Genomic DNA, 948,904 nt, shown 5'->3' on the forward strand with positions numbered 1-948,904 from the left:
CGGTACGCGGGGAGCGCACAGTGCTGACGTATTTGCACTGCGTTCGGGAGCTTCCTAAACAGAATCAGAGATAGCAAAATCTTTAATTATTTAATTTATTAACTTCAACCTCCGACTCACCGGCACATCTCATAACAAATTCGGAACTTAATTCAAGAAAAAATCAGGATGATAAAATACTGAAACAAAAATTTCCAAAATTAAAATACCAAAGAGAAAACAGCTAAATTAATATTAATCAATTCACTATGGAGACAATATCTGCTTTATCGGCAGCTTCTCACATCCTATTTTCCAGTCAACTGTGCCTAGTAAAAGATCAACCTAAACTTCTTTCACTTCCATGACTAACAGTACATATTCTTCCAGTCAGTTGTTGTTTCCCCTCCTGCTTCTTTTGTGGCTACCACCCCACTCCAACTATCTCGTTTCTTTCTTGTCATGCGATCACAGCATTTCAGCCTCAGCCGCTCTATTTCTACAAGCATATCTTTTCCTGCATCCTATTCACCCATTTATTTCTGCATTAATCGTCCATTTGTCTCGACATTCGAAAATTATTACGTACGAGGGCTATTCGAAAAGTAAGGTACGATCGGTCGCGAAATGGAAATAGCAGTGAAAATAGAAACTTATTTACTTGCAACAGTAAGCTACATCTTCCAGTTACCGGTCAACATAGTTGCCGCTCCGACTTAGAAATCTGTCGCAGCGTCGTAGCTACTTTCCAATACCATCGACGTAGAACGCAGTCTCCTTGCTTTTCGATCGTGTTCTACACTGGACTGCCGCTCGTTGTCTGTGCCAAAACGTTATCCACATAGCCAGCAATTCATGTGAGCAGAGATGAAACTCACAGCGAGACAAGTATGGTCGGTGATCAAAGGCTTCCCACAGAAAACGGTGCAAGAGCGTTCTCGTTGCCCTTGCAGTGTGTCCCAGAGGAAAGTCGTGCAGAATAAACTGCACGACAGTTACACTATTTGAGCTTACATGAAATCAGGAGAAATCTCTCGGCAGACATCCATACTTGGAGGGCGACAAGTAGGCACTCTCAACAATCTGCACCTCAAAAAAATTCGAAATAGAGTTAGAAAATAATAAAACAATAAATTACCTGAATTTATCCACAAAAACATCAATTATGGACACAAATTCGAGATTTATTGGAAACAGTCCGTAACAGAGTATTAACGCACATTTCTGTCATCTAAAATCTCAAAAATACGTATATTTTAATGCTGTAATCAGTGGATTAATAAATGTGGCTTTGGAGCTCGACACCACATAAAAACAGATACAGATCCTAAACTACGTTGCAGAACGAAATGATTTTCATCCTAAAATTGTCACATACCTATAAGATAAACGAACTGACCAATACAATCCACCATACGTAAGGAAATAACTCTGTCAAAAGAATTATCAACAAAACAAAAATGTATACATATTCCCACTACATATCTAGAAACGATATCGCTCACAATCAACACATTAGTAAAACACACTAACATAAAATTTGCGTACCAGGCACAACACCATTTTCGAACACTACCACACTCTGGACAAACAAAACCAACCATATATTCAAATGCAGAAATACGTAAAAATCAATATCAAAAAGTAATAAATTCTATATACGACTAGGTAAATCTGTCTGGGATTTCAATATTAAATACCGATAACACGTTAGAGGTAGCGACAGTAACCCAACAACTCTCTTCCACCGATTGAAAACAGAGCGACATATATGGTACGACATACGACGTGCTGATGAAGTTTTACGTATTGAACAAAAAGTACCATATGTGAGTATTCTTGAAGAAATCGCGGTATATTCACACACATAAAATTACAGTCGAGAAATTCTAAATAAACAGATCAATTTTAAACGTAAACATTATATAGAAAAATTTATTGATATTATCCTTTCAAAGAAGGGATGAGTAGAAAAAATCTACACGCATATCGGAGATCATGTTACCACGAAGTTCATAGCAACCACTGGAAAGCATGCATTTGGAATTGTTACAGACCTCCCATATCACAACACTATGTGGAATAACCAATTCTACAAACAATAGGATTAAATTACATACGATCGTAGAACTACATAAGTACGTATCGTACAAGCAACATAATATAGCTGTTAAGAACAAAGGTATTACCTAAACAGTACCAAAGAAGCAAACTGCATGTAACCACCTAACATCGCTGATTCAACTGTCAATATAACTGCCACGAAACATCTTTAAGAAATAAACTTTCGTAATTTGACAATAACATAAACAAAAACTCCAACAAAAATTTGACATCTATTACAGTTTTAAGAGCATCAAAGGAGCACAATTATAAAACAGTGTGACAAAAATTGAGAGAGCGATGTCGTATGGATATCAAAACCACCTGATGTAAATAGCAAACCATAAATCTATAATCGGTTAAATCATCTACTTAAAAATTTGAATTATTGTACCAAACTATCTACTCTTCGCACATAACCTGCAGATTGCAATCATGGCGAAGTAGGCCTGTTGTAATAAACAATATAATCAAACACAGCAGCGTCTTTGATCTCACAACATGTTATAATAATTTCCTTGTAATAGTAAGGAATTCGCAACAGGAAGTTCACCGCTCTGCTTTGCGCTCACTGGGTTGTTGTTACTGTTTCTGATAAACAGTTTCATATCGTCAGCCACGAGTATTTAGCGGGCGCAGTAGTAAGACAGTGGACTTGCATTCGGAAGAACAACGGTTCAGATCCCCGCTCGGTCAACCATATCTACGTTTTCTGTGATTTCACTGAGTCGCTTAATTAAAATACCACTAAGAATCCTTAAAAAAGAATACGCCGATTTCTTTCAGCAACGAGCTTCTGCTCCCTTTCTGTTGACCTCCTCGGCGATGGTCCGTGAAACCCTACTCCTCCTCCGTCTTCAGCTACGTCTCCCAAATGAGCAGATTTCCTGCGATGTCAGCGGAAGAACTTCCAGATCGTTAAATATGAACCTGCTACAGGTTTCATGACTCGCCTGATTTAATAACATTTGCGACCCGGAGGGTTCGCTGCCGCACTATTGAATTCATTCACACCTTTGCCTAAAGCGAGATCGAGGACCAATATTGTAAAGGCACAGATGGCCGTGAATATGTGCCGCTCATGAGAATAGGCAGTCTACTTTCCGTCTCAAAAAGGGGGAGTAAGTTTATGGACATTTCCCTCCTTATGCGCACCAACTGTCAAAACATCAAGAACAGTTAATAAATTAAGAAAAACCGTCTGGATCGGTTTCGATTTGTCCTGAAGATCATATTCCGGTTCAAGTTGGAGAAGGATAAAAGAGGGGACAAAAATAAAACTACGAAAGTGTTTCGATCGGAAAAGATAGTCGTTAGCAAAGGACATTGTGATCCACACTGCGTTTATTCATTTATTATAAGAACTGACATCACGGTTATGAAATGGCGTCAACAGTTAAATTTTGTAAACCAAAACTAGTGGAAACACAAAATGTGAACTCGCTGCCTGATGTATGATAACTTCTTTACATAATCAACGGACAATGACTTAAAAAGCGGAAACCGGTTCTGAAACGAAGGAAATGTTTAAATATGTGACGATTGGAGTGAAAAACGAAATGCCACATTCATCCAATAGCTATAATTATTTCACATACGTCTCTCCGCTTATCCATAGTGTTTCATATTCATTTTAGAGGCTTGTAGGTATTGCAGATGGGAGTTGCTAGACAAATTTTTGATAAGGAGCTCATGTCCGGAAATGCATCGTTAGGATTTAAAATAGGTTTGAAGAGAGGATTGCTTTCAAATCTCTTTCTTCACAGTATGCACACAGGTGAGTCAAAAAGGTCTGACCTGTGTGCTCCACATGAGCTGCTCCCCGACCTTCCAGTTTATTTTCTGTATGCCCATCTTCAAACAGATGGTTGTGGGACCTCGGTCGTTCAGCATAGAATTTCGAATGATGACGCCTTTCAGCGTCTAAATTTCCAAATGTTATGTTATTTAGGTAACCAGTTTCGGCTCTATATTACGCCATATTCAGGCCCTCTGGCCGGCGTGGAGGGAGATTCCCACCTCTGGTCCAGTCAAAATACGGGCCAGCATTCAGTGACCGGTATCTGTAGATTTTTGACACAGAGATCCCGTCGATCGTGACCGAAGGGATTGTTAAGCCAAATATCTACGAATACCAGTCACTAATTGCTTGCCCCTATTCCGACTGGACCAGAGGTGAGAATCTTCCTAAATGTCGGTCACGGGGCCCGAAGATGGCGTAATGTAGAGCACGTGAACAATTCACAAACTTATTCGTCTCGGTAACGCTTCCGCCCTTGGCCGGAAGCCAATGATCATGACCTCTTGGACACTGTTTATGGCGTCGTCCCGCCACGCTTTATATGCTCTCCAGTACTAGTGCTGCCATCTGCCGTCTATGAGTGGTTATCGTGCGACGACGTCAAACATACGCAGGGATCGCATTAATGAGACTGGAGGGTGTATATCAAAAATGTATATTTCCAGAGATGGTTTACTTATTAAAGCTTCACCTAGGAAGTCCCCTCAAGAACTCCTCGAAATCTTTGATAGGAGTTGTGAAACACATTGTATACTTTCCTTACCGCCTCAGGAGCCGGCATCGGCATCAGACCACATTCAGTTTAGCGGTGGGCAGTGTTCATAATGTTCTGCCTCATCGATGTAGTTCGTGTGATCTTAACTTGGTTCCGCCTTTTCCTGTCACACACGGCTATTTTCAGCGCAAGACATTCTCGGTATATATGAGTTTCAAACAGGACAGCGTTTCATTAATTATTATATAATTTATTTTTAAGTCATCAGTCTCTTGGCTGGTGGCATAGCGTAGTCCGCCTTTTCCTATCTTCTGCTAATGTTTTCTCTTCTATATAACTACTTCACCCAACACCCTTTACAATGTGTTAAGCGCGTTTCATTTCATGTTTTCTCATGCTGATTTTCCTGTACTGCTCCTTCCAGAGCAAAGTTTATCAGCAAAGTTTATTTCTGGATGCCATAGAACATGTGTAAATATCATGTTCCTTCTTCTGCTAAGACCACTCCCTACACATCTTTCAAAAAAATTGTTCAAATGGCTCTGAGCACTATGGGACTTAACTGGTGAGGTCATCAGTCCCCTAGAACCTAGAACTACTTAAACCTAACTAACCTAGGGACATCACACGCATCCATGCCCGAGGTAGGATTCGAACCTGCGACCATAGCGGTCGCGCGGTTCCAGACTGTAGCTCCTAGAACCGCTCGACCACTCCGGCCGGCCTAAACATCTTCCTCACTTTTTCTAGTACTTCCTCATTACTTAATTTACCTATGAATTTATTTTTGTAATGTTGTTGAACAGCACTACATGCCGAACACTTCTAATTTCATTTTCTCTGGATTTCCAATGACAAACGTCTCACGTACACACTTTCAAGAATATCTGATTTCGTGTCAACATCTGCAGCCAGGAAAGGAGTTTCCTGAAGAAAGCTTTCTTCGTGTGCGCCTGACTGTGTTGTTGCTTCGACCATACCGTGTAATCTTGCTTCACAAGAAGAAGAATTCTGTTAGTCCTCCGTTATAGTATCAATCCTAGTTTTGATGTTTAGCATGTCGTTGTTCTTCTGCCGTTCTTTAGTACGTTTATCAATAGTTTGGTTATCGTTATCTAGGCTTATTACCCATTCTCTTCAATATGTCTAAGTCTTCCCCATACAAAGCAACGAAGGGCGCCGTTTTCACGCTATATATTTTGTATATGCTTCCCTTGCACTTTCATTCCTATTCCAAAAGTATCCTTCCGTTTCGCAGAAGCTGATCAACAATTGTGACATGCCGAAACTTTGCCTTGCTCGCTTCTTAACACAAACTAGTTTTTCTAAGCTTCCCAGATAACTCTTCCTTGGGTTTTCTAGTTGACGCAGACAATTCGTACGTCTCCGTACTTTTGCACCAAACCCCCAAGGATTGTGAACATCTTATTCTATCTTACATTTCTGAAGGCTTTCTCTATGATCACAACCAGCAGAAATGTAGCCTGATTTAACCTGCAGGTCCAGGTGTAGTATGGGAAGTCGTAAATGTTGCGTGAGGGTACTGGCCACCAACTTTTTGGACACGGTACACTCACTAGTCAAAATTACTATGACACTGTACTCCGACCCCATGTGCACATTTCCAGTGCTATATTCGGCCATGACTTCATTTTCATGAATGACCGCACGCGATGCATTCGGTCCTGACCTCGTTTTTACGAAAGACAATGCGCGACTATCGAACAGCACAAGTGGGCCGCGCGGGGTAGCCGTGCGGTCTCAGGCGTCTTGCCGCGGTTCGCGCGGCTCCCTCCGTGGGAGGTTCGAGTCCTCGCTTGGGCATGGGTGTGCTTGCGTTGTCATGGGCGTAAGTTAGTTTAAGTTGTGGGTAAGCATAGAGACCGATGACCTCAGAAGTTTGGTCCCATAGGAACTTACACAAATTTCCATTTTTCCAACACAGGTGGAGGAAGTCTTTGCACGAGAGGATATTCGGATAATAGATTGGTCTGCTCGTTCCTCTTACTTAAATTCCATTGAGCAGAGGTGGGATGCGATGGTAGATGAGTTGCAGTACGTACCCAGCACCAAGGACCATCCTGCACTTGTCAACCGCGATGATGGAGGAATGGAGCGACCTACCACAGGAAATCTTTACCAGCCTTGTAGCCAGTGATGGAGGGCGTTGCAGAGCACGCATTGCCGTCTGTTGTGATCACGAACCCAAGTTACGTACCTTGTCCCGCCTTTTGTAATATCCAGGGGCTATCATGAAACGCGGTGACTTTAGTGTATTACTGTACTCGAATAAAAGTTTCATTTCTGTTCTTCTCATTGCCTTTCTCTTTCAATTAAGTTTTTTACTATACTGTAGTATTCGTTTCTAAGTACTATCCACGTTTCATCAAACTTTGTTACTTTCCAGTGAGAGATCATGCGGAAGGTACTTTATTCCTTAAAGTTTCAATACCATTGTGTTATCCACTAAGAGATTTTTTCTTATTCTTACATCCTGTTTACAGCACGTAATATAATAATTAATCTAGTAAACTACCAGAATAAAAAAAAAATCCCAATGGCTTTTCATACAACATATGCGAATATTTCACTACTTTATTTTATATGTTGTTTCGTGTCACTGTTGTTAATGAATTAAAAACTAAACTCCAGCCGAACAGGCCACGAAGGCCTAATGGTACCGACCGACCGCCTTGTCATCCTCAGCCAACAGGTGTCACTAGATGCGGATATGGAGGGGCACGTGATCACTGCACCGTTCTCCCGGCCGTACGTCAGTTTACGACACCGTGTTAATGAAATAGTATTCCAGATATCACCTGCGTCTCATTGCAGCTTTGCCAATTCTACAACGGAGATTTATCATGAAACTTGGACATTCCTAATCTTTAATTCATGTTTGTAGAGTTTTTTTACAGAATTTTCGACTTATAATAGTTAATGCAGAGGCAGTTATATTCCTGTGTGGTTTTCTCTCGTCACGCCCAACATCACAACAACTTGTATTAATTGTGCAACACTTTTTACACAGCATTCGAGAACTTTCACACAGATAATATACTATTATTATGTCGTTCATGTTACCAATTAAGTTTACCGGTAAAGCAGGCAGGAAATATGCCCTATCATATGAAGATGAAGTGCCCGGTTTGTTATGATGATTTTACATGAATATGCCCTCTCTAAACAACCTGCACGTTCACTTTAAGTACTCGGCTTCTTTCTTAAGCAGCGATTCTCTCCAAGATGTTACGTTCTGTCAGCGGAAAGCATAGATTCCAATTAGTGTATTGTCTTTACAGGTGAAACAGGGCGTCACAAGAACCGAAGTAATAGCAATAAAATATGTCCATATGCGAAATCAGCAGCAGTTAAGAGTTGCGTGACAATTTATAGCAGATGTCACTGCCGTTTGCAAATTTCTGCTTAAGTCTCGACTCTTCATCATTGTGATAACACGAACCAGACTGTATTTTTTTCAAATTTTTCTCTAAATATTGTAATTATTCGCATTCTTGCACTGTTTCAAACTCTTCAATACTTTACAATGATTGCCCGGATTTCGCATAGTCACTGAGACGGTCAGTGCGTAACAGAATTGTTTTGAAAGGGGCATCGAAGGGAATAAACAGAGCACTGTGACCATCGGATATTCAAGATCTTACACATATTGAGATTAGAGGCAGTTCTCGAAAGATATAAACTGCGCTATTGTCCTAGGGAAAATTTAACGCAGAATTCGTGTGTGCGAGATAAAGCAAATATAACGTCATTCACAGAGACTAGGCAAAACATTTACGTATAAACTGGCCAGTAGACGACAAATAGTGAAACAATGCTTTAGTCTCGACTCTTCATCATTGTGATAACACGAACCAGACTGTATTTTTTTTTTTTCAAATTTTCCGAAGCCAGAATTGATATAAGCTTCTATCTATTGAAGTCGTATGAAATTAAAACTGAAACCCAAGCCTTGATGCAAAATTAATACTTTTCTTGTCAGTAGATATAATTCTGACTGTTATTTATTCTACAGTAAACGTCGCTACTTTTATCAGATCAATAGTTTGTTCATGAAGAAGAAAGAAATAATAGTATGTCTGTACTAGACCTGTACTTGGGCCTTTTCGATTTGTAACTTTTCTGCTTCCTTTATCCCATTACCAAATATGTGCAGAAGGTATCCTCACGTTCCGTGCAGAGTATCGCTACGTACACTGTTGTGAGTTTTATTTGTGACGGTCTATAACACCGCCAACGACCAATAGTAAGGTCCTCAAGATGCATCTTGTTTTCGACTGTCCAGTTCATATATTGATTGAGCGACTACATTTAATTACAATGATATTCTTATCTCTATTTTTATTGGTCTGGTCTGCTGAGGACAACATGAGATAACGTATTTCTTCTTTGCATATTACCACTTCTTTTATTCTTTCCCTATGTTGTTCTCTTCTTTTTGCTTTGTATATTGCGGACAAAATTTCCTTTTTTCCTCTTGGAAGGCCTTGAAAATTTTTACGTTTGCTCTGAAGTTTCCTTTTTTCCTGTTTCCTCCTCGGTTATTTCAATTTCCCTCATATCTGCTCTGACTTGTTAGAACCACATCCAATGAAGGTTTTGAGTTTCTGTCAAAAAGTTTAAAAATTCTTTTTGTTATTTGTTTCTCATTTAGCCTTTTGATGTGACTGTAGGTTACAACTCTTCCTCATTGCACCTCCTCATTCATCTACATCTACATCCACACTCCGAAAGCCACCTGACGGTGTGTGGCGAAGGGTACCTTTAGTACCTCTATCGTTTCTCCCTTCTATTCCAGTCTCGTGGATTGTCGGTATGCCTCTATATGGGCTCAAATCTCTATGATTTTATCCTCATGGTCTCTTCGCGAGATATACGTAGGAGGGAGCAATATACTGCTTGACTCCTCGGTGAAGGTATGTTCTCGAAACTTCAACATAAGCCCGTACCGAGTTACTGAGCGTCTCACCTGCAGAGTCTTCCACTGGAGTTTATCATCTCCGTAACGCTTCCGCGATTACTAAATGATCCTGTAACGAACGCGCTGCTCTCCGTTGGGTCTTCTCTATCTTTTCTATCAACTCTATCTCATTGCGTCTAATATGCGTTCTATTCATTTACAAACTTATATATACTTTCCCGAATTCCATTCCCACTTCATATTTTGGCACCAAGTTTTTCCTGAATATTTTCTTTTCCTGCGTGTCCATCTGTTTGGCTGTATTTACCGAAAGGTATTCTGAAACATACAGGAACTTTTGGTCTAATGAGAGTATTGTCGTGTGGTAATTTTGAATTTATGTATAAAGATTTATTTATATACAAGTTTTTTACTAACTGAAAAGCTAATTCCATTTCCCGAGTCCTTGAAGTTGGTTACTTTGTGCAAAACAGTCGTTTGTATCATTTAACGTAGGTATCTAAATTTTTTAACGTTTTGTATTCAGTTTCTATGTATTTCGATTTCTCCTTTTCGCCTGTTATACACGCTGTTATCTTTTTTCAAACATACATATAATGTAGGAAACGCCTATCACAAATCCATCGCCCATGTGCATAACACAAATCTTTGTTTGTAGTGATTAGGCCTGCATTTCATATACTTATTGTCTACAGAATTGTTCTGGTTGATTTAAATTATGTACCTTGGAATTCTTAATATGCGCGAAATGTAATGTTGGTTTTATAACTGCATATTTGACTTAAGTATCTTTTTATGAATGTTGTTATCGTAATTTTTGTCCTTGCAGGTCATATTGGTCACAGCATTTTAAGGCGATTTTTGTTTCGTTTTTGTACAGTACCGTGAATATGGTCCTGGACTGAAACCGATAGGTAAATAAATCGAATTAAAGTCATCATTTATATTATGCATTTCTTACATTAAATTTACCTCCAATTCAGCTAAGATTTGTAAGATCGTCTGCAAAAGCCAATCAATCAACTCCCATGTGTGAATGCAGACTCTCCCAACATACAACTGATGAAAAGTCCTCGGGTCTCCAGCCGGGTCGCAGTGTTAAAAATACCGCGACATTTCGAGGTGTCATACTGATCATCTGCCTACTAATTGTCGAGATATTGCGAACGTTGTAGCATTCACACGCGTGGTGTGTCCCCTCTCACTCGACTACAGATAGGTTGATGGGTGCTGTCCGACAGGCAGGTAGGGAGGGGGTGAGAGTACACTGCGGGACAGTTGTTAGCATCTCTATCTGGGCATTCTGGATGCATCTCAAGAACTGTACATAGTGCCGCTAACGTGGACTGCATGCCGCACTCGACTGGCATTCTTCGTTCCTGTTGACCGGATTCTCGTGAATCCTTATTTCAGTGGATTCCTTTGTGATACTGTCCCAATGGCCTTTTGCTCGGATTAGCACTTTATTGTTCCGAAAGTCAAAGATGTGGTCTTCCTTGATGCTATGCACTGTTGTCACTAATTCTCTGTGTGTCACAAACGTACGTGTTTGATGTGCTCCTCGCAGCGTTCAAACATACAGCACTGCCTGTGCCAAATGTATTGGTGGCCACATACGAAGGCTTTGATACATACTCCAGGCTCGTTCAGTTTTAGTGGATATTTCGAGAGCCAAGCCGCTCTTTCGCTTTGGTCAAAACGGTTTTTATATTCAATTTTTCAAGTAGCCTTGCAGTTTTGACATAAGTTGTCAGCATTGTTCTGCCAACAGTTTTGTCAAAGAGAAAGAAACAGCGGACAAGGGTTGGGGACACCCTCTTGCCTTTGAAGTGAGAAACGACCCCTAGATGGCAGATGTATCAAAAGTTATCAATGGCAGAACATTGCAGCAGACAGAGGAAATCTTTCCAATGATGACAGTTAATACAATCCACAGGACATGTGGCCTAAAAGTGTGTCACGATCCTCTCCATTAGCAGAATATTCCGGATTACTCGAACTTTAGATTCTCTGAGAGGGAACTGCCAGTGGGGAGAGAATGACTGAATATCCAAAAGAAGGGTAACATTCTAAGAGTCAGACCGCGGAGTGTCATAAGTTTGAATGCGGCCTGAAAACCAGAAAATCTCAAAATGGAATGCAAAGGCTTGGGAGTTAGTGAAGTGAAATGGACAAAAAGGATTTCTGGTCAGACGTATACAGGGCTATATCAAAAGCAGCAGAAAATGATGCAAGGGTATCACGATTAGTTATGAACTACAGGGTAGGTGGGAGAGTGAGTTACTTTGAAGAATTTAGTAACTTTATTTTGATTTATTTACCTACCGCTTTCAGTCCCGGACCATATTCACGGTACTATACATAAAAAAAAACAGAACCGCAGTAAAATGCAGTGACCAATATGACCTGCAAGGACAAAAATTACGATAACAACATTCATAAAAAGATACTTACGTCAAATATGCAATTATAAAACCATCATTACATAGCACGCATATTTAGAATTCCAAGATATTATTCTCCTTAGAATCGACAACAAGCCAAAGCCAGTTGTTATACTTGCCAATGTCACAAGTGGAAGAGGAAGAGATACAGAGAAAGAGTATATGATGCCACTGAACGGGTAGCTCAGTAAAGGGAGATGTTAGTGCAATAATCATGAGTGACTGGAACGCTGTGGTCTCAGAAGGAGTGAAGACAGTGTGACAGGAGAATATGGGTTCGATAGTACAATTGATAATAAGAGAAGAGAAAGACTGAGTTCTGAAATCAATTTCCGCTTGTAAAAGCAAACAAAAAGTTCAAGAATCAAGGAGGAAGTATAACTGCCTGGTGATTAAATCTCGGCGAGACAGAAATTCCGAAATCAGATATTCGATAGTGAGGCGAACAGCGGGGAAAATATAGCTTGGACTACAATTTGGTAATGATGAGTAGTGGACTGAATTTGAAGATAATATTCAGATAAAATAAACGTAGAAAGAAGTGTGGTACTGAAGTACTAAAGATTGATGATGTCCATTTCAAATCTCCCGAGGTCGTTGACGCTGCCATAATGAATATAGCAATAGTTCAGTTGAAGACGAATGGACATCTCTAACAATGGCGTCCACGAAAGCTAAGCAGGCAAATGTAGTAAATTATTTGCGAAGAAACCTTAGATAACAGACTAAGTACTTCAATTTACCGACGAACGAAGGAAATATAAAAATATTCAGGAAAAGACAAAACTACAGAGGCTTAACTCATTTAGAATGAAATAAACAGGAATTGCAGGGAAGCTAAGTCGAAATGGCCACAGGAAAAATGTGAAGAACTGGGAAAAACAATGATTGCTGCAGGGACATATTCAGCCTACAGAAAATTCAAAACAACCTGTGGTGAAATTAAAAGAAAAGACATAAACTTCCAAAGTGCTGAAAAACTGTTAAACGTAGAGAAGAGAGCACACAGGCAAAAATAATGCGTTGATGCTTTCTGTCAGGGAAGAAAATGTGTGCTGGAGTGATATAAAATAAAGTATACACCGATCGGTAAGTCATAGGGGATCCAACTTTGCCAGGATAGTTTTACAGGTGTTTTAAACACTTGCGATCAAACAAAGCAGAAGGCATAGGTAACACTCCCTCAGAACGTCAAAAATATTTGGGTGAAATGACAGCCAAGCAACTATTCAAGTTGGTGGGTAGAATTAATGAGACTGGAGACATACCATCAAACTTTCGAAAAAATATCGTCTACGCAATCCGGAAGATACAAAGGGCAGATAACTGCGAGGGTTATCGCACAATCAGCCTAACAGCTCATGCATCCAAATTACTGACAAGTGTAACATACAGAAGAAAAGAAAAGAAAACTGAGGATATCTCGGGTGACGATCAGTTTGGCTTTAGAAAACCTAAAGCCGTCAGAGCAGTAGTCCTGACGCTTCGCTTGATAATGGAAGCAAAACTTCAGAATAATCAAAACACCATTGGATTTGACGACCTAGAAAAGGCTTTCGATAATATAAAATGGTGAAAAATTGTCGAAATTATGAAAAATGTAGGCGTAAGCCTATGGGAAAACGTATAAGAAACAAGAGGGACCACTAAGAATGAGAGGTCTGGAACGAAGTTCTGGGTTTACAGTTGTGTAATATTGGAATGCAGTCTGTTTCCCGTACTCTTCAATCGGCACGGTTATAAGCGACACATTCAAGCGTGAGATTAAATTTGAGGGTGATAAGATGAAAACATTCACTTCTATACTCTGTGAAACGGAGGAATAATTTCAGACATACTGAATAGTATCAACAGTTTAAAAAGAACAGAATATGGACTAGCAGTAAACCGGATAAAGACGAAGATATGACGAGTAGCAGAAGTAAGAGTAGTGGGAGGCTTACCATTAAAATTGGGGACAGCAAAACAGCCGAAGTGAAACTCTATCTTGGAAGCAAAGAAACCTAAGATGTTATCATAAAATGCGGACAATTGATGGCAAAGAAGGCATTTGTGGAGAAAATAAGTATCAAACGTTGGCCTTAATATAAGGAAGAAATATCTGAGAATGTATGTCTTGATCCAAGCATTGTGTGGAAGCGTATTGTTGTGGGAAACCGGAAAAGGCGGAAATCGAAGTGTCTCAGTTGTTTTGTAGTTTAGGATTTGGATGGAGCAGTGTTCGGGCTCAGGGTGTGCAGACATGGGACTCAATTTACAATTAATGTAGTAATCATGAAATAGTTCTGGATAACAGAATAATAATAAATAACAGTGAAATAGAATATAATTCCTTAGACCGATACAGTTTCTTAAGTAGGGCTCTGGAATAAAATACAGCTAAAGCATCTTCTATGCAACATAGAGAATTAAAACCAAACTTTCTCCACAGTAAACGAAGTTGGACAGCAAGAGTAACGATTATAATATATGCCTCTCGGCCATACATACCACCTGCAACTAACCATAAAATCAAAATTAAGATCATTTATGTAGCACATAACTACGCTACTGCCATCAACAAGTAGCTACTACAACAAGCTACCATCAGCGTTCTGCCATCCGTGTTCTACCAAATTATCTACTAATATACGGTATTTCAATAAGTCCTATGATGGGTGATCAGCTGCCCCACGTAAGAGTTTTATACAAGTCACAACACCTTCAAAAACCATGCACAAGATTTATATATTCTCACACTCATTTCACACAAACTATTAGTCGTAAACAAAAAGTTAATAGGACCTGTTTGTAGCAGATTTAATGCAATTAAATTTTGTACTGAGATAATTTTTCGTTGGAGGCCATGGTTTTCGATTTACTCAAGAAAAACGAGTTTGAAGGTCACTTTTTCATCATTCTCCTGACGAATTCGAAAACTACGGTCTCTAGCGAAAACGCATAACAGTACAAAATTTTAACTATGTTAAATTTCCTACAGAAGAGTCCTGTCCATTTATTCTGTAGCACTAACAGTCTGTGCTCGTTGAGTGAGATAATACAGAAATAAAAAAAGTCGAGTGACGAGGGCCTCCCGTCGGGTAGATAGCTCGCCTGGTGCAAGTCTTTCGATTTGACGCCACTTCGGCAACTTGCGCGTCGATGAGGATGAAATGATGATGATTAGGACAACACAACACCCAGTCCCTGAGCTGAGAACAATCTTCGACGCAGCCGGGAATCGAGCCCGGGCCCTTAGGATTGACAGTCTGTCGCGCTAACCACTCAGCTATCGGGGGCGGACATACGGAAATAATGCATGTGGTATTTGAAGCCGTTGCGGATTGCACAAAACCTATAGGTATGGGCAGCTGAACCAGCCTGTATGACAACACATACAAAATCGATCACTTTCACAAAAGAAATAAAAAGATGATTTTCTTAGCATAAATGGCGTCAGTGAATCAGTTATGATCACAGGCTAATTGAAACAAAATCATTTTCTTTACAATGCAATATTAATCATGCTCACCTCATGTAATTTAACAGATAAGATGGCTCTCATTCACAGAGGACTCATCCACGTGCATGGCGTGCCATCAATCAGCAACTCGTCGCACGATATCCTGTACTTCTGTGCATAATCTTGTTTGCTACCCAGTAAACCAAATGCACCACACGACCACAGCACAGTGCACCATATCGCCACCCTAAATCCGTAGGGTGCAACTGTCAACTAATAAAGCCCTCAGGTAGTGCTCGTCTTCACAGATACTCCTTTCTCCGGTTCCACTAGAATTGCTATACCGTCAGCCACAGAAGACACCAAAGCGAGAGGTTGTTGTGTCCAAACAGCGGTCACACCCTATACTGACCGCCAGAACAGTCGACAGCGCCGCAGGGCACCAGATTCTCAAGGTTATCAATCTTGGCTCCCCCAAAACTGGCTTCTTTCCCTCCACCCAACAACGACCTACCACTGGTCAGTCATTGCGCCCCTCCCGGCTGGAGTGCTGGTCTGCCCTAGACTTCCACTCAGCTGCCTATCTTCGAGCAGAGCCAGAGCCGTCAACCCGTCCCGCCGGCCCTAGTTCTCCGTACGCTTTGCTGACAAAGCACCGCAAGCTGTTCAGCCGCATTTAAGGCGCTGGCTTTCAGGCATGGAACGGGGCAGGTGTCTGCCACGCTCTCATCTCGCGCTATTTCACCCCAAGCCGCAAAAGTTGCCAATGGCGCCGCCTGTTGAAGTGGCAGGACAATACCAGTACCGTAACAGCTGGCTGGGCGGGGCAGGAAACGGGACTGTCACGAATAACAAATTCACTGCACAGTTGTGCTACACAGGGTGTCACAGATATGTGACAAACTCATAGGGGAGTTGGGGCCGCATATAAGGATTGTGAATTGCATAGCAACCCAACGTGAATAAAGCTCTAATTTTACAACAGATGATCGACATGCCACACATGCCCGTCACCGAATGAGCACTGACTGCTGGACACGCTCGATCGCACTGGGAATTCGTTTGATAGTATCATATAATAATGTCGTGTGACGATGTCCTCCAGTCGGGTAGACCGTTCGCCTGGTGCAAGTCTTTCGATTTGAAGCCACTTCGGCGACTTGCGCGTCGATGGGGATGAAACGATCATGATGAGGACAACAGAACACCCTGTCCTTAAGCGAAGAAAATCTCCGCTGACCACTCAGCTACCGGGGGTGGACTCGTTTGATAATGCCTGCTGTGCAGACGTTTCTTGGGACGAGATCCATTTCGATTCAACAGCGTCGCGATACATACCATTTTGGCATGGCTGATCGTAGGCATTTGAGCAGGTCGTTCCTGCAGCAATGGACTGGGCGTGGTGAATCGGATCCATGGCCCCCTCACTTACCGGATTTATCGAATCTTGATTAATTTCTGTGGGGAGCCATCAAGTCTCTCATGTAAGGCGATCCTGTGGGGTCCGAAATGGATTTCGTAGGAAGAATCGTCTGTTACGCAATTCTCAATCCTCACCATGTGCCCGACTACCCTGTATGTTTGTTACGACATTTCTGGGACCACCTGTGGAAGAATGTTGGAATTTAGGTGAACTGCCGGCCGGTGTGGCCGAGAAGTTCTACGCGCTTCAGACTGGAACCGCACGACCGCTACGGTAGTAGGTTCGAATCCTGCCTCGGGCATGGATGAGTGTGATGTCCTTAGGTTAGTTAGGTTAAAGTAGTTCTAAGTTCTAGGGGATTGATGACCTCGGATGTTAAGTCCCATAGTGCTCAGAACCATTTCAACCATTTTAGGTGAACTGAAAAGACATAACGAGATTTTCCATAAAACACATGATTCTACATCTACTTCTACATCTACATGTACATGATTACTCTGCAATTCACATTTAAGTGCTTGGCAGAGGGTTCATCGAACCACAAACATACTATCTCCCTACCATTCCACTCCCGAACAGCGCGCGGGAAAAACGAACACCTAAACCTTTCTGTTAGAGCTCTGATTTCGCTTATTTTATTTTGATGATCATTCCTAGCTATGTAGGTTGGGCTCAACAAAATATTTTCGCATTCGGAAGAGAAAGTTGGTGACTGAAATTTCGTAAATAGATCTCGACACAACGAAAAACGTCTTTGCTTTAATGACTTCCATCCCAACTCGTGTATCATATCTGCCACACTCTCTCCCCTATTACGTGATAACACAAAACGAGCTGTCCTTTTTTGCACCCTTTCGATGTCCTCCGTCAATCCCACCTGGTAAGGATCCCACACCGCGCAGCAATATTCTAACAGAGGACGAACGAGTGTAGTGTAAGCTGTCTCTTTAGTGGACTTGTTGCATCTTCTAAGTGTCCTGCCAATGAAACGCAACCTTTGGCTCGCCTTCCCCACAGTATTATCTATGTGGTCTTTCCAACTAAAGTTGTTCGTAATTTTAACACCCAGGTACTTAGTTGAATTGACAGCCTTGAGAATTGTACTATTTATCGAGTAATCGAATTCCAACGGCTTTCTTTTGGAACTCATGTGGATCACCTCACACTTTTCATTATTTAGCGTCAACTGCCACCTGCCACACCATACAGCAATCTTTTCTAAATCACTTTGCAACTGATACTGGTCTACGGATGACCTTACTAGACGGTAAATTACAGCATCATCTGCGAACAACCTGAGAGAACTGCTCAGATTGTCACCCAGGTCATTTATATAGATCAGGACGCTTTCCTGGGAACACCTGATATAACTTCAGTTTTACTCGATGATTTGCCGTCTATTACTACGAACTGCGACCTTCCTGACAGGAAATCACGAATCCAGTCGACATCTGAGACGATGCCCCATAGGACCGCAGCTTGATTAGAAGTCGCTTGTGAGGAACGGTGTCAAAGGCTTTCCGGATATCTAGAAATACGGAAACAACTTGAGATCCCCTGTCGATAGCGGCCATTACTTCGTGCGAATAAAGAGCTAGCTGCGTTGCACAAGAACGATGTTTTCTGAAACCATGCTGATTACGTATCAATAGATCGTTCCCTTCGAGGTGATTCATAATGTTTGAACACAGTATATGCTCCAAAACCCTACTGCAAACCGACGTCAATGATATGGGTCTGTAGTTCGATGGATTGTTCCTACTACCCTTCTTAAACACTGGTGCGACCTGCGCAATTTTCCAATCTGCAGGTACAGATCTATCGGTGAGCGAGCGGTTGTATATGATTGCTAAGTAGGGAGCTATTGTATCAGCGTAATGTGATAGGAACCTAATCGGTATACAATCTGGACCTGAAGACTTGCCCGTATCAAGGGATTTGAGTTGCTTCGCAACCCATAAGGTATCTACTTCGAAGAAACTCATGCTAGCTGCTGTTCGTGTTTCAAATTCTGGAATATTCCATTCGTCTTCCCTGGTGAAGGAATTTCGGAAAACTGCGTTCAATAACTCCGCTTTAGCGGCACAGTCGTCGGTAACAGTACCATCGGCCCAGGACTGAGGGTCATAAAAACATTAGAAAAAGGCTAAGTTTCGGCGTGTACTCCTATTTCATGATGTTGCATTCCCGATGATCCGCCTTATGAAGTTTCATTTATACTGCTGGCCTTTCTGTCACGCAATTTTATCCTCATTCCTTAATAAAATACGTAGAAAAGACTGAGAAGAACAAGGGGCTAGATGATATGACATGTGTTAAGATATCAGGGAATAACGTCTGTGGTATTCTGTGGTACTAGAGAGAAACGTTCAGAGTAAAAGCCTGAAGCGGAACACAGAGAAAATAATAAATAATTGAGGAGGACGTTAAGTGCTACTCACAGATGAAGAGTTTGGAGTGGGAGAGGAAGTAGTAGTGAGCCCCATCAAACCCAGGACTGAGGGTCATAAAAACATTAGAAAAAAGCTAAGTTTCGGCGTGTACTCCTATTTCATGATGTTTCATTCCCGATGTATCGGCCTCATTAAGTTTCATTTATACTGCTGGCCTTTCTCTCACGCAATTTTATCCTCATTCCTTCCGGTTAGCGAGCAAGCCCTTATTAAATTACGTGGTGTGAAGAACACATCCTTCGCCCTTACGTGAGAGTACACTGAAAAACTGGAGATTCGCTAGTACGGCCGCTATGCACAGCGATGATAAACGGCACGACGGCAGCGTTCTGGCAGATGCGGGGCCCAGGCCACAAAGCGGCCAGCGGGCTACCCGCAACCCCCACCACTGCCTCTCACCCGACCCCGCCCCACCCCCTTCTCCGCTCCCACGCATAGCGTTTCCCGCGCACGACGCGACGCGGGGCGACACGCACGGTTCCACATTTATCCGGCTACGACGCTGGCGTCGCGAACAATGCTCTTTGTGGCGCCTGGAATGACGCACGAGCCACGCCGCCTCCGCCAACTATTTGTCCCCCTAACCCCCACCCCACCTTTCCGCCACAGCTGCGGCAGTCATTCCAGTGCCTCTCTTGTTCTTTCACCGCACAGTTGGCGGTTTCTGCCTGCTGATGCTCGTGTTTATCCCTCATTACTACGCATTTCGTTCCTTTAGATATATTTAAAAATCAAACTTTTTATTTCGTACGCATAAATTTAAATATTAAGTGTCTTCTGACAGCTACACCCTCTTTAACACGGCATGAAAATTTTAAGCAAAGACAGAAACCGAATTCGAAAAAACTTGACATTTTTTGTTTTTTTAGCTAAAATCTACTTATCTTAGAAAATAGATTAAGGAAAGGTAAACCTACGTTTCTAGCAATTGTAGACTCAGAGAAAGCTTTTGACAATGTGACTGGAATCCTCTCTTTCAAATTCTGAAGGTGGCAGGGATAAAATACAGGGAGCGAAAGGCTACTTACAATTTGTACAGATGGCCGTTATAAGAGTCGAGGGGCATGAAAGGGAAGCAGTGCTTGGGAAGGGAGTGAGACAGGGTTGTAGCCTCTCCCCGGTGTTATTCAATCTGTATATTGAGCAAGCAGTAAAGGAAACAAAAGAAAAATTCGGAGTAGGAATTAAAATTCATGGAGAAGAAATAATAACTTTGAGGTTCGCCGATGACATTGTAATTCTGTCAGAGACAGCAAAGGACCTGGAAGATCAACTGAACGGAATGGACAGTGTCTTGAAAAGAGGATATAAGATGAACATCAACAGAATCAAAACGGGGATAATGGAATGTAGTCGAATTAAATCGGGTAATGCTGCGGGAATTAGATTAGGAAATGAGAGGCTTAAAGTAGTAAATGAGTTTTGCTATTTGGGGAGCAAAAGAATTGATGATGGTCGAAGTAGGGAGGATATAAAATGTAGACTGGCAATGGCAAGGAAAGCGTTTCTGAAGAAGTGAAATTTGTAAACATGGAGAATAGATTTAAGTGTCAGGAAGTTGTTTTTGAAAGTATTTGTGTGGAGTGTAGCCCTGTATGGAAGTGAAACATGGTCGATAAATAGTTTAGACAAGAAGATAATAGAAGCTTTCGAAATGTGCTGCTATAGAAGAATGCTGAAGATTAGATGGGTAGATCACATAACTAATGAGGGGGTATTGAACAGAATTGGAGAGAAGAGAAATTTTTGGCACAACTTGACTTGAAGAAGGGATCGGTTGGTAGGGCATGTTCTGAGGCATCAAGGGATCAGCAATTTAGTATTGGAGGGCAGCGTGGAGGGTAAAAATCGTAGAGGGAGACCAAGAGATTAATATACTAAACTGATTCAGAAGGATGTAGGTTGCAGTAGGTACTGGGAGAGGAAGAAGCTTGCACAGGATAGAGCAGCGTGGAGAGCTGCATCAAACCAGTCTCTGGACTGAAGACCACAACAACAACAGCTAAAGTCTATCGAACTTCCTGAACATTTTCATATATGATTTACTGTGAAGAAACAGACGGTTTTATCACTGTTTTCTTACACGCCAGGAATACCAATTTTTCTACTCATGACTTACACTGAGGTGATAAAAGTCATGGGATATGTCCCAACATCGTGTCGGGCCTCCTGGGTCCGAGTTAGCGCAGCAGCTCAATATGGTATGGACTCAACAAGTCGCTGGAATTTCCCTGCACAAATGAATATTGAGCCACCTCGCCTCTATAGCCATCCATAACTGCGAAAGCGTTGCCAGTCCAGGACTTTGTGCATGAGCTGACCTCTTGATTACGTCTCACAAATGTTCGGTGGTATTCATGTCGGACAATTTCGGTGGGCAAATCATTCTCCCGAACTGTCCGGAATGTTCTTCAAACCAATCGCTAACAACTGGGGCCTGGAGATATGGCTCACTGTCATCCAAAAAACTTCCGCCGTTATTTGGGAACAAGAAGTCCATGGAGACTGCAAATGGTTTCTAAGTAGCCGAACATATCTATTTCCACTTAATATCGGTACATTTGTACCAGAGGACCCAGTCCATTCAATGTAAACACTGCCCACGCCATTACAGAGCCACCATCAGCTTGTACAGTGGCTTCTTAACAACCTCGGGCCATGGCTTCGTGGGGTCTGCGCGATACTCGAACCCTACCATGGGCTGTTACCAACTGAAATCGGGACTCATCCGACCAGGTCACGGTTTTCCAGTAGCATAGGGTCCGACCGATTTTGTAATGAGCCCCGGCTATGTCCTGTTGTTATCAAAAACACTCGCGTTGGTCGTCTACTGTCATTGCCCATTAACATCAAATTTTGCCGCACTGTCCTAACGGATATGTTCGTCGTACGCCTAACATCGATTTCTGCGGTTATTTCGTGTAGTGTTGCTTGTCTGTTAGCTCTGACAACACTACGGTGCTCTCGATCGTTACGTGAAGCCTGTCAGCCACTGCATTGTCCGTGATGAGAAGAAATGCCTGAAGTGTGATATTCTCGGCACACTCTTGACATTGTAGATTTTGGAATACTGAATTCCCTAAAAATTTCCGAAATGGAGTGTTCTATGTGTCTAGCTCCGACTACCATTCCTCGTCCCAAGTCTGCTAAATCCCTTAATCCGTACATAATCACATCGGAAACATTTTCACATGAATCACGCGGGTACAAATGACGCCTTTGCCAATGTACTGCCCTTTTATACCTTGTGTATGCGATACTACCGCCATTGTATATGTGCATTTCCCTGTGCCATGACTTTTCGTCTCAGTATACACTGAGGGAGGGTTGGGTTATTTGGGGAAGGAGACCAGACACCGAGGTCAGTACACATTGACACATTTTATTAGGTGTATTTCTGAAACATTTTACCTTAATTTCCCTGTCTTCTAGTGGATATCATATCGAATTACCTTCAGACGTCTAAATTTGCAGTTTTATTGCATTTTGTCAAAAATAAAATAAAACTGGAAATTTATACGGCTGAAGGTGTTTTGATTTGACATTTTATGTTCAACAGCCTAGGTCCCTCAATCATCCTGTATACAGACGGAGATACAGAGGCTTCGCTCTCTGTTATTTTTACCCATGGTTGTACCGTGAGAATTCCCGTTTTAGTGATTTGTTAAAGATATGAAGAAGACGTTGTGGGGGTTTTTATAGGAGAATATTTAACGTACAAGCTAACTGACAACATATTCTGTATCCCAAATGTGTAATTGATTTTAAAACGATATATGTGAGTAGGAGATAAGGACCTGCGACAAGACACGATATTTGAACTAACTTCCACCGTCTTTCTCCTCAGACGTTTCTGTTTTTCTTAAAAAATGACTTCTGTCATTTGTGAGGATTTCCGGGATTTCCGCATATAAAATAATACAGATTCCAGGATGATTGCGACGTTCAGTAGGTTGGCGTATGTTAAAAGTCAATGAGGATTGTGTTCTCAACAAATTTGAATTTGTATTTTTATGATAAAGACACAAAAATTAGCGACGTGTGATACTGTAATTAGATTAATAGAGGAGTCAGTGTCAAACTAGGAATATCTGACGCTCTAAGAATGAGTCTGCCGAAGCCGAATTGCACAATGAAACCACTTCATGTAGTGTACATGGATGTAAATGACGAGGTTTGGGTAAAAGATATAACGTGTAACCTTCCTGAATAGAAAGTAGTAATACCTTGAAATTTGTTAACTAAAGCTATATGGAACTGAACTGGTTTCCTTTCTTTAACTTTGTGTGTGTCTGTATTGTAATCCTGAACAACGCAAGTGGTGCAATTATAGAAACGCTGTCTAGTAAAAATGAGTCACCAAAACCATCTCAAGCCGTATAACTGCATTTGAGAAAATCTTCGCCAAATCAGCAAACCTCAAACTGTACGCTAAAGAAACTGTTTTGTAAAATTCTTTATTGTCCAGTGCAAAAGCCAGTGTTACAGTCCATGGTATTACAGTACGTCACTTGCAGGTTTAACCACAAAACTAACAGAATAAAAATGCTTCACAAAATTCCAAAACTAATTTCGAAAGGATAAATAACCAAAATATTTCTGTGAAAGTGCCTTTTAATTTTACGAATGCAAACTGACTAAACAAAATTCCAAACACGAAATGATACACAAGCGAATGTAGTACTGCTCTGTAAGAATGAGGCTGTCCGCATCATAAATAAAATATGAACACTGTGGATGATCTAACTGTGTCCTGTGATGTAAAACTGGCCCTAACAAATTTTGATGGCTTACCTGTGGTAGCGAAAACGCGGTACTGCTCGAAAGTGCTGAACACAAAAAAGGGCAGTGCAGCAACGAAGTAGCTAAAACGAAAGAAAACCTTGCGCAGTCCGACGCAAGGACATGCAGCTATTCTAAGCAGAGTGCAGTGCCACGACACACATTTTCAAAACCAAATTTTCGTGAGGGGGCGGTGTAGGACATTACATTTACTAAGCGGTGTAGAAGAAATTAGCATTCAAGAACTATACTGAAATACCGATACCTTCCTCGACACTTACAACCATCTATACAAAACTGACTTTTCATGAATAATGTGACCGTGTCATGAAATTAATTGTTGAATTGTAGATGAATGGTAAATCTGTAACTTCTGAGTGCAAGCCACGTGAACAGATAAATTTTCTTGTTCGCGTCTGAACAATGAAACTAACTAAACAAAACCAATAAAGAAAAATCCCACTAAAACTTTTCGTTTTCCAAACACATCCTAAATTGCACGGGGACAAGCAGTGCAGTAACTCCATTGCCTGTAAATCTTCAGACTTCTCAAATTAATCCTTACCAAATCATAATTCCATAATACATCACTCTCAGTGTCTTTATCAGCATGCTCTGGAAGCTCCAGACCAGTCAGTAATATGACCAATGCTCGAACCACTGTCTTGCTTCTCACAGAATGCTACTCTGGCAACGGCAGTGCTACTGGCAACCAAAGAAGACAGTGTTCTACTCAGGACCTCTGTGGCGTAACATATCGGCTGTCAAAAACTACTGTTTGAAAAATGTCCTTAGTACAGATATGAAGCGACAAAGCCAATGAAAATAAAGACCTCATATGGCATTCCTCGAAGTTAAAAATAAACTAGAAACTTACAAACAATAGGGGCACAAAATAGGAGATAACTGTGATGATGATGGGCCACAACATCAAACTGAGTGTTTGTAATTAACAGCGAGTAACAATGAAGGTAATAAATTGCATGTGAAAATTTAAAGTGCTTTCACTTCTGCTCCTGTTTCCCACTACAAATGCTGAGCTTTCCCGGGAACTACTCAACTTATAGATGTGAAACTTATACAAGTTCTCCACAGTCTTCCCTAAAGCCATGAACATACTTTTCCGTATATACCGGATGATCAAAAAGTCAGTATAAATTTGAAAACTTAATAAACCACCGAATAATCTAGATAGAGAGGTAAAAATTGACACACATTATTGGAATGACATGGGGTTTTATTAGAGCAACAAAAACAAAAAAAAAAAACAAAAAAAAAACAAAGTATTGCTAGACGCGTGAAAGATCTCTTGATTGCGTCGTTTGATGATCGTGTGCTCAGCCGCCACTTTCGTCAAGCTTGGCCTCCCAGGTCCCCAGATCTCAGTCCATGCAGTTATTGGCTTTGGGGTTACCTGAAGACGCAAGTGTATCGTGATCGACCGACATCTCTAGGGATGCTGAAAGACAACACCCGACGCCAATGTCTCACCATAGCTCCGTACATGCTTTACAGTGCTGTTCACAACATTATTCCTCGACTACAGCTACTGTTGAGGAATGATGGTGGACATATTGAGCATTTCCTGGAAAGAACAGCATCTTTGCTTTGTCTTACTTTGTTATGCTAATTACTGCTATTCTGATCAGATGAAGCGCCATCTGTCGGACATTTTTTGAACGTTTGTATTTTTTTGGTTCTAATGAAATCCCATGTCATTTCAAGCGTGTGTGTCAATTTGTACCTCTCTATCTACATTATTCCTTGATTTATTCAGTTTTCAAATTTATACCGACTTTTTGATCACCCGGTACATTCAGTTGGGTTTATATTAGTGCATTTATTTATGTAGTCACAAAAGCACAGTGGTTGTTGGGATTAATGTATTTTGTAGATTTTAAAGCGCTCTCTTTAATTTTCTCGGATATAACAGATCAAGAACAACGAGATTTAGCTCCAGCAAGATAGGATCTCGCCTTAACTTGAGCGTATTCCCATTACTTTCAAAATTATATGTAAAAAAGAATTTGGCAGACTCCAGATAAATACCTACTGAAGTTCTTCACGGACTATGTGTCCACTCACTGCAAGAGCACGAAAGGTAAAAAAAAAAGTAGAGTTAATGTTGCAACAAATAAACACAAGACATCTATAGGGATGTCTCTGCCATTGTGAAACGGAAGGGGAAGACATTAAGCATGGCAGGATGAAGGTGTTATCCAGTAATGTTCACGTAATTCGCATCTGTCGTGGTGCCGTTTATTGCCGCAAGTTCCAAGCATCCCCAAGTTAACGTCCTCCAGCGTAATACTGATACCACCTACGTGTGTTCGGGGCACAATGCACGTGTCGATCAGCCATTCGCCTGCCTGACAGCGTATCCAAAGGCTACCGTCGACCTGCTGCAACAGGATACGTGATGCATCAGATCAGCTGATACGTTTCCAGCCATCCGCGGTCCAACCTCGTTGACCCCATGCACACTGAAACCGTAACTGACAATGTTGTTGGATCAACATGGGAACACGAAGGATTCGTCTGCTGCGGAGTCCCTTGCTCAACAGTGCACGCTGAACGGTGTGCTCCGAAACGCTTGTGGCTACATCATCATTGTACTCTCTCAGATCTGTCGCATCTGGCCGCCTGTCCTGCTTTACATGACGGCAAGCCTCCGAAATTCACACTCTGTGATGAGGCGGGACGTCCATCACGCTGTCGCCTAGTCGTCGTTTCACTGTCTTTCGACTACTTTTCTTAGATGTTCTTGAAAGTAATTCGCAAACAGACGACCAATTTCACCGTTTCCGAGATGTCCGTTCTCAGTCGCCAGGCGAAACAATGTACCCTTTGTCAAAGTCGCTTACGTCAATGAATTACCCAGTTGTAATTCGTATCGCAGCGAAAGTGATTCATCGTTAGATCCCATTCCGCTCATACACTATCTCAAGCGAGTCACCAGAGGCCGTTCAGTCTCTTTCCCCATTATCCTCGTCCAATCGGATACAAGATAACATGTGGCTTTCCACCTCATCGTGTTTGTCAATATTATTGCTGTAATACACACATAAAAAAGTCTTGCACCATCCCGGTTCCCAGAAATCCTTAATAGAGACGTTGACTGTGGGTATTGTATCACAGACACAGTCCCTCTGACTGTTCAGAGACGTCACTAAGCCCGCTCAAAGATGTAAACAACCATGCATGAGCAGCGCCTATTAGACGAAGGGGGTCCGACAGCCGATCAGTTCCAGTCATTTCACCAGGAAGGAGGTACACGGCTCCTGTTGTCTTTAGTTCAACCATTCCCAGACGGTCAATACCGCGTTTCGATTGCGTCCACGTAGTTACTTTGTGCCAGGAAGGTCTCTCAATAGGGTAAGTGTCCAGGCGTCTCGGAGCGAACCAAAGTGATATTGTTCAGACATGGAGGATATACAGAGAGACAGGAACTGTAGATGACATCCCTCGCTCAGGCCGTCCACGGGCTACTAGTGCATTGGATGACCGCTCCCTACGGATTATGATTCGGAGCAACCGTGACACCAACGCCACTTCGTTGAATAACGCTTTTTGTGCAGCCACAGGATGTCGTGTTACGACTCAAACTGTGCACAGTAGGCTGCATGATGCGCAACTTCACTCCCTACGTCCATAGCGAGGTCCATCTTTGCAACCACGACATCATGCAGCGCTGTACAGATGGGCCCAACAACATGCCGGATGGACCGCTCAGGATTGGCATCACGTTCTCTTTACCGATGAGTGTCGCATATTCCTTCAACCAGACAATCGTCGGAGACTTATTTGGAGGCAACCTGGTCAGACTGAACGACTTAGATGCACTGTCCAGAGAATGCAGCAACGTTGAGGTTCCTTGCTGTTTTGAGGTGGCATTATATGGGCCGCCGTACGCCGCTGGTGGCCATGGAAGGCTGTACAATACGTGAAAGCTATCCTCCGACCGATAGTGCAACCATAACGGCAGCATATTGGCGAGGCATTCGTCTTCATGGACGACAATTCGCGCCTCCGTCGTGCACGTCTTGTGAATGACTTCTTTGAGGATAACAAAAACGCTCGACTAGAGTGGTCAGCATGTTCTCCACACATTATCCCTATCGAACATGCCTGGGATGGATTGAAAAGGGCTGTTTATAGACGACGTGACCCACCAACCACTGTGAGGGATCTACGCCGAAAGGGTGGGACAATCTGGACGAACAGTACCTTGATGAACTTGTGGATAGCATGCCATCACGGAAAAAGGCATGTATGAATCCAAGAGGCCGTGCTACTGGGTATTGGAGGTACCGGTGTGTACAGCAATCTTGACAACCACCTTTGAAGGTCTCGCAGTATGTTGGTACAACATGCAATGTGTGGTTTTCATGAGCAATAAAAAGGGCGGAAGTGATGTTATGTTGATCTGTATTCCAATTTTCTGTACAGATTTTTGATGCATGTATTTAGGCAAAGTAAGGTCAAAGGACTTTGACGAGAAAACGCATGCGAAATAGTGCAGCTATTAGCTGCACTTGGTAAACAAATGAAGGATTCTGTTACTGTTGTCTTGTGGAATGCGTTCTACGATTCCCAAGGCAGACTGTGAGTAACACAAGTAGTTTACTCAAACTATTGACTCCTGTAGAGCAATGTTTCCAGTAAACCTGCATTCCAAACAATATTTTCCCCTGTCGGTTCGCTGTTGGGGAGTATTTGATCGATTCACCTACACATTGGACGCTTACAGCGCACTCTGCGTAATTTGAGTTTCTGATAAGGTGCTCTGAAGACAATAACTGAAAACTCCGACAAACAGGAAACGTGGAAAGAAAGCCTTTTGTAGCCAACATCGCGTAAATACTTCTCGATTTTCGACTACCGGTTTCGACAGATTTTGCTCTCCTCTTCTAGTATTTAAAAAAAAAAAGTTATACCAAATACTGTGTCTAAGGTGAATAATCAAGAAACAAAACATGTAAAACTAATGTAAGCATATGTGCTAACGTGTATACTGCTTTTTTTAAGACTTGAATCATTTGGGAGCGCTACATAAAGGGACATAGCCGTGTGCGCAATATGCATTTGGATTGTAAGTATTTTATTTTCGACAGACATTTCTATACTGTATTGCATTTTATCCACTAATATATCAGCATGGTGTAAGGTTCCAAATAAAGAACACGTGTTCTAACAAAAATTTCTGAAGAGAGAAGGTGACAGCAAAGTCTGTCGAAGTCGGTTGCCGAAAATATAGAAATATTACGCGATCTTGGGTAAGAAAAATGTTTTACCAAGTGACATTTCTCAACGTTTCAATCAAACAGGGAAGTGAGTGACGTTGACACTAGCTCTTTTCACCGTCAGTCATCAATTATCAGGTTTGGACTCAAACATATTGATATATTTTAAACACTGTGAGGAACATCATAAGGTTCTATGTGCACAGATAAAATCACGAAAAATGAAGCTGCTTTTGACATTTGTGAGCAATTCTCGTTAATATGAGTTTGAAGCTTACCCAAAAATTTGTTTGAACTAAATTCACGGTTAAAGGCAATGCTTGGTAACAGACCAGGTGTACATCAACAACAATACAAATGTACTGGGTGACATTGAGACTTCTTCAGTAGTTTATTTGTCACATTTTACGAGCTATGATACTTGGAAACATATTTAACAACGTCAGTGCCGCTTTTTGCTTGTAATATTTTACATTCCTAGCCAACATCAAAAGAATTTTGTTACATATTTGACGACGCTAAATGAGATTCACATTTGAAGGGCTTATTTCAATAATGGTAGAAGTCCATTTTTGTTGATTCAGAGATACAGAGTCCTAAAGTTAAATGACCGCTGAAAAATGTGCACTTTAGATACTAGAAATATTCAAGCATGCTAGAGATGAACCTTTCTTTCTGTTTGATTGGACCATTAATTTCAGAAGCTTGATAGACAGAAAAGTGGAGGTAATGGGCTTGTACCACTACTGAAATAAGCCCTTCATTTCAGAGGTGGACTTTTCACGAGGCACTCTTTATTATGCTCTTCTCAAGTTGAGAACTGTTAGACGTGTTTCCCCCCTTCTCATTCACCAGTTTCTACTTCACCGTGCATAAGCGTCAGCACAATGTCCTATTTACTCCGATATCAGGGGGAAGATGAGGGGAAGAACCAAATAAGATTGGTTTTAGAGCTCGGCTTGTGACTGTTCCCGTCTCAATGTACCATTTTTTAAAAATTTTTAGCTATTTTTAAAAATTATATGTGGGCTAAAAAGTGTACAGACACTTATGCCAAGGCGACAGCGTTTACAACAGATTGTCAGAAAGTAGAGCGTAGTGAAGTGAAGGTTGGTCATCCTCACGAAAATAGCAAGCCAGAGATAGTAACGAGATGGTGGAACACGCACGCAGCTTGAGAGCGAGAATAAACAATAAACAAACAAAAAGCGAAATAAGTAACGGCAGCATATATGGACCAAGAGATAATTGTCCTTATAATTTTTTGTATTAAATGTGTTACCAATTACCTGTAAAGCTTTATAAAAAAATTTCCGGTATGTTATCGTGAAAGAAACGGGTAATGATGGCTCGAAATTTGATGAAAGTCAGATACTTAAATTCAATGAGCTAAGATGATCTTATTATAACATTGTGATTTTGTGTGTTGCTGATTTCATCGGTATTTAAGAACGAGAATAAAAACTTTAGAATTATCGTGCGATTCCTGTGCCATATACATGGCTGAACTCATGTTTGGTATAGTGAAGGTATGAGCTCTTAAGTCATTTGAAGGGGGGAAGAAATTTTATTTTACAGTTATTTTTATCCTTTGAACTTTATCTGCAGACATGTTTCATAAACTTATATTTACATACCGGTGCTATCAGGGCAAATTTATCTTGTTATATATCCACGTGAAGTGCCATTGTATCTGTCCATAGGCGTATAATCAACTCTGTGGGGAAATATAATAAGCATTGTCGGTGAAAATGATCTACCGAAAAAATTCCACTTTTCTCTGTTTAATATATATCTGCAGGTGAGTTTCAAAAGAAAATTTTTTTAGATGTTTGGACGATGTCAGTACCCTAAAAAATGTATTATATAGTCCAGAACCAACACAGCCATACACCAAATGAAAATACATCAAGATCAGTTTTATAGAAGTTTTTGAGTTCAGAAGGACAGTACATTCACTTACCACCAATAAATGTTAATTAATGGTACACTCTTATTGTTCAAGGAGACTGCACAGTCCCAGAAGTTGGGAAACTGTATGGAAATAACTTTATTTTCAGCCATAAATGCTACATCTACAAAGGTTAAGGATTAGTTCTTACTTGTTAGTGAGGATGCAGCATGTGATCTTGGATTGAGAGTCACGGGTAAACGTAGAAGTAGCAACAGGCATGTCCAATGAAGCGTGTATTTGGACCCTTGTAGTTGTGTAGTATATTAATGACCTTACAGACAATATCAATAGCAACCCTGCATTTACGCAGCTGATGCAGTTATGCCTAAAATGCTGCTTGAAAAAAGCTATACAAATATTGACACATCTTGATAAGATAAAGACTACTGGCAAGTTGCTTTATATTTACATAAATGTAATAATTTGCACGTCAAGAAAGGGAAAAGCTGTAGTATCCTATGAATACAATGTAGATGCGACGCAGTTGTAGTTAGTGAACTCATACAAATACCACTTATAGTGATTCAAAAAATGGCTCTGAGCACTATGGGACTTAACTACTGAGGTCATCAGTCCCCTAGACAAGGACACCACACACATCCATTCCGAGGCAGGATTCGAGCCTGCGACTGTAGCGGTCGCGCGGTTCCAGACTGAAGCGCCTAGAACCGCTCGGCCACACCGGTCGGCGGAGGACAAGACTATATTAAATACAGCGCGTACAGAGGCAATTAAACAAATTTCCTTTCAGCTATCCATACGGAATCGGAACAATGAGAAACGCAAATACACTGCACCCTTTGCCATGCAGTTCGCAGTGGTTTGCGGAGTATAGAAGTTGATTGCTATCTATGAACTTCTGGTATTCCCCAGGTATTGCTGTGCGTGAAAACAGCGTTCTTCGGAGATGAGATTTCGCATAGCTCGGGCAACCACCATTTGTTTATTATTGAATTAGCATCTTTCTTGATATTACAACTAAAGAGGTCGAAAAATTTTGATTTTTTGTATGAGGTTCGCACGAAAATATGAAATCTGTCTAAATCGATTGCGCTGATCATGAATCTGAAGCTCGTTTCTCTACAGCATGTTACGCTCTTACTCCGCCATCATTATAATCGAAATATGTACTCAATGAGTTCGAAGATCAACCATAGACCTATGGCTGTGAAATGGAACAATATGTATATGGATATGGATTAATATATAATGTAATGGAATATAAGAAAGTAACGTGAGAGTCATATGAATTAAAAGAAGCAAGTATTGCTAGATGGAGGTATTACTTCCAATTCCGTTGGCCCCTGAATGAACGCTTCATGTCCTCCCTTTTGTGAGTATGATACAGTAGCAGTACTCAGACATCACAGTCATGCGAAATGGCTTTGATAACAATGTTCTAGAGTTTTAAGTGCGTGATGGGAACCGTTCACCGTGATCCTCTGATGTGTCAGCCAAACTTGAAAATTGCCTTGGTGTAACATTAAAAAATGTAGTTTTAGGGAGACGTGACACCGTAACTGTTTAATCGTCTGCAGCATATCTTCCATAATTTCCTTGTAATCAGACTGCTTGTCCTGGCCAATGAAACGATGCACAAAGGTTTTTACTCCTAGCTTTCTGTTCCATTTCCTCCAATGTACTTTCAAAGTGTTCGTCAGACATCAACTTACGTGTATCTGGTCCAACAAATACCGCTTCTTTCATCGTTGCAACCTATAGATTTTGAAATTGGCTACACAAGTACTGGAAACAGTTTCCTGTTTTGTTCGATGCTTTCACTTACTGCGGCATCGGTCCAAGTTTGACATGTAGTGGAGACATTAAAATTTATCTGTTAACCTAATGCTCATTCACAATGTTCTTCGATCTTTCTATCAGATTTTTCCTCTCTGTCCACTCTCTCCTACTTCATTGTTCATGGTTATTGTCCCATCCGCACTAATAATAAGGCTTTATATATGGTAGCAAGCCTGGACGACAGTTCTAATGTTTTAACTTCAGGAAGTTAGTTCGGGTAGCTTCTACAATATTTAAATATCATTTTATCCGTTTCATTAGAACTAATGTAGATGAAGATGTAACAATCACCAACGTGATTCTTCCATTCGCACCACACCATGGGAGTAGCGAATTCTACTTTATTCAAACATCGCATCACTTCCTAGTGAACTCCACTTTATTAAAATATCGCTTCACTTCCATAACTGATAAACGCACGCATGACGTACACTGTATGGAGCAAATGGCTGACTCTGATCGCCAAACTTCACTACGAAATAAACAAAATATGAATTGCACACAAATTATGCTATTTTTCGACGTCATTTACTTATCACATAAGTTCCACATAAGTAAAAAAACATATATGAGCCTTATCACATAAGTTCCACACAAGTAAAAAAACATATCTGAGCTATTCATATGCAACGTTCCTGACATTTTGAACACAGCTTTGATGAAATAACTCTACTCACAACAACGTGCTTAGGTGCCTCCTGTTAGCCCTCGCACACACTCAGCCGTTGATTTCAGCGGCGATAATGGAGTGTCAGTTTTGAAGTTCATTCTCTTCCTCTCATTCACCATCTAACAACAAAAACTGTTGCCGCATTAATATAAAGTACACTACATAACGTAGATTTCGCAGGCAATATTAAATGGTAAATAAAACACCCTGGGACGGCTAGCTGTGCCAAGAAAACTGAGGGTGATGGGGAAAACTTGCATATTTTCATATTCTGTGGTGCCAGGTCAATAAAGAACACCACTTACTTTCCAACCACAGTACCCATGTCGACTTGCGTTTCGTGAGTGCAGCGTAAAAACTCTCTCTCTCTCTCTTTTTTTTTCTTTTCTTCGTACGACCTACTGGTAAAAGCATGTTTTCTTCTACAATAACTTTATAGCTCAATTAACATTGAGCTTACTCTCTGAATTCTTTGTTCAGTCTTTGCTTCCATACTCAGTGAAACCCTAGGTAATGCGAAAGTAAAGATTTTCTCGGCATGCAGACTATAGGAAAGTGTGTATGCCAAATAAATGTGTTTGCATTACAGTTTCTTACTTTTAATGATTCGCCGTCATCTCAACGGAAAGAAACATATGTCGAAACAGAAACGGCTGCGTAATGGAAGAAACATCTAGTCGGCCACAGGTCAGATAGAGGCTAGCTCAAGCGCCAGGTCTTTTTGCAGACCGTGGATGAAACTTGAATTACGCGGTAATTATTTCACGTCGCGGAGCCTCTGAACGCAAATTGCCTGGTTCGTGACATTCTGATTATGCCATTATGACTAGGATGTAACTCTCCCTAGTGTACCATTCCCAGCGCTGTCACATATATGGTCATCACAACTAAGGCCTATCTGCGTATACTGTTATCGTCCCAAAACACTGATCTTCGTCAAGTTTGATGCATGGATTCTTCACAGATTATCTGAACTAATTTCCAGAAATTTGCATATAATTTGTCCTATAGTTTTCCCGGGGTACTTTTGGTCGAGCAGATAAATTGTCATTTAGAAAGTGTCTACAGGAAACATTTACAAAGTGGCTACAGAGAACAGTGTTATTTATAAATTCCAAAAACGAGAAGACGAAAACGCAACCAGTCATTCATTTTTACTTTCTTAACACAGCACAAACGTTTTGGAGTTACATGAAGAATAATCATCCTTACATCGACTATTGTAATCGGAACTGTTATTCTAAGCCTGGAACAATTGAAAACAAAACCAAATCAGCTTCCTGAGAACTTTGTAGCCATTTATCTACAGTCGTTTAATGGTCCCGTAATAAGCCACATGGTCTACATCTACAGCTACGTGGTTACCCTGCAATTCACAATAAAGTGCCACGTAGTGGGTTTGTTCATCGAACCACTTTCAAGATATTTCCCTACCATGCCACTCTCGAATACCACCAGCTCACGGGAAAAGCTACATCCACATCTGCATGGATACTCTGCAAATCACATTTAAATGCCTGGCAGAGGTTTCATCGAACCACCTTCATAGTTCTCTATTATTCCAATCTCGTATAGCGCGCTGAAAAAACGAATACCTATATCTTTCCGTACGAGCTCTGGTTTCCCTTATTTTATCGTGGTGATCGTTTCTCCCTATGTAGGTAGGTGTTAACAAAATATTTTCGCGTTCGGGGGAGAAAGTTGGTGGTTGTAATTTCGTGAGAAGATTCCGTCGCAACGAAAAACTCCTTTCTTTTAATGATGTCCAGCCCAAATCCTGTACGATTTCTGTGACACTCTCTCCCATATTTCGCGATAATAGAAAACGTGCTGCCCTTCTTTGAAATTTTTCGATGTACTCCGTCAGTCCTATCTGGTAAGGATCCCACACCGTGCAGCAGTATTCTAAAAGAGGACAGACAAACGTAGTGTAGGCAGTCTCCTTAGTAGATCGTTACATTTTCTAAATGTACTGCCAATAAAGCGCAGTCTTTGCTTTGCCTTCCCCACAACATTTTCTGTGTGTTCCTTCCAATATAAGTTGTTCGTAATTGTAACACCTAGGTATTTAGTTGAATTTACAGCTTTTAGATTAGACTGATTTATCGTGTAACCGAAGTTTAACGAATTCCTTTTCGCACCCATGTGAATGACCTCACACTTTTCGTTATTTAGGGTTATGGTTCAAATGGCTCTGAGCACTATGGGACTTAACATCTGAGGTCATCAGTCCCCTAGAACTTACAACTACTTAAATCTAACTAACCTAAGGACATCACACACATCCATGCCCAAGGCAGGATTCGAACCTGCGACCGTAGCGGTCGCGGACTGTGTGTCGATAGACCGTTTTCTTCGAGGTAATTAATAATGTTCTAACACAACATACGTTCCAAAGTCCTGCTGCATACCGACGTTAACGATATGGGCCTGTAATTTAGTGGATTACTCCTACTACTTTTCTTGAATATTGGTGTGACCTGTGTAACTTTCCAGTCTTTGGGTACGGATCTTTCGTCGAGCGAACGGTTTTATATGATTGTTAAATATGGAGCTAATGCATCAACATACTCCGAAACGAACGTAATTGGTATGCAGTCTGGACCAGAAGACTTGCTTTTATTAAGTAATTTAAGTTGCTGCACTACTCCGAGGATATTTACTTCTACGTTACTCATGTTGGCAGCTGTTCTCGATTCGAATTCTGGAATATTTACTTCGTCTTCTTTGTGAAGGCATGTCGGAAGGCTGTGTTTAGTAACTCTGCTTTGGCAGCGCTGTCTTCGATAGTATCCCCATTGTTATCGCGCAGAGAAGGCATTGATTGTTTCTTGCCGCTAACATACTTCACATAGTACCAGAATGTCTTTGGATTTTCTTCCAGGTTTCGAGACAAAGTTACGTTGTGGAAACTGTTATAAGCATCTCGCATTGAAGTGCGCGCTAAATTTCGAGCTTTCATAAAAGATCGCCAATCTTTGGTATTTTGTGTATGTTTAAATTTGGCATGTTTGTTTCGTTGTTTCTGCAACAGTGTTCTAACTCGTTTTGTGTACCAAGGAGGATCAGCTCCGTCGTTTGCGAATTTATTTGGTATAAATCTCTCAATTGCTGCCGATACTTTTTCTTTGAATTCAAGCCACATCTGGTCTACACATATATTATTAATTTGGAATGAGTGGAGATTGTCTCTCAGGGAGGCGTCAAGTAAAGTTTTATCTGCGCTTTTTTGAATAGGTATATTTTTCGCTTATTTTTGGAGGATTTGGGGATTACAATATTCAATCTCGCTACGACAACTCTGTGTTCACTAATCCCTGTATCGGTTTTATGCTCGTTCTTAACTCAGAGGTCAAGTGTGTTTTCACAAACTAACATTTAAATTTTCCGCGCGAGCTCTGATTGCTCTTATTTTACTGCAATGATCATTTTTACTTATGTATGTTGGAGCCAAGAAAATATTTTCACATTCGGAGGAGAAAGTCAGTGACTGATATTTCCTGAAAATATCTCCCTGCAACGAAAATCGCGTTTGTATTAATGACTGCCACCCTAACTGGCCTGTAATATCTGTGATACTCTCACCCCCTTTTCTACTGCTGCTCTTCTTTAGTAGTTCTGCTGCATCTTCTAAATGTTTTACGAATAAATCTCTCACTCTTTGGTTCGTTTTCCTCACAACAATATCTATGTTATCGTTCCAGTTTAAGTTCGTATTTATAATCTCTGCATATGTTGTTGAATTCCCAATCTTTAGATTTGTGTCAAATTTAACGGATTCCTTTTAGAACTCATTTAGATGACTTCATTTTTTTCTTATTTAGGGCCAGTTGCGACGTTTCACATCGTACAGATATCGTATCTAAGTCTTTCGCAATCGGTTTTCATCTTCTAATAACTTTACTACACGGTAAAATAATCTGCAATCAATCTAAAGGTGGTGCTTAAATTGTCATTAATTCGTTTATTTATATAGGAACTGCAGAGGGCCTATAACACTTCCTTGAGAACACCAGATGTCACTTCTGTTTTATTCGATGACTTTCCATCAGTTATTGCGAACTGTGACGTTTCTGACAGGAAATCACGAATACAGTCGCTCAACTGAGACGATACTCCGTAGACACGTTGCTTGGTTAAAAGTCACCTGTTAGGAACGGTTTCAAAGCCTTCTGGATACCTAAAAATATGAAGTTAAATTAACGTCTCCTATCGATAGCACTCGTTACTTCGTGTAAATAAAGAGCTTGTTGTGTTTCATAAGCAGACGTTCCATGAATCCGTGTTAACAATTTGTCAATAAATAGTTTTCTTCGTGGTAATTCGTAATGTTCGAACGCAGTATATGTTCCAAAATCATACTGCAAATCGATGTTAGTGATACGGTATGTAATTTAGGGGGTTACTTCTATTTCTTTTCTTGTGCATTGGTGTGACCTGTGCAGCATTCCAGTTCTTCGGCAATCCGTAGAATTCGCATTAATAGTCCCAAAAAGTATTGCGCAGGTGTAGAGGCTTCCAAAGCTAGTGTCAATCCCAAAACTAACTAACTAAAAAGGATTTCATTCAATTAAAAATATTGTCCATAGCCGATAATCTGATATTTTACCATCTCTGCCTCCAAATAATGTCAGACGCAGGTGCAGTTCAAAGCCCGCACAGGACGTGCCCTCAAAGAGGTTTCGGGTGGTCGTTAGTTCCCGAGCTAATGGGTGTGAAAGCAGACCCGGAAAGATGTCACTGTCATAGGTGAGGCCTCTGCACCTTTGACGGTTCAGGTAGGCCTCTCGCCTTACGTAGGAGACCACGTTAGTATTAACAGCTTGTTTTGAAACTAAACGCACTCTTTCAAACGTGTAAATAATTTAAACTGTAATTATTACGTTGAAGAAAGTCCTGTTATAGATCTATTGTCTAAGAATTAAACTGAAACCCGTCAACAGGGAGTTTCATAAAAATATCACCAGTTAACTTAAAACCGACAGTTGGAATAGAAGATCAGTACATTTCTTCTACAGCAATTAAAACGTTTTTATTATTGCAACCGATTCCGGTATACAGGGTGGTCCATTGATAGCGACGGGGCCAAATATCTCACGAAATAAGTATCAAACGAAAAAACTACAAAGAACGAAACTCGTCTAGCTTGAAGGGGGAAACCAGATGACGCTACGGTTGGCTCGCTAGATGGCGCTGCCATAGGTCAAACGATATCAACTGCGTTTTTTAAAATAGGAACCCCAATTTTTTATTACATATTCGTGTAGTACGTAAAGATATATGAATTTTTTATTTGGAAAACTTTTTCTGTGATAGATGCCGCTGTAATAGTCAAAGACATATGGCTCACAATTTTAGACGAACAGTTGGTAACAGGTAGGTTTTTTAAATTAAAATACAGAATGTTGGTACGTTTGAACATTTTATTTCGGTTGTTCCAATGTGATACATGTACCTTTGTGAACTTATCATTTCTGAGAACGCATGCTGTTACAGCGTGATTACCTGTAAATACCACATTTATGCAATAAATACTCACTATTGATGTTTAGGATTAGAACTGCAGTTCTCTGAGAGGGATAGAACGCCCGCGAGAGTGTGTTGGTGTTGTTAAAAGGCATGTAGGGGTATACAAGGGGCGTCAACAGAGTCAGATGTTCAGCAGTCACTCTCAAGGTGATGAAGATGCCACGTATTCGAGTGAGACAGTGTTATCAGCAGCTGACAGCCTGAAAGAGTGGTCTCCATTTGGCTGCCTAGTGGACTCTTTCAAAATCCATGTTTGTGGGGCATTCAGTTGTGACAGTCCCTTGATGCTGGACTAAATGGGAATAAGAGGACACGCAGGCACGTCGCGAGGGTTCCATTCGACCGCGTCTACCTCCCAGTGGAAGGATTGTTACAATGTGCACCAAGCACATGGTAACCCCTTCACACCTGCTGCTCCCATTCGAGAACAAGTAATGAGCTCCCTGCAACATTTTGCATAATCCTGCTCATTGATCAGAGACTAGTAGCAGCCGGTTTGAGGAACTACCATTCCATGGATGGGCTGCCGTTAACGCCACAACACAAACGCTTGTGTCTGGAATGGCGCCGTCCGTGATCAGGAAACATGGTGAATGGTGTCCCATTTTGTTCAGTGACGAGCGGTGGTTCCGCAATACGCCGGATGCCCGTCATCGGCGAGTATGGTGGCGATCTCAGGACAGGTCGCATCATCCAGTATTTTGAAGAGGTACGATACTATTCCTGGTGTCATTCTATGGGGCACCACCGGGAATAACTTCAGGTCAGGGCTGGCAGCGAGTGATAGAACTCTGACAGAGCATTGATATATCACGAATAACCTCCATCTTCAGGTGTTACCTCTCACGTGAGTGTATCATAGTGATAGTTTTCAACACTCGTCCACACATGACACTAGTTTCTATGAACTGTCTGCGTGGTGTGACAACAGCTTTCTAATATCCTTCCCAAACGAATCCATGTTAAAGGAAGTGCAGTGTGATATGTAGACTGTTACTGCCAAATTTTTTGTAAATTTGACCCTTATTGCAATCTAAGAGAAAGAGGCATTAAATATCTTATGGTGTTCACTAAAAGCAAATTGCGTACATGTTTAAACTTTAAATGAAATACCAAAGTGCTCTGTTCTGCGTATGGCTATAGCCAATGCTAGCCAAGCAAAGTTTGTATGCCTGTCGGAGAACTGAACATAGCACCGATGCTCATTGGTGATTAGTCACAAAGAGGTGTGAAATATTTATTTCTTTTTATTTATTTATTTATTGCGAGTTTCAAAGTCTCAACTTGAAACTACATGAAAATTTTTGCAACTGGACCGGGCTTCCTATGCTGCAGACACTATCCTTGGTAACCAACCACGAAAAGTGATAAATATGGTTCGGTTCACAAGTAACAAAGCGTGCGCATGTTTAAAATTGAAATATCTTGAAATGAAATGGTGGGGATTCGACCCCAGCACCTCATGATATTATTAACAAAGCAGAGACAAATGCTTCACAACGACATTTTTCATTAGTATCAGGATGATTGAATTTGAAATAACGAGACGAAAAGCTTTTTACTTCACTGAGATTCGGGCATGGCTCTATCACCGTTATGTTCTAGTCATGAATAGATTTGAAATTCGTATTTTTTCCGCCAGTATCGATTATCTGAACTAGAAACAACGAGACGGGAGATTCTCTGTTGCTTGGGAGTCAAACCAACCAAATATCTTTCTTGTTGACTACAGACGAAGAGACAAAACTGTCGAGTCCTTTTTCACCAGTTGCTAGGAGTGAAATATTTGGATCCGAAACAATGTAATGATTATATCTCTTCTGACTAGGACTGGGAGCATGTCCCTAACGTTATTGTCGGCAATGTTCGAAGACACTTTAAAAATCAAAATTGTTTTTTATACATATTTAGGTGCGCGCATGCCAGGATATTGAGTTGCCCTGATTCAGCGCCTGTGTATATTTTTCTCTGGGGTGAACTGAAAGATGATTCCTACAACCAAAGAGGATTTAAAACGACCATTTGTGCAACACGTGCAATTATATGGAAGGAAACACTTCAGTTGGGCGAGAAATCCTTGCCATAGAGACTACGAACGTGTACTGTAGTGGACGGTAGGAATTTCAAATACTTGATGATAGAAATGGAATTTTAAGAGTATGCTTGTGACCACATTCTTTTGTAATCTGCCTTTTGTTGTTGGTGCTGCTGTAGTTTTGTAAGTGTGAAGATAGATGTTAAACTCATGACACGTTGTTAATAATTAACAATCTTTGTACTTCGATTTTTTTGTTTTACATATGCATGCCATTTCTGACGTGCATCTTTCTTTCAAAGTTTTGGCAGAAACAAGAGTTGAACCATTATCTTAGCTAACTGGTGAATGATCCTTACATGCCGCGTCCCTTGCCCTCAAGTTGATGTATGGATCCTACTACATGTAGTTAAATGTGATTAACATCAGTATCAATTTAAACTTTTCTCCATTGTTGCCCTTAAGTAGATATTCTCAGCTGCGTCAGGCAGGAGCGCTCGATCACCTGATGCAATAATTTCATATAACAACACGATCTTCCGCGTCACACAGCCGCCTGTTTCATGTTCGAAACAGATAAATTCTAATTTCTAAATAATATAATTATTTCGATGCTACCAATCAGACTATGAAGAGCGAAACGCCGTTAAATTCTTCTCCATTACAACTAAGATGCAAAAAGTGGAAATTATTGTAATTCCATAAGGAGATTACTACGCACCAGTTGTCGAAAATGTGTACTTAACACAACATGTTTTGGGGCCATATAATTCTATTTACTCCGAAAGTCAGCTGCCAGTCGCCTACCAAAGATTGCACTATCTTGTCACATGTCAGTATTATTAAATAACTATCCGGAACCTATTGGCTGTTTTAGGTTGTCAACCTACCGGCTCCCAGGGACAACAACAATTTTATTTTCAGTATTTCGCGTAATTATTCACTGAATTTAAACATTTAAAATGCTGTCATAATTCATCCATGAAGAGGTATAATCTTATATTTAAAGTTTAACACAATAAGACAAGTTGAGACGTTTTATTTACTGGAATTAAGGGAAAAATGGAAGGGAGGAACCACCAATGTAACTATATTTTCACACAATCTGTTTATTTAACAATATATAATCATAAATTTGTTTTCTTTACAAATTAACTAATTTGTGAAATGAATAGGATTTCACAAGAGAAATCAGAACAAGAACGACACGACAATAATTACAAGGTCCCGGACCTGTAGCCCGCCCTTTATCGGATGAAACAGCGGTGTTTACTGTCGCGCTGGACACAGTCTATCTTATTAAATGCTCTTCTGTAACACATGAAAACATATAAGTAATACTGATGACAAGAGTTTTTCAATTACTCAAACAGACGACGTCAAACTTTTTTATTTTTTTAATTTCGAAAATATATGTGGAAAGGTTCGGGGTTATGCGCACCTATGCTTAAAGATTAAGCAAATTAGGAAACAATTATGTCAATGATAAGGCTTGCTTCAAAGCGAGCAACCTTTTCATTTCAATCAGCAATCAAGGTGCGACAGGATCCCAATCCGTCCCTTTTGACAATCTTATTGTGACTAAAGCCCTAGTGACAACTGCCTGTTAATATTTCCAAAGTTAAATTACTTCTCAGTTATGAATGCCGCTCTGAACGACGTTTCAAAACATTACATACGCGTATGAGCATGTATTACAAGAGAACTCACTCGGCGGAACCACAAGATCCAGTTAAAAATACACCAATAATGACCCGGTTTTTCAAAGACTGGAACGCACAGCTTAGTACAACAGGTAGTTCAGATTAACTCAAATACGATTACAATCAAGGAACTGAACCGGTTAACATCTAAACCTAACCACAAGATCCCTGTTTGTTTAACGATAACCTGTGCCTTGGTACGATTGTCCCGACTGTATTTCCGACCAGGAAATCAGAACAAATTTTCAAACGACAACTAGTATCTAGTACAATACTACGGCCCATATTTACGACCAAAGAGCCGACCGACTAAAACTCTGAGGTTCAGACAAACCAGAAAATAACAGACAAAGACAATATAGTAACGGGGGAAATTTTTAAACGACAATCAGTGTCTTAGTGTAATACTACGGCCTACATTTACGACTAAAGAGCCGACCGCGTAAATCTCTGAGGGTCTAGTAGAAAACAAATAATTAGGAGGTCAGGTAGATAACGACACCAATCACCACGAGGATTACAGAATGTTACTCCCCTTTATCAGCAAGCAGCTCCACGGATCCACCGTGCGTCGCGGCGGTTGCTGAGTGGTGCCGATGACAGCCAGATGGAAGGGGTCAGCCAGGCCACGAGCGGTCATCCGACAGAAATGTTGCCAACCAACCGAAGGGATGTCGGCCTGCTGCTTGTAGTCGACGCTGACCCCGATGAAGTACTCCGGTGTCGTTACTCTCTGAGCAGGACCTCCTCGCGTAGTTCGTGGCTTCGGCCGCTCTGACCTCGTGGCCGCCACTTGTCGCGACGCTACTGCCAATCCCCAAACTTGGTGCTCCCTTTGTCAGGCCAGCGAACCCGTATACGGGGTGAGTCACCTAACGTTACCGCTGGATATATTTCGTAAACCACATCAAATACTGACGAACCGATTCCACAGACCGAACGTGAGGAGAGGGGCTAGTGTAATTGGTTAATACAAACCATACAAAAATGCACGGAAGTATGTTTTTTAACACAAACCTACGTTTTGTTAAATGGAACCACGTTAGTTTTGTTAGCACATCTGAACATATAAACAAATACGTAATCAGTGCCGTTTGTTGCATTGTAAAATGTTAATTACATCCGGAGATATTGTAACCTAAAGTTGACGCTTGAAACCTCCGACGTTCAGTTGCGTGTTGTAACAAACAGCTGCGACATACATCGCGTTTCTACAGAATGATCTGCCAACGTTGCTCGAAAATGTCCCACTGGAAACGCGTCGACGTATGTGGTATCAGCATGATGGTGCACCTGCACATTCCGCAATTAACACTAGGCTGACCCTTGACAGGATGTTCGACGGGCGTTTCATAGGACGTGGAGGACGCATAAATTGGCCAGCCCGTTCTCCTGATCTTACACCTCTGGACTTATTTCTGTGGGGTACGTTAAAGGAGAATGTGTACCGTGATGTGGCTACAACCCCGGAGGATATGAAACAACGTATTGTGGCAGCCTGCGGCGACATTACACCAGATGTACTGCGGCGTGTACGACATTCATTACGCCAGAGATTGCAATTGTGTGCAGCAAATGATGGCCACCACATTGAACATCTATTGGCCTGACATGTCGGGAACACTCTATTCCACTCCTTAATTGAAAACGGAAACCACGTGTGTACGTGTACCTCACCCCTCATGGTAATGTACATGTGCGTCTGAGAAAAAGACCAATAAAAAGGTGTTAGCATGTCGACGTAATGTGCTGTTCCAGTCTCATCTGTACCTAAGGTCCATCACCGTTCCCTTTGGATCCCTACGTAATTCGGTGCTCTCCGATACACGCGATCGAGCAGCGGAGGAGTGGTACTCAAGCGTCAACTTTAGGTTACAATATCTCCGGATGTAATTAACATTTTACAATGCAACAAACGGCACTGATTACGTATTTGTTTATGTGTTCAGATTTGCTAACAAAACTAACGGGGTTCCATTTTAAAAAAACGTAGGTTTGTGTTAAAAAAAATACTTCCGTGCATTTTTGTATGGTTTGTATTAACCAATTACACTAGCCCCTCTCCTCACGTTCGGTCTGTGGAATCGGTTCGTCAGTATTTGATGTGGTTTACGAAATATATCCAGCGGTAATGTTAGGTGACTCATCCTGTATCTATCTATATATATATATATATATATATATCGGAAAACAAAGAGCTTGTAGCTTCTAAGGACACAACCCACAGATACCAACTCTTCCACATAGATATTGGCAAGAGGGATAGTCCATACTACCCTTATGGTAGTAGCGCCAGACAGATCTACTAACTTAATGGCGCCACGGCTTACAAGTATTAGTGCATAAATTCCCGGACTTGACTCACCCATTATTTGAGAATGAGAGCACCTATCGACTTCTGACGTAATTTTAAACATTTACCAAACTTTTTCTCTCTGCCTCCTCTATGTTCATCGAGTGTCTGATGATGAGAGTGCTTAGTGACTTCTAACACATTTTCCGCATAATTTCAAGCTTTGCATGGTTAATGTAGGATATTTAACACAGTAACTCCTTCGTAAGATAATCATACATTTGAATATGTTTTTCTACATGTGAGTTCCATTCTTGAAAGAATAGGGAGTTTACTGTATAGCAGGTTCACCAATGTTGTTGCAGGCAGTCTGTGAAAGGTTATGTGTCACGTGGGACTGGTTTGGGCCACTAAGAGATATAATACTACACAGAAATATAAACAAATTACCATGACATGTACGTTACTGTATGTAGTAATGATTTTTATTCTCCTTATTTCGTAGAACTTGATAATTAGACAGTGTAGTCACGAAGCATGTTGTGTTAAATAAATCATACCTTTTTAGATCTAGTGAGTAATACTCTCCGTACTGCTATCGTGATACAGTTGTGTCATGGGTTCACAAAAGGTTAAGGTCCATTTGATAAAGCAATGTTGATACCAGTGTCATAATAAATACAGCTACGAAAGCAGACTATACCTCTTTTGGTGAGGACTCCTATACCATTCATTTTGTTTTCGTGAAAACAGGATTTTGGTATTTTAACAGATTGTCGAATTACATTAAATGAATAGCTCAGGTGAATCACTCTTTATGGTCTTCAAAACCGACTGTAGTTCATGTATAGCAATTATACTGATAAATTCTTTTTTGTAATGTTTCCTTCAATAAATGAGACAAATCGTATTAATTTTAATTCTTCATTTGTATGGCCATAGTGTCCGTAGTTGCTTTATAATTCTCTTTATAATTCTTGTGGGTATTTTTTTCTGTCGTTGCAACTACGATTTTTGTAAATATTAATTTTGGCTAACGAAAAATGAATATATGGAAGAATTTTTTTTCTTAGTTCTTGTTTCTGTGATGCACAATAAGTGGCGGCATGTCCGCCCCTGGTAGCTGAGTGGTCAACGCGAAGGAATGTCATACCTAACGGCCCGGGTTCGATTCCCGGCTGGGTCAGAGATTTTCTCCGCTCAAGGACTGGGTGTTTTGTTGTTCTTATCATCATCATTTCATCCCCATCGACACGCAAGGCCGCTGAAGTGGCGTCAAATCGAAAGACTTGTACCAGGCGGACGGTGTACCCGACGGAAGGCCCTAGCCACACGGCATTTCCATTTCCAGTCGCAGCAGTTTAACGGATTAAGACAAAACTATATATTTTAGGTGCATACGCCAAGCACATTGAAAAACCATTTCACATTTTTATTGTCAGTTACATTCTAAGAGTTATAAGTTTAAATAAGAATACATGGATTGATTGGGTCTGAAGTGAATTATGTTCTGGCTTTATGGCATCCCTGGCTTGCCTTTTGTGAGTGAGTTCTGGAACATCTTTATACACAGACTAGCCATTCGGAAGCAATATAGATTTCAAACTGAGATTGGAGTAGCTTCCTGTCAGTTGGATCACGATTTGAATGCAAGTATGTCAACAAGCCATTAATGTAGCAGGTAATAGCAAGATTGTTTTTCTTCTAAAAAGAAATGAATCGTAATATTATAACGTGTTGTGCTGGCTGAAGAGCCAACACCGTGCTACAACTGGAGACCGAAATGCACGCATTTTAGCTCACGCAGGCTGGCGTGAGGAGGGAAGAACTATACTGACGTGTGGACTGGAACATGACAAGGAATTAGAATTCAGAAAGCGGACGTAATTAGTTTGATACTTAACTTTAATCCAATAATGATGAACGTCGCTCTTGACGGTACATAATTCACAATATTATCAGTTCAGAACACATTCATGAAGAACATGGCGCCTTGCTATGTCGTAGCAAATGACGTAGCTGAAGGCTATGCTAAACTGTCGTCTCTGCAAATGAGAGCGTATGTAGCCAGTGAACCATCGCTAGCAAAGTCGGCTGCACAACTGGGCTGAGTGCTAGGGAGTCTCTCTAGACTAGACCTGCCGTGTGGCGGCGCTCGGTCTGCAATCACTGATAGTGGCGACACGCGGGTCCGACGTATACTAACGGACCGCGGCTGATTTAAAGGCTACCACCTAGCAAGTGTGGTGACTGACGGTGACACCACATAATGCTGCCTGTGCTGTGAGAGTCTGACCTGCCATCATGGAGAACATTCGCTTGCTGTTGTTCTGGTCCTAGAAGTTCTGCCTTCTACATCGAAGAGGTTTATCACACCTTTCGTTGAAATTAGACTCATGGGGTGTGGAAGGATTGTCAGATTCTTCTTCTTCCACAGTGTCCTCATCCTCTATTTGAAGCTCAAAATATACGAGTGCAGCAGAAACTGTTAAACTATCTCGACATAGAATTGATGGAATAGCGGATGGTGAGTTGGGGTATTGAACCATTCCTCCCTCCTTCATCGACGATCCTGGTTTTATATACGACATTTTTAAGTATGGTTTGTAGCCTGCCGCAAATATCGGCACAGCAAAAGCCACAGACCTATTTGTTTTTTTATTTCTCAGCCATTCGCGTGGTATAACTGAACAAAAGCTGCAGTGCATATGCGGGGTCCATAACTTATCATGGTCCCCTTCCTCCATACCAAAATAATGCTTACAGGCAGTCTTCCCAAGTGGCATCAGACGAAAATGTTATTTCACCACAAATATAATAAAAATTTTCACTGAATTCACACATTTTCGTAGCGTCTTTATTCAGCAAATTTCAAACTAAAAAGCACTCGTAAATGGGAAATTCTGCACTAATTACTACACAAATAATTTGAAACCCACAGTGACAGCAACAATAGTAATGTTTATAACCTAGAAACAGCTGGAGAACGTTATGATCAAAAAGTCAGTATAAATTTGAAAACTTAATGCCGGCTGGAGTGGCCGTGCGGTTCTAGGCGCTACAGTCTGGAACCGAGCGACCGCTATGGTCGCAGGTTCGGATCCTGCCTCGGGCATGGATGTGTGTGATGTCCTTAGGTTAGTTAGGTTTAATTAGTTCTAAGTGCTAGGCGACTGATGACCTCAGAAGTTAAGTCGCATAGTGCTCAGAGCCATTTGAACCATTTGAAAACTTAATAAAGCACGGAATAATGTAGATAGAGAGGTAAAAATTGACACACATGCTTGGAATGACATGGGGTTTTATTAGAACCACCCCATATTACTAGAAGCGTGAAAGAACTCTTGCGCGCGTCGTTTGGTGATGATCGTGTGCTCCGCCGCCACTTTCGTCACGCTTGGCCTCCCCGGTCCCCAGACTTCAGTCCGTGCGATTATTGGCTTTGGGGTTACCTGAAGTCGCAAATGTATTGTGATCGACCGACATCTCTAGGGATGCTGAAAGACAACATCCGACGCCAATGCCTCACCATAACTCCCGACATGCTTTACAGTGCTGTTCACAACATTATTCCTCGACTACAGCTATTGTTGAGGAATGACGGTGGACATATTGAGTATTTCCTGTAAAGAACATAATCTTTGCTTTGTCTCACTTTGTTATGCTAATTATTGCTATTCTGATCAGATGAAGCGCCATCCGTCGGAAATTTTTTGAACTTTTGTATTTTTTTGGTTCTAATAAAACCCCATGTCATTCCAAGCATGTGTGTCAATTTGTACCTCTCTATCTACATTATTCCGTGATTTATTCAGTTTTCAAATTTATACTGACTTTTTGATCACCCGGTACTTTAACATGTGTGACAAGTCGGAAAACATGATTATCCCCGAACCAGAAATAACGATCAGAGAAAAAATGACACGTCATTGTATTTCCCAACAAGAGCTTATCGGTCATTTTTATGGCGATTTTTAAATTCAACAGGTAAAAATAACTTACGTAAGCATAAGCTACTTCTCTGCCGGAGATATTTTCTTTGTTGCTATGTTACCATGAAGTAAAGGAGTGAGGACTGAAAGCGGTGGACGAGGCGACTTCTAGTGGAGCCCAGCGATGCAGGGAGCTGGCCACCTGTAGCACAGCAAGCAGAGGACGGCCAGTGGAGCTCGGCCGCAGTTAGCTGTCTCGTCCCCGCGGGGCTTACAGCGGCCGGCCACCGTACACCGGAGGCGGCGTGCCTTAACCGGCCGGGTAGCGGCAGCTGCGGCCGCTGCTTTGCCATCGATTTCCGATCGGAGGACTGGGCCGGCGGCCGGGGTCGCCACCGCTTGTAAAGTTTAAACCGCCGAGTCACCGCTCAGTCCATCAACGGAGGCCGCGCCACCCCGGGTCAGGGACGACGGGGTGCGCCCGAGTCGAGTGTAGTGGCCCGGAGCGGATGGGACCCTGCGCCGCGGGACTGCCTACCCTGCCCCTGCCGGACTTCCCTACCGCAGGCCACCACCGCCATATGGCGCTGGCGGAGGGTACCTTGTAACACCGCTAGTCAGCCCTTTGCCCGGTAGACTGTACCCTGTAACGTGGTTGGCGAATGGAGGACTGGGTTTTATTGGCTGATAATCGGTTGAGATGAATGTTTATTTAAATGCTTAGTGAAAAATGAATCAGCTGTGTTTTCGGAACGTCTGTTTCCTTGTCGCTGTGGCTAGTGAAGGCGCAACTACAGATTGGCTGCAGGTGGAATACAACCAGACATGACACATCATTTACTTTAAAAATTAGAACTGCACAAAATAACGAACTTCTCACCGTGTCAGCCTCTGTCTTTCGGCATCAAGCAGATGAGGTCTGGAGGGGCGTTTGGCCAGCGCACCGCTCTCCCGGCCATTTTGCAGACTTTCCAGACAGTAGAGCCGCTACTAATCCGTCAAGTAGCTCCTCAATTGCCATCGCGAGGTTCTGTCCACCCGATACAAGTTCTACCATGAAGAAAAGATCCTTGGCAGTACCAGGAAGCGAACCCGGGTTCTACCTGTGGTGTCACCGCCAGACACCACACTTGCTAGTGGTAGCCTTTAAATCGGCAGCGGTCCGCTAGTATACGTCGGACCCGCGTGTCGCCACTATCAGTGATTGCAGACCGAGCGCCGCCATACGGCAGGTCTAGAGAGACGTCCTAGCACTCGCCCCAGTTGTACAGCCGACCTTGCTAGCGATGGTTCACTGACAAATTACGCTCTCATTTGCCGAGACGATAGTTAGCATAGCCTTCAGCTACGTCATTTGCTACGACCTAGCAAGGCGCCATTATCAATTGCTACTTATCTTGTGATGCATGTACCGTCAGACCGATGTTCACCAATTATGGATTAAAGTTAAGTATTCCAGCAGCTATGTACCTTTTTTGCTAGTCTCAATTCCTTGTCATTTTCCAGACCTCACGCCAGCCTGCGTGAGCTTAAACGCGTGCTTTTCGGCTTCCTCCTAGTGGCTTGGCTGTCTTGCCAAGCCACAACACTACCCATGGCAGCTATCTATGATGAGACCACTGAGCTATGGAGGCGGACATATAAATTATATAGCCTTTCTCATTGACAAATTCCTTATAGCCTGATTGCAAATTAGCCACATACTGTGGGACCACAAAATAAAAAGTCCATCAATAGCAACGATTTTAACAATTGATTAACATTTTCCTTAAAATTCTCTCCATCAAGGAAGAAGTAACTGACAAAGCACTCATAGCCAAATGAACGACAACAAATTTTCCTCCCCCCCCCCCCCCCCCCCCCCACATCTGCAATCACTTTCTTTAGAATTCTAACTGCAGACAAAATTAGATGAAACAAAGCAGAACCAAGAAACCAACAAACATAGAACAGAATCTAAGCAACTTCACGGTCCTCAGGCGAACGTTTTACAACGGGCCTCTCCCAGTCAACATATGGAGGCTCACTTGACCGACACAACTTGCTAGCCAATGATGACGTGACTACACTCATTGTACGGCTGCTTTTTTTAATAACAAAAAACCAGCTCAGTTACGACTTTAACCTGTATAAAGTGCTGAATATCTTTTCATCTATCCACAGCCTGCTAGGGACTCACAGCCACTGTACTGGAGGAACGGTATCAAGTTCCAATGCCAATGTGCATAATCAATAGCCATGTGAGATAAACCTTTGAGTGTCACCCATGGAGAGTGAAATGAAGCGTCAGGGCGACAGTAGATTTGTTTAATTAACCTCTTTATTCCGGTCATCGGCGATAATACACTAGCAAGGCGTCCAGTTGCCTGTCACTTGAAACACTAGACATCTGGCATTGCTGACAATGCAAAAAACATGGCCGAGAGTGGCATTACTCGAACGTCGCTGTCAGCGACGTTTCCGGCTGTGACCATGATGACAGCGTGGCAGCACAACTAACAATACTGCGGGGGTGGTCGTGACCTCCCTCCAGCGAGCCAGCGGGCGGCTCTCTACTCCGACGGCGGCTACCTCGTGACTCAGGGCAGCCTGCCCTCTCCCGTGGTCTAACAGCAGACCCTGCACTGTATTCCAGGATTAAGATGTCGCTCCAGGTTGATAACCGCTCAGTTGTGGAGGGGTATGGATAAATAATATAGCCTTTCTTAATTGCAAACCCTTATGACCTGATCGCGAACTAGCCAAATGGAAATATTTTAAAAATTCTGTGACACCATAAAATGAAAATGTCGATGAATTACAACGATTTTAACAATTAATTCATTTTTTCTTTAAAACCCTTACAGATGACAAAAGTCTCCATCAAGGACAAAATAGTTGAAATAGACTAAGCAGTCACAGCCAAATAAATGATAAAAAAAAATCCTGGCCCACGTGTGCAATTACTTTCTTGAGAATTCTCACTGCAGAATATATTGCTATACGTTTAGGGCTTAAGGCACATACTCTAAACACTTCCATGTTGGAAAGTGTGTTGCAGTGTTGGTTGTTGCTGTACCGCGCCCAGATGGCTCTGCTTTCCAACGCCTGTCAGCTGTCTTTTGCTCCACAATGTATGATACTCTGACCTGCCTGCGTCTGTCTCTGTTGCAACTCACTTCCGCTGTTGTGTCCTTTCTTATAGAAATGGTCGATACGCTACATTGCCCTCTTGTTATCAAGGCCCAGTCCCTCAGGTCGACTGAGCTACCGGAGTTCCTAGTGACCCATCCTTCTGTTTCGCCTCTTAAAAATTATTGTAACAATTGGTTTCCTTAACTCTATTTTTTAATCTTACACATTTCTACAGGATCCCTTCTCTGCTTCTCCGCCCAAACACCATTCAACTTGCATAGCTAGGCTTCTTGCTCAATAACTTCTGTCTGTTCCAACCTCAAAAGCTAAAATGAATCAATTACCCAAAATACTACCCCCTTACCCGTTCATCATCCTTCTGCTGCTTTTATGCTCGCAATATCCCATCCACTGAATTCGGATCGACAGTTAGGTCAGAACTCAGTCCTGTGCTTCGTCTTCTACCTACAAAAACACAGACGATGCTCAGCAGAACAAGTGGAGCTGCAGTGGTTGGTATTGCAACACTCGTTGTTCTCTCTTTCCAGTACTGATTTTCTCGATATATATTTACATGCTACAATAATGTTTCCAGAGACGCTCGTTCCTCCTGCTGGTTCAGAAGCGTTTCTAGATTGCATTAAGTCCGGACCTAGAGATTGATTTAATCTGGTTAGATTTTCGTCATGTAGCACTTCCATGGACTCCTTTGGCCAACAGAAACGAGGCTGCGAAATATTCAGTTGAGTTATCCCTAAAATTGCGGCCGGCAGATTGAAAATAGACCCTACTATCTCGCACCCTGTTCCATTTAACAACAAACCGCTCCCGTTTAAGTCTAGCCTCTTTACTGAGGTAACTTTCCCCTGTTCTAAACAAACAGCCACTACCACCATCTTGTAAAAGGTAGGGTGCAACCAATGCACTTCGACCTGCTTTTTTGCTATCAGCATTTTCAGTGTACAGAAATCCTGCCCCTCTCTTATTACCGTATTCGGACAGACTGCGATTTCTCCTCAGTAGCACTTTTGTAACTTTACTTCCTCCATTTCTACATATCTTCCCTTCTCTTCCGCAATTAACAATAATCGCTGCATTTTCACTCTTACAAATTTCTTCAAAATCCCCCACTTGGCAGGTTACACAAGCACTCTTAAGGTGCTTGTTTCCCTGTAACTGGTATAGAAACAGAAATGAAAACTTTCGCTCCATCAGTTCTCACTGATACGGCAGCTACCTTGAAATGAGAAGGTAAGTGCTCAGTTTCTAAAACCAGCCCCAGCTCTCGCAGTAGTCCCTCTTATACTTTCCTTAGGTCCTCTAAAAACTGGTCTGACCACAACAAGTTTACCGCTAGCTGACCTCTTACAGCCTGCTGCAGATCCTCCTGTAGTTCTGTAACCTTCTCTCGTGCTTCCCACACACTATCTTTTACGGGCTGCAACAATTTTTTCGTTACTACTTGCCTATCTAAGACTTTACTTCGCTTTGTAGTTCCCTGATATTCAGATTAACTGTCTCTTCTGCAACTCTGGCGTACTGCATTACCTCTCCAGTCAGTTTTCGTAATATCGTATGTTAATAAATACCTCGTTTTCTAAACTTGCAATCTGTACAGTGTGCCAATTATTCATGGTTTTCTTCCCTTTTGCCCACAACATAACCTCTTGTTCGGTGACGTTCACGCTTCGATTGTCTTTTGCTCATCAGCACTGCAAAATACAGTGATCATAAGCCGACCTCTCTTCCTTCACGAATGCAGAATAACCCTCAGTCTATGGGTCGTCTCACTCCTTAATTTCTTCTACGCTCCATGTCTCTCTCACATACCCCGGTACTTCCTTTGAGTACCCCTTCCTTTGCGTTCCCTGACAGAGTTTGTTGAATGCTTCTCCCAATCTTCTCACCTCTTTAAGCATCTCCCATGCGTTAAATAACACTTGTATCACCCACTACATGTTCCTGCTTAGCGTACAGCACTGCCCGTTCCAGGTGCTGGTTTCCTAATGCCTCCACCCCGACGGAGATCAGTAGTTCCACTATGAACCGAATCATTTCGCTTTCTCTGCACCTGACCTACAGGCAAGAATATCTATTACTTTCCTCCTCCATAGATTTATTACTGGTCCACAGCAGCTTATACTAATTACACTAAATCTTAGGTATAGGTAGTTAACATAAAAAAACATTAAATGACAATATCCCAGGCCTTAATCCATACGAATTCCTCATTACCGTTTCATTCACAACCTCTTGTTTATCTTTCGATACTTTACTCCTCAATCTCGCTTTCTGGTCCACATCTCTTATCCCTTGAATAACTTCCGGACTCCTCTGAAAAGGTTTCAACTGCCCTACATGCGCAATTGTCCTTCTCGTCGGCAACTGAACCTTGATACTTACTGGCGACGTAGTCTCTACAATCCGGCATAGCCCCTGATGCTTTGCAAGAAACTTCTTTATCCTTCGCTTTGGCGTATACGAAGTTAACAGCATCACCCACTCTTGTTGTTCGGCTTGCTGCTTCTTCCTGTTCCTCCAGTGCTCGTGTATTTTCGCTCTCTACTCTATTCAAAATTTCCCTAATCAGTCTGGTAAATTCCTTACCAGACTCCTCAGTTTTCCCTTTCTTCATTTTCAATATCTCGAAAGGCGATATTTTGCGACCGTATACTACTTCAAATGACGATAATCTTGTATTCGTATGCTGTTTTGAGTTTTGGGCGGAGATGACGTACTTCAAGTATACATCGCAGTTGGTGTGATGTGAGTCAACATCGTATCCAACCATCTTCCCGATTGTCCTATGCACTCTTCCAATTCTTCCATTGGCTTGTGCATGGAAACGACTCCTCCTTCACTTCTTCACATTCCATAACTTACACAACTCCTTGAAGAGATATGACATGAAGTTGTTCCCTGGCCTGTTACTATTGTTTCAGGTACTCCAAACTTCAGTATCCATTTATTCATAAGTGCTTGTGCCACTGTTGCTGATTGATGATTTAGCAACCCGACAATTTCGATGAATTTTGAAAAATGATCTGTGACTGAGTACACACTTATTCCGTGCAGGTGTTTTATTGAATGGACCTGAAACATCAATGACCAGAAATTCGAATGGTCCTAATGTTTCTGGTAACCTTTGCAATGGTACTCTTGTTGGACACAAATCCGCTATCTGTGCACACTGTATGCAATTCCGCACGCACTGGTTTTTGTCGCCTCCCTATTCGTTGACCAGTACCTTTCTGCTGCTCTTCTGTTGGTAGATCTGCAACCTCCCTGAACCGCTAATATGTGATCATGAGCTTCTTGTAGCACACTATTCCTTAGCTTCGTTGGTACCACTACCCATGGTCCCGACTTAGTTTCTCTGCATAGAAACCCATTCTTACATACGAAATTTTGACTGCTTAAAATACTGCTTCCTTTCGTCATCCTCTCTCTGTGCAATTTGCCATTCCTTATGCTCATTACCACCAATATGTAACACTTCTACTTTCCTACTTAAGCCGTCACCATTTCCGTGCTTCTTGACAGGTTTATGCGTGACTTCGAAATGAAATTCACTTAGTCTTGCTGCCCACCACATCAGCCTGCTAGGAGGATCTTTTAACTCCAACAACTATTTTAATGCTACATGATCTGTTATTACTCTCAACTTTTTACTGAACGGATAACATTTCAAGTATGTGATTCCATAAATAAGGCTTAACATCTCTTCCTCCATTGTGAAATAATTTATCTCTGCAGAATGTGGTTGCCTTGATGCATAAGGTACCAGTCAATCTATGCCTTCTACCTCTTGTGATAGCACACAGTCAAGTGCTTGGTTTGATGCATTTCATGATAAAACATTCTCTATTAAAATACGGAAATACCAATCTTTGACTCAAAGTTAAAGCTTCCTTTAACTCTTTGAAAGCATGCTCGCGCTCTTATAATCACACACATTTAGTACTCTTTGTTAACCACTGTGTCAACAGTTCGGAAATATCCACAAATCTTTTTACGAATCGGCGGTAATATTTTGCTACTTCTAAGAAAGACTAAACTCCTTTACAAATTCTGGTACAGGAAATTCACATACAGCTCTAATAAATCTTGGGTCCTTCTTAAAGCCATCTTCACTTACGATATGATCCAGGTATGACACTTCTTCCGTCACAAAATTACGCTTTATGTACTCGATGTTAACTCCACTGCTTTTAACCATATAAATTCTTCCCTTACTCGCTGCATATGCTGCTCCATATCAGTCCCATGGACGATCGTGTCATCGAGATACACTAAGCACTGCCTTGGTCTTAAACCTCTGAATATTCTGCCCTACCATCTCTGAAATGTCACAGGTGCATTTTTTTAATCGGTATGGCATTCTTCTAAACTGGCAGTATCCCCAGCATGCCGAAATCGCTGCTATGCATCGATCCTGCAATGCAGTCTCTTTTTGCTGATAACCACTCTTCAAATCCATTGTTGAAAAATATTTGCATTGCCGTAACTGGTTCAAGGTTTATGTGATGTTCGGGAAAGTAAAGGCGTCCGTTACAGTTTTCACATTTAAATGCGTGTAATCACAATAAAACCTATATTATCGTATTCCATGCGTCGATTTTTTTCACAGTGACTTTTCCTGCATCCCATGCACTATTACTTTCCTGAGTTATTCCATCTTTCAACTGTTGATTGATAAAATCCTCCAAAACTGGATGTCAGTGCCAAGGTATTCCGTATCGTTTGCGGTACAGTGGTGGTTCATTTACCATTGGTATGTGGTGCTATGTAATATGCATATCTGGTAATGGCTCATTTGGAAAAAATAAAATCCTTAAATTCCAAAAGTATTTTTTCCATCCATTTCTTCTAGGTGCTCCACTCTTTCTTACAATGCTGTTTCAATGGTGTCCAGTGTTGGTCCAAGACTGACACCCCTCGTGTCAGATTCTTCTACCTCCAGGACATCCATATAGCGATTAACAACTCCTTTGTTAATCCTATGTCGTCTACGCTAAAATTATCTATAGAAACAAGTACCTCCTTTCCACCTTTTATTTCTTGTATATGAACAGTACCCCTTTTAACCAAGCAACCCACCTGACCTAATACGTCTTTCTGTTCTAACTGTTAAACCACACCCAAATTCATAAAGGCAAGCTAGTCTCAATATTGATCCAAAGTGATTTCCCAGTACGCTTAGGTAAATAGTCCTCTAAGTTTTAGTCTGATCGTTTGTGATTTAATTGGTTCATCTTTCATAGACTCTCCTCGCGACACCGCTGCACTGGCAATGGCTTCACTTAACTGAAACATTTTTCTGTCAGTTTCCACCTATGTTGCCAAAGATCTGATCATTGCACAATTCTGATATAAGAAATCTAATCCCAGAAACTTGTCATAGGACCCACTCGTGTGCGGCACATTCTCTACACATTTTTGTAAAATTAAACCACGTTCACACAAAAGTCTTTATCCCCTTATCCTACTTTTGTGACATCTTTATCTCACATTCCACGCAGTCTGTAATGTGATGGGTCCCATTGCTTAAGTTTCACCAAATAACGACTGGCGACCAGCACATGCACCCCTGTGTCCAATAATATCCTCCAATCATTTTTTCCTACTAATCCTCTTACTGCACAATCCACCTCTCCATATAATTTCATAACATCCAGTTTTACTGAGAACGATCGTAGGTGGACCTGCGGTTCCCATTGGCGTTTAGCACCTTACTCTTTCTCAGTCCTCTACTTCCAAAACTGTTACTTTCTTTTTTACTTTATTCACATCACCCTGAATATGGCGACACCGCCTCTTTACAGGCGTCCACAACTGAAACATTTTGTACTAGCTACAAATACCGTTCGTTTAATCTGTATTCCAGTAGACAAATCCATACACTCACTCTCTACAGCTAATCGCACTGCTGTGCACAAACCCATCAGACTCCCTGTCTGTACACATCTTGACATTTCCACATGCAGCCCTCTTAAAAAAGCATCGAGCGCCTTCTTCTCAGCTTCTTGCAAAATAATGTCTTTGACTGCAGCACCCTGTCCTAAGTCGTAGGTAGATCCATCAATTTTTCTTCTCCCATTTATAAATTGCCCCACAGTTTCCGTATTTCTCTTAGTTATTACACCTAATTGTTCTCTATAATGTCTAGCTTTATTTCGTTTCTTATATCTCTGAATTAATTCTTCTTTAAATTCTTCGAACGCCGTGTCTCCCTTACGAGCTTCTGTATACCCCACATAAGTTTTAGCGTTCCCCATTAGTCTCTATTTTGTAACATTCAATAATTACTTAATAAGTTTGTTTATGTAGTGATTGTCCTCAGCAAGCACAGAAATATTTGTTTTATAAATACAAACCGTAGCAAGAAAAGGCGGTTTCTATTTACAAAACTAAGAATTTCTTATCAGCCCAACCTTCCACCTGAGACAGATTTCCATGATCTCCCACAAAGCCATGCACATCCTCTGTTGCCTCACTAGAAAGAGGAGCAACTAAATCTACACCTCATTGCGACAATCTTGATTCTGCCAACGCACGCAGTTCTGTATTATCCGCTGTTAGTTGGGCTACCTTTTCTAACAATATGCATACTGCTTTCAGTCTTGCCAGACCTTGTGTCTCTGGTTCTGTCGAAACTTTGACTTTGACAACACGCATTTTGAAAACTAACCGTCAAAAGACAAAATATCAAATACACTGACTTCATTCTTAGACTAATCATGAACCATCTCGACATCCGGCATTGCCTAGACAAATGCGCCGGCCGCTGTGGCCGAGGGGTTCTGGGCGCTTCAGTCCGGAACCGTGCTGCTGCTACGGTCGCAGGTTCGAATCCTGCTTAGGGCATGGATGTGTGTGATGTCCTTAGGTTAGTTAGGTATAAGTAGTTCTAAGTCTAGGGGACTGATGACCTCAGATCTTAAGTCTCGTAGTGCTTAGAGCCATTTGAACCTTTTTTTTAACAAATGCCCCCAACAATTACATATAACCTTTTGCTGGAACTGATTCTGTTCATGGTGCTGAGTGACCCTCAAGGTTACACTGTGCACATTTAACATTCACTGTTAAATCTTGACTTACATTACCTCTGAAACTAGACATACTCACTAGTTTTCTATTCTCGATAAAATCTACTTTAGAAAATACATGATCGTCAAACATTTCTCCATGACCAATGAAATTTTTTTGGACTCACATTACCATAGGTTGTTGCCTCAGATGCTGCTCTAAAAATACGACGTCAACGATCTGATACAAATGTTAGATAATCCTTTGTTTGTTATCCGTGGACAATGAAATGAAACGTCAGGACGACAATGGATTTGTTAAATTAACTTCTTTATTCCAACCCTCTGCCACAGTGCATCAGGAACAGCTTGGTGCAGGGGTCCAGGTTGCCTCTCATGTGAAACAATAGCTGTCGGTCACCGCTGACAGCGCAAAGAGCATGGACGACCGTAGTGTCACTCGAATGCTGCTTTCACCAACGTCTCTGATGACAATATTGGAGCACAGCTGACAGTATCACGTGGGTGGCCATGACCTCCATCCAGCGAGTGGGCGGCTCTCTGCTCTGGCGGCGGCGGCTGTGATGACTCAGGGCAGGCTTCCCTGTCCTATAGTCGAACAGCAGACCCTGTATTGTATTCCAGGACATCGCGCCAGCTGTCACAGGCTTGTGGTGTAGGCTGTGATACTGAGACGATAGTATTATAGTACACGAATGGCTGAGTCCTGATGTACTACAGACTATGTATGTTTAGGCTTTAAGGCACATACTCTAAACACTTCCAAGAAGGCTTCCATCCTTCCCCTAGTGTATTGCAGCATCAGCTGTTGCTATACCGCCCCCAGTTAGCTCCGCTTCGCAATGCCCATTGGCCGTGTTTAGCTTCACAAGGCATAACACTCTTACCTGCTAACGGCTGGCTCTGTTGCAACTCACTTCCGTTGTGGCATACTTTCTAACTGAATACGGTCGGTACGCTACAACAGAAAGCACAATAACTGACAACCGAGATTGGAGAGCCACGCGGTATAGCCGCGCGGTTTCAGGCGCGTTGAGGCGGTTCTCGTGGCTCCCCCCGTCGGAGGTTCGAGTCATCCGTCGTGCATGGGAGAGTGTGTTGTCCTTAGCGTAAGTTAGTTTAAGTTAGATTAAGTAGTGTGTAAGCCTATGGACCGATGGCCTCAGCAGTTTGGTCCCATAGGAACTTACCACAAATTTCCAAATTTTTACAATTGACGACAGAGCTTTGAGGTGATCTGCATGTGGGTCTGAGGTGTCAAGTCAGAGGGGTGTTCTGAACACAATTTCGACACAAAGCAGCTCAATAAACTGTGGAGTGGAAGGGGTAGGCTAGCAATAGAACAGTGCATCACCATTGACTAGACATTCATTTATTGAACACATAAGTCAGGGATTGCCGAAAAGGAACAGTAAGTACAAATTACAAAATAATATTCTTCTCCCTTAAGTCACTCAAACATTTGAACAGGCAAATAGCAATCATTTAACTGAAAGTCTTTTAAGAAAGCAAGACTAGATAATTTGAATGATGAGTTAAAATCATATTTAAATAGGCTCCGACCGAGCACATATTTTAAAACGAAATACTTCCTTTAAGGAACCAGCGATCAAAATTAATTACATAATCCTCAACAACCATACTACATCCAAGACATTTGAGATTAGACAGTAATATGTGACATCAGAGAGCTGCAGTCCCAAGTTTTAAGCAGCACGTTTTAGATGGACTGCACTGCAACAGTACCATACAAGTCCCTCAGAGGATCTCCCCACACAGGAAGTTATTGCCGCAATCGACAAAATATCAACATCATTCCATGTACAGACCGAAAACAAAACTCTCTTAAGTTTGGTGCAGTTAATTCCCTTTCAACATAACATACATCACAAGTCTAGCCCTACGACGGCACCGACAGCCCGCAATTTAGCACGCGAAAAACTACAGCGATGCACTCATCACGTATCCTTACAAAAACCAAGAATAGAGAGCCGGCTCCCCAATAGCGGAACTAACCACGCGCAGCGTGCGGGTTTGCGGGATGCTGATCTCGCCCTTAACCTCAACACCAGTTGAAATACTAGTCAGCCTACAATCTTGAACCACCATACACATTCCTTCAGTTACTGCATAGAAAGCCAATGTGATAGGCAAACAGACCAGCATATGATAAAAGCTTAAGCAATTTCCTTACTATACAACCCTTATGAATAGTAACCGTAATTTTTTTTAAACGTGAGCACACCCACAATCAAAAGACAAACAACGCCAATCATAAGGACAGTAGCACATAAGCAAGTAGCAATGCTAACTTCTGCTTAGATTGGCTACAAATCAGCGCGTGATTTAACACACCAGAGAACAGTCTTTACAACATAACCATCAATAAAGTAGCAAATTACTCACACGTGCACTCCCCCACGATTTCGATTCGCAAAGCCATAGACAAAACGTGGAGAACGTCTTAGACCGACATAATGGTGCTCCCTCAGTTACCCCAAATAACTGACTCCCTTAGTTGTACAGCAAAGAACCAGACATAATGAAACCACCACGGTTTTCGCCTCTAAATTGTCACAGTACAAGTGAGACTCAATCACAAATGTAGTTTTACATCACCAGTTCCGGTATAGTCAATACAAGCGCCTGATTTTCACCCGTTTATAACGGCAGGCAGCAACATCGTACGGAAAAGAGCGTAGACACAAGCTCTTACCAATTCTCTTCTCCGAAAGCAGCCACCGCAACTCTCGGGAACCACTGGGACATGCAATGCTAAAATCGTTACTCCTTCACACAAATTACAGGACGCCCTCTTCCCGCTGCTTGCTACGGCGCCTTCTGTTCAGAGCCAACTTGTATATCTCCATGCGATAGGTCCGGTCCCACACTCGCTGCGTCAACCCGACAACTGTCTTCCACCACGTCCCGGAGAACCCCCCCCCCCCCCCCCCCACAGGCCCTCGCCTCGTTACTCCTCGCGTAGGCCTCAGAGGGCGCTTCTTACCGCCCTGAGCGTGGCAGGAAAGAAACCACCAGAGTGGCACTATCGATATGAGCCGCCACGGCTCAGGGTCAACAACACCAAACTGGCGTAATAATTGTAGAAGTAACACCACCAAGGAAAACTCGATATCCTAGGATCTGATGGCAATGCGATCCAGAAAAGGCACTCACGTGCAATTTATCACCTTCACATGTAGGTCAAATAGTCAGTTCCTATTGCAGAGCCAAGCTCTAAATAAGACGGCTGACTTCGCCCCATGCAGGCGACTCACAGCAGTTTACGATTACCAAACAGTAGGATTACTGGTAGTGTTGGTAGCACTGGTAGGTAAGGACACATAAATGAATGTCTGAGAGAGAATCTGGGAGCTGACGTCTTCTCCTTGTTTTCTGTTTGTTTGTTGTTTTGCACATAACTCGTACTGCACATCATTCAGTCTTCGTCCTTTGTGTATTTTACATCCTCACAAGATATACTAAATCGCATTTTATAACAAATGAAACTTTTGCCATTTCATGTAACAAAAGCCATTGATTTTGTTGCAAGTAATTTACATGTCCAAACTAGAAACAAAATCTGTGCAATTATTGTTGTTATTTTGTACTCACCGAGAACGTTCTTCATCATGATTAAAGACAAGAGTTTGCTGTTATTATTGATGAGGGTGAAAGCTGATTATGTATAACAGAAAATGTTTTATATAACTTCAATGAAGTAGTGAAGCAATATTTGACACGTTTTTGTTTTGCCTTTTCTTTAATTTTACTCCTTTTTTAGGAAACTGTGCTATATGATGAATCTGTATTTTTATTTTTATTATTACTGCAAAATCCTCCTGTTTCACATCACAAATCACAGTTTTCGAATAAAACCTGAACAGAGACAGTTTAAATTTTGTTATAAATATTGTTTATTTTAAAGACACACAGAAAGAATAAAAATATTTCGTAGATTACGTGCCCCTTCATACGTCCTCACTCAATTTGTAGATGGTTCACAACTCTCAGAGAGGTCACTTCTGTCGTAACTATTGTAATTACTGATGGATATGAAATTAAGTTAAATTTAATTATTTACTTTCTTCCAGTGTGAGAAACGTTCTTGGAAAGGACTTGCTTACAGTCTAATCGAGCTCCATACGTTTATTGTTGTGTGTATACATGCCGTAGCCATAATGTTTTCTTGGAACTGTCAGGTGTAGTATGAGCACGCTACAAATTTAAGCTTTGAATTCACGTTAAACGTCTGGGTTTTATAAGTTGATTTCTGAACTTACAATTAACTCTCCGTAAGCTGCTCGGTGGGAAGCGTTGATAAAGAATAATCCGATTACGTCTTTAATCCGTTATGCGACTTATTTACTTATACGGCTGAGTTTTCGTGTTATTACGATGCCATACACTGCTGTCACGATCACCGCTAAAGCAGATTTTGGCAGAGCTGTGCGACAGTTCATTCCCATAAATATATGATATGGTGCGCCACTACGGTGTTGTTCTCAAAACTTAAACAAAGTTCTAGTGAACATGGTTTGCTATTATGTTGTTCAACCTGTTATAGAACTTCAAGAACTGAGATAATTCGTGATTGTATCATTATACGTAAGTACTGAATGAAATGCAACGAAAAAGTCAAACATACTCCATCATACAATCCACTTCCCCAGAACAGCAGCAAGGTCCATCCGATACAGAGATAATCTTCATCCCACAGTGGGTACACTACACAGGTCTGGGGCTTTTCCCAGGATGTGTACGTCATCGCCACCATCAATGCGCATTTATACCGTAGGTTGCAGAATCTGGTGGATGTTACACGCACTGCCCGGCAGTTAACTATAGTCTAACCACCAAAAACAGTAGATATTGGAGAAAACTGCTTACAAATGAGCAGTATGACGTAAACGGGGTACTGATTTATTGGTGCTACACACGGCAACATGTCGATGTTGCCGTGTGTAGAACCAATAAATCTCTTAGTACGGTATACATAAAATTACGGTTTAGTTGAAACACTATTTAATTTTCCTTGACATGTGCAAACGTTGTTAACAACCATATTCAGCTTTCTGTGATGTCTGACTTTTCGTTGAACTTCATGTATGTAAACGATTTTTGATCTAATACGCATCAAGCAAAATTAATTTTTTTGCGGATGACACTAGTATTGTAATCAGTCAAAGCGTACATACAGAAATGGTAAACAATGTTCTTAATAGTATGATTAGCTGGTGTTCTGGGCTAACTCACTTTTAAAAAAGAAAGTCTTTGTTGCTCAAAAACGTGCTCAAGAATGAAATTTGCTGTTCAAAAAATGGTTCAAATGGCTCTGAGCACTATGGGACCTGACTGATGTGGTCATCAGTCGCCTAGAACTTAATAATTAAACCTAACTAACCTAAGAACATCACACACATCCATGCCCGAGGCAGGATTCGAACCTGCGATCGTAGCGGTCACGCGGTTCCAGACGGTAGCGCCTAGAACCACACGACCACTCCGGCCGGCTGTGCTGTTCACCCAAATTCTTCTTGTAGAAATGTGTTTAAGGAAGTTGGTTATAAATAATCCACTGCAGTTCAAAAGGAACAATGATGTACATAATTATAACACCAGAAAGATAAATGGCATTCTTTACTCCACATTAAGGTTGTCTTTACCTCAAAAAAGGGTGCAAAATGCTGCAACAAAGATTGTTCACCAGTTACCCAGTAATAAAAAATGTCTGACAGACAGGAAAGTAAAATTTGAAAACCAGCTAATGTTTCTCCTTTACGACTCTTTTTATTTCGCAGACGAATTTCTGTTACTGTAATGTGAAAACGACGGTGGGAAAAAATAGTAACTCACATCTGTAAGTTAAGAATAAAAATTATAAAACTTAAAAATGTTCAGCATGTAGCCATATTTTCAAATTAATTATTAATTTGTGACGTGAATGTAACATGGCTCGCTCGTCAGCGTTACTATTTATCGTGGAGAATTAGACTATGTTTACTTCAAAAGCATTAAATAATAAAACTGCGCCGGTTGGTATTTTCTGTGACCTATCTAAGGCATTTTACTATGTGAATCACAAATTTATCCTAGATAAACTGAAGTTTTATGGGATTGATGATTTAGCCAGTCTTTGGATAATGTCATATCTAACCAAAAACTGCAGAATGTTGTACTCAGTAATAGAACCAATACAGTAAGGGGACTGTAATTCTGCCTGGGAAGAAACCACTTATGGGTTTCCCCAAGGCTCAAGTTCAGGCCCACAATTGTTGTTGTTGAAATATTTCTGTTCTATAGAAAACAGACGAATAAGTAATCTTTTCGCCAACATAAGATGCCGTCAAAGTAATAGTATCTAAAAAAAGCAACCGGAAAGAAAATGCTTGTATCTCATTGGCAGCAGCGTAATCGTTCGTGGCAGCGCCCTTGTTCCGCGGTGGCGTCTGTAGAAAACGCAACGACGTAACTGGCTACGCGCGTTTTTGAAAGTGCGGCCGACCGGATGACTGCCGATATCACAGATATATTTAAGATCAACAGCTTAGCATATTCATATCGTCTGGTGCAGTCCGTATACACACACAGTTTTATGTCAACAGTAGTCCAGTACAATCATAAGTAAAAGGCATAGCAAATACGCGGCATAGTAATTCGTTCGGGAATCAGAAAAGAGTCCATGTACTGAGCAGAGCAACCGGTCCCTGAAAGCGTTGACGTAAGTGTGACTTATCGATGTGTACAGGTTGTTAAACGACGTCCCACTAAAGCTGAAAGGAATCGAAAAGTTGTGTTCCATTTTTCATCGAAACCAACACTTCTGAAGCAATCGTTATTTTTTGTACAAGAAGGGCCGGTGTAAAAACCACGCTATGGTTTGTCTGTTTTTAGGCCTGTAGCACCTAAATAATCAAAATTCGAAAAATATTCAAGTGTCAGTTCTACCCGACGTGGTAAACCATAATGGTCACATATCTGTAAAGTGCTGAGTAAAGTGAGAAAATTAGTTTTAACTTTGAACAAGTGTACCTACAAAAAAATAACTTAGTTGCAGTACACGTTACGCGATGACAGTAAAAAAAATTAATTACATAATATAATCGTCGTGTTTTCGACAAGAAAATCAATATTATCACCGAGAAATATTAAAGTGATTCCAAAACTTTTAGGAGCAGTTTTCACACGAAGAGTTAGTTTCGTTCTCACCGATAGGTGCGCAATGTTCTTTCGCCAGAATGGCAGATACTGGCCTCTGATCTAAACTCCAGCGTTGAAAACCCTTTCCGAACACTAGTCGTTCAACCACACCCAGTTACCCCGGTCTCGCTGTTAAAAGAGGAAGATTATTCCTCTCGGCCAGTTCTAACACTGCGCATCGCACATCCGTAGATGCCATACCAAAAAATCTTTTCTCTGACGACAAGAGATGGACGTAAATTACTTCCCTTGTTTTGATGTAAAAACGGGCTTAAATCTTCCAAATGTCTTCCTGTTCTTAGTAGCACGTATATTTTTCAAAATTCTCTTCTTTATTGTATTCCTTGGACTCAGTAGGATGTTACAACAACGTTGAAAGCCATGTCGACCTTCACTGCCTATATTGCCTCATGTCATATGGATCCCGTGATTACCTGCCTCCTGTTTTCACCATTGCTGTAGAGAAAACATAAATTACTATTATTGTTATTAACATTATTATTCATCGTTCTTTTGAGTTTCATTTAGTATTGATTAAAATAAACAACAGTAGAAACGGAAGAAAGTAGTTTCAGTTGAGGGCCGGTATTTCGGTCTCGGAGGCGGGCATATTCTCCTTGGCTGGCCATTGTTCTCACCTAAACGCCATTCCATATGGCTGTTAGATGGCGACGGTCTTCCATGAAGCATTTGTCGACACAGAAATTTTTCACTAGGTACCGTTTCACTAGGCAACCGTTATTTCAAGACAATTATGCTCCGAGTGACGCCTGTCTGCACTTGCCATTAGACTGCAGCATTGTACGAACTTATAAATTCAAATGGCCAACATGCCCAAACGTCCGCTATTCCCCGACTTGACGAACGACATGTCACAAAAAGGAAAAAATTAATAAATACGTAAAACTATCACACTGTAAAGCTTTCATAGAGTTGATTCGACTGCACGAAGCACATTAGTCGTAAATTGTACGAAAAATTTTATTAGTAAACTAAGCGGAACGAAGCTATAGCTTGGGATATACTGCCTGCAGGCTTGGCCAGTAGCGTCTACTTCACGAATATCGTCGAGTGGATGGCATCGTTTCCCCTATACCTACGCCGACGGAAAAAAACCGCAACACCAAAAAATAATTAATTTAGTGTAATGACATTTCGGAATACATTTGTCTAGGTAAAATATTCAAGTGATTAACACTGCAAGATCACATGTTAATTTAAGCGCAAGATAAGCAGTTGCAAATGTGAAATGCTGGTACATTAATAACTGATGTCACCGACAGAATGTTGAATGCAAGCATGCAGAAGTGCAGGTATTGTGTAGTACACGTGGCGGATGACAGTTTATGGGATTGAATTCCACGCCTGGAGTTCTTGGTTGGTCGATACAGGGACGGTTAAACCTGTTTGTGGATGACGCTGGAGTCCTCGACCGATGATGTCCCTCATGTGCTCCATTGGAGACAGATCTGATGATAGAGCAGGCCAAGGCAACATGTGGACATTCTGTAGAGCGTGTTGGGTTATGACAGCCGTATGTGAGCGAGCGTAATCCCGTTGTAAAACACCCCTGGAGTGCTGTTCTAAATGGCAGCACAACAGGTCGAATGACTAGAGTGACGCAAATTTTGGCGTCAGGGTACGTGGGATAACCACGAGAGCGCTCCTACTGTCTTATGAAATCACACCATCCCAGATCATAGCTCCAGTGTAGGTCCAGTGTGTCTAACACGCAGATAGGTTAGGTGCACGCCTCCAACAGGCCTCTTCCTAATCAACACACGGATATCACTGGCACCGAGTAAGAACTACACTCCTGGAAATGGAAAAAAGAACACATTGACACCGGTGTGTCAGACCCACCATACTTGCTCCGGACACTGCGAGAGGACTGTACAAGCAATGATCACACGCACGGCACAGCGGACACACCAGGAACCGCGGTGTTGGCCGTCGAATGGCGCTAGCTGCGCAGCATTTGTGCACCGCCGCCGTCAGTGTCAGCCAGTTTGCCGTGGCATACGGAGCTCCATCGCAGTCTTTAACACTGGTAGCATGCCGCGACAGCGTGGACGTGAACCGTATGTGCAGTTGACGGACTTTGAGCGAGGGCGTATAGTGGGCATGCGGGAGGCCGGGTGGACGTACCGCCGAATTGCTCAACACATGGGGCGTGAGGTCTCCACAGTACATCGATGTTGTCGCCAGTGGTCGGCGGAAGGTGCACGTGCCCGTCGACCTGGGACCGGACCGCAGCGACGCACGGATGCACGCCAAGACCGTAGGATCCTACGCAGTGCCGTAGGGGACCGCACCGCCACTTCCCAGCAAATTAGGGACACTGTTGCTCCTGGGGTATCGGCGAGGACCATTCGCAACCGTCTCCATGAAGCTGGGCTACGGTCCCGCACACCGTTAGGCCGTCTTCCGCTCACGCCCCAACATCGTGCAGCCCGCCTCCAGTGGTGTCGCGACAGGCGTGAATGGAGGGACGAATGGAGACGTGTCGTCTTCAGCGATGAGAGTCGCTTCTGCCTTGGTGCCAATGATGGTCGTATGCGTGTTTGGCGCCGTGCAGGTGAGCGCCACAATCAGGACTGCATACGACCGAGGCACACAGGGCCAACACCCGGCCTCATGGTGTGGGGAGCGATCTCCTACACTGGCCGTACACCACTGGTGATCGTCGAGGGGACACTGAATAGTGCACGGTACATCCAAACCGTCATCGAACCCATCGTTCTACCATTCCTAGACCGGCAAGGGAACTTGCTGTTCCAACAGGACAATGCACGTCCGCATGTATCCCGTGCCACCCAACGTGCTCTAGAAGGTGTAAGTCAACTACCCTGGCCAGCAAGATCTCCGGATCTGTCCCCCATTGAGCATGTTTGGGACTGGATGAAGCGTCGTCTCACGCGGTCTGCACGTCCAGCACGAACGCTGGTCCAACTGAGGCGCCAGGTGGAAATGGCATGGCAAGCCGTTCCACAGGACTACATCCAGCATCTCTACGATCGTCTCCATGGGAGAATAGCAGCCTGCATTGCTGCGAAAGGTGGATATACACTGTACTAGTGCCGACATTGTGCATGCTCTGTTGCCTGTGTCTATGTGCCTGTGGTTCTGTCAGTGTGATCATGTGATGTATCTGACCCCAGGAATGTGTCAATAAAGTTTCCCCTTCCTGGGACAATGAATTCACGGTGTTCTTTTTTCCATTTCCAGGAGTGTAGTTTCCATCAGAAAACACAACAGACCCTCTCCCTGCTCTCCAATGAGCTCTTGCTTGGCACACTGGAGTCGCCAACGGAGATGGTGTGGGGTCGGTGAAATGCACGCTACAGGGCTCCCGGGTCGGAGGTGACCTTGAAGTAACCGATTTGTAACAGTTCGTTGTGACAGCGTAGTGGCAACTGCTGCAAATACAGTACTATGCGCTAGTGCCATAGCCCAAACACTATGGTCTTCCTTCTCGGTAGTGCCACGTGGTCTTCCAGAGCCCGGTTTTCTTGCGACCAAACATTGTCGATACCACCGCTGCCGGCAGTCACGTACAGTGGCTGCGTTCGTGCCAAGTCTATCTGCAATATCGCAGAAGGAACATCCAGCCCCTCGTAGCCCTATTACACGACCTCGTTCAAACTCAGGTGTTGATAATGGCATCTTTGTGGCCATTAAGGCATTCTTCACTAACATCAACTCACCACGTCCAATCTCAAAGACAACTAATACACACGACCGATACAATCTGTATTTAATGGAAACTTGATTTGCATCCTCGTAGTTGCGCTACTAGAGCCACTGTTACGCGACTAGCACTAAATATAAACAGGTACCATCTTCCAGGTGTAGAAACATGTCTACCAACTTTCTTTCATTCATGACGCTCAACTCCTTCTTGATGTTCCGAATTTTTTTCCGTCAGTGTATAAACAGGGAATTGCCAAAACGGTATTAAGGCTACATTCATAATTAAACACGTTACTTATTGATGCCAGAAATAACTGCACATTAAGAGGAAAGGATATTGCCAGGTTTTAGCGTCGACGTAAAGACAATGTAGGAAACCGAGAAAGAGGAAAGAATGTGTATGGAACTATGCTCCGGCTTACACCAACAAGTCAATGGCCCCTTCAGGTATATTGTCTTCCGTCTTCCTGAGGGGATGTGAGCGACTTCCCCAAATATTAAACTATGTAATGCTGGTAACAAAAGATCCTACACGCTTTTAGTCATCTGATTTGTGACTTACAATCAAGCTGTAGCGGAAATTCTGAGAAATTAGGTCACACACTACATTCTTCTTCTCTTTTTCATCACGTTCCATTTTCTAGGAACTATTTCAGTTGGTAACATACCAGCTTCCTTCCTTCTTGGTAGAACCTTTAACACTTTCATAAAGCCTCTTTACCTTTCATATTCGTTACTGACAGCCTCAAAGACTCGTTAAATTCCCTCATTTATGCAAGGTATTTCGAACGTCGATGACCTTCCTTGTATCTAATGAGACTAGTCTTGGTCTCTTTGATACGCAATTAAGTAACATAACTTCAATACAAAATTTATCACGTTTGTTAACATTTCGTGAAGGGCAAAAGTAAATGGCTGATGTCAAAGGCTTACATTAAACAGGCTATTACGACCCAGAAATAAAAGCTATGGCGCCGTGACTGGTTCTTGGAGTTGAGATGAAAGGCCACTGGCCCTCACCTTTTCTCTCTAATTTGCAGTGATGGAACAAAGCGTGAGGCTTTTCTTTTTCAAGAGGATCATCGATTTATCTTATTACTGAAGTGCACAATGAGGTGCAGAAAGAAGTTCATGTGCTTAGATCCTACATTATATTCTGCAAAACCAGCAATCCGTATAGAAGAAATTAGAGACAACATTAATAAGCAGGAGAGCAGGGGACCGCTACGTATTTCCACCCGCGATACCATTCAAATAGTACTCATTATCTGTGATCTGAATTATTCCAGACTTACGAGGATCTTGAACTGCTCTGATGATGTCAACCGGGCTGTATCGCACATGTGGTGCGATATTGATTACGTTCATGCGTTATGGATGAAACTATCATAACTAATTATTGTCAGCATTTGTATCGGTATTTTAACATGTAATCATTTGCAAAACCTTAAAGGTACTGTACTTGATGTGACAGTCTCGAAACGTGTTTGAATTTCGAGTGATCATAGGCTCCTGCAAAGCAATGTGAAAGTAAATCCAAAGCTAAAACGAACAGTTTCCTCGACCACAAAAGCGAAAATCTATATTATGAGATTTTTTAATAATTGGGAGATGTGTCAGATTAAACTGAGCAACAATTTCAAGATCTTGAACAACCAAGCTCAGACAGACTAAAAACGCAGTTATTTAACACGTATCCAAACATCAGTCTAGGATACAGGTACGAAGAAAGAAAAGAAATGGTAATATCAAATGCAATGTTGCATCTGATGATACTTTCAAAATTGAGACATGAGGATTTGTCGATTTAATTTGTAAATAGCTTCGGGAAATGCCAGTTAAAATGAGATAACAGAAACAAGTACAAGCAAGAGAAATATGAAGGAGATAAAGCATTTACATATTGGGTACACACCACAATTCTTCATTTAAGACAGTAAATGGCACTGTAACGAACAACAGAGGGAAAACTGTCCAAGTACTCTAAATTTCTTTAAATGTTTACACAGTGCAAACAAATGGACAGGGAACATATATGATTAAAAACGAAATCATGATTTTCGGAAGTAATGGCAGATGATATTTATAAACCCATTCTATTTGGGGATAAAGAAAAGGCGCCTGTAGATGATGATAATACATTATAAATGGCTATATCTGGAGAAAAATGTAACTTGAATTTTCAAAATTGCTCAAGGAATTCCTGCGGCCTAAGATAATGCCAAAAACTGAAACAAAGTAATTTTTGTGTTACACAAGAAAGAGAACGGACGAAACATAAGGAATTAGTGTCACCTGTCAGAGTCGTATCTAGACGTATCAGAAGTCCCATATCACTCCAACTGCACACTCCGCACACCATAACAGAGCCTCCACCAGCTTGAGCAGTCTCCTGCTGACATGCAGTCCTTGGATTCATCCGATTTTCGCAGTACCCGTATACGTCCATCTGTTCGATACAATTTGAAACGAGACTCGTCCAACCAGGCGACATGTTTCCAGTCATCAACAGTCCAATGTCGGAGGTGATGGTCCCAGGCGAGGCGTAAAGCTTTGTGTCGTGCTGTCATCAAGGGTACATGAGTGGGCCTTCGATTCCAAAAGCCCGAATCGAAGATATTCTGTTGAATGGTTCGCAATCTGACACATGTTGACGGCTCAGCACTGAAATCTGCAGCAATTTGTGAAATGGTTGCATTTCTGTCACATTGAACGATTCTCTTCAGTCGTCGTTGGTCCCGTTCTTACGGGATCTTTTTCCGGCCTCACCAATGTCAGAGATTTGATATTTCACCGTATTCCTGATGTTGACGGTACATTCGTGAAATGGTCGTACGGGAAAATGACCACTTCATCGCTTTTTCGGAGATGCTGTATCCCATCGCTCGTGCGCCACTTTCAATCTCACATAAATCTTGATAACCTGCCATTGTAGCAGCGGTAACCGATCAACAACTGCGCCAGACATTTGTTGTCTTATATAGACTCTGCCGATCGCAGCGCCGTATCCTGCCTGTTTACATATTTGAATACGCATGCCTATACCAGCTTCTTTGGCGCTTCAGTGTAATTACGCAAGAGAAAAAACTTAAGTAGGAAGCACAATGGATTTCTTTCTAGTCCTGAGCCAAATCATAGAACGGAGCATTGATTCTGAATTTACGTCCGTGTCGGTCACTGATGTATTTTTAGAAAGCTTCTGACCCGATTTCAACGAAATCTGAAGTGAAAACACTTAAATTCAGCATGTTTGTGAACTGACTAATATAAGCATAATTGCTGCAGGACCTCGTGTTACGACTCAAACTGTACGCGATAGGCTGAATGGTGCGCAACTTCCGTCCTTAAGGAAGAGGAGTCCCCTCTCAAATACACACAACCTGTAAAGGGTCTCAACCTTCATACCATATTATCCGCTAACCAGACTGCTTCTGATCCGCTTTAAATATGCTTATACACAAGATACATGTCAATAAATCAATTGCCAGTACGGCTTAATGCACCTCATTTCTACAGAAATTGTTAATCCATTATGTTTAACACAAACTTCTTACTAAGAGGAGATGGCAAATGACCCACATCCCATTCGAACCAAAAGAGAAAATCTCTTTACACTGCCCATAGTATGGAGATAGTGAGCTAGATTTATATTGACTCGTATCCCACAAATTAATGCTGACTACGCTGGAGATGATAGCTGTGGTCAAAGATAACTTTTGTGTTTGTTTTCATAATGTCTTCATTAATTCTGCTACAGGTGGGGGATCCCTTGAGGTGTGTTCCAACAAACCAATTAGCTCCCTCTTATAAAAACACTACTGACATTGTAGCTAACGATTTACAGATCAACGCTCTTGTCAACATTCACCTTCCAACTGGTTGCCTGCTACGATGAAAAAGCATATATCTGCCATACTTGGTCCAGGATGTAGAACATTCACTAGTGGTACTGGTCTCTCACGTACAAGGTCATTTCGAGAGAGAGTTTTGCATTTCCACTATACTGCCCTTTGTTTCCACATCAGTACCGTCAAAACAGAATGATAACACCAATTATGAGCTCTGGACTTACTAATCTTTGCGCGCTCGAAGTGAACTTACAGGTAATACTGCATGTCTGTAGACGAATGCCCCAGTTAATAATTTTATGAACTGCAAGTGTTGTAGAGTTTTGGTTCAAGTTCACAACTAAACAATATCTCAAACTGTTTTAGATAAATGCTTGCGCGAGTACTCCTTTGTTGCTTTCCCGCTTGTAGCGCCACATATAACACATAGGCAAAATGCTGATTTCGAGCTTAAAGCGTTTTGTGTTCTGCTGTTTGCTACGAGTAATTTCAGTTGAATGTGCATTTCGTTTAAGGTTTAACTGTAATACCCCACATAGCTAAAACGTTTCCCGTTGGTACAGACAGTTCAAAACGACCAGATGTGTGTGTAAAGGGACGGCCGCTGTTGCCGAGCGGTTCTGGGCTCTTCAGTCCGGAACCGCGCTGCTGCTACTGTCGCAGGCTCGAATCTTGCCTCGGGCATGGATGTGTGTGATGTCCTTAGGTTAGTTAGGTTTAAGTAGTTCTAAGTCTAGGGGACTGATGATCTCAGATGTTAAGTCCCATAGTGCTTAGAGCCATTTCAACCATTTTTTCGTGTGTAAAGGGAAACGCACGGAACGGCTAAAGTATCGGAAGAGGATGTGTGACTATGTCCGACAGTCTTACTTTCATAGCCCTATAAAGAAGGTTCGGAGAGCAAGCCTTAAACTTCAGTTGCCGTTTGTCCATACTGGTTACAGTTGGTACATGCTGTAAAGCCAGATGATTATGGTGTACGTTGTAACTTCGCAAGTGAAGTCTTGCAGCGGGAGGATGACTTTCTTGATCGTGTTGTGTTCAGTGATGAGGCAACTTTTCATCTAAGTACTAAGGTAAATACCCGTATCGTTCGCATCTGGGGGTCATAGAATTCTCATCAGCTTGTACTACAATGTCAAAGAGATTCCCCAGAATTATACATTTCCTGCCCTGTATCCTGACCGTTAATTGTACATGCCATTCAATTTTTCCTCTGAAGCTATCGCAACAGGAATGCCCAATCTGGATAACTCACACGAATGGCTCTTTTCCAATTAAATGAACCTGAAAACTTTATTTGGCAACAAGATGGAACACCATCCCATCGACATCTTTCTATATGAGAGTGGTTGAATGTTCTTGACCGTTACATTGGTCGTAATGGTCGAGGCGGCAGAGCTCTCTTCCGCTAACCCCCACATTCACCTGAAATCGCGCCATGCGATTTTTGCCTTTGGGGTGTGTCTAATTCCTGCCACTATCTGATGATCTGCCGAAACTGAGAGACACAACTGAAGAGGCTTCTGTTTCCATTTCTCGGACTTATTAACCAAAGTGTGAGAAGAATTGAGTTTTCGGCTAGTATCTCATATGACGAAGGATGCACTTATTGAACATTTGTAAGAAAAACTAAGTTACTTTGTCTTCAATTTGATGTATGATTTGTTGTAAACAGTCTAAATTAAACTTTAATAATATACCATTGGAACTGAGACATTCTTTTATGGACACCCTGTACTACAGAGAGGAAAAAAGGAAATAGACAGAGTTGGGAGATACGAAACTGCAAGAAGCATTTGACAGAGCACTGAAAGACCTAAGTGGAAACAAGATCCACGGAATAAATGCCATTCCTTCAAAATTATTTAGAACCTTGGGAGAACAAACAACAATAAAATTATGTAATAAAGACGACATAATCTCAGATATGTGATAATCCCAATTCCAAGCATTGCAGATGCTTATAGGAGTGAATACTGTCGAAAAATCATTTTAATTGGTCATACTTGCAAAATACTGACGCAAATTATTGACTTAAAAATGGAAAAACTGGTAGACGTCAACATTAAGTGAATATCAGTATGAGTTCCAGAGAAATGTAGAAACACGGGAGGCAATATTGACCCTAAAACTTATCTTAGAAGAAAGGGTAAAGACAGACAAACCTACTTTTTTCGCATTTGTAAATTTAGAGAAACTATTTTACAATGATGAGTGGAATAGACTCTGAAATTCTCAATGCAGCAGGGGTAAATAAATGACAAAAAATTATCTATAACTTGTATGGAAACTGACTGCAGGTAGAGAAGTACATTAACGAGAAGCAAAAGTTGAAAAGGGAGCGAGACAGGGCTGTAGCTTCTCCCAAATGTTATTCAGTCTGTACACTGAGCAAGCAGTAAAAGAAAGCATGAGATCTCGAGACGAAATAAAATCATCGAGGCCGACAACACAGTAATTTTGTCAGAGACAGCAAATGATTTGTTGAATGGAATGGACAGTGTCTCGAAAAGAAGTTATCAGTTGGACATAAACAAAAGGAAAACGATACTAATAGAATATAGCGGAATTAAATCAGGTGACACTGAATTAGATCAGGAAATAAGACTCTGTCTTAGTTGATGGATTTCGTTATTTGGACAGAAAAATAACTAATGATGGCTGAGGTCGAGATGATATTAAATGCGGACTTCCAACAGCAAGAAAATCTTTCTGAGAGAAAAATTTGTTAACATATAACATAAATGTAATTTTCAGAAAGTTTTTTCTGGAGGTATTTGTGTGGAGTGTAGTCTTGTACAGAAGTGGAACACGGTTGATAGGCAGTTCATACAAGAAGATAATAAAAGTCGTTAAAATGTAGTGCTAAAGAAGAATGGTGAAGATTAGATGGGTAGATCGAATAACTCATGAGGAGGTACTGAATCGGATCAGTAAAATAAGAAACTTATTGCACGTCATTATTAAAAGAAGGGACACTTCCTGATGCATGAAGGGACTGCCAATTCGGTAATGAAGGAAGTTGTGGGAGGCAACTGTAGCGGAAGACCATGGCATGAAGATAGGAAGCAGTTTACAACTAATGTAGGTTGCAATGGATATTCAAAGGTCAACAGATATGCACGGTATAGAGTGGAGTGGAGTGGAGAGCTGCATAAATGAAAACGAGTATCGGAATGAAGATCACAATAATAGTATATAATGTACTATATATATTACATAGTTGTAACAGGCAGCTGTATGGTGATGGAAATATAAAAAAATAGCAAAATACATCAAGTGTTCCTTTGCTATAATTAACAGAAGTAACAAATTAACATACTCTTCTCAGTGGTGATTTTCTTCCTCTAAGAGTAAACGACAACTCTTTATACAAGGGGAGAGCCTGAGGCTAGTTGCAGAATGCACGTATAAAAATTTTGTTTTGAGAGATTAATAACCACATCCGATACTCTTGTTATCATTAGCAATAAAAACAAATATATATGATGAAACAAAATTATTAAATGTAAACCGTGCAAACAGAATTTAACATGAAAATTACATTCATCACTTTGTAATTTTTCTCGCTCTAAATGCGTAGAGAAACAAGTAGTTTATTTTTATTTCGTTCCATATCTCGTGAAAGCTGGTCGCAATGTTTTCGTGTAAACACGACCACGTTATTGGACAACGCTATTACCTCTACACTAGTTTGCTTTCATAATTCAGGATCGCACACCGAGAAAAATATCCCTCCATGCATACTGTAATGGCTGCGTATTTGTTTTCTTTGTACACTCTTGACAATATAAAGAATATATTTTGGTAGTATTTCGATTTTTCGTTATGTGATAAATGTGTTCTTCGGCTCAACAGAAAGTAGGTCAGATGATAGATTAAAACTAGATTTCTTTCTCCTTCACATATATAATCGATGTGTATGGACTTAGTTGCCTACTCATAATTTTGTTTTGCAGTCAATACCACGAATTTTGGCCATTAGAGCAACCTGTAGGTAAATCATACATGTTCAACAGTAATTGTAGTGCAAGCGGTTCCAACGTACACTTCTTCAGGACTGAACTAGTACTCGTAAATTTAAATCAAAAAAATGCCTTCAGATTAGATTCGTGGCAAAGGAAAGCAAGGAGTGCATGAATTTGCAAAATACGCCTCACAATATTATGATGTTTTATAGCCACATCATATTTTTACATTTTCAGTGTATCACAAAGTGTGTTACCCGCGCTGTGGTTAAAGGCACCATATGTTCGATAGTTTTATCACAGACTCTCCAAATACAACGAGGCAGGTGCCAAGAGAGGTTTTCTCTCCCATCCTTACTCAGTTCACCTCTAAGCGGTTTACTGCCAACGGTTCATTATTCTGTGTCCACTTGTTCCTTTCGGTTCCATCCCAAAGACATCAAGTTTCCGTTACTCGCATGCATCCTGTTATTTTTGAGTAACAGTGTTAGACGATATTGTCCCGTTTCCGCTTCATCAGTCGCCGGAATTGTGAACAATTATAGCCAGCAACTGAAGTTCTTTATGTAGTTGTACAACAGCGGTGTTGTTCCTGGCGTTAAGCTTTGTTCATAAATTGTCGATCTCTATCTGGTAGAAATTGCGAATTTCTGTCACCTGTTTGAGACAAAATTTAATGATAGCGGCTCTACACCACCTGCCGAAAAACCTGAAGCACACGGAAGACATGTTTGATGTCAGTATAACTTCGACACTTCGACACCATCGGCAGCTATGTAAATGCTTAGAGCTGCAGTTCTCTGTGACACTCAGAACGGCCACCAGAGAGCATTTGTGCTGCTCGTGTTTGGTATCGTTACCAGGCCTGCTAGGGTCAGATATTGAGTGATCATCGTGATGGGCACAGAGACTCTCCGAACTCGTCTACTACAACGTTATCAGCATCTGGCAGAATCTGAAAGGGGCCTCATTCTTGCTCTCCTTTAGGACGGCTGGTTGAGTCGTGCAATATAGACTTGTGGGTCATTCGGTTGTGACAGTGGACCGATGTTTGACCGCGTGGGAACGTGAAGGCAGTCAAACGTTTAACCGAGGTTCCAGTCGGCCGCATCAGACCACTACAAGGACGGATCGCTATATTGTGAACCAGGCACATCGCAACCCCATACACATCTGCGGTTATATAAAAGACCGTTATAATAGCTGTGGGCCAGCTTCCCTCAGGAGAGGATACGACTGCTTTATTGCACCCTTCCCAATCGCCAATCGAATTATCTCATGCATTCATACATGTGCAACGACATGTCGAGAAACAGTCAATAGGTTCGTACTGCCAAGTTCTCGATTTTGTAATCACTGAAATAACATCACATGTCCTCTGACCACCTCTCTCTCTCTCTCTCTTTCGCAGCGTATTTTTTTAAATTAGATGATTATATTTAAACCTTAGACGACTGCGAAATGGTAATGAATTCTACGTTAATAGGTTCCACAGGTCAGTATTAAACGTAAATTAAGAGCAAACACAAACAAAATATATCACAGGCCCTTAGACCAAGAGTTAGAACAAATACCATGACAGGAAGCACAACTACAAACACGTAACTGGATTTTAATGCTGGAGTAGCACAGAAACCACAAACGACAGAGTATGACGGATTCTTAAGAGGAGTTGCAAGTGCTAAACAAGCTTTTAGACGTAAAATCAATACACTGACAAGTAACCTCTTTCAGACAGAAATGCAAAAAACATTTCTCAAGACATTTGTTTCGAGCTATTTAAACGATGGGCGAGAATCCACGACCATTAGAGGATAGGATACAGACAATTTGGAAGTGGTGGAAACAGATAAGAATACCAAAGTACCTAAGGTATAGGTAAATTTGAACTACTGTACTACAAGCAACAGGCGACGCATTATACATGGATGTTATAAAATTTTGGATTTGTCCTATGGTCTTGCGAGAACGTGCGATGTCATTATTACAAGAATCACAAACTGCTTACCTCCCGATCCTTATCTTAAAGTGTTCCAAAAGAGGTGCGCCAACAAGGCTGGGAATGCCGTTACACAGAGCAGAGAACAACAGAGTGAGTGGCTCCGGGATGGGACAAAGAAAAGGAAAATGAGCGGGTTGTAACGGTGAGAGAAAGGCCTTGGGAATAACACTGCAGAATAAGACCGACACTGTTCTCCGCATTATTTTGGAATTATTAACGGCTTGAGGAAACTGGCACTTCAGTTTCGTGACTTACAATGGGAAGAATCCACTTCAGATTCTAATCTTTGTCTCCTTATGTTGCTCCATTCACGACATGAATGGAGCGCAGCCATTGCTTTATCTTGTTAAGAATTTGGTATCTTACTCTGAGTTGAAAGTCTCTTTTCTTTTGTTGTACGTACTTCATTCATAAACTGGCACAGGAGTACAACTAGACGTTGACGAGAATCATTTTCGAAACCTGTATTCCTGTAAATCAGAAAAAATTACAGATGGTAATATTTCGGAAAATACAACGTACGGCGTCTTCTGCACACAGCCTTAGGAAAAATACTAAAAGGAAAGAAAAAAAATAAAATGTTGATGAGAGCATGGAAACGTTACTGACTCCTGAAAACAGTAAAAAAATTAGTAGTATGGAATAAGTTTTTATCTTGACAATAGAATTAGTAATTACAGGCGTAGAACTGGAGAAATCAGAAGAACACCAGAGCAGGCGGATAGCGCTTTCTTAAAAAAATAATAAAAAATAAAAATCGACTTGAGTAAGAGGAATGAAGCTTTAGGTGAATGTCTAGTGTACAGCATTCTGCAAAAGTCTACTTTTTTAACTGGAACAGGGGATATTGGAAACGTAGTGCTTAAAAAGGTAGTAAAAACTAGCAATTCGCGAAATGAGGGTGTAGTAGTACGATTACCCGAGAAAACACGACGAAGGGGAAATCTTTCTTCTAAGAAAACCCATTTGGTACGGAAATGATTAATAGAGATCAACTTGTTTGTGAACCCTGACGATTTGAAAGACCTTCTTCCCTCGGATAAAACTGAAGTAATAATTGGTAACCAATGCCGCACAACGTTCTTCCTCTCACCATTAAACATTTTCCCATGTGGTAGAGGGGTGTAAGTTGTTGTTTCAAGGCTTCTATTTGGGCAGTCATGGCCCATGAATATCACTTGGCTACAATTCGACAGGCGGATGGCTACCGCCGATGTGGTTGCCGTTGGCTTTACAGATGGCGCCTAAGACGTTTGCGTAAGCGAGCTGATCACAGGGTTTTAGTTTATGATGGATAATGTTGGTTATATTTAATTTAGTGGTACTCTTTTAGAGATTTGATAGGTTGAAAGGTTTATTTATAAGGGAACTAGCCCCCCTCCCCCCCCCCCCCTATTATTTATTTTATATTCACATACGGTTTGAGTTGCGCTTAGTGCCACTACTGGCTATAGGTATAGTATGACAACGAAAAAATTTTGAACTTTAAAAAAAAAAAAATTAAAAATCCTTTAGTGTTAACGTGTACGGAAGTACCATGACCGTTGCTAGTCGTAATTACACCCTGTTAGATGTTATATGCTGGTATATTATCATTAAATTACATGTGAACGCATGGGGCACATGACCATGCAGCGCCCCCCAACCGAGGGCGCTTCGCTGCTAGTTGAATTGTCTAGCGTCAGTATACGCTCTGCTTCAAGACTGCTTGTGTCGCAGTTATAGTCATATGTTACTGGACACTTTGAGTTGTCAAGGCTGTACGCCTGGTTGGTTAGAAAGTAGTTGAAGTTCGTGGTGCGTAACTCATATGACCCGATCTCATTTCCTGTAACGGTGAGACGTGTTTAGTGTTCTGTTCACGTATGTTTTGTACTTTTTTGTAACAGATGTCTGAAGATGGGTGTAATTCCAAAACGCGTAACATGTTCTAATAAAAGAGTCAATTGGACATCTCATGATTTTATTGCGATTGTACAGCATTGGTTGCCAATTACTAACATAAAAATTATCGCAGGTCTCAGACGGGATTTTATGTACTGTATGTCAAAACTGAAGAATCCTCGTTCACAGAAGTGATCGAAGACATTTTAAAAGAGTAATTTTATTACGAAAACGAATCTCAATTATAATGTCCACCGATGAGTATTCATACATACTGCAGGAATGTCTCCCTTATGACATTCTCTGTGAGGTGACTACACGACGAACCTGTATATCAGCGACATGAAGACCTTGGACGTTATTGGGCTGGTATTGCCGGCGTATTAGGACTGACGTACTGCTGGTGAAGGCCGGGGAGAAACTGGGCCGGGTCTGCCGGCATGGAACGCAGAGACGAAACTGTTGGTACTGCCAACTTATAGTGTTGGAAATGTACTGCTGATGCGGACACACGGAACTGCTGGTACTACCGATCTGAGGCGTAGGGCGTTATGCACAGTTCAGCGGTATCCTAAATGGTCGGGAGCTGAGCCCCGTGGTGAAGCCGTGCCGTCTGAGGAGTCTTGTCACGGTTCGCGCGGCTCTCCCCGTCGGAGATTCGAGTCTTCCCTCGGGCATGTGTGTGTTGTCCTTAGCGTAAGTTAGTTTAAGTTAGATTAAGTAATGCTTAAGTCTTGGGACCGATGACCTCATCAGTTTGGTCCCAAAGGCCTTACCACAAATTTCCAAAAATTTTGGGAGCTGATGGATGGCCACGTGGCGCTACGACGGCATGTGACCTGGTGCAGCAAAATAGTGACCTGCCGACTCCCTGCTGCGACAGGCGCGCTGTCTGTCAGCGAGGCTGACGCCAGCCAGAAGCTGAAGAGAGCACTTATAACTCCGAAGTAAGTAACCAAGTCCTAGCAAGGAAACATCTCGGTGTCGACCAAAGCTCTTTACCCACGTCCTCCTGATGGGCGACAGCCCGCAAGGCCTGTATGTTGTGCAGAGGAGACGACTACCAGGTGTACACACCAAAATCACTTGCCATCCCCGTTAAAAGAGGAGAATGGCCTCTTTAGAATATTCTACATGGTGTAGATAAGTTACCATGCCGTCATACGTACCTACACCGCTGAGGTCCGTCATGGCAGTGGTGTTGTGTGTATCTACCAGACCTTTGTACGGAATCAGCACTGTGGAGGCGTCACAGAATGACAGAAAGTAGTTGTTGTGTTTCGGGAATCCCTGTACACACCGTTAGTGAACTTTTGGTGTATCAACGCGGACTGATCAACATTTCTCCTTGGTGTGATACCACACGCAGCCAGTTAACACAGCCAACGTTCAATAACGTAAAAAAGATGTAACCCACAGGAACTCTCCCCCAATGACAATCGGTTTAATGTAGGTCCTTCTCAACCTGTTTCTGAACGAACATTACAAAGGGAACTGCATGTAATGATTATTTAATGTCAGGTACCTCCCACAAATCCAAAGCCCACAACAGTACGTCCTCAATGGGCTAAAACTCACAAAAATTGGACAGTCACTGACTGCAGGAGTGTGGTTTCGTGATTTTCCTTTTTCAGATGATGCAGGGCGTCGAGTGAACTGATGGTCTAATTAAGCGTTGAACCAGCACTGTGTAGAGAATGTATCTCAGCCTGGAGGTTCTGTTATGTTTTGTGGGTTTTCCGTAGCGTAGCTTGCGCCCACTGATTCAGGTTACCGTAAACAACGGTAAGCATGTTTATTCTGATATTGTTACCATACGCCTTTTCTTCAACATATTTGCGATAAGTGTGTTATGGTTATACAACTGTGGTACAAGACAACAGGGAAAGCGGTAGGGATCCGTTGCACAGTGGTAACGTACTGTGACGGAATAAGCTTATTAAAATTCTAACAAATCGCTTTATTTAAACAATCAAAAAATTTTTCACACAAAACAAACTCTGAGGAACGAGAATTTACCAAAAGGCAACTGGTGGTAGAACATACCGTAACTCAAAACACAACAATATTTACTCTTGCTATGTTATAAAAGCAATACGGCAGTTTAAATAAAAACAAATTAATTGCATCAGTATTAAGCATCATTACCAACAACATCATGGGAATGCAACCACACGCAACACTTTGGAGTGCAGTTTAAATGCAATTTTTGCTCCCGTATGCAGGGTGGAGCCACTAGAGACCGTTGAAAACGATTTGGTGTAATCTGAACGAGATCCGAAGCAGCAAAGCGTTCGATTGCTTTCTGATACCTCCTTTTTCGCAGCCTCTTATGACGTGGCCGGGGGGAGAGGCATGAAACACGAGGATGTGCGTGAATAAAACGGTAAACGGTCCCTTCGAAACCCTGCAGTTCGACAGCACCCTCTGTGCCACCCCTGCACCTTAGCTGAGCACGTTACATTTGTACACAGAATGAAAGATCCTTTATCAGTTAGCTATAATGTAGCAGGTCAGCAACTGGAAGCAATTAATTCCATAATTGACCTGGGAGTAGGCATTAGCAGTGATTTAAAATGGAATGATCATATAAAGTTGATCGTCGGTAAAGGAGATGCCAGACAGATTCATTGGAAGAATCTTAAGGAAATGCAATCCGAAAACAAAGGAAGTAGATTACAGTACACTTGTTCGCCCACTGCTTGAATATTGCTCACCAGTGTGGGATCCGTACCAGGTGGGGTTGATAGAGGAGATAAAGAAGATCCAACGGAGAGCAGTGCGCTTCGTTACAGGATCATTTAGTAATCACGAAAGCGTTACGGACACGATAGATAAACTCCACTGGAAGACTCTGCAGGAGAGACGCTCAGTAGCTAGGTACGGGCTTTTGTTGAAGTTTCGAGAACATACCTTCACCGAGGAGTCAAGCAGTATATTGCTCCCTCCTACGTACATCTCGCGAAGAAACCATGAGGATAAAATCAGAGAGATTAGAGCCCACACTGAGGCATACCGACAATCTTTCTTTCCACGAACAGTACGAGACTGGAATAGAAGGGAGAACCGATAGAGGTACTCAAAGTACCCTCCGCCACACACCGTCAGGTGGCTTGCGGAGTATGGATGTAGATGTAGATGTACATTATGTGATCAAAAGTATCCGGACACTTAGCTGAAAATGAATTACAAGTTCGTGGCGCCCTCCATCGGTAATGCTGGAATTCAATACGGTGCTGGCCCACCCTTAACCTTGATGACAGCTTCCGTTCTTGCAGGCATACGTTCAGTCAGATGCTGGAAAGTTTCTTGGGGAATGGCAGCCCATTCTTCACGGAGCGCTGCACTGAGGAGAGGTATCGATATCGGTCGGTGAGGCGTGACACGAAGTCGGCGTCCAAAGACATGCCAAAGGTGTTCTACAGGATTCAGGTCAAGACTCTGTGCAGGCCAGTCCATTAATTACAGGGATGTTATTGTCATGTAACCACTCGGCCATAGGCCGTGCATTATGAACAGGTGCTCGATGGTGTTGAAAGATGCAACCGCCATCCCCGAATTGCTCTTTAACAGTGGAGAGCAAGAAGGTGCTTAAAACATCAGTGTAGGCCTGTGCTATGATAGTGTTATGCAAAACTGCAAAACAACAAGGGGTGCAAGCCCCCTCCATGAAAAACACGACCACACAATAACACCACCGCCTTCGAATTTTATTGTTGGCACTACACACGCTGGCATATAACGCTTAAAAAAAAAAAATAAAGAACTGTGTTCAAATGGCTCTGAGCACTATGGGACTTAACATCTGAGGTCATCAGCCCTTGAACTTAGAACTACTTAAACCTAACTAAACTAAGGACATCACATACATCCATGCCCGAGGCAGGCTTCGAACCTGTGACCGTAGCGGTCGCGAGGTTCCAAACTGAAGCGCCTAGAACCGCTCGGTCACTTTGGCCGGCCACATGATGTTTACCGGGCACTCTCCATAACCACACCTTGCCATCGCATCGCCACATTGTGTACCGTGATTCGTCACTCCATACGTTTTTCCGCTTTTCAGTCTCCCAACGTACACGCTCCTTACACGAAGGGACTGTCGTTTGTCTTTTGCCGGCGTGATGTTGGCTCATGAGCAGCCGCTCGACCATGAAATCCAAGTTTTCTCACCTCCCACCTAGCTTTCATAGTACTTGTAGTAGATCCTGATGCAGTTTGGAATTCCTGTGTGATGGTCTGGACAGATTACATTACGACCCTCTCGAGCTGTCGGCGGTCTCTTGTCAGTTAACAGACGAGGTCGGCCTTTACGCTTTTGTACTGTTGGTGTCCCTTTACGTTTTCACTTTACTATCCCATCGGAAACTGTGAATCTAAGGAAGCTCAGGAGTGTGGAAATCTCGCGTACAGACGTATGACACAAGTGACACCCAATCACCTGACCACGTTCGAAGTCCGTGAGTTCCGCGGAGCGCCCCATTCTGCTCTTTAACGATATCTAATTACTACTGAGGTCGCTGATATGGGGTACCTGGCAGTAGGTGGCAGCACAATGCACCTAACGTGAAAAACGTATGTTTTTGGGGCTGTTTGGATGCTTTTGATCACACAGTGAATCTGTCAGGAACTGCGACATACTTTCCGCCTAGCGGCTGCTTGGCGCCTGGAGGGAGCCAAACACCACATGAGGAGTGTGGAAGGCGTTGCCTAACCCTCAAGTGCTAGAGCAACCACGAAGCTGAATGGGTGACGAAGTTCTCTTAGCATTTTTTTCATCACTACGTTAATTTTGCACCCTCTCCCTCCGTGATAGTGCTATAGGAGAGCGCGAAAAAGGAGGGAAGAAACAATATAAGAACCCTTTGCTGCTTCGAATCACGTTCACTTTCAGTTGAACAGTCAGATTCCAAGCTATACAGCAGACCAGTAATTACGGTCATGTTACACTCCAAACGTGTCAAATCACGTTCAGTCGGGTTATAGCCCCCCCCCCCCCCCCCCCCCCCAGTGTCCTTAGAGTAGCAGTGAAACGCCCAAGAGTTGCCAGCGCTGTCGAATGTTGTCACGAACATCGACCTGTTTCTCATCGCATTGCGAACTGTCGTTGTCGACAGCGAAATGTGTGGAAAACAACGCTCCAAAAGACGGCAAGATTTCATTGACGCCTTTTATGACACCGCCTGAGGCCATTTCGTGTCGATTCTTAGTGCCGGTGTTAATGAAATATTTTCTTCGATCACCCATCAGAAAATCGAGTGATTTCAACGCCAGTTGTCCCCTGTTATGACCTCCATTGCTAGGGCGTTAAAAGATGGGATGAGATATAGATAAGACTTTCCCGTCATGTGACACTTGTATGGTGACATTTGGGTGAAATAGTGATGAAATTTGGTTTCAGTGTGACAGTCAAAATTAATAAATCTAAATTACTGAAGAATAATTGTAAAGTGAATGCTACTGATTTGATCATGTCAGTCACGTTGAAGAATAGAGCACCTCATGCAAATGTACTTTTTTTTAACACTGGAGCCTTTAAAATGCAAAGAACATAACACGCAACAGTTATGTTAAAAACTGAACAGCGCTACGCTACACCTTTAATGACACACTAATTCGTGCCACTCATTTAGACTACATTTGTGAATCGCAACATAAAAATGTTCTAAAGAATGAGATCTCTGGCGACAGCTAAAGGTTAGAAACCGCAGACTTTGACGTAATGAACAGACAATCTTACTGATGTCAAAACAATATTCCCAACCAATCGATACGTGATTAAGATCAAAAGCAGTACTTTCAGAAGGTCATAACTGTGTTCTGTCAGAATTATGACCCAATTTTTAGGCTGGATCGATTTCTGGGGTTGATACCTTGCAAATGTGCTTTTTGTTCCTTAAAATATGACCTCGAGTCGATTATATTTCCTTGATAGTGCCCCTTGATTTAATTTTTTGGTTAGAAAAGTCCCATGAAAACAAGGAATCGTTCATTAAAGTATTACACTCGTCAGACTGTCACGTGGGACACGCATGTTTTGCTTTTACACCCTTAAGTGGTGTTCACATGATCAGCGTGTGACACTCAGATGGAGACACTGTGCTAAAGGGGCGTCAACGGACCAGTCGGGATTTGGCTGTGGTCGCAGAGGGACGGAACAGAAGGTTAAGCCAGAGAGGCAGGAAACAGTGAATGGCATGCGGCCACAGTCGGGAGTGTGTGCACAGAACTGACAAAATTAAGGGTTGTGAAAAGGTCATGTCGACGGTACAAGAAAGGCGCCTGTATCACGAGTGTGTTTATTACAATGTGCACAGAAGTGCTAATGCAACAGAAAAAGTACTGGTCCTGGTGGTCTAAGTAATTAATAATAATTCGTAACGTAAGAACGAGTCAACAACATTACTTTCCGTATAACATAATTATCTTCCCGTGAATATCACGATACAAATTTATGGTAGCGTTCCCATGATGGCAGCAACGCACTCAACCAAGGCTCGCCACCATGATACTGCGTAAAAAAAGTCAGACTGCAACAAAATGAAAGCATTACACGATGATGTTGAGGAGCGTAGGGGACGATGCGGGAGACCCACACCGCCGTACTAGGCAAGGTCCTAGTGGAGGTGGTTTGCCATTGCGTTAGTTCGACTGTAATGGGGAGGAATGATGATGATTATCCAGACGACACAACACCACCCAGTGATCTCGAGGCAGCAAAAGTCCCCGACCACGCCGGGAATCGAACCCGTGACCCCGTGCGCGGGAAGCGAGAAAGCTACCGCAAGACCACGAATTGCAGACAGACATCACACGGTATAGGTTAAATGACAAACGGCTATACACAGTAAAAAAAGTTTTATGCTGCAGAATTAATACTGAACAGCAGTGTACTTAATTGAAACTTCGCTTTCGGTTCCAAAATTAGACCATTAATTTTATAGCTATCAATGTAAATTCAGATTCAGTGAGTGCAGTCGAACTATAACATTATAAAATTCACCCTTAAAAATAATAGGGCTTTGACTGGAATAGACTTCTCTTCAGTGATGAGTCCCGCTTCGAACTGAGCCCCAATGACCGGCGAAGACGTGTCTGGAGACGCTCCAGCCAACGGTTGGGTACCAACATGAATGACGCCCGCCATCGGGTTCGACAACCATGAATGACTATAAGGAGCACGATTTCATCTCATAGTAGGACCAGTTTAGTTGTCATCCGAGTCACTCTTTCAGCACAGTGGTACGCCCTGTTTTGCTGCCCTTCATGGCAAGCCATATTGGACTTACATTAAGGTAGATAATGGCCGCCCGCGCACGGTGAGAGTTTCTACTGCTATCTTCTTTCGTGCCAAACCATACCTTTGCCAGCAAGTTCGCTGGATCTCTTCCTATCTGCGATCGTTTGTAGCATTACAGACAGGGACCTGCAACCAGCTCGGGAATTTGACGATCTAACATGGTAACTGGACATCCAATAGTTCTATCAGTCAATTCCAAGCCTGGATAATTACTTGCATAATGGCCAGAGGTAGACCAACGCGCTATAGAATTTCCCATCTGTGAAGCTGTTTCTCTTGAATAAATTATCCAATTTTTCTGAAATTTTAATCGTTTGTTTGTCTGTACATGTGTATCACATCTATTGATTTCCGACTCATTCGGATAATCCCTTCACGGTGCGTCTTTTGTTATTTTATTTTTCCCTTTTTCCTTCGAGTGTATCTTGGTGCAGCATGAATGTGTGACTGAAGAATGTGATACACGGGAAATCCAGCTGAGGACTTTATCCAATAGCAGATGTCGAAAAGCTGTTGCTGCTGCTGCTGCTGCCACCGCTGCCGACGATGATAATGATGATGATGCTGCTAACAAATATGACTTATTCACAAAACTTGACTTTCGGTGTGGCATTGTAGAGAAAATTTTTGGTCATAGTAATTACATTCCCAACATTGTTGGTCGCCAGGAAGCAACAGAAGGAAAAACTCAGAAATATACAGAGCGTGAAGTGATATTCCTTAGAACGTTTGAGGGAAGCGCATTACTGAAACTCAAGAGAAACGATTAAAGTAGACAACCTGGTTCACAGTGCAATGAAATAAAATAAAAAAGAGTAGTATGTGACGTGTATGAATGCAGCAAAAGCAATAATGTAATGCTGAAGTACAAATCGAAACATGGAAAGAGATTGGCTCTGTCTGTGAGTAAATCTGCCCAGATCGCTTAATACATTCCTTTATTTACATACTTTGGCTACTGTCTTGATCTGATCAAGGCTAAGACCATTTTAAGCCAATGTTCAGGGCCTGTTTCAATACAAGGTAAGCCAAGGGGGGCGTTGAGATGACACTCACTTTGGCAAAAGTTTTATTGAAATAGACTCTGAAGGTTGTTTTAGAGCTTTCATTTTTAATTGGTGATGGCAGCAGCCGAAACATAATAAATATAGAAATATATTAAGTGATCGAGACCGATTTTTTCACTAAGATTCACAATGATCGTAAACTCTCTTAATAGTATACTTCGTTTTGCAGTATGAAAAAGAATGGTTTGACGACTGAGTAAGTAATGGCTGTGTAGACGGAAAATGGCTTAAATCATTCTCGGTAGCCATCAATTTCTAAGGAACTCAGTGTTGCCTTATTGTACCTTGCAGCACCTATGTCGCGAACACCTTTCCACTTCATTTCCATATGTAGAAACAGTATGTATACGGAACGCTAAATTTCTCTCATAACTCGTTACCAGAGAGAGAGAGAGTTTTATGAATATTCAGAAGTTGGAAACTCGGCGGTACATTTGACTTTTGTTTCTGAATTGCCTCTCTGGAAAGTTAGCAGGAAAGGTTAAATGAGCTTATGAAGCCATCTGCTAGCGATTTTCACGGAATATTTCGTTTCTGTGAGATTAATTACGCCTGCCTTCGTGACACAGGTGGACAGTGCAGCATGTTAACAGTGTCTGAAATGAAGTTTTAGAACATAATGGAAAAATACGACGAAATATTTCTTCAGCAGAGCCTGCAAGAGCTTAACGAAGAATATATGTTGTGACTTAATCAAGCCTAATACATATTATTAAATCTATAAGACCAGCGGATACTGATCTCTTCGCATAAATTTAAGTATCAAATTTGTATCAAAAACCATTTTTATATGGTTTGTCATCTACCTTTTCATTGAATACATATTTAACTTTCGTGTAATTACATTAATTAAACACAAATATGCTAACTTTGTAATGTCATTTGCAGAAATATTTACTCAATTTTTTTATAATATTTAAAAATCAGTTTATGTAAAAATACTTTTAAACATTTGTGCTGAGCGTCTGTGACAGTCAATAAAGTCTCTGTGTTGCGTGTCTAATACAACCATCGTCCTTTTTGCTCGCACTCGGCAAGGAGAATTGCAGTATGGTGAAGTGTTGGAAAGACAGCTGTAAGGAGTACGTATGTCTCATTACTTGCGGAATTAAAATTTACCCATTTTATATGGATGTTGTTTGAGGTCTACGACTGTATTATAAGATTATGTGGAATAATTGATACTGCTGCAGTCACTTTTTACTAAAATTTTATTAGCACAATGTATTTCGGCAGCATGCTGCCATCATCAGATCCATTATAGAGTTACTTTTCGTCAACAGAAATGTTTATTTTTCGATTCTTAACCCCACTGGCACACACAGCTGGTGTACATAACCTATCAGCTGATGTATAAGTAACTGTATAATGCACCTGATGATGGCACCATGCTGCCGAAATGCATTGTGCTAATAAAATATTAGTAAAAAGTAACTGGCTCAAATGGCTCTGAGCACTATGGGACTATGGGACATCTATGGTCATCAGTCTCAAAAGTAACTGCAGCAGTATAAATTATTCAACATAGTCTTGCAGAACTTTTGTGTGACACATTCTATGAGCCAAACATCTACCAAATGTTGAATACAGAAAATTCAGTGAAGAAACTCTTTTATTTGGTACCATCAACTCGACACATCTAGAAAATGTACATTTCTTCGCGTCGAAAGTATCCAAGACCATTACACTCCCCAAAAGAAAGCATTGAGCCTAACTTCAAGACAATCAGCTAAGAAAAAATTTATATTTTAATAAAGTGAAATTGCATTTATGTTTTACCAGTAGTAAAGTGGACATGCCTTCCAATTACACTCCTTTCAGAAAAATGACGAAAGCCCGTTTAGTGGACACGTCATTTTCTATATATTACTAATATGTGGGAAGGAATGAAAAGTACGTTGAGTATGATTGTCATTTTAACCTCAAAGACTAACTTATTCTTAAGTAGCCGAAACGCGACTGAAGAGGAAAACCGCGGCCACGCGATGCAGAGTCGATCGCAGAGATCTTACATCATTACAGAGAAGGGACTTCATAAACGGTATAAATTCCTTGTAAATCTACGAAGAGAACTGGAATTTAAAGTCAGTCACAACGAAGACAAGTTGTGTCGGTGGAAGTAATTGTCATCAGCAAGGATCAGTCAAAAAACAAAGAAGTGAGAGTATGAACTTCTTCAACATAGACTGCGCGTCAATATTTTAGAATAATTTCAGAAACATGTCGCAGAATCTCATTGAGTGGTGACATCCATCCATCAATTGGAGGTGTTAAGCTTGCACATTCCATTCATGGGATTAAAAAGGTGTAGAGAGTGTGCCGTTACCCTGATTTAAAATTTTTTCCCCTCCCTACACTTGAATCACATTTAATAAAATAGTAAGCATGGGTTTCTGTTAAAGCTATCACTTGTCCATGCAACTGAAAAGGACACCTGATAAGAAAGTGAAAATATTTCAAACTTAACGGGTCAGCATCACCGGCGTGCGGGAAAGGATAAGTACTGACAAACGGCTTTCGCGGGTATGAATCTACGGCAGAGACTCACGAAAGTAAATAGTATGAGATATTATAAACTATGTGTAAATATTGGTCTCAACGCAAACTTGTATACATATACCGGGTGATCGAAAAAGTCAGTATAAATTTGAAAACTGAATAAATCACGGAATAATGTAGATAGAGAGGTACAAATTGACACAGATGCTTGGAATGACATGGGGTTTTATTAGAACCAAAAAAATACAAAAGTCCAAAAAAATGTCTGACAGATGGCGCTTCATCTGATCAGAATAGCAATAATTAGCATAACAAAGTAAGACAAAGCAAAGATGATGTTCATTACAGGTAATGCTCAATATGTCCACCGTCAGTCCTCAACAATAGCTGTAGTCGAGGAATAATGTTGTGAACAGCACTGTAAAGCATGTCCGGAGCTATGGTGAGGCACTGGCGTCGGATGTTGTCTTTCAGCATCCCTAGAGATGTCGGTCGATCACGATACACTTGCGACTTCAGGTAACCCCAAAGCCAATAATCGTACGGACTGAGGTCTGGAAACCTGGGAGGCCAAGCATGACGAAAGTGGCGACTGAGCACACTATCATCACCAAACGACGCGCGCAAGAGATCTTTCACGCGTCTAGCAATATGGGGTGGAGCGCCATCCTGGATAAACATCGTACGTTCCAGCAGGTGTTTATCAGCCAGGCTGGGTATGATGCGATTCTGTAACATATCGGCGTACCTCTCACCCATCACAGTAGACGTTACAAAAATCACGCATTTCCTTGGAGAAAAAAGGCCCGATAGAGGTAGATGTGGTAAATCCAACCCATACCGTGACTTTCTCGTCGTGCAGTGGAGTTTCCACGACAGTTCTAGGATTTTCGGTAGCCCAAATTCTGCAGTTGTGGGCGTTGACAGACCCTCGGAGCGTGAAATGAGTTTCGTCGGTCCACAACACGTTACTCAACCAATTGTCATCTTCCGCCATCTTTTGAAACGCCCACACTGCAAATGCCCTCCGCTTCACTAAATCGCCAGGTAACAGTTCATGATGCCGATGGATATTGTACGGATAGCATCGTAGGGTACGCCTCAGTGCCAACCAAACAGTAGTGTATGGAATGCCGGTGCGACGTGCGACTACACAAGGACTGACTTCCCCGTGCATAGACGAACCCGCTACAGTCTCCATTTCTTCCTGAACTGTCTCAGCAGCATTACGCCTTGTGCTCGGTCGGCCACTACGGGGTCTATCGTCTAAACAACCCGTGACTTCGAACTTCGAAATCATTCTCGCCATAGCTGCATTTGGCAACGGACCTTTACCCGTTCGAATCCCCTTCCTATGGCGATTGGATCACAAAGCTGAACTAGCACATTCCCCATTCTGATAATACAGCTTCACTATAAGCGCCTTTTCAGGTAACGTCAGCATGCTGCGACTGCTGGTACATCTGATTCTCTCTCTTATTACAGCTCCTTTTATACACGATTGTCATGCGCAGTCACTGACGTTTGCTGTCCAGCGCCATCTGTCGGACATTTTGTGAGCCTTGCTTTTTTTTGTTTTGTTTTTTGTTCTAATAAAACCCCATGTCATTCCAAGCATGTGTGCATGTGTGTCAATTTTTACCTCTCTACCTATAGTTCAAATCCCAAAGAAAGCAGGTGTTGACAGATGTGAAAATTACCGAACTATCAGTTTAATAAGTCACAGCTGCAAAACACTAACACGAATTCTTTAGAGACGAATGGAAAAACTGGTAGAAGCCGACCTCGGGGAAGATCAGTTTGGATTCCGTAGAAATGTTGGAACACGTGAGGCAATACTGACCCAATGAATTATCTTAGAAAATAGATTAAGGAAAGGCAAACCTACGTTTCTAGCATTTGTAGACTTAGAGAAAGCTTTCTACAATGTTGACTGGAATACTCTCTTTCAAATTCTAAAGGTGGCAGGAGTAAAATACAGGGAGCGGAAGGCTATTTACAATTTGTACAGAAACCAGATGGCAGTTATAAGAGTCGAGGGGCATGAAAGGGAAGCAGCGGTTGGGAAGGGAGTGAGACTGGGTTGTAGCCTGTCCCCGATGTTATTCAATTTGTATATTGAGCAAGCAGTAAAGAAAACAAAAGAAAAATTCGGATTAGGAATTAAAATCCATGGAGAAGAAATAAAAATGTTGAGGTTCGCCGATGACATTGTAATTCTGTCAGAGACAGCAAAGGACTTGGGAGAGCAGTTGAACGGAATGGACAGTGTCTTCAAAGGAGGGTATTAGATGAACATCAACAAAAGCAAAACGAGGATAATGGAATGTAGTCAAATTAAGTCGGGTGATGCTGAGGGAATTAGATTAGGAAATGAGACATTTAAAGTAGTAAAGGAGTTTTGCTATTTGGGGAGCAAAATAACTGATGATGGTCGAAGTAGAGAGGAAATATAATGTAGACTGGCAATGACAAGGAAAGCGTTTCTGAAGCAGAGAAATTTGTTAACATCGAGTATAGATTTCAGTGTCAGGAAGTCGTTTCTGAAAGTATTTGTGTGGAGTGTAGCCATGTATGGAAGTGAAACATGGACGATAAATAGTTTAGACAAGAAGAGAATAGAAGCTTTCGAAATGTGGTGCTGCAGAAGAATGCTGAAGATTAGATGGGTAGATCACATAACTAATGAGGAGGTATTGAATAGAATTGGGGAGGAGAGGAGTTTGTGGCACAACTTGACGAGAAGAAGGGACCGGTTGGTAGGACATGTTCTGAGACATCAAGGGGTCACAAATTTAGCGTGGAGGGTGAAAACGTAGAGGGAGACCAAGAGATGAAAACACTAAGCAGATTCAGAAGGACGTAGGTTGCAGTAAGTACTGGGAGATGAAGAATCTTGCACAGGATAGAGTAGCATGGAGAGCTGCATCAAACCAGTCTCAGGACTGAAGACGACGACGACATGTACATTATTCCGTGGTTTATTAAGTTTTTAAATTTATACTGACTTTTTGATCACCCGATATATATATTAATGGACACCCAATATTATTCCATAAGCAGTCAATAACAAGAGAAATCGCAATAATAATTGCGTTGATTGCATAGAAGTACATCAATTACATCCCGAGATACTGCAGCGCGAAGTTGACGCATGAAATGAACGAAACGCGCCGCTACTATACTTTCCGTGACGCAAGCGTGACCCGCACGTTGCTCGTAATCGCGATGTGATTGACGCACTACGATGCGACAAACGCTGTACTTACATATTGCTACGTACACTGTTATTACGTGGCCTGCGAAACATACGGATGTGCAGTCACCCACAATGAAAACGAAGACTGGGTTTACGCATACATGCCTTACTGAAATTTTCGACAGTACTACAATGGATACAACGGTAACGAAATACCGATAACCATCGGCCAGAATAATCAAAGTTAATGGCTGTCGAAGGGTCGGACAGAGGGATACATGCTATTTTTACGTAGTTGTACAACAATTACACAATGGTACACCACAATACAGGACGTGTCACTGAATATGTTCAATGACTACGATACAGTTGAACCGTTGCAGATGGTGCAACGCACACATAAACACGCAGTAGTATCAACAAAAGAAACATACATCTTCTCCGTAATAAATGTCACTTGTCTCACAGTCGAAACGCTACAACGTATGTTCGAAAAGATCGCCATTTGCTTGGCAACACCGCTTTGCGCGTTCCAGCACGGATCCACTCAGAGCTTGCAGTGTTTGTGGTATTGTTGCGGCGATAATACGCGCTTTCATGTTGACCATTGTTGTTTGGACCTGTTGGTTCGTCACATCTTTCACATGTCCCCCGAGAGAAAAGTCCACGTGCGTGAGGTCCGGCGACCCTGCTGCAGTTTCCTGTGATTTCCCGTAATCGCTCCAGGCAAATGCCGGGGTGGTTCCTTTGAAAGGGCACGGCTGACTTCCTTTCCCGTCCCTCCCTAATCCGATGAGACCGATTTCCTCGCTGTCTGGTCTCCTCCCCCAAAATAAGCCAACTCACTAACGTGTTGTAGGAGTTCAGATATTTCAACTTAAGCAATGCATTACAGCAGATTACTGTTCTGAAACCTGAACATGATCACTTTCATTCCATCAGACATATTAACAATATTCATGTACATCTTGCATGTGTGTTAACTAGATCCACGCAGTGCAGCCCACACAACAAGTGCCAGCAATTCCTGAACGGAAAAAATCATGTAAGTTGCCGGCCGATGTGGCCGAGCGGTTCTAGGCGCTACAGTCTGGAACCACGTGACTGCTATGGTCGCAGGTTCGAATCCTGCCTCGGGCATGGATGTGTGTGATACCTTTAGGTTAGTTAGGTTTAAGTAGTTCTAAGTTCTAGGGGACTGATGGCCTCAGCAGTTAAGTCCCATAGTGCTCAGAGCCATTTGAACCATTTTGAACCCTGCTGGAAATCTCTGAATGGGACTGCCCTGTCCAATCCATCGACCTGGAAATTGTTGGTTTAGAGCCTGTTGTGTCACCGTGACATTAGGCGCAGGGCGCCCATCATGTTGATGCCGCATTATTTGACGCAAATGAAGGGGTAGGTCTTCCATCAGCCCATACTGTCGCCCATTAAGAGTACCATCAATGAAATGAGGATCAATGATACAGTGTCCTACTATACCACACCACACATTGACACTCCATGACGCTGATTCTCAACCCGGTGAATCCAGTGTGGATTTTCTGGTGACCAGTAGTGCATACTGTACCGCTGACATTCCCTCGGCTTGTAAACGTGGCCTCGTTGGTAAACAGTACCCTACGCATAAAGTCGTAGCCTTTCCGCAGAACCCACTGGCAGTATTCCAGGATATAGTAATCGTCGTTGCCATGGAAGGCTCGATGTGGCGCCGCGCAAAATGGGTGGTATCCATGGCTGTCCAGAATACGCCTCACGCGTGTTCGAGGGATTCCCATCTGTCTCGCCATTTCACGAATACCTGTATGAGGGTGCATTGCAGTGGCCGCCAGAACACTACCTATGCTGCTTCATGCGTTACGCTTCTGTTCTATATCCGCATTAGTAGAGACAATCACCCTGTCACACGAAGCCTTCTAACAATGTTCATGAAAGCAGAGCAGGTCTGATGACGTCTATCTGGGTAGCTCTGGGCAAATACCTGTACCACATGTGTGCCATTTTGACGACATTCTCCCTACATGTCAACCATTTCCTCTTTTGTGAATATCATGTAGAACACATAGAACGGATAGAAAGGTAAATTGATATTGTGATTACCACAGTCACATCAATTACAGTGCACAGTACACCGGTGCCATGCACTTGTACGTACTCCCACATAGAACAACCTGCTTCGTAGTGAAGCCGCGATTGCGGCCCGTTCCTGTACTTAACTGATAACTGCAGAGGCGAAAGGTTGACCTGGGCAGTGTAACGGGGTAGCGTACACCGGCCGGTACTGGTCCGTAGCCTGTATGTAGATAAACACAACGCTCACGAGGGCACTGTTATGTACATAACAATGTTAGTAACAGAAATCTCTTATATTACTTTCGGCGCTCGTGATGACAGTGAAACTAAGAATATGTATGTCAATAACATCGTGATTATTTGCCAAGTGCGAGTCACGCTTGCGTCGTGGGAAGTGCAATAGCGGCGCATTTCGTCCATTTCACGCGTCAAATTGGCGTTCCAATTTCTCTGCATGTAACTACCGTACTGTGATGCAACCAAAGTGATTACTATTGTGTTTTCTCATGTTATGGATTGCATATAGAACAATATGGAGTTTCCGCGTGAAAAAAACCGTAACTTTTGTGTTGAAACCAATATTTACACACAGTTTAGTATGTCTCATAGTATTTATCTTTTGAGCCCCTGCTGTACGTTCATATGCGTGAAAAGCTGTCTGTCAGTATCTATTGTGGTTCCAAGGATGTTGTTGTTGTTGTTGTTGTCTTCAGTCCTGAGACTGGTGTGATGCAGCTCTCCATGCTACTCTATCCTGTGCAAGCTTCTTCATCTCCCAGTACTTACTGCAACCTACATCCTTCTGAATCTGCTTAGTGTATTCGTCTCTTGGTCTCCCTCTACGTATTTACCCTACACGCTGCCCTCCAATGCTAAATTTGTGATCCCTTGATGCTTCAGAACATGTCCTACCAACCGGTCCCTCCTTCTTGTCAAGTTGTGCCACAAACTCCTCTCCTCCCCAATTCTATTCAATACCTCCTCATTAGTTATGTGATCTACCCATCTAATCTTCAGCATTCTTCTGCAGCACATTTCGAAAGCTTCTATTCTCTTCTTGTCTAAACTATTTACCATCCATGTTTCACTTCCATACATGGCTACACTCCATACACACACTTTCAGAAACGACTTCCTGACACTTAAATCTATACTCGATGTTAACAAATTTTTCTTCTTCAGAAACGCTTTCCTTGCCATTGCCAGTCTACATTATATTTCCTCTCTACTTCGACCATCATCAGTTATTTTGCTCCCCAAATAGCAAAACTCCTTTCCTACTTTAAGTGTCTCATTTCGTAATCTAATTCCCTCAGCATCACCCGACTTAATTCGACTACATTCCATTATCCTCGTTTTGCTTTTGTTGATGTTCATCTTATATCCTCCTTTGAAGACACTGTCCATTCCGTTCAACTGCTCTTCCAAGTCCTTTGCTGTCTCTGGCAGAATTTCAATGTCATCGGCGAACCTCAACATTTTATTTCTTCTCCATGGACTATAATACCTAATCCGAATTTTTCTTTTGTTTCCCTTACTGCTTGCTCAATATACAGATTGAATAACATCGGTGACAGGCTAAAACCCTGTCTCACTCCCTTCCCAACCGCTGCTTCCCTTTCATGCCCCTCGACTCTTATAACTGCCATCTGGTTTCTGTACAAATTGTAAATGGCCTTTCGCTCCCTGTATTTTACCCATGCCACCTTTAGAATTTGAAAGAGAGTATTCCAGTCAACACTGTCAAAAGCTTTCTCTAAGTCTACAAATGCTAGAAACGTAGGTTTGCCTTTCCTTAATCTATTTTCTAAGATAATTCGTTGGGTCAGTATTGTCTCACGTGTTCCAGCATTTCTACGGAATCCAAACTGATCTTCCCCGAGGTCGGCTTCTACCAGTTTTTCCATTCGTCTGTAAAGAATTCGCGTTAGTATTTTGCAGTTGTGACTTGTCAAATTGATAGTTCGGTAATTTTTACATCTGTCAACACCTGCCTTCTTTGGGATTGGAATTATTATATTCTTCTTGAAGACTGAGGGTATTTCGCCTGTCTCATACATCTTGCTCAACAGATGGTAGAGTTTTGTCAGGACTGGCTCTCCCAAGGCCGTCAGTAATTCCAGTGGAGTGTTGTCTACTCCCGGGGCCCTATTTTGACTCAGGTCTTTCAGTGCTCTGTCAAACTCTTCACGCAGCATCATATCTCCAAGGATATGGGCACTGAAAAGTTTAGTTACTGACCGAATTAAAAATTTTAAATGGTGTCATAACCTACGCATTAATATATTTAATCTTACGTTAAGTGTTTAACACATTAAGCCAGGTATTACAGTTATAAACAGTATAAGTGTCTCGAAGCGGCATAACTTACGTCATGCAAATCATCCGGACCATATTCATTCAGTATCTAACAATAAGAGCAATTAACGATTTTGAATCAAGTAGAATTTTTTTTTTTAATTTTGTGGTAAAGCCTTCTGAAAGATTCAAGTGTTCGCTTGTCTCTAGTAATCCTCTATTATTGTAGAATCAAGGTATAACCGGTTTCGCGATAATGAATCACATCTTCGGGTTAAATCTACAACTAAATTCATAGGAATTAGAGGCCGTTAAGTGAGAGAAATATTAGTACCTACTATCAAAGAGATAGGAAAGTACTCACTTGGCTAGATTACGCTAAGCCGTTGTTGTACAATTTGTCTTCAGTTGTCAATATCATTCATGAAAACGATTCACAACCAACGAAAAATAGTGTAGTACGGTCTCATACGACCCTCATGCCCTCTACCTGCATCTACTAGCACTGCTGCAGTAGGTACGGCCCATTGGCCGTGTGACTTAGTAGCGGCTGCGGCTGCACAAAATCATATCTTCATCGCAGCTGAGATAGCTGTTTTTCTAAGAACGGAAACATGGTACAGGTAAGCTGTATTCTTTTCATTATCCGGGCAATTGACCACTTTCAACAGTGTGTCATTTTCAAGCACATATCTTAAGATTCCAGCTTCCCCCACAAAAATAAAATTTTAAAATGTTTTTCTGATTACTATTAGGAGGTAAACACTGGAATGTTGCTCCCGTACTGTACATAAGGTATCATGATGCAGTTTTGTGATCTGCTTAAAAGCCCTATATTTTACATCCAAATTAGAATGTTCCTCAGTGATGACTCGTAATTATCTAACATAAAAGATGAATCTTTCATTATCAGTTGCATCTGATGATGCCAGGATATGTGCCTTATAGAACGTTGGCGGTCGTATTGGTTTAATGGCGTAATGTAATCCCACCAAGTGAGTACTTTTCTACTTCCTTCCTCTAATTTGTATGTATGTTGTTTTAGATTAACATGAAGGTCCGATTCATTATCGTGAAACTGATAGTGTCTTGATTCTACAATACACGAGGATTAACAATTACAAGCGGACTCTACAATTTTTTCAATGATTTTATCACAACAATTGTTTAAAAAATGTTTTAACTATGCATAGGTTTATTTGCCGTTGCTCACATACAAAACATGTATGTTACACATAATTTCAATGCTTTTCAAAACTTTTCTTCTCTGACATTGGCTACAAAAAATGCAGGATAAAAATGTTGTCTCTAAATTTTGTCTGATCATGCAGTAAAACTTTAGCATCAGGCACGACATTTTAAATCATTACCTCTTTACTACCAATTCTATTCGTGACATAATTGGCAGATAGTATCCACATTTACCTCTAAATATGCCTGCAACATTACATCGTTGTATGATTTACAGATTAGGCTATACTACGTCATAAATATGAGATGAGAAACAGTTTTATACGTGGGAGTTAGATTCTTTAAAAAAGCGGGATGATGGTTGTGTTATTTACATAGGCGTCCAGGGGGAGGGGGGGGGGGGCGGTCAGAAAGACGGGGCACTTGTTTCCTCCTAGAATCTAGGGGTACAGATTTTTTTTATTCAATATAGAACTCCCACGAATTCCTGGAAATTATGATCTGTAATTGTAAAGCAGTGTAGGTTTGGGAAATAATGTGGCTATAGCACCTGACTGTATAAAATGGGTTTGTTTGGTTGTTGTGCAGATATAGGGTGATCAAGCGTTTTCCTTTGCAAGGCTGTTTTTCAACGCAGTCTTGGAGTTATGGCGAATACCAAGATTTACACAACACTGTTAAAAAATCCTTCGATACATCCTTTATCATTTCCGTATGCAACCCCTATAGAGCTGAAGATAGGGATTATTACGGGCTGTTGCTTGGATTCCGTCACCTACTGTGTTACAAAATAAGCGTAACTCAATAAATCCAAAATGTGATACGATTTAAAGTTTTATGTTATGGACGGCACCAAAGTATAACTGCTTTAAGAAATAATAATCTGTTTTTCTACTTCGAAGAGTACCAATAGTACTGCTGGTTGTGTTTGTGTAGAGAGTACAGGGTTTTCTCAAGTTTTTGTACTTCTTTTGTATTTCAGATTATTGATTTTCAGGATCAGACTAACACAGGAACAAAAATGTCTTGCTTGAATTCTTCTAGCTTTATTTTCTGTCTTGTTAGGTGACCTAGATTTAATTATTTTGGGATTGTAATTTCATATTGTTAAATCGAAAAGGTGGAACATTCATACTGATACTGCAAAAAAGATAGCATACGTTAGTGAGGAATGCTTACTCATTAAAGTAGTCTACCTTCAAAAATTTTATTAAGTCTAAAGTAACAATCGTTTGACAAACAATACGTTTTGTATACTTCTTGGGAAATTTAGTTCTTGGGGTAGTACACGTTTACAAACCACCGAATGAGTTGTGTAAAAACTGCCAAGTTTTTAGGGCTTCTTGACTCAATAGGTAAAAACGGAACTCTTATAGGATGGCTAATCTGCGAATGTTTGTTTCACATACAGTGTGAAACACCGTATCCACGTGCATTAATCACTCCTGTGTAGCTGATAATGGGTAAATTCTGAAATGCGTCATATGAGCAATAAAATCATTGCTTGCCTGATGTTTAACTTTTACCATTGCTACAAAGTCATTCTGAATGGACAACTACTGTTTCTTATAGCATGGTCCCCTGCCACCTACATGACTTTTATGTCACATTTACAACATTGAAATTAAAATATTCTCGAAAACCTTGAAATAGCTGGGACCGACTTTTTGCCAGCATCAGTGTCGATAACAGACAAAAATATTAGAGATTCTCGATTCCTGGAATGTATGACCTGTCCATAATTTAAGTTTCTATGGAATCATCAGTGGACGAGTATTGGTCGCACCTAGCCAATTTTTAATTTTCTTCCTCTTAGGAAGTTGTCTGTAGACGCCTAGGGGCTTTTATATAACCACAGATTTTTTCCAGATGGAGAACATACATCCGATATCAGTGTATGACGTCCTCAATCAGACCGACTGAAAGCGGTCATACTGTTCATGATGCTTTGTTGCTAATGTAACAGGTCGCGAGCACGTCTCAGCACTTACTACTTTACAACCGCAATTGCCGCCTTCGTAATTACATCCACACTGCCCGAGGCAGCTCGGAACCAACATCGGCAGCGAGCTGCGGTATGAGTACGTAACAGCCATCACTCGACTGCCATACTATCAGTTTCCGAAAACTACTTTTGACAGTATTGCGAAATTCTGGAATTGGTCACGAAAAATCACAAAAGTCTTCTTGAATGAACCACTGCTATACACAACCTTTTACAGAATACGGCGTACTCTGAAAAAGACGGAAAGAGATATCAGAACTAGCACCTAAAGCTGTCACGTGATCGTCGCGAGTGAAGACAGTAAAATCACAAAGTATTGCTTATGGAGCGGGCTCGCTTTTATCTTCAACACATTACATTAAAAAAAAACGCCTTCTTTCCTGTGGGCCAGCCTAGTCCGGGTGGGAGGAGCGAAGATGGAAGATTTTACAAAATTACAAAATTAGTTTTTGGCGTGGCAGCGAGCGCTTTCTCACACACACGCGCGGGGGCATATATCGCAGCAGTGCAGTCCCTCCGATACCGTCAGGTCAGAGACTTCAGAAGACAGACGGACGGGGTGTGGGGGTGGGCTGACACACGTGCACGTCAGCCGCCGTTACGCCCGGCTGGAGATAAAAATACGACGCGGCAGTTAAGGGGTGGGTGGAGGGAGGAGGGACGGTTGGGGCGCGGCAGGGTGAGCACGCAGGGCGCAAGTGTCTGCAGATATGGCTTCCAGAGCGACCTGTGCAGTACCAAACTACCCAGCGGCGCATTAAGGAGGCACGACATGCATTTCAGAGCACGTCTTACGGTCATTACACGGGAAGTCAGCGACTTTCTGCTGAACTTTTAACAACTGCTAGACCTCTAACTGTGATGGTGATCACGCACACAGAAGATCCTCGAATGCTTCACCAGATACCTTTCAAATCAAATAGCACTTATACATATCCGATACGTGCACATCACTGTTATATGGCTCCATATGTCTCTACTTCCACATCTAAATCTACAACCACACCTGCAAACCACTGTGAACTGCATGGAATGGAATGCTTCCCACTGCATCAGTTTTTAGGGCTGCTTCCATTCCATTCACGTATGGAACGCGGGAAGAATGACCGCTTAAATGACTGTATGTGAGCTGGAATTCTCCTAATCTCCTGGTGGCATCCTCAGAAACTCTCATGCAAAAGTTGGTACCTCACTACGGCATCATGAGCAAAGACAGTCGCTGCCAAAAACAGTAACGAATCGAAGACGGCTTAGGCATACCCCAAGGTGTTTCCTTACACCGCCACATCTGGAGAGTTTTATTATTACTATTTGAGCGCAGCTCAGTCCAGTCTCTACGTAATAGACAGTCTGTATGTAACACTGGTCGAGAACGGAAACGGGTGTTTCTTTTGTATTCTGACCCCCACCCACGAATATGTAAGTATGTATGTATTTATTTATTTTGCGGTAAACTCAGTTTTAAAAATATTTCACTATACACTGAAGACTGCCTAATATTTTGTAGGGCTCCCGCGAGCACGCACAAATGTCACAACACGACGTGGCATGGACTCGACTAATGTCTGAAGTAGTGCTGGAGGGAAATGGCGCCATGAATCCTGCAGGGCTGTCCATAAATCCGTAAGAGTGCGATGGGGTCGAGATTTCTTCTGAACAGCATGTTGCAAGGCATCCGACATATGCTCAATAATGTTCATGTTTGGGGAGTTTGGTAGCCAGCGGAAGTATTTAAACTCAGAATAGTGTTACTGGAGTCACGCTGAAGCAATTCTAGACGATTGCGGTGTCACATTGTCCTGCTGGAATTGCCCAAGTCCGTCGGAATACACAATTGACATGAATGGATACAGGTAACCAGACAAAATGCTTACGTACGTGTCACCTGTCAGAGTCAGATCTAACCGTATTAGAGGTCCAATATCACTCCAACTGCACACGCCCCACACCATTACAGAGCCTCCACCAGCTTGAACAGTCCCACGCTGACGTGCAGGGTCCATGGATTCATGAGGTTGTCACCATACCCGTACACGTCCGCCCGCCTGATACAATTTGAAACAAGACTCGTGTGACCAGGCAACATGTTCCAGTCATCAGCAGTCCATGTCGGTAGGCTCCGAAAGCCCATATCGATGATGTATCGTTGAATGGTTCGCACTTCGCACGCTGAACTTATTGACGGCCCAACATTGAAATCTGCAGCAATTTGCGGTAGGGTTGCACGTCTGTCACTTGAACGCTTCTCTTCAGTCGTCCTTGGTCCTGTTCATGTAGGATCTTTTTCCGGCCGCAGCGACGTCGGAGATTTGATGTCTTACCCGATGCCTGATATCCACGGTACACTTTATAAAATGGTCGCACGGGAAAATCCCCACCTCATCGCTACCTTGGAGATGCTGTGTCCAACCGCTCGTGCGTCAACTGTAACACCACGTTCGGACTCAGTTAAATCTTGACAACCTACCATTGTACCAGCAGTAGCCGATCTAAGAACTACGCCATCACTTGTCTTATGTAGATGTTGCCGTATTCTGCCTGTTTACATATCTCTGTATTTGAATACGCATGCCTATATCAGTTTCTTCGGCGCTTCAGTGTATAAGAATGGTAATAAAAAACAATAGGTAGATTTCTTACGAAATGCAACTTATTACGGTCGCCCTCGTGGCGGGACTGTCAAAAACTTTTCTTATAATTATTCTTTTACAACATGGCAACAGTGAGTGAGATTCATTGGCTGTTGTTCCTGAGCACCACGTTCTTATCAGTCACGACGAAATGCTTCCTTTGTTTCGCTGTGCATTCACGAGTGTGAGTAATACGATTTAAATATACCTTGCGCTGAGTGTTTCGTTTTGTTTCAGTGGTGCATTGGTGTTAGTGTTCGTACAATGTAACGAGTATGTTCAAATCACGTAAATAACGTTTACTGTGGGAATGCACTACTAAATTGTGCAGACGACATGTGACACCCGTAGTGACGGAATTGTATGATCTTTATTTCGGGTAAAAGTTAGGTGGTCAGTACCGAGAGCGGGCGCCACATTAAGTCAGCTATTCGAGCCATACCCCAATGATATTTCGCACTTGTTCCCGTTCCTCCAGGCACATGGTCATTGGAAGCTAACCGGGTCGAATCTAATACAGACGTGGACAGTGAAAGCTCTGATTTAGATTAGGAGGAAATGACCCCACATCTCCTGACACAAAATGATCTGAATGAACTTGCTGGGGACCTGAATCTTTCTAACGCACAAGCTGAACTTATGGGTTCGGTCTGAAACAGTAGAAAGATGCTAGGGTTTCGACATCGTCGTCAGGCTGCCTTCGCACCATTGTTTGACGTGGAAGACGCACTCTGTTACAATAATGACGTGAATGGTCTGTTTAATGCTATGGGTATGAAACATATATCAGCGGAATGGCGACTGTTCTTTGATTGCCTCAAAACTAGCCTGAACACAGTACTCCTTCACAATAGTAATGTATATCCATGTATATCCTCCTGTTCCCGTAGCTTATGCCACTATTTTGAAGGAAACATACAGCAGTATGGAACTTCCCTTGAATAAAATTGAGTATTACAGCCACAAGTGGCAAATCTGTGCTGACTTCAAAGTAAATGTGGTACTTACATGATTAAAATCTGTGTATAAAAAGCATTGCAGTTTTCTTTGCGAACAGAATAACCGAGATCGGTAGACTCATTATGATAAGCGGATCTGGCCTTCCCGTACACAAATGGAACATGATAGGAAGAACGTAGCAAACGTTCCATTGGTGAATTTGAAAGACATTTTGTTACCATCATTTCACATACAACTTACGAAGCCGTTCGTTGTTGCAGTAGACAGGGGTGGACCTGGTTTTATGTCCTTACGTCCGAAATTCCCTGCATTTAGTGAAGCCAAATGGAAAGCAGGTGTGTTTGTTTGTCCTCAGATTACACAGCTTATTCACGATCTTGATTTTGTCACAACTCTGAGCCTTCTTGAACCGGACTGCTGGAATTCTTTCAAAAAACTGTGTTCTGATTTCTTTGGTAACGACAGAGCAGACAATAGTCATGTGTTAGTCAACTAACTACTACAGTATTACCTTAATCTCGGTTGTAACATTTCGTTAAAACTGCACGTTCTTCCCTCACACATGGGTTCTTTTCTTACTGGTGCTCTTGAACAAGCCTCCGACGAACATGGGGAAAGATTTCATTAGACCATATCTACCTTGGAGCAGCTCTATCAGGGGCAATGTGCTACAAGTATGATGGATTATTGTCGGACACTACTGTGTTCAACAGGTCAAATTACAGGAGGGTAACCTACTTTGGTGCTCGAAAATTTTACAAAGTTGACTTATAATCATCGCTGACGATGACAGTATCGTCCTAGAGATCTTGGTGCGTATAAATAGAGAAATTATTTAAAATAAATCATAATTAATTAAAACCCTCAGCTTCCGAGAGGTGTTGTTGATATACCTCGATGGGGATAGCTGAAAATGTGTACCCCGACCGAGACTCGAACCTGGGATCTCCTGTTTACATGGCAGACGCTCCATCCATCTTTTTTTTTTTTTAAATCTAATGAACCGCTGCAGAAGCAGCGACGGGTAGGGCAGGGGTCGACACCCGAAGCCTGGCCACCCCGCCGCCACGCCCAAGCAACGTGTTCGAGTTCGAGGATCGAAGGATCAGGAAGAGGATGTAGTGGGTTTATCGATGTTGTTTTATTTATTTATTTATTTAATTTTTATAACATTTTTTTTGTATTATAGTTTTATTTTTGTTTCATTACAAAGAAAGATCCTACAACTGCCGTAGCCGAGCGTCCGAGTCGTCTTCTCGTCTGTTGGGAGGGGTTCCCCCCTATTTCGTCCGTAGAGGATCAATATGCTCCAGGATTCTTCTTCATTTTCAGCGTCTCATACCCGGAACGCCCCAGTGAGCAGGAGGATCCGAAAATAATGAACCTAAATAATTTGCGAAACGAGTTCTGTACTTCGGGTGGCGGCTGAAAGCTGCATGTGTTGTCATCAATAGGGACCAAAAGTCGAGTGTGCCTTTGGGAGCATCGCAAAATAGGTAGTAAACGGCCATGCCTTTTAGCCAGTTAACGGCGTTCGTTCTGGTTGATGGAAAGTATACGCCGTCGGGGCGCAATACGTCATCAGGGGAGTTGACTCCGGCAATCGCCGCAAAAGTAATGCCAGCATGCGCTGCGTCAGTAGCCAGCACTCGCTGGTCGCGGCACACGTCAGACGGTGTGCATCCGAGTCAGCGACTGATCATGTCGGACACAAGGGGTCGTCCGTCAGATGTATGGAATGTAGCCTCTGACGAGTAGCGAAATTCCCATTCACAACCACGTACCACAATGAACGCACCGTCGTAGGTAGAAAAGGCGTGTGTACCGCTCGCCACACCGCGTTCCAGGCAACTTCAGGATGTCTGTGGGTGACCGTATTTACAGGTTCCCGCTGTTCATAGAGGCGATAATAGTCTTTTGTGCCGGGCTTCCGTGTCGTCGGAAGTTCTGACCGTAAGTAGCTGAAGGCAATAAAGAACTCTCTGATGTGGGTGAGTGCCGGTGAAATGCGTCCTACAGAAACCGGGGGATGCAGAGAGTGTGGTTCCACTTCCGCTATCAGGGTGCCCGTCAGAGTGGCGTGGGCAGAGGTCCACGTGCGACGCATAGTGTTGAGATAAAGAGATATCCCACGGTTATATACGTGAATTAAACCGATACCGCCCGCCCGCTGCGGCAGTGTCAGGGTGGGGTATCGGACTTTAAAAACCAGACCGGTGCTTACGAAATGTCCATATGCTGCTTGAAATCTGTCGGCCATCGTAGCTGTCAAGGAAAGGATATGCGCAAAATAGTTCAGTTTTGAGACAAGATAGGTGTTGACATAATGTGTTCTGAGGGGCATATCCAAGCGACGCAGTTTGTTGTCCTGCAGCAGAGCACGTGTCTGGTGTAGGAGCCGGCGGTACGTAGCCGCCGCCGTGCGGCGGACATTGCTATAGAATTGCACTCCTAAACACTTGAGTACGGGCACCTTGTCAAAGGGCACCGCCGTTGTGTGGGAAATCCCTCCTCCGACATCCATGTATTTTGTCTTCGTCACGTTGATGACGCTCCCAGCGACCGCCCCGTACTGGCGTAGCCACTGTAGCGCCATATGCATTTCATCCTCTGATCTGGCCAGGAACACCACGTCATCGGCGAATGCACCACAGCAAAAGGTCACGTCCCGCAAGGAGATACCAGTTAATCGCTGCCGTAGACCATGTAAAGCTGGTTCAAGCGCTGCAGCAAATAATATGCCCGACATGGGGCACCCTTGTCGCGCTGACCGTCCAACAACAATGTGACCAGACTGATAACCGTTGACCATCATGCGGGAGCGCGCTCCGTGGACCAGTCGAAGGACCACCTGTGCAGACTCCGGAGAGAGGCCCATGTGTTGCAAAACTGCTCGTAAGAAGCCGTGGTCGACGCGGTCGAATGCGTGGTCAAAATCTACGGCGACAAGGGCGCCTCGTATTTTGCAGGCCGCCGTCAAAGCAATTACGTCGCGGTATGCTCCTAACGCCGTATGAATGTCGCTGACACCACCTAAACATGTCTGATCGGTGTGGATGGCTTTCCCGATGGCGGTGTGGAGAAGCGCGCGGAGGATACGGGCGAAGATCTTGTAGTCGTTGTTGAGGAGTGTGAGTGGTCGAAAATCCTGCCACCTACAACCACCATTCGGTTTCGGAACTGGGATCAAGATGCCTTCTGTGAATTCTGTGGGGACAGTGAAATCAGAGCGGATCAGGTCATGAAACATTTGGAGCCACTTGTCACCCATAAGGTGGTAAAAGGTACGGTAGAATTCCAGAGGTAAACCGTCCGGTCCAGGCGACTTGTTCGGTGCTCCACGTGCCAAGGCCGATGTCAGCTCATCGGGTGTAATGGGCAACAGCAGACCGTCATCGGTTGCCACGTCTCGAGGGGCGGGAAAATCGTGCAACAGCTCGTCATAATCACGTACATTTCGCAGATCTTCCATGTACAAGGTCCCATAGTGTCTGGCGAACGTGTGCGCGATGTCCGTTTGTGTCACTGCGCGCCCGCCGTCCTCCGTGTTTACCGCCGTAATGAGCTGACGTTTGCGGTGGCGCCTCTCGCGCACAATGTGATACACTGACGCTGTTTCGTTGGGGATACAGTCTTGCACTCGCGCACGGATGCGGACACCGTCTAGCTGCTCTGTCCTGATGCGAAGTAGACGAGCTTTGATGCGTTGTACGGACATCTGACGTTCGGGAGACGGCGGTTGCGTCGCCAGCTCACGTAACGCTGTATAGTAAAATTCCGATGTTGCCCTTTGCCAGTTCGCTCTGTCACGCCCGTAGGCCATCAATGTCTTTCGGAGTTCAGGTTTGACACATCCCAGCCACCACAGCAACGTGGAAGCATACATAGGCAGGCGCCTGATACATCGACGCCACGTGTCAGTGACTGCTCGCCGACACGCTTCCTCGCGAAGGAGGGAGACGTTCAGCGACCACGGGCCCCTGCTGCGTCTTGTCAGTTGTCTGGGCAAGGTGACAGTGCAGATGTACGCGAGATGGTCCGTGAAGGCCGTCGGCCAGAGTTCTGCATCACGGGTTGCTGTGCGAAGGGCACGCGAGACGTATATCCGGTCCAGACGACTGGCAGAATGGCTGGTAAAGTGCGTATATCCACTCTGGGTCCCATGATGTAAGAGCCATGTGTCGTGGAGCGCGAGGTCACGTATCAATGCTTGTAGAGCCGGGCATGGGACGTAATGCGGTATCTGGTCCTCGGGCCGCAGAGCACTGTTAAAATCGCCGCCCACTATGTAATGGTCCATATTTCCTTGTAAAAGTGGGGCTACCTCCTCCGAATAGAAGACATGCCTGTCACCACGGTGCGAATTACCGGAGGGAGCGTAGACGTTAATGAGGCGGACTGCGCCAAGTGTGAGTGCGATGCCTCGCCCGGTAAGCAAGTACGTCGCGTCCTTCGCGTCTATGCCATCTCGGAGAAGGATGGCCGTTCCTCCTGCGCCATCACCTACGGGTAGGCTGTACGTGGTGTAGCCATATAGGTCTAAACACAGCTCGGGACGGACCTCCTGGAGAAGGGCAATGTCCAAGTCTGCCGCTCTGATCATGTCGTGTAACATGCGGGTCTTGACAGTGGAGTGGACACCATTTACATTGACTGTTCCCACACGGTATGACTGAGACATATCAAGTGGCGGAGGCAGTGTGCCGGTGCAAGCCCACAGTGACCTTACACACTACACAGCCATCCATCAGCATGCTGTGCATTACTGTGCCGTAGGAGTCCCTGATTGGCAGAGCCCTCCGGGCTCAATGTCAGCCATGGGCTCTGGTGGAGATATCGATGTTTGCTGTGCATCATCTGCCTCCATATCGTTTGCCCAATCACCAAGAGACGATTGTGATGTCACTGGGGGATGGTCGCTTTCACAGGAGCCCACATTTTGGGAGTCGACGCAGTGCGCCTCGTTTTCTGGGCCACCAGATGTAGGAGAGTGTTCCTTGTCTTCAGGCACCTTCTGGTGAATGATGCCACTGGAGTCCGTTGCAATTGTGGGCGAGTCAACGAAGTCGATGTCTTCCGCCGGCTTCACATCCCTGTCCTGCTCTTCAGCTGACAATCGCCTCTTCTTGTGGCGCTTGGGTGATTTTTGCTTTCGGGTCCGAGATTCGACATCCACTGAAGGGCGGGCCTCGACACAGTCTCGGTCGCTAGGAACCCCTGTGACTGATCCCGACAGTGACGGTGGCTGGGTGCCCACGACGCTGCGGTGGGCAGAGGCTGTAGGAACCTCTGCACCGTTGGGCTGCGGCGTCGTCGACGGTGCTGACTCTCCAACGGAGCTGGCAGCAGCTTGAGGAGGTAGCAGGTTTTGATCATCCATCACATCATGTCGTGCCGCCTCCACATATGTTAGCGGGAGAGAGGTCAGAGTGGATCGTTGGGGAAGTTCATTGCGGGGCACCTGAACGAGGCGGCGCTGCAGACACTCAGTTCTAACATGGCCCTCCTGGCCGCAGCCCGAGCAGGTCCTCGGTTGTCCATCATATATGACAATTGCGCGGCAGCCACCAACGAAAACATATGATGGAACGTGCTTCTTAAGTTCTATGCGCACTTGTCGTACCCCGTTAAGGACAGGGTACGTTTCGAATGTGTTCCATTTCTCCTCTGTGTGGCTCAGAACTGTGCCGTATGGCCGCAGCGCATCAACGACTAGGTTGGCAGGAACTTCGAACGGTAGTTCAAAGATGCGCACGGTACGCACTCCCAGACCAGCATGGTCAACTCCTACCACGCTCACGTTACCGTCTGCGTGACAGAAGCGAAAGCCGTTTGCAGATCGTTGGAGTAATCTGTCGCAGGCCGCTTCGTCAATCAGTTTGAGGTACACTGTGCTGGTTACAATAGACAGACGAATTCCTATCAGTTCTTGTGGTTCGATGTGCATGATGTCTCGTAGAAACCGTTCAATTTCATGGGCCTTCGGTCTCGTGTACGATGCGTTGAACGTTAGTTTAATTGTAGCTTTTCGATATGAGAACGCCATGTCGGGTCGGTACAAGTACTATATGGCAATACAACGACGCGACCGCGCGCTAGCGGGTAAACAACAACACCTGCGGAGCACTGCCCGGCGCGCCGAGCCCGTCCGCACGGTAACACGGCTGAAAGCCGACTGTTCCCATCTGAGCCACCGAGGACACAGATCAACAGCGTGACTGCAGGGACATATCCCTTACACGCTTCCCGTGAGACCCACATTCCCAACTGTCCAAAAGTCTACATATGTAATGTACCTAATAGTACATTATCATTTATTCTAACGAAAGCTGCACGGTCATCAATAGTACTTGTTCTTTCGAGAACAGTTACTGTCTTCATATATATAATTATTCAAAACTCTGTAAAAACAGTTGTACTCTGATGTGAACAATCATTTTACAGTGATATGGTGTCAAAAGTGTCAGCGACGGCGTTAAAAGAATGTTAATCTGTGTAGACACTATTTGTTTCCAGAGTTAAGTATTTACAGTGCTCAAGTTTTAGTAAATCACTCTTAATACATACATTGACAATATGATTGAAATGATAAACAACAGACTGATCCTCGCTTGAGATTATCACTCAATGCTTTTCGTAGTCTTCCTTGCAATTGTACACGATAAATTGTACAGGATAACCAGACTTCGCCACAAAGATTCATCTGTAGACTGAACCAGATTTCTAAAGAATATAACATGAAAATATCCATTTCAAAAACAGAAGTGATGGCTTTCAAAATGGACAAGATCATAATAGGAAACAAACCCAGTGAACAAGTTAGTCAATTACCTTGGAGATATTATAAACTAGCAAAGTGTACTCGACAGTGGCAACAAACTGGAGATATATCAATTGATATGCGTAGCAGACAATAGGAAATTGATAAACAAAATGAGAAAGACAAAAAAATCAAGTTTTATAAAGCAATTTCCACATTGCTATTTGAAAGCGAAACCTGGACAACTAGTAGAAGGCAAGGAGGTAGAATCCAAAAGGCAGAAATGAGATTTGTAAGAGTTCAGGCCCGCACAAGATTAGCTAGGCTAAGAAATGAAGACATAAGAGCAGAGGTTGGGATATTTTCTGTAAATGAAAAGATCAAGTCTATTAGAAAAAGCTGACTAGAACATCTATATGGAATGTCAAATTCAAGATTACCAAATCAAGCGTTACATTTTAAATCTTCAGGTACAAGACTCGTGGGAAGGCCAAGAAAGAGATGGCTGGATACTTAGAAGAAGAAACAGGTCTATGGCCTAGACCGTGATGACAGAAGGATACTGATAATTTGTGCGTTTGTTGTAGTATCTCCTCGACCCTCTCCGGAAGTACTGTAGATTACTCCAGTACACCATAGTTTTCTTCTGGGTGAGAACCAAATACTTGATAAACATAAGGAAAATCATCATTCCGCCGGGTTGTGCTTCTAAACTGCACTTTATTCATCACTACCGGTTTCCGGCATGACCCGTTTGCAAATACACCAACAGCAGGTACGGTTATGTATGACGAGACGAGAATGACGTGGCCATGTCAGTTATAGATGCACTTGAAAATGGACTAAGCCCAAAACCATTAACGCTGAATAATGCACATTTTTAAATTAAAATCCGGTGGAGTGATGTCTTTCTTCTAGTATAATCTTGTATTCACGATCTCTATAGGGCCGATTCATTCAGGCTCTAGCGTATTTCTAGATTTCTCAATTTAAGTTGATTCTTGAAACTTTCCAAGCAAGTTTCACAATATAATTGTTGTTTTGCATCTAATTTCAAATATCTGCGACATCACTGTCTCCCGCATCTTTGTGACGCTATCCCACGTGTCAAACAAGGTTTTGACCATGTGTGAGCACTTCTTTGTGTAAGTTCAATGTCCCACGTTACTCCAATTTAGTGCGGCAACCACTCTCTTCAACATTATCCCAGTCTTTCGTAAGCGATTTCTTAGTATCTCCATAATGATATGTGGCCATGATGGTTTAGGGGATAGGAGAGTACACTCCGGATATGGGCTGAGAGTTTTCCTCGTTGAACTCCTGCCAGATGGCCGAAGAGCCACCATCCCTGCCAACAAATCAGTACCGGGGATGTACACGGAGGTAAAAATCGGCCCGGGCGATGGCCTCGCCACCCTCCCCCTCCTATTAGCGTGGCAAAGAAAGGCATACCAACAATCAGTTCAATAACCCGATAATGTGCTTGTGCCATAGATCCGAAACCTGCCACCTGTCTTACTTACGAAGGAGCCTATATTATAGTCCCGATTCATATTCTCACAAACTGTTAGACTTAGTTATTTATCTGAAGTAACTTATACCAACTGTGTCTCACTGATTATTTAGTCATACGACACTACAGGTTTTCCCTTTTACATTTCTAGACATTTAAAGCAAGTTGCCAGTCTGTGCACCACTTTGAAATTTTGTTGAGATGTAACTGAATATAAGTGCGTAGACTTCCGCGGTAAGAGTAAGTTTACATAAAAGTTTTCTGTGTATCGTAGCGCGTCATTAAGAAAGAGGCCACTGTAACCTTCGTCGACACGTTGGTTTCTCCTTTTTTTTTTTTTTTTTACATTATAACGAAGTGCGATGTTCAGGAAATGTTTGTCTTTCCTAACTAAATATTTGTACTGCTGTTATCAGACATTACATCTTTATACTCTGTCCAGTGACATTAATGTGATCACCTGTCGAAATACTGAATAACCACCTTTTGCATATCGAACTGCTGCGATATGTGTAGGAAGAGAGTCAGTGAAGTTCTGAAAGGTCCAACTGGGATGTGGAGCCAAGCTGTCTCACGTGCCGTGGCCAGTTGCGCCAGATTTCTCGGTCCAGAATCCACGGCGTGAACAGCCTGATCGAGGTAATCCCACAGATTCTGTATTGGGCTTGAATCATGAGAGTTTGGTCGCCTGTAAACTCATTCTGTTGTTGTCCAAAGCACGCACCTACACTGCGATCTGCGTGACACGCTGCATCCTCCTCCTCGGAGTTGCCGTCGTGTCGAGGAAAAACAAATTGTATGGAGAGGTGGTTATGGTCTCCAGGGATAGATGCATACTTGCGTTGGCACATTGTGTCTTCCAGAATGACGAGATCACCCAAGGAATACCCTCGCTCCCGGACCCCTCAGACGATTGTTGCAGGGTGTTCGCTTTGAGACGTTTCGTTCCGTACACGCCAACGGCCATCTATCTGAGGGAGCATAAAACGGGATTCATCTGAAAAGGCCAACTGTTGTCATTTACTGGACGTCCATTTGCGGTAATGGCGTGCAAATTGCAGCCTTCGTCACTGACGGACAGCAGTCCAGTCAGCATCGATGCATGAATCAAGTGCCTACTGTGGAAGCCCACACGCAAAAAAATTCACTGAACAATAGTTGAGGAGACACTGTTGGTAGCCCCTTGGTTCATCTGGCTTGCCAGTTTCTCAACAGTTGCACTTCCATTCGACCGTACACATCACTCATCCATCATTCACCCATGCCATTTATGGCCCGAGGTACACCTTAGCTGAGGCGGTGGTCACATCAATGTAACTGGACTGTGTAGTTCGAGCTGGTTGGAAGGAAAAGAAGAGGCACAGCAGTGCTATGAAAAGGCGTGGTGTGCCGCTGTACAGCTTGGCTAAGGACTTCATGTTACCAGTAGGCTGAATTAGATGTGGCAATACTACGATTATGACCAGACATTCGGGATGAATATTTTTACACTCATCTCATAAACTAAGGATATTTGCAGAATGTGATGCCACACAACGTGACACTACACAAAACTGGCGCTAATAGCTTAGGCACATAGGGAACATACACGACACAGATCTGTAAGTCCACGGTATTGGCGATAAGTCGAGAAAACCGTCCCGAAACACATGTACACATGTGCTACAAAACGCCACTGTTTCCTGCCCATGTACCCCGACATCTATATGGGATATCATCACCATGCACACGTATACAGGCCGCACAACGGGTTGGCATACTCTGGATCAGGTGGTCGAGCAGCTGCTGGGGTATAGCCTCCCATTCTTGCACCAGTGCCTGTCGGAGATCGTGAAGTGTTCTAGGGGTTTGAAGACGTGCAGCTATACGTCGACCGAGAGCATCCCAGACGTGCTCGATGGGGTTTAGGTCTGGAGAGCGGGCAGGCCACTCCATTCGCCTGATACCTTCTGTTTCAAGGTACTCCTCCACGATGGCAGCTCGGTGGGGCTCTGCGTTATCATCCATCCCCTGAAATGGCAGACATTGTGGCGCAAAATGACTTCTCGATACACCTGACCTGTTACAGTTCCTCTGTCAAAGACATTCAGGGGTGCACGTGCATCAATCATAATCCCACCCCACACTATCTAACCACGACCTCCATACAGGTCTCTTTGCAGGACATTAAGGGCTTGGTATCTGGTACCTGGTTCACGCCGGATGAAAACCCGACGAGAATCACTGTTCAGACTACACATGGACTCGTCCGCGAACATAACCTGGGACCACTGTTCGAATGACTATGTACTATGTTCTTGACACCAGGCTTTACGGGTTCTCCTGTGACCACGGGCCAGTGGAATGCACCTTGCAGGTCTCCGAGCGAATAAAGCATGTCTGTTCAGTCGTATGTAGGCTGTGTGTCTGGAGATAACCGTTCCAGTGGCCGCGGGAGGTCCCGAGCAGGGCCACCTGCAGTACTCCTTGGCCGTCTGCGGGCACAGATGGTGAGATATCGGTGGTGTTGTACACTATGGACGTCCCGTACTGTAGCGCCAGGACACGTTTCCTGTCTGCTGGAATCGTTGCCATAATCGTGACACCACACTTCGTGGCACACGGAGGGCCCGTGCTATGACCTGCTGTGTTTGACCAGCCTCCAGTCGTCCGAGTATTCTACCCCTCATAACGTCATCAATATGTGTTCTTTGAGCTACAGTCATCATTAGCAGGTCTGAAAACATCTGCACACTTACTCGCTGCACCGTACTCTGACATGCACCAACACACCTCTGCGTACGTGGAGTGCTGCCAGTTCCACCGTGCGACGACAGCAGGTCAAATGCACCGCATGGTCATACCCCGAGGTGATTTAAGCCCGCAAACTACCCACCAGAGCGTTGTTTCACCACGTACCAGCATTATCCTTAATTTATGAGCATGAGTGTATATTCCCCATCCAGTCTATCACGTGGGATTGCATTAGTGTTTTATATTGATGTCAGGATTCCTTCAGAATGACCACGATAGATGCTTGGAATCCCTCCTCAGTTGAGGTTTTGTTGGTTTCCTAGTATTATGCCTTGACAGTGGCGTATTGAATGAGGTGGTAGTTCGAATATCCAGCTGGACATCTAGATTTAGGTTTTCTGTGATTTGCCTAAATCGCTTAAGGTGAATGTCGGAGTGGTTCCTCTGAAGTGGCACAACCGATTTCCGAACCAGTTCTTCCTCAACCCCTAGTATTGCTGCATGCTTGGTGGTAGCAGACAGTGAGGGCCAGTGCAGAGCTGTCGCTGTTGAGTATCACTTGTTCTTCAAGTTTTACTGTGCTGTTTAATACACATCTATGAAACGAATATCGCGTCAGGATAATCTAGGACCGCTCTACCCAATAGGCACGAAAATTCCGATTTAAAAATCATTTAGTTTACAACGGGAAACAAATCTACGCTTTCCGTCGATACAGAAAGACTTGGTGAGCCTATTTGTTTGGGTTGACTCTAGTAACACAACGCAAAAAAGAAATTACAGATATCTGCTAAAACACAAAGGAAATGCGCAAGGAAACTCGTAGCAGAGACAGGCGTGAGTCACGTAAGATATAACACCCTTGTATTTCAGAAACGACTCCATATATCAAAACGAGTTTTCCGGCAAATGCTAATATCTTAATAAGGGGCACGTATTTTGGTATGTGGTAGGTATTCTTAATTATTGCATCGATCGAGATGCGAAAGAAGTCTGAGTTTTTAGAACAGAATAACATACTTTCGTTAAGAGCACAGTCACATGAGACTTACAAGGAATGTATGATAAAACAGACGAGTGTCATTCGCGCCTTGCATCGATAGAAATTCAACCCTTATCATGAAACTTCCTAGCAGATTAAAACTGTGCGCTGGAACGAGACTCGAAATCGGGACTTTGCCTTTCGCGGGCATGTGCTCTACCAAATGAGCTGCCCAAGGACGACTCACGCCCCGTCCTCACAGCTTTACTTCCGCCAGTACCTCGTGTCCTACCTTCCAAACTTTACAGATGCTCTCTGCTAGGAAGTTTAGTATCAGCGCACACTCTGCTGCAGAGTGAAAATCTCATTCTGAACCCTTATCATATTTCACAAGATGAAGCAATCGAAACACGTGTAACCTCTCCGCAAAAATTATTGAATGATAAATGTGGAATGGGAATGGAGCCAAATGTAACCTCCTCACACAAAAATTAATGAATGATAATTGACCATAAACCCACGTAATAATATTAATTAAATAATGAACCATGAACGAAATGTAACCTCCTAACAGTAATAATAATATCTGGTTAATTTTATAAGGACAGCAGCGCTGACCTTCGGCCCTGTATTCTGAATAAAGTAAAAGCAAAATTCTTTCCTCAATAAAAACTGCAACTATATCTGCTCTTAATTATACATTCTTCGACACAGCCTAGTGCAATGCTGCCCTATATATTTTTTTGGATTCTTGGAAGCAATGATAATGCATTGGAAAAATTCTTTAAATTAAAATGAATGCTTTTCTTTAAAAGAGTTATTTTATATTATAAAAATTATTATTGGGGCATTTTTTTTCTGAACAAATTAAATTACAATTAACATACATTATTAAATATGCGCAAGGCTGCTTATTTACCTTCTACAACAATACTCATCCTCCAGAGTCCTGACCAGAGTCGCGAGCAGAGCACACAGCCGACGCATGCCGACTCCCGCAGACTGCTACCGTCCACTCCCTACTAAGGCCGACCGACTACTACTGCAGACAGACTACAACTGCAGACTGACTACTACTGTCGACTCGCGCAGACTAGCACTGTCCACTCGCGCAGTCAAGCGCAGACTCGCGACAAGCAACAACTAACAATAAACTACTCTCTGGTCAGAGATTCTGTCATGCTTCGCCCATCGCCGGCGAAGCATACGCCTTACACACGTAATTTCGAATGGCGTATAGTATTCTATAGATTTGCAATGCAGCGCCTCAGAGATGACACTACGGTTTACCAACGTGTGCTCTTTACGGACGAAGCAACATTTACGAACCACGGCAGAGTAAATTAACGTAATATGCACCATTAGACAGCGAAAAATCAGCACTGGTTTCGTCAGGCACAACAACAGCCAACGTGAAGCGTAAACGTACAGCGCGGCACCATAGCAAATTCCGTTATGGACTATTGATATTAAATAATTAGAGATATTAATATATAATTAGAGTTGTTAATATATAATGAGAGATATTAAATGGAAATACGTATCCACATTAACTTACTGAAATTCTACCTGTTCTTCTAGAAGAAGTACCACTGGATAAGGGACAGTTATTGTGGTTCCAACAGGAACATGTGTACATGATAAGGCATTACATACAAAAATATCTGCACTTATATCCGTTGCACCTGTATGTGCAGGGTGAGCCAAGAGTAAAGGTACACGCGGAGATGGGTTGTAGTGATTCTGATCATAAAACTACATATCGACATATGTCCTATTGCAAACTGTTTCCGAGATAGAATACATTGAATGTACATTCTTATTTATTTTCTGTAGTATTCAAACATTGTCAGTGTTTCAAACGTATCACAATAGTCTAGAGGAAGTCGAGGTGAACAGTTTCGTAGAGGACACTTGTGATTTATCAAGTCACGAATCTACTTTGGCCTACAAAAGCTACCTAGGCTACAACACGAAATTTTCAATACTCTCGCGCTCCCGTCGCGAAAACTATAATCCTAGAGAAAATATGGACAGGAAATGTAATGCAGTTTAATTTTACACTGCGACACGTTCTCCCTGGAAGGTGTGGTTTACGGGTTATTCAAGGGAAACGTACTAAAGTCATATTAAATATGTTCTGTCTTGGAAGCCACTCAGAACAGAACGTATGTCCATACAATTTTTTTATTCAGAATCACTGATACTATCGCCGCACAAAGCATGTACCTTTCCTCCTGACTCACCCTGTATATCCCACATTCGATACGTCCCAGTGTTATTAAGCGTATTTTTTTTCCTGATAATGTGACATACCTTTACAAAACTTCTTGAGATAACAAAGTCATATTCAAGAGACCACACCGAAGCATTTTCCGTGACTTTCGCAGTCAACAGTCTTACTATCTATATCAATAAAGAGCTACCTTATCTTAGCTGACGGTTGGCTATCTAAAGGCTTCCAGCGGCAAAAAAATTGATTTTCACTATATTAACGAACTAATATAAAAATCGGAAACTGTGTTACAATCTACTCATTAAGAAGTATAGTGTTACGATGGAGGATTAGCACAATAAGTCAGCATTAAAAACTGCAAAAGTCTTGAGGTTCCGTAACTCGTGTAACCAATCAGACGTTTGAAGCTGTCTCCCATGCAAACATGTTAGATTCCTTGTGGTGGAGGGTTTACTTATATTACTTATCCGAACATTCCTTGAAAGCTGATTCATAATTTGAGTCTTCCACATCCTCTTATTTTCATAACTTCACACTGGAGTATAAAGTGAAAGACTGATTGTTGATCACTTCATGCTCATTATACAGAATTCTCATGGGGGTATCGATTCAATGCACTTAAAATGCACACTCGTCAAAGATGTTTACACCCCAGCTTTCTCAATATTGCCCAACTAATTTTGGTGGTATGGATGCAGAGTATGTAACATGCCGCTTATATACGATCTCAACAGCCTGAAACTCTAAGAAGTGAAATAATCCTATACCGATTCACGTGCGGTACGATTTGTTGATACCAAATGTTCGTCTTCACGTACATGCTAGACAGTTCCCGGGCTTTATGGCTTCGGTGACGATTTTAAATAAGCTGTCTATATCCGAGTGAAATGCTATTTAAAAATCTAGCATACCTGTCTTCAAAACAGATGGTGATGGTCTTCGCGTAAAGCGTTAGAAAAATAACGCGGGAAACCGAATGAATCATTGCATATGGAATTGAAGAAAATGTTCTCTTATGAAAGTATGTCACTATGATGAACTTTTGTCAAGAGATAAAAAGAATTTTTGACCACTACCCATTTCGCTACAGACTTCTTGCATTCTTATGTAATCCTTACACTATGCACAAATTTTGGATAAAATTACGAAATTTCGACATTTATCTTCAATCCATTCGTCAGATGCTTTTGAGAGCTCGCGCATTTATTGGAGTTTGATACATAAGTAATTCAAAATACTTTATTCACGGTATTGTTTGTCTCAGATTTCCCTGACGTATGTAAATCTATAGAATTTGTATGCTATAAAGATAGGAATGGAAGACCAAGAAAGAACTGCTCGGAAAGATGTAAGACAGGAATGCGGTCTTTCACCCCTACTGTTCCGTCTATACATTGAAGAAACGATGACACAGATTAACGGAAAGTTCAGTAGTAGGATTCAAATTCAGGGGGAAGTATACAATAATAAGATTCTATCATGACACTGCTATCCTCGGTGAAAGTGAAGAACAATAGCAGAACCTGCTGAATTGAGTGAGCACAAAGGTATAGACTGAAAGTAAACTCAAGAAATATGAAAGTAATAGGGAATAGCGCAAATGTGATTAGTGAGAAATTTACCATCAGTACTGGGAAAAATGAAGTAGACGAAGTGAAATAAATTCTGCTGCCATAATCATTAGCAGCAGCAGCACAGTCTTCAAAGATTAGGCCTTTTGGCTTGTTCCACCTCAGAATTCTTCCCGCCATCTCTGTATGGTATATCCAGCGTTTCTCTTCCATTTTGAGTTATATAGTATTGCAGCTTTAGTTTTCCAATTATTAGACATCTGGTGGACAATGACTTTCAGTTTGTATTTTTCAGTTATAGTGGTAATGGCTTCAACATTTAGTTCTTATCTAATATAAGTGTTTTTTTTTTTTTTTTTTTTTTTTTTTTTTTTTTTTGTTTTTTTGTATAGTCCCTCTACGAAGCGGAGGAACATCGTTGCTGACGATTCGATTCGTCACAATCAATCAGTTACTGGAATCCAACATTCACTACCACACGTCAGCAAAGACAAGGCATTGATTTTTGCTAAGTTTAATTAGCGTTTCTTTCCGTACTTTATATTTTAATTTACGTTGTATAGTTCCATAAAAATGTCTCAATATGATCAGTTTCTGAATATTTTTCCACCATACTGCGTATAAAACTTTTTTATTTCTTTTTCACACTACCGGTTTCGGGCACTGCCCTTTCTTAAATGTGTCTCTAGTAGCATACGTAGCTACATCGCGTTACTAGAGACACACCTGAAAATGGGCAGTGCCCGGAAATAGTAGTGTAAAAAACAAATAAAAAATTTTATACCCAGTCTAGTAGAAAAATGTAGTTCTTCGAATTTATTGAGATTATATGGGCCCACGCATAAGAAAATGATGGCCAGTTTTAGCTCAACATCATCTGACTTCAGGCTTTCAAAATTGCATCCTATATGTTTAAATTCTCTTATTTTTTTCAATTATTCATCTGTCTATTACAATTTTTGCTCTTATGAGTCCTCCCTTGAAACGCCATCACTTTTTTTCAATCTGTCGATGTTCTCATTCTGTATTTAGTAGAGTTCGCAATTTGAAACAACTTATATACTGCAATTTGAACCTTTTCTTCAGATTATTCTGTTATAAGTTCATCTTCAGCAAATAACAACGTTATGAAATTAAACTTGTCGTTTAGCACATTCATCATTTGTGAATCATATCGTCGATATAAACATTGAAAATGGTGCGTGTGAAGCCAGACATCATCCTTGATTAATATCAGTAGCTTTTGTCTCATTACTTACAGTACGGATCCTTATTTTACTATTTTTGTATAATGACTAAATTGTCGTAATCAGATATTTGGAAATCCCATTTTCTTTAGTGACTCTCATAGCATTTTCAGATTAACCCGGTCGAACGCATTTTCACAATCGATAAACACACATCTTCGTTATTACTAAACTTTTCTTTCGCTGTTTCGACTGGTATGATACTGTCTTTCATTTCTATCCTATCTTGTGCTGATCCTTTCAAGTAACGAAAGCGTACATCTTTCGTATACCGTTTTGCAAATTCTAATGTTTGCCTGCCCCCTACAATTTTTCGCTTCCACTGTTTCTTCTGGCAACAAGTTAACTATATCGTGACTTAAAAACTAAGATTCATCTATTGTCCTGGCATTAATAGCAAAATTTGATTCTGAAGATTGATTCTGAGTAGCCTCAAGTTACGTTTTGGAAACAAAACAAACTCACAGTAGAAATAACCATGTGATTTTTCAAATCTATTGTGGGCAGACTACTTGTGAAGTCCACTGCTGTGGTAACACACACCGCTTGCTTACTGAGGCCTACTTAATAGTTTGTGGGTACATTATAGAAGTTCATTAACTCAGATTAACCTCACTCTCTCCGCCTGAGTGCGCCAAAGACTAACAGAACAGTTCTCCGGCTAATATCACGAACAATGGTTTGCCCTGGCAGCAAGACTGCTTTCCTCGCGAATCAAAGTGTTCCAAATACACGTCAGTGATGGTAAACAATCTGAGGTGCTCAGTAGGTTATGTCTGTTCTTTCCGAACACATAAGCTGCACAGAAGAATAGTATTTTACGTTTATGAGTTATGAGTAACATTTTCTGAACAGGCTATCGGATACATCCACAAAAATATGACGTTGTTAGTGGTTTTTTTATGAAACATAGTGTAGGTAGAGATAAAGACCCACAATTTTCAGTTTTTCTAATATTATGTTAAATAAGGGGTAGACTTTCCCGCGATTTCCAATTGAACTCATACGATGGGTTCTTACCTGTAACCCATCCAAATTCCAGCTCTGTCTGGATGTTAATTACAGATAAATTTATAAGTTAGCTAAAACGAAAATTGCGAGGTTTTGCCTCATAAAATGGGGTAAAGCTCAGCAGTGTGAATCTTTGTCCCATTTCAGATAAACGTGGATAAAAATGGATGACCACACAATGAAAACCCTTTGTAACATTGTTAACCAGCACAAAATTGAACTGAAATGTTTCGTAAATTGGAACGCAATGCTTAAAAATACTTCTACATAAATAGTACATTCTTCTCCGCGAAAGGAGGATTAGTAGAGTAACCTAAAAGAGTTCAGTTACTGAGACAAGTTATCTAGGTACCTAGTAAGTAGTGTGCTTAGTTAGGTTCTCTGACTCTTCTTTGAAGTCTCGGGTTCTTCTTCTTCTTCTTCTTACTCTTCTTCTTCGGATACTTCTTCGCCAAATAGTAAGTTCATATCTATGTCTCTGCTACTCTCATGATGTGTCTCTGAAGAATAACCAAGTGGATATTTTCTTCCTTTTTTGTATTGATGGAGTGAAGTCTAGCTTATATCGTTTTGTTTCTACAGCATGCTCTTTTCTTTGTTTGGTATGTGTGTCTTAGTAGCAAGCTTTTCTTTTCTGATGAATTCTCCTTCTATTCGTTCTTTATTTGGTGTCGACGTTAGAAGTTGAGATTTCAATAGTTTACCAGGAAGTTCCCCCAAATATTTATTTTAGAGAGCTTAATTATATATTCAGGTGAGATATTCTTATGGAGTATGTGGTGAATGTAATCTTCTGTGGGTATTGTCTTTGTAGAACTGTCATAAAATTGTTGGAGATGCGGCGATGGTGTCAGTTTTCTGGGATGCGAAAGGGATTCTGCTGATAGATTAACTTCCACCAGTTAAATAATACCGAGATAGTACTATGTCAACCCTCTGGAACAGCTACAGCAAAAGATAACCAAAAAAGGCTAGTTTTGGAACATAAGTACACGTCTTCTTCCATCAATACAACGTGCTCTCACACAATTCGTTGCCATGGCAAAAATACATGAACTAACATACGAGTTATTGCCACACCACACTCGCCCTACTCCATGAGCTGGTTCCACCAGAAATCCATCTCTTGCCGAAACTCAAGATTTTCCTCGGTGGACAGAGATTCTCTTCGCACGAAGAACTGACAGATGAAGTTGACGGATATTTTCCAGGTCTGGAGGGACCTGATTTTCGAGACTAGGTCAAAGCATTGGAACATTGCTGGACCAAGTGCATTGATGTACATGGAGGCCACGGCGAAAACTAAAAGTATTTCGCACATGAGGGTCTTTTCTTTCTATTTCGGTCCGAGAACTTTTCAAACAACACTCGTAAACAATGTATGTCATTGGTTTGTAGTATCTCTGTAAGCTATCAGTGCGTGTAGAATACGTGAAGATAATACGAGATGAGATTGTTCAATGTAGAACTGCTAATGGTGATCAGCCTTTTACTCTGTGATTTCGAGAGTGTCTTTGTAACCCTAGGATACTTTGATCATAATAATTTTGCGTGTGCCACGGAAAACCGTTAAAATGCAAGCCTTCAAAGGAGTTACAAGGTCTTCTCTGTAAGTCTTGTGCTATACAGCTGTTATGCCATTTCCAACTTTAATCTGTCTTCATTTCGTTTGCGAATATTTAGCAGTTAAAATATTTTCACTATAGGACTCCATGGTATGCAGGACACCCGTCATCTGATTAACAGTCGAACTTGTAATACAGCCAGCTGATGATGAAGAAAAGTTCTAAAAAGGGGAACGGCAAGGAGAAATAAAACGTGTGAAACAGAAACGTCTTGTATCTGTGCTTGGTAGCCGTTTCTGTAACACATCTTGCTCTTCTTCGTCTGCACTCAAAGGCTTATGCGTTCTCTCTTCTTCCTCACAGGTTCTAATCCAGCCTCGGGCATGGATCTGTGTGACGTCCTTAGGTTAGTTAGCTTTAAGTAGTTCTAAGTTCTACGGGACTGATGACCGCAGCAGTTAAGTCCCATAGCGCTCAGAGCCATTTGAACCATTTGAGATGTTGTCATCATTCTTGTCTGTATTCTTCAATCTTCTCATTTAAATTATAAATTCCCAATCCTACACGGATGTCACCTTTATACGGTGAGCAGTCTTTCACTGATGCTGACTGAATGTTAATTTTACCTCTTTTTACCTCAGTCCAGGATTTCCTGCCAGAAAGTAGCACAGGAATCATCATTGTTTTACACGACTTTACTTTTTTTGCTTTTATAAATTTTTTAAATAAAGTTTTGTTTATATTTCCATGTAGATGTTGAATTTTGCGGCATAATGTGAAGTGTTAAGAAGCGTCGGTATGAGCTGCAGCATCCCTGTCTGACACCTTGACGTAGTATTACATTGTATGTTTTGAAGTGCTTGCGTATGATTATTTTTGCGCCTTCATATACGCTTCTGACAAGATGCGGAATTCCATATCGAGCATACATAGGAACACTGAATGTGAAAGGTCTAGGGATCCCGGAGTGGAACAAAATACGAGGGTTGGAACTTCAATAGTGGCAACTATTTATTTACAGCTGTTACAAAATAGATACGTGTTTCAAAGTTTTAGTGACCTTGAAAGTAGTCACCAACATTGTGTATAGCCCGTTGCCTGCGATGTGGAAGTCGTAGGATAGTCTTAGTAGTGCCAGTTGTGTTGACAGTTCGAGCATCCTGACGAGTTTGTAGCAGTTCTGAAGCTAATACCGTGAAATGTTTCCTTCAATTTAGAAATCGAGTTGGACTCACGAGGGCTTAAGTCAGGGGAGTGCAGTAGGTGGTATAGCACTTAGCAGCCCCATCAGTAACAGTTTGCACTGTACGTGCTTGAGCATTGTCCTGCAAAATGATGTTCTGGTCCTGCAGAATGTCATCACATCTAAGGCGGTCGTACGTTGTGTTCCAAAAATGAACAGCATGCAGGCAGGAGAAATATTTATGCTATCTTGGCTTTAGAACGTTTTTTACCACACAAAAGAAATCTCTCCTTCTCACTTCCCGACACGAGAAATATCAGTCAGAATACGGGTATTATAAGTGGTACAATCCAGTGGTCATAAAGATTCGGCTAATCAGCGTACAAAAATTACACTACTGGCCATTAAACTTGCTACACTACGCAGATGACGTACTACAGACGTGAAATTTAACCGACAGGAAGAGGATGCTGTGATATGCAAATGATTAGCTTTTCACAGCATTCACACAAGGTTGGCGCCGGTGGTGACAGCTACAACGTGCTGACATGAGAAAGCCGTGAGAAAGTTTCCAACCGATTTCTCTTACACAAACAGAAGTTGACCGGCGTTGCCTGGCGAAACGTTGTTGTGATGCCTCGTGTAAGGAGGAGAAATGCGTACCATCACGTTTCCGACTTTGATAAAGGTCGGATTGTAGCCTATAGCGATTGCGATTTATCGTATCGCGACATTGCTGCTCGCGTTGGTCTAGATCCAATGACTGTTAGCAGAATATGGAATCGGTGGATTCAGGAGGGTAATACGGAACGCCGTGATGGGTCCCAACGGCCTCTTTTTCACTAACAGTCGAGATGACAGGCATTGTATCCACATGGCTGTAACGGATCGTGCAGCCACGTCTCTATCCTTGGGTCATCAGATGGGGACGTTTGCAAGACAACAAACGTCTGCACGAACAGTTCGACGACGTTTGCGGCAGCATGGACTATCAGCTCGGAGACCATGGCTGCGGTTACCCTTGACGCTGCATCACAGACAGGAGCGCCTGCGATGGTGTACTCAACGACGAACCTGGGTGCAAGAATGACAAATAGTCATTTTTACGGATGCATCCAAGGTTCTATTTACAGCATCATGATGGTCGCATCCGTGTTTGGCGACATCGCGGTGAACGCACATTGGAAGCGTGTATTCGTCATCGCCATACTGGCGTATCACCCGGCGTGATGGTATGGGGAGCCATTGGTTACACGTCTCGGTCACCTCTTGTTCGCATTGACGGCACATTGAAGAGTGGACGTTACATTTCAGATGTGTTACGACCCGTGGCTCTACCCTTCATTCGATCCCTGCGAAACCCTACATTTCAGCAGGATAATACACGACCGCATGTTGCAGGTCCTGTACAGGCCTTTCTGGATACAGAAAATGTTCGACTGCTGCCCTGGCCAACACATTCTCCAGATCTCTCACCGACTGAAAACTTCTGGTGAATGGTGGCCGAGCAACTGGCTCGTCACAGTACGCCAGTCACTACTCTTGATGAACTTTGGTATCGTGTTGATGCTGCATGGGCAGCTGTACCTGTACACACCATCCAAGCTCTATGCCCAGGCGCATCAAGGCCGTTATTACGGCCACAGGTGGTTGTTCTGGGTACTGGTTTTTCAGGATCTATGCACCCAAATTGCGTGAAAATGTAATCACGCGTCAGTTCTAGTATAATATATTTGTTCAATGAATACCCGTTTATCATCTGCATTTCTTCTTGGTGTAGCAATTTTAAGGCCAGTAGTGTATAATCACCAATATCGTATGCCCTGCAACCAACAGCACTGCTGTGAGTGACGGTTTGCATGCATTTCAAGGGACTGTGACGAAATACGCGGCTCTCCTTCGCAGATGGACTGGGCTCTCCGCAGCAGTCGGGTTATCTGCGGCCGGCACTGCGTGGATTACGGCGGGGAGCGAGGGTGAGTAGGACGGGACGGGACGGAGCTGAACGGCCGGATGGCCACTTTAGGCCGCCGGGGACTGCCGGGCGGCCCGCGATAAGCGCAACAGCTGCAGAACAGCCGCCGCCTTCTAGGACCGCTCTGTTCTGGCACAGCGCCGGGAATTAACCCTTCTCAGTCGCTTGCGGTTTTCTTTTACATAGGGTGGACAAAAGAAAAGTGGAAACATCAGAAACACACCACGATACTATGCCTAACACGGCGTAGGGAAACCATTGGCATTCAAAACGGCTTCCAGTCGTCTAGAAACGGGTAAGTACTGGTCCGGTATGGATTTCGAGTGTATGTTACACCATGCTTCTCGTAAAATAGTGGCAAGTGCAGGTATCGATGATGGAGGTGGGTAACGATCACACATCCTTGTACCTAAACTAGACCACAAACACTAAATAGTACACTACTGGTCATTAATATTGCCACACCAAGAAGAAATGCAGATGATTAATGGGTATTCATTGGACAAATATGTTATACTAGAACTGACATGTGATTACATTTTCACGCAATTTGAGTGCACAGATCCTGAGAAATCAGTACCCAGAACAACCACATCTGGCTGTAATAACGGCCTTGACACTCCTGGACATTGAGTCAAACAGAGCTTGGATGGCGTGTACAGGTACAGCTGCCTATGCAGCTTCAACACGATACCACAGTTCATCAAGAGTAGTGACTGGCGTATTGTGACAAGGCAGTTGCTCGGCCATCATTGACCAGACGTTTTCAATTGGTGAGAGATCCGGAGACGAACATTTTCTGTATCCAGAAAGGCCCGTACAGGACCTGCAACATGCTGTCGTGCATTAACCTGCTGAAATGTAGGGTTTCGCAGGGATCGAATGAAGGGTAGAGCCACGGGTCGTAACACATCTGAAATGTAACATCCACTCTTCAATGTGCCGTCAATGCGAACAAGAAGTGACCGAGACGTGTAACCAATGGCACCCCATACCATCACGCCGGGTGATACGCCAGTATGGCGATGACGAATACACGCTTCCAATGTGCGTTCACCGCTATGTCGCCAAACACGGATGCGACCATCATGATGCTGTAAACAGAACCTTGGATGCATCCGAAAATATGACATTTTGCCATTCGTGCACCCAGTTTCGTCGATGAGTATACCATCGCAGGCGCTCCCCACTATGATGCAGCGTCATCGGTAACCCCAGCCATGGTCTCTGAGGTGATACTCCATGCTGCTGCAAACGTCGTCGAACTGTTCGTGCTGATGGTTGTTGTCTTGCAAACGTTCCCATCAGTTGACTCGGGGATCGAGATGTGGCTGCACGATCCGTTACAGCCATGCGGATAAGATGCCTGTCATCTCGACTGCTAGTGATACGAGGCCGTTGGGATCCAGCACGGCGTTCCGTATTACCCTCATGAACCCAACGAGTCCATGTTCTGCTGACAGTCATTGGATCTCGACCAACGCGAGCAGCAATGTCGCGATACGATAAACCGCAATCGCGATAGGCTATAATCCGACCCTTACCAAAGTCGGAAACCTGATGGTACGCATTTCTCCTCTTTACACGAGGCATCAGAACAACGTTTCACCAGGCAACGCCGGTCAAGTGCTGTTTGTGTATGAGAAATCGGTTGGAAACTTTCCTCATGTCATCACGTTGTAGGTGTCACCACCGGCGCCAACCTTGTGAATGCTCTGAAAAGCTGATCATTTGCGTATCACAGCATCTCCTTCCTGTCAGTTAAATTTCGCCTCTGTAGCACGTCATCTTCGTGGTGTAGCAATTTTAATGGCCAGCAGTGTATTAAGATCTGGTGAATATAGTACCCAGGGGAGATGCAACAATTCATGCTCGTGCTCCCAAAAATAGTCCTGGGCGAAGCAACCTGTTTGAACAGGTGTCCTGTCGCCATGGAGCACAGCGTCACCGTTAGGCAACAATGATTGTACTATTGGATGGACCTTATCAGCCAAAATGGTCACCTAAGTCTCGGGGGTGGTTATGACCTTAGATCGAACTGAAACCCATGGAATATCACGATATGGCTGGCCAAGCTATCACTAAACCCCCACTATGTTTCACTCTTGGAACCTAAACTCGCCCACAAGTTGGAAACAGTGTACAACAAGACTCATCCAACCAAACGAATTTCTTTCATTGCTCAATAGTCCAGGTTTTATGGCTTCGGTACCACTTCTTCCTATTACCGTCATTTGCATCACTGATATTTTGTTTTGGGACCCAGCTCACCCTGCAATTCCCAGCTTATAGAGCTCCCTTGCTTTGATACTGACGGATTTTGCGAGTGCGGCATTCAGTTCTGCAGAACGTTTGTAGCTGTCGTCCTTTTATTTGACGTCACAATCTTCTTCAATGAGCATCTGTCACGATCTGTAAATACGTACTTTCGTTATCATTGTGACTTAGCGGATAATGTGTTTCCGCTTTCTCTGTATGCTTTATACATACAAGCTTTGGTTCCACTTGAAACACTGAACACTTCGCCTACAGGTTACAGAAGCACCCAGCATAAGACCACGTTCGAACTCAGTTACCTCCGGTATAATGCACTCACGACTACACAGAACACTGTTAGGACTACGACTGGCATTACCAGCGTACTGAGGTGCCTTTAGTGGTCAAATATAACAGCGCAGCCAGCAGGCTTGGCCAGTATCTGCAGTTATGTTCGAGCATACACTTCTCGCGGTGTGTCCACATTTTTTTCCAACCCCCATATGTTTAGGGATGACAACTACACCTATATTTAAAGGTCTCACAGGTGTTACATTAAACCATGTCCCCCGAATACAGTAAACCTATCTTCTCCCATAATTGTTAAAATGCAGTATCAATCTTCAAAGCTTCCTGATTCATTTTAGCTAAACAGAGTGCGTAAGACATGTAGCTTCCATAAAAATGCCCTGAAAAGATTCTCCACTTTATACAATATTTTGAACCAAGAATGAAAATTAACGCTCTATAACATCGGTTAAATTGATACATTTATATGTAGGGAATGCTTTCATAGCACAACGGAGAATATAAGGTGAGACAGAACAAAAAAATAATGTAACATTGCGATCACACCCTCTAATTGCTTTGCACGACCTACAAGTGTAATTGTGACCTCTCTTGTAGCCAGATCATGTGCAATGAGGATGCAGGAACTTCCCTTGTGATCCTAACGCTTGTTCACATATGAATATGAAACACAGTACTCACGTCGAACACATTCAGTACCAGCATGCATAGCAGTCGAGAACCCGCGTACCTAACGTCTACCCACTGTTTTAGCAATTTATAACTCGTGTGAAAGTAAATTATTCGAAAAACGATTTTTAACGAACGGCTTTCTATCTATAAAATGGCTCAAATGGATCTCAGCATTATGGGGCTTAACATCTGAGGTCATCAGTCCCCTAGAACTTAGAACTACTTGAACCAAACTAATCCAAGGACATCACACACATCCATGCCCGAGGCAGGATTCGAACCTGCGACCCTAGCGGTCGCGCGGTTCCAGACTTCTATCTATAATTACTTTTAAACTTATCATACGTTGACTTCATTAAACTAAAGCAATTTCATTATTCTTATAACCTCCGTCCAGCAAAGTGTTAAAATCTTAACAAAACACAAGAGCTATATATGTAGCCTATATTACATCATGTTTATAATTATTGCACCAAAATTAGAGCCTACAATATACACGTTTACTAGATAACAGCAGTGAAGGCACAACAAGTAATTAGATATATACTGTTTAATAGGGTAAGAACCATAAAGGATTACATAAACCTTAGGACGAAGGCAGTAGTTCACTTGAGTTAGTAACATAAAACAGTTCAGCTGGTGTGGTGCGTAACGTTTCACTTACTGAGGCGCTGCCCTAATGCAGTATAAAACAGAATTATTAAATATAACCAAGGCAGTCAAATTATTTAGTGTTAAAATCCATCACGCATGGCAGAATTATTATACGTATTATTACAGATTACACATAGTTTTTTGTGATGTTCCACCCACTTCGCCTAAGTAAGCTAATATGCGAACTAACAACCGGTGTCAGTAATCCTGTACACATGGCATTCCATGAATGAAGAACGTCTTTATAACTGGTCGTTTAGAGTACGTCCAACTCCTTTAATGGAATTAACGTAGGATCAGTTTTAAAAGTAACTACAGAAAATTTTACGTTGCGCTTTGTATAGCTTTGATTAAGAAATGTTTACTGCGATCGGGGGCCTAAATATAGTAGAATGTACCAGCGAAATCGATTCAAAATAAAATAGGACCAGTAACTAAGCCCTTTAACTGAAAGTATAATTTCTCTGCCTCGTGATGGCTGGGTGTTGTGTGCTGTCCTTAGGTTAGTTAGGTTTAAGTAGTTCTAAGTTCTAGGGGACTGATGACCATAGATGTTAAGTCCCATAGTGCTCAGAGCCATTGAAAGTATAATTTAAATCCAAAAAGAACATCATAGGTGATATTTGGGACAGCAAAGTGTAATTCACACAGAAGATAATTTTTTTTAATTTTCTGTGAGAAGTAGAAACAATTACGGGAAATGAAAGTAACCCTCAAAATTTATTAAATGAACAGATAGTTCAATCTTACCTGCTTCTCCGCTTCTTTGGTGAGCCATTGTGCTAGTATGTGGTTTGCGGATATCGATATCTCTAATTTTCCCATTCAAATGAGATAGCTTCTACAATAAACTGTGCCTAGATCATACACCAAACCGATGACCCTATAGTAAACATCCAACGAAAACCACTTTGTATTTAACTTCTGTACGGAACGCTACTTTAACCTAGCCACCACGACAATGACTGTAAGTTACTAGGCCGTAAACTTACTTTTAGTAATTAACCTTAATTAACTGATATTATTGCCAAATATCCTAACTTTTACCTGTCAATTGTTGCTCGGATACGTTGCTGTTACCGGCTATAAAATCAAGTTGTGTGCGACTTGTGGCTGTTTTATGTGTATAATGTCATAATCGTTATGTCACACAGAGAGCAATGAATGAGAAGTACTGGAAGAGTCATTGAACTTCAGTTACAGTAATTACAACTGAGGGGCGTTCTGGAAGGCTATTCGTTGATTCAGTTTCCGTTGAGCTGCAAAACTTGCCAGAATTAACACTTCTTTTCTACGCACGTACCGCCTACAAACACACACTTCTCCCGTCTCTTTATGCACCTGTAATATCTCGCTTGCAGAAGTCGGCAGGTTGCTTCAAAACGTTGAGGAATCGGAAATCAGAGCCTAGATAATTGCTGGGAAGAGATAGAAATCTAATGGGGACTCGTTGGACGAATATTGGGGGCGGCGGGAGGATATGGTACAATTTGAAAACCACAGTAATAAGTATCCTTTATGGAAACAACTGGGCTTGTTGTGAACAAGTAGTATCTGTTACTTTTGTCGGCCTGCAACAATTTGCGATGCACTCAAGCTGACTATGCTCTAGAAATTGTGATAATCTCCTGCAGTAAAAGCTTAGCTCAAATTAGGGTATCTGACATTCCGTGCCAAAGGAGTGTCCATGGCTACGAAACGTAAGACCTCCAACGATACAATACGAAATTCGGTGGTCATTAAGTCGTTTTCATCATGAGGATGTCGAAACCTCTCAAATATTTAAGGACTGTATCATCTGTTCACGCTGAGTATCGCAGGCGAGGTAGCTCTTCTGGTCGCGTGTAAGCAATATTTTCAAGATCTGAAAACTTCTTCAGAACGTCTTACTGAGTTTCTTTTGCTAGAAGGTTTCACTCCAGTCCAAAAGCGGGTGCAACCTTTTGTAAGCCCTTATTTCTCCATTAGGTTATAATGGGTTGGTCTGTGAGCCACACAAAGCGACGTGAACATGGTAACTTGAAATTCACTGTACACTGCTTTCTTGATTGCACGGACCAAATAAAATGAGCATAGTTTTATCCCACTGCTGCCTGCAGTATTCATACCACTGCGATAATTATCCCCTGAAGTATTCACTTAACAATAAAGCAGTGAACCTTAACACCTGTGATTCATCAATTTTTTATGAATAGACTTTCGAGCTTTTTTCACGTGACAGAAGTACGACCGGAACTAAAACTCTAATGGAACCTTTGCCTTTCGCGGCCAGTGATCTTACCAGCTGAACATGCCTCATTGTCGTGCTGCATCTTCATGCAAGACATGTTTCCCACTCGTCTAAACTCCAGAAATATTTTCCTGGGCCAAAATTGTGATCCTAGTCTTTCACCCTGCAAAGGCTTCTGCTTCGATAACGTACTAGTAGACATTTTTACTTACAAGGGACACATTTGACCTTGAGTGCTCGGAACCGCACGAAACTATGCTTAGACTAACACTTAATCATAAAAATCATAAAATTCCGTGCAAAACTCCACACTTGACTGCTGAAGCCATCAGACGGTGGTAAGTTGTAGTTGCACTAAAAAGTACTCGATTTGTGTGAATGGTATAGCTGCATTACAATGTCTCTTGGAGTGTTCGCGTGCGGCATACTGTGTAAATTATGTACAGTGATATCATGAAGAGAATTAATCCTACGAATGTAGTCCAAGATTGCGACGTGTTGAAAGTGAAAGTGAAATCGGGCTCGAGGATAGAGAGTTCTCGAATATATTCAGAAATATAACTGGAATGGCACAGAGATACATCTCATTGCGATGGATAGATATACTGATTTTGAAGGACAGGAAGAACGTGGACATGAAAGTTGCTCTCAAGCAGTACACGATGTTCATCTCCAGAGCATCAGGAAAAGTCCAGTCAAACTGAGTACGAACTACCTTCACCCAAACAGTTGAGACCCGGTGTATTAGAAGATACTGATGACAACGTATTGGAGAACATTTATTAAGACTATTACAATAGTTGCTTCAATTCCTATAGTAAAGTAATTAGGTGCTATAGTGCATTAAAAGCAAATCAAATAGCAGAATAATTCTAAATTATATGTCTAGCAAAAGGCGAGTTGGAGGAAACAGACTGTGGCAATTACGAACTATAAGAGAGCATGTAATATCGGAATTTGATAGAGCAAGGTCGTATGGATCTACAATGTACTATTGGCATCTGCAAATGTGAGAACTAGAAGCGTCTGAAATGGTTGGCTTGGACAATTTCAAAGGGTCGATTTCTTTTATTGGCAATCTTAAGGCTGAATATAGCATTCAGGCATATTACTACATTTGTCATACGTAAGGAGGTAGAATATGATAACAGTATATGTCAGAAGTTACAACAGTTTGTGGAGGACGTGGACATGTTTATGACAGAGCAGGGTGTGGAGAAACCAAAGTTATGGAACATTGACCAGAGTCAGTTCCAGTATGAGATGTCTTCATTATCAACAATCTCTCACAGAGGAAACACAACTAGAGCTAGTCTGTTGCAGTCTATACACAGTTCTGCCCACAGCTACACAATTGATGTGGCTTCATCAATGACAGACAGATTAACAAAGAGGCATAAGGCACATTCGGCCCGAGATATTCATGTGAAGGCAAGCAAAAGTGCAAAAGTGACTAAAGAACACACGAAACGTTTCCTAATTTCAGTCCTTGACGAACACGAAACAAGTGAAAACAGTCTATTCCTGTGTGAATGCTGGTCAGGTCATACAGATCGTACCTTCCTAGAAGCAAGCTTTTCAAACAAAGATGTTATACTGAAGATGTTGCCTCCGAAAACAACAAAATGTTGCCGACCTCTTGATGTTTACTTCGTTCGGCAATATAAGCTCTATATCAGAAGGATTGCTTATTTTGTAAGACTACAATGTGGCAAACCACAAGTGAAGATACATGAGCGTTATTTCATCATCAAACCTCACCCTGCGATTTAAAATCAATTTTCTTCACCATAGTATACGTGTATGTTACAATGTGCTTGGCGAAAGATTGGTTATGACATTGACATACCAATATTTGACATACCCATATCATCATTTGAAAATGTAACTAGTGTGGCTTTGATACGCTTGAATGCGAAAGTGGTTCTGGATGTGAAAACGTGGCTTTGGTGAAGCGTGCACAGTATTCTCTTCCACTTTATCTTAACCAATTGATCTAAATCCCGCATCTGCACTACGAGGACTTTCAGGTGTGTAGAATACGTGTATTCTGCCCTATTATAAATACTTTAAGCAGAGAGTTTCTGGCACTGTTAAACGAAAATCTGATCACACACTTTTATTGAATTGCGTAATATTTCCCTGCTGTGGTACTGGTCTCTTGTTACTTTCTTTCACTTATGGTAGAATGCAACGTTTTTCTTAGAAATAACACACGCCACTTTCCCTTTATGATCGGGGTTATTCTAAGCAGAATTTTGTGCGGTTCCGAGCGGTCAAAGGTGTCCCTTGTCAGTAGCGGATGTTTTATTACATCATACTCCCTGCTGCAGAATGGAGAGTCTTAGATTTTCAACACATGAAATCTTCGCCAACTATCAAGAGACATGAGGTTTTAAGTAAAGCACTGCACGTGCTCGAGAGGAACGGGGAGAATGTTTTCGTTGAATGGCTCCTGCCTGTTTCTCTCTATGTCCTGTTGTTTCGTACGTCCTTCATCTAACACGGGTGTGCAATGGGAGTAGAAGTTAGGTTGAACCGCAAGTTGTGGCTGTAACCGTGCGAGCCACACGCTATTGGAAGCCAATAGTTTAACCAGGAATGCACGTCACGGGAACGCTTGACGGTCCTTGCATACTTCCCTCTCGACTTTTCAGAGGACAATGTCGTTGGAATTCGGCCAGGTTGATTGAATTTTGGACTAAAAACCGGTAGTCCATATCCCAGGAACACCGTGTTTTAATACTTATCATGATGAAACGCTTCACTATAACGAAACCCAATCATAACAAGCATTCTTTGAGATATTCGTGCCACAGTAGCGTATGAGTTGAAGGGAAAGAAACGAACGCAGTGTCCCTCACATTAGCGTCACCTCTTCATTAACGTTTATAACTTCGTAAATTTTTTGAGCTGAATTGACAGCTGACACCCTGTTTAGGCGCGTCACTGTCAACTCAGCTCTGGTTTTGTTGATACTAAACTGAATATTGTTTTACAAATTCTAGGTTTTAGTGACTGAACCTTTAAAATTTTTTTAGCTGTTTACATTTTCATCTTTTGTAGCCTGATAATGTGTAACAGGCACCTCTCTTTTCTGTACGTATCTGATTTTAATTACAGGTCTGATGATGACAGTAGCCGAAACGACTATAAAGGAACGTATTAAGTAATCCAGACGTATACACACGCACACGCACACGCACACATGCACACACACACACACACACACACACACACACACATACATACACACACACACACACACACACACACACATATATATATATATATATATATATATATATATATATATATATATATATGTGTGTGTGTGTGTGTGTGTGTGTGTGTGTGTGTATGTGTGTGTATGTGTGTGTGTGTGTGTGTGTGTGTGTGTGTGTGTGTGTGGTTGTTTGTGTTTAGTCGTCTACCAGCTTTGATAATTAGTTCTGAAACATATAGGTTTAAGTAACACGTGAATCTGGTCCTAAAATTCAGTCAGTGGAAAAATACATCTACCAGTGATACGAGAGTTCAAAAGACCATCGGAATGTTCGGAGTCAGTTGACTGTACCAGACGAGGATAAGCCTTCTCGTGTTGGCGACGCATTGGCAATGTCTATGCTATGTTCATACCTGGAACGTGCAGCGGCAATTGTGGTGTGTTTGTGAGCACGTTTGCCTTAAGGACAGAAATGCGTATATTACTCAAATTTCCTGGTTTCTTGATGGTGACATTGGCTACAGTTCTCGTAAATAAACTGTAGCGCTTGGCGCGGATTGTGTACATCACACGTTCAACCTTCATTAACCATGGAACACTTCATAAAAAAACTGCTTTGATGCAGTGGCACTCTGAAATATACTGCGCAATTAAATTATCACCTGATAAACTCATACGATTAAACGTGCGTACTCCAGTGCGTGTGCATCGAACCTAATGCAAGAGGCAGCTAGCTCGCACACGCACCGGTGGCCACTGAACGTGCGACAACAGTCACTCTCTCTCTTTGTTCCCGAATCTAATTGTTCCAACTTTTTTATTTATTGATTGATTTATATATTTATCGTTTGGCATAGCCACGTGCGCATGCATGATACATTGGACATTTAAGTTACTCCAGCTGAGGAGGTAAGACAACAAGTACATGAATTCTTACATTCATCCGTTATAAAATAGATATAAAATATACAGTAAAGCGAACAGCACGATGTGTGGTGCAGTAGACTGTAAAACGACCAGTAAAAATAGGCTGTGAGAGTAGCCAGTAAGAACAATAAATTGCACATTAAAATGAGTAGTTGAATGAACATAAAAATCTGCAATTATCGATGGATAGCTCGTTTACAGTATCTCTTGCAAATTAATTATGCCTTTAATGATTCATTACAATTATTGTGGAAACTTGCAAATGATATATGCGTATTGTTGTTTCTGTGTTTCGGTCCGAAGACTGGTTTCATGCAACTCTTTACCCTAGCCATTCTCGTTCAAACCTCTTCGTCTCTGCAGTCTATATCCATTTGTACCTGTCAAACCTATATTACAATTTCCTTCCCCCACCCTCCTCCTCACTTACCGCCGTTACCAAACCGAGAACCCTTGATGACACTGAATGTGTCCTAATATGTTTTATCCCAGATTAGATTCAGAACATTTTCTTTAATTATCCTATCTATGCATCTGATATTCTGCTTGCTCCTGTAGCAGTACATTTTAGGGCTATTGTCCTCTTCTCTCTACTGTAAAGCGAAATATACATTGTGGTGTAGCAAACGATGGGAGTCTAAGGTGGGTTCGGGTTTTGTGGGCATAAGTTCTTAAAATAATGTAAATAGAATTTTTTAAATAGTATAATATCTCAGAGCTCTCCTTTATAAATTCCAGACCCAAGAATGGGCTAGTTGAGTTCCGTAAATGTAATCTCTTGTGACTCAAGCAGTCCAGCACTGATCAGCTATTTACGTGACCCTCCAGCACTATCCACTACAACACACTCTCTTCTAACTGTCGTATCAGAACCCACTCCACAGGAAGCACTTCCTGCTTCCAGCTCCGCTGTTCACCTGGACACTCGAATCCTATTACTAGAGTGAGTCAATAAATAAATCGCATCTTGGGGCAGAGGCATCAACATTGCGTGTACGAACCTGAAATTTATTTTCCTTTTCAACATACTCCCCCACTAATCTGTTCGACAAGTCCTTGAAAGCCGACAGCATGGAATTCTTGTGGCAGCGTTCGCATCTAACGGGTGACCTTTAGGGCTGCAACAAGTTTATTAGTTCCTTAAATTGCAGCAACCCATAAGACCGTTGTGTCCTCGGGGGTAGCGAAACACACCAAGACTGGAAACAATATCATTGGATAAACAAGGCGCCCAGGACGCTACTTGTTTCTGATTTTCTTCTCATTTTTTCCTGCATCCAATGGAACACAACATTGTATGAGATACATTTATTGCTTAAACCAGACGAATTTCGCTATTAACTTTCTCTGCGGACAGTTCCTTGGCTCATGAAAATCATGCTGCTCTATTCGGTACACACTTACAGCACACTACCACCTTGGTGTGACCACACAACAGCAGCTGATTAAGCGTTGGCCGCGGAAGATCGTGTATCGGCAAAATACCACGTGACATGCTTCCATCTTCTAGATACGTATGGGCGCGAAATTTAACAGCTTGGTAAAAAAAAAAAAAGGTGAAAAGAAATTACACATTGACATTGCACATCGGACATACAACAAGGATCAGTAATAACATAGGAAGCGGGCGTCGCAAAGGCCATCTGGGGCTACTGAATGTCATTGCAGTTATTTAGCCACGTGCTACAAATGGACACCCGCGACAGGAGATGATCAATGTTTTGTCCAAATGCATCGAGACACGCCTAACAGCGACGCTGCATTGAACGGCGCACCTTCTCAAAGGTGTATCTCGAAGACATCCTGCTACCGAAACGAACCTGTCCACTAGATCCCCGCCGATGTAACAGGTGTTTCGTACACAAGGCCGTTCAGATACGTCCACAGAAAAAAAAAATCGATTGGGGACAGAATAAATGATCATGGTGACCATGCGACTAGCCCACCGTGACCAATCCAGCGGCCGGGAAATGTTACCCTCACCTGTCTCGTGAAATGCGCAAGGGTTCCGTCGTACTGAAATCGAATGCACTGACGAATAAGCATGGGAATATTATTCGGCCTGTCCTACAGAACCTCTCGCAGTGGTACGAGATATGTACGACCATCAAGTCAATCAGGAAGAATATACGTCCCAGTCACACAGCCTCAGATGATCCCAGCCCACACGCAACCGTAGTCCCCTCTCATGGCGTTTGCGACCCCGGTTCCTACGTGATTACTAATCCTTGCTGTATGCCCGATGTGACACGTCATTTTCTAAACGCTTTTTGAATCATCCTGTATACGATATGTGAAGTACTAAAGCATCGGCTGCACATAGGCCAGAATAGCACCACGAAACGGCATCAAGAAGGCGCTGATCCGCGTGCCAACGGAAAGAACGGGCACCGCCACACCTCCAGAGTTCAGCGCCACCTGTCAACCCTGATCTAACCAGCCGCCCATCACTTGTCGGCCAGGTTCGGTGGCAGTCTTCGAGAGCATCGGTTCTGAATTATAGGGTGACGTTACTTAGCCTGCGTTCTGCGAATGATAATAGACAGTAAATTGCTTGTATGTAGGAGGCACAGGAATCAAAAGAATTTAATATACATTTAGGCTTCAGCGGCCATTGTTACAGTCAATAAATTTTTTCTGGTTTTGTGACAGCATTGCCAGTATGTATAACTACCGACGTTTCGGTCACTGTCGCAAGTGATCATCTTCAGGGTGTTCAGTAAAAAAACACTCTGAAAAAGGTCACTTGCAACAGTGACCGAAACGCCGGTAGTTTTGCATATCGACAATGCGGTCACGAACCTAGAAAAATTTTATTGACTGACAGAATGTAAGTTTCTTTTCCTTTTAGATATAAAGATTTCTGTTAATTAGAAATTGTTTTGTACAGATGAATTTGTATTCCTGCCACCTGTCATCGAACTTTTCTGCTTCCCTGTTTCTTTCAGTGCTGACTCCCTCAGTAGCTGACAACAACACGATATTCTGACATCTGCGACTTATTTATTGAGTCATCCGCGTACAATCCACTGCTACAACCAAAATGGCGCCCTCCGTTGACAACGAGCCACAGTCACCTCTGCCGTCGTAATACCCCTCCACCCTCTGCAGCCCACTCACTTGCCCAAAGTTGTAAAGTGAACAATGCTCAGTGGCAGCCTGGGAATGACGTGGCAACCCCAGTTCCACAGTCACCCCGTACGCCCCACGAAGTGCAGTACACCGTACCACTTTCTGTTTTCCTATCTCAGCTCCAATACTTTACGTCTTCCTACATACACAAAAGCATTGAGAAAGCAATGTGTCCTTCACCATCTTAAAAAATGGAAATGAAGTCCCATGCTTCTTTACAGGGCGTAGGGGAACGATGCGGGAGACCCGCACCGCCTTACTAGGCAAGGTCCTAATGGAGGTGGTTTGCCGTTGCCTTCCTCCGACCGTAATGGGGATGAATGATGATGAAGACGACACAACAACACCCAGTCATCTCGAGGCAGGAAAAATCCCTGACCCCGCCGGGAATCGAACGCGGGACCCCGTGCTCGGGAAGCGAGAACGCTACCGCGAGACCACGAGGGGCGGACTTCATCTTACAGAAAGTAAATTACACAAGGTGCTGCGCTGCCAGTCACTGTGGTCCAAGAACTTTAATAAATATTTTGTTATTGCAATCGTCATCCTTCTCTAAATTACTAATCCGACATCAAAATTAAAAAATGTATGCAAATTGCGCGCACGTTTCACCTTATAACATTTTCCCTGGAGATCAGACATATCTACAAGAGAGGTTTGAAGTTAAAAAATCAGCTATTGCCAAATAATCTTAAGTACGCAAAGCTTCATTCGTGAACGAATTTATACCTAAGAATCATCAAAAGGACTTTGTTAATTACTATGTTACAAAGGTAAGCTCATCCAACAAATTATTAGTCACCACTTTGAAACAACACCTTGGTCACTTTGGAGCACTGTAGATATCAGTCGGACATGGACCCTCCATCGCTAACAGATTTCGATGTGCCCATGACCATACCGGAAATGAAGTTGCCCACTTTGTTCGTGTATCAGTGTGGTCTGTCCAACCTGTCTGCGAGCGATGGAATATCAGTTTGCAGCCACGTAACACGGTGTAGGAACAATACATGTGAGAAGATTGTGAGAAGGGCTAGAGACGAGAGTCCGGCCTTGTCAGTGACAGTCGACTTCAAACCGTCAGGAATTGCATCTGCCAGTGAACGCAGATCCCCCTCAAGCAATTTCTCATCGAACAACGGAAGGTGAACTGTTTGCAGTGGACGTTTTGAATCGGGTACCTCGCAAAAGGCCATTGCTTAGAGTGTCAAAAAAATGGCTCAAATGGCTCTGAGCGCTATGGGACTCAACATCGGGGGTCATCAGTCCCCACTCCTTCCGTTCTGATCATGTAAGCGTAGAAAAGTTGTGGAATGGTTTCAAAGAGATATTATCGACAGCAATTGAGACATATATACCACGTAAATTAATAAGTGATGGTACATAAAACGGGTCAGATCGCTGTTGCAGAAGCAACGAAAAAATCATGCCAAATTTAAAAGAACGCAAAATCCCCAGGATTGGCAAGGTTTAGCAGAAGTTCGAAATATAGCACGTACTTCAATGCGAGATCCTTTTAATAATTTCCACAACGAAACACTGTCTCGGAATCTGGCTGAAAACCCAAAGAGATTCGGGTCATACATAGAGCACACCAGTGACAAGAGGCAATCAATACCTTCACAGCGCGACCACAACGGTGTAGTCACTGATGACAGTGGCACTAAAGCAGAGTTATTAAACACGGTTTTCCGAAACGCCCTCACCATAGAAGACGAAGTAAATATTCCCGAATTCCAATCAAGAACAACTGTCAAGATGAGAAACATAGAAGCAGATATCCACGATGTAGCAAAGCAGCTTAAATCACTTAATAAAGGAAAAGCCTCCGGTCCAGATTGTATACCAACCAGGTTCCTTTCAGAATATGGTAACGCAATAGCTCCATATATAGCAAGATATACAACCGCTCGCTCATGAAATGACTGGGTTGATTTGGTGGAAGAGACCAAACAGCGAGGTCATCGGTCTCATCGGATTAGGGAAGAATAGAGAAGGAAGTCGGCAATGCCCTTTCAAAGGAACCATTCCGGCATTTGCATGAAGCGATTTAGGAAAATCACGGAAAACCTAAATCAGGATGGCCGGACGCGGGATTGAACCGTCGGCCTCCCGAGTGCGAGTCCAGTGTACTAACCACTGCGCCACCTCGTTCGGTGCTCATAGAAAGATCCGTACCTAAAGACTGTGAAATTGCTCAAGTCACACCAATACCCCAAAAGGGAAATAGGAGTAATCTGCTTAATTACAGACCCATTTCAGTAACGTCGATTTGCAGTTGGGTTTTGGAACATATACTGTGCTCGAACGTTATGAATTACCCCAAAGAAAACGATTTATTGACACATAGTCAGCACGGATTCAGAAAATATCGTTCTTGTGAAACACAACTAGCTATTTATACTCATGACGTCATGAGTGCTATCGACAGGGGTGTCAAAGTAATTTCGAATTTTTAGATTTCCAGAAGGTCTTCCTTACCGTTCCCCATAAGCGTCTTCTAAACAAACTGCGTGACAATGAAATATCGCCTCAGTTGTGCTACTGGCATCGTGATTGCCTGTCAGAAAGGTCACAGTTCGTAGTAATAGACGGAAAGTCATCGAGTAAAATAGAAGTAATATCCGGCGTTCCCCAAGGAAGTGGTGTAGGCCCTCTATTGTTCTTGATCTATTTTAAGCACGTAGGAGACAATCTGAGTAGCCCTCTTAGATTGTTTGCAGATGAAGCTGTCATTTACCGTCTTGTAAAGTCATCGGATGACCAAAACGAATTGCTAAACGATATAGATAAGGTATCTGTATTGTGCGAAAAGTGGCAATTGACCCTGAATAAAGAAAAGTGTGAAGATATTCACATGAATACTAAAAGAAATCCGTTAAATTTCGATTACGCGGTAAGTCACACAAATCTCAAAGCTGTAAATTCAACTAAATACTTAGGGATTACAATTACAAATAACCTAAATTGGAACGATCACATAGATAACGTTGTGGGTAGAGCAAACCAAAGACTGTGATTCACTGGCAAAACACTTAGAAAGTGCAACAGGTCTACCGAAGAGACTGCTTACACCACGCATGTCTACCCTATCCTGGAGTACTGCTGTGCGGTATGGGATCCGCATCAGGGGGAAAAAGTTCAATGAAGGCCAGATCGTTTTGTATTATAGCGAACTGGGCAGATAGTGACAGATACATTATACGTGAATTAGCGTGGCAATCATAAAAACAAAGACTTTTTCGCCGCGACGGTTTCTTCTCACGAAATTTCAGTCACCAATTTCCTCCTCCAACTGCGACAACAGTCTATTGGCGCCCTCCTACATAAGAAGAAATGATCTTCACGATAAAATACGAGAAATCAGGGCCCGCACAGGAAATTTTAGATGCTTATTTTCCCCGCGCGCCGTTCGATATTGGAACGGTAGAGAGACAGCTTGAAGGTGGTTCATTGAACCCTCTGCCAGGAACTTTATTGTGAATAGCAAAATGACCACGTAGATGATGTAGGTGATGTATAACCATTCCGTATTTTGGTAAAAGGGATCCACAGTCTACCGCATCTTGCTACAGTGCAACAATGTAATAACTGTTTAGTCTACTGTTTGTTAGCGCAATCACCCATCTTTCTATGAAAATATCTTCACAATATTGAAAAGCCTGTAGCATTAAATTATCAAAACGTGCAACAAACAAGCTCAGAAATGCAACAAACGTCAGATTAATGTAAGAACAACGTTATGTGATTGCTGTCGACGTGGGAACTGCTCACTATAGCGTCGCTGTGCCATCTTTCCAATGTATTTACTGAACTCGTATACAAGTTGCGTATCGGCTGATTCTTCATCAGTAAACCTATGAATACCTTCATGTACCAATTTTCTTGTATGAGTATCGCTGCCTCAGAAACAAACCCGAGGCAAAACTGAGCAGTACTGAATGCAGGCTTGAAGGGGATAAATAAAGAGGGCATTTTTATTGTCAACAACAATTGTTGTCAACAACAACAACACCGTCGGCATTTGCACTGCTGTGCACTAGTTTTAGTGCAATACAGATTAAAAATCTAACCGGGCCAAGAAACCAAACAAAATGCAATTACTCTCTGAAGAGCCGCAGGAGGTCTTGGGTTTCCCATGCTAAAAGCCTCAGAAGGTAACCCTGAACAACCTCTGAAAGTTTTTCGGTGGAGTTTTGGTTCATTCTCTTAGAATGGAATTGTGTAACTCCTTAAACAGTAAAGTTCTGAATATTTCCTAGTCAGACAATAATCCTCGCCTTTCCACTCATCTCTCCTAAGCAACTGAAGAAGCCTTCTACACTGTCTCACTCCGTAAAATTCCATTGTCACTCAAGTCCCGTTCTCAAGTAACGGGGACGCGACAATATTTTACAACCAATCGTTATATTATTCAAATGATTTCACATTAACGAGAACTTCGTACATTTTCTCAATTTGTAGTGCAATAATCATGTAGTGATTTTTGTTGTTGTGGTCTTCAGCCTGAAGACTGGTTTGATGCAGCTCTCCATGTTACTCTATCCTGTGCAAGACTCTCTTCATCTCCGAATAACTACTGCAACTCATATCCTTTTGAACTTGTTTGCTGTATTTATCTCTGGTCTTCCTCTACCATTTTTACCTCCCACCCTTCCACCCAAAACTAAATTGAAAGTTTCATGATGTCTCAGAATATGTCCTCTCAACTGATATCTTCTTTCAGTGAAGTTGTGCCACAAACGTCGTTTCTCCCCAATTCTGTTCATAAACTCCTCATTAGTTACGTGATATACCCATATAATCTTCAGCGTTCTTCTGTAGCGCCACATTACAAAAGTTCCTATTCTCTCCTTGTCTGAACTATTTATCATCCACGTTTCACTTCTATATAAGGCTACATTCCGAACAAATACGTTCGGAAAAGACTTCCTAACACCAGAAAAGCGTTCCCTCTCACTGCCAGTCTACATTTTATATCCTCTGTACTTCGTCTATCATCAGTTATTGGACTATACTAACAGTAAAACTTATCTACTTCTTCTAATGTATCGTTTCCTTATATAATCCCCTCGGCATCGCCTGATTTAATTCGATAACAATCCGTGACGCTTGTTTTGCTTTTTTTGATGTTCATCTTACATTCTCTTTGCAAAATACTGTCCATTCCTAGTTTTTTGCTGTCTCTGATGGAATTACAATGGCACTGGCAAACCTCTAAGCTTTCGTTTCTTTTCCCATAACTTCAATGCTGTCACCAGCTGTTTCTTTGCTTTACTTTGCTGCTTGTTCAGTGTGCAGATTAAATAACACTGATGATGGGGTACAGCTCTGTCTCATTCCCTTCTCAACCACTGCTTGCCTTTCATGCCCCTCGATATTTATAACTGCCACCTGGAGTAATTACAAGTTGTAAATAGCCTTTGGCTCCCTGTATCTTACCTCCAACTGCCTTCAGAAGTTTAAAGAGTGTATTCCAGTAAATAGTGTCAAAACCTCTCCCTAAGCCTACAAATGCTATAAACGTATGTTTGCGTTCGTTTAACCTATCTTCTAAGATAAGTCGTTGGGTCATTACTGCCTCGTATGTTGCAGTTCTCCAGAACCCACCGTGACCTTCCCCGAGGTCGGCTTCTACCAGTTTCTCCATTTTTTTCTAAATAATTCGTGTTAATATTTTGCAACCATGACTTATTAATCTGATAGTTCGATAATATTCACGCCTGTCAGCACTTGCTTTCTTTGAAATTGCCGTTGTTACATTCTACATAACGGAAAAGAAGAAAAAATGTGACTATATCTCTATACATAAAAGTAAATGTCCTGAGTGACTGGCATATCATCGACCAGCCCAAACTTCTAAGGACAGCAACTTTTGGCAAGGTGCTGATGTTTTATTGTAGGCCTCCCTAAGGAGGTTAAATAAGGGATTAAAAGTGGCTTTAAAGCAGTTTTGAAGCTAGAACTACGAAAACTGATGTTGGGTTTCGCGGTCAGAAAATAAAAAGTGTCTCAGCGTTTTCCTAAATTCATCCCCTGTGTGGGTAAAATCGTGAACGAAAGATTTTCTTGAAAATAAATCATTACTAAAGTACTACTAAAGCATTTTAAAGCTACATCTGTGAAAATTGGCATTGTCTTCTCGGACGGGATGAAATGTTTAATCAAATATTTCATTAAGAAAGCATTTTTGAAGATAAATCTGTGTAAATTAGTATTTGACTTCTAAATAAATATGTGCTAAGGAATGAAAGTTTTTATGGACGGGGAAATTTCACTACAAGAACTCAAAAGGCAGTATTAACATAGACAGGTTCTAGCTACCAAAATCGCGTTTTGGTCAGACGTACTACGGCTATTTGGAAAGTAAGGTCCATAGATAGTGAAATGTAAACAGTGTTAATCTGATGAAGCTTTGCACAGATGTGTTGGATAGTGTCACTAGTCGATCGCGTCACGTCGCTCATTTCAGTTCTGAGAACACAGTAATCACATAAAGATGCGTAAAAGAACAGTGTCACACATAGAGTGTGCGGCTGGTCCCGGCGCGCCGGAACAAGGGTTGTTCACTCAAGTGTCCGCAGCTCGTGGTCGTGCGGTAGCGTTCTCGCTTCCCGCGTCCGGGTTCCCGGTTTCGATTCCCGGCGGGGTCAGGGATTTTCTCTGCCTCGTGATGACTGGGTGTTGTGTGATGTCCTTAGGTTAGTTAGGTTTACGTAGTTCTAAGTTCTAGGGGACTGATGACCATAGCTGTTAAGTCCCATAGCGCTCAGAGCCATTTGAACCATTTGTTCACTCAAATACGAGTAACCCTTAGCGGCTCGCCATCTTATTTAAAGCTACTCATGACGTCGCCTTTCCGGCTTAATGTGACTTGTAAGTACTGCATTTCTTTCCAGTCAGTACAAACTTTAATTTTATTAATGTATTATATACCTAATATGTTTTAGAACAGTTAGTTTAATTCTGAAGACGACACTCATAGTAGCGTCGAAACCTGGTCAATTTTGACTTAATATTTGTGACCGAGGGCTTATTTGTTCTAATATAAATAAAAAATATCTTTGCAGACTACATAGTCTACACGAGCAACAAAGCGGGCGCTTAGCTAGTAGGAAATGAGGCAAACTGTGATCTGTTTCTCCAGTCGCACTCGGAGAAGAGACCACAACAAATTACAAAGTAAAACATTTATTTAGTGACTAAAGCAACGAGAAACTAATACTTTGTAGCGGGTATGGGTCTCCACAGTAGTGAATATGTGGGACCCAAAATTTGACCACTTTATTATTGTCCCCCTCTCCCCCCCCCCCCCCCCCCCCGATTGTCTTCCTCTTTCAACTTTTTCCTCCTATTCTCCTTATTCCCCCCTGTGATGAAGTGAATTCTAAAAGCAGCGGCCACGTGTTCCACTGTGCAGCCGATGCTGGGGCAGCTGCGGCGGGGCGCGGCTTCCGGCAGCGGGGGCGGCGGAAGCGGAAGCGGGGGCGGTGGCGGCGGCGGCGGCGCGGCAGGCGAGGAGGTGGTGTACTACCGCGTGCGCAGCTTCTCCATCACGCCCAACGGCATCTTCAACCTGGGCGACTCGTTCCGGTCGCGGCGCTCGCCGTCCGTCAACTCGGTCAGCTCGACCGGCTCCAGCCAGCACAGCCCCACCGACAGCCCGGGGCCGCGCGAGCGCCTGCCCAGGTCAGTAAGCCTGCGTCCGCTCAGCTGCCGCAACAACCACCAACACGACGGAGTGATATCGATAGCACGAGTGTGGGATTATGGTTGGAACCTAACACTGTTTTCTTTACATTAACCTGTGAGCTCATAATAGGCTGCGACACTGGAACGACATTGGAACGATAATCTTCTACTCGTACATAAAAAAAAAATCTGGATAAGTGCGAGTAGAACTTGCGCGCCGAGGGTTCCGTACAAACTAAATTAACGATTCCAGAATGAGATTTTCACTCTGCAGCGGAGTGTGCGCTGATATGAAACTTCCTGGCAGATTAAAACTGTGTGCCCGACCGAGACTCGAACTCGGGACCTTTGCCTGACGCGGGCAAGTGCTCTACCATCTGAGCTACCGAAGCACAACTCACGCCCGGTCCTCACAGCTTTACTTCTGCCAGTATCTCGGCTCCTACCTTCCAAATTTTACAGAAGCTCTCCGTTAAATTAACGATTTTTCCCTGTTATCGATACGGGCAAGATATACGATACCCATTTGAGAAAAAGCGATCTTAACAGAGGGGCAGTCACACAGATAACAAATGAGAATTACAAATTAAATATTTTAAAATTTTTCCCTTTTCTTCTACTATGAACCCTCGCATCTTGCCAAATTTCATGATTCTATCTCAACAGAAAGTACGCTGTAGGTTTTGGTGAGTGAGTTTGCGAGTACCAAAATATGTGACGTAAATGACAGTTTCTATTGATTGCACTGACTTAAAAGCTCATACATTTTACTACATATTACATCGCCAAAAGACTATAGAACTTACTACGCGATTTAAGCTTCAACGTGATACGTCTATCCGATCCTGAGAAGAAGGGGTCCTACCAGAGAGACAGTCAGGTAACAAGTGAAAAAAAAGAATTCGCATTCTTTCCTTTAGTTGTACTAACAAACATCACTTCTTGCCAAATTTCAGAACTCTAGGTCAACGGAAAATATCCTGTAGGGTTTGATGTTTGAGTTTGCAAATATCATAATATGTAACATAGCGTCTGTTATGGTTGGCGATTGTATCCAGTCTCGCTGACTCTAACGTTTTTATCCCTTCTGTGAAAGAGCTACAAGCAGTCAGATCAAACATCGATAAGGAAATCTCAAGAAAATGCTTTCGGCTCAAAGTACAATGGTGAAAAACTTACAATGCTGCACAACAGATAACGCCTCTTTCCGCTGATGACAAGCAAATTTTGGGTTTCTAGGGATACATACCTTTATGTATGGAATGGCACATTTGCATACCTCTTGAGTATGACACAGCATACCGATTAAACACAGGCCCAATCAAAATCTAAGTGAGTAGTATTTTACTAATTCGTGCCGATAGAGGCACACTTGTGTAAAGATACTCAGTTTTCTTAAAACAGACATTCGTTGTAAGGTTATCGTGGATAGATTTATTTCATTTCTTATTATACAGTGCGCAATTTTCGTAAGGTTTCCTTTGTTGTTAAAACAATAGTAAACATGAGAGAGAAATTAATCATCAATGATATAAGCGAATTCTCTGATGTTATCTATAACAGTCTGACAACGCACATACAGTTTATTGATTACATCCATGTAGGAAACTTGTTCTGAGCTAAAGCTGTCAAATAAGGTTTGAAGAAGAATAAAAGGCCACTATCACACGACAGCCAATGCAGAAAATACGATACTAGCTGAAATGCAGCTACAGCAGCTCCAAAAGTCAACAACAATTTCTCCAGAGCTTCCACATTCCACAGTGCTGGAGATAATGCGTATGGCCGGATGCAGACTTCTGAGAGACAGACAGTTACAGCTTTTGTTTTGCACTGCACGACGTTTTCAACAAACAGATAGCGCAATAGTGTAGCTCAAGTGGAAACGAACAATTCCTATTTAAATTTGTGCATCGTACACTCTTGGCAGTCCTGTGTAGGTGGCAGTTACGTGATTTTATTTCGGTGATTACAAAATAGAGTCGAATGTATGCACTGGGTAGCTGAGGCAGCTAGTCTATGGCGATTCAGTCAACCAAGTAAATGAAAGTACTGAACATGCTGCAAACCACTACAGGGAGCCTATGTGTCAGAATTCTCATCCAGTGTGGCGCAACGAAGTTATGATAGAAAAATGAGTCACAGAGAAGAGGACTTCATGGTCTGTTGGATTGATGATAGGCTCGTATGCTTAGGGTCTGAGTTCGATTCCAACTTATGCCGATGACTTTTGATAGGGAGAGTGAAGAAGGTATAATGGCACTGTGGTCTGAAATTCACATTAAACAGGATATTCCTTCTCTAACAAGTAGACGTTAGGCTGAGCCGCAATAAAGTCTGGAGTGGCGATATGTAGAAACTCTATCACCAGCAACCTTTCTTATACTAGTTATTTATTTCTAGTGACGAACCAAACGCTATGTATGGTCACAGGATACTTAAATGGTTCAAATGGCTCTGAGCACTATGGGACTTAACAGCTGTGGTCATCAGTCCCCTAGAACTTAGAACTACTTAAACGTAACTAACCTAAGGACATCACACACATCCATGCCCGAGGCAGGATTCGAACCTGCGACGGTAGCGGTCGCTCTGCTCCAGACTGCAGCGCCTAGGACCGCACGGCCGGATACTTATTCCATCTTTTATTTGAGCTTCTGTATGTCGATATAATTGGTTCTGAAATGGGAAGGCAACTCAGACCGCCCTTAACGCGTAATTTGATCACTTCGTGACAATACAGCTCGACTTGTTGTTTGCTCAAAACTGCAGATCCCTCTGCACCTCCACATACTGCGCGTGAATGAGTTCGAATCCTGTCCCGGCAGTAAATTTTTCATTATGTATTATCAAGCTCTCTAGCATGCGAACACCTATCTGCTGGTGGATAATAATTTTGACTTTTAATGTATTTTCATTCGTTGCCAACACTAACGATATCTGACGTTTTTGACTCCCAGTGACACACAGAACTATTTGCGAGATCACTGTAAGTTCAAGAATGTTATTCCGAGCTGCTGGTGGAGAAAAAGTCGGTAGCTGACGTCTCTTTGTGTGTGGTTAACAACGATATGTGTGGGGCTCGATTCCCAGTCAGCACTAAACTCTTCGTCATATTATTTCTAGTGGAGTGTCAGACTCATATTTCACCTTCATTTTCTGTAGAATATAAGTGGTTGGTGCCGGGTTGGAGTCCTGGGAAGGAAAAAATTAATGTTTCGTCTTGTCATTTCAGTTACAACATCTAGCTACTGCCGAGACAAACCGATATGTCACAGTCGATTATGCTTCGATAACAATCCGATTAGGTTCTGGGTTCGAATCCCTGTCCAACACAAAGCTTTACCTTAAGCCATTTCTAGTAAGTTACTTGTGAAGAAGCAATACTTAACATCTCTCGTAGTTCGTTAACAGAGACAGTAGTTGCTGGGTAGGAATTCGCGTCCGTTAAAAATGTTTACGTTATGTAATTTAAAGTTGATATTTGCTAACTGATACTGACTAAAATGGAGATATATCACACTCTGTATGCCTAGTCAGAAATGACTGTTAGTTTCCGTCAGTCACGAAATCTTTGCTTAGTCTGCATAACCTGGGTTGGAATCCATATGCAGAACGAGACGGTTCGTCATATCATTTGAAGTTCATACATATTCTCAACTAGCTGCTCGTGAATAACTTGATTTTTTATGTCATTTTGTTTTAAATAATAAGTACAGTATGTTACTTGAAGACGAAATCACGAATACGACGAACTTACTACGTGCATTACCAATCTGACGTAATAATGAGAGTGGTAACATTTCAGGTTTGTCATTTATTGTAATATATGTCAGCTTACAAGCCTTAAGGACAGCCTTATCTGTGATGAGGTGTTCCCTGATATTTGCAGTATCGTGGTATTACTTTACATCTTGAGTTATTGCGATACAGAGCAGTGTTTTCTAGTGGTGACTTGTTGGAACCATTTTCAATAGTCAAACGACTGTACCGAGGAGCTATTAGAGGACCTGCTAGACAGCTGCGTTATGTGGGTTGCATGCGAATCAGGCGAAATGCAATTCAGGTCGTTCGGATACTTTTGAGCACGACTGTACATCACATCTACCGATTTCCGTAATATCTGGAAGCTTCTTCGTATTGTGGAGTGGTTTTTGACTTACAGCATATAATTGGATATTCGTTCAAGTGTTGTGAAAGGCTAAATGTGCGAACAAGTCCTTACGTTTGCCACGATGAACTCGAGTGCGAAATGTATCGCAAAAACAAATCTAACACTCTATCATCTGGGAAATTGCGTAATGTATAGCCACGTAAATGGAGCGCAAGCGTGCAAGCTATCCAGCAACCATCTCACCATCATTCAGAATGAATTCCGTTACTTATGCCCAATTGACTGTCACAGGACAAAGCGTCTGTACTACGAGGTGTAATCAGCATTAGACGTCGCGGCAGCGTGCGAAAGGTAGGAGAGTATCTCTATTTGGAGTCACTGAGCATTGCGAACCATTTCTTCTGCCAAGCTTCTCTACTGACTGAATACGGTCGTAGATCTGAGGACTTGCTGAAGCCGTCGGCACACGGACCTTGCTTTCGAACGTTAACGGTGATCGTGCCTAGTTCAACGTGCTGCTGCATGCTCAGAACCCAAGCGACTTGTGCGTATGGTACGTGTGCCTTAACGTGACATAAGCGATAGCAACGCGCTCGAGCGACAGTTGTAGGCTGTATTTGGGTCGCAAATCACCTTGTTTCAATGAATGTACGAGCGTAAAATTCCTGCATAAGCTCTACTAAAACGCACATTCCCTTCCTTGTCCATATACAATGTTCGTCTGGCTTTAGTGTAAATAAATAACAGGCTTCAATATCGATTAATATGTTACGAGATGCTATCCAAAATTTTCGGGACTGGTGCTGCCATCTGTTGAAAACCTTACCTTTGGACTAATGGTAACCATCACCCCCGAAGTAGTTCCCATCCGCACGTACACTCTTTGACATAAAACTTGAGCGGCGGCCGGCCGCTTCAGAGGCTAAGTCCGCGCCGATCGCGACATGGGACAAAAAAACTGGCCAACTCGCTAATTCTCTAAGTCCGGTTATCTGCACAATCTGGCAACACTGTAGACTGCGGCACTTCCTGGAGGAAAACTTGTCCCATGATAGAGGAACTCTAGGCTGATTGCGCCTGTGGTCTAGCGGTAGCGTGCGTTGTTTTTGTTCATAATGTCAGTGGATCGAGAGCAGCTGGTATAAAATATTTTTATAGCCTCTTCTGTCTGAATGCTGAAGACGTGAATGTAATGGTAGCGCAGATTCAATCTATTTCGCTTTGTGACACACCGATATCAAAATTTTATCCAGTAACGATTTTGCGGCAGATTTCCTGCAGACTGTCCTCCTCTGGACGCCGTATGCGGCAAAGCTCCGGGATCCATTTGCTGGCTACTGGCAGCGGCCGTGGCGACAGCAGCGGCGCTGCACTCCCCCGTTCTTTATCGGAAGCGCCTGCTACCGCTCATCGCTTTTGATGATTTAAAACGCTTTATTATTAAATGTTGCTCCACAGAAAATTTCTACAATTTCCATTCACGCTCAAAAGCAACGGAGACAGACGCCCTGATTAGTAGGCGGGTATTATATTACATTAATCGGCAAGAGCTGAGTATGGCCCGAAATTAATTTTATAGACTGGGACGAAATGAAACCACCTCACTACATTCGATGAATTTATAAATGCTTCATACCTCGTTTCTTTTCCTTTCAAACTCAATTATTTGTGCTACTTTTGGTCAATGTTTGGATGTTTTCGTCAAGCCAGAGTGAGCGTCTGTGGTGTAAAGTGTATTACAGTTCTTGTTTCATTCCTTATGGTAAGTCTATGCGATAAACTGTGTGAATACCTTGCAATGCATGCTCTGTAGCAGTGCAGGAACACTGCACATTTGGAGTTCATGAAGTATTTATTGTTGATCGGAAGTGATAGTTAAGGTCATCAGATTTAAACCAGAAAAATTTGTCGTTTTCAAGGTTTCAGAGAACGGAAAGGAATTGCTAACGCCGGTGTTAGAAAACGTCTACAGTTAAATGCTATTGCAAAAATTTAGAAGAAGGGAACTATATTAATGAACATGTGCACTTCATAAACAACCTTCTGACATGTTAGACCTATATGACGAACAATGCTCAAATTTATATCGTTGACAGTCGGTTTGAATCTTTTCAGGGTCTATTTTACAGTGAAGCACCTTGGAATTTGCAAAGCAGAAATCCATGATATTAACTTAATTTACTAAGTCGAAACCGGACGAAGATTGATGTTTAAAGGCATTCTTCAGATTTCGCATAAGAAATTTTTACTAGCAGTTTGCAACTCCATTAATTAAATTGGAAAATAAAAGGTTGTAGTCAGCGGCTTCTACCGTGATTCGAACTGCTATGTCTTATAGTACAAGCACTGCAACGCACAAGGGAACCTCTGAGCTAACGACACACTGGCTGCCAGAGGCGGAATATAGTCACTGCGATGTTGCCTGAGCCTCAAAACGCAACCTTAAACACACGAACAGAGGAGGTGGAGATTACTGTTTTAACGTCCCGTCGACAACGATGTCATTAGAGACGGAGCACAAGCTCGGATTAGGGAAGGATGGGGAAGGAAATCGGCCGTGCCCTTCCTAAGGAACCATCCCGGCATTTGCCTGAAGCGATTTAGGGAAATCATTGAAAACCTAAATCAGGATGGCCGGGCGCGGGATTGCACCGTCGTCCTCCCGAATGCACACACAAACAGGTGTTACTTATGTGAAGAACGCCGTTCTTGAAGTCCAGAAATTAAATATGCTTTCTAATTGTGTCATCTTGCAGTGGATTATATCGTACGAGTCTTCGATTTGGAGAACGAATGTCAAGTGAATTTAACGAGGTAACGCCGACCTACACCCGGAAGTAAATGCACTATCAGAGTGTTGACAAATACTTGCTACGACGCTGCCATTTCTAGGCTCTCTGACGAGGCAGCTCTTCAGCGAAATGCTTGCCGTGATTCTCCGATACGGTTCTTCAGAGTGGAGACGCGCGCCCACGTTTGGTTTTTATGCGGCGTTCTCCCCTGATGGTTTCTGACGTCGCCTTGTGGGCTATGTATACATATAAGACATTCAACTATCTTCCGGCGTGGAAGAAGGCTGTTGACGCCGACATTATATCATTTCAACGTAGGGAAAGCAAAACGGATCACTCAATGTTTCTCATTCAACATAAAGCATGTGAGATAATTTTCCGTAACATTCATAATCATCTAAAAATACAAACGAAGTAAAAATACACCGGAAGCTTATTCGAATTGAATATAACGCTTTGCACCTCGATGTCGAACTTGTCCACTTGCAATCTTTTGCAGCATACACGTAGAATGTCATGATTACCACGAGAATGAAGAAATATGTTGGTAAGGATGGAAGCAAGAAGAGACGCAGTCAACAAATATTCTATTCCTCATGGCATTCATTTCATTTGACACGTAAGAAGAGGTAAAGCGGGAATTTACTTTCGTTAACACGAAAGATATGGCGCACATATTGATAACGAGGAAGTCTGCGTCTTCATACGTTTCCTCCTTGAAATCTGTATGCTCTATTATATACTAAGTAGCCCGATCATTGTTTCAGTAATGTTACCCTCTTGTTTGACCCAGTAACGATGAACAGATTCCAAATGCATGTCTCCCTTCCTGGGTTGTTTTTTGTGTTTTATTGCTTGGAATTCCTGAAGCAGACCACTGTGCCTTCCCCCCTCGTGGGTTAGGTCGCAAAACTAAACCGCTTTGTATCCAATGGCATAATTTATTCAGACAGCATCAGCATAAGACTATCAAACAAAGCCTTCCATTTACAGTTGCAGCACTCTAACCAGCACTGACCAAAGTGTAATCCACGGTCATGGTCCTAAATTACCAGCTGTCTGCTACTGTGGCAAAGTCCGTACTACACTTTCGATTCCGCAGGACCATTTTATCTGGTAACACTGCGTAGTTGCACAGTTGTGCTACCACGTCTGTCCTCACACTGTCAACTTTATGTATCTCACTTCTCCTGTAGCGTAGATCACGAGGAGCCGAAGTAAATGAGTGTATTCTGCATGACGTAACATTCAGTATTCCCTTCTTTCATAGCCACTCTTCATGTGCATCGATACCAAATAGGAATGCGAAAACTCTTGCGAGTGAGAGAATGACAATAACAATCGTAACAAGAACAATCAAATAATGAATGATGTTTATTCCAACGCAGAACGAGAATGGCTTTAAATATAAAAATCTTTATCTATATCTATATCCATATCTATTGATCTTTGAGTTGGCACAATGCAAATATATTCTTAGCATTTAGTTACTGAATTTAGTTCTGGATGTTTGCAGAGAAAAGGAAAAGTCGGTACTTCTCGCTAGTGTAATATAATGTGAACCAGCAACTACCCTTTCCTTAGAACACGACTCAAGCAGGTCCTCAAGTAGGTAGCAAGGCACTGCTGCATTCCGTTCCCTGACATTGCTCTGATGACGGTTAATGCAGATAGTTCCGATTATGAAATACAAAACGTATTGCAGGTTAGTTCCTAGGATAATAACATTAAATTTGCGTTGTAGACTGCACATGAACGTGACGACTATCCATATTACTCATCAATATAAAAAGACAATATTTTGGGAATTTAGCAGGATTACTCAAAATGAATTCTGAAATTGGGTGACTGACTGCACAGGTGCTAAACGTCGTCAAGAGTATACGATGTCCTAATCGCATTAGGAATATGAAGATCGTCTTCGACAGCTCGCAACTTTCACATTGCTATCTCCACCCTACTCCAGACAGCCCTCGGTGGAGTTGCACTACGTTGCCGATGTTATGGAAGGCCTTCAAACCGACAACAGACCGCATATTGAAAAATACAAGCGAATTCTCTTGCAGCGTAAGCTTATTGTAACTAATCTAAAAATTATTGGAGAGGAACATTGTCCTATTCAAAAAAAGTAAAATGTTACACACTGTTGACGTCAAACGGACATTATCTATGTCCTGTCTTGTGTCCTACTCATCTATAATATCAAGTGTACTATGAAAATGATTATATATAATGGATGATAGGGTAATGCATTGATACCAGATGGTGGGGGCCGGCCGGTGTGGCCGTGCGGTTCTAGGCGCTTCAGTCTGGAACCGCGTGACCGCTACGGTCGCAGGTTCGAATCCTGCCTCGGGCATGGATGTGAGTGATGTCCTTAGGTTAGTTAGGTTTAAGTAGTTCTAAGTTCTAGGGGACTGATGACCTTAGAAGTTAAGTCCCATAGTGCTCAGAGCCATTTGAACCATTTGAACTATTTAACACAAAATGACATTAAAAATTAAAGTTATTCACGAGCAGCTAGTTGAGAATATGTATGAACATTAAATGACACGACGAACTGAAATAATACGACGAAGAGTTCAGCGCTCACTGGGAATAGAGCCCCACACATATCGTTGTTGACTACACACAAAGAGACGTCAGCTACCGAATTTTTCTCCACCAGCTGCTCAGAATAGCATCTTGAACTTACAGTCATCTCGCAAATCGTTCTGTGTCTCACTGGGAGTTAAAAACGTCAGATATCGTTAGTGTTGACAACGAATGAAAATACATTAAAAATCAAAATTATTATCCACCAGCAGATAGGTGTTCTCCTGATAGAGCTTGATAATACATAATTAAATCTTTAGTGCCGGGCCAGGATTCGATCCCATTCACGCGTAATATGTGAAGGTGTTGAGGAATCTGCAGTTTTGAACAAACAACAAATTGCAGCCGAGCTGTATTGCCACGAAGGGATCAAATTCCGCGTTAAGGGCGGTCTGAGTTGCATTCCCAGTTTAGAACCAATTTTATCGACATACAGAAGCTCAAATAAAAGATGGAATAAGTGTCCTGTGACCATACATAGCGTTTGTGTCGTCACTTGAAATAAATAACTAGTATAAGAAAGGTTACTGGTGATAGAGTTTCTACGTGTCGCCACTCCAGACTTTATTGTGGTTCAACCTACCGTCTACGTGGTAAAGAAGGAATATCATCTGTAATGTGAATTTTCAGACCACGCAGCCATTATATCTCCTTCACTTGGTGTAGCCAGGAGAGAATGGAATCTGTCTCTCCCTATCTAAAATCATTGACGGAAGTGGGAATCGAACCCAGACCATAGGTATAACAACCTACCATCCGTCCAACAGACAACGAAATCCTCTTCTCTGCGAGTCATTTTTCTATCGTAACGCAGTTGCGCCACACTGGATGAGAATTCTGACACACAGGCTCCCTGTAGTAATTTGCAGCTTGTTCAGTAAATTCATTTACTTGGTTGACCGAATCACCATGAACTAGCTGTTTCGGCTACCCAGTGCATACATTCGACTATTTTGTAATCACAGAAATAAAATCACGTAACTGTCACCTACACACAACTGCCAACAGTGTAGGATGCAGAAGTTTAAATAGGAAGTGTTCCTTTCCACTTGAGCTATTCTATTGCGCTATCTGTTACTAGAAAACGTCGTTCAGACCAAAAGAAAAGCTGTAACTGTTTGTCTCTCAGAAGTCAAGACCTGGTCATATGCATAATCTCACAGTGCTGTGGAATCCAAAAGTTCTGGAGGAATAGTTGCCGAGCTCTGGAGCTTATGTAGCTACGTGTCAGCTTGTAGCATAGATAAGATGTCGCGAGTTCGAATACATTCAGTGCTACATTTTTTAAAACGCAATTCTGCTCTCTGCTGAAGGTATCAATCTAATGGAACTTTGAACATAAATCCCTTCACTTCTCAACCCAAAGTAGTCGCATGTGGAAAAAGGGCTAACTACTGTGACATTTTGTTCTATTCAGGTTTAATAGACAGCAGGCAGCAGATGCATCTCGAAGATGTGCAGGGAGAGCGCATCGTGCCATAATATGTCAGAAAAGTATTTTCTACATTAGCCGTCGTGTGGTGGTGATATTTTATTCTTCTTCAAACTTTGTTTGACAGCTTTAACTCAGAACAAGTTTTCTACATGCATGTAATTAATAAACTGCATGTGCATTGTCAGACTGTCATAGGTAACATCAGAGAATTCGCATATATCGTTGATGATTGATTTCTCTCTCATGTTTACTATTGTTTTAACAACACTAAAGGAAACCTTACGAAAATTGTGCACTGTATTATAAGAAATGAAATAAAACTAACCATGATAACCTTACGACGAAAGTATCTGTACACAAGCATGCCTCTATCGACACGAATCAGTAAAATACTACTCACTTAGATTTTGATTGGGTCTGTGTTTAATTGGTATGCTGTGTCATACTCAAGAGGTATGCAAATGTGGCAATTCATAAATATAGTTACGTATTCCTAGAAACCCAAAATTCGCTTGTCAGCAGCGGAAAGAAGCCTTACCTGTTGTGCAGCATTGTAAGGTATTCACCATTGCACTATGAGCTGAAAGCATTTTCTTGCGATTTCCTTATTGATGTTTGATCTGACTGCTTGTAGCTCTTTCACAGAAGGGATAAAAACGTTACAGTCAGTGAGACTGGAACTGCGAACCGTAACAGACGCTTTTTCACAGGTCAGCACGTTACCACAGAGCTGGCGAGGAGGTATGTGTCTGAGCTTCATATTACGACAGCAATAGGAACTCGAACTCGTAAACTGCTATTTGAAGGTCGAGATTAGTTGCGGTTTCCACCTGCAACGACTTTCCTGGGCTGAAAACCGTAAATTTTCAATCTTTTGTTACCCTTCAAGCGATAATAACTCAGATTATTCAATGGAAATGACAGGTAAAATCAAGTGAACTTTGAGGCTTAATTCCGTGCACACCAGGAAGTAACTCGTCGATCACAGAGTTGCCAAACATACGTTGCCTTGTTGCCAAATCTCAGTTACAGTACCAGCAGGAAGAAGACGAACCGATGTGATCCTACAGCGGTCTGGGAAGTGACCATAGCTGGTGTCTCCAAGTCGCGGCTGCTACGGCCTGGAATACGTAATGCGTCTGATTCGCTTTCTGTAACTAGGTTTAGGGACTGGAGCGTAGTTACTAATAATACTCAGAACTGACTGCAAACTGAGCATCATAAATCAGTAACTCTCATTGTTGTTTTTATATTTCTTTCGTAAGTGTACTCAAAACTAAGAAAGTCATTCACAGGCGTTTTCGTGCCTCGCCGATAGTCGAGCACAACATACAAATAAAAATAAAAAAGAATGTGTGTGTGTGTGTGTGTGTGTGTGTGTGTGTGTGTGTGTGTGTGTGTGTGTGTTTGTGTGTGAGAGAGAGAGAGAGATAAATAAAAAGCAATGAGAGAGTGTGTAAAAAATTGTTGTAATGAAATTAAATCATGGTATATTGATGATTAGCCATGAAGAGTCATGAATTACCGAAATTTTGGCCCATACCAGTAACCAAATCTAAACTTGAAAATAAAAGACGACAATGTTTGTAATAAACCGTGACTCCTATGAAGACCCTTTCGTCCCTGTTATCTAACCACGAAAGATGTCTGATATACCTCCATTCTGAAGTAACAAAGTGTGGATGCATTTAAAGATGAAGTGCATGATGTGAAGTTCTGTGACGGAGACACGAACCCAACACGTAATCCGGTTGTTAACTAAGAAAAATCAAATGTTACGTATCGGTTTTTCTTACGAGCCGCTAGGTGTCTGAATCTAAAATAAGGATACAAACTTTTGTGCCTAAGCGACAATCGAACTGCACACCTACCGTGCATCCACGAATATAGCTTAAGTATCAGTTGCTTACTCATGAACAGTAAGATGTGCGCGTGTTTGACCAGAAATAACGACACGTGTTGCGATTGTTGGAAACACATGAACAGACATTGAAATTGCGCGTTAATTTTCACTAGCAGGTGGGTGTGCACTTGATAAAGCTAGAAATGAAATTATGAATATTTTTGTACTGGATCAGGTTTCAGACCCACATACTTACCTTTGGAGGAGACCTAGAGAAGATTGCAGTCTTGGGAAAAGGAACGAAATGACTGAACTATACTGTTCCGAGAGATTCAGATCCTCGAAAGAGGAGATACGAATTCGAATCACAGTCCAGCACCAAATTTTTAAACGTCTCTAGTTCAATCAAGTACAAGTGAAATAAGAGCCCTGTCCCTTTAAATGGCTATCGGTTCATCAAATAAAATAAAATTTTCTAATGTAAGTAAGCTTACTGGCGACTGTATTTCTGTTTACCATGACTTCCGCTGTGTCATTTCCCAACGTAAACCGGCTCTGCCCAGTTGGTAATGAAGGAACATGATGTTTAATGCGGATTCTGGATTATAACGTCTTTCTCTTGAGGTTACCACAGGTAAAATAAATCTGTTTGTGCCTCTTAAAAGTAAATGCCTGAATCCACGCATTGCACCTGTGATAGCTCGTTCCACCATACCATTGTGGCCACATTACCCAGCCCCAAGAGTGTGCTGTAACGGATGATGTGCTTAGCTTACAAAATTAGTCACGATGGAAAAAATGCGAGTCTATTAAATGGTCAAGTAGAAGCAAGCTTCTGACGCAGAGATTATGCTATTCTCATGTCAGCAGGATGTAAAGACTCTTCTAGGCATCATAGGCTGGATGTGAAGCCATTTTGATTTTTCACAATTTCAGCAAATTTCTTAGTTCGAGAAAATCCACTGTGAAGTGTGAAGTTGCCGGATAATTCGATTATTACTGTTATTATTACTATCATTTTATTCATACCGCTGCTGGAACACGACCGTAGTCTTCAGGTAAAACTCGAGACCAGCTAATATGACGTCTGGCGACCGAAAGCACATATCGACAAAATTTTTATCGCCCCTTTCCTCTCGGTGCTGAAGTTATGAGTGTAATTCAAGCGAATCTACAATATCATATTAGCTGGTCTCGCGTTTTACCTCAAGACTACGGTCGTAGTCAAGAGTAATGTACTAAGACTGGAGTCAAGACTTCCTCTGGGAAGTGTCGCAGTCTACATGTTGCTAGATCGAGCATATTGCCAGACATAGAATTCTGAGAGGAGCACGATTGTGTTGTCCACCTTACGTGAACGACTCGGCGGTCAATGTTTTGGTCTGAGACTGTATCTACAACACATATTGCACACTGAAGACCCAGAAGAATTTTAAAAAAAAGTAGTTTATGAGAGCAACGTTAACCATAGCGTTCGAAGTATTCATAGTATTGTATACGTGTGTGTATACACCTTCCAATGACCACTCAAGAAAGACAAGGATACACAGTCTATCTCCAATATTATAAATACGCCTCAGTTTGTGGATGAACTCAGAGTTAGGTTGATAATAATTGTGAAAATTTAGTAGCACTGTACCCATTGGTGTTAAACTCGTTTTCAACCAATGATTCCCACAGCTACAGGGATACTACTTGTGATACCTCTTAGACAAAATACTTAAGCAGTGTTATCAGACGAAAAGATGAACCTGACACAAACTGTGGGAAGTTTGTTTTACAACCTTCGTACCTGGATATTCAGCTTTTTCCTATTTGAGATATCTGTGAACGTTGCTGCTTAAGACGTTTTAAGCAGAAACTAAATTCCCTCAGCTTCGACAATGTTTAAAGAAATCGTCTTATTGGCACTAAATCGTGGTTTGTGAATTGTTTACCGGCCGTACTCTGCCGTATTTTGCCGGTTGAAAGGCAAAAGCTTACTGACAAATTTCACACAGAAATTACTGTTACAGTGTACTTATGGAGCCAAATGAGTGAATTGCGTATTTTCCGGTGAGAAAGAGCGCTGGCAAACAGTCTTCGCTACATTAGGTTATTTAAACTGGTGTCACTCTGAGCTAGAATTTATGGGCAGCGACTAAGTGTAAGGTCAACGTTTCGGATGCGAGTTTTGCGACTGTGAAATACTTTCCTACATTATAGAAGCGAATATAAAATTTGAACTAATATTGCGAAAATTTTGTACTTGGACAGCTTAGAAAGAAAATACTTCTGTTTATTTCAAAGGGAAACAATAGATTTTCTAAAACACTGTCTGTCATACACAACTTGAAACAGGTCATGTCGACCAAATCATGTGGAAGAACTAACAGCAACGTATATCGGAAGGCAGTAAGATCTCTTGCCTTTTGGTTTGTCAGTACTCGATACCCATTTCTAGGCGAAAGTAAATGAAGAAAGGCAGTGCGTTTTTGTTACCAAGTAACGTCTTCGTCAATTACTTTAGTTTTAAAGTTATCTACGAGTAATTTCTGGTGTTTGATATTAACATGAAAAGGATTCCGTAGACAGGGAAAGAACCTGTTCTTGGGAAACTACATCTATAGTGACCAAAAGGCATTAAATGATGTTCAAGCACTTGTGTTACAGCAGCGGTATGAATAAAATGATATTAATAATAACAGTAATAATCGAATTATCCGGCAACTTCACACTTCACAGTGGATTTTCTCGAACTAAGAAATTTGCTGAAATTGTGAAAAATCAAAATGGCTTCACATCCAGCCTATGACGCCTAGAAGAGTCTTTACATTCTGCTGACATGAGAATAGCATAATCTCTGCGTCAGAAGCTTGCTTCTACTTGACCATTTAATAGACTCGCATTTTTTCCACCGTGACTAATTTTGTAAGCTAAGCACATCATCCGTTACAGCACACTCTTGGGGCTGGGTAATGTGGCCACAATGGTATGGTGGAACGAGCTATCACAGGTGCAATGCGTGGATTCAGGCATTTACTTTTAAGAGGCACAAACAGATTTATTTTACCTGTGGTAACCTCAAGAGAAAGACGTTATAATCCAGAATCCGCATTAAACATCATGTTCCTTCATTACCAACTGGGCAGAGCCGGTTTACGTTGGGAAATGACACAGCGGAAGTCATGGTAAACAGAAATACAGTCACCAGTAAACTTACTTACAATAGAAAATTTTATTTTATTTGATGAACCGATAGCCATTTAAAGGGACAGGGCTCTTATTTCACTTGTACTTGATTGAACTAGAGACGTTTAAAAATTTGGTGCTGGACTGTGATTCGAATTCGTATCTCCTCTTTCGAGGATCTGAATCTCTCGGAACAGTATAGTTCAGTCATTTCGTTCCTTTTCCCAAGACTGCAATCTTCTCTAGGTCTCCTCCAAAAGTAAGTATGTGGGTCTGAAACCTGATCCAGTACAAAAATATTCATAATTTCATTTCTAGCTTTATCAAGTGCACACCCACCTGCTAGTGAAAATTAACGCGCAATTTCAATGTCTGTTCATGTGTTTCCAACAATCGCAACACGTGTCGTTATTTCTGGTCAAACACGCGCACATCTTACTGTTCATGAGTAAGCAACTGATACTTAAGCTATATTCGTGGATGCACGGTAGGTGTGCAGTTCGATTGTCGCTTAGGCACAAAAGTTTGTATCCTTATTTTAGATTCGGAAACCTAGCGGCTCGTAAGAAAAACCGATACGTAACATTTGATTTTTCTTAGTTAACAACCGGATTACGTGTTGGGTTCGTATCTCCGTCACAGAACTTCACATCATGCACTTCATCTTTAAATGCATCCACACTTTGTTACTTCAGAATGGAGGTATATCAGACATCTTTCGTGGTTAGATAACAGGGACGAAAGGGTCTTCATAGGAGTCACGGTTTATTACAAAAATTGTCGTCTTTTATTTTCAAGTTTAGATTTGGTTACTGGTATGGGCCAAAATTTCGGTAATTCATGACTCTTCATGGCTAATCATCAATATGATGTGATTAGATTAGATTAGATTACATTAGATTAACTCTTGTTCCATAGATCATGAATACGACATTTCGTAATGATGTGGAACGTGTCATTTTAATGAAAGATTTCTTTATATACCATGATTAAATTTCATTACAACAATTTTTTACACTCTCTCTCATTGCTTTTTATTTATCTCTCTCTCTCTCTCTCTCTCTCTCACAAACACACACACACACACACACACACACACACACACACACACACACACACACACACATTCTTTTTTATTTTTATTTGTATGTTGTGCTCGACTATCGGCGAGGCACGAAAACGCCTGTGAATGACTTTCTTAGTTTTGAGTACACTTACGAAAGAAATATAAAAACAACATTGAGAGTTACTGATTTATGATGCTCAGTTTGCAGTCAGTTCTGAGTATTATTAGTAACTACGCTCCAGTCCCTAAACCTAGTTACAGAAAGCGAATCAGACGCATTACGTATTCCAGGCCGTAGCAGCCGCGACTTGGAGACACCAGCTATGGTCACTTCCCAGACCGCTGTAGGATCACATCGGTTCGTCTTCTTCCTGCTGGTACTGTAACTGAGATTTGGCAACAAGGCAACGTATGTTTGGCAACTCTGTGATCGACGAGTTACTTCCTGGTGTGCACGGAATTAAGCCTCAAAGTTCACTTGATTTTACCTGTCATTTCCATTGAATAATCTGAGTTATTATCGCTTGAAGGGTAACAAAAGATTGAAAATTTACGGTTTTCAGCCCAGGAAAGTCGTTGCAGGTGGAAACCGCAACTAATCTCGACCTTCAAATAGCAGTTTACGAGTTCGAGTTCCTATTGCTGTCGTAATATGAAGCTCAGACACATACCTCCTCGCCAGCTCTGTGGTAACGTGCTGACCTGTGAAAAAGCGTCTGTTACGGTTCGCAGTTCCAGTCTCACTGACTGTAACGTTTTTATCCCTTCTGTGAAAGAGCTACAAGCAGTCAGATCAAACATCAATAAGGAAATCGCAAGAAAATGCTTTCAGCTCATAGTGCAATGTTGAAAAACTTACAATGCTGCACAACAGGTAACGCTTCTTTCCGCTGCTGACAAGCGAATTTTGGGTTTCTAGGAATACGTAACTATATTTATGAATTGCCACATTTGCATACCTCTTGAGTATGACACAGCATACCAATTAAACACAGACCCAATCAAAATCTAAGTGAGTAGTATTTTACTGATTCGTGTCGATAGAGGCATGCTTGTGTACAGATACTTTCGTCGTAAGGTTATCATGGTTAGTTTTATTTCATTTCTTATAATACAGTGCACAATTTTCGTAAGGTTTCCTTTAGTGTTGTTAAAACAATAGTAAACATGAGAGAGAAATCAATCATCAACGATATATGCGAATTCTCTGATGTTACCTATGACAGTCTGACAATGCACATGCAGTTTATTGATTACATGCATGTAGAAAACTTGTTCTGAGTTAAAGCTGTCAAACAAAGTTTGAAGAAGAATAAAATATCACTACCACACGACGGCTAATGTAGAAAATACTTTTCTGACATATTATGGCACGATGCGCTCTCCCTGCACATCTTCGAGATGCATCTGCTGCCTGCTGTCTATTAAACCTGAATAGAACAAAATGTCACAGTAGTTAGCCCTTTTTCCACATGCGACTACTTTGGGTTGAGAAGTGAAGGGATTTATGTTCAAAGTTCCATTAGATTGATACCTTCAGCAGAGAGCAGAATTGCGTTTTAAAAAATGTAGCACTGAATGTATTCGAACTCGCGACATCTTATCTATGCTACAAGCTGACACGTAGCTACATAAGCTCCAGAGCTCGGCAACTATTCCTCCAGAACTTTTGGATTCCACAGCACTGTGAGATTATGCATATGACCAGGTCTTGACTTCTTAGAGACAAACAGTTACAGCTTTTCTTTTGGTCTGAACGACGTTTTCTAGTAACAGATAGCGCAATAGAATAGCTCAAGTGGAAAGGAACACTTCCTATTTAAACTTCTGCATCCTACACTGTTGGCAGTTGTGTGTAGGTGACAGTTACGTGATTTTATTTCTGTGATTACAAAATAGTCGAATGTATGCACTGGGTAGCCGAAACAGCTAGTTCATGGTGATTCGGTCAACCAAGTAAATGAATTTACTGAACAAGCTGCAAATTACTACAGGGAGCCTGTGTGTCAGAATTCTCATCCAGTGTGGCGCAACTGCGTTACGATAGAAAAATGACTCGCAGAGAAGAGGATTTCGTTGTCTGTTGGACGGATGGTAGGTTGTTATACCTATGGTCTGGGTTCGATTCCCACTTCCGTCAATGATTTTAGATAGGGAGAGACAGATTCCATTCTCTCCTGGCTACACCAAGTGAAGGAGATATAATGGCTGCGTGGTCTGAAAATTCACATTACAGATGATATTCCTTCTTTACCACGTAGACGGTAGGTTGAACCACAATAAAGTCTGGAGTGGCGACACGTAGAAACTCTATCACCAGTAACCTTTCTTATACTAGTTATTTATTTCAAGTGACGACACAAACGCTATGTATGGTCACAGGACACTTATTCCATCTTTTATTTGAGCTTCTGTATGTCGATAAAATTGGTTCTAAACTGGGAATGCAACTCAGACCGCCCTTAACGCGGAATTTGATCCCTTCGTGGCAATACAGCTCGGCTACAATTTGTTGTTTGTTCAAAACTGCAGATTCCTCAACACCTTCACATATTACGCGTGAATGGGATCGAATCCTGGCCCGGCACTAAAGATTTAATTATGTATTATCAAGCTCTATCAGGAGAACACCTATCTGCTGGTGGATAATAATTTTGATTTTTAATGTATTTTCATTCGTTGTCAACACTAACGATATCTGACGTTTTTAACTCCCAGTGAGACACAGAACGATTTGCGAGATGACTGTAAGTTCAAGATGCTATTCTGAGCAGCTGGTGGAGAAAAATTCGGTAGCTGACGTCTCTTTGTGTGTAGTCAACAACGATATGTGTGGGGCTCTATTCCCAGTGAGCGCTGAACTCTTCGTCGTATTATTTCAGTTCGTCGTGTCATTTAATGTTCATACATATTCTCAACTAGCTGCTCGTGAATAACTTTAATTTTTAATGTCATTTTGTGTTAAATAGTTCAAATGGTTCAAATGGCTCTGAGCACTATGGGACTTAACTTCTAAGGTCATCAGTCCCCTAGAACTTAGAACTACTTAAACCTAACTAACCTAAGGACATCACTCACATCCATGCCCGAGGCAGGATTCGAACCTGCGACCGTAGCGGTCACGCGGTTCCAGACTGAAGCGCCTAGAACCGCACGGCCACACCGGCCGGCCCCCACCATCTGGTATCAATGCATTACCCTATCATCCATTATATATAATCATTTTCATAGTACACTTGATATTATAGATGAGTAGGACACAAGACAGGACATAGATAATGTCCGTTTGACGTCAACAGTGTGTAACATTTTACTTTTTTTGAATAGGACAATGTTCCTCTCCAATAATTTTTAGATTAGTTGCAATAAGCTTACGCTGCAAGAGAATTCGCTTGTATTTTTCAATATGCGGTCTGTTGTCGGTTTGAAGGCCTTCCATAACATCGGCAACGTAGTGCAACTCCACCGAGGGCTGTCTGGAGTAGGGTGGAGATAGCAATGTGAAAGTTGCGAGCTGTCGAAGACGATCTTCATATTCCTAATGCGATTAGGACATCGTATACTCTTGACGACGTTTAGCACCTGTGCAGTCAGTCACCCAATTTCAGAATTCATTTTGAGTAATCCTGCTAAATTCCCAAAATATTGTCTTTTTATATTGATGAGTAATATGGATAGTCGTCACGTTCATGTGCAGTCTACAACGCAAATTTAATGTTATTATCCTAGGAACTAACCTGCAATACGTTTTGTATTTCATAATCGGAACTATCTGCATTAACCGTCATCAGAGCAATGTCAGGGAACGGAATGCAGCAGTGCCTTGCTGCCTACTTGAGGACCTGCTTGAGTCGTGTTCTAAGGAAAGGGTAGTTGCTGGTTCACATTATATTACACTAGCGAGAAGTACCGACTTTTCCTTTTCTCTGCAAACATCCAGAACTAAATTCAGTAACTAAATGCTAAGAATATATTTGCATTGTGCCAACTCAAAGATCAATAGATATGGATATAGATATAGATAAAGATTTTTATATTTAAAGCCATTCTCGTTCTGCGTTGGAATAAACATCATTCATTATTTGATTGTTCTTGTTACGATTGTTATTGTCATTCTCTCACTCGCAAGAGTTTTCGCATTCCTATTTGGTATCGATGCACATGAAGAGTGGCTATGAAAGAAGGGAATACTGAATGTTACGTCATGCAGAATACACTCATTTACTTCGGCTCCTCGTGATCTACGCTACAGGAGAAGTGAGATACATAAAGTTGACAGTGTGAGGACAGACGTGGTAGCACAACTGTGCAACTACGCAGTGTTACCAGATAAAATGGTCCTGCGGAATCGAAAGTGTAGTACGGACTTTGCCACAGTAGCAGACAGCTGGTAATTTAGGACCATGACCGTGGATTACACTTTGGTCAGTGCTGGTTAGAGTGCTGCAACTGTAAATGGAAGGCTTTGTTTGATAGTCTTATGCTGATGCTGTCTGAATAAATTATGCCATTGGATACAAAGCGGTTTAGTTTTGAGACCTAACCCACGAGGGGGGAAGGCACAGTGGTCTGCTTCAGGAATTCCAAGCAATAAAACACAAAAAACAACCCAGGAAGGGAGACATGCATTTGGAATCTGTTCATCGTTACGGGGTCAAACAAGAGGGTAACATTACTGAAACAATGATCGGGCTACTTAGTATATAATAGAGCATACAGATTTCAAGGAGGAAACGTATGAAGACGCAGACTTCCTCGTTATCAATATGTGCGCCATATCTTTCGTGTTAACGAAAGTAAATTCCCGCTTTACCTCTTCTTACGTGCCAAATGAAATGAATGCCATGAGGAATAGAATATTTGTTGACTGCGTCTCTTCTTGCTTCCATCCTTACCAACATATTTCTTCATTCTCGTGGTAATCATGACATTCTATGTGTATGCTGCAAAAGATTGCAAGTGGACAAATTCGACATCGAGGTGCAAAGCGTTATATTCAATTCGAATAAGCTTCCGGTGTATTTTTACTTCGTTTGTATTTTTAGATGATTATGAACGTTACGGAAAATTATCTCACATGCTTTATGTTGAATGAGAAACATTGAATGATCCGTTTTGCTTTCCCTACGTTGAAATGATATAATGTCAGCGTCAACAGCCTTCTTCCACGCCGGAAGCTGAAACTTGAATGATTCTGGATTAGTGATAATTGAATGTCTCATATGCATACATAGCCCACAAGGCGACGTCAGAAACCATCAGGGGAGAACGCCGCATAAAAACCAAACGTGCGCGCGCGTCTCCACTCTGAAGAACCGTATCGGAGAATCACGGCAAGCATTTCGCTGAAGAGCTGCCTCGTCAGAGAGCCTAGAAATGGCAGCGTCGTAGCAAGTATTTGTCAACACTCTGATAGTGCATTTACTTCCGGGTGTAGGTCGGCGTTACCTCGCTAAATTCACTTGACATTCGTTTTCCACATAGAAGACTCGTACGATATAATCCACTGCAAGATGACACAATTAGAAAGCATATTTAATTTCTGGACTTCAAGAACGGCGTTCTTCACATAAGTAACACCTGTTTGTGTGTGCATTCGGGAGGACGACGGTGCAATCCCGCGCCCGGCCATCCTGATTTAGGTTTTCAATGATTTCCCTAAATCGCTTCAGGCAAATGCCGGGATGGTTCCTTAGGAAGGGCACGGCCGATTTCCTTCCCCATCCTTCCCTAATCCGAGCTTGTGCTCCGTCTCTAATGACATCGTTGTCGACGGGACGTTAAAACAGTAATCTCCACCTCCTCTGTTCGTGTGTTTAAGGTTGCGTTTTGAGGCTCAGGCAACATCGCAGTGACTATATTCCGCCTCTGGCAGCCAGTGTGTCGTTAGCTCAGAGGTTCCCTTGTGCGTTGCAGTGCTTGTACTATAAGACATAGCAGTTCGAATCACGGCAGAAGCCGCTGACTACAACCTTTTATTTTCCATTTTAATTAATGGAGTTGCAAACTGCTAGTAAAAATTTCTTATGCGAAATCTGAAGAATGCCTTTAAACATCAATCTTCGTCCGGTTTCGACTTAGTAAATTAAGTTAATATCATGGATTTCTGCTTTGCAAATTCCAAGGTGCTTCACTGTAAAATAGACCCTGAAAAGATTCAAACCGACTGTCAACGATATAAATTTGAGCATTGTTCGTCATATAGGTCTAACATGTCAGAAGGTTGTTTATGAAGTGCACATGTTCATTAATATAGTTCCCTTCTTCTAAATTTTTGCAATAGCATTTAACTGTAGACGTTTTCTAACACCGGCGTTAGCAATTCCTTTCCGTTCTCTGAAACCTTGAAAACGACAAATTTTTCTGGTTTAAATCTGATGACCTTAACTATCACTTCCGATCAACAATAAATACTTCATGAACTCCAAATGTGCAGTGTTCCTGCACTGCTACAGAGCATGCATTGCAAGGTATTCACACAGTTTATCGCATAGACTTACCATAAGGAATGAAACAAGAACTGTAATACACTTTACACCACAGACGCTCACTCTGGCTTGACGAAAACATCCAAACATTGACCAAAAGTTGCACAAATAATTGAGTTTGAAAGGAAAAGAAACGAGGTATGAAGCACTTATAAATTCATCGAATGTAGTGAGGTGGTTTCATTTCGTCCCAGTCTATAAAATTAATTTCGGGCCATACTCAGCTCTTGCCGATTAATGTAATATAATACCCGCCTACTAATCAGGGCGTCTGTCTCCGTTGCTTTTGAGCGTGAATGGAAATTGTAGAAATTTTCTGTGGAGCAACATTTAATAATAAAGCGTTTTAAATCATCAAAAGCGATGAGCGGTAGCAGGCGCTTCCGATAAAGAACGGGGGAGTGCAGCGCCGCTGCTGTCGCCACGGCCGCTGCCAGTAGCCAGCAAATGGATCCCGGAGCTTTGCCGCATACGGCGTCCAGAGGAGGACAGTCTGCAGGAAATCTGCCGCAAAATCGTTACTGGATAAAATTTTGATATCGGTGTGTCACAAAGCGAAATAGATTGAATCTGCGCTACCATTACATTCACGTCTTCAGCATTCAGACAGAAGAGGCTATAAAAATATTTTATACCAGCTGCTCTCGATCCACTGACATTATGAACAAAAACAACGCACGCTACCGCTAGACCACAGGCGCAATCAGCCTAGAGTTCCTCTATCATGGGACAAGTTTTCCTCCAGGAAGTGCCGCAGTCTACAGTGTTGCCAGATTGTGCAGATAACCGGACTTAGAGAATTAGCGAGTTGGCCAGTTTTTTTGTCCCATGTCGCGATCGGCGCGGACTTAGCCTCTGAAGCGGCCGGCCGCCGGTCAAGTTTTATGTCAAAGAGTGTACATAGCAGTCACAGTGCTTCTGCCATAGGTCAAACGTTTTCTGGAAGTCCTGTTCTTTCAGGGTGTTTATCACAGCCAGCAATGCTTCTTGAATCCTCCCTAGAATGTCGAACCGACGGCTTTTCAACTTGAGTTTCAGTTTTGGGAATAGCGCGAAGTCTCAAGGTGGCAAATTTGGCGAATACGGTGAATGGGGCACATCGACATGTTGTTTTTTGCCAAAAAGGTCCTGGTGAGCACGGACGTGTGACAGGGTGCGTTGTTGTGATGCAGCAGCCAGTTCCCTAGGCGCCAAAGTTCGGGCCGTCGTCGCCGCACTTTTTCACGGACCCGTCGCAAAACGTCACAGTAGTACGTGGAATTCACTGTTTGGTTGTGTGGGATGAATTCTTTGTGCACATTTCCTCGGTATCAAAGAAAACGATGATCATGCTCTTCACTTTGCTCTTCACCTGACTAGGTTTTTTGGGTCTTGGAGAGCCCGGGCTCTTCCACTGGGACGATTGTTGCTTTGTCTCTGGGTCATAACCGTAAATCTAGCTCTCGTCGCCACTGATAACACGCGAAAAGAAGGTCAGATCATCAGATGCGGTGTGACGAAGGTCCATGCACACTTCAACACGATGTGTCTTCTGATCGGCAGTCAAGATCCTTGGCACAAATTCTGCGGCGACACGATGCATGCCCAATTCATCAGTCAACATTCGTTGACATTTCCCATAACCAATACCCACTTCATGTGCAAGGTCTTGAATGGTTCGACGTCGAACCTCTCGAACTGTTGAAGTTTGGCAACAATGTCTGGCGTTGTACGGCTAACAGGCCTTCCAGTGTGAGCATCATCTTCGACGTCTGTACAGCCGGCCCTGAACCGAGTATGCCACTCCAACACATGCGTACGGCTCGTGCTCTGTCCCCCAAACACTTGTTGAATCATTTCAAGGGTCCCCATAGCACTTTTGCCGAGATTCGCACAGAATTTTATACGCACGCGCTGTTCTGTTCGCGGATCTATTGTAAAATAGCCACACACCAAACACAGAGTATTACGGAAATCACTGTTGGCACGCAACATGGCCTCTCAGCTGAATGCCTCTCCGCACACTCATCAGACATGCAGCTCTCTCCATCTAGGGGTACAAAGATACAAAGATCTGCTACTCCTACTTTCCAGATGGCAGCAGCAGGACCGAAAATTTTGGATTCCACCTCGTACAAGGATAATATGAAAGTACGATGTATAGGCAATAAGGACATTGGCTTAGGAAAGCTCCATTACAAATAGTGTGATACAATCGACATAAAAGTTTTCTGGGTGTGGCACCGCGTCATAACGTATAAAACTACTGTTTCTGGATAAAAACCTACGTTACCGCCACAGTTGCAGCCCAGAAGAAGGCCGCTGCAACTTTGGCCGAAACGGTGGTTTTTCTCCAGCAACAGTAGTTTTATACATTACGACGCGGTATCACATCCAGTAAACGTTTTTGTCTAGTGACTCTGGCCGCGGAAGCCTACACTATTATAGTGTGGTACAAATTTACAAAAGTCTTCACATCAGATAAAAATCATCTCATCATTCTCACTCTTTAGTAAATTCCTTAGGTCATTTCGACTTTATCACTGTTCCTATTCAGTAGCGGAATCGCTACAACGAGTGAAATTCAAAACTTCGAACAAGAGAGTGTGAAATATCTTACCGCAAGCACTGCGAGGTTGTATGTCGTATATTGTATGTTAACCGGGGACCTAGAAACGACGGAGAGGCTCCGTCTCCGCCGTAGCCTCAGTGGTCCAAAACCCAACGACGACTACCGCAGTCCACTTCACCCCTGAATCGCCCCACACCGAACCCAGGGTTATTGTGCAGTTCGGCTCCCGCTGCCCCCTCCCACCCCCCCCCCCCCCCCAGGGAACGTCTCACACCAGACGAGTGTAACCCCTAAGTTTGCGTGGTAGAGTAATGGTGGTATACGCGTATGTGGAGAACTTGTTTGCGCAGCAATCGCCGACATAGTTTAGCTGAGAGGGAATAAGGGGAACCAGCCCGCATTCGCCGAGGCAGATGGAAAACCACCTAAAACCCATCCACAGACTGGCCAGCTCACCGGACCTCCACTCAAGTCGGGCAGGCGGATTCGTGCCAAGGGCCAGGCGCTCCTTCCCTCTCCGGAGGGCCGTGCATTAGATCGCTCGGCGAACCGGGCGGGCATACTGCAAGGTTACTTGTATATAAAACCAGTCGAACAAACTCTCAGAAAGAGCGCAATTATATTTACATAGCATCGAATATTATAGAATATACTTTTATTAAAGTAATTAAAGAGCAAAACAACCTACATTGACAGAAAAATCGCAGCACAAAGGAGTTGTAAGACAAAAGCTAAGTTGTTAGGCGTGTTCCTACATCTGAAAGATGACGTCTATTCAAATTTTGCTCCAGTGGCTACGAGTGGCGCAAGTAGGGCCACTATGAGAATGCAAATAAAGTTTTCTTTAAATACACGCTGTAACGATCTTGAACATTATTTACCTTTGTGATTGTGTGTGATGAGTTGACGTTAGTCAAGATGGCCTTTAAGGCGGCAAAGACGGCATTATCAGCACCTCAGTGAGTTTGAGCGAGGTCGTGTAGTAGAGCTACGAGAAGCTACATGTTTCTTCTGTGATACTGCAGAAAGACTTGGCAGGACTGTAGGCACAGTACATGATTGCTGGCAGCGGTGGTCACGAGAATGTACGGTCGCAAGAAGGCCGCGCTCCAGACGGCCACGTGGCACTATAGTTCAATTCTTTTATCTTGGCGGTTCGCGCGTGCCCGCCCAGACGCGGGAGATGGCTGCATTGCCAGTTCTACGCGCCAAGAGAAGCAGCGCCATAGTATAGTTCGCCAACTTACATTTAGGGGGGAGCGCGCAGTTTATGAAGTAAAGCCACCACGGCCACATTATCCCTTTCGCTGCTACAGAGACGTGCTCCCCGCATTCCGCGATGTGCGCGATTTTGTCATCATTGCACTGCTCGCCTGTGCAGACACATGGTGTTTCGACTGCTTTGACACACTTTATCATTCGATTTCACAAAAACTATTTGACCCAAAAATTTGATTTTTACACATCTTCTTGACTGATACTTTCCCCCCATAAATGACTTAATTTTGTTTCGATGTTCAACGCAGTTATTGTGCAGCATTAGACGTAGTAAATCACTGCACGAAATTTTGAAGAGTTTGCAGAGGTAAAAGTCCATAGTGTATACTTTCCGTATGGTCGATTTTAGTTGCCACTAGAAATTTCAAAAAATTACATTCATACTACTAAAATTCATGAAGAAACTTCGATATTGTTTTTAAATAAAGAAAATATTAAGTACTGAACAAGGTTTGAACTCCGAACCTTTCACTTAGCAGCCATACACTCTAACCATTACTCTAACGCAACTCGTCATTGAATATATTTCCCGGAGGACTTTAAAATAGCACGCAAACTACCGACAAACGCTGTTGGTATGGCTATGAATTACTCACGTTTCGTCGAAGTACAGTAGGAAATAAACAATTACCGCTGTTCTTTATTGCGAATAAGCGGTTAGTGAGAATGATACAAATACCTTTCCTTGCGATCGCTATTAGGAGGTTTATTGCTTGTTTGGTTTAATTAATTAATAGAATATGAAGCAATTGGTATAAAGAATTCTTTTTCCAAACTTTCTATAAAAGAAAGTCTGCTATCAAGACATTGCTTTTGTTCAGTTACTTTATTTATGACTGAACGTTTCTAAAACTGAAGACACTCGTCCGTGCTCTGCACTGCAGTCGAGCTCTGGCTATGTCGTTCTCTGTTCATTGGCTGACTGTGTTTTGTGACGTCAGATGCGCAGAACGAACCTAAACTCGGCCGCCATCATAAATGACGCGCACTTTAGCGAGAGGGAAGACCATCGTGTTCGGCATATGACTCTTGCGCATCTTACTGCATCTGCAGAAGCAGTTTGAGCGGCAAATGGTACCACAGTGTGTAACCACTTTTTAGAGAGTAGTTACACAGAAACGAGTATTAGATTAATTCTGTAATACCAAACGACCTAAGAGCCAAAAAACGGTAGTAGTATTTCGAAGTAATAGTTAGTTAAAATTTTACAAATAGTAGATTTTCGAAATAGAGTAATGCAAAGTAGTACAAAGGGAATCCAAGGAAGACACACCAGAGCTGCGTTTTGTTTTTAATGTGTATATAAACCAATGCGCAGCACTGTTAGATCTCTTGAGTTTTTGTTTTCAGCGGTGGCGAGTGTGTTCTCAGTTCTTCTGTGGTAGTCGGAATTTTGGGATTACAAGTCTAATTAAATTGCATTCTTAGAACTGGATTAGACATTGGAGTCGTGAAGAATAGATTATTTTGGGATAAAATCAAAGACGGAGTCAACTGGAGGTGATTGGGTGTACGTACATTGATATTCAAGTGAATGGTGATTGTACGTGTTAAACGAAACGCACGATCGTATACTTACGATATTGAAGAGATTTATTGACAATACGGAAACTTCTGTATTGAATCAGGACTTTATTCACTGTATGCGAATTATTGAAGAGTATTGGGACCGAAAATAGTTTGGAACTTACCACACTAGTATCTCTGCTGCTCGTTGTCAATGTGATTCCACTAATAAACGAGAAGTCAAAAATAGTGCCCATTAAAAGACTAAACTTTTGCTGAACAGACATTGAAAGGATTAATATCGTGTCGTGAGAACTGAGAAGCTTCGACATTTATCGGACATTAATGGCAAAGGACAGTTTCATGCGAAAGTATGTCTCTGGTGATAGGTACACAAAGGAATGTAGTACTGACAGACTGTTATAATACCGAAACAATACACACCAGGATCAACCATTCTTTCATTGATGCCCCAGTGCCATCTCTCATTAATTTAAGAACTCAATTGTGTCAATAATGCAGAAATATACAAGACATTCCCAGTGTTTACTAAATTCCATAATCAGCTAGTACATAGACAATAATATCTGTGAGCATTCGAGGGTTATTGAAGGAAGCTGTTATACCTTTTTATAACAGGATTCAACGAATGCATACAGACTGCTAAAGTAACTAAATCAAATTACTCACGGAAACAAACAGTAAAAATAGACTGGAACTCAATTGATATCTTATTCCAGAGTAATAAAAACAAAAACAAAACTGTTTTGGGATCCGTCGTGGTTGAAAGTGTATGAAATATCTCTGGAAAAACGCGATTAATTTTCAACTGCTAGTTCACACGATTAGATTCACAACGTGATTCAAAGATGTTTTATGCCCGACCCACAGGGCAGGGAATGGTTCTTAACTAGCTGGGACAATATATACACAAACTTGTGAGATCAGCACTGCTGCCGGGGGGGGGGGGGGGGGGGGCAGTGGCGACGACGGTTGGTGTGCGGGCATAAGTGAAACAACGAACAGTTAGAAATCGGCTACTTCAAGGACATCTCCAGTGCAGATGCCCTGTAGCGTGCATTCCACGGACCGCAGGCCGTCATCATCTGCGACTTCAGTAATGTCAGGTGGGAACTCATTGGAGGGGAAGGTGGAGGTCTGTTGTGTTTCTTGATGAAAACTGGTCCTCCCTTGGCGCCAGTGAAGGCTGTGTGCTGGTTAGACGGAGGCCAGATGAGGGCTTGCAAGCAATCTGTCTGTGTGCTAGACACTCTAGAGCTAATCTTAGAGTTACGGTCTGGAGTGCGATATTGTATGACATCAGGAGCGCTCTCCGTGGTTATCTCATGCACCCTAACTGCAAATTTGTACATCAATTTGGGTTCGACCTTATGTGCTGCCGTTCATGAACAACATTCTACTGGGTGTTTTCGAACAGGATTTCGCTCGCCCACATAGCGCTTTTGTAGCCCAACATGCTCTACAGAGTTTAGACATGTTGTCTTGGCCTGCTCGATTACCAGATACATCTTCACTCGAGCACATACGTGACACCAGTATAATCCCCAAACAGCGTTAACAGTTCGTGTATTGACCAACTAAGTGCAACAGCCACCCCAGAAACTGACATCCGGCATCTGTACAACACAATGCATGCATGCCTGCATGCTTGCATTCAACGTTCTGTCGTTTATATCGCTTATTAATGAACCAGCATTTCAAATCTGCAGTGGCTTATTTCGAGCTTTTATTAACCTGTGATCTTCCAATATTAATCACTTAAAAACGTCACTTAGACAAGTATATTCCCGAAGCTTCATTACTCTACATTAATTATTTTTAGGTGAATAAAAAACTACTAAATTGGTAAGAAAACCCTATAACAGCTGAGCATGCAAATTGTGCAGGTCGTCTTCTTGTATGATGATGAGTACAGCCCCATGTGTGCACAGATTTAGATCTATCATAAATCGTGGACTATCTCATCTATCTCTTCTCGCATCTGGAACACCTTAGTCCAAGAGCAACGGACTCAGATAGTTGGCAAAGCAGAACCGGTATCTCGCCCGGCATTGTACGCTCCTGTATTTGTCCTGCAGGAAAGACAAACAATTTAACACAGCGCCATTCCTTTAATCCAGTTGACTGTATTTGTCCTGGCAGTTGGGAAGCAGACGGCATCCTGGTGGAACAGACGTCAGAAACATTCGACGATGGCGGCCATCATAAGAGTAGGGCTTATATTCGTTGCGTGAGTAGGCAGTATGCAGCACACGAATACGGGACATGAAAGATGTCAAACAGCAATCGTCCTTCAGACCTTGGATCCTAACGGATTAAAACTTTGTTCAGGAACTGGACTCGAACCCATAAACTTGCCTTCCGCACTTAATGCTCACTTACAGCTATTCAGACCTTCTTTCGTACTCTCGATTGCAGTAGACACTTATTGGCGGAAATGAGGCTATGACGGCAGGTCGTGAGTCATACCCGTGTAACTCACTCTATAAAAGCTTTACCCGTAAAGGCAAGGTTACCGCTTCGATTGCCGATCCTGCACACAGTTTTAGTCTTTCAGGAAGCTTCAAACCCATCAGTTATTTATGGTATGTATTACATGGGCTATGCCTCGAATGAAGGTGCGCCGCTAGCTCATTCCTCATGTATATAAATGTCTATGTGTTTCCACAGTGAAATCAATTCCGTGTATAAGTTCGTCGTCACAGATAAATTAGAAGATCGCTCCGTGATATTGACTGTATTAAAACGTTCATTTTTACGGAGTCTACACATTCTATCGAAAATACGTACGCTCTGCATGACGTAATTGTAATCAAAGTCCTTGCCAATAAATCACTACTCCCTTCGATGCAATCTCTTAAACGGCCTTCAGAACAATTGTACTGCTTCATAGGCAAAACACACATGCGCACACTCACTCAAATCTCTTTCACAATTACAAGACAAATATGACATAATACACATAATAAAAGGTTACAATATCGTTTAACTATTTGTATTTTGCATTTGATTTCTATCTTAAATTCAAGAAAAGCAACTCGATACGTTACGATGTAACCCTTTTCAAGTAAACCAAAATACTTAGTACACGTACATCTACATGTTAAGATTCTGGCAATCTATGTGTGCATATCTCATTAACAATTAAAAGACAAATATGACGAAACACATGTTACAAACGGATACTGAATTGTTTAACTATTTGTGTTTTGCATGCGATTCGTTTCTAAGGCTCCAGAAAGGCAACTGGGCGTCGACGAAACACTTTTCAAGTACACTGCTTACATACACTTGCATCTCCACATACGATTCGCTTCTTACATTCCAGAGAGACAACTGGAATTCTAGAGTACATCTGCTTGCATACACTTGCATTTCCATATTAATAACATTCATGCAAACAAGGTGCGCATATCTAACATTATTCATACCGAAACTTTGCGGCTCCTAACTGCGAGAAACTCCCTATTGCTATTACATTATTACACATACGTCAGTTGCTGATAACATGAGTTCCTCTATACCGTTTTGAACATGCAACACAGTTTGATTTTATTAATTAGTTTTGGAATATTTAACACTGTTCTAGTCTGTTCTGAACCGTTAACTGCACTTACTGTGAAATGCTGGAAGTTGCATATTGTCAAGTTTTCGTACACACACACTGGTGTAAATATTATGAATGTGGCTCTTCCAAAGACGTGTAGTTTCTCTATTGTAACTGTGATTGTCTTAACTGCTGGAAGATGTCCTTACTGGTTCAGGAAGCTGACAATACAGCGATGTGTCGTTTCGTAAACTGAATAAATTAGTAAAATTTCACACACGTATCCAACAACTACGCCATGATCAATTCCGGGTAACAGCATCTTTGCGTTCGTTGTTAATCTTCAAACAACTGAACTGTAAGTCGTTTCGCATTCTGCTTCCACTCCACACGTCACCACCTCGCTTAAAAATGAAAAAACCTCCCACACCTACCGACAATGCACTTCCGCAAACATGTCACCATCAAAAAACCATCCTCCTCTTCTCGATGCAACTGTTCAACTGTTCTGCCTTGCCTCCCCCCCCCCCCCCCCCCCCCGCCCCCAGCCGCCATGTTAATTACAGAGATGATTTTTATCCTACTGAGCTATAACACTTCTTGTACACCAGTATTACATAAGATTCACATTTAATTTACGTAAAGCGCAACAAAACATATTCTTCAATTATAAACCTCGTGCTACTATCCGTAAAAAATAATCGGTAAAACATGTACTACATTCAATCAGCCCTAATGTTATAAGTCATAGATGGAAAGATACTGTTCGAATTTACAAGGAGAAAAAATCCCCGTTACAGTACTACTTCGATGGTAGGCAATGAAGACTCCGTTTTGTTAAATTTTAGAGGAGAAGCAAAAACTACTTCTTTAAAAGTAATATAAATAGCTACAGAAAGTTCCTGCAATTGTAGCTGTATAGTAGAAGCCTAGTTGTTGACGGATTCGAGAAACCCATGCACTTTCAAATCTCTCTTTGGTTGTGGAGTTATTGGTTACTGGAATTACGAGGTTTCCACAGACAGATGGAGTTACGAAGTTTTCATTCCCTGCCATCAATTTTTACCTTATGTATTGAGCATCATCTTCCACTTAATCTGATGATAGGCGTATGTCTCGGTATAGTAAGCAAGTGGAATTCAATATATTAAACTTGCATGTAAAAGAAAATTAGATTAAAAGTTGTATTTTACAATGCGCGAACGCATTCAGGGAAGCTATCTGCGTTTGTATTTGGCAACCACGAGCCAGAATTCGACGTCTTTTGACATTTTTCAACATTAGAAGTACTTTAAAAGTTAATACATTTATTCTGAAGTGTACAATCATCAGTACAAGCAAACTTTTCTTCCCTCTTACTCTTACCCCCTCTTCTCTTTTCTCTCTCTCTCTCTCTCTCTCTCTCTCTCTCTCTCACTCTCTCTCCTCCCAGCTCTCCTTTTCACACGTCAGTACTTCTCCAATCTGTCTCTCTTTCCCTGTTCTCATCATATAAACAGATTACGAAGATTAATCTCCGCTTTCATAAACGCTTTAGAGCACATTAATGCCAGCATCGTTCGCCAGTCGCTACGGATGGCAATAACTTTCTTTAACATGTAATGGATAAGAGATGAAACATCATCCCAACTTACTTCAGGAAAATCGTGTTCCTTGCAGATGTAGTTTGTTTTACTTTGATGTTTATCTGAGATATGTATAATCGATTTCATGACAATATTACCTCCTCTTCAGGAATTTTTTTTAGGCTGAGGACAATATTGTCTTGAAATCGATTGTAGGTAAGTGAGATAAGTATCAAATGGTTCAAATGGCTCTGAGCACTATGGGACTCAACTGCTGAGGCCATTAGTCCCCTAGAACTTAGAACTACTTAAACCTAACTAACCTAAGGACATCACACACATCCATGCTCGAGGCAGGATTCGAACCTGCGACCGTAGCGGTCTCGCGGTTCCAGACTGTAGCGCCAGAACCGCTCGGCCACCAGCGGCCGACAGATAAGTGTCAAGATAAAATAAAAAAAAGTACAGATGTCAGGAAATCGACTTTCACTGCAATAACAACTGACAGTTTGTGGATTTTAGGTACATAGGTGACTTCACCAAAATATATCATCCCAACTATTTGTAGATATAAGATATGTTTTCAAGCGAAGTCCTAGCTCTCCTCAAATTCCCGTACAAACACTTTGACAGCGAACAAACAAGTTATTCTTTTCAGTAAATTAGATTACCTTCACGCACAAAACACAGCTTCATGCTGTTGCACTGAAAGTTGTTCTCATCACGTAGGCTTAAAAGGCAATCAGAATCAAGTTCCGGAACCAGAAAGTAATCAATGATTTTCGTGAAATGGGCTCACTCATGAAAGAAAGAAAAATCGATATATATCTTTATAGTGAGGACAGATCAAATTTGAAATTGTAAATGGGGAGTATAACTTGCATGTAGTATAACTCTGGGAAGAGTTTGCATGATTATTATTCTGATGGTACGAAAGACACGTATCATTTATCTTGTGCTGAATTTACACAATAGAATTTTACAAAATATATGGAGAGAAATGTGAATCCTCCAGTAAAAAAAAATAATTTTGTGTGACTAGAGCCTCCCGTCGGGTAGACCGTTCGCCTGGTGCACGCCTCTCGATTTCACGCCACTTCGGCAACTTGCGTGTCGATATGGATGAAATGATGATGATTAGGACAACACACTACCCAGTCCCTCCGACCCAGCCGGGAATCGAACCCGGGCCCTTAGGCTTGACATTCCGTCACGCTGACCACTCAGCTACCTCTTTTTTCTCGTTTCATCTGCTCGGGGCGGACGTCGCAAGACACCCGTTTCAGTTCGTCGTTGATCCATTAACTCAGTTTTTTTATTACAGAGGGCAGCTCTAACCCTCTGACTTAACACGCTGAGCTACCGTGCCGGCCTACCGGGGGCGGACAATCCTTCAGTGTGCATATGCCAGCTATGTAACTATACTTAAAGTCAATTCATTATATCAAGAATATCTCACTAACGGGACATACAATTGTGAGTTAATGATGCAAATGTTATGAGAAACGTAGAACTGCATCATTCCAACCATACTGATCAGCAAATGATACACATTATATATAGGAGGACAATAAGATAATAAATTTGGAACAAAATGGAAGATAATGAAGAACAGGGTTGAGAATGCGAGTTACCAACATGATGTACATTCTGAATATAATAACTTTTTACATAGATCATCTAGAATGAAGTTTTATAATAAGAATTAAAACAAGAAGTTACTGTTATAGAAGGGAAACTTAAAGACGAAATACATTAAAACTGTCAAATACATGGATAAAAATTCCCTCAGGAGACGTGAAGAAAGGACGCTCGTGAAAACATATTGAACAGAGAAAATAATACTGTAGTACTCCTTAGTACTAAGCAGAATGTCAGTTTTAGAACGTCAGAGAGAAAATATTACCGAAATCTTAAGAAGTCTAAGTTATTGTGGTATTCAGCCTGAAGATTGGTTTGATGCAGCTCTCGATGCTAGTCTATCCTGTCCAATTATCTTCATCACTGCACAACTGCCTCCTACATCCACTTGAACATACTTAGTGTAACAAGCACTGGTCTTCCTCTAAGCTTTTAGTGTCTCATTTCTAATCTAATTCCTTCAACGTCGTCCTATTTAATTTGACTGCATGTCCGCCCTCGGGAGCTGAGTGGGCGCAGTCCGCCTTTCGCCGCGGAGCAGCTCGGACTTGTTTACGTCTCGGCTGCGAACGGTCGCGGAAGAAGCGGTGTTTACACCGTCGTCACTCGCGTGTGTTACTGTTTGAATCGAACGCAATGGCACACAATTTCCGAAAAACCACGATACAGTTCACGTTCTGTAACGAGTATGCAAGACCGAAGGCTTTCGAAATCGAACGTTTCTTGAGGGACGAAGTGTATCTCAATTACACGGAGATTATTGGAATTCATTTATCAATCGTGAGCAGCACTCTTTACGTAAAGATGATTGACGACGCAGCATGTGATAGGATCATTGAAGCCGCCAAACGAGGATTCCAGTTCCGACACTCCGATGGTCATATTGGCGAAGTTTTAGTCGCTCATTCGGGCCTGGGCGTGCGTACGATTCGAATCTTCGAGCTGCATTTCGAGGTACCCGAATCATTGGTCACTGAATCACTCCAGCCATATGGCAGAGTTATTAGTCATACGGCCGAACGCTGGGCAAGTTTTAGCACGTATCCAGTGCTCAATGGTGTCCGACAGGTGCGAATTGCCCTTACGAAACATGTGCCATCGTACATAAACATCGGCGGCTGTAGAGCTATTGTCATCTATGATGGACAGCCCCGGACATGCTCCGGGTGTGGTGGTGAAGGACATCTTCGATCAGCGTGTATGCAGAGGAGACTCGTGCAACTCCCCAGCGGAGACTTCCAGAATCCGACTACACCAACGTCACTGCCGATGACTTACGTGACGGCACTTCGCGGGGAGGTGACGCCGAGGTCGGAGCGCACCATCGAACCGACGCCGCAGTTGATTGAGGCGCCTTCGGACGCCACTGAAGAAGGAATGGCTCCGACCAACCTCCAATCTCAGACACTACAGGTGGCGCAGAAAGAGGATGAGAGCATCACAATAGGCATGGAAGCTGAAGTGGAACGGCCCCAGGGCATTGTGGCGGCGGCGGGAACGCAGGAGATGCAAGATGCGCCAACACCAGAGGCCGAGGTTAGGGCCCGCAAACAACGCTCGCCAAAGCGCCGCAAGAAGCGCCGACTAAACTCTGCGGAGACGCTCCCTTCTCTTCCAGGGAGCCCAGACGAGTCTAACACTATGGACCTGTCTGACATGGAACCACAAGCTTCGGATGTCGCAGATCATATGAATTCGGACAGTGAAATGATGTCATATCGTTCAGACGACGCATCCGCTCAGGGGCCTGCTACCCCTTCGGCGGTGGAGTCTACAGCTGCGAAAGAACAACAGATGTCACACATCAATGCCGCACAGGAAAATTTGGAGCACACCAATAGTATCAGCTGGTATGAGCAGGACGACGACATCACCGATGCGGACCATTCTATTGGCGGGGCCTAGCATCCGTCCGCATCTCAAGAAACTTAATGCCGCAGGGACACGTTCCTCGGGCGACCCTCGGCGGATGTGCAAAGGGACTATCGACACGGTGAAACTTTGTCATTTTAACATCATGTGGAGATGACAGCTACTCGACCCCAGGCATACAGAATAGGAACAGTGAATGTAAATACCATTAGATCGCCCGTGAAACAGCAGTTGTTTAGGGACATGATATACGCGTCGGATGTGGATATACTGATGATGCAGGAAATTTACATTCCTGAGTTCCAGGAAGTACATGGATACATCTCCTACACCTCGCCGCACTCGAACAACGACAGTGGAACGGCGATATTGGTCCGGGACGGGATTCCGGTCCGAGACCTGGCTTATCTACCTTTGGCACGAGGACTGGCGATAACTGTTAATGGAATTCGCATTCTCAATGTTTATGCCCCTTCCGGCACAGAAAACAGACGGGCGCGTGCGAGATATTATTCGGAAGAGATTGTGCCCTTGTTTACCGGCAGATTCGATCATTTCATTATAGGTGGTGACTTCAATTGTGTTTTAGCCCAGAAAGACCAGACACCACATTACAATACCTGTCGTGAATTGCATGTGCTATGCCGGGATCTGGAGTTAAGCGACACCTGGGACATGATTCATAGGAACCGTGAGGGATATACTTTTTTTACCAGTCACTCGACGAGCAGACTCGATCGAATATATGTTTCGGTTGGCCTACAGGATAAGGTGGTCGACGCGGAACGATGGCCTGCGGCATTTACTGATCATCTGGCTTACATTTGTACCATGTCACTCCCTAGGCAAAGTGTGTGGAGAAGCCGCGGGACATGGAAGCTCAATTCGTCCCTTTTGGCGGACCCCGAATGTCGTCAGAGAGTCGAGGAGGTATGGGCCACATGTCAACGCCGTCTACCAACGTATACCTCCGTGCTTCAATGGTGGCTCGAGTGCACTAAGCCGGCAATAAGAAGAGCTCTAATACAGTATGGTCGGGATAAGGCGAGATGGCAGAGAGACACTCTTGATTATTATTACACCATGCTTCGTGAGCTGTCCTTCCAGGTGCTGTCTGCAGAACATCATGCGGAAGTTCATCGTGTCAAGGCACAAATCCTATCGATCACGCGACGACGACTGGGTGGCATCCCAATACGGGCAAGATGTCTTGACACCATCACTGGGGAACGTACCTCGATGCACCATGTGTCGCGGGAACATAAGCGTTACCGCCGGGCATTGGTAACAGTGCTCCTCGGTTTAGATGGCCGTCAACTGACAACACAACAGGACATTGCAAATGAATTTTTAGAGCATTTCCGCCACCTCTATGCCGGTACACCGACGGACCGTCAAGTAGGGGAAGAGATACTGCAACATCTGCAAACGACACTGACAGAGACGGATAAGGCAGCGCTTATGGAGCCACTCACAGAAGACGATGTAAAGGTGGCACTCACAAAAGGAGCGGCCCATAAATCACCGGGGCCAGATGGGATTACGTCAGAGTTTTATCGAGAATTCGTGGACATGATGATGCCACAGTTGGTGTCGATGTACAATGAGGCGATGAGTCCGAACATGCGCCTACCGTCGGATTTTGTGACGGGCTTTCTTCTTCCCATCCCGAAGATGGCGGGGAGTCGCAGTGTTAATCAATATCGGCCTCTCACTATGCTAAACACCGATTATAAAATTTTTGCACGGCTACTAGCGTCTCGTCTCAAGCTGGCGATATCCAGGACAATATCCCCTGATCAGGCTTGCCTAGGGGTGCGAAGCAACATCTCCTCGGCGTTAAGTGAATACCGTGACGTTATCGCCCTTGCGGAAACGTAAAATGCGAGCAGCGATGATATCTGTGGACTTCGATCGTGCGTTCGACAGGATAAACCATGACTTCTTGGCGTCAGTCATGAGCCGAATGGAGATTCCACCTGTTTTCATCTCCATCATTATGAGGCTAATAAGAGGGGCTACATTGAAGGTGATAGTAAACGGTCGGGAAGCGGGCTCGGTTCCTATTAACAGCTCCGTCCGACAAGGGTGCCCACTCTCCATGATGCTGTTTGCGATAGCGCTTGAGCCGCTGATGTGTGTTATGAGGCGCTCACTTACTGGGATAGCGCTTAATGAGACCTCCTTCGTTTGTCGCGTATATGCGGACGACCTGATCCTTCTTGTCAGATCAGGTCATGAAGTGCATCAGGCTGTTGAATATCTAGACTCTTACGGGACGGCAGCAGGCAGTGTCATTAACATGACGAAATCCAAAATTATGCACATTGGACGGGGTCTGGAAGACGTACCGGGACCGTTTCAGACGGTGGAATCGCTGAGATGTCTGGGGATCACATTTCCCCTTTCACTACGGCGGTCAGCGGCGGCGAGTTCCCGGCGGCTTCTGCAAAATGTTCGTCTGGCGATACGGAACAACTCACTGAGACCCTTTGACATGATCCAGCGTGTGACATACACTAACGTTCACATAGCGTCACGACTGCCCCATTTAGCGCAGATCCTACCAATACCGAAGGGTATTGCAGACCGCCTCATGGCTGCCTTTGGTTACTATGTTAGTACTGGGATGTTATTTAAGATCACATATGACACGTTAACGCTACAATTCCGAAACGGTGGCCTCAACCTCACAAACGTGCGAAACAAAGCTCTGGCGCTTTACATGCGAGCGATGATACGAAATTGGCAACAACGAAAGCACACCATAACGTCAGCTCTGATAGAAGTACTTGTTCCGCCTTCGTACGAACCCCCTATTGCGGTGGGCAATATTTCGCCTTCTCTTGCACACATTGCCTCATTTCTTGTTGATTACAGTTATGTTCGTCTGAAAGTACCTTCGACGAGAATACCCACGACTCGGGAGATCTATAGGTGCTTGATGGATCACCATGCCCGCAACGTAATGGAATTCAAATACCTGTCGAGAACGTGGAACCACATTTGGTGTGCAGTGCATACTCCATTACTGTCAACAGCAGCGAGATCGATGTGGTACATTCTTATAAACCGTAAACTTGTGACCAGGAGTCGATTACATACAATTCATATGGTCGATTCTCCTCTTTGCACAAACTGTGGCCTGTTAGCAACGGAAGAACATGGTTTAGTGTGTGGCGCAGCGAGGGACGTCTGGATGCTGACGCGTCGAATATTGGCCTTCCTTCGGCGCACTAACTACACAGAAATCACATCGGATGTACTTTTTCTACCGGACAAGACCTTTTTTCCCAAACAAAAGACGTATGCGGTCAATTGGATCGCTGGACATGCGACGAAATATTTGTATTCGTACGATATTAAGTCCGTGATGGATTATTGGATGTATTTACAAGAACAACACGAGCTCATACGGAGTCATACGAAATACAGGACTTACTTTTCCAATTTTTTAGGAAGTGTTTTTCACAATCCGCCCGACAGCTGGGGTGTCCCAGAACTGAGAAGACTCCTGCAGCAGAACGACTAGAGACAATACTGCGCGGTTCAGTTATATTGGCATACAGCACACTGAGAGGAAAACTGGCCCCTACATGGTCGACGCAGGAGAAATACATAAATATATGCCGCCCACAAAGGCAGAAATGGTCAATATTATATGGCTGTCTGCCAGATTTATGATGCGACACCGTGTGCTGCAGGGATTGTGATGCAGATGATAACTTCATTTTCACTCCCGCCCGTGACTAGGATTGTCATTTACTTTATTCATGTTACACAAAAAAAAGGGCGGCCTTTAGAGAAGCTGGTGCTGTTGGACGCCGAGTATGGAACATCCCAAAGATGTTCCATGGGGTTCAGGTGCAGACTCTAGGTAGGTCAGTCCATTTCAGGGATGTTACTGTCCAATAAGCACTACGTCGCAGGCGCTACTTAACAGCAGGGTGCTCTGCATGTTAATACAATCATCATCTCCGAACTGTTCGTCATTGTATGTAATACACAGTGCTGTAAAATGTCTTCCTGTCTTTCCGCATTTAGCGTATTTCCAAGCGCATCGAGGGGAGCCCACTCTGACTGCGAAAAACAACCCTATAACACAACATTGGCTCCCCCGCATGTCACCGTCGGTACTGCACACGATGGCAGGTAACGTTCTACAGGCATCCGCCAAACCACATCCTTCCATCGGTTTGCCACAGAGTATGGCGTGATTTATCACTCCAAATCATTCGTTTCCAATCATCTACTGTCCAATGTCGTCGCTCCATGCACCACGCTAAGCGTCGCTTACAACCGACTATAAAAATTTGTGGCATATGAGGAACTCCTGCAACGTTGTACCCCAATTCATTTTTACTCTCCACGCACTGTTACTGCGCTGATTTCTTCCGTGGGCTTCATGCGATTTTTTGCAACCAACCTCAGCAGTGCTCGATGGTTTCTATACGGCAGTAGAGTAGTTGTGTTTGTTCTTCGCGGTTCCACTTCACAATCACATCATCAACAGTCGACTTGAGCAACCTTAGAATGATTGAATATTTATGAAGTGGGTAACATCCAATGTGTGTATGTATTGTGTAGTGAACAGGGGACCGAGAAACGACAGAGAGGCTTCGTCCAGCCGTAGCCCTCAGTGGTTCACAACCCCACAACAAGCCACAGCAGTCCAGTCCTCCCACCTCACCGCCCCCCCCCCCCCCCATCCCCTCCCCAGAACGTCTCATATCAAACGAGTGTAGCTCCAATGTTTGCGTGGTAGAGTAATTGTGGTGTACACGTACGTGGAGACAGTATTTGCGCAGCAATTACCGACATAGAGTAACTGAGGCGAAATAAGGGTAACCAGCCTTCATCCCCCGAGACAGATGGAAAACCACGTTAAAAACCATCTACAGGCTGGCCGGCACACCGGACTTGGCCACTAATCCGACCTGAGGATTCGTGCCGGGGACCGGCACGGCTTCCCGCACGGCAAGCAGCGCGTTAGACCGCTCGGCTAGCCGGGCGGGCTTAACATCCAATGAGCGCCCTAAAGCAAAACAAAGCCAGTTAACATCCAATGACTAGCCCATATTACAAACCACTGAGCTCTCCTGACCAATCCACTTTGCTGTTACTTCTTCTTTACTGTCATCACAGTGCTTCAAGTCTCCTTTTACACTGGTGAGCCCGCCTCTTGTGGTAGCTAGTAGCTGGATACTTTGCTATGATAGTGTATTGTTCTAAGACGGCTATTCACTAATAATTATTTTGTCTTTCATCTTCTACTGTAAAGAACATAGTTGGACCTGTCGTTGATGATGGAATACCATAATTGAATGAGTATCAGTTTGACATCAAAAATGGTCAAATGTGTGTGAAATCGTATGGGACTTAACTCCTAAGGTCATCAGTCCCTAAGCTTACACAATACTTAACCTAAATTATGCTAAGGACAAACACACACACCCTTGCCCGAGGGAGGACTCGAACCCCCGCCGGCTCCAGCCGCACAGTTTGACATCTTTGAGGCAATCAGAAAATAGTGTTCGGATATTTTTCGCCACGTACTGCAGTACGGCAGGACAGGAAAACGTGTCTGAACGAACTGTTTAGTTTTTCATAATTGGCAGACCGCATCTGGAAGTATGTTTGCTTAATCTGCTGATTATATTGCGCTAACCCACGAGATTTTACACGAATATTTTGCGTATACAGGTAGCTCGTCATCTGAAGCAGTTGCTATAAATGTTTGCTGTGCAGCAATTAGTAACTATGTAAATTTCCGTTGCCCGCTTTGCTTTATCACGCAGTTTATTACGCCATTTTGTGCATCGCACCAGTAGCTCAGCTTCCTCTCGCTTATTACCCCACCAGTTAAATTCATATGTTATTTTCTGATACACTCACGGTGCAATTTCGACGTACGCCCTTGTGTTAGTACTTACTAATCCATGGCCTGAGAGCTTTTACGGTCTTCCATAGCTCTGAAAGCTAGAACAGCTGTTGTTGGGACTATAGTTCATAAACCCTTCAAGATCCAAATAAACCTAAAACACTGCTTAAAGAAAACAGTGAACGGCTTACTAATATGCGAAAGTAGTTTACAGCCATGTGCTAAAGAAGGCTTTCTCGACGAATTTTGTGGAATAAATGTTCTACGTTTATCTGCCAAGTAGCAACATCGATCCTATGGAACATTTCTATTTCAGCCACGACGAAATCTTGTAAAAACTGTGAAGAATAATGACATCATGTATCAGCATATCTCACAGAAATTATTTATCTATAAATATTATAAACTAAAATCCCCTGGTCCTTTTCCCTACCTGTATGTTCAGATTCGTCTCAGGATACTACAGGGATTTAATACAGTTTTCAGTCCGTATGTTCAGATTCTTCTCATAGTGTTACAGGAATTTAATACGGTTTTCAGTAACAGACTGATTCACGAGGGAGGATTGGTTATGCAATTTATTCTTTATGGTTGTGATGAGCGTGTAATATGTGTTATGTTTTATCTGGTTCATGTCCGCAATTCGTGGTCTTGCGGTAGCATTCTCGCTTCCCGAGCGCGGGGTCCCGGGTTCGATTCCCGGCAGGGTTGGGGATTTTCACGTGCCTCGAGATGCCTGGGTGTTGTTATGTCTTCATCATCATCATTCATCCCTACTACCGTCGGAGGAAGGCAATGGCAAACCACCTCCATTAGGACCTCGCCTAGTGGGGCTGTGCGGGTCTCCCCCATCGTTCCACTACGCTCTGTCAAGAAGCACGGGACTTCATTCATTCATCGGGTTGATATTTAATTTGTGTTTGGAGTGATATCTCGTGGCGATGATAGGAGCTATGAGGTGGTCAGCTAGAGAGGAAATAGTATCTAGTTGTAAAAGCAACAGCTTGGACACAAAAGCTCGCCGGCGCGTTTTTCTACGTTGAAGGCTAATCGCAGGAACTAGTGCAGGGACTTAGAAATAGTTTTTACCAGTAGATTGGCTGGTTCTCAAGGAAGATTGTGTGGATTAATACATATTACGGGCAAGTCGTCCAGCTGTAGATATTTAGAGGTATCCCTGCGAAACCAGCCATTTATGAAACATCGATTAAAGACTTATGTGGATCATATGTCTGATAAACGTCAAAATACTTAATTCTCAGATATTTTGGATATTTTACTGCTTCACAGTGTCCTCAACGACACAAGGAACAGCATTACATCATCTGATTAAGTATTACCCACCTTAAAGCACCAGCGAAAAATCAGTTTTCTGATTCCCACTCCCTCTATTCGTTATAGTAGCGCTCTACATATAGTCACTTTTCTTATTCTCAGCGAGGCACGAGGAATAGTGCTTAAAGTCTCCTTGTCGACAGAGTCCACGTTAATGGAAATCACGTTCGGTCTGAATGGTTACTTGATTGGAGGGCAAGGGAGGTCATCAGTCTCTCGATCCAAGAGTGGTGCGTCCGGTAGTAGAGATGTTGACAGAGAACGTTTTCTGATCTAGTCGGGAGGTATAGAAAGTATAAGTAAGAAGGCTAAAAACATGAAAGATATATTTTATGCCATCAATAATAAAAGAAAGAAGATGGAGATAGGAAAGTTAGCAGGTGACCGTTCCTGGGGCTCTGCATGCGACAGTAAACGTTCAGCGCACATCTGTTCCATCCCTCATCCATTACAGCCCACTGTACAACAAAGTGCGATACTCAGAACAGAAAATTGGTCACGGCAGAGAGGAGGAAACCAAAGCTATTGAAACAGTATAAAAGAGGGATGAGAGACCAGCCTGAACAAGTAGGTAGTGTTGGGGATCCACCACAGCTAGCATGCAGCAGGAGATACCGCATGTGAATCATCATGGCCCTGCTTCGGAGGTATCTTCTTTTTGAGTCATCAGTCTTCTGACTGGTTTTATGCGGCCCTCCACGAATTTCACCCCTGTGCCAAACTCTTCGTCTCAGAGTAGTACTTTCTGCCTACGTCCTCAATTATCTGCTGGATGTATTCCAATCTCTGTCTACCTCTACACTTTTTGCCCCGTCTACAGCCCCCTCTAGTACACTGGAAGTCATTTTCTGATTATTAACAGATGTACTATCATCCTGTCCTTGCTTATCAGTGTTTTCCACGTATTCCTTTTATCTCTTATTATATTCAGAGTCTCCTCTTTTGCGCCGTCAGTCTCCTGTGTGGTTTGATGCGGCCCGCCACTAATTCCTCTCCTGTGCCAACCTCTTCATCTTAGAGTAGCACTTGCAATGTACATCCTCATTTATTTTGGTGGATGTATTCCAATCTCTGTCTTCCTCTATAGTTTTTACCCTTTACAGCTCCCTCTAGTAACATGGAAGTTATTTTCTGATTTCTTAACATATGTCCTATCACCTGACCCCTTCTCCTTGTCAGTGTTTTCCACATATTCCTTTCCTCTCAGATATGCGCAGAACCTCTTCATTCCTCACCTTATCAGTCCACCTAATTTTCAACATTCCTCTGTAGCCCAACGTCTCAAATGCTTCATTTCTCTTCTGTTCCTGTTTTCCCACAGTCTATGTTTCACTACCATTCAATGCTGAGCTCCAAACGTATATTCTCAGAAATTTCTTTCTTAAGGTCTATGTTTGATACAAGTAGACTTCTCTTGGCCACATACGTCCTTTTTGCCAGTGCTAGTCTGCTTTTTATGTCCTTGCTTCGTCATTCATAAGTTATTTTGTTGCCTATGTAGCTGAATTCCTTAACTTCGTCTACCTCGTGACCATCAACCCTGACGTTAAGTTTCTCGCTGTTCTCATTTCTACTACTTGTCATTAGTTATATCTTTCTTAGACTTACTCTTAATCCATATTCTGTACTCATTAGATTGTTCACTCCATTCACCATATCACCTTTTCACTTTCACTCAGGATAGCAATGTCATCAGCGAATCGTACCCTTTCACTTTGAATTTTAATTCCACTCCTGAACCTTTCTTTTATTTCCATCACTGCTTCTTCTATGTACAAATTTTTCTGGTTGAAAATGCGCTGCAAAGATACCTCGACGAGTTTTTCGTCAACTACGTGATTTCTACAGTCACGGAATCAGAAAATATCCGGATGATGGCAGACTGTCATAAATAAAGGAGGAGAATATTTTACTGATGACTTAAGTCTCTGTTTTGAGTATCTTTTGTGTTTATTTAACTTACAAAAAAACTTTACTAACATGTACACCAACCCAATACATTAGCGGTAATCTCTTCAGCGCTGTTTCGGCAGTCAACTAGTTAAGCCGAAAAATGTTGTTGATGATTTTTCAAATTAAATTTACTAGCGTGTTCTCCTTTTAGATAAGCGTATAAGGAATAGAACCTCCTGCAAGACGAAATTATGCCTCATTCGCAGGGATGAACGAGCAGGTGCAGTGGTCAAGGCATTTGCAAGAGAAGTGCTGTTTTCCCCTGTTTACTTTGCGCAAATGTCGTGATGTTTTATACAGCGTGTCACACTTAACTCTGCCACCCCATGTATTTCTGAAATGAAATAAAATGTGATAAATGCAATTGGCTAGGAATGCACCTATCTCAGGGGCTTACACAATGGGCAAGAGTGTATACTTCATAAAGATCAACGAACACCACTTTCGACACAAAGTGCATGTTTTTTCTACAGAAATGAAAGCTAGAGGTATAATTTAGTGATAAGAAGTGGTTCTAGTGTTCTAAATACAATTGTTAATGGCATATAGCCCACAGAATCTTCAATTTTGTGCATGATGTCACCTCCTAAAACGCGTTCACAAATAACCAGTAACGGCACGTGCGATGAACAAAAGCTGTTCATAGTGCCCGCCGTTTGCAATCCCTTTGTGGCGATGGTGAACGTCGCAGAGATTGTAGTGCTCCCACACATACAGCCACACGTACCGAGGTAATACGTCATTGCATATCCTCTGGTGTCTTTGGGGATTCGTGGTACACACACTCTATCCATTGCGACCCAGAAAAGTCTGACGACGTCGCACTGGGGCACCAGGATGACCAACTCACAGGACTTCCCTCTCCTGTCCACCAGTTTGGAAACATTGCATCCACAACATGCCTGGAAACACGTGTGTTGTTTGTGGGGCACCCGCCCTACTGGAATTACACAGATAGAAGCGTTTCCAATTCCACGTCCTCCATGATAAGGAGTAGAGTGTCTAGCATAAATGATGCATTTCGTCGTCCAATTAATGTTCCCTGGTAAGAATTGGGTACCAATGTTTTCGCACCAAACATTGACACTCCACTGTCACTGATGGGCAACGATGCGAATCCAGTGGGAATTTCGAACGGATCAGCAGAGCATCTTCGGCAGATTCGTATAACCATCATTTTTGAAATAAACTTCATCCGTAAATAACGTATCACGTAGGAAATCAGGACGACCCTGCAATCACTTAAGTGCAAAACGACAGGCTTCAATTAGGGACTCGAAGTCATTCCCGTATGGTTCTTAGTGAAATATGATATGTTCGAAACATTGTTAATTGCTGTGTTCGTACGTTGACACATTCTGGGTACCCAGCTGCCTGTTTCCCTGAGACGTGTTCGGATGTTGGAAATGTTACGACGTGAAGGACGCCATTGATATGTGTAGCGTACAGCGTATATTGCTACGGCTGTGGTTGCATTTTTGTGACATTCACCGTAAATTAAGATTATATCTTGTTTTCCTTCATTATTGAAGACTGTCGCATAGACGAGAGGGCCGTAAATATCACAAGCCACACCAAAACAGGGAAATCATTGTCCGAAACATACTTCAAATACATCACAGTGTGTTTTCTTGTTTGACATCCACAGTACAGCTGTCTAGAGCAGGAGACTCTAGTAGAGTGAGGGTGCAGGTGTAAGTCGACCAAAATATCATTGCACTTGGGGGCTAGAAAGCTTCGGTCGGTATGTTGTCATTCAGGGCGTAATTGGGGATGATAGTATATACACAGCTGACCCTAAAGCATCCTCAATACCATACTTTTTCCTTATTCACCGTTGTTTATTGTAACGTCACCGCGTGTTTCCGATATCGGCTAAGTGCAATAATATCGTGGTTGATTAGTAGAACGTGCGTAGAACATTAGTAGTCTGTTTACAGCAGACTGCAGGATAGTGGTGGCAACCCTCGCTCTGCGTATTACGGCAGAAACCGCGGTGTCGTTGCCATCCTTTAAAGTCCAATACTTCAGAACGTATGAGGTTTAGAAACCAAGTCTCCGATCACTAATTCTACCTCTAGTTTTCATTTCTGTAGAGAAAATCATACATCTACCATTATAAAAAAATTACTGTCTACCCGACGAGAGGCCCTAGTCACACGACATTTACATTTACTTTGTATTGAAAGTGGTGTACCTTGACCAATACTGATTATGCATTCCTGCTCATTGTGTGGTACATCCCAGGCCACTTGCATTTTTCACATTTTGTTTCTTTTCGGAAATATATAATGTGGTGGAGTTGGATGGGACAACACCTCGTACATAAAGGGCGTAGCGTGGAAGCGATAAATTTCCAAGCATGATCTTCTATTCAGTATGTTAAACGATCTTCACTAGAAGCCTTCAAAGTGTGTAGCGCGCATTTAACAATCGTCTGCATAAACACTCGTACGAGCGCGATTCGGAATAGAAAACAGAAATATTAAACATCGACTTTCATTTGGGGAAGAAATTTCTGAGAACGTAAGTGTGGAAATGGATCACGGACTGTGGGAAAACTGAAAGGTAGTGAATCGTAGGGTTTGCGGTCTGGCGCTATAGAAGTATGTTCTAAACCAAGTAGAATGATAAACAAATTGGGAAGTTCTCCTCAGAATCGGCGATGACAGGAACATGTGGAGGGCATTCACGATAAGGAGGAACAGGATCGTAGGACAAGTGTTAAGATATCAAGGAATGATTTCAATGGTAGTCGAGTGAGCTTTGGGCGGTAAAGACTAGAAGGGACGGCAGAGATTGGAAGATACCCAAAAAATAGTTGAAGAAATTAAGTGTAAGTGGTACTCGAAGGTGAATATGTTGATACATGAAAGGAATTCTTGGTGGGCCGGATCGAACTAGACAGAACACCGATGAACCATCCCAAAAAAGTTTTGTAATAATTAACCGCAAAGCTTGTGCTTTCTTTTGTGCACTCTGAAAAAAATCAACAAGTTCGCCAAAGTCCTACGTTGTGGGTTAAAACCGATGGTAATGTCAAGACACTGACAGCTGCTTAGATTTCAAAATCGATTTGATCTCCCATAGTGGAGCTCATATTTGTATAGATAGACTTTAAACTGTTTCTGACTGAAACCAGAAAAAGTACAGCAAAGAGACTATAGCGATTAAGTTTCACTACTTGCCATTAAAATTGCTACACCAAGAAGAAATGCAGATGATAAACGGGTATTCATTGGACAAATATATTATACTACAACTGACATGTGATTACATTTTCACGCAATTTGGGTGCATAGATCCTGAGAAATCAGTACCCAGAACAACCATTTCTGACCGTAATAATGGCCTTGATACGTCTGGGCATTGAGTCAAACAGAGCTTGGATAGCGTGTACAGGTACAACTGCCCATGCAGCTTCAACACGATACCACAGTTCATCATGAGTAGTGACTGGCGTATTGTGACGAGCCAGTTGCTCGGCCACCATTGACCAGACGTTTTCAGTTGGTGAGAGATCTGGAGAATGTGTTGGCCAGGGCAGCAGTCGAACATTTTCTGTATCCAGAAACGCCCGTACAGGACCTCCAATATGCGGTCGTGCATTATCCTGCAGAAATGTAGGGTTTCGCACGGATCGAATGAAGAGTTGAGCCACGGGTCGAAACAAATCTGAAATGTAACGTCCACTGTTCAAAGTGCCGTCAATGCGAACAAGAGGTGACCGAGACATGTAACCAGTGACACCCCATACCATCACGCCGGGTGATACGCCTGTATGGCGATGACGAATACACGCTTCCAATGTGCGTTCACCGCGATGCCGCCAAACATGGATGCCACCATCATGATGCTGTAAACAGAACCTGGATTCATCCGAAAAAATGACGTTTTGCCATTCGTGCACCCAGGTTCGTCGTTGAGTACACCATCGCAGGCGCTCCTATCTGTGATGCAGCCTTGCTACTGCAAACGTCGTCGAACTGTTCGTGCAGATGGTTGTTGTCTTGCAAACGTCCCCGTCTGTTGACTCAGGGATCGAGAGGTGGCTGCACGATCCGTTACAGCCATGCGGATAAGATGCCTGTCATCTCGACTGCTAGTGATACGAGGCCGTTGGGATCCAGCACTGCGTTCCGTATTACACTCCTGAACCCACCTATTCCATACTTGTATTCTGCTAACAGTCATTGTATCTCCACCAACGCGAGCAGCAATGTCGCGATACGATAAACCGCAATCGCGATAGACTACAATCCGACCTTTACCAAAGTCGGAAACGTGATGGTACGCATTTCTCCTCCTTACACGAGGCATCACAACAACGTTTCACCAGGCAACGCGTTTGTGTATGAGAAATCGGTAGGAAACTTTCCTCATGTCAGTTCGTTGTATGTGTCGCCACCGGCGCCAACCTTGTGTGAATGCTCTGGAAAGCTAATCATTTGCATATCACAGCATCTTCTTCCTGTCGGCTAAATTTCGCGTCTGTAGCACGTCATCTTCGTGGTGTAGCAATTTTAATGGCCAGTATTGTATTATTGTAACAGTGAGACAAGCTGTAGTACAACAGGACACCTACAAGACCTGGTTCATTCTAAGGACATCCCACATACAGAGAAAGTCTGTGACACTTTTCAACATGATTTTTGAAATGTGAATTCATACTAGCTAACAACAACTAATATTCGATGACCAGCTGTTCAATTTTTTTTGGAAGATTTCAGAAACGAAGAATATACATACTTATCTCTGACTGACCTATTTGGTCTTATTTTTTGCTAAGATAGAACGGTCTGCCAAATTCTTCTAAGTATTGATGATATATCCTATACGTCAGTTTGGTTTACTTGTATCTCAGAGCTAGGATATAGCATCATGAGCAAAAAGCCTCACACAAACGAATATCAGAGCATCCTCTTCGCGCAGTGGTTTGCTGTTTCCCTTCGATTAGTATGTAAATAAACTACTTTTCTATATTTCTAGTTTGCAATTGCATAATGTGATAAAAAATTATCTCAGAATGCCATCATGTGATCATTTGTTATCAAACCAAACCGCAAATATATTTTGTCAGTGAACTGTCCTATGTTTATAAAATTTGTTCCCTCATTTGTCGTATTCCACATCAAAACATCGCCCAGAGTCAACATCAGAATAATACAATTTCGTATATTACTGTAAACAAATAACAGCAGCGTGCATACGAAATTAAGCGTTATTGCATTAGTCAAAATGTGTTATTCTATATCTTTCTGGGTTGATAATTAAGAATTCATTATTCGCCTGTTATTCAATCGTGTTATTCTAAGCTTGTTTTCGGGCGATAATTACAACATATTTTTAATTCTAAGGTTTAGATTTTACTAAAACCGAAAATAATTCAATTTTTCACATCATTTCGGTACAGAGAGTATTTTAATATTTACAGTAGAAACCTCGTTAGAACGTTAAATAATTGTTGTATGCAATGAACCGTAGCCATATGATGGTTATGGTTGGTATCAATGTTGACAAAGGGTTTCTCTTTTGCCGCAACCTGTTTTACAGTATACCACAACCAAACAAGTGTCTACGCTATGTACACAGCATACACATCTATTGCACTGAAAACTCTAAGTTTCCTACATTCCACAGTAGCCTCACCAAATATATCTTTTACAGCTTTGTAGTGGGGAATAATGAGTTCCTCGGCATTAGATTAGGGGATGGTGCATTAGGAGAACAAATGAAATCATTCTCCTAAAAACTAAATAAGATGACGTCATGATGGCCAGATTAAGCAAAATTTTAGGCGTAGTTGGTGCTGCAGATTGCATGGGAGAAAGTTTTTTTTTTAACTGAAATTTTTCTGTACACAAGAGTTTTTCTCCAACATAACAAATATCGGGAAATTATTACATCTCTTACAAAGGATCTTAATTTATCTCCAGGTGTTTCGATCATGGATATCGACATCTTGTTTTGCGCCAAGTCTTCTCAATATTAATCGAATATTTTGGAGCCAGGTGGCCATAGGGCGTCCTCTTCTCTTCTTCCCCTCCAATTCTCATTCCAGGATCATTTTAGGAATTCTGGCTTCCTCCATTCTTCTTACATCTCCATACCATTGTACCTTCCTTCTATCCAATACGTCACGTATTCTTTCTCTTACTTCAATTCTCTTTACGATCTCATCGCTTATTACTTTCTTTTCTAGAACCGTCCGCCCCCCGTAGCTGAGTGGTCAGCGAGACAGAATGTCAATCCTAACGGGCCGGGTTCGATCCCCGGCTGGGTCGGAGATTTTCTCCACTCAGGGACTGGGTGTTGTGTTGTCCTTATCATCATTTCATCCCCATCGACGCGCAAGTCGCCGAAGTGGCGTCAAATCGAAAGACTTGCACCCGGCGAACGGTCTACCTGATGGGAGGCCCTAGTCACACGACACTTATTTTATTTTTTTCTAGAAATTCTTGCTGACTGTCTCCATAAGTCCATTTCTACTGCATGCAGTTTTTTATCTGTCACAGAGTAGTAGTCCAAGTCTCCACACCATACATAGCTATGCTCTCTAGTATCGATTTATACACGACTTTTTTTGTTCGGTTTATTACATTTCTGTTCCATAAGGTTGAGATCCCAGTAACCTTCCTTCCACTGCTAATTTTTTTGTTAATTTCTACCTATGATTTTCCTCCATTTCTAAAATGGAAGGAGAAACATTTATCAGACCAAATTTTACTTTTGGTTGGTGCCACAGCCTCTAAAGCCTTTGTAAAGGAAAACATGGTCGACAGTAGTTTGTAATATTTATTAATTGTGCGAGTTGTCGGTTTCGACGTTTATGTCATACACAAGTAAATGTTGAGAAACATCACATGATGTCTAATGTGAAGGTCGAAATCGCTCAAATATATACTTAATATCAAGTTCTCAGCCATATCTTTCATGTTCGGACCTCCAGTCATGTTTTGCAGTGGAACAAACAGGAATGTTGCAACTTTTAACCCATCACCCATAAAAAGCAAGTTTGGCAGCTCCATGTCTCGATACAGAAGTTTAGGTTGTTATAGCACTTTAATAGCTTCCTAGATCGAGGGACATATGTTTCCTTAGGTAAAATATAGCGCTTATACGTAATACCCATGTCGTTTGTGCTAGCAATCTTTTCCTAGTTTATAGGTATGTATTTAAAACTTTAATTATACAGAGAATTACCTCAACAGACATTTCACATGCGGAATGATTCCACTACCGCCAATGCACATTTAACGAAGACAGGACAGAAAATATGACCAGTACGGGAGCATACAGACAGTCGTATTGTTCTTCACTCCACTAGCGAGTGGAACAAAACAGCGAATAAGTAGCAGTAAATATTAGCATAATTTACGGGGTACTGCACTTTGACCACGTTGTATGCCACTGAATTACTATAAAATAAGGCAGTCATGATTTTTCCTGTAAGCATACCACCGTTGATCATCTTATGCTATAAGTTATACTGATTTATTTTTCTCGAAATACCCCTACGTTTGCAATCTAAGAATATGTAAACATATGATTTTAAATGTTTATCAAGTAGCACAATGTGACTTTTAACAAAACATACCGATGACACATCTAAAACAAGAAGCACTGCACGAGAATTTAGTTAAACATAAAGCCATAAGACGCACACAAACGCTCGCTGGCTGCTAGTAATACACTCGTATACAATAACACGACGCTTATGTACAATAGCCGTATAAGATAATAGTTGTCTACACAAAGATCCCACAATAGCTAGATTCTTCTCGGAAAAGTATTAAGTTGATATTAGCGAAAGTCATTGTGCGGTGGAGTATGTACAGCAGATTACCTGCCCACTCGAAACGGTATTCCGAACCTGGATGTCGAATGGTAACTTTCCTTTAATGGTAGTTAGTAAGACAATACCTCATCCTGACGTGCTGGTACATTTTGAGATTCCTGGTGGCAGTCCTTTGACACCATATACATTAATATCTTGCAGTGTAACTGTTCTTGGAATTATTAGATTAACTTTCATGGTGACAGGTAGTTACATGTTCCATTCTTTTATCGAAATTATGTGGAACGAGTTAGTTTACAGGATATGTGTCAGATGAGTACTAATATTAATGTAAACAGTATTCTTTAAGCTCTTCTCATGCAGCTACACTTGAAAAAGATTATTTAAAAAAAGGGAAAAATGGAGTTTCTTGGTAGAAATGGTTTTAAACTAGATTTAAAAATTGCTTTGCTAGCTGCCAAGACTTTTATGTTATTGAGAACATGATCAGAAATTTTTGTCTCTTCATATTGAACTGCTTTCTGTGCCATTGACAGCTTTAATAATGGGTAGTAAAGGTCATCTTTCCCTCTAGTGTTGTAGGTATGCATGTCCCTGTTCTTTTCAAATTCTGATTAATAATTTATGGCGAATTTCATTAGCATGTATTGTGATGGTGCAGTTAAAATAGCTATCTCCTAGAAGAGGTATCAACATGACACCTAAGAGTGAACACCATATATTTTATTCTTATTGCTCGCATTTTCGCAGTCGGTGCCTTCTTTCTAAGTGATGAGTTACCCAACAATTGTTCCATAAGAGACCCAAACATTTAGAGCATTTACCACACTTTCCGACTCCTCATGTGCGGCATCAACTGTTTGTATGATTCCACTTGTTGTACAGAACTGAATACAGAGTGATTTTTTCTAAATTTAGAAAAATTCAGTTTTCTGAGAACCATTTTATAATTCTTTGGAAATTATGATATGCCATATCTTCTGTTGCTTTCTTTCTAATATACTGGATATAATACTAGCACCATCTGCAAAAAGAATCGATTCTGCTTGTTGAATATTAAGTGTAAGGCTATTCACACATCTTAGGAATAGGGGTGTTCCCAAAATTCAACCCTGTGGGACTCACTTTGTGATTTCTCTTTGGTCACTAAAATTTTCTCATCTTCTGATATTGACTGAATTTTTCAGCACCTCTTGCATTCTGTTCGTTTAGTATGATTCAAACCAGCTGTGCATAAACCCATCAGTTCCATAAAACTTGAGTTCTTCTGAGAGAGTAACATGACCTACACAATCAAACGCCTTAGTTTATTATGTAAGGCATGTACTATTTGAAGAGTGAATAGGAATGCAAATTGCGATATGCTGAGTGAATTGTTTCCACTTAAGTGTGATACTGCTCTTGAATAGTTCGCTTTCTCGAATATTTAGGAGAAACATGTCAATAAGGAAACAAGACAATAAGTGTTTCAGTTTATCTCATCACTTTTCGTATGAAGAGGTTTAGCGACTGCATATTATCACCTGCTTAGAAATATTCCCTGTTACAGTGATTTGTTGCATATCAGTGATTGGTTGCATGTATCGCTAAGGACATTACTTATTAGGTTGCAAACACTTTTCAGAATTCTGTTTGAATCCCATCAACATATGAGCTTTCGTTTCTTAGAAGCTTTGTAATTCCATTAATTCCAGTAAGGGATTCGCTACTTCTAGTTGCTTAAACTTTTATGGAGTGATATTTTTAATATATTCTCTTGCCACTTCAAGTGAACCATTTAATAATATTTTTGCTGCTACATTTAGAAAGTTATAGTTAAAAGAACTCCCAAATTATGAATATCAGTCACAACAGTATCATCTAGTTTAATTGTTAAGGTATTTTCTATACTGTCCGTCTGTCCTGTTTCCGTTTGACATTATCCTCTACAGTTTAAATCTCATTATCTGAATTATTTATTTCTGTTCGAACATATGTACCTACAGGCATCTAATGACTTTCCTTGTAATATTATAATATTTAAGGAGGTAATAGTAAGCAGTGTGTGCTATTTTATAGAATTTTCTTTTCAATAACCACCAAGTAAACGCATTTTAAAGGAGCGTGTTATGCAATAAATACTTGAACAAATACATGGAGATATCAAATGGTGAATATAAACGGTATTTATAAATTATGCCAGTAACTTTATTTCCTATTGTAGCCTATTACATTTCCACTGCCTCCACATACTGCATCAAATCCTTATGTATTCTCCTTTTCCTCACCAGCTTGTGATGTATCCATTAGTTCTATAAAAAGGTGGTTGGGATTGCCATTGGATTTTTTTTCAGTTCTCAGAAGAATAAATTGTTCACTGTTTTGCTCATAATAAGTCAACCTGTTATCTATTTGTTCATTTATAATAATGACAAAAATGCTCGATATTGGCGATGATTACGGCGTTGCAAAAGTACTCTCTTTGCAACATCACTAGAATGTTTGCTATTTGTATAACATATTATTTACCAAACAATTTAATTTCTTTAAAAAAATGGAATAAACGCTTAAATATTATTAGCAACTTGAATAAACACTCTTAGACATTTGCAAGGAAACTACTACGTAATTTCTTGAAATAATCAGGAGATTAGCAACTTCTTGCTGATGATTTCAGCAAACAGAAACATAGTTGTTAAATAGGAATAGAATACTATACTACGGAACTGTAACAAGTGTCCATCAACTGCGGCTTGTTCCTTGAAGTTGTCAGAGTGAAATACTTGTAACCTTCAACGCAAAAGCATTCAGTTATTTTCTTTCGTTGTTATTTATTAGACGGAAATGGATTTTAAATACATAAGCGCTTGCGTACAACAAAACGCAGTCGTCCAGAGAAATCCACGAAGACCTACAGTCGTCCCTGGAACGAGATGCCTGAGGATGTCTGACGTAAACTTATTTTACAGTTGCTTACGGTAAGGCCGGCCGCTGTGACCGAGCGGTTCTAGGCACTTCAGTCAGGAAACGCACTTCTGCTACGGTTGCAGGTTCGAATCGTGCCTCGGGCATGGATGTGTGTGACGTCCTTAGGTCAGTCAGGTTTAAGTAGTTCTAAGTCTAGGGGACTGATGACCTCAGATGTTAAGTCCCATAGTGCTTAGAGCCATTTGCTTACGGTAAAACTCCTATACGATGTTTGACGGTTTAAGTCTTAAAAGGTAAGCAGTACTCAGTCGAAATGTTCCTCAACTTATGAATCAAATTTGAGAATGAGTAATTCACTACCGAATAAAATAGTATACTGGAAAGACAACAACGTCGATTTTGATTCGATGACGGCATGAGCCACCTGGTTTAAATGTCGTCCGCCAACAGATAGTGGACTAGTGATACAGCTGTCACAGCGTCATCTGTCTACCCTTTACTAGGGAATGCTCACAAGCAGGAGGCTCAGTCTGGTGCAGACGTGTGAAGCGAGCAGGTAACCTTGACAGGCAGACGCACTCGTGCGAATTTGAGAGGGGTTAAATTGTGGTCCTCCGAGTGGTGGAATGGTCCATTATGGTCGTTTTGGAGAACCGCCTCACGTGCTGGATATGCTACGTCAGTTGTGAAATGACGTTAACATTCTCACACCCTTGGATGAAATTCTGGACGTCCATTGTATTCTCCCTGTCCGTTTGTTCGATACGCAGTAGTGGTGTCACTGCTGGATTAACCATTCGCCACCTGTCAGATATTTTTGCTGTATTTGGCCTCCACGTGTCCTTCTTAGTGACAACGCACCTGCCTTATCTTTTCGGATGTCCACGCGGCACAGCCGTCCGCCAGGATCGTAGTATTGTAATGACAGCGGACACCATAGCACAGATAACAGGGCTTGTGAGCCCACACGTGTCAGCACCAACTGTTGCGACATTGTTATTAGCAGTGGTACCTTTAGCCCGTCGATTAATTACGCCAAGTAAAGGGACGAGAGAGGCAATTCTGACGTTACGGCTAATAATGGAGGGATGGCTAAAGAAAAATCAAGACACTTTCATAGGATTTGTCGACCTGGATAAAGCGTTCGACAATATCAAATGGTGCAAGCTGTTCGAGATTCTGAAAAAAGTAGGGGTATGGTATAGGGAGAGACGGGTCATATACAATATGTACAACAACCAAGAGGGAATAATAAGAGTGGACGACCAAGAACGAAGTGCTCGTATTAAGAAGGGTATAAGACAAGGCTGTAGCCTTTCGCCCCTACTCTTCAATCTATACCTCGAGGAAGCAATGATGGAAAATTAAGAAAGGTTCAGGAGTGGAATTAAAATACAAGGTGAAAGGATATCAATGATACGATTCGCTGATGACATTGCTATCCTGAGTGAAAGTGAAGAAGAATTAAATGATCTGCTGAACGGAATGAACAATCTAATGAGTACACAGTATGGTCTGAGAGTAAGTCGGAGAAAGACGAAGGTAATGAGAAGTAGTAGAAATGAGAACAGCGAGAAACTTAACATCAGGATTGATGGTCACGAGGTCAATTAAGTTGGAATTCTGCTACCTAGGCAGCAAAATAACCAATGACGGACGCAGGAAGGAGGACATCAAAAGCAGACTCGCTATGGCAAAAAAGGCATTTCAGGCCAAGAGATGTCTACTAATATCAAATACCGGCCTTAATTTGAGGAAGAAATTTCTGAGGGTGTACGTCTGGAGTACAGCATTGTATGGTAGTGAAACATGGACTGTGGGAAAACCGGAACAGAAGAGAATCGAAGCATTTGAGATGTGGTGCTATAGACGAATGTTGAAAATTAGGTGGACTGATAAGGTAAGGAATGAGGAGGTTCTACGCAGAATCGGAGAGGAAAGGAATATGTGGAAAACACTGATAAGGAGAAGGGGCAGGATGATAGGACATCTGCTAAGACATGAGGGAATGACTTCCATGGTACTAGAGGGACCTGTAGAGGGCAAAAACTGTAGAGGAAGACAGAGATTGGAATACGTCAAGCAAATAATTGAGGACGTAGGTTGCAATGCTACTCTGAGATGAAGGGGTTAGCACAGGAAAGGAATTCGTTTCGAGCCGCATCAAACCAGTCAGTAGACTGATGACCAAAAAAAAATCGACGTGCACGGGTCTGCTGGTGCTGTCAGAGGATTACCTGGAAGACGTAATAGCACGCCGTGGTCTTCAGCGATAAAAGCAGATTCTGTCTGCGCACAAGTTAGTGTGGTCTGTGCATACGACATAGACCTGGTGAGCACTGTTTCGTAGAGTGCATTCGTTCAAGACACAATGTTCCGACCCCTTACCTAATGGTCTCGAGAGCATAAAGATCAACTCTCGTTCATCTTTAGTGTTTCTGGAGGAGACGCTAAGCAGCGCTCGGCACGTACAGAATGTTGTTAAATCCGTTCTTTTGCCGTTCTTGCAAGAGGAAGGTGATGTGTTATTCCAACAGGATAATGTTCGCCCACACAGTGTCCGTGGCTTGCAAGACGTGAAGAAACTTCTCTGGCCAGCACAGTTTCCGGACTTGTCTCCAATCGAGCACGCGCGAGATATGATGGGACGACAAGTGACTCGTGCGACTCGTCAACCAACAATCACTACAGAACTACGTGAACAGGTCGAGCGAGCATGGCATAATGTATCACAGGACAGCGTTCACCATGTGTACTACCATCGACTGGAGTCAGCACCTGCGTCGCCGCCCGTTGATACGACACCACGTGCTAATATGGGTGTTGCAGCCTGGTGTCTCAGGACCACTTGTGTTATTGGTTTGTAAATGTAATCATTTCATGTGCTCCATATGCACTGTTGCAACCATAAATTTTGAGTTAATTGGAAACCTCTAACAGTGTGTACTACTTTTTTCCGGCAATGTGTACAAGGGTCGATAAAAAGTTTCCGATTGAGAGCGTTGCTGCAGCGTAACAGAGCGCGTCTACGATGCGGGTATATAAACACCAACGTGTTGGCAAGCGGTTACTGTCGTCTTCGAACGGAAACTTTTTGATCAGACCTGATGTAAGTTATTTTTTGAATACTGTTGCTTGTTGGTTCATTTCTTCTGCCAAAAAGATTGCGTTTACCTTGCACTGAAGCACGATGCGTAAACTACTTACAGTCTTAGGAATTCGATACCTTTAAGTTACTTTATTACGAAACCCTTATCAGTAGAGCCGGCCGCTGTGGCCGAGCGGTTCTACGCGCTTCAGTCTGGAACCGCACTGCTGCTACGGTCGCAGGTTCGAACCCTGCCTTGGGAATGGATGTGTATGATTTCAGATGTTAATTTCCATAGTGCTTAGAGCCATTTGAACCTTATAAGTAGAGCTTAATGTTTCACATTCATTTCATTGGAAGCTAATTACCAAGATAGTACCAAGTGCAATAACCAAAACAGATCTGTATAAAGGTGTAACCTTTTTCCTGTTTACTGTTGTGAACTCTCACGTAACAGAAAAACTTCATTTAGTGTCCTTTTTGTTAGTGCTAGGTTTTCTATTACAGTCTCATCCTGCCAGTTGACTTCTGAAATTTTAACAAATTTTACCGATGAAGCAGTGGTAGGAAGAGAGTTAATACCGCTTATTATCACAAAGGTCTTGTATTAGCTACGTCACCAGTGGATTAGCGTTTTTTTTTCCAGTTCAAGATCTTTTTAGATTTTACTCTACAACCACATCAGGTGCAGAATGTCTTTATCTGTAACTCGCACAGAAGTTGTATTTCATTAGAAGATAGTGCTAGTGTCATAAAAAGAACTTCTGTTGTCTCCTTAATCGTATTTATTAATTTCAGCTACAAGGGCAGTTATGAAATATTACACACATTAACTTACTTCAAGTTTAAAACGAGCGGCAATGATACGAATCTAGCAACTCGACCCTGAATTGTTTTAATGTCTTTCTTTAATCCGACCTGGTACGAATGACGAACACTCGAGCAGTACTCAAGAATAGTCACACTGGCATCCTATATACGGTCTCCTTTACAAATGAACCACACTCTCCTAGAATTCTCCGAACAAACTGAAGTACAACACTCGTCTTTCTTACCATACTCCTCACATGATCGTCACATTACATATTGCTACACCCAGACATTCAATTGACGTGAATGAGTCAAGCAGCACACTCCTAATGCTGTTTCCGAACGATAGTGATTTGTTTCTCCTACTCGTCCGCATTAACTTACATTTCTCTACATTTAGAGCTAGCTGCCATTCATCAGACCAACTATTAATTTTGTCTAAGTCACCCTGTATCCTCCAGCAGGCACCATGTTCAATATAAATATCGTTACCAAATTCCCTATTAATGGCAAATATGTCTCGTATTTGTATTTTTACAACAAAGATCACATTTTTGAAAAAAAGTGTGTCTTAAACTCATCGTATCATCTACAAATGTAACCAAGTTTATTCGCCAGCCATTGTTTTCCTTTTCTTTTGTTCTTTTCCCATGATCTCTGCAACAGTTTACGTTAACAGCTTGTTTGTGTGGTGTCACCGCCAGACACCACACTTGCTAGGTGGTAGCTTTAAATCGGCCGCGGTCCATTAGTACATGTCGGACCCGCGTGTCGCCACTGTGTGATCGCAGACCGAGCGCCACCACAAGGCAGGTCTCGAGATACGGATTAGCACTCGCCCCAGTTGTACGGACGACGTAGCTAGCGACTACACTGACGAAGCCTCGCTCCTTTGCAGAGCAGATAGTTAGAATAGCCTTCAGCTAAGTCAATGGCTACGACCTAGCAAGGCGCTATTAGTAACATTGCATGTATCTAAAGAGTCTCACTTGTATCGCCACAATCCATAGATGTACCAAAAGGATGGATTAAAGTTAAGTATTCCAGAAGCTACGTACTTTTCTTTATAGCATTCATTACGTATCCTGTTTCAGACCTCACGCCATCCTGCTTTGGCTTAGCGCGTGCCTTTCGGCTTCCTCTCATTGTGTCTAGGCTGTCTTGTCTAGACACAACAGTTTGAAAAACGGAAATAGGCTGTAGGATGTCAGTGAATTTAAAGGATGCGAAAATTAAATCGCACTGATAAGAACATATTTTATAAAACCTTATGCAATTTCTTGTTCATAAAATTCCAAAGGTACGCTATGTGATCAAAAGTATCCGGACTCCTAGCTGAAAATGACTTACAAGTTCGTGGCACCCCCCATCGACAATGCTGGAATTCAATATGGTATTGGCCCACCCTTAGCCTTGATGACAGCTTCCACTCTCGCAGCCATACGTGCTGGAAGGTTTCTTGGGGAACGGCAGCCCATTCTTCACGGAGTGCTGCACTGAGGAGAGGTATTGACGGCGGTCGGTGAAGCCTGGCATGAAATATGCAATCGCCGTCCCCGAATTGCTCTTCAACAGTGAGAAGCAAGGAGATGCTTAAAACATCAATGTAGTCCTGTGCTGTGATAGAACCACGCAAAACAGGAAGGGGTGGTAGGCCACTCCTTGAAAAACACGATCACACCATAACACCACCGCCTCCGAATTTTACTGTTTGCACTACACACGCTGGCAGATGACGTTCACCGGGCATTCGCCATACCCGCACCCTGCCATCGCATCGCCACATTGTGTACCGTGATTATTTGCTCCACACAACGTTTTTCCACTGTTCAATCGTCGCTCCTTACACGAAGAGAGACGTCGTTTTGCATTTACCGGCGTGATGTGTGGCTTACGAGCAGCCGCTCGACCGTGAAATCCAAGTTTTCTCACCTCCCGCCTAACTGTGATAGTACTTGCAGTGGATTCTGATGCAGTTTGAAATTCCTGTGTGGAGGTATGGATAGATGTCTGCTTATTACACATTACGACCCTCTTCAACTGTCGGCGGTCTGTGTCAGTCAACAGACGAGATCGGCCTGTACGCTTTTGTGTTGTAGGTGTCCCTCACGTTTCCACTTCACTATCACGTCGGAAACAGTGGACCTATGGATGTTTAGGAGTGTGGAAATTCGCGTACAGATGTATGACACAAGTGACACCTAATCACCTGACCACGTTCGAAGTCCGTGAGTTCCGCGGAGCGCCCCATTCTGCTTTCTCACGATGTCTAATGACTACTGAGGTCGCTGAGATGGAGTACCGGCCAGTAGGTGGCAGCACAATGCACGTAATGTGGAAAATGTATGTTTTTGGGGGTGTCCGGATACTTTTTATGCAGACTATATCCTAGGTTGTGCACCTGTTGCAACTAACGAGCTACCACAATGTAATGGGCCCGTAATACCGATACGTTTTCTGACTTCTAACCGATTTGCAATCCGCGTTAGGAACACGAAACTGTTTCGCCTGGGCAGTTCATATCTACCTGTGCACACCGCGAGTTCCTATCTGGCGAGTAATGCGATGCGGTGTGGGTGGCGACTGCACAAAGCCCGTAATCCGGTTATCGGCCGTGATAGTCATTATCCTAACTTTTAGGTCAATTCCAGCGTCGGCATTTCGTCACGCAAACTCAATTACGAAAGCTATTAATTGACCGCCCGGGACAGACGTCATTTCATTTTGGAATATCGGCACGTTAATTTCAAATTTCGGTCCGGCCGATGTACTTAAGCGCGTGTTAACTATTTAAGCGCGTGTTAACTGTTTACATGCTTTTTTGAGCCTCACGGTTGGATAGGTGATATTTTAATTCGAGATCGCATCTGCAAGCTCTTACATTGCAAAGTTTTCTCTTACCGATAATCGAATTCTCTGTTTGATTCAGTCCACTAAAATATTATTCGCATTTCCCTGTGCCGCAGTAAATTGGCAAGTCCTGCTCACTTCTCAGCTATCGAATGTAGCTAATGCAACATAACTATACTTACTGCGCTATGTAAATTGACCGAACCCACCGGCATTCATTTATCAAGCCCACTGAATAGTTTTACTTGTCATTTTTTCAGCAATGAAAATAAGAACAGTTTTGCTATTTTCTTTGGTGAAGCAGTTCTGGAAGAATTTGTGTCCGTACGTTTAACGATATGGTACAGTCGTGCTCAAAAGTATCCGAACGATCTGAATTGCATTTCGCCTGATTCGCATACAACCCACATGACACAGCTGTCTAGCAGGTCCTCTAATCGCTCCTTGTTACAGTCGTTTGACTATTGCAAATGGTTCCAGCAAGTCACCACTAGAAAACACTGCTCTGTATCGCAATAACTCAAGATGTAAAGTTATACCACGATACTAGAAATATCATGGAACACCTTATCACAGATAAGACTGTCCATAAGGCTTGTGAGTTCACATTTGTGCAATAAATGACATACCTGAAATGTTACCACTCTCATTGTTACATCAGATAGGTAGCGCAAGAAGTAAGTTCGTCGTATTCATGATTTCCTCTTCAAAGTAACATATCGTACTTGTTATTTAACACAAAATTACATTAAAAATTTAAGTTATTCACGAGCAGATAGTTGAGAATATGTATGCACTTCAAATGACAGGACGAACCGTCTCGTTCTGCATATGGATTCAAACCCAGATCAAGCAGACTAAGCAAATATTTCGTGACTGACGGAAACTAACAGCCATTCGTGACTAGACATACAGAGAGTGATATACCTCGATTTTAGAGAGTATCAGTTAGCAAATATCAACTTTAAATTACATAACATAAACATTTTTAACGGACGCGAATTCCTACACAGCATCTATTGTCAGTGTTAACTAACTACGAGAGATGTTAAATATTGCTAATTCACAAGTAACTTACTTGAAATGCCTTGAGTTAAAGCTTTGTATTGGATAGGGATTCGAACCCAGAACCTAATCGGATTGTTATAGAAGCACAATCAACTTTCACATATCCCATTTTCTTGACAGTAGCTAGATGTTTTAACTGAAATGATGAGACGAAACATTACTGTTTTCCTTCCCAGGACTCCAACCCGGCACCTATCGCTGTTATATCCTAGAGAAAACGAACGTTAAATATGGGTTTGTTACACGAGCAGCGACATGTGAGCATGTTTGAACTAGAAATAATATGACGAAGGGTTCAGTGCTGACTGGGAATCGAACCCACACATATTATCGTTGACTACACAAAAAGAGCCGTCAGCTACCGAATTTTTCTCCGCCAGAAGCACGGAATAACATCCTTGAACTTACAGTGATCTCTCAAATAGTTTTGTGCCTCACTGGGAGTCAAAAACGTCAGAATTCGTTAGTGTTGACAACGAATGAAAATGCATTAAATATCAGAATTATTATCCACCAGCAGATAAGTGTTCTCATGCCAGAGCTTGATAATACATAATGAAAATTTTAGTGCCGGGCCAGGATTCGAACCCATTCACGCGCAATATGTGGAGGTGTTGAGGAATCTGCAGTTTTGAACAAACAACAAATAGTACTCGAGCTGAAGGGATCAAATTCCGCGTTAAGGGCGGTCTGAGTTGCATTCCAAGTTCAGAACCAATTTCATCGACATACAGAAGCTCAAATAAAAGATGGAATAAGTGTCCTGTGACCCCGCATAGCGTTTGTTTCGTCGCTAGAAATAAATACACTCCTGGAAATGGAAAAAAGAACACATTGACACCGGTGTGTCAGACCCACCATACTTGCTCCGGACACTGCGAGAGGGCTGTACAAGCAATGATCACACGCACGGCACAGCGGACACACCAGGAACCGCGGTGTTGGCCGTCGAATGGCGCTAGCTGCGCAGCATTTGTGCACCGCCGCCATAAGTGTCAGCCAGTTTGCCGTGGCATACCGAGCTCCATCGCAGTCTTTAACACTGGTAGCATGCCGCGACAGCGTGGACGTGAACCGTATGTGCAGTTGACGGACTTTGAGCGAGGGCGTATAGTGGGCATGCGGGAGGCCGGGTGGACGTACCGCCGAATTGCTCAACACGTGGGGCGTGAGGTCTCCACAGTACATCGATGTTGTCGCCAGTGGTCGGCGGAAGGTGCATGTGCCCGTCGACCTGGGACCGGACCGCAGCGACGCACGGATGCACGCCAAGACCGTAGGATCCTACGCAGTGCCGTAGGGGACCGCACCGCCACTTCCCAGCAAATTAGGGACACTGTTGCTTCTGGGGTATCGGCGAGGACCATTCGCAACCGTCTCCATGAAGCTGGGCTACGGTCCCGCACACCGTTAGGCCGTCTTCCGCTCACGCCCCAACATCGTGCAGCCCGCCTCCAGTGGTGTCGCGACAGGCGTGAATGGAGGGACGAATGGAGACGTGTCGTCTTCAGCGATGAGAGTCGCTTCTGCCTTGGTGCCAATGATGGTCGTATGCGTGTTTGGCGCCGTGCAGGTGAGCGCCACAATCAGGACTGCATACGACCGAGGCACACAGGGCCAACACCCGGCATCATGGTGTGGGGAGCGATCTCCTACACTGGCCGTACACCACTGGTGATCGTCGAGGGGACACTGAATAGTGCACGGTACATCCAAACCGTCATCGAACCCATCGTTCTACCATTCCTAGACCGCCAAGGGAACTTGCTGTTCCAACAGGACAATGCACATCCGCATGTATCCCGTGCCACCCATCGTGCTCTAGAAGGTGTAAGTCAACTACCATGGCCAGCAAGATCTCCGGATCTGTCCCCCATTGAGCATGTTTGGGACTGGATGAAGCGTCGTCTCACGCGGTCTGCACGTCCAGCACGAACGCTGGTCCAACTGAGGCGCCAGGTGGAAATGGCATGGCAAGCCGTTCCACAGGACTACATCCAGCATCTCTACGATCGTCTCCATGGGAGAATAGCAGCCTGCATTGCTGCGAAAGGTGGATATACACTGTACTAGTGCCGACATTGTGCATGCTCTGTTGCCTGTGTCTATGTGCCTGTGGTTCTGTCAGTGTGATCATGTGATGTATCTGACCCCAGGAATGTGTCAATAAAGTTTCCCCTTCCTGGGACAATGAATTCACGGTGTTCTTATTTCAATTTCCAGAAGTGTAACTAGTATAAGAAAGGTTACTGGTGATAGAGTTCCCACATTTCGCCACTCCTGACTTTATTGTGGTTCAACCTAACGTCTACTTGTTAGAGAAGGAATACCATGTTTATGTGAATTTCAGACCTCAATGCCATTATACCTTCTTCACTTGGCGTAGCCAGAAGAGAATAGAATCTGTCTCTCCCTATAAAAAATCATCGGCAGAAGTTGGAATCGAAACCATACCATCAGTTTAGCATCCTATCATCAATCCAACAGACCACCAAATCCTCTTCAGTGCGACACATAACACCGTTGCGGCACACCCGATGAGAAATCCTGACACACAGGCTACCTGTAGTGGTTTGCAGGATGTTTAGTACATTCATTTGCTTAGTTGGCCGAATCACCATGAACTAGCTGTCTCGGCTACCCAGTGCATCCGTTCGACTCTATTTTGTAATCACCGAAATAAAATCAAGTAACTGCCACCTACACAGAACTGCCAACAGTGCAGGATGTGGAAATTTAAATAGGAACTGTTCCTTTCCATTTGAGCTACTCTATTGCGCTATCTGTTTGTTGAGAACATCGTGCAGTGCAAAAGAACAGGTGTAACTGTCTGTCTCTCAGAAGTCTAGATCCAGCCATACGCATTATCTCACAGCACTGTGGAATGCCTAAGTTCTGGAGGAACTGTTGTTGACTTCTGGAGCTGCTGTACGCATGTGATAGGTGGTAGCGTAATGTTAAGCGTCGCGCACCATAGATAAGGCGTTCCGATTTCCTTTAAATTCGCTGCTACATTTTTTAAAAGGCAATTCTGCTGTCTGCTGACGTTACCAATTTAATGGAACTTTGAACATAATTCAGTTCACTTCTTAACCCAAAATGTGGAAAAAGGGCCAGCTTCTGCGACATTTTGTTCTTTTCAGATTTAATAGACGGCCAGGCAGCAGATGCCTCTCGAAACTTTTGTACGAGGGCTGTCCAGAAAGTAAGTTACGATCGGTCGCGAAACGGAAACCATAGTGAAAACCAGAAACACTTTCCTTGCAACAGTTAGGCACACCTTCCACCTACGTCTCTACATAGTCGCCGCTCCAATTTCGAGTTTTGTCGTAGTGTTGTATCAACTTTCCAATATCCTCGTCATAGAAAGCAGCCGCCTGTGCTTTCGGCCAGGTCTGCAGCTCGTTGTCTGTCGAAAAATTTTGTCTTCATGGCCAGCGGTTTTTGTGAGCAGAAATGAGACTCAGGGGGAGCCAATTACGGACTGTGTTGTGGGTGATCAAACACTTCCCATCGGAAACGCTGCAGGAGCGTCTTCATTGCCCCTGCAGTGTGCGGCCGAGGATTTGCTCGACAGTTGTGTTATGTGGGCTGCATGACACAGGCGAAATCTCTAACCGGGCCCTCTTGCTTGGCGGGAGACGCTATTCCCTACGCATGTTTACGTGCTCACTGTTCACTCAGAACTGAAAAGAGCGTCGCGACACGAATGACGGGCATACTAGAGACACTGACCAACGTATCTGTGTGAAGCTTTACCGGATTTTCCGAGTGGTTTCCATTTCGCGACCGATCGTAACTTACTTTCTGGACAGCCCTCGTATTATCTATGGGGTGAGCGCATCGTGCCAAAATAGAAAAGTATTTTCTACATTAGCTGTCGTCTGGTAGTGGTATTCTTCTTCAAACCTTGTTTGACAGCTTTACCTCAGAACAAGTTTTCTACGTGGATGTAATCAATAAACTGCATGTGCATTGTCAGACTGTTATAGATAACATCAGAGAATTCGCATATATCGTTGATGATTAATTTCTCTCTCATGTTCAGTATTGGTTTAACAACACCAAAAGAAACCTTACGAAAATTGTGCACTGTATTATAAGAAATGAAATAAAACTACCCACGATAAACTTACGACGAAAGTCTGTTTTAATAAAACTATCTGCACACAAGCGTGCCTCTATCGGCACGAATTAGTTAAATACTACTCACTTAGATTTCGATTGGGTCTGTGTTTAATTTGTATGCTGTGTCATACTCAACAGGTGTGCAAATGTGACATTTCATAAATAAAGTTATGTATTCCTAGAAATCAGAAATATGCTAGTCAGCAGCGGAATGAGGAGTCACCTGTTGTGCAGGATTGTAAGTTTTTCACCATTGCACTATGATCTGAATGGAGGCATATCAGACATCTTTCGTGGTTAGTTAACAGGGATGAAAGGGTCTTGATAGGAGTACCGGTTTATTACAGAAACTGTCGTTTTTTATTTTGAAGTTTAGATTTGGTTACTGATAGGGCGAAAATTTCGGTAATTCATAGCGGTATTCAATTTCTTTACTACAATTTTTTACCCTCTCTCTCATTCTTTTTCACTTTTGTCTCTCTCTCTCTCTCTCTCTCTCTCTCTCTCTCTCTCCCTCTCTCTCTCTCTCTCTCTCTCTCTCTCTCTCTCTCTCTCTCTTTCACACACACACACACACACACACACACACACACAGACACACACACACACACACACACACATACACAGACTCACACACATTCTTTTTTTTATTTTTCGACTATCGGCGAGGCACGAAAACGTTCGTGAATGAGTTTCTTAGTTTTGAGTACAGCTACGAAATAAATATAAAAACAACTATGAAAGATGCTTAGATGCTTAGTTTGCAGACAGTTCTGAGTATTTTTACTAACTACGCTTGAGTCACTAAACCTAGTTACAGAAATGCGAGTCAGACGTATTACGTATTCCACGCCGTAGCAGCCGCTTCTTTGAGACGCCAGCTATGGTCACTTCCCAGAACGCAGTAGGGTCACCTCGGTTCGTCTTCTTCCTGCTGGTACTGTAACTGAGATTTAGCAACAAGGCAACGTATGCTTGGCAACTCTGTGATCGACGAGTTACTTCCTGGTGTGCACGGAATTAAGCCTCAAAGTTCACTTGATATTTCCTGTCATTTCCATTGAATAATCTGACTTATTATCGCTTGAGGTGTAACGAAAGATCGTAAATTTACGGTTTTCAGCCCGGGAAAGCCGTTGCATGTGGAAATCGCAACTAATCTCGTCCTTTAAATAGCGGTTTACGAGCTCTAGCCACTATTGCCCTCGTAAGTGGAAGGCACAACACTTACCTCTTTGCTAGCTGTGTGGTGAGGTGTTGAGCTGTGAAGAAGTGTCTGTTATAGTTCGAGGTTCCATTCTCGCAGACTGTAACGTTTTTGTCCCTTCTGTGAAAGAGCTACAAGCAGTCAGATCAAACATCGATAAGGAAATCGCAAGAAAATGCTTTCAGATCATAGTGCACTGGTGAAAAACTTACAGTCCTGCACAACAGGTGACTCCTCATATGTTCCTTTGAAGAGGAGATCATGAATACGACGAACTTACTACTTGCGTTACCTATCTGATGTAATAATGAGAGTGGTAACATTTCAGGTATGTCATTTATTGCAATAAATGTGAGCTTACAAGCCTTAAGGACAGTCTTATCTGTGATAAGGTGTTCCCAGATTTTTCTAGTATCGTGGTAGAACTTTACATCTTGAGTTATTGCGATACAGAGCAGTGTTTTCTAGTGGAAACTTGTTGGAACCATTTTCAGTAGTCAAACGACTGTACCAAGGAGCGATTAGAGGACCTGCTAGACAGCTGCGCTATGCTGGTTGCATGCGAATCAGGCGAAATGCAATTCAGGTCGTTCGGATACTTTTGAGCACGACCTTACATATGGGTCAACGCATTTCGCACAACGTGACTAAAACGTGCTCAACTTCATGACACTTCTCACTGAAAAAGAACATACTGTGGAGGACATTGCAAAAGAGTTGTATGGCTTAACTTATCCTAACAAACACAAAATTTTGCTTAAAAAAATAAGGCATTTTCAAACAATAGATAGTTATTTTTCCATATGTTCGCGAGAAAACCCCCTGTATGTTGATTCTAAAATCTTTAGTAGTTTTCTTCACAAATACAATAGTTATTCTACATATATCAATGACTATTTGGATAAATGAAGTACTGCATTCCATAGGAAACACCAAAGAAAATAATAGTTTGGCCTTAACCTCTTGTCAACGACGAATTCATTAAAAGACGAAGCATAAGCAGAGATGTGATAAGGACTTGGAAGAAAAATGATTGTATCCCAGACGTAAATCCTTAAGTAATTTACAGAACCCTCGAGAAACCTAATCATAGCATGTCGATAGGAAATTTCAGCCATACCAGTGTCACTGTTAGTGCTGGTAGCGATTTATACTAAATTTCACACTCTGTATTTACGCACAATACGTAAAATTTCATCAATTGATAATTTTCCTGGCGTCACAATTTTAATGTCCAATAATGTAGAAAGTTAACTGCTTAAAGAAATGTAGCTACAAACATAAGCACAAACCTATAGAGCTAAAATCACTCAGATGACAAATTATCCTACATTAGGTGTAGGCAAGAAACTAATGATGCGAAATGAATCTTTAAGTACCTCACTCACAAAATAGTTTACAGCTTTCACAGTTAACAGCTTTCAATAGTAACTTTAGCTCATAACAGTTGTTTAAAGGGACGACTGCCAGGAACAAGGCTTGCACAAGTTATATTCATACTGAGCGAAACGGGTTAACGCAACACACTGGCGCTTAAGCTAGCCCAACTAAGCCTAGAGCCTGTTCGCGAACCACTCAGTCCACTTCCCCAGTCGTTCAACGTTGGAAGCCCTATTCAACTCCCTTGTCATACATCCCGGTGTGACTGGAATTCGGTACTGCCTGTCGCCCCGACCCACCTGAAACTGTAGGCATTCCTGACTCTTCGGATCAGAATAGGTCCTCCTAATACTCGGTTGCAGTAAGCGCAACGTCTTTTGTTCGACGGTGATCGCAAAAGTTAGGTCCAGATTTTTTAGAGTATAAAGAAACTTTTATTTACAGTTAACTGTGCATTGTTTGAAGGTTGAAAATTTTTATATTTTTGCCATTTCGATTGAAGAGATTTTGTGAACGCTGTAGCAGTTTTTGTGTGTCCATCTCATACCAGACCGTCCTAGAAGAAGCGTCACATCTCGTCTTTTACCTCGTCGTCGTCGTCTTACAACCAAGTGTTCTTTAAATTTGGGAGACAAGAAGTAATCTCTAGGCGCTAAGTCAGGACTATAGGGTGGATGGGTGATGTCCCATCCAAACTGTTGCAGAAGATACACTGTTTGACAGTCAATGTGGAGGTGGGCATTTTCGTGGAGAAGGCTTATTGCCTTGCTTAACATTCCCCTTCTACGGTTCTCACTGGCGCGTCTCGGTTTTTAATGTCTGACAATTCGTATCCCGATTTAGTTTGTCCCAGGAACTATGAAGTCGGCCAACAACATCCCCGTTCGATCCCATAACACAGCTGCCATGACTTTACCGGAAGAATGTGTTCTTTTGAATTTTTGCGCCTCGGCTGAATCGGAATGCCACCACTCACGTGATTGTTGTTTGATCTCAGTCGTGAAGTGGAAAGCCCAGGTTTCATCATCCGTGACTACTGAATCCAAAAGATTGTCCTTTTCATCTGCATAACGTGGAAGAAATTGGTGGGAAGTTTTAGGTCGTTGACGTTTGTGCTCTTTCGTCAGCATTTTTGGGACCATATTGCGCACTTTTTGGAAATTTGTGGTACGTTCCTATGGGACAAAACTGCTAAAGTCATCGGTCCCTAGGCTTACACTCTACTTAATCCAACTTAAACAAACTTACGCTGAGGACAACTTACACACCCATGCCCGAACCTCTGACGGGGGTTGCACACTTTAGTCAAAGTGAATGGTGCTTCGAAAACCTGAGGGACTACATTACAGGGCTTATCGAGAGTGATTCGCATCTCTTGAAGCATGATTTCGTCAGCCTTTGCGATTGTCTCTTCGGAAATTGGCGATCCCCCCCTGATTTTCCCGTCAGGCATTTTAGTACGACAACCTACAAACTCTCTGCACCACTTGCGGACATTTTCGACATCCATACAAGATTCTTCATGCACTTCCGTCAGCGGTCGATGAATGTCTTTTGGTTTAAAGCCTTCTGCAGTCAACTCCCGAATAACTGCGAGAACGTCGCATGTGATGGTAGTGACTAACGGGAGCTCCATCACAACTGCTTGCCAAGCCAAGAGTGAAATCTCCAGTGGATATTCTTCATGCACTTCCGTCAGCGGTCGATGAATGTCTTTTGGTTTAAAGCCTTCTGCAGTCAACTCCCGAATAACTGCGAGAACGTCGCATGTGATGGTAGTGACTAACGGGAGCTCCATCACAACTGCTTGCCAAGCCAAGAGTGAAATCTCCAGTGGATATTCTTCATGCACTTCCGTCAGCGGTCGATGAATGTCTTTTGGTTTAAAGCCTTCTGCAGTCAACTCCCGAATAACTGCGAGAACGTCGCATCTGATGGTAGTGACTAACGGGAGCTCCATCACAACTGCTTGCCAAGCCAAGAGTGAAATCTCCAGTGGATATGTGATGGTTTCTGTAGAGTGTGGAGGGAGCAGTAAAAAAATGCCCTTTAGCCACGCAGTTTACCTGCGACCCCATCGCTTTGGAGACCTTACTTTTGGGATTACCCTTGTACAATGAGATAAGAAAATAGCACCTTGCCAATAAATTTCTCTCTTGTTTCTACTGAGCCTTTAAGCACCAAACCCTTCATGCAACTAAACGGGAAGAAATTCATAAGTCTGATCTCTGGCAGTCGCGCTCTATCCATGGAACACGACCACCTCAACCAACATAGAGCGTGATTGCTGTTTAGACGCTCACGCATATAGTTATCAAAGTGGGATGTTGTACATATGACTATAAACTTGCTGTGTATGTACAGCGCTATTCATATGTATCTCTGGGATTTCAGGAGACGACGCAAACTACAGGCCATACAGAGAAATGACGCACGGTAGAACATCTCCCCAAGTTTCAACTAGTAGTACGCGCCTTGATGTAGATGCAGGGTCTACCGCTAGGGAGCAGGCATATCAGAACACGTAGAAAATCGTGCATTCCGTACTGCCGTATCAGATTCCTTCGCACTCGCAGATAAGCTACCGAACGAACAGATTTCAAAACCAGACTGCTGACCTCGCACATACAAACGCGAGCGCAAGGCACACAGATTTGTCACATCAAAATGTTTGCAGATATTGAGAACCTGTTGGTTAAACCTTGGAGATACGTTTTACCCATTGATACTTGTCTTGTAGCTTCCTCAAACCGAGCGAGGTGGCGCAGTGGTTAGCACACTGGACTCGCATTCGGAAGGACGTCGGTTCAAACCCGCGTCCGGTCATCCTTATTTAGGTTTTCCGTGATTTCCCTAAAACGCTTCAGGCAAATGCCGGGGTGGTTCCTTTGAAAGAGCATGGCCGACGTCCTTCCCCATCCTTCCTTAATCCGATGGGACCGATGATCTCTTTGTTTGGTCCCTTCCCCCAACCAACCAACCAACCGACCTCTTCTGAAAACCCAAATAGAATTACTCTGTACACAGCAATGAAGCTGACATGTTACACTGTTTAGAACACTCTGTAGAGTACAAGCTACCAAAGTCACATATTCTGGCCTGTTAAAATATCACAGTACGGGTCTTGAACAGAAAACCTTATCAAAATCTGAAACCTTGCCAATGCTCGTACTGATTGAGCTATGAAGGTACGACACAAAGTTCACCTCAATGCACTAATTCTGCCAAAATTTGGGAGGTTGAGAGATGACAGTCACAGTGAACAAAATTGGTGAACAGTTACTTTAATGGCTCTATGTGAAGTAACATAACATATTAGGTAGTCGGTGAAAATGAATGATAATGCGGGAGCATGTTGCCAAAGGTTTCCCTTTCGTGCACGGAAAGCTGGACGCCATATGGTGTAAAATGTATGAAAACAGCAAATAATTCAGTACCTTTTCTTGCTGACACTACGCGTAATGCAACGGTTGATGATAAAAAGAAGGCCGGAATTCTATACTCAGCTTTCAAAAACTCGTTTACCATAGAAGACTGCAGCACCGTTCCCCCTTTCAATTATCGAACAAACGCAAGGTGTATCTGGGATTGTAAAACAGTTAAGATCCTTAGAGACCAGGAAGGCATCTGGCCCAGACGGTATCCCCGTAAGATTATATGTTGACTATGCTACAAATATAACACCATTCTTATCCATCATCTAACAGATATCACTGGAACAGCGGAAAGTTTCAGGGGAGTGGAAGAAGGCCCAGGTCATAGCAATCTATAAAAAGGGTACAAAATCGGATGCACATACTTATCGGCCAATTTCACTGACATCGATTTGTTGTAGAATCATGGAACATATTTTGTGTTCAGACATAATGACCTTTCTAGACTCTGAGAAGCTCATCTGTAGAAACCATCACGGTTTTAGGAAAAACCGGTCAGGCGAGACACAGCTGGCCCTCTTTGTGCATGATATACAACAGGCTCTAGATATCGGCGCCCAGGTTCGACTTTCGAAAGGCGTTCGACTCAGTTCCGCACTGTCGCTTGCTCCAAAAAGTGCCCGATTACGGTCTATCCGATGACATATGCGGCTGGATAGAAAGTAGAAAGTTTTCTAACAGACAGAGAGCAGTATGTCGTCCTGAATGGGGTGACTTCAACAGAAACAAGCGTAAATTCAGGGGTGCCCCAGGGCAGCGCAATAGGTCCACTGCTTTTTACGATTTACATAAACGATCTGGTTGATGGTATTGACAGCGGCATTAGACTGTTTGCCGATGATGCTGTAGTCTACATCAAAGTAGTATCACATGAAAGTTGTGAAAGAATCAATGAGGATTTGCAGAAAATAAATGCATGGTGTAATAACTGGCAGTTGTCTCTCAATTTTAGTAAGTTTAACCGACTCCGTATAACAAGACGAAAATCCCCATTAATGTAGTTTCGGTGCTTCAGTGCATCATCTACAGGCTTTAGCTGATTCCGAGAGGGTTAACACCATACAAGATATATCACAGGCCAACTGGTTTTTGCAGGTTACCTGTAACCGCAGTGTTGGAGAGAAATATTGAGGTTTCAGGTAATCTGCTAAAACCAGTGTATATGGATGGTGCTAACCGTCTCGGCATCAGCTAAGGCCTGGAGATAGTGCACTGAAGCACCAGAACTGGTAGCCACATAATAAATGACATCCTAAGGACGGCTGTAGGTGTTCCATTTCCTTACATCTGTACGTTGTGTTCCGTTGCTACGCCCAGATCGGCGGCAACATTTGCGACGTTGCCAAAAGCATAGGGATAGCATCAGCGAGGAGTGGAGTCGCGTGCCCTTCTCGGAAGGCAGCAGACTCCGTCTGAGCAGTGGCTCTGGGCGTACCTCAGAAACATTATCGAGTATGACCGCGTTGGTGGTCCAGGTGTTAGGTATGAGGAGGCATAATGTGACATGGGCGTACTGACCACCAGATCCTCGAATGCGGTACACGCACCGGCTTAAGTTATTGCCACGTTGTACTCCTTTCCCCAGTGCGTTTTCTCAAGGGATCATTTGGCCCTGACTTCGTTTTTATAGATGAAGAAGTGCGACTGCAATAAACAGCGCAATTGGAGGAGCTCTTGTAACGAGAGAATTTAAGGCGAATGGACTGCCCTGCCTTTTCCTCTGTCTTAAATCCCACTGTGAACGTGTGCCATGCATTGAGGAGAGGTAATGTAGCTCGTCCACAAGCACCAAGAACCATATAGCAGTTGTCAAGCGAGCTGGTGGAGGAATGGAAAACCTCTCCACATGTTTTAACCTGTTGTGACCGCGACCGGAACGGTAGCGAGGCGGGGCCAAACGAAGAGCGGCCGGCGAACAAACAAACGAACGGAAAAGACGGACACAAAACAACGACGGACGATAAAGAGAGACCTTATGACGACAACACGCAAGAAGCAACGGAGTGACAGAGACAACCAAACGAATCCAAGCCGTCCACTAGTAATGAAAACAAAGAACGATAAACGCGCTGTCTGTTGTCGAGGCGATGTGTCGAGACGCACGCAACGATTAGACTTGCTGGCTGATTTTTTTTTTTCCTTTATTGAGTTTCGATTCCCCCCGAAGGGGGCGGGCTGGCGCAGCTTAGTATGCCGCTCTTCAGCCTACAGAATTTGTTTTAAAAAGATGAAGAGAATAAATAATAAAATCAGGCGATAAAATCGGAGACTGAAATAGTAACATGGCGAAAAAATCGCTGAACTTAAAACATAGAACAAAGGGATGATGATGCTAATAAAATACATACGAAGCAGACAGGTAAAATAGACAGACAGTCTGGTTTCTGTTCGCAAAAGACATAAAATTCACACCCAGCAACAGCATGGTTTCTGTTCACAATACTAGAAAGATGAACAACACTGAACATTCACTGCAACACTGCACTAAAATGTTGGAAAATGTGTCACACCACAGTGGAGAGAGAAGTTGGGGGGGGGGGGGGGGGAGGGGAACTGCACAGATGATGGGAAAATAAAAAAGGGGTGGAAGGAGAGGAAAAGCGAAGGGGGGGGGGAGGGGTGAAAGGAGCCGATGGAGGATGAGGACCCATAAGAGGGGGCAGACGCGACAGAGAGTGGGAAAGGCAGAGGAGGGGAATACAAAAGGACTCGGGGCGGGGGGGTGAAGGGAGGTAGGGAGAGTGGTTTGGCGGGGAGAAAACAGGATGGAAGGGGGGCTGAGTGAGCCCAGGGAAAGGATGGAGGAAAGGAGGGGGGGTGAGGATCAGAGTTGATAGGATAGAGGGTGGTGGTGGTGGTTGTTGGGATGTTTAAGGGGGGCTAAACAGCTAAGGTCATCAGTCCCCCAGATAGAGGGAGGGAGGGAGGTATGGAGGACATTATCCGGGAGGGGGAGTTGATGGAAGCGACTTTGGGAAAGGAGATGAAGGGTGTAGAGATGGAGGGTGGGGGGGGGACACAATAGTGAAGGCGTAGCAGGGTGGCGGGGATGGGAGAGGACATGAGCAACCAGGGAGTGAGGGGGATCAAGGCGGCGGGAGTTGTAGAGTATGCGGATATGTTTGAGGAATAGGAGCAGATGGGTAAAAGGAATGAGGTCATAGCGGATCTGCGTGGGGGACAGGAGGCGTATACGAAAGGTGCGGAGTGCTGGCTGAGCTTTTTTTTCCCTTTATTCTTATTTGTGCACCTTATACAAAGGCGGGCTAGCAGTGGATTACATCTACTCCGCTCTTCAGCCACAAGAGCGACAATAATTGAGAAAAAGAACACAGAACAGTAACAGGTTAAAAAACAGGAGATACAATAAATAAGAAACATTTAGCCGTTCACACTTCATGAAAACACACGAAAAAACTGTTGGCACTGCACACAAACACTGATGAATGAGACGGTACAAGTGAACGAGGAGCATGGCGACAAAAACACTAAATCACAATCACGACGGTACAGACACTAAACTGATGGTGATGGTCTCCGATGCATGAATATCCACTTAGCGTGTATGAGTCCGGGGTCTTGCCAAGAGGGGGGAAGGTGGTGGAGGAGGGAGAGAGGAGAGCAGAGATGCCAATGTCAGGCGAGTTTGGGGGGAGGAATGAAGATAGGAGGGGGTGGGGAAGCCTGGGGGAGGAGGGGGGAGGAAGGGAGGATGGAGGGAAGGAGAGAGAAGGGAGAGAGGGTGCCCTAAGGAGAGGACACAGGAAGTGGGAGGGGAGGATCAAAGTTGATAGGAGGGGTAGATGGAGGGGAGGAGGGCACTGGCTGAGCGAGAGGCCGGCTCTTAAATACCCTATCGAGGGCGCCGCTATTGCCCACTGGAACCACGTGTTCCACTGTGGCGCCCTCACACTAAATGCGGGCCAGGATGCGCGTGCCGTCACAGCTTACGGCGCGATGGTGTAGAGACCTCTACAGGTCTTCAAGGCCCATGACGTCTGGCGGTGATTCGAATTCCGCGGCGCACGGCACCAGATCAGAGGAACTCCTTGGCAACCTTGTGGCCAGCATGGGAGCACGTTGCAGAGCGAGAACTGCTGCCCGTGGTGATATGAACCCTATTAAGAACCATGGACCGCATTTTCTAAAGTCCAGAGGACCATCGTAAATCGCGGCGACTTCAGTGTAATTACTGTCTTTGAATAAAAGTCATTTCTGTTCGTCTCATTGTCTTATAGTTACCTTCCGTAGTATGCCGTGGCAGTTGTTTCATCAAGCTATGTTACCTGGCAGTGCACAGCATGCGAAAAATACTTTCGTCCTAGAGTTGGGCACACCAGTATACGGCTACAAACAGAATAAAGTTCACACGATGGCGTAAACAGCTTCCTTCCCATTTGTTAATTGATGGTAGTGGTGAAAGGAAGGGCATCAGGCCACAAAATTTAAAATAAAATAAAATAAATTTGCCGGATCATGAAAACATTGGTAACCATAGGACGGGATACTATATAGGAAAAAGAGTGTTACAAAGTTAAATGAAAAAAAGTGCTTTAAATAATCAGGAAACTAAAAGTCACGTGACAAGCTCCTTGTGATAAGTCTGAAGCGGATCTTTGTGTTCGTTAGTAGTCGCTTCGTACGCCTCTGTGGTCAGTATATATCCCACATCCTGAATACGTTGCCTGACTGTGCCGCCAAGGACTGTAAATGACAAAGCAAGGTCAGTGAATAATTAGATATTGGTTTGACTTTCTTTTCGTCAACAAAGCATTCTTACGTGGTGTGAGTGTTTACGCTGTGCGTGTGTGTGTGTGTGTGTGTGTGTGTGTGTTCGGAGACTACACAGCCCTAGATTTAGGTCCTACCACTTACAATGAGAGATGCTGTGCACCGTAATTTCCTCACAATTTATCTGCTCGATCTACCGTTACCAGACGCCGTTGCAGGTACTGGGGCATCGAGGGATTCTCATTTCGCAGGAGACTTCTTTGGCGTGCAGCGCCGTCGTATATCACGCTTTCCCGATACCGCCATATTTCTGCTGTCCTCCCTCATTGCGCGCTAACGCCAACAAATGGCTCTCCTACTGGAAGACCGCGCTCCTGTGCGATGTATGGCGCCGCAAGTAGGATTGCTGTCAGACCGAGTTTTTATTAAAAGATAAAACGCCTGGAACCGCTCTTTACCTGCCGGAAAACTCTTGCCTGATACTGTATTTCTACAACATTTTCATTTTGCCTGCATAAGCGAATAAAAAAGTTAAGAAAGAAAAATGGAACATACATTTGTTGTTTCCAGAACAGTGCAATCGTCATTATGTACAATACCTAGAAGTACGCCTATTTAAACAGAGATAACACTATTTAGACCCAATCTATCTCCAGATGAGCGCGTATTAAAGGTTAAACTTAACCAGACGTACGCAAACTTCGCAGTGCCCACATCCTGCGACACCTCACTCTAGTGAAAACTAACCCTTATGCAGAGATGGCAGTAGACCTTTTGAGTTGGCCATCGTGCCAGTGTGGGCGTGGAGGGGCTCCAACTCTATTAAAAAAATATATAAATAGGAAAAAAATTCTAAATCTTGTCCATCTAGGTTCAGAAATTCGTAAGAGAAATCTGTCGAAGTTTTCAAGAACTATAGAACCTACAGATTGCAAAATACTGCCTGATAAAAAAGAGGAATGCACCAGGAGACATGGTTGGATGTCAGTGTAGCTTCATGCATACACAGACTGAAAAAAAATCACAACACCAAACAATAATTAACATGGAGTAAAGAAATTTCTGGAATACATTTGTCTATATAACATATTTAAGTGATTAACATTGCAAGATGACAGGATAATGAAAACGTGAGATAAGCCGTTGCTAATGTGTAATGCTGGTGCTCTAACAACCGGTGTAACCGCCAGAATACTGAGTGCAAGCATGCAAATGTACATGTATTGTATTGTACAGGTGCCGGATGTAAGCCTCTGGGATGGAGTTCCGTGCCTGTTGCGTTTAGTCGGTCAAAACAAACGGTTGTGGATGAAGCTGCAGTTGCCGTCAAATGATGTACCATGTGTGCTCCATTGGAGAGAGATCTGGTGATCGAGTAGGCCAAGACAACATGTCGACAACCTCTACAGTATGTTGGGTTCCTACAGCGGAATGTGGGCGAGCGTTATCCTGTTGGAAAACACGTCCTGAAATACAGGGTGTCCCAAAAGAATGACCCGATTTTAAACAGAATTACTTATTAGGAAGAAGGGCTTAGCACCAATAAATTGCATACTAAATTACTCAGAAAAAGACGGAAGTTTATAAAAATTCATCATAAATGTTCAATATGTCCTCCACTGGCTGCACGGACGACATCTAGCCGATAGCCGAATTCATCCCAAACTGAGCGTAAGTTGTCTTCTGTCACTGAAGCTACAGCAGCTGATATTCTGGTTTGTAGTTCATCAATGTCACGAGGTAAGAGAGGAACGTAGATGCATTGTTTAACATATCCCCCCAGAAGAAATCACATGGTGTTAAGTCAGGGGACCTAGGAGACCAAGAGTGTAAAGCCTGGTCTCGCGGTCCTGTACGCCCTATCCAACGTTGAAGGCACTTTGGCATTGAGGAACCTGCACTGGTAGCGACATCTAGCGGATTTTTTTCTGAAACTCTACATCATGACGATTACATCTAGCGCTGTTTCAGTTACGGAGTGACGTTTGTCTCAATATTATTACAAGTTAAATCGAGTCACTCTTTTTGGGACACCCTATATTACTCATGAATGACAGCACAACAGGTCGAATCACCAGACAGATATACAAATTTGCAGTCAGGTTGCGTGGGATAACCACGACAGTGCTTCTGCTGTCATACGAAACCGAATGCAAGACGATATCTCTAGGCGTAGCTCCAGTGTGTCTAGCACACGGACATCACTGGCACCAAGGCAGGGCTAGCTCGAGGTGTGGCGCCTTACATCGCTCCAGAGTATCGGGAGAATGACTCATGCGTGCACAGTGACAGATGGTCTGAAGGGGGTTCAGTCGAGTATGTAGTTCTAAATTTCATCTGCTATAGGACAGCAGCAGATAGGACTAAACAGAAAGAACTACGAGTACAATGTAGTTAAGAATTTTGACCATCAGAGTCCAGTAGTGCACAGCGAACTTCAAGAATTGTGAATTGTTGTGTTTATTTCTTGAAGGCTTTTTTCTTTATCTATATTTGTACAGTTTTGTGTATGTTTTAGTAATGTGAATGATGCGTGAATGTGGTCTAAAGTTAAGATGTAGATCACTGTTCAACTGATTAACACTGTACGAACTAGTGTGGGAAAGTTTTAAGACAATGTGAATGCAGACGACGGGGAATTTTGTGTCATATGTTAAGTAAGTTTATGATAAAAGGAAAGCTAATTCGAATGCGAATGAAAATAGTTAATAACGTAAAGCATAAACAAAATATCAAAATGTTAAATATTTATTTCCGGAAACAGTACAGTTCGAAAGTGTGTTATTTGTTGATTGGTTAGCGCGGACTAACGCGGGAGGACAATGTTTTTCTATTGTCCATAAAGAAAACTGGCCAATCAGAACGGAGTATTCTTCGCGCGTATTTTCTCTTGAAGGTATAGAATGCTTACAGCAGTCTAAGTGGTCGGAGACCAGCCTTTCTATGTTACGGTCGTGTGCAGTATGAGCTCAAAAGGAAGTTATAATTTGACGTTTTTAGTTGTGCTACATGTTTCAAAAGAGTTTTAAACTGAAGTCATATTTATTCCTGTGTGTATTTTAGAAAGTATGGGTTTTTCAAGCAATTTTGTGTATGAGAAAGACAGTCATTCCGCGTGGCATATTGAGCAGATCAGTGACTAAAAACTTGAGTACATAAGACACCGATAAACTTAATAGTAAGGCGAAAATTTTCATTTAAGAACAATCCGTGCTTCGTAGCTGTTCAGATTTCGGGAAATAAGTTACCATAAACTTGCTAACGTGAATGAAAGGGTTTGTGCATTACTGTGTTAAGATGTGCTAATCTTAACACAGTCATGCACAAACCCCTTCATTCACGTTAGCAAGTTTATGCTAACTTATTTCCCGTGAACGTATACATCTCAAGGTTCAGAATATACCGAAGTTTTGCCAGTATTTCCAACATTCATTCAAAATTAAGACCTTTTCTCGATTCTTAGAACAGTTACGTTGCATGCAGCTTGGTGCGAGTTGCAGTACGATAGTTTTCTGTTCAGCTTTCCTACCGGCGATGTGCTGCAACGAATTTACAGGTAGGTGCAGGTAATGATGGACAAGCATAACTGGGCCGCCGCAAGCTTTCATCAAAAAACACAGTAGACTGCCACTCGTCCCACCAATGAGCTTTCACTTGACTTTACTGAAGTCGCAAATGGTGGTGGTTTGGGGTCAGTGAAATGTACACTACAGGGCTGTCCCTAAAGTAACCGATTTGTAAAAGTTCGTTGTGTCACTGTGTGGTCATTTTCTGCTCAACTTGCTGCAGCAGATGCAGTAGCATACGTCAGCGGCATAAGCCGAACACGATGGTCTTCTCTTTAGACAGTAGCATGTGGCTGTCCAGAGCGCGGTCTTCTTGTGCCGTACATTCTCGTGTCCATCGCTGCCAGCAATCATGTACAGTGGCTACATCCCTGCCGAGTCTTTCTGCGGTATCGCAGACGGAGCATCTAGCTTCTCATAACCCTATTACATGACTTATTACAAGTTTTTTGAGGTGTTGGTGATGGCGTCTTTGCCTTTAGGCATTCTTGACAAACACCAACTCACCACGTACAATCTCAGAGGTCACTTACCCTCACGACCGCTACAGCGTGTAGATAAAGCGAACCGGATTTACACCATCTTCTTATGCCACTGGCGTGAAATTTGAATAGATATCATCTTTCATATGTACCAACTTCCGCTGACGTCGCGATTTCTATTTCGTCGGCGCATACACACCATCGGTTGGTATGCAGGTGTTTAGGGTTTCAGATCTGTGTGACAGAACGGCCTAATAGTGCATTAGTGTTGTTTGTGCTTAATGTTGTTACCAGGTGTGGTAGGGTAATAAGGGGCGTGTACAAAGACAGATATTGACTGAACACTGTGAACAATCCGTAGATGGCATATACTCTTGTGAGGCAGCAATATCAGGATCCTCACTGTTGATCCATATATGCCCAGCTGATCGAATCGTGCAGTACCCAGATTTATTGTGTATTTGGATGTGGCAGTGGCCTGGTGTTGGACTGCCTGCGAACGTGATGACACGTATACTGGTCATCAAGGTTCCTGTCGACCACATTTGACCACCACATGGGATGAACGCCGTATTGTGCACCAAACATCGTAACCCCGACACATCTACCATCCGAAAACAAGTCATGTAGTCCTAGCAACATTCTGCGTTATACTGGACCATAGATCGGAGAATAGAAGCAGCTGGACAATGGAATTACCGACCAGTTCGTATGCTGCCATTAAAACTACAGCCCACGTGACTGCATTTGGAGTAGCGCTGTTGAATGGCGTCCCACTGCATTCAGCGATGCATCATTGTTCTGCTCTAGCCAAGATTACCATTGTCGGCGGCTATGGCGGAGGACTGGGGAAAGGTATTCTTTCAATGTTTCGTTGAGGCGCAGCGGCGTTACGCCTGGTGCAAAGTTTTGTGGAGAGATCGGCTATGACCTCAGGTCACGGCTGCTAGTGAGGGCTCAACGGTAAGTCACCGACATCCTGTGCCCTCATAAGACACTGGCGTGGTGCCATTTTTAAATAGGACAGTTCTCGTCTGCACCTCGCGCTTGCCTCCAAGAGCTGTCTCCTGTGGCCATCAACATCACCAGATCTGTCCCCGATTGAACATTTGTGGGACCATCTCGGACACAAACTCCGTTTCTGCGGCAATATCGGCGTATCAAGGACCAGTTATAACAGTTGTGGGTCATCTCGCGACAGGAGAGAGTTGAATGGCGAGAAAATTGAATGGCCCTTGACAGGCTTCTCTAGCAAACTAGTGCATGCACCCAGACAACACCACACTGATAAATGGTTTCATACTGCCAGATCTGTACATCTAGGAAGCAATGATGGAAATAAAAGAAAGGTTCATGAGTGAAATTAAAATTCAAGGTGATTGGTTGACAATGATACCATTCGCTGATAACATTGCTGTCCTGAGTGAAAGTGAAGAAGAATTACATGACCTGCTGAATGGAATGAAAAGTCTAATGAGTACAGAGTATGAGAGCAAGACGAAGAAAGACGAAGGTAATGAGAAGCGGTAGAAACGAGAACAGCGAGAAACTTAACATGGTCACGAAGTAGATGATGTTAAGGAATTCTGCTACCTGTGTAGTAAAATAAACAGTGACCGGGGGGAGCAATACGGGCATCAAAAGCAGACTAGAAATGGCAAAAAGGGCATTCCTGGCCAAAGGAAGTCTACTAATATCAAATATCGGCTTTAATTGGAGGAAGATATTTCTGACAATGTACTTCTGGAGTACGGCATTGCATGGTAGTGAAACATGGATTGTGGGAAAACCGGAGCAGAAGAGAATCGAAGCATTTCAGATGTGTTATTACAGACGAATGTTGAAAATTAGATGGACTGAAAGGTAAGGAATGAGAACGTTCTGCTCAGAATCGAGGAGGAAAGGAATATGTGGGAAACACTGATGAGGAGAAGGGACAGGATGATATGACATTTGTTAAGACTTGAGGGAATGACTTCCATGGTACTAGAGGGAGCTGTAGAGTAGAAAAACTGTAGTGGAAGACAGAGATTGGAATACGTCCAACAAATAATTTAGGACGCAGGTTGGAAGTGCTACTCTGAGATGAAGAGGTTAGTTCAGGAGAGGAACTCAAAGCGGGCCGCATCAAGCCAGTCAGAAGGCTGATGACAAAACAAAAAAATGTCAAATTTCCTTTAACTCTTAAGGCATATTCTGTACTCATTAGACTGTTCATTCCACTCAACAAATCCTGTAATTCTCCTTCGCATTTGCTGAGGATAGCAATGTGGCCTACATATGGCATTAAAACTCAATTCTCTTTGATCATCTACGAGATTCGTACCGTCGTATGCAACGGCGCTCAGGGTAGTGTCGTTTGCCTTGACTTTAGTAGAGAGAGATCCGCTCTGTCCTTTCGTCGACAATATACAACCTTACTGAGTACTGGACCAAGTTTGTGACTGGATTCATGTGTACCTAGCAAACAAAACTCAACTTGTTCGCAGCGGGGCGAAATCGACAAATGTAAAAGCAGATTCATGAGTATAGAATGTGACGTGTGAATGATATGGTGGATGACGTCGGAAGCTCCATGAAGCTGTTCGCGGACGATGCTGTTCTCTGTAGGAAGGCTGTACCGCCAAACTACTATAGCGAAGTGCAGGATGATCAGTCGCTGCGCGGGATTAGCCGAGCGGTCTCAGGCGCTGTGTGGCTGGTCCCTGCGGAGGTTCGAGTCCTCCGTCTGGAATGGGTGTGTGTGTATGTGTGTGTGTGTGTGTGTGTGTGTGTGTGTGTGTGTGTGTGTGTGTGTGTGTCCTTAGGATAATTTAGGTTAAGTAGTGTGTAAGCTTTGGGACTGATGACCTTAGCAGTTAAGTCCCATAACATCTCACACACATTTGAACATTTTTTTATGCTCTGTAGATAACGACAGTTTCAGGATATCGCACGTGACTGTTAAAGTAAATAAATGTAACTTATTGCTCATAAATGGAAAAGAGGTCCATAAGTCTTCGATTACACTATTGGTGACAAGCAGCAAATGAAACAAAAGAAAAATTCGGAGTAGGCATTAAAGTTCATGGAGGAGAAATAAAAACTTTGAGGTTCGCCGATGACATTGTAATTCTGTCAGAGACAGCAAAGGACTTGGAAGAGCAGTTGAATGGAATGGACAGTGTTTTGAAAGGAGGATATAAGATGAACAGCAACAAAAGCAAAACGAGGATAATGGAATGCAGTCGAATTAAGTCGGGTGATGCTGAGGGAATTAGGTTAGGAAATGAGACACTTAAAGTAGTAAAGGAGTTTTGCTATTTGGGGAGCAAAATAACTGATGATGGTCGAAGTAGAGAGGATATAAAATTGAAAGGGTACAGTACCGCCCGACATTGAAAATAGGTACAACATACTTCATTATTTTTGTCAGAACAATATATTTTTTCTAATAATAATTCAATTTCAATTAATACAGTGAAGCCTGATACCAGTGTGGGAAAGAATGACAATTTATTTATTTAACTGATCACGTGTGCACTCCCACAAAATAAATCCCTACATCCATTTTGGTGAGATCTGTGAAATGAATGAATGTATGGTCGTCTGCTAACCGCAGATAGTGAATGTGAATATATGATCATCTTTGAGACGATTCTTTGGCCACCTTTGGTGGAACCAAAGAGATGAAACATACCGGAGCTTTGAGCGCCTGAAATGTGGCTGACCAATACGGTAGCATGGTCTTCCCCCACTTCAGCAGAGGTGCGAGAGGACCTGGAGAACGGCCATGTTTCAGCACTCTGCCGCGGGATCTTGTGCTGTTAAGACCTGTTTTAGTTATGCTCGGTAATGACAAAAGAGTGGAGACATGGTATGCATGTGGAATATTTAAGAGTAGTTTGAAATATTAATTTCTCTATTTCAGGAACTTTTGTGGGGAGAATTAAATGTCAGGCAGGTAATATTAATGGGATTGTAGTAATCTTCAGAAGTGACCAACGGTCACAATGCAACCACGTGTAGCAATAAGTTGAAATACTTCCGTGTGCTTAAGTTAAGCTGAATTACTAGCGTGTGTACAATAAGTGGAAATATTTAAGATATAGCGTGTGTACCATAAGTTGAAATATTTAAGAAATGGCGTGTGCAGGACTTGAAATTAGAGACGAGTACTTCCACGTGGTGAGTACTGTGTGAGTCTCAAACTGTGTATGAGACAAAAGATAGAGAGAAGTACTCGTCCATGGTATCAGTTGAGCACTCGCGTGTGTGATGAATACGTTCTTAATATTACTTTGCGTGATATGATTCCGTGTGACGCTAGATTCAGACTCTGAGAGAGAAGTAAGGTGAGTCGGCCGTCTATCCAGCAACGCCACTTGGCTTGCATTGCACAGGAAGACGTGCATATATCTCCAGAGTTCATAGTAGGAAAGAAGAATTACGAAGTGGGGCAGTGTCGTGTGAAACTGGGATAAATATTAATTGAAGTGGGAAAGCTGAAAGTGATAGTGTTGTGACTATTCTCTGTGTAGTATTTCATATTGTAGTGTGGTGTATGTCATGTAATTTGGGTGTGTGTGGTTTGCATGGGAGAGTAGCAAGGTAGTTTCAAAAGATTAGTGGGTTATACTTGTTCCTTCAGTACTGCTCGGTCTGGAGGACAGTTTCGTGATGATGATTGTGAGAGTCGAAGTGTGAGAAATAATAAAAGATCCACCATCCTATCCAGAAAGTGCACTGTAGCGTTAAATAATTACGAGACCATAATATAGAGATTCACCAATGTAAAGCCATGCCCACTGGACGGAATTTCTCATGTGTTATTGTTGTAGGTTATAGAATTTGTGTGTTTAGGTTAGAGAATTTATCGGAATAAATAAGATAGTGAAAAGAAAAAGATTGGTGGACTTTTCCTTCGAATTGTATGTTGTCATAATGGTCCGAATTTATGATGTGTGCGCCATTCATATTCAGTGCGGTGGCCACGTGTTGATAAAAGCCGTTAAATAAAAAGGGAAGGAAAATGTGGTATTGCCAGTGCGTAGTGTACAGTCAGAGTTCTGTAAACTACTGATAGTCAGATGCGTGTTTCCGTTGCGTATTATTCATACAGGAGGGTAATTTGTAACTTAATTGTGAGTACGAGAGTTCATATTACTCGATAAATAAGAATGAATCCACTCGCTTGGCAGACCACTCATCTTGCAGGCCTGACTGCTTGATGCCACAGTATGAGCAAGGCATGTGGGTGCCTCTCAAAATGTAGACTGGCAATGGTAAGTGATGTGTTGGTAAATGTGCCAACACCTTGTAGATAGAGGAGGCCGAAATCTAACGCAGACAGGCGTGAATTCTGGAACAGGATAAGTAGTGAATTCTCACAAGAAAAGTATGCAGCTCCTCGAATGCTTATCTTTTATTCTTTGATGTGAATTACAGCATTCTTGATGAGAGATTTCATACGATTACTCTCAAACTATGTAAGGCTAATGGCGCCTTGCTAGGTCGTAGCCATGGACTTAGCTGAAGGCTATTCTAACTGTCTCTCGGCAAATGAGAGAAGGCATCGTCAGTGTAGTCGCTAGCAAAGTCGTCGTACAACTGGGGCGAGTGCTATCCCGTATCTCGAGACCTGCCTTGTGGTGGCCCTCGGTCTGCGATCACACAGTGGCGACACGCGGGTCCGACATGTACTAATGGACCGCGGCCGATTTAAGCTACCACCTAGCAAGTGTGGTGTCTGGCGGTGACACCACAGTAAGCAAAGGGTTTCTTAAGAAGAGAAATTTGTTAACATCGAGTATAGATTTAAGTGTCAGGAAATCGTTTCTGAAAGTGTTTGTATGGAGTGTAGCCATGTATCGAAGTGAAACATAGACGATAAATAGTTTAGACAAGGAGAGAATAGAAGCTTTCGAAATGTGGTGCTACAGAAGAATGCTGAAGATTAGATGGGTAGATCACGTAACTAACTAATGAGGAGGTATTGAATAGGATTGGGGACAAGAGAAGTTTGTGGCACAACTTGACTAGAAGAAGGGATCGGTTGGTATGACATGTCCTGAGGCATCAAGGGATCACAAATTTAGCATTAGAGGGCAGCGTGGAGGGTAAAAATCGTAGAGGGAGACCAAGAGATGAATGTACTAAGCAGATTCAGAAGGATGTAGATTGCAGTAGGTACTGGGAGATGAAGGAGCTTGCTCAGGATAGATTAGCATGGAGAGCTGCATCAGACCAGTCTCAGGACTGAAGACCACAACAACAACATTGGTGACAAATCACAGGAAACAGTAACAACTTTCAAATACCTAAGGATAGATGTCCGGAGCGATCCAAAGCAGACTTACCTCATAGAGATGGTTGCAGGAAAAACACATTAAGGAAATGCAGCTCATTCAGTAAAGAGTTAATATACAAAATATTCAGTCTGGAAGCTTTACCACGTAAGATTAATGAGAGAGGTGGAGTAAATGCAACTAAGAGGGGTGAGATTCGTCCCGCGTTCGTTTCGTAAGTTTGTGACCATTACGGAGATGCTCAACAAACAGACGTTAAAGGGGAGGCCCCACAAGTCACGGAGATGTTAACCATTAATGTTCTCAGAACGTTCGTTCCAAGAAGAGTCCCGCGTACTCCTCTAGAGCAGAAAATCAGAGAAATGAGAGTTCATATGGAGATTGAAGATAATGGTCCTCTTCCCCCGCTGAAAATCTCTGGCCGTTGAACGTGCCACTACGCAAGTTGCAAAACGATCGCCAAAAAACAGAGCATGTGTAACCTCTAAACGTATAAAGTCAAAGACTCGGAACTCATTAAATATCTGTTCCATGACGAGATAGATAAAATCACTTTACATCGAATCTTTGCCCCAGGAAGTCCAACTTTTCAGTCGTCACCTGAGGCATTCTCTGACTCGTAACATTTTGTAAGTGCACCGAATATGCAGCACAGCAAAATTGATGGCTGTATCAAACTGTGTGGAAAACAGGCAACAGACTGGAATACCACATACGTTCTCTCGTTTTTGGTTCGGTGGTAAGTTCCTATGGGACCAACCTGCTGAGGTCATCGGTCCCTAGGCTTACACACTACTTAAACTGACTTACGCTAAGGACAACACAGACATCCATGCCCGAGGGAGGAGTCGAACCTCCCATGGGGGGAGCCGAGCGAACCGTGGCAGGGCGCCGAAGACCGTACGGCTACCCCGCGCGGCGTTCTCTTGCATCCGGTCAGTTACCCATTTGTTCATCTTAGTGGTAATCGTCGTCACCATTGTACAACCGTTCAAGAAAAATCAATTGCTGCAGATGTTCTGATTATATGGTTTTATGCGTTCCTTTAGTCTGAATAGATTGGTGGCTAATGGAATACTATAGAGTGCACAACATATCACAAAAATGTCTAATTAAAGTTTTTCACACTCTTATTCTCACACAAAGAAAACATTCTGAAAACTATTTAAATTAAGCGAGCGCATAATTCGACAGCGTCTTTTCTTTTTCTTATACATGATGCCTTCGGAAATATTATTTCTCGCACTAATTAAACGTAATCGGCATTATTATCTAAGTGCAAAAATTTTCTAAGCTGTATTTAACTTGTGTAAGAGATACAAGCTGCTGTTTCACAGGATGAGTATACTTGAGGACTATTGCATGACGCTGTGCTCTTACGTGCATCTAGCATTATTTCTAAAGTAATTAATTAATATGATTACATCTTTTACGCTTCTTAGGATAGGATCTTACAACTACGTATTTCATGTGATATCATTCCTATATATATTTACCATGTGGTACTTTGTTATTATCGCTCCTTGCATTATACAGTATTACTAAATTACTGACTTTTTTAATTAAGTCTTTGATTTCCAATAACTTTTATTTCAACCATCACACAAACCGTATGAGTAAGGCAAACTATTCGCGTGCGTTCGAAACCCCGTTTAAAATGATTTATATGCTATTTCAATAGCTGAAGTGGACAGTTGAGTTTCTTTGTTATTAGCAGTTACACTGACGCCCGTTTTTGTCCAGTCTTTACCGTCACATCTAGCTTGCACACACATTATGGAATATCAGTTCCCGTTATGGTGACATTTCCGATTTGTTGCTCTAATTACTGGGTTAACTCTCAAAACACAATTCCAAAGGTTGACTTGAACATTTTTCCATAGTACTTTTCACCTCAAGCTTTTTAAAAACATGCCTAAACAAACGAGATGCTTTCACTAGGTTTTATTGTCTACTTAAAAACAATGGACAGTAGAATGGAGGCCATGCTTTTCAATTCAGTAAACACATATATGTTTTAACCACGGGAACAAATAACACTTAACGCAATTGGCCTATAAGTTAGCGGAAATGCGCAAACATGAACGCCTTCCGCGCAAGAAGAAGAAAATTTTCGTAAACTGGAAAGTATTTGAAACCTAAATTCACAATAAATAATGTATTTTTATTTGGTAGGTGACAAGTTGTTCTTTTCCTTGGAATCAAGGCTACAGTATTATTTTAATAAGCACAAGACGAAAAATAGAGAAAGATATAACAAAATAGTATCCACATTAGAATGATAGCCTTAATGAGAAAATATTCTTCCCACAATTCCTTGAAATATTCAAGCCTATGAGACGAATAATTTCCGGAATCACTGGAGGTGACAACAATAGTACCGAAGAGTAATCATTAATCACTGTCATGCAAGGACGGGAAACAGACTAACATTATTAAAATACCGTCGCTGATCTTCAACGATGAAAGCCTTAAGCTTACATAAGTATAATAACGACAAATCAGTGGTGCAAAATTTATTACCTTCGACGTAACAGAAATGATGTTGTCTCGTGATTATATACCTCAGTCCAAACGTAAAGAGTTAATTGTACGCAAGCAAGAAGGTGAGAAATTATTTCTTGAAACATACCTCATTAATAGCATAAAGACAAAGTGGCTATCAGCAGTTTCTGCACATTGATAATCCTTAAATTACTATGGAACAACATTGGCGTTAATCCCACAAACCGATTTATTACTTATCGTTTTTCTATGTAATTTATGAAGTTACGGAATCTCCGTTAGTCATCTGTTTGACAAAAGTAATTTTAGGCTATCATAGGATACATAAACTGATAAATGTTTTCGTAATGCTTGTAATGAGAGCACCTAAACTGTGTTCTTCTTCCGTAAAGCGTTCGCTGCCGATTACACAGTAGCAATCCAATCCCACTACCGTAAAAAAAAGCGATGAAGCCAATGTTGGTGACAGGTGTGCCGTGCATGTTTTATCGTTACATGTTACGCAGAGGCAGTCGGTACTTCATCTACTTAGTCTGAGAGAGGCGCGTGTGGTACGTGTTTCGCTTATCACGTGTTTGATGTTGCGTGCGCAGCGCTCCGAAATTCTACCATGTCGGCGTGTTTTAAATGCAAATGGAACATGCCTGTTTGTAGGATACCCATCTCGTTCCACGACACGTTGTCGCGTGCAGAGACAGATTTACCTCCTTTTTTTTTTTTTTTTTTTTTTTTTGCTTCTGCGGCGCGCTGACGTGAATATTACAGGCATAGGGAGTGCCCACGTGCCTCCTGCGCTGTGCTATCTACATCCATAGAGATACTCGACTGAAGATAGCGACCCTGAAAAAGGAACTTACATTGGTTGAGAACGCGTGTGTCTAGCACTACAGCAGACATTTACTTAGAACTACTAACTGTTGGTGTCTTGCATACAGTTTTTGATACTGGGAATACAGTGCGACAATATCTATGAAATGCTAATTAGTTTATGGAGCTTCATTATTCGAAATTAGGGTTGAAAAACAGAGAAGGGATATTATGATTCAGCGTTCTGCCGATGACGAGGACAGTAGAGACGGCGGATTGGATAAGGATACGGCAAGAAATCGGTCATTGCCGTTGTAAGAAAGTAATATTACATCTCGAAACTTCCTGGCAGATTAAAACTGTGTGGCGGACCTAGACTCGAACTCGGGTCCCGAGTTCGAGTCTCAGTACGGCGCACAGTTTTTTCTGCAAGGAAGTTTCATATCAGCGCACACTCCGCTGCAGAGTGAAAATCTCATTCTGGAAACATCCCCCAGGCTTTGGCTAAGCCATGTCTCCGCAATATCCTTTCTATCAGGAGTGCTAGTTCTGCGAGGTTCGCAGGAGAGCTTCTGTAAAGTTTTGAAAGGTAGGAGACGAGGTACTGGCAGAAGTAAAGCTGTGAGGAGAGGGCGTGAGTCGTGCTTGGGTAGCTCAGATGGTAGAGCACTTGCCCGCGAAAGACAAAGGTCCTCAGTTCGTGTCTCGGTCAGGCACACAATCTGCCTGGAAGTCTCATATCAGCGTATACTCCACTGCAGAGTGAAAATCTCATTCTGGAATATCACATCTTCTTTAAGCAGTGTAGAGAAACAACGCAAAAAATTGGTCTTAACGTCCAGGTAGGACATGCAAACCTGTGTAATCCGAAAACGAGAACATTGTCTGTACCAGTAGGTTGTTGTTTTCTCTCGGTGTATGTAAACTGAACTACAATGGGAAATCCACGATGGAATGTAACAATATTATGAGAAGGAAAGTTGCTACCCACCATATAGCGGAGATGCTGAGTCGCAGATAGCCACAACAAAAAGACTTTTACCGTTAAAGCTTTCGGCCATTGGCCTTCGTCAACAATACACACACACACACACACACACACACACACACACACACACACATGACTGCAGTCTCAGGCAACTGTGAGCTGCGTTTGCGTGAGTGTGGGTGTGTGTGCGTATGTGTGTCTATTGTCGACGAAGGCCAATGGCCGAAAGCTCTAATTGTGAAAGTCATTTGCCTATACCTATCTGCGACTGAGCATCTCCGCTATTTAGTGAGTAGCAACTTTCCTTCTCATATTATCGTTAAATTGAACTACAGATTTATAAAGCATCACATGAAAATACAACTCCAGAAAGAAAACATTGAGCCTTTCAGTAATAAAAATCGTGTTCCAATTACAATTTCCTTGATATCTGTCACTGTTACGACAAGAACTTAATAAACAATGCGTGCGATGTTGAAATTCCAGGGAACATTAGTGGCTCCGCAAACATTTTGCATGTAAGCATTGACTCTTGTCGCATGATGATGATGAGGTCTCATACTCCGAGGAGCGTAGGGGACGATGCGGGAGACCTGTACCAACGTACTAAGCAATGTCCTAGCGGAGCTGGTTTGCCATTGCCTTCCTCCGACCGTAATGGGGATGAATGATGATGATGAAGACCCCACAACACTCGAGGCAGGAGAAAGTCCTGAACTCTACAGGAATCGAACCGGGACCCCGTGCGCGGGAAGCGAGAACGCTACTGCAAGACCACGAGCTGCGGACACAGACAATAATGTCTTAAATATTATGACGAATGCTTTTGAAATACACTCTAAGGAAAAAAATACACTCACCAGGAAGGAGTTATCCGAATGGGACGGAAATCGGTAGGCGTGCTGTAAATGCGCAGACAAACAAATTATTACTATTTCAGAAAAATTGGACGATTTATTCAAGAGAAAGAGCCTCACAAGCGTTGATCCACCCCTGACCCTTAGGCAAGCGGTTCAGCAGAGTGGCACTGACTGACAGAATTGCTTCTGTGGAATATCGTGCCAAATTCTGTCCAACTGGTGGGTTAGCTCATCAAAATCCCGAGATGATTGGACGGCTCTATCCATAATGCTCCAAACTTTCTCGATGGAGGAGAGATCCGGCAACCCTCCTGGCCTAGACACTGTTTGCAAAGGACGAAGACAAACAGTAGAAACTTTCGGCGTGTGCGGGCGGGCATTATCTCCCTGAAATTTAAGCCCAGCTTGGGTTGCCATGAAGGGCGACAAAACATGGCGTACCACATCCTTGACATACCGCTGTGCAGTGAAGGCGCCGCGAGTGACAACCAGAGGGGTCTTGTTATGAAATGAAGTGGCACCCAGACCCTCACTCTCGGTTCTCAGGCTGTACTGCGGTGAACATCACGTTGGTATCCTGAGCACCGATGACCAGCTAAGACGTGTCTAGAGACACATCGACCAGCGCTGGGACATCAGATTGTCGCCTGCCGTACGGCCCGACAACCGGGAGTGATGGTGTGGGGTGTCATTTCAGTTTACAGCAGGGACCCTCTGATTGTCATCCGCTGCTCCCACACATCACAGTGGCACTTCGACGATATTCTACGCCCCATTTCTTTGCCCTTCGTGGCAAGAATCCTGGGCTTATAGTGTCAACAGCAAGATGCGCTACCGCACACGGTGAGAGTTTCTACCATATGGCTTCGTTCTTGCCGAACCCTACCTTGGCCAGTACATCGCCGGATCTCTTCCCAATTGAGAACGTCTGCACCATTATGGGCAGTGCCCTCCAACCAGTTCGCAGTTCAGGATTTTGACAATCTAAGGTACCAATTGGACAGAATTTGGCACGAAATCCCTCAGGGGGACGTTCAGCAACACTATCTACATCTACATCTACATCTACATTTATACTCCGCAATCCACCCAAAGGTGTGTGGCGGAGGGCATTTTACGTGCCACTGTCATTACCTCCCTTTTCTGTTCCAGTCGCGTATGGTTCGCGGGAAGAACGACTGTCTGAAAGCCTCCGTGCGCGCTCTAATCTCTCTAATTTTACATTTGTGATCTCCTCGGGAGGTATAAGTAGGGGGAAGCAATATATTCGATACCTCATCCAGAAACGCACCCTCTCGAAACCTGGCGAGCAATCTACACCGCGATGCAGAGCGCCTCTCTTGCAGAGTCTGCCACTTGAGTTTATTAAACGTCTCCGTAACGCTATCACGGTTACCAAATAACCCTGTGACGAAACGCGCCGCTCTTCTTTGGATCTTCTCTATCTCCTCCGTCAAACCGATCTGGTACGGATCCCACACTGATGAACAATACTCAAGTATAGGTCGAACGAGAGTTTTGTAAGCCACCTCCTTTGTTGATGAACTACATTTTCTAAGCACTCTCCCAATGAATCTCAACCTGGTACCCGCCTTACCAACAATTAATTTTATATGATCATTCCACTTCAAATCGTTCCGCACGCATACACCCAGATATTTTACAGAAGTAACTGCTGCCAGTGTTTGTTCCGCTATCATATAATCATACAATAAAGGATGCTTCTTTCTATGTATTCGCAATACATTTGTCTATGTTAAGGGACAGTTGCCACTCCCTGCACCAAGTGCCTATCCGCTGCAGATCTTCCTGCATTTCGCTACAATTTTCTAATGCTGCAACTTCTCTGTATACTACGGCATCATCCGCGAAAAGCCGCATGGAACTTCCGACACTATCTACTAGGTCATTTATATATATTGTGAAAAGCAATGGTCCCATAACACTCCCCTGTGGCACGCCAGAGATTACTTTAACGTCTGTAGACGTCTCTCCATTGATAACAACATGCTGTGTTCTGTTTGCTAAAAACTCTTCAATCCAGCCACACAGCTGGTCTGATATTCCGTAGGCTCTTACTTTGTTTATCAGGCGACAGTGCGGAACTGTATCGAACGCCTTCCGGAAGTCAAGAAAAATAGCATCTACCTGGGAGCCTGTATCTAACATTTTCTGGGTCTCATGAACAAATAAAGCGAGTTGGGTCTCACACGATCGCTGTTTCCGGAATCCATGTTGATTCCTACGTAGTAGATTCTGGGTTTCCAGAAACGACATGATACTCGAGCAAAAAACATGTTCTAAAATTCTACAACAGATCGACGTCAGAGATATAGGTCTATAGTTTTCCGCAACTGCTCGACGACCCTTCTTGAAGACTGGGACTACCTGTGCTCTTTTCCAATCATTTGGAACCCTCCGTTCCTCTAGAGACTTGCGGTACACGGCTGTTAGAAGGGGGGCAAGTTCTTTCGCGTACTCTGTGTAGAATCGAATTGGTATCCCGTCAGGTCCAGTGGACTTTCCTCTATTGAGTGATTCCAGTTGCTTTTCTATTCCTTGGACACTTATTTCGATGTCAGCCATTTTTTCGTTTGTGCGAGGATTTAGAGAAGGAATTGCAGTGCGGTCTTCCTCTGTGAAACAGCTTTGGAAAAAGGTGTTTAGTATTTCAGCTTTACGCTTGTCATCCTCTGTTTCAATGCCATCATCATCCCGGAGTGTCTGGATATGCTGTTTCGAGCCACTTACTGATTTAACGTAAGACCAGAACTTCCTAGGATTTTCTGTCAAGTCGGTACATAGAATTTTACTTCCGAATTCACTGAACGCTTCACGCGTAGCCCTCCTTACGCTAACTTTGACATCGTTTAGCTTCTGTTTGTCTGCGAGGTTTTGGCTGCGTTTAAACTTGGAGTGAAGCTCTCTTTGCTTTCGCAGTAGTTTCCTAACTTTGTTGTTGTACCACGGTGGGTTTTTCCCGTCCCTCACAGTTTTACTCGGCACGTACCTGTCTAAAACGCATTTTACGATTGCCTTGAACTTTTTCCATAAACACTCAACATTGTCAGTGTCGGAACAGAAATTTTCGTTTTGATCTGTTAGGTAGTCTGAAATCTGCCTTCTATTACTCTTGCTAAACAGGTAAACCTTCCTCCCTTTTTTTATATTCCTATTAACTTCCATATTCAGGGATGCTGCAACGGCCTTATGATCACTGATTCCCTGTTCTGCACTTAAAGAGTCGAAAAGTTCGGGTCTGTTTGTTATCAGTAGGTCCAAGATGTTATCTCCGCGAGTCGGTTCTCTGTTTAATTGCTCGAGGTAATTTTCGGATAGTGCACTCAGTATAATGTCACTCGATGCTCTGTCCTTACCACCCGTCCTAAACATCTGAGTGTCCCAGTCTATATCTGGTAAATTGAAATCTCCACCTAAGACTATAATATGCTGAGAAAATTTATGTGAAATGTATTCCAAATTTTCTCTCAGTTGTTCTGCCACTAATGCTGCTGAGTCGGGAGGTCGGTAAAAGGAGCCAATTATTAACCTAGCTCGGTTGTTGAGTGTAGCCTCCACCCATAATAATTCACAGGAACTATCCACTTCTACTTCACTACAGGATAAACTACTACTAACAGCGACGAACACTCCACCACCGGTTGCATGCAATCTATCCTTTCTAAACACCGTCTGTACCTTTGTAAAAATTTCGGCAGAATTTATCTCTGGCTTAAGCCAGCTTTCTGTACCTATAACGATTTCAGCTTCGGTGCTTTCTATCAGCGCTTGAAGTTCTGGTACTTTACCAATGCAGCTTCGACAGTTGACAATTTCAATTCCGATTGCTGCTTGGTCCCCGCATGTCCTGACTTTGCCCCGCACCCGTTGAGGCTGTTGCCCTTTCTGTACTTGCCCAAGGCCATCTAACCTAAAAAACCGCCCAGACCACGCCACACAACCCCTGCTACCCGTGTAGCCGCTTGTTGCGTGTAGTGGACTCCTGACCTATCCAGCGGAACCCGAAACCCCACCACCCTATGGCGCAAGTCGAGGAATCTGCAGCCCACACGGTCGCAGAACCGTTTCAGCCTCTGATTCAGACCCTCCACTCGGCTCTGTACCAAAGGTCCGCAGTCAGTCCTGTCGACGATGCTGCAGATGGTGAGCTCTGCTTTCATCCCGCTAGCGAGACTGGCAGTCTTCGCCAAATCAGATAGCCGCCGGAAGCCAGAGAGGATTTCCTCCGATCGATAGCGACACACATCATTGGTGCCGACATGAGCGACCACCTGCAGATGGGTGCACCCTGTACCCTTCATGGCATCCGGAAGGACCCTTTCCACATCTGGAATGACTCCCCCCGGTATGCACACGGAGTGCACATTGGTTTTCTTCCCCTCTCTTGCTGCCATTTCCCTAAGGGGCCCCATTACGCGCCTGACGTTGGAGCTCCCAACTACCAGTAAGCCCACCCTCTGCGACCGCCCGGATCTTGCAGACTGAGGGGCAACCTCTGGAACAGGACAAGCAGCCGTGTCAGGCCGAAGATCAGTATCAGCCTGAGACAGAGCCTGAAACCGGTTCGTCAGACAAACTGGAGAGGCCTTCCGTTCAGCCCTCCGGAATGTCTTTCGCCCCCTGCCGCACCTTGAGACGACCTCCCACTCTACCACAGGTGAGGGATCAGCCTCAATGCGGGCAGTATCCCGGGCAACCACAGTCGTAGTCCGATCGGGGGATGCATGGGACGAGCTGGCCATCCCCGACAAACCCCCATCCGGACCCCCAAAGTGATGCACATTGGCAACAGCCTCAAGCTCTGTTCGAAGCCAACACTGCCTGAAGCTGGGAGCGAAGGGATGCCAACTCAGCCTGCATCCGAACACAGCAGTTGCAGTCCCTATCCATGCTAAAAACTGTTTTGCAAAGAACGTCTGAACTAATCTACAGAGAGCGCAAACAAATCGACAAAATTTAAACGGTTATTAAAATACAAGATTGCCTAGTAAATGCAGTAATGCTGCTACTTGCGCACTGCTGACACTGCTCGGCGGCGGAAGGAGACTACGCGAATTTACACTATTCAGGTACTAAAACGCGATGCTACAACTCTCAAATACTATAATACGCCCGAAATTTACGAATTAAACAATGCAAGTATCAAAAACACGCAAAGAAATTAAGAATTAAACTATGTAACAAATGAGTGAGCTAGGAGTATACGACTTGCTGCTGCAGCTGCTTATCCAACGGCGGCAGGGAGCACACTGCTAATCCAAATAACTGCTTGCATAAGGGAAAGAGGTGGACCAAACCATTATTGACTCGTTCAATTTGTGTAGTTTCATCTACAAAATAAACCACTCAGTTTTTTTCTGAAATTGTGATCATCAGAAACTTCCTGGAAGATTAAAACTGTGTGCCTGACTGAGACTCGAACCCCGGGCCTTTGTCTTTCGCGGGCAAGTGCTCTACCATCTGAGCTACCCAAGCACGACTCATGCCCCGTCCTCACAGCTTTACTACTGCCAGTACCTCGCCTCCTACCTTCCAAACTTTACAGAAGCTCTCCTGTGCAGAACTAACACTCCTAAAAGAAAGGATATTGCTGAGACATGGCTTAGCCACAGCCTGGGGGATGTTTCCAGAATGAGATTTTCACTCTGTAGCGGAGTGTGAGCTGATATTTTGTGATCGTCTGTTTGTACGTGTATTTCACATTTATATATTTGCATCCCATTCGGATAATTCCTTCGTGATGTGTTAGTGTAATAAAAATTTACTTCCTTTTTTTCATCTGTCTCCTTTTCGTTTGACTGCTGTTACATGTGGCCCACTTCATATTTTACAAAAACATACAACGTTTTTCCCAGTGAGTGAAAGAAAAATGGTTCAATGGCTAGTTTTGTCGATCTTCTATTATTGTGACGTTCTATAATAAGGTCCAGACAGTGATAAACCTAACCTCACCCTTTGGATATTTACCAACGCAACACTGTATAACGACATTAACTATTCCTACACTGACTACGCTGTGTATCAGTGTGAAGACTCATTCATAGTCACAATACCAAACATTTATTTTCAAACATAACATTCCAATACCAACGACATCCAAGAGGTACCCGTCTGCTATATTTTAAATTACGAAGGGGCTTCAAAAGGTAAAAGCGGACTTACGTTAAGGACAGCACTCACACCCATTTCCAATGACGGACTCGAACTTCCGACGAGGGGAGCTACACCAAACGTGGCAAGGGCCCTTAGACCGCACGGCTACCCCGTGCAGCGAAAATGCCATGTGATATGGTTCATAGCGTCTGTACAGAATTAGTAGAAAGAAACGAAACAACAAGTGCAGACATCATCCCATCTGGCATGATGGTATTTTTCTGTATGCATCTTGTTGTTGACATTACCAAATAATACGACAAGTGTAACCATCTGAAGAAGGTAAAGAAATCCAGATTCTTTTATGATTTCTGGTTGCTTATTATTTCGTTATATAACGGTTGGAACGTTCTATTAATCGTTAAATGCTTCGACGATAGATAGCTGCACTGACACTGTTTCACTGCACGCTGGCAGGCAAGAAAGGGATAATCTTCCTCAGGTGCGACTGCTTCACCAAGCAGCACGGAAAATGTTAAGTGAAACTCGGAAACTCTGATGATAGAGATTTCACTTCGAAATACGCACAGGATACATAAACTGTACTACAAACAGGTGACGCATTTTCTTTTATAATGTTACCATATTTGTTATTAACTACCTGCATTTCAAATTTGTCTCTTGCACTATACGAACATTTAAAAAAACTTCAAACCCTTGTGCATATTTCCCTCCCTGTTTTCAATTACTTTATGATCTGCTTCCTTAATGGAGAAAATGTAATGTCTACCCAACAATTGTTTTCAATAATTCCTATTCTCCGACTTTCGTTTTTCCTTCTCCCGAATTGTAGAAAGACATTGTAGAATAATTTTGTTTACTTCGACATTTTCTTGATGTTCCTTTTTCGTTTGCTAGAAACTCTCGCGTTCTCTGTAATAGTTTCCTCGTTCCATTTGTATCATCAACTCTTTTGCCTTCTTCACAACTGTTACATCTCTTTTCTTTGCCTAAGTATTTTTATTATACATTTACCACTTTTGTCTACGAATAATATTTATTCGTCTAAGATGCTGAGCATTCTATATGCATCGCTTCCTGTTATACCTAAATTCTAGCTAAAAGATATATAACAGTAATTTTCAGCATCAGAACCTTGCATTTACGGTGAAAGTGAAATGTTAAATAGATGTCAAGGAAATCTCTACAGAATCGCAGCAGTTCCTCAGTTGACGAACTACAAAACAACTAACTCTTGTAAGGATATAGACGTCCGCCTATATCTATAGTAGGAAACGGCCCAAAGAAAGCTGAGCGCCGTACACACTTATTCCCACACTTCATAAACTAAAAGATCACTTGGTGGCATTTACGTATGATTATTTTCAGCCACTTCTTCAGCAAAGTTTTGGACGTATTCTTCTTTCTGGGAAATATAGTTTTATTATCTTGTCTAAAGCACTGTTGTTACAATATAAGCACTAACTCAAACGCATGAGAACGTAGAAAAGATTTGGCTTCCCCTGTTGACAGAATGACCCCAGCGTTTATGTGGACGGATAACTGCATCAGTTATCTACCGCACGCAAGAAAGAGGCGAGCTGTTCAGCAATTACGCGTCTTTCTCAGTAGAAACATGGTTTCGTTGTGCAGTAACGCCAATGTCAATAAATCTGTTTCATATGAAAGATTCAACGTAAGGGGGAAAAGTATGCCAGTTTTAAATCTTGCGGGAAATACGAGACACAAACAGGTACCCGTCTGCTATATTTTAAATTACGAAGGGGCTTCAAAAGGTAAAAGCGGACTTACGTTAAGGACAGCACTCACACCCATTTCCAATGGCGGAACTGTAGAAAGACATTGTAGAATAATTTTGTTTACTTCGACATTTTCTTGATGTTCCTTTCTCGTTTGCTAGAAACTCTCGCGTTCTCTGTAATAGTTTCCTCGTTCCATTTGTATCATCAACTCTTTTGCCTTCTTCACAACTGTTACGTCTACTATTTCTACTAGATTTTCTACTATCCAGCCATTTGCTTGAAAAGGCGTGAGAAATCGTCTAAAATCCTCACCCGGGATCGCTAGTGTACCAGATCAACGGTTAGGTGACAAATAAAATGCCTCAGGCTGTAATTAGATGCGCATCATTTTACTATACCATCATCGTTTTCGCGACTTCTAGCATCGTCAGAGGTACCTGAGCCTAGAAGCGTAGAAATCTATCATGGTATAATAAAATAAGTAGTATTTAATTGTAGCACGAGTCACTTCACTTTTTTCCCAGTTAATCATACGGCTGCGTTCCCCATAGTCCTATCAACAACGGAAAGTTTAAATACAGAATTAGATTAGATTAGATTAGTTTTTCGTTCCATAGATCCGTGCTGAGGAGATCCTCGTGGATGTGGAACATATCAATATTTTTTTAAAGCTGAAATAACAATACTAATAGTATGAATATATACAATACATCATTTGTTTCTATTAAAGAATTCGTCAATGGAGTAGAAGGAGTTGGCCACTAATAAGTCTTTCAGGCTCCTTTTAAAATGATCTTTGTTTGTAACTAAATTTTTTATGTTTGCTGGCAAATTATTGAAGATGAGTGTTCCTGAGTAGTGGACCCCTTCTTGAGTTAAAGTAAGTGCTTTTAAGTCCTTGTGCAGATCATTTTTGATCCTGGTATTGTATGTATGAACTCAGCTGTTTGTTGGAAAAGGTGATACATTACTTAGGACAAATTTCATTAAGATGTAAATATATTGAGAGGCAGTAGCTAGTACACCCAGTTCTTTGAAGAGGTTTCTGCAGGGCGTCCGTGAATTTACTCCACAAATAATACGTATTACACGCTTCTGGACTCTGAAAACTTTTGTTTGACTTTAAGAGTTACGCCAAAATATTGTACCATATGACATTATGGAATGAAAGTAGGCAAAGTATCCAAGCTTTCTCATTTTTATGTCGCCTATGTCAGCTAACACTCGAATTGCAAATACAGATTTGTTAAGCGTTTCTGCAGTTCTCCAGTGTGCTCCTCCCAATTGAATTTATTATCAAATTGTAATCCCAGGAATTTAAGACTGTCAACCTCTTCTATCTGCTCTTCTTCACACTTTATGCATATACTGGGTGGAAACCTCTTACAGGTTCTGAATTGCATGTAGTGAGTCTTCTCGAAGTTTAATGTCAGTGAGTTGGCTTTAAACGATTTATTAATATCAATGAAAATATCATTAGCAGATCTTTGTAGAAGTACACTCGACATACTATTTATTGCAATACTTGTGTCATCTACAAACAAAATGAATTCTGCTTCTGGCAGTGTAACTGATGATAGGTCATTAATATACACAAGAAAAATCAATTGCCCTAAGATGGATCCCTGTGGGACACCACATATAATTTCTCCCCGTTCTGATGATGACTGATGACTTAATTCACTAGTCCCTTGCACTGACACCCTTTGTTTCCTTTTAGCGAGGTATGACTTGAACCATTTTGCAGCACTGCCCGTGACACCATAGAATTCTAATTTATTTAAAAGGATGTTGTGGTTCACACAATCAAAAGCCTTTGACAAATCACAGAAAATACCTGCTGCTTGTAATTTGTTATTTTAATGAATTAAGTACATTTTCACTGTAGGTGTAAATAGCCTTCTCGATATCAGAACCTTTCAGAAATCCAAACTGTGTTATTTATAATATGTTATTTGTGGTCAGATGGTTGAGAAGCTGCCTGTACATTACTTTTTCTAAAATTTTTGAGAATGCTGGCAAAAGTCAAATCGGTCTGTAGTTTGATGGTATCTCTTTATCCCCTTTCTTGAATAGTGGCTTAACATCTGCTTATTTTAGCCAGTCAGGAAATGTCCCAGTTATAATTGACTGGTTACACAAGTAACTTAGAATTGTACTAAACTCACAAGAACATGCCTTAATTAAGTTTGTTGATATTTCATCATAACCACTAGAATGCTTTGTTTTTAAAGATTTTATTATGGAAGTTATTTATTTTGATGAAGTGAGTGACATATTCATGTTCCTGAAGCTGTTTGTTAAGGTTAGTCTCAGATATTCAAGGGCATTATTTACTGATCCTGACAATCCCATTCTATCAGTAACGGATATAAAGTTCTTGTTAAACACTATGCCCATCGATTACTAATGTGTCATATACCCTTAATGCTGTTTGCTCCCGTTCCTTTCTGGTTCTACCAGTCTCCTCTTTCACTATATCCCTGACATCGCTATCATCTTCTAGTAGTGCATTTGTTTAGATGTCTGAATTACTATGGCTCATCTGTTATGACTGAATCAACGGAGCATCAACAGATGCTTCCTCCAGCAAGCAACAGTCACGGACTATTACTTTTTGTGTATTTTGTTTTTTCGTGCTAAATCTGAACCTATTGTCGTCACAAATTCAAATTTTTTCAAGATTTGAAGAGCGGGCATTAAACCAGAGGGATGCACAGTTATTAAGCATTTAGTAGCGCTACTCTTGGATGACAACAGTGCAGTGTCGTTATGGCATTCACGGTATGATGTGTGAACTCATGTTGTTGCTACGTTCCTTTTCAGAATCATGTTCTGAAACTCTCTCGTCCATGCTTTGATACATTTTAGAGTGGTGTTTCAGAGAGACAGAACAGACTTTTATCTGAAAGGTTCCTCACTGTACTTTCCACCGTTATGCTGTCGTTAACGAGGCGTTCAGTTAGTTGAAAAATATTAATTCTTAGCAGTGGCAGTGGCTTCCTATTTTTGAGTTACTGAATGAACCTACGCACCAGTTTTGGACTTGAACGCGGTTCGCCCTTCTAACGTGACAGTTTTTGCAATGTCCCCGACTGCATTTAGCTTTGCTGGCCCGCTAATGCTGCAGACGCTTTTAGCCGCCCACGTCATTTCGAATGGAGTTCGCCGCCGCAGAAATCCGACGTGAGTAGCCTGCTTATTCTCCCACGGAAATCTAAAGGGAAGGTTTTATACGCAGTCGCGTCTTCAGTCTAAATATGTTCTGACGAAATCTCAGTTGGCTAATTTGCTGGCATGGAACCTTTCAACTGCAGTTTACCAGTATTACGAACTTGTTTGATTGCCATTGACAACCAATGCATGATGTAATGCGCAGCCCCGGTTGAATAGTGTTCTTTCTAGGTTTCCGTAGCTCATTCAACGAAGTAAATAGGAAGTACAGGGAAACTAAGGCGAAATTGTTGCAGAAAAATGTGAAGAAATCGAGAAGGAAATGATTGTCGGAAGGACTGACTCAGCATATAGGAAAGACAAAACAACCTTCGGTGGCATTAAAAGCAAGAGTGATAACATTAAGAGTGCAATCCACTGAGAGAGCGGATAGGTGGAAAGAGTACAATGAAGGCATCAATGAGGAGGAGGAGGAGGATTTGTCTAACGTGATATAAGATGAAACAGGAGTCGATTTAAAAGAGATAGGAGATCCAGTATTAGAATCAGAATTGAAGAGAGTTTTGGAGGACTTAAGATTCAATAATGCAGGAGGGATCGATAACATGCCATCAGAATTTCTAAAATCATTAGGGGAAGTGGCAATAAAACGACTATTCACGTTGGTGTGTACAATGTATGAGTCTGGCTACATACTATCTGACTTTCGGAAAAATATCATCCACACAATTCCGAAGACTGCAAGATCCGACATTAGCGAGAATTATCGTACAACCAGCTTAACAGCTCATGCATCCAAGTTAATGACGAGAATAATAGACAGAAGAATGTAAAAGAAAATTGAGGATGTGCAAGAAAACGTAAAGGTACCAGAGAGGCAATTCTGACCTTGCAGTTGATGATGGAAGCAACTCTAAAGAAAAATCAAGACACGTTCTTAGGATTTGTCGACCTGGAAAAAGCATTGGACAGTGTAAAATGGTACAAGATGCTCGAAATTCAGAGGAAAATAGGGGCGAGCTATAGAGAGAGACGGGTCATATATAACATGTACAAGAACCAAGAGGGAGTAAGAGTGAGATTAAGTGTCGAAATAAATTCAGTTTCGTTGGCAATTTAGTTGTGTGGCACTCTGAAGACTCTTTGTAATCGCGTAAACATCTACTTGTGAAAGTTCTAAGCTGTAATGTGTTTCCCACTGTGTTCTGTGTGCCACAAAACTAAATTTTCCCAAGCGGAGGAGTCCGGGTTCCATTCCCAGCTGACTGCGAGATTTTGTCTGCTCAGGGACTGTGTACTGTTGTCCTAATGTTCGCATCATCGTAATTGACACTATATTATTGAGATGCCTGAATGGACACGACCCGAAAAGAAACGATTCCAAAAAAAAAGAGAAAAAGATTTTATTTGGACACACAAACTCTCTGGCACACACAGCAGAAGAAACTAATCATCCTTCACATAAATGTAATATACATGCAACTGGGATGCATCTGATGACGGTAGCATACTGCATAAAAAGTGTTGTACTGACATAGAAAAAGTGAAAAAAGTGACTGAAGCACTATAAATATTTCATAAAGTCACTGTTATTGTACTTCCTAGGAAGCGAAATTTATTCACTTGCATGTGTACTGCATTTTCATTACTGATACTTGTCCTTACTTGTCTATTTGATTTAGGTGTCAGCATTATTTTAGTCTTATTTTGTTTACTTTCAGCGTGTGGTTGTCCAAGGCATCATCCACAAACAGTAATTGACTAATTTTAAATTGCTTAAACACTTAAAAGAAAGTTTTAGAGAAACAGCGTAAGACGCGGTTACTTAACTGTAATGTAGAATAGTTAGAATTTGACGTTGCTTATTTTCATTATTAAATTTCTCCTTTTTCCTTTAAAGGAGGAGTATAGATCCTGGTGGGAACGACCGAGCAATAGTAGAAAATTTTTCTTGTACACAATTGTTCACTAAATACAATTTAGGGAATTTGTGTGGAGGGACATTTTGGTCATTTTGGACATTAAAAGCTTTTAAAAATTTAGCTTCATACAACTACCGATGTCCCAAATCTTCAGGGTCAAATTAAACAGAATGGGAGATACTAATCTGGGTGCATTGATATAATGGACTAACTGTGAGAAACGAATACTTAGTTTTTTATTGACATAAATAGATCACAACTTTTATAGAAATGATTTTCACTTTGCAGGAGTCTATACTGAATTGAAACATCCTGACAGATTGAAACTATGTGCCGCAGCAGGACTAAAACCTAGGCACTTTACCTTTCGGCTGGAAGCGTACCACCGAGTGAGTTATTGAAGAACGATTTACGACGTTCCCTCACAGCTATACTTATTCCGTCTACTGTTCACAGAAGCTGAAGTAGTATTTGCAGCGTCTGTGTTATTCGGCGTAACTTCCATATACTGTTGCATAGTAAACTTACAACACAGGCACTGTAAATACAACTTAATTCCAAAAAAGACCGTTACAATAGTAATGAAAACCTGTTCTTGTAAGGGAATCAGGGCAACTGTGCGTGCGCAGGACGTAGAAAAACACTGACACACGGAAGTTTATATCGGTGGTGGAGGGTGATCGGATAGCCGAAGTGGCAAGGAGCCAGGCCTTGGATTTCGACCACTACACACTCTAGCCATCGCCCCACCCCCACTGCTGAGCCGTGTTCTATTCTTGGCGTTCCTGTTTTTTTGTTTTTTTTTTTTCAAATAGATGTTTTTAGCGGTGTACTGAAACAAAGCGGGACGTTCGCGTTCCAGTGCAGGTACGGTACAAATTTTCATTGGTACTGATGAAGTGTAATTATACTCGCAACTGCGAATTCCTGTTTTTCATTTTACAGTTCTCTTTCATACCTCGAGTGATCATCGCTAGTGGAGGAACCAACCAACGTATGACAGACATTGCCGGAGTGACTAAGAGACGGTTTTCGGAGTGGTAAATTCCACGAACAGCCAAATCATAACTGTACAGGTTGACACAGAATAACGGGAATGTTTGAAATGAGTAGTGGCAGCCGTGGGCAGGTGGCGGCATTGCGGGTTCGTGACAGTTAGCGAGTAAAAAGTCCGCCATTTCAGCAATTATGGATCTGTGGAATGGACAAGAGCGTGAGTTAGCCATAAAAATGTTTTATAAAAACAATGATAGTTTGGTAGCGGCGCAGAGGGAGTTTCGACGTTTTTATGTCGGTCTCACGGTCAGCGAGAGCGCACCGCTAGTTCCTGCTACTAATAAGACGAGTAAACCGTTCGCTTGTTATATTTTTTTACGAGCTTCAAACAGAAGTGACTTATTTTCAGTTATCTATGTAGTTACTAGTTTATTTTTGTAATTTTTTGCTTGTTCGAGTGCATACTAGGTGTAACCTTTTATTGCATAACAGTGTAGTGTACAGTACCGCCGTTGCTGTCGACCGTTGTATCGACCCTCATATCGTACAGGCTTTTGTTTGTCTGGTTAGAATAGCCCAGTGTCGGTTAGACTGTCAGCGAGAGAGAACTTCGATTTCCCACTGCTAATAAGGCAAGTACACCGTTCGCTTGATACGTATTTTTACAAGCTTAAAACAGGAGCGACTGCAGTAACGGATAAGAACTGTGATTGTTGTGTACAGATGCAAGCTGAGTTGGCGACCCTTCGCTCACAGCTCCAGGCTGCGTTGGCTTCTGTCACATAGCTTGAGGCTGCTGCCAAGGGGCGTCACTGTGGGGGATTGAATGCGGGGATGTGAGGGACGTCGAGCACGTCCCAAGTTTCCTCTAATCGGTCCACTGGTGTGACTGCCCTGGGTACTGCCTGCAATGAGGTTGACCCCTCACCTATGGACGAGTGGGATATCATTACAAAGTCTGGCAGGCAGCGAAAGACTTTCAAAGAGTCCAATCGTAGATCTCCCCAATTCGTCTGAAGAACCGGTTTTGGGTGTTATCTGTGGCTGACGATGTCTCTAAGTCGGATGCAGTCGTCCATCCTGTTCCAGAGGAAGCTTCTCGGCCTGCAAGGTCTGGGCATTCACAGAGGGTGGGTTTGCTCGTACTTTGGAGCTCCAAAGTTAGGCGCATAATGGGGCCCCCATAGAAGCATGGCTGCCAAGGAGGGTAAGGAAGGCAGTGTGCACTCTGAGTGCATTCCAGGGGGAGTCATTCCGGATGTGGAAAGGATGCTTCCAGGTGCCATTAAAGAGTACAGAGTGCAGCCAACTGCAGGTGGTGGCTTATGTCGGTACCAATGATGTGTGTCGCTTTGGATTGGAGCACAATCTGTCTGGTTTTGGGCGGCTAGCGGAAATGGTAAGGACTGACAGTCTTGCTACCGAGATTAAGGCGGAGCTCACCATCTGCATCATCGTCGATAGAACCGACTGTGGTCTTTTGGTGCAGAGCCGAGTGGAGGGTCTGAATCAGAGGCTCAGGCGGTTCTGTGACCATGTAGTCTGCAGGTTCCATGACTTGCGCCATCGGGTGGTGGATTTCTGGGTTCCACTTAATAGGTCAGGAGTCTACTACACACAGGAGGCGGCTACACGGGTAGCAGAGGCTGTGCGGAAGGGAATGGGAGGTTATTTAGGTTACAGGGTCTCAGGGGACCTCAGAAGGGACGTCCGTGTAAAAGTGGGCAGGTAAAACACAGTAAGGTAGTTGCTGAAATGATTGGTATTGTAGTTGTAAATTGTTGTAGCTGTGTTGGGAAAGAACCAGAGCTCCAAGCCCTAATACAAAGCACTGAAGCTCAAATAGTTGTAGGTACAGAGAGCTGTCTAAAGCCGGAAATAAGTTCAGAAGAAATTTTTTCAAATGCTCTATCAGTGTTCAGAAAGGATAGATTAAACACAGTTGGTGGTGGAGTATTTATTGCTGTCAGAAGTAGTTTGCCTTGTAGTGAAATTGAAGCAGATAGTTACTGCGAAATAGTATAGGTAGAGGTTATACCTGACAGTCGGACTAAACTATTATTGAATCGTTTTACCGGACCCCCGACTCAGAAGATATAGTTGCTGAACATTTCAAAGAAAACTTGAGTCTCATTTCAAATAGGTACCCCACACATATAGTTATAGTCGGTGGTGACTTCAATCTACCCTCGATATGCTGAAAAATTATACCTTTAAAGCCGGCATCAGGCATAAAACGTCATCTGAAATTGTACTAAATGCTCTTTCAGAAAATTATTTTGAACAATTAGTTCATGAGCCCACTCGAAGCGTAAATGGTTGCGAAAGCATACTTGACCTCTTAGCAACAAATAATCATGGACAAATAGCGACCACAAGGCAGTTGCTGCTAGGCTTAATACCGTAACACCTAAAACCATCAAAGAGAAACGCAAAGTATATCTATATAAAAAAGCTGATAAAATGCTCTTAACGCCTTTTTACGAGACAGTCTTCACTCCTTCCGATCCGATCATGTAAGTGTACAAAAGTTGAGGAATATTTTCAAAGAGATCTTATCGACAGCAATTAGAGATATGTACCACATAAATTGATAAGTTATGGTACTGATCCCCCATGGTACACGAAACGGGTCAGATCTTTGTTGCAGAAGCAACGAAAAAAGCATGCCAAATTTAAAAGAACGCAAAATCCCCAAATTTGGCAAATTTTTACAGAAATTCGCAATATAGCTCACACTTCAATGCCAGATGCTTTTAATAACTTCCACAACGAAATTCTGTCTCAAAATCTGGCAGAAAACCCAAAGCGATTCTGGTCATACATAAAGCACACCAGTGGCAAGACGCAATCAATGCCTTCACAGCGCGATAACAACGGTAAAGTCACTGATGACAGTGCCACTAAAGCAGAGTTATTAAACACGGTTTTCCGAAACTCCTTCACCACAGAAGACGAAGTAAATATTCCTGAATTCCAATCAAGAACAACTGCTAAGAGGAGAAACATAGAAGTAGATATCCTCGGCGTAACAAAGCAGCTTAAATCACTTGATAAAGGCAAGGCATCCGGTCCAGATTGTATACCAGTCAGATTCCTCTCAGGGTCCTGATAAAATATGGAGATATTTAGATATTATATACAACCATTCACTCACAGAAAGATCCGTACCTAAAGACTGTAAACTGCTCAAGCCACACCAATACCCAAAAAGAAAAGTAGGAGTAATCCGCTGAATTACAGGCCTATATCACTAACGTCGATATGCAGCATGGTTTTGGAACATTATGAAGTACCTCGAAGAAAACGATTTATTGACACGTAGTCAGCACGGATTCAGAAAATATCGTTCCTGTGAAACACTACTAGCCCTTTATACTCTTGAAATAATAAGTGCTATCGACAGGGGATGTCAAATTGATTCCATATTTTTAGATTTTCAGAAGGCTTTCGACACTGTTCCTCACAAGCGTATTCCAACCAAATTGTGTGCCTACGGAGTATCGCCTCAGTTGTGCGATTGGATTCATGATTTCCTGTCAGAAAGGTCACAGTTCGTAGTAATAGACGGAAAGTCATCGAATAAAACAGAAGTAATATCCGGCGTTCCCCAAGGAAGTGTTATAGGCCCTCTAGTGTTCCTGATCTACATTAACGACATAGGAGACAATCTTAATAGCCGTCTTAGATTGTTTGCAGATGATGCTGTCATTTACCGTCTTGTAAAGTCATCAGATGATCAAAACGACTTACAAGATGATTTAGATGAGACACCTGTATGATGCAAAAAGTAGCAATTGACTCCGAATAAAGAAAAGTGTGAAGTTATTCACATGAGTACTAAAAGAAATCGGCTAAATTTCGATTACGCGATTAAGTCACACAAATCTGAAGGCTGTAAATTCAGCTAATAACTTAGGGGTTACAATTACATATAACCTAAATTGGAACGATCACATAGATAATATTGTGCTTTGAGCAAACCAAAGACTGCGATTCATTGGCAGAATACTTAGAAGGTGCAACAGGTCTACTACTGTTACACCACACTTGTCCACCCTACTCTGGAGTATTGCTGTGCGGTGTGGGATCTGCATCAGGTGGGACTGACGGCTGACATCGAAAAAGGACAAAGGAGGACAGCTCGTTTTGTATTATCGCGAATTAGGAAGATAGTGTCACAGACATGATACGTGATTTGAAGTGGCAATCATTAAAACAAAGGCGTTTTAGTTGCGACGGGATCTTCTCATGAAATTTCAATCACCTACATAGGGAGAAATGCTCATCACGATACAATAAGAGAAACCAGGACTCGCTCAGAAAAATTTAAGGGCTCGTTTTTCCCGCGTGCCGTTAGAGAGTGGAACGGTAGAGAGAGAGCATGAAGGGGTTCATTGAACCCTCTGCCAGGCACTTTATTGTGAATAGCAGAGTAATCACGTAGATGTAGATGTAGATGTTGATGTTTACGATTAAGGACGTCATGATGCCCTTCCGTCGAAACACGCGATAAAATGTTGGATTAATAACTCTGAAGAGACTGGATCTGTCCTCAAGAAGAAACCAACAGGACGACCAAATGCGTGCGTTCTCCAGCGAACATTGATGTTGTACGCGAGTCTGTCTTACGGAGCCCTCGGCCTTCAATTCGTAAGCAAGCAGCAGTGGCTGGAATGTCCCGAGAGAGTGTTCGCAGAATTCTTCATCTTGATTTTAAATTTCATCCGTACAAACTACAGATAGTGCAAGAATTGAAGGACAACGATTACTGGTTTCGAATAGGATTCTATCAACAAATGATAACGAAAATCAACAACGAAGATGAATTTCTAAACAAGTTTTGTATGTCACATGAGGCACATTTTCATCTCACAGGTTATGTGAATAAACAGAACTACCGTTACTGGGCAAACACAAATCCTAATGCCGTTCATGAGCGCCCTTTACACGCTAGTAAAGTGACAGTATGGTGTGGTGTTACATCACATGGGATTATCGGACCGTATTTTTTTGCAACTGAGCGGAGAAATACAATAACTATCAATGCCAATCGTTACCTGGAGATGCTACGAACATTCGTAACACCTGCATTGAACAACTTTCCAAACGTTCAAGAAGCCTGGTTTCAACAGGACGGGGAGACATCACACATTGCACGGCAATCAACGGCATATGTGCGAGATTGAAACTTACTGGAAGACTAAAACTATGTGCGGGACCGAGACGATCGTCCTTGTCCTCCCTGCAGCATGGATCTCGCACTTTCCGAAAAAATGGTTAAAATGGCTCTATGCACTATGGGAATCAACATGTGATGTCCCCAATCCCCTAGACTTAGAACTACTTAAACCTAACTAACCTAAGGACATCACACACATCCTTTGCAAGATCCCGAGTTCGAGTCTCGGTCCCGCACAAAGTTTTAATCTGCGAGGAAGTTTCACATCAGCGCAAACTCCGCTGCAAAGTGGAAATTCTCATTATGTGCGAGATTGTTTGGCAATCGTGTGATCTCACGATTCGGTAACATTCCATGGCCCCCTAGATCGCCAGATTTATCCGTTTGTGATTTTTTCTTGTGGGGCTTCCTCAAGAGCAAAGTCTACAAGACTGGACCAAGAACCCTGGATGAGTTAAAACAGAGAATTCGGGATGCAGTTCACAGACCTGAGATGTTGCAGCGGTCAAAGAGGAATCTCAACAGCAGATTTCACGAACGTATTCGTACAGGAGGACGCCATCTAAAGGACGTAATTTAAAAAAAAATGATAAATGCTATCAATGTGTCGTAAATGGCAAAGGTGAGAGATTTCTATTACTGTTGTTGTTGTGGTCTTCAGTCCTGAGACTGGTTTGATGCAGCTCTCCATGCTACTCTATCCTGTGCAAGCCTCTTCATCTCCCAGTACCTACTGCAGCCTACATCCTTCTGAATCAGCTTAGTGTATTCATCTCTTGGTCTCCCTCTACGATTTTTACCCTCCACGCTGCCCTCCAGTACCGAATTGGTGATCCCTTGATGCCTCAGAACATGTCCTACCAACCGATCCCTTCTTCTAGTCAAGTTGTGCCACAACCTCCTCATCTCCCCAATTCTATTCAATACCTCCTCATTAGTTATGTGGTCTACCCATCTAATCTTCAGCATTCTTCTGAAGTACCACATTTCGAAAGCTTCTATTCTCTTCCTGTCTAAACTATTTATTGTGCATGTTTCACTTCCATACATGGCTACACTCCATACAAATACTTTCAGAAATGACTTCCTGACACTTAAATCTATACTCGATGTTAACAAATTTCTCTTCTTCATAAACGCTTTCCTTGCCATTGCCAATCTACATTTTATATCCTCTCTACTCCCCAAATAGCAAAACTCCTTTCCCACTTTAAGTGTCTCATTTCCTAATCTGATCCCCGCAGCATCAGCCGAATAATTCGACTACATTCCATTATCCTCGTTTTGCTTTTGTTGATGTTCATCCTATACCCTCCTCTCAAGAGACTGTCCATTCCGTTCAACTGCTCTTCCAAGTCCTTTGCTGTCTCTGGCAGAATTACAATGTCATCGGCGAACCTTAAGGTTTTTATTTCTTCTCCAAGAATTTTAATACCTACTCCGAATTTTTCTTTTGTTTCCTTTACTGCTTGCTCAATATACAGATTGAATAGCATCGGGGAGAGGCTACAACCCTATCTCACTCCCTTCCCAACCACTGCTTCCCTTTCATGTCCCTCGACTCTTAAAACAACCATATGCTTTCTGTACAAATTGTAAATAGCCTTTCGCTCTCTGTATTTTACTCCTGCCACCTTCAGAATTTTAAAGAGAGTATTCCAGTCAACATTGTCAAAAGCTTTCTCTAAGTCTACAATTGCTAGAAACGTAGGTTTGCCTTTCCATAATCGTTTTTCTAAGACAAGTCGTAGGGTCAGTATTGCCTCCCGTGTTCCGACATTCGGAATCCAAACTGATCTTCCCCGAGGTCCGCTTCTACCAGTTTTTCCATTCGTCTGTAAAGAACTCGCGTTAGTATTTTGCAGCTGTGACTTATTAAACTGATAGTTATGTAATTTTCACATCTGTCAACACCTGCCGTCTTTGGGATTGGAATTATTATATTCTTCCAGAAGTCTGATGGAATTTCGCCTGTCTCATACATCTTGCTCACCAGATGGTAGAGTTTTGTCAGGACTGGCTCTCCCAAAGCTGTCAGTACTTCTAATGGAATGTTGTCTACTCCCGGGGCCTTGTTTCGACTCAGGTCTTTCAGTGCTCTGTCAAGCTCTTCACAGAGTATCATATCTCCCATTTCATCTTCATCTACATCCTCTTCCATTTCCATAATATTGTCCTCGAGTACATCGCCCTTGTATAGACCCTCTATATACTCCTTCCACCTTTCTGCTTTCCCTTCCTTGCGTAGAACTGGGTTTCCATCTGAGCTCTTGATATTCATGCAAGTGGTTCTCTTTTCTCCAAAGGTCTCTTTAATTTTCCTGTAGGCAGTATCTATCTTACCCCTCATGAGATAAGCCTCTACATCCTTACATTTGTCCTCTATCCATCCCTGCTTAGCCATTTTGCACTTCCTGTCGATCTCATTTCTGAGTCGTTTGTATTCCTTTTTGCCTGCTTCACTTGCTGCACTTTTGTATTTTCTCCTTTCATCAATTAAATTCAATATATTTTCTGTTACCCAAGGATTTCTACTAGCCCTCGTCTTTTTACCTACTTGATCCTCTGCTGCCTTCACTATTTCATTCCTGAAAGCTACACATTCTTCTTCTACTGTATTTCTTTCCCCCATTCCTGTCAATTGTTCCCTTATGCTCTCCCTGAAACTCTGTATAACCTCTGGTTCTTTCAGTTTATCTAGGTCCCATCTCCTCAAATTCCCACCTTTTTGCAGTTTCTTCAGTTTTAATCTACAGTTCATAACCAATAGATTGCGGTCAGAGTCCACATTTGTCCCTGGAAATGTCTTACAATTTAAAATCTGGTTCCTAAATCTCTGTCTTACCATTATATAATCTATCTGAAACCATTTAGTATCTATTCTATTACTATTATCTATTCTGTTACTATATATTATCTATTCTATAACTATGAATGCAGTTTCTTTCCTGCATCACTTCTAGTTTAATTGGATTGTGGAAATGTTCCCGTTTTCTGTGTCTCCCTGTACTACGAAATACTGTGTCATGGACCCACTTCTGCGAAAAATGTGTCACATTGGGTGGGGGGGGGGGGGGGTTTAGAGAAGAACGACACCAAGAATTATGCTCGCAGCTTGGCTTTTACGCGGTGGTAATGAAAAGTTTGTGGCTGCCCTTCGAAGTCCATGGTCCTTTACCTTCCGTACAATTTTGGCGCCACGTCTGCTGCCGCTCTATATAAGATATTCTTACCAAAGTGCACTGCACACCGATGAGTTGGCAGAGCAAAGAGCAGGAGCGTGGCGGGCAGACTCGGGCAGCCCTCGAAGTTTATTTTAGAGCCGTCTGTTTGCTGCGGCGGCCACTGCCCCTCCAAACGGCTGCGCATCTCTTCTCGGCCGCGCCGGACTCTCCTTCGAGTAAACTGTGCGCGGTGGCGGTAGTGCCTACGGCAGTCGCTGCGGCTGCGGCTGGCACTCGATGGAAAGCAGCTGACCCCGCGATGGACCGGCCGCAGGTCTCCCCCCACTTTGTTTGCTGCCGTGTCCGGGAATAGAAGCCGCTGGTGGCGGTTCGCCACTCTGCTTTCGGCGGTACGAAGCAACTTCGTAGATGGGGTTACGTACTGCGGCAGATCACGTATGGCGCAGACCCGACGCTAAACGTAACCTTGTCCCTTCTCTCGCAGGCCGTTGTGGCCGAGCGGTTCTAGACGCTTCAGTCTGGAACCGCACGACCGATACAGTCGCATGTTCGAATCCTGCCTCTGTCATGGATGTGTGTGATGTCCTTAGGTTAGTTAGGTTTAAGTAATTCTAAGTTCTAGGGGACTGATGACCTCAGATGCTGTCCCATAGTGCTCAGAGCCATTTTTTCTCTTTACTGCAGTTCTCTTTATGGAGTTACGTGCGGCATTCAGTAAGTAACGCAAAAAAAAATTGTCCTTGGCCAATTTCGCTTTAAAAAATTCTGAATTTGTTGTGGGACATTGTGGAATATTCCCACTTCAGCTCCGATAGTTCCATTAAGCTTAGATTCGAAATGATCTCAAATGGAATGATCAGATTAAACAAGTAACGGGCAAGGCGAACTCTAGATTGCGGTTTATTGGTAGAATCCAGAAGTGATGCAGTCCTTCAACAAAGGAAATTGCTTACAATACGTTAGTTCGTCCAGCATTAGTGTATTGTTCGTCTTTATGGGACCCTTACCAGTTGGGTCTGATTCAAGAGATTGAGAAGGTCCAAAGAAGAGCGGCAAGATTCGTGACTGGTTAAAATGGTTCAAATGGCTCTGAGCACTATGGCACTTAGCATCTGAGGTCATCAGTCCCCTAGAATATAGAACTGCTTAAACGTAACTAACCTAAGGACATCACACACATCCATGCCCGAGGCAGGATTCGAACCTGCGAAAGTAGCGGTCACGCAGTTCCAGACTGTAGCGCCTAGAACCGCACGGCCACTCCGGCCGGCTCGTGACTGGTACATTTAGCCATTGCGAGAGCGTTACAAGTCTCGTAGAAAGTTTGAAGTGGGACACACTTACAGATAGACGGCTCGCTTAGCGGAAGGGGCTGCTCACTAAATTCCGAAATCCGATCATCGCCGAGAATGTAGATTGTAGAGCATATATTATTACCACCAACTTTCAAATTGCTCAATGATCACCATTCAAAGATAAGGGAAATTAGAGCTCGTACTGAGGCGGTCAGACAGTCGTTTTTCCGTCGTACGACCCGCGAGCGGAACAGACTGTGGGGGGAATATAACTTTGGCGCGAATTGTGCCCACCTCCACACACCGCTTGGTGGCTAGCGGAGTATATATGTAGATGTAGATCTAGATTGGTGGCGTCGTTATACAAGACCTTCAAAACGGCATCTATAACGGACGTGCATTCCAAGCAGAGAGCTATCATCGAGTTTTTTTGGTGGAAAACCAGAGCATCGCAGATATTCACGGGCACTTTCACAATGTCTACGGAGAACAGGCAGTGAGCAAAAACACGCTGAGTCGTTGTGCGAAACTTCAGTCATCAACGCAACAAGGTCGCGCAAACCTGTACGATGTATCGTGTGCCAGCCTGCCGCACAGAACTGTGAATCCTGCAATGTTGGAACGTGCGGACACTCTCATTCGAGGTGATCGACGGATCACAATCAGACACGTCGTTGCTCAGCTGACCATCTCACATTTGGCGTTCTCAAAGGTGTGTGCCCACTGGCTTCCTCCCCACCTAACAGAAGACCATAACAACATCTGTGAGGATTTGCTTGTGCTTTGTGAGGCTGATCGTGACAATTTTTTGTAGTACATCGTCACAAGCGATGAAACACGAGTTCATAACTGCGAACCACCTCTCCTCCAAAGCTGCACCCTCAACCGGTAGTGATTGCGACAGTCTTCTGGGGCTGTGAAGGAGTTATTCTGTGTAATGTCCTCGCTCATGGTCCAATGATCAAGTGTTCTGTTATACCTTCAGTCAAGAAACGAACTCAGGGTGTTCCTCGCCACAAAAGTGCAAACGAATTTATACTTCCCCATGACAATGGAATGTCTCAAAAAAGTCTGCTCACCCGAGAGAAATTTACAAAACTTCATTCTACTGATCTTCCTTATCCACCCTGCAGCTTAGATGTCGATCTGTGACTCTACCTGTTCTACTGCCATTGCTCAAAAGCGTGGGGGTGTTTTCCAGAAAGGATAGAGGTCGTCCACATATCGCTGTTGCAACCCAACATGCTCTACAGAGTGTCGAAATGTTACTTTGTTCTGCTCAGTCTCCAGCTCTCTCTCCAATCAAACACGTATTGGACATCATCGAACAATAACTCCAGCGTCATCCTCAACCAGCATTAACGGTCCCTGTACTTCTGTCAGTGTAAACTAAAAAGTGAAAACATTATGACCACTGACCACTACGACGTTGGAAGCATCGTGGTGGCGATACGGGCACGTGACGCGGTATGGAAGTATGTAAGCGGAGCAGACAAGTAGGGGGGATCACTCTAGCAAAAATATGGGCTGAAAATGAGGAATTATATTGACACGAGAGACCTTGACTAACGGCAAATAATTATTACTGCATATCTCGAAAACGGCGAAGCTGGTCGAATGTTCATCTGCTACTGTCGTGAGCATCTACAGAAAGAGATAGAAGGACTAGACGTCCACGAGTCTTCACAGAACGTGGGTTTCGAAGGCTTGTCTGCTCTGTAAAGTAGGGTAAATGGTGAGCTGTGGCTTCTCTGTCGAAAAAGCAGAATCCTGGTGCACGAACAAGTGTTTCGGAGCACATCGTTCATTGTACATTGTTGAATATGGGGCTCCGTAGCAGAGCACCCCTGCGTGTTCACATGTTGATCCAACGACATCGTCAATTACGATTACAGTGGGCACGGGACCATCGGGGCTCGGCCGTCGATCGTTGGAAACATGTCGGTTCTTCGGGTGAATCACATTTTTGCTACACTAGGTCGATGGTCGTCTCCACAAACGCCGTCATGGAGGTGAACGGCGGCTCGAAACTTGCATGGACACAGGCTGGTGGGAGCAGTATTATGCTATGGGAGACATTCTCCTGCGCTTGCTGTGGCTGTAACCGAAGACCCGCTGACAGCGGCGAATTACCTGCATCCCCTTATGATTGATGTCTTCACCTACGGCAATGTCGTCTTTCAGCAATATAATTGTCCGTGCCTCGGAGCCAGAACAGCTCACCAAATTCTCCTGATGTGAACCACATGGGACCCATCTGGGTCGCTATAGGGCGCCATTACCACGTACATAAATCAGCGTTCCGTTGTTCTGCGTAGACATCTAACACAACATACTCCCACAAACCTACATGGAAACTGTAACATATCTGATACCCAGGATAAGTGATGTATTTCATTCCAAAGATGGACAAACAAGCTGTTAAGCAGAGTATACTTTGGCTTATCAATGTATATATGAATGTTAGTTCAGAAAATTCAAGTTTTAAAAAAGAAACTGTGTTCGTTATATGACACTATTTGATGGGAAGTGTACAATAATCATTTTCAGATTTGAATGTCCACCATTGATTATTGGTAAAAACATTTTTTAGTAACATTCATGATAAACGAGCAGTTCTCTCTTTCATGTTGTACTCGGGTAATGTTAGCTACCGCAAATTTTTCTTTTCAATGTACACGAAGAACGACTAATCACATGTAACTATCACCTTTACTCCTGAAATCTTTAACTCTATCAGTATTCCAGACCAAAAAATCTATGTTTACAATCCATCTTCCACAACATAAATGATTTATTGTTAGTTTCGATGATACACAGGGTGTAACAAACGGGTATGGTCAAACTTTCACGAGACATTCCATAACCGTGGAGGAAGAAAATATGTTAAATCGACTTGGGTTCGGAAAGACTTTCGTCCCATACTGGAGCTCATTTTCTACAACTCTTCAATATGTTAAACGTAGGAAACACACAGGAAAAGAACATATTATCACGGTATGATACACTTTCCTAAATGAAATTCCCAAAATGCCCTTCATTAGCAAGTGTACATGCATCAACCCACCGTCACACTGAATCTCTCATGTGCTGATGTATTCCTGGAGAATTTTGTATAGTTTCACAGCCTGCCACAACACGGGGATGAGAATTCTCTACTTCTTATACCGGCATTTTGTATACAATTGCTTTCAAATTTCTCCACAAATAAAAATCTACGGGGTTTAGTCCCACAAATCGTGGAGGCTAAGGAATGGCCTCCCTCTACCTATCCATTTGCCACGGAATCTATTATCTAGAAACCTACGAACATTAGCACTGAAATGAGGAGGAGACCCATCGTGAACGAAGTACATGTTTAACGAACTCGTGGAGGGACGTCATCTGGCAGAACAGATAGAATATTCTATAGGAAAGGACGGCAAGTTTCTTCGTTGAACCTGCATGGAGGAATATAAGGCTTTAAGAAACACCAACAATGCCCGTCCAAATGTTGAGAGAAAGCCTTTGTTGATGATGTGACTGCAGAAGTTCTTGAAGTTTCCCGATAGTTCATAATAAAGCAGAGGAGTGGACAAAAAATTAAACCTTGTGGGACTCCCCTCGCGATTTCTCCCTTATCACCAAAATTTTTTCTCATTGCGACATTCTTTGAATTATTCAGCAGAATTATTAGATCCTGTTTGTTCAGTATGATTCAAACCTGTTGTTTTTCCTGTGATTAATTGATTATAAAGAGAAGTAGAAAATGAGCACTATCATGAAAATATAGCGTTATTGGAGTCATGTCCATAAAACACATTTTTCTCCTTTAGGTGTGAGCAATGTTTCCTGAAAGTTTGCCCATATCTCTTTGTTCCATCCTGTAAAATGATCATCTTCGAGTCTGTGCGTTAATCATTGGTCATCGGTCAAAACCTAATGGTAAAAGTCGTGATAAGCACCTTCAGTACTTCCTTTATGTTCTACCTTTGTTAACGCTAAATATAGCAAAATGTTCTTCGCAATCCGCATGAAGAACGGGCAGCGAACTTCAAGTTCCGCAATTAAGATTCTCAGTAGCACTCGATAACTCATTTGAGTCATATCTTAGGTACCGCTAGCGGTATACGAAGAAGAGAATGTCTGAAAGATTATATAGTGACATAACATTCTGTGCCCACTACGGACAGTTTCTTCTGTACTCTCGCAGTGTACACTACTGGCCATTAAAATTGCTACACCAAGAAGAAATGCAGATGATAAATGGGTATTCATTGGACAAATATATTATACTAGAACTGATATGTGATTACATTTTCACGCAATTTGGGAGCATACATCCCGAGAAATCAGTATCCAGAACAACCACCTCTGGCCGTAATAACGGCTTTAATACGCCAGGGCATTGAGACAAACAGAGCTTGGATGGCGTGTACAAGTACAGCTGCCCATGCAGCTTCATCACGATACCACAGTTCATGAAGAGTAGTGACTGGCGTATTGTGACGAGCCAGTTGCTCGGCCACCATTGAGGAGACGTTTTCAATTAGTGAGAGATCTGGAGAATGTGCTTGCCAGGGCAGCAGTCGAACTTTTTCTGTATACAGTAAGGCCCGTACAGGACCTGAAACACGCGGTCGTGCATTAATTTGCTGAAATGTAGGGTTTCGCAGGGATCGAATGAAGGGTAGAGCCACACACAACTGAAATGTAACGTCCACTTTTCAAAGTGCCGTCAATGCGAACGAGAGGTGACCGAGACGTATAACCAATGGTACCCCAAACCATCACGCCAGATGATACCCCAGTATGGCGATGACGAATACACGCTTCCAATGTGTGTTCACCGCGATGTCGCCAGTCACGGATGCGACTATAATGATGCTGTAAACTGAATCTCGATTCATCCGAAAAAATGACGTTTTGCCATTCGTGCACCCAGGTTCGTCGTTGAGTACACCATCGCAGGCGCTCCTGTCTGTGATGCAGCGTCAGGGTTAACCGCAGCCAAGGCCTCCGAGCTGATAGTCCATGCTGCTGCAAACGTCGTCGAACTGTTCGTGCAGATAGTTGTTGTCTTGCAAACGTCCCCATCTGTTGACTCAGGGATCGAGACGTGGCTGCACGATCCGTTAAGGCCATGCGGATAAGATGCCTGTCATCTCGACATATGGTGATACAAGGCCGTTGGGATCCTGTACGGCGTTCCGTATTACCCTCCTGAACCCACCGATTCCATATTCTGCTAACAGTCATTGGATCTCGACCAACGCGAGCAGCAATGTCGCGATACGATAAACCGCAATCGCGATAGGCTGCAATCCGACCTTTATCAAAGTCGGAAACGTGATTGTACGCATTTCTCCTCCTTACACGAGGCATCACAACAACGTTTCACCAGGCAACGCCGGTCAACTGCTGCTCCTGTATGAGAAATCGGTTGGAGACTTTCCTCATGTCAGCACGTTGTAGGTGTCGCCACCGGCGCCAACCTTGTGTGAATGCTCTGAAAAGTTCATCATTTGCATATCACAGCATCTTCTTCCTGTCGGTTAAATTTCGCGTTTGTAGCACGTCTTCTTCGTGGTGTAGCAATTTTAATGGCCAGTAGTGTAGTTAGCGTACGCTGGCCACAAAGCCGGTAATCACGTCGGATGCAGCGCTTAGCCTGCGCTGACCTTTGCACACCTTGCCGTGTCCGCAGCTCGGCGTCGCAGGGCCAGCCGCAGCAGGCGTCGTCTGCGGGGGCGTCAGGCCTGTCCCTGGCGCAGGGCGGCGCCGGAGACGCGGCCGCCGACATCCCGCGCTTCAAGGTCGCCATGCTGGGCGCGTCCGGCGTCGGCAAGACGGCGCTCACCTGCCAGTTCACCACCTCGGAGTACATCTGCGCCTACGACACCTCGCTCGGTGAGTACCCAACTGACGAAACTTACGTGCCGGCGATTGCGCAGCTTCGCGAACGGTGAGGCGGAGAACGACTAACGCTGCAATGGGAATCACCGAGAGGAGAAGAAATGGGTTCACGTCGTCGTTTTCAACCAAACTTAGCGCACTCAACGCAGGCATGCTTTTACGAGTAGGCACCACAAAAATTTAAAATAAAAAAATTAACTGAATTTTCGTGTATCCTTGACAGAAACCGGCAATAATATAGGGAGTTTCAACAAGAATATACGTATTCCATAGTATTATATTGTCAAAACTATCGATCGCTGCGCCACGGCCCGGTCATTGGAGGAACGAATACGTTGCCTAGTTTATATTCACTGCCGCCAGATGTCGGTTGTTTCCTGTTTCTTTATCGTCATGTGTTTCAAAATGGCTAATCCGCAGCAGAAATCAGTTTTTGTTCTCGAATTTGCGGAGTATGTTTAGGTGATTACAAGGAAAAGATGTTTCAAGTTGAGATATCAAACTGATTCTCAGATGGTATCGACAATTTGTAGACACAGGATGTGTATGGAAGGGAAAGAGCCTCGACCGCCCATGTGTTTACGACTAAAATGTCGCACGAATTCAAGTCGGTTGCTTATCAAGCCTTTGATGTAAGAGCGGTTACAGGCTCTACGCCATGACGACAAACGAAAACATCTGGGGTTTTCCGACGAGCTACGGAATGCTATTGACATTGTCAAAACTTTCGGATAATGCATCATATTCAGTGTGAATGTAAACAAACACAATGTCAAATCTGGCGCCTACATAACTCACGGGCACACACTGAAAGTTTAAGAGATTTATCCAAAGTCAATTTGTCTTGCGCTTTATCCCACTCGTCTCTTTACGGCCCATTCTTCTTTGACAGAAACACGGTTAAGAATCAGCACTATCTTTCGATGTTACAAAGCTGGTTGTGTCCTAGGCTGAACGAGGACATATTTCAATAAGACGAGGCACCTCCTCTCTACCGTCGCCAAGTGTGCAATATATAAACGATTCTATCGAGCCAATGCACTGGTCGTCAAGCTGACACTGTCTTAACACTTCTCATCTGGCCTTCACGTTCTCCACGTCTGATGCCGTGTGACTTCTTCCTGTGGAGTTCCATCAAGGAAAATGTTTATGCACTACCACAGAACATAGAAGAAGTGAACAACTGGGTCCGCACTGCTTTAACATCACTGACGATGGACATGCTTACCGGAGTGTGGGAGGAATTCGAGTATCGATGTGATATTGTTCGTGTAGCTGATGGAGGACACAATAAACATCTGTAATCTAACATTCGTAAATGTGTCCCTGTTACATAGATGTATACCCTACAGTTTAATAAATATATGCGTTCAAAATACGTGTATTCTTTCTGAAACATCCTGTATTAAATAGGAAACACGTAGTAATAATCTGTAAAATTGCATTTATTTCTTCACGAACAGATTTTTGGCTTCTTAGGCCATCTTAAGGTGACAACTGAATGCTGCAAAACAGAAATAAAATGACATGCTACTTACACAGACATTATTTATACAGAAGATAACAAAAATGATAACATGAAGAGTGTCTAAATAGTAAATTAGTTTTATTCTTCTTTTTTCATACAGAAATAGTTACATTAACTAAAAAAATCCGTTAAGTGTGAGTAGGACTCGCGCATCCTGGGTTCCTTACCAGCTTTCGATGAGCGAATTTGGGAGTATCAAAATATGCAACATAAATGGCAGTACGTTTTGAATGCAGTCACTTAGAAGGTTCAATGTTTTGCAGCATCAAGGGACCATAGACCTTAGTAGCTGACATAAATTCAACTCGATACGACTACCCGTTACCGAGGAAAAGGACTCTTAACAGACGAACAGACAGACAGACAAAAAGACAGACACATGGATGAACGGGCAAGAAAGTGATCCTCTAATGGTTATGTTTTTACCAACTGACGTACGGAACCCTGAGAGAAAATAAAGTTTCCTATGTGAAGAAACGTTTAGCAACTGATGAAAAAAATAAAGTTGAATTTACAGTTTCAGTCTAGTCTTTGTAACAAATTTAATTTAACAGAGGGAAAACTGGAAACTAAGTTTAATCACTTATCACTAAGTTGGCATACAGTAATATATGTTTGTTGATTTTCAGTATATGCAAAAGGGTTATATTTCTGCTTCACATTCGACACATGTAACTGTTTTTCTGCTAAAAGATGATCGACAAAAGTTGAATTTAGCTTCCTTAATCTACAATTTCTCTCGTGTTCAGACAATCTAATTGCGACAGCTCTGCCTAACTGCTTTCTCACAGCACTTCCGTGTGATTTTATACAGACCACTCTGTGTCAGGGTTTTCATTTAGTTTTTATTGTTGAATAAAAACATGCAGGTCTGTAGTTGCTACGCTTCAACTTTTCTGCGAGGTGTTTGGGACAAAGCAGAAGTTTCTGGACACTACTGACTGCTTCCTGTTGGCCACGCATTTTCTTTTCTCGTTGTGTATTACCAGTCATGGCAGAGCTGTAATGGAAACGATATATCTGAATTATTTTCTCATCAGCTGTTAACTGTATCTTCACATAAATATTTTTTTCTCTTTTAGTTAATGCAATTATTTCTGCATAAAATGAAAGGAAAATGTAATGCTTTATATGCAAACACACTACAGATCGTTACTCTTGTTATCTTCTGTGTAAATAACATCTATGTAAATCACACGTCATTTTATCTGGGTTTATGAAGTTGAGTTGTTACCTGAAAACTGCTGAAGAAGCCAAAAGCCAGTAGGTGACGAAAGAAAAACAATTTTGCACAACTTTAACAAGTGTTTCCTATTTAATATTAACAAAAATGTGTTGGTTTCAGTACTAGAGTGCGAGCCTTTCTTTCGTTGCATATTTGCCTTGAAAATGACAGTGTGCATCAGTCGAAACATTGGCAATTGCTGAAGACGTCATCCGGCTGTATTCCCACAAGGTGTTTCTACGTTTTACGTGCCTTGGGGAACTCCAGCTAAACACTGTTTATTTCTACGGGGAGCAAATATATCGCTGCTTGCAGAAGATGGATACGCTTCACAAGGGTTGACTGAGACTGCAATGTGACTTTCGTTTTTATTGCGCAATCGAGACCATGATGTTGTTCCAATGTTTGCGAGAGTCGTACTTCATATTAATACTCCCGCAACGTGCCAGTGTACCTCATGTTCCTGAGAGGAACCATTATATTCACCATGGTTTGGATTTTATTTCAAAGGGATTATGTCTGTATCATTTAATGACTACTTCGAAAATTTCTGAATTTTCTTGGGACTCGCTGGACGACGCGTCTTTGATGGCGGTCTGACAATCTGTGATCAATCCAATGAAGAAAGCTTTGGACTACGCAGCTTTATCCGTGCTACGAGAAGGTTTAAACATCGACTGATGCCCAACCATTTACCAGTTGCTGATTTTAAAAATTCAACAGTTTGTTTTTAAATTATCTCCTGATAATCCAAAGAGGTAAGGAGAGATGCACGTCGTGTGTAGGTGGGGCACGTTCACCCTAGAGTAATATACCAGCAGCTGAGACAGCGGCTTTTCGTTCACTGAGGGTATATCCTGATATAGTTATCTTATCCGGAGACAAGTGCAATGCTACAGTTTTATTGGACAAAAAGGATTATATTCAAGAGATGCACTGTACGCTATCTGATCCAGCGAATCGCAGGTTCAGTGCTGATACGACAAAAGGAAGGAAGGCTCCTGAAGAAGAGTTCCTCGTCGCAAAAGACCATCAAGAATCTTTTATTGTGCAGTCTCTCCTAGATTATATGGTCTTCCAAAGTTCCAGAAGGAAAAAATGCCTTTTAGGGCTACCGTTAGTAACACTGGTGCTCCAATACGAAGGGTAGCAAAACACCTCGCAAATCTGTTGAGCCCACTAGTAGGTGCATCACATTAGGAACTCAGAAGTCCTCTTGCGCCGATTATAGGGATTACATCTAAATGACTCATACATTATAGTCAATTATGATATAGTATATCTCTTCATACGTGTTCCTCTAAGACTTTACGGCTAGTTGAAGTTACGTCTGGTGTCTAATCATCGATCCTATTTCGACATTTTTTTTTCACTGCCTAGTAATATTAACATACAGATGGAATTGTTATGGCGATAGCTTTGACATTGTTTCCCATGTTAATGAATGATTTCGAGGAACGTACCCTGCAGTCATCGGCATTGAAAGGTGGTTGTATTTTTTTCTAGACATGTAAACGATATTTTTGTCAGGCTTCTTGGACGTGAGAATTGGAACGACTCTTTAGAACATGTGAATTCAGCCCATCTGAATCATCGCTTTACAATAATGGAAAAGGATGGCTGCCTCCCTTTCCTTGATATGTTGATAAAAGAAAGGTCGATAGTATATTGGAACATATCAACTCACACTGATTTGTACCTCAGGCTGCTAGTTGCTATCACCTGCTCAACGTGAAAAGATACGCCCTACTTCAGTTCAGAGGGTCCACATCACCTCAGACCCTGAAAGTTTCTCTGCTGAATTGCTCCACTCACTTCGAAGCCACCATTCTCCATATGTTTACAGCGAAAGGCATATCAGATTGTTGTTGTTGTTGTGGTCTTCAATCCTGAGACTGGTGTGATGCAGCTCTCCACGCTACCCTGTCCTGTGCAAGCTTCTTCATCTGACAGTACCTACTGCAACCTACATCCTTCTGATTCTGCTTAGTGTATTCATCTCTTGGTCTCCATCTACGATTTTTACCCTCCACGCTGCCCTCCAATACTAAATTTGTGATCCCTTGATGCCTCAGAACATGTCCTACCAATCGATCCCTTCTTCTAGTCAAGTTGTGCCACAAACTCCTCTTCTCCCCAATCCTATTCAGTACCTCCTCATTAGTTATGTGATCTACCCATCTTTTCTTCAGCATTCTTCTGTAGCACCACATTTCGAAAGCTTATATTCTCTTCTTGCCCATACTAGTTATCGTCCATGTTTCACTTCCATGCATGACTACACTCCATACATATACTTTCAGAAACGACTTCCTGACACTTACATCTATACTCGATGTTAACATATTTCTCTTCTTCATAAACGCTTTCCTTGCCATTGCCAATCTACATTTTATATCCTCTCTACTCCCCAAATAGCAAAACTCCTTTACCACTTTAAGTGTCTCATTTCCTAATCTAATCCCCGCAGCATCAGCCGACTTAATTCGACTACATTCCATTATCCTCGTTTTGCTTTTGTTGATGTTCATCCTATACCCTCCTCTCAAGACACTGTCCATTCCGTTCAACTGCTCTTTCAAGTCCTTTGCTGTCTCTGACAGAATTACAATGTCATCGGCGAACCTTAAGGTTTTTATTTCTTCTCCAAGGATTTTAATACCTACTCCGAATTTTTCTTTTGTTTCCTTTACTGCTTGCTCAATATACAGATTGAATAGCATCGGGGAGAGGCTACAACCCTATCTCACTCCCTTCCCAACCACTGCTTCCCTTTCATGTCCCTCGACTCTTAAAACAACCATATGCTTTCTGTACAAATTGTAAATAGCCTTTCGCTCTCTGTATTTTACTCCTGCCACCTTCAGAATTTTAAAGAGAGTATTCCAGTCAACATTGTCAAAAGCTTTCTCTAAGTCTACAATTGCTAGAAACGTAGGTTTGCCTTTCCATAATCGTTTTTCTAAGACAAGTCGTAGGGTCAGTATTGCCTCCCGTGTTCCGACATTCGGAATCCAAACTGATCTTCCCCGAGGTCCGCTTCTACCAGTTTTTCCATTCGTCTGTAAAGAACTCGCGTTAGTATTTTGCAGCCGTGACTTATTAAACTGATAGTTATGTAATTTTCACATCTCTCAACGCCTGCTTTCTTTGGGATTGGAATTATTATATTCTTCTTGAAGTCTGAGGGTATTTCGCCTGTCTCATACATTTTGCTCACCAGATGATAGAGTTTTGTCAGGACTGGCTCTCCCAAGGTCGTCAGTACTTCTAATGGAATGTTGTCTACTCCTGGGGCCTTGTTTCGACTCAGGTCTTTCAGTGCTCTGTCAAACTCTTCACGCAGTATCATATCTCCCATTTCATCTTCATCTACATCCTCTTCCATTTCCATAATATTGTCCTCAAGAACATCGCCCTTGTATAGACCCTCTATATACTCTTTCGACCTTTCTGCTTTCCCTTCTTTGCTTAAAACTGGGTTTCCATCTGAGCTCTTGATATTCATACAAGTCGTTCTCTTTTCTCCAAATATCTCTTTAATTTTCCTGTAGGCAGTATCTATCTTACCTCTAGTGAGATAAGCCTCTACATCCTTACATTTGTCCTCTAGCCATCCCTGCTTAGCCATTTTTCACTTCCGGTCGATCTCATTTTTCAGACGTTTGTATTCCTTTTTGCCTGCTTCATTTACTGCATTTTTAGATTTTCTCCTTTCGTCAATTAAATTCAATATTTCTTCTGTCACCCAAGGATTTCTATTAGCCCTCGTCTTTTTACCTACTTGATCTTCTGCTGCCTTCACTACTTCATCCCTCAAAGCTACCCATTCTTCTTCTACTGTATTTCTGTCCCCCGTTCTTGTCAATTGTTCCCTTATGCTCTCCCTGAAACTCTGTGCAACCTCTGGTTCATTCAGTTTATCCAGGTCCCATCTCCTTAAATTCCCACCTATTTGCAGTTTCTTCAGTTTTAATCTACAGTTCATAACCAATAGATTGTGGTCAGAGTCCACATCTGCCCCTGGAAATGTCTTACAATTTAAAACTTCATATCAGATGAGAAAGCTACCTTCGTAAGCTACCTCATTGTTTTCGTCACCCACACAGCTGACTGTTGGTCGACTTCGCAACGCCATATCAGATTGGCGTTGCGAAATCGACCAACAGTCAACTATGTGGGTGACGAAAACAATGAGGTAGCTTACGAAGGTAGCTTTCCAACAGGATTGGTTGTATTCTTCGGAAACATTATGTGAAATGTGTTTCCGATCACCATCAAAGACTAGAGCTCTTTTAGGGTTATTTTGGTTTCCATAAGGCGGGTGTCTGTCGTATCCCTTGCTGCTGTTCCATGTCGTACATTGCTCAGACCATCAGTACTGTGGACTGGTTTATTCAGCTTAAGAGTCGCACACGGTTACAGCAGCCGTGCGAATCTGCTAACAGAACATAGTGTGTGTGTGTGTGTGTGTGTGTGTGTGTGTGTGTGTGTGTGTGTGTGTGTGTGTGCGTGCGTGTATACGTGTTGTTCGTGGGTGTGTTTGTGGGTTAGAGTCCCTCAAAGCGAGGTTATCAGCACCCATACAAAAATTAGTCCAAACATTTGTGATTACATGTAGAAAATGCAAGAAGCGATCTAAGACAGGTTGCACTCACTCTCCCAGTCTCATCCATTGTCACCTGCATAACCACACTAGTTCACATCCTGGAAGATATCGTTAAAAATGGCCATATGCTTTGAAATTGCAATTAAAACACAAGTAAGACAGAGGAAAACTAAAACAGATTCTTGGCAATGTGTGGTTGGCTATTTACAAAAAATATTGATGAGGCAGCCACCCCCAATAGCACATTAAAAACGTTCGCCCTAAAATTTTAGGGAACAAGCCAGACATTTCGCAAAATCTTAAAATATTAGCACATTCGCGTCATTGTCAGTTAAAATAGAAGGCAAATTGATCGGAAAGTGAGCTGCTGCCCTGTTGTAAGAATAAAACAATACTATAAAACGTGACGCACTGTGATCTGATCTGTATGCCAAAAGCACAACACTCTCAAGCGTCCTCTCATTGGCGCAAGAAGTCATTTGTTAGAGGACTGTGTCCTTTGCGACGACGAGTGAGAACGGCCTTCTGTGGTAGGGAGGAGGTACCACATGGCGGAGTTGTGGACGTTACCAGACGCAGTTTACTGTCTGTTACTTGCAGCCACTCCTCTTACCATTAACGCACTACTATGTAGCTCAGCAACGGGGTGATAGCATGCAGGAGGATGGCACACTCAACGAATTGATGATCATGGCACGCCTCCTTTTCTACTACATCCGCCGTAGCGTTGGCACTGGTCATCTTTTGGATGGCGATGGCGTGCTGAAAAGTGATGCATCCGAATTTTATATTCAGTCCTGAGTTATTACATGTCATGCACTTACTGAGCTGACATAGATCGTGGGATAACGGTATCCAAAAATACAGATGGTGGTAGCGTAGCGTACACAAGGAATAAAAGGGCAGTGGATTGATAGAGCTGTCATTTGTAGTGAGATGATTCATATGAAAAGGTTTCCGACGTCGTTATTGTGACATTACAGCCTTTATCACTGCGATTTTTAACATGTAAAAGTTTTTTTTCTGTATTCGCGTCAGTATGTGCGAACTTTTAACATATACCAATGAATGTTGTAACCAGATATCTTTGCAGCGCTCCTGAAAAGCGCAGAATATCACGATAGCTATAAACTGTTATACGCTGCTATCGCTCAGTAAAAAAAACGATGCACCTATGTTTCAAAAATAACAATTGCCAATTTTTACTTCTGCAGGGAGCCGCGCCGCTCTCTAGCTGTTCTGTGAATGTGTTGCGAGTCGGACGCAAAAGTATTGTGCTCCATACTGATATAATCATTTTATTGTAAATTTAAGAGTTTAAGTGATTAAAAATATATGTAGCCACAAACAAGCGAGAATGTGTATCATGAAAATTCGCTCCACCGCCACAATGGGTGGCCATGTTAATGTAAGTTTCCGTTTCATAATATAGTACTTGAAGCCTTGAAGTTTATTTAATTTCAAAGAAAATCTCTCAACCTTATTTTCATTAATTATACTTGTGATAATCTTTTCTGTTTAAAAGAGTTATGCAGCTTATGATCCAGCGTGTGTTCTGTCGGAACAGGAGGCTGTCGTGACGACATCGTTATAGTATTTATTCCAAGTTCTTTCAGTTCCGTTTATACGTTCGTACAAATCCAATTAGTTGGTCCCTTAGGTTTCTTTCATGTAACTTCTGTTTGTTTTCTCCGCGCGATCTTCCTCCGAAAAAAAAATTTCTGTTCATTTTTTATTAATTTTCGATATCGCGAGTGAGAAAAGACAGCCGCCTCCTGCTCCGAACGGAACACCACGACTTTTCTAACGTCGGAGAGTACCGCACGAATTTTCCGCTAAAAGGTAATAGAATTTCTTAAAGCTGCATCAATTACACATGTTGCTGCTGTTCTCCGACAAATCTGGTGTGATTAATAGTAATTTATTCTGTCACGACAAAAAGAACCAATTTTATTTTTACCAAAGCAACAAAGCTTTCAATTAAATTACTAAAAATCATACCTGATTATGGCTGCAGCACGAGAATTAACAGACTTTGAATGCGGAGTAGTAGTTGGAGCTAGTAGCATTGGACATTTGATTTTGGGGATCGTTATGCAATTCAGTACTCCAAGATCCCCACCGCCAAGAGTTTGCTGGTAATACCAGATCTCAGGGATTGCCTATCACCGCGTGCAACACAGTGGCAGACGGCCTTCTTCCTTGACGACCCAGAGCAGCGGCGTTTGCGTAGAGTTATTATTGCTAACTGACAAGCCCAACGTGAAATAACCGCAGTAATTAATGCGGGACGTACTTCGAACGTATCCGTTAGAACAGTGCTGCGAAATTTGGCGTTAACGGGCTGTGGTAGCAGACGACCGAAGCGGGAGCCTTTGCTAACAGCACGAGATCGCCTGCAGCGCCTCTCCTGCTCCTTTGGGCTCGTGACCATATCGGTTAGATCCAAGACGAAGTCGGAATCCGCTAAGGAGTGTGTAACAACTCACCTGCCGAAGCAACTAGCCTTGAAAATCGCGTGGTGACAAACAGACCCGAACTATTTGAAACAGTTAACGCAGAACAGGGAATCAGCGATCATAAAGCGGTTACTGCATCGATGATTTCAGCCGTAAATAGAAATATTAAAAAAGGTAGGATGGTTTTCTGTTCATCAAAAGTGACAAAAATCAGATTACAGAGTACCTGACGGCTCAACACAAAAGTTTTGTCTCAAGTACAGATAGTGTTGAGGATCAGTGGACAAAGTTCAAAACCATCGTACAATATGCGTTAGATGAGTATGTGCCAAGCAAGATCGTAAGAGATGGAAAAGAGCCACCGTGGTACAACAACCGAGTTAGAAAACTGCTGCAGAAGCAAAGGGAACTTCACAGCAAACATAAACATAGCCAAAGCCTTGCAGATAAAAAAAAATTACGCGAAGCGAAATGTAGTGTGAGGAGAGCTATGCGAGAGGCGTTCAATGAATTCGAAAGTAAAGTTCTATGTACTGACTTGGCAGAAAATCCTAAGAAATTTTGGTCTTATGTCAAAGCGGTAGGTGGATCAAAACAAAATGTCCAGACACTCTGAGACCAAAATGGTACTGAAACAGAGGATGACAGACTAAAGGCCGAAATACTAAATGTCTTTTTCCAAAGCTGTTTCACAGAGGAAGACTGCACTGTAGTTCCTTCTCTAGATTGTCGCACAGATGACAAAATGGTAGATATCGAAATAGACGAAAAAGGGATAGAGAAACAATTACAATCGCTGAAAAGAGGAAAGGCCGCTGGACCTGATGGGATACCAGTTCGATTTTACACAGAGTACGCGAAGGAACTTGCCCCCCTTCTTGCAGCGGTGTACCGTAGGTCTCTAGAAGAGTGTAGCGCCCCAAAGGATTGGAAAAGGGCACAGGTCATCCCCGTTTTCAAGAAGGGACGTCGAACAGATGTGCAGAACTATAGACCTATATCTCTAACGTCGATCAGTTGTAGAATATTGGAACACGTATTATGTTCGAGTATAATGACTTTCCTGGAGACTAGAAATCTACTCTGTAGGAATCAGCATGGGTTTCGAAAAAGACGGTCGTGTGAAACCCAGCTCGCGCTATTCGTCCAAGAGACTCAGAGGGCCATAGACATGGGTTCACAGGTAGATGCCGTGTTTCTTGACTTCTGCAAAGTGTTAGATACAGTTCCCCACAGTCGTTTAATGAACAAAGTAAGAGCATATGGACTATCAGACCAATTTTGTGATTGGATTGAAGAGTTCCTATATAACAGAACGCAGCATGTCATTCTCAATGGAGAGAAGTCTTCCGAAGTAAGAGTGATTTCAGGTGTGCCGCAGGGGAGTGTCATAGGATCGTTGCTATTTACAATATACATAAATGACCTTGTGGATGACATCGGAAGTTCACTGAGGCTTTTTGCCGGTGATGTTGTGGTGTATCGAGAGGTTTTAAGAATGGAAAACTGTACTGAAATGCAGGAGGATCTGCAGCGAACTGTCGCATGGTGCAGGGAATGGCAATTGAATCTCAATGTGTACAAGTGTAATGTGCTGCGAATACAAAGAAAGATAGATCCCTTATCATTTAGCTACAAAATAGCAGGTCAGCAACTGGAAGCAGTTAATTCCATAAATTATCTGGAAGTACGCATTAGGAGTGATTTAAAATGGAATGATCATATAAAGTTAATCGTCGGTAAGCAGATGCCAGACTGAGATTCATTGGAAGAATCCTAAGGAAATGCAATCCGAAAACAAAGAAAGTAGGTTACAGTACGCTTGTTCGCCCACTGCTTGAATACTGCTCAGCATTGTGGGATCCGTACCAGATAGGGTTGATAGAAGAGATAGAGAAGATCCAACTGAGAGCAGCGCGCTTAGTTACAGGATCATTTAGTAATCGCGAAAGCGTTACGGAGATGATAGATAAACTCCAGAGGAAGACTCTGCAGGAGAGACGCTCAGTAGCTCTGTACGGGCTTTTGTTAAAGTTTCGAGAACATACCTTCACCGAGGAATCAAGCAGTGTATTGCTCCCTCCTACGTATATCTCGCGAAGAGACCGTGAGGATAAAATCAGAGAGATTAGAGCCCAAACAGGAGCATACCGACTATCCTTCTTTCCACGAACAATACGAGACTGGAATAGAAGGGAGAACCGATAGAGGTACTAAGGGTACCCTCCGCCACACACCATCAGGTGGCTTGCCGAGTATGGATGTAGATGTCGATACAGAACACCGTGGCCTGGTCAGATGAGTACCGTCTCAGTTGGTAAGAGCTGATGGTAAAGTTCGAGTGAGGCGTAGATCGCCTGACACGTCCTATGGAACATTTATGGGACATAAGCGAGAAGTAGGTAAAAAGACGAGGGCTCGTAGAAATCTTTGGGTAACAGAAGATATATTGAATTTAATCGATGAAAGGATGAAATACAAAACTGCAGTAAATGAAGCAGGCAAAAAAGAAAACAAACGTATCAAAATTGAGGTCGACAGGAAGTGCAAAACGGCTAAGCAGGGACGGCAAGATGCATATCTGACTAGGGGTAAGATAGATACTACCCACAGGAAAATTAGAGAGACCTTTGGAGAAAAGAGAACCACTTGTATGAATATCAAGAGCACAGATGGAAACCCAGTTCTAAGCAAAGAAGGGAAAGAAGAAATGTGGAAGGAGTATATACAGGGTCTATACAAGGGCTATGTTCTTGAGGACTATATTATGGAAATGGAAGAGGACGTAGATGAAGATGAAAGAGGAAATATAATACTGCGTGAGGAGTTTGACAGAGCACTGAAAGACTTAAGTCGAAACAAGGCCCCGGGGAGTAGATAACATTCCACTAGAACTACTGTCAGCCTTGGAAGAGCCAACGCTGACAAAACTCTACCATCTGGTGAGTAAAATGTATTAGAAACGCGAAATACCCTCAGACTTCAAGAAGAATATAGTAATTCCAATCCCAAAGAAAGCAGGTGTTGACAGATGTGAAAATTACCGAACTATCAGTTTAGTAAGTCACGGCTGCAAAATACTAACACGAATTCTTTACAGACGAATGGGAAAACTGGTAGAAGCTGACCTCAGGAAAGGTCAGTTTCGATTCCGTAGAAATGTTGGAAAACGTGAGGCAATACTGACCCTATGACTTATGTTAGAAGCTAGATTACGGAAAAGCAAATGTACGTTTCTATCATTTGTAGACTTTGAGGAAGTTTTTGACAATGTTGACTGGGATACTCTCTTTCAAATTCTGAAGGTGGCAGGGGTAAAATACACGTAGCGAAAGACTATTTACAATTTGTACAGAAACCATATGGCAGTTATAAGAGTCGAGTGGCATGAAAGAGAAGCAGAGATTGGGAAGGGAGTGAGACAGGGTTGTAACCTATCCCCGATGTTGTTCAATTTGTATATTGAGCAAGAAGTAAAAGAAACAAAAGAAAAATTCGGAGTAGGAATTAAAATCCATTTAGAAGAGATAAAAACTTTGAGGTTCACCGATGACATAGTAATTCTGTCAGAGACAGCAAAGGATATTGGAAGAGAAGTTGAACGGAATGGACAATGTCTTGAAAGGAGGATATAAGATGAACATCAACAAAAGCAAAAAGAGAGTAATGGAATGTAGTCGAATTAAATCGGGTGATGCTGAGGGAATTAGATTAGGAAATGAGGCACTTAAGGTAGTAAAGGGGTTTTGCTATTTGGGGAGAAAAATAACTAATGATGGACGAAGTAGAGAGGATATAAAATGTAGACTGGCAATGGCACGGAAAGAGTTTCTGAAGAAGGGAAATTTGTTAACATCGAGTGGAGATTTAAGTGTCAGGAAGTCGTTTCTGAAAGTATTTGTATGGAGTGTAGCCATGTATGGAAGCGAAACGTGGACGATAAATAGGTTTGACAAGAAGAGCATAGATGGTGTCGAAATGTGGTGCTACAGAAGAATGCTAAAGATTAGAGGGGTAGATCACATAACTAATGAGGAGGTATTGAATAGAATTGGGGAGAAGAGAAATTTGTGGCACAACTTGACTAGAAGAAGGGATCGATTGGTAGGAGATGTTCTGAGGCATCAAGGGATCGCCAATTTAGTATTGGAGGGCAGTGCCGGGGGTAAAAATTGCAGAGGGAGACCAAGAGATGAATACACTACACAGATTCAGAAGGATTTAGATTGCAGTAGGTAGCTTCTACAGGATAGAGTAGCATGGAGAGCTGCATCAAACCAGTCTCGGGACTGAAGACCACAACAACAACAACAACAACAACAACAAACAACAAGCCAGAAGTCAATTCGTCTATAAAATCTTGCACTAGCAACAATTTCGCATTTATGGAGGGCTATAGATGGAGAATGCTCAATGTGTAACTTGCCACGACTTGCTGAGTCCATGCCATGTCGAATTGCTGCACCACGCCGGGCAAAAGGAAATCCGACACGGTATTAGGAGGTATCCCATGACTTTTGTCAGCTCAGAGTATTAATTGGTCGACTTCCCCGCTTCACTGATGCAAGTTGCAACCCTCTGCCACTAGAGGACTCTGGACTGTAGTTTGTAAAATGGAAGTGTGTAGCGCAACTATGTCGATGCGTGAGAAACAGCGTGCTGTAATCGAGTTTGTAACAGCAGAAAAAGTGCCTCCAGTTGAAATCCAAGAAGAAATAAAACTGTGTACAGTGATGTTTGTACCGACATTAGTAATGTGCGACGCTGGATTGTTGATCCTCGTAGTGAAGGAAACGGTGGTGCTAACCTCAACGCGTGTGACAGCGCTCAGAGTTGACGAACACAAACAGCAACTTTTGAGACTCATCGGAATCGGGTTGGTGAACACATCAGAGTATATAATCGGATAAAACAAACTCAGCTCTGAGGTCAGTGTGACATATCGTGAGAGCATGGACAGGTCAGTACTGTAGCACTGCAGAATGGAAAACTGTGATCACGGTGGGTGCCTCGAATACTCATTCCTGTCATTAAACAGGCGAGACTAGAAACCTGTCAACTTTTTTTTGTATTTTGAGCGTGAGGGTGATGAGTTCCTTAAAAACATTGTGACAAGTGATGAAGTTGGGTTCACAATTGTTACTGTTATTATTTTCTGTCATAGTGATGAGTTACTTACCGTTTTCAGTTGACAAAATACATGCATATGAAACAGTAAACTGAAAAACAAAGAAAAACATAAAGCAAGTATAACTAAAATAAATAATTAGAATAGTAATGACCGTTTAGGTATTTTGTTAGGTCTGTTGAAAATACACAATGTGTACAGCTTATTTTCCAAAAACTGTTTTTCTGAAACCAGCTGGGTATTACATAGGGATGTAAGTGCTGAAAGTGGGTTGGAAGCTTCTTTAATTTATGTTGTAACAAAATTTTTCATTTTTTAAAATAACTAATGGTGACGGGGTATTTCCCGAAATTTAAAATTATTAAAACGTTGTTTATACAGCTTTCAGGAACGTTAATTACATATCAAGTTTTACATGAAAAAATTTTTTTGTATATCATTGTTTCAATGATATTCCCTCCAAACCTAAAACGCCAAATGGCATATTACCTTTTGGAGTGTGTCTTACCACTTAAACGAGAAATTGGGCACAAATAAAGAAATACGTATAACACTAATATGCCCCCTTTACACCCCTGGCAAATTTTATCAAGGTCATTTATTGGCAGTTGGGAATGTTCCCTTGTAAGCGACAGGGTGAATATTTTTACAGATTACCTACATTGTAGGAAAAGTTTTAGTTAGTACATACGCATTTACACACATTTCTGTCACACTTCAGATGAGTAACGCATTTTCTAAATTGTAACACAACAATAAAAAAAATGAAATAATAGCAACTCATGTAATGTTTTTTTTCTTTTTCTATAAGTAAATTCCTTATTAACTTTTTACTGTATTATTCTTATTACATCTGCTTCAAATTTGACTTAGATGTGTAATTTACAGATTATCATCGAAAATATCTCTTGATATCCTGGAGAAGATGCTCCATTAATATTTTTAACTTAGGGATGGCTTGTAGGCCAAACCCATCTTTAGATAGTCCTATAATTTAAATTGTCCCTTGTACAGCGTTTGCCACTTATTGTTCCTTTTATGCAGAAGATATGATTAAGAATGATTCCTAATCAGCACCTCCTCACATACATCACACTGCTGTACCTTTCTTACCCTAGAGTCAAAATATCTCTTTCTGTGATCAACTTTATTAACCAGGGTTATCAGTGCTGGTCTTATTTTCTTTGCACACTTACTGACAACAAAGTGCTTCCACACAAATCGTATATCAATTCGCCATTTTTGTTTTTCGACAGCAGTCGTTTGATGTGAGTGGCACTTGCAACCTACATCCTTAATTATTTGCTGGATGTAATCCAGTCTCTGTCTCCCTCTATAGTTTTTGCCCTCTACAGGTCCCTCTAGTACCATGGAAATTATTACCTGATGTCTTAAAAGATGTCGCATCATCTTTTCTCTTCCCCTTCTCAGTGTTTCCACATACTCCTTTCCTCTCCGATTCTGCGCAGAACCTCCTCATTCCTTGTCTTATCAGCTCACCCACTTTTCAACATTTGTCTGTAGCAACACATCTTAAATGTTTCGATTGTCTTCTGTTCCAGTTTGCCTACAGACGATGTTTCACGACCATACAATACTGTGCTTCAAACGTACATTCTCAGAAATTTTTTTCTCAAATTAAGGCCTATGTTTGATACTAGTAGACTTCTCACGACCAACATTCCCATTCTTCAAGTTTAAATTTTATGTAACACCTTTCGGTTCCTGAATGTATGAGTAAGGAACAAGCTGTCAAAGCTATTTTTGCTATTAAATGGAAATCTGATGATGGGCAGAGCCCGAAACATGTCATATGGAATAAATGCACCAAAAAACAACTGGCACCTGTTTGTTTGTGACTAATCAGCTTTTCTAAAATCTAGTCAGTTATATTAATAATAAAGGTCACACACCTCTAACGACAGTTTCAGGCCGACATACGTAATTTTCAACAGTTCATGCTCTCGGGGCACTACCCGTTTATCCTAGGCAAAATTTTGTATGGAATTTGATGTAATTCAATTTTGTACTGGTTTTGTTATTCCTAGAGGCCATGGTAAACGAGTTATTCAGGAAACCCTAAAAAAGGGTTCTTCGAACGATCCCCCACCCCCACAATCAGCCCTCCACCTTGTCTGGATTTTTAGTACACCGTTTATAGCAGCCCCTCCTACCACAGTACACAAATAAAATTAGCGACTACAACAATTATTTTCCATATTCGACCACTTTCGTTCTTCACCGATAGGGCTATTACACTACCGGCCTATATTTCTCAAAATATTTTCCCAAACTTCCTTTTCACATATAAAATGGCTCGGTGTGAAAGGTTTCCTTTTGTAGCCCCTTCCGTACAGCTGAGGACCAATATTTGACAAGAAATGATCTTTCAAATTTATCGTATGAATACCCATACCAGCAGCTTCAGTCATCCACAGGACCGCATCACCATGGAGGTATTCATCCACAAAACCAGTTATTTCACATCTTGTCATGAGAATGGTAGTTTACCACAAAAAGACTTTATGACTACCACTGAATGAATAGTTTTTTGTCAGGTATAAATTTTCAAATTGTCAGTGTTTTAGCAGTTTTTTCTAGGTGTACCGAGGCAAAATTCGCCATAGCCCCTATGTTATGCATTCCTACACCTGTTGTACGACAATTTCATTAATCTGAGAGTGGTTGTGAATGTTCAACAGCGGTTCAGGATTTAATACTGATTTCAAACTGTGGGTTGCTGACGGATGTACTCTAGCTTATTCTTTGTTTTCGACTATTTTTCTTTCAATAGTTCGAATTTCCTCATTGACATAAATTCACCACAGCGAAAACTCTTTTCAAATACATTTTAAGTTGTTGGAGTTCTTTCTGAATTTGATTCACAGCGTTTCCATGTCCAGTGAAAAATTCATTATGACGTGCAGTAAGGCTGCCTGGAGCCTACTCACTATTGTCTCTGTTACATGCATTTCTTTTTTAGATGTCCATGTATCAAATTTCTCTGCAATACATATGCCTTGATCATCAAATTCTTCATAAATGATTTTTTCATGTTTGTCAGCCCTATTATTAACTGGATCAGATAGATATCGAATTGTTTCTGACAAATAGCACTTGGTTTATACCGCATATAAATGCCCACGTTGAATCTACAAAATTGTCTGATTATTTTTGATAAACTAAGAAAGAAATTTTAGCAAAACTTACAAGTTGAATTTCGAATTATTTTTGAAACAGTAACTTGAAATAAAGCAGAAAACAAGGGAATAAATAAGATTAATTTTTTTCCAACTTGCGTGAAAGCCCACCGGCGTGAACCGTTACTTCTCAGCGCAAACGTTGCACTTTACAATTATAATTCAAGGATTTCCTTTCTAATCTATATTAGTTTCCACAATTAACATCTCCACACAACGAGTATTTAGCACAAAGCAGGAAAACCAACAATTAGAATTACAACAATGGCAGTTAATAAAAATTATTACCTTATTTGCTTTACAGTTCTGTCACATTTGAGCCAGTCTGATACAGTCACAGACACTCAAAATAACGATTGAGAATAAAAATGATATAATATTTATTTCTGATTAGTTCATCTATGTTTCGTTGTTGGACTTCGATTTTTGTATACAGGGTGTTACAAAAAGGTACGGCCAAACTTTCAGGAAACATTCCTCACACACAAATAAAGAAAAGATGTTATGTGGACATGTGTCCGGAAACGCTTAATTTCCATGTTAGACCTCATTTTAGTTTCGTCAGTATGTACTGTACTTCCTCGATTCACCGCCAGTTGGCCCAATCGAAGGAAGGTAATGTCGACTTCGGTGCTTGTGTTGACATGCGACTCATTGCTCTACAGTACTAGCATCAAGCACATCAGTACGTAGCATCTACAGGTTAGTGTTCATCACGAACGTGGTTTTGCAGTCAGTGCAATGTTTACAAATGCGGAGTTGGCAGATGCCCATTTGATGCATGGATTAGCACGGCGCAATAGCCGTGACGCGGTACGTTTGTATCGAGACAGATTTCCAGAACGAAGGTGTCCCGACAGGAAGACGTTCGAAGCAATTGATCGGCGTCTTAGGGAGCACGGAACATTCCAGCCTATGACTCGCGACTGGGGAAGACCTAGAACGACGCGGACACCGGCAATGGACGAGGTAATTCTTCATGCAGTTGACGATAACCCTAATGTCAGCGTCAGAGAAGTTGCTGCTCTACAAGGTAACGTTGGCAACGTCACTGTATGGAGAGTGCTACGGGAGAACCAGTTGTTTCCGTACCATGTACAGCGTGTGCAGGCACTATCAGCAGCTGATTGGCCTCCATGGGTACACTTCTGCGAATGGTTCATCCAACAATTTGTCAATCCTCATTTCAGTGCAAATGTTCTATTTACGGGTGAGGCTTCATTCCAACGTGATCAAATTGTAAATTTTCACAATCAACATGTGTGGGCTGACGAGAATCCGCACGCAATTGTGCAATCACGTCATCAACACAGATTTTCTGTGAATGATTGGGCAGGCATTGTAGGTGATATCTTGATTGGGCCCCATGTTCTTCCACCTTCGCTCAATGGAGCAGTTTATCATGATTTCATACGGGATACTCGCTGCTAGAACATGTGCCTTTACAAGTACGACACAACATGTGGTTCATGCACGATTGAGCTCCTGCACATTTCAGTCGAAGTGTTCGTACGCTTTTCAACAATAGATTCGGTGACCGATGGATTGGTAGAGGCGGACAAATTCCATGGCCTCCATGCTCTTGTGACCTCAATCCTCTTGACTTTCATTTATGGGGGCATTTGAAAGCTCTTGTCTACGTAACCCCGGTACCAAATGTAGAGACTCTTCGTGCTCGTACTGTGGACGGCTGTGATACAATACGCCATTCTCCAGGGCTGCATCAGCGCATCAGGGATTCCATGCGACGGAGGGTGGATGCATGTATCCTCGCTAACGGAGGACATTTTGAACATTTCCTGTAACAAAGTGTTTGAAGTCACGCTGGTACGTTCTGTTCCTGTGTGTTTCCATTCCATGATTAATGTGATTTGAAGAGAAGTAATAAAATGAGCTCTAACATGGAAAGTAAGCGTTTCCGGACACATGTCCACATAACATATTTTCTTTCTTTGTGTGTGAGGAATGTTTCCTGAAAGTTTGGCCGTACCTTTTTGTAACACCCTGTATAGATTCTATATAAATAAGAAGATATCATTTCAAAAAGAAAAAGACTTCGAAGTACGTATTAATTTCCAAGTTGAATACAATTATAGCACGAAAGTAGTATTGGGTTAAGTCCTCAGAATTATTTATTAAATTAAGACATAAGACATACGTACATTACTTATCTTCGGCCGTCTGGTATATACAAGACGATACTGAATGCAAAAATTATGCCGAATAATAGTTTAATTTTTTCGCTAAAGCCGCAAGAAAGAAGAAGGTTAACCTCGATTTTATAATCCGAACACATAACTCTCTGGAATCCACCGACCTCTGAGATTTTTGCTGCACAAAATACCATTAAATATTTGCGAGCTACTACAGTGGGTAAATGAGGTTTCCCAGAATCCCTTTGATTGAATTACAAACAATGACCTTAATCGGTTCTTTCCCTTTAGATACTTTTACCTACCAAAATGCTCTGCCATTTTTCCTGTGTTAACGTTCCACTGCACGCGGTGTTCGTTATTTGAAAGGGACACACCACGCCTACAAAGAGGTACTTTAATTATCGGGGCTGTCATTTATTATTTATGCAAATTGTTTCAAAGTGTCACACTAAATTAGCTATGAATAAAGAAGGTAATGAAACTTTAAACGTCGTTAATGAGGCGGAAAAGCCAATAACAAGTTCGGTAACGGCCTATTACTGGAAAGCTAATAGCATGGCAGGGGACTCTGCAGGCAAGGGGTCATTTTCTGACACGTCTCCCATGTTGACACACATTAGCAACGATATTCACTGAGAAGTTGTTAGGAGACTTGCCTATATTCATAACAAAGTTTCCTTTCTTTTCTTCTCCCTTAATCTCCCAGTTACTTCCAGTAATCAAAAGTGATAGAATTTTTTGGTGTCAGTCCTCAAACTGCAAAGTGTATGCGAAAGAGATACTTAAATGAAATGGTATAAACAGGGATCCTGCTCACGTATCCATATCAAATGGAAATAGTAAAAGACCTCGTGCACATACACGGAATTGCTGTGTTAGTGGTCACAAACTTGTCTGGCTGACTTTCGGGAGGGGGGGGGGGGGGATGTAGCAACAATGCTAGAAAATTTCAACTGGTATAGTGTCGAAGAAAGAGCAAGCGAAATTAATGAAAAATATGATGTAGCTGGAGAGATTAATAAATTTTTATCAACATACACTAATGCAAGTCACAACAAGCGAACTGAAATGTCAGTGCATTAATCACTGTCTCCTGTTCCCTACTCTATATGTCCAGCGACAGAAGGCACTCGCTTGACTATGTCTATTGCAGTGGCCCACGGTGGATGTGTTACTCGATATTTACGGTTCGACAGTAATTTGGGAAAAGCCAATATGTAAAACCTTTTGTTATTTTCAGTGAGTACGAAAGTGGATGTGAGAGGTAACTGAATGTATCTACCAGAAAATTTGATTAAGCGCTGTGTAGAAATAACGAAAATGTTTCTACATATTCCCATAGAAGTACAAGCACATCTTCTGTAAAAATTTTAATTGTATCATATTCGACATATCTCTTACGTGTATTGATAGACATATGTCGTCGCTTTTTTTGTATTTTAAACTACCTGTTTTCTTTATTAATAAACTACCCTTTTTTCATCAAGTCCGACGAAGATTAATTCTATGAACTTACAGGATATCGTTATTCTGATATGAATAATCTTAATAGTGGATAGCAATGACCCAACACATGTAAACGGAGCATATGAGTTAGTTGTGCAGGAAAAAAATCTGACGACCACCTAATGTTGTCCGCACAGGGAAGAAGAGCTACATTTCATGTGAGGAACTGTTTTTCAGACCACGAAATTAACAGAATGTTCGATGATTGAAGCCAAGAGTTATTCACGTTTCAGGCTTATAAAAAGGGGTAGAAGTAAGAGGTGAAAAGCAATTCATTCTTAATATCCTGAAAATAAATGAAAACAATAGGAAGTAACAGTAAAGGTAGTTTTTAATAACATTTGTCACCTGTCATATTAACACTGGTTCTCATCCGTCACAACCGGTTTGAAAAAGTAACAGATCAGCGTAGAATACTTTCTACTGTCGTTTTATCATCTGTAAACGTGAAAACTCTGCACTTTTTTGGTTGACGTTAGACTTACATCTAATGGTAATTTTAGGTAATGGAAAATCAGGTTCTGGAATGGAGCTAAACTGTTTTGTACAAAAGGCAAAATAAAGTATGTCGGAACTAGTAACGAAATTCTTTCCATTGTGGCAGGAAACCATGTGGAGACAACACAGCTTTCAGTAAAGGCTCAAATATGACACTGACGATCATGAAAAATTAGCGATATGGATAGACAAGCACCGGGGCAGCTTGACGGCGTTTCGAGGAAATTTCAGGGCTCCCGGTGTTCCACTGTTCTGTGACGAGCAAAGCAAAGAGCGGGTACTGTTTGACAAAGAGCTTCTTCAAAAGGAGCGGCGATATTTTCTCCTAACCCGCGCGGGAGAAGTAGCTGGCGCGGAATAACGTCTGGCCGTATTTTCGGTGCCTCACGGTATCGGATTATTATAGGATCTTCAAAATAAAAACTGACATCAAACCCCGGAGCTCCTAAAGATCCCTTATCGGCTTTCAAAAGCAATATAAGTGAAAAAAGGAGCTACTTCGTTTCATTGTGTCCTGCATAAAACCAGCAGTGAAACTGTTTACTTCAGCCATTACCGGCTACCCATCTTGACGTCACACGGTTAGCACTACGTTACGTCAGGACAACTCGCCTGGTGTAGTGGTAATAAATTATACACAGATACCCTTATCCTGAATCAGTCTATCTATTACTGAAAACCGTATCAAAATTCTACAGCAGTTCCTGAGATTAGCCTTCAGTCACAGAAAAAAACACGGTACCAAACTCTAAGCTACACGGTCCAGTCACATTAATGTCACTACCGCCTGTGTTCGACGCCAACGTCTAATAACCACTAACAGATGGCACGTGGGCAGTACTAGCAGTGGAGTATATATTAAGGATGTCTCGGGGATGCGGGATACAGTGCAGTCGTTGTCCTAATGCGGAAACATAGCGACTTATCCGACGTCCAAGTCGTCCAAAAGAGCATGGTCATAACCACTAACAGATGACAGGTGGTAATACTGGCAGTGGAGTATATATAAAGCGTGTCTGGGGGATGCGGGATACAGTGCAGTCGTTGTCCTAATGCGGAAACATAGCGACCTATCCGACGTCCAAGTGGTCCAAGAGAGTGTGGTCATAACCACTGACAGATGGCAGGTGGTAGTACTGGCAGTGGAGTATATATAAAGCGTGTCTGGGGGATGCGGGATACAGTGCAGTCGTTGTCCTAATGCGGAAACATAGCGACCTATCCGACGTCCAAGTCGTCCAAAAGAGCATGGTCATAACCACTAACAGATGACAGGTGGTAATACTGGCAGTGGAGTATATATAAAGCGTGTCTGGGGGATGCGGGATACAGTGCAGTCGTTGTCCTAATGCGGAAACGTAGCGACCCATCCGACCTCCAAGTTGTCCAAGAGAGCATGGTCATAACCACTAACAGAAGACAGGTGGTAGTACCGGCAGTGGAGTATATATAAAGCGTGTCTGGGGGATGCGGGATACAGTGCACTCGTTGTCCTAATACTCAGACATAGCGACCTATCCGACGTCCAAGTGGTCCAAGAGAGCACGGTCATTCGCTTTCGCGAGAAACGTGGAAGAATTTCCGAAACCGCTAAGTTTGTAAACCTGTCGCGTGGCGCCATGGTTAAAATATATCAAGCATGGCAAGATAACACTATCCAGAACCTACGCCGTACACGATAGGGGTGAATTTCGGCTGCGAAGATGTATGTGGACAAATTGAAGTGCAACTACCGAGTAACGGATCGCCCATATGAAATAAAGGGGCTACCAACAGTGTCTCATCAAGACTGTTCATCGAACGTTGTTACGTACGGGCCTCAGCAGCAGGCGCGTGATTCATGCACCCATGCTGACCGCCGTTCATCGGCGCCGACGGCTACAATGTGCACGCCAAAAGCGCAGCTTGACTTCCACTTAGTGGAGACAGGTGGACTTCTCATATTATTCGCATTTTATGCTCTATCGGGCGTGAAACATCCGAAATCACTTTTCAACAATATTCAGAAGGGTTCAGGCCGCAGGAGGGAGCGTCATGGTCTGGAGAATGTTTTCAGGGCATTCCATAGGTGAATTAGTCATTCTGGAAGGCACAGTGGACCAATACATGCATGAACCTATCCTTCGAGACCATGTCAGCCTTTACAAAAAGTCTGTTTTGTCGGCATCCCACAGCAGCACAATGCAACATATGTCACACAGCTCACAGTGCACATGGGTGGTTCGAAGAGCACCACGTTGAGTTCACCGTACTCCCCTGGCCAACGAACTCCCCAATCAAGAATCTGTGGGACCACCTCCATCGCGGTTTTCGTAACATGGATCCTCAACGGACAAAGTTAGCGCAGATAGCCAGCACATTTGCCTGTAGTCGATATGGCTCCACATCCCTGGCGGTACCTTCCAGAACACCATTAACTCTCTTCCTGCGCTTCGCGCAGCGCTCAGCGCATCAAAAGGTGATTATTCAGGCTTTTTACTGCTTTTCAGATTAATGTGATGGACAGTGTATAGCATGTACAGTGCTGGAGATATTTATACACTACTGGCCATTAAAATTGGTACACAAAGAAGAAATGCACTAGATAAACGGGTATTCATTGGACAAATATGTTATACTAGAACTGACATGTGATTACATTTTCACGCAATTTGGGTGCATAGATCCTGAGAAATCAGTACCCACAACAACCACCTCTGGCCGTAATAACGGCATTGATACGCCTGGGCATTGAGTCGAACAGAGCTTGGATGGCGTGTACAGGTACAGCTGGCCATGCAGCTTCAACACGATACCACAGTTCATCAAGCCAGTTGCTCGGCCACCATTCACGAGACGTTTTCAATTGGTGAGAGATCTGGAGAATGTGCTGGCCAAGGCAGCAGTCGAACACTTTCTGCATCCAGAAAGGCCCGTAAAGCACCTGCTACATGCGGCCGTGCATTATCCTGCTGAAATGTAGGGTTTTGAAGCGATCGAATGAAGGGTAGAGCCACGGGTCTTAACACATCTGAAATGTAACGTCCACTGTTCAAAGTGCCGTCAATGCGAACAAGATGTGACCGAGACGTGTAACCAATGGCACCCCATACCATCACGCCGAGTGATACGCCAATATGGCGATGACGAATACACGCTTCCAATGTGCGTTCACCGCGACCATCATGATGCTGTGAACAGAACCTGGATTCATCCAAGAAAATGACGTTTTGCCATTCGTGCATCCAGGTTTGTCGTTGAGTACACTATCGCGAGGGCTCCTGTCTGTGATGCAGCTTCAAAGGTAACCGCAGCCATGGTCTCCGAGCTGATAGTCCATCCTGAAGCAAACGTAGTCGAACTGTTCGTGCAGATGGTTATCTTTCAAAAGTCCCCATCTGTTGACACAGAGATCGAGACGTGGCTGCACGATCCGTTACAGTCATGCGGATAAGATGCCTGTCATCTCGACTGCTAGTGATACGAGGCCTTTGGGATCCAGCACGGCGTTCCGTATTACCCTCCTGAACCCACCGATTCCATATTCTGCAAACAGTTATTGGATCTCGACCAACGCGAGCAGCAATGTCGCGATACGATAAACCGTAATCGCGATAGGCTACAATCCAACCTTTATCAAAGTCGGAAACGTGATGGTACGCATTCTCCTCCTTACGCGAGGCATCACAACAACGTTTCACCAGGCAACGCACGTCAACTGCTGTTTGTGTATGAGAAATCGGTTGGAAACCTTCCTCATGTGAGCACGTTGTAGGTGTAACCACCGGCGCCAACCTTGTTTGAATTCTCTGAAAAGCTAATCATTTGCATATCACAGCATCCTCTTCCTGTCGTTTAAACTTCGCATATGTAGCAAGTCATCTTCGTGGTGTAGCAATTTTAATGGCCAATAGTATACATTCTGGTTAACTTCCACTGTTCTCTCAAGTGGCGATGGCTGGTTAAATTATTCCAGCGCATAAAAGTCACCGGTTTTTCGTTAACATTTATGTGAAAATAATGTATGATTGTGTCTTTACGTCAAGATAAACGTGTCTATCTGCAGTATATAATATATGTCATCCTATTTTTTTTTCTGAGTATGTATTATCCAAATTTTTTACTCCCCGATGACATACGGTTCCATCTGGCTTGGACAAACAAATCTGCAGTGAAGCAAGAGTGGAAGCAGTGAAAGCATGTTAAAACATGCGCCAAAGAAGTCCAATAAGAAACGGCTTTATGACAAGTTCCTGGGCAAAAAGTAGACGGACGTACCAAGAGGTGGAAAACCGCTTGTGTTAACAACATACATTATGTGATCAAGTATCCGGACACCTGGCTGAAAATGACGTACAAGTTCGTGGCGCACTCCATCGGTAATGTTAGAATTCAATACGGTGTTGGCCCACCTTTAGCCTTGATGACAGCTTCCACTCTCGCAGGCATACGCTCAGTCAGGTGCTGGAAAGTTTCTTGCGGAATGGCAGCCCATTCTTCACGGAGTGCTGCACTGAGGAGAGGTATTGATGAAGGTCGGTGAGGCCTGGCACGAAGTCGGCGTTCCAAAACAGGTGTTCTATAGGATTCAGGGCAGGACTCTGTGCAGGTTACTCCATTACAGTGCTGTTATTGTCGTGTAATTATTGCGCCACATTCAGTTCATTATGAACAGGTACTCGATCATGTTGAAAGATGCAATCGGCATCCTCGAATTATTCTTCAACACTGGGAAGCAAGAAGGTGTTTAAAAGATCGATGTAGACCTGTGCTGTGATAGTGAAACGCGAAACAACAAGGGGTGTAAGCCCCATCCATGAAAAACACGACCACACCATAATACCACCGGCTCCGAATTTTACTGTTGGCACTACACAACCTGGTAGTTGACGTTCATCGGGCATTCGCCATACCCACACCCTGCCATCGCATCACCACACTGTGTACCGTCATTCGTCACTCGACACAACGTTTTTCCACAGTTCAGTCGTCCAATGTTTACGCTTCTTACACCAAGCTAGGCGTCGTTTGGCATTTACCGGCGTGATTTTTGGTTGGTTGGTTGGGGGAAAAGACCAAACTGCGAGGTTATCGGTCTCATAGGATTAGGGAAGGATGGGGAAGGAAGTCGGCCGTGCCCTTTCAAAGGAACCATCCCGGTATTTGCCTGGAGCGATTTAGGGAAATCACCGTGATGTTTGGCTTATGAGCAGCTGCTCGACCATGAAATCCAAGTTGTGTCACCTTTCGCCTAATTGTCATAGTACGTGCAGTGGATCCTGACGCAGTTTGGAATTTCTGTGTGATGGTCTGGACAGACGTTTGCCTATTATACGTTACGACCCACTTCAACTGTAGGCGGTCTCTGTCAGTCAACAGACAAGGTCGGCCTGTACGCTTTTGTGCTGTGCGTGTCTCTTCACATTTCCAATTTACTATCACATCGGAAATAGTGGACCTAGGTATGTTTAGGAGTGTGGAAATCTCGCATACAGAGGTGTGACACAAGTGACACCCAATCCCCTGACCACGTTCGAAGTCCGTGAGTTCCGCGGAGCGTCCCACTCTGCTCTGTCACGATGCCTAATGACTGCTGAGGTCGCTGATATGGAGTACCTGGCAGTAGGTAGCAGCACAATGCACCTAATACGAAAAACGTATGTTTTTGGGGGTGCCCCGATACTTTTGATCAAATATTGTATATGTTCAACAACGTGTAAGTTTTGATTCCCCTGAAGTATGTGCGACGCCTATCTGGTGTGCCTGATACCTCAATTGGTATGCCCAATCGGCACTGTGTATATATACAGAATGCTTGCTGTTCTAGAGATGTTATGAAAACAACGGAAAATATGGAGCTTTCTGTCAGTTCTACATCTCAACAATAACGCCAGATGGGCAAGTACTCGAGGACTTTTTTGGAAGACTAGGTTCGATGTTGGTGGATGTGTGAAAGCAGAAAATGCGTGGATTTGGACTTCGGAAATCAGCTACAGGAATCCCCTTTGCACGCACAAGAATGGATGTTTCTATGTAATGTTACATAGTTGTCTCGTCGTCACATTGTTTCGTGGCACAGTGAACAGTGAACGCTACATGCTTGCGGTACAATAATTTGTGCACTCGATATCTGAATCACTAGCAACATCAGACAAGCTTTTAACAACACAGTGCGACGGTTCATGTGCGTAACAATGACCTAATGTTCTTGAATCTGTGTTTTCAAGGACAAATCACTTAATTTATTCTCACCTGACCATTTGTGGTAATACTTTAAGGACACTGCTTACATAAACCAGCCCGTCGAACTGCAGAAAGATCTTTAACGATACGTTGCTGCAGTTTCTCAACAAACATTACAACATGTATCCGAAAACTCTGGATGAGAGTTGTTCAGTTTTAGTGAGTCTTCTTGTGGTTATAACCCTGCTCTGCACAATGGAAAAATATATTTTCCTATCTTGACTTCCTTTACTGCTCATATCTCCACAGCTACGCTGCTAGGCTGAGGAATATCTTACCTGCTGCTACTAAGATTAAGTACAACATGTGGGAAATGGCGAAGCGCGGTATCAGTTGGGATTTACTGAGGCGAAGGAAATGGATATCATAAGCATCCTAATGGAACTCAGTAGGTAAAAACTGAACATTTGTAAAATCGCTTTGTCGTACGTTTGTCTGTCCTATTGTTGAAACCCCTTTTTCCCAGGAATGGGTAGAAGTATAAAGTTGAAATTTATCAGTCCCATGATGGTGTAAAAAATTTGAGCTTCTAAGTCATGTAATGAAAGGATACGGCCATTTATGGGACATATTTTGGGTCTTGAGAACTCTCTCATCGAAACCTACAGATGAACTACCTATTATTCTTTTATTTAATTTAACTAACACATTTGACATTTCCTTCTCTCTGGCTAGTAATACCAAAGTGCTTCAGCTGGTCAGCTGGTACCAAAATGTTTGTTAGTGTCAATAAGTAACTGAACTCTCATGCCAATTAATAACATGGGTGATGACTTACTAGAGAAACACGTTTGAATACACTCTGGTGCGGAAACAGCCTACGTGAAATAAGCCAAGTATGTAACACTCGAGCGTATTCTAAGTTCTAAATTCTGTTGAGAGAGAGAAAATTCTGATCACAAATCTGCAGTTATTTAGAAAGCACGAATCACTTGAAGCTCAGACTGCCGTTTCTCGCACAGTATGCTATCAGCCATGGATGAAAGCAACAGGCTAATTCTTTATTTATAGATTTCTGGAAAACGGTTCACACAATGCCATACTGCAGTATGATAACAGAAGAAACACGACAACGGAATGTTCTTACGTATGTGAGTAGTTCGAAGACTTTTTAGGAAATGGGATTCAGTGTGTTGTCCTGGTAAACGAGTGCTCGTCAGAGACAACTATGTCCTCTGGAGTGCCCCGGGACGTGCTCTCTATATACGCAAATGATCTGACGGACTGGGTGACCAGCAGTCTGCCGCTGTTTGCTAACGACCGTGTATTGCACAGGGAATTATCGTCGTCCAGTGGCTGTACAATGATACAGGATCATTTAGATAGAATTTGTATTTTGTGTGGAGAGTGGGAGCTCAATCAAAAGGTGGTAAGGTGTAAATTAGGACTGCTGAGTAGAGAAAAGCAATACTGTAGTTGTCGAATGTGCTATTAATGTTGCGCTGTTTAATACAGGCACGTCGATTAACTACCGAGGCGTGAGCACGTATGATCTCTTTGAGGCTGTTGACGTTGGTTTAGTGGGGATTTATAGGAAAGTGTAGGTTATCTATAAAGGAGACCGCATAGACCCATTCTTGATTACTGGTTGAGTATTTGGGGGTCCCCCTCCAGGTCGGATTAAAGGAGGAGATCGAAGCAGTTCAAAGGCGCGTTCCTACATTTTTACCAGCAGCTTCGATCAACATACGAGTATTACAGAAATGCTCCAACTCAAGTGGGAATTCCTGGCGGGAAGAAGACTTTTTTTCTTGTTGTGACCAAATGAACTCACAGTCATTCGGTCACAAGCGTAGTTTCCTATAGTGTTCTGGGAGGTGGTTCACTTTAAACTACAACAGTTGAAATATTAGTTTACTTGAATCAATAAAAAGATTCACTTAACTTGAGACAGTTCTTTGCCACAGGAGATCATAGAATATTTACAACTGTCATTGTCTATGAAAGCATTACTTGCTGCGTGCAAACACAAATTGTTCCCTTGAGCTACAGTGTTCGGCATTTACAACAGTATAAGTTCATCTGAAACTGAATCTACTCGTTGGTCCTAGATGATGAAGCTGCTGTAGCTGAGGTCCTGAACTGGTGTGAGCTCTTGCATGCTCGACTCCATATTGACCCCAGAATGGGAGCGCAACTGTGCTGAGAGCGGAGGCGTGGTCTTCAGGAGCACCTCCGATTCGTCGTTGCGGTTTACAGCGAGCCCTCGCTAATGTCTGATTTAGCGTTGCCGACCCTGATGTGACGCCGCAATATCTGGACGATACCGTACTTTTCATGAAACATTATTGTGACAGTTTAGAGAACCGGTTTTTGCGACGGGCTACAGAACTATTCTGATGCCACCAAAGTACATCTCACATAGGGACCATAAATGCAAAAGAAATCAAGGTTCGTATGGCAGCGTATAGACAGTCATTTCTCCACGTTCCATTTCCGTGTTGAATAGGAAAGGCAATTACTATAGTGTGTGTGTGTGTAAGTGCAGGTATGCACAATCACATCTAATCGGATCTCCGGAATCAGAATGCGGATAGAAAGCACGAAAGATGGAGAGAGAGTGGCACCATCAAATATACCAAACTATAGGACACACTGATCCCAAGCACATTTAATTATAAACCTGGGCCGGCCGTAGTGGCCGAGCGGTTCTAGGCGCTACGGTCTGGAACCGCGCGACCGCTAATGTCGCAGGATCGAATCCTGCCTCGGACATCGATGTGTGTGATGTCCTTAGGTTAGTTAGGGGACTGATGACCTTAGAAATTAAGTTGGATAGTGCTCAGAGCCATTTGAACCATTTTATAAACCTCAAAACTAGTGGAAATTACACAACCACCATGAAATGCAAATTGTCACAAGTGTAATTCAACAAAATCCATGTGAAGTTATATGTTGAAGAGGAAAAGGAAAGTATATCTGTTCACATTACCCAACTACTCAGCGACCAGCCGCAAATACTGTACGGAAGTAGACGGATACTGGTCTGCCCATCGCTCAGCGATGTCGCAAGTTAACTGCACAACATATAAAAGCCTACAAGCCACAGTGACTCGGAAAAGATTCTCTTACAATAACGTGGGCCCTCTTCTGTTTCGCTGGAAATATGACGTCATATCGCTTTATAATCTAGACAAAGAGAATCATTTCCCAAAGCACGCACCGCTGGCGTCAGTCAGAAACATCACTATCAATACTGCCGCTAGTGACTGTTCTAAGCAAAAGCCAGAGGTAGCGAACTATCATAAGTAAGAGACAGCGTCTTGGAAAAGACTGAAGATAACGAATTATACATCCCCGTCGTCGTCTGATTGAACATGCACGAAGAACTTTTATTAAAAACAAAATGTTCGCTGGCACTCCCAGCGACACTAGGTGTCCTTTTGTATGGGTTATGCCCCTGAGAGGCACCAGGGTGTAGGCACACTGCGGCATGCTTATGCCTTGTGTGTTGCCTATCGTCCAGTCATTTGCTATGTGTGAAAGCTGTAGACATTCATTCCTAAGGTTTTAATGTTGAAAATTTCTCTATCAATATACTGAGGCGGTTGTATGCAGCACTTCTGCTAGCAGACACTGCTAGATCGGTTAAATCTCGTCTTGCCATGGAATAATAAAGGACGCCTAGTTCCTCCAGAATGCGCCAGCGAACATTTTGTCTCGTGTGTGTATACGTGTGTCATGAGCAGTTTGATTGTCTCACACCACATGCTCCAACTGCTCTGATTCCTCGCAACTGACACTACTGCTTCAGTACGCTTTGTATGCCGACACTGTTTCGGCTCCCGCTCTTTGAGTAATTTGTATACCCGGCAAGATATTATTCTAGGGAGAAGCTAAACGTTCGGAAGACCAATGTTTGTTCTTCCCTTCGTATGTAACTGCCAATGAGAAGTCTCTGGGCTAGCCCGATTTAGCGCGTCAAACGACACGCACGGGGTTGCCACCATGTCCTTTTTTTTTTATGGTGCTGTCCAGGTACCATCGTAATAAGCAAAAACTGCCAGACACTAACACTGTCGAAAGGGCAGCAATTCATTGACTCAGCCGCCAGGACAAGGTTGTGAGGCTGCATTCTTACGCTCGGGAATACAACCCGTTAGAAAATTTATGTCGCTAGTGTAACGTAACATCCAGCGTTCCGAAAGGCAGTGTCATAGGCCCTCTGTTGTTCCTGATTTACGTAAATGATCTAGGTGATAATCTGAGCAGCCCCCTTAGATTGTTTGTAGATGACGCTGTAATTTACCGTCTATTAAAATCATCAGACGATCAATTCCAGTTACGAAATGATCTATAGAGAATTTCCGTATGGTGCGAAAAGTGGCAATTGGCAGCAAACAAAGAAACGTACGAGGTCATCCACATGGGTACTAAAAGAAATCCAATAAATTTTGGGTATACCATAAATTGCACAAATCTAAGGGCTGTCAATTCGACTAAATACCTAGGAATTACGATTACGAGCACCTTAAATTGGGAAGACCAAATAGATAATATTGTGGGGAAGGCGAAACAAAGACTGTGCTTTGTTGGCAGAACACTTAGAAGATGCGACAAACCCACTAAAGAAACAGCCTACATTACACTTGTCCGTCCTATGCTGAAATATTGCTGCGCGGTGTGAGATCTTTACCAGGTAGGATTGACGGAAGACATCGAAAAAGTGTAAAGAAGGGCAGCTCGTTTCATGATATCGCGCAATAGGAGTGAGAGTGTCACCGATAGGATACGCGAGTTGGAATGGCAGTCACTGAAACAGAGGCGGTTTTCTTTGCGGCGAGATCTATTTACGAAATTTAAATTACAAACTTTCTCTTCCGAATGCGAAAATATTTTGCCGACACCCACCTACGTAGGGAGAAATGATCATCATAATAAAATAAGAGAAATCAGAACTCGAATGGAAAGATTTAGGTATTCCTTTTTGCCATGCGCTATTCGAGAGTGGAATGGTATCGAAATAGTATGAAAATGGTTCGATGAACCCTATGCCAGGCACTTAAGTGTGAATTGCAGAGTAACCATGTAGATGTAGATGTAGAAACTACACATTCAGAATGTGGCACGTGGAGAATCTAGTCGAGGAAGCCACTAGTTATGCCGCGCGGGGTAGCAGCATGGTCTACCGTCTACCCCCGCCTTGCGCCTTGTCACGGTCCGCTCCAACCCCCTCCCCCCCCCCCCCCCCCCCACCCGTCGGAGTTTTCGAGTCCTCCCTCGAGCATGCGTGTGTGTGTTGTCTTCTTTAGAGTAAGTTAGTTTAACTTGGATTAAGTTGTGTGTAAGTCTAGGGATCGATGACTGCAGTAGTTTGGTCCTATGAGACCTTACTACAAATTTCCAATTTTTCCACTAATTACTGTGTAATAATGGGTCAAGTGCGTACACCACACTGAAAGTAACAAATTGACTTTCTGAAGACTGGCATCCGAGAAAATTTCGTTGAAAGCATTTCCATTGCTTTAAATGGGCACGTTGCTTACCATGTGTGTAAGTCACAATAATTACAAGATACGCTGTGTTGTGCAACCTAGTTCGATAGTTTACTCACATTGACGAGGTCAACGCGGCAAACGTGCCGCGCTTGAGGCGCCATGTCTGTTTGAGGCGCTATGTCACGGATCGCGAGGCCTCTCACGCCGGAGGCTCGAATCCTCCCTCGGGCATGGGTGCGTGTGTTGTTCTTATCATAAGATAGTTCAAGTTAGTTTAAGTAGTGTGTAAGTCTAGGGAACGATGTCCTTAGCAGTTTGGTCTCTTAGGAATTCACACACACAACGCGGCAAGTGCCTTAACCAAATTTTCCAGAAACTTGGCGCAGTAGAAGATGGGTCAAAATAAGCGAATACGTGTTTTGGCTTATCCGAAGATACTCGACTGTTTCTGAGAAAACGACGGTCAGAGTTTTCGAGGTACTTAACGCTTTTCAGCGGGGACTTAGTTGATTCGATATGGTGGTGGAGTGGCTATCGTCGCGGCTGCAAACTTTCGCGCCCCGTCTTCGAGACCCGTTTTCCGTTCATCCACCCATGTCCTAAGAAGATTATTCCACTAATGTCTCGCAGTGTACGGTGAAATAACGTTGTCCGCATTCGTTCACTAATTGTGTGTCTGGCGAATGAAATAAAAGCAACAATAACTGAATGAGGCAAACGTTTTACATTTCGGTGATATACTTGTAGGGTATAATCAACCGCAAGCGCCAGTTTTCGGAGAAATTGTCCGTTATACGTGGTTTTCCAACCCGTGAAATCTTCAGCAGAGTTAACGACGTTTCTTTTTTAAGTGAGATCCGTACGAAGAAGAGTCACTGTGGCAAACATGCTTTCATGCGATGCTCATGGCGTTCGGAATTTCTGTTTTTAAAATGTTTCTACCATCGGTATCATCGAAGGGAATGCATCATACCTTCCTAAAGAATAAACATAAGAATAAAAAATGGCTCTGAGCACTATGGAACTTAATTGCTGAGGTCATCAGTCTCCTAGAACTTAGAACTACTTAAACCCAACTAACCTAAGGACATCACACACATCCATGACCGTTGCAGGATTAAAACCTGCGACCGTAGCGGTCGCGCGGTTCCAGATTGAAGCGCGTATGACCGCTCGGCCACTCAGGCCGGCTAAGAATAAAATACAAGAATTGATATGAGAATGAAATATGAGAATATGGGAATTTAAAAATATTGTAACCCTGAAAATTCCACACACAAAAATGTGTGACATATTTTGATACTAAGTTGTAAGTTTACAGTCAATATAACGCCTTTATATCTCCTCACCCGATAAGAAACATTCGCGTAGTAACCCTCTTCTAGGGTAGAAATATGAGAAAATATAAATAAATAAAAACAATTATCGGGATTCGAACACCGGGCGCGAAAGTGAGAGGCATCTAAATTCCGTTGTTTTCTTAGAAACTGTTGAGTATAAACGAATAAACAGAGAAAAATAATCGCTTATTTTGACTCCTCTTCCAATGAGCGAAGTTTCTGGGAAATCAGGTTATGGTATTTGCCGTGTTCTCCTCGTCAACGAAACTGCTGAACGCCTTGACAATCGAGTGCTGTAGGACCAAATGCTCACGGCAGTCAGATATGCTACCAGCGCATGACAAAGAAAAGTTTGCGGTACATGAAATACAGCGTTTAGATTTTCTGACAAAGACCTTCAAGAGTGTGTCCCGAAAAGAGAAAAAATGTTGCTGGAAATGAAAGCGCCAGGCTGAAAATCGTCATATCCAACAGCATAAAGCGTTGGGGCCTATAGAATAACTGCTTTTATAAATAATCCGTGAATGTCGAAGTTGAATTCCAGGAGCTTGATTTGAGACCTGCATGCTTCTGGAAATAGGGCTCGGCGCCTGTCAATGGGTCTTGCTAGCCGTCAATTTCAAACAGCTTCCCCTGATGAAAATTTCGTCCCAGAAGCAAAGAAAAACATGCGACGGACCTATTGAATTTTATTTGTCAATGTCAGCATCACTTCTTTCTACTTATACAATGTGGTCGTGACAACGTTTCAGTCTGTGATGAACAGTTTGATGAAACCGTGACTACTAATGACATTGCCTGAATTTTCATTTTGTGTTTTTCGTTTTTTCATTCGCTTAATATTTCTCGACAGTAAATGGTGGTTCTTCTTTTCGATTAGGTTGTCATCTCTTATTTAAGCTCATTTCCCTCCCAAAATCATGTTGTTAAGGCAGTTTTGAAAGATGTATTTTAAAAGCATTCAACAATGCATTTACTGGCGTGTCCTAATTTGCTCAAAATATTTGTACTTGTGCGATGCAAACTTAAAAATTTGCTCTCCTTAGAAAGTTGAATTTTTGATACAACAGCTACCAGCCAGCCCTCCCAAATGACTACACGGATAGTGAGTTTCGGGATGCACATCGTACATTTGAAAATAACAATTAAACAACGATAAACTGCATTAAATGTTATTTTCTTGTTCCTTGTTCTCCCCAAAGTTGTATACACTGTATTCAACCCCCGATCTCTTTCTTGTCGTCTTCCCCGTCCTCTCCTCAGACAAAAAATTAGCAGTACACTGTCGAACAGCCGTCAGACGTGTACTGCCTTCATAGTAGTTACTTGTGTCAACCAGAAGATCAATGATTTCTCATTTCTACCGAAGATAAAACTAACATGCAAAGCTAACGTACATGCTGAACTGTCAACCTAATCAAAACTGAAATACACTCCTGGCCATTAAAATTGCTACACCACGAAGATGATGTCCTACACACCCGAAATTTAACCGACAGGAAGAAGATGCTGTGATATGCAAATGATTAGCTTTTCAGAGCATTCACACAAGGTTGGCGACGGTGGCGAAACCTACAACGTGCTGACATGAGGATAGTTTCCAACCGATTTCTCATACAGAAACAGCAGTTGACCGTCGTTGCCTGGTGAAACGTTGTTGTGATGCTTCGTGTAAGGAGGAGGAATGCGTACCATCACGTTTCCGACTTTGATAAAGGTCGGATTGTAGCCTATCGCGATTGCAGTTCATCGTATCGCGACATTACTGCTCGCGTTGGTCGAAATCCAATGACTGCAGAACATGGAATCGGTGGGTTCAGGAGAGTAATATGGAACGCCGTGCTGAATTCCAACGGCCTCGTATCACTAGCAGTCGAGATGACAGGCATCTTATCCGCATGGCTGTAACGGATCGTGCAGCCACGTCTCGATCCCTGAGTCAACAGATGGGGACGTTTGCAACACAACAACCATCTGCGCGAACAGTTCGACGACATTTGCAGCAGCATGGACTATCAGCTCGGAGACCATGGCTGCGGTTACCCTTGACGCTGCATCACAGACAGGAGCGCCTCCGATGGTGTACTCAACGGCGGACCTGGGTGCACCAATGGCAAAACGTCATTTTTTCGTATGAATCCAGGTTCTGTTTACAGCATCATGATGGTCGCATCCGTGTTTGGCGACATCGCGGTGAACGCTCATTGGATGCGTGCATTCGTCATCGCCATACTGGCGTATCACCCGGCGTGATGGTATGGGGTGCCACTGGTTTCACGTCTCGGTCACTTATTGTTCGCATTGACGGCACTTTGAACAGTGGACGTTACATTTCAGATACGTTACGACCCGTGGCTCTACCCTTCATTCGATCCCTGCTAAACCCTATATTTCAGCAGTATAATGGACGACCGCATGTTGCAGGTCCTGTACGGGCCTTTCCGGATACAGAAAATGTTCAACTGCTGCCTTGGCCAGCACATCCTCCAGATCTCTCGCCAATTGAAAACGTCTGGTCAATGGTGGCCGAGCTACTGGCTCGTCACACTACGCCAATCACTACTCTTGATGAACTGCGGTTTCGTGTTGAAGTTGCATGGGCAGCTGTATCTGTACACGCCATCTGAGCTCTGACTCAATGTCCAGGCGTATCAATGCCGTTATTACGGCCAGAGGTGGTTGTTCTGGGTACTGATTTTTCAGGATCTATTCACCCAAATTGCGTGAAAATGTAATCACATGTCAGTTCTAGTATAATATATTTTTCCAGTGAATACCCATTTATCAACTGCATTTCCTCTTGGTATAGCAATTTTAATGGCCGGTAGTGTAGTTTCGTAATGTAGGAAATGAGTCTATTTTGCAATATCCTACTCAATTGTGGTGCTATGGCTGCTACTTCGCTACACTACTTTCAAACAATGTCTTGACTTAGGCCCCTGATTTCGCTGTTATTATCCGTTTCTGGCAATAAAACCTTACTGTAATGTGATATCTGCCGATTTCAGTTATCATGTCAGTTTCAAGTAAGCGTGTTGTAATGCGTTGTGTATACATGCCCCACAGCGCACTGTTCGATGTCACAGTTCGTCGGATTCGGCTCAACACACGTGGGCCAACGGACCACAAGCTCACGGCTACTGACGACTGAGGAGAGCAGGGAGAACATGAATAGCGAAAGGGAGCGGAAGAGGTGGATTGGTTATCTATTATACTTACCTCTCCAGTTTCCCTGCTCCGGAATCTATTCTCGACCATAATTAATATTAAAATGGCAAAATAGTCGTACCCATTCTGGCACCAATCCGAAAATCGTTAAATTTCAGCCCATATCCTGGTGCACACGCTAAAGATAAACATTACTGACTGTTGCGTGACATGATCTATTGCGACCACACATCCCCCACCCTTCGCCTTGTTACCTGCACGCTACTCGAGCCATGACGTATCTTGGCACCGTAGTATTATAGATACAATGCACGACTCACTGCTAACATTCCTTAGACCAAGCTAAGGATGGGCCTGTTGAGCTTAGAGTACAGCGCACAACACTAGTGAAAAGCTTGTTAAAACAAATTGGAGATGACATAAAGGCTTGATACTTGAGAGAGCAAAACAAGTAACCAAGGATCTTAAGATTTAAGACAAAGCATCTCCAACGACTTTCTGGCTGTGGGATCTACCCTGTGTGATCCAATCGCCACGTAAGAAACAAAGAGAAATTATAAATTCGAGAAAAATACTGTTTCTGTTGTTTCTCTTCCTATATTGACTTCCTGCCAGAATTACGTTGTTGATTCTAAAGCGACGCATGCAGTCAGAACGTTGTGTATAAGCTGTCTTTGGCATGTGAGGGGTTGAGGCGAAATGTCACCTTCGTGTGGAGCATTACATTAACTCGGCAGCAGAGGATGGCTGTAACTTGCAAGCAACATCTACATGTCAAAAGTGTCCCATATATCATGATCATCTCAAATAACATTTTTTCCAGTAGAAAAATAAAAAATGTATCAAGGAAATGTTAAACTTCCTGGCAGATTAAAACTGTGTGCCCGACCGAGACTCGAACTCGGGAACTTTGCTTTTCGCGGGCAAGTGCTCTACCAACTGAGCTACCGAAGCACGACTCACGCCCGGCACTCACAGCTTTTCTTCTGCCAGTACCTCGTCTCCTACCTTCCAAACTTTACAGAAGCTCTCCTGCGAAACTTGCAGAACTAGCACTCCTTTCTTTCAGGAGTGATAGTTCTGCAAGTTTCGCAGGAGAGTTTCTGTAAAGTTTGGAAGGTAGGAGACGAGGTACTGGCAGAAGTAAAGCTGTGGGTGCCGGGCGTGAGTCGTGCTTCGGTAGCTCAGTTGGTAGAGCACTTGCCCGCGAAAGGCAAAGGTCCCGAGTTCGAGTCTCGGTCGGGCACACAGTTTTTATCTGCCAGGAAGCTTCATATCAGCGCACACTCGGCTGCAGAGTGAAAATCTCATTCTTGCAAGGAAATGTTGTTTAGCTTCCAGGGTGAGACTGCCCAGCATGATGCACACATTAGTATGTTAACTGTTTTTCCTCAGCTTCGAACATTCTTTCAAAAACAAGTTACATAACTTACTGACTGGTGTTTTCCACAAGGTCGTAACTGTTGCACCAAGTGGATTACGCCTGTCAGTATAGACTATTTTGCGTCCATGTGTCCGCAAATGTACACGTGACCTGCTGCGCTGGGAAAAATAAGCGTTAATTCGTTGCACTTGCTACATTTACATGGAGGTACTAGCCGACATTAAAACACACAACATCTAATAGCTATAATTATAAGTCTCCAAATGAAGTAAATACTAATGTGATGTCCAGTACATTTATCTCAGTTACCAATAAAAATATTTGCACAGCCTGTATTACAGAGTCTGAAACGGACGTGTAAAATTTAAACTGTAATGAACAGTCTTAACAGACTGTGCGGTAAGAGTGTGTTCCTTGTGGGGTAAATCTACGCATTATCATCGAATCGCGAAAAACATATATGCTGCTAGTCTCTTCTTCTTTGTATCATATCAGTACTTGCTTCCGGTTGCAGTTCATTGTAGATGTCTGTGAGCCTTAGATATGGAGATTTCTAGGTTTAACAGTGGGTTATACAATGCATACCTTTACCCCACATACAACATGTAAAATTGCACTGTACTACGTGAGTACAGCTTTTATTTGCAAATGGGAGCGCTTTGTGAGAATTTGAAAGCGTCAACATATCACAAAATTGAAATTACATTGTAATACAAGAAGATGTAAAGTAAACTTGCTAAGCTCATTATTGCCTGTACTACTGCTTATCTCTGAATTACGTTTATCTGTTACTACAGCATTGTGAAGCAGTTAATTCCAGGGCGACAGTCGAACTACGGCAACAAAGAAAGAGGCCCAGAAGATGTTTCGCGTCCAGCACAGAAGTCAACTGCGTCATTATTAGAGCTGAGATAAAGGCGTTGCGAAGTCTTACCAAACACACCACGTCCTTGCACAACCAGATTACATCCTGAGTTTCTCAGTGTGTTCTCCTCCTTGGCCTTTAATTAGAAGACGTACACGGCGAGAACGAGAGTTGGCTCCGCGTGCCCAGCAGAATGGAAGAGTGGCCACAGGGCGCGCCGTCGAGAGCTTTGGCGGCTTCTCGAAGGCCTCTTCGTTCCGCAATATCTGCGAACTGGCCGGCCGTTCCAGCAAGTCTGAGTGGCGAGCGCCAACCCGTCAAAGAAGTTGGCCGCCCCGGCGAGGCTCGAGTGCCCGATACGCCCCCCCCCCCCCTTCCTCTCGACCAACCCCGTCGCTATACTCCTACGTCCAACTTCCTCCAAAGCCATCACCCATCCCCTGCGGCACACGGCAGCTCCCGATACAAGGACTGCACCAAATTACATCCCAATCTCGTAGTGCCTTCTGTGCTGGAAGTTCGAATGACTTTGCGCTTGTCTTACGTTCTCAAACTTAGAAAACGTAACATGACGCTCTAAAGTCACTGATCGCTCTGTACCCATACTTGTTAAGAATTCAAAATTAGCTAAGATATACAAAGGTGACTTCGTAGTCGCCTTCTATCAGAGTACGAATGTGGCGCCCGGAGGCTGTAGCCGGCCGGGGTGGCCGAGCGGTTCTAGGCGCTACAGTCTGGAACCGTGCGACCGCTACGGTCGCAGGTTCGAATCCTGCCTCGGGCATGGGTGTGTGTGATGTCCTTAGGTTAGTTAGGTTTAAGTAGTTCTAATTTCTAGGAACTTATGACCTGAGAAGTTGAGTCCCATAGTGCTCAGAGCAATTTGAACCATTTGAACCGGAGGCTGTAAAAAAAATACTTTAACGACCTAAGAAACTTCGAGCGTACTTACGCTCATCGGTGTAGTAAATAGAACATCAGCTGTATTTCGGCATAGCAAAATAAATACAGAGGTTGGAAAAAAAATGGAAACACAGCGAGAAATTCTACTTGAATATAAATGCAAATGCTAGCCAAACCTGCAGGTTGCCACGTTGAATTCGACCACGAACGGCACATGTGCGATGCAATCAATAAGTTGCAAGCTTGAGTTGTGATGAGAGCAACGTTCTGTTTAGTTGTGGGTGTATTATGTCGAAGCTAAGTGAATTGGAACGTGGGTAAATTGCTGGTGTTTGTATGGTTGGTGCTCCGAAACCAAGATGCCGAAGTGTTTGGTGTTACAAGAGGCTCCGTATCGAAGATTTATACCTCATACAGGGTAAGTGGAATTAGAGCATCAACCGATAATTCCCAACGCGGACGAAAATGTGTGATCGGCCGGTGCGGCCGAGCGGTTCTAGGCGCTTCGTCTGGAACTACTCGGCTCCTACGGTCGCAGGTTCAAATCCTGGCTCGGTCATGGATGTCCTTAGGTTAGTTAGGTTTACGTACTTCTAAGTTGTTGGGTTGGGTTGTTTTAGGGAAGGAGACCAGACAGTGAGGTCATCCGTCTAATCAGATTAGGGAAGGATGTCGGCCGTGCCCTTTCAAAGGAACCATCCCGGCATTTGCCTGGAGAGATTTAGGGAAATCGCGGAAAACCTAAATCAGGATGGCCAGACGCGGTATTGAACCGTCGACCTCCCGAATGCGACTCCAGTGTGCTAGCCACTGCGCCACCTCGCTCGATTAGGGGACTCATGACCTCATATGTTAAGTCCCACAGTGCTTAGAGCCATTTGAACCATTTGAAAATGTGTGCTGAGTGATCGCAACAGGTGGTCATTGAAGAGAATTGTGACGAAAAATAAGAGGACGACAACTGAAAAGGTTACCGCCAAACTGAACTTCGCACTCGCGAACCCTGTCAGCATAAAACAACACCAATGGAGCTCCATAAGTAGGAAATTGTAAAACTAGCTGGATTCAAAAGACACTCATCAACGATTCATATGTTCGTAACACGAAAACGTGGTGCCAAATCAATAAAACCCTGGACTATGGAGCAATGAAAGAAAGTTATTTTGTCGGATGCGTCTTGTCTCACACTAATTCCGAATTCTGGCCGAGTTTACGTCCCAAGGGTGAACGGTGGCGGGGGTTTGGTGATCATTTGGGCAGATATGTCTTGGTGTTCCGCGGGCCCCATGGTTCCTCTGCAGCGTGTCATTAATGTCAAAAATTATGTGACCAATATGGCTCATCAGGTCCATATCAGGGTACAATCATTGTTATCGAGTGATGATGTCATGTACCAAGACTACAGAGCCACTGGTCACAGAGTTCGCATCGTACAGTCACCGGTTCTCAAATTGTTGAGCCTTTGTGGTCTAATTTGGAGAGAATGATGCGTGATATTAACCGACCTCCTTCACTGTTGCCTAAACTTGCTACAATTTTGCAGGTAGAATGGTCTAAGATTCGCTTGAAAACAATACAGAAACCACACCCCCTTGTAGATCGGCGTGTCTTGTAACAGAGAAATCGTCACATTTTTGTTCCGGCCACCGCCGTGGATGTCGAGTTTGGGATTAGGAATGCGCGCGTTACATCGAATTAAAAACGGTTAAGTGCTTGGGCAACAATGTGCTGATGGAGGAAGTCACCGTCGACAGTCACGGATTTTAATAGTGTGTAGGAAACTGAACCACAATTTTTTTTTCGGTGGAGAGCTAGACATTTGGGACTTTTCTCATTGAGTGTCATAGGGCCAAAATCTGAACTAGCGTAGCACGGGAAACGGTCGCTTGGGCTGCTGAATAGGAGGTACACGCTGATGCATGGTGCACCCCCATAGCGGGATACGGGTACACTCTAAATCACAAGTGTTTGTATCCCACTGCCATTGTTTTCTGTTTTCCCTGTTATATTGAACTTTCTGTTTTGAAGATACACGTTCTATCGATACTTATCATCAGGACTGATGGTGACGAAAAAGATGAAGTTAAGGAATTCTGCTACCTAGGCAGCAAAATAACCCAAGACGCACGGGGCAAGGAGGACATAAAAAGCCGACTAGCACTAGCAAAAAGGCCATTTCTGAACAAGAGAAGTCTAGAACCACTGAACATAGGCTTTAATTTGAGGAATAAATTTCTGGGAATGTACGTTTGGAGTACAGCAGTGTGTGGTACTGAAACATGGACTGTGGGAAAACCGGAACGGAAGAGAATCGAAGCATTTGAGATGAGGTGCTACAGACGAATGTTGCAAATCAGATGGACTGATAAGATAAGGAATAAAGAGGTTCTGCGTAGTATTGGAGAGGAAAGAAATATGGGGAAAACAGTGACAAGTGGAAAGGGCAGGATGGTACGACATCTGTTAAGACATGAGGGAATAACTTCCATGGTACTAGAGGGAACCGCAGAGGGTAAAAACTGTAGAGGAAGACATAGACTGGAATACATCCAGCAAATAATTGAAGACGTAGGTTGCAAGTGCTACGCTGAAATTAAGAGATTGGCACAGGAAAGAAATTCGTGTGTGTGAAATGTATGTGAAATCTTATGGGACTTACCTGCTATGGTCATCAGTCCCTACGCTTACACACTACTTAACCTAGCCGGCCAGGGTGGCCGAGCGGTTCTAGGCGCTTCAGTCTGGAACCGTGCAACCGCTACGGTCGCAGGTTCGAATCCTGCCTCGGGAATGTATGTGTGTGTTATTTAGGTTTATGTAGTTCTAAGTTCTAGGGGACTGATGACGTCCGAAGTTAAGTCCCACAGAACTCAGAGCCATTTGAACCATTTTGAACTTAACCTAAATTATCCTAAGGACAAACACACACACCTATGCCCAAGCGAGGACTTGAACCTCCGCCGGGACGAGCTGCACAGTCCATGACTGCAGCGCCTAAGACCGCTCGGCTAATACCGCGTGGCTGAAAGAAATCGTGGCGGGCAGCACAGCATAAAACTAGTCGGAAGTCCTATGAGGATTCGTTTCAGCTGGTATAATTCGTTCATGATATGATGAACATCCAGATGGGGGAGGGGGGGAGGAGGGTTCCAAGGCAGCCAGAGCTATTTCATTTAACAGAGATGCTGCTGTCTTATTAGGTGAATTCCACTGTTTGTACGTTTTATCATACACATCTGTATTACATTAGTATTACATTAATTGAAAGGTAAGATAGACGGTCAGGTAACAATTCATATGACTTTCACTCAAAAGTACGTACGAGTGACTAGCGTTTATGTGCTGGAATGTCATAGCTACCTGTGGTGTGGATATAAATATGACTGTTGCTTCTTGTATTAGAAGACTATAAATTTTCACTGTTTTGATTTTATCTTTTTTTTTTGCATCAATAAACACCGTAAGAATATACTTTTAACACTGCCACAATTTGGCAAAGTGGGATTCCTAGAGGTTTTATGTAGATCCAGTATCTAGTTTAATAACTTTTTCTCCAGCTACATAATATAGTCAACATACGCTACAACACATATTCCTCAAAATAATGCTCCATGGTACATAAAATAGTCTAAACATCTTAACATTTCTTTATTTTACCCATTTATAATTATCATAAAATGTTATACCTAACAACATAACACGACTAGGGTTATCAAAGCTAAGTTTACCATGTAAAATAAATACTCCTTAATATCTTTTATTATCTTTGAATAAAATTTTTCGTGCGTAAAATGTTACACACGATAAATTAGACTTAATTGAGCATCATCAAAACGCTCGGAGAACATGTCTATCTGCAACCAACTTCTGTGCTTGGAGAATTTCTCGTCCCTCGTGCGCTAAGTTTTTAAAATATGAATTGGGACTAATTTTACACACATCAAAAAAAGTTTTGCATCACCTCGGTTCCGAGAGTTCCGAAACCTGTGCAGAAAATTGGAACACAGATCAACAAAAATATCATTTCAGCCCTTTTTATTGCTCATGAAACCCACATATTGCACGTTGTACCACCTTACAGCGACACCTTCAGAGGTGGTTGTCCAGATTGCTGTACACACCGGTACCTCCAATACCCAGTAGCATGTCATCTTTCATGGATGCATGCCTGTATACGTCATGGCATACTACCCACAAGTTCACCAAGGCACTGCTGGTCCAGATTGTCCCACTCCTCAACGGCGATTCGGAGCAGATCCCTCAGAGTCGTTGGTGTATCACGTCGTCCATAAACAGCCCTTTTCAGTCTGTGCTAGGCATGTTCAATAGGATTCATGTCTGGAGAACATGCTGGCCACTCTAGTCGAGCGGTGTCGTTATCCTGAAGGAAGTCATTCACAAGACGTGCACGACGGGGGCGCGGATTGTCGGCCTTGAAGACGAATGCCTCGCCAATATGCTGCCGATATGGTTGCACTGTCGGTCGGGGGATGGCATTCATGTATCGTACAACCGTTACCGCGCCTTCCATGACCAACAGCGGCGTATGTCGGCCCCACATTATGCCAACCCAAAACAATAGGAAACCTCTACCTTGCTGCACTGGCTGGACAGTGCGTCTAAGTTGTTCAGTCTGACTGGGTTGCCTCCAAACACGTCTCCGACGATTGTCTGGCTGAAGGCATATGCGATACTCATCGGTGAAGAGAACGTGATGCCAGTCCTGAGTGGTCCATTCGGTATGTAGTTGGGCCCATCTGTACCACGTTGCATGGTGTCGCGGTTGCAAAGATGGACCTCGCCGTGGACGTCGGGAGTGAAGTTGCGCATCATGCAGTCTGTGCTGTAACACGACGTCCTGTGGCTGCACGAAAAGCATTATTCAACATGGTGGCGCTGCTGTCAGGTTTCCTCCGAGCCATAATTCGCACGTAGCGGTCATCCACTGCAGTAGTAGCCCTTGGGCGGCCTGAGCGAGACATGTCATCGACAGTTCCTGTCTCTCTGTATCTCCTCCATGTCCGAACAACATCGCTATGTTTCACTCCGACACTCCTGGACACTCACCTTGTTGAAAGCCCTTCCTGGCACGTAGGAACAATGCGGACGCGATCGAATGGCAGTATTGACCGTCTAGGCATGGTTGAACTACAGACAACACTACCCGTTTACCTCCTTCCAGGGGGAATGACTGGAACTGATCGGCTGTCGGACCCCCTTCGTCTAATACTCGCTGCTCATGCACGGTTGTTTACATCTTTGGGTGGGTTTGGTGACATCTCTGAGCAGTCAAAGGGACTGTGTCTGTGATACAATATCCACAGTCAACATCTATGGCTCAAATGGCTCTGAGCACTATGGGACTTAACTTCTGAGGTCATCAGTCCCTAGAACTTAGAACTACTTAAACCTAACTAACCTAAGGACATCACACACATCCATGCCCGAGGCAGGATTCGAACCTGCGACCGTACCGGTCGCGCGGTTCCAGACTGTAGCGCCTAGAACCGCTCGGCCACTCCGGCATACCCATCATCTATCTTCAGGAGTTCTGGGAACCGGAGTGATGCTAAACCTTTTTTGATGTGTGTTTACTCTTACAAAAAGTGGTCTTGCTGATAGCAATTAGAGGAAGTTGACCCTGTTACTACACTTAAACTCATTTGAGTTTTAAAAATCGAATAAATATTATCTAAATACGTTATATTTCTTGTGGTTGTGTAATTGATGCATTGTAAGGTAAACAAGCTTCGTGACCTATAGAAAGATGAAACAAACTATTTCGAACAATTAATAATCCTACCGGTAGTTCAAAATTCAAGTCTTCACACAAAAAAGAAATCGTAAGTAATCTCCTGACTTGGTAATATAGTAAAATGCTGACGCAAACTGTCGTTCTACCACTTAAATTTAATTATTACAAAACTATTAAAGTAAAGTTATAAAATTTAGCAATCATACATTGAGTCTTATAATCAGTACCATGTACAGAAAAAAACATGAAAAGTTTCTTAATATGCATGCTATCTGTTATAATAGATTACTGTAATTTTCATGACGCAAAGATTCCCTCTTGCAGCAGAACATGTAATAAATCGATAAAGTATAAGCGACCAGAGAAAAACTTTGTTTTTAACCTTTGTCGATTTTTAAGGGGGATTGTGTGGTCTAATGTATTGTCTACTGCTACATGAAATATCGCTCGCGTATGTGGATACACAGATTCACCAACTTTTATTGCTTCAGAAAGCGAAATCTTGGAACACTTTACAGGTACAGGTAATCAACTTCGCTAAATCCAAAAATTCAGGTATCATAAATCGAAAACACTGACTGTGAAAACTTGCAACGTTCTGAGCAAACACTTTTACGAGGAAATCATGTCGAGAAAAGGCAAGCATTATTACTTCGTTCTTCAACATCCCTGTGATGTACCTCAACAACACCGAACCTTCTTAGAATGAAGGAACTTCATTTCGGCTGCAGTACGGTGGATCTATGGTCATACAGAATTCTGTTCAGCTCTAGGGATACACAGATCGTACGTGACGCGACTTGGCTCCTATGATGAACTATTAGTTAGCGTAGGTGCACATTTTTCTGGACAATACACGTTTTTGTGGTAGCCGACAAGAGATCGACGGTTATCGTATTCTGTGATAATCACTAACACAACCTGAAGTTCAAGAGGCTACAAAATTATAAGGTAACACTACAGTTTTCAGAAAGAGATCTTATAGATATTAAAATGTTAAGAGCATTTTATCTGTTGCATAGATACGTGACAAAAATGACTTCTGATGTGACATGAGAGGAGCGTAGGTCGCATTAACCACGTCCGTTTAGGGCATCCCCGGTATATAGTGGCACCGAGAATAATAAATTACACGCCTACGACATCTATGAGCCAGAATTGGAAATGGCTCAAAAATAATATGAAACTTTGAATTGTAAGTGAAAAATAGCGTGTATGTCAGTAACTAAAACGATCGGATACGAGCTGAAGTAATTGAAATATTTAATAGTAGGGTATGGCTTGCACTTTCAAACCTTTCCCAGACTCTTTCCCCTAGCCAGTCCTGTTCCAGAAGTATAATATATTTTGTTATTCCGTTTAAGTGATGGCATTCACTTTTCACATGCTGCAGACTTTTTATGCAATTACGAAAATTACTCTGGATGATCATGATTTTTCCGACTGTGAAAACATGTTCCAAGGAACAATATGGTCACGTACCTAGAGAAAAAAAATTTATTGACATTTAAAAGTGTTGCAAACGAGAAAATCTCTGCAAGATTATATTCAGTCGTCTGTTTGTTACATTATTACTCTGCTAGACACCAATAAACCGTAAGTGTAAACAAATTAAGAAAAAGTATTATCTAGAATGAGTTACAAGTTAAATACATTTTTAAAGTGAAGCTATTGGAAAGTAACACAAAAATCTGTTTCGAAGACAGGTAAAATTGTTAAGAATCAATAAAACTCAGTTAATTTGTAAATATCACATGATCTGTGGTGAAAGACCTCCTACTTCAAGGACGGTGCGCGATTTGAGAAAGCATGGCTTAACCCTCGACACGTTATGCAGCATATTCTACAATTCCTGTTACAAACTTCTAGGAAGTGTAGAGGGAACTGAGTAGACAATATTTTGAATCGGGACCCTTTTCCGGAAATGTACCATTTCCGTGCTACAGCCGTTTGGAACATTTGCTAGGTATGTAAACAATGGGTAGTCACTGTGGGAAGCGTCTGCGTTGATCGGCTGATGCCATTTCGCATCTATCCTACCACAGACCCGTATCGAGCCTCGTTCATGTGTTTGGGTGTTAGAGCAACATCGGTGAATACATGTTTGCAGAATGCACCGACCTGAGTCTTCTGTATAGCGAAGCTCACAATAATGGAAGAGCTGTTCGTCGTTTTTATCGAGATCGTTATCCATTACGTCCGACTCCCTGCATACCCTTTCCGCCACAGTTACGTTACATCTTCAAGAAAGGGGTATATTCATGATCAGCAGGCGTGACCATGGTGCTCTAAGGAGAGGCCCCACACCCGAACTGGAAGAAGCCGTACTGCATCACGTTGAAGAGAACCCGTCAACAAGTACTCTAGCAACTGCGCATGCAATGGAAGTTGCTTCCAGCTTGTTAGTCGAACCTTACCTGTAGTGGATCAGAATGCTAATCCTCCTTTGATAAGGATAAAAACTTTTTTAATTTAAACTACTGTATTTGTGAAAACTGGCAAAGTTTCCTTTTTGTTTCCTTAGTTATTAATGAGTGGAATTCTAAAACAAGTAATGCAGTGGGTCACGCCTAATAAATTGCTTGTGAAAGCAGTCGTGTTACCAACATGTTTTTAAATGGTTGTAGCACGGAAACGGTATGTTTCCGGACGTGGATTCCAATTCAAAATATTATCTACCTAGTCCCCCCTCCAAGTCGTAGACGTTTATAAGGTACACTGTACAGTGTAATCTAGCTGGCATAAAAATCTATAACTCAAGTACTGTATTCAAAAGAGCTTAAATAAATTGCACAACGCCTACATGCGTGGAACTCGAAATATTTAGAAACTAAAGATAAAAAGTGGTGAAACTGCTTCTGGGGGCATCTAGTGGGCATACCTTCATGTGATTTTAAAATCAGTCACTATACTGAAGTACCAACCAGTAAGCACAATTTCTTTAGAGGCACACTGTCCTCTAGGTACAACACAGTCCCATAACTGAATTTATTTGAGGTCTTTTATCTGTAAGTATTCTTGTTTGTAAACCTTGATTATACGTAATAATCTTTTACTTTGATGTTAGTGTATACTGTGTGAATTGGTTAACAATACGGGACTTCTTAAGGCTGATAGCCACCTGATTTTAGATTTTTGTTGCTGAAGTGACAATGTGTATGTCGATTTACGGAGTACTGATAAGTCGAAAAGTGTGTTCGCGAAGTAACGAACAATTCATATAAATTTGCGCGAAAATTAACGAGTGATGTTAAACTATGTAGACGGTTAAAAAGTTGTTTGCATCTGGAATCCTGTAGCAGAAAAATGATTGGTCTGTGCCGACTATTTTTAATCGCTCACGGTGTGCGTAAGGTGCCTGGTTCTGTGTTATATGATGAGACATGCGAACAGTTCGTTGTAAGAAAGTTCTTATTAACTGTAAATTACGAACAGCGGTAAGAAGCATATAAAGGAATAAGCAGTCTATGTCCTGTCAGGCCTAAAAGTTCTTTAATTGTGTAAACAACGGTGAACGTTTCAGGATTCACGGAGAACAATGTTGATTGTACTTCTCGGAAAAACAAAATTCCAAACTGTAGACCTGTGAGCTCCCATTGATATGATAAAATTATTTCTCTAGAAAGCACTTTTCAATTCCACTAGAGCCACTTGAAGTAGAGGAAACGTCGTTGTGCTTGGTGAAAATGAAGTGTTTTAGGACAGGCTTCGATATATATACTGGCGGAAATTTCATTGACTGCAAGTGAACAGAGCATTATTTGCAGAAGAGGGGTTTGTTGACACCGAAATTTTTATGTATGTATTTTCTCAAATACAAGAGGCACAACTGACTTAGTTTAAGTTCTTTGCATTCCCATAATTCAGGTAATATATCAATTGATGCACTTCTGCCAGGTCTAGCGGTTCTAGGCGCTCAGTCCGGAACCGCGGGACAGCTACGGTCGCAGGTTCGAATCCTGCCTCGGGCATGGATGTGTGTGATGTCCTTAGGTTGTTAGGTTTAATTAGTTCTAAGTTCTAGGCGACTGATGACCTCAGAAGTTAAGTCGCATAGTGCTCAGAGCCATTTGAACCATTTGAACCACTTCTGCCACTACATGCTAGTGTTCATTGGAGTTTTGTAGTGAATTGCACGATAGTGAATTGCACGATTCTACTTACAGTTTATTTACCGGAACGTAAGTATCCGCATTTTTCTCTGTATACTTAGAGACAAATTGCTCACTACTGATAAATATTCTTTTTAGACACTTGTATTTGATCTTATAAATGGAAAGGGACGAAGTCGTCATTAATAATTGAATACGGTGTGGGGCATCGAATAATATAATTCAGTTGAACACCAATTATCTCTTTCGAAATATACTACACTGAAGAGCGGAAGAAATTGGTACATCTGCCTAATATCGTGTAGAATCCCAGCTATCACGCATAAGTGCGGCAACACTACGTAGCATGGACTCGACTAATGTCTGAAATAGGGCTGGTGATAACTGACACCACGAATTCTGCAGAGCTGTCCATAAATCCATAGGAGTACGAGGGGGTGGAGATCTCTTCTGAATAGCACGTTACAAGGCCTCCCAGATATGCTCAATAATGTTCATGTATGGGGATTTTGGTGGCCAACGGAAGAGTCTAAACTCATAAGAGTTTTCCTGGAGCCAATCTTTAGCATTTCTGGACGTGTCGAGTGTCGAATTGTCCTGCTGGAATTACCCAATACCGTCGGAATTCACAATGGACATGCATGGATGCAGGTAATCGGACAGGATGCTTACGTATGTGTCACTTGTCAGAGCCGTAATTAGCCGTAGAGGGGGTCTCATATCGCCCCAATGCAAACGCCCCACATCATTAGAGATCCTCCACCAGCTTGAAGCCCCTGCTGACATGCAGGGTCTTATGCATTCATAAGGTTGTCTCCATACCCGTGCACGTCTATCAACTCGATACATTCTGAAATGAGACTCGTCCGACCAGGCAACATGTTTCCAGTTATCAATAGCACACTGTCGGTGTTGACGGGCCCAGGCGAAGCTTCGGCTTCTAAAGCCCATATCAATGATGTTTCGTTAATGGTGCGCACGCTGACACTTGTTGATGGCGCAGCACTGAAATTTGCAGCAACTTGCTGAAGGGTTGCTCTTCTGTCACGCTGAACGATTCTCTTCAGTCGTCGTTGCTCCCTTTCTTGCAGGATCTTTTTTCGGCCGCAGCGATGTCGGAAATTTGGTGTTTTACTGGATTCCTGATACTCACGGTACACTCGTGAAATGATCGTACGGGAAATTCCCCACCTCATCGCTACGTCGGAGATGCTGTGTCCCATCGCTCGCGCGCTGACTATAGCACCACGTTCAAAGTGACTTAAATCTTGATAACCTGCCATTGTAGTAGCAGTAACCGATCTAACAACTGTGCCAGACACTTGTAATCTTACATAGGCGTTGTCGATCACAGCGCCGTATTGTGCCTGTTTACATATCTCAGTTTCTTTGTCGCTTCAGTATATAATGTTGGCATATTGTTCTGGCACGTGGATAGATAGGGGTTTGGTGGAAATGTAATTATCCATTAAAAATATGAAAGTAGTAATGTGTAGCAACGTCGCAGTTACTTAAGTCATGTAAATAATTTGTATGGCAGTCAAAATACACATTTTATGAGGGATTACCGTGATATCTTATGACTTTACTCGAAGTAAACGTTTTTGATTGAATTCCACAAGAAATTCAGTTTCCTCATTGTAAACATTATTTGCTAAGTTGTTGCGAAGGACATCTGAAACGAAGACCAAAATACGAGATACTACCACCCATGGCAAACTCTACTTATAGTGGAGGACTTCTCAATTAAAAGTAAAATAATTATAGCGAAGTATAAGCCTTAACATTTTGACGATCTCAGAATACCAATATTTTAGAATTTTGTATGTTTCTCAAACTTTATGAATATGATGCGCTTTTATTGGCAGAGAAAATTTACTGCTATACCGTCGCAAGGTATTAGAGTCTATAATGTCTATACATCTGATTAGGTGACCTGTTCCGTTTTGGAGTTAGGTGGTTCGACTTCTAACTACAAGCATCTGGTCTCGTCTGCAGAGCTCTGCGTTCTGTTTCCGGAGTGATGGGAACGTGCAAACTGATCGCAGAACAGCCCTCTGGTGGATTGCCCGGAAATTGGTAGCGCCTCGCATTACTAATTTCAGACATAGCTTCAGTGCTGCTCCTCAATCTCCAGGGGACTCCAATACAAATGCATCGACAGCTTCCGTTTCTCCTGTGGGCGCAGCTACCCATTCAAATGTACCGGCTACAAGTTAGATGAAGCTCCCGTTTTTCACTGTGGCGCCTAACATAACTGAAGGCAAAAAATCTCAAAGTCTGAACTAAATTTAACTCCGTCAACTACATAGTTTTAACTCTCTGCCTCTGTCCAACATTAGCTACTCTTAACAAAATCATTTACTCAAACATTTGATAATCATTTAGTTACACTTTTTCATAATCCATTCCCAGTACATGGCGTAATGATTTGGAATGAGTCATATTACCAATTAATAACGTAATATTTACACAAGGCTACCTCCTGTCGATTTTCAGGCGGGTATGGTTTATTTAAAATTCGAGCTGGATGAAAAATATTTCTCAGCTCATTCATAAAATGGTGCTCTTATAAACATCGATTTCCTACAAATTTTCTGCTTTCTGAACTGTTGCTAGGAAAATACTCTACGTTTACACTGAATCCGTGCCACGTACCAATAACTTCCTTGACAGAAGATGACATTGAGTGTCCTATTCATACTTATTTGTACCACTTTACCATTTACAATTCTTAAGTCTACCGTATTTTCTCCTGATTCCATCAGCTTCCATACAATAAGAGGTCCATCACTCTGATCGTCTATAACAGTTTGGCTAAAATTCATGTTACCTGAAACATTTCAAATGCATCTCTTTCATTGACACAGCTGAGATGGGATGCCCTGTACAGCGTAATATTTTACACTTTTTATGATGTACCGTCTCCATTTATGATCTCCAGCAAGCTGTTCGTTCGTTTTCAGTATCTTTCTCTTTGTTTTGTTAAACTAATTTACATGTACAACAGACTACAGTAAATATGTTAGAAGTTTACTTATTTGCATATAGAAGGGCTACATCTTTTCTTAATTTCAGAACTGATATTGATCTCTCTTAAAATGTGGTTTCTGGCAGCTCTTGTATAAACAACAGATAGCGGATCAATTAAGTAGTGATCCACTCTTCTTAATATGAACTTTCTTCTTATTTAAGCTTATTTTTATACATATAAAATTATTCATACGTCTCTGTATTTCGTTTACAAAGTTTCTTGAAAATTACAGACATCGTATTCCACGTAACTCTGTTTTCCCCAGGATCTTATATGAGGTTTCGGTTGTGATAGGAGCATACCCTAGGTCGTACAAAACCAAATTCTGGTGCCCAGCAGAATGAAGAACCACCCCAAATGATAACGAAGATTAATTAAATACAAGGAAACTGTCGTGCAACAGAACATATCTTATTTAAATGAATATTAACAGGTGAGCCGTGCGTGGCTCATGTGCCCGCCATAATGTATTTTACACGCTGTTTTTAACGTACTACGTTAATTTAAATTACTACTGAGTTGCTGTCTTGCTTGATCGTGAGCGGTGCTAGCAGCACGTATAGCTGTACCCCCTCTCGTAGTATCTTCGCTCGACTACTATTAGTTCCCACTCGTTGTCTGTTGTGGTGAGTTGGTCGCAGTTCGGGAAGCGAGTTCGGATTGCCAGTTCGCGTCGCGAGTTCGGGCTGCCAGTCAGTTGGAACGAGTCTCGAGCGTAGTCTGGACCTGCCAGTCGGGGAGTTGCAATGAAGCACTGTGCAGTCGGGTTGGAGCAGCATTGAGATCTGCGTCGACATGGCTCGGCCGACCATTGCCGCCACGCATCACTTGAACCGGGCCATGGTCCTGGGGTCATGGGGGATCGTCGGTCGGTCGTCCAACTGGACGACGTGTTTTGGCTCGCCGATCGTTCATGAGTCGGCTGTGTGTGTGTGTGTGTGTGTGTGTGTGTGTGTGTGTGTGTGTGTGTGTGTGTGTGCGCATCGACTCCCGATTTGTGTTCGTGCGTGCTTAGTTACTGTTGAGTATCGTTCAGATCTTCGTGCAAGTCTTTGTCAGGTTGTGTGTGTAGTAGGTGTTATTTCCACTCACGACTATTTTAGATATGTTGTTGGTATTCTGAAAGAAGTCGGTCGGTTGTTGCGGACGAGGGAAGTTATCTCCGCGCGGTGCAGTCGGCTGGGACCTCTGGCACCCCCTGCGCAGTGTCGGAGCGTGTGTGGAGCTGAGCGATCGCTACGAGCTTCGTGGTTCACCGACCCAGGACGTCAAAGTTGAGGAAGTGGTTTCAACTACCCAAGCCACGTCTATTCATGTTGTGGTTGTTCGCTTCGGTGGTTTGCTGTTGGGGACGTTAGGTTTTCCGGTGAGCAACACCGAGTGGTTCTACTGCTGAGATTTAGTCACCATGCGGCGCAATTAACTATTTTGGTCGACAACGATTTGAGTGCACCAGTGGAATTTTCTGTCTTGTGGCCGTTAGTGTTTTGGTTACCTGCCCTGGGCACTGACGTAAATTCATGCCGTGTTCTTTTGAGCGAAGTTAACTATTACCGTGTTTCAAATTCAAGTGTACCAGCGGAATTTTCTGCCTTGTGGCCGTTAGTGTTCCGCTTACCTGCCCTGGCCACTAATGTAATTTGATGCAGCGTCCTTTCCTCGCCTGTTGTCGCTGTCCAACATGGTGTGTAATTTTGACAGCTAATAGATACTCCATTGTGGATTATCCCGTTTGTAACGTAGCGTGTTTGAGTTCTCATGTACTGACTGACGGCAAGCAAGTAATTGTGTCGGTCGGTCCGTGACTGCCCCTGGTTGGGTTCCGACGGATCAAGTATAGTTCGGCTCACCACCTGTCTCACATAAGTGAACGAGGGCAGACCGACGTCCCCGGAGGCCTTCTGTGTGCCACCGGTGTTTATCTGTTGTCAGCTACTTTAAATTTTAGGCTTACGGTTATTGGTTTGTTTTCTTAAAATTTTGCAAAATTATTTTTTAATTTATCTTTCAGGCTTAAACATTGCCGCCTTCTGCTTTTAAAAGATTATGGTAATATTTTTTAAAGTTTTGAAGTTTAATTATGGCCCTGAGCCATTGGTATTGTACTTTGCATATGTTGCTTTTTTTAAAATTATTTTGTTGCTATCTTAATTGGATTTTTATCTTGTTGATTTGTTGAGATTTCTTGTTGGAGGGCTTCAGCCGTGAAACAGTTTCATTCGGTAAAGATCCGGTTATGTGCTGCTTTGTTTGTAAAGGTTATTAAATTACGATAAATGGCAATTAGATGGAGAAACTGACCTCAACCTTGGCCCTTTCCACAACCCTATTACCTGTTCTGCCCAGCGGGTTTAGCGGGCGTTTCAATAGGGGTGATCCATATAACCATGAAACAAATGGGTGCCATACCAGCCACATTCACATATTAATGAGAGGAGGAAACTTCTAGCTATGAATGGAAACAAATGGACACTACAACGAATAAATTTACGGGCTTTGAACGTGGAAGCTACCCACTTAAATCTTAAAATGAACCATTATAATCGGATAAAGGAATGCAAAATAAATACAGCCTTGGCACACTGGGGGGGGGGGGGGGGGGGACGATAAAACACAGTTACCTTAATAATTCTCTAATCGACAAGTGACTGTGCAAATTGTTGATTAAATGTAGAAATGTCACAGTTGTGTTGAGAGCAACAAGCTGGATGTGTGGCTAAGATCGCCTACTCGCCTCCGAACGGGAGAGAGTTAAATTCTTTTCTAAACTGCTTCGGTGAACACGACGATGTGCCATCATACAAATCGGTCAGTGCGTACATAAACAGGATAGCGGCAGCAACGACTAGACGATGTGATTTCAGTCCTCCTGTAGTACTTAGTGCTTAAATACAGACATCTTTCCAGCGGTATCAAGTGTCCCACAACACGACATGATTTTTAGGTGGGCAAATAAAAACCTTTGCACGCAAACACAGCGCAAAAGCGTGGGCTCTGACGAAAATGACAGCGTGAGCTAATCAGGAGGCTGTACTCTGATATTTAAACTGGACGTTAATCCTAGGCCTCGTGACGAACATTCATACGCAAGGAGAGAATCACACCTGCCTAGATATTTTTTATCTGGGTAAAAAGGCTCCTGCGAAGAATTCAATGTTTCCTTTGATAGAGGAATGTGTTCTCCGGATCCCGTCTGTAGAGCGGGAAGATCACCAGACTCGCTACCTGACGCCAGGCATCTGCCTAAGGTGCTACAGTTTTATAGCGGCAAATTCCGCTTAACAGAGGCTCTTGCCTCACACATCCATCTTGTGAGTTTTCCAATCTTCGCAGCCACCACCAACTATTTAACAAAGGCAGAAGTGAAGAGAGATAACTTTACTTGAAAGCTAACATAGATTTAGAGTGACAGAGCAGTGTACTGGACGACTACTTGGTCGAGGGAATTTGCGTATAAACCTCCGAAATATGTTGGTGGTCAGTTTAGCGAAAATTGCCACATTATATCACTCCTCGTAGATACTAAGAAACAGGAAATTATGACCAGCTGCTTAATAGATGTTGATCCAAATTTAGAAGGTAATACAACAGCGATTCTTCAGGTCAGATTGACATGTTTCTGGAAGTTTGTACTGTATCTGCGGTAGCAAAGACAAAACGCGAACGATTTTCCTCTATCTGTTTATGTTGGGGAAAACCATGAAACAAAAACATTGCTGATGTCGACAAAGTAGTCGAAACAGAACGATTTATTAAGAAACAAAGTGTGGATTCCACTTCCCGTCTTATAAAGGGCGATTAACGAAATAAAATGTTTTCCTCGCTAATCTCTCGCTCGACAAAGTCCACCACGGAAATGACTGAATCAAAACTACTAGAGAGTGGTCGGCGCAGCATTACCACAAAGCTATCCAGCGAGGCCAGATCACTGTTGCACGACACTCTCAAGTCAGAGTACGAAGCTACTACCCCTGACGATCCAGGACTACCAGTAGACAAAGTGCGTGGATGTTGCGGCTGGAATGGCAGATCCCTACAAGTCCGGACGGCGTGTCGAACTGCCTTCTGGACGGCGGTGCACCCTCTTATAAGGCTGGTTGCAGGATGGGTCTTCTGGGACTATTTTCGATCGCGTGAATGGCGTAGGAAAATAGTCCGCAACGTCTGGCTCTGCTCTGCTCGGATAGCGGGGCCTGATGGTCGTTGGTTGAGACACGAGACTGGTTTCGTTTGCGGCAACTGTCGGTCGTATCGTAAATATCTACACTCCTGGAAATGGAAAAAAGAACACATTGACACCGGTGTGTCAGACCCACCATACTTGCTCCGGACACTGCGAGAGGGCTGTACAAGCAATGATCACACGCACGGCACAGCGGACACACCAGGAACCGCGGTGTTGGCCGTCGAATGGCGCTAGCTGCGCAGCATTTGTGCACCGCCGCCGTCAGTGTCAGCCAGTTTGCCGTGGCATACGGAGCTCCATCGCAGTCTTTAACACTGGTAGCATGCCGCGACAGCGTGGACGTGAACCGCATGTGCAGTTGACGGACTTTGAGCGAGGGCGTATAGTGGGCATGCGGGAGGCCGGGTGGACGTACCGCCGAATTGCTCAACACGAGGGGCGTGAGGTCTCCACAGTACATCGATGTTGTCGCCAGTGGTCGGCGGAAGGTGCACGTGCCCGTCGACCTGGGACCGGACCGCAGCGACGCACGGATGCACGCCAAGACCGTAGGATCCTACGCAGTGCCGTAGGGTACCACACCGCCACTTCCCAGCAAATTAGGGACACTGTTGCTCCTGGGGTATCGGCGAGGACCATTCGCAACCGTCTCCATGAAGCTGGGCTACGGTCCCGCACACCGTTAGGCCGTCTTCCGCTCACGCCCCAACATCGTGCAGCCCGCCTCCAGTGGTGTCGCGAAAGGCGTGAATGGAAGGACGAATGGAGACGTGTCGTCTTCAGCGATGAGAGTCGCTTCTGCCTTGGTGCCAATGATGGTCGTATGCGTGTTTGGCGCCATGCAGGTGAGCGCCACAATCAGGACTGCATACGACCGAGGCACACAGGGCCAACACCCGGCATCATGGTGTGGGGAGCGATCTCCTACACTGGCCGTACACCACTGGTGATCGTCGAGGGGACACTGAATAGTGCGCGGTACATCCAAACCGTCATCGAACCCATCGTTCTACCATTCCTAGACCGGCAAGGGAACTTGCTGTTCCAACAGGACAATGCACGTCCGCATGTATCCCGTGCCACCCAACGTGCTCTAGAAGGTGTAAGTCAACTACCCTGGCCAGCAAGATCTCCGGATCTGTCCCCCATTGAGCATGTTTGGGACTGGATGAAGCGTCGTCTCACGTGGTATGCACGTCCAGCACGAACGCTGGTCCAACTGAGGCGCCAGGTGGAAATGGCATGGCAAGCCGTTCCACAGGACTACATCCAGCATCTCTACGATCGTCTCCATGGGAGAATAGCAGCCTGCATCGCTGCGAAAGGTGGATATACACTGTACTAGTGCCGACATTGTGCATGCTCTGTTGCCTGTGTCTATGTGCCTGTGGTTCTGTCAGTGTGATCATGTGATATATCTGACCCCAGGAATGTGTCAATAAAGTTTCCCCTTCCTGGGACAATGAATTCACGGTGTTCTTATTTCAATTTCCAGGAGTGTATTTAGGTTTCACTCGCATTGATGAAGGCATCCCGCAACTCTGTTCTGTCATGCGGGTTGCCGACGTTGCAGGGGCCCGGATGGACATTGCAGTGTGTGGCCCTGGCTACAAACTCACAGGTCACGCTGTTCTTGTAGATCACGCGTCGGTGGTTTGTTGGTGCGAAGTTGGTGCCCGAAAGCTTCTGAGGCATATACCATCAGGCTCAGATCAGGTGACTCTGCTGAGTTCACTATTATGCTCCTCAAACCAATGTTGCACGTTTGTGACTTGGACACTACAGCTGAAAGATAGCATCTAGCAAGAGATCAAACATGAAGGGATGTACGTAGTCCACAGTAATGTCCACGTAGTCCGTAGTTATTACCACAATGTCCCAAGAGATGGAGGTAGACCGCAGTAGTGTCCCCGTCGTCCATAGCTGTCATGGTGCCCTCAATTAATGCCACAGTGTCCCATAGAAGTCAAGTGAATGTCCATCATAGCGTTATGCTGGCCCCAGAAACCTGCGGCCGTGGTGCTGTAAATGTTTCGAGCAGCCGTTCGCCTGGATGACAGCGTATCCTGATACGACAGCAACCTGCTGTAACAACAAACGTGAATCATCTTACTAGGTGACCATGTTTCACGATTCATTCAACAGCCCTGTGCCCGACGCAGTCGTAACTGACGATAACGTGTTAACAAGTGGATATCGTATTCAGCGGAGCCCCATTTTAAACAATGTACGCTGAACAGTGTGCTCCGGAATACTTGTACCTACAGCAGTATCTGCCACACGTCGCCACCTGCCCTGCTTAAGAGCGCGAGAAATCCTCCGATCTCACCGTTCCGTGACGACGCGTGGACGTCTATCTGTCGCCTACTCGTGGTAGCATCGTCTTTCAGGCACTTCCCATAGATGCTCACAACAGTAGCACACGAAAAGCCGACCATCTTCGCCGAGATGCTCGTTCCCAAATATCAAGTCATAATACCTACCATTTGCCAAAGACGTCAATGGACTTCCCCATTTTTAGTCTCTTCCCCATTATCTTCTGCTAAGCTTGTATGTTTTTCTTACTATAACCGCAACGTAATCAGTGGTCATAGTGCTTTGGGTCATCCGTATTAGTAGTATTCTCTGGTAAATGCATAGAATGTATGAGAGTTCCTTTACATTATCAAAGGAAACAACAGAAATAGTTCTTAATTACATTTTCTCCAGAGCTAATACGATTGCATACCAATTCATCTCCCTCATATAATTTAGGCAGCAATTTTAGAGCATTAGATGACTGGCTGTGTTTTGTGAATCATTCTCCTCTGAAAGTGCGATAACATATCTTTTTACCTACTAATTTGACTAACTGTAAAGGACCCTCTTCGACTCCTGTGAGTTCAGTGCTTTTTTCAGACTTCAACAGTAGTACTCCACCATCTATTCGACATCAACACCATCCTCTTTCAATATTCTTCATGACAACGATTCCAACCACACAGACGTTTCGTATGTAATAAAATGGAACACATATAGCAGTCCTTACGATGTTATATATTGCAGGGCCGCCGGTTTCGGTGGTTCAGTTCACCGTCTTCAGGCCTGTATGCATAAACAGTAATGATAGCATCATTATCGTACCAACCGTACAAGGCAAAGACACACTGAAAATAGAAAAAGAATCGAGGCCAGTTCTGTATATGTGAATTTACAGTAATAATTTGATATAACCAACTGATACATCCTTTACCACATACCTAAATAATACCATGACGAATTTCCACTCTATATATTTATTGAACATACACCCACTAAAAATGTTTTGCATCACCCCGGTTCCCAGAAATCCTGAAGACAGACGTGACTGTGGGAATTGTATCACAGACACAGTATCGTTGACTGTTCAGAGATGTCTTTAAACCCGCCCAAAGATGTAGACAACCGTGCATGAGCAGCGCCTATTGGACGGAAGGGGTCCGACAGCTGATCAGTTCTAGTCATTCCACTAGGAAGTATCAGGTGTCCCATACCACTCCAACGGAACACGTCCGACACCTTTACAGAGCCTCCACCAGCTTGAACAGTCTCCTGCTGTCATGCAGGATTCATGGATTCATGAGGTTGTCTCCATAGCCGTAGACGTCCACCCGCTCGATACAATTTGAAACGAGAATCGTCAGACCAGGCAACAAGTTTCCAATCATCAACAGTCCAACGTCGGTGTTGCCACCACAGAAATTAACAATCTATTCGGCGGTAATTATCATTCATGCCAGTCACTCCTTTCAGTAATCTTACTACCTTAAAAGAGTGCGCTGTTCGCTTTGGAGTAGTGATAACTGGTTGCAGGTGCTCGGATGACCATCCACCGCTGACGCAAGTCACGACACCGAAGTGGTGTGCATGTACCAGTCGGTTCTGTGAAATTTGTGCAGTGGGGTAGACCGATTTGGAGATGTGACAGAATGGCAGGAAGGAGTTATCGTGAAGCTTCCTGGATAGAGCTGTAAAATTACTGCAAGCTACCGTAGATTACCATAAGTAAGCGTAGACCACGATAGTTTTCCTAGTAACTTTGGTCAGTTAAGTTCATACCTACGTTACCTGCACGTCGGGTGTGTTGCATACCTATCGGGCCTTACCTCATAACGACCCCTTTCTTTACGTATACAATCAGTGTCCTACTAGATCCCCCTAAAAACCGGAAGCGGTGAACTGTTTAGAAAGTGACTCCTCCTGCCTGACACTTAAGAATAAACAGTATTTATAGCAAAATTGAAATTGTCAATGTTTAGTTCCCGTTTTATTTGAAATTTTGATTATTGAATCCTGATATACTACCAACACTATCTTTTATAGCTATGTGTAATTTTATATCATATTCAATAACAACTCTATTTAAAATTTCATTTTCTTTAATGTGAGTATTTGGACTTTTTGACAGTCAATTTTGGAATTTCTGTTGTTTCTCCATCAACATAAAGTTTATTATTTTTCAAAGTAATATTTAAAGTTTTTATAGATGTTCCTTAAATTGGCCCATTTGAATTAATTGACATAAATTTTAATTTGACTGCTGGAAATTTTGTTAGACATACTGATCATTTTCAAGGAGCAACTAATATTTTTGCTTCATTTAAACCAAATGCTTTATTTGGAAGACCAATAAGTTATGAACCACATTACCATGTAGATATTCTTATTTTTATCTTATTCAAGATTTAGAAATTACTATAACTGATGAAAATGATAAATTGATTTACTTTATGGTGCTTATGTGACAGTAATTTTAAAAATGTCTTAGTCACAAACTAAGTCACAGACTAATGTGAGCTATTTGCTGACGCAAAAGTCTGCTTTTGCTGATGCTAATAATTTTTTTTCCTTAATAAATCATGAATAATATCGAGAGTTATTAGTTTTACTCATTCTTTGTCAATGAGAAAACAAAAAATTATTTAAATGCACCCAACAAGGCTATAGAAATTGAGATAAATATTGGAGATGGATGGCTTCATTCAAATCATGCACAATTATACATGAACTTTAGAATTGTTATAGGTAATCCAGATGGATCAAAATCAGATAATCCAAGATATGATGGAAAATCCAAAAAAAAATTAGTGATAATTATGTGGCAAAACTAATTTTGTAAGTATTAACAAAGGATATACTATTTTATCTAGAATCGAATATCCTTTCATTTCATCGATAGCTATGTCATTTTTTACTTGATCTGTTACTGATAAAACAGGATTGGAATGACGTATTCTTAATAATGGAAAAACAAATATTAAGAAAATGAAGTACTTTATCTGTTATCAATACTTGAAGCACTTTTTGAAGATTATAAAGAAATAATGTGGGAAGGAGATTTAACAGTAATTTTTACTGGGTCTTCCAGTTCTGCATATAAAATTCTTACATAGCCTGAGTATAATGATGCTGGAATTGAAACTAAAGATACACTTCCTAACGAAGGTAAAATTGTCATAGAATAGATGAAAATTCGTGTATCAATTGTTAAACATGAACCTAATTGCAAGTTAGAACAACGCGAAAATATTCTTAAAAATCCAGAAATTTCATTATCTTTTTATGAACTACAAACAGCAGAAGCTGCAGAATTGAGTGACAAGAAAAATTTCGAACTAGATATCACAAATTATTATAACTCAGTGGAATTTGATATGCCATATTTTGTATTCGTTACATTTCAGACAAATCGTAAAAATAATCAGTTATTTGATGCTTTATTATTCGACCACATTAATCTACAGAATTTTTACTTGAAAAAAGAAAGAAACAATATTTTACCACAGGAATATTAATCATCCAAATAATTTTCTCAAAGAACATGATGCATTTCTAAATTTCAAACGAGTTACACTACTTAAATCAGACACTGGTATAACACCATATAATTTCCTAGCGAACTATCCTACCTATGACATTAACATGACTCATAGAAAGAATGTTGTAACTTCGCAGAAAACGACTATGAAACTCTGTGCAACTTTTAATGTCTTGTAGACATTGTAGCGTATGTAGTTATGTATAGAAAGAAAAATTTAATTTATGATGCACACCACAGGATACTTATGGAAAAAATTTTAGCTACATCAGTGAATAAAAAATTAGAAAAAGTTAAAGAAATCTTTACAGCTTGTTTACATTTGCATGCTATTTAAATTGACAATACCAAACAGCTAAAGCAGAGTGGTAACTGTCTAGAGATAAGAATATTGATGAATTATGTAGAGATGAATATTGCAAAGAGGGATTTTGTTGGATTTCTGTAGATTGTTTATTGTGATATCAGAAAATTAAAATTACATGTGATGTGGTCAAACTGTAAATAAGTCTTACCTTAAAAACATATACAGTCAATCGACAGTTCATAAAAATCTTATGACTGCTCAAGAAGAAAGAATTAGAAGGGAATAGATTTCCTACAGTCACCTTAAGTCATTTTATTTCTTTTCTTACAGTCACCTTTTGTAAGAATAAAGAATTATTTTTGGAAATTAGTGAACATGATACGAAAAATATTCATTATTATTAATGTTTTTAAGTGAGTTAGACCTGATGAGTAGAGAATAGTAGATGGATTCAGCACGTTCCAGGTAAGTTTTCATTTTCTTGTGAAAAGAACAAGTGAAACGGGTGATTTTTAGTAGAAAATGAAAAGTGAGCTAGAACCTACTGAACCCATCTACCGAGAGCGGGGCGCATATCACGAGCTATGGTTATCCGAGCCGGCAGACATTGGAAAGCAAATGATGATACTGCACTTACAGTAGCTTACTTACTCACCATCACTCATCTTAACAAAACAACTGATACGCTAACATAGCCACAGGTAACACCAAGTATTTTTATATCGTAAAATTTAATGGTTTTCACAATGTGAAAATCTTTTGTGAATTGATACTTACAAACTGCGAGTAGAGTCATTTTCCTATGTGACATGTAACACAGGGACTAATAGAGAACTTAAGTACTAAGCTATCATGTGGACGCATTCTCTGTCTAAGTAGCTACGAGTGCTACTCGCTGTATTATTGAATTTATATGTTTTGCTCTATTTAATATTTACTAACAAATTGTATGTGTTTGGTTAATAAATGTTTTGTTTTGTCATTCTGCACTTTAATTACCCAGACTCATCCTGATTTAACCTGTGCTACAACTTGGTTTTTAGAATGTTTTTGCCACTGATTATATGCAGTCCAAGTACGACATTATTTTAATACATGACATACATATTTTAATATTCGTTATTCCATATTTTTAATGTATTACAAAACCCACACACTTGCTTTAAGCGTATACGAAGGACAATCATATAATACCACTACCAACGTCACTTAGCAATGGCAGTTACTTGCTATTTAAAATAAACGTCTACTGCCTATCACAGAACACTTGGTTTGGTGTGTACATCTGACTGGATACAACTTATCCCAAGAAACAGAGGTAAAGATGGTATATTGTGCGTAGTACCCGATAAACCAAAAAGTATGTCTCGCACAAGTGACATTGCACTCACACACAACTGATAGAAGAAGTTATCTGGTAATCGTGTTTGCATGTATTTTGAAGAGATGGTTACGATCGTTTGTGTGTATTATAAAGAGTTGCTTACCCTCAATCCATTAATCTTTTACAGTTTTATAACATGTGCATGGATCGGTTGGTAGGACATGTTCTGAGGCATCAAGGGATCACCAATTTAATATTGGAGGGAAGCGTGGAGGGTAAAAATCGTAGAGGGAGACTAAGTGATGAGTACACTAAGCAGATTCAGAAGGATGTAGGTTGCAGTAGGTACTGGGAGACGAAGAATCTTGCACAGGATAGAGTAGCATGGAGAGCTGCATCAAACCAGTCTCAGGACTGAAGACCAGAAGAGAAGAAGAGAACATGTGCACGACGGGCCGTGTACCGCAAAATTGACAGCATTTATAATCATCATAAACATTTTACCACAGACATATCGTCTGATGTGGAAGTAGGAGCCTACACTCATGATGGACCGTGTACTCGATAACCATTCTGGCCGATAAATATTTTTGAAGTTCAGCTCATGGTGTAGAACGTGATGTCAATCATCGATGTGCTTTTATGAAGAATGTCAACGTTATTTGCAATTTCCGTGTCAGCATGTCCATGCTGTCAGTTTTTCAGTCTGTACGTGTTCTTTGAACATTAAATTTCTCTGTCGAATATCCATTTCTGTTCTCATTATGAATAATGTTCTATTACTTACGTTAATGCCAACGTATATGAAGAATTTATAGCCTGTACTTTCGCCGATGGAAAAATGCTTTGTGCAACGAGAAACTCATTAACTTTTCCTACCGACCTGCTCGAATTACCTAACTTTTTTTTCCTTGCACAATTACTTTTTTCCGTTAGTCCTCGTTTCCACTCGGTAATTATTTTTTCGTCACTCTTTTGTCCCGTGATTAGAATGATTGACCCTATCCTCTCAGCATTTCCTTTTTTTCGCAATTGAAACTGCGTAATCGACCATTGGCACTGCGCCTGCGCCCGCGCCGTTTTGTGCGACCTTAGCGAGCTCTACCATTTTGCGGCGGTAATTTGATCCAGCCGGCAAATTGAACACCACCCCGTCCCTTCCTCCCGCCTCGCAGGCTAACTGAAAGCTACGCCCGAGCTGCGCCGCCGCTACAGATAACAAGCCCGGCGCTGGCGAGGGGCGCAGGGAAGTCTGGGCGGCGCGGGCACTTGTTGCCAACTTGGTAATTAACTGCCGCAATCTACGCGCTGCGCGGACTCTGTGCGCCACCATTCCTCCACGGTGCGGCTGCTCCTCCTGGGCCCTCGAGCCCCAGACGAGTGCGTGCGGAGAAAGGACGCTTTCAGCAGCACGTTTCGCTCCGTTCGTTAAGCCTCATCTCAGAATAGCTGGTTCGGGGACGATCTGCGAACATTTCGTCCTGCGCTTGCTAGCAGAGCAGCAAAAACTGCCAGCAGGGGCTGAGTCAAGTTCAGCGCTGTGTCTGACAATCCACTGAAAGCAAAGGAACCCTGCAATTTTCCTCATACCGCTTCTATTCTGCCCAAGTTATGCCTATATCTAAAGAAGGTGTGAAAATGATAAGGGAATAAGTGGTATTAATACAGGATGTGACGGTACGTCACATAAATATTGACATTTTTATCGGTTGTAAACGGCAGTATTTTATGAATATAATTAGTGTAAAAGATATAGTTAATGTTCTTGAAACAACTGATATGCAGCGATAATTTAAGAGTAGCATCTTTATTTAATGTCCATGAAAATAAAAAAGGATCGAAAGGGACGCGATTGTACGGCCGAGGAGGAAGGATGTATTTTATGGGACACACAGTTTTCTTTCGCTATACAGAACGCAGCCATTGAGCGGCTACACATATTTTATGTAAGTTATTCGTATTTATTGGTAAATAAAATTGTAATTATTATCACAAAACGAATTTCCTTGTAACAGTTGTCACCTCAAATGCTCGCAGTGGCTAATTATTTTTAATAAGCATTTTTTTTAGTAATTTACGCTGCGAGAAGATCATCTTCGGATGCAGCCTCTGGTCGGCCATTACGCGCCGAAGTATTAATTTATTTTTCAAAGTGTTAACAGTAAATGTAAATGCGAGAGATTTCGTTCTAAGAACCTTTCTAAATTGCACCAGAAAATTAATTTACATTAAAGTTCATTTTTTAAATTATACAGATTCCATGAGTTCAGTAAGTTTTATCTTGGCCGCTCCACGGCAACAATCGAAATTCTCTCGAGCCTTGCTTTGAAATCAATAAACAGAAATTAACAAAATTACATTCAAGCCAGTATACGGCAACTATATTTTAGTCACCACATTCAAAATCTAAAGTTGGTACATGAAAAACAGCGGCCCTTCAAGAACCCGTTTCATATTTACTTACGCACCTAAGTAAAAGTGATAAGAAAAGATATTATCCCTGAGAGAAAACAAAGGAAAAATTCATGCTGTTAAATTAAAAATATATATATATAAAATATATATGTAATTTTTTGTATATGATGTAACAAATGGGACAGACGTCACAAATGGCGCCCAACGTGGGGCCCGAAATTTTATGTACCAATATTAAGTACACAGAAATTGACTGAGATATTGTTGTCCGTGTAGAAAACTATATTTAAAAGAAAATTTTTTTATGTATGTAATTATATCAATGTGAAATTAATGCCATATATGTAATCTATTTCCATGTACCACAAAATACAAAACAGTGTGTGTCCCATAAAATACATCCTTCCCCCTCGGCCGTACAATAGCGTCTCTTTAGATCCTTTTTTATTTTCATAGACATTAAATAAAGATGCTACTCTTAAATTATCGCTGCATACCAGTTGTTTCAAGAACATTAACTATATCTTTTACACTAATTATATTCATAAAAAATACTTTAACTGCGGTTTACAACCGTTAAAAATGTCAATATTTATGTGACGTACCGTCACAAGGAGATTAAATCTATGCAAGAAGCAAAGGATACGAGCCCCCACATACGTTTTATTACTACAAGAACAAACCGGTTTTAGGGAGGAACTATTCTGAACAGATGCCACTTCCACAGCTGAGTACGTAGCAGAAAAAGGAAGAGAATGTAACCTTAGATCTCATATAGCTTTTATTGACTACGAAAAAGCATTATGAGAAATTGTGACACAAAGACGATACCCAAGTAACCTAATTAAAGTACTGGAATGTACAGGGTGTCCAGAAATAAAGTTCCAGTTTAAAGCGCTGTAGCAATAGAACCACTGCTCACAATTACGTCTGATTTTAAGAACATATTATCGACGCAGTGGAAAGCGTTCTGGAACAAAAACATTAACGAACATTTTTACCATTAGATGGCAATGTATGTGTTTTAACGTAAATGGAATCGGCTACACATAACAGATGAACCACAAAACGATGGCTACGGTTTGTGTTGCATATTGCACCACCTGTACTGCCCATGTGTATAACCCTACAAGTTCGGCAGTCAACAGTTGTGCCACTGTTACATCGATAAGCCCATCCACTATGACACGATCGTACCACATCGGATGGAAAAAGATGGTTTTTAACTGTCCTGAGGTCAAAACCCGCATAAAAAGTAAAATAACATCTGTTTTTAATTTACTGGAACTAAAAAGACATAAAAAGCAAAATGACAACGTTTTTTGATTGTGCAGCAACCAAACTCAGCACAAAAAGAAAATTTACATCAGTTTTTAATTGTTCACGTGCCAAACAACACATAAAATCAAAATGTGCATCGGTTTTTAACTGTCCTGTTCGATATGCTGACCACTGTTTTCTGCCACAATTTGAAATTGCTCCATAAGAAATCGGTCTTGGTGGTCGCGTTCTGAATGTGTTGTGGAATGCGTGGCTTCAGTTTAGCTACGTTCGAACTGGAGCACTGAGCACACCACCTTTCAGATAACCTATAGCCAGAAGTCACACCGATTAACATCGTATGACCTAGACGGTCAGGCTATAGGGAAATGACGGCTGATAATTCTAGCTTTTCCGAAATGCCTCTGCAGCAGCCACTTCACTAGCCGTGCAACTTTCGGTGGTGCGCCGTCTTGCATACTACCCACATATCCATGCTGTTGAAGTGTTGGGATAACGTATCGTTTACCAGTGAGGTAATGGTAACAGGACACGCAGGACTCACCTCCTTCGAAAAACACGTCCTGTGATAAAAGAATGCCTCCAAACCGTACCACACAGGTTCTTTTGCAAAATGAAGCGATAAAGGTTGATGTGCGTGCGGATTTTCCGTTGCCCATATTCTGCATTTCTGCGAATTCACATGTCCTTGAATATGGGTTTCGTCTATCCACAGAATATTCCATGGCCATTCATTGTCCACTTCCATACGAGCAAGAATTTCAGAGCGTTTGTCTTGCTGGCAGGTCAGACGGAAGCATCTCCTGGACGTGGGTAATTTTTACGTATGTTTGACTGAAACTGCCGGTAGAGGTATGCCACAATTACCATCAGTATAATTGAATGGACTTTAGAAAAGCTGAGAAGTCCCAAACTAACAGGTACTATTTGGTTTTTTTGTGCATTTCTTCCAAATAAAATGTTTCGGGCTCTGCCCATCATCTGCCTTCCTGATGTAAACAATACAACAAATAAATTAGTTATACACTTTCTTAAAGCACCAAGTGTTAACAAAAAAACGCAAAATCTATTTTGCGCAAGAGAAAACGTGATGGAAGAAAAAAAATTAACGAAAATTTGAACAATAGATGGCGCTGTAAGTGTCCGAATATGCGCACCAGCAGACCCGCGACACACTTCTATTCCTCAGACGCTTAACATGACAGTCTCCATGAAGGATCGCGCACTGCTGGTAAAGCCCTTTTACAAGAACGGTGATTATGCGCCAGTAGCCCAGCAAACGTTCCGGACACTCAGGGGTATGCTACGAAAATCTGACGTCATACTGGCCAGTGATTTGCTTTCGACAGTTTTGAAACTGGAGCTTTCATTATTGACACCTTGCCAACAAACAGCATACTTGACCAAAGATACAGTAAAAAGATACGTATGAACCAAGGTATAATACAAGGTTGTAGTTTGTCTTCTCTTTTGTTTACAATTTGAATAAACTATCTGATTAGAGAATGGATATATGAAATGAATTGAGGCATTTGTCTTGCACCAAATTTTACTCCTAAGACAATGCTATTTCCTGACGATCAAATTATTCTAACTGAATACAAGCAACAAAAAGTGGTACACAGGGTGGTCCATTGATAGTGACTGGGCCAAATATCTCACGAAATAAGCGTCAAACGAAAAAACTACAAAGAACGAAACTCGTCTGGTTTGAAAGGGGAAACCAGATGGCGCTATGGTTGGCCCGCTAGATGGCGCTGCCATAGGTCAAACAGATATCAACTGCGTTTTTCTAAAAAATAGGGACCCCCATTTTTATTACATATTCGTGTAGTACCTAAAGAAATAAGAATGTTTTAGTTGGACCACTTTTTTCGCTTTCTGATAGATGGCGCTGTAATAGTAACAAACGTATAAGTACGTGGTATCACGTAACATTCCGCCAGTGTGGACGGTATTTGCTTCGTGATACATTACCCGTGTTAAAATGGACCGTTTACTAATTGCGGAAAAGGTCGATATCGTGTTGATGTATGGCTATTTTGATCAAAATGCCCAACGGGCGTGTGCTATGTATGCTGCTCAGTATCCTGGACGACAACATCCAAGTGTCCCGACCGTTCACCGGATAATTACATTATTTAAGGAAACAGGAAGTGTTCAGCATCATGTGAAACGTCAACCACGACCTGCAACAAATGATGATGCTCAAGTAGGTGTTTTAGCTGCTGTCGCGGCTAATCCGCACATCAGTAGCAGACAAATTGCGCGAGATTCGGGATAATGCTACATCAACATCGATTACACCCGTACCATATTTCTGTGCACCAGGAACTGCATGGCGACGACTTTTAACGTCGTGTGCATTTCTGCCGCGGGGTACAAGGGAAATTTCGGGACGATGACAGATTTTTTGCACGCGTTCTATTTAGCGACGAAGCGTTATTCACCAACTGCGGTAGCGTAAACCGGCGTAATGTGCACTATTGGGCAACGGAAAATCCACGATGGCTGCGACAAGTGGAACATCAGCGACCTTGGCGGGTTAATGTACGGTGCGGCATTATGGGGGGAAGGATAACTAGCTCCCATTTTATACATGGCAATCTAAATGCTGCAATATAAGCTGATTTCCTACGTAATGTTCTACCGATGTTACTACAGGATGTTTCACTGCATGACAGAATGGCAATGTACTTCCACCATGATGGATGTCCGGCACATAGCTCACGTGAGGTTCAAGCGGTATTGAATAACATATTTCATGACAGGTGGATTGGTGGTCGAAGCACCATACCATGGCCCGCATGTTCACCGGACCTGACGTCCCCGGATTTATTTCTGTGGGGAAAGTTGAAGGAAATTTGCTATCGTGATCCACCGACAACGCCTGACAACATGCGTCAGTGCATTGTCAATGCATGTGCGAACATTGCGGAAGGCGAACTACTCGCTGTTGGGAGGAATGTCGTTACACGTATTGCCAAATGCATTGACGTTGACGGACATCATTTTGAGCATTTATTGCATTAATGTGGTATTTACAGGTAATAACGCTGTAACAGCATGCGTTCTCAGAAATGATAAGTGCACAAAGGTACATGAATCACATTGGAACAACCGTAATAAAATGTTCAAACGTATCTACGTTCTGTATTTTAATTCTAAAACCTACCTGTTACCAACTGTTCGCCTAAAATTGTGAGCCACATGTTTGTGACTATTACAGCGCCATCTATCATAAAGCGAAAAAAGTGGTCCAACTGGAACATTCATATTTCTTTACGTACTACACGAATATGTAATAAAAAATGGGGGTTCCTATTTTTAAAAAATGCAGTTGATATCCGTTTGACCTGTGGCAGCGCCATCTAGGGGGCAAACCATAGCGCCATCTGGTTTCCCCCTTCCAGCTAGACAAATTTCGTTCTTTGTAGTTTTTTCGTTTGACGCTTATTTCGTGAGATATTTGTCCCGGTCACGATCAATGGACCACCCTGTATATGGTACGTAAGTTATGCGGGAATAAGTAAAATAAAAACAATGGCCTTCAAAGGTAAATATAATGATCGAACCAAAATTTTAATCACTGACAGTGTGCTCAAACAAAGATACGGAGGATCGTATATCAGTTATAAACAAGAAAAAGATTTGAAAAAACAAACTTCTATGTTACAACAAACTTGCAGCACAATGAATAGAAACCTATAAACTAAAACCAGAAAAGTAACACGAATGAATTTCTCGAAAGTAATGGCTGCACGTGTTTCTCTACGGATCTGAAACATGGGCGTTGACAAGAGTTGATTCTAAAGAATGGTAAAAGGATGTACCCGTTCTGATAAAACTGTAAATGAATAAATAAAGAAGAACTGGGAATAATTTATTTAGAAAAAGATTGTAAACCATGGAAATGATTGAAAGCGTCATGTTCGTAGAAAGGCGAAGCACAAGACCCCTTGAAGAGTGCTGGACTGTAGGAAAAAAGGAGAAAGAGATCAGGGAAAGCCAAGGAGACGATGGTTTGATCTGTTTTGAGTGGAGAGGAAGAAGAAGAAGACTGCTTCCACTAATGCTATTACGTCACACCGAATTTAATAAATAAGTAATTATCTCAACGGTGAACTTGTAGTTTCTCATTGTCAGTCAGTGGCTAAGTACATCGCGTAAGCTCTTCATTTACATCCAAATCGTTACTCTCAAGACATACTTACGTGTTTGATAGATCGTTCAGAATATTTCTAGCCAGTGCCACAGCCGAATGACGCGTGGGTAAACTGAACACGTAACTATTTCGCACAATGATAATCTCTCCTTTTCTTGATGGGAATTAACAAAATATTTTTGCATTCGGAGGCTAAATTTTGTGATCGAATTCGGAAAATAGCTAGCTGTAGTGACATACGCCACTGTTGTAATGATTGCCACCTCAACTCTCGTGTCATGTGCGTAACACTGTCTCACCTAATCCCCACTAATACAAAAAGGAGCTGCAGTTCTTTGAAATTTTTCAGTGTAAATCGTCACTTCTATCTGGTAAGGATCTCATTCCACGCCACACTACTCAAAAAGCGGACTTTCAAGCGTATTGTAGAAAGTCTCTTTAGGTTTCTTACATCTACAAAGTATTCCGCCAATAAACGCAGTCTTAGCTTCGCCTTTCTCACATCATTTACTATGTGATGGTAAGTTGTTCGTAATTGTAATCCCTAGGTATTTAGCTGAATCTAAAACCATTACATTGTGTTATTTATCGCGTAATCAAAATTTAAGTAGGTTTTTTTAGTAATCGTGTGTAGTACCTTGCAGTTTTTATTTGTTGGATCAAATGTCACTTTTGACAACATGCCTAAATCTTAGTGCAGTTCGTTTTGGTTTTCTGATGGCTTTACTAGCCGGTAAACGTCACTTAGGTTTCCTTAGATAACTTCCCGTCAATGACTACGAACTGTGAGCTTCCTGACAGTAAATCAAGAATCCAGTCGCGAAACCGAGACGATACTCCATAGAGCCAGTTGTAGGCATGGTGTGAAAAGCGCCAGGAAATCTAGAAATACGGAATCAACTTGAGATTCCAGTGCTCATAGCACTCATTATTTCGCACGAATAAAGATCCAGTTGTTTTTCACAAGAACAATGTTTTCTGAATAAATGTGGCATTACAGCATTTTCTTCCAAGTATTTTGTAAGGTTTTAACACAGTATATGCTCCAAAATCTTGCTACAAACCGATGTCAGTGGTACGGATTTATAAGTTACCTGATTACTGTATTTTGCAATGACCTTGCCGCAGTTGTAACACCGGTTCCCATCAGATTACCGAAGTTAAGCGCTGTCTCAAGTGGCTAGCACTTGGATCGGTGATCGTCCGGATCCGCCGAGCACTATTCGGGAGCGCGGTGCACTCAGAGGAGCTACTTGACTGACAAGTGGCGGCTCTCGTAACGAAAACTGACAACGGCCGGGAGAGCGGTCTGGTTACCACACGCTCCTTCGTTTCCGCATCCAGTGACGCCTGTCAGCTGAATCAGCTGAGGATGACACGACTGTTGGTCAGTACCTTTGAGCCATCCGAGGCCTGTTCGCACAGAGTGATTACGTAATTTCCATTCTTGTGTATTGATGTAAGCTGTGCAGCTTTCCATGTACAGGGTGTGCCTATTCAGAATAGCCAACGCGTGGGCGTCTTTAATTTAGGTTCAAAGAGTAGATTAACATTCTCTTGAAAGTGCCACCAGCTGTCCAGCTAGCACAATGACTGTGCTTAGGGAATTAAAAAGAGTGGAGTACAATGGTCGAGCAATTCCTTACACGTCACACATTTCTGCAGTCTATCTAAGCGACGCTTGAGGCGGCGATGAACGACTTCAGTGGACAGGGGTTGAGTGAACGCTATATCCCGAGGCAACCCGATGGAAATTTTCGCGTTTTGCGAATGCATGGAGGACGCGACGAGTACTTGCTGTCATGTGTAATGCCGACAGTGAAGTACAGAGGAGGTGGTACTTCGATATGGGAGTGTTTTCGTGGTTATAATGTGGTCCTATTATTGCGCTCAAGAGAGGGTGAGGTAATTGGATAGAGAGAGCGGATAGGAAGAGATCGACAGTAGAAGTGGGAATAGGAGACAAACAGAGAGAGGGAGGGGAGGAGGAAATGGATGGAGATGGGAAATTGATAGAGGGAAAGAAGACGACAGAGAGTGAATGAGGGGAGAGGATATGTACAGAGAGAGGGGGCAGGAGGAGATGAATAATACGAGGGTCTTTCAATAAGTAATGCCCCACCTTTTTTTCAGAACATATTTATTGTTAAGAGTCAGAATTGGGTGACGATATACACCAACATGTCTCGTCCATGTCCAATTTTTCTACGTAGTATCCCTTACGTTCTATGGCCGTACGCCAACGTTGTGGAAGAACATGTATTCCCTGTTGGTGAAAGCTCTTGTCCTTTAGGCGTAACCACGTTTTCACTGCATGACTGACACTCCCGTCATCTTCAAAGTGTGCTGCCCATAGAGAACCTTTAAGCGACCCAAAGAGATGGAAGTCCGAGGGTGTCAGTTCCAGATTGTAGGGTGGACGAGGTATTGATGTCAAACCCAATTTGGCAATGTGTTCCCGGGTTCTCAGACTTGTATATGGGCGTGCATTATCCTACTGGAGCAAGATTTCTGCTTTGTTCTTGTCCGATCGAACACGTTGGAAACGATTCTTGAGTTTATTCAGAGTTTTCACGTATGCCTCTGGATTGATGGTTGACCGACCCTCCTTGCATAACATCCACGAGAATGGCGCCATCACAATCCCAGAAGACTTTCACCATTATTTTTCCAGCAAAGAGGGTTGTCTTGAATTTTTTCTTTTGTGGTGAATGAAGATGATGCCACTCTATGGACTGCCATTTTTTTTTCCAGCGCAAAGTCGTGCACCCATCTTTTGTCCCCAGTAACGATCCGTGACAGAAAGGCCTCTATGCTGGTCTCAAAACGTTCCAACAATTCGGATGAAATGGCCTTTCTTTGAATCTTATGGTCCGTTGTGAGCATTCGTGGAACCCATCGTGAGCACCTCTTTGAATATCCAAGGGTCTCGATCACTGCAGACGCACTTATGATGACCGACAACTGCAGAGCTAATTGTCGCGTTGTGATGCCGGTCGGCACGAGTAATGGCATCTGCAAGATTCAGCATGTCTGGTGCAGTGGCTGTGACAGGACATCCCGAGCGTGGCTGATCATGGAGCTCTGTTTCTGCATTTCCTGAGGCTGCAACTTTCTATACCCATCGCCCAACTGTACTCCTATCAACTGCAGCAACGCCATACGCTGCACACAAACGTTTATGGATGTTCACCACGGTTTCCTTTTCTGTACACAAGAATTCAATAATAACATGCTTCTTCTGACGTGAGTCGTATGTAGACGCCATTTTGACGCTGTACTATGTCTCTGCCATCTGCCAGAGCGTTTTGAAACTTCACCGGCGCACGGAACGAACATCAAATTTGAAGTACCAAAAAGGACATTTGTCTATGTATATTAACGGCTTTAAAAAAAAAATGTCGGGCATTGCTTATTGAACGACCATCGTACAAGACCAGAATAAAACAATACCCAACCAACACCTGTTTTCTCAGCTAGTTAATGATAAACAAATAAGAAATACAATACCAGCACCGAGCGTTTTCTACTGCGAATGTCAGAGAAATGTGCTCATATAGAATACTGTGTACGTGTGTGTGCGTGCGCATGCGCGCGGGCGCGCATATGCACATTGTGTGTGTCTGCGTGTGTGTGTGTGTGTGTGTGTGTGTGTGTGTGTGTGTGTGTGTGTGTCGATCTACGGTGTTTAACAGTGTGATTATTAACGACCATCCTGAAAAGTCTGATACGATTGTGGTTAATTTAGCGGGAAATAGTAATTCCCTTATGCTTATAATCACTCTCTACCTTGATCATACACATTCACCTACTCACTCAAACTCAATTCCAATACCAAGAAATGGTCAACTTTATCATTGATAAAATGCGATATTAAATTTGTAACTGAAAGAATAAAGCGGAAAAATCAGTAAAGGGTTGCTGGCTCACCAGCTGATGAGGAAAACACTATAGTAATGCATCAAAACTTTTTCCCTTAATGGTCTTTGGAGAACAGACGCTACAAAAATTTTATCGTGTGAATAGAGGGCATATCAAAACTGGTAATCTAGCCTTTGCCTTCTAATCTGAACACAAAATGCATTCACTAAATTCTGACTTATTGGATTCTGTATGATACAATGAACACGCATTGGAGGGTCCTTGAGCCAGAGCAGAAATTCGTGTGTCATCGGACTGTGCCTCATCCGATGGGAAGTAAGTAGTACTTCATCACCCCTCAGAGCCAGATGGAGGTACACTACGACCGAGTACTTGTGTTTACCGACTACAGCTTACTGACTATCGTACTTCTTCCAACTGCCACATGAGCACGCACCTAAACATAGGCAAATTACTTTTAACATGTCTGGGTTAGATAGCACACAATCGAGTAAAGCATGGACCTTCCAACAGAACTCGATCAGGTCTATGTCTCCTCTACTTCTTCATCCTGTTGCTTTGCATTTCAGGCTGAAAGAAATGCACCTGAAATCGGATGCAATTGCAGGAGTGCTCAATGAGTTGGCTGGCAGTGCGTCCCGCGTTGCAGCTTATGCTACGGGAATGTGTCGGCTTCAAAGCTGCGGGACGCAGTGAAACGGGCGGCCGCAGCAGATAACGTCCAATCCGCAGCGCTGTTTTATTGGTCAGCGCTCATTGGAGCCCTCGCATTGGTGCTGCGCTCGCCGAATGTCTCCCGTTTGGACGCCCATAGCATAGTAGCCTCTCTGGCGGATGCCGCAAAGAGAGGCTTATCAGGCGCACTGCGAAACAGAAGCACTCTGCGTTCGCACCCTGGCACTGTAGATGGAAGACAAATATTTTTCACTGACAGGATTTACAAACGAAGCTATGACGGGCATTGTTCCAATGATTGTCGTCAACACACTGACAGCGTGTTTTCATTCAATGAAAGGACATCATTAGAGATGACTTTCCTATAGTCCTCACACAGGCACATTTGCAACATCACATCTACAGCTCTTAAAAAGCCCTTCTCTCCTTTACGTCTGTGGTGAGTACAAAAAAATGTGTTCAGATGTGTGTGAAATCTTATGGGACTTAACTGCTAAGGTCATCAGTCCCTAAGCTTACACACTACTTAACCTAAATTATCCTAAGGACAAACACACACACCCATGCCCGAGGGAGGACTCGAACCTCCGCCGGGATCAGCCGCACAGTCCATTACTGCAACGCCCTAGACCGCTCGGCTAATCCCGCGCGGCTGGTGAGTACAACGGACAGCTTGTTGAAGAATATCGTGGGCTTACTTCACTAATTGTGTTTGATAGGATGGACATGGTAAGAGGAGTAGTTTTATATCTTAAGTGTTCTATAAACATCATCACCATTTGTCCAAAAACAAGTCATTTGCGATAGAATTGGGAATATGTATTTACGGGTCATATACTTGTCCTTCCAATTATATGTGCTATATGCTATCTACACTCTCTCATCTAACTAACCTTTAAGAAAAGATCAATATGAATACAATACTGCTGAATGAGGCACGTTTCTGCCGTTAAAGGAAGAACTCACGCACGCAGCATTTTAAAAATAAATTACTGCCGAGTCAAAGCCGGCATTCGAGTTCTAACAAATGGTTGTGGTTAGAAATGAAAGTCTTATTAATAGCGAGAAATAAATTCTTCAATCAACAGATGACTGAATCTAATACCTTAGGTTTGTAAACATCATTCTCAAATTGTGGAAGTACAAGGTCAGACTTCACTCCAACTAGATGCTCATAAAAAGTTTTAAATGTCAATTATATGAACAATAACTCTCTACAGAATGAGGTCTAAAGTGAAATTCAGGTAGGTCCAAGTTCTAAATAATCACGTTTATATTTCACTCCTGCACACACCAGCAAAAACAAGCGCTCAAAGTAAGCTAAGTGTGCGATGTTAAAAACAAAGAGATTTTCAGTCAATATGTTTTGATACAGCCGGAAAAAAAAACATTTTCCTTAGGACAACATTGATAATATTCAGCCTCTATTAAAGCAGTGGAAACTGAAGACTAAAGATGCTGAGGCAATGCTCCCACATAATGAAGCTCTTTCACACAATATGCAGGTCTTACACGTTATATGAATATAATCATAGTATCATATACCAACACGTGAGTTCCCTTTGGAGGAAGTTCTTATAAGTATTTAGAATATTGTTTTATATAGTACACTACAGTTATGCAAGCCTGAAATCGTTCATACTCTTGATTGTAGGCGAGATGGAAGAATGATAAAAGTTTTATCTCTGAACTTTGAGAGATCCTCTACTTGTTGCTGCAAATGATAAAAAGACATTACTTGTAATGCAGCCTAGACATGAAATTGAGGCGAAAATGAAACAGTCCTAAATGTAATAAACGGAAATAGCTCAAAGAAAATTAATAAACTGATAGACAAAGTAAACAATGTTCGAAAGGACCTTTATAATGTACAAAATGTTTTTTATACGGTTATGAAACTGACGTAAATAATTTTCGTTGAAAGAGAAAAACTACCACTACAGAAAGGCTTAAAATAAAACACAGACTTCCCATAAATCAAACAATGTTAAGAAGGTAGTCTTTGAGGTTCGTTTTGAAACTAAAACCATTAAGTTACATAAAGCATAACAATATAGAATTAGTATGACAAAGTTTAGAAATATAAAATACTGAAAAATGTAGGCATTAATATGTAACAAAAAATGAAATAATTATTAAAGAGATTGATTATAAAGATTGTCAAGGCAGTAATTATATTTTAGTGGTTATTTGTGAAGGTGAATAGGTATCTGACAGCTTGGTACTTTAACGAAAATGAAATTCCCGAAATGATTGCAAAAATTAATTCTAGGTTCAAATTAGAAACAAAATCATGGACTAGGCAAAGTTTCTATTCACAGCAAAGCAAAATGATGACTTAAAAGTAATCCACAACTTCCATCATTTGGAGCACAGTTACTGTTACATAAGGTAAATACGCCAATATGTACAGTCAGTAACACTGTATAGTCAATAATACTGTACAGTCAGTAATATTAATTGTCCATTTCATAAACTAAAAAGTTAATATTTGTGTACAAATTTTTGAATTAAAACAAATTATGAGACCAATATGCAATATTACCACTCAATATTGTTATGTGACAGCTTATTCGCAAACTGCCCCATAACCTGCTGACATGCCCACTAAACCCACTGGGAAGAACAGGTGATTAGAATTGTGGGAAGCGCCAAATAAGGTTGGCGTCATTTTATATATATATATATATATATATATATATATATATATATATAAAACAAGATGCAATACCAACAGAGCAAAATATATGGGGGGAACCATACAAAATTCTGACAGAGAAGATAAAAACCCCACTAGTTCTGGGAACGCTAAGGCAGGATGACGGCACGATGACGAGGGGATGGAGGAATACAGCGGAGTTTCTGCTGTATAAACTGCTCCCTGACGACGTTATCGATACAGACACACAATATCATGCAACACTAAGAGAAAACCTACACACACCATACAACACTGCAACTGTCACCTGTCCTTTTGCGCAAGAAGAGGTTGCGCTAGCAATGTCAGAGCTCAAAAACAAAAAATCACCTGGATTAGATGGTATCCACTCGGAAACACTGAAAAAACTAGCACCGCAGATCACCCCGTTCCTAACAACGTTACCGAACGATGCCTTACGGCTGGGCAGGGTACCTACGGTATGGAAAACCTCCAAAGCAGTCATTATTAAGAAATCAGCGGACAGGGATCCTTCAGATCCAAAGACTTACAGGCCAATATGCCTAATAAACACCCTAGCAAAGATTCAGGAGAAGCTACTGTATAAGCGCCTGCAAACACACAGAGGTCTCAGGGGTATGAGCCAACACCAGTTCGGCTTCAGATCTGGCAGATCAATAGATGATGCCATAAACCAGGCCCTGCACATAGTTAACACCACAAAACAGAAATACGCCATGGCAGTAATGATTGACATTGCCGGAGCATTTGATAATCTTTGGTGGCCAGCACTGTTTCAGAGGCTAAGACATCTGGAGGTACCGCAATCACTGTACGACAGTTTTCTGGACTACTGTAAAGGCCGAGTAGTCGAATGGCAGATGGACAGCCGGAAAGTAATTAAAAGAATTACCAAAGGCTGTCCTCAAGGGTCGATCTGCGGCCCCATCTTCTGGGACATAACAATCGAACCCCTCCTACAACTTCTGGATGGGGATGACAGGTCACACGGAATTGTCGCCTACGCAGATGACCTATTATTTGTAGTCACTGCGAACAACAGAGCCCAGTTAGAAGAGAAAGCCAGTGGATTACTACAAACAATTACTCAGTGGTGTCACAACAACAAACTCAGGATACCCGAAAACAAAACAACATACACTTTACTGAAAGGATCACTCCAAAGGAATCCTTCGGTTAAAATTGGGGACACAAACATCAAACGAGCACGCATTACGCGCTATCTTGGGGTACACATAGATGAGAAATTGAATTTCCACGAACACATAAGGCTAACAACAGACAAATCAGAAAAAATACTCCACAAACTGGTGAGGCTAAATTCAAAACAGTACAGACTACCTCTACCAGTCATACGTACATACCACTGTGCGCTCTTCGAATCAGTACTCAGCTTTGCAGCTAGCACGTGGGCACATAGACTGAACGTGGTCACCAACAAAGCATCCGTCAGACGAGGGCGGAGAAGTGTCCTACTTAGGCTATCTGGAGCCTTCGGTACCACCTCAGCGGATGCACTGTGTGTGGTGCTCGGAATATGCCCCATAGATATCGCGATCAAATACAGAGCTGCAAGGTACTGGTTAAAGGTGGGGAGACTAGATAAGGTACACACAATAACCGGTGTGCCCATAGAGACGATACGTCACCTTAAAAGTTGGCGTTTGGATACATGGCAAGGTGAGTGGGATGTAAGTGATAAGGGACGTAGACTGCACGACTTTCTCCCTGACATAAGGGAGCGGTTGAGAATGAGACATATCGATCCCAGCCGCGGTATGGTACATTTCTTAACCGGGCACGGACCTTATCCCACGCACTTAAACCGCGTGAGTCTGAGGCAGACACCTACATGCACATGCGGGGAAGAAGGTTCCCCAGAACACACTGTCTTTTTCTGCGGGCAATACGCGAACAATAGACATACACTACACTTAGATTACACAGATACAGACATAGATATATACACAGCAATAAGAGACGAAGAACAATGGGCACAATTAAACGCACTGACAAACAGTATTTCAAAAACAACACATGAAGAGTATATGCGGGCACGACATCACAGATATGCCTATGTGCAGCGTAACAGAAATTTCCAGAGGATGGACAGCGATACCCACAGTGACAGCGAAAATAGTGACAATGGGGAGGAACAGGAGGAGGAAGCTGAGATGTGAATGTAAATAAGCAAATTGCTGGCAATCTAGCCAAGAAAACACCAAATGCTGTACATGGATGCGCACCTAATGTAGTTAATACATAGGATTAGTAACAAATAGGATAAGAAACATTATTGTGTGTGTCTGTGTGACTGGCGGTCAACGGCTCGATGAAACCATTCCGAGGTATTCACCGTCAGTCACACTCGGTGATGGTACTAACAAATCTCTCATCTATCCTATCTTCTTTTTATATTCTTCTTAAAAACAACAAAATTTTATTTATATTTCAACCTCAAATTATTGTTATTTTGAATCATTCTTTGTAAATGTTGTAGATAAAACAAAAGGAAAGAAAACTGAAAAAAGATGGAAAACGAAACTTGTAAGATGTACGACCTGTTTTAAACATCAGGTAACAGGTCTATAATTTGGCAATAAATGAATTAAAAAAAAAAAATATCAACAGCTGAAGGCCCACAATAAAATTTTTAAGATTTATAAATAAATTACCATAACCCTTCAAAGGCAGATGGCGGCAATGTTTTTGCTTAAAGGGTAACCTTAAGAATAAGGTTTTAAGTGGCTGAAGGCCCACAATTGATTTTCCAAAATTCAAAAATACCATAAACCTTTAAGGGAGAAGGCCACAGTATTTAAGTTGAAAGGTAATTTTTGGAATAAGGTTTCAAGCGGTTGAAGACCTACAATTAATTTTTCAAAATTAAAAAAACTATAACAATAAGTCTTAAGTTTTAGGTGGCTGAAACGCACTCAAAAAAAGGCAACACAACGACAATACCCATTCAGCAAATATCCACTTCCCGGAATTCAAACTTACTTATACACGGCTGAAGGCCTTTAATTTACGTAAAATACAGTGAACTAAGAATTTTTTAAGTCATTGGCTATGATAGATTATAAATAGACAGTTAAGCACCGGTGAGAAAGACAATAAAGACAACTGCACTCAGAACCCTCCAGGGGTCGGTCTGCCCTCGCTCGCTTATCTGCGACAGGTAATGAGCCCAACTACACTTGAACCGTCGATAACCCAAGCAAGGGACAGCCACGGACCGACCGACAAAACGACTTGCTTGGCACCAGTCGGTACATAAGAACTCAAACACAAAATGTTACGAACGTGATTATCCGCAATGAAATATGTGTTAAGCTGTCAAAACTACAGACCATGTTGGACAGTGACGACAGTTGAGGAAAGGACGTTGGCTGAAATTACGTTAATGGCCAGGGCAGGTAACCGGAACACTAACGGCCCCAAGGCAGAAAATACCGCTGGTGCGCTTGAATTGTAGTCAACCAATATAGTTAATTCCAGCACATGGCGGCTAAATTTCAGCAATACAAACACTCGGTGTTGCTCACAGGAAAACCTCCCCAACAGCGAACCACCGAAACGAACCACACAACATAAATGGACGTGGCTTGGGTACTTAAAACACCGCTCAACTTTGACGTCCTGGGTCGGTGAGCCACGAAGCTCGTAGCGATCGGACAGCTCCACGCACTCTCCGACACTGCGCAGGAACCACCAGCGGACCCAGCCGACTGCACTGCACGGAGGTATCTTCCCTGGTCCGCAGCAACCGACCGACCCCTCTCAGAATGCCGAAAACATCTAAAATAGTCGTCAGTGGAAATAACACACACAACCTGACAAACACTTGCACGAAGACCTAAACGATACCCGACAGTAACGAATCACGCACGAAGACAAATCGGGGGTCGATGCACACACACAAAGCCGACTCATGAACGACAGACGATCCACCAAGAGCGTAGCCAGGCTCAAGTAATTCGTGGCAGCAATGGTCGGGCGAGCCATGTCGACGCAGACCTCACTGCTACTCCAACCCGACTGCACTAGTGCCGCATTGCAACTCCCCGACAGGCAGGCCCAGACTGCGCTCCAGATGCGTTCCAACGGACTGGCTGACCTGAACTCACGCCCCGAACTGGCTTACGACAGACAACGACGGGGAAGTTATAGCAGTCGAGCAAAGACACTACGAGAGGTGTTATATCGACATGCGCTGCTAACGCCGGTCACAGTCAAGCAAAGCAGCAACTCAGTGACAGTAGTAATTCAAATTAACGTACTGAGGTGGAAGTGCGTTAAAACAGGGTGTACAATAGATAATGGAGGGAACACGAGCCACGCACGGATCACCTGCTTTATAATTAATTTAATATGCAGATACTTTTCTCATGTTCAAAAACAGGACACCTTGAACGACTACAGACTGTACGTTCATTTTCACAGGACATGTACATTAGTATGATTTGCAGAAATAATTAGCATTTCAGCCACGCAGTTCTGCATGTGCCCTGTTGCCTAATAGACACAAGGTACGCCATGGACCCTGACAGCTTGTTCCATGCATGATGACATTGACGCGTATTAGGTGCGAAAGGCATCCTGTGGTATAGCAATCCACGCTGCATTCACATGGTTCCAAAGTTCATCTGTGATGGTTGGTATTGGGTCAGAGCGTCGCACTTGTCTTTTCACAATATCCCACAAATTTTCAATTTGAGACAAGTCTGGTGATCTAGCGGGGCAGGGCAAAAGGCTGACATCCTGTAATACCAAGAAGGTACGTGACTGTGCAGCAACATGTGGTCATACATTGTCTTGCTGAAAAATGGCATCTGAAGTGTTGCGCAGAAAGGGTATGACTAAGGGTCGCAGAACGTCATTCAGGTAGGTCATAGTGGTCACAGTGCCCTGGACATGCACCAGCTGTGGTTTGTGGTTATACCCCGTAGCACCCTACACCATAATTCCTTAAGTTGGTGATGTATATCTTGTGTGAATGCAGTCTCTATGATGTCACTCCCACTGTATGCTGCGAACCAAAACGCAGCCATCATTTTCAAACAAACAGTATCTGGATACGTCGGAAAACACTACCTGATGCCATTCCTGCCCCAGTGACATCGTTCCACACACCATTAGCATGTTTCCGCACATACGTTAAACGTAATTGGAGAAGTAGGCGACGCACACGTCTGCATGTCTGCTCAAGTCAGACTGATCCATTGTCTTCGGTTTACGATGACAACAATAACCCGAGGCACATTTTATCGGTAGGTTGTGTTGTTCGACGATGTCGATGTTAATGATAGTGTACGATGCGTTACACTGTTCCTCTGTTGCGCCAGAGCCAAGGAAGACGCAGATGTGTCCTGCACTGATATTCGGATTAGATATCGATATCCTTGGGGGGAGTGGGGGGGAGGGTTCTTTGTGTGGTGCGACCTGACCAATCTCGCCATATATTACGGCATTTCATGAAGTATTCTGCACACACCAGTTGCACTGCCGAAACACTTCATCCCACACGAGCAGCAGTTCTCCAAATGGATCACATTCACGCCAAAAAAAGCGCCATCTTTCAAACATTCTGGTTTTGACGATATGGTTCACGCATACGATATGAGGCATCCTGCATGTCTGCTCAAGTAACACTGATCCATTGTCTTCGGTTAATGACGACAACGAGAACCCGAGGCACATTTTACCGGTAGGTTGTGTTGTACCACAATGTCGATGTTGACCTTGAACCCGCGGGCCGATATGGTTCAAATGCTAATCATTTCTGCAGAACATGACGATATGAATTGCAACATCTAGTTATTCAAAAGCACTCCGTCCTCAGGCCACGATTGGCCTACCGGGACCATCCGACCGCCGTGTCATCCTCAGTGGAGGATGCGGATAGGAGGGGCGTGGGGTCAGCACACCGCTCTCCCAGTCATTATGATGGTATTCTTGATCGAAGCTGCTACTATTCGGTAGAGTAGCACATGGCGGCCTGGATAGTCACCCGTCCAAGTGCCGACCACGCCTAATAGCGCTTAACTTCGGTGATCTCACGGGAACCGGTGTATCCACTGCGGCAAAGCCGTTGCCCTAGTCATTCAAGGCTTTCTGTTTTTTCTTAACATGAGTGTAATATTCCGTCAAGTCAAATCTGTAAAACACTGCATGAGATCTGCAAGGAATATTCACTATTGCCAAGGTCTGCATTATAATTATATATACCTCCTTTCCTCTTGATACAGTGAGGGGGTCTTGTAGTAATAACAGCCTCGGGGTTTTAGCTGGCTTGCAAAAGAGAAGTTTCACTTAGGAGAACGAATAGTCATAAAATGATCTGCTGAAAGTCATTCTACATGCAGCTACAGAGCAGAGGAGAACAGTCTGCCACCCCAGTCCCGCAGCAGCTTAGAGTGAGGATGGGCATTGTGCCGTAAAATTGGATTGTGCAAGTACCGAAAGGAATCCTTTTCAGCAGAGGTAAGAACCTGAAAGACAGAGGACATGAAGCCACATACTGTGGGAGCAGGCATTAAGCACAGTGGAGGCAGCTGCTCTGTTTCTTCAGATTTTGTAAGGAGTTGTCTGGTTGGTTCATAATAACTATTTTGTCACCAGCAATTCCTCATGCATGTGAACAAGAACGTCTTTAGGTTGTTTGATCATGACTGAAAATCTGTCATGGGAGATATCTTCTGCCTTCTCCCCCGTGTCAGATGAAGAACGTACCTCATTAGTTAACCACGAGAAAATCCGAAAGAGTAGGAAATTGTTAAGTTTGTATATTAAATTATCGTTGACCAGAACTCACAAGGTATGTTGCAGTTAGCTGACGAGCTGCCAGTGCTGGCGGAATCAGAGAAAAGTTAGAATATATTTGCTTCAGGGAGACTGAACACATTTCTTCTTAGACAGCTACAGAAGATAAGTGCTTTAGGACGATGCAGGGAGATGCTGTGAGAGGTCTCCAACTTAGAGCAGAAAAGGATGAGGCTGAGCTGAACTTCGAATTTTAAGGCACTGCTGCAGACACGTGTTCTCGTATAGCTTATGAGGGTTAAGTGTGGATCGTCATTACAGCCGCTGAGACAAGGCAAATGTAAAGTCAGTTATTTTTATTATGATTTAGTTTGACAGATTTAATTTTCACAGCCAGCTAGTTGCACCCATCATGTGCTTAGGGGAGAGTATTGGCGGTCTTCGTACTTTTAAATCACTAACCATTTTTGCAATCATTGGTTGCATTTACAACTCAGTTTTTATTGTTTTTTGTGTATTCACCCACCTATGTCAGCTTGCTAAATACTCGTATTTGCATTCTTGATTCAGTGGATAAATCTTTTTTGATGCCTTTGGCAGCAAACGTGACTGTCACAGTGACCATTCATTTCCTTTTGTATTTTGATGGATGCCCATGTGAGGTGCGATACCCATACTCTCATGCGTAATTGAGCCACTGCTAGAAATTTTCATTTAATAAACCATTATCCATTGGACAACCTTGTTTTCTTTAAATTCTCATGATCTTATGGGGAGCTTCCCATCTTTGTAGCATGTTAAGGGTATGCTAAGCAGTTCAGCCGGCAACCCCACTATGGCGTCCTTATATGAAAAATACCTTTACCCATATAAGCCAGTGAGCGCGACTATTAATACTAATGAAAGCCAACCTCCCTATAAGCCAGTAAGAGCGACTATGAATACTAATAAAATCCAACCTACTTATTCATTTAATAACAATATATAGCAACAGAAATTGATTGCCATGGAATTTACCTAATGTTAACCATCCATTATATTTTATTAAACTACAGTATATGTAACCTGAAGTTCTGCTATATGTCTAGAAAATATTATACAGGGTGGTCCATTGATCTTGACCAGGCCAAATATCTCACGAAATAAGAGTCAAACGAAAAAACTACAAAGAACGAAACTTGTCCAGCTTGAAGGGGGAAACCAGAGGGCGCCATGGTTGGCCCGCTAGATGGCGCTGCCATAGGTCAAACGGATATAAACTGCGCGTTTTTAAATAGGAACCCCCATTATTTTATTACATATTCGTTTAGTACGCAAAGAAATATGAATGTTTTAGTTGGACTACTTTTTTCGCTTTGTGATAGATGCCGCTGTAATAGTCATAAACATATGGCTCACGATTTTAGACAAACAGTTGGTAACAGGTAGGTTTTTTAAATTAAAATACAGATCGGAGGTACGTCTGAACATTTTATTTCGGTTGTTCCAACGTGATACATGTACCTTTGTGAACTTGTCATTTCTGAGAACGCATGCTGTAAACACCACATTAATGCAATAAATGCTCAAAATGATGTCCGTCGACCTCAATGCATTTGGCAATATGTGGAACGACATTCCTCTCAACAGCGAGTAGTTCGCCTTCCGTAATGTTCGCACATGCATTGACAATACGCTGACGCATGTTGTCAGGCGTTGTCGGTGGATCACGATAGCAAATATCCTTCAACTTTCCCCACAGAAAGAAATCAGGGGACATCAGATCCGGTGAACGCGCGGGCCATGATATGGTGCTTCGACGACCAATCCACCTGTCATGAAAAATGTTGTTCAGTACCGCTTGAACCGCACGCGAGCTATGTGCCGGACATCCACCATGTTGGAAGTACATCGCCAGTCTGTCATGCAGTGAAACATTTTGCAGTAAAATCGGTAGAACATTACGTAGGAAATCAGCATACATTGCACCATTTACATTGCCATCGATGAAATGGACGCTAATTATCATTCCTCCCATAATGCCGCACCGTACACTAACCCGCCAAGGTCGCTGATGTTCCACTTGTCGCAGCCATCGTGGATTTTCCGTTGCCCAATAGTGCATATTACGTCGGTTTACGTTACCGCTGTTGGTGAATGACGCTTCGTCGCTAAATAGAAGGCGTGGAAATCTGTCATCGTCCCGAAATTTCTCTTGTGCCCCGCAGCAGAAATGTACACGGCATTAAAAGTCGTCGCCATGCAATTCCTAGTGCATAGAAATATGGTACGGGTGCAATCGATGTTGATGTAGCATTCTCAGCACCGACGTTTTTGAGATTCCCGATTCTCGCGCTATTTGTCTGCTACTGATGTGCGGATTAGCCGCTACAGCAGCTAAAACACCTACTTGGGCATCATCATTTGTTGCAGGTCGTGGTTGACGTTTCACATATGGCTGAACACTTCCTGTTTCCTTAAATAACGTAACTATCCGGCGAACGGTCCGGACACTTGTATGTCGTCCAGGACACCGAGCAGCATACATAGCACGCGCCCGTTGGGCATTTTGATCACAATAGCCATACATCAACACGATATCGACCTTTTCCGCAATTGGTAAACGGTCCATTTTAAAACGGGTAATGTATCACGAAGCAAATACCGTCCGCACTGACGGAATGTTACGTGATACCGCGTACTTATGCGTTTGTGACTATTACAGCGACATCTATCACAAAGTGAAAAAAGTGGTCCAACTAAAACATTCACATTTATTTACGTACTACATAAATATGTAATAAAAATGGGGGTTCCTATTTTTAAAAAACGCAGTTGAAATCCGTTTGACCTATGGCAGCGCCATCTAGTGGGCCAACCCTAGCGCCATCTGGTTTCTCCCTTCAAGCTAGACGAGTTTCGTCCCTTGTAGTTTTCTCGTTTGATGCTTATTTCGTGAGATATTTGGCCCGGTCACTATCAATGGACCACTCTGTATATTAAAGAACGTATTATGTAGATAACATTATTTTACTTTACAAGGGGAATCAGACAAAAGCATAATCTCCATTAGACATTGAAATTCGCTGTTCAACTTAAGATAATAACTGCTTTAATTTCTTCAACTTAAAAATGTCTAAAATGAAGGCAGGCACACATCATGCCCAACTCATGCTTTAGAGAGGGCGGGTCTGGGAAGTTGACAAGGATCACATAGAGACATTAACATACGCACATGTATTGTCCCTCTGGAACAGATCATCTCCTTAAAGCTAAACATATGCATGAGTATTGTCCCTCGGAGACAGATAATTACTTTATCGTTGAAGGAGTGGCGACAAGGACTGGATAATTCTCAGCCGGCCGGAGTAGCCAAGCGGTTCTAGGCGCTACAGTTTGGAACCGCGCGACCGCTACGTCGCAGGTTCGAATCCTGCCTCGGGCAAGGATGTGTGTTATGTCCTTAGGTTAGTTAGGTTCAAGTATTTCTAAGTTCTAGGGGACAGATGACCACAGCAGTTAAGTGTCATAGTGCTCAGAGCCATTTGAACCATTTGATAATGCTCAAACGTATCATGCACTGTTCAGGATTCCGTCAAGAAACACTGTAAATGTAAATATTACTGTAGTTCGATGAACCCTCTTCCAGGCACTTAAATGTGATTTGCGTAGTATCCATGTCGTGAGTCCTGGAATCAGCCCGGTCTATTACTGTTAATATCACTGAGAGTAGCTACATCAATACTTTTCCATTGTATTTACCACAATGGAAACTCATAACTTCATCATACTCCTGATGTTACTGAATACTGTGTGGTTTCCCGTAACACTTTTATGTCAATGAACAATCGTTTTTTTATTTATTTTAGGGATTAAAACCCTTTGAGGTCAAGACTGCACTTGATAGCTTCTGTATAGGGGGATTACTAGTACGACTAACGATCTAGTCATCTTCAAATCATAAAACATACTTCATTAGTGTTGGTGCCATTACGACTTCACACTTCGTTGAAGTCTTCCTTAAAATGACAACATCCACACATGACATTATCAAAAACTGCGTTTGATCGTTCGTGACCATTGTAATTAAACGATAGTCATAAAACAAAGGCGTTATGCCGTTAAGAGTTAATAACTAGCACAATCAGTATTTACGTCATCTAATAACAGTGAATTAAAAGTGAATAAAAAGATTCCAACAGCGTCAAGTAATTAAAATTACACTCCTTGGCCATTGCCGAGTGGTAAGAGTGTCAGTGGGCTGCTGCTACGCCCCTTACACACACTAGCTGCCGGCTGTGACGTCACTGGTCTCCGCGGCATCGCCGTATACGGGCAATGTTGACTCTGCGTGAGATGCGCCCGCTTCAACCGCACTGTCGCTGGTTCAAATGGTTCAAATGGCTCTGAGCACTATGGGACTTAACGTCTGAGGTCATCAGTCCCCTAGAACTTAGAACTACCTAAACCTAACTAACCTAAGGACATCACACATATCCATGCCCGAGGCAGGATTCGAACCTGCGACCGTAGCAGTCGCGCGGTTCCAGACTGAAGCGCCTAGAACTGCTCGGCCACAGCGACTGTCGCTGGAACCCATGCCGTGCTGAGCTGTAGGTCACAGTCTTTTATTGGTGATTTTTATTTTAATGCCGTCTTTAATTACACAATACCAGAAGCCGGTTGTCCGAGTAACGACGGATATTTAGTAAAATTTTATCCGTTATCCGTTTTCTAAAGCATGCTCAACTGTAACAGATTTCTCGGAGTACCATAGGCGATAAAACCCCTCATGCACCTTCCTGCGTTGTTCCACAGTGCGTACTGTTTGTCCGACATAAGACTGGCCACATTCGCAAGGTATCTTGTAGACACCAGTTGTACTGAGACCTGCTGAGTCTTTAAGGCCAGGTTCTCATTCAAATGAGTAAAAAATAGGCAAAGTTTGGAAACTTTTTTTGAGACAATGAAAATACAGACAAAGGACCAGTTTGGAGATAATGATTGATCGTACTTTGAACTTTATTTTCTATTTTTGATTCAAAAAAGCAAAATGACGCCCTTAATTATGTATTGATAAAGGGCCTTCGAGCGGACTGTGTGCAGAGTAGCTCCTCAGGCGTTATCTGAATTAAAAAAATATATGAATATGAAGATGGTAATTGTTCTTTCGAACATGTCTTGCAGCTCTCGAAGAATGAGATCAGTCCTTTAGCTGCTTAAAAGCGTTGATAAGCATGACCGGTGACAGTTGAAAATGTGTGCACCGACCGGGACTCGAACCCGGGATCTCCTGCTTACATGGCAGACGCTCTATCCTTCGTTTTTGTTTGATCTCCTTTTGGTCTATATTGTTGGTTGAATTTGTTCGGGGCGGACGTCCGATAACCGCCGTTCAGTATCTTCGTTGATCCATTCACTTAGTTTTTTTTATTACAGAGAATAGCTAATCCTCTGACCGAACACGATGAGCTACCGTGCCGGCATCCTTCTGAGCCACCGAGGACACACAGGATAGTCAATCTACCGAGTCCAATACGAGTTTGGACAATGTGAATGCATCCGCACTGATGAGGTTCATTGGCCGGTAAGCCGTACCTGTATGAAGATGGTATCTTTTTTTTTGGACATGTCCGAAAAACAAAAGGATTGAGCGTCTGCCATGTAAGCAGGAGATCCCGGGTTCGAATCCTGGTCGGGTCACACATTTTCAACTGACCCCGTTGATATTTATCAAAGCCTGTAAGCAGTTAAAGGTCTAATTTCATTGTAATTTCATTCTTCGAGACCTGCAAGATCACCAATGGTATCTGTTCTTTCTGACTCAGTAGACTGACTGCCGCGAGTAATGAGTAAAGTGGACAGGGGCACTACAAATGTACTGTATGGACAGTAAGTTGGGAATGTGGATCTTACGGGGAGCGTGCCAGACATAAGCCCTGCAGTCACACTATCCTCTGCGTCCTCGGTGGCTCAAAAGGTTAGAGCGACTGCTATGTAAGCAGAAGATCCTAGATTCGAGTCCCAATCGGGGCACACATTTTCAACTGTCCCCATCGATATTTATCAACAACTGTAAGCAGCTAAAGGTCTGATTTCATTGGAATAAAAAATGGCTAACATTACTCGATACTACATTAAATTTATTGGATCCTATGGCTGACCACAATGAAATAACCTTAAATTTAACGAAATGGTGCTAACTCGAACTCAGAGTTCCATTTTTGAGGGTTTGTTTCTCCCTATAAGGCTTTACACAAAACAGGTAATGTTAACAAATTTCATATATTACGAGTACAAGCTCCCAAGAACAGTGTTTACTTTTCGCGGGTCAAACGTAGTTGTACCTATTTTATTTTATGCTGCACGCAGTTCTGACAAATTGTTTCTCGAGAATAACCTGTATCAAGTTTAGTTGAATATGCATAAAAACTACATATTGTTATCTGTTTTTGATGTCGCTGAATGCAAATCTGAAGTTAGATTTTCAAAATTCAAAATGGATAATCCAATATGATGGACCAAGAAAAGTGTTTTCGTTTACTCTGCTGTTCCAGGACTGTATATCAACCCTTCCGCTATCTGTTATTGTTTCTGGAGAGCAATTCCCTTGTTCTTCTTGGCGAGGAAAGCCGAGCAGGCTGAGCTGGATGTGCTGCGTTCGGCAGCCTGCAGCGTCAGCTATTTCGGCTAATAATTTTGTAAATGTTTGTCACGGTACGACACGTTTTCTACCTGAGCCGGGAGTCTCCGGCTGAAGCGTTCCATGACGGCCGTCACACTACTTCGAACAATGGGCTGTAGAAACTTTTGTAGCGCAGAGATTAAAAAAAAACTTTTCGTCACAACATTCCAGACACATATACCTTTCAAAAATATCCAATAAAAATCGAATTATTGACCATTTTGAACGAGAGCTTGGCCTGGTCGCCCAGTAGTTGACGGATTTTCGTCAGAGATCTGAAAATCGATTTCATCTCGTATCGTTTCGCCTGGAAGTTGGTGGATTTTGTATAGACGCTGTGGCCAAGGCATCCATTTCGTTTGCGGCGGACGAGAACGACGAGGAAGGGCGATGTGTCTTTTTCCACTTCGATGCTAAACTGGATGTTACTATTAATCCCGTAGAGGTCCTCCAACAACTCGTCAAGTTTTTCACGTCCGTGGGACCAAATGGCTGACGTGTCCTCAACGTATCGAAAGAAACAACTACACTTTAATGGAAATGCAATATCCTAAAATTCTCCATGGCGAGGCTTCTAAAATCTGGAGCTACTGGACTACTCATTGCGAGGCCGTCTGTCTGGTAGTAATACTGGCCGTTGTACGGAAAATAAGACAACGTAAAAGTGTACCGAAATGTCTCGACCACTTCACTTTCAAAGAACTGGGCTACTAGGTCCAAACAGTCTTTGACAGGCACATTCGTAAACAGCCTCAACGCATCAAAATGGTTCAAATTGATCTGAGTACTGTGGGACTTAACATCTGAGGTCATCAGCCCCATAGACAGAGAACTACTTAAATCTAACTAACCCCAGGACATCACACACATCCATGCCCGAGGCAAGATTCGAACCTGCGACCGTAGCAGCAGCGCGGTTCCGGACCAACGCAACAAAACTGACAATAATGTCACCCTCACTGCGCCAAAGACGGTTAATTCGGTAAACAAAATCTGCTGAATTTGTAATATGATGTTCGCAATGTCCCACTTGTGGAGCGAGAGATTGGCCAAGTACTTCGCCAGCTTGTATTCCGGTGAACCTGTGGTGGATACGATGATGCGAAATGGCGGCATATCCTTGTGGATCTTCGGTAGAGCATAAGTAGCAGGTCTAGGTTCCTGTGGGGAAAGACTTGCCCACACTGTCTTCCACCGAAGAGTGCTTCAGAAGGTCAGCTGTTATTCTTATTATTTCCTATGTTGGATCGCATGGTAATTTCCCATAAATATCTTCGTCCATTAGAGTGCAGATCTCCATATTCCATAATTAGGCGCTGCATTCTCCTCGTCAGCAGGAAGGAACACAATGCTCTCATCTTTGGGTAGTGCTCGCAGGCCATTGTCCTCAGGCCTGGTCATGTTGGGTGGTGGTAACTTGGATTTGCAACCATACGGGTCGTTTCAAGCCGTATTTGATCAGCTGTTTCACTTCGGACTGCCTGTTCGCCGCCACTTATTGTCTCTCAGATGGTCATGTCCATCGGCGAATGTGTGAAGTTAAGTCCTTTCGTAAGTGCCGACATTGCACTCGTGTCTCCATCTCTCGCCGTCAGGCTGATGACGCTGCGACCTGAGGATATGTTGTCCGCAACCTGCTGTTACGAAAGGCGCCTGAACTTTCCTTTCTGCCTCCCTGTAGTTCATTTCTGTGATGAAGTTTGTTGGAAAACCGTAGCTGCATCGACCCATTCCAAGGTTGTGAGTGTCCTTGATAGTTCAAGATGTAAGGCCATAAGATAACATCCATTCGAATATCCTTAATAGAAACGGTGGCCTGCATCTCAGCATGGTGTGGCATCGAGCGACTGCGGAGTTGAAGTGGGCGCATCGAAGGCCGAGTCAACATAGCCCGTAAATGGCAATGCTGCGGGCACTAGTGACGTTACAGCCGGCAGCTAGTGTATATAGAAAGTACAAGCAAAAAAAAATGGTTCAAATGGCTCTGAGCGCTATGGGACTATGGTCATCAGTCCCCTGGAACTTAGAACTGCTTAAACCTAACTAACCTAAGGACATCACACAACACCCAGTCATCACGAGGCAGAGAAAATCCCTGACCCCGCCGGGAATCGAAGCCGGCAACCCGGGCGCCGGGAGCGAGAACGCTACCGCACGACCACGAGCTGCGGACAAAGTACGCGCAGCCTACAGGCAGACTAATCACTTGACAATGACCAAGGTGTGCATGACCGAAAGCTCGTGTAATTTTAACTACTTGACGCGGTTGGAAACGCAGGAACTTTTTATTTAATGTTACTGCTATGATACTCTGCATTCCTACATCTAATCACGATACATATGTTGCTGTAAAGTGGTTACATATACACTAATAACAAAAAGTAACGTTTGGAATATAAGATAGAGACAAGCCCGACTGAGACAAGAAAACCAAAATTTAATGTAATCAAATTTAAAAAAGCATGAGAGGTAGTCAAATGAATATGAGACAGATGGGAAAAAGTAAGTAAATTGTTTATTATTTCAAAAGTAGTCGCCATAGCTCTAAATATGTTCTTTCCATTATGAGACAAGGCGGTCAATGCTTTTGTGGAAAAATTTCTGCTTTTACCTATGGAATCATGATTGTATTCTGGCATGCACCTGTCTGAAGCAAAGCAACGGCCACTAATGTCTTTCTTCAGGGCTCCAAAAATATGGATATGGCTTGTGGAGTGATTAGGACCGTACTGAGGATGTATAAGGGCTTCTCAGAGACACTTACGCAGCGGGTAATCTAAACTGCATCATTCTGCTGAGGGTAATGCTCGCCAACAAGTTGCCAAGGTTGTTTCGAATGTACTGCAGAAGTTTCGCTGAGCAGCCTTTCGCATCCTCCGGAAAATCCTTATCTCTCACCAAGCGATTTCCATGTCTTTGAAACCCTGAAGAAAGACATTCCCTGGCCATCGATTTGCCTCCGACGAAGAAGTTCTCGCCTGGCTACAATCATGCTTCCATAGGCACCTATAATATTTTTCCTCAAGGTACTGACTGCTTTGTCTCGGAGTAGGATAAATGTATTAACAGTTATGGCGATTGCTGTTGAAATAATAAACAGTTTACTTACTTTTTCCTAACTACCTCGTTTTCCATTTACTGTCCTTTATCTACACATACATCTGGATGATTTCTGTGAAATTCACAATTAAATGCTTGGCAGAGGATTCATAGAACCACATTCAATCTATTTGATTACAATAGTAAAAGTATACGGGTTTGGGGGGGGGGGGGGGAGGAGATGGGGGATTACCCTTGTGGTTTTCCGGCGCTTCTCGAGAAACGTGCAAAACTTGTCACCAGCCTAGGATTCTTTAAGTTCCCATGAAGACATGATAAAGTTCACTGCTAGCGGAGACTTTGTGGCTTTCACTTCAAACTGGCAGCGGTTTTCAAATTTGTTTCTGTCCGTTGAATGTAAGACAGATTTATGGTAGTCTGACAGTTGTAAGATTTTTGTGGACAGAATTACTATGAGACATATGGTAAGCCAGCAGCGTACTACACCTACTGACATTTGCAGTGCATTGCAGATATCTTGCCAAAGACGTTAGTAACGTGAATCTAATAAATTTTAATGTATCTAACAATGTGTTTTAGTAGAATGCTCGCATTCCTGGCAATCCCACCGAAACGTGTATTTTAACGAAACTGCCATACATTTAGCTAATTTCCTCTCTTTGACAGTTCCGCGCAGTTGGCAAGCTGGATTTAAGAAGATGTACTAAGTTTTTTCTCATAGTGCCGATTCAGAGGCAACCGATTCATATAGTGGAATAGTGGAATAGTGGAATAGTGGAAGCCATTTTCAACATACTTTACCCCATCGTGCAACACAAAAATGGCACCGCACTATACTCACACACACACACACACACACACACACACACACACACACATACATACATACATTCCAGGCTTCTGCACTCAAAAGACACAACTTACTTCCGCTGGGAGAGTGGCCATATTACGTCGCGGAATACATCCAGTTCCGACGAGGCGACTGAACAACCCCATGGGGTATGCCAGCCAGCAATGCCATCCGGATCTTTTCCCTTACTTAAATCCTTTTCAATCCAAATCATAACATTATGAAAAGTTGTCTTTCCACCTCTCTTCCAAGCGCTTCGTACAAATGCGGTATTTTCCAATCGTCCAGCTTCACGATTGGTTCGCTCCCCTCATTTACATTACCACGATAGAGACTTGTCAGTCCGCTGCAAGTGTGGCTCACAGTGCGCGACACACCCACAGATGAATCAGACACAGCGTTATGGCACGGCTAACAGCAGCAGTGTGCGGGCAGCAGTGTGTGGCGTGTGAGGGATGGGCTCACAAATCAGCCGCCCTGTTGCACTGCCTCCCACACACGACGAATTAGCCCACCTGCACTTCGTTTGTGGCAGGAACACCAGCTCGCCCTCTCCTAAACTTGGTGTTTCCCTGTTACCGCCGGCCGGTGTGGCCGTGCGGTTAAAGACGCTTCAGTCTGGAACCGCGTGACCGCTACGGTCGCAAGTTCGAATCCTGCCTCGGGCATGGATGTGTGTGATGTCCTTAGGTTAGTTAGGTTTAAGTAGTTCTAAGTTCTAGGGGACTGATGACCACAGATGTTAAGTCCCATAGTGCTCAGAGCCATTTGAACCATTTGAACCCCTGTTACTTCATCCATATGTACCAGCAGTATTCCAAAAGCTACTGTGTACAACGTACATGCAGTGTTCCATAAAAACATTCAGAAAAATATCATCTCACTGAGATGAAACAACACTCAAATGTCAGAGGAGACAGTCAACATTCATTATAAATAAGTATCACCGTGAAGAATGACGTTGTTAAGTAAAGAGCTTCCAACATAACTCTGTTATTAGCATAGAGTAAATATCTCTGGAGTGAGCATTCACATGCGCAGAACAGATTTTGTGTTGTCAGCATACATTGCCGGTTGGGTCACGTGTTCTCGGGACGTCGTGTGTTTGTCCGTATAGCGCCCTGTATATTTCGAATGTCACTACATGCCTAGAACAGACGGATTCTTTTCGTGCATGTCGTGGATTATTTATATATGTTGCGCAGACATTTTAACAGTATCTATTTGATACCGGGAATAAACCAGCTACGTAAATTTTAAGGGCAAGTGATATTGCATTCTGCTTCTTTGCGATTAGTGTCACAGTTCAGATGCACTCGATTTTTGGTAGTTTTCAGTATGATACGGCACTTTATAGTATTACAGAGCCTGACGTACATTTTTGCAGTGATAGTCTTGCAAAACGACTTGACAGTACGCTAGTACTTTTGCAAGTGTCCGAAAAATACCGAATTTGCCTCACATTAGTGATTATATCCCTGCTAATTCGTCCTTTTTTCTGCTATTTCTGCGTATTTATTTTCTCGTTTTTGCGACCTAAAGCTTAATTTTTCTTACTGGTGACACTTTGAAGTGTTTATTTAACGCATTTTACGTACTTGCTCCCAGTTTATTAAATAAATAGTAGACTGAGCAAGAACGGGAAAAAAAGGCGATCGGAGAATAAATGTACTGCAAAGCAAATACAGTTGGTCATGTAACAGTCAACCCATATAACACCATTAAGGGAAGTTGAAAGTGACAAAAATGAAAGAGTTTGGGGACATGTTTACCAATATTTTACGCTTCTAGACACACTTAACATGGTCTCCTACTGTAACTTTATAGTAAACAAAAGGTTTGGACACACATATTATACGAAGACAATTACAGACTCCCACTCTATTGAATTTATCTGTCTCCCGTCTTTCAAATCTATATACATAATGGAGAAGTCACTGATAAATGCATGGAGGATAGTATTTGCTGAAACAACTAACCATTCCCTTTCCTGTTCCACTAGCAAATTTACGAGAGGAAGCGATTGTTTGTAAGCTTTTGTACGAGCCGTAATATCTATTATATGGTCATAAAATCGTAGAAAAATGGGTCTAATGACGCAAGCCTTAATTATAATGCGTCTCGAAATTTTTAAACATGGTACCCATGAAAAGTTACTATCCCTCCTTTCGCATTTTTTCTTTACATCCGTAGCAACTACAGCAATTCACCATTGCTATCACACTATCAACAAACAGTGAAAACACAACAAAAACTCTTGATATTATAAACTTCATACTGTGAGGAAAGCACGCACGCACAGCGAAGTCCCGAAAACACGTGACAATCCTGGTTTAATGTTGACAACATGTGCAGAGCGCAATGCTCACTCCAGAGATATTTACTCTATGGTTATTAGCTATTCATTCTCCATCGCTCTCTCTCTCTCTCTCTCTCTCTCTCTCTCTCTCTCTCTCGCTCGCTCGCTGTTTTTCCCTCTGTCTATAGTCGCGCGCACTCATACACACACAAAAAGCGTGCTCGAGCTCATGCACAAGCTAACGCACGCACAGATCACAGATGCAGCCTAGTTAAAACATTATTTTAGCGCATAGTTCGTAGTAACTGGTATAGCAAAATAAATAAGTAATAGCACCAATAGTTTGGTCACTGTTGTCCATGCCTAATTTGGATGAACTGATCATCGTCAAGAACATAAAATTATTCACATCCACCTGTATTGTATTACGTATTTGTTAGTGTTGCGTCAAAAAATAAATTAAATTGGAATTTTGTGCCGTTGAAACTTCCGTCAGCACTAAAATTCATCAATACAGTCAACAGTAAAAATACATTAGTGTAGCTACACAATGCTAGTACATTGTATGTATTCAGGTTGCACTTTTTACAGACTTGTACATAATTAAACCGTTGTTTGTCCTCCCCAACGACGACAGCTATTTTATTTTGATGAATAACGGCAGTTATGGGCATATTACCATTGACTCATATCAGTTCTGTGTCTAATTACGTACCTGCACTTTAACGGAAATCCACTGGGTAGGTGACAATTATGTCTGGTGTGTGGTTTGGTCAGTTCTCAGTAGATTTAGGCAGCCTATATTTGTGTCCCAGACATACCAGGCTGTTCCACATCACAAATCGTTTCGGCACATTAGTGGCTTGAGTGGCTTGATTGATTTCAAAACCTCTGATACATTGCAAAAAATATCTCGATAAAACCCTCAGTTGTCTTCACAGACTCATTATGACAGAAAATAAGGCTTCTTTCTTTACTTACATTCCATCCGAAAACTTGACGTCTGACAGAACTCGTCGTTGGTCTAATACCGTAACAGAAACGTAGGGCGAACCTGATCTTCATCGACAAAGTTAAGAAGGTTTTTGTTATTTCGTAGTGTTTTGATATAAGGGATTTGTGGCCCCCGGTGGCTCGGTAGAGAATAATAGTGAATGTACGACTTCTTCGGTTTGTTACAAAAAATGGTTCAAATGGCTCTGAGCACTATGGGACTTAACTACTGAGGTCATCAGTCCCCTAGAACTTAGAACTACTTAAACCTAACTAACCTAAGGACATCACACACATCCATGCCCGAGGCAGGATTCGAACCTGCGACCGTAGCGGTCACGCGGTTCCAAACTGACGCGCTTAGAACCGCACGGCCACACCGGCCGGCTCGGTTTGTTACACAAATTACCTATCTTGCTGTGAACAAAACTGTAACATGCAAAACATACAATGCAGAATACATTGCATTCACTACACTCATACACGAGATGTATATCAGTCAATTCTTCATCGCTAAACCTGTCCATATCATTGTTAAAAAACACCTAACACTGCTGAAAGAAACAAACCAGAGAAAGAACTGCGCAGTGTGAACGTTTGTTTCCAAACGAAACACACAGCCCGTAAGGTCGAAATTTGCTGTCTTGTACATACGTGTTCCGTGCAACACAGATACGAAAATAAATAGGGTAAAATCCAAACGCAGTGAAAATACTCTGTAACAAGCCACCGGAGACCACGGGTCCCTCATAACAAAATACTCAGAAAATGTCCTGACAACAGCTTCTGAAATTTTGTCGGTGAAAGTTCGTGTTCACCCTGTGTCGTAGACACACACACACACAGACACACACATCCAAACACGAGCAATGCTACTTATACGTGTAACAAATTTCATACACACTTGGATGATACAAGCGAAGCAGAGCTTCTCGCAGCAATTGCAGTTAAAAATCCTGTCTAAAGCGCTCATATGGGGAACCACGACATTACTGATTCCTCCTCCGAAGCCACAAAAAATACATCAGGGTATACCCAATAACGTGTCCTTGTTTCTGCTGAGTGGTATCGACAGCACACTGCTTTTCATGGATTCTCTGTCTTGGTTCTTTCCTCCGTGTCCGTCAGTTGGCTTAATTTGTGATACCTCTCTATCAATCTTCATTTCAGATTTGAATGTATGACACCTTAGTCCTTCACAGCTAGAGTAAACAGACCTGATAAGTGACGTGATTTACACACGCTCCATGTTTTCGTCGCTTTCTTAATCTCTGACACCTTTTCAAGCATCTGTCATCATTCTACAACTGCAGTGCAAGGTTGGTAGTAAAACCATTATTATCATTATTATTACTTTTTTACGCCATAACTCGCCTTCTATCACAATACCCTGTAAACAGTAAATAATCAGTAAGGATGTTTGTTACATGCAGGATGAGACTGGGGTAAGATAGTCCATCTCATATACGGAGTATGTCCAGAACGAATACATGTGTCGAGACACGTTTTCCGCTAAGCTAAAGAGGACAATCTGACAAATGTTTCAAGATACGCAAGTAATTTTTAACGTTTTTAGCTGCCGAATTTTATAACATCTTTCTTAATGGAATTATATATATTTTTATGGTTTTGTAAAGAGACATAACGACATAACACGTGTCAAACTTCATCTTGTAACAAGTCACAGCCACCACTCGCTATACCACCGTCTCCAGCATTTCGATTTCTGCATGTGTCACTGCATCATTTACTCAGTGTTGCGATTAAAATGATCCACATCTAAAAGCTTTTATTTACTGTGTGCCATTATATCATTGTTAATGGAGTAACTTTCAGTGTTTGGACTGTTCTAATTCCTGAATTCTCCTTGCTTCCTCCCTCCCCACAAAATTTTGCTTTGATAAGAGAATCTTCATTTCTTCTACGTTTCTATATAGATGTTATTCTTGTTGCTTTTCATTAATTTGATTTTTTTATCATTAATACGAACTCTGTCCTTATCAACACACACACCTTACATTCGGTAGATTTCCTACGTCTTTATCATTTTGAGGAGATAAGAAGAAAACAAGCATGAACCACAAGGTTGCTGTCTTCCCTCTTTGTAATTTTATCCACTGTCAAATTTCATTTTACTCCTCCGTCGCCTCCGCATAAGATAGTACGGATGAAACATGTGACAGGAACTGGAGCAACAAACTTCCAATGCCGTGATATGTACTACATGCTTGGATATACAAATAATTAGCACTTCAGTATCAACATACAAAGTAGAAGTAACGCCATCTATTTTCTGCATGTAAAGAAAGAATACACAACAGGTTTCTCAGTTAGAAATCTTATTTGAGTGTTGGTTGTGCATGAGAAGATCCTGGTGTGCTTCGTGTACGAAGAAGGAAAGTCTACCAACACGTTTCGGAGTTAGACAGTGACAGTAGTGTGGCCGATCGAAAGTGCGTTTTGTCGCTCCACGATATTGTTATCCGCGTAAGACAGAATACCACGACCGTCATACGAATATGAAATACTAACTGAGTACTCGGCATTACCTGGGTATTTATTATTCGAACCTCTTATTAGACCATCCCCTGTTTTCCTCTCTCTCTATCTCCGCCTTCACCTATTCTCTGTCTATCTACCCCATTTCCTCTCCCTGCTCATCTCTATCACCCCCCCCCCCCATACGTCCATCTCATCACCCCTCTATCTGTCATTCAGTTCCTTTCCCCTGTCTCCTTCTCCCCCTCTCCCATGCATTTCCATCTCTCGTCCTATTCCTCTTCCTCTCTCTGTTCATCTGCCAATCATTCTTTTCTCTGTTCACTTCCTCCTCTCCCCCTGTCTGTCCGCTTTCTCCTCCCCTAATTCCGTCCAAATCTTCCACCTATCAGTGCTTATTTCCTCCATCCCCCTCATTGTCTGTCCATCTCCCCGTCCCTTCATTTCTCTCAACGTTATCACACTGGTGGTTCTTAGCCCTACAGTATTTTTCTCCAGTTTGTAACAATAGCAGACACAGGAGCGGCACCAAGCCGCCTATTCGGTCGAATCTACTTTCTGCCTTCAGCATCTCGGTGGACATGTTTGCAGGCTCCAACAAGGACGAAAGTTATCAGACTGCATTTGCTCATCGTCACACGGGCAAAGCGCCTGGTAGGATGGAACGAGGTCCCATTGGAACACAAACACCTCTAGTTGGCATAGCCAGAAATTTGGATAACAGGCATTACATTTTGAGGTGTTAAGGCCATTTCCATTGAACAAAATAACGCAAGACTCCATGTTGCTCTCTGTAATGAAATGAAATGTGGCATTGTTGGCCGGCAGACCCCGTCTGGAGGAGTTTGGCCGCCGGGTGCGTCTTATTTCAGGTGACGCCACACTGGGCGGCTTGCGCGCTGGTGATGATATGATGATGAGGACAAAACAACACCCAGTTCACGGGCAGAGAAAATCTCCAACCTGACCGGGAATCGAATTCGGGACTGCTGCATAGTAAGCAAACACGTAACCACACAGCCAAGCAGGCGGAGACCCTCTGCAATAAAACGACATCTAACGGGACCTTTTTTCCCAACTAGTGAAATATGCGATATCACGGCACCTCGTTTATGAAGTACATTATCCATTACTGTGGATGTTCACAAACGTTTCTAACCAACGAGCGTAACTTTTGCCTTAAATACATATATTTTGTATACATATGGTCACTTTATGTTGAGATGCACTTTCTAGATTGGTTTACAGAAATTCAACAGCAAATTATATTTAAACAAAACTGCATTACTTAGGAATACTTTTAGGGGACTATTTCAAATGTATATAAAACTGATATCCCATTTATAATTTTATGTTTCTTGTGGTGTCACCGCCAGACACCACACTTGCTAGGTGGTAGCCTTTAAATCGTCCGCGGTCCGTTAGTATACGTCGGACCCGAGTGTCGCCACTGTCAGTGATTGCAGACCGAGCGCCGCCACACGGCAGGTCTAGAGAGACTTCCTAGCACTCGCCCCAGTTGTACAGCAGACTTTGCCAGAGATGAATCACTGACAAATACGCTCTCATTTGCCGAGATGATAGTTAGCATAGCCTTCAGCTACGTCATTTGCCATTACCAGTTTATATTGAGATTGTAATTAATGTATCAACAAGAGCGATGTTCTCCAATTATGGATTAAAGTTAAGTATTCAAGCAACTACGTTCTTTTCTTGATAGGATAATTACTTTACCTTGTTCCAGACCTCACGCCAGTCTGCGTGAGATTAAACGCGTGGATTTCGGCCTCCTCTAGCAACACGGTGTTCGCTCTTCTGCCAACACATCATTTCTTATATCGATATGCAGTCGATGTAGTAATATAACAGGAAGTTTCCAATTGTAATATCTGTAAATGTTTTAACTTTTAATAACTTTACTTATGCCTTGCCCATACTTTTATTTTTCAACAACCTTACGCGTTTGCCGGCCGAGGTGGCCGAGTGGTTCTAGGCGCTACAGTCTGGAACCGCGCGACCGCTACGGTCTCAGGTTCGAATCCTGCTTCGGGCATGGATGTGTGTGATGTCCTTAGGTCAGTTAGGTTTAAGTAGTTCTAAGTTCTAGGGGACTGATAACCTCATTTGAACCTTACACGTTTCGACTTCCCTCATTTTGAAAGTCAGTATTATGTCAGTCATATAAAATCATTAGACTCATTGTACCACGTCAATATTATCGATCACGAGTGCACTTGTCTCATGATCGAGAATGTTGAATTTTATGGCTGACATAATACTGACTTTGAAAATGACCGAAGTCGAAATACAGAAGGTTGTTGAAAAATAAAAGTATGGTCAAGGCATAAGTTATTAAAAGTACATGCAAATGGTCACGTCGTCTCAAAGCATTTTTATGCAAACTGCAAATGTTTTAACCTTTGTGGAAGCTGCTACTGCAAAAAAATTTTGCGTAAATACACGTCTTCAAGAAACGTTCAATAAGCTAAATTTGATGAGTAATCCAACACGGAATTCACACTAACATAGTGTTGACTTATCGGAAGTTCTAGAAGCTTTAGCAAAATACATCTTGTCTTACATAATTTTTTGCAGACATTAAGTATGTCAGACTATTTTTGATGCGGACTAAGTCAACATCTATAAAGCTCTCTGCAATATCTTCGGCATATAGACAATTAAAATAGTTCTATGTTTCATGTTTTGAGATTTTCATGTGGAAAGTGTGAAACTTGGTGGAAATAAATAAACCACATTTTCCGTCAGAATAACTATAAACTCCGTGCCGTGTCATTTAATATCATATAACATATTACGCAACATTTCATCGCCTTTGCACACTGACGCCGTCTTAAAAAGCGAAGTGAGATTTTTACAGTTGTTTGATGTCACCTTTCTTGCACCTGAATATACATTGGTTGCTAACCAATGGACGTTTTCATGCAATGTCAACGTCAACTACAAACACAAGGGAGGGACATAATACCATGCTGTCTTCACTCATTTCTATATCAAAGTTTCGACTGTTGCCGTGGCCTCAATGGTCTTGAGAACTGTCCCATTGGAAACATTTGATGCTAGGATGCAAAAATCCAGTGTGATTTACGAACTTTGTCAGTATAAAATGAAATGCACGTATCCGTCATTCAAGCTCATTCCGATGCAATGCCGTGCCGTATTAGTGTCATTCTTTCTGCCGTAAATAGCAGCACTGTGTGCAGGCTGCCAGCTGTGAGCCTACACGTGTATTGTCGAATTAATGTCCGATGCCAGGTGGACTTTCTGTCAGTCTGGCAGTTCCTCATTTATTCAGTTACGTAATTTAAAGTTCGCGCAATGGATGTAGGGAAATGAGTCCTCGTAAATGAATAAAAGGGTGCTGGTCTTGCAAAATCATCAAGTCACAAGGGGCAGGGATTATCTACCTGCAGAATAGTTAAGAAAGAGAGTCCAGTAATGTCCCGTTATTTATTTATACTAACAGTCACTCACATGAGTTAATTTCCGGAGTTCCCCAAGGGAGTGTGGCAGAACCGTGAGCGTTTACGGTACACACTGGTGAGCCAAAACATTATAACCACCCACTTAATGGCTTGTTTGTCCGTCACTGCAACGAAATACATCACTGATTCTACGTATCACCGGATCCGACAGTTTGTTGGTAGGTTTCTGGAGCTATGTGGTGTTAAATGTCTACACACAGGTCATTTAACTCGCGTAAATAACAGGCTACTCATCTGCTAACACAGTGATGGCACCCGATAGCGCCCCAGATGGGTTCCACAGGACTTACAACAAGCGAGACATCAACGTGAGTTCACTATAATGCTCTCCAATCCACTGTAGCACCGTTACGGCTCCGAGACACGGACATATTGTTGAAAGATGACATTGACGTCGTGGAAGACATCAAGCAAGAGAGTGCAACAGAGGTCCACTAAAGAGACTGCTTACACCACGCTCGTCCGCCCTTTTCTGGAGTACTGCTGAGCAGTGTGGGATCCGCATCAGATGGGACTGACGGATGACATCGTAAAAGATCAAAGAACGGCGGCTCGTTTTGTATTATCGCGAAATAGGGAAGATAGTGCCACAGACTGATACGTGAATTGGAGAGGCAGTCATTAAAACAACGGCGCCGTTCGAGAGTGGAAGGTAGAGAAACAGCTTGAGGGTGTTTCACTAACCCTCTGCCAGGCACTTTACTGTGAATAGCATCACGTAGACGTAGACACAGACGTTTGCAGCTATTAGGGTGTCTTTATTACTGCCACAGGTCCCATGCAAGCGCTGTAGAATGTCTCTCATAGGATAATACTGTTCCCATCAATCTGTGTTGGTGGCGCGTTGCGAGTTTCGAGTCCCCGTTCAACTCGATGACGGCGCTCTAAAGAAAACAAAGGAAAAATGTGATTCACCCGAAGAGCCGACACGTTTCTATCACTTTATGGTCGAATCCCGATGTTTCAGTGCCCACTGCAGTCGTAACTGATGATGTCGTTGGGTCGCCATGTGAACACTTATAGGTGGTCTGCTGTGGAGTTCCATGTTCAACAGCGTACGATGAACGGTGCCCTCCGAAACACTTCTGTGTGCACCAGCTTTGTGGTCATTCGGCAGAGATGCCACAGAGCACGACCGCTCATAATTTACAGAGCAGACAAGCTTCCAAAACCCTCTTTCTGTGAAGGGTCGCAGACGTCCAACCATTTACCGCCCAGTGATAATTCCACTGTCCTTCTACCTCTCACGACAGTAGCACGTGAACGTTCGACAAGCTTCACCGTTTTCGAGACAGTCGTTCACGGGCTCTACGTAATAATAATTTGACCTTAGTCAGAGTCGCTTGTCTCTCTGGATACCGCCATTTTCAGCCCATATCTTCGCTAGGGCGATCCCCCGTCCGTGTCTGCTCAGCTTACACACTTCTGTTACCACGTCACGTGCCCGCAACGCCACCAGATGGCTCCAAAGTTGTGGTGGACAGTGGTAGTAATGGTTCATCTAGTACAAAGCTTCGGAATTTCTTTATGACTGTTAGTATATGATGCAGCTGTCTATACTAAAGTAGCAACACCAGAACGCAGTATCCTTTCAGAGAATGACCTACGGAGCACTGATGAATGGTGGAAGCTCTGGCAGCTGACTCTGAACGTCAATAAATGTAACCTGTTTCAGATACGTATGGAACGAAATCCACTGCTGTACTAGCACTCTACTGATGACAAATTGCTGGAAACAGCATCTACCGTAAGACATCTAGGAATAACTATCGAGAACAACCTTAAGCGGAGGACCACATCAAATGGGAGGAGAAGCAGATGTTAGACTGGGATTCATAGGAAGAACCTCTGCAAGTAACCCACGAAAGGAGTGGCTTACAAGGAGGTTGTTCAACCTCGTAAGAGTCTGAGATTGATGAACAATACTCAACCGATTCTTGCGTATTGTTCATTAATCTCGGACTCTTACGAGGTAGTACTGATAGAACAAATAGATAGGGTTCAACGAAGAGCGGCACGATTCGCCACTGGATCTCTTGGTCGGCACGAGAGCGTTATTGAGATGTTCAACAAATTCTAAACGCAGGCGCTACAGATAATCGTTGTGAATTACGGAGAGCGCTTTCCGTGAAGAGTCGAGCAACATATTACTTCCTCCCACATATATCTCGTGAAATGACTATGACGAGAAAATTCGGGAAGCTGGAGTTAATGCAGAGGATTACCTACAATCTTATTTCCCATGCGCCATTCGAGAGTACATGTAAATGTAGATGCGATTAATGTGTAGATGAGAAACTTTACATGGGGTAATACGCATCCGAAAGCCATCAGTATACATGGAGGCATTAAGTTACGCCGATCATACATTAGCGGGACGTTGCCCACAATCGAAAGGAAACAAAAAATATTATCTCTGGGAATTGCGTTTGAATCTGCATTAACTGACTGTATAAATGGTTGCATAGGAGATAATGTTAGCCATTTGACACTACAGTGAGCAATTTCGCACAAACATTGAAACAACCAAAAAATTACGAAAATCTTTCAAACGGCACTAATCAAATCAAACGGCGATGCCCGGTCGAACTACATCGTTCCCACTTTCATTTTAAACCAAATATCGATGCGAATCTGCGCATACTGATTATCCGAGTTGCGTCCAGCGTCCGAGTTGAAGCGTCTGGCTCTCCGCCGTTCGGCGGTGCAGCATCTACATCTCCCTCGTTGAGCGCAGAGTAGCGTCCCCGAATTTCTGCCCGACCTACCGTTGAGTGCCGAAGAACTTGTCTTAGCCTGCTGGCGTCCCCGTGAAAGAAAATGCGTGCCTAACACCAACATCGGCAAATCTAATCCTGTGTCTAGTTGTCTGTCTATCGAACCAGAGCAAATTTTCCTTCCGTAATCCCTCCTCCTCGGCTATGCTCCTGAGAAACACCTGCCAAAAATATCAGCGGCCAATGAAGGCGCATGATCCATTGTCTCCAATGAGACCAGAGAAAATCCCGATGGCGTTTTCCCTCCTTAAGACAATTTCCAAACAGGTGGCGTGACGCGACACAGCGGACGAAATCGCGCATTCCGTAACTAACACGTACAGCGTCGTCATATAGCCTGGGTAATTGCGTGTGCGGGGGGACTGTCCTTCCCAAAGTCGCTCTGTTGAGAAATTTTCGAGCCTGACTAACACAAGCGGATCACAGTCAATTCGGCCAAGTACGGAGCCTTTCAGTCGCCACCTAATCAATACGTGTGGAGATTTCCCCTTTCTAAAGTCACTGTTGTCCCCAAACTCTTGCCTGTACAAAGGGGCAGACACCGCGTCATCGTGTCCTCACAGAGTGGATGGCGACGGCAACTCGTGGTCTCCAAGGGACTTCGAAATTAACATACCAAATCCCACCTCGTTATATTGTGTAAACTTTGCTACTTAACTCAGATTAATATTTCCCCTGCGTTTCCATGTACAGAAGAGAGAGGAATGTGAATGCTATTTACTTACTATGCATTAATTATTTCTGTGATAACTGCTGCGAAGTCGTTCACCCATCCACGTCGGTAGCTGCAGGGTCAGCGCGACAGATTACTCACCCAAGGGGCCTGGGTTCGATTCCCGGCTCGATCGGAGATTTTTTTCCGCTTAGAGACTGGGTGCTGTGTTGTCTCTAAGTTCTGATCGTGGTAATTGACTAAATAAATCGTCTCCAAGACAATGCCGCATCGTTTTTCCAGCATTTATGGTTGAATAGACACGATCCGAAACCAATAAACTGAAATAAAAGCTTGGACTCCCAATGATTACTGGCGGAATTAATCTTAAGTGGTGACCAAAATTAAACGACATGATAACGAGTCAGTCAGAAAACGACAAACTAACGTCATGTGCACTAAATGCCCTGCCCTGTGCGCATCTTAAATCACCAAATTTAATGAAATATTCTTCGTACCATACTGTGCAAATCCAATAAGGGAAATTTTGTTACTTTCTCACTTTATTGGTGTTACATTTCTCTTAAGCAGCAGTGCATATTTTTTTATACGTTATGTCTCTCTCGGTTTCCATGTTTCTTATTTCTCTCCACAAGCAGAAGTAAGTGAGGAAGATATATGGCATATATCCTGTCGTACCTCATTATGTGTGGCCACAAAGAGATTTATAACGATGAATCTCCCTACAAGCTTTCAAGCTCTCATAGGGAGCTCTACACTGTGCACGGAGCGCGCACATACGTGTCTGGCGTCCAGGCAGTTTCGCACCGATCGGATGCACACCCATGTCCGCATCTTCCGGCCGCGGTGGTCTAGCGGTTCTAGGCGCTCAGTCCGGGACCGCACGACTGCTACGGTCGCAGGTTCGAATCCTGCGTCGGGCATGGATGTGTGTGATGTCCTTAGGTTGGTTAGGTTTAAATAGTTCTAAGTTCTAGGGGACTGATGACCACAGATGTTAAGTCCCATAGTGCCCAGAGCCATTTTTTTTTTTTTTTTTTTTTTTTTGGTGCGTATCTGCCTGCAAACCGTTACTGTATTAACGCCTCCTCCCCCTCCCTCCCCCTTTTCAGCCAGACAACAGAAACAATCAGAGCCACTTATGTGCATTTTGTTCTAATAACATAGTCGGGTAGAACAGTATTCTATTCGTGATTTGGTTTCTTAGGTTAGACTTTTATTTATCATTCTACTGGATGCGCCCTGTTCCAGTTTAGTAATTACAAAGCCTGTCTTACAATCAACAATTTTACAAAAGACTCGCACATACACTGAACATGTCAACTAACAATAAAATGAATGCGAATGCTCTTGACACTTTCGTAATTTTAGTAGAATAATGAATTATAGAAATATGGATCAAAAACAGGAACATGAGGAAGGTACATGTACTACATCTGTGAGAGTTTTGCAAAATAAATTAATTATGAGATAATAAATCTACTTCTTCATATAAATTCCGGAATCCACCATCCGTTGGCGGAGCTTACCTTATACCACTGATAATCATTACCTGTTGTGTTCCACTCGTAAATGCTTCCATGCGAGCTCTGAGTTATCATACCTTAGCGGACCTAATGCCAGGTAAACGTTGCTGGCAGTAGAATCGTTCTGCAGCCTGTCACAGAAGTCAGTTTACAAATCTTTTTCGACATTTTTTCGCTAACAGGGAGTCTCCTCTTCTCTAGGGAGCATTTCCATAACATTCGCATGTTGACTGAACCTACCAATAACAAATTTCGCGACACGCATATCAATTGCTTCGATGTCTTCCTATAATCTGACCTGGTGGGGACCCCAAATATTCAAAAATTGGTAATACAAATTTTCTGTACGCTCCCTCTTTTATAGATGAGCTGCACTTCCCTATATTTCTCCCAACAAACTGAAAGCGATCGTTCGCCTTCCCTAAAGCCTACGTTACAAGCTTGTACCATTTCATGGCACTTTGTAACTATATGCCTATATATTTAATCGACGTCACTGTGTCAGATGGTTGAGTGGTTCCACAAGATGTTAATGTAATGATGTAGACTCTTCTGCTGTTACGTACTTTTCCTAGGTGTCTGGAAGACTCTCAAGATAACACCTTCCACTCACACCTTAAGCGAACAGAATTATTCCTTCGTCTGTGCACATCACTAAGGACGAGCAGAAAAAATTGTAAATCGCAATTAGAGGTACACTGATAAGACTGGTAAAAACTGTAAAATAGTGAATAATTTTATTAGATCAAATAATTGTTCATAAACTAGTCCTAACGGATTTTTTCATTCTTGACTATTGATGTTGTCAAGTCGAAACTACAATCAAGTCCAGATCCGAAGACAGGATCGTCATTTAAATACAGAACTTAGAACTGATAGCACGTTTAGCATAAGATCAATGTACAGCCCGGTCAGAGCGTGCAGCTATTTACACAACCATCGAATATTCCAGTATGCTGATATTTATGCAAGCAACGAATATCCAGAACATAGGAACATTAAAAACATATGTCAAGAACCCTCCAGAAATGATAAATAAGAAATGACTACTATTTTTCGGTTGAAGAGTTGTAGACTACTGTGGAAGCTTAGTCTATAACCTTTTCAGCACCTTCAGGAATTTGTACTAGAACTATCCATATCCCAAAATCTCTAACGTCGAAATTCTGCCTCAGCATTCTCGTCATACAATGCCTGAACTTGAGAAGATGCTAGCGCCTCCTTAATAAGACTGAAACGTCTTTCTTGCTCTTCGTTACAGGAAATTTACAGGAAAATTTGGCGGCCCCCCTGAAACGTCCCCTTTTTAACAATTCTGCATGACTGTCCTTAAACTGACACACAATATTTTGTTAGCGCAACGCAATCTGACTTTCAAAATTCCCTACTAAAGAATGGCCCTGACTAACATTAAACTATACCTTTCACAAATCACTTACCTCACAAAAATCTTCGCTGCTCAAGCTACTGCAATACAGCGAGCGCCACTACTGCCAGCTAAATAAAAGATTCAAACTATGGAAGGCACTAACTACTGATAGGGATAGTTAGCAAATGAAAGATATTAATAGAGAACAAACAATATATTTACCTTGATATCATCATATATAAATATAGCAGTTCATGACAAATTACAAATCTCCGCCATCTCTCTCCCCACATCCACCACTGCTGGCGGCTCACCTCCAACTGCGCAACGCTACGCGCTGTTCACATACAGCTGCCGCTGCCCAACACTACAATGGCAGACAACAATGCAAACTAGCCACAGACTGCACACAGCACAGCCAGTGATTTTCATATTGAGCGCTACGTAACGTTGCCAATAAAAAAACCTAAACAGCCTACTTACATAGAGAAAACATGAACAGCCTACTTACACCCCCTAAGACATTGCCGCCGAAGTGGCCGTGCGGTTAAAGGCGCTGCAGTCTGGAACCGCAAGACCGCTACGTCGCAGGTTCGAATCCTGCCTCGGGCATGGATGTTTGTGATGTCCTTAGGTTAGTTAGGTTTAACTAGTTCTAAGTTCTAGGGGACTAATGACCTCAGCAGTTGAGTCCCATAGTGCTCAGAGCCATTTGAACCATTTTTGAACCTAAGACATTTCTTGAAAGAGACCTACATGGGTACAGAAGACGTTTATGAATCGCCGATAGTATGAGCACATTCTGAGAAAACGTTTTACATTACTAATGTGGTGCGGAGTCGGAAAATCTGTGATCCCTCCGTTTTCTTTGGATTTGAACGGACTCCGTCATCATTCGCTAGTTGCCCCAGGATTTTTATTTCTTCGCCGATGAAGAGGCACTTTTTAGGATTCAGGCAGAAACCTGCAGCCTGAAAATATATCAAAACCGTTGTCAGGCAGCTTCGTTGTTTTTAAATTTTCTTCGAAAAAATGATAATGCCATTCAGCCAGTAAACACAGGTTGACCATTTAAGATGTCTAAGCGGGTTGTCCATCATACGACTGAAGGTTTTATAGTCCAAATGGCACACTTTTGAACTCATAGAGGCTCTCAGGTTTTAAGAAGGCTGTCTTTCTACATGTCCATAGTTGAGAAACACTCTCTCCTTTCAAGGAATCTTGTGTGTAATCAGTGTGCGGCAATAGATAGACATCTTCCTTCGTGACATTGTTCAGTCTTTGTACTCGATACGGAAAGGCCATGTACCATCCTTCTTCGCAAGAACCACAAGAGAATGCCAGGGACTCTCTAATGGTATAATGATGTACCATCTTGCAGCATCTTCTCAACTTCTTACAGGATTATCTGTCGTTCAGCCAACAACTTTGTGAGCACTGGCTGTTGGATGAACCCCAGTGTCGATAATTTGTTTTGACATGAGTCGCTTGGTCTCTCTTCTCTCTACTCAGGATCTGAAACGATCCAAAAATTTTTGTAGAATGGCTATCCCTTGCAAATGTTTGTTTCTCAGTCAGGCCAGATATTATTGGCAGTGCAATAGTAGCTACGTCCCCTGAAATGTCTGCAGTGGTTGCGGAAGACAATTCTTTCTTGACACACTAAACTGTCTTTCCTCGATTGCCCCTACACAGGGACCTTTAGTGTTCACAATTAATTATCTGAAATTCCCCGATAATCCTTATGATCGTCACTATATGAGAGCCTGAATAGCAGTTGAAAAAAAATTCGCAGTTTAACTGGGCATCTCGACTAATGACTGGAACTCGCCTTACTTATGATGGTTGGATAACAACTCCTTCAATGTCAATCAAATGACCACTGCAGTCTTTGCACCTTGGAAGAGCTTCGTCAATCTGGAGTCTGATCTTCAACAGTCTATGACTGCTTTTGCTGCTTGCAAAACGTCCCATACGAGAATAACATTACGACTATTGTATATTGTATTAAAATTTAGAGTGCTGTATTCTGTCATTGATAGAAATTCTTGTAATACATGTCAATTTCGGCTGGACATATTATCCATTAGCGAACTTCAGTGCAAGTACTTTCGTATCATGGTACTTCTTAACCTGACGATGGTAATCAACCAACGTCGTAGAAAAGGAAGCTCCTAAGTCAGCTGCACCCAGACAGGCGTGCTATCGATGATGAAATCAATGAGATTTCCTGAAATTTTGGTGAAGTTCTTGGAGAATTTTGTTCTGTGGAGGCTTCACCTCCATAAATGGTCACCTCGCTAAGTTTTCTTTAATTCAATGGCTAGGCGATTGGCTGGTACCTCTGTACGGTGATGGAGAATGCCTAAGACGTGTTTGAAAACAACCTCACCAAGGATTTCGTCCCACAGATTGACTATAATTGTCTGCAGTCGACTGGTGTGACTGTTGCAATGGTTGTGGTCTTGCGACATAGTAGTTATTGAACACTCGTTTTCTCTCTCTGCATTGCAGGGCCCCAACAGTGAAAACATACCAGAGTATCGTTCGCTGTCCACGAAATGCGTGTTGTTCTTGGGGAGTTATATTTAATGAATGAGCAATACTGTGTCGAGGCCTTGTGCCTATTCAGCCAGCAACCAAGAACACAGATGGGCTATGTGGACATAGACCTCGCAGGGGACCTCTTCAGACGACAAATCCGGGATGACAGTGCTCTGCCGGGCCATTAGGTGGCAACCCAAACGCCCCACGAGTCACTTTCCCCTTTCCCCACAGACTTTTTCTACTCAATGGGTAATGTGACCAAAAGTAGTATCTGCAGTTTCCTGGCACCTGTGTAGTATGTAGGCCCATCCGTGGGCTGTGATCGAGCAGTTTGACCCTGCCCAGACACTGATTGTGGAAGCATTCTCACAATGAGGTTTTCACTCTGAAGCCGCCGCTATGACGACGACGCCATCCATACCGACCTTCGCCTCCAGGACCTGCCAGCTATGGACCTACACTATTCATCGCCTCTACACCAAAGAGACGTGCCCTCTGATGCTGAGAGCAGCAACTAGACTGTGTAATATGTGCCTTTTGTTTTTCGTCAGCTATATGCCAGATTTAAACTTCATGCAGGGAAGGGTAAACTGGCAGGGGGGGGGTCACCTGTACTGATGAATGTACCTCTTTTTTAGACTAAGTGTCCAATGAGAAGTTCAGGCAGGCAGGTGCTAAAGAGTTCCAAAACTCACAAAATTCTCACAACAGGAAGGTAAATAATAATGTTACCAATATTTAACCAAATATTGGTGGATTAAAGAAAAAAGTAGATTCCCGCAAAAGTAAAGTAAAAAATAATGTTATCATTCTTCACCAAAATATTACCGGATTGAAGAATAAAGTAGATGAGCTCCTGGTTTGTTTAGATGACACTGAATCTGATAATGTAATAGATATACTATGCCTGTCAGAGCATCACATTGTGTCTGATATGGAAAACGTAAATATCATTGGTTATAAACTAGCTGCACATATGAGTAGAGAGAATAAGGTGAGAGGAGGAGTTGCCTTATATGTCAAAAGTTATCACTGTGTAGAAAGCTTAGATCCAAAAAATGTTTTGTCTAGAGCAACATATAGAAGCATGTGCCTGTCAACTTAAACTGAAGGAGGGCTCTTTTATAATTGTAACAGTACATAGGTCCCTTCAGGAAACTTTCATCTATTCCTGGAAAACTTGGACGCCTTGATGTGCTATCTGTCAGATAGGGGAGAGCAAATTATTATTTGTGGGGACTTCAGTGTTGATTCACTGAAAGAGTGTAATAGGAAGAATGACCTGGAAGTCTTGTTCGGTTCTTTCAATTTGACATCTGTCATTAATTTTCCTACTTGGGTAGTAAAGGACAGCAGCACATTGATAGATAACACTTTTATAGACCAAGATAGGTTTAAAAACATAAATTCTTGTCATGTTTATAATGTCCTTTCTGATCATGATGCTCAGCTGGTTACAGTATATGACATAGCTCCATTCAGTAATTCAAAACTACCCTCCAAATTTGTGTGTTCAATTACTGAATCAACAATTAGAAATTTCAGAGAAAATCTCCAGCAGTTAGACTGGGATGAGGTGTACAAGGAACCCGATGCTAATTTAAAATATAACTTATTTCATGATACACTAGTAAGAGAATTTGAAAACTGTTTCCCCAAGAAAGTAGTTAAATATAATTATAAGAAACCATGCAGAAATCCTTGGCTTACTAAAGGAATAAACATATATTGTAACCACAAAAGGGAACTGTATCTAACAACAAGAAAGAGTAATGAGCCAGAAACAGGCAAATATTATAAAAACTACTGTTGTACACTAATAAAGGTTATTAAGAAGCCCAGAAGCATGTACATCATGTCTGAGATTAATAGCCCTGATAACAAAATAAAAACAATTTGAAATTTTATTACAAGTGAGTCAGGGCAACCAAGAGTACAGAATAACGACATCACCATCAAAGTGAATGGAAACTTGTAAACAACGAGCCAGAAGTCGAAAACATTTTGAATAATCATTTTTTAAATGTTGTAGAGAACATAGGATCTAAATGTTCATTAGAAGAAGCAAGGTAGTTAATGGAAGAGGCCTTACCCACACCATTTGATACAACTGAAATTCCACCCACCTCTCCTTCTGAAATTAGGAAGATAATAAACTCTCTCAAGAATAAAAGCCGACATGGAATTGATGGCATTTCCAGCAGGACAATAAAAGCTTGATCCCAAGAAATAATTGGGATTCTTAGCCACATATGCAATAGCTCTCTGAAGCAGGGTATTTTCCCAGAGAGACTGAAGTATGCCATTGTTAAACCACTGCATAAAAAAGGGGATACGTCTGATGTCAACAACTACCGTCCAATCTCTCTTCTGACTGCCTTATCCAAAATTCTTGAAAAAGTAATGTATTGTAGAGTAGCTTCACACCTTTGTAAAAATAAAGTTTTAACAAAATTAGAGTTTGGTTTCCAGAACGGTTTTTCAACGTAGAAGGCTATATATACTTTCAATAATGAAATATTAAATGCTCTGAGTTTTGGTTGGGATTTTTTGTGATCTATCAAAGGCTTTTGATTGTGTAAATCATGGAATACTTCTAGATAAGCTCAAGTACTGTGGTATGAATGGGATAGTGCTCAAATGGTTTAAATCATACCTAACTGGAAGAGTGTAGAATGTTAAAATAAGCAGTTCAAATAATATGCAAAAAACTGGTGATTTCTCAAACCAGGGAACAATCAAGAATGGGGTGCCACAAGGTTCGGTCCTGGGTCCTCTGCTGTTCTTAATATATATTAATGACTTGCCATTCTATATTCACGAAGATGTAAAGCTGGTACTTTCTGCCGATGATGCAACTATAGCTATCACACCCAACAGACAAGAATTAACAGGTGAAATTGTAAACGATGTTTTTCAGAAAATCATTAAGTGGTTCTCTGCAAATGGGCTCTCATTAAACTTTGACAAAACACAGTATATAAAGTTCCTCACAGTAAATGGAATGACACCATTAATAAATATCAGAAATCGGTAGCTAAGGTAGAATATTCGAAATTTCTAGGTGTATGCATTGATGAGGGGTTGAACTGGAAAAAACACACTGAGGATCTGCTGAAACGTTTGGGTTCAGCTACTTATGCTATTAGGGTCGTTGCAAATTTTGGTGATATACATCTCAGTAAATTAGCTAACCATGACTATTTTCATTTTCTGCTTCCGTATGGCATCATATTCTGTGGTAACTCATCATTGTGTAAAAGAGTGTTCATTGCACAAAAGCGTGTAATCAGAATAATTGCTGGGGCTCATCCAAGATCATCCTGCAGACACTTATTTAAAGAGCTAGAGATCTTCACTGTAGCCTCACAATATATATATATTCACTTATGAAATTTGTTATTAACAATCCGAATGAATTCAAAAGTAATAGTAGTGTACATGGCTACAACACTAGGAGAAAGGATGATCTTCACAACTCAAGGTTAAATCTAACTTTGGCTCAGAAGGTGGTAAATTATGCTGTCACAAAAGTCTTTGGTCATTTAGCTAATACCATCAAAAGTCTGACAGTTAGCCATGTAGCATTTAAAAGGAAATGAAAAGAATTTCTTAATGGAAACTCCTTCTACTCATTAGATGAATTTTTGGATATACACTCCTGGAAATGGAAAAAAGAACACATTGACACCGGTGTGTCAGACCCACCATACTTGCTCCGGACACTGCGAGAGGGCTGTACAAGCAATGATCACACGCACGGCACAGCGGACACACCAGGAACCGCGGTGTTGGCCGTCGAATGGCGCTAGCTGCGCAGCATTTGTGCACCGCCGCCGTCAGTGTCAGCCAGTTTGCCGTGGCATACGGAGCTCCATCGCAGTCTTTAACACTGGTAGCATGCCGCGACAGCGTGGACGTGAACCGTATGTGCAGTTGACGGACATTGAGCGAGGGCGTATAGTGGGCATGCGGGAGGCCGGGTGGACGTATCGCCGAATTGCTCAACACGTGGGGCGTGAGGTCTCCACAGTACATCGATGTTGTCGCCAGTGGTCGGCCGAAGGTGCACGTGCCCGTCGACCTGGGACCGGACCGCAGCGACGCACGGATGCACGCCAAGACCGTAGGATCCTACGCAGTGCCGTAGGCGACCGCACCGCCACTTCCCAGCAAATTAGGGACACTGTTGCTCCTGGGGTATCGGCGAGGACCATTCGCAACCGTCTCCATGAAGCTGGGCTACGGTCTCGCACACCGTTAGGCCGTCTTCCGCTCACGCCCCAACATCGTGCAGCCCGCCTCCAGTGGTGTCGCGACAGGCGTGAATGGAGGGACGAATGGAGACGTGTCGTCTTCAGCGATGAGAGCCGCTTCTGCCTTGGTGCCAATGATGGTCGTATGCGTGTTTGGCGCCGTGCAGGTGAGCGCCACAATCAGGACTGCATACGACCGAGGCACACAGGGCCAACACCCGGCATCATGGTGTGGGGAGCGATCTCCTACACTGGCCGTACACCACTGGTGATCGTCGAGGGGACACTGAATAGTGCACGGTACATCCAAACCGTCATCGAACCCATCGTTCTACCATTCCTAGACCGGCAAGGGAACTTGCTGTTCCAACAGGACAATGCACGTCCGCATGTATCCCGTGCCACCCAACGTGCTCTAGAAGGTGTAAGTCAACTACCCTGGCCAGCAAGATCTCCGGATCTGTCCCCCATTGAGCATGTTTGGGACTGGATGAAGCGTCGTCTCACGCGGTCTGCACGTCCAGCACGATCGCTGGTCCAACTGAGGCGCCAGGTGGAAATGGCATGGCAAGCCGTTCCACAGGACTACATCCAGCATCTCTACGATCGTCTCCATGGGAGAATAGCAGCCTGCATTGCTGCGAAAGGTGGATATACACTGTACTAGTGCCGACATTGTGCATGCTCTGTTGCCTGTGTCTATGTGCCTGTGGTTCTGTCAGTGTGATCATGTGATGTATCTGACCCCAGGAATGTGTCAATAAAGTTTCCCCTTCCTGGGACAATGAATTCACGGTGTTCTTATTTCAATTTCCAGGAGTGTAGTAAGTGGGTAATTTCCCCAACCCCCACAAATAAATTAAAATACTTTGGCAAGTAATATTTTGTGTAATTTAATATCTTGTATAGACGCCTTTTATTAACCTGACACGTTCCACATCATTACGAAGTGTCGTATTCACGATCTACGGAAGAAGAACTAATCTAATCTAATCTAATCTAATCTTTGGGACTTTTGCTCGTCGTCTGAGAGCTTCACTTTTTGCGCGTCCCTTCCAGAGTTTGACTGTGGCACACTTCGTGTATTGACATTGGATTTGGAGACTTTCAATTTACAACGATATTTTCAGGCCTTCGCCTTCAGATATTAGTGTTGCTCTTTCAGTATTCAAGAACTGACTTGTTTTCAATTTCTGAGTTACACATTAACTCTCGTAGAAGATTATGCTTGTTACAGTGATCTTCATATTAATTATATATCCGTGTATTTTTCGTGTCCCAATTTCAGCGGATACACCAAGTTTGTTGTACCAACGTTGATCAGATACTGGGTTGCTGTTTTGTAGTTTCGAGTTGACTGAGTGTATTCTTCATGGCGCGGTCGGCTACTGACAGAAATTGGTGCTAAAGATCGATATACTTCTTCAACATTCTCTATTACCTCCTGACATATGACATTCATGGCTGATACCTTTCGTTTACTCAGTCCGACATTTACGGTTGCCATACACTATTGTTTCTCTTCCCTGGGGCATGTTTTATATTGGACATACACGTTAGCAATTATCTCGCAAACAAGTCTCTTGGCGACCCATATTGACGGCTTGTATATTAATATACTTTTACTTGTGTCAGTTTCCGCTATTAATTATGATACACGCTATATAATATGTCACAATATACGTCAAAGAACTTATTGTTAACATTCTGACAATTTTCATTATGACAATCTCTTTCTTTCTCTCTCTCTCTCTCTCTCTCTCACTCACTCACACACACACACACACACACACACACACACACACACACACTGTCTCTCTGCCTCTGCCTCTCTAAATTATCTTTAATTTTATTCCTTAAATATACAGTGCACTCTTTTGCACATTTCTAAATGTATCTCTGTAAGTTAAAGGATAATATCATGAAAACTTAAGAAATTCTGGCCTCGTTATTACTGGTGCAGCGAAGTAAGCTGCCGCCACATTCACGCCTGAGGAAAGATGTGGGAGAGGAAGGAATTGCCAAGATTTATAGCCGGGGCCTGTTGTGCCCAGCGCGGGAACGTCAGCTCCGCAGCCTCCGCCTTACTCGTAACGGCACTTTGGAAACAATTAAAGTTCCTCGCCACGGTGCGTACAAACTTGCGCGGGAATGACGGGGATGTAAAGACGGCGGACCCGTTTTTATTTTCTTTTTTTTTTTATTAAAGGTGAAAACAGCGCAAGAGCAGAACATTTTATGGCACTTGGCAAGGCGGGCCTCGCATAACACCGCACATGTTTTGCATTTTATGCCCATTTTATGATGGTGGATGGAAAATTGTATACGCTGGGCGAAACCCTTTGTCCGTTTCGACGCCGCCGCCTCTCCCAGCTATACTAGGCAACAACGCATTGGCCGTGTGCCACGACTGATGACGGGTAAGCGGCTGCCTATTTCTGTAATTTAATGTGAAAGTCGACACACTGGTTGCGTTTAACGTGCGCAGCAGACAACACACATGGCCTCGTTTCACGCCTGCCATGATCACGCTGTGAACAATTTCGACACACACAAACTTTTTTCGGAAGTGGAAAATCGTCCAGCCTTCTGAAATTTGAAGGTGAACGAACACAGTGACAGAATTTTAAAATATAAATAGTAGACATATTTGGAGGAAAAGAACTGTCACAAGAGGGAAAAAAGCCGGGTAAGGTGATCGGCCGTTATTTTTTTAATAACATTTTTGACATTTGTGGAATCTGGTGCAAAAGATGTTAAGTGAATCGGTCTTGCCATTTACAGAGTAATCCACTAATACATTTCTGTTGTGAATGACTCATGGTATCCTCTCTGAGCTTTTGCTTTTTCAATATCGTCCAAGCTTTCCTTTGGAGTGTGTAAAATTTGCTTAAAATTACTACCGGGTCTTTCACACGTAAAGTTGTGAATTAGCCAAGCTGTTTTCCCGAATTTACGTTAACATTTAGAGGTCGATGTAATATCCACCACTTCTTATCAAAAATAACAAAAGCGGATTCATTGTATCTACGTGCTCTACCTAACCAATAATTAAGTGGTCTTTTGTTTTTACTTAAATTATTTTCTGCAAGTTCTGATAGACTGAATGCCTCGTCACCAAAGAAATACGAAATTTTGCCTCGAATACCTTTTATTTCCTCAACGTCAGGAATTCCTAAGTTTGCTTCCGTCAGAACGATTCTTCGAAATCCGACGACTCACCACATTCTCAATTTGCCACAACATCAACGTATATGAATTTATATTTGCTGTCACAAAGTGCCATTAAAACTATCAAGAAATATGTTTATAATTGTAATAAATATATCCTGTGTGGCCTGATTTTAGTACACGGATGCCCGGCCGGGGTGGCCGAGTGGTTCTAGGCGCTACAGTCTGGAATCGCGCGAACGCTACGGTCGCAGGTTCGAATCCTGCCTCGGGCATGGATGTGTGTGATGTCCTTAGGTTAATTAGGTTTAAGTAGTTCTAAGTTATAGGGGATTGATGACCTCAGCAGTTAAGTCCCATAGTGCTCAGAGCCATTTGAACAATTTTTTTATTACAGGTACATGTTTCCCGTCTATAGCTCCTGTAACCTGAGGAAAATTTGGTCTGGATTCAAATTTTTCAGCTACATTCAACCAAAATTGTCGTCGGTTCGGAAAGATTTTTCTCTTATCTTGACCCACACACATCAAAAAAAGTTTGCATCACCTCGAATCTGAGAGTTCCGGAACCTGTGCAGAATATTGGAATGGAGATCAACAGAAACATCATTCCCGCCCTTTTTATTGCTCATGAAAACCACACATTGCATGTTGTACCACCACACAGAGAGACCGTCAGAGGTGGTGGTCCAGATTGCTGTACACACCGGTACCTCTGATACCCAGTAGCACGTCCTCTTCCATTGATACATGCCTGCATTCGTCAAGGCACTGTTGGTCTAGATTGTGACACTCCTCAACGGCGATTTGATTGGTGGGTCACGTCTTCCATACACAGCCCTTTTCAATCTATCCCACACATGTTCAATAGGGTTCATGTCTGAAGAACACGTTGGCCACACTAGTCGAGCAATGTCGTTATCCTGAAGAAAGTCATTCACAAGATGTGCACGATGGGGGCGCAAATTATCGTCTATGAAGACGCATGCCTCGCCAATATGCTGGCGATGTGGTTGCACTATCGGCCGGAGGATGGCATTCACGTATCGTACAGCCGTTACGGCGCTTTCCCTGACCAAAGGCATCGTATGACGGCCCCACGTAATGCCACCCCAAAACAGCAGGGAACCTCCAGCTTGCTGCATTCGCTCGACATTGTGTCTAAGGCGTTCAGCCTGTCGGATTGCGTCCAAACACGTCTCCGACGATTGTCTGGTTGAAGACATATGCGACACTCATCGGTGAAGACAACGTGATGCCAATCCTGAGCGGTCCATTCGGCACGTTGTTGGGCCAATCTATACCGCGCTTCATGGTGTCGTGGTTGCAAAGATGGACCTCGCCATGGACGTCGGGATTGAAGTTGCGCATCCTGCAACCTATTGTACACACTTCGAATCGTAACACGATGTCCTGTTGTTGCACGAAAATCATTATTCAACATGGTGGTGATACTGTCAGGGTTCCTCCGAGCCATAGTCCGTACGTAGCGGCCATCCTCTACAGTAGCAGCCCTTTGGCTGCCTCAGCGAGGCATGTCATCGGCAGTTCCTGTCTCTGTATCTGTGCTTTGATTCATTCCGAGACGACTGGACACTTCCCTTGTTGAGAGCCCTTCCTGGCACAAAGTAACAATGCTGAGGTGAACGAACCGCGGTATTGACCGTCTAGGCATGGTTGAACTACAGACAACAAGAGTCGTATACCCCCTTCCATGGTGGAATGATTGGAAATGTTCGGCTGTCGGACCCCCTCCGTCTAATAGGCACTGGTCATGCATGGTTGTTTACATCTTTGGGAGGGTTTAGTGACGTCTCTGAACAGTCAAAAGACTGTGTCTGTGATACAATACCCACAGTTAACGTCTATCTTAAGGAGTTCTGGGAACTGGGGTGATGCAATACTTTTTTGTTGAGTGTATATTGCTTGAGAAACTTGTTGCGCAATTTCGCTGACTGTAGTTCTTCCCAAGCGATATATGTAGTGGATGTCAGGAAAAGAGCATCCAGAAGTCCAGTACGTGAAACATAAAATACATCCCTTTTCAGGTCCTTCACTGCAAAAGAAATGAAAAAAATCTGAGAGATAGTTTTGTGAAAGAATATCGGAAATTGAGCAATTGGGAAAGTGGGTCAGGTGCTACACGGAAATCCACATACATCTACTTCAGCCAGCTTATGTTTCTTACATACATTGTTGCAAGAAATAATAGGGATAACAGTTTGAGTTCAATTGAAGTAGGACAGAAGAGCACTGAAGTTGAGCCTAGTGAAGAACGAAATGAGACTCAGAGTGCAGATCACCGACAACAAGACGTACAGCTTGTTCAGTTACAGAAGGAAAGTCTAGCAAGAAACGGCAGTCACCACTGACCACCACTTTCTGTCGTTATTGTTGAATGATTTTAAACGAGATCCAGAGCATTTGAAGGCAATAACTAAAATCAGTATTACGAAAGTGATCATGGATGCTTCTTATCAAGAAAACCCTCCACCCCAGAGCTATTCACGGAATACCAATTTCATGAATACTGACTTGCCATCAACTAGCTACACAAATATATATGAAAATGTTACATCTCATATATCTCACCATTCACAAGCAAGTGGCCAATACGAGCAGTTGACGATGTGTCAGTACTAAGTTTCATTTGTTTGTGTTATTGATCTATGTACTCAATATGAAACCTTATGATATTAAGATATTTAAATAGAATAGTAACATGCTTACCTGATTGTTATCACCAGCTTTTCTTCAGGGTATGTAGGCCTATATGAGCGAAAGATTCCTGTCTTTCAGTTTTTGTTCGTCTCATTTTTGAAAGTATTTCGTTGAAGGAAGATGTTGACGTTCTGCTGCAATTAAAAAATTAACCTCACAGTTTCTTAACTCCTTGTAAAAGGAAGGATGCAGCCAGTAGGCCCATATGAGTTTTCTGCTTCTGCACCGCCGTTACTTCTTCAAATGATGTACCAAGAGCCAAATGGCACAGCATCTACCGCAGACACTTTCATTTTGGTTTATTATTTATAATAACTGCAAAAAAATGTCCGTCTCCCGTATTCCGATCGAAACGAATGAGAGCGCAAGTGCTACAACGGGGTCCAGAGAACAGACGGGCAGACCTAGTCTACACACCGCGGCTTTCGGCGGGCCAGTGCACTGTAGCCCTTATTTTGTTGTTGCTTGTTGCGGGTTTAATGATGCCGTCTACCGCAGTACCCTCACTTTCTCCTGCCAAGCTCACGACACACAGTTCGAACCAGTTTTTGGAACTGATTGTGGCGAATTAATCTTAGTAACTAGCTGAGCACCTCACAGTTATGGCCACCAAGTGTCACCACTCTTGTGGTTTTCATTGGTCTCTTTGTAAGTCTATGCGTTGTTCGTTCCAAGGGGGAAAAACTAGCTTCTTTACTCAAGACAATAGCCTCAGAGAAATTCTCAACAAATTCCGATGGGTGATGCGGTAAGAAAGGGGTTGTGATTTATTTATTTATTTATTTATTACCATAAATTACTGAATTAGTTTCACCTGTTATTTAAGTGCAGAACGTATCGCAGATTTTACAGACAGAATAAGTCCGAGAGAGTTAGACCACTGAGTGAGGTTGACCAGTGGCGTATTTCACCGCTGGAGAGCGCGCCCCGCTCCTTGCTAGGAAGCTCTTTTGTGAATAAACCTATGCAGAAGTGTTGCTATCATATGGTGTTAGTTCTGGAGAAAACTCAAGCAGGAGAGATGGACCAGTGTTATTTGGAAGAGATGGAACACTTGCTTTAATGTGAGAGAGATGGCCCACAGTTAAATTTAGCTGCAAGGCATGTGGAATAATCCCACTGAATATGCCAGCATTCCATTTGTCGGAAGGTATGACTGTGCCAACAAATGGAAGAGCAGAATCTCACACACAGGCCAACTAGCCACTTCAAAGCTAATGAATCCTAGCTCATCAAAAGAACAGAGTTACCCGCACAAGGCAAATTCCTTCACTGACACAACTTCGGTCTCCACTGCTATTAAACCTAGAATTTTCACGATTACAATCTCAAAACTGACCACTCCTAAGCCACGTAAAACTTTTGGAAGAAATAGCACTAGTTCCTTTTACTTTAAGAGGAAGGCAGCAACTGTATCCGAAGCGCTAAACTCTACTGTAAATATTAAAAACTGTAAAGAAAACCAACAATAAGAAATGAAAAAGTTAAAAGGGATAAAAATATCTCTAGAGAAATACTACTGAAGAGAAAATCAGACTGAAGAAACTCAGCAAGAAAAATACTGTAAATAACCTACCGTGTTTATCAGATGCAGACACTTTAGAAGATTACAGACATTGTAGAAGATTACGGAGATATGTTTGATGAATGGGATGAAGATGAATGTATTGGCTGCAGTGAAACCAATTACGAAACTAATGAAAATGTTGAGTCTATTCAATGTCTTGCCGGTTCTCGACGGCCAACACTTGTTAATAATTACTGTGGTGAGAGAAAGACAAGCTAATGCTTTGAACAAAATCACCCGCTCATTAGAAAAGCGAATGTCCAGTCAAGATTTACAATAAACTGATAAATTGTTTTGTATTAAATATTTAATAGTATAATTCTGTACTCATTACAACATATTAGAAACAAAAATGTGAAATTCTAATTGACTCTTCTCTTCATTTATAGTCATTTTTATACGGTCAATCTCACACAATAGACTGGTCCATCTCACGCATACACCTTTGGGTGAGATGGATCACTCACATATGTTTTCATTTTATCGTATCCCTGGTATTTTAAGTGCAGGTGCCTCGAAAATATATTGTACTTACATTTATGTGACGCCCTTTGTGAACATGCTGTCAGAGGTTTAAAGAACGCTGAAAGACACACAAATTTACTCTGAAGAATTAAAGTTTTCCAACACTCCCAGTCTTGGTTTTACAATTTTGTTTGCATCTTTTTATGAAAATCTTAAAACTTATCCTGTATGACAAGTATCAACGTGAGATATATTTTAAGAAGAGAGGTATAATTTTTTCAGGACTAGTCATAAGTGCGTCTGCGGTTTCAGAAGACAACTGCGTGAAAACTACAAGAAAAATGGCACCTTAAAGTGTATAGAGCACCTCTCTAAGTTTATATTCGTAGTAAGCGCCGAGGCGTAGCTACACAATGAGGCAAACGTGTCAGAATATGTAAATAAATCGTCTGCTGTGTATTGTCACATCGAATTAGTTCGCAGCTGTGCGTAGGCAACCTAATGAGCAGATTTCCACAGCGTGCTTCTGCCGCGCTTTCGCAGGTAATTTGTGTCATCGACTCGAATAACGACATTCACTGCGTCACAAACGGTACCCGTACTGAGCACCTGGCACACGAGGTAAAAACTTGGTGACATGCTCTGTCCATTGATGTGTGTCTAATTTCTGAATGTCTTATAGTTTTCACGCAGCTGTCTTCTGAAACGCCTGAGTGAGTTACGAATAACCCTGTAGATGGTCGTGCTGTACGCCATTATTGCCTAGTACTAGGTGCACCATTTTAACAACAATGGGAAAGCAGGCACAGAGTCTCCGAAATACGGAAAGTTCTGTTCTCTGCAACTCAATTAATATAGATTTACATGTTCTTTTGGTGTAAAGTAACAGGTCACGATCTTATTCTAACAGTTCTGAGGAACACATTTTAAGTTTCCTTTGCTTGCACACTGTCCGGACACAAGATTTATTTATAGCTTTGTTTTGTATATACTCCAAGTGTACTGTTACCTGTGTGGACATGCTTAACTTTGCATTTGTGTCTAGTCTATGTGTGCTCTTGTTGTCATGATACTTTACGTTAGTAGTATAGTCGTGTTGTCCGTTTTTGTTCATTGTTGATCAGTTGTTCTAACAATTGGTCGTTTTCGTCTTCTGTGCCAGCACTGTTCTCTCTTGTCGTGTCTTCACTAGTTCCCTCTGGAATTACTGGATGTTGACATGCCTGCATTATCTTCTAGGTATCTATTCTTTGTATAGTGTTCTGGACATGTCGTCAGCAACAGTATTTAGTTCCTTCTGTTTTCTAGTTTCTCATAGGAACTGTCCTATATCTTTCTGTGTCACATGCAACTGTCTTGCGTGGTCCAGCATGTGACAAAGGAAGAGTGTGTGTTCGGGAGACGCATTTTCTGGGCATAAGCATCCAGTTTCTGACCCAGTTTCGTACGGCGCAGATGCGATTGTGAAGAGCATTACTCTCAAAATTTCAAGATCCCACGTTTCGGTATGAGTCAAGTAACATATTACTTCTTTCAGCTTGTAACTAGCGTAACTGTCATGAGGGCAAAATTATAGAAATTCGGGTGGATACCGAACAGTACAGACATTCTTTTCACTCACACATTAGCCAGGAGTGGAGTAGGAAATTAGGAATATGACAAGTACGCCACGTAACTTTCAGCGTACACCAATGAGTAGTGTCCTGAGTTCACATGTCACTACAAATGTCAATGAAGCAAACTAAGCTCTTATGATTGCGCTATTCATGTCTCTTGCATGTGAAAACATACTGACGTAAAATCAAAATTATTAGCTATAAGCAACTGAAATACGAGCAGGATAAGAAAAACAATGCCATAAACTTTACGGTAGGTAGATGGAATCACTGTTTACTTTTCTTCAGAAATTTGTCTCTAGCATTTTGGGCACTCGTATCGACAAATAACAGCACCTTACAAGCATTTCATTAATTTCTTCCAGCCTTATTCGTGCTTCATTTTAATTGGTAACTCAATCTGAAATGAGTTGGTGGCGCAGTTGAGGTAACAGACTTACGTTCTGGAAGAACGAGGTTGAAATACTCATCCGAAGGTGCGGACTTACTTTCCCTGAGGTTTCTCCAAAACACTTGTGAATGCTGCGATGCAGCCTACGAAAAATCCTCAAGCGCTTACCTATTACACAGTGGTCTAATCCAAGATTGTATTCGTCCCCTAAAGACCTTGGTTCAGGAGAATAATCTTTTAGTTAAAATAACTTTAAAAAATTGAAAGAAACTATCAAGTCTTGTATGAAATAATTTGCCTAAAAGTAATAAACAAAATAAATGGGAGAAACATCCGACACATCTTTGAACAACCAAGCCTTGAAATGAACATTTATGTAGCTAACAGTAGCTGTTCTTGAAATAATTCAATTTTCCCTCAAATAACTAGTCAAGTTTTTCTTAATCACCCTGATTGCTTTTAAGCATTTCAACCTTTTTTTCCTCCGAAACTAGACCGCAGAAGGCAATTTGGCGTCCTCATTTGTCCATTTTCCAATCTTTTCTTAGCTATGAAAATTCGAATAAAAATCCACTCTGTAATTTCTAGATGGTCTTGTTTCCGCTACGCTCAAACATTTGACTAAAAAAAAAGGCAAAAAGAAACTTCGGTGTGGGATAATTTCGTTGTTGAGAATATTGTTAAAATGGCGATATTATTTACAACGAAGACTTAAACTTCAGTTCACAGAAACTGTGTTATGGAAAAACCAAGAGAGGTGGCTCATTGTAAGACACAGGGCTCGCATTCCGGGGGTCTGTGCTTCAGATCGCCATCTGGTCGCCAATAATCTAGGTTTTCCGCAGTTTCCTTAAAATGCTTAGGTAAAATACCAGGACGGTATTTCCTTCACTATACTTCTCCAATCAGAGATTTTCGCTGAACTCTAAAGACAGCGATGGGACATTGAACCGTATTGTTCCTTCATTTTTCCTCATATTAGGGAAAAATTACTTAGCGTAAAAGTCTCCAGCCATGTGACAGGCTCCCAGGTATGTGACACTCACGGTTTATGACGTACACAGCTCTTTGGTGGCTGTGATGACCAAGCTAAACTTTCGGAAAAAAATTCAGAAGGTTCCGGCAGCTGACTGGAAGAGGTAGAACGGATTCCACATGGTACACACGTTTGAATATCGAGTGCGAGTCGTTCGTGTGTTAACTTGATTAACATAATCTCTTCTGACTTCACGGCATGCATTGTGATCTCACTAATATCAGCTACTATATACGACCTTTGGCAATTTGAATTGCTTTTTTTCATTCGGGTTTTTGTGCCCTTTTTTATGGAAAATCAAAAATTATGTACCCAACAATGTGACATTAGGTTTTTTATAAGTCTAAGACATTTAAGTGACGTATTTTCATGTTCATTGTTACAGAAATGACCTCTGGTGTGGTGGAAGAAAAGTTGGTATTCGGTCGTTTAAAAATTATTGACCCTAATTGCTGGAAGAGATTGGATGAAGTGAAGAACCAAAGCATCATAGCTCTTCATGGTAATAATAGATATGGAATATACATAAGTGTGATTTATAAAAGGATGAAAAAGAAAAATGAAAATTTGATCTTCGACGCTTCGAAACCGTGGTAGACAAAACGTACTTTCAGAGCTAGAAGAGAATGCAATATATGCCAAACAACAGAGATCGTTCCAGATGCCTTCGTTCAGCACCTGAATTAGCGCATTTTCTTGTGCAATTCCCTTTCTTTTGTTTGTGCTTACTCCTATTCTTACAAGAACCATTTGTTTTATTTTTGAGATTTCTATCCAAAACTTTGTTACTTGAAGTGTTGTGGGCTAAAAGTGACCATTTGTAGATGGTACAATGTGTATATTCCAATAAAGGCACTGCTACAACAAAGTGAGGAGTGTCACACTGTTGGCCAACTTGCGCTCCTAACATTGTGACTCACAAATTAAATTCCCAGTCCTTTCCGATAAGAGATAGATTTATTTTGAAAAGACGGAATCCGAAAGAAGAGATGTGTATCTATGTTGATTAAAATCTCAGCCTTGCATGTGAAATATTAAGGAAGTGTCACGAAGTTGGGGAGTGATTACGGTACATTATCATATGGTACCAAATATATATATATATATATATATATATATATATATATATATATATATATATATATATATACGAAGTAGCAATAGAATGTAGCGATGCCGAATTTGTTCTTCCGCAAACGGATTGCTACACGTAAAAATTACAGGTAATAGCTTGCACAAACAATAAAACTAAACGTTATCCCTGGTGAATTAAGTATAGTAAATGGTACACAACCATTATTATTTCGAATAGCCTACACGTTAACATGTCCGCGATACATGGCAAATTAATCGTATCTTGATAGATGAGTACTCAATACCAATGATGAAAATAATGAACCACCTGCAATGTCACCTCGCTTTTGTAATATTTCCGAGTAATAACTATATAACTCACTAAATCAGTGTAAGCTAACACAATCAATATTTTCCGATGATACCTCTGTCATGTGTGTGACGTGTAACTACATTGAATGATTTATGGAATAATGTGTTCAGGTTGTGAAGTGTGTCACTAACAACGTGATCGGAAGTAAGGAGAGAGGATTAGGTTCCCATTAACGGCGTGGTCAGAATGGTCCGTTCACAAGTTCTGATCGGCCAAAGATGAGGCATAGAAAGTTATTAATTAGCAGCCACGGACACAGACTGACTTCCATGACAGAAAGCTGTCCCAAATGGACAGCTATAAGATGAACAATTATAAAGTATAGCAGTGGAAATCAGTTGAAAGACATGGATAATTTGAAGGAAAATTATCATTGCCGGTTGGAGTGATTGTGCACAGAACATATGCAGTAGTATCAGATCCAGTACAAGGACAAATGCAGTCAAATGTCAGTAGTACGGTATATAACACAATATCAACTACTCAAGTAACAGAGAGTGAAACTCGGTATAAAGGAAGTCGGCTTTGTGCGGTGTTAATCTGTACGTACGTGCCTTTTGCAGATAGGAAAGTCATGGTCAGTGACAGTGCGTGTTACGCACATAAACCACAATTGTAATAACAGCGCATGGAAAAGTTATGTTGTGACGGAAAAGCAAAAATCGGTGCGAATTACGAAACAGTACTCTTAATCTTCAAATTGCCAAGAATTTGAACCGTTCAAATAGACTGACTGATAATTTCATTAAACTGGTCTCACAACGTGAACAGAACCGAATTTGGACAGAGTGAAAAATAATTTGAAACTTTTAAAATGTTAATTTTTTGCAAAAAAAAACACAAACAGTTATTCTTCTCAATTTGTTGCCGATTTACAGTTGCCACAAGTGTACGACAAATTTTGTCACATGACAAGCATCTTGCACTCAAGGAACGACTGAAGAAACATGTTCCATCACGCAATCATAAATAAGTTAGATTGGAGTTTGCGGAATGGACTTCAGAATGGGATAAAGTGATTTTCAGCGATGAGAAAAAGTTTAATTTATATGGGCCGGCTGGATTTCAGTATTATTGTCGTGATGTGAGAACAGAGCAGCAGGGAAAAAAGAGCGGAAATTTTGTGTTGGAAGTGTTATGATTTGGGCAGTCCTCTGCACTAAAGGTGAGTCACACATTGCTTGGTGAACACTAGAAGGAACTCTAACGTGTACAATAAGGTGCTGGATAGAATAGATTAGAATGTATGAGGACGTAGGGGACGAAAGTCTAATGTTTCAACAAGATAATGCATGTGTCCATGTTTCTGCTACTACCAAAAAGTGATTTGAAGGTGAAGATATAGATGTATTGCCCTGGCCTGCGCGTAGCCCAGATTTGAAACTCGTGGAAAAATACTTGCAATGGGTGTTTATCGCAATGGAAGGCAAGCTGAGGTCGTATGTGAGATGAAAAGAGCAATACCAGAAGAGTGGGCGACAATTGCACTGCAAGAACTACAAACACTAACAAAATTAATTTCGAAGAGAGTTGTGAGGTAGGTAAGAAAGAAGTTTGGACAAAGTACTGGCAATGCAATAACAACCAATTTCCATCCAGGAAAAGCTGACGCTTTATTTTGTTACGAAACAAACAATGTGATTCCGTGATGACTGTTCATGTGCTAAATATCTACCACTTCCTCATAAAATTCGATACATGTATGCTTCAGACAATGTACAATTAGTTTCGTGGGAACCGTGCCTATATACCGATTTACACCACTGTGTAAACGGAACTGAGGTAGCAAGATTTGTTGTAAGCCAAATCCCTTCTAATTTGGAAAATACAGCGTGCAAACTATAGATTAGTTCCATTAGCGTCATTGTCATTGGAGTAAGTCATCTGATTTCTACCATTCCACTGCTAATCTGAACTCCTTGACTCTTTCTAAAACATTGTTATTCTTCATCATCTTAGTAAGCTTTCCTCTGGTTGATTCAGATTCATACGAGAAACAGAATACTTTAAAGTTGATTCCACGAGAAGCACATTGCAGTTCATGGTAAGACATCTAAGAAACTACGAAAACAACATCTTGCTCTCATGCGTTTTGATGGTTTACCCTGACAATACGCTGTCATTAGATCAGTAACCGCAGTGCGACGTGAAACACGGAAAATAGTTATTTTCGCCACTGTAGAACCATTTTGTGGAATGGGTGCAGGTTATTACTAAGGTCGTCTTGTGTCAGGCGCTTACCAGAACGCTTTTGAAAGAAAGTTGTTGAACATGTACTCTTACGTCGAAATTTTTCCTGGAGATACTGCCTCAGACTTTTTTATACATATCATCGTCAGCGGAGAAAAAAACTAAATGGCTCTGAGCACTATGGGACTTAACATCTGTGGTCATCAGTCCCCTAGAACTTAGAACTACTTAAACCTAACTAACCTAAGGACATCACACACATCCATGCCCGAAGCAGGATTCGAACCTGCGACCGTAGCAGTTGCGCGGTTCCGGACTGCGCGCCTAGAACCGCTAGACCACCGCGGCCGGCGACAGCGGAGAAACTAGAGAGAGACCACAAGGTAAGACTTTGTGTTTAAAGTCAGTTTGCAGTTCGTTTTGGGAACAATTTCGTACAGCATTCCTGGTAAAGGTGGTTTGCCGTCACATTCCGCCGTCATGTTTTGAAGTGGCAAATGCGTACACGTGCGAGGCTTGCTGCGTAGTGTGATGATAACAGACTTTACACCAACATCTCTTCTCTCTTGCCCAGTAAAATAAAGGAGATGTAAACTTTCCTCCACAACCGGTGTTGCAACTGAACACCTCCTGACAGAAGGCAACAGCACTGCAATGTGTTAGTGAACTCCGCTCCAGAAGTTAGTCATAGGAACTTTTTATTCATGAGAATAAAAAGAGTCTTTAAACTCAAACATATAAAGCTCAGAATGAAATGAACAATGTCAAGCTGCATTACGAAACAACTAAAACGCTCACCATCACGCATTCTCTGTTGCAGGTTGCCTGTCTAACGGCTTCCAGGGGCAAAAAAATTTGATTTTCAATGTATCATCTAACAACAACAACAATAACAATAAATGCTTTCATGATATGTTCATTAAGAGGTAAAAATCTTGCATTAAAAGTGCGGCACAAGCCATGTACGAAAATTACAAACTGTGAATATGTCTTGAGGAAGCGTAACTAAACAAGCGCGCAAATTGCCCAGAGTACAGTATATTTATCCAGTATCCGAGAATGAGAGCACTTAGTTTTGGTTTTGTCTTTTTCGTTAATCTATGGGTGGATAATCCAAGACTAAAAAAACCAATATAATTATGGCATTTCATCCTCAGTCATAAACGTTTTACATGCTTAACGTGAAATATTTAAAATAGTGACTCATTTGTAATCGGTTTTTGAAGCTGTTTTATAGGTAAGCAGTTATTGGTAAGTTATTAGCGTCGTTCATGGTCAGTCATTTGGCTATACTGTGCGTTTCAACTTAGAGCTTTAGAGCTTTGCATCATAAAATGCTATAGGCAGGCAAATTTAATAAACGAACAATAAATTTAGTTTGTTATCTAGACGGAGAGAATATTTTAATACCGATTAATAGTTTGGAGTATTGATATAAACCAGGGGTTCCCAAATGGTGTTATGTGTACCACTGTTGGTATGAGTATCACTAATGGGACGCAAGAACATATCAGGTGGTATGCGTCCAAGTGAACAAAACACCGATGTAAGCACAGTTATTCTCTTACGTTACTTTATTTCTAAAGTAAAATGATAGGGAGGAAACCGATAAAAGTAGCATATGTAAAATGCTAAAGAAAATGGATATACCGCAGAATATTTGTTTCGGACTGTAGGACACGGGATGGTTGGATTGTACCCTGCCGACCTCTCCCTTCATTAGTCGCCGCTGCATTGACCGGGAATGATATTGTTTTTATGTTTTCCAAGGACAAAAACAATGGCTTGAAGAATTTTTTCCCTGATGTTTATCGACATTGGCCTATTTAGCTAACATCTTTGAGAGGTTTCACACTTTGGGGACGCGCTTGTAAGGACGAGGCCCAGCAACTTTCTTAGCAAATAACAAAATATCCTCTTTGAAAAGAAAGTTGAATTTCTAGTTAATTAGATTGAATAATAATTTTTTCGTATTCCATACTCTCCATTTGTTCCATGCTCTACAACATTTTTGGAAGACAATGAACTAGTCCCCATGGAATATTTAGTTCGAGATGTTATAAAATATTTAGAGGCCCTTCAAAAAAGTTTTGAAAAGTACTTTCCCAAAGATTACACAAAATATGACTGGATAAGAAATCCATTTTCAGGAATAGTATCGGGAGAAGTAGTCACGAAAGAAACTTCCACCGACATGGCTAGCGACGATTCAGTGGAAGATATTTCCAAGAAGAAAACTCTCCTGTCTTTTTTTATAAGGGAGAAAAGTAATAACCTTCTCTTTTCAAACAAGCATTCCGATTTTTGGTGACTCACATACGTGAAAGTGGGTTTTCTGAGTAGTTGCATATTAAAAATAAATTTAGAAACAGATTTAGTGTTGAAGAGCACATGAGAGTAACGTTGACCTCAATCAAGCCAGATTTTGAAGCTCTGATTAAAGATAAACAGAGACATGCTTCCAACTGTAACATGGAGATGTTCTTTCATCGGATTCTAAATTTGAAAACTGGCTAGTTACTGGTTTTAAAGACTAACTTCCTCTAATTTTTTTTTTCTTTTTTGGACTCCAGTTTACTATACTTCCTGTTCGGTTTTTACCTCTCTTGCTCAACTGTTTTATATTCATTGTGATGTAAAAAATTAATAAATATTTTAAATATCATTCCTCTGTTACTCATTGAAGTTTTGTATCACAACCGTCTTCATGCAATTTCATATTATTTGCTACAATAAGTACCGCATATGAACATGAAAGACACTTTAAAAAAGTGCTTCCACGTAACATTATTACTTTTGTGTCTCACATTTCCACCACACACATTAGTTGATCAACACAATATAAAACACGTGTTGTCAGCATTGAGCAAGGTGGCTAAAATTGTGCTCCCTGCACCGTCCTCTTCACTGTGGTAGTCGTCACTCAACTCCAGCAAAACCGTTCCCCACCTCAGAGCCCGTTGAAAAGTAAAAAGCTATAGCGGTACCCCAGTTTCTAAAAATGTGGAGCCGTAAGCAGTTACAAAAATACGGGGAATCACTCGCATAGATTGTAGTTTAGAACGAAGAGTCAGAATTTGGTGGCACGGAAGAAGGAGTCGGCGTTGGCTATTCTAGCAGGCTACTTGAGAAATTATTCATGGAAGTGGGAAGTGACTTCAGATCTTGTGAACCGCTTCCATTTCTGAATGCCAGTCAATCCACTCAGCGTTGTTTATGTGGAAAAATTTATTGCAGCTCCTCGTTCTCTAACACGCCTCTCACCCCCCCCCCCCCCCCCCCTTATTCGAAGTGAAATCTTCTTCAAAGCAATCCACTATGAAATCTCGCTTTAGCAACATGCTACCATCTTACAACACTATTCAGCACTTCATCTCTAACGGGAAAACAAATTTACGTATCAGCAAGCCTTTTTTCTCCCGAGCCGAGAATAACTAATATCCAGGTCACTTTGTGTACACTGAGAACTTCTGTGTCGATGTTACTCTTCTGAGTCCTACAATAAGAAGCATCACACCAAGAAAGCCTATTTGAAAACATGGTTGAAATTAGCACGAACTAAGTGCGACGTAGAAATCACTACAAAACTCCAAATTTCATACAATTTCCTTTCGTGTGCTCCACGTCCATATACTACTTCTCGTTTCAAGTGCAGGGCGTTTGGCAACTGATTCCATCTGCAACTCTCTCATTGTTGCATGACATGATTGTCACTCTTCAAAAAACAGAAGAAAGGCAAAAGAAAACAAGAGAAAAAACTGGCGTCCTCGATTCATGCTTGAGTTTACAATTAGGCCGCTCCTTATTATTAACAATGTTCTCAATTTTTTATAATGGACAACTAACGTATATCTATAAATGCCACACAATATTAGAAGCAATGCATCGAAAACGTTTCATGGAATAATGACTCTAAAAGCTTTCGTAATACGAGAAGATAGTTTCAAACGGCTGCACCATACTGGAATTGAAGAAAATCCTCAGTCTTTAATCCAAGATAGTAAATATTTATTAAGTATAAGAGAAAAAATTACAGAGTTTGTAAAAGAGTGTTCATATGTTGCTTACGTGCTGCTCAGTACTGCAATTTTCTCCCAGTCACAAGAAAATCTTCAGATTTTCTTCTGTTGTTTGCATGGCATATGTGTTGGCGCCAAAATTACGACTACTTCAACGAAGCTACCTTACGAGCAACTGAAGACCAAGCAGTAGACACCGAGTGCGTATCACACACAAAAATACTTAGGCTACTGTGGCAGCGCCAGTTTCATTAAAAATCCTTCTGCGCTATCATAAAATATTAAAATCCTAAAATACTCGTATATCCGACGTTTTGGCCGTGTTGCACCGGTCAAAATGTTGGATATTTTACTATCTAGCAAGATGATGCGCCACTACTCGTAAATGATTTTAGCGAGCGTGTGTCGGTTTTAATAGAAACATTTAAAATACTATATCACATCTTCCGACGCTTGCTATAAAATAAGATTAGAAATTTGCCGTGACTGTTAGCTTTTACATTTATTTATTTATTCTTACATTCATAACCATGGTATCACTAACAGTGTGAAAAGGCAAACGGAACGCAAACTGCAAACACTTCCCCGGTGTGAAATCTGTTCCGTCACCACAACAACGTTAATAGTGGTCGTTCTTACCGCGCTAATTATTTGGTTCCAGATGTAGTAATTTCCAGAGTAACAATAAATTGCTATCGTACACTCATCTTGCAGACACGGGAGAGGAGAATAGGTTATTACACATATTTGTTGCCTTAGGACATGATTTCCTATTCACAAATATACCAACTCGTTCCCTGCTGCAAGTCGGAATAGGATTTTCCAAACACCATTAAATCTTCTAGTCGCATGTGTGTTTGACGGCATCGGCATCTCACGTAACGAGTCTGAAAAGGAGACCTGTCAGTAGCGCTCTGCAAGCGTCAGCTGTTCGGGATGTATCGACAGAGGACAACTAAGGTTAAACATGTGCTTACACGTTTCCGCTTACGTTCTTCTGCAACAGACTCACTGTTTTTACTACCACCCGTTCTGCGCCCAGAACTACTTACAAGTTTATGTCACAACAAGCTTTAATTTCAGTCCCGGCAGGAGTGGCCGAGCGGTTGTAGGCGCTTTAGTCTCGAACCGCGCGACCGCTAATTCGGGCATGGATGTGTGTGATGGCCTTAGGCGAGTTAGGTTTAAGTAGTTCTAAGTTCTAGGGGACTGATGACCTCAGAAGTTAAGTCCCATAGTGCTCAGACCCATTTGAACCTTTTTTTTTTTTTTTAATTTCAGTTTGTGAAAATACTGTATGCAGTAGCCATGCGTGTTAGTGGACATGTTGTAGCTTTAAAAATGGAAATTGCTACACTCTAATAGGAATTTAGCTAAAAAATATGTAGGTTTTTGTAGAGTTTCACTGTTCAACAGTTACTGCAAGCAGTGTGTCCGTACGAACTAGAGTTCAGAGTTGTAACGGAAAATTTAATATTCGAGACTGACTATCCAGTGACATGGAAACGCACATGCTTGGGCCAAAGAACCTAGATATGAGGCATATGCCATAGATTTTCATCTTCGAAGTTTGTAAAAATAATCATCTGTTACCTGATATGCTTTTGTCCAGACAGGACAATACTAAATGGAACTGAACAAATTTAGTTCCAATAAAGCTACTTGTTAATTCCATATTCCGAAGACAATGAAAACAAATGAATACCGAAGAGAAGTTAAGGGAATATTTGCGAATATTTGAGATTCATGCAAAATACAACTCTGTAATTCATTGTCGACAACTTTATAATTTGACTTTTAATTCCCTTTAAAGTAACTTGCCTTACGCTGACTGTCAACGAAATAGTCATTATCTTGGGAAGGCCATGATGTACAGCTTGTAAAAGTTATAAAAAAATCATAGTAGCACACAGCTGTATTAATCAATTATACAACCAGTTCAAGTCAAACAATTTACACGTGTACCGTGAATCGTAATCAGATGTGTGACAATCCATAACCATTATCAAGCATTATGCTATAATACAATATCTCCATTCAGCTCTACAACTGGCGAACATACAGTGTACAGTACCTCTGTGAAAGAGCATAAGACAACACTTGAGTGTTCGTAAAATCACAACATATATAGCAGAAAATTAAATAAAAAGTAATATAAGGAAAAAGCCATTCTTCAGACATAAAAGACTCCACAAAGCACATCAGTCAACTCTACTAACTGGGCCGTCACTAATTCGAAACTGAACTTAAAAAAATGGCGCAATGAAATGCTACCGTAATTCATTTACTGCAAAATACTGAACGCACCTAAACCTTCCCACTTGTAATCAATGATGAGTAATATACGTCCGAATGTTGACCACAGTCACGTAAGTCAAAGCCTGTTCCATTTGCTTGCTGAAGCCCACGTGACGAGTTGCCTTAAACTCCACTCTGTGATCACTTAAAAGTGTATTAAAGTATCGTAGAAGACAATAAAGCAATCAAGTGTTAGTACTAAATACATATTGCTACGTTTAGAAGATAGTACGAGGTTGCTTGATAAAATCAAACCTGTTTCTTCTACCCAGAGTGTTATGACGAAGTCTGGCATTGCTAAGACGACTTTTTATCAGGGTAAGAAAAATTGCAGAAAGAAAAAGAACTAGCCAGAAAATAAAAACTGGGAGCTGGACCTAAATGGACACCGCTGACGATGTTGTGTTCACCTCCTTTAAGCCATTGTTAGCGTATGTAAGGGATGAACATATTGCTATGGCAAAACCAAATTGCTTGTGTTGTTAAGAGGATTGATGCAATATTGCACCTTTCTTTTCAACAATATTGTGAAATTCAACAATATTGTGTTTATCCATCCATACCAAGCAGCGACTTTCAAATAAAATGTCTTCCCCTACATGGCAATTGCATAATGTGTGTACGAGTGCAGGTTGTGACTCAGGAATGACAACACATGGAAGTTTTGGTCAAGCCGTGAGTCGTGCACGGACAACCAAAGTGGTTAAGGAGAGCGCTCGCGTAAAGCGAGAAATCCGGGTTCGAGTTCCTGTTGGATACAAATTTTCACTGTCGACATTCCTTTATACAGCTGATGGTAACTCGTATTCCCAACTGCGAATACAATTCATGTAAAATATGAAGTAGTAGTGCCTGTTTGATTGTTGTGGACAATATTACTGTAGATACAGACGGTAGCAGCAAGTAACTAGTAGATAATATATCATTCTCCAATTGAGGCGTTGAGATCAAAAAGGGGATATGTCACTCAACTGATGTTCTGAGATATATTGAAAAAACTGTGTAACTCTGAATAGCGTTATTCCCAAACCTTACAGTTAGTCCCACAGACTCGCGAGGAAGAATGCGATGTTATACGAACAATCTGTAATCATAGGTTGAAGGCAACTAATAGAAAATGGTAATAGAAAATGATTGACATATCCCCCTTTTGATTTAAACAACAGTCATTGTGCTGAAATGTTGCATAACGAAACAAAATACGACATCTACAAGCAAAATATTATTTTCAATCATTTCAACATGGTCTTACACATGTAACATGGGAGAGTTAATTCTACATCTTTTACTTATTAAACAACCCTTTTTATATTGACAGAGATATACGTCCTTAATTTGACACTCTTGGTCACTGTCCCAAACTTCACTTCCAGAGTCATTGGGGTCCTCTCAACCAGTCAGTTTATTAATGTCGCATTGCTATAGAAGACTATCAAAATACTGACGAAACTGCAAAGGGATAACGTCAATCATGCGTGCAATATCATTTAGTTTCTCAGGTTTCATTGGAATGACGTCCATGTATGCTCTCGGCACATTATGGAAATGAGGGACTGTCCCAACCTTAACCAGACGAAAATCATATTTCACCATTCCACTGCAATTCCGTGAAACAGAGACGCATTTTGACTGGTCAGTGTACTCAAATTGTTTGTATCGTGTAACAGCCAATTTTTTTGCTTTCACAGTTACAGACTTCTTAAAAAATGAATCTAGATGTTTCTGATAGTCAAGAAATGCGTCTTGTGTGCATAGTTCAATATGCATGCGTTTCCTTGCTTTCTGTGGTACTGCGAACCATTGGTGGGGAGTATACACTGTGTCCTGTTTCCTTTTCGGTAATTCCAGACTTGTAAAGTCCCTGTCACAGGCATTGTAGGAATGCCCACGGATTGTGAACATGTGAAAAACGTTGGAAAATCTACCACTATGAACTAAAGTGTACCAAAATTTAACCATTGTGCAATTTCTATTCTGTCCTGTACAGGCATCTGAAAATACACAAGAGGCCACATGTTTAGTTATGAAATCCATAAGGGGAGAAACCACTTCATTAGGACCCTCTTAGCGATTATTTCATCAAACATATAAAAGAAAGCTTTGTTATCAGAAAATCAATGAAATACAAAATACAAATACCCATGGCTGCCGCAAATAGAACATATCAGTTATCGGTATGTGTGGAACAGGCACGTTCTGCATGAAATCGAATGTGATCATTTCTGATTTTCCCACCTCTTCTCCTTGTACAAGTTTTTCACAACGTGCCCTTGATCTTCTTTTGTTTAATCACATTCCTCTATCACAATTCAGGGCGTCTTTTCGTCCTTCTAAATTCATGTAAATCGTCTTCGGACTTGTCTGACGGTCCCATCACAGAAGCCGTTTTGAAATCTCACAGCTGATTACTGCAAACCGTTACAGTGCTGCCCCCACGCCTCACGTTCTTTCGTGGAATTAGAGACTTGTCTCTATGACGAGTCCTCTTTCTGCACGAAACGTAATTTGAATACTCGGCTTGACAGGAAAAAATACTGAGCGAGTCCCATTTTAGAATCGTGTGAAAATACCAACTACAGTAATAACTCATATACCCCTAAACTGATGACAAGTAAGTCCCGTTTCTGATCTCAACGCCTCAATTAATTTAGCCTACAAATTTCCATTACAGTGTAGACTTCAGTTTCGAATACATACACTAATGTTTACGCGCAGAAGCGTATAAATAAAGCCTATTTAATGTAGCTTTTGAATATTTATTGCAACTGTAATTGGTTTACTCACATTGTACAGTACTGTAATATACTTACATTACTTTCTTTTAAAATAAATATACAGTGCAGTGATTTACGAAATGTCAGTTTTTGTTTAACCACTATATAGAAAGTGTACAATAATTCCTAACTATAGTTTCATTTACTGTATCGTAAGTATTGTAGGAAATATTTCTGTAACTAACGCTTTCAATAATTCAGACTGGGGCTCCCCCTGTTAGTCTGATTGAGTGAGAGTTCACTATTAAGCATTTGTGTGCCATTAGTTGGAAGCAAAGTCCTGAAGCTTGTGGCATAAATGAGTTTCACAACTATCAATAATAACAGGTAAATACCGCCCTAGTGACGCAGTAACCATCTCGCCGCCATTGCAGTTAAGTGGAGGACTCCATCGCAGGCGGGTGGAAGTTACCGTTATTAAATCACAACCCAGCAATTGTCACTGTGAAACTTCGGCTACTACATTTCAAGTCAGTCCTTGAATGTGTTGTTGTCCCTTCGAGGCTAAATGGGTAGCTTACTTGCTTGCGCCAGACTCCGTCCAACTATTACGTAGTTCCCGTTGCCTAACATAATTTTAGCTGCTAAGCAAGCCCGATGCAGACGCGCAAAGCCATTAAACTCTTCAACGAGCATGTAAATGAAGTTGGGGCACTTCTGCGAACCGCCGCCAGCAGAGCGCTGCACGCAATAGGAAGGCAGATCGACGACATGCAGCCTTGGCTACGGCGCTTCCAATTCGGAGGTCCCACTTAATGCCGATGTTCGGCGATATCGAGGTAACGTCGCAGCACTTTCGTTCAAGATACTGCCTCCTGGAGGAACTTGAGGGGTCTCACCGTCTTGTAAAACGAGCATCATTTCTACTACAACAGTTTTCTGGAAAGTGGGAAACATTCTCACTGGTGAAAAGAATGCTACAGTCGCCACGGAAAATACAAGTTCTGTACCTAAAATTTACTACTTATAACAAATTCCATTTTTACGACACCCTAATACTCACTGCATACTTTCTGGAGACTAATGCTTCAAATCACAGTTGTAATAGAATGAAATTTTCACTCTACAGCGGAGTGTGCGCGGATATGAAACTTCCTGGCAGATTAAAACTGTGTGCCGGACCGAGGCTCGAGCCCGGGACCTTTGCCTTTCGCGGGCAAGTGCTCTACCACCTGATCTACCCAAGCACGATTCACCCCCCGTCCTCACAGCCTTAATTCCGCCAGTACCTCGTCTCCTACCTCCCAAACTTGACAGAAGCTCTCCTGCGAACCTTTCAGAACTAGAGCACTTGGCAGCGAAAGGTCCCGAGTTCGACTCTCGGTCCGGCACGCAGTTGTAAACTACCAGGAAGATTCACAGCTGTAATGATTTCCTCATCTTCACTCCTGGTAACTGCTGTGGCTGTTGAACAGTGAAATGTCTGACAGAAAGTATAAAGAAAATTAAAACCAAAGCGAATACGAACTATGTTAATAACCTAGTGAACAGAATCGTTCCGCGATATATCACAAATCTGACCTCATAATCAACATATCTCCATCACTGAATTTTTAAACAATTTTTTATTGCTATTTCATTCCTCTCGGCACTTGCGGACGATAAATCGGCTATCGGCATTGACGATTACATCGCTCATCAACCGAACAATTTTAAAACAAATAAAAATATTTAAAAAGTTGAAAAACACTTGATTTTTATCAAATTAAAACAGACATGAAGTAGAATGCATTTTTTTGACAGGAGAGGAACCTATGATAGGAAGCCTTTCGGAGACGCCGTTCTTTCCAGCACCTTCAGGTGTCATTTACAGCCAAATCAGTTGCCACTGTGTAGCGGAGTGGAAGTGTAATGTTGCAGCTGGACTATTACATTACTGCGAACTTCACTGGGCATGAGATTAAGCAATAAACATTTCGTTCTCTAACAGTATCTTCGAATACAATTTCTATTACTTTACTACGATGGCGTACTGTAATGTCTTCGAATATCTTATTTTGTTCTCAATATCGGTTACGGTATTACACGACATGTGTGTAATTCAGTTGATTTTCCCATTTCGCTGACGCTAGTTGCTGCCCTCCGTCGCTGTAGGGATCCAAACTGTAGCGGACAACATGGAGGTGTCTAACGTAAATATGTCGGCGTGAGAGACAGTGTGCAGTAATAACCGCTTTTCTAACCGAAGGGTTCGTCCATCCAAGGGCTACCCTCTCCTTCATCACGACAACGCTAGACCACCCACGATCGCTGCGACATCTGCAATAATCTGACGCCTTGCAAGTAGTATGTCCATGGTCGTTCTGGAAGACTTCGAAGACGTATACACGCAACGAGGACGCTTACTACACCGCGCCGTAGCCATCTAAGTCATCGCGCTCTGGCCGTTGTCCAAGGACGGGCAGCCGTCCAGATGAGTCGGTTACGTACACTCACACACACACACACACACACACACACACACACACACACACACACACACACATACACACAATGTTTACAATTACAGTTTTCTAAGAATGGTTCAAATGGCTCGGAGCACTATGCAACTTAACTGCTGAGGTCATCAGTCGCCTAGAAGTAATTAAACCTAACTAACCTAATGACATCAGATACATCCATGCCCGAGGCAGGATTCGAACATGCGACCGTAGCGGTCGCTCGGCTCCAGACTGTAGCGCCTAGAACCGCACGGCCACTCCGGCCGGCCACAGTTTTCTCTGTGTGTGTACAAGAGGTTAAAATTTGCGTAATTTAATATGGGAAGGTTCTGAACTTCCCTTTCTTACGAATTATCAGTTCAAGTATTTAAAGGGTTGGCTTAGGCGGGTTGAGGTGGAAAAAAACACCTTGCGTGTGTCGTTTTTCCAGTGTGTTGTGCAACTGTAGGTAAGTTCGATTTGTGTACCACGGAAATAGGTCGATCGGCCAACCACTAACAAAGTTCGGTATAAGTACCATGGAGATAGTTCGTTCTGTTTACGACGTCCTGTGTACCACGATTGATCAAGGCTGTCGCTATCCTTCGACTTTACCAGAAGAGTGGCGGCGGCAAGGAGAACTGTAGCGAAATGTAGCAGCCAAGATTCCTCACCCCTTGTAGTAATGGGAACTAAACCAAAAAGGTAGCAAGTAAGAGCTCGCCTGCGAGCTCGCAAATTTTGGAAATGCAAGACGTACCACCAATATCTGCATCTGAGAAACTGTACTTTACGTATTCTGAAAATTTCCGTTAACCAGTTTGCAGTGTATCCTTTGTCAAAGACTGTCTTCTGTTTGCTTATACTGACCTAATCGCCAATTTTAAGTTTCGAAGGGCGTGGATCGATCATTTTGATTTTATTATACACCTCCGCTGGCTGCATTTTAATTGTCCTGTGATATTGCTTTACAAATCCTTGTACAGTATTAATCAATTTGTAGGAGCCCTGAGCAGTAAATTTTCTGAATATAAGACTCTTGAGAGCTCTGCAGAAACGTTCAACTACGAAAGCTTTCAAATTTGAAAAAGTGGACTAATGATTAATTCTGATATGTTGCATTAACTTTTTGAAACTAGCATTGTAGAATGATTTCCCAAGATCAGCATGTAAGCGTACTGGAACCCGCCTGCTTTCTGTGTAAATTTTTTTAAGCGCGTTTGCAACTGCTACACCTCGTTTAGTCTTCAGAGCAGCAACCGGAAAGGTTCATAGGTAATTACTTACAGTGTTCTGTGATCTGCGTTTCCTCTCATCTGGTCTGGAGTTCGCACTACCCCTATATTTCCGAAATATAAGTACAATTTAGTATTCCGAACTGAGTGGCGATAGATGGCCTTTGCAGATGAACCATGTTCCATCGGACAGATAGCAGTGGGCGTGTACGGCGAGATACGTCTGAGAGCAACACTTTCAGGCTGGAGGAGAGAGCTTTATTCTCTGTGGAATGTTTTTGTAGCATACATTGTGTGATCTCGTCATTCTGGAAGGCGTAATGGATCAACAAAAGTACACATCTATCCCTGGGGGACCATGTCCTCTCCTAAAGGCAGTTTGTTTTTCCTAGGCATGATGACATCTATGAGCAGGACAATGCAACGTGTCACACCGCTCGCACTGTACGTATGTGGTTTGAAGAGCACCAGGATTTGCTTAGCGTACTCCCATGGCCACCAAACTCTCATATTTTAAACCCAATTGAGAATCTATGGAACCACGTCTATCAGGGAGTTCGAGTCGTGGATTCTGAACCGAGAAATCTAGCGCAGCTGACCACAGCACTGGAGTCGGCATGACTCCACATCCCTGTCAGTACCTTGCGAAACCTAGTTGACTCTATTGCTGAATATTTTCTCGCAATGGTCTGCACTGCAAAAGGTGGTTATGCAGGCTTTTGACAGGAGGTTACAATAATGTGACTGGAAAGTACATTGTTGCGGTCTTTGATATGAAGACGCACGTGTTCACGCTAGTATATCCTGTGCGAACCTCTTCTTCTCTGTGACTACGCAGTTTGCACCCAGCTGAATATACTTAATGTAGGCAGGTCTCGGTTTCCATCTTCAATTTTTACTCCTGAAACTTTCCATAATTACCAAATTGACATTTCTGTGATGCCTCAGGATGGGCTTACCAGCTGATATCTTCTTCCAGTGAAATTATGTCGTAATTTTCTTTTCTCAGCAATACAAGTTAAAAACTCTTCGTTGGTTATCGAATGTAACTGTACAACCGATAGCGCTCTTCTATAAAACTGTCGTTGTGTTGTTACGGTCTTCAGTCCAAAAACTGGTTGGATGCAGCTCTCCATGGTACTCTATTTTGTGCAAGCCTCTTCATCTCCGAGTAACTACTGCAGCCTACATCCTTCTAAATCTGCTTACTGTATTCATCCCTTGGTCTCCATCTACGATTTTCACTCCCCACGCTTCTCTCCAGTACTAAATTGGTGATCCCTTGATGCTTTGGAATGCGTCCCACCAACTGATCCCTTCTTTTGGTCAGGTTGTAACACAAATATCTCTTCCCCACAAACCAAACCACACAAATATCTCTTCTCCCCAATTCTGTTCAGTACCTCCTCATTAGTTACATGATCTACCCATCTAACCTTCAGCATTCTACTGTAACACCACATCTCAAAAGCATCTATTCCCTTTTTGTCTAAACTGTTTATTGTCCACGTTCCACATCCACACATGGTTACACTTCAGACTATTACTTTCAGAAAGGACTTACTGTATTCGATGTTAACAAATTTTTCTTCTTCAGAAACGCTTTTCTTGCTATTGCCAGTCTACATTTTATATCCTCCCTACTTCGACCATCGTCAATTATCTTGCTTCCCAAATAGCAAAACTCATCTGATACTTTCAGTGCTTCATTTCCTAATCTAATTCCCTCAGTATTACCTGATCTAATTCGACTACATTCCATTATCCTCGTTTTGCCTTTGTTGATGTTCATCCTATATCCTCCATTCAAGACACTGTCCGCCCCATTCAACTGCTCTTGCAAGTCCTTTGCTGACTCTGCGAAAATTGCAGTGTCACTGAAAAACCTCAAAGTTTTTATTTCTTCTCCCTGAACTTTAATTACTACTCCAAATTTTTCTTTTGTTTCGTTTACAGCTTGCTTATGATACATCTTGAATAACATTGGGGATAAGCTACAACCATGTCACACTCCCTTCTCAACCACTGCTCCCCTTTTGTGCCCCTCGTGTCTTATAACCGCCGTTTGGTTTTTGTACAAATTGTAAATACCCTCTTGCTCACTGTATTTTACCCTTGCAACCTTTAGAATTTGAAAGAGAGTATTCCAGTCAACATTGTCAAAAGCTTTCTCTAAGTCTACATATGCTATAAACGTAGGTTTTATCTTTCCTTAACAGACCTTTTATCACAACTGTCAACGCCTGCTTTCTTTGGGATTGGAATTATTATATTCTTCTTGAAGTCTGAAGGTATTTTGCCTGTCTCATACGTCTTGCCCACCAGATGGAACAGTTTTGTCATGGCTGGCTCACCCAAGGCTATCGGTAGTTCTAACGGAATGTTGTCTACTCCTGGGACCTTGTTTCGACTTAGGTCTTTTAGTGCTCTGTCAAATTCTTCACGCAGTATCATATCTCCCATTTCATATTCATCTACGTCATTTTCCATTTCCATAATATTACCTTCGAGTACATCACCGTTGTATACACTCACTATATACTCCTTCTACCTTTCTGCTTTCCCTTCCTTGCTTAGGACTGGCTTCCCATCTGAGTTCTTGATATTCATACAAGTGGTTCTCTTTCCTCCGAAGGTCTCTTTAAGATTCCTTTATGCAGCATCTATCTAACCACTAATAATATAGGCCTCTACATCCTTAAATTTGTCCTCAGTCATTCCGGCTTAGTCATTTTGCATTTCCTGTCGATCTCATTTAGACGTTTGTATTCCCTTTCACCTGCCTCATTTATTGCATTTTTTATATTTTCTCCTTTCATCGATTAAACTCAATATCTCTTGTGTTAGCCACGGACTTGTACTAGCCCTCATCTTTTTACGTACTTGGTCCTCCGTTGCCTTCACTATTTCGTCTGTCAAAGCCATCCATTCTTCTTCTATTGTATTCATTTCTTGTCAGTCGTTTCCTAATGCTCCCTCTGAAACTCTGTACAACCTCTGGTTCTTTTAATTAATCCAGGTCCTACCTCGTTAAATTCCAGCCTTTTTGCAGTTTCTTCGCTTTTAATCTGCAGTTCATAACCAATAAAATGTGGTCAGAGTCCACATCTGTCCCTGGAAATGCCTTACAACCTGATTCCGAAATCTCTGTCTTACCATTATGTAGTCAATCTGAAACCTTCCAGTGTCTCCAGGTCTCCAGGTCTCTTCCACGTATATAACTTTCTTTCTGTAACACTATTGTTCAAATATTCTCTCCTTGTCTGAACTGTGAAATGAATTCGTAGCACTTTAATTCATATTCGATGTACGCAAATTTTGTGTTTTGAGAAATGCTAATCTTGCTAACTCGAAATTTTTCATTTCTTCTCTTTGAAGTTTAATCCCCTTTTCAAATGTCTGCTTTTTTTGCCTATATTATTTGCTCAATGTACAGATACAGTATCAGAGAAGATAGATTTGTTGGTATATCAACGCGGACTGTTCAACGTGCCTACGGATCTCTAAAATTGACAGGAATTTCTGTTGTCAGTGAACGCAGATCCGTTTCAACGAGTTTTCCAGTGAACATTGCTGCAGTGTATTTTATTTCCTTTAGACATGTCTTGAACTTTACTTTAATGCATCTTCAGTGGGATAATTCTTGGAATCAGCGTTTCTTCTCATCTGGTCACATGCTGGAGGTGGCACTTTAACTTGACTTACGAAAAATAAGCACGTTTTCATATTCCGAATTTTTTCTTGACAATTTTTACATTGTTTGCCCTTATTGCTGTGGAGCACTAGTAGTCTTCTGTCGCTAGTTGTAGATATTTCAATTAAATTTGTGATTTAAAGTCGTAACTTCTGTGAGTTCTGAACTCACAGCATTAATCTCTTTACTAAATGCGACTGACCTTTCGTCACTGCCAGTTGTTATGTTACGGATTTTGTCTACTTCATTGTTCAATTCGTTGCACTAGATCCGTACGCCGTTAACCATTATACTCATCGATTTTTGACCTTCTTGCTTGTATTATTGATTTTAATGACCTCATCATTTTGCGCCTGTGTTTTCTCAAGAGCTTTACTAACCGGTTCAATTATTTCCTTGCATTTTGTTGTCAACGTGGGTCCGAAATTCTTGGGTTTCCGTTTCGATTTCTCCGCGTTTGACTTTACATCCCTATCTGAGCTGATCATGTTTTTCAACGAGCATCACAGTAAGCTCGGATCGCAAATTATTGACAGTATCTGTTAACGTGATCAATTAGTTTTGATTTTCTCCTGAATTTGTTCGTTTTCCTCTCACATTTCTTTGTTTTCCTCCCGAACAGGTTGTAATTGTCTTTCCGATTCTTTCATTTTGTTGTCCATCATTAATTCCATTTCCCCTAATACCTGAGTAGAGACGTTATTACTAACAATAGTGGTCCCCTTTTGTTGAGTAGCCAACGGCGTTCACCTAGGCTTGGGCAGATGTTTTCAATAAGCATCAAGTTAAAGAGAGATGCAAGCTGCGATTGCTGATGAGCTTCATCGTCCTGCCCGTTGAACGTATCCTATGTGGGCAGTTATCACAAAAGGATTTGGCAACCTCCATTAAGCACACTTAATGGACATGACAGCATATTCGAAATGGAATTCTGGACATAAATATTTATTAACAGTGGTTGATGTTTATTCCAAATACGCATGGGTTGCTGCTCTGAAGACTAAAGGCGATGTTGCAGTTGCAAACGCGCTTACAAAAATTTACACAAAAAGCAGGCGGGTTCCAGTACACTTACAAACTGATCTTGGGAAATAATTCTACAATATTAGTTTCAAAAAGTTAATGCAGCATCTCAGAATTTATCATTAGTCCACTTTTTCAAATATGAAAGCTTCCGTAGTTGAACGTTTCAGCAGAACTCTCAAGAGTCTTATGTTCAGAAAATGTACTGCTCAGGGCTCCTACAAATTGATTAATACTGTGCAAGGATTCGTAAAGCAATATAATCACATGAAACACAGGACAATTGAAATGCAGCCAGCGGAGGTGTATAATAAAATTAAAATGATCGATCCACACCCTTCGAAACTTAAAATAGGCGATTATGTCAGTATTAACAAACAGAAGACAGTCTTTGACAAGGGATACACTGCAAACTGGTTAACGGAAATTTTCAGAATACGTAAAGTACAGTTTCTCAGATGCAGATATTGGTGGTACGTCTTGCATATCCAAAATTTGCGAGCTCGCAGGCGAGCTCTTACTTGCTACCTTTTTGGTTTAGTTCCCATTACTGCAAGGGGTGAGGAATCTTGGGTGCTACATTTCGCTCCAGTTCTCTATGCCGCCGCCACTCTTCTGGTAAAGTCGAAAGATAGCGACAGACTGGATCAATCGTGGTACACAGGACGTCGTACACAGAACGAACTATCTCCGTGGTACTTAAACCGAACTTTGTTAGTGGTTGGCCGATCGACCTATTTCCGTGGTACACAAATAGAACTAACCTACACTAGCATAACACACTGGAAAAACGACACACGCAAGAAGTTTTTTCCACCTCAACCGGCCTAATACTTGAAATGATAATTCGTAACAAAGGGAAGTTCAGAACATTCCCGTATTAAATTGCGCAAATTTTAACCTCTTGTGCACACAAAGAGAGAAAACTGTGCCGGCCGAGATGGCCGAGCGGTTCTAGGCGCTACAGTCTGGAATCGCGCGACCGCTACGGTGGCAGGTTCGAATCCTGCCTCGGGCATGGGTGTGTGTGATGTCCTTAGGGTAGTTAGGTTTAAGTAGTTCTAAGTTCTGGGGGACTGATGACCTCAGAAGTTAAGTCCCATAGTGCTCAGAACCATTTTTTGAGAAAACTGTAATTGTAAAAAATGGTTCTGAGCACTATGGGACTTAACTTCTAAGGTCATCAGTCCCCTAGAACTTAGAACTACTTAAACCTAACTAACCTAAGGACATCACACACACCCATGTCCAAGGCAGGATTCGAACCTGCGACCGTAGCGGTCGCGCGGTTCCAGACTGAGGCGCCTAGAACCGCACGGCCACTCCGGCCGGCTGTAATTGTAAACATTGTGTGTGTGTGTGTGTGTGTGTGTGTGTGTGTGTGTGTGAGTGTACATAACTGACTCATGTGGATGGCTGCCCGACCTTGAAAAACGGCCAAAGCGCGATGACTTAGATGGGTACGGTGCGGTGTAGTAAGCGTCCTCGATGCGTATATACGTCTTCGAAGTGTTCCAGAACAAACATAGACATACTACTCTTGGATTCAACGGGCCCCGTCCAATTTTCATGTTTCCAAAACTTAAAGAACACCTTTGAGGACTTGTTTCGATAGTGATGAAGCATTGCACAAGAAGAGGTGCGGTTTTGGTTCCGTCAACAAACAATCTACACAGTAGTGGTATCAACAAATTGGTCTGCCATTGAGAGAAAAGTGTTCATCGCCAGGGTGACTATGTTGAGAAATAAATATGAAGAAATGAAGAATAAAGATGAAGAAAATAAAGTTTGCTTCATTTAAAAAGCTTTCAGAGTTTTCACATACAAAATTCGAAGGCATTACTTTTCAGCACAGCCTTGTGCATTTTCATATCACGGCCAAATCAGTGCCCCACAGTGTTGTACAATTTTTGTTGAAAGACGTTTCATGTACATTACCAACTGATTATGTCTATACACTGGCTGACAAAAAGAAGTGAAGCACACGAAGACATGTTCATGTCATTGTAACTTAGTGCATGCGCACACCATCAGTGGTTATGTAAATGATTAGAGTTGCAATTCTTTGCAACAGCTAGAAAGGCCAACAGACTTTATTAGTGTTGTTGTGTTTAGTGTCGTTACCAGACCTAGTATGGTATACAAGGGGCTTGAACAACGTCAGGTAATGCGTCATCACTGCGAAAGACAGGGCCTTGTCATGTACTTGTGCGAGGTACCCTTATCAGTACCAGACAGTCTGAAAACGGCCTCATTGTGGGTCTCCATTTTGCCAGTGATAGAATCGTCCAACATTCACAGTTTGCAGCATTCAGACATGACGGTTTTGATATCGTCCAGAGGTCACTATCGGCAACACATACTGACCACAGATGTGCATCGATGTGTGGGAGGTGCTTCTGAAGACCGTGCCTTTCCCCCAACACTGCAGCGCCCATGCACTGAGATCAATATACATTTGAGCTTGAAACAGTTCTGCCCCCCCTCCCCCCCGCCCCACCCCCTTCCCACCGTTCTAGATCTGAGCTACAGCAGTCAACATCATTATGTAGGACAGTGACAGAATTTCTGATGAAATGTCGTTTTATAAATGTTTCATTTTGTACTGCAAGAGAACAGTTTGTTAACCTGCTCATCAAGTGAAGCTTTCTTAGCCAATGACAGTTGTAAATTTTGAAGAAATACTATGACAAAGACATGTATCAAAGTTAAGTAATAAGTGAACTAATAATTCATGGGTTTTAATTTGATGAACCCTCTCCCAGAGCGATCAAAGAGCCCACAGCTATGCCTAGACAAAAGTAGTTTCGCCTGGTCACACCAACAGTTGTTCAACGCTGGATTGCATGTGAACTTGAGGGTAAGCATACTCTCCCTCAAGGTTCTCGCTGACCTTGCCGTAGCAAACACACCATAATCCCCAAACATCTTTGCCTGGCACTGGAGAAGAAGTATTGGAATCCCTGAAACGTTATGAGTCGACCCACAACAGTAATCATAGACTACCATCAACTGGGCAAAGGAATTACCATCCAACAGGACAATGCTCGTTCATGCATGACACGTATGTCTGTGAAATGTCAATGCCATGTTGAGGTACATCTGTGGCCAGCTAAATCCTCAGATCTCTGTCTGATAGACATGTGTGGGATCAGCTCAAACAACTCCAGTAACCAGGATATCAAGGACCAGTTACAACAGCTACGGGCTAGCTTATCTTGAGAGTGGTTACAATGGCTTTATGTAACGCTGTATCAAATCCAGAGGTGGAACGTCATAGCGATACATGGGCTCATACTGCCACGTTCGTTGTACGCATTTGATTCAAAGTTCTAATCACTGAAATAAAATCACGTATCCTCTGAAGCACTGAGGTATGATTTCGTTGTCTCCTCCATTTCTAGGTGCTTCACTTTTTTTGTCAGGCAAATACATTCTAAGACTAAAGAAAAGCGACGCAGCACGAAGCAATTGCCTGAATAGGACAGAAATCGGTAGGTGTGATCTACGTGTACAGACACAGAAATGATCACAATTTCTGAAAATTTGGATGACTTTTTCATGAGAAACAGCTTCACAAATTGGGCAAGTCAATGAAGTTTTGATCCACATTTGGCCCTTATACCTAGCAGTTATTCGGCTAGGCGTTGATTGATACTCGTTGCATCTCCTCCTGAAGAATATCGTGCCAAATTATGTGCAATTGGGGCAATTATATCGTCAAAACCCCGAGCTGATTTGAGATCCCTGCCCATACTGCTTCAAACGTTCTCAATTGGGGAGAAATACGTCGACCTTTCTGGCGAAGGTAGGGCTTGGCAACTATGAAGATAAGTAGTAGAAACGTCTTCACTCATCAGTGGGGCTCAGTTCGAGGCAGGACTCGTCACTGAAGACAGCTCTGATCGTCAATGAGAGTGAGTGCTGCAGTCGTGACTGGAGACGCCCCATACAACAGTGATATATCAAGCTGAACGTGCTTGCAATTCAGCCCGATAACCATTCGGCCCGATAACCAGGAGTGACGGTCTGGCGTGCCATTTCTATTCATAGTAGGGCTCCTTTGTTTGTCTTCCGCTTCGTCCTTTCAGCACAGCATTAGTCGACGATATTCTCCGCCCCATTTTGTTTCCCTTCACGGCAAGTAATCATGGACTTACAATCCAGTAAAATATGCCGCCCGCAGACGAGGAGAGTTTCTACTGCTTCTTCGTGATTGCCACATCCTACTCTGAAAACAAGGTCGCAAGATCTCTCCCCAGTTGTGATAATTCGTAGCATTATGGACCGGGCTCTCCAGCCAGATCGCGATTTTGACGATCTAATGCACCAGTTGGACAGAGTTTGGCACGATATCCCTCAGGAAGACATCCTACGACTCTATTAATCAATACCAAGCAGAATAACTGTTTGTACACTACTGGCCATTAAAATTGTTACACCACGAAGATGACGTGCTACAGACGCGATATTTAACCTACAGGAAGAAGATGCCGTGATATGCAAATGATTAGCTTTTCAGAGCATTCACACAAAGTTGGCGCCGGTGGCGACACCTATAACGTGCTGACATGAGGAAAGTTTCCTACCGATTTCTCATACACAAACAGCAGTTGACCGGTGTTGCCTGATGACACGTTGTTGTGATGCCTCTTGTAAGGAGGAAAAATGTGTACCTTCACGTTTCCGCCTTTGATAAAGGTCGGATTGTAGCCTATCGCGATTGCGGTTTATCGTATCGCGACATTGCTGCTCGCGTTGGTCGAGATCCAATGACTCTCAGCAGAACATGGACTCGTTGGTTTGAGGAGGGTAATACGGAACGCCGTGCTGGATCCCAACGGCCTCGTATCACTAGCAGTCGAGATGACAGTCATCGTATCCGCATGGCTGTAACGGATCGTGCAGCCACGTCTCGATCCACGAGTCAGCTGATGGGAACGTTTGCAAGACATCAACCATCCGCACAAACAGTTCGACGACGTTTGCAGCAGCATGGACTATCAGCTCGGAGACCATGGCTGCGATTACCCTTGACGCTGCATCACAAACAGGAGCGCCTGCGATGGTGTACTCAATGACGAACCTGGGTGCACGAATGGCAAAACGTAATTTTTTTTTTTCGGATGAATCCAGGTTCTGTTTACAGCATCGTGATGGTCGCATCCGTGTTTGGCGACATCGCGGTGAACGCACATTGGAAGCGTGTATTCGCCATCGCCGTACTGGCGTATCACCCGTCGTGATGGTATGGGGTGCCATTGGTTACAAGTCTCGGTCAGCTCTTGTTCGCATTGACGGCAGTTTTAACAGCGGATGTTACATTTCAGATGTGTTACGACCCGTGGCTCTACCCTTCATTCGATCCCTGCGAAACCCTACATTTCAGCAGGATAATGCACGACCGCATGTTGCAGGTCCTGTACGGGCTTATTTAGACGCAGAAAATGTTCGACTGCTGCCCTGGCCAGCACATTCTCCAGATCTCTCACCAACTGAAAACGTCTGATCAATGGTGGCCGAGCAGCTGGTTCGTCACAATACGCCAGTCACTACTGCTGCAAGGGCAGCTGTACCTGTACACGCCATTCAAGCTCTGTTTCACTCAATGCCCAGGCGTATCAAGGCCGTTATTACGGCCAGAGGTGGTTGTTCTGGGTACTGATTTCTCAGGATGTATGCACCCAAATTGCGTGAAAATGTAATCACATGTTAGTGCTAGTATAACATATTTGTCCATGAAAACCCTTTTATCATCTGCATTTCTTCTGGTGTAGCAATTTTAATGGCCAGTGGTGTATAAGGACCAGAAGTGTATCAATGCTGTGGCCTGTTGCTGCACTGTGAGGTGGTAGAGCACACGCTCGTGAGGAGAATCGTATAATGACGGTATAAGCCTTTGTCCTCGTGAGCCGGGCGCTGCAACACCTGCGCCCGTGAGAAGGCGGCGCGCGGCCCTGACTTGGCTGTCCCGCCACGCCACGCTCGTTACACCACGGATCCGTCGGCCACGCCGCCGCCTGTGCCCTCCATCCGCACGGCGCGGATGCGTCGCGTGAAACGCCGCAGCCCCGACCTGCCCAGGGGCTTTTACGAGCGCGTCCCTCCCCGCCGTTAAATACGGCGACACTAAAACCTCACACACCCGCTCCCGGGATTTCATTTACTGAACACTACGCTCCGGGACGGACGGCGATTTACATCCCACTGTGAAATTAACAACCGGATGCGCTCCACTGCCGATTGACGGTGGCTGGATCCCCATAGCCTGGCACCCTGTTATCTGCAGCGAAATGTGTACACAGGATAGTAAAAAAAGGAAATTGATAAGGCAGGTTCTAACAATACCACCACTTGCAAAGTCGGTTAGAAATCAGATTAATAATGTTGCTCACGCAGCATATGTTCGCTTTGTCGGGCAACAACGAAGTTATTGACTGTGGATGGTATCGTCAGAATGGAAATAATGAAGTCGCTGTAAAAAAGTCATTAATTTTGGCACTTATCTTGAATGGATTCCCACGTAGATTTCGTCGTTATGGATCATCTTGTTGATTCTAGGGTGATTCCAGTTTGACTGCTAGAAGGTCCTGATCTGTATTTTAGCAATATTTGAAGACCTAACAAATGCGTTTTTCAGGAAATTCTTAATGATCAAACAATCCCAGATCAGAACAATGGTATGGTAGAAATAATTTTTGACTTGGTGTTCACGATATACATTTTTATTAAACTTCTTGTAAATCCACATATACTTCTTAATTTTCACATCATCAAGAAAACTGTTTTGTATCAATCTTCATATATTTAATTTCCACTTCAACCAAACACAAGACTTGACTGTTCTTTTACAAAGCAAAATAACAACTTGACTTCTGCTAAGTGAAACAAAGACTGCTCTGTGCGCATTCGCACTAAAACGGTTACAAGTAAGTCAAAGATTATGACAGTCTCACAGCAATGAATACACACAAGAACCGTATCACTGTAACATATCGATACATCGGAGTACCTATACATCAATAAAACCAAATGTGAATATTGTCACAAAAATACGTCTGTTACTTCGCAGAAAAGTAGTACGAAATTACTGGTATCGAGAACTGGGGTTGGAGTGCCGTAATGGTCACGTAAATAAAGAACCATTACAAGGTCTCAAACAGATACACAACAAACACGATTATAGGACCCTCGGTGTGGCACAAACTCAGACACACACGGAGAGACTTATGTAGAAACAGTTGTGACCAGGCGAAACTACTTTCGTACGGCTACGACTTTGCGTTCCTTGATTACTCGGCACTATATTGACCTCGGCGTGAGGAAGCTGCCTTACTGACAGGAGAGGTGTGGTGTTCAGGAGCGCCTCCCATATGTCGTTGCGGATTGTTGTGAGCCTGCACTGTAGTATCGATTCATGCTGAAACTTTGCTGTGGCAATGTGATCTCTGTGCGATACCACATAATCATAAAATGACACATACTTAACAACAACGCAGATACATAGACTCAAAATATTAAGATAATAACGCCTAAAATAGGTAAATAAGATAATTGTGAGAAAAGTAGACGCAGCAAGAGATTCGTCCATGTATCTAATCTACATTTTAAATGTGATAACTATATAGTACAAAGGATAATGACTTACGTAACAATGGGCGAATCATTACATCTAATAGAATATGCCATTTAACGAGGCAAAGCTCCAATTTCTCTTCTAAGGCATTGGTTCAGGGAAACGACATCATGTAGACACACATTAACAAAGAAACACATACAAGATGTACAACGAAGTCTAGACATAGAAACACAAAAAGGGCGTCGGCCGGTGTGGCCGAGCGGTTCTTTGCGCTTCAGTCTCGAACCGCGTGACCGCTACGGTCGCAGATTCGAATCCTGCCTCGGGCATGGATGTGTGTGATGTCCTTAGGTTAGTTAGGTTTAAGTAGTTCTAAGTTCTAGGGGACTGATGACCTCAGACGTTAAGTCCCATAGTGCTCAGAGCCATTTGAACCAATTGAAAAAAAAGTGCAATTTGTGTGCCCTACACAAGCACTGAACACATGTAACAAGTGTTACTAGTTCTTAGGCAGTATAAACACACACACTCACTCACACACACACACACACGCACACACATACACACACATACACACACACACACGCGCGCGCGCGCGCGCGCAATCACTCATGATGTACAATGCGGCAAGAAAAAAAGGAATAATAGTGAGATAGTGTTAATACTTTCATCCTTCTTTACCTGAGCACATTTGTACTGTGCATGCAGTACACGTGAGGTGCCTAGTTGTTTCCACTGCCCTGTGTGGAACGCGTAAGTTCTTGTACACTTCACTAACCTGCTGTCTTCATGATGATGATGTCCCCAGCGCAGAAAACAGCACGCAGGTCGTGGAGTCTTTTTCTTGAGGCTGAAATTAACTTCGCAATGAACTGCTGCTACGAATAAACTATAACTCATTTGGGATGCCACTCGCGTTTTTATTGATATAGACACAAGAAACTATTCTTGATTACAACGTATTGAACATACATTTCCACAGTCATTATATCTGGCTAAAATAACATGAAATACATCTTGCTACAGACAACATGTCTGTCTACTGGAACCGACGGAACTAGAGAAGAAAATTACATGAATCAAATTCCACTATTACAGGCAACATGTCTGTACCTAGCGACGGTCGGAACTGTAGTAAATAAAATTGCATGACACAAATACTGCTATAACAGACAACATGTCCGTCTACTGGAACGGTCAGAACTGGAGAGCTGGACTGCTCGAGACACTTCGCGCGCCAAGCCAGCAAGGCGTGACCCGAACGCCACCGAAGTGCATCGACAGTAATATCGTCAGTTTTAGTAATCCTTTGATTTTAATAATTTTGAAATGACTGATCGATAGCTGGCTGTTGAGAGATGTTTATTTAAAAAAAATGAAGTACTTTGGATGACAGGTTTAATTAATAATAGCAACTAAAGTTTAACGTTTTGGCGTCCTACCGCCGAACACAGTGGCCAATCACAGAGCAGCAGCATCATGCAGGCGGCCTTTCTCACGGGAATGGTACCGAATCTAACATTTGTCACCGGTACCTCATCCCACATTGCGTCATTTCTATGCTTCTTGCATCTCCACTGCCCTGGGAATAGCTTCCTGGAGCCTAATATGATGGCTGAATAAGCCAGAAATATTACAACACATATCAAAAAAAGTTGTGCATCACCCTGATGCCCAGAACGCCTGAAGATAGACGTTGACTGTGGATATTGTATCATAGACACAGTCCCTTTGACTGTTCCGAGATGTAACTAAACCTACCCAAAGATGTAAATAACCATGCATGAGCAGCGCGTATTAGACGGAGGGGATCCGATATCCGATCAGTTCCAGTCATTCCACCAGGAAGGAGGTACACGGTTCGTGTTGTCTGTAGTTCAACCATACTTAGACTGTCAATATCGCGGTTCGTTCGCCTCCGCATTGTTACTTTGTGCCAGGACGGGCTCTCAACAAGGGAAGTGTCCAGGCGTCTCGGAATGAATCAAAGCAATGATGTTCGGACATGGAGGAGATACAGAGAGACAGTAATTGTCGATGACATGCCTCGCTCAAGCCGCCCAAGGGCTACTACTGCAGTGGAAGACCGCTACCTACGGATTATGGCTCGGCAGAACCCTGACAGCCACGCCACCACGGTGAATAATGCTGTTTCTCCTCTGCAAACACAGGACGTCGTGTTACGACTCAAACTGTGTGCAATCGGCTGCATGATACGCAACTTCAGTCCCGACGTCCACGACGAGGTCCATCTTTGCAACCAAGACACCATGCTGTACAAATGGGCCCAACAACATGCCAAATGGACCACTCAGGATTGGCATCACATACTCTTCAGCAATGAGTGTCGCATATGCCTTCAACCAGACAATCGTCGGAGACGTGTTTGGTGGCAACCCGGTCAGGCTGAACGCCTTAGACACACCGTCCAGCGAGAGCAGGTTCCCTGCTGTTTTAGGGTGGAATTATGTGGGCCCGACGTAGGCAGCTGTTGGTCAGTGAAGGCACCGTAACGGCTGTACGACACGGGAATACTATCCTCTGACTGATAGTGCAACCATATCGGCAGCATATTGGCGAGGCATCCGTCTTCATGGAAGACAATTCGCGCCTCCATCATGCACATCTTGTCAATGACTTTCTTCAGGATAACTACACTGCTCGACAAGAGTAGCCAGCATGTTCTCCAGACATGAACCCAATCGAACATGCGTGGGATAGATTGAAAAGGGCTGTTTGTGGACGACGTGACCCACCAACAACTCTGAGGGATCTACGCCGAATCGCCGTTGGGGAGTGGGACAATCTGGACCAACAGTGCCTTGAGGAACTTGTGGGTAGTATGCCGCGACGAATACAGGCATGTATCAATGCAAGAGGGCTCGCTGCTGGATATTAGAGGTATTGGTGTGCAAAACACACTGAACCACCACCTCTGAAGGTCTCGCTGTATGATGGTACAACATGCAATATGTGGTTTTCATGAGCAATGAAATGGGCGGAAATGACGTTTATGTTGATCTCTATTCCAATTTTCTGTACAGGTTCCGGAACTCTCGGAGCCGAGATGATGCAAAACTCTTTTTGATGTATGTATTTCATTTAGTGTTACAACAAGACATAATTCCGCAACTGCGATTACGATTCACATAATAATTTGTATTGACAATAAGATAAAATCTGCAGACCGTTCCTTTCCTGTCTTTCTATTCTTTTCTTCTAAGTTACTAACATTTATTATTTTACACCCTCCGTTTCCTTCAACTAATCTGATTTTCCTTGAACTCATTGTTATTATTCTGGCTTTCAGTACTCAAAATAACTTTTGCTAGTAATGTGGAGCAATGTATCAATAGATGTAAAACTGTTAAACCTATAACGTGATTTTAAAATATTAAGCAGCCAGCTTTTAAATGCGCAACAAATGAAACGCAGTTACAAAAATGTTGCCACGTAACTTGGAGGGTCTGCAGAAGAGGTTTTCCCCTGCAGCTTTGACGCTCTGTAGTTAACGTGAAAACGTTACTAGATAACTGCTTCACAGTTGCAGTGAATACAATCCCTCGATATACGTCAACTATGCGAGTCTAATTTTTCGTTTTATCATTCCGATTTATTATGTCTTGGGCAAGGTGTTAACGTACCTTTATAAATAACTAGCACTTCCCGGATTTTAGTGACCTGAAAAAAGCCAAATGTGGAAGCATTTATGACCAAAAAAACTAAATAAGACCTTAAAAATTAAATATGACTCTACATAAGTTTGTCAAAACATTGTCTTGTTGAATTTTTTTTTATACCGCGCAATACAAAATTCACTTCTGAACAAATTGTGATTAAAGTACATACACTGGTGTCCAAAATTAAAGCAGCGAACTAAAATTTTGCGAGGTTGCGTTTATTTGCCACAAAACAATGTAAAAAGGAGATAGTAAAGTAGAAACAATGAAAATAAAAACAGAAAGTGAACGACTGCAACCCGCATAACGTTAGAGAAAAACGTTCTTCGTTTCTTTCCAACTTAACGGATTTGCACCCACATTCCGGCAACCTGTTAATGTGCTCAGCATGGCGTGTGACCACCTCTGGCTGCAATATAGGCCTGACAACGACGGGAAATGCTGTGACTGATGTCATCAGTCTCATGTTGGGGCAATGATGCCCATTTCTCCTGTAGAGCTGCTCGCCAGTCTTCGACAGTGGTTGGAAGATGCTGACGTGATATAACCTGTCTCTCTAGTGCATCACAGACATGCCCTATGGGATTCAAACCCGGAGAGCGAGCAGGCCACGCCATGTACAGGATATCTTCCACTTCCAAGAAAACACCAACCACTCGGCCTCTGCGAGGTCGAGCATTATCGTCCCTCAGTACGAAGTCTGGGACTTCATCAACTCGCAACAACCGTGCATGAGGCCCCAAGATCTCGTCGTGATGCCTGACAACAGTCAAACCTTGTCGATTCACCTGTACAATTTCATGAAGAAATGTTCGAGTGGTCAACATAACCCCACCCACACCATTAAGGATGTTCGCCCCCGGCACGGTAACTAAGCATGTTCAGTCAGAGGGTTAGCTGCCCTCTGTAATAAAAAATAAATAAAAAAATAAAATCAAAAAAAACTGAGTTAATGGATCAACGACGAACTGAAACGGGTGTCTTGCAACGTCCGCCACGAGCAGATGCAACGAACGAAAACGAACAAAATGAGATAAAAAAAAGAGGTCAGCGTGGCAAACTGTCAATCCTAAGGGCCCGGGTTCGATTCCCGGCTGAGTTGGATATTTACTCCGCTCAGCGACTGAGTGTTATGTTGTCCTAATCATCATCATTTCATCCCCATCGACGCACATGTTGCAGAAGTGGCGTCAAATCGAATGGTCTACCCGACGGGAGGCTCTAGTCACACGACATTTACATTTACCATTAAGGATGCTCCTCGATATCGTTCTCTTTCCACAATGTTTTTTATTCCGCCTTCCCTCCAGATGCGATTGCGTCGAGAATCACTTCCAGACCAAGTCGGGACTCATCTGTGAAAAAATTGGCCCACTGTTCGGCCGTCCAGCTGGCGTGTTGACGACTCCACTCTAGACGTTCCCTTCTGTGAAGACGCATCAGAGGCACATTTGCAGAAGATCTCCAACAATAAAGACCCTGCCGAAGCCCTCTGTACACAATTTGTCTCGATACAACACTTCGAGTGGATGCTGCGAGGTCAGATGCCAGTTGCAGTGCAGTACTAAGGCGGTACCGTCGTGCCCTTACGGCCAAATAGCGGCCCTCTCTTTTGGTATCACACTTGGTAGGCCATGCACTGTTTGGTATCTATAAATTGTCGCCACATCCGAGAAACAATGGCATGTTGCAAGATACCATCATCTCACATGTCTCCTGTAATTTCCATCACTTCTCTTCGCACAACTACCGTGTTCAGTGGGATTAGTGTTGCAGCCCGTTAAAGCGCTTTTCTGCACTACCTCTAATCTTACACAGTTTAAAAATAGTATTTCTCCGTTATTGCTGAAGAACTCTAAAAAAATCAAGAACAAAATCTATCAACTTCATGCTGCTGCAGTACTTTGCTTTCGGCATGTTGAACCAGACTGAGTTTGCATTCAAACTGAATAGTGTGACGACGTGTGCGATATTACGACGGAAGCCGCCTTTGATGACCGTGCACAACAAGTTCAAAAATGGTTCAAATGGCTCTGAGCACTATGGGACTTAACTTCTGAGGTCATCAGTCTTCCAGAATTTAGAACTACTTAAACCTAACTAACCTAAGAACTTCACACACATCCATGCCCGAGACAGGATTCGAACCTGCAGCCGTAGTAGTCACGCGGTTCCAGACCGTAGCGCCTAGAACCGCTCGGCCACCCCGGCCGGCCACAACAAGTCTTACGTCAGCGAACCGAATAGTGTGTTACGCTGTTTGTCTACCACAGTCCTCATAAATAAAACTTTGCAATGATTGTTGGTTTCTTTGTGACACTATCGCGTGAAGCATTGTCATGTGAGCAAGATTTTCATGGTTTTATTCTTGTGTCAAAAGATACGACAAATACATGCATTTTTTTGGCAGAAGTTCGTCGAAATAAGACCTATTATGGCAAAAGTTGGCCGGAATATGACCTATCACTAGAAAGGTGTAAATATTACTTTGCGTGCACAATAAAAATACATTTTTTCTACATTAGAATAACTGGATTCGTGTGTTCGTTTTTGTAAGATTCACCTTAAAGTTTAGGAAAGAAATATGACTTGCCTTTAAAATTCGTGCGTTCTGCACTGTACTCCATTGTTACCAGACAGAAATGCCGCGCTTCCCGACCAACAGATCGGTAGTCAACATCGTTATTTTCCTCCATCCCCGTGAAACTTTCGCTGACGCCTTTGCCTTTATGCTGTCAAAAGCATGATGGACAGCATCGGTTGAAGTGCACTTCTATGTTCCAGCCCATTGTTCTGCTCAGCGTATCCGTAGTCGGCATCCACTACCGCTCCCACCCTCTGTCTCAATCCATCACTTTATTAGCACACAATTCGATATCCGATCCAGTATCGACCGTGCTAAATGACGGTCACTTATCTCTCATCTAAGCAGGCAAACAAAACAGCGAATGGCCGTATTTTTGCATTAAGGAAAGTCCTATTCACTGAACCGTGACGGCAGTCTAGTTGGAAACAAACTTCTCTGTGAAGCTTTAAATCATCTACCGGGTGTGCTACGTTGCTAGCAAGTCTCAAAACGGCGGGGAGTAAAAGGACGTAGTCCATAGAGGATTCCCAACAACAAACTTTATTTACCAGACATACAAGCAACCAACACCAACAGTAGCACAAACACACGATATTACAACTCACCATTTGTTCAAATAATGTAAAAAGTCAAAAATTCAGAAAACACTTGCAAAGTAATAAGCGTACCCTTTAAGGATACATATTTTAACTTCAGACAAATGACAGTGACGCTCTTCAACTTGTAACTTATGCTTCTGCTTGCGACAAAACTTAGTTGCTAAATATAGCTTCCTTTTAAAAAAATGCAGATACTGCAGACGAGATTATTTGACACGGGATAAACAAGCCTGGCGGCTCCGACAAGGTTTGAAATCTTTTCAGTAGTCTAAAACACCAGAAACATTACTTACAAGCATCAATTTTAAATCAGACAACAATTCTTAAAGGTAGAATACGTGCACCAACTACAGTACTGCTCAAACTTCGCAGCCTTCCGTGGCCATAGAGCCACTTAACTATGCCGGTCACGCAGCAACGAATGAGGCGCAGCCCAGCCGGCATAGAAAACATGACCCGTTTTGTGCCAACTATGAAGTCAGCCAACCTGTCACATGTAAGATGTTACATCAGATATTAACGTACAGCTTTGCAAACAGTCAATAAGTCCGAAGTTTTTAAAGCACATAGCAATACTTTATAGTACTTAACACCTTTTCATTGTAACTTTAACCATCAAATGATTTAAGTAGGAGGCTTATTGAAATACTCTGGCAGTGCGCAAAGCAGTAAAGGCACAGCTCATTATAGGGTTAAGATAAAATTACTCTTTAAAAACTACAATTAAAATAGCATTGCATTGAGCTGCTTGTGCTGACAGTTGAGCAGAAGTAACCAGTGCGTAATCAAGTACTGCAAGAGCGACCACTACCAGTAATTTGACTGACTCTCAATTAAGGCTACACAAGCTGCCGTTCAATACAACATACTTCAAACAATACACAGACTTTATCAGAGTCGCGCTTATCGAACTTGCATGCTTTAAATAAACAGATATTACTCCAGCAAAATTTCCAGTTTACGGTACACGGGTTGAACAACTTGCACAAAATGGTTCAAATGGCTCTGAGCACTATGGGACTTAACTGCTAAGGTCATCAGTCCCCTAGAACTTAGAACAACTTAAACCTAACTAACCTAAGGACATCACACACATCCATGCCCGAGGCGGGATTCGAACCTGCGACCGTAGCGGTCGCGCGGTTCCAGGCTGTAGCGCGTAGAACCGCTAGGCCACCCCGGCCGGCCAACTTGCACAGCTTTCGTAAGTTGGAACCAGTAAATTACGCAATTGACATACCTGTACCTGTAAGCAAAATGGCCCTTACAGAGCGAGGACTTTTCACACACAAAACACGACAGCACATTTGAGGTACCATTGCTCAGCGTGAAAACCTTAAAGAGCCACCCAACAGTTCATCGTACAAGAACGATTCAGGACGGAAAAAAGCTTACCCACCAGAATTAACACAGCTGAAGGTGGCAGCGGCAGACTTGGCACGGTGATTGGATGTAGACCGTTGTATTCAGGCCACTGTATGGCTACGCTGTCGTCCAGACATAGCAAGGCCACAGTTCCGCTATTAGCCTGAAGTCTCACGCCGCGTCACCCACTCATGGGCATTGCTTCCGGACTCGGCCAAAACAAACTCCGGGCTCGCACGGCCCACCACCGACAAAGGCACGACCAGAACTGCAGGAACAACGACTGACAGGGTGACTGACCTCTCTCCGGAACCAGCATAACTTCCACCGCGTCTCGCTGCTACGCCGACTCTACGCGCACGCCTAAATAGGCAATCGCGGCCATTGGCACCGCCACAAAAGGCGGACACAGGAATGAGCTGACACAGTAACCGCTCCAGAGATAAGTTACAGTTCAGAGTGGTTATAATTGAAGCGCAGCTGATCACAGAGGTCCAACGTGGTCTGTAGGTACTGTATGTCAGGGAGACTTCGCAGATGTTCTAATGCGTTAACGCGGAACCGATTTACGCTGTAAAAAATTTAGTTCCAATTTTGGCCACTAGGTTTACATCAGAGTCTGTGAATGCAAGAAAGACGTATAGGAATTTTTCCAAGTGTAATGGATTGGGAACGGGACGTGGGCACAAAAGGTCAAATCAGTGAGAAAGGCACAAGTTGGTTTTATTACTAACCGCCGCTTACACTATTTGTTCAACGTGAGTACCGGAGACGTCGACGCCAGATTTGCACCTGGTGGCCAATATTTGAACTAACTTTTCCCAGCGTAAATCGATTTCGCATTAAACATTAGCATATCTATCAAGTTTCCCTGCCATACCATAACTGCCCGCAGTGGACCTCCGTGGCTAGTTGCACTTTTATTATAATCATCCAGTTCGAACAGCTTTAGCGTCATGAAACGTTGTTTAAACATCGATGATTATAACTGGAATTACTTTTCCCATGCACAAAATGAAGTTGCTGCACTGTGTTTTATTTGCACTGGGATAAAAATATCATTCGACAGCGGCATATATGCCGACGTTGTCCTTTTGCGTGCAATTGGAAGCAGGGCGATTTCTGAAAAAAGCGAAGATTACTGAATCCCAGTTCAATTAAAAGTTTTAATTGCTTAGCACTTGCCCTCCTGTGTACAATTTATTTCAGACTGAATGGTTCCTGGGAAAAGCATTTCATTTGCAAAGATAGATGAAGCAAGTACTCGAATCTGTAAAATATGTAAAATAATATTATGTATTATGTTCTCACTTTATCAACTGTGAGTGTGCAATTTGGTGTAATGCTAAAATTTTCACGTGACTGAACCATTTCCTTTCTCATTGTTTCTCTTCTTTTTAAAAGAGTTTTTAAAAGAGCGTAAAGCAGTACTAGCTTTCTGACATTCGGTTCTTTCCCAGGCTTCTTTCCCAGGCTTAACTGGAATCACCTTTTTGGATTTGTATGTCTTTTGCGTTACCGCTCTTACAGCTAAATATGGCCTGTAACTTCCCCATTGTGCTATCCTTTGGCACAAGTCTCCGTCAGCATTTCTGAACGTGCTGGAGAATGATGCCTTCATTCGAAAAAGCAGTAACAGAAACGTGCTGTGTGTAAGGCAGTAGGTAGAAAAGTGCGATCCTTACTTCTTTAATCTGTGTGTCCGCCCGAAGCTCTGATTTCTTTTCTGCATCGTTCCCGCGGTTGTTGGTCGATAAAAGCTCCTTTGTTCACAATGCTACTTGCTAAGCGGAAAGCGGCAGATTGTAAAGCGGCAGATTGTTTTTTTCTTTCTTTGATCCGCTCATTGGCAGAAACGAAACGAAACTAAATGAAATAAACTTTGCTTTCGTCTGTTTGGGAGGTACTGTATAGAAGGAAAATATTTTCGTTTTACTGCCTTTGCGTCACAACCGATAATACCGCTGTGTGTACCTTTTTTTCTGATGCCAACATCGGACGGTCCCACTTGTCGTACGCCAACGCTTACGTTATAAAGGATACTGTTCTATAGCTTTACATCCTTCTTGACTTAGCTGTTCGTAAAAGAATATATCTTCAAATAGTTTTTGCAATCATAAAGACAGTACATGGACGATACGTCGATTACGTCTCAGCTTCCATTTTTAAAGTCAGTAGGCTACTTCATTCTCACGAGTCATTGCAAAGCTTTACATTTTATAGTGAGCGTTCTTCGATGAGGCTCTATGGAAGTAACATCCTTCTCCCTGTTTCCAATATCCATCATCATAAGTAACATTAACACCCACTATATTCCACACCCACTCATCTGTCACCCATACAGAACAGTCATACTGAAGACACAACATTCACATTTTACACAGGAAGTATATCAAAGTATGTGAAAGAAGGCTGCTAAACTTTTGTTACTTCTCCGACGATAGTACTATAGGACTTTATTTTACTTTTTCAACATGACTAATTCAAACAAGGACAAAATGTTCTTTTAAGCATTTGTAAAGTTGTGGTAAGATCTTATGGGACCAAACTGCTCAGGTCATCGGTCCCTAAGCTTACACACTACTTAATCTGACATAAACTAACTTACGCTATGGACAACACACACACACCTATGCCCGATGGAGGACTTGAAGCCCCGACGGGAAGGGGGGGGGGGGGGAGTTATTTTAAAAGGAATGCGGTGTTTGGCGGAGTAACATGGGAATAATGAACATCCAATCATGACCAACAACATCTTCATTTTGCACTATAGTGTCCTCGCATATTCAATGCGTATTATTCCCTAGTTTCTTCACAAAAGAATTATAAAGACTGGTCCTAAGCTCCTTCATTACTTCCTTTAGAATTCTGGTTGTTCAAAGCCGTCTTCATAGACGCCTTTGTTGGAAAGCAGCTTCGCTGCAGCATTTGAAATCCCTGTAACAGGCGTTCCTGAAGGCTCTCGCCACTGAACACAGTCTTGGCAGTAGCGCACGAATCCCACACTATTTTGGAACAGCATTATTGAACTTGGATTTCATAAACCCTACTTCACAGTACAAAATACTGTTTTTTTTTTTCTCTTACTCTCCCAAACATTTCTCGCCAAACGTGCAGCATCCTGTAAAATTTATTTCATAACACATGTATTAGAGTTTTGATGCATTTTGCATATTTTAAAGATATTTCTGTATACTTGCTATATACTTGTTGGTATAGTCAAGTATTTTCTTTCAACAGCAACAAATTTATGAAAGCTTTTTAAGTAAATCGCTAAGTTAGTTCCATAATGAGATTCTACAGACAATATGTCTTTCTCTGATGTGTTGTTACCATTTATTTTGCAACCTTGTTTGTTGCATCTTTCTCCACGTGATGTGTCCTCGACATCGTCTGTTTATTTAAATAAGCAATCGAAAACGACGCAACAAAATCAAAGATAGATGACTTTCCCTTTATCATTACAGACCACTGCAATGCCTTACCTTGCAAGTTTGTTCGTTGATGACATATTTGAGGACAAGAACAAAAAAATTTCAAAGCATGTTTAGGCCTAAAAAATATTATGTAATTAAAAAATGTGCATTATGTATAGAGTATATGACAAAGACTAGAACGAGCTATTCGGACACGTTTGTTACAGCAAAAAGAATGAAAATACATCACAAACTCATGAAACTCATTCAAATAATATTTTACTTGATGCTGCACCAAAGAGACAACCAGCTGATGAAGCATGCTACAAGTCCTACAGAATATGGTTTCAGTACATTTCAGTCATTGCGCTGAAAACACTGTATACTCATACCAAGAGAGATGCATAGGTGGGACGGACTATTGTCATGACTTGAGAGTTCACCATGGGTAGGGCCGTAACACATTCATCTATAGGGGTATTTAAAAGATAATTTATGCAACAGGCATTGCATCTGTGGAGATATTATAGTAGCAGTAGTAGTAGTAGTAGTAGTAGTAGTAGTAGCTTTATTCATCTGCAGATCTCTTTTTACAAGGATATAGGAAGCGTCAAAGTATTTACAAGTTTTGACCAATTCAAAATAAGTTAATTCGTATTCACATATATTTACAGACTTCTAGTTAGAGACAATCATTAGATTTACTCCTCGTAGACAATACTTTTTTACAGATAACTTATTAAATAATGTAAAGTCACACTGTTCACACATATCTCATTATCAGTCACTCAACTTCCCATTTGCTATCCTGAAAAACTGAGTCAGCATCCTTCCATAATGAGTGAGATGTTGAGCTCAGAAAGTGGAAGAGGTATTAGTATTGTTCTATGCATATCTTTGGGGTAAGTATTTCTAGAAAGGAAAAAAGAAGGAAACAAACGTAAAGTGAAGGTGTTATGTGGAATGCTGGATTTTTTTATAATTCAACCATTTATAATCATTATTATTATTATTCATTTTTATCAAACTCCTACTCTGTTTTATCTAAGTAATTCTTTAATATACTGCATAACAGGTGCTTTTTAGCTGCCTTTTTAAATAAGTGAATTTTCGAAATTTCTTTAATCTCTTTTGGTAATTTATTGTACAGTTTTATTCCTTGGTAGTAAATGCTGTTTTGAGTTTTATGTTTATTTTTTCTTGGTAGGTTGAGTCTATCTCTTGTTGCATGGTCATGGACATAGCTGTTTGTGCAGTAATTAAGAATGTTAATTCTGATGTGTACAACAGCCTGGTAAATGTATTCACATGGAGCAGTTAAAATCCCCAGTGTTTTGAATAGATTTTTACAATGAGCTCGACTAGTATTTTTGGTTGTTGTTCTTATGCCTATTTTCTGGAGTTTGAGAACTGTGTTCATATTTTGTGCATTTGTTCCCCAAAAAAGAATGCCATAGCTGAGAACTGAGTGTAAATATCAATAATAAGTAACTAAAAGACACTGCGTGTTACACACTGATGATAGGATCCTAAGGGCATAAAATGCTGATGACATTCTGTTTGCAAGTACCTTTGTGTGTTCACACCACTTCAACTGAGAATCAATACTCATTCCTAGAAATTTTGCATTTATTACACTGTCTATAGAGGTGCCATCTACATTTAATTATGCCTTTTCAAAATGAAATTCATGGCGTTAGTTTTCTTTATGTTCAATGTCACTTTATTGCTTATTAGCCAATCATAAACTTCCTTGAGAGTTTCATTTGCTTTCTTGGTAAGGAGTTCTCTTGTTTTCTCAGTGACTATAATGTTGCTGTCATCAGTGATGAGAATTTCTTCACCATGACTAACACTATTGGAAAAGTCATTGATGTATATCAGGAATATTACTGGTCCTAATATGCTACCATGCAGAGCCCCTATATTAATGTATTTTGGTTCTGGAAAGTGTTTTAGTAAATGTTTAGATCTACTTGAAGTATTTGTTATCTCTACTCTTTGTACCCTATCTGCTAGGTATGATCTAAACCAGTCATTAGCTCCCCCTCTTATTCCTAATGCTTCTAATTTATTTAATAGAATCTTGTGGTCAACTGTATCAAAGGCCTTAGAAAATCCAAAATTATGCCTGTGAGACACTCATCTTTATCAAGAGCGTCAAGTACCTGTGAATTCTACTATGGCTGTCTCCGAATGTTTGCCACTTTGGAAATCAAACTGTGATTTGCTTAAAAGATTGTATTTATTCAGATAATTCATTAATCTTTCATAATTGCTTTTATTATTTTTGAGAATGTTGACAGCAGAGAAATGGGCTGGTAATTTTCTACGTCTTCTGCATTACCTTTCTTTAGCAAAGGTACAACTCTTGCCTGTTTTAACTTTTCTGGAAATGTCTGTGTTGTGAAGGATTCATTTATTATATTTGTTAAGGGGACTTGTATAATCCCTATGCATTGTTTCAGTATACACATTGGTACTTTATCTAAGCCTATTGACTTCTTATTTTTTAGTTTTTGAACAGTTTTGTTGACTTCATTCTCTGTGGTTGGAAGTAACATCACTGTATTTAGTGCAACATTATTTACAGGTGCTATAGTTGTTTTGGGGAATGTTTGCTGTAACTTCTCTGCGATACTTGAAAAATGCTCGTTTTCGTAGTTTGCTAAGTGTTGTGGATAATTTATTATCTCATCCCCCCTACCTTAGCAGTATGTTATTCTGCGTTTGTTTGCCTCTCCCCGTTTCCTTTTTTATAACATCCGAGACTGCTTTACTTTTATTCTCTGCGTTATGTATTATTTTGTCATTAAATGACTTTTTTGCAGCAATCATCACCTTCGTGAAGATCTTTCTGTATCTATGATAGAAATTTAAGAATTCTAGATCATTCCGTATCTTTTTAATATAACTGAGATGTTTAAGTTTTTGGGAGGACTTCTTAATACCTGCTGTTATCCATCTGTTTTTGTGAGATGTTGATACAGACATGCATACTTTTGGAAATGCCTTTTCAAAGTTCAATTTAAACAATGTGGAGAATTTATAGAATTTCATATTCACATTGGTTTCCTTATACACTCCATTCCAGCTTTGTTCTTCTAGTTCTTTTGAAAAATCTTTTATTTTCATTTCTGATAGATGTCGTTTGAAGGCTCGTAGTTTAGGGAATGATTCGATGCATGATTTTACTGTTGTTATCTGACAGAGATGGTCTGACAGTTCGAGATCTTTTACAGCTACATCACATTTTTCCCTGTCCATATTTGTGGCCACATGGTCAATTACTGATGCAGTTCTTTTATTACCTAAGTAAAGTTACAATAGAAGGCGTTAAAAACTATACATCCGAGTGAAAGGTGGTTTAAAATGAGCCTGCACTAAAATCACACACGTTGAAAAGGAACTTTATGTCCGGTGTGTTACACTTAAGAAAGAAAGTTATTTGAAAAGTCATTTATGAAAATAGTATTTTAGAGAGAAGAACATAAACAAGTGATTGAATTTTGTAGGCATCATTTGCTGAATTCACTATGATTCGTAATAAATAAACGGAAGTTCATTTTGTTTCAATATTGAGCTACATGTGTAATCTATAAGAATGAAACTGCTGTTTGTGTGAATTTAATATGAACCCAGATTGTCATCCTGATATTAACTGCACTACATAGAATGATTTCCAGAAACTGACATGTTACAGCAACTCATCGTTCATTTACAAGCCAGCAATCATTTTAAGAGGCAATCTCGTGGTATTAAAAACGAAGAGTCGCCATATTGTATATAGCAGTGCGGAAGCAGAGATGGTGGGATCAGAAATCGCAGCATTCCTTGACTTTTACATTCGTCATCAGAAAAAGCTTCCTTGTCTGGTCACTGAAAACTTGGAAAGTCATGAGAAACGAAAAAAAACTAAATTGTAAATTCAGAGTGCAGCAAGAAAATTTGGAAATTTGCGGTAAAGTCTTATGGGATCAAACTGCTGAGGTCATCGGTCCCTAGGCTTACACACTACTTAATCTAACTTACGCTAAGGACAACACACACCCATACCCGAGGGAGGACTCGAACCTACGAGCGGGAGAGCCGCGCGGACCGTGACAAGGCGCCCTAGACCTCTCGGCTAACCTGCGCGGCAGCGCAGCAAGAATTTATATTTGAACTATCATACAGTTTAAAGACTTGTTTATCATCTGCACTGAAACATGTTTATTAAGAAGCGTTATTGCAGGCAAAATTTTCATTAAACAGCAATTTTTCTAGCACAAACTGTTTACTATTATGTAAATTATCGTGTGTCAGTGCTGAGCACGGGGATAAATTTTATTATTGAGGGATGTGGGACTTCGATACAATTATAAATTCGTCAAACCATGTAGATTGTGCATTCTAAAAGGCTCCGCACAATATCAGCAATTGTTGCAGCTTTTCATTGCGAATTTACATAAGTTTTGGCATGTACCTATTGGTCAATAGTGCTACATTTACACAAATCCAAAATTTACATGTTCCATACTATATAAATATATAGAATGGTGTCCTTTTGTTTGTTTGTAATTCATACAAATCTAGAGGTTTACTTCGATCTTGGTAAAATTTTGCACATCTTTCGTTCAAGGCAAGAGGAAGATCACTGTCTACATAAGATTATTACATACGACATATACCCTAGAAGACATTTTGGTCCGTATTTCACAGTTATCTGTATTATTAAAATCCCCAGTACCATACAAACGGTAAGGCAGGTCGTGGATTATTATTATCATTATTATCATTAGTAGTAGTAGTAGTAGTAGTATTACTACGTGAGTCACCATTCTTCTCACTAGTTTAATGCGACCCGCCACGAATCCTCTCCTGTGCCAGCCTCTTCGTCTCAGAGTAGCACTTGCAACCTACATCCTCAATTACTTGCTGGATGCATTCCAATCTCTGTCTTCCTGTGCAGTTTTTACCCTCTACACTCTTCAGCTTCCTCTAGTACGAAGGAAGTTATTCCCTGATGCCTCAACAGATGTCCTATCATCCTGTCCCTTCTTCTTCTCGGTGTTTCTCATACATTCCTTTCCTCTCCAATTCTGCGTAGAACCTCCGCATTCCTTATCTTATCAGTCCATCTCATTTTCAGCATTCATATGTAGCACCACATCTCAAAGGTTTCGATTCTCTTCTGTTCCGGTTTTCCACAGTCCATATTTTACTACCTTACACTGTACGTTCTCAGAAAATTCTTCCTCCAATAAAGGACTATGTTTGATACTAATACACTTCTCTTGGACAGGAATTCCTGTTTTGCCGGTGCTGGTCTGCTTTTTATGCCCTCCTTGCTCTATCTGTCGTGGGTTATTGTGCTGCCTAGGTAGCAGAATTCCTCAACTTCATCTATGTGATCACTTATCTTGATGTTAAGTTTCTCGTTGTTCTCTTTTCTACTATTTCACATCACTTTTGTCTTTCTTCGATTTACTCTCAGTCAACATCCTGTACTCATTAAACTGTTCAGTCCATTCATCAGGTCCTGTAATTCCTCTTCTCTTTTACTGAATGTAGCAATGTCACAGCATATCTAACCACTGACATCCTTTCACCACGAATTTTATTTCCGCTCTTGAAGGTTTCTTTTATTTCCATCATCCTTTCTTCGATATATAGATTGAACAGCAGGGACAAAAGACTGCATCCCTGTCTTACATCCTTTATAATCTGAGAATTTCGCTCGTGATCTTGCACACTTATTAATTCCCTGCTGGCTCTTGTACATCTTATACAATCTACTATCTGATATCGGAATCTCTGCCTGCCCATGATATAATCTAACTGAAAGCTTCCCGTTTCTCCCGGCCGTTTCGAAGTATACCCGCTCCTCTTGTGGTTCTTGAACAGAGTATTCGCTATTACTAGCTGAAATTTATTACAGAGACCAATTAGTCTTTCTTCTCTCATTCCTAATACCAACGCCTTATTGTACTGTAATCCCTTTTTCTACTCCTTCCCCCCACAACCACATTCTAGTCCCCTGTGTTTATTAGATTTTCATCTCCCTTTAAGTACTGAGTTTCTCTGTTCTACGTTTCTGTTCAATATGAATCCTACTCCCGTTATACCATTTTCTGTTGCTGTTGATGTTACCCTATACTCATCTAACCAGAAATCCGTGTCTTCTTTTCATTTCACTTCACTGGCCCCTACTGTATCTACAGTGAGCCTTATTTCACTTTCCAGATTTTCTAACTACCCTACAAAGTTCAAACTTTTGATATTCCACGCCCCGACTCGTAGAACGTTATGCTTTCGTTGGTTATTCGATCTTTCTCTCACGGCCACTTCCCCCTGGCAGTCGCCTACTGGCCATCCGAATGACGGACTATTCTGGAATCTTTTCTCAGTGGAGATGTTATCATGACTCTTTTTCACACTTGTCTTGTATATACACATTATGTGTCTTGAATGCAGTGGTTTCTATTGCCTTCTGCGTCCTCGTGCCGTTGATCATCGCTGATTCTTCCACCTTTATGGGCAGGTCGTTGATATAATACCATTAAAAACCATTAGACCGCAGTCCGGTCAAAATATGGAACAGAACCCAAGATTCTCGAACTGTAATGTAAACTGTTCGAACAGTTCGAATCGTGCTGAAAGACAGCCATACTTGAAACATTGATAAATAGAAGATAAATAGAAGTTCTCCAGAAACAAAATGAGATCATTGGTCGCATTCCGTTGACACCCAGTGACTCAAATATGTCCTTCTATTTACAGCGACTGCAATTTCTCATGCCGCGCGGGGTATCCGTGCGGTCTTAGGAGACTTGCCAAGGCTCGCGTGGCTCTCCCCCCCCCCCCCCCCCCCCTCGGAGATTCAGATTCGAGTCCTCCCTCGGGCGTGAGTGTGTGTGTGTGTGTGTTTTGTCCTTAGCGTAAGTTAATTTAACTTAGATTAAATAGTGTGTAAGCATAGGGACCGAAGCCTATGGACCGATGACCTCATCAGTTTGGTCCCATAGCAATTTATTTCCACCAGCACCAGTTTCTCATACGGCTTGGATTGACAATGTGTTTCAACAAGGCACAGGGCCAGTCACTTTGTGTAGCAGATATTAAATATCCTGGGTAGCGCTGAACACTGCAGCTAATACAGAATATTTATTAAATAAGAAATAAATGAATCAATAAACACTCAGGGAAATATCCTGTCTCAATGGAACACATGTGTTGGAAACAAGTTTTCGGTAGCAAATGTCAAGAAAAATTTTTGGGATTTGAGGTCGGCCAGTTTCGCGAAACACCGTTTTTCTCAGTACCCAAACATGTTTCGAAACCACTGTGCCATCATCAGTGGGTTTTCGTTTTTATTTATTCTGCAATGTGAACATTTTTGTTACATGATTATAAAATTATGTGCATTTTTAGTTCAAATAACAGATCGTTTCTTTTTGTAAATACCTTTATTATAAGATGTTCCTGTATTTGTTGTAGACCTTGCTGGGGAATGCCTGGCTGGGCAACGAAACATCCATCTTTGGGTACTGAGAAAAACGGTGTTTTGCATAACTGGCGGACCTCAAATCCCAACAGTTTTAACTGCAAATACGGCCAATACAAGGAGCTTCAAATCAAAAGATGGAAATTTCGTCGCCCAGCCAGGCATCCCCCAGCAAGCTCTACAGAAAATACAGGAACTCCTTATAATAAAGGTATTTACAAAAAGAAACGATCTGTTGTTTGAACTAAAAATGCACATAATTTTATAATCATGTAACAAAAATGTTCACATTTCAGAACAAATAAAAACGAAAACCCACTGATGATGGCACAGTGGTGCTGGAACATGTTTGGGTACTGAGAAACACGGTGTTTTGCGTAACTGGCGGACCTCAAATCCCAAAAATTTTAACTGCAAACATGGTCAATACAAGGAGCTGCAAATCAAAAGATGAATACGTCAAGAAAAATGTTTTCTGGTTTACTGAATGTCAAATTACGTAAAAAACGTATTTTATTTAGCAAATACGAAAAATAAAGGGCTGTGCCATTCGTGAAGATGATCCTGTTAGTAACGAAGTTGCTTTCTTAGCTTTCCCCGTCGCGAAAATAGTTCTTGCCAAGTTATGACGAATCGGCATTCTTCTCGTAGATGCCCGTGGGATGGATAACGTGGCACTTGAAAGACGGTCCTGGCGGGATCGTTCGGCGGGCAAGTAGACGTAACAGGGGCAGGTGGGGCCGCGGTCGATATGAACGCGCGCGCGCTCAGGTTGGGCCTGAGACGTCGCGGCGCTGGGCTGACTGATGCGCTGTCACACTCCGGGCATCCGTCTTCGTCTCCGGCGGCTGGGCTACATCCCCAGCATTCGCCGCTAGCCGCGGTCCCGCCCACTTCCGGCCGGAGGAACTGTGATGCCAGTCTTAACCGGCATTCAAGCCGTACCCTGTCTATGATGGCGTCTACAGCTGGAAAGCAAACTATTTTCATTTTTAGCTTTATTAACAGTTTCTTAGGCGTAATCAGGACGCTGTCGGACTCAAGATTTGATTTCTGCACCGTAACACATACGTATATGCCCTCGAAATTCATAACTGGCATCACCACTTACGAGATCTGTGCATATTTTGCTGAGATCAATTTAGCTGCCACTGGCTTTTGTAAACCGAGTCTCGTGTTAATAGAGTGGTTAGCTGATATGTTTATAATACACATTAGTTTAGAAATAAGTCCGGAAAATGCCCTGAATTAAAACTGATCTCACATGAATAATGTTTAGTCCCATGAATTAACTGGTAAAACGATCCAACTGCAAAATTTATAGAAAATTGGCTAGACAGAGAATACTTACCTTGAGCAACGATTTATAAAGTTCATAGCAAAATAAGTTGAATTTACATGAACCTGGGTCGCTCTAATAAACTAAGTGGTAAAATTCACGGGATAGCGATACGTACAATTACAAATGGTGATAGTATCGCGTACACGAGGTATAAAACGGTAGTGCAGTGGCGGAGCTATCGTTTCTACTCAGATGATTCATGTGAAAAGTTCCGACGTTATTATGGACACAAGACGGGAATTAAAAGACTCTTTACACTGAATGTTAGTTGGAGCCAGAAACATGGGAATTCAATATTCCGTGATCCGCAGTGTCAAGAGTGTGCCGAGAACACCAAATTTCAGGTATTACCTCTCACCACGGACAACGCAGTGGCCGACGGCCAAGGGCAGCGGTGGTTTCGTAGAATTGTCGAGGCTAACAGACAAGCAACACTGCTTGAAATAACCGCATAAACGAATGTAGGACGTCCGACGAATGTGTCCTTTAGGACAGTGCGGCAAAATTTCGCGTTAATTGGCTATGACAGCAGAAGAGCGATGCCATTGTCTTTGCTAACAGCACGTCATATGTCTCGATTTCGTATGGTACGAGCTGATGGTAGGGCTCGACTGTGTCGCAGACCCCACGAAGCCATGGACCCAAACTGTCAAGGCGCTATGTAAGCTGGTGGTGGCTCCGTAATGGTGTGGGCTGTGTCTACATGGAAGGTTCCATTGGCTCGAAATGGTTATAATCGGCTACTTGGAGAACATTTGCAGCCATTAATGTATTTCATGTTCCCACACAACGATGAAATTTTTATGGATGAAAAAGCGCCATGTCACCGAGCCACAGCTGTTCGTGATTCATTTCAAGAACATTCTGGACAGTCCGAGAAATTGATTTAGCCACTCAGATCGCCCGACATGAATCCCGTCAAACATTTCTGGGATATAATCGAGAGGTCAGTTCGTGCACGAAATTCTTCACCGGCAACACTTTTACAATTTTGGACAACTTTAGAGGCTGCATCGCTCAATACTTCTGTAGGGGTCCTCCAACGACTCGAGTCCATGCCACGTCGACCTGCCGCACTGCACCGAGCAAAAAGAGCTCCGAACCATATTAGGAGGTGCCTCATCACTTTTTCGGCCTGAGTGTTAACATCTCACTTTTCATGAAAGCGTGTAAGCAACGTGGGCTTGTAGCTGTGTGACATGCGATGGTTGTGTGGACCCAGTCTATTAAGACAGCACACATATGCAGCTCGTCAAATAATAACACTCTGTAAAAACTGAAGAAACTGTGAGTCTGCTGTCTGGTTCATACTCCGACACTTACCTTTTACGATGAAAGATTATGCTTAAGAATTCGACATATAAGTTTCCTAGTGATGTTCTAGAGTTATGATATTAATGAAATACTAACTCTATAATAATTTTACTTGGCAACTAGTATCTCTGTATCATAACTGCAAGTCTGTACAAACTCCTCTAAACAGGAAAGTTCTGACAAGGGAAATCGATTTAAAAATATGAATGAATATACATCCATGTAATTATCTTTAAAAGTAATTAAAGCACGATCCACATCCAACATTACTGTTCAGAAAACATGTGGTACACATACCCTTCAATACGTGTAAGAAAATGAAACGAAGTAAATTCTGTACAAGTAATAAAAGAATGAGAAAAGCCCATCGGTAAGGAGTGTGACAAAAGCGTAAGTTCGTTGTGGTGAAATGAGGATTTTGATTCTTTAGCGCAGCCAGACGTGTAGCTATAAGGCAATATTAGGTACTTTTAACCCAATTACTTGAGCGGTGCAAATAAGAGGAACATCATGGCGGCACTTTGTAAGGAACCCACGATCTCTTACAGGCGGAAGTGCCTACTCGTCATCACCGGTTTCGTCCAAATTTAGGTGTGTACAGGACTTGGCCAGAAATGAAAGTTACGGAAGTGGGAGCTACACAAAGCCAAGGGTTTACAAAAAGTAGCACTTTAGCCACCGGTCGGGAGAGGCATGAGTCGTGAGGTCGAGTCCGTATGCGGAAATTTGTTTTCAATTCTCACTTTACCTACACTGCAAATAAACTGAAATATGGACAGAGTAACCCAGTGGCGTAGAGAGCCAATAGCCTACGTATGCCCACAAGGGACTACTGGATTTTTGAACCGAGGATTCAAAAGATGATGAGTACAAGGCGTGTAAGAACGTCATTAATTTGACGGATGTGATGAATTCCTACGTGAAGAAGATTTCTTCTATTAAACATGTTATTGTAAAAATGTGGCGTTTATAACATATGCAAGATGCTAAAATACTTACTCCTCTTTTTAACCTTGCGTAGAAAAATCCTGCCACAATTGTTCCACTGGTTCCTTTCACTCTCAACGGCATTCTAAGCGTTGTTCTCATCAAAGCTTGACCATTGGAAGTTACTGAGAATGTGTGCAGTATTTGTCAGGATTCCTGTGTTTATAAATTGTTTTGCATGACCAGCCCATCTAATCGATTGTGTCTAAACCCATCGTGAAGATCTAGCATCGATTCCCGATCACAGTATTTTTTTCCATTTCTGCAAGTTGGATCGAAGCGATGTCCCTTGCTCCAGAGCATTTCTGTGAATACTGTCTCCACAAATGTGAGTGGTCACTCTTTCAGAGAAATATCGAGAAACATTAATCTAGGGACCGCATTTTATTCATTTATTTCAATTAGCGATAAGGGTACAGTCGGCCGAGGTAATAGATGGGCCAGGGGTAAAGAAACGGTCAGGTACTACCAAATCTTCAAAGCACAGATTTTTTTTTTAAATACTCGTAATACAAATATAAATTTCATATTCACAACCCTAATAATTATTACGGACTACTAATGTTTTCAACGTAACTTGCACTCGGTCGGACAGATCGTGTGAAATAACGAGGATTATTTACATCACCTTCCAAAGACATTCGAGCCTTCCTCGCCAGGTACAGGTAAGAGAAAGCGAAGGCCCAAAACAAGAAAAATTTGGAATTGGTTACATGCATGACAGCTATAAAAATAACAGAATTAAATCAGAATGCGTGCGGTATAATACAAGCATGCGTAAGAAACGTTGTTTCACAGACACATATTGTGTTCGAAGTCAAAGTGAGAAGCAGACGTAAGATAAATACACAAACAGCGGACACAGGCCCTGCAGCCCATGCGCTGCTTCCGCAAGTCGCCTCCGTTCCTTTCTTTCTTTATTAGGTTCCTCCAGATGTCTTCAATCCCCAGGGCTGCCGGATCCAACGTCAGGTCAGCCATCCAGCGTTGCCTTGGTCGTCTCATGGCGTCTGGTGTTTGGTTTCCCCTCAAGTGCTTTCTGCACCTGCCTTTCTTCTACCATACGGCCTACATGGCCCGTCCACTGATTTATTTGGTCTTCAACTCCCGTAGTAATTGGTAAGTTATAGGATTGGTAAGCAGGGCACGTGGGCTGCTAGAGTGAAATACGGACCCCATTTGAGGATACAAAAATTTATTTTCGCCACATTAGTTAAAATAGAGCACTGGTAACAACACAATGATTAATTAGCATTTGCAAACTGCTGTGATCTACACCGATTATTCAATTGTATCAAAGAATGAGAACAATTCAAAAAGACAACAATTCAAAAAAATTTTAAAAAGGAGAACAGACTACTGGCTCCAACCTTAATAGCCGCGCAGGATTAGCCGAGCGGTCTAGGGCGCTACAGTCATGGACTATGCGGCTGATCCCGGAGGAGGTTCGAGTCCTCCCTCGGGCAGGGGTGTGTGTGTGTTTGTCCTTAGGATAAGTAGCGTGTAAGCTTAGGGACTGATGACCTTAGCAGTTAAGTCCCATAAGATTTCACACACATTTCAAATTAGTAAAAAAAATACTTGACACAAATATAACCTTAACATAAATGCAGATCTGAGCTCACTAGTTGTGAAATTAAGCCTTGTGAATATGAAAAATAACAATTTGTAAAAGGTATTAGGTTTCAAACATACTCAAATAGCAAGATCTCATAAATACGTGAATTAACTATTATAGAAAACATTCGGCAATATGATGTTATGATAGCCTGAAAGATCTACAAAGAAATCAGCACATTCTCGGCGTTTGGCGTTCACATCGGCTGCGTGCCTGAATTCCGCGCTCGAGAGCTCAAGTGACAACGGGCAGGTGGGCCTGCGCACACCAGTAACTGCTTCTAGAACACACACACACACACACACACACACTCACACACACAATATTAATACACAGTTCACTAAAACCAACAGCCAAGCACTGGGTAGCGCCAAATGCAGGAACATATGTTAAACATCGTAGTGTCACACCGCATTTACTATTAAAGCAATAGTTCATTAAACAATCTCCAATGACGTGAAATTGTACTTATAAATTTATAAACCACAACTACCTCAAGGTGATAATGACCAGACAATCAGCCGGCCGGAGTGGCCTAGCGGTTCTAGGTGCTACAGTCTGGAACCGCGCGATCGCTACGGTCGCAGGTTCGAATCCTGCCTCGGGCATGGATGTGTGTGATGTCCTTAGGTTAGTTAGGTTTAAGTAGTTCTAAGTTCTAGGGGACTGGTGACCTCAGATGTTAAGTCCCACAGTGCTCAGAGCCATTTGAACCATTTTTGAACCAGACAATCCGCACACAACCGTGGGTACCGAAGCACCGTTTGACGGCGCAAAATTGTTAGTATTATAGTTGCCAACAAGGAAGAATTTTGCAATTTCAATTTAAATTAGCGGCTGAAGTTTTATGCAGAGAATGAACCTTGATTCATAAAATTGACCACTTAACATATTAACAATAATAATAAAAAGGGAATCACTGAATATCGACCACATTTGTAATTCAAGATAATTGCAACGGGGCCAGGGTACGACGCAGTTACATCAGAAACAAAAAAATTGACAGGAAATATAAAAAAACGGAATTGTGGTAGTAACAACTTTCTGTTATATAACTCAATGAAAAGATTACTATATGACTCACGGTATTAAGATGCTAAAAAAGTTTCAAAAACAAAATTTGTACAATAGGTCCAACATCTTTCTGTATACTTTACCGTTCATTCTTCAACATTTTGACAATGTGTTTCGCATCTCCAGATCGAAATGGCCATCAACATTGTTCTGTCATGTGTAGTCACATAAAACGATATCGGTAGGGACAATTGAGTCGCCTCTCGCATATTTCTCTTTTCATTGGATTACGTACCAGAAAGCTGTTACTCCCATGCTTCCCATGTTGATACCTCCTGTTAATTTCATTGATTTCAATGGTGAAACGCGGTTTATAACGATTCTAAACCATCTACAAAGATTAAGTACTACAAACGGAATAAACATGCAGTTGCATCCAAAATACGAATGACTGTGCAGCTGATAAGACAAAGAAAGACTGGAGACGCTTGGATAAGTATGAAGAAAGTAAGATGTATCTAGATCCAAAACTACGATGAGCTACTGCTGCTCTGGATCTTACCAATGCATTAACTCTTCATATAGATCTCGAACTTGGTGTGCGTTCCGTTTTCACAGCCCAGGATACTATTTCGATGGCCGAAAAATCTATGAGTGTTTCAAAGCTGCTAAATAAACAAACGTATCACCATACACATTACCTGAAATTCACACGTACATACGCGTAACATACCGTTTCAGCTCGGACTTTCAGCATTCGGTAACGTCCTAGTAGACAGAAGGTCAACAGAGACCTCATTTAATTACGGATGACGGAAGAACAATGTGCTAAGGGACAATTGCAGTGGAATAACGAGATTTACAAATTCGCCGCTGTGCTACAGCTCTGTACCTGCGTCTAATTACTGACAGAGAGCATTAACAAGCAATATATCGCTACAGTACAAGCATTTGCGTTGTCAGAAGCTTATCAGGGATACTCAGTCATTCTAAGATTCGTTATTCCAGGTGATTTTAGACACCTAAAATAATCACTCTGTTGAACAATATCAAAAAGTATCCAAGTTTTAATGTAATACCCTCTAAAACAAAAATAAACGAACCGCCACGAAGGAATTGCCCAAAAGAGACGGATATTGGTAGATCTGTTGTACATGTACAAACAAACTAATGATTATAATTTCATAAAAATTCGATGATCCATTCAAGAGAAGCAGTTTCACAAATTGACCAAGACAATAACACGTTGGCCATTATGCAAACGTCGGCGTACCAATGTGCCGTAAGAGTGCCACAGATGGCAACCGAAGGGGTCCTGCTGTGAAAAGAAAAGGCATCTCAGGCCATCACTCTTGGTTATTGGGACGTATGGCGGGTGACAGTCAGATTGGTATCACACCGCTGTTCAGGGCATCTCCAGACACGTCTTCAGCCTTGAATCTGATCACTGGAGTGGAATTGTCGTCAGTGATGAGGTCCGCTTTGAATTTAGCTCCGATGACCAGAGGCCTGACATTCAGGAGTGATGATCTGGAGTGCCATTTCATTTCGTAACAGGACCTCTTTGTTTGTCATCACATTCGAACAGCAGAGCGGTACGTCGATGATATCTTACGCCATCTTTAGTAGGCCTTTATGCCAAGCCGTCCTGGGCTTACATTTCCGCAAGATAATATCCGCTCCCACGCGGCGAGAGTTTCTGCTTCTTGTCTTCATACTTGCAGACCCCACCTTGACCATCAAGATCGCCGGATCTCACCCCAATTGGGTAAGTTTGGAGCATTATGGTCAGGGCCCTCCAACCAGCTAGGGTTTTGACGATCTGACCCGCCAGTTGGACACAGAATTTGGCACGATATCCGTCAGAAGGACTCAAACAAGTGTATCAAATAATGCCAAGATGAATAACTGCGTGTGTCAGTGCTGGAGACGGAACGATGCGTTATTGACTTGCTCAATTTGTGAAGCTCTTTCTCCTAAATAATTCAAATCTCTTTTTGTCTGTATGTGTACATCACACCGATCGTTTTCCCTCCCATTCGTATAATTCCTTCGTGGTGCCCTGTGTTTTTTTTCCAGGGTTAAAAAAGTGATTCTGTGTAACAGGTAATTTATTAATTATGTACTGCTAAAATTAGAACAAAGTATTTCTATTTGTTCCGAAACGAGAGAAGGTCCGAAATTAAGTAATATTGTTCGTGAGATACGGAAGTATTTTCGGGATAATTTACTGAAACTCCTCCCAACTGATAATCATTAATTTTCACGAAGATACTGATGACAGGTTCCATTGTATTAAGGATGACATGAGGGCTCTAAGCACTATGGGACTTAACATCTGAGGTCATCAGTCCCCTAGACTTACAACTACTTAAGCCTAACTAATCTAAGGACATAACACACATCCATGCCCGAGGCAGGATTCGAACCTGCGACCGTAGCAGCAGCGCGGTTTCGGACTGAAGCGCCTAGAACCGCTCGGTCACATCGGCCGGCAAGGATATCTTTCATGTGGAGATAGTTGGCAATCAAGATAAGCGAAATAATTTCAACCTGTCTCAGAACTCGCTTGTAAAAGAGTCTTGTTTTTTTTTTTTTGTTTTTTTTTCCAGGAACATCTCGACCATTTATCGCATACTAGACTTTACAGATGATTCAAAAGAAGAAATGAATAGGTCCGGAACATCTGAAAACTTTCTGTCCACCTTTGTGAGTCATGTAGCGGCTTCAGAAGTTAGCTGTTGCCGGGAAAAATACGAATATTGAAAGGGCCGCTCTAATTGAAATGCAAAATATGCTTTATGCCAGCCGTCGTAAAGACATGAATGCACAGCCACGTTCATATCGACCTGGTTAGCTATCCCGTGCCTTGAAGGTATGGGTCAAACAGGGGTCCGTCGAAACCACAGCACTACGCCGCGTGGGCAGGTGCTTCTCGGAAGCCGTAGGCGGAGGCGGCGGCTATGCCATTCTCCACGGGTAGACACGGCTCCTCTCAAGAGAGAGGCCAGATAAATACTTCAGAGACGGTCGTGAACTTTGCTGCAGTGCTTTGCCCTCTGCCAGAACGAAGTCGCCTTCTTTTCACTCCCAGCGCTTCATTTCTTCGTTTCTTGTAGATAAGACCTATTCACAGCACTTACCGCCTTGTAAAGTCATGAGAAGATCAAAACCAATTACAAAATGATTTGAACAAGGTATCTGCATAGTTTGAAAAGTGGTAACTGATACTGAACAACGGAATGTTTCGTGTCTTCCAAATGAATACAACAAACTTCTGTTAAATTTTAGCTGTACGAAAAATCACACAAATTTCAAGGTTGTCGATTCAACTAAATAGCTATGGACAACAGTTACGAACAACCTGAAGTGTAACCAGCACAAAAAATGTTGTGGGAGAAGTCCAAGCAAATACTGCGTTTTATTTACAGAATACTTAGCAGGTGCAACAAATTTACTAAGGAGAGCGCATACACTACGCTAGTATTGCTGCGCGATATCGGATCTTTACCAGATAGAAATGACGGAGGATATCGAAAAACTTCAAAGGGAAGTTCGCTTCTTATTATCACGATACAGGGAAGAGAGTGTCATGGATCGGATAAACGAGTTCAGATAGTAATCGGAGAAACAATTCTCTTCTAATGACAAACTATTTTATTGACTCCTTTCTACATAGGGGACACGATCATCGTAGTAAATTAAGAGAATTAAGATATCACACAGAAATATTTAGGTGTTCATTTCTTCCACGCGCTGTTCAAGGAAATAGCAATAAATAAATAATCTGAAAGTGGTTCTGTGGAATCCCTGCAAAACATTTTACAGTGAGCTGGAGGGCAGTCATGTAGACGTAGACTAGTGATATAGTCTAAAGCTCGTATGTGGATACGATAGAAATGTTTCTGCCTTCACATATTTATAGCCTACCAAGATAATTAGTTAAAAACCAGATAATAGAATCGATTATACCACTGCAAAGCCAGTTTATTTTCGGACCCCCAGAGGCCGAAAAATGACAGATGATGCCGTGCAGAATCAGACAGATAAATCTGAGTCTACCACAGCGTAACACTAAATATAACGACAGAATCTCAACAGCTAAACAGAGAACATCTGTCTGCTTATCTTTTTGTTTTCGAAGATTTCGAGGTTAGTATGAGTCCTAATGATAAATTGCCTGATAGTTTTTGAATGTTTCTTCGTGAATATGAAAAATAATCTAAATCATGAGCATCCTATCGCATTTAGGGCCACGGAATGCGAAATTATAAACGTTTCTGACCATAATTTGTCTTTGACTAAGAGAAGACTGACAAAATCGGATCGGGAGGAAAATCTGGTCGATTTCGCGAACTTCCTCCTGAGTGTCTCATACGAATTGTAAAGAACTGCTGCCTCTTAGCCGTGGCTGTTGGAACTCAATGTGTAAGATGGTCTGTCCATAGCTGCGTTGAAGTTTGTGCCGGAGTGCAGTGTTTTTGTCAAGTTCTGAAATTATTCTACTTCATAAAAAAGAACTGGATGCAAATTAATACGTCTCTGATAATTCGTTTATTATTCATTAAGTATTCGTTACAAAAGAAGTTTATATACCGGAGAAGAGATTATGGCGTTACCGACACGTTCGTACGCTCGGGCACGACTACCAACTTAATGACACAAATATTTTGTATTTCCTTTTAACAGTGTTAGTATAATGCGGGTGAAAAGAATAAATATTTTTTAGTTCAATTTGTTACAATTATGACTTTGTTTACGTTTTGTACTGCAGATGGAAAATGTAAAACAGAAACTTCTTTGGGGGGGGGGGGGGGGCGGGAATGGTATACAAAATACAATTAAAGTTTACCGTGAGGACAGAAGCCAGCGCCACGCAGCGAAATTGTCTGGGGCGCCGCATTTCTGCCAACAAACGAAAATGCAAAGTGGAAAAGATTCTCCAGGAAAGGTCAAATAATGTTTACTAAAGAGCAAGAGAAAACTCTTCATTTGAAGGATCCTGAAGTTATACGCATTTAATATTTCTTTTATATGTTATTCTGCAGCTACAAATTATATAAAGAAGATTGTAACACCAGTTCACCAGAGCTACATTTTTATATCTATTTTATGTGTTGCTAGCGGTTTCGAGCATGCCTCATTTTCAAACGGTACGCAGTAGTATTGCAGATGCTATTTTTCAGACATGTAAAAAAAGAATTTCCGATACTACTGCGTGCGACTTGAGAATAATCCATGCTCTAAACCGATAGAAATAAATACAAAAGATATAAAAAAGCAGCTCTGGAGGACTATCATTACAGTGCTTTTTATAAGCATTTGGCTCTCCGTTGGATTCAAGGAGTCCTACCTTCAAGTTCACAAAATTCAACAAAACAAAGCTTACCTTTACAGGCGATAACAAAATGGCACGTGAAGAATGGTTAGCATGAAAACAAATTTGTCTTCGAGAAAATTAGAAAGGCTTTCCCTACCGAGATGCAATAGCCTTAATGAAGCGTATGTGGCTGAATTCTTGTCCTTGTCGAGGAATACTACGGAGGACGTTGATTCACTGGACAAACCTCAGATGATTTATATGCTGATGAATCAGATTGTCAAATGAACAACAAGCACATAAGAAAAGTTTTACTGAAACAACAAGCAAACCTGTTTATGATCAGATTTGTGTAGGGAGAGAGAGGAACATGTCACTATCTTAACTTGTGCTAGTGCCACAACAAATTTTATCTCCCTCTAATCATACTTAAAGACAGAAATAGATTGCCTGAACTTCGTGATGGTTTACAAATGGGTCCTTGGTAACAATGACAAATCTAGGTGGATTAATTGTGCATTCCTAAAACAGCTGAAACATTTTCAATCTCTCCGGTTTCCTGAGCAGACCATCTGACTTGTGGATGGTCTTGCGTCTCGCAAAACTTTACAAGCACTCCATATTATCGGAGAAAATATGTATGACAACCAAGCCGCGTAACGCGCTGCCAGCAGCCATTATACAGATCCTTTGAAGCCACTAAAACCATACTACGATGATGTACACACTTCATTCGTAACGCAAAAGGGGCGACGAAGATTAACAAACTACCACTTAAATTTATAGGAGCTATACGTAAATGTTTGAAGGTTTGAGACTGCATTGTAAATTAATGAAATGATTTATGCTGTTGTTGTCACTTTTTTGTAACATTTAACTGTGCGTGTCAATCAGACATTGACATGATAGTGTGTAGTATACGCGAAGCCCTTAATTTAGGCCAAAGTTTAAGAACCATGTAAAAAAACACAAAGAACACATAAATGCATACCTGACAGAAACTTATACTAAATTAGCAATAGCCACCCGCACAAAGGACACTGGCCGTCCATTCCATGAAAGCGCGAATGATCAATGAACTTCATATATTATATAAAATGGAAAAACAACACCAAACGGAACTGTATGTAGAATCAGCTTTTTTTTTTAATGGCACAGTACGTGGTAACAGGTTGCTACATGATAAACCAGAAGTTAAATTATAAATTTATTCACTGTTGAACGTTTATTGTATTAAAAAGCTGTCTTAATCAAATAATCACACTATTTAATATGTGCTATTGTACACTCATGCTCATAAATTACGAATAATTGCAGAATATGTTGCCACACAACGTGGCACTACACAAAACTGGCGCTGATAGCATAGGCACATAGGGAAAACACACGACACAGATCTGTAAGTCCACGATATTGGTGATAAGTTGAGAAAACCGTCCCGAGCCACATGTACTACAAAACTGGTGCAAAATGACGTCCCGATACACCTGACCTGTTACAGTTCCTAGATCCCAGATCCCTTTCAAGGACATTAAGGGGTTGATATCTGGTTCCTGGTTCACGCCAGATGAAAACACGGGGAGAATCACTGTTCGGACTATACCTTGACTCGTCCGTGAACATAACCTGGGACCACTGTTCCAATGACCATGTACTGTGTTTTTGACACCAGGCTTTATGGGCTCTCCTTTGACCAGGGGTCAGTGAAATGAACCTTGCAGGTCTCCGGCCGAATGAACCATGTCTGTTCAGTCGTCGGTAGTGTGTGTCTGGAGTCAATTGTTCCAGTGGCTACGGTAAGGTCCCGAGCAAGGCTACCTGCAGTACTCCGTGGCCGTCTGATGATGAGATATTGGTCTTCTTGTGGTGTTGTGCATTGTGGACGTCCGTTACTGTAGCGCTTGGACACGTTTCCTGTCTGCTGTAATCGTTACCACAATCTTTAGATCACATCTTGCGACACACGGAGGGCCCGTGCTACGACCTGCTATGTTTGACCAGCCTCCAGTCGCCCTAGTATTCTACCCTTCATCATGTCATCAATATGTGTTCTTTGAGCCATTTTCAATACACAGTCACCATTAGCACGTCTGAAAACGTCTGCACACTTACTAGCTGCACCGTGCTCTGACGTGCACCCACACACCTCTGCGTATGTGGACTGCTACCAGCGCCACCGTGCTACGACCTCAGGTCAAATGCACCGCACTGTCATACTCCGAGGTGATTTAAACCCGCAAACTGCCCACTATTGTTTCACCATGTATCATCATTATCATATATATATATATATATATATATATATATATATATATATATATATATATATAAAAACTGAACAAGTCAGTAATGCGTTGGTACTCCTCTGATCCTTATTCCAGCAGTCATTCGGCTTGACAGTGATTGACAGAGTTGTCCTCCTGAGGGATATCGTACCAAATTCTGTCGAAAGGGAGCGTTAGATCGTCAAAATCCCTACGCTGGTTGGAGGACCCTCCCCCAATGCTCCAAACGTTCTCATTTGAGGAGAGATCCGGCGACCTAGCTGGCTAAGGTAGGGTTTGGCAAACACGAAGACAAGCAGTAGAAACTCTCACCGTGTGCGGACTGGTATTATCTTGCTGAAATGTAATCGCAGGATGGCTTGCCATGCAGGGCAACAAAACAAGGCGTAGAATATCGTTGACGCATCGCTGTGCTGTAAAGATTCAGCAGATGACAACCAAAGGGATTCTGCTATGAAATAAAATGTTTCGCCACACCATTGTTCTTGGTTGTCGGGCAGTGTGGAGGGCGACAGCCAAGTTGGGATCCCACCATTATCCGTGACTTTTCCAGGCACGTCTTTACTGGTCATCGAGTCTCATTTCGAAGTGGAACTCGTCACTGAAGACAATTCTACTCCAGACAGTGAGATTCCAGGCTGAATTTGCCCGACACCACTGCAAATGGGCTTGTTGGTGTACAGAAGTCAACGATAGCTGGCGCTAGGGGCGCCGCGAACTCAGATCCCTTTCTGTGAGCCGCCTATTAATAGTCCTTGTGGTCACTGAAGCACCAGTTGCACATTGTATCGATGATAACGATGAATCCGGGACTCTGAGTGGCTCTCTGACGATTGCTCGGTCCTCACGTTCTGTCGTCTACCAAGGTCGCCCGCTTCCTTCTTGCTGTGTTCGCCATGGTTCACCCATTCCTGCCAACCTCGTCGAATAGTGGGATCGCTCCTATTCAAATGTGAAGCGATTCACCAGTTACTCCCACCGTCTTCTTTGAGCCCAGCCCAACTACATGTCTTCTCTGTAATGCTGACATCTGCGTATATTGTTCACGCACATATAAGCGAGGTATAGTTACTGTCCAACTAAATGCACAAATGAAGTTCGGGAAGACTGTATGCCCTGGTCTCGACATGTCCCCTTTTCACTATCCTTGCCAACAGCGTGGTGAAATTGTGAAGAGCGTCACATTAATCTTATCTATCGACTGTCAAAGTTTAGACTTTTGCATTTTTGTCGATACCTGTTTGAATATCGATTTGTAACCAATTTTCATAGCTCCTTTATAATGCGTCGTTTTTTTCTTTTTTCCCTTTTTTTCCTTCCCTTAACACTTGAACTCAGTTCATCTTCGCAGTTAAGAATTTTTGTAATGATGCAGATATCCCAATATGCAAGTGTTGTAATGTATGGCTCGTTCCCCCAGCTAATGAAATTTATTCCATAAATTCAGATTTGGAAAAGTTTTCAAGTTTGTGTGCATGAAAGTGACAACACCAGCAATTGCAGAAAATGAATTTCATCCAACACGCTTTCTTCCACTAAATGAAAATGCAGTGACTGAACATGAACTGTCGCTGGCTATTATATGGTCGAGCCAAATGAAATACACCAAAGGAAATTGAACTTCGGCCTTCGTCACATCACGATGGCACTGTTCATGACAATAATGGCACGCCATAATCTTCCGTATCATTCCACGACATTTATTGTCTCCAAGGACGTCTACACTGTTATCTTCAGGCAGGAAACTCGATCGCGTTAGTTTTTACAACCCAAGAAAACATATCGAAATCCGCAAAAGACTGGAAAAAGGAAAGAAAATGTCTCCGTAGCCACACATTGAGAAGAAATGCCACGTTAAGAAGAGACTACCTACAAGATAAATCATCAGAGTCAGGTTCATTAGATTCCTCCAAAAAAGAAAGGAAGATACTGATACTTCTTGTGAACTCTGCAATATTGAATAAGGTGATCCAATATCAGCGAAATTTGGTGACTAGATTCAGTGTGAACGAAAGGCGGGGTATGGTGTAATGAAAAATGTGTTGGTGCATCTGTATACACATCATCACGTCTACTCGGCAACCCACAATTAGGTGCCTTGCAGAGGGTTCATTGAACCACTTTCACACCAGTTTTCTACCTTTCTACTATCGAACAATGCGCAGGAAAAACGAACACTTACACCTTTCCGAACGAGCTCTGATTTCTCTTATTTTATTAGGATGATTATTACCCCTGTATAGGTGGGTAGCAAAAGAACACGATATTTTCGCATTCGGAGGGGAAAGTTGCTGTCTGAAATTTCATGAAATATCTTGCCGCAATGAAAAACGTCTTTCTTGTAATGACTACTACCCCAACTCCCGCATCATATCCGTGACGCTGTCTCCTCTATTTCGTGATAATACAAAAAGAGCTGCCCTTCATTGAACTTTTTCAGTGTCCTCTTTCAATCCCATCCGGTAAGGATCCCATACAGCACAGCAATACACTAGCAGAAGACGGACAATAGTATTGTGGGCACTCTCTTTGAATGTATTAGTTACAATCTCTAAATGAAACACAGTCTTTGGTTCGCCTTCCCCACAACATTAGCCATGTGATCGCTTCAATTCACGTTGTTCGTATTTGAAATCCCTACGTATTTAGTTGAACTGACTGTCTTTAGATTGAATGATTTGTCGTGCATCCGAAATGTAATGAAGAAGATGTTTGTTCATGCAAATTGTGTTGTTATTTTAATCTGGTACATACATTGTTGCACGGATCATATTTGCTGAACTAATAATCCAGATCGTCTTACTTGAAGACGACGAAAAGTATCATGTAGCTCATCGTCAGATTCAATTTGTAAAACCATGAACAACGTTTATGTAGTGTTATATATTAGAAATTGAAGACAAATGGACAGTTCTGCAGCATTCACAATGAAAATCGGTAGTGAAAATATTTCTTCTCTTTAGACTTTAACAAATTTTGACCCTATTCAAATGACGCCGTCAAGTAGTATTTGCAAGAATGCGTCAGCGCTTTGAATAAATTCACCATATTAATAGTCATTTCGAGAAAAATTAAAAAATCGAAAAAATCCATAAAAACACAATTTTATCCACTTTCTTTAAAAAATACTTGGGTTTTTATTAGTCCTGTCTGCAACAGAATCTATTGCGCCTGTTTAATTTTCACTTATCTGTGAAAAATTGAGCTTTGCTAACTGAATCTGTGTCGTTACCAGAAAAAATTCTGTACATTTCTTTTGTTAAACTCTAGTCAGTTCTCCGTACTTTTCATCGGCATGAGATTGGCTATAACTACTCGATCCACATTTTACCGATTTCTTTGCACGGAAGGCTCTTTGTACCTCGTAACCTAAATTTCCAAGTAATAAAACTTGATTCTGATGTTACATAAAACATTTTTGGCTACAGCGTTAAACTGCTTGAAATAATCGGTATATATTTCCATACGAGTCGTGTTTCTTACATTTACTCTAATAGCTGTGATTAAGCGATTTAAGTTTTTTCTTTCGGTTTCCTTTCTTGAAATTTTGCGTAACATTCATTGAAAGTCACGCCCACCCAGTGACGTAATAGATTTCGTGGTGGATATTTCCATAGACTAATCCCACCAAATTTGACAGAACAGCACTGCGCAACTTATCTCTTGTCACTTACTTCAACAAACATTTTGAAGCAAATATTGAGGGATATCAGCCGAAATATGAAGTTAACAGAGCACGATTCAGATGAATAGTTTTTTTTTAAAAAAAGAAGACAAAGTTCTAATCGATATTAAGGAATTAAAACATCGATAAAAATGTGTCAATAGCTATCAAAATACTTTGCCTGGGCAAAGTTCGATTCCAGATTTTTACTCTCCTAATGAAACTCAGTCATTTGATTTATGTAACATTCCTTTCAATGTATGGTCTGTCTTTTTTGTACCAATTTGTGTTTTGTCATGTTTTAGCTATTGCATTCTTATGTATACATACTTTGGTATATATATATATATATATATATATATATATATATATATATATATATATATATATATATAGAAACTGAACTGGGAATATTTAAGGGACTATATATTTATTATGGTGCACTGATTTTCCCATAAAATTTTACTTCTGTTTACTAAAAAATTACATGGAAGATAATTTGAATTCGAAGAGTTTTTGTAATTATTACGTATAGCTCGGTTGATACTAATAGAATAACGTCAGAAAGCGCTGTTACAAAAGAAATAGCACCATATGAACGTGGCAGAGTATCAATAAACTGATGAGAGTGAAGTAGTGGTTGGTCTGACAGCAGGTGTGTCACGTCAGATTGCACTACACTTTCATTTTGAGTAATGTTTGGTGTCAAAATCGATGCCAGCTATTCTGAAGTGGTCAGCCACATGGTGCTGAACGTTGATAATAAACAAACAGTAGATAAAAAGTTTGTTTGATATTCAAATCTCAACATCGCTTTAGACATCAAATGAAGTTGTGTACTTACACCCCCTATTCATAAGTATATCCACAGCTGTTGTGGATTTGTGTTTCTATTACTGGGGGATCATTTAAATGCCACTAAATAAGCAGAGGTAGGGCTCACTGTGTGTTGGTGCGAAAAGTGTATCGCTGACAATTAAAATCATAGACTTTCGCTTTTTATCTGCTAACTTTTAATACCTCTATTAAATTCTTTATGATATAGTTAATAATTGCGAAGTAGTATTGGTAGCAACAAGAAAAGCTTTTAAACATATTCCGTCTGCTACTCCGCTATAGCGTAGCAGACTTAGAAAGCCGCGAAAATTTGTAGTGTAACACTGTGCAAATATACTGAAGAGCCAAAGAAACTGGTACACCTGCCTAATATCGTGTACGGCCCCAGTATGCACGCGACGCAACGCGACGTGGCATGGACTCGACTAATGTCTGCAGTACTGCTGGAGGGAACTGACTCCATGAATCCTGCAGGAATGTTCATAAATCCGTAAGAATCCCACGGGCTGGAGATCTCTTCTGAACAGCACGTTACAAGGCATCCCAGATATCCTCAATAACGTTCATGTCTGGGTCTGGGGAGTTTGGTAGCCAGCGGAAGTGTTTAAATTCACAAGAGTGTTCCTAGAGCCACTCTGCAGCTATACTGGACTTATGAGGTGTCACATTGTCCTGCAGGAAATGTCCAAGTCCATCGGAATGCACAATGGACATGAATGGACGCAGGTGATCATACAGGATGCTTACATATGTGTCACCTGTCAGAGTCGTGTCTAGATGTCTCAGGGAACCTACATCACGCCAACTGCCCACGCCCCACACTATTACAGAGCTTACACCAGCTTAAACAGTCCCCTGCTGATATGCAGGGTCCGTGGATTCAAGAGGTTGTCTGCATACCCGTACTCGCCCATCCGCTCGATACAATTGGAAACGAGACTCGTCCGACTAGGCCACATCTTTCCAGTCATCAACTGTCCAATGTCAATGTTGACGGGCCCAGGCGAGGCGTAAATCTTTGTGCCTTTCAGTCATCAATGGTACACGAAAGGGCCTTCGGATCGTAAGCTCATGTCGATGATGTTTCGTTGAATGGTTTGCACACTGACACTTGTTGATGATCCAGCATTGATATCTGCAGCAATTTTCAGAAGGGTTGCACTTCTGTCACGTTGAGCGATTCTCTTCAGTCGCCGCTGGTGCCGTTCTTGCGGGCTATTTTTCCGGTCGCAACGCTGTCGGAGATTTGATGTTTTACTGGATTCCTGATATTCATGGCACACTCGTGAAATGGTCGTACAGGAAACATACCCACTTTGTCGCTAGCTTGGAGATGCTGTCTCCCATCGTCCGCACAACGACTATAACACCACGTTTAAACTCACTTAAATCTTGATAACCGGCCATTATAGCAGCAGTAACAATTCTAACAACTGCGCCAGACTTTTGTTGTCTTATACAGGCGTTGCCGATCGCAGTGCCGTATTCTGCCTGTTTACATATCTCTGTATTCGAATGGCATGCCAATACCAGTTTCTTTGGCGCTTCAGTGCATAAACCCGTTGGTCATCGCCCACGTTGCATCAGGATCGACAGCGAGACAGTTCAGACTAAAACTCGCTGACCATCAATTTTTCTGCAAAAGTAAGTTATCTTTATTTGAAGAGAATAGAAACAATATTGAAAATTTCTTCCTGATAAAAAAAGGTATTTTGATTTTGTTAAAGTTATCGTTCTCATTTTATTAGAACAACCATATTTTATGTATATACACTTCGACGAACATAATCGTTTGGACGCAGTAGTCATACTGATAGCAACGCAAGGCTTTCAGAACTAGTGCACTACCCTCCGGCTGAGTCTGCATCATTCACTGCGTTGTTCCAGATCAGAAGCGCAGTTCGCCTTTACTGGCTCCACTGCAATATACCGCTACGTTTTGTGTTCGGATGCACCAACGCTGCGCCGTTGTGTAATCACATAACGTAACATGTAATTAATACTAAAGCGCAATGCAGTGTATCCTGCCCACTGCCAAATTACATTTCGTTACTCGCACTACTCAATAAGCGACTGCGGAAATGGTCATTGATTAAAACAGAATTTTGCTGGTAGCTACGCTAAAGTCACTACTCAACTCTGTAAAACATTCGTTTGTTGACTTCGCTCCATTCTTTATCTACTGCTGACAAGACTACATGACTGACGGCTTCTTTTCAGTTTCCTTGTTTACTGTTTATTGTTTTTGAAGTTCCGTCGCTCGCAGAATCATTTAGACACGACTTAGATATTCACAGCTGTGACACAAAAATCCAGAGATGGAATTCCATTTAATGACGCATTGGCTTTTACAAATCATTCTGATTGAGGTTGGAGGGTAAAAAAAAAATTGTCGCTGTTGTGGTCTTCAGTCCCAAGACTAGTTTGATGCAGCTGTCCATCCTACTCTATCCTGTGCGGGCCTCTTCATCTTCGATAAATACTGCAACGCATATCCTTCTTAATCTGCTTACTGTATTCATCTCTTGGTCTCCCTCTCAATTTTTACCCCCTACACTTCCCTCCAATATCAAACTGGTGATCCCTTCACGTCTCTGAATGTGTCCTACCAACAGATCCCTTCTTTTGGTCAAGTTGTGCCACAAATTTCTTGTCTCCCCGGTTCTATTCAGTACTTCCTCATTAGTTACGTGATCGATCCATCTCATCTTCAACATTCTTCTTTAGCAGCTTATTTGAAAAGCTTCTTTTCTCGTCTTCTCTAAACTGTTTATCGTCTATGTTTCACTTCCATACAGGGTTACAGTCGAGACAAATATTTCCAGAAAACAATTCCCAACACTTAAATCTGTATTAATGTTAATAAATTTCTCTTCCTTAGTTCTTGCCATTGCCACTCTACATTTGATATCCTCTCTACATCGGACATCATGAGGTGTTTTGCTTCCCAAATAACAAAACTCATCTACCACTTTAAGTGTCTCGTTTCCTAATCTAAGTTTCCCGCCATCACCTGATTTAATTCGACTACTTTCCATTATTCTGCTTTTGCTTTTGTTGATGTTCATCTTATGTTCTACTTCCAAGACATTCTCATTCAACAGATCTTATAAGTCCTTTGCTGTCTCCGACAGAATTACAATGTCGTCGACAAACCTCAAAGTTTTTATTTCTTCTTCCTGGGCTTTAATTCCTACTCCAAATTTTTCTTTTATTTCCTTTACTAGTCCTTCATTGTACACATTGAATAACATCGGGGATAGGCTACTCTAACCTAATCTAATCTGACCTAAACTAACCTAATCTAAGTCGCGCGGGATTAGCCGAGCGGTCTAGGGCGCTGCAGTCATGTACTGTGCGGCTGCTACCGGCAGAGGTTCGAGTTCTCCCTCGGGCATAGGTGTGTGTGTTTGTCCTTAGGATAATTTAGGTTAAGTAGTGTGTAAGCTTAGGGACTGATGACCTTAGCAGTTAAGTCCCATAAGATTCCACACACATTTGAACATTTGAACCTAATCTAACCTTCTCAAACACTGCCTCCCTTTCATGCCCCGCGACTGCCATATGTTTTCTGTACAAGTTGTAAATGGTCTTTCGCTCCCTGTATTTTACCCCTGATATCTTCAGAATTTCAATGAGAGTATTTCAGTCAGCATTACCAAAAGCTTTCTCTAACTCTACAAATACTATAAACGGAATTTGTTTTCCTTAACCTATCTTCTAAGATAAGCCGTAGGGTCAGTATTGCCTCTCGTGTTCCATTTCTCCAGAATCCAAACTGATCTCCTCCGAGGTTGCATTATACCACAATTTTACATTCTTCTTTGAGGAATTCGTGATATTATTTTGCAACCGTGACTTATTAAACTGATAATTCGGTAATTTTCACGCCTCTCAGTAACTGCTTCCTTTGAAATTGGAATTATTACATTCCTCTTGAAGTCTGAGGGTATTTCGCCTGTCTCGTTCATCTTCCACACCAGATGGAAGAGTTTTCTCATGACTGGCTCTCCCAATGTTATCAGAAGTTCTAACAGCACATCGTCTACTCCCTGGACTTTGTTTCGACTTTGATCTTTCAGAGCTTTGTCAAACGCTTCTCGCATTATCTCCTATGTCATCTACGTCCATTTACCTTTCTATTACACACAGTTTACACCCACGGAAAACGACGATATCATTTCCGTTACTGTAGTTTGATCCAGATACCAGTCTTGGCCCATAAAACGCTTTTTCTTGTTTCATCTGCGGCGAGAATTCACAGATGAACAGTTTTTACAAATTACCTTGCGATATTTCACAAAGAACTTTATAATGGTTTCAACACAAAGAAGGCTGTTTTGTATCATTAATGTTGTGCCTCCGGATGTTTAGGGTGTGTGGGTATATTGCTGGTGTGGCCATGGGTAGCTCGTTATCACCTGTTCCGGCGGATCAAAAACTTTGAAGCAAATGTACTAGAATCTGCCAAGTTCAAGTCGACGTCTTCCTGGCGATACGTGAACGAAACGTTTGTGGTGTGACCACAAGGAACTAAAAAGCTTGAAGAGTTCTTGGAACATTTAAATTCCGTCCATCCTAATAAAAAAAAAACCGGTGGAACTTAAAACAGAATGAAAAATCCATTTCGTCAATGGGTTAGTTTAGAGAAAAACGGACGGATCACTGTTTCACAGTGTACATAAAAAACCTACGTGGAAAACCTACATAGAAATGCGGTGCTAAAGACTCTGCCCAACAGGGCTCAAAGACTTTCAGACAAGTAGAGCTTCGCCGAAGAATTACAATACCTGCGAATTGTGTTCCGGAGGAATGGGTTCTCAGATCCTCAGACTGAGTGGATGTTGCCGTCAAAATCAAAAACAATTGAGAAGGAGGTTATCTACCTTACGTAGGCCCAATGACGGATAAATCCGTAGACTCCTACGGAAACATGGCATCCAGTGGATTTTGCACCCATCAACAGAAATAAAAAGTCTTCTTTGTAATGTTAAAGAGAAACTACTGCGGTTGAAGAAAAATATGGAAACACCGTATAAATCCATGCTTGAACACAAATGCAGATGCTAGCCCAATTTTTGTGTTTTTGTATTTGACAACGAACGACACCTGTGCAGTGTCCTCAATACGCTGCTCTTTATACTCCTGAAGTAATGAGTGCTATCGACAGGGGACGTTAAATTGATTCCACATATTTTCAGATTTCCAGAAGGCTTTCGACACCGTTCCTCACAAGCGTCTTCTAAACCAAACTGCGTGCCTATGGAATATCGCCTCAGTCGTGCGACTTGATTCTTGATTTCCTGTCAGAAAGGTCACAGTTCGTAGTAATAGACGGAAAGTCATAGAGTAAAAAATATATGTAATATCTAGCGTTCCCCAAGAAAGTGTTATAGGTGCTCTATTTCTCCTGATCTATATTAACGACAGAGGAGATAATCTGAGTAGATCTCTTAGATTGTTTGCAGAGGATGCTGTCCTTTGCCGTGTTGCAAAGTCATCAGATGACCAAAACGAATAGCAAAATGATTTAGATAAGATATCTGTGTCGTGCGAAAAGTGGCTATTGACACTGAATACAGAAAAGTTTGAAGCTATTCACCTAAGAACTAAAAGAAACCCGCAAAATTTTGATTACGTCATAATAAACCTGACGGCTGCAAATTTAAACTAAATACTTAGGGATCACAATTACAAATAACCTAAATTGGATCGGTGACATAGATAATGTTGTGGGTAGAGCAAACAAAAGACTGCGATTCATTGGCAGAACACTTAAAAGATACAACAGGTCTACTAAAGAGACTGTTTACACCACGCTTGTCCGCCCTATTCTCGAGTATTGCTGTGCGGTGTGGGATCCGCATCAGGTAGGACTGACGGATGACATCGAAAAAGTTCAAAGAAGGTCAGCTCGTTTTGTATTATATCGAAATAGGAGAGACGGTGCCACAGACATGATACGTGAATTGAGTGGCGATCATGAAAACAAGGCGTTTTTCTTTGCGACGGGCTCCTCTCATGAAATTTAAATCACCATTTTTCTCCTCCAATTGTGAGTATATTCTGTTGGCACCCGCCTACATAGAGAGAAATGATCATCACGATAAAATAGGAGAAATCAAGGCTCGCACTGAAACATTTAAGTGCTCGTTTTTCCCGCGCGTCATTCGAGAGTGGAACATTAGACAGCTTGAAGGTGGTTCATTGAACCCTCTGCAAAACACTTTATTGTGACTAGCAGAGTAATCACGTAGATGTAGATGTAGAGGTAGAGGTAGACATAAATGTAACCGCCAGTCGTGTTGCGTTGCTGCGAATGCGTTATTTCGGAACTAAGCGAGTTCGAACGTGGGCAAATTGTTAGTGTTCGTATGATGGGTGTTTCAGTAACCAAGGTAGCTGAAATGTTTGGTTTTTCAGGGAAGGTGTTCGCCGCTGACAGAGAAAGCGGGAAAACGTCTTCAGATAAGTTACAACGCGGACGGAAGTGTGTGTTAAGAGATCGTGACAAACGGTCATTGAAGATGACTGTGACGAAAAATAAGAGGACGACATCTGTAAAAGCCACTGCAGAACTGAATGTCGCACTAGCGCACCTTCTCAGCACCAAAACAACATGATAGAAGCTCCATAAGCAGGGAATTGCAGGACGCGTAGGAAATCCAAAACCGTTCATCAGTGATACAAGCGCCCGTAACAGGACAACGAGGGGCCGTAGTCATAAAACCTGTACTGTGGAACAGTGGAAAAAATTCATCTGGTCAGATGTGTCTTATTTCACAGGGGTGCCAAGTTCCGGCAGAGTTAATGCCCCAAGAATGAAACAGCAATGATTTGGGAAGCCATATCATGGTAGCTGCGAAGAAACCATGGGTAACAGAAGAAATACTTCAGTTAATTGATGAAAGGAGGAAGTACAAACATGTTCCGGGAAAATCAGGAATACAGAAATACAAGTCGATGAGGAATGAAATAAATAGGAAGTGCAGGGAAGCTAAGACGAAATGGCTGCCGGAAAAATGTGAAGACATTGAAAAAGATATGATTGTCTGAAGGACAGACTCAGCATACAGGAAAGTCAAAACAACCTTTGGTGACATTAAAAGCAACGGTAGTAACATTAAGAGTGCAACGGGAATTCCACTGTTAAATGCAGAGGAGAGAGCAGATACGTGGAAAGAATACGTTGAAAACCTCAATGAGGGTGAAGATTTGTCTGATGTGATAGAAGAAGAAACAGGAGTCGATTTAGAAGAGATAGGGGATCCAGTATTAGAATCGGAATTTAAAAGAGCTTTGGAGGACTTACCGTGAAATAAGGCAGAAGGGATAGATAACATTCCAACAGAATTTCTAAAATCATTGGGGGAAGTTGCAACAAAACGACTATTCACGTTGGTGTGTAGAATATATGAGTCTGGCGATATACCATCTGACTTTCGGAAAAGCATCATCCACACAATTCCGAAGACGGCAAGAGCTGACAAGTGCGAGAATTATCGCACAATCAGCTTAACAGCTCATGCATCGAAGCTGCTTATGCATCGAAGCTACTTACAAGAATAATATACAGAAGAATGTAAAAGAAAATTGAGAATGCGCTAGGTGACGATCAGTTTGGCCTTAGGAAAAGTAAAGGGACGAGAGAGGCAATTCTGACGTTACGGCTAATAATGGAAGCAAGGCTAAAGAAAAATCAGGACACTTTCATAGGAAAAGCGTTCGACAATATAAAATGGTGCAAGCTGTTCGAGATTCTGAAAAAAGTAGGGGTAAGCTACAGGGAGAGACGGGTCATATACAATATGTACAACAACCAAGAGGGAATAATAAGAGTGGACGATCAAGAACGAAGTGCTCGTATTAAGAAGGGTGTAAGACAAGGCTGTAGCCTTTCGCCCTTACTCTTCAATCTGTACATCGAGGAAGCAATGATGGAAATAAAAGAAAGGTTCAGGAGTGGAATTAAAATACAAGGTGAAAGGATATCAATGATACGATTCGCTGATGACATTGCTATCCTGAGTGAAAGTGAAGAAGAATTAAATGATCTGTATGGTATGGTATGGTTTGAGAGTAAATCGGAGAAAGACGAAGGTAATGAGAAGTAGTAGAAATGAGAACAGCGAGAAACTTAACATCAGGATTGATGGTCACGAAGCCAATGAAGTTAAGGAATTCTGCTACCTAGGCAGTAAAATAACCAATGACGGACGGAGCAAGGAGGACATCAAAAGCAGACTCGCTATGGCAAGAAAGGCATTTCTGGCCAAGAGAAGTCTACTAATATCAAATACCGGCCTTAATTTGAGGAAGAAATTTCTGAGGATGTACGTCTGGAGTACAGCATTGTATGGTAGTGAAACATGGACTGTGGGAAAAGCGGAACAGAAGAGAATCGAAGCATTTGAGATGTGGTGCTATAGACGAATGTTGAAAATTAGGTGGACTGATTAGGTCAGGAATGAGGAGGTTCTACGCAGAATCGGAGAGGAAAGGAATATGTGGAAAACACTGATAAGGAGAAGGGACAGGATGATAGGACATCTGCTAAGACACGAGGGAATGACTTCCGTGGTATTAGAGGGAGCTGTAGAGGGCAAAAACTGTAGAGGAAGACAGAGATTGGAATACGTCAAGCAAATAATTGAGGACGTAGATTGCAAGTGCTACTCTGAGATGAAGAGGTTAGCACAGGAATGGAATTCGTGGCGGGCCGCATCAAAACAGTCAGTAGACTGATGGCCAAAACAAAATCATGGTTTCCATGGGTTCTATAGGTACTCTGCAACGTCGCATAAATGCCAAAGATTGTTTAACCAATCCGTCTGAGCAAGCTCATCACGTGGTACAATTTTTGTTTCCTGATGGTGACTCTGTTTCAAGACGACAGAGCCCTTGGTCTCACAATTCGTGCAGCACAGGTTTTGTGAGCACGAGGCTGAATTGTCGCATCCCTCCTGGCCACCAGAGTTACCGGATGTCAATATTATTAAGCTCAATATTATTGAGCCTTTATGGTGTACTTTGGAGAGAAGAGCACATCTCCATGGTTCTTACCTGAACTTCCTCCTGTTTTGTAGGGAAACAATACAGGCCCTGTATTGATCCATTCCTAGACGGCCTAGAACTATTCTGAATGCCTACAAGTTTCCTTCTTCGTGTCAGGTATGGTAATATGTTGCGTTTTGGTGTTTCTGTATTTTTATCCAACCCCTGTAATTCTCCGAAAGGCAAGTGGGTATCGCATTCGAAGCGAATGTGGCATGTGTTATGTGGTACAGACTATTAGAACAGTCGAGCAGTGATGCTAGGAATATCAGCGACATACTAGGCTAAAAAAATCAATCAAACCAGCTGTCACTGAGATCCGTTCGCATATAATCATATATAATCATTCAATGAAATACGAAGAGGCCAGTTTCGGGACGCAAACGACATGTTTTTAGGACATTGTAATTAAGATGTTGAAAAATCTAATAAGCAATATTAATAAGCTTGGGGTTCAGCACTCAGTTTATTAAGATCCCGCCAGACTTTACATCCACCAGAGCTCGGAAACGCTAAGACAATGTGCGTTTTAAGGAATATCAAAACGGGCTCTGATAAACAAAAGAGCGTCAGAGGGAATAGTACGCGTCGAGAATCAAATTCACAATCGGCTACTGTGAGTAACGTTAATATTAGCCCGCCCGGTTGGCCGTGCGGTCTAACGCACGGCTTTCCGGGCGGGAAGGAGCGCCTGGTCCCCGGCACGAATCCGCCCTGCAGATTTGTGTCGAGGTCCGGTGCACCGGCTTGTGGATGGTTTTTAGGCGGTTTTCCATCTGCCTCGGCGAATGTGGGCTGGTTCCCCTTGTTCCGCCTCAGTTACACTATGTCGGCGATTGCTGCGCAAACAAGTTCTCCACGTACGCTTACACCACCATTACTCTACCACGCAAACAAAGGGGTTACACTGGTCTGGTGCGAGACGTTCCCTGGGGGGCCCACCGGGGGCCGAACCGCACAATAACCCTGGGTTCGGTGTGGGGCGGCGGAGGGGTGAAGTGGACTGCGGTAGTCGTCGTGGGGTTGTGGACCACTGCGGCTGCGGTGGGAACGGAGCCTCTCCGTCGTTTCTAGGTTCCCGGTTAACATACAATACAATACAACGTTAGTATTAGGACACTATGGGATTTTTATTTTGTAGAATCATAACTTTATTCTCAACAAAACAAACAAGCAACCTAGCCACATATCATAGTAAGTTACATGTCTGGTAAGTAAAAGAACAAACTTTTTAAACATGATTCACGAAAGTTCTTTAGTAAAACGATTTAAATAAAACGCAGTTCTATTTCACGTTACTTTAATATCTGGTCACTTGTCAGAATTAATTATTTCAAGATCCATTTATGTGGAAAATATACATTTCATTACCTTGTCGGGTAGCCGTTCTGTTGTGTGTCACTTCTTCCAAACGCTGCAGCATACTGCTAATCACTTTTTTAATAGTCATTACATAGGCCGTCCCATTCTTTTTTTAACTGACGCTTCAAAGCTTCTTTGGAAGATATTGGGGTTTTTCTAATATGGCGCTCTAGTTCTCTCCACACGCTCTCAATAGGATTGACGCCTGGTTATTGCGTTATTGTTTTGGTAAAAACTGAACTTCTTGATATCTCCATTTTTCAGCACTTTTGTGTACACCGTTTTTAATAAAATCAGATAGATATTTTTGTCCATAATGTTACTGATGAACACTAATTCGCTCGCTCCAAATGTCAAATGTGGATACGTAGCCCCAGACAAGAACACTGTCACCTCCCTGCATTGCAGTCGGCTTAACATGTGTGGCTAAATTTTCATTCTTCCTTCGTACATGCACATCAAAAATATTAGACTTACTTTTGTCGGTAAAAATGATGTCATTCCATTATGTTCTCCTCTTCGTAATAAGCTACTTAGTGAAGTCCAATCTCGTGTTCATTGACATATGGTCTCGTCTTAGCCACTCTTCTACTGTAGCTACTTGTCTTCCTACGTTCTGCGAATCCTCAAAAAGTTAACTTTTTCCAGGTCCTTTTAAAAGTTCACTTGCTCATTCTATTCACTACTAAATTCCTCTTGTCAATGCATCTAGCTTCCTTGGTTGATCCTTTTGAGGTATAGAGTCTGTACGGTCCACCTTTTTGAATTGTTTGATGATAACTGCCACAGTACTCTTACTGATGTTGAGCATGGCAGCATTTTGTCTACACGATTTCACGTTATGAAAGATCACAAGTTTTCGTATGTCAAGACTGGTAGTAGATTTGTGCGGCATTGTACCATCTGAACAGTCGACGACACCTGTAAACAGACACTTCCTACTAAGTCAGAGTATATAACTTGGCGTGAACGATCAAAGCAAGTGCGACACTGCCAATTGTCCGAACACCAAAGTAACATGAAAATCGAACAGCGTTTTATTTAGGTCGCATTATTTAACAACTATTACAAGTTGTGTAAAAAACGTTCTTGCTAATATTTACTGAACACATACCTTAATATAATACTTGACTATTTTTTTATTTTTGTTTTGTTAAGAATACAGTTGTGATGCTAAAAAACGAAACTCTTCAAGTGTCCGAGTGTTAACGTTACTCACTGTACAAACAGCAGTGAGGGACCAACAGTGGCTCATATTCTGGTTGAAGTCCAGGCAACGAGTGCTCATAACAACAAAACTCACAGTACCTGAAGAGGAGGATAGGGTCGTTCGTCGAGACATTCTGCGAAAAATTGAAGCACCAACTCGGCTGTACATCTTGATATACGCTGTTAATCAGACAACATATATTTTATAATTCACTGTCGAAGATAAAAATAGCCAAAAAAATCTACCTCTTGCGATTCAGTTTTCACAGAATACTTTGCAGTTAAACTAATTTCATAATGGATATTGCGTCTATTATTAATCGACTGCCGCAATTCTTGGAGAAGTTAATGGCTGTTCGTTGCATATCTAGATATATTCTGTTAGTCAGACAAGATATATTTTGTAATTCACTATCAAAGATAAAAATATCCAAAAAAATCCACCTCTTGAGCTTCAGTTTTCACAGAATAATTTACAGTTAAAATAATTTCATAATGGATATTGTGTCCATTATTAATCAAATCCGGCAATTCTGGGTAAAGTTAATGGCTGTTCATTGTATGCCGGGTTAACTACCGTTGCGTCTAGAAGTGCAAAAAATGCTAACAACATGGCTATATAACCGGAACCACAACATTAATCACTCACACCGAGAAAATCAGATCAATATTTTGTGTAACTGTGCATCGCAGCCCTACATTCCGTTTGAAATTTTGATTGCAGGAGCGCGAAGCTAGTATAAATTGCGGTCAATGGACTTCTGTATCAATAGGGTACAAATTAGCACCGAATACAAGCTAATGACAAGCAACTTAAATCAGAAAATGATCAAGAAGAGTAGGGAGGAGTTTAACCTCCTGCGTGAGATAAAACTGCGAAAGACAAGGTAGTACCAGAAAAAGTGGGAGAGGTCTGCTATCTATGATGCAAATAACACATGGTAGCCATACCAAGGAAGTTGACTGCCACTGGCGAAGAAATCTATCGAGAAAAAACTTTAATAAAACTTTGAAATGAAGGAACGCATCCAGAAATATCTGGAACAACAGTGTAATGGAGTAAGTTCATAAAAAAACACAAAGTAGGAATAAATGGGAATATTCTAAATTATAGTTACAGAAATATTTTAAAAATTAAGAGTGCAGTTAAAGTACGAAATGAAGATCTTCTGGAAAAAAATAGGATAGGAAAGAATTTTTAGGTGAAACACTTGTTTCTGCACCCAAGAATAGGAATATTGGAAGGAAAAGTGTAGGGATGGACAAAAAATTGTATATCCAACATGCTATCGAGAATTCTGGATGTTATGGGTGATAAGAGGGTAGAACATTAGAACATCAGTGGAAGAGTAAATAAATGGCGTGTGACGAGGGCCTCCCGTCGGGTAGACCGCTCGCCTGGTGCAAGTCTTTCGATTTGACGCCACTTCGGCGACTTGCGCGTCGATGGGGGATGAGATGATGATCATTAGGACGACACAACACCCAGTCCCTGAGCGAAGAAAATCTCCAACCCAACCGGGAATCGAACCCGGGCCCTTAGGATTGAGAGTCTGTCGCACTAACCACTTTTTTTCATCGCATTTTGTTCGCTTTTCTTCGGTGCATCTTCTCGGGACGGACTTCGTAAGACACCCGTTTAAGTTCGTTGTTGATCGATTAAATCAGTTTTTTTATCACAGAGGGCAGCTAACCCTCTGATCGAACACGCTGAGCTACCGTGCCGGCACAACTCAGCTACCGGGGGCGTCAGTGGAAGAGTGCATAACGCTCAATGTGGAGAGTAATGCATTTAAAAAGAATGTTAAAACTTTATACATGCACGTGTTATTCTTGATTAGACAGTTTTTTACTAGAAATAACTCGAACAAGGAAAGTTTCTGATAATCCCATGAAGGATAAAACACGAATGTCGGAGTTCAAGGAGTCGTTGACACCAAGGTTATTAAAGACTGACAAATGAGCATTCGCGCAGGCTGGACAACGATGGGTGCTGGAGTGCAGAAGTAATCGTACTTATAAACTTGCCAGATAAAACCGATACACAGTTTCATTGCAGAGGGTGGTAGGAAACAATAGCAGGGGGATATGAAATAGCACAGTTGAACGTGAAGAACGATAAAATCTGCTAAGCCCTCTAAGTATATAAAAGTATGACAAATTTAGATATATACATAGTGAACCCGAACAAATTTTCTTAGGTTATTCAGAGATTTCATCTATTTTAGCATAAGGTACCCGAGGTCTATGATAGCTCTTTAACGAGTAGGTGCATTTCATTTCATTTATTCACACAATTATTTTTGTACTGCACAAAAACATTTGCACAATAGGCCTAATGTCAACAGCATGTGCAGTATGTCTTATTTCGAAACAGACATGTTACAATTAGTGAGGGTCGTTCAGACCCACAACAGCAAAGCTCATGTTACTCTTGGCGCTCAAAGTTTGCATTCATCACCGCTCGGTTCTGTATAGGGTGTGATTTTCGAGCAGTGTTAGTTGTGCGATAAAAGTGATACGGCGCAATATGGATAGCTTTACTGATAAAGAGCAGGTCGATATGCACCTCTTGCGTGGGCTCACTGAATGCAACGAAAGAGCGGCACAGCGACTCTATGCTGAGATGTTCCTGCGTACGTTTTGGTAAAGGTTTTTTTTTACAAAGAAGCAAAGATAAAAAGGGTGAAAAAGCAAATAATTCATAAGTTCATTTATTGTAACGATCCACCTGAGACTGCTGTTGTGTTCTTTAGTGCGAAGACTGATTTGGTGCGTTCTTCACGCTATTCCGTGAAAGCCTCTTCGCTTCTGAATAAGTACTGAAACCTACATCTCTCTACAATTTTAACCTCCCACACTTCCATCCAATTCTTGAGTGATGATTTGACAATCTGCCTGTTGGCTTCTGTCACTGGGTCTTCGGCCAAAGTTCGTCTGGTGATTTTTCTAACGTTTCGCCAGGACGAGTGGCCGGCATTGTTTAAGCTTCACCCTCCATTGCTAGTGGTGGATTGGTGCCGAGCTCGCGGTCGCAGACTATATGTGCCTGGCGCGCCAACGACTGAAGGCTTCTCCGCGGTCACTTCCGGTGCGGTTCTCCTCTTGTTACCTTCATCGGTCTTTCGCTGCAGCACCAGGAAGCCAGGATGCGTTTGCCTTGAAGCATTCTTCTTTCTTGTTGAAGCTACTCTCGTGTATGTGTTTTTCTGTAGCTTCTCTGAACAAGCGGCTCTGATAGCTCTTCTGTACTGCCAGAACTTCCGTGTCAGTGAATTTTACTATGTGGTCGGTCTTATACAGTGCGTGCTCTGCCGTGGTCGATTTCTCCTCCTGCCCCTACCTGCAATGTTACTTATGTTCCGTGATCCTGGTGTTGATTGATCGTCCAGTCATTCCACCATACTGTGCAGCTGGGCCCGGCGGAGGTTCGAGCCCTCCCTCGGGCATGGGTGTGTGTGTATGTGTTTGTCCTTAGGATAACTTAGGTTAAGTAGTGTGTAAGCTTAGGGACTGATGACCTTAGCAGTTCAGTCCCATAAGATTTCACACACATATTTTTAACATTCCAACATAAACTTTACCGTATGCGCATGGTACGCGGTATATTCCAGACATTGCAAGAGGATCCCTTTCCTCCTGAGCCACCATGCCAACACAAAATTTACCATGTAAGTAGAAAAGGACAAAAAACTATCATTTCTAGGTATGAAAACCTGGGACACCCTTCTATTTTTTTATTATCTGAACTGCTTGTCGTCCACGTTTCACTTCCGCATAAGGCTACACTTCTAGTGCCTTCAGGGAAGGATTCCTAACATTTAAGTCTGTACACGGTACATAATTTTTAACCTTCATAAATGCTTTTCTTGCCACTTCCCGTCAGCGCTTTAAATCCTCTCTATTATGGCCATCATCAGTTACTTAGCTGCCCAAACAGCAAAACTGTACTACTAATTTTAGTGTCTCATCTCCTTAAATAATTCACTTAGCATCGCCTGATTTAATTCGATACATTCCATTACCCACGTTTAGCTGGCCGGAGTGGCCAAGAGGTTCTAGGCGCTACAGTCTGGAACCGCGTGACCGCTACGTCGCAGGTTCGAATCCTGCTTCGGGCATGGATGTGTGTGATGTCCTTAGGTTAGTTAGGTTCAAGTGGTTCTAAGTCTAGGGGACTGATGACCACAGCAGTTAAGTCCCACAGTGCTCAGAGCCATTTTAACCATTACCCACGTTTTCTTTTGTTGGTGTTCGTATTATATCCTCCTTTCAAGACATCGTCCAATCCGATCAACTTCCCTTCCAGGTCCTTTGCTGTATCTGAAAAAATCACACTGCCATCGCCAAGCATCAGAGCTTTTACTTCTACTCCCTGAATTCTAATTCCTTTTCCAAATTAATATTTGGTTTCCTTTACCGCTTTTTCAGTATACAGATTGGATAATATTGGCGATAGGCTAGAACCCTGTCTCACTCCCTTCTCAACCACTACTTCCGCTTCATGTCTTTGTACTGTTACCACTACCGTTTCTGTACAAGTTTTAAACAACCTTTCGCTTCCTATAATTTATCTCAGCTGTCTTCAGAAGTTCAAAGGCAGTATTCCAGCCAACATTTTCAAATGCTTTCTCAAAGTCTACAGATGCTATAAACGTCTATTTGCCTTTCTCTAACCTGTCTTCTAAGATGTATGGTCAACATTTCTCGCGTTTTCCAACATTTCTCCGGAACACAAACCTGTGACGTCGCCTTCTACAAGCTTTCCCATTCATCTGTAAATGATTCGTGTAAGTATTTTGCAATGGTGTCTTATTATACTGATAGTTCCATAACGTTAAGATCTCTCAGCACCTGCTTTCTTTGTAATTGGGATTATGATATTCTTCTTTGAGGGTATTTCACCTGTCTCATACATCTTGTACACTAGGTGGAATATTGTTGTCATCGCTCCTAAAGCTTTCAACATTTCTAGAGGAATGTCTGTCCGCTTCAGGGGTCTTGTTTTTTCTTAGTTTTTCTAGTGCTCTGTCACATTCTTCTCACAGTATCATATGTCCCATCTCATCTTCATCTACTGCCTCTTTCCTTTCTCTAATATTGCTTCAAGTTCATTTCCCTTGTATATATTCCTTTCACCTTTCAGTTTTCCCCTCTTTACTTACATTAGTACCGGTTTTCCATGTGTTGATATTCATGCAGCTGGTTCTCTTTCCTCCAAAGGTCTCTTTAATTTTTCTATAACTGGCATCTATATTTCTACTATTTATAGGAACTTCTATAGCACTTTCAGGCAATCTCCTCTTTTAGACGTCTGTATTCTCTTTCACCTGCTTCATTTCAAGCATTTTTATAGTTTCTACTTTCATCAGTTAAACATTATTCTGTGATGTTCAGCATTGTGCTTTTACGTACGCGATCGTCTGCTACTTCATTATTTCATCTGTGAAAGCTACTCATTCATCTTCTACTGTATTCCTTTACCCTGTTTCAGTCAGTGGTTGCTGGAAGCTCTCAGCATTCTCTCTCTGGTTCTTTCAACTTATCCAAGTCCAACCACCTCTTTAATCTCCCACCTTTTAGCAATTTCTACCGTTTTAACGTGCAGTTATAACCAAGAAATTATGCTCAAAATCCACATCTGCCCATACAAATGTCATACAGTTTCAAATCTGGTTGTGAAATCTCTGTCTTCACATTATATAATCAATCTGAAGGCTTCCAGCATCTCGAGGCCTGGTTATGTAATCTTTGTTTTTCCATTATATTTTCAGTCTGAAACCTCGCAGTGTCTCCAGGTCTCTTCCGTGTAAATAACCTTCTTTCATGGTTCTTAAACCAGTTGTTATTGATGACTAAATTACGTTCTGTGTAAAATTCTACCAGATGAGTCACAGACCTCATTTTCCTAATACTCTTCCATCTCTTCCGTTTCCTACTATCGAATTTCACTTCCTCACCGCAATTTAATTTTCCTCTCTCTTATCTGAGTAATTTTCTTTATCTCATTATACATTTTTTCAATCTCTTCATCATCTGAGGAGCTAGCTGACATATAAACGTGTACTAATGTGCCAGGTTCTAGCTTCGTGTTTATCTTGGCTACGATAATACGTTCATAGCGCTATTCATAGTAGCTTACTCGCAATCCTAGTTTTTTATTCATTATTACACTTATCTGATTTTTTATTTATAGTTCTGTACTCACCTGACCGAAAGTCCTGTTCATCCTGCCATCGAGCTTCATTAATTCTCGCTATAGCTAACTTCAACTAATCCATTTCCCTTTTTTAGTTCTCTAACTTATCTTCCCGATTACGGGAACAAACATTCCGCGCTCCAACTCGTAGAATGCCTGTTTTGTCATTCCTGGCGATGATGTCCTCTAGAGTAGTCCCTGCACGGAGCTCCAAATGGAGAACTGTTGTACCTTTGTAAAATTTTACCCAGTCGTTCTACAAATCTAACTGCCTAACGCGGTAGTCAAAACATTTCCTTCGTTCCGTAAATGGGTGGAGTTAAAATATTCTTGTCCACCCAGACTCCGCTAGGTTTCCCATGAGTTCCTTAAAACGCTTCAGCTATATACCAGGATGTATTCTTTAAAAGTATCAGAGCTCATAAGCAAACGTTTCCAGTCCAACTGAGCTACGGCTGTATGGTGTCTTTGACGACATGTATGTCGACGGCAAAGGCTTTCGGTTTTTCTTCCCTGCAGATAAACCAGCGCCCCATTTGAAATGGTGTCGTTCTCAACGAAGCGTTGCGTTGTAAAACCAAAAAAGGAAACGAACAGATCTGTAATTAGAAAGAAACGGTGCATTGAAAAAAAAACCGTGATATGTTTGTTCAACCTAGTAATGTTTGCACCAATCTTGATACTTCCTCCTACTTCACTGGACAAATTTTTGTTCATTCATCCCGTATTTGCATAATATAATCGAAAATGTGTACAGAGGTAAGCAAACTGTTGGTTTCACATCTTTCTCCTCAAATGAGAGGCACTACAATATTACATGCGTAGTCATTTAATAAATTACATCAGTAATTCCACCAACACGATTGCCGCTGTTCATAAACGCATGCATGAATAGCACAGTCGATTACTATTTAGTCAACGTTAAGGCAAAACAATTTTATCAGAATTTTGCTAAATATTCGTAAGTATAGGTGGCCACATAAAAAAATATAAGTTAACGTAAGTTATAAAACAAATTATGTGAGTTGCATGTTTAATTGTTAAATATCAGGCGAGCTATCAGATTTATTTGTTCACGACACAACACCTATGCCTCATTCCATACGGCAAAAAAATAGTGCATTATGCCACAATCTTCAGTTATGTAGAAAGTTTTAAATGCTATATATTAGTCATGAAAACTTATTTTTACATAATTTAAATTTACGGACTGCTGAATCAGAAAGAGCGCCATAAAGAAATCCGTGATATGGACTTCAGATATCTAAGAATAATGTGAAAATGTGCAATACGTTGTATTTATTGATCTTTCACTCTGCGACGGAATTTGCGCTGCTTTAAAGCTTCCTGACAGATTAAAACTGTATACCCGAGCGGTGCTGCAAACCGGAACCTTGTGTATTTCGGGCAACGTTCTTGTCGAGCTTATTTTTTCCTTCTTAGTAAATTTTTAACCAGTAGGCCTGTTTTTAGTAAATTTCTTTAAGCCTGAAAACAAAAATGGAAAGTTAAATTGTATATTACGTGTTAATATCTTCCTCCAAATTTAAATTAATGCTCTTGAAGAAACTAAACTCTTTTCCTCTTTGAAACTTGAAAATGCTTTATCATAACTCGAAAATTTTCTTCTTTGTATGTAAAATTCTTCCAGCTTTTTCTTTATTTTCTACGACTTCAAACCTTCCCACTTTAAACTGAAATTCTTCCTTCTTAAATCCTGGAATTCCTTCATTCCTCGTATTCTTCTTTATTTTTTATTAAGTTTGTTTACATTTTATCTTAACTGATGAGTCTTGAAGGTGGTAAATTAGGTTAAAAAGGAAGCTACTCTTTGACTTTCCTGTCTCCAACATATCGAAGACCGCCGACGGAATTTGTTAAACGTCACTTTCTCTTATTACCGTAATGTGTATCACAGAATGAGTAAACCAAATCTTCACCTACTCGACCGGGTACTTAAAACTTTTTGCATTGTAAAAGGACATCTTGACATTATCGCCAAGTACATCTTAAACATCCTACTTCGTATTTAGGTGTTGGTAAGAAATTTAATTATTTACAAAAAGGAATAGATATTGTGCCAGAATTGGTGAAATCACCCTTACGTAGTTTACAAATGTTTCATCATACTTGTGCTGAAAGTTATTGCTCGTTGGGCAGAGTTGGGTCGTCAGGCACAAAAAAAAGTTTGCTTATCTGGGTTGGTCGTGGTGAGTGAGTAGTTAACGAAGTGTCTCATTAGCCACAACTATTAGGCTTGACATCTGGGAATAATCGTCAACTTTATCTTAAAATGTAGGTCATTTCAGTCGAGTTTGGTGTCGTTTATGACTGGAAGTTTTTTCTCTTGTTTCTTTACAGCACGTAATTCATTTCATCAGTTAATATCGATCAAGTCTTCTAAACAGGAAACAATATCTACGTCGGTACCTTCCAGAAACTCATTCACTCTCCTCTTGCAGTTCTCGATGCTTTCTGCACTGCAAAATATGCTTACTCAGGTCTTTCACCGGTGGTCACATTGATGTCAGTGAACAGGGCAGTCCACAATGTGGGCACGCAACGGTTCCCTGAGCAGGTTTTCTTCCTTCAACGGTCGAGTAGCTGACAGTTAAACTGCAACCGGCGTGATAGCACCAATAACACTCCACAGTCCAAGTGCCGCCTCCAGCTGTGTTCAATCCTACAGAGCGCTCACACGTCTTCAGCACACCCAGTCTTTCAACTGTTCACACCGCCGCCAGCAAGTTACTCCCAAACTACTAGCTCAGCACTCCCCTATATCCCCGCCTACAGCTGCTTACGCATTCTCTTGTGGGCTGGTGTCCTCTGGTAGCCAAGCGATGGATCAGAGACAGACACAGGAAAGATGAAGTCGATACTTGGGTGCCAAGGATATCGCGCACGCATGGCATAGTGATGCTACAGAAAAATGCAAAACGTTAGGTGGGTAGATCAGAGAATTAATGAAAAGGTATTAAACTGAATTCGGGAGAAAAGAAATGTGTGGCCCTATTTGACTAAAAGAAAGGATCAAATGAGAGACACAATCTGAGGCTTCACGCAGTCGTCAATTCAGTATTGGAGGGAGGTGTAGGGTGGTAAAACAATTCAGGAAAACATGAGTTTGAGTATAGGAAGCCTGTTGAAGTAAATTTAGGTTGCCGTAGTTATGCAGAGATGAAGAAGCTCGCACAGGGAGTATTGCTGCATGAAATCAATCTTCGGATTTAAGAACACAAAAACTATAAACGTCTTGAGTTATCACTTATATTGAGGCAAAAATTAAGAATAAATTTACTGGAATTAAACTACAAAGGCTTCCTAAGGATGGTATATATCACAGGTTGTACCTTGCTGGCGTTGTTGTAATCCAGCAATATGCCTCGTCACCGTGGAAGAGAGTGTATTATTGACAACTGAAGTACATAAATACTGTGACAAAATAGATTTCATACTCATGGTTAGCTCAGAAATTGTCATTGTTTCAGACTGGCCATGTAAGGAGTCGACATGTTGGTTCCTGAATGATATACATTCACAGTGCTGACCTCATTTTAATTGCCACAGAAAGCATTAATTTTTCAAAGTATGCTGATGGATAGGTAATGTGTATTGCTTTCGAAGCTGTTTCATTCATTTATTTTTCGTTATTACGGATCTGTGCGTCATTTGGCCTTCCCAGAAATGTAGGTCGTTTCACCTTCAGCCCTGAGGCAACTGATTGATGTAACTAATTCCAGCGATTTCTCAGCGGAAGTTTAATAAAACAATGTAGGTTCTTTCCATGTATGTTGTGATGAAGATCAGGTACCAAGACTTGCACGGCGCATTGATCGTAGGCCGATGTTCTGAAGACTGCTTCCAAAAAATTCTTTCTCTTGCGACAAGAACTGTTTTCATTCTTGTCTAGCACCCACCGATAACTACACACTTTTCGCTCAAGGTTTTATGTGAAATAAGAACAAAACAAGAAAGAATAAAAAATCCGTTTGATTCATCAGTTTACTTACGGATATGTAAATTAAAAAAAAAAAACCTTGGGTTAGTAAGACACACTAGTGCACTCAGTCGTCCGGCCGGTGTGGCCGAGCGGTTCTAGGAGCTTCAGTCTGGAACCGCGCGACCGTGACGGTCGCAGGTTCGAATCCTGTGTGTGATGGCCTTAGCTTAGTTAGGTTTAAGTTGTTCTAAGTTCTAGGGGACTGATGACCTCAGATGTTAAGTCCCATAGTGCTCAGACCCATTTGAACCATTTGAAGCAATCAGTCGTCAATTAAGTGTTCAGTTACACCAATACCTTTAAAGATTTATTGCTGTCCAGTTTCGATGCACGTGATGCTTATTTTGGATGCGATAGTGTCTACAAAATATAGTAGCATTTTTGGCAAATTTTTCAGCAAATGAAATAAATTTTATGTAAGTTGCTTCTGACGACACTTGCACGTCAAAAATGACATCCATCACTTACATTATTAAACAAATTTTTGTATAGGAGAAACTTAAAAATCGCTGTGCATGCTACCTTTTGTTCTCTGGAAAGAGCAGCTGAATACTGGCAACGCCAATAATTATTAAAAGCTACAAAACTAAAAGAAATTTTCATTTTAAAATAATGGCTCTTGCGTAGGATGGAAATGTGCAGAATTAACTGTGCTATTGCTAAAAATGAAAATCAAGCAGCATCATCTTCACCGTGAAAGTCAGCATTTACACTGTAACTGAAGATGCAGTCTGTCTTATTTTATTTGGAGAATAATTTTGGTTTAGAATATCCCCTTTGTTTTCAGTTAAATTGATGTCCTGCAGAGCCACACAAAATGTTGGTGGTTCTCTAGCTGAGGAAATATAAATGAATTTTCACCATGTGATAAAATTATGTGAGCTGAAACCGACTGAGTAACATTAGCGGAGTTGTGTACCCAGAGACAACAATTACCTTGAGATGTCACCACCACACAGGCATAGCCAATCGACTGGGATATGCCAGCTCTGTGCAGTAGCCTCCAGATGGCGTTCCCATACGGGGGCGTCCTTCTCCTTCTGCATCACTTCCTCTGGCGCATCACATACATAAGCCGACAGTTTGGATAGACAACAGGGAATGCCGTCAACTGCAGACTACTTTGCTTCCAACTGCGGACATCGAAATTCATCCATCGAGGAACACCATAACACGACGCGACTGAGGCACTCATTCAGTTCCACACCAGCATTTACACAATACCGGTCAGTGCTTGAGTTAGATCAGACAGTACTCTGAATACTACCTAACGTCGTAGCAAGCTCTATTGCAGAGAACTGCAAGCAGTAACAGCGGGTCTGCAAACATTACTATCAGAGAACTTAACAATATCATGTACTGTCAAGAGACAGCAACGTTAGTTAGATATTGTTGTGTTAGGTTTCCGATATCAGGGTCCACGCACCTAGCGGTACCAAAGTTAAGTAACATTTTGTAACATACTTCTAATAAATATTATTTGTCATTTCTTGTTGTGTTGCAACTTCTTTGTTATAGCACGCCCCATCACGGCAAGTGTAATCATAGTGTGCAATGACCACCGTTAAAGAACGGTAGCAGCGAAACAGTTTTCTGTTGCCGTGGATATTTGAAATGAGTTAATACTAGCATTCAGTTACTACGTTCACAACAAGCGGAGATGGTTACGCTGTCACTCGTTTCACAAAACGAGTATTAAAATGTTTTAACATAGCGGGAAGGAAAAAAAAACTCTGCGTTTGAGAGCTGTTCGTCCGGCTAACGCACAACAAATTTATTTTGTGTTGTCTGTGGTTTCGCGTTTTTGTACAAAAGAAAAACACAGCCCGCACAGCAAAAAATAAAACTAGTATACGATAGCAAGGGAGATAATACTGTATCATAAACGTCGGATGATTAAGCTAGCAACACAGTACGATGTGGGACACATGTAATTTTTTAAAAAAAGAAAGGAAAATTAATTGTTCAGCAGGCAACAACAGTGCTTCCGACTTTTTTACACGAATATTCGACTTTACTGATTGACACGTAACGTGTGATCGTTTGAAAATTTGTAATGAGTGCTTAATGAGTACCCTGTACATTCATGCAAAACGCACCATAAATTTTCACAGTGACTGAGCAGATAACTGCATCACGTACTAATATTACTGACGTGGTCAAATCGTAAAGTTCCTTCCAACCTTAATATCGAGAATTACCATCATGAAAGTAATGCTACTATTGTCTATTGAATATGGGATTCACTGTAAGATTTTCTGAAAGTTCTCCATAATAGTATTGCACTTTTTGTCAGCCGTGGGTGCATGCACTTCAACTAGATTGACATGAAAAATTGTTACGTGGTTATTTTCTTCGTTAAATCCGCATTGGGCAATATATAAAGGTTATTTTTATGTTAAGATATAACAGTTTCTGTACTGCCTTACATTTATACACTAGTTTATTACAAATAATGCACTTATGTATCCCAAAATGCAGTTAAATTGACTAATTAAAGTAAAGCCCTTGAGTGTAGTTATTGCAATCAATAAAAATAAAAAGTTTTGCTCGTCAGCTGTAGGAACGAAATTACGTTTAGACATTTGGATGTGACTGGTGACCTCAAAATCTAAATAAACTACAAAACTCCCAATCTCGGTCTCATTTTAATTTATTTGAACAGACTGTCAGATAACGACTTCATGTCCTCTGCGTCATTCCTTTGTAAAAACTGAACAAGGCTTTACAGATGAATGTGGTTCTTCATTCAAATAAATTACAAAATGATGGAGACTGCGAATTCAACCCTTTAGGAAGGTTATAATTGCTTCATTCTCTATTTTTAATTCTTCATTGGTTTATTTTACTGTGTTTAAGTTTTTCTTCTAAACGTAAACATTTATTGATGGTTTTGTTGAGATTAGTTTCAATTGTGGCTAAACCAATGATAGCTAACCTTCAGAAAGGTAATTAGTAACGTACACTGAAGAGTGTATCCTAAACAACTCACCCAGATTTAGAAACATAATATGTCCATTTTTTTACTAGCGATCTTAATGTCATCTCTGTGAGTGTTCGCTGTTAATAACTTTGAGACAAATGGAACAGTGGAAGCCGAACTTTTTGTAGTTTACTTTAGTGCATCTCACCGCTAGGTGCGATCCGAGAGTCGATTTAATTTGGTGAAGGCAGTGCTTGCTGAGATGTGGTAGTGAAAAGTTCTTGTCGAGATGTCGTAGTAGTGAGTGCTTGTTCCATGTTTTATGCAGTTATTTGATGGGCTAGATAGCAGATGTTGTTCTAATGGAGATGTTGTAATGATTAGAGTGCTTTTCGTCAATATATATGAAGGTAACAAAACTCGGTTTTTTTCTCATTATTTTAATGTCTTGAATAATGCGTCATTACAGGTTCAGTCAACAAAGCATCTGGCTTGTGTTCTTGTATCAGAGTGTAATTCTGGTTTTCTTGCGCAATTATAGTATTTCTATTTTTTAATTACTTCAGTATAAATGATATTTAAAATTTCTTGTCTTATTGAAGAAGAACCGCGCCAGATGCGTACGTTGAATCACACTTCCACACACAGAACAGTTATACTTGTGCTTTGTTGGGTTCGTAGGTTTTATACTTGCTGGGGACTTAATTAATTGATTGTATTAACGGAAATTTTCATTTCATTCTTTGTTGTTGTTCTATGCAGTCAGATTGCGTACTAAAAATAGTCAGGGCCAACCGTTTACGAGACTACGTAATCGGACATACAGCTACGAAAAATAAAAATTATTTGCGTATTAAATAATTAAGCCCCCTTGCAAGTTCTAAGTTCTAGGGGACTGATGACCATAGATGTTAAGCCCCATAGTGCTCAGAGCCATTTGAACCATTTTTTTTTTAGACATCGCTGCTATAAATAGTTTTATCATTTACAAAAGCAATAGCAAAATGGACAGCTTTTCAAATGACGCGAGAATATCATTTCTCAAAAATCTTGCGCTCTCTTTGACATAACCTCTTTCGGAAAAGAGGTTGAATAACACACATCTTCCCCGTGAGCTCCGTTCGTCTATTGGAAAACGTTTAGGAAAAGAACCAATCGAACTAGACAAGCCTATTCAAGCACAGCCACTAAAGAAAAGAAGATGTGATTTTTGTGACAGATCAAAAGATAGGAAGGGGAATGCTTTTGTAGTAAGTGTAATCGTTCTATATGTGGGGAGCGTAAAGTTATTACATGCCCTGGCTGTAAAGAACTGAGATGTGATAAATTGTGCCAAATATGTTTTTTCAGGGCTGTATGTGATCGTTTCCAGGATAACATTATACATTTATTATTTGTTCCTATTACATCACGTGTACAAAGACATTTATTATTGAGAACTTTATATTTCGAAACTGCTGACACTATAATTATTTTCTACAGTTAGTAAGAGATGTTTCTCATTTAGTTCCTATCTTTAAAATTTCTAAAGCACTCAAGTTCCTAGTTGATGACTGAATCTATTGATTTTTACTATGTTTTCAATAATATTTCTATTAAGGTACTTTTTTGTAATCAAGATCCTATTTTTTCCAAAGTATTCTATATTCTTACTTATTGACTATAAAAATAAAAAAGACTTGTTGTTATAACACACATTATGTGTGTTTAATTGATAATAAAACTTTTTACCATTATTCATTTTTTATTTTACCCCGAAAAATCGATATTTGAAGGGTAGGGTCTGACCCAACCCCACCTTACCGTTTATGTCAGGAAACTTCACCTTACCGTTAGAGGGTTAACTGTGCGATCAAAAGCAATCTGGTTCCTTTCAGATCTGGCTGGTATTTGTGAACATTCTTGTAGTGAGTCAAAGGCGCTCGTTGATATTTTGCTACTGGGCTGCATGGACATGGTTTGTGGCGAACGAGCGTTGTAAGCTGATTTTGACTTGGCACGTTACTTGCTAGCGTGGCTGGGTTGTTAATGTATGCAAGCCCGTGGTTTCTGTGAAATCATTCTTTAAGATACCCGACTCACGCAAACTTCTTCATTGCTCGCCATATCCTGGCATATTATCTATTCAAAGCTCGCCTGCCTTCCTTAATTCATTGGTGGTTTGGTGTTTAACGGTATCAGTGCTTGCCAAATTGGTTTAGTTCATTGGCGTTTTGTATTTTTTTAGGGTACTGTTTAACTCTTTCGTGGCTTGTCAGACTTTTTTTATGGATTACATTTAATTAGAATAGTGTTTAATTGTGATTATATGTGTTTGTTACAGGACAGTTTAGCCACTATTTAATAACTCGATCAGATAATGGCCTTGGCGCAGCGGTAACACTGGTTCCCGTCAGGTCACTAAAGTTAAGCGCTGTCAGGCTAAGTTAGCACTTCGGTGAGTCACCGTCTGGATCTGCCGAGTGCTGTTAGCAAGGGGTTGCACTCGGCCCTTGTGAGGTCAGTTGAGGAGCCACTTGACCGGGAAGTGGCGGCTCCGGCCACTAAAACTGACAACGACCGGGAGAGCGGTGTGCAGACCCCATGCTCCTCCGTACCCGCAGCTGGTGATGCCTAAAGCGGAGGATGACACGGCGGCCTGACAGTAGCATGGGGTCTTCATAGCCTGTTTGGACGGTGTTAGTTTTTCATTTATCGAATCAAGAGGAGTAGTATGTTTTGGTTGGTATTGTGGCATTCACAAAATTATTTTGCAAATTTCCCATACGTCTGTGGAAAAGGTACCTATTTATGGTGAGACAGCTGGCAGGTTGATTACTTGTCGCTAGCTCTTTTCCGAATTGGCAGCCCGAGTAACAATTATCTTGATTCCATCTGCATCTTCAGGGGCTATTGCGACTGTTTATTATAACCTTCGAGATGGAGCGTTTGCCTTGATTTGATGCTTTATATTTCAGTTGTTCGTGATTTAATGCAGTTGTTTTTTCTAATCATAATCAACACAGTCTAGATGCCGCCATTAGTATGAGTTTAACCCTAAGCTCTGGTCGGTCATTGCGCTGCTAAAACTCCCTGTGTGTGTAAGCATGATTATCTTCGTGGCCAAGAGGAGTCTACTAGTATCAAACATGGGCCTTAATTTAAGGGATAAATACCTGAGAATGTGTGTTTGGAGCACAGCATTGCATGGACTGTCGAAAAACCAGAACAGAATTCAATCAAAGCTTTTGAGAAGTGGTGCTACAAAAAGATATTGAAAATTAGGTGAACTGATGAGGGTCTCTGCAGAATCTAAAAGGGACAGGATGGTAGGACAGCTGTTAAGACGTCTGCCGTCCTCCACCCTCTGTTACGAGGCCGTTGGCTGAATGAGGGTGACTTCTTATGCTGGAAACCTTCGGAAACCATTGCCGACGATTTTTATTCAAATTTTAAGCGGTGGTGGGTTTGGAACCTGGAAGTGAGGATGTTTTGACTGCTAATCAAAGAGTGAGTGTAATGAATAGGTGTGTAGTGTAGTATAATGCTTTTGTTGGATGATGACAGTGATGAGAGAAGGGCGAGGGTGAAACTCGTTGCCGGCACACAGTCTGTTCCTCTCGAATAGTACCAATGGGCCCACCGAGCTTATCATTCCCGTCCGACTGACGGATCACCATCAACAGCGTCACATGGCCTCACTTCATGAGGCACTGCGGAAAGATTTGGTGTTTAATCCACAACATTGGCACAAAGACTAGTGATCTTCAGCCGGCGGGACTCGAACCGACATACTTCCGAGTCGAGCACCATAGCACAAATGTGAGTTAGCGACCTCGGCTGAGGAGGTGGGTAATAGGACATGATAACTATACCATCAGGTTTCAATGTTTTTGTGCAAAACAACGCATCCTGCTAGATAGAAAACATCTTGTACGACACATAGCTAAAAATTTACTTTGACAACAGCTGTTTCCACTCATTAATGTATAACATCCACCGTGACCATATTAGTTAGATCGTCAAGGTCACTGTGGCTCTTTCATCCACAGGGTTTGGCGGTTTTTAATCCATGACATACCGCCTTTTAGCAGTGTCTTGTTTTGTTTTATTTAGTTTTGACGGTCAACGAATGTTGGATAAAAATATTCCGAGCTTTTCCGCTCTAATGTTTTAATCATGTGTTCACCTGAAGATGTGACTTTTAGTGGCTTTTAGTGCCACGGAACAGGTAGTGATCCAGTAATAAAGGACTAAATAAAGCTGAAGCGGTTTTAACATGGTGTTTAAGTGCGCTTCTATTTCACTTTAAGAATGTGTTTGCAAGCCAACTTCGTAATTTTGTTCTGTAGTGCTTTTTTGCAGTTACGTTTCTTTGGCACTTCATAACCATCGTTAGCTATATAGTCCTTGTAATCCAAAGCCAAAATAAAAAAGAATAAAAAATACATAAATGACAACATAAGTTCTCATGATAAAGCTGAAACTTCGATATATACACTGAAATAGTAAAAATGGTATAAAAATACCTATTTTTACTTACACTGGGTTTCTCCAATGCTAAGAAGCACGTGGGACAATAAGTTTCCTCCAGCTATTCTCGATCAACTGTCATATTTTCAGTTTCCTCCCAATTCATGTCCGTGCATTGAATATCCTTTGCTAAAGTTTGTTACCAGGTGTTACAACGTCTTCCTCTACTTCTGTATCAAACCGTTGGTTGCCACTATAGTACTAATTTGTGGATTCTTCCAACTTTCATGTGTAGAACATGCCCTGCAAGCTTCAGTCCTCTTTTGGCAGGCTGCAAAGACCACTTCTTCAGCACTTCATCAATTGAAACGTGCTCGCGATAACTGATTTCATAATTCGCCCCCAAAATCATTGGTGAAAAACAATGAAGTTGTGTGCTGATGTTATTAACATTAGACGGATGTTGTTATTAAGTCTCGGTATGCCAAGAATAGCCACTGTAGCTTCCGTGAAATCCCTATTTGTTTTCAAGCTCAGTAGTTCATTCTACAAAAACATGAAGGCGACGCCGGAGCATCGATCACTGTGGGCCCCTTGTGACGTCGGCGTGGCTGGCGCAAGCCCTCGGCCGCCTATGTTGGCAACCACCTGCCTACTAGATAGGACGATCGCCCTCACCCGACACGCCGCTATGAGCGGCCCAGCTTTGAAATGCTGATGCGGCTCCCCATTGTCCCTCGTGACTTTGCTTTGCCTGCAGAACTGAATCAATCGGAACGGCAAGAAAACTCCTTATTCACTGCACTATACCTGTAAAACTGACGCAAACCTAATTAATAAAGCTCAACAGATAAAATTTTTCCGACATTCCCCATTGTACGTTACAGGCCCTCCGCTGTTCCTTATCTATATAAGCGATTTAGGAGACAATCTGAGCAGGCATCTTAGGTTGTTTGCAGATCATGTTGTCGTTCATCATCTAGTAAAGTCATCAGAAGCTCAAAACAAAAATATCTGTATAGTGCGAAAATTGGCAGTTGACCCTAAATAACGAAAAGTGTGAGTTCATTCACACGAGTGCTAAAAGGAATCCGTTAAATTTCGGTTACACGATAAATCAATCAAATCTAAAGGTCGTAAATTCGACCAAATATCTGGGAATTACAATTACGAACAACGTTAGGTGGAAAGAAAACAAAAAATGTTAAGTGGAGAAGGCGAACCCAAGGACTGCGATTTGTTTGCAGAACATTTAAAACATGCAACAGATCTACTAAAAGGGCTGCCTACACTACGCTCGTCCGTCTCTTTTGGAATACTGTTGCGCGGTTTGGGCTCCTTGCCAGATAGAATTAACAGAGTTCATCGAGAAAATTCAAAGAAGAGCAGCACATTTTGTATTATCGAAAAATAGGGGAGAGAGTGTCATTGATATGATAAAGGATCTGGGGTACACATAATTGAAACAAAGGCTTCTCTCATTGCGGCTGAATCTTCTGAAGAAATTTCATTCACCAACTTCCTCCTCCGAATGTGAAAATATTTTATTGGTGCCGACCTACATAGAGAAAAATGATCATCATAATAAATTAAGGGAAACCAGTGCTCGCAGGGAAAGATATAGATGTTAGTTTTTTCCGTGCACTGTTAGAGAAGGGAATAAAATAGAATTATTGTGAAGGTGGCTCGATGAACCCTTTGCTAGGAACTTAAGTGTGCTTGTGGTTTTCAGAGTATCCACTTATATGTAGATGCAGTATTCCTCCATAAAAGGGACTCTGGCATGGCCTGATTCTGTCCTGGCACTGCACTACTGTTCTAAATCTCGTTTATAACTTAACTCATTACAGGTCTGACAAGTATCCAAGATAAATCTTGCTCCATCACGATAATGCACGCCCACACACGTCCCAGAACACAGGAAAAAATCACTAAAATACGCTATGGCCCACACCTGGCAACCTCAAACTTCCATCTGTTTGTTTCACTTAGATTCCTTGCGCCATACACACTTTGAAAATTATGAGAGCATAATTCTTGTTATGAAAACATGACTTAGAGCACAGAAACAGAGGTTATATCTATAGGGAATACACAGCGATAGCGAATGGTGATTTGAGACGGTTTAGAAAAGTTGTACGTCTAAAAGAAATGTTGACTAACACCCTTACCAAATCCGAACTGTAAATAACAAGTATTTTTTGAGAAAACACATTGCGGAGCATTATTTATTTAACAACCTGTTAGGGTAGTGTCTAAATAAAATTTCATATAGATAATTTAAGCACTAACTCTGTATCACTGTAACATTTACTTTGATTTCTTAACCATTATCCCAACCACACAGTAAACTTAATTCAAGACACTAAAACTAACAGTCGCGTTTGGCTTTTGATAACTCCTTTCTCACATTAAGAAAATTAAAAAATAGTTTCAGAAGAGTATGTATTTAAATAACGCCCCGTGTTTTCTGACCTTTCCGAATAACAAAATTGTTAACAAGCTAGACACTAACGCGTCACAGGTGATTCTCCAATGTAAAATGCCTTTAAAAAATACAGAGTACAGTGCTTTGCTTTACAAGAGTCAGCTACCTACATCTTAATTGCCTCTGAGGATGACGCACGCAGTACGAAAGGCACAACAGTATGCTTTAGCCCAAGGCCTACTTCGCAAAATCTGATGTCAGTCTGGATGCCATCCATTATCTTGTCGAAAACGTGCATCGAAAAATCAAAATGGTTCAAATGGCTCTAAGCACTACGTTAATTAAGAAATGGTTCAAATGGCTCTAAGCACTATGGGACTTAAAATCTGAGGTCATCAGTCCCCTGGACTTAGAACTACTTAAACCTAACTAACCTAAGAACGTCACACACATCCGTGCCCGAGCAGGATTCGAACCTGCGACCGTAGCAGCAGCGCGGTTCCGGACTGAAGCGCCTAGAACCGCTTGGTCACAGCGGCCGGTCCGAAAAAGCAATTTGACAAAAAGTACCCATGGTTAAAATAGTTTGTTATCTTTTCATTAATGTGAAGTAGTTTCCTGAAATTTATGAACTGCACTGCAATGTTTTATCCAGGATTAGATACTCGCTCTTTTTTTTTTTTTTTTTTTTTTTTTTTTTTTGTAACTTCGAAATAGCAGACATGTGGGAACGGTTGATAGTATAGGTCTTAACGTTAAATAACTTCCCCATATGGGTCGACATGTGCTATTGTATAATCTGTTAAACGCAGAACGGTGAAGAACATTACATGTGGTGTATGACTATTACTTTCAATACGTGTTAAGACAAGAACACGGTAACGCTAATTCTGCGAAAATAATTGTGAAAACATTGTAATTATTTAGAGGAAGAATAAACAATATGCCGTAATGTCTGTGAACAGTAAATTGTGCAATAATTCCAGAGGTCTTCTTGGTAAAATGTTGAACAATAGCGGGCATTAGATTTCTACTTCTTCTCTCGATGTAACTGAGAGTATACGCTTAATTAATATTAGTGCTGTTATATACAGGTCTGTATAGTAAGGGAGGTGAATAATATATGTATTAAGCATTAGTTTTGTGATTGTTTGTGTAATAACAGCACTCTCCGTGTCAAATATTTAAGCATTTTCAGATTTTACGACAGCAGCTTCGAGAAATAACATCGCTGGGGTGCAACAATACCCCACAATTACGGGGCAAATTTTATTTTCTTTGAATTGTGAGAAAAGCGAGCAGTTCTGCGGAAACTAAATTATACATTCTAATTTTCAGCATATTAATGAATGAGAGCAATATACAGTAAGTTAAAGTCAGCTTTCAGATTCTTGATGAGTATTCCTGCAACAAGCTCTGGCCTGTACTTACGTAACAATAGAAATAATTTCATTAAGAATTATATTCATTAACTTTATTCGAAGCTCTAAATCATTAAGAAAGCAAAAAATGCAAATTCAAAGATTTTGAACAGAATTAACAGAAGGAACAATTTTTTTCCATTCTTGTTATTGACTATACGACTCTCTACTACGTACGTGCATTTACGATAGCATCTAAAAGGTCATATGAACACGTAAAATAAAAGGATAATAGTAGAGGGATGGTATGGTTGCCCCATCGTATTATCCCGTCTGTACAAAAAGTTTCAAGACTGAATTAATAAGAAGAAAACTTAAGATTGAGGTTTAAATGCTTCATGTGTTCTACACTGTCTCACCCTCACTTGAGTACAATGCACAGAACGTTCATACAGCCATATGAAACTGACACAGGACGGGCCTCAGAGAGCTGCCAAAGATGGCGACCAGTTCGGGCGCGGACATCCGAGGGAGCAACGGGGAAGAGAGAACACATTACAAGCAGCGCCAGGCGGGCGCGGACGGCAAAGAGAGCACCCAGCACCCTCCGGGCATAAATACTGTACAAGATCTTCCAATACGGCAGTCTCAGGTAGCACCTGAAGAAGGCAACGAGTTACGTGGCCGAAATATTGTGCTAGAGCTACACAAACATCCGGCAGTAGACCCGATTATTCCACATGTCACGATCTCGCTGGGAAAGCCTGAAGAGTTACATCAGTATTACCGTTTTCACTTTGAAATTGGTAACTGTTAAATTTTCTTCCAAAAACTGAGCAGTGCGGTGAGGAACTACTTGTTCAGTATGAATAAACCGCCTCAGGTTGGTTCAAAAGTATTCACCAGCTATTCTCTTACCCTTTGTAAGGTGATTCACAGTCGTATCCCCCTACAACTGACTAAGTCAATTCACAGGTAGGCAGAACTCTTGGGCATACAGCCTTCACCAGAACGAGGCCTAGTAAAATATTTCAGGTTCAAACGTACGTTCGTGTCGATGACAGCTTTATTTAAGACAATCAATAAGAAAAACTCTCAGCAAAATTCATTTCCGTGATTTTAGCAGATCGAATGTGATATTCAAAATTAACACGCATGAAACACACAGTCCAATCTGGGACACTTGAATGTATGATCTCCCAATTCTAGAGTAGAGATGTAGAAAAGTGTTACTATTTCCTTGAGCATAACAAAATATTAGATAATCGATCAAAGGAAACGAGTTTCGACATAGTCGTAGTAATGTTTTCCAGCGATCCAGAAATTATTTATTTTATTATAAATCGAGTCACGGACCACGAATATTTATTAACCATATTATTAACTTCGGTCAACAATGACCGTCTTCAGACCTGAGAAAACGTAGTGTGCTACACAGTTCACACAGTGACACGAATCGTGTAATATACTAAGTGTACTCAGATCTCAAGGTGGTCCATGACTGGATTTATAATAAAGCGCGAAAGGAAACGTCGGCACAGAGCGTAGCCTGTTGCCCAGCCTAATAACAGTTTAACAACAATGCTTTTGTCTGTATAGTGTTGTGAGGTTGAAATCCACTACCGGCTGTTATAATTTAGCCTGAGTGAATAGCAAACTATGATTCCAGTATTATTGCCCTGAAATTATCCCCCTTTGTACGAAAATTCACCCATGAATGAACAACGCGAACTGACTGTAGTTAATGATATAGGAGGTAGTAAACAAACTTTCACAGCGCAACGGACTGCAAAATAAAAGGAAGATAAACTGCAAGCAAGGTTTTCAGCCAACCTGATGCAGCCTCTCAGTATAAATGCCTCTCTCTTGCACAAGAGAAGCGTGATGTACAGACGTAACTGCACACAATAGATGCGCAGTCTAGGGTGCGTTGCTACGCTTCGCGAGGCTCCCCGCGGCGGAGGTTCGAGTCCTCTCTTGGGAATGGGTGTGTGTGTTGTCCTTAGCGTGAGTTTATGTTAGATCAAGTAATGTGTAAGCCTAGGGACCGATGACCTCAGCAGTTTGGTCCAGCAGGAACTTACCACAAATTTCCAAAAAAATTGCACACAGTGTTCAAAAAATGGTTCAAATGGCTCTGAGCACTATGGGACTCAACATCTGAGGTCATGAGTCCCCTAGAACTTAGAACTACTTAAACCTAACTAACCTAAGGACATCACACACATCCATGCCCGAGGCAGGATTCGAACCTGCGACCGTAGCGGTCACGTGGTTCCACACTGAAGCGCTTAGAACCGCTCGGCCACACCGGCTGGCGGTACACAGTGTCTTCTAAATGCTAACGATAAGAAAATGGATCGTAGAAATACAAAGTCTCGTACCATTCATTGCTGAAGCATGTGCCTTGAAATTCTCCGCAACTCATACTTACATTGTTTCGCTGAAGGCATTTCAAAGTATTACTAATTCTACTGAAGGCAATTCGTTTCAAATATGTAGCACTCATCCGTGGCATTAGCATGAACAAAGATAAGTGGACAAATGTGTATATGAGCATAAAAGATCGTGGGATTGAAAAAGACTTCGAAGGGGAAATAGTGCGTCAGATATGTTAAATTTACTTCCGTTATTATTCACAAAGTAGACAGGCAAATTAATGAACACCATACACAAGTATTTTTATATGCGTAGTGTATGGTTTCACTTTTCTGATGAGGTTGCGAAAAAAGTTATAGATTTTTGCATGTCTGTAAAAAGCAGAGAGATAAACAAAGAAAAATTGAAAATAACAATGGACAAATTGCTGGCGCAAATCGCTTACCGTACTTACTGTAACAATTTCGTAGTTCCAAATGCGTTAGTTTTTCGTGACACTTCCGCGTCATCTATAGAGATTCGACAATATGAAGAAGTGCAATAGAAAACGGAAAAAATATTGTTGGTTGTCACCTCTTATTCCTTTACCGAAAAAAACGTAAAGAAAATGGAACTGAGCTATGATACAGTGGCGAAAAAGCACAATAGCAATGTTCTTCATATCTTTAAGACAACTTCAGCTCCTGGTATCAAATTGTTAAGATGTCTGAAAGTTTCGTATACAAAGTTTCACGGTGCTTCTGAAGGTGATCTTCCTGCAACAGCAAAGTAATAACATTCAAAATACGCTAAGCGCTATGCCGGCTAAAATGCGCCTTCCTAAAATCACGGAACAGCTACAGGAGATGTTGCGGGCGGAATTTTCGTTCTGCGGATCCGAACGCTCGCTCCACAGTTTTTATACTCTATGTGCCAGACTGCTCTACCTTGAGCAAAGCAACGTCATTGGCTGACAAAGTTCTTCCCTCATAGTACTACATCAAGAAATGCTTCTCTTTGCACATCCATAGACTTCTCTAGCAAACTAAAACATGGTCTGTTAAGGGATTTCAGTCATTCGAGCGGTTCGCAACTCGCACAGTGATATATAAGGTGAAAAACATTTATAAGAGTTGGTTTCCAGGATAACAATGCTTGGAAACAAGATGCCCAATCACAAAAGATGCTTAACTAGAAAAGTGTGGAGGTTCTGTCACTATTGTATATAGCACATCTCTCCCAACACGCATCTGTTTACCTTAACCTCTGAAACAGTAATCAAATATTCAACGCCAAATATGCAGAGTTGTCATTATCAATACTGTAACAGTTTGCTTCGTCGCTCTCTTTGTATTAGAAAACATGCGAGTACTGTACTTCTTAAAACAAAGATGCTGCTGCAGTGCTGTGAGGTGGCACATCTCTACAGCAGTGGTGACTCTTGCGTCTCAGCGTTGCCAGTGTTGGCAGATGTCGGATGGCGACTGAGGCAGTACAAGGCCGGCGGTTACGAGCCATTTGGGGGAGTTCTTCTGGAAGGCCGGTCCGCGTGGTCGATAGCCGCTACGTGCCTAAATTGCCGACGCCGCCGCGTTGGAAGGGAAAATTGACTTTCTAAGGTACTCTGGCCATCTAGCGAAGTGAGCAGCCACCATAAACGCTAAACGTCCCAGAAACCAATGTGGGAATGTACTCGTATGTACACACTTTGTACGGGGTCTAACACATGTCAGAAACCTACTCTGCGGAGACGAATTGTTATCCAGGAACAACCCTTATTCTTATTTTTTTCTTTTTTTACTCTTCCGTTGATTCTTCATTTATTTCCGATTCTTTTTATTTCCTTGTTACACACTTATTTTAAGTTTTCTAAATGGTTTGATGTGGCAAGCCACGAATTCCTCTCCTGTGTCAACATTTTCATCTCAGCCCCACAAATACTACACAGAAAAATAAGGATTGTGCATACACTCGAGCAAACAGAAATATAGACGCATGCTAGAACGGAGTTACGTAGCATAAGGTTTTGACAGAATTTTAGCATAGTATTTGATGACATAGAACGGTATAAATGTAAGTAAGTGTCCAGACAGTCTGGAGTTACATATGTGTAATTATATGACAACTTACAACCTCGAAGAATTTGTGAATGTTTTAAATTTCAATGCTTGTTAAGGTTTGTTTTAAATTAATGAATTCTGTTTATAAAATGACTCACCATGTAGCATGACGTAAGGATTAACACATTTGTGTGTATGAGGTGAAATACATATACGAGGGTTGGAACTCTAATAGTGGAAACGGGTTATACACAATGCTGGTGACTACTCTGAAGGTCAGGAAAACTTTGAAACACGTATCTATTTTGTACGAGCTGTAAATAAATAGTTGTCACTATTGAAGTTCCAACCCTTGTATAACACACCGAGTGAGGTGATGCAGTGGTTAGCACACTGGACTTGCATCCAAGAGGATGACGGTTCAAACCCGCGTCCAGCCATCCTGTTTTAGGTTTTCCGTGTTTTCCCAAAAACAGCTTCAGGCAAATGTCGGGATGGTTCCTTTGAAAGGGCACGGCCAAAATTCTTTCCACATCCTTCCCTAGTCCGATGAGACAGATGACCTCGCTGTTTGGTCCCCTCCTCCAAATCAAGCAACCCACCGACCAATTTGCATAACAACAATTTTAAGCACACAAACAAAAGATATACCGGGTGATCAAAAAGTCAGTATAAATTTGAAAACTGAATAAATCACGGAATAATGTAGATAGAAAGGTACAAATTGACACACATGCTTGGAATGACATGGGGTTTTATAAGAACCAAAAAAATACAAAAGTTCAAAAAATGTCCGACAGATGGCGCTTCATCTCATCAGAATAGCAATAATTAGCATAACAAAGTAATACAAAGCAAAGATGATGTTCTTTACAGGAAATGCTCAATATGTTCACCATCATTCCTCAACAATAGCTGTAGTCGAGGAATAATGTTGTGAACAGCACTGTAAAGCATGTCCGGAGTTATGGTGAGGCATTGGCGTCGGATGTTGTCTTTCAGCATCCCTAGAGATGTCGGTCCATCACGATACGCTTCCGACTTCAGATAACCCCAAAGACAATAATCGCACGGACTGAGGTCTGCGGACCTGGGAGGCCAAGCATGACTGAAGTAGCGGCTGAGCACACGATCATCACCAAACGACGCTCTTCTGTCGGACATTTTGTGAACTTTGTTTTTTTTTTTGTTCTAATTAAACCCCATGTCATTCCAAGCATGTGTGTCAATTTTTACCTCTCTATCTACATTATTCCGTGGTTTATTAAGTTTTCAAATTTATACTGACTTTTTGATCACCCGGTATAATAGTACGGCACCATATCTCCGGCACATACCGATATGTGCGATCAACGCGGCAGTAGTGACACTTGGTAGCTATACCTTTGAACATGTGTTGTTTGATCAACCCGGGAATGACAAAGATCTTTACGAGTAATGACAACAGTTTTTGTTTATATAAGTAAGCCATTCTGCAGTAGTTATTTTAAAGTGGTGACGAATATAGGACGGTTTTCTTGTTGGTATTTTTTAAGAATGTAGGAGTACACACTTCGAAATATCTAACAGCCGGAATCAGCTAATCGTCGTGTAAATAACAGTGGTTGAGCGATCGTGTCTCCATGCATGCTTATGGGTGTGTGTTCGTGTGGTGTGGGGGGGGGGGGGGGGGGGGGAGTAAAATGGTTAAGATACGTAGAGTGGTAGCTGTAAATTTGTGTTCTTACATTATGTTAACTGTTCATATATTTTGGTAAAATGGAAATGAGCGTTTGGCGTCATTGGTCGGCAGCCTTGGTGCAGGTCTTATTACATTCGACGCCACAATGGGCGACCTGCGCGCCGGATGGGGATGAAATGATGATGAAGACTACACCCAGTCCCTGAGTGGAGAAAATCCCCGACCCAGCCGGGAATCCAACCCAAGCCCTTAGGACGGCAATCCGTCACGCTGATAACTCAGCTATCGGGGCGGACATATATTTATGGTGATGGTCGTATGAGTCCCTATTGTTACCACAGAAACGACAAATTTATTAATCAATACATAAACATTTACAATCATGAAGAATAATTTACTCACGCCCTGGGTAGTGCGTAGCGCCCAGCTTCGCTCTAATGATAGTACCGATCCGGGAAAGACTCCAAGAGACAACAAAAGTGATGGGGACCCATCCTGATCTGCGGCAGCTTCTCCACCTCCCACAACTCACCCGACATATAGACGCACTTCAGCTGCCAATTAAGCTGTGTTACAGTTTACCAGTGAGAGACGACAGCAAGCTATAGGGGTCCTTTTCCATCCCAAATAACTTCCTTGATACGATAATGACTACACCACTTGTCAGAATTGTGACTGTTGGCTAGTGGGACGCGGTTTTCGACGTAATCGTACCATGCATCAGCGCGTACAACCTGTACGGCGGTCATCATTTGACTCGAGAGTCGAATTTTTGACAGCTTCAAGCGCCAAGGTGCAGTGGTCCTGAGGCCATGCTACTTGCGTTCCTTGCTACGTGCGGGCAGCAGACGTACACATGTCAGGTGTTGGCGAGGAGTTGGTGCTGGACAGTGTGACTGACTGTTCATCGGTTGTTATTGCCAAACATTGTATTGGCGGGAGACCAGTCTATTCGTTGTTGCAGTTCCTCATAGTCGACGGCGACCACTGTGATCGACATTTTGTTATCCGTGATAGTTGATTCTCACTTAGGCGACTGTACCCGGATCGATTCAGTCTTCAAGCATGGTGCTTCAGGTGTCGAACAACCACGACATGGTCGCGATCAATTCCGCAGGTACCACGCGTCTTGCTAGTGCTGCAATTTCACTGATCTCACATTTTATGGACCGATATCTTCTATGCTTACAGATTACTTTTAAACTGCTGATAATGACTTCTCTTTTGCAATGTAGCGTAAGGTTACATCTACTGTCGAATCGCGATACCCACAAACTTATGCTTTATGCCCACAGCCAAATTAAGCATGCGCAGTGCTCAGATCGTTGAGCCAACATTTTCTTTGCAACCATGAAAACATTTCTAACGGCTTCGTTATAACCGAGGAAGGGAACTGTTATTAGGTTAGGTTAGGTTAGGACAGTATGTCCATGGCCAGAAATTTCGGGCGCTGATAACCGCGCAGTTGAGCGCCCCACAAACCAACCGTCATCATCATCATCATCATTATTATGGCCATAAATTTTACAGCTTAATGTGTAATCCTATTTTTGTGTGGTAAGTTCCTATGGGACCAAACTGTTGAGGTCATCGGTCCGGAGGCTTACACACTACTTAATCTAACTTAATCAAACTTACACTAAGGACAACACACACACCCATGCCTGAGGGAGGACTCGAACCTCCGACGGGGAGAGCAGCGCGAATTGTAACAGGACGCCATAGACCAAGCGGCTACCCCGTTCGGCATATAATCCGAATTGAAAATTCTTTGGTCCCACTATAAACATTATTATCTGTGGATAAGACCATTAGGAGTATGCAAAGTACTCAGAGAGAAACACACTGCTTCTTTTGTGGCCATATTTCTTTCACTCTCTGGCTGCGGGCTGTCTTTCTCTCCTCAGACCGTGTTGTCCCGGGTTGCTTCTTTGGTTTTTCCTCTTGGTCAAGTAGTCATTTGTAAATTTTGGACCCGAAAATTTCGCGGTTTTGAACACCTTCTGGTGCAGTTACCGCCAATTTCAGATCAGTTTTGACCTCACCAATCCATTTTATCGCGTGCGTTTCGGCTTCACTCTTGTTGACAAAGAATTTGACTACTTGTTTTGTTAAGCCTTCCTGGGTTTATTCTTTTAATGTGTCACGACCCGCGATTTTTTTTTTTTTTTTTTTTTTTTTTGCTTTCCTCTTCCTCGATGTTTTCAGTGTCTGTTTTCGTGTTCAAAATTAGAGCTTCTGACTCATGGAGGCATTCTGGTTTAATTGGTTTAATTACTGTATAGTTTTTTGTGCTTGGTGATACGTTTACTGTAGTAGATCTTTTGGGTAAGTCGATAAGCAGTTTCCAACGTTCGGCTTCTCGTTTTAATTCCATTTCCTTTTGTTTTCGGTCCACTTTCCCGAGTGGTCTCATCTAGAAATTTAAACAAGGAAACTCTTTTTAGTTTTAACATATTTTATCTCTATGAATTTTGGTGCTTGTTTGTTGCACATCACGTATTCTATATTTTCAAAAGATATCTGGGGAACGATTTATTCTGCAGTTTCTTTCGAAATTTCAGTCTGATTTTCGTCTGATAAAGTGTCACTTGTTACAGTTGCTAAATTGTCTGCAACCGCTCGCCAGACTATTGATAACTTGCCTCTACATAAAGTGATTTACTGATCAATTTTGAGGTTTGATTTCTGTTTCTGCCTTCTTGTATCACTTTCTCAAGGCACCGGCTGAAAAGCATTGGAGGCACCCCATCTCCTTTTCCCTGTTTTGATTTCGAAAGGATTTGAGATGTCCCCCATAAGATATATGTAATAAAAGTCAAAGGCTAATTTTTTAAATTTATAATTTTTTTCATCGCTTACTCATGACAGCTGAGCAGGCTGTTGTAGAAATTTGTCCTTTTCTGCCTATATCCCAGTAAGCTTGAATTATAAATTGAGATTATTTGGGAAAAGAATTCCAGTTTGTGCAAGCGTCTAATAACAAATCAAAATCTCCCGCAAGCCTCGATCGGGACCGGGTGAATGTATGTATTTTCATTTATTACTCTGACGTTGTCCATTGTCCCATCCCGAAAGTCATGCGCTTACGGACAGTAGTAGTTACTTGTAACTACGCCTTTCAAAGCTTCGGCGATAGCCCGTCGTAGCAGGAAAACTGTACATATCGAGGAAGTCATCGATTTTACCTTCTTCCTCATTTAAATAGATTCACGAACACACACTAAGCCATCGCATTTTTATGTAAGGTGTATTGTCCCATAAACTAAATAAAAATAGCTCCACTTGCCAGATTCCGACAAAACTTTTTGGGAGGCAATTTACAGAAGTGACAATTCTGTCCCGAATATTTCCAGTTACGGTTTGCCCCTCTTTCAACTTCCTGGGATTTGGCTAGAAGTAAGCCAGCTCCGCAATGTACGCCTCAAACAGCCTTCCCTACTTTTCTAAGTAACCTCATTTAAACGAGTAAAGACAATATATAGCTGAAAACCCGTTTGCTCCACTTCTACTTTAAACGCTACAACCAGTCGTCCTACCCACGTACTTTCAAAATGAAACATTCCAAAGGTAAACACGTAAATAAAAAGAAAATTATAAAATTAAAATAATATCGAGGTGTACACGTTAAATTCGAGAAGGTTTAGTATGACAATCCGAATAATGGCTTTTTCAAGGTAGATTCCCATTGCCTTTCTCGTAAGCTGACATAATTTCCGTACATGTATAGCTAGGGCGATATTTCACAACAGTTACGCGTCGCTGTGATGGCTTCGCTGGTTAACGTGAACGCAGATAGAGAGCGCGTCAAACAGCAAGCTTTACGACGACCATAAAGATAATATCGTACTCACTGCAGAGGCCTCGTTTGCTGCTGCCGGAACAATGGAAGCCTTGGTGGCTGTTCTGAGTAATGTTCTGTGATCATACTTTGCCTGCGAATATCGGCAGCCTTTATCTACCAACTAATATACAGATTGCTGCCCTAAAGCTGTGCAACGCCGCCTCTCCCTCAGGCAGTTCACGAAAAGTAAACTTTATTGAAGTTTAAACTCCGTACAGTGGATATGCTACTTCCAGATGAGTACACGGAAAAACTGTTCTTACTTCTTAATATAAAGTACCCGCCAGGGTAGCCGAGAGCACTAATGCACCGCTTCCTGCACTCGGGTAGGTGCGACAGCCCTGATGGAATCCGCCCGACTTATTAACGAAGAGGGCCGGTATGCCTGCCAGCCTGGATGTTGTTTTTAGACGGTTTTCCACATCCCGCTAGGTGAATACTGGGCTGGTCCCCACGTTCCGCCTCAGTTACACGACTCGCAAACATTTGAAAATGTTCGCACAATTCCATGCCTTACACTAGATACATACAGCTGGGGTATACTACGAGTAATTCCATCCCAGGGCGTTCGGGTGGTGGCAGGAAGGGCACTCAGCCACCTTCTGTTCTAACACTGCCAAATCAATAGTAACACGGCCGACCCTGCATTGAAGCGGGACAATGGAAAGAAAGAAACTTATTGATATAAAGTACTTTCATCTCGCTACCGATATGTTTCTACCCAGTACTTTTCAATTGATACTTTCACTTATACCAATACTTAGTAGCAGGCTTCGTATGGAATGGTCCTAATATTATATTTTTATTATTTATCCAAAATTTCGAATAGATTCATCAGTTCCAACTCTTTAAATAACTGGACATGCGAGAGCCAACAGTCCAACAATTGGATAATTGATGAGGATGTGGACGACAGACTGAGTGCTCGAAAACACTTGCGACACTTCTACAACCTTGGAAACATTTCGTTCGCAGTTCGTTCAATTGGAATCACCTGATCTTCGCGTTTAGTCCTGTTTTTTGGTGCTGTTGTTTAAAACAGTTTCAGTCTTTAGCAAATCAGTTGACAGAATGGTGCCTACCAGAAGTGAATTTTGGCATTATTTTGATAAACTGCAAAACAACTAAGTGAGGTTCAAAACTTGTTTCAGGTCTTCAGGTGTTGTTCAGTTAATCTGTCCAGTAATTTCATGATTCAAGTTGTAAATTTAAAAAAATTTTAATCTGTAATTAAAATAGGAACTTTGCTCAATTTAATGCCTGTATTAATCTATTTAAAACTTGCAGAATCTGCTGTCTTCTGTTAAAAACAGGAATGGGGACACTGAAACCGACAGAGGGTATCTAATCTTTTTCACAAAGATAAACATCGATGCCTCAAGGTACTGATACTTTCATGAATGTGGAACTACTGATGAATGAAGTAAAAACAGTTCGTTCAATAGAGGGTTCTAGCTTCAGGCACCTCCTTAGGTGATGAATGTTTCGGTTAATATCAAGTAAATCTTAACCGAGGTGTAACAGAATTGCTGACATTGATACTTCGTTGCTTACTCGTGAATATTACTTAGAAAACAGTTCACTTCATTTTATCAGTTTCACCAACACAATCAATGTCAAATACCTCAATTCAAATTATGCATTCTGCACCTGTTGTGCAGACTGTTCTGTTGCTGGAATCCATATCTTCCCATCTTAGAGTAATATCTACTCATGCCTTTTAATCCTAGGTCCACTGCTAATGTGTCCTAAATACATACCCATACAATCTTTTCCTATTTACCGATCTTACTAGTGGTAGCTCACTAACACGGCTGACACAATTTGCCTTTAGAAATTTATCTGTTTACATAATTTCAAAAATTCTTCCATCGCTCCGAATTTCATGTTTTTTCAGGATCTTACACCTCGGCATTCTCAAGAACCACTATCCACTTGCTCACAAATTTGTGTTCCAGATTTATTGTTTATGAAGCTTCTACCTCAATCTTATATCAGTATTTTATATGAGTAGAGTTACTTTTGGCAAGAAAACTTTTTTCCCTTGCGTCGGTCTGCTTCTGATGCTTCGGCTATCATGTGTAACCTTCCATACTTGGAAGCTAAATAGTTTCGCTTTTCCTGTTGCGTCATTTCGTATTTTTGTGTTCTAGAGGTATTAGCCACTTATTTTCCACTGTTCCTAATTTCCAGCATTTATTATTCATAATCCACATTCGACGCAAGTTACACTGTTCATTACGTTTAATAACTGGTTCTGTTCGCTACTTCCCACCACAATGCTTATATCGTTTGCAAATCTCTGGCATTAGTTCCTCTCATACACGTATTCCCATTCGAAAGTTTGCACTCTTTGCTTATTAAGGTCGCAAGTTATACAAATGAGAGGCGATAAATTCAACCTGTGCCACACAATATTCATAACCCAAACTTAATTTTTTCATTTTCCATTATTATTACAGCCACTTTTATTGACTCATCTTCTTTCTCGTATTATGACATGTCATAATAGGGTCTACATATTAATTCGAGTTTTGCAGCATTAATGGTAGTGGTCAACTGAATGTGCTTCTTGATGCCATCACTTCCTCCTGGTATGGAATGTGTGTAGCCCATCTTCATGCATCTAGTTTTATCTCATATTCCAGGGTGAGGACATGTCCGATATGTTTACGAATCATGTAGCTGAGTCGGGTCATGGGTACCAACCCAGCATTCACTTGGTTGGATGTGGAAAAGTGCCTAAAAACAACGTCCAGTCTGACCAGCAAGGGGCCTTTGTCGTTAATACGCCGGGCGGATTCAATCGGGAGTCGGCGTCACCTCTTTTCCATGGAAAGGGCGCATTATCCTGTTTTTTTCCTTCTTTTTGTTCGTCATTGTTCTCGGCATGTGGTCTGGACAGCGGACGTTTCGTGTCACCCCTTACGTTGCACTAAGCTACCGTGCTGTCTTCCTTGTTCAACTCTGCAGGTGAGTCACTTTCATCATACTGACTAAATTTCCGTAAAGAAAAAGGTCACCAGGCCGGTAAATACATACCTAATAAACCTTGGCATGTCATAAATTGACATATGAGAAATACGAAAAAAACTAAGAACGGCTTACTGCATCTTGCAGCCATAATGTATCTCTTTCCTCCTCTTTAAATAGACTGTTTTCCAAACACTGCACCACCCTTCATAGAGGAATCTACTTGGCGCTGCTTTCTTTCTACAGAAGAGCTCTCTAGCAAGTTGTCGTTAGGAAGTTTCACTGAAAGCGACTCGCCTTGATGCCGTACGCTCTCTCTCAGAATTTAATTAGAGATTCGCTTCTTTTGGAAGTCAGAAGAGAAAGACCGAACGCTCGTTGTCCAACTATAAGAGAACTCATTAGTCAGCAAGAAACATCTCAAAACCGATGTAATGTTGCAGTGTTGAAGGTAATCCTTAATTTAATGTGCTCGATATTTTTATTAACTCCATCAGAATTTTTTAATGGCCGTCGGTAGCCTTTAAATTGTCAGTACACCACGGTGAACATTAAGCTCATAATTGCAATTAAAGAACATTCTGGAAGAAACGAATTGCTGCTGTTACTGACTAGTGGAAATTGTAGTTCTGGGAGAAAACCTTTTTCCTTCATTTCATGCACCTGTAGGAACAGCAATCATTCTTCTGATATTGTTTTCCATATTACCCACAGTGACCTCTGAACATTTCATACGTGCTTTTTTTATGGATTCTGGTTTTCTCTCTGACGAAAAAGCGTACACTTGAAAGCAGAGAAATAGTCGTCAAAAGCTTTGCACTGAATTTCTGCCAATAGCGAAACCAAGACAGCCTAGGAACAAGGAACTGTCTTTGTAGTCTAGCAATATGATGATAAACTGAGTGAGGAGCGTCTCATAGTTAAAAGCTCTGAGGCCGAACCGCCCAAAAACATTCAGAGTAACTACAACTCCACCAACAAACTCTCCGAGGTCGTTCAGGGACACCTGCTGGGTATATCGGTGTAAGAGACCAGCGGTCTCCGGCTGCTCGTTACAGAGTACTAATGTAGTTATGATTCATTCAGTCTGTTACCGGAATCACCCTTGTTTCCGTGGAAATATCTCCATAGCAGTGAAGAGCCCTGTAATATGCAATAGCCGAAACGTACAACACAGAGTTTGCAACAACCCGTCAGGCGAAATACGTACACTTTTATCACAGTGTGTTCAAATGGTTCTGTCGGTGTACAGTACAGCATGCAACAAACGCAGAACTGTTCCATTGCAGATATTGTTCAACATTTCGAACACAGTGATCACGGCAGAGTGTACAGTGACAAAAGGTAGGCTGTCTTACACATTCAAGAATTCCAGGAGTGTGGCGGACTACTTCCTCGGCTGCTATAATCATAGCAGCCAGGTCCATGTGGGTATCGATCAGACTCTCATGAGTAACCGAACGGAAAAAGTTTGTTTCGAAAAAAATACATAGCATATAGCATTGATACTTGCACTGATGTGCACCATTTTCAGTGAAACAGAGATAAAGATAACTAGGGCAAGAAATCAAACGAAACAAGAACCCTGTAACGAGACGTCGGAGATCGCGCCTGCTTACACCAGAATACTTAGAATATATCCCTGAACAACCTCTGAAAATTTGTCTGTGCTGCTTCAACCTGTAGATTAAAATATATGTTTGAATAAAGTGAAACGTTTTCCAACTCATAGTGCCGATGGTACAGGAATCAGTAAGGTAAGATGAAGAAACAAAGAGTTTTGACTGCAGTATTGCGATTATTAATCATTTAAAAATGACGCGTTTTGCCTGATTTAGGCATCTTCAGGCTGGCTGATATTAAATGATGTTAGCCACATAGGACACCGAACATACAAAACGTCCCAGCAAATAATTGCCCTCGTCAAAAGTCGCGTAGCCCGAGTGTGAGCAATTACACCACCAACATTTTTAAATGGTGACAGATCTATACTAGAAAAATATAACCGATTATACTGATTGACATTTATTGCTTTTATTACAAATGATTCAGTCTTACTAGACATTATGCACAATGACACCTTAAGAGGGAGGTTACAATATTTACCAATGGGAACCATGGTGCCAAGGCTCTCTAAAACTGTATTTCCTGTAATCAGATACTAAGTAACAACAAAATGTAATCAAAATACGCAACGTGAAAGCAAATACGCGCACCAAAAACAGACCCTAAAGACTAACGAACTGGTAACACACTTTTTGGAAGGAAGGAAGGAAGGAAGCTATTTTGACGGAAATTTATTTTATTTGGAGGTATCAGTTAAACTGCTTATTTTCTTAAAACAACAATAACCGAAGACTGTGCAGGAAGAAGACAAAAATGAAACAACATAGATGATGATGCAACAAGATGCAAATGGAAGGTTGATATCTCGACAGTAAAATTCAAATTTTGCAGCAAAATAAAATTGTATTATTTCTCAAATACGTAAGATTTCGGGCGCTAAACACGCTTTTCATGCATAATTTATCTTCAAATCAAATATTTCCAAATCCAAATTGTCTGTGTTACTTATGAAATACACACAGCTTGTTATCAGCTTTACTTAGATGGGCACTACTGTTGATGTAACTTACAAATTAAAGTGTACGTCTTAACGAGAATTAGCAAAGACAACAATGTTATTCCCTCGTCAGAAAGCCGTTTGTTATCAAAGTCGGTCAAACACTATAGCGACGCCATGTTAAGGTACAAATTAATCTTGCTATTGAAAACGTTGTCATCTTCTGCTGTCACACCGTAGACACTAAATAATACTTCACCGTAACAGCATACCGAACAGTAATAATACACATTTGTATAGGTAAGAATCAAGGGTTTAAATACTTTCAGAGCCACCCAGATATTATAGAAACTCCACGGTAAATGTCAGCAAGTCTCAGAATAAGTTAATATTAACACCAGTAGATATCAAATGAATTGTGCTGAAAGATAAAATTAATATCCCAGCTAGATGTCTCTACTAATACTGAAGAAGCATATGTATTTTAGTTGATTTTACTGTGTAAAAATAAGAAACTCATAATAATTATAGGTCAGCGACGACCCGACGTTATGAATCATGAGTGTTTACCACTTTATTATGATTTTACTCTTCGTGGCGATGCCATTAATATCCATATATTTTATTTGCCTGTTCTGTTAACTTCATGAAGACAGATCAATCTGAAGACTAACATAATGAGTAAAACCTGTAATGTGATAAACAGATATTTGCGATCAGAGATTAGCGTGGTATTTACAGAATTTCATATTAATTAACGTTGTTTATTATTTTCATCACAATATCTCTTTTACAAACTGTACAGTGCAGTTTAATAGGAAGTGAACCGGAAATCTGACACCTCACGTTTGTGTTGTAATGCTCATAACGGTATCGATATTGAGAGTTAAAACCAACATTCTGAAACACTAAAGACAGCCTGTGAAAGATGCCTGAAATATCATAAAATTATGGTAATAATTCTATCCGAAACAGATAGTACTCAGTCACATCAAATTACGAAATTTTCTCCAAACTTCCTGTAAATTGTAAAAAGTAATTTACATATATTTTTAATTTAATTTACTCGAACGCAGAATATGCCGAATTAGAATCTGCAGCAACTTCCTCCTTTTTATTAACACTGTTGAATCAGTAGTCTTCCAGCTGCGGCATTTTGACAACTTCAGCGATAATTTGTTTCAGAATGTTGATAGCATCTTGGCAAAATTACTTTCACTAAAATACCATCGTTTTACAGTCGATTTCTCTTTTAACACTAATTTTAAAGAACAGTTTAATGCTTTAAAAGACCCTTCTGATTTGTAATACACATACATTTCCCTCACTTGACTTAGCAATTACTGGTCTCACTGGATGTTCGTAAAATGGTAGAAATTATTACAATTTTGTTCATTTTCTTCGCAAAAGACAGCAACAGCATCAATAGCTTCCTCTCGCTTTAATACATGTCTTCCAACTGGTTACATTTTTATCCGCAAGAATAAGAAGAAGATTCTCTTAACACTCTAGGACAAAAAAAATGAAGCTATTGGTAATAACATCCTCAATAAATTTTGAAGCTGAAGATGGTTGTGTACGTGTATACATCAAATCTCTTGATGACACATGCGTAGATGACAGCAACAACGACATCAGTAACTAGCTACAAGTATCAGACTCGCTTTTAACCACTGTCTTTCCGCTTAACCAGCTAGTGCTGTTGTCTGCACATGAGCACTGATACAATATCCAAGCGTGTCATGCTTAACCGAGTCAACATAAATGCACATGGGCTTTTTCTCAGACAGGTCGAGAGTTCTTGATGCAGCAAAACTCAGCTACTGTGTCTTAACGGATTTGAATTCTATTGTTGCTTCATTAAATTAAGTATTACCATGTTCCATCTCCTGCTGATAATGGCAAACATAGCACTACTATAATAATACTCATTTGTATATGTACGAAATGAGGGTTTCTCTGCTTTCAGCTACCCACTTTCAGAGTCATTCAAACATTACAGTGACCCTGTTCCAGGGTATCAACTTTATCTTGCAGTACAAAATATCTCATCTTCTGCTAATAACGCGAAATCATACTGTCATACTGCGGGACCTACTGTCTGTGAACTGGATATTTTCCATAAACCTTATACATCAGAGTTATTTTATGAAATCTGGACACTTTAGTAGTACTTGCTGTGGTGTATCAGCTACTGCAGTATCAATTACTGGGGAGGAGGGTGTCAGTTATTGGAGGTGTCAGCTACTGGGGGATGTCTTCTACTAGGAGATGTTTTCTACTGGGGATGTGCTCTACTGGTGGGACTGTCTTCCACAAGGGGTGTCTTCTATTGGGGGTGTCTTCTACTGTGGCGTATCTTCTATTGGTGGGTTTTCAGCTTCTCTAGGCTCTCAGCTACTGGGGGGGGGGGGGGGGCAATCAATTACTGGGGACCGGTTTCCAGTGTAAACAATGACTGCCAGAACCGTTAACTGTAGCTTAGCCTTCTAGCATAAAAACAGGAGAGCACAATCAACTATAGTTTCCAGGCAGTGCATCAAAATAAATCACACAAAATTGAAATAAAAATAAAATCTTTTCGCTAAGCTGCCGGCCCGAGTGGCCGTGCGGTTCTAGGCGCTGCAGTCTGGAACCGAGCGACCGCTACGCTCGCAGGTTCGAATCCTGCCTCGGGCACGGATGTTTGTGATGTCCTTAGGTTAGTTAGGTTTAATTAGTTCTAAGTTTTAGGCGACTGATGACCTCAGAAGTTAAGTCGCATAGTGCTCAGAGCCATTTGAACCATTTTTTCCCTTAGCTGCAAAGCAAGGGGCTAAAAAGTTGCGACATCAGGCTAGATGTTTGTGGTAGCCACGAGGGCCGAAGATTGAATCGCTGTCGTAGTTAACCACCTTTTTAATGACTAAGCTTCTCGGAATTATGCAGCATTGCCTACTCTGAACCACAAACTTGCTGTGTTGTGGAGTTCGTTCGCTGTTATATACGTAGTATGTCTCACTACTGTACGTTAATACATATCTGTATTACATTGGTAATCTCCATGTATGTTCAACACATCGATAGCACGTTTTGTGGAGCACAAGCCTCTCTGATTTTGTTCCTCATAAGACGAGTCGTCTTGTGGCCGACTCGCTAGTGGACTTTTCACACTGGTTGGCTGCTGCTATGGAAAGAGCACTGTGTGCCATTTCTCGTTGTCTCTAAGGAAATATCCGTTACTCTGACCATATGTCAACAGCTAACCAGACTCCAGCACAAAAGCTTCCGTAGTACATCTTTTTAATTTGTTACGTCGTGTTCTGCGATTGCCTGTTGCGTCCTAGCGTGCACAGATGTGGACTTGCTGCTGCACAGTGGCTGCCTGCAGCTGTACAATTTCCCCAGAGAGGTCATTTAATTAGCTGTGGCGTTCAGGTGAGGTCTTCGTTTACGAAAGGGTCAATCAGCGCGCAGCTTCAGGTAGCACCGGAGCAGCTGGTCAGAAACGAGATACCCGTGCAAATTGCCCTCCTCCGCTGTCTGCAGAGAAGGCAGTCGTCAGCACTTACTGGCAGAATTTGATGTCCAGTTAACCGTTGCTATTAACGTAGGGATCAAGATGGTGCTAACAAGCATTTACGATAGCTGCAATAGTTTCGTGTGACTGGATAACTAAATGGATAAATATCAAATTACCAATCCAAAGGTCCAGTGTTAGGTACACAATCGCTGCTAGTATCTTTTTCTCTCACTTATTGCAGGGTGATAGATGTGTTAAGTCATCTACATCTACAGCTACATCTACATTTATACTCCGCAAGCCACCCAACGGTGTGTGGCGGAGGGCACTTTACGTGCCACTGTCATTACCTCCCTTTCCTGTTCCAGTCGCGTATGGTTCGCGGGAAGAACGACTGTCTGAAAGCCTCCGTGCGCGCTCTAATCTCTCTAATTTTACATTCGTGATCTCCTCGGGAGGTATAAGTAGGGGGAAGCAATATATTCGATACCTCATCCAGAAACGCACCCTCTCGAAACCTGGAGAGCAAGCTACACCGCGATGCAGAGCGCCTCTCTTGCAGAGTCTGCCACTTGAGTTTGTTTATCATCTCCGTAACGCTATCACGGTTACCAAATAACCCTGTGACGAAATGCGCCGCTCTTCTTTGGATCTTCTCTATCTCCTCCATCAACCCGATCTGGTACGGAACCTCCGTGGTCACTGATGGAGCTGTAGAGCGAATACAAGGATTGATATACTGTCAACAAATAATTGAGGACTGAGATAAAAAGTGGAAGAATATCTTGGCAAGCCGCGTCAAACTGGTCATATGACCGATGATCCAAAACAAGTTTCTTGTTTTTGGTCTGTCTGTGAGCTGTTGGTTGGTTGGTTGATTTAGCGAGGAGACCAAACTGCGAGGTCATCGGTCTCGCCGGATTAGGGAAGGATGGGGAAGGAAGTCGGCCGTGCCCTTTCAAAGGAACCATCCCTGCATTTTCCTTGAGTAATTTAGGGAATGGCCGGACGCGGGATTGAACCGTCGTCCTCCCGAATGCGAGTCCAATGCGCTACTGTGAGCTTTATAGGGAAACTCGGGGCAAAGCGGGGTAGCGGGGTACAACGGGATTATGCTGTTTCTAGACTAGAGAATACTGTCACTTATTGTAGTGACATGTCGGTATGTGACTGACTGGAAAGGAAGGTCCAACAGCCGTTTTTACATGGTATGAAGTGTGACTCTTGTAGTGTCCTGTTCTGCCCCTTCATTTTTCTGCAAATAAATTTCAGAGTATACATTCCTTTTCTCTCTCAATTTACCAGGTGGTGTGAACTTACATTAGAAAGACTGACAGACAGCAGTTGACTACTGAATTAATGACAATGGCAGCTTCAGCCATTTTATCTACCGTAATAAGAGTCTTAGCAGCATCTAAGGAGTTTGGCGTTCCCAAATAACCGTTCTAGAGATACACTCCTAAACATAAGAACAAGCCTAACTGCAGAGTTGTCAAATAAGACGGAAATTTAAAAACGTGTTCACTCCAGAGAAAAACGACGAACTGGTAGCACATCTAGGGCAATGGAGAGCAGACTTTTCAGTCCAACTGTGAAATGCCTCATTGTCGGATCATTAGCCTATCGACCAGCAGAAATAGATGACTACCACAAAGATTTGACAAAGAAACATATCTAGCTGGGCAGGATTGTAATGTATGATTTGTTAATTGGCATCCTATGTTATCTACTCGGAAGCCAGAAAATTTAACTTGTGTGCGAGCGATGGGAGTCAATAAAGTAACAGTAACAGTAATTTGGTATTAAGCACTAAAAGTAATTTTACATTTTTCAAAATGAGATTACAATATTTTCTTATTGTTAATGATTTTTATTCCATCTTTCTTTGTCTAAATTGTTCATCAAACAATTTTGTGTCTTAGTTTTAAGACGATATTCCTAGTAATTTCAAAGGGCATCTCGAGTGCAATAGTATGAGAGTGTGATAGGTGGACATCTATCCTCAGGACTAGCCGCTGCCAGCCACACATGATCAGCCCCATGATCACCATGTCCACAGGACTCGGTGATCGTGGGAGTCACTGACACCGCTCTATGAAAATAATACAAGCGTTTGTATTTACACATATAAAAGTTTCTAAATTTAAAACTCAATTTTGGGAGAGTTAAATAACAAGTAAAGTAAGAAACTGGAAAATAGCAAAGTATTATAGAACTACGTTTGACACAGGATGGCGTCTTGTTAACATGGAAGGGCCTGCGGCCTGGCCAGTTACATTCCAACCAGTAAAGGCGTAATTCCAGAGGCCGATCTATCAGCTACCCACGATACGTCTGATACGGTCCGTAATCCATAGCTATAACCGGCCAACCATAAATAATTGTGTAAGAGAAGACAAGTAGAGAAAGACGCTCCACTAAAACAAAAGAAAAAAGTAACAGAGAAACTGACATATCGAACGTAGACTACTGAAAGACTACTGAAAGAAACAGTACTCCCTTCAGCTATGCTGTCGTTGAGACATAGTTTCCAGACCAATGTTGAGAACCGTAGTGCTCCGTGAGATACTGATAACTGTGTGTGCACACTTCGATTTCATACATTTTAAATTATGGCATTATCGTAGTTGCGATAATTGGTTGCTACGAGGGTGTGCTAAAAAGTAATTCTTCCGAAATTTTTTTGAGATAACTCTTGAAGCTTATTAAATAAAACAGACGTTATTGAAATTCTACATCTTCCTTCTTCATGAATTCATATTTGGTTCCCTCTGCCATTACAGGGCTTCGAATTGTAGCGTGTATCATGACGGTGTGTTACATAAGTACGTCGGTGAGTGTGGAACAGCTCAGAAAAATAAAAGTACAAATTCGGAGAGCTCGTACACACAGGGAGCACCATCTACTTCAGCATGACAACGCCACAATGCCAAACCACACACGAACGATACGACATCTGCAACGATCAGATACGTTGGTTTCCCTGTCATCCTCCATTCCGTCCCAACTTGGTTCCCATCCGATTTTCATCTGCTTCCAAAACTTAAAGAACACCTTCGATGACTTCACTCTGATAGTGATGCGGCGGCGCAAGCAGAAGTGAAGTTGTGGCCGCATCAACAAATTCAAACATTCTGCAGCGACGGAATTAACAAGCCGGTCTCTCGTTGGGAGGGACGTATCCGTCACCAAGGCAACTATGTTGACAATTAAATATGCAGACGTGAAGAATAAAGACGTAAAATTTTAAGATATTTTATTTTATTTTATTTAAAAAGCCTTCAGAGTTTTTACATAAAAAACTTTCAGCACACCTCCGTATCATAGTTCTTAATTGTGCGACCCATGTACTTCAGTAATTTTCGGTTTCTTATCAAAGGTTTTTTTTCTGAGTTGCCATTTCTTGAATGTTATGCTAAAGCAGTGTACTACCCAAGTTGTAAATAAATTAGTATTACTAAATTACTTAATAAATTGCACAATAGTTAAACAATCTGTTGTAATGTTAAAACATTTTATGTATTTGATTATTATTGTATTTAAAATGGTACACACTGTTGGGACGTTATTTTTTCGTCAGTGGTCGAGTGAGTGTAAGGAACTATTTGCCTCCAGCACGGAATCTTGTATCCGCACCTGGAGAAATCTGCTGTCTTCTGCCCTGAATTTAAGGTGAATACTAGAGGTGTGCCCCACAATCGAATCCAGATAAATTCTTAATTTAAAAAAATGATCATCTCGCCCTCGAAACCCGTCAAAAAAAAATCAATGTCACAGTAACGAAACCCTAAGTAACCTAAACCACTAAAGAACATATGGCTTTCCGTGTGTTCCTTAGCAGGAAAAAGGAAGACACCATACTTGAAGATTATGAGCAGGCTACCGTTTGAATCGTTCATTCCAGACAGCACTGACGTTCGGTGATAATTCGAGAACATTTCTGCAGTGAAATCTGTCGAGAAACATTACGTTCTCATAATGAAATGAATAGATGACGCACTGTATGCGATGAAAAATTTTATTAAGGACTTTTTAAAGATAAGCAAATGGACGACTGTCTAATCATTAACTATGATTCACAAACGGGAGGTGTCGCAGAATCTTTTGTGCATTCCGAGAACGGTGTTCTCTCCGCCGTGAGCGCTTATATGGCATGTCGCTGCGCTGCCTCTACACAGTTCGACAGAAAGTCGCTCAGGAACTTCCTCACTCCGTATGTCCATGAGACAGTAAAGGCAGTAAGTACATACCGGCACCCACATTGGTGCCATGTTCCTCGACTTTCGGAACGCACTTAACACAGCCGAACGGTTCTGTCAATTTGCCGTATAGTGGTTGATATCCAACCGATGGCGCCATTTTGCAGGCTGAGGCACACCGTCCCCCTTCTAAGAGTGATGCGTTGCAGTCACGTAGAACTGGACCAGGGCTATAAATTCCTGGAAAGAAGAAATCTACCAACGCGCAGTAGCACTTGATCCGCAAGTTTTCGACATGTATTTACATCTAGCGTCAAAACTACGTACATAGCATTGCTTAGACGACAACTCACCATCCTCGGAAACCACTCTATTCCCTATTGTATCTCAGAATATGGGACCTTGACGTCTATGTCAAAGTATCGTTCCCTGTTGCCAAGTCCAGTGGCGACAGTGTTTCCCACTTGAGTGGGTGCAGTGAGGGACAGTAGGATCCTCGATCCGACCATGCGTCGATACATTTCTTGCGTCCAGGAATTATAGCACTGATTAAGTGCAGTTGATGGTAACGCAACTGCACTGGAAGGGCAAGGGGGAGCCTCAGTGCCGCAGCAGTCCTGCCACCACCTGTGCTGACGGACGCAGAGACCAGCGAGTTGACTCGGAGGACTGTGTACCAACCCGGTTCTGCCCCTTTGGGGAATGGCGGTCAGGCGGTTTCCTACACTTCAACCTCTACCGCGTAGTACACCGTTCTGTCATGGTGGCTTTTCAGCATCCCCACAACCAGGTGAGATCCAGTGTGTCAAGCATTTTGGGGGTTGCCCACAGAAGTCGCCAGCGCCACGAGAACGATTTATCAGCCCGCTTGGGCAGCCAACGATCTCGACGTGCGATATCGTCAGTGGCCTCAGACAATTACGCGGGTCAGATTTATCAATCTGCGCGGCTTCGTAACTCGCAGCCAAAGAGTGAATACAGTCTTCGTCTTCAGCAGCACTTCAGTTCTTCGCTGGCAGCAGCAGAGTTTCACCAAGCTCGCATCAGCCTTGCTGCCCCGAGTTCGTTCTTGGCGGTAACCTGAAGAGAGCAGCCACCAATCTGGAATCGGTCACTTACGGCATACAGCCCACGAGCATAGACACTGCCGCAGCACTTAGCACTGCAACGTTGGTAAATGACTTAGACACTGGACAGGTGTTTACGTTTGGAAGTGGCAGTTTTAATTCCCAGCCTGGCCAGATTCGTATGTGCCTAACCTGAACTCAATGTCATAATTTACCTGTGCGCTGCTATAAATAAGTGTTCGATTGCATCTATTAATTTGTATAGCAGTGTCCGAGAAACCAATTACCGCTGAGGAGACTGCCCGTACACAACGGCGCAGTCAGTTCAATATCAAACCGCTGTACAGCACATGGAGATAAGCCTTTGGGTGCAAAAGAAATTACGGGCGTAGCCCAAGGGTGTGTTCTAGCTCCATAAATTTTTACAATATACACTTTAAGAAAAAAAAATTAAGCACCACCAAGGAAATATCCGAATGGGACAGAAATCGATACATGTGACGCGCTATCGTACCTTAAAGTATACTAAAGACTTGAATTGCGTTTCGCCTGATTTGTGTGTAGACCACATAACGTAACTGTCTAATTTATTTACAGTACAGTCGCGTAACCATACAAAACGGATACCGCAAGAGATGACTTGAGAACACTCTTATTGAAGGTAACCATTCCAGATGTAAAACGACACCACGACATTGAAAATACTAGGAAATGCATCTCCATAGAGGAAATAGTTCTTGACGCTTGTAATCCCAATTTCAATAAAGTAAATATTTCAAAATAACTACCACATTCAGCAGGATTTGAGTTAACTAACTCCGTCACAAAAGTCATTCGAACAGTGTTTAGGCAAAATTAAATATTTTATAGAACAAAATATCTTGAGACAATATCTGAACTCAAAGTTCTCTGACAGTCGAAGTATTTCCCTTCTTAAAAAGATTTTTCTCACCTTTGAAACGTCATTCTTGATTAGAGTGGCTTGGCATAAACTGGTTTTGAACTAACTAGTAAACAGCAACGTGATTAATAGCCGTAAGCGCTCTATGGACACTAACGACGTATCACCAGTAATTTATCTGTACTCATTATTTGAGCAGTTGTTTGTCCGCATGTTTGAACTTTAAACGACATGACAAACTTTTGGTTTTGGATATGAATAGAGACCAAGAACCTGTACCTATTGTAACTAAGCAAGGCGTTCGTGCCTGACCGACACTCAATCACAGCGATGTTCGTCATTGGTGACTAAGCATAAAGAGTCGTGAAATATGGAAGTCTTCACCAGTATCAGTTAGCAAATCTGAACCTGAAAATGTTTGCCCTCTGCCTGGAATCCTATCACGAACCTTAGCCCCCTGTTAACTAACCAAAAAAAAATTTAATATAATTTCAAGTGGCAAAGTTTGTGCCTGTTTGCAATAAAGTTCCATGAGATAAAGCTTTTTGACGGAGACTCGAATCCACCACGTGGTCATACTGCTAACTAAGTAAAATCAGATGTTAGATATCGAATTTTTTCAACAGCATCGAGATATTAGAATCTCACATGACGACATAATTTCATTGCCTGATTGAGAATCGAACTTGGCACCTGCCGTCATCGTTTTCTGTTCCATAGTAATTGCTTACCATTAGCGAGAGATGTGAATATTTTACTAGAAATAACAGCACCTATCGCTATTGTTGACAACACACGAAGAGACATTACAAACGAGGATTATTAATCACTTGTAGTTCGGTGTGCGTATGCTAGGGCTTGAAGTAAAACTATGCATATTTTTGTGCTGGACCAGGATTCAAACCGACATATGTGCCTTTCGTGGAGCCGTACAGCAGTTTGCAATCTCGGGGAAACAACGAAAGAGGAAATCTGAATTCCAATCCCAGTCCACAACCAAATTTTTCAAGGTCTCACGTTCAAATAAAGAAAGGGCCGTGTGACATGAAATGACCATGGGCCCACTAAATAAAGTTTCCAGTGTAACGGAGCTCATTGGCGACATTTTCTGTTTGCCATGACCTCCGCCTTTGCTGCTGCCCAACCTAAACTGGCACTGCCCCAGTTGGTAGAGGCGGATTATAATGCAGATTCTGAACTGCGAGAACAATGCAACCTCACTTTTTTCACTTGACATTACTAGACGTGAAGGGAATCTGTTCGTGTGTGTTTAAAATATATGACGGACGTGGAATCGAACACATACGTCGCAACTAAGATCAATCCACGAGACCACTGAAACCCCCATTTGCTACATTCATGATTGTGTCGTACCGTATGATACGCTTAGCTTGCAAATTTCACGCCGAAAAAAAATTCAGTTACCTATTACCTGGTCACACATCACCAGGTTTCTGATACGGAAATTATGCTAGTCTTATGGCAGCGGTGTGTAAATATGCTTTTTGCCATTATAGCCTCGCTTCGAATCCATATTGAAATTTTCACTATTTTAAGAAGCTCTTAGATCGAGAAATACAATTATAGATTACGGAGTTACCAAATACTGCCACTATCGCTATTAACATCTTCATTCTGCTACTGTTACACGCGTGCCTGAAGGAAATGTTTAATACTTCTTGGTCGTTTTTATAAGCAGTTGTCCAAAAATAGGTAAAAATTAGGCTCGGAGCAAATGGCTGGGGCGTTCTGCGGCAAGTGGACCATAACAGTTATGTTTTAATTCTTTCCATGACTGGGGAATACTTTTCAAGTTAGTATCCAACTATTTGTAAACTACATTAAAACTAAAATAACTGATGAAGATGTTATTTCATAACAGAAATTGCAGTGCACTACTTCATTTACTTATGCTTCGCAACGACGCTCGTAAAATGCTAAGAGTGGCGGTGAGCATCACTTTCAGCCAGATGTTAATGTCTTCTGTTAAATGTCGCTTTTATTTTCTCCAGATGGCGTGTTCGACGTTACCTATTTCAAGTAGTACAAGGAAAAAATAATGCAGAACATCTATTTTAGTTGCAATAAACTCATTTGACGGGGCCAAGTTCACATTTTTGTGGAATTATTCTAAATGTAGTAGCTCTGCGGAACACCAATTTCAGTAAACTGAATGAGATTTTCACTTTGTAGCGGAGTGTGTGCTGATATGAAACTTCCTGCCAGATTAAAACTGTGTGCCGGACCGAGACTCGAACTCGGCACCTTTGCCTTTCGCGGGTGGAGCGCTTGCCCGCGAAAGGCAAAGGCGCCGAGTTCGAGTCTCTGTGCGGCACACAGTTCTAATCTGCCAGGAAGTTTCACTGTTTGCTACTGCTTTTTATCATCGAAAAATACGCAACGGACTTGCTGGGCTGTATAAGTATACTGCAATAGTAATTTCGTATGCAAGCAATGTATACGGACTGCAGAATTTAATAGTGCCATGACTTCCTGTTCTATATATTCCTGACCTAAACTTTCTTTGCATGATTCCAGGCCCCAGCTACTGACAAGTCATACTGACACAAACAAAGCGCTCGTATTGCCAGCTTCGTATAATCGTTTACTTGATTTTATAATCACTGAAATGCAAGTCACATGACCTTGTAACATGAGAGGTTCATTCCGTTCCTACTTTCTTCCTGGGAGATTAGTCTTCTTCAGTATTTTTTTTTTCCTTTGAGAATTCCATTGCTATATTCCTTCTGGTGACTAGTTATGATGTCTTTATGTTAACTTCTGAGGAAGAGTTAATGGCTGAGTCCTAAGAAAAGACATATATTAGAGGAAAGTGCAGTGCACTGTGCACTACAAAAACATACCCAGGCGAGAATATACCATATCTAGCATTTTTTTCCAACAACTACGATATGTATAGCTCATAGTGTAACAAAAATAACTTACAAAATTTCTTCATGTATTGATACTACGTGATAACGCATTCTGCCAGTTTAACCAACAAAATTATCCTGGAGTTAGAACAGTCATCCCTCACCCACTTATTCTTCTGAACTTATGCTCCCAAATGTTTACCTTTGAAGCTCCTTATTGAAAAACAGGAGCATCTGGTGAGCAAGAGGTATGAAACAGGCGAAATACCCTCAGACTTCAAGAAGAATATAATAATTCCGATCCCAAAGAAAGCAGGTGCTGACAGATGTGAAAATTACCGAACAATCAGTCTAATAAGTCACGGATGCAAAATACTAACGCGTATTCTCTACAGACGAATGGAAAAACAGGTAGAAGCTGACCTCGGGGAAGATCAGTTTGGATTCCGTAGAAATGTTGGAACACGTGAGGCAATACTGACCCTACGACTTATCTTAGACAATAGATTAAGGAAAGGCAAACCGATGTTTCTAGCATTTGTAGATTTGGAGAAAGCTTTTGACAATGTTGACTGGAATACTCTCTTTCAAATTCTGAAGGTGGCAGGGGTAAAATACAGGGAGCGAAAGGCTATTTACAATTTGTACAGAAACCAGATGGCAGTTGTAAGAGTCGAGGGACATGAAAGGGAAGCAGTGGTTGGGAAGGGAGTGAGACGGGGTTGTAGCCTCTCCCCGATGTTATTCAACCTGTATATTGAGCAAGCAGTAAAGGAAACAAAAGAGGTATTAAAATCCATGGAGAAGAAATAAAAACTTTGAGGTTCGCCGATGACATCGTAATTCTGTCAGAGACAGCAAAGGACTTGGAAGAGCAGTTGAACGGAATGGATAGGGTCTTGAAAGGAGGATATAAGATGAACATCAACAAAATCAAAACGAAGATAATGGAATGTAGTCGAATTAAGTCAGGTGATGCTGAGGGAATAGGATTAGGAAATGAGACACTTAAAGTAGTAAAGGAGTTTTGTTATTTGGGGAGCAAAATAACTGATGATGGTCGAAGTAGAGAGGATACAAAATGTAGACTGGCAATGGCAAGGAAAGCGTTTCTGAAGAAGAGAAATTTGTTAACATCGAGTATAGATTTAAGTGTCAGGAAGTCGTTTCTGAAAGTATTTGTATGGAGTGTAGCCATGTATGGAAGTGAAACATGGACGATAAATAGTTTGGACAAGAAGAGAATAGAAGCTTTCGAAATGTGGTACTACAGAAGAATGCTGAAGATTAGATGGGTAGATCACATAATTAATGAGGAAGTATTGAATAGGATTGAGGAGAAGAGAAGTTTGTGGCACAACTTGACCAGAAGAAGGGATCGGTTTGTAGGACATGTTCTGAGGTATCAAGGGATCACCAACTTAGTATTGGAGGGCAGCGTGGAGGGTAAAAATCGTAGAGGGAGACCAAGAGATGAATACACTAAGCAGATTCAGAAGGATGTAGGTTGCAGTAGGTACTGGGAGATGAAGAAGCTTGCACAGGATAGAGTAGCATGGAGAGCTGCATCAAACCAGTCTCAGGACTGAAGACCACAACAACGACAACATCGAAAAACAGGCAACAAAATTCCTCACTAGATATAAATGCTCTTCAGACGTAGTTTTATGACATCTTTAACTCAGATCCAGTAGGTTTATACACGCTTGGAATTGGTAAATTATCTGAGAATTGTCAGACTGTTTTAGATGTCAGACTGTTGTGTTCAATAATATAATGGACAAAGCTATTAAAATATGCACTGTCCCAATTAAAATGAATTCAAATCATCACAATATCCTTATGATGAAAGTCTTCTTGTTTAACAAAACATAACAGGGGTGTATCTTCTTCAGCGTGAATTAGAAAGGTATTATTTATTCTGGATATCGAAATGGTCTATGTTTACTTCCAGCCCTGTGTCACAGTGGAGTAGTATGGAAATGTGGCATTTCGTAAATAAAGTAAATAAAATTCCCTTGGTTATTTTAGATTTGGCCGCTTGTAGCTCTGGCACGAAACAGCTAAAAATGTAGCGTTCTTCAGTGAGACTGGAGCCAGGGACCAAAGCAGCCCTCACTTTAAAAGAAACCACGTTACCTCATAGCTAGCGGAATAATGCAGCATTTTGCTCTCCCTTATTGCTCCAGTGGTGGCTGGACAGATAATCGAACAACGTAAGAGACGAGATTAGGTGTGATTTCCGCGTTGAATGACTTTCCTTGACTCAAACCCGTAAATTGATAACATTATTTCACACCTTCTATGAAAATCACTCATATTATTTAACGGAAAGGATGCAAATATATCAAGTGAATTTTGCCGGCTAATTCTGTGTCATCCAGCAAGTAGCTCGTCGCTGACAGGGTCAGTATCTGTCAACGAGTCTCATTTGCGTTTCTGTAACTCGATTTCTGGACTAGATCATAGTCACTAATAATACTTAGAAGCGCCAACTGTAGCAAAAGTCATTAACTGTCACTATTATTTGTTTTTTCTGTCTTAAGTCAGTTATGTTTCATATTTTTAGAGCAACTCCAGTAGTTATACTGTAAATGTTATAAGTAGGCAACACCTCATTTTTGTAATAATAGACTTGGAAAATATTTTTCTTGAGATCTATGTCAATGGCACTATCCATGAAAGACATCCATATAAATTAAGAGACAACAACACAGTATCAACTGCAAAACGTTAGTTCCACAGGAAGATTTCGTAAGCTACGAATAAGATTAAGTTCCAAATCAAGAAAGGCTTCAATGCAAAAAACTATAAAAAATGACAGAAAATGCAGACTCAAAATGCCGTTAAAAATTAGTGAATATATGCAACGCAACTTAAGTTCCAGCTTCTGCTAATGTGAAAGGAGGAGCAGCTGTTATTAGAAAGTGGAACAAGAAACACAAAACGCTGACAGTAACGTCTAGAATACGTAATCCTTGAATAAATAGTCATTCAGTCCATAAATACTAAAAGATAAATACGTGATCCATTCATTATAACTAAAATTTATCAGCTACTGATGCTTTGTCAATAAGAGCGAAAAGCACCTGTGTTGAGTTTTTCACGTGCCGTATGCTTAAGACAGAGAGAACCCAAGCTGAGCTTCGTGCTGAGATTCTATGCGTCAGTTGCACAGAATGTTACCAATGTAGCCTCTAACTTTTTAATATTGACGACACCTGTAAGTTGCTACACTGGTCATATCAGAATCATTGAGTTCTATTGGAGCGGTACAGATTTGCAGACAGTTCTAGAATTTGCTGAGTTTATCCATATGCTGCTGAATCATAACGTCAGACTATCACAACATAAGATGGTAGGCCACACTTAATTTCTACCTGAGATAGAACTGCTCAACAGTGGGTGAATAACATCAGTTTTGTGTTTCTCAACAGTTATTGTCGTGCGGTATCATGTGTTGCACTTTTTCTATGATAGTTGTTCACTTACAATTTAGGCTTCCCAAATTTCATATGATTTTTTGGTACTCTGGAGGATCTGTGTAGTAACATTATACTGTTCCACTGCTTAATCTGACACTGATTTGGATGTAATTATTCCACAGATTTCTGATTCTTGTAGCCAGGATGATAACAATTAGTAAAGAAAGGAGCAGGTACCACACAAAGCAATTAACGAGACTTTCTTGCAGTTAAAAACTTAAAGTTTCCAACCCATGCTATGTATTACTCACAAATTGTTCAGAAAATTTCATCAAAATTACAAGTAAATACCTAGTGAAGTGAATAAATTAATTTAGTACCAGTCCAGGGAATCCTAAGCTGACACTGAATGGCCAAACATTTTTCAGATGGTATTTTATATTTAATTGTTTTCTAAGAAGATGCAAGTGATTTGCGAACATTTGTTTTTTTATCTGTGTAATGGGGCTTTAACGGCACCCTTCCCTTAGTCATTGTTTCGAGATGGCGCTAACATATATCAAATATTTGTGATCCAGAGTGTAGCACCTATTTATTCAACTAACTAACGGTCAGTATATTTCAAAACAGTAGAAGCAAGCCGATTACTTAACTAACTGTAACATGCAGACCCTTTACAGTGGCTGTCATTTCAGTAACATATCAGATGGTTAACTGTTGAGCAAATATCTGCGGAATTTATCTATTTACCACAAGAATGACTTTGTGCCTGGTTGCTGTAATGAGATACTTGAACTACAGCCAAAACGAGCCTTGTACCTCTTTCTGGTGCAATAACCGGAACTGATCGGCTGGGCGTCTAATAGGCACTGCTCATGCATGGTTGTTTACATCTTTGGGCGGGTTTAGGCTCATCTATGAACAGTCAAAGAGACTGTGTCTGTGATACAATATCCACAGTCAACGTCTATCTTCAGGAGTTCTGGGAACCGGGATGTTGCAAAACTTTTTTGATGTGTGTATATTAGAGAGAGCAGATTTCCCTTCTAATGTTAGCAGTTTTTGGATCCATTAATTGTTTGCTCTTGAGAGTAACATCTGGCAGCATATCAGGGCAGATGTTCATAGTCAGACGTCAGTGCGTAGTGTATACTAACTCGCGGAACAGGATGATGTAGGTAGAGCTTAATCTGAGTTGTTGGTCATAAAAAGCGAAAATGCCATCACGCTATCTTTACTTAAGTAGGCAGCGCTGGGTTAAGAGCATTACCACCAACGTCACTCAGAACAGGTGGATCTCATACGCCCATAACATTCTCTGAGCAGCCATACCATTCTCATCGTACAGTTGTTACTGTCACTTACTCGTGACGACTACAATATAATTGCTGCTGATGCTTTGCTAAGAAAAGCGAGGAGCTCCTTTTGAACGAGAAATTCCATTTGCACTACGCCTCGAGTTCTTGCAGTTTGATCTTAATTACCATGTATGACATTTGGCACCTAAGCTACGATTGCCATCAATTGTCACGTTCCGAGTAATACAATTATCAAACATGAATATAATGAAAAAAGGTATACGAAAGCAGTGTCATGTTGGCTTAGAGATAACACGCTCTATGTCCAATGTAGTGGTTGATATGCAATTTCGTTCACATGTTACGGCAGATACGCTGTAGTTTGGAAGTCTTTCTCTCGTCGTCTTTATTCGATCTGCATACGGCCAGCACACAACTTAGTGGCTAAATCACAAAACAACTCAGCATCACAAGCCATCTCAAAACTTCTACTCAATACATTGTAGGAGTGAGCAGAAGTATCTGTTTTGGAAATATTGAGTTATTTCAAAAGAAAGTCTCAGAAAAGTTTCAGGAAAGGCTCAAAGGAACCATTAGTGACAGTAATTTGTATATTGCTTGTAATTTATTGAATCATCACCTGAGATAAACGTTACGGAAGCAATAAACATACTGACATAACTCTGGAGATGACAGCCGTATTGAACAGCAGAATGTCAATGTTTTTCATGTCTTTCTTTTTGTATCTGCATCAGAAGGGATACATTTGCATTTCCTTGTAAATATTCATTTTGATTACTGTGTGGCATATTTGAAGGATTTCATGACTGTGATAGGAAACAGTAGTTTTCTATTTTAAATCAAACTTTCGTCGTAAGACAGATATGGCAAGCGTAAAATTCAACTGAGTTTTCTAATACATTTCAGTGATTGTGATATAATATATGGCTGAAACAGTGTCAAACCATTTTCTGCACAAGCAATTGCCTCATGAGTAAATTTTCGTCCATGTGTCGAAATTTTATGACACTTGCCCTAGCAGCTATTACGTTCTCGCTCTCTCCCACACAAGGCAACTTAAAAAGAAACAGATCTGATACAACGTAGCAGAATACCTACTGTATAACTTCTGATAAGTTTGTGTTCTTCATAATTCCGTACATGGAATCCGAAGTAAGATGGACTGTCTGCATTTCCGTTAAAGATGATTGCGCCTATTTCACTCGGTATATCATATCTTTTTCATGGAAAAGATGTGATATCACAAACAAAACTATATCATACCATTTAGTAAGTGCAGCGTGTACAGTTGAGAGAGTGGCGTAAGGGTTAAAGTGGTCAGTTTCTGGTCCACAGGTAGACAGTACGAATCCTGACTTCTGAAATTTTCCCGCTGTATTTCTTCTTCTAATAATTTCCGAGTATGCAGCCGGATCCCGACGACATTCTGCCACGATATTTCGCCCCAGAGACGACCGGCCATCATCAGGTGAGTACACAACTACTGAAGAGCCCAGGTGCAATCGCGGTATTTTTGCCGAATCTCGTGCATGCGAAATGTCCTGGCATCCTACAGCTCATGCGTCAGGTGTTGATATGCGCGGCTGAGCCGAGTTGTACGTGCTGCCCTCGGTGATGAAAGTAAAAGATCATCTAGTAATTGAGTATCGAATGACGCCGTCGATTCCGCTGTGATTGTATAATTTTAATAACAGGATTCCAATTTTTATCCAGCTGCTAGCCGTTTTCACGATTTGTAAGATTATCGGCAAGACGTATTTCCACTGATTCTTTGATTACAGATCCCAAAATCCGGGCCGGCTGTGGTGGCCGTTCGGTTCTAGGCGCTTCAGTCCGGAACCGCGAGACTACTACGGTCACAGGTTCGAATCCTGCCTCGGACATGGATGTGTGTGATGTTCTTAGGTTAGCTAGGTTTAAGTAGTCCTAAGTTCTAGGGGACTGATGACCTCAGATGTTAGGTCCCATAGTGCTCAGAGCCATTTGAACCATTTGAACCCAAAATCCGGAAACCGGAGCTAAAATTTTTGTTTCATTGAATTCCATTGAATGTCCCAAAGAAATACAGTGCTCTGCTACTGCCGATTTTGACGGTTGCCGCTGACGGGTGTATCTTTCATGTTCTGTACATCGTTCATGGACAGTTCTTGTAGTCTGGCCAGTATATGCAGAGCCACATTTACATGAAATTTTGTAGACGCCTGCTTTCTTCAGTTGTAAATCGTCTTTAGCGGATCCAACCAGGGCCCGATTCTTTGCTGGTGGACGGAAGATAACCTTGATTTTATTTTTCTTCAGTAACCTGCCTATTTTCTACGACACATTCCCGGCGTATGGAAGGAACGCAATTCATTTATAGTCGTCATCAGGGTCCTCAGTGCATTGCTTCTGGTCATGACAGTTGCACATGGCCTTCCTTATTTGGCTTGTAGTGTAGCCATCCTCTTTAAAAACCTTCTCCAAATGTTCTAATTCTGCGTGGAGGTTTTCATCATCCGATATTACATGCGCTCGATGTATTAAGGTACTGAGAACACCGGCTGTTTGTGCTGGGTGATGGCAGCTTGACGCCTGGAGATACAGATCCGTGTGAGTCGGTTTCCTGTACACAGAATGTCCTAACGACCCATAATTTTTACGGCGTACTAGCACGTCTAGAAATGGTAAAGTGCTATCTTTTTCAATCTCCATCGTGAATTTGATGTTCTCATGTAATGAGTTTACGTGATGAAGGAATCCTGTCGTTCCAGTGAATTTCAAGTAGTGGTAAGAGTTGTTGGTTTAGGAGGACAAGGAGAATTATTAAGTATTCACAGTTTTAAGGAATTCTTAAGAATATAACTGAGGATTTAGTAGACACACGTGGCCGACTACGTCTACACCACCGATCTGGCACCAGTTTTTTTGTTCACATTTTGGGATTTCTGCTTGGCAGTAAAATAAAATGATATCTCCTTTGCTCTTTCGTCGGTATTGGCGGCTACCCTGCATGTAAATAAAGAAAACGCAAATTAATATGATGCTTTTCCTCGGCGTAAAAAAACGAAATATTTTTCTCTTTGATGTCTTCATTTCTTTTTGATCATTGGTCGCAAAATAGTTTAAAATCAAGAGTCTATTTAATGGCTTCAGAGAGTGAAATAGACGACCTAGTTTTTGTGTATAACCTACTGCTTCTTTTCTCCATCTCTCGCCATACGTGTTCTGTGGGACGGCGGTCAGCAGATCTGGGAGGCCAGTCCAATAGTTTAACGTCTCCGTTCATTTGAAATCAGTATTTTAAAAAGTTCAATGTGTGGACAGGAGAACGGTCATGTTGGAAGATTATTCTGCCTTCTGAAAGACTCCGAAGAACAAAAGGAATCTTTATGTTCTCGAGTACTTCGCTGTAGTAATGACTAGTAAAAGCAGACCAGTTGCCACACAACCCCACAACCGCTTACTGTTACCCATCCCCATACTGTTACAGCAGTTCGGCAAAACCTTTGCCTCAGATGGACATATTTGGTGTCGAATGTGGCTCCACTTGTTCGATATATATCGACTGAAATATTTGGTGCAGCAGAAAACACATTATCGATCGTAAATGTAACTTGCATCCAGTACGAAAGCGGTTTCCTTCAGTACGTCAGTGGAAGTAAAATCTTCTGCTTCAATATTTTCTTAACCGCTGATACCTTCCTTTCTCGTGAATGACGACAAATGGTTGACGTGCTCACACTTATCTGGCAGATGTTCCTCATTTCTGTGCTCGTCGTGAAAGAGTCTTCGTCACTGCAGCGGAGTATCCTGCTGTCTTGGCCTCCCGTGGTAGTCCGTGGACGTTAAGGGTGACGACTACGGTTGACATGATCTGCAAATGTTTCAAAGTCTCCTAGACTTAAAACTTCTTAAACCCAACTAGCCTAAGAACATCACACACATCCATGCCCGAGGCAGGATTCGAACCTGCGACCGTAGCAGCCACGTCGTTCCGGACTGAAGCGCCTAGAACCGCTCGGCCACAGCGGCCAGGACATGATCTTCCTCCTACATCTTCTTCACCTTGTGATTTTCTGTGCCTGGGGCACGGGAAATGGCGCTGAAGCAGTATTCATCTTCAGGAATCGCAAGAATGCGACCTTTATCAAATTCCTTGAGTTTTTACGCTTCTCAAGCAAAGACCTACTGACAAAGCAGGAGGAAGCCTAGTGCGTTAAGAGGTAGAGAGCACTTTCTTGGGCGAAGAAGTTAAATTCATTCCCGATTACATGCTTTGAAAACTACTAGTGATAAATAATCCTCTTTTTAATGTCTCTTCGTGTGTTGTCAACGATAACGACAGATGCTGTTATTTATAGTCAGATTTGAACAACTCTCACTAATGATGAGCAATCAACTGGGGATAGAAAACGAGGGCGGTAGGTGCCGAGTTAGATTCTTGGTCAGGCAAAGAAATTGTATTTGAGATTCGAATATCTCCCAGCTGTTGCAAAATTTGATATCTAACATCTGATGTTACTTAGTTAACAGTATGATCACGGGGTGGATTCGAATCCCCGTCAAAAAACTTTACATCATGGAACTGTACTGTAAACAGGTGCAAACTTCGTTACTTCAAATTATATTAATTGCTTTTTGTGGTTAGTTAATAGAGAGATACGGTTCTTGATAGGAGTCCAGGCAGAGCACAAACATTTTCACGTTCAGATTTGCTAACTGATACTTGTGAAGACTTCGATATGTCACGACTCTTTATGACTAGTCACCAATGATGAACGTTTCTGTGGTCGAGTCTCGGTCGGACACGAAAGCTTTGCTTAGTTATAATTGCTACTGGTGCTTGGTTTCTATCCAGATCCGAAACAAAAGAGTTCTTCATGTCGTTTAAAGTTCATAAATGTGGACAAATAACTGCTTAAACACGAGTACAGAGAATTTTTTTTTTTTTTCATCAGTCTACTGACTGGTTTGTTGCGGCCTGCCACGAATTCCTTTCCTGTGCTAACCTCTTCATCTCAGAGTAGCACTTGCAACCTACGTCCTCAATTATTTGCTTGACGTATTCCAATCTCTGTCTACCTCTAAAGTTTTTGCCCTCTACAGCTCCCTCTAGTACCATGGAAGTCATTCCCTCATGTCTTAGCAGATGTCCTATCATCCTGTCCCTTCTCCTTATCAGTGTTTTCCACATATTCCTTTCCTCTCCGATTCTGCGTAGAACCTCCTCATTCCTGACCTAATCAGTCCACCTAATTTTCAACATTCGTCTATAGCACCACATCTCAAATGCTTCGATTCTCTTCTGTTCCGGTTTCCCCACAGACCATGTTTCACTACCATACAATGCTGTACTCCAGACGTACATCCTCAGAAATTTCTTCCTCAAATTAAGGCCGGTATTTGATATTAGTAGACTTCTCTTGGCCAGAAATGCCTTTTTTGCCATAGCGAGTCTGCTTTTGATGTCCTCCTTGCTCCGTCCGTCATTGGTTATTTTACTGCCTAGGTAGCAGAATTCCTTAACTTCATTGACTTCGTGACCATCAATCCTGATATTAAGTTTCTCGCTGTTCTCATTTCTACTACTTCTCATTACCTTCGTCTTTCTCCGATTTACTCTCAAACCATACTGTGTACTCATTAGACTGTTCATTCCGTTCAACAGGTCATTTAATTCTTCTTCACTTTCACTCAGGATAGCAATGTCATCAGCGAATCGTATCATTGATATCCTTTCACCTTGTATTTTAATTCCACTCCTGAACCTTTCTTTTATTTCCATCATCGCTTCCCGATGTACAGATTGAAGAGTAGGGGCGAAAGGCTACAGCCTTGTCTTACACCCTTCTTAATACGAGCACTTCGTTCTTGATCGTCCACTCTTATTATTCCCTCTTGGTTGTTGTACATATTGTATATGACTCATCTCTCCCTATAGCTTATCCCTACTTTTTTCAGAATCTCGAACAGCTTGCACCATTTTATATTGTCGAACGCTTTTTCCAGGTCGACAAATCCTATGAAAGTGTCTTGATTTTTCTTTAGCCTTGCTTCTATTATTAGCCGTAACGTCAGAATTGCCTCTCTCGTCCCTTTACTTTTCCTAAAGCCTAACTGATCGTCACCTAGCGCATTCTCAATTTTCTTTTCCATTTTTCTGTATATTATTCTTGTAAGCTGTTAAGCTGATTGTGCGATAATTCTCGCACTTGTCAGCTCTTGCCGTCTCGGAATTGTGTGGATGATGCTTTTCCGGAAGTCAGATGGTATATCGCCAGACTCATGTATATTCTACACACCAACGTGAATAGTCGTTTTGTTGCCACTTCCCCCAATGATTTTAGAAATTCTGATGGAATGTTATCTCTCCCTTCTACCTTATTTGACCGTAAGTCCTCCAAAGCTCTTCTAAATTCCGATTATAATACTGGATCCCCTATCTCTTCTAAATCGACTCCTGTTTCTTCTTCTATCACATGAGACAAATCCCTCATAGAGGCTTTCAATGTATTCTTTCCACCTGTCTGCTCTCCCCTCTGCATTTAACAGTGGAATTCCCGTTGCACTCTTAATGTTACCACCGTTGCTTTTAATGTCACCAAAGGTTGTTTTGACTTTCCTGTATGCTGAGTCTGTCCTTCCGACAATCATATCTTTTTCGATGTCTTCACATTTTTCCTGCAGCCATTTCGTCTTAGCTTCCCTGCACTTCCTATTTATTTCATTCCTCAGCGACTTTTATTTCTGTATTCCTGATTTTCCCGGAACATGTTTGTACTTCCTCCTTTCATCAATCAACTGAAGTATTTCTTCTGTTACCCATGGTTTCTTCGCAGCTACCTTCTTTGTACCTATGATTTCCTTCCCAACTTCTGTGATGACCATTTTTAGAGATGTCCATTCCTCTTCAACTGTACTGCCTACTGCGCTATTCCTTATTGCTGTATCTATAGCGTTAGAGAACTTCAAACGTATCTCGTCATTCCTTAGTACTTTCGTATCCCACTTCTATGCGCTTTGATTCTTCTTGACTAATGTCTTGAACTTCAGCCTACTCGTCATCACTACTATATTGTGATCTGAGTCTATATCTGCTCCTGGGTACGCCTTCCAATCCAGTATCTGATTTCGGAATCTCTGTCTGACCATGATGTAATCTAATTGAAAGCTTCCCGTATATCCCGGCCTTTTCCAAGTATACCTCCTCCTCTTGTGATTCTTGAACAGGGTATTCGCTATTACTAGCTGAAACTTGTTACAGAACTCAATTAGTCTTTCTCCTGTTTCATTCCTTGTCCCAAGCCCATATTCTCCTGTAACCTTTTCTTCTACTACTTCCCGTACAACTGCATTCCAGTCGCCCATGACTATTAGATTTTCGTCCCCCTTTACATACTGCATTACCCTTTCAATATCCTCATACACTTTCTGTTCATCTTCATCTTGCGACGTCGGCATGTATACCTGAACTATCGTTGTCGGTGTTGGTCTGCTGTCGATTCTGATTAGAACAACCCGGTCACTGAACTGTTCACAGTAACACACCCTCTGTTCTACCTTCTTATTAATAACGAATCCTACACCTGTTATACCATTTTCTGCTGCTGTTGATATTACCCGATACTCATCTGACCAGAAATCCTTGTCTTCCTTCCACTTCACTTCACTGACCCCTACTATATCTAGATCGAGCCTTTGCATTTCCCTTTTCAGATTTTCTAGTTTCCCTACCACGTTCAAGCTTCTGACATTCCACGCCCCGACTCGTAGAACGTTATCCTTTCGTAGATTATTCAATATTTTTCTCATGGTAACCTCCCCCTTGGCAGTCTCCTACCGGAGATCCGAATGGGGGATTATTCCGGAATCTTTTGCCAATGGAGAGATTATCATGAGACTTCTTCAATTACAGGCCCCATGTCCTGTGGATACACGTTACCTGTCTTTAATGCAGTGGTTTCCATTGCCTTCTGCATCCTCATGTCGTTGACCATTGCTGATTCTTCCGCCTTTAGGGGCAATTTCCCACCCCTAGGACAAGAGAGTGCCCTGAACCTCTATCCGCTCCTCCGCCCTCTTTGACAAGGCCGTTGGCAGAATGAGGCTGACTTCTTATGCCGGAAGTCTTCGGCCGCCAATGCTGATTATTTTGGTTACGCGATGGTAATTTTGAAGTATCTATAGAGCTCTTGGCGCTGTTAATCCCATTGCTTTAAACTGTTTAATTCTATTTTTAGTTATGCCATACAATTCGCAAAATGAATGACGTCTCACAAGTATCGGAAAACTTTTTAGAAAGCTAAAATACTTCGAATGTCAGAGAAGCTTAAGAGTCCAGATACTGTCTCAAAATATCTTGGTCATAAAAACATGTAATTTCGGCTAATGATTGCTAGAATACCTTATGTGACAGAGTTAATTCAAATTCTAATGAGTGTGGTAGTAGTTTTGAATTATCACTTACGGTAGTAAAATTGAGGTTACAAGCGGTAATGACTGTTTAATCTCGACGCGTTCCTTGTATTTGCAACATCGTGTGTTGTTTTACGTTTGGACTGATTCCACAAGCACAATTCTTTTTTTTTTTCAAATAAGTTATCTATATTGTTACCATTATTATTATTATTATTATTACTACTACTATTGTTATTGGAAGCGGCTGTAGTTGTATAAATAAGTTTACAAGCATAACTGGTATACTGCAGTTGCTATTAATTTCACATTCCCATATTTATCTGTATCTAAAAATTCGTGAACACGCAGAATGTATACTCACGAGCTGCCACTGCTCAAAATGATTTTAGTCTTATGAAAATCGAGGATGCTTGGTAACTCATAGCATCATTCGTAACAGAGAGAATTCTTTAGCCGTAGACCTGGTGTAAAACCTTCCTCGATGTAGTAACTACAACATAAAATCCATGAGAAATTTTTAACGGGTGCTTTAGTTTATAGCTGTTAATCCTGAGAATAGCCAGACAAGAGACCGTATTCACCACGTGTAGTTGCTAAATTGTTGATCAAATATAGGTTAACTGTGAATCATATAATAGAAAATCTGCAAGAAGTAGAATCAGTAGACGCACCTTTGCTCCGTATGTAAAGTGTATAAGGGTAAAATAAAGTTGCGTGCAAATTTTCATTCGAATAATACGCTAATAGTGTAAAATAGTCTATGTACTGACATGCTGAACGCGCTGTTGGCTCCATGACCAGTTTATGTAGCATCTGTTTCCAGCTGTACAGTAGCGGAAAAGCTGACATGTCGAAAGCCTGGTAACGGGATCGAACCAGCACGTCTTCAGCCCTTTTTTCTTCGTTAAAGCTTTCCTGCATAATTAAAGGCTCTTTTTTTATCAGTTGGGAAGTGAGGCAGACGTGTCAGGGTGACTGGTTTAATGGCATCCTCCACCCCCGTGAGCCCACCAAACACACACACACACACACACACACACACACACACACATCTGCACATGCGCCTACTTACGCATGCCGACTAATCATTCTGAGGGCTTTGTGGCGTTAATCCCGTGTAATTATTACGAATGCAACGACCCATTGCTCCCCGCGTGACCTTCTAACAGCTGTTTCTCATCCCCAGCAAAGCAGTTAACCCAACTACAAAAACAAAAAAATTACATAAAATGTCACTCATTCGAACAAGGATTGTGTGTTACTTAACATTGTTGCTAAAATGGTGCTCGACGAAACGGAAAGCTGCAGCTATTCCGAAGTCGAAAGACAAATTTCAATAATTTTTCTCTGTGCTTTAAGTTCCACTAACTTATTAAAACGACGAGGACTGGAAATTGTGAGGAAATAACTGTGTAATAAACGGTTACCATTTGCGTGTGAGATATTCAAAATGACAGATTAATTTCAGTCTGCTACATAGAAAATTGATGTGCTGTATGAACTTCCTAGGGAACGAAGGAAGTCAATAATAAACATAAAAATCTAATCCAAATGCGTAAAAATAAATCGTGTGACTAAATGTCAACATCTTGCGCAGAGGGTCTACCGAAATGGACTACATAAACGGCGTTAACAGGAAGATCAAGAGGAACCAATATTCCACACCAACGGAGCCACATGAAGAAAATCATTTTCTATAAAGTCTAGCTGTATTATGTTGACGCGTAAGTTCGTAGGGTTTTTTGTTTCGCATGTTGGTATTCCGGTTGCTGTGGGTTTACTTATCGATAGTCATTTTTACGTGTAGTACACTGTTACTATTTGAGTTTACATATCGTTGTTTTATCATTTGGAGACAGTGAGTGCAGCCTCGGTCGCTTGAAAATGGAGTGCCAGATGGATAAATTGGAACATTTTCCACAAATCCATTTGAGTTTAGTAGAGGGATGACAGCAGCAGCGGAAGCCAGAAACACTTGCACCATGTATGAGGATAACGCCATTGGGCACAGCACGGCAAAAAAATGGTTTTCTCGTTTTAAGGAGGATCGTTTTGACGTTAGTGACTCTCTACGTTCAGGAAGACCTTCGGGGTTTCAAGAGGATCGTTTAAATGCACTAATCTACAGTGATACACATCAGTGTACTCGATAACTGGCAGATGTGGTGAAATGTGATCTTTCCACCATCATGCAACGTTTTCATGCAGTGGGGAAGGTTTAAAATGAGTTCCGCAGAGAGTCAGAGTCACAAATATCATCAGTGGGCATGTGTGCATCTTTGCTTGCTCGTCATCAATTGGCTCGTGAACAACACCGACCATTCCTATCCTTTGTCGTTACTGGTGACGAGAAATGGTGTCTTTATGCTAACACAAGCAAAAGAAAGGAATGGTGTGGCCAAACAAAGCAGCAAATGCTCGTACAAAGACCTGCGTGCACCCACTAAACGTAGTGTTATGCATCTGGTGGAACAGCGACGGTTTGGTGTACTGCGAATTGCTTCCTCGAGGAGCAACCTTCCCTGCTGACGTTTGCTGTCAACAACTGAGACGTTCTGTAGACGCACTTCAAGAACAGCGATCATGAAGAATGAGTGAAGTGATGCTTCTCCACGATAACGGCAGCCAGCGTTCTGCTGAACTGATAAAAAGCACTATTCAAGAGTTAGATTGGCAACTCAGTCCGCACCCAACTTATTCGCCTGAACTTGTGCCCGCTCTCTATCGAACAGCCTTCAAGGAACTTCCTTTCCGGATGAAAACGGTCTCCGAACATGGCTTGACCGGTTCTTCGCCTCAAAACCACGTGACTTCTACAGTCGTGGTATCGAAAAGTTAAGCCAGCGCTAGCAGACTGTGGTAAATAGTGAAGGACAATATATTACTAATGGCTAAAGTCTCTGTTATGTGTATGTATTGCGTTTATAGTAGTAGTAGTAGTAGTTGTAGGTATTATGCTTTACGGCCTCTTCCACTTTGTTTGTCCATAGCCAGTCTTTTTATTCCTGAATATTTGTCTACTTGGGTATTGTCCATCATTTGATATCTTCTATTGTGTTTATTAAACTTAAAAAAAACTGCGAACTTGTGCACCAACTTAACAACACTCTCATCAAACTGGTATGTCTGAATGCCTTTCTTTCAAATGGAAAATGTTTGTGTTGTGTCTAGACAAGACAGCATAGACACAATGAGAGGAAGCCGAAAGGCACGCGCTATAAGCTCACGCAGGATGGCGTGAGGTCTGAAACAGGATACGTAATGAATGCTATAAAGAAAAGTACGTAGCTTCTGGAATACTTAACTTTAATCCATCCTTGGTACATCGCTAGTGACGATACAAGTGAGACTCTATAGTTTCAGACAATATACTGCTAATGGCGCCTTGCTAGGTCGTAGCCATTGACTTAGCTGAAGACTATTCTAAATATCTGCTCTGCAAATGAGCGAGGCTTCGTCAGTGTGCATCGCTAGCTACGTCGTCCGTACAACTGGGGCGAGTGCTAGTAAGTCTCTCAAGACCTGCCGTGTGGTGGCGCTCGGTCTGCTATCACTGAAAGTGGCGACACGCGGATCCGACATGTACTAATGGACCGCGGCCGATTTAAAGCTACCACCTAGCAAGTGTGGTGTCTGGCGGTCACACCACAGTTTGCTTGCTAAATAAGAACGAGATGGGTACAGCTCTTGCTCTGTTGGTTAACCCGCAGTGGAAATTGGGATTCGCATAAAGTAATCCATTCTAAATAAACCTCTAGACGAAAAAATTCACAGATTCAATTATCAAACAATTAGCTCCCTTCTACGGTTGTATGACACAGCTGGACATGAAACATCATTTGCCTCCTTGATTTTAACTCAGGAAAATAGCCTCCTAGCACGAAAATCTACAGAAATATATGAAAGGAACTAGCCTGCAATGAGACGATGAATACGACCAGGATTATTTCAGCAAAGTTACCGTGACTCTTGCAACTTTTCAAGATGACAAAGTGCTAACCGCTGCGAATGGACAGATGAAGGCCTTGTTACATGTTACACATATCAAGTTGATGAGAAAAAGATTTCCCAAACGGAAAATGTTTCAGAAAGTTACCTAACGGATCTCTGGTCGAACAGGGATGGAAATGGGGGAAGTGGGGTGGCATTGTTTTAATCACTGCTCTCTTTAACCTGTAACAGGCTCGTATACCGTAGTTTTATAGGTAAATTCGTGTATTATAGCATGAGAACACTGTCCTTGCCGCTAGCATCAAACACACGATTCTTAATGAGTTGCAGATGAAGAACGTGTCCGAGAGCGAATTCTTTAAACCTAGAAATCATTCTGTGGCCACAAATTCAATTATTCATTGATGTATTTATCCCACCTCTCAAGATTACGTGCTTCAGTCCTTCTATCACATCTAACGAAGCTTCCTTAGTGAATCAACATTACAATATGCCTGCAACATAGTCCAGTATATTGAGGATGTTTCTGGAAACAGCAAATTAATTGACCTTGCTTGTGTTAACCGGCGTGGATACAGTGGTGCTCCGATCAATTCTACGTTTACCGACTTGAAACTTCATCTGGATATGGTTCCTTCTATTATGCTGCATGCGTCATTTCCACACTGCGTCTCTTATTAGCTGAGAACTATTGTGCCTCAGGTAACTTTCAGGAAAAAGAAGTTCGATGGCGATAATAGGACAGACATCCAGGAGATGAAAAACCTATAAATCGTTCGGAGGCGCGAGTGGGTACTCCACCAGTTCCATAAAAAGTGTCACGGAATCAATCCACGAAGTGACACATCGGAATAAGAAATATTGGGTACGGCCTCTCTACCACACATTTCAAGAGTATCGGACAGAATCGGCCGTATACTGCTCAAACACGGCGTAAAGATTATATACAAACCTACAAAGAAAATCAAAATGTCTCCGAGAGCGGCAAAGATGAAAAGTGATCCACCTGCAATGTCGGGAATATACTGCATTCCACGTATATATGGGCAAGTCTACGTTGGACTCATTGGATGATCAGTCAACACTAGGATCACCGAACATAAGCGGCATTGCAGGATGGGCAGATTGAGAAATCAACAGCGGAGCACGCTCTGTGTGAGACCGACCACACAATAAATCTCGCTGACACGAAAGTTCGAGCTGTAGAGAAGTCAAAGTCTGACACTGGCCTGAGATCTGTGACGAAAAGCAGACGAACGCCTTACTCTCAACAAGAACTGACATTCTCGGATATTTCTCAGAGACGTTTTCAGCCAAATTAGCTGACGTTGCTGTTATCCGCTTCAGACGTGGTTGGTGGTAAGGGTGAAAGTACAATTACACTATGTGATCAAAAGTATCCGGACACCTGGTTGAAAATGAATTACAAGTTCAAGGCGCTCTCCATCGGTAACGATGGAATTCAGTATGGTGTTGGCCAACCCTTAGCCTTGATGATAGCTTCCACTCTCGCAGGCATACGTTCAATCAGGTGCTGGAAGGTTTCTTGGGGAATGGCAGCTCATTCTTCACGGAATGCTACAGTGAGGAGAGGTATCAGTATCTGTCGGTGAGGCCTGGCAGGAAGTCGGGGTTCCAGAACATCCTAAAGTCAGGACTGTGCAGGCTAGTCCATTAAAGGGATATTGTTGTCGTGTAACCACTCCGTCATAGGCCGTGCATTATGAACAGGTGCTCGATCATGTTGAAAGATGCAATCGCCATCCCCAAACTGCTCTTCAACAGTGGGAAGCAAGAAGGTGCTTAAAACATCAATGTAGGCCTGAGCTGTGATAGTGCCACGCAAGCCCCCTCCATGAAAAACACGACCACACCGCAACACCACCGCCTCCGAATTTTACCATTGGCACTACACACGCTGACAGATGACGTTCGCTGGGCATTCGCCATACCCACGCTCTGCAATCGGATCACCACATTGTGTACCGTGATTCGTCACTCCACACAACGTTTTTCCACTGTTCAGTCGTCCAATGTTTACGCTCCTTACACCAAGCGAGACGTCGTTTGGAATTTCCCGGCGTGACGTGTGGCTTATGAGCAGCCGCTCGACCATGAGATTAAAGTTTTCTCATCTCACGCCTGTCATAGTACTTGCAGTGGATGCAGATGCAGTTTGGAATTTCTGTGTGATGGTCTGGATAGATATCTGCCTATTACACATTACGACCCTCGGCAGTCTCTGTCAGTCAAGAGACGAGGTCGGCCTGTACGCTTTTGTGCTGTACGTGCCCCTTCACGTTTCCATTTCACTATCACATTGGAAACAGAGGACCTAGGGATGTTTAGGAGTGTGTAAACGCCACGTACAGACGTATGACACAAGTGACACCCAATCACCTGAGCACGTTCGAAGTCCGTGTGTTCCGCGGAGCGGCCCTTTCTGCACTCTCACGATGTCTAATGACTACTTGTGGGGTCTTGCCCACTGGTCGCTAATAGAGTGCCTAAGGGATGCAGCGTTCTCGGATCCTATACAACAACTCAAACAAATAACATTAGTAGTTTTATTTCTATGAAGCAACTGACAATACTTAACTTTGGAGATACATCGGTGTCACAAGTAACATGCAAACAGTAATAGTCCTAGCTATAGGCAAGGTCCAGTCAAGTAACTGATAAGGATCACAACTAGTTGTTCTTGTAGCACGCTCCGCAAATACGTTCCACTAACGTCAGTACACTGAGTCGATCTGAGCCTCGAAGCTTATATTCACTTCTCTCAGATGTCGCTCCTGGCGCGACGCGGTCAAATTCCACTCACCATTGGCCGACGTTACCTCACCGCCTTCTCTGGTCTTCGGTTCCGCATCTTCGTCCCGGCGCTTGTGGTCACACCAGAACACTACTGAAGCCGCTAATATGGAGTACCTGGCAGTAGGTGGCAGCACAATGCACCTAATATGAAGAAAGTATGATTTTGGGGGTGTCCGGACACTTCTGATCACTTAGTGTAGTATAATATTATTTTGTTGCGTAGATACAGGGTGGTCAGAAACAACATTAAAACCTTATAAGGGTGTTCCGGGGTGGATTATGCTGAGATATAATTATTGAGGAATGTTCAATAAGTTGAACCACTTCGGAGTTAAATAGCACTGAAGTAGCCAATCAGGTCGTCAGGCAGACAAATTTAAGCGGCCTGCCAGAGGCAGTGTCGCCAAATTTCGATTTTCTCATACAGAACAAATGCAGCTTTTGTTCATCTAGCTTAAATTTATCACTTCCGAAAAAGGGCACATTTTAACTGGTAATGAGCATTTCAACAAGTGGTAGCTCACGCATCCACAGATATCAGTGGATTACCGCATTTCAGTGCGTGCAAGGGCTTGAATTTGCGTGCGCAGCAACTTCATTAGTTAACTTCAACGCTAAAACGGAAACAGGCCGACGTACCAATTTTTATTCCTAATAAATATTTCTCAGTTAAACCCCCCCTGCAACATACAAGCTTCTCACACTGTTTTCCAACATCCTATATAACGGTTATCTGTCGAAATTCGTATTACAAGACACACAGTATGCTGTAAGCCTCCCCCTGTCCAACCCCCACCTATTTTATAGTGTATTTACTGCCTTTCAGATATCAGAATGTGGCTTAGTAGGTCACATCAGTTGACGATTAAAGGCATGTACCGTGAAGCTGTAGCGTGCCTTAAATTACACACATCAATAAACGTTTTGTATCACCTCGGTTCCGAGAGTTCCGGAACCTGTACATAAAATTGGAATACAGATCAACATAAACATCATTTCCGCCCTTTTTACTGCTCATGAAAACCACACATTGCATGTTGTACCACCACACAGCGAGACCATCAGAGGTTGTGGTTGAGATTGCTGTACACACCAGTACCTCTAATACCTAGTAACACGTCCTTTTGCCTTCATGCATGCCTGTATTCGTCGTCGCATTCTTTCCACACGTTCACCAGCGGCGTACGTCGGCCCTGTTGTGTCTAGACAAGACAGCCTAGACACAATGAGAGGAAGCCGAAAGGCACGCGCTAAGCTAAAGCAGGATGGCGTGAGGTCTGAAACAGGATACGTAATGAATGCTATAAAGAAAAGTACGGTGCTTCTGGAATACTTAACTTTAATCCATCCTTTTGGTACATCTGGAGATTGTGGCGATACAAGTGAGACTCTTTAGATACATGCAATGTTACTAATTGCGCCTTGCTAGGTCGTAGCCATGGACTTAGCTGAAGGCTATTCTAACTATCTGCTCTGCAAATGAGCGAGGCTTCGTCATTGTAGTCGCTAGCTACGTCGTCCGTACAACTGGGGCGAGTGCTAGTCCGTATCTCGAGACCTGCCTTGTGGTGGCGCTCGGTCTGCGATCACACAGTGGCGACACGCGGGTCCGACATGTACTAATGGACCGCGGCCGATTTAAAACTACCACCTAGCAAGTGTGGTGTCTGGCGGTGACACCACAGGCCCTACATAATGTCATCCCAAAACGGCAGACAACCTGCACCTTACTACACTGGCCGGACAGTGTGTCTAAGGCGTTCAGCCTGAGCGGGTTGCCTCCAAACACGTCACCGACGATTGTCTGGTTGAAGGCATGTGCGACACTCATCGGTGAAGAGAAGGTGATGCCAAACCTGAGCGGTCCATTCGGCATGTTGTTGAACCCATCTGTACCGCACTGCATAGTGTGGTTGCAAAGATAGGCCTCGCCATGGACGTCTGGAGTGAAGTTGCGCATCATGCAGTCTATTGCGCACAGTTTTAGACGTAATACTACGTCCTGTAGTTGCACGACAAGCATTATTCAACATGATGGTGTCGCTGTCAGGGTTCCTCCGAGCCATAATCAGTAGGTAGCGGTCATCCACTACAGTAGTAGCCCTTGGGCTGCCATCGACAGTTCCTGTCTCTCTGTATACCCTCCATGTCCGAAGTCCGAACAACATCGCTTTGGTTCACTCCGAGACGCCCTTGTTGAGAGCCCTTCCTGGCACAAAGTAGCAATGCGGATGCGATCGAACCGCGGTATTGACCGTCTAGGCATGGTTGAACTGCAGACAACACAGGCCGTGTGCCTCCTTCTTGGTGGAATGACTGGAACTGATCAGCTGTCGGACCCGCTCCGTCTAACATGCTAACATGCGCTGCTCACGGATGATTGTTTACATCCTTGGGTGGATTTAGTGATATCTCTGAACAGTCAAAGGGACTGTGTCTTTGATACAGACGACGACTGTCTTCAGGAGTTCTGGGAACCTTTTTTTGATGTGTGCATATCAGTATTACACGTAGAGTTTAATAATTTATGCTGTGAAATCAAACAGTTCGTATCCCAACTTAGTGCACCGCAGTAACTGTTCAGACTCACTGTACACTGCGTTCGAACTCTTACAGGCACACTCGTGAGTTTGTCACAGCTTCAGAGTAACACGTTGTCAAGCTGCATTACGCAGTAACCAAACAAATAAAGATGTGTGCAGCTACTGAACTTCTTTAGAACATACGCTCTTGGCTCTTGCCTTCGCGCAGTTTTCTCTGTCTAAACGATATGCATCATCGAGCGCTGGTTGGCGAGCGCTCCATTGATAAGCAGGGCCCAGCGCTCTGCAGGAGGAAGGCGTACGGAGCGAGTCTGCACGGGGCATCGCAGATCATCAGTTGGCTCGTTGTGTACTTTTGTGCCGCACTGGTGTGTCATTGCGGCACCGGTGGCTGCTGGCGAGAGGAACTGGTGTGTGGCTGCAAGTGATCAGCAAACACTGGCTCTGTTCAAGAGTCGTTCTGCCTTGTTCTGTGACGAGACCCCAAAGTTTGGGCCTAGCTTGTATATCTGCAGTTTGTTCTCGTCAGAATCGACAGTAAACTAATACCGACAGGTGTACATGCCGATGTCACAAGCAGAAGACGAAGAGACAAAGTAGTTGAGGACATTGAACAGGTAATTCAGAACGTAAACGAAGATGACAATCTAACAGTCATGGCGAATTGGAATGTGGTTGTATGAGAAAGAGTAGAAGAAAGGTGGTTACGGGGATGTGGGCTTCGTACTAGGGATGAGAGAGGAGACAGACAAATTAAGTTCTGCAATAAACTGCAGCTAGTAACAGCAAATACACTGTTCAAGAATCACAAGAGGACGAGACACACTTGGGGAAGACCGGTAGGTACGGGAAGATTTCAGTTGTACTGCACCACGGTTGAGCAGCTATTTCGAAATGAGATTGTAAGGCATATTCAGCGGCAGATATAGACTCAAATCACTATTTAATAATGATGAAGAGTAGACTGAATTTAAGACACTAGTAAGGAAGAAGCAATCCATATGGAAACGGGATACGGAAATACTGAGGAATGAAGACATCCGCATAGAGTTCTTTGAGACTAAAGACACTGCTATAATGTATAGATACTGTGATGATGGACAGCTCAGTATGCAGTTCAGTTAAAGAGGAATGGACGTCTCTAAAAGGGGCTATCACAGAAGTTGGAAAGAAAAACATAGGAACTGGGAAAGTAAGTGAGAAGAAACTATGAGTAACAGAAGAAATAATGAAAGGGTGAAGAATTGTATGTGTTGAATGGAATCAACAGCCTAAGGGAGTACAGAATATGGACTGAGAGTAAATCGATAAAGTCGAAAGTAATGAGAAGTAGCAGAAACGCGAACAGCGAGAAATTTAAGATCAAAATTTATGTTCACGAAGCAAATGAAGATTTGTAATTCTACTATAATCAGCAAAATAACCCGTGATGGATCGAGCAAGGAGAATATAAAAAGCAGAGCAACACAGGCAAGGAGGGTATTCCTTCCCAAAAGAAGTCTACTAGTATCAAACATAGGCATTAATATGAGGAAGAAATTAATGAAAACGTACGTCTGGAGCACAGCATAGCATGTTAGTGAAACATGGACTGTGTGAAAATAGGAATGAAAGTGAACTGAAGCATTTGGGTTGTGGTGCTAAGAGTAATGTTGAAAATGAGGTGGACTGATAAGGTAAGGAACGAGGAGGAAAAGAATATGAGGGAAACACTGACAAGAAGAAGGGACAGGACATCAGGGAATAACTTCCATGGGACTAGAGGTAGCTGTAGAGGGTAAAACTGTAGAGGAAGACAGAGATTGGGATACATCCAGAAACTAACTGAAGTCGTAGGTTGCAAGTGCTACTCTGAGATGAAAAGGTTGGCGCAAAAGAGGGATTTGTGGTGTGTTGAATTAACCCAGTGATAAGCTGATGAATTTAAAAAAATTGCTGAGATAGTCCTGCTGCCGATTCGCCTTTGCTGCCCTGCACTTCCCATTCATTTCATTCCTATAGGTTCATATTACAGTACTCCGTATTTCCATGAATATTTTTCTATTTCCTTCTCTAATTGATCAAATGAAGTACTTCTTCTGTTACTCAAATTTTCTTCGCAGTTACCTCTCTTGTGCATATCCAACATCGACGACTGTTCTTTTTAGACATGTCAACTCCTTGAACTGAACCGGTTGCCGTGATATTCCTTACGGCAGAATCCACATCATAAACGAACTTCAAACGCGTCTCACCATTCGTTAAAATTTCAGTATCACGCTTCCCTCCACCCTGATGAATGCATACAATTCTCTTAAACTCCAGTCTACTCTCCACCACTAGTAAATTGTGATCAGAGTCTGTATCTGCTCCTCCATCCGCTTCCCATGTCTCCGGATTATCTCCAGTTATAACTCCTTCTTTTGTGGCTCTTGAACAGAGTACCCCCTATCACTAGCGAAATTACTGCATAACTCAATTAGTCTCTCATTCCTACTGCCAAGTCCATATTCCCCCAGTAAACATTTATTCTATTTCTTCCACCACAACCACCTTCCAATACCCCATCATTATCAGATTTTCGTTCCCCTTTACATACTGAATTATCCGATCAATATCCTGATATAGTTCCTTCTGCTTTCGACGTCAGCATGTATACCTAACCACTGTTGTCGGTGTCGGTTTGCTGTCGAATGTGATGAGAATGACTCTATCAAGGAGCTGTTCACAGTAACTCACTCCCACCCGTAACTTCCTATTGATGGGCAATCCCAGTTCCGTTACACCACTTTCTGCTGCTGTTGCTATTACCCTGTACACGTCTCACCAGAAAACCTTGTCTTCGTTTCATTTCGCTTAACTGCTCCCCGTACACCAAGACTGAGCCTTAACATTTCACTTTTCAAATTTTCTGGTTTCTCTACCTGACAAACATCGTCCACACTAGTGGAACGTTGCCCTTTCGTTGGTTATTCAGTTTTGCCCACCTCCCCCTTTCCAGTGCCCTCGCAGCGATCCGAATGGGGCTCTAATCCGGAATCCTTAGCCAGTGGAGAGATCATATGATATTTTCAATTACAGACCGCATAGTCACTGGATGCACATTATGTGTCCTTAATGCTGTTATTTCCATCCTCATGTTGTTGACCATTGCTGATTCGTCGGCCTTGTAGGTTCTGTTTCCCACCTCAAGGGCAAGGGAATGCCGTGACCATCTGTCTGCTCCTCCGCCCCCTTGTAGAATGCTGTTGGCAGAACAAGGGTGACTTCTTACGCCGAAACGTCTTTGGCCGCTGTTTCTGATGAACTTTATTCAAAATTTAAGCAGTGGTTCGGGGTTCAGGACGCTTCGATCACCGAACGCCACAAAGGTGTGTGTGTGTGTGTGTGTGTGTGTGTGTGTGTGTGTGTGTGTGTGTGTGTCATGAAATGTTTGAGGGAGACGTTACAACTAAGACGTTGTGCATCGAAAATAGTCTTTCTCACAGTACTCCAAGGGCCCATGTTCAAGAATGAGTCAAGGAATATATTACTTCCTCCAAAATCAAAATATATCTAACGCCTGAAGTACGACGGTTCTCGCTCTTACGATTAAGAGTCATATGTCATTACTCGCTGGGGTATCACGATGGTTTGCTCACGCACCTAATAGGAATTAATTTTCTTCCTACGCACACAATGCTGCTATATCACGAGAGGTAAGAGTTGTGTCTTACGTATCTGTTTATGTGACTGTAGCGGTTGTGTCTGTATTGTGTGGTGTCATGTCTGTGTTGTTTGATAATGTGAGAAGGTAGACAGATATTGTGTAATTCTGTCCAGTTGGAGCATTAGATGGTCGGAAGTTCGAGCCGGTTAGAGGGCCCTGCCCATAAGGCTCCAAACGTTCACAATTGGGCAGAGATCCCGGGCCTCAGTAGCCAAGGTGGGTTTGGCAAACACGACCAACCAGTAGAAACACTCGTCGTGTGCGGACGGGTATTATATTTCCGAAAGGTAAGCTCACGATGTGTTGTCATGAAGGGCAACAAAAAGGAGCGTACAATATCGACAACAACCTCTGTGCTGTAAAGGAGCCTCCGATCAAATTGGTCAGCTATAAAATGAAATGATACTCCACACCAACACAACTGGCTGTGGGGCCGTATGGCAGTCGACAGTCAGGTCCGTATCCGATCGCTATCTGGTGCGTCTCCAAACACGTCCTCGGCCTGGAATTTGTTGACAGTGATGAGTCCCGCTTGGAAATGAGCCCCAGTTACCAGCGAAGACGTGTCTGGAGTCGCTCCAAACAACAGTGGGATTCCAACCAAACTGCCGCCCGCCAAATGGCTCGACAACTTGGAGTGGTGGTGCCATTTCTTTACATACCAGGACCCTGTAGTTTGTCAATCCGCGGTTTGTCAATCCGCGGTAGCCTTACAGCACAGCGGTACGTGCACGGTATTCTGCGCCCCATTTTGCTTCCCTTCATGGTAAGCCATCCTGAGTTCACATTTCAACAAGATAATGCCCGCACCCACAAGGCAAGAGTTTCTAGCGCTTCTCTTTGTACTTTCTAAATCCTACCTTCGTCATCAAGGTCGCCAGATCTCTCCCCAACTGAGAACGTTTGGAACATTATGGATAGGGCCCTTCAAACAAGCTTGGGATTTTGACGATCTACCGCGCCAGTTGGACAGAATTTGGCACTGTATCCCTCAGGATAACATCCAGCAATTCTCTTAGTTCCAAGCCGAATAATTGCTTACATAAGAGCCAGAAATGGTCGAATGCGATATTGAGTTGCCCAGTTTGTGAAGTTATTTCTCTTGAATAAATATATATATATTTTTAAATTGTAATAGTTTATTTGTCTGTACGTGTACATCACAGTTTCCGTCCCATTCGGGTACTTCCTTCTTCGTGCGTCGTGGCTTTTTTTTTTTTCCTCTTAGAGTCAGTTCATTATCTGCGGACCCAGAAGTAAAATTCTTCTTTAAAATAAATGTAAAAGACTGTGAATTAGGTGTAGCATTCTTTAATGTTTAAAACCAGAGTAATTTATTCCAATGTCAGTCAACCTATCGCTTCGTTTGTGTCTCTGTAAGTAGTAAAATATTCTAACCACACACTGTAATGATAATTTATAAAGGAGGAAAGTAGCTTGAACTTATAAAATTTATAAAGCAGAGTTGCAACAAGTTAAAGCATATAATAATAATTACTTACCAAATCGTTTTACGAAAACTTAATGAACATATTCTTAAAACCCCTGTCTCGTACCACCCACTGTGAAAGTTGGGACGACACTAGTGAGTAATAGGGACCGTGTTGACTACCACTGATTTATACTACAATGTGTGTGTGTGTGTGTGTGTGTGTGTGTGTGTGTGTGTGTGTGTGTGGATTCGAACCGGGAACCTCGGATTCAAGCACCACCGCACAGTGACCGGGATACCAAAATATTACTTTGCACATAACTTCTACCAGTGGAATAGGAAGAGGGAGGAGGCTGGCCATATAAGTAGATCTACACCTACACTCTTCAAGCTACTGTGAAGTGCATGGCAGAAGATGCTTCCCACTGTTGCTTGTATTGGGTTTTCTTACTGTTGTAGCGCGGAAAATAATTACTGCTTTACCGTCGCTGTGCGCAATGTAATTAGCGTAACTGTGCTTTCATTATTCCTAAAGGAGCAATACGTTACAGGATCCATCATCAAACGTTGGTTCTTGAAACTTCGTAACTAATCTATCAACGATAAATTGATGACAATATTCAAGTGTTTCCCTAGCTTGGTTGTTTCAGCGTCTCCGTGACGTTTTCCTATGGGTCGGTCAAACCTGTAGCAATTGGTACTGCCTTTCTTTATATACGTTCAGTATACCAATTCAGTCCCACATACTTTGGTAATTTTATAGGATCAGTCAGAGGAGTATTTGTAATCAATCCCTCTTTAATGATTATACTTCCCAAGTATCCTAACGATAAACCGAAGTCTAACACTTGCTTTACACAGAACTGAGCCTGTCTAATCATTGCATTTCATATTCCCAGTGGCAGCCTGGGTGGCCGAGCGGTTCTAGGCGCTACAGTCCGGAACCGCGTGACAGCTACGGTCACAGGTTCGAATCCTGCCTCGGGCATGGATGTATGTGATGTCCTTAGGTTAGTTAGGTTTAAGTAGTTCTAAGTTCTAGGGGACTGATGACCTTAGAAGTTAAGTCCCATAGTGCTCAGAGCCATTTGAACCAAATTCCCAGTAATTGTTAAACCCAGGTGTTCGTTTGAGTTGACTGGTTCCTACTGTGACTGTCGTCAGAGGATTTCAAGTTCATTGCTTATTTTTAGATTTGCAGAAGGCTTTTGAGCCCATTCCTTACATGATGCTTATCAAATGGCGTGCCCGTGAAATATCGACTATATTCGTGACTTCCTGTCAGAAAGATCGTACTTCTGGGCACCAACAAGTCATCTAGTGGAACTAAAGTGATATTTGGGGTTCCCCGAGGAAATGTTAAAGATCCTCTGCTGTTCTCCGTCTACTTAATTGATTTAGAAGACAATCTCAGCAGCCCTCTTAGATTGTGTTCGTTTACCGTCTAGTACATTCAGCATACGATCAAATCGGATGGCAAAATGACTTAGCAAAGATTTCTGCATGGTGTGATGCGTGACAATTGACTCTCACTAATAAAAAGGTTGATGTCCTCCACGTAAGTACTGAAAGAAATTCTGTTAAATTTCTGTTACACGATAACACAAATTGAAAGACTATCGATTCAACTAATTACCTAGGGACTACATTTATTGACAACTTAAACTGGAACCATCATACAGAAAATCTTTAGGGAAGGTGAATCAAAGACTGCCTATTAACGGCAGAAGCTTTAGTAGTCCAACGAATCAACTAAAGAGACTGTTTGTCCATCCTCTTCTGGGGCATTGCTTCACGTTATGGAACCGTCACCAAACAGGATTGACGGAGGACATCTAAATATTTCAGAGAAGGACAGCTCGTTTTGTTTTCTCACGGAATAGGTTAGAGAGTGTCACGGGTATCATAAGCGAGTTATAGAGTCTTTCGATGCAGCGAGATCATTTCATGAAATTTCAAACATTCTCCCCCGAAAGCCAAAATATATTGTTGACTTCCACCTAAAAACGGTGAAATCCTAATAAAACTGAATAAAACAAGAGAAATCGGAGATATAGGCGTTCATTTTCTCAACGTACTGTTGCTGAGTGTAAAGGTACTGAAATAGTTTGAAACTGGTTGTAAGCACTCTCTGCCAAACAGCAAAGTCTGAACTATAGAGGTATAATGTAGACGTAGTTGTAGACTGATATTGTAGTCCTAGGATACATCTACATCTACATGGATACTCTGAAAATCACATTTAAGTGCCTGGCAGAGGGTTCATCAAACCACCTTCACAATTCTCTATTATTCCAATATCGTATAGAACGCGGCAAGAATGAACACCTATATCTTTCCGTACGAGCTCTGATTTCCCTTATTTTATCGTGGTGATCGTTTCTCCCTACGTAGGTCAGTGTCAACAAAATATTTTCGCATTCGGAGGAGAAAGTTGGTGATTGGAATTTCGTGATAAAATTCCGTCGCAACGACAAACGCCTTTCTTTTAATGATATCCAGCCTGTATTATTTCTGTGACACCCTCTCCCATATTTCGCAATAATACAAAACGTGCAGCCTTTCTTTGATCTTCTTCGATGTACTCCATCAGTCCTATCTGGTAAGCATCCCACACCATGCAGCTGTATTCTAAAACAGGACGGACAAGCGTATATGAAACTTCCTGGCAGATTAAAACTGTGTACCGGACCGAGACTCGAACTCAGGACCTTTGCCTTTCGCGGGCAAGTGCTCTACTAACTTTTTTTTCTTTTTTTTCTAGATTGTTCGTTGAATTTGTTCGTGGCGGACGTCCGATGACGCCTGTTCAGGTTGATCGTTGATTCGTTCACTCAGTTTTCTTTTTGTTACAGAGGGTAACTAAACCCTCTGACCGAACACGCTGAGCTACCGTGCCGGCACCAACTGAGCTACTCAAGCACGACTCACGCACCGTCCTCACAGCTCCAATTCCGCCAGTACCTCGTCTCCTACCTTCCAAACAAAGAAGTCCCGCGAAAGGCAAAGGTCTCGAGTTCGAGTTTCGGTCCTGCACGCAGTTTTAATCTGCCAGGAAGTTTCATATCTGCGCACACTCCGCTGCAGAGTGAAAATCTCATTCTGAAAACATCCCCCAGGCTGTGGCTAAGCCATGTCTCCGCAACATCCTCTCTGATAAAATGTATTTGGGATCATATTAGTGGTCATTAATACGTGATGCGTGCATGTGTTTGAATGTCTGTTGTCGGGTGGAAGCCCATTCTTCCTCGATAGCCAAGTCAGGGAAGGCATAATGTTGAACGCTCTAGTCTGGAGCGATGTCAACGTTTACGTTCCAAAAGTGCTCCATTAGGGTCAGCATCGTTTCCGAACTGTTAGTCTACTGTACACAGTGCTGCATAGTGTGGTCGTGTACTTCCAAATTAAGCATTTTCTGAAGTGCAATGTGGTGATCGCAACATAACCACGAAAAACACCCACTACCTTAAAACCTCCTCTCTACATCAATGTCCGCACTACACATGATGGCAGGTAACGTCACCCTAACTCTTTCTCGAAGCTGGCAAAGGGTATAGCGTTGTTCATCGCTCCACGTCTGTCGTTCCCAGTTATCCGAAGTCCAGTGAAGTCCAGAATGAGACGAGGTACTGAGAGAATTGAAGCTGTGGTGACGGGTCGTGAGTCGTGCTTGGGTAGCTCAGGTGGTATAGCACTTGCCCGCGAAAGGCGAAGGTCCCGAGTTCGAGTCTTATTCCGGCACACAGTTTTAATCTGTCAGGAAGTTTCATTCCAGTGATTTCTCTCTTTGCACCACCTCAAGATTCGCTTAGGGTGACTACAACTGCAGCTATGTGTGACTTATGAGGAGCTGCTCGACTATTGTACCCCATGGTTTACTCGCACATTGTGCTAGCTGGAGTACTGGTAACATTTTGAAACTCACGAGCAATTGCTTCCGCCGATTTTATGCGATATTTCGCAACAGACTTCCACAATACACAACAGTCCCTATCCGTCAACGTGTTAGGGCTGCCTGGTCTCCGTTTGATTGTGGTTGTTCCTTCACATTTGAACTTCACAGTCGCATCACCGACAGTCGACATGGGCATTTTTAGAAGGAATGAAATACCCTTACAGATTTCTTAGGTGGCATCCAATGGAATACCACGTCGACGTCAATGAGCCCTCCTCTGCTGTTACCGCTTCTCTGCTTCCTACAACCACTCCGTGTCCTTTTATACTGGCTGGTCCGCGTCTCGTGACATCTAGTGGTCATTTCGAAATCACACAGAGGTGTCCGTTTACCTTTGATCAGCTAGTGCGTGTCCCCTCCATCACACGCCCTGCCGTGGCTTGCGGAGTGCAGACGTCGATGTGCCGGCCGTGTGAGCTGGCTGTGCGTGGCCCGGGAAGCACGCCCTGTGTAGGTGGAGGCGTGGGCGCAGGTGTGGGAGTGTGAGTAGGCGTGGCTGGCCCCCGGCAACAGGTGGCGGCCCCGGGCTCACCACCTAACGGCCCTCATCGATTGGCTGCCGGTCGAACGCCGAGTGGCCCTGCCTGTCGTGTAGCGTACCGAGGGGCACTTTGGCTCTGCAGCTGGAGCAGCAGGGACATTCGCGTAAACTAACGCCAGCTGCTTACAGATTATACATCACAAGGAAAGGAACTAGAAAACCATCAGGCATATATATTAGGAGGAACAAACATGTAAAGACGATGTAATTCGCGGTTGATCAAGTAAGTAAAGTAAGGTAACATCGTACGGCTGGGAAATCTAGAAGGACAGGTTCAGGCGGCCTAACTGGAAAGATTTTTCCTGTCTTTCGCGCCCAAAGGCACCTTTCCTTTGCGAAGTATAAGGGCTGTATGGAGAAGTGTATCCTTTAAGTGTAGCAGGCTGTAATGATGTGGCCGGCCGCTGTGGCCGAGCGGTTCTAGGCGCTTTAGTCCGGAACAACGCTGCTGCTACGGTCGCAGGTTCGAGTCCTGCCTCGGGCATGGATCTGCGTGATGCCCTTAGGCTAGTTAGGTTTAAGAAGTTCTAAGTCTAGGGGACTGATGACCTCAGATGCTAAGTCCCATAGTGCTTAGAGCCATTTGAACCATTTTTTTGCAATGGTGTGTGCATAGTTTAGTGTCATGTTCGTGTTGGAGACGATGAGAGATGGGAGGGAGTGAAACCCGGTGGCGGCACTCAGCCTACTCCTGTCGAAAAGTAGCAAGGGGGCCGCCAAGATTAACTTACCCCCATACGACGGACGGATCAACATCGAGTGTTTTTGTATGTCCATCCTTGTGATTGGAGGTGTGAGGGACCTCGGCCGTTCACTTATGTAATAAAATGACATACATTCGGCCGTCCTTACGATGTCTTTTATTATATGGCTACCAGTCTCGGTGCTTCAGTGCACCATCTTCAGGCCCTAGCTGACGCTGAGGGTGTTAACTCAATCCGTATCATGATGCATCAGTGGCCAACATCTATAACTGGTTTCCGCAGAATACCGTGATAGCGATGTTGTCTCTCCAACATCTATAACTGGTTTCCGCAGACTACCGTGATAGCGATTTTGTCTCTCCAACCATCAACTATTAATCGAAGCTAGTAGTTGATGGTTGCACCTTCCATCTGTTTGGCCCAATGAAGGATGCACTTCGGGGGAAGCGTACGTGGATGATGAAGTTTTTGATGCAGCAAGACGTTGGCTCCAACCATCAACAATCAACTAAAGTTGATAACTGATGATTTGGAGAACAACAGATGTTGGCCACTGGTGAATCGTGTATAAGGATGGAGTTAACCACCTCAGCTTCAGCTAAGACTTGAAGATTGTGCACTGAAGTACCGAAACTGGTAGCCATATACTAAATGACATCGTACGGACGGGTGTATGTGTTACATTTTATTATATACCATCCAGAGAGTCCCACGCCCTCACTTCATGAGACACTGGAATTTAATCCAGGACACTGGTGCAAAGAGGACTTTAACTACCACCCTTCCTGTCCCCTCTGTCGTAAAGGCAAAGGAAATTGTCAACAGCGCAGGGCGTATTCGGACAGTCACCCATACAAGGACTGGTCTAGCCAGACGGTACGTAACTTCAGTGATCTGATGAGAACCGGTGTATCCACCTCGGACGGCCGTTGCCAAAGATGGTTCAAATGGCTCTAAGCACTATGGGACTTAACATCTGAGGTCATCAGTCCCCTAGACTTCCAAGTACTCAAACCTAACTAACCTAAGGACATCACACACATCCATGCCCGAGACATGATTCGAACCTGAGACCGTAGCAGCCGTGTGGTTCCGGACTGAAGCGCTTAGAACCGCTCGAACACAGCGGCCGGCACGGCCGTTGACAGACGATCTAGTTGTCGTACAAGACAGCGAACATAAATTACAAAGGCCATAATATAAACTAAATGAGAAATCTAAGCTACAGTCTATCTGTAAACAGAACCAAACCCATTCTTATTCACTCAGAACGAACAAAAATTGTCCTCAATAACAAACCGGTAGAACAAGTATACGGATATTAAAAAAAATTAATACTCACCAGCATATACGTGGCACAATAAGGAGAACACTTAAGACACATAACTGAGATTTTGTGAAGTTATGACTGTTTTTTCTGAAAGCAATTTGATTTTATTCAGAATTCCAATACACCATATTATTCCCCACTCTTTTGGCTACAAAACTGTATTTTTCAACATAATTTCCGTTAAATGCGACGGCAGTAAGCTACCTCACTGGGAGGGCCTGTATACCCGCATGGTACCATGCTGCCGCTCGACGTTGGAGCCAACGTATTGCGCATCAGTTACCACCCCATCATCCACCTACTGCTTCAAGGTGCAACAAGGGCTGTAGGGTGTACGAAAAAAAAAAACAGTCCCATGAAGGTTTGTGAGGCCTTGCATTGTCATGGAACGAAGACACTGAAACATTTTTTCTGTTTTCTTAGGCTGTGTACGGCCGTCCGGTACGCGGGATATTGCACAGGTTTGCACGAACTTTGTTGCGGTGATGACAAATGTGTCGCCGAACGACTCACCGTGCTTTCGTTCACTGTCAGATCTCCGTAAAAATTCTGCAAGAACCTATGAATATCTGTGATGCCCTGGTTTTCCACCAAAAGAAACTCAATGACAGCTCTCTGCCTGAAATATACGGAAGAGCCAAAGAAACTAGTACACCTGCCTAATATCGTGTAGGGCCCCCGCGAGTACGCAGAAGCGCCCCAACACGACGTGGCATATACTCGACTAATGTCTGAAGTAATGCTGGAAGGAACTGACACCATGAATCCTGCAGGCTGTCCATCATTCCGTAAGAACGTGGGGGTTTAGAGATCTCTTCTGAACAGCACGTCGTGAGGAGCCCCAGATATGCCCAATAACGTTCACGTCTGGGCAGTTTGGTGACCAGCGGAAATGTTTAAACTCAGAAGAGTGTTCCTGGAGTCACTCTGTTGCAATCCTGAACATGTGAGGCGTCGCATTGTCCTGCTGGAATTGCCCGAGTCCATCTGAAGCACAATGGACACGAATGGATGCAGGTGATCAGACAGGATGCGTACGTACGTGTCACCTGTCACATCTATATCTACATGATTACTCTGCTATTCACAATAAAGTGACTGTCAAAGGGTAAACGAGCACTTAAATTTTTCTGTGCGAGACCTGATTTCTCTTACTTTATCGTGATGATAACTTCTCCCTATATATGGTGGGTGTCAAAAGAATGATTTTGCAATCGGAGGAGAAAACTGGTGATTGAAATTTCATGAGAAGATTCCGTCGCAACGAAAAACGCCTTTGTTTTAATGATGACCACTCCAATTCATGTATCATGTCTGTGGCACTATCTCCTCAATTCAGCCGCCCTTGTTTGTACTTTTCCGCTCTCAACCGCCAGTCCTACCTGAAGCGGATCCCACAACGCACAGCAGTACTCCAGGATAGGGCGGACAAGCGTTGTGTAAGCAGTCTCTTTAATAGACCTGTTGCACCTTCCAAGTGTTCTGCCAATGACTCGCAGTCTTTGGTTTGCTCTACGCACAACATTATCTGTGTTTAGTTCCAGTTTAGGTTATTTGTAATTGTAATCCCTAAGTATTTAGTTGAATTTAAAGCCTTCAGACTTGTGTGAGTTATCGCGTAAACGAAATTTAGTGGATTTCTTTCAGTACTCATGTGAATAACTTCACACTTTTCTTTTTTCAGGGTCAATTGCCACTTTTCGCGCCATACAGATATCTTATCTAAATCATTTTGCAATTCCTTTTGGTCATTTGATGACTCTACAAGGCGGTAAATGACAGAATTTTCTGCAAACAATCTAAGACGGCTACTAAGATTGTCTCTTACATCTTTAATATAGATCAGCAACAATAGAGGGCCTATAACACTTCCTTGGAGAACGTCGGATATTACTTCTGTTTTACTTGATGATTTTCCGTCTATTACTACGAACTGTGACCTTTCAGACAGGAAATCACGAGTCCAGTCGCACAACTGAAGCGATATTCCATAAATACGCAGTTTGGTTAGAATACGCTTGTGAGGAACGGGGGTCGAAAGCCTTCTGGAAATATAAAAATATGGAATCAATTTGACATGTCCTGTCGATAGCACTCATTACTTCATGAGTATAAAGAGCTAGTTGTGTTTCACAAGAACGATATCTTCTGAAACCGTCCTGACTATGTGTTTATAAATCGTTTACTTCGAGGTACTTCATAATGTTCGAATACAGTATATGTTCCAAAGCCCTACTGCAAATCGACGTTAGTGACATGGGCCTGTAATTCAACGGATTACTCCTACTTCCCTTTTTGGGTATTGGTGTGACTTGAGCAATTTTCCAGTCTTTAAGCACGGATCTTTCTGTGAGAGAGTGGTTGTATACAGTTGCTAAATATGGAGATATCAGCATACTCTGAGAGGAACCTGACTGGTATAAAATCTGGACCAGAAGCCTTGCCTTTTTTAAGTGATTTTAGCTGCTTTGCTACACCGAGGATATCTGCTTCTATGTTTCTCATCTTGGCAGTTGTTCTTGATTGGAATTGAGGAATATTTGCTTCGTCTTCTTTCGTTAAGGAGTTTCGGAAAACCGTGTTAGTGGCACTGTCATCAGTGGCTTCACCGTTGTTATCGCGCTTCAGTGCACATCTACATTAAAGACCCTTTTTTATAGGCTACGTATAGCGCCGCCACCTGTCGAAACCTCATGAAACCTCAGGGGCTGAAGCGGGAACATTTCTTAATATCCCACAACAAATTACGCATATTTTCAACCGAAATTGGTCTAGAAAAAAGTGCGTTGCATTACTTATTGAACGCCCTTCGGAAATAAGGCAGAAAGTTTGACGTTGAGCAAATAAAGATTTATGGAAACTACAAACATCAAAAACGAAATACCCAAAATCTGTAAAACGTCGCACTAGGGAAGACAAAATAAAAATGAAGAAATAAGAGAAGAATAAAGAGATGCAACCAGTAACACAAAAGGCAATCCGAAACAAAGAAAAATGGAGAGAACACGTACTTGCTATGTCGCCACAAAGACTTCCTAAAGTATCAAAAGGATTATATACCGTGCGGCAAGAGAATTGTGGGAAAACCGAGGAAGAGATAGACCGGAACAGGCCCCAGGCCTTACGTTGGAGTGAGAGAAGGAGGAGGAGGAGAAGAAGAAGAAGAAGAAGAAGAAGAAGAAGACAGCAAAAATCAAAATAAATATAGCTACTAGAAACGGCTTTGACTACTTAATGCATGAGACTTATTGATAAGAATTACAGGATACGTAAATCTACATTTTTATCGTTGCTGAAGGGCAGCGACTTCGCCTTTCGTTTGAACGTTGTCCATCAGGGAGCCATAAATTCCAAGCCATAAATTCTACAAATAACAGTTCTGCGTGATCTCCAGACGAAGCTGATAATTGAGCCGTACGTAATTTAAAGTTTACAAAAACTGAAGCAAGAATTGTACGTCAAACGTTCAAATTACGCTGCAGGGTTGCTGGAAGCTCTGGAGTAAGAAACAGTTGCTGCACATCCAGGGACGAAGCAGTCTTTCACATAAGTGGCATGGTTAAATATAAGAACATTCGAATACAGGGTTCAGTACAGCGTTCGCACGTACTGTATATCGGCATGACTCACTGAAGGTTGCTGATATTTATATTTTATCCGCCGTATAGTGACTAACTGCACAAGTATATAAAATGAAACCCATTTCGTTAGTATTTTAACAAAGATTCGCCTCTAAATAGTTGCAAAGGCAATGGAAATGCGATGTCAGCACAAAAAAATTGAACAGTCCATTTCCCTTCACTTAACTGTTGCAGTAAAATTTATCCACACAATTTTGATCACTGGCTGATGGCTATGTTGATACAGACTCAATGTATAACATCTATGAGCAAGAATGGAGGACACACATATGGGAGTATGGCGGTTCGCTTTTCCTTTTAGATTAACATCTTACAAATCGTTGAATCGGACGTGCTGGACATGGCGACCCTGTGTCCCGCTCTTGGCCAGGTAGGTGTCCAGACCTAACACCAATCGGCTTTCTTATAAAATAATAATAAGGATTATGTGTTGTTGAAAAAGGATTACGTGTTGCTGAGAGTCCTGGTGCAAGTGTTTCAATAGGGTCCACTTGGGTTACTGTAGTGTCTCTCCTCTACTCCAGAAATACTACCAGGGAGAGGAGATTTCCTCTTTGAACTGGAATGACGTGTCATTTCTGGCGAATTATCACGTAAGTGAAAGCTAAGACATAGGTTAACGGAAGATTGAAATATTCCGTGGCCCCAGTTTTCGGTTTCCAAGCGCGCACTACATCACAAGACCATTTTTTATCTTTTTTTACTCCTCCCTCCCCTACTGCCTTTCATTGCGATCTCCATTGGCCTAGACTTCCTTCAGGAAATATTTCCGGAATTTAAGCAGGGTTTTGTCCATGCAACCGAAGGCTCTATTTAAAACGAACGATTTCACACTGGGTCGTCTGCAGTACACTCGCTCCGTCTGCTGTGGTAACTCCTTCCGCAAAACCAGTTTAATTAAATTTAACTTAATGTAGATCCTGTATACATAACAATAAATGTGAAAGGCCTCTCTAGAGCTTGAATGAAACGAATTTCGCTTCAACAATTTAAAAATCCAGTTGAACCAAGTACGACTTTCATGGGATTAAGTGGAAGATCGTGCCGAAAACAGTTCCATAACTCAAAATCACATTTCTATCGCACTTGCTTCGATGGGTGCACAAATTATTAAATGGCGTGGGATGGATTATCGATTACATGTCGTGTGTGTGTGTGTGTGTGTGTGTGTGTGTGTGTGTGTGTGTGTGTGTGTGTGTGTGTGTGTGTGTGTGCGTGTGCCTAAGAAGTATTGCACAGAACACTTACAAACTGTTTAAATTGTTTGATCTTTCTTACTCATTGTCTGTCATTCTTGTCGATGTACATTAAATATTTATAACAGTTTGCCATCGCCATATTGATTTCGAACAGCCCTGCGTGATTAACTTATATTTCACCACCGCTATCTTTAGATCGCATGATTATGTAAACCTGCTACGTAGGATGTCTCGCCGGGCACTTCTGCTTCCGGCACAACACCAGCGACTAGCGGGTAATCGTTCTCCTGTGCCACAAACACTTCTCCTCCGGGAACAGCAAACGCGCCGAACTACTCTAGTATACAGTGTGTTTGGGAACTTTACTCTCGGTAAACAATAGTACCCTTGTTGACACGGTAGTCTCCAACAGGCGCCACCAGGGGCGCTAGCCTCGCCCGACAGCAATGCATGCATCGACGATAGTGGCGCTGCAATCACGGCACTGTGCTACATCTGCAAGACATGCGCTTACTCAACACCTCTCAGGTATTTCTCCGCCTGATGGTTATTTAAGTCGCTGCACGACCGCTAGCAGGCAGCTTACACTCTCTCAGCAGTCTATCCGTCGCGACTGTCACCGAACTGCCATTGGCCATAATCTGGTGCCAACACTCAGCCGAGCTGTCTCTGAACACCGGAGCAACCACGGATGATACTCAACAGCAGCCACATCGAGAAGGCAGACTTTACGCTCCAAGTCTTCGCCTCCACCATTGCTGGCCGTGCCACACTTAGCTTCACTGGACTCGTATTCCGCTGTGGAATTTCGACTGTGAACCTGTAGTTAGTAGTTACTGTCGACACATACATCACTACGGACATTGGTTTCGTCACACAGATAATCAGGAGGTTTCTTTAGTTGTGTTTATCAGAATCTGTATTATACTGAACTTGGCTTTTATGTGTTACGCTAATAAAGTGTTACATAGACATTACCTGGGAACCATCCATTGTTTGGGTACGTGTCTTACCATTGGCGACTTGGCCTCATCTGTCACAATGCTGCCGCCCTACGCCGGCCGCGTTCAACACTTCACCCGCCGCTCCGTGCTTCACAAACAACATGCAGTTATGGCTGGCCTTCCTTAGAAGGGTGTCGCAACACAAAGGAAGCACCTAAGAAAAACCGTGCAAAATACATCTGGAGAGAGTAAATACATCGATGTGAAGCCTAATATCGTTAGGAAGGACGCAGCGATCTTAACGTCATTTACAGAATACAAATTTCTTACTAGAAAACAGTTTATTATAAAGGGCGATTCATATAAACCTGAACTACATCAAAGAGTTCATTTCCGTCCGACGGCTCGTAAAAATGGGAAAGTTGTTTTAATGGTCTCAGTAGTTCTGAGAAAAATAAGAGTATCGTCCTTTGTTGGCAAGTTAATTATTGTTTCTACGTATGAGGTCCGTTGTCCGGTAAAATGCAGCAATTGATCGCTCGTGCTAGTTCGTTCGTAGCACCGACGGTCGAGGTTTGTGAAGTTTATAAGTGTGTAGTTCGGGCATGGTGACAATAACGAGCGAATCAGTGATTTTTTCGCAGTCTTTAGCTCACAGAAGCTTGAAGTACACACTTCCAGGGCGGGTTTTATTGTGAAAACATACCGGAAGACAGACTGATTGGTTACAACACAATAGACATTCCGGAGACAATTCAGTGTGTGCCGTGTTCCAACAATGACAACAATTTTATCGACTGTAAGCGGGAGACAACTGCTGTTCTAAACAGTGACAGTGGCAAACGTAGACCATCACAGAGTGCAGGAGTTATTGATAATGTTGGAGAATTCTTCAAGGGAATCGTTGCATCGATTGGGCCAAGAGAAAATCATTTCAGTAGGCACATGTCACAGAGCTGCGAAGATACAGGCATCGTGACCATACAGGGTGCACATGGTGCAAACATTGGAAGAAACCAAGAACCAGATCATGAGAAAAGAATGCGTCACCGTCGAAGTTTCAGTGGTTTCTTATCCAGCGTCCAGACATTCTATCCATGCTTTCCCTGAAACTCTCTACATTCTCTGGTTCTGTCAGTTTATCCAGGTCCCATCTCATTAAATTCCCGCCTCTTTGCAGTGTCTTCAGTTTTAATCTACAGTTCATAACCAGTAGATTGTGGTCAGAGTCCACATCTGCCCCTGGAAATGTCTTACAATTTAAAACCTGGTTCCTAAATCTCTGTCCTACCATTATAAAATCTACCTGAAACTTTTCAGTATCTCCAGGCTTCTTCCATGTATACAACCTCCTTTTATGATTTTTCAACCAAGTGTTGCTCTATGCAAAATTCTACCAGGCGGCTTCCTCTTTCATTCCTTACCCCCAATCCATATTCACCTACTACTTTTCCTTCTCTTCCTTTTCCTACTATCGAATTCCAGTCACCCATGACTTTTAAATTTTCGTCTCCCTTCACTATCTGAATGATTTCTTTTATCTCATCATACATTTAATCAATCTCTTCGTCATCTGCGGAGCTCGTCGGTATATAAACTTGTACTACTGTGGTAGGTGTGGGCTTGGTGTCTATCTTGGCCACAATAATGCGTTCACTATGCTGTTTGTAGTAGCTTACTCGCATTCCTATTTTTTTATTCATTATTAAACCTACTCCTGCATTACCCCTATTTGATTTTGTATTTATAACCCTTTATTCACCTGACCAGAAGTCTTGTTCCTCCTGCCACCGAACTTCACTAATTCCCACTATATCTAACTTTAACCTATCCATTTCCCTTTTTAAATTTCCTAACCTACCTGCCCGATTAAGGGATCTGACATTCCACGCTCCGACCCATAGAATGCTAGTTTTCTTTCTCCTGATAACAACGTCCTCCTGAGTAGTCCCCACCCAGAGATCCGTATGAGGATTCTTTTACCTCCGAAATATTTTACCCAAGAGGACACCATCATCATTTAACCATACAGTAAAGCTGTGTGCCCTCGGGAAAAAATACGGCTGTAGTTTCCCCTTGCGTTCAGCCGTTCGCAGTACCAGCACAGCACGGCCGTTTCGGTTAGTGTTACAAGGCCAGATCAGTCAATCATCCAGACTGTTGCCCCTGCAACTACTGAAAATGCTGCTGCCCCTCTTCGGGAACCACACGTTTGTCTGTCCTCTCAACAGATACCCCTACGTTGTGGTTGCACCTACGTTACGGCTATCTGTATCGCTGAGGCACGCATACATATTATGTGTCTTTAATGCAGTGATTTCCATTGCCTTCTGCATCCCCATACCGTTCACCATTGCTGGTTCTTTCGCCTTTTAGAGCAGCTTCACTCACCAGAGATCAAGAGAGTACCGTGAAACTCAATCCGTTCCTGTACTCTCTTTGCAAAGCCGTTGACAGAGCGAGGGTCACTTCTTATGCTTGAAGTCTTCGGCCGCCATTGCTGATGATTGTTATTCAGAATATAGAGAGTGGTGGGACCGAGAGCGCTTTGATTACTAGTCAAAGACATTATCCATAGACCACGGGCAACAAAAGAAATATTTCAGTGGATCGACGGAAGAAGAGGTACAAAAATCCTCAGATAAATTCGGGAATACAGAAATAAAGGTCACTTAGTAATGAGACAAGCAGGAAATGCAGAGAACCTAAGGCGAAATGGTTGCATGAAAAATGTGAAAAATCGAAAAAGAAGTGACTGTCAGATGGAGTGACTCAGCACATAGAAAAATCAAAACAATCTTCTATAAAATTAAAAGCGAGGGCGGTACCATTAAAAGTGCAATGGGAATTCGACTATTACATGCAGGCGACACCGCGGGTAGGCGGGAAGAGTACTTTGAAGGCTTCTGTGAGGGGGAGGACTTGTCTGCTGGCGTGATAGAGAAAGATGAACAACCTGGCAACAAAATGGCCGCCCACCTGTTGCCAGGGCTGTTTCGACTACGTTGCAGAAGTTTCGATGGGAAGGAAGCCCTCACTCGTCCTCCATAAAGTACTGTTCTCTCCCCATGCGATATCAATATTTTTGGAGCCCAGAAGAAACACCTTCGTGGCCCTCGATTTGCTGTGGACGAAAATTGTGCCCTCGGTACAATCATGGTTCCGTTGGCAACCGCAAACATATTTCAATCAAGCTATTGACCATATCATGTCTCAGTGAGATAAATGTATTAACAGTTATGGAGATTACCTTCGAAATAATAAACAGTTTACTTATTTTTTTACAACTGTCTATTTTTATTTGACTGTTTCTTATAGTTAGAAAAGTTTACGAACAGTGTTTTTCTGTCTGTTTTAAATGCCAAGATGATTTCCTGATTAGTCTAAAAGGGTTATCCTTGTCTGATTCCATTATCAAGACATAATAAATATTATTTTCAAAATTAAGATAGCTTTTTCCACAAACTTGACCATGACAAGCCTTACACCTATGGAGAGCTTAATTCTAAATCGCAAAAACGAAAACGTAATCCTATTGTAAATAAGTACTAGAACTGTATCTCGGATGTAAGGTGTCCGATCAGGAAAAGGAGGTGCTCCATACATAAGTAATACATTTCTCTTAAGTTAAAAAGTCCACGTCACACGTCCTTTGCTGTTCCCACGATTTGGAGAGAGAAACAGCCTACACAACAGATTGTTATTTTTGTCTGACAAAAATGTATGGAATAGCGCCGGAAACTAAAACTGTGGAATATTCTTATTTACCATCTGCTATAATTCCTATACTTCGCAGTAAAGGATTGTCTACCCAGAGGCTCCTGACAGTTGACAATTAGTGAAGAATACAGAGGCGAACATCCGAAAGAATGCCACTGTGAATCATACGAGTCACATTTTTTGTCTCAAGAGGATATCAACGATTTTGTTCGTAATTTAAATCTAAGCCTTCAAATTCGGGAATGTAACGATGGAATCTTCTTCTTTGCGATAGAAATATTTATCGTGAGCGCAATGATATTTTTTCTGAATATTTCTCCAAGTAAGGCGGCATGCTTTTTTGTCATTATATCTAGTCCTTTGGGATATTCTTGGCCGTGATTTCAGTTAACATGACTGGCGCTTGTTCATAGACTCCAGCAAAGCTAGTCTGAAAGCAGTATTTCTTCTTAATGGTCACGAGTTTACTTAATTTCTGATCGCTCATGCAGTTGTTCTGAAGGAGTCGTATAAGAACTCTAAACTTCTACTCGTAGTTATCTAGTATTGGAAATACAAATGGCTTTTATGTGGACATCTCAAGGTAATTGCAGTTCTCCTTCACTCATGCAGCTCGGTTACATAAAACGCATAGGACAGCAGAAACAGAAAGAAACACTATTATGGGGAAAATGGCCTGCTGGGAATAAACTACTGCCTGGACAGAAGAATGTGGTGAACAATCCTCATGTTGATCCCAAAAATGTGTATTCACCATCACTGCACACTAAACCACGTCTCCTCAGAAACTTTGAGAGAGCCGTAAATAAAACTTCACTTGGACTCACGTACAGAAGCATCCAAGGTTCAGAGAACCTAAGATAAAGGAAGGAACATTCGTAGGACAGCAGCTTAACGCCTTAAGAATAGTTCTTTGAATTGTAGAGTGATGTTGAAAGACTGGACACTTTCACAACTACACCAAGAAGAAATGCAGATGAGAAACAGGTATTCATTGCACAAATATACTATACTAGAACTGACATGTGATTACATTTTCACGCAGTTTGGGTGCATAGATCCTGAGAAATCACTACGCAGAACAACCACCTCTGGCCGTAATAACGGCATTGATACGCCTGGGCATTGAGTCAAACAGAGCTTGAACGGCGTGTACAGATACAGCTGCCCATGCAGCTTCAACACAATACCACAGTTCATCAAGAGTAGTGATTGGCGTATTGCGACGAGCCAGTTGCTCGGCCACCATTGACCAGACGTTTTCAGTTGGTGAGAGATACGGAGAATGTGCTGGCGAGGGCAGCAGTCGAACATTTTCTGTATCCGGAAAGGCCCGTACAGGACCTGCAACATGCCGTCGTGCATTATCCTGCTGAAATGTAGGGTTTCGCAGGGATCGAATCAAGGGTAGAGCCACGGGACGTAACACATCTGAAATGTAACGTCCACTGTTCAATGTGCCGTCAATGCGAACAAGAAATGACCGAGACGTGTAACCAATGGAACCCCATACCATCACGCCGGGTGAAACGCCAGTATGGCGATAACGAATACACGCTTCCAATGTGCGTGCATCGCGATGTCGCCAAACACGGATGCGACCATCATGATGTTGTAAACAGAACATGGATTCATCCGAAAAAAATGATGTTTTGCCGTTCATACACCCAGGTTCGTCGTCGAGTGCACCATCGCAGGCGCTCCTTTCTGCAGGGTAACCGCAGCCATGGTCTCCGAGCTGATAGGCCATGCTGCTGCAATCGTCGTCGAACTGTTCGTGCAGATGGTTGTTGTCTTGCAAACGTTCCCATCTGTTGACTCAGGGATCGAGGCGTGGCTGCACGATCCGTTACAGCCATGCGGATGTCTGTCACCTCGACTGCTAGTGATACGACACCGTTGGGATCCAGCACGGCGTTCCGTATTACCTTCCTGAACCCACTGATTCCATATTCTGCTAACAGTCATTGGATCTCGACCAACGCGAGCAGCAATGTCGCGGTACGATAAACCGCAATCGCGATAGGCTACAATCCGACCTTCATCAAAGTCGGAAACGTGATGGTACGCATTTCTCCTCCTTACACGAGGCATCACAACAACGTTTCACCAGGCAACGCCGGTCCACTGCTGTTTGTGTATAAGAAATCGGTTGGAAGCTTTCCTCATGTCAGCACGTTGTAGGTGTCGCCACCGGCCCCAACCTTGTGTGAATGCTCTGAAAAGCTAATCCTTTGCATATCACAGCATCTTCTTCCTGTCGGTTAAATTTCGCGTCTGTAGCACGTCATCTTCGTGGTGTAGCAATTTTAATCACCAGTAGTGTAACTACTGAGATCACGTCACCTTATGGGATGTAACATGTCACTTAAAGTTATTTGTTGAATAATAATTTGGGCTTACTTCTGGATAATCTTGCCGCCGTTGGTGACTAAAATGGAGAGTGTCTCCACCAGGACATTTCTCAAGCGGAAACCAGTTATCAGAGGAAATCTAGTACCACAATGTTTTCCAACTACTGTACGTCTTTACTGCTTACTGACGTTCATGAAATAAAGAACAGGAGGAAATGTAGAGAATACATTTTAAGTGTGATTCTTTTTTACTACTTTTTGCTAACATGTGACTCGTTTCTTCGATTGTTTACGGTAGTCTATTTGCGATTGTCTCATTTTGTCAGATACGCATAATAATAGGTTGCCGTAAGCAGTTAGGAGAATTTATTACATGTAAAACAAGAACGGAAGAGAAATTCTAAAATTATATTTGAATTTCTGATCCAGAAACTTCGTAGACTGTTCCTCCCTCGCGTCGATATTGTCATTTGCGTCACGAGTAGTATGTTGGTGAAGTTCAGTTTGAATATAAATGCTGCACTGCAGTTACTGATGTTCTGAACACACCACCCAAGTAACTAATCACGTGTAAAAAGTGTTTCTTGAATTTTTCACGAACTCTGTACACCCAAAGTGAAATTTCGTTTTTCTTCTACCTAAAGCAAGGTGAATATCTGATGGAGGATTTTTCATCCTGCTGACACAGAATTAGTCCTATTTCAAACTGTTGCTGTGATAAAAATACTTCGTGGAAAACGCTTTTATGGATACTTGGCATCGTTCTTTTGTCAGCGAAGTCGATAGTTCCCACCCACTGTGGTTCCTGGGAGAAGCTGCTTTTTGCAGATGATGCTATTGTATGCAGATTAATCTGAACACAATTGCAGCCAAATGCAGGAAGATCTTCAGAGGATCAACACTTGGTGCAGGGAGTGGAAATTGACTCTCAAGATAAACGAATGCACCGTATTATGCATAAATAGGCAGAAAGACACACTATTGTCTGTTTACACGACTCCAGACTGATCACTGGAAGCGCAAGGAACCTTACCAGCAAGCTTTCTTCCCGTAAACCGTTCGCGGCTAGAACAAGAAGAGGCGAAAGTGATAGTGTAACAAAATACCGTACGCCACACACTGTGTAATGGCTTACGTAATAAAGAAGCAGATGCAGATGTAAATGTAGATGTGATGTACATGTAGAAGCATAGCTCTGACAACACTGGTACCGGTTCTCGACGGATAGTTTCGTGACGGATTTGCTCGTACAGTAGCCTTTCGAGTGTTTTGATTCCTCATTTAATAACTTAGGCCAGCCAGAGCAATTTCCTTCCCAGGCAAATCCAATTTACCATCAAGTACCTGCGCCTACCCTAAGAACTCATTCATTGCGGGCTGATGAATAAATATTAGGTAAAGCATGGAATCCGACGGTATATTTGATCACTTCGTAAGGAAGTCGCTACAGTATAACATATATGGATCTATCGTCTAATCACAGACTCAGTTCATACAAAACTCTTCGCCACCGAACAACATCTCTGGCCCCCTGTGTTTTTAATGGCCAAAAGCACACCGACGCTGCTTTCATGTTTTAAATGCAGTGCTGTAACGTCAGTCTTTCACCTCACTCAGAAGGCGAAAGGAAGATGAACGCCCGAAGTATCAATTCAAGAAATAGAGTGCCTGTGGCTGCACGCCCCAAATCAAATGGACCAGTTTATACGCAACGAAAAAAAATGATGATTCACAAATAATTTCATGTCTGACATACGGAAGGTGTTACAAAATATTTTTACGAGACAGTGGAAAAACAACATACTTATATTTATGGACATCCCACAGTCTTGTTCATCGTGCTTATGTGCTATATTAGGAAGTGGTGCGGGAGGCATAAAGTGGCCATGAACACTACAGCTAAAAATTTCCGGACTATGAATAGTAGTTTTAACATGGCGAATGTCTTTGTTGTATTATCTAAAAATTTACTAAACAACAATGTGAATGAGTTTTTACAAAGTACCATAGCATCCTAGGTGGTGCCTGTTATTTCACTCCTAGGTCAGGCACGAAAAATGACAAAATGTACCACTGAAACAGACACACGGTTAAGTTAGGTATGCCACGGGTTCGAACCTCGAACCAGGTGCAGCAAGTGAAATTGACACCATCAGCTTTAACAATACGAGACTTTTGATTTTAGAATATATACACGAACACTCACGCACGCACACACACACACACACACACGCACACAGCGAGGGAGACAGCGAGAGAAAGAGAGAGTCAGGGCGTGAGTGAATGTGAGTGTGAGTGAAAGACGAGTGAAGAGATGAAGTTGGATGAAGAGGTCGAGTACGAGCTTGGAGCGGGGAGGAGGGTGGGAGGAAAGGGAGGAGAGGGAAAGAGATGGATAGAGAGAGACGAAGGGAGGATATGAAATGAACACCTCACGGGAAAGATCTGTGATTCATTTGCGACTTAGCTTGGATATTATTGTTAGACGTAAGTCGAAAAGCTTTCATTTCATTGTAAGGCCCTCGGCTGAAGCATACACTATGTGATCAAAAGTATACGGACACCTCCAAAAACATACGTTTTTCATTCTAGGTCCATTGTGCTGCCTGGTACTCCATATCAGCGACCTCAGTAGTCATTAGATGTCGTGAGAGAGCAGAATGGGGTGCTCCGTGGAACTCACGGACTTTGAACGTTCTCAGGTGATTTGGTGTCACTTTTGTCATACGTCTGTACGCGAGATTTCCACATTCCTAAACATCTCTAGGTCCACTGTTTACGATGTGACAGTGAAGTGGAAACGTGAAGGGACGCGTGCAGCAAAAAAGCGTACAGGCCGACCTCATCTGTTGACTGACAGAGACCGCCGACAGTTTAAGAGGGTCGTAATGTGTAATAGGCAGACATCTATCCAGGCCATCACACAGGAATTCCAAACTGCATCAGAATCCACTGCAAATACTATGACAGTTAGGTGGGAGTTGAGAAAACTTGGATTTCATGATCGAGCGGCTGCTCATAAGCCACACATCACGCCTGTAAACGCCAAACGACGCCTCGCTTGGTGTAAGGAGAGTAAACATTAGACGAATGAACAGTGTAAAAACATTGTGTGGAGTGACGAATCACGATACACAATGTGGCGATCCGATGGCAGGGTGTGGGTATGGCGAATGTCGGTGAACGTCATCTGCCAGCGTCTGTAGTGCCAACAGTAAAATTCGGATGCTGTGGTGTTATGGTCGTGTTTTTCATGGTGGGGGCTTGCACAGTTTGTTGTTTTGCGTGGCACTATCACAGCATAGGCCTACATTGATGTTTTAAACACCTTCTAGCTTCTCACTGTTGAAGACCATCTTTCAACACGATCGAGCGCCTGTTCATAATGCACGGCCTCTGGCGGAGTGGTTACACGACAATAACATCTCTGTAATGGACTGGCCTGCACAGAGTCCTGACCTGATTCCTATATAACACCTTTGGGATGTTTTGAAACGCCGACTTCGTGCCAGGCCCCACCGACCGACATCGATACCTCTCCTCAATGCAGCACTCGGTGAAGAATGAGTTGCCATTCCCCAAGAAACCTTCCAGCACCTGAATGAACGTATGCCTGCCAGAGTGGAAGCTGTCATCAAGGCTAAGGGTGGGCAAACACCATACTGAATCCAGCATTACCGATGGAGGGCGCCACCAACTTGTAAGTCATTTTCAGCCAGGTGTCCGGATACTTTTGATCACATAGCGTATATCATCTTCGGGAATGCGTGATATGCGTGAAGCCCGTCACAGTGTAAAGACGAAATGCAAGAAATTTGAGAAATATCACAATGTAATTCATTATGGTAGGAAAGGGCCAAAAACGGGAAAATGTATTGTTAGGCGAGTGTTTTGTTCGCGGAGTTAATACATTGCGAGTAATAAACATAGCCGGAGAGATCACTGCGTTCAGAAATACTTGCTGCTGCAGCGCGTGTGAAGTTGAGTAGCTCTTTTGTAAGCGCAGCTGGACCGTGCCTCTGCCCTGATCAAAGAGCCGGGAAGTCGGTTGTTTACAGCCACGGCTCCTGTGACGCATGCTTTTGAGCGACAGAGGTTAACATGTTATTACGTTGTTACGTCTGCTTGTCTACATCGTAAACACGCGCCTCTGTAAGCTCTTTCCCGATGCTTTACGAGCAACAGCCGTCACGATTGTGAAACAGGGCACTTTATTTCTGATTGCCCAGCGAATTGGAAGAGAATTAGCCGGCCTACAAGCTATACATCTGCTGCAATTCTTTTAAGTGCCTTGTGAGACACAAAAATGTGAACAAGTACTTCATACGTTTGTTTTCAAATTCTACTCATTGGCGCCCCCAGAATTTCATGTAACTTACTTTCAAGGGATTGGCACGTCTACAAACACAAGCCGTAATAACGTTTGGAGATGTCCTTTAGTCTTTTTTCCAATCTATTCCTACGCTATACACGTAAACACACTGGATAAAAAGAGACAATACAATAACAGCGTTTAGCAACACTTCTAGTAGTGATAATTCGCTGAGAAAAGAAGTCCAGACGTTTCTTCTGGTACGGCGTATTCAGATGAAGCAACTCATTGATTAGACCCCGCAGAGATATCAAATTGTGGGAATGCTGATTGCTGTTACAAGTAGTCGCAAACATTAATAGACAGGATGAATATTCAGTAATCTGGTGAGTCGAACGAAGTGCGACGTGGTGCCAGTGTGTTCGTCAATCAAGGATGTAAGCACACAGCCCTGTGAAGTCGGCTGTTATCATCCTGGATCAGGGTACAAGGTGTTACTGAATTGTGAACCCTCTCGATCCGCACGTGGACCACTCTGACTCAGACTGAGACGTAATTTGACCAACTGTTTGCAGTTGCAAAGACTGGGGAAGTAATGGTCCTGACAAATGAGTCGCGAGTGTGAGCCTTGCCAGAATTACTACACTCTAAGTCAAAATAGAACGAAGCACAATGAAGGAATTACCCGAATGGCGCGAAATCGGTAGATGTGATGCACATTTATAGACAAACAAATGAGTACAGTTGGAGAAAAGCTGGATGATTTATTCAAGAGAAAGAGTTTCACAAATTGAGCTTGTGAATAACGCGTTAGTCCACCTATGGCCCTTATGCAAGAAGTTATTCGGCTTGGTATTAATTGACATAGTTGTTGGATATTATCCCGAGCGGTTAACGCTTTAAATCGTCAAAATCCTGAGCTGATTGGAAGGCCCAGTCCATAATGCTCCAAACGTTCTCTGCTGTGGTGAGATCTTAGAGCTTGCTGGCCAAGGCAGGGTTTGGCAAGCACGAATACACGCAATAGAAACACTCGTCATGTGATGGCGGGCGTTATCTTGCTGAAATGTAAGTCCAAGATACCTTGTCATGAGGGCTGCTAAAGAGGGTGTAGAATATACAGTAAGGCAGGGTTTGGCAATCACGAAGACAAGCAGTACAAACACCCGCCATCTGAGGGCGGGCATTATCTTACTGAAATGTAGCCCAAAGATACCTTATCATGAAGGGGACCGAAACAGGGTGCAGAATATACCGTCGACGTACCGCTGTGCTGTAAGGGTGCGCGGATGACAACCAAAGAGCTTCTGCTACGAAAAGAAATGGCACCCCGGACCATCACTCTAGATTTTCGGGACGCATGACTGCGACAGTCAGGTTGGTATCCCCAGACACTTCTTCGGCCTGGAATCTCATTGGAGTTGATTGTTTTCAGTGATGAATCCTCCATGGTAACCCATCCTGAGCTTACATTTTAGCAAAATACTGACCGCCCGCACGCAGCAAGAGCCTCTGCTTCTCTTCGTTCGTGTCAAAACCTACCTTGTTATCAAGGAAGCCGGAACTCTACCCGATTAAGAACCTTTGGAGCATTATGTGCATGGCCTTCAACCAGCGAGGGCTTTTGAGGATATAAAGCGCCAATTGGACAGAATTTGGTACGATATCCTTCAGGAGGACATCCAAGAACTCTGTCAATCAATGCTAAGGGCCAGAGGTGGATCAGTATGTTACTGACGCTCAACTTGTCAAGCGCTTTTTCTCAAATAAATCATCCAATTTTTCTGAAAGTGTAATCATTATTTGTCTTTACATGTACATCATATCTACCGATTTCTGTCTCATTCAGATAATTCCATCGTGGAGCGTCGGCTTTCTTTCCGTAGAGTGTAGCAGAGGAATTAAGGGATTTATTTAACTACCAAAATTAATGGAAATGAGCGTTTGGCGTCATTGGCCGGGAGGCCCCTTACGGGGCAGGTCCCGCCGCCTTGGTGCAGGTCTTATTACATTCGACGCCATATTGGGCGACCTGCGCTCCGGATGGGGATGAAATGTTGATGAAGACAACACAATACCCAGTCTCTGAGCGGAGAAAATCCCCGACCCAGCCGGGAATTGAACCCGGGCTCCAGAGGACGGCAGTCCGTCACGCCGACCACTGAGCTATCGAGGCGGACAACAAAATTAATGACGGGTGCACTTTGACCAGCCTTTATTGATATAAAATTCAAGAGGAAAACCAAAACTTGATTTGTAGGAAATGTCCACTTCAAACCAAAAATTGAGAGACAAATTGTATCACAGAATCTGCACAGTATTCACTTGTAACAAACCAATACTTACTGGCAAAGTCTGCAGGAAGGGCCAGGGATACTAACTCGTGTTCAACCGGAAGAAATTACACTATTTGGAGATGGACATGATGACTACATCGATCTTAGCATGCAAAAGGAAAACAGTACAAGAACCCCAAATATATGAGTCCCGAGCCATCCGCCACTCATAACGTAATTCTGCGAAGGTGCGCTGGTGGGAGGTTTCAATCCATCGACTCACGCCGAGATGTGAACGGCGTGCAGTGTGCGGTAGACGAAGACACCATCGATTCCTCCCCGCCCTCCCCCTCATAAAAAAACAGCGCCTCATCGTCGCACAGTGTGGGGGAGGTCTGTGCCGTGGCGCTGCTGATGGAATTGGTTGTGGCGCGAAGGCAACCAACACGCCTCCCGACATTCGCCTGATGAATCACTGGCTCCATCCATCAAAATACTGGAGGTAGGATGTCCTTCCAATGCCGCAAGTGTGTGCAGTATTGCCGCTATTGAGGAAGCCAAGGGCTGAACAGCTGGTGAGATTCGATGTCCGTGACAGATGTAGCTGTGAACGGCGGCTCCCGCGAACAGGGTCGACCTCTTATGGCAGAGTCGTCTGCGGCAAAAGTCAGCGCACCAGTAGAGACTGTTCGAGGGCAGCAGTTTAGGTTGCAGGCAGCGTTTGTGAAAACGAAAATCTACGACAGGATCACAATAGTAACGAAACCGAAGATGGTTTTGGTGCCGTCTTTGGGCCTCATTTGCCGTGAGTGGTATAATGAGCTTGGTCAGTCGTCTTAGTGACGACACCAGATTACTAGTTGTGAGGCTTGTTATTGACCCAACGGGAAACTTTGTCCCCCGTATGGATGGTCTGAAGCAGGTGTCAAGAGTGAAATAAATGCAGCAGTGTGTGGTGGCGACGACCACGTAAAATATGTGACACAAATGGCCGCAACTTTTGATTGCATTTACTTAAAAGATTCCATTTTTTACATCACCAAGGAACCTTTGACCTCGGTATGAAACGCAAATTTCAACTTGATACGTCTATCCGTTCCTAAGAAAAAGGGTTTTTTAATAGTCGGCCAGACAGACAGAAAGATACACAGACGGACAACAAAGTGATCCTATAAGGGTTCTGTTTATACCGACTGAGGTAGGGAACACTAAAAATGACGCTATTGCAAATTTTTAACTGTTGTTGTAACACATTATAAAAATATTGTGCAAATACTTTTTGACTCACCTTCACAAAAATAATTCTAATTCTCCGGTTCCAACCAAAGTTAGACGTAGCTTCCCGCTGATTATCGGCAGATTCCAGAACTGTCTATTTCTACTCAGTACGTAATACCCTCAATAGGGAACTCATTTGCTTCTCTCCTCGCTGCCTGAGATTTGACGGAAATGAACCGAGGGTTCTAAAACGGCCCAAAAATTTCTCGTTTGAATCTACACCACAGAGATGTATAACCCCAACCGAAAAAGGAAACTGCGTTAGTTACCGAAATATTGTGCATAAAACCTTCAACTCGAACGAAAACTCGAAAACGTACCACGTTCTGTCTGTATATTGCTATAATGGATGGCGCAGATAACATGGGAACTTTTCTAGTTGGACATCGGTATGTATGCGACAGCGTGTGTACCAGTATCTCCCAAAACGCCGCGCATGAGAAAAGGATTCTTCCAACGCCCTTACCTAGATTTCTGTTGGTGATAGAAAGTGATGGTCGAATATTCTGTATAGCTCTTGCACTAGGGATGATTAGCATAGCCAACAGAAGGATTGCCTTAATGTCACTATTCTACACTACAGGGTCAAAGTATAACCATTACTCTACTGCTTAGGCAAACGGAGCAAATCGGTTGGTTATTTTTGCACATGATATGGTCTATGGTGGGACTGATCGGACTTGTGGAGACGACATCATTTCATGGGCGGTTCCTCGTAAAACCCCACAAAAATCTTTGTTTTACTACACATTCGCCTCACCAACAGGCCAAAGTCGAGCCGAGAATTCCATGACGGTTATGCACAGAAAATGGCTGAAATATTTACGATATAATCTTAAGACTCCTATCCCGAACAACCTTGAAAAGTTTCTTGATGGCTTTATCCGATTCGAAGATAAAGACGTTTAAACTTACCCTAACTCTACACGTAAAATCCTGCATGAGGCGAAATCTAAATAATAAACAACTGCAGTAACTTTCTGAAATTTTAACGGATATTCTCTAAGCATTTGTGTAGGAGCTCCATCTCCTCGTTTCCAAAAACTTTTGCCCGTTATCGAGAAACGCCCAAGAACTTTTTTTCTAAAACCCAGCCATGGATTCCAAGACGGCTATGCACAGAAAATGGCTATAATTTATATTATGTACTCCTAAGATCCCGATCCTGAACAGTCTTGAAAATTTTCCTCATGTCTTTTTCCAAAATACGGAGGTTCAAAGTTACCCTGCTTATACAAGTGAAATAGCCACGGAAAACCAGCTGTGAGGCGAAAACGTAGTTTATGAAGTGACGTAGCACGGACAAACATCCTGTAAAGTGTCTCCGTTATCATCTGAGAACCGCATCTTGCAATACTGAAGCACATCCAAAGGTTTTTTGCACGTGAATTCGGTTTGAGGTAGGTAAATTATCTAAATTTTGCTAACCAAGATATTCCTTTTCATATGCGTAACATGCCCTCCTGCAGCAGGGAAAGAAAAAAGCTGGTACTTTACTTTTCAGTTAGAGCCTTTAAATAAACAAGAACATAGTTGTATTTTTTGTGGTCCGATAGGAGCATTTCTCCTCTGTAATATCCAGACCCAACAATGAGCTTCATCTTTTCGATCTCAAAGCACTGAGGCCGGAAAGTACAATCATTTATACTCAGTTGCAGGCTGTCCCCAGTCAATTTAAACAACGTTAGAAGTCTTCTTCTACATTTCAAGTCAGTTGCACACTGAATTTTCAAGTGAACTTGAATTGGCAGTTTAATGGAAAAATGTCCAAATTCAGTCTCTATGTAGCTTTCCTTTACTTCAATATGACCAGAATAAGGGAAAGCAATCTAGGGACTGAATTTGGACACTAACTTGTAAAGACACGAAGAAATTGCAGACATTGGCTGCGAACGGACATTGATTTAAATCGATGGGGAAAGTTCGAACTCTTATAGGAATCGGCGAAATGCTGCGAGTAATGACAATAACCGGTAAATTAGTAGCGTCTTAATAAGTTGAGAATTTGAGTGTGGCGGGAGGCGCGCTGGGGTAGTCCAAGAAGTTGCGATGGCTTGGGGTCAGAGCATCTGCCTAGTGAGCAGGAGACCCGGGTTTAGATCACGGTCCCGCACCAGTTTCAACTTACCCCATTGATTTAACTCAATGATGATCGCAGATAATGTTTGTAATTCCTTTTTGTCTTAACTGTTGTCTGAACTTTCGGACATGTCCGAAAGAACAGACACCAGATATATATACTTTTTTTTAATTTTTTGATCCAAGCTGAAATGTTTCTTTCTCAGAGTGGACTGGTATCTAAGTCACATTAGTGTTGAACTCTTAACGTGTGGAATGAAATCTAATGTGTGTTTCAGATAAACGGCAAAATTCTGGTTTCGGGTTTATGAAAAATTAACGGCAGCCAGTATGTGGAACAAGTATGGTGAACTGCAGCTGATGACTTTTCTATTTGTTGCAGATGAGGAGTTCGGCCAGAAGACGGTGTCCGTGATGCTGGATGGACGCGAAGCCGAACTTGAAATCGTCGACCACCCAGCCTCAGAGATGTCGGTAAGTGCTGTAAAATACAATGTCTTTAATTAAGACCCAAGCGAGGTGTCTCAGTCGTAATACACTACATTCTTACTCGAAAGGACGGAGTGTCAGTTCCCCGGTTTAATATGCAGATTGATTAGGCTGTTGCATAGGCTCGTAGCGTTTTTGTTGGGTATGTTGGTGTCCCGGTTGCTATGGATTTATTCATCGATTGCCATTTCCCATTTGTAGTTCACCGTTGCTATTTGAGTTTACATATTGTCATTCTGTCACTTGGAGGTAGTGAATGGCGCTGTAGACGCTAGAAAATGGAGTGCCAAGTGGAGAAATTGGAACGTTTCCGACATATTCCTCTGTTTGGGTTCAACACTGGGATGACACCAGCGGAGGCAGCTAGGAGCATTTGCGCCGTATTCAGGAGAACCTTCGGGGTTTGACAAGATCGTTTAAAGGCATTAATCCGCAGTGTTCCACGCCACTGTACTCGAGAACTGGAAAATATGATGAGTTGTGATCATTCCATCATTTTGCGACATTTGGATGCAATGGGGAAGATTCTAAAATCGGGTTTATGGCTATCGCATGCGCTAAGCCAAAATCACAAAAATCAGCAGGTGGTTCGTGAACAGCACCGACTATTCCTACTCTGTATCGTTACTGGTGACGAGAAGTGTGTCTTTATGCTAACGTAAGGAAAAGAAAGGGATGATTGAGCCCAAACAAAGAAGCAATGCCCTGTACAAAGACCTGCGTGCATCCACAAATGATAACCATATGCATCTGTGGGGCAGCGACCGTGTGGTGTACTGCGAATTGCTTCCTTGAGGTGTAACAACCACTGCTGACGTCTACTGTCAAAAATTGAGTCGTCTTGCAGACGCAATCCAAGAACAACGACCAGCAAGACTGCGTGAAGTGATTCTACTCCACGATAATGCCCGCCTGCATTATGCTACACTGCCAAGAAAAGCTGTACAGGAGTTGGCATGGGAAGTCACTCTGCACCCACCTTATTCACCTGATCTTGCGCCGTCATATTTTAACATTTTCCACTCTCTATCGAAAAACCTTCAAGGAAATTCCTTTCCGTATGAAAATGCTCTACGAACATGTCTTGACGAGTACTTCGCCTCAAAAGCACGTGATTTCTACAGTCGCGGAATCGAGAAGTTACCCCAGCGTTGGCAGACTGTTGTAAATAGTGAAGGAGAATATATTGTTGATGACTAAAAACTTTGTTGAGTGTATCTGTTGCGTTTAAACTTTTGAAGAAACACTACGAACTTATGCGCCAACCCAATATGTTTGCCCTGATTTATCTAAAGCGTTAAAGCGATTCCCGGGATGTTATTTGAAGTGCAGGGTTGGTTTCATTCGCCATCCGCCGCAAATCAAGCTTTTGTTCTGTATCTAATAACATCGTTACAGGCGGGACAATAAATCCTAATTTCCTTCACTTATTATTATATAAGACACGAATATTCATCTGCTTGTTTCAAAAGCCACTTTCTGTACCTATGTTTGTACAGTGACACACTCAAATATTTCTGAGGCTCCTTTTGACGTTGATTTTAACAACTTACGGCTTGCGATACGACCACACTCACCTTTTGGTTGACTAGGGCAACAGACAACACTAACCTTCCCGCTAAGATTATTTATTTATTTAATTAACCTGCTAAAATTAGTGCCATCAGGCCCCCGTCCTTACATCTAAACAGGTGTTCTACATGTGTTACATTGCGTGTATTATAGTAATCATGCTATAGTATATTTAGCAAACAAAAATTACAATACTGCATATAAAAAACGCATAAACATTGTTTATATTTGTAAACGATAAATAAAACAACATCTAGAGATTACAGTAAGGTAGGTTTTTAATCATGATTGCTGTTAGCAATGGGCACAGAGACTGGTGTGATGGATGGAGGGAAAGAGGAAAGTGATACATCTACATCTGCACTGCATACACACGGTGCATGGCGGGGGGAACCTTGAACCGCTACTACTCGTTTCCTTTCCTGTTCCATTCGCTGATAGAGCGGAGGGAAAACGGCTCTCTATATCCCTCCGTATGAACCCTGGTTTCTCTTACCTTCGTGGTCTTTACATGAAATGTTTGTTGGTTTCAGTAAGATCGTTCTGCAGTCAGCTTCAAAATCTAGTTCTCCAAATTTTCTCAGTAGTGTTCCTTGAAAACAACGGTCGTCTTCCCTAGAGGGAACCCCATTTGAATTACCGTATCATCTCCGCAACTCTTCATGTTGCTCGAACCCATCGGAACCGACCGGAGTGGCCGTGCGGTTCTGGGCGCTACAGTCTGGAACCGACCGACCGCAACGGTCACAGGTTCGAATCCTGCCTCGGGCATGGATGTGTGTGATGTCCTTAGGTTAGTTAGGTTTAATTAGTTATAAGTTCTAGGCGACTGATGACCTCAGAAGTTAAGTCGCATAGTGCTCAGAGCCATTTGAACCATTTGAACCCATCGGTAACAAATCTAGCAGTCCGCCTCTGAATTGCTTCCTGTAATCCGACCTAGTGCGGATCCGAAATACTCGAACAATACTCAAGAGTAAGTTGTACCAGTGTTCTACATGTGGTCTCCTTTACAGATGAACCACGCTTTCCCAATAAACCGAAGTCGGGCAGTCGTCTTTCCTCCCCCAGTCCTCAAATGCTCGTTCCATTCCACATCGATTTGCAATGTTACACGCAGATATTTGAATGACGTGACTGTGTCACGCGGTACAGTACTAATGCTGTATCCGAACATTACAAGGTTCTTTATTCCACTCATCCGCATTAAATTAAATTTTCCTACATTTAGAGCCTGCCGCCATTCATCACACCAACTAGAAACTTTGTTTAAGTCACCTTGTATCCTCTTGCAGTCGCTCGTCTTCGCCACCTTCCAGTACGGCACAGCATCATCAGCAAAAAACCTCAAATTGCTGCCCCCCTTGTCAGCCGATCATTCGTGTACATAAATGATAACAGCGGTCCTATCACTATTCCATGGCGCACTCCTGACAAAAGCCTTGTCTCTGATGAACACTCACCGTAGTGAACAACATACTAGGTTGTATTACCTCAGAAGTCTTTTAACAGTCTGTTGAGGGGTACCGAGTCAAACGCTTTTCGGAAATATAGGAATATGGAATCTGCTTGTTGCTCTTCATCTACAGTTTGCGGTATATCTTAAGGGAAGAAAAGATGGAATGTCTCATAAAGAAGGGAAAGGAGAAAGATAGGAGCACTGGCTTTGATATTTGGGAGAGTAAAAGCTGGCCAAGTACTTTAATTTTATGAGATGTGTTAGAAGAAGTGCTTAAACTTCTTCTTAAAAGTAGAAGGACCTGAAATTGTGCGAAAAGCGCAGAGTCGAAGTAGCTGTTCCAGAGGCGGACAGCAACGAAAGCGAAAGATTTGCAGAAGTTCTTGCATTATTCATTTTTGAGAACATTTTTCGAGGAGAACAGCGGTTTTTTAGTACTTCAAAATTAATATAAACAGTCTCGACCGCAAGAAATCTTTATTTTTGTGGTTACCGGTATCGGTGAGTTACTGACCATCTTCAGACCTCACACCATGACTGTACACGGTGGCGGAAAATGGAGCATGCGTTACGAACTGCTGAGCAGTTGACGTTCGTGGAGTGCTAACGCCTACCACCACAGTATGAGATCTGAAGATGGTCAGAAACTAACCGAAGTCGGTAACCACAAAAATAAAGGTTTCTTATGGTCTAAACTGTTTATGTTACTTTTAAAACTTCTTGTATTATGAATATATCTAGAATACTAGATAAATGAAACCTTGTTTCGCGTATGATGACGTGACAGGAACTTAATTTCTGTTGCTTGTTACTGGGGTGCTAGCGCCCTGAGGAGCCGGTTAAGTAGACACAGCGCGTGGTAGTGTCGTAATTTGTCGGGCAGCAGCCACCCTAACCGGACGTATGAAGCACTGACGTGGTCATGTCGACGAATTTTGCAGATGTAACGCATACAAGCGTTTATGGCTAATTCTAACCGTCTTGTATTTCACTACTCGTGACATGTTGAATTATATCACAATAGCGAAGATTCGATAGAAAGAGTGACTGCACGAGTTGACCTTTCATATCCTCTCCAAACATGTTTCGAATCTTTTTGAGGGCATCGAGGCAAGCGGAAGTCTTCCGGCACTTGGCGACAGTATTCTCTGCCTCAGTTACATCCACTTTCTTCTCTGCTTTCTGATGCTGGACCTTATTACCGTAGACTGAAATGGGAGGAAATTGATCACAGAATTCTGAAGTTATTACATTCTTACAGGCTACTAACATACTTACGACCTTTTTGCATTTCCTTTAACACTCAAGTTTTTCATCCAAGTTACCACTGAAGACAGATCTTCATTCATCTGGACAATAGAATTACTGACACCTTCAGGTCTGACACTCGGGTAGAGCTGTAGGTCGTCGCCATAGAAAAGATGTTCACAGAAAGACAAAACAAAGGAAATTTCATTGACATACAAGGAAAACAAAAGTGGGCTTAAGACTAAAGCCTGTGGCCCTCCAGATGTAACATGTTTCCAAGACAATTTTTCATTCCCACAGACTACAAATTGCTGTCTGTTTTTCAAGTAGCACTTCAGTCTGAGAAATTTAGCTGTCGTATTTTCCTGAGCAATATGCCAAAGTTGTCAGTATCAAAACCTGTGCTGAAGTCTAGTGCTGTTAGTGTTGTGGTGTCACGGTTGTCCATGGCATATTTCAAGACACCGTTTACCTTAATTAGTGCAGTGTTTGTGCTGCGGTGTTTATGAAAGTCAGACTAATGTTTGTCAAATAAGTTGAATTCGCACAAGTGTTCAGTAACTTGTCATTTAATAAATGGCAAGACAGTGCTAGTAGCATTGTATATGTCATTCCGTGACACCTACCTCGTGGAGTGACCACAACACGTTCCAAAATTTCCCATTCTTTTCCCACCGTGTAGACGTTGAAATTCGTAAAGGTATCTTACCGTTTTAGGTTGTGGAGTAGGTGATTAATTAAAAATATTTTATCCAGCTCTGAAGGAGAGTTGTCAATTAATTGCTCCTCGCTACTAAAGCTATGAATTACTCCGGAATTTCTCTACTAGTTTGAACAGCGTTACTATCCTGTACACTCGTACATTCTTTAAAGATGTTAAATGTTTTTGTCCAGAGCGCCTATCAAGAAATTTTGTGCCGAACAAAACTTGATCTAGCGTCCCTTCCTTGTTTCTCACATCATCTTCCTGGCCCGAAATAACTTGTCTTCACAACTATAAACGTCTGATAAACTGAATCACTTCTGAATGTCTTGACTACAAGACGTCACCTAGCTACGACTTCAGAACAGTCATCAACAACACGTGCAGTAGTGATACCTAACATTCACTGACATATTCTTGTGTGCTCTAGGCGGTATGTTCTGCTTGTACCTGCCTTGAAATTCGACACTAGATGTAAGCTTGATTCTAAAAGCTTGCTTCCTTGGAATTCATGAGAACTGGTAATGAAGACTACAGGAACATACACTACTATGCCGATGGGAATTAGGAAATCACGTAGAAATTTTAGTGAGACAATTTTCGCTAGCTGAGGTTTGAGAAAGTGGTAACCGCCGGTACTTGAGAGATAATCAGAAGAAGACTCTCGTTGAAATGGGGTACCTACTCTATTTTTTGTGTTTCGTACTTAGCAAATCCAGCGTGAGAACTGTGAGAAATCTAGCGGAATACCTCTGCCTTGGTCGGAAACAATCGCAATTCTACAAGTTTCTGGAACAAACTGTGAAATTCTTTTTCTGACATATGCGGCGTTGAGGATGTCGTTCGGCATACATGATACGTTGGTGTCGACTAATACCTACCACAGCTGTGACTACTGGTCGTTCTTAACACAAGTAAATTGTCACTCTCTCAACAAGTATTTGTTTTCAGACATGTTTGTAGGACTTTTTCTTCTAGATTTGTCTTATAAGAATATGGTTGACTTTTCATCACACGCTTTTATACAAGTGAGAGAGGAACTATTAATGTAAACAGTTAGAGTGTGTGGCGTTTTCTAAGCTTCAAGACAAAAAAATTAAATTCTGAGCCATCATTCAGCTGTTCCCACAGATCCAACTTATCGATTTCACTAAGAACGAATGATGAATTAAAAGTTGCTGGAAAATTGTAGGTAAAATTCCACTAAAATAAGTTGTTTTCCTGAACCAGATACATCAATCAAGTTGTTATAATGAAGCCGGGGCAATCATCTACTGTAGAAAATTACTGTATAATTGCAGGAAGATTTTTCAACAATCTTTCTATGGCAGGCTTTAGGCTTAACCACCTTGTAGGTCCATGTGTCAACAAAGCATCGTATTCTAAATCAAGAAATTGAGATAAATGTTTCAATTGAGATACCCTTTTAGCTGAATATGAGAAATAGTTGAAAGTCTTAATAACTAATATTTGAATATCTATTGACATAACATTCATACAAGATTTACAGCAATTATGGACCACATATGCGCAGCAATTTGATTTCACGATACCACGATTTTCCTTTTTTAAGTGAGGCATGAAGGGATCACCAATTTAATACTGGAGGGCAGCGTGGAGGGTAAAAATCGTAGAGGGAGACGAAGAGATGAATACACTAAACAGATTAAGAAGTATGTAGGTTGCTGTAGGTACTGGGAAATGAAGAAGCTTGTACAGGATAGAATCAAACCAGTCTCTGGACTGAAGACCACAACAACAACAACAACAACAAGTGAACACAAAGTTTCTCTCCCATAGCTTACATTTGTATTGTCTGCAGTAAAACTTGAAACCTGGGACAAATTCAACTCTGTCCTTTGGAATCCTTTTCAAGATCTGTTCAAACATTGCAGATGCAGACTCACCAGAGTCCCCACAGAAATCTAGAATTCTGTGGGACACGCCTGCTTGCACATCAAAGTAACTTACACAAAAAGGGTAACACTTTTGATTACCTTTGTTGGAAGTGTCAAACCACACACCAAAAAACTTGTTATCCATCAACTTCTGAGTTAAATTATTGACACTATTCAGTCCCCAAACACGATTTCAGAGGCCTGATCGTAAAGTTCATTTAAGCTATGTAAATTTTAAGAAATGACAACCACGTATTCATACCACGATCTTTATTTCGTAAGCACACATTAGAATAGAAGTTCAGAATAACAACAGCCATCGGCCATGTTTTCCCCCCGTGGAGAACTTACATTTGGAAGGCGCTCACAGAAACACAAGTACTGACGGCCTTAACGGCATACTTCGACATCAACTCACTACATTGACGGAAAAAAATCGGAACACCAAGGAATGGTTGACGTAGAGTAATCAAATTTCGGGAATATATTTGTCTAGGTAACGTATTTAAGTAATTAACATTGAGCGATGACAGGTTAACGTAAGTGTGAGATATGTCATTGTAAAAGTGAAATGTTAGTACATTACTCACCGGTGTTGCCGGCAGAATGTTGAATGAAAGCTTGCAAACGTATATGCATTGTGTTGTACAGGTGCTGGATATCAGTTTGTGGGATGGAGTTCCATGTCTGTTGCACTTGAGCGCTCAATACAAGAGCGGTTAATGCTGTTTGCGGCTGACGATGGGGTTGCCGTCCAATGATGTCCCATTGTGCTCGATAGGAAACAGATCTGGTGCCCGAGCAGGCCAAGGCAAGATGTCGGTACTCTGTAACGCGTGTTGAATTGAAACAGCGGTACTTGGGCGAGCGTTATCCTTTCACAAAGCGCTCCCTCGAATGCTGCTTATAAATGGCAGCACAACAGGTCGAATCACCAGACTAAAATACAAATTTGCACATGGGCTGCGTGGAATAACCACGAGAGTGCTCCCGTTGTCATAAAATTGCGGCACTCACCATAATTCCAGGTGTAGTCCAGTGTGTCCAGCACTCAGACAGGTTGGTTGCAGGCACTCGACTGTCCTCCTAACAAACACACAGCCCTCACTGGCACCAGGGCAAAACCACATCTCATCAGAAAAAACAACAGACTTCTAACCTGTCCTCCAACCCACTGAAGTCGCTAATGGCGGTGACTTGGAGTCAGTGGAATGCAATCTACAGGTCGTTTGGTTCGGAGCTGTCCTTGTAGTAACCGATTTGTAACAGTTCGTTGTATATTGTGGTGCCAACTGCAGCTCTAACTGTTGCTGCAGATGCAGTTCGATTCGCCAGATCCATACGCCGAACACGATGGTCTTCTCTCTAGGTAGTGCCACGCCTTCATCCAGTGCTTGGTGTTCTTGCGACAGTACGTTCTCATTAATACCGCTGCCAGCAATCGTGTACAGTGGCTACATTCCTGCCATAACTTCTGCAGTATCGCAGAAGGAACATCCAGCTTCTCGTGGCCCTAATAGGTGACCTCGTTCAAACGGGTGAGACGTTGATAATGGCCTTTTTGTTGCCTTAAAGGTATTCTTGACTAACATCGGCTCACCACGTCTAGTCTCAAAGGTGACTGACGTTCACGAACGTTATACAGCATACTTAAAGCAAACCTACTAGCCCCATTCTTATGCGTCTCGCATGAAATTTGAATGGACATCACCTTTCAGATTTAAAAACACGCGTATCAACTTTCGTTAACGTCGCATAGCCGCGCGGGATTAGCCGAGCGGTCTTAGGCGCTGCAGTCATGGACTGTGCAGCTGGTCCCGGCGGAGGTTCGAGTCCTCCCTCGGGCATGGGTGTGTGTGTTTGTCCTTAGGATTATTTAGGTTAAGCAGTGTGTAAGCTTAGGGACTGATAACCTTATCAGTTGAGTCCCATAAGATTTCACACACATTTGAACATTTTGAATGTCGCACAACTCCTTCTTGCTGTTGCGATTTTTTCTTTCCATCTGTGTATGAACTGCCTTCGGGGGTGTCTCAAATATCTGTTTATCGGTATGCCTCTCCCCACAAGTTTAAGGTATATGAGGTTACAAAAATAAGTACTGAGCACTATGGGACTTAACTTCTGAGGTCATCAGTCCCCTAGAACTTAGAACTTCTTAAACCTAACTAACCTAAGGACAGTACACACATCCATGCCCGAGGCAGGATTCGAACCTGCGACCGTAGCGGTCGCGCGGTTCCAGACTGAAGCACCTTGAACCGCTCGACCACAACGGCCGGCACCCCATAGTAGAATTAAGGCCTGATGGCCAGCACTATTTCAGTTCATATTAGTTTTAGTTTAGAGGAGATTTTCCTTTCTATATTCCATATATGACTGTGAAATGAGACGTAAAATATCTCATCTTCCAAGAATTTTTGTGCTGATTCTAAAACTGGGCTTAGTTTTCGAGTGTGTTATATTTTCGAAGTTATGGAGAATTTAATATTGTAATTTATATTTTGTTTTTATTAATTCATTTTGTGTTACAGTTGTATGTATAAAATATAATATTTTGTTCTCTACCAGTAACTGAATGAACGTTACTTATGAAAACAGTTTTTTAACTGAATTTTCATTTGAGCTTCCTTTGTTAATGAGTGATACAGTTTTGGAATAAGGCAAACAAATAGATCTCTCATGAAACTTATGATCCTATTATGATCTTTAGACGTTATATATAGATCCTTAATTCATGATAGCAAACTACGGGATCATGAACTTCAGTGGTGTCAACATTCGAAATATGGATTTCTTACAGAAATTCTAAAATACAACTTCAGAACGATTGTATCGTATCTGTGGAATCAGCAAGCAATCAGTAGTGTTGCGCTGTTGTTGTAAACATGACTTACGTTTAAAAAAAATAGAATTTATGTATTATCAATTTAGCTTAGGGTCAAAGAGTCCTTTGATAGCTGTTGCAACCAGTAATCGAAAATCGGTTATCAAATTACATGTAATTTTTTTAAGCTGTAAACAGTGCCTACCTTAGCGCCCCTTTTGAGCAAAGTAATACTTGCGGAATCTGTCTCGCCAGCTTTTCTACAGTGGGCTTTGCGACCAGTGATGCCTACATGGTGTTCCCTACCACAAAATTTTAGCTGTAGTTTTGTACTAAGTACATCCCTTCATTTGTCTCCAGGCTTAAGACTGGCTATGCACATGATATGTATAGGAATGTTTATTTTTTGTTTTTACCTTTTTTTATTTAGTTTACCTTGTTAATTATTCTACTGCATTACTGCAGCAAATTATTAAACTTGTTCCCTTATTTTATGAATTTTAGTTCTCACCCAATTTTTTGGAAGAAAGCCAGAGATTTTTAACATTTTCTTAAACCCCCCCCCCCCCCCCCCCCCCCCCGCTAGTTGTTACACAGGGTGATTCAGCGGCCCCTACTTATCGGTTTTATGAAACCTTCAATGTCTTCAAACACCACGCGTGATATTTTTAGGTTATCCTGCTCGCTACAAATTATTAGTCCTGGAGGAAAAATGAACAGGACCATTTTGCAAGAAAATTAATATAGTTAAATTTTGTACAGGGATACATTTTAGCCAGAGCCCGCAGTTTTCGATTTGTTCAAGAAAAACTCGTCTGAAAGTTACTTTTCTACGTTTTTTTTTTCTTGAATAACTCGAAAACTGCGGCGTCTAGCAAACATGTATCCGAGTAAAAATTTTTAGTACATTACATTTCGTAGAAGCAGGTCCTGTTCATGTTCAAAAAAATGGTTCAAATGGCTGTGAGCACTATGGGACTTAACTTCTGAGGTCATCAGTCCCCTAGAACCTAGAACTACTTAAACCTAACTAACCGAAGGACATCACACACATCCATGCCCGAGGCAGGATTCGAACCTGCGACCGTAGCGGTCGCGCGGTTCCAGGCTGTAGCGCCTAGAACCTCTCGGCCACTCCGGCCGGCCCCTGTTCATGTTTTCTGTGGGACTATCAGTTTTGGCATAGTGAGCTAAGAATATGAAAATCTTGTACGTGTTATACGAATGGTGCTCGTTGCATAAACCCCAGCGGTAGGGGCAGCTGTATCACCTTGTACGTAATTCTAATGTCTTTTAACCTTTTGTCAGGTTCTATGTATCTTTTTCTTCTTTTTCGGAGTGGCAAGCTAATGGACTATTTTTTAATTTCGAAGACGACATTCGCTGCATCTTCTTTCAGCCTATGCATCATCTACATCCGCGGTACCTACAAAAGAATCGAGAACTCCACGGTCGTTAAAGCCGCTTAGCCGTGTAATCTGCTGACAGGCTTGCAGCTTGTAGCAGTAGGTCAGTGAGGGAGGTGCGCGGCCTGCGGCTGAGAGCCACTGGGGACACGGACGGCGTCTTCCCTGCCAATCGATTGCCGCCCGGGGGCACGTCCCGCCACCGACACCCGCTGTCTGCCGGCCGACAGCCGCCGCTGCTCCACCGATAATGCCTACCGTGGCGCCTCAGGTCCGCTGCAGGCCGCACCGTGCAGGGCAACCGCCTGCCGCGCACCTCAGCACGGCTGTTGTAGATGTGCTCTTCCCTCCGAAGACAGGTCTGATGCAGCTCTCCTCGCTATGTCTAACCTGTTCAAGCCTCGTCATCTCGGCAGTCTGCTGCAACCTATTTGAAGCAGAATTGGACATCCTAAAAAGGGCAATCACAGAAGTAGGATAGACAAAAATACACTACTGGCCATTAAAATTGCTACACCAAGAAGAAATGGAGATGATAAAGGGGTATTCATTGGACAAATATATTGTACTAGAACTGACATGTGATTACATTTTCACGCAATTTGGGGACATAGATCCTGAGAAATCAGTACCCAGAACAACCACCTCTGGCCGTAATAACGGCCCTGATACACCTGGGCATTGAGTCGGACAGAGCTTGGATGCCGTGTACAAGTACAGCTGCCAATTCAGCTTCAACACGATACCACAGTTCATCAAGAGTAGTGACTGGCGTATTGTGACGAGCCAGTTGCTCGGTCACCATTGACCGCACGTTTGCAGTTGGTGAGAGATCTGGAGAATGTGCTGGCCAGAGCAGCAGTCGAACATTTTCTGTATACAGAAAGGCCGGTCGTGCATTATCCTGCTGAAATATAGGGTTTCGCAGGGATCGAATGAAGAGTAGAGCCACGGGACGTAACACATCTTAAATGTAACGTCCACTGTTCAAAGTGCCGTCAGTGCGAGCAAGAGGTGACCGAGACGTGTAACTAATGGCACCCCATACCATCACGCTGGGTGATACGCAAGTATGGAGATGACGAATACTCGCTTCCAATGTGCGTTCACCGCGATGTCGCCAAACACGGATGCGACCATCATGATGCTGTAAACAGACCTGGATTCATCCGAAAAAATTACTTTTTGCCATTCGTGCACCAAGGTTCGTCGTTGACAACACCATCGCAGGCGCTCCCGTCTGTGATGCAGCGTCAAGGGTAACCGCAGCCATGGTCTGCGAGGTGATAGTCCATGGTACTGCAAACGTCGGCGAACTGTTCGTGCAGATGGTTGTTGTCTTGCAAACGTCCCCATCTGTTGATTCAGGGATCGAGACGTGGCTGCACGATCCGTTACAGCCATGCGGATAAGATGCCTGTCATCTCGACTGCTAGTGATACGAGGCCGTTGGGATCCAGCACGGCGTTCCGTATTACCTTCCCGAACCCACCGATTCCATATACTGCTAACAGTCATTGGATCTCGACCAACGCGAGCGGCAATGTCGCGATACGATAAACCGCAATCGCGATAGGGTACAATCCGACCTTTATCAAAGTGGGAAACGTGATGGTACGCATTTCTCCTCCTTACACGAGGCATCACAAATACGTTTCATCAGGCAACGCCGGTCAACTGCTGTTGGTGTACAACAAATCGGTTAGAAACTTTCCTCATGTCAGCACGTTGTAGGTGTCGCCACCGGTTGCAACCTTGTGTGAATGCTCTGAAAAGCTAATCATTTGCGTATCACAGCATCTTCTTCCTGTCGGTTAAATTTCGCGTCTGTAGCACGTCATCTTCGTGGTGTAGCAATTTTAATGGCCAGTAGTGTAGGTACCATGAAAGTAACTGCAAAGAAACTTTTTTTAACAAAAGGAACATTTCGAATGTTCGACGGAAGAACAAAGAACAAAACTGTTGAGGAAAATTAAGGGGAGGTTTACTATCTTTGGCCCGAAAAAAGCATGTTCTTTGATAATTTTTTTCTCGGGAAGTACACTCCTGGAAATGGAAAAAAGAACACATTGACACCGGTGTGTCAGACCCACCATACTTGCTCCGGACACTGCGACAGGGCTGTACAAGCAATGATCACACGCACGGCACAGCGGACACACCAGGAACCGCGGTGTTGGCCGTCGAATGGCGCTAGCTGCGCAGCATTTGTGCACCGCCGCCGTCAGTGTCAGCCAGTTTGTCGTGGCATGCGGAGCTCCATCGCAGTCTTTAACACTGGTAGCATGCCGCGACAGCGTGGACGTGAACCGTATGTGCAGTTGACGGACTTTGAGCGAGGGCGTATAGTGGGCATGCGGGAGGCCGGGTGGACGTACCGCCGAATTGCTCAACACGTGGGGCGTGAGGTCTCCACAGTACATCGATGTTGTCGCCAGTGGTCGGCGGAAGGTGCACGTGCCCGTCGACATGGGACCGGACCGCAGCGACGCACGGATGCACGCCAAGACCGTAGGATCCTACGCAGTGCCGTAGGGGACCGCACCGCCACTTCCCAGCAAATTAGGGACACTGTTGCTCCTGGGGTATCGGCGAGGACCATTCGCAACCGTCTCCATGAAGCTGGGCTACGGTCCCGCACACCGTTAGGGCGTCTTCCGCTCACGCCCCAACATCGTGCAGCCCGCCTCCAGTGGTGTCGCGACAGGCGTGAATGGAGGGACGAATGGAGACGTGTCGTCTTCAGCGATGAGAGTCGCTTCTGCCTTGGTGCCAATGATGGTCGTATGCGTGTTTGGCGCCGTGCAGGTGAGCGCCACAATCAGGACTGCATACGACCGAGGCACACAGGGCCAACACCCGCCATCATGGTGTGGGGAGCGATCTCCTACACTGGCCGTACACCACTGGTGATCGTCGAGGGGACACTGAATAGTGCACGGTACATCCAAACCGTCATCGAACCCATCGTTCTACCATTCCTAGACCGGCAAGGGAACTTGCTGTTCCAACAGGACAATGCACGTCCGCATGTATCCCGTGCCACCCAACGTGCTCTAGAAGGTGTAAGTCAACTACCCTGGCCAGCAAGATCTCCGGATCTGTCGCCCATTGAGCATGTTTGGGACTGGATGAAGTGTCATCTCACGCGGTCTGCACGTCCAGCACGAACGCTGGTCCAACTGAGGCGCCAGGTGGAAATGGCATGGCAAGCCGTTCCACAGGACTACATCCAGCATCTCTACGATCGTCTCCATGGGAGAATAGCAGCCTGCATTGCTGCGAAAGGTGGATATACACTGTACTAGTGCCGACATTGTGCATGCTCTGTTGCCTGTGTCTATGTGCCTGTGGTTCTGTCAGTGTGATCATGTGATGTATCTGACCCCAGGAATGTGTCAATAAAGTTTCCCCTTCCTGGGACAATGAATTCACGGTGTTCTTATTTCAATTTCCAGGAGTGTATTATAGATTTCAATGTCAAATTTGGTCAAAATGTTAATTGATATTTCCTCTACAAACTGGAATCTTTTCGACCGGAAATGTCGATGACTAAAGGCGGAAGTGCCGTCGAAACGAAACAAAATTTCGATGTAGACCTCCACGCTCGGTATGTCACAGGTCAGCTGGCTAGTCTCAAATCAAATTTGAGTTGACGTTAGCGAAGTGTATAAGATTTTTAGGAGCGGTACCTCGCTTAAGTTATTTTTACCGTAGGAAACAAAATGGCGGCCATTTGAAAAAATGGGTTTTTTTTCATCGATTTTTCGACTTCGTCGGTCAAGTAAAAATATTTATAGTTGATGGATCGGAATAAAAGTGGTACAACTCCTAGCTAATTTAGTTAGCTTCGTTGGAAACAAAGAATCAAGCCAATCGGTTCAGTAGATTTGAAGTTACCATACCGCGCGATAAAAAAAGTCGTTTCCAGAAAAACGCGTTTGAAGTTATGACTACATATAAATGCAATATTACGCAACTTACGTTCAATCTGCTATTCCGGATCCATAAACTAGTCCTTCCTCTTCCTCACAGAGGGCGTTCTGCTCGATCTGGTCCATCCTGCGCTGCTCCAGAGCCGCTTGTACGGCCGGTGACAAGCGGTTTTCGGCCACTTGAATCCGGTGGTCGTCCGAATGCTTGGCGAACTGCGTCGAATAGAGTCCCAGAGTGACGCCCATCGTTGTCATGGTCTTTAGAATTGCTGAATACCCTTCGTTGAAGCTGTTCAGTGCCAGGAAAGTCCCTATATTCATAGTCTTCGCACCAGAATGCAAATTCTTGGGAGCTAACTTCCAAACACACGCGTTCAAACTGTCATTTGAATTTTGTGTGTTTCCTCCCAAGCACTGGTACAATAACTCGTCCTCTGAAAGGGCTTAGTAGATAGGATGAATCACTTTTTGAACTTTTGAGAGCGGCTGGTCGTGTTGATATTCGTCCAGGTGTCTGATAACCACCAATTGCGCCACTTGCACCAACTACTTTCCCCAGCCGGACAATTTTGGTGTTATGAGTGGTCATCCGTCGAACACTTGTGGAAATACGTTGCCCAAATTGCCTTCTTCATCTGTTCCAACGAATTGGAATGCCGTCGGATTGCCAAGCCGTAGTACGTCGTAAGCTCCTTGATCACTTTATCAGTTCTAGTCATGAGCAAGCACATAGAATAATTTTTCGCGGCTACAACGTCGAAATTCCCGAAAAAGCTGGTACATGAAAAAGGCCGATTTCAGGCAGGTGCATTTTTTTCTTCAACCGCGAATAACAAACATTTCCGTTCCGCATTCGAAAAAACCGTTTCAGGGGTGGATTCTAAACACTTTCATGGATCCAAATATACAATTTTTTTTAAATCGATTTTTTGAACCAAAAGATAGTAAACCTCCCCTTAAGTAATGAAAGACGAAATGACTGCAGGAAAATTCTGAATAAATCGTAAAGGAAATGGGCGCAGGAAGACTGGTCACCGTACAAAAAAGTCAAAACAACCTTCAGTGAAATTAAAAGGAATGGTGTCAACATTAACCATGTCATGGGACCGGAAAAATCTTGTTTCCGTCTTTCCTCTGTTTTCCTTCTACTTGCAATATTTAAACCAAAGTTAGGGACAAATAAGGGAAACACTTTACTCATAACTATTTTATTTGAAACACGTGCACCATTTTAAATTTATGGCCCACTTAAAAGAACACACGGAACTTATAATATCGCATTCGCCAGAGATGGCAGCTGTGACGAGTAGGGACGTACAATTCCGCTTTAAAAATCATTTTCTTCGTAATGGGAAACAAATCGACCCATTCCGTCGGCAATGGGCGTCACATGGAAGACGTGATGGGCAGTGTTTGTCTGGGATGACACCAGTTACTCATCACAAAACTGAAACTGCAAATAGCCGCCGAACCAGCAGAGAAGATGCGCCTGACCAATCTTTGTCGTTTAAAAACTAAAAACGAGTAATAAGAATACACTTAATACGTGTGACTATCTATTAAATACGAGCTGCACTTCCACGAAAAGGTAGGTGGATCTCACTGAGAAAAATTGTTAGGGTTCCGTAACACAATCCGTAAGAACGGAACCCTTTTAGGATCACTTCGTTGTCTGTCTGTCTGTTCGACTGTTCTAAATCATTTCTGTAACGAACGGACAGACGTATCAAGTTGAAATTTATGTCACATACTAAGGTCTATGATCCCTTTCGATGACTGATCGTTAGCTTCTGAGTCGATGCAGTCAAAAGATATGGCCATTTACGTCATATACTTTGATACTCGCGAACTCACTCGTTAAAACATATACGGTACTTCTTCCTGATGTAAAATCATGAAATTTCGCGAGAAGAAAAGTTTCACAGAACAAGTAACGTGAAAAAATGAAAAAAGTGTTAATTTGTAATTATATCATACGAAAAAATATTTATTTTTTCAATTGCTTTGCGGCTGCAACTTGAAATTAAAACATTCTGAAAAGTCTCCAAATCCCTGGGGCCGATATCTTGCAAGTACCACTGTCGATAACAGGCGAAACTCGTGGAGATCCGGGATGCCTGGAATGGATGAATTGTCTATACACATAATTAAGCTTGCACGGAACACTGAGTGCGCTCGTCCTGATCGCACCTGGTGATGTGGGGATAAGCACTGGGGACGGCTGGGTAGTATCTGTGGAGATGGAGGAAGTTTTTGGGTTCATTGTGAATGGTGGAAAAACAGGGACGAACAATAAGGAGTTAGAGGAACAGAGAAAGATGGAAGGGGGAAGGATGAGCCCTGAAGCAGAATGTGATATGTGGGAAAGAATTATAGTTCATAGCAAGGATAAATATTGAGGTGGATCTCATTGTCTGGGGATGAGTGGTGTCTGAAGTATCGCTGGGAAATGATGTAGAGAGTCTCCAGTTGTAGAGTTGATGGAATGTGTTCGTATAGGTGCGGTGCATTCCAGGATTGAGATATAATGGGAGTCAATAGGACTCCTGGACTCCAGTTGCCGGTAGTGTAGGATGTACAGCGGTGTCAAATGTGCATGAGTACAGGCGATAAGTTGGTGATATGCTACAGGAACCATTTGGGAGAAAGAAAAAGGTACATTAAACGAGGCAAGGATTGGATGGATTGGATAGAAGTTCTTTGGAGACGATAGCTATGCAACATTAAAGCAGGAGATGACATTGTATCAAAGTATTTTAGTGACATATATATATATATATATATATATATATATATATATATATATATATATATATATATATATATACTCCTGGAAATGGAAAAAAGATCACATTGACACCAGTGTGTCAGACCCACCATACTTGCTCCGGACACTGCGAGAGGGCTGTACAAGCAATGATCACACGCACGGCACAGCGGACACACCAGGAACCGCGGTGTTGGCCGTCGAATGGCGCTAGCTGCGCAGCATTTGTGCACCGCCGCCGTCAGTGTCAGCCACTTTGCCGTGGAATACGGAGCTCCATCGCAGTCTTTAACACTGGTAGCATGCCGCGACAGCGTGGACGTGAACCGTATGTGCAGTTGACGGACTTTGAGCGAGGGCGTATAGTGGGCATGCGGGAGGCCGGGTGGACGTACCGCCGAATTGCTCAACACGTGGGGCGTGAGGTCTCCACAGTACATCGATGTTGTCGCCAGTGGTCGGCGGAAGGTGCACGTGCCCGTCGACCTGGGACCGGACCGCAGCGACGCACGGATGCACGCCAAGACCGTAGGATCCTACGCAGTGCCGTAGGGGACCGCACCGCCACTTCCCAGCAAATTAGGGACACTGTTGCTCCTGGGGTATCGGCGAGGACCATTCGCAACCGTCTCCATGAAGCTGGGCTACGGTCCCGCACACCGTTAGGCCGTCTTCCGCTCACGCCCCAACATCGTGCAGCCCGCCTCCAGTGGTGTCGCGACAGGCGTGAATGGAGGGACGATTGGAGACGTGTCGTCTTCAGCGATGAGAGTCGCTTCTGCCTTGGTGCCAATGATGGTCGTATGCGTGTTTGGCGCCGTGCAGGTGAGCGCCACAATCAGGACTGCATACGACCGAGGCACACAGGGCCAACACCCGCCATCATGGTGTGGGGAGCGATATCCTACACTGGCCGTACACCACTGGTGATCGTCGAGGGGACACTGAATAGTGTACGGTACATCCAAACCGTCATCGAACCCATCGTTCTACCATTCCTAGACCGGCAAGGGAACTTGCTGTTCCAACAGGACAATGCACGTCCGCATGTATCCCGTGCCACCCAACGTGCTCTAGAAGGTGTAAGTCAACTACCCTGGCCAGCAAGATCTCCGGATCTGTCCCCCATTGAGCATGTTTGGGACTGGATGAAGCGTCGTCTCACGCGGTCTGCACGTCCAGCACGAACGCTGGTCCAACTGAGGCGCCAGGTGGAAATGGCATGGCAAGCCGTTCCACAGGACTACATCCAGCATCTCTACGATCGTCTCCATGGGAGAATAGCAGCCTGCATTGCTGCGAAAGGTGGATATACACTGTACTAGTGCCGACATTGTGCATGCTCTGTTGCCTGTTTCTATGTGCCTGTGGTTCTGTCAGTGTGATCATGTGATGTATCTGACCCCAGGAATGTGTCAATAAAGTTTCCCCTTCCTGGGACAATGAATTCACGGTGTTCTTATTTCAATTTCCAGGAGTGTATATATATATATATATATATATATATATATATATATATATATATATACAGGGTGAGTCACCTAACATTACCGCTGGATATATTTTGTAAACCACATCAAATACTGACGAATCGATTCCACAGACCGAACGTGAGGAAAGGGGCTGGTGTAATTGGTTAATACAAACCATAAAAAAATGCACGTAAGTATGTTTTTTAACACAAACCTACGTTTTTTTAAATGGAACCCCGTTAGTTTTGTTAGCACATCTGAACATATAAACAAATACGTAATCAGTGCCGTTTGTTGCATTGTAAAATGTTAATTACATCCGGAGGTATTGTAACCTAAAGTTGGCGCTTGAGTACCACTCCACTGCTGTTCGATCGTGTCTATCGGAGAGCACCGAATTACGTAGGGATCCAAAGGCAAAGGTGATGGTCCATAGGCACAGAAGGGACTGGAACATCACATTACGTCCACATGCTAACACCTTTTATTGGTCTTTTTCACTGACGCACATGTACGTTACCATGAGGGGTGAGGTACTCGTACACACGTGGTTTCCGTTTTCAATTACGGAGTGGAATAGAGTGTGTCTCGACATGTCATGCCAATAGATGTTCAATGTGGTGGCCATCATTTGCTGCACACAATTGCAATCTCTGGCGTAATGAATGTCGTACACGCCGCAGTACATCTGGTGTAATGTCGCCGCAGGCTGCCACAATACGTTGTTTCATATCCTCTGGGGTTGTAGGCACATCACGGTACACATTCTCATTTAACGTACTCCACAGAAAGAAGTCCAGAGGTGTAAGATCAGGAGAACGGGCTGGCCAATCTATGCGTCCTCCACGTCCTATGAAACGCCCGTCGAACATCCTGTCAAGGGTCAGCCTAGTGTTAATTGCGGAATGTGGAGGTGCACCATCATGCTGATACCACATACGTCGACGCGTTTCCAGTGGGACATTTTCGAGCAACGTTGGCAGATCATTCTGTAGAAACGCGATGTATGTTGCAGCTGTTTGGGCCCCTGCAATGAAGTGAGGACAATGTTTCAAGCGTCAACTTTAGGTTACAATATCTCCGGATGTAATTAACATTTTACAATGCAACAAACGGCACTGATTACGTATTTGTTTTATATGTTTAGATGTGCTAACAAAACTAACGGGGTTCCATTTAAAAAAACGTAGCTTTGTGTTAAAAAACATACTTCCGTTCGTTTTTGTTTGGTTTGTATTAATCAATTACACTAGCCCCTCTCCTCAAGTTCGGTCTGTGGAATCGGTTCGTCAGTATTTGACGTGGTTTACGAAATATATCCTGCGGTAACGTTAGGTGATATTTTAGTGTGTTGTTTAGTATGGTTGGAGCCGGCCGCGATGGCCGAGCGGTTCTAGGTGCTTCAGTCCGGAACCGCGCGACTGCTACGGTCGCAGGTTCGAATCCTGCCTCGGGCATTGATGTGTGTGATGTCCTTAAGTCAGTTAGACTTAAGTAGTTCTAAGTTCTATGGGACTCATGGCCTCAGATGTTAAGTCCCATAGTGCTCAGAGCCATTTGAGTAGGGTTGCATTGTCATAGATGGCGAGGTACATGTAATGAGAGCGGAAGCGGCGGGTGGTTGTCTGGATTTTGGAAGGGTTTACTCCGCGCAGCTTTTGATTATTTGTTACACTGGGAAGCAAACAGGTCAACGTGGATTTTGAGGGACCCTTCGGATTCCTAGAGTGTAGCGTAGAGGTCTAAGAAAACGATGTTATCAACCTACTGGAGGAACTGCGGAGGGGAGATGGTTTGGTCATAGCGGCAGTGTAGATGCTATGGCGTTCCAGCCCCCGTAGTTATTGATAGATGTGTAGTGTACTTATTCGAAAACGTGCAACTACAGAGTCCAGTGATTCCACTTTTGTGCTGGTCCCGCATCCCGTTGCCGCCCGCATCGTGTCGTAATAGGAGTCGATGTCTGCCGCGAGCAACCTCCCTGAATAAAATAACAGCCCGCGCATCCCACCGTGCTCCCGGCAGCCACCTGTTGGCTTGTAGTAGGCTCAGATACATGCTTCCTCGTCTTTCTCGTTCTGATACTGCATTATGCATCCATGTTAACACGATACCTAGGCGGGAAGAGGAGGGTGAAGCTCACAGAGTCTGAGTAGAAGCGCATTCGATATTTTCATGAAATACAGCATACGTTAGTACAGTACAGCCAATATCTCTTATATCCAATAGGACCTCGTGACCAGATAAATAAAACGTAAAAAATCTTTCTTGTAAAATTTCCAAAGTAGTCAAAATTTTAATTTACTCTTTCACTCATATTTAAGTTCTTTATGTTACATATTTATATAATGCTAGTTAACAATATTAAAGACTGATTTTTAAGTGCACTTAATAAAAGGGTAAGATATTGAGATCTATGGGTGTTTAATTGAAATGGCGTTAATGCAAGACCACACTAATAATGCAAATTCCCACATTCACAAATCCAGTGGAAGTACTTGTCACATTCTTGCTGGTTACACAGGTTTTTAAAAAAGATGTGTACCACTGTGCTGTCTGTAGTAATGTTATTTTATTTTGCTGCCTGTTTCTGTTCTGAAGCATCAATAACAGCGGGAAAATTTCAAAGATGTATGACATGTCATACGTGCTTTAACACTAGTTACCACATTATCTTGCCAATTATGGTTTCCTGTGGTACTAGTGTTATGCAATTTTTTAACTTGATACTTGCTGTTGACAATCGCCTAAGCAAAATGGTCTACAGGGTTGCAGGTCTATGGCTTCATTTTTCGTTTGAGGTGTTTCTCATTCTATAAATAACTAACAAAAACCTTCCGTAATATTTGTTTATTTGGCATCAATGAATACAGCACAGCACAAGTGAGATGCATTGTATAGACATACCGTGGTATTCCAGGGGCTCCGCAGTTACTGTGCAAAGTCACATTACTGCCAAGAATTATGTGGCCGTATTGGCTGATCAGATGCATCTCATGGTGTAATGTTTGTTTACCAATGGCGATGCTATGTTCCAGGGCCCTGTTCGAAAAGCTCCCATCGCCCAGGACTGGTTTCTTAAGCATGAGGATGAATTGTCGCATCTCCCCTAGCCACCACAGTCACCAGATCTCAATACCATTGAGCCCTTGTGATCTAATTCGGAGAGAAGGCTGCGTGGTTGCTATGCATCTCCATTGTTGTTACCTGAACTTGTCATTATTTTGCAGAAAAAAATAGTAAAAGTAACCGTTTCGAACACACAGGCTCTGTATCTATCCATTACGAGACTACTGGAAGCCATTTTGAATGCCAGCGGTTTTCCAGCACCCTATTAGGCGCTGTTGGTTTAGCCTTTCTATATTTTTGCCTACTCCCTGTACTTCGTGGCGCAGTGGTTAGCTCACTGGACTCACATTCGGGAGGACGACGGTTCAATCCCACGTCCGGCCATCCTGATTTATGTTTTCCGTGATTTCCCTAAATTGCTCCAGGTAAATGCCGGGGTGTTTCATTTGAAAGGGCACCGCCGATTTCCTTCCCCGTCCTTCCCTAATCCGGTGAGACCGATGACCTCGCTGTCTGGTCTTCTCCCCCACAACAACCCAACCAACCCTGTACTTCGCTACATCAGTGTTACCACCTTCACGCTAAACAAAAGCAAAACATCCGCATCTTATTTCTATAGTTGCCAAAGCGTCTACCTGCTGCAGCTGTTGATATCGTGTCAAGACTCTCACAGCTGTTGCCCGTCTATGGTGTCTTCTTTTATTCTATTAGTTTGTGACGTAATTCCCATGGCATCAGGCAATCTCTATGTCAGAACTGCGAAGTGCCTTATGGTATCAATTTGAAGTTATTATGATGGCCAATCATGTGGATAATTTAATGCATCTGAACGGCATTCGAAGTCTTGTTCGCATGCAGATCTTGTTCACCCATTCATTGAACCTAGTCGACGACTGATGGAAGTGCTAAAAACAAACAAACGCAAAAAATCACTAGATAAATGCCAGATCAAACATCAAACAGAATGTAATTTCGATGTACTTCAAACGACTCAGGTTGATCAGAGGAGTATGGGACTGAAATTGAATTCTGTTTAAGTATTACTAGAGTTATTGGTGTATCTTTATCGATGTTTTAATTAATAAACAGAAATGAAAACTTTGCCCTTTAAGTAAAACTAGGTGTTTTGACCACGTGCGTTGGTTGCAATACCTCACTGGCCTTTTAAAAATTATCTTATTTCCAGATGGAAGTACGTGAATTTTAAACGTTATACACTAGTATAATAATTTATTACGTCCAAGGTCTTGCAAAAATTACAAATTTCACACAGCTGGTTTGAACACATCTGAAGATGTGATTAATCCACTAACAGCTTCATCAAGGTATGCAGTATTTCGAATTAATCTCTGAACATCTATTAAAACAGCGTCGCTTTTGATATGTGACGATATGATGTGTAATCCATTGAATCGAAAATCTCTGGCCTGTTTGTAATCAGGAGACCTAAGATGTTACCTTCACGAGTCGGCTCTCTCATTAAATCGTCAAGGTAATTTTTGGATAAAGCGTTTGGAACGATTTCATACGATTCCCTGTCCTTGCTACCTGCCCTATTAGTTGAACCTTCCAGTCTGTAGCTGATAAGTTGAAGTCTCCATCTACTACTACTACATGGCCAAGAAATTTATACGCATCTTTCTCCAGGTTTTCATTAAAACGTTCTGCCACTACTGCTGCTGAGACAGGGGTCTATAAAAGTACCCTTTTATGTTTGACCCACCTTTAACACTCAGCCTCACCCAAATCATTTCGCATTCGGAATCTCTACTAAGGTCACTAGAGATAATTGTATTTTCTACAACTATAAACACAACTCTACCATCGCTTCATTGCTATCTATTTCTGGTTTCAGCCATATTTCTGCCTCTATTACGATGTGCGCAGTATTGCCGTATCTACAAGATTACTTCTGGGACCTTTCCATGGACGCTCCTGCAGTTATCTAATACTACACTAATGTTTTCTTTCTCCGTGACAAATGCTACTCTCTTTAAGTAGAAAGGCTGATATTCTTCTCTGAAATTAGAACATATCGTACCTGGTCAACGGAGGGATTTCTCCGTCCTACAACACCCACATGTGCTCACCAAGCTCACTCTGCAATCGTGGACGTTTCCTGGGTCTAGTGCACACCTTACCTGTTAAAAAATGTGCTACAATTCTCCACCCGATAGTAGTAGAGATCGAGAAATCCTCATTACAGAATCGACTGAGTGTCAGGTATGCTGTCTGCTGGGCGCTACCTGTCTTTACCAAAGCAGACAGCTGCTTGTAGGAACCGACGATGCTCTGTAAGTCCAGGCGTCATTCGTGCAGACGTGAGCCACTATTTGCATTCGGGTGCAGCCGGTGCGCTCGAACGCAACCTGCAAATGTGTCCCCCCCCCCCCCCCCACACCCTGCCACCAATCCGACAAGCGAAGTGAACGCTTGCCTTCCTTCCTATCATGACCTCTATTTCTCTAAGCGGCTCAAAGATCTGGCTAACAATGGAACTCCGAATAACCGTCAAACCTGTTTTTAAGGCGTAAGTTGGCATCGGTGCGTGTCGCAGGTTCCACTTTCAACTTACGCCCAGAGATTCCTGACCCCGCCACTGTACTGTTCGCCATTCACCGTCAGGTTTGTGTCGACCGGCTAGGGGGAGCGAGTCGGAGGGCGCTGCGACCTCAAGGGTCCCAGGCGACTCCGTAGGCACCAAAGATACCAGAGCATTTGTCTCAGGGTTCTTAACGCTACCGCACTCCAGAGCAGCGGCTTGAAGCTTGTCGATTGTATCTAACGTAGCTTCCACCTGTTTCCAGACAAGGCTAATTTCTCCTGCATACATACATATCTGGTGCTGACATCATCCATCCTATGATCGTCAATACAACAAATAAAACAAAACAAACGAACACCTTCCAAACTGTCTGGAATGCCCAACGGTACGGACAGGCCGCCATGTCGTCCTCAGTCCCTAGGTGTCACAGGATGCTTTCTCACACGGGCAGCTGAGTGCACCCCACTTGACAACAGGACTCGGCAGACCCGGACGGTGACCCATCCAAGTGCTAGGCAAGCCCGCAAGCGCTTAACTTCGATGATCTGACGGAAAGCGGTCAATACAACAAATAGTATAACACAAACTCATGTAGTCGCTAGGTGCAGTCCAAGTACCACTGCTACCATGCTTTTAGTTATCACTACAAGGTCAGCTCATGCGACACTGCAACTCGAAAAATATGGAAACGCTCAGAAAAAGTTAATCGGCACCAGTCAGCACAAAATATTTTATATTCCAGGCAGTCGCATCTGTTGAAAGGCATGATTTAGGAGGAGCTCCATTAACACTGATAAAATTGTTGTTTATTGAATCACAACCGGTTTCGCGGCCTAAAGCCGTATCATCAGGTGCAACACCGTTAAAAGATCGTAGGCATTACTGTTTTAACTAGGAGCGCTGGATATGCCTATGATCTTTTAACGTTGTTCCACATTTAGACACCGAAACAAGTTTTGTTTTAATAAACAACAATTTAACCAGTGGTTAGCGGAATTCTTCCTGACATCATGCTAGTCAGCACAGTTAAATATGTTGTGATAACGTAGATTTTCCCGGCGTATCAAATACTGATGATGTTCACGGGTTTGCAGCCGGGTTCCATCGTCCTAACGACAACACGATATTTCGGCGGACCATCTGACCACCATCTTCAGGTGAGATTGAGTGCACAACCACGCCGGAACTGAAGAGACATCAGATTCGGCGGCTCCTTTATACCGCGGATACTGGCCGTTGCGCGTGCGCGAGCAACGGAAGAGCTGCCCTCTGTGAGGCGAAGAATTGCAGCAGCGCCAGCGGTGAAAACTGTCAATAGCGAGGAATCGCAAAATTAAAATGCAGCCGGTCGGAAACCAGACCGTTGTTGTTTTATCTGTGACAAAATAGGATTCCACGTCTTACTTAAAGGGAAACTTTTATCTCTATTAATAATATCGTCAGACAGACGTATTTCAATTGATTCCTTCAATACGCAATCCCAGTAACGGGAAGCGGAGGCAATAATTTGCGTCTCATTATACGACATATTGTGCCCTTCATTAAGACAGTGTTCAGCAACGGCTGATTTTTCCGGCTGCAGCAGACGTGTATGCCGTTGATGTTCCACACATCGATCTTGAACTGTACGAACAGTCTGTCCAATGAAGGCCTTTCCGCAGTGACAGGGAATCTTGTATAGCCCAGGCTTCCTCAGTCCCAAATCATCTTTAACCGATCCAAGAAGGGATCTAGTTTTCGCCAAAGGCATAAGGACGCTTTTAATATCTTACTTCCTGAGGATTCTTGAAATTTTCGAAGAAATACTTCCCACGAAAGGCATTTTAATTTTGCGATTCCTCGCTATTGACAGTTTTCACCGCTGGTGCTGCTGCAATTCTTCTCCTCACAGAGGGCAGCTCTTACGTTGCTCGCGCGCGCGCAACGGCCAGTATCCGCGGTATAAAGGAGCCGCCGAATCTGAGGTCTCTTCCTTCTCTTCCGACGACCTTCTCCTCCACCTCACTCATCTCCTTTCCGAACAGCTCAATTCCCGTCGCTCCGCAAAGTTCCTCTCCCTGGACCTCGAACGTGCCTATGACCGCGTGTGGCATTCCGGTCTCCTCTTCAAGCTCCAAACCTTCGCCCTTCCCATTAACTACGTCCGTCTGATCGTCTCCTTTCTCTCCCACCGTCCTTCCTACGTCACCATCCATAACACGGACTCCTACACCTTTTTTCCCTCCGCCAGTGTGCCCCAAGCCTCCGTCCTCTCCCCCCTTCTGTACCTTTTATATACGGCGGACATGCCGCCGCCGTCACCCCCGTCCACCTTCTCCAGTTTGCCTATGACACCGCCTTCCTTGCCCTTGCACCCACCCTGCAGCGCTCCCCACACCTTCTCCAATCCCATCTTGACTGGTTCACCGCTTGGTGCAACCAGTGGTTGCTCAAGGTCAATCCCTCCAAAACCCAGGCGATCACTGTAGGCAAAACCACCCCTTCCTTCCGCCTCCTTGATTTCTATCTCACCATCTATGGCCGCCCTATCGCCCTCACTCCCACCCTTAAGTACCTTGGCGTCACCCTCGACTGTGGCCTCTCCTGGAGCCCCCCATCTCCGGACAATCCAAGCCAAGGCACGCTCCCGACTCTGTCTCCTCAAGCTCCTCTCCGGCCATACGTGGGGTCTGGATCCCTCCACCATACTCCACACCTATAAATCCCTCATCCGCTCTATCCTTTGTTACGCCCATCCAGCCTGAATCTCCGCCCCCTTCAGATCCTTGAACGCCATGCTCTCTGCGTCGCCTATCGCATCCATCTCCCCTCCCCCTCGCGGATCCTGTATGACCTCATTCCGTTCCCCCACCTCCTCCTTTTCCTTGAAAGGATTCGGATCCTGTACACCTCCCGTAAACTCGATCCTCCCCACCCGCTTGTCTCACCCCTCCTCTCCCACCCCCACCCACTGCAGCGCCTGTATTCCCATGTCCCGCCAGGTCTCCATCTCTCCACCCTCCATACCCTCTCCCAAGGTGGCTTCCGCCAGCTCCCCCACCCTGATGATGTTCTCCTCCCCTCCATCTACCACTCCTACCAACTTTGATCCTCCCTCCCTCTTCCTGTGTTTGCTCCTTTGGGCACCCTCCCCCCCTTCTCTCACCCTCCTTCCCGCCCTCCACCATTTCTCCCCACTCCTCCCCCGGGCTTTCCCTCCAGCCCTTCCTCCATTTTTCCTCCGTCTCCTCCGCCATTGGCATTCTTGCTCACCCCTCTCCCTCCCACTCCTCTTTCCACCCCCTTGGCAGGTCCCCAGACTCGTACATGATCTGTGGACTTTCGTGCGCCAGAGATCATAGCCATCAGTTTCACATGTGTGTGACGTCGTTTTGTGTTTTAGTGTCCGCCGTCACGCTTCTACGTTCACTTGTACAGTCGGATTCATCAGTGTTATGTGCCCCGTGTCAACGTGTTTTCACTGTCGTTATCGTCGAGTGTGAACGGCTCCGTGTTTTTTGTGTATCTGTGACCACTATTTTTTGCCCATCACTATGTTCATTCTGATTCTCCATTCTGAGTTCTGTTATTGTCAACACTATGGCTGAAGAACGGTGTAGCATGCCGCTGACAGCCTACCTGATTGTTTTAGGTATGAAAATAACAATAAAGGAAAAAAATGAGATCCCTTCAGTTCCAGCGTGATTGTGCACTCAATCTCACCTAAAGATGGCGGCCAGATGGTCCGCTGAAATATCGTGTTGTCGTTAGGACGATGGAACCCGGCTGCAAACCCGTTCAAATGGTTCAAATGGCTCTGAGCACTATGGGACTCAACTGCTGTGGTCATAAGTCCCCTAGAACTTAGAACTACTTAAACCTAACTAACCTAAGGACGGCACACAACACCCAGCCATCACGAGGCAGAGAAAATCCCTGACCCCGCCGGGAATCGAACCCGGGAACCCGGGCGTGGGAAGCGAGAACGCTACCGCACGACCACGAGATGCGGGCTGCAAACCCGTGAAAATCTTCACAGTTAAATATGTTGTTATTATCCTTTGTTTCACAGAAGCACGGGAGACAAAGACTAAACTAAATATCGTATACAACAGCAACTGCTGCTGCAGCTTTGGGACCTCCAATGAATTCCGCAGCTGCGCTTCTGCTGACTATTCAAGTACTGAATCATGCGACATTACGGCTGTCAGCGGCGTGACGTTTCTTTAAAAAGTCAGTTTACACAATGCAAACGCACTAAAACTACGTAAACACTGAAAATAAATTAGATGATACTAGACAACAAGGTTAAATACACATACTACACTCCTGGAAATTGAAATAAGAACACCGTGAATTCATTGTCCCAGGAAGGGGAAACTTTATTGACACATTCCTGGGGTCAGATACATCACATGATCACACTGACAGAACCACAGGCACATAGACACAGGCAACAGAGCATGCACAATGTCGGCACTAGTACAGTGTATATCCACCTTTCGCAGCAATGCAGGCTGCTATTCTCCCATGGAGACGATCGTAGAGACGCTGGATGTAGTCCTGTGGAACGGCTTGCCATGCCATTTCCACCTGGCGCCTCAGTTGGACCAGCGTTCGTGCTGGACGTGCAGACCGCGTGAGACGACGCTTCATCCAGTCCCAAACGTGCTCAATGGGGGACAAATCCGGAGATCTTGCTGGCCAGGGTAGCTGACTTACACCTTCTAGAGCACGTTGGGTGGCACGGGATACATGCGGACGTGCATTGTCCTGTTGGAACAGCAAGTTCCCTTGCCGGTCTAGGAATGGTAGAACGATGGGTTCGATGACGGTTTGGATGTACCGTGCACTATTCAGTGTCCCCTCGACGATCACCAGTGGTGTACGGCCAGTGTAGGAGATCGCTCCCCACACCATGATGGCGGGTGTTGGCCCTGTGTGCCTCGGTCGTATGCAGTCCTGATTGTGGCGCTCACCTGCACGGCGCCAAACACGCATACGACCATCATTGGCACCAAGGCAGAAGCGACTCTCATCGCTGAAGACGACACGTCTCCATTCGTCCCTCCATTCACGCCTGTCGCGACACCACTGGAGGCGGGCTGCACGATGTTGGGGCGTGAGCGGAAGACGGCCTAACGGTGTGCGGGACCGTAGCCCAGCTTCATGGAGACGGTTGCGAATGGTCCTCGCCGATACCCCAGGAGCAACAGTGTCCCTAATTTGCTGGGAAGTGGCGGTGCGGTCCCCTACGGCACTGCGTAGGATCCTACGGTCTTGGCGTGCATCCGTGCGTCGCTGCGGTCCGGTCCCAGGTCGACGGGCACGTGCACCTTCCGCCGACCACTGGCGACAACATCGATGTACTGTGGAGACCTCACGCCCCACCTGTTGAGCAATTCGGCGGTACGTCCACCCGGCCTCCCGCATGCCCACTATACGCCCTCGCTCAAAGTCCGTCAACTGCACATACGGTTCACGTCCACGCTGTCGCGGCATGCTACCAGTGTTAAAGACTGCGATGGAGCTCCGTATGCCACGGCAAAGTGGCTGACACTGACGGCGGCGGTGCACAAATGCTGCGCAGCTAGCGCCATTCGACGGCCAACACCGCGGTTCCTGGTGTGTCCGCTGTGCCGTGCGTGTGATCATTGCTTGTACAGCCCTCTCGCAGTGTCCGGAGCAAGTATGGTGGGTCTGACACACCGGTGTCAATGTGTTCTTTTTTCCATTTCCAGGAGTGTATACACATATTTCCAGAAGGCTGCCGGTCTTGCTTACGAGATGAAGGCAGAGCTCACCATCCGCAGCACCGCTGACAGAACTGACTGCGGACCTTAGGTGCAGAGCCGGGTGGTGGGTTTGAATCAGAGGCTCAGACGGTTTTTCGACCGTGTTGGCTGCAGATTCAAAAATGGTTCAAATGGCTCTGAGCACTATGGGACTCAACATCTTAGGTCATAAGTCCCCTAGAACGTAGAACTACTTAAACCTAACTAACCTAAGGACATCACACACACCCATGCCCGAGGCAGGATTCGAACCTGAGCACTATGGGACTCAACATCTTAGGTCATAAGTCCCCTAGAACTTAGAACTACTTAAACATAACTAACCTAAGGACATCACACACACCCATGCCCGAGGCAGGATTCGAACCTTCCGGTTCCGAACTGCAGCGCCAGAACCGCACGGCCACCGCGGCCGGCAGGCTGCAGATTCCTTGACTTGCGCCATAGGGTGGTGGGGTTTCGGGTTCCGCTGAATAGGTCAGGAGTTCACTACACTCAGCTGACGGCTACACGGGTAGCGGAGGCTGTGTGGCGTGGACTAGGCGGTTTTTTAGGTTAGAAGGCCTCGGGAAAGTACGTGGTGGGCTGCAATCTCAAGGGGTGCATGTCAAATACAGGACGTGCTTGGATCAAAGAACAGTCGGAATTGTAGTTGTATATTGTCGTAGTTGTGCTGGGAAAGTCCCTGAGCTTCAAGCGCTAATAGAAAGCACAGAAGCTCAAATCGTTATAGGTACAGAAAGCTGGCTAAAGCCTGAAATAAGTTCTGCAGAAATTTTTACGAAGTCTCAGGAAATATAGATTAGGCAGAATTGGTGGTGGAGTGTTTGTGTCTGTCAGTAGTGGTTTATCTTGTAGTGAAGTCGAAGTAGATACCCCGTGCGAATTTGTATGGGTGGAGGTTATACTTAACAGCCGAACTAAGTTAATAATTGGCTCCTTCTACCGACCCCCAGACTCCGATGGTATAGTTGCTGAACAGTTCAGAGAAAATTTGAGTCTCGTAACAAATAAATACCCCACTCATACGGTTATAGTTGGTGGGGACTTCAACCTTCCCCCGATATGTTTGCAAAAATACTTGTTCAAAACTGGTTGTAGGCAGAAAACATCTTCCAAGATTGTCCTAAATGCTTTCTCTGAAAATTATTTCGAGCAGTTAGTCCACGAACCCACGCGAATTGTAAATGGTTGCGAACACACACTTGACCTCTTAGCCACAAACAATCCAGAGCTAATAGGGAGCATCATGACGGATACAAGGTCGTTGTAGCTAGGCTCAATACCGTTTCTTCCAAATCCACCAGAAACAATCGCAAAATAATTTTATTTAAAAAATCGGATCAAGTGTCACTAGAAGCCTTCCTAAGAGACAATCTCCATTCCTTCCGAACTGACTATCCAAATGTAGACGAGATGTGGCTCAAATTCAGAGATATAGTAGCAACAGCAATTGAGAGATTCATACCTTATAAACTGGTAAGAGATGGAACTGGTCCCCCATGGTACACAAAACAGGTCCGAACGCTGTTGCAGAGGCAACGGAAAAAGCATGCGAAATTCAGAAGAACGCGAAATCCCGAAGATTGGCTAAAATTTACAGACGCGCGAAATTTGGCTCGGACTTCAATGCGAGATGCCTTTAATAGGTTCCACAACGAAACATTGTCTCGAAATTTGGTAGAAAATCCGAAGAAATTCTGGTCGTATGTAAAGCACACAAACGGCTAGACGCAGTCAATACCTTCGCTGCGCAGTGCCGATGGTACTGTTACCGACGACTGTGCCGCTAAAACGGAGTTATTGAACGCAGTTTTCCGAAATTCCTTCACCAGGGAAGACGAATGGAATATTCCGGAATTTGAAACACGAACAGCTGCTAGCATGAGTTTCTTAGAAGTAGATACCTTAGGGGTTGCGAAGCAACTCAAATCGCTTGATACGGGCAAGTCTTCAGGTCCAGATTGTATACCGATTAGGTTCCTTTCAGATTACGCTGATACAATAGCTCCCTACTTAGCAATCATATACAGCCGCTCGCTCACCGATAGATCTGTACCTACAGATTGGAAAATTGCGCAGGTCGTACCAGTGTTTAAGAAGGGTAGTAGGAGTAATCCATCGAACTACAGACCTATATCATTGACGTCGGTTTGCAGTAGGGTTTTGGAGCATATAGTGTATTCAAACATTATGAATCACCTCGAAGGGAACGATCTATTGGTACGTAATCAGCATGGTTTCAGAAAACATCATTCTTGTGCAACGCAGCTAGATCTTTATTCGTACGAAGTAATGGCCGCCATCGACAGGGGATCTCAAGTTGATTCCGTATTTGTAGATTTCCGGAAAGCTTTTGACGCCGTTCCTCACAAGCGACTTCTAATCAAGCTGCGGGTCTGTGGGGTATCGTCTCAGTTGTGCGACTGGATTCGTGATTTCCTGTCAGGAAGGTCGCAGTTCGTAGTAATAGACGGCAAATCATCGAGTAAAACTGAAGTGATATCAGATGTTCCCCAGGGAAGCGTCCTGGGACCTCTGCTGTTCCTGATCTGTATAAATGACCTGGGTGACAATCTGAGCAGTTCTCTTAGGTTGTTCGCAGATGATGCTGTAATTTACCGTCAAGTAAGGACATCCGAAGACCAGTATCAGTTGCAAAGCGATTTAGAAAAGATTGCTGTATGGTGTGGCCGGTGGCAGTTGACGCTAAATAACGAAAAGTGTGAGGTTATCCACAAGAGTTCCAAAAGAAATCCTTTGGAATTCGATTACTCGATAAATAGTACAATTCTCAAGGCTGTCAATTCAACTAAGTACCTCGGTGTTAAAATTACGAACAATTTCAATTGGAAAGACCACATAGATAATATTGTGGGGAAGGCGAGCCAAAGGTTGCGTTTCATTGGCAGGACACTTAGAAGATATAACAAGTCCACTAAAGAGACAGCTTACACTACACTCGTTCGTCCTCTGTTAGAATATTGCTGCGCGGGGTGGGATCCTTACCAGGTGGGATTGACGGAGGACATCGAAAGGGTGCAAAAAAGGGCAGCTCGTTTTGTATTATCACGTAATAGGGGATAGAGTGTGGCAGATATGATACGCGAGTTGGGATGGAAGTCATTAAAGCAAAGACGTTTTTTGTCGCGGCGAGATCTATTTACGAAATTTCAGTCACCAACTTTCTCTTGCGAATGCGAAAATATTTTTGTTGAGCCCAACCTGCATAGGTAGGAATGATCATCAAAATAAAATAAGATAAATCAGAGCTCGAACAGAAAGGTTTAGGTGTTCGTTTTTCCCGCGCGCTGTTCGGGAGTGGAATGGTAGGGAGATAGTATGATTGTGGTTCGATGAACCCTCTGCAAAGCACTTAAATGTGAATTGCAGAGTAATCATGTAGATATAGATGTAGATGTAGATGCAAGTGAGAACAAAGACTTAACCAAATTCTGTTTAGAAAAAGAAACTACTACTGCCAGGGCGCGCATTCGACTCTGTAGCTGCACTTAGCTGGCATCAGCTGTGAACAAAATTTTTTAGGTGTTGATCTCTGTCCTTTACGTTCGTAACGTAAAGTATAAAAAATAGTGTGATTCTCACAACATGTTGATTAATAACATCGAAGTACTGTGCTCCATGAGGACCTAAATGGAAGCGTTGACACCAATGCTGCCTGTGCATGCAGTATTAGGAATGCAAAATCAATCTGAACTTAAGTTATTTACCAGTGACTCCAGTCATCAAAAACCGTGATTACTGCCTTGGGGCGGCCTGTGTCACACAGGTTCAGTGTGACGCCCTAATGGTGGCACGATGTAGCAGCACTATAGCGGCTAGTGGCTTCAGTGCTGCTAAAATATCCATCAGCAGAAAACACAACTAGTAAATTTAAATGACTTTAGACTCAGGTGTCCATATGGCTAAATAAACATTTCAGTATAATCAGAATTTCACGTAGCCATCCATAAGAAACCTCTTACACCACAAAATTGTTAAGGACTAAACTTCAATTAAAAACGCTATTTCAAAAAATGGTGGCCACCAGCATTTAAATAAAACACAGCAACCCTCAAAGTAATAACCAATACATTAGAAAGATAAATGACATTAGTTAAGTAACTGCCTTCGGCCACTGTAACTAGAGTTAAGCGACCAGATTACACATGCAATAAATAACACAGAAAACCACCCATAGAGAATCACTGAAAGGCAAACACGAGTTATTAATAAAAAGTACCATTAAACAGAAAAAGAGAGCTCAATCGATAATCACATTAACTTCAGCCCTTCAGGAAGCCACCAAGACCAAGTAAAGCTAGAAGCTCTCGTAGTGCGACCACTGACTATGAAAGGCGCCAAAGGCGGTGCAAGTTGAATATTATCAGGGCAGCATTAAGTATCCAGTCGCATACAGTATTTAATCGCCTGAATCACAAACCAACGGATGTCAAGACGAATCGAATTCATACAACAGGATGCCGTCTCCCAAAATATTGCAGCAGGCGAGAAACTGTGAACCAAACAAGCACCCGAAAAATACATACTATGTGATCAAAAGTATTCAGACACCTGGCTGAAAATGGCTTAAAAGTTCGTGGCGCCTTCCACCGGTAATGCTGGAATTCAGTATTCTGTTGGCCCATTCTTAGCTTTGATGACAGATTCCACTCTCGCAGGCATGCGTTGAATCAGGTGCTGGAGGGTTTCTTGGGGAATGACAGCCCATTCTTCATGGAGTGCTGCACAAAGGAGAGGTATCGATGTCGGTCGGTGAGGCCTGGCATTAGGTCGGCGTTCCAAAACATCCCAAACATGTTCTGTAGGATTCAGGTCAGGACTCTGTGCAGGCCAGTCCATTACAGGGATGTTATTGTCGCGTAACCACTACGCCACAGGCCGTGCATTATGAACAGTGCTCGATCGTGTTGAAAGATGCAATCGCCATCGCCAAATTGGGAAGCAAGAAGGTGCTTAAAAAATCAATGTAGGCCTGTGTTGTGATAGTGCCACCCAAAACAACAAACGGTGCAAGCCCCCTCCTTAAAAAACACGACCATAACACCACCACCTCCGAATTTTACTGTTGCCCCTTCACACGCTGGCAGATGAAGTTCACCGACATTCGCCATAGCCACACCGTGCCATCGGATCGCCACATTGTGCGCCGTGATTCGTCACTCCATAAGACGTTCTTCCATGTCGTTTGGCATATACCGGAGTGATGTGTGGCTTATGAGCAGCCGCTCGACCATGAAATCCAAGTTTTCTCGCCTCCTGCCTAACTGTCATAGTACTTTCAGTGGATCCTAATGCACGTTGGAATTCCTGTGCGATGGTCTGGATAGATGTCTGCCTATAACACATTAGGACCAACTGTCGGCGATCCTTGTCAGTCAACAGACGAGGTCGGCCTGTAGGCTTTTGTGCTGTACGTGTCTCTTCACGTTTCCAATTCACTATCACATCGGTAACAGTGGATTAGGTATGTTTAGGAGTGTGGAAATATCGCATACGGAGGTATGACACAAGAGACACCCAATCACCTGACCACATTCGAATTCCGTGAATTCTGTGGAGCGCCTCATCCTGCTCTCTCACGATGTCTAATGACTACTGAGGTCGCTGATATGGAGAACGTGGCAGCAGATGGCAGCACAATGCACCTAATATAAAAAAGTATGGATTTGGGTGTGTCCGGATACTTTTGATCACATAGTGTAGCTGCCGCTGGTAGTGTGGACCGCTGGTCGTCCTGGTTCGCCGTGCCCAGCTGTTCGCTTGCCCTGGTTGTATTGGTTCCTCCGTGTTCTGTCGCCTCCTCGATGCAACGCCAGAGATGTTGCTTCACAAGGAAAATCGATACACAGGGAAATGTGGAGCCATAAAGTCTTACGAATACGGAAGAGCCGGCTTCTGTGGCCGAGCGGTTCTAGGCGCTTCAGTCCGGAACCGCGCGACCGCTACGGTCGCAGGTTCGAATCCTGCCTCGGGCATGGATGTGTGTGACGTCCTTTGGTTAGATAGGTTTAAGTAGTTCTATGTTCTAGGGAACTGATGAACCTCAGATGTTAAGTCCCACAGTGCTCAGAGCCATTTCAACCATTTGAACTACGGAAGACAGGGAAGAATCTATAAGGAGCTGCCACCACGCTTCAGTTGTAAGTTCTTTAACAAACCTGCGGGGCAAGTCACTACTAAAAAATACAAATAAAAACAGATATTCGAATTAAACGAAACCTGGGCTAGAAACGGTAGTAAAGTGACGGTACCAAAACACTACCAAGTCATTTGTAATGCTGTAAAACAAAATATAAATATTTGTTTAAGCCTTCAACATCGAAAGTACAGTGAAACAACACTTTACATCATCTCAGGCTGGTGCAAACAAGAACAGATACGATCAGTAGAAAATGACTGTATGACCTAAAGTCATTAGAGTCAAAGTAAAACAATTTTACTGTCTATATCCTCACAACTGGCAAATAAGGAATAAACATATCTATAGAACAATAGGCCTTACCGAAGGTTAACCACACAACGTGACAAATAATTAGTAACCATTGCACCGCGAAACACAATAAAAAACATGGAAACGTATCCCATATTCACTTTTCGGACTTCAAGCACAAAAAAAGTCGAACTCTATATTCTTAGTGCATCATAGTAGATATCTCAGTGTAACTAAGAAGAGTACAGTGGAAATATAACGTACATGAAAAGAATTCCTCAATTATTTCAATGTTCAAAAACATGGACATCGTTTAACAAACAGAAACAGATGCTAGTATAATTGTGCCATCATTAGTTATGACTGTAAGGAACCAGAAGTAGGTACCATTACAGCAAATTACAAATTATTATACTATGTGTTTGTTAAAACAAACCAAAAGTTAGTAACTTACGCAGATAAAATGAGATAATAACAGGTACTGTACCCTGCCGAGATCGTTGGGAGCACTGTACAAAACCAGTCATATAACACATTATAAAAATATTTTGAACATGGCTGCACTACAGCAACCGTTACAGAATAGACAGCCAACCAGTTGCCATAAATGATGGTTTTCAAATAACCTTTACCATGGTTTCAACAGATTTAAACCTTACTCAGAAGGACAAACAAACTTCTCATTAGCAACCAGTCAGTAAAGCTGTATACTCATGGCATGTATCAGCAACGATCTAAATGTCCATATTTAAAAATTAAGGGCCCTAGAATCAAGGGCTTTTCACTTCAGTAAAACCAGTCTCTTAAAATAACAGACCATGTAGCTACTAACATGGTCTTCACTGTTTGCTGGCAGAACTACATCGTCAGCGTAACATTTCTTCGCTCCCCATTAGGGCAACAAACCGAGCCGCCACGGCTCAATAACCATATATGTACTGTCTATTATTTACAATAAGTGGAATACTATTCTACAAGGCAGAGCTCTTAGATTCTATTTCCTGTACTCAGATTTATTTTCTTAACAAGTTACAAAACCGTATTTCATGCTGTAATGAGCCACTCCCCCTTGAAGGTAACTAGTCAACAGGCCCTCTCGTAATCCAGACGGAGTTTAATCGACTGAAGCATACTCGAGAACTCGTGTCTGGCTTTAGGTAAATTCAAACACTACACTTGATCAATAACACAGAAAACAGAAGAGGATGTCGCATATACTTCAGCAGGTGAACCGTTACTAAAAATGATCGAGAAATCCACCATAAACGGATACGGCTAACCACAGTGAGAGATAAGGTAATTACAGCCATCTTCGTGTTGATTTTCCTCTGTTGATTAAAGCAAGTCAGGTGACGGCTGCATCAGATATGCTAAAGAACAGTAACTAAAAATGAACGAGAGATGCAACACAGACGCCCACGGCTATCCTCAGTGAAAGCCAAGGCCATTACATCAACTGTCATTTTGATTTTCCCCTGTTAATTAAAGCATGTGAAGTGACGATTCCATCAAATATACAACTCCGATTTCCTTTCCTATTTTTGTCCGTGTGAGCTATTTCTCCACAAAAATCTTGTTTCCTTCCATTCCTTGTTTTCCTTCTACCTGCAATATTTAAACTAACTTAAGGGAAAAACGATAGAGGCTGTTTATATTATCTGTTTACTCATAACTGATTTACTTGCAACTTGTGTAGCGTTTTAAAATTCTGGCGTCTGTCTTAGAAGACTAAATATGTAAACGCGCCGATAAATTCCCTATTAGACTTCTACACACTGAAAGCTGACTAAATGCTTTAGGCTTCAAGCGTAGTGATCCCCGCTCAGAAAGTTCCATGATGTTGTGTTCATTTTTCGGAGCGTAATATGTATACCGAACTGTGTACACTCCATTTGCATTCATTTATCTCTGAATTCCACTGTAAATTTGTTTTGTTGGTTCCGGTAAAGTAAAACTTTTTTCTGTGTTTTATTATTAATATTAATGTTGTTCGAACTGACCATGAATAAAATTTAGTTAACGATGACTACTTCACTTGCAGGATAAACTTTGCAGATGGTGCGTTTGTTTAACAATTAAAGCTGCGAAAATGGCGCTCATTGTCACTCTTGACGTTAGGGATACACTGACACAGACAAAATCTGACAACAAATGTGCATTAATGACTCATAGATTTTCTAGCATTCTTTGCACGATACAAGATAATTAAATTTATTTAAATTTTAGTAAATTAGGAAGTAATGTATAAGTAAGTTCTGTATCGGTGGTCCACCAGACTTTGCATCACCTCGTGGTCTATTGCCGTACCTGCCGACAGCCCAATTCTGAGATCTTCTGAGGACGTATATTATAGGTCACTGCACTTTTGGATGGAGGACTCTGAGCACTAAAATTCATCTTTGTCTTTCCAGTGCAACTGGCTGAGAAGTTTCTGTCTGTATGGGATACATTCTAGAATTTAAGAAATCTCTCAGGCAGCTGCATTGTAAATCTAATCCATATAGTTCTTTGTGCTGTATCTCCCTTTACACGTCGCTTTACAAATAAAGATGATAGTCGAACATTTACTCTTTGTCTTTTGTACTAGCAATCCACTCGTCACAGAGCAATTCGTTCTGTTTTTTTCCGTACGGTGTAATTGTTGATCACTGTAACAGGAATATGAGTTTTATTCTATACAAATATTAAGTAAATTTAATTGCAAATTTCTTCATTTAATAAATTTCCATTTTAGCTGGAGGTGAGAGCGTGGTTACGAAAATATTCAAATTTGACTCGGTCACACAAAATTCGCAACAGGAACCCACATTTCGAGAGCAATCTCTCGTAACCAAGCAAAATATACAAGAATCTTTTTAAAAAGCTGATACTTCATCAAAGAGAAAACAGTAGAACAGTCTGCTTAGGCAGTCTTCTTCCTACTTTAGAGTCAGCCTTTTCCATATCCACACGCTGGCTTTCTTCTGCATATTATCATCGGCTAGCACACAGTTCATATCGTGTATTCCTGCATGTTAAATAGGAAACGTTTATCGGCGTCCATTAATGACGATGACGGTGCAAGGGCCAATCTATAGAATCCAATCGTCACTTTTGACACAAGGTCCAATCAAAGAGGTTTAAGTCCCAAATAGGAGAGTAAGATGATTACTTGGACACAAAGCCAAACTAAGAATATTAAAGTATCGTTTGGACGCAAATTCCAACACAATCACTTGTCAGTGGTGAAAGCTCCATGGTCGATCGATGGTTATCCATAACCACAGCTTGGCTGCTAGATGAACTCGGAGGTAACTCGCTGAAGAGGAGAGTAACGGGCTCTGCAACCGGAACTATCTGGCTTGCAGCTGTGATGCATACTAAATAGCCACTGGGGGGAAGGTTACGTGTTACACTCACATATGGGCACATGATCAGCATAAGAAAAATAGTGCGGTGACTTTAGCGCACCGGTGGCAATGTTGACGCCGCCAATCCGCTTGAAGCCATCCGCAAGCCATCCCCTAAACGTTATTTACAAATTGTAGACCCTTGTTGGTTAGGCAACCCGGCACACCTCGATGTGATGCTGTAAGGCCTAAGCCTCAGGATACAGCAATTAGCGATTTTTTATAAACACTAACAGAGAAACGTCCGTCCCCGGTAGCTGAGTGGTCAGTGCGACAGAATATCAATTCTAAGGGACCGCGTTTGATTCCCAGCTGGGTCGGAGATTTTCTCTGCTCAGGGTCTGGGTGTTGTGTTGTCCTAATCATCATCATTTCATCCCCATCGACGCTCAAGTCACCGAAGTGGTGTCAAATCGAAAGACTTGCACCCGGCGAACGGTCTACCGGACGGGAGGCCCTAGTCGCACGACGTTAATTTAGCAGTTCTACCCGGCGTTGCCCATGAATTCATTTGCAACTGTGCGTCCATGACCGTACCACGCAGCGTCTGGCCTTGTGCTTCGTGTATATAACGTCATACCTCCTAAACTATGTGTAATACAATGATATAATTTCTAAGTATATATGTATACACTGTCTGCGGAATTTACTGCGAATTTAGTTAGCAGCAAGGAAGTAACAAATTTAAACGTCGTGCACGATGTGGCAGTGTTTCACGCGTCTCATTGTTTATGACGTCATGTCTCCTGAAATATGTATTGTACGATGATATAATTTTGCACTTAGATTCACTGGCATAAATGCTTACCGTCTGTAAAATATGTCACGATTAAAGTTAGTGGTAAAGAAGAAATAAATTATAACGGTATACCTCATGTGGTAATTTTACTGCATAAATGGCGGAAAAATAGTAAGGTGTGAGCATCTTTCATCTCATCATTTTGTAGGGATTGTCAGCGCGAAAAAATGTGAAAAATGTTGGAAACTATTCATAAGTAAACACAGACTTAAATACAGACACACACAGACGTGCCCAATTAATATGGCAAATGCATCAGTACATGTTGTACCGGCTGGAACAAAGTTCTTAATATGGAATGAAAAGAGCTTACAAACTATTTTACCTGGCACAATACTGTAAATGCCATTCTGGATCAAACATTAGCTATCAGTTTCATAAAGAAAAGTGCATTATACCAGTTAAGAAATGTAAGGGTGCTATTATTAACCAACATTTCCATTATTATTGGGAACGTTCTGTAGGTAAATTTGGTGAGACATCTGCGTACTTTCACTCTGTAAAAACAGCATGTCCGATTTCAAGAATAATTACGTGCGGAAGCGTGCGTACGTGTGTGTGTGTGTGTGTGTGTGTGTGTGTGTGTGTGTGTGTGTGTGTAAACACAAATTTTCAAAAAGAGTGTCTAATCCTCGAGAAAAGTTCAAACTCAGCCTGGTAATGCCACAGAGGCGACGAGACACCTTATATTGAAATAGACAGGAACATTATTGTGATCTCTGCCTCACACATTGTTTCCGCATGCAAATCTGATATCACAGTGCAGTAAATAGACGCAGGCGATGGTCGTCTATTGTGTAGATACCCCAGACGCGTCCCACGCCGTCATTCATTATGTATTGAGAGCGAAGTCGCATTGACGGGACGAAAAGAGTAGCGTTATTGGATGAACAATGGTTTAGTATCAGGGACTCGTCATCCGTCACTCCTGTAGAAGCCAGGTGACATAAAATGTTAAATGAGCAGCCAAAACTAAGTCAGCAATTCTGTAATGCTTTAAAATCACGCAACCAGTTTCAAAACTTCCATGCCCTTCATCTGCATCCGCTCCTAGTACACTTCACGCATTAGGCATTTGCCTGTTGCAATATCCATAATTTCCTCAATCCTCTTCTCTCTTTATGTTTGTCTCTTATGATTTTGAGAAGTAATCTTAAGCTAATCATCCTGTTTGTTCATTTCATTTTGTTGTGTTTTCATAGATTTTATTTTTTATTTTGGAGATATCCTTTCACTGCTCTGAGAAATCTGATTTCTGCAGCCACAATTCTACGTTGTTGTCGTTTAAATGTGACCCGTGACTCAGTGCTACACATCGAAGTAGGAAAATCTTTGGTTTCATATATAACCGAGCGAGGTGGCGCAGTGGTTAGCACACTGGACTCACATTCGGGAGGACGACGGTTCAATCCCGCGTCCGGCCATCCTCATTTAGGATTTCCGTGAGTTCCCTAGATCACTCCAGGCAAATGCCGGGATGGTTCCTTCGGAAGGGCACGGCCGATTTCCTTCCCCATCCTTTTCTAATATGAGCTTGTGTTCCGTCTCTAATGACCTCGCTGTCGACGGGACGTTAAACACTAATCTCCTCCTCCTCCTGGTTTCATATAATTTCAATCGTGTCTCAGGTACGTGTTTATCTTCCCACATTATCTGAGGCTTGTCCTAGTTTCTTCTCTTGTTCTTTCCTGTTTTAATGTACAAATAGCCAAAAACGTGAATACAACTAAAAATTATAGAAAATGTATTCTACACTGCTCGGGTGACAAAACTCGATGAACTGCACCATACGGCTCATGTGCTGATAAAAAAAAAAATTAAAAAAAAAACCTTGGTCTCTTTCAGCACGGATTCGAATAGGGCCTCCATGTAAACATCCCGTTTGCCGTGGTTACCCTAGAGCAGTGAGGAGGTTGTTTCCTGAAGAATGTCATGGTAAATGTCCTCAGCCTTAGCCTCTGAGTCTGTGCTTCGTGTAAAGCAAAAACTGTTAGTGTGGAAACGGTGAAAGTAGTACGAGATCGTGTAATGACAGTCGGAGTCATTTTGGTAGGAATTTCAAATCGAACAAAGGCGATCCTACAACATACAGTGCCAGCGGCGAGGACACGCCCAAACGAGCGAACGTGGGCTGGTGCAGGGTGGTCAAAGTCGAATCAGCATCTAAACAGCGGATGATGAACGGCAGTTTGGATTGTTTCAGCGAGATGAAGTAACAGTGTCCATCCTACATGCTAGCTTGTCACGAACTTGCGACAAATTTTCAAATGGCTCTGTGCACTGTGGGACTTAACTGCTGAGGTCATCAGTCCCCTTGAACTACTTAAACCTAACTAATCTAAGGACATCACACACATCCATGCCCGAGGCAGGATTCGAACCTGCGGCCGTATCGGTCGCTCGGTTCCAGACTGAAGCGCCTAGAACCGCTCCGCCACAACGGCCGGCTGTCACGAATTCATGGGATATTCAATGAGGGGAGGACAGCAAAGTTAGTAATTTTTTTTTTTTTTTTGAAGTTATCAATCCTCTAAAGAGTTTTATGCGGTTCACCACGACTTCTTCTCTTGTGCCAACCGCTTCATCTCAGACTGGCACTTTCGGCCAACGTCCTCAGTCATTTATTCATCTTACTTCTTCGAGTTTTCTATATGAAGTGACGTCTCTCATATCCAAGTTTCCACTTCCTTCTATCTAGCCCCTCCCCCCATGAACCATGTACCTTGCCGTTGGTGGGGAGGCTTGCGTGCCTCAACGATACAGATAGGCGTACCGTATGTGCAACCACAACGGAGGGGTATGTGTTGGGAGGCCAGACAAACGTGTGGTTCCTGAAGAGGGGCAGTAGCCTTTTCAGTAGTTGCAGGGGCAACAGTATGGATGATTGACTGATCTGGCCTTTTAACACTAACCAAAACGGCCTTGCTGTTGTGGTACTGCGAACGGCTGAAAGCAAGGGGAAACTACAGCCGTAATTTTTCCGAGGGCATGAAGCTTTACTGTATGGCTAAATGATGATGGCGTCTTCTTCGATAAAATATTCCGGAGGTAAAATAGTCCCCGATTCGGATCTCCGGGCGGGGACTACTCAGGAGGACGTCGTTATCAGGAGAAAGAAAACTGGCATTCTACGGATCGGAGCGTGGAATGTCAGATCCCTTAATCGGGCAGGTAGGTTAGAAAATTTAAAAAGGGAAATGGATAGGTTAAACTTAGATATAGTGGGAATTAGTGAAGTTCGGTGGCAGGAGGTATAAGACTTCTGGTCAGGTGAATACAGGGTTATAAATACAAAATCAAATAAGGGTAATGCAGGAGTAGGTTTAATAATGAATAAAAAAATAGGAGTGCGGGTAAGCTGCTACAAACAGCACATTGATCGTATTATAGTGGCCAAGATAGACACGAAGCCCATGCCTAACACAGTAGTACAAGTTTATATGCCAACTAGCTCTGCAAATGACGAAGAAATTGAAGAAATGTATGATGAGATAAAAGAAATTATTCAGGTAGTGAAGGGAGACGAAAATTTAATAGTCATGGGTGACTGGAATTCGACAGTAGGAAAAGGGAGAGAAGGAAACATAGTAGGTGAATATGGATTGGGGCTAAGAAATGAAAGAGGAAGCCGTCTGGTAGAATTTTGCACAGAGCATAACTTAATCATAGCTAACACTTGGTTCAAGAATCATGAAAGAAGGTTGTATACCTGGAAGAATCCTGGAGATACTAAAAGGTATCAGATAGATTACATAATGGTAAGACAGAGATTTAGGAACCAGGTTTTAAATTGTAAGACATTTCCAGGGGCAGATGTGGATTCTGACCACAATCTATTGGTTATGAACTGCAGATTGAAACTGAAGAAACTGAAAAAAGGCGGGAATTTAAGGAGATGGGACCTGGATAAACTGGAAGAACCAGAGGTTGTACAGAGTTTCAGGGAGAGCATAAGGGAACAATTGACAGGAATGGGGGAAAGAAATACAGTAGAAGAAGAATCGGTAGCTCTGAGGGATGAAGTAGTGAAGGCAGCAGAGGATCAAGTAGGTAAAAAGACGAGGGCTAATAGAAATCCTTGGGTAACAGAAGAAATATTGAATTTAATTGATGAAAGGAGAAAATATAAAAATGTAGTAAATGAAGCAGGCAAAAAGGAATACAAACGTCTCAAAAATGAGATCGACAGGAAGTGCAAAATGGCTAAGCAGGCATGGCTAGAGGACAAATGTAAGGATGTAGAGGCTTATCTCACTAGGGGTAAGATAGATACAGCCTACAGGAAAATTAAGGAGACCTTTGGAGAAAAGAGAGCCACTTGTATGAATATCAAGAGCTCAGATGGTAAACCCAGTTCTAAGCAAAGAGGGGAAAGCAGAAAGGTGGAAGGGTTTGTATAGAGGGTCTATCCAAGGGCGATGAACTTGAGGACAATATTATGGAAATGGAAGAGGATGTAGATGAAGATGAAATGGGAGATACGATACTGCGTGAAGAGTTTGACAGAGCACTGAAAGACCTGAGTCGAAACAAGGCCCCGGGAGTAGACAACATTCCATTAGAACTACTGACGACCTTGGGAGAGCCAGTCCTGACAAAACTCCACCGTCTGGTGAGCAAGATGTACGAGACAGGCGAAATACCCTAAGACTTCAAGAAGAATATAATACACTCCTGGAAATTGAAATAAGAACACCGTGAATTCATTGTCCCAGGAAGGGGAAACGTTATTGACACGTTCCTGGGGTCAGATACATCACATGATCACACTGACAGAACCACAGGCACATAGACACAGGCAACAGAGCATGCACAATGTCGGCACTAGTACAGTGTATATCCACCTTTCGCAGCAATGCAGGCTGCTATTCTCCCATGGAGACGATCGTAGAGATGCTGGATGTAGTCCTGTGGAACGGCTTGCCATGTCATTTCCACCTGGCGCCTCAGTTGGACCAGCGTTCGTGCTGGACGTGCAGACCGCGTGAGACCACGCTTCATCCAGTCCCAAACATGCTCAATGGGGGACAGATCCGGAGATCTTGCTGGCCAGGGTAGTTGACTTACACCTTCTAGAGCACGTTGGGTGGCACGGGATACATGCGGACGTGCATTGTCCTGTTGGAACAGCAAGTTCCCTTGCCGGTCTAGGAATGGTAGAACGATGGGTTCGATGACGGTTTGGATGTACCGTGCACTATTCAGTGTCCCCTCGACGATCACCAGTGGTGTACGGCCAGTGTAGGAGATCGCTCCCCACACCATGATGGCGGGTGTTGGCCCTGTGTGCCTCGGTCGTATGCAGTCCTGATTGTGGCGCTCACCTGCACGGCGCCAAACACGCATACGACCATCATTGGCACCAAGGCAGAAGCGACTCTCATCGCTGAAGACGACACGTCTCCATTCGTCCCTCCATTCACGCCTGTCGCGACACCACTGGAGACGGGCTGCACGATGTTGGGGCGCGAGCGGAAGACGGCCTAACGGTGTGCAAGACCGTAGCGCAGCTTCATGGAGACGGTTGCGAATGGTCCTCGCCGATACCCCAGGAGCAACAGTGTCCCTAATTTGCTGGGAAGTGGCGGTGCGGTCCCCTACGGCACTGCGTAGGATCCTACGGTCTTGGCGTGCATCCGTGCGTCGCTGCGGTCCGGTCCCAGGTCGACGGGCACGTGCACCTTCCGCCGACCACTGGCGACAACATCGATGTACTGTGGAGACCTCACGCCCCACGTGTTGAGCAATTTGGCGGTACGTCCACCCGGCCTCCCGCATGCCCACTATACGCCCTCGCTCAAAGTCCGTCAACTGCACATACGGTTCGCGTTCACGCTGTCGCGGCATGCTACCAGTGTTAAAGACTGCGATGGAGCTCCGTATGCCACGGCAAAGTGGCTGACACTGACGGCGGCGGTGCACAAATGCTGCGCAGCTAGCGCCATTCGACGGCCAACACCGCGGTTCCTGGTGTGTCCGCTGTGCCGTGCGTGTGATCATTGCTTGTACAGCCCTCTCGCAGTGTCCGGAGCAAGTATGGTGGGTCTGACACACCGGTGTCAATGTGTTCTTTTCTCCATTTCCAGGAGTGTAATTCCAATCCCAAAGAAAGCAGGTGTTGACAGATGTGAAAATTACCGAAATATCAGTTTAATAAGCCACAGCTGATCAACAAAAGCAAAACGAGGATAATGGAATGTAGTTGAATTAAATCGGGTGATGCTGAGGGAATTAGATTAGGAAATGAGACACTTAAAGTAGTAAAGGAGTTTTGCTATTTGGGGAGCAAAATAACTGATGATGGTCGAAGTAGAGAGGATATAAAATGTAGACTGGCAATGGCAAGGAAAGCGTTTCTGAAGAAGAGAAATTTGTTAACATCGAGTATAGATTTAAGTGTCAGGAAGTCGTTTCTGAAATTATTTTTATGGAGCGGTTGGTAGGACATGTTCTGAGGCATCAAGGGATCGCAAATTTAGCATTGGAGGGCAGCGTGGAGGGTAAAAATCATAGAGGGAGACCAAGAGATGAATACGCTAAGCAGATTCAGAAGGATGTAGGTTGCAGTAGGTACTGGGATATGAAGGAGCTTGCACAGGATAGATTAGCATGGAGAGCTGCATCAAACCAGTCTCAGGACTGAAGACCACAACAACAACAACTATCTAGCCAGTCATCTTCTAGCACGGCTCTGTCTTGCATCGCACGTCTCACTCCGCCTTTCCAATGTAGCCATATTCTTCCTCTTTCTCCATGCCGTGGGGGTCTCAAGTGCCTTATTCTAGAAGAATATATACTCTCTGGCATTCTTTTAAGATGTCCACACCATGATAGGCGTTTGTTTACAGTTGAGTCTACAATATCGTTGGTAACTCTCATTTGTTCTCGTAATTCTATTTCTTATTTTGTCTCTCCTTTTCACTTCACAACTTTGCACCAGAACTCTATTATGTTTGCCTATAATTTCATCTCATTGATGCTGGAGACTTTCCACAACTCAGAATGCATGCTTGCAACAATAGTTATGTATTTCCTCCTTTCTGAATTTTTAACGTACTTTTATTCCAAATAATGTAGCGTAGCTGATTAATTGCCACTTTTGCCCTTTTCTAATCTGCGCTTTTATTTCCTCCTAGCTTCCACTTATGTCAAAAATGATTGTCCCAAAATCTGTATATGATCGTCTACACATTACGATAGACATCCATAGTAAGATCCCTTCCTATCCTGAAAACCAAGTATTCAGCCCTAAAATTTATTTTCGTACCTCACTGCTTATATTCTTCTTTAAGCTAACACATATTCATCCGTCCTGGGCGATAATGATCCTCAGCGAAACTTAGAAACACCAGGCTACCATTATTTATTCCAAACCCCATTTTTCATTTCCTTTGCGAATTTTTCCGATGCTTCGTTCAAAAACATTTTAAATATGGTAGTGCTCTCACTCGTCTGCTAACCTTAAATTCGTGTGATACTAACTTCCCAAATTTAACACAAAAAATAACATCTGAAAACAGTTTTTTAACGGATTGTACAGGGTGAGTCACCTATCGTTACCGCTGGATATATTTCGTAAACCACATCAAATACTGACGAACCGATTCCACAGACCGAACGTGAGGAGAGGGGCTAGTGTAATTGGTTAATACAAACCATAAAAAAATGCACGGAAGTATGTTTTTTTTACACAAACCTACGTTTTTTAAAATGGAACCACGTTAGTTATGTTAGCACATCCGAACGTATAAACAAATACGTAATCAGTGCCGTTTGTTGCATTGTAAAATGTTAATTACATCCGGAGGTATTGTAACCTAAAGTTGACGCTTGAGTACCACTCCTCCGCTGTTCGATCGTGTCTATCGGAGAGCACCGAATTACGTAGGGATCCAAAGGGAACGGTGATGGACCTTAGGTACAGAAGAAACTGGAACAGCACATTACGTACACATGCTAACGCCTTTTTATTGGTCTTTTTCACTGACGCTCATGTACATTATCATGAGAGGTGAGGTACACGTACACACGTGGTTTCCGTTTTCAGCCGGCCGGTGTGGCCGTGCGGTTAAAGGCGCTTCAGTCTGGAACCGCGTGACCGCTACGGTCGCAGGTTCGAATCCTGCCTCGGGCATGGATGTGTGTGATGTCCTTAGGTTAGTTAGGTTTAATTAGTTCTAAGTTCTAGGCGACTGATGACCTCAGAAGTTAAGTCGCATATATCTCAGAGCCATTTGAACCATTTTTTTTCCGTTTTCAATTACGGAGTGGAATAGAGTGTGTCCCGACATGTCAGGCCAATAGATGTTCAATGTGGTGGCCATCATTTGCTGCACACAATTGCAATCTCTGGCGTAATGAATGTCGTACACGCCGCAGTACATCTGGTGTAATGTCGCCGCAGGCTGTCACAATACGTTGTTTCATATCCTCTGGGGTTGTAGGCACATCACGGTACACATTCTCCTTTAACGTACCCCACATTGAACAGCTATTGGCCTGACATGTCGGGACACACTCTATTCCACTCTGTAATTGAAAACGGAAACCACGTGTGTACGTGTACCTCACCCCTCATGGTAATGTACATGTGTGACTTGGATTACGAGCTGTTAACGTGATTGTTCGACAGTTCACCCATTTACCTACCCTAGCTGTCTTCAGGATTGTGCAGGTGATATTTTTCGGAAAATCTGATAGTATGTCCCATAGAGTCTACAAACCAAGTGGAACTGTTGTTTGGTTGCCAAACCCGTAACGATTTTTAAAACTTTGAAGAAATTCTATCTGTGCCTCGCATCCTATTTGATCTTTAGTCTTCCAAAGCACTAGTGAACCTATCCATTCTCACTTTTGCGTTTAACAGCGGAATTCCACTCGTAATCCTAATGTTGACGCCGTTTAATTTCACTTAAGGTTAACTGGTATTTCCGACAACTATTTCTCGTTCGATTTTTTCACATTTTTCCTACAGCCATTTCTTCTTGGATTCCCTCGAAATTTCTTATTTATTTCATTCCTGAGTAACTTATTGTGGCACCACGAATTGATAGCACCCCACACGTGTCTTAAAGTTGGCAACAACATTGCAGGTTTCTGTTAGACGTCGACAGGAGTCGCGCAAGATCTGACAGACTCAATAGTGTGCGCCCGCTGAGCTTCGCCTCCAGCGGCTCCAAACCATGAACATCCTCTGCCCCCGAGATATAGGATGGCCAGCAGCAGCCACAAACCCCAATCGCGCATGAAGCCTTTTCACTATGTGATGCCACACAAATGACGCCCAGTCACGGCTCCAACATCATCGTTCATACTTTAGTTCAGAAAGCCTCATCCCCGTTGCTATCGTATTACCTGGACTGCATTATTGTAACGGGTCATTGTACACTTGGAGAATACGTTAGTTGGTCCAGTCTTAGAGTATTGTGCGTCTGTATGGGAATCTTACCAGTTGGGTCTAATTCAAGAGATTGAGGAAGTCCGAAGGAGAGCGACAAGTTTCGTGACTGGCACATTTAGCCATCACGAGAGCGTTACAAATCTCATAGAAAGTTTGAAGTGGGACACACTACGGCGCACTAAACGGAAGAGCTGCTCACTAAATTCCGAATTCCGATCTTCACCGATGATGTAGAGCATATATTATTACCACCAACTTTCAAATCGCGCAATGATCACCATTCAAGGATAAGGGAAATTAGAGCTCGTTCTGACGCGTTCAGACAGTCGTTTTTCCCTCGGTCGATCCGCGAGTGGAACAGAGGTGGGGGGGGGGGGGGGGGGGGGGGAATATGACTTTGGCGCGAATTTTGCCCTCCGCCACACACCGCTTGGTGGCTAGCGGAGCATATATGTAGATGTAGATGTAGATAAATAGAAGTTAAGTAAATCCTAAATTTATGGGAATAATTTGTGCGTTAATTATTCCTGCTCCTGTCCATCTTCCCCACAACGACAGCTGCGCACCACACTGTAGCCCACTTACTGTTGTGTACGAAGTCATACATGACACTTATGCTGTATTTTTTTTTTTTTTACATTTCTGTACCTACTTCTTTCTTCAATCAGTTGAAGAATATCTTCTGATACCCAAGGTTTCTTCGTAGTTATCTTCCTTGTACCTATATTTGTCTCTCTGATTTCTGTTATGGCCCTATTTAGAGACAGCCATTCCTCTTCACGTGATCTGCCTACTGTGGTATTCTTTAATGTAGTGTCTACAGCTTTAGAGAAATTCAAACGTACATAATTCCTCATTACTTCAGTGCCCCACTTCTTTCTACACTGAATTTTTGGAAGACTGTCTCAAACTCTTCATCATTACTGAATTGTCATCTGAGTCTGTATTTGCTCCTGAGTACACCTTATAATCGAATATCTGATTACGGAAAGTGTTTGACCGTGTTATAATCCAACTGGAATGTTGCCACATCCCAAGGCCAAGTATATATCTTCCTCTTGTAATTCATGCTCAGTGTATTCGCTAGTACTAGTAGAAATTTACTACAGAACTCAGTCTTTCTCCTCTTTCACTCCTAATACCGAGCCCACATTCTGCCGTAGCTCTGTCTTCTATTCGTTTCCCTACTACAGGATTCCAGTCAGCCATGATTATTAGAAATTCGTCTGTCTTTACATACTGAAGTACACGTTCGGTCCCCTCATATACTTTCCAGTATCTCCATTTTCTACTTGTGACATTGGCATGTGTGCTCAAGGTAACTCAGTCTCTGACCTACTTCCATATTCATGGCGAATCCTACTCCCGTCATGAGAAGGCTGTTCGGAAAGTAAGGTCCGATCGGGCGCGACATGGAATCTACAGTGTAAATCAGATGCAGCTTTCCACAGATGTCTTGGGCAGTGTCTCTGTTATGCCTGTAGATCGCGTCACGTCACTTTTTTCAATTCTGAGCGCACAGTGAGAACTTAAAGATGCGTAGAAAACAGAGTCACCCGCCGAGTGTTAGAGATTTTGCCTGATGGCATGCAGCCCAAATAAGATAACTGTCATGCGTTTTCTTCTTCACGAAAATTCTCGGCGGCATACAAATAGAGGCAATGAAGATGCCCCTGCACTTTTTTAGGTGGGAAAAGTTTGGTCACCCACAATACAGCCCGTAATTGGGTCTCTCTGCGTTTCATCTCTGATCACATGAACCGCTGGCTTTGAAGACAACGTTTTGTCACAGACAACGAGCTGTAGACCAGCGTAGAGAATTGGTGGAAAGCACATGAGACTGCCTTCTGTGACGAGGGCACTGGAAAGTTGGTGCATCACCACGACAAATGTGGAAATCAGAGCAGCGACTATGTACAGATGTAGGTGGAAGTTGTAGCCGTGCGGGATTAGCCGAGCGGTCTAAGGCGCTGCAGTCATGGACTGTGCGGCTGGTCCCGGCGGAGGTTCGAGTCCTCCCTCGGGCATGGGTGTGTGTGTTTGTCCTTAGGATAGTTTAGGTTAAGTAGTGTGTAAGCTTAGGGACTGATGACCTTAGCAGTTAAGTCCCATAAGATTTCATACACATTTGAACATTTTAAAGCCGTCCAAGTTGGCTGGTGGTGATGGGCTGTGAAGCGGAAACGCGAAGAAATATCCACAGCTGAACCAAGGCCAGACAGACCTCCTGTACTGACGCTCAGGGACAGTCCAGCACTGCCGAAGGTTCTCATAAAAATCGCACTAAATCAGCGGAAGAAATCACTCGCAGGTTAGAAAGTGCTACTGCCAGTCCAGCTAGTACAATGTCTGTGCATAAGGAGCCAAAAATTAACATTTCTGTAGTCAACATCAAGCGATTCTTGAATACCTTAAATTAAATAACCCATGATCGGAGTTAACAGCGCACTTGCGAGATGAGAGGCACTGCATCACAATCCCTTCAGAAAAATTAAAAATACTTCTTAAAAAAGAAAAAAGTCACATTTTGAATATACTAGAGGAGGTAGAAGTATTTAGATATAAAAACGAAAAAGCACAATGCGTGTTGAATAGTAAATTGGAATTAAAGCACCATAGCATTCTGGCTAATTTTGATTGTTCGTAGGATTAGGTGTTAGTGAGTAATAAAACTCTGTATTATCGTCGCCTGTAAAGGTAGCGACCCATCTCTCTTAGTCATGAGTATATGACGTCACACTCTTCGTATCGATAGCTTCCTATACGCTTGCCGGCTAGCCTCTCTCTGTTGTTCGTGCTGGCCGCTTTTTCATTACCCTGCACCGAGCTGCCCTGCTATGCCACTGCTAAGACACTGCCACCTGGTACTTTCCACATTGTAATCTGTATAGAGCCGCGAATAATCCTTTTAGCTGTGACAATTTTTTTATCGCCAATCTAGCCTCTTATTATAAACTTTTAGCGCCCGTTCACCATAAAATATTTTCTTTTTAGATGCAGGCAAATTTTAAAGAATGGAGCACGTTTTCTTCGTAGTATTGACGATATTCTCTGAATACTAAATTTTTGCCAGGAGCGATGTGTGTGCCTATGATGTTTTCACGTTGTGAGTATATATTAAAATTTCTTTATTAATTTTAATATCCGCAAAACGTGATGACGCTATACTTTCCTTTTTACCGTGTGGATTTCAGCTGATGATGCGGCTTTAGGCTGCGAAACCGATTATGTTTTAATAAACAACAATTTTACCAGCTGCTAGCGGAATTCTTTCTAACATCATGCCTATCAACAGCTGTAGTTGCCCGGAATATAAAATAGTTCGTTATTATACGTCAACATCACGGCTGCGTTTTTTGTCAAAATGTTGTTGTTGTTGTGGTCTTCAGTCCTGAGACTGGTTTGATGCAGCTCTCCATGCTACTCTATCCTGTGCAAGCTTCTTCATCTCCCAGTACCTACTGCAACCTACATCCTTCTGAATCTGCTTAGTGTATTCATCTCTTGGTCTCCCTCTACGATTTTTACCCTCCACGCTGCCCTCCAATGCTAAATTTGTGATCCCTTAATGCCTCAAAACATGTCCTACCAACCGATCCCTTCTTCTAGTCAAGTTGTGCCACAAACTTCTCCCCAATCCTATTCAATACCTTCTCATTAGTTACGTGATCTACCCACCTTATCTTCAGCATTCTTCTGTAGCACCACATTTCGAAAGCTTCTATTCTCTTCTTGTCCAAACTGGTTATCGTCCATGTTTCACTTCCATACATGGCTACACTCCATACAAATACTTTCAGAAACGACTTCCTGACACTTAAATCTATACTCGATGTTAACAAATTTCTCTTCTTCAGAAACGATTTCCTTGCCATTGCCAGTCTACATTTTATATCCTCTCTACTTCGACCATCATCAGTTATTTTACTCCCTAAATAGCAAAACTCCTTTACTACTTTAAGTGTCTCATTTCCTAATCTAATCCCCTCAGCATCACCCGATTTAATTTGACTACATTCCATTATCCTCGTTTTGCTTTTGTTGATGTTCATCTTATATCCTTCTTTCAAGACACTGTCCATTCCGTTCAACTGCTCTTCCAAGTCTTTTGCTGTCTCTGACAGAATTACAATGTCATCGGCGAACCTCAAAGATTTTACTTCTTCTCCACGAATTTTAATACCTACTCCGAATTTTTCTTCTGTTTCCTTTACTGCTTGCTCAATATACAGATTGAACAACATCGGGGAGAGGCTACAACCCTGTCTCACTCCTTTCCCAACCACTGCTTCCCTTTCATGCCCCTCGACTCTTATAACTGCCATCTGGTTTCTGTACAAATTGTAAATAGCCTTTCGCTCCCTGTATTTTACCCCTGCCACCTTCAGAATTTGAAAGAGACTATTCCAGTTAACGTTCTCAAAAGCTTTCTCTAAGTCTACAAATGCTAGAAATGTAGGTTTGCCTTTTCTTAATCTTTCTTCTAAGATAAGTCGTAAGGTTAGTATTGCCTCACGTGTTCCAACATTTCTACGGAATCCAAACTGATCTTCCCCGAGGTCCGCTTCTACCAGTTTTTCCATTCGTCTGTAAAGAATTCGCGTTAGTATTTTGCAGCTGTGACCTATTAAACTTATAGTTCGGTAATTTTCAGATCTGTCAACACTTGCTTTCTTTGGGATTGGAATTATTATATTCTTCTTGAAGTCTGTGGGTATTTCGCCTGTCTCATACATCTACAGATGGTAGAGTTTGGTCATGACTGGCTCTCCCAAGGCCATCAGTAGTTCTAATGGAATGTTGTCTACTCCTGGGGCCTTGTTTCGACTCAGGTCTTTCAGTGCTCTGTCAAACTCTTCACGCAATATCTTATCTCCCATTTCATCTTCATCTACATCCTCTTCCATTTCCATAATATTGTCTTCAAGTACATCGCCCTTGTATAAACCCTCTATATACTCCTTCCACCTTTCTGCCTTCCCTTCTTTGCTTAGAACTGGGTTGCCATCTGAGCTCTTGATATTCATACAAGTGGTTCTCTTCTCTCCAAAGGTCTCTTTAATTCTCCTGTAGGCAGTATCTATCTTACCCCTAGTGAGACAAGCCTCTACATCCTTACATTTGTCCTCTAGCCATCCCTGCTTAGCCATTTTGCACTTCCTGTCGATTTCATTTTTGAGACGTTTGTATTCCTTTTTGCCTGCTTCATTTACTGCATTTTTATATTTTCTCCTTTCATCAATTAAATTCAATATTTCTTCTGTTACCCAAGGATTTCTATTAGCCCTCGTCTTTTTACCTACTTGATCCTCTGCTGCCTTCACTACTTCATCCCTCAGAGCTACTCATTCTTCTTCTACTGTATTTCTTTCCCCCATTCCTGTCAATTGTTCCCTTATGTTCTCCCTGAAACTCTGTACAACCTCTGGTTGTTTCAGTTTATCCAGGTCCCATCTCCTTAAATTCCCGCCTTTTTGCAGTTTCTTCAGTTTCAATCTGCAGGTCATAACCAATAGATTGGGGTCAGAATCCACATCTGCCCCTGGAAATGTCTTACAATTTAAAACCTGGTTCCTAAATCTCTGTCTTACCATTATATAATCTATCTGATACCTTTTAGTATCTCCAGGATTCTTCCAGGTATACAACCTTCTTTCATGATTCTTGAACCAAGTGTTAGCTATGATTAAGTTATGCTCAGTGCAAAATTCTACAAGGCGGCTTCCTCTTTCATTTCTTCCCCCCAATCCATATTCACCTACTATGTTTCCTTCTCTCCCTTTTCCTACTGACGAATTCCAGTCACCCATGACTATTAAATTTTCGTCTCCCTTCACTACCTGAATAATTTCTTTTATCTCGTCATACATGTCATCAATTTCTTCATCATCTGCAGAGCTAGTTGGCATATAAACTTGTACTACTGTAGTAGGCATGGGCTTTGTGTCTATCTTGGCCACAATAATGCGTTCACTATGCTGTTTGTAGTAGCTAACCCGCACTCCTATTTTTTTATTCATTATTAAACTTACTCCTGCATCACCCCTATTTGATTTTGTATTTATAACCCTGTAATCACCTGACCAAAAGTCTTGTTCCTCCTGCCACCGAACTTCACTAATTCCCACTATATCTAAGTTTAACCTATCCATTTCCCTTTTTAAATTTTCTAACCTACCTGCCCGATTAAGGGATCTGACATTCCACGCTCCGATCCGTAGAATGCCAGTTTTCTTTCTCCTGATAACGACGTCCTCTTGAGTAGTCCCCGCCTGGAGATCCGAATGGGGGACTATTTTACCTCCGGAGTATTTTACCCAAGAGGACGCCATCATCATTTAATCATACAGTAAACCTGCATGTCAAAATGAGTGAACGAATAATAGGATTTATCGTGTGCTACTGTATAAACATACTTTTTTTCATTTTTCCTGTTGATTTAGCCATAGAATTCATATCAAAATGCATACTGTGCATACGTTCATTGTAAGTCTAATGCACGTGTAATACAGATGGAAGTGAGTAATCTAATGTTGAGACCAACATAATGAAGCTGAAATCGATTTATTCATTGGTTTACACCAGGAGTGCATCCATCGCAATAAGAAGTCTACCAGTTTCAAAATTAAGCCTTAATTTGAGAAATAAATTTCTCAGAATGTACATCTGGGAACAGAGAATTTTATTGAAATATGGGGAAAACGGTAAAGTCCAGAATCGAAGCGTAAGTGGTATTACAGAGGATGCTTAAAGCTAAGTGGAGTGATAAGGAATGAGGAGGTTCTCCCCAGGACGATATGGAAAACACCGATTGGAAGAAGGGACAGGCTGACAGGACAACGTCAGGGAGTAATTTTCAAGGCAGTAGTGGGTGCCGTCGAGACGAAGAGGTGCAGTGGAAGACAGTGATTGGGGTATGGGCAACAAATAACAGATAACGTTGAGTGTAAGTGCTACTCTGAACTGGCTGGCAAAGGAGAGGAGTCGTGAAGAGCTTGATGTTCAAATGGTTCAAATGGCTCTGAGCACTATGGGACTTAACATCTGTGGTCATAAGTCCCGTAGAACTTGGAACTACTTAAACCTAACTAACCTAAGGACATCACACACATCCATGCCCGAGGCAGGATTCGAACCTGCCACCGTAGCAGTCGCGCGGTTCCGGACTGAAGTGCCTAGAACCGCACGGCCACCGCGGCCGGCAGAGCTGGATGTAACTAGTCAGAATACTGATAACGCAAAAAAAATAAATAAATAAATAATCGCATACGCAAACATGCCGTTCAAACAGATACAAAATAATGAGCACCAGCTTTTCGATAAAGTCAGAGTGGCGTCGGTGATAACAAAGGTGACGTGTAGTTCTGTTCCGTTTTGCGGTTTTGATCGATAGGTGTGACGAGTACTACATCGTGTGTAGAAATCATCGTGTGATCTCTTCTGCTGAACTTGAGGCAGAACAGCATTCACACGCAGGTACTTTACGCTCCCTCCCTTTCTAGGAATATTTTAATACATACACAGGTCTTTAACTCGTTTATGTCCAAGCTAGAATGGGAAGAAAAATACTCAGTTTTACTGTCTTTCCGTTTCTAGGCTTAAGTTACTGAACATGCCGGAGTTAGTGGGCTTAAGTTTCTGAACTCACCCGCAATTAGTGCAACGGCTTACTCATCTGAAGATGGTGGTCAGATGGACAGCCGAAATACCGACCCAAGATGGCTTTATGTTCCGGCTGGAGATCCGATATGAATATCATGTATGAACCAATTACTAATATGTAGTGTAACTGGCTGGTCAATGTCAAGAACAAGTCATTTATTACTGAAACGCACTGTAATTGGAAGGGAAGCAACAAGCACCTTTCACTTCCAAACATCATCGAGCTGTCATGAATCACAATTTCTTGGTGCAATGGCAATTCTGAAATGTCGCTGTATTCACCACACAGATTTGCACTCGTCATAGTAACGTAATACTGATTCGCCTTCGAAATGCAACTGCTTTCAGTAGTCAACATTTGTGAAAATGCAAACCTTAATGAGCAAAAATGAAATACTCTAAATAAATTGTTGAGATAGTTACAATTTATTTGTAAAAATGTAATCTTTAGTTTTATTAATCTTGCAGGTATTGTTATATTTAGCCTCAGAAGGTTTAATGGAAGCTGTACGAGAAATTCAAAATCTCTTAAGTTTCGAAACATTGAGAAAGTCAAATCTGGTAATAAACAACGTATAATGTGATAGATCTCACAGAACAAATAAATTTATAATCTGTACGAATCTTTTCTTTACAGGATTGTTACGTCTGGACCTCGGTCTTGGTTACTTCTTACAACTTCGTTGAGAAACTGAAAATGGGAAACTCCATAAAATAGCGGCTGTTTTAGCCAAGTCCAAATGTAATGACAAAAATCGCCAAGGAGCCATACATTACTTTAAAATTAATAATTTTAGAGTATTTCACGCAAAGTTTCCACTTGGAATGAAAATTGTGAGTATTTATTGACTCGTCTGTATTATAGACAAATCATTTAAATTAAGATCAGGTTCGCCGGCCACATTTTCATTTAAGGACGATTCCAACAGATCACACAAAATCTCTATTCAACTCCTGGTTCAGAATAATTCTGTCAGTAAGTTCACTCTCCAGTATCTCACAAAATAGCTATGAGCATAACACCAGCTTTTTAGAAAAGTAGACGAAGTCAAGTGAGCTGAAATTAAACTTCCTCCTCTACAAACAAAATAATTTTTACTGGTAACTACAGTGGTGGATTTCGCTTATGAACAACACGTCTTAGATACTTTATTTTCTTTTTCGCAATTGTTTATTATTAGACAAAGGTAATTTTATTTATACATTGAAATACGCGCTTATTAAATAGTAATTCAGTCTCGAACCAAATCTTGAGAAGATGGTTCACTTGGTGGCCGTTAGGAGTCTCTTGCGTCGCATACAACATGGATCTTTCTACCGAGAGAAGAGAAAACGAAGTGTTAGTACTTTTCAGTAAAATGTTCTGACTTTGGTTGAAAGAAAGAAAATAATGCTGTTAGGTATCCATTCAAACACATTCACCAACACTCGTAGCATAACCGAAATGACAATTAAATGAAGCACAATTAATAAATACATTTATCAGTGAAAAGGTTAATGAAAACGTTTATGGTTCAAAATAGAGCCAAAAACCTGCTTACTCCATTGATACTGGCGAGGTTTATGACAAGGAAACGGATGCCATGAATGCGTGGGGCATTACCTGCGGACCCTGAAAGTTCATCCGTATAGTGGGCGGAGATGTATCATGCGCCGGGCATTAAGAAGTTACGAGTTACGCTCCTGATGGAAGCAGCTCCATCCCAGATTCCGTACTGCAAGGTACTACATTCGTAATCTTGTCTCGGCGATGCTCAAAGGTCAGGAGAAACAAGAAAAGTAAACTGAAAGAGCGCCGGTAAGGTAGACGCACCGAGACGCCGACCCACTGCTTGCAGCTGCTGGTAAAGAATTCATTCGATCGACTCGCGCGACCCTTTCGCCGGCGGCGGCCCGTACACGTCACCGCCGCAGGGCTGCGGGACATTAACGGGATGAGGGCCACGCCCTAACGTATTTGCTATACAAATACGCCGACGCGCGCCGGTGGGAGGACCGTCAAAGGGCCGAGTCGCGACGGCTGCGGCGAGCGCAGGAGGAAAAGGGCGCGTGGCGGATCAGGCCGGCGCTGTTTGCCGAAGAGTGGAGGACCACAGCGCACCGAGGGCCTACCAACTCCGGCGGGAAACCACCAGCCACCGCGGCCGGCTCACCTGCAGTATCGCCGAGACCGCGACGGGAAAAGGCGGGCGACCCTTTACTCCAGCTCTCTGCAAGGCTCGAGGCATCCAGTCGATTTAATTGTGTGAAAAATGGCTCGTCAAGACAGTAAGTTTCATTTCGTAATAAAAACAAATCGAGTCTTTGAACCGTGAATTTACTTTCAAAACCTTTTCTTAAGAATTTACTTTATTCATCAACAATATTAACACATTTAATCACACTATGTGAGCGTGTAAGTAGTTGCCAATGGGTAACTAATGACGCAAATTAAATCAAATTATTTTTTTTTCAATAAATGAAAATTTTATTCCTAAAAGCCTCTTTTTTTTCTAAACAGATTTAAAATTATAATCAGAAAGCACCCTGTAAATATCAAGCTACAGTTATTCATAGGCAGAAATAACATGTATATATATATATATATATATATATATATATATATATATATAATGAGCTTTCGGGCTGAGAACCTTGCCGTAGTCACGACCGCTCACAACAGCCTCTGAAAGACTACACTGGTGCAAATCTGCAACACACCAGATTACTTAAAACAAAACATTTTAACAACTCACACAAACACACAAATTATGCACCCCGTAAGAGGGATGGAAACGGTACAAAACACTCACATTAAAAATTATTTACTACCAAAAGTGCAACTTGTTTTTAAAAGAACTCTTACGGTGGAAGGGTGGCAACTTTATATACTAAAAAGACCATTTAAATAAAATCCATGAAATGCAGTGCTACATAAAATGTACCAACATGCTCTAAATTACACATACACCACCTCGCAAGATGATAGGCAAGACAAAAACATATTTAAGGAATTCGGCCTTTACACCTTAAGCAATAAATTCGTTAACACCGAATCCGACAAACATGACAGAGGCAGCTATTAACGTATGGCAGACCGACAGACAGACACTAACTGCCTAACAAATGCGGTCGAGAGACAGACGAGCAAGCTGGGGACGAGGGACTAACCAAGGAAACAAGCAGAATTTAACAAGTAATGAAACAGCATATCACGAATCACTTAACTTCGAATAAACTGCGATGTCTGGCGGAGACCTGGCGCAGCACCCCCAAAACGCTCTCCCAAACCGTCCGCTGCCAGCCGCTTCAACGGACGCAGGGAGGCGCGCCGATCTCCCGTCTCACGGCGTCGAAGCTCGCCCCGGCCAGCCCGATGTCGTGGTTTGACTCCTGTTGCTCTCGTGTCGACCGCGAAGCCACTACCCCTTTCTATACGGCGCGGCCCGCTGGACTCACGTGGGGACCTCACGTGCGCCGACGCTCAAGGCGATTCAGTCATCTTGTGTCTCAGCGCGCGACCGACCGACCCAACCCCCAATGACCGTTGCCCAAGCAACTCGAGCAGACTGGCGGCCTAACGCGCAGACTCATATGCAGGAACACAGACCCGACCGGGCGACCACTAGCTGAGTTCTGTTACTGCCAGAGTGGCAAGACTCTCATTTTTTGTCTTTAAAGTTTGATCCAAACGACAGACATACAAGCACTCCGGATGACAGACAGACACTGACTGCCTCACACTGACCCGGCTGACCAACTGACCAGACTCACCATCTGACCCCCTGCCGACCTCATAGCGCCCCTTAAATGCACGTGAACAGGCATCTTTTCCCCTTTCCCACCAGAGGGAGACACCATAGCTGCGATTGCCACAGCGGCGCCACCGCCAGAAAGGGAAGGCGACTGCTTTACACTACGCGCTGCGGTGCGCTCTTCAAAACAGATAATTTTACCACCGCTCAGTGTTAGATACGGAAGAACTCTTTAGTGTTGAAAACTTACAAATGCTAAGCGCCCTTTCTACATACCTCTCCCCGTTTTGTAGGCCCTTCCCATAGCTTACCCAAGTTTCTCTGCGATTTCCTCAGAGAACATTTCCGCCCGTAATGTCAACCGTCTCGTACCATGTTCTTTGAGCTAGTCATCGTTGTTGAATTTTTAACCACCAAGGAACGTTTTCAGGTTGAAGAACAAATGGGAGACCTCAGAACTGTACAGAATGTGGTCATCCCAACTCCAGGCAAATTCTGTAAGTTTTTTCGCAGTGAGAGAAAGGGCATTTCCATTAATCGAAATAGTACCGTTTCCGAGATTTTCGAGATGGTTATTCCGTTTTGCGTGACGTAGATCCATAAGCATCTAACATTTTCATTTGTTCTTCCAGCTAGCGGTAAAAAATTCTGTGTCTGTCCCAAAAGACTGCGCGCGTGACTTTTCCAGGGGGTCAAGATTTGCTAGATGATTCAATTCCATTGCCTCTAGTCCATCGCCTCCATTCCATTACCTCCATTCCGCTGAATGTCGGTTTCATACCGAATCCCTATCTTCCTCTGAAAAGCGCCATCATCTTGTAAGACGTCGTGGTCTCCAGACCTTCATTGCTTACATATTCCGACCTCACAATCATGTTCCGTACATCAAGACGCTTCATTCAAACCCAAACTCGGTAAGATAAAGTCAATGTTGTATAAATTCATGTAAACGATATGCAATTGACAAATGAGCGCACCATGGTTGAAATACTCGAGGCTGGCGTGTACACATACATTCCAGACACGACTGTCACAGAGGCTTTTAGTTCAGGAGAGAGGCCCCACAGCGAGACGCCAGGCCCTTCAGAGGACGACCCAGCCCATGTCGGCCGGTGACCACCCATAGCAGACAGTGTGGGCCCGAGTGAAAAGGGGGAAAGACCCCGTGTTTGGCTTAAAAGCAATTTCCGCTACATTGTGTGGGAGCGGCCAGCCTACGCATTCTTTACACATAGCACGCAGTTTCAGAGATTTTCACAGGGAGACAGCAAACGCCAAACGCCAAAGCTACAAGCTTCCAGATTGGTCGCCTTAAATGAAACGTCATTCTCCCGTTTTAGAAGAGCAATGCTGATTGGCAGACGAAATTTCTGATGCCTTGAGCTGAAGGAATAATGGAAGAGACTGAAAGATATACCCCTTCACGTCTGGCGCGGAGAGGGGCTGTTCCGTTGTCGCTCTTGCAGCGAGAACACATAGCGAGAGCGTGCGCGCTCGTATGTGTACTCGAAAGAGCGAGGAACAAGTCTCTCCTCAGTACTTCACTGGGAGAGCACCTCTGTCGAGAGCGAATCGAAGGGCGACTCTGTATTGAGTCCTTGTGATTAAGCGTTGTTCACTGTGTTGGCCGACACACTTATTGTGCGGTGTGAACAGACAGAGTTATAATTAAATGCCTGTGAGTGAATTCTTGAGTGGCATCACGGTGGACTGGTTATCTGACCGGTGTACCACGCCAATAGTTAGACTAGGGGCGAATAGGAATCCTTGACTTCATCAAGGCATAGGGACAGTTTGATTGACGAAGGTCAATCCAGATAGAACGAGAGTTATCTTATTTGTCAGCAGCGAGCGGCGCAGACAGCAGTCTTCGCAGCTTATGGTATTGTGCGTTATAGCTATTGCGAGCCCCATATTTCCTCCACAACAGTACACTTCACTGCATTTCACATGCAACAGCCTCGACCGTACCTAGCAACATTCTAAAGGATAATTATTCAAGTTGAGTAGGCGCGCCTCTCAGCGATTTGGCAAGGCAACAAGCATCTTAAACTTTGTATAGAAATTTCATTAGTGAATCCTATCCTTGAGATGTAACTTCACATTCCGAAAAGAACCAGGATATAACTTGTTCAATTCATAACTAAAAGTGCCATTGTGATTTTTCAGAATTTTTGCAAAATAAATAATAATTTACGTTAATTCCATGTTTTTCTTACACTAATTAGCACTACTCCAGTACCCAAGTATCCCACTAGTTACATTAGAAATTTTGTGAATTTTTGTGTCATTTCCTTACAGCGGACGACTCCAGATGATATTTATTGCTTAAAGTTTTTCAGGCATTTCTCTTTAGAACGTTAGGAGCGTCTGTCTGAGTTCTGTAGTAGTGTGGGGGTGGAAACTGCATCTTGCAGGAGCCACAGGGTAAAGGGTACATCTCAGATTAATCCATTGCGCAGAATAACAGATCAACCCCACACCTCAGAATCTTTGTTTTAACCTGTCAAGAAGCCAAATGCACTGCGAAGCTGCTGCTTTCTTTTATTGCCCAGGGAGAGCTTTAGGCACCTAATCGTGCACACAGATTTTGAAAATTCAGTTTCTCTGTAACAATTTGATTAAGATAGTTCAAATGGCTCTAAGCACTATGGGACTTAACAACTGAGGTCATCAGTCCCCTAGACTTAGAACTACTCAAACCTAAGTAACACAAGGACATCACACACATCCATGCCCGAGGCAGGCTTCGAACCTGCGACCGTAGCAGCCGCGTGGTTCCGGACTGAAGCGCCTAGAACCGCTCTGCCACAACCGCCGGCTTTGATTAAGAAGTGACCTTGAAATTTGCAGAAAGTTCTTAGTTAAACTAATGGTTTTTTTTCTTTTCTAGATCAGCTGCCAGAGCCAGTTGTTCATTAACAAGACTGCTGTATTCATCAGACAGTCTTGACTAGATAAATGCACCTGCGTGCGCTGTGGCAGGAAGAGAACCTTGTACGACCAAAAGTAGTTGCTGCTACTGAGGGAGCTAGGTTACACGCGGGAACTGTACTCCTTCGTAACAGCACCGAATAGATTTAAGCGAATTACGGCAAAAATTAAGGCAACACAGATTAGAAACAATTAACAATAATTTATTAAGAAAAACTATACATTGCGTAACTTGAGTGTGAAGATGATGAGTGACAATACAGTTAAATGTTCATTTGCACTGATCAGTCTTTGATCTTTTTCCTAGCCCTGAATCCGGGGAACAATGCTAACGTAATTAGAATGTCTAGTCGGTGTCTTCTGGTCTGGGACCTAATAAGTCCTGATGAACGGTGCTGACACTGTGGAACTAACAGTCGATAGACTCTCTGAGTTGAGCCGTGCGTTCTCTTATATCCGAGTTTAACAGATGGATATCCACCTCGGAAATATCTGGGTGACGAAAGACGGAAGCATGACACTAACGTGTAGCGTGCACCCTCTATAGCAAGGGTGGCCAAACAGTCGATCGCGATAGACCGCTCGATCGCGGCTATTAGTCCTGTCGATCGTGGCAAGGCAAAAAACCATGAAAGTTTAATATACTTAATAATAACAGTTATATGTAACAAATACGTAGAACACACTGCGCAACGTAATCATCAACTGCTGTGCGCATAATGTTGTATTATTTTTCAGTCGTCGCTCCGTCACGTAGCTCTCTTTCGTTGTCGGCACGCGATGAAAATAGGCGGGAAGCGAGTGGAATGCGGGTGTGGGACTGGTGTCAAACCATCAGTTGACGACAGGGACTAGCGGAGTTACATCAACAACTACCGATGTAAATCAGGATTAGACTCTGCATCGCGCCTCATACGCTATGGAAAAATGGTTGAAGAGAAACGCTGAACGAACTTCAAATGAAGAAAGAAATGCTTCTAGAGATTCAACAAATAAAGTAAGATAATATTTTCAATATTATTTTACTCGATGGATCAAGCGAATTACCCATGTACTAAGTCAAACGGGGTGATTTCGGACGGCTTAGAGATTTCCTCGGAATGCGAGAATATTTTGTTAACATCGATCTACATAGGAAGGAACGATCACCACAATAAAATAAGGGAAATCAGAACTCGTACCGAAAGATATAGGTGTTCATTCTTTCCGCGCGCTATACGAGATTGGAATAATAGAGAATTGTGAAGATGGTTCGATGAACCCTCTGCCTGGCACTTAAATCTGATTTGCAGAGTATCCATGTAGATGTAGATTTCACCATAAATTTGGATTGCATTGTTCGTTACGGAAGTACTGGGAATATGTATAACTAAATCATCTCACACAGCACACAATTTTGTAAAACCCTCCGTTATTTTATAACTTTAAGCCAAAATCTTGACAAACTTGTACAGCAATTGTCACAATGCCGTAGGCTACTGGTCTAGTTGACAACTGCAGCTACAATACTTTACTACCTGCCGAAACAACAGAAAGTTTCCGCTTAGTAAAGACGCTAAATTTTTGCCAACATTACGAAAATAAATGTAATGCACATTTAGTGGTGGGATATCTCTACTTTTATTATCAAACGAATTATGTTACTGACATTTTTAATTTATTATTGTAGTTTCTCGAAAAATGTGCTCCAAAGAAATCAAAATCTTATCACTTTCACCTAGAATGGCAAATGGACTGCTTATTTACTATGGTGAAAGAACACTGTTGCTGCTGAATATGCAATACATCCGTGGCATTACCAACAAGGGAATTTACAGCGACATTTTAACACCATTCATAGTAAATATCAGAGAGACTTTCCACCAAACAGTGAAACAAGAAAGTAAATTGCAAGCATTCAAATCGCAATTAACAGTCCAAAAAAACATGTTTTCTCGACCTATTGAGAAAAGTAAGCTTGCAACTGAAGCTTCTTTTCAAGTAAGTTTCACAATTGTACTAAAGTGCAAACCTTTTTCCGATGGAGAATTCATCAAAGGAATTTTCGAAGAAGTGTCAGATTCGTTGTTCGAGAATTTCAAAAATGACAATGGAATTAAAAAAACTATTCATAGTTTACAGTTGTGTCGAAATACCGTGATGCGTCATATCGAAACGATGAACGGGAACATAAACGAACAACTATGAAGCGATATAATCCATAGCTCTGCTTTTTTGCTACAACTCTAAGAGTCAAAGGATATCACTAATAACGCATAATTACTTATTTTTATCCTGATGGTCTTTGAAGATTTGTCGAAGAAACAATTGCTAAGTACGATTTCCTTAAAAGGAAATTCAAAGCATATATTAGCAAGATTAGGCTACCTTTGCACAAACTCGTATCAGTGACTACTGATGGGCTCATGCAATGACAGATATTCATAATGGATTTATTGCTCTTTGTCAGAAAGACGAACACTTTCCCAACTTCATTAGCTATCAGTGCATAATCCATCAACAAGTAATGGCTAGTAAGGGACTAAACACAAAACATGTAATGGATAGTTGTTTCCAGATTCCATAAAAGGCAAATCTCTCCAAAGGCAGCTCTAAGCCGCAATCAGATGAGAAGGAACCAGATTGGGCATTGCACACTGTCGTGAGGTGGCTGAGTTGAAGGAAGTATTTTGCAAGGATTTCGAGATCTATTGGACAATATAATAAAATTTCTTGAAGAAAGAGGTGATGATCATCAGCATCTTCGTGATTTAGACTGGCAATTTGATTTTGCATTTATAGCAGGTTTCACCGGAAAACTGAGTACATTAAACCTGAAATTACAAGGCAAGAATAAAACAGTATCAGAAATGTTGAGTTCTACTGCAGTCTTCCTAAGTCAAACAGCGTCTATGATAGTTAACATGGAGAAGAAAAAAATCAACAATCTATAAACATCAAGGATCATTTGGAAAAACATCCTACCTACAATTTCATTCCTGACAAGTACACGGCATAAATTAAGCCAGAGGTATCAGGTTTCGAGATTAGCTTTAGTGATTTGAAAAAAATTGAGAAGTTAGTGGAATTCATCAGTTATCCGTTTAGTGATTTAAGTGATCATAGTGTTTTGTATGAAATGTCTAAAAAATTTGCAGATACGTTTCAAATGGACCACATGATACAACAAAACGAAATTATTACTCTGCGCTGCGATAAATTTCTAAAAGCAAGGTCATTCTTTGGTCTAGATTTCTGGGCACTGGTTTCGAACGAGAAATATACAGATCTGAAGAAATGTGTTGAACAACTGCATTCGTGTTTGGGTTCAACGTATTCATGTGAATCAGCAATTTTCCTACTTAAAACAAACAAAACGTAAGCACCTTTCTGGCTTGACAGACGCTCATACAATGGATTCTTTAAGGCGGGCAATTTCCAACTACAAACCTGACTTTGATATTCTAGCGGAAGATGCTCAGACGCAGTCCTCGCACTAATATGAAAAAGTAGTTAGAAAGGATGATTTTCAATTTTATGTTTTCCCTCTTAAGAAGCATGTTAAGTGGTAGATAACACAGGGTTTCGTCAGTAAACAATAGATCATAGGTATAATCAAGTTTTCCACCACTGCTCTGTGGTGTCTGACTGTGGTTCTGTTGCGCCTCGCTAGAGGCTGATCTTGCCGTGTGGTGCCTTCTCTGTGGATGTCGTCCGCCCCGATAGCTCAATGGTCAGCGTGACGGACTGCCGTCCTAAGGGGCCCGTGTTAGATTCCCGGCTGAGTTGGGGATTTTCTCCGCTCAGGGTGTTGTGTTGTCTTCATCATCATTTCATCCCCATCCGGCGCGTAGGTCGACCAATGTGGCGTCGAATGTAATAAGACCTGCACCAAGGCTGCCGGACCTGCCCCGTAAGTGGCCTCCAGGCCAATGACGCCAAACGCGCATTTCAGTTTCTGTGGATGTCTTTGTCTCTTCTGGAGGACATAGCACAAACCTGGGCGCCCACTTCGTCCGTTGTTGTGCACTTGACCAAGTCCTTACTTGAACTCTCGGATCCATTTCTTTACCATTGAACTACTCATCGCGTTTTCTTCGTAAACCTCGCCAATATGTCAATGAATGTCGACTTATTTAGTCTTCCTCGAACTCAAAAAAAGAAATATAGATCGACTGTCACAACTGGCGGTATGTTCGTTCGAATTCACCACTCTAAACAAGCACTATACAACACAAACAATGCACAGAGGACTGCGAATGGTGTCATCTCCACTTGCTTTACAAAATAATTAGCATGCTTGCGATGAACCCAGTTATAGTGTTTCCCTAGAAAGACATACAAATGGAATTTGTGTATGGCTGCGTCACTCTGGCCACGGTGGCCGCAGGATATGTAGGCTGAGTCTACGGCCCTCACCACAAACACAAAAATTTACAAAAAAGTCTGTGTTTAAAACTGTCATGGAGAACTCATATGGTAGTAAAAAACGTGGATGTAATTATTTTGTATCGGCTTGTTGGCTCATTTTTTCAGTAGACAGCTGATATTAAGTAATTCAGGATTCTCCCGTACTCCCTTGGGCTAAATTCCCAGTGGGGCCCTGTCAAACGTGTAGCACTTCAGCTGGCAAAAGCTCCAATACTTTTTAAAGAATGGTCAACAGAATTCTCGCAGTAAATTTGGAGGTGACTTGGATTTCGTAGAGAGCCGATTTGTTCCATACCTTATGTCATCCAAAGTGGGACCCATAAATGTTTTGACTTTCCTTAAGCGATAAGGGGTTACTGCGGGAAAGGTACAAGATGTCTCAAGATCGATAGCGACTAACTGGCAGGTTACTGACACAAGATGTCGTAGCAATGTCAAACGACCACCCTGAGAGCTTTAGCAAGAAACTCCGTCTTCGGTCAGCACTGAAAGTGATACCTAAAGGCAACTAAGCACTATTTTATGCAATTAATAATGTGCTTTAAATGATGCGTTATGGTCTTTTAATTCAAAAATTACTCTGAGATGCTAAATTTGCGGGTTGGTTATCACAAAACTTCTCTTGGTAACGGCTGCATCACAGGTTCGGTCTAGAGGTCTACAGGTTCCAAATACGGCAGTTCTGGCTGCGGGGAATAAGGCGATATTCGACGAATGAACTGGCCTGCTTTTCCCCTGACTTAAATCCCATCGGCCTCGAGTAGAATTCATTGGGGAGATGTACTGCATCATGTCATCATGTCAGCATGCACCGACGATCGTCCAGCAGTTTTCAGTCACATTTGTGGAACAATGCAACGTCGTACTACAAGAACTCTTTACTAACATTGCGGCCAGCGAGGGAACACGTTGAGAGTATGAACTGCCATGCGTGGTGATTTCACAGACACTATTAAGAACCATATCCCACCTTTTTTAATGTCCAGTGGACCATCGTAAATCAAAGTGTCTTCAGTGTAATCACTGACTTTAAATAAAGGTATCATTCTGTTTATCTCATTGCGTATTGCTTTCACTTCCCTTTTGTCCTGTACTGTAGCAGTCATTCCATGTTTGGTCAAAGTTTCACCGATCTATGTTATTTGACAGTGACACATGATGCGGAAGTTACTTACGTCTTTAAATTTTGCATACTCCGGTGTAATTTGTGAAATATATAAATTTAGTTAAAACCCGGCATTTTCATTCAAGCCATCGGAATCGTTTCCTGACACACTGATGTGACATTGCACAGCGTCTGCTAAAACGTATCCACTTGTTCAATTGGGCATTCATCACTAGATGTCACGAAAAACGGTTCCGCCAGCATAAAAAGAGGCAGGCAGTTTTGTGCAGTGAATAGAAGAGATGGAACACCAGAATCGATTGGTCAGGAGAGTCCATTGGCTTCGAACTTCGAACACAGACAAATCACTGGATGTCACCTGTGTACCAGATTCAAGAGGGACATTTCCATCATTCTTAAACATGTTATTCACCATGGTTGCCTTTCTCCAGGATCCCTTTATTGCACATCTTTGTTCTTTTTAAATTGTAAGTGATGTTATTGCGAAGTGGAAATGCGAAGGAACCACCACAGCTAAACAACCAGGCAGACCTCATGTACTGGCAGAGCATTGCGGAGACTGGTTGTAAGAAATATCGGAAACTCGTTTTAAAGTGCTGCTAGCAGTCCAGTAGGCTCAATAACTACGCATATGGGGTTAAAAGAAATGGGGTCCAATGATAGAACAGCTCCTCATAAGCCACACATATATGTAACCAACACGAAGCGATACTGGAGATCGTGTAAAGAGTAAACCCACAGAGCCGTGGATAACTGCCCTGTGGCAATCCCATGGAGTGGTTTAGGTTTTCCGAATGTCTGGAGAATACTACCTGCCACCCTGTATAATGGCAACAGTGATGTATGGAGGAGGTGGCGATACGGTATGGAGGCGTTTTTCATTATTGTATTGTACAGTACAGTAATAGTTCGGAAACGATGACTGTTCGCGTCAGCATGACAGCAAACCAATTGACTATGTTTGAGATGAGTTAGAACGACGATTTCGCTCCAGACCCCAGTGTCCAACATAGCTAGCATATTTGGTTTCGACTCTTGAGGAAGAACTGGCTTCCATTCATCCATAGATATTCAGGCGCTTCATTGAAAGCGTCCCCAGCAGAGCCATCACACAGACGAAGGGTGGACCCAACCTATATTAATATAGATTAATTTGTGTCCGGATACTTCTAATGAGATAGTGTATACATATGAAGAAAATTATTTAGGCAACGTAAATTATTTTGGTTATAATATACAGGTTTCACGCCCTCATAATGTGTGGTGTATAGAATGATGAGTGTACGTGAAGAACAAATCTTAAATTGTGGTTAAATACATACAAGCATGTATATTCTTCAGTGATGTAATGGGTAACAAACTTTGTATGCAGAGCATTATATACGAGTACTTTAGTTCTTCAGGCATCTAAAGATATCTTTAGCTAAACTTTTTCTAGTATTTCGAGAGAATACATTTTGGCAGGATACGAAGACTCCTTAAAGACTTGTAACTAATTAAGTAGGTGAGGCATCTAGTGATATGAGAGCAGCTATAATGATCATTGGCCAAAATTTGTATGGACCGCCAGAGAGGAGCGCGTTTTAGAAACAGTAGATCTACCAAGTTATCGCGAAATCTAGAACTCGTTTTCATTCAGGAAGAACGTTTCTCGAATTGCTCTGAAAAAATTCGTGAAATGTTCATCAAATATCTCGGTGAGAAACTAGGTGACTCGCGTATACTGTAAGACAGCACAGTGTGTATCAACCATTTTTCCAAGTATATCGATGCTGTTGACAGACGCTTGAAAAAATTTGTTCTACTCTTCAAGAGATGAGAAATGTAATTGCTGAAGCTGTCGATTTAGTAAACCGGTACCTATTGATTCGTGTGTCAAATGAACTGGACTACCGTTTCGATGTTTCTCGAGCAACCCGTGGTGTTCATGTTCAGTGTATGGTATAGTGTCTATGCGAACTTAAAACTTCGTACTTTTCTCTAAACAATGACACGAGTAATGCGTTTCTGTCTTTCATAGTTTGTCTGTAATAAAAAATCTGAGATCTGTTCTTTCTTTTTGAATCACCCTGTACAGTATAACTGTTCGTGAAAGTCTTCAATACATTTAGCTAATGATCTTAGACATGTTGATCAAACATATAACAGGTTAACATATAAGAGGATCCTTTAGGGGCTCACTCACGACTCACAGATGACTTCTTCCAACTATTAGTCGCCTAGAACAAGAAAATTTTCGTTTCGCGTCTCTTAATGCAGAACCAACATCCATCTGAGGCTCTAATTCCGTGAAACCCGGGGTATTTTAGCCTCGCACACACAACGGTAAGTGTATGGTCAGATGGCTAACTACCAGTTCGTACTTTGTTTTCAGTTGATATGCTCCTTTCGTGCTTTCCACATTTTCCTTTGGCGCGCTTTCCTGATTTGCCTATTCTATCATTACTATTTGATTTACTGCATACGCTAGCCAATAAACTAAATAATATTTTACAGTTACAATACAGATATATAAAAGTCCATATTCAATAAGAAATTACAAATTAATTTAAATTTTAACGGATATGCACAACACTCAGGTAAAACATCATTTATAAGCAAGTGAAAATCATAAGTGCCATGAAGTGTTGGTATTACATGTCTGTTTTGTTCTCTTAAGTACGACGGGTTCAGTTTTGTCTATGAGGTAGTGCTGAACCGAATTAGAACCGTTGCTTTGTGATGAAACTCCGCATGCTTCAGCGAAGCATATGGCGTTGTCTGTGAGCCGCCTGAGAGACACACTTTTACAGCTATTAACGTAGTACGTCCCGCTTTGCAGGTGGAGAGCTACTGCACGACGTACAACCCGGACGTGTTCGTGGTGGTATACTCGGTAGTGGACCGCAAGACGCTCAAGGCAGCCGAGGACATCCTGCTGTTCCTGTGGAAGAACGACTACGTGGCGTCGCGTGGCGTCATCCTGGTGGGCAACAAGGCAGACCTGGAGAGGCGGCGGGAGGTGCCCATGGCTGGTGAGTCACTTGCCTCCCACTAGCCCACCCTCAGCTCTCGGAAAGCAAGTTACCCAGGTTGGATATTTTGCATGTTCTGGAATTGTGAAACAGTCATCGACCTCAATGCCTCTCGAGGACTGCCCTATAGGAAGATCTGACCTGCCAGGGACAAGGTAAGTTATCTGTTCTGATTTGTTGGCGTACTTAGTTCTTTGTTTTTGTAGGCTTTGTGGGATCATGAATTTACTTCGCGTGTATGCTTACATGGCTCCTGTAATCCGATTCACTACATGTTACACTGCTGAACCAAAACATTTTGTCCATTGCTCATTACGAGTTTGAATTTCACCTGAAGGCAATGCAGGCATGGGACATGATGAGGATTCTTTCTGTCGAGAGTGATGGCTGCAGATGTGGAAATACACTGATATAAGCGACTCTGAAAAAGGACAGATTGCTATGGCCCATCGCCAGATAATGAGCAACTCAGAAACGACAAAGCTCTCATGCTACTGTAGCCGTCACTGCCAAATTGGCGTGCAGTGTAGGAATGTAGCACGTGGATGGAAACTCTCAGAATGCGCCTTATTGAAACTCGGCCGTGATTTTCAAGTGTTTTATTATTCCCAGCTACAGTGCTGTGTTCCCCTCTGTCTGCATCACATGGTCCCACAATGCCAAGGACGCCACTTCGCTGTCTGCAAAACAGCTTGGCACGGAAGGGCTACCACAGCGCCCCGTGCAACGTACTGCAGCGTGCCGGCCGTGTACAGCCGCGAGTTTTGACTACGTCAGGAAGCGCCAGCAGCCGACTCAGTGGCCTTTGTCCCCGTTGCCTCAGTGCTGCTCGTTCGGAGCCGCAGGGCGGCCTGCTGCGTGCTTCTTCCCATCATGGATGAGACTGCGGGCCACAATAAGCGCCTGCGAACCGACAGCCAAATCTGCGGCCCTCACCTCGGGATGCCTCCGGCGTGTGTTGGGAGCCAACAAGACTGCCCGCAATAGTGCACTGTCGAGTTGCCCGCCACTGGCGGGCTACGGACCGCACGTTGGCCTCAGAGGGTCGAACCAGCGACCCGCCGTGGGCTGGAACACTGGTGCCTCATCTGCTGCTGTGTGTAGCCGGTGGTGTGACACATACCACCGTCCAAGAGAGCTGCCACACTTGAATCCCCCTCGTTAAAAAACCGGCACCTATTTATGCACGGCTCTGCGGCTCTGTTTTGCTAACACGCCACTCCATGTCACATACTCGTAACACCTAGGTTGCGCCAGTGGGCCCCTTCTGCTTGTAACTTGCCCCATGCAAACTCCTGCGTTTACTCTTTTCAGTGGTTCGACGGCCCTGTGGCCTCCATTCTACTTCGCAACAGCTGGTAAGCGTAACTCACTGTCAACAGGCCTGCGTCTGGCTGTAACTTGTGTGCTGAGAAATATTGCCTTGAATCTAACTTTCCTGTCTTAAACGGTGGTGCCGCTACACTACTATCGTGAACATCTACGAAAAGTGGTTGAAGGAGGACGACAGGCGACAAGGTGTTGCACGTCCACAATGTGTCACACAACATGGAAATCGAATGGTTGCTCGCTTTGTAAAGCAACATAGACGGCGTTCTGTGGTAGATCTAACAACAGTGGTGATGCAGGCACAAGGGTTTCGAAGCAGACAGTCCACATCACAAGGTTGAAGTTGAAGCTTCGCATCATACGACCTCTATGTTATTTTTATGTTGCTACAAAGACATTATCAATCGCAACTGCAGTGGGCAGGTATCTTCGAGACTGGAGCGTGGACCAGTGGAAACGTGTTGGGGAGTGGATGCATCACGTTTGTTGTTGCACTCTGTTGATGGCCGCGTCCAGATACACCATCATCCACACAAATGGCTACTCAAAATATGCATCGAGCCACAAATGCAGCCGATGGGGATAGTATTACACTATGGGAACATTCAAGTGGACTTCCACGAAATCTGTGGTAGCAACCGAAGGCAACATGACAGCTGTACACTATGTAAACATTACTGTGGATTACTTGCCTCCCTTCATGTCTTCCCTCCCAGTGATTACATCTTCCAACAGGGTAATAAGGCCATAATCGTGATACACTGCATTCAAGAACATGTTAGTGAATTCACCGTTGATGTCATGGTCAACAAATTCGTGTAACCTGAACACTGCAGAACACATCTGGGGTGTAATCGGGTAGCAGCTCCGTGCCCAGATACCATCAGACCGAATTTAGGGCGGCTTTGTGACATATGAGCCAACGACCTTGCCACAGTGGTAACACCGGTTCCCGTCAGATCACCGAAGTTAAGCGCCGACGGGGTGGGCTACCACTTGGATGGTAACCATCCGGTCTGCCGAACACTGTTGGCAAGCGGGGTGCACTAAGCCCTTGTGAGGTAAACTGAGGAGTTACTTGATTGAGAAGTAGCGGCTGCAGCCTCTGAAACTGACACACAGCTGGGAGAGCAGTGTGCTGACCACATACCCCTCCATGTCTGCATCCAGTGACGCCTATGGGTTGAGGATGACACAGCGGCTGGTCGGTACCGTTGGGCCCTCATGGCCTGTTTGGGAGGAGAGAGTGTTTGTGACCTATGCCTAGAGACCTGGTGCCACATACCTCCGGAAACCTGCCAAGAACTTTGCGTATCCATGTCACGCAGAATCGCTGTTGTATTGTATTTCAAAGCAGAACCGAAACACTGTTAAATTGGTAGCCATAAGGTTTTGGCTGGTCAGTGTATAAAGCAGGAAAACAATATAAAGTAATCATAGATTATTGGATCATGTCTTAAGGCTGTAAGCCGTACTGTCACCAAATTAAACGTAGGTTTCAAATTTGATCTTGCAATCACAATTGTTATTTAGCCGTAAAGGCTTACACCAGAACCGTTGTATCGTGTCGCAGGATATAACTGTGTATAGACCATTTTAATCCATACTGTGGAATAACTCGGAACAGAAATGAGATACAGCAAACTGTTTGCGACAAAAGTTGTAGATCGCAAAGAGGGTCACGCATTGCTACTAATGGCCGTCATTTTTAAGATGATTAGGATGTTAAAACGATTATTTTTAGTGGGAACCGTAATACCTGATTTAGGATTAGAAAAGAGCGGCCAATTTTACGTATAAAATGATGCATTAATAAAGATCATGGCAAGGTTCAATGAAGATCAAATAAGTTCTAGTAGGGATGAACTCGAAACAGACGGGGGAATGGTGGTCACTTTGTGCACGTACTCAGTGGTCAGTTTCCAGGTATAAAGTTAAAGGCACGGGAACTCTTTCAATAAAGTACCCTGTGGAATGAAAGGCAAGGGAACTCACTCAACGACTTGTAAATTAATGATCTACGTTTCATTTATGTTTGTTATGTCTCCCAAGATTCAAAACAACATTTACACTTTATGATGTATTTATTTTTGCCAATGAACACGTTAATTAAAACTTCGCTCTTTCCAAATCTGATTACATAAGCTGTGGCTTCCATGAAACGAAAGTGAACCTTCCAGTTACCTTCGATAATTACCATTAAGATCATGGTTATTGGCAATGATACGTGTCCTCTTATACACCTTCCAATTTGTATCTAACGTTGTATTTTGCTCTATTCTGAGTTTATCTTAAAACTAAAAACGTATTTGCTTATTTGACCTTCATTGAACGTTGCCGCTTTTTTCGAATCTTAAATCTAGTATTACGGTTCTTATTTTAAAAAAAATGGCTTTAAGCTCCAAATCGTCTTGGAAATCACGTTCAAAGTCACAACCGTTAGTATCAATGCGTGACCCTCTTTGCCACCTACAACTTTTATCTGAAACATTTTGCTCAAGGCAATGGTCACGTAAAATTCCGCTTTAAAAATCATTTTGTTTGTAACAGAAAACAAACTGACGCTTTCCGTCAGCACTGGGGTTTGCATGAGAGACTTGATGATCGGTATTTGTCTGAGATGACTCTCGCTACATATTCCAAAAGCGAAATTGCAGTTATCTGCTGAAACACCAGAGAAAATGGGCCTGACGTCTGTCGGCAGTACCGAAATTTTGACCCACGCAGTGAAGTGCTAGCTAGCCGTATTGGTCTCTGCTAATGCTAGTTAAGTAAGGTATTCGCGACTGATGCTCGATGGACCGGGCGCGTGAGCTGTAGTTATTCGCCCCCCCCCCCCCCCCTCCAACCGCTCCCACTCCCACTGATCGCTGCTGTGTTATGCAGGTATTTCACAACACAGCAGCTCCCGAAAGGAGGCCAGGAATATTTTTGGGCGGTCGCACGGCTTCGTGGAGGGCGGCACACGGCCTTTGCGTCAGACGCTGGGTGGGAATTAATTTTCGCGCCGTTCCAGGCGAGGAAAGATCGCGCCAAGTTGGCGGCGCTGATCAAAGGCGCGACCGGGGAAGCCGCACCCCGGCCGCGGGAACTAATTTGTTCCACTCGAGTGGCGTCAATCCCAGTCCAGTCCACATCCACGACGTCCTGCAACGTGAGGCATTTACAGCCGTCTGGCTTTATCTCGATACCACCGCTCGACACCAATAATTTTTAAGTCAGATTTACATTTCGTACCGAGGGGATTATTACGTAAAGGAAAGGCTATCGTGCAGTACTGAATCAACACTGGTAGCCTCAAACAAGCACGTGACGAATGAGAGCTATTGTAGAGTGAGTGCAATCAGTACCAATAAGGACTTGTTATATGAATTTCAAGTGGAATAAAATTAACTGTATCGTACGAAAGTGCTCACATATTACACTCTCTTCATTGTTAATAGTGTATTTTGGAAGGGCCAGAATCACACAACAGTGTGGAAGAATAGAGAGAGCATGCGTCGCAGGCTCACGGTCAGAACTTTAATTGGTGCATGGACCTTGGGAGTAAGTTCGCCCACTGTATCTGAATGTTTATTACCGTACGATTATAATATCCTTAACTGTCTAGACTACAGCAAGTATTAATTAAGTACATTGCTGGAAAAAATTGGTACACCGTTTCAGTGATTTCCAATTCATTCAAGATTTGTTGTTGTGACAGAGTATATGGAATGTATGAAATGATTACGTTCACAATCAAGAGCACAAGTGGTTCTGAGTTACCAGGTGTCGATCGATCTCGAAACGCCCCTGTCAGTACGTGGTGTAGCCTCAACAGGCAGCAATGAAGGCACTGACTGTGACATCCTGTCTATCAAGGCGAATACTGTACATGGATACGTTATGCCACGTCTGCTCGACCTGTACACGTAGTTCTGTAATGGCTGTTGGTTGACGAGTCGCATGAGTCACTCCTCGTCCCATCATATCCCACACGTGCTAGATTGGAGAGAAGTCCAGAGATTGTGCTGGCCAGTGAAGTAGCTGCATGTCTTGCGGAGCACGTTGAGTTTCACGGACAGTGGGTGGGTGAGAATTATCCTGTTGTAACAACACATCACCTGCCTGTTGCCCGAATGGAAAAAGAACGGGTCTAACAACATTTTGCCCGTACCAAGTGCTGGTTAGCGTCCCCTCCAGAAACACCAAAGATGAACGAGAGTTGTAGCTTATCGCACATGTACACTCTACGAGACAGCACTCGCCAGGTTTACGTCATACCCCGAAACTCCCACCACTACTGTGCAGACAGAATCTGCTTTCGTCGCTAAAGAGCACGGCGAGACATTCCATCTTCCAGGTGATCATCCATCGGCACTAGTCGAGCCTTGCACGTCAGGCCTGTGGCGTGAGTAGAAGACGGGCTAGAGATGTGCATGTCCGTAGTCCCATTGCTAATAATCGGTTCGGCTCACAAGTTCTCTTGTTTGTGTTGTGGTAACTGTTGCCCTTACAACAAAACGATCCTGGGTGCATGTCCGAAGGCCCATTGCTAATAATCGGTTCGGCTCACAAGTTCTCTTGTTTGTGTTGTGTTAACTGTTGCCCTTACAACAAAACGATCCTGGGGGGGCGTCTGTGATGCGTGGACGTTCAGAATCTCGTCTATGGGTTTGTGAATGTTCACGTGACCGCTAATACCGGCATCGTTGTACAGTACATCCAACATCCCTCTTCACTAAGGTACCACTGAAAGACTCCATCGATCTGATAATCATGAAATTCGACAACAACCTAACAAGGCTCTTCGAGTTCGTGCTCACCTCAACATACTTTCTGTACGACGGAAATTATTATGAACAAACAGATGGCGTCGCCATCGGATGCCCGCTTTCACCGGTTGTAGCCAACTTTTTTATGGAGAATTTCGAGGAGAAGGCACTAGAACAAGCCAAACAAAAACCATCTTGTTTCTTCCGCTACGTGGATGACACGTTCGTTGTTTGGCCACATGGACAGGACAGCTTAAATGAATTTCTCGAACACCTCAACTCGCTGCACTCCAACATACAGTTCACAATGGAGGTGGAGCAGGATGGTGCCCTACCGTTTCTTGACGTCCTGGTGAAACGGAAACATGAGGGCAAGCTGGGACACAGTGTATACAGAAAACCTACACACACCGATTTGTACCTAAATGCCTTCAGTTGCCACCACAACTCCCAGCGTGAAGGAGTTTTGCGCACACTTGTTCACAGGGCACGATCGATCTGCGATCAGGAGAGCCTTCCAGCAGAACTGCAGCACCTCGAGACAACATTTCGGAAAAATGGGAACAACCAGAAGCAAATAAGACACGCACTCAGACTGCGCCGCCGGCCGTGGTGGCCGTGCGGTTCTAGGCGCTTCAGTCTGGAACCGCGTGTACGCTACGGTCGCAGGTTCGAATCCTGCCTCGTGCATGGATGTGTGTGATGTCCTTAGGTTAGTTAGGTTTAAGTAGTTCTAAGTTCTAGGGGACTGATGACCTCAGATGTTAAGTCCCATAGTTCTCAGAGCCATTTGAACCAGACTGCGCCAAGAGATCAAGAAGAAGAAACAGAAGAACACAAGTCATTGGCGTGCATTCCGTTTGTCGGAAACACCTCAAGAAAAATCGGTAGAATCATGGGAAAAACAATGTGAAATGTGTATTCGGACCCCCTGCAAAAACCTTGACTCTACTGGGTTCAGTGAAAGATGACCTAGGCCTTCGAAAACCTGGCGTTTATCAAATTCCCTGTCAGTGCGGAAAATCATACATTGAGGAGACAGTCCGCACCGTAGAAGAGAGGTGCCGCGAATACAAGCGCCATACCGAATTACGCCAGGCCACTAAATCAGCCGTGTCTGACCATTGTATAAAGACTGGCCATACTATGGACTATGAAAAAACAAAAATACTCTGTCAATCTTCCTACTTCTGGGACTGCGTTACTAAAGAGGCCATCGAAATCCGACTACAGGACAATCTAATTAATAAAGACAGCGGCCTTCAACTTAGTCACGCTTGGAACCCTGCACTCAGCCTGCTGAGAAAGATGTGGTCCCAGAGATAGAGGACCGTCCCCGACGGCGGCAGCAGGGAGACTGCAGACCCCAGTTTAGACCCAGGCGCCGCTTCCCCCACCATCTCCAATAGTCGCCGCGCCGGCCGCACCGAAGACACCAGGAGAGAAACGGGAGGGGGGGGGGGGGGGGGGGGGGTAACGGCTTGTATATATAGGGCGGGGAGAGGAACAGCACAACATTCGTCAGGAACCACCTGATGATGGCAGCGTGTACGTCTGCCGAAATATTGTGGAGAAATTACGACGCTACCTGGTCAGATCTACCCGAGAACTGTTCAAATTCATACTATGGAATTGACTATAGATGTTACGCTCCCAGGAAATGTAATCTCCTATATAACGGAGGCGGGTGGGAGGTGTTAGTAGATAAGCAGTAACAGCATAACAGCGGAATGGGTAGGTCAGGACAGCTCAGCGACTTCCAACGTGGACCAGTCATTGGATATCACCTGAGTAACAAATCCATCAGGGACAGTGTAGCTCTTTTAAAGCTGCCCTACTGGACGGTTGGTGATATGATTGTGATGTGGAAACGTGAAGAAATAACCACCGTTAAACCAACACCAGGCAGACATCTTCTGCTGACGGGCAGAGACCGACGAACAATACGGAGAGTGATCGTAAAAATCAGCCGAAGAAATCGAAGTCATAATTAGAACGTTAGCGATCTTGGGTCGTAAATGTAACGAAAAACAGTCAGTCCAGATCGCAAATGGTGTTCATATTTAGCATGGTAACCGGTTTCAATCTCCATGCACCAAGAATATCTCCACTAGTAATGCCTGGAGTAGACGCACACACCCGTTTGAAGTGCAAAGATGCAACTGTCGTCAACTGCAGCCCCTTACAACCGCTTCGCACATTGATTCCATTCGCTTCCATTGGAGATATTACTGTTCTAAAGATGGTCTATGTTGATCGAAGTGAGTTACCATGCTCAAAATAAACACCATTTTCTATCTGGACTAACTATTTTTTGTTACAGTAGCGGAAGGAATCACTCGTAAGATCAAAAGTGCTACCAGCAGCCAAGTTACCACAATAACTGTTTTTATGGCCATATTTATACACTGAGGTAACAAAAGTCATGGGCTACATCCAATTATCGCGTCGGACCTCGTTTTTCCGGTGTACTCGTTCTGCAGCAATTCGACGTCGCATGGACTCAAAAGTCGTTGGAAGCCCTCTTTAGAAATACTGAACCTTGCTGCCTTCTATATAAATCCACAATACCGAAAGTTTCCAGTGGAGCAATTTATGTCCTCTCGATTATGTTCCATTAATGTTCGATGGGATTCATGTCCAGCGATCTTCGTGGTCAACTCATTCGCTCGAACTGCCCAAAATATTCTTCAAACCAATCGCGAACGACTGTGGTCCAGTGACATGGCGTTTTGTCATTGATAAAAATGAAGTCCGTGAATGGTTGAAACGGTCTTCAAGCATTCGAACATAACCATTTCACGTCAATGATCGGTTAAGTTGGACCAGAGGACCCCGACCATTAAATGTAAACACAGCCCATACTAATATGAAGCCACCACCGTCTTGCACAGTGCCTTGTTGACCACTTGGGTGCATGAAATTAGAATTATATATTAATACCTTCAGCTGCTGACGGGCATTGAAATATATCAACGGGGACCGGTGAAAATGTGTGCCCCGACAGGGGCTCGATCCCGGGATCTCCTGGCAGACACTCTATCCATCTGAGCCACCGAGGGCACAGAGGATAGTGCGACTGCAGGGACTATCTCGCGCACGCCTCCCGCGAGACCCACAATCTCACCTGATATGTCCACACACTACATTCCTAGTGTCCCTACACAACACACTCATTACTCGTGGAAGACATTCTTACCAAGTCCCGTGAGAGTTCGGGTAATATGTGTGCATCCGCACAGAAGAGGAAGGTCATGGCCGGTATTGCCAGAACTTTATACTTATATCCATATGGTGTCTGTTCTTTCGGACATATCCATATAAGTATATACTTGGGTGCTTGGCTTGGGTGGGTGGGGGGGGGGGGGGATAATCTGCGCCTCACTCCAACCCTACTATCAGCTCTTACCAGCTACAATGGGGACTCATCCGACCAGGTCATGGTTTTCCAGTTGTCTAGGGTCCAACTGATATGGTGACAACCCCAGGAGAAGCGCTGCAGACGATGTGTGCTGTTATCAAACGCACTGGAGTCGGCTGTCTGCTGGCATTGCCCATTAACTCAAACTTTTTCCACACTGTCCTAGCGGATGCATTCCTCGTACGTCCCAAATTGATCCCGGCAGTTATTTCACGTGATGTTGCTTGTCTGTTAGCACTGACAACTCTACCCAAATGTTGCTGCTCTCGATCGTTAAGTGAAGGCCGTCGGTCACTGCGTTGTCATTGGTGAGAGATAATTACTGAAAATTGCTGTTCTCAGCACCCTCTGGACACAGTGGATCTCGGAATTGTGAACTTCCTAACGACTGCCGAAACACATTCATCTACCTCGAACTACCATTCCGCGTTCAGAGACTGTTAACTCCCGTCGTGTGGCAATAATCAAGTCGGAAACCTTTTCACATGAATCACCTGAGTACAAATGACAGCTCCGCCAGCGCACAGCCAGTTTATGCCTAGTGTACGGGATACTTCCGCTATCCGTATATGTGCATAACGCTATCCCATGACTTTAGGCAGCTCAGTGTATGTGTGGTGCTTATTCTTTCGGACGTGTCGGAAAGAACAGACACCATGCATACAAATACATACATATATGCGCCCTGACGGCGAAGTGATATATTATTTATAGGTGCACTCACTTGTCCGAAACCTTGCGGGGACTCGTCTGAATAGCTGCGAACAAACTGGTGATAATGGACGGAAAATAAATGATCTGCAGTGTGCGACATGTGGGAATTTGGGCTAGACGGGGGGCGTGCTTGGATGGACGAGGCGGTTAAGGCAACCATTCCTGAGATACAGAGCATCCGGGTTCGAGTCCTGGTCCGGCACAAATTTTCACATGTCGTCGTTGCATTTGATGCAATACCCCTAAGAAGCTAAGATCTAAAAATTTCTCTTTCATTGTGTTGGTAGGGAGTTACAAAGAATGGGGTACAATGGTCGAGCGACTCCTCATAAGCCACACATTTCTGCAGTCAATGCTATGGACTACAGAGCGACACCACTGGACAGAGGATGACTGGGAACAAGTGATCCGAGGGACGAATCACGCTATACCTGTAGCAATCCCATGGAATCTTGAGTAGCGCCAACAGTGTTGTTCGAAGGAGTGGTGTTACATTATGGGAATGGGGAACGTTTTCGATGTTGGGATTAGGTCTCCTTATTGCAACTAAGAAAATTGTGCGGAAGATTACGAACACGTTTTACAGTATCATGTACTGAGTACGGTAGAGGAATTGTTCAAAGACGATGATTGTTTGCATTAGCATGGCAGTGTGCCTGTCGTAAAGCAGCATCTGTAAAGCAATTTTTAGTGGACAGTAACATACCTGAAATGGACTGGCCTGCCCAGAGACCCGACCTGAAACCAATGGAACACTTTCGGGAACCGAGTGAGGTGGCGATGTGGTTAGCACACCGGACTCGCATTGGGACCGTTCAAACATGCGTCCGCCCACCCTGTTTTAGGTTCCCCGTGATTTCCCTAAATCGCATCAGGCTAAAGCCTGGATGATTCCTTTGAAAGGGCACGGCCGATTTCCTTCCCTATCATTCCCTAATCCGAGCTTGTGTTTCGTCTCTAATGATCTCGTTGTCGACAAGACGTTAAACATTAATGGCCTCCTCTTCCTTCTCCTTCTTTGGGATGAGTTAATCCGTCGACTTTGCTCTACACAACAGCGTCCAACAACACTACCTTCTCTGGTCCAACAACACTACCTTCTCTGGTTTCGTCTCTTCTACCTTCTCTGGTCCAACAACACTACCTTCTCTGGTTTCGTCTCTTGAGGAAGAATCGGCTGCCATTGTTCCACAGACATTCAGACACTTCATTAGAATTGTTCCAAATGGAGTTCATGCCGTCATAAAGACGACACATGTTAATATCTACCAATAGCTATCTGGACAGTTTCGATCAGACAGTGTGTAATTCGAGCCAGTCCTACAAGCATTCTGTAATGTTAGATGTCAATATTTAAGAAAATCATGAGGTCGAAATTATTCTTACATACTTTGCTTCCATTATAGATTTTGAAGCCGAACACACATCCACCGTTTACACCTCTGTGACGTAAGTCATTAATTGTGCCAGCCATCTATGGTGAACTAGCTACACTAGTTCGAGCTGTCCTCTGCTGAGTCAGTTGTACCCGCAGTAACCTGCGTTAAGGTATGATTATACTGTAGTGCGGCACATGTGGGAACACAAGGCACGCGGCAGTATGTGTGCGCCTGTCCGACGGCACTCCCATAAACCTAACAATGCAACCGTTTGCAATGGCGCTTCCGTAGCAGCGCAAAGGCAGACACCAAAGCGGCGCGCGTATTGACTGCTCGGCAGAGGGTTGCGTTCAGTCACATCAAAGAAGTGTTCAGCGTACGGCTACTGCAGCGCTGTTTGTATCCATATAGCAGCTGCCCTAAAACCAGCCGGCCGGTGTGGCCGAGCGGTTCTAGGCACTACAGTCTGGTATGATTATACCAGGTTCGAATCCTGCCTCGGGCATGGATGTGTGTGATGTTCTTAGGTTAGTTAGGTTTAAGTAGTTCTAGGTTCTAGGGGACTGATGACCTCAGATGTTAAGTCGCATAGTGCTCAGAGCCATTTGAACCATTTTGAACCCTAAAATTGCATCTTTATATGATACTGATATCAATTAATAGTACTTTTTAGAACGATTTTGAAAACGTGTCTTCATTCTGATCTTTCTTTCGTGTACCATACAAATGGTGGATGACCTAATGTTGCATCCTTTCTGTTTCGTAGGCTGTTCAAGGTATCTGAGCCATGTTTTCAGTAAATGATACTAGGCATGGTGGTGCATAATTTTGTTGTATGGGATACTGATGCAAGTACGTTTATATGGTAGGATACAACGGTATTAGAAAGCTATTGAAAACGCGAGTTTAGTGACACAGCGCTCGTTAACGTCGATATTGAAACTTTTTGCTGTATCCAAGAAATGTGCTTAAACTGAAAGGCAAGCCGGTCAGAGTTGGCTTTTGATGTGATCTTCAGTCCAAAGACGATATGCTGAAGCTCTCCACACTATCTCTATCCTCTGCTAGTCTTTTAATTTCCAATTAACTACTCCAGCCCTCACCCCCTTGAACATACTTACTGTATTCAGGTCTTGGCTCCCTCTGCAATTTTTGGAAACCCCCTTACTTTCCTCTAGTTCGAAACTTCTTTTAGTCGAGTTGTGCCATAATTTCTCTTTTCCTCAATTTACAATACCTCGTCATTAGTTATTCCATCTACCCATATAATCTTCAACATTCTTCTGTGGCCCCTCATTTCTTGTTTAAACAACTTATGGCCCACATTTAAATTCCGTGCAGGATTATACTCTAGACAAATGTCATCAGAAGAAACTTCACAACAGTTAAATTTATTGATGTTACGGAATTACATTTTCCTGGGGACATGGGAGTCTCAGACTTTATCTTCGAAATAGAATAGAATCTGAGACACTGAATTAAAATTTGCACCACAGCTGGGACTTGAAAATGGTTCAAATGGCCTGAGCACTATGGGACAACATCTGTGGTCATCAGTCCCCTAGAACTTAGAACTACTTAAACCTAACTAACCTAAGGACATCACACACATCCATGCCCGAGGCAGGATTCGAACCTGCGACCGTAGCGGTCATGCGGTTCCAGACTGAAGCGCCTAGAACCTCACGGCCACACAGGCTGACGCTGGGACTTGAACTGTAGTCTTTTAATTGTTAGGCAGATGCGCTAACCACTATTGGATTGCGTTTATTATCACTGCATGAACTACCATAGTCCAATTTCCTCCCTAACACAAGCTTCAATTCACACCTACACCCCATTTTCCCGTTCTTAAATCGTATTACCAAGGATCTCCGACACTGCAATAGCATCCCGGCATTTTATGTGTGGTGTCACCGCCAGACACCACACTTGCTAGGTGGTAGCCTTTAAATCGGCCGCGGTCCGTTATTATACGTCGGACCCGCGTGTCGCCACTGTCAGTGATTACAGACCGAGCGCCGCCACACGGCAGGTCTAGAGACACTTCCTAGCTCTCGCCCCAGTTGTACAGCCGAGTTTGCTAGCGATGGTTCACTGACAAATTACGCTCTCATTTGCCGAGACGATAGTTAGCATAACCTTCAGCTACGTCATTTGCTACGACCTAGCAAGGCGCCATTATCATTTGCTATTTATCTTGTGATGCATTACCGATGCAGACCGATGTTCACCAATTATGGATTAAAGTTAAGTATTTCAGAAGCTACGTACCTTCTTTTGCTAGTATAATTACTTTACCTGTTCAAGACCTCACGCCAGTCTGCGTGAGCTTAAACGCGTGCCTTTCGGCTTCCTCCTCCTAGTGGATTGGCTGTCTTGCCAGTCCACAACAGTATGTAATAGGGAAATCCTGCCTGGTGTAAGTGACGTTAAGGTCATTGGACTAGGATAGTGCGAGCAGCTATGGTCGCCACAATCTTCAGTGATATATTAGTTGGCATCTCTGCCTTGCGAGCCGTGCACGGCTCTCGTTTTTTTATTGTTTGTCATCTTCTATTACGGTACTGCCGCCTCGTTTTCTTATTCCATTCACTGGCGTCACTAACTTCCTGCTTTACTTGCCCGTGAGCGGCAGCAGCAGCGCGTATCGATAAGTGCACTGTCGTACCATCTCTGGAGCGACCGATAGTATTTCCGGGTCGTCGTGTGTCTGGCAGTCGGTTGGAGACGGACCAGCAGTGCAGTCGGGACTCAGCAGCAGTGAAGCCGGGGACAGAGCGCCAGTGAGGCGGCTACAGCCAGAGCTCGCCGACCGCTGGCGATACACATGAACTGTCCGACGGAGGCAGATTGGAGCGGGACGACCGTTCGTCGGTCGTTCGGTTGGTAGTCTCATCGGCCGACGTATATTTGGTCCTTTCGCAGTTTCCGGGCCTGGGCAGTTGGTCGGTTGGCGTGGAACAGCGAGGAAATCTCCTCGGAGCGTAGTTTGGCCAGGCCCGCTGGCAGCCTCTGTGCAGTGTCGGAGTGTGTGGTGCTGTTCCCATTGCTACGACATTCGTGGCTCACCGATGCTGGATATGAAAGTTGAGTTTCGACTTAATCTGCCAGCAAGTCACGACTGCTCACATTGTTTCGTTTGGAGTTCGTTGTTGGCTGTTGGGATATGCCTGCGAGCAACAACGTGTGCTTTCAAGTTCACAAATTTTAGCCACCCTCCGGTGGAGTTTAAGTGTACTTAGTTATTTTAATTGAAGTGCACCAGCGGAATCTTCTGCCTTGTGGCCGTTAACGTTCCGGTTACCTGCCCTGGCCGTTGACGTAAATTCAGGCAGTGTGTTTTTCTCGCCGTGTTGTCGCTGTCCAGCACAGTGTGTGGTTTGACAGCTCAATGTGTAATTGGTTGTGGGAGCCAATACCTTCTGTGTTGTTCCATTGAACTCCCTGTTGTGTGCTGGTCGGGTGAAGCGGAGGTTATCTTGTCGGTGGGTCCGTTGACTGTCAGTCGGTTGGGTTGTCGTCGGGTCGACGATGGTTGGGCCGACTGCCTATCTCACCTAAGCGAGCGTTAGTGCTTGAATTCCAGGCCGACCCTCAGAACTTCTGTGCGCCCTTGGGTGTACTGCCTTTTCTTGTTTGATCTTGTTGTTTGTACTTGTATGGTTTCTAGCCGATTTTTAGATTACAGTTCTTTTGCCCTTAAGGCATCAGATGGTTTGGGCCTTTAGCCTAATTCAAGAACTGTTTTATGTAAAGCCTTTGGCATTTTTTTTAAATTAATGTTACTGAGTTTTAAGTGTTGGGTCTTCAGCCGATTTTGAATTTAAGTTGTTTGCTCTTAAAGTGTCAGATTCTTTGGGCCTTCAGCCTAATTAAGCAACTGTTTTAAGATAAGGCTTTGCCTTTTAAATTTCTGTTTTTGGTTGAGCTTCAAGTTCTTGGCTTTCAGCTGTTTCTACATTAAAGTGGTCTTGCTCTTAAGGTACGACGCATTCAGTTGCTAATTAAGTTCCAAAACTAAAGCTGTATTTCTTTTTTTTAAACAAAAACTTTCTTCAGCGCTTGTAATGTTTGATCAAATAAAAGGTTGTATGTTCGAGTGTAACTGACAGCCGCTTATTTTGGCCCGTTTCCACAACTTAAACTATCTGTCCTGTCCTGCAGGTTTAGCGGGGCGTCTCACCTTGTAAGTTGGTTGGTTGGTTTGTGGGAGTAAAGGGACCAGACTGCGATGGTCATCGGTCCTGTAAGTAGGAGATACAGGTTCCAAACAATAATGAAAGGTCACAGCTGTGGCACTAATTTTAATTCATTGATTCAGTCTCTATCCTTTTCCAAGAACTTACATTTATATTCGATGCTAACATTTTCCTCATTTTCAGGAACACTTTTCTTGCTTTACCAGCCTGTAGTTTACATCCCATCTGCTTTGCCATCATCAGTTATTTTGCTGCCTAAGTAGCAAAACTCGTCAGGGAGCTGGTAGGGTGAGAGATAAGCATATAAAATTTCAACAACAATTTATTAATATTAATAGTCAGCAAATAAAAGAATAGTAAAGATTTGATATGGAAATTCTTACTGTTGTTGAGAAAACATCATGCAGGGCAGAATAAACTAATATTATAGTTCTCTACGGAGTAAGTACATTAGAAAGACAGTTGGTTACTATTCTTTGAGCACAACAGACAAATACATTCTGAGGAGACATTTGGTGATTGATATTTCGTGAAAAGATCTTGCAGCAACGAGAAAAACCTTTACATGAAATGTATTCGCAGTTGCAAATACGAACAACCATCAGCTGTGTAAGGGAATGACAACAATGAAAATTTGTACCCGACCGGGACTCGAACCTGGACTTCTTGCTTTACGCAAGCGGTTCACTTAACAGCTTTGGCCATCAGTGCAGGTCTCATGACCCTCTGCAAATTTACGTGTCGTCGTTCCTGCGTCGTAACCTGTACTCGAGCACTGCATCGGTCTTTAACAACACAGATACTGCAAGATCGTATTTATCCGGCGAAACCAGGCAGCGACTTTCGATTGAAATATCCTGCTGTGAATGGAAATTACAAAATGTGTGCACGAGTAAAGGTTGTGAGGCAGGAACAACGAAATACGGAAGTCTGGGTCTGGCGTGAGTCGTGCACAGAATGCCAAAGCGGTTAAGGCGACCGCTCACGTAATGCGGTAAATGATTTTACGAGGCGTTAAATGACAGCATCATCCGCAAACAATCTGAGAGGGCTGCCCAGACTGTCTCCTAACATGTTTATATAGATTAGTATCAGTAGAGGTCCTATAACACTTCCTTGACGAACGCGAGGTGGAACTATGAAATGGAACCCTTCTGACAGGAAATCAAGAATCCAGTCCCACAAAAAGCGATACTCCAGAGGCACGCAATCTGATTCGAATTCTTTTGTGAGGAATGGTGCCAAAAGCATTCAGGAAGTCTATAAATATGGAATCAATTTGAGATCCCCTGTCGCTATCATTCATTACTTCGGGTGAATAAAGGCCTAGTTTTGTTTCACAATAACGGCTTTTTCTGAATCCGTAATGACTATGTGTCAATAAAGTTCTTCGAGGCATCTGATAATGTTCGAACACAGCAATACGTTCCAAAATCATGCTGCAAATCGAATCGGTGATCTTTCTCTCTTTCTTAGGGCCATAGTCCCGCTTCAAAGCGGGGTCAGCCGTGTTACTATTGATTTGGCAGTTACAGAGGTTTGCCGGATGCCCTTCCTGCCACCACCCCGAACCCCCCGGGAGGAATTAGTGAACCCCAACTGTCTGCGTCTAGTGTATGCCATGTAATAGTGTGAACGTTTTCAAATGTCTGCGAGTCATGTAACTGAGGCGGAACATGGGGACCAGCTCGTTATTCACCTAGTGGGATGTGGAAAACCGCCCATAAACCACATCCAGGCTATGTGGCATACCGGTTCTCTTCGTTAATCTGCCACATGGATTCGAACAGGGGCCAGCGCGCCTAGCCGAGTCCAGCAAGTAGCGCATTAGCGCTCTCGGCTACCTTGGTGAGTAAATCGACATTGGTGATATGGGCCAGTAATTGAACGGATTACTCCTGTTTCTTTTCTTAAGTTTTGGTATGAGCTGCGTAACTTTCCAGTCTTACATATGGTTGAGTGTTTTTCCGTTGCTCCATTCCCCTGTGTACTTTGATTCTTCTCACTTCTTCCTCTAAACCTCGTTTTGTGTAATTTTTCTGATTGCGTATTGCCGCTGTAAATTTGGCGTTTTACGTTTGTGTGTACTACGGGGCCTTAGTAAGTTTACTTTTCAAAAATTTTGGATCTGATTGGTCAGTCTATTTCAAAACATTCTTTCTACGCCGCCCATGAGCTGGTTACTTCGTATATGCGTTGTAGCTGCGACATTAGGGATTTGCCTGTAGATTTATGCAAATCTGGAGATTTGACAACCACGACTAACTGACCGTCAAAAAGTTGTAGAATGTAAAGCAACCCAACTTTTGATTTTTGTGACTGTGCCTAATGAGTAAAGATGGTCGGTTTTGGCTCGGGAGATGTTGCAACGAAACTTTGGTTGCCTAATAATATTAGATTCAAAATTTAGGTTTTGTGATAATCAAGGTCATTTTAGATCACATATCCTGCAGACCACGCGTTGCTTTCATCAACTGCCTCCAGTTCTTTTTGTTTTATGCTCCTCCGGGTGTATTCAGTCCTCAGGGCTATCAGGCCCTTCGCCATGTCGTCCATCCAGCACTGCCTCGATTGTCCTATGGGGAGTCTGGTTTTTGGTTTCCATTCAAATGCCTTCGTCACCTATCTTTCTTCTGGCATATGGGCTGCAAGGCCCGTCCACTAGAATGCTTTTGCTGTTAAGCTTCTGTGGGAATGTTGGTTGTTGTGAGAGGAGGCAGATTCCCTCGTTCTTCCTCCTCCTACATTGTCCTTTAGGATCGTTCCCCGTACCACCGTCATTACTCTTCTTTCAAATATTAATAGTTTTAATAGTTTTTCATTTTCGCGTTTACTCAAGTTCCAAGTTTCTGGATCACACATGACTGCTGGACATATCACTGTGCAATAGATTCTAATTTTAGTGTTTGATGATATTGATTTTGAACTGTCTTTCTGAGAAAATTCATGTATTTCATTTCCACCGCTAGTCTTTCCTTGATATCCATTTCTGCACTGTTGTCACTGGTAAACCAAGGTCCCAAGCATTTGGACTGGTGAATTCTCCTCAACATCATTCCGTCTATTTCAACGAATTCCTGGTGCTCTTGTCTTCAACTAAATTGCACTTGTCTTGATTCACCTTTCCGTTTGCACTACGTAAATCAATGTATGCTTTTTAGAAACTATGGGAGACAGTCATCCCTTTGTCTTGTAGATTACCTACCTGTAATCTCTAAACAGGGCAAGTAAACTGAACTACACTCTAAGACAAAAAGACTCCTACCGCTGTCCGCGGCGTCTGAGGGCAAGTCTTCTCTGGTCATCGAAGCACAGTTAGAAGGGGGACTCATTACTGAAGACAGTTCTACTCCAGTTAATGAGATTCCAGGCCAAAGACGTGTCTGGAGACGCCCCAGACTGTGGTTGGGTACCAACGTGACTATTGCCCGCCATACGGCCCGACAACTAGAAGTGATGGTCTGGGCCACTATTCCTTTTCATAGCAGGACCTCTTTGGTTGCTATCCGCCGCATCCTTACAACACAGCGATACGTCGACGATATTCTACGTCACGTTTTGTTGCTCTTAAGGGAAAGCCTTCTTGGGTTTACATTTCAGCAACAGAATAACCGTCCGACACGGCAACAGTTTCTACTACTTGTCTATGAGCTTGCCAAACCCTACCTTGGCCAGCAAGGTAGCTGGACTCTCCCCAATTGGGAACGTGTGAAGCATTATGGGCGGGGCCCTACAACCACTTCAGGATTTTGACGATCTAAGGCGCCAGTTGGACAGAATTTGGTAGGATATCCCTCAGGAGGACCTCTAACAACCTCTAGCAATCAATGCCAAATCGAATAGCTGCTTGCATAAGGGCGTTGTAAGCAGGAGACACAGGTTCAGAACAAAAAAGAACCAGCCGGTTATTGACCTGCTCAATTTGTGAAGCTCTTTCTCTTGAATAAATCACCCAGTTTTCTGAAATTGTACTGATTTGTTTGTGCGTACATGTGCATAACATCTACCGATTTCCGTCCCTTTAGGATAACTCCTACGTGGTGCGATATTCTCGTGATACTCTCGTGGCGTCAACACTGTAATCCATTGTCCAGCGCGGTTGACGCGAATGGTGGCAATGTTCGTTCCATACACAGACATTTTTAAATAAAAAACTACATTTTTCTCTCTAATTTGTATAATTATGTCGGTCTAGTGAGGGTCTATCCGCGGCAAGGGCGACACAGCTACTACGTCCAGCCGGCCGGAGTGGCCGAGCGATTCTAGGCGCTACAGTCTGGAACCGCGCGACCGCTACGGTCGCAGGTTCTAATCCTGCCTCGGGCATGGATGTGTGTAATGTCCTTAGCTTAGTTAGGTTTAAGTAGTTCTAAGTTCTAGGGGACTGATGACCTTAGAAGATAAGTCCCATAGTGCTCAGAGCCATTTCAACCATTACTACATCCACTCACGCTTTCCACTACACAACCTCAACGACTACTCTCCGCCAACTGACCACTGACCAATCGATCTCGGCGGTCCGACCTTGATAGTCGATACTTGTACCTACAAGTGATCTGTGTGAGTTCTCAGTGATAGCTCAACGGGAATGTGGCTCTCTTACTGTAGTGTTGGCTGTTTGTCAACACTACGCACACTAATTGAGAGAGGAGGCCGAAATGCACGCGTTAAACTCACGCAGGCTGGCGTGAGGTCTGAAACAGGATACGGAATGAATACTATAAAGAAAAGTACGTAGCTGCTGGAATACTTAACTTTAATCCATCATTTGTATACATCGCTCTTGACGCTACAAGTTAGACTCTTTAGATACATGCAATATAATGCTAATGGCGCCTTGCTAGGTCGTAGCCATTGACTTAGCTGAAGGCTATTCTAACTATCTTCTCTGCAAATGAGCGAGGCTTCGTCAGTGTTGCATCGCTAGCTAAGTCGTCCGTACAACTGGGGCGAGTGCCAGGACGTCTCTCTAGACCTGCCGTGTGGTGGCGCTCGGTCTGCAGTTACTGACAGTGGCGACACGCGGGTCCATCGTATACTAATGGACCGCGGCCGATTTAAAAGCTACCACCTAGCAAGTGTGGTGTCTGGCGGTGACACCACATTCCTCCCCCGCAAATCGGCGAACGGTTGTATTATAAGGCTTCCGCCCGCCGTGGGGAGGACCCCATGGTGACGTATGCGACGAGGTGGGGAGCCTAACAACAGGCGAGGCTGTGCCACCCGCACCCGGCCATTCGGTCCGAGGGGAGCTAGGAAACGCCTGAAAACATAGTCCAGGGTGCACGCCAACATGCGGTTTATGCGCCTGTAAAGAGACAGGAGGGGCCGAAGGGTCGACCTCCATCGCGTCGGGGTACCCGACGCGCGAAGACGCCATGTGGTCCGGAGCGGGCAAGAGTTCCATGGCGGAGGACTGCTGGTCACGGGAAGCGATCGGCGGCGCGTGACCCAGGGAGGCGCGCGGCGGTTGCAGCGACGCGTCCACTGCGGGCGGCGCCGGCGGGAGTACAGGCGGCGGCGGCGGCGGCGGCGGCGGCGGCGGCGCGTCGCCATGGGGCAAAATGGAAGGCAGCGTCGGTAACACCTGGGGATGAGGCGAGCCAGTAGATGGGTCCCCAGGGCGCTGACCGGACGGCATCGTCGCTGAAAGCAGACGGGGAGCGGCAGAACCCGTGCGACGACAGAGGCGCAGCTGATTGAGATGCCGACGCACCTCACCAGAGGCCCCCAAAACCAAATACATCGCGCTGCCGAGGCAGCGAAGAATGCGCCCTGCGAGCCAACGCCGTGAACCTCGATAGTTGCGATAGAACACAACGTCGCCTGGTGCAAAAACAGGAGTCTGCCGCTGCACAGGAACCTGATGCGGCGGATGCAGCAAAGACATCAAGATTCGATGAGGACGACCGTGGAGCAACTCAGCCGGCGAGCGACCATCTCGGGGCTGAGAGCGATACGAAGACAAAAAGAGCAACAACGCGTCCTCCCGAGAATGCGACTCTTTCAACTTCAACATCTGTAACTTGAAAGGCCGGACCAATCGTTCAGCGGCACCGTTTGACTGAGGCGAAAACGGCGCGGACGTCAGATGTTGAATACCATTGGCCTTGCAGAATGATTGAAATTCTGCGGACATGAATTGTGGGCCATTGTCGGAAACAATAGTCTGTGGAAGACCATCGATGCAAAAGATAGCAGACAACGCTTGGATGGTGGTAGATGACGTCGTGGAAGACATCCGGACAACAAAAGGAAAATTACTGAAAGAATCGACCACAACCAACCATCGAGCATTCCAGAATGGACCAGCAAAATCGATGTGCAAGCGTTGCCAAGGGGAAGTGGCTTGTGGCCAAGCAAAGAATTTCCGCGGCGGTGCGGATTGTTGTTCGGCACACGCCATGCAAGAAGAGCACATATTCGTAATCGCAGCATCGATTCCGAACCAAGTACAGTGCTGACGAGCAAGTTGTTTCGTTCGCACTATACCCCAATGTCCTTGGTGGAGAAGCCGTAAGACAGAGGACTGTAACGAACGTGGGATCACGACTCTGGACTGATCATTATCTGAACGCAACAACAAAACACCACGTCGAACAAAAAGTCACTCTTTGTGAGCAAAAAATCGGCGGACCAACGGATCCGCGATCCGTGACTTTGACAAAGGCCATTGCGTAGCAACAAAACGCAAAACTGTAGCAAGGACAGGGTCAGCAGCTGTGGCTGTAGCTACACGACGAAAATCAATCAGAAACGATTCGACCACGTCATCGGTTTCCGAATCAATGAACATGCAAGAAAGTTCGGAAGAATCGAATGCTCTGTCCTCAGCAACAGGCAAACGGGACAACGCGTCAGCGTTTCCGTGCTTAGCAGTGGACCGATACAAGATATCGTAGCGGTACTGCGAGAGGAAAAGAGACCAGCGAATGAATTTCTGCGCTGTACGTGGAGGTACAGGCTTGTTCGGATGAAAAAGCGATGTCACAGGTTTGTGGTCTGTGATGATTGTAAAGTGACGACCATACAAGAAATCATGAAACGCAGTAACACCAAATACGAGAGCCAAAGCTTCTTTCTCTATCTGGGAATAATTTCTTTGCGCAGACGAGAGCAATTTGGACGCAAAGGCAATAGGGCGATCATGCGATCCATCTTTGTGCGCATGCACAGCACCGATCCCGAAATCCGATGCATCTACCATCAACAAAAGGGGTTTCTGGGGATCGAATGGCGTAAGGCAAGTATTAGAAAGCAACACCGATTTCAACTGGCGAAAGGCGCGTTCGCATTCCGTCGTCCAGACGAACGGAACACCTTTACGGCGTGCTGAAATGGAAGAGGCATGCGGGGTATACCGCGTGTAATAGTTAATCTTTCCCAACACACTCTGTAGCTGCTTCAAATTCTGCGGCGAAGGCAAGTCCTGTATGGCACGGAGATGCTCTGGACTCGGATGTATGCCTTGGGCATTGATTACATGTCACAAATATGGTAAGTCACGAGCAAAAAACACACATTTGTCCTTCCGCAAGCGAAGACCATGATGTCGCAAGACCTGAAATAATGTTCGGAGGTTGGCTGAATGTTCTTCTTCTGTCTTTCCGGAGATCACAATATCGTCCAGATAGTTTGCTGCAGTAGGGACCGACGCACAAACGGTTTGTAGATACTGCTGAAACAATGCAGGGGTGGATGCACACCCGAATGGCAGTCTTTTGAATCGGTACAAACCAAGATGCGTGTTAACCACCAAGACGCGCTGGGATTCGTCGTCCACTGGTATTTGCAAGTACGCATCTGCTAGGTCCAACTTCGAAAAGTATTTACCCGGGCACAGTTTATCAAAAAGATCTTCCGGGCGGGGTAAAGGAAAAGCTGCAATCACTAGTTGTGGATTCACAGTTGCCTTGAAGTCCACACAAAGTCGCAGTTTTCCGGAAGGTTTTGGCAAAATTACTAAGGGTGAGGCCCAGAGAGAAGCCTGCACACGTTCAATTACACCTTGTGATTCTAAATCGTGTAATATTCTTGCGACCTCATCACGCAATGCGTGTGCAACATGTGCACTCTGAAAAATTTCGGTTGCGCGTTTACTTTCATTCCAAATGTGCTTCATAGTTCTTAGCGCAACCAAGGCCCAGTGCAAAAATGTCTGCAAATTCTTCACAGACGAGAAACACTGGCGGAAGGCACAGTCTGGTTCACTGATAGGACCTGATTGACTATAGACAAGTTAAACAACTGAAATAAATCTAAACCAAACAAGTTCACTGCAGAAGAAGAACGAAGAACGTAAAATGACACAAGTTTTGTTCGTCCCTTGTATGTTGCAAGAAGGCTGCACTGTCCTAACACAGGGATATTCTGACCTGAATAACTATGTAACGTAACCTTTGCAGCACGCAACGGAGGTTTGCCCAGTTGTTTGTACGTGTCGTGATTGATCAATGAAACTGCAGCTCCGGTATCGAGCTGGAATGGTATCACGTGGCCATGAAAGTCCAAGTCTACAAAAAGTTTATTGTCCTGCTGACGACAAGAGCGACTGTCTCATGCAATTTGAACTGACACTGGTACAGAAGCACTCGCGACTTGACGGGATTTCCGGCGACGTCGACGCACACTATTGGTGGGACGAACACAGTCACTGTTAGAGAAAGTGGCACTGGGCGGAGTGGAATTAACTACATGAATGTCCATGGGCGAAGGTTCACGAGCCTGGGTATTCTTGGTTCGATTCTGGCGCGAAGCAAAGGGCCTGGAATGGTTGTGATTGTCTGATCTGAGCTTTTTCTGGCAAACACTTTGAACATGTCCATTCTTATTACAGAAAAGGCATATAGCTTGGCGTGACGGGCAATTGTCACGCGAATGTCTAGTTGCACACCGTGGACATGATTTTAGCACTGCATTTGCTCGCTTACGCGGCACACTTGGTGGAGAGCGTGGCGGCAGCTACGCAGACGGGCGCGAGGGCTGTTTACAGTTCCGTGCAGCTCGCCTGGCGGGCCGATTAATGTGACACACGGCTGGTGAAGTTTCAAATGATGCCTGAGCAAAGCCAATATGTCTATCACTTGTTGAAGGGAGGGATTAACTAGTTTCAAAATCTGTTCCCGTATACGAACATCAGAAACATTCTGTGCAACTGCATGACGCACCATTGTATCTTAATAAGGGAGTCCACATTCACACTCAAAAGCACAATCCCGAGTAAGGCCTTGCCATGTTGCAACCCACTCTCGATTAGTCTGACCGGCCGTACGTTTGGTACGAAAGAACGTATACCGTTTTGCAACTACATTGACTGATTCCTTGAAATATGCATCTAATGCAGACAAAATTTCGTCGTAGGACAGAGTTGCTACGTCGCGTCGGGGAAATAATTTCACTATCACACGGTCGGTGGACACACCTACACAAGAAAGCGAAAAAGGCTGCTGCTCAATACCTTGAATTCTGTAGGCGGCGAGATGGAATCCAAATTGGCGTGACCACTCCGTCCAGCTTTCCAGTGCAGCATCAAAAGGACGAAAAGGTCGTGCAACTGTGTGTTGTGGCTGCGGTAGCGGTGGAGCGGCGGCCGCCGCATCGTTTTGCATTGCACGTTGACCTGGACGAGCTGTCCAAGGGCATCCAATAACGCCTGCGTCTGCTGATTCTCCAAGCGATAAAATTCGGACAGTACATCTGGCGAAGCCATGACACAAGTAAATCAGGGCAATACAACGCTAAAGCCTCTTTTGAGACTCGTCGCCAAATGTATAGAGTTGGCAGTTTGCCAACACTACGCACACTAATTGAGAGAGGAGGCCAAAATGCACGCGTTAAACTGACGCAGGCTGGCGTGAAGTCTGAAACAGGATACGGAATGAATGTTATAAAGGAAAGTACGTAGCTGCTGGAATACTTATCTTTAATCCATCATTTGTATACATCGCTCTTGACGATACAAGTTAGACTCTTTAGATACATGCAATATAATGCTAACGGCGCCTTGCTAGGTCGTAGCCATTGACTTAGCTGAAGGCTATTCTAACTATCTTCTCTGCAAATGAGCGAGGCTTCGTCAGTGTTGCATCGCTAGCTAAGTCGTCCGTACAACTGGGGCGAGTGCCAGGACGTCTCTCTAGACCTGCCGTGTGGTGGTGCTCGGTCTGCAATTACTGACAGTGGCGACACGCGGGTCCGTCGTATACTAATGGACCGCGGCCGATTTAAAAGCTACCACCTAGCAAGTGTGGTGTCTGGCGGTGACACCACACTTACAACATATATTCCATTGTTTATTCTTAGTCTTAGGAATTTTCTCGTAATTTTAGCTTCTTCTACTTCTAATTGCTGGTTTAATATTTGGCTGAAGAGTAAGCGTCTATGAAGAGTTGAGTGCTTCTGGATTGACCACTGTTGTATAATGGCGTATTTTACAGTTTCAGAAAAGCTGTCTTTTGAAAACTGAAATCCAGTTTGTAGTTTCTAAATCTGGATTCTATGATCGTCTTTTCTTTACCGTTTTCACCTTAGTATTTAAATTCTTTGACACGAAATACTTTTAATCGCTAATTTTAAGCTCGCTCGGTGCTGTTTTATATCAGTTATGTCGTCTTTTTACGAAATTTGCAGCCAGTCTTCTCTGCATGCTCCTTCAACATTTGAAGTTTTTTTTTGCGTCAGTATTGTTTAGTCCTGTGTCATTTGCAAAGGTTAGACATTCTAATTTTAAGTTTTTGTGTGTCCATCCTTGTGCCAGGAGGTCTGAGGTCTACAGCCATTCACTATTGTAAGAAAGTGAAATACCTGCACCCGTCCTTGTATTGTAACTGTGATGTCGTCTCACCAACCATCAGGTGCCAATTGACAGTTGATGGCTGGAAAGGCGATATCACAGTTACAGGTTTTTGTATCCCGCCTGGAAGGCGGCGCGTGGGTAGGAGCAGGAAAAGCTACTACACATCGGTACCGCAGTATTAATATAAATCACCTTTACTCTAGCAAAAAGAATACATAACTTTGTAATGAGGTGCGAAGTGTCCCGGCCGTCTGCTCTTCATCAAATGGGGTGAATCTGGAGCGGAGCTCGTAGAGCACAGCACCGGCTAGAGGGCGCTGTCGTCGGTGTTGGTGTCGTAGTGCCAACCTACGCTGCGGCATCGTGGCTATCGATACCACACAGGTAGCCTGCGTAAACCAGTTGTTGGTCACTGATGCGTTATATATATATGGGTCGTGATAACTCCTTCAGCATCTGCTAAGGTCTGAAGATGGTGCATCGAAGTGCCGAAATTGGTAGCTGAACAGTAAATGACAACATAAGGATGGCTGCAGCTGTCTCGTTTTCTTACAATCTAATTTTAGGTCAACAATTTTCTCTAGGGATCAGTACAATACTAGTAGGGGTAGGCTATTCTCTTGCCATACTACTATTTTAAATTTCACACCTACATTATTTGCTCAGTTCTTTCATAAATATTACTTTCCATTTTGTCTCCGTGTTTCCTTTGTGAGGTTTGTTGTTTTTTTTTATCCGTCATATTTTCTTCTCGGATGGGCCAACGAAGGAGCACATGCCAAATTCAGTTCGTTATTGGTTGTTCTCTTTTTTACATCCAGATCTTTCATCTGTTCACTATCTTTTTTCTTCCCTTCTTCTTCTGACCACTGGAAGACCAGTTTTTTTCACTCTTTGGCCTGAGAATGCTTTCACATTTAGTACTTTTTCCCTAGAGCCTTTTCTGTCAGCTTTCACCCTGCCTTTATCTAAATCGTTTTTTACTTGATGTGTCCAACTCACTGTTGAGTTCCTATCCCATAAATATCTGAAGATATTTTTACTTAATCTACTGTCTTGCATTCGATACAAATGTCCGAAAAATACCAGTATTATTTTTCTGATTAGTTATGATATGTTTTCTATGTTTCGATGAATGTCATCATTACTATGTAATTTCCAACCTTCCATAGTTTTTGTAGGCCGAATATTTTCCCAATGGCTCGCCTTTATAGTGCTTCTAATTTGTCTAAATTATAGTTTAATGTTAGAAATTCGCTTGCATAAAGGCATTCAGCGTTCACTGTGAAGTATTACTTTCGTAGAAGCTGATCAAGTTTGTTGCTAATGTGTCTAAAGTGTCAAACAAAAGGATTCACTTCATAGGCGGTAAAAAAGGGAAGGTACTATTATTCTCATTCATTATTGAAAATATTGCAAGTATTGATTATTTTTCTGTCTGAGTAAAATGGAGTTCATTGCCTTTACTAGCTTGAATGACAATTAAATTCAGGCCAAAATGCTCAATGTTGCTTAACGGCGTGCCTGATGATGCATAACCGTGTACGCAGATAATGTTCACAGAAAGCGAATTACTTTGCAAAAACTTAATCGGGCTTCGATTTATGATGCAGATTCAATTTTCAAAAAATAAAATAATTTACGATATGACGCTAATGACGGTCGATCGTTGAGTCATCAACAAATCGCTTACAACCTAGTTTAAATCTCCAGTAATTGCTTGCATTATATAACTAAAACGGCAAAACTGGAAGGTCGGTAAGTTTATAAAATAAAACAAAGTTTAAAATATAATGGTCCAATTATTACTGACAAAACTTCACTACCAGAAAAAGAAGTACGAAACATTCTAATGTCGCTTTTTTCATAGACAAAATAATTAAAACTTAGTGGAAAAAAATAGTATCATATATGGGGTTTACCGATGTTAATTTTCCAAAAGATTTTGTCTTTTTATAAAACAGTTAAAAGAAATAGTTCTTTACCGTCAACTCAACGCAGTTACCATAACTTTGCAAATATTTTAACTGAAGTTAGGTCAGGGAAGTCCATAAGCAGGAATATAACTTTGCTGTTTTATCAAAAGACATGTTGTAACTGTTATATTGTAAAGCCTTATTTTTGCATTTTCGGACAGGCATGCTTTTCTTTTCTTTCTTTGAGTAAAAGACTTCCAGTTACACCATATGCTCTTCCAATTTTATGCATCCTGTTCTCTACTGCAGTTTCTTCCACACCATTTTGTTCGATTATCTCCCCAAGGTATTCAAATTCTTTAAGATTTTCAACCTTGCCAATATCTGTTTTCAGAAATTTCGGTTAATTTTTAATGTTTGTAAAAGAATTTTTTTCTGTAAAAATTCTTTAGTCAGCCTTATTGGTTAGTTCTTCTGATTTAATTTGTGTTATTTATTATTATTCCTCCCACTTTTTTTCTTGACCACAAACTTTTTGTCAAGACATCGTATTCCATCTTGCAATATCTAAGGGTTTCTCTATAGAACCAGATGCCACGCATTCAAATTAAAATTTGTTTTGACCCCAGCTGAACTTCAGAGAGAGCAAAACAGAACTTGCATTAATCGTCCTGGGTACGGAGAGCGTAATTTAGAATGGTTGAGCCAGATATATTTTTCCCGCCCTGTGCATCCCTCCACCTTGACGCTGTTGTTCACTCTTTTGGAAATTGCAGGTAACCAACACGACTTTATGGCGATGACGAAGTCGAAAGCTGTAAAACGGAATAATTCTGCGAAGAAGCGACCCGGTATACAAAGGGAAAGGACAAGGGCAAGGGCACCCAGCCCCTGTCCAAGTCTCCTCCCGCACTGGAGGGCGGGACAATGGGAGCGCGGAAAATAGCGACTTATGAAATATTTACGCTGTGCGTTGCAGCCGCAATGAGGGAAAGCGCTTCGCACAACAGACGAATTCTGCCTCTCCGCCGCAAGTCCAGTGTTTGCGTCGACAGGCCTGTGGGGAGGTGCATTATGGAAATGCGGCCTTCAGAAAACTGTTGACAGAAAACTTCATACAGAACCAGTCTCGGCATTATTCATCAATTTTTCTCAGAGGGAAAATAAGATGAGCGCACTAGGAGGCTTCCTCGCCATTTGTGGTTAGATCACCGTAAGCGACTGTAAGGGTGAGCAGTAGATAGTCACGCCGAGGAACTTTCTATACGGCAAGGTAACGGGTGACGGCTGTACCTTTGCAAAGCACTAAGTTTTTCTCCATCTTTTCCTCCATTTCAGTCCTACAACCGTGTAACCTGCGTCCTATCCAAAACCACTTTGCTTTCAGGAGGAGATTTATCTGTTATCATCGGCGCAGGTTCCCTCTCCGTATATCCCAGCTTTTTTCTTTCTGTCCTGCAGGGACCCATTATCTCCGTCGTGCTGTAACTATCTGTGCTTCTCGCTTCTCTCATCCATTTCTGTTTTTCTTCCTTCCATTCCATCTGCTATTATTTCTCGTTCTTTCTGTGACCGGTCAACCTCTTGTCCCTCTTTGATTCTTTTGTACTGTTACTACACGTTTCTGTTAGATATCACTATCCACATTCGGAAATTTTAATACAATGTTAATGAGCCTGAAAGTTCTTATGTACAGGGTTATTACAAATGATTGAAGCGATTTCACAGCTCTACAATAATTTTATTATTTGAGATATTTTCACAATGCTTTGCACACACATACAAAAACTCAAAAAGTTTTTTTAGGCATTCACAAATGTTCGATATGTGCCCCTTTAGTGACTCAGCAGACATCAAGCCGATAATCAAGTTCCTCCCACACTCGGCGCAGCATGTCCCCATCAATGAGTTCGAAAGCATCGTTGATGCGAGCTCGCAGTTCTGGCACGTTTCTTGGTAGAGGAGGTTTAAACACTGAATCTTTCACATAACCCCACAAAAAGAAATCGCATGGGGTTAAGTCGGGAGAGCGTGGAGGCCATGACATGAATTGCTGATCATGATCTCCACCACGACCGATCCATCGGTTTTCCAATCTCCTGTTTAAGAAATGCCGAACATCATCATGGAAGTGCGGTGGAGCACCATCCTGTTGAAAGATGAAGTCGGCGCTGTCGGTCTCCAGTTGTGGCATGCGCCAATTTTCCAGCATGTCCAGATACACGTGTCCTGTAACGTTTTTTTCGCAGAAGAAAAAGGGGCCGTAAACTTTAAACCGTGAGGCATCCAGAAGCTTTAAACCGCGCATACCATCGCCGAATGGAGTTAGCAGTTGGTGGATCTTTGTTGAACTTCGTCCTGAAGTGTCGTTGCACTGTTATGACTGACTGATGTGAGTGCGTTTCAAGCACGACATACGCTTTCTCGGCTCCTGTCGCCATTTTCTCTCACTGCGCTCTCGAGCGCTCTGGCGGCAGAAACCTGAAGTGCAGTTTCAGCCGAACAAAACTTCATGAGTTTTTCTACGTATCTGTAGTGTTTCGTGACCATATGTCAATGAATGGAGCTACAGTGAATTTATGAAATCGCTTCAATCATTTGTAATAGCCCTGTACATGATGAACAGGTGTAAGTGCAGATATTTATATTGGTGAGTGAGGACGGTGTACTGAACAACAATACATCAGCATTTACGTAATTTGTAGACACTAATAATTATAGCTGTTACAAGTTGTCTGCTTTTAGTTTGAGTAGTATCTACGAGTACATGCGGCAAGAGTAAGACATTAATGTATGGGCAGCAGGTCAGGCTTTGAAGTGTGGACGCGTGTACACGTGGAAGCAAAGCCGATAATCCACACTAACAGGTATAGTCAACTTAGTGGTGCAGTTACGCTGGCACAGAGAGCATTACGTCTTCTAGTTTGTGACGTGTTTGTGGGAAGACTATTTGAGGGAGAAAACAAAACGAATACACTGATGTGTGTACATATTAAGGCACCACATATAAAAATATCTGCACTTATAGTTCGTTACACCGACCAGAGTAATGCTCTCCTTACTTAGTTGCCCTCAAGTTTGCATTCAGTGCTGATCGGTTTTATCTGAGGTTTCGTTTTTCCGGCAATGTTAGCTGTGCGTCACAAGTGAAGGCTGCGGTGTGTGGACGGGTTACTCCTGCAACTGAAATTGCATATATGAAGATGGTTCTAGAGGAACTGCAACCGGTCATGTGAATAAACATTTTATGCAATCAAGACGGATTATAAGTAACACCGTAAAACCACTGATTGCGGTTATCCCATCAGACATTATGTCTGTTTTTGCAAAGTTATTATGATTATTGCAAATTTTGCTAATAAACATAACAGTAAATTAGCATACAATGCCTATTTTCATTCACTGCTTTCATATGGGGTAATTCATCACTAAGAGAAAAAGTATTCAGTGTACAAAAGCACGTAGTCACAATAACAGCTGAAGGCCACCCACGATCACCTTGCAGACATTCATTTAGGGAACTCGGAATATTCACAGTACCTTCAAGATACGTACATTCAGTTATGAAATTTGTTATTAATAATCCATCCCAATTCAAAAATAATAGCAAACTGCATAGCTACAACAGTAGAAGAAAGGATGATTTTACTATTCTGCCACAAAAATCTTTGGTCATTTGCCAAATAGCGTTAAAAGTCTGAGAGATAGTCAACCAACATTTAAAAACAAATTAAAAGAATTTTTGTATGACAACTCCTTCTACTCAATGGATGAATTTTAGTGCGTGAAGTAGTAACTGCAAAAAAAAGTCTGAAAAATCTTATGTTAAACTGATACGTTCCACTTCATTATGAAATGTCGTATTCATAGTCTACGGAACAAGTATTACCGTAATGTAAACGGAAAGTTTTCGAATCAGAGTATCTGGGCGAGACGAAAACATTCCCTTGTAGGCTCCAGTTCCAGCTGAATTATATGTCGAAAGTAGGAGCAACAGTGTACTTCTCACAGCCTAAAAGTCAAGTTTAGTGAAAACAATATACATGCGGAATGCGCTATGTGGTGGGCAAAGCTGACTCTCAAAGGTGAACTCGACCTGGTAGCTGGGTTTTCTTTGACAGCCGCTTGCTTCGTTGGCAAAGAGGCGGATTCCTACAGAGAAATCTTTGAGAACATGGCGCTACCGGCAGGAATAAGTATTCCTTTACTGCAGAAAGCAGAGACAAGGATTTGTCTAACGTTATTCAAAAAGTATTACTAGAGAATTATATTGGAAAAAACGTGTCTTAACTGTTTTCTGCTTCTCCAGAGCGAGAGCCAAGCAATACTGTCATATAACAGTAATGTTGAAGAATACAGCTCCTGTTACAGCAGCGGTTTATTCGACACGACCGGCTTCAACCCTAATCAGGGTCGTTAGCAAGTGACAATAGTTAAAGGCAGCTGGCATAACAACAGAAGAAAATAAATTTTTTTTCACTTAGAGGTGCTAAAACAAGCAAAATGAAACTAGAATCATATCGAATACTGAAAACCACGTTGTATCCAGAGAGATAAGGAGAACGCACACATCTTATTTTTAATTTTTCAAATTTCTTTACTTATAGTAAAATGAGAAATAAATTTCGGACTAAAATAATTACAGTATAAAGAAGCAGTGAGCTTAACTGCATCTTTCTTACGCATCGTATTGATTTTTGCCATTCATGTAATCGCTGTTCCCAGTAACATTCAAGTCATAATTTATTAAATGAGCACTGTATTCTAATTTGTTAAAGCCAAATAGAGTGCAGGACCGTTGCAGATAGTAAAACAAGGTTTGCAAGGAATGAAATTGCGTAGAGTAGTCAACTTTTTGCTGTATTATCAACTTCCATAACTTATATTTGTCGAGGTACTGGGGCAATTATCTTTTTAACTGAACGCAGTTTCTGACAACTCATTAGTCTTTGTATTTTGCGCACTAGCTACATCTTTCTGTCAACATTCTTGCTGCAAAGAATAACAAGTACCGTTACACTATTCCCCTCTTTTCAAGTGCAGTGGAAAAAAGTACGTAATTTCATGAAAGTAATGTAGTAGCTTCAAAATCTCTGTAAACAAAAAAGGTAAGAACATGAATACTACATCGAAAATACTGGCGACTGAGTGCTACTTCATACTGAAAACTTCATTTCCTTACCTCAAAGGCTGAACGGTTATCACAATAAATGAGTTTAACAGCATAGATGATTCGTCCAGTAGTTACTATATCTCTTTTGACTAGCCTCTTCCTCAGCGGGACGTTGAATCCTAATAATCCTATTTCTGTACCCAAAGATAGCATTTGGCCTCACTGTCAATTGAGTAGCAGATCGAATCTACAGCATAACACAAGTAGAGCCTGTAAGATATTTTCATTATTCTCATGGTGTTACTAGTTAATGGTAAATTATTCATTTAGAGCTAAAAAGAGCCTTTTGTGACGGAACTAAATTACTCCATCAGGCCATATTTCATTATATTAAAAGCTGAAGCCATACAAAGCAAACAATTTCCTTTATACAGTATCGTAATTACCTTTGTGAATTCAGGTACATGCCCCATCAAAGCTGCGGTGTTAAACTGCCTTAAGGAGGTGGTGCCTGTTATAAAGGTAACTGGCTTAGACGTCATCACTTTCCAGAGGATTCGGAATAGCGACCAGAGTTCTAACGCAATGACAACTTTTTGTGAAAAGGTAAAGCTGTTGGTTTCATCTCTCCAGTAGTGGGGACCTGGTATGGTGAGGGGTAAGGTGGTAGGCCAACAAAAGTACACAAATCAGTTACTATCGATTATCCATCTTGAGCTTACTGCAGTTTAATTAAAGACAACTACAGCAGACGCGTTTCGCTTTTATTTATGAAACATCTTCCACAGTTATTATGAAAATTGGACACATATATTTGTACATTTTTTGTGCCGGTCGGTGTGACCGAGCGCTTCTAGGCGCTGCAGCCTGGAACCGCGCGACCACTATGGTCGCCGATTCGAATCCTGCCTCGGGCATGGATGAGTGTGATGTCCTTAGATTAGTTAGGTTTAAGTAGTTCTAAGTTCTAGGGGACTGATAACCTCAGATGTTAAGTCCCATAGTGCTCAGAGCCATTTGAACCATTTGTACATTTTTGTTGTTTTAGGTTAAAAACAGCGTTTTGTTTATATAGTTGGCGTGCAAGTTACTGACGCTGTTTGTTTACATATTCTGCTTCTTCCCTCCTTGCTAGCAGTGGCTGACATCGAAAGACTTCGATTCACATATGCACTTGGCAGTTTCTGCCATTCTACAGAATTTCTTGCGCTGTATTATTGACACTTCATTTTTGTAAACTACACTGAAATTATATGCGTTTCTCACCCTGCACAGTGACAGTGTCTATGTCCGTTTGCTTTCGTTCAAGTTTTGTGTGTGTGTGTGTGTGTGTGTGTGTGTGTGTGTGTGTGTGTGTATGCGACAGAGAGCGGGGAGAGAGAGAGAGAGAGAGAGAGAGAGAGGGAGAGAGAGAGAGAACATGTTAGTGTAAATTAGTGAAACTGTTTTGTATGTAGGTAGAGATGTGAGAGGAGATGGGAGGGGGTTGGGGATGGGCCTGAATGCTGATTGTAGGACGGAATATGGGAGGAGATAGTAGTGATAAATGGGGCCTGTGGTTATATGTGTATATTTAATGCTATATTAAGTGGCCAATCAGTTTAAAGAGTGTGTGATTTGCCAAGTTGCTGTGATCATTTATCTTCTTTATTGTTATGATTATTTGAAAGTGGTATTTTTCTTGTATGGTGAGGAGCCATTTTTGTTGTTGTTTATCCTTATGATTTCCTTATCTGTGTCTCAGGCGGTAGTTTTATGTTGGTGTTGGTGTAAGTGTTCTGCAAAAGTTGAGTAATTTATACTATACTTCTATGTTCTTACGTGATCTTTGTATGTGGCGTCGAACGTCCTCCTGGTTTGACCTATGTATCTTCCATCACATGTATTGAAATTCAGTTGGTGTATTCCTTTTGTCTGATATAGATCAGTTTTTCCTGTTGTTTTTGGGAAGTATTCCTGAATTGAGGTGTTGGTTTGATGGTCTATTTTTATGTCTCGTTTTTTTAAAAATATTGGATATTCTGTGTGCGTTTATTTGTGGTTGTACATCATGGTATACCATCTTTAATTTTCTTTTTTTCACACTTTGTATTATTGCTGTTCTTGTATTTTGCGTGTTTCTTTGACGTGATTTTGTCCTCGTGGTGATGACAGCTGAGTGTTTATTCTTTTCTGTTTCTTGATTTTTCTTGTTCAGCTTTGTTACTAAGTTCTCTTTGTATTCATTTTTGTGGCTACTTGCATTATGATATTCATTTCTTTTTGTAATTGTGTGTATCTAATGACACTGTGTTTAGTCTGTGAATCATGTAACTAAGTGCTGCCCGCTTTTGAGCACAGGGGGTTGTGATCTGTCATGTGTAATTGTGTATGTTGTTGTCGGTTTTCAGTGTATGTAAAATGTGTGTTGGTTGTTTTGAATCTTTATGGTGATGTCCAAGAAATTTAACTGTCTATTTTGCTCTTTCTCTATTGCAAAATGTATCTTATCATGAATATAATATATGCCTGTGTGTAACTGGTCAATTTTATTGATTCGTTCATCTATCAGGTACAAGATGTCATCCATACATCTAATCCTATTTGGCACTATTTTTTTAAATATAAAATTACCTCAAGAGACACAGACGTGGAAATCATAAGGATAAACAACAACAAAAAAAACACCTCCTCACCTAACAAAAAAACATTCACTTTCAAAAAACCACAACAGAAAAGAAGATAAATGATCAGACCAACTTGGCAAATCACACACTCTTTAAACTGATTGACCACGTAATATAACATTAAATATAAATATGTACCACAGGCTCCATTTACCACTACCATCTCTTCTCAGATTCCGTCCAGTAATCACCATCCAGGCCCATCCCCAATCCCAACAAAAAAAAAAAAAAAAAATGCAATCGAATCTCCCTTTCCCATCTCCTCTCACATCTCTACCTAACGTACAAAACAGTTTCACTAATTCTCTCTCTTTCTCTCTCTCTCTCTCTCTCTCTCTCTCTCTCTCTCTCTCTATCCACACACGCACACACACACACACACACACATATATACACACACACACACAAACACACACACACAAAGTAGTAGTTTCATAGGTGGGCAACACTCAAAGCGTGATTGAAAACAAACGAGCAGACATGAACACTGTCACTGTGCAGAGTGAGAGTCACATACAACTTCGGTTCAGTTTACAAATGTGCGGTGTAAATAATACAGCGCAATAAATTCTGCAGAATGGAAAAAACTGCCAAGTGCATAAGTCAATCGAAGTTTTTCGATGTCAGCCGCTGCAAGCAAGGAGGGAAGAAGCCGAATACGTAAAGGAACACCGTAAGCAACTCGCACACCAACTTTATGAACAAAATGCTGTTTTAACCTAAAACAACAAAAAATGTACAATTTTTTGTATCCAGTTTTCATAATAATCAAAATATCCACGGGTATGCTGCCGGTCTATAGTGTCCAACGGGCACAATATTTCGGCGATCAAACATGTCGCCATCATCAGGTGAACTGACGGACTGAGCTCCTGTGAACGTGCCGGCACGGAGATCCGTACGCTATGGCTGCTCAGAGGGAACTGGGCAGCCATAGCGTACGGATCTCCGTGCCGGCACGTTCACAGGAGCTCAGTCCGTCAGTTCACCTGATGATGGCGACATGTTTGATCGCCGAAATATTGTGCCCGTTGGACACTATAGACCGGCAGCATACCCGTGGATATTTTGATTATCAAATACGCCGAGAGAAACTCAAGAATCACAATTTTCATAATAATCACGGACGATGCTTTATAAATAAAAGCCAAACGCGTGTGGTATAATTCTCTTTAATTAAATTGCAGTAAGCTCAAGAAGGATAACCAATAGTAATCGATTTTAACAGCTAGTGCGGAAGGTGGCCATGCAAACAAACGTATTAATAGTACATCAAATTTCAACAACAATTTGTTAACATTAAGTGTCATCAAATAAACAAATAGTAAACACTTAATGTGAAAGCTCTTAAGGTTCTAGAGAAAGCGCGTTGGTAAACGGTATTACAACCACCAAGAAAGCAACGGCCAGTTACAGGTTGAAAAATGAAAACCGCCTCACTGCGGTACTAACAAAAATTTGTTTTATTTTCTTTATGGAACAGCCATCAATGGGCATGTACAATTAGACTTAGAACAAGCTCCTTAAAGCAATAATATGCCAAAATGGAGAAGTAAATACATGACGCTAGGGAGATCTTGCAACCAAGATATATAATAATTTGCTAAAACATCTAGTAGCAACAAGAAAAATTATACAAATGAAAAGAAATTCTTGATGCTCTGTTAAAAAGAAACTTAACAATTATCGCCGCTGGACAGCCAGCCTTAAATTAACCTCCTCCACAGCTGACAGAAGGTGGGGGGGGGGGGGGGGGGGGGGGGGGTAGAACAATACATAACAACAGAAAATTGTGGCAATACCACGAAGGGTCGAGAGACACTCCAGAATATGGCTCATGTGTTCAAAATCTGTAACAGAAACTGACAAATTTAACTAGCTTTAATAAAAGGAGACAGATACCTTTATTAGCCACTGCATTCAGTGATTGTGCCGAGTTACCCCTTTGTTTCGAATTATTTGGCAGTTGAGGTGCCCAATAGCAGGCACAAAAGATTATAATGCCAGTTCCCCTTTTGGTACATTTACCATGTAATTACAATAATGATAATATTACCTGACTTTCCGTCGGTTCGTGGTAGAACAACACTATAATAAATGAAAAGCACTAGTTTGCTTTTGTTCTACAGTACTGTAGAACGAAAGTAAACTAGTGCTTTTCATTTATTATAATGATAATAATAAACATCATCATCATCCTATGCTCCCTTGCAACATATGAAATTGGAATAAAAATGCTCCAACTAACATAGGCAAGCAAACACACATATAAACCCTATAGCATAGACAAGGACATAACATGCAAACCAAAAAGTATGTTTTAAAATAAATCTCTTAAGTGCACAGCTCCTTTGGCGCAACTAACAAGAAAATTCAGTAAATAACATGCACGCAGAAGTTTTCTGTGCGTGTTAAAAACGCACTCTCACCCAGTTATAGACAAGGCACAGAAAACACACTTGCAAGATGCAAGGTAAGCAGGATGACAAGGGTTCAGGTCACCTGTTTAACAAATTCGAATCGTGGCCGACGACGAAATCAAATGCTTTCCTTACAGATTCCAAGAGTTCTCGGGTTAAACGTAATTCCTGGCCAGTTTCCCGTCCATCGCGTGGTTGAGTGGCTAGTGGCTAGAATTCAGATAGTTGTCTCAGCACCAACAGTGCTCAGACCAGACTGCTGCTTCTGCCACAACGATCTTCCCGCTGAGAAAGTAAACATGCCTGCATCAACAGCGAATACCAAACAGCAGACTGTACCTCCAGTAAGCCAACTCTCCTGGTGTCAAGCCGTGTACGTCCATATATCGCCCCTCGGCTTCACATCGCTGTTCCCATTTCGGAAGCATGTAAGCCTGTTACCCAACAACAGAGCAAAGGTATTTATGCAGAGCGGCAGCAACTGATATCGCTTGTGCGTGGCTCAGACACGGTTCACGCATGGCTCAAAAATCAAAGTCTGTGGTCTTGTTGCCTTTCTCCAACCACTGAACAAGTTACCCAACCAGTTACTGTGGGTCTATGAATTATTGTGGACTCTGAATCACAGTGCAGCTTGATACCAACAAACCAGTGCCACATGTGAAAGAAATGGTGAGTATTAATCGTAGAATCGACTGGGAATCGAATTACTAGACTTTGGATTTGTAGTTGACATTTATCTACGTTTTTTTCTTTTAGTATTTGAGACTTTTCGTTGCTACGACAGAGCCCCACGGCAGACAGCTAGATTTTTATCCACAAAACTATCGGAAACTACCAAATCATTCGTTTGCTTTGCCAGGGAAACGAGCGTTTTCCAGCAGACTAAGATACGCTGCAGAGATAACGCTAAATCATCTCCAGCGGTGGGTCGTCCAACGTGCTGACAGAAATCTCCCCAATATGAGTACAAATGGCAGTTTACTTCTGTATCACTGTGACTTGGAGTAATTCGCTGATGCTGTCATTTGGTGTGTCGGGCCTCATTTGGGAATCATTACTATCCGCGTTCGATATTAGCCCCTTGGCAGGCCTAATATCTATTATCCATATACTGTCGCAGGACTATCTAATTACTTGTATCTAAAGTACCTTTTATGGGAGTGACTTCCTTGTTTCAAACGACTATTACTTGAGTCTACTCCAGCGTCCCGGGCGTATCATTCCTGTACAAAGACTAACCATTCACGAGTTGTCGTTTTTGATTACATACCGATGCCAAAATTATGTGTATTGTGAGGTCTATCCAGCGTGCACGTTGGAACCATAACAGTGAAAGTGATATTCTTACAAAAAGTCGAAATATTCACTACGCAACACAATTAAAGGTGTCACTTTTTCGAAATCCCATAATTGTCTACCAAAGAGATGCGGAAGTTTGATACTTGGCTTAAGGTGCCTACAATTTATTTTGTAATGGCGCAAACGCGTGGTGCTCTGCGACGTCACCCTGTGGCAATGCAAAAAAAAAAGGCCAGAGCTCAGAACTTCATGTGAGGTGGTTTAATGGTGTCAAATTGGCACCAAATTTCACTACAATTTTGCCCAGTGCCGCAGGTAACGTGCCACGCGATGGGAAGGTTAACACATGTCCCTCTTACTCATATTTCACCGCTTCTTTTGACGGCTCTGCAGTGGAGGTCAGAACCACGATGTCCAGCTTTGAAATCACGCAATTTTCTTATGGGTGGTCGAGGAAAACAGTTCAGACACGGAAAACAATTCAGAGACACCGACCCTCACAATCGACAACAAGAGGCCTCAGGGAATGGCACAATGGGCGTCAATGAAACCACCTCTTTCCTTGAGGTGTTGATTCCCTCTCATCTCGCTGTTGAAAACGACAACTCACAGGGCGATGAGCAGTAAGATGACGTTCTTGACAACCTTTGACACCGCTAATACCCCCCCGCCCCATCCCCTCAACGATTCAACCCTTCTCTAAGGACATCGTGGGCGTGCAATCCGACTGAACATGATCGCATCCCTTTGGAACGCAGCGTGACTGCAACTTTTGGTCTGGTGTACAGAGTGGAACCACTAGAGACCATTCAAAACCATTCGAAGAAATCTGAACGTGATACGAAGCAGCTTTTTCAATCCTCCTCTTTGCCGCCCGCCTGTGGCGTGGTCACCAGATAGCGTGAAACTGACACACTTTTTGGACTAGATGTAGTTTAACATGCCTACTAAAACATATGAATGTAAAATAAGTAGAGTGCCTGGTTAGAAGTAAGAGAGGGCCTGATGGCCCTAATCTTGCCAGGTTAAATAAATCAATAAATAAATAAATAAAGAACAACGGGTACCTCTAAGACCCCACCAGTTCAGCAACACTGGGTACCACTCGCATACCTTTGTTGGGACCTTTAGAAGTGTTCCTCTAAAGAGACAGTTTTTCACTGATAACTAGGCACTGGGATGACGAGAAACTCTTTCGACACCCTTTACATTCCTCATATGGCCAGCAGATGCTAGTTTAGTGACATAGCTCACTCAGATCAGGGATGTCGAAGTGGTTGCCGACACATCAAGTATTCATTGATTGTCTGCCTCTGTAAATGTTTTGTAGTGGCCAACTAATGTGTGCAGATGGCAACGATGGTGTTACCGAACAACCGCGGGGAGTGGCCGCGCGGTCTCAGGCGCCCTGTCACGGATGGCGCGGCCCCTCTCGCTGGAGGTTCGATTCCTCCCTCGGGTAAGGGTGTGGGTGTTGTCCTAAGCATAAGATAGTTTAAGTAAGTTTAAATATTTGCAAAAACAGACATAATGTCTTATGGGATAACAGCAATCAGTGATTTTATAATGTTACTTTAAATCCGTCTTGATTGCAATTTTTTTATTATTCATATGACCGGTTTCGGTTCATTCAGAACCATCTTCAGATCTGATATTTAAGTTACAGGAGTAACCCGTCCAATTCAGCAACTTTCACATGCTACGTCACATGTGACGGGTTACTCCTGTAACTGTAACTCCGTCCAATTCAGCAACTTTCACATGCTACGTCACATGTGACGGGTTACTCCTGTAACTTAAATATCAGATCTGAAGATGGTTCTGAATGAACCGAAACCGGTCATATGAATAATAAAGAATTTGCAATCAAGACGGATTTAAAGTAACATTATAAGTTTAAATAGTGTGTAAGTCTAGGGACCGATGACCTCAGCAGTTTGGTCCCTTAGGAATTCACATACATTTGAATATTTTGAACATTTTGTTACCAAACTGGCGGGTCTTAGATGCAGCATTTGGCATTTATTTCACACAAGTGAGAATGTCGCACCCCCTTATGATCATCCACAGGAGAACGCGAAACAGGAGGGGTGAAAAGCATAAACAGTCTTAGGTGCTTCAGATCACGTTCAGATTTCGTCGAGTGGTTTTGAACCGTCTTTGGAGGTTCTGCAATCAGCAACCAATAAGAAAACAGCATGATTTTAAATCTGGGCGGTGCGGCTCTGATCTTCATCGAACAGGCGTGAAAAGAAGGGGTGAAATGCGGGTAACTGGGGGTTTAACGACCTTCCCACGGTGTAACAAGTCCACTATGGCGCTAAGCAGAATTATGAAGAAATTTGGTGTCAATGTGACGTCACTAACCCACCTTGCGCATGAGCTTCAGGGCTCTGGCCTTTTTTTTTTCGCAGTGTCGACACCTTGCTGTTACAAGCATCGTTGAGCCCGAGGATGAAGTACCAGGGGGCCTCGGTTTTGCGCCATTACAGAGAAAGGTTGCGGGCACCTTTGAGTGAAATTTAGAACTTCTGTGTCGCAATGGCAGAATATTATCGGATTTTTTAAACGTGACACTTTAATTGTGTCCTGCATAATTAAGAAACTACCAGTGGTAGGCCTATAGAGATTATAAATAACCGAACTAGAATTCAAGATGATGTTTTTGACAAAGGTCATTAGGTAAATTCTCCACACTGATGAGAAGTGAAAGAATAGGAAACGTGTAGATTAAACATCTCAAAACAAACATTTATTCGCAAAGAAAATAAATACACAGAAGCACATACAAAACGTAGAATGCAGTAAATTGCACCTTCTTATATTATCGTTTCTCTTATTCCGCAAAATAATTCGTCCCACTCAATCAGATTTATATCCTCTTGAAACAATTTTCCTAAATTTTTTATCTATTTACGTTCTAATTTATATTGTAAGCAGGCTGTTTAGGTTTTTATGTTGCTAACGCCATGTAGCGCTCTATATGAAAATCACTGACTGTGCTGTGTGCAGCCTGTCGCTGGTTTGCATTGTTGGAATTTGCTATTGTAGTGTTGAGCAGTTGGCTGTTAACAGCACGTAGCGTTGCGCAGTTGGAGGTGAGCCGCCAGCAGTGGTGGATGTGGGGAGAGAGATGGCAGAATTTTAAGAGCGGACGATCTGGACATGTGTGCGCTAGAAAGAGTAAATTTGTAATTCTGGATATCATGAACTGATATATATATTATGACTTTTGAATACTATTAAGGTAAATACATTGTTTGTTCTTTATCAAAATCTTTCATTTGCTAACTATGCCTATCAGTTGTTAGAATCTTTTATTCAGCTGGCAGTATTGGCGCACGCTGTATTGCAATAGTTTGAGTAACGAAGATTTTTGTGAGGTAAGTCATTCATGAAAGGTATAGGTTATTGTTAGTCAGGGTCATCCTTTTGTAGGGATTTTTGAAAGTCAGAGTGTGTTCCGCTAAAAATATTGTGTGTCAGTTTAAGCACAGTCATTTATAATTTTTCTAAGGGGACGTTTCAATATATAGTGTAGACTTCATTTGTTCAGGTAGTGTAATACTTCTTTGCTCTCAGATATTTGATATTTCTTGTGGAAATAGTTCATAGAAAAAACAGCAAGTATCCTGGAGTCTTTACAGCGTGTCACTTAAACAAAACGGTGAACTGAAGATTAAGAGGACCTAAAAGAGCAAAATCCATTGCTAGTTTAGTACATGACCTATCGAACTTCATACGACGGCTGCAGCTTGCTTCTGCAAAAGGCGCCGCAGCAGCTGCGGGCATTTCACGAGAGCCCCTTCGCTGACGCGAGAGTGTCTGTAAATACCACAGCCCGGCACTTGTCCGGCAGTTTTCACTATCCTGTGAAGCCTTAGATATGCCCCACTGATAGCACAATGATTGACTTTGCCGGTGCTCATGTTTTTCTATTCAGATCACTCCTGGACTTCGCTTCTGGCTAGCTGTTCGCTTCATGAACACCGTCACAGACCACGGGATCCGCTTGTTTTTACACCGGTCTCTGCGTTACCGCCAGTGTGAGTGATCATAAACTGTGTTCTACTTAAGCCGAGTGGGACAGAAGCTAACTTCCGATGCTAGCAGTCCATACTGGCGCCTTTGCATGCATGCACAGGCATCAGTACTCAGGATTTTAGAGCTCTACACCCGGCACAATCAGTAACTGTGTTCTACTTAAGCCAAGTAAGACAGAAGCTAACTTCCGATGCTAGCAGTCGATACTGACGCCTTTGCATGCATGCACAGGCATCAGTACTCAGGATTTTAGAGCTCTACACTCGGCACAGTCAGTTGATCATTGACATCACCGACCCGTTTGCCACGCAGCTGGTGCCTGATTTACTCCCTGGTATGCAACGTGCACCCACCACAAATAGTGAATATTGATTAGAAAGTCGTTCCAATAAAATAGGCTCAAAGGCAACATGTGTGCACCAGCAGGTAAAGAGACAGTAGTACATGTAATGTCCTCGATGATGACTCTTCAAAAGTGGTTCAAAAATCAAATGGCTCCGAGTACTATGGGACTTAACTGCTGAGGTCATCAGTCCTCTAGAACTCAGTACTACTTAAACCTAACTAACCTAAGGACATCACACACATCCATGCCCGAGGCAGGATTCGAACCTGCGACCGTAGCGGTCGCGCGGTTCCAGACTGTAGCGCCTAGAACCGCTCGGCCACCCCTGCCGGCTTCAAAAGTGGTGAGAGGATCAAACCATCACCAGCAGTAAATACACTGAAGAGAAGAAATCACACCACCAAAAAATAATTAATGTGTAGTAACGAAATTTCTGGAATACATCTGTCTACATATGGTTCAAATGGCTCTGAGCACTATGGGACTTAACAACTGAGGTCATCAGTCCCCTAGATTTAGAACTACTCAAACCTAACTAACCTAAGGACATAACACACATCCATTCCCGAGGCAGGATTCGAACCTGCGACCGTAGCAGCAGCGCGGTTCCGGACGGAAGTGCCTAGAACCGCTCGGCCATAACGGCCGGCTGTCTACATAACATATTTAAGTTATTGATATTTAAGTTATTAACATTGCAAGATCGTAGGTTAATGTAAGCGCGAGATAAGCAACAGTAAATGTGAAATTCTCGTACATTAATAAACCGCCAGAATGTTGGATGTAACATGCGAACATACATGCATTGTATTGTAAGGAGCTGGTTATCAGTTTGTGGGATGGAGCTCCGTGCCGGTTGCACTTGGTCGGTCAATATAGGGACGGTTAATGCTGGTTGGGGATGACACTAGATTTGTCGTCCAGTGATGTTCCATATGTCCTCGATTGGAGACAGAACTTGGGATCGAGCAGGTCAAGGCCACATGTCAACGCTCTGAAGAGTATGTTGGGTTACAAAAGCGATAAGTGGGTGATCGTTATCGTGTTGGAAAATACCCCCCCCCCCCTCCCCCCTGGAATGCTGTTCACGAATAGCACAGCAGGAAGAAACACCAGACTGACGTTCAGATTTGCAGTCAGGGTGCGAGGGATAACCACGAGGGTGCTCCTGCTGTCATATCATATCGCACCCCAGACCATAACTCCAGGTGTAGGTCCAGTGTGTCTAGCACGCATCCAAGTTGTCTGCAAGTCCTCAACTAATCTCCTTCTAACTAACGCGCGGCCATCACTGGCAGCGAGGCAGAATAATTATTCACCAGAAAACACAACAAACCTCAACCGTGCCCTCCAATGAACTCTCGCTTGACGCTACTGGATTCGCAAACGGCGGTCGTTTGGGGTCGGTGGAATGCACGCTGCAGGGCGTTTGGCTCTGACCTGCCCTTGAAGTAAGTGAACTGTAACAGTTCGTTGTGCCACTGTGGTGCCAACTCCTGCTCAGACTGCTGCTACATATGCACTGCGATGCACCAAAGCCTTACGCCGAACGCGACGGTCTCTCATCCCGATAGTGCCACGTGGCCATCCAGAGCCCGGCCTTCTCGCGACCGTACATTCCCGTGACCACCGCTGCCAGCAGCATATACAGTGGCTACACTCCTGCCAAGTCTTTCTGCAGTATCGCAAAAGGAACAACCAGCTTTTCGTAGCCCTTTTACACATCCCCATTCAACCTCCGCAACTTTCATTTTTGTCGTACAACTCTTTCTTGTTGTTGCGATTTTTTTATGTCAGTGTATGTACAGTGTACCAAGCCCCAACCATATAAAGGTTCTTGAGATCGTAATCACTAACTCGAGGGAAATCAGGAGGACCCTAAGGGAACTTCGGATCGACAGGGGATAGCTCTGGCCAACTACGTTCTCCGACTCATGTTATATCCTGTACTTTGACGCATTCCTCAATATACAGGCACTGAAGCAGGGTTATAGCGATGCAAAGTGTAGTGTAAGTCGGTCGAGGTGGCTCAGTGTTCCCTGAGGGTAGTGGCCGGCTAGAGCATATCTGCTGTCAGTGGAGAAGAACATATACTGCAAGTAGGCTGTTTAGGTTTTTATGCTGGTAACGCCACGTAGCGCTCCATATGAAAATCGCTGGCTGTGCTGTGTGCAGTCTGTGGCTGGTTGGCATTGTTGGAATTCGCTATTGTAGTGTTGGGCAGTTGGATGTGAACAGCGCGTAGCGTTGCGCAGTTGGAGGTGAACCTCCAGCAGTGGTGGATGTGGGGAAAGAGATGGCGGAGTTTTGAGAGCGGATGATCTGGACGTGTGTCCATCAGAGACAGTAAATTTGTAAGACTGGATGTCATGAATGTCATGAACTGATGTGTATATATATATATATATATATATTACTTAGACTCTTTTATTTAGCTGACAGTATTGGCGCTCGCTGTATTGCAGTAATTCGAGTAACGAAGATTTTTGTGAAGTAAGTGATTCATGAAAGGTATAGGTTATTGTTAGTCAGGGCCATTCTTTTGTAGGGATTTTCGAAAGTCAGATTGCGTTGCGCAAAAAATATTGTGTTTCAGTTTAGTGTTGATCAAAATAAGTAGAGAGAGTAATGTCTGAGTACGTTCAGTTCTGCTCAGCTTTTTGAAAATAAAATAACATAAGAGGTTTATCAGCACAGTCATTCACAAATTTTTCCAAGGGGACGTTTCAATACTCATCGTCGTCATCGTCGCCATCATTACCATTTTTTCTCCCTTTTGGAGCCATTACTGACCATGACAAGTAGCTACAAACCATTTCTGGAAGTCTGTTTCCGAGCTGAACTGTGTTGCATTCTTTCTCCGCGCGCCTGGCTTCTCTCCTCTGTCCATCCGGTGTTTTGCTGTTGCTCATGGTGGAAGTTGTTGATCAGCGAAGTGTATGTTGAATGGTTGGGTATGTCTTCCTGATTTTGTCTACTTGCTCTTGACGTCCTTCCTTTTTCCTTGAACCATTTATCGGAGACTTTAGGGCTGTTTTTCGGCACATTACGAATGTTCTTCCTTAGACGAATTGTATCAGTCTTCAACAGATTTCCATACAACTTCGGTCCTCATGTTCTTATTGACTTCAGCAGCCTTTCATTACCGGTGTATAATCCTTCTCTTCTCGCAGTTTTTACCGATCTGTCGATTATCCTACGATCCATTATTTTCCGAAAGATCTTGCGCTCAAAGCCTCGGCTTCCTATCATTCTGAGGCATTCACTAGCGTCTAGACATTCGGTTTTTATCACTGCTTTGTAATGCCTGAGTTTAGCTTTTTTGAGACAGCTTTTGTCTTGTGTGCGAAATGGAACGACCATCTCCTTTCTCCAGCTGTCATTGGTCTCCTTTTCGCTAGTTTTCATCTGTACTGTTTCATCAATGTAACTGAAACTGTCTACGTTATTCTGTTTAATTTTTGTATTGACCAACTGACATCACGTAATAATTCTTCTTGCTTAAATCAAATGGTTCAAATGGCTCTGAGCACTATGGGACTTAATATCTGTGGTCATTAGTCCCCTAGAACTTAGAACTACTTAAACCTAACTAACCTAAGGACATCACACACATCCATGCCCGAGGCAGGATTCGTACCTGCGACCGTAGCGGTCACGCGGTTCCAAACTGTAGCGCCTAGAACCGCACGGCCACACCGGCCGGCTTCTTCTTGCTTAGTTATTTCTTATTTTTTCTGTACTCTTTCATCTTCTCCCCATGTTATCTTCCCGTTTTTCTGCCAATGTTGTTTCCTATTTCTTATTTCTTATTTTGAAAGCCTTTTAAATTTAGTATTTCATTCTTAAAAACGTTCCTTTCTGTTACTTTCGATTCTTTGATATTGTTTCTTTGTAGTTCTTTCTTGTTTTTCTTTCTTATTTCTGTAATCCATGCGATTTTCGATTTCTTTCTCCAGAAATGGGAAATATCTATTTCGTTAGCCTGCTCTCATTCATTCGGTAGTGTGTAAAGAAAAATTATCTTCGCTTTGCAGTTACTTCTGATATTCCCCTATACTCGTATTTTCGTAGATCTCGTAACTTCTTAGTTCCGAACTATCTGTAGTCGGTATTACGTAATTTGCTCAATAATCCGTCTTTCATGTATCTGTACTATGTCCAGCATATAGTTCATCGGTAAGCACTCACGTACCTATAAAAATACTGTTCTTACCGTTGTGGTACGGTTTTGTTTTCCTAGTTATTCTTTGCTTGTTGTAGATTTTTTGCCAGATCATTTACTCAATTCACTTCATTAACTCTTACATCTATTGCAGGTTTTTCTAGTCCATTCTGTTGAATTGTTATTCCAAAATATTTAAATTTGCTAACTCGCTCTATTTTAAGAATTTGTTTTTCTATGTACTTTGATGCAATTTTTCGTATTTTTCGTGTCCACCTCCGCTACTGAGTGGTCAACGTGGCTGGCAGCCATGTGGAGGACCCGGGTTCGATTCCCGTTATTGCTGCGACGTTTCCTTGCTGGTACGGGGTGCATTCAGCCTCGTGAGACCAAGTGAGGAGCTAGTCGCCAGATTAGTAGCGGTTCCAATGTCAAGAAACCTGACGACGTCCAGGAGACTGGTGTGCTGACCTCAAGCAACCAATGACGCCATTGTCAGAGGATGACACGGCGGTCGGTCGGACCCCATTGGCCCATCTAGGTCCAGAACGCGGAACTTCGTAGTCGTTGTCGTTTATATTTGTCAGGAATTTTGTTTTTTCAAATGAAATTTTGAGACCAGTGTTGTTCGCTGTTTTTCACAGAAGATTTGAGTAACTGCTTCTATCATACTTTCTGAAAGTATTGCAAGATCGCCTGCAAAAGCAAGGCAGTTTGTCTTAATTCCATTTGATATCATTCGCAGAATTATTGGTTCAGTTTTGTGATTCTTTTCATTCCAGATTCTATATCATTACAACTTTTTGTAAAACGGAGTTAAACAGTAAAAGTGAAAAAAATGAAATGAAATGTTGTGTGGCTAGAGCCTCCCGTCAGACAGACTGGTCGCCTGGTGCAAGTCTTTCTAGTTGACGCCACTTCGGCGACTTGCGCGTCGAAACAGTAAAATAGATAAGCAATTTACTTGTCTAACACCAGTTTTTACATCAAACGGCCGTGATATTTCTTCCATAAATTTCAGCATCTGTAGCTCGTGGAAGCGATTATAATAGCAAGCTACATTTTTTCACAGTTCTTGTTAGATGTGCCATAGTTCTAGAGTTCTTTCCACAAAATTTCAATAGTTCTGCAAAATGTAACGAAGAAAACAACAATACTCGAAAAAATTTTCGCATCGAAAACATTCTCTGACAATTTCCGCAAAATGTAAATAAGTACAAGAGTTCTGAGCACAGTTCTGAACATGGCTCCAAGAGTTCTTTCGAAAATCCAAGTAACATTTTTTTGTGCAGCTAATAGTTTACGAGATAATTGCAATTTAAGAGAAAATCTTTTCACTTACTGTGAAGTTGGCACCCTTTTTTTTCACAAATGTATACTTTTTTCAGATTTCTTGATAGATATGCCATAGTTCTAGAGTTCTTTGTACAAAATTTCAATAGTTCTGCAGAATTTAGCGACGAAAACAATATTCGAAAAAAATTTCGTATCGAAAACATTCTTCGTCAATCTTCGCAAATTGTAAATAAGTACAACAGTTCTGAGCACAGTTCTGAACAGAACTCCAAGAGTTCTATCGAAAACGCAAGTAACATTTTTTTGTGCAGCTACTAGTTTACGAGATAATTGCAATTTAAAGAGAAAATCTTTTCACTTACTGTGAAGTTGGCACCCTTTTTTTCAGAAATGTATATTTCTTTCACAGTTCTTGACAGGTATGCCATAGTTCTAGAGTCCTTTGTACGAAATTTCAATAGTTCTGCAGAATTTAGCGAAGAAAACAACAGTACTCGAAAAAAAATTTCTATCGAAAACATTTTTTGTCAATTTTCGCAAAAATTAAACTTGTACAACAGTTCTGAGGACAGTTCCGAACAGAACCCCAAGAGCTCTATCGAAAATCCTAATAACATTTTTCTATGGCGATAATAGTTTGTGATAAATTGATTTAATGTGGGACACACTTTCTCTACAGAAAATATAAATATATTCGTACAACAGTTCTGACGACAGTTCTGGACACCACGTGAAGAGTTCTATCGAAATTCCTAGTAGAATTTTCTAGTGCAGGTAATAGTTTAAGAGGTAATTGCAACTTAATTAAGAACCCCATAAGATCTCCTACTGTGAAGCTGGCACCCTCTTTTTCAGAAATATATATATTTTTCAGAGTTCTTGATAGATAAGTCATAGTTATAGAGTTCTCTGTACAAAATTTCAATAGTTATGCAGAATTTAGCGAAGAAAACAACATTGTATAACAAAGCCGATTCAGGAACCCTTTCCTTCTGATACAGTTCTTACTGTTGCCACAATAAATCACTTGTGCATAGATTCCAACTGTACTGATCATTACAAAAATACAACCATTGACCAGCGGCGCACATTTCTTGCAGCGTTGTACAAAGCATTCGGCTTATCCGCTGTGAAAATACCACACTTAACGCTATTTTAAAATTTACGGTTTATCTACAATGTCACCATCTATCGAATTATCTTCACGCAAACGTGATGCCTGGATCACTCACTTCCCCTTTTTAGGTACGGAGGAAACTAGAGTTCAGTCTTGTGGAAGCCAAAAAAGGAAATGTGGGCAGCCCTTCTTTTACTGATAGCAAACTCTAGGGAAATCTCCACGCTTGTCTTTCTTCATCATGCCAACAAAAGAAAAATTCTCCCTTCATAGCTCTATTATCATTCCAGTACTAGTAAACCAGTTGTCCGCTTTCACATTTCGACCTGACTGATATACAGGTTTACACAGTCACAGAACAACATCAAAATGTTTATTGCTCAGTTGGTAAATCCTTCTGGTTGCAACACAGCGTATATTTCCAAACAGTACAGGTAAAATACTTAAGAATCCACACTTAAGAATCCATACTCGTTTGTTTTGATTGATACATATTGGCAAAAACTGTACCTTCCACAGAATCCTTCCAGCTTCTTGTCTACTGTAACATTTTCTCCAAGGATGTAAGATTTGTGGTAGTTGCGTACAAACACAGTAAATATTTCCCGAAAAGCTGTTAGCTTGTCTAATTGTCTCCTTTCATCACGAATAGCGCGACTGTAAAATCTAAGGCTCTCCAGAATAAATTTGAAACGTTTTATGTTCATTTGGAAGGTGAAATTTTTCAATGCCATCACCATCAGTTCCACACAGATCTTCCAGGCTTTATCTGTTACTTTTGTTAACAACAATTAAAAACAAGAGACTGATGAAGGCTTTCAATTCAATATCATCTATTGATTTTACCCCTCTCTCACGCTGAAATGAGGCTTTGATGCTCTCAAAATTCTGATTGGAATACAAAACTACAATAGACAAATATCGTTATCTATGAGGTCATTACAGCATCACAAATGCTGCTTTGGCTGCACCTATTGGTACAGGTAAATTTCGAATAATATTATGCTCTTCGGACAATATGCTTTGGATTTCTTCAACATTATCTAGTACTTCCCACTTACAATAATAAAATTCCTATAAAATAACGCAACCAGGCGCAGTGTATTAATCTGAAATTTGACGTTCAGACAGCGGACACTGACTATTAAACAGTTCAAACAGAATTTATGTGCAGTTTACATTCTGGATTAGCTTTGTACTACTTACTACGTTGATAAACAAATAAATTAATCACTGAAATGAAATTCGAAAGGGCACAGTGGATAAAAACGAGCAATCGGTTCATATCTCATCAAGAGAGCATTAGCGTCGATACTGAATCATACAACATTGAAAGGCACACATGAAGTGTATATTTTTAGAATCAGGAAGAACCAGATCAATTTTATTACGTAAAACAGTAATTGTTTTGAGCTCTCATGACATCCAGGACTCACTAACAGCTAAAAATATGCCCAGGACCCTCATGGATGAAAGTTATGTGGCAACATCACCAGCCGCTAGGATACATAAAAACATGTGCTGTGTAACGAATAAATTTGAAATTGCTGTCGTTAATATTGTTGCAAACATTTGTTCTAGTTAGAAAGGAAGTGTGAAGTTTGATGAGTTACACTCCAGCGAGAGTTAAAAGTCTTTACAATGTACAGAAATGTAAGTATATTTACTGAATATATCGTACAAACGAACTAAGTAGTATGTTTAAATCCTAATTCAATACATGACTGATAGAGGTGTTATAATGTTGAGGGGATACAGTATTAAAGTTAATAAGAAGTTCGAAATTTGTAAATAAGAACCTCGTTTATTTGGTCCTCAGTAATCCGGATTTCCGGTTTATCCGGATTCATATTTTGTGTCCCTTGGTATTTTTCTCTTTTTTTCTTATAACACGAAGATGTGTAGTCGGTGGTGGTACATAGGCTGCTTATCACTAGGCCGGTAATTTAGTCTAGTACTGAGTGATAAGGAACTCGGAGTGTGTGAATGACATTGTTTCTCAAGTATTGTACATTAATATAACGGTGTATTGATGCCCATCAAGTAAGTTGCATAGTAACCACGCCAACAGCACTCCACCACAGCTCATTGTACCTCTGGTGCGATTCTCGACAGGTGTGACACCATCTGGTTAGTGGCGCGTGTGAATGTATCTGCTCTCTCAGCCATCTGTTTGTTTTGCACTGACGAGCCTTCTCTCCTTGAATCATCTAAGCGTGCACATCCCACGCTTCCACCTACAGTTACTACAGTCAGTCTTAAGAAGGTGTACTGGCATTTGTATAGTGCTGAACATTTAGACTTTTTGTATTTAGTAGAATATACATCCGGGTTTTCGATTTTCGGTTTTCCAAAATAAAAGTGAGAATTTACGATCGTCCTCATAGCTGTACTTCCAGCAATACCTCATCTCCTGCGTTCCCAATTTCGTAGAAGTTGTCCTACGAAAATTGCAGAAGCACTCTTAGACGAAAGGATATTGTGACGATATTCTTTCGTCACAGCCTGGGGTTAGAGACCCGGTCCGGCACACAGTTTTTATCTGCCAGTAAGTTTCACATCGGCGCACACCCACTGCAGAGTGAACACACAATCTATTTCATAATCTACTGGCACCATAAAAATGTTATGAGGGTTTTTAAAAGAACTCTTTCGGTGCTATCCAGAACTGTCAGCAAAAGGGTTGTGCCAATTTATTATAATGTAGACCAAGTGGGTCTCTCGAAAATGCTATTATCTCATTAACTGTTATCCCCACAAAAAATGTTATTACAGTTGTCGGTAGAACTCTTAGGGTCGTATTAAGAAATGCCATCAGATCTTTTGTACGAATTTATTACTTTTACATGACAAAAGTGAGTCCCACATTAATTATCTCATATAATGTCATCGTCACAAATAATGTTATTATAGTTTTTGGTAGAACTCTGTGGGTGATATTCAGAACTGTCATCAGAACTATTCTACGAATTTTGCTATATTAGATAAAGTGAATATCAGATTAAAACAAATATTGTATAAACTATTATCGCCACAAAAATGTTCTTATCATTTTCAATGCAACTCTTCCGGTGCTATCCAGAACTGCCAACAGAACTGTTATACAAATTTATTTTTTACCATACCAAAATTTTGCCGAGTTATTGTTTTCTTCCCGAAATTCTGTAGAACATTCGTGTTTTGAGCATTGCATATATATCAAGATACCGCAGGGGGCTCCCGTCTTGGGAGTATGTGGGTGGCAACCACACGGGCCCTTAGCTAAGCCTGGCATTACTTCCACTTACTTGTGTCAGGCTTCTCCTGTTTTCTTTCCTATCCGGCCCCCCTCGGCCAACTCTTGGTTTCTTCGACCCCAACGGTATTAGGTTTCCGAGGCCCAAGGATGTCTTTCACTTTCCTCTCTAGTATCTATTATCTACCCTTCGACCCAACGGCGAAGCGAGCGGAAGAAGAATCTTATATCCCAGGTTCTCAAAGATCGTGGAGGCGGAAGAGGTCATGCCAGACGAACTGGCTGTAAAGGCGCCGCTCAGCCATCATTGAGCTCGCGGCAGTTCGTTGCAGTTCTGGTACCGGAAGTCACGTGTCACATACATATGTGCCGTGATGAATTGTTCCAGAATTATAGTGTGTGGGTCACTTCCTCGCAAGCTGTAATCCACCTTAAAGAAATTCACGCAAATGGCAATTTCTCCTGTCATTTTCCCTAAAGACCAATGGCGATGGGATAAGGACGATGGTAGCAGGCTCCGAGTGAGGCTGGAAGCTACTAGTCTGGACCTGCACACTGGCGGCAGGTGTGTGATGGTCGCCTTCCTGAGAACCCGTGTGACTACTCGGGAATCCGGTCCTGCATCTGCGACTGGGCAGGCCTATTTAGGATGACCGCTGCCCACCCTGAATGGGGAAGGCCCTAGAAAATGTGGGCTAAACATCGGAAGTCACACTTGAACCGGGCTGGGAATCCGCACCCAGTAGGTCACTCCTTATACTGCGGACGTAAACAAAAGAAGAATGAAATGATTATGACAATAGGGACATGGAATGTCAGGACCCTCCTGGACGTGAACAATTACAGACCAGAGAGAAGAACCGCTCTTATCACCCAAGAACTAGCCCGTCTAGATATAGACATAGCTGCCTTGAGTGAGACAAGACTCTCAGGTGAGGGACACATTAGTGACGTACGTTCAGGGTACACCATCTTCTGGAAGGGAAAGGATGCAGGAGAACCACGCATCCATGGTGCAGGATTTGCCGTAAAAACGAAAATAGTGAAAGATCTTCGACTTACACCTGTCTCAATTAATGAAAGACTGATGACTCTTAGAGTACCCATTGGTTCAGACAGATTCATCACCTTCGTCTCTGCATATGCTCCTACTTTAGACAGTGATGAAGACACAAAGAATCAGTTCTACCACCAACTGAACAGTACTCTCTCTAAAATACCCATTCAAGATAAATTAATTTTACTTGGTGATTTCAATGCCAGAGTGGGAAGGGACAACTGTTTTTGGAGAGACGTCATGGGTAAACAAGGGGTGGGAAACTGCAATGCAAATGGGTTGCTACTTCTTGGTCTATGTGCTGAGCACGAGCTTTTCATCTCCAATACCCAATTCCGTTTGCGTAACCGCTATAAGACCACATGGATGCACCCACGCTCCAAACATTGGCATCTTATAGACTACGTTATTACGCGACAGCGTGACAAGAAAGACATTCTCATCACAAAAGCAGCACTAAACATCGATGAGTGCTGGACGGACCATAGACTTTTAGTCAGCCGTTTGAGAGTACCAAAGTATCGCAAGCCACGATCCCACTTTTCAAACCCACCACGCAGAAAATTCAACATAAGCAACCTGAACAACAAAAACGTTCGCTCACACTTCCACGACATACTGTCTGAACAGCTTAACAAAGCTCCAGCAACCACAGATGACGTCGAACAAGAATGGACCACATTAAAGAACATCATCAAAGAAACTGCTGAGAATGTTATTGGTTGTAGTGCACGGAAAAGAAGTGATTGGTTTGATGACAACCACGGAGAAATCCAAGCCATCGTCAATGCAAAGCGGGATGCTTACCTATCCCTTGCTCAAGATCCATCCTGCGCAGAAAAGAAAGCACACTTTCAAGAACTCAAGCAGAAATGTCAAAGTGAAATACGAGTAATCAAGAACAAATGGTGGCAACAGAAAGCCACAGAACTCCAAAATCTTTCTGATGCAAGGAACCTGCGTGGCTTTTACGCTGGTATTAAAGAGCTGTATGGACCTATCCGCTCCTCATCAGGAGCACTGAAAGCTGCTGACAACTCCACCATTCTTACTGAAAGTCAGGACATCTTAAATCGTTGGAAAGAGCACTTCAGCTCACTGTTAAACAGCCCTTCTACTGCCGCTGGAGATTTTCTCAAAAATGTCCCACAGCACCCTCCAAAACCCTAGCTGGCTGATCCTCCAACTTTTCAAGAATTTTGCAAGGCACTCAAGAGTGTGAAACCTGGGAAGGCTCCTGGACCTGACAGCATCCCGATGGAGCTTATTGAGGGTGGCGGCTTGCCTCTAAAAACTAGACTCTTCTCACTTATTATATTAATGTGGGAAACCCGCAAGGTACCAGCTGACTTGAAGAACTCCACAATTGTCACCATCTTCAAAAAGGGCGACAGAAGCGTCTGTGGTAACTACCGGGGAATATCTCTACTCTCTGTCACTGGAACAATTTTTGCAAGACTCCTTTTCAATCGCCTCCAGACACTTTCAGAGACTATACTACCTGAGTCTCAATACGGGTTTCGACCTTCAAGAGGGACAATTGACATGATCTTCTGTGCACGACAACTACAGGAGAAGTGCAGAGAACAGCAAAAGCCTTTACTACTTGTTTTCTACGATCTAGAAAAGGCCTTTGATACAGTTCCCAGAGAAGCCATGTGGATGGTCTTAAAACGCTTCGGCTGCCCTGAACATTTTGTTGACCTGATTGAAGCTCTCCACGTTGATATGACTGGACAGGTCCTCTGCCAGAATGAAATGACTGGTGAATTCCCAATAACAAGTGGGCTTAAACAAGGATGCGTTCTTGCACCTACATTATTTGCATTGTATCTGGCAGCTATGCTTTACGAGACAACCGTAAACAATGCAGGAATAGAACTAAAGTACAGGTTTGATGGAGGATTATTCAACCAGTCCAGACTCCATTCAAAAAGGTTCACCAGTACCACTCGTGTGACAGAGCTGCAGTATGCTGATGACAATGCCTCTCCAGCTCATTCACCTGCAGAGTTGCAGCTGTCAGTTGATTCCTTCAGCAGGGCGTACGAACGATTTGGTCTCTCCATCAATATTCCAAAGACAAAGGTGATGGCGCAGCCAACTCCTGGTTCCTCCGTTCCTGACTTCAGCATATCCATCTATGATACACTCTTGGAACAAGTGGACCATTTCCTCTACCTGGGAAGCATACTGTCATCCAGCTGCTCATCTGGAAAAGATGTGGAGAATAGATTACGTGCTGCACATGTAGCATTTGGTCGTCTTACAAAGCGTGTCTTCCTGAATAAAGACCTAACACTGTACACCAAACTGATGGTGTACAAAGCTGTAGTCATTTCCACCCTGCTATATGGTTGCGAAACCTGGACGTTATATCGCTGCGATCTGAAGAAACTAGAACGCTTCAACCAACAGAAGCTAAGATATATCATGAACCTGAAATGGGATGACTTCATATCCAACACGGCTGTTCTAGAGAAAGCAAAAATGCATAGCATGGAAGCTCTTATCATTGGGCATCAACTCAGATGGGTCGGACATGTCCAGCGGATGAAAAATGACAGACTTCCACGCCAAATGCTGTACAGCGAAGTGAGCACAGGTAAAAGGCCACGAGGTGCCCCTCTCAAACGTTATAAGGATCAGTACAAGAAAAATCTGAAAAACTTGAACATCGATCCGAGTAACTGGTCCACAATAGCAGAAGACCGAAGTCGCTGGCGCTCAGTTACCTCAAATGCTCTTCAAAACTTTGAGCTGCAACGTCGAAGAATGGAGAATGACAAACGCCAGAGACGTAAATTCCTCCAGGCTCAGCCACGTCCTCCACCTTCCATCAGCTGTAATGTCTGTGGCCGCCTGTTCCACGCTAGGATTGGATTGCTAAGCCATCAACGACACTTCCACGCCTGAACCGTGACAAAGGAAATCTCAGGAGAGAAATGAAAACTCGGATACGAGTATCAGCCGACGACGACGACGACGATATATCAAGAACTGTGAAAAAAATTTATATTTATCGTAAAAGGGGTTCAAACTTCACGGGAAATGCTCATAAGCATTCCTTAATAAAGGCAGTTACTACGTAAACAATTACCTGCACAGAATATGTTACTAGTATTTTCGATAGAACTCTTACAATGCTATCCAGAGCTGGCATCAGAGCATACGAACAGACATAATTTTTTTTTGAGTAAGTGTGCCCCACAATTAATCAATTACCATACAAACTATTATAACCACAAAAAATGTTATTATGATTATCGATAGAAGTCTTGAGGTGTTAACCAGAACTGCTCATCAAAACTGTTGAACGAATTTACTTTTTCTGTGGAGAAAGTGGGTCTAACATCAAAGCAGTTACCGTATAAACTATCATCGCCACAAAAAGATATTATTAGGATTTTCGATAGAGCTCTTGGTGTTCTGCTCAGAACTGTTGTACGAATTTACTTTTTGCGAAAATTAATAACGAATGTTTGCTATTCGAATTTTTTTGAGTATTGTTGTTTTCTTCGTTAAATTCTGCAGAACTATTCAAATTTTGTACAAAGAACTCTATAACTATGGCATACCTATCAAGAACTGTGAAAGAAATATACATTTCTGAAAAAAAGGGTGCCAACTTCACAGTAAGTGAAAATATTTTCTTCTTAAATTGCAATTATCTCGTAAGCTGTTAGCTGCACAAAAAAATGTTACTTAGGTTTTCGATAGAACTCTTGGAGTTCTGTTCAGAACTGTGCTCAGAACTGTTGTACTTATTTACAATTTGCGAAAATTGACGAAGTATGTTTTCGATACGAAAATTTTTTCGAATATTGTTATCCTCGCCAATTTCTGCAGAATTATTGAAATTTTGTACAAAGAACTCTAGAACTATGGCATATCTATCAAGAAATCTGAAAAAAATATATATTTCTGAAAAAAAGGGTGCCAACTTCACAGTAAGTGAAAAGATTTTCTCTTTAAGTTGCAATTATCTCGTAAACTATTAGCTGCACAAAAAAATGTTACTTGGATTTTCGAAAGAACTCTTGGAGCTCTGTTCAGAACTGTGCTCAAAACTCTTGTACTTATTTACATTTTGCGGAAACTGCCAAAGAACATTTTCGATACGAAAATTTTTTCGAGTATTGTTGTTTTGGTCGCTAAATTCTGCAGAACTATGAAATTTTGTACAAAGAACTCTAGAACTATGCTACATCTATCAAGAACTGTGAAAAAAATGTATATTTCTCGAAAAAGGGGTGCTAACTTCACACGACTCCCTGGATCTGAGCTTGCACGGTATTGACATTGCGCTGCAGTCCAGCAGAGGCCGCCCCGTTGTGTGGGCGGTGTTTGCAGCTGTGGGCCGCAGTGGCGTGACCCTTAGACGGCGGCCTTGCCCGGCAGCGGCACGGAGGTGCGTCCAGTTGGCTGGCTGGCGCACGGCGCTCGAGCGCGCCGAGTTTGACGCTCCACTAATTCTGTTAATCGCGACTGTAATCACCCCAGTCTGCCGGCGCGGCGCGCGCTACGGATCGCGGAACTAATCGAGTCACGTCGATAGTAATTAGTGCGCTACCACTTAGCGGCTATCTGCAGGGCCTGCGGCATTTATCGGACGGGGAGGCCTCCACAGTGGCCAGACAAGTGGGCCGACAACTGGCTCTGCCCGCGGCTCGCAGCTACCGCCGCTATCTCTTTCCTTTATCGTTTCTTGCTGCCTGTCCTCAATGGGCTAATAATGCTGTATGACTGGAGCAAGTCTTTCGGTTTATACGCCACTTCGGCGACTTACGTGTCCCTGAGCCAACGGCACCCGGTATACTCAGACGGTCATCCAGCCAGGTAATCGTGCGACCCCGACATTTTAGTACCAGTGGTTTCTGCCAGAAACCATCATCCTATTAATATTTTTAAAGTACCAGTGCCCTTCACCTGATACGACCGACCTGTCGCAAGACGGAGAGATCTAGTAGTACACTGACCAACGTATATTTTAGGTTCGTACTTAAGTTAGCAGCGTCTTTACATTAGTTTAATATACACAGTACATACACGTAACAAAGACTTTAGTAGGAAATAGTATAGTCTCTTTCACTAATTCCAACAGTGTACTAACGCTGGGGTAACCTTTCGAAATCACGGATTTTGAGGTGAAGGATTGGTCGAGCCATGTTCGGAGTGCATTTTCATTCGGAAAGGAAGTTCCTTTAAGGCTCTTCGATGGCCCGCGGAAAAGGTGAAAATCTGACGGCGGAAGGTTAGGTGAATAAGTTGGGTGCGGAACGACTTCCCAATCCAACTCCTATATAGTGTTTATTATCAGCCTAGCACAATGAGGACGGGCGTTGTCGCAGAACAGCACCACTTGACGCTGTCTTCCTGGTCGTTGTCCTTGGATTGCGTCTTGAAGACGTCTCAGTTGTTGGCAATATATCTCAGCAGTGATGGTTACACTTCGGAGAAACAATTCGTAGCACACCACACCGACGCTGTTTTCCAGAAGCATAACATTGCCTTTTGTGGATGCGCGCAGGTCTTCGTACGGAGAGCTGCTGCTTTGTTTGGGCTCAACCATTCTTTTTTTTCGTATGTTAGCACAAAGACACCATTGCTTGTACCTAGCAGCTTCGCCCATGGTATTGGCGTAGCGTCTTTGATTCATAATGAAAACGTCTGCGGTCTGGCATTCGAATCCCGCCGCTGCTTAAATTTTGATTAATAATCAGCATTGGAGGGCGAAGACTTCCGGCATAAGAAGTCACCTTCATTCTTCCAACGGCCTTGTCAAAGAAGGCGGAGGAGCGGACAGAGGTTCAGGGCACTCTCTTGTCCGAGGAATGGGAAACTGCCCCTGAAGGCGGAAGAACCAACAAAGATCAACGGCATGACGATGCAGAAGGCAGTGAAAATCACGGCATTAAAGACACGTAACGTGTATTCACAGGACATGTGGCCTGTAACTGAAGAAGTGTCATGATGCTCTCTCCATTGGCAAAAGATTCCGGAATAGTCCCCCATTCGGATCTCCGGGAAGGGACTGCCAAGGGGGAGGTTACCATGAGAAAAATATTGAATAATCAACGAAATAATAACATTCTCCGAGTCGGGGCGTGGAATTTCAGGAGTTTCAACGTGGTAGGGAAACTAGAAAATCTGAAAAGGGAAATGCAAAGCCTCAATCTAGATATAGTAGGGGTCAGTGAAGTGGAAAGAAGACAAGGCTTTCTGGTCAGATGAGTACAGAGTAATATCAACAGCAGCAGAAAATGGTATAACGAGAGAAGGATTCGTTACGAATAGGAAGGTATGTCAGGGAGTGTGTTACTGTGAACAGTTCAGTAACAAGATTGGTGTTATCATATTCTACAGCAAACCAACGCCGACAACGATAGTTCAGACATACATGCCGATATCGCAAGCCGAAAATGAAGAGATAGAGAAAGTGTATGATAGTATTGGAAGGATAATACAGTATGTAAGGGGAGATGAAAATCTAATAGTCATGGGGGAATGGAATATAGTTGTCGGGGAAGGAGTAGAAGAAAGGTTACAGGAGGTATGGGCTTGGGACAAGGAATGAGTGAGGAGAAAAATAAATGGAGTTCTGTAATAAACTTCAGCTAGTAATAGCGAATACTCTGTTCAGGAATCACAGGAGGAGGTGGTATACTTGGAAAAGGCCTGTTGATACGGAAATACACTACTGGCCATTAAAATTTCAACACCACGAAGATGACGTGCTACAGACGCGAAATTTAACCGACAGGAAGAAGATGCTGTGATATGCAAATGATAAGCTTTTCAGAGCATTCACACAAGGTTGGCACCGGTGGCGACACCTACAACGTGCTCACACGAGGAAAGTTTCCAACCGATTCCTCATACACAACAGCAGTTGACCGCCGTTGCCTGTTGAAACGTTGTTGTGATGCCTCGTGTAAGGAGAAGAAATGCATACCATCAAGTTTCCGACTTTGGTAAAGGTGGGACTGTAGCCTATCGCGATTGCGGTTTATCGTATCGCGACATTGCTGCTCGCATTGGTCGAGGTCCAATGACTGTTAGCCGAATATGGAATCGGTGGGTTCAGGAGGGTAATACGAACGCCGTGCTGGATCCCTACGGCCTCGTATTACTAGCAGGCGAGATGCCAGGCATGTTACCCGCATGGCTGTAGCGGATCATGCAGCCACGTCTTGATCCCTGAGTCAACAGATGGGGACGCTTGTGAGACAACAACCATCTGCACGAACAGTTCGACGACGTTTGCAGCAGCATGGACTGTCAGCTCGAAGATCATGGCTGCGGTTACCCTTGACGCTGCATCACAGACAGGAGCGCCTGCGATGGTATACTCAACGACGAACCTGGGTGCACGAATGGCAAAACGTCATTTTTTCGAATGAATCCAGGTTCTGTTTACAGCATCATGATGGTCGCATCCGTGTTTGGCGACATCGCGGTGAACCCACATTGGAAAGGTGTATTCGTCATCGCGATACTGGCGTATCACCCGGAATGATGGTATGGGGTGCCATTGGTTACACGTCTCGGTCACCTCTTGTTCCCATTGACGGCACCTTGAACAGTGGACGTTACATTTCAGATGTGTTACGATCCGTAGCTCTACTCTTCATTCGATCCCTGCGAAACCCTACATTTCAGCAGGATAATGCAGGACCACATGTTGCAGGTCCTGTACGGGCCTTTCTGGATAAAGAAAATGTTCGACTGCTGCCCTGGCCAGCACATTCTCCAGATCTCTCACCAATCGAAAACGTCTGGTCAATGGTGACCGAGCAACTGGCTCGTCACAATACGCCGGTCACTATTCTTGATGAACTGCGGTATCGTGTTGAAGCTGCATGGGCAGCTGTACCTGTACAAGCCATCCAAGCTCTGGTTGACTCATTCCGAAATGTATCAAGGCCGTTATTACGGCCAGAGGTGGTTGTTCTGGGTACTGATTTCTGAGGATCTATGCACCCAAATTGCGTGAAAATGTAATCACATGTTAGATCTAGTATAATACACTCCTGGAAATGGAAAAAAGAACACATTGACACCGGTGTGTCAGACCCACCATACTTGCTCCGCACACTGCGAGAGGGCTGTACAAGCAATGATCACACGCACGGCACAGCGGACACACCAGGAACCGCGGTGTTGGCCGTCGAATGGCGCTAGCTGCGCAGCATTTGTGCACCGCCGCCGTCAGTGTCACCCAGTTTGCCGTGGTACACGGAGCTCCATCACAGTCTTTAACACTGGTAGCATGCCGCGACAGCGTGGACGTGAACCGTATGTGCAGCTGACGGACTTTGAGCGAGGGCGTATAGTGGGCATGCGGGAGGCCGGGTGGACGTACCGCCGAATTGCTCAACACGTGGGGCGTGAGGTCTCCACAGTACATCGATGTTGTCGCCAGTGGTCGGCGGAAGGTGCACGTGCCCGTCGACCTGGGACCGGACCGCAGCGACGCACGGATGCACGACAAGACCGTAGGATCCTACGCAGTGCCGTAGGGGACCGCACCGCCACTTCCCAGCAAATTAGGGACACTGTTGCTCCTGGGGTATCGGCGAGGACCATTCGCAACCGTCTCCATGAAGCTGGGCTACGGTCCCGCACACCGTTAGGCCGTCTTCCGCTCACGCCCCAACATCGTGCAGCCCGCCTCCAGTGGTGTCGCGACAGGCGTGAATGGAGGGACGAATGGAGACGTGTCGTCTTCAGCGATGAGAGTCGCTTCTGCCTTGGTGCCAATGATGGTCGTATGCGTGTTTGGCGCCATGCAGGTGAGCGCCACAATCAGGACTGCATACGACCGAGGCACACAGGGCCAACACCCGCCATCATGGTGTGGGGAGCGATCTCCTACACTGGCCGTACACCACTGGTGATCGTCGAGGGGACACTGAATAGTGCACGGTACATCCAAACCGTCATCGAACCCATCGTTCTACCATTCCTAGACAGGCAAGGGAACTTGCTGTTCCAACAGGACAATGCACGTCCGCATGTATCCCGTGCCACCCAACGTGCTCTAGAAGGTGTAAGTCAACTACCCTGGCCAGCAAGATCTCCGGATCTGTCCCCCATTGAGCATGTTTGGGACTGGATGAAGCGTCGTCTCACGCGGTCTGCACGTCCAGCACGAACGCTGGTCCAACTGAGGCGCCAGGTGGAAATGGCATGGCAAGCCGTTCCACAGGACTACATCCAGCATCTCTACGATCGTCTCCATGGGAGAATAGCAGCCTGCATTGCTGCGAAAGGTGGATATACACTGTACTAGTGCCGACATTGTGCATGCTCTGTTGCCTGTGTCTATGTGCCTGTGGTTCTGTCAGTGTGATCATGTGATGCATCTGACCCCAGGAATGTGTCAATAAAGTTTCCCCTTCCTTGGACAATGAATTCACGGTGTTCTTATTTCAATTTCCAGGAGTGTATATTTGTCCAATTAATACCCGTTTATCATCTGCATATCTTCTTGGTGTAGCAATTTTAATGGTCAGTAGTGTATTAGATTACATCATGGTCAGACAGAGATTCCGAAATCAGATACTGGATTACAAGCCGTACCCAGGAGCAGGTATAGACTCAGATCACAACATAGTAGTGAAAAGTTTAAGAAATTAGTCAGGAAGAATCAATACGCAAAGATGTGGGATATGGAAGTGCTAAGGAATGACGAGATACGCTTGAAGTTCTCTAAGGAATAGCTCAGTAGGCAGTACAGTTGAAGAGGACTAGACATCCGTAAAAAGGGTGATAACAGAAGTTGGGAAGGAAAAACATAGGTACAAAGAAGATGACTGCGAAGAAACCATGGGTAACAGAAGAAATACTTCAATTGATCGTTGAAAGAAGGAGACTCAGGAATACAGAAATACAAGTCGCTGAGGAATGAAATAAATAAGAAGTGCAGGAAGCTAAGACGAAATGGCTGCAGGAAAAATGTGAAGAAGTCGGAAAAGAAATGATTGTCGGTAGGACTGAATCAGCATACAGGAAAGTCAAAACAATCTTCGGTGGCATTAAAATCAAGGGTGATAACATTAATTGAGCAACGGGAATTCCACTATTAAATGCAGACGAGAGAGCGGATAGGTGGGAAAAGTACATTCAAAGCCCCTATGAGGGGAAATATTTGTCTGATGTGATAGAAGAAGAAACAGGAGTTGATTTAGAACAGATAGGGGACTCGGTATTAGAATCAGAATTTAAGAGAGCTTTGGTGGACAAGATCAAATAGGGCAGAAGGGATAGGTAACATTCTGTCATAATTTTTAAAAACGTTGGGGGAAGTGGCAACAAAAAGACTATTCACGTTGGTGTGTAGAATGTATGAGTCTGGCGACATACCATCTGGCTTTCGGAAAAACGTCATCCACACAGTTTCGAAGACGGAAAGATCTGACCAGTGAGAGAATTATCGTACAATCAGCTTAACAGCTCATGCATCCAAGTTGCTTACAAGTATAATATACATAAGAATGGAAAAGAAAACTGAGGATGTGCTAGGTGACTATCAGTTTGGCTTCAGGAAAAGTAAAGGCACGAGAGAGGCAATTCCGACGTTGCGATTAATAATGGAAGCAAGGTTCAGGAGTGGAATTAAAATTCAATGTGAAATAATATCAGTGATACGATTCACTGATGACATTGCTAAACTCAGCGAAAGTGAAGAAGAATTACATGATCTGCTAAATGTAATGAACTTTTTAATGAGTATAGAGTATGGATTGAGAGTAAATCGAAGAAAGACGAAGGTAATGAGAAGTAGTAGAAATGAGAACAGCGAGAAATTTAATATCAGGATCGATAATCGCGAAGTAAGTGAAGTTAAGTAATTCTGCTACCTAGGCAGTCAAATAACTAACGACAGATGGAGCAAGGAGGACATCAAAAGCAGACTAGCTATGGCAAAAAGGCATCCCTTGCCAGGAGAAGTCCACTAATATCAAATATAGGCCTTACTTTAAGGAAGAAATATCTGAGAATGTACGTCTGGAGTACAGGATTGTATGGTAGTGAAACATGGACTGTGGGAAAACCGGAACAGAAGAGAATCGAAGCATTTGAGATGTGGTGCTACATACGAATGTTGGAAATTAGGTGGACTGATAAGGTAAGAAACGTGTAGGTTCTACACATAATTGGAGAGGAAAGGCATATGTGGAAAACACTGATAAGGGAAGGGACAGGATGATAGGACATCTGTTAAGACATGAGGGAATGGCTCCCATGGTACTAGAGGGAGCTGTAGAGAGAAAAAACTGTAGAGGAAGACAGAGATTGGAATACATCGGGCAAATAATTGAGGACATAGGTTGAAAGTGATACTGTGAGATGAAGAGGTTAGCACAGGAGAGGAATTCGTGGCGGGCCGCATCAGAATGATGACAAAGAAAAAAACAACCATACAGGTTAGGAAGGCTTGTTGTTGTTCACGAACCAACTGATGAAGAGCAAGCAGAGATGTACGTATGGGTTAGAGCATGTGGTGGCTACACACTCGATTTTTAACCCTCCCTCATTGCATCCAAATGTGGCACGATAGTGGAGTGACCACAGTTCATCACATTTGCCAGTTCTCGAGTATACTGACGTGGATCATTGTGGATTAGTGCATTTAAACGTAGAAACGTGGTGACTTAATATCAAAAGGCTCGTCCTTAAAACTGCAAAACCACTTTCTTTCTGTCCTCTGTGCAATGGCATTACCGCCACACACGGCGCATGTTTCTGGCTGCCTCCGCTGCTGTAATCCCTCTTCTGAACTCAAACAGAAGAATATGTCGCAAATGAACCGATTTCTCCACTTGGTACTCCATTTTCTAGCGTCCACAGCCTCACCCACTATCTCCAAATGCCAAAATGAAAACATGTAAACTCAAACAGCAACTGTAAAATAAAAATGTCGATTGATAAATAAACCTATAGCAACCGGAACACAAAATGCAAAACAAAAACACGACAAACTTATCCACCGCCGACGGTTTGGCCGGGCTGTTCTAGGCGCTACAGTTTTGAACCGCGCAGCCACTACGGTCGCAGGTTCGAATCCTGCCTTGGGCATGGATGTGTGTGCTTTCCTTAGGTTGGTTAGATTCAAGTAGTTCTAGGGGACTGATGACCTCAGATGTTAAGTCCCATAGTGCTCAGGGCCATTTTGAACTTATCCACCAGCCTAATATCTGAGTGGAGTCTGCTACGTGGAACATGTCCGAACAGAGCACGACTGCTCCTTAACGTTTGTTTCGGTGAGGTTGCACTAATATTGTCCGAACTCCTACGGGAAATAATAATTTGCGAGTAGGGGCTTAATGGAGGAGAGGCGCGCATTGCAGCGTGCGATTAGTTGGAAATTTGAGTCCATCAGGGTCCTTTTACGGATACCCGAAGCGGTTAACGCAGACGCTGATGAAAAGCAGTAAATCCGAGCTCGAGTTCCGGCCCGGCGCAAATTTTCTGCTTTCGTCATTGTGTTACCAGAATGCCGTGTACGGCTTGAAGTCACGAATACCCCTTCCCTTACTTTCGCACGAATGTAGTCCATTATAGCAGTCACTTACAGCGTTCAAAGCAAGAGTCAGTGCGAAGATTGTGCTACGTGGTTGTAGCACAATGTGACATTTAGTTTTTTTTTTTCGTGTATACTGAGCACACTGAGGAGATCACTGACGATGAAAGTAAGCGTATCTTAAATTATTGTAACGTAACTTTGAGTTTACACTACTGCTATGATGAGTGGTTTCGAAACGAAACAACTGAAGTAGTACGTATTTTCCATATAAATCTATTAAAATTGAGGGCCATGTTTTTGTGATTTAGGGCCAGGCTTTGTTTTAGGCACAATGAGTTCATGAAAATTTTGAGGTGTGGGATTTTGTCTAGGAAAATTTCGAAATTGCTTTCGAATACTTCATATGATAAGTGGTTGAAAACTGTATCTCCCAGTGGTTCCAAAGTGAAAACACAAATTCAAAAAAATGTAGTTTACTTTCTGCCAATTTATTCTTGTATTCGTTGCTTACTATAATAATAAAGGTTAATTTTGTGGAAAATTTTAAAATTATACTTGAAAGTGAAAACACCTTCTCAAAATATTTGATTGTTTACTTTTTGCCAATTTCTTCTTCTATTCGTCGCATACTATGGTGATTGTGAGGAAACGGACGTGTTGTGGCGCCCTGGAACTATTCTAAGTTCGGAGTTGGCGTGGCCGCACGGGCCGTTCGGAAATCCGAGGCCTGGCAGCAAACACGTGATGCCGAACGTTAGCCCCAGCGTATGGTCTAGCCGAGAACGTGGCTGGGAATTCCTTGGTGACGCTGAGTCGATGAATGAGACTTGTACCCTGGGAGAGCCAAATATGGCGGACATTGTGAAAGACATGGCAGACATTTCGCTGTTCGTATAGAAATTGATAGTAGTCAGATGAATCATGATACCTCAAAAAGAAATATACATTACCATTATTTGCACTACGATTCTAATGGTGTAATCAGATTTTCATTATCTTTATTTATTTAAAGTTTAGTATCTGACGATAAATTATACAAGTAACAGCCAGCAACGAATTTCCAAAATCTAAACGGTTGGTCCGATTTTGTCGATCACCATGTCTTTAGAAAACTATTAGTGTAAACCTAAATTGGCATAAATAACAGGCATGTAGCTTGAATAGTACATGAGTCATTGGAGGTCAAAGTGGCCGATTACTATCGATCACGTCAGGCCACAAGTACTCCACAGTTACACGAAAAAACGGTAGCAGCATGCGTGTAAATATCTTTATTCATCTATGTATTTGTTTATGTCCGATATATACTATTCATGAAAAAATTGGTTAAATATTTACTGTGTTTTAGAAAGCTCAGAGACATTAGGCCACTGTCCTATCTTTTGCTCTATTCCTTTGATATATGTTTATTTAATTTGTTTATGTATCTAATAATGTGTGTTAGAGCGTGTTCATGGTCCAGCCGTAGGAATATTTATTTAATTTCAAGTTATTTAAATGTAAATCTAGTATTTCGAATGTGTTTCATTGTGTTTATGTGGGTGCGTTGGCTTGAAGACATGGCGCGAGTGCTCTAGCCAGTCACAGCGCTCGTGAATGGGGAGACTGGATGGAAGTGGGAGAAGAGCATTGTTTCGAGACAGGACAGAACACAAGGAGGCTGGACTCGACGGCGCGACGGAGACAGACTTGGGGAGGGGAGCGGTTTGCATGTGGTCGCGAGAGATAGAAATACTTCTGAGTGCCGACTTGTGAACTTGTCTTTTAATATTTCAGCTCTGAGTCGGAGGGCAGGTAGTTGAGGGCCGCCATCACACCATCATTTCATTTTGTATTTGAGACCCCGCATGATTAACGTCAATTTTGAGAAAAAATTATAATTAATTTTTTTGTGTTGTTCAGACTCAGAGGGCTAATTTCGCTGATCGGGATGGGAACCGGTGCATGCAATGCGGTAAGGCCGCTGCTTCCCTAATGGGCTGACGGCTTATAGAGGAAAGCTGGGGAAAGTTGCCACCCTGTGGAAAATGTTGTTTCCCTCTTAAATCAACGCTGATAATCTCGCCACTGACAGCCCGCAAGGTCGAGTTTTATCTGATGTCATAAATAAGCTTATGGAACATACCTGGCATGGTTCATTTTTGACTACTCATGGCCCATATCCAACGCACCTACCGCGCATCGCACTTTCTGCGGAAGGTAACTGTCAATGCGGCGAACGTGGATCTGATGGTGGCTCTGAGCACTATGGGAATTAACTTCTGAAGTCATCAGTCCCCTAGAACTTAGAACTACTTAAACCTAACTAACCTAAGGACATCACACACATCCATGCCCGAGGCAGGATTCGAACATGCGACCGAAGCGGTCGCGTGGTTCCAGACTGAAACGCCTAGAACCGCTCGGCCACACTGGCCGGCGGCGAACGTGGATCTCCTGAACACATCGTGTTGTGCTGAGAGAGGTACTCACACATACGCCGAAAAATAACAGGGATCACAACGTAAACACTACAACGCACAATCAGGGACTCACAGAAATGGGTACAAATAAATGAACCACATATCTCCACGACGGAACACCTCATCTATAAACAAAGGAGACCTTCAGACATCGTAGCAGAGGCCATAGAGACAAATGGGTTAGTTCAGACGGGGACTCCAGTACAATGGACTCGTCCAACACCGACACGGAAGACATAACACACGACGAATAACATGTAGTTCCCAGATACAACTTTAAACACAGATCAAACCAGAGAGACATGTTACCATATAATCGTGACCGGTTATTGTACCGGGCGCCACGTTAAACCCATGACTGTAATGATATAGATTTTTAGCAGACACTGTAAGTTAGAATAAGACAACACACAGCATACACAGCAAACGTCAACGGTAATCCTTTGTCGCATAACGTACAAACACCATGGAAAACCTAGAATTAAGTACACCAGCATCTCAACTTACCATAGTAAAATGGGAGGATAAAAATCCTACGTCAAGTTCGCTAAAATTCCTTTATTGAGTAATAGTTTTAGCTCATTCACAAGCCATTGTCAGATCAATAAAAGTGATTACTTAATTGAGTGTGTGTGTGTGTGTGTGTGTGTGTGTGTGTGTGAGAGAGAGAGAGAGAGAGAGAGAGAGAGAGTGTATGAACTGCTGTTGGTTTCGGTATGATTAGGTGTGGGTTTTTTTTCGTCTCTCTCACACACACACACACACACACACACACACACACATATATATATATATATATATATATATATATATATATACAAACGCACAAAGGTTCCAGTCATCACAAAAACACATTCAGTAGCTGGCCATACAATTCGATAGTTGGATAGTTGGCTATAACATTCAACAGTTGGCAATACCAACCAAAACAGTATATCAAAACGGGTATTCAATTCCTAGTACTGTGAAGTCTGAAAACATTTGAAATGGTAGTTATAAAACAAAGAACTGCGGTAACAAAGGAACGAAAACACAACATGTAGACCAACATCCACGAAATCTGTAATTAGAACTTTAAATTGTTGTGGCTTCATAGAAAAACAAAACGTGGCATATATATAAGGTCCTAAATGTAATCCGCCCGTGGTGGCCGAGCGGTTCGAGGCGCTACAGTCTGGAACCGCGCGACCGCTACGGTCGCAGGTTCGAATCCTGCCTCTGGCATGGATGTGTGTGATGTCCTTAGGTTAGTTAGGTTTAAGTAGTTCTAGGTTCTAGGGGACTGATGACCTCAGAAGTTAAGTCCCATAGTGCTCAGAGCCATTTGAACCTAAATGTAAACTAAATAATATACGCAAAAACATGTACTTATTTCAGGCCACTGAAGGTGCCTTGAAAATAATAATGCCGAAACGAGTACCACACAAAAATTGTGTTTCATTCATTTATAATTAGACGGTTCCAAAATAAAAATTATCAGCATCCCGTAATATCAAACTTAACTGAGGACGACAGGACTACAAAGGTTATATATGTGTTGTCTGGATTAATGTAGACACGAGACTGCATGAATAACCGAAAAACACGGATAGTGTGAAATTCCCATATTTTGACCAGAAACTACTATTTATTGTATTTGCAAAATATGCTACCTGTCAGAATTTGAAAGCGCTACTCACGGTATCTGCTAACTTATTTACAACATAACACTTAAATCACGCTGTATTTCTTATCACTTGCTAGAGTGCGCAGTCGAGGAATAATCGTCCAATTTTTTTTCTCTTACTGTTTTTCATTCGCTTCTACCAGGCAATGGGTCTCAATTTCCAGTCACAACATCAGTGTAACCAAAATAATTTTGTTCTGCATATTACAGTAACAGATCATTGTGTCTCATTGCCTCGGTGTGCATGAAACATCTTAGTCTACCGAACACACCTTCACTTAGTTGGTCAAATCCCGGTCCATAGGCATCCCTATTTAATCACTCACAGCCGTTTTCACCATCCACGTCTTCCCTACCATAAATTTGTATTCTAAATGAAAATATTTTACTAAAGGATGAAAATAATATGGCCGCTAGTTATGCGCCAAAAATGTCAGCACATCGGATTTCGAAACTGACTTTCATACAGCCCTCGATGTGTGCTTCACACTGGGCACCAATGTAATAAAAATGAAATTTAGATTCAAATGGCCCCACGTCATAGAAGTCGGAATATAATAATGCAAAGACTCATTTACATTTATTACAGTTATCGATGAAAAAATTGAGGACCGAATTATCTATTACATAGTAATTTGGCCTATAACTGAGTTGATTAATCACTTTGTGTCACCATCTGTATACTCCGCTAACAGATCATTGTGTTTCATTGCCTCGGTGAGCATGACACAGGTGTGTGCACGAATATAACCTGTGTTATGTTCGAATGTGGTGTGACGGTGCGATGCGAGAAACCTCTGCCCAATCTCTCGCGGTTTGGCGCGGCATTTGGTTGACAGCTGGCAGCTTTAAGTTTCATGCGCCGTGACTTTGGAGAGGGTACTCAGAGCAGCTTAATCCCTTCTCCATTTCGCGCTTCCTGCCCAATCGCTCTCCACGAAAAACACAAGCCAATGGCTGACAGGTGTTATTGTCCCCGCGAAATGGAGTGAACATTGCGGATTTCCAACACGCTCACAGCATCTATTGTCTGGAGTAATTACACCAAAGAGGCAGTGTTAACATTGTACTGGAATTTAGGTCATACGAGAGGGACACAATTGGATATTTAAAGTTTCAAGCATAAGGATACCTGAAAGACCATATGAAACAGGATGGAAAATGAGGATGTCATAAAGTGATAATACACATCGAAATGAAAGCAGGAATCATACTCAAAATCAGAAATAATAGTAGAAAATAGCCTGTAATGCTCCAATGCTCCAAAATGTTTTATGTGTAATTGAGATTGAATTGCTTAGCGTGACACCTGAGTCTCCTGAAAGCACCTCTTATAAGACTTGAGTCACTTTCGAATGAACTCTCACGCATGTCTGAATCCTCCGACTGATTTAAGAAACTTCCCATTGTTTTCATGTCAAAGAGCCTCCAACTATGTGCTAGGCTGGCCCTGTTCAGCAGTGCATCAGAGCATCGAAATTTCCATCTTCTCGTCTTTGTTATTGAGTAACCACCCCTGCCAGCCTTCATGCAGGGACCCAATATTGCATTGAAAAGTCCCCAGGTGGTAGCTGGCGTAGCACACAGGAACTCCGGTGGTTGTTCCCACGACGTTTCTCGTTACGGCACCTGTCACCGTTGGCTGCAAGTTCCCTGGCAGTGTACATGACGGATCTCCTTAAGAAAACTGCTGAGCATGCCTCGTGGAGTTGCCCATTATTACTGAGCCTTTGAGAAGGCTGCATTTTAACAAGAAGCCTGTTTGTTTTTAAAGAGAATTCCTTTAATTCTCCGGTCCCTTCAGGCGCTCGGCGCTCAGGGGGAACTCTCAACTGTGAGTCAGTCTGGACATCGGACGCACCTTGCAGAGCGAAACAGACACTTCAGCTATTCCGCATCTGACTGGCTTCTGAAATTGTCGCTACTTCCAGAGGTGCCAGTAGTGCAGCCTTTTTGTCACAGCATTGGGCTACAGAGTACTACAATTTTTGTTATAACAGCAAAAGAATATTTGATGATGGCGTTTTTATTTTTATATTCGGAGTGTTTCAAAAAGAATATAGGTACTACAAAGTATTTGTTCTTCAAACTAACAACTGCTGCGCCAGGGCTCTGTTTTTCTAGGAACGAACACAGTGTCTAGTTTATATTCATTGCCGCTAGATGCCGATTGTCTTCTGTTTGCCTGAGCATCGTCGCATGTTGCAAAATGGCTACTCCGCAGCAGAAATCATTTTGTGTTCTCAAGTTTGCGGAGCGTAATTCCGTGATTACAGTGCAAAGATGTTTCAGACTGAGCTATCAAACCGATGCTCCGAATAGGTGGAACACTCGAAGATAGTATCGACAGTTTGTAGACACAAGATAAGTAAGTAAGGTAAAGACTTCTGGCCGCTCTCGTGTTTTCGACGAAAATTTCGCACGAACCAAAACCGCTTCCCAATTTAGCCCTATAAAATTAACTCGTTGTACAATTCGGCAGTTGCAACTGTCTGCAACAACAATTTGCCATATTTTGAGACGTCGATCGATGTTTTCTTTTGTGTCATCAGTCTTCTCACTGATTTGATGCGGCCCGCCACGAATTTCTCTCCTGTGCTAACCTCTTCATCTCAGAGTAGCATTTGCCACCTACGTTCTAAATTACTTGCCGGATGTATTCCAATCTCTGTCTTCGTCTACAGTTTTTGCCCCTTACAGCTCCCTATAGTACCATGGAAGTTATTCCCTCATGTCTTATCAAACGTCCTATGATCCAGTCCCTTCTCCTTGTCAGTGTTTGCCACATATTCTTTTCCTCCCTGATTCTGAGCAGAACCTCCTCATTCCTTACCTAACCAGTCCATCTAATTTTCAACATTCGTCTGTAGCACCACATCTCAAATGCTTCGATTCTCTTCTGTTGTGGTTTTCCCACAGTCCATGTTTCACTACCATACAGTGTTGTGCTCCAAACGTACTCTCACAGAAATTTCTTCTTCAAATTCAATATGTTTGATACTAGTAGACTTCTCTTGGCCAGGAATGCCCTTTTTGTCAGTGCTAGTCCGATTTTGATGTCCTCCTTGCTCCGTCCGACATTGGTTATATTGCTGCCTAGGTATGGCTCAAATGGCTCTGAGCACTACGGGATTTAACTTCTGAGGTCATCAGTCCCCTAGAACTTAGAACTACTTAAAACTAACCAACCTAGAGACATCACACACATCCATGTCCTAGACAGGATTTGAAGCTACGACCGTAGCGGTAGTGCGGTTCCAGACTGAAGCGCCTAGAACTACTCGGCCACCCCAGCCGGCCTACCTAGGTAGCAAAACTCCTTAACTTCATCTACTTCGCGACCATCTGTCCTGATGTAAAGTTCTCGCTGTTCTCATTTCTACTACTTCTCAATACTTTCGTTTTTCGTTGATTTACTCTTAATCTGTATTCCGTACTCATAAGAGTGTTCATTCCATTCAGCAGATCATGCAATTCTTCTTCACTTTCACTCAGTGTAACAATGCCATCAGTGAATCGTATCATTGATATTATTTCACCTTGAATTTTAATTCCACTCCTGAACCTTTCTTTTATTTACCTCATTGCTCTTCGATGTACAGATCGAACGGTAGGGGTGAAAGACTATGCCGTTTTTAATCCGAGCGTTCTTGGTCGTCCACTCTTACTATTTCCTCTTGGCTCTTGTACATATTGTATATCACCCATCTCTCCCTATAGCTTACCCATATTTTTCTCAAAATTTCGAATATCTTGCACCATTTCACATTATCGGGCTCTTTTTCCAGGTCGACAAATCCTATGAAAGTGTCTTGATTTTTCTTTAGTCTTGCCTCCATTGTCAACAGCAACGTTAGAATTCCTCTTCGGTGCCTTTGCCTTTCCTAAAGCCAAACTGATGGTCGTCTAACACATCCTCTATTTTCTTTTCCATTCATCTGCTTATTATTCTTGTCAGCAACTTTTACGCTTGAGCTGTTACGCTGACTGTGCGATAATTCTCGCACTCGTCATCTCTTGCAGTCTTCGGAATCGTGTGGATGATGCTTTTCCGAAAGTCTGATGGTATGCCGCCAGACACATACATTCTACACACCAATGTGAGTAGTAGCTTTGTTGCCATTTCCCCCAATGACTTCAGAAATTCTGATGGAGTATTATCTATCCCTTTATGCCTTATTTGATCTTATGTCCTCAAAGCACTCTTAAATTCTGACTCCAATACTGGATCCTCTATTTTGTATAAAGCGACTCCTATTTCTACTTCTATCACATCAGACAAATCACCCTCATCATAAAGATCTTCAATGTATTCTTTCCACCTATCCGATCTTTCCTCTGCATTTAATAGTGGAATTCCCGTTACACTCTTAATGTTACCACCCTTGCTTTTAATTTCACCGAAGGCTGTTTTGACTTCCCTGTATGCTGAGTCAGTCCTTCCGATAATCATTTCTTTTTCGACGTCTTCACATTAGTTATGAAGCAGTAAAAGTTATAGCTGTTACAGGCTCTACGTCATGACGACAAAAACAAAGGTGTGGCATTTTCAGACGAGCTTCAGAACGCTATTGACAATCATCACACCTTTGCATAACGCATAATGTCCAGCGATGAAGTGACTTTCCACCTTACTGGGGAAGTAAAGAAACACAATGTTTAAGCCTCTAGAACCCACATGCAAACACTGAACTTGTACGACACACACACACACACACACACACACACACACACACACACACACACACACACACTTTAATGGAAACATGTTTAAGGGGCAGCAGTACCTTGCAATGTTGCAAAACTGGTTGTCTCAGAGGCTGAACGAGGACAACTCCATTCTTCCGTTAGACGAGACACACTCTCACTGGAGTCATCAAGTGCACGAATATCCGAATGAAGCTCTAATGACCCGCTGGATTGGTCATCAAACCGCCGGCGACTTAGCACTTCTCAGCTGCCCTCCATGGTCACCAGATTTGATGCTCTGTGACGTTTTCCTTCGGGGGTTCATTAAGGACAACGTTTATGCATCTACACTACACAAAACATAAAAGAGTTGAAGAACCATATCCGTATTGCCATAACATGAGTGACGATGGACACAATTACCGGAGTATGGGAGACATTCCGATATCGTTGTGATATTGTTCGCTTCGCTGGTGGAGGACATATTGAATATCTTTAATCTAAACTTGTGAGATTCGTAAATACGTGCCCCAAGTTTCAAAGTTGTATGTCTTACAGTTTAATAAATATATTCATTCGAAATACGTATATTCTTTATGAAATAGACTTTATAATGACAAGGCTGCTAACTCTTTATATTTTTTAGTTTACCCGCTCGGTATGGAATACACGACGATTATCTGCGGTCCTACAGAAGATACATAAAAATAAAGCACAATATCTATATAATTACACGTACTTTGCACTGGACTGTTCAGTACTCACTTATATTGCACGTATTTTCAAGCCTTCATAGAATTTTTTCAGCTGTTTTATTATTTTTAAATATGTTCTACATAGTCCATTCAAAAATCGACGACACATTTTGTTTCAAAGCTCCCAAAGGAGTCAAAGATAACGCTTCTTGTGTATTTTTTCTTTGATTTGGTAATGTGTATTATCTGAATATTGCTAAAAGAAACGTATAAACTATTGTTAATATAAAAGTAAAACGTGGAAATGCTAACAGCTTTAAGTCTGTTATGCCGCGTTTAAAAAGGTTGCTTCATCGTTGGACGAGGTTATTTGTTAAATTTTTGATAAAATGTTTAATTTTTAGGTCGGTTTGTTCGTTAAGAATTCCACTCGGGTCTCATATCACGTGAGTAAAAGTTTCTAGTTCTTCCGGAATGTTTAGATATTCGTCGTTTATAAATACATTCGAAATCTCGTAACATACAGCTTATAGCATGCATTATGTAATACTTTATATAGCTTTAGTAGGACTGCTGGTAATAAGCATGTGCTTGTATACTGGTCCGGCAAATTAAAAAGTATAAAAAATATATCAAATAAGCAATCTTATAATTATATATACAAATAAAAATTTCTTTTAGCAACTATATTCAGGGCGCAAGACTCCTTGAAAACAGAACTTTAATAAAATTACACTTAATCCTTGGTTTTTCATTTTTTTTCAAAAATCGCTGAACTATGCATGGATATTCCGCAAGCCTAATAATCCACGACTGAATAATCAATAGTATGCTGTACTTATAATTATACCTTCAGACTACGAGTTTATATTGTGCAAATTACGACATCGTAAAAAGGTTAGAGAGTTTCTTCCTACTTTAGTTCTTAATAGCACGCCACATGAACTTCTCAAATTTGAGACCAAATCCTTTCCAAATACTATATTTCTCTGATTTGCAGTTTCTTGGAAATTATGTGAAACGATGTACTAACGTTAGGTGTAAATAAATTATTATTATTATTATTATTTCTATTTTACATATTCCGTTATAAGTAAACAATTTATTTTTATTCTAGTTAAACATTTTATTTTTTATGTTGTTGTTGTTGTTGCTGTTCTGGTCTTCAGTCCCGAGACTGGTTTGATGCGGCTCTCCATGCTACTCTATCCTGTGCAAGCTTCTTCATCTCCCAGTACCTACTGCAACCTACATCCTTCTGAATCTGCTTAGTGCATTCATCTCTTGGTCTCCCTCTACAATTTTTACCCTCCACGGTGCCCTCCAATACTAAATTGGTGATCCCTTGATGCCTCAGAATATGCCCTACCAACCGATCCCTTCTTCTAGTCAAGTTGTGCCACAAACTCTTCTCCCCAATCCTCTTCAATACCTCCTCATTAGTTATGTGATCTATCCATCTAATCTTCAGCATTCTTCTGTAGCACCACATTTCAAAAGCTTCTATTCTCTTCTTCTCCAAACTATTTATCGTCCACGTTTCACTTCCATACATGGCTACACTCCATACAAATACTTTCAGAAACACTTAAATCTATACTCGATGTTAACAAATTTCTCTTCTTCAGAAACGCTTTCCTTGCCATTGCCAGTCGACATTTTATATCCTCTCTAGTTCGACCATCATCAGTTATTTTGCTCCCCAAATAGCAAAACTCCTTTATACGTTAAGTGTCTCATTTCCTTATCTAATTCCCTCAGCATCACCAGACTTAATATGAGTACATTCCATTACCCTCGTTTTGCTTTTGTTGATGTTCATCTTATATCCTCCTTTCAAGACACTGTCCATTGCGTTCAGCTGCTCTTCCAAGTCCTTTGCTGTCTCTGACAGAATTACAATGTCATCGGCGAACCTCAAAGTTTTTATTTCTTCTCCATGGATTTTAATACCTACTCCGAATTTTTCTTTTGTTTCCTCTACTGCTTGCTCAATATACAGATTGAATAGCATCGGGGAGAGATTACAACCCTGTCTCACTCTCTTTCCAAACACAGCTTACCTTTCATGCCCCTCGACTCTTATAACTGCCATCTGGTTTCTGTACAAATTGTAAATAGCCTTTCGCTCCCTGTATTTTACCCCTGCCACCTTTAGAGTTTTAAAGAGAGTATTCCAGTCAACATTGTCAAAAGCTTTCTCTAAGCCTTCAAATGCTAGGAACGAAGGTTTGCCTTTCCTTAATCTTTCTTCTAAGGTGAGTCGTAAGGTCAGTATTGGAACACGTGAGGCAATTTCTACGGAATCCAAACTGATCTTCCCCGACGTCGGCTTCTACCAGTTTTTCCATTCGTCTGTAGAGAATACGCGTTAGTATTTTGCATCCGTGACTTATTAAACTGATAGTTCGGTAATTTTCGCATCTGTCAACACCTGATTTTTTTGGGATTGGAATTATTATATTCTTCTTGAAGTCTGAGGGTATTTCGCCGGTCTCATACATCTTGCTCGCCAGATGGTAGAGTTTTGTCAGGACTGGCTCTCCCAAGGCTGTCAGTAGTTCTAATGGAATGTTGTCTACTCCCGGGGCCTTGTTTCGACTCAGGTCTTTCAGTGCTCTGTCAAACTCTTCATGCAGTATCATATCTCACATTTCATCTTCATCTACATCCTCTTCCATTTCCATAATATTGTCCTCAAGTACATCACCCTTGTATAGACCGTCTATATACTTCTTCCACCTTTCTGCTTTCCCTTCTTTGCTTAGAACTGGGTTTCCATCTGAGCTCTTGATATTCATACAAGTGGTTCTTTTTTCTCCAAAGGCCTCTTTAATTTTCCTGTAGGCAGTATCTATCTTACCCCTAGTGAGATTTGTCCTCTAGCCATCCCTGCTTAGCCATTTTGCACTTCATGTCGATCTCATTTTTGAGACGTTTGTATTCCTTTTTGCCTGCTTCATTTATTGCATTTTTATATTTTCTGCTGTCATCAATTAAATTCAATACATCTGTTACCCAAGGATTTCTACCAGCCCTTGTCTTTTTACCTACTTGATCCTCTGCTGCCTTCACTACTTCATCCCTCAAAGCTACGCATTCATCTTCCATTGTATTTCTTTCCCCCATTCCTGTCAATTTTTCTATTATACTCTCCCTGAATATCTGTACAACCTCTGGTTTAGTCAGTTTATCCAGGTCACATCTCCTTAAATTCCCACCTTTTTGTAGTTTCTTCAGTTGTAATCTACATAACGAAGAGATTGTGGTCAGAGTCCACTTCTGTCCCTGGAAATGTCTTAGAATTTAAAACCTGGTTCCTAAATCTTTGTCTTACCATTATATAATCTATCTGAAACCTGTCAGTATCTCCATGTATACAACTTTCTTTTGTGATTCTTGAACCAGGTGTTAGCTATGATTAAGTTGTGCTCTGGGCAAAATTCTACCAGACGGCTTCCTCTCATTTCTTCCCCCCGATCCATAATCACCTACTACGTTTCCTTCTCTTCCTTCTACCGAATTCCAGTCGCCCATGACTATTAAATTTTCGTCTCCCTTCACTATTTGAATAATTTCTTTTATCTCCTCGTACATTTCTTCAATTTCTTCGTCATCTACAGAGCTAGTTGGCATATAAACTTGTACTACCTAGTAGGCATGGGCTTCGTGTCTATCGTGGGCACAGTAATGTGTTCACTATGCTGTTTGTAGTAACTTACCCGCACTCCTATTTATTTTTTATAGTTGTTATAAAATCATGTGCACATGAACTGTAGGGGTGACAGCAAGCCCTGTTTGTGGAGGGGTTGGGGGGGAGGGGGGGATCTCGAGCTGCGCCTAATACACACTACTACGTTCGCACAAAACAAGTGCGCTGATATGCTGTGCTGGTCGCATGTGTGATGCTACATGGAGCGGTGCTGCGCGGCGCCGCTCGGCGTGTGCGGGCCTTTATCGAATTGAGTGACGCGGATAGGCCGCCCTTGTGTGCTGTCGTGCGTGTGCAAACAGCCGCCGGCGGCGTTACGTTGTCACCGGCGCTCCTCGCAGTTTATTCCGTCCAGTGTGGCTCTACACGATACACTGCACTAGGGCAATCTCCTGCAACCCCTGTCTAGACGCCCGCCGGTTCTGCTACAAGTAAAGTGCCGGGCGTGATTATTCGGTACACATTTTCTTTTTTCTGGTCACGTCTCGTGTCTGATCCTAAGATATTTTTGCTTTTATTTGGTTTCTGTCGCACTGTGAACGTCTCGATAAAAGCGGAGTTCATATCTTAGGTTGCTCTGTCGTAATTTTAGGGGAGCAAATATGTGTCACACCTACACAGGGTTCAAATGAGCCACTCTGGCAAAAGAAATTTTAATGAAACATACGTATATAAATCTATATCTGCATCCAGGGTGAAGTGCATGGCAGAGGATATACTCAATTGCACTATACAAAGTGAGTCATCTAAGCTCTTCACATTCACTCTAATAAAAAAAAAAGACGCACCACGAGGCGGTGCAGAGATAACGGAATCAGTGGCCAAGGTCCTCGACCGCACAGAGCATTGCCATTGATCACGTAACATATGTTTACACACAGAGAGGTCAAGCATTAGGTTACTGGGTGATGATAAGACTACGAATTAAAACAGTTTTCTAACAGATCAACGTAATTTATTGACAAAACTGTTGCATCTTGGAGCCCTGGTTCGCCATGTACGCGAGCTATACACTACTGCACACAGTACAGTCGTCAATAAATTTGAGTTTCTCTGACGTCATCAGTTTTCACATTGCTATATAAGTGATGGTCCTTGTAAGACGTCTGTTGGTCGGCAACATGCCATGACTTCGCTCGCATCCTGTTTATCGCTGGCGTCCTACGATTTAGAAAACAGTTGTAGACCTTGAGACTGATTACAGTATGAATGCTGATGCTGCCAAAATACGAGGGTTGTCCAGAAAGTAAGTTTAGATCGGTCGCTAAACGGAAACCACAGTTAAAATCAGAAACATTGTATTTGCAAGAGTTAGCTACAGTTTCCAGATACTCCTCTACATATTCGCCGCTCCGACTTAGACATTTGTCGGAGTGTTATGCCAAATTTCCAGCACCATCGTCTTAGAGGGAGCCGCCTGTGCTTTCCGATGACTCTCTACACTCGTCTGTAGCGCGTAGCATGCGTCCAAGTGTTGTCTTCGTATCCAGCGTTTCATGTGAACAGAGATGATACTCAGGACGAGCCAATTAGGGCTGTGTTGTGGGTGATCGAACACTTCCCATCGAAAAGGCTGCAGGAGTGTCTTCACTGCCCCTGCAGAGTGCAGCTGAGGTTTGCCGTGAAGAAGGAAGTGCGTGGCAGTTGTGTTAGGTGGGCTGCATTCGTTAAGGCGAAGCCTCTCAGCGGGCCCTCTTACTTGGCGGGAGACATCGTCATTCTAGGTACCGTTACTCGCTCACAGTGTGCTCACAATTGAAAAGAGCGTCTTGATGCGATCGACGGTCATACTAGAGACACCACCCAACACATCTGTGCAAAGCTTCATCAGGTTTTCTCTGTGGAACCCACTTCGCGACCGATCGGAACGTACTTTCTGGACAACTTTGGTAATCTGACTGAAATAGGCAGACGTGACGTACACGTACAGACTAACAAATGATTACAATTTCAGAAAAATTTGACCACTTATTCAAAAGAAACAGCTTCACAAATTGAGCAAGTCAATAACGCGTTGCTCCACCTCTGTCCCTTACGCTAGCAGTTATTCAGCTTAGCATTGATTGATAGGGTTTTGGAGGTCCTCTGAAGGGATATTGTGCTGTATTCTGACCAACTGCCGTGTTAGATCGTCAAAACCCGATCTGGTTGGAAGGCTCTCCCCACAATACTCCAAACATTTCCAGTTGGAGAGAGATACGGCGACCTAACTGACCAGGCAGAGTTTTGGAAGCACGAAGGCAGTCATTACAAACACTCGCCGTATGTGGGTGGGCATTATCGTGCCGAAGTGTAAGCCCAGGATGGCTTGCCATGAAGGAAAACAAACTAGGGCGTAGAATATCGGGGACGTAGCGCTGCATGGTAAAATATCCGCAGGTTCTCGAAATCTGGCATGTAAGTTGCTAGGGAACTAGCGGTCAACAGTGGCAACAGGAGGTTGACTGGCAATGGTAACGTAATTCTGTTTTCATCCAAATGACTTGTCTAAATGATGTATAGTCTCTTTTCATATATATATTCATTACAGAGATGTAGGTACAACTGCGCCTTTTTAAACACAGTTACAGCAACTGCTCCTGATAGTATCACAGATCTAAAAGAGACGAACACAACGTCTAAGTTAAAAATATAGGCTGTGAGGAAAAATATAAATACACCAGAAACACGACACATTACTATACCCAATACGGTGGTGAAAGCTCGTTGGCATCTAAACGGCTTCCACCCATATCAGAATGGATAAATACGGTTCTATACGGTTTCCAAGGAAATCTTAAACCATTCTTCCTACAAGGTTATGGCAAGTTCAAGTAACGATGATGGGAGTGGCTACCAATCACGCATTCTTCTCTCCAAAGCAGACTACAAAGGCTCAATAGTGTTGAGATCTGGTAATTGTGGTGGCAGAGGAGATGCCACAATTCGTCGTCGTGCTCACAAAACCAGGTCTAGTCGATGCGAGCTGTGTCAACAGGTGCACTGTCGTCTTGGGACATATCCGTGCCACTGGGGAACAAAAATTACATGGACCTGATCAGCCAAAATAGTCACATAATCGCCGACTGTAATGCGACCTTGCAGATTAACCGTGGAGCCTACGGAATACCACGATGTGGCTGCCTACCATGTTTCACGTAAACTCGGCCAGAAATTCGAAACACTGTAAAGTAACAGTCATCCGACCAAATGACTTCCTTCCAGTGTTCCATAGTGCAGGCTTTATCGCTTCAGCACTAAGTTTTCCCGTTACTGGCATTTGCATCACCGATGGGTGGTTTTGGAGTTCCATATGCCCCTCCAACTCCCTTCTTATTGAGCTCCCTTCGGTTACTCTAGTGCTGATAGGGTTCACCAGTGCGACATTCAGTTCTGCAGTGAATTTTGTAACTTCGTCCTTATCCTCTTCAATGACCGTCCGCCACGATAACTGAATACACACTTTAGTTTGCTTTGTGATTTACCGACTGATGTTTTCCCGCATTCCCTAGATGCTGTATAAATCGCCGATCAGTGTCTCTTGAAAACTAAATAATTCACCTATCTTGATTACGGAAGAACCTGCCGGACGAGCCCCAACAACTCGCTCACGTTCGAATTGACTTACCTCCGACATAATGCAATCACAATTACACAGAACGCTGTTCTGACCACGGCTGACATCTGCGACAAATTGAGGGCACTGCACAGGTGCCGTTCGTAGTTAATTACAAGAGCGTAACTTGCAGGCTCAGCTAGCATCTGCAGTTACGTTCAAGCACACATTCATCACGTTGTTTTCATATTTTTGTCCAACGGCTGTATTACAGTTATTCAGAAACTAGTAATAGGATTTTGAAGGGTGGAACGGCGTTGAATTCCTCTTTTTTAGTACTACAATTCTAGCATCGTAACTTATCATACCTCAATTTTTCAAAGCGAAATAGATACCTATATGTCTGTAAAATATCTGCGAAAAGAGACTATAAGTCGTTTAGTGAAAACTACTTCACAGTTCATCTGAGTCAAAACAGAAGTGGCCACCTGCATAGCTCAGCAGTCCGCGTAGATGGCTGCCATGCGGAGAATCCGCGTTCGATTCCCGGAACTATTAAGGATTTTTCCTAGATTGGTGGATTGGAACGGGGTGCGCTCAGTTTCCTGATGCCAACTGAGGAGCTACATGAATGAGTAGTAGCAGCTCCATGATGTGGAAATCCGGCAAAACGGCAGGGAGAGCGGTGTGCTGACCACATGCCCCTTCATACCGCACTCGCATTAGGCCACAAGGTTGAGGATGACACGACGACCGGTCTATATCCGTAGGGACTTCAAGGCCTGAATGAGGAGCTCCAAAATACAATTAAAGTATCTTAAACGGATCCTGTATTACTGAAGGTTGACATGTACGGGTCGTCTTGGTTGAGCAGCTCACACACCTCGTATTAGGTTTAGGTGTTCCGAAGAGGACGGAAGAACTGTGACAGTGCAAACAAATTAGTGACACACACATCTACGCTTCATTGTGCTGCGATACTTAATTTAAATAGTACAGCAACTCGTGGGATGTGGTTGCAGTCGGATGCAATTAAGCAGTGGCCAGTCGAGGAGTGTGTTACTGAATACAATGTCAACAAGACAATGTCCGTCCCGGGCGCCATATTGTCAATTACTATAGTAAACGCTTGTCCCTTTGCGAAGGCTATAGGTGACTCCACTTGTAAATAAGTCTCTCAGGCTGATCTCCACTACGAACAGTAGCTACGAACTGCAACCCTGGAACCCCGTGCCAGAACTGTCGAACGCCAACGCAGAACATGACCACCGCTGCCGCCTGTGGCCGCCGCTAATCACCGCGCGGAAGTCCGCCTCATTGGCGGCGGCGTGGAAATCGCTCATTGGGCCGCGCGTGTGGTAGGCGGCGAACTTCAAAGCGCCGCCCGTGGCGCCAGTCGGCAACTGCCTCAGCGCGCCAGCTCCGGTTGCGTCCATTGGCGAGGACACAACAAAGGCGAACAGCTGAATCTACATTTACATCTACATGATTATTCTGCAATTCACATTTAAGTGCTTGACAGAGGGTTCATCGAACCACAACCATACTATCTCCCTACCATTCCATTCCAGAACAGCGCGCGGGAAAAACGAACACCTAAACCTTTCTGTGCGAGCTCTGATTTCTCTTATTTTATTTTGATGATCATTGCTACCTATGTAGGTTGGGCTCAACAAAATATTTTCGCATTCGCAAGAGAAATATGGTGACCGAAATTTCGTAAATAGATCTCGCCGCGACGAAAAACGTCTTTGCTTTAATGACTTCCGTCCCAACTCGCGTATCATATCTGCCACACTCTCTCCCCTATTACGTGATAATACGAAGGCTATCCACAAAGTACATTACGTTTTGGAATTAGAAATAGATAAAGTATTGGAAATTTTTTTTATTATATACAGATGAAAGCCACACTTAAATACTACTTTTCTACATAGTTGCCATTTAAATTAAGGCACTTATCGTAGCGATGGAAATTCCTTCGTCGTAAAATTCGGCCGCCTGTGCCTTCAACCACGTGGTTACCTCTTCTTGAAGCTGTGCGTCGTCATCAAAACGCTGCATAGCCAACCACTTCTTCATTGCTGGGTATTAGTGGAAGTCGGTCGGTGCCAGGTCGGGACTGTACGGCGGATGAGGAAACAACTCCCACTTGAAAGAATCGAGAACTTCACGAGTGGCATTTGCCGTGTGGGCATGGGCGTTGTCGTGAATCAGCAAGATCTTTGAGCCCAACTTTCCCCTGCGCTTGTTTTGTATTGCTCTTCTGAGGTTGTGCAGAGTTTGGCAATACCTTTGAGAGTTTATCGTAGAGCCTCTTTTCAGGAAATCCACAAAAATCACACCTTTTCTGTCCCAAAAGAAGAGGTAACCACGTGGTTAAAGGCGCAGGCAGCCGAATTTTACGACGAAGGAATTTCCAAGCTCGTCCATCGCTACGATAAGTGCCTTAATTTAAATGGCAACTATGTAGAAAAGTAGTATTTAAGCGTGGCTTTCATATGTATATAATAAAAAAAATTCCATTACTTTATTTATTTTTAATTCCAAAACGTAATGTACTTTGTGGATAGCCCTCGTACAAAACGAGCTGCCTTTTTTTGCACCCTTTCGATGTCCTCCGTCAATCCCACCTTGTAAGGATCCCACACCGCACAGCAATATTCTAATAGAGGACGAACGAGTGTAGTGTAAGGTGTCTCTTTAGTGGACTTGTTGCATCTTCTAAGTGTCCTGCCAATGAAACGCAACCTTTGGCTCGCCTTCCGCACAATACTATCTATATGGTCTTTCCAACTGAAGTTGTTCGTAATTTTAACACCCAGGTACTTTGTTGAATTGACAGCCTTGAGAATTCTACTATTTATCGAGTAATCGAATTCCAAAGGATTTCTTTTGGAACTCATGTGGATCACCCCACACTTTTCGTTATTTAGCGTCAACTGCCACCTGCCACACCATACAGCAGTCTTTTCTAAATCGCTTTGCAACTGATACTGGTCTTCGGATGACCTTACTAGACGGTAAATTACAGCATCATCCGCGAACAACCTAAGAGAACTGCTCAGATTGTCGCCCAGGTCATTTATATAGATCAGGAACAGCAGAGGTCCCAGGACACTTCCCTGGAGAACACCTGATATCACTTCAGTTTTACTCGATGATTTGCCGTCTATTAGTACGAACTGCGACCTTCCTGACAGGAAATCACGAATCCAGTCGCACAACTGAGACGATACCCCACAGACCCGCAGCTTAGAAGTCGCTTGTGAGAAACGGTGTCAAAAGCTTTCCGGAAATCTAGAAATACGGAACCAACTTGAGATCCCCTGTTGATAGCGGCCATTACTTCGTGCGAATAAAGAGCTAGTTGCGTTGCCCAAGAACGATGTTTTCTGAAACCAAGCTGATTACATATCAATAGATCGTTCCCTTCGAGGTGATTCATAATGTTTGAATACAGTATATGCTCCAAAACCCTACTGCAAACCGACGTCAATGATATAGGTCTGTAGTTCGATGGATTACTCCTACTGCCCTTCTTAAATACTGGTGCGACCTGTGCAATTTTCCAATCTGTAGGTACAGATCTATCGGTGAGCGAGCGGTTGTATATGATTGCTAAGTAGGGAGCTATTCTATCAGCGTAATCTGAAAGGAACCTAATCGGTATACAATCTGGACCTGAAGACTTGCCCGTATCAAGCGATTTGAGTTGCTTCGCAACCCCTAAGGTATCTACTTCTAAGAAACTCATTCTAGCAGCTGTTCGTGTTGCAAATTCTGGAATATTCCATTCGTATTCCCTGGTGAAGGAATTTCGGAAAACTGCGTTCCATAACTCCGCTTTAGCGGCACTGTCGTCGGTAACAGTACCATCGGCACTGCGCAGTGAAGGTATTGACTGCGTCTTGCCGTTTGCGTACTTTACATACGGCCAGAATTTCTTCGGATTTTCTACCAAATTTCGAGACAATGTTTCGTTGTGGAACCTATTAAAGGCATCTCGCATTGAAGTCCGTGCCAAATTTCGCACGTCTGTAAATTTTAGCCAATCTTCGGGATTTCGCGTTCTTCTGAGCTTCGCATGCCTTTTCCGTTGCCTCTGCAACAGCGTTCGGACCTGTTTTGTGTACCACAGGGGATCAGTTCCATCTCTTACCAGTTTATGAGGTATGAATCTCTCAATTGCTGTTGCTACTATGTCTTTGAATTTGAGCCACATCTCGTCTACATTTGCGTAGTCAGTTCGGAAGAAATGGAGATTGTCTCTTAGGAAGGCTTCTAGTGACACTTTATCCACTTTTTTATATAAAATTATTTTGCGTTTGTTTCTGGTGGATTTGGAAGAAACGGTATTGAGCCTAGCTACAACGACCTTGTATCCGTCATGATGCTCTCTATTAGCTCTGGATTGTTTGTGGCTAAGAGGTCAAGTGTGTTTTCGCAACCATTTACAATTCGCGTGGGTTCGTGGACTAACTGCTCGAAATAATTTTCGGAGAAAGCATTTAGGACAATCTTGGAAAATGTTTTCTGCCTACCACCGGCTTTGAACAAGTATTTTTGTCAACATATCGAGGGAAGGTTGAAGTCCCCACCAACTATAACCGTATGAGTGGGATATTTATTTGTTACCGAGACTCAAATTTTCTCTGAACTGTTCAGCAACTATATCATCGGATTCTGGGGGTCGGTAGAAGGAGCCAATTATTAACTTAGTTCGGCTGTTAAGTATAACCTTCACTCATACCAATTCGCACGGAGTATCTACTTCGACTTCACTACAAGATAAACCACTACTGACAGACCCCGTAAGTTAAGGTCCTCTCCCTTTCTATTCGGAAACTGATCACTGGAGGATGAACTGCTAAAACACCTCTGTACGGCTGGTGATTGGCTTGATCTTGTCTTCTTGCTTTCTACGGGTGAAACACCTAGCAGGTTTTGGCATATTCCTAGATTTCTTACTTAATACTGCCTCTTGAAACTTTTTAAGTCACCTTTCAGGGATACTTGGCGTCTTTCAGCGTCTGCCAGTACATGTTTTTCAGAATTTTTATAACGCTCTGCCAATCAAAAAAAAAAAAAAAGCTGTGACAGTTCGTGCCACCAGTTGTAAAAATGCAGTATCCCTTTCACTCCTCCTTGTAATTAAAGCGCTCACTTCGTTTCAAGTATCAGCCACGGTCAGAACAATGTTCTGTGTACTTTTGAGTGCAATAGAGGCAGAATCACTTGGTGAAATAAGTGCTGCTATGTATTTAGTATTTCACTCGTAGCGTGGATTCGTGTGCTGTTGCAGGAGTAGCACATGCTATAGTCTCCACAGTATGCCACGGGAAATAATGAAATGGTTTAAGATCTGGTGACCATGTTGGTCGTGGCACAGGTCCCCCTTACCAGTCCATTGGTTTGGGTACGTTGCCTCTAGATAGTGCGCACATTTTCATCTGAATGATATGGAGCTCTGTCGTTTTGCAGTCACATTATCTGACAAACCCGTGCCACCTCATACAGTACGTCCCTGAGTAAAATGAGGTAGGTCTGCCCATTAGTCTTGTTGGCATTGCAATGATCTGATTACCAATTATACCAGCCCACTTGAACCACTGCTGGAAACTTTTAACAACTTGTCAAGTACATTTCCATTTGCCCGAATATGGATGTTGCGCAAGTTTACTATGCCTTCTCAACTAAACGTCCAATCATCAGCAAATAGCAATAATCACGGCTGGAGTACGCAGTGTTTAAACACCATTGCAGGAACTTACTTAGACAGGGTTGATTGATAGGGTACATCCTGAGGTATCAAGGAATAGTTAAAATGGTAATTGAGGAACATAGGTATTATACAGGGAGATCACTGTGCTTCTTGCAGATGACATGGATGTAGCTATTGTTCATATATTAGCATAACGTACGCTCAATGCTTGAGCCACTTAGCGATTTCGATGTTTGATAGTTTTTCCTGATAAGTGTTCCGAAACGTCTTCTTCAAAGGCAAGCATTCTAACCGACCAAGAAACACCGGCATCTGTTTCTGACACCTAATACCAGCCAGAAATGCAGAATAACGCCTACCATACGTACAGAAATTTTCTCAGTACTCTACAGTTCTGTTGTAAATACATAAAAAGGTAAAAGGCACAGAAAACTCATTTTGCCGTATGTACACCTACAATCCTATAAAAACTTCAGACAAAATACGGCAGTTACTGGAAACTTTCCGGTCTCTCGTGCTCTTCTGTCAATTGTTGCGAAAGTACAATGGCCCTCGCTACAACAGAGGCATTGTCTAGCCCTGAGTAGGTTACTGTTAAAATTTTAAGAGCGTACACTGGAAGAAAAATCGAACTACATGCTCTCAAGGAAATAGCGAGAATTTTGTCAAAGGGAGGGTCCGATATGTTAAAGAAGACCTTGTTTATTCTGAAAACATTTTTTAAAAAATGTTCTCTACATAATTTGCTTTCGGGAGGCCTACATACAAGTAACATTTTGTCTATAAAAGTAAGCAACAAAAACTTTTCTTAAACATGTATAACATATATTCTCAACACCTGTATAACTAACGGAAAAAAATCGCTACACCAAGAAGGTGCTGAGCGACAAAAGAAAGTTGGTAGGTGTGTTTCTACATCTGGAAGATTTTGTCTATTCAGATTTCGCGCCAGTGACAAGAGTGGCGCTAGTAGCGCGTAATATTCGCGAGCGTTAGTCACCTTTGTGATGGGATGTGGTGAGTTGATATCAGTCAAGAACGCCTTTAAGGCGACAAACACGCCATTATCAACACCTCACTGAATCTGAACGAGACCGTGTAATAGGGCTACGAGAAGCTGGATGTTCCGTCTGCGATGCTGAAGAAAGATCTGGGAGGAATGTAGTCACTGCACATGGTTGGTGGCAACGGTGGTCGCGAGAATGTACGGCCACAAGAAGTCCGAGCTCCAAACAGCAACGTGGCACTAACGACAGGGAACACCAGCGCTTTTGGTTTTTGGCTCTGGCGCATCTTACTGCATCTGTAACGGCTATTCAAACAGCAGTTGGCACCACAGTGACACAACGAACTGTTACATATCGTTTACTTCAAGAACAGCTCCGACCCAGACGCCCTGTAACGTGCACTCCACCGACCTCAATCCACAGCCAAATGCGACTTTGGTGGTCATTGGAGAGACCTGATAAAAGCTCGTTTTGCCTCGGCGCCGATGATGGCCGTGTGTTGGCCAGGGGGAGGTCAGTTAAGGGCATGCAACCAACGTCTCTGCGTGCCAGACTTACCGGACCTACACCTGGACTTATGGTCTGGGGTGCGTTTTCGTATGACAGCACGAGCTCTCTCGTGCTTATCTCACGCAACCTGACTGCAAATTTGTACGTCAATCTGGTGATTCGACGTGCTGCGCTGTCGTTTAGAAACAGCATTCCAAGGAGAGTTTTCTGACAGGATAACGCTCGCCCACATACCGCTGTTGTAACCCAACGTGCTCTGCAAAGCGTCGACATGTTGCCTTGGCCTGCTGTGTCACCAGATCTGTCTCCAGTCGAACACATACGTACACCATCACACGACAACTCCAGCGTCATCCAAAACAGCAGTAACCGTTCTTGTTGAAACGTCCCCTTTGGAAAATTTATGAATGACTGTGCTGATAAACCTCTTATGTTATTTTATTTTCAAAAAGCTGAGCAGAACTGAACGTACTCAGACATTACTCTCTTTACTTATTTTGATCATCACTAAACTGAAACACAATATTTTTATCGCAACGCAATCTGACTTTCGAAAATCCCTACAAAAGAATGGCCCTGACTAACAATAACCTATACCTTTCATGAATCACTTACCTCACAAAAATCTTCGTTACACGAACTACTGCAATACAGCGAGCGCCAATACTGCCAGCTAAATAGAAGATTCTAACTACTGAAGGCACTAACTACTGATAGGCATAGTTAGCAAATGAAAGATTTTGATAGAGAACAAACAATGTATTTACCTTAATAATGTTCAAAAGTCATCATATATATATCAGTTCATGATATTCAGTATCACAAATTTACTCTTTCTGTGGACACACGTCCAGATAGTCCGCTCTCAAAATTCTGCCATCTCTCTCCGCACATCCACCACTGCTGGCGGTTCACCTTTAAACTGGACAACGCAACGCGCTGTTCATATCCAACTGCCCAACACTACAATAGCGAATATTCCAACAATGCAAACCAGCCACAGACTTCACACAGCAGTCAGTGATTTTCATATAGAGCGCTACGTGGCGTTAGCAACATAAAAACCTAAACAGCCTACTTACATTGTATTGACCGACAATGTGCAACAGGTGTGAAACTCCTTCCCACAAACTGACATCCTGCACCTGTACACACGATGCATGCACATTTGCATGCTCGCATTTAACATTCTGGCTGTTAAGCATGTTGTTAATGTACCAGCATTTCGCATTTTCAGTGGCTTATCTAGAGCGTACATGAGCGTACGTGAATCACTTACGTATATTACCTAGACAAACGTACTCCCGAAATTTCATTAACCTATATTAATTTTTCTTTGGTGTTGCAGTTTTCTCCGTCAATGTATCTACACAGACGTGACAAAAGTCTCGGATTTCTTTTTTCCCTGCGTACTGCAGGAACTCGACATGGCAAGGACTCAACAAGTCGTTCCAAGTCCCCTGCAGAAATATTGAGTCTCTACAGCCGTCCATAGCTGCGAAAGCGATGCCGATCTAGAATTTTGTGCATGAACTGACCTCTCGGTTATGTCTCATAAAAGTTCGATGGAATTCACGTCGGGCGAATCTGGGTGGCCAAATCATTAGCCCGAATTGCCCAGAATGTTCTTCAAATCAATAGCGCACAATTGCGGCCCAGTGAATGGAGTTTTGTCATCCACAAAAATTCCATCGTCCTCTGGGAACATGAAGTCGATTAATGGCTGCAAATGGTCTCCAAGTAGCCGAACATACCAGGGGAACCGCTCCATTCCACATAAACCAACTCAAATCGGGACTCATATGACCAGCCCCCCCCCCCTCCCTCCCTCCCCATGAACCATAGACCTTGCCGTTGGTGGGGAGGCTTGCGCGCCTCAGCGATCCAGATAGCCGTACCATAGGTGCAACCACAACGGAGGGGTATCTGTTGAGAGGCCAGACAAACGTGTGATTCCTGCAGAGGGGCAGCAGCCTTTTCAGTAGTTGCAGAAGCAACAGTCTGGATGATTGACTGATCTGGCCTTGTAACATCAACCAAAACGGTCTTGCTGTGCTGGTACTGCGAACGGCTGAAAGCAAGGGGAAACTACGGCCGTAATTTTTCCCGAGGGCATGCAGCTTTACTGTATAGATAAATGATGATGGCGTCCTCTTGGGTAAAATATTCCGGAGGTAAAATAGTCCCCCATTCGGATCTCCGGGCGGGGACTACTCAAGAGGACGTCGTTATCAGGAGAAAGAAAACTGGCATTCTAAGGATCGGAGAGTGGAATGTCAGATCCCTTAATCGGGCAGGTAGATTAGAAAATTTAAAAAGGGAAATGGATAGGTTAAAGTTAGATATAGTGGGAATTAGCGAAGTTCGGTGGCAGGAGGAACAAGACTTTTGGTCGGGTGAATACATGGTTATAAATACAAAATCAAATAGGGGTAATGCAGGAATAGGTTTAATAATGAATAAGAAATAGGAGTTCGGGTAAGCTACTACAAACAACATAGTGAACGCATTATTGCGGCCAAGATAGACACGAAGCCCACGCCGACGACAGTAGTATAAGTCTATATGCCAATTAGCTCTGCAGATGACGAAGAAATTGAAGAAATGTATGATGAAATAAAAGAAATTATTCAGTGAAGTGAGACGAAAATTTAATAGTCATGGGTGACTGGAATTCGATAGTAGGAAAAGGAAGAGAAGGAAACGTAGTAGGTGAATATGGATTGGGGGTAAGAAACAAAAAAGGGGAAGCCGCCTGGTAGAATTTTGCACAGAACACAACTTAATCATAGCTAACACTAAGTTCAAGAATCATAAAAGAAGATTGTATACATGGAAGAAGCCTGGAGATACTGACAGGTTTCAGATAGATTATATAACGGTAAGACAGAGATTTAGGAACCAGGTTTTAAATTCTAAGACATTTCCAGGGGCAGAAGTGGACTCTGACCACAATCTATTGGTTATGAACTGTAAATTAAAACTGATGATACTGCAAAGAGGTGGGAATTTAAGGAGATGGGACCTGGATAAACTGACTAAACCAGAGGTTCTAGAGAGTTTCAGGGAGAGTATAAGGGAACAATTGACAGGAATGGCGATAAGAAATACAGTAGAAGAAGAATGGGTAGCTCTGAGGGATGAAATAGTGAAGGCAGCAGATGATCAAGCAGGTAAAAACACGAGGGCTAGTAGAAATCCTTGGGTGACAGAAGAAATATTGAATTTAACTGATGAAAGGAGAAAACAAAAAAAATTCAATAAATGAAGCAGGCAAAAAGGATGACAAACGTCTCAAAAATGAGATCGACAGGAAGCGCAAAATGGCTAAGCTGGGATGGCTAGAGGACAAATGTAAGGATGTAGAGGCTTATCTCACTGGAGGTAAGATAGATACTGCCTACAGGAAAATTAAAGAGACCTTTGGCGAAAAGAGAACCACTTGCATGAATATCAAGAGCTCAGATGGAAACCCAGTTCTAAGCAAAGAAGGGAAAGCAGAAAGGTGGAAGGAGTATATAGAGAGACTATACAAGGGCGATATACTTGAGGGCAATGTTATAGAAAGGGAAGAGGATGTAGAAGAAGATGAAATGGGAGATATGATACTGCGTGAAGAGTTTGATAGAGCACTGAAAGACCTGAGTCGAAACAAGGCCCCGGGAGTAGACAACATTCCATTAGAACTACTGACAGCCTTGGGAGAGCCAGTCCTGACAAAACTCTACCATCTGGTGAGCAAAATATATGAGACAGGTGAAATATCCTCAGACTTCAAGAAGAATATAATAATTCCAATTCCAAAGAAAGTAGGCGTTGACAGATGTGAAAATTACTGCACTATCAGTTTAATAAGTCACGGCTGCAAAATACTAACGCGAATTCTTTACAGACGAATGGAAAAACTGGTAGAAGCCGACCTCGGGGAAGATCAGTTTGGATTCCGTAGAAATATGGGAACACGTGAGGCAATACTGACCCTACGACGTATATTAGAAAATAGATTAAGGAAAGGCAAACCTACATTTCTAGCATTTGTAGACTTAGAGAAAGTTTTTGACAATGTTGACTGGAATAATCTCTTTCAAATTCTGAAGGCGGCAGCTGTAAAATACAGGGAGCGAAAGGCTATTTACAATTTGTACAGAAACCAGATGGCAGTTATAAGAGTCGAGGGGCATCAAAGAGAAGCAGTGGTTGGGAAGGGAGTGAGACAGGGTTGTAGCCTCTCCCCGATGTTATTCAATCTGAATATTGAGCAAACAGTAAAGGAAACAAATGAAAAATTCGGAGTAGGTGTTAAAATCCATGGAGAAGAAATAAAAACTTTGAGGTTCGCCGATGACATTGTAATTCTGTCAGAGACAGCAAAGGACTTGGAAGAGCAGCTGAACGGAATGGACAGTGTCTTGAAAGGAGGATATAAGATGAACATCAACAAAAGCAAAACGAGGATAATGGAATGTACTCATATTAAGTCTGGTGATGCTGAGGGAATTAGATAAGGAAATGAGACACTTAAAGTATAAAGGAGTTTTGCTATTTGGGGAGCAAAATAACTGATGATGGTCGAAGTAGAGAGGATATAAAATGTAGACTGGCAATGGCAAGGAAAGCGTTTCTGAAGAAGAGAAATTTGTTAACATCGAGTATAGATTTAAGTGCCAGGGAGTCTTTTCTGAAACTATTTGTATGGAGTGTAGCCATGTATGGAAGTGAAACATGGTCGATTAACAGTTTGGACAAGAAGAGAATAGAAGCTTTCGAAATGTGGTACTACAAAAGAATGCTGAAGATTGGATGGGTAGATCACATAACTAATGAGGAGGTATTGAATAGGATTGGGGAGAAGAGGAGTTTGTGGCACAACTTCACTAGAAGAAGGGACCGGTTGGTAGGACACGTTCTGAGGCATCAAGGGATCACCAATTTAGTATTGGAGGGCAGCGTGGAGGGTAAAAATCGTAGAGGGAGACCAAGAGATGAATGCACTAAACAGATTCAGAAGGATGTAGGCTGCAGTACGTACTGGGAGATGAAGCAACTTGCACAGGATAGAGTAGCATGGAGAGCTGCATCAAACCAGTCTCAGGACTGAAGACCACAACAACAATGACCAGCCCACAATTTTTTAGTTAGCGAAGGCACTCGTGTTGGTCGTCTGCTGCCATAGCCTTTTGACGCCCAATTTCGCCGCATTGTCCTAACGGATACGTTCATCGTACGTCCCACACTGATTTCTACTGCTATTTTACGCAGTGGTACTTGTCTGTTAGGACTGACAACTCTACGCAAACGCCGATGCTCTCGGGCGTTAAGTGAAAGCCGTCGGCCACTGCTTTATCTGTGGTGAGAGGTAATGGCTGAAATTTGGTATTCTCGACAATCTGTTGACACTGTGAATCTCGAAATACAAAATTCTCTAACGATTTCCGAAATGGAATGTCCCATGCATCTTGCTCCCACTACTATTCCGCATTCAGTCTATTAATTCCCGTCGTGCAACCAAAATCACGTCGGAAACGCTTTCACATACTCACCTGAGTACAAATGACAGCTCCACGCGTTCAGACTCAGTGAGTTGTGGATAATGCGTGTTTGTCACCTTAAAGGCATTCTTGACCAACATAACTCACCTCTCCAATCTCAAAGTTAACTAAGCATATTGTCGAGTTCTTACGTAAACCAACATTTAAACACTGCCTACCCCAGAAACAAATAACTATTCCACAAATGAAGGTAAGCACTGTTACAAAAGTAACGAAAAAATTATTTACATAGTTGTTTCTGCAATCTAAAAATATTTCTGTTTGAAGATAACCATATGACATTTGAAAACGTTTCGATTATGATAGTGTTCAAAAAATGGCTCTGAGCACTATGGGACTTGTTGAGGTCATCATTCCCCTAGAACTTAGAACTACTTAAACCTAATTAAGGACATCACACACATCCATGCCCGAGGCAGGATTCGAACCTGCGACCGTAGCGGTCGCGCAGTTCCAGACTGTAGCACCTAGAACCTCTCGGCCACCCCGGCCGGCTATTATAGTGTTGCAACAGATTATGGACGAAAGGAGGGGTGGAGTGAGAAAGGGTGGGGATGCAGGATGCAGTCGGTTCGGACGAGTTGAAGCAGCTCTCAGAAAAATCTTTCAGAAACCAACGGACTATAAAAGGTGCTGTCATCTCATACTCCTTCCGCTCTCCACAGTCCCCTCCCCATCGTTCCGTATCGGAAGTGGTTTCATAGCTGAGAACCACTCGGGTGACCCTGTTCAGCGATATCTTTCCATTTGGACTACTAATAATAGAAATTTAAGCAATTTTTGAGAAAATGTAGCTATCGCCATTCTGGCGACCCAGGTAAATGTAAGCGTATTTTTACGCAGTGATTTCAGTTTAATGTTACTTGTAGTTATGTTTCTCTCTCCACTGCCTTGTGAAATACGAAATTTTGCCACTCCAAAGTTCGACCAGTTTCCCAATAATGGCAACAGTGCTAACATAAAACCGTTGTAGGTAGGTAATTAAGCTATTATAGTAAAGGGCATATGTTTTTATGTTAACATAACGTTAGTGGGGGAACCAAAATTGATTGTCCTCTTCTTTCTTCTACATCTGCACCTATACTCTGCAAACCACCGCGAGCAGAGGGTATGTCACATTGTTATTAAGATTTCTTCCAGTTCCACAGACGTATGGAGCGCGGAAAGAATGACTCCTTGATTGCCTCTGTGTGTGCAATAATTATTCTAATCTTATCCCCACGATCGCTGTATGAGCGATACGTAGGGGGTTGTAGTATATTTATAGCGTAATTATTTAAAGTTAGTTCTTGTAACTTTGTTAACAGACTTTCTTGGGATAGTTTACATTTATCTTCAACAATCTTCCAGTCCATTTCCTCCAGTATATCTGTGACGCTCTCCCACCGATTAAACAAACCTGTGACCATTCATGCTCCCCTTCTCTGTATAGGTTCAATATTCCCCGTCATTCCCATCTGGTACGGGTCCCCACGCACTTGAGCAGTACTCTAGAACCGGTCGCACGAGTGATTTGTAAACACTCTCCTTTGTAGTTTGATTGCACTTCCCCAGCAGTCTACCAATAAACCGAAGTCCACCACCTGCTTTACACCCATGACTGAACCTACGTGATCCTTCCATTTCATATCCCTACAAAGTGTTACTCCCAGGTATTTATATGATTTGGCCGATTCCAACAATGACTCATGGATATTACTGTCATTGGATACTAAGCTTTTTCGTTTTGTGAAGTGTAAAATTTGACATTTCTGGACATTTAAAGCAAGTTTCTAATCACAGCACTACTTTGAAATCTTATCAAGATCTGGCTGAATATTTATGCAGCTTCTTTCAGACAATACATCATAGAGATAACTGCTACACTTGCAAAAACTCTGAGGCTAATATTAATATTGTCTGCAAGGTCATTTATATACAAAATGAACAGCAAGTGTCCCAACACAATTCCCTGGGACCCACCTGAAGTTACTACTACATCTGACCATGACTCTCCATCCAAGGTAACATACTCTTCACTACCAAAAAGTTCTCAGTCTAGTCACAAATTTCGCTTGACACTCCATATGATCGTACCTTTGATAATAAGCGAAGGTGTGGTCTGAGTCAAATGCTTCTCAAAAATCAAGAAATACTACATCTACCTGACTACCTTGATCCAAAGCTTTCAGTATGTCATGTAAGAAAAGTGAGAGTTGGGTTTCACATTACCAACGTTTTCTAAATCCATGCTGCTTGGCGCTGAGGAGGTTTGAGCTCAGGATACTTCTAAGATTCTACAACAAATCGATGTCAGGGATATTGGATGGTAGTTTTGTGGATCACTTCTATTACCGTTCTTGCAGACAGATGTGACTTGTGCCTTTTTCCAAGAATTGGGCATGGTTTTTTGCTCGAGGGATCTACGATAGATTATAGTTAGAAGAGAGGCTAGCTCAGCCGCAAATTCAGTATAGAATCTGACAGGGATTCTACCGGGCCCTGGAGCAAGGTTCAGTTTTAACGATTTCAGCAGTTTCTAAACACCTCTGACACTAATACTTATTTCATTCATCTTTTTGGTGGTACGAGGATTAAAGTGGGGCAGTTCTCCTGGGTTTTCCGTTGTAAAGGAACATTTGAAATCGGAATTCAGCATTTCAGATTTTGCTTCGCTACCCTCAATTTCAGTGCTTGCCTCAGTCACTAGTGACTGGACACTAACTTTGGTGCCACTAACAGCCTTTACATATGACCAGAATTTCTTTCGGTTCTGTGAAAAGTCACCTGACAATATTCTGTACGGTAGTCACTGAAGGGCAGCGCGCATTGCTCTCTTGATAGCCAAATGCGTTTCGTTCAGCATGTCTCTGTCCATAGCCCTACACTCTGTTTCTTCAAAAGTTTCTTTGCATTGTCTGTCTATAGCCCTAAGCTGTGTTTCTTCAAAAGTTTCTTTACAGTGGCTATGTAACACTGAGGTACCCTCCCATTATGAACTGTTCTATTGGGTACATATCTATCCAGTGCATGGTCAAATAATCTTTTAAACCTGAGCCATAGTTCCTCTATATGCTCTTCTTACAAATTTACCTGTAATTAGAAACCATCAAAACAGCACGCAGAACAAAAGCAACAAGCAATAAATTCGGCTCCAAGTAAGAACTGAACTGATCAACAAAACAACTGAGATCAAGTAAGACCAACAATGCGCGTAGTTGGTCTTGACTAAGTAAGGATGGACGATGATTGATAGCGCTATCGACATATCGGTAATTAAAGTCTATCGATGGCCTTGTTGGATATCGACAGTGCATATCTCTTTTCCGTCGTATGTTAAAAATTAAAAATCTTTCAATTTCACTACATGCCAACTAGGTCACATGTAATTTCATTTAGGTGATAGGGTCCAGACCCCTCCCCCTTTTTGCTTACGTCCTTGATAATCGTATTACCTCCTATCGCATGTGACTCGGGAAGTGAGAACCACAAGAAAGCCAGAGATTTTAGAGTTAATATGGCGGATTATGGACAGCCGTTCTTCCCCCCATAGAATTCCCGAAAGGAACGGGGAAGGGGGAAAATAGTGTTAGTAGCAGAACTACTGTCCGCCACACATCGTGAGGAGGCTTGTGGTAGAGACGTAGATGTAATCTCAGCAGGTTCATTTTTTACGAGCGTGACATGCAGTCTAGTTCATCGTTATCAAAAGTGCTTCATTAGTGGTGGTGACTATGCTGAAAAATGACAGCACAGCATCTAATCAAAAGTACCCGGACGTCTACTAGTGGACAGCAGAATGGGGTATGGTGGAGACGTAGATGAAATCTTAGCAGGTTCATTTTTTACAAGCGTGACATGCAGTCTAGTTCGTTATCAAAAGTGCTTAATTAGTTGTGGTGACGGTGCTGAAAAATGACAGTACAGCATCTAATCAAAAGTACCCGGACGTCTACTAGTGGAGAGCAGTTTGTGGTGTGTCCACCCTTAGATCTTATGTTGAGCTGAACTCAGTTGAGGACAGTCTCAGTGACACGTCTGAATGTTTTTGCAGGAAAGGCAGACCATTACTCCTCAAGAGCCGAACCCAGAGAAGGAAGTGGTTTTGGACCATGCGGTTCTGAGTGAAGACGACAATCTATCTCACGCAGAAGGCGTTCCACTGGGTTCAGGTCGGCACTATGGACAGGCCAGTCCACTTCAGGAACGTTATTGACCAAAATCCATTGCTCCACAGATTCTGCTTTCTGACAGTGTTGTTTGTTATGCTGATACAGTCATCGCCTCCGAACTGTTAAATGCAGTAAGGGGCCCACATCCTAACCATTGAAATCTGTCCCTCTCGATCCCTCCCCCCTCCATGCCATAACACCACGTTCTCCATACTTCACGGTTGGTACTACACACAATGTCAGGTAATTCTTTGGACGTTTGCCAAACCCAACCCTTCCATCGATTTGCCACAAGGTGTGGCGTGATTGATCACTCTAAATCACTCGTTTCCAGTCGTCCAGTGCCCTGTGCCGTCGCTCTTTACACCACCTCAAACGTCGCTTACCACTGACTATACAAATCTGTGGCTTATGAGGAGCTCCTGGACCACTGTACCCCATTCATTTTAACTCTCTAGAACAGTCATTGTGCTAACTGGACTGCTGGTGGGACTTTGAAACTGTCGAGTGATAGCTTCCCCGGTTTTCATGTGATTTTTTTCAATCGCCTTCTACAATGCTCGACTATCCATGCCAGCAAATGAGGTCTGTCTGGTCTTGGTTTAGCTCTGGTTGCTCCTTCGCGTTTCTGCTTCACAACAATTACATCAACAGTCGCCTTGGGCAGTTTTAGAAGGTTTGAAATACTTCTGGCGGATCTGTCACTCAGGTGACATCCAATGACTAGTTCACCTTTGAAGTAACTGAGCTCTCTGGCCGACCCATTCTGCTGTTACTAGTTGGCTGCTGACAATTGTAACACCTACAGCGCCTCTCGGTGTTGCAAAAACAAAAATAGCTCCCAATTATCTCCCATGTCCTTAAAATATCAATTCACAAAAGACCCAAGTCCCTCAACAAGTAGCAATTACGAAAAATAAATAAAAATCAAATAGAGGGGAATATCTAGTGTAGAAAGCAAAATAAAAGAAAAGGAAAATTTAATTATAAATTTTAGAAACATGGGAAGGAGGAAAAACAGTAGAAAATATTAAAATATTAGTTATTCCAATACGTAAGAAAATCAATATTATAGTCATAGAACGTAGGTCTGGGACACCAAAGATAGTGTTTATTAAAGTATAAATAGCCATACTTTGTAATTACGATACTCCAGTCTCTAGTCTGTTCTAGTTCGGAAGTTCTTTAGGACGTAGGCCTACAGCTTTAGAGAACAACAATTGGGACTTTATTAAACGGGGGTCAAGAATAGATCGTGACGAGATTGTTTTTGAGGATTGTGAATTCAAGACTTTAATTTGGACATTTATCAGATTAGATAAACAGGAAGGTGAATAGTAATCTCCTTGGCTTTAATGTCAATTCGTGTGAATATTTAAACGCTTTACTGAATTGAGAATTTTAACCGGATTCGGACTTTGAATTGTGATAGTGGGAAATTTTAACATCACGCGACTAGTGATGATAGTTAATGACAGTTTGCGGATATTAAATAGAAATAACTTATTTACTGAAAGTGGCAAGATATTATATAACATCTCTGATGCTAGCGGGAATCCTACTTAGACATCTAATTAAAGAACTTCTTTGAATGAGATCGTATGAGTGAACCTATTTATTAATAATTCTTGTCAATAAACTGACGTTGTTAACTTGAAACATAATACAAGTCTTGAACATTAATTTAACTTAGATTAATAAACGTTAAGGTTACGTGATCTATGCCAAGAACAAACTAGCGATTCGTAACTGAAACAATTGAACGAAAGGTTAAAGTATCGTCGTCTGTAAACATTGGTAGTGAAGCTACTAAAGATTTTTTCTCTCAGAGTTGGGAAGATTATACGTGTAGTGACCCACGTTTAACATTGAGTTTTAAAAGTAATCAAACTGATTCTTAGCCGGGACAATATTAAATAAATGTAAAACCCTTCAATGACAGTCAATGTTAGACGAGAAAGCGAAAACAGAAAAGGGGCTGCTACACAATACAGCACCCCCTCCCCCCGCCCCCCTCCTCCTTTTATTGTGGCGGGTCCGGCCCTCGTCACATCTAGAAGTGAACTCCGTTTTACATACCGGTGTCCAGATACTTTTGATCCGGTGTTTTTGCTGTATATTGCTCTATTTAAGTGTGTTATTATGCTTTCTGAACGTGTTACAGATTCCAAGAAAATAAACGACCCTCATATTCCCTCAGGGGAACACGTGTTCGATCCAAATAATGCGACGATTTGGCAACACAATATGAAGCAAAAACCGAGAGCAAAGTCAACAATCCCGCTTCAGTCGTATTAGCTCAGTGACGAGGCGAGAACTGTTGCTGACTCGGCGACGAAACTGGAATGTTTGCTACTATGAGGGTAATGGAACAGATGAGACGACGTCGTGGCATGAAATCCCTCTTCTGTTCAGATTCCCAAGTGCCCTTGCTCCTATTGATCAGATGTACATCGCCGATCGGATGCAGCGAGAAGAGCTGGACGCTCTCGTTCTCTTGCGAACACAGGAAATGGAAATAATTTTCTGCTGTGTTGGAGAGCACTTAGGGATCGGGGAAATGAACTCGCTGATGCTGCTGCCAAACCGGCTAGCTCCCTTCCAACCCCTGGTCGCTGTTCCGTCCCCCTGCAGGCTGCTGTCACATACATGACCCAGAAGAACATGGGTTGGTGGGAAGCTCAGTGGCTGAAAGTGAGGAATAATAAGATGCGTTAAGTGAAACCCTCAGAGCGACCGTCGCTTAATCCTCCTGACCTCGAGGAGCTTGAAGAAATTGGTCTTTAGAGACTTATTCTTATCGGAACCGACAGCAAACAAACAGCGACAACGATAGTTCAGGTATACATGCCGACGTCGCAAGCTGAAGAAGAACTGATAGAGAAAGTGTATGAGGATATTGAAAGGGTAATATAGTATGTAAAGGGGTATGAAAATCTAATAGTCATGGGGAAAGAGTAAAAGAATATGGGCTTCGGACAAGGAATGAGAGAGGAGGAAGATTAATTGAGTTCAGTAACAAGTATCAGCTAGTAATAGCGAATACCCTGTTCAAGAATCACAAAAGGAGAAGGTATAATTGGAAAAGGCCGGGTGATACGGGAAGATTTCAGTTAGACAGAGATTCCGAAATCAGATAGTGGATTTTAAGGCGTACCCAGGAGCAGATATAGACTCAGATCACAATATAGTAGCGATGAAGAGTAGGTTGAAGTTTAAGACATTAGACAGAAATAATCATTACGCAAAGAAATGGGATACGGAAGTACTAAGGAATGACGAGACAGGGATGAAGTTCTCTAAGGCTATAGACACAGCGATAAGGAATAGCTCAGTAGGCAGTACAGTTGAAGAGGAATGGACATCTGTAAAAAGGGCCATCACAGAAGCTGGGAAGGAAAACATAGGTACAAAGAATGTAACTACGAAGAAACCATGGGTAACAGAAGAAATACTTCAGTTGATAGATGAAAGGAGGAAGTACAAAAATGTCCCGGGAAACTCAGGAATACAGAAATACAAGTCGCTGAGGAATGAAATAAATAGGGAGTGCGTGGAAGCTAAGATGAATGGCTGCGGGAAAAATGTGAAGACATCGAAAAAGAATTGATTGTTGGAAGGATAGTTCAGCATACAGGAAAGTTAAAAAAACCTTCGGTGACATTAAAATCAAGGACGATAAAAATAAGAGTACAAAGGGAATTCCACTGTTAAATGCAGAGGAGAGAGCGGATAGGTGGAAAGAATACACTGAAAGCCTCTATAAGGGGGAAGATTTTTCTGATGCGACATAAGAAGAAACAATAGTCGATTTAGAAGAGATAGGAGATCCAGTATTAGAATCATAATTTCAAAGAGCTTTGCAGGACTTAAGGTCAAATAAGGCAGAAGGGATAGATAACATTCCATCAGAATTTCTAAAATCGTTGGGGGAAGTGGCAACAAAACGACTATTCACATTGGTGTGTAGAACATATGAGTCTGGCGCCATACCATCTGATTTTCGTAAAAGCAACATCCACACAATTCCGAAGACGGCAAGAACTGACAAGTGGGAGAATTATAGCACAATCAGCTTAACACCTCATTCATCCAACTTGCTTACAATAATGATATACCGAAGAATGGAAAAGGAAACTGACGATGCGCTAGGTGACGATGTGTTTGGTTTTAGGGAAAGTAAAGGCACGAGAGAGGCAATTCTGAAGTTGCGATTAATAATGGAAGCAAGACTAAAGAAAAATCAAGACACGTTCATAGGATTTGTTGACTTGGAAAAAGCGTTAGACAATGTAAAATGGTGCAAGATGTTCGTAATTCTGAGAAAAATATGGGTAACCTATAGGGAGAGACGGGTAATATACAATTTGTACAAGAGCCAAGAGCAAATAATAAGAGCGAAGTTCTCGGATTAAAAAGGGTGTAAGCCGGAGATGTAGTCTTTTGCCCCTGATGCTCAATCTGTACATCGAAGAAGCAATGATGGAAATAAAAGAAAGGTTCAGGAGTGGAATTAAAATTCAAGGTGAAAGAATATCAGTGTTACGATTCACTGATGACGTTGGTAAACTGAGTGAAAATGGAGGAGAATTACATGATCTTCTGAGTGGAATAAACAGTTTATTGAGTACAGAATTTGGACTGAGAGTAAAGCGAAGAAATATGGAAGTATTGAGAAGTAGTAGAAATGAGAACAGCGAAAAACTTAACATCAGGACTGATGGTCACGAAGCAGATGAAGTTACGGAATTCTGCTACCTAGGCAGTAAAATAACCAACGACGGATGGAGCAAGGAGGACATTAAAAGCAGACTAGCTATGCTAAAAAGGGCATTCCTGGCCAAGAGAAGTCTACTAATATCAAAAATAGGCCTTAATTTGAGGAAGAAATGTCAGAGAATTACGCCTGGAATACAGCATTGTATGGTAGTGAAACATGGACTGTGGGAAAACCGGAATAAAAGAGAACCGAAGCATTTGAGTTTTGCTGTTACAAACGAATGTTGAAAATTAGGTGGACTGATAAGGTAAGGAAGGTTCTACACAGAATCGGAGAGGTAAGGAATATGTGGAAAACACTGATAAGGAGAAGGGAAAGGATGATAGGACATCTGTTAAGACGTGAGGGAATGAGTTCCATGGTACTAGAGGGAGCTGTTGAAGGCAAAAACAGTAGAGGAAATAGAGATTGGAACACATCCAGCAAATAATTGAGGACGTATGTTGCAAGTGCTACTCTGAGATGAAGAGGTCAGCACAGAAGAGGAATTCGTGGCGGGCTGCATCAAACCAATCAGAAGACTGATGAAAAAAAAAAAAAAAGGTGCGACATTACCAATTGAGACATGGCTTTCTCTTAAGTCGCTGGGAGCCTCCAGTGTGTCACAAATGTGCAACAAAGCTGTAGGTATAAAATATTTTAGCTGGGCGTGTGGTGTTCAAATGGTTCAAATGGCTCTGAGCACTATGGGACTCAACCGCTGAGGTCATTAGTCCCCTAGAACTTAGAACTAGTTAAACCTAACTAACCTAAGGACATCACAAACATCCATGCCCGAGGCAGGATTCGAACCTGCGACCGTAGCGGTCTTGCGGTTCCAGACTGCAGCGCCTTTAACCGCACGGCCACTTCGGCCGGCCAGGCGTGTTGTGTATGATGACCCGATGGCAGATTTGGGTTTCCCACAGAACGTATCCACTAACCTTTGATAATGAGGCGAGTGTGGTTTGTGTTTTAAAATTTGTATGAAGTCAGCACTTCTTCCCTTTTTAATGTGTCACAGAGTGGCTTGGTCAGCCATTATTTCTAAGTAGTCACCTAGCCATAGTCATCTGTCCCTTTTTTGAATTTGTATGGTCTGATGTTTTATTACTGATTTTTGAAATGTGATAAAAGGACGTGGCGATCAGGGAGTGGTGGCCACTGAGCCAATAGATGCAAAAACATCTATCAATCTTTATACTTTTCACAACATCCAGCCTATACACGCAGGTAATAGGTGCGCCTGACAAACAAATACTTTACCGAATGAGCAAGAACAATTATTTTATAAGTTCAGATTTCTGGAACAGTCTTCTTTCTAATTTTAAAACAAAGCCTGTAATCACAATTCACGCGACTGGCTAGGTAAGAAAGCTCCAAAGAATTTTAAGACATTGTAATTTTAAGAAATTAAACATTAAAAACCCAAGAAAACTTAAGAAACAAACACAAAATCAAGTGTAGCCTGTAATCAGAACTTATTTATAAGAAAATGGGCAAAATAAGGAACAAGTACAATCTTTAAAACTTTAAAAAATTTTAAGAAACAGAAGCAATCGCTCGTCTTTTATAGTTTCTTTTGAAGGCCTTCAGAGAATTACCAGAACATTATAATCTCAGAGAAATAGTTCATAATCAGTAAGCAAGATGTACCAACTAAACAATACTAAAAAATCTTTTTCTTAAAAAAAAGCCGACGCATACATGTACTGGTCCACAAGCGGACGCACACAAGCGGGCTGCAGGCGGCACCATGCTTTACGCTTCTACCGCGCGGCCCCTATCCATACAGCCAAACGTACCTCAGCACAAAAAAATGGTTCAAATGGCTCTGAGTACTATGGGACTTAACTTCTGTGGTCATCAGTGCCCTAGAACTTAGAACTACTTAAACCTAACTAACCTAAGGACATCACACACATCCATGCCCGAGGCAGGATTCGAACCTGCGACCGTAGCAGCCCCCGCGGTTCCGGACTGCGCGCCTAAAACCACTAGACCACCGCGGCCGGCACCTCAGCACAGGTCGCGTAACAAGAGCAAATACCCTTTCTACAACACAGAAAGAATCATCAGTCTTGAGCTCGTGGTATTGGTTGGTTGTTTTGGGGGGAGGAGACCAGACAGCGAGGTCATCGGTCTCATCGGATTAGGGAAGGATGGGGAAGGAAGTCGGCCGTACCCTTTGAAAGGAACCGTCCCGGCATCTGCCTGAAGCGATTTAATGAAATCACGGAAAACCTAAATCAGGATGGCCGGACGCGGGATTGAACCGTCGTCCTTCCGAATGCGAGCTCGTGGTACTATTTACGTGTACTAGAGACCACCAAAAACACTTCATTGAATCATTTCCCTCTCAATAAAACAAGACCCACTGATTACAAGAAAATATTCTGACTGACACAGAGGTCTGGTGAGAAGTGTTACCCAACAAAGTTCATGAACGGCCACAAACATTAATCAACGGGCACCGTAACTGAAACACTCCTAGGGCCGGGAAAAACAAACCAGGCGTGGTGCTTACGTAACGCTTTCCGAATACAAACTTGAATGTATGACGTATCACCGGTAATAGGCAACCTGATGTTACAATGTCGAAGAGACTTCAAACACAGGATGACACAAGAAGGCTCACCATTTTCAACAGACATCAGTATGAAAGGAACCAGGGAGTTAACGACCAATAACAGGCGGACAGGCAGTCTCATTAGCACGCTTGTTGGCACGGGACGCCCTTCGCGTGAACCTCTGTCCCCGTGTACAGAACTGCGACCGAGTCTTCAACACGTTCCTCTACACTCCGCCGCCGCGCGGGATTAGTCGAGCGGTCTTAGGCGCTGCAGTCATGGACTGTGCTGCTGGTCCCGGCGGAGGTTCGAGTCCTCCCTCGGGCATGGGTGTGTGTGTTTGTCCTTAGGATAATTTAGTTTAAGTAGTGTGTAAGCTTAGGGGCAGATGACCTTAGCAGTTAAGTCCCATAAGATTTCACACACATTTGAACAGGTTTTTGCACTCCGCCACCGCTCTCGTGACCGACTGCCCAGCTGTTTCCTTGTCCGTCCCAGCACGCTCGTCACGGGGCCTGCGCCGGCAAATAACGTCTCTCGAGGACCAAAGACGCCTTCTCATCCCGGAATTAGGAACTAACACGCCACTATGGACGTGGAATCGATATCGACGTATCAGTTTTATCTACTTACTAGCTGACAAACCCGGCATTGTCCGGGTTCTCATTTTGCCAGTTTTGTATTATAAAAGGGAAAAAAATGAAATTAATTTGTTGTGCAACAACGAGAATATTTCATTTCTATGCATTCGTTAAAACGCTTTTGAAATTATGAAACGGCCACACAAAGAAATATGCATAGTGAACAAATGTGTAAGTACTGCTGCTTCGTGCGTCTACAACGCGATTTTGTAAACGTCTCTACGACAGCCCCTCTTCATCGCTCTATGGACGGCTATTTGCTATCGCCTACACCCGTTTGCGCTTCAAGCTGAAAACTGTCAAAGGCGCACACAGGTGTTAGGGATGTAAGTTGAGTCGACTTATGGGAGTGTGTTACAAGTAAACCTATCCAAGGGATGCACTTCAATTTTGATCGGCTTTAATTATGTTGTGGAGCAGAGCGAAGTATTTTTTTTATATGTGCCCATACAACCGTTAAGGGGGTGAAACACTCCCTTGGAAAAGCCTGAGTTTAATATTTCTGAATCAGTACCGTTGAAACAGGAACACACATGAAGTAGAATGCGCGTCCAACACTCGAGGTGGCGGCACAGCAATCAGTGATGCGAACTAGGCGTCTCGGCACGCTTCGTTTCCCTCGCACCTCTTGTCCACAATTCGCTGCCCGTGCATTTGGGTGAGGTTGGTCGGTCGAGGGAAGGAAAAGGGGAATCGTCCCTTCCTTCCCGCTCCTGTCATGAATTTGCAATTGGCCGATGCTTAGTGCCCAAAATCAGAGAGCATTCAGCATTTTCTTTACCTGAATAGTTCTGCACTTCCTCATTATTGTACAGGATTGCAGTTATCTTACAACTATAATGTACAAACAATTTTAAATTTAACATAATTAAATCTGAAACAGTAACAATTTGAAAAGAAAGTATATATACCAAACGTAAAAAGAAAACAGTAATACAAGACAAGATATTTTATATTTCATAAAAATGAAAAGAGAAATACATATAGACCAATGGATGTCGAATACACATTTAGAACGTGTTTATATGGGAGAGACTTATTAAACAACCCAACGTGACAATTGCTGTTAAAGAGGGCACATATGAGGCGCGCATACTCACAGATCATGTCTCACAGATGCGTCTTTGGAATACCACTTTAACATATATGATTAAATTTGGAATTAACGATGCTATACATTCTGTTCAAATGTTCAAATGTGTGTGAATTCCTAAGGGACCAAACTGCTGAGGTCATCGGTCCTTAGACTTACACACCATTTAAACTAACATAACCTAACTTATGCTAAGGACAACGCACACACCTATGCCCAAGAGAGGACTCTAACTTAAAACGGGAGGGGCCTCGCAATCCGTGACATGGCGCTTCAAACAGCGCGGCCATATATATTCTGCTATTAGTCAAATATCGAAATGAAAATTAAAATAACGGGGAAACAGGATTTCGAAAAAAAGTGGCTATTTCGACAGATCTAGGCGCACCTTTGTAATGTACGTAGATAAAAGCTATAGAACATTTATTTGCAGTTTTTTTTATATCTGTTACCGTTTCAACGGTATTCAGTCAGAAATATTAAACTCAATTCCTTCAATGGGGTGTTTTACCCCATTACAGGCTGTATGGGCTTGTAGAAAAAAAAGTATCTCTTATTTTGCTCTACATTACAACATATTCAAACCCAATCAAAATTCAAGTGTATCGCTTGGTTAGGTCTAGTTGTTAGTAGCAAGGAAGAAACGTATTAAAACTGAATCTCAGTGTTTACGACATCATATCTCTTGAACACACAACTCTGCAGATGATGAAGAAATTGATGAAATGTATGATGAGATAAAAGAAATTATTCAGGTAGTCAAGGGAGACGAAAATTTAATAGTCATGGGTGACTGGAATTCGAGAGTAGGAAAAGGGAGAGAAGGAAACAAAGTGGATGAATATGAATTGGGGGAGAGAAATGAAAGAGGAAGCCGTCTTGTAGAATTTTGCACAGAGCATAACTTAATTATAGCTAACACTTGGTTCAAGAATCATAAAAGAAGGTTGTGTACATGGAAGAAGCATGGAGATACTGACAGGTTTCAAACAGGTTATATAATGGTAAGACAGAGATTTAGGAACCAGGTTTTAAATTTTAAGACATTTCCAGGGGCAGATGTGGACTCTGACCACAATCTATTGGTTATGAACTGTAGATTAAAACTGATGAAACTGCAAAAAGGTGGGAATTTAAGGAGAAGTGACCTGGATAAACTGACTAAACCAGAGGTTGTACAGAGTTTCAGGGAGAGCATAAGGGAACAATTGACAGGAATGGGGGAAAGAAATACAGTGGAAGAAGAATGGGTAGCTCTGAGGGATGAAGTAGTGAAGGCAGCAGAGGATCAAGTAGGTAAAAAGACGAGGGCTAGTAGAAATCCTTGGGTGACAGAAGAAATATTGAATTTAATTGATGAAAGGAGAAAATACAAAAATTCAGTAAATGAAGCAGGCAAAAGGGAATACAAACGTCTCAAAAATGAGATCGACAGGAAGTGCAAAATGGCTAGAGGACAAATGTAAGGATGTAGAGGCTTCTCTCACTAGGGGTAAGATAGATACTGCCTACAGGAAAATTAAAGAGCCACTTGTATGAATATCAAGAGCTCAGATGGAAACCCAGTTCTAAGCAAAGAAGGGAAAGCAGAGAGGTGGGAGGAGTATATAGAGGGTCTATACAAGGGCGATGTACTTGAGGACAATATTATGGAAATGGACGAGGATACAGATGAAGATGAACTGGGAGATACGATACTGCGTGAAGAATTTGACAGAGCACTGAAAGACCTCAGTCGAAACAAGGCCCCGGGAGTAGACAACATTCCATTGGAACTACTGACGGCCTTGGGAGAGCCAGCCCTGACAGAACACCGCCATCTGGTGAGCAAGATGTATGAGACGGGCAAAATATCCTCAGACATCAAGAAGAATATAATAATTCCAATCCCAAAGAAAGCAAGTGTTGACAGATCTGAAAATTACCGAACTATCAGTTTAATAAGCCACGGCTGCAAAATACTAACGCGTATTCTTTAGAGACGAATAGAAAAACTGGTAGAAGCCGACCTAGGCGAAGATCAGTTTGGATTCCGTAGAAATGTTGAAACACGTGAGGCAATACTGACCCTACGGCGTATCTTAGAAAATATTTCTAGCATTTGTAGACTTAGAGAAAGCTTTTGGCAATGTTGACTGGAATACTCTCTTTCAAATTCTGAAGGCGGCAGGGGTAAAATACAGGGAGCGAAAGGCTGTTTACAATTTGTACAGAAACCAGATGGCAGTTATAAGAGTCGAGGGGCATGAAAGGGAAGCAGCGGTTGGGAAGGGAGTGAGACAGGGTTGTAGCCTCTCCCCGATGTAATTCAATCTGTATATTGAGCAAGCAGTGAAGGAAACAAAAGAAAAATTCGGAGTAGGTGTTAAAGTCCACGGAGAAGAAATAAAAACATTGAGGTTCGCCGATGACATTGTAATTCTGTCAGAGACAGCAAAGGACTTGGAAGAGCAGTTGAACGGAATGAATAGTGTCTTTAAAGAACGATATGAACATCAACAAAAGCAAAACGAGGATAATGGAATGTAGTCGAATTAAATCAGGTGATGCTGAGGGTATTAGATTAGGAAATGAGACGCTTAAAGTAGTAAATGAGGTTTGCTATCTGGGGAGCAAAATAACTGATGATGGTCGAAGCAGAGAGGATATAAAATGTAGATTGGCAATGGCAAGGACAGCGTTTCTGAAGAAGAGATATTTGTTAACATTGAGTATAGATTTAAGTGTCAGGAAGTCGTTTCTGAAAATATTTGTATGAAGTGTAGCCATGTGTGGAAGTGAAACATGGACGATAAATAGTTTGGACAAGAACAGAAGCTTTCAAAATGTGGTGCTACAGAAGAATGCTAAAGATTAGATGGGTAGATCACATAACTAATGAGGAGGTATTGAATAGAATTGGGGAGAAGAGGAGCTTGTGGCACAACTTGACTACAAGGAGGGATCGGTTGGTAGGACATGTTCTGTGGCATCAACGGATCACCAATTTAGTATTGGAGGGCAGCGTGGGGGGTAAAAATCGGAGACCAAGAGATGAATACACTAAGCAGGTTCAGAAGGATGTAGATTGTAGTAGGTACTGGGAGATGACGAAGCTTCCACAGGATAGAGTAGCATGGAGAGCTGCATCAAACTAGTCTGTGAACTGAAGACCACAACAACAATATTGATGCTATCAAACAAAATTTAATCCTATGGAAAAATTGGCTTCAAGTTTATTACGTGGAACATTTACCATAACTCAAGGCAGTCATCTATGGAATCATTTAATCATGAGTTGTCAAAGAAATTCCATGACACTGCGTGAATAAAGACGATTTAGATTAATTTGCCACAACATTCTCACTTTCGGCTGCGAATGTCTCTCACTACTTCTAATTTCAGCTGATGTATGTACCCATCTCAATGTTGTGTTTGTCCAATCCGTTACTGACAAGAGTTTCATTAAAAGAGTTACCCAACAAGCAATAACATCAACTGCACAAAGAAACTGATGAAGTTATTTCAGTATTTGGTTCAAAAAATGCGTGTAAATGTGTTTTTTCTGATATGAAATTTACAAAGTCCCGCCAAAGTTCAAATTTAACAGATTTTCATTTGTGTGACTCCACGTGTTTGACAGCATCACAACCATATTATCAAATATATGTCCGCCGGTAGCTAAATGGTCAGTGACGAATTGTCAAGCCTCTGGGCCTGGGTTCGATTCCCAGCTGGGGGGAATTTTCTCCGCCGTGGGACTGGGTGTTGCACTGTCCTCATCATCATTCTATCATCCTCATCGACTGCAGGTCGCCGAAGTGGCGTCAAATTCAAAGACCGGAACCCGGCGAACGGCCTCCCCGACGGGGGCCCTAGCCATACGATTAAATAAAATAAGTTAATTAATTAAATAAATAATAAATCAGATATATTACATCTTTAAAAATCGAAATGGGTACAAATATATAAATCTCACAACTTAATGATGAATGCATGTGTGTAAAGAAACCTCGTTGCTAAAGTTATTGCTTTGGAGAAAAATAAAAAGTTAAAAATAAACACATACGATAAAATCCAGTTTATAAAAGTAAGCTGTAATTGTCGCCTATTAGAAGTAGTTGCTGTGGTGTCACCGCCAGACACCACACTTGCTAGGTGGTAGCCTTTAAATCGGCCGCGGTCCGTTAGTATACGTCGGACCCGCGTGTCGCCACTATCAGTGATTGCAGACCGAGCGCCGCCACACGGCAGGTCTAGAGAGACTTCCTAGCACTCGCCCCAGTTGTACAGCCGACTTTGCTAGCGATGGTTCACTGACAAATTACGCTCTCAATTGCCGAGACGATAGTTAGCATAGCCTTCAGCTACGTCATTTGCTACGACCTAGCAAGGTGCCTTTATCATTTGCTATTAATCTTGTAATTCATGTATCATCAAGACCGATGTTCACCAATTATGGATTAAAGTTAAGTATTCCAGAAATCACGTACTATTTTTGCTACTATAAGACCTTGACCTGTTCCAGACCTCACGCCAGCCTGCGTGAGCTAAACGCGTGCCTTTCGACTACCCGTCATTGTGGATTGGCTGCCTTGCCAGTCTACAACAGTTGGCGACGAGGATGGGATCCAAATTGGCGTGTACCCTGGACTAGGTTTTCAGGCGTTTCCTAGCTCCCCTCGGACCGAATGGCAGGGTGCGGGTGGCACAGCCTCGCCTGTTGCTAGGCTCCCCACCTCGTCGCATACGTCAACATGGGGTCCTCCCCACGGCGGGCGGAAGCCTTATAACACAACCGTACGCCGATTTGCGGGGGAGGAATGTGGTGTCACCGCCAGACACCACACTTGCTAGGTGGTAGCCTTTAAATCGGCCGCGGTCCGTTAGTATATGTCGGACCCGCGTGTCGCCACTATCAGTGATTGCAGACCGAGTGCCGCCACACGGCAGGTCTAGAGAGACTTCCTAGCACTCGCCCCAGTTGTACAGCCGACTTTGCTAGCGATGGTTCACTGACAAATTACGCTCTCAATTGCCCAGACGATAGTTAGCATAGCCTTCAGCTACGTCATTTGCTACGACCTAGCAAGGCGCCTTATCATTTGCTATTAATCTTGTAATTCATGTATCATCAAGACCGATGTTCACCAATTATGGATTAAAGTTAAGTATTCCAGAAATCACGTACTATTTTTGCTACTATAAGACCTTGACCTGTTCCAGACCTCACGCCAGCCTGCGTGAGCTAAACGTGTGCCTTTCGGCTACCCGTCATTGTGGATTGGCTGTCTTGCCAGTCTACAACAGTTGCACTGTGTTACAAACACGTCTTCCTAAGTTTCTCGTACGTGCAGCCTTTGGCGTATAGCCGTCTCACTCAACCACCTGCTCGAAGTAGTCGAGTGGTGGGGAAACCTGGAGCGCTGAGCAGAATCGACTGCACTCGTGGAGCGAGACACGATCATATATTTTTATAATATCTCTGGATTCTGCTGTGCTTCGTCTGTCTTATTGTTGGACTTTCATGATTCTTACCATATCAGGGTTTTCTTTTCAAATTTTGTGTGTGGATGCCACTTAGTTTTCCGATTTTTTGTAATTTTTTAATAGATGTTCATCACACTCGTTTGTATTTAGTTCGAGCAAGGGCTCTGATGTCCTCACAGCTTAGCGTCCAAACCTACAAATTTTAATGATCAAGAAAGCGAGTGGCTGGCCTGCTGGTGAATACTGGGTGGCGCCACGGGACATACACTATTGGCCATTAAAATTGCTACACCAAGAAGAAATGCAGATGATAAACGGGCATTCATTGGACAAATACATTATAGTAGAACTGACATGTGATTACATTTTCACGCAATTTGGATCCTGAGAAATCAGTACCCAAAACAATCAACTGTGGCCGTAATAACAGCCTTGATACGCCTGGCCATTGAGTCAAACAGAGCTTGGATGGCGTGTACAGGTACAGCTGCCCATGCAGCTTTAACATGATACCACAGTTCATCAAGAGTTGTGACTGGCGTAGTGTGACGAGCCAGTTGCTCGGCCACCATTGACCAGATGTTTTCAATTGGTGAGAGATCTGGAGAATGTACTAGCCAGGGTAGCAGGTGAACATTTTCTGTATCCAGAAAGGCCCGTACAGGACCCGCAAGATGCGGTCGTGTATTATCCTGTTAAAATGCAGGGCTTCGCAGGGATCGAATGAAGGGTAGAACCACGGGTCGCAACACATCTGAGATGTAACGTCCACTGTTCAAAGTGCGGTCAATGCGAACAAGAGGTGACCGAGACGTGTAACCAATGGCACCCCATACCATCACGCCGGGTGATACTCCAGCATGGCGATGACGAATACACGCTTCCAATGTGTGTTCACCGTGACGTCACCAAACACGGATGCGACCATCATGATGCTGTAAACAGAACCTGGATTTATCCGAATAAATGACGTTTTGCCATTCGTGCACCCAGGTTCGTCGTTGAGTACACCATCGGAGGCGCTCCTGTCTGTGATGCAGCGTCAAGGGTAACCGCAGCCACGGTCTCCGAGATGATAGTCCATGCTGCTGCAAACGTCGTCGAACTGTTCGTGCAGATGGTTGTTTTCTTGCAAACGACCCCATCTGTTGACTCAGGGATCGAGACGTGGCTGCACGATCCGTTACAGCCATGCGGATAAGATGCCTGTCATCTCGACTGCTAGTGATACGAGGCCGTTGGGATCCAGCACGGCGTTCCGTATTACCCTCCTGAACCCACCAATTCCATATTCTGCTAACAATCATTGGATCTCGACGAACGCGAGCAGCAATGACGCGATACGATAAACCGCAATCGCGATAGGCTACAATCCGACCTTTATCAAAGTCGGAACCGTGATGGTACGTATTTCTCCTCCTTACAAGAGGCATCACAACAACGTTTCACCAGGCAACACCGGCCAACTCCTGTTTGTGTATGAGAAATCGGTTGGAAACTTTCCTCATGTCAGCACGCTGTAGGTGTCGCCGCCGGCGCCAACCTTGTCTGAATGCTCTGAAAAGCTAATCATTTGCATATCACAGCATCTTCTTCCTTTCGGTTAAATTTCGCGTCTGTAGCACGTCAACTTCGTGGTGTAGCAATTTTAATGGCCAGTAGCGTAAGTGCCCGCCTGGCCGCCTGAGCAGCGTACCCTGTACGGCGGCCGTCGTCCACCGCCGCCTCCCGCGGGAAATTGTGCGGGAGGCTCGCGTGTCCTGGTCCGCCTCCAGCGGCCGCCGTGACGTCTTCCGCAGCCGCGCCCTGCTGCTTTCCCGGTCCCTCAAGCACCGTCACGTGCACTTCTTCAAAACCGCTGGCGTCCCACCGTAGCTATACTGCTGACAAATACAATGTCGCATCCAGAAGGAGAGGAGGAAAAGAGGGTGTGCAATGTTATTTTATTAATTACAAAATAGAGTGAAACTTCCAAAGAACTTGGCAGTAGTACGCGTACCGCCCTTCCCCCCCCCCCCCCCCTGGAATGCATGCATGCATAGATTCGTTTGTGAAAGCTGTCTTAAAGCCATAGTATCCTCCCCTGAGGCAAGCTTCCCACAACTGTGACTGGACCCAAATGTCCTGTATACAGAGCTGGTGTCACCCATGTTTCATCAGGGACAGGTCTGGAGATCTTGCTAGCCACAGGAATACCTCAACATCATCCGGAAAATGCTGTAGGCTGAAGCAGTTAATTAAAATTTGCACCGGCCCTGGGATCTGAACCTAGATCGCCTGCTTTTTGTTTTTTTTTCCTGCCACTTTTTTTTTTTTACATACAAGTTAAATGAAAGTGAAAATTAAAAAAAAATTCGTATTCCAAGCGGATTCTTTTATCTTTTTTTTGGGAGCAGGAAGACAGGGTAAACAAACAATCTTTATTCGTACAGTTGTACTATCTTAGGGATAAGAAAAGGATCGAGACAGCAAAAACAAAGCAAAAACAATTTGGAAACCAGAAAATCAACGTAAAGGCCGCCCTTCTTTTTTGTGTAACATGAATAAAGTAAATGACAATCCTAGTCACGGGCGGGAGTGAAAATGAAGTTATCATCTGCATCACAATCCCTGCAGCACACGGTGTCGCATCATAAATCTGGCAGACAGCCATATAATCTTCACCATTTCTGCCTTTGTGGGCGGCATATATTTATGTATTTCACCTGCGTCGACAATGTAGGAGCCAGTTTCCTTCTCAGTGTGCTGTATGCCAATATAAGTGAACCGCGCAGTATTGTCTCTAGTCGTTCTGCTGCAGGAGTCTTCTCAGTTCTGGGACACCCCAGCTGTTGGGCGGATTGTAAAAAACACTTCCTAAAAAATTGGAAAAGTAAGTCCTGTATTTCGTATGACTCCGTATGAGCTCGTGTTGTTCTTGTAAATACATCCAATAATCCATCACGGACTTAATATCGTACGAATACAAATATTTCGTCGCATGTCCCGCGATCCAATTGACCGCAAACGTCTTTTGTTTGGGAAAAAAGGTCTTGTCCGTTAGAAAAAGTACATCCGATGTGATTTCTGTGTAGTTAGTGCGCCGAAGGAAGGCCAATATTCGACGCGTCAGCATCCAGACGTCCCTCGCTGCGCCACACACTAAACCATGTTCTTCCGTTGCTAACAGGCCACAGTTTGTGCAAAGAGGAGAATCGACCATATGAATTGTATGTAATCGACTCCTGGTCACAAGTTTACGGTTTATAAGAATGTACCACATCGATCTCGCTGCTGTTGACAGTAATGGAGTATGCACTGCACACCAAATGTGGTTCCACGTTCTCGACGGGTATTTGAATTCCATTACGTTGCGGGCATGGTGATCCATCAAGCACCTATAGATCTCCCGAGTCGTGGGTATTCTCGTCGAAGGTACTTTCAGACGAACATAACTGTAATCAACAAGAAATGAGGCAATGTGTGCAAGAGAAGGCGAAATATTGCCCACCGCAATAGGGGGTTCGTACGAAGGCGGAATAAGTACTTCTATCAGAGCTGACGTTATGGTGTGCTTTCGTTGTTGCCAATTTCGTATCATCGCTCGCATGTAAAGCGCCAGAGCTTTGTTTCGCACGTTTGTGAGGTTGAGGCCACCGTTCCGGAATTGTAGCGTTAACGTGTCATATGTGATCTTAAACAACATCCCAGTACTAACATAGTAACCAAAGGCAGCCATGAGGCGGTCTGCAATACCCTTCGGTATTGGTAGGATCTGCGCTAAATGGGGCAGTCGTGACGCTATGTGAACGTTAGTGTGTGCCACACGCTGGATCATGTCAAAGGCTCTCAGTGAGTTGTTCCGTATCGCCAGACGAACATTTTGCAGAAGCCGCCGAGAACTCGCCGCCGCTGACCGCCGTAGTGAACGGGTAAATGTGATCCCCAGACATCTCAGCGATTCCACCGTCTGAAACGGTCCCGGTATGTCTTCCAGACCCCGTCCAATGTGCATAATTTTGGATTTCGTCATGTTAATGACACTGCCTGCTGCCGTCCCGTAAGAGTCTAGATATTCAACAGCCTGATGCACTTCATGACCTGATCTGACAAGAAGGATCAGGTCGTCCGCATATGCGCGACAAACGAAAGAGTTCTCATGAAGCGCTATCCCAGTAAGTGAGCGCCTCATAACACACATCAGCGGCTCAAGCGCTATCGCAAACAGCATCATGGAGAGTGGGCACCCTTGTCGGACGGAGCTGTTAATAGGAACCGAGCCCGCTTCCCGACCGTTTACAATCACCTTCGATGTAGCCCCTCGTATTAGCCTCATAATGATGGAGATGAAAACAGGTGGAATCTCCATTCGGCTCATGACTGACGCCAAGAAGTCATGGTTTATCCTGTCGAACGCACGATCGAAGTCCACAGTTATCATCGCTGCTCGCATTTTACAAGTTTCCGCAAGGGCGATAACGTCACGGTATTCACTTAACGCCGAGGAGATGTTGCTTCGCACCCCTAGGCAAGCCTGATCAGGGGATATTGTCCTGGATATCGCCAGCTTGAGACGAGACGCTAGTAGCCGTGCAAAAATTTTATAATCGGTGTTTAGCATAGTGAGAGGCCGATATTGATTAACACTGCGACTCCCCGCCATCTTCGGGATGGGAAGAAGAAAGCCCGTCACAAAATCCGACGGTAGGCGCATGTTCGGACTCATCGCCTCATTGTACATCGACACCAACTGTGGCATCATCATGTCCACGAATTCTCGATAAAACTCGATCGTAATCCCATCTGGCCCCGGTGATTTATGGGCCGCTCCTTTTGTGAGTGCCACCTTTATTTCGTCTTCTGTAAGTGGCTCCATAAGCGCTGCCTTATCCGTCTCTGTCAGTGTCGTTTGCAGATGTTGCAGTATCTCTTCCCTTAACTGACGGTCCGTCGGTGTACCGGCAAAGAGATGGCGGAAATGCTCTAAAAATTCATTTGCAATGTCCTGTTGTGTTGTCAGTTGACGGCCATCTAAACCGTGGAGCACTGTTACCAATGCCCGGCGGTAACGCTTATGTTCCCGCGACACATGGTGCATCGAGGTACGTTCCCCAGTGATGGTGTCAAGACATCTTGCCCGTATTGGGATGCCACCCAGTCGTCGTCGCGTGAGCGATAGGATTTGTGCCTTGACACGATGAACTTCCGCATGATGTTCTGCAGACGGCACCTGGAAGGACAGCTCACGAAGCATGGTGTAGTAATAATCAAGAGTGTCTCTCTGCCATCTCGCCTTATCCCGACCATACTGTATGAGAGCTCTTCTTATTGCCGGCTTAGTGCACTCGAGCCACCATTGAAGCACGGAGGTATACGTTGGTAGACGGCGTTGACATGTGGCCCATACCTCCTCGACTCTCTGACGACATTCGGGGTCCGCCAAAAGGGACGAATTGAGCTTCCATGTCCCGCGGCTTCTCCACACACTTTGCCTAGGGAGTGACATGGTACAAATGTAAGCCAGATGATCAGTAAATGCCGCAGGCCATCGTTCCGCGTCGACCACCTTATCCTGTAGGCCAACCGAAACATATATTCGATCGAGTCTGCTCGCCGAGTGACTAGTAAAAAAAGTATATCCCTCACGGTTCCTATGAATCATGTCCCAGGTGTCGCTTAACTCCAGATCCCGGCATAACACATGCAATTCACGACAGGTATTGTAATGTGGTGTCTGGTCTTTTTGGGCTAAAACACAATTGAAGTCACCACCTATAATAAAATGATCGAATCTGCCGGTAAATAATGGCACAATCTCTTCCGAATAATATCTCCCACGCGCCCGTCTGTTGTCTGTGCCGGAAGGGGCATAAACATTGAGAATGCGAATTCCATTAACAGTTATCGCCAGTCCTCGTGCCGAAGGTAGATAAGTCAGGTCTCGGACCGGAATCCCGTCCCGGACCAATATCGCCGTTCCACTGTCGTTGTTCGAGTGCGGCGAAGTGTACGAGATGTATCCATGTACTTCCTGGAACTCAGGAATGTAAATTTCCTGCACCATAAGTATATCCACATCCGACGCGTATATCATGTCCCTAAACAACTGCTGTTTCACGGGCGATCTAATGGTATTTACATTCACTGTCCCTATTCTGTATGCCTGGGGTCGAGTAGCTGTCATCTCCACATGATGTTAAAATGACAAAGTTTCACCGTGTCGATAGTCCCTTTGCACATCCGCCGAGGGTCGCCCGAGGAACGTGTCCCTGCGGCATTAGGTTTCTTGAGATGCGGACGGATGCAAGGCCCCACCAATAGAATGGTCCGCATCGGTGATGTCGTCGTCCTGCTCATACCAGCTGATACTATTGGTGTGCTCCAAATTTTCCTGTGCGGCATTGATGTGTGACATCTGTTGTTCTTTCGCAGCTGTAGACTCCACCGCCGAAGGGGTAGCAGGCCCCTGAGCGGATGCGTCGTCTGAACGATATGACATCATTTCACTGTCCGAATTCATATGATCTGCGACATCCGAAGCTTGTGGTTCCATGTCAGATAGGTCCATAGTGTTAGACTCGTCTGGGCTCCCTAGAAGAGAAGGGAGCGTCTCCGCAGAGTTTAGTCGGCGCTTCTTGCGGCGCTTTGGCGAGCGTTGTTTGCGGGCCCTAACCTCGGCCTCTGGTGTTGGCGCATCTTGCATCTCCTGCGTTCCCGCCGCCGCCACAATGCCCTGGGGCCGTTCCACTGCAGTTTCCATGCCTATTGTGATGCTCTCATCCTCTTTCTGCGCCACCTGTAGTGTCTGAGATTGGAGGTTGGTCGGAGCCATTCCTTCTTCAGTGGCGTCCGAAGGCGCCTCAATCAACTGCGGCGTCGGTTCGATGGTGCGCTCCGACCTCGGCGTCACCTCCCCGCGAAGTGCCGTCACGTAAGTCATCGGCAGTGACGTTGGTGTAGTCGGATTCTGGAAGTCTCCGCTGGGGAGTTGCACGAGTCTCCTCTGCATACACCACACCCGGAGCATGTCCGGGGCTGTCCATCATAGATGACAATAGCTCTACAGCCGCCGATGTTTATGTACGATGGCACATGTTTCGTAAGGGCAATTCGCACCTGTCGGACACCATTGAGCACTGGATACGTGCTAAAACTTGCCCAGCGTTCGGCCGTATGACTAATAACTCTGCCATATGGCTGGAGTGATTCAGTGACCAATGATTCGGGTACCTCGAAAGGCAGCTCGAAGATTCGAATCGTACGCACGCCCAGGCCCGAATGAGCGACTAAAACTTCGCCAATATGACCATCGGAGTGTCGGAACTGGAATCCTCGTTTGGCGGCTTCAATGATCCTATCACATGCTGCGTCGTCAATCATCTTTACGTAAAGAGTGCTGCTCACGATTGATAAATGAATTCCAATAATCTCCGTGTAATTAAGATGCACTTCGTCCCTCAAGAAACGTTCGATTTCGAAAGCCTTCGGTCTTGCATACTCGTTACAGAACGTGAACTGTATCGTGGTATTTCGGAAATTGTGTGCCATTGCGTTCGATTCAAACAGTAACACACGCGAGTGACGACGGTGTAAACACCGCTTCTTCCGCGACCGTTCGCAGCCGAGACGTAAACAAGTCCGAGCTGCTCCGCGGCGAAAGGCGGACTGCGAAGCAAGCTTCCCACAACTGTGACTGGACTCAAATGTCCTGTATACAGAGCTGGTGTCACCCATGTTTCATCAGGGACAGGTCTGGAGATCTTGCTAGCCACAGGAATACCTCAACATCATCCGGAAAATGCTGTAGGCTGAAGCAGTTAATTAAAATTTGCACCGGCCCTGGGATCTGAACCTAGATCGCCTGCTTAAGAGGTAGATACGCTATCTGTTGCGCCACATTGGCACTCCGGCTACTACAGCTGCACAGACTGCCCTAGTACGTCTCCCTCCCCAACTCAAACTCCAAATCGCACTTCAGACCAATGGTGCTCTCCTTCTAAACTCACGTCAGTATTGCTGAGGATCTCCAATACTGGAACAGCACCTTAGTAACGAGTGTAATTGGGTTAATCCTGCGTGTAGCTCAGGTGTATGTGATATGTTAATCGTATACAGATGAATTTCATGAGAAATACTGAGTCTCACCTTTACATGCAATAAATGCAGGATAAAGCAATGAACTAAAATTCGCATCAGCACTCAGATTTGAACGCTGGTCCCCTGCTTACCACACAGATGCATTATCCCCTTTTTTACCCCTTGTACACACTGGCACTCCATCTAAACCTAGCTTTCAAAAACTTGTTTACGATAGAGGACTGCAGCACCATTCCCCCTTTCAATTATCGAACAAACGAAAGAATCGCTGACATAGTGTTTAGTGCATCTGGGATTGTAAAACAGTTAAGGTTCTTAGACGCTAGAAAGGCATCTGGCCCAGACGGTATCCCCGTAAGATTTTATGTTGACTATGCTACAAATGTAGCACCATTCTTATCCGTCATCGATCAGAGATCATTGGAAAGGTGGAAAGTTCCATCAGTCAAGTATCTGGGTGTGAGTATTCGAAATGATCTCAGATGGAATGATCAGATTACACAAGCAACGGTTAAGGCGAACTCTAGATTGCGGTTTATTGGTCGAATACTGAAGCGATGCAGTCCTTCAACAAAGGAAATAGCTTACAATACGTTAGTTCGTCCAGTCTCTAGTTCGTCTGTATGAGACCCTTACCAGTTGGGTCTGATTCAAGAGATTCAAGAATATTCAAATGTGAGTGAAATCTTTTGGGACTTAACTGCTAAGGTCATCAGTCTCTAAGCTGGCACACTACTTAACCTAAATTATCCTAAGGACAAACACACACACCATGCCCGAGGGAAGACTAAAATCTCTGCCGGGACCAGCCGCACAGTCCATGACTGCAGCGCCTCAGACCCCTCGGCTAATCCCACGCGGCTTCAAGAGATTGAGAAGGTCCAAAGAAGAGCGGCAAGATTCGGGACTGGTACATTTAGCCATTGCGAGAGCGTTACAAATCTCATAGAAAGTTTAAAGTGGGACACACTTGCAGATAGACGACGCGCTAAACAGAAGAGGCTGCTCACTAAATTCCGAAATCCAGTCTTCACAGAGGATATAGAGCATATATTATTACCACCAGCTTTCAAATCGCGTAATGATCATCATTCAAAGATAAGGGAAATAAGAGCTCGTACTGAGGCGTTCACACAGTCGTTTTTCCTTCGCGCGATCCGCGAGTGGAACAGAGGGGGGAAATATGACTCTAGCGCGAACTGTGCCCTCCGCCACACACCGCTTGGAGGCTAGCGGAGTATATACGTAGATGTAGCTGTAGATCCACTACAGCTGCGTCGCCTACCGCGGTTCGTCTCCCTCCTCGATACAAATCTCAATTCACGCCTCAGCCCATTGCTGTATATGATTAATATATCACCTATGCCGCAGGTACAGGCAGGATTAATTTCTCCATTTCGCTCATTGTTAAGGCGCTATTACAAAGTCGGTAAGCCTCGACAATACTGACGCGAGTTTTGAAGGGGGATAGGAATTGGAATTTGTTTTGGGGAGGGAGACACACTGGGGTAGTGCGTGCAGCTCTGGCAGCTGCGTGCCAGTGTTCCGCAATGGATAGCGTATCTGCCTAGTAAGCAGAAGGCCTAGGTTCGAATACCAGTGCTTGTACAAACTTTAATTCATTGCTTCAGCCTACATCAGTATCATAGATGATGGTGATACTCAATATGCCTCAGGACTATATTCTGTATATGATTTAACATATCACGCAGATAGTTCAGAGAGCCATGTATGGACGACCATTCTCCTATTCTAAAGTGGCACCGCGATACTGTCGCATTACAGGTAATATACCAGAATGCAGGAGGTTCAAATGGCTCCAATCACTATGGGACATAACATCTAAGGTCATCAGTCCCCTAGACTTAGAACTACTTAAACCTAACGAACCTTAGGACACCATACAAATCCACGCCCGAGGCAGGATTCGAACCTGCGAACGTAGCAGCAGCGCGGTTCCAGAATGAACCTCTCGGCCACAGTGGCCGGCAATGCAGTAGGGCCGTGACGTACCATTGTGCCGTCAGAGTTCCCTTAGTGATTATCGACCATGACCTGAAGTCACAACCTGTGTCGTGCAAACATGCCGCCTTTTGACCATCGGACAGACTCCCGTACGAACGACATAGTGATAAGCATCCTTGGCGTAGAGAGACTACTGACAGATTGGAAAGCAAATAAATCACCAGGTCCGGATGGAGTCCCAGTTCGGTTTTCAAACAGTATTCTAAGGCACTGGCCTCTTAACTACCTTGAATTTATCGTGAATCTCTCGCCTAGCAAAAAGCCCCAAGCGACTGGAAAAAGGACAGGTGACTACGGTATATATGAAGGGTGAAAAAAGAACGGACGTGCAAAATTACATACCAATATTCTGAACTTCGGTTGGCTGCAGAATCCTTGAACATATACTCAGTTCGAATATAATAAATTGTATTGAGACTAAGAAGCTTATGTCCACGAATCAGCAAGGTTTTAGAAAGCATCGCTCGTGAGAAACTCGGTTTGTCCTTTTCTCACATGATATACTGCCAACTATGGATAAAGAGCAACAGGCAGATTCCATATTTCTGGAAATCATTTGACACGGTGCCCGATTGAAGTTGTTAACAAGATATATGGAATAAGTTCACAGATACATGAGTTGCTCGAAGGCTTATTAAGTAATAGAACACAGTATGTTGTCCTCGATGGTGAATGTCCTTCAGAGACAAGGTTATGGTCACGAGAGCCCAAAGAAAGGTGATAGGATCGCTGTTGTTCTCTGTATTCATAAATGATTTGGCGGACAGGGTGGGCAGCAGTCTATGTTTGCTGATGATGCTGTGGTGTACGGTAATGTGCTGAAGTTGAGTGACTGTAGGACGATACAAGACAATATAGACAAAATTTCCAGTTGGTGTGCCGCACGGGGTAGCTGCGCGGTCTGAAGCGTATTGTCACAGTCCGCACGGCTTCCCCCGTAAAAGGTTCGAGCCCTCCCTCGGGCATGGATGTGTGTGTCGTCCTCAGCGTAAGTCAGTTTAAGTTAGCTTAAGTAGTGTGTAAGCTTAGGGACCGATGACCTCAGCAGTTTGGTCCCATAAGACCATACCACAAATTTCCTATTTTTTCCAGTTGGTGTGATGAATGGCAGTTAGTGCTAAACGTGGAAAAATGTAAGTTAATGAGATTGAGTAGCAAGAACAAACTTGTGATGCTCAGTTACGTTATTACTAGTGTCCTGCTTGTTACATCGTTTAAATAGCTGGGCGTAACGCTGCAAAGCGACATCTACACCTACATCTACATCTACATCCATACTCCGCAAGCCACCTGACGGCGTGTGGCGGAGGGTACCCTGAGTACCTCTATCGGTTCTCCCTTCTATTCCAATCTCGTATTGTTCGTGGAAAGAAGGACTGTCGGTATGCTTCTGTGTGGGCTCTAATCTCTCTGATTTTATCCGCATGGTCTCTTCGCGAGATATACGTAAGAGGGAGCAATATACTGCTTGACTCTTCGGTGAAGGTATGTTCTCGAAACTTTAACAAAAGCCCATACCGAGCTACTGAGCGTCTCTCCTGCAGAGTCTTCCACTGGAGTTTATCTATCATCTCCGTAACGCTTTCGCGATTACTAAATGATCCTGTAACGAAGCGCGCTGCTCTCCGTTGGATCTTCTCTATCTCTTCTATCAACCCCATCTGCTACGGATCCCACACTGCTGAGCAGTATTCAAGCAGTGGGCGAACAACCGTACTGTAACCTACTTCATTTGTTTTCGGATTGCATTTCCTTAGGATTCTTCCAATGAATCTCAGTCTGGCATCTGCTTTACCTACGATCAACTTTATATGATCATTCCATTTTAAATCACTCCTAATGCGTACTCCCAGATAATTTATGGAATTAACTGCTTCCAGTTGCTGACCTGCTATTTTGCAGCTAAATGATATGGGATCTATCTTTCTATGTATTCGCAGCACATTACACTTATCTACATTGAGATTCAATTGCCATTCCCTGCACCATGCGTCAATTCGCTGCAGATCCTCCTGCATTTCAGTACAATTTTCCGTTGTTACAACCTCTCGATACACCACAGCATCATCTTCAAAAAGCCTCAGTGAACTTCCGATGTCATCCACAAGGTCATTCATGAATATTGTGAATAGCAACAGTCCTATGACACTCCCCTGCGGCACACCTGAAATCACTCTTATTTCGGAAGACTTTTCTCCATTGAGAATAACATGCTGCGTTCTGTTATCTAGGAACTCGTCAATCGAATCACACAATTGGTCTGATAGTCCATATGCTCTTTGTTCATTAAACGACTGTGGGGAACTGTATCGAACGCCTTGCGGAAGTCAAGAAAGACGGCATCTACCTGTGAACCCGTGTCTATGGCCCTTTGAGTCTCGTGGACGAATAGCGCAAGCTGGGTTTCACACGACCGTCTCTTTCAAAACTCATGCTGATTCCTACAGAGTAGATTTCTAGTCTCCAGAAAAGTCATTATACTCGAACATAATACGTGTTCCAAAATTCTACAACTGATCGACATTAGAGATATAGGTCTATAGTTCTGCACATCTGTTCGACGTGCCTTCTTGAAAACGGGGATGACCTGTGCCCTTTTCCAATCCTTTGGAACGCTATGCTCTTCTAGAGACCTACGGTACACCGCTGTAAGAAGGGGGGGGGGGGGGGGCAAGTTCCTTCGCGTACTCTGTGTAAAATCGAACTGGTATCCCATCAGGTCCAGCAGCCTTTCCTCTTTTGAGCGATTTTAATTGTTTCTCTATCCCTCTGTCGTCTATTTCGATATCTACCATTTGCAATGCATCGAGCGTGTGAGAACAGTGGTAGGGAAAGAGAATGGTCGCCTCCGGTTTATTGGAAGGATTTTAGGAAAGAGTGGTTCACCAGTAAACGAGACCGCATATAAAACGCTGGTGCGACTTGTTATTGAGCACTGCTCGAGTGTTTGGGATATGTACTAGGTAGATTTGAAGGAAGACACGGAAGCAATTCAGAGGCAGGCTGCTAGCTTTGTTAACAGTAGGTTCGAAGAACGCGTAAGTGTTACGGAGAAGCTTTGGGAACTCAAATGGTAAGTTATGGAGGGAATGCGACGTTTTTTTCGAGAAACGCTATTGAGAAAATTTAGAGAATTGGCTTTTGGAGCTGACTGTCAAACGATTCTGCTGCAACTAACAAACATTCAGCGTAAGGACCTCGAGGATGCGATTCGAGAAATTACAGCTCGTATGGAGCCATATACGAGGGTTGTACCAAAAGTAAGGTTCCCATATTTTTTTACAAATAGAAAACATTGCTTATTGTTATTAATTTATACATCGCTGAAAAGCTTACACTTTTATCTATTTTTCAACATAGTCTCCATTTTTTCGGCACACTTTTGAAGGCTGTGGTCCAGCTTTGTATTCCTAAGTCGAAGAAGTCTCCCGCCAACTCGTTGAGGAAGCATGTGACCTCTGCTCGGACTTCATCGTAGTTCTTGAAGAAGCGTTTGCCACCTAAGTATTCCTTTAGCTTAGGGAATAGGTGATAATCGTTGGGGGCTAAGTCCGGACTGTGCGAGAGATGAAGCGTAACAGTCCACCCAAATTTATTCAAAAGCTCCTGTGTTTGACGAGCGATGTGGGTCGAGCGTTGTCGTGAAAAAGCACTACTCCTTCCTTCAGTCGTCCTCTCCGGCGATTCTGGATTGATCGCCAGAGTTTGGTCAGTGCTTCACAATATCTGTCTGAGTTTATTGTCGTCCCAGGGTGCATTAAATCGATGAGGAGATTCCAAAACACAGTCGCCATAACCTTTCCTGCCTACAGCGTTTGTTTGAATTTCTTTGGTAGCGGTGAACCAGAGTGACGCTACTGACGAGTTTATTGTTTTGTTTCGGGGGTGTAATGAAACACCCACGTTTCATCTCCCATGACGATAGAGTCTGACAACTTCTCCTCGCTGCCTCCCCCCTCACATTATTGAAGGAACTTGCGAGCACAGTCAAGGCGTTGCTCCTTGTGTCCTCCAGTCAGCATCTGGGGGACCCAGTGAGCTCAAACCTTGCAATAATCCAACGTTTCTGTTAAAGTTCTTTCAATTGTGCCGCGGGAAGCGTCAGGAATGCGTTCAACAAGTTCACGGACAGTGACCCTCCGATCTTTGAGCAGATCACTGTTGATCTTCTGGACAATCGCATCGGAAACCGGCAGTCTTCCACTCCGTTCTTCATCGTGAACTCCCGTGCGACACTCAGCAACAGCCCTGCACCATTTCTCGACGTGCTGCACGGACATGCACTCTTCACCATAACCCTCAGTCACTGCCGGTGAATCTCCACGGGCGCTAACTTCCTTGCACAGAGAAACCGGATTACTGCTCGAACTTCGCACTTGGCGGGAGCGGCGATGTACACTTCCATCTCTGACGGCTGTGAAGCCAACACTGCGCGATGTAGCGAATCACAGGGGAGAGCTCGAGAGTGGGGAAACCACCTCACACGGCACTGCTGTCGGATTTAGCCTAGCACCTTCCCTCGAGGCTGTAGCCCATTTGGAACGTTACTTTTGGTACAACCCTCATAGATAGTCGTTTTCCCTCGCTCTATTTGCGAGTGGAACAGGAAAGGAAATGACTAGCAGTGGTACAGGGTACTCCCCGCCAAACACTGTACAGTGGCTTGAGGAGTATTAATGAAGATGTCGACGTAATGTAGATGAAGATGTCTCCCCACACGAGGAGTACCACTCATGTGCCTCTCCATTGGAAGACTGCGACCTCTCACCAGGTCTCTGCCATAATCGCTCGGGATGGTCATCTGGAGTATTGCAGAACCGCAATTCAACGCTGAACCCAATGCGATAATATTCACCAGCAGTCTATGTTTACCAGTTACGGCACCACTCCAAAGGCAGTCGTTTGTGTTGTGGTGTTAACGGCAGCCGACACATGGGGCGGTATTCCTTTGTCCGGCTGTTACTGGTCTCTGACCAGTGACGCGGGATGACAGAATTTAAGGGGCAGTCTATTACTTGTTTTCGTATGACAAGTGCAGATGTAAAGCGGTCACGATAAGCACAACATGGCTATCCTCACTTCTGGTGATCTGACACGGTCCACCGGACCTGGAGGACGAGGATGCCTGTTCTCACGTCACCATGTTGTCACATCCGAATGTCCCTCAGATCTGGATTTTGCGCCATTCAACTACACATACACATCGAAAATCACAAACAGCAAACATCGAAAGTCACAAACAGCAAACATCGATGTGTATGTGTGGTTAATTGTCATGTTTTTATTCGAAACGACAGATGGTTTCGTTTTACTTTAACATTTTGGTTGTTTTCGTTAGTATGTATTTTACCGTTTACGTTACGCGAGATCTCGCGAATAACACTAGTGCCTTCTCTCGTTAGATGTGTTCCATAGCGCAAGCTTCATCTGTTTGACACTAGGACACAGGTAAATTGGTTTCATATTTTCTATTTTACTTAGATGTTTTTAAATGGTTCTGATATGTTTTATTTATTAAGACAAAGGTTTGAGTTAGCACAACTTTTAATAATTTTGATGCGCATGTGTATGTATCCATGGATTTTAATGTGCGCTAGTGTCTGGCACATACCACAAGTGCCTCCTCTCGGCGAAACCACCTGCCCTAGGGCTTTCACACTCTCTTCACGATAGTTCACAGGTGAAGTACTGATGCTAAACTGTGTTTATATTGACCCTGTGTCCATGATCATGTTGTATAAATGGAGATGATGTCTTAACTACTGACGACTCCTTTGGCACAATTGTTTTATTAATCTCCATTGCAGGATGTAATTTTAGTAAGTGACTAAAAGTTTTTGTGCCTGTAATACTCCGGTAATTTTGCGGTTACTTAAGCTATATATATATATATATATATATATATATATATATATATATATATATATATATATTCACCTCTCATTTCCGATGCTAAGTTTTTGCCAATGAAAGTGTCTTCCTGTTCAGGATATTTTACTTCTGATGAAGGTATATTTATATATACCGAAACCTTGCTCAAGAATTTTAATAAATATTTATCCTGCAACTGTTTTGGCTGTCATCATTTACTGTGAAGAATTTCAACAGTTGCTGTTTCAGCCATGTTTAAAATCCTGTCCATGTCCCTTATATGCCCTACCAGGCCTGGTAACAACACTACACATGGGAACAGTTACGCACTCCGCGTGGTCGTTCTACTTGTCGCAAGAGAATCGTTTGCAGTCCTGCTGTTGGTGTGTACGTGTGAGAAGTTACATTGACATGCCACCATGCCTTCTGGATGCTTCGCTTTTTCCTGTCAGGCAGTGTGCGTATTCGCGGTTTCAAGATGATTTCGTATTTCTAGATTTACAGAAGGCTGCTGATAACGTTCCTCAAAACTAGCTTCTAATCAGAGTGTCGTCTGAGTTGTGCGTTTGGATTCATGATTTCCTGTCAAAAGAGTCACAGTTCGTAGTAACTGACAAGAAGTCGTCTATTGAAGCAGAAGTAATATTTGATTTCGCCAAAGAGGTGTTATAGGCTCTATGCTGTCTTAACAAATATAAACAATTTAGGAGACACTCTGAACTACTGTCTTATATGGTTTACAAATAATGTGGTGTTTTACAGTCTAGTAAAGCAACAGTAGATCAAAACGAATTGCAAAATGTTTTAGACAAGATATCTGTATGATGCAAAAAGTGACAACTGACCCTAAACAATAGAAAGTGTGAAGTTCTCCACACGAGTTCTAAAAAAGATCCGTTAAATTTCCGTTACACAACAAAAATACGTAATTTTAAAGGTTGTCGACTCAACTAAATACCTTATGATTAGAATTACCACAACTTAAATCTGAAATGTCTCATAGGTAATGTTGTGCAGAAGGCGAACCTAAGACTACATTTTACTCGCAGAACACTCAGAAGATACAACAAATGTTATCTGCTCTCTTTGGTAGCAAATTGCCCGTCCTCTTCTGGCGTATCGCTGCGCGGTATGGGATCCTTACGAGACACAAATGACGGAAGATATCTAAAAAGTTAAAAGAAGGGCGGCTCGTTCTCTGTCAACACGAAATAGCGAGGAAAAATCAAGGATACCGTACGTAGAAAGGAGAATCAATAATTAAAATTCGTTTTTCCAAGAAATTTCAATTACCGACTTACCTCCAAAATTGAAAATATTTCGCCGTCACCCACCTACATAGGGGGTAGTGATGATCGTAACAAAAGAAATCAGAGCTCGAACGGAGAGATTTAGGTGTTCATTTTTTTCCACATGCCATTCGAGAGTGGAGCACTTGAGAAATACTGTAGTATGTAGTCAGTTCTTTGAACGCTCGGGCAATCACTTCAGACTGAATATAGAGTAGTCCTATAGATTTAGATGTAGACGTAAGAAAAATGCACACACACCCTTTCGGGATAAGTTCCTCACATCATAAAAAAAATTATCGAAATATATGCTTCGAGCATACTGATGCCTGAAAACCCAAAACAGTCTACGACCGTCTCACCCAAGACTGTAAAAATCCTCCCACTTGATATCAGAGCAAAACAATGTCCGAATCTCAGTATCCACTCCTATGTAGCAACTGAAACCACTCCCAACCATATAACACGCCTCCTTCCATCAAACATAAAGTAACATTCCCCATCCGCCCTAACAAAAGATCACTACACCGTAACGGTATGCCATAACAGACTGCCCTCAAAAACACGCAAGTTCATAGCATCTGAGTGGCAGCTAATTCCAAGTCATGTAACGCTGTTACACGGGAAATTTCAGTTAATAGTTTCTCCACGACGAGATGAAGCAGTTAGTTCCCAGATCGTACTCAGTTATATCACTCAGTGTTTTTTTACGAGACCATTCGGGACACGAAAGCTCTCTAAAAACATCATCCAAGTCACACAGGTCTCAGTCACAGGAAATATCTTTCCTGAGGCAGTAATAGTATAGGGTGCTGTAAAGGAATGATTAATCTTGGTCAGATCCTTTCTCTGCACGGGGACATTTTTCGCTTTCGTTCTACAGGAATCTTTTGTATGTCGATTAGTATTCATAGGCTGTTTGTTTCGTGTTAATTATACAATCGAAGTCTAAATTAGGAATGAGTACGTTCGTCCATATGTGGAATTCTTCCGTAGCTGCAAATACTTCGTCCATCGCTTCAAACTGCTGTTGAACTACTTGGAATTGTAACTACAAACCATAAACAAAATACACTTATAAAGAAAGTTTGCTGTAATGATTGATTTATTAGCGACATTACCTCGCTGAAAATGACTATTTTTGAATATTATTGCGAGACATGTACACTGAGGTGAAAAAGTCATGGGATAGTGATATGCACTTGCATAGATGGTCGTAGTATTGCATGCACAACCTATTAAAGGGCGTTGCATGGCGGAGCTGTCATGTGTTCTCAGGTGATTCAAATGGTTCAAATGGCTCTGAGCACTATGGGACTTAACATCTGAGGTGTCAGTCCCCTAGAACTACTTAAATCTAACTAACCTAAGGACACCACACACATCCATTCAAGAGGCAGGATCTGAACCTGCGACCGTAGCGGTCGCGCGGTTCCAGACTGAAGCGCCTCACGTGATTCATATGAAAAGATTTCCGACGTAATTATGCCCGCACGACCGGAAATACACTACTGGCCATTAAAATTGCTACACCACGAAGATGACGTGCTACAGACGCGAAATATAACCGACACAAGAACATGCTGTGATATGCAAATGATTAGTTTTTCAGAGCATTCACACAAGGCGCCGGTGGCGACACCTACAATATGCTAACATGTGGAAACTTTCCAACCGATTTCTCATACACAAAACAGCAGTTGACCAGCGTTGCCCGGTGAAACGTTGTTGTGATGCCTCTTGTAAGGAGAAGAAATATGTACCATCACGTTTCCGAGGCCGCGCGGGATTAGCCGAGCGGTCTCAGGCGCTGCAGTCATGGACTGTGCGGCTGATCCCGGCGGAGGTTCGAGTCCAACCTTGGGCATGGGTGTGTGTTTTTGTCCTTAGGATAATTTAGGTTAAGTAGTGCGTAAGCTTAGGGACTGATGACCTTAGCAGTTAAGTCCCATAAGATTTCACACACATTCGAACATTCATACGTTTCCGACTTTGATAAAGGTCGGATTGTAGCCTATCGCGATTGCGGTTTATCGTATCGCGACATTGCTGCTCGCGTTGATCGAGATCCAATGACTGTCAGCAGAATATGGAATCGGTAGGTTCAGGAGGGTAATACGAAACGCCGTGCTGGATCCCAACGGCCTCGTGTCACTAGCAGTCGAGATGACAGGCATCTTATCCGCATGGCTGTAACGGATCGTGCAGCCACGTCTCGATCCCTGAGTCAACAGATGGGGACGTTTGCAAGACAACAACCAGTTTGACGACGTTTGTAGCAGCATGGACTATCAGATCGAAGACCATGGCTGCGGTTACCCTTGACGCTGCATCACAGACGGGAGCGCCTGCGATGGTATACTCAACGACGAACGTGGACGCTCGAATGGCAAAACGTCATTTTTTCTAATGAATCCAGGTTCTGTTTACAGCATCATGATGGTCGCATTCGTGTTTGGCGACATCGCGGTGAACGCACATTGGAAGCGAGTATACGTCATCGCCATACTTGCGTATCACCCATCGTGATGGTATGGGGTGTCATTGGTTACACGTCTCGGTCACCTCTTGTTCGCATTGATGGCACTTTGAACAGTGTACGCCAGTCACTACCCTTGATGAAATGTGATATCGTGTTGAAGCTGCATGGGCAGCTGTACCTGTACACGCCACCCAAGCTCTGGTGGACTCAATGCGCAGTCGTATCAAGGTCGTTATTACGGCCAGAGATGGTTGTTCTGGGTACTGATTTCTCAGGATCTATGAACCCAAATTGCGTGAAAATGTAATCACATGTCAGTTCTAGTATAATATATTTGTGCAATGAATACCTGTTTATCATCTGCATTTCTTCTTGGTGTAGCAATTTTAATGGCCAGTACTGTAATAGATTTTGAACGCAGAATGGTGATTGGAGCTAGACGAATGGGACGTTCCATATCGAAATCGTTACGGAATTCAATATTCCGAGATCGACAGTTCAAGAGTGTGCCGAGAATACAAAATTTCAGGCATTAACTGTCACCGCGGGCAACGCAGTGATCGACGGCGTTCACTTAGCGACAAAGAACGGCGCTGTTTTCTGATAATTTTTCAGTACTAACAGACAAGCAACACTGCGTGAAATAACCGCAGAAACCAATGTGGGAGGAACGCATATGTTATGACAGCACGGCGAAATTTGGCGTTAATGGTCTAGGGCGGCAGACGACCGACACGAGTGCCTTCGCTAACAGCATGGCGTCGTCTACAGCGCCTCTCCTGGACTCGTGACCATATCGGTTGGACGACTGAAAATCTGTGGCCTGGTCAGATGAGTCCCGGTCTCGGTTGGTAAGGCTGATGGTAGGGTACGAGTATGGTGCAGATCCCACGGAGCCATGGAACCAAGTTGTCAACAAAACACTCTGGAAGCTCGTGGAGTCTCCATATGGTGTGGGCGTTTATATGGAATGAGCTGGGTCCTCTGGGTCCTCTGGTCCGATCATGGACTGGAAATGGCTACCTTCTGCTACTTGTAGATCATCTGCAGCCATTCCTGGACTGCATATTCCCAAACAACGATGTCACGGGGCCACAATTGTTCGCAATTAGTCTGAAGAATATTCTAGACAGTTCGAGCCAATGACTTGGCCAGCCCGATCGCCAGGTATCAATGCCATTGTACATTTAAGAGATCTAATCGAGAGCTCAGTTTGTCCACAAAATCCTGCACCGGTAACATTTCCGCAATTTTGAGAATTCTATAGACAGCATGGCTAAATATTTCTGCAGGGGATTCCAGTTGTTGCGCTACGCCTGGCAAAACGAGGTCCGACACGGTATTAGGAGGAATCCCATGACATTTGTCACCTCCGTGTACTATCTAATGATACGATGTACAGTGAAATTGAAAAAAAGAAAACAGTGCGTGGGCAGGATTTGAAGCCGTACAGCCAGCGTGGTAGCCATAAACCGTAACCGCTGAATTACGCTCGTTAGGTCGAAACATACACTATGTGATCAAAGGTATCCGAACATCTGGCTGAAAATGACTTAAAAGTTCATGGAGCCCTCCATCGGTAATGCTGGAATTCAGTGTGGTGTTGGCCCTCACTTAGCCTTGATGACAGTATCCACTCTCGCAGGCATGCGTTCAATCAGGTGCTGGAAGGTTTCTTGGGGAATGGCAGCCCATTCTTCACACGAGTGCTGCACTGAGGAGAGGTATCGATGTCGGTCGGTGAGGCCTGGCAAGTCGGCGCTCCGAAACATCCCAAAGGTGTTCTATAGGATCCAGGTCAGGACTCTGTGCAGGCCAGCCCATTACAGGGCTGTTGTTGTCGTTTAACCACTCCGCCACAGCCCGTGCATTATGAACAGGTGCTCGATCGTGTTCAAAGATGCAATCGCCTTCCCCGAAATCCTCTTCAACAATGGGAAGGAGGAAGGTGCTGCTTAAAACATCAATTTATGCCTGTACTGTGTTAGTGCCACGCAAAACAACAAGGGGTGCAAGGCTTGAAAAACACGACCACACCATGACACCACCGACCCCGAATTTTACTGTTGGCGCTACAGAAGCAGGCAGATGACATTCAACGGGCATTCGCTATACCCACACCGTGCCATCGGATCGCAACATTGTGTACCGTGATTCGCCAATCCACAGAACGTTTTTCCACTGTTCAGTCGCCCAGTGTTTACGCTCCTTACACCAAGCGAGGCGTCATTTGCATTTACCGGCGTGATGTGTGGCTTATGGGCAGCCGCTCGACCATGAAATCCAAGTTTTCTCACCTCCCGCCTAACTGTCACAGTACTTGTAATGGATCTTATTGCAGTTTGGAACTCCTGTGTGATGGTCTGGATAGATGGCTGCCTGTTACACATTACGACGCTCTTCAACTGTCGGCGGTCTCTATCAGTCAACAGACGAAGTCAGCGTGTACGCTTTTGTGCTGTACGTGTCCCTTCGCGTTTCCACTTCACTATCACATCGGAAAAAGTGGACCTAGGGATGTTTAGGAGTGTGGGAATCTCGCGTGCAGACGTATGACACAAGTGACACCCAATCACCTGACCACGTTCAATGCCCGTGAGTTCCGCGAAGCGCCCCATTCTGCTCTCTCACGATGTCTAATGGCTATTGAGCTCACTGATATGGAGTACCTGGCAGTAGGTGGCAGCACAATGTACCTAATATGAAATACGCATGTTTTTGGGAGTTTCCGGATACTTTTGATCACAAAGTGTAACTAACGTTATGGATATAGGTGGAACGCATAAAACTTCACTAACGATTTCCTCGGTTAAAAGGAACCGTCGCAAGAGAAACCGCCAGTCAGATATTCAGGGCAGTTCCCTCTACAAGACATCTTACACACATCAAAATCCTTGATTAACAAGTCTGATGGCCCCTTGTGAGACAATTGTCACTCACTCACTCGTGACACCAATTCCGGTGCTGCGTGCTTTGCCTGCAACCTTCAATAGTTTTCGTTTTATTTTAGATACCTCTATGGAGTCTGTCACCCCTTTTTTGTGAAAATGTCCCTTGAATAACTCTTGCTACTCGATTATCAGTCGCCCAGCAGTATCTGCCACCTCGTGGTCGGATGGCAATGCACCTGGTTGCACAGGCTGGCAAAAAGTCGGTTTTCGTGTTGCTGCGTCGACGTGTAAAACTGGCGCACAGTCTGTCGAATTCTGTTCGGCAGCAGCGGAATTCCACCGATCTCAGCAAGCTCTCTCGTGGGAAAGCGCCATGGAATGCTTTATTCTGCACATTTTGGCGTAGCGCGGTATGATTGTTGGCGGCCTTGCCTCGTACCACGGCTGCATATTCAAGTACTTATTCGATTTGTGCCACATAATTTTCTGCGGCGTCTGCATAGACGTGCCGTGATGCGGACGGCATGCGGAACACCTCCCCGTAGTTCAATGCTAACCCAGTTCATGCCTACAAAACGCATGTAACTTTCCCATTCGAGTCGTTGCAAAAACAATGTATTCTATTTGTGATATCTACTTCTCAGTTAAGGTGGATAAATACCATTTCTCAGCATCTATAAACATTGCTAAAATCAAATAAAATAAAAATTGGTACTGAATCACAGTTCTTCAACTCTAAAAGAACGTTTAAAAATACACTGTACCCTCATGTGTTATAGATACAATTTTAAAATTTAATACAACTCTATTAATGCTAGTAGTGCTGAAATTTCTGCATTGTATTCCTGTGGTTGATCTACCTTTTACAACAGAAATTCACATTTTCTCACTAGCTCGGAAAACAATGAAAATATTTGTGAATCGTCTTTAGAGACGACCTCAAACATACATCCTCTGTAAATTTGTTGCTGTTCTTTACAGTAGCACTGAGCGAGTGAAGTATCTAGAAAAATACTTGATGAAATCAAATCAAAATCACTTTCAAAAAGATTTGCATTGGATTTTATAAAACACTATGATGTGTTATTGTCGGCCGAAGTGGCCGTGCGGTTAAAGGCGCTGCAGTCTGGAACCGCAAGACCGCTACGGTCGCAGGTTCGAATCCTGCCTCGGGCATGGATGTTTGTGATGTCCTTAGGTTAGGTAGGTTTAACTAGTTCTAAGTTCTAGGGGACTAATGACCTCAGCAGTTGAGTCCCATAGTGCTCAGAGCCATTTTTTTTGCACAGTCTCTTCCAACAACACATCGTGCTTTGTACTGGCTACTACACTCAGGATTTCGTATAGAAACCGTACTCCCTTCCCCACACACCTTGCAAAGTACCGTTTGTGAAACAAGTGCGCTGTGTCTCACACGAATAGTGTTTCCTGGATCCCCAATGTTTCCACGAAACAAAATTCTTGCTATTGAGCAAATATGAGATGCTCCCCAATATTTCATAAACGACTCGAGATTACGAAACAAGAATTTCGAGACATGATGGTAAGAACATGCACGACCTTTTTTTCCTTTATGGTTAATAACTGTAACTTTTTAAGACAGTCGAGATGTTTTTAAAAGAGTACTTTAGTAAACAATCTTTAATGTTTGCAGAATAAGTTTCCTCTAAAAATGTATGGTAAATGTTCATCAGTTAATCACAATATACAAAAATGACGGTTAAAAATAACCGCCCAATATAACAGATCTCGAAAAATTATTGTGGTAACTGGTAACCCAAATAAAAAGGTTACCCTACTCCAACCTCTCTGAACTGTAGCACTCAAGTTTCTGTTGTCAACAGTGCTCTTCACAAATGTCATGACGTATGCCATTAGTCTACATTAAGACTCACTGTTCCATACAATTTTGAAAATAGTATCAAGTCTTCTTTTATGTTTCATCACGCTAACGTATTTCGTGTTGTAATGAATGGAAAATTCTTTGAAAGTCTAAATACACCAAAATCACCGGTTTCCTTCTGTCTGTGGTTCTTGGGATTAAATAGCAACGAATGGTTCCTAGTGAACGCTGACTGCGTTTTTATAAGGTTTTGACTCTGAAGCCGCAGCTATAATGTACTCTAGTGCAGTGTCGCTTGGACCGGAGTAGTCCCTTCGAATGCTGTTGGCGGCAGAAGCTTTCATTATCAGTAGTTTACCACCAGAGAAGGAAAGAAGTGTGAATAAATTTCTTGATTACAAGATCTGGCAGTAGTGTGCTGCGATACACCCCAATAGCTTCTGGTGTAACACTGGAAGATGATCGGCGCGTCCGATGAGGACCTGTGTCTTCTTGTCAGCACCACACTTGAGGCATCGGTTTCACATTCTCGCTTCCTTTCAGTCCGGTTTTTTTCTTTTTCTTTTTTTACTTCGCCCCACATGGGTGGGGGCTGGTATGTGCTCTTCAGCGTAGAGGTTGTACAAAATATGAATGAAGACATAACAAGTAATATACACTCCTGGAAATGGAAAAAAGAACACATTGACACCGGTGTGTCAGACCCACCATACTTGCTCCGGACACTGCGAGAGGGCTGTACAAGCAATGATCACACGCACTTCACAGCGGACACACCAGGAACCGCGGTGTTGGCCGTCGAATGGCGCTAGCTGCGCAGCATTTGTGCACCGCCGCCGTCAGTGTCAGCCCGTTTGCCGTGGCATACGGAGCTCCATCGCAGTCTTTAACACTGGTAGCATGCCGCGACAGCGTGGACGTGAACCGTATGTGCAGTTGACGGACTTTGAGCGAGGGCGTATAGTGGGCATGCGGGAGGCCGGGTGGACGTACCGCCGAATTGTTCAACACGTGGGGCGTGAGGTCTCCACAGTACATCGATGTTGTCGCCAGTGGTCGGCGGAAGGTGCACGTGCCCGTCGACCTGGGACCGGATCGCAGCGACGCACGGATGCTCGCCAAGACCATTCGCAACCGTCTCCATAAAGCTGGGCTACGGTCGCGCACACCGTTAGGCCGTCTTCCGCTCCCGCCCCAACATCGTGCAGCCCGCCTCCAGTGGTGTCGCGACAGGCGTGAATGGAGGGACGAATGGAGACGTGTCGTCTTCAGCGATGAGAGTCGCTTCTGCCTTGGTGCCAATGATGGTCGTATGCGTGTTTGGCGCCGTGCAGGTGAGCGCCACAATCAGGACCGCATACGACCGAGGCACACAGGGCCAACACCCGGCATCATGGTGTGGGGAGCGATCTCCTACACTGGCCGTACACCACTGGTGATCGTCGAGGGGACGCTGAATAGTGCACGGTACATCCAAACCGTCATCGAACCCATCGTTCTACCATTCCTAGACCGGCAAGGGAACTTGCTGTTCCAACAGGACAATGCACGTCCGCATGTATCCCGTGCCACCCAACGTGCTCTAGAAGGTGTAAGTCAACTACCCTGGCCAGCAAGATCTCCGGATCTGTCCCCCATTGAGCATGTTTGGGACTGGATGAAGCGTCGTCTCACGCGGTCTGCACGTCCAGCACGAACGCTGGTCCAACTGAGGCGCCAGGTGGAAATGGCATGGCAAGCCGTTCCACAGGACTACATCCAGCATCTCTACGATCGTCTCCATGGGAGAATAGCAACCTGCATTGCTGCGAAAGGTGGATATACACTGTACTAGTGCCGACATTGTGCATGCTCTGTTGCCTGTGTCTATGTGCCTGTGGTTCTGTCAGTGTGATCATGTGATGTATCTGACCCCAGGAATGTGTCAATAAAGTTTCCCCTTCCTGGGACAATGAATTCAGGGTGTTCTTATTTCAATTTCCAGGAGTGTATATGGACCCAATGTTTAAAAACAATGATTAAAAAAGGGTTTCTAAAATGTAAATTAAAGTAAAAGTCTGACATTAAAAAGCAATAAAAAGGTCGGCGACGTTCATTAGAAAAAAGCACTGCACTATCACTAAGATGTTGGACTTGTGTTGGGTAAAAAAAAGTTGTGTGGAGAATAAATATTGGGGATCTCGTAGGCGGAATGGATGTGGGTGTAAATTTATAAGCCGTCGGGAGGTGTCTGTGAAAAGAGGATGGACGGTAGATATTGTTAGGACGGAAAGGAAGGATCAATTTGGTGGGTGAGCAAGGCTGTGATATCAGGAGAGAATGGGATGGTATGAAATGTAGTAGAGAAGAGAGGTGGGAGTCCTGATGTGGTTTGGAATACGTGGAGACACCTATAGCTGGTAGAAGGGATAAATATTTGAGCGGATTTCATTGCCTGGGGGAGCAAACCAGTTGAAATTCCACTGGGATATGATATGCAGTGTGTATAGGTGTACAAATGTTGGGATGTGTTGTGAGAGTGCAGCAACATACTAGGGTATCAGAGGCGTAAAAATGGTGTTTTTGGAATCTAGTTTTCGGTTAGTGTAGGAGACGCAGAGTTGTTCGATGTAGATGAGGAGCGGTGGGAACCTTACGAGATAGTAGAGGGTTCATATGGGGGAAGGTAAACAGATGCAGACAGTGAGGCGAAGTGCATAGCGTTCAAGGATTTGGAGGGACTTATAGAACTTTAGTGGGGCAGATATCCATGAAACATTTGCGTTGGATAGGATGGGTCGGACCAAGGTTTCGCAGGTGCTGATGATAGTCGAGGGGTTCAGTCCCAAAATTCGCCCAGTCAGTAGTTTTATTCTATTGTGGATAGTCTGTTGGATGGTTGGTAGGTGAAGATTCGATGTTAATTGTCAGTCGAGGGCTAGTACCAGATATTTTAGTGTGTTAATTTACTGCATAGGACGGTCGTAAATAGTAGGGTAAAAGTCACTGAAACGGAAGGAGTGGATAATTCATGCTGCAATTATTCCCTGGTTTTCGGATTGGTTGTCTCCATTGTTGTTGTCTCCACAACGCGAGGTGCAGTGTAATGTAATTGTGGCTGGCAATGGATCGTAAACAGATGGGAAAATTCTGGACATGAACTAGTAAATATACACACGCACAAACGAATGAAGACACACAGAGGACTCATTTATATGACACATACTGGGATAATATATGTGAGGCGTAGGAGTGTTCTCCTGTCATCTACGCAAATTCTGGAGTGATGAGAGCGCAATCTATTGATCTAACACCAGGGTATGCCGTAGTCAGTCTAGTCAAATAGCTGCAGGGAATGAGGGACTCCAGCCCTCAATTGTGCTTTCATTCCATGCACATAAAATCCGTACATATTATAAATTAAGTGTCCACGCCCATGTATTCCTGTCTGCATGTTTGCCTAATCTCTGGGACAGCTGTAGGGATTTTGCTATGTTTTTCTGTAATAGATAGACTGATTGATGAGGAAGATTTGTATATATAATGTATTGTTTATAGTAACGATGAGTATGTGGTATATTATTGTTATCTGTCCCATATTTAATTGGCATTTGAAGTGATATCTTGTGGCAATGATACTGGTCAGCTAGAAAGGAGGCAATATCTGGCAGGAAAACCAGTAAAATAACGGCATCCGCAAATCCAATGAGCAAAGAAGACTGACCAGAATCTATGCATACAAATTAACCCCTCTCCCACTCCCAAACTTTTCTGTCTGTACGTAAAGCCTACCACAGGGAGTATTGTAGGAATTTTGATACAGTCTTCACTAGTTGATTCACGAGTAAAATCCGTGTATCTCTATACATATTTTAAATTAAAGTCTACGGTCCGGTTTTTTTGTCTGTATGTGAAGGCTAATCTCAGGAATTACTGTAGGGGATGTTATACATTTTTCACTAATATACTGAATCACTTGACTGGAATACTCTCTTTCAAATTCTAAAGGTGGCAGGGGTAAAATACAGGGAGCGAAAGGCTATTTACAATTTGTACAGAAACCAGATGGGAGTTATAAGAGTCGAGGGACATGAAAGGGAAGCAGTGGTTGGGAAGGGAGTAAGACAGGGTTGTAGTAGGAATGTAGTCTAATCAAGTCGGGTGATGCTGAGGGAATTAGATTAGGAAATGAGCCACTTAAAGTAGTAAAGGAGTTTTGCTATTTGGGGAGCAAAATAACTGATGATGGTCGAAGTAGAGAGGATATAAAATGTAGGCTGGCAATGGCAAGGAAAGCGTTTCTGAAGAAGAGAACTTTGTTAACATCGAGTATAGATTTAAGTGTCAGGAAGTCATTTCTGAAAGAATTCGTATGGAGTGTAGCCATGTATGGAAGTGAAACATGGACGATAAATAGTTTGGACAAGAAGAGAATAGAAGCTTTCGAAATGTGGTGCTACAGAAGAATGCTGAAGATTAGATGGGTAGATCACATAACTAATGAGGACGTATTGAATAGGATTGGGGAGAAGAGAAGTTTGTGGCACAACTTGATCAGAAGAAGGGATCGGTTGGTAGGACATGTTCTGAGGCATCAAGGGATCACCAATTTAGTATTGGAGGGCAGCGTGGAGGGTAAAAATCGTAGAGGGAGACCAAGAGATGAATACACTAAGCAGATTCAGGAGGATGTAGGTTGCAGTAGGTACTGGGAGATGAAAAAGCTTGCACAGGATAGAGTAGCATGGAGAGCTGCATCAAACCAGTCTCAGGACTGAAGACCACAACAACAACATACTGAATCACGAGGAAGGTTCGTCTGTGTCACCACACATTATAAACAAGCCGTCTGACTGTTCATACTTAGTACTACCTATGCAAAGCCGAGATGGGTCGCTAGTAAGAATACAAATAAAACACTGAACTGCACGAGCATTTATAGGAGTCACTCACATGTCAAAATGAAAACCACGCGTCTTCGTCATGTCCCTAATATCAACTGCTAGTGGGTAGTGTTGCAATGTGAAACAACGCGTTTATAGGGCGTGGTGTAGAGGTGGGTCGTTTGCCAAGGAATGGATCTGTTAATTAAACTGAACAGAAGGACTGAAGAACAACCGTCATCTTACACAACAGCAAATTTTAATTGGTGGTAAGACTTTGACAAAGAAGTGGACCATCTAAACTGATAAGACATTTTTGCAATGAGATATTGTGATCCTCTGTTTTGGTAGGAACAAAGAGTGCTTACTTACTAATATACATAGGGACTTCGGAAAGTAAGTTGCACATGTTGTCCGATGCTAAGACCATAACACAACAAGAGTGGCGCACTGTCAGAAGAGCACATGTTCCAGATATCTTGGAAAATTCTGCTGCGGTATGGGTAACATGTGGATCACGGTGTGCAAAAGAAATCGCTCGGCAGCTGGAAACGTACTCCAGAGTTGACATATCTTTGATACGTTGCATTTATTTAATTTTGCACGAAAATAATTAAGTACTGACTTAATGAAGTAAATCTTAAAGAACCCAGCAACAGCTGATCCATGAGTATCAATAATTAAGCAAAATGTTTAACATATCACAAAAAATACTATCCTAATAATACAAAATTATTTAAATGAAGATAAACCTAAACATTACGTAAATAAATTAAAAATAAGTATTTCTGGTGCTGTTTTGTTTCTAAGGCGAATATTACTATAACATCCAGTCAAGATACCTCCGAGTAAGTACAAAAGGATGTTCTTACGTGATTCAGAAGCCGAAATATCAGCCGGCCGTGGTGGCCGTGCGGTTCTAGGCGCTCAGTCCGGAACCGCGTGACTGCTACGGTCGCAGTTTCGAATCTTGCCTCGGGCATGGATGTGTGTGATGTCCTTAGGTTAGTTAGGTTTAAGTAGTTCTAAGTTCTAGGGGACTGATGACCACAGATGTTAAGTCCCATAGTGCTCAGAGCCATTTTAGCCAAGCCGAGATATCAAAGATTATGCAAACACGTGCCGTTTAGAATCAGTTTTCAGAGCGAGTGCACACCGGCTCCCCTCCACTCTGCCACTTGCTCCAGCTGACTCACCCCGCTCTTGCACACTTCACTGTATTACTCAATTACTAATACCAAAAATCAATTAAACATATCCCAGAATTTCTTTTGATAATATAAGTATTCAATATTAACCACCATCAAGCACATTGCTGTAAAATGTTAATTTCATCCACGAGATTAAAAAAAAAATGAAGTTATCTCGGTGTCAGAAGGTCGTAAAAAATTTTGTTTTGAATTCGTGAAAAAACTGTCAGCAATTCCTTCCTTTAAAAGTTACTTTCATTAAAAAAAATTGACACAGGTAGTTAAAAAAGCAGCCCCGCAAAAGTGAAAATTTTTCGAAATCATTTTTTGACCCTTACAGTTATTAAAATCTTATAAAGCATTTAATAGCACGGTAGCACAACTCTTTGCGAAGAAAATAAGCCTAAAACCGTTACTGTAGGACCATCCGCTGACAAGAGCTAGCCATTTATCCAGAATTAATATTTTTCAGTTTTTCAAACAAGTGCTTTTTCAATATACTTAATAAGAAGTATGGGAACGTGACTGTTAAAGAGTTATAGACAATCCTATTTTAACTGTTTTTCTGGTGGACTTCGAAGCATATGAAAGCAGTCGATAATTAAGAAAAGCAATCGATAGATCTTTCTCTAAGTCCTTTAACTTTCTCATTTAACATGTTTGGAATGGAGTACGAGTTTCTTACTTAAGAAAAACCGTTTTTTGGAACTTTGTGGATTTTTTTTTTCTTTTGCCACATCCGCGGTCTTGGATTGACTTTCATGAAAGACAATCTATTCAAAATTTAATTTCCTGTTCACTCATATCTTGTCTTCATCTAATGGTTTTTGAAAAGTTAACATTAGGCCGTCACAGGATGCTAGGACTAACGACGCTGTAGTCGGTGACAGGCGGCGACCGCTCGGAACGACGGCGAAACGGCTCGTGATCATGCAGCAGGCAGAGTCCTCGGAGGCTATAGTTGTGCTGACTTCTTGGCTGTTCATGGAGATAACTGGTGTCTAGGCAAGTAACTCGGCGAGAACACACACTGCGGGATCTCAGCGAGAAATGTGCTGGCTATGCGTCGGCTGTATGGTTTTACGCACGCTCGGCGCAAGAGCACATGATCAGTTTCCAGCCCGCACGTGACCGGTGTAGGAAAATAGTTCCGTGATTGTGATGCCGCTTGGAGTGAAAGAGGCGCCACTGTATTATGAGGAGCTTTCCGTAAGTCTGCCGATACATATGCTCGCTGTTATTGACAGTGGGTGTATTACTCGACAAAATGAAGAGGTAATCTCGTCACGTTGGCGGCACTGTCGTGTTTAACCCCAAGAAGTAGGTAGGAGAAAGTAATACTGTAGCATACCCCAGTATTCATAGTAATGGGCTGGTGGTTTACGCCGCCTGTCACCGCGTTTACACGTGGCAGTTTTCTGAAGACGAAAATCTCATTTCGAAATCCAAATGTCATGTTCGCTACGTGTTTACATATTGTTTGTTTCCGTAACCAGATCAGGTATCGGTTGCCGTGTGTCACTTGTCTAACAAGAATAGATTATGTAAATGTGCTGTTACGATTTAGTTTACTCTGTTAAGTAATCCTGTCAAAACCTTCGTAGTTTTTTTTTATTTGATAGTTTTTCAAAAAGAGATGCTTAAAAATCTTATCCGTGAAAGAGTTTTCTTTTATTCCCGCCAGATCACGAGCAATATGGAAAATAACTGCGACGTGATCACCGGTTTGACATCATTGCAATGGAACATTTTGGTAACTTACAATGGCTATAAATGTACCGAATGATAAAGAAATTACGAGTAATCAACAAAAAGAATTTGCGTAATTCTCTAGGCACAAGAGTGTGTCGCTTAAAACCAACAGTGTTGTCCTGAATAGAGGTATAAAGCAGAAGCCTAAAACAAATTCCTAAACGTAAGAGGTTGTGGTTCGAATCGCTTCAGGTGTGTTGAAATTTTTATTTATCAATATTCATCAAAATGACTCGATTCATTACGTAATTAATTGTATTTATTTCATTCCCATTTCTTTGCTGCGTCATTTACTCATCGTATTGACTCTTTTATTTGCCTAGCACTGATTACAGTGTTCGAAAAGCCGATCCCGAAAATCAGCCTGCTCAGAAGGACAATATTTTTGTCGCCGATTAGTTTTTTTGTTAAATTAGAAAATATTTAAGCATTTGTATATCTTGTTTCATCAAAGAGAGATAAACGCGATTCTCTCCAAATAAATAAAGAAAATATTTCATGGTCCCTTTCTGAAGGACAGTCCGACGTTTCGGTGTCTGAGTCATACATGAGAATTGAACACTTAATGATCAGCCCACGGCACCGCCTTCATGCACAATAATTACGGACTAACCGGCACTTTCACTCTATAATATTTCTCGCACAATGTCACTTTGCCAAAATTTATTTACGGTCTATGAATCCTTGTTTCATATAAGTAAACCACAGGCTGCTTTGATTTTGATGATTCACTCTTCCGTAATATATCCTCTTTGCACACAACACGTTAGTTTAGCGCCTTTTGAAACTAAATCCTGTAGACTGAACCATTTTTCTAGGAGATTCCATGCTAGATTTGGAGTTCATTTCTGTGCGACAAAAGCTGTGCAGTGTTCCCAAAGTTAATATTTCTTTATATTGTTCGTAATAGCGTTTTAGAACCAAAGAACCCATTGATGATGGCGTTATTTGTCGCTGAAACCAGTTTCGAAATAAATAAATGAATAACAAAAGTGTTTTGCACAAACGCGGACCCACTATTCCGTATGATTGCTTTTGTATGAAAAAACGGACCAGCGGAAGAGTCTCAAGAACCTCTCTTCCTCTCCCTCTTTGGTGAAGTAACTTGAATTCCACTCTCTCCGGCTTCATGCCCCTCTTTCCGTAATTTGCAAACCATCTGTTTGCTGAACATTAACATTTTCGCTGCACATTCCGTCGCCTTCTCCGCCGGCACGATAAATTCCTTCTCTTTCTCATCACCAACAAATTTAGTCGCGTTATCCGGAAGCCGTCGCGCCAGCCGGAGAAGACACTGTACGCACTCACTGTCCGCGCTTGCACAACACGATAAACTTTAATCGGAGAGTGGCTCTACCCAGTCTTGAGCACGCTAGTTTCTGTTACTGCCGCCTTACCTCTTCGCGTTGCCAGGTACTAGAGAGACAGTCAGTGGCAGACAATGTATTGCGGTACAGCCGAAGTTACAAGGAGTACCCCACCGGGACACCACAGACAACGCCCTACCTCACTTTGCACATGACACAGCCACGCTTGTTGCATATTTAGGTTATACCCCATTTTACACCGCATATTGTCCTGACTTGATACGCTGTGACTTTTTCTTCTTTTTTATAGTGAAGAAACAATTTGTGTCAGGGATTTTCAAGATGACGACGTGATTTTCTAGTTGGAACGTTTCCTGGACTAGTGATGGCACGACCGAATAGTTTTGATAACTGATTGGCTGGTCGAATATTTCCTCGTTCAGTCGGTTTTTTCAGTCGAACGGAACTAGTTTATGTGGCCATGTCGGCTATATGAATGTTTTCACCTACTCTGCGGGTCCGAGTGCTCCCTCTTAATGTAAGAGAACCGACTGACATATGTCTCTGACTGTTACGGCAACCATATGAGTGTTTTCACTCAATCTTCGGGTTTGAGTGATTTTATTTACATACTTTTTCGGTTTTCGGTTACACATGGATCATGACGAGGGTTGCCAACTTTTTTAGAAACAAGCGGCGTATCTCATTTAGAGGAGAGGAGAATAAAAAGTACACTGTATTTCCTAAAAGAAAATTTTCAAACTTTATGCTTTTTTTTACTTACATACGAATTTTCCGTACGCCTGTCATTAAATATGAATTTTTTTGTCGGTTTTGAAAGGTCAGTAACTAGTGTTATATTATAAATTTATGTTTAAATAAATGAACAATTAAACAATTACTTTTTTATTTAAATTTGTTAAAACAAATGTAGAAAGCCGAATACTCTCCCAAGTCATCTATCGTTCGGAAAATATGCCGCATTGAAGTGTAAATCTATAGAGAAGAACTAACAAAAACTTTCTTGGGCACACTATGTTTTTTCGAGATGATCATGAAAGTTGTATGACCCCCTCTCGTATCTGACATTTTTCAGGTAACACTCAAACGTTGGTACATCAACTAAGACTCGGACAATACGGGGTCGGCTGTCCAACCTTGCAAAATGGTTCAAATGGCTCTGAACACTATGGGACTTAACTTCTGAGGTCATCAGTCCCCTAGAAATTAGAACTACTTAAACCTAACTAACCTAAGAACATCACACACAACCATGCCCGAGGCACGACTCGAACCTGCGACCGTAGCGGTCCAACCTTGCAGATCGTGGTTTTTCCCGCTGTGGCCAGCGACAGCTACATGAGCTGCCGGCAGCACCAGTTAATGAATTACGCGTTTAAATGGCATTTCTTGGTGCCTGGAAGTGGACTGTTGCTTTGTTATGGCAAAATCCTAGCGAACGGAATATCAGACCAGTTGTTTGGACTGATGTGTTTATAGCGAACAGAACATAGCACATTGTCATCAACAGAGAGAGATTTGCAGACGTAAAAGTAATTTCAGGCATAAAATACGTCACATTGATGTATTTGAGGCATAAACCAAGCAAGCGTAACTGGACCATTACTTTTCACAATTGGTATATACAGGGTGAGTCACTAACTAGTGCTAACTAGAATAACTCCGAAAGTATGATAGTAGCTGAAAAGTTTGTGGGACAAATGTTGCATGGAACAAAGGGGGCCATAATATGACGTTGGTTTTTTGTTGGTAGGTAGGGTCGCGTCAGAGATATGAAGGTCAACTCTGTTTTTGAAACGGGATGCTATAGTTTGATATTTACTGATAGCGGCTATCGAGACGAAACCAATGATGTGTAAGACTAAGATCTTTGAAGGTAAGCGAATGTCAAAAAGGTGACATGAACGTCCATTTACAGAAGTGATGACCGTTGGTATCAGTGCAGTGCTGCAATCTTCTTATCATGGGTTGAGTGGTATTACTTATCACTTCGGCACTTATCGAAGCACATGCTCTGACAATTATGTGTCGTATATCGTGCAAATAGTAAATATTCGCCTAATACGGCGTATCCATCTAACGTGCTATTCAACGCTTTCGCAATACAACACTAATAGGAACGGTAAGACTAGTATCGTCGAATCAAGCGAATATGAATGGTATACTCCTTCGAAGAACAAGCCGATATGCATCTCATTTACTGAGAATGCCGCCGTCCGGTGTAGCCGAGCGGTTCTAGTCGCTTCAGTCTGGAACCGCGCGACCGCTACGGTCGCATGTTCGAATCCTGCCTCGGGCATGGATGTGTGTGATGTCCTTAGGTTAGTTAGGTTTAAGTAGTTCTAAATTCTAGGAGACTGATGACCATAGATCTTAAGTCCAATAGTGCTCAGAACCTTCATCAGTCCCCTAGAACTTAGAACTACTTAAACCTAACTAACCTAAGGACATCACACACATCCCCTAGAACTTAGAACTACTTAAACCTTACTAACCTAAGGACATCACACAACACCCAGTCATCACGAGGCAGAGAAAATCTCTGACCCCGCCGGGAATCGAACCCGGGAACCCGGGCGTGGGAAGCCAGAACGCTACCCCACGACCACGAGCTGCGGACGGGACTGATGACCTTAGATGTTTAAGTCCCATAGTGTTCAGAGCCATTTGAACCTTTTTTTTTTATTTATTTTTTTTTTTATTTTTATTTTTTTTTTTTTTTGAGGATGCCAACGAAATTCAGTGAGGGCTAGAGATTTATACGCTGAAATATATCCTCAACCTACTCACTGTACATATCGTACATTTAAATATGAGTATGATAAACTGAGAACAACTGGATGTTTAACGCAACGTAAACATGGCCGGCAAAGGAAAGTTGCTAACGAGGAAACGGAAATTGGTACTCTTGCCATTATGGTTCGAGATACTTGTGTTAGTTCATGTAAAATCGCAAGGGAATCTGGCTTGAGCCAGAGTAGTGTTGTCCGTGTTCTGCATCGCCATAAATATCATCCTTACCATATCAGTCTCCACCAAGAATTAACTGGTACGGATTGTATGCTTCGCATTGAATTTTACCGATAGGGTCAACTTCAGATTCAGAGGGATGACAGTTATCAACTTGATTTTATTTACCGACAAGGTTACATTCAAGAACCATGGAAACGTTAATTTGCATAACAAAACATTATTGTAAAACTGAAAATCCATGTTGGCTGCGGCAAGTCGCACACTAAAAACCGTGGTCAGTGAATGTATGGTGTGGGATTCTGGAGGACAAAATTATAGACCCCTATTTCATCGAAGGAAATCTTAATAGTAGGAAGTACACCACATACGTGCAAGAAACATTTGGTCTGTTATTGGAAGAAATACCTTTAGGAACAAGGAACAGAAAGTGGTATCAACACGATGGGTGTCCAGCACATTTCTTGCTGATGGCTAGAAATGAGTTGCAGAGACGATTTCCAAACAGTTGGATTGGACGCGGAGGAGATGTGTCCTGGCCGGCTCGGTCACCAGACTTGACGCCTCTGGACTTTTTCTTGTGGAGATTCGTAAAAGACATTGTGTATAAAGACGTTTCAACTACAGCTGAAGATATGCGAGAGGGAATCCGACCAAATGACTTTCTTCCCTTGTTCAATAGCACCGCATTCTCCCGTTAAGGGCATTTTTATCACTGATGAGTGGTTTTGGAATCCAGCTCGTCCTGCAGCTCCTTGCTTATGGAGCGTCCTTCATGTTATTTTGATGCTGACAGGCTTCAAGACTGTGACATTCAGTTCTGCAGTGGCTTATGGAATGGTTGTCCTCTTATTTTTCATCTCAATCCTCTTCAATGACCGTGTGGCACGACGTTCCAACACACCCATTCGTTCGCGTTATGACTTAGCTGATGATGTTCTTCCGCATTCCATATGCCGTATAAATCGTCGATACGGCGCCTCTCGAAACACCAAACAATTCACTTACCTCGGTTACAGAAGCACCCCCCATACGAGCGCCATCATTTTTCCCACTTTCGAATTCACTTAGCCACTGTGTAATGCTCTCACAACTACTCAGAACACTGTTCTGTCCACAACTGACCCTCTCGGCGTATTGAGGGCATTGCACAAGTGCCGTTCGTGGTCAAATACAACAGCGCAACCTGCATAATTGGCTAGCTTCTGCGTATGTATTCGAGCATACATTTCTCGCGTGTTTTCATATCTTTGTTCAACCACTACGCGTCCGAGTTGGAGAGTAAAGAAACAGTAGAGTGTCCACTGTATCTGCGACGCCCAGCATAGTCCAAGACGGCAGCCACGCTTCGCACGCCGCTGCTTCCTGGAATCGCTGATTGATTGATCGACGGTGGGCTCGGATAACACCGCTCCATTAAGCGACGAGACCTCCCGCTCCTCTGCCAGGCTCTACTAAGCAACTCCCCCACCGTGACGCTTGTGAAAAACAAACAGCATCTGGCAAAGGGGTAACATACATCTCCAACAAAATTTAAAATGAAAGAATCCTTCTGTGGAAGTGAGGAATAAGTATGGGATCTGCAAAATGGAATGAGCAGACTACTGAGCACGAATTATGGACTGAGAATAAACCAAAGAAAGACGATAGTAACTGGGCACAGCAGAAATGAGATTACCGGCTAATTAAACATAAAAACTGGGTACCATGTCTCCACATGCAAATAAAAATTTCTTGATCGGTGTTGGTGATCTAGTCTCTGTGCATATTCGCTATATGTTTGTCGTAATTCTGCCAATGTTCTCCGAGGAACATTCCTTAGAATAGCCAGTAGTGTACAAATCATATAAACACATGAAAGACCAACACTCAATAATTTGACAATTTACTGCCAGAACGCCTACAAGTAACAGCTAACAGGAGTTCTTTCCCCTCACTTCGGCTGAGCTGGCGTGGCACTATACCACGTACAGCTTTTTTATGATACCATCAAATCGGCCAAAATTTCATAAAAAGAGAGAAAGGTCAGCGTAAGCTCGGTTTGCGGGAGGATGTGGAACAAAATCGGTCGTACCCTTTTAAAGGCACCATCCCAACATTTGCCTCGTTTTAGGGAAATCATGGAAAACCTGAATCTAGATGACTGAGTAGGAATTTGAACCACTGTCCTCCCGAATATGGTTCAAAAGGTTCAAAGAGCTCTGAGCACTATGGAACTTAACATCTGAGTTCATCAGTCCCCTTGAACTTAGAACTACTTAAACCTAACTAACTTAAGGACATCACACACACCCATGCCCGAGGCAGGATTCGAATCTGCGACCGTTACGGTCGCGTGGTTCCAGACTGTAGCGCCTAGAACCGCTAGGCCACTCCGGCAACTGTGCCACCTCGCTCGGTAGGTGCTGAGAACACCGTTCGACGGTATAAATGTTACAATAATGCAGTACCTGTGTTGTTAAGAAGAACGCATGCATGTCCGAAGGAATACTGCATCGTTCTTCTTAACAACACGGGAACTATAGTATCGTATTTATCCGCCGATACCAAGCAGCGACTTTCAATCAAAATATCCTCCCCTGTACGGGAATTGCAAAATGAAATGACAAACACCTTTCAGTGGTCTAAATTCCAAATTTTTATTTTATTGGGCTATCAGTTTCGGTTGTATATTACGTGGTCTTCAGGCCCTACGATCGATGTGTAGGAAGATTCCCACTTCTAATCCAGTCAGAATAGGGGCCAGCATTCAATGATTGGTATCCGTAGATTTTTGAGACAGCGATCACTGCCGACTGATAGACGAACAAACAAGGGGCCGTAAGATGGCGTAATACATCATCTAAATGGTAGCCCAGTAAAATAACAATTTGGAAATTTAGACGGCTGAAAGGTGTTTGATTTGACACTCTGCACTAAACAGTCGAGCTCACGCAACCATTTGTGAAAAGGTGGAATTGCATAAGGTGTTTACGAGTAAAGGTCGGGGAACGACGATATATGGAAGTCTGGATACGGTCGTAGATCGTGCACGGATATCCAAAGCGATTAAGGCGATCGTTCTCTTAAAGCAGGAAATCCGGGTTCGAGATCCAGTCCGGCACAAATTTCCATTGTCGTCATTCTCTTATACAGCTGATGGTTGCTCATATTCGCAACTGCGAGTGAATCTCATGCTCACATATAGATTTAGTTTAGAATCCATCATTTTTTAAGCTTTCCGACGTGGAGTGGGGCTTTTAGCGTAGGGACAGCAAAGCTAATGATGTAAGTTACCACTCATGCAACATACGGCATGTGAAATGTTGAGGTATATAATTTTCCGTCACGATTACTATTTCCTCTAAACAAAAACGAATAATAAGTCACGAAACCGTGAGATATCAAACACTTTGCAAGTCTAAATCGACTGTGCAGTCTTGTGCCACATGAAAATAGAATTTCACGACTACCACGAGAAGGCAGAAGTACGTATATTGGTTGCGATGGAAGCAAGAAGAAACAGACTCAACTGATTAATCGATGCCACACAGTAATCAAATTATTTGAGGATTTAGAAAAGAAGAAACTGAAAATAACGTTCATTAATACAGAAACTAAACTGTAAATGTAGGCAATGTGCAAATTCTTCCCCTTCATTTGTTTTTCACCTTGAGATCTATACATATATAACGCATGCCAACTAGTCTGTTCATTGCTTTCGTAATGTTTTCTTCTTGTTTGGTCCCTAAATAGTGATAAGAATCCATATCCACGTCACTGGTGGTTCCTTCTAATCTTTGTAGCGACTTTTTGTGTGTTTTGTCGCTCGGTACTCATAAAGCAGACCACTATGTCTGCTCCGACGAGGTACTGGATCGAGGTTGCCAGTGGCTTATGTATTGTATTGCCCGCATCTCGTGGTCGTGTGGTAGCGTTCTCGCTTCCCACGCCCGGGTTCCCGGGTTCGATTCCCGGCGGGGTCAGGGATTTTCTCTGCCTCGTGATGGCTGGGTGTTGTGTGCTGTCCTTCGGTTAGTTAGGTTTAAGTAGTTCTAAGTTCTAGGGGACTTCTGACCACAGCAGTTGAGTCCCATAGTGCTCAGAACCATTTTGTATTGTATTCGAAGTATAATATTACAAACGTAACACTCATTCGATTACCCAGAATTTCCATGTTGTGTAAATAGAAACAAGAAGGAACCCCAGTTTATCCGTTGGCATAATTCATTCGAGCAGCAGAAGGAAAAAATTATCATTTATTTTTTGTTCCTTTTGTGTAGTTTGTCTCCATTTAGCAGAGCCACTCTGCGTAACATCAGTGACGATTCTCTTGTACAACCACAAATGGAACGGAATGACGATTAACCAGGTATTGCGCTTCATTCCATCAGGAATCGTGATTATGTGAATCAGAAATAAGAGTCAGAACAGCTTCAAGAAAAATAGTATTTTCTGCTTGGTGTACTACATGTCACCTAACCTTAAAAGTTGATAAATGCAAGATAATGTCCGTTAATAAGAGCCAGACAATAACAAATTTCAGGACATATGATAAACTTCTGGATCCGCTCATATAATTTAAATATATACTACGGAGTAAAATTAAATGGAAAGAAAACGTAAAATTCATAGCATACAAGTCGAATGGAACTTCCGTTCGTTAGAAGAATACCATGAAAGTGCAGTGCATTTGAAGAGGAATACCGTACAAGACGCTAGGTCGACCTATTATAAACTGCTGTTGCAGTGTTTGCTTTTCTTGTCAAGTGACCTGCCAGAAAACGTCGAAATAATAGAACTACACATCGACAGGACTATAATAAGGTAGCGAAGCTAGTGTGCTACTATCCATGTAAATAACATAAACTTAGTTGTGAATAGTATTAATTTTGCACTCGACGCCCCAGCTTAAACAGCGCTTTTAAAGAATCAGAATAACTGTTTACGAAGAATCTTGCAGATTCGTCTAAAATTCTTTTTTTTTTTAGACAGAATAGTGGCACAACTGATATTATCTTTACCCAGAACAATTCAAATTAAAGTTTTATCCGTAATGTTGCACAGCTCTTTTTATGTTGGTATGGGAACCCGAGATAAGACAATACTGCCTTGCTGTGACTAGCATAAATCTCTGGATACAGATTAATTATTTTCAAATTGTTTTCTGTAAGATCTTTTCTCAGTATGGTCGCTTTCCAGACAAAGAAGTGCAGTACTCATTGCTGATAGATAACTTAAAGTGCCTTTCCTTTCAGAAGCACGAAATAATTTTTTAGTAATTCATTTCGTCGTAATATTTCAAAACCATATTTCACTCTACAGTTTCAGTTTTGCGTCGTATTTACTTTTTAGTTCTAATTCAGTTACAACAATGATTATACGCATACCAACAGTGGACAATTTTCAAAATAGTTTCATATACGTACTTTTAAAATAAGTCATAATATAAACACAGTTTTTCCTCCAGCACTTCAAAAAAATTTGTTGCCTATAGCAAAATATGTTTCATGTCTGCTTAAAAAAAGCTCTTAGTTAATAAGCATTTATGTGAAAGCAGTCGTGGCTAAATCAGAACTGACGCAAAAATAACATTAATACTTTCTGCTTGTGAAAGTTAATAATGACAACGAAATTCTTGGCAAGATTTCAAAATATTCTTGCGGGGAACGGCTGTGGAATCGGATAAAAATGCGATCCAGCGACTCGAAAAATTCCAACTGTACCCATAAGATCCACTTACTTCTGCCCAAGTCTCCGCATCGAGCAAGCAAAAGACGTTTTGTAGCTCTTAGCGAATAATAGTTAATAACACAACATTCATTATCATGCGTAAAAATAGACTGTGTAACGTATTTCACCCTGCATCATTGAGGTGGAAAAACTACCAGGAATATTTTATTTTATTTTTCTTTTCTTTTAATCCTCCGATCTATCCCAAATGAAAACTGCAATGAAAATAAAAAAAAAAGTTTTATTTGCAACATATAGCTACAGCTTCGAGCTACTTCTCTACATAGCCGCTATTCCGACTTAGACATTTGTAATAGCGTGGTACCAACTTTCCAATACCCTCGTCATAGAAGACAACCACCAGCTATTTCCGCCAATTTCCTACACTGGTCTGCACCTCTTTGTGTCAAAGTACCGACCTCATAGCCAGCGCTTCATGCGAGTGAGGAGTTGAAAATCAGAGGGGACCAAGACTGGGCTGTATAGTGAGTGATCAAACGCTTCCCACCGAAAACGTTCCAAAAGTGTCTTCATTCCCCCTGCAGTATGTGGCCGAGCATTTTCATGAAGAAGGAAACGCATGACTGTTACGTTGTGTCGGCTGCATGAAATCAAACGGAACTCCTCAGCAGGTCTTAGCATTTGGCGGGAAAGACTATTTTGAGGCGTTTTTACGTGCTCACTGTGTGCTCGGAACTGAAAAATGGGACTTGGCACAATACACAAGCATACCCGAGCAACTGCGTAAAACATCTGCCCAAAGCTTCACCAGATTTTTCCCTGTTAATTTCGCAACTGATAGATGGTGGAAAAAAATAGCCCTCGTAAATATAGCACCTGCCAACGTGTAACAGAATTGCCCAGTGAACCTGAATTGTAACATGTGAAAGAAACACAAAGCTGTTCCTGTGACAACATGTAGTTTACAAACTTCCTGGCAGATTAAAACTGTGTGCCGGACCGAGAATCGAACTCGAGACCTTTGCCTCTCGCGGGAAAGTGCTCTACCAACTGAGCAACCCAAGCACGACTCACGCCCCGTCCTCACAGCTGTAATTCCGCCAGTACCTCGCCTCCTACCTTCCAAATTTCACAGAAGCTCTCCTACGAACCTTGCAGAACTAGCACTCCTGGAAGAAAGGATGGTACTGGCGGAATTATAGCTGTGAGGACGTGGCGTGAGCCGTACTTGGGTAGCTCAGTTGGTAGAGCACTTGCCAGCGAAAGGCAAAGGTCCTGAGTTCGAGTCTCGGTCCGGTACACAGTTTTAATCTGCCAAGAAGTTTCATATCAGCACACACTCCGCTGTAGAGTGAAAATTTCATTCTATGTTGTTTATAAACAGAAAATCGTTAATTGAGGGGATTATAAAAGAACATTGTTTCTTCCAACTTATATCTCACGTAACAACCATGATGGTAAGAGAGACCGGGTGCATGTGGAGACACAGGACAATTCTTTTTTTTATACAGCATGTTTCACCAAGAATAGAAAGGTCTTTAGGAGGTGTAAGTATAGAGTCATTCGAATAAAACTTTCCATGCAATGTGTGTCTCTCTTGTTTACTGGTTGCAGAATCACAACTATTAAAATGTGGTCCAAATAATTATTCACAGAGGTTGTTAATCAACGCCAAATGATTAAATTCAAAATTTAATTTCATAAATTCCACCTCATACTTCAATTCCCTTGGCACCTGCAGCTATTTGTGGTCATTTTTCTATACTTGTGCAAGAGCAGCACCATTCAGAGTCCGATCTATTTGTCTTTGGTACTTACTTTTTCTTTCTAGAGTTCGCCTTTCAACCATCCCTACAGACAAAATTCCAAAGAGGTTATGTCCGGGGATCTTGGTAACCATGATACGAGACCACTTTTGTCGATCCATCTTCAGGAAATATCATCTGATGACTAGAATATGATGGTGACCCTTCAATACTGTCTTCGCGTTGGCAAGACGTGCACCAGCCTGTAGCAGCAACAGAATGCTGTACTTGCGAGGTTGTCGTTAGAGATGTGTAAACCCGTCACATTTCGCTATTTTTCTGAAATCCTCTAACTGTGCATCCATTCGCTGCGGTGGCAGTGCTCAGTTGTAGGCTCGTACAGATGTGGCGGATGCGGCACTGTAATCATGATAATTGCAGGAAATCTTGGCTTGTAGGAAAGAGCACACAGTTTAAATTTTTAAGGAATGCCATTTACGATTCCTATGGTTTTAATCACCTGACAGTTCACTGTACACTTAATACGTAGCACAATATACTAGCTATGTATACCATTCTGCAATTGTGGGCTGATGACTAATTACTTCTAATGCACTTACTTGACTGGCCTGCGACTATGGAATCATAAAAACTCTTTTTAACGACAGTTCTCAACAGATGAAAAGAGCCACTACCGATACGACTGCCTACAGTGCCTCTCGCTCCCAGACCGCTTTTCTACTGCAATAATAAACATACCTGGCGAGGGCTACCATCGATACGACTTTACACTGTGTCCCCCACTATCCGACTGACGATACCAACCCTGAACATTGAGTTCCCGTTGACACAAGAAAGCTTCTGCGTCGCTTCTTTCAGCCAGTCCGAGCCACAGAAATTTTGTGTTACTGTATATAGTGGCGGCATGCTCAGCCATTAGCACGCTTCTGACGCGGGTGACGCCGTGTTACCAGGGAACGCCGCGATGTAATTTCCACGTCATTCCGACGCTATATTGACCTTCTACGCAGACAGTAGCCTTTGTACAGCCCTGCACAATCTTATGGAGCCTTAGATACCTGTTATAAGAGATAAATGTTATACCCCATCATTCTGGAAGAACATATTTGTCATACCACACCACATACTTACAAAGAAGCGTTCTTGAAAACGTGTCTCTTTCGCAAAGACACGTTATTTTCCGTCGGACCACCGATATGGGTTACGGGTTTTATTGATACCGTCACGAAAGAAAGTGACTTCACCAGTAAACAGTATTAATGGCGTTACTCGGTAATTTGTAATTAGCCAACGACAAATTCCGATAGTCTATCTTCATCTCCTTCTCAAATGCTGAATCCGCTGTAAAAGATAAGAACAGAGGCCACGCATGCGTAATGTCCTCCGCATTTTTGTACGTGCAACAACGATATGTGTAGAAATTCTGCATGTGCTTGTTGAAATACTGCTTTCTACCAGCTGAATAACTTGTTTTACCCTCTTGAGTATAGTTAGGTTATCGTCTACCGTATGCACTGAAAGCAGCAGCGGCAGAGTTTCCATTACGAAACCCGTACACAGATACAATGAAGACTTAGTCAGCATCTGCAAACACGTGCTGCGTATTTAACGAAATAGTGGAGTTGGTGAACAAATCAGAATCACAGCGGCTGGTCCCGGCGGAGGTTCGAGTACTCCCTCGGGCATGGGTGTGTGTGTTTGTCCTTAGGATAATTTAGGTTAAGTAGTGTGTAAGCTTAGGGACTGATGACCTTAGCAGTTAAGTCCCATAAGATTTCACACACATTTAAAAAACATTTTTTTCAGAGTCACAATGGAATGGATGTTATCGATAGGGGATCTCAATTTGATTCCATATTTCTAGATGGCTTCAGACACACTTCCTCACAAACGACTTCTATTCAAATTATGTAAACTGATGGTGGAGGGAGTGGAGAGAAAGGAAACGAAAGAGATTGCTAATTTCAGCTGCATTGGGCCTTCATGAGGAATCATCGGCGACGAGTAAAAATGTGGGTCGGCCGGTGTTCGAACCCGGGATCTCCTCCTTACTTTTTTTATCTCATTTTTGTTCGTTTTCATTCGTTGCATCTGTTCGGGGCGGACGTCGTAAGACACCCGTTTTTAAGTCCGTCTTTGATCCATTACCTCATTTTTTTTCATTACAGAGGGCAGCTAACCCTCTGAGCGAACACGCTGAGCTATCGTGCCGGCGAATACTAGGCCGTTAACCACTGCGCCACAGGGACGCAGTCTCATCGCAACTGCGCGGCCAATCTTGCCACACCTCGCGACCCACATTCCCACGAAGCACCACTTATCCGCACTCCCTGTCCATGTCCTCCATCTTCGCCATTTTGAGATTACTGCAGGAGGTCGAACGTAATTGTGCAACCGCACTGAAGGAGGCAGTTTCCTTCGCCCGTCGAGGCGAATCATTTAAATGAATGCGTGGTGTCTGTTCTTTCGGACATGTGCGAACATGCTGCGGATTCCGCGTGGTGTCTGTTCTTTCGAACATGTCTCCCGCATGTCCTCTGTTCTTCCTAATCTATATAAAAGATTTTGGAGACAATCTGAGCTACCCTCTTGCTTTGATTGCAAATGACGCTGTCATTTAGTGTCTAGAAAAGTCACCAGAAGATCAAAAACAATAGCAAAATGATTGAGACAAGACATCTGTATCAGATGACAACTGGAATTGACGCTAAATGATGAAAAATGTGAAGCCATCCACATGAATACGCAAAGGAATGCGCTAAATTTCTGTTACACGATAAATCACACAAATCTGAAGACTGTAAATTCGACTAAATACTTAGGGATTACAATTACTACGAATAACTTACACTGGAACGACAGCGTAGATAGTGTTGAGAGTGAAAACGAACCGAAGACCGCGATTTACGGGTATAACAGAATATTCAACTGATCTACTAAAGATACTGCCGGCACTAAGCTTGTCCGTCCTCTTCTGGACTATTGCTGCGTGGTACGAAATCCGCATCAGATAGCACTGTCGGAAGACATCGAAAAATTTCAAAGAAAGGGAGCTCATTTTGTATTATCGCGAAACTGGGGAGAGATTGTCACGGACATGCTATGCGAACTGGAGAGGCAATCATTAAAACAAAGGCGTTTTAGTTGTGGCGGAATCTTTTCAAGAAATTACAGTCACCAACATCCTGCTTCGAATGCGGAAATATTTTTTGGCGTCTATCTGCATGGGGAGAAATGATCATTGTACTAAAATAAGAGAAATCAAAACCTGAGCGGAAATACTGGTGTGTTCATTTTTGGCACGCGCTGTCACACTCAACTGTGAACCGCAGTGTAGTCATGTAGATGTAAATGTGAGTGCAGGTAAGTGATCCAGAAACGTGACAATTTTCGCCGATCCATCTTCCAGAGATTGTGAGGTGACATTCCAGACGACTAGAAAGTGCAGCCTACTTGAAATGACGTACACAACCTTGTAGCGAAAGGACTCTCATCCAATAATGCTGGAAGCTCGTTTTCTTGATAAGACCCTTTGCAACGATGTGGTAACACAACGAGCCCCTCAGTGGATTGTCTCACACGCCATACCACACGTCAACACGAAAGCATTCTCTAAAATGTCTCTCCTCCACAAAGGCAATTGAGTTTCCGTCGGACGATGGATGTGAGACAAAGTGCTACTGACGACACATGAGTGAAAGCGGCTTCATCAGTAACCAGTATCAATGGAATTATTCGGCGATTTGCAATTAACCAACTGCAAAATTTCAGTCGTATACCTTCATCTCCTTATCGAAGGTGTTCAAGCCACTGTAAATGATAAAACAGAAGTCGCGCGTATACAGGGTGAAAAGTATTTAAACCGTCAAACTCTGGTTGTAGGGGACATCAAAACAAATATTTTTCCCTAATGTCATTTTTTCCTATGAGGAGTATTTAAAACGGTAGAGAAGATTTCTCTGGCGGCAAATTAATTAAACCAACAAACACTTTTCCATTTTTTATGAGCAAGAGACAACACATTAACACAACCCAATTTCAACTACAATAGATTTTCAAATATGCCTCCATTGACCTCCATCGACTCACACGACGACTGAAATGTGCCGGCGCCCCATCATGTTGGAACCACATGCGTTGTCTTGTAGGGAGCGGGCCGTCTTCCAGGAATTCTGGCAATTCTCTGGCGAGAAAATTGTAATACTGCCTGCCATTTAATGGACTAGGTAGCAGATACGGCCCAATTAAACACTCCTCAACAACACCGACCCACACATTAACGCAGAACCGCATTTGATTTGCGCTAGTAACTGTGGCATGTGGGTTATCCTCACTCGAAACATGCGAATTGTGCATGTTGAGGACTCCATCACGTCAGAACGTTCTTCATTAGTAAACAACACGGAGTATGGAAATGTAGGATGCATTTCACACTGTTCCAGGTACCACTGCGAAAACTGTGCTCTGGGTGGATAATCAACTGGTTCCAGGTTGTGCACACGCTGTAAGTGAAATGATCGTAGCAATTGCTCTCGAAGGAATGTTCTTACATTCGTCTGATTCGTCCCCATATTACGTACAATTGCACGAGTACTGATTGAAGGATCCCGCTTCCTCAAATTGCAGCGTTCTTACCGTGCGACGGCGTCCCTGTCCAGGTAATCTGCTAAATTACCCGGTCTCACGCAGACGTTGGTACACAGCAGGAAAGGTCGTATGATGCGGGATACGGCGATCAGGATACTGTTGTTGATAAACCCCCTGTGCAGCTCGTCCATTGTGCTGCGCTACGTATTACGCACCAACCATATCAGTGTACTCACTTCAGGTGTATCGCTCCATTATTAAACAGAGACAATGCACTACTACGCTGGTGGACAGCAGTTGCCTACAACTGAAGATCGTAACACGGCCTCTAACAACTGAAGAGCGTAATACGGCCTCCACCGTTTTAAATATTCCTCGTAGGAAAAAATGACATTAGGGAAAAATATTTGTTTTGGTGTCCCCTACAATCTCTCAGAGTTTGTCGGTTGAAATACTTTTCACCCTGTATAATGTCTGCCCTATTCTTATATGTGCAACAACGATACATGTAGAAATTATGCGATTGAAGACCTACTTTCTGTCGGCTAAATAATGTTCTCTACTTCATCCACACTTTGCTCGTTTGTACGTTCAGACGAAGTATGGTTGCTGGGCACTGCATCAGTCTGGCTCAATTTAGTGAAAACACTGCTAAACGCTCTGAAATACAGTACTCTGCGGTTAGGTCCTCAGCTGCCGTATTTTCTAGAAGGAGCAGCAGCGTTACCATTACAAAACCCGTACGCAAATATCATATCGGCATACTCAGCATTTATAAATGCGTGTGGTATGCTTAAACTGTTTTGACCAGACGAAACTATTGTCGTGTGGCCATAACAGTGGGATCTTTGATTTCTCTGGGAGAAGGCTCATCAAACAAGAACACGTGAAATATTAGCTCACTTTATTACATAAATGAATAAAATATTTGCTTAACTTTGACACAGTTCTTTTCTACAGGTTACATCTGTCATTGACTATGAAAGCATCATTTGATACACAGACTATCAAACTGTTCTCTTGCAGTAAAAGTGCAATATTTAAGAAAGTACATTTCATCAGAAACCTTAAATCACTCGTCAAGCCTACTGGACGATTTTGTCTGCTTCTTGCTTCTCACGAGGTCACAAACTGGGACAGAGCACTTTCGTGCTCGGGTCTATATTGACCTATGATGTGTTGAGAGTGGTGTTGGGAACGCCACGCATTCGTTGTTGCGGATTGCGGCGAGACCTCGTTAACGCATGCGGTACCGATGTGTATGGCCGACTTTGGAGTGGCACCGCGATCACTGGATGATAGACACCACATAAACGATACTGCAGAACTACGCAACAAATCAAAACCACATTTGAAAAATTCAACCACTTGAACTCAAATAGAACTTCGTAATCGATAAATAAACCCTAGCAGCTGGACTACAAACACACAAAATGAAAACTTATCTCTGTAACCACCTTACGGCAAGAAAAAGGAATAAAAGTGAGATAGTGTTAATACTTTCATCCTTCTTTTCCTCCTCTGCATTACTGCAGATGACGGCCACTGAGCACATTTGTACTGTGCATGCAGTACACGTGAGGTGCCTAGTTGTTTCCACTGCCCTGTGTGGAATTCGTAAGTTCTTGTACACTTCACTAACCTGCTGTCTTCATGATGTGCAGAAAACAGCACGCAGGTCGTAGATTCTTTTTCTTGAGGATGAAATTAATTTCGCAAGGAACTGCTACTACGAATAAACTATAACTCATTTGGGATGCAACTCGCGTTTTTATTGATATAGACGCGAAAAACTATTCTTGATCACAACGTATTGGAGATATCTTTCCACAGTCATTATATCTGGCTAAAATAACATGAAATACATCCTGCCACAGACAATATGTCTGTCTACTGGAACCGTCAGAACTGGAGAATAAAATTACATGAATGAAATACTACCATTACAGACAACGTGTCTGTACCTAGCGACGGTCGGAACTATAGTAAATAAAATTGCATGAAACAAATGCTGCTATAACAGACAACATGTCTGTCTACTGGAACGGTCACAACTGGAGAGCCGGACTGCCCGAGACACTTCGCGCGCCAAGCCAGCAAGGCGTGACCCGAACGCCATCGAAGTGCATCGGCAATAATATCGTCAGTCTTTTGTTTTAGTAATACTTTGATTTTAATAATTTTGAAATGACTGATTGATAGCTGGCTGTTGAGAGATGTTTATTTAAAAAAAATTAAGTAATTTGGATGGCAGGTTTAATTAATAATAGCAACTAAAGTTTAACGTTTTGGCGCCCTACCGCCGAAGACAGCAGCCAATCAAAGAGCAGCAGCATCATGCAGGCGGTCTTTCTCACGGGAATGGTACCGAATCTAACATTTGTCACCGGTACCTCATCCCACATTGCGTCGTCTCTATGCTTCTTGCATCTCCACTGCCCTGGGAATAGCTTCCTGGAGCTTAATATGATGGCTGAATAAGCCAGAAATATTACAACCTGTATCCCATTAACCAATAAAAATGGGCACACCTCAAGTGGAATATTTTATTTGTATTAGGAGATACTACCACTTCCTAAAATATTTACAGATCCTCCTGAAACATAGCAAGTGATTGCAACAGAAAGTACTCTCACGTGTGTGATGCAGAGAGTTTGCGCAGTATACATCCGTACGTCAAATACATCTGACGCTTCTTTCAGTCGTCTTTGTAAGTTCTCCGTTTATTACGAGTCTAAACATGTTCATAATAGCGCAGTAGATTCTACTGAAAGCTTGAAAGGTGTCTTGCGTCACGAGGGAAGAACAGACTGAATTGTCTCGTGCTATAGTCGTATTACTTACAATAGTAGGTGAACTTACAACTTGGAATTTAAAGTGACTTAGTTAACTGCTTGTGAATGGTAACGTCCTTCATCTTCCCACCACATAAAAAATTAAAGTATTGCACGTAACTACATCCAGAGTGTAAAAGAAATTACCTGTGGAACGACGTATACCTAAGCGTGAAAAGCACTCCGTCGTCAGGCCACGAGTGGTCTACCGGGACCATCCGACCGCCGCGTCATCCTCGGTGGAGGATGCGGATAGGAGGGGCGTGGGGTCAGCACACCGCTCTCCCGGTCGTAAGATGGTATTCTTGACCCAAGCCACTACTATTCGGTCGAGTAGCTCCACAATTGGCATCACGAGGCTGAGTGCACCCCGAAAAATGACAACAGCGCGTGGCGGCCTGGATGGTCACCCATCCAAGTGCCGACGACGCCCGACAGCGGATAACTTCGGTGATCTCACGGGAACCGGTGTATCCACTGCGGCAAGGCCGTTGCTAGGTGTGAAAAAGATTCTTACTTATAGCTATGCCGGAATAGAACTCGAACCCTAATTATTTAGTTTTGCGAACAGTTGTTTTACCCTCCCTTCTCCCATATCTCTTCCACACACTCAAGAGCTACACAGTCTGTCAGTATATTTGTCTTACTTTTCCTTCAAGCACCTTACCAATTACCTTGTTCGACTGGCACATCCAGCAAAAAGGATAATTGAATGAAAGCGTTTGGCTGTCAGGAGAGCAACGCATGAGGACTTCAATGACTACCGTAGCAAAATAATGTCCTATTATGTTTCACAAAACTGAAATAAATTCTGGTCGTATACAAAGTTAGTGTCCAATCACTCACGGTCGAGACAGGAACTGACATTGTAGATACAGAACAAAAACAGAAATCTTCAAAGCCTACACGATATTAGACAGGTGGTGTGCCAGTTTCTTTGGCTCTGCAGTGTATATAATGTATCTTCAACACGTCAAAAGATAATTAAAGTGAAGAGCCGCACCACATCACTCGGAATGACGATAGAATCGGAAAGATGGTACACTAAGACACACTTTTTGCTGCGAACTATTTTCATATTCCTGAGATGAAGAACGTGTTTGAATTGAAATATCACCATAACTATGACCAGCAACAAAATGATGGACACTTCGCCATGAAGCTGATATCATGCAGAAATCAATTTTTTTACTGGATATATTGTGTAAAATCGTTTGAGAAAGAGTGCAGGACGTGTGCCTCGATTCTGTCAGTGCAGTACTTCACTAATCCCGGCCCGCTCTGCGAGACATCACACCGAGCACGCTGCGGCTTTCTGTTTAGTTGGTGGTGATGGGACCCGTCCAGATAGGACTGGCAGGAGCTGCTGAACGTGTACAAAAAAAGAGCAGCACGAATGGTGACAGGTGTATTTGACTTGCGGGAAAGTCTCACAGGGATATTGAAACAACCGAACTGGCAAACTCTTGAACATAGGTGTAAACTATCCCGTGAAGCCTACTCACAAACTTTCAGGATCCGACTTCGAATGGTGACTCTAGAAATACACAATAACCCCCTACGCATCGCTCCCTAAGGGAGCGGGAGGGAAAGATCAGACTAATTACAGCATGCACATAGGCATTTAAATAATCATTCTCCCCCACTTCATGCATGAATGGAACGGGGAAACGCCCTAATAAATGGTACAATGGGACTTTCCCTTTGCCACGCACAGTAGGGTGTAGATGTCGATGTTTTGCCACAGCCTGGCGATCGTCCCCAGAATAAGTATTCCTGTCTGCAGTAACACGGAGCGTTCAAGTCACGGATGTGCCCAAAAATTGCAGGTTGCAGGTAAGCGTTCGAGCTCAATTCCTTGTCCAACTGTAAGCTTGGAACAACATAAAGAGAAAGCTCCATTCTGCCAACAGAAAATGTTCTTGTGTTAAACTAAGGTCCAGCACAGAACACGGAGCCTTGAAAACCACAGTGAAATCAGGAAATCAGACCATTGTGTCTAGTCTGCTATTTTGTGCATACAGTTCATAAAGTTAATATAATTCCCTAATGTTACCTTTATTGTCTCAATAAAGCCACTGCAACAAGCTAAAGTAGTTAATTCGTTGCTTGTTCCAAGGATCCACGATAATTCGTTATGATGGCTGACGTGTTAGTATGTTACATATAGTAAATCTTTGAAATGCATATTTGGCTACACAGACGCCTATTTAGCCTGTGATTTCGATGAATGAAACTAAATTTAACATTTTTAACAGCAGAACGATGCTTTATTTTCTATTTACTCATTTTATGATCAGAAAAAGAAAAACATCTTGGTCGAGACATAAACTGCGTAGGAATTGTCTGCAACAAAACGTTATAGGAGAGGAAATGAGAGAAAGAGAATTAGAGTGATGTACGATATTAGAAACGGACGGATATACAAACAGACGAAGGAAGATGCTCAGAATAGGATACTTTGGAGCGCCTCCAGCTAAGCCCAGTCATAAGACAGATATACTAAAGAAGAGGAAGGGCGTTGTTTACAACTTCACAATGCTTACACTGTGTCCTGTAGTTGTAAAATACTGTCAGTTTATACCACATTTTCTTTTAGTGACTGACAAAAATAGCACGTAATGTTCTTTTATCGGCCACGTCCGCAATGGTTTCAGTTGTCATTCCGAGTACAAAGAATTACTCCAAAAGCACGAAAATAACCGGCCACAAGCCATTTCATAAGCGGCATTTTTGACGTTCAATTAACATTCTACTTTAATATTTATGGACTGTAAATGGATAGCTTTATTTTGCCCTTGATTTGAACTGATATACGAGGAAAATTAATTCACTAATTAATAGCTCTGTTTTGAAATGCGGTCACTGAGGAATGCTGAAGCCATTTATTAAAACACGGGGAAAATAATTATTGTTTTGAAACTTCCTGGCAGATTAAAACTGTGTGCCCGACCGAGACTCGAACTCGGGACCTTTTCCTTTCGCGGGCAAGTGCTCTACCAACCTTTTTTTTTTTTTTTTTTTTTTCCGACCGACACCCAGCCCGTTAAAGGGTCGTCTGCAGTTTAAGCCGGATTTCAAAAAGAAGTAAGAAGTGACAAACAATATCGTAAAAGAGGCTACAGAATCGAAACGGAAACATTTCGATCGAGAGCCTGACAATTTACCTTTTTTTTTTTTTTTTTTTTTTTTTTAGAAGCTTCTACTTTTTTTTATGAAGGAAGGTAAGAGAAAGGAGAAACAGAAACCTTTATTATTCACAAAATAAACATAGTACGTCCTGACACATGATAACTGTCCTGGAAGGAACCTCGCTGCCGTCCTACAATGCAGCATGAAATAACAACAAAATCAAAATGGGGCCACTTCCGGCACCCTAAAGAAAAGTATTTATGGATATGAAAACAAAATTTGAAGTACATCCAATTGCTAACTGTTCAAGCGTGAGTTTTTCGTAGGTCGCATACTCGCATAGTGTTCTTAGTCGATCACATTACTTGGTCGGTTTCACAACGAAAGCACCGCCGCTTATCTTTGCGCACCCGGCACACCCCAAGTATATGGCGGGTCCGCAAATACCGTTACCAGGAAATTGGCATACCAATCCTTGTACTTTTGTAGCCGTAATAGTTTCGTGTGTCCATCTTGCAAATATTGCCAGTAATCCAGGACGTTCAGTAAGTTCGTACGTGTGTCTCTATAGATGTAATGGACCGTCATACCTGTGATCCACGCCACTGCGTTCGTCTTATGACGCGGAAAATACGTTTCCTCTGGAAAAAATACTATGTCAGAACAGACTGCTGTATAGATAGTGCGCCGCATGAACGCTATTACCTTTCTTGCGAGAGTCCAGACAGCCAATGCCTCGCCGCAGACCAGCCGATGGTCGTCCGTATCCAGCACGCCGCATTGCTGACACAAGGGTGAATCCGCCAAATGTATTGCGTACTTTTTATCATTTGTAGGGTATTTTCTGTTGACGACAATGTACCATGTTGACCTGACAGATGTAGGTAGGTGGGGGTGGTGGACCGTGCGCCATACCACGAGCCAATTAACAGCTGGATGTTTGCGTTCCACCCTATTCCGGGCGATCTGTCGAAGAAGCAGATGGTACACGTCCTTCGATGTCGACTGTCGGGTCGTCGGTAAACGCTCTCGAACGTAACTGTGTTCCACGAGGAACGTGCGCACATACGTTAAAGGGGGTGATATATGGCCGACACTGACTGGAGGAAGATGCGATGTGGGTACGAGTTCTTCGATGATCGTCCCCGTAAGCGAGTGATTCCTGTTGCGCCACCGTTTGAGCATAGTATTAATATACATGGCACGCGCCTTCTCGTGCACGTTCACTAAACCAACGCCCCCCTCTCGCGCTGGGAGGGTAAGCGTGTTGTACTGTACCTTAAAGAGTTGTCCCAGGCACACATAGTACCCAAAAGCCGCCTGAATCCTCATAGCCATCGTGCGCGTCAAGGGAAGAAGGTGCGTCAGGTGGCACATCATGGGCGCGAGATAAAGGTTGACGAGTAACACTCGCTGCAGCATATCCATCGACCGTAGGGCGTTTAGTCGTACTGCCGTGCGGACTCTGAGTAACAATCTTCGGTAGTTGTCCGCAGCCGTTCTCGCTGTCTCTTTATGAAAGGTGATACCCAAACAGCGGAGGGTTTCTACCGCAGGTAAGGGTCCTTCCGTTCCTGGTTCTAGTCCACGCCCCACATGCATGAATTGTGATTTTCGGTAGTTGACCACACTTCCAGCTGCCATCCCATACGTCTGTAGCCAATCCAGTGCCGTTTGAGTCTCCCTCTCATTCCGTACGTGGAACACAATATCATCCGCGTATGCTCTGCATTTGAATGATAATTGCCGTAGGGAGATCCCGCTAATACGGCGGCGAAGGCCTGCGAGGCACGGTTCTAAGGTGATTGCATAAAGGAGGATCGACGAGGGGCAACCCTGTCTCACTGATCTTAAGATCTTAAAATACTCAGTTCTCCCTCCGTTGACCACCATCGCTGATCTGGCGCCGTGCAACAAACGCATCACAGTATTGGTCAATAATGGCGAGACACCCATCCTATTCATCACCGCCGCGAGGTACACATGATCCACGCGATCAAAAGCATGATCGAAATCTACTGCAACCATCGCCCCCCGGAGGCGGCATGCAGCCGCGAGGGCGACGACGTCACGATAGTCTCCCAAGGCTGTGTGGATATTACTGATGCCGCCAAGACAAGTCTGATCGGCATGTATTCGATTCTCCAGCGACTTTTTGATACGACTTCCCAGGATGCGCATGAAGATCTTGTAGTCACTATTAAGGAGGGTCAAGGGGCGATAATCACAAGGCCGTTTGCCACCACGGGGCTTCGGTATTGGTATCATGAGCCCTTCCGTGAATTGAATGTGAACCGGTACTTCTTGCTGCAGAAGCTCATTAAACATACATAGCCACATCGGTGTCATAATGGTCACAAAGGCACGGTAAAATTCCAACGGGAATCCGTCTGGACCTGGGGACTTGTTGCAAGCACCTCGTGTAATCGCTTCCTCCAGCTCTTCACACGTAATTTCAGATAACCCGTCCGCTTCCCCGTTCACACTCGTCGCGTCTGGGATCTCTTCCAGGACGTTCCTCAGCTCCCTCTGACCCTCCCCGTTGCTCGCATAGAATCTGCTAAAATGATCCGTGAACGCCTGTGCTATGCCCCTCTGTGTTGTAAAACGACGGCCATCGCCGAGATCGATCTCATGTATTAAATTCCTGCGTCTTCTTCGTCTTTCCTTTATCACATAATGCATCGAGGGAACCTCGTTGGGCAGGAAATCCTGCGACCTCGCGCGTATCATCCTACCTGCCATCCTCTGCTTCGCAAGTTGTACCAGCTTCGCTTTAACTCGGTGGACGGCCGTCTGGCGTTCTGGTGTAGGTGGTTGTGCTAACAGTTCCCGGAGAGCCGTAAAGTAAAACTCAGTGGTCGTGCGCTGCCATTGAGAAACTTCCTTCCCGTAACCTATTAACGTCCTCCGTAAAGCTGGCTTCGCGCACTCGATCCACCACTGCAGGACAGAACCGAAAGAATTTCGTCGACGGAGGCAGCCATGCCACGCGTCCTCCACCATGCGTCGGCATTCTGCATCTCGCAGGTGGGAGACGTTCATCTTCCAATTACCCCTCCGTCTCCACACCTGCTGTCTATTAAGGTTAACCGTACAAATATATGCCTCGTGGTCTGTAAATGCCGTCGGCCATATTTCTGCGTCCACCGTCGACGTTGCTAACGCCCTTGAGATCCGGTCCAAACGGCCCGCGGAGTGGCTAGTAAAAAATGTATATCCTGATTGGTTTCGATACTTCAGGTCCCATGTATCGACTAATTCCATCCCGTTGACCAGCTCCCAAAGTTCTTGGCTAGTAGTATAGTTAGGTTGTTGGTCCTTTCTATCGAGCACACAATTAAAATCTCCGCCGAGTATGCAACCATCGTATTGTCCCTGGAACAACGGTGTAACCTCATGGGCGTAAAAATCTGCTCTGTCCCTTCTCTTATCCGAGCCTGACAGTGCGTATATGTTGATCAAACGTATTCTACCTATGGTCACGGCCGTACCACGGGCAGAAGGCAAATATTCCACTTCGTCTGCACGTATCCCTTCCTTTAATAGAATAGCTGTGCCAACGCCCCTCTCGTCACACGGGGAACAGTAAATGTCGTAACCGTAAAAGTCCGAGGGGGGAAGTACCCGAACTTCCTGTAATAGTGCTATGTCTAAATCCGCAGCCTTTATCATGTCACTGAGCATCTTGATTTTTACCGGCGTCCCAATGCTATTGATGTTAACAGACCCTATCCGATAAGCTTGTTGCATGGCTGTCAACGTAGATAGAGCACCGTACGGTCGCTAATTCTTCCGTACAGAGGCTGCCGTCGTACTAACGTCCCCCGCCGTACCCTCATATGGTCTGCCGTTATTCCGTGCACCCTTCCGGTCTTACAACGGGAGAGTGCGTGGGAGCAGTTCCTCTAGCATCATCAGTTCCCCACGGGGGTGGCTCTTCTGACCAGTCCCCTAGTGTCCCATCGTTGTCGTGCGTTGCAGGCGCCGTAGCCTCCTCAGTAGCCTGTTGCCGTCGATCGAGCGCCTTCGCTGTGTCTGGAGCATCGTCAGCGGTAGGTCGTGCCGCCGTCCCGCTGGCCACCGTTGCATCCACGCTAGGCAGTTCTTCTGTATCCATGGTCTTCTGTTCTGTACCCGTAAACTTCCCAGAATTGTCTGCTAGATCAGAGTGGTCGTTCTCCACCGTGAGGCGACGCTTCTTCCGGCGTTTTGGTGATCGCTGTTTACGTTGCCGGGCCTCGGAATCAGAGGTCAGCATGGTCTCCAGTTGTTCGTGGGGGACGTCGGAATCATGCGCCGTCGTATGATCGACGTCTCCAAGTGCGTTATCTGAAGGGGCCGCAAGCGGAACCGAAGAGAGGGCGTCCTGTGACTCCTGCAGGCGGTCCACCGCAACGTCGTCTTTCTGTGGCTCGCCACGATCCGTCGCTGTCTGTGTGTTCTGGTACGCGTCTGTCTCGCGGCCCACGTCATCGCGTAATGCGGCGACGTAAGTCATGGGGAGCACAGTCGGATGCGGCGTGAGGGGTGGATCATCCCGTGGCAGCTGTAATAACCTTCGTGGAGCACACTCAGAACGTATGTGTCCCTCCTTCCCACATCCAGAGCACGTCCTTGGTTGTCCGTCGTAAATGACAATCGCCCGACAACCGGCGATGTACAAGTATGACGGGACGTGTTTTCGGAGTTCGATCCGTATTTGTCTGACGCCATTGAGGACAGGATACGTCTTGAAACTCGCCCATTTTTCAGCCACGTGGGATAGGACCGTTCCGTAAGGACGCAGGGCGTCTGTCACCAATTCGTCTGGCACTTCGAATGGAATCTCAAATACGCGGATCGTTCGGAGGCCCATGCCGGCGTGTTCAACAGTTACCGCTCCAACATTCCCGTCCGAATGACAGAAACGAAGTCCTTGTCGGTGTCGAAGTAGTAGTTCGTCACATGCCGCTTCATTTATGAGCTTGACATATACCACGCTGCTGACTATAGATAAGTGTATTCCGACTAGAACGTCAGGTTCGATTTTCACCTCGTCCCGTATATAACGTTCGATCTCGTAAGCCTTCGGTCGAGCATATTCGTTAGCAAAACTAAATTTCAGTGTCGATTTGCGGAACGACAAAGCCATGATTCGTTCTATGTATACCGCCACACACCGCTACACACGTAACGTAAACACCTCTCGCGCAGACGTGCGGCAGGGACGTAAACACCGTCCGAACCGCTGCGCCGCCGAAGGCTGACTGTACTGAGCTACCGAAGCACGACTGACGCCCGGTACTCACAGCTTTACTTCTGCCAGTACCTCGTCTCCTACCTTCGGTTATCAGCGCACACTCCGCTGCAGAGTGAAAATCTCATTCTGGAAACATCCCCTAGGCTGTGGCTAAGCCATGTCTCCGCAATATCCTTTCTTTCAGGAGTGCTGGTTCTGCAAGGTTCGCAGGGGAGCTTCTGTAAAGTTTGGAAGGTAGGAGACGAGGTACTGGCAGAAGTAAAGCTGTGAGTACGGGGCGTGAGTCGTGCTTCGGTAGCTCAGTTGGTAGAGCACTTGCCCGCGAAAGGCAAAGGTCCCGAGTTCGAGTCTCGGTCGGGCACACAGTTTTAATCTGCCAGGAAGTTTCATATCAGCGCACACTCCGCTGCAGAGGGAATATCTCATTCTGGAAACTTGGCAGTAGTACTGTATGGAATCAAAAACCGCTACTATAAGTTTGACCGATACTGACATCGGTCAAGTTTCTGAAGAATTTAGAAGCAATTCTCATCGAAAATTGTAGTTTACATTGAAACTTAAACCAGCAATAGTGCCCATGTGTGTTTTCCTATGTTATAGAATCAGTTTTTATGTATTTAGATTAATTTTATAGATCGTACAAAATTCGAACTACTTTCATCTACTAAAGTACAATTTATAAATATAAAGTGCAACAATCAGTCGTCCTTTTTTAGATTTTATTACACAAATCCAGATTTCGACTAGTAGTTAGCCTTTCTCAATGCACTATTTTCTATTCTCAGTACATGTAAGTCCCTGTTGTGACTGACGCCCAAACAACAGGGAGTTACATGCATTGAGAAAAGAAAATAGTGCATTGAGAATGACTAGCTACAAGCCGAAATCTGAATTTGCGTAATAAAATCTAGAAAAGGGCGACTGATTGCTGCACACTATAGTTTAGAAGTCACATAACATTCGCTGAGTGAGCCCACTTTCCGAATGGAAGGTAACCTGATAAACTACAATTTATTTCAACAGTGCCAACAATCAAGCCATGTCTCTTTTAAAAAGCTATACTCACAATTTAGATACGGAAAAATTTAACTTGAAAGTCCACTGTGCTTGAAAAATGTGACACAACAACCAGCAATCGCTGCTTAACATAAAAGTTTTACCAGCAATAGCAACATGTAAACCACGTGTATTATTTAAAGACTGTACAGTAATTAAATTATGACAGTAGTGCCACGTGTGTTTCTTGTTCGAAGTCTTCTATGTTTTCAGAAATAATATGATTTCATTTTGCTGTAAGGTTTGAATTTTCATTTGTGATTAGAGATCTGTAATTACAATTGTATATTACGATAGGCAACATAAATTTGTGTGTGTGTGTGTGTGTGGGTGTGTGTGTGTGTGTGTGTGTGTGTGTTTGATCAGATAAGACGACCAGTTTTAGCTCAGTTTGGTAAATATTGTAGCCTTCGTCGATAGTCCATTTCGTATTTAACCTCCATTACGCCTAGTTCAAATGCAGATTAAAGCAATATTAGCCTGTTAATATCATCAGCTGTATTTTCTGACGTAACGCATGATGCATTATCTTCGTTGCCCCTGAAATGGTGCTTTATTAGGTGAAGCATTACTGAAAGACTTGTAAAAACAATAGATGACGGCAGTTTCTGCTATAGAACCAACAATAACTTATCCTCTGTTGAAATGTCAACACCTTTTACGCATTTTAGACGTGTAGGTACCACAGTAACACTTGGCAAGCACAATAGAAAAATTTGTATGTAGAAATAATTAATTTCAAGGTCCATTGTGCCTAACATCAACTACATGCCAAAAACGTATCTTTTTAGGGTGTTATTTTTATCCACATGTGTTTTATAGCTATTTACGCATGAAAATAATACTCCAGCAGCAGCAGGGGAGGTGGGTAAGGGGATGTGGTAGGTCCTGTTACCTGGTGGTGATGATAATGATATCACTGATAATGTTGTTGATGTCATGAGATCAAGGTCAAAGATCACAGATAACGCCATCACCACCTGACATGGAGGCAACCCAAAACTCAAAGGTCATTTTAATACAGAATCGGCACAGCGTTCCTGCTATAATACACTGTCTCAAAATTTTCCTGTCCACGAGGCTTTGCTTGAAGACTGTTTTATGGCACCAACACATCAATGGAAATGGAAATGCAGAGGAACAGATATAGATACATACACCGCATACGCTGCAATTTGCGGACAATCAAGTCGTGATTGCAAACTAAAAAGATGGTCTAGGACATATAATACAATAACTACAAGAAGATTATTAACAATGTAGATTAGAACTTAACGCCCAGGAAACATTTTCCAGTGGGGGAATACAATTTTAGCAACCAGCTCGATACAGAGGAAGTTGCAGTTTGCAGTAGTCACACATATTTAGGGATAGAATCTGATACCACAGGTAAATATTGTAGGATAGAAGAGTGACGTCTTGTTTGAACTAAATCCTTTGGAGTAGCGTAGTCGGGAAGGTATGGCCGTACACTACCATGATACTCTAATTATAAGTTCCTTGTTGCATGGACCAGAGACATAGAACGCTACAGAGAGTAAGAAGAGTTAATGGGAGGCCACCAATATTATTGTGCTCTGACGATCATTGGAAATATCCATAGAGTAAATATCTCTGGAGTGAGCATTCACATGCGCAGAACAGATTTTGTGCTGTCAACATACATTGCCGGCCTGGTCACGTGTTCTCGGGACGTCGTGTGTTTGTCCGTATACCGCCCTGTATATTTAGAATGTCACTACATCCCTAGTACAGACGGATTCTTTTCGAACGTGTCGTGGATTATTTATATATGATGCGCAGACATTTTAACAGTATCCATTTGATACCGGGAATAAACCAGCTACGTAACTTTTGAGGGCAAGTGATATTACATCCTGCTTCTTTGCGATAGGTGTTACAGTTCAGATGCACTCGATTTTTGGTAGTTTTCGTTATGATACGGCATTTTATAGTATTACAGAGCCTGACGTACATTTTTGCAGTGATAGTCTTGCAAAACGACTTGACAATACGCTAGTACTTTTGCAAGTGATCAAAAAACACCGAATTTGCACCACATTAGCGATTATATCCCTGCTAATTCGTCCTTTCTTTCTGCTATTTCTGCGTATTTATTTTCTCGTTTTTGCGACCTAAAGCACAATTTTTCTTACTGGTGACACTTTGAAGTATTTATTTAACGCATTTACGTACTTTCTCCCAGTTTATTAAATAAATAGTAGACTGCGTAATCTATATACATAATCGACAAGTCACTGATAAATCCATGGAGGATAGTATTTGCTGAAATAACTAAACATTGCCTTTCCTGTTCCATTAGCAAATTTACGAGAGGAAGCGATTGGTTGTAAGCTTTTGTACGATGCGTAATATCTATTATATAGTCATAAAATCGTAGAAAAATAGATCTACAGAATCAAGCCTTAATTATAATGCGTCTCGAAATTTTTAAACATATACAGTGTCTCTTAATAATATGATAACAATAATTAGAGCTACATGGTATGTACCCATGAAAAGTTACTATCCCTCCTTTCACATATTTTTCTTTTCATCCGTAGCAACAACAGTAATTCACCATCGCTATTACACTATCAATAAACTGTGAAACACAACAAAAACTCTTGATATTATAAACTACAAACTCTGAGAAAGCACGCACGCACAGCGAAGTCCCGAAAACACGTGACAATCCTTGGTTTAATGTTGACAACATGCGCAGAACGCAATGCTCACTCCAGAGATATTTACTTTATGGGAATATCCAGAAAAGAGAAAATACGTAACGAAGAGATTCAACTGGGAATGAGGTATAAGGGTCATTAACAACTGATATCAAACGGAAACAATTAATACGATATGATCATGTCCAACAGATGAATGAATCCAAGTTACCTAAGAAGAGTGCGCTGTGGATACCACCGAACGGCAGAAAAACGTAAGGCTGAGGGAAACATGAAGAGAGTGAATTATGAAAGCAAAGACATCAAAAAATTTAAGATAATATCGAAGGGACGATAGAGAATCATGGTAATTGGGCATTTGACAACGCAGATATTAGTATTTCCCGAATAAATTGAAAATTAATCTCACAATTGAGGCTTTCCAGATGACATTCTAAATGACCAGAGTTGCTCAACAAAATGTTTCTGAGAAACTTCCATAATGTACTTACACAAACACACTCCACGTAGTCCTGAAAAAAATACTAATAACAAATAAAAGACCACATATTTCTATTGTATTCAACATGAACCCATCCAGGGTATAATGTATGCCTGCATCATGTAAATCAGTTGTTCTATCTTCATTCACTTTCTTCATTTTAAATGTCACTCCAATAGGTCAGATTTATTAACTGTGGGTAAAATACATAATATTGATCCTTTTAAATAAATTGTATTATTTTTGTAATATTGAACATAATTTGGTTAGCAAGTCATTATTGCATTTAGTAAATAACCATGCATAGCGCTCACTACATTCCGTGCTAAGCATTTTCAATATTCAGTCACACAGAAGCATAAGCTAAAAATATTTAATGTATACACCCGACTGATTTCAGCAGTACTTTAGATCCCGTTAGCAATGTATAACTTTGACCGTAAACATAATTTTCCGATGTAAACAAACATCTCAGTTGGCAGCAGCCTGGGGGATATTGCGCTGTTTTCTTGCATCACACTTAAAAACAGTGTTTGTGCCACTGTTATAAATGCAGGAAAAAAGGATCAAAGACAAGCAGAATAGAAAGAAAATGCGAGTATACTTTGTAGTGTAAATGTTCAACTTGTGAAACGTGCTCGTAGTAGATAAATAAAATTGTTATTTTGCACAGGGCAGCTGCAGAATCCAAACTGCAGTCGATGTTTTTAACGATATGCTAACTTAAGATTTAAATATGTAATATACAACTTGAAGTTGGGTGAAATCCCGAAACTAATATTGGCATGAATAAAAATACAAAAAAAGTGGTTGGTTGCTGTATTTTCGATTTTTATCGTGGACTTAGTGGTGCTGACTTTAGGCCAGCTACCTTCCTTAGACTTACACGCAGTAACTGCGCTTACGTTGTAAACTCAATGCTCGCATCTATAAGATACGGTATTATCATAGGCATGGTTTGCGTATTAAATACCAGAAAGTTTCTAGTAATATTTTGGAAAACCATCCGCCGGCTGAGGTGGCCGAGCGGTTCTAAGCGCTACAATCTGGAACCGCGCGACCGCTACGGTCGCAGGTTCGAATCCTGCCTCGGGCATGGATGTGTGTGATGTCCTTAGGTTAGTTAAGTTTAAGTAGTTCTAAGTTCTAGGGGACTGATGACCTCAGAAGTTAAGTCCCATAGTTCTCAGAGCCATTTTTGAAAACCATATGACCATTTAGGTCAGTCCTTAAAATCTAGCCTGAGTACTCTGTGAAAGCTGAAAATCTCCCAAAGGCATTTCCCTACTCAGCTTGGGGAAATCCACTGCTCCTCAGCGTATGCTAAGAATAGATATTCTTATCACTGGGAACGACTCCATGTCATGCCTTTTCACATCTCTCGCGCAGAAAGGCAATGAATTGCCCGCCGCGGCTCAGTGGTTAAGAAATCATGACCATGCTAGGCGCCATACTTAAGGCACGTAAGATGATGTCCTGACTGAAACTATGAGACCAACAATTTACCTCTGTGTGGTGCTACAAAAGAATGCTTAAGATTATTTTATATTGGTAGACTGAATAACTAATTAAGAGGTGTTTTATCGAATTGGGGAGAAAAGAGAGGAAAAGAAGGAATCAGTTGCCTGCTTAAGCAGAAGCCCAAGGCACATACTTTTGTGAATCCAAAATATAACTGTAATTGATTAGGTTACCTGTACTTTTCGTTCCATAGATAAATAATGAAGAGTTTCTCAATAATGTGGAACACGTCAGAAAAGAAGAATCCGTAATATTTAAAAAGCTTAAATATCCGATAATGTGCCTTACAAACACTGCAAGTGAAATGTTCTTCCTGGATGTGGAATAAATCAAAAAGTATTAAATATACATAGGTGTACAAATCTTAAGAACGAAATTAGCTTATGCATGATGTACCGTTTCCAAGTATCATAACTTGATAAAACTTGGACCATACACAGAAAGAACTGCTACTGTATAGTACAGGAGGTAGTTGAAAGAATACGCGATAGAATGAACAGAAATTACACTTTTATTCAGAGACGATAATTACATTGAAGTCACCGCGTTTCATGAAGGTTCCCTGGGCATTACAAAAGTTACCTTCTGTACTATACTGCAGCAGATCTCTCCATCTATGGTTTACGTTTCATGGAGCTATGTCACTTTGCGGTGACACATTGTGCAGAAGTAACTCTCGTCCTTAAGTTTTGCATACGAATGTATATTCATTTAAAAGGCAATAACGGACTTGTCACAAACGTGGAAATGTACAATTCGCTGAGGTGCATAGGTCAATTCTTGGGCCATTGTAGCCACACATTATCAAAGAGAAAAATCTGTTTAAAGACTCACTTACTTTGATCACATTGGTCTTCTGCACTGAAGATGTACGGAAGCCAGATTACACGTAATACTCGCAAGATTCCATGCTATCAATAATATATACATATCAGTCGGTTCTACTAAGAAATTCGACAATGGAGTAGGAGGAGCTGGTCACCAATAAGGACTTTAGGCAGGTTTTGAACTAGACTTTATTAACAGCTAATCTTTTTATGGCTATCGGTAAGTTATTGAAAATTATTGAATACGATTTTCCTGAGTGAAAAGTTGCCATAAAATATTCCTCCAAAGCATAACAGATAACTGAAACACGCAAAATATGCTGAGAGTCTGATTTCCATGTCATATTCTCAATAATGCTTCTGAAAGTAGTAGCTGACTCTGACAGTTTCAGTAGTTTTCTCGGCATTAGCGAAAGGAGTGGCTGTGTACAACGACATAATAAATATAGCTCAGCGGAGAGGGTGCGAGGCAGGGGGAAGAGGACAGCAGGCTATAACTCTTGAAGAGGCTTCTCATACTGCAGTAACAACAACGAACTTGTTTCAGCTGGAGAGATGGACTCGAAAATTTTCACCGCCGGTAACAAAAACGTTATTTTGTGTCTGACAAAGAGCCAGATAACTCTCCTCGAGCATTCTTATGTTATGACACCTTCCGTCTTCTCGTTATTTCTTAACCGCGGGTGTATTTCAAACTCTTTTACGTTCTTCTCGTCTTTTACACTGCTTCCGTAAGCTGAAATTTTAATGTTCCACAATTACATTTAGTTAGGAGAAAGTGGTCTGCCTTACGCCTTAATTAACTTCACATTTACCTGCGGTTGGTAAAAAAGAAAAGAATACAGAAATAAAAGAGTACTAACAAGACTGAGAGCTAGCGCGCCCAAGACTCCAGAACGAAGCTACCACAACGCCTAGTTGCTAGTAGCTACTAGGCAATTCACTTCTTTCTTCACTTCTGCAAGAAGTGATTGTGGTTCGGATCCTGCTATGACAAGCAGTTTTAAATTGTCCCGGAGGATCGTACCAGTGAGGTAGTTTAATTACAGTTACAGAATACATACAACTCTTAATCAGAACTGTTGCTAATTCCCATTATAGTCTAAAGTGACTCACAATTACAAATCTATAAGATTTAAAACACCGGCATTTATCTACCCTGACAATGGCTTTACTTCCAAATATGTGATCTATACTGGCGTAGAATTTCTGGCAGTTATCGAAGTAAACAATAACAACAAAGTCAAAATCTTCCACTGTGGCTACATTGCCTATTCCGTGGACTATTTTGTATATAGAATCATGTAGCCATCACAGAACAAAAAAGTGAAACACTTACTGCTACAACTACAGTCTTCAATCCGGACTGATTTGCTGCAGCTATCTGTACTGGTCTATCCTGTGCAAGTACCTTCGTTCCTACAGAGCTGCTGCAACCTACTTCCATTTAAACCCAATCATTGTAAACAAGCCTCAGTCTCCCTCTACTGCAATTACCCCCTAAGGCCGTCACTTCCCTTATTCCTTGATGCCTCAGAGCGTCTCCTGTCAACCAGTTCCCTTCTTTTTCTGCGTTGTTCCATAATTTTTTTCCCTCCCAATTCAGTAGAAAGTGAAGTGTGCGGACAGGACATGCAGTCACGAGGACTACAATTCAAATCTGCGACTGGCCATCCAGATTTAGCTTTTCTGTGATTCCTCTAAATCGTTCCAGGCAAATTCTGGGATGTCTCCTTTCAAAGGGCTCGGCCAGTTTGCTCTGGTTCTAATCAACTTGATGCCTGTGGAACGTTATACCTTAACCTCTCTTCCTTCACTTTGATTCAGTACATCCTTTTTGGTTAGTAAGGGGGGGGGGGGGGGGGCAGATTCTGGCACAGGTTGCATTGTTGCCAGATTTCTTGTATTCTACGTTTAGAATTCTATCCTAAGTCTAAAATGGTGGAAAATTCAAAAACCCACTTGTCCTAATTTTAAAGCTCTGGCAAGTTGCATGTTTAAACAATTTCCCCCACCCTAGCTACCCTTACTGTGCTGTTTAAGAATTTAAAGTAGGATTGGACGGGAACACTTGCGTCTTTATTTTATCAAAGTGCAATAGACCCCTTCCACATTCTGCTCACAAGGTCTCTAGATGCCTTGCTGGCACTGCAATGTGCCATACTACCCGAGGGCAGTTCCAGAACTGGAGCCTCCTTGCTTCAACCACCCTCACACTACCGTAGACGCCTCAGCTGCCTTCACAAAGCGGCAGACACAGGCTTCTAGTCCCAAGTTCAGAACCCAAGAGCCCACAATTTAAAAATTGCGGAAAATTCAAAATACAAGATGGAGAAACTAGTAGAGTTATATCCTTCTCCTCAAACCCATCCCCTGCTCTTCCCCCACTGCCTCTACAGAACATGGACATCGAGTCTCAAGTTTATAACCCAAGAGTCCACTCGCCCACAGTAAAAAATATCTGGAAATTCAAAATTGTCCTAAGTTTCAAATAGTGTTAGATGTACAATGGTCCTTACATATGTACTGCACCATTATGTTACTACAACACCCAAGGAGGTACACACAAAATCATACACACTAAACCCCTGCTGAGAACTTCTGCTACAATAGATTCAGGTTATATGTTTCCAAAATTCACCACAATAATTAATGTTTGGGAAAGGTGGCAGCTATTAAACAATCAGTAAGTAACTTGCTTCGTTAATAGCCAAGTCCTAGTTCTGTTAAACATGTACCAGTCAAATCGAAAGACCTGCACCAGGCGAACGGTCTACCCGACGGGAGGCCCTAGCCACACGACATTTCCATTTCCATTATATGCATGCACCACATTAGGGAGCAAAACACATTTTAAAAAGTGACAAAGCAAATCGCAACCATCAAAAATGTGGCAGACACGTGTGATGGAAAGAACGACACATTACGAGAGTAAGCTTCTGGAATATATTTGGTCCAGCATTTCGAGGCGAAAAATATCAGCAATAGAAGATGTATGGCCCCCGGAACGTCCTGGTCTATGGTAGCTGATTCCTGTAGCTCCAAGCCGGTGAATGGAACCCGTGTGTGAGTGCACCGCCCACCTAGTGATGGTATGCATCACGTGTCTACTGAAACCGCAGTTGCCACCACATCGAGGCCCTGACACAGATAATGGGCCATCTACAAGCCTGGTGCTCACGAACAGCAGCAGTATTGTAGCAGAATTTGTATTCGTTGTTGGAGTCTGGTTAACGTATTGTAATACAACAGTTTGTAGGTTTTTGCAATGAAAGTTCATGGAAAAGGGATGGAGAGTGAAGAATATGTGACATTCAAGACAGTAGTTTTTGCATTTACTGCCATGATGTAATATTTACTACCTCAACTCTCTAGGTCAACAAAGGTAGCTGTTTCTGTATCTTTTAGCGAAATATTTCCTTTCAATAGTAGGTTATAAACCGATCACATGCATCAAGTGAACTAGCAAGGTAATTACATTCAAAATCTACGGGACGCTACAGGCAGACCTATTGTATCATAATCAGGTGTCTTAGGGGACAGTTGAGGAATCTAAGGGCGTGGCTGATATGCGAAATGTTTTCGTTGCCATGATCGATCACTGTTGGAGTGGAACTTCTGTTTGCCAGCAAGGTATGTTTTTGGCGAGCTTACATGAGAAGCACATATGTAAAACTTTCTCAATAGCCAATGACATTGATACTTCTCTAATTTGTCCCAAAATGTAGAATCCACCTTCTAATGCACCGTATTTTCCAATAAAATAATGTCAAAGACCGATTCCCTGTTGCTTATAACGGGCGCAGTGTTCGGAAAATGCATGGTAAACATAGTTAAAAGCGAGGGAAGAAGGTACGCAAGTATCAGGATGGAGATCAAATGAAACCATTAAAAACCTATCCAAAACAACATTAGATGAATTAAATGTACAGAGCACAGTGAACACACAGAGAAAATCAATTTTGCGTCGAAATCAATGAATTTTTTGTCAGAATCGATTACCAAGAGAGAAGTGCTCGGGTTGAACTCGTCTGCGTGATACGCATCTGTAAGTGCAATACAGCCATCAAATGTTTCCACAGCATTTCTAAATTATTCTGACATATATCAGTGTGATTCCTTCAACGAGGTCGCTGTCAAGAAATGTGTACCTCATGGAAACACCAGAGAGATAAGTGATCCGTCGTGTCGAAAGGTAAAGTCTCTTTCCAAGTGGATGAAAGGGGTTAATAGAGACGCTATCTCTCTCTGGAAGGATGTAACCACTCATTAATAGCTAATTATCCACATACGCCACCATTATAGCAATGAGAGTGCTTGTCATACATATCTGTAGAATGGAATGTTAGGTGTTTAAAATTTACATAAGGTTAAAAAAATCATATCCATGGCTTGAAACATCCAAATATTATTACACGTATTCTTACGTGTACAGTGTATGGAATGAGTTTGAGTCATTCTAAAACCATCTATTTGAAACGTTTTCAGTCTTTAGTGAAACGATATTTATGCAGAAAATCTGTAACAAACTGCCCCTGTCACAGAGAAATTGGACAAACTGGCCATGTTATAGCAAAGTTGGCAGTTTTCTATCTAAATCAACGGTTTTTTGTGTATAATCTGTAAATTGTACGTCGAAATCGGTAGTTCTATGCCAAAATCGGCTTATGTGGTGCTTATGTTGGAGTCTGTATTATCGATTTTCATATAGTTTACCACTTTTGGGAGATGAATGATCGTTAAGTGTAGTTATTCCATGAGTTATAAATACTGAAACTCAAAAAATCGTGGGGAATTCGAAAATCGAACCACGTTTCCTCGAGCCCAATTGTGGTAAGTGTAGAAACAGGGATGGCTGACCTGCACCTCTGGAGCATTATTTTGAATACACGTAAAGCGCAGACTTGCCCATGTAGCTGCTAGGTATGTCTGCTACCATTATTATAATGTTAATAAACCATTATATTTGACCTAACGCGCTGATAATCTCGCCGTTGAGCGTCCGTAAGCACCTTCCTGGGCCTAATAAGCTTTATATGAGACTAAATAGGATATAATTGTCATAAATCTACTACAGAAATTCATCTAGCGTTCCAGTAACGTATATGGAGGAAACTTCATTTGCTAACTGTAGTATAGAATAAATAACTATTCTTAGAACATTGTTAAAGAAGAATGTCACCAATACACGCCATGGGCTTAACAGACATTTAGTGAATGGTGTCAGCGAATACAGTGGGGCAGGAACTGCAGAAAGCATACACTGTGAAGTAGTCATGCTGGTGCCATGCCTTTTATAAACCAGGTCAATACGAAAAGAATGTTTCTGCAGTGCATGAAGCACAAATGTCTGAAATTGTTTTGATCATTGTGACGTTAAAACATTACGTCTTCTTAGGCTTGAAGTATAACCAAGGGAGATATCATGCTGGACTGAGTCCACAGCCATGAATGCTTAATACTGCTCTATATGTGACAATGTTACAGCAAAATTTAAAAAAATTACCCCATGTCACAGCTAAATCGTAACAAAATACCTCCTATTTCAGAAAAATTGTAGCAACTTATGACACATAATGTCATGTTAAAGCAAAAATTGTAACAAATTACCCCACTACAACCAACATGTAATAGCAAAAATTACAACAACATTGCCAATGTTACTCTGAAATGGTTTCAAATGGGGCCCCATGATACAGTAAAGGGCCTGTGTTCCTATAAATTGTAACAAACTGCCTCTTGTTACAGTAAATATTGCAGCAAATTACCCGATGTTGCAGCAAAACTGTAACAAAATCCCGCTTTTACAGTGAAAATGTAACACCACGTTACAACAAAAATTTTACCACAATACTCCATTCTACAGCAAAATTGTACCAAAATATCGCTATTACAATAACATTGCAGCAAATTGCCCCATCTTTCAACAAAATTGTAACCAAATTCTCCATGTTGCAGAAAAATTGTAACAAATTACCGCATACATCATCATATTATAGCAACAATTATAACAAATGACCCAATACATCATCACCTTACAGCAAAATGCGCTAAACGTCTCCAAGCGGTAGAGTCCCTTACGACCTTTAGGGCAAACCGCAGGCCCAACACAACAGGTCAGTACAAGTTCAGCGTCACTCACATACCAGTTATACTGATATGCAGCTATTAAAGGGTGCAACGTCATAGCTTTTAACAAGTGCTTGGTGCCGTTATCAAAGATCTCTTAGTTCCATCACAGTCATATCCTACTGGGCTTTACCCTGACATCACGCAATGTAGTGGTTGTAGCATCTATTTATAGCTCACAAACGTTCCATAGTTGGTGAAGCCTGCAAAGGTTTTAGATTTTCACTTGTCCTTTTGAGTTTTCTGTGGCATCACAGTGCATATAGGTCATATGTGCTAAGTACAAAATCCAGAATGGCCTCTTGCAAAATCATTCCAAGATAGTTCAAATGGTTCAAATGGCTCTGAGCACCATGGAACTTAACTTCTGAGGTCATCAGTCCCCTAGAACTTAGAACTACTTAAACCTAACTAACCTAAGGACATCACACACATCCATGCCCGAGGCAGGATTCGAACCTGCGACCTTAGCGGTCGTGCGGTTCCAGACTGTAGCCCCTAGAACCGCTCGACCACCCCGGCCGGCAATCCAAGATAGTCACACAGAGTATAAAATCCAACATGACCACTTGTCCTACTGCGTTTTTCCCATGATGTCGTGTGATATGGAAGCTACAGTGTTCATATTTGATCTACTTCTCCTATGCAACACTGGTAGCCCAAAATAGTTGTTCCAATTTCTATGGCACTGCAGTTACCTTACCCTATCACTCATCCAGTGAACAGTGCAGAAGTGTTCAGTACAACCTAGTGAGGGGTTGATAATCATGAAGCACCTTCAGATATCTACGGTCTCCCATTGATCTCTTGTATGATTCACCTGTACATACTTCAGTTTTTAAACTGACACATTCTTTCAGTGAGTGTAGACAGTTTCTGGCTGCTGATGATGATAGCATACAAAACTCGAAGCTGCCAAGTGTGTGGTAATCACTTTCCTCTTAGAAGACGAAGAGAAGAGAAAACACGCTCATGTAGGGTCATAAAGATGTGTATGAGTCGTAGCTCAACCAGTATGATGGGCAAAAGATAGGTAACCTCTAATTACAATACTCTCCACCAATGGTAGTTGATTCAAATAGATTCATAATAAAAATAGATTACCATTCTCTCCAACTGGCTGGGCTGTTATGACCAAACACACTTTGTAACTTCTAATACGTGATGACTGGGTGTTGTGTGATGTCCTTAGGTTAGTTAGGTTTAAGTAGTTCTAAGTTCTAGGGGACTGAGACCATAGATGTTAAGTCCCATAGTGCTCAGAGCCATAACTTCTAATAATGAAATCTTAATTCTGAAAATACATAAAATGCTAAGTTTCTGTTACATAGCAATAACTGAAAATGTATGAGACTGTCTCATTCTCTCTGACTTATGCTTTTACAACTATTATGCAGTAGTCACAGTTTCTTTTGAAGTTTGTTTGTAGTGACTGTATGCCATGGATGACCCCCACATGAAGAATTGTTCTACTATGTACAAATCTATCCTGTGTATGGTCAACTATTTGTTTAAACTTGAGTTATAATTCTTTTACACGGCGCTACACACAACTAAGTGTCTTCAGTTCCTCTTCGAGGTGTGACATGAGTGTCTATTTGTTTAGGTTACTGAACATATAACTCATTCTAGTTGCCCTATGTAATTTAGTAACCGTAAATCCATATTTTATTCAAAATGTTGGAGGTTTGGTTCAATGAAACATTGTTCAAAGAGATGGACATTCATTTATTCATTTTACATTGCTTTAATAGAAAAGAGTTCAAATATACACATAATTCTGTAACAGCATTTGCCACTCATGCTGACACATCATAAATAAAACTGAGTGCTGATGCAAAGACACATCGAAATCCGTAGCAAAGACTTGTTCTGAAGTGTTCTGATGGGCGAACTCTATAAGGTATTTTTTTAAATTTGATAAAACATGAAGTAATTTGTTACAGTTTTGCTGCAACATGGTGATGCATGATACAGTTTGATAAATTTATGGCTGTGGTCTCAGTCCAGGATGTCATCACTTGGTGATGTAGTATTTCAAGCTTGAGAAGATTATGATCATCAAGCCAATCACGGACATTCATTCTTCTAACACCACAGAAACATTCTCATTGTATTTACCTGGTCTGTAAGAGAAACAGCATCACTACCTCACAGTGTATGCTGTCACAGTTCCTGCCCCATAACAACGTTTAATGGTCGCTCATCTGCTAAACTGGTAAACTATATTGAAATCGATAACATAGATTCCAACATAAGTATCATACGAACTGATTCTGACGTAAAATTCACTGATTTTTGACATAAAATTCACTGATTCTAAAACAATATTCGCAGATTTATACTGAAAACAGGCAGTTTGCTATAATTTTACTGTAACAGGAGCAATTGGTTCAATATCACTGTAACAGTTTCTTACAGATTTACTGCATAAATACTTTTGATTAAAGACTTAAAATGTTTCAAATATGATACAAAGAACAATAGCGTTTGGGTGTTTCGGGCCTTGTCATAATATTTTTTCAACCTTCTGTAAGGTTTGACCACCCAAGATTAAAAGTGGCTCTGAGCACTATGGGACTTAACATCTGAGGTCATCAGTTCCCTAGAGCTTAGAACTACTGAAACCTGACTAACCTAAGGACAACACACACATCCATGCCCGAGGCAGGATTCGAACCTGCGACCGTAGCGGTCGCGCGGTTCCAAACTGAAGCGCCCAAGATTAGGTTCTACTGACCATCATGAAAAGTACTCTCATGTCTTTAATGGTAGCACGTGAGAACAGTTAGCTGTCAATGCGTGATTACATTCTTCAGAAGACAGATGATGTCTTGCGACATCATGCGTCACTGGTCACTCTGGTATCACAGGCTTGTGGTGTAGGCTGTGATACTAAGACGAGAATGATTCAGTACGCGAGTGGCTGAGTCTTATACGCCCCAGACTATGTTCGTTTAGGGCTTAAGGCATGTATTCTAAACATTTCTATGGTGGCAAGTGAAGAAAGGCTTCCGTCCTTGAGCCAGAACGTTGCAGCGTCAGTAGTTGCTATACCATAACTAGCTGGCTCCGCTTCGCAACGCCAGTCGCCTGTATTTTGCTTTGCAACGCGTAACACTTAGTCTACCTACAGGTGGCTCTGTTCCAATTCACTTCCGCTCTGGCGGAATTGTTTGATCGAATACGGTCGATGCACTACATTGCCTTCCTTTTTATAAAGACCCAGTCCCTCAGGTCGATCAAACAAGATTATCTTTTACGATAGATTTTCTGGCGACTGGCCCTTCTGGACCTACACTCCTGGAAATTGAAATAAGAACACCGTGAATTCATCGTCCCAGGAAGGGGAAACTTTATTGACACATTCCTGGGGTCAGATACATCACATGATCACACTGACAGAACCACAGGCACGTAGACACAGGCAACAGAGCATGCACAATGTCGGCACTAGTACAGTGTATATCCACCTTTCGCAGCAATGCAGGCTGCTATTCTCCCATGGAGACGATCGTAGAGATGCTGGATGTAGTCCTGTGGAACGGCTTGCCATGCCATTTCCACCTGGCGCCTCAGTTGGACCAGCGTTCGTGCTGGACGTGCAGACCGCGTGAGACGACGCTTCATCCAGTCCCAAACATGCTCAATGGGGGACAGATCCGGAGATCTTGCTGGCCAGGGTAGTTGACTTACACCTTCTAGAGCACGTTGGGTGGCACGGGATACATGCGGACGTGCATTGTCCTGTTGGAACAGCAAGTTCCCTTGCCGGCCTAGGAATGGTAGAACGATGGGTTCGATGACGGTTTGGATGTACCGTGCACTATTCAGTGTCCCCTCGACGATCACCAGTGGTGTACAGCCAGTGTAGGAGATCGCTCCCCACACCATGATGGCGGGTGTTGGCCCTGTGTGCCTCGGTCGTATGCAGTCCTGATTGTGGCGCTCACCTGCACGGCGCCAAACACGCATACGACCATCATTGGCACCAAGGCAGAAGCGACTCTCATCGCTGAAGACGACACGTCTCCATTCGTCCCTCCATTCACGCCTGTCGCGACACCACTGGAGGCGGGCTGTACGATGTTGGGGCGTGAGCGGAAGACGGCCTAACGGTGTGCGGGACCGTAGCCCAGCTTCATGGAGACGGTTGCGAATGGTCCTCGCCGATACCCCAGGAGCAACAGTGTCCCTAATTTGCTGGGAAGTGGCGGTGCGGTCCCCTACGCCACTGCGTAGGATCCTACGGTCTTGGCGTGCATCCGTGCGTCGCTGCGGTCCGGTCCCAGGTCGACGGGCACGTGCACCTTCCGCCGACCACTGGCGACAACATCGATGTACTGTGGAGACCTCACGCCCCACGTGTTGAGCAATTCGGCGGTACGTCCACCCGGCCTCCCGCATGCCCACTATACGCCCTCGCTCAAAGTCCGTCAACTGCACATACTGTTCACGTCCACGCTGTCGCGGCATGCTACCAGTGTTAAAGACTGCGATGGAGCTCCGTATGCCACGGCAAACTGGCTGACACTGACGGCGGCGATGCACAAATGCTGCGCAGCTAGCGCCATTCGACGGCCAACACCGCGGTTCCTGGTGTGTCCGCTGTGCCGTGCGTGTGATCATTGCTTGTACAGCCCTCTCGCAGTGTCCGGAGCAAGTATGGTGTGTCCGACACACCGGTGTCAATGTGCTCTTTTTTCCATTTCCAGGAGTGTATTTCGCCTCTTAAGAATTATTCTGACAATTGGTTCCCTTAAGCCTATCACTTAATCTTACACATTTCCACAGGGTCTCTTATTCTGCTCCTTAACTCGAATAGCATCGAACTTGCTTCATTAATAGGCTTCTTGCTCAATTATTTCCGACTCTCTTTTCCCAGTTTAAAAGCTAAAATGGGTCACTTATTCTTAATACAACCCCCTTGTGTGTTCAGATTCCTTTTGCTGCTTTTACGAGGTGCATTCAAGTTCTAAGGCCTCCGATTTTTTTTCTCCAGACTGGAAAGAGATAGAAACATATGCATTGTTTTAAAATGAGGCTGTGTTCATTGTCAATACGTCCCAGAGATGGCAGCACCGTACGGCAGATGGAATTTTACCGCCAGCGGCAAGAATGAGAACTGTTTTAAATACTTAAAATGGCGACGTTTTCCTTACTTGAACAGCGTGCAATCATTCGTTTTCTGAATTTGAGTGGTGTGAAACCAATTGAAATTCGTCGACAGTTGAAGGAGACATGTGGTGATGGGGTTATGGATGTGTAGGAAGTGCATTCGTGGGTGCGACAGTTTAATGAAGGCAGAACATCGTGTGACAACAAACCAAAACAACCTCGGGCTCGCACAAGCTGGTCTGACGACCTGATCGGAAAAGTGGAGAGAATTGTTTTGGGGGATCGCCGAATGACTGTTGAACAGATCGCCTCCAGAGTTGGCATTTCTGTGGGTTCTGTGCACACAATCCTGTATGACGACCTGAAAATGCGAAAAGTGTCATCTAGGTGGGTGCCACGAATGCTGACGGATAACCACATGGCTGCCCGTGTGGTATGTTGCCAAGCAATGTTGGCGCGCAACGACATCATGAATGGGACTTTCTTTTCGTCGGTTGTGACAATGGATGAGACGTGGATGCCATTTTTCAATCCAGAAACAAAGCGCCAGTCAGCTCAATGGAAGCACACAGATTCACCGCCACCGAAAAATTTCGGGTAACCGCCAGTGCTGAAAAAATGATGGTGTCCATGTTCTGGGACAGCGAGGGCGTAATCCTTACCCATTGCGTTCCAAAGGGCACTACGGTAACAGGTGCATCCTACGAAAATGTTTTGAAGAACAAATTCCTTCCTGCACTGCAACAAAAACGTCCGGGAAGGGCTGCGCGTGTGCTGTTTCACCAAGACAACGCACCCGCACATCGAGCTAACGTTACGCAACAGTTTCTTCGTGATAACAACTTTGAAGTGATTCCTCATGCTCCCTACTCACCTGACCTGGCTCCTAGTGACTTTTGGCTTTTTCCAACAATGAAAGACACTCTCCGTGGCCGCACATTCACCAGCCGTGCTGCTATTGCCTCTGCGATTTTCCAGTGGTCAAAACAGACTCCTAAAGAAGCCTTCGCCGCTGCCATGGAATCATGGCGTCAGCGTTGTGAAAAATGCGTACGTCTGCAGGGCGATTACGGCGAGAAGTAACGCCAGTTTCATCGATTTCGGGTGAGTAGTTAATTAGAAAAAAAAATCGGAGGCTTTAGAACTTAAATGCACCTCGTATACTCGGGAAATCCAATCCACTGGAATCTGAACGATGGCTGGATCCGACCTCAGTCTCGTGCTTTGTCTTATGTGTACCAAAACAAGGACTGCGCTCAGCGGAACAAGTGCCAATCCTGTGACTGGTGTAACAGTAGTCAGTGTCTCATTCTAGTACCGATATTCCCGGTATGAATTTACATGCTGCAATAATGTATCCGGAGAGACTCGTCCCTCCTTTTGGTTCAGAAGCATGTTTACAGACTGCATTAGCTCCACCCCTAGAGTTTGATTTAAACTGGTAAGATTTGCAGCAGGTAGCACTTCCATGGGCTTCTCTGGCTGCGAAATATTCAGAAATGTTATCCGTAAAATTATGGCGGGCAGAAGGAAAGTAGGCTCCATTATCTCGCACGCTGTTACATTTAATGAAAAACCACTCCCGTTTAATTCTAGCTTGTTAGCTGCCGTAAGCTCCTCCTGCTGGAAACAGGTAGCTACTATTTTCATCTTGTCAAAGGTGAGTACAACCAGTGCGTCTCGACATGCGGAAAGTACAATTCCGGCCCGACCTCTCCTTGATTGCATTCTCTTTTCTTCTTTTGTCCCATTAGCAATTTCACTGTGCAGGAATCCTGCCAGTTAATTATCACCATATTCGAACAGATTGTGATTTCCCCTTTGTGACGTTTTTGTAACTTTGCTTCTTCCATTTCTACATATCTTTCCTTGTCTTTTGCAATTAACTCAGTCGCTGCGTTTTTACTCTTACAGATTTCTTCAGTATACCCCTTTCGACAGGATACGCATGAACATGTAGCACTCATAATGTACTTGTTTCTCTGTTACTGGTATAGAAACGGAAATGTAAGCTTTCGCTCCATCAGTTCTCACCGATACTGTGGCTACCTTGAAATAAAAAGGTAAGTTTTTGTGGTCGGGTTATAAAATCAGCCTCAACTCCGGTGCCAATTCCTTCTGTACTTTCCTTACCCTCTCTAAACACTGTTCTGGCGAACAGCACTCCCCTTTCCAGTTCCGCCATGAGCCGCATCATCTCGCCTTCTCTGCACCTCGCCTACGGGTACGAATACCTATTATTTTCCTCCCCCTTAAATTCATTGCTGTTCCACAGCTGCTTGTACTAATTATATTAAATCTACATCAGACCTTAAAAAAATATTAAAAGACTCTCTCCTAGGTCTTAATCCATACGGTTCTTCGTTACCGTTTCATTCACAACCTCTTGTTTCTCTTCCGATACCTTTCTTCTCACTGTCCCTTTCTGGTCAGCATCTCCTACCCCTGGAATAACTTCCGCACTCCCTTGAAAAGGATTCAACAGTCCTACATGCGCAATTATCGTTCTCGGCGCCAACTGAATCTTGAAATTTACTGGCAACGTAGTCTCTACCACTTGGTATGGCTCCTAATACTTGTAAAAAACTTCTTTTTCTCTCCCTTCGGCGTATACAAAGCTGATAGCATCACCCCCTGACCAATCTTATACTGTGGCATTCTTGCCATACTGCACCGCTGCTTCTTACTGTTTCTCCAGTGCTCGTGTATTTACTCTCTGTATGCTATTCCAGATTTCCCTAATAACTCTGGCAAATTCATTAACAGACTCTTCAGTCTTCCCTTCCTTCGCTTTCAATATGTCGAACGGTGATGGCACTTCATGACCTTATACACTACTGGCCATTAAAATTGCTACACAAAGAAGAAATGCAGATGATAAACGGGTATTCATTGGACAAATATATTATACTAGAACTGACGTGTGATTACATTTTCTCGCAACTTGGGTGCATAGATCCTGAGAAATCAGTACCCATAACAACCACCTCTGGCCGTAATAACGGCCTTGATACACCTGGGCATTGAGTCAAACAGAGCCAAGATGGCGTGTACAGGTACAGCCGCCCATGCAGCTTCAACACGATACCACAGTTCATCAACAGTAGTGACTGGAGTATTGTGACGAGCCAGTTGCTCGGCCACAATTGACCAGAAGTTTTCAGTTGGTGAGAGATCTGGAGAATGTGCAGGCCAGGACGGCAGTCGAACATTTTCTGTATCCAGAAAGGTCCGTACAGGACCTGCAACATGCGGTCGTGCATTATCCTGCTGAAATGTAGGGTTTCGCAGGGATCGAATGAGGGGTAGAGCTACGGGTCATAACACATCTGAAATGTAACGTCCACTGTTCAATGTGCCGTCAATGCGAGCAAGAGGTGGCCGAGAAGTGTAACCAATGGCACCCCATACCATCATGCCGGGTGGTACGCCAGTATGGCGATGACGAATACATGCTTCCAATGTGCGTTCACCGCGATGTCGCCAAACACGGATGCTACCATCACGATGCTGTAAACAGAACCTGGATTCATCCGAAGGTGTCGCCACCGGCGCCAACCTTGTGTGAATGCTCTGAAAAACTAATCATTTGCATATCACAGCATCTTCTTCCTATCGGTTAAATTTCGCGTCTGTAGAACGTCATCTTCGTGGTGTAGCGATTTTAATGGCCAGTAGTGTACATTGCCCTAAATGATCCAAGGTTCCTGTGATGCTTGACAAAGGATAGGCATCCGTTATAGTTTTCGAATTTCGGTGTCGGTAATCACAACAAAACCTATAGTTTGTGTTCCATCCACTGATGTTTTTGGCAGGACGGCTGCTCCTGACCCCCATGGACTGTTGATTTCTTCAATTATTCGCTCTGTCTTTTTCCATAATTTTCTGCAAGTACCTAGGTACTCCGGGTGGTTTGCAGTAAACTGGTGATCCATTTCCTATTGGTGTGAGGTGCTGTGTAATATGCATAGCTGGTAATGGCCCTTCTGTAAAAAATAAATCCTTAGATTACAAGAGTAATTTTTCATCCGTTCCCTATAGGTTCCCTCTAGGTGCTTCCCTTCTCCTTTTAATGCAAATTCAATAGCGTCCGACGATTTTCCGTGGCTGACACCCCTTGTGTCACAATCCCTATTCCTCCAGGGTACACACATTAATCATTAACAACCCTTTAATGCCATGTCCTCTGTGCTAAAATTATCTATAGAAACAGGTACCTTATTTTCACCCTTCATTTCTTGTATACGCACAATACCTCTTTTAACTAAGTAACTCGCCTGATCTAATACTTCATTCTCTTTTAACGGTTCCATCATACACAAAATTCCCACTAGCAAGCTGGACTCAGAATTGACCCAAAGTGCATTCCCAGTATCCTTTGCTACACAATTGTGAGAATCAAGTCATAGCACGGTCGTGCGCAGTTTAATCGGTTGATTTTCGTGGCAGATTCCCCCCACGACATCACTACACTGGCAATGGCTTCACCTAACTGACACATTTCGCCGTCAAGTTCCACCCTATGTTCCCAAAGATCGATTGTGGCACAATGCTGATATAAGAAATCTAATCCCAGAATCATGTCGTAGGCCTCACTCACGTGTGGCACAATCTCTACAAATTCTTTAAATCGAATTGTATCCAGGCAAAAGTCTATGTCTATCGTTCCTAATGGTGTGACACTTTTATCTCCCACTTCGCGCAGTCTGTACCTTGGTGGGTGCCATTGCTTACATTTCGCTAGATCACTACTAGCAACCGACTTTGCGTCCAATAACATCCTGCAACCCCTTTTCCCACTATTTCTCATATCACACAGCCCACCTGTGCATATGTTTTTGTAGCATCCAGTCTTACTTGAAAGAACCGCAGGTGCACCTGGGATTCCCGTGGGTGTTTAACACCTTATTCCTTTCCGGTCCTCTACTTCTAAAACCATTACTTCCTTTTGCTTTATTCTCATAACCCTGCCTCCTTACATGCTTCATTTGTCCACACCTGAAACATTTTATACTAGCTGTAAACACTGTCCGCTCACACTGTATTACAGTCGACAAATCAGTCTCCTCTCACTCTATAGCTAACTCACTGCTGTGTGACCATCTGTCCGCAAGCACAATGGCATTTCCACATGCAGTCCTCTTAAAAAAGGATGGATCACCGTCTGCTCAGCTTCTTGCAAGATAATTTCATTGACTGCAGCATCCTGTCCTAATTCAAAGATACGGCTATTAATTTTCCTTATCCTATCTGCAAACAGTTCCACAGTTTTCGTATTTTTCTTAGTTATTAATCCTAATTTTTCCCTATAGTGCCTGGCACTATTTCATTTCGCATATCTCTGAATTAACTCTTCTTTAAATTCTTCGAATGTTGTGGCTCCCTTAAGAGCTTCTGTATACCTTACATAAGTTGTTTTCGCTTCCGCTGTTAATCTCAGTTTTGCAACACTCAAAAATTCCTTACCAGACTAACCTCCCATCTCAACCAAATTTTCAAGATTTCCTACAAAGGCCTGTACGTACTCTGTTGCCTCACCAGAAAAAGGAGCAATTAAACTAGCAACTGACAAATCTGCACCCTATTGTGACGATCGCGATTCTACAAACCTACGCAGTCCTGTATTATCAGGTGTTAATTGTGCTACCTTTTCTAATAATATGCGTACCGCTTCTTGTTCTGACACACATTCCACCTCTGGTTCTGTCGAAGCTTTGTCCTTAACACACTCATTTTGCGAACTAACATTCACAAGACAAGAAAGCAAAACACTTTAACTTCATTCTTACGTGTAATCACGAGCCATCTCGACTCCCAGTACTTCACTCTGGCGTATTCTTTTGACAGAATACGGTCGATACGCCATACATAGTTGTCGAAGTTTATTTCCGTTAATCTCCATCCTGTTGTTCACATTATCACTAATCTGAACCTTTTCATCATTAACCATGCATTTCCCAAATACTGTTTGCTCATTGTAAGCACCAAGAAATTGGTCTTTGACTTAACAACGTACACTTCTTATCGCAAAATACTAGGCATTACAGGATGGGTTCTATTATGATTAATTCAGGACTTATCAAATGTCTTTGGCAGTCGAGAGAATTATAGACATGTGTCTGCTCATAAAAACTTATCTTGCAAACAAACAGAAGTCTCACTCCACACAGATTGGTTACGATCATGAAGACCTTTCGAAAATCGGCCACAACTCAATCCTCAACTGCTTCCAGAATAATGTAACTATGGTAAAATGTAAGATTTGCCTTGAAGAATCCTGCAGATTTTTAATGTCATTCCCTCCCTAGTTCACTTCATAGATTTTGTAATCACTATTTATAAAGTGTATTTCACACATGCAAAACTGTGCTACATTTGTTGTCCCAGTCTGTTGAGGCGGTAAAGTTTACATCACGTTATACACTGAAGCGCCAAAGAAACTGGTATAGGCATGCGTATTCAAATACAGATATATGTAAACAGGCAGAATACGTCGCCGCGGCCAAAGACACCAAGTGTCTGGCCCAGTTCTTAGATCGGTTACTGCTGCTACAACGGCAGGTTATCAAGATTTAAGTGAGTTTGAACGTAGTGTTATACTCGGCACACGAGCGCTGGGATACAGCATCTCCGAGGAAGCGATGAAATTAGGATTTTCCCTTACGAACATTTCACGAGTATACCGTGAATAATAGGAATCTAGTAAAACATCAAATCTCAGACATCACTGTAGCCGGAAAAAGATACTACGAGAACTGGACTAACGACGACTGAAGAGAATCGTCAACTTGACAGGAGTGCAACCCTTCCGCAAATTGCTGCGGATTTCAATGCTGGGCCATCAACAAATGTCAGCGTGCGAACCATTCGACGAAACATCATCGATATGGGTTTTCGGAGTCGAAGGTCCACTCGTGTACCCTTGATGATTGCACGACACAAAGCTTTACGCCTCGCCTGGGCCCGTCAACACCGACATTGGACTGTTGATGACTGGAAACATGTTCTGTGGTCGGACGAGTCTCGTTTCAAATTGTATCATGCGGATGGACGTTTACGGTTATGGACACAACCTCATGAATCCATGGATCCTTCATGTCAGCAGGGGACTGTTCAAGCTGGTGGAGGCACTGTTATGGTGTGGGGCGTGTGCAGTTGGAGTGATATGGGACCCCGATATGTCTAAATACGACTCTGAAAGGCGACAAGTACGTAAGCATCCTGTATGATTACCTGCGTCCATTCATGTCCATTGTGTATTCTAACGGACTTGGGCAAATCCAGCAGGACAATGCGACACCCCATACATCCAAAATTGCTACAGAGTGATCCCAGGAACACCCTTCCGAGTTTAGACACTTCAACTGGCCACCAAACTCCCAGACATGAACATTATTGAGCATATGTGGGATGCCTTGCAACGTGCTGTTCAGAAGAGATCTCCATCCCCTCGAACTCTTACGGATTTATGGACAGCCCAGCGGTATTCATGGTGTCAGTTCCCTCCAGTACGTCTTCAGACATTAGTCGAGTTGGGGTAATTCTGCGTGCTCGCAAGGGCCCTATATGATGTTAGACAGGTGTACCAGTTTCTTTGGCTCTTCAGTGTAGCAGAGCGGACTCAGGCGTCTTGTCACGGTCCGCGCGGCTGCCACCGTCGAAGGTTCCAGTCCTCCCTCGGGGATGGGTGTGTGTGTGTCGTCCTTAGAGTAATTTAGTTTAAGGTAGTGTTGTGTACATACTTCTGCGTAATAAGCGCGTACACAACTTTCCCACTAGAGCGTGCCCCGCTAAGCACAACAGCGCAGGCGCAGCGCTCGTCCGTCTCCGCACTACGAGATGGCGCTACCTTAAGAGACAGACCAAATTCTGCTTCCGCCGATCCACGTATTAATATGTAACGCAGCCAATGAGATTGCTGCTAACGTAGAACCTTTTCTCCTCGCGGATCACACTCGCGCAGTGATACCTGAACGCGCGAGGTATTACAACGAGTGTACAGACCTCCGATTAGTCAGTCTGCATTTATCTGCACCTGTCTGTACCAGTCTACATTTGTCTGTACCAGTCTATAGTCAAGTTTCAGTCTGCGCCTAATAAGATTACCATATTCCTGTACATAGCCATAAAGATAAATGAATAGACACTTTGTCAAGTATCAGAGATATGTGAGAATAAGATTAACGTACCAAGACCAAAGGAACTTCAGATTGTCAATTGTAAACAGCATCCATAATCAAGTTAAGTTATTTTTATGCTTGTTATTATTTCTATTTTAATAAATGTGTGTGAAAATTAATCAAGTTCTGTTTAAAGTTGGTCACCGTCAATCTGCTACTCTAAGCGTGCAAGTGGCATTTCTATCGTCTGACCTAACGGCAGAATATAAACGCGCCACGATAAGACCACGAGACATATTGCTGACACTCGCCTACTTCTTTAGAGCGACAAGTCAAATAATCTGATGGTGTGTGTACCGAAGGTCTTACAGTACGCACACCACAGGTAGATTAAGTAGTGCGTAAGCTTCGGAACCGATGATCTCAGCAGCTTGGTCCCATAAGACCTTACCACAAATTTCAAATTTTTCTTCAGTGTATTTGAGTGACAGTAATGAAAAAACTGTTCTCTTCAGTGTCAAACATTTTTCACTCTCCTTCGTTTTTTTCCAAGAACTTCCATTGCACAAACCATTAACAAATCATCATATTACTGCATATTAATCCTGACTCCAACAAACATTGCAAACTCTTCGAGAATACTGTTACTGCTTGTAAGCACCATGGCGGCAGAGGGCACATCATCTAAGCTAGAGCCTCACCAGACTACTGGGACTGGAGTGGACTTGTGATGCATGCCTCTGCTATAAGCGGGCAGAGTATTCTCGTGGAAGTTCCATTGACCAGCTTGTGGATACATTATTCAGCTTCCATACTCTAGGACCTGCTGGGGGTCATGCATCTACTACTGCTAACTTTTTATCGTCTCTAAATGCTGAACACAAATATGTTACAGACCATTACTTTCATAACACGTCGCTCTGCTCGCAACATGTATCGGTCAAGTTTTTGATATTTATGATTCGCCTTCTCATTTTATATAAACATGTTTTGTCCTCAAATTTGGTGGATCCATTGTGGGTGCACATAAGAATGACGCGTGTTTGTCTGAACTTGAACTTCACTGTGAGCAAAACAGTTTGCTGCTTGTTTAATAGCTGCCACCCATTGTATGCCTTAATTTTTGTAGTGAATTTTAAAGCATGTTATCTGGATGCTCTGTAGCACAAGTATACATCTGTGATTTTGAATTTCCTCCCATTAGAAATGAGGTAAAATAGTGCTTTAGGACGTACGTCGACCATGGCATGTATGACACAATTTTAAACTTAGGACAATTTTGAATTTCCCGCTATTTATCGTTGTGGTCAAGTGGGTTCTTGGGTTCAAAACTTGAGGCTCAGTGTGTGTACTGTGGAATGGCTTGGAGGAGGACGACGAGGACAAATTCGCATGTTCCACCATCTTGAATACTGAAATTCCCATAATTATTAACTTAGCGCCTGTAGGATCTGCGATTCTAAATTTGGGACTCGGTACCCATGGTCTACAGCTGTTCAAGGGCGGATGACGCACCACAGTAGTGGAGGTCGGTGCTGACTTGGTCCTCCAGTGGTGGCACAGTGGAGGCAAAGCGGCCAGGGACCTTGCGAGTGGGCTGTGGAAGGGATCTACTGCATTTTGTTTAAATAAAGTTGCCCAAGACAAAAGTAAATGGGCAAACATCTGTAATCAGTTTTTGTGATGTTACATTTCTGATTAGCCGAGACTTGTTGACTGAATGTGTTGATCACTTCGCTACGTTTTATGTTCTTGTATTTGTGAGTTTCTGTCTTATACCATGGGCCTAAATGGCCCGTTTATGTGCAATAAATGATGATGATGATGATGATGAAAGATGCATTCTTCCCATCCCGTCCTACTGCGAATGCTTAAACAGCACACTTAGAGTAACTGGGGTGGGGGAGATAGTTTAAACACGTAAGTTGTATGGAATTTCAAACGTAGGATAGAGGATTTTTTAATTTTCTACCCTTTTACCCTTAGGATAGGATTATAAACTTAGAACACAAAAAATTTGGAAACCATGCAGGCTGTGCCAGTATCTCCACACCCACTATTTTGGATTCTGTGCTTAGTAGGGGTTCGTGCGAACTTCCCTCGCCGATTGCATTCATATTGGCACGGTGAGTAGGGCACGACTAGGACTTCAACACATGTAAACAGGAAAATGCAACTCTCAACTGTTTTCAAGAAAACCGAGTTTGAAAATTTTATGAGTGCTTTTATACTTTGTAGAATCGCTAGGGTTCAAGGAACCCGCAGCAGAGCCAGTAAGCACTTACTTTCCTATGAGCGAAGTCTCTGGATCGAACCCACGTAATTCTAACAACAATTTCATTATCATTGTGCAAATTATCGGTAGCTGATGATGCGTCTGTCATTTACATAATATTTACCTAGAAAAAATCGGCAATTTTTCTTAAGTACATTGGAAATTAAGAAAAGATAACACGAAAACTTTCAAATCAGTATGATGATTTTATTTATATTATTGTATCTACATTTGTGAGACGTTTTATATACTGCACTACTGGCCATTAAAATTGCTACACCACGAAGATGACGTGCTGCAGACAAGAAATTTAACCGACATGAAGAAGATGCTGTGATATGCAAATGATTAGCTTTTCATAGCATTCACACAAGGCTGGCGCCGGTGGCGACACCTACAACGTGCTGACATGAGGAAAGTTTCCAGCCGATTTCTCATACACAAACAGCAGTTGTCCGGCGTTGCCGGGTGAAACGTTGTTGTGATGCCTTGTGTAAGGAGCAGAAATGCGTACCATCACGTTTCCGACTTTCATAAAGGTCGGATTGTAGCCTATCGCTATTGCGGTTCATCGTATCGCGACATTGCTGCTCGCGTTGGTCGAGATCCAATGACTGTTAGCAGAACATGGAATCGGTGGGTTCAGGAGGGTAATACGGAACACCGTGCTGGATCCCAACGGCCTCGTATCACTAGCAGTCGAGATGACAGACATCTTATCCGCATGGCTGTAACGGATCGTGCAGCCACGTCTCGATCCCTGAGTCAACAGATGGGGACGCTTGCGAGACAACAACCATCTGCAAGAACAGTTCGACGACGTTTGCAGCAGCATGGACTATCAGCTCGGACACCATGGCTGCAGTTACTCTTGACGCTGCTTCACAGACAGGAGCGCCTACGATGGTGTACTCAACGACGAACCTGAGTCCACGATTGGCAAAACGTAATTTTTTCGGATGAATCCAGGTTCTGTTTACAGCATCATGATGGTCGCATCCGTGTTTGGCGACATCGCGGTGAACGCACATTGGAAGCGTGTATTCGTCATCGCCATACTTTCGTATCACCCAGCGTGATGGTATAGGGTGCCATTGGTTACACGTCTCGGTCACGTCTTGTTCGCATTGACGGCACTTTGAACAGTGTACGCCAGTCACTACCCTTGATGAAATGTGGTATCGTGTTGAAGCTGCATGGGCAGCTGTACTGTACACGCCATCCAAGCTCTGCTGGACTCAATGCGCAGTCGTATCAAGGCCGTTATTACGACCACAGGTGGTTGTTCTGGGTACTGATTTCTCAGGATCTATGCACCCAAATTGCGTGAAAATGTAATCACATGTCAGTTCTAGTATAATATACTTGTCCAATGAATACCCGTTAATCATCTGCATTTCTTCTTGGTATAGCAATTTTAATGGCCAGTAGTGTATAATCTATGAAGCAATGCACCAATCGGGATGACACTGATCGTAGAAACACGAAAAACAGTAACTGTGATACGTAGCACATTCAACTTATACTGGATTTTTCTTGTGCGTGGTTTTTTCAAAGTGACTTTTGCAAAACAAACATGATTTACAACCACAAAAGATTCGTCGTACAGTTTCGCAGCGTTCCGGACTGCGCGCCTAGAACCACTAGACCACCGCGGCCGGCTATGTTGAAGTCCTAGTCGTACCCTACACACCATGCCAACATGAATCAGATCGGTGAGGGGCAGTTGGTACAGTCCCCTTGTTAGCACAAGTAGACCTATCAACCATGCAGGCTGTGCCCCATGTTGCTCTTCTGCCTACATGACAGTAATATTTATCTTAGAAGTATGTTGTTCAATATTCTCGTGTTTACTATTCATGACTGTGCTTTGCAAAATGGTTCAAATGGCTCCAAGCACTATGGGACTTAACATCTGAGATCATCAGTACCCCTTAGACTTAGAACTAATTAAACCTAACTAACCTAAGGACATCACACAGTCCGCAGCTCGTGGTCGTGCGGTAGCGTTCTCGCTTCCCACGCCCGGGTTCCCGGGTTCGATTCCCGGCGGGGTCAGGGATTTTCTCTGCCTCGTGATGACTGGGTGTTGTGTGATGTCCTTAGGTTAGTTAGGTTTAAGTAGTTCTAAGTTCTAGGGGACTGATGACCATAGATGTTAAGTCCCATAGTGCTCAGAGCCATTTTGACATCACACACATGCATGCCCGAGGCAGGATTCGAACCTGCCACCGTAACAGCAGCGCGGTTCCGGACTGAAGCGCCCAGAACCGCTCGGTCACAGCGGCCGGTTGTGTTTTGCAGATGAATGGTCAGCTGCTCCTGTCAGCTGTAAATCCACAGATAGCCAGACTCCTCACTGCAAATGCCTCCTGGTGCTCTGCAGACCGACCATACACGTACACTGTGAGCTCTGTGACATGTTGCATTGTTCTGCTGGTACATGCCATTGTGCTGAGGAAAAACAAACCGCATTTAGGGGTGGACATGGTCCCCCAATATGGATTCGTACTTGTGTTAATCCGTTGGGCCTTCCAGAATGAAAAAATTACCCACCTAATGCCATTTGGCCTGGACTGTTCCACTAATTGTTGCAGCGTGTTTGCTTTCAGATGTTTCACGCCGTAGTACACGCCAAAGGTCATCCGTCCGATAGAGCATAAAACGTGGTTCATCTGTAAAGGCTGTTTGTAGCCACTCAGTGGACTTCGAGTTGCGCTGTTGGTGTACAAATTCCAGCCTTTCTCGTCTGTGAACAGCAGTCAGCATGGGTGCATGAGCCAAGTACCTGCTGCAGAGGCCCATACACGGCAACATTGACTGAACGATTGTTGAGGAGCCACTGTTGGTAGCCCATTAGTTTATCTGGGCGATCAGTTGTTGAACAGTTTCACGTCTGTTTGCCCGTACACATCTCTACTGCCGTCGTTTACCCTTGTCATATATGGCGACAGTGCACCATAGTGTCCATGGTGCCAATTTTGAATATTGCCATTTTGCATGCATGCTATACTTTAACCACGATAGCACGTGTGCAGTTTAAAAACTTAGCCGCCTCTAGAAATGCTTCCATCCTTGACGCGAAAACCCTTGATCACGTCATATAAATCGCTCCGTTTGTGCATTACGAGAATGACTGCACTGTTTAGCACGCCCCCCTCCCCCAAACCCTTCCCCCCCCCCCCCCCCCCGCCCACCACACACACACACACACACACACACACACACACACACACCCGCTTTATATACACTCCACTGTTAGCGCTGCCCCTGCTGGCTGTGAGTTGTTACTGCACGTTGTCGAATGTAAGCGGTGCTCAGATTAGTGTAACTCTTGTAACTGGACCGTTATTAAGTAACTGGTCCGCAGTATATTAATGGCACGCAAAGGACGGAATGCACTTGAATGACAAGCAGTTCTACGTATACGGAAAAAGCACATTATCTTTTCTGAACTTACGCTGCGTGCGTATTTATTGTCCTGGTTGTTAATGACATTACAAAGGTTTCACTGGCTGCCGATTACTTCCAAGACCATGAGTTCCAATTCGGAAATTTTATTTCGACTCCTCTATTAGCTCCTTTAGTGTGCAACCTTTCGAATCGCTCCGTATATGAGTATCCAGCCATGAAATATTTTTTTCGGTTGTAAGCTGCAACATCAGATTTAATAGTTTCCAGATAGTAAGCGCAGCCTGCCAATAGAGCACCAGCGGTATGGCTTCCGACCTGACCTGCCATCCAGTTAATTGCCGTCCCGGGGAATACCGCTTTCCGATAATGGTTCACGCAGGCATGAGACACACTCGCCGTAGCGAAGAACTCGTCGTATGCCGCCACGGAAAACGCGCTCTGCAAACCTTCTCGCGCAATGTGTCATCTGCTTACCTACCACAGAAACTAGACTGTAAGGAGCCACAGCGCAGCATTCGACTTCTGCAACCGCGTTTATTTTTAACAATGTATATAATACGCGTTAGTAAGAGCATAAGAAACACTTTGCTAGTCTAAAGACAGCTACACCACTCAAAGAGTGACTCCCGAAAGACATTTGATTCAGCACTTATTATCATATGGAGCAGCAAATGAAATTTGTGCTTGGATATAGTACCAGTTGTACGAACATGGGATGAAGTCAGTAATAGCTATTGCGAGAATATGCTTACTACGGGAGGGTGCATTGTAGGACGCCATTTTATTTCGCGATTAATTATTCCTGGAATAGCATTCCCATTTGAGTTTAGTTTGATAGCGCAAATCAAATCTGCGCAGCATTTTTGCAGGTGAAAGTCAAGATTTGCAGTTAATTTCGTTGTTGTCTGAGGAAATACCAATCATTAAAGGGAGGAAGCGCTGTAACAAATATGTCCGAAAAGCCACACGCAGAAAAGCGGCGTGGTTTCTTAGTTCTCGGTTCCTATTTGAGCTAGGAAAATGGGGTGAACTGTTTTTGTTTTAGTGTGGACCAGCAGCCATTCGTATAACTAATCGAACATCTGTCTCACTGTAGCTACGTTATACGAGAAGCAATGTTTTAAGGACGAACCAGAGTTGGCGCCCAGGCAAATTTTGCGAATCGATTAATTCCTTTCGCAAATATTTTAATTGGACTGAAATTAACGCTCAGTTAGTGGCACCATTTGCGTGTGTACCGTTCGGATGTTTCGTGCAAAAGCATGCAAAGAAACACGTTTTTGGGAGGTTTTTGAAACGCACTACTTCTATACTTTAAACTTGTACGAACAGATTCAAACTTTCATGAAGGTAGATAGATGGATACAGTGAAAAAGAATTTTTTCTCCGATAATCTTTATCCGTTGTCGAGATACGATGGTTTAAAGTCGAGCTAAATGTAGAACGTAAAATTCGTTCTTAAGAGCACTGAATGCGCAGAAACGGTTTAAACTGAATCAAATAACTAAAAAAGGCATTCTTGTGATAAAATTGAAAACACGTTTTCAAAAATCTAGCTTCGTTCGGATTTTATGTGCAAAACACACGCTTTTGGTGTGTTTCTTTACGTGTGCCCCTTCTATGTTTCAAACTTGTGGGGATACGTTTAAATTTTGTAAGTGGGTAGACAAATACATGTAATTAATGGTCGTCCTGTTGTTTTGTGAAATCTTTCTCCATGGCATAGCATGGTTCCAAAGAAAATGAAAACAACCTTTACTGGTTCAGTCGTTGCCCAAGTCAACAAAAATCGTCATTGGCTGCCAGACAATGGCGGTGTAATGTCAAAATTACGGCAGAAACCTGAATGAAAAATACTTCTATTACAACACAAAAAAGGCTAAAATGTCCTGGGCAGAATTCTAACCATGAAATACCAGTGGAAGATGCTCCTATCGCAACACAAAAAATGCTATTATTTTCCTGTTTATTAAAAAGACTCTTACCAAAAAGTGGGGTACCAGCTGCCTGATTCTACCGTCCTCAGCACCATCAAAAATTTTCCAATAAATTTCGCATTTCAACATAGTCGCACTTTCCGTCAAAAATTTTCCAATAAATTTCGTATTTCAAAATAGTCGCACTTTTTTTAACGTGCAACTTTCCTCAAACTCCCATTAGCTCCACTATTATTGGGACAAGGTTGGTATGAGGCCACTCTGCATTGTTGCCAGATGTTTCCGAGATGGCGGTGATGATGTCATACAAGATGGCAATGTGTAGACTTGGCAACAGTGCATGACGTCATCCAAGGTGGCGGCGATGACGTCATTCAAGATGGTGGATTTTGGCGAGAAAGTGCCACGCCCCCATCCACCAGAAAAAAGGCAGGAAGTCAAAATTCCAACAGGATAACGCATCACACCACGGTTATCTCTACTAAACAAAGAAAATCGCGGGAAGCTAGCTAACTTGGGCTACCTCCACTAACCTAAGTCACCCGACCACCACTTTCTCCTGTGAACTGGCACCAAGTTTAAATTTTTGTGGTAAACGAAGGTCACTTGGGTTTTCGTTACCAACCTAAGAAAATTGCAGGAAAGAAAGCACACTTGTACTAATCTCAGTCACTTGACCGCCACCTCCCCCCAGGAAAATGGCAGAAAGTTCAAATTCCAGCAGGATAATGCATCACACCTCAGTTATCTCTACTAAGCTAAGAAAATTGCGGGAAGATAGTTCACTTGGCCTACCTCCACTAACCTAAGTCAACCAACTGCCACTTCTTCCTATGAACTGTCACCAACTTTGAATTTTGGCCCTAAACAAAGATCAATTCACATATCTCTACTAAGCTAAGAAAATGACGTGAAAGAAAGGACACTTGTACTGACCTCAGTCACCCGACCACTACCTCTTCCTAAGGATTCATGGGGAAAGTACTGGGACATAAGTCTTTATTTAATCATTTTCATGCAGTACGGCCATCCAGTGTGTTCACCACGAGTTCCACACTTCAACTGCTTAGTACACAGCGCCACCACCAGAGGGCAATCTCATCTGTGACATAATCCAAGATGACGGCATACACTGTGTTCAACAAGAGCTCCAGACTCCAACTGACTTAGTACGCAGTACTGGCACCAGAGGGCACTGTCTTCCATGACGTCATCTGATGACGCAACTACCATTATTCAAGATGGTGGAATACATTGTGTTCACCACGAGGCCTGGCACATACTGACACCACCAGAGAGCACTAATGTGACTTGGAATGAATTTTCGCGAATGCCACGTCCACCTGGACTTGGAAGGAAATAGTTAAATTCTACCTACGATCCTCATCTGACCGCCATGTCCCCTTACCAACCTATGTTGTCGGGCTAACATACACTAACATGCACTAACCTGTACTAACGTGTACTTAAGTGTAGTAACGTGCAGTAACATGCACTAACGTGCACAGTGCATGACATCATCCAAGATGGTGGGGCGGAAATGGCGGTTAAACGACTCTGCCTATGATGGACATAATTTTTATTTTGCAGGCAGTGACTCCACCACGAGATCTAGACTCCAAATGACTGAGTACACATTACTGCCACCAGAGGATACTGTCATCCCTCCTGTGACCTAATCCCAGATGGTGGTCTGTAGGGGGAAAATGGCGTGAAAATAATCAGGCTGCACTGGGCTGCTGGGGAGAGTAAGGGGGGAGTGCACTCTATTTATTTTGGAACATTTTATTTAGGGATGGAGTATATTTATCACACTGACACAAAACAATCGCCCATATGTGCTTGGGGTCACAATACACAGTCTGCGGATATGCAAACAACTCCTAATTTTCCGAAATAATTTCAGTACAGACCTGTAAACTACTCCTAAATAATGCAGGACAGTGATGTGTAGACACGCTCAGTGCTTGTAAATTGTCCAAATAGTGCATTGCACAGCCAACAGGCCCACTCACAAAATAATGCAAACAACGCTTGCAAGCACTGCCCCCCCACCCTATCCATTGTATTGTGAAGTGACGCGGTCGTCAGCTGTCAAACCATGCACATATGCCCGCACGCATGAGGCATGGACATCCCTTTCATACTTGATTTCTGAGAAATTCCTATCCAAATACGTGTTCACCTAGACACAGGTGCTGACGTGATCTGGTGGGAGTGCAGCTGCAAACCGCCACAGAAGGCAGGTGAAAGTTGCATCTATTTTCAGCTATACAACCACTGTTATACTGACATCACAGATCTCCAAGGCGCAGCCCCCCATATGTGAGACACCTCTGGACAGCAGTTGTCTTTACTGTCGATGACAGAGTAGCTACAAACCTTTCTAAACCCATCTAAGAATGTTCTCAATCTCATACTCATGTCACGTGACTACGTAGAAAACAAGAACTGAGTCAACCTCACGGAAATTGTATAGTGTCACAGAAATAGTTAATACTCGCTTTCTTGATGTCTCACATTGTATGCACGAAAATTCCTGCATTATCCCTTGCAGAACTCAAGTGGTACCCACTCCATCCCGTGGTACCCTTCCTGCTCTCAACATACGCAAGTGTTCTCACCACTATGTAGAGGCTCCTATATCCCAGCACAAAGGATGTGAATGAATCGAGCATTATGACTGACTCTTTTCGAATTTACCCACAGAATTACTGTTGTCGTCAGTATCAAAGCACCATCCACCTTTTTTTTTTTTTTGGGACTTTCAGGTGTTAAGTCGCACAGATCGCTAAATTGCTTAGACAGTGAAACCTGCAAAGTTGTTTGCAGATCATCAAATACATACGAAACTCACAAGGATATTGGAAGCCAAGAACTCATTTACCAGTGTAACTACAATTAAATATTATGATTGCTGCTATAGTCTGGTACCAATCTATCTACAGGTAATGTCTCCTCTTAACGGCTGTGCTTCTGGAATGAATCTCAATATCTACAGAACACATAATTTTCCATGTAAAAAATCTCTCACCATTATCTATGTGCTGAATCTATATGTCCCTCACGATAGGACACACAGTCATCCTCTCTAGTCATGCCACAACATAAACCACAGTAACTTTAATATGCAATATATACACATTTTGCACAACATAAGCCACAGTAACTTTACAGTGCGGTATATACACGTTCTATACAAACAGTCCAATTATCCTTTATATCTGTACAGCACCCGAAAAAATTATTGTATGCCTACACTCACACCGACTATATGTCACGATGCTCCTCAGTCCTAGGGAAGCAACGTCGGCCTTTTCTTTCTTTCTACAGATGTTACATTCAGCAGCAAAAAAGCTATTTTACACTAATCGCCATATTGCACCAACAACTAAACCTTGCAAAGTGCCATACATATCATCAAATACGGAAAGACACCTACTCAGTTATACTGTCCTCCCACTGGTGCCAGGAGCTTGAATACTAGTGCATGAAACCCATCTCCAACTCAGCAATATGTCAACATGTACTTTATCGATGTAGTAAATGTACAATTGATATCCTCCACCATACAAAACTATCCCTTTTACATCAGAAAGCCGCCTATGGATCGAAATCATTCTCAGAAGTGTTGTGCAAAGACTGGCCTGTTTTCATAGACACAGACACGTTACTGTTTCTGGTCTGGACATGCTTTCCTGCTTTCTTTTTTCTGCGCCCGTCTCCAGACTCTGCAATTACAAGAACAAATATATTTTTGCATGGTTTGCACACACAGCGAATCTGTTATATCACCGAGATCAGTATATGGGGGTGGAAATATCAATTTTCATTTCTTTGTTCCTAGTTACTCAGCGGTCTAGAGCATGCTCCACGTAGGTAAAGTTTCAGGTTTGTTTATAAATAATTCCCAGTCCACATTTTCAGAATTATGTTGCGTGAGTGATCGGTAGGATACCGCTGTGAGTTAGGTCTAAGTCGCTCATTCCCATCCATTCCCAGCTGCCCTTCTAACTCAGTTGTTCATCCCAACTCACTGCCATTATCTCTTTGTGTGTCTCTTGTCAGTGTCCCCTGTGTCACAGACACATTCCCCTTTCTTCTGTCCTCCTACTACAGTCTCCCTCCTGTTCTCTCTTACTTCTGGCATCTCACGCCTTCCTTTCTACTACTGCTGTCTGTTCTTATTTCCACATGGAGTGGCTGCACTGTTAGAGGCACCATGTCATGGATTGCGCGGCCCCTCCTGCCGGAGATTCAAGTCCTCCCTCGGGCATGGGTGTGCGTGTTGTTCTTTGAATAAGTTAGTTAATGTAGTGTGTAAGTCTAGGGATCAATGACCTCAGCAGTTTGGTCCCCTAGGAATTCACACACATTTGAACACTTTTTTTTTTCTTCCCATTTTCAATATCTCTCTCTCTTCCTCTTCCTCATTGTCATTGTCGAATCGGCTGTCTCACACCATTACCACTGTCTATCACCTACTTTCACTTTCTCTTTATCCATCCCCCCCCCCCCCCCCCCCCCGGCTGGCACTGTTTCCTTCATTCTTTTCCTAGCACTATTCCATCACTGTCAACTATACTCCCATGCTACTGTGTCCCTCTCTTTCTCTCACACTGCCACTGTGTCCTTTGCTATTTCTATAAGAAAACCACTGTCTGCTATCTTCAAGTAATTATTGCTTTTCTGTCTCTTTGCCACTGCAACTGTCTTCTTCTCTTCCAGCATAAAAATGTGCAAATACGTTTGCAAGCCAAAATCTTTGGGAAAATTTTGAAAAGTACCCAACCCTTGTTGTCAGGCTGCCCAGCGGGCAACAGTCAGATGGTATCCCACCACTGCCAGTACAGTCTCCAGATATGTCTTCGCTGGTTATCAGGGCTCGACTGGAAGCGGGACTCTACACTGAAGAAAATTCTTCTTCACTTAGTGAGACCCCAGGCTGAAAATGTGTCTGGAAACACCCTGGACAGAGGTAGAATACTAACCTGACAATCACCTGCCATGTAGCCCAACAACCAGGAGTGGTAGTATGGGGTGCCATTTCTTTTCATAGCAGGGTGCGTTTGGTTATAATCCGTAGCATCCTTACAACACAAGGATACATCGACAACATTTTACATCCCATTTTGTTGCCCTTGATGGGAAGCCATCCTGGGCTTACATTTCAGCAACATAATCCCTGCCAACACACGGCCATGGTTTCTACTGCTTGTTTTCGTGCTTGTCAAACCCTTACTTGACCGGCAAGGTCGTCAGATCTCTCAACAACTGAGAACGTTTGGAGCATTATAGACAGGGCCCTCCAACCAGTTCAGGATTCTGATGATCTAACGCTCCAATTGGACATAATTTGGCATGATATCCCTCAGTAGGACATTCAGCAACTCTATTCATCAATGCCAAACCGAATAAGTGTTTTCATACGGGCAAGAGATGGATCAACGTCTTATTGATTTGCTGACTTTGTGAAGTTCTTCCTCTTGAATAAATCATCCATTATTTCTTAAACTGTAATCATTTGTTGGCCTGTACATGTACATCTCATCTACTGATTTCCGTCACATTTGGATAATTCCTTCATGGTATGTCGTTTTCTTTCTTTCCGTTAGGATGTATTTGAAGCTCTTTCAGCATGAATGGATGCGTGCAGTTAATTCACTAAATAAAACTACAAAATACTGTTCTCTTCCTTCTCAGATGAAGTAATGACACGAAATCTTGTTGTAAATTCTGAGTCGATGTATTCTTTGAAATAATTAGGACAGTCTCACTTTCTTATGTCTTTCCATTCTGATGAATGATGCAGCAAAATACAACAATTCCTGTCTGATTCTATAACCATTTATAACTACTCCTCAGACTCATTCTCCAGACGATCTCTCTAATTGACAAGGGGAGGTCACATAGTTTGGATCATGGATTTGCTTCAGACTTTGTACACTTTTAGTAGTCCATTAGGACAACATAATGAGCAAATAGTAAGGTGTACTTCTTAGGTGACTTCAAGGGAATCACCAGAGAAGCTCTCCACATCAATGATGTACCAGTGCATTGCGACCATGAGCACGAGATGGAGGCGGGCATGTGGTTAGCTCCGAAATCGGTGGATAGAGTCACACTTATGGTTTTTTTAAATTGTATTTTTTTCCAACACTAGTCATATCATTTCATACATATTACATTTGAAAGGTAATGTGATGCAAAGACATGTGTACATGCTTGAATGTTTACTGAATTGCAATGTTATTTGGTTGTTTAATAATTTTTATTTTTCACAACAAATACAGGGTGTATCAAAAAGAATCATTTGATTCAAACAAAATCATAACTATTACGTTATTTGAGATATGTGCTTGAACAATGTACTGTTGGAAAGAGCAAAAAAATTTTGGAAATTTTTGGTAAGTTCTATGGGACCAAACTGCTGAGGTCATCAGTCCCTAGCCTTACACACTACCTACTCTAATTTAAACTAACTTATACTAACAACAACACACACACCCATGCCCGAGGGAGGACTTGAACATCCGACGGAGGGAGCCGCGCGAAGATTTACATGGTTCCTACTTGGTACAGCAGTATGCGCCCAGTTCAGTTCTAGTAAAAATAGTGTCAAGACAATCAAAAGTGTTTTGTATTCTATGTTTTGAACAGTGCGGGTCAGTAATAACTGTTCAGCATGATTTTTGTACGAGGTATGCTGTGGATCTTCCTACAGCACAGAGCGTTAGGCCATGGAATAAAAAATTCCGAGAAACAGGTTGTCTGTGTAAAGGCAAATCACTGTGGGTGACAGTTTTCTTCCATGTTTATTGTTTGTGACAAGGCAACATCCCATTTAAATGGAAGGGTGAACTGTCATAATGTGAGAATATGGGGTACGTAACAACCACATGAGAGAGACTCTCCAAAATTTAATGTGTTTTGTGCAGTTTCAGGGTAAAATTTGAATACGGCATTGACATATGCCATACATCTCAAGGGGGCATATTAAACACATATGTAAAGGTATAAAAAAAAACTTTTTGAGTTTCCCGTTCATCAAAAAACAAAATTCATTGTATATGTTTATTAGTTTCAGAAATATAGATGTGCAAAATCCGATGATTATTTTTGACTCACCCTGTATTACAACTGTCGACAAGTAAACAACCAAACACATAAAGTATTCCTGAAAATGTATGTTTGTCTTAATTTCAGAAATCTGTTATATCTGTAGTCGCGTAAGGAACTGAGAACTGCATTGCATCTGGATGCTTCAATCTGTAGACACACATTTCAAGGATGAGGGAGAGGTTTGGGAAGCCCAAGTCAAACACCAATAAACACTGATAATAAAGTAATTCACAATATGTCAGATTAATTGCCGCATGTGCTTTCAACATTACAAGTTCAGAATGACATTTTTCATACAGACACGGAACTCATAAATTAAAACGGCATCTACTGCATCAAAAGAATTGAATTTTCCTGAATGTACGAGGAATCTTCAGCATTTCAAAGTAAAAATGAAGTTTGTTGACATTTTGAAAAACTTCTCTTCCTTCCTACAAGGTGGATGCAAACAATTCGTAACGCAACATTTTCGTAAATACCGGTGCAGAATATTGGCGATGTACGATTGAATGTTGTATAATAGCGTCTTCATGAGAAGCAATTTCCTGTTCATTGTCAATCAAATATGAGCAAGTCTGAAGGCGCTTGATAAAGATTTAACTTGCCTATAGAAGTAAAAGTCGCATAATATTTGTTGTAATAATAAAAAAAATTAGTGAACAACTAAAACATTGGAAATTCAACGAAAGTTCATTCAGATACACTTATTGGTTGGTTTGGGGCATAAAGGGCCCATCAGTTCCTTTTCCCTCATGCAAACAAGGCTCAAGTTAAAACAATTCCCAAAAGGAGTCGGGGAATGGAAAAGGACAGAAAACTAATGCCGAACCACATAGAAAGAGAAAACAAAAGAAGCTAACTAAAAGGGGAAAGCATACACTAAAAGGAAAAGTAGCAAAAGGTATTAAAAATGGCTGAGGCTGGCTGATCACAACAATGAAAAAGGTTGAGCCAGTCACTCTGCAACACACCAAAATCTCCAGCCAAAAAAAGAAGGCGAGATGAACACACATAGGGACAAGAACAACACCAAGGCAAAGAAATACCAAAGAAAGATTGAGGAAGAGTTAAAATGGAGGGGAAGTGGAGGCCTGGGAGAGAACGCCAGATGCCCAACCTCAGATTGTGTGATAAAAACCCCCCTTATTAATGAACCAAAAAAACACCAGCTATTAAGGCACTGTCGCCCAACACCGGAGGCAAGGTGCTGGGAAGGTTAAGAGTCCACTGCAGAGTGGCTATAATTGGACAGTCCAACAAGACACAGGTGACAGTCATATAGGAGCCACAGTGACACTGAGGTGGGTCCTCACGCGGGGGAGATGACATGCGTTAGCCAAGCGTGGCCGATGCAGAGCTAGCAAAGAACAACGGAATACCTGTGAGTGGCTTGCATGGATGACCACCACACATTTGTGTCTCCTTGATAACACGTAGTTTAATTGGTGTGCTGAGGGTGTGCTATTCAGTATTCCAGATCGTGAAAACTTTGTGGCAAACATCAGTCTCCAGCAGGCCAGTCTCCAGAACTGGTTTACTGGTAGCCTGTTTGGACAGACAGTAAGCAAGTTCATTGGCCGGGCTACCAACATGTCCTGAGGCCCAAATGAAGGTCACTGAACGTCCACGGTTGCAAAGGGCATAAGGAGACTCCTGGATAATCAGTACCAAAGGATGGCGAGGGAAGCACTGGTTGAAAGCTTTTAGGCTGCTTAAGGGGCTACCCGTGGTCTAGGGGTAGCGTCTTTGATTCGTAATCAAAACGTCTTCGGTCCCGGATTCGATCCCCGCCACTGCCTAAATTTTGATAAATAATCAGCATTGGCGGCCGAAGACTTCCGGCATAAGAAGTCAGCCTCATTCTGCCAACGGCCTTGTCGAAGAGGGCGGAGGAGCAGATAGAGGTTCAGGGCACTCTCTTGTCCTAGGGGTGGGAAATTGCCCCTAAAGGCGGAAGAATCAGCAATGATCAACGACATGAGGATGCAGAAGGCAATGGAAACCACTGCATTAAAGACATGTAATGTGTATCCACAGGACATGTGGCCTGTAATTGAAGAAGTGTCATGATGATCTCTCCATTGGCAAAAGATTCCGGAATAGTCCCCCATTCGGATCTCCGGGAGCGGACTGCCAAGGTGGAGGTTACCATGAGAAAAAGACTGAATAATCTACGAAAGGATAACATTCTATGAGTCGGGGCGTGGAATGTCAGAAGCTTGAACGTGGTAGGGAAACTAGAAAATCTGAAAAGGGAAATGCAAAGGCTCAATCTAGATATAGTAGGGGTCAGTGAAATGAAGTGGAAGGAAGACAAGGATTTCTGGTCAGATGAGTATTGGGTAATATCAACAGCAGCAGAAAATGGTATAACAGGTGTAGGATTCGTTATGAATAGGAAGGTAGGGCAGAGGGTGTGTTACTGTGAACAGTTCAGTGACCGGGTAGTTCTAATTAGAATCGACAGCAGACCAACAACGACAACGATAGTTCAGGTATACATGCCGACGTCGCAAGCTGAAGATGAACAGATAGAGAAAGTGTATGAGGATATTGAAAGGGTAATGCAGTATGTAAAGGGGGACGAAAATCTAATAGTCATGGGTGACTGGAATGCAGTTGTAGGGGAAGGAGTAGAAGAAATGGTTACAGGAGAATATGGGCTTGGGACAAGGAATGAAAGAGGAGAAAGACTAATTGAGTTCTGTAACAAGTTTCAGCTAGTAATAGCGAATACCCTGTTCAAGAATCACAAGAGGAGGAGGTATACTTGTAAAAGGCCGGGAGATACGGGAAGATTTCAATTAGATTACATCATGGTCAGACAGAGATTCCGAAATCAGATACTGGATTGTAAGGTGTACCCAGGAGCAGATATAGACTCAGATCACAATATAGTAGTGATGAATAGTAGGCTGAAGTTCAAGACATTAGTCAGGAAGAATCAATACGCAAAGAAGTGGGATACGGAAGTACTAAGGAATGACGAGATACGTTTGAAGTTCTCTAACGCTATAGATACAGCAATAAGGAATAGCGCAGTAGGCAGTACAGTTGAAGAGGAATGGACATCTCTAAAAAGGGCCATCACAGAAGTTGGGAAGGAAATCATAGGTACAAAGAAGGTAGCTGCGAAGAAACCATGGGTAACAGAAAAAATACTTCAGTTGATTGATGAAAGGAGGAAGTACAAACATGTTCCGGGAAAATCAGGAATACAGAAATACAAGTCGCTGAGGAATGAAATAAATAGGAAGTGCAGGGAAGCTAAGACGAAATGGCTGCAGGAAGAATGTGAAGACATCGAAAAAGATATGATTGCTGGAAGGACAGACTCAGTATACAGGAAACTCAAAACAACCTTTGGTGACATTAAAAGCAACGGTGGTAACATTAAGAGTGCAACGGGAATTCCACTGTTAAATGCAGAGGAGAGAGCAGATAGGTGGAAAGAATACATTGAAAGCCTCTATGAGGGTGAAGATTTGTCTGATGTGATAGAAGAAGAAACAGGAGTCGATTTAGAAGAGATAGGGGATCCAGTATTAGAATCGGAATTTAAAAGAGCAGAAGGCAGAAGGAATAGATAACATTCCATCAGAATTTCTAAAATCATTGGGGGAAGTGGCAACAAAACGACTATTCACGTTGGTGTGTAGAATATATGAGTCTGGCGATATACCATCTGACTTTCGGAAAAGCATCATCCACACAATTCCGAAGACGGCAAGAGCTGACAAGTGCGAGAATTATCGCACAATCAGCTTAACAGCTCATGCATCAAAGCTGCTTACAAGAATAATATATAGAAGAATGGAAAAGAAAATTGAGAATGCGCTAGGTGACGATCAGTTTGGCTTTAGGAAAAGTAAAGGGACGAGAGAGGCAATTCTGACGTTATGGCTAATAATGGAAGCAAGGCTAAAGAAAAATCAAGACACTTTGATAGGATTTGTCAACCTGGAAAAAGCATTCGACAATATAAAATGGTGCAAGCTGTACGAAATTCTGAAAAAAGTAGGGGTAAGTTATAGGGAGAGACGGGTCATATACAATATGTACAACAACCAAGAGGGAATAATAAGAGTGGATGATCAAGAACGAAGTGCTCGTATTAAGAAGGGTGTAAGACAAGGCTGTAGCCTTTCGCCCCTACTCTTCAATCTGTACATCAAGGAAGCAATGATGGAAATAAAAGAAAGGTTCAGGAGTGGAATTAAAATACAAGGAGAAAGGATATCAATGATACGATTCGCTGATGACATTGCTATCCTGAGTGAAAGTGAAGAAGAATTAAATGATCTGCTGAACGGAATAAACAGTCTAATGAGTACACAGTATGGGTTGAGAGTAAATCGGAGAAAGACGAAGGTAATGAGAAGTAGTAGAAATGAGAACAGCGAGAAACTTAACATCAGGATTGATGGTCACAAAGTCAATGAAGTTAAGGAATTCTACCTAGGCAGTAAAATAACCAATGACGGACGGAGCAAGGAGGACATCAAAAGCAGACTCGCTATGGCAAAAAAGGCATTTCTGGGCAAGAGAAGTCTACTAATATCAAATACTGGCCTTAATTTGAGGAAGAAATTTCTGAGGATGTACGTCTGGAGTACAGCATTGTATGGTAGTGAAACATGGACTGTGGGAAAACCGGAACAGAAGAGAATCAAAGCATTTGAGATGTGGTGCTATAGACGAATGTTGAAAATTAGGTGGACTGATAAGGTAAGGAATCAGGAGGTTCTATGCAGAATCGGAGAGGAAAGGAATATGTGGAAAACACTGATAAGGAGAAGGGACAGGATGATAGGACATCTGCTAAGACATGAGGGAATGACTTCCATGGTACTAGAGGGAGCTGTAGAGGGCAAAAACTGTAGAGGGAGACAGAGATTGGAATACGTCAAGCAAATAATTGAGGACGTAGGTTGCAAGTGCTACTCTGAGATGAAGAGGTTAGCACAGGAAAGGAATTTGTGGCGGGCCGCATCAAACCAGTCAGTAGACTGATGACCAAAAAAAAAAAGGAGTCACTACAGATAATAAATGACTGCCTGGCGCAGGACTGGATATGCTCAAGAGTGCAATAGATGGCTACTATCTCTGCAGTGAAAACACTGCAGCCAGCTGGCAAGGAGAGCTGTTCAGTATGTCCAATGTGAGTGTAAGTGAAACTAACAAGATCGTCAACCATTGATCCATCAGATTAGACTATTTCTGAGCCCTGAAACTCGCCAAGAATAGAGAAAAATTGCCAGCAGAGGGCCTCAGGTGGAACTGAGCCTTTTGGGTCTTGTGATAGGTCCAGATGATGCTGTGGCTGAGGCATGGACCATGGAGGTGTACATAAGTGGATCCACAGGAAAGGTGGTAGAGGGAGTGTCGAGTTCAGTAAGAAGTGACCGGAAATGGACTGCAAGGGAATGCCCTGTTCTGGGCTGCCATTTTGGAAGATGGATCACTCTGTTAGGAAAAAGAAGACAGTAATTGGGCTGGTGGAAGCACACTACGAATATGGGTGGTATAATTTGCAAGCACTAGTTTCGCCGGAGCCACAATGGAGGGACACCAGCTTCCACAAAGAGGTTGTTCAAAAAGCTCCCGTTGCAAGCCAGACACTACAGTGGTGGATAGGGTCTAGCAGCTGCAATGCTAAGGGCGATGCTGAACCATACACCAGGCTCTCATAATCAATATGGGACTGCACAAGGGCTATTTACAGTTGCAGCGGTGTAGGGCTGGTGTGGATCAGTCATTGAATAATATTAAGATGTCGCCAGCACTTTTACTCAAGCTGGGAAGATGGGGCAGCCAAGTTATCACCCATATGCCAAATCATTTACGTATATACAAAGCAACAGTAGTCTTATCACACTTCTCTGGGGCACTCCTGACAATACCCTTGTCTCTGATGAACGCTCATCATTGAGAACAACATACTGGGTTCTATTACTTAAGAAATCTTTGAGCCACTCATGTATCTGCGAAGTTATTCCATATTCTTATATCTTCATTAACAGCCTGCAGTGAGGCACCATGTCAAATGCTTCCTGGAAATCTAGAAATTTGGTATCCACCAGTTGTCCTTCATCCATAGTTCACAATATATCATGTGAGAAAGGGGCAAGCTGAGTTTCCCACAAATGATGCTGTCTAAAGCCAGGCTGATTCGTGGACATAAACTTCTCAGTCTCAAGAAAGTTTATTACATTCAAACTGAGAATATGTTCAAGGATTCTGCAGAAAACTGAAGTTAGGGATATTGGTCCATAATTCTGTGGGTCTGTTTTTTTACCCTTCTTATACACAGCAGTCACTTGCACTTTTTCCAGTCACTTGGGACTTAGTGCTGGGCAAGAGATTCATGATAAATGTAGTTTAGATAATCTAGGTAAGGGGCCAATGCCGTAAAGTACTCTTTTTAAAAGCAAATTGGGATTCCATCTGGATCTAGTGACTTGTTTGCTCTCAAAACTTTCAGTTCTTTCTCTACACCAGGGATGCTTATTACTGCGTTGTCCGTACAGGAGACTGTCCAATGGTTAGGTCACAAAATGTTTGTACGATTCTTCTGTGTGAATTATTTCTTGAACATGAAATTTAAAGTTTAAACATATCCACCAATCATTAAGTCTCAGCAGAAAGTGCTGTGTATTGTGCAGTCCTATGGTACAATATCTTGACTATATATTGAGATAGCATCTGTATTTTTAAACCTCTGCAGTCTCCTTCAATATACTGCACAAACTGTCATTAATACTCTCAGGTGCTCAATATTATTGCAAAATGTTTAGTGCTGTGCAAGAAATATTAAGTGTGAGAGGGCCCCTTTACAACGTTACAATTTTGGGATCATTGAGGGTGGCATCAATCTGAAACTGAGAACATTCGACACAAATGTTCTGAACAGTACCAACTTTTAATGATCAGTATTGGGAGCTGGCAGCCAATTAGTCTATTAGTAGGGGTGCACAACATATTAAATTATATAAGTTACGAATTAATAAGAAGATCAGTAGATATGTGGCCCCACATTGTCAGTATTGGGTTCTTGAGTAAAAATGTTTGCCAACTACTGGTTCAGATCATCGAGCATAATAGTGTGACTGGAGACAGTGGTCCATCAAAAATAACCTAGCCAGAAATTTCTACAAGAGTTCTTGAACTCATTGTCACATGTGTGACAGCACACTTGTCCATTTCTAATACAGTAAAACTCGCTCAAAATGGAATCCCATGGACCTAAAATAATTTTCCAAATTTGGCAAGTTTCCAGATTACACAAAACTCACTAGACTACATAAAATTTGTCAGGTATGACGCACAAAAATATAAATTTATGAATGTATTTATGTAGTATGTGCACTCCTGAACAATAGATGTTCGTTTACCATATATTGCACAATAGGACACTAGACTATTATAGTAACTGATAAATAATTCAGCATTTCTCTATTTTTACACCAACTTTAAATTCATTTATTGTTGTATCTAACACTCATTATACCTACATTTATTTGCTTTACATTTCACTCTTTTGCTACATATCACAGAGGTAAATCTGTATGAATTTCCTTTACAAAATTGTTTTTGCTATGCAGTGTTTTGCACTGTACTATAATTCGAAGAGAATGGGAGAATTTGTGTGTACTTTAAACTTCATTAGATCAAATACACATACAATAGTTTCTTCAGGAAATTAATTTTTCTAGGGTCATAATTTTGCTCCTTTTCTTCATCCTGACCATCTTCTGTGTTGCGGATTCCTGTTAAATTTGTTGCTGACATAAAAGTGGAGTGAGTTGACAAAAAGCTGTAGCTTTTAATGCTGTCATCTGCACTACATGAAATGTTTCACATTTTAATTAATTAAGCAATTTCTGCTGCATTTCCTTGAGCTTCAATGGCCACAAATGTGTCTTGTTCTTGAGCCCCAAACCCCGCTTTGCTGAAGCACTTGGTAACACTTTCGGACTTCATTTCCCTTCCTGCCAAGCCAAGCCAGTTTACTGCGCCCAGGACAGAAACAGACAGTGCAAGAGCAAATGCACTTTCTGCTTCTTCAACACAAAGAATACGAGATTGCATTTACAATCACACATAGTGAGACTTGAATGTGTAAATAACCACTTGGTCCATTGATTGTGTTGGGAACCAAGCAAGTTTCACATTTGATAACTCGACTTTCAGGTGGCAGGTTGCTTTGTCTGTGAAAAGGAAAACTTGGCAATTTTGTTTTCATTTTGGCATTGAAGATCCCAGCCATTCTTCTGTAAGACCATACGCCATGCATGCCTTTTTATCACTTCACCATTTGACTAAAAGATTACTGCGGTCTATGTTTTCGAAACAATGCGGTTTTGTCATCTTTCCAAACACCACTGGCTTCCCCTTTTCATGTAATGTTTCCAACAGCAGTACAGTGAGTCTTTCCTTGGACATTTTTCTGCCAGTCCACTTTTCACTTCAAATTGCCAGAGATTTTGAAGGCAGTTCACGATGAAAAAGACCCATTTTATCGGCTCTGAACACGTTTTTCAGGTCACAATCCAAAATTAGGACATACAGTATTGTTTTCTGTTCTGTTATTAGATTTTCCTGTACATCCTTAGGTTACCCACATAGTTCATTCCACATAATGCTGTGCGTAGCTCTGAAACTGTCCAGCCTTCCTGTGTATGCCAAAACCCCGCATTTCCAAGCTCTTTGGTGCACTTTGCAGCATGGGTCCAGACAGAGGTAAGTTACTTCCCCAAGCACTTACAAACCATTCCCACATTATTTCATTAATTTCTTTATTTCCTGTCTTCTTTGCCTTTCTTTTCATTTGCCCATTCCTAATCATTCATTCATCTAGTATCTTATTCTTGTTTCTTAAAGTATCATAAATTTGTGTTTTACCACATTTGAAATGCAACATTATTTCGTGGAGAGTTGGCCTTTCTCACTCACCCCGATTACCTTAATGTTTTCGTTAAGTGTAAGTGTTAGCAACACATAATTTTTGTTCGGCATCACTTTATCACTTAAAGTGCTACTAGTCAACTGAAGTCGACAGAAAATAATGCGGTTAGTGCATTTCTTTTGAATGCTTGACCTTGCCGGGTAAAACCATTGTTTATCAGAAAAATACTCACCTCTTTCAGTGCGCACATTGCAGCAGTGTCCACAGTTGGACTACAGTGATCCAGTGTGCAGCCCCCTGCATCAGTAATAATGGCAAACCGGAAACCCCAACAAACATAGTGCTCACAAATGAACCATTTCCTTTGATGTACTGACACTACGCATTAACTTGTTTGTTGTCGTACAGAGCGGTGCAGTTTGATGTTCATGTTCACATATCCTATTTTCTTAGTTTGGCACCACTTAGCAGCATTGTCAGGGATATATAGTCTTTGAGTTAAAAGTAATGTTCTTGTAGAGTCGTAAATAACTTTCTGCATTACACAACGAATCATTAATAAATTTGCATTTTGTTTCCACTTTATACACATTCCGCTTTATTAAAAAAAATTGCATGTAAAAGTGTATTGAATGTGTCGGGACTGAAATATGTCGACAGTTTGGGCAGATTGCTGACTTATACATGTTCCACATTGACCAAGTTTTACTGTATCTTCCTTGTGACAGAATTGTCATCAGTTGACAGAAGGAACTGGAGAGGGGGGGGGGGGGGGGGGGGGAGGGAGGGAATTAGAAATCCTCACATCACCAGTACAGAATGCTCTCCAACAGAAACAGAAGGATAAGGAGAACAAGGAAAACTGAACAAAAGACAGAAAAAAATGAACTTCTAGAACAGAAAAAAGTCCTCATTCTACAGAAGGTAAATTGCTCACAGCTTCTCAGTAAGAAAAAAAGAACTTTGTCCAAGGGGTGAAAGTGATTATGGTGATGACTGGAACCCAAAGAATTTTTTATGTTCAACTACATTTTCATCTAATTCTTGCAGCTGGGTTTATCATCTGTTTTTCTTCTGTTGTTTATGAAGAATAATGCTTTAATTTTCTCATTACTGAGAACCACCCTATTGATTTCATTCAAGTGAATCACAGCTGAAATTCTTAGTTTTTAGTTCAATTGTTTATAATTGTGTAATTTGCAAAAAGTATCATTTCACCTTCATTGTTTAAAGATATCTGTAAATCTTTCACAAGTACCAGGAAAAGCAGAGACCCTAGTAAGCTGCCCTGTCATAACTTAAGCCATAGAATTCTGATAGATACTGCCCTTGTTTGCATCATCTTTTCATTGCTTGTTTTCTTCTTAGTGATCTACATCTATACACATACTCTGCAAGGGTACATTGTACTGTTACTAGTTATTGATTCTTCTGTTCCACCCACAAATGGAGCGAGGGAAAAACTACTGTTTACATGCTTCTCTACAAGTCTATTTCTCTCACCTTTTTTACATGGCCCTTACATGAGATCTACATTAGTGATTGTAACATCATTCTGCAGTTCATCACAAGTGCCACTGCTCTACATACTTTATTGATGGTTAAAAATGTCCTCATCCCTCCAGGGATCCCATTTGAGTTCACAGAGCACCTGTGTAGTACACATTGACTGAACCTACCAATAACTAGCTGCCCTTACTGCTTCAGGAGTTCAAGAGTTCAGCCACCAGACACTCCACATGCAACTGGAGGTGGCGTGTTTGTCGCTGTTAGTAGTAGTTTATCCTGTAGTGAAGTAGAAGTGGATAGTTCCTGTGAATTATTATGGGTGGAGGTTACACTCAACAACCAAGCTAGGTTAATAATTGGCTCCTTTTGCCAACCTCCCAACTCAGAAGCATTAGTGACAGAACAACTGAGAGAAAATCTGGAATACATTTCACATAAATTTCCTCAGCATGTTATAGTCTTAGGTGGGTATTTCAATTTACCAGATATAGACTGGGACACTCAGATGTTTAGGATGGGTGGTAGGGACAGGGCATCAAGTGACCTTATACTGAGTGCACTGCCTGAAAATTACCTCAAGCAATTAAACAGAGAACCGACTCGTGGAGATAACATCTTGCACCTACTGATACAAACAGACCTGAACTTTTCGACTCTGTAAGTGCAGAACAGGGAATCAGTGATCATAAGGCCATTGCAGCATCCCTGAATATGGAAGTAAATAGGAATATAAAAAAAGGAAGGAAGGTTTATCTGTTTAGCAAGAGTATTAGAAGGCAGATTTCAGACTACCTAACAGATCAAAATGAAAATTTCTGTTCCAACACTGACAATGTTGGGTGTTTATGGAAAAAGTTCAAGGCAATTGTAAAATGCGTTTTAGGCAGGTACATGCTGAGTAAAACTGTGAAGGACGGGAAAAACCCACCGTGGTTCAACAACAAAGTTAGAAAACTACTTCGAAAGCAAAGAGAGCTTCACTGCAAGTTTACATGCAGCCAGAACCTCTCAGACAAACAGAACCTAAACGATGTCAAAGTTAGTGTAAGGAGGGCTATGCATGAAGCGTTCAGTGAATTCAAAAGTAAAATTCTATGTACTGACTTGACAGAAAATCCTAGGAGGTTCTGGTCTTACGTTAAATCAGTAAGTGGCTCGAAACAGCATATCCAGACACTCCGGGGTGATGATGGCATTGAAACAGAGGGTGACACGTGTAAAGCTGAAATACTAAACACCTTTTCCCAAAGCTGTTTCGCAGAGGAAGACCGCACTGCAGTTCCCTCTCTAAATCCTCACACAAACGAAAAAATGGCTGACATCAAAATAAGTGTCCAAGGAATAGAAAAGCAACTGAAATCACTCAACAGAGGAAAGTCCATTGGACCTGACGGGATACCAATTCGATTCTACACAGAGTACGCAAAAGAACTTGCCCCCCCTCCTGACAGCCGTGTACCGCAAGTCTCTAGAGGAACGGAAGGTTCCAAATAATTGGAAAAGAGCACAGGTAGTCCCAGTCTTCAAGAAGGATCGTTGAGCAGATGCGCAAAACTATAGACTTATATCTCTGACGTCGATCTGTTGTAGAATTTTAGAACATGTTTTTTGCTCGTGTATCATGTCGTTTCTGGAAACCCAGAATCTAATCTGTAGGAATCAACATGGATTCTGGAAACAGCAATCGTGTAAGACCCAACTCGCTTTATTTGTTCATGAGACCCACAAAATATTAGATACAGGCTCCCAGGTAGATGCCATTTTCCTTGACTTCCAGAAGGCATTCGATACAGTTCCGCACTGTCGCCTGATAAACAAAGTAAGAGCCTACAGAACATCAGACCAGCTGTGTGGCTGGATTGAAGAGTTTTTAGTAAACAGAACACAGCATGTTGTTCTCAATGGAGAGACATCTACAGACGTTAAAGTAGCCTCTGGTGTGCCACAGGGGAGTGTTATGGGACCATTGCTTTTCACAATATAGTGTCGGAAGTTCCATGCGGCTTATCGCGGATGATGCTGTAGTATACAGAGAAGTTGCAGCATTAGAAAATTGCAGCGAAATGCAGGAAGATCTGCAGCGGATAGGCACTTGGTGCAGGGAGTGGCAACTGTCCCTTAACATAGACAAATGTAATGTATTGTGAATACATAGAAAGAAGGATCCTTTATTGTATGATTATATGATAGCGGAACAAACACTGGTAGCAGTTACTTCTGTAAAATATCTGGGAGTGTGCATGTGGAACGATTTGAAGTGGAATGATCATATAAAATTAATTGTTGGTAAAGCGGGTACCAGGTTGAGATTCACTGGGAGAGTCCTTAGAAAATGTAGTCCATCAACAAAGGAGGTGGCTTACAAAACACTCGTTCGACCTATACTTGAGTATTGCTCATCAGTGTGGGATCCATACCAGGTCGGGTTGACGGAGGAGATAGCGAAGATCCAAAGAAGAGCGGCGCGTTTCATCACAGGGTTATTTGGTAAGCGTGATAGCGTTACGGAAATTTTTAGCAAACTCATGTGGCAGACTCTGCAAGAGAGGTGCTCTGCATTGCGGTGTAGGTTTCGAGAGGGTGCGTTTCTGGATGAGGTATCGAATATATTACTTCCCCCTACTTATACCTCCCGAGGAGATCACGAATGTAAAATTAGAGAGATTCGAGCGCACATGGAGGCTTTCCGGCACTCGTTCTTCCCGCGAACCATACGTGACTGGAACAGGAAAGGGAGGTAATGACAGGTGCCGGGCAGGCACCAGAGCATAGGGTCAGAATGCATGGGGATGCAGGCATGCCCGAAGGCAATGGGTCCACTGGAGCCCAATGACAGCATCAGAAAGGAGGGTGCTATCACCATCTTTGTTTGTCAGCAGGCAGGTCCCAGTGCAGAGGAGACAGGGCTGGACCCACTGGCAACAATGGCTGAGGTGATGATGGTAAGGGGCCCAGTGTAGGCAACCTGACAAGAACAGCAAGCACTGCCAATGGACCCAAGGATGGAGATGGACAGGTGCCTACCAGGAAGCTGGAACCCCAAGGTGCCGCACATGGAGGAGGCAGCCAATGGGACAGAGGCGGCTCCACAGCAGGCAAAGATAGGCTCAAGGCAGAGGGCAGTGGGGTGGGCTGCAGTGGCAGGGTCACACCTGTGAGCCAGTAGCTTCTGGTGGCAAATGGGAGTACAACTGGTAAAAGTTGTACGCCACCAGCCTGTTAGTGATATGGACATCACAATGATGGTGTCTCCAGAGGTGGACAAGAGTGGCCAGTATCCACTTGCACCAGCAACCAAACCCTTGTGCCTACACTAGTGATTACAGTGTGAAGAGCCAGATGAACCGAACCACAGCAGGTGTGGCACAGGCTGCAGAAGGTGGAGGAACATGTGTGGCTGCCAGCAATCAAACAACTCAGCTTGGCTCTGCTCTCCCATAGGCATGAAGCAATAGATGCTCAGTAAATGAAGAAGGGTATTGTCCAGTGAAAAATCCACAACAACTTTTTCATTTGGGACTTGAACATATGCACTAGTCCTTCTGCCTTGGCATTTGATAGAGGATGGAATGGCAGAGCTGTAACATGACAAATGCCGTAACAGGTACATATCAATCGGAAGTTGTGAGAAACTAACCGGAACCCATTATCTGAAACTAAGGTAGAAGGTAACCACTCAATAGAATAAACCACAAAGACATCCAAATTGTAACCACAGCTGACATCGAAGGGAACTGAAGAATGTAAGGGAACTAGGAAAAGGCATTCACAACCAGGAGCCAATAGAAATTTAAGAAGGGACACATGGATGCCGGGGAACAGGCCAGGGAGACAGGGACATCCTGGGAGCTGCCTGTTGTCAGGCGCACTGCTCACAAGCTGCGACAAAACATAAAATTTTGCCATCAATCCCTGGCTAAAAAACATGTCTCCTAGCTAACAGTTCAGGACTCCCCAATGGCCCTGTTGGAGAAGGAGTAGGACCTCACGCCGTGGCATGGTGGGAATGGCTACTCTGGGAGAGAGGTCTTCCACTGACAACAGTAAAACACTGTGAGAAACAGAGAGGTGACACCATAGGGAAAAATAGTTGTGCAGAGGGTCCAAAGGCCGTCCCAGAAGTTTATCTGGCTAGCCCTTTTGAACAAACCAAACCACCTGCCAGAGAATGGGTCAGTGGCAACACCAGGTCATAAATGTGAAACCCTCAACCACGGCCTGTGTTTTAATATCAAGACAGAAGCAAAGCAATTCTGCACGATCAAAGTCAGGATCAGGGCCCACAGGAAGATGAGACAAGACGTCTGCATTGGCATGTTTAGACGTAGGTCGAAAATGGATTTCATAATTGTAGTGAGGTGAGAACAGCACCCATTCTAGGCAGGCAAGGAAGTGTGAGAGTTAAACAAGGAAACCATGGGTTTATGGCCAGTAATAAGGTGGAAGTTGAAGCCACACAAAAAACATGAAATTTCTGGAGAGAATACAACATGGTAAGAGCCTCTTTTTCCATCTGAGAATAATGCTGCTGCGCCAAAGTGGGAGATTTACAAGTGAAAGCAACAGGGCTTTCAGAGCCATTGGTATAGAGGTGCACTAGGAATGCACTGAGGCCATAGTGTGAAGCATCAATGGCCAAAACTATGTGCTGGTCCAGAGAGTATGTAGCTAAACAAGGGGCTGAGAGTAGTTGGGATTTCAACACTTGAAGAGCACCTTCAGAATCCGGGCTCCAGCAAAACAGTACATTCTTGTGCAATGAGGCATGCAACAAGTGGGCCAATGTGGCTACCCTACCTAGGAAGGCCTGAAGCTCCTTCATGCATAAATGTAACAGTGGAGATATGGTCTGGCAGATGCCGCAAACCCTGAATAAACAATAGAAGATAGAAGGCAGAAAAAAATTGAGATTTTGTGAGGTTACACTGAAAGCCTGCCAACTGTAAGACATAAAACAAAGTGCACAAATTTTTCAAGTGATCAGTCATGGAGGAGCCAATGACAACAATGTCATCCAAATAATTAATGAAACCAGGTACATGCATGGCTAGTTGCTCTAAAAATCATTAGAAAATAGCAGAAGCTCTAGCCACACCAAAAGGAAGGCACAAATCTTGATAGAGACCAATAGGATTACTCAAAACCGGTACCTGCCGAGACTAAGCATCCACATGAACCTGCAGATACACCTCAGACTGCCACCTGATATTTTTGCCAACAGCTCCTCCTGGTATGGGAGAGTATATGTATTCACTGCACGTTGACAGTAGTACTGAAGTCACCACAGAGGTGAACTTTCCCCAACGGCCTCCAAACTATAACCAATGGAGATGACCATTCACAAGCCATAACAGGTTGCATCACCCCTAGAGATTGAATTCTGTACAATTCTGCTTTCACTTGACCTTTAAGGGTGACAGGAATTGGACAAAAATGAGGCTGAGTCTTTGATTTCAAAGAAATATGAGCAGAAAAATTCATAGCACACCCTATACATTCCAAATATTTCTCACACAGTGTTTCCAATTGAGAATACAGTACCTGATCGGACAAAAGGTGAACGGCGTCAGTGACAAAAAATCCAAATGTTTGAAATGCATCCATCCTGAACAAGATCTCAAAACTGGCATCAGCAACAATCAAAAATGAAATGGAGTGAACCACTGACTTGTAAGAGGCAGATGCTGTAAATTGTCCCAACAGTATGATGTTCTGTTAGTCATAACTGACCAGCTTCTGCCCGCCCAGTGTCAATGGCAGTGGGCCTAAACTCACATAGGTTTGAGAATTCAGTAACACCACTGTAACACCTATGTCAACCTGTAGCCAGAGCACTTAGAGAAAAACACTTAACTCGATAAACAACTTGGGAGAAGTCACAAACATTGGAGTCACACAATTTACACCCATGCTCATATCGCGAGCAACCTTCAGCGAATGGCACACGGTGAGGATGTGACCTTTCATCTGGCAAGCATTACAAGTAGCCCAGTGCTTAGGGCATGCTGAACATTTGTGTGGGACAAAACATAAAGGACAAGACAGAAACAGAGAATGCTGTTGCTGGCATGGTCACAGCTGCTTGGGCCGGCCTACTGCTGCTTGTTGGGCTGGCCTTGGTCTGCTTGACATAGGGCCCACATGTTTACAGTTGTTGCTGCCACTTCCTCATGTAAGCCATCTGTCATCATAATGTGCACATCCTGTGACATTACCACCACATCACCCCACACTTCAATTTGATCACTGGCTGCCTGAGAAACTTCAAAAGATTGGGCTATTTGCAAACGTTCTGCCAACAGGGGGTTCTCACAGAACAAAGGCTTCTGGTGCTCTTCCTTGTCCAGAGCTAAATAGATAATTGTGTTGTGTACCACAGAGTGTGCATAAGAGTCATTGTGGGCATCGGTAATGAACTGACACTTTTGGCTAAGCTCGTGAAGTTTGGCTACACAGGCCCAATATGACTGGTGCGGCTTCTTGTGGCATTGGTAGAATTCAACTCATGCTGGAATGTCATGCTTTTGTTTGTAATGTTAGTTGGACAATAAACTGCACATACAATCAAAAGTAACAACTGCTGGTTCTTGTAAAGGGGCAAGCTGACTGTAATTCATATATTTTAGGTGGAACCCACAAGAGGAAGACAGCTTTGCACTAATTCCAGTCTGCCACACCGAAAGCCAATAAATGCTCTCTGAGTATTTTTTTGTGAGTATCCCGAATGGTCATGGGTTTGTCCTCTTGCCGGATGCTCTGGACAATGCATGGATGTGAATGCTTTACCTGCCGGTGATCACAATGTATCCAAGGCAACCCACAAGCTTGGTGGTAGCACACCAGCCTTCCACTTTGAGGGCGAACCCGCCGGGGTCCCGACACAGCCATTGTAGTTTCATGATAAGATGTACTGGGAACAACCTGTCAACAGCTGTTATTTCACGCACAGAAAGTCTTTTACAAATTGTGTCAGTTCTGAAAAGGGCCTTTTTTGTAGCAAGGACATTGTTTACTCAAAGAAGGTGCTCAAACTGGTGACCCTCTGATGCGACAGATGCTCGGGTCCATGTCCTAAAAGCACCTCTGCCAATTACCCAACCATCTAAGGGTTCATTTAAATATCCACACACAGCACAACTGTTACGTGCAGGTGCCCCATCATGCTGCAAACACATGTGTAGCAAAATGTCCAGCGGAACATCTTCCAGCAGGTTGGGTAGAGTTTCTTGTAAAAATTGAAGGTAATTTGCCGTAGTTAGTCAAGGAGGTAGACAAACTGGCTCAATCAGATGGTCATCCACAATGCCTGCCCAAATTTTGAGCGAAAATTGTTCCTTGTGTCCATGGACGTATGTGATGTAAGGATTTCCCCTTGCTCAGTAATGGAAGTTTTGAGTGTCGTAAAAGCCACCCCAATGGAAGGTGTACACGTTGGTAAACAACACAATGGTGGGGAAGTCAGGATCTCATGTAAAAGCCACAGAAACCACCAGCAAAAACCTAGCCTGTGTTCATAGTCCGCCAAAGGATTTAGGTCTTGGATAGGGTGGAAACTAAATGAATGCTGGCCATCAACCCTCAAAACCTCCCAAACTAACCAATGAGTGATCCCCATGTCATGTCCAGCCACTGAAGTACTTGTCATAGGTGCTTCCACAAAGCACTCGAGAACAGTCTCTTCAAATGCGGCATCCCATTGTGTTTGAGGTCTTCCAGCATCACCATGATATCTTGCTAATGAGCCTGTTTCACCAAGTTGCCGGTGAATTGCTGTAATTGTTTGTGGGTGTGGATGGTGTCTTGCTGGGTACCATTCCTCATACAACTGTCGAGTTTCATGCGCATTACTGTTGGTTAGTCCACAAACAAAAACCTTATCTCATTGTTCTTCAAACAAATATTGTGCTGCCATGCTTACTGTATTACTAAATTGCAGGTGACGTGTGTGTGCTCCAAAGTGAAGCTTACATGTGAATGCCTCTGATGTGAGGTAGAGACAAACAGCAAGACCTATTCAACATGTGTGTGTATCACGTTGGGGCAGTGACAGGGTGAGGGATGTTCGTATGTGTGAACTGATAACCATAATGCTGCCCTTCAATGCAGGGAAATCCTTTGGCCAGTCAGGGTGCATGGCGCAAAGTTTCTGTAGTTTAAAAATGCTGCATTTTCGACCTACACAACATTAGTAATTTTGGTTCCTACTGGAATCAACTATCCAGAATTAAAATTTTTTGCCAATTTTTCTCCACCCTGTATATATATGTGTGTTCACATTCATAAATACTAGGAGCAGGAGACAGTAGTTCACATAAAACACACTAACCTTAATCTTTAAAAGATTCATTCCAAACAAAATAAGATTCCATAAATAGGGATATATGGGCATAGCTGTGTTATTTATTCCTAAGGGAAGAAATAGTTGCATTTGTGAATTCTTCTGCTTCTCAGAGATGCACCATCACCGTGTAACAAACTCAACTATTGCAGCTAGCAAACATTTCACAAATCCAGACACTTACACCCAGGTTGCTAATGATCTGTCCTTTATCCAGCACTAATAAATCTTTTCACTTTTCCATCAGACACTACTAATTCCTACTGGCTGATTCATTTATCAACTAACAAAGTACCGTGGTCTACCTGATGACTAGTGTAGCTGGTTAAATTTGCATTGGTATGTGCCATAATTAATTAATCACCCATTGCATATGCATATAACATTTTATCTAAAGCAAATGAATGATAACTTGAACATCTGAGCTGAAGAAACAATTGTTTGCTTTGAAGCAGTGATTTCTTTAATTTCCTTTGGGTTGAAATTAAAATAAGATAATTGCTTACTATCATATGTAAGCACTAATATACAGTGGCAGCAGTGATTGAATGTAATAGCAGAAGCATAATAATTGGTATTAATGCCTACTTATAGTCCCTGCAGTACAGATAATACTTGGGCAGATGGTTTTTTTAAACAGCATGCAATTGTTTAGTTTCTTTCATTTTCTTCTCTCTGATCTTTCATCTTAAGCTTACATCATGATCCATTTTTATATTATTTGTACATGACATTGTTTTCACAAATTTTTATGTTAGGCTTACATTTGTAACATTTATTCTTTTATTTACAGCAAGTGACATGAAGTTATTAATGTGTGTTGTTATACTACAAATGTAACTGTCTTTGGTTTTACATGTCATTTGTATGTCAGTGTGGAAAATAATTATGTTATTTATACAAAATCAAAGATGACTTGTCAAATAAGCAAAGTGCTGTTGAAAATGATGCAGAAGCTAAATGAAGTATATAACTTTTATGTTATGTCATCTCTGTGTGTGAGTAACTGTATTGCTATAGTTCACATTTTTTAGACAAAAAGAATGCTAATCGATGTGCGTAATCAATGGAATTATTATTAGAATTTGCAGTCTTTACCTATTTTTCAATTTTGTATTATTGGAAACTGAGTTCAAACACTGTAATACTTACATATTGTATGCTCTAGAAAATATGATTTGTTATTTTCCAACTCCTCACATTCACTGCCACTCACACTGTTTTGCATTTACAGTGGGTCGGAAACTGGCCAACAGCTGTGGCTGCAAGTTCATTGAGACATCAAGCGGACTGGATCATAATGTTGATGAGCTGCTCGTGGGTATCTTGGCCCAGGTTCAGTTGAACCCACATCGTGACCGCCACAAGCTGCGCAAGGACAAGAAGCTGCGTTCCAGTGGCCGTCGCTTGCTCAGACACCTGCTGGGCATTCGTCGGCAAGCCAGATCATGTGAAAATCTTCTGGTACTATAGTTCCAATGACAATGATGCTCACATCTGTGGTGTCATATAGTCAATTGCAAATTTCATGAAGTCTTGTTTTGATTTTGTACCAATTTCATAACACAATGTTGGGCAACATGCACCAGGAAACATGTGAACACCACCAAAAACAAAATGGCACCATTGAGGATATGTGGTTCTCTCACATATGAAACTGATAAAGAATGAAAGCATATTACTCAATGAAAAATATATTATTAACATCAATAGAGTTCACAAATGAATAGTTTAGCCAGCATTATCAGATGTCTCATCATTTCAGTGTCTGTTAATTCACAGGACCTATATGTAACATAATTCTTATTATTTTACATCTGCCATGTAAAGAATGGCGTACAAATCGGCCCACCTTACACTGAAATAAGATTACACAATGACATATACGATCTTTCGACAATAGTATTGGATGATACACTTTACACAGCAGGTCCTAGAATTTTCTTCTGTGACCTGCTTCAGATTTTAATGGCATTCAGTAATCTGTACAATGGATATAAGAAGTATATGAGACATAGACCTGTAATGAAATGTGGTCCGTCCACAATACGGGTCCATTATATTACAGTAGCATGACGTACATGATAAAAAGGAACGCACACACAAACTATTTTAATAGGAAACCTGGCTTAAATTCAATACAGAAATAAGCTATTTGATAAGCCACTTATTTCTTACATAAAACATGTTAAAAATATTTCATGCAAATAGAAATAGAAAAAGATTTTACTTATTAGGAAATAAGATATCAACAAAAACTAAAGATTAAACAAACATAATCTTGCTGTATTAAGGACTTCTTCATACCACAGAAGATAGAAAAGAATCAGATGAAATGACACTAAAAGTGCGTATAAGGTACCATCCAGGCCCAGAGGATACAGCACAACATAATGAGAAAGACTCTAGTGAAATATTAGCAACCAGTGAGATCTTCAAGTCTCATGAGATACTGCAGAAAGGATCAGAAGCCTGAGAGAGTCGTGAAGAATAGACTGAAAATAGAAACATTGGCAGAAAGCATGTACAGGGACAGGGGAAAGGGGTGAAGGGGGAAGGGGGAAGTGGGAGAGGGGGCATAAAACTTAAAACTTAATAGCAACACAGGAAAAGAGAAGGAATCAGAGCAAAAGACACAACTAGAGAAATAAAAGATAGAAAAAGATAACAAATGAGATAAATGAAATCCAAAGAAATGTAAATTCATTTCAAAAGTTTATTGCACAGAAGAATAGTCTGTAGGTACATGTTGGGATCTTTGCCTATAAACAAAAGAGTTTTTGATGCTATTTGTCACACCACCACAAAGAAATTTTATACATACCATAAAAATGATGTCATTTCCATTTGTCTTTCTTTTACTAAAAAATTCGAAATTTTTGTTATTTTTTAATCTTATTTTGTCACTCAAGGTCTTCCTTTTCTTTATAGAGATAATGGTTTTGAGTCTGTAACAGCAATGAACATGCTACTCCGCCAAATAAACTTTGTAATAAAATCCACTTAACCAACAGATTTCAATGCTGAACTTGTCTTCATACTACTATAAAAAAATGTTAGCGAAAAGCTATAATTCGTCTAACAACTGGAGCAAAGCTTACAGTCTAAAATAACACAGGGCTCAGAAACACAAGTGTTTATCTCATATTAAATCTCTGCATGTTAAATCTCCAATTATCAGAGAAACTAAGATGTTTTATATTTGAGTACCTGTATAAAATTCGACTGTTGTTTACATTTGCTTAAACAGTTGCTGTAATAAAGATAGTATTATGGTGATTTTATTATTTAGACATTTGACCCAAGTGATTGGCAGCAAACTAACCAATCAGTTGTGATGCCTCGTTTGAAGGACAGAATTAATGACAAAGGGACCAGATGAGCTGATCAACAGCTCCTACTTTAAATGTTGTATTGCAAGTCAGAGATGGACCACAGACTTTGCTTGTTTCTTGACTTTCTAATTCTTCTTTGAAAGAAATACTACGAGTAAGCGCTACCTTAAATAAAAATTTAACACAGTTGCCTCATACAATCATTCATTAATGGACAGTTCCCAAGATTCATGATAAAAATATTTTCGATAACATTTCTTGATGAGAATTTATCTGAATTTCTATATTCATGGGGAATAATTACTGGAGTGTATTCAATAACCTATCACATACATTCAAAAATATTTATGTTTCATCATGACTTTCACTTGTCACATAAAAACACTTTTACATTTTTCAATACCTTACTGATTGATTAAGGGACCAGAAAAAACCACTATAAACAACATATAGTCACACAACTCAGTGCAGCTTTAATATACAAAATTACCCCTTCAAGTGTCATTGGTGAGAATTTTTTTATGAAAGAGCAGAAATCATCAATCTGCCATGCATCTGATCTGAGAATTATGTGCTAAGTTGACCCAAATATCCTACAAAACTGACTGTGTGGTAAAGGTGCCCTCAAAAGTTTTGTTGCAGCAGTGCCTATATGGGAATGGGATCATCAAATATAGTAAGCTTCCTGACTTTTTTCTACTTCATAGGCCATTGCTCAGCATTCATAGTGTTGGTCTAAATAAAAATACCTAGATCATTGAAGGAACCACTTGAATTTCTTTGTTCTTTTCATAAGTGGAAATAACATAAAAATGCCGTTTAAAGAACAAAACGTATAAATATATTCTATGTTATGATAAAAAGTATACACTAATATGAAAACTGACAACTTAAATGAAAATTATGCCTTTGAAAATTAAAATAAAATGTCAAACAGATACTGGCCATTTCTGAATCAAATTTTCGCATTGAAGAACACACCTTAACATTGAGTAGCATCAGTATAAGGTAATATTTCACACCTGTATTTATGATGGAAACAATTGTAGATTGCCTGGTCAATTAATTCACAGTTTCATCAACAAGAAAATGATTGCAATAAAATTATGTTTGCTATTTCCATTACCAGAAACAGAACTATCAAAATTTCTTTAGTTTCATTAATGCAAAAACTGAAGCAGTAAGACACAATATATACTTTCCAATTTTGTAGCACAAAGACAATGACTCTCACATTTTCCAGAATTATGTAAATGTCTATACTTGTTACATTCATTATGGGTATGTTTGATAATCTCCAAGACTATCATTCAGAAAAAAATGCATCACTGCAATTTATTTTGAGTCTCAAATCTTTACTATTAACTATTTTTGTTTGAGTAATAATAGAAAATTCTCAGAGTTTATGCCATACTGGATATGTCAGTTATAAAAAAATTTTATTTATTTTCATGGGACATTGCCACCCAACACCATGACCAGATATGAAAAACCTCAGTAATTAGTATTTCCACTGTGTGTTTGATATGAGATGTCATTTCCTGCTGAAGGTGGGAGGATTTGTTACAAAACACTGTCTCTACCTCAAATATTAAACTGATTGTGACAGTATATTACATGGTACCATATAATTAAGTATATAATCACTCTAGTGTAGTAACACAGTATCTACAGTTTAACTGATATTACTTTCTCAATCTCTACCAAACATTACAAATCAAATCAATATGTACATAAATTATTAATGTAACTAATTTTAAAGAAAGAAAATCCACAGTTATTTAATGAACATTTGCAATGGCTGCTCCTAATACTGTTGAATATTTTTTCTAATTTCTAGAATGCCACACAAGTTTAATACTTGTGTATTCCCTTTCATCTCGAGCTGCACTCTATAATTGACAACTACAGTCCAATACGGAAAATGTTGTATCATAAAAATCTTCACAGACAGAAAATACCATTATATACAACATAAATATTAGAGTACCATCCACATACCCTGCTGCTACAAAAATCTAAAGTCAGAAAATGTGTCAGTGATTAAACAAATGTGTGCAACAATAAAACATGTTAAAAACATAAACAGATCCACAACATTAAAACACCTTGTAATAAACTCTTTTAATAACTGTTCAGCATAAAGTACACAAAAAAGGTGAATGATAATGTGCATAAACTCATTCAGAGCTGAAAAGCTGGCATTCACATTCTAACACATATGTATCAATGTGAGAGACAGTGGAAGAAAAAGAGAGATGGAGAAAAATATTTTCCATCATTTTTGGAAAATCTTAACTCTGAAATATGCTGAAAATAATTTGTAACTTGATGCAAAGCAGTCGTTCATTTTTATTTGGAATCAGAAGCCTAACAATGAAATATAAAGATCTAATGTATTTCATGTATTGATTACAGCAATTATTGCTAAAAGAGCTTAACAACAGCATGTACTACAGTAGTAGAAGATAACAACAAATTTTAAATGCTTGTATAACTGTTTAAATTCTCATTTCACTAAGTACTACTGTGGTGGTTTCATTGTATTTACAACTCATTCGATGTAAGTTTTCGCTTTTCATTTAGTATACACCAGTTAAAATAATAAATGAATAATGTGCTTGGTGACAGAATTCCTCATGTTGCATTCCGCATTCTTTTCCGTAAGCTTCTATACCTAATTATTTAGTAATGAATGTAAATTTTTGAGTAATTATTCAGTATGGTTTTTCAGATAGTAATGCCTGAAATGTGTCATTCACATTAGTAATGTTCCAAGACATTTTTATGATATGTATATCTCACTTCAACGTCATGCTGCTGTGTTTTCTCCTTGCTCGTTGATCTGAATGACCCACAAACACCTTCTTTTGTAATTTATACATGCACATTGTCAACAATGTACATTGTATTTGGGACAGCTTGTTCCACTGGAACTTCACTTGATGCTGATAGGCTGTGTGTATATTATTGATGAATATATGACCAAATGTAAACAATAATTGTTATACTTGATATGAGAAAAAGAAAAACAGATAAAACTTACTATAAACATTATTTACATGCAATCTATTGTCTTGCTATGTATTACACATCAAAATGAAATATGTTTAATGTTACTCATAATATTATAATTCTATTTACTGTTACATGATGTGTAAGTACAGTCATAATTTTGGTGACATAGTTGGGGACATTACTGTATGAAGTATGTATGTAGATGCATATATTTACAAAATGTAACTGATTATTTGACATATATTTAATGGCAAACAATGAGAAACTTTATCATGGACAATTCAGATTACAAATGAAATTTCCATTAAATGGAATGCAGTTTACTCCTCTTCACAAGTAACACTAATAATATTAAAGTTATGAAGAGGTAAGAAATCTAATACATAAATTTAAGTCAATATTGATAGTTTTTAAAAAAGACTGTGTTTAACATATGAAGATTTGTCTTCTTGATAGTTAGATTTCATACAACCAATATTTTTTATTTTGACTTTACTGTGGAAGTGTGTAACAGATTCCTTCCTAGTGTAAATGTACTTGTCTATACGAAACATATTTACATTGTGAACATTTCAGTTCTGAAAACTCTTTGAGGCCAGTGTAAACACTTTTCTTTCATTAAACCACAAGCTTTAAAAATGAGATGGAAGATTTATATGTGTGTGTATTACAGAGTTTTAATATAAGTGTATACAGTGAATTTCATAGTTGTTTCTCTTTCTTTTAAATTTTGCTAAATATTTTTATTCAATATTAACAACTGTCATTTATTTATACATTCACAGTTGGGGAAGCTATAAAGTGCCACTGCCTACAGAACTGCATCGATGCCAAAATACTGTGGGAACATGCAGTTATTTTATGCAGATAGTAATTACCTTCTGATACATCATTTACAATACAGTTATGCAGCCTATTATATCACTGCTGCCCATGGGCTACAAATCTATTTACAGTCTGGGAAAAAATATTCACAAGAAAGCTCTGTTATCTGTAATGAGTCTTACATAGACATTTTACAAATTCTGAAGGGAAGCTCTGCAGGTCAGGTATCTGCATTGTGTGAAAACATATTATTTAAATTCTGATAAGCTGTCAGCACAGAAGATTCTAAGAACACACTGATTAGTGTGCCACTATCCTCTACATATCTAGCAACTGAAGAACACAGTTACAAAATTACAGAGTATACAGTATGTGTACATGAAGCTATTTTATCTGTTGTTAGATTTATAGTTATTTCTTTGTTGCTCCCCTGAAACATTTTTGTTACAATGTACGAAATAGACACAAAATTATACAGGAAAAGAACAATCCGATGTAAATGTTGATGGCATGGCATGCTATGATGACAATTTACATATTCATCAGGTTAAAAAGTTTCGATATACAGTAAGTAGTCAAAATTCAACAATCAAACATCATGAGTGACAATGGGATAGATATAGTTTGTATTTCAGCATAAGACAATATTGAGTAGCTTCTAAATGAAGATATAGATAGAGACCACAAATTTGTAATTCAAGATACTGTTGAGAAAATAATCCCAAAATTAAAAACTGGGCATCTGACTGAACAACATAAGAAAAATTATGGTACGGAGCCAGTAGCTGTTATCAAAATAAGAACTAAAATCAATATATAAAGGATGAAACACCTGAAAACAAGTGTAATAAATTCAGCAGGTAAAGTATGTGGGTGATAGAGCAATATACAAAAACCAAAAGACACAGTTTGATGGAATAAGAATTTTAAAAATGCTGTCGATAACAGGAGCTCTGTCAAAAGAGTCACATATTAAACAACAATACACAGGGGACCCAAGTAACTAAAGACAAAGTGTATGTTTACAGATAGAAAAAAATACATGCCATACAGTTGAGTGCAGCTGCAAGGCAGAAATGTAGAAAAAAGCTCACTACATAAATAACTGAAGATAGATATACAAAATTGTTACACAATATAATTAAGAACAGAAGAAGTTATAGTGAGAAATCTCAATTGGTAGAACCTCCCAAACTAATATTACAAGTTTCAAAGACACATTGACACACAATGGAAGTGTACAGATGATGAGACTCTTTCCATTGATGGGCTACATATTTCTTTAGTGTAAATACAGATTGTTTCACATGCTTTGAAATGGTGATAACCCTTAACCCATGAGGTGACTTTCCTCTAATGTGTACTACAAGGCGTGGTCTCTGAGGTCCCTATGTTTAATGAAGATTTAAGGCAAAAATTATTTCAAAATTTTAATTTAAGTTTTAAAAAATTCGATTTTACAAACCCTCAGTTCACGTAAAGTTGGATATTTTGAATTCGTCTCTTCTTGTGAGGTGTAACTAGCTGCTATGCAAATTTCTTCATAAAGTTCAGCTGCCTTACAAGTTTATTATTGGGATAGCTATTGTACAACACACATGAACTGCCACAACTAACATGTACAATTCTGCAACATATTGCCATGGGTCACCAACAGGTTTTCCTTCCTGAACTATAGGTAAACACTTTTCATCAAGGCAGTCTGCCCTCTATTATAAAACTGATTAACCTCTGGCTTCTATGTTTTCTCATTTGTGTCCAGCACATGATGCATAATGAATAGCTGCACATCAGCTCTGTTTATCTCTGGAATGTGTGAAAGTAATGTCATTTTTGGGAACCCAAATTAATTTGAGTCTACAGGAAATCTTCCGTTAGGCTGTAATTCCTTAGACATTTCTCTTTTGATTTTCCTCATTGTACCAGCCAGCATCAATCCATTTTTTCCATTGCTTGGGCAAGATCCACAGAAGAATACAAATTGTAGGTCATTCCATTCTGATGTGTTCTTTTGATTGGTGTAAGAAGTCAGATGTATGCTTGAGTAGGAAGTGAACAGTTCTTATCATCTGCTCTGAGAACCCTCCCATAAGAAAACTTGCATGTGTAAATATAGCCCTTCAAAAAATAGTATGTTTTGGAGTCAACTAGGCTCTGAATTTTTATTTCACATCTGCAACATTTCTCAGGCATGTAGATCGCGAACCTACGCCTCCCTCTGAAGGGCACAGCATTTCATTGGTAGTAACACATGGACCAGTAGTGTAAGCTGTCTGGCAATTTTCTTCAAATTTTGCAAAAATGTCAGCTATAGCTGTTGCTGGTTCAGCTGTCATTCATTCAACTCTGTCTCGACAGTCATCATAGCAAAGGTTCTAAAGGACATCAATCCTCTTGTGGCTCATGACACAGTGAAAAAAGTTGTCTTTACACAAAATAATTATTTTCTTTTTCATTTACTACCACATATCTAAAAATTCATCTGTTGAGTAGAAGAAGTTGTCATTCAGAGATTCTTTTAATTTGTTTTTAAATGATGGCTGGCTCTCTGCCAGACTTTTAATGCTATTTGGCAAATGACCAAAGATTTTTGTGGTAGCATAATTCACCCCCTTCCGGTGCCAAAGTCAGATTTAACCCAGAATAGTGAAGATCATCCTTTCTTCTGGTGTTGTAGCTATGCACTTCACTGTTATTTTTGAATTGGGATGGATTATTAATAACAAATTTCATAAGTAAAAATATGTATTGTGAAGATGGTGTGAATGTCCCGAGTTCCTTCAATAAATGTCTGCAAGGTGATCTTGGGTGGGCTCCAGCTATTATTCTGATTTCACACCTTTGTGCAATGAATACTTTTTCTCTTAATGATGAATTATCCCAAAATATGATGCCATATGAAAGCAGTGAATGAAAATAGGTATAGTAGGCTAATTTACTGATACGTTTATCACCAAAATTTGCAGTAACCCTAATAGCATAAGTAGCTGAACCTAACCGTTTCAGCACATCATCGATGTGTTTCTTCCAATTCATTTTCTCACCAATGTACACACCCAGAAATTTTGAATATTCTGTCTTAGCAGCAGACTTCTGTTCATAATTTATATTTATCAATGGTGTTATGCCATTTACTGTACAGAATTGTATACACTGTGTTTTCTCAAAATTTAATGAGAGCCCATTTGCAGAAAACCACTTAATAAGTTTCTGAAAGACATTCTTTACAATTTCCTCAGCTGATTCTTGTTTCTTGGGTATGATTACTACACTTGTACCATCGGCAAAAAGAATTACGAGGCGTGTTTTTTAAGTAAGGTCTGTTTTGTTGAAAGCACTAGTAGTTCGCTCGCATACCGCAATGAGTGCATATGTTGTGTACCAGCATGCCTCAGGAACAACAGTGTTCAGCTTCAGCTCTGTAGTTAACCTGTATTGTTCTGTTCTGTGCTTTCAAAATGTTTAAGACTATCAACTCGCCCGCCAAGTGTGAGGTTCACTCAGTGGTACAGTTTTTGTCACCAAGGAACCTGTCTGCTGCAGAAATTCAATGACAGATTTGCAAAGTGTACGATGATACTGTTAAATTGGAAGAAACACATTGATGATCTGCTGAAACGTTTGAGTTCAGCTACTTATGCAATAAGGGTCATTGCAAATTTTGGTGACAAACATCTCAGTAAATTAGCTTACTATGCCTATTTTCACTCATTGCTTTCATATGGCATCATATTTTGGGGTAATTCATCACTAAGGAATAATGTATTTATTGCACAAAAGCGTGTAATCAGAATAATAGCTGGAGTCCACCCAAGATCATCCTGCAGACATTTATTTAAGGATCTAGGGATATTCACAGTAGATTCTCAGTATATATACTCTCTTATGAAATTTGTTATTAACAACCAAACCCAATTCAAAAGTAATAGCAGTGTGCATAACTACAATACTAGGAGAAAGGATGATCTTCACTATTCAAGATTAAATCTAACTTTGGCACAGAAAGGGGTGAATTATACTGGCTCTAAAGTCTTTGGTCACTTACCAAACAGTATCAAAAGTCTGACAGATAACCAACAAGTATTTAAGAAGAAATTAAAAGAATTTCTGAATGACAACTCCTACTCCATAGAGGAATTTTTAGATATAAATTAAGAAAAAAAAATATTAAAAAATAATAAAAGAAATAAAAAACATAAAAAAATAAAAAAGTTGTTATATTAACTTAAGTATGTTGTTAAATTAACTTAATTATGTCATGTATTGGAAAATTTGACTCGTTCCACATCATTACGAAATATCATATTCATGATCCATGGAACTAGTATTAATCTAATCTAATCTGAGTGATTAGATGTAAGGATGTAGAGGCCTATCTCAATAGGGGTAAGATAGATACCGCCTACAGGAAAATTAAAGAGACCTTTGGAGATAAGAGAACAACTTGCATGAATATCAAGAGCTCAGATGGAAACCCAGTTCTAAGCAAAGAAGGGAAAGCAGAAAGGTGGAAGGAGTATATAGAGGGTCTATACAAGGGCGATGTACTTGAGGACAATATTATGGAAATGGAAGAGGATGTAGATGAAGATGAAATGGGAGATATGATACTGCGTGAAGAGTTTGACAGAGCACTGAAAGACCTGAGTCGAAACAAGGCCCCCGGAGTTGACAATATTCCATTGGAACTACTGACGGCCGTGGGAGAGCCAGTCCTGACAAAACTCTACCATCTGGTGAGCAAGATGTATGAAACAGGCGAAATACCCTCAGACTTCAAGAAGAATATTATAATTCCAATCCCAAAGAAAGCAGGTGTTGACAGATGTGAAAATTACCGAACTATCAGCTTAGTAAGTCACAGCTGCAAAATACTAACACGAATTCTTTACAGACGAATGGAAAAACTAGTAGAAGCCAACCTCGGGGAAGATCAGTTTGGATTCCGTAGAAACACTGGAACACGTGAGGCAATACTGACCTTACGACTTATCTTAGAAGAAAGATTAAGGAAAGGCAAACCTACGTTTCTAGCATTTGTAGACTTAGAGAAAGCTTTTGACAATGTTGACTGGAATACTCTCTTTCACATTTTAAAGGTGGCAGGGGTAAAATACAGGGAGCGAAAGGCTATTTACAATTTGTACAGAAACCAGATGGCAGTTATAAGAGTCGAGGGACATGAAAGGGAAGCAGTGGTTGGGAAGGGAGTAAGACAGGGTTGTAGCCTCTCCCCGATGTTGTTCAATCTGTATATTGAGCAAGCAGTAAAGGAAACAAAAGAAAAATTCGGAGTAGGTATTAAAATTCATGGAGAAGAAATAAAAACTTTGAGGTTCGCCGATGACATTGTAATTCTGTCAGAGACAGCAAAGGACTTGCAAGAGCAGTTGATTGGAATGGACAGTGTCTTGAAAGGAGGATATAAGATGAACATCAACAAAAGCAAAACAAGGATAATGGAATGTAGTCTAATTAAGTCGGGTGATGCTGAGGGAATTAGATTAGGAAATGAGGCACTTAAAGTAGTAAAGAAGTTTTGCTATTTAGGGAGTAAAATAACTGATGATGGTCGAAGTAGAGAGGATATAAAATGTAGACTGGCAATGGCAAGGAAATCGTTTCTGAAGGAGAGAAATTTGTTAACATCGAGTATAGATTTAAGTGTCAGGAAGTCGTTTCTGAAAGTATTTGTATGGAGTGTAGCCATGTATGGAAGTGAAACATGGACGATAAATAGTTTGGACAAGAAGAGAATAGAAGCTTTCGAAATGTGGTGCTACAGAAGAATGCTGAAGATTAGATGGGTAGATCACATAACTAATGAGGAAGTATTGAATAGGATTGGGGAGAAGAGAAGTTTGTGGCACAACTTGACCAGAAGAAGGGATCGGTTGGTAGGACATGTTCTGAGGCATCAAGGGATCACCAATTTAGTATTGGAGGGCAACGTGGAGGGTAAAAATCGTAGAGGGAGACCAAGAGATGAATACACTAAGCAGATTCAGAAGGATGTAGGTTGCAGTAGGTACTGGGAGATGAAAAAGCTTGCACAGGATAGAGTAGCATGGAGAGCTGCATCAAACCAGTCTCAGGACTGAAGACCACAACAACAACAACAATCTGAGTGAAAGCAAATTGTGTAAGTGGGTACGAGAATTCAAAAATGGCCATGACAACGTCCATGATGAGGACCGATCTGCTCGCCCTTCTTTGATTACAGACGATTTGGTGGCTAAAGCTGATGCAAGGATTTGTGAGAACAGGCACTTCACAATAACAGGTCTCTCAAATGAATTTCCTGACGTGTCGAGATCAGTGATTTACAACATTGTTTCTGTACACCTAAAGTTTAGGAAATTGTGCTCCCGTTGGGTCCCGAAACTCCTAACAGAGGACCACAAAAACAAAAGATTTGAGTGTGCAATGAAGTTCTTGACTCATTATCATGCAGAAGGTGACGGCTTCTTGAGTCAGATCGTAACTGGAGATAAAACATGGGTTTCGCACATCACACCCGAATCGAAGCAACAGGGCATGGAATGGAGACATACACACTGGCCTGTAAAGGTGAAGGCCAAACAGACTCTGTCCCAGTGTAAAATCATGGTGTCGGTGTTTTGGGATAGGCATGGTGTTTTGTTGGTTGACTTCATGCAACAAGGAACCACTATCAATGCAGAAGCATACTGTCAAACCCTGAAAAAGCTACACAGAGTGCTTCAAAACAAAAGATGTGGCATGCTGACAAGGGAATTGTCCTTCTCCATGACAATGCAAGACCTCACACTGCATGTCAGACCCGCGATTTATTGGACAGTTTTGGCTGGGAAGTTTTAGACCACCCACCCTACAGTCCTGATCTTGCACCGAGCGATTACCATCTGTTCCTTCACCTCAAGCAGCACCTCTGTGGCAACCGTTACAATGATGATGACGACGTGAAAACGGCAGTGCACTCTTGACTATCAGTGCAGGCAGCAAGGTTTTATGAAGAGGGTATTTTAAAATTGATTGAGAGGTATGATACGTGTTTGAACAAACTTGGCAACTATGTCAAAAATAGAGTGAAGTACGTACTTTCTGAAAAAATTTTACTTTTTTGAAATACCTTTGATTGTGTACTTTTGTTGTGTACCTATGTTCAAACAGACCTTACTTAAAAAATGCACCTCGTAGCTTTGCATCTTCATTAACATAGGGTGGCAAGTCATTAATATATATTAAGAACAATAAGGGACTCAAGACTGGACCCTGTGGGATACCATTCTTGATGTTGTTGTTGTTGTTGTTGTGGTCTTCAGTCCTGAGACTGGTTTGATGCAGCTCTCCATGCTACTCTCTCCTGTGCAAGCTTCTTCATCTCCCAGTACCTACTGCAACCTACATCCTTCTGAATCTGCTTAGTGTATTTTTTTTTTTTGTTTCCTTTACTGCTTGCTCAATATACAGATTGAACAACATCGGGGAGAGGCTACAACACTGTCTTACTCCCTTCCCAACAACTGCTTCCCTTTCATGTCCCTCGACTCTTATAACTGCCATCTGGTTTCTGTACAAATTGTAAATAGCCTTTCGCTCCCTGTATTTTACCCCTGCCACCTTTAGAATTTGAAAGAGAGTATTCCAGTCAACATTGTCAAAAGCTTTCTCTAAGTCTACAAATGCTAGAAACGTAGGTTTGCCTTTCCTTAATCTTTCTTCTAAGATAAGTCGTAAGGTCAGTATTGCCTCACGTGTTCCAGTGTTTCTACGGAATCCAAATTGATCTTCCCCGAGGTTGGCTTCTACTAGTTTTTCCATTCGTCTGTAAAGAATTCGTGTTAGTATTTTGCAGCTGTGACTTATTAAACTGATAGTTCGGTAATTTTCACATCTGTCAACACCTGCTTTCTTTGGGATTGGGATTATTACATTCTTCTTGAAGTCTGAGGGTGTTTTGCCTGTTTCATACATCTTGCTCACCAGATAGTAGAGTTTTGTCAGGACTAGCTCTCCAATCATTAGTTCCAATGGAATGTTGTCTACTCCCGGGGCCTTGTTTCGACTCAGGTCTTTCAGTGCTCTGTCAAACACTTCACGCAGTATCGTATCTCGCATTTCATCTTCATCTACATCCTCTTCCATTTCCATAATATTGTCCTCAAGTACATCGCCCTTGTATAGACCCTCTATATACTCCTTCCACCTTTCTGCTTTCCCTTCTTTGCTTAGAACTGGGTTTCCATCTGAGCTCTTGATGTTCATACAAGTGGTTCTCTTATCTCCAAAGGTCTCTTTAATTTTCCTGTAAGCAGTATCTATCTTACCCCTAGTGAGGTAAGCCTCTACATCCTTACATTTGTCCTCTAGCCATCCCTGCTTAGCCATTTTGCACTTCCTGTCGATCTCATTTTGAAATATTTGTATTCCTTTTTGCCTGCTTCATTTACTGCATTTTTATATTTTCTCCTTTCATCAATTAAATTCAATATTTCTTGCACTAAACAGTTAGACTGGATGAAGGGCACAGGGAACCTAATGCTAATTTAAAATTTAACCTATTTCATGATACCTTTGTGGGTGTATTTGAAAGCAGTGAAATATAATTGTAAGAAACCATATAAAAAGCCTCGGCATACTAAAAGGATAAAAATATCTTGTCAACAGAAAAGGGAAATGTATCCTATAGTTAGGAGGAGTAATGATCCAGAAACAGTGAAACATTACAAAAGCTACTTAAGAAAAGTTATTGAAAAGTTTAGAAGTAGGTGTATTATCTTTGAGATCAGCACATCTGATAATAAAATTAAAACAATTTGGAATATTGTTAAAAAGGAAATAGGGAAACCGAGAGCAAGGGAAGAGTGTATTTCTATCAAACTCAATGAAAAGTTTGTTAACAAGCAGTTAGAAGTAGAAAATATTTTTAATAATCATTTTTTAAGTGTTGTAGAGAAAATAGGATCCAGCTATTCATTAAAAAATGCAAGGCAGTATACGGAAGAGGCAATACCTATGTAATTTGATAAAATTGAAATTCAACCCACCTGTCCTACTGAAATTAGGAAAATAATAAATTCACTCAAAAGTAAAAGCTCATATGGAATTGATGGCATTTCCAACAGAGTACTAAGAGGTTGCTCCCAACAGATATGTAGGATTCTCAGCCACATACATAGTAGCTCACTGAAATAGGGCATTTTTCCAGACATACTGAAATATGCTCTTGTTAAACCACTGCAAAAAATAGGTGTAGATCTGATGCTAACAACTACTGTCCAATCTCACTTCTGATAGCTATATCCAAAATTCTTGAAAAAGTAATGTATTCAAGAGTAGCATCACATATTTGTAAAAATGGAGTACTAACAAAATCCTAATTTAGTTTTCAGAAAGGTTTTTCAACAGAAAATGCTATATATGCTTTCACTGATCAAAAATTAAATGCATTGAATAACTGAACATCACACAGTGGGATATTTTGTGATCTCTCAAAGGCATTTGATTTTGTGAATCGTGATATTCTTCTCCATAAGCTTAAGTACTGTGGTACAAGTGGGACAGTGCACAAGTGATTTAATTCATATTTAACTGGAAGAATGCAGAAAGCTGAAATTAATTGTACAGATAGTCTGCAAAAATCTGCAGAGTCCTCTAACTGGGGAGGTATCAAGAACCATGAACCATGGACCTTGCCGTTGGTGGGAGGCTTGCGTGCCTCAGCGATACAGATGGGCGTACCGTAGGTGCAACCACAACGGAGGGGTATCTGTTGAGAGGCCAGACAAACGTGTGGTTCCTGAAGAGGAGCAGCAGCCTTTTCAGTAGTTGCAAGGGCAACAGTCTGGATGATTGACTGATCTGGCCTTGTAACAATAACCAAAACGACCTTGCTGTGCTGGTACTGCGAACGGCTGAAAGCAAGGGGAAACTACAGCCGTAATTTTTCCCGAGGGCATGCAGTTTTACTGTATGATTAAATGATGATGGCGTCCCCTTGGGTAAAATATTCCGGAGGTAAAATAGTCCCCCATTCGGATCTCCGGGCAGGGACTAGTCAACAGGATGTCGTTATCAGGAGAAAGAAAACTGGCGTTCTACGGATTGGAGCGTGGAATGTCAGATCCCTTAATCGGGCAGGTAGGTTAGAAAATTTAAAAAGGGAAATGGATAGGTTGAAGTTAGATATAGTGGGAATTAGTGAAGTTCGGTGGCAGGAGGACAAGACTTCTGGTCAGGTGACTACAGGGTTATAAACACAAAATCAAATAGGGGTAATGCAGGAGTAGGTTTAATAATGAATAGGAAAATAGGAATGCGGGTAAGCTACTACAAACAGCATAGTGAACGCATTATTGTGGCCAAGATAGATACGAAGCCCACACCTACTACAGTAGTACAAGTTTATATGCCAACTAGCTCTGCAGATGACGAAGAAATTGAAGAAATGTATGATGAAATAAAAGAAATTTTTCAGATAGTGAAGGGAGATGAAAATTTAATAGTCATGGGTGACTGGAATTTGGTAGTAGGAAAAGGGAGAGAAGGAAACGTAGTAGGTGAATATGGATTGGGGCTAAGAAATGAAAGAGGAAGCCACCTGGTAGAATTTTGCACAGAGCACAACTTAATCATAGCTAACACTTGGTTCAAGAATCATAAAAGAAGGCTGTATACATGGAAGAAGCCTGGAGATACTGACAGGTTTCAGATAGATTATATAATGGTAAGACAGAGATTTAGGAACCAGGTTTTAAATTGTAAGACCTTTCCAGGGGCAGATGTGGACTCTGACCACAATCTATTGGTTATGACCTGTAAATTAAAACTGAAGAAACTGCAAAAAGGTGGGAATTTAAGGAGATGGGACCTGGATAAACTGAAAGAAGCAGAGGTTGTACAGAGTTTCAGGGAGAGCATAAGGGAACAATTGACAGGAATTGGGGAAAGAAATACAGTAGAAGAAGAATGGGTAGCTTTGAGGGATGAAGTAGTGAAGGCAGCAGAGGATCAAGTAGGTAAAAAGACGAGAGCTAGTAGAAATCCTGTTAAGAACCATCTGTCTGATTATGATGCACCGCTAGTTACAGTATATGGCATAGCTCCCTATAGTAATGCAAAACAGCCCTTCTAAATACTGCATTCAATTAACTATTTAACAACTGAAAATTTTAGGGAAAGCTTGCACTAAAATTTAATCTTATGATATTCTATCAGCTTAATGTGCAACAAACACGCCATAGTAGTTTCATTGTTGAGACTCCTGGTTCCCAGCTGTGAGAGGCAGGCAAGGTCAGACATGTTCAGTACCGCCAACTGTTGCAATGGAGGTAATACAGGAGGAACACTATGCGATTTTGAAATCCTGGTTTCGTCTCAACAAATCTTCAGCTGAGACCTATCCAATGTTACAGGAGGCTTATGGAGAGTCTGTTCTTTCCCCAAAGGTGGCTTACGATGTTTAAAGAGTGGAGACAATCAATTTCAAATGAAGGTGGACCCGGTGCTCCAGTTACTGCTATTACAGAAGAAAACATCAAAACTGTGGCTGTCATTTTCAGATTCAGATTCTTTATTGGTCATTCAGCATTATTACATGCAATAGACTTTGTCAGTTCACTTAACCTATTAATTTCACAAAATAAATTTTACATATTTAAGTTGATATAGGGCATTTCTAAAAATTCTTCTAATGAATAGAATGGAGTAGTTAATAAGAAGTTATGAACATTTTCTTTAAATAATTTGTCAGGCTTGATTGACCCATTTTTAGACAATTTGTTATATACTTTAATTGCAATATTCTTATGACTATTGTTAGTTTTAGCTAAATCTATTTTGTGGCAACAGCAGAGAAGTACAGGTTCTTGTGTAGTAGTCATGCCTTTGATTTGTTACACTTAAATTAGGTAGTTCAGCAAGTATGTAGTTAACACTGTCAAGAATATATAAATTATTAACTGTTAAAATTCTATATTTAATGAACAATGGTTTACAATGTGTTCTATTATCTACCTTAGCCATTACTCTAATTGCTCTCTTTTGGATCACCATAATTTCATTTATTTTTCTGCTGTTTCCCCAGAGTATTAACCCATACCTTAAAACAGATTGAAAAAAGGCAAAGTACGCTGTCCTTACATACTCAAATGTCACACAACACATCAGTTTTTTCAACAAATATGTAACTCTTGACAACCTAACCACTATGTGATCAATGTGAGAGTTCCATGTTAGACTGTTGTCAAGTACGATACCTAAAAACTTTGCCTTTTGTTTTTCTATTTTTGTAGTCTTTGATAGACTGAACCACAAATTCTGGGTCTTTTCCTCATTTAATAGCAGACCATTGGCATTTAACCATGATGTTGCATTTTCTTTTGCCAATTTCATATCGCTTACAAGGTTATCAAGTACATGGTTTACAGATAGAAAAGTTGTGTCATCTGCTTACATATATGTCTTTACATCTATATTTCCTGGTAAGTCATTTATGCATACAAGGAAAAGAAGTGGTCCCAATTTAGATCCCCATGGCACTCCGTGTTGAACCTCGAGTATGTTTGACAGATGACTTCCTGAGCTCATCACCTGTTTCCTTTTATTGAGGTGTGATTTGATGAGTTTTAAACTTTTATCACATATTGCATAGTACTCAAGTTTAGAGAGCAAAAGTGAGTGGTCAACACAGTCAAAAGCTTTGCTCAGATCACAGAAGGTTACCTGTGTGTGCGCATGGTCCTCAAATGCTGCTAGAATGTCTCTGACTAAGAGCTCTATGGCATTTGAGAGAGGATCGACGAATTACCTTAAGACCACTTTCTGAAATACTGAACATTTCATTGGGTGCCACCCACATGTTGGTGACAGAAAAAATACATATGACAAATGTTTGTTCATGATAGTTTCCAAGACCGTTGATTCCCGAACAAAAGGACATTCACATGCAGGTCTGCACAGAGTTAAAGTTGATGTTAGAGGAAGATCCAGACTTTCTATCAAATGTGATCACTGCTGATGAAACTTGGCTACATCATTTTGATCCTGAGAGCAAACAGCAGAGCTCAGTGTGGAAATCTCCTTCATCACCAACCTTCAAAAAAGCAAAAAGTGGTTGCTTCTGCTGGGAAAGTTATAGTCACCTCGTTCTTTGATATTCATGGAATAGTTTATCAGCATGTTGCACCTACACAATCAGTAACTGGACAATACTACAGGGATGTCCTGAAAACACTGGAAGTCCATATCAGGCACAAAAGACCACATTTATGTGAAGCAGGATGGAAGCTGCACCACGATGATGGGCAGCCACATATTGCCAATGTTGTTGCTGAATATCTTGCAAAAATCAACATGAAGTGCATCCCTCACCCAGCCTATAGTCCAGATTTAGCCTCATGTGACTTTTTTCTATTTCCTAACATGAAGGAACGCTTTCATTGGAGGTATTATCAATCATCAGAAGAAGTGGTGAAGGCTGCGGAAGTGATTTTGAAGGGCCACTCAAAAAATGGTTTCCAGCATATACACTCCTGGAAATGGAAAAAAGAACACATTGACACCGGTGTGTCAGACCGACCATACTTACTCCGGACACTGCGAGAGGGCTGTACAAGCAATGATCACACGCACGGCACAGCGGACACACCAGGGACCGCGGTGTTGGCCGTCGAATGGCGCTAGCTGCGCAGCATTTGTGCACCGCCGCCGTCAGTGTCAGCCAGTTTGCCGTGGCATACGGAGCTCCATCGCAGTCTTTAACACTGGTAGCATGCCGCGACAGCGTGGACGTGAACCGTATGTGCAGTTGACGGACTTTGAGCGAGGGCGTATAGTGGGCATGCGGGAGGCCGGGTGGACGTACCGCCGAATTGCTCAACACGTGGGGCATGAGGTCTCCACAGTACATCGATGTTGTCGCCAGTGGTCGGCGGAAGGTGCACGTGCCCGTCGACCTGGGACCGGACCGCAGCGATGCAAGGATGCACGCCAATACCGTAGGATCCTACGCAGTGCCGTAGGGGACCGCACCGCCACTTCCCAGCAAATTAGGGACACTGTTGCTCCTGGGGTATCGGCGAGGACCATTCGCAACCGTCTCCATGAAGCTGGGCTACGGTCCTGCACACCGTTAGGCCGTCTTCCGCTCACACCCCAACATCGTGCAGCCCGCCTCCAGTGGTGTCGCGACAGGCGTGAATGGAGGGACGCATGGAGACGTGTTGTCTTCAGCGATGAGAGTTGCTTCTGCCTTGGTGCCAATGATGGTCATATGCGTGTTTGGCGCCGTGCAGGTGAGCGCCACAATCAGGACTGCATACGACCGAGGCACACAGGGACAACACCCGGCATCATGGTGTGGGGAGCGATCTCCTACACTGGCCGTACACCACTGGTGATCGTCGAGGGGACACTGAATAGTGCACGGTACATCCAAACCGTCATCGAACCCATCGTTCTACCATTCCTAGACCGGCAAGGGAACTTGCTGTTCCAACAGGACAATGCACGTCCGCATGTATCCCGTGCCACCCAACGTGCTCTAGAAGGTGTAAGTCAACTACCCTGGCCAGCAAGATCTCCGGATCTGTCCCCCATTGAGCATGTTTGGGACTGGATGAAGCGTCGTCTCACGCGGTCTGCACGTCCAGCACGAACGCTGGTCCAACTGAGGCGCCAGGTGGAAATGGCATGGCAAGCCATTCCACAGGACTACATCCAGCATCTCTACGATCGTCTCCATGGGAGAATAACAGCCTGCATTGCTGCGAAAGGTGGATATACACTGTACTAGTGCCGACATTGTGCATGCTCTGTTGCCTGTGTCTATGTGCCTGTGGTTCTGTCAGTGTGATCATATGATGTATCTGACCCCAGGAATGTGTCAATGAAGTTTCCCCTTCCTGGGACAATGAATTCACGGTGTTCTTATTTCAATTTCCAGGAGTGTATTTGAAGACTGGCAAAAGCGCTGGGACAATTGCATCACATTCATGGGAGACTACTTAGAGAAGGACCATCAAAATTATGAAGATGAGTATAGTTATGTTGTAAATATATATATATATATATATATATATATATATATATATATATATATATGGAACTCCTCCTCTCTATAGTGTCTCTACCTGCATGTGCTGAAAGCTTATATACACCTACATTTACCATTTCCATACCTACAGTTATATGATGTTCAGACAGACATAGTAAATCTGTTCCTCCCTCAGTTTCTCAATCTTCTAATCAAACTAGAAGCTCATCTACTTAGTTTTTTAATTCCCTGATATTCTGATGCAGTATACTAACATTAATTTTCACTGTGCTTTTATGAGAATCTTGTGACATACCAACATTATTTTTCACTGTGCCACTGTGAGAATTTTGTGATATTTTAACAACTCTAGTGCCTGTGTGTCTGAGCTTCTCATTAACCTTAATTTCAATCAATGTTGGATGATTGGACACTGATCTTAGCCTAAAAAAGAGATGAGTTTCGGTGCCCCCCCCCCCTAAAAGATTTTGCTATCCTCATGGATCAATTTAAAAATAAATGTATAGATGAGGAGGTCAAAGAATGGTTTGAGTTCAATAATATCCAAACCTCTCACGACAGAGGTTTGCACTTTTCCACTGTATTTCTTCACATTCAAGTCTGAGCTTTGTGAATCTCAACTTCTGTGCAACACTGTATTATCACTTAATAAATTATGGATTTCTTTAGGTCTGTACGATGCCCAAGTGATCTGGCTACAAAATTTAGACCAGGGCACAGCAAAACAATATTGTGTCTTAATGTCCTTGAAAATCGACTTCAGCAAGCCTCCATTGATCACCTAAAACCATTCTTGCCACAGTAATATTCCTTTTGAACAGCTGATCCTGCCTCATCTAAGTTAGAAGAAACAGAAAGGTCCCCATCACCATTGCCCTAAATAACAATTTTATCAAACTTATGAGTAGTAAAACTGACATATTCCTGTGAACACATTCTGTACTAAGCTGAAGAAAACAGGTATGTAGTTCACAAGGTGTGTCAACAACAAATAAAGAAGGCGATAATGCAATTGACAATAAATCATTGTTGGGTTTATGAAAAGGAGAGAGGAAACATTGAGTTGCAGACAGGCATAAAAAAAACTGCTATACATTTGAGCTTTCACCCAAAAGCCTTCTTATAAAGGACAACTCACACACATGATCATTGTCTCTGGCTGCCAAGGCCGGACTACACACAGCAACTACACCTGGCGGAGAATGCAACCTGTGGGTGGTGGGAGTAAGGAGAAGGCCAGAGCAGGGAGGGGAAGGGTAGCAAGGTATGGGAGGAGTGCTGCTTGTGCAAACATGCAGAGACATTGTGGGGACAAGGTAGGGCTGTTAGATGCAATCACGAGGTTTGTAGGCAGGAGGGGATGAGGAGAGAGGAAAAGGGGTGATGTAGAAGAGGGGAAAAAGACTAGTGTGTACATTGGTGGAACAGAAAGCTTTGTAGTGCTGGAGTGGCACCAGGGAAGGGGGAAGACAGGTAAAGGTGAGGCCAGGATGGGTTATGGGAATATGGGATGTATTGCAAGGAGAGTTCCCACCTGCACAATTCAGGAAAGCTGATAACGTTAGGAAGGTCCCAGATGGTGCAAGCTGCAAAGCAGCCATTCAAGTGAAGAACACTATATCGGCCAGCATGTTCAGTAACCAAGTGGTCCAGCACTCTCTTGGACACAGTTTGTTGGTTGCTATTCATACGGAAGACACCCTGTTGGTTGTCATACTCATGTTGTTGTTGTTGTTGTGGTCTTCAGTCCTGAGACTGGTTTGATGCAGCTCTCCATGCTACTCTATCCGGTGCAAGCTTCTTCATCTCCCAGTACCTACTGCAACCTACATCCTTCTGAATCTGCTTAGTGTATTCATCTCTTGGTCTCCCTCTACGATTTTTACACTCCACGCTGCCCTCCAATACTAAATTGGTGATCCCTTGATGCCTCAGAACATGTCCTACCAACCGATCCTATTCAATACTTCCTCATTAGTTATGTGATCTACCCATCCAATCTTCAGCATTCTTCTGTAGCACCACATTTCAAAAGCTTCTATTCTCTTCTTGTCCAAACTATTTATCGTCCATGTTTCACTTCCATACATGGCTACACTCCATACAAATACTTTCAGAAATGACTTCCTGACACTTAAATCTATACTCGATGTTAACAAATTTCTCTTCTTCAGAAACGCTTTCCTTGCCATTACCAGTCTACATTTTATATCCTCTCTACTTTGACCATCATCAGTTATTTTGCTCCCCAAACAGCAAAACTCCTTTAATACTTTAAGTGTCTCATTTCCTAATCTAATTCCCTCAGCATCACCTGACTTAATTCGACTACATTCCATTATCCTCGTTTTGCTCTTGTTGATGTTCATCTTATATCCTCCTTTCAAGACACTATCCATTCTGTTCAACTGCTCTTCCAAGTCCTTTGCTGTCTCTGACAGAATTACAATGTCATCGGCGAACCTCAAACTTTTTATTTCTTCTCCATGGATTTTAATACCTACTTCGAATTTTTCTTTTGTTTCCTTCACTGCTTGCTCAATATACAGATTGAATAACATCGGGGAGAGACTACAACCCTGTCTCACTCCCTTCCCAATCACTGCTTCCCTTTCATGTCCCTCGACTCTTATAACTGCCATCTGGTTTCTGTACAAATTGTAAATAGCCTTTCTCTCCCTGTATTTTACCCCTGCCACCTTCAGAATTTGAGAGAGAGTATTCCAGTCAACATTGTCAAAAGCTTTCTCTAAGTCTACAAATGCTAGAAATGTAGGTTTGCCCTTCCTTAATCTAGCTTCTAAGATAAGTCGTAGGGTCAGTATTGCCTCACGTGTTCCAACATTTCTACGGAATCCAAACTGATCTTCCCTGAGGTCGGCTTCTACTAGTTTTTCCATTCGTCTGTAAAGAAGTCGCGTTAGTATTTTGCAGCTGTGACTTATTAAACTGATAGTTCGGTAATTTTCACATTTGTCAACACTTGCTTTCTTTGGGATTGGAATTATTATATTCTTCTTGAAGTCTGACGGTATTTTGCCTGTTTCATACATCTTGCTCACCAGATAGTAGAGTTTTGTCAGGACTAGCTCTCCCATCATTAGTTCCAATGGAATGTTGTCTACTCCCGGGGCCTTGTTTCGACTCAGGTCTTTCAGTGCTCTGTCAAACACTTCACGCAGTATCGTATCTCCCATTTCATCTTCATCTACATCCTCTTCCATTTCCATAATATTGTCCTCAAGTACATCGCCCTTGTATAGACCCTCTATATACTCCTTCCACCTTTCTGCTTTCCCTTCTTTGCATAGAACTGGGTTTCCATCTGAGCTCTTGATGTTCATACAAGTGGTTCTCTTATCTCCAAAGGTCTCTTTAATTTTCCTGTAAGCAGTATCTATCTTACCCCTAGTGAGGTAAGCCTCTACATCCTTACATTTGTCCTTTAGCCATCCCTGCTTAGCCATTTTGCACTCCCTGTCGATCTCATTTTGAAATATTTGTAATCCTTTTTGCCTGCTTCATTTACTGCATTTTTATATTTTCTCCTTTCATCAATTAAATTCAATATTTCTTCTGTTACCCAAGGATTTCTACTAGCCCTCGTCTTTTTACCTACTTGATCCTCTGCTGCCTTCACTACTTCATCCCTCAAAGCTACCCATTCTTCTTCTACCGTATTTCTTTCCCCCATTCCTGTCAATTGTTCCCTTGTGCTCTCCCTGAAACTCTGTACAACCTCTGCTTCTTTCAGTTTATCCAGGTCCCATCTCCTTCAATTCCCACCTCTTTGCAGTTTCTTCGGTTTTAATTTACAGGCCATAACCAATAGATTGTGGTCAGAGTCCACATCTGCCCCTGGAAAGGTCTTACAATTTAAAACCTGGTTCCTAAATCTCTGTCTTACCATTATATAATCTATCTGAAACCTGTCAGTATCTCCAGGCTTCTTCCATGTATACAGCCTTCTTTTATGATTCTTGAACCAAGTGTTAGCTATGATTAAGTTGTGCTCTGTGCAAAATTCTACCAGGTGGCTTCCTCTTTCATTTCTTAGCCCCAATCCATATTCACCTACTACGTTTCCTTCTCTCCCTTTTCCTACTACCAAATTCCAGTCACCCATGACTATTAAATTTTCGTCTCCCTTCACTATCTGAAAAATTTCTTTTATTTCATCATACATTTCTTCAATTTCTTCGTCATCTGCAGAGCTAGTTGGCATATAAACTTGTACTACTGTAGTAGGTGTGGGCTTCGTATCCATCTTGGCCGCAATAATGCGTTCACTATGCTGTTTGTAGTAGCTTACCCGCATTCCTATTTTCCTATTCATTATTAAACCTACTCCTGCATTACCCCTATTTGATTTTGTGTTTATAACCCTGTAGTCACCCGACCGGAAGTCTTGTTCCTCCTGCCACCGAACTTCACTAATTCCCACTATATCTAACTTTAATCTATCCATTTCCCTTTTTAAATTTTCTAACCTACCTGCCCGATTAAGTGATCTGACATTCCACGCTCCAATCCGTAGAACGCCAGGTTTCTTTCTCCTGATAACGACATCCTCTTGAGTAGTCCCCGCCCGGAGATCCGAATGGGGGACTATTTTACCTCCGGAATATTTTACCCAAGAGGATGCCATCATCATTTAATCATGCAGTAAAGCTGTATGCCCTCGGGAAAAATTACGGCCGTAGTTTCCCCTTGCTTTCAGCCGTTCGCAGTACCAGCACAGCAAGGCCGTTTTGGTTATTGTTACAAGGCCAGATCAGTCAATCATCCAGACTGTTGCCCTTGCAACTACTGAAAAGGCTGCTGCCCCTCTTCAGGAACCACACGTTTGTCTGGCCTCTCAACAGATACCCCCCCCCCCATTGTGGTTGCACCTACGGTACGGCCATCTGTATCGCTGAGGCACGCAAGCCTCCCCACCAACGGCAAGGTCCATGGTTCATGGGGGGAGGCATACTCATGTAAAAAGCAGGATAGCGTTTTCAGCTTAATTTGTAGATCAGATAACTGCTTTCACAGGTAGACATGCCTTTATGGGATAGGTGATGCCTGTGACCTGACTGGAGTAGGTGGTGGTGAGAGGCTGTATGCAACAGGTCTTGCAATTAGGTCTATTGCAGGGATATAAGGCAAGGGGTTGGGAACAGGGATGGAGTAGAGATTGACAGAGATATTGCCTATTTTCGATGGGCATTGGAATACCATTGCAGGAGGTATGGAATGGATATTGGGTACGATATTCCTCATTTCAGGGCACAGAGAATGTGATTCAGTTGCTCCAGTCTTGGATGATACCGAGTCAAGAAGAGAGTACTCCTTTGTGGTTGGACAGTGGGAATGAGAGAGATGGTAGGTGACTGAAGAGACAGCATATGAGATCTACTTGTGTACAAGGTGGGAGGGCAATTTCAGTATATTTGGAGAGGGATTGCTTGTCACTACAGATGTGACAGCCATGGCCAGTATGGTAACGACTTCTTTGTATGGAAGTGGTGGCAGCTGTCAAAGTGGAGGTATTACTGGTGGCTGGTAGGTTTGATGTGGACGGAGGTACTTATATAGCCATCTTTGTGGTGGAGATCAACATCGAGGAAGGTGGCTTGTTGGGTTAAGGATGACCAGGTGAAGTGAATGGAGGAGAGAATGTTGAGGTTCTGGAGGAATATGGAAAGGATATCCTGATCCTCACTCCAGATTACAAAGGTGTCATCAATGAATATGAGCAAGGTGAGTGGTTTGGGATTCTGGATGGTTAGCATGTAGGACGAATGTATTGGCACACGATGGAGTTGAGGGGAGGGGGGGGGGGGGGGGGGGGGGGAAGCACCCATAATTGTAGGGGCAGCATCTTTGACCACTAATCAAAATTTCCCGAGTCCCATGTTCGAACCTCACCCTCACCATTGTTTAAATTTTAAAATAAACTCATCTCCAATGGTGCCCCAATGGCCTTTTCAAAGAGGGTGGAGGAGTGGACAGAGGTTATCTTGCCCTTGGGGTGGTAAACTGCCCCTAAAAGGTGGAAGAATCAGCAATGACCAACGGCATGAGGATGCAGAAGGCAATGGAAACCACTGCATTACAGACACATAATGTATATCCACAGCACATGTGGCTTGTAATTGAAAAAGTTTCATGATGATATCTCCCTTGGCAAAAGATTCTGGACTGGTCCCCTACACACATCTGCAGGAGGGGACGGCCATGACCAAGAGGGAAGTGACCACGAGAAACAGATTGGATAACCAATAAAAGGGTAGCATTCTATAAGTCAGGGCATGAAATGTCAGATGTTTGAACGTAGTAGGGAAGCTAGAAAATCTGAAAAGGAAATACTAAGGCTCAATCTAGATATAACGGAAATCAGTGAAGTTAAATGGAAAGAAGACAAGAATTTTGGGTCAGAGAAGTGTAGGTTATTATCAACAACAACATATAATGGTATAACAGTATAGGATTCATTATGAATAGGAAGGTATGCCAAAGACAGAGTTAATTACTGTGAACAGTTTGGGGACAGTGTTGCTCTTATCAGCATCAACAGCAAACTAACACTGACAACAATCATTCAAGTACACATGCTGATACTGCAAGCAAGAGATAGAGAAAGTATATGAGGATACTGAAAGGGTGACTTAGTAATTCAGTAAATAAAGGGAACTGAAAGTCTAATAGTCATGGGAGACTAGAACACGATTGTAGGGGAAGGATTAGTAGGAAGAGTTTTGAGAGAATATGGGTTTATTAGTAGGAATGAGAGAGTAGAGAGGCTAATTGAGTTCTACAATAAATTTCAGCTAGTAACAGTGAATACTCTGTTCAAAAATCATATGTCCTTCAGAATGAGAGTCCAGTGTGCTAACAGCCATGCCACCTTGCTTGGTCATAGTGAAGAGGAAACCTATAAAATGGCACTCATGAACTCACTTCCACATCACTTGCATTGACCACACAATCACTCTACCTCACATGCCTTAAGACAATGGAGAAAGGTTAAAGGTGCTATACCTGGGATTAAAACAGGAGCTAAAAAGGAAGGCACAGTGAAATGTGACTGGCTGACCACTTAGAAAAAAACATGAGTGAGCCAGGTACCTTGTTACCTCAACTGCTGAACATCAAGATCCATCACCTCTGAAGAAGATTTGAGAGAGGCTTCTGGGAGGTTGGCAGGTTGGCACCGACATCGTGTGACTGTGTACTTTCCTCTACCCCCCCCCCCCCCTTCCCCCATGGGTAATTCTTTGCCTTCGACTTTTATTTTGGTCTGAGGTGGCTTTGGAGCCACAACCACAAAAATGGTAGTGGCATTGCTGGACAATGGACCAGATTGCTGGACAGTGGACCAGACTAAATCTTTGGAGAAGCAGGGAGTTCCACAATGTCAGCAACCATGGCCTCTTCTGAAGTTCTTGGGAGAAGGACAGGCTTCAAAATGACTACAGCTGCACAAGAGCACTGTCAAACATAGGTACTAGTGCTGACTCTAGCAACCTCCATTTGTGTGGCACCATTGGCTATCTGTACATGTTATTTAAGAACTGAAGCAAAGGAGGTTCACAACACGGCTTTATACATCTTTGTGGTCTCACCATATGCGATGTGCTTCATAATTTTAAGCTCTTGTATCTTCCGTTTTTCAAGACAAATCCTGCATCTCAGATATACTTGGAGAAGGCTAGGAGATAACAGCACAATTCCAGTTGGATTACGTCGTGTCAGGCAGAGATTCCAAAATCAGATATTGGATTAAAGGTGTACCCAATGTTCCGTTTTTCAAGATAAATCCTGCATCTCAGATATACTTGGAGAAGGCTGGGAGATAACAGCACAATTCCAGTTGGATTACATCATGTCAGGCAGAGAGTCCAAAATCAGATATTGGATTAAAGGTGTACCCAGCAACAAATACGAACTCAGATCACAATTTAGTATGATGAAGAGTCGGCTGAAGAGACTAGTTAGGACAATGTGCAAAGAAGTGAGTTATGGCAGTACTAAGGAATGAAGAAGTATGCTTGAAGTTCTATTAGGCTATAGACACATTGATAATGATAAGTTCAGTATGCAGTTCAATTGGACAAGAATGGAATCTCTAAAAAGGACAATCACATAGGTTGGAAAGAATAACATATGTAAAAGGAAAGTAAATGTGAAGAACATGGGTAGCAGAAGGAATACCTCAGTTGATCAACAAAAGAAAGAAGTGCAAACATTTACAGGGGAATTCAGGCATAAAGAAATACAAGCCACTTAGGAATGAAATAAACGGGAAGTGCAGAGAAGTTAAGGCGAAAACTCTTCATGAAAAATATTGTTAGAAGGACTGATGCAGCATACAGAAAAGTCAAAACAATTTCAGTGAAATTAAAAACAAGGGTGGTAACATTAAGAGAGCAATGGAAATTCCACTGTTAAATCCAGAGGAGAGAGCAAATAGGTGGAAAGAGTACACTGAAGCCCTCAAGGTCAAATAAGGCAGAAGTCACAGATAACATTCCAACAGAATTTCTAAAATCGCTGGGGAAGTGGCAATAAAATGAATATTCATGCTGGTGTGTAGAAGGTATGAGACTGGTGAAATACCATCAGATATTTGGAAAACATCATCCACACAATTTCGAAGATAGCAAGAAATGACAAGTGCAAAAACTATCACGCGATCAGCTTATCAGCTCATTACTCCAACCAGCTGACAAGAACAATACACAAAAGAACAGAAAAGAAAATTGAGGAACAGTTAGATTATGATCAGATTGGCTTTACAACAGGTAAAGGCACCAGAGAGGCAGTTCTGATATTGCAGCTGATAATGAAAGCAAGAGTGAAGAAAAATCAACACACATTCATACGATTTGGTGGGAAAAAGCATTCAACAATGTAAAATTTTCCAAGATGTTTGAAATTCTGAGAAAAATAGTGGTAAACTATAGGAAAAGATGTATAATATACAAAAGATGTACAACTAAGGGGGAACAATAAGACTGAAAGACCAAAACAAAGTGCTCAGATTAAAAAAGGTGTAAGACAGGGTACGTAGTCTTTTGCCCTTGTCTTTCACCTCTACCGTTCAATCTACACATCAAAGAAGCAATGACGAAAATAAAATAAGGTTCAAGAATGTTGTTAAAATTCCACATGGTAGTGGCTGGACAGTGGACAGTGGACCAGATTGCTGGACAGTTGATCAGACCTAATCTTTGGAGAGGCAGGGAGTTCCACAATGTCAGCAATGTGATAACATTTGTTGATGACATTACTATCCTGAGTGAAAGTGAAGAAGAATTACAAGATCTATTGAATAGAACGAACAGTCTAACAAGTAAAGAATATGAATTGAGAGTACATTGAGGAATTATAAAAGTTATGAGAAGTAGCAGAAACAAGATGAATGAGAAACATAATATCGAAACTGGGGATCACCAAGCAGCCAAGTTTAACGCGTAGACACATTCAGAGTACCAGGTAGAAGGACTGGTGGCACACATAAACACGTTCGAGCACACAGGGATGGGTACAAAGGTGCACACGTTAACACGTCCAGAGTAGACACATTCAGAGTACCACGTAGAAGGACTGGTGGGGCATGTAAACACGTTCAGAGCACGCAGGGACAAGTACAAAGGCATGCACGTTAACATGTCCAGAGCAGTTAAAGGGTTAAGGAACTCTGGGCAGCACAACAACCCATGATGGATGAAACAAGGAGGACATAAAAAAAGCACTAGTAAATAGGGCTTTCCTGGCCAAGACAAGTCTACTAGTATCAAACATAGGTCTTAATGTGAGGAAGGAATTTCTAAGAATGTACATTTAGTGCACTGTGATGAAACATGGACTAAGGGAAAACTGGACCAGAAGATAATTGAAGCAACTGAGATGTTGTGCTATAGAAGAATGTAAAAATTAGGTGGACTGATAAGATACGGAATGATTATGTTCTCTGCAGAATCAGCATGGAAAGGATTACCACACAGGACCCAAGCAACTGAATCACATTCACTGTCAGGGTTTCAACTATCTCTCACCATACCATGAAGTGAGGAATATTCTATCCATTATCCTTCCCATCCCTCCCATTGGGATATTCTGCCACACACCAAACCCACAATATTCATGTCTATCCCTACTCCACACCCCCTCCCAACCCCTTGCCTCATATCAATGCAATAGACCTGGTTACAAGACCTGTCCCATACAACCTCCCACCACCACAAGCACCTACTCCAGTCAGGTCACAGGCATCACCTATCCCATCAAAGGTAGGGCTACCTGTGAAAGCAGTCATCTGATCTACATACTCAGCTGCAACCACCATGCTGCTTTTTATGTGGACACGACAACCAACAACCTGTCAGTTAACATGAATGGCCACCGACAAACTGTGACAAAGAGATAGCTAGACCACCCAGTTGTTGAACGTGCTGCCCAATACAATGTTGTCCACTTCAAAGACTGCTTCAGAGCCTGTCCCATTTGGATCCTTCCTATCAATACTAGCTTTTATGAATTGTATAGGTGGGTACTTTCCCTGTGATATATCATATGTTCCCATAACCCCTTTGCTAGTCCCTCTCTTACACCTATGGATCTCCTTCTGAGTTGCCACTCCAGCACTACATAGCCTTCTACTTCACCAACATGCCCACTAGTCTATTCCCCCTCCTCTACTACTTCCTTTCTCCACTCCCCTTCCTTCCCCCCCCCCCTCCCCCTCAAATCTCCAGACTGTGCCTAGCAGCCTTACCCTGTCCCCACCATGTCCTACCACAAGCAGCAATACATCTCCCCCATCCCTACCCTGCTATCCTTCTCCATCCCCATCCCCATCCCAGCCTCTACCTTACCCCCAACCCCCACAGATTGCTTCTACCATGAGGTACAGCCACTGCATGCAGTCCAGCCTCAGTGGCCAGAGACAGTGGTCATCTGTGTGTGAGTTGTGCTAGTGAGAATGTGTGTGTTTTCTAGTTTAGAAGAAAGCCTTTTGACCAAAAGCTCAAATGTAGAGCAGTCTTTTTGTTTTGCCTGTCCGCACCTCAGTGTTTCCTGTGCATGGTGAGTAGCAATCTATCCTTTTCATAATACTGTCATTATTCCATCCTGGGTTTTCCATTGTTTGCCACTGTTGGGTTTGCAATTTAAAGGGGGCGGGGGGGGGGGGGGGGGAGTTGCAGAAGCATCTTGCCAGAATTGACCTTGGAGAGTGGGTTCAAAAATTGTCACATGGTTTGAGAGACCACACCTCAAGATCAGAAAAATCTGTGTCAATATGTTCAAAGCATTCAAAGGGGCTGGTCAGCAACTGCTGTACAGAGTTTCAAGTATGTAAAGAAAATCTACAAGGGCATGCTGAAAAGTAATACTTTTAAATTTTTATGGGAAAACTTTTAAATCATTTTAATTAAAACAAATGTTATTAACAATCTACATCTTTATTCTTCATGTCTATATATTTGCAGCCCTCTGCTGTTAGAGTGCTGTGAATTGTAGTGTGTAACATAGTTGTGTGTAACGTAACTATGTCGGTGAAGGAGAAACAGCATGCTATAATTTAGTTTTGAATTTGAAGAGTTCGTCCACACATGGAGCACCCTCCCCTTCAGCATGACAATGCCAGGCCACATGAGTGCTGCCACATCTACAATAATCAGACACCTCGGTTTCACTGTCATCGATCATCCTCCATAGTATCCTGACTTGGTCCCTTCTGATTTTCACCTATTTCCAAAGCATAAAGAACACCTTTGACGACTTTACTTTCATAGTGATGAAGCAGTGTAGGTAGAGTTGAGGTTGTAGCTCCATCAACAAAATCAAACTTTCTATAGTGATAGTACCAACAAACTGGTCTGTCATAGGGAGAAACAGGTTCATCACCAAGGTGATTATGTTGAGAAATACATATGTAGACATGAAGAACGAGGATGCAGTATGTGAATAACATTTGTTTCATTTAAAAAGCTTTCAGAGTTTTCACATAAAAAACTCATGTGAAAACTCAGAGGCATTGCTTTTCAGCATGCCCTCTTAATAATCACTGATTGGAAACAGACAGTCATCATACCACAATGACAGGGAGAAATTTATCAATTACAGAGGTGTAACCACAGTGAATCTTCCACTCTGCAAACTTCAAAGTTTTTCCTCATACTTTGGAAGACTAGTACTCCTTTAAGGAAGCATATCACAGCAGAGTGTAAGATTAATTCTGGAAACAATCCCACAAACTGTTTCTACATCATTTCTCCTTGCTTTCCTTTCTCTCAAGAGGCCTGGTCACATAAAGTATGCCTGTGAACTTCTTTGAAGTTTGGAAAGTAGAAGAGAGGTATGGCACAATTATAGCTATGAGAATTGGTCATGAGTACTGCATGGATAGCTCAATCAATAATAGCTTTTCTTTTTTTCAAAACCTGGTATGGAATAGTTTTATTCTGCTAGAGTTTAAATACTTTTCTTTCTCATTCCATAAACATCTATAAATTAATATTTTAAGATAGAATAATAAAATCTGTTGAAGCTGTATTTGAGGAAGAGCGAAGCTCAACAACTGACTTTTTTCCACAAGAATGCTCTGGGAGAGGTACTGGGAGGAAAACTAACTAGTTACAGCTGTCTTTCTGAACACCACAACAGCTTATGCCACGTAAGTATACACGAGGATGTTTAAGGCATAAGAAATCACCTGAGAGCATTCCTATAGAATAAAATGCTTATGGGATGATACCAAGAGCTATGTAAAGAGCTAAAAGAGAAAGTTAGATTGGTTCAAAATTAAGAGCCGAGTCCAGCAAGGAAGTTGACAGTTTGCATTCACACTTATCATCATAATAGATGAAGGTTTAAAAGCAGCCAAAAGACAAGAAACAAAGCACAATGCCTTCAACTTCACTAATGACTTAATGGGATGATGTGTGATTTTGACTGAAACATTGCTGGGAAAAGACCATGAGGGAGGACTCATTGTTTTCAAGGATCTCAAAAGTAGAGATGCCAACTGATGTAAAAAATATGGAACGGAGAAAGCATAAGAGAGTATTGTAGTGATTCGAGAATTTCTGTGTAAATTCTAGAACCACTCAGCCTTCTACCATCTTGAACACATGATATTCTGGATATGAGTGTGGGATGGTAGAATCCTACCTACTGGGCATCACATGTTTGTGTGTGCAGGTTTAAAATCAGTCGTGGGGAGAAAGTAGATGCGGCTGTCGGACAGCACCGCCAAGTACCTGTCAGGCAATCCATAGATGTTTTAGAGAGTGTGTAAGGAAGAACCATGGAGTTTATATTCAGTTCTGTGCTTATTGTCATTGACTATTGTTATTCGACGGAGAAGAAGTCAAGAGTGTTTCGAGCAGCTGACTATTCAGTAAAGAAGAGTGGGTGCAAATTCCAAGTAAGTCATCTCATAAAGAAGTGGAAGGTGGTTTGGGGGAATAAGCCGATATAACCCAGATCCACACTCACACTTTAAGTCATCAGAACGTAGAGTATGCTGACAAAAAATTGCACCTAGTGCTCTGGAGCAGAAAAATTATGATAACAAAGGTGATGTGCTATTTATTCGAACTTACATTTAATACAATCTCTTAATATCAATGTAAAAGATTCCCACTAAATACTGACAGTGATTTGGTTGTGGCTTACCTCAGAACCTCGGCGGAAAGAGGAAATTTTAAAGGCAGAGTTTTATGTTGTTTGGATAAGTAGCCTGAAATTCTTTTCTGTACAGTGATTACAGGTATTTTGAAACATTAGTAGATGACATTCAGCTATGTTACTTTTAACAAAATTAGTCATCTCAATTAACATAATGACAACGGCTAGTCAAGATGTAAAATGAGTTACTTACAAAAGATAGTTCAGCAGATATCTGTTTGTTCTACCTTCCTCTAACAGATCTTTTTGTTTCAAATGGAAATCTCAAAATGTGATTCTTCTAGTGTTCATTATTAGTTTATTTCTGCAATCTCAATTGCCTAATTGATATTTTCCTTCATTTGAAGTGGAGTGACTGATCTGTTAAGGAGAGCATTTTTACTTCTGCTAATACCACATACACTGGTATCAGCATTAATGTAAAATAGCAGCTGTCTTGTACTGAACAATGGGAACCAACTGTGAGAAATAAAACCTGAGAATACAAGCAGCAATTAACAAGTGATTATACATATTAGTGGTGTCTGTTCTGTCAGACATGCCCGACAGACCAGATACTATTTACATATGTAATTCCTCGGACATGACGGCTGCTTGATGAAAAAGCTTCAGTGCAGATGTGCAACCACATCCAGACTCCTACAGAAATTAGAAATCTGCAAGTAGAGGGTTAATGGCAAGGGGTTGTTTGGGTGTGGCGAGAGAGAAGTTTGGAATTTAGGTCTGACGGAAAGTAGGTCCAAATGGCCTTGACAGTTAAGCCAACCATTCTAGAGTTCAACTTTCGCTATTGCATTGCCACAATGCCCTGTGGGGCTGAAAGTCATAATTTCCTTCCTATCTCTTTCCTGTCCCTTTTCCGTTCCATTCCTTTCACCCCAATTATTAATGAACATAAGCCTGAAAAGGCATAGTTCCCAAGCTGAAGGCATTTGTTTACACCCTGCAGCACCCTTTACTGACCGACACAGAAGTGGCCTATTAGGCTCCAGAGCATCATGACAAAGGAGCCACAGCACCCATTGCAGCACCAGAGGCAATATTCACAGCAGTGGAGGTATCATGTCCAGCTAGAAGTGAAGATATACCTTATCTGTCTTCACAACAGAAGAAAGAGCAGATATGATCTAATAAACAGCACCCCTGCCTTTGTGGGGACCAGCACTACAGTGGTAGGAATGACAGTGTGTCACTGGAAAGTTCTGCATAGTTTGTTGTAGCCCTGAAAACCTTCAAGCCAAAGTTATGATTGTGAGAAGGCTCAAAGAAACATGCTCCACTTGGCAGATCCTGGAAGTGATGAGTGGGTGATGTTATAAAACACATAAAACGGCATGAGGTTGAAGATAACTACATGGAACTAACAGAGTCAGATTGTGAGATTGGATTATGATCTTCAAGACTGATAAAACCCAATAAAAATGTAAGATTAATAATATCACACTGTTCAGAGGCACCATATACTAAAAGAAAGTATTAAAAATCAATAGACTCAGGCGTATATTTTCAATGGTTAAAATGTATAAAGTGCCTGTCTCACCTGTTTTTCCAGTTGACTTGCAGTCTTCAGCATTTTGAATACTGTAGATATTCCACAAGGGATATATTCTAACTCAGTATTGCATCAAGAACATAAATACATCATACAATGAACATCCAGACTGATACACCTCTATAGTTACATTATTTATATGCTGCTGCTATAAGTGATGGCGGTGGTGGTCTTTAGCCACGACTGATTTAATGTGGCTTTCTCCATGCTAGTTAATCCTGTGTAAGCCTCTTCAACTCTGAATAACTACAGCAACCTAAATCCATTTGGATCTGGTTACTGTAGTCATGTCTTGGTCACGCTCAATTATTTGTAACTCTCCCTCTCCACTTACATTCACCAACAAACTAACAATTTCTTGTGCTTCAGGATGTGACCTACTAATCCCTTCTTTTAGTCGAGCTGTACCAAAAATTTGTTTCTTCCAATCTGAATCAAGTACCTCAACATTATAGTTATCTAATCTTCGACATTCTTCTGTAGAAACACATTTCAAAAGCTTCAATTCTCCTCTTGTTTGAACTATTTATCACCCATGTTTCACTTCAGAAAAGTACCTTCAGAAAAGGCGTCCAAATACATAAATTTATATTGAATGCTAACACATTTCTCTTTTTCAGAAATGCTTTTCTTGCTATTACCAGTCTGCATTTTATATTCTCCCTACTTTGTCCATCATCAGTAATTTTGCTGCTCAAATAGCAACATTTATCTAACAGACTATGTCCATGACTGTTAAGTTATTATGGACAAATAAAACATTTATTTATTTAAACCATTTATTTATTATTTACTAACTTTAGTGTCTCATTGCCTACTTTAATTTGGTCAGCACTGTCTGATTTAGTTCAACTACATTCCATTATTTTTGTTCTACTTTCACTAATATTCATCTTATGACTCTTTGCAAGACACTAAACATTCCATTCAGCTGATCTTCAAATTCCTTTTCTATCTCTCACAGAATTAATGTGTCATAAGTAACATCAAGGTTCATATTTCTTCTCCCTGAACTTTAATTCCCCTCATGAATTTGTCCTTGGTTTCCCTTACTGCTTGCTCAATTTGCAGATTCAATGTCATCAGAAATAGGCTTAACCCTGTCTCATTTACCTCTTGACTAATACTACCTTCAGTTCTTGTAACTGTGGAGTGGTTTATGTAGCGGTTGTGGATAAGCTTTTGTTACCTGGACATTTTGCCTGTTACTTTTAGAATTTCAAAGAGTGTGTTCCAGTCAACAGTATCAAAAACGTTCTCTAAATCTCCAAATGCTATAAACATACATTTCCCTTTCTTTAGTGTATCTTCTATGATGAGTCATGGAGTGAGTATTGCCTCGCATGTTCCTGCATTTCTCAAAACTCAAACTGATTTTCCCTGATATTGGTTTCTACAAGTTGTTGCATTCTTCTGTAAATAATTCATGCCAGTATTCTCCAACTAACATTCACTCCTGTCAGCAACTGCCTTTTACAAAATTTGACTTATTACACTGTTTTTGAAGTCTGAGAGTATTTTGCCTGTATCATACACACCAGGTGAAACAGTTCTGTCATGGTTGGCTCTCCCACATATCTCGATAATCCTTGGGGAAAGTTGTCTACTCCAGATGCCTTGTGTAATGCTGCTGCTTTGTAGATATTTACAAAAATATTACAGAAAAATGATATTAATCCTAAATTGCACTTCTCTCAGTTAAATACATGAGTTTCCTTGCAATATCTTATGAGAAGCAGAAAACACAATGGGAGTTCTTATATGCTTAGCATGAACAGATTGATGCTGCCAATGATTGTCGATTGTGACAGTATTTCACTCTGTTTCACTCCAAGAGTCCTAGATTATCCATTTTTAAATTATATACATGATTTGGAACATTTTTTTATATTTTTTGACATAAATTTCAATATCCACGTTACACAAATTCTCCTTTTATTGATAGTTTTCACTTCCAACAACTGTCCACTTACAACTCACTACTGCACTCCATAACAACTACTGACATTCCATTGAATTCTCTCTGCTTTGGCTTAATACTGGCCCTTATGTACTTTCACAACAATAGTAAGTCTTTTTATATTGTTACAATTGTGATGTTTCAGACTTTACAATAGAAACAATTTGTTCAAATCAATTAAAATGTGACAACATATCCAGCAGGAATGAATCCCAAATTTTAAGTAAAATCAAACAATGGAAACTCCAGTTTGGAATATCAATAATGTACGGAAAAGATAGATGGCGGCTTACCACAAAGATGACATGTTAAGTTGCAGACAGGCACAATTAAAAGCCACTTACACATAAGCTTTTAGCCACAGCCTTCATCAGAAAAAGAAAGGGAAACACACACATGTTCATTCACACAAGTAAGCACACCTCATGCACACCTGATCACCAACTCCGGCAGCTCAGGCCAGAATGCAATTATCATGTAGAATGGAAGCAGTAATCTGTAGGCGGCAGGGAAGGGGAAGGGATATCAGTGTGTGGGCATTGGGAGAGAAGTGCACTTTGCAGTGGATTGTGCAGGGATTAGAATGTCAACAGGCGCAGCATCGGGAGACTGGGAGGTGGGGAGTGGGGCATGCTGGGGGAGTGAGGGAAGGGGGAGGGAGTGGACACCTTCAGTAACATATTGTCCCCACACCCTCCACCCAACAGTTTGCACCCCATCTGTCCTATCACCTCCTCCCTAGTCTCATCTCCCACCTTCTTTGTGTGCTGCCCTCTGTCAATGCACCCGTCCAATTTCCCTGCTCTGCTCCTTTTTTGCTCCATTCTCCCTCACTCTCCCTCCCTACCTCCCTGCTCCACAGCCTCCCAACACTGTGCTTTTGGCATTCTAGTCCCAGCACATTCCACTAGGCAGCACTCTTCTCCCCCACCCCCTGCCCCACATAAACCACTTACTTTCTAAAATAACACACTTTAACAGTTATATAAAAGCATGTAAGTTTTCATTAAAAATAAATTACCATTCTGATTACTTATGATACTGTTAACTTCAATCTTAAATCTTATTGTTATATACAAATATAGTTGCTCCAATGTGTCTTGAAATTTAGTTGTGTTTTTTTGTATGTTAATCATATTGTTCCCTCATCTTATGAAATTCTATCAACATACTTTATTCTGTAGGTCAATTATTATTCCCAGTTCCTTTATGCAATGATTAGTATATGCTAAAAACCATGAAATTATCACAAATACATGTTCATGGAACCAAGTCACAGTATATCACGATGTGTACTAAACAGTCGTATTGTGTACTTCAATCCCTGAGTTTTGGTCTGTTACTTTACACTTGCTTCACCTTAGGTCTCTTAACTGTCTGTCTAATTTTTCATGTGATGTATATCTTCCATCTCAACTTCATCTACTTCCTATTTCCTTTCTATAATATTGTCATCAAATACACTTCCTTTGTATCGCCCTTCTACATATTCCTTTCAACTTCCAGTTATTCCTTTTCTGCTTGGTACTGGTTTGCCACCTGAGATCTACATATTAATACTACAGGTTTTCTTGTCTACAAAGGTCATTTTAATTTTCATATTGGTGGCATTATCTTCCCACAGTCATGCACACTTCTACAGCCTTGCATTTCTCATTTGGCCATTCCTGCTTTGCCACTTTGCACTTACTGTAAATCCCATACTTAAACACCTGTATTCCCTTCTACCTGCTTCATTTGATGCATTTTTATATTTTCTTCTTTCATCAGCTGAATTTCATACCTCATTTGTCATCAGTGGATTTCTATTTGTCCTCGTCCTTTTTTCCCTTTCATCCTCTGCTGCCTTCTTATTTCATTTCTAAAAGCTACACTATATTCCCAGCTGCGAGATGCTTAATAAAATATAATAAGTCACAGGCAAACAGGAACAAGGGTTTATTGTGACGACAGCAGAGAGATTCAATAACAAAAGAAAGCTCTTCTCACTAAAAAAGTAATATAACTTCTCAGACAATAACAGGAACATGCCTGGAACACACAGTGAATAAACATAGTGGGATGTGAAGACTAAGTTACTGATAATCCCTAATGATGGAGGTTGAGTGTTCGGCATAGTTGGCTGGTATCTCGGGATGTCACTGGAAAGTCATAGGTCTTGCTGTGGTGGCTTCCAACTAGGTTCTGACTTATGGGCTGCTAAGAGCTGGAGCATGGCTTCCAACTAGGCTCTGACTGACGGGGTGCTAAGAGCTGGAGCACGTTTTGGCCCAGAGTTCCAGAAAAATGAACTGCCAACATGTTGTCTTGCACTGCCCTATATAGCTGGGGTATGAAGGAATTCATGCTGATCCATTTCTGCACACATGACATGGTGGAGGTTGGTTGGTTGGTTTGGGGAAGGAGACTAGACAGCGAGGTCATCGGTCTCATCGGATTAGGGAAGGACGGGGAAGGAAGTCGGCCGTGCCCTTTGAAAGGAACCATCCCGGCATTTGCCTGGAGCGATTTAGGGAAATCACAGAAAACCTAAATCAGGATGGCCGGACGCGGGATTGAACCGTCGTCCTCCTGAATGCGAGTCCAGTGTCTAACCACTGCGCCACCTCGCTCGGTCATGGTGGAGGAAATAAGTCCTTGGCATGGAGGACCTCTGGTGCTGTTTGTCCTGCCATCTGTCATCGTTGTTGTGATTGACATAGTCTGGGAAGGCAATGCCTTGTACATACACAATCCCTTGATGCTTTATTGTCTGAGGGTTTGCCAATCCCTTAAGATGAATGGTGGGTACATGACAAGCTAACTACTTGTCTTTTATTGTATTCCCATTCTGTGTTTCAGTCAATATTTATCTAACATTCCCTCTCAAACACTTGAAAACAACTAGTCTTTCAACCTATGCACATCCAGTTTACTTAACTTCCTATCCTTCTGCAATTTCTTCAGTTTTAATCCAGAGTGCTTAACCAAAAAATTATGGTCCAAGTCCACATCTGCCCCTGGAAATCTTTTGCAGTTTAAAACCTGGTTTCGAAATCTCTGCCTTGCTACTATATGACATATCTAAAACCTTATCTTGTACATGTACAACCACCATTTTCACTAATAAAACTCTTCAGATTATCCACTTTTTTCAAAACTGACTTTCAAACAACCAATACAAGGAAAGCACTAACAAGGACAATGAGAATAACTAACAAGGGTTCATAGAAATGTGGTAGGAATAGTAGGAGAGAGGTGAGGAACTCAGACAGAAGAGACCCAGCTGCAGGTCACTTGCGAGGCTTGGAATACAGAGGCTGAGACAGCAACATGTGACTGAGAATGAAGAAAGTGAAAAAGAACACAAGAAAGAGGAGCAACCAAGGCAAATAGCAAACAGTGTTTTCCAGCTCATTGTTTTAATGTGGCTCCAAAATAATGCACTAGATTGAGGAAATCATATGGATCAAAACTGTAAGGTATTTGTTTCTGTTTAATTTAATAATGACTGATGTTACTTGAGAAATGCATTTTCAAGTTCTGAATGAACAACCAGAAAAACTTCTTTTTAAATTTATCAGGAAAATGTTGAGGCGGAATGGCTGAATTTTGTAACAAGTATTCCAAAAAATACAGAGGAGCAAATTTTCTATACTTCTCCAGAACTTTACACTCAGGTCCCTTTTGATCACCGTATGGGTGGACTACACATACAATTTTCACATTGTTCAGCAAGTGGGCTACACTCTCACGTATGACCTTCTGGCAATGCTAAAGAATGAACACTATCCTGCTGTTACAGTCCATGACATTCCAAGGACTAAAGAGGAAGTTAAAGTGTTTTGGGGGATTACAAAATGAGGAGTGCCTTAAGTTTCAGTATTGAGTCTGCTGCTGCTTCCTATTCACACAAATAACTTTCCACTGAGATTAAGACAGCAATCAAAAACTGTAATTTTTGTCAATGACCCAAGCATACCAGAGCCCAAATACAATCATAATACAATCTGATAAGATAGCATCTCAGTAGAACTACAACTAGTTCGAAGCAAACAGCATAAGTCTTGATCTCACAAAGATTTATGTTATAAAACTACAAGGGGAAAGGAAGGTTGGCAAGTACTTACTCTCAAGAGGTGGCATTCAAAGTACTGCCAACTGACCCATAAAAAAGAAAACATCCTAGCTTCTTGAACTGTTCTTTCCTTTCTTGGGGAGGAAAGAAGAACAGGCTGGTGAATGTTAGAATGGAGAGTCAGTCATTCAGATCCCAGGCTGATAGGGGCCAATCTGTTGTGAGATTGGAGGACACATATAGCAAAAGAGTCTTCAAAGATGTTGAAATTGTTACACACGCTTCCCCAATAGATATAATAATTGCTACTATTCATTGCTAACAATAAAGATCAGATTCACCTAAACTAAGTTACATAACCACAATAAAATACAGTTGGTATGCCCTTACGATGAGAGCAAAATGAAGGGGTGCTCCATCCATTTGGAACACAACAGTGTCAACAATAATTTCTTGCTGAAGCTGTGGCTTCAGGAATTACTCCGGCATACCAAGGTGAATGTTTCCTATGATTGCCTTTTCTGCAAAACTGAAGGATCCATAAACTGTAGTCTTCATGAAGACATTCACCTGTGGTGTACCTTTTTGCAATTAAATGGTACTATGAGGTGGCTCTTTATCCCTGTGGGCTTGTTTTGTTTGTTAACATTTTCACAGATGGGAATGTGGCCTCATCTGTAAACAAAATGTTATGTATTAGGCGTCCATTGTGGCAAGGTATGTAATCTCTATGGTCTAATTTGTGAAGCAACTGACTGTTGTACACTTTTTTCTTTAGCATAACGTGTAAAACTTTCAAAAGCATTGATTTTGACACAACTAACACCTTGCTTAAATGACAAGTTAGTGCATTTGGACTTACTTCAGTTGCTTTTCTAATTCACTGTAGTCTGTTATTGTGCAGGAGATATTCCAGAATATGATTCATCAGCATTGTTTCCAGTTCTTTGGAAGTTACTGAGAAATAAGTGGGTGTCTGGATGCTGGTGCTGACCTGTGAAATTTCTGAGTGAACTCTTGTTGCACCTCCAGAGAAGGTAAACTGCACAAACATGTAGTAACAATAGCCACATGTTCTTGTTATAAACATTCCTCTCAATTATTTGTAGGGAAAATATAGGCCCATATTATCACAGAAATGGATTATAATTATGCAATACATAAATGTTTCCATTGTTTATGAAAATGGATTGAGACTTTGTGAGTATCCTGTACATTCATTCAATAATGCCATTGTCTAATTTTGTTGTATTTTTATTTGCTAAATAACTGTTGTGAAGACCAGAGTTCAGGTTCTAATCTGTGAGACATAAAGTCTCACAGATTAGATAGGATCCAATCTACAGGAACTTGAATTACCCTTGGGTCCAGTTCTCATGCAACTCATCATTTCAAATACATAAGAGCTAGGTAGAGCAAAATCAGAGTCACCACGATGCTAGGAACTGCAACACTCAAGGTCACAGTCACCTGACTTCCTTCATTCTGATAGTGTTCCACGATACAACAATTGTTCTAGGCTGATCCACTTTTCCAGTGCTGCTATCATACAACTTAACAAATAGTCCAGGCACAGTTTCCAGGTGTCGTTAAAGAAGATAAAGTTTTCTTTGAACAACATCTCTAGAGGTTCATCTGGCCGCTGTGGCTGTGTAACATTCAACAGAGCAACTCCCATCATAGTAGCTGGTAAATGAAAAGTGGCTCCCCTAATTTTACACATAGTCCTATTGATTAATAGTCTAATATGTCACAACCCATTCTCTGAAAGTATAGTTCCAGTTTGATTATCTCCAACTGGCAAGGTCGTCCATCCATTTTACCCCTGAAGAGTTGTGTGATGCATGCACTCCCACTCGTCACATCTCATGAGTTGGCAGTATGGAGACTCCCCGCTCTAAAATCACTGGAGCTCATCCTCGGTCATCAGCATGTGTCAGTCCTGGGATGTGCTAATAGTAGCATCCTTTCCCCTCTCACTTGCATAAATCTCCCAGCTGTTGTGAACTTCACTGGATAAGTGTGTAACACCTAAACACCGCATGCTTGTCAGGCTATGGTACCTTCACTCATACATACAATGTGCACTATCAGTCACTACGCTCGCCATAGCACCGTGGTACTGGAATGGCAAGTTCTGGCTGTTTGGCTCCACTACATTTCTGGAGATAATTCTCCTTGCAGCTTCCTTAACACATTCAGATACTGCTCAGGCAACAGCAAGATGGAACTTTACTGTCAATGTAGCTCTTGTTTGACAGCTTCCTGAGTATTTGTTAATTCCACTTGTGTCCCAAATACTATCCCCTTGTGATTGCAATAGCCTTGTCATCATCAGTCTTGAATCTAGTACTTGCATCTGTCTTTGTACAACGTCTGAATCCCAGTTCAGATTGCTAACTAAAGCCCTGCCATAAACCACGACTTCCTTAGTCAGCTGTCAAAGCATGCATGTGTTGTTTAACATGCCACTCTCAAAGTTCAAAATCTGTATGACATGTCACACTATAGTTACTTCTTTGTCTCCACTAACCCTCTTGTTCTGCCATTTTGTTCAATTGGCTTGTGTTACTTGTGTCTGCTGTCCTGAATATGTTTCCAGTATTCTGCCCCAGCCTCTGTCCACCTCCTCTTCACTCTCGTTGATTCATATGGCACCACTCTGATAACCTCCTGCATCTCCTCCTTTAGTTGTGTGTATGACCTGAGAAATTTCCTGTGCTCCTCTCAGACCTCTCTCAGTTTCCAACAACTAACTATTAACTGTTGTATCAATGAAGACAACTCTTTCAGTCTCCTAATTTCACTCCACAACTTGTAATTGGATAACATGACATGTGGTTGCCTGTAAAACAAAACTCCACCATCCAAGCAATGACCTTACAGTGCCCCAGCTCCGACCCACATCGCAGAGATCAGCATTGCCAAAACTAACATGCTCCTTTTCCAAACTTCTGGCATGTAGAAACTTGAGGACAGGGATCAATATCACCTCACCTCACCTCATCTCCCCTCCCCTCAGAAATCCACTGTCACTGAACAGCACATCTTAACAAAGAAATAATAAAATCCTGGCTTCTGGTGCCAGCCCACGAAGATAAAGCTAGCAGAATATTCGTAGTGTAGCATGCTGGAGGCCTGGTGCCATGATGCTTATCCATGTATTACGTACAGAATTACAGCAATCCTCACCCTTGTGGAAAGGGCGCTCTACTGGTGCCGACATTGTGGCGACTGTCAAAACATTAATGTACTCTGCTATGGGTGCTGCAGCTGAGCATGGCAGTGGCAGAAGGAAATACTGGGCTGGAACTGTTGAGTAGGGGTGAAAGTGGCATGACCATGGATGCATGTGGCAGACACTTCCCATTTACAAGGGCACAGATAGCATCTCGACATCCAGTCCCTTAACATGGCACAACTGTGCCAGTGGTGAAGGCAAAAGCCGCACGTTCAGGCTTGCCAGAGGAGTCAGTTTTGAAGGTGCCGGCCCAGACAGTGGTAGAATTGCCAGTGGCAGTGAAGAATAGTGGGAATGCCTAGTATCAGGCACCAGGAAGTTGAACCCTGCAGGAGAGGAAAGAGGCAGTGGCATCCACAAAGAGGGTGGGTCTGCCCCTGCAGCAGTGACCCCCTGCAAGGCTGGGACAGGTACTGTGGGGGGAGGCAGAGGTGGAAACAGAAGTAGTGGTGGTGGTGGTGGTGGTGCTGGTGCTGGTGGCCCTGCAGCCCTCGCTGTCACTTGAGGATTCAGCTGGTTGTCATGGTGTCCCACCAATCCATCACTGGTGCACACCATGCAGAAGCAGCAGCCTCGCCATATGTGGGCCATGGCTGGAATCCATTTCAGTCAGCAGCCGAATCCCAGAGCCCAGATCACAGAACCAGGAGCAAACTGTGACGAGGGCCGTATCGATGGGCATTAGTGGGGCAGCATGAGCAGGTGCAGGAGGGTGCATAGCTGGCAACCATGGACCATCTTTGTCAGACTCTGATCCCCTCACCAGTGTAAACCTGTAGGAGCTCAATAAGTGCATCAAAATGTTGTCTGTGGAAGAGTTCACACCATACTTCTTCATTTGTATCTTGAATGTGTGGATGACATATTGGGTATGAAAGGATGAGAACTCACGTGGTGAATGCCTTGATTGGTACACTAGTCATACAAAAGACTGGGACACAAACTGTGCACCATTATATGTCACAAGAGTATAAGGTAATCCTTCAATAGAAAAATTTTTGGAGAGGCCCTGAACCAGGACTGCAGCTGATGAAGAACCAGCACATACTGTATGGAAACTCAGACAAAGATTTGACAACCAAAAACCAGTACAAATTTAGGAAGGGTCCTGCAAAATCAACATGGATGCTGCAGTGTGGGCCACGGACAGAGTGTCACCCGCTATGCCACTTGTTGGGTAGCACATTGAGGGTAGGCCACAACCAGATGTGCAATGTCACCATCCATGGTGGGTCAAAACATGTGCTGATGGGCCAATAATTCCTTATGTGAGGCCCCCCAATGTCCCTGATGCAGGAGCCAAAGCACATCTTGTCATAGGGTGGTTGCAATCACAACCGTTGTCAACAGTTCAGCAGTAGCTAAGAGAACAATACTATCAAATACCAAAAGGCAGTGATGGAGAGAAAATAGTTGCACAAAGGATCAGAAGCCATGCCTGGGGGCCTGTCCAGCCAACAATGCAGAATGAGGTGAACAATTTCATGCACAACCAGAGTGGCAGCAAC

The 948,904-nt window shown here is 42.5% G+C and overlaps 1 protein-coding gene across 1 annotated transcript; it reads left to right on the forward strand.

The window, feature by feature from the left end:
* The first annotated feature begins 112,609 nt into the window (after positions 1–112,609).
* On the forward strand, positions 112,610–665,620 carry LOC124616464 (ras-related protein Rap-2a-like). Its single transcript, XM_047144773.1, has 6 exons — positions 112,610–112,631; positions 150,920–151,094; positions 275,965–276,167; positions 591,694–591,785; positions 665,205–665,397; positions 665,604–665,620. The coding sequence occupies exons 1-6, from the start codon at positions 112,610–112,612 to the stop codon at positions 665,618–665,620; spliced, it is 702 nt and encodes a 233-aa protein (XP_047000729.1).
* Positions 665,621–948,904: the final 283,284 nt, after the last annotated feature.

This window comes from Schistocerca americana, chromosome 5 (genome assembly GCF_021461395.2).
Source record: "Schistocerca americana isolate TAMUIC-IGC-003095 chromosome 5, iqSchAmer2.1, whole genome shotgun sequence".
Lineage (NCBI taxonomy): Eukaryota > Metazoa > Arthropoda > Insecta > Orthoptera > Acrididae > Schistocerca > Schistocerca americana.

Coding starts and splice junctions, on each gene's coding strand:
- LOC124616464 (XM_047144773.1), top strand. CDS start 112,610: ATGTCGTGCCGCCTCCACATAT. Junction 112,632..150,919: donor GTCGTGCCGCCTCCACATAT/GTTAGCGGGAGA, acceptor GCGGCGCGGCAG/GCGAGGAGGTGGTGTACTAC. Junction 151,095..275,964: donor CCGCGCGAGCGCCTGCCCAG/GTCAGTAAGCCT, acceptor CCGTGTCCGCAG/CTCGGCGTCGCAGGGCCAGC.